The sequence below is a fragment of the Hemiscyllium ocellatum genome, chromosome 25, assembly GCF_020745735.1.
Source record: "Hemiscyllium ocellatum isolate sHemOce1 chromosome 25, sHemOce1.pat.X.cur, whole genome shotgun sequence".
Classification (NCBI taxonomy): Eukaryota; Metazoa; Chordata; class Chondrichthyes; order Orectolobiformes; family Hemiscylliidae; genus Hemiscyllium; species Hemiscyllium ocellatum.
Genome location: NC_083425.1, coordinates 8,920,845 through 10,030,398, shown reverse-complemented (window position 1 = coordinate 10,030,398; position 1,109,554 = coordinate 8,920,845). Strand labels below are relative to the sequence as shown.

At 41.4% G+C, this 1,109,554-nt stretch overlaps 12 protein-coding genes, 2 non-coding genes and 1 pseudogene across 34 annotated transcripts; 8 read left to right on the top strand and 7 right to left on the bottom strand.

Annotated features, from left to right (window-relative positions):
• Positions 1 to 60,573: 60,573 nt before the first annotated feature.
• Positions 60,574 to 114,596, bottom strand: arhgdia (Rho GDP dissociation inhibitor (GDI) alpha). 2 transcript variants are annotated; one of them, XM_060844766.1, is made up of 6 exons: positions 114,464 to 114,596; positions 79,977 to 80,182; positions 72,080 to 72,163; positions 68,435 to 68,511; positions 66,324 to 66,387; positions 60,574 to 62,043 (listed from the first exon to the last, which is right to left on the bottom strand). In XM_060844766.1, exons 2-6 carry the CDS (start codon positions 80,164 to 80,166, stop codon positions 61,844 to 61,846), a joined length of 615 nt encoding a protein of 204 aa, XP_060700749.1. In that variant the 5' UTR covers positions 80,167 to 80,182; positions 114,464 to 114,596; the 3' UTR covers positions 60,574 to 61,843. The 2 variants fall into 2 exon arrangements, with proteins under 2 accessions (XP_060700749.1, XP_060700750.1); XM_060844767.1 differs by having other exon boundaries at positions 114,483 to 114,591.
• A 35,945-nt stretch (positions 114,597 to 150,541) lies between these two features.
• Positions 150,542 to 158,884, bottom strand: alyref (Aly/REF export factor). Of its 2 annotated transcripts, XM_060844764.1 has the most exons (6): positions 158,352 to 158,883; positions 156,733 to 156,864; positions 154,354 to 154,501; positions 153,220 to 153,283; positions 152,766 to 152,928; positions 150,542 to 150,794 (listed from the first exon to the last, which is right to left on the bottom strand). In XM_060844764.1, the coding sequence occupies exons 1-6, from the start codon at positions 158,625 to 158,627 to the stop codon at positions 150,780 to 150,782; spliced, it is 798 nt and encodes a 265-aa protein (XP_060700747.1). In that variant the 5' UTR covers positions 158,628 to 158,883; the 3' UTR covers positions 150,542 to 150,779. The 2 variants fall into 2 exon arrangements, with proteins under 2 accessions (XP_060700747.1, XP_060700748.1); XM_060844765.1 differs by lacking the exon at positions 156,733 to 156,864 and having other exon boundaries at positions 158,352 to 158,884.
• A 35,515-nt stretch (positions 158,885 to 194,399) lies between these two features.
• rgs9b (regulator of G protein signaling 9b) lies at positions 194,400 to 269,199 on the top strand. Its single transcript, XM_060844448.1, has 18 exons — positions 194,400 to 194,475; positions 203,922 to 203,972; positions 205,768 to 205,874; positions 211,383 to 211,434; positions 211,702 to 211,760; positions 213,904 to 213,980; positions 234,558 to 234,639; positions 235,425 to 235,487; positions 243,724 to 243,753; positions 244,030 to 244,091; positions 247,012 to 247,125; positions 247,287 to 247,402; positions 249,658 to 249,745; positions 253,612 to 253,750; positions 254,651 to 254,736; positions 255,499 to 255,622; positions 266,355 to 266,854; positions 269,042 to 269,199. The coding sequence occupies exons 1-18, from the start codon at positions 194,400 to 194,402 to the stop codon at positions 269,196 to 269,198; spliced, it is 1,983 nt and encodes a 660-aa protein (XP_060700431.1). The 3' UTR covers position 269,199.
• Positions 269,200 to 284,231: 15,032 nt separating this feature from the next.
• LOC132827924 (platelet endothelial cell adhesion molecule-like) lies at positions 284,232 to 315,859 on the top strand. Its single transcript, XM_060844763.1, has 6 exons — positions 284,232 to 284,325; positions 284,828 to 284,857; positions 294,499 to 294,807; positions 299,212 to 299,502; positions 304,183 to 304,452; positions 311,282 to 315,859. The coding sequence occupies exons 1-6, from the start codon at positions 284,232 to 284,234 to the stop codon at positions 311,368 to 311,370; spliced, it is 1,083 nt and encodes a 360-aa protein (XP_060700746.1). The 3' UTR covers positions 311,371 to 315,859.
• A 14,704-nt stretch (positions 315,860 to 330,563) lies between these two features.
• Positions 330,564 to 412,867, top strand: LOC132827753 (Fc receptor-like protein 5). The gene is made up of 16 exons (XM_060844447.1): positions 330,564 to 330,589; positions 331,002 to 331,031; positions 349,202 to 349,510; positions 353,168 to 353,458; positions 356,444 to 356,713; positions 357,600 to 357,896; positions 365,660 to 365,947; positions 380,605 to 380,886; positions 382,841 to 382,945; positions 383,053 to 383,074; positions 383,682 to 383,722; positions 387,015 to 387,029; positions 399,589 to 399,651; positions 405,226 to 405,282; positions 409,331 to 409,359; positions 410,512 to 412,867. Exons 5-16 carry the CDS (start codon positions 356,527 to 356,529, stop codon positions 410,629 to 410,631), a joined length of 1,506 nt encoding a protein of 501 aa, XP_060700430.1. The 5' UTR covers positions 330,564 to 330,589; positions 331,002 to 331,031; positions 349,202 to 349,510; positions 353,168 to 353,458; positions 356,444 to 356,526; the 3' UTR covers positions 410,632 to 412,867.
• Positions 334,202 to 334,272, top strand: trnag-gcc (transfer RNA glycine (anticodon GCC)). Its single transcript has one exon. It is a non-coding gene; the product is annotated as a tRNA-Gly (tRNA).
• A 10,388-nt stretch (positions 412,868 to 423,255) lies between the features above and the next one.
• polg2 (polymerase (DNA directed), gamma 2, accessory subunit) lies at positions 423,256 to 489,084 on the bottom strand (the record flags this gene model as incomplete). Its single annotated transcript, XM_060844788.1, has 8 exons — positions 423,256 to 423,901; positions 438,095 to 438,195; positions 441,435 to 441,515; positions 451,265 to 451,405; positions 456,811 to 456,984; positions 465,405 to 465,510; positions 468,584 to 468,713; positions 488,670 to 489,084. Coding segments are annotated over 8 exons (1,305 nt in total), but the record flags the coding sequence as incomplete, so codon positions are not given.
• Positions 489,085 to 498,792: 9,708 nt separating this feature from the next.
• Positions 498,793 to 509,908, bottom strand: ddx5 (DEAD (Asp-Glu-Ala-Asp) box helicase 5). Of its 3 annotated transcripts, none has more exons than XM_060844759.1 (13): positions 509,714 to 509,907; positions 508,985 to 509,156; positions 508,015 to 508,111; positions 505,930 to 506,063; positions 505,089 to 505,154; positions 504,856 to 504,997; positions 504,605 to 504,765; positions 504,117 to 504,289; positions 502,389 to 502,499; positions 501,935 to 501,996; positions 501,787 to 501,846; positions 500,261 to 500,485; positions 498,793 to 499,676 (listed from the first exon to the last, which is right to left on the bottom strand). In XM_060844759.1, the coding sequence occupies exons 1-13, from the start codon at positions 509,755 to 509,757 to the stop codon at positions 499,162 to 499,164; spliced, it is 1,962 nt and encodes a 653-aa protein (XP_060700742.1). In that variant the 5' UTR covers positions 509,758 to 509,907; the 3' UTR covers positions 498,793 to 499,161. The 3 variants fall into 3 exon arrangements, 1 of the variants encoding a protein (XP_060700742.1); XR_009646059.1 differs by lacking the exon at positions 498,793 to 499,676 and adding an exon at positions 500,727 to 500,929 and having other exon boundaries at positions 500,398 to 500,485; positions 509,714 to 509,908; XR_009646060.1 differs by lacking the exons at positions 498,793 to 499,676; positions 500,261 to 500,485 and adding exons at positions 500,525 to 500,591; positions 500,727 to 500,929 and having other exon boundaries at positions 509,714 to 509,908.
• Positions 509,909 to 510,257: 349 nt separating this feature from the next.
• Positions 510,258 to 572,235, top strand: LOC132827921 (centrosomal protein of 95 kDa-like). Its single transcript, XM_060844758.1, has 22 exons — positions 510,258 to 510,563; positions 519,687 to 519,815; positions 520,025 to 520,132; positions 520,829 to 520,939; positions 528,027 to 528,144; positions 530,515 to 530,621; positions 530,832 to 530,963; positions 532,621 to 532,877; positions 535,126 to 535,183; positions 544,250 to 544,347; positions 548,303 to 548,493; positions 550,890 to 551,031; positions 553,032 to 553,146; positions 555,770 to 555,939; positions 562,931 to 563,023; positions 565,145 to 565,292; positions 567,964 to 568,133; positions 568,401 to 568,475; positions 568,778 to 568,930; positions 569,971 to 570,117; positions 570,913 to 570,984; positions 571,531 to 572,235. Exons 1-22 carry the CDS (start codon positions 510,542 to 510,544, stop codon positions 571,702 to 571,704), a joined length of 2,790 nt encoding a protein of 929 aa, XP_060700741.1. The 5' UTR covers positions 510,258 to 510,541; the 3' UTR covers positions 571,705 to 572,235.
• A 3,678-nt stretch (positions 572,236 to 575,913) lies between these two features.
• Positions 575,914 to 871,549, bottom strand: smurf2 (SMAD specific E3 ubiquitin protein ligase 2). Of its 3 annotated transcripts, XM_060844755.1 has the most exons (20): positions 870,764 to 871,549; positions 754,360 to 754,398; positions 739,627 to 739,735; positions 699,443 to 699,576; positions 679,676 to 679,741; positions 678,841 to 678,925; positions 676,115 to 676,198; positions 669,029 to 669,231; positions 652,525 to 652,609; positions 648,652 to 648,810; positions 646,308 to 646,352; positions 617,102 to 617,309; positions 613,144 to 613,247; positions 610,843 to 610,957; positions 602,129 to 602,307; positions 596,018 to 596,155; positions 587,389 to 587,509; positions 579,046 to 579,247; positions 578,709 to 578,784; positions 575,914 to 578,156 (listed from the first exon to the last, which is right to left on the bottom strand). In XM_060844755.1, exons 1-20 carry the CDS (start codon positions 870,813 to 870,815, stop codon positions 578,057 to 578,059), a joined length of 2,304 nt encoding a protein of 767 aa, XP_060700738.1. In that variant the 5' UTR covers positions 870,816 to 871,549; the 3' UTR covers positions 575,914 to 578,056. The 3 variants fall into 3 exon arrangements, with proteins under 3 accessions (XP_060700738.1, XP_060700740.1, XP_060700739.1); XM_060844757.1 differs by lacking the exon at positions 646,308 to 646,352; XM_060844756.1 differs by lacking the exon at positions 754,360 to 754,398.
• LOC132827752 (large ribosomal subunit protein uL3-like) lies at positions 809,690 to 810,889 on the top strand (annotated as a pseudogene).
• Positions 871,550 to 895,860: 24,311 nt separating the features above from the next.
• On the bottom strand, positions 895,861 to 908,731 carry kpna2 (karyopherin alpha 2 (RAG cohort 1, importin alpha 1)). Of its 2 annotated transcripts, none has more exons than XM_060844761.1 (11): positions 908,635 to 908,731; positions 908,192 to 908,293; positions 907,968 to 908,105; positions 907,814 to 907,896; positions 903,972 to 904,240; positions 901,351 to 901,445; positions 900,805 to 901,068; positions 898,255 to 898,488; positions 897,132 to 897,314; positions 896,582 to 896,731; positions 895,861 to 896,204 (listed from the first exon to the last, which is right to left on the bottom strand). In XM_060844761.1, exons 2-11 carry the CDS (start codon positions 908,261 to 908,263, stop codon positions 896,115 to 896,117), a joined length of 1,578 nt encoding a protein of 525 aa, XP_060700744.1. In that variant the 5' UTR covers positions 908,264 to 908,293; positions 908,635 to 908,731; the 3' UTR covers positions 895,861 to 896,114. The 2 variants fall into 2 exon arrangements, with proteins under 2 accessions (XP_060700744.1, XP_060700745.1); XM_060844762.1 differs by lacking the exon at positions 908,635 to 908,731 and adding an exon at positions 908,419 to 908,508.
• A 13,867-nt stretch (positions 908,732 to 922,598) lies between these two features.
• On the top strand, positions 922,599 to 922,671 carry trnar-ccg (transfer RNA arginine (anticodon CCG)). Its single transcript has one exon. It is a non-coding gene; the product is annotated as a tRNA-Arg (tRNA).
• A 3,242-nt stretch (positions 922,672 to 925,913) lies between these two features.
• LOC132827751 (UPF0450 protein C17orf58 homolog) lies at positions 925,914 to 937,319 on the top strand. Its single transcript, XM_060844446.1, has 4 exons — positions 925,914 to 926,541; positions 930,620 to 930,697; positions 932,448 to 932,639; positions 935,719 to 937,319. The coding sequence occupies exons 1-4, from the start codon at positions 926,118 to 926,120 to the stop codon at positions 935,931 to 935,933; spliced, it is 909 nt and encodes a 302-aa protein (XP_060700429.1). The 5' UTR covers positions 925,914 to 926,117; the 3' UTR covers positions 935,934 to 937,319.
• Positions 937,320 to 944,721: 7,402 nt separating this feature from the next.
• On the bottom strand, positions 944,722 to 1,097,368 carry bptf (bromodomain PHD finger transcription factor). Of its 14 annotated transcripts, XM_060844750.1 has the most exons (34): positions 1,096,888 to 1,097,368; positions 1,087,174 to 1,087,999; positions 1,061,567 to 1,061,790; positions 1,051,801 to 1,051,881; positions 1,033,947 to 1,034,162; positions 1,032,582 to 1,032,791; positions 1,027,871 to 1,028,071; positions 1,024,379 to 1,024,572; positions 1,023,484 to 1,023,839; positions 1,019,801 to 1,019,932; positions 1,018,950 to 1,019,079; positions 1,018,432 to 1,018,567; positions 1,016,876 to 1,017,112; positions 1,014,424 to 1,015,685; positions 1,013,048 to 1,013,523; positions 1,004,396 to 1,004,520; positions 999,598 to 999,726; positions 997,576 to 997,726; positions 995,001 to 995,124; positions 992,215 to 992,470; positions 991,120 to 991,284; positions 984,222 to 984,373; positions 981,597 to 981,732; positions 979,146 to 979,381; positions 978,247 to 978,469; positions 977,052 to 977,695; positions 973,584 to 973,669; positions 965,321 to 965,546; positions 963,073 to 963,320; positions 961,971 to 962,144; positions 959,901 to 960,093; positions 958,296 to 958,380; positions 954,922 to 955,108; positions 944,722 to 946,146 (listed from the first exon to the last, which is right to left on the bottom strand). In XM_060844750.1, the coding sequence occupies exons 1-34, from the start codon at positions 1,097,366 to 1,097,368 to the stop codon at positions 946,134 to 946,136; spliced, it is 8,715 nt and encodes a 2,904-aa protein (XP_060700733.1). In that variant the 3' UTR covers positions 944,722 to 946,133. The 14 variants fall into 14 exon arrangements, with proteins under 14 accessions (XP_060700733.1, XP_060700722.1, XP_060700723.1 ...); XM_060844739.1 differs by having other exon boundaries at positions 1,013,048 to 1,015,685; XM_060844740.1 differs by having other exon boundaries at positions 984,228 to 984,373; positions 1,013,048 to 1,015,685.
• Between the last annotated feature and the right edge of the window lie 12,186 nt (positions 1,097,369 to 1,109,554).

The window sequence follows — 1,109,554 nt, the reverse complement described above, 5'->3', positions numbered from 1 at the left end:
ATATTTAAGGCGCTTGCAGTCTAAGTCACTGTTGGTGACAGGGATACTTTTAGTTCACCCTACAATAACATATCTGATATATCTGGTGCGTTTATACCTTGGGGTATTCATGCACACATGTAAATACATAAGAGGCACAAAACATTTCTACCATTTGCAGTGTTGTACTTGCAGTTCATACATTTCTGATAAGAGTTTTACTTTGTTGCTGGTAATTGTTTGAGGTTAAGTCTAATTCATCAAGCAACGTCGGTGCTATATTTGTTCTCAGATTGAGTTTCTAACCAGTTAACCCCCTCATCTCACCAAATGTTACTTTCCACATCAGCCACAATCTGATGTTAGGTTGTTCAGGACTTTCTGCATTTGAACATAGACTGCTTCAGTATTTGAGGCCCAAATGGTTCTGAACATTGAGCAATCATCAGCAAACATTCTCAGTTCTGACCTTATGATGGAGTGATAGTCATTGATGAAACAGCTGAATATGGTTAGGCCTAGGACACTATCCTGAAGAGCTCCTGCTGATAAATCCTTGAGGCTTTTTTTTTTAATTCACTTGTGGGACATGGACGTCGCTGGCTGGCCCATCCCTAGCTGCCACTGAACCAAGTTAGAGAAAGAAAACTGCAGATGCTGGAATCCAAAATAGACAGGCAGGAGGCTGGAAGAAGGCTGGCTTGCTATGTTCTTCCAGCCTCCTGCCTGCCCTTGAACCAAGTGGCTTGCTTGGCTTTTTCACAAGCAGTTGACAGGCAACCACAACACTATGGGTCTGGAGTCATATGTAAGCCAGACCAAGTAAGGATGGCAGATTTCCTTCTCTGAAGGACATTAATGAACTAATTGTGCTCTTCCAACAATCAGCAATGTATTCACAGTCATCATTAGATCTTTAATTTCAGATTAATTGTTTTATTGAATTCACCATGGGGCGGCACAGTGGCTCAGTAGTTAGCACTGCTGCCTCACAGCGCCAGGGACCTGGTTTCAATTCCCCACTTGGGCAACTGTCTGTGTGGAGTTTGCACATTCTCCCCGTGTCTGCGTGGGTTTCCTCCAGGTGCTCCGGTTTCCTCCCACAGTCCAAAGATGTGCAGGTCAGGTGACTTGGCCATGCTGAATTGCCCGTAGTGCTAGGTGGATTAGTTAGGGGTAAATATAGGGGAATGGGTTTCTCTTTGGAGGGTTGGTGTGGACTTGTTGGGCGGAAGGGCCTGTTTCCACACTGTAGGTAATCTAATCAAATTTCACCATCTGCCATGGCAGGCTTCAAACCCAGGTCCTCAGAGCATTAGCAGAGTTTCTGAATTGATAGTCTAATGATACTAAACCATTGCCTCTCCAATGCCTAATGAGATATTTTAAACTGGATATGGTTCCAACCAGCAAGTGTTTTCCCTGGTTTTTTTTCACTTCTGTTTTGTTGGGGCTCCTTGATGCCACACGCAGTCGAATGGTGCCTTAATTCCAAGGGCAGTCGCTCTCACCTCACCACTGGAATGCATCAGCATTGTCTGGCTATAGTTTAAAGCTGTAATGAGGACAGGAGTCATAGAGTCATACAGCAAGGAAACAGGGCCTTCAGTCCAACCAGTCCATCCTGACCATAATCCCAAGCTGAACTAGTCAACCTGCTTGGCCCAAACCCTCCAAACATTTCTTATTCATGCACTCATCCATATGTCTTTTAAATGTTGTAATTGCATCTGTATCCACCACTGCCTCTGGCAGTTCATTCCATTCACAAATCACTCTGTGTAAAAACATTGCCCCTCATGTCTTTTTTAAAATCTTTCTCCTCTCCCCTTAAAAATATGTCTGTAGTCCTGAAATCCCCACCCTAGGGAAAAGACCATTGCTATTCACCCTATCTATACCTCTCATGATTTTATAGTCTCTATAAGGTCACCCCTCAACCTCCCAGGCTCCAGTGAAAAATAGTTGAAAATGCGTTGCTGGTTAAAGCACAGCAGGTCAGGCAGCATCCAAGGAATAGGAAATTCGACGTTTCGGGCATAAGCCCTTCATCAGGAATGAGGAGAGGGTGGCAGGCAGGTTAAGATAAAAGGTAGGGAGGAGGGACTTGGGGGAGGGGCGATGGAGATGTGATAGGTGGAAGGAGGTCAAGGTGAGGGTGATAGGCCAGAGTGGGGTGGGGGCGGAGAGGTTAGGAAGAAGATTGCAGGTTAGGAGGGCGGTGCTGAGTTGAGGGAACCGACTGAGACAAGGTGGGGGGAGGGGAAATGAGGAAACTGGAGAAATCCGAGTTCATCCCTTGTGGTTGGAGGGTTCCCAAGCGGAAGATGAGGCGTTCTTCCTCCAACCGTCGTGTTGTTATGTTTTGCCGGTGGAGGAGTCCAAGGACCTGCATGTCCTCGGTGGTGTGGGAGGGAGAGTTAAAGTGTTGAGCCACGGGGTGGTTGGGTTGGTCGGTCCGGGCGTCCCTGAGGTGTTCTCTGAAGCGTTCCGCAAGTAAGCAGCCCGTCTCCCCAATGTAGAGGAGGCCACATCGGGTGCAGCGGATGCAATAGATGATGTGTGTGGAGGTACAGGTGAACTTGTGGCGGATATGGAAGGATCCCTTGGGGCCTTGGAGGGATGTGAGGGAGGAGGTGTGGGTGCAAGTTTTCAGCCTGCTCCTGCCCCACCGAACTCATCTCCACATACCTTGACACAGTTCTGTCCCCTTTAGTCCAAGAACTCCCCACCTACGTTCGGGACACCACCCACGCCCTCCACCTCCTCCAGGATTTTCGCTTCCCCGGTCCCCAACGCCTTATTTTCACGATGGACATCCAGTCCCTGTACACCTCCATCCCCCATCATGAAGGACTCAAAGCCCTCCGCTTCTTCCTTTCCCGCCTCACCAACCAGTACCCTTCCACTGACACCCTCCTTCGACTGACTGAACTGGTCCTCACCCTGAATAACTTCTCTTTTCAATCCTCCCACTTCCTCCAAACTAAAGGAGTTGCCATGGGCACCCGCATGGGCCCCAGCTATGCCTGTCTCTTCGTAGGATATGTGGAACAGTCCATCTTCCGCAACTACACTGGCACCAGCCCCCACCTTTTCCTCCGCTACATTGATGACTGTATCGGCGCTGCCTCGTGCTCCCACGAGGAGGTTGAACAGTTCATCAACTTTACTAACACCTTCCATCCCGACCTCAAATTCACCTGGACTGTCTCAGACTCCTCCCTCCCCTTCCTAGACCTTTCCATTTCTATCTCAGGCGACCGACTCAACACAGACATCTACTATAAACCGACTGACTCCCACAGCTATCTGGACTACACCTCCTCCCACCTGTAAAAACTCCATCCCATATTCCCAATTCCTTCATCTCCGCCGCATCTGCTCCCAGGAGGACCAGTTCCAACACCGCACAGCCCAGATGGCCTCCTTCTTCAAGGATCGCAGATTCCCCCCAGACGTGATCGACGATGCCCTCCACCGCATCTCCTCCACTTCCCGCTCCTCCGCCCTTGAGCCCCGCCCCTCCAACCGCCACCAAGACAGAACCCCACTGGTTCTCACCTACCACCCCACCAACCTCCGTATACAGCGTATCATCCGCCGTCATTTCCGCCACCTCCAAACGGACCCCACCACCAGGGATATATTTCCCTCCCCTCCCCTATCAGCGTTCCGCAAAGACCACTCCCTTCGTGACTCCCTCGTCAGGTCCACACCCCCCACCAACCCAACCTCCACTCCTGGCACCTTCCCCTGCAACCGCAAGAAATGTAAAACTTGCGCCCACACCTCCTCCCTCACATCCCTCCAAGGCCCCAAGGGATCCTTCCATATCTGCCACAAGTTCACCTGTACCTCCACACACATCATCTATTGCATCCGCTGCACCCGATGTGGCCTCCTCTACATTGGGGAGACGGGCTGCTTACTTGCGGAACGCTTCAGAGAACACCTCAGGGACGCCCGGACCGACCAACCCAACCACCCTGTGGCTCAACACTTTAACTCTCCCTCCCACTCCACCGAGGACATGCAGGTCCTTGGACTCCTCCACCGGCAAAACATAACAACACGACGGTTGGAGGAAGAACACCTCATCTTCCGCCTGGGAACCCGCCAACCACAAGGGATGAACTCGGATTTCTCCAGTTTCCTCATTTCCCCTCCCCCCACCTTGTCTCAGTCGGTTCCCTCAACTCAGCACCGCCCTCCTAACCTGCAATCTTCTTCCTAACCTCTCCGCCCCCACCCCACTCCGGCCTATCACCCTCACCTTGACCTCCTTCCACCTATCACGTCTCCATCGCCCCTCCCCCAAGTCCCTCCTCCCTACCTTTTATCTTAACCTGCCTGCCACCCTCTCCTCATTCCTGATGAAGGGCTTATACCCGAAACGTCGAATTTCCTATTCCTTGGATGCTGCCTAACCTGCTGTGCTTTAACCAGCAACGCATTTTCAACTGTGATCTCCAGCATCTGCAGACCTCATTTTTTATCCAGTGAAAAATATCCTAGTCTGTTCCAGCCTCTCCTTATATCTCAAACCCTTCATTCCCAGCAGCATCCGGGTAAATCTCTTCTGAACCCTCTCCAGTTTAATAATATATTTCCTTTAGCAGGGCATCAGATGACTCTCGAACCCAGTGAGGAGCTTGTTGCTGAGTAAGTGTCACTTGTTATGATTGTCAACAACATCTTCCATCACTGCTGATGACGAGAGTAAGCTCCTGCGCCAATAATTATCCAGATTGTTTGAGCTGCGTTTTGTGGGCACAGAAGACCTGAGCAATTTTCCGTACTGTCAGATTGTAGTTGGAGATTTTTCAAAATTTTCATTCAAAGAATGAGGGCGTCACTGGCTGGGCCAGCATTTATTCCCCATCCCTAATTGCCCAGGGGACAGTTAAGAGCCAACCTCATTGCTGTGGGTCAGCTAGACCAGGTAAGAATAGCAACTTCCTTCCCTAAAGGACATTAGTGAACCAGGTGGGATTTTCCTGACAATCAGCAATAGTTTCACAGCCATCATCAGACTCTTTATTCCAGATCTTTATTTTATTGAATTCAAACGCTACCATCTGTCACGGCAGGATTCAAACCCAGATCCCCAGAACATTAACAAGGTCCCTGGGCTAACAGTCCACCAATAATACCATTATGCCATCACCTTCCCTTGAATGGATCAATTTAGCTAGGGAAACAGCTAGCTCTGGAGCAGGAAGGTTCAATACTTTTGCTGGAGCCGTTTGCTGTTTGGTCATCATCCCCATCTTCTCTAACATTGCTTCATTCCCAATTCGACAAATCCTTACTTTTTTAAAAATTCCCTTCCCGATTTTCAAATCCCTCCATGTCCAACACATTCAAAAGGAAGGTGGAGGAGTGAATCCTGAGAAAGCCGAATTGGTCATTCACAGAGTGCTCTGAGTTTGATTCTCATTCTGAAGGTCTCGCTGCTTCACTCAATGTCCCTTTGCAAATTATGAAACCAGCTGCAGGTTTAACCTTATTTGCTGGAACAAAAAGCAAACCAAACAATGCGAGAGAGAGAGAGAGGGGAAACTGCAATCGTGCAGTATTGATTCATTTAGTTGGGATACGTTAGCTGTCTCTTTGATTTCATTCATAACTTGGTTCCACTTGGGAGGTGGGTGTGATGTAAACAATCTGAGGTTGCCATGACTTAGTCCTGCTAAATCTGCTGCTCAATCTGTTCATTAATGGGCTGCAAGTCTCATTGATCCATTTCATTTCAGTGACACTCCCTCGGATTTGATTTTGTTTGATTTAATGTTGTCAAGTGTGCCTAAGTACAGTGGAAAGTTTTGTTTTGCGAGCAGTACAGGCAGATCACAACATAGAAGGACACACAGATCATAGAGTGCTCAGACAGAGCAAGGACTTTTTGCAGACTTAGAATTTAGGTCTAAAAGTGTGGAATGGTTATAAAAAAATGTGAGAATAAGATGCTGCAGTGAGCTTGCAAAGAGTCGCCCAGCATTGGCACCATCTTGAAAGTTCTTGCACTCAGCGCTAGATGTCCTTGATGTTGGGCCACCCTCTAGACTAGGAAAGACTGAGGACAGCAGATGCTGGAGATCAGAGTCCAGAGTGAGGTGTTGGAAAAGCACAGCAGGTCAGGCAGCATCTGAGGAGCAGGAGAGTCAACGTTTCAATGATAAGCCAAGAGCTTATGCTCGAAACATCAATTCTCCTGTTCTTGGGATGCCGCCTGACCAGCTGTGCTTTTCCAGCACCACGCTCTTCCACTCTCTAGTCTGCCAGCTCAGTTCTGAGGACGGCAATATGGGGAGAGAGGGGAGAGAGGGGAGGCTGCAGGGAGCAGAGGGATTGGGGGGGTGGGCAGAAGGGCTCATCCTAACGTGGGTAAGAGTGAGAGGCCACTTGAAAGGATTTTAACTGGGTGGAAAGTCAATGAGAGGGAGGCACCATGAGGTCAGAGGAAAGGGAGGGGATGTCTGATGAACAATGCAGGGGAGGCAATGGCCTCGTGGTATTATCGCTAGAATATTAATCCACAAACTCAACTAATGTCCTGGGGACACGGGTTCAAGTTCCACCACAGCAGATGGTGAAATTTGAATTCAATAATAATCTGGAATTAAGAATCTACTGATGACCATATGTTGATTGTCACAAAAACCCATCTATTTCACTGATGCCCTTTAGGGAAGGAAACTGCCGTCCTTACCTGGCCAGGTCTACATGTGACTACAGTCCCACAGCAATGGGGTTGACTCTCAACTGCCCTCTGAAATGGAGGAGAAAGTGAGGACTGCAGAGCTGAAAATATGTTGCTGGAAAAGCGCAGCAGGTCAGGCAGCATCCAAAGAGCAGGAGAATCGACGTTTCGGGCATGAGCCCTTCTTCAGGAATGAGGAGAGTGTGCCAAGCAGGCTAAGATAAAAGGTAGGGAGGAGGGACTTGGGGGCAGGGCGTTGGAAATGCGATAGGTGGAAGGAGGTTAAGGTGAGGGTGATAGGCCGAGCTCCGCCCCGACCCCCACCTATCACCCTCACCTTAACCTCCTTCCACCTATCGCATTTCCAACGCCCCTCCCCCAAGTCCCTCCTCCCTACCTTTTATCTTAGCCTGCTTGGCACACTCTCCTCATTCCTGAAGAAGGGCTCATGCCCGAAACGTCGATTCTCCTACTCCTTGGATGCTGCCTGACCTGCTGCGCTTTTCCAGCAACACATTTTCTGCCCTTTGAAATGGCCTAGCAAGCCATTCAGAGGCAACTATGACAGGCAATAAGTGCTGGCCAGCCAGCAATGCCTATGTGCAAATAAAAAAAAAACTGAAAAGAAGAAAGCAAGTTCAAGCATTTGGGTAGTGCCATTCACAAGCTCACGACATCAGAAAACAATTTAAAGGCAGACTTCCCCAGTTTGCAGTCTCAGCACCCCCTTCCCTTCCAGTGAGCCTGAATTACTGCCTCTGTCATAATAATCTGATGTGGTCCTCAAACCTTATCAACCACGCTTGTAGCTAAGATCACCTTAGCAATAAGATCTATTGAAATGCCTTGAGACATACACTGTATCTTTAGACGGGAAAACCAATCTTTACCTTGACATTCAATCGGGCTTGCCTTTAAATCCTTTGAAGGATAATGTTTCTAATCATTGTCAACGCTTTTAAAATAAATAATAAAAAGCTTGTCTAGTGCTACTGCAGCAATGCGCTTTTCAATTTCCAAATTATTGGTTATGCCTAACCCATACTGGCCTAAGTTACAATCAGAGCTGAAAATGTGTTGCTGGAAAAGCGCAGCAGGTCAGGCAGCATCCAAGGAACAGGAGATTCGACGTTTCGGGCATAAGCCCTTCAGGAATGAAGAAGGGCTTATGCCCAAAACGTCGAATCTCCTGCTCCTTGGATGCTGCCTGACCTGCTGCGCTTTTCCAGCAACACATTTTCAGCTCTGATCTCCAGCATCTGCAGACCTCACTTTCTCCTCTAAGTTACAATCAGCTGTTTTCATACTGTTCTCTGACCTCTTGATAATTTCACCTTTGAAGTGAATGAAATATTTCTTTTGAGGTCAATTTTCCTATAGTTAAAAATCACACAACACCAGGATAATTGGAAGGACCAGCTTTCAGAATGCTGTTCCTTCATCAGGTAGCTGTAAAATATTCCTATAAACATCCCAACTTAGTTAGTTCTTAAAACATTGCATTTTTGCAGCAATTTTCACAGTTAGTGAGTTTTGGGGAGATTTGTAGCTCAGGTTGAGGTTCTGGATGTAGTTTTGCTTGCTGAATCTTACAGCTCAGCGAACAAACCTACATCCATATTCACAGTCGTGGGATGTCACAATGACTTTACAGCCATGTAAATATTTCCAACATGCCAACACTGTTGTGTTATGGGGTGCATGGCAGACAGTTCAATGAACAACCATGTCATTTGTTTCCAGATGTTAGTAGAGGGTTTCATATCAGTCAGAGCACCACAAGATGTCTCTTGCTCTTTTTCAAAATGCTATAACAGGATCTCTGACAGCCACTTCAGGTAGGGCATCAGTTTAACACAGGGCCTGAAAGATGACATCTCCCACAGTGCAGCACTCCCTCAGTGCTGAGCCATGGAGTCAGCCGAGATGATAGGCTCATGTTGGAGTAGGCACTGAACCCATGACCCTCATGAATCAGAGCTACTTAATGAACTGTAGCTGACAAACAGCTGTGAACAGATATACTTCAATCACCTTTTCTTGTTTGGATATATTATTAGTCAGATATAAATGTCTCCAGCACAGTTTCCGACAGAGAGAGAAAAATAATATCAATTAATAATTACTTCCTCTATGGTCATTCAATTGTGAACTATACTCTGAAGCTATCGTCATTTTTTGGGCGGGTGGGGGCTTGGGATCGGAAAGAGGTATCATTTCAGACTGAAAACATTAACTGTTTCTCACGCCACAGATGCTGCCGGAGCTATTGAGCTTCTCCAATACTTTCTGATTTATTCCTATTTACATTCCATCCACAGGGAATTATCTGATGGTTGGTAAGCATATCTATCTACAAAGAGATTCTCACGAGCAGAAGGATGAATACATACATGTAAACTCAGACACACATATACACAGACATACACACACATGCTCTCAGGCACATATGTACACAGACATGCACACACATACACTCAGGCACACATACACTCAAACACACACAGGCACATGCATTCACACATACACACAAACACACAGACATATACACACATACACTCTGACACTCTTACATGTATACATGTACACTCAGACACATATACCCAGGCGCAAGCATGCATACACACACAGATGCACACACACATACAGACAGACATACAAATGCATATTCTCAGATGCATATATACACAGACACACACACACATACATAAACACACATGCATATACACACAAACAGATAGACATAAACTTGCATATACATGCACATTCACATACTGATACACACACACACACACACACACACACACACACACACACACACACACACACCTTCACAATATGTCCAATCAGTCTGAGGCGCAGAGCTTCAGGGGGAGGTGGCCCTGCCATTGTGACATTGATTGTAAATCTATGGAGATCTCTACCTGAGAGAGAAAAAGACAGTAATTGTTTATATTTTAGGCTGAAATGAATAGGCCCTTGGGCACAGGTGGAATCAAAGCATTTTGAACATTTCAGATACTGAGAGGCCTTGACAGGATCAATGTGGAGAAGATGTGGAGAACGTGGGAAAGTGTGAGGTCATGCACTTTGGTAGGAAGAATAGAGACGAGGCACGGACTATTTTCTACATAGGGCAAAAATTCAGAAGTCTGAAGGCCAAAGAGACTTGGGAGCTACTAATCCAGGATTCTCTGAAGGTGAACTGGTAGATTGAGTCAGTAATTAGGAAGGCAAATGCAATGATGGCATTTATTTCGAGGGGACAAGCATATAACAGCAGGGATGTACTTCTGAGGTTTTATAAGGCCCTGGCCAGACCACATTTAGATCACTGTGAGCAGTTTTGAGCCCCATACCTCGGGAAGGATGTACTGGCCTTGGAGCATGTTCAGAGGAGGTTCACGAGAATATTCCCAAGAATGAAGAGCTTAACATATGAGGAAGGTTTGAGGACTCTGGGCTTATACTTGATGGGGTTTAGAAGAATGAGGGGGGATCTGATTGAAACTTTCAGAATACTGAATGGCCTGGACAGAGTGGACATTGGGAAGATGTTTCCATTGGTAGGAGAGGCTAGGATCTGGCGGCACAGCCTGAGTGTAATGGGAAGACATTTTAGAGTGGAGATAAGGAGAAACTTCTTTAGCCAGAGAGTGGGGAATCTATGGAATTCACTGCCACAGAAGGCTGTGGAGACCAGGTCATTGAGTATATTTAAGATGGAGATAGGTTCTTGAGTATCCAGGGGATCAAGGATTACGAGGGAGCAAATGGAAGAATGGGGTTGAGAAATTTATCAGTCATGATTAAATGGCAGAGCAGACTTGAGGGCTGATTGGCCTAATTTCTGCTCCTATGTTTTATGGTCTTATGTTCCATCTATAGGAGTATCTAGAAGTAGGCCTGACTACTTTAAAAGTCAACTTTGACTGAAGCAAAGTCCTTGAATATTTTTAATGCAGAGACAGATAGAATCTCTCTGAATTCTGAAGAAGGATCACTAGATCCGAAACGTTAACTCTGTTTTCTCTCCACAGATGCTGCCAGACCTGCTGAGTTTCTCTAGCAACTTCTGTTTCTGATTTCCAGCATCTGCAGTTCCTTGGATTTTTGTTCAGCAAAAGGGAGTGAAAAGTTACTGGGAGCAAGCAGGAATGTGGATTTATGTTTATGGTCAGATCAGCCAAAGATCTCATTGAATGCTGGAACAGAGTCAGGGGGCCAAGTGGCCCACTCCTGCTCATAATTTAAATATATGTATTAGTATAGAATCCCCACAGTGTGGAAGTGGGCCATTCAGCCCATCAAGTCCATACTGACCCTCCAAACAATGTCCCACCCAGACCTAACCCTATAACCCTGCATTTCCCAAGGCTACCCCACCTAGCTTGCCCACTCTGGGTAATTGAGCACGGCCAATCCACCTAACCTGCACATCTTTGGACTTTGGGAGGAAACCCACACAGACACGGGGAGAGCGTGCAAACTCCACACAGACAGTCGCCCAAGACTGGAATTGAAGCCAGGTCCCTGGCGCTGTGAGGCAGCAGTGCTAACCACTAAGCCACCGTGCCGCCTATAGAGTGGGCAGGAAGAGTTTAGGTAGTCAATCATTTTTGAATAGTGTAGCTGACCTGAGAGGCAGAATGTCCAACAACTGCTTCGGAGTTACATTCTGATATCTAATGCTGCTCTATGCTGAGCACTAGGTGTATGTTCCTATATCTACTCTCCTAGTTCTGCTTTCTGAAAGCTCATTATTCCCAAGCGTTTGTGTTTCCTCATTGGTTCCTCTGATGGTCTCCTGCTTTCCAGCAGATTAGAAGGACCCACAGACAGGAGGCTTAAACAATGCCAGTCAATTCCAATGTTCTCTCCATCCAAGCGTGAGGTACCTAAATTCAGCAACTGATTAATCCAGGTCCTCGGTTGAGGGAACTGGGTAATGTAAAATATTGAAACTCCAATAATTTTTCTAAAAACAAGAAACCATCACAATGATGAGCTGCTCACAGCTGGTGGTTTGCACAAGAGACATCATGAAGTGATCAGACAGTCCCTCGGGGACGTGTACAGCTTGAGACAGATCACTAAGTTACAACTTTTTCCAGTCCTATTTTTAGCAGAAGTATTTTTATCCTCAAATTATATTTAAAATATTATTAGTTGTTCAGTAACTTTGAAATATTATAAGTATAATCATGCCTCAGATCAAAGTATCATAAACCCAAAACAACACACATAAATATTATTGATATTTAAATATATCAAAATATATCCACAACTTCATATTCTCACATGCCTCCATATCTTCATGCACTTCCAAATCCCACACACCTCCATATCCCACACAGTTCCATATCCTACATAGCTCCATATTCACACACCTCCACATCCCACACACCTCCAAATCCCACACACCTCCATATCCCACATAGCTCCATATTCACACACCTCCACATCCCACACACTTCCACATCCCATACACCTCCATACCCCACACACCTCCATACCCCACACACCTCCATACCCCACACACCTCCAAATCCCACACACCTCCATATCCCACATAGCTCCATATTCACACACCTCCACATCCCACACACTTCCACATCCCACACACCTCCATACCCCACACACCTCCATACCCCACACACCTCCATACCCCACACACCTCCAAACCCCACACACCTCCAAATCCCACACACCTCCAAATCCCACACACCTCCATATCGCACACACCTCCATATCGCACACACCTCCAAATCCCACACACCTCCAAATCCCACACACTTCCACGTCCCACACACTTCCACGTCCCACACACTTCCACATCCCACACACCTCCAAATCCCACACACCTCCAAATCCCACACACCTCCAAATCCCACACACCTCCATATCCCACACACCTCCATATCCCACACACCTCCATATCCCACACACCTCCAAATCCCACACACCTCCAAATCCCACACTCATCCATATTCTCACACACCTCTATATCCTTAAAAAGGCCCAATAACATCTCTTCTTCCTCAGGCAGCTGAGGAAATTTGGCATGACGGTGAATACTCTTGCCAACTTTTATAGGTGCTCCATCGAGAGCATTCTGTCTGGACGTATCACTACCTGGTATGGCAACTGTACCATTCAAGATTGGAGACAGTTACAGAGAGTGGTGAACTTGGCCCAGACAATCACAAAGGCCAACTTCTCATCTACAGAATCCATCTACCAGGCTCGGTGTCAAGGAAAGGCCGCCAGCATTCACAAAGATCTACCCCACCCTGGCAATGTTTTTCTACAGCCTCTACCATCGGGGAGAAGGTACAGAAGCCTGAACACACGCACCAGCCGGTTTCAAAACAGTTTCTACCCTCCTGTTGTTAGAATATGAATGGACTCACAAACTCTTAACATTCACCTGTACCTGTGTTTTAGTTTTTGCAGCTGTTTACCTATTATTTACTATCTATGCTACTTAACTCTGTGATCTGCCTGTATTGCTCACAAGACAAAGCTTTTCACTGTGCCTTGGTACATGTGACAATAAGTTCAATTCAAATCCCACACACCTCCATATCCCACACACCTCCATATCCCACACACCTCCATATCCCACACACCTCCATATCCCACATAGCTCCATATCCCAGACAGTCTCATATCTGATACAACTTCTTATCTCAGACTTAATTCCATATCCCACACAGCTCCATATCCCTCACAATTCCATATCCATATACCTCCATATCCCACACACTTCCATATTTCACGCTACCTAGGTTAAGAAAGTGGGCAAAAAGTTGACAAATGACGTATAATGTGGGATAATGCAAAGTTGTTCATTTTGGAAGGGAGCACACAAAAAAAAATGAGGTGACCTACAGAAAGCTGCAACACAACAGAAATTGGGGATACATTTGCTTGAATTATGAAAAGCTGGCACATAGGGGCAGCAGGTAATCAGGGTAAAGGGTAAAGCCAATGTTGGTCCTTATTTCAAGGGGATTGGAGTATCATGCAACAAGATCTAGACAATATCCAGGCTTGAGCTGTCAAGAAGCAAATAACATTCTCGCTGCACAAATGCCAGGCAATGACCATCTCCAATAAGAGAGAATCTAACCAGTGCCCCTTGACATTTACTGCACCAGTGCATAATCATCACTGAATCCCCCTCTACCAACATCCTGTGGATAGCTCCTTACCAGAAAATCAGCTGGACTTACCACATAAACACAGTGGCTATAACACCAAATCAGAGGCTAGGAATACTATAGTAGTAACCCACCTCCCAGCTCCCCAAAGCCTGTCCACTATTTATAAGACACAAGTGGGCGGCACGGTGGCACAGTGGTTAGCACTGCTGCCTCACAGCGCCTGAGACCCAGGTTCAATTCCCGACTCAGGCGACTGACTGTGTAGAGTTTGCACGTTCTCCCCGTGTCTGTGTGGGTTTCCTCCGGGTGCTCCAGTTTCCTCCCACAGTCCAAAGATGTGTGGGTCAGGTGAATTGGCCATGCTAAATTGCCCGTAGTGTTAGGTAATGGGTAAATGTAGGGGTATGGGTGGGTTGCGCTTCGGTGGGTCAGTGTGGACTTGTTGGGCCGAAGGGCCTGTTTCCACACTGTAAGTAATCTAATCTAAGTCAGGAGTGTGGTGGAATACTCCCCACTTGCCCTGGATGGGTGCAGCCTCCAACAACACTCAAGATGCTTCACACCATCCAGGACAAAGCAACCCCTTGACTGGCACCACATCCACTCCCCCCACCACTGATCCTCAGTAGCAGCAGTGTGTACTAAGTACAAGATGCACTGCAGAAATTCACCCAAGATCCTGAGACCGTAAGTTCCAACCCATGACCAAGCATCTAGAATGACAAGGGCAGCAGATACATGGGAACACCACCCCCTGCAAATTCCCCTCCAAGCCACTCCCCACCCTGACTTGGAAATATATCGGAGTTCCTACACTGCCACTGGGTCAGAATCCTGGAATTCCCTCACTCAGGGCATTGTGGGTCAACCCACAGCACTTGGTCTGCAGTGGTTCAAGAAAGCAGCTCACACCCACCTTCTCAAGGGTAACTAGGGATGGGCAGTGCCCATATTCCATGAGTGAATAAAAAAATGAGTAGGGAAGTCTTGCTGTAACGGTAAGATCACATCTGCAGCACTCTCAGCAGTTTCTTTATTTAAGACAAGACATGATTTCAATGGAGACAGTTCAGAGAAGGTTCCCTAGAATGATCCCCTGTATGGAGGGATTGTCTTATGAACAAAGACTGAACAGGTTGGGACTCTGTCCACTGGAGTTTAGAAGAATGAGAGGTGATCTCTTTGAAACATATAGGATTCATAAGGGCTTGACAGGGTAAATGTTGGGAGGATGCTTTCCCTCCTGGAGCAGTCTAGGACCAGGGGGCATAGTATCAGAATAAGGAGACTCCAATTGAAGGCTGACATTAGGAGGAATTTCTTCTCTCAGAAGAGGGTTGTGAGTCTTTGAAACTCATTGCCACAGAGAGCTGTGGGGGAGGGGGGGGGGGCACAGAGAGCTGGGGGGAGGGGGGGGCACAGAGAGCTGGGGGGAACAGAGTTCTCTGTATCCTTAAGGCTGAGATAGATTCTTGATCAGTCAGGGAATGGAGCAAGAAAGTGAGGAATGTCCGATCAGCCATGATCTGGATGAATAGCAGAGAGGCTCGAAGGGCTGAATGGCCATTACCTATTTCTTTTGGCCTTAACTCCATATCTCGCTCAGCTCTAAATCTCAGACAGCTTCACATTTCATACACTAGTAAACCCCACAGATCCCTCCATCCCAGCCATCACCATATCCCACGCATCACCAGACCTCATAAACCTCTAGGTTCTGACAAACTCCATAATGCCACAACCCATTCATTTCCACATCACATAGTTCCAGAGTCACATACATCTCCATATCCCACACTGCTCTAACCCCACATATGGCTGAATCTTATCTTTCTTTGTCCAAGTTGCATCAAGTTTATTGGAAGCTTTTTTGTGGAGCCTTCCAGTGGCTTTCCTCAATGTATCTCACCTCATTAACTACCTGCCTCATCCCTACATCGTCCCTCATGTCCAATTCCAGCACTATCTTACCTCGAAACATTCCAGAACAACTCATCCCTCAGCAGATATCCACCGAGAGACCAGCATCCCTTGGGTTGGTGCCATCTTTAAAAGCCTGCTATGGACCTGGATGAGAACCGGCATTCCAAAGCTACCTACTCAGTCAAGGACTTCTCCAGAGGATGTTGGATGAAGGGAAGACAGCACTGCAGGGACCTGGAGATCCTGGTCAACATGTAGGTACAAAGGAGAGGACTGGCATGGGAGCCCATGCCAACAGGCTGAGGTTACCGCCTGGTCCGGTGCCATCTCCAGGGTGCAGTAGAACAACCAGCAGGTGGCACAAGCTCAGTGACCTCTGCTCCGCCAGGGTTGGTGCCATGTTTGGATAGGTCAGGCTCTCTCTATCTCCGCTACTGGGCCCAGCTCCCAGTAAGGCTCACGCTCCACCACTCTCATGTAGCACATAGTCATATAGTTGTACAGCAAGGCCTTCTCTCACTCACTGTCACCCACCCCAGCCCCCACACCACCAACCCTGCCTGGCCTCTATGCTGCTTACTCAGTCCTTAGGAGTACCTCATCACCATTCCCAAACCTGCACGACACACGCAGGGTGTGCCAGCCACTGTTACTTCATTACTGCCCCCATCCTCATTTCTGCTCTATTGCAGGAGATGGCAGGCCATACCAGGGTATACAGAGCCAGTGCGGGGTGGCGGGATGCCCTGTGTCCTCATCCCCGATGAAAGAGAACCCTGGCCTGTTCCAGATCAATCGCAGTGCTGGTCCCACTCTCCCTTCACACTGAATAGCATTTTCTTTTCAGGTATGTCTGAATTCCTTCTGAAGGAAGGGGGCCATGGTCTCGGGGAGGTATAGCAATGTGGTAAATGAATGATCAGCCTGTGTTGTTGGAGCAGAGAAGGTAACTCACATATCAAACCTACAAGATAGAAGCAGGAGTAGGCCATTCCACCCCGAACCCTGCTGTGCTATGAAAATGGCTGATCATTGGATTCAATGCCTTAATCCCACCCACCCCTCCCAAATACCTTGATCTCTGAGAAACGAGCTATATCCACCGCCTTCTTGAAAACACATAATATTTGGCTTTTGGATTCACTTTCTGTGATAGTGAATCCCACAGGCTCACCACTCTCTAGGTGAAGACATTTCTCCTCATCTCACTCTTAAAAGGTTTATCCCTTATCCTTAAACTCTGACCCCTGGTCCTGGACTCCCCCACCATCAGGAACATCTTTCCTGTATCTAACATCCCTAGCCCTATCTCATTCAGACATACACTGAGAGACTTGAAATAATTCACTGATTCTTTTTCCACTAAAATGTAGTTCGTTGATAAGGTTTTTAAAACTGGTTAACAGAAATTTGAGATTGCAAAAAGTGTAATAGAGTTCAATTTCTCTCAGTACGGTATATGGGACCCTGTAGTGAGGCACTGCAACTTCAGATAATGTTTATGATGTACATCTCATGTCAACATTCAGTGTAGAGTGTGTTCCCAGGTCCCAGCCCCTCTCTCTCCAATGGGAGGAGGGGTTTAGCTGCTGCTCACAACCACCCTCCCTGGGGGGGGGAGGGTCTATCGTCATCGAAAATCATACTCGTCTGTCTTATGTCATGCATTGCTGATCATCTGCAGTCACTGTGCACCATCCAACTACATCTGGTCAACCTACCCCCTTCCAATTGCCCCTCAATTTACCTTCCAGAAGGGATTAGCTCTGATCAAACAGACAAAATTCTGGCATTACCTTTTCTGAATGCCAGTATTTTACTCTTGCAGTTTCAAACACCCCTTTGTTTGCATTGTGGTTGCTATCTGGAATTTTTAAGCGTCCATATTTCAAAGACCCATATTTTCTTTTGCCACTGAGAGAATTAGCCTTTACCCATTGTACCTCTCCAACATCTGTCCCTAGTTTTAATGTGTCTATCAACAGATGATCTTGCTTTTATTCCAAAAGTATATTTTATTCAGCAAACTCTTTAGATGCATACAGGGTCGCTAGAGAAGTTTGATTCTGTAGAAGAAGGGCTCTGGCCTGAAACGTCGATTCTCCTGCTCCTTGGATACTGCCTGACCTGCTGTGCTTTTCCAGCGCCACATTCTCAACTCTGATCTCCAGCATCTGCAGTCCTCACTGTGTCCTAGTTTGATTCTGTACACAGTCTTTACATATGGAGAATAAACAAATCCACACAATCCTTTTCTTTATTTCAAAAATATACTTTATTCATAAACTATCTTTATCTACATACGCAGTCACTAAAGCAGTTTGGTTCTGGACAGTAGCAATATGAAGAAACAAACAAGGATTGGAAACAACAAACGCTGGAGATCACAGCGGGTCAGACAGCATCTACAGAGAGAGAGCAAGCTCATATTTCGAGTCTAGATGCCTCTTCTATTAGCTTGTTCTCTCTCCACGGATACTGTCTGACCCGCCTGTGATCTCCAGCGTTTGTTGCTGTCAGTACTGATTCCAGCATCTGCAGAAGTTTGCTCAAAATAAAGATCGGAGTTTGACTCCATCCAGAAACAAAATCCAAGGCATGTCTTACTTGTACAAGACCATACTTAACAAACATTTGAGGCACCAGGAGGGTCCGATAACCGAGCAGAGCCCTATTGAACTTCATCAGAAAGACAAACACACCATAGTCTTTCACATTGGACTAGTTTCAAACAATTCAGAATAACCATCAGTATAGAATGCTCCATTTCCTGCAGCTACTCACAGTGTTAAGTTGGTGTATCTATAGTACACTAACTCCATGGGACAATATTAGCAGTCAGGAAAGAATTGTTTAAACATTAACTCAGTATTTTAGCATCAATTCACCTGCTCCCCGTGGTAGTGTATTTTTGGCTCTTCTGTTGAATAAATATGAAGCTGATGTTACAGCCTGTAAATTGAATACAATCCAGCATCAATCAGCAGTGAGTAACAGGTTCACAGTGCACTGAGATTACAGTGTCCTTGTCAAATCATTCCTCAGCTCCATTAACAAGCAAGATAAATTTCTCTTCCAAGCCATGTTTAACATGCTAGTTAAAAACTGAGTCTACCATATTGGAGTGAATGTATCACATAGAGTCATAGAGTCATACAGCACGGAGACAGGCTCTTTGGTCCAACCAGTCCATGAGAAACTATGTTCCCAAACTAAACTAGTCCCACTTGCCCTGTTCTGGCTCATATCCCTCCAAACCTCTCCTACTCATGTACATATCCAAATGTCTTTTAAACATTGTAATTGTACCTACATCGACCACTTCCTCAGGACATTTATTCCACACGCAAAACATTTGTCCCTCTCTCCTCTCAGCTAAAAAATGTGCCCCCCGGTCTTAAAATCCCCCATCCTAGAGAGAAGACAACCACCACCATCTCTATCCATATCTCTCACTATTTTATAAATCTGTATAAGGTCACCCCTCAACCTCCTACATTCCAGTGAAAAAACTCCAAGCCTATCCAACCTTTCTTTATAACTCAAACCTTCCATAACCTGCAACAGCCTGGTAAATCTCTTCTGAACTCTTTCCAGCTTAATAATATCCTTCCTACATCTGGGTTACCAGAACTGGACACAGTTTTCCAGTAGAGGCCTCACCAATGTCCTGTACAACCTCAACAGAACATTCCAACTCCTATACTCAAAGAATGGAGTAATGAAGGCATGTGTGCTGTACGCCATTTTAGCCACCCTGTCTATGTGTGACACAAACTTCAAAGAATTACGTGCCTGCACCCCTAGGTCCCTCTGTCCTACAACATGACCCAAGGCCCCATCATTAATTGTGTAAGCCCTACCCTTGTTTGTTGTACCAAAATGCAATGCCTCACATTTATCCCAGTTGAACTCCATCTGCTGCTTTCAGCCCATTGACCGTTTGATCAAGATCCTTTCATGATCCTAGAAAACCTTTTTTCACTGTCTGCTATGCTACCAACTTTGGTATCGTCCACAAACTTACTAACCAAGTCTTCTACGTTCTCATCCAAATCAATTATATAAATGACAAACAAATGAGGACCCAGAATCAATCCCTATGGGACACCACTGGTATCAGGCTTCCAGTCTGACAAACAACCCTCCACCACCATTCTCTGTCTCCTGCCATTAAATCAATTATGTATCCAATTGGCAAGCTCATCATGAATTTCATGTGACCTAACTTTACCAATTAGTCTACCATGCGGAACCATGTCAAAGGCTTTACTAAAATCCAAATGATTGGACTTAGTCTACTGCTCTGCACTCATCAATCTTTTTGGTAATATCATCCAGAAACCCAATCAAGTTTAAGAGACACAATTTTCCTTGTGCAAAACTATGCTGACTATCCCTAAACAATTTTTTGCCTCTCTAAATGTTTATAAATCGCATCTTTTATAATCACCTCCAACAATTTACCCACAGCCAAAATCAGACTCACAGGTCTATACATCCCTGGTTTCTCCTTACAACATTTCTCAAACAAATGGGACTGAGTGTGTCACATCGGAATGAGTGTACCACATGGGAGTCGGTGTATCACACGGGAGTAGGTTTACCACAGGGAATGAGTGTACTACAGGGAACTGAGTGTACCATAGGGAAGAGAGTGTACCACAGGGGAGTGGGTGTACCACAGGGAGTGGGTGTACCACAGAGGAGTGAGTGTACCACAGGGGAGTGGGTGTACCACTGGGGAGTGGGTGTACCACAGGGAATGAGTGCACTATAGGGGACTGAGTGTACCACAGGGAGTGAGTGTACCACAGGGGAGTGAGTGTACCACAGGGGAATAAGTATATCCCAGCTGATGAGGCAGTGAGACACAATGTGAGACTGCACGTACTCCACCAACTGCCAGCAATTTCGTTAGATGGTTGACTGAGTGGTTGAAACATTTTTTAACCCTCTCAGAGCGGTAAATGCAGAAGTGAAAAAAAGAAAAGGAAGCGCGTGTGTGAAGAATGAAGGCAGGGAATGTTATTTTTAAATACCTTCAATTTAGATAATTATCACACACTGATCCAAAAGCAGTCTCGAGTCTTGAGTCTTTCTGCATCTGAAGGGACTCGATCCATCTTAGTCTTTCTTCCTCTCGACCACTCCCTTTATACCACCAGCGATATGAATTCCATTCAGATAGTGACACTAGGTAGTGACACTGTTAATCCGGAGACCCAGATAAAGTCCTGTGGACCTCGGTTCAAATCCTGCCAAGCCAGTCACTTATATGAAAAAACTCCCCAGAGGCTGGAATCCTGTCACCAAGTCCCCCTTTATTTACACACGGAGAGCCCTTGACACTGATCCTGCTCCCTCAGAGCCAGCTCCCTCAGAGTGAACTGAACCTCTGACACTCTTGTTTATATCTGTCGGCCTGATTGAACCAGGGTAACAGACCCAACTGGAACTCGTACCTATGAGGCCCACCTGACCGACCCTGTTCAAATCACTATGTCATGTTGTTTGGGGGAGGAAATCTGTTGTCCTTACCTGGTCTGGCCTACATGTGACTCCAGACCCACAGCAATGTAGTTGGACAATAATTGCTGACTTAGCCAGCCATACGCAGTCCTATGAATTAATTATTATAAATACTTACAAGCCTCCGCATCACCTGTTATCAGTGTGCAGACTGTTGGCGTGTGGAAAAGTGTTGGCATTACACACTGAGTAAAAACTGTACGTTTTCTCCATTAATCACAAAAACAAAATGGCGAATCAGAAAGGGGAATGCTGTGAATGTAGCTAACCTGAAAAACAAATCAAAACTAATCCAGTTACTTATATGAAAAAACTCCCCAGAGGCTGGAATCCTGTCACCAAGTCCCCCTTTATTTACACACAGAGAGTCCTTGACACTGATCCAGCTCCCTCAGAGTGAACTGAATCTCTGACACTCCTGTTTATATCTATCAGCCAAGGCTCCCTGATTGAACCAGGTTAACAGCCCCAATTGGAAATATCTCAGCAGGCCTGCCAGCTTTGTAGAGGGACAAACAAACAGTTAACATTTCAACACCATAAGATATAGGAGCAAAGATAGGCCATTCAGCCCTTCAATTCTGCTGCACCATTCAATGAAATGATGGCCCATGTGTTAATCCTCAGCTCCACGGTCCTTTTGATTCTGTTACTGATTAAAAATCTCTCGTTCTCACCCTTCAATGTTCTTAATAGCCCAGCCCTTTGGGGTAAAGAATTCCACAGGATCATTCCCCGCTGATGGAAGAAATTCCTCCTCATCTCTGGCTTAAATGGGCGTCCCCCTTATTCTGAGAGGATGCCTTCTCGTCCCAGAGTCTCCCACAAGGGGAAACAGCGTTTCTTCATTGACCCTGTCAAGCCCCTTAGAAAGCTCTGATGACCTTTCACTAGAGCTGGGTAAATCCGTAGGTGAGCAAGGGTTAAGTTTTAGTGAAAGTTTGAAATATTAACGCTGCTTTTCTCTCCACGGTTGCTGCCAGAAACCACAGAGTTTTGCCAACATTTTCTGCCATTATTTGTGAAACAAAAGCTTCCTTCCTAGGCCTCAGTTTATGAGAGAGTGAGGCAACTCTGATATTACAGAATGGACAGACCCCCAGGAAAAAGCCAGAAATTTAGTACCGTGTCTCTCAGTGCAATAAAATGTGAATAATTATTTTTCCAGAAAAAAAAGCACTGCTGATGGATTTGGCAGGTTGAGTTCCTGGCATCAGTGTGGAGTTAGTGTCTGGATGTTCCAACCAGATTGGATCCCACCTCTAATCAGAGGCTGCTGAGCTGGACCAGGAGCACTGACTCCTCAATCGTGCAATCTTTCAAAATGTTTTCAAATACGTTGGCTTTCAGGCCAAATCCTGCAACAACAACACACAGAAATCCAACAACTATCTCTCATGAGACAGCGCCTTAATACACTTTTCTTTTAAGTCACTCAAGGCTGTCACTCACTCATTCGTTACTCATCCCTAACTGGAGTAACATGAACCCCATCGCTACGGGTCTGGAGTCACATCAGAGTTAGATTTTATTATCGCGTGTCCTCAAGTGCAAAGGAGCAGGAGTACATTGGAAAGTGTACAACGTCACCAACACATGGCACCATCTTAGATACAAAGTTCCCATTTACATGAAGGCCAGACTAAGCAAGGATGGCAGTTGCCTTTCCTAAAGGACATTAGTCAACCAGATTGTTTTCTTTTTAAAACAACAATTGACAACATTTTCATGGTCACCTTTAGTTTATTGAATTCAAACTCCACTATCTGCCTTGGTGAGATTTGAACCTGGGCTCCTGTAACATTGGGGAGGAGAAAGTGAGGACTGTAGATGCTGGAGATCAGAGCTAAAAATGTGTTGCTGGAAAAGTGTAGCAGGTCAGGCAGCATCCAAGGAGCAGGAGAATCGATGTTTTGGGCATGAGCCTGGATTAATAGTCTAGTGATGATCCCACTCGGCTGTCACTACCCTGTGACTGACGGAACAAAGTTTGGCTTTATGGTACAACAACAACTTATATTTAGCTGGTGCCTTTAATGTAATGAAATCTCCCAACATGTTTCACAGGAACATCATAGAATGAAAGGGGGAAGTGTACTGAGCCGCATCAGGGGTTATTAGGTCAGGTGACCAAAAGCTTGGTTGAAGGAGTTGGTTTTAAGGAATGTGTTAAAGAAGATTTGTTAGGTTAAGAGGGTTAGGGGGTCAATTTCAGAGTTTGGAGCCTATTCATGTGAAGGCATAGTCATCAACAGCAGACCAATTATAACTGGGAGCACAAAAGAGGTCAGAGTTAAAGGAGCACGGATAACTCAGAGTGTTGTGGGGCTTGAGGAGTTTACAGAGTTAGGAAGGCCCTGGAGAGATATGGAACCACAGATGAGAACTTTAAAACCAAGATCCTACTTAACTAGGAGCCAATGTAGATCAGCACAAGCTAATAGTGGAATAGATTTTCTGACTGAAATAATTCTTCAGAGGATGGTATCCGATCACCAATCACCCTTCATTTACAAATGTATAGCCTTTAACAATAGCACCGCCTCTCACTGAGTCAGCCATTCCTAGGCTCAATATCTGGACATTCAACCTTTTATATCAGCCATGGCTTCCTGATTGGGTCAGTTAAACTGCCTCAGTCAGGCCACTCATATTCTATGGAGAGGTACTGTAGATGCTTCATCAGGATTCCTGATGAAGGGCTTTTGCCCGAAATGTCGATTCTCCTGCTCCTTGGATGCTGCCTAACCTGCTGTGCTTTTCCAGCACCACTCTAATCCTCACTCAGACTCTGTAGTGTCCAGTTGGCTGACCTCATTATAATCATTACACTGATCATTAGGATCATGGGCAGAAAATTATATTGTCACTGGAGAGGATCCCAGGCCTTAAGTAACACCAGGCTGAGACAGTTCCCATTGGTGTTTTGTCTACGCATGCAGTCTCTGAGACATTCCATGACTGTAGAGTCTAACGCATGTAGCCTTTCATCTTTACTTCCTGCTGACTGGGGATTCTCCTCGCGAGCTTTCATTGTCAACAGTCACTCACTAACGAGCGTGATTGTCCATCTAGGAAAGTCCGTGTCACTGCCCGTGGTACTGTAGATCCTTATGTAGCTGATGAGCCCAATCCAAGAGCCACATTTCCAACATACATTCGGCTGGTGTTTCTGGGAGGTGGAATCAGTCCTTTGCCTTGAGATTGTTGACATTCCTTTCTCCTAATCCTTTTCCAGACTCCCTCCCACTGATGGCGTTCTCAAAGGATTGTGTTCCTTCATACGGGAACTTCCTTGGAGTCAGTTTCTTCCATACAAAGGTCTCCCATGCATCTATGTTGCTGTCCTTGAGGGAAATCTTCAAGGAATTATTGTAATGTTTGCTTTATCTCCATTTTGTTCAAGTGCCTTTCTTGAGCTAGACGAGATGATTTAGGTTGGCAGTTGGATCTCAGGCATCCTCAGCAAGTGCTGGAATCCAAAGTAGAAGGTAGGAGACTGGGAGAACACAGCAAACCAGGCAGCATTGGGAGTCTACGAGAACACAGCAAGGCAGGCAGCATTGAGAGACTGGGAGAACACAGCAAGCCAGGGAGCATTGGGAGGCTGGGAGAACACAGCAAGGCAGGCAGCGTCAGGGGACTGGGAGAACACAGCAAGGCAGGCAGCATTGGGAGACTGGGAGAACACAGTAAACCAGGCAGCATCAGGGGGTGATGTTTCTGAAGAAGAGTTACACACAAAATGTTGATATTTCAGGTGTAACCCTTCTTCAGAAGCATTGACTTCCGCGCTCCCTGATGCTGCCTGGCTTGCTGTGTTCTTCCAGCTTTCTGCCTGTTTAAATCCTAAACATGTGGCCAGCTCAGTGGAACTGGCTTTGAATGATTGTGGCCTCAATGCTGCTATTGGCTGCTTCAAGCATCCTGATGTTAATACACATGTCCTGGCAGCTGATTCAGGGAATCTGTCTCAAACAGCATTGATGGTTCTTCTCCTGGGAGTTGATTTGGTGTCTATGCACCATTCAAATTTTGGAGCAAAGTCAGAAGTCACACGATTGTAGTCCACCAGGTGAAACCTGACAAAGGAGCAGTGCTCCGAAAGCTAGTGTTTCCAAATAAACCTGGTGTCATTAGATTAGATTACTTACAGTGTGGAAACAGGCCCTTCGGCCCAACAAGTCCACACCGACCCGCCGAAGCGCCACCCACCCATACCCCTACATTTACCCCTTACTTAACACTACGGGCAATTTAGCATGGCCAATTCACCTGACCCGCACATCTTTGTGACTGTGGGAGGAAACCGGAGCACCCGGAGGAAACCCACGCAGACACGGGGAGAACATGCAAACTCCACACAGTCAGTCGCCTGAGGCGGGAATTGAACCCAGGTCCCTGGCGCTGTGAGGCAGCAGTGCTAACCACTGTGCCACCGTTTGTCCACCCCAGTCCAACCCTGGCACCTCCACAAGGTTTGAAGTCATATCGAGGATTCGGAAGATGCCAGTCATATACACAAGGATCTTGCTGTCAGCACAGATATCATGGACTCAAAGACGCCTGTCCTTAGGTGTCCAATCAATCAGCCGGTTTAAGACCCAATGATTGCACACAGCTCTGCAATCCTGTCACTCCTCAGGTACTGAAGCAGTCCAAGTCCATCTGCAGCAAGACCTTTGACAATATCTAAGCTTGGGTTGGTAATTGGCAATAACTTTGAGACTTCACAAAGGCCAGGCAGTGACCATCTCCAGTAAGAGAGAGCCTAACCATTACCCTTTGACATTCAATGTGTCACCATCATTGAGTCCCTCACTGTCAGCATCCTGGGGGTTACCATTGATCAGAAACTCTAGTAGACTTCCCATCAGAGTACAGTAGTTACAAGACCAGGTCAGAGGCTAGGTATATTGTGGCAAGTAAGTTCCCACTTGACTCCCCAAAGCCTGTCCACCATCTACAAGCACAAGTAAGGAGTGTGATAGAATACTCCCCACTTGTCTGGATGGGGGCAGCTCCAACAACACTCAAGAAGCTCAATACTCATCCAGGGACAAAGCAGATTATAAACTCTCCAGCATATGGAGCTGCGGCTGATGTTACCACTCCGATCAGAGATCTAGACTCTCCCACATCGTGGGAGATTCTTTTGGGTCTTCTCTTGGACTTATCATGCTACATGGTGGAGTTGGCTAGTTCAGTGGATAGACTGTCGTATGCAATGACTCCCAGAGCACTGGTTCAATCTGCATGGTAATTCACAGAATCACAACCTTCTCACCTTACCCCTGTACATGGCTTGGTGAGACTGGCCACTGGAGTATTGTGTGCCGTTGTGGTCTCTTTATCTGAGGAAGGATATTCTGGCTATGGAGGGAGTGCAGGGAAGTTTTATGAGACTGATTCCCGGGATGGCAGGACTGAAGTATGGAGGGAGACTGGATCAGTGAGGACTATATTCACTGGAGTTTAGAAAAACGAAGTGGGAGTCTAATAAAAACCCATACAATTCCAACAAGACTTGACAGGATAAACACAGGAAGGATGTTTCTGATGACTGGGGAGTCCAGAACTAGGCCTCGAAGTTTATGGATATAGGTTTAGGCCATTTCGGAATGAGATGAGGAGAGGGTTGCTCACCCACTGAGTAGTGGGTCTGTAGACTTCTCTGCCCTGGAAAGCAATTAAGACCAAAACTTGGAATATTTCCAAGAAGGAGTTATACATTGCTCTTAGGGCTACAAGGATTAAAGGGAATGGGGAGAAAATGGGAAAAGGGGACTGAGTTGGATGATCAGCCAGGATCATATTGGATGTCAGAGCAGGCTGGAAGGGCCGAATGGCCTACTCCTGCTCCTGTTTTCTGTGTTTCCGTGCAAGGAGTGATATCCCTTGGGCTATAAGTAACCAAGAGACTCTCTCTCTCTCCCTCTAACAGATGGACCTTGGCTAATTGTCAGTACCTAGGTACAGCTAGGCAAAAGGGAATAACCCCCATCCCTGTTGCCCCTGAACAGTCCCTGTCCCTATATCCCAAAGTGAGAACAAGGCAATGTTAGTGCCAGACACTGCAAGGCCGATGTGGATTGATTTCCCACGGAGTCAAGGTGACCAAGTGAAATGGTTACACAGTGCAGTGCCAACACTGATTGGCCTGATCGAAATGGCAATGAATCAATGGCTGTTTCTCTCTGCTGTATCTTATAGGTTCAGAGCAAATGATTCTCAGCTAAAACTGTGGCGATTATTCAGTCCAGAGAAGTGGGAAGTGATGCATTTGGTGGAGGTTCATAAAGGCAAGGAATACAGGATAAATGGGAGGACATTAAGCAATGTGAAGGGTCGGAGGATCCTGGGAATGGATGTTGACAGATTCCTGAAACTGGCTGGAAAGTTAGATCGGTTATTGGCAGAGGTGTCACCATGAGGGATGGGAGGCCATGCTGTCTTTAGACCAGTGTTGGAGTACTGTGTGCAGTTCTGTGCATCATAGGGAGGGTGGGAACACAGCTGGCAGGCTGACCCAGCAAGGATGGATGGGCTGAAATGCTTAGCTGCCGGTGTCCACTCTGATGCCCCTGGCCTGCAGTGAATGAACATCGGACTTAACCCCAGCAGGAGACACATAGGGGTCCGTAACAGAGAGGCTGCTCACTTCCTGCCCAGCGTCCCCTCCAGATTCACCCTGTTCCTCACGCATGGATGCATCCATGAGTTGGAATCCTTGCAACCACACACCCTCCGTTGTAGCTGTGCCCCAGAGTAGAGTGACCGAGATGGGGGAACAATGAGGGTAGTGAGGAAGGAGAGAAGGGGAGCGCATTGATGAGAATTGAAAATCCTTTTGGAACAACCAATCACCTTGGACTCTGCTGTAAATCACAAGCACAATCCAGTCCAAAGTGTAAATATTCTGTGATAAGAAGAAGTAATAATTAAACAGTTCTCTTATACAAAGTCCATTTATTGCTAATGAACACTTAAAAATAGCAGCCGCTGAATAAACATTATTCGAACGAGCGAGCTGGTCGATTCTCGAGGACAATGAGGCTGACATTCAATAATCAAACACACTAACTCTGGATGCCGGAAATCTGAAACAAAAACAGAAATTGCCGGAGAAACTTAGCAGGTCTGGCAGCGTCTGTGGAGAGAAAACAGATCTGATGACTCTTCATCAAAACTCAGAATTCAATATCTTCTGGAGATCTCCCCTCCACAGCTTCCCCCAGCTCTGTCCTCCCATCTTCCACCTCCTTCCCAAAATCCACAAACTGAACAAATGACCTAGACTGTCTTTTCCCTAGGGTGGGGGATTTCAAGACTAGAGGGCGTATTTTTTGAGGTGGAAGGAGAAAGATTTATAAAAGACATCAGGGACAATCTTTTTACACAGGAAGTGGTGCGTGTGTGAAATGAACTTCCTGAGGAAGTGGTGGATACAGGTACAGTCACAAGGGGACATTCAGATAAGTACATGATGAGAAATGTTTGGAAGGATAGGGACCAAGGGCAGGCAGGTGGGAACTAGTTTAATTCGGAATTACGACCAGCATGGACTGGTTGGAATGAAATGTCTGTTTCTGTGACGTAAGACTCCATGATTCTGATTACCATAGCAGACCCATCGTTTCAGCCTTTACCTGGCAGACCGGACTTAACTCTTCTGATCTTCACTCTATTTTGCTACCCCATGTTCATCCCACTTCTGTCATTGGTTTAGATGATTTATACGTAAAAGTTCACCAGACAATAAATTTCTATTCTACAATCCAACTCCAGCCAGTGAAAAGGAGGGGATATGTTCCTGTAGTGATTGGAACCAGGTTGACCTTGTTGACTGTAGGGTTTTTGATAGGGGGTGTTAACCCAGGCCAATCAGGAAGCCCTGGCTGACCAAAATAACCAGAAGACTAGAATCTCCTCAGTTCAGGGACTGACTTGGAGCTGGCTGATCACACAGCCAGTATACTGTGCACCAGTAAATAAAGGGTGACCTGGGGACAGAATACCAGCCTCTGTGCAGCTAATTTAGTAGCAACGAGAGAAAATGGAATGTGCCTGAAAAACATTCGCTGGCAACAGTCATCTTTGAGTTGGAGTAAGCATTTCTGGCATCACACCTTTATTTGGGAAACTTGACTCATTCAATCCTGTTATTGAAGACTGGGCCTGGTATGTGGAAAGAATGCGATATGTTTTCTGGGCAAATGACTTTGGGGCAGAGGCAAAGCAATGAGCAATGCTTCTGACTGCTTGCGGAACCACAGTGTTTTTGGTTATAAGGGGCTTAACTTTCCCAGAGGCACCAGACATTAAAACCTTCCAAGAGTTGACAGATTTGATTAAGGAATATTACGACCCCATACCCCTTTATTCCTGAGACACTATCCATTCTATTTGGCTGTTAGAGGACCAGGGGAGTTTGTACTTTTGAAGAGTTTGAGACGACTGGCAGAGAAACGTGATTTTGGGTTAATCCTGAGTGAGATGCTGAGACACTGTTGGGTATGTGGATTAATAATGTAACCATGCAGAAGCACCTGCTAGCACCTGCCAACTGGCCAGGCACTCCAAGTGGCTTTGACATGAGAAAACATGGCAGTGGACCATGGGAGCTACAGGGCATCCCAATGGAATTGGATTGCTTCACCTTTCCAGTTGAGCTTGGGGAACACCACTTGAATGTAGGCAATCGCAGAGCCTCAGGCAGGGCATATCCTGAGCAGAGGGACCCTCGGCCAATCCATTGCAGAACCCCACAACAAAGACGAGCCTTGGCCACATGGCTAAAACGTCCTTCAGGATCTGGGCCAGCAAGCTATTGTATTTGGTGCTAGCATGTAGACGTGAGACAGCAAAGGACTTCTACAAGGCCTGACTTGAGTAAGAAAACACGTAGGCCAGTACCCAGGAGAGTGTACACCCTGGAAAGTCCCCCCTACGTGTGGGTTGGAATAATCAAATTGCTTAGTGACATCGAAATCGGAACTGATTAAAATTAACATTTGGTTAAATGGCCACCCAGTTCCTATGGAGGTTGATATCGGTGCAGCTGTATCTATGGTTTCTGTCTGCAACAAGATTCGCTTGGGGCTCTAACCCATAAATTTGCACCAGACCTCAGCCAGACTGAGAACATGCACTGGGGAACCATTACAGATTAAGGGTGAGACTTTGGTTCCGGTCTCCTATGAGATGCGACTGGTGCAGGTGCTACTGATGGTAGGAAGAGGCTCAGGCCCAAGCTTATTGGGGTGGAACTGGTCGAGCAAGATTCACCTGGATTGGCTCAACAGCTTTCGATTGGAAAACGGCTGCCTCAGTGAAGTCCTAGTGAAATACTCAGGAATATTTCAGGAAGGGCTTAGGACTATCAAAGGGGGCAAAGCCACTTTACACATCCTGAGATATTGCATGGCCCGCCCATAGCCATTTTACATTGCAGGAAAAAGTTGAGGCGGAAACTAGGAGGCCAGAGAGCAAAAGAATCATTAAGTATTAACCGTGGAAAAGGACATGGAAGATAATAAAATGTAGGGAAGTAGGTGGTGACATCTTGAAAAATGTACATATTACAGAGGAGGAAGTGCTGAATATCTTGAAATGCATAAAAGTGGGTAAATCCCCAGGACCTGAGCAGTTTTTTTCAATTGGCTACAATGATCAAATGCGCAGATTGTTGGAAAGTAGACATTTTTCCAATAAGCCAGCATGTTACAAATATTAAACAATCTGCTAGGTGATACATTCTGCATCGCCCGATTGCTTGGAAATATAAAATGTGCAGATGACATCTTGCAAAATGTCCAGTTTACAGAGGAGGAAGTGCTGGATGTCTTGTAATGATTAAAGGTGGATAAGTCCCCAGGACCTGATCAGGTGTACCCGAGAACTCGGTGGGAAGCTAGGAGAGTGATTGCTGGGCCTCTTACTGAGATATTTGTATCATCGATAGTCACAGGTGAGGTGCCGGAAGACTGGAGGTTGGCAAACGTGGTGCCACTGTTTAAGAAGTGCTGCAAGGACAAGCCAGGGAACTATAGACCAGTGAGCCTGACGCCGGTGGTGGGCAAGCTGTTGAAGGGAATCCTGAGAGATAGGATGTACATGTATTTGGAAAGGCAAAGACTGATTAGGGATAGTTAACATGGCCTTGTGCGTGGGAAATTATGTCTCACAAACTTGGTTCCGTTTTTTGAAGAAGTAACAAAGAAGATTGATGAGGGCAGAGCAGTAGATGTGATCTATATGGACTTCAGTAAGGCTTTCGACAAGGTTCTCCATGGGAGACTGATTAGCAAGGTTAGATCTCATGGAATGCAGGGGTAACTAACCATTTGGATACAGAACTGACTCAAAGGTAGAAGACAGAGGGTGGTGGTGGAGGGTTGTTTTTCAGACTGGAGGCCTGTGACCAGTGGAATGCCACAAGGATCGGTGCTGGGTCCACTACTTTTTATCATTTATATAAATGATTTGGATGTGAGCATAAGAGGTACAGTTAGTAAATTTGCTGATAACACTAAAATTGGAGGTGCAGTGGACAGCGAAGAAGGTTACCTCAGATTACAACAGGATCTGGACCAGATGGGCCAATGGGCTGAGAAGTGGCAGATGGAGTTTAATTCAAATGCAAGGTGCTGCATTTTGGGAAAACAAATCTTAGCAGGACTTATATACTTAATGGTAAGGTCCTAGGGAGTGTTGCTGAACAAAGAGACCTTGAAGTGCAGGTTTGTAGCTCCTTGAAAGTGGACTCGCAGGTAGATAGGATAGTGAAAAAGGCGTTTGGTATGCTTTCCTTTATTGGTCAGAGTATTGAGTACAGGAGTTGAGAGATCATGTTGCAGCTGTACAGGACATTGGTGAGGCCACTGTTGGAATATTGCGTGCAATTCTGGTCTCCTTCCTATCAGAAGGATGTTGTGAAACTTGAAAGGGTTCAGAAAAGATTTACAAGCATGTTGCCAGGGTTGAAGGATTTGAGCTACAGGGAGAGGCTGAACAGGCTGGGGCTGTTTTCCCCGGAGCGTCGGAGGCTGAGGGGTGACCTTATAGAGGTTTATAAAATTATGAGGGGCATGGATAGGATAAATAAACAAAGTCTGTTCCCTGGGTTGAGGGAATCCAGAACTAGAGGGCATAGGTTTAGCATGAGAGGGGAAAGATATAAAAGAGACCTAAGGGGCAACATTTTCACGAAGAGGGTGGTACGTGTATGGAATGAGCTGCCAGAGGAAGTGGTGGAGGCTGGGACAATTGCAACATTTAAGAGGCATTTGGATGGGTATATGAATAGGAAGGGTTTGGAGGGATATGGACCAGGTGCTGGCAGGTGGGACTAGATTAGGGTAGGATAACTAGTCGGCATGGGCGAGTTGGACTGAAGGGTCTGTTTCTATGCTGTATATCTCTATGACTCTATAAACCAGTAAAGTTTGAGGGATGGGCAGCATCGCCATACCAACTGTGAAGCCTGATGGCTCAGTTGGCCTTTGTGAGGAGTTTAAGCAAATGGTAAACTGCTCCTCAGAGCTAGATAAATACCCAATCCCTCGTAGACAGGACTTGTACAGAAAGCTGGCTGGGGGTGGGGTGGGGGTGAAGCAGGGAGGTGTCTACCCTTTACGAAGCTGGGCATGAGCTGCACCTCCTTGCAGTTGCGACTGGATGAGGAGTCCCAGATGTATGTCATTATTATCACCCCTCTTAACATCCCAATACACAACACTGCCAGTTGGGGCATTGTCAGCCTGTGACCTTCTCCAGCAGACCATGGAGAATATTTTACAAGGGCTACCCCAGGTTGACATTTATCTGGATGACGTACAAATAACAGGGAAGACCGACAAGAAAGAGCATTTGGAAAACTTGGACATAGTCCTTAAATATTTCTCCCAGGTGGGCAGAAGCTTTAAATGTGAAAAATGTGCTTCCGGCACCCCAGGTGGGTTACAGAGTCGACGAAACCAGGTTACACCCGTTAGAAAAATTAAGGCCAATCAAAGGAGCCCCAGCTCCCACATCTGTACCAGAGCTTAGATCTTTCCTTGGATTGGTGAATTATTATGGAAAACTCATACGTAACCTGGTCTCCAATTTGGCACCTGCTATTGAGAAAGGGTCAGCCTTGGAAATGGTCCCTTGGCCAAGAAGTAGCCCTTGAGGAAGTGAAAAAGCAGTTATCGTCATCTAAAGTGTTGGCCCACTATGATCCAAAGCTAGAGGTGGTACTGACGCACCATGTCTCCCTGTACGGTATCTGAGTACGGAATTGATCTGTTGGCTCACTGGTGGCCCAACAGAGAGGAACGCTGAATAACGTATACTTCTCAGACTTTGGCTGATGCTGAACACAAATGTGTCCAGATAGAGAAGGAAGGTTTGGCTGTCATCTCTGGTGTGAGGAAATTCCACCAATACCTTTAGGGACAGGAACTTGTCATAGTAACAGATCACAAACCCCTGCTAGGGCTACTAAAGGAACACAAGCTGGTACCACCCATAGCTTCTGATAGAATCTAGCATTGGGCCACTATTGTCAATTTTACAATTTTAAATTAGAACCCCCGTTCGGGAAGCCAAGTAGCTAATGCCTTTAGCTGCCTGTCACTAGCAGATATCCCCACCAGTGGTACCTTCCCTGGAAGAGTCCGTTTTGGGTTTAAACCTTCTGAACACCCTTCCAGTCACCGTGGACAATATCTAACTGTGGATACAAAACAATCCTGTCCCAGAGAAACTGAAATATCTGGTGGTAATCGGGGAAACAGAAGAGCCATCGCAACCAGGAATGAAGCCTTTCTGGACCCAGGTCACTGTAGAGGATGGCATATTACTGTGGGGAGCAAGGCTGATTGTCCTGAGTAAAGGTCACAGGGATTTCCAAGATGAAGATGCTGGCAAGAAGCTATGTCTGGTGGGCAGGGTTGGATGCCAACATAGCTGCCTTGGTGGAGCAGTGCCCAGCGTGCCAACAAGGACAAACATTGCCACCAATAGCACCCCCACATTTGTGGGGATGGCCGGGTAAACCCTGGACTTGATTGCATGTCAACCGTGCTGGTCCTTTCATGAGCTCAAAATGGTCCTGGTCATTGTGGATGCCCATTCAAAGCTGTTGGACGTGCAGCGAGCTCCAGGATGATGATTGAGAAGCAGCGAGCATCGTTCCTGGGACATGGACTCCCAGAATTATTCACTACGGACAATGGGATATGATTTGCCAGCAGGGTAATTGAATATTTCCTGAAGTCAAATGGCACTCGGCAAAAAAGGACAGCTCCATACCATCCACCGTCCAATGGTCTGGCAGAAAGACCTGTCAAAACATTGAGGGTAGGCTTAAAGAAACAGCCTGCAGTTTCACTGGATATCAAACTGTCCCGATTTCTCTTCAATTATTGGACCATCCTACACACAACAACAGGGATAGCTCCAGGAGAGTTGCTGATGGGGAGAAGACTCTGCACCAGGATAAAGCGATATTTCCAGACCTGGGAGTGGGGGGAACAGCAGCAGGAACACCAATGCTGGCCAAACAGCTCCTCTAAGTGAAAGAGACGATTCAATTCAGGGGAGAGGTTTGATGCCGGAACCATGGAAATGGCTCTGTGTGGGTGTGAGGCGAGGTTTACACAAGGCAAGGTCCTGCCACTTACAAAGTTTGGGTAGGTGACACAGTTAATGAACCAGGAGGCCTGGGGTCAGGTCCTCGTACAGCTACTTTAGTTAGGGCATGGATAGGACAAATAGACAAGGTCTTTTCCCTGGGGTGGGGGAGTCCAGAACGAGAGGGCATAGGTTTAGGGTGAGAGGGAAAAGATATAAAAGGGACCCAAGAGGCAAATCTTTCAAGCAGAGGGTGATACGTGTTTAGAATGAGCTGCCAGAGGAAGAGGTGGAGGCTGGTACAATTACAGCATTTGAAAGGCATCTGGATGGGTATATGAATAGGAGGGGTTTGGAGGGATATGTGCCATTTAATCTTGCAAGGAATTAAGGAATACAGGGAGAGTACAGGTAAGTGAAATGCCTATCAGCCATGATTGAATGATGGAGTGGACTAAATGGGCCGAATGGCCTTACTTTCACTCCTATGTATTATGGTCTTATGGTCTAAGTGCTGGCAAATGGGACTAGATTAGTTTAGGATATCTGGTCGGCATGGACGAGTTGGACCGAAGCTGTACATCTCTGTGAGTCAATGATGCTCCTATGCAGTACTGTGGGAGCACTGCACTGTCAGAGATGCTAATTCTTTCTAAGAGGTCTTTAAACTGCCTACCCTGTCAGGTAGATGGAAAAGATTCCACAGTTACCACTTTGTGATGTGGAGGAGCTGGTGTTGGACTGGAGTGGGACAAAGTCAAAAATCACACAACACCAGGTTATAGTCCAACAGGTTTAATTGAAATCACAAGCTTTCAGAGCCCTGCTCCTTCTAGGGGTACCCTCTGCCCTGGGTAAAGCATACCTGTCAATAAACGTCAATAAAACAGACTCGCTGATCATCTTACTTTGGGGGACTGCATAATCTGTCTGCCACCTCTCTCCCCACATTATCACAGTAACCACGATAGGGTTTCCTGTGGTGCAGCGGTAGTGTCCCTACCTTTGAACCAGGTGGCCTGAATTCAAGTCCCACTTGCTTCTGGTGGTGTGTAATAACATCTGTTATTAGAAAATATCTGTAAGAGTGACTATGATTCCAAAAGCACATCATCAGCAGTAAAGCACTTTGATGTGTCCTTAAGTGATCTTTCAGACAAAGGATCAGCCAAATGTAAGTTTACCCTCCATCATGTGAATGGTTTCTAACCAAACCTGGGTGTAGAAAGTACTGAGATTTCCCAAATCCCTGCATCTCAAAGGGCACACAGAACAAAGTGGGAACATATTTCCTGTAATATATTTACACCCAGTTTCCTCAAAGACTGGGATTAGTGCAGAGAGGCACTGACTGAAAGCGACATTGTGAAACAAAATGACTTTGGTTAAATTTTATTGTGTTTCTTTTGCTTGAGGGGTGAGAAGAACATCAAGACTCTTTTTTTTTGAAAAAAAAACTGCGATCTTATTTCACCGTGATCTTTGCCTCATGTACCGTTACAATTACAACTTTTAACAGGCATTTGAATTTTCTTTCTTTTAAACTATTCGTGGAGGAGAGTGGGAGTTCACTTATTGTTAATGTTATATCATAAGATTGTTATACTATTTTCGAGTAATTTTATATTTTTGTAAAAACTTCAAAATCTTTTTTTCAATAAAAATATTCACATCAATCAAATAACGGGCATTTGGATGGGTGCGTGAATAGGAAGGGTTTGGAGGGATATGGGCCAAATGCTGGAAAATGTGTCTAGATTAATTTAAGATATTGGGTCAGCATGGACGAGTTGGACTGAAGGTAAAAACAATGACTGCAGATGCTGGAAACCAGATTCTGGATCAGTGGTGCTGGAAGAGCACAGCAGTTCAGGCAGCATCCAACGAGCAGCGAAATCAATGTTTCGGGCAAAAGGTCGATTTCGCTGCTCGTTGGATGCTGCCTGAACTGCTGTGCTCTTCCAGCACCACTGATCCAGAGTTGGACTGAAGGGTCTGTTTCTATGCTGATCATCTCTATGACTCTATCTGTCCCAGGCAAACACTGAAGCTCCTGGAGCTGAGAGTTGCTCAGTTAAACAACTCTTCCATTGGAGAGAAAGTTACAACGAGAGCAAACTGCAGCAGATACTGGAATGAAACAGGCAAGTTCCTGGCAGCATCTGGAGGGGCAGAGAGTTAACCCTGTTCCCCACACCCTGCTGCTGGCTTTGCAGGTGATAGAGCTGGATCAGGGGCCCACCCCACTCAGCTTGCCCTCCCCATACAGCAAGTGATTGGGAAAATGGAACATTGCAATGGGAATTGAATATAACTAGGATCAGCACAGTGGTTCAGTGGTTAGCACTGCTGCCTCATAGCTGCAGGGACCTGGGTTTGAATCCAGCCTCAGGTGACCATCTGTATGGAGTTTGCACAGTCTCCCTGTGTCAGAGTGGGTTTCCTCCCACAGTCCAACAATGTGCAGGTTAGGTGGATTGGCCACGCCAAATTGCCCTTAGTGTTTAGGGATGTATAGGTTTGGTGAATTAGTCAGTGGAAAGCTAGAGGAATGGGTCTGGGTGGGTTACCCTTCAGAGGGTTAGCGTGGACTTGTTGGGCCAAAGGGCCTGTTCCACACTGTAGCGAATCTATTCTATCCTAAAGGATGAGAATCCACCGAGGATTGGACAGATGAGGGAATGGCCTCCAATGGTGAAGCAATGAAACTCTGAGATGTGGAAGGGGTCAGATACCGTTGGAGAACTGAGGAAGGGGAGAGGGAAGGCACAGACAAACAGGGTTCCAAAACTGAGGCAACTCACATGTAGCTTGTCAATGGGTGGACAATGCTAAAGGCTCCCACCAGCTTTCATTGAGAAGCCATGAGGATGTTGAAAGTTGAGTGAGGGTCAATCACTGGACCCAAAGCCGTTAACTCCGCTTTCTTCTCACAGATGCTGCCATACCTGCTGAGTTTCTCCAGCAATTTCTGGTGTTGTTGATGTTTGAGGTAGAGAGGGAGTGAGGCAGAGAACTCCAGAGTCAGCAGTGTACAGGGAATGTATTATGGCCTAATTACAGCCAATGGTACAGTAGGCTAGAATGAGGGTGCAGGGCATTCTGGTGACCAGGAAACTATACAAGACAAGGCCAGGAGGAGAGCAAATCAGGGCTCAATCATAGAATCCAATACAGTGTGGGAACATTCATTGTGGCTCAAATTGTAAACTCCTGTGGCCGTTGAATCACGAGGGAGAGCTAATGAAATGAACTTCTCCAATGAACAGAAAGATTGTAACAAAAACAAAAATTGCGGGAGAAACTCAGCAGGTCTGGCAGCATCTGTGGAGGGAGAAACCGGGTTAATGTTTCAGGTCCAGTGACCCTTCCTCCGAACGTTAACTCTGTTTTTCTCTCCGCAGATGCTGCCAGGCGTACTGAGTTCTCCTGCACACCCTGTATTTAACTCCAAGAGTGACCTGACCTCGAAAACCGATGTAATTAATGTGCTTGCACCTCGTGATACTTTCATGTGAACATAGATTATATTTGGTCATTTAACTTCAGCTCCTATCAATCTCCAGAATCCTTTCAGTAAGCGAATTGTAAACTGGAACTGCCTGATAACAATCTCAGTCCAGGTGGATTAATCACCGGAACCCTCCCAAATAAATAAACCGTTGAGGTATTACATTATTGAAGTCAAGGTTGTGTGAGTAGGTCTTCTGTTTTGCAGTAAAAACCTTATTAATGTTCTCTTTCACTTTTTGAAACGCCAGCTCTGAAATAAGTCAGCTCAGTGGTTAGCACTGCAGTTTGATTCTAGTCTCGGGTAACTGTCTGTGTGGAGTTTGCACATTCTCCCCGTGTCTGCATGGGTTTCCTCCGGGTGCTCTGATTTCCTCCCACAGTCCGAAGATGTGCAGGTCAGGTGGATTGACCATGCTAAATTGCCCAGGGATGTTCAGGCTAGGTGGGGTGGCCATGGGAAATATAGGGTTGGTCAGGGTGGGATGCTCTTTGGAGGGTGAGTGTGGACCCAATGGGCCGAATGGCCTGCTTCCACACTGTATTGGATTCTATGATTGAGCCCTGATTTGCTCTCCTCCTGGCCTTGTCTTGTACAGTTTCCTGGTCACCAGAATGCCCTGCACCCTCATTCTAGCCTACTGTACCATTGGCTGTAATTAGGCCATAATACATTCCCAGTACACTGCTGACTCTGGAGTTCTCTGCCTCACTCCTTCTCTACCTCAAACATCAACAACACCAGAAATTGCTGGAGAAACTCAGCAGGTATGGCAGCATCTGTGAGAAGAAAGCGGAGTTAATGGCTTTGGGTCCGGTGACACCTCAACAGAGCTACCTATTGGAGATCCTCCCCCACTCTGAGCAAATTTTAGCTTGTCATTTGCAGACTCAGTACCAAATTTTGTTTCATAATTTCCCTGCAAATAGTTCTAAAATGCTTCACCGTGTTAAAGGTGCTACATAAATGCAAATCGTTGTTGGCACCAGTCAAGTCCACACCAGCCACAGGAGCCACTGACCAGCTCCCTACAGTTCTCGCTGTACTCCGGTATTCCTGTACTTGACAATACAATCCCATTTGAATTCTAAATGCTGTAGCTTGGAGCTATGGATAACAATGCTAGAGACCCCAATGGACTAGTGCTGTGGAGAATGAATTTGGCAGGTTAAGTGAGAGGGACAAAATCTGTCAGATAGAGCATAACGTGAGAAAATGTGATGTTGTTCACTTTGGCTCCAATCGCAAAGACAGAAGAGTATTACCTACCATAAAGAATATCTGCAGCGTGCTGAGGTGCAGGGGAAAAATCTAGATATTCCACAAGTTAGTGTGCAGATACAGCAAGTAACTAAGAAGGTAAATATCCTCATGTGAAGAAAGTATGGAACATAGAATCTCTGCAGTTTGGAAGCAAACCATTCTTCCCATTCATGCTGATCTTCTAAACAGGACCCCACCTAGAACAGGGAACCTTGCTTTCTGATGAATGGTTTATGCTCGAAACATTGATTTTCCTGTTCCTCGGAAGCTGCCTGACCTGCTGTGCTTTTCCAGCACCACTCTAATCTCAACTCTATTCTCCAGCATCTGCAGAACTCACTTTCAGTCCCACCCAGAACACCCCATCCCTGCATTTCTCATAGCTTATCCCTCTAACCTCAACACAATGGGTAATTTCCCATGACCAGTGTACCTGACCTGCACATCTTTGGACTGTGGCAGGACACCGGAGCATACCCATGCAGACACGGGGAGAATGTGCAAACTCCACACAGACAGTTACCCGAGGCTGGAATCGAACCTGGATCCCTAGCGCTGTGAGGTAACAGTGCTAACCCCTGAGCCACCTTAATGTTAAAGTCATTATGCTTCAGTTATATGGGACGTTGGTGAGACCATGTCTCAAAGGCTGTTTGCAGTTTGGTCCCCTTATTTGAGGAAGGATGTAAACACATTGGAGGTGGTTCAGAGGAAGTTTACCAGCCTGATACCTGGAATGAGTGGATTGTGTTATGAAGAGAGGTTGAACGACCATTGGACTCTGAGCTGCCCCGTGGTTGATCAGAGCAGAGGGCAGGACTGTACAGCATGACAAGGACACAATTGGTGGGGAGACTGTCACTCTCCTGCTTTCAAACTGTCTTCAATTCCAGGGACACGAATAACCACAATAAGCAATGGTCAGGGCTGATTCCTGTTGCTATCTTCACAGCCCCAGATCCAAGTTTCCAACATAACCGAAAGAACTGCAGATGCTGGAGATCTGAAACTAAAGCAGAAAGTGCAGTAGAAACTCAGCAGGTCTGGCAGCACCTGTGGAAAGAGAAACAGAGTTAACGTTCTGAGGAAGGATCACTGGATCCGAAATGATAACTCTGTTTCTCTCACCGTAGACGCTGCTAGACTTCCAGCCTTTCCTATTTTTGTCTCAATTTCCAAAATATGGCCATTTTTGCTCACGATGATAGCCCTCTGCAGGTGTTCACTGGAGAATGAGAATCTTCCTCAAGACCAAGGCCACGTTGTAGCTAAGTCTGGACTCAGTACAGAGATCTCCCCCAGTTCCTCAACACAATAAGAAACAAGAACAGGAGAAGGCCATTCGGCCCCTCGAGTATGCTGTGCTATTTTCAGGAAGAGTGAGAGAGAGAAAGGACCTGGGGGCTGCCGGGAAGGTAAACATACCCACTTAAAAGGCACCTACCTCGAGCGTCAGTGGCTTCCATTTTCAGCAGCAGTGGGAGGGGGGAGAGGGAGGAGCTGAGTGGGAGGGGGGAGAGTGAGGAGCTGAGTGGGAGGAGGGAGAGTGAGGAGCTGAGTGGGAGAGTGAGGGGCTGAATGGGAGTGGGGAGAGTGAGGAGCTGAGTGGGAGAGTGAGGAGCTGAGTGGGAGTGAGGAGAGTGAGGGGCTGAGTGTGAGCAGGGAGAGTGAGGAGTTGAGTGGGGGGGGGAAAGTGAGGAGCTGAGTGGGAACGGGGAGAGTGAGGAGCAGAGTGAGGAGCAGAGAGTTAGGAACTGAGTGGGAGTGGGGAGAGTGAGGAGCTGAGCGGGAGCAGGGAGAGTGAGGAGCTGAGTGGGAACGGGGAGAGTGAGGAGCTGAGTGGGAACGGGGAGAGTGAGGAGCTGAGTGGGAGCAGGGAGAGTGAGGAGCTGAGTGGGAACAGGGAGAGTGAGGAGCTAAGTGGGAGCAGGGAGAGTGAGGAGCTGAGTGGGAGCATAGAGTGAGGAGCTGAGTGGGAGGGGGGAGAGTGAGGAGCTGAGTGGGAACGGGGCGAGTGAGGAGCTAAGTGGGAGCAGGGAGAGTGAGGAGCTGAGTGGGAGCATAGAGTGAGGAGCTGAGTGGGAGGAGGGAGAGTGAGGAGCTGAGTGGGAGAGTGAGGGGCTGAATGGGAGTGGGGAGAGTGAGGAGCTGAGTGGGAGAGTGAGGAGCTGAGTGGGAGTGAGGAGAGTGAGGGGCTGAGTGTGAGCAGGGAGAGTGAGGAGTTGAGTGGGGGGGGGAAAGTGAGGAGCTGAGTGGGAACGGGGAGAGTGAGGAGCAGAGTGAGGAGCAGAGAGTTAGGAACTGAGTGGGAGTGGGGAGAGTGAGGAGCTGAGCGGGAGCAGGGAGAGTGAGGAGCTGAGTGGGAACGGGGAGAGTGAGGAGCTGAGTGGGAACGGGGAGAGTGAGGAGCTGAGTGGGAGCAGGGAGACTGAGGAGCTGAGTGGGAACAGGGAGAGTGAGGAGCTAAGTGGGAGCAGGGAGAGTGAGGAGCTGAGTGGGAGCATAGAGTGAGGAGCTGAGTGGGAGGGGGGAGAGTGAGGAGCTGAGTGGGAACGGGGCGAGTGAGGAGCTGAGTGGGAGCAGGGAGAGTGAGGAGCTGAGTGGGAGCAGGGAGAGTGAGGAGCTGAGTGGGAGGGGGGAGAGTGAGGAGCTGAGTGGGAGAGTGAGGAGCTGAGTGGGAGAGTGAGGAGCTGAGTGGGAGTGGAGAGAGTGAGGAGCTGAGTGGGAGAGTGAGGAGCTGAGTGGGAGAGTGAGGAGCTGAGTGGGAGTGGAGAGAGTGAGGAGCTGAGTGGGAGAGTGAGGAGCTGAGTGGGAGGGGGGCGAGTGAGGAGCTGAGTGGGAGAGTGAGGAGCTGAGTGGGAGCGGGGAGAGTGAGGAGCTGAATGGGAGCGGGGAGAGTGAGGAGCTGAATGGGAGCGGGGAGAGTGAGGAGCTGAGTGGGAGCGGGGAGAGTGAGGAGCTGAGTGGGAGCAGGGAGAGTGAGGAGCTGAGTGGGAGGGGGGAAAGTGAGGAGCTGAGTGGGAGCGGGGAGAGTGAGGAGTTGAGTGGGAGTGAGGAGAGTGAGGGGCTGAGTGTGAGCAGGGAGAGTGAGGAGTTGAGTGGGAGGGGGAGAGAGAGGAGCTGAGTGGGAGGGGGGAAAGTGAGGAGCTGAGTGGGAACGGGGAGAGTGAGGAGCTAAGTGGGAGGGTGAGGAGCTGAGTGGGAACGGGGAGAGTGAGGAGCAGAGAGTTAGGAACTGAGTGGGAGTGGGGAGAGTGAGGAGCTGAGCGGGAGGGGGGCGAGTGAGGAGCTGAGTGGGAGCGGGGAGAGTGAGGAGCTGAGTGGGAGCAGGGAGAGTGAGGAGCTGAGTGGGAGGGGGAGAGTGAGGAGCTAAGTGGGAGCAGGGAGAGTGAGGAGCTGAGTGGGAACGGGGAGAGTGAGGAGCTGAGTGGGAGCAGGGAGAGTGAGGAGCTGAGTGGGAACGGGGAGAGTGAGGAGCTGAGTGGGAGCAGGGAGAGTGAGGAGCTGAGTGGGAGCGGGGAGAGTGAGGGGCTGAGTGTGAGCAGGGAGAGTGAGGAGCTGAGCGGGAGGGGGGCGAGTGAGGAGCTGAGTGGGAGCGGGGAGAGTGAGGAGCTGAGTGGGAGCGGGGAGAGTGAGGAGCTGAGTGGGAGGGGGAGAGTGAGGAGCTAAGTGGGAGCAGGGAGAGTGAGGAGCTGAGTGGGAACGGGGAGAGTGAGGAGCTGAGTGGGAGCAGGGAGAGTGAGGAGCTGAGTGGGAACGGGGAGAGTGAGGAGCTGAGTGGGAACGGGGAGAGTGAGGAGCTGAGTGGGAACGGGGAGAGTGAGGAGCTGAGTGGGAGCAGGGAGAGTGAGGAGCTGAGTGGGAGCAGGGAGAGTGAGGAGCTGAGTGGGAGGGGGAGAGTGAGGAGCTAAGTGGGAGCAGGGAGAGTGAGGAGCTGAGTGGGAGCAGGGAGAGTGAGGAGCTGAGTGGGAGCAGGGAGAGTGAGGAGCTGAGTGGGAACGGGGAGAGTGAGGAGCTGAGTGGGAACGGGGAGAGTGAGGAGCTAAGTGGGAGCAGGGAGAGTGAGGAGCTGAGTGGGAGCAGGGAGAGTGAGGAGCTGAGTGGGAGGGGGGAGAGTGAGGAGCTGAGTGGGAGAGTGAGGAGCTGAGTGGGTGCTATCAAATTGAACTCTGGGGAGGTGAGTGAACGATAGATTTGGGCATCAGGCTGAACCTGAGACATAATGCGTCCCCGCCGCCCCCCCTCCTCTAACCAAATAAAGAAGGGCTCGGTGTGTTGATATGGTGAGGGTTTTTGTATTTTTTTTATTGTGTGATTGGTCAAAACTTTTCTTTTCTTTTTCATTTATAAGTTAAGACTACGTTAAGCTTAAGAGTAAAAATGGCAGGAGATCTCAGACCCATACTATGCTCCTTTTGCTCAGTGTGGAAGTTAGGGACGCGGCTGATGATGTCCCTGACTCCTTCACATGCAGGAAGTGTGTGCAGCTGCAGCTCTTGTTAGACCGCACGACGGCTCTGGAGCTGCGGATGGACTCACTTTGGAGCATACACGATGCTGAGGTGGTTGTGGATAGTACGTTTCACGAACTGGTCACACCGCAGATTAGGTTTGCTGATGGAGAAAGGGAATGGGTGAGCATAAGGCAGAGAAAGAGCAGGAAGACAGTGCAGGTGTCCCTAGCAGTCATCTCCATCCAAAACAGGTATACCATTTTGGATACTGTTGGGGGAAGATGGCTCACCAGGGGAAGGCAGTAGTAGCCAAGTTCATAGCACTGTGGCTGGCTCTGCTGTACAGAAGGGCAGCAGAAAGAGTGGAAGGGCTATAGCAATAGGGGATTCAATTGTAAGGAGAGTTGATAGGCGGTTTTGTTGTCAAAAACAAGGCATCCAAATGATATGTTGCCTTCCAGGTGGATGGGACAGGAATGTCTCAGACTGGCTACAGAACATTCTGAAGTGGGAGGGTGAACAGCCAGCTGTTGTGGTGCATATAGGCACCAATGACGTAGGTAAAAAAAGGGGATGAGGTCTTACAAGCAGAATTGAGGGAGTTAGGAGCCAAGTTAAAAAGTAGGACCTCAGAGGTAGCAATGTCAGGATTGTGCTAGTCAGAGTAAGAATGAAAGAATAAGCAGGATGAATGTGTGGCTTGAGAGATGGTGCAGGAGGGAGGGATTCAAATTTCTGGGACATTGGGACTGGTTCTGGGAGAGGTGAAACTATTACAAATTGAACGGTCTACACCTGGGTTGGACTGGAACCAATGTCTTTGTGGGTGCTTTTGCTAATGCTGTTGGGGAGGATTTAAACTAACGTGGAAGGGGGATGGGAACCAAATGAGGGGGTTAATGGACAGTAAGGAGGTAGCAACTGTAAGGAACTAGATACTGAAGTCAGCGTGACTAAGGGGAAGAGAAGGCAGGGAGTAGATCATGAACACAAAGGGCCAGGTGGTGTGAGGTGCATCTGTTTTAATGTGAGATGTGTAGAAGGTAAGGCAGATGAACTTAGGGCCTGGATTAGTACCCGGGAGTATGATTTTATTACTATTACTGAGACTTGGTTGAGGGAAGGGTATAGTCATAGAGGTGTTGATTGGCAATTAAATATCCCCGGATATTAATGCTTCAGGCAGGATGGAGATGGAGGTAAAAGGGGTGGAGGAGTTATGTTACTGGTGAGAGAGGATATCACAGTTGTGCTGAGGGAGGGCACGATGGAAGACTCGAGTAGTGAGGCAAAAGGCAGAACTCAGAAATAGGAAGGGTGCGGTTACAATGATGGGGCTGGACTACAGACTCCCCCCCAACAGCGAGCGTGAGGCAGAGGTACAGATATGTAAACAGATTATGGAAAGTTGGAGGAGCAACATGGTAGTGGTAATAGGATATTTCATTTTCCCAACATTGGCTGGGATTCACTTAGTGTTAGAGGTCTAGATGGAGCAGAATTTGTAAGAAGCGTCCAGGTGGGTTTTCTGGAGCAGTATGTAAATAGTCCAACTCCAGAAGGGGCCAAACTGGACCTGGTGCTGGGGAACGAGCCCGGCCAGGTGGCTGAAGTTTCAGTAGGAGATTGCTTTGGGAACAGTGATCTCAATTCCATAAGTTTTAGATTACTTAAGGATAAAGAGGAGAGTGGTCCTAAAGGAAGAGTACAAAAGTGGGATAAGGTCAACTATAGCAAAATTTGGCAGGAGCTGGGGAATGTGGATTGGGTCCAGCTGTTTGAAGGTAAATCCACATTTGATATATGTGAGGCTTTTAAAGAGAGGTTGATTAGAGCACAGGACAGACATATTCCTATGAAAATGAGGGATTGAAATGGCAAGATTATGGTGAAATTGAAAGACTAGCTAAAAGAAAAAAGGAAGCATACGTAAGGTCTAGGTGACTGAAAACAGATGAAGCTTTGGAAAAATATCGGGAATGTAGGACCAATCAGAAATGAGGAATTATGAGGGCTAAACAGGTCATGTGATAACTTGAGCAAACAAGAGTTAATGAAAATCTCAAAGCCTTTTATTTGTGTTTAAGGAGCAAGAGGGTAACGAGACAAAGGGTTGGCCCACTCAAGGACAAAGGAGGAAAGTTATGTGTGGAGTCAGAGAAAATGGGTGAGAATCTTAATGAGTACTTTGGATCGGTATTCACTGAGGAGAGGAACATGACGGATGTTGAGGTTAGGGGTAGATGTTTAATTACTCTCAGTCATATCAGCATAAAGAGGAAGGAGGTGTTGGGTATACTAAAAGGTATTAAGGTGGGCAAGTCCCCAGGTCTTGACAGATATAAACAGGAATGTCTGAGGTTCTGTTCACTCTGAGGGAGCTGGAGCAGTGTCAAGGACTCTCCGTGTGTAAATAAAGGGTGACCGGGTGATAGCATACCGGCCTCTGTGGAGTTATTTCAGACTGCAACAGCCCCTACACTGGTCAGTTAACAGCTACAGGGAGATTTTTTCACAAGGAGTCAAAGTACCTCATAGAGTCATAGAGATGTACAGCACGGAAACAGACCCTTCGGTCCAACCTGTCCATGCCGACCAGGTATCCCAACCCAGTCTAGTCCCACCTGCCAGCACCCGGCCCACATCCCTCCAAACCCTTCCTATTCATATACCCATCCAGATGCCTTTTAAATGCAGCCTCCACCACTTCCTCTGGCAGCTCATTCCATACATGTACCACCCTCTGTGTGAAAAAGTTGCCCCTTAGGTCTCTTTTATATCTTTCTCCTCTCACCCTAAACCTATGTCCTCTACTTCTGGACTCCACCAACCCACATAACAGACCTTGTCTATTTAACCTATCCATTCTGGAAAGGGTGAAAATAGATAAGTCCCCTGGGCCTGATGGCATTTATCCTAGGATTCTCTGGGAAGCAAGGGAGGAGATTGCAGAGCCATTGGCCTTGATTTTTATGTCCTTGTCTACAGGAATAGTGCCAGAAGACTGGAGGATAGCAAATGTGGTTCCCTTGTTCAAGAAGGGGAGTAAGGATAACCCTAGTAACTATAGGCCGGTGAATCTTACCTCTGTTGTGGGCAAAGTCTTAGAGAGAATTGCAAGGGATAGGATTTATGAACATCTGGATAGGAATAATGTGATCAAGGATGGTCAGCACGGTTTTGTGAAGGGCCGGTCGTGCCTCACAAACCTCATTGAATTCTTTGAGAAGGTGATTAAGGAGGTGGGCGAGGGTAAAGCAGTAGATGTGGTGTATATGGATTTTAGTAAGGCGTTTGATAAGGTTCCCCATGGTAGGCTACTGCAAAAAATACAGAGGTATGGCATTGAGGGTGAGTTGGAGGTTTGGATTAGGAATTGGCTGGCTGGAAGAAGACAGAGGGCAGTAGTTGATGGTAAAGGTTCATCTTGGAGTGCAGTTACCAGCGGTGTTCCGCAAGGATCTGTTTTGGGACCATTGTTGTTTGTCATTTTTATAAATGACCTGGAGGAGGGGCTAGAAGGTTGGGTGAGCAAGTTTGTGGATGATATGAAAGTCAGTGGAGTTGTTGACAGTGAGGAAGGATGTGGCAGGTTACAGCGGGATATAGATAAGCTGCAGAGCTGGGCAGAAAGGTGGCAAATGGAGTTCAATGTCGCTAAGTGTGAAGTGATTCACTTTGGTAAGAGTAACAAGAAGATGGAGTACTGGACTAATGGTCGGATACTTGGTAGTATGGATGAGCAGAGGGATCTTGGTGTCCATGTACACAGATCTCTGAAAGTTGCCACCCAGGTAAATAGTGCTGTGAGGAAGGCGTATGGTGTACTGGGCTTTATTGGTAGAGGAATTGAGTTCCGGAGTCCTGAGGTCATGTTGCAGTTGTATAAGACTCTGGTGCAGCCGCATCTGGAGTATTGTGTGCAGTTTTGGTCGCCATACTATAGGAAGGATGTGGAGGCTCTGGAACGGGTGCAGAGGAGGTTTACCAGGATGTTGCCTGGTATGGTAGTAAGATCGTATGAGGAAAGGCTGAGGCACTTGGGGCTGTTTTCATTGGAGAAAAGAAGGTTTAGGGGATCGATGATTCTTCTGTACCAATTCTACAGCCATCTCATTACCAAGGCATGAAATATACAAGAACAATTAATTTTCACTTTCTTAATTATATAACTGGTATGAATGTAAAAATAAAGTTGTGTGTGATGTGGGGCTTATGATTTTTTAAATATAATATTAGAATGTTATATATAACAGGAACCTCTGAAGTGGGTGGCACGGTGGCTCAGTGGTTAGCACTGCTGCCTCATGGCATCAGGGTCCCAGGTTCGATTCCAGCCTCGGGCGACTGTCTGTGTAGAGTTTGCACATTCTCGTGTCTGTGTGGGTTTCCTCCGGGTGCTCCAGTTTCCTCCCAAAGTCCAAAGATGTGCAGGTCAGGTGAATTGGCCATGTTAAATTACCTATAGTGTGAGGTGCATCAGTCAGAGGGAAATAGGTTTGGGTAGGTTACTCTTCGGAGGGTCGGTGTGGACTTGTTGGGCCGAAGGGCCTGTTTCCACACTGTAGGGAATCGAATTGAATCTAATCTCCCAGCCTGATGCTGTGTTTAAACTGAGAGGATAGCAGCTCCCACTGGTGCTGACCTGTGGCATTGCCATTACACATTCTCTCGAATCAAACCCCCCGGAGGAGCTAATATCATTATAACTCCACAATCTGGGCTTCTCTGCTTTCAATCACGTCACTTCTGATGTTCCAGGACAGGTCGAGGGCTTTTGTGGTGCAGTGGCAGTGGCCCTACCTCTGGGCAAGTACACCTGAGTTTCAATCCCAGAGATAGTGACGACTGCAGGTGCTGGACAGTCAGAGTCGATAAAGTGGGGTGCTGTAGAAAGAACAGCAGGTCAGGCAGCTGCAGAGATGTGCAATAAAATCTCTGAACAGTTTGATTTAAAATATTCTACAATGAGATAGATTTTGTGATCGAGGTGTCTAAATGATAGAGTAGTAGATGTAGTTGAGGCTAAATAATGGATAATGGGCAATGTGTGACAGAGCTGAAAATGTGTTGCTGGTTAAAGCACAGCAGGTCAGGCAGCATCCAAGGAACAGGAAATTCGACATTTTGGGCCAGAGCCCTTCATCAGGAATGAGGAGAGTGTGTCCAGCAGGCTAAGATAAAAGGTAGGGAGGAGGGACTTGGGGGAGGGGCGATGGAGATGTGATAGGTGGAAGGAGGTCAAGGTGAGAGTGATAGGCCGGAGTGGGGTGGGGGCGGAGACATCAGGAAGAAGATTGCAGGTTAGGAGGGTGGTGCTGAGTTCGAGGGATTTGACTGAGACAAGGTGGGGGGAGGGGAAATGAGGAAACTGGAGAAATCTGAGTTCATCCCTTGTGGTTGGAGGGTTCCCAGGCGGAAGATGAGGCGCTCCTCCTCCAACCGTCGTGTTGTTATGTTCTGGCGATGGAGGAGTCCAAGGACCTGCATGTCAGCCAGGGTGAGAGCTGATCGAAATACCCGGACAACTATGGATGCTGGAAATCAGCAACAAGAACAGACATTGCTGGATAAACTGGCTGAGAGAAAGCTAGGTGAATGTTACAGCTTCAGTCACTGCTCAGTGGGGTGATATCCGATCGCTGGGGCGATCAGTAATCAGTGGGGTGATATCTAACTTTAGGGATGAAATTGACGAATTCTGTAATAGATTGCAGTGGTGCTGGAAAAGCACAGCAGGTCAGGCAGCATCCGAGGAGCAGGAAAATCGATGTTTCGGGCAAAAGTCCTTCATCAATAACTGCTCCAAAGGATGATAAGGGGTGACTTACCAATGATTGGGGGAGGTTCCCACAGGCAGCTCCTGGGAATCAGTGCCAGTCCGGCTTTGAAAAAAATCAGAGATGTCACAATAATTATAACTGGATTGAGTGGTGGCTATCCAGTGCCTGTTTGTAAAGGGCTGGGTTCATTGGAGCTGACTGGGGAGTCACTTAGTTTCTAGCTTTCGATTTAAAGTAAATATTACCTGAAAGGATTGTGGTATAGCAGGACAGCCTGGCTGTGTGGAATGCCCATCATGTGTGACATGGGGAGCTTCACATGGCCAAGACAAACACATGCATGGGATGTGTCTCCAGCTTCAAACCATGAGCTCTGGATTTTCTGTTTCTTTAGTGTGGAAACAGGCCCAACAAGTCCACACCGACCCTCCGAAGAGAACCCTAACCCCCTATATTTACCCCTGTCTAATCCACCTAACACTATGGGCAATTTAGCACGGCCAATTCACCTGACCTGCACATCTTTGGACTGTGGGAGACAACCAGGGCACCTGGAGGGAACCTATGCAGACACGGGGAGAATGTGCAAACTCCACACAGACAGTCGCCCGAGGCTGGAATTGAACCTGGGTCCCTGGTGCTGTGAGGTAGCAGTGCTAACCACTGAGCCACTGTGTCAAAGCTCTAGTGGAACGCTAGTGGACATTGGAAATCGCACAGTCCTCAGCATGTTCATGACAGTATGTTTTACACAAGGGGTTACCGTCAGAGAGCATGCTGGTACAGAAGGAATGGCTAACTATCAGGCAGTCTAGGAAGGTGACACTGGTGTCCTAGTGAATACCCCAGCCTCAAACAACACTGCAAAGAGTGATCCTGTCATGATCACATTGCTTCTTTTTAATGAAAATATATAATCCATTCAAAGTGGTTGCAATATCAGAGTGATCACAATTCAAAAAAATTGAATTGGTTATAAAACTGCATTGAGATGCGCTGGAGGTGTGAAAGGAGTTTTAGAGATTGGAGTAGCTACTCCACACCACTAGGTGGATCTAGAACACTTTAGTTTGCCCTAGTTACAACTCAATAAACTCAGTCAAAAAATTTTATTGGAAGGATGTTATGAAACTTGAAAGGGTTCAGAAAAGATTTACAAGAATGTTACCAGGGTTGGAGGATTTGAGCTACAGGGAGATGCTGAACAGGCTGGGGCTGTTTTCCTTGGAGCATCGGAGGCTGAGGGGTGACCTTATAGAGGTTTATAAAATCATGAGGGGCATGGATAGGGTAACTAGACAAAGTCTTTTCCCTGGGGTTGGGGAGTCCAGAATAGAGGGCATAGGATTAGGATGAGAGGGGAAAGATATAAAAGAGACCTAAGGGGCAATGTTTTCACACAGAGGGTGGTGCATGTATGGAATGAGCTGCCAGAGGATGTGGTGGAGGCTGGTACAATTGCAACATTTAAAAGGCATTTGGATGGGTATATGAATAGGAAGGGTTTGGAGGGATATGGGTCAGGTGCTGGCAGGTGGGACTAGATTGGGTTGGGATATCTGGTTGGCATGGACGAGTTGAACCGAAGGGTCTGTTTCTGTGCTGTACGTCTCTACGACTCTATGACTCTAAATAAGCAAATCATGCTAATGGAATCTGAGAGATCTACAACACAGAAAAAGACCCTTCAACCCATCTGAATATGTGCCAGTCAGAAACAATCTCCTGACCATTCTAATCACATTTCCCAGCAATTAGTCGAAAGCCTTATGTCCCTTGGCATCATCAGTGCACATCTAATTACCCCTTAGATGTTATAAAGATTTGTTATAACGGTTCCTGCCTCTCCCATCCTTACAGGCCGTGAATTCCAGATTCCCATCACCTTCAGACTGAAAATGATTTTCCTCACATCCCTGTAACCCTCTGGACCCCACATTAAATTTACGCTCCTGGTCATTGGATTGTCCCACCCAGTGGACATGTTCCTTCCCATCAACCATGTCTAATGTTATAATGACATAATGTTATACATCTCAATCATGTCTCCTCTGCTGCAAGGAACATACCTCCAGTCTGACCCATCTCTCTCCATCACTGAAACTCTCCAGCCCAGGCAACATCCTCGTAAACCTCCTCCGTATCCTCTCCATTTCAGTCACATCCCTCCTGTAGTATGGATTCCATGAGCTGCGGCCTCATCAATATTTAATACAGTTCCAGCATCTCTTCCCTGTTCTTTAAATCTATGCCTTGGCTATTAAAGGCAAGTATCCCAAATGCTGCCGTAACCACTTTATACACATGTTCTGATATCTCAAGGGATTGTGGATGTGCACATCTCTGATCCTCCGTCTTTCATAAAGACATACAGCGTGGAAACAGACTTTTCAGCCCGATTTGTCCCTGCCGCCCAGTTTTCACAATTTAATCTAGTCCCATATGCCTGCATATGGTCCATACCCCTCCATGCCTATCCTATCCATGTACATATCCAAATATTTCTTAAATGACAAAGTTGTATTCACCTTCACCATTCCCTCTGGCAGCCTGTTCCAGACACTTACCACCCTCTGTGTGAAAAAACTATCCCTTTGGACCCGCTTCCTTCTCAGTGCCCTCCAGTTTGAAACTCCCCTACACTGGGGAAAAGCTGTTGGCTATCTGCCTTATCTAAACCTCTCATGATTTTATAGACCTCTGTAAGGTCACCCCTCAGTCTCCTATGGCCCCAGGGAAAAAAGACCCAGCCTATCCAACCTCTCCCTAGAACACAAGACTTCCAGTCCAGGCAGCGTTCTGGTAAATCTTTCCTGCACTCTTTCTAGTTTAATAATATCCTATTTCCTATCATTCATCATGTATTTCCTGTGGTGAAATTATGTTGATCAGGATTGTTTATTTTTCCTGACGCTTATGACTTTGTTTCAGGTACCAGCCATGCTATGGAACTGTTAGCCTCATTGTAAATGTGTGTAAATATTACAGCATTCAGAACCCTCACTTATGACCCCTCAAACTAGGAACACAAGCAAATACTTTCCAATTATTTGACGGCTATATGTCACATACCACTCTACAAAGCTTTACGAATCAAGGGCTCGGTGCTTGGAATCATGTTCGACTGGATTGGTACACAAAGGAATGTCAATGAGGAGCATAAACACGTTCTTGCGTAAGTTCTTTGTTATTGTCTGCCACACATCGGGATGATTTCCCAGTTCATTTGTCAATTTCAAAGCATTTGGGACTCTCCAATGAAATGACCCTTCAGTCACCGGCTTTCGTGTTAACCCCTTCTCCATGTCTCAGTACTTTAGGGAATCATCTCTTCCTATTCTTTCAGGTCAGTCACCTAACTCTATAAACCTCAGTTCATCTACAACTCTGCTGTCACCTTACACCAAATCCAATGCCCAAAACATCCTTGAGTGTGTGGACATTCCATTAGATCCCAGTCCAGCAACACCTCCAATTTAAAATTCTCACTTTTGCTTTCAATCCATGAGCATGCTCTTGCCCATGTCTGTAACATCCTCTGGGACAAAAGCTTGCCTCTAATTCTGTACCTGACTAATGCCTGAAGGTCTAAAGCCATTTTTAAAACGCTCATTAAAATCTACATAATGTCCAAGCTTGCAATCACTCTACTAACCCATGGCTCAGCATCCAATTGTATTTGAAGATATTTTCCTGTGTTAAAGGTACTACATGAATAAAGGTTTCCTGTGAGCAGTATGCTTTAGCTTAACATCATTCAACCCCCTCTCCTGTAAATGAATGATTTTATTGTCATGTGTAATTTACAGAGAAAAACAGTAAAATACAGTGAAAGGCTTTCCACTGCCTCCATGATCCAGCCAAGACTAAGAAACAAACAGGATGTAGCTTAAAGAGAGTCTATTAGTCCTGAGCTAGCACATCGTCAATGATACTGACAGCGCCATCTCCTCGCCACTGCCTGTGCTGGACCAGCCAACATCGGAGTCATGTCTCTCACCGTTGGGCCCACCTCGATGATGTTATTGTGATGCCCTGCCACCGTCGCTCCCCCACAACCAGCTCCAGGCCCGACTAACAGTGAAGTCGCTGATACTCAGGGGCCATCTGTCACTGCCCGGCCTACCTTGCTGCCAGCCATTCTGACACCAGCTCCCATGGTCACCCCAGGTAAACGAGTAAGGGCCCACACTCCCCCAACTCTGAGCACACTTTCCCTCCCACTCTGGGTCCACTCTATTTCCTCCTCCGACTCTGGGCCCACTCTCCCCCAACTCCGGGCTCGCTTTCCCTCACTCTGAGCACACTCCCCCCCTCCCCCCCACTCTGGGCTCACTTTCCTTCACTCTGAGCACACTCTCCCCCCCACCCCCCACACTCTGGGTCCACTCTCCCCCCCTCAACTCTGGGCTCACTTTCCCTCACTCTGAGCACACTCCCTCCCCCCCCACTCTGGGCTCACTTTCCATCACTCTGAGCACACTCTCACACTGCTCTGGGCTCACTCACTCCCCCTGCAACGGGCTCACTCTCCCCCACTCTAGGCCCACTCTCCCACTCCCACTCTGGGCCCATTCTCCCCCCCACTGGTCCCCCACGTTTGTTACGAGCATGAGGTTTATAACATTGTTGTTGTTTGCTTATATATCTTGCTTCATAAAATTATTGTACTTTGGAACCATCTGTTTAAATCTAGGGCAATGTTCATGTATCCTGTGGAGTTTGCCTGACTGTCTGTCAGAGCTATTTTATTATAATAAATCAAAGGGACTTCAGAGTTTCTCCAGCAATTTTGTCAGCATCCACAATTCTTGGTTTTATATTAGAGATCTACAGAATTTTGATTGGTTTATTGACGGTGACCTGAAGGTATTTATATCTGGAGACAATCCAATAATTTTTAAGTCTATAATATGCAGACCCTCAGTCTCAGCAAGGTCTTACATGAATCTAATTGTGAAAAGGTACAGTTTAAATTATCCACTTCCAATATGAGAGGAAACTCCAAGTCGTTCTGCTATAACGCGCATTCTGTTATAACGTGATTGATGAATTTGGGATACTGCTTCTAAAGCACAAAATTTTAAAACATTTGTTGGCTGTAACACGATTACATCGCCAACACTTTAAGCGTGGTTTCCAAAGTGGGATTTCTCTGTAACGTGGGGTTGCACAAGAACACAACCTTACAGGAGTATGACCTGTATTTAATTGATATTGAGAGCAGCTCTATGGACTTGGAAGACTATTAGGTTGTTGAGCGACTTTAGTTTTGTATTGTAAAGGTAATGTGTTTTCTGTTGCTTGGGAAAGAGGGCAGACGATGGTAAATGGGGAATGGTAGAGGATGCCATTTTGACATCAGGCATCCCTCTAACCCAGTGCACAGCAGGTTGCATCTCGGTCTTTGTGGGCAGAATATAAAAGCAGCCTGTGCCTTAAGGACGAAAAACACTGTTTCCATCATTCACCACACAGAATGTGGGATGAACTCACACTGCAACTGAAGGCAGAGTTAATCAGAAGCTAAAGGATACTGGATGCTTTATCCAGATTGGAGTTAGGTGAAGAAATCTAGCACGCATTCATTAGTGCGAGATTGGTCTAGGATTACGAGCTAGTTAGTTGGGAATGTACAAACAAAGCAACCCATTAGAAACTGAGCACATCTATAACTGTAGTAAGACACTATAATAACATGAAACATAAAGAGCAGTAAGTAACGAGTTGTTTAGAGTCATAGAGATGTACAGCATGGAAACAGACCCTTCGGTCCAACCTGTCCACACTGACCAGATATCCCAACCCAATCTAGTTCCATATGCCAGCACCTGGCCCACATCCCTCCAAACCCTTCCTATTCATATACCCATCCAAATGCCTCTTAAATGTTGTAATTGTACCAGCCTCCACCACTTCCTCTGGCAGCTCATTCCATACACGTACCACCCTCTGCGTGAAAAAGTTGCCCCTTAGGTCTCTTTTATATCTTTCCCCTCTCACCCTAAACCTATGTCCTCTAGTTCTGGACTCCCCAATCCCAGGGAAAAGACTTTGTCTATTTATCCTATCCATGCCCCTCATCATTTTGTAAATTTCTATAAGGTCACCCCTCAGCCTCCGACGCTCCAGGGAAAACAACCCCAGCCTGTTCAGCCTCTCCCTATAGCTCAAATCCTCCAACCCTAGCAACAGTCTTGTAAATCTTTTCTGAACCCTTTCAAGTTTCACAACATCTTTCCAATAGGAAGGAGACCAGAATTGCATGCAATATTCCAAGTGGCCTAACCTACAGCCGCAACATGATCTCCCACTCCTGTACTCAATACTCTGACCAATAAAGGAAAGCATACCAAATACCTTCTTCACTATCTTATCTACCTGCGACTCTACTTTCAAGGAGCTATGAACCAGCATTCCAAGGTCTCTTTGTTCAACAACACTCCCTAGGACCTTACCATTAAGTGTACAAGTCCTGCTAAGATTTGCTTTCCCAAAATGCAGCACCTCACATTTATCTGAATTAAACTCCATCTGCCACTTCTCAGCCCATTGGCCCATCTGGTCCAGATCCTGTTGTAATCTGAGGTAACCCTCTTTGCTGTCCACTACACCTCCAATTTTGGTGTCATCTGCAAACTTACTAACTGTACCTCTTATGCTCACATCCAAATCATTTATATAAATGACAAAAAGTAGAGGACCCAGCACCGATCCTTGTGGCACTCCACTGGTCACAGGTGTCAGTCTGAAAAACAACCCTCCACCACCACCCTCTGTCTTCTACCTTTGAGCCAGTTCTGTATCCAAATGGTTAGTTCTCCCTGATTTCCATGAGATCTAACCTTCCTAATCAGTCTCCCATGGGGAACCTTGTCAAACGCCTTACTGAAGTCCATATAGATCACCTCTACTGCTCTGCCCTCATCAATCTTCTTTGTTACTTCTTCAAAAAACTCAATCAAGTTTGTGAGACATGATTTCCCATGCACAAAGCCATGTTGACTATCCCTAATCAGTCCTTGCCTTTCCAAATACATGTACATCCATCCAACAACTTGCCCATCACTGAGGTCAGGCTCACCGGTCTAGAGTTCCCTGGCTTGTCTTTACCGCCCTTCTTAAACAGTGGCACCACATTTGCCAACCTCCAGTCTTCCGGCACCTCACCTGTGACAATCAATAATACAAATATCTCAACAAGAGGCCCAGTAATCATTTCTCTAGCTTCCCACAGAGTTCTCGGGTACACCTGGTCAGGTCCTGGGGATGTATCCATCTGTAACCATTTCAAGACATCCAGCACTTCCTCCTCTGTAATCTGGACATTTTGCAAGATTTCACCATCTATTTCCCTACAGTCTATATCTTCCATATCTTTTTCCACAGTAAATACTGATGCAAAATATTCATTTACTTTCTCCCCATTTTCTGTGGCTCCACACAAAGGCCGCCTTGCTGATCTTTGAGGAGCCCTATTCTCTCCCTCGTTACCCTTTTGTCCTTAATATATTTGTAAAAATCCTTTGTATTTTCCTTAATTCTATTTGCCAAAGCTATCTCATGTCCCCATTTTGCCTTCCTGATTTCCCTCTTAAGTATACTCTCACTTCCTTTATACTCTAAGGATTCACTCCTGACATATGCTTCTTTCTTTTTCTTAACCAAACCCTCAATTTCTTTAGTCATCCAACAGTCCCTATACCTACCAGCCTTCCCTTTCACCTTGACAGGAATATACTTTCTCTGGATTCTTGTTATCTCATTTCTGAACGCTTCCCGTTTTCCCGCCGTCCCTTTACCTGCGAACATCTGCCTCCAATCAGCTTTTGAAAGCTCTTACCTAATACTGTCAAAATTGGCCTTTCTCCAATTTAGAACTTCAACTTTTAGATCTGGTCTATCCTTTTCCATCATGATTTTAAAACAAATAGAATTATGGTCGCTGGCCCCAAAGTGCTCCCCTACTGTCACCTCAGTCACCTGCCCTGCCTTATTTCCTAAGAGTAGGTCAAGTTTTGTACCTTCTCTAGTAGGTACATCCACAGACTGAATCAGAAAATTGTCTTGTACGCACTTAAGAAATTCCTCTAAATCTTTAACACTATGGCAGTCCCAGTTGATGATTGGAAAGTTAAAATCCCCCACCATAATTACCCTATTATTCTTACAGATAGCTGAGATATCCTTACAAGTTTATTTCTCAATTTCCCTCTGACTATTTTAGGGGGTCTATAATACAATCCCAATAAGGTGATCATGCCTTTCTTATTTCTCAGTTCCACCCAAATAACTTCCCTGGATGTATTTCCAGGAATATCCTCCCTTAGCACATCTGTAATGCTATCCCTTATCAAAAATGCCACTCCCCCATGTCTCTTGCCTCCCTTTCTATCCTTCCTGTAGCATTTGTATCCTGGAACATTAAGCTGCCAGTCCTGCCCATCCCTGAGCCATGTTTCCATAATTGCTATGATATCCCAGTCCCATGTTCCTAATCATGTCCTGAGTTCATTTTCCTTCCCTGATAGGCCCCTTGCATTGAAATAAATGCAGTTTAATTTATTAGTCCTACCTTGTCTCTGCCTGCCCTGACTGTTTGACTCGCTTCTGTTCACAACTGTACCAGTCTCAGATTGATCTCTTTCCTCACTATCTCCCTAGGTTTCGCCCCCCCCCCCCCCCCCCCCCCACCTTACTAGTTTAAATCCTCCCAAGCAGTTCTAGCAAATTTCCCTGCCAGTACAATAGTCCCCTTCCAATTTAGGTGCAATCTGTCCTTCTTGTACAGGTCACTTCTACCCCAAAAGAGATTCCAATGATCCAAAAATGTGACTCCTCCTCCCATACACCAGCTCCTCAGCCATACATTCATCTGCTCTACCCTCCTATTCCTACCCTTACTAGCTCGTAGCACTGGGAGTAATCCAGATATTACTACCCTTGACAACCTTTTTAAATTTCTGCCTAACTCTGTAATCTCCCTTCAGAATCTCAACCTTTTCCCTTCCTATGTTGTTGGTTCCAATGTGGACAATGACCTCCTGCTGGCCCCTCTCCCCGTGAGAACATTCTGCACCCTGAGACATCCTTGATCCGGTCACCAGAGAAACCATACACCATTCTGCTTTTACTCTGCTGGCCACAGAAACGTGTCTGTACCTGGGACTACAGAATCCCCTAACACAATTGATCTCTTGGAAGACAACACACCCTCATTGCATTAGAGCCAGTCTCAATACCAGAAACTTGGCTGTTCATGTTGCGTTCCCCTGAGAATCCATCACCCTCTATATTTTCCAAAACAGCATACCTGTTTGAAATGGATATAATCCACAAAGACTCCTGCACTAGGTGCCGACCTCTCTTACCCTTCCTGGAGTTAACCCATCTACGTGACTGTATCTGAGACTTGCCCCCCTCCCTTTAACTGCCATCCATCACATACTGTTGCAAATTCCTCATCGCTTCTATCCGTTTCTCCAACCAATCGACTCGATCTGATAAGATTCGCATCCAACAGCATTTATGGCAGATATAATCTGCAGTAACTTAAACTCCCACATCTGACAAGAAGTATATCTCACTGCAAAGGCCATTTTTGCTCCTTTACAATCTACAGACTGAGAAACCTAAACAAATAGAAAGCAAGCCATACCACTAGTGCTTCATTCAGAGGCTCACTAATGATGTAATCTAGTATGGTGATGAACTTCTGAAAATGAACCTTCCAGCTCAGCGAGCAAGCCTACAATCCAGAACCCCAACCTGAGCTACAAACCTTCTCAAAACTTGGTAACTCCAACAACTCTTGGGACTTTGATAATCTTCATCTGATTAATGAAAGCCCCAATTTCCAGAATCGGGCTCCAATTCAGCAGTTCTTTCAATAGGCAATTGCTTGATACACTTGATGGTATTAACGCAGGGTGAGTACTTGGTGCTAAAGGTATGTCAAAAGCCTGACTCCTTTCCAGTGTGTAGTGTCTTGCGATTGGCATTCAAGTAGTTTAGCTTTGAGGTTTTAGGTTAGGAACTGAAAAACTGAGAGTCATGATATTAAATTTGCCAAAAGCTGATGCTAAAATATTGAAAATTTCGAGTTTACTTGTTGTGGGAGAAGGAACAGAAAGATCCTCTTTCACTTCTACATTTGGTGGAAAATTTATCTTGTTTGGTAAAGGAATCAAATTCCCTTTGTCACCACCCCAATAAATCAGCAGTATAACCCGCTCAAGCCAATTACACCATTCAATATTGTCCCTTAACCGCACTTTACTGCATTATACCCTTTGCTGCCAACAAAAGTCCTCCAGTGAAGCAATTCCTCATCTCGAGAGGTCAGTGTGATGGAAAACCAGCCTCTCAACAGCCACCTTGTCAAGTTCAAAGGTCAATCTCAAATGTTAACCATTCCTCTCCTCTCAGATGCTGCAAGATTTCCTTAAAATTTTCTTTTCATATTTTAGATTTCCAGCAACTGTCCATGAAACTTACTGCTGTGTCTGGCCACCTGTCCTAATTTCTCACGTGGATTGGTGTGAAACTCAGATAATGTATGCAAAATGCTTTAGGACGTTGTCTTCAAATTTAGAGATTATGCAAGTTGCTGACAGAGAAAAGACGACAAGTATTTAGTCTGAATATTTTATTATATTTGCAGTGAAAATGTGGGTACGGTTTTTTAACCTGTTAATATCCAGTCTACACAGGAGTCACAAGAGAACATAAAAAAATCCATTATTGTATATGGGGAAGAGCAGGGGATATGGCAAGACAGACAGGTAAAATCACATTTGGTCCCAGTTCTAACCTCAATGGCTAAAAGCTTCCAATGATAGATGCTGGTGGCTGCTTAGAACACTTCATTGAATATGCCACATTTTAAAAATGAAACTATTCAACTAAAATTAGCCAGATGGTAGTGTAGAGAATCCAGAAATGGAATACTGACACAGATTGATATGAGGCACAAAATACAAAGAGGCATAACGCGAGTTCCACCATCCCTTTTCCAACAATTTGAAGCAATGCTCCTTTATCTTTTTGGCTGACACTTCATTCACTGCTGACATTTCATGGTCAGGCAGTTCCACTTAACACCTGTTACTTGATAAACTATACATGATTCCGTCTGCTTTAACATGCCTAGACAGCACAAAATTCTCTCTAAACCATAGGCCTTCAATACTCAGTTGTGTACATCTGAAATACTACTTTTAATAGATGTGCATTCACATCAGAAATGCCAGCATTGATCAGACTAGCTGCAGTGCAATGTGATCACAACCACAAGCACCTAGTAAGACATAATGGTTTCTGGATTCATGCTACTAGTATAAAGACCTTGACTAAGAAATTCTATGATTTTTTTTCAAAAACAATTTTAGCATATATAAGGCAACATGGTTACACAATAAAAATTACAAGTTTTTTTTTAAATTCAGAGAAAGAACTGCCTCTAACAAATTTACATTATATTCTTTTGCCTGGTTGAAACATTATGATCATCTAAATTTCCAAGCTTAGCATTGCGCTTCAGTAATAGATAAGAAGTGGTCAAAGCTCCACTGCAGAATGTCAAGACCTCAAGCCAAGTCTAACTGACTCATTGCTTCCTCTTTTAAAGCAACATACTGCAGTCCCACCCTCCCCATCCCCCACAAAAGGCAGCTGCTGGAAGGAAAAAAAGCAAACTAAAATGAGACTGGGGAATGAAATATGTAGCCGTGCCTCTGACCTGTGCCTTACAAAAACAGGATTTGATTTTCTTTTGCCAATGATCTCGCTGTGCAGTATAAATCTCGCATTTTTTTGTTCCTTTTCAAAAAAGATTACTTTGGTACAGGTGGTGTATTTTTATGTTTCCTCTGTCAGATGGACTACAGCTGGTCTTGTGTTGATTAATCTTTCCATTCCTTCTTTATGTTGAGCTGCCACTCCCAGGTGAGGTGGTTATGCTTGTCATCATCTGTGAAAAGGGATTTGATAGTATAGGTGCCCCTCACGAGCATTCCTTTGGGTGCATCTTCCTGTGTTGTAAGGAACTCATATTCGCAGTCACGTGGACCATAGCTCCCCACCATGTATTCAGTTTTATCAACTGTTCAAAGGGTACAAGAAAAACGAATTTTAATGAATCATCCATTTAATTTCTCACTAGATCTTCATTCAAGCTGCACATTTATGCTTCTGACATTCCGAGCACAATACACACTTATTTAAAATGTTCCATACCCTGCTTACATTCTTTCACAGGATGTGGGAGTAGCTGATTAGGCGAGCATTAATTGCCCTTTGATAAGCTCCCCACCCCCCCCCAAGTCAGTCACCTTTTTGAATTGCTGCAATCCATTTGATGTTGATATACCACAGCACCATCAAGAAGGAAGCTCCAGCATATTGATCTCCTGATCATAGTTCCATGGCAGAATGGTGGGGGCCATGGGAGGGAACTTGCAAGAGGGGTTGCCATGCACTCCAGCCCAGGTGGGAGAGCTCTTGGGTTAGGGGGGAAAAGACAGGAAATGGAATTGAGGATCATCAGACACAAGAACAGAAATTGCTGGTCTGGCAGCATCTATGGAAAGGAGGCAGAGTTAACGTTTTGAGTCCAGTGACCTTTCTTCAGAAGTGACTGTAGCTAGGAAAAGACTGGCATATATGCTGAAGATTGGTAGGGGAAGAGTAAACAATAGGTGGTCATAGAGCCCAGAGAGAGAAAGAAAAACAATTGGGCAAATGAGTCAGTAATCGTCAGCCTGGGGGAAACTATATCTGCTAATGGAGACCATTAGTGGCTGACAATGGATTATTTGTGGTAACAGCCCATATGATAAGACCTGGAGGGGGGGGGTGCTGTTAGGGCAAGGACATAGGAGAAGGTGCTCAGGCCCTAATATTATTCAACTCAATATGGAATCCTGAAGGTTGCAGGATCCCCAAGTAGAAAATGAGGGGAGGGAGGGAATGATGAATGTTTGTGGATGGGATGCTAATCAGGTGGACGGCTTTGTCCTGAATAGTGCTAGGTTTCTTGAGTGTTGTTAAAGCCGTACTCAGTCAGGCAAGTGGAGGGTAATCCAGCAACCTCCAGCCTTATAGTTAGTAGACTTTGGGGAAGACAGATGACGGTGAATTACCTCGCCACAGAATTTCCAACCTGTGTTGCTCTTCTTTTATGGAATGTCAAAGGGAGATGGTTAGATTCTTTCTTATCTGGCACCTGTGTGGCACAAATGTTAATTGCCACTTTCACCCCAAGCCTGATTGTTCAGGGCTTGTTGCATTATTAGAGGGGTCACAAATGGGTGCTGAACTTGGTGCAATCATCTGTCTGAGCTTATTTTGAGGGGGAAAAGAACAGTGTCAGCCCAGGCATCACTCTCGTGAACATTTAACAGTAACCTGTAACACTATCTTTACTTGGATATGAAAAGCAAAACTGCGGACAGTATTTTAAATATGGCCACAACTGAAGATTTTCTCACTCCTACCCTCCAACTCTTAAGGCCAACATTTGCCTTCATAGAATCATAAAGCACAGAAACAGACCCTTCAGTCCAACCAGTGCATGCCGAGCATAATACCAAACTAAACTAGTCCCACCTGCTTGCGCTTGGCTGATTTCCCTCCAAACCATTCCTATTCATGTACCCATTTGAATTTTTTTTTCAGCGCTGGAATTGTACCCACATCCACCACTTCCTCAGGATGTTTATTCCACATGCAAACCACCTTCTGTGTAAAACATTTGCCCATGTCTTTTTTAAAAACTCTCTCCTCTAATCTTTAAAAAATGTGCCCCCTAGTCTTAAAATGCCCCAACCTAGGGAAAAGTCAACTATTAACTCTATCTATGCCTCTCATTACTCTATACATGTCTCTATCAGGTGTACTTGCAACCCCCAATACTCCATTGACAAAAGTCCCAGCCTATTCAGCCTTTCTTTATAACTCAAAATGTCCATTATCCTGGGAAGTCTCTTCTAAACCCTCTTCAACTTAATAATATCTTTCCTATAACTGGGCAACCAGAACTGGATACAGTATTCCTGTTTGTATCCTTTCTATTGCATGTTAACTATATTTTATGTAGGTTGCCTGAACCCTTTAAATACTTACATTTCACAGGTACTCACTATTTAGATAATTCATAGATTCACAGAATCCGTACAGTGTGGAAATAGGTTATTTGGCCTAACAAATCCACACTGACCCTCTGTAGCGTAACCCACCCAGACTCATTCCCCTACTACTCTACGTTTACCCCTGACTAATGCACCTACATATCCCTGAACACTGTGGACAGTTTTGCACAGCCAATTCACCTAACCTGCACATCTTTGAATTGTGGGAGGAAATCTGAGCACCCGGAGGAAACCAAGGCAGATACAGAGAGAATGTGCAAACTCCATTTGCGTTTTCCTACCACAATGAATACTTTCACTTACCAACATTATATCCCATCTGTCACTATCCTCCTAACTCAAGGTATTTCTTTGTGACTTACTGCCCCACTTGGTTTTGTATGAACAAATTTGAATATATTACACCTGGTCTCTTCATTAAAAGACACTGATATAGATAGCAAATAACCAGCACTTCACTGGTTACAGAACACACAAAATGCTATAAAAACTCAGCAGGTTTGGCAGCATCCGAGGAGAGAGAAATTGAAATCATATCGAGTCCAGTATGACTCTTCTTCAGAGTTGAAAGATACTAGAAAATGCTGGGTTTTATTTGTTGTTGAGACAGGAGGAGAGAGAGCAGCAGCAAATGGAATAGAAAAGGCGAATCTCCTGTTGGTGACACCCGTGCGAAGATTTAGATGTGAAATAGGTGTACGATAAACAGGACGAAAGAAAATCTCCTTTGAGCCAAAAAACCACAGCTGAGACAAGCAACACGAAGCACAGGCATCATGTTCTGAATGGCGTGCGTGTCAAAGAAAAAAGAGCACAGAATGTGGAGAGAGTGAAAGTGTCTTAACAATGATGGACTGGGGCATTGCAGGTCCTGTGGAATGCTAATAGTGAAAGCGAAAAGGATGATGCGGTGTTTGGGGGTCAAGGTATCCTGCTGGAAGTGGCAGAACATCTTACATCCAGCCATCCAGAAAATGACCGGTTTCTCTGATGCAGTATGTTCACCAGCCCTCAACCCGCTCTAAAGTATTACTCCTAACACCATACAACTTACTGTATCTCAAATACATTTTGAAAAGTCAAATACATTTCATCTTGTGCTTGCCCTATCTGTGCTACACCCTCAAAACAGTCAGATGTATTCAACGTTTAATTCCCTTTCATAACAGTGATGTCAGCCTAGCATTCTGAAATGCCTAGTCATGTTACCAAACGCTACTACAATCTAGTTATCTCACTACTGATGCCAGGCTGTCATCCCAGTTTCCTCCCTCTTTCCCCTTTTTAAACCAGTTAGCTTGCTTTTGCTATTTTCTAGTGTACAGAACTGTCCCAGAATCAAGAGAATTAGGTAAAAATTAATATATATCTATCACTCCAATGACTTCCCAAAATCTTAGGCTGTAGGTCAGCATGACCAGGGATTTGATGATCATTAGATTTTCCAGTACTTTTTCTATCCTAACAATAATATCCATAAATTCCTCATTTGCATTACTTTTAATCCCCAACACATCAATAGTGTTTGCCATACAAACTTAGATAAAACATTTGATTAGTATTTCTGCCATTTTCTTATTCCCACTACAATTTCTTTTCTGCTCTCTGCAGGATCTACACTTTTGCCAGTTTCTTCCTTTCAAAAACAGTAGCCTTTATAATTGGCTTTCATACATCTTATTAGTTTACTCATTCTATTTAGCCCTCCTCATCACTTTTCTGACCAACATTTAAGGATTTCCAACACTTTCCCAATCCTCTTAGGACACTTTGGGCAACACAGTAAGTTTTTTCTATTCTGACACTGCCCTCAGTCTCCATGTGTTTAAGTCCAAATCAGATATCAGAGAATGTTGAAATTGATCCTTCAAATAACTGCAAATTCAATTTTTATTATTTGATTAACTTAATTACCTGCAACTAGAGCTAATATCTATGTAATCAGCACAAAAATCAAACCAAAGCAACATTAGCTATGAATTCTGAATTTAACAAAAATTGCACCAAACTCTATTTATCTGGAGTAACAAGGTTATTGTATTTGAAATCTGAATAACAAGAAAACTGGAGTGTTTCTATTTAGCTGGGGATGGGCAGGGAAGAAAAACCTGCTCTTGGGAACGTGGTAGATGGAGAAAATGCAGACTTTTTAAAAAAATTGGTTTTCATTCCAAGTATTTCAGAAAGAAAATTTAAACTTCACATTCAGCGCACAAGACACACTTGTACTCACTCGTGATTCCTTTCCTTGCCATTGTCTGAACATACTTCAGTCCAGAGACTATTTCCTTGTTAACCTGAAAAGAGAGAGGGATTCAATTAACACACGGCCTTTCAGCTATTGATACAATCGATGTTAACCCTCGTCGTGGGTTAATTTGTCAGGAGTTTGATATAAAACATGCTCATTCTGGAGAACAGACAGACATTGTAAGTTTCGTTACTCACTGCCTTCAAGCAGGTCTGTAGTTAGCTTTGCAAACACCATGATCCTCGTGTCAGAATGAACTCTCAAAGCTGTTTTAAAAATTCTGTTATGAGCTTCACTGGCTAGGCCAGCATTCATGCCCATCTCTAATTGCTGAGCAGACAGTTTCCAGGCTTTGGGCAGAAATTTCCTTCTCTAAATCCATTAATAAACCAGATGGGTTTTCCTGACAATCGACGATGGTTTCATGGTCATTATTAGACCCTTAATTCCAGATTTTTATTGATTCAAAACTTCACCATCTACTGTAGTGGGATTCTAAACCCCACTCCAGGAAATTTTATCTGGATCTCTGGCTTAATAATCTCACTAGGTCATCACATCCCCATAAACTTAACTGTATAGACATACTAGATAAAAGGATGGATTGCAAAGTAGAAATAAATCTCCCTTCTGTTCACCATGAGATTGGAGACTACAGCTGCAGCACAATGGCACTCAGAATTGGTACTTTCCCAAATGGGACTTCCACATACATCAGCAACAATATGTATTGATAGAATGCTTCCATCTAGCAAAGTGCCACAAAATGCTTCAGACAAGCAATAACAAAATTTGACAGCTGCACAAGGCAATAATTGGACAGGGAAGAGGTAAGTTTTAAAGAGCATCTTGAACAGGAGAAACTAAGGGCCCCGGCAGCTCAAGGCATAACCACCACAATCGAACAATTAGAAATCAGGATGCTCACGCAGCCAGAATTTGAAGAGGAAAGGATGTTCACGATGTTAGGATGAGAGGTATGTAGAGAGTCTAAAAAGGATTTTGACAAGGGTTTAAATTTCATCAAATTTAGGAGTGGGAGCCAATTTAAGTTGGCATGCACAGAGACAATGGGTGAAAAAAATCTTGGTGACAATGATACAGGCAGAGTTTTGACAATGCTGACATTCGTGGTGGTGTAAGAAGGGGTGGCATGATGGCTCAGTGATTAGCACTGCTGCCTCACGGCACCAGGGTCCCAGGTTCGATTGCACCCTCGGGCGACCGTCTGTGTGGAGTTTGCACATTCTCCCTGTGTCTGCATGGGTTTGCTCCGGGTGCTCTGGTTTCCTCCCACAGTCCAAAGATGTGCAGGTCAGGTGAATTGGCCATGGGAAATTGCCCATAGTGCTTGGTGCATTAATCAGAGGAAAATGGGTCTGGGTGGGTTACACTTCAGAGGGTTGGTGTGGACTGGTTGGGCTGAAGGGCCTGTTTCTGCACTGTAGGGAATCTAATCTAATCTAATCTAAGAACACTCCCAACAGTCAGCATTCATGGAGAGGGACCTCTATCTCTGACAGTTATATATATGCCTGCTGGGTGTCAGCCAACACCATGCTTGCTTGGTGAGCCTGTCCTTAGCCAAAATGCCTACAAGCGTTTAGCACTAAAATTGTGAGGCTCTTTGCTGTCTCAGCCACAGCTAGGAAGCGGCTACGGTTCCAAGACCACCAGATAATAAAATAACCTCCGTGCCTATAGATAACTAGAAGAGTTTAATTATAAAGACTTCCTATTTTTACTGACAAGATTTTAAGATTGTCATACAGAAAAGTAGTAGCACGGAAACAACTCTAAAAATAGACCCAAGCAATCATAATCCTGAATTTTAAGCTATAGCATAAAGTGGAGGGAGCTCCACAAACATAACAATGGGACCATTTGTAAAATATGCAAATCTGCACACTCGCTGTTCCAAAGTTCAGGTTGCTAACAGCATTCCTGCTTTTCAGCTAAATACACCAGAGCCGTAAGGGTATGAATTTGAAGGCTATAGGAGATAAGCAATTGCCCAAATCCAGAGTCAGGAAGACCACAGACAATAACTACCCAAGCAATCTCAATACATGATTACAAGAATAGAAACAAACCTTGAAGTTGATTTTTATTTTGTATTCAACACCCTCTTTCAGCACAAAAGTATGTTTTTTTAATTTGTCAACGTCACCTGAAAATAAAAACATTTTGTCAAACACAGGTTCAAATTGTTTAGAAATTTGAGCAGTTTCAACAGGTGTATACACAAAATTACAGATTGTAAAGAATCTAAGGGCGCTTTAAAGAAAAGATTTCAGAAACTAAGTGGTTAAATCGTGGAAAGAGCAATTGGAATAAGTTTTGAGAAACTTTTGCAAAGTAGAAGATGCATATCCTGCCAGAGCCCAACAAGGAGTACCCATTAGGGCATGCTACTCAAGATGAGGTGAATGAGTAGAGGGGAGGACAAGGAATCAGTAAACAGAAAAGACAGTGTAACTAAAACAGAACTGGTGATATTGTCAAGAATGTGGATTATGAATGCCAATGGGATTAGCACAGGCAGTATGACAAGGTTAAGATAGCTGGGCGAGTTATCTTTGAAGTTCAGTACTACGGCCTATGTACAAAAGAGCTATACTCTAAACATCTCATGTTATGACATTACAAACTTTGACTATCCAATTCACATGAAAGGTTGAGAAGGATATGGACTAAATGAAGGAGCTGGTCATTGACTCTCTATCAATGGTGCTAAGGTAGAGACAGTCAGAGCTTCAAGTTGGAGTAAAACATCACCAAGCAATCTGTCGTGGTCTATTCACGTCAACACCAATGGTCAGGAAAGCACACCAACACCTCTACTTCCTCATAAGGTGATGGAAGTTTGACATGTCCACAATGATTCTTACCAAATTTTATAGATGCACCATACAAATCAGCCTATCCAGATTCACCACAGCGTGGTATGGCAACTGCTCTGCCCAAGACCACAAGAAATTTGAGAGCAGCCCAGTCCATTACAGAGCAATTTTGTTTCCATTGACTCCATCTACACTTCTTGCTACCTCGAGAAAGCAGCCAACATAACCAAAAACCCCTCCTACCCTGGTTATACTCTCTTCCAAAGTTTGAAAACAAATACCAACAGATTTAAGAACAGCTTCTCCCCTGCTGTTATCAGATTTTTGAATGGAGCTCTCATCTTAGAATTGATCTTTCTCTGAACCTTCTCTGTTGCTGTAACAATAATTAACAATAATGTATTTTGATCTATTACCCTGATGTAAAGTATGATTTGCCTGGGCAGCGCACAAAACAATACTTTTCTCAGTACGTGGCAATAATAAACCAAACGAAAAAAGCTCCAGAAAAATGTGACTACTTCAGTTTAGGTTTAGGAAACCTGGTCAGCATGAGCGAGTTGGGCTGAAGGGCTGTATGATTCTGATTCTAGGACTATTGAATGATCACTTGAAGCATAGTTTATTGAACTGTCCTGCAATACATCACAATAAAATAGACCCATTTCTAGCATTTAACAGTTCTTCTCTTTCAGCTTCAGAGCAAACAGATGCGCATGTATTTGGAAAGGCAAGGACTGATTAGGGATAGTCAACATGGTTTTGTGTGGGGGAAATCATGTCTCACAAACTTGATTGAGTTTTTTGAGGAAGTAACAAAGAGGATTGATGAGGGCAGAGTGGTAGACATGATCTATATGGACTTCAGTAAAGCATTCGACAAGGCTCCCCATGGGAGGTTGGTTAGCAAGGTTAGATCACACAGAATACATGGAGAACTAGCCATTTGGAAACAGAACTGGCTCAAAGGTAGAAGACAGAGGGTGATGGTGGAGGGTTGTTTTTCAGACTGGAGGCCTGTGACCAGTGGTGTGCCACATGGATTAGTACTGGGTCCACTACTTTTCATTATTTATATAAATAATTTGGATTTGAGCAAAAGAGGTATAGTTAACAAGTTTGCAGAATGCAAAATTGGAGGTGGAGTGGACAGTGAAGGAGGTTGCCTCAGATTACAACAGGATCTTTAACAATGGCCAAGGAGTGGCAGGTGGAGTTTAATTTAGATAAAAGTGAGGTGCTGCATTTTGGGAAAGCAATCTTAGCAGGACTTCTACACTTAATGGTAAAGTGGAATCTCCTGTTCCTTGGATGCTGCCTGACCTGCTGCGCTTTTCCAGCAACACTATTTCAGCCTATGTGACTTGCACCTAGTTTTGCTTATAGCCCTCCTGTGAAGTATTTTGAAGATTTTTGTTAAACACACTGTACAACATACTGTTCTGCCTTTATAAACACACAATTAGTTATGACGTGGATGCTAGAAATCTGAAATAAAGGCAAATTGCTGGAGAAATTCAGGTCTGGCAGCAGCTGTGGAGAGAGAAATAAGAGTTGACATTTTGAGTTCTGTGTGATGATTCTTCTTAAGAGGAGTCACACTGGACTCAAAACATTAACTGTTTTTCTTTCTCCGTAGACGATGCTAAACCTGCTGAATATCCCCAGCAACATTTGTTTTATTATCCATTCTGTTGATGTCATTTATATCTCTGCAGTGTTTGGACATGTTGACTACATTAAAAAAATCTAGTTGAACCCCTGGATCTTTTTGACCATCTATTTGAATATTTAATGAACACTTCAAATAGCACTTGTTCATACTAAATCTTTTCATTTTTATTTGATCTCTAATTTATTTTCAATTCCTAGATTACCTCATCAAATTCAATAAACTCTTAACAGGAGATTCAACGTTTTGGGCATAAGCCCTTCTTCAGGAATGAGGAGAGTGTGCCAAGCAGGCTAAGATAGGGAGGGAGGAGGGCCTTAGGGGAGGGGCATTGGAAATGCGATAGGTGGAAGGAGGTTAAGGTGGGATAATACAAGCCATATAAAAGCTTGATTTAAGAAATTTTAAGGAGCATGGTCAAGGAGGGTGGGAGAAATTATTTGGTGGGGGGTGGGGGGGGGGGTGGGGTGTAATAATAAGTAATTCCAGAGTTTCTAACTTACGCATCTGAAGGCCTGATCACCAACGTAAAGCAATTAAAATTAGAGTTACATGAATATCTCCAAAGGTAACAGGTGGAAGAGATTACAGAGACTGGGAAGAGCAAGTCCCTAGAGAAATCTGAAGGAGGGTGAGAAACGTTTATCCAATATCAACCAACATAACTAATGTAGGTCACCTAGCATAAGCGTAGGTGAACAAATGTGATGCAAGTTAGGACAGGTAACAGCATTTTCTACAGAGAACAGAATGCTAGAGGCCAATCAGAAACATGTTGGAATAGCCAAATGAAAGGCATCAAGAGTTTTAACAAGGAAGCTGATACAGAGACCAGATCAAGCAATGTTACGGAGGTAGAAACAGACCAGAGGCAATCTTCTTAATAATGGCACAGTGTTCTGATTAGACCACACATTGACATAGACCCATCATCATCATGACACAAGGAAGATGTTCAAAGCCTGAATGGGATGAGAGTGATCCTTGCCAACAGACATTTGGAGGAGGAATTCACCATTTTCAGCTGTTATAAACTGAAGTGATGGTACAAAAACAGCAAATTGTACAGAAGATATAAATTTGAAACATTATTTCAAATTAAACAGTGACCATGAGAAAAGGGGGCAAAAGGTTCAAACTATAAATTGATTTTAATGCTATTTTGAAAATGACATCAGAAATGCACATTGTGATCACAATCTCAATCCGGTAGCTTTACTGACCTGTTAAATCCAACACTAAGCATTGAGGTGCAGCTGCACACACCAGTGTTAATCGAGTCACTTGAACATTTGGAACATTGGGATCTACAAATAAAAGATCAAATTTAAATACCCACATTTCCAAACATATCTGCATTTCATAGCAAATGTAAGACAGAAACAACACTTGAAATATGCTTAGAGAATTCCTTTTTGTGGCACAATTTGAAATACAAATTCCAAGTCAAAAAGATTCACGTCCTCCTGAAAGTTCTTATCAACAAAACCAAGGGACTCAATTCTCATTCAGATACCTCCTCCATAAACATGAAACTTTCATCCTATAAAAAGAGCTGTGTTTTGATATATATAAATTAGTATTAATAAAGAAACAACTTGCAAAAAAATGATTACACAGCCATTTATAGCCTAACAGGTTGTGGAATTTGAAGCAGTTTACAGAACTCTGTACATCTTGGACTCTATAACTGACAGAAGATTCGCACATAACTGATCAAATCATTTAACACCTGAACTACGAATTCCTGATGTTATTCAGCTTCCACTTCTTAAATCATTGCCACTATAGTTCTTCTAAGCATTACTGATGCTGAATCTCCTCCATACAGTGAAGTAATAATTTCAATCTCAAATTTGATGAAAAAGTTGTGAATCATGGAACTTTCTTGTTATTTCCCCAACATTTCTTCCATCTTCCTAGTCAGTACCTGATTCCTTCACACCCTAGGATATTTTGACTTTAGAAGCTCTATGCAATTGCTGCAGAAGCAAATAATGAAAATCTTTAAAAGTGGAGAAACAGAATCTCATGTACTGGCCTGTAATAAGGCAAAGATGAAACTGTCAAAGCAATGCAGCAATGCAAGTTGACTGCCTCCAACCACCTGAAATGTTATGACTTGTCAAGTGCACATCCAGGTACTTTTTAAAGAGGATGTGAGGCAATTTGCCTCTGTCAACCACCCAGGCAGCACGTTCCAAAGTCACTGCCCTCCAGGTAAAAAAAAGCTTTTCCCCACATCCTGTCTAAATCTCCTAGCTCTCACCTTGAGGTTGTGTCTCCTCGTGATTGAACTAAATATGGAGAATAGCTCCTCCTTATTCATTCTGTCCATGGTCCTCAACATTGTACACCTCAGATATCTTCCCCCCACCACAACCCCCACCCAATCTTCTCTGCTCCAATGAAAACAATCCAAGCATATCCACCCTTTCCTCATAACTTAAAATTTTTCATCACAGGCAGCATTCTGGTGAATCTCCTCTGTGCAATCACATCTTTCCTGTAATGTGGTGACCAGAACTGCATACTGTACTTTAGCTTGTGGTATATAACTCCAACATGAACTTCCCTGCTTTTGTAATCTATGCCTTATTCCTGATGAAGGGCTTATGCTCGAAACGTCGAATTCTCTATTCCTGAGATGCTGCCTAACCTGCTGTGCTTTGACCAGCAACACATTTGCAGCTTGCTTGATAAAAGCAAGTACCAAGTAAAACTTCTTCACTAGCCTACTAACATGACGACCCATGTTCAGGAGATCTATGGACAAATACTGCAAGGTCCCCTTGTCCCTTGTGTAATGCCATTCATTGAATATTTCTTTGCTAAATTATTCCTTCCAAAGTGCATCACCCCTCACCCCTTAGATTTCATCTGTCACTTAGACGGCCATTTGACCACCCCATTTCTATCTTGTAGCTCAAGGCACTCAACCTCACTTAAGCACATGACCAATTGTTGTCTCATCCAAAAACTTCCTGATCTAACTTCCCCACAGTCAGCTATTTATATAAATGATGACTAATAGGGGACCTAGCAGATCGCATGGTACCATCGGTGACGCTGGCTTCCAGCCATTAAAGAAGCTTATCACCACCCTGTCTCCTACAACTGACCTAATTTTGAATCCATTTTATCCAATTAGGCAAGGTTTTGCTGAAATCCATAGAAACTAAATCAACTGCACTACCTCATCTACAGCTTTAAGTTACCTAATCCTTCTGTACATTAGTCTTAATGCAGTTTAGTTTGAGACTATCCAAATAGTTCAGAAATGGTCACTTGCTGCAAAGCAGATGGCTGATGCTTTTGGTCAAAGTTCTTTGTCTAAAGAGAAATTCATCCAGATATTTGATTTTTAGAATATTCTCTCATGAGCATGCCAACAGTTGTCGGGGCAACTGAACACGTACCTACAGCATTCCCGTACTTTTCTCCCTAAGACCTCAGCCTTCAAGCATGCATCTTAACAGTAAGTGCTGACAGATTTTTGGTCATGGGGGATGAGTGTCAAATAGCCAAGTTTAAACTTCGCACTTGATTGCTACATGCACAGTTTCCCATATAACTCACTGAATTACAACACAGCCAGATACTTTACACTTCCATACACCTGATTCAGTAAGGTCTGTTGCGATATCTCTCCAGCTACCCAAAATGCGAGAAGAAATTGCTTGATTTGGAGATGCAAATCTCTGGATTTTGCTGCCATAGAAAGAGGCTCAGCCCCAAACCACTAACCTTTGCAAAAGGGAGTCAGATATAGCTCTTATGGCTAAAAGGATCAAAAGGTATGGAGAGAAAATGGGAACAGGATACTAGATTGGACGATTAGCCATGACCATATTGAATGGCCAAACTGGCCAAAAGAACTGAATGGCTTACTCTTGCTCCTATTGTCTATTTTTCCATGTTGTGTGCAACACTTATTGTATGAAATGAGTATTCATTGCAAGTTTTATATCAACCTCATACTTGAACTCAACTGAAAAGAAATTAAAGAACTGAGATTAAAAAGAACTATCATTTCTCAGAAAAGCAAATAAAGTCTAGAGGCATGGACTGAAAAAGTAAACTATTCCCATTGCATTCTAAAACAATTAACACTGAACCCTTTTCATTGCTCCAGCGCTAACCAAAGATCAAGCTTTTCAATTTGCATTGATACTGAATTTTTAATGCTGTGAAACAACCCAACACATTTTATTGAGGTATTACTAAATACAATGTAACAGTACTAAATAAGGAGACATGAAATGATCAACAATGAAGCAGCTGTCAGGGGCATCTTGAGAGAGAAAGACAACAAGGCAGAGAGATTTATAGAGGGGATGTCAGACTTTAGGGTTTTAGAAGTTAAAGGTACAGCATTCATATTGATGCATTGAAAATCAGGGATGGGTAGAGACCAAAATTGGACATATGTTGGTATATCTCAGTTGTGGCACTGGAGGTTGTTACAGGGATTTGGAGGGAAGAGGAATTAAATACAAGAGTGAGAACTTTAAAACGCACATCAAGAGACAACGCAGGCAAGCAAGTAGATGGTTTACTGCTAAATTGGACTTACTGCGAGATTGCATCTAAGTATACAGGTTTGGATGAGCTCAAGTGCGTCACATAGTGAGACCAGCTAAAGGAGAAACACATTCTAGCTCTCAACTGTACTATATATTAATGCCAAGACTGTATTCAGACACTGTGACCTAATAAGGAAAAACAACTCCTTTTCTCCAACTTGATAAACATTAAGGTTTCGATTGCAAATACTGTATGTCACACTGAGCATACGAAGGCCTTACAATATATAAATTAAAAAGCAGATCCATTCTGAAAAGAAGAGTGGATTATTTTGACTATGGCAATAAGCTACTAGCTATAAGCTCACTATTCAGGTTATCTTTATAGCAGATTACACCATCTTTGGAAATTCTCAGCATGTAAAGTCGCGGCAACTATTCAGTTATATGAAAGGAGTAATAAAATATTCTGACCAAAAGGCGCAGACAGTCAATAAGTCACAAAGTATTTCCTTACGACAAAATAAATTCAATCTGCAAACAAAGACTATTCTTAATGTATATCTTGTTTTTGAAAAGATCCATTACAATTCAAAAGTCAAGATGTGTTTTAAGGGACAAATGTATCAAGCTTAAAAGAAAGCATGGCACTGATTTTTTAAAACTGTGTGCGACTTTCCCACACTGTAAAAATCTAGACAATTTTAAGACACAATCAAACCATGTGGCGAATTTCCTTTACTTCATATCCGTGCACTTATAACCCTGGGTTGAGTCCAACATTATGAGACTATATTTATTACTGGTTTTGGCAAATATATCGGAGTCACAGTGCAACTGCACAAAATGAATTCTAGAATTATTGTACTGGCATCAAATTTTGGCTGTTGCTACACAAGAATATTTAACATATAGGATATGTTTTGGTCTGTCAGAGATATCACAGTCACTCAAACCTTTCAAAAGAACACAGCAAAACTAAAAAAAATGAAAATGTGCAACAGTTCATCTGAAACATGAGAGCGAGCTTTTCTTCATCACTGTGCATGAAGGATTTACATCCAAAACATTTTCCCATCTGTCAGGTCTAGATATTGACTTCGTCGAAAAGAACTGCCCTTCATCTTCAGTGTCCATTTCACAATTAGGCAGAACAAAAGCATTATTTGTTGGAAAGTGTGCAATAGCCAAAAACATGGACTACTACTTCCTAATAGTGAGATGTAAAATTTGGATTGCTTTTATCAACATTTAGGAATCAATGTGAAAGAAAGACTGTGATGCTACAGTCAGTTCTGAAAGAAGAAAATGGATTCCAGCCCTGTCAAAGTGAACGTGCATTGCTATATTGCCCTACATCCCCACACACAGGATCTCTGTTTAGGTCCAGGTTACACTGATTAAACATTAACGACATAACGTTAAGAAAATTCATGTTGAAATGCATATGCTCCAAAAAGATCATTCACCCTGCTACAAATAACAGACTAAAGGAACACAGCAGAATACTTGCAGTTTATCAAAAAGTACAATAATTACAATAATTCAGAATAGGGTCCCTGAGAAAACACCAACATTTCAATGACACTCAATCATGATCGCATAGTACATTGAAATAAAATGCTCCACTGAAAATTTTCCAACGTATCAGTTGGCTTTTGGAAGGTATTGTAAGATGCTTTCAAGCCCAAAAGAACAGCTTACAAGGTAGAGCTTTACAGGATAAAGTCTGAACTTTTCACAATGAAAATCTGACTTAAATACTGAGTAGGCATTGTAGTAAATTCAAAACTGGAATATAAGCAGCAAGTGAAAATTATATTCTTTCATATACAATTCTGAAATAGTTAACAAGTTTTAGCTGAGAACACCTTCCAGTAATATTCCAGTCATGTGCATTGAAGCTGCAATATTAAATTTATTGCGTTATTTCTAAAAAGGTTATAGTTTTGGACAGAAAAATAGACACCAGATATGTCCATTCAGAGTGGTTCAAAGCAAGTGCTTATTGTCATCTTCTGGAGAGAAGACAGTTCCTTTGGAAAATAAACCCTTTAACAGCCAAAACGTTCAGGAAAATGATAGTATCCATGATTCAGCCAGATTTATCAGCTCTAAACAAATGTCTGAACCGAGTACAACTGGTAAATGTTGACTTTTATCAAAGGTTAAAGAATAACAAAGAAAACAGATCTGCTACAAGGAAGGTGTAAATCCAGAAATTCCCTGCCATGTTGTTGCTGCTGCCTCAATTAAAATTCAAGTCCAAGATTGATAGGACTTTTGATGAACAGCACTGACAAGAAATTGGGCAAGATAGGAACAAATTTGTATGGCACCACATGAAGCTACATCTATGCTCTGAAGGATTTACACTCCCAGTCCCAGTCTCCCACTCTTAAATGATGTACTTTTTCAAACATTTATGCAGTTCCCATATGGCCATTTAAAAAGTATATACTAAAGTCCTCCATGATTTCTGATACGGCATTCTTTTACTACAATAAAACTACCTACAGAGCACCTCTCCCTTTGGTCATAAAGTTATGTACTATGATCCCTGCTACAGTGATACCCAGTAAGATGACTCAAGCTATTATAGTTCTAGATGTGACACGCCTAATTGTGAGGCTCTGAGGCAAGAAGGGCAAATTGATTGGACATCTTTACTCATCCAGCCCCCTCAGTTGGTTGCAACAAGATTCCTTTTCTCTTCTGCTGACGCACATTCACAGCTATTGCCACAGAAATTGGCATCTCATTACCTTTACGTAATCACATACTGTGCACTACTCAAAATATACTGTACTGATTTTAAGCTGTAGCACTGCATTGCTAACGTAAGAAAGATTTTTTCTCTCATTCTTGGAGTGGTCCACATTATGTAGCACACCATTATTCTGCACAATTATTACCGGCCAAACAGATTTGCCATTAATTGTCCCTTTATTAATGTCCCAAAGCAATTCAAAGGCGTCAAAAAGAGATGCCTCTGAATCTCCTCTGTGCAATCACATCTTTCCTGTAACGTGGTGACCAGAACTGCATACTGTACTCTAGCTTGTGATGTATATAACTCCGTGAACTTTCTTGCTTTTGTAATCTATGCCTTGCTTGATAAAAGCATGTGTCCTTTATGCCTTTTTCACGACCCTACTAACATGACCACCCATGTTCAGGAGATCTATGGACAAATACTGCAAGGTCCCCTTGTCCCATGTGTAATGCCATTCATTGAATATTTCTTTGCTAAAATTATTCCTTCCAAAGTGAATCACCCCTCACCCCTTAGAATTCATCTGTTACTTAGATGAAATTAGATGATGTGACTGAACAAGTCAAATCCCAGACACACCTGACTTAGATCATATCTTGATTGTTTCTGTATTAGCAAAATGCTCTCTTTGAGACATAAGCAAGCAATGCTGCAGATTGCTTTTATGATAAAGCTAAAGTTTATCAGCAACAGAGATGAATTAGAATAAACCAAACTGTCTATATGTAAACACAAATTCAAAGATTTTTAAATACACTGTAAAGTACCATCTTGTTAATCCCAAAATGCACCTTTATAAATTGAAAAAGAAATTTTTGCTTACTACCCAAAATATGCCCATGGTACAGTACCCAAAGACAAATAAAGGCTAGTATTTATTGTCCATCCCTAATTGCCCAGAGGGCAGTTCATTTTCAATCACATTGCTGTGGGTCTGGAGTCACATGTGGGCCAGCCCAGGCAAGGATGGCAACTTCCTTCTCTAAAGCACATTAGTGAACCAGATTTTTTTTTCTGACTACTGACCATGGACTCATGGTCTGTTAGACTCTTAATTCCAGAGTTTTATTGAATTCAAATTCCACCACATGCTGTGGCAGGACTCAGACTCAGGTCCCAGTACATTATCTGGGTCTCTGGATTAACAGCACAGCGGATAATACCACTAGACCATCACTTCCCCTTACATAATACCCCAGAGCACACAGAGTCCCTGTCTCTAATATTGTGGCTTTAACTCCTAGAGTAGAAAAGGTGATAGGATCTTCCTGGAGCTATTATACATCTGAGCTTAAATGTACTTAAATGTAACTTCATTGGGTTATTATCACGATGCTTCTAGTCTGATACTAACAATAACTTTCTAATCAAAGGTAATCTAGTTTCACTATCTCCTTCCCTTCTTAGAAGCATGGTCTATACAACCATCTTTATCCAAAGACTTCACAGAACTGTTCTAAATTCTTTTTAAAAAGCACAAGTTAAAAAAAAAATCCAAAGAGTTTCCCTGAGGCTTTAAAAAACCTCTCTATTTTCTGAACCAGAACTTGTTTGGTTTATCTTGTTTGGTATAAAACCCTACCAACACACACACACACAAATATCAATAAATTCTAAAGCTAGGTCTCAAGAGCTGCTTTCAAAGAAATCAGCGTGACTACAGAAAGATTTACAACTAACTTCAGACAGAAAAATTAATGTCTCTCATTATCCAAAATCTAAGAACCCAATCTTGCAGTAAATGAGTTTTTCTTTAAAAAGTACACATCTCAGTTTGTATCACAAATAAAAGCAGCTATCCAAAAAATTGCAACCTACCAACAATTTTTGTACGGTTTCCCAGCAGTGTTTCTTTGTACTTCCTGAGACTCTCATCATCTTTATCCAGTTCCTCAATCTCTTGAAGACTCTTTTGCGCTGGCGCTTTGTAAGTCACTGTACTTTCTTCTTCCAGATTCTCAGCAGCAATGGCAGCCAGTTGTTCTGGGGTTGGCTCCTGTTCTGCCATTTCTATTTCTTCTCAGCTATAAGAATACAATTAAAATGGCTTTTCAATACAACAATATTACTAAACATTTATGCACATTAACCATCACACTAAGATCGAATATCAAATGTACTTCTTCCACATCCTGAAACGCAAAAGAAACTTATGAAACTTGGAAATCTGACCAGTTTTGTTAAAAGCTGCTTTAATCAATGTGCATTTTCTTCTGAGTAGTGAAATGGGATCAACGTGCCACGATTATAGCCCAAGGTCAACCGGGTGGACCTCAAAATTAGTTCCCCATTTAGGGTTGTTAATCTGGTCCAAATAGGGAATCCTGCCTGACAGATAAAAAGAGGTATGTCATTCTTGTTAACCCACAGGGTGCTAGATCAGTGTTGAGGACTCTCCACATGTAAATAAAAGGTGACTTGGTGATTGGATACTGGCCTCTATGGAGTTATTTCAATGTACATTGTTGAATTCAAGATTAATTTAACCAAATATTGAAAGTTTCTTCTACGCAAAAAAAACTTACATTTTACCTTAAATATGCGCTGATCTCCATTAGTTATTTTAAAATTACTTTTTCCAAAAAGGTAACATTAAACAAAATGCAAAGTATTATCCAACACGACAGCAAGAAACAAGAGTATTAGTAGTGATGTAGCCAAGATAGTTAAAATACACCCTTGCACTCTACTTTCTTCTCACAACATACAATTTAAATTGCATCTATTTTGGTGTATGAGGAGTTTTAATGGAAAGATTTGGGAGAAAGATTTGGAGAACTCCAACGTAGAACATGACAACTTTGCTCAGGCAGAAAACTGCTCGACTTTCCTATAGATGCAGAGAATCAACACGATTTCTAAACAAAAACATGGAGAAGCTCTCCTCTGACATTCAATTTCGACTCTATCACAGCCCATTCACTGCCACTGCTTCAAACAGTTACATTTCATTTTTGCCAGTTCTGATGAGGGGTAATTGACCACAAATGTTAACTTTTTCTCTCAATAGAGGCTGCTTGATCAGCTGAGCATTACTCATTTTCAGTCTTTAAGACAAAGACCATTGACCCAGATAGCTGAGAAACTAGGAGCCAGAGTAGGTCACTTCACCTTTGTGCCTACTCAATCACTCAATTTGATCATGGCTAGCCTCTATTTCAATGCCCTTTTTTTCCAACTTTCCCCGTACACCTTGATGTCTTAAATTTAAAAAAAATTTTGGCAAATTTTAATGAGATAGTGGAAAAGAAAATCAGTAAGACTCTGCAAAACCAGACAATTGAGATTTGGATCATTGCCCTCAAATCTGACTGAATCTGTTCTTAGAAATTGGGCATTAAAAACTCTGCTCTTATGTGACAGTTAGGGTGGTACAGCGTGAACTCGAAGGACTTTTGGTGCTTTTCCATACTGCAGCTCCAGTATGTTCCATTTTGCAGAACACCCCTTTCGGTAGTGGAACCAAGTTTTATTGCAAGTTATGTTATTAAAACACTTTCAATTTAACAATTTAAAGAGGTTTATAGTGAAAATGCATTGACAATGAAATGTTTTGCACAAGTAACAATGGATTTGCATAAATTTTCAAAATATTTTAAACAGATCTACACCATTATGCTTCCAGAGTAATAGTTGGAAATCCACAGAACAAAAAGGCAATTCCTGGATAGTTTCAAGCCCTTAGGCTGGTGGAAAGAAAAAAGACAAATATGCAAATAATTTAACGTTAGAAGGTTTGATTACATAATGACATCCTCCTTTAATAGATTATCTTGGTGAAGCATGTTCAACATGGACGGATACTTAGACAATAGGTGCAGGAGTAGGCCATGCTGCCCTTCGAGCCTGCACCACCATTCATTATGATCATGGCTGATCATCCTCAATCAGTATCCTGTTCCTGCCTTATCTCCATAACCCTTGATTCCACTATCCTTGAGAGCTCCATCCAACTCTTTCTTAAACGTATCCAGAGACTGGGCCTCCACTGCCCTCTGGGGCAGAGCATTCCACACAGCCACCACTCCCTGAGTGAAGAAGTTTCTCCTCATCTGTCCTAAATGGCTTACCCCTTATTTTTAAACTGTGTCTTCTGGTTCGGAACTCACCCATCAGCGGAAACATGTTTCCTGCCCAAAGTGTCCAATCCTTTAATAATCTTATACGTCTCAATCAGATCCCCTCTCAGGTCTTCTAAACTCAAGGGTATACCAGCCCAGTCGCTCCAATCTTTCAACGTAAGTCCTTCCATTCCAGGAATTGACCTAGTGAACCTACACTGCACTCCCTAAATAGCCAGAATGACTTTCCTCAAATTTGGAGACCAGAACTGCACACAATATTCCAGGTGCGGTACAGATGCAGAAGAACCTCTTTGCTTCTATACTCAATTCCTCTTGCTATGAAGGCCAGCATGCTATTAGCTTTCTTCACTACCTGCTGTACCTGCATGCTTACCTTCATTGGAGGAGAAAGTGAGGTCTGCAGATGCTGGAGATCAGAGCTAAAAATGTGTTGCTGGAAAAGCACAGCAGGTCAGGCAGCATCCAAGGAACAGGAAATTCAACGTTATGGGCATAAGCCCTTCGTCAGGATTCCTGATCATTCCTGATGAAGGGCTTATGCCCGAAACGTCGAATTTCCTGTTCCTTGGATGCTGCCTGACCTGCTGCGCTTTTCCAGCAACACATTTTCAGCTGCTTACCTTCACTGACTGGTGTACAAGAACATCCAGATCTCTTTGTACTGTCCCTTTCCCTAACTCGACTCCATTTAGGTAGTAATCTGACCTCCTGTTCTTGCCAAAGTGGATAACCATATATTTATCCACATTAAACTGCATCTGTCCACTCACCTAACCTGTCCAGGTCACCCTGTAATTTCCTAACATCCTCCTCACATTTCACCCTGCCACCCAGCTTTGTATCATCAGCAAATTTGCTAATGTTACTATTAATACTATCTTCTATATCATTAATATTTATTGTAAAAAGCTGCGGTCCCAGCACTGATCTCTGCGGTACTCCACTGGTCGCTGCCTGCCATTCCAAAAGGGAGCCATTTTGTACACTTTTGGGTATTTGCACATGACCAGAGCTAGCTCCATAAATTCAAGACAGTCACAAAAAAAAAGTGTTTTCAAGAGAACTTTAATCACTTGGAGTGTGGTTATAGTATGGAACTTGTTACAGCAGTAGTCAAACCAAATAGGATAGCTGCTTTCAAGGGAAAGCCACACAACCCTAAGGGAAGACAGAGTAGAAAGCTACAGTGAAAAATTTAGATGAAGTGGGATAGGAGGCTGCTAGTATGGAGTTCAAATACCAAGATGCCTGTTTCTATGTTATACATACTTTGGAATCACCTTATGTTTAACTTCAGGTAAATCACAAACTGTGTGCATTTTTACAGATCCGCAGGACTGACTGTCAACACAATAGCCAGCAAATAAAGACTTACGGATCATATTTTGATCCAAAAGGCTTTTCTGATGTAGTGGGTCTGAGGTGGGGACATGACCAAGAGGCTGGATTTCAAGTCCCACCTGCTCCAGTACAAGGGGTATGCAAGAACATCTCTGAATAGGTTGATTAAATAACATTCCTGCACAAACTACTTCTGTTGCTGTTCCAATCAGCAGTTTCCTCACTAATTTGCTCATTTGCTTCCTAAGGCAATGCCAACAAAATAACATTTTACAAATAAACATGACAGATACAAGGGTGACACTTTCTAAATAAAAAGTAAAAATCCTTATATTCCTTGCTTCTGCTCTCGCTGGAGTCAAAAATATAAAGAAAGCCGGCCTCTAGCCTAAGTAACACTACTGATACACAGCTTACATTTGCAGTAAAATATTCCATTGCGCTTTACATGAAAGCTAGTGAAGATTGCGGAAACCACTCAAAAATGGTCAACAGTATAGATTTTAATAACTTTGACAAGACAAAGATATTGCCAGTTTAATTACATGGGCAAAACGTTGGCAAGTAGCAGATAATATGGGAAACTGTGAAGTTGCTCATTTTGGAACGGAGTACAAAAGATTATTAAAAAAATGGGAAAACTGCACCAGAAAGCTCCAACACAAAGGGACCTGGTGGATACTTATGCACAAAACACAAAGCTAGCACACAGGCGCAGCATGTAATCAGGAAAGCTAGCGGAATATTAACCCTCTTGAAGTAAGGGTCAGAGTATATGAGCAGGGAAGTCTTGCTGCAACTGTATGAGGTGGCGAGACCACAGGGTACTGTTAGTTTTGGTCTCCTTATTTAAGGAAAAGATATTCTTTAACTGGAGGGAGTTCAGAAAAGTTATACTAGAATAACCTCACTAGTATGAGGGATTGCCTTATAAACCAAGTTTAAACAGATTAGGACTCTACTAATTAGAATTCAGAAGAATGACAGGTGATCTTAGTGAAACATATAGGATTCTTAAGGGGCTTGCCAGAGTAAATGCTGGGAGGATGTTTCCCCTCACTGGAGAGTCTAGGACTAGAGAGCAGTCTCAGATTAAAGGGGTGTCAATTCAAGAGAGAGATGAGGAGGAATTTCTTCTGAGAACTGTGTTTTTGGAATGCCTCAAGAGCGAGCTGTGGGGGAAGAGTCCTTCTATATATTTAAGGCCAGGATAACTAGATTTATAATCAGTTAGGGAATCAAGGGTTATGAGTAAAATTCAGTGAAGTGAACATAAGGAATGCCGAATTTGCCACGATCCGACTGAATGGAGAACAGGTTCGAGGATCCTACCTCCTGTTACTATTTCTTTTGGTTTGAGCGACTTGACAGAACAGGAATAACAGTGATAACTAGGAACTGATTTTGAGAGTGAAAGGAAAAGGGATTTTTTAAGGGAAAGGATATGGGGAACCCATAATAGAAAGAGCAGGTATACTCGTTTGGAGATCAATTTAAAGATAGATTGGGACAAAGGAACAAACTGATTTGAACATGAGGATTACAAAATTGATACAAACCCATAAAGATCAATGGATAGATGTAGCAGACATGCAATATAGGACAAATGCAAATTTCATGAATCAGAGTTTACGGGGCTAGATGAAACATCATTGGAGATATCATGTCTTGGAGGGAAGAACAACATGGAAGGGTTTTATGGCACTATGCAACATTTACAAAAGATAAAGAGAGCAAAAATGTGCTGCAGAGGTTAATTAAAACTCAGTGAACTAAGGTTGGAGTAAAAAATGAGGTCTGCAGATGCTGGAGATCACAGCTGCAAATGTGTTGCTGGTCAAAGCACAGCAGGCCAGGCAGCATCTCAGGAATAGAGAATTCGACGTTTCGAGCATAAGCCCTTCATCAGGAATGAGCTCATTCCTGATGAAGGGCTTATGCTCAAAACGTCGAATTCTCTATTCCTGAGATGCTGCCTGGCCTGCTGTGCTTTGACCAGCAACACATTTGCAGAACTAAGGTTGGAGTTAAAATACTGAAAATCCAAAATCAGAAGTGAACAACTTCTACTATGAATGTAACTTCTTTTTTCCAAGCGAGTGATTGCTGAATAAGGTTATTTTAGTTATAAAGTCTACAAAGCAACAGGCAGTTCAATAGCCTGAAGCTGACAAAAGCTTATATTTTGTAACACCTTATAATAACAACTTTGAGGCACAGAAATTTATTCAAGGCACAAACTTCAATGCCAGTTTTGTAGGATATTTATTGAGTGTACAAAGTTGAGCTCAACATTGAATTTTCAGATTTCATATAAAATCTTAATATGCTATTTCAATTGCCAGGTGAAGCAGGCAGGATCCTCCACTTACGAAACATTCCCTCAATACTGCACGTGGTATTAGCCTAAATTTCCCAAGGTCCAGGAATAGAAGTTTAAACACCTCCAATTGTCATACCTAAAACAAGAGTACTACCACTGAGCTAGACTGGCAGAAGTTATTATTCCCCGTGATCTCAATTTATTTCATGACCACTGAAACTCCTAGAAAAGAAAATGCAGAATACACCAAGCCACTCAACACTCTCAACATATGAATTTCAATACATGGTAGTGCCTTCTAACATACTTGCTGACTGTTAACTAACCTAGATCACCACAGCAACAGAAAGCAGGGTTGTATAATGCCTGCATGGATAAAGACACAAGCCAGCAATGAGTCAAACAGAATGCTATCACTTATTTAACACACACAATGGCTCAACACTCAGGATATAATGCCAAACCACCTCCAAAGCCATTTTATGGAAGCTCAATTTGAAGTCAGCTGAAATGGGATTTCTCAGTCTTAATTTCTAAATGATGCTTAAAACAGTCATAATATGACAACTCCTCAGTTTCACTGCCGAATTATGGAATACTTTCCAAACTTATTGCAACTAAATTCTAAACAATACTCCAAATTTATATTTAAAAATGCAAACTTTTACCATCTGTTGTAAAACTAACCATTTATCATTAATGAAATACTGCAAGACAACAATAGAAAGAATGCTTTCACAATAACCCCTTACTGACTCAAAGAATTCCACACTGAGACAAGATAACCATGAATGAGGGATATGCATAATTCACACTGGCATTCCAGTGCAGTTTTAAAGGTAGTAGTACTTTTTGATATTAGATGCAGTGAGGGCTCTTCCACCAAAAGTTGAGAAGGTCCAGAAGTGCTGGTGTCAACAGCTATGATAGGGCTAATAAAAACACTATGCAAGGTGAGCTGGTACTAGAACACATTAACTGAAACTATTAAAACAATTAAAAAGGGAGAGTTAGAAACCAAATGTCTTAGAAAGAATTATGTATGCATACGACTATGCAGGTGAAAATTCAGAGTTAAACAGCTAATTAAAGAGGGCTGTTGGCAGCCGGGAAAAGGGAAGCTAATGCCCATGCAAATAGTTTAAAAAAAAATCACACAACACCAGGTTATAGTCCAACAGGTTTAATTGTGGGTGGCACAGTGGTTAGCACTGCTGCCTCACAGCGCCAGAGACCCAGGTTCAATTCCTGCCTCAGGTGACTGACTGTGTGGTGTTTGAACGTTCTCCCAGTGTCTGCATGGGTTTCCTCCGGGTGCTCCGGTTTCCTCCCACAGTCCAAAGATGTGCAAGTTAGGTGAATTGGCCATGCTAAATTGCTCGTAGTGTTAGATAAGGGGTAAATGTAGGGGTATGGGTGGGTTGCGCTTCGGCAGGTCGGTGTGAACTTATTGGATAATCTAATCTAATCACACTAGCTTTTGGAGCAACGCTTCTTCATCAGGTGACAATCACCTGATGAAGGAGCGTCGCTCCGAAAGCTAGTGTGCTTCCAATTAAACCTGTTTGACTATAATCTGGTGTTGTGAGATTTTTAACTTCGTACACCCCAGTCCAACACCGGCATCTCCAACCCATGCAAATAGGTGGTGATAAGAAAACAAAGCTTTTCTCAATTCATTGATTTTGAAGTAACTTGGTATTAATACCAATTGTGTTCTGAAAACCTCAGTCATATTGCAATCCCAGGCCTTCAGCTAAAAACTGCGGTTGAGCAGTCTTTCCTAGCATAGGGTTTAAATGGTAACTATGAAAAAATCCTCTAGTATATACTTGGCTGGGCATCCAGGAAAGTCTGTAGCTTCAAAGTGTAATATAATATCAAAACACATTCCAGCTTACAGCACATGGTCTTGTCCCTGTAATATTAAGTAAGTGAGGGGCATTTCAAGCATCGCCATCTCATGATGACAAAGTGACAAAACAGGAAAAACAATGACTCTCCAAAATATTTTTGAATCAAAAAAGACAAAAATTGAATAGCTGAGACAGCCACCATTTAGGTCATCACTTGATCATTTTTGCTGAAGGTTCTTTTGCTAAAGGAATCCAAACAATACCCACAGAGAGACAATGACTGTCCTCAGGATGAACATTCCTTGGTGCAACAGTCATCTGCATAAATTATTTCTTCATCTCTGCAGTCCACAATAAATTTTAAAATCAATGGTCCCTCTTCACCAAGAAAGTAGCCTTCCATATTCACTCCTTCCACCTTTCCACTTTACAGTTATCCTGTCATTTGTAAATTCACTCTGAGCACCATATTGCCATTGTTTGCTTATCCATGTTGTCATGAGGTACAATACTACAAAGTCTCACCCAACTAGAATCAGTTGTCCAAGCCAAAGAGTACATGCACCACTATAGCCATATGTTATCACCTATCTTTTTAAAACTTGCACAATCATATAGTGAACACATTTGATATTTTAGATAATACCAATCATACAGTGCTATATATACAAATTAACAGAAGTAGGCCTTTTGGCCCTTCAGCCTACTCCATCATTCAATAAGATTATGGCTGAAACGTGATCCAAATTGTGTTCCTATCTATAGCAATGGTTCCCTTGTCTAACAAGAACTTACCACCATCTTAAAAGATATTCAATGACTCTTCTGTCATTGCCTTCTGAAGCTCAATTCCAAAGTGTCTCAATCCTAGAAAAAAATTGTCATGCAGAGTGACTCAGTCTGGAATGCACTGCTTGCAAATGTGGAGGAGGCTGGTTCAAATGAGGCATTCTAGAGGACATTAGATGACTTAAATAGAAATATTGCACAGGGTCACATGAATAGCAGCAAGTCATAATGCTCAGAGAGCTAATGTAGACACGGTCTGAAAAGTCTTCTTTTGCAGCGTAACAATGGAGAGATTTGCGAATCTACACCTGAGATACATTTTACTGGAGTTACTAATGCCATCAGTTTCACTTTTACCAAAAGAATGTTCATACATACCAAAGTTCTGGATCAACTGAACCAACCAAATTATAAAACAGGTTTATTTGTTTCAGGTTTTCTGGGACCCAAGCCCCCTAAGATCAGAACATACTGTACACAATGAAAACTTCACATCCTTCACTATCAAAAATTTCCACCTGTCCCTATTCGCTTGAAGCTGGGCATTATTACTCATGCATTGGAAACATTGATAGCTCAGTCACGGATCAACCTGATATGTGCTAGTCTTACCTGAGTTCTCACATGCATCAGGGCTAGACTTGTATTTAATCTAATAACAACTTTCCTCGGACAGACATTACAGAAATGGTAACCAAATCAGTAATAGAAAACATGACAAAGTGAACCCTCCCAAAATTGCATAAATCTAATACAAAGTCAACTCGTAGTATGTTGCACCTGATTAAAATGTAGCTTATGTCATGCTTACTGACCATCTCTCCTGGCCTGCATGACTGCCTGGAATAGTAACTGAACAGTCAATTAGTCTTAGTAATAGCATTATAAAATTTTTTGCTGTAAAAACCCATCTGGTTCATCGATCCATGAGGGATGGAAATCTGGCATTCTTTCCTGTTCTGGCCCAAGCTTCGCTCCAACCCAGACAAAAGTGTTTGACTTTTAACTGCCTTCTGAAGTAGTCTAAGCAGCAATTCAGTTCAAGCGAAATTAGGGATGCACAATAAATGCTTGCCATGCCAGCAACACCCACATCTCTCAAAAGAAAAAAATAAGACATGGAAAAGGAAGGGAATTTGTTGTTAAGCAGGGAATGGAAGTGAAATGAATTATTAGTAAGATGTTTAGATTTTTACATTTATTAGAACAAATTCGAACATTAACTTCAGTATACCACAAAGTGACATTATGTGAAGCTGGAAAATTTGACTTGCAAGTTTTTTTATTATTAATTTGAGATGTAGACATTGCTGGTTGGCCAGCATTTATAGCACATCCCTAGTTGTTCTTGATGGTGGCCATGATCTACCTCCTTCAACTGCTGCAGTCCACATGCTATAGGTAGATCCACAATGTCCTTAGGGAGGACATGCAGCTGAGCATTTCTAGGATTTTGATCCAGCAACACTGAAGGAATAATGATAAAATTTCCAAGTCAGGATAGTGAGTCCCTTGGAGGGAACTTGAAAGTGTTGGTATCCCCATGTATCGGCTGCCCTTGTTGTTCTAGATAGAAGTGGTCATGAGTTTGAAAGTTGCTATTCAAGGATCTTTGTCAACTTCTGCAGTGCCTCTTGTAGATAATAACACTGCTGCAGCTGAGCATCGGTGGTGGTGTGTGCGCGTGTGAGAGGTGGAGCTTTTCCCTTCCAATCTTGATTGAAGAACTGCAATATAGTCATAAATACTCAGAGCTTTGACAACTTCTAATCATCAATTACTGATTGCCAACTTTTCCATTTGAGGTGGTTGGGGGAGGTTCACTATTGTGCAATAGAAAGTTGTATTGAATAAATTCCTCACTTTAAAATATTCCCATTCATCTCTCCAAGATTCATCGATCACCCAAACTGATAAATCTCAGAACACTGCTGAAAGGCAAATATGACCACAATATGTTATGTGTCATTGTTATAATTTCTCCTCTTAGTCTTATTTTCTGTGCTACCATAATTTATTTAGTAAACTATAATATAGAGTAGGCAGGTTTTGGGAAACCTGAACCATTAATTATAAGGCAAATCACCAGAATAAGCCTTGTGTATATTAGGCTAGTTAATTATTAGATAATTTGTTGCGAACAGGTACAGAATTCTGTTTCAAATTGTCCAAATTCAGTGTGGTAAAATTTCAGTTATCTTACAAGTTGGGCTGGACAAAAGGAGACAGAGACAACCATAAAACCTTGGGATAATGAGACATGGAAGCAGAAATTGGCCATTCAGTGCATCATGTCTGCTCCACCTTTCAATGATACCACAGCTGAGCTGTTAATTCTAAATACCACTTTGCTGCGTTGTCCTGGCAATACTTAATTCCTTTACTGATTAGAAGTCACTCTTTCACAGTCTTGACTATACTTAATGACCTGGTCTCTACAGCAAGTTCATTCTACCCTCAGAAGAAATTCCTCATCTGTGTTAAATAAATGATCCCCTACTCTTGAAATTATGCCTACTGGCCTGAGATCCTCCCACAATTGGAAGCAATCTTTCTGCATCAATTCTGTCAAGCACCCTAAAAATCATGCAGTTTTCATGGCGGCTGCCTCTCATTCTTCTAAATTCCAATGAGTAACCAACCTCTCCTCCATACACAAGATCAACCTAACAAACCTTCTATGGACTGCATCCAATGCCAGCAAATCATTCTTTAGATAAGAGGGTGAAAGCTACGCACAGTACCTTGAAAAGATGTTTCCCCCTTGTGGGTCAGTTTCAAACAAGAGAGCATAGATAGAGAGGGAGTAGAAACTACTACTCTCAGAGTTGTGAATCTGTGGAACACAGCCTCAGAGTGCAATGGAAGCAAAATTAGTCAACAGATTAAAGAGGAGAATAGATACACTTCTGATGAAAAGCGGGATAAAGGGCAATGGGGAGCAGGCTGGAGTGTGGAGTTGAGACCTGGATAAGATCAGCTGTAGTCAAGTTGGACCGAAGGGTCTGTTTCCATGCTGAATATCTGTGACTATGACTTTATACAAGGTGTGATCTAACTCACGTCTCATTTAGTTTTATTCTATGTTTTACTCCATTACCTTTGAAATAAAGGCCCATATTCTCCATTATCCACTAAACTTTAAATGCCAGCTTTCTGTAATTTCTGCACAAGGGTTGCCAAAGCTTTGTGCCATAGCTTTCAGCAGTGTTTCTCCACTAATAATATTCAGCTCCTCTACTCTTCCTGCCAAAGTTTTCCAAAAAACCCCAAATTTTCCCACATTATATTCTATCTTCCAAGAGGCTGCCTACTCACTTAACATATCTATATTCCTCCACACAGTGTCATCCTCACCACTTGCATTCCAAAAGTTTGTGTTATCCACAAACATGGAAGAGAGAAATTAATCACCATCAAGTCATTAATATATTTTATAACTAACTGTGGGTCCAACATGGATCTGTCTGGATCTTCACTAGTCAGAGGTTGCTTTCTTGAACATGCCTCTTTTATCCCAGGTCTCCCCCTTCTAATCTAGAGCTAATCCTCTCTCCATACTAATTATACTAATCCCAACACTGGCTCTGATGAAGCAGCCTAATGTGTAGTAATTTATCAAAGACCCTTTGAAATGCAAATATATTACATACGCTGGCTCCCCTTTATCTATCAGAGATATAGTGAATATCATAATCACTAATATGATTCAGCTCAACATACTTTTTCTCAAAAATTCTAATAGAAATCTTTCAAAATTTCTGATCCATTAAATATGCCTATGTACCGTACAATTATACATTATTGCAAGTTGCATTTAAATGCTGATAGGGCGCTAATGTTTCAAATGCCCCATTCTTTTTTCTCCTCAGTACTGAGAATATACAGGCCTTTGATGTACTATTTATTGGATTGCCACAAACCAATTGCTCACATCAACAGAAGTGAGAAAAGCATTGTTTTATTCAAACTGCAATATACTGAAAATAGCTCTGCATACGAGCTATTCACAGACATTATCTTTATGTTTTAAAGTATAGCTTTGGTATATTAGTCTTATAAAAATTCTCAAGATCTCTCTATTGTTGTGAACATTATGGGATGACCTTATAAAAGTACTTTTGTAAGGGAAGAGGAAAGGGAGAGAAAATAACCCCAGCAGTAGACAGGGATTATCAATTCGCTTTCATTCATCTAAATTCAGTCTGTGTTTAAAGAGCTCTGGTGCATACTTCTTTCACTCCTTTGAGAACTGACAAACTGCAATTACATTAAATGAAAATTTTAAATAAGAGGAACTGTCACTGGTTATAATCAAAATGCAAACGGAGATTTCTTCCATAATCCTTGAATTCAAATCTGGAAGGAGAGAAAATGGACACTGATTTTTGACACTTAGTTCTCACAGCAAGTAACATTATTAATCCCTTTTTATTTAATTAGTTCTAAAAGTTCAAATGTTAACACATTTTAAAAATTAAGAGTAGTAACATAAAAGGCAGCAGGGACACGGAGGATAATTCCCTCGCTATTCTTAAAAATAATACTACAGGATCTTTTACATTCACCCAGTCGGCCAGACGGAGCCTTGATTTAGCATCTTATGTGAAAGGTGTGGAGGTGCCAGGGTTGGACTGGGGTGGACAAGGTCAGAAGTCACAACACCAGATTATAGTCCCAACAGATTTGTGTGAAATCACAAGCTTTCAGAGCGCTGCTTTTTTGTCAGGTGAACTGAAGCACACACTCTTATAGACAGAGAGATCAAAAGATCATTCAAATGGTGTGAAGAGGATTGCCAAAAAGTCAAATAATAAGCCTCTGCAGATGTTTAAAAGTGTCAGACGGTGTGAGTAAAATGTCAACACATGAATAGCAAGTGAAGGGATGACGCTAATCTGATTAACTGAGGCAGAGAAATAATTACAAAAAAAATTAAACAGATGTTGCTGGACACAAACCAAATGGCTGCATTAACATGATAGGTAGAAGAATCCTATGCCAAGGGTCTAACCAAAGTAACAAGTCATCCAAAACTGTACAAACTAATTCAAGTAGAGAGATCAGAGGTGGGGACACTATCACTGCACACAAGAACCCGAGGTACAGGTTAATTGTGATGGTCCCACAAGCAAAAAGCTGACAAACATCTGCCATTCAAAAAACAAAACCAGAATCACTCTGAAAATGCTTAACAGAATTATCTGAAAATACCTAGGGCAGGCAGCACCCATGCAGGTAAAAACAGGTCAAATATGGCAAAACGTCATTACCAAGAAATATTTAACTCTTTCTCTCACTGCTGCTTTCAGAATGGTCATATGGAACTTCCGGAGTATTTGTACAAAGTTAACTAACAGGAGATTAAACAGGTTATCTAAAGGATCTAATGAATGAGTGGATTCATGTAGCCCATGGAGCCATCCCAGTGACCTATTCCAAATTTGTGATTTTTTGTCTGCTTTCTCCCTACTGGGGATGCAGTAAAAATTAAAATCAAAATAATACCATGGTTGATCCCAACTATCAGCTCATCACCTTACTATGGAGGAAGGTATCAAAAAGGAAGCATTTACAAATATATTTTCAAATCTAAGCTGGGAAACACTTTTTACCCGGAATGAGAAAGTCTACGTCTACAACTAGGTGCCACTGATTTAAAATATTTATATCTGGCATTCCCCCACCCTCTGCGATTTACAAAGGAAACTGCTCACCATTGAAGTGACCAGGAACTGTTTTGCCTTTTTATATCAGTACGGTTGGATGAAGGTGAAGATGCCATTGTTTTCAGAATTAATGATGTGCTGCATTAAAATCAGAATAAGAGCAGCTGTCTCCCATTAACACAAACTGGTCATGCACAAGCCTTGCAAAGTGTTTTAATATACCTTTTGGTGTAGATTTTTGAATTATCTAGATGGTCAGTCCCCAATTTCAACAGGTCACTGAAATTCCATTGTAGGCTTAGAATCATGTTCAATCTATTTCAGAATTACACTTTATCCTCCTAATGAAGACCAACTGAGGGATATATATTCACAACAGCAAAACACAGGAAAACCTATCAGCTTATCTTGTCAATGTTCCGCTTGCAACACGAGAACTTTGAAACAAAAAAAAGTTATGTTGCAGTCATTTTTTTATGAGACGTCTTTGACATTTATACAAAACAATGTGAATAGTTCTAAATTTTCTTACTAGCTTCAAGCTATTTTAACACTGGAATCAAAATCGGTTTTCAAATTCTTGTCTGTACAAGTGGAAATACTATCACCAGTCCCTTGCACTCAGGTGACTGGATTTGCTACACTTGCATTGCATAAACGATTAACATAACATGTATTTTCAAACCGGGTAAAAACAATGACTGCAGCAGATGCTGGAAACCAGATTTTGGATTAGTGGTGCTGGAAGAGCACAGTAATTCAGGCAGCATCCGAGGAGCAGCAAAATCGACGCTTCGGGCAAAAGCCCATCAGGAATAAAACTTTTACCCTCGGATGCTGCCTGAATTGCTGTGCTCTTCCAGCACCACTAATCCAAAATGTATTTTCATACCTACAGGCTTGTCTCCACTTGATTCCATCCTAATTTCTGATTCAGACTTCTAAACAAACTACATACACTATACAGCTGCTGTTTTTTTTTCCCCTGTCTTTGGCCATCTTACAATTTTCCCAATGTCTCAGATACAACCTGCAGCGAGACAAAATCTAGGTCACTCAACACAACCTTCTGCATTCTGGAGGCCATGGGAAAGTTAAATGGTGTTTATTTATTTCCGCATTGAAGCTGCATTAACCACTGCCTCATTACCAAAAAATAATTCTATGCATCCAAATGAACAAGAATAGGTTCCTAAACGTATAAACGAATGAAACTTTATGGTCAAACAGAATGCGACTAATAAAACAAAACTTTGGTTTGAAAAAAGAAAAGACACTTCCCAAACTACTGGATTTAGAAATTACACCAACACAGTCATAACTTGACAAAATAAAAGCCTTTCACATTCAGATAAAGTTCTGGGAATGGCAACCGTGAATCAAGATAAAGCAACGAATGTTGTTTACTGTACTGAAGTAACTACTTCCCTGAAATTAATATACTTCCAGAAAGTCCTATGGGGACCATGAGCTTGACATGAAGAGTTTGTATCTACTGACAGGAGATTAGTATGCAAGAGTGAAGGACATGGGAATGGAGACAGTATATTACCATGGTTTAAGAACTGGTTAACAGACAGAAAACAGTTAGGATAATTGGATAATTGTCCCTGTGGAAGGCAGTGACTACTGGGATACCACACAGATTAGTGCTTGCATCTAGTTATTCACAATGCATATTTACAATTTGGCTGAGGGGTGTAAATGTAATGCTTCCAAATCAACTGGTGACAAAACTGGAAAAAATTGACTGTTGTAGAAGAGGGTTCGGGGCAATTTATATAAGTACAGTACATGTCAGATGCAGTTGAACCTCTAAGTATGAAGTTTCCACTTCAATACGAAAAACAGAATGGCAGAGTATTTAAAGTGACTGGGGAATGTTGCTACACAATGGGATCTGGGTATCCTAATCCACTGAAAGAGGCAGCAAGCAATTTGGGAGGCAATTGGAATACAGCACTCATTTTAATTGCAAGAGAATGAGAATGCATAAGTAAAGATGTGTTGCAGTTGTTACAAGGCTTTGGTGAGACCATACCTGGAATATTGTGCACAGCTTATGCCTCTTTCTAAAAAAGGTTTATTTGGAAATACTAGCTTTCGGAGTGCTACTCATTCATCAGTAGCTGCCTGGAGGAGGAGCAGTGCTCCGAAAGTTAGTAGTTGCAAATAAACCTGCTGGAATTATAACCTGGAGTTGAGAGATTTTTAACTTTGTCCACCCCAGTCCAATACTGGGCCCTCATATCATGGCTACCCAGGGAAAGATATTTGTTAGAGCAGGAGTTCGACAAAGCGTCACCAGGCTGATTCCTGGGATGGGAGGCATGTTGAAGGATAGGGATGGACAGGTTATATGCAGGATAGCGTTTCCCCAGCTAAAGGTCTAAGAGAAAGTGGTCACTTTTTTCCCTCTATCCCTAATACAACTTAGGACTGGAACGAGCAGATATTGCTTCATTCACAGAGTAGTGACCATGGAATTCTCTACAATATAAAAGTAGACCAGGTTTCTGAATATATTTGAGAGAGAGATTACTGGACATTAAAAGGTGCAAAGGGTATATAGGGAGCGGTCAGGAATATAGCATTTAGATAGAAGATCAGCCATCATTTTGAATGGAGGAGCCGGCTTGATAAGCTGAAAGACCTACTCTTGCTCTTTATTTCTTCTTTTTGTGTAAATGCATGCAAGGAAACCTGAAAATGTATTTTTGTAGTACTGTGTACTTCATAAACCCACACACCTTAAACTGGGTGCATCGTATTTTAATGAGTTTTAGTGGGGGCTAATTAAAATGAACACCTCTAAATTACTTCAATATGTGTACCCAGATTATGAGTGAGCTGAAGGTAAATTTTGACCAGGTGCACTGGAGTTTAATTTTCTAGAAATTGACAATTTTGTCCATTCTCCCAAAGGCAAACTCTTTAATGCAATTCCCAGGCACATGCTACTGCAGGAACCTTTGGAGATGTCATTTTGCTGTACACAATCCTATCCTCAGGCAATTTGGTTTCCAACAGGAGGTCAGCAGATAATAATCAGCAGCCTGACCTTGCCTTGCTTTTTCCTTTGCTCCACTATTAATGCTGTCAACCTATGAATAACTACAACAGTCATTTCTATTTCAATTAAGCTTTGGGATGGAGGGGAAAACTCAACCAACAGTGCTAGAATTAGTAGACTTTGTATTGCCCACTAAGTAGCCACTCAGAAATTGCATTTAGAAATGAGGAACCATCTATTATCAACCAAAACTCAATCCATTGCAAAGCAGATTCACCCTCACTAGTAAAAGTGAAATGTTTTTAGGCCAAAGTTAAAAACCACAACACTGGGTTATAGTCCAACAGCTTTATTTGGAGGCACTAGCTTTTGGAGCACTGCTCCTTCATCAGGTGGTTATATCACACAACCGCCTAATGAAAGAGCCGCACTCCAAAACCTAGTGCCTCCAAATAGACCTGTTGGACTATAACCTAGTGTTATGTGATTTTTAACTTTGTACACCCCAGTCCAACACTGGCATCTCCAAATAATTTTTAGGCCAGCATATCTATGCCCACTTATTAAATTAGCAAGTGGAAATTCCTTTCAACAGTTTAAATACAATGGGAAAAGAGATGTACTTAGATATAAACAAGTGGACACCATTTACCCAAGGTTGATTGTTATTCTGAAATAACAGTTATCTATCACTTTGAATGTTGCATTTCCCCATCCATACTCTTGTTATGGATAATGGCCTGAGGTTACTGTACTTATTTTAAAATGGTTTCTGTAAACACATTTCAAACATAAAAAGGTAAGTGAAATTAAAGCTACATACCTAAAATCTAATTTGAGACTTCTACCAAATTCACATCATGACCAAGGTTACAGCACCTGTACATATGATGTAATCACTAACTTTCAACAGAAACCCAGGATTCAATTGAGATGGTAAATGACCCTCAATTTAAAGGCAAATCAAAGCAATTCATCAATCTTCCATGCTGTAGGACTCTATAACAGTAATTAACCCACACAAACAGCCCAATCTACAGGATGCTCTCTTCAACCCAAGACACTCGCTTGATTCTCATACCACAGTATACCGTTGATATTTAAATTAACAAATATTCATTATGGAAAACATAAATGTAGAAATCCAAAATCTGGCCTGTATATAATTGACAGCAAAAAATATCACCAATGATAAATCTCCATGTTTACAAACAGGACTGGGTTTGTAATAATTTTAGATGCCACAACATTAAATGTCAAGTTTGAGAAGTAAAAGATATTGGAGTAGATTTTACACTAGGACACAAGACTGAAACAGTTTTCTTTCACCTTGAATGAAAAGATAAAATATTGAAATGCTGCTAAGTGGGACTAGATTGATATTGGATATCTGGTTGGCAAGGACAAGTTGGAGTGAAGGGTCTGTTTTGTGATGTATATTTCCATGACTCTGTGATGTAGTTGGTTCAAACTTAGAGCAGTTTTTGACCAGAATCTAAACTAATGTTCACAACAATAAACGCAAAGGTGGTGATGCAAACTGAGATAATCAACACCAATTGGAGACAACCTGAGATTTGCAAATTGAACTGACAACCAGTTACATAATGACCGGCTTCAGAGTAGGGTCAATTACATAATTAATTCAAATAAAATACACCATCTTTTACAAACATATGCAATAATTCCTAAACTGAAAGAAAGTAGCAGGACAAAAGTTACCAGTCCATGATGCAAAGACTGAGGACTCTCCACTGTAGATAAGTCTGCTTACATCAACCAGTTGCCATGACTCAAGCTTTAGACAGGGATCTTTTGATAGGCAAACCGGGCAATAACAGAGGAGTCTGTTGCACTTCAATAATTGTGTGCTTGGAACACATTATGGAACAATTTTAAATTATTACACCATTTCAGAAATTCTAGGATGCATTCAATGAGAATCTCTTGTTTAATACATATTAGTATGAACTGAAAAACCAAATAGAAACACCGTTTTTAACAATAAGAATAATTTAACCTGAGGGATTTCTCCAGAATGTCACACCTCTGAGTAGTGCACCAGAAATCAATACCCACTATTACCAGCATTAATAACATTTTTAAACTTTCATGACAATGTGTGTGAAGTCCCCAATTTAGCTTTTGAATAGATGCAGGTTCACAAAACAGACCAGACGTCAGTACTTAACAAAAGCTATTTATTAAAAGTAAATAGTTGTTAACCTGTGGTTAGAATCTCTGAACTATTAACACATAACTCTACAACCTTCTTAGACAACTACAGAGACTGACAAAAAAAAATGGAGGGTGTAAAAGAAAATCTGCAAGTCAGTTCAATGATCCCAGTCTACAGGATTCATTGAAATGATTATTTTACTTGCCAGGATTTTCTGTTGAGGGTTTCGGTGTTTCTCAACAACAACTAGGGATGGGCAATAAATGCCGGCCCAATCAACGATGCCCACATCGACAAATGAAAAAATAAAACTACCTGGTCTCTGCCATGGGCAAGTCTGCAGACTTGCTCCTGGGCTGAGATGAAAAAAATTTGTAATATTGGGAGTCACCAACACTACATTTTAAAAGAATGCATACCCAAAAAGCAAATAATTAACTTAGAACAAATGAACAATCATGAAATCCACAAGTAGACACAGAATACTGATGTAGTACTAAAATGTTTTAATAACCTGCAGTCAGTTTTACAAAGCAACAGAAAAACAGAAAATAATCAAAAAGGGATACAAGAAAACCCACAATCATTCTAAGTTTTCACCACGAATGCCATGGAATCAGAACCTTAAACCACACCCATTTTTTATTCCTTCATGGGATGTGGGCTTCACTGGCAAGGCCAGCATTTTTGAGCCAATCCTAACTGCCTTCACCTGAGGGTAAAAAAAATCACTAAATGAATTAGGGGTATGTCCTTTAAGCCTGCCATGCCATTTAATTAGACCATGGTCAACTTATTTGTGATCCAAAATCCACATTTTTATCTACCCAAACCTACTTCCCATGCCTAACAAAAGTCTACCACTTTCTTAAAAATATTCAATGAGTCTCATCTCTTCAGGCAAAGAGTGCCAAAGTTGCACATTCCACCAAGTGAAGAACATTTCCTTCATCTTTGCATAAAAGCCCAAACTCTTAATTTTGAAACTCTGGTTCTGGACTTACCCACATGAGGAAGCATTCTTTCCAAGTCCATCTGTCAACAGCATTCAGAATCTTATAAATTCCAATCAGATCACCCACACTCTAAATTATGATGAAATCAAGCCTAGCTTGTACAATCTTTCCTCATTAGACAACACCCTTATTTTCAAGTCCCCACCCAGTAAACCTCCTCTGATGCACCTCCAATGCAGTTACATCCTTAAATAAGGATGCCAAAACTGCACACAGTATGAGATTTGTCTCACCAGTGCATGTACAACTGAAACTTAACATATTTTACATTCAATTTCTCTCAAAGAATTAACTAGCTTCAGTACTTTGGAATTGTTGCTGTTCTGCATTTAAATACTGTTTTTAAAATTCTGAACCAAAGCGAACAACCTCACATTTTCTGATATTATCCTGCCATCTGCCAGATTCCTTGCCCATTAACTTAATCTACCTGTATCCCCTCTGTAGTCTCTTTATATCCTCTTAAAATATTTTCCTACCTATCTTTGTGTCATTTGCAAATGTGGCTACTGTCGCTCTAAGTCATTGACATAAATTGTAAAATTGACAGCTCAACACAAATCGCTGCTTGTCACATCTTGCCAATCTGAGGAAGATCATTTCCACGAACACCTTTGTGCCAGAGAGCCCATTTTCTTTCCATATCGGTATGTTACCCCTTACACCAGGAACTCCTACTTCATACAATCTCTGGAACCTTGGCCACTGCCTCCAAGCGCCCATTTATAACCTCCTTAATGACCAATTACAATCCTTTCCTGTGACAAGGTCAAAAACTTCAATACCGGGTTATAATCCAATGGGTTTGTTGAAAACACTAGTTTTGAGTGTTGCTTCTTCACTAGATGCTAGTCAGCAACAGGTCAAACTAACTGATGGAAAGTTACCTGCTTTCCTCCCTTCTTGAATAGAAGGATATTTGCTACTCTTCAGTCTGATGAAACCCTTCCAGAATCTTTGGAATATTAGCACCAATTCCTGCCCAATTATTGACACCAGGAAGTCAAACAGGACCCAGAGTCTTATAAACCTGCAGCTCCATCAGTTTACTCAGTACCACTTCCCTGGTGCTGATAATTTCACTAAATCCCTTTCTTCCTTCAACCTCATGATTCACAAGAATTATTGGGACTTTTTTGTATTGTCTGTAGTGAATTCTGAAGCAAAATATTTAGTCATTACATCTGCCATTTCTTTATCATCTGGTAACTCCCAATTCTCACCCTTTAGATGATCTACATTTACATTACTAACCTTAAAAAGTGTTAAAAGTAAAGTTAGCTTCCTCCCATACTAATTTTCTCTTTCTGATTACCCTTTGAGTTACTGTGTTCTGACCAGTCATTTTTGCACAATTATTTGAATTTTCAATTGGTTTGAAGTTTTCTTGTATTATTGTATAATTTTTAATATAATTCAAAACATTTGCTGAAATGCCACAAAATTGGCTCAGTGGTTAGCACTGCCGCCTCACAGCACCAGGGACCCAGGTTCGATTCCAGCCTTGGGCAACTGTGTGTGGAATGTGCACATTCTCAGTGTCTGCGTGGGTTTCCTTCGGGTGCTCCGGTTTCCTCCCACAGGTCAGGTGAACTGGCCATGCTAAATTGCCCATAGTGTTAGGTGCATTAGTCAGAGGGAAATGGATCAGGAGGAGTTACTCTTTGGAGGGCCAAAGGGCCTGTTCCCACACTGTAGGGAATCTAAAAACATATACATGCAAATCCCAAACAATTTGCATTGCAAACCCTGCAATGCAACTCTATAACCCAAATACCTAAAAATAGCTTTTATTTCAAAAATAAAGTGAAACATCATCACATGACTTACACCCTGAAAATTGTTTCCCCCACGGATTTCAATTACTTGCAAACACTTGTCCCATTGGTGCAAGTGGGGTGTCACTTGAGGTGGGAGGGAATTCAATGTTTTATTTTTAAAGCACCGCCAGGCTTACTATTTTTATTGCTCTGCAGGTGTTCACTCAGTCAGAGCACTAGGGCAGCCACTACTATCTGAAGCAAACCACCCCAAGGCTTTGTTCAGGACACCACTTTGGGTGTGTCAACCCCCTCTCTGGAGAGCTGTGCAGTAAGTGGTGTTTCTTCTGTAAAAGTTTCCATTCAGAGTTCCAACAGGAGCATTTGAATATTGTTTATAGTTACTATTAGGTGTCTGAATTACAAGGAATTATGATCAGCAATTCTGATATAAAACCGATTAGTAGAATTCCCCTGCAATATCATAAAAATAAATCTGGCTGGCTTTAACAAACACAAGCAACAAGTTGTTTCTGTACTTATTCCATACATCTAAATGAAAATGCAATCCAGATATTTAAAACACACTAGGGATTCTAATATTAAATACAACTCAGCACATCACAAAGATTAGTATAAAATATTTTCAGTAAGTTGTTTTAAAACCATTTCACTTGAGCACACACTGCTCAATCATTTACTCTCAGCCATAGATATATTCACATTACTCCAATTGACATTGAGAAATCATATGGTTACAAAGTTAAGAACTGGCATAATGTTTATTCACAGGCTCAAGGTCAGTTATGTTTAATGCTCAAGGAACACATAGGATTATTGATATTCTGTGGCAATATTTTTCATTTACAACAAGAGGACACTGCTCCCCAACTATCAAAATTAACATGAATAATGGGATTGCCACATTAGATAAAGTTGAACTACAAAGAACAGAAGTGACTAAAAGCTGACGGCTTGAGATGCAACAGATGGATGCTAGCAAACAATGCAAAATTCTTCCCACCCTGCAGACAGTTCTCTATATTAACAATAACTTATGAAATGTGAACAAGATGCTTCCCTCTGTATCCAAACAGTGGTCCAACCATGTTTCATTCCTACCACTGGAAGATCAGACCAAACATTACATGAGATTAACAGTGATTTGTTATTCAAGCATTTCAATTTCCGTATCCGACAGCAACTACCTCCAATTAGAAAAGCTACAATAAACATTTCTTCAACTCCTTGTGGACTCAAACTTGTACATCATTTTAGTTACATAAACATGAATTTTATTACATCTGCATTACAGTTCTTAGCTGCTGTTCAAACACATTGCTGTTATGCACTGTAATTGATTGAAAAATGCTAACTTTAGACTGGAACTGCATTATTGTTATTGTCTGTAATATGAAAACAATTTCTGTAGCATACCTGTCAAAATATTACCAGCTTATGGTAACATGTTGCAACAATATTGCAAAGCAAAATTACTGAGCTGCACAAAGGTCAGTAATTGTTGTAAAATTACAACAATTTTATGTACAGAACAGTTCTATAGGGAAATAATTGGTCACATTCATCACAATACTGGAAAGATATGGTAACAGACTATATAGTTATTGCCTCTTCTAGCAAGCTTGGATAATATTTTCAGAAACCCATTATGAATACACGTTCATATAAGATTGTGTACACAATGTATGACAGCAGTGAGAAATTAAATGGCAGAAATTAATATTTGTTTCGGGTGTTTTCATTACATTGTCTGAAGCCCAGAAATTGTTGCTAATGACAGTAAATGATTACAAACTATCTTATTAGGCACTATTTACACAGCACAATTTCAAGTTAATAAATCACTGATACAATAAAATAGACTGCAAGGTGACTGCCATGGAACTGAGACTATCAATACACAGTATACTGCAGGCAATAGGCTAGGTTCAAATCCCATCTGCTCAAAGGATGTCTCAACATTTCTGAACTGGTTGATTAAAAATATCTATATGGCATCCTGCATCATCCCATTTTCTGTATTGTGCTTTTGGAGGCTATATGGTCCAAATCAGTTCACAACTTGTCATGGTTGTGATATGGATTATGACAGCCCAATTGCAATCTGTATACTATTATACAGCAGATATTAATGAAGCAACCAAATTAGTTCTTAAAAATTAGAGAGTAATTTGGTGAGCAATGTTAGACAGGTTTATTTGCAAAACTTAAAGCCTTTCTTCTGAAGAGGCAGGGATTTGCATATCAAGACTCTTCTTCATTTAATGATCATTTTGCTGCATTAGTACTTACATTAATAATGCTAGGAAAGGTAACAAATCACGAAAATGTGAAATTAATACAAGAACCAACAGGTAGAGGAACAGACAAAGATATGAAAGGAATAGGGATGGCATGTCAAGACAGAACAAAAACTGGTGATGGAAAACAGAGTAGCAGGGAAAGGTAGTCTACGCTGAAAGCAAACAGTGTAATGTGATAATAGGCTGAGTGAGTAAAAATGGGTTGGCTGTGCTAAAAAGCAACCCATGTCATAACAGAACTGGGTATGGAAATGGACAAAAAGAGAGGATGGAATCCAGCGCTAAAGTTATTGAACTTGATATTGAGTCCTAGAGGCTTCAGGGTCCCCGAGCAGAAAATGAGATGCTGTTCTTCAAGCTTGCATTGTGGTCGCTGGAACACTGCAGCAGGCCTGAGACAGAAATGTTTGGTGTGGGAACACAGTGATGTTTTGAAGTTGTAGGCCACTGGAAGTTCTGTATCGTTTTTACTGACAGAAAAAGCGTTCTGCAATGCGGTCACTCAGTCTGTGTTTCACCTTCCTGATACAGGTGAACAAATATTGGGAAGTGGACTAGGTTGAATGAAGTACAGGTAAATTGCTGCTTCACCTGGAAGGTATATAGTGGCCTCGGGCCTCGAGGGAGGAGCTAAACAGGCAAATGTTACACCTCCAGTGATTGCATAGGAAGTCCTCTGGGTGTGGGCAGGTGTTTACAGTAAGGTAAAAGTGGACCAGTATGTCCCAGAGGGAACTATCCCTGTGGAATGGTTGACAGGAGAGGGGAGGGGAATGTGTGTCTGGTTGTAGAAACCTTTTGGAGGTAACAGAAATGGTGACTTACAATCTTTTGGATGCAGAGGCTGAAGGGATAGTGAGGACCAGAGTGATCCTACTATTGCTGTAGGAGGAAAGAGAGGTGAAGACAGGAGATGGCTCAAACATGGCCAAGGGCCCTCTCACTTATAGTAGTGGAGAATCATCAGTAGACAAAAAGGTGGCCATTTCAGGTTCCCCAGTGGAAAATGGCATCATCAAAACAGATGTTATGGAGACAAAGAAACAGGGAGAATGAGGTGGAGATCTTGCAGGAAGCAGGATGTCAGAGTCCGTAGTCCACATTTCTGTGGGAATCAGTGAGTTTATAATGGATATCCATAATCAGCCTATCCCAGAGATGTCGAGGAAGGGAAGGGAGGAGTCAGAGATGGACCAGGTGAAGGCAAGGGCAGGGACTGGAAGTAAAGTTGACAAATTTTTCAGTTCAGAACACAAATGGAAGGCAGAAAGAGTTGTAGGTAGGGTTCCCAAGTAAGATTGGAATAAGGAATATATCATATACCCCACAAAGAGACAGGCCCAGTTTTACCTATCAAGTACCCATGACCACACCTTTGACCTGAAGACAGAGAGAGAGTTAAAGGGGTCGTTGTTCCAAGAGAGGATGAGCTCAGCCTGGGGGAGGAGGCTGGTCATGGATGGGGGTGTTCGGGTCTTCTTTCCAGGAAAAAGGGGAGTGTGCTGAGACCATCCTGATGGGGACAGATGGATGTATAAAGGGATTGCACATCCATGGTGAAGAGGCAGCAGCTCCTGCTGTGAACTGGAAATTTTGAAACCAACGCAAAGCAACAGTAAAAGCGTGGATGTAAGTGGGAAGGAACTGGACGAGGGAAGAAAAAAAAATTGAGTCAATGTAGGAAGAAATCAGTTCCATGGGGCAGTAACAACAGATCTGTCCAGGTAGTCCTGTTTATGGATTTTGTGAAGGTAGATCCTGTTGCCCCTCCTCACTGGACACCCTGCAGTTCACAGATCGACCCAACCGCGCAACAGATGCATTTAACACTAGCATTCCTCAGCACCTGATTGGAAAGATGAGTCTGTTAGGCCTAAATGCCTCCCTTTGTAACTAGATCCTGGACTTCCTGACTGGGACACCTCAGTCAGTCAGTCTGGATTGGGAACAGCACCTTCAATGCCATCACACTGAGCATGGGGCCCCCAGGGCTGTGTGCTCAATCCACTGCTGTTCACCCTGCTGACACGTGACTGTGCAGCAATGCACAGGTCAAATCACATCATCGAATTTGCTGACGATACGACTGTAGTAGGTCTCATCAACATACAGAGAGGAGATGCAGTAGTTAACGGACTGATGCAGAGCCACCAACCTGTTTCTGAACGTGAACACAACGAAAAAGATGGTTGTTGACTTCAGGAAGGCACAGAGCGACCACTCTCCGCTGGACATTAATGGCTCCCCCGTGGAGATCATGAAGAGCACCAAATTTCTTGGCGTACATCTGCTTAAGAATCTAACCTGAACCCTCAGCACCAGCTCTATAGCCAAGAAAGCCCAGCATCATCTCTACTTTCTGTGCAGGCCGAGGAAAGCCCACCTCCCAACCCCCATCCTCATCAAATTCTACACAGGGTTTATTGAGAGTACCCTGTGCTGCTGCAACACTGTCTGGTTCAGGAATTGCACTGTCTTGGATCATAAGACCTGGAGAGTGAGGACAGCTGAGAAGATCAGAGTCTCTCTTCCTTCCATTAAAGACATTTACACCACACGCTGCACCCAAAAAGCTATGGCTAACACATCCCTCACTCAAACTCTTCTCCCTTCTGCCATCTGGCAGAAGATACTGGAGGATATGGTCTCTCACACCCACACTGTGCAACAGTCTCTTCCCCCAAGCCATCAGGCTTCTTAACATAGTATGAGTGGAGCTTTCCCATGTGAAATTCTTTGCATAACATTGAATTGCTGCTGAAAAAATGTCTATTATTCATCATTCTTCTATTACACTGTAACTTGCGGGTTGTGCACTTTATGCCGCGTAGTTTGTGCTGTCCATGTAGCACCCTCTGTTCTGGAGGAACGGTGTCTTGTTTTTAACTGTTTCAGTTGTATATAGTAGAAATTACAAATAAAAAGCCTTTCTCTCTACAGAAACAGGCTGTATGGGATTTGGGGAGTACGAGCTGGGAGGTTGTCAGAGGAAGATCCCCAGATGAGATGACGTTGGTGAGAATCATGGGTGTAATAGCCTGATGCTCAATAGTGGGTCATGGTCCATGGGGAGATAGGAGGTTGTGCCTCAGATCTGGCGCACAGCCTTGACAAGGTAGGTGTCAGTACATCAGACAACAGTAGGACCATACATGTCAGCAGACTTGATGACAAAGTCAGCATTGAACCTGAGCGCACGGACTACAGTCAGTTGACGGAGATATATTCAAATAGGTGAGTGGGGCAGAGAAATTAAGGCAACCGATGTCACATCAACAGTTCTCAGTGAAAAGGCTGAGTGCAGGAAAAAGACCAGAGGGGGTCCAGGTGGAAGGAGAGTGTGGAGACAGATGAAGGAGAGTGTGGAGACAGATGAAGGGATCTGTGGGACAGGGAAAGGGCTCTTGTTCAAAGAAATGGACACAGAGATGGAGGCAATGGAAGAAAAGATCAACATCACGTCTAGCCCAAAATTCATTAAGGCATGATAATATGGAGTTGATTTTAATGACCAATTTTGTCAGTTCATCCATTTTACCAACACCTTCCACCCCAACCTCAAATTTACCTGGACCGTCTCAGACTCCTCCCTCCGCTTCCTAGACCTCTCCATTTCTATCTTGGGCGACAGACACAACACGGATATTTACTATAAACCGACCGACTCCCACAGGTACCTAGATTACACCTCCTCCCACCCTGTCCCCCTGTAAAAACGCCATCCCATATTCCCAATTCCTTCACCTCCGCCGCATCTGCTCCCAGAAGGATCAATTCCAATACAAACAACCCAAATGGCCTCCTCCTTCAAAGACCGCAATTTCCCCTCAGACGTGGTTGATGATGCTCTCCACCACATCTCCTCCACTTCCCACTCCTCCACTCTTGAACACCACCCCTCCAATCGCCGCCAGGATGGAACCCCACTGGCCCTCACCTACCACCCCACCAACCTCCAGATATATCATTTCATCCTTCGTCACTTCCGCCACCTCCAAACAGACCCCACCACCAAGGATATATTTCCCTCCCCTCCCCTTTCAGCGTTCCAGAAGGACCACTTCCTCCGCGACTCCCTCGTCAGGTCCACACCCCCCACCAACCCAAACTCCACTCTTGGCATCTTCAACCGCAAGAAATGCAAAGCCTGTGCCCACACCTCCCCCCTCACTTCCCTCCAAGGCCTCAAGGGATCCTTCTATATCCGTCACAAATTCACCTGCACCTCCACACACATCATTTACTGCATCCGCTGCACTCGATGTGGCCTCCTCTCCATTGGGGAGACAGGCCGCCTACTTGCGGAACTTTTCAGAGAACACCTCTGGGACACCCGCACCAACCAACCCAACCGCCCCCTGGCTGAACACTAATACTCTCTCCCACTCCACCAAGGACATGCAGGTCCTAGGCCTCCTCCATCGCCAGACCATGGCAACATGACGCCTGGAGGAAGAGCGCCTCATCTTCCGCCTAGGAACCCTTCAATCACAAGGGATGAATGCAGATTTCTCCAGCTTCCTCATTTCCCCTCCCCTCTCCCCCCCATCCCACCACCTTATCTTGGTCCCAACCCTCAGACTCAGCACCGCCTTCTTGACCTGCAATCTTCCCGACCTCTCCGCTCCCACCCCCTCTCCAGCCTATCACCCTCACCTTAACCTCCTTCCACCTATCGCATTCCCAACGCCCCTCCCCCAAGTCCCTCCTCCCTACCTTTTATCTTAGACTACTTGGCACACCTTCCTCATTCCTGAAGAAGGGCTTATGCCCGAAACTTCGATTCTCCTGCTCCTTGGATGCTCCTGACCTGCTGCGCTTTTCCAGCAACACATTTTTCAGCACTGATCTCCAGCATCTGCAGTCCTCACTTTCTCCATAGGTTACCATGAGCCCAGGTTATCTTTCATACCATTGTAGGTTTTAGGCATTAGCCTCATGGGTGTTGATAAATTATTGATAGTCATAGAGATGTACAGCACGGAAACAGACCCAGTGGTCCAACTCATCCTTGCCGACCAGATATCCCAACCCAATCTAGTCCAGAACCCAGAGAACACTCCTCCCTCAAAGGCAAGGTAAAATTCTAGAATCCATCATTAAGGATGAGGTTTCTAAATTCTTAGAAGAGCAGAGTCTGATTAGATCAAGTCAACATGGATTTAGTAAGGGGAGGTCATGCCTGACAAACCTGTTGGAATTCTTTGAAGAGGTGACAAGTAGGTTAGACCAAGGAAACCCAGTGGATGTGGTCTATCTAGACTTTCAAAAGGCATTTGATAAGGTGCCACACGGGAAGCTGCTGAGCAAGGTGAGGGCCCATGGTGTTCGAGGTGAACTACTGGGATGGATTGAGGATTGGCTGTCTGACAGAAGGCAGAGAGTTGGGATAAAAGGTTCTTTTTCGGAATGGCAGCCAGTGACAAGCGATGTCCCACAGGGTTCAGTGTTGGGGCCACAGCTTTTCGCATTATATATTAATGATTTGGATGAAGGGACTGGGGGCATTCTAGCGAAGTCTGCAGAAGATACAAAGTTAGGTGGACAGGCAGTAGTACTGAGGAAGTGGGGAGGCTACAGAAGGATCCAGACAGTTTGGGAGAGTGGTCCAGGAAACGGCTGATGGAATTCAACGTGAGCAAATGCGAGGTCTTGCACTTTGGCAAAAAGAATAAAAGCACAGACTACTTTCTAAATGGTGAGAAAATTCGTAAAGCCAAAGTACAAAGGGATCTGGGAGTGCTAGTCGAGGATTCTCTAAAGGTAAACATGCAGGTTGAGTCCGTGATTAAGAAAGTGAATGCGATGTTGTCACTTATCTCAAGAGGGGTGGAATATAAAAGCAGCGATGTGCTACTGAGACTTTATAAAGTTCTGGTTAGGCCCCATTTGGAGTACTGTGTCCAGTTTTGGTCCCAACACCTCAGGAAGGACATACTGGCACTGGAGTGTGTCCAGCGGAGATTCACACGGATGATCCCTGGAATGGTAGGTCTAACATATGAGGAACGGCTGAGGATCCTGAGACTGTATTCATTGGAGTTTAGAAGATTAAGGGGAGACTTAATAGAGACGTACAAGATAATACATGGCTTGGAAAGGGTGGACGCTAGGAAATTGTTTCCATTAGGCGAGGAGACTAGGACCCGTGGACACAGCCTTAGAATTAGAGGGGGTCAATTCAGAACAGAAATGCGGAGACATTTCTTCAGCCAGAGACTGGTGGGCCTGTGGAATTCATTGCCACAAGGTGCAATGGAGGCCGGGACACTAAATGTTTTCAAGACAGAGATTGATAGATTCTTGTTGTCTCGAGGAATTAAGGGCTACGGGGAGAACACTTGTAAGTGGAGTTGAAATGCCCATCAGCCATGTTTGAATGGCGGAGTGGACTCGATGGGCCGAATGGCCTTACTTCCACTCCTATGTCTTATGGTCTTAAGACAGTCGGCAGAACTGCCGGATCAAATCCGGCTGAGCTGCTCGGCCCTGAAGTGTCAAAGTCAGTATAAGCACTCTCATTCACTCCCATCCCCATTTGGACCACTTCCCACAATTAGAAATTGATGAAACTTGGCCATAACCTGGAGGACACTACTCCCTCGAAGAGAAGACAGTCACTTCCACCATCATCCTCACATCTTGCCGAAAGGAATCACTGAACAATGAGCAGCAGGAATATTCTACCCGAGAGTAGAGTGAAGTGTAATACCTTTTAGGGCAGCAGTAAATAGATTCTTGACTACAGCAATCAAAGGGCATTGGTGGTAGGTAAGAAAGTGAAACTGTGGCCTCCGTTTAATGTCTTATGAAATAGCACAGCAACCAAGAACTAAAGGTCCAACATCACTTCTGAATCACATGAATATATTATATATAGAAATGAAGATTAAGTCTAGTACATGACCAAGTTTTAGTATGAATAACATTTGGCCCAAATATTTAGATGAAAAATATATCTGAGGGATAAATATTACACACTATGGTTAGATTAATCCTCAGCTTTCCAAAACATATCTCAAATAGCTAATATCCAAATATTTCAATCTCAACAATGCAAACTGAGAGGAGACAGTGCAGATACTGAGTATTTCTCCCCTGGGAGCACAATAAAACCTGCAAATAACTGCTGCAAGCAGCTCATTTCCCAGTCCTGTTAAATGGAAGGAAACTGTCAGCAATACTGTAGAAAATAAGTAAAATACATAGCAGCAACTGAATTGCTAAATGAAGTTAATTATATTCATTAGAAAAATCTACTTCCCTCATGTTTCGCAAAAGGTTAGACCATTACGACAAATCATTCTAGTAGAATAGTTAAAAAGGTGCATGACTTTTTTTGTGGGGCGGGGGAGATAAGTGCAAGAGAGAGAGAGCGCGCGAGACAGAAAGAGAAAGAGAGAGAAAGAGAGTTGGTATTTCTTCCAGGTTAAAGGCCTTATTGAGTAAGTTTTTCAAAGGTATGGCAAAGTTTATACGTTCCAATCAGCAAAGGAAACATTAACTATAAAGAGTATCAGTACTCTATACAAATATTCTTTAGATGGTTCTTAATTTAAGAAAGACCAGGTTTGTTACATCTATTTCAGAATCATTCATTGTAACACTGCACAGACTCCCCAAACCACAAGGTGAGTTCACCAAATGCTTTTATGAGTCACCACGTTTCTAACACCACTAGGTTAAGTCACTGATACCATTTCCTTGTTATAGCCAGACAATTTCTTGACGAGTGACATAAAATTTGTCATTTAAATTTATTAATTAAAATACAGACATTAAAACATTAGCTCCAAGTTTATCAATGTGAATTCCACTGTTTCTCAAGGTTGAAATATCAAATTGCAAGCGCAAAGCATACTTATGCAATAAATTACAAGTTTGCCACAAACATGACATACTTCCTGTCACTCTCTTCCTCCTCCCTGTCACTTTGAGTGCTGCTATTGCAGCAAGGCAGGCATAAGACAAAATCTGCTCAGGATGTTTTTTTTACAGGTTGAGGGTTCTGACAAAGGATCAATAAAGATTATTCCAGGAAAACACGAGGAGGCATTATGACAAACTTTAGAAATGGCAGAGCATGGCACGCTTCTCCAAAGGTAACAACTGATGCCAAGTTCACAGCATCTATGAAGGCAAAAACTGGAAAACATTTGAAGCTGATGATGTTGGAAAAACGAAGGACAGCAGGCATTGATTTAATAATGCTTTGACAAAGTCAGCTGAGCAGAAAGGGTGGCGTGCATGCCCTCTTTCTGGCAACACACACCAGAGGGGGAGTCAACTTGGAACTTTCTCGATGCCACCAAAATAATGTGATTGTGAGAAGAAACTGAATTATGGTCTGAACCATATGGTCTGAACATTGTGTTAGGATTGTCTGACTAGCAATCTGATGTTTTCTGCAGATTGCTAAAAAGAAAAACAGAATTGTACACTTCTGAACAAAAAAAATTACACAGTTAACAAGGAAATGGCAGATAAGTGGAATAGGAGGGAGTTTTCTTTTTGCAGGGAACCATGTGCACAAACACAGGCCTTTTGCTTACCTATAACAAAGCCCTCTCTGATTATAAAATATCTTGATGTCAGTTACCCCAGTCTTAAAATAAAATCCAGTTTTATTTGCGAATCATTTTGGCGAAGAATATGCATGAACAATATGGCCGGCTAACCGAGCATGCTGCAGCCTACTTTCCCTCTGGCTAAAATAGGAGAAAGTACCAACAGTTTGACACACAGCGTCACGCACAGCATTTAAACCTTTGCTCGGTATGATGTACAACAAAGACACCTTTTTTAATGCCCTCTCGCATTGATCAACCGATGAAGCTTATGCAAAGCTAACGTGCGAGCTCTTGACTGATTGACAAAGATGGAAGATTGAATTAGAAACGGGTAGCAAATTTCCGATCTCAAAAGCGTAAGTAAGCAATGTTTCCTGATTTCTGTGCGAGCTGCAAAGGCGAGGAACGGGTGCGGGGACACCGCCCTAACCGTTAAAACAGGGTAGGAGAAGGGGGCTGGAAATTGGGTCTGAAACACAGGAGGTTTCTCTCTGCCCAGGATAAAAGAGAGGGGGAAAAAACAAATGAAATGCAATTTTTCTAAACTGCCTGGTGAGTGCTTAATTAATCTAGCGCTTCACCAAACTGCAGGACCCAGTGGAATAGTACAGTTTCTGATTATTAGCCGCTCTGATTAATCACACATTGTAGTTTTATTCAAAAAAAATTACAAACCAGGAAGTGACCCGCCATATTCCTGCTTCAGAGATCAGAAATAAAAATCCCCTCTGCACCGCACTCCTCACATTCCCGTCCCTTCCCCATTCCACATTCACACTCATTAGAAAAGGCAGCATTCCTGCACCTAGCCTCCACAATTCCTGATATTTTAGTTGGAGAGTTAGATTAAGATCAGGGGCAGCCAGTGGGAACGCGCTCTGCTGCAAGGAAGGGGGCGAAATCCTCAGCGCGTTCCCGATGCAAGGGGGGGGGGCAAATATCCCGCGCGTTCCCGCTGCAAATGAGGGTGGGCGATCCCCAGTGCAAGGAATTGGGGGGGGGGGGGGGGGGGGGAAGATTTCCTGCGCGTTCCCGTTGCGAGGACCCGAGGGGGATGAAATCCCCTGCGCGTTCCCGTTGCGAGGACCCGAGAGGGGGGGTGAAATCCCCTGCGCGTTCCCGTTGCGAGGACCCGAGGGGTGGGGGGGTCGAAATCCCTCGCGCGCTCCCGGTGTAAAGCGGGGGCGGAAATGCCCTAAAGCGGGTACAGAGACGAGCGGGGCCGCGCCCCGGGGGGGTAAAAAGCGCGGGTCCGCGCCCGCGGGCAGCAGCCGTTACGGATCGGGAGCGCTCCCCACGAGGGCGGTCTCCCTCTCCCGCGGGATCACAGCGCGGTCCGGTCCGGTCCGTGCCGCCCCGTCCTCCCCATTCCCCTCTCACCGTGCTCAGTGACACTGACCAGCGGCCGTGGCCCTCTCCCTCGCTCTCCGGTTGACTGACTAACGGGCGGGCAACCAGCGGTCTCTCTCTCTCTCTCTCTCCGCCCAACACCGAGCAGGGTGGGCCCTGTGCGTCACTTCCGGTCAGCGCCGGCTTGATCCCCTAGTGGCATGTCGCGGGTACTGCAGCTCAGTGAGGGGATGACCTGGGGTGGGATCTCCCTGAAGACCCAACTACTGTACACCTAGACACACAGCCAACAGGGAGTTGGTGGCCTAGTGGTATCATCGCTGAACTGTTAATCCAGTTCAAAATCACACAACACCTGGTTAGAGCCCAATAGGTTTATTTGGGAGCACTTGCCATCACTCTATCCTTCAGCTGATGGCTAGTGCTCCCAAATAAACCTATTGGGCTCTAACCATCAGCTGAAGGATAGAGTGATGGCAAGTGCTCCCAAATAAACCTATTGGGCTCTAACCTGGTGTTGTGTGATTTTCGAGTAAAAAATGAGGTCTGCAGATGCTGGAGATCACACATTTGCAGTTGTGTGATTTTAATTGGATTAACAGTTCAGCCATAATACCACCAGGCCACTAGCTTTCGGAGCATGGCGCCTTCAGAGAGAGAATTTCTAATTTCTCTCTCTCTGAAGGAGCAGCGCTCTGAAAGCTAGTACTGCCAAATAAACCTGTTGGCCTATAACCTGGCGTTATGTGAGTTTTAACGTTGTCCATCCCACTCCAACACGGACACCTCCACATTATGTTAATCCAGTGACCCAGCTCCTGGCGAAGGATTTCAACCCAGAACGCCAACTTTCCTGCTCCTCGAATGCTGTCAGACCTGTTGTGCTCTTCCAGCCTCGCATCTATCGATTAATGGGTTCAAATCCTGCCAAGTCAGATAGTGGAATTTGAATTCAATAAAAAAATGGAAGTGAGAAACCATTGCTAATTGTTGGAAAAACTCATTTGGTTTACTTCTTCCCCTTTAGGGGAGGAAGCTGCCATTCTTGAGTGCTCTAGCCTGAATGTGACTCCAGACCCAATGTGGTTGACTCTTAATTGCCCTCTGGGCAATTAGTAATGGGGAGTAAATGTTGCCTAGCCAGTGAAGTCCTCATCCAATGAGTAAGGAACAGGAGTGGGTCATTCAGCCTTTCAAGCCTACTCTGCCATTCAATACCATTATGGCTGTTCATCCAGTAGGCAAAAGTGGGGACTGCAGATGCTGGAAACCAGAGTTTAGATCAGAGTGGTGCTGGAAAAGCACAGCAGGTCAGGCAGCAACTTTGAACTCAGATTTTCTTTTCTGGCTTTGCTACAAATTTATTCGTCACTCCTGTCTCTTGAAATTCATTTCGCACAAAGAGCTTACAAGACCAGATGAAATGACTCACCTCAGCTCTAACTCAGCCCTTGTCTGTGCTGCACTTCCCATCCCGTGTTCAGTCAGACATAAACAAAATGTGATAAAAACAGGACATTGTAAGAACTGAAAAGGCCAGCTTGTCCAACAGGCTCTCTGGTTCATTGTCGTTCTCAGTCTGTCCTTCCCCCACCTTCCTCAGTACCCTCTTCCTCCACACATTGCCTCCTCAATCTAAGTCTACCTTTCTTCCTCAATTTTATTGGCAAATTATTGATGGGTATGAAATAATTGGATAAAGAATTGCAACCCTGCCCTAGGGTTTTAAATCCTTTCTTTCAATACTTGCTTGGAGTGAGGGGATCACTGGCATTTATGCCCCATCTCAAATTGTCCTTAAACAGACAACCTTGTTAGGCTATTTCAGAGAGTAGGAGCAAAGCAGTTCAGGCAGCATCCAAAGTGCAGCGAAATCGACGTTTCGGGCAAAAGCCCTTCCTGATGAAGTACTTTTGCCCGAAATGTCGATTTCGCTGTACTTTGGATGCTGCCTGAACTGCTGTGCTCTTCCAGCACCACTAATCCAGATTCTGATTTCCAGCATCTGCAGTCATTGTTTTTACCTTATTTCAGAGAGTAGTTAACAGGTAAGATTTCTTTCTCTAAAGGATGTCAGTAAATCAGATTCCCCAAACATCATTATATAGTCACCATTTGACTAGCTTCATAGTAAAATCTGATGTCAAATCCCACCAGTTGTGGTGGCAGGATTTGAACCCATGTCCCCAAAACATTAATCATTGCCTCTGGATCATTAGTCTAGTGACATCACCACTACACCATCACCTCCCCACAACATCAGCAACCTTGACACAGCGCTGCACTTTGAGAAACTGCTGGACCTTGGAAGTTCTTGTGGAGTCCTGCAATGCTCTTTCATCCCATTGGACATCCCTCCTCTGACTGCCATTGCATCATGAAAATCAGATTTGTGAATGGGTGGGGTTATTACACCCTAAGTCAAGAATGTGGCGCTGGAAAAGCACAGCCAGTCAGGCAGCATCCGAGGAGCAGGAGAATCGGAGTTTCGGGCATAACCCCTTCATCAGGAACCTGATTCCTGATGAAGAGCTTATGCCCGAATCATCGATTTTCCTGCTCTTCGGATGCTGCCTGACTGGCTGTGCTTTTCCAGCGCCACACTCTCAACTCTGATCTCCAGCATCCACAGTCCTCACTTTCTCCCCATTACACCCTAACCCAATTCTGAGCTTATCTGAGATCCACAATTTTCCGCACATGGTCACTGGGCTTGTGATCTGGAATTGGAAACCCTGGCTAACTTTCCACTACTCAACAAAGTATGATCCGCAAAATAATAACCAGGCTTTGTGATCTGTGGCTGGACCTTTGGTTAAACGTTTGGTCATCTTCTTGACATCTTCTTCAATGTTACATTTTTCCAGGTAATACTCCTAAGGAATAGCCTGCATGTTCTCCAAGTTAAAGTTGCAATCCTAGCCCAATTTCTTGTTGTTGTAAGGCTTAATAAAGCATCAGATGTCCCACTTAAGCCACCAACCGCTTTCCTGTTTACTTCCAACATTGCTGTTTATCTCTGATCAGATTATTTCCACATTCCAAGACTAAGTCTGCTTTATTTTCCAAATTGATGTCATTTAAATTCAAACATTGTTGCTCAACATTTTAAAACCAATACCACCCTCAGAATACTGCAGGAAACATCAAGGATCATAGAACACATCAGCTTTAGTTTCAATGTCAATATTACAATAAATTTGAGTGCAACCTAATTGTAAGTCCAATTTGATTCTGAATCAACAGTTGAATTCTCATAAAATGTAATTGAACCAAAATGACAATTGAGTTCATCTCTCCACAGGTGCTGCCAAACTTATTGAATCCATCTTTTTATCAGATCACTGTTTAAATGGTGTAGTGAGACTGATTTAACTGCATCACAACTAAAACGAAAACTCAAATTTTAGGGGAAAAAAGCCTTAGAAGAAACAAAATTACAAATCACACAACAACAGGTTATAGTCCAACAGGTTTATTTGGAAGCACTAGCTTTCAGAGCGACGTTCCTTCATCAGGTGGTTGTGGAGGACACAATTGTAAGATACAGAATTTATAGCAAAAGTTTACAGTGTGATGTAACTGAGATTATACATTGAAAAATACCTGGATTGTTTGTTAAGTCTCTCATCTGTTAGAATGACCATGTTGGTTTCACTTCTTTAAATGTAAATCACAAAACTTTTTTTTAAAAGTTACATTCTCAGGTTAACTGTAACAATTGGAGTCAGCGCAGATAAGATGTTGAGATGTTGAAGGTGTTAGCCCCCTGTGTTCCCTGTCTGTGCCATAATGTTTAGACTGATTCTAAATTAACAGAGTCTTACATGAATTCATGCAGTTTTTGAGCAAAGTCCAATGTAACTCTGCAAGTACAAATTCGCCCCACAAACGTAAATGTGTATGTGTGCATGTGGGTTTTTTTTGTGTGTGTGTGTCTGGGTGGGGGTTTATGAGTGTCTGTGAGAGAGTGTGTATATGTGTATGTGAGTGTAAAGTGTCTAAATCTGTGAGAGGGGACATGTATGAGTGTGGGTGTGTGTGTGTCTGTAGGAGTATGTGTGAGTAACTTTGTGCATGTCTGTGTATAGGAGTGCCTGTGTCTATGCGTGGGTGTGTCTGTGTGTGTTTAGTGCAATGGTGGTCACCTGTAGTATGACATGAACCCAAGGTCCCGGTTGAGGCCCTCCCTATAGGAACCGAACTTAGCTTTCAGCCTCCACTCAGCCACTTTTCGCTGCTGCCTGTCCCAAAGTCCACCTTGGAGGATGGTCACCCGAAGGTCTTATCTCGAATGTCCTGGACTGTTGAAGAGTTCCCCAACTGAGAAGGAACGCTCCTGTCTGGTGATTGTTGTGCGGTGCCCATTCATCTGTTGCTGTAGCCTTTGCTTGGTTTCCCCACTGGACCATGCCTCATGACATCCTTGCCTGCAGCATGTGAAATAACAACATTGGCTGAGTCGCATGAGTACCTGCCATGTACATGGTGGGAGGTGTCCCCACATGTAATGGTGGTATCTATGTACACACTCTGACACGTCTTGCAGTGCCTACCATGACAGAGTTGTATGGAGTTGCCTTGAAGGCCGGTCAGTTTGCTACAAACAATGACCTGTTTGAGGTTTGGCGGTTGTTTAAAGGCGAGCAGTGGAGGTGTGGAGAGGCTAACAAGGTCCTATCCTCTGGAATGCCCTCTCTAAGTCCCTTGACCTCTCTATCTCTCTACTTCACTTAGGTTCTTTACAGATGCTCCTCAAAACCCACCTCTTAGTCACCTGACCTATTATTCCTTTATGCTGCTCATGTCAAATTCTGTCTGATAACCTTGCCTGCAATGTTTGTCACAATAAACCTGCTATAGAAATGCTAACTGTTGTTGTTAATGTCACATAAAGGTGCAGAAGTCAATCCAAATAACAGAGCAGCTTCAAACCAGTTGATGAAAGGGTTAAATGATGTGTTTTATTTCTGCAAGACAGCTTTGTTTGAAGCTCTTACAAGAAGAAACAAGAACCTCTTCGACTAGTTGGATCTATGCAATCTTTTATCTGACCTTCCTCAGAATTCACACACGCTCACACTTAGAGTTATGTCTTGCCTCTGTATCTGTGGTGACTTGGTGGAGCTTATAGTTTGATGCTGAGAATACGGATTGTAACTGTTGTTATTTTTGGATGGCATTGACCATTGTTATCTTGTTACGATTAGCTCACAAACATCACCAAACAGTTTGACAGGCATGTGGGGACTGAACTTTACATCATATGTTAAATCTCTATCACGTAACTTCCGGGGTTCTTGTTGCAGTATGTACACATTATATGAGCTTAAAGTTGGAATTTGAACTCCAAATATAATTTTAATTTTGGGGTTTATTCTCTTGAGGTAATAGAGATATTTTGTTGAGAATTAAAGCCAGACATTCCAGCAGGTAAATGAGGAAACATTTGCACACACAAATGACAGTAGAAGGTGGAACTTTCGTCTTCAAATAGCAATTGATGGTGCCCTGCATTGAATGAATTAACTTGAGGAGCAGTAACTACTGCTGGGTATTGCTAAGCTATGAAGGATCCCACCTTCATTGGTAAATGCTTCACAGTCCAAATTGAGAACCATTTTACACATTCCTCCACTTCTGATTTCATAAGACTTAAGCCAATGATACTGGTGGTTTTGTAGCTCACTTTGGGGGCATTGCATGGATTTTCCCCCTGACTTGTAGTGTACTGATCCCATACACACTTGATATCTAATGTTTAAAGAAATAGGTGCAAATGGTGGGTGTGGATGTCGGTAATTCAAAACTTGACAATTCATTGGCACTGAAACCAAAAAAATGATGGAAATCACAGTGGGTCAGGTAGCATCTGTGGAGAGACAGCAATCTAACGTTTTGAGTCTAGATGACTCTTCATCAGAGCTGAGTGAAGGGAAAGTGTTGGGAAAGTGATCTCCTATCTGGCAGACTCATAAACATTCTTTGAGGAAGAAAGAAGACAGAAAGAGGGGCTGGGCTGGGGTGAGTAGGTCTCTCTGTCTGCACATGCTATAGGCTCCTTCGGGAAATTACCCAGTGAGGATGGGAAGAACTACGCCTGCAGATTCCACCTTGACTACACTTCATACCTGCAATTAGTATAGAGGGGCTTCTAATGATCTAACCATGTCAGACAAAGTACTTTTAATATTGATGATCATTGGTACTGAGGAACTCCTACAGTAATATCCTGAAGTGATGATGACTAGCTGTTGGTGAATATGTCTGTCCTTCTGCACAGTGGATTTTCCTTTGACTCCCACTGACTTCAGTCTGCTAGGTCCTGAGCCAACAATGGTGTAAATCCTGACCTAACTACTCTGCAGGCAGCACTAAAACCATTGGTCACACTTCATCAGACAAGCTGATTGTGGTTTGGTCTACAGTTTCCAGTAAGGATGTACAAATAAATGATGGGGGTGGGTCTGAATTCAGACTGCGGTAATAGCGTGAGTCTGGATAATCGAGATGAACAAGGATGGGGTTGCCAGCAGTGACTGTGGTCTCATTGCCCCTCTAGAGTGCTGGGGTCTGCCTGCTTGGTTTCAACATAAACAGAACAGATAGGATACTGGATATACCCATCCAGTTGCCTTTTAAATTTTGCAACCGTACCAGCCTCCACCACTTCCTCTGGCAGCTCATTCTATACACATACCACCCTCTGTGTGAAAATGTTGCCCCTTAGGTCTCTTTTATATCTTTCCCTTCTCCCCCTAAATCTGGACACCCCTAACCCAGGGAAAAGACTTTGTCTATTTATCCTATCCATGCCCCTCATGATTTTATAAACCTCATCCTCCGATGCTCCAGGGAAAACAGCCCCAGCCTGTTCAGCCTCTCCCCATATCTCAAATCCTCCAACCCTGGCAACATCCTTGTAAAACGTTTTCTGAACCCTTTCAGGTTTTACAACACCTTTCCAATAGGAAGGAGACCAGAATTGCATGCAATATTCCAACAGTGGCCTAACCAATGTCCTGTACAGCCGCAACATGACCTCCCAACTCCTGTACTCAATACTCTGACCAATAAAGGAAAGCATACCAATGCCTTCTTCACTATCCTATCTACCTGTGACTCCACTTTCAAGGAGCTATGAACCTGCACTCCAAGGTCTTTTTGTTCAGCAACATTCCCTAGGACCTTACCATTAAGTGTATATGTCCTGCTAAGATTTGCTTTTCCAAAATGCAGCACCTCACATTTATCTGAATTAAACTCTATCTGCCACTTCTCAGTGGCCCATCTGATCAAGATCCCATTGTAATCTGAGGTAACCTTCTTCACTCTACACTACACCTCCAATTTTGGTGTCATCTGCAAACTTACTAACTATACCTCTTACGCTCACATCCAAATCATTTTTATAAATGATGAAACATAGTGGACCAAGCACCAATCCTTGTGGCACTCCACTGGTCACAGGCCTCCAGTCTGAAAAACAACCCTCCACCACCACCCTCTGTCTTCTACTTTTGAGCCAATTATGTATCCAATTGGTGAGTTCTCCCTGTATTCCAAGAGATCTAACCTTGCTAACCAACCTCCCATGGGGAGCCTTGTCGAACGCTTTACTGAAGTCCATATAGAGCACATCTATTTCTCTGCCCTCATCAATCCTCTTTGTTACTTCTTCAAAAAACCCAGTCAAGTTTGTGAGACATGATTTCCCACGCACAAAGCAATGTTGACTGTCCCTAATATGTCCTTGCCTTTCCAAATACATGGAAATCCTGTCTCTCAGGATTCCCTCCAACAACATGCCTAGCACTGATGTCAGGCTCACAGGTCTATAGATCACTGGCTTGTCCTTACCACCCTTCTTAAACAGTGGCACCATGTTAGCCATTCTGCCCCTACCTGTGACTATTGATGATACAAATATCTCAACAAGAGGCCCAGCAATCACTTCCCTAGCTTCCCACAGAGTTCGAGGTTACACCTGATCAGGTCCTGGGGATTTATCCACTTTTATGCGTTTTAAGACATCCAGTACTTCCTCCTCTGTAATGTGGACATTTTTCAAGATGTCACCATCTATTTCCCTACAGTCTATATCTTCCATGACCTTTTTCATGGTAAACACTGATGCAAAATACTTGTTTAGCATTTCCCCCATTTTCTGCGGCTCCACACAAAGGCCGCCTTGCTGATCTCTAAGGGGCCCTATTCTCTCCCTAGTTATCCTTTTGTCCTTAATGTATTTGTAAAAACCCTTTGGATTCTCCTTAATTCTATTTGCCAACGCTATCTCATGTCCCCTTTTTTCCCTCCTGATTTCCCTCTTAAGTATACTCCTACTTCCTTTATACTCTTCTAAGGATTCACTTGATCTATCCTGTCTATACCTGTCATATGCTTCCTTCTTTTTCTTAACCAAAACCTCAATTTCTTTAGTCATCCAGCATTCCCTATAACTACCAGCCTTTCCTTTCACCCTGACAGGAATATACTTTCTCTGGACCCTTGTTATTTCATTTCTGAAGGATTCCCATTTTCCAGCTGTCCCTTTACCTGCAAACATTTGCCTCCAATCAGCTTTTGAAAGTTTAGATTAGATTACTTACAGTGTGGAAACAGGCCCTTCGGCCCAACAAGTTCACACCGACCCGCCGAAGCACAACCCACCCAGACCCATTCCCCTACATTTACCTCTTCACCTAACACTATGGGCAATTTAGCGTGGCCAATCCACCTAACCTGCACATTTTTCGATTGTGGGAGGAAACCAGAGGAAACCCACGCAGTCACGGGGAGAATGTGCAAACTCCACACAGAGAGTCGCCTGAGACGGGAATTGAACCCAGGTCTCTGACACTGTGAGGCAGTAGTGCTAACCACTGTGCCACCGTGACACCATACCATCAAAATTGGCCTTTCTCCAATTTAGAACTTTGACTTTTAGATATGGTGTATCCTTTTCCATCACTATTTTAAATCTAATAGAATTATGGTCGCTGGCCCCAAAGTGCTCCCCACCAACACCTCAGTCACCTGCCCTGCTTTATTTCCTAAGAGTAGATCAAGATTCAGTAGGTACATCTGCATACTGAATTAACAATTCTGTTGGGTAGGCCATGTTGCTCCTACCCCTGAAGCTACATTCTTGAAGTAATTACTCTGCTGGGAATTCAGTGACTGCAGGAACCTTGCCAAAGGAGAAGAAATGCCTTAGGAATGTCCTCCCTGAAGAAGGCAAACATTCCCTCACCAACTCATGGCTGTTCCTCATTACAGGGGGGCACAGTCATAATGTCACTAATGATAGAATTCCAGGCTAATGTACAAAGGAAATGGGTTTGAATCCCACCATGACACTTGGTTAAATTTGAATTGTATAAAAATATTGAATAAAACGTTTTAGATTACTTACAGTGTGGAAACAGGCCCTTTGGCCCAACAAGTCCATACCGACCCGACGAAGCGCAACCCACCCATACCCCTACATATACCCCTTACCTAACACTACGGGCAATTCACCTGACCCGCACATCTTTGGACTGTGGGAGGAAACCGGAGCACCCGGAGGAAACCCACGCAGACACGGGGAGAACGTGCAGACTCCACACAGTCAGTCGCCTGAGACGGGAATTAAACCCAGGTCTCTGGTGCTGTGAGGCAGCAGTGCTAATCACTGTGCCACCATGCCGCCCAACGTTGGCCTGTTGGTGACCATTTAATGACTGTCGAATGATATAAAATCCAGCTGGTCCGTTATTGCCCTTTGGGGAAAGAAATCTTCCATCCTTAACTTTAAGCTCTCTCTGTGCAGTTAGGGACGGGCAAGAAACGCTGGCCTAGCAAGCTTTGCCCACGTCACATGAACGAATAAATAAAAATGACTGACTGAAACGGAGAAGGTTCATTTGGGAAGGCTTCAAGAGACTGTGGGAATGTGCAGAGGTGACATTGAGGTGTCACAGAGAGCACAAAATCTCCAATCAATCCGCCTACCCAATTCCTCAAGCATCACATGCCCCAGATGTGGCAGAGTGAGTGGATCACATATTGGACTTAGTAACCTTCTTATCTACGTTGCCTGTTAGCTTCAAGGGTCTGTGAATACGCATACCGCAGTCCCATCTCAGAAGCCAACAAACCCCGAATGACAAGATAGCCTTGATCCTAAGGGAAGGATTAAAATGAAGAAGATCAGATTCCTGTCCCTGAACAGGACCTCAGTTTAGCAATGTTGCAGCTGTACAAGACATTGGTTAGGCCACCATTGGAATATTGCATGCAATTCTGGTCTCCTTCCTATCGGAAAGATGTTGTGAAACTTGAAACGGTTCAGAAAAGATTTACAAGGATGCTGCCAGGGTTGGAGGATTTGAGCTACAGGGAGAAGTTGAATAGGCTGGGGCTGTTTTCCCTGGAGCGTCGGAGGCTGAGGGGTGACCTTATAGAGGTTTATAAAATCATGAGGGGCATGGATAGGATAATTAGACAAAGTCTTTTCCCTGGGATCGGGGAGTCCAGAACTGGAGGGCATAGTTTAGGGTGAGGGCGAAATATATAAAAGAGACCTAAGGGGCAACTTTTTCACACAGAAGGTGGTACATGTATGGCATGAGCTGCCAGAGGAAGTGGTGGAGGCTGGTACAATTGCAACATTTAAGGGGCATTTGGATGGGTATGTGAATAGGAAGGGTTTGAAGGGATATGGGCCGGGCGCTGGCAAGTGGGACTAGTTTGGATGGGGATATATGGTCGGCATGGATGAGTTGGACCGAAGGGCCTGTTTCAGTGCTGTACATCTCTATGACTCTATGACTCCAATGAAGAATCCCATTATCATTACTGCCACATTAACATTCTACTCCCAAATCCCAAATGGAACTTGAATTCGCAACCATAGAGCTCACGGGCTCACGATGAAGAAAATGTTATCTATTCACTCAATTTAATTGCTCCTACGTTATGCAGTCTTTTCCACTCAGAAACGGTTTTCTCCCGACAACAACTGTATGTCTTTTCTGTGGAGACTCTGGCCTCTGGTTTCAGAACAATGAATCATTGTGCAGCAAAGACAGTATTCAAATTAGAAAAAAAACAGGTTTGAAGCTGACTCATCGAGTGTGGGAAGGATGAATACATCAAAAATCTAATAATTCCAGGAACCAGAGAAATTCTTGGTCACTGAACTCTGAGTACTATCAGCTCCCAACTGTCAGCTGATTCAGTTTGACTCTCTGATCTCTGTACTGTATATAATTTAGTAAAACAGAACTAAGATTGAGGAGAGTTGTGATAGGTCACACCGTTCCGGTGATGGGCAAAGACTGGAATCACATTGAGCTCACTGATTTCACTTTTTCCATTGTGTACGTAATGTTCAAAATTGACAGTCTTTCACAATTTGCGAATCCTACTGAGTTGAACATCTAAAATCCTTTGCAATAATGCTTCAATCATCCATTGTTCTAATCCTCTTTTACAGGAATGCAGATTTAAAATTAAAATAAAAATGTAAGAGCCAAAGAATTAGGAGCAGAGATCAGCTGTGTCAGCCCTTGTGGCTGCTCTGGCATTCTGTAATCCTTCTCCTTCTTCTCAACTCCCTATTCCTTCTCTGGTCTCATTTCCCTTAATATGTATAAGAACCCAAAATGTACTTTCTCTGCCTTGAGTGTGTTCAATGACTGAGCACCTATTGCTTTCTCTCGAATTTGCAATCCTGATTGAAGAAATGTCTCCTTATCTCAGTCCCAAGTGGCTGTCCCCTCATCTTACGACTGTGGTCTCCCAGATTTGTGATTATCAGCCCAGGAAACAGCCTCTTAGCATCTAAAAACTGCAGAGAGGCTATGGCACAGGAGGACGTAACTCAGCTCATTGTGACTGCACTAACTTTATAAACTTGCTGTCCATTCTAATCATATTTTTCAGAAATCGGTCCGTACCTTTGCAGGTTACACTGCATCAGGTATAGCTCTCAGTTCCATTCAAATGAATTGTGAGATTCTGCCCCAATTTCCAAATGTGGCAACAAAGGCCAGACTGCCATCACCTTCTAGAGTCATAGGGTCATAAAGTCATAGAGATGTACAGCACAGAAACAGACCCTTCGGTCCAACCCGTCCATGCCGACCAGATATCCCATCCCAATCTAGACCCACCTGCCAGCACCAAGCCCATATCCCTCCAAACCCTTCCTATTCATATACCCATCCAAATGCCTCTTAAATGTTGCAATTGTACCAGCCTCCACCACATCCTCTGGCAGCTCATTCCAAACATGTACCATCCTCTGTGTGAAAAAGTTGTCCCTTAGGTCTCTTTTATATCTTTCCCCTCTCACCCTAAACCTATGCCCTCTAGTTCTGGACTCTCCGATCCCAGGGAAAAGACTTTGTCTACTTATCCTATCCATGCCCCTCATAATTTTGTAAACCTCTATAAGGTCACCCCTCGGCCTCCAACGCTCCAGGGAAAACAGCCCCAGCCTGTTCAGCCTCTCCCTAAAGCTCAAATCCTTCAACCCTGGCAATATCCTTGTAAATCTTTTCTGAACCCTTTCAAGTTTCACAACATCTTTCTGATAGGAAAGAGACCAGAATTGCATGCAATACACCAACAGTGGCCTAACCAATGTCCTGCACAGCCGCAACATGACCTTCCAACTCCTGTACTCAATACTTTGACCAATAAAGGAAAGCATAACAAATGCCGCCTTCACTATCCTACCTACTTGCGACTCCACTTTCAAGGAGCTATGAACCTGCATTCCAAGGTCTCTTTGTTCAGCAACACTCCCAAGGACCTTACCATTAAGTGTATAAGTCCAGCTAAGATTTGCTTTCCCAAAATGCAGCACCTCGCATTCATCTGAATTAAACTCCATCTGCCACTTCTCAGCCCATTGGCCCATCTGGTCCAGATCCTGTTGTAATCTGAGGTGTCCCTCTTCACTGTGCACTGCACCTCCAATTTTGGTGTCATCTGCAAACTTACTAACTGTACCTCTTATGCTCGCATCCAAATCATTTATGTAAGTAACAAAAAGTAGAGGGCCCAGCACCGATCCTTGTGGCACTCCACTGGTCACAGGCCTCCAATCTGAAAAACAACCCTCCACCACCACCCTCTGTCTTCTACCTTTGAGCCAGTTCTGTATCCAAATGGCTAGTTCTCCCTGTTTTCCATGAGATCTAACCTTGCTAATCAATCTCCCATGGGGAACCTCATCGAATGTCTTACTGAAGTCTGTATAGATCACATCTACTGCTCTGCCCTCATCAATCCTCTTTGTTACTTCTTCAAAAAACTTAATCAAGTTTGTGAGACATGATTTCCCATGCACAAAGCCATGTTGACTATCCCTAATCAGTCCTTGCCTTTCCAAATACATGTACATCCTGTCCCTCAGGATTCCCTCCAATAACTTGCCCACCACAGAGGTCAGGCTCACAGGTCTATAGTTCCCTGGCTTGTCTTTACCGCCCTTCCTAAACAGTGGCACCACTTTTGCCAATCTCCAGTCTTCCGGCACCTCACCTGTGACTATCAATGATACAAATATCTCAGTAAGAGGCCCAGCAATCATTTCTCTAGCTTCCCACAGAGTTCTCGGGTACACCTGAGCAGGTCCTGGAGATTTATCCACCTTTAACCATTTCAAGACATCCAGCACTTTCCCCTCTGTAATATGGACAATTTGCAAGATGTCACCATCTATTTCCCTACAGTCTATATCTTCCATATCCTTTTCCACAGTAAATACGGATGCAAATTATTCATTTAGTATCTCCCCCATCCCTCGTACTTCTATCAATTGTTAAATCTGGACCACTTAGTAGCTGACCTCTCCACTCCAGGAAACAGATTTCCCTGCCCACTCTGTCCAAGCCCCATATTATTTTGTACACCTCACTTAAGTCACCTGAGTGCCTCCTCTGTTCAAAGGAAAACAACCCCAGACTGTACATGATGGCTCAGTGATTAGCACTGCTGTCTCACAGTGCCTAGGACTTGTGTTTGATTCCAGACTTGGGTGACTGTCTGTGTGGAGTTTGCATGTTATCCCCATGTCTGTGTGGGTTCCCTCCCACAGCCCAAAGATACGTAGTTAAAAATCACACAACACCAGGTTATAGTCCAACAGGTTTAATTGGAAGTACACTAGCTTTCGGAGCGACGCTCCTTCATCAGGTGATTGTTGCTCTGAAAGCTAGTGTGCTTCCAATTAAATCTGCTGGACTATAACCTGGTGTTGTGTGATTTTTAACTTTGTACACCCCAGTCCAACACTGGCATCTCCAAATCAAAGATACGTAGGTTAGGTGAACTGGCCATTTTAAATTGCCCATAGTTTTCAGCGATGTGTAGGTTCGGTGCATTAGTCTGAGGTGAATGTAGTGTAATAGGCAGGGGAATGGATCTGGGTGGGTTACTCTTTGTTGGGCCGAAGGGCCTGTTTCCACACTGTAGGGATTCTATGATTCTGTCTCATACTTTCTCACTGTTGCAATTTTCAAGCCCTGGGCAATATTCTTGTAAATCTCTTCCGCATTCTTTCTTTCTCCAGCTATTGTGTCCTTCCAGTAAAATACAGAGTGAGAAGATACCAGGTTCAATCCCTCAGACCATTCTGAGTTTATTTGGTACCAGCCTCAGCCCTGGTAGAAACAGAGCGAATTAAGGAGGGGAGAACTGAGCCAGGGTTTTCTACTCCTGATTATAGCTCAGTAACTAGTGCCATACAAGTGCAGCAAATGGCAGGGCACAGCTACACTGCTGCCCGCAGGTTAGCCCTATTCTAGTCTTCCCAGGGAGCTTGCTGACAGTCACTGCCCAGGATTATTGTACCCTGGGCACAACACAGAGGATTGGTCACCCCTTGGCACTGCTGAATGAGTCTGAGAGAAAAAGACTATTTTGACTCGTGAACACACGCAGCCACAGACTTTACAATAGCTGTGTTACGTCTCTTGGAATGTAACATGCTTAAACCTGCTAAAATAAGTGCAACATATGCCCCCATTCAATTAACCATCCAGGTTGGTGCTGGAGGCATTTTTAATCAGACACTTCCTGTATTTTAACTGATGTGCCACATCATAATGTAGTTCCTGTTTTGCATCTGATCAGTGACTCATGGGGCCCACAGATTATCAGCACTATCTTGTATTTGTGAAAAATATTAACTTGACATCATAAAAAAATTTTGGATTTTTTAATGCATTGTTTGCCTGTTCACTGGACACATCATCCAAAATGATCAGTCAAAAAAGAAAATCTCTTTAAAAGCCAAGGCTGCTGAAGCACTGCTGTCTTCCTGCTTCCTTGTTTCACTTATTTTATACCTTGAACAGCAAAAACAAGTGCAAAGTACATTTTAAGATCAAGATGGACAAGTTTTGCTTCTTAGTTTGACAACACTCTTCACAATATTATGGACTGTTGTGTCTTCCATAAGTATTCATCTAATACAGAATGGGGCAGAAACTCAACAAAAAGGACAGAGCACGTCCCATCTGGGAATATTGTTGCCAACTTTAGTTGAAAGTTTTGCTGAAGGTGTCATCACATGACCTGCTACTATCTTCTGCCCCATTCTGACCACCTTCTCGCCACCAGGTCATCCAACACATCCATTGTCAGAGGGCACCCCCTGCCAAAGAAAATTGGAAATCCAACAAACTCTTCATTACCCCGTTGTTGACTATCAGTTTTCTTTTCCGTGTCCTATTTTTTTTATAAACCAATAAACAAGGAATTAATAAAGAAAATGAAACAGAAGCACATGTGGGAATTTTCTCAAATTTTGTGGGCGGCACGGTGGCACAGTGGTTAGCACTGCTGCCTCACAGCACCTGAGACCCAGGTTCAATTCCCGACTCAGGCGACTGACTGTGTGGAGTTTGCACGTTCTCCCCGTGTCTGAGTGGGTTTCCTCCGGGTGCTCCAGTTTCCTCCCACAGTCACAAAGATGTGCGGGTCAGGTGAATTGGCCATGCTAAATTGCCTGTAGTGTTAGGGTAGGAGTATGGGTGGGTTGCGCTTTGGGGGGTTGGTGTGGACTTGTTGGGCCGAAGGTAAGTAATCTAAAAAAAAATGTTTTAACTGATAAGGAGCCAAGATGTGTCCTCAGAAATGAGGCCAGTTTAATTTTAGCTCTGGAGTCAAAGGTTGACCCCTGAACTATGACCTGAAGGATCACTAAATTGCCACCTTGATTGCTGCTAACCCTTGTTAATAAGGTTTGGTTTTAGTTCAATGCATTTATATTTCACCCTCCACGAATGACACATGAATGCCTTTTGAAGTGCAGTTATTGTTGTAACAGGGAACACAGCAGCAAGCTCCTACAAACAACAATGTTATAATGACCATATATTTTGTAACATTGATGTTGATTGAGAGACACTGGGGAGAATTCTCTTGCTGTTCTTTAAAATAATCCAGTGGGATACTCTATCTCACAATGGGGGCAGATGGGCATCAACTTAACTTATCTGAAAGATGGCACCTTTGACAGTGTAGGACTACCATTTAACTACACATGGTGTACCAAGCTAGACTTTGTGCTTAAATCTCTGGAGAAAAACACCAACCCTCAGGCTTCAGATTAAAGATAGTCTGTGGCACAATTTAATTTTCTCTGAAAATTACCGCTCAGCCTCTCCCTACAGCTCAAATCCTCCAACCCTGGCAACTTCCTTGTACATCTTTTCAGAATTCTCAAAAAATCACACAACACCAGGCTATATTTCAACAGGTTTATTTGGAAGCACTAGTTTTCAGAGCGTTGCTCCTTCATCAGGTCACAAGTGGGACATGATCATAAAACACAGAATTTATAGCAAAAGATCACAGTCTTATGCAATTAAAATAATACCCTTTCCTCACAAAATTCTATCAATCTTCCTGGTTTTAATTCCTTATTTGGGTTTTCCCACCAGAGGAAATAATTTCTCTCGATATACCCTCCCAGCAGTGCCCACTTTTATATTCCTCCGGCAATGTCACACGCACAAAATTATTTTACAGCCTCTTGTGACTTTGCATGTTACTTAAAATACAGAAAGAGTCTGAGCAAATACACCTCCAGCATCAAGGCCAGACAGATGGTTGAATGAAGGCATTAGGTAGATTGACTATGCTAACTTACCCAATTGTGTCCAAATAGCATGTATCTGCACTGTAGGGATTCTATAATCTTTGCATTTTAGAGTCATAGAGATGGACAGCATGGAAACTGACCCTTCTGTCCAATACATTCATGCTGACCAGATATCCTAGTCCAGTCCCACTTGCCAGCATTCAGCTTATATCCCTCCAAACCCTTCCTATTCATATACCCATCCAGATGCCTTTTAAATGTTGTAATTGGACCAGCCTCCACCATTTCCTCTGGCAGCTCATTCCATACACACACTGTCCTCTGCATTAAAACGTTGCCTCTTAGGTCCCTTTTATATCTTTCCCTCTCACCTTAAACTTATGCCCTCTAGTTCTGGACTCACCCATCCCAGGGAAAAGACTTTGTCTGTTTATCCTATCCATGTCCCTCATGGTTTTATAAACCTCCAAAAGGTCACTGCTCAGCCTCCAACGCTCCAGGGAAAAGAGCCCCATAAGGTCACTGCTCAGCCTCTCCCTACAGCTCAAATCCTCCAACCCTGGCAACATCTTTGTAAATCTTTTCAGAATCTTTTCAAAATTCACAACATCCTTCTGAGGAAGGAGACCAGAATTGCACATAATATCCCAGCAGTGGCATAACCAATGTCCTGTATAACTGCAACATGACCTCCCAACCCATGTATTCAATGCTCTGGCCAATAAAGGAAAGTATACCAAATGCCTTCTTCACTATCCTATCTACCTGTGGCTCCACTTTCAATGAACTATGAACCAGCACTCCAAGATCTCTTTGCCCAATATCATTCCCCAGGACCTAATCATAAAGTGTGTAAATCCTGCTCTGATTTGTATTTCCAAAATGCAGCATCTCCATTTATTTAAATTAAATTCCATCTGCCACTCCTTGACCCATTGGCCCATCTGGTCCCATTGTAATCTGAGGTAACCTTCTTTGCCGTCCACTATACACCCAATTTTGGTGTCATCTGCAAACTTACTAACTATGCCTCCTATATTCACATCTAAATAAATCATAAAAACCAGTGGACCCAGCATCGATCTTTGTGGCACATTGCTGGTCACAGTATATAAAGCAACCCTCCACCACCACCCTTTGTCTTCAACGTTCAAGCAGGTTCTGTATCCAAATGGCTAGTTCTCCCTGTATTCCATACGATCTAACCTTGCTAACCAGTCTCCCATGAGGAACTTTGTCGAATGCCTTACTGAATTCTATGTAGATTATGTTCACCGCTCTGCCCTCATCAATCCTTTTCATTACTTCTTCAAAAAACTCAATCAAGTTAGTGAAACATGAATTCCCATGCACAAAGCCATGCTGACTATCCCTAATCAGTCCTTGCCTTTCTAAATACATGTACATCCTGTCCATCAGGATTTCCTCCAACAACTTGCCCAAACATTGATGTCAGGCTCACCGGTCTATAGTTCCCTGAATTTTCCTTATTACGTTTCTTAAACAGTGGCACCACGTTAGCCAACCTCCAATCTTCCGGCACCTCACCTATGACTATCAATGATACAAATATTTCAGTAAGAGGCCCAGCAATCATTTCCCTAGCTGTCCACAGAATTCTCGGGTACACCTGATCAGGTCCTGGGGATTTATTCACCTTTATGCATTTTAAGACATCCAGCACCTCCTCCTGTGTAATTTAGATATTTTTCAAGATGTCATCATCTATTTCCCCACATTATGTATCTTCCATGTCTTTCTCCCCAGTAAACACAGATGCAAAATACTCCTCCTTTTAATAATTATAATGCAGACTACAGTCCAAAAGGAATAAAGCAGGGGATTTGTAAACTTTATCATCGTGTGTCAATCAGTTGAAATATTGCACTTTCCATCTCTCCACAAATTTATTCTACTGAGTACACGTTCACCAGTGCCAAGGGGTAGCCATCCTTCCAGTATTGTGACCGAATCTCTGAGCCATGAAGCCTAAGTTCAAGTCTCCATAAGCACACATCACCCTCTGCGTGAAAAAATTGCCGCTTAGAAATCTTTTATATATTTCCCCTCTCAACCTAAACCTATGCCCTCTAGTTCTGGACTCCCCGATCCCAGGGAAAAGACTTTGTCTATTTATCCTATCCATGCCCCTCATAATTTTGTAAACTGCTATAAGGTCATTCCTCGGCCTCTGACATTCCAGGGAAAACAGGCCCAGCCTACAAGATTAGATTACTTACAGTGTGGAAACAGGCCCTTCGGCCCAACAAGTCCACACCGACCCGCCGAAGCGCAACCCACCCATACCCCTACATATACCCCTTACCTAACACTACGGGCAATTTAGCATGGCCAATTTACCTGACCCGCACATCTTTGGACTGTGGGAGGAAACCGGAGCACCCGGAGGAAACCCACGCAGACACGGGGAGAACGTGCAAACTCCACACAGTCAGTCGCCTGAGGTGGGAATTGAACCCAGGTCCCTGGCGCTGTGAGGCAGCAGTGCTAACCACTGTGCCACCGTGCCGCCTGTTCAGCCTCTCTCTATAGCTCAAATCCTCCAACCCTGGCAACATCCTTGTAAATCCTTTCTGAACCCTTTCAAGCTTTACGACATCCTTCCGATAGGAAGGAGACCAGAATGGTACACAATAATCCAACAATGGCCTAACCAATGTCCTGTACAGCTGCAACATGACCTCCCAACTCCTGTACTCAATTCTCTGACCAATAAAGGAAAGCATACCAAACGCCGCCTTCACTATCCTATCTACCTGCGACTCCACTTTCAAGGAGCTATGAACCTACAGTCCAAGGTCTCTTTGTTCAGCAACACTCCCCAGGATCTTACCATTAAGTGTATAAGTCCTGCTAAGATTTGCCTTCCCAAAATGCACCACTCACAGTTATCTAAATTAAACTCCACCTGCCACTTCTCAGCCTATTGGCACATCTGAAGTAACCTTCTTCGCTGTCCACTACACCTCCAATCTTGATGTCATCTGCAAACACATCAACTATACCTCTTAGGCTCATATCCAAATTATTTATATAAATGACAAAAACTAGAGGGCCCAGCATCGATCCTTGTGGCACCCCACTGCTCACAGGCCTCCAATCTGAAAAACAAACCTCCACCACCACCCTCTGTCTTCTATCTTTGAGCCTGTTCTGTATCCAAATGGCTAGTTCTCCCTGTATTCCATGAGATCTAACCTTGCTAATCAGTCTCCCATGCGGAGCCTTGTCGAACGTCTACTGAAGTCTGTATAGATCACATCTACTGCTCTGCCCTCATCATTCCTCTTTGTTACTTCTTCAAAACTCAATCAAATTGTGAGACATAATTTCCCACACACAAAGCCATGTTGACTATCCCTAATCAGTCCTTGCCTTTTCAAACACATGTACATCCTGTCCCTCAGGCTGCCCTCCAACAACTTGCCCACCACCGAGGTCAGGCTCACCGGTCTATAGTTCCCTGGCTTGTCCTTACCATCTTTCTTAAACAGTAGCACCACGTTAGCCAACCTCCAGTCTTCCGGCACCTCACCTGTGACTATCAATGATTCAAATATCTCAGCAAGGGACCCAGCAATCACTTCCCTAGCTTCCCACAGAGTTCGGATCCTGATCAGGTCCTGGGTATTTATCCACTTTTATGCGTTTCATGACATCCAGCACTTCCTCCTCTGTAATATGAACATTTTTCAAAATGTCACCATCTATTTCCTGACATTCTACATCTTCTATGTCCTTTTCCACAGTAAATACTGATACAAAATACTCATTTAGTATCTCCCCTGTCTCCTGCAGCTTCACACAAAGGCTGCCTTGCTGATTTCTAAGGGGCCTTATTCTCTCCTTAGTTACCCTTTTGTCCTTCATGTATTTGCAAAAACTGTTGGGATTCTCATAAACTCTATTTGCCTAAGCTATCTCATGTCCCATTTTTGCCCTCCTGATTTCCCTCTTAAGTATACTCCTACTGCCTTTATACTCTTCTAAGGATTCACTCCATCTATCCTGTTTATACCTGACATATGCTTCCTTCTTTTATCTCCTAACCACTTGCAGGTGATGTGCCCAGGACCAAAGAGGGTCTAGCCTTGACTCAAACAGCAGCTGTACAGCCTCTCTGTTCCATACAGTCATGGCAGCAGTCCACACCTTGGAAAATGGCTCGGTGCAAATTTGCTTTTGTGATTTTGATGGCACTGATTGTTCAGTTGAGGGAAGGTCAGGCATTTTGCTATAGGGAAGGACAGCATCAGAGGCCAAGAGATTTGATGGGGATGTAACCAATCACTTTCAAATAATTGTTATGGGTTGTTTTAGTTTACTCTGCACTATTAAAAAAAAGTTCAAGAAAAAGCTTCAATATCTTTGAAATTACTGTTCCTCATTCTGTACTCAGTAAATCCTGTGTGTATCTCACACAGAGTCATAACGATGTACAGCATGGAAACAGACCCTTCGGTCCAACCCGTCCATGCCCACCAAATATCCCAACCCAATCGAGTCCCACTAGCCAGCACCCGGCCCATAACCCTCCAAACCCTTCCTATTCATTTACCCATCCAGATGCCTTTTAAATGTTGCAATTGTACCAGCCTCCACCACATCCTCTGGCAGCTCATTCCATACACGCACCACCCTCTGCGTGAAAAAGTTGCCCCTTAGGTCTCTTTTATATCTTTCCCCTCACACCCTAAACATATGCCCTCTAGTTCTGGACTCCCCCACCCCAGGGAAAAGACTTTGTCTATTTACCCTATCCATGCCCCTTATGATTTTATAAACCTCTGTACAGTCACCCCTCAGCCTCCAATGTTCCAGGGAAAACAGCCCCAGCCTGTCCAGCCTCTCCGTATAGTTCAAATCCTCCAATCCTGGCAACATCCTTGTAAATCTTTTCTGAACCCTTTGAAATTTCACAACATCCTTCCGATGGGACACAGTAGAGGACAGGATAGCATTACTACAAAGGAACTATTTCTTCAGTTGCCAGAATCCTTTTCCTTAGATGTCCCCTGACTAAATACAGCAGGACCTCCTTAGAGTTGAAATTTTCATTTTTAACCACTTTGTGCCAGTTGGGAATGCTGTCAATCCTGGTGTCCCAGACCTCTCAGCACTTATTGATCCAATTGTTTTGCTTCTGGGAGCAAGACAAATTTTGTTAATACTCATTATTAGTAAATAGCACAGAAGCCCATTGAGCTTATGCTTTTTTTTAAGAAAATGTCTTCCACAACGGGTTGGACCGAAGGGTCTGTTACCATGTTGTAATCTCTATGACTCTATGACACAAACCAGATCTTTCATAGGCCTGGCTCGTCTATTCTTTCCAAACATATAGTCATTTCTGGAATTCAAATAGTATGGGGAAATTTTAGTTCACTCCTGGCCTTGCCAGTCAGGTTAATGGTCCTTCTTAAAGCGCATTCCCTGGTTGGCCTGGTGTAGTTCCTGAATATGGTTTGGGTTGGTTTGTGCTCAGTGAGATTTAAGATGGCAACTTCATCTGACTTACTGTTACTCCTGTTCAAAGTGGGCCTCAATGATCATTTATTGGGATGAAAATTTGTTATACAGGTGTGCAGCAAAGAAGGACATGATTTGGAGGTGCTGGTGTTGGACTGGGGAGTACAAAGTTAAAAATCACACAGCACCAGATTATAGTCCAACAGGTTTATTTGGAAGCACTAGCTTTCAGAGTGCTGCTCCTTCATCAGATAATTGTCAGGTGCACAAACCACCTTAGGAAGGAGCGTCGCTCCGAAAGCTAGTGCTTCCAAATAAACCTGTTGGACTATAATCTGGTGTTGTGTAATTTTTAACAAAGAAGGAAGTCACTTAGTCTATTATGTCTTTGCTATCTCTTTATGAGAGTAGCTGCGCTTAATCTCAATCCCAAGTTTGTCCACAATCTTTTCAAGTTCATTGTCTTCAAATATTTAACTCCCTTGTGAAATTGTGCACGCATAAATTTCCTCCACTCTTTCTTTCTCCTTGAATGTTGCAGATCCAGAGAAAACCTCCCATCAATATCTTTCACCAAGAATTTTAAATCCATAACTTCTGTTTATTGACATAAAAACTGAGCCTGGGGAAGGTGGGGAGGATTTTTTTTCAACTATTCTTAAAAATCCATCAGCTTGAGTAGTTCTATCAAGTCACTTCATTGTTTGTTTTTACTATCATAAACAAACCATAAAGTTGTGCAAAAATGTAAAGATTTATCTGCTTTGAAAGAGGTTGGTGGAATTCCAAGCATCTCACACTCAGTTCAGTAAAGGAATGAATTGTCTTTATTCAATGATACCTGTGCTGCTTGAGTTTTAAACATTCATACAGTAAGGTATTAAGTGTACACTGCAGTCATTATCACCTTCTACATGGCAGAGGGACTCAGATTTCCTAACAAAGGCACCTCAGGGCATTTTAGAAGTTCCACTAGTGTCTCTGCAGAATGTTTAAAGTCAAGAGATAAGAAGGGCAAAGAAACTCCAGCATCATAACCACGATCATGTGAAATTAGCTCCCGTGGTTGTCAGGCTGACGAATCAGCTTCCAAACCAGATTCTCCTTTCATAACTTAAGAATGGCACATGATCTTGAAGATATAGAAAACATTTTGAGGAAACGCTGAAGGTCTTATCAAAAAGGCAGTACATTGACATTGGGACGTGGAAGGAATGTGCCACAAACTATACCATATGTCTGCAGCTCAACTAACAAGCTGCAACTAAGTCAGAAACCGACTGCTGTTAAGAACCAAAGTTTAAAAAAGAATGTTGAACCTTGGCTGAGAACTACCCACTGCCTCAGGACAACTCTCATCTTCTCTGCCCAAAAACTTGTTCATTCAGTTTGCAGAGTCACTAGAGATCACATGAAACTTGGCAGAGTCATTGCTTATTTCAAGGGACTGACATTGATAATGAGTATATATTTTACTATATTTTAAACTATTCCTGTATTAATACCAGAAACAACTGCCTCTGACCAATGTATGGCAAATGCATAAAAACATTCATGGTATTTCAAAGAATATTTGATTTTATATTTTAATTATCCATAAGTTTTCAAAATACTTGTGCTACAAAGGCTAAAATTACAGGAGGGACAAACTTGCATTAAGAAGGTGGCATAGTGGCTCAGTGGTTAGCACTGCTGTCTCACAGCACCAAGGATCCAGGTTAGACTCTAGACTCGGGCGACTGTCTGTGTAGAGTTTGCACATTCTCCCGGTGTCTGTGTGGGTTTCCTCGGAGTGCTCCGGTTTCCTCCCACAGTCCAAAGATGAACAGTTTGGGTGATTTGGCCATGCTAAATTGCCCATAGTGTTCAGGGATGCGTAGATTAGGGGTGAATGTAGTGGAATGGGTTTGGGTGGGATACTCTTCGGAAGGTCAGTGTGGACTTGTAGGGCCAAAGGGCCTGTTTGCACTCTATAGGGATTCTATGTAGTACCTTTCATGTCCTTAGGATCCCTCAGAGAACTTCAAAGGTAATGAAGTATTTTTGATGTGAAAACACATTGTGAATGAGGTAATGACTTATAGAAGACAAATTATAAATGGCCAAGGTCCCAAAAACAGAAATGCTTTAAAGTGGTCAGAATATTAGTGTAAATATTGCCCAGGACACTGGGACAACAGCCACACACACGACAAAACGTGAAGAAATGCACCAAAATCATTCCCCAAAACAAGCTTCTCGGTTGTTCACTGCAAATATTTATAGAATCCCTAGTGTGGCAATAGACCTTTCAGCCCAACACATCCACATCAACCCTCTGAAGGACATCACACACAGACCCATCCACCCCCATCCTATATTTCCGATGGCTAACATATCTAGCATGATGTGGAGAAGCCGAAGTTGGACTGGGATGGATGAAGTTAAAAATCACACAACACCAGATTATAATCCAACAGGTTTATTTGAAGGCACTAGCTTTCAGAGCACCTGGTGGACTGTAACCTGGTGTTGTGTAATTTTTAACTATATCTAACCTACACATTCCTGGACACTACAGGGTAACTTACACAGCCAGTCCACCTAACTTGCACATCTTTGGACCAACAGACACATGGAGAACATGCAAACTCTACACAGTTAACCATGGATCGAACCAAATCCAAATCCCTACTGCTGAGAGATAACAATGCTAACCACTGAGCCACTGAACTGCCCCCAAGTGTTCGTCTATTTGAGTTTCTCCCTGTAGTATACAGAATGTATTAGATTGATAATTTTAGAATTGCATCTCATTATATTTGAAAGAAAATCTTGCACTTCATGATCACATGATGTGCTGATGTGTTTTACAGCTAGTGAGGTGCTTTTGTATCACAGTAGATTTTGCAGTAAATTCACACAAACAACGTGATAATGATCTGTTTTGCGATGTGCCAGCCAGGATGTCAAGGATAACCACTCCACCCTTGTTCAAATAGCACACTGTGATCTTCAAAACACAGGACTTCCAACACAGCAATGCTCCTTCAATAATGCACCAGACTGTTAGTTTCGTATGCTCCTGAAATGGCTATTGAACCCACTCCTTTCAGACTCAGAAGCAAGTGTACTACTCAGCGTCACAGTGAATAATCATTAATGACGGTGCTCTAAGAAGGACCCCAGGGTTTCATCTGTATCTATAATGTGGAGCACGATCACACACACATCCTCGAAGTCTTTATATTTAGCTTACTCTGTCAATGCAAAACAGTGGTTCCAAGGGTAAACCTATACTCACGCTGTTTTTCAGTTATTATTCAAATGGTCAGTTTGAGAGCTTTTAAATTGGCACATGCACTGGGGGTTGTCACGTTTTCATTTGCTTCTAATCATCTTTGAAAGCAGCTGATGTTGCCCTCATTGAATGGAAAATATTGTGGCCTGTTGCTAAGTAACAAAGGATCAACGTGAAAGCAAATGGGAGTTCTACAAATGAACCAGATTTTCTGCAACTTAATTTGCTTTATTAGATCTGATTGGATTGGTTGTAGTAACAATCGCAACATTGACTAACAGGCAATAAACAGAAAATGTTTGCATATATAGAACAGATTCCACTTCAATTACAATTAGACATTGTACACTCAAGGACTTGAAATGGCAGGTGTTCTCCCTCCAAACTATGCAACAACTGGCTTCCGTGAGAGTCACAGTTCCTCAGGGTAGATATTTTAATTAACTGTTCAGACAATGCACATCCAGAACAGGTGGCTTTTTGGAACCAGGCCTTCAAGCCAAAAAGTAGAGACACTACCACAATGCCAGAAGAGCCCTCAGTTCCTTGGGATAGATATTTTCTTTATCAACCTGTTCAGGGATATTATTACACACCTCTGGAGCAGATAGACTTGAACCTGGGTATCCTGGTTCAGAGATAGAGATACTACTACTATACACTGCAAGAGATCTCAGTTCTTCAGGGGATCTTTCTCACAACACCAAAACACCCATGGTATGCTTTCTTATTTATTAACGACCCCTGGTAAATCACAGGTTTTCCAGTTGATTAAATTTACATGCAAAGACTTTTAAACACAATGCAGACCATCGAAGTTGAGAGGGGGAGGTAGGGAGAGGGCTAAATCAAAATGGAATTGGAATGTTCCTCAGGGCAGTAACTATCTTCAGCTGTTTCATTAACAATTTTCCCTCTAAGGACAGCACTGATGATTTTACAATGTTCAGCTTTACTTACAACTCCTCAGATACTGAACCTGTCCCTATCCAAATGGAAAGACCTGGCTAGCATTCAATGGTTGGGATAGCAAGTGGCAGGTAATTCTTGCACTGCACAAGTGGAAAGTAATCACATGTTCAGTGGCATTAAGTCAGATATCCTGGGGTTATCATTGATCAGAAACTAAACCAGCCATGAAAGTACTATGGCTACAAGAATAGATCAGAGACTGGGACCTCTTCTGTGATTAACATACTTCCTGGCTCCTCAAAGCTTGTCCACCATTGACAAGGCAAAGTCAGGATTGGCATGTAATACTCTCAACTTGCAATGGATGATTGCAGCTTCAATAACACTCAAAACACCCAGCACCCATCCCAGACAAAGCAGCCCTCTTGAACAGCACAAGTTGCATTGCCATGAATCAGCAAGGGTCCTTAGACAGAATCTTTTAAACTAATGGCCTCTTCCACCAGTGACAAGGGCAGCAGATGCACGGAACCCCACCATTTCCAAGGCACACAGCTCCTAACTTGGAAATAGATTGCTGTTCCTTCAATATGATTTGATCAAAATGTTGGAACTCCCTCATGGGTGTCACTGCACTCACCATGATAAAGAGCGTAAAGTTTCACAGCACCATACTTTCTAGGGGAATTAAGAATGAGTAATAAATGTTAGCCCAGCCAACACTATTGTCATCCCATGATTAGATAATAAAAGTAGATTCTGTCTTGATCTTTATTCAGTTATGTTTGACTTAATGTAATTCTGAATTCTAAAGTCTGAAATTTGCACCCTCAGTCATCCTGTACTTTTAAAACTGTCCTCAAAACCACATCATCCCTCCAAGTATTGTCTCCCCTTTAGTTTAACACTTTTTCAAATGCACCTGTATGAAGCTGCTTGGATGATTGTCCACATCGAATACGAATTATTTTATTGTCTTATACAAAGTTTACACTGCTGCCTTGGCTGACTATGTGGTGGGAGGGGAGATGAGTCATGACCAGTTTCCACATCTCCCCTCCCCTCACCTTATCCCAGATCCAACCCTCCAACTCAGCACCACCCTCTTGAACTCTGCTCCCTGCCCATTTCCCACCTATCCAATCCAAGCTATCACCATCACTGCCCACCTGCATCTAACTATTGCCTTCCAAGCTACCTTCGCCCAGCAGTCCCCTTCTCTCCGCAACCACCATCAAGTACATAGATTTAAAGGGTATAGGGAAGATGGTTGAGAGGAGGGAAACAATTCACCCAGAGGGTATCAAGCATCAACTGCCACTAAGGATATAAAATAGTTAAATGTATCCTTACAGTTCCAAATCATACAACGCTATGGACCAAATACTGGAAAATGGGATCAGAATAGTTAGATAGCTGATTTTGACCGGTGCAGACATGATGTGCCAAATGACCTTTTCCCTTGCTATTGATGACCATATGATTAAATGGCCATGTGGATGCAGTTTGGGAAGCAAGCAGTTCACAGGAAATCCCTATATAGAATACAATCAAGAATCAGAAAGGCAGTCAACTTCCATTGTTTAGAACACAATATAACTAATTTTGCACACAAATTAAAAGGATAAGTTTGGTTAACTTTAGCTAAAAAGGGGGAAACCTCCAGGGTAAGTAACCCCCCACTGTGAAGGTCTACTTGGGGATTTAGAAGTCAGCTAGCTAGAAGAGAATGGAAACAAAGACTTCAGTTTAAAGTAGCTTTCGAGAGCATCCTAGAGAATGATATGCCCATTTATTATAGTTCCAGTATTGCATTGAGAAGAATTAATAACCTTATTGTAAAAGGTCCTTTATAGTATAGCAACAATGTAATTTAAAAAGCTAAATATGAAAGTGACAGTTAAATTCTTAAACTAGGGTCTTTAATTTAAACAAGGAAACTGAGAAGGAATGGGATAAGTTAATTGTATTTTTCCAATCCAATCTGAATGGCATTAACTAGGTGAAAGCGAGAACTGCAGATTGTGGGAGATCAGAGTCGAGTGTAGTGCTGGAAAAGCACAATAGGTCAGGCAACATCCGTGGAGCAGGAGAATCGATGTTTCGGGCATAAGCCCTTCATCAGGAATGAGGCTTTTGGGTTGGGGCTGAGAGATACATGAGAGGGGGTGGGGTTGGGAACGTAGCTGGGAAAACGATGTGGATCAAGGTGAGGGAGAAGGTGATAGGTCAGGTGGTGGACATCAGAGTAGTGATGGACAGGTGTGGAGGGTGGTGCCGAGTTGGACGCTTGGGACTGGGATAATGTGGGGGGAGGGGAAGTGAGGAAGCTGTTGAAATCCACATTTATCCTGTGTGGTTGAGGGTCCCAAGGCAGATTATGAGGCATCCCTCCTTCAGGCATCAGGTGGTAAAGGTCTGCCTGTGAAGGCAGCCTAGGACCTGCATGACCTTGATACAGTGGGATAGGGGAGTTGAAGTGTTCAGCCACAGGGCAGTGGGTGCATGTATCCCAGTTATGTTCTCTGAAACAATCCCTACATTATCCCAGTCCCAAGCCTCCAACTGGGCATCGCCCTCCACATCTTCCATCACTGCTCCCTCACCTTGATCCACTATCGCTTTCCCAGCTGCTTGTCCCCACCCGCTCCCATTTATCCTCCAGCCCCAACCCACAAGCCTCATTCTTGATGAAGGGCTTATGCCCGAAAAGCCAATTCCCTGCCCCAATCCATATTAAAAGGACATAAGTAGACATTTAGAAAACAATGATTTGACAGAACCAGGAAGACTTAAGACATTTGACAAACCTGATGGAGAATTAGTCAGAAGACAAAACAATACAAATAACTGGGTCACTCAGTACAGCAGATGGTGGGGCGGTTAGGTTCTTTGAGGTTTTACACAAGATGCAATTCACTCACATCAACTTTTGCAAACAGTTAAAGTTTATTAAAGCCTGTACAAGCTAGGTGATCACTTTGACCGTCTTTGCAGTCTTACAAGTAGAGTCAAAAGAGATGCTGAAACACATCCCCTTTGTACAGGTCAGTTGGTAATGCTCATAGGTACTCTGCCCTTAGCTACAAAGCTAACATGCAGGTTTGGCAATTATAGGAGGACATAATGCGTTTGCTCCAGTAATCAATCCAATGTGATGAAAGTCAAGATGGCTTGTTGCACTTGTGAAATCGCAGGAGTCCTGTGTATCCACGTCATTAAGAGACTAATTTACAGGACAAAAATAGGAAAGCAAGTGGAAAGGATGACAGGATCAGCAGCGGTTGAGTGGGCATAATTTTGGCAGATGGAATATAATCCAGGAAAAAATGCAACGCTATGCACTTTGGTAGGAATACAGTTGATTACTTGAACGTTTATGACTTCAGAAAAACAAGTAGGAGGATTCGCAAACTCTTGCCCATGAATCTCAAAGTTAGCATCTAAGTTCAGCAGATAACAGGCAAGGTAAATAACTAGCAGTCATTTTGAAGAGAATGAAATATAAAAGGGAAGTATTGCTAAATCTATACAAGGCACTAATCTTACCACAGGTGGAATACTGAACATTTTTGGGCCCCTTATCTGAAAAGGGGCGGAGTACTAGCATTGGAGACAGTCCAGAAGGTTCACGAGGCTGATCCCAGGTATGGAGGGACTGTCCTATGAAGAGATATTAAATAGACTGGGGGCTTGTGTAGCTGAAACATGGAAGATTGACAGGCAACCTTATTGAAATAAGATTTTCAGGGCACTTGACCAGGGAGACGTAGAGAGGTTGTCTCTCCTAATGGGAGACTCTAGGACCAGATGGCATAAATCTCAGATCAAAAGTTTCCACAAAGATAGACGAATTTGGGGATAGTGAAGCTATGGAAATCCTTCACTGCACAGGGCTGTTGAGGATGGATCATTCAACATATTCAAAGTGGACAGAGACCAATTTTTAAACAGTAATCAAATCAAGTTTAAAGAAAAAAGGAAAATGCAAATGAGAATGCTCAGATCAGCCATTATCTCACTGAATGGCAGAGCAGACTGAATGGGTTGTATAGTCCACTTCTCGTCTTATTGTCTATGGTGTAATTTGTGTCAAAGGAATATACTTGTCTTAGAGGATGTACTTCATAGGTTCACTACATTTCATTCCTGGAGATGGTGAGATTAATGAATGAAGCTTGAAGAAACTAAAATCTATATTTTCTAGCTTTAAGGAATAATCAAATTTTTAAATTCCTTCAATTTTTATTGGATGGGACAATGCGACTAAGATAGAATGGTTCCCCTCACTGCTAAGTCTAGAACAAGACAGATTCTCAGAATAAGCAACAGACCATTTGGTAGATCCTTGGAAAACTCTATGCCAGATGGCTTGGGAACTTAGTCATCAAGCAAGTTGATGACTATAAATACTAAAAGCACAGGAAAAAAAGTTAGATATAGTGATAACAGGCTAATGGAGGCAGCCAAGTAAAAACTTAATTGAATGGCAGGGCAGATTTGATGGGTTAAATGATCCACTCAATGATCCTTAAACAGATCAATGTAACATTTAAAATAGCAAAATTCTTAAATTGGGAATACCTATGTCAAAAAGCATTCAGTAAAAAAATTAGTAATCCTTCTAGCCAGTCCCTGGAAATGTCAGCATCTTTAAGTGTTATTAGTCTCTGTAGAGACTGTAGGACTGAGCAAAACTTGCTGTGTTAAGTGCATGGTTTTGGGGGGGGGGGGGGTGTAGAAAGAAGAGAAGAAGGAGAGAAAGTACCCGAGTTCAGAACAGACTAATGATTTACCAATAATTTAATTACAAAGTCCCCTTAATATCAATACCTTCTGGAAGAATAAGAGGTGCCAGTTCTTCAAAACCTATTGTTGATATTTTGAAAGTTTTTATTACCATAATGGAAGGAAACAAAAGAACATTGTTTCTCTAAACACCATGCCAGACTGGCCCAATGTACAAATTACATGGCTTGCAGGGAATATTTCTTAATAATCACAAACCTCAGACAGCCAGCCAAATTAAGTCAGTTCAGTAGACAATTCTCTACTCTTAAAAGAAAACTAGCTTCCAAACACAAATCGAGCCAAAATCTGGAAGAAAAAATTTCTAAAGAACTAGATATCTCTGGAATATACTGCACATACAACATGTCTGGTTTCACCATTTACTCAGATGGAAATAAAAGTGTATTGCTTCTTAGAAATCAAACAGGGGTGACTGGAGAACAAAAGTGGCCTCTGGAAGGATTGACTGTTTATGCTTTGATTGATAAATTTGCATAGGACACCAAACAATCTATGTACCAAATTGAAGTGAGAATTCTTTTATTACACATTTATTAACTAACAGCACTGAGGTCCATTCTAGAACCAGGACTATGCAGCAATAGAGCAAAACTAGGCCCAACTGAAACCTACTCTTCATTACAGACTGGGAAACAAACACACTCTTTTGCCCAGAGTATCAACAGATCTGTAGAATTGTGTAACACAGTATAAGCATATCAGTAAACAAGAAAATCCTCCAACTTGTGAAAGCCAAAAAGATCCAAAATTCTCTAGGTGAGATCATATAATGCAAAAACATTTTTAATGCGGTGTTGAGCAGTGATTAAGCCAACTTTAAAAAAAAAGTTGAGCTTTCCCTCTCAATTAAAGCACATTTGAATACCACTGTACTTTGACTACATCAGAAATTGGTTAACACAAATGGAGACAAAGATTTTTAATCATATCAGAGGTTAGCAATACATTTCACATTCAGAATGAACTACCTTCAGATTGTAATGACTCAATATAGGCATTTCTTCCAGACAGGACTGAAGTACATTTTTTTGAAATCACCTGATCGAATTATTTTAGGCCATCTAGTGAATTAACAGGGAGCTCGACCACCCGAATTTGTATAACCAGTTACAAAAGTGTCTGCAGACTCACACATGAATGTCTTAAACAACCAGTTTGTATGAAGTGAAAGTCAAGCACTTTCTGTTGATGATCTATTCTAGCCAGACTAAGGGAAGCCGAGCTTCAACAAGTATCGCAGCCAACAGCCTGCTGTTATATATCTCAGGACATGAAATCGCTTCATAGTCTTAATAACTAGTTTAAACAACTTTAAAATGTTCAAGGTAGCGCCTATTTACCAATTTAGAAAACTATCAATTAATGATGAAGCTCGTGTTATGGCAGAGTTCATTGATTCATCTAAGCATTAAGTGGAAAATTTCAGGAGGCAAGTATGAGGTGCCATTTTTAAAAAAGACTTGGATTTCATTCTTTGCAGTGAATTTGAATTGGCTACTGTATTATCAATACATTAATTGGATGCAATCATTGGATGGGCTAGCATTATCATTCATCTCACTTCCCTGACAAGCTGGTAGTGACCTGCTCGTTTGAACTGCTGCAAGCAGTTTGATACTCATTCTCACTGGGTTACTTCAGAAGGCAGTTCAGAGTCCATGATGTTGGTGAAGAACCAGTGCTACTTTGAAGCCTAAACTGGGAGAGAATGGCAGGTTTCCTTCTCAAAAGAGCATTAGCCAGTTGGGCTTTTGCACTAATCCACCACTTTTTGTGTGTGTGTGTGTGTGTGTGTGTGTGTGTGTGTGTGTGTGTGTGTGTGTGTGTGTGTGTGTATATATATATATATGAAATGAGCTGCCAGAGGAAGTGTGGAGACTACTTAAATTGCAATATTTAAAAGGAATCTGAATGGGTATGAATAGGAAGGGCTTAAAGGGATACTGGCTGGGTGCTGGCAGATTGAGTTGGGATGTCTGATCAATTTCTGTACTCTACATCCCTATGACTCTATAATCAGTTGCATTTTACACTACTTTTCATATGCTCGGGACACCCTCTAAGTACTTCACAGCACATGAAATACTTTTTAAACTGTAGCTACTGTGGTAATATAGCAAACATGGCAGCCAACTGGCACAGCAAACTTCTATAATGTGACATTAACCTGAACATTTCTAATTGAATGTGGGATTAACTATTAGCCATGACACCAGGAAAACTTCACTGATCTTTAAAATATAGTGCCATGGCTGTGTTTAAAACAGTGTAAAATAGCTTAGCTTAACATCTTAGAGTACCAATATTGCACTGGATTGTCTGGAACCTGAACTCAGACAACAAGAGTGCCACATGTTACATACACACCAATAAAATGTATTGGAGATCAAAAGGCATTAGGAGTAAGATATCCAGTCTTCATTATGAACGAAGTCCTCAGGTGCATCATCTTCCAAGATGCGTCTACTACCCAATCAGTACAGAAATTAGGAAACAAGTATTTTTCCATACCAGGTCCCAGGTATAATTCACTGCTATCACTTATTGAAAGTTACGAGGACAAGTCAGTAACAATCACATACTGCATTCCTGTCTTTGCTTCTGTACAGATTGCTCCCAGCATTCATTTTTGGAAATCTTCTGTCTTTTTTTTACATCTTTGATGACCTTCTGATTAGATATCTGACCCGAGATCCCCCGGTGCTCAATTTATTTTCATTACAGAGACAAAGGCCGGAATTTATAGTTGTACCCAACATGATAGTTTAAACATTTCCTCAACTTAAACAAGGCATTCACCATTCAATCCATAATTTTCAAATCTAATATGGATTAACAGTCACAATGAAAAAGATATTTAAACTCAAAGCATGGGTGAAGACATGAAGGCATTGGACTGGGTTTGGTACAAAGAAACAGTGTCACTTACTTTTCTTGTTCTGAACACATTAGGATAGCTCTCCCGTTTAGCTAATGCCCGTTACACTCTGCATGTCTATAATCACCATTATATATTACCAATGTACATTTGCTGCAATGCATTGACAGCATACAATTATAACAGCGTATTGTAGAGACATTCTACAGTCATACTACAAACACCCAACTTAAAGAAAACTTATGAAATTTATTTTAGCCGGAATGAGCAAGTATCATAGTTAGCACATTTACCAGTGTAAGCTTGTGAATGTCACATGTTTCATTTCCAATCCTTCCAAGTAGAAAATGCTGGAAATATTTGTTGAATACTGTTTCAGAAATCCTCTGCTTTTTTGCCAAGGCAAACAATTGCCAAGTGATTAAACAGTGACAGTGTAAGAACTCAATTCCCCAGTGAGTCAAGTGCTTGGAGGACATGGGGGCAGTTTATGACCCAAATATTTTGGCAAAATAGATTAAGTTCTAAACTTAATGAGTAAAATGATATGCAACTGATCTCCTGCCAAGTGGGAGACACTGGGGTTAATCAAATGCTGAAAGTCATCAACTTCAGCCATTTTGCAGGATGAGTTACTGCAGACATCTTGAAGTGTACATAGATTTCAGAACAAGAGAACACTAACATACCAATAAATGGAAATACTACACCGTAATATATTGTACAGATCAATCAAAAAGCAGGTTGAGTACAAATACTTCAATACGTTCTTCAAATGATACAACTTGCATTCAAAACAAACTTAAGAAAAGCATAAACCTTTTTGCTGATGGTTTATCAGCGAGGATATCTTGCATATGAATACTGATTCCCTGTCTGTACCCAAAATGAGGCAAATTGGACAGATTATAACATTTAGAAAATGGTTGATGCTTTCAGCTTTATGGAGGAATCAAACAAGGTTGAACTTTATCCAGCATCAACTTGCTAGAGACTAATTAAAAACCCCCCATACAGATCAGGTAGAAAATACATGAAATACGAAAGCCCATGTATTCCAAGAAAAAGTTATTCAAGAACAAAACGTAACCAGCTAATTTTAAAAATCTGTAGTTGTCGTGCTCCAACAAAGAATGATCCTGACATTTAAAAAAGGTGAGCATTGGCAAATTAATATTGAAACATCAACATACGTAATGAAAACCCCAGGAGTACTCTCTCTGGGTGTGCTGCATTTATACATTTGAAAGGTTTTGATGCTGAAGTTTCTGCTAACAAGTTTCTATAATTTGCCAGAGTGCAAGATTTAAGTTAGAAACCTAGGATGTTCAAACAATGATCAATGAAATGAACTCAAGTTTAAATATCCATGTTCTTATCACACTTGAACATTAGTATTCTGACAAATTCCAGATTTAGCCAGATAAATGGTTCCAATATATCAAAGACCCCTTGTTAGCAAATTTAGTGTTAACTGGATAACTAACCAAATCTTTAGCCAAAGATCATATTTCACTGCCTAACATTCAAATATTACAAAGATGCATCTTACATTAAGCTGTTACAGCAACTTTAATTCATAGATGGCCCTCCAAATTGCATAATGAGACAAGAAAGCCAGATACATTCAGTTAACAATGCGCATTTATTTCATGGTCTGGCTGGGCAAGTCCACCCTCCCATGAAGACATGCAACCAATAAAACGTATCCCAAAATGAAAACATTCAGTACAAAACAGGACTGTGACTTAAAAAGTTACATATATTTAAAAACCTATTTCACGGAGTTACTAGACTACATTGTTCTTGTCCCTCCCACAAGGAAAAAAAAAATCAGCCACTGACGAGTCAATTTCAAGGTCACTTAACTCGTGTCCATCTGAAAGAAATGAAACAATTACATGTTCAGCATATCAATTTTAAGACAAATATTAAAAAAGCTTCCAGGCTGTTCAGCTGGACCAACACACAACAGTTTGCAGTAAATCACAAATTTTTATTTAAACATTAGACAGAACATCTGAAAATGTACAAGCCTCGGCTCCATGAAACAGAAGAGGAACCTTGATTATCCGAATACCAATTATCCAAATTTTGGATTATGCAAAGATGATCCCAAGGTCCGGATAGAAACATTATATCAAAGATGTGTTTCCAACTTTGATCGCATCTTCTGTTTACAAAGATTAAAAATGAACTCTGCTTACTGGAATGCTGCAGAGAACAGTCCTGGTCATTGATGGGAGCCCAAGTACGGTGTCCAAATGACTGACCGCTGGCCTCCTCTCTCCCCACACTTTCCCGGGAGTACTACACAGGGGTGCACCCTAAACCACCCCTCTTCCCCAGATAATCTATCCAATATTGTCCTGTACAGGGTAAAGGTGGAACTTGTCAAAACGTTGCAGTAAAAAGTTGTGTGTGGAGGGTTTTTAACAGGGCTGTGGGAGGCAGGGACTCAGGTGTTGTGTACTGCTGCCTAGTCTCCTGAATGGGGAGCAAACTTAGCAACTGCGCGATGTGTTAATCCCATTGAACGGATGTTGGGGGTCAGGGAGGCTTCAGCAATGCTGCAGATCCCTTGCACACAAGGGTGTGTCTGCTCAGAAACCCAGACAAAAGAGGGAGTAAGGCAGGCAGAGCAAAGAAAAAGGAAACTTCAGAAAACACCCGAGGCCCTAGAAGAGAGGCATTGAATTCATTAACCAAATAATTATCTGAACGAAAGTGCCAGCCCATCTTGTTCAGATAATTGAGGTTGCTCTATACATGGTACAACTAGCTCATGCTCCTGCCTCCACTCCAAAGTAGATCAGCTTGTGAAGCTAGTTACCACCAGATGCACTGAACTGTTCCCATTGGGTTGTGCCAGAGGTTCTTTATAAACAATAAGGCATGCTAAGTTACTTTTTAAAAACAGAATCCCTGCTGATATGGTTGTTAATGCCTTATTGATCAGCTACACAACTTTTGTCTTACCTTTCATTTCCACATGCCAAATCAATTCAACTACCTTTCCTCACACTACTCACATTCACCACAAAATTTATCCAAAAGTACACAACTTAATTTTTCACCCCATAAACTTCAATCTGCTACACATTTCTTCCAGTAATCCTGATACAGGCTTTACTAACAAAGGGGTGGCTGAAAAACAAACCATCTCCCACCCCAGAATATTCAACTTCCCTTTCGCATACACTGGATTATCCACCCAATATAGTGCACCGCCTGTTTCAGTCCATTTTCTAAACTCTTTAGTTCAGCTTCAAAAAGCTGACACGAAATTAAAGTACACTACACGTGAGATATAGCTGATTCACAGCTTTTCAGTCTCATCACTGCCACTTTCAAGTCAAACGTTTTGCATTCTCAAATATAATAAGTGAAGGCCTTTCCACCAAGCTTTCTGATGCCAGATAATAGATTTGCTCCCATAACCGTTAGTCCAATCTCAACCATATTTTCCTCTCAGAGGGACCACTCTTCAATTTCCTCTGAATTGTGACAATTTCTACTCCACTTATATAAAGCCAAGTGGCACTCTTGCCCCAAGCAAGCAGCACACACCAATTAAACCCCAGGAGCCTCAGTGCGTATGTGCAATTGATCAGGACAGCCAGTGATTTCAATTTTTTAAAAAAAAACAAGATAGACTGCCTAAACATAATACTCTTAGGAACAGATTTAAATCACACCAATAAGAGTTGAAGAAGGGCTTTTGCCTGAAACGTCTATTTTCCTGCTCCTCGGATGCCGCCTGACCTGCTGTGCACCACTCTAATCTTAACTATACAAATGAAGTGTCACAAATCCAAGGCTGCTTCAATAATAGAGACACCAGACTCACCCTGGCATTATAAGCATCCAATTGGGCATCCAGTTCCTCTGCTGATAGCTGCTGCCTTGGATTCCTTCCCCCACGACCTCTCCCACCTCTGTTGCTGCCTCTGGATCGCCTGTTTCCACCTCCAAAAGCACTACCACGAGATCGGTTTAATCCTCTGTTTCCACTACAATAATGGAAATGAAAAACAAGTGAGACACATTAAAACGGTCACTCCAAAAAACCAACTTGACAGTGCTAAGTGCTCAGTAGGAGAAAGTGAGGACTGCAAATGCTGAAGGGCTCATGCCCGAAACGTTGATTCTCCTGCTCCTTGGATGCTGCCTGACCTGCTGTGCTTTTCCAGCAACACTTTTCAGTGCTAACTCAGTGCCTTCCTTATAATTTTAAACTCACACAGATGCCATTTCTTAAAAATCCAAGTGTAACAAAGGTAGCGATCAAGAGAAAAACTCACCTGACAAGTGGTCTCCTTTGGGCATCAATCTGTGAGGTAACCAGTTGAATGTTCATTGGTCGTCCTTTACCCCACAAGGAGACAGAAACAAAATTTCTCAGTTGGCAATTTTAACAGTAAACAAAGAACAAAATAAAATCAGACCATTTACAGAAAAGCTATATTTTCAGGGAGTCAGATTCGAGCAGTATTGTTACTCATTATAGTACACAATCATTTCACAGATAATTAGGGGCAGACAATAAATGTCAGCCTTACTGGTGGCACTCACATTCAACAAATTATATTTAAAAAGTTTAGGTCATAGAGATTGCTCCATTTTAATTTTTGGGGGTAGGATTCAGGCATCACTGACCAGGCCAACATTTGTGGCCCATTCCCAAATCCCCCTGAACTGAGTGTCTTATGAGATCCCATCAAAGGGAAACAAACAAACAAACAAAGTCAGTCGTTGTTATGGGTCTGGGATCACATGTAGACAGATGTAAGGATGGCAGATTTCCTTCCCTAGAAAAATGATATAGTGAACAGGATGGCTTTTTACAACAATTGACAGAGGTGAGTAGTGAGACATCTATGATTAAGCAGCCCAGGCAATTAACAAACCCAAGAGAAGTAGCTACAAAGCTAGGAGATAAAAAGCTAGCATTTTAGAGGCAACAAATCAACATTCAACTTCAGCTGTTCAGGTCAAAGCAAAAATACAAAAGGTGCTAAACAGGAAGTTATTTCCCCCAACCCAAAAGGTAACCCAGAATGTTGCTGGTACATATGTACCCACCATCGCAAGTGTACATTTGTTTCGATATGGGAATCGAAATGTAAGGAAAATGTGGACTGAGCTGCAAATAATTGCAACTTGCACGAAGACAGTTAAATCCTGAAAGTATACGCTAAGGGAGACCTGGAAGAATGATTGAATAATTGTTGTGTGCTGCACCTTGAACAGAACAATGCTTTACACATTTTTATAACATTTAACTAACAGCATACATCTGTAAATTTCACTACATGAAGGTGTTTTCAGGATTGAAGTGTTGTTCAGCTAATAACCTTAAGTTAAATTCAACTTTTTAAGTTACAATCTTGTTTTACTCAATTCACAAGGATTCTATCATCCATGTCTAAAATTACCATCTAAAGGTACTCCATTATACTGCTTCATAGCTTTCAGAGCATCTGCTTTTCGCTCAAAGTGTACATCTGCCGTCCCTAGGCTGCGACCCGATCTATCATAATGCACAGCTGCTTTCTTCAATGTCCCAAATTCAGCAAAAAGTTCCTGAAAAATCAAAAACAGCACAATTCAAGTGCTTTAAAAAGAGTAGACTGTGCATTGTACTCTGGATTAGAGGCACTAACATGACAACAAAAACTTATTCTAATGAACTCAAAATTCTTGATACTAGCTTTCAGCACTTCCTATTCCCTGTCCTCTCCTGTTGTATTTCACATTTATCTCAGAATAACTTGTGACTTTAAGGCAGCCAGCAAAAGCACAAGAAGTGTGTGTCTTGGTTTTAGCACCCCTCAAATGCCAGTAGATAGTGAAATGCATTTTTTTCCCCCCTGCTAATAATTCACTCAAGGCGAGTGAATTAAACCACTAGGGATGACTGGGAAGTGTTGACATACAATAATTAGCTTTAAACTACAATAAAAATCTAAAATGTGAACACATGCTGCTCAATAGTTCTGTTTAAGTGACAAAATTCCTATAGAAAAAACCACTTGCTTATTACAAAAGGAAAGGGAGTTTGATGTCATTTGATATCAGCTATGTCAGCTGTTCAATCTGCAGACAACATTAACACTTAACATAGCCAAACATCCCAAGTATTTCACAAATGTTAAATTTTGACATCTCCAACAACATTAGGGCAGGAAACCAAGTGTGGTCAAAGAACTAAGTTTTGGGAGTTTTCTGATATACACAGCAGTTTAAAGAAAACTTCCAGAATTTAGGGCAATGGAGTGATCAAAATCAAGGATGAAATCATTGTCCAAAATAAAAATTAGAACAGTTTGAAAATCAAGAAGAAAATGAAGCTCAGAGATTATCATGTAGCAGGTATGCAAGAGATTCACAAACCAATTGTTTAGTATGCAATACCTAAAAGCAGGGGAATGGTCAGCTTCCTTGGATTAGATTAACATCAACAGTATGGACTGTGCTGATTCCAGCTGTGGTAAACTGGGAAAATGAAGATGAGAACTGCAGGACAGCTCAGGGCAAAGCAATCAGCCAAGAGCATTAAATTCAACAACTAACATTTCAATCAAGGCACATTAAATGACCCAGACCTGCAGCTACAAGACAAGTTTGAAGTCTGGAGACAATTCAAAATCTGGAAGTGTAATAGTCAGACACCAAACGTCCGAGGACAAGGTGAATAACGTACTGGAATGGTTGAAACAGTACATGAAAGTCAACACTATTCAAACGGGATGATGTATTTTGAGGAGGATTGCTCTCCCAAGGGAGAGAAGTAGTTTGATGTAACACACTTAGAGGAAGCAGAGGAATTTTCAATGGCTCAACATATTGTAATCAAACCAAGTTACCTTAATTTGATGTGTTTGCCAAAGTGGCAGATGGGGTGTTGGTCATATATTCAAAAGAGCAGCCTAAAAACACATAACATAATAAAACACGTTCTTCAGGTAGAAGAATGAGGGGAAAAAGAGAATAGCAAGGCCAACTGCTGGTACAGCAGGCAGTGAAGGAAGCTAATAGCATGCTGGCCTTCATAACAAGAGGAATTGAGTACAGAAGCAAAGAGGTTCTTCTGCAGCTGTACAGGGCTCTGGTGAGACCACACCTAGAATACTGTGTGCAGTTTTGGTCTCCAAATTGGAGGAAAGACATTCTGGATATTGAGGGAGTGCAGCGTAGGTTCACGAGGTCAATTCCTGGAATGGTGGGACTCTTACGTTGAAAGATTGCAGCGACTTGGGGTTGCATACGCTTGAGTTTAGAAGGCTTGGGGGGGGGGGGGGGAAGAAGAATCTGATTGAGACGTACAGATTGGACACTCTGGTGGCAGGAAGTATGTTTCCACTGATGGGTGGAGTCCCAAACCAGAGGACAGTTTAAAAATAAGGGGTAGGCCATTTAGAATAGAGTTGAGGAGAAACTACTTCACCCAGAGAGTGGTGGGTGTGTGGAATGCTCTGCCCCAAAAGGCTGTGGAGGTCAGGTCTCTGGATACTTTCAAGAAAGAATTGGAGAGAGCTCTTAAGGATAGTGGAATCAAGGGTTATGGGGATAAGGCAGGAACAGGATACTGATTGAGGATGATCAGCCATGATCATAATGAATGGTGGTGCTGACTCAAAGTGCAGCATGGCACCTACTCCTGTACCTATTGTCTATTTGAAAATAGGCTCTCACCATCCTGTCCTATCCCTGGCAGTAAGAGTTCAATTCTACCCAAACTAGAATACCCTAAAACATTCCCAACCCACAATTCAGGACCAGAAAACAGAGTCAACATCCTGCACTTCACTTACCTGAATATCTGCATCAGACACACCAAAGTCTAAGTTGGACACCAAGAGTTTTCCGCCAGTTTCAACACCGCCGCTAGCGCCAAAACCACTGTCAAAAAGGTCATGCTGCCACTTGTCTGGGAGTTGTTTCGGCTATAAGAAAATAGAGATACACCTCGCTGACTTCCTACATTTTGCACCCCAATACATTGGTTAATTCACATGTCCATCCTACCTATCTCAATCCCACCCTACGTTTACAACATACATAGGCAAGATTGAATCACTTGCTTTAGCAATTCTCGTGGGAGTTTCATTACACAAGGACACTGACCTTACCTGAAATGGGTTAACTATTTAACATAATGAGTGTATGCAATGAATATAATTTAGTATCTAATTACATCATTTTCACTCTGTTCACTAAATTAGCAACATATAAAGTACTCCTGTATACACAATGATAGATGAAAATTAAGCACAGAAAATCAGATGCAACTGTTTACTTGGTGAGAAATGAATTCACTTATTATCCTACCACTGTTTCCACAGCACATCTCGAACTAAAGCCTGGATTCCTTCTAATAGCCACTAGTCAGATAGTTTGGTGTGAAATTCTCCTCAGCTGGTGGCAGCTTCTCCGGCAGAAACAGCTACAACGCCTCCACCTCTTCCAAGTGGGTGCATTCCATTGTCCACAAATCTTAGCAGCGCAAGAGTCCAAAACAAAGAGCATTTTGCATCGGCTGACTGTTTCAATAGCACGGATTAAGAGTCCTTCAATAGAGAAAAAAAATCCCAGGCAACCAACCCGAGTGTACGAAATGTTCACAGAAGATACAGTTTTAGTGAAAAGTCCAGAGGAACAAAAGAGGCAGTTCGTTGCAGTCCTGATCAACTCAGGCGTCTGTTAAGCGTGCGATGCTGTCGAGAAATGAGGCACAAATCGAACTTTTGACATGGTAGAAGTGGAAAGGCAGTCCATGCTTTGGAAAGGCAGTTCCATGCTTTGGAAATGCGTTCATGTGAAGCACAAAGGGAGCGAGAGGATGATTGCTGCCGCAGTGTAGCTCCTCCCCGACATCTTCGTGCTCCGGCCCCGGAGCCGCCATTTTAAGCTCCCGCTGAATTGAGCCGCGGTTCCGCCCGTTAACTCCGCTCGGGAAGCCGCCTCCAAACACACACACACACCGAGCTTTTAAAAAAAACATTTCGCACCGACGTTGAGGAGGATGGAAGGGTTGGGGGAGGGGGGGGGGGGAAAGCGAACCCGCTGCCGGCCTCCTCGGTAGAAATGGCGAGGCGTTTGCAATCCTTCCTCGATTCGCCGACGTTTCCGTGGGACAGAAAAAAAAAGCTCGCGGCCAGCGAGGGCCCCGGGGGGTTGTTTTAAAATTAACGGGAGGAGATCTTTGTAAAAATTTAAAAGAAACTACAACGGCTCCAATATGGCGCCGCTCGGTCCAAAATTCAAACCGATCGTTTTTATTTAAAAAAAAGGCACTTTTGCGGAAGAAAAAAGGCAAAATAAAAATCTACAATGATTTGTTTTTCCTTTCTCTCTCTCAGGATTTAAATGAAACACATTTTTTTCCCCTATCATTCCTGTTTTTTTTGTTAAAACCGCGGTCGCTTCCTACCCTGCTGTACGGAGCCGGTCGGTTTCTCCCCCGGATTGCACTCTGTCTGTTGCGCATGAGGCCTACAGCCAGGGCTCCCGCCCCAACTCCACCGCCACCGCGGCCTCCCGCTGCTCCTCGGCCGGCTAGGCCGCCCCCGCCGCCTCGGCCTGCTCCGCGGCCCATGCCGCCTCCTCCACCTCCGCCGCGGGCACCTCTGCCTCCGCGGCCGCCCGGGCTTTTCTGTCGGTTCAGTTTGATGATATCGTCCAGGGACATGTCGAGTTTGTCGCCCATTTTCTTGTCGTTTGTTTTCCCTCTCAATAAAACTTTTATCCCGCGCGCGCCCACACACAACAACCGCCTCTTCACGACGGAGGGCTCGGCTTTCGATTAATCGACAGGGGAAAAAAAATTATGGAGATGAAAAGCGTTTTTTTTTCCTCAAAAAAAGAACAAAACGAATCTATTTCGACGTTTCCTTATTGTTGAAGCGCTCCGCTGTGCCGCACTCGCCGATACAGTAATGGCGGCTTTAAGGACAAGAGAGGGCGGGAGGGGAAGGGCCGGCGCGAAACTCACCCACTGCGCACGCGCCGCCCGCCTCGGCCGGGTCACAATCGCGCTCGTCACCGCCGCTCCCGTCTGGGGGGGGACGCGCCCAATGGGCGTGCAGGGCGGGAAGGAAGGGCGTGGCCAGGATGGGTCCATTCACAGAAACTGCGGGCGTGCAGGACTCCCCCGCCGTCGCCATGGTGATGGCGCGCACTGACGTCATGCGGAACTTGACACCTTCCCGGGAGAAGCATTCGTTCATTGAGCAACACGCGGAACTCTCTTAGGGGATGGGGGGATAATTTGTGGAGGGGGGGATTTTTGTTGGGGGTGAGATTTAGAGTCATAGACATGTACAACATTGAAACAGACCCTTCGGCCCAACCCGTCCATGCCGACCAGATATCCCAATCCAATCTAGTCCCATCTGCCAGCACCAGGTCCATATCCCTCCAAACCCTTCCTATTCATATACCCATCCAAATGCCTCTTAAATGTTGCAATTGTACCAGCCTCTACCACATCCTCTGGCAGCTCATTCCATACACGTACCACCCTCTGTGTGAAAAAGTTGCCCCTTAGGTCTCTTTTATATCTTTCCCCTCTCCCCCTAAACCTATGCCCACTAGTTTGTTGGGGGATTTATGGAGAGGAATGTGGAGGAGGGATGTGTGGGTGAGATTTGTGGAGGAGAATTTGTGTGGACAGAAGATTTGTGTGGAGGGATATGGGAGAGAGTTGTGAGAGAGGCTTGTAGGGGCGGGGATTTGTGGAGGGGTGGAGATTTGAGTGGGGGCATTTATGGAGGGAGGATTTGTATTAGAGGGATTTGTGGGAGGAGTTGTGTGAGGGAGATTTGTAGAGGGGGTTTGTGTGGGGTGCTTTTTTGGGGGAAGGATTTATTGGGGATAGATTTGAGGGGGAGAGATTTGTTGGAGCAGGATTTGTGGGGGGGATGTGGTGAAGGGATTTGTTGGGGAAATTTGTGGGGAGAGTTGTTTGGGGTAATTATGGAATTTGTAGAGGGGGGATTTGGCAGGGAGAGAATGTGGGAGGGATGTGGGGAGATTTGTGTGGGAGGGATTTGTTGGGAATGTGGGGAGGATCTATGGACGGGAGATATGGAGGAGGGATTTGTGGTGGGGGTTGGATGTGGGGAGATTTATGTGGGAGGACATGGGGAGGATTTATGTGAATGGGGGATTTGTGGTGGTGGGATTTATTGGGGGAGTGATTTGTTGGGAGGGATTTGTGGGGGAGGGATGGGGGAATTTGTGAACAGCGGATGTGGAGAGATTTGTGTGGGAGGGATTTGCCTCTTGACCTTCCTGAATTATAATTATTCCACCATGCTTTCGGCTGCCTAGACTCTAAGCACTGAAATTCTCTGCTTAAACTTCTTCAAGTTTTCTACACTCATTTAAGACATTCCTTCAAATGTACCTCTTTGGCTTCTCCTCATGTACAGGGGTCCGAGTTTGGTTTGATTATCAGCCCTGTCAAGTGTTTTGAGACATTTCTACCACTAAAAGCAAGATGTTGCTGTTCTCTTCCAAGAACTATGTGTCTTCCTTCCTAGTTCAAATCCATGCCCGACCTCAGTGATAATCTCTTGCCTTGCTTCCAAGCATACATCTTTCATTTCACTCTCTTTCTCTTCCAAATTGACCAGTACCCAACGCTGATTCCCATTTCTTACATTACCACTATTTGCCTGGTTAATGTGATGGAAATCGAACAAAGCAGTTGCAATGATCAGTACTGTGAGATGGTTGCTTTCACACTCTGTTCCTGTTTTGTTTTAGTTAGTCAATGCAATTGGATTGGTGATGCAATGACTACTGTTAAACTTTAATCAGGATTTGTTGGTTCAAATCCCATTAGAGTTAAGCTCTGCTGCGAGCACTTCTTTCTAAAACTGGACTCCGAAATGAGGGGTAATTAATGAGGAATACTGTTAATGTTGATGATGGGTGGGAAAAGGAAATGTCAAACTATTTTGAAGGCACTTCATTGAATACATAGTTGTATTTGAGCTTTGCAGATCCATTTGTAACTTGAAAGGATTTACTGCTGTGTAGTCTAAAACAGGCTAACTTGTTTCAAAGGTATAACTGTAGAAAACCTGCGCAGTATTTTATTGGTTGTTATTTATGATTCTGCACATCATGTCCTTCAGAGGAAAATGACAGTAAGAAGCTCATGGGGACAAATACATCGAGTTTGAAATTTTGACATTCAGAAATTCATTAGTTGTGCTTGGCATCAGGCACTATCCCCCCAGGAACCATTATTCTTGTGTCTCATCTGCTGAAAATTGTCATTTCCTTGTTACATTACCATCAAGAGTGAACATATCCTTCATGGATTGTATAATGTTCCGGCGTTAAAATCACTGCAGCCAATTAAGGGATTAGTCAAAGGACATGAGGACACACCTGCCTGGTCACAACTGATTGTATTGATGATTATCATTGATTTTTTTTTGTACAGAAATAAAGTGCTATAAATATCATAATAAGGCATTTAACTGATAAATAAATTGATACTTTATGTGTTAGCATTTGAACAATTGCTACCAGGTTGGTCTGAGAATCTTAAGACTCTCATCTTTTACTGCTGGTATCTTTCTCAAAGTCAGATTTATAAATAGCTGTTCCTTACAATGCCTGCATTTGTTTATGATAAACAGTTCAATGGATTAAAAACAATTCCATTTTGTAACAACATTTGTCATTATGGCTTATTATGATTTTCTGTTTTCCAACTAAATTGGTTTGATTCTCAAGAAAGATTCTTAATATGTATATTAACATTTCAATGTAAATTATGGGAATAGGGTTTTAAGACTGGTGGTATTGAAGAACATGTATATGACATAGAAGAAATGTTTGGATATGTTGACAGGGAGGAGGCTTATGTGGAGCATGGCTCTGATGGGTCTAATAACCTGTTTCCATGTAGCAAATTGTTTTTTATATAATAAGGTTCGTTCATGGGTCGTGAGCATTACTGGCCTGACCAGCATTTATAGATCATCCTCAATTGTCCATAGGACAGTTTGGAGTCAACTACATTGTTATGGGTCTTCAGTTACCTGGATGCCAAAGGTAGGTTGTTATGATGATCATCATTTTTATTAGTTCAAATCTACCATGGTGGGATTTGAACCACGTCCCAGAATATTAGCTTGGGATTCTAGATTACTAATCTAGTGACATTAGCACTACACCATACAGAACCTACACTGTGGAAGCAGTCCGTTTGGCCATTGACTCCACAATTACCCTCCAAAGAGCACTCCACCAGAAACAGCCCTACCCTATCCCGGTAACTCTGCATATCCCTTGGCTAATCCATCTAATCTAAACATCCCTGGACACAACAGGACAACTTAGCATAGACAATCTACCTAACCTGCATATCTTTGGACTGTGGGAGGAAACCCACACAGACACAGGAGGATGTGCCTGAGGGTTGAATTGAACCTGGCTTCCTGGTGCTGTGAGGCCACGGTGCTAACCACTGACTGTTCTACAGGAGAAGAGTCTTAAAGAGAGACCTGGAGAGTTTTAGGAAGGAAATTCCAGACATAGTTGAAGGCATGGGTCCTAAGATATTAACAATGAAAATGGAGGCAAACATGAGGATAGAATTAGAGAAAAATAGGGATCTTAGAGGCTGGAGGAGGTTCCAGAGAGAGGAGAGTGAGACAATGGGATTTATAAGGGTAAAAACAATGACTCCAGATGCTGGAAACCAGATTCTGATTCCAGCACCACTAATCCAGAAAATGGGATTTATAAGCAGATTCAAACTTTAAAATTGCAACACTGCTGGACCAGAAGCTAATATAGGTCAGCAAACACAAGTCCGATGAGTGAATGGGACTTGATGCGAATTAGAGTGTGGATTGCATACTTTTGGGGTGCTCTGATTAACAGACAGTGCAAGGTAGGAAACTGACCCGATGATTACTGGAATAGATTCAGTGCAGGACTGACTGTCACTTTTCAGATCATACGTTCTATGTAGAGTTCTCAGAATCACAAAATTGTTACGATGCAAAGGTTATTTGACAGATTGTGTCTACACTAGCTCTTCAAACAAACATGATTATCTAGTCAAGATTAGAGTGGTGCTGGAAATGCATTGTAGGTTAGGCAGCATCTGAGGAGCAGGAAAATCGACATTTCAGGCAGGAGCCCTTCATCAGGAATGATTATCTAGTGTCCATCTCCTGTCTTTTCTACATAACTTTGCACACTATTTGTATTCAAATAATCATCCAATGCTTTACTGAATGTCTCAATTGAACCTGTCTCCATCACATTTCCACACCCTAAATACTCACTGTGTGAAAAAGTTCTTTCTCACATCACCCTTGCTTCTTTTGCACATCACTTTGTATCTATCCCTCTCACTCTTGTTCCTTTTAAGAGTGAAAACAGCTTTTTCTGTCTACTCTATCCAGCAGGCTCATGATTTTTAAAACCTCTATCAAATCTGCTCTCCGTTGTTTTCATTCCAAGGAAGCTGTCCCAACTTCTTCAATCTATTCTCATAACTTCAGGTTCTCATCCCTGGAACTTTTTTGTATATCGCTTCTGAACTGTCACCAATAGATTCACATCTTTCCAAAACGTTGCACCCAGAACTGTATACAATATTTCTGCTGAAGTCTAAGTGTTTTATACAGGTTCAACATCATCTCCTTGCTTTTATGTTCTGTGCAACCATTAATGTATGCTTTATAACTCATCTCTCTACCAGCATCTGCAGTCCTTGTTTTTACCTCATCTCTCTACCTGTCTTGCCATCTTCAAAATCTATGCAATGATGGCCATAAGTGTATCCGTTCCTGCACCACTTTGGAATTTTACCTCCAATTTATATGGTCCTTCAGTATTCTTCCTATCAAGTGCAATATTTCACACTTCTGTGCATTGAATCTCATCTGTCACCTAACCACCCAACCACTAACATGTCAATGTCCTTCTGCAGTTCCACACCATCCTCCTCACACCTTACAATTGTCCAATGTTTCATGTCATCTGCAAACTTTGTCCCTGCACCAAGATCCAGCTCATGAACATATGGGAACTTCACCAAAAACCGACCTCTGAAAAATATCTATTGACAACTACACTGTTTCTAACCTCTAACTCTCCATAAAGTCTAGCAATGAGTCAATTGTTTTAATTCCTCTCCATGTGGCTGAGTGTCAATATTTTATTTGGTATGCACCATTGGGACATCTGAGTTTATTGCATTGTAGGTCTATGTATTTGGCAAGGTTTCCCTCCTTCATTTTCCATTCAGGCATTTTCATAATAGGTGCACGTTTTGTGCAATTTACATGAACTACACAGGGTCAACAGATTTTCCTGGTATTTAATATCAAGAATGATAGGGCAAATTTAAAATAATTGAAAAAGGAAGTAAAATTAAAAGTGATATGAAGGATGAAAAGCATTTTCACACACCCCAAATGGTTAAGGTCTGGAATGAAGGCAAGCTCAGTCAAAGCATTCAACAGTTATTTGTAAAGGAATAATTTGCAGGGTTGCAAAGGGAAAGTGAGTGTGGAGGGAGAAGAAAGGCAATCAGTCAATTGTTCATTTAGAAAGTGACACATGTACAAAGGGCCTCCCTCTGCACTGAAACTATTTTGGATGTAGGTTTGCTCGCTGAGCTGAAAGGTTCATTTCCAGATGTTTCATTACCTTTCATTAACATCTTCAGTGGACCTCAGGCGAAGCAATGCTGAAAATTCCTGCTTTCTATTTATATGTTAGGGTTTCTTTGGGTTGGTGATGTTATTTCCTGTGGTGAAGTCACTTCCTATTCCTTTTCTCAGGAGGTGATAGATGGGGTCTAACTCGATGTGTTTGTTGATAAGAGTTCCCATTGGAATGCCATGCTTATTGGAATTCTCGTGCACGTCTTTGTTTGGCTTGTCCTGGGATGGATTTATTGACCCAATCGAAGTGGTGTCCTTCCTCATCCGTATGTGAGAGAGGGTCATGTCTTTTTGTGGCTAGTTGGTGTTCATGTATCTTGGTGGCTAGTTTTCTGCCTGTTTGTCCAATGTAATGTTTGTTCCAGTCCTTGCACGGTATTTTGTAAATGACGTTAGTTTTGCTCATTGTCTGTATAGGGTCTTTCAGGTTCATTAGCTGCTGTTTTAGTGTGTTGGTGGGTTTGTGGTATACCATGATGCCAAGGGGTCTGAGTAGTCTGGCAGTCATTTTCAAGATGTCTTTGATGTAGGGGAGAGTGGCTCAGGTTTCTGGATGTGTTTTGTCTGCTTGTTTGGGTTTGTCACTGAGAAATCAGCAGACTGTGTTCATTGGGTATCCATTCTTTTTGAATAAAAAGCATAGGTGATTTTCCTCTGCTCTGCGTAGTTCGTCTGTGCTGCAGTGTGTGTTGGCTCGTTGAATTTGTGGGTGTTGGGATGATTGCTTCTGTTGTTCAATATTTGGTCTGTATGTGTTGTTTTTCTATAGACGCTGGTTTGAAGTTCCCCATTGGCTGTTTGCTCTACTGTGACATCTAGGAATGGCAGTTTGTTGTTGTTTTCCTCCTCTTTAATGAATTTTATGCCAGTAAGGGTATTATTGATGGTCTTGAAGGTTTCCTCTAACTTGTTTCATTTAGTGATGGTTGGCAGAGCTGTTTGCTCAAGTCTCTGCATTACTGCCTCTGCTAAGAACCCTGATATCAGAGATCCCATGGATATTCCGTTGGTTTGCCTGTAGGTTTTGTTGTTGAAGGTGAAGTGGGTGGTAAGGCATAGGTCCACTAGCTTGATGATATTCTCCTTGTTAATGAAGTTAGTTGTGTTTGGTGTATGTGTCTTTGGGTCTCCCAATAGTGTAGTCAGTATTTCCTTGGCCAGGTTAATGTTGATTGAAGTAAACAGGGCTGTTACATCAAAGGAGACCATTATTTCATCCTCTTCTTAGTATCTTTGATGGTCTGCAGGAATTCTTAGATGGAGCGGATGGAGTGGCGTAAGTCTTCTACTCAGTGTTTTAGTGTTTCGTGTAGCTCCTTGGCCAATGTGTAAGTTGATGTTCCAGGCAGTGAGACTATGGGTCTGAGGGGGGGCTCCCTGGTTTTGGGTAATCTAGTAGAAGCATGGTGTGTTGGATCCGTCTGGTTTCATTTTTTGGAAGTCAGTCTAATTTACTTGTCCAGAGTTTTGAAGTTTTTTGAGTAGGGCTGTGATTCGGTCCTCTAGTTGTGGGGTCTGAAACTATTTCTTTACATGTTTACAGTATGTGCATATCACTAGTTAAGCCAGCATTATTGTCCAGAAGACAGTAAACAGTCAACCACATTATGGGTCTGGAATCACATGCAGGCCAGACCAGGAAAGGACAGCAGCCTCCCTTCCCTAAAGGACATTAGTAAACCAGACATTACAACACTCAAGACTAGTAACATGTTTACCATTAGGCCATTCAGCTCTTGACCTCATTACAGTTTTACACAAAACATGGAGCTGAATTCCACAGGTGAGGTGAGAGTGAATGGCCTTAACATTAAGGCCACATTTGACCAAGTGTAACACCAAGGAGCCCTTGCAAAACTGGAATTAAGGGGAGTCAAAGGTGATCTCTTGCTGGTTGAAGTCATACCTGGCATGTAGGGAGATGGTTGTGGTTGTTAGTGATCAGTCATCTCAGTTCCAGGATACCTCTACATGTGCTACTCAGGGTAGTGTCCCTGGGCCATCCATCTTCAACTGCTTCGTCAATGACCTTTCCTCTATCATAAAGTTCAAAGTAGAAGCAATCTATGTGCAATTGCAGCAAGTGGCAAGTAACAGTCATATCACATTAATGCTAGGCAATGGCTATCTCTTAAGAGAAAATCAAACCATTGTCCTATTCCATTATCATCACCGAATCCCCTACTACCAATATCCTGGGGTTTACCATTAATAGAAGCTGGACTGAACTAGTTATACGAATATTGTGAACACAACAGCAGATTAGAGGCTAGGAATCCTGCACTGAGTAACTCAGCTCATGATTTTTCAAAGTCTGTTCACCATCAAAAAGGCACTAGTCAAGAGTGTAATGGAATATTCCTCACTTGTCTGGATGAGTGCTACTCTAACAACACTCAAGAAGCCTGTCACTATCCAGGACAAAGCAGCGTGCTTGATTGGCACTGTATCCAGTAAAAAGTGAGGTCTGCAGATGCTGGAGATCAGAGCTGAAAATGTGTTGCTGGTTAAAGCACAGCAGGTTAGGCAGCATCCAAGGAACAGGAAATTCGACGTTTCGGGCCAGAGCCCTTCACGAAACGTCGAATTTCCTGTTCCTTGGATGCTGCCTAACCTGCTGTGCTTTAACACATTTTTGGCACTGTATCCAGAAGAATCCAGTCCCTCACCACCAATGCTCAGTAGCAGCAGAGTGTACTATCTGCAAGATGAACTGCAGAAATTCACAAACATCCTTAGACAGCACCTTCCAGACCTATAACCACTGCCATGTAGAAGGAAATTGGCAGCAGATGCATGGGAACACCACCAAAAATTGCAAGATCCCCTCTCAGCCATTTATCACCATTCTTGAAGTGTGGCCGGGTCAAGGTTCTAAAGTTCCTTTCCAGTTAGCTGTGAGGATTTTAATATGTGCAGATCACTACAGTACTGCAGTGGTTCAAGAAGGCAGCTCACCACCACCTCTCAATGGTAACCAGGGATGGGCAATAAATGCTGGTCTAGTCAGCAACACCCAAATCTCACAAATGAAGTTGAAAACTTGAGGTTTTTTCTTTGAATTCAAACTTCATCTGCCATATCCATACTGTAGTCTGATGACCAGCCCTGTGACAATGACCCTTGAACCCTCATCTCCCCTTAAATTCAGCAAGTTGTTGCTTTTGGCTCCATCGTCGGCGGGACTGCGCATGTGCCAGGCGGGGCCTCTGGCTGGTGCGCGGACTCTCCGGCGCGCGCCGCCCGTTGCCTTGGCAGCCGGGGGTGGCGTGCGGCGGGTGAGGGCGAGTCTGCGCAGTGGGTCCCTCCTCCGAGCATCACTTGGATACAGTTCGTTCTGAAAGCTTGAGACATTGTGACCTGAGAGAGACAAACATGACCATCAGAAACTTCAACCAAGGGCAGCAATACCGGCCTCGAATGGCTTTCCTGCGTAAGGTAAGGGAGAATTTGGATTCTTTTTAAAAATTGTATTAATAGCTCTACCAGTCCTGCTCAGCCGTTTCGTATTTAGTGAGACAATTTTGTAAAGCTAAGATCTTGAAGGAAAAATTGGAGATTGGAGCTTTCCTCCTCTTTGAAGTGCAAATTAATGTTATGAATAGTGAAATTTGGGCACATGTGTATAAACGTCTCTCTCTCTCCCACATACACCCGTGCCCGTATTATTTAGGGTTTGTTTATTTATGTTAGCCCAGTTTGCCTACAAGAGAATGAGCAACAGATTTCTGTCCTGCACTGGACCAGTTAGCATGTATTCAACTCACTGATGCAGAACGTGGAACTGTGCGATCTCTGCACCAGCCTGGCATTCACCATCCACTTAATTTTTCGTTTGCCCTGTGAATTTTGTGCTGAAATCATGAGACGTTTCAGAAGATGCATTTTAATTTTGTTTTGCAAAATGCTTCCCTGCGTCTCTTGCATAGCTCAGTATCGCCCTTTTAAGACAAACTTAGGTAAAATCATCTTGATGGAACCAATCGACAATTAAAAAAACAAGCAGGCAGAGCGTGTTTGGGTCACATCGGGATTTAAAGCAATCGGAGACTTGTCGGTCGCTTATCCGCTTTCGTAGAATTAGCTTTACTGAGAGTGACTGGCACATCTCGGACTTAAAACATTCCTCAATCAGACTGTCGAGCTCAGCAGCAGCGTACTGTCTATGCTAAACCGATAAATTAAGCAATAACGATCAATATTTAACACGGGACATTTCCACAAATCTCATTTAAGCATGTACTCTCTCATCCCTTCACCTAATTCCCATTCTTTGTCACAGTCTTCTGTTTTCAGCATTTTCCATTCTGCCTCTCTGTGCTCATTAAACAAACTAAGGTTCTGCGGATGCTGGGGATCCCAAATAAAAACAGAACATGTTGCAAAAGCTCAGCAGGTCTGACAGCGTCTGTGGACGGGGGAACAGAATTAACGTTTCGAGTCCATTATGAACGGAACGGAGGGGGTTCTGAAAAAAAGTCATATTGGACTGGAAACGTTAACTTTGTTTTCTCTCTCTACAAACGTTGTCAAATCTGCTGAATTTCTCCAGTACTCCCTGTTTTTAATTTTGGTTTACACTGTCAATTTCATGATTTCTAAATAAGCAGTATTCCGGCAGTCAATTTGTCAGTGAACATTAAGCGTGCAGGCATTAAAACAAGAATCGTTGGAGAAACTATGCGGGTCTGTGGAGAGAAAACAGATTCAACATTTCAGGTCCAGTAACCCATCTTCAATTCTGGACTGGAAATGGTTCCTTTTATTTACACTGGAGATGAAGACATTAAAGTGAGTGCAGGCATTAAAAAAAAGTCTCTGGTTGCTGGGAATGAAATGTTCTTTGCTGCCTCGTTGACCCTGGTGAGCCACCCTTCCCAGTTGTCTCTCTGAGACAGTGCTGCTGGTGATCTGTGCGTGGGCAGTTACATTTCAGTTTTGGACAGAACCCATCTCGCAGTCCTCGGTAAAATGCAATCTCGCTCATGGATGCCTTTGGAATAGTAAAGCAATCGAAGCTGGAAGCGTCATTGAAATGCACACCGTTGGAGGGAGCGATGTTTCGGAGAAATTTGCTGCATTTTCACGTTTGATCAGACTCCTACATTTTCCTCCCCCGCATCTCGACGTCAGCTCCAAACTCAGTTAGTCGTTCTTCCATCTCTGAGTCAGAAAGTTGTGGGTTCAAGTCCCACACAAACATAAAAAATCAAGGCTGACACTCCCGGTGGACTGTGTTAAACCCAGACCTGGTTCGCTGTCGTAGCTGGGCTCACAGATCCATTGAGGAGAAGTCCCCTCGGTCAGTATCACTGCAAACAGAGTTTCTGGTCATTATCACGTTGTTGGTGGTGGCAGCCTTGCAATGCAAAGGAAATCTACTAAGAGATTTGAAGCAAATTAAGGAGAGACAGCTGGTCAAAATTGACAGTCCCTGGTTCTGAAAGGGAGGAAGAGAAGTCTGAGTTGAGAAAGATATATTGTAACGCATTTCAAAGAGGTTTCAATTTAGAAAGTAACTGTCCAGCCCAATTTTGGTATTTGGTTAAATGTTGGTATTCCTGACTACTCAATTAGGAGATAGTGAGCACTGTAGATGCTGGATTTCTGACTATTCATCCTACTCCAGTTCTATTTCCATATTCCTGAATTGTCTAGACATGAAGGTAGGAGATTTGAACAACAAGTTCATAGATGAGGAGAAAGTGAGCACTGCAGATGCTGGAGATCAGAGTCGAACAGTGTGGCGCTGGAAAAGCACAGCAGGTCAGGCAGCGCCCAAGGAGCAGGAGAATCGACATTTCGAGTGTAAGCCCATTCCTGCTTATGCTCGGAACGTCAATTCTCCTAAAGTTCATAGATGACACAGACATTGGTGTCAAAAATAGAAATTGCTGGAAAAGCTCAGCAGGGCTGGCAGCATCTGTGGAGAGAAATCAGAGTTAATGATTCAGGTCCAGGGACCCTTCCACAGAATGGTTTTGGTTTTTACACAAACTTTGGTGTCGTGGGTAATAGCGAGCAGGAAACCTGAGACTCCAGGATGGTATAGACAGCCTGGTCAGATGGGCAGAACAGTAGAAAATGGAATTTAATTCTGAAAAATGTAAGGTGATTCATTCAGGGAGGACAAACAAGACAACGGAATACTCAATGAATTGTGGGACCCTGTGAAGTACAGAAAATCAGAGGGATCTTGGTTTACATGCCCATAGATTCATGAGGGCAACAGGGCAGGTGGATAAGAAGGAATATAGGATATCGCCTTTACTAATCGAGGCATTGAGTCCAAGAGCTAAAAAGTTATGATGGAGCTGCATAAGACATTCGTTAGGCCACAGCTAGAACTCTGTGTGTGGATCTAGTCACTACATTATAGGAAGGGTATGATTGAACAGTAGAAAGTGTAGAGGAGATTCACCAGGATGTTGCCTGGTCTGGAGTGATTCAGCTATGAAGAGATACTAGATCGATTAGGTTTGCTTTCCTTAGAGCAGAGAAGGCTGAGGGGTACCCGACTGATGTGTACAAAATTGTGAGGGACATAGATAGGCTAAATAGGAACAAACAATAATTATTGGTTTATTAGATTTAAGCTAAAGGGAAAGGGGTTAGAGGGGATTTAAGGAAGATGTTTTTCACTCAGAGGTTGGTGAGTATCTGTAACTTACTTCTGAAAGGGTGGTAGAGGCAGGAACCATTACAACATTGAAAAAGTATTTAGAAGATTACTTGAATCTCCATAGCATACACAACAATGTGCCAAGTGCTGGAAAATGGGATTAGAATAGACAGGCATTTGATGACCAGTACAGCTATGATAGGCTGAAGGGCCTCTTTCTGTGCTGAAAGACTCTAAGGCTGCCTGTCTTAAGGAGAATTATTTTCACCTGGAAGGTAGCAGAGTTCTGGAACTCACTGTTAGAGGCGGAAGCCTTCATCTCAAAAAACTTGGATATACTCTTGACCGATATAACCTTCAGAGCTACTGATCAAGAGCTGGAAAGCAGAAGTAGGCTAGATATCTCTTGCTTGACATGTACAGACAAGAAAGGGTGAATGATCTGTGTCATGAAATATCTACAAAGTCATTACCTAAACAGGTCAAAGTCAATTGGTTTATGCGCATTGTTATAAATATGTGGAATAAAACACCTGGGAGGGTCCACAAAGGTACTGTCCAGTCCAAAGGTTTTTATTTAGAATAATGAATACAGCAACCAACCAAAAAAATGACAAGGCTTTAAGTCGTTTAGAAATAGTAATAGAATCTGGGTTTGAGTTTGGGCTTGCTTTCACCTGATGCTGTCCTAGCTTTTAAAATTTAAAAGTTATAATTTTGCTGTTTTTGAGGTCAATATTAGAAGTAGTCCAGCAAGAGTTTCTGTTATTATTGTAACATCATTACTAATATTTTTCTTTATTGTGTTTAAAGAGGAGCTAGTAAAAACGCAGTAGGCATATACTCTTGAAGTGTTTGTGAAGGGAGAATTTTTCTGTATCACGTCCAGATTAATACTGGGATTCCATAGTGGAGATTGCATCATCAGTGTAAAATACTGCTTCAGTTCTTAAAAGACATTGAACTTTGAAATAATGATGATCAGAGAGACTTAGCTGAACTTGTACAAAGAACCCAGAAGGACAACATGCCAACAGCTTAGAGATTAAGGAAACAACTGCCATGTTGGTCTTTCATGCAAGGGGATTGGAGTACAAGGATAAAAAAAGTCTTGCTTCCAATGTCCAGGGTTTTAGTGAGACCATGCCTGGAATATTGTATTCAATTCTGGTCTCCATATTTTGGGAGGGATATAAATGAATTGGAATCAGTATAACGAATGTTCATGCGATTTGTCCCGAGGATGAGAAGGTTGTGCTATGAGACTGAATAAACTGAGTCTACATAGGAACATGGGGACAGGAGTAGGCCGTTCATCCCCTTGAACCTGTTCCACCATTCATTGAAATCTTTGATTTATAGAGTAATAGAGATGTATAGCATGGAAACAGACCTTCGATCTAATCCGTCCATGCTGACCAGATATCCCAACCCAACCTAGTCCCACCTGCCAGCCCCCCGCCCATACCCCTCCAAACCCTTCCTATTCATATACACATCCAAATGCCTCTTAGATGTTGCAATTGTCCTCTGGCAGCTCATTCCATACACGTACCACCCTCTGCATGCAAAAGTTGCGCCTTAGGTCTCTTTTATATCTTCCCCTCACACCCTAAACCTCTCTAGTGCTGGAGTCCTCAACCCCAGGGAAAAGACTTTGTCTATTTACCCTATCCATGCCCCTCATAATTTTGTAAACCTCTTTCAGGTCACCCCTCAGCCTCAGATGCTCCCGGGAAAACAGCCCCAGCCTGTTCAGCCTCTCCCTAAAGCTCAAATCCTCCAACCCTGGCAACATCCTTGTAAATCTTTTCTGAACCCTTTCAAGTTTCACAACATCTTTCTGATAGGAAGGAGACCAGAATTACACGCAATATTCCAACAGTGGCCTAACCAATGTCCTGTACAGCCGTAACATGACCTCCCAACTCCTGTACTCAATACTCTGACCAATAAAGGAAAGCATACCAAACGCCTTCTTCACTATCGTACCTACTTGTGACTCCACTCTCAAGGAGCTATGAACCTGCACTCCAAGGTCTCTTTGTTCAGCAACACTCCCTAGGACCTTACCGTTAAGTGTATAAGTCCTGCTCTGATTTGCTTTCCCAAAATGCAGCACCTCGCATTTATCTGAATTAAACTCCATCTGCCACTTCTCAGCCCATCTGGTCCAGATCCTGTTGTAATCTGAAGTAACCCTCTTCGCTGTCCACTATACCTCCAATTTTAGTGTCATCTGCAAACTTGCTAACTGTACCTCTTATGCACGCATTTGATTTATTATTGTCACATGTACCAAGATACAGTGAAAAGTATTGTTTTGTGTGCTAACCAGACAAATCATTGCCTTACACAAGTATATCAGGGTAATAGAACCGAATGCAAAAATATACTGTTATAGCTACAGAGAAGGTGCAGAGAAAGATCAACTCTAATACATGAGAAGTCTGATAACAGTGGGGAAGAAGCTGTTTCTGTTGATAAGTGTCTTCAAACTTCCACCTGATGAAAGAGAGTATAACTGGAGTGGGAGGGATCTGTGATCAGAGTTATACAGCATGAAACAGACCCTTTGCCTCAAACTTGTCCATGCTGATTAAGTTTCCCAAATTAAATGAGTCTCATTTACCTGCATTTGGCCCATATCTCTCTAAACCTTCCGTATGCATGTTCCTGTCCAAATATTGTTTAAACATTGTAATTGTACTTGTATCTACCACTGCCTCTGACAGTTAATTTCCACGTATGAACGATGGTCTGTGTGAAAAAGTTGCCTATCAGATCCCATTTAAATTTTTCTCCTCTCACCTTTAAAAATATTTCCCTTATTTTTGAATTCCCCTTCCCTGGGGAAAAGACCTTTACTAAAATTGAATTCTCCAAATTTTGAAATCCTGGCATAATGAAAACGGATATCAATGCTGAAATTCAACATTAACTTCAATATGCTTCCTCAAACTTAACAATTTGATGATGACAGCATTTGAAGACCAATGTTTCAAACTCAATACTAAGGTCATGGGTTACAGACAGTGGTGATAGCTACACTTCTATATGTGCTTCAAAGATTTGAACTACCCACAGCAGGCTATCACAAAGCAACACTAGGGATCTTAATACACCACCAATGGTACTGTTGCACGATCCTCCAAATCCTGTAACAAGAAAGGTGGGCAAACAGGAACATCCTCTTCCAAACCAATATGCTCAACTCTAATCACCAAATCCTGTCTTATATTGGCTGCTTTCTTGAGGCAATGGGAAGTGTAGATTGAGTCAATGGAAGGAAGGTTGGTTTTCATAATGGACTGGGCTGTGTTCACAACTCTCTGTAGTTTCTTGTGAAATTGGGCAGAGCAGTTGACATGCCAAGCTGTGATGCATCTGGATAGTAATCTTTCAATGGCACATTTGTGAAAATTGGTAAAAGTCATTGTGGACATGCGAAATTTCCTTCGTTTTCTGAGGAAGTAGAGATACTTTCTTGATCGTAGTGTTGACATGGATGGAACAGGATAGATCATTTGTGATATTTACTCGTCAGAATTTGAAGGTCTCGACCACCTCCATCTCAGCACCATTGATACATGCAGGGGCGTCCTCCACTCCAGTTCCTAAAGTCAATGACCAGCTCCTTCATTTTGTTGACATTGAGAGAGAAATTATTGTCTTTACACCGTGCTATCAAGCTGTCTAACATTGCATAAATGCTGCCCCCTTCACAATTCACATCAGCTCTGATGAAGAGTTAGTTAGACTCAAAACATTATTTTGCTCTCTCTCCATGGATGCTATCTGACCCACTGTTTTTTTTTGTTTTCAGTACAGATTCCAGTATCTGTAGTAATTTGCTCTTTGCTGCATTGAAATCCTACTATCTACCGATCCCCCATTTAGTTTTGCATGTCAAGTCATTTAGCACTGAAGAATCATAGATTAGTGTAGCACAAAAGGGCACCATCCAGCCTGTCCAGTCCACATTACTTTCTTTGAATAGTAATCCAGTTAATCCCATTCTCCCTGCTCTTTCTCCATATCCCTGCAATTTTTCTCCTTAAGTATTTATTCAACTCTCTTTGAAGAAAATGATTGAATTTGTATTCAACTGGTGATGCATTCAAAATCTTAACCATCCAAATAAAATGAAATAATCCTTATGACCCCTCTGGGTCTTCTTTCATTCATCTTAAATCTGTGCTTATTAGTTATGGACACATCAGCCACAGGGAACCCCAGGTTCTCTGCATTTATTCTATTTAAACTCTTCATGAAATATTCCCATTTTTAAAAAAAGTGTTCTCCTACTTTTGGTGAGATGTGAGGTAAACTGATATTGCTTCTTGGCATCTGTCTGATCAATGGGAGGGCAAGGGGGAATTTTGATATTGTGTACTTCGGGTTCATTCAGGCTACACAAAGCTTGATGGATGCTTTCATTTCTCACATCAACGATTTCACGTGTACGCTGTTACAGTATTATTACAATGAGTCAGCCAATTGACAATGCAGTACATAACGAAACAGTCAAACTCCCTTTACAATTGCATAGATGATGCAGAGCTACGGAGACACTGATGCATGGAGGGGCATTTTAATTTGTGAATACAAAGGAATTGCAGCAAGTTATCAATAGCATTCATTATCATTTTCCCAAAGACCTACGTTAAATATCATAATCCTCAAACATTTGGTTAACAGCCATCATTTATTATTTGTAAGCTCCATACAACTTGCAAATGCTCAGTGCAGAATAAAAGCTGATTTCTTTTTGAAAGATACATTCTCCCTGTTCAGATTTGCAAATCTCTGACTCATTTTAACATTGAAATGTTTTGTGAACAATGATGGAATTACAGGAACTACTGAAGTCAATGATAATTGTTTAAGTCACAGAGTTAAAGTCACAGAGTCACAGAGTGGGCGGCACGGTGGCATTGTGGGTGGCACGGTGGTTAGCACTGCTGCCTCACAGCACCTGAGACCCGGGTTCAATTCCCGACTCAGGCGACAGACTGTGTGGAGTTTGCACGTTCTCCCCGTGTCTGCGTGGGTTTCCTCCGGGTGCTCCGGTTTCCTCCCACAGTCCAAAGATGTGCGGGTCAGGTGAATTGGCCATGCTAAATTGCCCGTAGTGTTAGGTAAGGGGTAAATGTAGGGGTATGGGTGGGTTGCGCTTCGGTGGGTCGGTGTGGACTTGTTGGGCCGAAGGGCCTGTTTCCACACTGTAAGTCTAATCTAATCAAAAAGTTCTTAGGGAACTTTTGCAAAGTTATAGAAACATTTGGTAAAAATGGTCCAAATCTCCCTCACTAAAACTGCAAAACTGTGCTTTCAAATCCAGCCATCTAATCAGTGTACAGTTTGCAGATGACACCAAAATTGGAGTTGTAGTGGACATCAAAGAAGGTTCCTGAAGATTCCTGAAGAATGGCTTATGCCCGAAACGTCAATTCTCCTGCTCTTCGGATGCTGCCTAGCCTGCTGTGTTTTTCCAGCACCACATTTTTCAACTCTGGTCTCCAGCATCTGCAATCCTCACTTTCTCCCATCAAAGAAGGTTACCTCAGATTACAACGGGATCTTGATCAGATGGACCAATGGGTCAAGGAGTGGCAGATGGAGTTTAATTTAGATGAATGTGAAGTGTTACATTGTGGGAAACCAAATTTTAGCAGGACTTATACACTTAATGGTAAGGTCCTAGGGAGTGTTGCTGAACAAGGAGACCTTGGAGTGCAGGTTCATAGCTCCTTGAAAGTAGAGTCGCAGGTAGATAGGATAGTGAAGAAGGCATTTGGTATGCTTTTCTTTATTGGTCAGAGCATTGAGTACAGGAGTTGGGAGGTCATCTTGTAGCTGTACAGGATCTTGGTGAGACCACTTTTGGAATAGTGTGTGCAGTTCTGGTCTCCTTCCTATCGGAAGGATGTTGTGAAACTTGAAAGGGTTCAGAAATGATTTACAAGGATGTTGCCAGGGTTGGAGGATTTGAGCTTTAGGGAGAGATTGAACGGGCCGGGGCTGTTTTCCCTGGAGCGTCAGAGGCTGAGCGGTGACCTTTTAGAGGTTTACAAAATCATGAGGGGCATGGATAGAATAAATAGATAAAGTCTTTTCCCTGGGGGTTGGGGAGTCCAGAACTAGAGGGCATAGGTTTAGGGTGAGAGGGAAAATATATAAAATAGACCAAAGGGGCAACTTTTTCAAACAGAGGGTGGTACGGGTATGGAATGAGCTGCCAGAGGAAGTGGTGGAGGCTGGTACAATTGCAACATTTAAAATGCATCTGGATGGGTATATGAATAGGAAGGGTTTGGAGGGATATGGGCCGGGTGCTGGCAGGTGGGACTAGATTGGGTTGGAATATTTCGTCAGCATGGATGGGTTGGACCGAAGAGTCTGTTTCTGTGCTGTACGTCTGTATGACTCTAATTACAGATCTTCATCGAGGAGATGGAGCATGTGTGTTGAAGAGACATTAAACAATTTTTTTTGTAATGTTTGCTTTTGTGAATTACAGTTCTCTTTTTGAGAAAATAGGCAACAACAGAAATTTTCTGACATTAGACAACACAAACTGGCAAATGACAAAAAAAACTTGTCATTGCGTTTTCTATGAATCTAAGTGGAAAATGCAGCAGATAAGATCATAAAGTAAAAGAGCAGATTTAGACCATTCAGCCCATCAAGTCATTCTGCCATTCAATGATATCATGGCTTATCTGGTAAACCGCAATTTCACTTTCCTCCTTTTACTCCAGAACCCTTAATTAGTGCATTATGTGGATGCTGATGAACAAAATATTCTATCCAACTCAGGCCAGCTTTGCATGTCATCAGCTCTGTAAATAATGTATTATTCAATTCTTAGTCTACACCCAGGTTCCAGACTCATTCATTATAGCAAGAACAACATTTGGGTTCAAAAGAACATTTGTTTCTAAATATAATCTAGCGCAGCTTTAAACACTGTAATTAAGCTTTCTAAAGCTGTCAGTCTTGGAACAACCCAAATTCATTCAGTTTTTCAGCTTCCCTGATCTCCACAAGAGTCTGTGACTGACTTTTCTTTCTAAACTAATCAGCCTTGATTCAGTTTTAAAGGGGGACATGACTGAGGTGGGGGCAGCCAGGAGATATTGAAGTTCTGTTTGTAAAGATCGTTTACCTGCAGACAGCTTGTCCTATAAACTGTTCAAGACAGATGAGTCTGTTCGTGTCTTGTAGCTCCTGGGTACAAAGGATTGCACTAGCCCAGCATACGGAAGGAGCTCAAAAAGATGGAATCACCTGGAAACAGGTCGCCCAATTTTCTTACTGTTGGGTTAAATGTATATTAGCAGGTAGATATTTAAAATATTCACATGTGCATGGTGAACAGGAAGGAGGAGAGTTATTGGGAGTTTTGTTTTTACAGTCGAGTAGGTTATTACGGATTTGGAGAGATGAAAGAGATGAGGCTGGATTGTGATGCAGAGTGACACCAACAGCTTGGGTTCAATTCCTCTGCCCACTCGGGTTACCAAGACAGACTATCCTTCTTAACCTCTCCCCTTGCCTCAGGTTAAACCACCACCAGTCTCTCTCTCTCTCTCTCTCTCTCTCTTTCTCTCTCTCTTCCCCCCGCGACCCCCCCATCCCTCTCTCTCTACTGAGATATAGCAGCTCTATGGTCTGTACGATGACAGCAATTTTACCTTTCCTTACAACCTGGGAAGTACTGTCTAAAATGGAGGAGGAGCAGACAATTAATTTCCAAAGTTAATTGAACAATACTTGAAAGGAAAGTATTTGTAAGAAACAGCATTGAAATTAAAATAATTAGTTATCTTTTTCAAAGAGCCAGCAGATGAACAACAGTTTCTTCTCTGCTAATAGTCTATGAGGTGGCTTCACTCTGCAGCTGAATGTAGTGTGTATCCGAGAGTGACTGTCTCACTCTGCCTTCAAACAACACAAGTTATACTGGCACCAATTGAGTTTTTGCATTGTATTGATGCAAGTTAACTGCAATTTAACAATACAGCTAACTGACAATCCTCTCGAGATTAGCCAGCAATATGAGACTTAATGGAACCGACCGTTCTGCTCAGATTGAGCTTGTGTCAAAAAGACTTCCTACATTTGGCTGTCTCGATCCTGAGGGTGATGTACACCCATCAAGATTATATCCATGATGGACAGAACATCAATATGGTTCCCTTGCACTTTAAAGAAGATACGTTGAAGCAGTGATATGTCTTGGGCTCCACCATTCAGTTATATCGATTCTACTTCTCTGACTTATTCTCTTATCCTTTGTTTTCTTTCATCCCCAAAATTCTGCCAATCTCAGTTTTGAACATACTTAACCTCTTAACATCCGTACTCCTCTGAGGTAGGAGATTGACATTTGAGTGAAGAGTTTTCTCCTTATTGCGGTTTTAAAGGGCTGACTCCTTACCCTGAAGCTATAACCCTGAGGTTTCTACTCCAACCCATCTTTTATTCTGCTTTCTTTGAGCTGAGGCAATCAATTCTTTTTAATTTATCATAAAAAAGTGTATATACTGTATGTAAATATGTACACACACACACACACACACACACACAGAGTTCGGTTTTGCACAGTACCAGATGAAGAAAACAAACAAACATTGGAGTTTGACTCTACCCAAAAACAAACCAAAGACATCTCTTACTTGAACCAGACTATATTTACATACATTTGAGGCACCAGGAAAACCCGATACCTGGACCCCAGTTTAATTTGGCAGAAAGACCTCAAACGATGGTTTTTCCCCACTGCACCTTAGTGGTATCTGTCCCAAGATTTAGTGCATCCCTCAGCATGTAGTCCTGGACCATGGAATGTGCCAGTCTGCGACACTTGGTCAGGGTCAACTCCTTGCTCTGGAAGACCAACAAGTTTCAGTAGACCAAAGAGTGTATTTAGGTTGAGGATCAGCACAATCTATCTCAAACCAAAGAGGAACCCGACAAATCCACTGAACTTTCCTTTCCCCCATTATCTTTTCTAACTCGATAGATACTTGACTGAGTTTGCATTGGTATCCTGTACATCTATTCACTTACTGAAAACAATTTTAATAAAAGAACAAAAACTCCAGTGATGAAACCTCTCCATCATCATAAGATGCGTTCTATGTTTAATTATATTGAGTACATCTCAGCTGTTTCTTAACCTAGTTGGAACAGTGTTCTGTATTCAGCTAAACAGGCCACTTAGCAATTAGTTTTTCTTTTCATTCCTAGAATAATTAGGAAATATGACACACAGGAACTTACAGCCTGTAATTGCAATGTTCCTCCCTTCCACGTGGGATTATTCTCATTTAGGTAATGATGCTGCTGTCTGTAAGATTTGGTCTACACAGGAAGCTCATCTCATCTTAAACTCTTGGGGCAAAGTATGTGATGACAAGCCAAGTTCACGTCTGACCAGCAAGGTAGAAACCAGCTAAGAAATACCAAAAATAGTTTTATTTCTGAACAGCAGTTTATGCAATGCCACAGCAAGCTATGATGTTTTCTTGTTTTTTTTTGTTATTTCTCCATGGAGAACAATTAGTATCAATGTTTTCACTGCCCAATACCAATAGGCAATAAATGTAGTCAGCTTTTAAGCCCTTTGAGCCAGTTTGGATTTCAGTTAGATTGTGGGCAATCAGTATCAACTCCATTTCCCTAACCTTCAAATACCCTTCATTAACCAACATCTATTTCAACAGCTTGTTAAGGGCTTTTAGGGTTATCCCCCTTTATTCTGGTCTCTGCAAACAGAGAAAAGAAATAGGTTAGATAAAAATAAACTATCGGCCATAATGCTAACACTGACTACTGATACTTATTTAACAGCTGAAACACAATGAAACGTTCCTAGATGTTTTACAATACCCATGAATGTCCAATCTCCTCAACTTTACCCCTAGCTTGAAGTGCATTGACCCTCAAATTAAACTCATCAGCAGTTGTCTCTCTCTCTCTAAATGAGGGAGGACTCAAATGGTCTTCTGTGACTTTTACTTGTTTAAGATAAGATACCAAGCTAGTTGTAGTGATCGTAACAAGGTCAGCCAGGTGGACCTCAAAGAATGTGAGTTCCCTGATTGGGACTGTTAACTTGGTTCAATCAGGGAGCCCTTGCTGATAGATATATACAAGAGTGTTGGGGGTCTGATCACTCTAGGAGCTAGCTCTGTGCTAGCTGGGTCAGTGTCATGTACTATGCAGGTGTACATAAAGGGTGACTTGGTGACAGGTTACTGACTTCATGGAGTTACTTCATCAATCCGCAGCAGATAGTAGATCAGATGAACAAAGGGGTGATCACCTTTAAGTGGGCGTGGTTATTCTCTCAGTTTACATTGTTATGAAGATGTGGGTGTACTGTCCCTTTAAGAGAGTTAAAAGCTCGCAGAAATACCTGACAGCACCAAGTGTTCTGAATAAGGTAACAGTGTCACACTTGGTCGAAAGCTAGATTCGTTGGCTTGCCTGGAAATGACAAAACAGATTTGAAAGAGGCCAATCAATTTAAATTATTCCCCAAAAAATACCAAACTCCAAGTTTGAATTGAGTAAATTGACAATCTTAAAAGCCAATGACACAATCTGATGCTTTGGGGGTATAAAACTGGGGAAAACTGGGGGGAGAACTGCCAAGCTAACGACATCTGCAGACAGCCTGGAGAATTGCTGTCTTAAAGCTACCTTTATCTATCCGTGACCTGTGAAGAATAATCCCTAAGAAGAAAAAAAGAAGACACTGGAAGATCTAAATAGAAGATTCAACAACTGGCTGGTTTTGAAAACATTAATTTTTGGTAAATCTTAATTAGGGGGTGTTTATCAGACTTGTATCATATAAGGGAAGGTAAAAGATAGGTTAGAGGAAGGAATTGTAAATAGTTGTTAGTTAATTATTCTCTGTTATACTTTACGAAATAGTTGTTAATTTGTACTTTAAATAGATTAGATTAGATTAGATTAGACTTACAGTGTGGAAACAGGCCCTTCGGCCCAACAAGTCCACACCGACCCACCGAAGCGAAACCCACCCATACCCCTACATTTACCCCTTACCTAACACTACAGGCAATTTAGCATGGCCAATTCACCTGACCCGCACATCTTTGGACTGTGGGAGTAAACCGGAGCACCCGGAGGAAACCCACGCAGACACGGGGAGAACGTGCAAACTTCACACAGTCAGTCACCTGAGTCGGGAATTGAACCCGGGTCTCAGGTGCTGTGAGGCAGCAGTGCTACCCACTGTGCCACCGTGCCGCCCACAAATAGTTCTTGGCCTCTTGCGTTTTCACAGATTACTGCACGGGATAAATCTTTTCTGTGTTGCTGGTTTAAATTAAGCAGGAGATTTATCCTATAACAGTTTGGGGGCTCGTCATCCAGGATTTGAAATGGTTTAGACAGATTTGAATACATTTGGGAATATGAAAAGTCCCAGCAGATTTAAACACTTGCAGTTAGTGTCCTAGATATTTAAATAAAACATAGGTGAGACAATTTGTTTAATTTCAGTGGCTTGTGGTTGATTAAATTAAAAGTGAGAGAAAGGCCCTTAAAATTGCTAAAGATTCTGGGATTTGAAGATGATTCTCCAATTTGCCAAGAAAGTTTAGAAGGAAAGAAAAAATGCCATGCTTTTAGAATTGGAAAATAAATTAGATTTGGGATTGATAAAGGACAAAAGTCAAGCTGAAATTGTAAGGAAATTACTCAAACATTTAGATGTGTCAGAGAAACAGAGTTCAGATTAGAGTGGTGCTGCACAGCAGGTCAGGCAGCATCCAAGGAGCAGGAAAATCGACGTTTCGGGCAAAAGCCCTTCATCCCGATGGGTGAAAGTGAGGACTGCAGATGCTGGAGATCAGAGTCTAGATTAGAGTGGTGCTGGAAAAGCACAAAAGAAAGGCAGCGTCCAAGGAGCAGGAAAATCGACGCTTTGGACAAAAGCCCTTCATCGGGATGAAACAGAGGTGCAGTGGAGGTAGAAAAAACTTAAATTACAATTGAAAATGGAGTTATAATTTAAACAAAGAGAAAGAGAAGTAAAAGAGAGAGAGAAGGTTCTTAGCTGAGCAAAGAAAGAGAAGAAAGGGAGAGAGAAAGAGAAGAGTGAGAAAGAGAGAATTTGAACTTGAGAAGTTGCAACTTAGTCAGCAAAGTCAAGTTAACAGAATGGAGATTAAAAGAGAGGGTAGTGTTAAATATAAATATGTCAAAATTCTGCCACATTTTGATGAGAAAGATGTTCTTTATTTCATTTGAAAAATTGGCTAAACAGATGGAGTGGTCCAAGGATTACAGGTAATGCTAGTTCAGACTAAACTGGTAGGCAGAGCTAGTGAGGTAGTGAGATTAGATTAGATTACTTACAGTGTGGAAACAGGCCCTTCGGCCCAACAAGTCCACACCGACCCGCCAAAGCGAAACCCACCCATACCCCTACCCTTACATTTGCCCCTTACCTAACACTACGGGCAATTTAGCATGGCCAATTCACCTGGCCTGCACATCTTTGGACTGTGGGAGGAAACCGGAGCACCCGGAGGAAACCCACGCAGACACGGGGAGAACGTGCAAACTCCACACAGTCAGTCGCCTGAGGCGGGAATTGAACCCGGGTCTCTGGCGCTGTGAGGCAGCAGTGCTAACCACTGTGCCACCGTGCCGCCCATTTGCTGCACTGTCAGGTGAGGGGTCAAGAGATTATGAAGAGGTTAAAGAGGCTACTTTAAAGTGCTTATGAATTGGTTTCAGAAGCATGTAGACAGCGGTTCAGAAACACAAAGAAGGAACCAGGTCAGACCTGTGTTGAGTTCGAAAGAATTCCTGATGAAGGGCTCTGGCCCGAAACGTCGAATTTCCTGTTCCTTGGATGCTGCCTGACCTGCTGTGCTTTAACCAGCAACACATTTTCAGCTCTGATCTCCAGCATCTGCAGACCTCACTTTTTATTCGAAAGAATTAACCATAGTCATTTTGACCGAGGGTGCATGCTTTGAAAATAGATAGGACCTTTGATGCTCTAAGAGAGGTTATTCTGTTGGAGGAATTTAAAACCTCACTTCCAGAAATGGTAAGAATTCACGTAGAGGTAAGTTCAGGAAATGAGAAGGGCAGCAGAATTAACAGATGAGTACATGTTGGTGCATAAGACAAGCTTCTGGCCAGAGTTTCGTCCTGTGAGAAGTTGGGAGAAGGGGAGATCCTACACCATGAAACCAAGAGTAGAGAGCACTGTAAGAATTTACCACAGGATAAAAAAGAAGCCCAAGAGGGTGGAAAGGAGGTGAAAGGCCCCAGGTGTTTCCACTGTGATAAAGTCGGTCACGTAAAGTCACAGCGCTGGTCGTTAAAGAAAGGCATTGTGGGAAAAGATGTGGTAAAAGAAACCAAGACAGTAGTGAAGGTCATAAAGGAGACCTCAAGAAGAGCTGAGGAACTGCAGAAGAGTGCACATCCTAGGCCGGGGCTGGTTATGGGGTTAGTACCTGATCTCTACAAATAGTTCGCTTCTGTGGGTAAAGTTTACTCAGAAAGACCAAGGACAAGAAGTTATAATTTCAAGAATTATAGGATCTAACCAGTCGCTGATGGTAAGGGATGAGCGATTATGCATTCTTTCTGATCTGTTACCCTAGAGTGTGGTAATTTGTGGGGTAGATGGACAGAATTTTAGTGTTCCCCTATGTAAGATCAGGTTGCAGTGCCAACTTGAGACTGGGAGAGTTACAGTGGGAGTGATTGACAGAGTGTCAGTTCCAGGAATTCAGTTTGTTCTTGGGAATGATTGGCAGAATCCAATGGGGGAATGGCACCCCTTGTTGTGGAGAAGCCCAAGGAAGACCAAGGAACTGAGGAGTTAAAACAGAAATATCCTGTTATTTTCCCAGACTGCGTGGTAACCAGATCCCACGATCATAAGTCACACCATGATGCGAAAAGTAAAGAGAAAGATGAACGAGTTGAGGTTCATGTTAATGGATACCCTGATTGACACAATGGTGCAGAAAAAACCTGTATAAGCAGAGGGTCAGACAGAAGTGTTTACTCCTGGAAGACTGAGATTTGCAACAGCAAGACAAGATGATAAAAGATATGTATGTAGATACGTACTCTGAAAAGGAGTCAGAGAATATTCCAGAGTGTATTATCTGAAAGATACAATCCTAACATGGATATGGAGACCACGGCAGGTTAGTGCAGAGAGAAAATGGGCCAAAAAGTGCACCAGATTGTGTTGCCGGTATCATACAGACAGGTGTTATTATGGGTAGCATGTGAACTACCTGTTGGAGGTCACCTAGGCATACGAAAGACTTAGGCTAAGGTACAAAAACATTTTTACTGGCCTGGAATGCACAAGGACGCGGTCACCTTTTGCAGCACGTGTCATACATGCCAGATGGTAGGTAACCCACAGGAGATAATAAAACCAGCACCTTTGTTGCCAATTCCCACGTTCGAAGAACATTTCATGCGGATTATAATTGCTTGTATAGGTCCCCTCCTGAGAACTAAAAGTGGGAACCAGTACTTGTTAACCACGTTAGATGTGTCTACCAGATTTCCGGAAGCAATTCCATTATGGAGTATCAAGGCAAAAAAAGTTGTAGAGGAGTTAGTAGCTTTCTTCACACAGTATGGGCTACCCAGAGAGATTCAGTTGGACCAAGGGTCAAATTTTACTGCTAGGCTGTTTAAGGAGGTTACAGATAGCTTAGGTATACAATACTTTAAATCCTGTGCGTATCATCCTAACTCCCAGGGAACTTTAGCAAGATGGCATAAGATCTTGAAGAGCATGTTGAGACCATACTGTCAGGACTACCCAAATGATTGGGATAAAGGTGTCCCATTCGTATTGTTTGCCATGAGAGATGCCCCAAATGAATCTACTCAATTTACTCCCTTCAAGTTAATATACGGTAATGAAGTAAGAGACTCTTTGAAATTATTTAAAGAAAAATTGTCAGGACTAAAGTTGGAGATCTCACACTTAGATTATGTATTGGAGGTGATGGAGAGATTAAGTCAAGTAGGTGAGTTAGCTAAACAGCATTTAAAGAGGGCACAAAATAGAAAGAAACAGGTAGCAGATAAAAACTCTGAGACTCTGACGTTTCCGCGAGGGAATGACGTGTTAGTCCTGTTCCCAGTGATAGGAGATCCCTTCAATGCCAGGTTTAGCCAGTTTGAGAAAAAGTTGAGTCAGGTGAACTATCTAGTAAAAATGCCAGATAGAAAAAAAAGCTATTGGATATGTCATGTGAACATATTGAAACTGTATCATACTGGAGAGAAAGAACTGGAGAAATAGGTGTTAGTTACTGTCCCGCAGAGTGAGAAATCAAATCCAGATGATGTGGATTTTGATGTGTCTCAAAATAGATTTAAAAATGAAGAAGTGCTTGAGGACTGGGATAGGTTAGTAAGCTATCTGTCTCAGGAGCATAGAACACAGTTGAAAGATTTGTTACTGCAGTACAAGAACATATGTGAGAATCAGATGGGGATGACTAATGCTATTGTACATGAAATAGATGTAGGGAATACTGCTCTGATAAAACAACACCCCTATCGGCTTAATCCTTTCAAAACCAGAGAGGTCCAGATGGAGGTGGAGGCCATGCTCGAAAAGGTCCAAGCCAGAGTAAGTGGAGTTCGCCGATCATCTTAGTACCCAAACTGGATGGGACTCAAGGATTATTGGAACATCAATACCGTTACAAAATCGGACTCATACCCAATTCCTAGATTGGAGGACTGTATCGAGAAAATCGGACAAGCCAGTTACATCACCAAGTTGGACTTAATGCGTGGTTACTGGCAGGTACCTTTATCAGTCACAGGAATAGAAATTTATGTGTTTGTAACCCCAAACGGGCTACATCAGTTTAAAGTGATGCCCTTTGGAATGAAGAACACACCCGCCACATTCCACAGACTCATGAACAGAGTTGTGGCTGGGTTAACAAACTGTGCAGTCTATTTGGACAATGTAGTGATCTTTAGTCAGTCCTGGAAAGATCACATGGTACAATTGGCAGAGCTTTTTGAATGACTATGAGAAGCAAACCTGGTGATAAACTTAAATAAAACTGAATTTGCAAAAGCAGAGGTGACATTCTTGGATCATAACATTGGTCATGGAAGGTTGACTCCACAGAATGCAAAGACAAAGGCCATTGAGGAACTTCCACAACCAACTTTGAAGAAAGAGGTGCTTCAATTCTTTGGACTCAGCAGATTCTATCAGAAGTTTGTTCCAAACCTCAGCAGTGTAGTGGCACCGTTAACTGATTTGCTGAAGAAGAACACAAAGTTTCAGTGATAGAACTATACCAGGAGGCATTCGAATGTTTGAAAGCCATATTAACCGCCAAACCAGCTTTAGCTACATCAAATGTTTCAAAACCTTTTAAAGTAGGCATTGATGTGACATTGGAGTTGGAGCTGTACTACTATATTAAGATGAGGATGGCATTGAACTGCCAGTTGGTTACTTTTCGAAGAAGATCATCATCCACCAAAGGAAATACTCCACGATCGATAAAGAACTATTAAGTTGGGATTGGCCTTACAGCATTTTAATGTGTATGTCACGAACAATGTGTCAGAGATGGTTGTGTACACGGATCACAATCTGCTTACATTCTTAGAACACTTTAAAGACAAAAATGTGAGACTATTTTGTTGGAGTCTTATGTTACAGACTTTTAATTTAAAAATCATTCATATTGCAAGTCATAAGAATGTAATTGCAGATGCATTATCATGGATTTAACTGATGAAGTTTAGATGAAATTTGTTTTTAATGTTATACACATACATACAGTTGTATGGGAAGAAGTTAATGTGGACTTAGATTAAAGTTATCTGTATGTTTTGCGTAATGTGTTTAAAGAATAGAGAAAAATAAGAAGCCATTATGATGGTTCAATTTTTATTAAGGGGAAGGTGTTATGAAAGTATGGGTGTACTCAACCTTTAAGAGAGTTAAAGTCAACAGAACTACCTGACAGCATCAAGTGTTCTGAATAAGGTAACAATATAACACTTGGGAAAAAGCTAGATTAGTTGGCTTGCCTGTTAACGACAAAACAGATTTGAATAAGGCCAATCAATTTAAATTATACCCCAAAAAATACCAAATTCCAATCCAGTTTGAATTTAGTATATTGACAACCTTAAAAGCCAATGACACAAGGTAACGCTTTGGGGGTATAAATCCAGGGAAAATTGAACAGCTGGGGAGAGAACTGCCAAGCCAACGACATCTACAAACAGCCTGGAGAATAGCTCTCTTAAAGGGACCTTTTTATATCCGTGACCTATGAAGCATAATCCCTAAGAAGAAGAAAAGAAAACACAGGAAGATCCAAACAAAGGATTCGACAGCTGGCTGGTTTCGAAAACTTGGAATTTTGGTAAATCTTAATCGGGGGTCAAGGTTTTATTGGACTTGTATCATAGAAGGGTGTGTAAAAGATAGGTTAGAGGAAGGAGATGCAAATAGTTGTTAGTTAATTATTCTCTGTTTTACTTTAAGAAATAAAGTTGTTAATTTGTACTTTAAATAGTTCTTGGCCTCTTGAATTTTCACAGATTACTGCATGGGATAAATCTTTTCTGCATTGCTGGTTTAAATTAAGCAGGAGGGTTTACCCCATGTCGTAACAACCAGCCTCTGTATTATAGAATGAACTCAGTAGTGGTAGGTTAAGCAGCTGTCTTATATCACATGTTCCCAACCAAAACCACACACCCCCAGGCATTTAATGTGCAGCCTTTAGTCTTTGTTTGTGCTGAGGAAGGTACCAATTCAGACAAGAATGCAAGTTCTTCAACTGTTTCACAGCCAATTTGACAAATGCTTAGTAAATGAACCAACATGCATTTTTGTTGACCAACCCCTTATGTGTTTAATGCCATGTCATTTATCAGCACGAGAAGAAGATAAATGTAACAGCAATCTCCTTACAAACCTCAGTTTGATTACTTCTTAATCCTCTACATTCAAGGGAGCACAAGTCTATTGATCAGAAAGTCAGAGGTGAATAGTCAATCTGAGATATGATTGACTAGCTCTTTGGGTAAGTTACCATGATCACAGTATTGGGTGGCTTAGTGGTTAGTGCCACAGTCTCGCAGCACCAGGGTCTTGTGTTCAATTCCCCCCTTGGGTGACTTTGTATGTATACATTCTCCCTTTGTCTGTCTGGGTTTCTTCTGAATGCTCTGGTTTCCTCCCAGAGTCCAAAGATTGGGTGGATTGGCCATGCTAAATTGTCCAGGGATGTGCAGGCTATGGAGATTAGCCATGGGAAATGCAGGGATAGGATAAGAGGTGAGTCTGGTTATGATGCTCTTTGGAGAGTTGTGGTCTTGATGAGCCAAATGGCCTGCTTCCACACTATAGAGATTCCATGATTCAATAGGAAACATCCATTAATAAGTGACCATACTCGGATATCACAGTCCAAATTAGATCATGTAGATGTTTGAAAATCTGAATAAATTGCTCACAATCTCCCAAGAAGGATACAGTTAGACTTCAGGCTGGTGGTGGTTAACCCTGTTGGATTACAGCTATTTCGTTTTTAATTCAGCAGTTTCAATATTCACTACAGGAATATGAACCTGTGAACAATATAAAATCAATGCAATAATTCGATGTGATAGAAGTAGAATATCTAATTAAAATGAACCTCAGTGCATCAATCTTCCAGCTGTAAAACCCTACACCGGGACAAAATTGTCCAGATGTTTCTTGGTGAGGTGGCAAAGTCACTTTAATGGCATCAATGAATTGAAATCTCCACCAAATTTAGATTATGTTTGACCAGATATTTGTGAAGATATACTTAGCATAGCTAAAGCGATTCATGGAGAATGTTCCTTATAAAATCCACAAAGCAATCACATTCAATTTTTGTTTGGAACTCTCCCAACTGTCTAAGGTTATGGTCTCAAGAAACTTAAATCCACAACATTGGACACTAATCATTTTATAGTCAGTAACTGTTAAGATGGTAGAGTCATATAACTGTACAACATGAAAACAGACCCTTCAGTCCAACTCATCCATGCTGACCAGATACCAGAACTGGGTAATCACTGAACCTTCAAGGACATATACACATCTCCTTTTATAAGAATTTCCTCGCTCGTCTAAATTACAATTGGTTGCATGTGATTCTCCTGCTAACTTGTTTGGTTGGCCTTGACTCATGCAGAATCACAGCTTTTTGGGTGATGTCCTCTTCCTGAGACCTCAGTGATGTGCTGACCCTTCCTTTTGAAACCTAGAAACTTGACTGTGTGCAGGCCATACAATAGTAGGGGGCACTGTGGTCCAGTCAAATAAGCACATCCAGTTTTGTGACCAGGTCGGTGGACCAGGTCAAGAGTGGGATATCTGAATGCTTCCCCTTTCTGTGTCACTCAGTGGATATTACTGGGTCATCTGAGTGTTCAAGTTTGCTGAGTAAAAATACTCAAGGCTGACACTCCAGTGCAATACTTGGAGAACGCTACAGTGCCCAGAAATGTTACCTTTCAGATGGGATGTTAGACTGAGGCTCCAGCTGGTGCATGTAATATATCCCAGAGCATTGTTTTAAAGAAGGACTGGAGGGTGGGGGGCAGGGGGTGTGTGGCTTTCACTGCTGGCTGACAGATCATTATCGCTTTAGTAAAACCATCAAAACAGGTAATTTGGTCCTTCCTTCCTTTAGTTCTCTCCGATGGGAACAATTTCAACTGGGGATTTTACTCCTTTAGTGGTTTAACTGGAAAAAGTATGTTGCTAATTGAGCCCCACTGCTCTACAATCTGTCACAAGATGTATGAAATCCCAATAAGGCCGCTAAGGTGACCAGTTTTCCTGACTGACTGCTAATCAGGACAATAGTAATTCATATCATGTTTTTTCAGTAACAGATAAAAAAAATCTCTATTTATTGAAAGACCCTTGACTTTAACAAGAGCAGCAAAGAAAGGATTCCTAATCAGCTAATATGCAACTTAACCCATTAAAATTCCCAAATACACACACACACACACACACACACACACAAAATCACAATTAAGAAAAACGGTTTAACATATTTTGTATGGATGGGGAAATCATAAATATATATAGGATAAACAAAATTCCCAAGGTCAAAGTCTAAAGGACAAGGTCAGATTTTATTTTCTCACTGTCTTTTTGATGTTGGCAATAATGACATCTGTTGGTTGCTCTTCAGTTTGAAGGTTGACCAGGTGGACCTAGGTCTCTCCTGGTTTTAAAGTTCTCTCTTTGAAGCTTTCTTTGTTTCCTGTCTTTTTCTGTGAGAAGGAGAAAAAAGGAGAGCTGGGCGCTTTCTGTCTGCAAGTTCTAGAAGTTTCTGTGCGCTGCTAGCCTGGCACGCTTTTTAACACTGCGTCTCAACCAGAGGATTGTTACAGTGTCATAAGAGTCATACAGCACAGAAACAGACCCTTCAGTACAAATCATCCATGCCAACTAGATATCCCAATCTGACCTAATCTCATTTGCCAGCATTTGGTCCCAAACCTTCCTATTCATATACCCATCCAGATGCCTTTTAAATGTTGTAATTGTACCAGCCTCCACCACTTCCTCTGGCAGATCGTTCATGCATGCACCACCCTCTCTATGAAAAAGGTATCCCTCAGATTCCTTTCAAATCTTTCCTCTTTCACCTTAAAGCTATGCCCTCTGATTCTGGACTCCCCCCATCCCAGGAAAAAGACCTTGTCTATTCACCCTATCCATGCCTCTAATGATTTTATAAACCTCTGTAAGGTCACCCCTAAGTCTCCAATGTTCCACGGAAAATAGTCCTAGCCAATTCAGCTTCTCCCTTCAGTCCTGGCAATATCCTTGTAAATCTTTTCTGCACCTGCTCAGTTTTAACATCTTTTCTATAGAGGGCGACCAAAATGATTGCTGTATTCCAAAAGTGGCTTCACCAATGTCCTGTACAGCTGCAACATGACATCCCAACTCCTGTACTCAATACACTGACCAATGAAGGAAAGAGGTGGTGGAGACAGGTACAATTACAACATTTACATAGCATCTGGATGGGTACATGAATAGGAAAGGTTTGAGGGTTAGAAGGATATGCGCCAAATGCTGATATATAGGACTAGATTGCTTAGGGATGTCTGGTCAGTACAGATATTAAACCTGGTTTTGAAATTATGTTCCATTGTTGATTTAGTGAGCAATATTTCTTTCAATTCAGAGAACACTATTTTACCTGCAGTAATTACCAAACAGGGTCATCTAAAATGTGTTATAATTGTAGTGATTAAAGATTGTGACTATATTAGATAAATACATACCTGACACCAGGGAAACTAATTCAATTATTAGAGTATGTTAGAGGCTGGATTGAATTATAAACTGTTACCTCCACCAAAGCAGATCATTAAATCTCTTTGTCAATTCTTTAAGACTTGTCTATTTTAGTCTATGTGACATAATATGAAAAGGTATGCAGTCCTGCTACAGGTCAAATTTAAAGGGATATGGCCAGTTAAAGATAATATTGGACAAATGTGATATTATATGTTTCTAAGGTTAAAATGGATTTACTGTATTTATCAGCAAGTACTCAACTTTATGGCTGTAGAAGTGGGAGAATGGGGATGTGAAAGAAATGCCAGACAGTTCTAATGTGAATGGAGAGAAAGTGCAAAGATACAAATTGGTTTCACGTGGCCCAGTTGTACATCTGTCTGTTTGAGGCTCAGGAAAGTGGAGGATATTTTTATAGTTAATGGGAGGTCATAACAGGACCAGAATTTGTTGCCCATCCTCATTTTTCCTTAAGAGGGGGCTGGTGAGCTGCTTTCTTGAACTGCTGCAGTCTGTGTGGTGTAGATATACCACAGTGTTTAGATTAGACTTACAGTGTGGAAACAGGCCCTTCGGCCCAACAAGTCCACACCGACCCGCCGAAGCGCAACCCACCCATACCCCTACATTTACCCCTTACCTAACACTACGGGCAATTTAGCTTGGCCAATTCACCTGACCCGCACATCTTTGGACTGTGGGAGGAAACAGGAGCACCCGGAGGAAACCCACGCAGACACGGGGAGAACGTGCAAACTCCACACAGTCAGTCGCCTGAGTCGGGAATTGAACCCGGGTCTACAGGCGCTGTGAGGCAGCAGTGCTAACCACTGTGCCACCGTGTTGTTGGGGAGGGAGATCCAAGTTTCTGACCCAGTGACACTGAAGCATTAACAATTTAGTTTTGGCTCTGATGGTTTGTGGCTTTGAAGGGAAATTTTTAGTTGGTGGTGTTTCCATTCACCTGCTGCCCTCGTCCTTCTGGGTAGTGACAGATTTGAAAGGTGCAGACAAGGAGCTTTGCTGGGTTTCTGTAGTCTATCTTGTGAATGGCACACATTGCTGCCAAGATGCATTGGTCAATGTATGTGGTGAAATCAAACAAGTTGCTTTGTCCTGGATGGTGTGAAACTTCTTGAAGTTTGCAGCTGCACTCACCCAGGCAAGTGGAGAGCATCTTCTCTCGCCCTGACTTATGCCTTAGACAGTTTTATGGGATAGGGAGGCACTCTCTGAAATAGGAAGACAGATGATTGTCCGGCTTGATGTTCCGGGACATCCTTTCCAATGAGCATTTGTACATTATGTGATCAGGAGATGAATATTCTCAGTCTCACTGGTGTGAAACTACACGTAGCAGATCTTGAATAAGTATAGTCCCAGAGCTGAAAATGTGTTGCTGGAAAAGCACAGCGGGTCAGGCAGCATCCAAGGAACAGGAAATTCGATGTTTCGGGCATAAGCCCTTCATCAGGGGAGTGGAAGGGGCTCCTGATGAAGGGCTTATGCCCGAAACGTCGAATTTCCTGTTCCTTGGATGCTGCCTGACCTGCTGCGCTTTTCCAGCAACACATTTTCAGCTCTGATCTCCAGCATCTGCAGACCTCACTTTCTCCTCTAAGCATAGCCCCATACAAGTTGAGATAATATGTTTAGTTTCTGTTCTTCAGTTTTTACGTTGATTGCCCATTCTCTCCTTTCCACCTTTTCTCTGTTTAGATTGAGCCTCTGATAAAGGAGATGCAGGATCCAAATACTGGAATTAAAACCCAAACCCAGAGGCTGATAATAACTACAATCCCTCACGCGATGACAGGTAAGCGAGTTAATAATCTTCCACTGTGGTGATTCTGGCTGCTATTCTTGCATTAACTTTTTAAAATTGGCTTTAAAAATCTTCATTACAATCTACCGCAATATCTTTCCCTCAGGACCACAGATATCAGGTGTGGATGAGTGATCTAACTATTTGTAAATTATTACACATGCACTGAAACCAAAATGATTTTTTTTTAAATTGCAAGAGCTTGTATTTGCTTTCATGACCTTGTGATGACCTAAAGTGCTTCCCAGCCAATTAATTATTTCTGAAATATGAAAGTAAAAGTAACCTGCTGAAGTGTCCGACTACATAATGTGCTACATAATCCAGAATGCACAACCTCCTGCAGCAAGGTTTACATCACAGGTTGACATGGTGGTTAAGAAGGTGTTTAGCATACTTGCCTTCATTGCTCAGACCTTTCAGTTTAGGAGATGGTACGTCATTATTGAGGTTTGTACAGGATGCTGGTGAGGCCTCTGCTATTGTACTGGGTACAGTTCTGGTCACCCTGCTATAGGAACAATATAATTAAGCTGGAGAGGGTTCAGAAAAGATTTATCAGGATGGTGCCAGGAATGGAGGGCTTGTGTTATAAAAATAGGTTGCTTAGGCTGCAATCTTTTTCACTGGAGTGTAGGAGGTTGAGAGGTGACTTTATAGAAGCTTATAAATCATGGGGGGGGGGGGGGGGGGGGCGGGGGGCAGGTGGTGGTGAGTGAATACGGTGATTGGAAGACCTCTTTCCCTAGGGTGGGGGAGTTCAAGACTAGGGGGTGTATTTTTCAAGTGAGAGGAGAAAGATTTACAAAAAAAAACATGCAGGGTAACTGTCTTACATTGAGCATGATTCATGTGTGGAATGAACTTCCAGAGAAAGTGGTAGAAACGGTACAGTTACAACATTTAAAAGACATTGGATAAGTTTATGAATAAGAAATGTTTGAAGGGATATGGACCAAGTTCAGGCAGGTAGGACTAGTTTAGTTTGGGATTACGTTCTGTATAGACTGGTTGGACCAAAGGTTCTGTTTCTGTGCTGATTGATTCTAAGACTATGACCTTTGCATACCTTGTATCAACAATCACCAGTAACCACTGATTGCATAGTCTGGTTCATGAAAGCAGCTCACTACCACCTTTGCAAGGCATCTCAATCATAAAAATGCTGACAAATGGGACTAGATTAATTTAGGGTGTCTGTTCAGCATTGATGAGTTGGATTAAAGGGTCTGTTTCCTTGCTGTACAGCTCTATGACTCTATGACTAAGTTAATGAGGCTAATACCTGATATGGAGGGTCTATCTTATGAGGCAGGTAGATGGGGCCTGAGTCTATTGGAATTAAGAAAAACAAGAGATGACCTTACTGAAGCATACACGGTTTTTAGAGGATGTGACATTGAGGCTTTTGGAATACCGTGTTCAATTTGTGCTATAGGAAAGATGAAGTTAAACTTGAAAGGTTTCAGAAAAGGTGTACAAGGATGTTTCCAGGGTTGGAGGATTTGGAGGGAGAGGCTGAATAGGCTGGAGCTGTTTTTCCTGGAGTGTCAGAGGCTGAGGGGTGACCTTATAGAGGTTTATAAAATAACAATGGGCATGTATAGGGTAAATAGACAAGGTCTTTTCCCCAGGGTAGGAGAGTCCAAAATTAGAGGACATAGGTTTAAGGTGAGAGGGGAAAGATTTAAAAGGAACCTAAGGATCAACTTTTCTGTGCTGAGGTGGTGCATGTGTGGAATGATGTGCCAGAGGAAGTGGTGGAGGTTGGTATATTTACAGTATTTAAAAGGCATCCGAATAGGAAGGGTTGAGAAGGATATCGGTCAAGTGCTGGCAAATGGGTCTAGATTAACTTAGGATATCTGATTGGGATGGACGATTGGACCACAGGGTCTGTTTGCATGCTGTACACCTCCATGATTCTGAATGCTGGCCCAGCCAGTTATGTCCATGTCCCACAATCAAATTACAAAATAAAGCTGCCAAAATCAATATCAGGATTAGCGAGGCTATAACTGTGGGCGGCACGGTGGCACAGTGGTTAGCACTGCTGTCTCACAGCGCCTGAGACCCGGGTTCAATTCCCGACTCAGGCGACTGACTGTGTGGAGTTTGCACGTTCTCCCCGTGTCTGCGTGGGTTTCCTCCGGGTGCTCCGGTTTACTCCCACAGTCCAAAGATGTGCGGGTCAGGTGAATTGGCCATGCTAAATTGCCCGTAGTGTTAGGTAAGGGGTAAATGTAGGGGTATGGGTGGGTTGCGCTTCGGTGGGTCGGTGTGGACTTGTTGGGCCGAAGGGCCTGTTTCCACACTGTAAGTAATCTAATCTAAACTGTGAAGTCACAGTTGAGAAGTTGAGTGCGTACCAACAGGGCAACTGACCAAAAAATCCAATTCCAAAACCATGCCCGGCTTGTACTTTCAGCCCCTTCCTTTACAGAAACAAAGAACGGACAGCTAACAGGAGCCAGGCAAAATAGCTGAACAGTTTCTAATTCGGATAAAGGCAAAACACTGTGGGTGCTGAAAATCTGAAGCAAACACAGGGGAATGCTGGAGAAACTCAGCAGGTCTGACAGTATGTGCGGAGAGAGAAAACCAGAGTCAATGTTTCAGGTCTTCTTCAGAACTCCACCTCTTCTGCATTTCAGATGAATGTCGGGGATTCCTGGCAAAAGACGGAGTGCTAAATACAGACATATCCCAGTGTGTAAGGATTCCCAGTAAGTTTGTCCTGATGAATCAGCATTGACCTCTTTGACTGGGTCACATGTACCAAATGGATGGTGACTGCATCCTCAAAGACATCTCTACGGCGAGCTTGCTATTGGCATGAAATCCACCAGGCCTGCATGCAAAGATGTCAACAAGCGAGACCTCAGGTTGACCAGGATTGGAGTTAGTGCGTGGGAAATCCTTGCCAGTTCCTAGATGCAACAAGTATGTACCTATCAGGCAGGAAAGAAGTGGTCGTGTGAGGGAGCCTTGGTTGACGAGGGAGGTTGAATGTCTAGTAAAGAGGAAGAAGGAGGCTTACATAAGGTTGAGGAAACAGGGTTCAGACAGAGCAGTGGAGAGATACAGGATAGCCAGAAGGGACCTGAAGAAAGGGATTAGGAGAGCTAAGAGAGGGCATGAAAAATCCTTGGCGGATAGGATCAAGGATAACCCCAAGGCCTTTTATGCGTATGTGAGAAACATGAGAATGACGAGAACGAGGGTAGGTCCGATCAAGGACAGTAGTGGGAGATTGTGTACTGAGTCGGAAGAGATAGGAGAGGTCTTGAATGAGTACTTTTCTTCAGTATTTACGAATGAGAGGGACCGTATTGTTGAAGAGGAGAGTGTGAAACAGACTGGTAAGCTAGAAGAGATACTTGTTAGGAAGGAAGATGTGTTGGACATTTTGAACAACTTGAGGATAGACAAGTCCCCCGGGCCTGACGGGATATATCCTAGGATTATGTGGGAAGCAAGAGAGGAAATTGCAGTACCATTGGCAATGATCTTTTCGTCTTCACTGTCAACGGGGGTGGTACCAGGGGACTGGAGAGTAGCGAATGTTGTGCCCCTGTTCAAAAAAGGGAATAGGGATAACCCCGGGAATTACAGGCCAGTAAGTCTTACTTCTGTGGTAGGCAAAGTAATGGAAAGGGTACTGAGGGATAGGATTTATGAGTATCTGGAAAGACACAGCTTGATTAGGGACAGCCAGCACGGATTTGTGAAGGGTAGGTCTTGCCTTACAAGTCTTATTGAATTCTTTGAGGAGGTGACCAAGCATGTGGATGAGGGTAGAGCAGTGGATGTAGTGTACATGGATTTTAGTAAGGCATTTGATAAGGTTCCCCATGGTAGGCTTATGCGGAAAGTCAGGAGGCATGGGATAGAGGGAAATTTGGCCAACTGGATAGAAAACTGGCTAACCGGTCGAAGCCAGAGAGTGGTGGTAGATGGTAAATATTCAGCCTGGAGCCCAGTTACAAGTGGAGTTCCGCAGGGATCAGTTCTGGGTCCTCTGCTGTTTGTAATTTTTATTAATGACTTGGATGAGGGAGTCGAAGGGTGGGTCAGTAGATTTGCAGATGATACGAAGATTGGTGGAGTTGTGGACAGTGAGGAGGGCTGTTGTCGGCTGCAAAGGGACTTAGATATGATGCAGAGCTGGGCTGAGGAGTGGCAGATGGAGTTCAACCCTGCCAAGTGTGAGGTTGTCCATTTTGGAAGAACAAATAAGAATGCGGAATACAGGGTTAACGGTAGGGTTCTTAGTCAGGTGGAGGAACAGAGGGATCTTGGGGTCTATGTACATAGGTCTTTGAAAGTTGCCACTCAGGTGGATAGAGCTTGTATGAAGGCCTATGGTGTATTAGCGTTCATTAGCAGAGGGATTGAATTCAAGAGTCGTGAAGTGATGTTGCAGCTGTACAGGACTTTGGTTAGGCCACATTTGGAGTACTGTGTGCAGTTCTGGTCGCCTCACTTTAGGAAAGATGTGGAAGCTTTGGAGAGGGTGCAGAGAAGATTTACCAGGATGTTGCCTGGAATGGAGAATAGGTCTTACGAGGATAGGTTGAGAGTTCTCGGCCTTTTCTCGTTGGAACGGCGAAGGATGAGGGGTGACTTGATAGAGGTTTATAAGATGATCAGAGGAATAGATAGAGTAGGCAGTCAGAAACATTTTCCCTGGGTACAACAGAGTGTTACAAGGGGACATAAATTTAAGGTGAAGGGTGGAAGGTATAGGGGAGATGTCAGGGGTGGGTTCTTTACCCAGAGAGTGGTGGGGGCAAGGAATGCGCTGCCCGTGGGAGTGGTAGAGTCAGAATCATTGGCGACCTTTAAGCGGCAATTGGATAGGTACATGGATGGGTGCTTAATCTAGGATAGATGTTCGGCACAACATCGTGGGCTGAAGGGCCTGTTCTCTGCTGTATTGTTCTAAGAACATAGAACATAGAACAATGTTCTAAGTCAGAAAGAGCGGGAAAAAAAAGATCAGCCCACACGATAGATGACCAGATGGAGGAAAAGTAAAGATCACTGGAAAGAAACAAAATAACCTCAACCAACCTCAGACCAACTCTGTTCATTCAGCCTGTGGTGGGAGAGACTGTTACCCATGAAATAGGCCTTTGACAGTCACACAGACGGTGTTAAGTCCAGAAGTGGCAAACACCACAGCTACAGCCAAGGTCAATGGATAGCATTGTACTGAGACCTGGAATGTCAGATCAGAAACAGTGAAGTTAACAGAATCTAAAGCAGCTTTTTTGAAAGCAAAGGGAATCTGAAGTTATTAAACTTAAAATGAATAATTTAAAACAATATGAGGATGGGTGGCTTCTTTAGAGAGCCTGCATGGTACAATGAGGCACCAAACCTCCTTCTGTGTTAGAGTTTACCATTGTACATTAACATTAAAACCTGGGAACACTACCATTAGAGTATGTGAGGAAACAACTAGATAAAACATTAAACGTAACAAGACCTTTCATGAGGTTTAATTCCTACTTGTAAATTTGAGCTGGTTTTCATTGTTATGGTGTTTGATTCACTGGTTGTGAATTTCTATCTTTCATATTTCCTGACACTGTGTCTCTTTTCATCTCTGAATAAATAGCTGTTTTCACTGGCATCATTTCATTTCTGGATAATGCTTTCAGCTCTTGAAGCCCAATCTACACCATTTCATTTGCAATGCATGATTTAATCTGAAGTGCTGCAGTTTGATCTACAATGATATTGGAGGTTTATTGCAGTGTGTTAGCGGGAGAAATAGGATTAACTCAGATATGATTGACAGTGTAACCTTTGCTGTGAAGTCGAGTCTTCTCTACATTTCTCAAATCGCTGTTCATCAATGAAGTTCTCTGCTAGTTGTCATATGGTTATTAACTATTTCTGCTGTTAAACACCACATTGTACAGTACTATGATGCCACTCATCTGCTACACTTAGGAGATAAAACAAAATCAGCTAAAGAATAATGCCAATGATTCATCCCTTCATTATCTCAGTCTGTTGCTAGGTTACTTGGTCTGACAATAAGAGGATTATATAAGCTAAATGCTGACACCTACAGGAGACTGAAGAGCTGGAGAACTTATTGATTATGAAGCGTCCTTTGTGATCTTTGCTGGGAGGCAGGGTTAGAATAACAACACTGCCCAATTTAAGACCTTGTTCTCCTAAAGGAGAGCCGCCCTTGTTGAAGCTATGGTTCTTTCATCTCTGTCCCATGTGAGGAAGGATTGACAGTAACCCCCCAGAGCTAACACTGTCTGAAATCTTTGCATTCATAAAATTGTGTCTTTTTTGCCCTATCTCAATTCCCTTCACTCCACCAATAACCACTTCCAGGCTGTGCCTAGGGAGGAAAGATAAACAGGGAAAAGATGGGAATCAGAAGGGTTGAGGATTGATGGTGCGAGCCAGAAGGTAGTGGAACAAGCAAAGAAACCAAAGCTGGGTCAGAAGGGGGATGTAAATGACAACAGCAGGATAACAGTTGTGGTCTGAAAGAATGATAACATTGGTTAGGATGTGAAAATGTTAAACTCACTGTTCAATCTGAAAAGCTGTTCTTCAAGTTTCTATTGAACTTCTCCGAAAGAGCGTAGGAGGCTGAGGGTAGAGAGAGATCGGAATGGGAAGCATATAGAAACTTAAAATAGCCAGTAACCTGAAGCATGGCCTCTTGTTAATGGACATTTGAGGTTTGTCAACTCTCCTAATCAACAATGCAGAAGATCAATAATTGAATAATTCAGTTTACTGGTAAAGCAACTAGATGGTAGCGTGTAGAAACCATTTAATTTAGAATGCATTGCATTAATATGAGATTTGATTATATATGTTTTAATTAAGATAAAGTCTTTTCTTAATGTTTTTCTGTATTTTCTGTGTTTGGATTCATTAAGAGTCATACATAGGTGCTCACTCACTGATGGATTGATTTTGAAAACTCTTTCTTAATGTCAAGCAATGAATTTCTCATGTTGCAATAGATTCTAGGCTAGGATAATGCTTTTATATCTGGCAACAAATTAGCATTCAGAATCCTTCTTCTCTTCAGTCCTGTCCCTGAAGACTGGTCTGATCCAGTGCACCAGAAACTCAACCTGGGAAGGGGACAAGAGGGCAAGTCTCAAATCCTCCCCAGCCAAGACAGGGATCAGACTACTTGCTCTTGACACCAATCTGACCTACACCAGACTTTCAGTTAGCTGAGCTAACCAACTCTCCAAGAGGCTCAAGGTTCTATAGCAATGCACACATTTACATGCAACTTGGAGTTATGGACAGTGATGGTAAAGGCTTCAAATGGCTAAGTTTTCCCCACTCTCACCACCTGCCATTGACGTGTGTTAGAAAGTTTAACAAGTGATACTCACCTGTTTGGTCATGTTATGAGGACACCTTCCTTAGCCATTAAGTCCTGAAGTGCAACAGGAACCCAGAACCTCTGACTCAGAAGCAGGGACACCATAATTGTGCCAGAAAAGCTCTCATTCAGAATCTACATTTCCAATTTAATTGGCAAAATTGAGCCAGTTGCATCTCGTGACTGTCCTGCCAAGCTGGTTTTTAAGCTCAGGAAGACTATGTTTGTCATTGAATTGCGACATGATTCAGTTGAGTGTAAAGCTACACTTGTGAATATATTTTCCTTTTGTTTAAAGAACAGATGTGAACATTGACACCAATTTATCAGCCAGTGAGTTGAAGGCAGGTAGTGCAATTTGTGTATCTGTGAGTCTTGACCAAGACTACAGCACAACTACTTCTCCAGAGAAGATGCCATGAGTGGAAGAGGGTTGTTCAATGGAAATTATGTGGGTAAGATCAGTGCCAGTTCCTAATAGGAGTGATGTCTCTTGGCCAGAATAACCTAACGTCTCCTATCTGCCTACAATCTGCAGTGTCACCTTATACAGCCCAATCCATGAAGACAGGAAATGTAGACAGATTCACACTGCAGACATTGAAACAGTGACACCACTTTGCAAAACAAGGAAGCAACAATCATAAACCCTGATATGTTGCAATCACCCACCCCAAATTTAGTAATAGCTAAATGGTATGTGTAGATTCACAGGACACTGCCCTCTAGTCTGTTCCTTGGGATGTACACCAAGACAAAGATCAACCAAGCTTGGAGGACCATCAATATTGTGAAAGATGTTCGTTTGTTTTCCTGAAACTTGTTGGTCTTCCAGAGCAAGGCATTGACCACAACCAAATGTTGCAGACTGGCACATTCCAAAGTCCAGGACTACATGCTGAGGGATGCACTAAAGCTTGGGCCAGCTGCCACCAAGATGCAGTGGGGAAAGACCATCTTCTAAGGTCTTACTGCCAAAGTACAATGGGGGGTCCATTCAGTTATCAAGTCATCCAATGCCTCAAATACATGTAAATTGTATCTTACATAACTAAGAAATGCCTTGGCCTTTTGGAACTGTTAGGAGAGTCAAACTCCAATGTTTGTTGTTCTCAATATGCTGAGACTATGCATAACCAAATTGTTTTAGTGACTATGTATTATGGTAATATGTGCCTTTAAGAGGGTTTTGTTCTGTCCTGTTTCTCTTGAAAGCAAGTGTTGTAAACCTGAAGCCAAGCTTCTGCTCTGTGCCCAGTAGTGCAACTAGCTTTGTTTTTTTTAAAAAAGAGTTCACACAATAGAAGCAGCATGAAAAGCAGAACCAGGATTTTAATGTAACTTTCAAATGCTTTTGGGGTTTGGAAGCTGCCAAACATGTCTCCCTGCTACAGCAAAATGCTTGTGTTCTCTCACTCAAGAGTTTTCTCTTGATGTTCGTTCCTCCTGGACTAGAGAAATGCATGAGAGACAATTGATTTTACTGAATTTGCCTTTGCCAAAGGTGTGTTTATGCAATGTCACTATATTTGACCAGCTGCTGCTTAATAGTTATGCAATCTATTATTCGGCTACGTTTTTCAATAAAGCTAAGTTATTCCAATTTTTTTTTGTATTTTAACTATAGTGTAAGAATAAAGTGTGTTTTGCTTCAAGCCTAGTCTTTTGGCCAATCAAATTACGTCAGGAACATGATGCCTTATACTTGCCTTTAAAATAAGATAAAATTGCAGTCTTAATATTTTAATATATTTTTAGGGTGTTTGGTCCTGTCAATAACAGTATGTATCTAAAGTTTTTTTAATGAATAATGTATATTTTTGAAATTACAAAAAGCTCTGTGTAGGTTTACAGAGTCCCTGTTCTAGAGTCAGTAGAATGTAACCACACTTGCAGAAAGAAAATCTCTTCAGGAAAGAACAACCCAAGGTCGACAAGAGCCTATTGAGATGGGTCTAAGGAAGTTGACACAATTCCAACCCTATTTTCTTCCCTATAACCATTCCCAGCATTGGGTATCTTCACGATGCTGCCTGTTCTCTTGTAGGGCAAGATGTGCTGGAATGGCTGATTCAACGCCTGCAAATTACAGATGAAGGTAAGAGCACAAATTTAGCTATGCAGCATTGGATCAAATTTTATAAAACAGTTTTTCTTACCTCCATCCTCTATACCTCCATCAATCCTTTGTCCTATATAGCATCTTCAACTTCTTACTCCTATCTATAACTGATGGGCAGTTGTTTCTTCCTAGCTTGCTGTGATTACAATATTCCCCTGTACTCTCCGTTTGAGGATGCCATGAGGCATTGATTCCCATAGAGCCCCAAAACCCAAACAGCAGCTGCTGGCATTGAAATCAGAAGATGGGTCTCATACAGGCACCACCTGAATTGTTAGACTAACAACCTCGATGGTCAGCAAGCAGTTGTGTATCACTTGTCATTTCTGTTCCTGTCCCTCTTCTGAATTCATGTGGATCAGATTAGGGCTCTAACAATGACAGTGCTAAATTAATGGGCTGTGACACAGACCTTCAGGTTTATTAGAATGGATTGCATCAAGCTAGATTTTATATTTTCAAGGAAGGTGAAAGATTCCATTAAGCTTGATAATTGGTTGATTTGGTGAGAAAACTGTGAAGTATTTTGTATGTAAACATGTACACATATAATACATTATGCATGTTTACATTACATGTTAAACAGAAGGAAGACTTGCATTTATATAGCACAACCTCAGGACATTACAATGGAACTTTACAGCTACTTACTGAGGTTTCACAGTAAACCCAACAGCCAACTTTCACACAACAAATACAGACATTGCGAAAAGGAGACAAGAAGTTGAAGCTTTTCATCTTGTACTCATCAGAACTAGGGCACGAGAGGCAGACTTGAAAAAGGAGACACCATTTTATAGAGCATGAGGAGGGGGTGCTGATTGGCTGGGCCATCATTGATAGCAAGAACTGTGAACTGAAAATCTTAATTTTCAAGCCAGGCAGATAGATTCTGATTAGTCATGGTGTTGCCATGGGGATGTAGCAGAGATTGGCTAAGTCCATGACCCTTTATTTTATGGAAATGTATGTAAAAATTCCTTCTGCCTAAAAAAGACAAGACGCTTTGTATTTATAGATTTAGCTTCTATCACATACAGCAAACCTGACCAAGGATCTTAAATTGGCTTCCAGCCTAACGTTTAGCGCAGTGTGTGGATTATTTAATAAATTACCTCCAATTACAATGAATGGTGAGTATACTTTATTGAGGCTTGCAAGCAAGGACTGACTGTGCATAATTAGAAGTTGCATACTTCAACAGAATGCTCTTGATTCTGGATTGGGATTTGAACGAGCTGAGAGTGTGATCTGCTGGTCCATTGTTGACACTTCATAATATGTGCAATTAATGCACAAATATACACGTACATCTGTGTAGAATGATTAGATTAGGTTACCTACAGTGTGGAAATGGGCCCTTTGGCCCAACAAGTCCACACCGACCCTCCGAAGAATAACCCACCCGGACTCATTTCCCTCTCACTAATACACCTAACACTATGGGCTATTTAACATGGCCAATACACCTGGCCTGCAGGAGGAAACCTACACAGACATGGGGAGAATATGCAAACTCCACACAGACAGTCGCCCAAGGCTGGAATCGACCTGGGACCCTGGTGCTGTGAGGCAGCAGTGCTAACCACTGAGCCACAGGGCCACCCAGAATGTGTGTGTTGTAGTGTATATGATATTATTTGTAATGTCTTTACACATATGTGCATATATATCTGTAGAACCTGTTTTATGAATTACATTTTATTTCAATAACTTCACTCTAACTAAACCGTTGTTGAGTTTTTTTTTGAAATGACATGTTTTTTTCCAGAAGGCTACATCTTGGGGAATATGATTGTGAAGCTTGGCTACATTTACCCCTTACAGGAGCCCAGGAACCTGGTCCTGAAGCATGACAACAGTCTTTACAGGTTCCAGGTAGGTATCCCGGCTTTGCCACTAGTCAAACATGAATGCACACAGTTTTGGGTGAACACGTGGAATTTGCTCACTAATCTTGATTCCTGAGTTGTTTACATTTCAAACACTGTATTAACACAAAACTGAACCATTACACACAGGAAAATTGTTTCCAATAGTGCAGATAGGTCAGTCATCAGAATTTAAGAACATTGGCGGAAAAACCAAAGGATGAAGTGAGTTGTGACCTGGAATGTGCTGCCTGTGGGGCGCTGGGAGTAAATATAAGAACATATTTCAAAAGGAAATTGGATAATTGTGGGAAAACAAGAAATTCAAAGAGAATTGGGTGGAAAAGGTGAGGAATTCAGATTAATTGGGAGCTCTTGAAAGCTGGTACAAACATGACTGCCTTAATGGCCTCCTTTAGGATAGTAAGATTTTATGCTACAGTTAAATGGAGCAACTTTCATTGACCACATTTCTCTCCTGGGCAAGGTCTGAATTACTTCATGATATGGCTTGGATGACACGGATTAAGATGCTGCTATCAGCTAATAGACGTACAGCCTGGTGGCTGAGTGGTTAGCATTGCTGCCTCACAATGCCAGGGACTCCGGATTGATTCCAGCCCTCGATGACTGTCAGTGTGGAGTTCGCATATTCTCGCTGTGTCTGCGTGGGTTTCCTCTGGGTGGTCCGGTTTCCTCCTACTGTCCAAGATGTTCAGGTTAGGTGGATTGGCTGTGCTAAATTGCCCGTAGTGTCCAGGGATGTGTAGGCTATGTGGATTAGCCAGGGGAAATGTGGGGTTATGGTGGTGAATTGGATGCTATTTAGAGGGTTGGTGCAGATTTGATGGACAGCAAAGAAGGTTATCTCAGGTAACTACGGGATCTTAACCAGATTGGCCAATGGACTGAGAAGTGGCAGATGGAGTTGAATATAGATAAATGTGAGCTACTGCATTTTGAGAAAGCAAAATCTTAGCAGGACTTATACACTTAATGGTAAGGTCCTCGGGATTGTTGCTGAACAAAGAGACCTTGGAATGCAAGTTCGTAGTTCCTTGAAAGTGGATCACAGGTAGATAGGATAGTGAAGAAGGCGTTTGGTATGCTTTCCTTTATTGGTCAGTGTATTGAGTACAGGAGTTGGGAGGTCATGTTGCAGCTGTACAGGATATTGGTTAGGTCACTGTTGGAATATTGCATGCAATTCTGGTCTCCTTCCTATCGGAAAGATGTAGTGAAACTTGAAAGGGTTCAGAAAAGATTTACAAGGATGTTGCCAGGTTTGGAGGATTTGAGCTTTAGGGAGAGGTTGAATAGGCTGGGGCTATTTTCACTGGAGTATCGGAAGCTGAGGAGTGACCTTATAGAGGTTTACAAAATCATGAGGGGCGTGGATAGGGTAAATAGGCAAAGTCTTTTCCCTGGGGTGGGGGAGTCCAGAACTAGAGGGTGGAGGTTTAGGGTGAGAGGGGAAAAATATAAAAGAGACCTAAGGGGCAACTTTTTCACGCAAAGTATGTGTATGGAATGAGCTGCCAGACGAAGTGGTGGAGGCTAGTACAATTACAACATTTAAAAGGCATCTGGATGGCTTTATGAATAGGAAGGGTTTGGAGGGATATGGGTCAGGTGCTGGCAGGTGGGACTAGATTGGGTTGAGATATCTGGTTGATATGGATGGGTTGAACCAAAGGGTCTGTTTCCGTGCTGTACATCTCTATGACTCTATACTCTATAAGTGGCTTCCATCTGCCCTGCAGCGATTTTATGATACTACTTGGGTCTATTAAATGCGTATTTAGTGAAATCTAGGGCTAACCTGAGAATATCACCAGGACTCAGCTCAAATCAAAACCCGTGGATGGAATCATTGAATCTTTTGGCAATTAAGTATCCATTAATAAATAAGCTAACTGGTCTGCAAAATAGCTTGACTTTAAACAATCGACAATTGTAGTTAGTTTGTAATATGTTTGATGAACTTGACTACAACCAGAACTTAAATTTTTAACAAACCCAGAGAACACTGGAGAAACTCAGCAAGTCTGACAGCATCTGTGGAGAGAAACAGAGTTAACGTTTCAAGTCCAGAGTTATTTTTCTGTTGTCTTTAATGTGGTAAAACATCGCCAGATCTTTCGGTGAAAACAGTATTAAAGTCAGGCAATGAGCTTTTACAAACAAAATCAGAAGTTGCTGGAAAAACCCAGCAGGTCTGGCAGAATCTGTGGAGAGAAATGTTTTAGGTCTGGTGACCATTCTTAAGAAAAACTTGCGTTGGCTTAGAATATATTTGAACAACTTTACTACGACCAAAAGTTAAATTTTTAACAAACTCTGAAAAACCCGCAGAAACCCAGCAGGTTTGACAGTATCTGTGAAAGGTTCTGAAGCAGAGGCGTTGGACTCAAAACATTAACTCTGCTTTCTCTCCACAGATGCTGCTAGACCTGCTGAGTTTTTCCAGCAATTTCTGATTTTGTTTCTGATTTCCAGCATCCATGGTTCTTTTGTTTTTTTTTGCTGAGGAGATTTTACCTCGGGTGACTAAAAGGCTTGTCAAAGCAGTGGATTTTAAGGAATAAGGAGAAGGAAAGAGAAAGGCGAAGAGTTTTAGTGAAGAAATAGACTGAAAAGATTTGAAGCTCAGGTTGAGGTTGTGGATATAGGTTTGCTCGCTGAGCTGGAAGGTTCAGTTCCAGACGTTTCGTCACCCTACTCGGTAACATCTTCAATGGGCCTCCGGGTGAAGAAATAGATTTCTGGAGATGTACAACGTGGAAACAGACCCTTCAGTTCAACTTGTTCATGCCAACCAATCATTCAAAATAAATTTAGTCCCATTTGCCAGCTCTTGGTCCATATACTTCAAAACCCTTCCTATTCATATATCCATCTAGGTGCCTATTAAATGTTGTAATTGCACCAGCCTCCACCACTTCCTCTGGCTGCTCATTCCATACATGCACCACCCTCTGTTTGAAAAAGTTGCCACTTAGGTCCATTATAATTTTTTCCCCCTCACCTTAAACCTGTGCCCTCCAGTTCTGGACACCCCCACCCCAGGGAAAGGACTTTGTCTATTTATCCTATCCATGTTCCTCATGATTTATAAACCTATTTAAGGTCTTCCCGCAGTCTCTGACAGTCCAGTGAAAACAGCCCCAGCTGTTATAGCTCAAACCCTCCAAACCTGGCAGCATCCTGGTAAATCTTTTATGAACCCTTTCAAGTTTCACAACATCCCTCTTATAGCAGGGAGACTAGAATTAGATTAGATTTCCTACGGCCCAACAAGTCCACACTGACCCTCTGAAGAGTAACCCACCCAGATACATTTCCCTTCCATATATTTACCCCGACTAATAACATACGCTATGGGCAATTTAGCATGGCCAATTCACCTAATCTGCTCATCTTTGGACTGTAGGAGGAAACTGGAGCACCCAAAGGGGACCCACGCAAACATGGGGAGAATGTGCAAACTCCACACAGACAGTTGCCTGAGGCTGGAATCAAACCCAGGTCCCTGGCGCTGTGAGGCAGTAGTGCTAACCACTGAGCCGCTGTACCATCCAGTATTCCAAAAGTGACCTAACCAATTTCCTGTGCAGCTGCAGTATGACCTCCCAACTCCTATATTCAGTTCACTGACTAATAAAAGCAAGCATACCAGACAATCTCTTCACTATCCTATCTTCCTGCAACTCCACTTTCAGGGAACTATAAATCTGCATTTTAAGGTCTCTTTGCTCAGCAATACTCCCCAGGGCTTTTCCAGTACTGCCCTGATTTGCCTTTCTAAAATGCAGCACCTCATATTTATCTAAAATAAACTGTACCTTCCACATCTCGGCCCATTGGCCCATCCGATCAGGATCCTGTTGTAATCTGAGATAACCTTCTTCACTGTCCACTACACTTCCAATTTTGATGTCATCTGCAAACTTACTAATCATACCTCCTATGTTCACATCCAATTCATTTATATAAATGATGAAAAGCAGTGGACCCAGTACCAATCTTTGTTGCACACCACAGGTCACAGGTCTCCAGTCTGAAAAGCAACCCTCCACCAGCATCCTCTGACTTCTACCTTTGAGTCAGTTCTGTGTCCAAATGGTTAGTTCTCCCTGTATTCCATGAGATCTAACCTTGCTAAACAGTCTGCCATGGGGAACTTTGTTGAACGCCTTACTGAAGTCCATATGGATCACATCCACTGCTGTGCCCTCATTAATCCTCTTTGTTACTTCCTCAAAAAACTCAATCAAGTTTGTGAGACATGACTTTCCATGCACAAAGCCATTCTGACTATCCCTAATCAGTCCTTGCCTTTCCAAATACATGTAAATCCTGTCCCTGAGGATTCCCTCCAACAACTTGCCCACCACCAAAATCATCGAGTAAAAAGTGAGGTCTGCAGATGCTGGAGATCAGAGCTGAAAATGTGTTGCTGGTTAAAGCACAGCAGGTCAGGCAGCATCCAAGGAACAGGAAATTCGACATTTCGGGCCAGGGCCCTTCATCACATCCTGATGAAGGGCTCTGGCCCGGAACGTCGAATTTCCTGTTCCTTGGATGCTGCCTGACCTGCTGTGCTTTAACCAGCAACACATTTTCAGCACCACCAAAATCAGGCTTACTGGTCTATAGTTCCCTATCTTTTCCTTACCACTTTCTTAAATCGTGGCACCACATTAGCCAACCTCCAGTCTTCTGGCACCTCACCTGTGGCTTGTTAGATTACCTGGCCTTGGCCAATGAAGCAATAGCTGGGTGATGGAAATCAGACAAGTGTGAGACCATACTAGAGGAGTACAGATAAAGCTGTGAGGCTGGAGGAGCTTACAGAGATCAGGAGTCAGTGAGAACATGGTGAGGTTTGAAAACGTAAATGCAAGCTTCCCAATTGCCAGCTTGCTTAACAGGACACCATTGAGCACAAAAGTGACAAGTGAATTTGGTGTTAGTAAGGACACAGGTAACAATATTTTGGATGAGCTCAAGTATACATGCACACAATATTAACCGTTCAAAGGTATATTTTTTCAATGTCAAGTTAAGAACATTGGAAATAGGAACAGGAGTAAGCCATTTGGCCCCTCAGTTTTGCCCCACCATCCCATAAGATCCGAACTCATCTGCCCCAGGTCCTAAATCCTCTCTCCTTCTAGTTCATCAGAGCTCTAAACTCTTTGTAATTTTAATAATCTATCTACCCCTTTGTAGTAATCCAGCTTCCACAATCCTCTGGGGCAGAGAATTCCAGAATTGGTCCTTTACTCTTTAACTATGACCCCCAATTTGAGATTCCCCCACTATTGAAAACATTTTCTCAACATCTCTCCTGTCAAACCCCATCAGAATCTTGTATGCTTCAGTAAGATAACCCCTTATCCTTTTTAAGATGCTTTTACACACTTACATATGTCCCAGCCTCCTATCTCTATGTATTTCCTGTGATCTAAGAATTTATTTTATTGTTCTTTTTTCTTTAAATCCTACACAGACTCCTTACTTCTGGCCCACTCAGGAGTGGCCAGCGGAAGACACAGATTATGGTGAGTATATTTATTAACGTCTTTCACATGATCATTTTCCTCCTTAAATGTGCCAACTCTCAAACAACTAGCAGTGGGAAAAATCAGCGAAATGTTTAAATTAAAACACAAGAAACACCTTGCATTTATATTGCGCCGTTCACAACCTCAGAACATTTTAAAGTACTTTAAGGCCAATGAAGTATAGTCCCTGTTGTAATGTAGAGACATTATTTCCATTCTGCAATGAAATAGTTCATTGATGAATTTTCTTTTTGTGTTTAACAGCAATTTATTTGGCAAAGAAAAATATATGCAAGAAAGGTTTATTGGAAGAATATGAGAAGGTGAGATCTTTCAAATACCGCTCTAACCCAAGAGTTTCCTGCTTTGCGTGATGTAAGCATGTTTCTTTTCAGTCCCCAAAATTTCAACAGGCCGTAGCATGGCTTCCCATTAGAGGCAGGAATAAACCTAGTGATAGTTTTACCTGAGGGTCACCATCCTTCAAACGAAGGGAGAGTCCTTCACAGTAATCTCAGCCTATGTGGGAATTGAACCCATGATGTCAGCATTACTCTACACTTTGACTTTGGTGGGTGGCACGGTTGCTAGCACTGCTGCCTCACACCGCCAGAGACCTGGGTTCAATTCCCGACTCAGGCGACTGACTGTGTGGAGTTTGCACATTCTTCCCGTGTCTGCGTGGGTTTCCTCCGGGTGCTCCAGTTTCCTCCCACAGTCCAAAGATGTGCAGGTTAGGTGAATTGACCATGCTAAATTGCCTGTAGTGTTAGGGGCAGGGGTAAATGTAGGGGAATGGGTCTGGGTGGGTTGCGCTTTGGCGGGTCGGTATGGACTTGTTGGGCCGAAGGGCCTGTTTCCACACTGTAAGTAATCTAATCTAATCTACGTTATAAACCAGAAGTCTGGCCAACTGAGCTAACTGACTTCCTCCTAGTTACATGCCCACAAGTTAAATGTGAGACCTTGGAAACAGAGCTCTGGGATTGTGTCTGGACAGCTCCACCATCTCAGTTTTAAGTCTAACACCTGTGAGATTCACAATGGGGACCCACTTCACCATTTCCTGAGGAACCTGATTATCAAAGCCCCACAAACTTTGTTCTTCATAGTTTCCACAATATCACAGTACACTCTCCCCAGATGTCCATGTCTATTGCTCCCAAATATGTAGAACGCTTTCATGCAGGACCAGCATTTCAATGTTTTTCTCACAGACTGTCAGACTGGGACAGCACAGGAGGAGCAGGCCATTCAGCCCATCATGTCTGTGGGAGATCTTTGTAAGAGTTATCCCATTAGCCTCAGCACAGGACTTTCCTCTTAATCCTTCCAAACCTCCCGTGTCAAATATTTATCCAGTTCCTCTTCAAAATTTACTATTTACTATTTACTATGCCCTTTCAGACAGTGTATTCCTGACCATTACAAGCACTGTCATTATGAAATGTTCATCAGTAAATAAAAGGTGAAGTTGCCCATCAGACAGAAAGAACTGGCGGTGGTTTAACCTACAGGTCAGCATGTCTCAGGCAAGGGGGGAAGATGAGAAGGGGAGTCTTTCACCTTAGCCAATGCAGGAGTTGAACCTGCACAATTGTTATCATCTCCTGTTGATTCCAGGTTGCCAACTCCAAGTGAACATATTCCTTGCAGTTTTTCATCTATTATCCTGCCTCTAATCTCATCATCTGGTTTATGTGACTTTATTCACCCATTTCTAATCTCATTTTTTTTGAATGAATACAAATTATTCCCCACCCCCAATTTCCTATTAAAAGTTATCAGCTTTGATCCCGAAGACACCAGAAAAGTTGGCAATCCTGAGAGACACCAATCTTAAAAGGTATAGTCAGGAGAATGATATGGTTTGATTTACTACTGTCCCGTGTACCGAGGTACAGTGAAAAGTGTTGTCTTATAAGCATCACAGGCAGGCGGTACTATACAAGTGCATCAGAGTAATAGAACAGAACAGAATGCAGGATATAGTATTACAGCTGTTGAGAAAGTAGAGAGAGATCAACATTAACATTAAAGTGGTCCGTTCAAAACTCTGATGGCAGCAGGGAAGAAGCTGTTCTTGAATCTGTTGAGGCCTTTGATTATGTTGGTTGCTTTACTCGTGCAGTGAGGCCGATGGGTGGAAAGCTGGTTTGTGTGATGGGCTGGGCTGTGTTCACGACTCTCTGTAGTTCCTTGCAGTCTTGGGAAAAACAGTTGCCCTATCAAACTGTGATGCATCTGGATAGAATGCTTTCTATGGTGCATCTATAAAAAAATTTAAGAGTCTTTATGGATGTGCCTTAGCCTCCTGAAGAAGTAGGGGTGTTTTTTGTGCTTTCTTGACCGTAGTGTCCATGTGGGTGAAATGGGACAAAATGTTGGTGATTTTTGGTGAATGAGGTATTTTATTGGATGACCAAAAGGATTGATACATTGACTTTATTGTTTCATTTCTTTAAGGAAAATTACAATAACTTGAACATGAAGATCAACCACAAGTGGGATTTTGTCATCATGCAGGCAAAGGAACAATATCGGTAAGTTCAGGTGAAATTGTCAGTGTTCCAAACTTCCTTACACAGCAGGCACTGGGTGCTTGAGAATTAGTGACAGCAGAAATGACAACAGCACCTAATTTTCTAGATTATTGTTTTATCGTGTCCGCGCTATGATTATTGCCGCGCTAGGATTTTATGTTCTTTACAGATTGGTCCGGGAGCAGGCTAAGTCAGGAATGTTTTTAGGCCTAAACTTCAAAGTAACACAATTTATTACTATATACATTAATACTAACACTGCTGTACATGGCGATTGTAGACAGACTAGGAGCTGACTTATAGTTACATTAGGTATAAACAATGACTGCAGATGCTGGAAACCAGGTTCTGGATCAGTGGTGCTGGAAGAGCACAGCAGTTCAGGCAGCATCCAACAAGCAGCGAAATTGACATTTCCTGATGAAGGGCTTTTGCCCGAAACGTCGATTTCGCTGCTCGTTGGATGCTGCCTGAACTGCTGTGCTCTTCCAGCACCACTGATCCAGAATTATAGTTACATTAGATGAAGACTAATCTTATTTTCTTCACATTTTCATGCCCATGCTGTAGTCTGACCAGGTATGTCTTCCACTGTGCTATTTATGCACAGTGTGGGTGGAGTTAGAACACACTAGGATTTAAGAGAATCTGGAAGACATACCTGGTCAGACGACAGCATGGACATGAAAATGTGAAGAAAATAAGATTACGCTATTTATGCATAGTGATGTGCAGCTCCATGACATCATCAGAAGGTTGCTCTGGGGTCCTGAAGTCTTCACACAAAATTCCACAATGGGCTAATTAAATAAAAATGGAAGAACTTCCATTTCAAAGTGTTTCAAAGTGCTTTCTACTCACTGTTGTTATGTAGGGAATGTGGCAGCCCATTTGCAAGCAGCAAGTGGCCATAATCAAGAAGGATATTAATGACCAGACAGCCTGTACTTCAGCGAAACAAAACTGCAAAATGCTGGAAATACAGTGCAGATCAGAAAGCATCTGTAAAACTGGAACAGAGTTGTCATAGGTTGATGATCTTTTAACAGGATGTATTTCAGAATGTTTCCAGCACATTCCAGCTTTTTCCAGCTTCCCACCATCCACGGTATTTTGTTTATTTGTATCCAGTGAGTGAAGGATAAATACTGACTGGGACACTGGGAGTAATTCCCCTGCTCTTCTTCAAAATAATCCCATGGGATTGTCTGCAAGGGGACTGAGTCTCTTTTTATGTTCTTAGTCATGATGTGGAGGAGCCGGTATTGTACGAGGGTGGACAAAGTTAAAAACCACACAACACCAGGTTATAGTCCAAAACCTTTCCTTTGTGATATTGTTCAGGGATACTTACTGAGCCATGTCACTGAGGCTGTTCTGGCTGTAGGGAGTGGGAGTGTCAGTACACAGGCCTGTAAGTCTTGGGTATAGAGTGCTGACAACTCTTTTCCTCTCTTATACCTTGGTTTGGGACTAGAGAGTAATGTTTTCTCTTGCACGAAGTTGCCACTCTTTGGGATGCCACCCAGATGCAGGTTGTGATGCTAAAGAGAAGAAAGCTGTGGGGGCAAGCATGTGATTGGGGGTGCTGGGGAGTGTGACTCCTCACCAGGATTGTTAACGCGCAAGGGCCTTTCCTCATGAAAGGCTTTTGCCCAAAACATCGATTCCCCTGCTCCTCAGATACTGCCTGACCTGCTGTGCTTTTCCAGCACCACACTCTCGACCCTGATCTCCAGCGTCTGCAGTCCTCACTTTTGCCTTGTTAACGTGCACACCACCCTGTATGTGTAATATAAACCATGCCCAGTAGAGGGGAGTGCTGAGTCAGTGTAGAGACAATGCATTGTAGCTTCAAGTTTGTGTTGTGAAGATACCATGACCCTGCTGATGTTTAAAACCTTATGGGAAAGAACGTTCACATTTGTATAGCACCCTCCACATCCTTTTAGTTATCTCCAATACCCCTATGTAGTGATTGGAACAAGTTGGCCAGGTGGATCCCATCAAGTAAGAGATCCCTGACTGGGATTGTTAACCTGGCTCAATCAGGGAGCCCAGGCTGGCAGCTATTTTCCTTGCTTTGGGGAATGATTCGGAGTTGGCTGCTCAGAGTCCATGTACTGGGCATGTAAAGGGTGACTTGGTGATGGGATACCAGCCTCCATGGAATTACTTCACCCTACTAACGATTTTGTTTAAAAAAATCTCTGTTGTTATTTGGAAAATTGGCACACAATACTCACACAGTAAGGAGGGTCACACCAGCAGCAATGAGTGTATGACCAGATAATCTGTTTCGGCAATGTTGATTGAGGTACCAAAAACATTGTTCAAGTCACCAGAAGAACTTGCCAATTCTTCTTCAATCATTATTATAGTATTTTCTTCACTGAGATGGGGTTTCTATGTAATGTCTCACCCACAAAGATGGCACTTCTGACAATGCAGCAGTGCTTCCTCAGTCCTGCACTGGTGTGTCGGTCTGGATTGTCGTACTGAAGTCTCTAGAGTGGAGTTTGAACCCAGACCTCACTGACTGAAAGAATGCTGTGGCAGGAAGCTGTGAAGGTGTTTTGTTCTGATGCTGTCTCTAATCCGAGTCCTTTCAGAAAGAGCCCGTCACAGATTAAAACCCTTGAGAGGCTTCAGGGTTAATTCTGAAACCCGATGGGTCCCCAGAGACGGCCCTGCTCAGTCTGTTTGAGGTTTTGGTTAGCCACGGCTGTGAGGGCTGGGGTTTGGTTAGTTCAGTTGGCGAGACATCTGGCCTATGATGCAGAGTGACGGCAACAGTGTGGGTTCAATTCCCATGCTGTCTGACGTTACAGTGAGGGGTTGATTTTCTCAACCTCAGCCCTCACCAATGGTGTAGTAACCCTCAGGTTAAATCACATACCAGTTGTCTGTCTCTGATGGTGACTTTACCTTTATCTAATGACAGGAATATTAGCCCTACTGATATAATTAAAGTAATCATTAATAAAACATGCTATGTGGAAGTTCTACACTGGAGATTTGGGCACATAATCCACACTGACAATACAGAGGGATCACAACACTGTCAGAGATTCTGTCTTTCAGATGAGACTTTAGGCTCTGTCTGCGAGACATAAACAATTGGACAGTGTTATTTTGAGGAAGAACAGGTGATTATTCAGTGACTCGGCCTGTATTTATCCCCCAGTCAATGTCACAACATTATCTAGTCTTTACCACACTGTTGTTTGTGGGAGTTCCCTGCATGCAGATTGGCTGCTTCGATTTTCTGAATTACTGTACCATACTGACTGCACTTCAGAAAGTGCTCTCCCTTGCTGGAAAATGTTTTGTGACATTGTAAGGTTGCAAAAGGTGCTACATAAATACTAAATAAAAAAACTGAAAGCATAGCAGATGTTGGAAATCAAAAACAAAAACAGAAATTGCTGGAAAATCTCTGCAGGTCTGGCAGCATCTCTGAAGAGAAATCAGAAGTAACGTTTTGGATCCAGTGACCCTTCTTCAGAACACCTTCACTTCATTTCCCAACTTCTTCATTACATAAGTTATGCCATGGAGTGGTATGTGGCTCGGTGGTTAACACTACTGCCTCCCAGTGCTAGGAATCTTGGTTCGATTCCAGCCTCGGGTGTCTGTCTGCATGTTCTCCCTGCATCTGTGTGGGTTTTATCCGGGTACTCTTGTTTCCTCCCACAGTTCAAAGATGTTTGGATAGGTGGATTGGCGATGGGAAGTGCAGGGTTACAGGGATATGATAGGGGGATGGGTCTGGATAGGATGGTCTTTGGAGGGGTGGAATAAATTCAATGGGCCAAATGGCCTGCTTCCAGATTGTAGGAATTCTAACTCTTTCTCAAGATTCTCCACCTGTATGGTGTAGAAGAAAGGTCAGTTAGACTTGAAACATCAGCTCGTTTCTCTCCTGACAGATGCTGCCAGACCTGCTGAGATTTTCCAGCATTTTCTCTTTTGGTGTAGAAGAAGCTTTAAGACACAGAATGAAACTTGAGGAAGGTTTTGGGCTTCAGGATTTGTAACAGTTTGAAATCCATCCTCACTGTGATAGCATTTCACTGAGTCAGTGTTTGGTTTGGAATGGTGAGGCAGAGTCAGTATTCACAGCCTGTTCCCAAAGTCAATTTTTGTCTCATCCTTCACTGCCCATTGTTAAAAAAATGTGTCCATTTAACTGGCAAACCCTGACTTTGATCACAGAGACTGGATTGGAATGATTACTGAGCCTGACTGTGAGGAAGTTAAAGTGTGGACAGTGTGAATTACACAATTACTGGAAGGCCTTGTGGTATTATTACTGGACTGTTAATCCATAGACCCAGGTAATGTTCTGGTCACCCATGTCCGAATCCCTCCACGGCAGGTGGTGGAATTTGAATTCAGTAAATATCTGGAATTAAGTCTAATGGATCCATTGTCGATGGGAAATCCCATCTGGTTCACTAATGTCCTTTAGGGAAGGAAACTGCCATCTTTACCTGGTCTGGCCGAGTTGTGACTCCAGACCCACAGTGATGTGGTTGACACTTAACTGCCCTCTAGGCACTGGCCTAGCCCTCATCCTGTGAATATATTTTTAAATGTTTAACGGGAAAGATTTAAAAAGGACATGAGCAGCAACCTTTCTAGCACAGAGAGTGGTTCACGTGTGGAATGAACTGCCAGATATTGAGGTGAATGCAGGGACAGTTACAACATTTAAAAGACATTTGGATAAATACATGAAAAGGAAACGTTTAGAGGGATATGAGCCAGGCCTGGCCGGGTAGGACCGGTTTGGTTTGGGAATGTGGTCGGCATGGGCTAGTTGGGCCAAAGGGTCTGTTTCTGTGGTGTATGACTCCATGACTCTAGGGCTGCATTCCCTTAAATATTTTAATTCACTGCCGTACACTCTCCAGATAATTTTATTTTTCTTTATTCTTTCCTGGCAAGGCCGGAATTTGTTACTCATCTTTAATCTCCCCTTGAACTGGGCAGAAAAGTGGCAGATGGCTTTCAATCCAGGAAAATGTGAGGTGATGCATTTAGGCAAGTCTAATTCTAGGGTGAATTATACAATGAATGGAAGAGCCTTGGGAAAAGTTGATGGGCAGAGATATCTGGGAGTGCAGGTCCATTGTACCCTGAAGGTTGATGCACAGGTGGATAGAGTGGTCAAGAAGGCATACAGTATGCTTGCCTTCATCGGACGGGGTATTGAGTATAAGAGCTGGCAAGTCGTGTTAAAATTGTACAAGACATTGGTTCGGCCGCATTTAGAATACTGTATACAGTTCTGGTCGCCACCTTACCAAAAGGATGTGGGCACTTTGGAGAGGGTGCAGAGAAGGTTTACGAGGATGTTGTCTGGTATGGAAGGTGCTAGCTATGAAGAGAGGTTGAGTAGATTAGGTTTATTTTCATTAGAAAAAAAGAGATTGAGGGGGGACCTGATTGAGGTTTACAAATTCATGAAGAGTATAGACAGGGGTGGATAGAGACAAGCTTTTTCCCAGGGTGAAGGATTCAATAACGAGAGGTCATGCTTTCAAAGTGAGAGGTAGAAAGTTTAAGGGGGGTACATGCGGTAAGTACTTCACACAGAGTGTGGTGGGTGTTTGGAACAGAAGTGGTAGAGGCAGGCACAGTAGATTCATTTAAGATGCATCTGGACAGATGCTTGAGTAGGTGGGGAGCAGAGGGATACAGATGCTTAGGAATTGACCGACAGGTTTAGACAGTACATTTGGATTGGCTCAGGATTGTTCCTGGGCCTGTTCCTGGGCTGTAACCTTTCTTTATTCTTTGTTCTTTGAACTGAGTGGCTTGCCGCTAAAGGGGTTTAGTAAACCAGATGGGTTTTCAATGAGGACAAAGTGTTAGTTCCATGGCTCCAATACCAAGACTAGCTTCATACCCTGCAGATTTATTACCCATTGATTTTCAGTTTCATCAGCTGTTATAGTGAGATTTGAGCCCATAACCCCTGAGCATCCATCCTGAAGAAGGGCTCAAAACGTTAACAATGTTTCTCTCTCCAAAATGCTGCTGAGTTTCTCCAGTGATTTCGGTTATTGTTCCCCAGCACATTAACCTGGCCATCTGGAGGTGCTCTGCTATTAATCCCGACAACACGAGGGAGCTCCCTCGGGCTCCTTGCATTTGGGTGTCGCCTGCTGGAGGTGGTAGGAAAACTGACACAAAGAAGGGGGAGGAAAGGGAAGCAGAGGAGCTGGGGGCAGATTAGGAAGGATTCTTAGAAGGCTGTTGGAGGAGGATTGGCAGAGATATTATAGAGAAAATTCCAGAATAAAGGAGCCAAGATGTTGGTGCTCCTAATGGAGCAAGAGTTAAGGAAGTGATACAATTCAATGTAAAGGCTGGATACAGCCTTGGAGAGCCTGGGTGGGGGAGATGGGGAAAGGAAATATAAAGGTGGGTTTTACGACTGGAGAGTTAATAATGCAGGGCAAAGGAGAGCAATCAAATACCCAAGTCCAGAGGGTATGTACTAACTTGTTTAAGTTGAATACTTCTTGTACAAAGTGCTTCCAAAGGAATCAGGCATCAATCTCAGAGCCACTGTATTTGTTAGATGGATTGTCTTACTATAGAGTTGATTGGGTGGTTCAGTGGTTAGCCCTACTGCCTCACAGCCCTGGGATCTGGGTTCAGTTCCAGTCTCGGGTGATTGTCTGTGTGGAGTTTGCACATTCTCCCCGTGTCTGCGTGGATTTTGTCCAAGTGCTCCAGTTTTCTCTCACAGTCCAAAGATGTGCAGATCAGATGAATTGGCCATGGGACATTCAGGGTTTACAGGGATAGTGTAAGAGATGTGTCTGAGTGGGATGCTCTTCAGAGGGTTGGTGTGGACTGGTTGGGCCAAGTGGCTTGCTTCCACAATGTAAGGATTCCATGATTTTCAAAAAAATACTGACGTCAACTTCCATGTAGAATGCATCACTTAAGATCACCAATTAAGAACAGAAGTTAAGCTGCTATTGCAACCATTTCTGTTTTTTAGTTCACTTGTAGGATGTGGCCCAATCGGCATTTATTGCCCATCCCCAGTTGCCCCTAGAGAAGGTAACAGCTGCCTCCTTGAACAGCTACAGTTCCTTTAATGTAGGTTGACAAACAATGCCGGAGGGAATTTCAGGATTTTGACCCGGCAACAGTGAAGGAACAGCAATATATTTCCAAGTCAGAATGGTGGGTGACTTGGAGAGGAACATGAATTTGGTGGTGTTCCCATATATCTGCTGCCCTTGTCCTTCGAGATGGAAGTGGTTGTGGCGTTGGAGGACGCTATCTGAGGATCTTTGGTGAATTTCTGCAGTGCATCTTGTAGATAGTACACACTGCTGCTACTGAGAGTCAATGGTAGAGGTTGTGGATATTTGTGGATGTGGTGCCAAACAAGGGGGGCTGCTTTATCCTGGATGGTGTCAAGCTTCTTGAGTGTTGTTGGAGCTGCACCCATCCAGGCAAGTGGGGAGTGTTCCATCACACTCCTGACTAGTGCTTGTAGATGGTGGACAGGCCTTGGGGAGTCAGGAGATGATTCAGTATGTTCTGGTTTTGTACCCTTTGTATTTATATGGCTAGTCTCATTCAACTTCTGGTCAATGGTAATTTCCAGGATGTTGATTGTAGGGGTTCAGCGATGTTAACAACATTGAATCAGGTTGTAAGTTTGCTCACTGAGCTGTTTTGTCACCATGTTAGGTAACATCATCAGTGAGCCTCCGGTGAAACTTACCATTTATGTGTCTTGGTCTGTTAAGGTGGGTGATATCATTTCCAGTTCTTTTTCTCAGAGGTTGGTAAATGGGGTCCAAATTGATGTATCAGGCCTGTAGGAATTCCTGTGCTTGTCTCTGTTTAGCCTGTTCTGGGATGGATGTGTCGTCCTGGTTGAAGTGGTGTCTTTCTTCATCTATATGTAAGGATACTAGTGATAGTGGGTCATGCCTTTAGCTGAAAGTGAGGACTGCAGATGCTAGAGAGCAGAGCTGAAACTGTGTTGCTGGAAAAGTGCAGCAGGTCAGGCAGCATCCAAGGAACAGGAGAATCGACGTTTCGGGCATGAGCCCTTCTTCAGGAATCCCTGAAGAAGGGCTGCCTGATCTGCTGCGCTTTTCCAGCAACACATTTTCAGCTCATGTCTTTAGGTGGCTAGTTGGTGTTCATGTATCCTGGTGGCTAGTTTTCTGCCTGTCTGTTCAATGTTCTTGTTACAGTTCTTGCATGGTATTTTGTAAATATTAGTTTTGCTGGTTGTTGGTACAGGGTCCTTTTAAGTTTATCTGTAGCTGTTTCAGTGTGTTGGTAGGTTTGTGGGTTACCATGATGCCTTAAGGGGTCAGAGTAGTCTGGTAGTCATCTCCGAGGTGTCTTTAATGGATGGTAGTGTGGCTAGAGTTTCTGGCTGTGCTCTGTTTGCTTGTTTGGGTTTGTTGTTTATGAATCGGCGGACTGTGTTTATCAGATACCTATATAGCGTATTCAAGAAGAACAGGTACTTTTCATCTACTGCTCTTAGTTCCTGGGTGCTGCAGTATGTTTTGGCCCATTTAAATAATGTCCTGATGCAGCTCCGTTTATGGGTGTTGCGATGATTGCTTCTGTAGTTAAGTATGTGGTCTGTGTGTGTTTCAGTATCTGAGGAGTTGTAAATGGTGCTGATATTATGCAATTGTCGGTGAACATCCTCATTCCTGACCTAGTGATGGAGGGAAGGCCATGAATCAAGCAGCTGAAGATGGTTGGGCCTAGGAGCTCTCCTGAGGAGCTCCTGCACAGATGAAACAGAAACAGAAAGTGCTGGAGACGCTCAGTTGTCTGACAGCATCTGTAGCAAGAAAAGCAAACCTGAAACTTATGCCCCAATAACATAAAGAACATAAATGATTAAACCATTATGAGATGTCAGGAGGGAGGAATAAAAACCATATACCTTTAAAATTGTATTTTGGATTGAAATTTTAATATGAATTGGAATAATGTCAGTTCTATGGTGAAATCACAACTTAACTGTCACTCAGACATCAGTGAGAATACATGTGGAACAGTCTCATAATATTGCCCCTGGCTATAGTCTCACAATGCTGTCCTGGATACAGTCTCACAATACTGCCCCTGGATACAGTCTCACACTACTGCTTTCCTGGATACAGTCCCACAATACTGTCCCTGGATACAGTCGCACAATACTGACCCTGGATACAGTCTCACAAAGCTGACCCTGGATTCAGTCTCACACTACTGCTTCTGGATATAGTCTCACAATACTGTCCCTGGATACAGTCTCTCAATACTGCCTCTCAATACAGTTTCACAATACTGACCCTGGATACAGTCTCACAATACTGTCCTGGATACAGTCTCACAATAATGTCCAGGATACAGTCTCACAATACTGACCCTGGATACAGTCTCACAATACTGACCCTGAATACAGTCTCTCAACACTGTCCCTGGATACAGTCTTACAATACTGACCCTGGATACAGTCTCATAACACTGTCCTGGGATACAGTGTCACAACACTGCCTCTGGATACAGTTTCACAACACTGTCCCTGGAAACAGTCTCACAATACTGTCCCTGGATACAGTTTCACGATACTGTTCCTGGCTACAGTCTCACAATACTGTCCCTGTATACAGTCACACAATACTGCCTCTAAATACAGTCTCACAACATTGCTCCTGGAAATAGTCTCACAATACTGGCCCTGGACACACTCACATAATACTGCCTCTGAATACAGTCTCACAACACTGTCCCTGGATACAGTCTCACAATACTGCCTCTGAATACAGTCTCTAGATTAGATTACTTACAGTGTGGAAACAGGCCCTTCGGCCCAACAAGTCCACACCGACCCGCCGAAGCGGCAACCCACCCATACCCCCACACATACCCCTTACCTAACACTACGGGCAATTTAGCATAGCCAATTCACCTGACCCGCACATCTTTGGACTGTGGGAGGAAACCGGAGCACCCGGAGGAAACCCACACAGACACGGGGAGAACGTGCAAACTCCACACAGTCAGTCGCCTGAGGCGGGAATTGAACCCAGGTCCCTGGCGCTGTGAGGCAGCAGTGCTAACCACTGTGCCACCGTGCCGTCTCACAACACTGTCCCTGGACATTGTCACATAATACTGCCTCTGAATACAGTCTAACAACACTGTCCCTGGAAACAGTCTCACGATACTGTCCTGGATACAGTGTCACGATATTGCCTCTGAATAACAGTCTCACACTACTGTCCCTGGATACAGTCTCACAACACTGCCTCTGGATACAGTCTCAGAACACTGTCCCTGGATACAGTCTCACAATACTGCCTCTGAATACAGTCTCACAACACTGTCCCTGGAAACAGTCTCACAATGCTGTCCCTGGATACAGTCTCACAATACTGTCCCTGGATACAGTCTCACAATACTGTCCTGAATACAGTCTCACACTACTGTCCCTGGATACAGTCTCATGATACTGCCACTGAATAAAGTCTCACAACACTGTCCCTGGATATAGTCTCACAATACTGTCCCTGGATACAATCTCACAATACTGCCTCTGAATATAGTCTCAGAACATGGTCACTGGATACAGTCTCACAATACTGCCTCTGAATACAGTCTCACAAGACTGTCCCTGGATACAGTCTCACAATAATATCCTGGATACAGTCTCACACTACTTGCCCTGGATACAGTCTCACACTACTGTCCCTGGATACAGTCTCACAACACTGCCTCTGGATACAGTCTTACAATACTGTCCCTGGATACAGTCACACAATAATGCCCCTGGATACAGTCTCACAATGCTGACCCTGGATACAGTCTCACAATACAGTCCCTGGATACAGTCTCACGATATTGTCCCTGGATACAGTCTCACACTACTGCTCCTGGATACAGTTTCACAATGCTTTCCCTGGATACAGTCTCACAATACTGTCCCTGGATACAGTCTCACTACACTGTCCCTGGATACAGTGTCACAACACTGCTCCTGGATACAGTCTCACACTACTGCCCTTGGATATAGTCTCACAATACTGACCCTGGATACAGTCTCGCGATACAGTCCTGGATACAGTCTCACAATACTGTCCTGGATACAGTCTCACAACACTGCCCCTGGATACAGTCTCACAACATTGTCTCTGGAAACAGTCTCATGATACAGTCCTGAATACAGTCTCACACTACTGTCCCTGGATACAGTCTCATGATACTGCCACTGAATAAAGTCTCACAACACTGTCCCTGGATATAGTCTCACAATACTGTCCCTGGATACAATCTCACAATACTGCCTCTGAATATAGTCTCAGAACATGGTCACTGGATACAGTCTCACAATACTGCCTCTGAATACAGTCTCACAAGACTGTCCCTGGATACAGTCTCACAATAATATCCTGGATACAGTCTCACACTACTTGCCCTGGATACAGTCTCACAATACTGCCCCTGGATATAGTCTCACACTACTGCTCTTCTGGATACAGTCCCACAATACTGTCCCTGGATACAGTCACACAATACTGTCCCTGGATACAGTTCCACAATACTGACCCTGGATACAGTCTCACAAAGCTGACCCTGGATTCAGTCTCACACTACTGCTTCTGGATATAGTCTCACAATACTGTCCCTGGACACAGTCTCTTAATACTGCCTCTCAATACAGTTTCACAATACTGACCCTGGATACAGTCTCACAATACTGTTCCTGGATACAGTCTCATAACACTGACCCTGGATACAGTCTCACAATACTGTCCTGGATACAGTCTCACAATACTGTCCTGAATACAGTCTCACACTACTGTCCCTGGATACAGTCTCATGATACTGCCACTGAATAAAGTCTCACAACACTGTCCCTGGATATAGTCTCACAATACTGTCCCTGGATACAATCTCACAATACTGCCTCTGAATATAGTCTCAGAACATGGTCACTGGATACAGTCTCACAATACTGCCTCTGGATACAGTCTTACAATACTGTCCCTGGATACAGTCTCACAATAATGCCCCTGGATACAGTCTCACAATGCTGACCCTGGATACAGTCTCACAATACAGTCCCTGGATACAGTCTCATGATATTGTCCCTGGATACAGTCTCACACTACTGCTCCTGGATACAGTTTCACAATGCTTTCCCTGGATACAGTCTCACACTACTGTCCCTGGATACAGTTTCACAATACTGTCCCTGGATACAGTCTCACAATACTGTCCTGAATACAGTCTCACAATACTGTCCCTGTATACAGTCGCACAATACTGCCTCAGAATACACTTTCACAATACTGACCCTGGATACAGTCTCACACTACTGTCCCTGGATACAGTCTCATGATACTGCCACTGAATAAAGTCTCACAACACTGTCCCTGGATATAGTCTCACAATACTGTCCCTGGATACAATCTCACAATACTGCCTCTGAATATAGTCTCAGAACATGGTCACTGGATACAGTCTCACAATACTGCCTCTGAATACAGTCTCACAAGACTGTCCCTGGATACAGTCTCACAATAATATCCTGGATACAGTCTCACACTACTTGCCCTGGATACAGTCTCACAATACTGCCCCTGGATATAGTCTCACACTACTGCTCTTCTGGATACAGTCCCACAATACTGTCCCTGGATACAGTCACACAATACTGTCCCTGGATACAGTTCCACAATACTGACCCTGGATACAGTCTCACAAAGCTGACCCTGGATTCAGTCTCACACTACTGCTTCTGGATATAGTCTCACAATACTGTCCCTGGATACAGTCTCTTAATACTGCCTCTCAATACAGTTTCACAATACTGACCCTGGATACAGTCTCACAATACTGTTCCTGGATACAGTCTCATAACACTGACCCTGGATACAGTCTCACAATACTGTCCTGGATATAGTCTCACAATACTGACCCTGGATACAGTCTCACACTACTGTCCCTGGATACAGTCTCATGATACTGCCACTGAATAAAGTCTCACAACACTGTCCCTGGATATAGTCTCACAATACTGTCCCTGGATACAATCTCACAATACTGCCTCTGAATATAGTCTCAGAACATGGTCACTGGATACAGTCTCACAATACTGCCTCTGAATACAGTCTCACAAGACTGTCCCTGGATACAGTCTCACAATAATATCCTGGATACAGTCTCACACTACTTGCCCTGGATTAAGTCTCACACTACTGTCCCTGGATACAGTCTCACAACACTGCCTCTGGATACAGTCTTACAATACTGTCCCTGGATACAGTCTCACAATAATGCCCCTGGATACAGTCTCACAATGCTGACCCTGGATACAGTCTCACAATACAGTCCCTGGATACAGTCTCACGATATTGTCCCTGGATACAGTCTCACACTACTGCTCCTGGATACAGTTTCACAATGCTTTCCCTGGATACAGTCTCACACTACTGTCCCTGGATACAGTTTCACAATACTGTCCCTGGATACAGTCTCACAATACTGTCCTGAATACAGTCTCACAATACTGTCCCTGTATACAGTCGCACAATACTGCCTCAGAATACACTTTCACAATACTGACCCTGGATACAGTCTCACACTACTGTCCCTGGATACAGTCTCATGATACTGCCACTGAATAAAGTCTCACAACACTGTCCCTGGATATAGTCTCACAATACTGTCCCTGGATACAATCTCACAATACTGCCTCTGAATATAGTCTCAGAACATGGTCACTGGATACAGTCTCACAATACTGCCTCTGAATACAGTCTCACAAGACTGTCCCTGGATACAGTCTCACAATAATATCCTGGATACAGTCTCACACTACTTGCCCTGGATACAGTCTCACAATACTGCCCCTGGATATAGTCTCACACTACTGCTCTTCTGGATACAGTCCCACAATACTGTCCCTGGATACAGTCACACAATACTGTCCCTGGATACAGTTCCACAATACTGACCCTGGATACAGTCTCACAAAGCTGACCCTGGATTCAGTCTCACACTACTGCTTCTGGATATAGTCTCACAATACTGTCCCTGGATACAGTCTCTTAATACTGCCTCTCAATACAGTTTCACAATACTGACCCTGGATACAGTCTCACAATACTGTTCCTGGATACAGTCTCATAACACTGACCCTGGATACAGTCTCACAATACTGTCCTGGATACAGTCTCACAATACTGTCCTGAATACAGTCTCACACTACTGTCCCTGGATACAGTCTCATGATACTGCCACTGAATAAAGTCTCACAACACTGTCCCTGGATATAGTCTCACAATACTGTCCCTGGATACAATCTCACAATACTGCCTCTGAATATAGTCTCAGAACATGGTCACTGGATACAGTCTCACAATACTGCCTCTGAATACAGTCTCACAAGACTGTCCCTGGATACAGTCTCACAATAATATCCTGGATACAGTCTCACACTACTTGCCCTGGATTAAGTCTCACACTACTGTCCCTGGATACAGTCTCACAACACTGCCTCTGGATACAGTCTTACAATACTGTCCCTGGATACAGTCTCACAATAATGCCCCTGGATACAGTCTCACAATGCTGACCCTGGATACAGTCTCACAATACAGTCCCTGGATACAGTCTCACGATATTGTCCCTGGATACAGTCTCACACTACTGCTCCTGGATACAGTTTCACAATGCTTTCCCTGGATACAGTCTCACACTACTGTCCCTGGATACAGTTTCACAATACTGTCCCTGGATACAGTCTCACAATACTGTCCTGAATACAGTCTCACAATACTGTCCCTGTATACAGTCGCACAATTCTGCCTCAGAATACACTTTCACAATACTGACCCTGGATACAGTCTCACACTACTGTCCCTGGATACAGTCTCATGATACTGCCACTGAATAAAGTCTCACAACACTGTCCCTGGATATAGTCTCACAATACTGTCCCTGGATACAATCTCACAATACTGCCTCTGAATATAGTCTCAGAACATGGTCACTGGATACAGTCTCACAATACTGCCTCTGAATACAGTCTCACAAGACTGTCCCTGGATACAGTCTCACAATAATATCCTGGATACAGTCTCACACTACTTGCCCTGGATACAGTCTCACAATACTGCCCCTGGATATAGTCTCACACTACTGCTCTTCTGGATACAGTCCCACAATACTGTCCCTGGATACAGTCACACAATACTGTCCCTGGATACAGTTCCACAATACTGACCCTGGATACAGTCTCACAAAGCTGACCCTGGATTCAGTCTCACACTACTGCTTCTGGATATAGTCTCACAATACTGTCCCTGGATACAGTCTCTTAATACTGCCTCTCAATACAGTTTCACAATACTGACCCTGGATACAGTCTCACAATACTGTTCCTGGATACAGTCTCATAACACTGACCCTGGATACAGTCTCACAATACTGTCCTGGATACAGTCTCACAATACTGTCCTGAATACAGTCTCACACTACTGTCCCTGGATACAGTCTCATGATACTGCCACTGAATAAAGTCTCACAACACTGTCCCTGGATATAGTCTCACAATACTGTCCCTGGATACAATCTCACAATACTGCCTCTGAATATAGTCTCAGAACATGGTCACTGGATACAGTCTCACAATACTGCCTCTGAATACAGTCTCACAAGACTGTCCCTGGATACAGTCTCACAATAATATCCTGGATACAGTCTCACACTACTTGCCCTGGATTAAGTCTCACACTACTGTCCCTGGATACAGTCTCACAACACTGCCTCTGGATACAGTCTTACAATACTGTCCCTGGATACAGTCTCACAATAATGCCCCTGGATACAGTCTCACAATGCTGACCCTGGATACAGTCTCACAATACAGTCCCTGGATACAGTCTCACGATATTGTCCCTGGATACAGTCTCACACTACTGCTCCTGGATACAGTTTCACAATGCTTTCCCTGGATACAGTCTCACAATACTGTCCCTGGATACAGTCTCACTACACTGTCCCTGGATACAGTGTCACAACACTGCTCCTGGATACAGTCTCACACTACTGCCCTTGGATATAGTCTCACAATACTGACCCTGAATACAGTCTCTCAACACTGTCCCTGGATACAGTCTTACAATACTGACCCTGGATACAGTCTCATAACACTGTCCTGGGATACAGTGTCACAACACTGCCTCTGGATACAGTTTCACAACACTGTCCCTGGAAACAGTCTCACAATACTGTCCCTGGATAGAGTCTCACAATACTGCCTCTGAATACAGTCTCACAATACTGCCTCTGAATACAGTCTCACAACACTGTCCCTGGAAACAGTCTCACAATACTGTCCCTGGATACAGTTTCACGATACTGTTCCTGGCTACAGTCTCACAATACTGTCCCTGTATACAGTCACACAATACTGCCTCTAAATACAGTCTCACAACATTGCTCCTGGAAACAGTCTCACAATACTGGCCCTGGACACACTCACATAATACTGCCTCTGAATACAGTCTCACAACACTGTCCCTGGATACAGTCTCACAATACTGCCTCTGAATACAGTCTCACAACACTGTCCCTGGACATTGTCACATAATACTGCCTCTGAATACAGTCTAACAACACTGTCCCTGGAAACAGTCTCACGATACTGTCCTGGATACAGTGTCACGATATTGCCTCTGAATAACAGTCTCACACTACTGTCCCTGGATACAGTCTCACAACACTGCCTCTGGATACAGTCTCAGAACACTGTCCCTGGATACAGTCTCACAATACTGCCTCTGAATACAGTCTCACAACACTGTCCCTGGAAACAGTCTCACAATGCTGTCCCTGGATACAGTCTCACAATACTGTCCCGGATACAGTCTCACAATACTGTCCTGAATACAGTCTCACACTACTGTCCCTGGATACAGTCTCATGATACTGCCACTGAATAAAGTCTCACAACACTGTCCCTGGATATAGTCTCACAATACTGTCCCTGGATACAATCTCACAATACTGCCTCTGAATATAGTCTCAGAACATGGTCACTGGATACAGTCTCACAATACTGCCTCTGAATACAGTCTCACAAGACTGTCCCTGGATACAGTCTCACAATAATATCCTGGATACAGTCTCACACTACTTGCCCTGGATACAGTCTCACACTACTGTCCCTGGATACAGTCTCACAACACTGCCTCTGGATACAGTCTTACAATACTGTCCCTGGATACAGTCTCACAATAATGCCCCTGGATACAGTCTCACAATGCTGACCCTGGATACAGTCTCACAATACAGTCCCTGGATACAGTCTCACGATATTGTCCCTGGATACAGTCTCACACTACTGCTCCTGGATACAGTTTCACAATGCTTTCCCTGGATACAGTCTCACAATACTGTCCCTGGATACAGTCTCACTACACTGTCCCTGGATACAGTGTCACAACACTGCTCCTGGATACAGTCTCACACTACTGCCCTTGGATATAGTCTCACAATACTGACCCTGGATACAGTCTCGCGATACAGTCCTGGATACAGTCTCACAATACTGTCCTGGATACAGTCTCACAACACTGCCCCTGGATACAGTCTCACAACATTGTCTCTGGAAACAGTCTCATGATACAGTCCTGAATACCGTCTCACACTACTGTCCCTGGATACAGTCTCATGATACTGCCACTGAATAAAGTCTCACAACACTGTCCCTGGATATAGTCTCACAATACTGTCCCTGGATACAATCTCACAATACTGCCTCTGAATATAGTCTCAGAACATGGTCACTGGATACAGTCTCACAATACTGCCTCTGAATACAGTCTCACAAGACTGTCCCTGGATACAGTCTCACAATAATATCCTGGATACAGTCTCACACTACTTGCCCTGGATACAGTCTCACAATACTGCCCCTGGATATAGTCTCACACTACTGCTCTTCTGGATACAGTCCCACAATACTGTCCCTGGATACAGTCACACAATACTGTCCCTGGATACAGTTCCACAATACTGACCCTGGATACAGTCTCACAAAGCTGACCCTGGATTCAGTCTCACACTACTGCTTCTGGATATAGTCTCACAATACTGTCCCTGGATACAGTCTCTTAATACTGCCTCTCAATACAGTTTCACAATACTGACCCTGGATACAGTCTCACAATACTGTTCCTGGATACAGTCTCATAACACTGACCCTGGATACAGTCTCACAATACTGTCCTGGATACAGTCTCACAATACTGTCCTGAATACAGTCTCACACTACTGTCCCTGGATACAGTCTCACGATACTGCCACTGAATAAAGTCTCACAACACTGTCCCTGGATATAGTCTCACAATACTGTCCCTGGATACAATCTCACAATACTGCCTCTGAATATAGTCTCAGAACATGGTCACTGGATACAGTCTCACAATACTGCCTCTGAATACAGTCTCACAAGACTGTCCCTGGATACAGTCTCACAATAATATCCTGGATACAGTCTCACACTACTTGCCCTGGATTAAGTCTCACACTACTGTCCCTGGATACAGTCTCACAACACTGCCTCTGGATACAGTCTTACAATACTGTCCCTGGATACAGTCTCACAATAATGCCCCTGGATACAGTCTCACAATGCTGACCCTGGATACAGTCTCACAATACAGTCCCTGGATACAGTCTCACGATATTGTCCCTGGATACAGTCTCACACTACTGCTCCTGGATACAGTTTCACAATGCTTTCCCTGGATACAGTCTCACACTACTGTCCCTGGATACAGTTTCACAATACTGTCCCTGGATACAGTCTCACAATACTGTCCTGAATACAGTCTCACAATACTGTCCCTGTATACAGTCGCACAATACTGCCTCAGAATACACTTTCACAATACTGACCCTGGATACAGTCTCACACTACTGTCCCTGGATACAGTCTCATGATACTGCCACTGAATAAAGTCTCACAACACTGTCCCTGGATATAGTCTCACAATACTGTCCCTGGATACAATCTCACAATACTGCCTCTGAATATAGTCTCAGAACATGGTCACTGGATACAGTCTCACAATACTGCCTCTGAATACAGTCTCACAAGACTGTCCCTGGATACAGTCTCACAATAATATCCTGGATACAGTCTCACACTACTTGCCCTGGATACAGTCTCACAATACTGCCCCTGGATATAGTCTCACACTACTGCTCTTCTGGATACAGTCCCACAATACTGTCCCTGGATACAGTCACACAATACTGTCCCTGGATACAGTTCCACAATACTGACCCTGGATACAGTCTCACAAAGCTGACCCTGGATTCAGTCTCACACTACTGCTTCTGGATATAGTCTCACAATACTGTCCCTGGATACAGTCTCTTAATACTGCCTCTCAATACAGTTTCACAATACTGACCCTGGATACAGTCTCACAATACTGTTCCTGGATACAGTCTCATAACACTGACCCTGGATACAGTCTCACAATACTGTCCTGGATACAGTCTCACAATACTGTCCTGAATACAGTCTCACACTACTGTCCCTGGATACAGTCTCATGATACTGCCACTGAATAAAGTCTCACAACACTGTCCCTGGATATAGTCTCACAATACTGTCCCTGGATACAATCTCACAATACTGCCTCTGAATATAGTCTCAGAACATGGTCACTGGATACAGTCTCACAATACTGCCTCTGAATACAGTCTCACAAGACTGTCCCTGGATACAGTCTCACAATAATATCCTGGATACAGTCTCACACTACTTGCCCTGGATTAAGTCTCACACTACTGTCCCTGGATACAGTCTCACAACACTGCCTCTGGATACAGTCTTACAATACTGTCCCTGGATACAGTCTCACAATAATGCCCCTGGATACAGTCTCACAATGCTGACCCTGGATACAGTCTCACAATACAGTCCCTGGATACAGTCTCACGATATTGTCCCTGGATACAGTCTCACACTACTGCTCCTGGATACAGTTTCACAATGCTTTCCCTGGATACAGTCTCACAATACTGTCCCTGGATACAGTCTCACTACACTGTCCCTGGATACAGTGTCACAACACTGCTCCTGGATACAGTCTCACACTACTGCCCTTGGATATAGTCTCACAATACTGACCCTGGATACAGTCTCGCGATACAGTCCTGGATACAGTCTCACAATACTGTCCTGGATACAGTCTCACAACACTGCCCCTGGATACAGTCTCACAACATTGTCTCTGGAAACAGTCTCATGATACAGTCCTGGATACAGTCGCACAATACTGTCCCTGGAAACAGTCTCACAATACTGTCCTGGATACAGTCTCACAACCTTGTCCCTGGAAACAGTCTCATGATACTGTCATGGATACAGTCTCACAATACTGATCCTGGATACAGTCTCACAATATTGACCATGGATACGATGATGATCAAATGTGTTTGAGAATGGACTTGTTCTACAAAATGGTCCTTTTATGTTTCCTACACCAGGGCTGGCAAAGAACGTAAAAAGGCTGACAGGTTTGTTCTGGATTGTCAGGAGCGAGCGTACTGGCTAGTGCACAGACCAGCGGTGAGTATTGACCTTGTATCAGTGATTTGTCAAGGGATATATGTTCACTAATCCCTTTAAAGGGGTAGATTTGTATTGTTCTGGCATCTTTAACAACATCAGGATGCCTCAAAGCAGTTCACAACCAATGATGTATTTCAAACATGTAATCCCTGTTGTGAAAGATAACAAAAACAGCAATCAATTTACTCACAGCAAGATCCCCTAAAGATCAGTGTGACTATGATCAGATCTCCAGTCTTTAGTGACATTGAATGTGGTATAAATATTGACCAGGATGACAGGGAGCACTCCTATTCCATTCAAAATAACACTTCATTCTGTTCTGTTAGCCTGATGTAGTATTGTAAGTTTGATTTGTCTGGAAGGCACACCCTAAACAATACCTTTCACTCTATATTGGTACATGTGACAATAATAAATCAAATAAGATCTTTTGTATTAGCTCAACAAAATGGGCAGAGCCTCGACTTAACTCCTCATTCAAATACCAGCACCAGCAACAATGCAGCACTCACTCAGTACCACATTGCAAGTGTTGGTCTGTGTTTTTACTCAGTGTCTCTGGGGGTGTGACCTAAAGGCAACAGGACGTCCCACTGAACCACAGATGGCCTGGACTGAATGGCCTCCTCTCGTAACTCTGATTCAATTCTCTTGAAGTAAAAAGAAACAAGTTTTGAATGTCCCACCCAGAATTCTCCCATTTAACGAAATGCCAAGAAATTGTTGTCACCTTTACATTGTTTGTTAAAGTTCTTTCTTCTTTGGGACTTTTCTAACAGCCGGGAACCCTTGACGTCCTCGATTATGGGATTAACCGTGCAACAGACCCGAATGCAGATAAGGTAGAGCAGGTGAGTCCAGCTGCAGCGCCAGCTGTCAGGGACTTGTCTGGTCGGATTCTCCCAGTGTCTCCAGGAAGGAGTCACCTGTTTGTGGGTCCTGAGGTGGTCCTGGCCCACATTCCCCAGGGGCATGGCCACTCCATGGCCAATGTGGTACATTGTGCTCACTTTGGGCAAACCTCCCAAGCAGTCCCTGCTTAAGTGCAGACTGTCACTATTCAACTGCGGGAAGCATCACAACCTGATCCTGCTGCTGACTGCCTCTTGCACTGTGAAGGGGGGGAGGGAGTACCCTCTGAGAGCCAAAGCTGATCACAGCAGCTCTACTATTGCTGCCGGTGTCTCTTCACTGCAGAAAGCTGGGATCTTCCTGTGCCAATTGGTGAACAATCCGATAGCCTTACAGTGTGTCAGCGGGATGGAGTTGTAGGCTATTGTTACTAATGGGAATGAAGGCTGTTTTCTTACAGGGCAGCAACATGGAGTGCTAGATGAGATTTATACACAAGGAACTGTCCAAACCAAGATGGCAGGAGATGGGAATAGTTCAGGGAAGTGAAGCTGCTGTAAAAGATCAGCCATGATCACCATCATCTTCTCCAGGGCAATTAGGGATGGAACAACAAATGCAGCCTTTGCTCACACCACATGAAAGTGTGAAGAAAATTATCTGACCGAAAGATAGAGCTACCTCAAACAGTTCAACTCCAGCTCCCAATCCTTACGTTCCTATAAATCTCATCAACCTATACAAAAAGCAAACTACTGCAGATGGTGGAAATCTGAAATAAAAAGAGAAAAGGGAGTGACTACTGAGCAGGGCAGGTCACAAACAGAGAGAGAAAGTGTTAATGTTTCAGGTCAACGACCATCACCACCTACTAGCATTTAATCCAAAAAACACATCTCCTATGAGAGTTACATAGGACTTGAGATGTTAACTCTGTTTCTCTCTCCAGCCAGATCTGCTGAGTTTCTCTAGCACTTTCTGACTTTGATCGCAGATTTCCAGCATCTGCAGTATTTTGATTTTAATTCCATAGCCCTGCAGCCCTGCTGAATGTTGGGATTTTTCTATTTCTCAAGGAGTTTATCAGATCTCTTGACTCTTAGCAACAGATCGACGCTGAGAGCTTTGTGGGGGTGATTGTTGCCATGGGTAACGTGAACAGAAGAGGCTGCCAGGGTTTCACACTGTGCATGGTGCAGTAGCAGCAGCAGCATCTGGAACATTCCACTGGGAGGTAGCCGAACAGTGACTAAAATAAGAATTGCCTATCACCAGGAAGCGGTGAGGAGATCTCAAACACTGAGAAACCCATTTCCCCTTCAATTTGTTTCAGTGAAAACAACATTTAAAGATTTAATAAACTGAGCTGCAGGCTGCAGCTTCTCTGATTGTTCCTGGGACTGATTTCCTTTGATCAGCTCCCTGTCTGCACGGATTAATATTCCAGCTGTAATGTTATCACACTCCAGTCACAGGAGGCTTGACACTAATCAGAACTTTAATTGGATCACTTCTTCACAATTAATCATTGACAGGTCCTGACTCTCAGCTACAATCATTCTTTGATTAAATCAAAAATAGTTCATTTTTTAAATTATGATTTTTCACAGAGTCAGAATTGCAAGTTAAACATCCTGACCCCACTCTGACCCTGACAGGTTGGGGTAGAGAAGATGAATTGGCTGATGTCCATTTGGAGTGGGCATCGGCGGACTCTTTAATCTGACCTCTCACCTCTCAGGGGGGCATTCCCCCACCCCCAGCCCACCAACTCTCTCTTTCCTGCAGCCTCATAATTTCCCCTCCTCCCTCTCCAGGACACACCACGCTTTCTCAGTTCCACTTTGGAACTATGGATGTAGTCTTATGGGGGTCTGAGTGAGGCAGACTGTAACTGGATTGTGGCAGAATTGGAGGAGAAGTCCAGTGAGGCCCATCTTGATATCACAAACATCTCAGTCCATCTTTTATGCTTTTAACCAGCAGCACACTGAGTTCTGCACTAGGCAGTGGTGAGATGACGATTAAGGGTGGGCGGGGGGAGATTTTTGTTTGTTCAACACTTTGTTAATGGTCCATCTCACCTCACTATTAATCAGCTTCCTATCTCACTAAACACACTAGATAAGTTAGACATCAGAAATTCTCGAAATGGAAGTCAGAGCGAGTGCTTGGAGGATTTAGCTGGTCCTTGCTTTGAAGGACCCCCCGGGGTATTAGCATCTCAGGGTATGCTATACAGGCACCAGTTGTGTGTTCCTCACATCCACAGACATTGGCATCTGATATGTGCCTGCCTCTGAGAGTCTTCGAGGTACATCTACGATCCACTTCCAGGACACTTGTGCACTTCAATGCTGCACCTTGGGCTGCTCCAGTAAGTCTCCTTGTAACACTGCAGCAAGGACACTGTGTGCTCAGGGATTCATGGACTGGACCAGGCTGTGTCTCCGGGCTCTTTGCTCACTGTCATAGCACTCACTCACCCTGAGCCTGGCTGGAGGCGTCCCTGCTCTGTATACTTCTGTCCTTCAGCCAGAGATACCAGGCTCATATTACCTGCCTTGCCATTTAGCGGAGATACAAAGGCAGAAGCTTGTTGTGGTTGTCAGCAGGTCTCAGGTAAATCAAGGGGGGATAGCCAATATTCAGGGGTCCCAACACTGTTAATCAAGGGCTACCTCTGTCATCAGGCTTGGGAGCTGGGACATAGTCAGCCACTTGGAGCAGTCAGACTCGGGAATCTGTCCTCACAAGGTGTGAGGAGTTCAATGCTGGGCAGGTCACTACCAGCCGTGACCCTTTCCGCTCCTGTGGGTTGTTTTCCTTCTGGGATGAGAGGTGGGGGGGGAGGGCAGCTGTCATAAGAGATGGAAGTGGGTAACCGAGCTATTACTGTAGGTTGGAGGTGGAGAGGTGTCCTGAGTGAGATGGTAGGCAGCACAAGAGGACATGAGGAGTGAGTGAAGGAATATGGGAGTGGTAGAACATGAGCGTTGGTGAGATGTGGGAACAGTAACATTGGAGGCTGTGCCTTCAGCTACCCGAGCCCTCAACTCTGCAATTCCTTCTCTGCTCTCCCATCCCCAAACTTCAGCACCTGACCCATTATTCTTTTACAGGGTTTGGGTGTTGCTAACTGGACCAGCACTTGTTGCCCACCCCTAATTGCCCTGGAGCAGGTGATGGTGATCTGCCTTCTTGAACCCGCTGCAGTCCTTATTGTGTAGACAGACCCACAATACTGTTAGGGAGGGAGCTTCAGAGTTTTGATCCAGTGACACTGATATAGTCAGGATGGTGAGTGGCTTAGAGGGGAACTTGACCTAATATTTCCTCAACAAAAACAGGAAGTGCTGGAGAAACTCACAAGGTCTGGCAGCGACTGCGGAGAGAAACAGAGTTAATGTTTCAAGTCCAGTATGACTTCCTGAGAACTGAAAGCAGCTGGGAGATGGTGGTGCATTACTGGTGACAAGTGTGGGGTTACATTGCCCAGGGACGGAGAAGATAGGCAAACACTGATGATAAGCTGTCAGAGATGTAACCAGTGAATGGGTATAAATGGGAAGTGCAAATGATTGAAAATGGGTTGGCCCTGAAGAACTTATGCCTGAAACAATGACTCTCCTGCTCCTCGGAGGTTGCCTGATCTGCTATGCTTTTCCACTGCCACATTTTTCGACTCTGCTAGAGGCAGTACAGGACTTGGGGGTGTGGGGATGGGGAATGGACGTGGAGGGAGGTGTTCCCTCTTTGATAAACCGGTTGTTGAATCCTGAGGGCTGTAAGGTACTTAGGTAGAGGATGAGGTGCTGTTCCTTCAGCTTGCACTGAGCTTCACTGGAGCACTGCAGCAAGCCTGGGACACAGATGTTGGCCAGGGAACAGGATGGTGTTTTGACGTGTTTACACACCCCTGGAACAAGTGGTACTCCAACCTGATTTACCTAAGCGTATGGGAAACTGCACACTGTATGATATTCCGATCAGTGCTCCCTGTGTGTGACATTCCTTCCTGGATCACAAATTTTTATTCTGTTCTCAATTTTGTCAGTGCTTCAATATTCAGGCACTCTCCCCAGTTTAAGATTTGTGTTTCTAAGTTCTGTGTAAAATATATTGATATAGTGTAACCTCTAGTATAGTTACCAATTAAATTTGTTCATTTTTCTCTTTTTTGTTTCCACTCAGATTTATCCTGTTCATTAGTATCTTATGACTGTCTATCTCCATGGATCTGTCGTAAGTCAGAAGACTGCGACATACTTTGTTTTTCCAAATCTTTATCTCTGCCCCAGTCCTGATGTTTCTCTCTCTCTGCACATAACCTCCATCCCTATCCTCTACCAATCCCTGTAATCTACCCTTGTCTCCATCAGTATCCCTGTCTATATCTCTATTTCTGTCCCTAACCTTATCCTATTCTCTATCCAATCCCTCTCCACTCTTTTAGATTTTCATTCTCATTTACTATAACCTTGTTGAGATGTTTCACAAAATAAAACAGGAAAAGAAATGCATTGGGGAAATGAGAAATGCTTCCATTTGTACTCTCTTAGTTTAAGAGAGGATTGAGGTTTCCCCGAGGTGTTTCTTATTGGATTTCCAAGGAGCCACAGGTATTGAGTTATCATACTTGTACAGTTTTTGTTGAATATTACTTGTATTGAAAAGGTTGGTTGGAAGGAAATTGCATTTGCTTTTAATAAAGGAAGCTATTTTGAATCTAAAAATGCACCCCATGGAAATTAGGGGTAAATTGGGAAGTGGGAACTTTAGAACCTGATAGAGACCATTCAAACACCTGCCAACACAATGCCACAAAATTTCATTTTTTAGTAAAAGCACAAACCTTATTGTATATAAAAGACTTCAGTTAAATGAGCATTATTAACCATACAGTTTATAACTACATATACACTCAGGTTCACTTTTGTCCCTCAAGAATAAAATGATTTTGTAAGAATCATCAATCTTAAAATTATTTACTTCTGTAGGGACCATTCAAAAATATGCTAATCCTCTTAAGAATTGTCCTTAGTTGCAGCTGTCCCCAGAGGTAAAACCTTATTTTAACGTCTTTTGACTGTAGTTCCATGGTTCTTGGATAAGGTTCCTGGCAGGATACCTCAAACCCACGAAGCTAAAGGGTGTGGACAATGAACTGCCTCCTTTTGGTTTTCATGTGCACTCCCCCACCCCACTCATCAACAACAACCTCCCCTCCCACCTTGCCACCCCCCACTCCTCTCCATCCCACTTGGTCGGTTGCAGCAAGTTTATTTTAAAAAGGTTCCCTTCCCTGTGAATGTTTCTCACCTGAACTCAGATGAACTTACATTTTAGAAAGGGCCAATTTATTTCGTCTTTCTTGAATTAAACATTTGAGCGAATTTATTAATTACTGAGTGTGAGAAGTAATAGTGACACAATATTGATACATACACAGTGTAGAAATAAGAGGTAAGTCCAAAAGAAATGCAGGTCAGTCTCTGAACTGTTTGAGAAGAGCAGAGAGGTAGATGCTGCAGCTGTGATTGGATGGCACTGGTCGTGTTGATGTTGGCAGTTGAGCCGTCGATCTCAAGACTCTTGGCTTTGTGATTGAAATTCTTTTTTTTTAACTAGTTGGTAGCACTCAGTGAGAGAGTGAGGAACCCCTCTTTATTTGATCTGCAGTGTTTAAATAGCTGCTCTCAAAACTGTATCCCTCACAACACTCCAACTCACACACCAGGGTGTCAGGCTAGTAACACATAAAGAGTTCACAACACCAGGTTATAATCCAACAGGTTTATTTGGAAGCACTAGCTTTTGAGGTGCTGCCTCTTCATCAGGTTGTGGAACATGACTATACAACACAGAATTTATAGCCAAAGGGTTACAGTGTCATGATTTGTAATGATATATTAAACAACTCAACAATTAAGAAACAATTAAGAAAAAAAGAAACAATTAAACAATTTCACATATCATTTCAGCTCTATGACACTGTAGCCCTTTTGCTATAAATTCAGTGTTGTATGGTCATGTTTCACAACCACCTGATGAAGGAGAAACGCTCTGAAAGCTAGTGCTTCCAAATAAACTTATTGGAATATTACCTGGTGCTGTGTGACCGTTAACTTTGACCACCCCAGTCCAACACCGGCACCTCCACATCATTATCTGAAGAGGTGACTTTCTGCTGACGTGGGAATATTGTCAGCCCTTCAGTTCAGTCTCTCCTGATTTGGAATTGCTCTCATTCTTTACATTAAAGCAACATTCCTTTGGCTTTACACTGGGCTTTGAGAAATAGTCACTGATTTACACCCACAACATATAGTTTTCAGGAGTAGGCGTTGGAGTAAAGAGAAACACACTGTGGAATTAGAGGCTAAAAACCAACTGAAAGTACTTTGAGATGTGATCTGTCATCACAACAGCATGGTGTAATTAGCTTCTGCATATTCTCAAATTTGGAAATTGGGAAGTTGCCAACAGGTTGGCTAGATTGGTAGCTCAGTGGTCAGCATTACTACCTCACAGCGCCAGGGACCCAAGTTTGATTCCAGCCTTGGGTGACTGTCTGCGAAGAGTTTGTACGTTCTCCCTGTGTCCGCGTGGGTTTCCATTGGGTGCTTCAGTTTCCTCCCATAGTCCAAAGATGTGCAGGGTCGGTGGATTGGCCATGATAATTAGGAGGCTGGGTAGGGTGTGATGTCCTTCAAAGGTGACTCGATGGGCTGAATGGCCTCTTTCCACACTGTAGGGAGTTTATGATTCTATCAAGGTTAAAGGCAACTGGATTATTTAGAATCATTTGCGATTGCTGAATTCTGTCTAACACACTTGACCAGAGCTGCCAAAGCATATTTGCTTGTCACTCACTTGGCCTTTCCCGAGTCTTTTCAGTCTCATTAATTAGGAAACACTTCTGCATTTTTAAAAGCAGTTGTCAGCTGCTGTAAAATAATTTGGCTTAATGCCCAGAATCACTCTGTAAAGTATTTTGAAGGCATGAGAGTTAGCCACTTGTTTTTGGCAAACATATTTCAAATGATTTTACAAGAAAGACTTTTCCATTCCATTCCATTTGATTTTGTGTTAAACCTGAATTTCATAAATTTTCCAAAAATCTGTGCATTTTGTGAAATCTGCTGCACACAGCATTATGTACAGTACACGGCTTGGGCAGATCTTGAACAGAAACCTGTTGTTTCTTGTTGGTAGGTTCTTGTGATGCAGTGGCAGTGTGTCTCTCTCTGAGCGAGAGACTCTTTAGTTGGCTGTTCTAGATAGGGCATTGTCAGCTGACTCAGGTTTACCAATGAGAAGCAGCCATTAATTCAAATGGGTAATGCATGCACACTGCTGGTGCTGGGAATTGATTAGATTAGATTCCCTACAGTGTGGAAACAGGCCCTTTGGTCCAACAAGTCCACACCGACCCTCCAAAGAGGAGCAACCACCCAGACCCATTCCCCAACATTCACCCCTGACTAATGCACCTAACACTATGAGCAATTTAGTACGGCCAATTCACCTGACCTGCACATCTTTGGATTGTGGGAGGAAACCAGAGCACCTGGAGGAAACCCACGCAGACAGAGGGAGAATGTGCAAACTCCACACAGACAGTTGCCCGAGGCGGGAATTGAACCCGCGTCTCTGGCACTGTGAGGCAGCAGTGCTAACCACTGTGCCACCATGCCGCCCCAATTGTAATTACAATTGTATGGGAAAAGGCAAAAAGAGAGAGAATGGAAATGGTGCAGAGTTCCATTTTATGACACCAAGAATGGCACAATATCCCGACTTCCCTCCATTATCTCTTCAAAGATTTCAAGTGCTTTCGAAATGTGACTTGTTGTTGACAATGTTTAATTTTATAACTATCAGGTCCTTTGCCAACTGTCACCCAGACATTTTTTAGTCAATGGGAGAACACTCTCTTAAATCCACACCAGCAATTTTTCTGTATATTCCCTCGTGATTAGAGAGTGATCGTCATTTTAGACTTAAATTCGCACTGAGAGATCAGCATTGCCAGTGCTCACTCGTTGGCTGGTCCTTATTACAAATGGGAAAATGTAAGAAACATTGACAAATGTCATTAAATAAGCAAGCAGAAGTGGCTCCGTCTTAAATCTGAACTCCACTGTGACAGTATTTAACAATGACATGACACTTTCATTTTAAAAAGTATTGATCATTCTCTTGTCCCTTTTCTTTCAACAGAAGAAAACATATGATTATTACAGGAGAGAGGTAAATATTGTAGCTTCATGTCCAATGAAAAAAAATTTAAAATAAAACCCCATTCTAAAATACTTTAATTGCAAAATTTATTTTTTTTCTGGTCAGTGTTTCTTTTAAAATAAATCTATTTCCATATCACAAGATTTGGAACATCTGATGTGAAAGTCAACTTCACTTGGTGGACTGGTGTTTGAAGGTTTACAAAAGAAGCACTCGATCATTTGCTTGATTGTACACGTGGATAGATCTCTGTGCTGTGTTTAACTGTCTATTTCTCTGCTGTAGATTCTGTACTATCAACAGGCCCTGGTCAGATCCAGGGTGAAGTCTTCTGTCTCCCTCGGAGGGTATGTCCTACAGAATGTTTCACCGTGGAGTGCTTGTCTTGGTATGAAGCAAGAGAAAGTGAGGTCTGCAGATGCTGGAGATCAGAGTCAAAAACTGTGGCATTGGAAAAACAGAGCAGGTCAGGCAGCATCTGAGGAGCAGGAGAGTCAACATTTCAGAGCCCCTCATCAACGCGTTTCCTGATGAAGGGTTTATGCTCGAAACATCGACTCTACTGCTCCTTGGATGCCATCTGACCGGCTGTGCTTTTCCAGCACCACATTTTGTTGCCAGGACATTGTGTCAGCAGAATGGCTCAGTCACTGTTGCCTTACAGTGCCAGGGACCTGGGTTCAATTCCAGCCTCGGATGACTGTCTGTGTGGAGTTTCTCCCCATGTCTGTGTGGATTTCCTGTAGGTGCTCCGGCTTCTGGTTTCCTCCCACAGTCTAAAGATGTACATGTTAAATTGCCCATAGTGTTCAGGGATGTGTACGTTATGTGCATTAGTCAGGGGAAATGTAGAGTAATGGTGTAGGGGAAAGAAGGGCTTATGCCCAAAATGTCGATTCTTCTGTTCCTTTGATGCTGCCTGACCTGCTGCGCTTTTCCAGCAACACATTTTTAAGCTCTAATAGTGTAGGGGGAATGGGTCTGGGTGGGTTGCTCTTTGGAGGGTCAGTGTGGGCTTGTTGGGTCAAATGGCCTGTTTCCACACTGTAGGAATTCTATGATAAACAGAAGGGTTCAATGATTTATTGGTTGTAGCTTTTTTGGTATTGCATTGCAGACAAGACCAGGTGGAGTCTTCAAATAAAATGAGGTCATAGAGAAGAGGAGCGATCAACCAGGGAGCAGAATTAAAATAAGTTCTTGTTTAAAGTTTTACATTCTTTCCTTATTCTTTGTAATAACTCAGGAAGCCTGACCAGAAAGGAACATGGTTTATTGTTGAACACCAAGATAGAGTCACTTCTCATGGTGTATGTAGGCTAGTCCCAGTCGGGGAAAGATAGTCATACATACCCATCCCCTGGCCTGCTTTATATATTCTATTCAGATGCACTTTAAGTCACCTCTGGTACAGGTGGGACTTGAATATGATCTTTTAGCTCAAAGTGTGAGATATAATCACTGTGCCACAAGAGCTTTCTGGGTCTGCTTTAAGGTCTTATATTTCTGGAGAAGCCAAGGCACCCCTGCATTTGAACTTTCTTCTTTTAACCTCTTCGTATCTCTCCTTCTGTCAATTCTCTTCTTAAAATCTCCCACGTTGACTAAGGTTTTGGACGGTGATCTGCTGGGACACCTTCTGGTGTTGCTTGGTACCATTTTTTTTTGCCGGACAATCACTCCTGTGATGATTTATTACATTAAAGGTGTCACGTAAACACAAACTGCTATTTTTGATGTCGGTTAAAGTTCAATTTGATACACACGTTTTATAGTTACATAACTGGGTCTGCATTATGAATATTTTCTGATCAACCTATTCAGGAATGTTACTACGCATCTCTGGAGCAGATGGGTCCCAGTCCTCCTGGCTTAGCATAGGGGCACTACCACTACACCATAAAAGCCCTCGGTTTGCTTTATACAATTTAAGATTTTATTTTAAATTTAACCCATTTTTGTAATCAACCTGTTCAGAGATGTTAATACACATCTCTGGAGCAGGTGGCATTTGACCTTGGGCCTCCTAGTCTAAGGATAGGGATACTGCCACTGTGCCACAAAGAGGACTCAATTTTCTTTTATTTAACAAATTGTTCTAATCAAACCATTCAGAAACTTTATTACACACCTCTAGAGCTCATAGGCCCTGAATCTGGGCCTCCTGATCCAGGGGGTAAGAACCACAAAAGTACTCCACCACTCAAGGATAACGGGCTCTGGTGATGATTTCCAGTGGGTGGACCATTGCCGGTTACCAAGGCAACACATACTCAATGGGCTCCATGGTGATTAGCGATTTCCCATTGGGCCTTGTAGGATTTATCACACCCCCCCAAACAAAGTATGAAGGTTCCCTCTTGCTCCCGTGATGAAGGGGGGTGGGGGGTGGGGGGTGGGCCCATGTCCCCATTCCTGTTGCTTTCCAGGTCTGATCAATGGATGTAAAATAAGTCGGTGAACGTCTCTTCTGTAAACACCATCGAAGATCACTGCAGGGGGTTTGTTCTCGGTGGCATGTCCCTCAAAACTGTCACCTCTGTGGATTTAATTAGACATTCCCCATTTGAGGGGTCACCTTATAGAGGTTTATAAAATCATGAGGGGTATAGATAAAATGGATGGCAGGTGTCTTTTCCCTAGATGGGGGAATTTCAAGGCGAGGGGGATCATTTTTAAGGTGAGAGGTGAAAGATTTTAAAAAGGCATGAAGGGCAATTTTTCTAGACAGAGAGTGGTTTGTGTGTGGAATGAACATGCAGAGGAAGTGGTGGTTGCAGGTACAGTTACAATGTTTGAAATACATTTGGATAAATACATGAATAAGAAAGCTTTGAAGGGATATGAACCAAATGCAGACAGGTGGGACTAGTTTAGTTTGGCATTATAGTCAGTATGGACTGATTGGACCAAAGAATCCATGCCTTATGACTCTATAACAATCACTCTATAACCATACACATACACATTTATAGAACCATAGAGATGTACAGTACAGAAACAGACTCTGATCCAACTCATCCATGCTGACCAGATATCCTACATTAATCTAGTTCCATTGACCAGATTTGGCCCCTATCCCGCTAAACTTTTCCTATTCATGTACCCAGGTGAAAAATTGATGCAAAAACATGATAACACGTTGTGTACATTTGCACAATATTTAACACAGGTATATATTCTGCATATTGTCTCTACAATATCTACAGTGTTCATTATATTGTGTTGCACTAAACATCAATTTTTTAAAAAAATCCTTTCCTCTAGAATGATGAAATACTGTGAGCAGTATTTTACCCACGACCCTATAATGTCAGGATGCCTCCCCAGCAATCCTTGGCTCACTGATGACACAACATTTTGGGAACTCAACACGCCAATGTAAGTGCTCAGGCTATCGTGCTAAAGTTCAGAAAGTGATGCTTCTTTTTATCTGCATTATAGCACAGCAATCTAATCCTTTCCAAAGAGGGGATTTGCTTTGTTGTTCAGAGGTGACTGATAACTGCCACCTTTTGTTTTGCTGTCGGGGACGGCTGCAGGGCAGATAACCCAACGAAGCTGCGAGTGGAGCGCTGGACCTTTAGCTTCGCGGAGCTAATGAGGGATCTCAGAGGCCGTCAGAATTTTGAGCTGTTCCTCAAAAAGGAATTCAGCGGTACGTGAAGGCAGGACTAGCTCAAACATACGTAATGGGATGTGATGTTCTTTGAGTGTCTGGTGACTGATGGGTTAATTTATTTGAGGGGTCTATCCATTGGGGTATGAAATGGGGAAAGATGGTTGTAAACTGGTGGGGTTTCCTACTGGTCTCTGTTTCTCATGTTGTTAAAGGAGGTGGGAAGACTTGGGATATGGACTCCAAAATGTTAGTTTAAAAATGTTATACATATGACTTAGGAGCAGGAGTAGGCCATTCAGCCCCTCAAGCCTGACCTTAAATTTAGAGTCACAGAGATGTACAGAATAGAAACAAACCCTTCGATCAACTCATCCATGCCGACCAGATATCCTAAATAGATCTAGTTTAATTTGCCAGCATTTGGCCTGTTTCCCTCCAAACCCTTCCTAATCATGTACCCATTCAGATTCCATTTAAATGCTGTAATTGTACCAGCCTCCACCACTTGCTCTGGCAGCTCATTCCATTAATACACCACCCTCTGCATGAACAAGTTGCCCCTTAGATCCTTTTTAAATCTTTTTCTTCTCACTTTAAACATATCCCCTCCAGTTCTGGACTCCCCACACAAGACTGATCTAATTGTGATCTTACTTTCCTGCCTACCCCCCCTATAATCTTCGACTCCCTTGTCAGTCAAGCGACCATCAAAGTCAAGCCTTAAAAATAGACAATAACCCAACCTCCACTACTTTCTGGAGAAGAGAATTTCCCAGACCAATCAGGGAAAACAATGATCTTTGTCTCCATTTTATTGTACATTTGATCTAATTTTTTAAAATGTCTGTATGTTTTTTTGCTGGCTAATGCAGCATTTATTACCCATGCCTAATTACCCAGAGGGCATTATTACTGTGGGTCTGGAGTCATTCGTAGACCAGACCAGGTAAGGACAGCCACTTCTCTTCCCTGAAGGACATTAGTGAACCAAATCAATTTTTATAGGAATTTGGGAAATATAGGAACAGCAATAGGCCATTGAGGCCCTTAAGCCTGTCCCACTATTCAATAAGATCATGGCTGATCTGTGGCCTAACTGCATATTCTATGATAGGCCCATATCTCTTTGTACCCTTGCTTAAGAAAAAGATTGTCTCAGATTTAAATTTAACAATTGGAGAAACATTGACCACCATTTGAGGAAAAGAGTTCTAAATTTCCACTACTCTTTGTGTATGGACGTGCTTTCTAACTTCTCTCCTGAATGGCCTGGCCCTCATTCTCAGACTATACCCAATGGATCTGGAATCTTCAACAAATAGAAATAACTTATCTTTATCTATCCTGTCTGAAGAAGGGCTTATGCCCGAAACGTCGAATCTCCTGCTCCTTGGATGCTGCGCTTTTCCAGCAACACATTTTCAGCTCTCCTTGTTAATATCCTGAAGACATCGATGTGATCACCCCCTTAACCTCCTAAATTCTTTAAAACCTCCTAATTTGTCTAATCTTGTCATACTTGTAACATTATGTTGAACTCCCTCTAGGGCTGAAAGACCCTTCCTTTATGGTAATCAACAGTAGTTACATGGTCATCATGAGGCAAATATTTTATTAGATTCTGGTTTTATTATCTGCCACATTGGAATGTGAACCCACTTCCCCAGAACGTCAGCCTAGGATTCCACGTCCAGTGATACCACCATCTCCCCCTTTAGTTTTAGTCTACCATGTACTGACCATGAGTCCAAGATGCTTTCCTCAAAACTCTTTACATGTAGCATAGTGGATAAACACCCCCTATTACAGACTCTGGTGGAGCCTCTGCCTCTTTCCAGATCTCAACAAAATCATGTGGCAATCACGTCTCATTACTCCATACGTTCTTACTCTTAAACAATGTCTCCTAGGTCTAAGCACTCCCAATTTAAAATTTAAGTTTTCATATATGTAATTTCGAATTCTAGGAAAAATGGTAATTGAGAAGCAATGCCTCAAATGGTTTTGAGAACATAGAATTCACTGCCAGAGAATAATTGAGGTGATTTGAGTAGGTGGGTATTTAAGGAGAATCTAAACCTGTAGGAGAGAAGTACAGGCAGAGTTACAGTGACAGAGAGATAGCTGAGAAAGAGTGGCATGCGGCAGGGCCAATGGATTTGCTGTTGACTTTTTGAGCTGTATATTATTCATATTTTAAAATAGCTTATTATCTTCTGAACTATATCAAGTTAACTTGTGTGTATATCTATAGCGTGACAGATGGGCGAATCTTAATGTTTACATTTTAGGAGAGAACTTGGCATTCTGGGAAGCGTGCGAAGATTTAAAGCATGGAGAACAATCAAAGGTTAAAGAAAAAGCTGAGGAGATTTACAAGTGAGTTGCTGGGAAACATCCTCAACAATAACTACAACTTGCATTTATATAACACCTTTAATGGAATGAAACATCTCAAAGCACTCCACAGGAAATTTATTTAACGAAATCTGACACTGTAACATGAGAAGTTATTAAGTCAGATGAACAAAATCCTGGTCAAAGAGTAGGCTTTCAGCAGCATTTTAAAGGAAGTGATGTCGAGAGGCAGAGTTTGAGGGAGAGAAATTCAGAGCCTAGGGCCTAAGTATCTGAAGGAATGGGAGTCCATGGTGGAGTAATGGAAAGTTTCAGAGGCATTAATTGAAGTGTACAAAGATCTCAGAGAGTTATGGACTGGAGAAAGTTACAAAAGGGAAGACAGTCTCAGAAAGGTTTCTGGATTCAGGATCACAGCAGCCCAACCTGATCCTGGAGTGAAATGCTGTGTGAGATGCTGGAAAAGAAGGTCTCAGTGCACTTTATTCAGGAGGCACCTAACTCCTTACAGCAGGTCCTCACTTAAAGTTGCAGCTCTGTTCCTGAAAATGGCAACTTCAAATGAAATAACTTTAAGTGAAAGTTGGTTCTGCATAAGAATCAATGTTAAAGCCAGAGTTGGGTTCAGGTTGGGAAACTGCACCATGTATATCCAGTATATTTCCAGCTGAAATAACTTGTTAAATAAAATGATTCTCTGCAATATGTTACAGTATTTATTTAAAAATACTCACCTATTGTTCTGTACTTTTAGATTGGCCAGCCTCCATCTATTGGTAGACATTGGTCAGTGCAGGTGACCAGCTAACCAAGACTAGCTGCACCGACCAATGTCTATCGAGATAGAGGCCAGGACTTCAATGCAGAGTGGGACACATCAGCTAAGAACTCACCCAGGGTAAGGAAAGACATCGGTGAGGGCAAAAGACTGGCAGTGAACCAAGGGTGGGGGTGTAGGGGAGTGAAGCCAGAGTGGGAGAAGCAACTGAAGATCCCAGTACTTGCAACAGACTCTGGGAACTTTAAAAGGAACCAGCGGCGAGTGATGGGGAAGGGTGGGAGAGATGGACCGTAAGACTGAGAGTAGGAATGGAAACATTGGGGAAGAGGTCATATACGCATTGCAGCAGGTCTGTGACAGGTCATATTAAAGCAAAAACAATGTTAAATTAATAACAAAAACATAAATTGCTGGAAAAACTCAGCGGGTTTGGCATTATCTGTGAAGAGAAATCAGAGTTAATGTTTCGGGTTCAGTGACCCTTCCTCAGAACTAGAAAGGGTTCTGGGGAAGGGTCACTGGACATCTTGAAAAATGTCCATATTATAGAGGAGTGGTGCTGGATGTCTCAAAATGCATAAAAGTGGATAAATCCCCAGGACCTGATCAGGTGTACCCTAGAACTCTGTGGGAAGCTAGGGAAGTGATTGCTGGGCCCCTTGCTGAGATATTTGTATCATCAATAGTCACAGGTGAGGTGCCGGAAGACTGGAGATTGGCTAACATGGTGCCACTGTTTAAGAAAGATGGTAATAAAAATCCAGGGAACTATAGACCAGCGAGCCTGACATTGGTGGTGGACAAGTTGTTGGAGAGAGCCCTGAAGGACAGGATTTACATGCATTTGGAAAGGCAAGAACTGATTATGTCTAGTCAGTGTGGCTTTGTGCATGGGAATTCATTTCTCACAAACTTGATTGAGTTTTTGAAGAACTAACAAAGTGGATTGACAAGGGCAGAGTTGTGGGTGTGATCTATGTGGATTAGAATAAGGTATTCGACAAGATCCTTCATGAAAGACTGGTTAGCAAGGTTAGATCTCATGGAATACAGAGAGAACTAGCCATTTGGATACAGAACTGGCTCAAAGGTAGAAGACAGAAGATGGTGGTGGAGGGTTGCTTTTCAGTTTGGAGGCCTGTGACCAGTGGAGTGCCATAAGGATCAGTGCTGAATCACTGCTTTTCATCATTTATGTAAATGATTTGGATGTGAACATAGGATATATAGTTAGTAAGTTTGCAGATGACACCAACATTGGAGTTGTGGACAGTGAAGAAGGTTACCTCAGATTAGAATGGGATCTTGATCAGATGGGCCAATGGGCTGAGGAGTGGCAGATGGAGTTTAATTTAGATAAATGTGAGATGCTGCATTTTGGAAAAGCGAATCAGGTAAGGACTTAGACAATTCATGGTAAGCTCCTGGGGAGTGTGCTGAACAAAAAGATCTTGGAGTGCAGGTTCATCCTTCTCTGAAAGTGGAGTTGCAGGTAGAGAGGATAGTGAAGAAGGCATTTGGTATGCTTTCCTTTATTAGACAGAACATTGAGTATCGGGATTGAGAGGTCATGTTATGGCTGTACACGACATTGGTTAGGCCACTTGTGGAATGTCGTGTGCAATTCTGGATTCCCCCCTATCAGGAGGATGTTGTGAAACTTGAAGGGGTTCAGAAAACATTTACAAGGATGTTGCCAGGATTGGAGGATTTGCTGGGGCTGTTTTCCCTGGAGCATTGGAGGCTGAGGGGTGACCTTATAGAGGGTTATAAAATCATGAGGAGCATGAATATGGTAAATAGACAAGGTATTTTCCCTGGGGTGGATGAGTCCAGAACTAGATGGCATAGGGGTGAGGGGGGAAAGATTTAAAAGGAACCTAAGGGGCAACCTTTTCAACAGAGGGTGGTGCATGTATTGGAATGAGCTGCCAGAGGAAGTGGTGGAGGCTGGTACAATTGCAGCATTTAAAAGGCATCTGGATGGATATATGAATAGGAAGAATTTAGAGGGATATGGGCCAAGTGCTGGCAAATGGAACTAGATTAGGTCAGGATATCTGGTCAGCATCGATGAGTTGGACTGAAGGGTCTGTTTCCGTGCTGTACATCTCTGTGACTCTATGACCCACAATGTTAACTCTGATTTTTCTTCACAGATGCTGCCAGACTTGATGAGCTTTTCCAGCAACTTGTTTTTGTTTGATTTACAGCATCCATGATTCTTTCAGTTAAATTAATGTTTTGATGCTACTTTATTAATGATGCTGAGGTGAAACAACATTAAATGAGTCAACTTTAAGTGGGAACTTCAGGTGCTTATATTGAATTACTTTGCTTCAATGAAAATTTTGCAGTGTAAATCCTTCCAGAGAGACAATCGTAACCTGGTAGAGGGTAAAAGGATAAAGAATAGCAATAACATTAATTTTAATCTAATAAGGAAGAATAAAGTATAACAGAGGGATTAGTCTCTTAACTGAATCAAAGGTTCAAGCCATACTCCAGAGGTATCAGCACAACGTCTAGGCTGTAGTATAGGACTGAGGGAGGTTTGCACTGTTGGAGGTCTGGTTGTCACATTGAGATGTTAAATCAAGATGCCGTATGTCCTCTCAATAGAATGTAAAAGATTCCACAGCACGTTGTAAGATTGGGGAGTTGTCAGAATTACATGCACTCAAATTGGCTGTTGTATTTCCAGCATTTCAAAACCATTTGCACTTGGAAAGGCTGTCCTGATATCTGCTAATGTTGTGCACCAATAGCATGCTCTTGAGAAAGGAACAATAGTTCCACGTTATGCAGGAAAGCATAAGCCAATTCAGATGCAGTAATCATTGAACTGTTGAACTAAGGTATTAGATTCGTGGCCGTTCTATTCGTTTCTGTAAGCCTTATTAAAAGGGTTCAGAGGGCTTTGCTGAGTTGTTAATGATTGCAGGAGCAGCAATTATTTCTGCACAGGAAATATCACCTTCTTTCTTGCACCTCTTAGCCCACAGCCTAAACTCAATGATAGCATGTTAACAAACACTAGCAGCCTGCAGTAAATGTTTCTTATGACTTACAAAAAACTCACTGATGTAGATCTCTTTTACTCTAGAACATTCCTGGCGCAGGGTGCGAGGCGTTGGATTAACATTGATGGGAGAACCATGGAGATTACTGTGAAAGGCCTGCAACACCCACACCGTTATGTGCTGGATGCTGCACAGACTCACATCTACATGCTGATGAAAAAGGTCAATCATTCTTTCATCTTTCTCTTGACAGGTTTTCCAGTCTTGTCATATTGTGACCCCTGAGTACCCAGTTTTAACGGGTAGGCAGATGCATCAGTGTTGCCCATTTTCTCCTCACAGCGCCAGAGACCCGGGTTCAATTCCCGCCTCAGGCGACTGACTGTGTGGAGTTTCCCCGTGTCTGCGTGGGTTTCTTCCGGGTGCTCCGGTTTCCTCCCACAGTCCAAAAATGTGCAGGTTAGGTGAATTGGCCATGCTAAATTGCCCGTAGTGTTAGGTGTAGGGAATGGGTCTGGGTGGGTGCGCTTCGGCGGGTCGGTGTGGACTTGTTGGGCTGAAGGGCCTGTTTCCACACTGTAAGTAATCTAATCTAATCTAAAACTCCTGATCAAGATCTCAAGGTGAACAAAAGGGCAGCTTTTTGATGAGCAGGTTAAGACCCCATACAACATAGGGGTGGAAGTAGGCCATTCAGCCCATTGAGTCTGCTCCCCCACTCAATGAGATCATGGCTGCTCTGATAATCCTCAACTCCACTCTCCTGCCTTTTCCCCACAGCTCATGATTCTCTTCCTGGTTAAAAATCTATCTCTGGCTGGAATATACTTTATGACCCAGCCTCAACATCTCTCTGCTGTAAGGAGTTTCACAGATTCACTTCCTCCTGAGACAAGAAATTCCTCCTCATTTCTGTTTTAAATGAGTGAGCCCTTATTCTGAGATTATGTTCTCGAGTCCCAGACTATCCCACAGGGGAAACGATCTCTCTGTGCTTACCCTGTGTAGTCCTCTAAGAATCGTACATGTTTCAATAAGGTCGCCCCTCATTGTTCTAAACTGCAATAAGTTGAATTTCACGCTGACACACTTGCCTCACTCCTCCTCGTTTCTCATACACAGGATTCATACCCTCGTTTCTTAAGATCCCCCATTTATAAGGAGATGCAGAGTAAGGCTCTCATTCCTGAAGAGACCAAGCCAAAAAGGTGAGTATTGCAGTGTTTCCACTCTTAGACTAGTCACATTGAACTGGTATTGAGTTGTGATTTTGTACACAATGTCTGAGAGGGCAATAGGAGCAAGTTTAGTAGCAACTTACAAATGCTGGCTGTGGGCAAAGAGCAGGGAGAGTGGGATAAATTGAATAACTTTCAAAGAACTATTACAGGTTGATGGGCCTATTAACTAGGAGAAAGTGAGGACTGCAGGTGCTGGAGACCAGAGTTGAAAAGTGTGGTGCTGGAAAAGCGCAGCAGGCCAGGCAGCATCAGAGGAGCAGGAGAATCGACATTTCAGGCATAAGCCCTTCTTCAGGAATGAGGCTGGTGTGCCAAGCGGGCTGAGATAAAAGGCCTATCAACAAGTCATTTGTCTGCTTATCCTTTATTTTCTCTCGTTCCCTCTCTGTGTGTGTCTCTCTCTCTCTGTTGTTTCTAGTTCTGAAGGAGGGTCATAAGAGTTGAAACAGATGCTGCCAGACCTGCTGAGTTTCTTTGGCAATTTGTTTTTGTTTGTTTCAGATCCTCATAGTTCTTTGTTTTATTCTTGCACAGCTGCAGCTCAGTTCGATGAATATACTAGAGGCCAGGGATTTCTGATGTATACACCATAGTCGTCGATTATTAACTAACTCCCACCAGTGCAGGCAGTATCCTGAGTTATTTATCTGTCATAAATAGGTGTACAAACACAGAACGAACAATGAGATTTTTCATGCCTGTTAAATGATCATATTTTGTTGTTTTCAGTAACTTTCCCTTCATGAAGAGACACAGACGTTCCAGTCCGAGTCCCGTCATCTTGCGGCAGCTCGAGCAGGAGGCCAGAGCGAAAGCAGCTGCCAGTGGCCCGAAGGTGGTCGATATTACACAGGTTATGAGCAAGTTAGATCGCAGGAACCAGCTGAAACAGGAGCCTTCCAAACAAGAGGCATAGGAAAGACCTTCAGGAAATGCTAAACCATCACCTCTGCAGAACGTTTAACAAATTAGCCACTTAACACAGATAGGGCATCTAATCAGAGCTCGAAGTATGAGAGGATGGGGCTCTAGCACTTGCTGGGCTGTCATATTGTTTCATTGTGACTTCCCTCCATCCCCCTCCCCTCCAGCATCTCCTTTTCTGCCCATCTTTCTGCTCCACCAAACTCTTCCCCTTCACATCCCACCTCTGCCCTTCATACCACTCCCTCCAACATCCCTTCCATCTCCCTTCTTGCCCCCCCCCCCCACCCCTTGCCTTTTATCCCCATCTTCCCATGCAACAACCCACAGTGGGTAAGGAAAATTCTAGGCAAATTCACTCAGGTGTTGTTTGTAAATGACACACTGTTCACACGGGAACAAAATTGTTTGCTAATCCTTTATATTTCTTGTTTGCCAATCACGATTATAAAAACTCACTCATAGGGTGTGGCTAGCCAGGCCAGCATTTATTGCCCAACCTTCCTTATGCAACAGGGTAGTTAAGAGTCAACCACATTGCTGTGAGTCTGGAGTCAGATGTACGCCAGACTGGGAAAGGGCAGCAGTTTGGTTTCCTAGAAGGCAGACGCCTTTTTCCTTGACAATCAGCAATAGACTCTTAATTCCAGATTTTTAATTGAAATAAAATTCCACCATTTGCTATTTTGGGATTTGAACCCAGGTCCCAAGGCATTACCTAGGTCACTGAATGAATACCACTAGGCTGTCTCCATCCACATTTATGGTGAAGTGCACCATCACTTCACTTGCATGAAACAGTTTTGTGGAAAAAATTCTTCTTAACATACTACAAGATCCACAGCATTCCCAGTCACCAGTTATAAATCCTTTCACCATTAAGAGCAAATACATACAGGCAGTGGGGATCTATTTATTTTTATTTATTTATTCATTCATGTGGCATGGTTGTCGCTACCTGAGTCAGCATTTTTTGCCATCCCTAGTTGCCCCTTGAGAAGGTGGTGGATGAGCTGCCATCTTGAACCACTGCATTCCATGTGCTGTAGATTGACCCATAATGCCATTTGGGAGGAAGTTACAAGATTTTGACCAAGTGTCACTGAGGCTTGGCCCTTTATGTTACACAAGGAACCTTATTGACCTCCAACTCAATGAAATGAGGCATCTATTAGTTTTATTACCACCCAGCCAAATGCCATTCTGCGATGAATATACTCAATGTCACTTTGCCTTTGGAAAGGTGTTTGCCCAGGTCACCAGGCTTTCTGACAGGGGAGGAAGAGAATCAGCTTTCAGGAAATTCCTGGTGATTGCCTTGAGCAGTGGATTCCAGGTTAATTATTGTATACTTATAAAATACCTCCTTTCGTCTGACAAAAGCATCTCAAAGCACCTGTTATAAGTAATTGCGGTAATTATGTAATGCAGTCACTGTTACTATGTGAAAAAAAGGCAGCAGCCACTGTGCATTCAACAATATCCTGCAAATGCCAGTAAGAGGAATGAGTATTTCACTCATTCTTTGGTCATTGAACCTTTGCCACAACACTGAAAAGATTCCATTCACTGAGATTCCTTTACCTTTACTGAAATGGCCAGACTGGGCCTCAGTTTCACCTGAAGGACTAGATTAGCCCTCGAACCCAAACTCAGGAGCAAGAGTCTTTGATCCCAGCTGATGCTAAAGGGTCGTTTTTTAAGCATGAGGTCCCAGCACAGAGCTTTGTCCTTTAGAAACAGGTTCTGTGCAAGTAATTTTCTGTCTGATGTATATTGCCAGGAAGGCTGCAAAGTCAGCCTTGACAATACTATTATGTGAAGCACCTTGGTATGTTTTACCCTCAGTAAAAACAAAATTAAAAATACAAGTTGTTGCTCTCAGTACAACTGCACCAACAACATGTCATTTAGATTTCAGCTGCATAATTTGCTTTGCAGGGATTGTCAAAGAATTATTTTTATGCAAGCAGTGTCCCATTACCTAATTGTTCATTGAGATTGATTGATGCATTTGGTTTTCTCTTGGTTCTCATGTGTATCCCAACCTTCCCAGTTCCTTACACCAGCATTCTGTCTATCCAACCACCTCACATACCGGCCTGCATCCCCTCCCATAAACCATACCATGACACACCTCAGCATTCAAGAATCTCCACAATCACAAGCCCATCACCATCTCATATTTCTACGTTTCCCTTCGAGTCCTGAGTATGTGCCTATCTGAAACCGTAGCAGTTAATGTCTATGCAAATTTAAATAATGGCTACTGAACACAGGAGCCAGTGATAGTTGATGTACAAGCTGAAGATTTTGCTGTTTATTGGTGAGATCTAATGTTATGTGTCTTCAGCTCATTATTTTAGACCCTGCATTGGTGGGTGAAGGGATTCTGAAGGTGGTTCCTTACAAATCTGCTCCTCAAACACACTGCTGGACAGGCAACTGAGTGACAAGAAGACTAATGGATGACCTTTATATCTAGAGGATTGGGGTTCAAGGCACAGAATTTATGCTGTAGTTATTTTAAAAAATGCTGGTTAAACCCCAATTGGAATACTGTGAGCAGATCTAGGCACCACAACTTAGGAAGGATTGCTTTGGAGGGAGCAATGTAGGCTTACAATAATGATATCAGGTCTTCAGGGTTAAGTTGTGAGGAAACATCGTACAAATTAGGCCTGGTTTCTGTAGAATTTAGAAGGTTAAGGGTGATCTGTTCGAAGTCTTCAAGATACTAACAGGAAATGTCAGGGCAGTGAAAAATAAACTATTTCCACTGGTTGGGGATTCCAAAGTTAGGGAATGGACGATGTAAAAATTAGGGCCAGACCATTCAGGCGGGATGTTAGGAAGCACTTTTACACACAAAGGGAGGTAGAGAATTGGAACTCTCTCCCACAAACAGCAGCTAACGCTAGGCCAGTTGTTATTTTTAAATCTGAGATGGATTTTTTTTTGTTAAGCGTAAGTATTACGGGATATGGGCCAAAGGCAGGTACATGGAATTAGGCCACAGATCAGTGGAACAGGCTTGAGGGGGATGAATGGCCTACTCCGGTTCCAATGTATGGAAATGTTCAACCTGGTCACATGGCTCATTGACATCTCAGGGGAGCTGTAAAGTAATGGGTACCAGGTCTCAAGGGCTGGAGAGAAGGGTAGCAGAAAAATATCTCCAAAAAAAATCATAAAAATAAAGAATAACAATTGCACTTAAAAATCTAGTGACAGAATACAATATAAACACAGGTGTAGATTAATTACCTAGCCCATCTCAAGTCTTAAATGTGAAATTGTGTCAAGTTTATTAACATCTCAATGCTGCTGTCAAGATAAATGCTTGTTTTACGAAAATTAGCTCTGAACAAGTTCAGTGATACCTTTTAGATAATTTCTGTCTGTTAGTTACTAAAGCTGTGACACAGTGAGAATCAGTTAACAAGCTGAAACAACATAGGTTATGGCAATCTTGTACTCAGGTTTTTGCCTCATGATCATGGAAACTCAGCACAAAACCAGAGCAACGAAATGCTGCTCTTGTACAGAGGCCACTTCACACAAAACCTCACAGCGTAGTTTGATGTTCACGTGGGTGGGTGTGAGGCACTGTTGGCACTGCTGACACTTCCTCAAACTTTGCATGAACACTTTCCATTGTCCCTGCAGTGGTGTTGAGAGTTTTGGACATTTGCTGTACTGAGAGTGTGAAATGTCTGCATAAGTGAGGGAAGACTACTTAAGCCATCAGAGACTCTCAGCAACCGTCTCTATAGTGACATATCTTCAGATCTTCCACTGAATGTGTCTCATGACTCTGTCAACCCACAATCTTTAAGTAAATGATTCAATATATACGTCAGAAAGGAACCAAAGCAATATTAAAGTTAATAGCATTGTTTGTTGCTGCTGTTTTAAAATATTTCTTCTTGGCTGCACTGTGAATACTTTTATTTAGGCAGTAATTACTATATAAGTGGTTATACTAATAAAAGATATGGCTTGAGAACAGTTTAAATGATCTTGTAATTGTAAGCGAACGGCCCTGAATGTTTGAAGTCTTTAATATATAATTGTTGAGGAAATTTAATTTGTTTATTTCTCCCTCCTGCCTAATATCCAATAATTTTTATACCCATTGTATATAAATAGACTAGTTCTAGAGAGAGAGCAGGGGGCTTCTGTTTGAGAGAATCAAATCACCACCTCAAATCTCAATTGTGTTTTGTTTCTGGAAATCGTTTAAAATAATTTATTCTTGTTATAAAAGATCTTTGTACTTGCATATGATGTTGGTTTGGGTATCCTGAAATTGTAGTTGAAACATCTGGTCGGGAGCAAGAGAGTCTGGAAAGAGTTATATCAAGTTTTTTCATATTCCCGTGGGTAGTCCGTGGCAGTACACATTATTCACCATCAGTAGGACAGACTCTCCGGCTTCAGCAGCCTCTCTCATGCTTCTGCTTTGAAAAGGTCATTGTGCTGGTCTCATTTGAAACTTCTGTCCTTTGCTGTTATTTAGGTAGCCCTGTCATCTTCCTATTGGATTTGCATAAACAGTCTTACATCTTTTTTTTCTTTTTGTGCAATGTTGTTAGTATCTCAGTCACAATCTGCTCTGAAAATATCACATAACATAGTTAGAGGTTCTGCTAACTTTACAAAGTAAACTAAGCTCACCATGATACTGATTCACTAAAATAAAAGTAAATCAAATTATAGGATGGCATACTGTCCCACATACAAACTACAGAACATGCAGTAAGAAAGAATTGCCTCTAACAAAACACATAAGGAAGCTATACATAAGATAACACGGTGGTAACAGGAGGCTTTATAGAGAATAATCCAAAGGTCATGAAGAGCTCAATATACTATACAGCAAACAGCTTCCTACAAGGCAACAAAAGATGTGGGAGGCTATTTATCAGATAAGAGTCTGTTATAATGCATCCATTCAGTTTTACAAATCCAAAAACAGGCTTAAGTAATTTACCTGCATCATTACAAACTGTTTTGAGGCAAGTTTGAATTTATAGTGTTTGAGATATTTTATTCCAGTCTAATTGTCTGTGCAGTAAACAATCTTATAGTTTTAAACTAGTCAATCTAGCTTGTATTACTGGTTCAGCTGCAGTGCTGACGTGCTGGAGTATGAGACTAAATCAGGGTGTTTTGTGATCCATAACCCATGTAATTGCTGCTTACAGCTGGGTCACTGTGGCGTGGGAGGGAGCCGCAGAGCCCACCATACCAGAGAGATCGGAGAGTAGCCAGTCCCTGAGTTGCTTTCTTGCAAAGCCCAATTTAAACAGAGCAATCACCTGGGGACAGGTTTCCTCAAAGCCAAAACTGGCATTAGTAAAACAAAGAGGAGAATGAAGGGTTTGGACAAGTAACTGGAATTCTAGTATCCCACATGATCCATACCACAGTGACAGTTACACAAGGTTATTGAAACAGATTGCTACTGTGATATATCCTTCAAACTGCCATGGTAATTTCTTGTTTTCATTGCATGTTGCAAACAAGAAATGACATTGCAGTTATTTTCACGGGTATGCTGCAAGCAATCTAACCACTGTTATCAAAGCCTCCGTCTTCCAGCAACTAGATAAAATAGACGAAAGTGAGCACTGCACATGCTGCAGTTTAGAGTCGAGAGTGTGGTGCTGGAAAAGCACAGCAGGTCAGGCAGCATCCGAGGAGCAGGAGAATCGATGTTTCGGGCAAAAGCCCTTCATCAGGAATAGAACTGAAGGAGTATCTATAACTATAGTGATTAGCGACAGTAACAGAAGCTGAAAATTCTCATCAAAAATCTGAAAACGTCCCAGAGACCTAATGATGCAGAAGGAGCAGTTCCCCCCCACCCTCCGAGTTCAATATACAAACGCTGAATATGAAAGATCAACTGGTCAATACCAGTCCCATGTAATTGTGATGCTTTGTGCCTCACTACATATATATGTATGTGGAGGAGGCAAAAATACGATATAAACTTAGTTCAACATAGCTGAAAAATGTGGAAAATTCTTCTCTTAGGAAATAGCAAATGGTTCAAGAGAGCAGTCTGGGCCTGATTATTGTATTCATCCAAGTTGATCTCTGACCCAGCCAATAATCGGAACAACCCTCAACTGAAGAAATTCCACAAATTACAGGCCCACAAACCCCTGACAAAAGAAACACCTTCTGACATCTAACCTAGTTCTGGTCTTACAAACTAAAAACAAAATGCTGTAACTCTGAAGCAAATGCAGAGAATGCTGGAAAATCTCAGCAAGTCCAACGGCCTCGATAGAGAGAGAAACAGAGTTAACATTTGGAGTCCCGTATGACTCTTAGGTTTGAATTTGGGAACTGAATTTTGACAAAGAGTCAGACCAGACTCGAAATATTAACTCTGTTGCTTTCTTCACAGAGGCTGCCAGACCTGCTGAGTTTCTCCAGCACTCTGTTTTATTTGGTCTTAAATGACATTATGTGATTAACACTGGACGTATGCTACACATGGTGCTTTTAAAAACTAAATTCCATAAATTAGAGCTCCTCTGAAAGAGTTTAGATTAGATTAGATTACATTACTTACAGTGTGGAAACAGGCCCTTCGGCCCAACAAGTCCATACCGACCCGCCGAAGCGCAACCCACCCACACCCCCACATCCACCCCTTACCTAACACTACGGGCAATTTAGCATGGCCAATTCACCTGATCCGCACATCTTTGGACTGTGGGAGGAAACCGGAGCACCCGGAGGAAACCCACGCAGACACGGGGAGAACGTGCAAACTCCACACAGTCAGTTGTCTGAGGCGGGAATTGAACCCGGGTCTCTGGCGCTGTGAGGCAGCAGTGCTAACCACTGTGCCACTATGCCGCCCACAGGTGGAGGTGGATTTTCAGATGTGATCCTATTTCATGTTCATTTAATAAAAATAAAGTCGTATCAATCATTGCACATCTGCTTTGTGTGATTTCTGTTATGTCTGGATGATGTTGTGTCAAACTCAGGTTTATTCATGTTTGCTGTTGTGTGTTGCATTAAATCACTCCAAATCTGCTTCATTTTCATTGTGTCTTTCACGCACTGGTGATCAAAGATTCTTTTCATTCCATGAATGCCACCATTGTAGTTGATCTTGATCTGATGCCTTTTTGCATCTCTATTTGAAAATCTAACACCTACATTTTTCTCAGCAGAAACATTTTCTCAACCCTTTTGTGCAGGCTCTGATATTGCTTATATCAGTAGTTGACTGAGTATTTAGTATGCTTTCATCTTGCACTAAGCCGGAAATGATTAGAAAGCTCCAACTGATGATATGGTGAGTGACTGAGCTGTTTTGGGAGCCAATATCTTGGCTTTAACAAAGGAAGGACGCCTGATGCTAAGAATGTGCCTATACCGTTCTACAATCAGATGCACTTGTGGCCCTGTCCTGCCACAATGGGTTTTTTTTGTAGGAAGTGGGTTTTGCTGTTATATCCTGTTGTTCACAATTTGGTGAGCTGATGTTGTCCTGAGCTGTGTGTGACTTGTTTTCTTTTAATGGCTGTGCCAGAAATAGATTTCCTCTAAAAATGTATAACTAAACTAAAGAATGAAAGAATGCAAGGGATTTTCCTTTTACGTAGTGTCAAGAAATATAATCTTTGTCAATGCTGAAGAAAACAGAAGCTAAAATGAATAAAGGCAGAAAACGTTAATGAAAGGCAAATCATGCTTAATCAATCAACTGGACTGTTTTGAGGATGTAACTTCAAACATTTTTGAAGATGCAAGGTCTAATAGATAAGGGAGAACGATCGGATGTGATCTGTTTGGATTTTCAGCAAGCTTTTGATAAGATGTTAATGAGCAAAGTTAAAACACATGGAATGGAGGTAATATATTGTCATGGGTTAAGAATTGGTGGACAGGCAAGAGGCAGAGAGTGGGAAATAAATAGTTTTTTTCCTGAGTGGCAAGCAGTGACTAGTGGGGTACTACAAGGATCAGTGCTTGGGCCCAAACTTTTCATAATATATTTGAAATTTGCAATTTCCCGATGACATAAAACTGGACAGAATTATGAGTTATGAGGAGGTTGGAAGGAGACTTCATGGTGATTTAGACAAGTTGAGTCAGTGAGAAACACATGGCAGATGCAGTACAACATGGCTACATGCAGGTGTACACTTCAGAATACTGTATATGGAAGAGTATCATTTAAATGATGATATATTGGGAAATGTGAAAGTACAAAGGTATTAGGGTGTTCTGGTACACCAGTAAATGGAAATAGATAGACAGGTGCAGCAAGCAATTAGAAAGGTGTGTTGGCCTTCATTGCAAGAAGATTTGAGTTCAGAAATAGGGAGGTCTTGCTTCAATTGGACAGGACCTTGGTGAGACTATACTTGAAGTATTGTACAGAGTTTTGGTCTCCCTGTGTAAAAAAGGATATACTTGCCACACAGAGAGTGCAGTGGAAGTTCACTAGGCTGCTACTATAGATGGCAGGACTGCCCTTTGAGGAAAGATTGGTTCGACTTGGCTTGTATTCACTGGAATTTAAAAGGATGAGAGGGGATTCTAACAGGCTGGACAGACTAGATGCAGAGAGGATGTTTTCACTAGTTGAGACATGCTCCTCAACTAACTGTCTCCTCCACAACATCTCCATGCTCCTCCAACCCCCCCAAAACTCCCCAACTCCCCACTCTTCCTCAACATTCCAACTTTTCTGCTACCTGCTCCCCCAAAGCTCCTTAGCTTCCATATTTCTCCTCAATTCTTAAAGTTCCTCAACTTCCTCACTCCTCCTGAAATCCCCAACACTCCTCGACCTCCCCACTCCTCCTCAACCTCCGTACTTACTACTCAATCTCCTTAACCCTTTTCAGAATACCTCTCCAAGTCCTTCACAAGCCTTCCTCCAGTGATCCGCAACCTTCCCACTCCTCCTAAGCATCCCTACACTTCATGAACCTCCACCACTGCTCTACCCTGGTGCGATGTAAAGTAATAGCAAATTCATAGCTAACTGTTGACAAAATACATAGACACTGAGTGCAGAGTAACAACTCTCTCTAGGAATTCATAATCCTTTCACATACTATAGGTAGATTATGATGTTTGAGTTCCTTCATTAATTTACAATCTTTGGATCAATTACAAATACCTAGTTACTGATCAGTTTTGGTAGATTAACACTTCAGAAGGTTACATGTTACATAAACAGTCCAGAAGGATGTTGTAATTATTTGAATGTTAGAAACCAACATTCAAATCCATTACATTTCTCTTCTTTTTATTCAGACTGGTTTCGGAATTACGTATCAATAGAGCTCAATTCCCAGTGGAGATCAGATTGGGACTTTATGTGACAGTGTGAAATGAGTGATGGTAACAGTTCATTATATATTTTCCCCCGTTTTAACTTTCAGTGGATTTCTGACCAGAAACCTCACCTGATGGAACACATAAATTTCCATAAGTAGTTAATGTTTATTATATGACAAAGTACACAACCACTGCTTGTCAATCTCTCTTGAGTTCACGCTGGGTCATATTCATACTGAATTTTCCAATGCATTTTGGGATCATAAAAAGTACTCTGTCTCTGACCTTATCATAGCGAGATCTTCCATTTATAGAGAGAAAAAAAATTACCCAGAATCCCCACAAAGGATGTATATGAAAAGAATCAGTTCAAACAGGATTCGATTGCTGTTTGTAGAGTATCATTTATAGGGTAATGGGGAAAAGATGAGGAAGTGGGAATAAATGAATTGCTGTTGTAGAGAATTTACACACACCTGATGGACAAATGGCCTCCCTCTCTGTAACCATTCTTCGGCACCCATGCAAGCAGCTGCTTTAGCAGCTTTCACAGGATATAGAGATCAGAAGGATATAGTGAAGGCTCACTGAGGCACTGGTAACAGTAATATTCAACACCCCGCTCTTATGGCAATGGCCTTCTCTTGGTAACACATGGCCTTCTGCAAACTGGAATGCACAGACCATGTTTGGAATTCCAGGCTTGCAGTGTAGAAACAGGCATTTCTAGTGGTTTCTCACTATGCTCATGACAGCAGAATGACAAAATAGATGTAGATTTAGCAACCCAATATATTTCTATACAAAGTATGATCACAATTTCCTCACCCTGCAGCTATGGCAACAGGTCGTAAAAGGCACTATGGAGTACACCATGAACAACAGCTACCGGTGAACAACTTCTCAAAACAATTCGATCTTATAGCCAACAATTCCCCCAAAAAATGAAAGGAAATTTATTCCTGCAATGTCACAATTCCAAATAAAACATGGTTTCTTTTATTTAATTTACTTGCTACACAGACAAAAAGCATCAATTGTGTAATCCAATGCATTATTCTCTAAATTCTCGTTTATAGTTTCAACATAATCCTGGTGTCTGTCAGGCTTCAAGGTTTTTTTGCATTGAAAGGGTTGTGCAGGTGGCAACCAGAAAATGGTACAAGAAAGGCTCACAGATGCTCAGTCATTGAGTAAATTCAAGACTGAGATCAATATATATTTCCCTGATCTTACTGAATGGCCTTGCAGGTTGGAGGAGCCAAATAGACTATTACTGCTTCTATTATTATGTTCTTGTGCTCTAAATCATTTTTCTTATTTTTTTATAGATATGTAGATTTACTGCACCTGTTTCCCACCTGACGGTGTACACAGGCCTATGTATCTCACCTTGTTCCCTGAGTCCATCCTTATCCAATCCTGCCAACAGTGATCTGCCCTTCTGCACACCCAGGTACATCCCAGTAGCAAATAGTGCCTTCTGCCCCTCACCGATCAGTGTCGCATTAGACAGTACCCCAACAACGGGAAGAAAATGGCAGCAAAATCATTTGGTCTCTAATCAATTTTCCTCAGTTGCTGACAATACTGAGTTGTCTGTTGAATCTGAATCAAGCACCTACAACCAGATACCTGGGCCCGTGGAAACCAAACCTTCTCAGAAATCCAAAATGACTCTGTCCTTTAGCAGGTTTTTGAAACGGGGATTTTCAAATTCGCCGGTCTTTGCAACATTGTCTCCCAAATGCATCTCATTGAACAATCGAAAAATCCAACCTATGAATGGGGCGGAGAAGCAGCTGCAACAAAAGACAAGAAGAGTTTCCAAGTAAGCAATTTCACTTTTCAACCGCTCTCAGCTAATGATGACACCTTGAAGAGTTTTAGGAATAATTGTAAGCCAGTCAGATCATTGAATCTGTCCCACCTACTCAATTAAATCAAGGCTGATCTATAATTCAATCTAACTTCTTCATATTTGTCCCATTAACCTTGATATCCTAATTTTGGATCAGTGGTGCTGGAAGAGCACAGCAGTTCAGGCAGCATCCAAAGTGCAGCGAAATCGACGTTTCGGGCAAAAGCCCTTCATTAGGAATAAAGACAGAGAGCCTGAAGCGTGGAGAGATAAGCTAGAAGAGGGTAGGGGTGGGGAGAAAGTAGCTCTTGATACCCTAATCTCTAGTCCATCCTGTGAAAATAGGGTAGTGTGTTGGGATGGCACATGCGACAATAAATTAGCACGTGCAAAAGAAATCAGTGATGGACACATTATAAATGTCATTGGTATTTCTGGACTAAGAAAGTGTTATAAATACATTTTACTTACAGACTATGAGGAACTGGAATATAGACCTGTTTAGACATATCTGGTTCAAGATGTTTTATCATGTGATTTCTTGAAACTGAAGCATCACAAAGGTCAATGAGAATTTAGTTCATTTTATGCTTACAAAACGTCAAGTGGAGAATCAAAGCTTTTGAGAGACAAGACAGGCTTTATTAATTTAATTACTAGACAGACTGGTGGAAGGGGCCCTGAGTATAAGTTTACCCAGCGACAGTTTTGGAACTGCAGTTCTTATTAGATTAGATTGCTTACAGTGTGGAAACAGGCCCTTCGGCCCAACAAGTCCACACCGACCCGCCGAAGCGAAACCCACCCATACCCCTACCCTTGCATCTGCCCCTTACCTAACACTACGGGCAATTTAGCCTGGCCAATTCACCTGACCTGCACATTTTTGGACTGTGGGAGGAAACCGGAGCACCCGGAGGAAACCCACGCAGACACGGGGAGAATGTGCAAACTCCACACAGTCAGTCACCTGAGGCGGGCATTGAACCCGGGTCTCTGGCGCTGTGAGGCAGCAGTGCTAACCACTGTGCCACCGTGCCACCCATTATGTTTCCCAGTGAATTGTGTTGGGAAAGTTGAAGAAAGACTCCAGGCTGCAAAAGCTAGTTTCTATTTCTTCTAGAAAATAGCAGAAAAACAAAAACAGAATCAATTACAAAGATCTCTTACGGTTGAAACATTTATAACCAACTCCACTTGAGTTGAAGTCTGATTTGAACAACATTAAATTCTACAACAGTCACATTGCAGCTTTGATAACAGGAAGTTGTCTAAGTCATGAGAAGTCTTTCTTCTTTTAAATTCTTTGACTTACAACTGAAAATGGGAAGACATTAGTCCCCTTTTTTAAAAACCCATAAAATTTCTACAGAGCTGCATTATCTTCTTATCATGTGTGAATGTGTATATTTAGATTAAGTTTAATTCTGACCAGTGGCTTATATGCTAACAACTTGTTTAAAGAATATGCCCTTTTTAATACATGCGTTATTTCTGACTTTATTAAACAAACCTGGAGAAAATGTCTTTTGCTCTACGTAACTATCATGAAGTAACTGTAGTGATTGGAACCAGCTGGATCTTGTTGACTATGAGACCCTTGATTAGGGTTGTTAACCCAGGTCAATCAGGAAGCCCTGGCTGACAAATATTAACAGTGAATTTAGCATCCCCTCAGTTAAGGGGACTGACTCCAAGCTGGCTGGCTACAGTCAACTTACTGTGCATAAGTAAATAAAGGGCGACTTGGTGATGGGATATTGTCTTCTGTTCCATTTTGGTGATTAAATAAAGTATTTATACTTATGGTACAGTTTGTGAAGTCATGAGGCTTGATTCCCCACACAATCCTCCCTCAGAGTGATTACAAAGGAGTCTAGCTGGACTACAGAAATGGTCTGAACAGTGATCCCTTTGTTTGGCACTGTACCAGTATCCATTACCATGATCTGACTGAACAATGAAGAATAGACTTGGTTCAGTTATTGGAAAGCATTAGTGCCCATTTAACAGTTTCTCAGCATGAGTTAGTGCTTGCTGAAAAGATCACATAATGAAATTAGAGGCAAATCGTTAAACAATTAAAAAGCCTAGAACAACAATGACCTTTTAAAAATAAATTTAAGTGGTTTATTATATTTTGTTCTGTTCTTTTAGTTTTTTCCAAATTAAAGTAGATATGCCATCCGAGTGCAGAATTTACCCCATAGATTCTGAGGACGAGGATGAAGATTGTCATCGTACCTACAAGGACTCTGTGAATGAAGTCATTTGTCCCTGGGAGAGCGTGGCAGAGGAAAGTAATGCAGGATGATGGGAGTTCAATTTAAGACCAATGGACTATGAGATACCCAAGTACTTGAGTTGTCTTAATGTGAAGAAAGCAGCTATTCTGCTAATTTAGCAAAAGCTGTTAAAGAAGCACTCAATGTGATGTTGGTATTTTGTTGTCACATTCTTAAATTCCTTCTTTTATTAATGACAAATTTTCACTTCTGTTTCTCTTAGTAGAGCACTTCTGTTCTCTCACTTAGACCATTCAGGTTGCCTGAATTCTGCCACGAGCTGTGGGGAACTAAAACTGTAGGCACAAAGTAGAACATTGACCCTATAGAAGTGAGATTTAAAAATAAGAATTGGAAAACTCCACCCAAGAAAAGAACGTCCCTGTAACCTGGACAGTCTAGCAGCAGAGGGATGGATATAGTAATTGCAGAGTGAGATGTTGCAATGCAATAAAAATAGTTTCATTTCTTTGTTTATTTTCCTTAGAGGTTCAATTTATATATCACAGTATTTCTTGGATAATAAAAATCCTGAGTGCCCTATTGTTTAAGGATTATACCTGCTCTGAATGAACATGGAACTAAAAGATTTTGGTTCCAGCTATGTATTTGTAATCTTCCTGTATAAACGGATCAGTTATGATCTTGCTGGTATTGGCACTGTTTAAGTCATTTGCGTTTTTATTATATGCATTTCTACTTTTATAAATAAAAAGAAAGACTTGCACTTATATAGCTCACAATGTTTGGATGTTCCAAAGAGCTTTCCAGTTAACACAGTGCTTTGAAGGATAGTCAATATTGTAACATTGCAAATAATATGTGGAAATGTATGAACATGATATACTTGGCATTGACCAATGCTGTAACTTGTTAAGACATCAGAGTCTTTCGGATGTTCTAGCATACACGTGACACTAAATAATCTGAATTACAAAAGCAAAATTATGCACAGTTTATTTTCTGATTTTATTTGAAAGCAAAAGGTATGAGTCTAAACGTAGTTAGTAACAGCACTACCTGTGAAGTCCGATTACATTATACAATGATGTGATATTGATATAGTAGGTGATAATTAGTAGAAATAAAACAAAACAATAGATCTTTATGAAATCATGTGAATATATTGACAAGATTACTCATTTGTAAGCATAATTAAATAATATTAACATCTGGAAGATGCTTGTAAGCATCAATTAGTCCAAATTTTATGAATGAATTTGAGAATGTAAACTATGCTTTCTGTTACCAGTCCTGATGCTGTAATTCTATTGTACAAGTGCCTAAACAGGGAGTTTATTTATTGTGATTTTAGTAAATTTGTATCCTCTTTATTTCTTAATCAGTGCGAGTGCAAGTACTTCAGATTGAGTTACTCCTAAAAGTGTTCCTGTTTGTAAGGTAGTCTGGTGATAAATTAAAAAGTATTATTTCAAAGTGTTTGACAGCTATTATTTGTGATCTCAATGTGGGTCTCATGTTTTTTGACAAATTTCATTGAAATCAATGGAATTATTAAATATTCTGCCTTACCCACCGTGTAGACATCTGTTATATTGTGAAGCCAGATTTCCTGGGGACCTCACATGGAGGAATACCTTACAGGATGAAGGTAGCCAGGTGCCTTCAGCCCCTGCCATTCCCCGCCACAGACTCTGCCTGTCCATCCCTCACCTCCAGCCTCTCTCCCGTTCAACATTCCCCAGTCTCGGCTGCCTATTAGAATTATAGAATTCCTACAATGTGGAAACAGGCCATTCAGTTTTTAAGTCCGCACAAACCCACCCAAATCTGCTCCCCCCCCCCCTTTATCTCTGTAACCCAGAATCCCCCATAGCTAATCCACTTTACCTGCACATCTCTGGACACTATGAGCAAATTAGCATGGCCAATCCATCTAACCTGCACATCTTTGGACTGTGGGAGATAACCAGAGCACCCAGACAAAACCCATGCAGACATGGGGAGAATGTGCAAACTTACTAAGTCAATTTCTGATTTGCCTCACCAAGTTTTCCTGAATTCCATGTGCTTTAACTCTCTCAATTAGTCTCCATCTGGGTTCTTGTCAAAAGCTTTGCTAAAATCCACATAAACTACATCAACTGAACTTTCCTCATCAATGCACTTGATCACATTTTCAAAAAATTCTAACAAATTTATTAGGCATGACCTCTCTCTGACGAAGCCATGCTGACTGTCCTTAGTTAACTATGCCTTTCTATATGGTAATAATTCTCACCTTCAGAATTTTCTCCAATAGTTTTCCTACTATTGATGTGAGACTCACTGGTCTTAATTTCATGGTTCTGCGTTGTATTGTTCTATGTTCTATGTTCTATCTTCTATCTCTACCACCCCTCTTGAAAAGTGGAACCATGTTAGTCATCTTTGGCACTCCCCCCACATCCAGAGAAAAATTAAAAATTTGGACCAGAGCCCCTGCAATTTCCTGTCTTGCTTCCCACAGCAATTTATCCAGGCCAGAAGATTTGTCCATTCTTAAGTCCAACAGAGTTTCCGATCTCTCCCATTTCCTATGTCAAGCAGTGAAATGATCCTCACAATCCCTTTTCTTGTAAGGCTGTATTATTTCTTAAGTAACATATAAAAAATTGCCTTTGTTCTAAATGAAATTGCGCAGTTTCTCCAAGGAACACAGAAGATTTTAACCTCTGTGTTGTTGGACAAACTTGCGCCTGGCGTCGAAATGAACTGTGAAATCTTGCTGGAGCAAACCGTATTCCTGTTGATTATTTGACCGATTGCTGGCCAGGGACAAAAGTGCTTTTAGAAATGCTGATACAATTCTTGTTACTTGGCCACAAGGTACTCAACAGGGTCCTAGTGTCCGGACAGAAAGTTCTACTGAAAGCATTTTTACAAAATTAGTAGTAGAGAATTTGCTTGCCCCAAGGTTATGACAAGTGAAACCCCATTTGATAAACTCTGGACCCACACTGAGGTCCTCATCATGCTTCAAGATGGCCCCGATCCATTCAAGTGCCCAACATTAGTTTTAATTGGCTAGCACAAATCTGCTGTAATTATAGTTGCTTGCTTCAGGACGTCCAGGCTTTAATGAATTTGGCATGCATGACACATTGGGCAACTATTAAAGACTCTATTGTATTTCCCCTGTGTTGTGGGCGAATGTAGAGCCATGAAAAACTTGCCTTGAAAATATTGTTAGAATTGCAAGTGCAATGGCTGAGAGGTATTTAGATTTTACACACTTGGTTAAGCAGTTATGTGCCACAGCCAGGATTTATGAGACTAAATGCCCTAATATTGACTGTTCTGGATTGTGAGGGCCTCATTACCTTTACAACAAAGGAATAATCAAAAGCTAAAACCTGAGATATGAAGAAGGTTTTGGATTTGATTTACATTTTGGAAATTTAACATGATTTATTTTAAGGTTAAGGATCCTTCAGTGATTATGAAATTAAATATTAACTCCTGTTCTTCTTCCAGGCCATGACTGCCCTACTGTCAGTTTCTAACTAATCTCTTTTATCCTTACATGAAAGGATCCTTACCTTATTCAATTTCAAATCAGTTTAATACAGAGGAAGACAAGATTATAACCTTTTTTTTGTTTCAGATTCATTTGTTTCCACTTGATTTTAAGACTGCTGTGTTTCATTGATGATTATGATAGCTTTATTGACGGAACCCACCTCCCTCAATGACAATTGAAGTTTCAATTTAACATTAGGTTATGATAAATCATGTAATAAAATTAATATCCCATGATAAATATCTGTGTCTTTGGATTCAGCCGTTATTCATGCATTAGAAGCTTTTTTGTTACCATCTATAGCATTGTAAATGAGCAATGACTGGTCAGGACCACTCAAGGAACCTAATCTAGGATTTAAATTAAGGGACTAGAACTGGGTAATTATAGTGGATTTCAAAGTTGGAAACTGTATACATTTTACATTTTAAATATTGAATACTGAATAAATTAATTTCCAATTTATATTGATGACTTTTAAAATGCCTTAGTTGCTTGTTCACTTTCATCTCTGAATTACAGATAATTATTTATTATTTTTAATAGTCAATTGTATTAGACCAAATCTCAAAATCAAAATTAATTGGCAGGATCGCTCATTTTTATTCCTTTACACATTGTCAGTGACCTGTCTCATTGCCTCATGATTAATTTCAAGCATGGCTATATTTATTTGTTGTTAACTAAAGAATGGAAAGCTACCTTACTGGCCAGTTGAAGAAATTCTGCATGTGATTGGTGGATAGAGGTATATTAGCAAATGGAACTCCCAAAAGCCGGAAGGTGACTGTGAATGGGTATATGAAAAAAAAAGTGACATAAGAAAATGTGTAAGGCCACTAAGGTTGAGAAATACACCAACAGGATTAAAGCAACAATACTGTAAAATAGAGAACTTAGATTCTACGAGGAATCCTGAGCCTATGTCTGGCATACCGACCCATTTTGAGGAGGGGGATTTTGTTCCTAGATACCCGCTGAGCCTCTAACATCTCCTAATTATCCCCAGAACACCCTCCACTTATTGCAAACCTTTCCTTCTTTTGAAAATGAAACATCCATTCTTCATAGCCGATAAAACCGGCCCAATTTACTCAATATGTCCAAGGTAATATAAATGTAAATGCAGTGAAATTCTGGCAGTAGCCTGAGTACGCGTGGCTTGTAAGACTGACATTTGTGGCTATCTGTCTGATGGAAGTGATATACAACTGAACAATAATCAAGAAGCTCAATTACCTTTGTTTAACCCTATGCTACTGCAATGTTTTCCCCCTGGAGTCACTGACATGGTCCAGACCAATAGTACGAACCAGTCCAGGAATTTCCAGTCGCAAATGAGGTGAGCGGTGATTTTCTATTGGGATGGCCAGAATCAGACTGAACCACAATGCAAATTACAGGTAAAACCGATTATATCCAGTGCCCTCGTGATCCCAAATGCCGTTTGCCAGACCTGATATGATTGATTTGAACCACTGGGGGCGGAACCTACCTCAGGGCCCACCCGAAGACTACTGCCGGGCAACCTTTTCCCGAGGGGACCCTGTGAATGGGGACAGGCAGGCCCCATCATTTCACCTTTGAGATTGGGAATAAGACAGTAAAATCCCCCAGGGACAAATGCATGGCCCTTGCTTTAACTTTTGAAATGTGGCCACTAGGGAGTGACGTGTCTTTAATGTTACCTTGGAGCTGACGTGGGGAAGCGACATGCCTTTCATCCTAGCGAAAGGGACTCTTCATTGTGCTTTTAATATGATCCATGATTTTGGGACCTTGTGGGAACATTGAAGATTTTTAACTCTCGAGGGGCAGCGTTATAGTAATGCTGTTTTGTCCAATCAATCTGGCAGTAATCAAGTTGTTCGGCTCATGCTGATAAAACTGATACTGTTTCTAAAGTAGTGGGCAAGTAGATGCAGCTGCAAAGCAGGCAGCCTTACACCCCAAACTTCTGGTCCCCCAGCAAAACCCGGTTAGACACAGTATAAGGATGGGTATGCCAGATCTGGCTAAGGTACAGAATTCACAGGGGAAGCCCCTGCTGAACAGCACAAACTATGGCCTTAAATAGGGTACTCCTTCAATACACAAACCAGAAAGTGCATGACCCCTATTGGACAAGTTTGTGTTCCTTCCTTGCTGCTGCCTATTTTAATTGATTATGTGTATTTTGTATACACTTGGGCAAGGGGGAAATGGTTTATACATAATTACAATGGGCTCTCTAAGTCTCCAACCTCGTTGGGAAGGACCCTTCCAGGTCCTCCTCACCACCCCAACTGCTGCTAGGATCGCCGAATATTCCACCTATGTTCATCTCCATCATTGCAAGTTCATCAGATGAGCCCCTTACAAGGGGGGAGGTGATGAAGATTGAAATTGTCCTGCTGTGTAGACTCGCCATTGCCATCATTGGTGCACAAGAAGGGACAGTTTACCTGTGCGATCCTGAGCAACCAGCAACTGTGTACCAACTATGCCAAAACAAATACCCTTGTGTGCCGAGAAACTGAACGCTACCAGAATTACTGTTGCAGTGGTCAACTGCATCAAAAAGATTGAACAGTTCATTTACAGAACAAGTCTAAATGGTCTTTACCCGGTCAAGGTGTTGTGTGCCAGTCTGATTTCAGTTGTGCTATGGGTGACCCTGGTGTGCCTTGCCCCCATTCAAATAGGTCACGCTGCAAAAGAGCAAAAGGGGAAAAGTTATCTTTAACTAACAATTTGTTTCTCCAAAGTCACAATATAATATTTGGCAGGGTGAAGTGATCTGTTACGCCTTGACTTCAGCGAAAGACTCTTTGGCCCCTTTTCCCCTCCCGAATCCCAATGAAGGAGTATGGAACGCTACTAAAGCATTTATGGGACATAATATTTCTTTTGATTATTATCTATCCCCACCTTCATTATGAGACCCACATCTTCCCAATTGTGGGAAGGAACCATTCTGGGATAATAACCACATCTCTTAGCGAAAGACCCACCTCTTTCTATTAAACGACTTTATAAACGCTCAAGACAGCCATATTTTGTAGCCATGGACTACCCATATGTTCAAGGAAGTCACAAAGACAGGGCCACTTCTTATTGGGAAGCTCCCTCCATTATCTATACTAAACCTGGCTACTATTTTTTATTAGCCAAGGCAAAGATGTTCTTAATGAAATAGGTACTCCCCGTGCTGTAAATGCAGGAACACTTTTTCCGCCCATGATTCCCTGTCTGATTACTTGGGAATGGGATCGGGATTTCCCTGTTAAACATTCAGTTAAACCTGAGTTTAGCGCACATTGGAGAAAAGCTAAGACTTTGAGCTCCACTAAGACTGACTCTCTGGGGTACGCATTCCTTAGTACCTTTACCTTAGGAGGATCTGCAGGAATTATCAGCCATCAAAATTGAAATGATCTCATCTGTGGTCTCACCCTCTTGGGTAATGAGATTGGTGCTGCCTTGGCAGGAGTTAGGGACATACTTTCAGAACTATGCCTATTATCCCTCAATTATATACTGGCAAAGAAAGGAGGAGTTTGCACCATCATCAAAGGCAAATGCATCATGGGGATCACTGACCTCATCGAAAATATCACTAGCCATATAGATCACATCTGCACTTTTGTCAGCCAAATGACTGAAGGTGCAGGATGGGGAGATTGAGGTTTTGGCTCATGGTACAACTGGCCGATCAATATGCTGCTATTATTTTAGTTGGTCTTTTGTTGGTATTGCTATTGTTAAAAGTATTACTGCTAAAATATTAGCATCTATTGACAGCATCGGTTCTACCCAGAAAATGCTTCTTCTCCATTCAGTTGAAGATGAGGAGGTGCCATTGCCTATCCCTGCTTCCTCCCTGGAGGAGGAGGAAATATGGCAGTCTTGGGCTTCCATTCAGTTGGACTAATCTAACCCATGCCCTCACATCCTATGGTGTGGTCATGGAATGACCAAAGTGGGGAGATGAGAATCTAAAATCTGGAATTAGACTGTTGTCAGGAGTAATCATTTTTTATGCATGTTTTTATTAATGACAAAATGGCTTCTTAATACAAAGTAACATAACAAAATGGCTTCAGGCTGCATTCCTGCCCTGCTGAGCTAACTGAATAAAAGATAAAGCAGACAATGGAGCCTTCACAGCATGGAATTAATTAAGCTAGATAGAATATTACTAACTATTTTAGTTAACCTTGAAATGCAGGTGGGAAGAGATAAATCTGTAGTAAACAACTTTGTTTTCCAGAAAATATCATTGAGTTAACCTGTTGTTCATTATGTCATTTATCACATTTTATTGGATTTATTCTGTAATTAAGGCTGTACTATTTCTTAAGAAACATATAAAAAATTGCCTTTGTTCTAAGTAAAATTGTGCAGTTTCTCCAAGGGACACAGAAGCTTTTAACCTCTGTGTTGCTGGACAAACTTGTGCCCAGTGTTGAAATAAACTGAAATCTTGCTGGAGCAGACCGCATTCCTGTTGATTATTTGACCGATCACGGAACTGAGAGAACCCACCTGGGGGTCAAGATCTTCACCCCCTCACTGTTCTGCTGTAGATGTACTCGCAAGGAGCTTTTCCCAGTCAACTTTGGCCAGACCCTGCTTTATGTTAATAAAATCTTCCTTCTCTCAACCCAAAACCATCTTTTTCCCTTGTCCAAAACAAATTTAAACCATACTGTGTTGTGGCCGCTAATGATCCCCCATTGCCATGTTGAACCCTTGTCTGGCTTCTTTCCCCAGAACCAGATCCAGCACTGTGCCGTCCCCTGTTGGGCCTTCTACATATTGATACAAAAAAACTCCCCCGCATATAGTTCAAGAAATCTGCCCCTCTAAACACTTGGTACTATGACTATCCCAGTTTATGTTAGGAAAGTTGAATTATCTGGTATAATTACCTGATATTTACTCTTACACACTCTGTGAATTGTCTACATATTTGCTCCTCTATTTCCCACTGACTCTTTGGAGGCTTACGATACACTCTCAGTAATGTGACTGCTCCCTTACCATTCCTAAATTCCACCTTAAAAGCCTCATTTGAGGACCTTCTAAGATAGCATCACTCCTTAATTAATAGTGCTGCACCACCACCCTTTTTACACCCTCCTCCCTTTCCTAAATATCCTATACCCTGAAATGTTGAGTTGCCAGTCCAGTTCTTCTCTCAACCATGTTTCTGTGATGGGAACAACATCACACTTCCATGTATCAATCCAAATCTTTAACTCGCCAATCTTACCTAATTATACATCTAGCATTAAAGTAAAGACCATCCACCATTGCCTTACTCTCTTGACACTCAACATAGCTGAACTCACTCTGACTTGCTTCCTTTGCTGTAGCGTCTTTATTTCATCAATACTCTGCATCCTCTCCCCCTGCCAGACTACTTTAAACTCCTCCCAACAGCACTAGTTGCAAGGATGTTGGTCCCAATGTGGTTTAGGCGTAGACTGTTCCATATGTACATGTCCCACCCTCCCCAAAAACTGTCCCAGTAATCCAGGAATCTCAAACCCTCCCTCTTGCACCAACTCTTGAGCCATGCATTCATCTGTCTTATTTTCTTATTTCTAGCACATGGCACCAGGAGTAATCCAAAGATTACAACCGTCAAGGTCCTGCTTTTGATCTACTGCCAACTTCCTGAATTCTTGAAGCAAGACCTCATTCCTCACTTTGCCCATATTGTTGGTATCAATATGTACCATGACCTCTAACTCATTACCTGCTCCTTTCAAACAACCCTGCAGCCATTCAGTGATATCCCTGACCCTTGAACCACAAAACCATCCTGCAGAAACTGCTCCTCTGATTGAAGAATCCCCTATCACTAGGGGATATTTCCAATAGGGGGCAGGCACATACCATTAAAGAAAAATGAACAAGATATCAGCCTTTGCTACAACAAATGGGTTAAGCCTTTAAACCTTTACCCCCTTAAGCCTTTAAATACTTTGAGCTGGATCTAGTAAGAGGAAAGAGTGTGGGCAGTGATCTGGTGCCAAGTTACCCCAGCTGCCTGTTATGTGATACATGGTTAGGGTTGGCGAATTCAAAAGTAGAGGGCATATTTTTAAGGTGAGGAGAAAGATTTAAAATGGACCTGAGGGGCAACATTTTCACAGACAGGGTGATTCGTATGTGGAAGGAATTGCCAGAGGAAGTGGCAATCCCTACAGTGTGGAAACAGGCCCTTTGGCCCAACAAGTCCATGCCGACCCTCTGAACAGTATCCCACCCAGACCCATCCCCCCTACATGATTACTCTTCATTTACCCCTGACTAATGACCTAACCTACACATCCTGACCACTATAGATAATAGCATGGCTAATTCACCCTAACCTGCACATGGTCAATTCACCTGACCTGGTGTATCTTTGATCTTTTCGGGTTGCAACATTTAGGTAAATGATTAGAAACAGTTAAAAGGGATATGGACCAAATGCAGGCAAGTGGGAGTGGTTTAGTTTGGGAAGCCTGGTCTGTTTGGACGAGTTAGACCAAAGGGTCTGTTTCTGTGCTGTATGACTCTACCACTCTATTAATGTAGACCGTCTAATATAGCAAGTAGCAGCTGACTTATAAAGAGGAACTCACTCTTTTTGTCAAACGTGGGTGGGGAAAGATTGAATTCATCAATGCTTCCCAAAAGGACATAAAAATGATCAAAACTTACAAAAAGAAAATGGACACAGGTTGCCATAAGAGAAAAAAGTCATCGAAGATGTGTTGGGTCTTTCAAGCAACAGTTTAGTTCATCTCAATCTTCTGCTCTTTCTTCACATCCCTGTAATTATCTTTCTTCTCAATCACACATCCAATTTATTTTCAATGCTACTGGTGAATCTGTTTCCACTGTACCCTTTCCTTCACTGCCTGCAATCACCTCTCCCTCCCACACTCTCCGCTTTCTCTCCCTCTATGGCACGTTACTGGGATAATTGCTTTTTACTGATGGTGCCAGCGTATGGCTTAACATGTAATTTCCCGACCGGATAAGCCACTTAGGACTGAGTTGAGAAAACATTTCTTCACTCAGAGGGTCGTCAATCTGTGGAATTTGCTATCATCGAAAGCTGTGGAGGCTGCATTATTGTGTATATTCAAGAAAGTGACTGATAGTAATTTATATGTTAAAACATTGAGGTAGAATGGACAGAAAGTAGGAATATAGCATTGAGATGGAGGATCAGCATTGATCTCATTGAATGACCAAGCAGGTTTAAAGGGTCATAGGGCCTAATACCCTACTTCTACTCTGAGTTTCTATGTGTCCATGAATGCCCTGTTTGAGATATATTGGCCCCGAAAAGATCAAAGATACAGCAGGTCAGGTGAATTGACCATGTGCAGGTTAGGGTGAATTAGCCATGCTATTGTCCATAGTGGAGAAAGTGAGGACTGCAGATGCTGGAGATCAGAGCTGAAAATGTGTTGCTGGTAAAGCGCAGCAGGTCAGGCAGCATCCAAGGAACAGGAGAATCGACTTTTCGGGCATGAGCCCTTCTTCAGGATCTCCTGCTCCTTGGTTGCTGCCTGACCTGCTGCGCTTTACCAGCAACACATTTTCAGCTATTGTCCATAGTGGTCAGGATGTGTAGGTTAGGTACATTAGTCAGGGGTAAATGAAGAGTAATAATGCAGGGAGGATGGGTCTGGGTGGGATACTAGGTAAAAACAATGACTGCAGATGCTGGAAACCAGATTCTGGATCAATGGTGCTGGAAGAGCACAGCAGTTCAGGCAGCATCCAAGAAGCAACGAAATCAACATTTCAGGTAAAAGCCCTTCATCAGGAATAAAAGCAGAGAGCCTGAAGCGTGGAGAGATAAGCTAGAGGAGGGTGGGGGTGGGGAGAAAATTGTCTTGTACACACTTAAGAAATTCCTTTCCATCTAAACCTTTAACACTTTGGCAGTCCCAGTCGATGTTTGGAAAATTAAAATGCCCTACCATAACTACCCTATTATTCTTACAGATAGCTGAGATCACCTTACAAGTTTGTTTCTCAATTTCCCTCTGACTATTGGGGGTCTATAATACAATCCCAGTAAGGAGATCATCCTTTTCTTATTTCTCAGTTCCACCCAAATAACTTCCCTGGGTATATTTCCGGGAATATCCTCCCTCAGCACAGCTGTAATGCTATCCCTTATCAAAAATGCCACTCCCCCATCTCTCTTACCTCCCTGTCTATCCTTCCTTTAGCATTTGTATCCTGGAACATTAAGCTGCCAGTCCTGCCCATCCCTGAGCCATTTTTACATAATTGCTATGATATCTCAGTCCCATGTTCCTAACCATGTCTTGAGTTCATCTGCCTTCCCTGTTAGACCCCTTGTATTGAAATAAATGCAGTTTAATTTATTAGTCCTACCTTTTCCCTGCCTGCCCTGACTGTTTGACTCACTTCTATTCTCAGCTGTACCAGTTTCAGATCAATCTCTTTCCTCACTATCTCTCTGGGTCCCCCCACCTTACTAGTTTAAATCCTCCCAAGCAGTTCTAGCAAATTTCCCTGCCAGTATATTAGTCCCATTCCAATTTAGGTGCAATCCGTCCTTCTTGTACAGGTCACTTCTACCCCAAAAGAGATTCCAATGATCCAAAAATGTGAATCCTTCTCCCATACACCAGCTCCTCAGCCATGGATTCATCTGCTCTATCCTCCTATTCCTGCCCTCACTAGCTCGTAGCACTGGGAGTAATCCAGATATTACTATCCTTGAGGACGTCCTTTCAAAATTTCTGCCTAACTCTGTAATCTCTCTTCAGAGGTGTTGCTGTTGAGACAAGAATTCATGAATATAGAAGATTATGACAAGTTTTGATAAAGTAACCAACGAAAAGTTTATTATTACAAGGATTGTAGCAACATAGATGCATGGTTTTAAGTAAGAGATATAAGCAGGATGTGAGGAAGCAGTCTGTTGTGTAGTGAGTAATCATAAAATTCACTGCCTAGGAAGCTAATAGAATGGGAGGATAATCAATGATTTCAAAAGAAAATTGGATAGGCACTGGAAGGTAATAAGTTACAGAGCAACAGAGAAAAAAATGGCAGAATGGAATTAACTTAATTGTTCACCGAATCTCTACAGTGTGGAAACAGGTCATTTGGCCCAACAAGTCCACACTGACCCTTTGAAGAGTATTGCACCCAAACCCATTCCCCTACCCTATTACTTTTCACATTTCCCCTGAATAATGCCCCTATTCTTACACATCCCTGAAACCTGGCCAATTCACCTAACCTACACAGCTTTGGACTGTGGGAGGAAGCCAGAGCACCCAGAGGAAACCCATGCAAACACAAGGAGAATGTACAAAGTTCACACAGACAGTTGGCCGAGGCTGGAATCAAACCCATGTCCCTGGCGCTGTGAGGCAGCAGTACTGACCACCTGTTCTAGAGAATTGGAATGGATATGATGGACCAATTGGCCTCCTTCTGTGCAAGTGACTCTAAGGCTCTTGTTTAGAGAACGGGGAACACTGAGGTACAGCAACGGGCAAGGGACAATGCTGTCTTCTTTCAGGACTACAATATGTTCTGTAAAACCTGATAGTGATGGCAGCATGTGTTGCTGCTGTGGCAGGAACTGTAATATATTTGAGGTGGTCTCCTTGCATGGATAGAGGATTAGTTAATTAATAGAAGACAGAGGGTCAGGGTAAGGGGAGAATTTTCAGATTGACATCCTGAAACCAGTACAGTGCCACTGGGATCAGAACTGGTGCTACAATTATGTACAATATGTAATCAGGATTTGGATGATGAAACTAAGTGTACTCTAGCCAAGAATACCAATGACACAAAAATATATGGGAAGGCAATTAATAAGGATGACACAAAGAGTCTGCAGAGGGATATAGAGAGATGATGTGAGTAGGCAAAACCTAGACAGATTAAGGGAAGCAAAGTTATGTGGAAAAAGCGGGAATGTGAAGTTGATGATAATCAGATCAGCCATAATATAATTGAATGGCAGAACGGTGGCTCAGCCGTTAGCACTGCTGCCTCACAACGCCAGAGACCCAGGTTCAGTTCCTGCCTCAGGCCACTGTCTATGTGGAGTTTGCACATTCTCCCTGTGTCTCCCTGGGTTTCCTCCGGGTGCTCCGGTTTCCTTCCACAGCCCAAAAATGTGCAGGTTAGGCGAATTGGCCATGCTAAATTGCCCGTAGTGTTCGGTGAAGGGATAAATGTAGGGGAATGGGTCTGGATGGGTTGCTCTTCGGAGGGTCGGTGTGGACTTGTTAGGCCGAAGGGCCTGTTTCCACACTGTATGTAATCTAATCAAAGTCGATGTGTCAAGTGGCCCCCTGCTGCTTCTGTATCTGACGGAGTTACGTTGCAGAGCTACATCACTCTTGCCTAGCGAGGATACTCAGGCCTGAAGTTGAACATTTTCAAACCAGTTTGATGTTGGCATCCATGGCCATTTCAAATACTGTTCAATAGTAAACAGCAGTCTTGCACTTCAGTGGGCAGGCCGCGGTTAAAAACCTGCCCTCTCTGTGTATTTGCGCTAATGCCGTTGCTTTATCTGAAGTTTGGCAGATCTTTGCTGAGCTGTGTTCAGTTCCTCCCAGCAAACCGGATTGTGATACAGTCCCTACCTGCTCCAGGTGTGTGCTGTAACATGTTGATTTAAAAAATCTAGAAACCATATTAAACTAAATTACAATTACAAATACAGGTTGTTGTGCAGTTCTGACCAAGAGCTGTGTGGCCCATTTACTTTCAGGTTTTTTGAACAGTCAAAGTTTCCTACCTGGCTGATTCCCAGGTCTGATTTCCATCCTGAAAAACAGCAGAACAGTAAGAATGTTTTACATTAAAACTCTGTGGAATAAACATCTTCCTCCCTCCAGCTCTCAGAGGCCTCTGACCCCCTCCATTACCTATTCTCCTGCTGTCAGAGATCCCTTAACACTCCATTCCCCTTTACTCCCAGAGGATCCCCTCTCTCCAACCTCTGCTCTCAGAGACTTGGGCTAATTGCAATTTTCCATCATTCAAATGGAGTCATATCGAGAAATTGTTTGTGAAAAACTGATACATCACAAATACCAGCTAAGAAAACCAGCCTATTCCGGTTAATCTGTCTCCTATCTTCCTATTTTAATGAAAAATTTTCTTTTCTTGCAGAATACAAAATTTAGCCTCACTTGAGGGTAATCATTAAAATCTGCTTGTTTGACTAAACATAAGTATCTGAATCAGAAGGGTTTAGGAGGGAATATAGGCCAAGTGCAGGCAAATGGGACTAGATTAAGTTAGGATATCTGCATGAGTTAGACTGTTACTGTGCTGTATAACTCTATGACTCTATTTGGTCTAATGCATGATTGGTATCAATTTGATTTGACTACTGTGCAATACGTCACAATGTTGTACTACCGTTGTTGATTACACTTTCAACGAGGAAGGAAATTTTGACGTAATGGCAAGGACACCCTAATCTAAACTAGCTGTAATTTATACACATATGCTTATCTGCAGCTAAGTAATGTTACTGAGAAAACAACTTTCTTTCAGATCAACCCTGTTCAGCAAAACAAATATGTTGACAGCAAACTTTTTCCTTTGGACTGTTCTGCTATGTAAGTATATATCTTTAATCAATTTTCATGAACCACAACCTATGAGGTGTACATTAGAATCAGGGGCAGAATATGTGATCTCAGTGTGCTTAGATTGTATGCAGGACTGCAGAATTTGGGGTGACATTTCTCTAAAGGGAGTTCTGCCTTTAAGCAAGCTCACAGGATCTTGCTTGGGCCACAAAGCTTGTGGTGAAAACAGGATGTAATTGGGAGGGGAACACGGAGTGCAAGTAAAGGATATACATTGCTCCTCAATGTCTGACGTTTGTTTTAAGTTGTGACAGTACAATCCACAAAGAACATGGTAAAGCTAAACTGAATATCACAGTAAATGTGAGAGTTTAACACTAATTTGGGAAGTTTGTGTTAATTATGAGTTTAACACAAAGAAATTTTTAAATTAGAATATATATCTTCAGGATAATCATGAAAGTTTACATTTTGCACTTCAGATTTGAAGCTCCTGTGCTTAAATTTTGCTGTATTTTCATTGTTTCAGTTCACGTTATTATGAAAATGGGGACTACAGGTAAGAACATGTTTAACGTTAATCCTTCAATTCTCTGAACTCTCACTGTAAAATTGTACTGGACAATAATGGAAAGAGTGTGTAAGAAAGTTTATGCTGTAGAAAACACCACATGATTTCTGTAAATTGGACAAAGGGAAAATACATTGTTCCCAAGTATTCTGTATGTGCTTTAATAATAATAAAAGAAGAAATGCATAGAGTGTTTGACAAAGCTTCACAGAAAAGCACAGTGTATCTTTGGGAATTAATCTGGGAAGTAAAATTACAAAACTTGCAAATGACCCAAAATTGAGAGGTATAGTTGGCATAGTAGAGGTCTGTGACAAAATATTGGAAAACATTAACAAAAGTGCAGGATCTGCACTATAATTCCATTTTCTTGAACAGCTCTATTTAGTGGCCATGGTGGTCAGCTGCCAAGGCCTTAAATCCTGGAACTCACTTTCCAATCTCTTCTCCTTCTTTATTTTCCCTCTTTAAGACACTTGTTAAGACCTACCTCTTTAGCCTAATTTCTGGTCATCTGATGTAATTTGTCTCAAGTGCCATAATTTATTGAACAATGCCCCTGTGAAACACTTTGTGAAATGTTACTATGTTGAAGAGGCTATGTAAATATGAGCAGTTGTTGCTGTGTCATTGGCAAAGGAACTTCAGTGTGACGCAATACATTTCAGTTGGAAGAATAAGGAGTCTATACTATCCCTGAAAACGGAGTATCTAAAGAAACAGAAGGATTTGAGTGAAGACCTACGGTGGCACAGTGGTTAGCACTGCTGTCTCACAGCGCCTGTAGACCCGGGTTCAATTCCTGACTCAGGCGACTGACTGTGTGGAGTTTGCACGTTCTCCCCGTGTCTGCGTGGGTTTCCTCCGGGTGCTCCGGTTTCCTCCCACAGTCACAAAGATGTGCGGGTCAGGTGAATTGGCCAAGCTAAATTGCCCGTAGTGTTAGGTAAGGGGTAAATGTAGGGGTATGGGTGGGTTGCGCTTCGGCGGGTCGGTGTGGACTTGTTGGGCCGAAGGGCCTGTTTCCACACTGTAAGTCTAATCAATAAAAATAGTGATACAGGCTAGTTAAGTAATAAAAAAGAAAACAAAACTTAAAAAGCAATTTTTTTTTAAGTTTGAAGTTCATTTAGATAAATTATATTGAAAAGGAGAGCTGTTATGTTAACCTTGCTTAGACATCTGTATTGACCAGCTAAGGAAGGGTTAAATAAATCCTCTGTTTTCACTCTTGATTGCAAAAGGGTTATGAGTTTGAAAAGATATATTTGTCAATTTATCATTTCCCTATCTGTTTATTTGTGGTTTAAACAGAACTAGACAGACAGGTTGAGTTTCACAAAGTAAGGGGTGATACTTTTAGGCTAAAACTCATCCTAGTAAAAATACTAAAAATGTAAAAGTATGTTCTGACTTCCACAACTGCTATGCAAACCCAAAAATATTTAACCCAAACACATGAAATAAAACCTAATTACAAAGCCAAAAGGATAACTTTGGTGAACTTAAAGTTCAGTTGCAAAACTAATTTCTATAGGTACGTGAGGAATAAAAGGATGATTAGGGTAGGAATAGTGCCAGTCAAAGACAGAAGTGGGAAGTTGAGTGTGGACCCTGTAGAGATCGGAGAGGTGCTAAATGAACATTTCTCATTAGTGTTCACTCAGGAAAAGGAGAATATTGTGGAGAAGAAGAATGAGGTACGAGATATTAGACTAGAAAGGATCAAGGTTAGTTGCGCACAGGTGTTATCAATTCTAGAAGAAGTGAAAGTAGACAAGTCCCCTGGGCCAGATGGGATTTATCTGAGGATTCTCTGGGAAGCTAAGGAGGAGATAGCAGAGCCGTTGGCTTTTCTATTTGAGTCGTCAATGTCTACATGTTTAGTACCTGAGGACTGGAGGATTGCAAATGTGCCATTGTTCAAGAAAAGCAGCAGAGACGACCCAGGTAATTATAGACCAGTAAGCCTTACTTCTGTTGTAGGAAAGGTTTTGGAAAGGATTATAAGAGATAAGATTTATAATCATCTAGCAAGCAACAATTTGATTGCAGATAGTCAACATGGTTTCATCAAGGGCAAGTCATGTCTCACAAACCTCGTTGAGTTTTTTGAGAAGGTGACCAAGCATGTAGATGAGGGTAGGGCAGTTGACGTGGTGTACATGGACTTCAGTAAAGCCTTTTATAAGGTTCCACAAGGTAGGCTGATGGAGAAAATGCAGAGGCATGGAATTGATGGTGAGTTAGCAGTTTGGATTAGAAACTAGCTTTCTGCAAGAAGGCAGCGCGTGGTGGTTGATGGAAAATATTTAGTTTGGAGTCCAGTTACTAGTGGTGTGCCACAAGGATCTGTTTTTGGGACCACGGCTGTTTGTCATTTTTATAAATGACTTAGACGCAGGCATAGGTGGATGGATTAGTAAATTTTGCAGATGACACTAAAGTCGGTAGAGTAGTGGACAGTTGGAAGAATGTTACAGGTTGCAGGAGAATTTGGATAAACTGCAGAATTGGGCTGAGAGGTGGCAAATGTGAGGTGATGCACTTTGTGAAGAATAACAGAAAGGCAGAGTACTGGGTCAATGGAAAGATTCTTGGTAGTGTGGATGTGCAGATGGATCTTGGAGTCCATGTGCATAGATCCCTGAAAGTTGCCACCCAGGTGGGTAGTGCTGTGAAGAAGGCATATGGTGTGTTAGATTTCATTGGTAGAGAGACTAAGTTCCGGAACCGCAATATCATGCTGCAACTATACAAAACGCTGATGCGGCCACACTTGCAATATTGTGTACAGTTCTTGTCACCCCATTACAGGAAGGATGTGGATGCATTGGAAAGGGTGCAGAGGAGATTTATCAGGATGTTGCCTGGTCTGGAGGGAAGGTCTTATGAGGAAAGGCTGAGAGAGTTGGGTCTGTTCTCATTGAAAAGAAGAAGGCTGAGGGGGGATTTGATAGAGACATACAAGATGATCAGAGGATTGGATAGGGTAGACAGTGAAAGTCTTTTTCCTAGGATGATGATGTCAACTTGTATGAGAGGGCATAACTACAAATTGAGGGATGATAGATTTGACAGATGTCAGAAGCAAGTTCTTTATGCAAGGAGTGGTAAGGACATGGAATGCCCTGCCTGCTAATGTAGTCAACTCAGCCACATCAAGGAGATTTAAACAATCCTTAGATCAGCACATGGATGATTTTGGGATAGTGTAGGGGGACAAGCTGAGAATAGTTCACAGGTTGGCGCAACATTGAGTGCCGAAGGGCCTGTTCTGCGCTGTATTGTTCTAAGTGAATGTTCCCTAGATATAGTGACTGGTTGTAGCTATCCCAAGGTTTTGATCTTCACCTGCAGATTAGGTTCATAGCCAATAACATCTTTTCAAAAATCTGTTGTGGGCATTGAAATCCACATTTAATAGTTCTCTGTCTGCTTGCAGAATGTAGAAATAATCAAATTCAGCAGATAGTGTGCCACCCTCAATGGCTTCTTCTTGAAGTTGCTGGTGCTCTTCAACAAAAAACTGCCCTCAGTGACCACAAACCAAGTTTGACTGATCACATGGTTTCTATCCAATTCTGATCAGGAACTTCAGAATCAGTTGTTTATTGTAAAAGGAGCTTTGTTGAGCTTATATCTAAACAGTTCATTTTAGCCATGACTTTCTGGCCCCAAGTGATTCAATTTTAATACACTGTTTCCAACTGTTTGCTCATCACAAGAATGTTCAGATAAATAGGATAAAGCTCTATAAAGCTTTCTCTATAAAGTGTGCTGCAGACAAAGTAACTGGTAATAGAATTAGTTTCAGTCACCTAAATGAAAATTAGCTCCTTGGTTTGACTAAAATGGCCATTTTGATATAACCGTGAAAATCTTTTATAAAGACTTTAATGTGGTTTATAGCCTTACTAGAGGTTAGTTGTTCCAGTTTCATTCTCGGCAAAAATATCTTTGTAAAACTTCGTGAAGATCCCATAGATGTCTTGAAATGGAGAAAATGCACTTGGCCAACTGAGACGTTCAATTGAAGAATCAAGAGTAACATAAAAACATGACTGATCTTCCAAGTTCAATAAAAACATGATCAGGGAGAGTCATGAAGCCCCCTAACAAATTATGTCAGCAAAGTTGAAGAATGACTGAGAGATAAGGTGGAATGGATTTTGTTCATGTATTTTCCTCATGCAAAGTCTTCACAGAATTTGTAAATGACATAGGTTCAATTCATGGAAAGATTGTAGGTATGTTTACACATCAGATAGATTTGATACAGGAGTTAAGTACTTGTAGTCACAAAGAAATATAGCTACACATCTTTACTGGAACCTGAATTGACTGTGACTATTGGTCACATGGTCTACATCCTGGTTACTGGTCTAGTAGTGTATTCACTCGTTAAGCTAATATTAAAACATCAGTTTTTTTCCAAAGGTAAAATCACATGCATTAAGAATAAAAATACATGTTCATTAGAGTAGCTGCAAATTATTTATGTAGAAATAGGAACTGAAGAATTTACAAGTTTGTGAGTCTGTATTACACAGACAATTGTCTATTGACAATTCCCCCAGATCTCAGGGTTGCATAATCTTCCTGAGATCTAGACTTTTCACTTGGGTGCGCTTGTCTTAGAAGTGTGTTGAAATCTTGTGCAAAGAGCTTCAGGCAGAAGCCCTTGCTTCACTTTAAAAATTATGTCTCTTGAAGTACCTATTTCATCTCTGAATGGCTAACAGTATCTGAAAGTGTCTGTTATCTCAAGTATTGTGACAAGCCATCCTTCTAATATTTTCTAATCAACCTGTTCATGAGGCACCTCTGGAAGCGCTGCAACTGGATCCCAGGCCTTAGACACATGCTCACACTCGGTGTTGTCACCAACATGGTGTATTTGTTTGCTTGCATCCTAATGTACCCTGAGATTGCAGCTCTGGAACTGTGTTTTTTGCATAGACATTTCTTTCAAGAACTTGGAATATAGAACAACTTTGCAGTAGGTGCAGGAGGCACATTTCCTGCAAACTTGCTTACTGTTTATATTCTGGCTATCGTGTCAATACCGGTAGCTGCACATAATGCTTGCAGATGTTACAGGCCACCTGCAATGGTTTCATACATCCTGCCATCTCGCAGCAGTGTGTTAATGTTGCAACTTTTCTCTTCTCCAACAATCTTTTTTTAGAAGCTTTGGTGGTGAAATCCTATTATCTCCTCAGATGGCTCAGACTCTGCAAAACCACAATCCCAACCCTTATCACTGTGACATTACTGATAAACTGATCAGTTGACTCTCAGAACTGTTGCCTGTAAGTCATTACCACCAAATGATGAAATCTAAAGTTCACTATTTGACAAGGCTGATCCACCAGCTGTTCCTACAGCTTCACAGGGACTTTCTGGTCCTGTTCAGGCAGACCTGAAATGTTAATGCTGGGTAACCCATCATTTCTAATTATTACCCTTATTTTCACTGCTTGATTATTCAGTTTGACAGTTTCAAAATCTAATAATTACAGTTCCATCAATACTTAAAAAGTCTTAATTCAGATAGGACATCTGTGAAGTGCCAAGCCATGCAAGAGAATGTGGCAGTCATCTTCCAGAAGTTCCTTTGATTTTGCAAATCTATTGATGTGCACGGAACGTACATGCTCACTACAGTAGACAGGGTGGTTAGGAAGGCGTTTCGGGAGATCCAAGATGGCAGCGATCCAGTAGGTCTGTCCTGTTGGGCTCTGCCTAAAGTCACAGAGAAAGTGGTGCACTCACCCTCCCTTTCTTCCCATTGTGGTGCAGTTCGCTGGTTCTAGACCCCAGAACGGCTATTTATTAGTTTCAGTGGTTCTTTTTTCAAAAGTAAGTTAAAAAAAGACTAAGGAAAAAGGATTATGAGGATCATAACAAGTAGGGCACTACCCAGCAGTACAGGACACACTCGTGGCTGCAGGGTCGGCCTCCTTGATCACTCTGGGATCTTACCTGTGGAGCAGAGCCTGATCTCAGAATTCGTGAAACTCCAAGAGAAGATTGATCCAGCAATGGAGGAGACCTGAACCAGGTTGGAACTGATCTCAGCCATGCTGCAGAAGCATGACCAGGAGATCCAGTGACTCAGGCAGCGCATCGTGGAGGTGGAGCAGCAGGCCGCGGCTCCCAAAACCACGGCGGAATCCTCGGGGGGCCAGATTCAGGGCCTGGAACGGCAAGTATGGGCCTTGGTAGAGAAGATCGCTGACCTCAAAAATCAAGGCTGTAGGAAGAATATCCGCCTGATCAGGCTGCCGGAACAGGAAGAAGGCCAGCTTGTCAGCTTCTTGGAGCAATGGTTCCCACAGTGTTTGAAGCTGGAAGTCGGGGCAGGTCGGGTGCGGGTGGAGTGGGCCCACCAGGTCGCAGTGTGCAGGTCTGGATTGGACCAGTGCCCCCGCCTGGTCCCAGTGTGACTCCAGCATTATAGAGATAAGCAAATGGTGCTGGAAGCTTCTAGAGCATTGGGGTAGGATCCACAGGCTCTGATATATAAACGATCAAGAATTATATTTTTCAAGACTTTTCTGCAGTTGTGATCCATGACAGGAAGGCCTTTGAGGTAAAAAGGAGGCTGAGGGACTTGAATACTCAGTACTCTGTAAGACATCCGGCAATATTACGTTTCAGCCACAGAGGGTCCGTGTTTAATTTTGATTCTCCAGAAAAGGCAAAAGACTTCCTGCAACCTTAAAATAGACCGGCTGGCTCAAATGATGTGGACAGTTGTGTTTGCTTTGGTTTTTAATTTCCTGTAGTTTGCCTGGTTTTGTCTTTCTAATATGTGGGGGTCTCCCTTTTTCATTTTCTTCTCCTCTCCCCTCCCTCTCCCCTCCCTTTAGCCTTTCTTTTTCTATCATTCCCTTTTCATTTCTCTTCCTTACTACCGGGAGGGTGTGTTGGGGTGGAGGGGGCTCTTCTTTTTTTTTCACCTGGACTGCCTAGAGTCAAACTATGGCTGGGATGGGTTGAATGCCCACTTTTAATTTTCTTGTTGTTATACATATGTGACTTTTTTTGTATTTTGTTTTATCTGGGTTTGGGGTGTGGCTCCAGCTGCAAGGAGTATTGAGGGGTTTGTGGGTTGTATGAGCGCCCCCTATGAGCAAAGGGGAGGGGGAATGTCACCTCTGAGTTGTTTTATATGTTGGGTCATTGTAGAAGTAGTTGTTAGGAGTTTTGATTTGGTAGTTTTTGTATTTTCAAAGTTTACTGTTTTCATACGGCACGCTATGAGTAGGGTTCTTCTTCCTGGGAGTCACTGGCTGCTTTGGATGGCTATGGCTAGCCGCTCATTTAAATGGGTGCACCTGGACTATTAACAGGAGTCATTCACTGATTAAGAGAAAAAAGATACTTTCAAGCATTAGAAAGGAAAGGGTCAATGTGGCCTTGCTGCAAGAAACACATCTAACCGATAAGGAGAACTTAAAATTAGAGCAGAGAGGGTTCGGCTGGGTGTTTTCTTCATCCTTTAATTCAAAAAGAAGAGGAGTTGTTAGACCAAATTAAGACATTTCAGTTGTTAGACCAAATGAAGCTTTAATACATGGAGAGGAATATGGGATCTTGAATGTATATTGCGCCCCCCCACCCTGGCACACCACCCCCCCTCAAAGTTTTAACGGATGCAGTCTCCAGATTGATGGTCCTTCAGGCGCGTCATACAATTATAGGAGGAGACTTTAACCGGCTTGTGGACCCTGAGGTGGATAGGATGCCTAGGGGTCCTGCGACTATATCTCTGCAATCCAGGCAGCTAGTGGACCTGAATAGGGAGCTGGAGTTGGTGGATGTGTGGAGATGTCTTCACCCTGAGGGTAGGGACTTCACCTTTTTTTCTAACCCACATAAATGCTATACTAGGATTGCTGTTTTTTGCCCCCTCGACCTTTCGGTGCTGTCCTGCAGAATTGGGAACATAGCCATTTCTGATCACGCAGCAGTGTACATGGAGGTTAAGGTCGGTGCCGATGGGACAGGCTTGCGGTGTTGGTACGTGGATCCTTTCCTCGTGAAGGATAGCAAGTTCATTGAGTATTTTTCATGTGAGTTTAAAATTTTCTGGCACATTAATTCGGGTACGGCCAGTAATTCGTCGGTGCTCTGGGAGATTGCCAAGGCCTAAGCAAGGGGTTTGATTATTTCTTACTTGGCGACTCGGAAGCGGCAGAAGGGAGAGCAGCAGCGTTTGCTAGAGACTCAGCTGAAGGCAGCTGAAACAACCTACATTGATGGACCGTCTGAAACTAAATTGCAGAGGATCACAGCCCTCTGGGCTGCTTTGAATGATGCGCTCACCCAGACAGAAAGAGGGAGATTTCCTTTGCAAAACAGAGGTTATTCGAGTATGGTGACAAACCAAGTAGGTAGTTTGCATACTTGGCCAGAAAGAAGAGTGCCCTCCCCCAATCTATCACATCCATTGGAGAGTGTGCTGGTACTATCACCTGTGATTCCAAAAAGATTAACGCAGCATTCACGAAGTTCTACTCTGGTTTTTATCAGTTCTCTTTGATGGTATAAGGTCTGACAATTTAAGCATTGGCAGAGGCAGCCAACAAGGGTGCCCCCACTCACCGTTACTATTTAAATTGGTGATTGAGCCATTGGCAGAGGCCATCCAGAGGGACCCCAATATAACTGCCCCAGAGGTGAGGTTAGGCAAGCATAAGATCACCCTTTACGCAGATGATGTTCTTCACTTTCTAACTAACCTGACAATACCTGTGCCCCTTTTAATACAGTTGATTAAGTTATTTGGCTCTTTCTCGGGGTACAAAATTGGAAGCCATGCCTGTTGGGGGTCGTACTGGAGTACCCGATCTTGGGGGTGGAATCCAATTCCCTTTCCGGTGGTCACAGGGAGGTTTCCTGTATTTAGGCATTTTTATCACCCCGACCTTTGACCAATTACATAAAGCTAACTTTGTGCAGCTGCTCGAGAAGATAAGACAGGGCCTTCAGTGTTGGGTGGAGCTTCCAATATCTTGGCTGGGTAGATTACCTCTGGTTAAAATGAATGCTCTTCCTCATTTATTATACCTCTTGCAAATGCTCCCTTTGATGCTGCACAGGCAAGCGCTATGGAGCTGAACAGTTGGCTTGGCTCTTTTATCTGGCATCACAGGCAGCCTCTTATTAAGCTCACCAAATTGTAGCTTCTGCAGGGGTTGGGGCATGTGGGTCTTTGAGTAAAAAGTGAGGTCTGCAGTTGCTGGAGATCAGAGCTGAAAATGTGTTGCTGGTTAAAGCGCAGCAGGTCAGGCAGCTGTGTGCTCTGAATCTTACTGGATAAAACATGTCAACTAAAAATGGGGAATATCAGCCAATAGTAGTCTCTCAGCTAGACTAACCTAACATATAATATATGTTTCAAAACGTTAGCATTTGTAGTTTTTTTTACTTTTTGTAAATTGATTTAGCTGTCTGATTGTTGCAGTGAAGCCCTAACTTTCAGAAGAATCTCTCTAAAATATGTAACCAGAAATGAATACACAATGTTCTCTTAACAAGGGTTTCTGTGCAGGTAGTACAGGGTAAAAATGTTGCACAAATTGAACTTAATTTCTGCATCTGTTCTTCTCTCTCAGGTGTGATTATAAACAGTGTAAAACTAAAATATAATCCTGCAGATGCTGGTGATATTAAAGAAGGAAGCAACATTACCCTGACTTGTTCTGTGGATATCCTGACACCTTCTGGTCAATCACCTCAGATTTCATACTTATTCTATAAGGGACAGACACGAGATGTCCTGCTCAAAACTGTTACAATTCAGGCACAAGAATCTCATTATCTAATCCAATTGGTTCGACCCTCACATTCCGGATACTACAGCTGTGAAGTAGAAGCAGAAAGTCAAAGGGCGAAAAGTGTTTCCACATTCATAGCAGTTACAGGTACTGTGAAAAATGAACCAAACAACTGATAACATTGAATAAAAGGAAAGATATATAGTTTATTTTTAAATCCTTCAGCAATTGCCAAAGCACTTCATAATCAGTGAAGTACCTTTTGGAGCCTATGTCACTGATGTAATGTAGGAAATGAGATTGTCATCTAGTACACAGCAAATCCCACAAACAGTAATGTGGAGTAATAACAGAATGGTGGAAATGATTATACATCACTAACATCAGCAATTATGAGCTAAATTCTGAGTGGAGAGCAGCAACACTGTGTACCAAAGAGAGAGGTACTAGTTAATGGAATAGTATGTACAGGTACTAATGTTTTGCAGAAACTACTAGAGTCAGACCAGAGGAAAGACTCCTCCTGTGAACAGAGGAACTAAGAACACTTGGCCCCACAAGCTGACTCCAATATTAAATAGAATTATGGCTACTCTGATTACTCCATTTTCCTGCCTAGTCCCCATAAACCTTTCATTCTTTTGTGTATCAAACATCTATCTACCTCTGCCTGAAAATATTCAAAGACACTCTAGTGCCTTTCTAAGGTGAGTTCCAAAGACACTGGGCTCTCTGTGATAAAAAGATGCTATGCATCACTGTCTTCAATGGCAACCCATTATTTTTAAGCAGTGACCCCTAGTTCTAGATTCACCCACAAAAGGAACATCTTTTTCCACACATACTGTGTCAAGACCCCTCAGGATCTGACATGTTTCAATCAAGTCATCTGTGCTCTTCCAAACTCAAATATATACAGGTTTAGCAAGTCTAACCTTAATTCACAAGACAATCTGCCAATCGCATATATTTCTCCAGTGAAACACCTCTGAACTGCTTCTACTTCATTTGAATTATTCCTTAAATAAGGAGACCATCTCTGTAAACAATATCTCACATGTGATCTCACCGATGCCCTGTATATGTTTGCCCTGCTGCATTACCTCCCAACTTTTGTATTCATTTTTTTATTTGTTTTACACATTCCATCAACTCTCCTAATTACTTGCTGAAACTGCACACTAACCTGTTGTGATTCGTGCACCAGGACATTCAGTTCCCACTGAATTTCAGAGCTCAGTAATATCTAATCATTTAGATTATACGCTTTTTTATTCTTCTTGCCAAAATGGATAATTACACATTTTTCCATTTATATTCCATTAGCCAGATCTTTGCTCATTCAACCTTTGTAGCTTTTTTATGTCCTCTTCATAATTTGCTTTCCTACCTATTTTTGTGTCATCAGCAAACATAGTAACCAGAACTTTGGTTCCTTTATCCAAGCCATGGATATAAATTGTAAGCAGTTGAGACCCTGGCACTAGTCTCTAATTCATTACATCTGTCCAACCAGTGAAGTGTCCATTTTTTTTTCCAGTTAGCTAGTCAAGCTTTGATCCATTCTAATATGTTATCCCATACACTATAAACTATTTTATGCAATAGCATTTTATATGGCACTTTATCAAATAACTTCTGGAAATCTAAGTACAAGACCTTCACTTGTTTCCCTTTATCCATAGTACTTGTTACTTTCTCAAAGAACTCTAACAGATCGGTCAAGCATGATGTCCCTTTCAGAAAACCATGTAGACTCTGCCTGATTACATTGAATGTTATGAAGTGCCATGCTAATATTGATTCAAAATAGCTTCCAATATCTTCCCTATGAAAGATGTTAAACTAACAGGTCTTTTTGAATAAAGAAGTTACAATTGCTATTTTACAATATAATGAAATCTTCCCTGAAACTGCTTTGCTTAATTGTGTCACTGTCCCTTCCACAGCCATTGAGAACTCCAATGGTCCAAGGAGCCAACAATGTTGGAGTTTGTGGAAGAAGTATTTCCAGAGGTAGTGAACTGCATCAGCTATACATGTCAAAGAGCAGAAGCACCAGAATAGTACATACCTCCATGCAATGGGCATTGCGGATGATGTCCTCATGAGACAACGAGTGATAGAAGAGATCTTCCAGATTTTGAAGTTGTCCTATATTCAATGCTCACTTCTGCCCAAAATGGAACCTCATAATTGCGTGAGCATGACATAACTAGACATCCCAAAGGCCAGAGGAGTCCATCACGTTGTTTCTTACAGACATCCATAGGTTAGTTGTTGTGGGTATAGAGCATGGAAGGATGAACTCAATCATAACTGAATTGTCATCAGAGTACACAATACAAAGCTGTCAGAGCTTTTGCAGATAAACATTGGCCTAATACTACAGCACAATAAGCAAGTTGAATAGAATGTACAAAATTTGGCAATAGTCTTTGGAAATACTGAGGCTTCAGATGGGCCTTTTAACAGGGAAGCCAAAAAAGCAGCATTCTCACACTCATGGGAAAAAATTTAGGAAAATCTGCAGTCACCATTTTGAGTTACTCACTTGTGGAGCTCGAAAGCACCACACAGGACACAATTGCCCAGCATGGATGCAGAGTGTTTCCAATGTGAAAAGACAAATCACTTCAAATAGCCCTACAAATCTAAATGATGAAGGGCTCTGGACCGAAACATCGAATTTCCTGCTCCTTGGATGCTGCCTGATCTGCTGTGCTTTAGCCAGCAACACATTTTCAGCTCTGATCTCCAGCATCTGCAGACCTCACTTTTTACTACAAATCTAAACACACACATAAAGGAATAAACCAAGAAAATGTCTTTGAAAACCATAACATTCAGGAAATGCAAATGAGGAAGCAATCAAGAATACAGATTTTAAGTAAAAAAAAATCCAGATCAAAAAATCTGTCTCATTAGTCTAGATATTAAAGAATTCAAAACATAATTCAAAATTCAGGTGTTACAGTCCTGGCTGACCATTTGAAATGGCTTAAAGCAGTAAAAAGATAAAGTCATCCGAGTCTTACAAATCATAGGGTTGCTGTCACATTAAAGAGCCAGATGACTGGTGGTGTTTTAACCTTAGGTTCATTACACCTCAGGCGATGGGAGAGCTTGAGAGAGAGAGTCCTTCATGGTAACCTCATTTGCTATTAGGCCACCAAGAATTAAAATGCAAGTTTCATGTGGCAACCTCTTCAAGTAAATGGTCAGATCACCATCACACTCAGTCACAATGAGAATGAGATCAGTAAGACTTGACATTTTACACAATCATTGCTTAGTATAAATCCATGTCTACAACTATGTTTACTGAAAGTAGTAGATGACATTTGGCAACAAGATAATAGGACAGTATCTCATTTAAATTCGAACAGCACTTTCAAATGTTCGGTAGGCTCAACCGTGAATATTACATTATGTTGCTTCAACGTGCTAAACAAATATACACTCCCAGGATGGAACCACACACATTGCTGGAAAAACTTATGGAAGAGCTGGACAGAATTACGTGGAGGCATTGTACCACCAATCACAGAGCCAACTAGCTGAGGTTCAAAGCTCATGATGGATCCCAAGCTGAATGACTCAGAATGAATCACTTCAGACTTTGTGTAAACCTGACGCAATTAAATGAAGCAGTCCAGACAGAAGTCTATCTACTGTCTTCAGCGTGGCAAAACTTGCCAACAGCATCTTCACCAAGTTTGACACAAATAGTAGGTTTTGGCAGATACTCCTCAAGCAGAAGGCCAGGCTGTTAACAACATTCATTTCACCATTGAAGCAATTCTGCTTTAACCATCTTCCCTTTGGCAGTGATCCAGTCAGGGAATATCGTTCCCCTCAATCAGTCAAAAATGAGATGACATTCCTTTCTGAAAAGATTTAACAAGCTGGCATTTATTTATCTAGAAAAAGTTTACCCAATAGAAGCTATTAAGTTTATGAAAAGATTTGATAAAAGGATTGATAATGTTGTTTCCTTTGCAAGCAGAAACTAGAACTAGAGAACATAAAAAATCTTATTTTTAATGTTAAAATTTCCTTACATTTTAAACTAAAATGTAGTGCAAAACAATTCCAATAGAGAAACCTCTTTATCCAGAGAGTGGTAAGAATGTGGAATTATCTATACTAAGGAGCTGCATTCCAAAAGCTTGTGATTTCACTTAAACCTATTGGACTGTAACCTGGTGTTATGTGATTTCTGACTTTGTCCAAAACAGTCCAATACTGGCACCTCCACATCAAAGAAAAAGGTAGAGTATGTGCTCTTAAGACAAAGCTAAATAAATACATGAAGGAATGGAATGTGTTGATGGAGGTCAGGTGATGAAAAATGGAAAAGGCTTGTGAGAAGCAAAAATACTAACATGGATCAGTTAGGCTGAATGGCCTTTACCACCATATAGCATGAGAAAATGGTTCATGGAAGTGCAGAATATGGACTGTTGAGAAGGCTAGATTAACTTAGTTTTCGTTCTTACTTGTCTATGGATAAAAATGATTTTATTATTCCCTGTTTGTATACCCCAGGAAATTTACAGACACCTGTACTCACCATACATCCAATGGAGGTGGTTCTTGGAGATTCAATTGAGTTGTGCTGTACATCTGAAGAAATTCCTCCTCTTACATTCATATTCTACACATATAAAAATGGACTGAACCCAGTGCGTCTCTGTGAACATTCAAGCAAAAACAGAACTGTGACACACCAACTGAGGGTGACAATAGATACAAAGAAAAACTATAGTTGTACAATCGAAGTGCCTGCAGCCAGGAGTGTCTCAAAGCACAGTGAAGTAGTACAGCTCTCAGTACAAAGTACGTTAGTTTGGGTATTGTGAAATATCTGAAGAGTTATAAATACTGTTTCAATTATTGTAAATCTATGTACAGCAAACCACCCAAAATTCCACAATAGTCTCCTCCTGTAACTCCAGGGGCAAACCAGTTAAATGTGCTAGTTCTGCAATGTGGCCTTATATTTGACATCGATCCAATGAATCTGGAAGAAATTTATTGGGAAAACTGAGGATTGCAGTCCAAGAATCCCATTCTTTCTCTCCACTTTATGCAGAAATGTCTCTCTAATTCTCCACTATTTCTCCCAGGTGATATTCTTTTTGTTTTATTTTTATGGCATCAAGCAGCCCCAGACATGGAGACACACTGCACTGACCTTTTCCACTACCCTGTCTCGTAATGTACTTGTAGTGATTCACCAAGTTAAATGTACATGTGCAGAAGCAAGCCCCAGCAAGGTTGGAGCTGGTCAGGTTAGCAATAGAGATCCTGACATAGAGGGTAGAGGAACTATGACAATACTACTGTGTGTGTAAATGTGGCAGACTACTTTCTCCCACAGACTGAGGCCCACTCCCATGCCAACCCCACCATTCACCAGATTTTCCATCTCCCTCTGTGCCATTGCAAATTAGGTGTCCTTCCATTTAACCCATAAGTGTTATGGCTCAGATTAATTTTCAGGGCCTAGGAATGCCTTCATTTCTACACAGAAAGGAAAATCAGCAGCTCTCCTCAGCTACCAAAGATCAAAAGAAAGGCTCACCAGCCAAAAAGTGGTACAGAATGAGCTAACAGGAAAGCAACGTGTTAAAGGCATTAATTATGTAATATCTGACATCGCTTTCATTATTTACTCACAACATCTACCTTATATTTCAGATCCATTTTCAGATCCAGAATTTGAAATTGAACCATCAAATAGAATAGTTGAAGGAGATAAGTTCACCACTCAATGCAGAGTTACACCTTTGCTTCCTCATGTCAAACCTCAATTAATCATTATAAAAGATGCAACTCCAATAAGAATAGGAAATACTAGCTCTGTGGTATTTTCTAAAACAACAAATGTAACTGACACAGGAAAATATGGGTGCATGATGAGATATCTTGAACTGTAAAAAGACAAGTGACAGTGACAGGTAAGTCTGATTTAGGAACAGGAGTAGTCCAGGCATCACGCTTGTAAACCTTGTGCAATCCCTCCAAGGTCAATATATCCTTTCTAAGATGTGGTTCCCAGATCAGCTCACAGTAATCCAAGTGGGATCTAACCAGGGTTTGTATAACTCCATCCTTATACTTCAGCCAGTGAAATAGCCAAACAAAGAAATAAAACCCAAGGAAACTATACATTAAAGTATTTAAATATGATGGCCCAAATATTCTGCAGGTATTCTGCTTGCTATAATTCTCACAGGAAATTGATAGAATCTTCAAAGAATAGAGGATGTGGGATTGGGACATTATCTGATGTTTGTATAGAGTTCAAGACTATTCTTAACTCCTTGCATGCTTAAGCAGTCAATGCATGTAACTAGACCTGGAAAACGTTCAGGCTTAGGCTGACAAGTGGAATTAACGTTCATGTCATATAAACTCCAGGTAGTGACTATCTCCAATAAGAGATGGAACCATCTCCCTTTGACGTTCAGCAGGTTTACCAATGTTGAATACCAACTGTCAACATTTTGGTGTATCCCTTTATTAGAAAATCACCTGGACTATCCATATACATTCACTGGCTGTCAGAGTAGGTGAGAGACAAAGGGCTCTGCAGCAAGTAATTCACCTCCTACCTCCACAGAGACTGTCCATCATCGAGGGCAGAAATCTGAAGTGGGATAGAAAATACTTTGTGATGAATGCAGCTCCTGTTGCTGCTGTCTGCACATTTAGAGAGTGATGGTAACCTGAAGTGTTACAGAATTTCAGGTCATTAGTGCAGCCAAACATGCCACAGCAACAAAGCTAACATCAACAGGACTTTGCGTTTGATTCAGGAACTAAATACTGTTAAGACCTCCTTTGCTTTGTAGCCTGCCCAACTTAAATCTGCCTTGTGCTAGTCCTGCAATGTGGCCTTCAATTTGACATTGTTCCAATGAATCTGGAAGAAATTTATTGGGAAAACTGAGGATTGCAGGCCAAGAATCCCATTCTTTCTCTCCACTTTATGCAGAAATGTCTCTCTAATTCTCCACTATTTCTCCCAGGTGATATTCTTTTTGTTTTATTTTTATGGCATCAAGCAGCCCCAGACATGGAGACACACTGCACTGACCTTTTCCACTACCCTGTCTCGTAATGTACCTGTAGTGATTCACCAAGTTAAATGTACATGTGCAGAAGCATGCCCGAGCAAGGTTGGAGCTGGTCAGGTTAGCAATAGAGATCCTGACATAGAGGGTAGAGGAACTATGACAATACTACTGTGTGTGTAAATGTGACAGACTACTTTCTCCCACAGACTGAGGCCCACTCCCATGCCAACCCCACCATTCACCAGATTTTCCATCTCCCTCTGTGCCATTGCAAATTAGGTGTCCTTCCATTTAACCCATAAGTGTTATGGCTCAGATTAATTTTCAGGGCCTAGGAATGCCTTCATTTCTACACAGAAAGGAAAATCAGCAGCTCTCCTCAGCTACCAAAGATCAAAAGAAAGGCTCACCAGCCAAAAAGTGGTACAGAATGAGCTAACAGGAAAGCAACGTGTTAAAGGCATTAATTATGTAATATCTGACATCGCTTTCATTATTTACTCACAACATCTACCTTATATTTCAGATCCATTTTCAGATCCAGAATTTGAAATTGAACCATCAAATAGAATAGTTGAAGGAGATAAGTTCACCACTCAATGCAGAGTTACACCTTTGCTTCCTCATGTCAAACCTCAATTAATCATTATAAAAGATGCAACTCCAATAAGAATAGGAAATACTAGCTCTGTGGTATTTTCTAAAACAACAAATGTAACTGACACAGGAAAATATGGGTGCATGATGAGATATCTTGAACTGTAAAAAGACAAGTGACAGTGACAGGTAAGTCTGATTTAGGAACAGGAGTAGTCCAGGCATCACGCTTGTAAACCTTGTGCAATCCCTCCAAGGTCAATATATCCTTTCTAAGATGTGGTTCCCAGATCAGCTCACAGTAATCCAAGTGGGATCTAACCAGGGTTTGTATAACTCCATCCTTATACTTCAGCCAGTGAAATAGCCAAACAAAGAAATAAAACCCAAGGAAACTATACATTAAAGTATTTAAATATGATGGCCCAAATATTCTGCAGGTATTCTGCTTGCTATAATTCTCACAGGAAATTGATAGAATCTTCAAAGAATAGAGGATGTGGGATTGGGACATTATCTGATGTTTGTATAGAGTTCAAGACTATTCTTAACTCCTTGCATGCTTAAGCAGTCAATGCATGTAACTAGACCTGGAAAACGTTCAGGCTTAGGCTGACAAGTGGAATTAACGTTCATGTCATATAAACTCCAGGTAGTGACTATCTCCAATAAGAGATGGAACCATCTCCCTTTGACGTTCAGCAGGTTTACCAATGTTGAATACCAACTGTCAACATTTTGGTGTATCCCTTTATTAGAAAATCACCTGGACTATCCATATACATTCACTGGCTGTCAGAGTAGGTGAGAGACAAAGGGCTCTGCAGCAAGTAATTCACCTCCTACCTCCACAGAGACTGTCCATCATCGAGGGCAGAAATCTGAAGTGGGATAGAAAATACTTTGTGATGAATGCAGCTCCTGTTGCTGCTGTCTGCACATTTAGAGAGTGATGGTAACCTGAAGTGTTACAGAATTTCAGGTCATTAGTGCAGCCAAACATGCCACAGCAACAAAGCTAACATCAACAGGACTTTGCATTTGATTCAGGAACTAAATACTGTTAAGACCTCCTTTGCTTTGTAGCCTGCCCAACTTAAATCTGCCTTGTGCTAGTCCTGCAATGTGGCCTTCAATTTGACATTGTTCCAATGAATCTGGAAGAAATTTATTGGGAAAACTGAGGATTGCAGTCCAAGAATCCCATTCTTTCTCTCCACTTTATGCAGAAATGTCTCTCTAATTCTCCACTATTTCTCCCAGGTGATATTCTTTTTGTTTTATTTTTATGGCATCAAGCAGCCCCAGACATGGAGACACACTGCACTGACCTTTTCCACTACCCTGTCTCGTAATGTACTTGTAGTGATTCACCAAGTTAAATGTACATGTGCAGAAGCAAGCCCCAGCAAGGTTGGAGCTGGTCAGGTTAGCAATAGAGATCCTGACATAGAGGGTAGAGGAACTATGACAATACTACTGTGTGTGTAAATGTGGCAGACTACTTTCTCCCACAGACTGAGGCCCACTCCCATGCCAACCCCACCATTCACCAGATTTTCCATCTCCCTCTGTGCCATTGCAAATTAGGTGTCCTTCCACTTAACCCATAAGTGTTATGGCTCAGATTAATTTTCAGGGCCTAGGAATGCCTTCATTTCTACACAGAAAGGAAAATCAGCAGCTCTCCTCAGCTACCAAAGATCAAAAGAAAGGCTCACCAGCCAAAAAGTGGTACAGAATGAGCTAACAGGAAAGCAACGTGTTAAAGGCATTAATTATGTAATATCTGACATCGCTTTCATTATTTACTCACAACATCTACCTTATATTTCAGATCCATTTTCAGATCCAGAATTTGAAATTGAACCATCAAATACACTAATTGAAGGAGCTCACTTCACCATTAAATGCCGAGTTACACCTTTGCTTCCTCATGTCAAACCTCAATTAATCATTATGAAGAACACAACTCTAATACACAAAGAATTTACAAACTCTACGGTATATTCTAAAACAGCAAATGTAACTGATACAGGAAAATATGGGTGCATGGCGAAATGGAATAGTGTATCTCAAAATATAAAAAGCCAAGTGACAGTAACAGGTAAGTCTGATATAGGACCAGGCATCATTCTTGTAAACTTTGTGCAATCGCTCCAAAGTCAATACATCCTTCCTAAGACGTGGTTCCCAGATCTGCTCATAGTAATCCAAGTGGGATCTAACCAGGGTTTTGTTAACTGCACTTCAGTCCTCCAGATATAAAGGCCAGCATGCCATTCGGCTGCTGGGTAATTTTCTGTACTTGTTTGTGGCATTTTAAAAATCAAAGCATCTTAGCCCACTCCACCCTCCCCCCGAAATTCTCCCCACCCCATCCCAGGTCAGCCATTGTGTTTAACCTTGAACCATCTATAAATGCGTAGCCTAAAAATGGTCTAAACTGAGCGCTGTTGTTTGTGTCAGGAACCAAAGTGTATAGTGGAGCTGGATTTGCTCCAACCATGTTTCCTCATTGTTTCGCCAGCTCTCTGGATTCCCACTGAAGTTATAACAGTGGAGCAGGTGAAGACTGAAGGGAATTTCCTCTCTTTATTTTCACGCATGCAATAAATATTCCTGAACATTACCTGCTGCTTAGCTTATCACAACAAGTTTTGTAATTTGTTCCTGATATCCTTTAAATGAGATTTGTAATACAAACTAAAAACTGGAGTGAATAACTGCAGCGGGCTCAGTGATATTTCGCTTCCCGGAAACTGTTGAATGTCAATTCAAAGCGGTGAAAAGGTCAGAGGCTCACACTATTTCAGCTCTCCATCCCAATGTGCAACTATAAGGTTCCGGATAACCTGGTATAAAGTGAGAGGGAAAATTCCCAACTTCCAGACTCTCAGTTCTATTCAACAGCTCAGAGTATTGGGACTTTTATCAAGGTCCCTGCCCACCAGAAGGATTGACTGGCACCTTGCTTGGGTTCTCAGCTGTTCAAAAATTCTGTGCAGACTAAGGAATTTTTGCCTCCATTATTTACCTTTAAATGGCTCATCCCTTTAAATTGCAGTCTACATGTAGTTTTAAGTAATTCTTTTTTTTAAGCTTTTTCTACAAAGGCAAAGCTGCCCAAGCAATTGTGAATAATTATGTCAAAGGTCTGCCACTGCAGGGAGCAGGTTTAATTGCTTCAGTGAGAGGTGTGCCCCCTCCCCACTGCCACCCCCACCACCCCCTCCACCCCCAAATTGAGGGGAACACCTGACTTAAAAAGCTGCTCCAAAGGGCACATGGCTCCACAGTTCCACTTCTTCCCCAGTCCCTGCAGCTAGCTGCCAGCCTGGGTGCAGCAGGTAAAATGACAGCACAGACAAAATGAAGTCTTTAAGTTGCCATTAATTGGCAACTTATGGATCACACTAGAATAGAATACAGGCAGGCTGCCTGAGGCCTGTCCTTCTGATCCTCAGGGCCAGATAAGGGAAACACGGACACAGTGATGCTCCTGACACGGACCATCACCCATCTGACCCATGCACAGTAATCCCACCCTCTGATCCAGGCACAGTAACCCTGACCACTGTCCTGAGCAATGACCTTGCTCCCTGACCAGAGCGCAGTGACCCTGCCCCGACCTGTGCCCACTAACCCTGTTCCCTGACCTGAGCACAACGATGTTCCCCTCTGACCCAAGTATAATGACCCAACCCTGATCTGAGCACAGTGACCCCCGCCCCCTGACCCGAGAAAGATAACTCTGACTTCTGACCTGAACACAGTGATTCCACCCCTGACCAGAGCACAGTGACCCTGCCGCCTGACCTGCACACAGAACTCTGCACAGTGACCCCATCCTTTGACCAACATATTGTGACCGTCCTCTGACTCGAGCACAGTGACCTCGCTCTCTGACCTGAGCACAATGACATTGCCCTCTAATCCATGCACAGTAACCCCTCCCTCTGACCTGTGCACATGACTCCACCATCTGACCCGAGCACAGTGACCCCTCCCTCTGACCTGTGCACATGACTCCATCATCTGACCCGAGCACAGTGACCCCACCCTCTGACCTGTGCACATGACTCCACCATCTGACCCGAGCACAGTGACCCCGCCCTCTGACCTGATCACAGTGACCCCATCCTCTGACCTAGGCACAGTGACCACACACTCTGACCCGAGCACCGTAACCCTGCCCTCTGACCTGAGCTCAGTGACCCCAACATCTTGCTTGAGTACATTTACCTGCCCACTGACCAACGCTCATTCTATGCAGTTTTGACAATACTGATTTGGCAAACTTTTCCTGGAGGATGGTCAGTAACCAGAGACACAGATTAAAGACAATCAGCAAAAAAAAAGTTCCAGGGGATAAATAAAGATTATTTTTTTATGCAATCTGAAATGCATTAGCTGAAAGGACAAAAACAGTACTTAGAATCATAGAGATGTACAGCGCAGAAACAACCTTCGGTCCAACTCATCCATGATGACCAGATATCCTAACCAAATTTGGTCCCATTTACCAGCACTTGGCCCATATGCCTTTAAACCCTTCCTATTCATATACCCATCCAGATGCCTTTTAAATGCTGCTATTGTCCCAGCCTCCACCACTTCCTCTGGCAACTCATTCCGAACACGCACCACCCTCTGCATGAAAACGTTGCCCTTTAGGTCCCTTTTAAAGCTTTTCCGTCTCACCCTAAACCTATGTCCTCTAGTTCTGGACTCCTCTACCCCAGGGAAAAGACTTTGTCTATTTGCCCTATCCATGCCCCTCATGATTTTTTAAACCTCTATAAGGTCATCCCTCAGCCTCCGATGCTTCAGGGAAAATAGCCCCAGTCTATTCAGCCTCTCCATATAGCTCAAACCCTCCAACCTTGGCAACATCCTCGTAAATCTTTTCTGAACACTTCCGAGTTTCACAACATCTTCCAATAATAGGGAGATTAGAATTGCATGCAACATTCCAAAAGTGGCCTAACCAATGTCCTATACAGTCGCAACATGACCTCCCAACTCCCTGGAACGTCTATGATTCTATGACTCTAAACAATGCAAGAGCAGATGTGTGGCATTAATTGAACAGTGAGGAGAACAATATAAATAATATAAATTCATAGAATTGTTCAAATAAAGAAAAATTGGTGCACTTACTGTGGTTTTGAAAGAAGGTTAATAGCGCATATGTGAAACCTCAGATGTTTAGTAGATGCTACCATCTTCTCACTCAGGAAGTGTAAATTATACAGATTAGAAGTGAATGAAATAGCACAGCACAGCATAGCATAGCACAGCTGTATTTACCACAGTACAACTATCAGCACCTGAAACTTTTAACTGTGTAACTGCAATGAAAAGTAAATAGCAATGACTGGTCACAATAGAAAATGTTGTTCTATTTTAATTTCAACATGTTATACATTCAAACTTATGAAGAGTTCCTGAATATGCATACTTTATTACTTTATAAATATACTTTGAAAAGTTTACAATAAGTTGAAAGCATGGCCCCAGCGAGACAAAAGACATTTTCTAAATATCCATAACTCTTGCCCAGTAATGCATTCGTGCCTGATTCTCCAGATTAGAACTAAGACTACAACAAAAGCCCCTTGTTGTTGTGAAAATCTTTGGGATGTCCTAACGTCATCAAAAGGGTTGTGTAAATTAAAATGACTTTTTCTTTCCCTGTAGCTTATTCTAACTTTTACTAATACATACAACACATTGGCTCTTTAATCACCACTTTGGGTGGAATTTTGAGTACTCTCATGATTTTGGCGGTGGTGAGGATTATTTAATCAGGTGGGGGATGGTGACTGGGACACCCATCTTCACCCGAAATGAGACTGTGGCACAAATGGCATTCCTGCCTCACTGCCAAATGAGATCCTTAAAGGTAATGAACCGGGACAAGTGATGGGCTTGTTAGTGGGTGAACATTTTGGTGATGGTGACCACAATTCTGTGACTTTCACCTTGGTTATGGAGAGAGATAGGTGCGCACAACAGGGTAGATTTTACAATTAGGGGAAGGGAAATTACGATGCTGTAAGACAGGATTTGAGGAGCATAAGTTGGGAGCATAGGCTGTCAGGGAAGGATGTGGTGGAAATGTGGAACTTTTTCAAGGAGCAGATACGACGTGTCCTTGATATGTATGTACCTATCAGGCAGGAAAGAAATGGTCGTGTGAGGGAACCTTGGTTGACGAGGGAGGTTGAATGTCTAGTAAAGAGGAAGAAGGAGGCTTACATAAGGTTGAGGAAACAGGGTTCAGACAGGGCAGTGGAGGGATACAGGATAGCCAGAAGGGACCTGAAGAAAGGGATTAGGAGAGCTAAGAGAGGGCATGAAAAATCCTTGGTGGATAGGATCAAGGATAACCCCAAGGCATTTTATGCGTATGTGAGAAACATGAGAATGACGAGAACGAGGGTAGGTCCGATCAAGGACAGTAGTGGGAGATTGTGTATTGAGTTGGAAGAGATAGGAGAGGTCTTGAATGAGTACTTTTCTTCAGTATTTACGAACGAGAGGGACCGTATGGTTGAAGAGGAGAGTGTGAAACGGACTGGTAAGCTAGAAGAGATACTTGTTAGGAAGGAAGATGTGTTGGACATTTTGAACAACTTGAGGATAGACAAGTCCCCCGGGCCTGACGGGATATATCCTAGGATTATGTGGGAAGCAAGAGAGGAAATTGCAGTACCGTTGGCAATGATCTTTTCGTCTTCACTGTCAACGGGGGTGGTACCAGGGGACTGGAGAATAGCGAATGTTGTGCCCCTGTTCAAAAAAGGGAATAGGGATAACCCCGGGAATTACAGGCCAGTTAGTCTTACTTCTGTGGTAGGCAAAGTAATGGAAAGGGTACTGAGGGATAGGATTTATGAGTATCTGGAAAGACACTGCTTGATTAGGGACAGCCAGCACGGATTTGTGAAGGGTAGGTCTTGCCTTACAAGTCTTATTGAATTCTTTGAGGAGGTGACCAAGCATGTGGATGAGGGTAGAGCAGTGGATGTAGTGTACATGGATTTTAGTAAGGCATTTGATAAGGTTCCCCATGGTAGGCTTATGCGGAAAGTCAGGAGGCATGGGATAGAGGGAAATTTAGCCAATTGGATAGAAAGCTGGCTAACCGGTCAAAGTCAGAGAGTGGTGGTAGATGGTAAATATTCAGCCTGGAGCCCAGTTACAAGTGGAGTTCCGCAGGGATCAGTTCTGGGTCCTCTGCTGTTTGTAATTTTTATTAATGATTTGGATGAGGGAGTCGAAGGGTGGGTCAGTAAATTTGCAGATGATACGAAGATTGGTGGAGTTGTGGACAGTGAGGATGGCTGTTGTGGGCTGCAAAGGGACTTAGATATGATGCAGAGCTGGGCTGAGGAGTGGCAGATGGAGTTCAACCCTGCCAAGTGTGAGGTTGTCCATTTTGGAAGAACAAATAAGAATGCGGAATACAGGGTTAACGGTAGGGTTCTTAGTCAGGTGGAGGAACAGAGGGATCTTGGGGTCTATGTACATAGATCTTTGAAAGTTGCCACTCAGGAGAATAGAGCTTGTAAGAAGGCCTATGGTGTATTAGCGTTCATTAGCAGAGGGATTGAATTCAAGAGTCATGAAGTGATGTTGCAGCTGTACAGGACTTTGGTTAGGCCACATTTGGAGTACTGTGTGCAGTTCTGGTCGCCTCACTTTAGGAAAGATGTGGAAGCTTTGGAGAGGGTGCAGAGAAGATTTACCAGGATGTTGCCTGGAATGGAGAATAGGTCATACGAGGATAGGTTGAGAGTTCTCGGCCTTTTCTCATTGGAACGGCGAAGGATGAGGGGTGACTTGATAGAGGTTTATAAGATGATCAGAGGAATATATAGAGTAGACAGTCAGAAACTTTTTCCCCGGGTACAACAGAGTGTTACAAGGGGACATAAATTTAAGGTGAAGGGTGGAAGGTATAGGGGAGATGTCAGGGGTGGGTTCTTTACCCAGAGAGTGGTGGGGGCAAGGAATGCGCTGCCCGTGGGAGTGGTAGAGTCAGAATCATTGACGGCCTTTAAGCGGCAATTGGATAGGTACATGGATGGGTGCGTAATCTAGGATAGATGTTCGGCACAACATCGTGGGCCGAAGGGCCTGTTCTGTGCTGTATTGTTCTATGTTCTATGTTCTATGTTATCCCATTGCTGGTTTTAACCCAGATGTGGACAGGGGAATCAGCATGTTGGAAGCAGGAAACTGTAGCATTATTGCTGTTTTGCTCCTGGGGGAGTGGGGGGCAGGGATCCCTTGTTTTATAGTACTCAGTATCCATTCTGAAGGTTTTGACATCAAGAAGGTGGGTCCCACTTCCTGGCATCACTCCACAATCTGAGGCAAGGAGCAGTGCAGTCCCAACAGCAGCCACGGCTTAATATAGTGTTGCTGAGAACAGAAGAGCTGCTGGCCTCTGATTGATGAGGGACAAAACCACTGCAGATGCCGGAATCCGAAGTAGACAGGCAGGAGGCTGGAAGAACGCAGCAAGCCAGGCAGCATCAGGAGGGGGAGAAGTCGACGTTTCAGGTGTAACATTTCAGGTCCTGAAAAAGCATTATACCCGAAACGTTGACTTCTCTACCTCCTGCTCCTACCTGGCTTGCTGAGTTCTTCCAGCTTCCTGCCTATCTACTTCCAATTGTAGACAGGAATTCCCTGTAAAGTGCCTGATGGCGCTTGAAACAGCAGGCCCTCTTGAAAAAAATGCAATGCTGGGGTCTCACCAACCTTTCGTCCAGTGATCCAGACTTTAATTGCCACCACAAAGCCCCTCCCTTCATCTTAGTTTGCTGTGAAGTTGTTTACTCTGTCGATAATTAAATCACAACTTCACTTGTCTAATAATGGATGTTCAAAATGACAATTACTGTGTTTTCTTTAAACAGTGACATCTCAAGTTGCAGTACCAATCCCGATGGCTTGGATTTTAGCTACTGCACTGTTCCTCAGTGTCAGCACCGTCTGCTCCAACTAAAGAAGCTCAGAGAAACCTTTGGTCGTTTTTAATCAATCAATAGTTTTGAAAGGATAAGAGAATAACATGCCAATGATGTGGAGAATATTTCAAGGAGCAGTGCCAAATGGCATTTCCTTACATGTTTCCATTGCTATAATTTGGAGGCCTTTTCCCTTTGCTGCGTGGGAAATTATCAGGGAATGCAATCAGTTAAATTTGATGGACCGCAACTTTCTGAAAAAAGGTCACATCCAAAAGGACTATAGTAAGGCAATGGGAAATCCAGCTTTTATGAAATAGTCACAGAAATACTTTCTTTTGTTCAACTGCAGGTAAAAGCTACTTTGTAATTATCGAGAAAATGTTGTTTTTATAATGTTTAAATAATCTTTTCTGAACATTTTCAAGTTTGACAACTTCCTTCCAATAGCACGGAGATCAGAATTGAACACTGGTCCAAAGTGGACTAACCAATGTCCTGTACAACCGCAGCATGACATCTCAACTCCTATACTCAGTGTACTGACCAATGAAGGCAAGCATGCCAAACGTCTTCTTCACCGCCCTGTCTACCTGCGACTCCACTTTCAAGGAGCTATGTAGCTGCATCCCTAGGTTCCTTTGTTCAGCAACACTCCCCAAGGCCCTATCATTAACTGCATAATTCTGCCCTTGTTTGCCTTAGCAAAATGCAACACCTCACATTTATCTAAATTAAACTCTATCTGCCACTCCTTGGCTGATTGGCCCAACTGATCTACCGTTTACAAATTACTATGATGTTTTTGAGATAATTTGAAAAACTGTGCTATTACTTTGGACAAGCATGTAACAATGTTTGCCTCAGAAATGTTATAAAAATATTGCCACTTACAATATACTCTGTGGAAAATGATATTTTTCAGGAGAATGTATAGTAGTGACCTGACATGACAGGGATAGCAAGGGACAATAAACAGATAATTAATTAATTTTCAAATCATGAGTGCAAAAGTGGAAGTAGGATTCCACATAATACAAAATTGCTCCAGCAAACATTTCCCCAACGTAGCCACGATTCAAAGATCCTAGCTGAGAATTTAATTCACAATCTCATCCAAATTCAGGCTGGATCACGGCTGAGACTGAGGGGCGGTTTTAATGGTAAGGTCTGTTCCCAATTACTGGCTCAAACTGGGATTTCCCATCAGAACAACTCCTTCTCTGCTCACTGGAAATGAACAGATAGAACAGGCCCTGGTTTACTCTACCACCTTCCCATGTCCTACTGCTTCTTAGAGTTCACTACATGTAGAAGGTCACAGAGGATTATGGGAAGTAATCGCTTCACAGGAAAGGCCTTAGAAAGGCTTCAATTCCCTCAAAGCTGGACCCATATCTTATCTCCTGAAGGCTTTAGGTTTAGTCAGGATTATCCTTTCCTTTTGAAATTTTAGATTCCAGGTTCAGACTGGAGGCCTGTGACCAGCAGCGTTCTGCAGGACTTGGGGCTGGGTCCACTGTTGTTTGGATGAGAATTTAGGAGACATGGTTGGTAAGTTTTCAGATGACACCAAAATCGGTGGTTTAGTCAACAGTGAAGAAGGTTACCTAAGATTACAAAGGGATCTTGATCAATTGGGCCAATGGGCTGAGGAGTGGCAGATACAGTTTAATTTGAATAAATGTGAGGTATTGCATTTTGGTAAAATGAACAAGGGCAGGATTTATACAGTTAGTGGTAGGGCCCTAGGTAATGGTGTTGAACAAAGAGACCTAGGTGTTCTTTGAAAGCTGCATCACAGTTGGACAGAGTAGTTAAGAAGGCATTTACTGCACTTGCCTTCATTGCGAAGACCATTGAGTATAGGAGTTGGGACATTATGTTATGGTTGTACAGGATTTGGTGAGGACACTTTTGGAGAGTGTGTGCAGTTCTGATCGCTATACTAAAGGAAGGATAATATTAAATATGAGAGAGTACAGAAGGATTTACCAGACTGTTGCCCTGGTGTTGTGATTAGAATGAATTCAGCCAAGTAACCCTCGTAGAATAGAGTTCTCTGACTGGGGCTATTAATCTGGCACAGTCCGGGATTTTTGGAGAACTCAGATAAAAAAAGTGCGAGGTGTTTTGTTCACGCTAGGAACCAGCTTGGAGCTAGCAGGGTCAGCGTCATGTACTATGCATGTGTAAATAAAGGGTGAGTTGGTAATGGCAAACTTTTTCCATATAGGGACCAAATATGGATTGTTCTCTCCCCACAACCTGATAACTCCACCACTATTTCTCTCACTTTGATCCTAAGAGAGTGATAATTACTCCTTTATAACAGGAACAGGAATGTCTTGCTGCAGTGGTAAAGGATCAAAAAGTGTGGAGCTGGAAAAGCTCAGCAGGTCAAGCAACATCCGAGGAGCAAGAGAATCAACGTTTCAGGCATAAGGTCTTCATCAGGAATGTAAAGAACTTTGTTGAGACCACACCTGGAGTATTGTGCACTGTTTTGTTTTCCTTATCCAAGGAAGGATGATTTGCCTATGGAGGGAATGCAGCAAAGACTAATTACCAGATTAATTCCTGACATGGCAGGACTGATGTATGAAGAGATACTTGATCAGTTCACACTATGTTCACTGAAGTTTAGGAGAATGAAGGATTAGTTCATAGAAACCTACAAAATTCTGGGCAGGACTAGACAGGTCTAGACAGGACTAGACACCCTAAGCAGGAAGGATGCTGGAGCTGTCCCTGTAGTTGCGTGAGGGAGAGTCTTATAATCAACAGGAACCACAACAGTTTGGTAATGAGTGAAGCTGTAGGCTGCTTCTTTAAGCCTGCCTTCAAAGCTTAGACCATCGGACAATGGATTTTATGGATTGTCCTTACATGCCGAATGCCAATCAACTTTAGGAAATATTCAGATTTCCTGCTGGTGAAAGATGGCCCATTGTCTGTGACCAATACCTCCAGGAGTGCATTTATTGCAAAAGATGCTCGCAACTTTTCAATCATCATCCCTGTATTTGACAAATGAAGTTGAAAAGTGTGGTGCTGGAAAAACACAGCAGGCCAGGCAGCATCCGAGGAGCAGGAGAATCGACGTTTCGGGCATAAGCCCTTCTTCAGGAATGACAAATGAAGTCTATGCACGTCTAACCACTTCGAATGAGTGTCCACAATTATTAACAACATATAGCCCATGAAAGGACTGGCATAGTTGACGTGTAACTAAGTCCAGGGTTTATCCGGCTATTCCCACGAATGTAGGAGACAATTTTTGGCCCTCCTGGCACTCTGGGCACTGTCCCACCAATGTAGCAGGTCAGCAACCAATCCTAGCCAGTAGACATAACTTGTTTCAATGTTAAAGAAACAGCTCACAGCTTCGCTAGATACCAAACTCTCCGGGCTCTTGTTTGATTATTGGATCACTCCTCATGCAATGCAGGGACAGCTCCAGCAGAGCTGCTAATGGGGAGAAGACTCTGCACAGGTTAAATCTGATCTTCCTGGACGTGTGAGGGGAAGTTAAAATGGCATCAGGAACGCCAATGCCAGACACAAGATTCCACTAGGTTTACTTCAGGAGATAAAGTTTAGAGCCAAAATGCTCCTGCACAGTAAGAGGCATGGGTGATATGTGGTCAGGTCCTGCAACATACAAAGTTTGGGGAAGTGAGAGGGTCCCAAACAAACATGTGGACCACCTGAAAGCTGCAACCTTGTAATCAGGACAGGAGCAAAACATACTTGGCCTCTCCGAACAGCCAGAAAGGCTGTGGGAACCCATGGGTTCTTGTATTGAAGAAACCTCGGAGTCTGAGATCGACACGGTGGATGTTGCAGCCTTTACCGCCTGAAGAAGAGGATGAATTTCTTCCGAGACATTCTGGGTGCAAGAGGTGAGCTACTGTCTGGTACACAGCGCCTGTATCTGAGGCCAAGTTGGAAGAAATGGAACCAATGCAAAAATGGCCCAGGAGAAGCTACAAGCAAATGAATGGGCCTATACCCCAGGACTCAGAGGGGATGGGATGTAAATAGGCCAGCCAAGTGGATCTTATAGAATATGAGCTCCCTGATTGGTGCTGTTAATCTAGTCCAATCAGAGAGCCCTGGCTGACTGATAAGAACAGGAGTGTTTTTGATCACACAGCATTGCCCTTTGTGAGGGGCACTGCTTGTCACAGGCCACTCGGGTGTTTTCCTATTTTTCCTGGTGGTGGAAATTGAATAAAGATTTGTGCACTTTGTGTCTCTCACTAAAAAAAAGAAGCAGGCAATGACCTGTGGCCCTCTTGTGGTGCAGTGGTAGTATCCCTACCTCTGGACCAAGTGGCTTAGGTTCAAGTCCCACCTGTTCCAGAGCTATGTAATAATGTTTGAACAGGTTTATTCAGGAAATGATCTTCAAAAGAAAAAAATAAACAGAGCATTTTGTGAAGAACACTGCTTGTCACTGGCTACCTGAGTGTTTTTCTATCTTCCTGGTGGTGGAAATTGAATAAAGATTTGTACACTTTGTGTCTTTCTCTGTGTCTCACACCTGCACACATACACCATGGGTGCTGGGGGAAAAATAAGCACTTCCGCAGATAGGTGGTGTTGTGGGGGTTAAAAAAAACAAACAAAAATAAACAGGAGTGTCAGAAGTTCTAAAAAAAATAAACAGAGCATAAAAAAAAGAAAAAAAAAGAACAGGAATGTTGCCCGGGTGACCTTGGAGAAGGAGCACGCCGTCTCCATCAATACCCTGGAGTTGTTCAGGGAGAGGTGGGCGCCGCAGGGAGTGGAGTGCACCATTTCCCCCTCCAACTCTATTTTGATTTAATCCCTGCCCTCCCCTTCACTGTTTGATCACACAGCATTGCCCTTTGATGTGAAGGGCACTGCTTGTCACTGGCCACTCAAGTGTTTTCCTATCTTCCTGGTGGTGGAAATTGAATAAAGATTCGTGCACCTTGTGTTCTCACTGTGTCTCACACCTGCACACACACTATGGGTGCTGGGGAAAAAAATAAGCACTACCGCAGTTAGGTGGGAGTGTGGGGGTTAGCAGTAAAAAAAAAGAAAAAGAAAAAATATAAAGAGGAGGGTTAGAGATACTAAAAAAAAGAACAGGAGTGTCACTGTGAGGGCTGGATCAGTGGTAAGTACTATGCATGTGTAAATAAAGAGTGACTTGGTGATGGAATACTGGCCTCTGTAGAGTTATTTCAATCATTATGAATGAATATTGTGTTTCTAGCCCCTTCCAGCCTGGAGCTGAAGATGTTTGCATCTTCATGAACATCTGTGACCTTTTCTCCCCCGACAGAGAAAGAGAGTAGGTAAGGGTAACAGATTAGCTAGTCATTTTACATTTTAGCTTGATGTCCCTTTTTTGCTGGTAATATCACCAAGCCACAGAGTATTGTCATTCAAATACCAGTCATTTTGACTTCTAAGGTGTCCTACAAGGTGCTCAAAATGCAGAGAACAGACTTGTGAGTGTAGATGCGACACAGTAGGGGGGTGCCTGGAGGACGATGGCATTGACACTACTAATTCCCTCAATCCCAGAATTCCAAAACTGGAGAAATCCCCTTTGGTGAACAAAAGTTCTTGAAGTAACATTCCAGAGAGGTTCCCAAATATTCCCAGATATGATACAAAGACTGAAATTCAGCATGTTGCCCTCTGGCCATGGCTGTGGCAGTATTTCCACCAGCTGTCCTAGTGGTACTAAAACTAACCTCCCAAGGGGAAGTTGAGCCAAGACAAGACCAACCTCAGTTTCACTTTGTCAAGTCTCTTATTTAGTTGCTGGGTTCCCTCCGGTAACTCTAGCCAATAAGTGGCACCTAGAAAAACTGCAAGAATTTGTGGCCATAGAACATGATACCGAGAAGAAATATTGGGGCTGGGCAAAGGTCGAACAAACTGCAAGCAGTTTGATTTTGGGAACCACTCCTAAAAACGTGTGGACTACAGCTAGAAGACTAAATGTAAAGATCTCCAGTCTATTTTCTATCGCAGGGGAGACAGTGAGGTCTGCAGCTGCTGGAGATCAGAGCTGAAAATGTGTTGCTGGAAAAGCACAGCAGGTCAGGCAGCATCCAAGGAGCAGGAGATTCGACGTTTCGGGCATAAGCCCTTCTTCAGGAATCTGAAGAAGATTCCTGAAGAAGAGCTTATGCCCGAAACGTCGAATCTCCTGTTCCTTGGATGCTGTCTGACCTGCTGCGCTTTTCCAGCAACACATTTTCAGCTATTTTGTATCGCAGCTAGGCCTTCAGCATCTAATAGCAGAGTAAATAACTGCAGCAATTCAAGATGGCAGCTTGCCATCACCTTCTAAAGGGCAATTAATGATGGATAGGTAATAAGTTCTGGCCTTGTCAGCAATGCCAATATTCCATTAAAATATTTTAAAAACCTTCTGACCAATTTTTAGGGCCTCACTTGAAGATACTGCACTGTGAATGTCAGATGAGCATTGAATCTGATAAAGCTGTTGCTGAGATTCTCCCATAGTACTGGTCTCTATACCTTCTCTATTCAGGCCACTACAACAAGGTGACAGAGAGCTGGATACCCTAACACGAGTATTGATCATAAGTCCTAGGTTTCAACTTCATTTCATCTCTGGACTGTTTTGCGTTCCCTGGAACGTTTTGCGTTCCCTGGAACGTCGAAGGCTGAGGGGTGACCTTATAGGGGTTTATAAAATCAGCAGAGGCATGGATAAGGTGAATATCCAAAGTGTTTTTTCCCAGAGTGGGGGATCCAAAACTAGAGGGCATAGCTTTACGGTGAGAGGGGAAAGATATAAATGGGACCCAAGGGGCACCTTTTTCATGTAGAAGGTGTTGTACGTATGGAATGAGCTGCCAGAGTAAGTGGTGGAGGCTGGTACAATTACAGCATTTAAAAGGCATCAGGATGGGGATATGAATAGGTAGGGTTGAGAGGAATATGGGCTAAACACTGGCAAATGGGACTAGATTAACATAGGATATCTGGTTAGCATGGACAAGTTGGACAGAAGGGACCATGCTATACATCTCTTTGATTCTACTCTTATTTAAAGCCCATAATAAATGAAAGATATGATTCACCAAGATTTACTTAGTTACTTTAATTTACATAATTCTTTATTTTTCCAACTTCCTTCAATCTAAGTTAAACTACCTATTGTCATGATACATTTATTTACAGGATCATGATACCAAGAAATGTTTTGGATGACCACTTTTCAAAGTGTCCATGATAATCCAGCACCACCTTATGGTACATGTATATTCATACTTTCGAAAAGGAGGGCTGAATTTAATGCGCCCCCTAGAGGTAAGTTGGAAGGTGAAGCAGACTTGTATAATCAGGCAGGACAATATGGGGTGGACCAGTAGAGGTCAAGTCAGATTCCCTACCCATTCCTATGAAATCCTGGACAGCAAGGGTTGAAGACAGCCTTACCAACCAGAGGCCAATTGGTGCCCATAAGTAGCAGTTTAAAGACCACCATGGCCTCCTTATTCAGCCGTTGTTAGTGGTTACCTAGTGACTAGCAGGGAATGTGCCCATATGGGCAGCCTGACAGGTTAATGCTGTTTGGTAAGCTTGTGGCCTGGTTTGGAGTTCCTTCGCAACCTATGCTCAACAGAGAGACTGGCCGACAGCAAAAGTCACAAGTATGTTCACATCAGCCTGAAAACTAACACCCTGTCCCCGGGGCCATCTTGACTGACCCTGGTGAAGTCGCTTCCTGCCAAGTTTCCAGTGATGACCCCACTGCCTGCACTCTTGTTGTAGTCACAGAGGCCTCTGCTCCAAGTGATGCTGATCCTTGACTCGAACCAGGTCTTGGAGGGGGGAAATTCCTCTGAATATAACAGGAACTTCAGCAGAGTACCTGATTGGTATTAAGACATGGTGGTATGGGGATCCAGAATGCCTATGAAATGGCCAGGATTGGCATCAACTCTCCAACAGGTGCATAGGACCACCAGTGACAGCATTAAATTCTGCCCAGGGTTTGGTAGATGGATTCTATAGATGAGAGGTTGGCCTTTGTGATTGTCCAGGCCGAGTTCACCACTCTCCTGTAACCATATCCAATCTTGAATGGTACAGTTGCCATACCAGGTAGTGATACATCCAGACAGAATGCTCTTGATGGCGCACCTATAAAAACCGGCAAGGGTATTTGCCGTCATGCCAAATTTCCTCAGCTGCCTGAGGAAGAAGAAACATTGTTCGCCTTTGTAACCAGTGCATCCACATGAAAAGTTCAAGAAAGCTTGTTGTGGATCACCCCTCCCAGGAGCTTGACGCTCTCCACTTGTGCTGGACTTTGAGTAGGGGATCATGAGAACCCTTTCGGTGGAGGTGGATTAACATGGATGAGATTCAATGTAGTAAACTGTGAGGTGATTCATTTTGTTGGGACACTAAAAGTTAAAGGGTATAACTTTAAAGGAATGTGAGAAGAGTAACCTGGAGACACTTAATTACCAACCTGAAAGGTGACAGAACAGGTTAAGGAGTTAATGAAGAAACAGGATCTTGGGCTTCTTAACTGGAGGCAGGAGTACAAAAGGTATGTTAGATAAATATATAAAACACTAGTTCAGCCTCATCTGGTTTTTGTATCAATTTATGGGCATCACACTTTCAGAAAGCTATTACAATTTTGGAAAGGATGTAGAAGAGATTTATTAGAATGCTTCTAGAAGTTAGAGATTACAGCAACATGGGCAAACCAGAAAAATATGGATTTTCCAGCCCAGTGCATAGATGGCTAAGAAGATATTTTATAGAGTTGCTTAAAATCATGAAACGTTTAAATAAAGTAAATAATAATTTTTCCAACACTTAATTGTTAACAAGTAGATAACAATTGAAGATAATTGAGAAAGGAGTCAGAGGTTATATGAAGATCTGAGAGTATGGTTAAGGTTTGGAACACACTGTTCAATTTGAGTGATGGCTACAAATTCAATAGTCGCCATCAACAGAGAATCAGGTAAGTGAATTGAATTGAATTTATTGTCATGTGTACCAAGGCACAGTGAAAAGCTTTGTCTTGTGAGCAATACAGGCAGATCACAGAGTTAAGTAGCATAGATAGTAAATAATAGGTAAACAGTGACAAAAACAAAAACATGGGTGCAGGTGAATGTTAAGTGTTTGTGAGTCCATTCATATTCTAACAACAGTAGGGTAGAAACTGTTTTGAAACCAGCTGGTGCGTGTGTTCAGGCTTCTGTACCTTCTCCCCAATGGTAGAGGTTGTAGAAAAACATTGCCAGGGTGGGATGGATCTTTGAGAATGCTGGCGGCCTTTCCTTGACAGTGGGCCTGGTAGATGGATTCTATAGATGGGAGGTTGGCCTTTGTGATTGTCCGGGCCGAGTTCACCACTCTCTGTAACCATTTCTGATCTTGAATGGTACAGTTGCCATACCAGGTAGTGATACATCCAGACAGAATGCTCTCGATGGTGCACCTATAAAAATCGGCAAGGGTATTTGCCATCTTGCCAACTTTCCTCAGCTGCCTGAGGAAGAAGAGACGTAGTTGGGCCTTTGTGACCAGTGCATCCACATGAAGAGTCCAAGAAAGCGTGTTGTAGATGACCACTCCCAGGAGCTTGACACTCTCCACTCGTACCACCTTTCTGCTGTTAATGTGTAGGGGGGCATGAGTAACATCCCACTGAAAGTCCATAATGAGTTCCTTGGTTTTGCCAGCATTGAGAGCTAGGTTGTTCTCAGTGCACCATTTTTCCAGATCTTCCACCTCCCGTCATTAGCCTGTTTAATCGCCATCTGAGGTTCGAACGACTATGGTGGTGTCATTAGCGAACTTGTAAATCGCGTTAGTCTAGTATTTGGCAACACAAACATGGGTATTCAGTAAGTACAGTAGTATGTACCCCTGGAGGGCTCCAGTGTTGAGTTAAGTACTTAAAGGAGAAAAAACTGCAGGCATATGGGTAAACAGCAGACAAATTGCATTGCTCTTTGAAAGAGTTGGTGCATTTCCAATCAGCAAGACTGTCTCCTTCTCTGCTGAACCATTATGATATGTTCACAGTTCATTGTCTCACATAACTTACTACACAGTTTTTGAAAAGTTAGAGTGAGGCAATGGTGCCATGAAGGCCTTACCCAAGAAATCTTTATGTGGCTCTGATTCAGGCATGACGTTTTCACCTGCTTGAGGTAAATGTTCAATTAGTTATGTTTCATTAATAAGCCAAAAATGGAAATAGTTGGTTTGTAAAGGTTGTGAGATCAATGATAATGGTCCATTGATCCAATTTTCTACATGACTCAGTTTGAAATACTGATTATTAGTGCACATCAGTTAATAAGTGGATTGATGCAAATGAGACCAAATTGTCACTGTTATGTTGTGCAAAAGATTTCAGTACCAATCCATTTAAGATGGATAACGAAAATAGATAAGGCATACACTACATTCAGAAGTGCTTGAACAAAGCATGTGTAAACTCCGTTTATTTTTAGTGGTATATCTTTATCTCTTTTCCCCTTCAGCAGTTAGTTGGTCATTTAGTTTGAACCAAATGCTTTTGAGTTAATTTTTGTTTGAACTATCCACTCTATTAGTTCAATGGGTTTGTCCAAGAGAGTCTTCCATTGGGATGAGGGAGATATGCCAAGCTGAACAGTTAGAAGAAAGGAATCTGAATCTTCTACATTGACAAATAAAGGCACTTTGTCACGTTTCTAGGCTTTGGGCCTAGAAGAGCTTTTGGCCTAGAAGGGTAAAAACTCCCCTATTTAAAAGCAATTCTGTTGCCATCAATAAAGTGGGAATTTGGAACACTTCCAGCAGAATTTCCAGGCAAATAGTGTTTTTGATATAAAGTCTGGTTCAGAATTCAAACGTGTAAATTCACAAAGCCCAAGTATCTTTTTCAGTCTTGCTATCAAGCAAAAAATGCTGAATCAAAGGCTACCTGGCCGCAAAATTAACTTGAATCACTGGATGCAGTCAATATTTGAAAAAAAAATCAACCTGTCCAGAGATGTTATGGCACACCCTAAAGCAGGTGGGACTCAAACTCAGGCGTCCTAGCTCAGAGGTAGAGGCACTGTCACTACACCACAAGAGCTCTGGTGAAGTCAACACATTGTGGACAGACACTGCCTACAGCTGATTAGAATTATTTCCTTTTATGAGGTCCAATCAGACTCTTAGTGAAATACTTCACATCAAGGTGGGTGCAAAAATTAACAATGCTAGTTTTGATTACGAACTGGGGACAGACTGACTAAATTGAAAATCAAAAAGTTTTCTGTATGTGCCTGTGAGTGATTCTGCAACACTATGTTTTCGTCTTTATCACCTAATTCTATTTCAGGTAAACTAGTCCACCCATATGAGAGCACAGCAGGTCAGGCAGCATCCGAGGAGCAGGAAAATCAACATTTCGGGCAGGAGCCCTTCATCGGGAATGAGGGCTCATTCCTGATGAAGGGCTCCTGTCCGAAATGTCGATTTCCCTGCTCCTCGGATGCTGCCTGAACTGCTTTGCTTTTCCAGCACCACTCTAACCTTGACTCTAATCTCCAGCATCTGCAGACCTCACTTTCACCCATGTGAGGTCACAAGCACAGGTCAGAGCAGTAACAGCACAGAAGGAAGTCCGAACAGCTGTTGCTATACTCCTCATTTTTGCATATAGCCTTGCCAATTAAATATTGTAAAATTTTACAAGAACCCACTTGTGGTGAAGAACCTTATTAGAAGACACTACACACATGAAAATTGTAGGAAATCCACCTGCAATTTTCTTAAATATTGGAGATGCTATAGTTATAACCAAACAAGAAAGAGTGATCCAAAGGCAGGATAGATCAATGTAGGAGGACAAAGGTGGACAAGTATAAAATGATTTCAGCTCCACCTATAACAAAACTGGAGAGAGTTCAAAGGAACAATCATAAAATAACAGCCATTCAGCATTCAATTCATTAATTTAATTAGGACTATCTGAGTGCTGCAGAAAAATATCTCCAAAGTGAGGCCAGTCAAGTTTTAAACACATATTAACTTTCCTCTTGGAGGGGGAGATGACTAATAGATGATGATATGTATGATTTGATTTATTATTGTCACATTTACCTCGGTACAGTGGAAAGTTTTTGTTTTGTATGCAGTACAGACAGATCATGCCAAACAAAGATCATAGGGTGATAGAACAGTGTGCAGAATGCACAAAAACTCAGATCAAAATTAGATTTGAAATTTAAGAGGCACATTAAAAGTGTAGTAACAGATTAGATTACTCACAGTGTGGAAACAGGCCCTTCAGCCCAACAAGTCCATACCAACCCGTAACCCATCCATACATTTACCCCTTACCTAACACTACGGGCAATTTAGCACGGCCAATTCTCCTGACCCGCACATCTTTGGACTGTGGGAGGAAACCAGAGCACCCGGAGGAAACCCACGCAGACACGGGGAGAACGTACAAACTCCACACAGTCAGTCCCTGAGGCGGGAGTTGAACCCTGGTCTCTGGCACTGTGAGGCAGCAGTGCTAACCACTTTGCCACCGTGCAGCCCACAGTGGGGAAGAAACTGTTCTTAACCTATTGGTTCATGTGTTTAAGCTTATGTATCTTCTGCCTGATGGAAGAGGTTAGAAGACATTATAACCAGGGTGGGAGGGTGCCTTTCCGAGGAAGCAAGAATGTAGATGGAGTCAATGGATGGGAGGTTGGCTTGCATGATGGACTGGGCTGTGTTCACAACCCTCTGTAGTTTCTTCTAATCCTTGGAAGAGCAGTTGCTGTACCAAGCCAGGATGCATCCAGATAGAATGCTTCTATGCTGCAGATATAAACGTTGGTGAGAGTTCAGACATGCTGAATTTCCATAGCCTCCTGAGGAAGAAGCGATATTGTTGTGCTTTCTTGACCATCCCAGCAATGTGGGGGGTCCAGGACAGATGATTGGTGATTGTCACTCCTGGAAATTTGATGCTCTAGGCCATTTCCCCCTCAGCTCCACCCTCCTTAAGTTGACGATCAGCTCTTTAGTTTTGGTGTCACTGAGGGAGAGATTGTTATCTTAACACCACACCACCAAGCACTCTATCTCTTTCCTGTATTTTATTTATCTGGTCTACAACAGTGGTGTCGTCAGTGAACTTACAGATGGTGTTAGGGTGAAATTTGGCCACATAGTCAAGAGTGTACAGGGAATACTGCAAGGAGTTGAGTACACAGCCTCGCAGGGCATGGGTTTTGAGCATTGTCATGGAGGAGGTACTGCTGCTTATCTTCAGTGATTGTGATCTGTAGGCCAAGAAGTTAAGGTTGCAGCTGCAGAGGGCAGAGCAGAAACCTAGGTCATAGAGTCATAGAGATGTACAGCACGGAAACAGACCCTTCGGTCTAACCCATCAATCCCGAACAGATATCCCAACCCAATCTAGTCACTGATTGATAATGAGGGTCACTGATCTTATCGAAAACATTACTAGACATATTGATAATATTTGCACTTTTGTCAACCAAATAAACGAAGCTGCGGGATGAGGAGATTGGGGTTTTGGCTCATGGTACAACTGGCTAATTAATATGGCTATGTATGGTGCCATTGTTTTAATTGGTCTTTTTGTTGGTATTGCTATAGTTAAGCGTATTATTGCTAAAGTATTAACTTCTATGGGCAATATTGGTTCCACCCAGAAAATGCTTCTTCTTTACTTAAATCATGATGAGGAAACATCAAGAGGAAGTACGGCAGTCTTTTGCTGCTATTGAATTGGATTAATTTGATCCATGCCTTTATGGTGTGGGCATAGAATGACCAAAGGGGGGAATGAGGATCTAAAATTTGAATTTAGGTAACAAGTATAAGCGGACTTTTATTTACCACAAAATGGTTTCTCAATTTAAAAGAATACTATAAAATGGCCTGTGACCCTGTACTGCTGATTTGCAGAATTAAGCTGAAATTCAAAGATAAGAGGACAATAGAGTTTTCATAAAATGAATACTGACTTAGATCTTAGATCTTCAGTCCCGCCTGCCAGCACCTGGCCCATATCCCTCCAAACTCTTCCTATTCATATACCCATCTAGTTTTTGGATGCTGTTTAAATGTTGCAATTGTACTAATCTCCACCACTTTCTCTGGCAACCCATTCCACACATGCCCATACCATCCTCTGTGTGAAAAAGTTGCCTCTCAAGTCTCCTTTATATCTTTCCCCTCTCACCCTAAACCTTTGCCCTCTAGTTCTGGACTCCCCTACAGCAGGGAAAAGACTTTGCCTATTTTACCCTATCCATGTCCCTCATAATTTTATAAACTTCTATAAGGTCACCCCTTAGCCTCCGACACTCCAGGGAAAACAGCCCCAGCCTGTTCAGCCTCTCCCTATAGCTCAAACCCTCCAATCCTGGCAATATCCTTGTAATTCTTTTCTGAACCCTTTCAAGTTTCACAACATCCTTCTGATAGGAAGGAGACCAGAATTGCACACAATATTCCAGAAGTGGCCTAACCAATGTACTGTACAGCTGCAACATGACCTCCCAACTCCTGTACTCAATGCTCTGACCAATAAAGGAAAGCATACTAAACACATTCTTCACTATACTATCTATCTGCGACTCCACTTTCAAGGAGCTATGAACCTGCACTCCAAGGACTCTTTGTTCAGCAACACCCCCTCGGACCTTACCATTAAGTGTATAAGTCCTGCTAAGATTTGCTTTCCCAAAATGCAGCACCTCGCATTTATCTGAATTAAACTCCATCTGCCACTCCTCAGCCCATCTGATCAAGATCCCATCGTAACCTGGGGTAACCCTCTTCATTGTCCACTACACCTCCAATTATTGTGTCATCTGCAAACTTACTAACTTGGAAATGAAGTATTCCTTTGAAAGATGTTCTGTCTACTGTAGAATGGAAACACAAGATCTAAGTTTGTGTCGGAGGAAGAGAGTTTAGGAAGACCTTCCACTCCAGTTTCTCGATGTGTCAAATAGTTGACTTCGGTTCCTATGTCTTAGGGGCTTTGTTTCATTTGTAAGTTCTGTTCAGCCTTAAAACTACATGCTTGAATATGCATAAAGAACTTGGTTTGTCATGTGACTTCTTTCTCCAATGGCCAGTAATTCAAGTTATTGTTTATTCCAATTATTATGTAATTAAATCAGATCTGGGAACTATTCCAAACGAAGTCCAATTAGCAAAAGCAATTAGCCTTTGAATGATTTGGTTTCGATTGTTCAATCGTGACTCGCCATAGGAATACAGATGATGCTTCCGTTTACATTGAGAAGACAGGAAGAAAGTTGATTTTAATCCCCTTTGAGTGTCAATATTTGTAATTATAGCATCCCTACAGTGTGGAAAGAGGCATTCAGCCCATCAAGTCCACACCAACACTCTGAAGAGCAACCCACCCAGACCCATTCCTCTATCCTATTCCTGTAAACCCTAATTTACAATGGCTAACCCATCTTGGAGTTTGGAGATTAACTTGGTTAGGATTACAATGTTGAAGCCTGATGTAGGTATCCTTATTATCCAGACATTCTGTGAATCAAGGGTCAAAGCAGCTTGAGTTGACACGAGCCATGACTAACTTCTCAAAGTACTTCTTATTTATGGATGTTAGAGCTGCCTGGAGATGTGTCATTGAGGCACGTTGCATGTGTTTTCTTTGGTACCCGGATTGACCATGATGTGATGATGGTATTTTGGTAGCCCTTGAATATCCCTTGGTCTTGTCATTTCAAGGATTGTTGCAACAATTTCCCTGCATTAGCAAATATTGAAAGGTCTACATCAAGACTGACATATTTACTTTAAAAATGGAGAAAGGTGTACGTTTCTGTGACATTCCAGATGCATCTTCTCAATAGCAACACTAGGATAAAACATTTATCTGGCTCCTTCAAGCCAGAAGTTATTTCTTTCATTCTGAACTAGGAATTGAATGTCTCAAATGCTCACAGGAGGAATGAATTACAACATTCTGATAATGCGAGCTCAAAGCAGAGAAACAAAACCAAAATCTTTAGAAATCCTCAATCAAAAGCCATCTTTTCGCAGCAAGTTATCCTCTTATCCCAGCACCTATATTTTACAGCATAGTTTAAACAAGTAGATTACTTATTGATCAGTAATCAAAAGCTTTTTCTTCCCAGGAGAATTATAAATTAATAAGTTTGGCCACAAGGGGGAACACAGAGAACATAGTTACAGCCAAATCTGGAGGTATGAATAAGTTCCTCAATTTCACTGCTGGCGTTAACTATAACAGAATTAGATTTTTTTTAAAATGTGCATTTCTTTAACTTATTATACGCTTAACCATGTATAAAGCTATGAAGAAACAACCAAGCCAGATCTATTGAGTTAGGAAATAAAGAGACTTATTATTTAAAAAAGGCTTACCCAAATGTAAGTGTAAACAAAATTAAGAGGTATAACCTGTCCCAAAGCCTGTAATGTACAGACACAAACATACTTGCATGCAAGCAGTTAGAACAAGTTATAGCGTGAGGGAAATGGGATTGATAAAAGTAAAAATTTAATAAAAAGAGATTACACTCCAAAGTTCCTTTAGTTTCCTGGAAGCTTGGTGGTGGTGAGACTATTGTAGATTAATTTGCAACCAACCTGTTCAGTGATGTTCTGACACATTCAAAGCAGATGGGATTTGAATCCAGGTCTCTGGCTCAGAGATAGGGACAATATCATTACACCACAAAGGCTTGTCAGCAGAAGTACAACCGTCTTTTAAACTGCAACTGGTCCTTTTCCCAGAGTGGGTGTTGTGGGACTTGAGGTTCCTTTTTTTAAAATTCAATGCTCGATGATGATAAAACTATTGAGAGCAAGCCACTGAGCTATTATCCCATGCTTCATGGCTTTTTGATGTTCCTGCTAGTCTGGAACAAACAGACAATTATGTTAATTATATTATAATTATGTTAGTTCTTCCCAGACAAGATTCGAACATGGAGAAAGTGAGAACTGCAGATGCCGGAGATCAGAATCAAGAGTGTGGTGCTGGAAAAGCACATCTGGTCAGGCAGCATCCGAGGAGCAGGAAAATCATCAGGAATTAATCGATCAGGTTTAAACATGAAACAGCTGGCTATTGGCACATGATGGAGGCAACCCATGATAATGAAGGAGTTTTGATCTGCCATTGTCAAAACTATTTCGATGTTACTGAAATTGTGGTGGGGACACAGATTGTGAGTAGTTGTTTAGGTGATAATTTTTAAATTCCCTTCCCTGACCAACTTCCAGATTGCTGTGACTACTTTAAAACCCGATGTAAAACCCAGTAAGATCTCATTTAAAGGATTTTCTTTTGAACCAGTCTCCGTATGAAAACAGCAAATATAAAAATTGATAGTTCATGTATTACAACTTTATGACAATCTTTGGTTCAATGTGAGCAACATCCTTTTGCATGCTTTCATCTTCAAACTGCATGGACACCTGCAACAATCGTCTTCACTCATTGTCCCTCCTCGAAACACCTGCCATTGACAACCTTTTCCAATACTGTATCTCCCCGTCCAGTTAGAAGAATTGAATACAGGAGCAGGAGTGCCATTTGATGCTGGAGTTCCCCAATTTTCGACCAGTCGTGTGGTAGATAAAAGTGTCGCTTTGAAACCTCATGAGCCAGAGATACAGATCAGTGGCTCTTGGTAACTATCTCTTTGGCTGTTTCCTCTTAATTCATAAAACACACGGTGTACGCCCAGTCCCCGACACTCTGGGCGACTTGTGGACTCACAACATGTGACACACTGCTGCTTTTTAAGCAAGGGTTAGTCCAATACTCTGTATAGGTGTGGACATTTTACTCTCTGCATTTTACATCAAAACAAAAATGCAAGTAGGAGTTGAAAATTAGTCATGATTTGGAGACGCCGGTGTTTAGATTAGATTACTTACAGTGTGGAAACAGGCCCTTCAGCCCAACAAGTCCACACAGACCCACCGAAGCGCAACCCACCCATACCCCTACATTTACCCCTTACCTAACACTACGGGCAATTTAGCATGGCCAATTCACCTGACCTGCACATCTTTGGATTGTGGGAGTAAACTGGAGCACCCGGAGGAAACCCACGCAGACACGGGGAGAACATGCAACCTCCACACAGTCAGTCGCCTGAGTCGGGAATTGAACCCGGGTCTCAGGCGCTGTGAGGCAGCAGTGCTAACCACTGTGCCACCGTGCCGCCCGGTGTTGGATTGGGGGTGAGGTGGGGGTGGGGGGGGTGGGGGTGGGGTGGAGGGTACAAAGTTAAAAATCACACAACACCAGGTTATAGTCCAACAGGTTTAATTGGAAGCACTAGCTTTCAGAGCGCTGCTCCTCCACAAGGTGGTGAATCACCTGATGAAGGAGCGGCGCTCTGAAAGCTAACGCTTCCAAATAAACCTGTTGGACTGTAACCTGGTGTTGTGTGATTTTTTTTAACTTTAAAAAGTTGGGACAGTCATGTCAAACTACAAAACTATTAGAGATCTATAGATCTCTGATTTCTAATAATTTCTAAATCTGTGAACTTCATTATGACACAGAACTTAATTTTTGGAGACAATGCTTCAATATAAGTATTGAAGCTGGGATGACTTACTTTCCTATATTTTGAGGCAAAACACTATTACTGCTTTGCACAGTCAGATAGTTTCTCTGTGATTTTTGCTTCATTATTGTTTTCAATTGATTTGAGCAGTTTTATAATCAATTTGCTGTCAGCTTTGCCATTTTATGTCTTAACCTCCAGGACGCAGGACAGCAATGCTGTTTTAATACTAGCCCCTGTAAATCCAAACGTCTAAACTTCATTGCATTTTAATGATTTCAGTCAAAGCAGTAAAACAGAATGTAAAGCACATTATAAAATAAACCCATAAATATCTTCATCTCTCACAATTGGTTGATTGCAAGTGCAGTACAAAATACCGCGATAATGTAATCCCCATTTAAACTGAACGACTTGGGTTCTTCAAACTGAGTTTCTGCCTTCTAATTTAGGGTCTGCGTTTAGTCTGAGAAATACGGTATTCTTGTTCCCCTTTTAGAGCAATCTTATTTGTGTTTTTCAAAGTTTCAAAGCAGGTTCAGATCTTTGGTTAGTGACTTGGTTGTGTTCTGACAGGAAAGCAATTCTTTGATAGTTGCTATAAAGATGTTGAAAGTCATCTTTCCAATTCTGTCATTTCTACTACGTAAGTAAAAGATAAAAATTTTGTTTTATTCCCAGAATTTTACAAAGTAAACGTGGACAGAAAAGTTCTTCTATCTACTGAACCATTTTATTAAGATGCATTTAAAATGTTTTAATATTTAAGGGCGCATGGAAATTTTCCCTCAAGGGCGTTAGGCACAACAAAGCGCAAATAGTGATGCAGATTTCCCACATTTGTTTTGAGATTAGTGTGAAATTTACAGGTAAATTACGTGCAATCTAGAACATTCTTCAGTGTTTGCAACAGAGGATATAACCCTAAAAGGTGTTTGAACCATTAGCTGTTCATACAGGAAAATCATTTTTTAAAATAAAACAAACATTTTAGTTTTTAAAATTTTAAAGATAAATACAAATAGAATATCTAAACTTTTATGTTTTTATTATTTCAGTTGAAGCCAGTAAAACAGAGTCAGAAAATGGTAAGAAATTTTAAAAACTAAATCTTTAATGTTCTTATCTCTCCTTTGGTCACTGCCATGGTAGCATGTTTAACTTCAGCAATTTTTATCTATGTTTGAATCAGTTACAGAGGTGTAAAATCAGTTGCTTAATTAGAGCAACTGGGTCATGAAGGATTCCAGTGTTCTGAGACTCTTGCTTTCGTCTGTTAGATATGATGCTGAGTTTAAAATATTGGGGTAGATGTTTACTTTCACAGAATGTCAATGAAAATAAAATAGTGAAAGGTATCAATTAAGTTGCCATCTCACAATTATCCATTTTACACACTCTTGAAATTTTTAAAATGTTGGAGAATTATTATTTGTTTAAACATCAACTAAGTGTTTCATCATATAGTTAGTTACCTGTACCTTTATCATTTTTGTGGTTTTCATCAACAACAAAAGAATTGAAAGAAACTTTCTGCAATTTAAATGCATACATCAGATAAAATCAAAATTGAAGTGGGTGTTAATTAATTATAAATGCCCGAACTATTTAAAAAGGCCTTATAGCTCCTTGAGTCGAGTGTGGTGCTGGAAAAACACACCAGGTCAGGCAGCAACTGAGGCGCAGGAGAATCGATGTTTCGGATATGAGTCCTTCATCAGGAATGTGGCTTGTGAGTCTGGGCTGAGAGGTAAATGGTAGGGGGGGATGAGGAAAGCGATAGGTGCATGAAGGTGAGGGAGATGGTGATAGCTCGGGGAGGGGGAGTGATGGACTGGTCCGGAGGTCGGTGCTGAGTTGGAGGCTCGGGACTGGGATAAAGTGTGAGGGAAGGTAAACGAGGAAGCTGTTGAAATCCATATTTATCCTGTGTAGCTGCAGGGTCCCGAGGCAGAATATGAGGCGTTCTTCCTCCAGGTGTCGGGCGGTAATGGTTTGGTGGTGGAGGCAGCCCAGGACCTACGTGTCCTTGACTGAGTGGGAGGGGGAGTTGAAGTGTTCAGCCATGGGGCGGTGGGGTTGGTGGGTACGGGTGTCTCAGAGATGTTCTCTGAAACGATCTGCAAGAAGGCGTCCTGTCTCCCCGATGTAGAGGAGACCACATTGGGTGCAACGGATGCAGTAGATGACATTGTTAGAGGTGCAGGTAAATTTCTGATGCAGGTGGGAGGATCCCTTGGGGCCTTGGGCAGAGGTGAGGGGAGTGATGTGGGCACAGGTTTTGCACTTCCTGCAGTGGCAGGGAAAGGTGCCAGGAGTGGGGTGTGGGCTGGTGGGGTGGGGGGGGGGGTGGGGGGGGGGGGGTTGGTGCGGGGTGTAGACCTGCTGAGGGAGTTGCAGAGGGAATGGCCTCTCCGGAACACTGATAGGGGTGAGGGAAATATATCTTTGGTGGTGGGGTCCATTTGGAGGTGGCGGATGTGGCGGAGGATGGTGCATTGTTTGTGAGGGTGGTGAGGTGGAAGGTGAGGACCAGGGGTGTTCTGTCCTTGTTGCATTAGGATGGGCAGGGTTGCAGAGCGGAGGTGTGTGCAATGGAGGAGGTGAGCTGGAGGACATCGTCAACCACGTGGGAAGGGAAGTTGCGATCATGGAAGAATGATACCATCTGGGACTTTCTGAGGTGGAATTGGTCATCCTGGGTACAAATGCGGAGGAATTGGGAATAAGGGATGGCATTTTTACAGGAGGTAGGGTGGGAGGAGGTGTAGTTCAGGTAGCTGTGGGAGTCGGTGGGCTTGTAGTATATGTCTGTGGTTAGTTGGTTACCAGAGACAGTGATGGTCCAGGACAGGGAGGGGGGTTTCTGAGATGAATTTGAGGTCAGGATGGAAGGTGTTGGTAAAGTTGATGAACTGTTCAACTACCTCGTGGAAGCACGAGGCAGTACCGATACAGTCATCGATGTAGTGGAGGATCAGATTTCATCAGATTTCTCTTTCATGTACTTGAACTTCTTAAATTATGTTTATATTAGATTAGATAAGATTCATTACAGTATGGAAACAGGCCCTTTGGTCCAACAAGTCCACACTGACCCACCAAAGAGTGACCCACCCAGACTCATTTCTCTAAATTTACCCCTGACTAATTCACCTCACACTATGGGCAATTTTTCCAATTTTTTTCCCCATACTAGTTTTCCAATTTTTCATCTCTTTGTGTATTCTAAACTATCTATTTTTGATCTTGCAGCAGTCCATTTTCTCTCGGGTGTAACTCTAGTAATTTCATTAAACTGCTGACAAAGGCAGTGCTCTGTTTTGTTTTGCCAAGAAGTCCTTTGTTCTTTAGGAGTCAACTTTCTGGAATCCTATCCTTTATCCCATGCACCACAATCTCATTCTTCAGACCGACATAATCTCCTCTCCACAATCTCCAACATCACGGACCGGAATATTGCATAGCCACACTTCGGTTTCCTTCCCAGGATCCACAAGCAGCTTGTCCTGCTAAATTTACATTTCAGCATGGGCTTACCCACCAAACTGATTTTATTCTAATCTTGATTCTTTTTCTCATTCCGCACCCCATCATTCTATGTATGCCCATGATGTCTTCCTCCACAACATCTTCCCTATTTCATTCCCTCAGCATTTCCTTTTTCACCAGGAACACCATTACCTCCATCCTCCATGAGGAAGACCTGAATACTGCTTGCTTCTTTCACCATCCACCACATAAGTCCCCTGGCTGAACCGGTTCCTGGATGAAGCTTCAAGTCCTTTGACACCACTTAGTTCTTTCAGGTCGTCACTTGGGGAACTTGCATGTTTCTAGATATCCATGCCTTTTTATAGGTTATGTGGATCATGCTTTGTTCCAATACTTTACAGTTCCCCTCCTTCACTTTTTTTCCACTACGTTCATGACTGCATTTGATGCTGCTTCCAGTTTTAAACCAGAGCTAGAAACTTTTAACAGCTTTGCTTCAAACTTCTATTTTTCTCCCCCCTTCAAAAGGACCATCTCTCACTCTTGATGTCTTTGACTTGTCTGACTGTACTTCTGGGGATAGACTATCGACTAAGGCTATTCCTAAGAACTGACTGGATTACAATTCCTTCCGCTCCACTTCCAAAAAAAATGCTATTCCATTTCCTCCTGCCTCCATTATATCTGTTCAGATGATGCTGTCCGGTGTTTTCCTTTATCCTATAATTGTGAATTATTCTTTACTATGATAATGCTAGCAGGTGCATTGGTGGTTCAGTGGTAGAATTCTTGCCTGCCACGCGGGAGGCCCGGGTTCGATTCCCGGCCAACGCATGTAGCGTCCTGTATTTCAAATGCTACCACCTCCAAACGGACCCCACCACCAGGGATATATTTCCCTCCCCTCCCCTATCAGCGTTCCGCAAAGACCACTCCCTTCATGACTCCCTCGTCAGGTCCACACCCCCCACCAACCCACCCTCCACTCCCGGCATCTTCCCCTGCAACCGCAGGAAATGTAAAACTTGCGCCCACACCTCCTCCCTCACTTCCCTCCAAGGCCCCAAGGGATCCTTCCATATCCGCCACAAGTTCACCTGTACCTCCACACACATCATCTATTGCATCCACTGCACCCGATGTGGCCTCCTCTATATTGGGGAGACGGACCGCTTACTTGCGGAACGCTTCAGAGAACACCTCTGGGACACCCGGACCAACCAACCCAACCACCCCGTGACTCAACACTTTAACTCTCCCTCCCACTCCACCGAGGACATGCAGGTCCTTGGACTCCTCCACCGGCAGAACATAACAACACGACGGCTGGAGGAGGAGCGCCTCATCTTCCGCCTGGGAACCCTCCAACCACAAGGAATGAACTCCGATTTCTCCAGTTTCCTCATTTCCCCTCCCCCCACCTTGTCTCAGTTGGTTCCCTCAACTCAGCACCGCCCTCCTAACCTGCAATCTTCTTCCTGACCTCTCCGCCCCCACCCCACTCCGGCCTATCACCCTCACCTTGACCTCCTTCCACCTATCACATCTCCATCGCCCCTTCCCCAAGTCCCTCCTCCCTACCTTTTATCTTAGCCTGCTTGGCACACTCTCCTCATTCCTGATGAAGGGCTTATGCCCGAAACGTCAAATTTCCTATTCCTTGGATGCTGCCTAACCTGCTGTGCTTTAACCAGCAACACATTTTCAGCTATGATTAACCACACACCCATGACCATTTCCATTTCATTCCCTTAATTCAGATATTATTCTTTCCACTCCACCCCAGAACCACAATATTTCCCCTTTCCATCTAACTTCCATCCCACCAGTGATCGTTTACCTCAACTACTTAGTCATAAAGTGTTACAGCAAGAAAAAGAGACCTTGCAGCACTGTGTCACTGCCAGTTATCAAGCATCTATCTACTCTAATCCCATTTTCTAGTACTCTGCTTGAAGCCTTGTGTGCAATGGTGTTTCAGCCATTCATCTAACAACCTCTTAAATGCTAATATGGTTCCCACGTCAACTTCCCTTTCAGGATGTGAGCTCTAGATACTCTGGATGGAAAGAAAGTTCTGAAATCCCTTCAAAGTTTTCTGCCTTTTACCTTAAATGTATACCCCATGGTTATTGACCTCGCTACTAAGGGGGAAAGTTTCTTCCTATTCTACCTATGTTCCTCAATTAGATCCCCTCTTTAGCCTTTTCCATGAGGAAAATATCCCAGCCTATCTCGTCTCTCTTCATAACTGTATTGAACCAGCTCCAACTAACATCTTGATGAATCTCCTTTGCATATTCTGGTGCAATCACATCCTTCCTGCAGAACTGCTCATAGATTGATTAGATTAGATTACTTACAGTGTGGAAACAGGCCCTTCGGCCCAACAAGTCCACACTGACCTTCCGAAGAGCAACCCACCCAGACCCATTCCCCTACATTTACCCCTTCACCTAACACTACGGGCAATTTTAACATGGCAATTCACCTAACCTGCACATTTTTGGACTGTGGGAGGAAACCGGAGCACCCGGAGGAAACCCACGAGACACTGGGAGAATGTGCAAACTCCACACAGACAGCTGCCTGCAGCGGGAATTGAACCCGTGTCCCTGGTGCTGTGAGGCAGCAGTGCTAACCACTGAGCCACCGTGACACCCCAGTTCTCCAGCTGTGGCCTGTTATGAATCAGACAGACCCTGTCAAAACAAATTAAGAAGTGACGTCTCATCCGGGCTTGGAAATTTATCCATTTAAGCCTGCAAAAACCACAAGTATGTAGAGCCTTTCTGCTAATTTATCACCTGTATAACAGACCCTATGCCTAATTTCTATAGTATATTGTCCCTCTCTATAGAAATATAGATGCAATGTACTCATTTGCAACCTCACTTATGTCTTCCATTTTCACACATGCATTGCCACTTTGGGGTCAACTCTTACCCTGGGTACCCTTCCCCTTAAAATGTCTTTGGATTTTCCTTTAATACCTGCTCTACACTCTACTCATTTCTTTTTTTTGACTAACTCCTTCATTTTCTATACTCCTCGTGGGCTTCTGCTATTTTGAACCTCTTTCTGGCATAAGCTTCTGCTTTTTTCCTTACTCAGTCCTGCACATCCATTGACATCCAGAATTCTATGGACTTCTTGACCCCACCATTGACGTTTACAGGAGAATGTTGGCCCTACACACTCGCTATTTCCTTTTCTGCTTGACTCCCGTTGCTGTGGTTCCCAGTTCTCCCTGACTGGTATGAGTGTATTATAAAGCCCCAATGTGATTGTTCCCTTTTCATTTTTAAGTTTGATCTACATGACCAAATTTCTAAGATATTGTCTCCCTTTATTATAATAGAGTTACTGAATATTGCATCACTACTTCCACTCTTATCACTTCTGCCTGCCTAAAGATTCTATACCCAGCACATTGAGCTGCTAGTCAAAGCCTAGAATGGACTCCATTCTATTCACCCAGTTTCTCTATTTCTGTCCCATCTGTTCTGATGGTTCTGATGGCACTTCTGAAACTTTTTTTTAAATTGGGGATTCCCCTCCCACAGTAGTCAGAAATCTCTCAATCTTGCCTAATTTGTTTTCTCCTTTTAGAGAATCATGATGGGGTTCCCCTTGCTCTCTCTTTCTCCGCCATCAACTTGCACATTCAAATGATCATCATAGAATCCCTACAGTGTGGAAGCAGGCCATTCAGCCCATCGCGTCCATGCTGACCCTCCAAAGAGCATCCCACCTAGACACCCCACATCCCTGTAACCCTGTATTTTCCATGTCCACCCACTTTGAACCTCCGTGGATTATTATGAGCAATTTAACATGACCAATTCGGCTCATCTGCACATTTTCTGGATTGTGGGAGGAAACCGGAGCACTTGGAGGAAACCCTCACAGTCAAGGAGAGAATGTGCAAACTCCACACAGGCAGTCACCTAAGGCTGGAATCGAACTCGGGTCCCTGACGCTGTGAGGCAGCCATTTCTGTCATCTCCAGTGTGATGTCACCTCCCAATACATTTTCCACTCCCCGATCACTTGGCAGCATTCCAAAGAAATCAATTGCTCCTCAGAGACCCTGGTCCACTCTACAATACCCAAACACCTCATTCACTTCCCAAGAGACCATCCCATGCAATTGCAGAATGTGCAAATACTTTGCTTTTATCTCCTACCTCCTCACCATTCAAGACTCCAAACACTCCTCTCAGATGAAGCAGCAATTTACTCATTGTACGTACTAATCCCCTGTATGGGACCTTTATTGAAAGCCTTCTGAAATTCCAAGTAAACCACATCCACTGGCTCTCCCTTATCAACTGTACTAGTTACATCCCTTCAAAACTTCAGTCGATTTTGTCAAGCATGATTGTCATTTAGTAAATCCATGCTCAATCCTGACCTGGATTGTTCACTTTTTTTAAAAAAAAGCTCTGGGATTTACTTATGAAAGAACTGAAACCAACATGATCATTCTGAAAGGTGAGAGACTTGATACACAATCCAGATCTTTTTAAATATATAATTACAGTTGCATCACACTGTAAATGTTTGCTATAAATTCTGTGTCCTACGATCTTATATTCCACAACCACCTGATGAAAGAATGGCTCTCCGAAAGCTAGTGCTTCAAAATAAACCTGTTGGACTATAACCTGGTGTTGTGAGATTTTAACTTTGTGCCAAATATGACTCCAATCAATGGCGAATTTTCCCCTTGATTCTCACTGACTCCATTTTTTTTTAGATTAGATTCCCTACAGTGTGGAAACAGGCCCTTTGACCCAAAAAGTCCACACTGGCCCTCCGAAGAGTAACCCACCCAGACCCATTCCCCGACCCTATATTTACTCTTGACTAATGATCCTAAAACTATGGACAGTTCAGAATGGCCAGTTCACTTGAGCAGCACATTATTTGGATTTAGGGTGTAGGTTTGCTCGCTGAGCTGTAGGTTTGATATCCAGACATTTCATTACCAGGCTAGGTAACAGCATCAGTGGCGACCTCCAAGTGAAGTGAAGCTGTTGTCTCCTGCTTTCTATTTATATCTTTCTCCTGGATGGGGTTCCTGGGGTTTGTGGTGATGTCATTTCCTGTTTATTTTCTGAGGGGTTGATAGATGGTATCTAGATCTATGTGTTTGTTTATGACATTGTGGTTGGAGTGCCAGGCCTTTAGGAATTCTCTCCCATTTCGACTGGGACAACACATCTATCCTGGGACAGGCTAAGCAAAGGCATGCCAGAGAATTCCTAAAGGCCTGGCACTCCAACCACAACACCATAAACAAGCACATAGATCTAGATGCCATCTATCAGCCCCTCAGAAAATGAACAGGAAATGACATCACCACAAACCCCAGGAACCCCATTCAGGAGAAAGATATAAATAGAAAGCAGGAGACAACAGCTTCACTTCACTTGGAGGTCGCCACTGATGATGTTACCTAGCCAGGTAATGAAACGTCTGGATATCAAACCTACAGCTCAGCGAGCAAACCTACACCCTAAACCTCAACCTGAGCTACAAACTTCCACAAACCTTGCACATTATTTGGATATTGGGAGGAAACCAGGGCACCCGGAGGAAACCCAACAGACACTGGGAGAATGTGCAAACTCCACACAGACAGTCACCCGAGGCAGGAAATGAAGCTGGGATCTTGGCGCTGTGAGGCAGCAGTACTAACCACTGAGCCACCGTGCCGCCCATAAAGATTCCTGTAGCCACATGTGGTCAAATGTAATCTTGATGTCCAGAATAACCACAGTCATCTCACTTCTGGAATTCTGCTCTTTTGTCCATGTTTGAACCAAGCATATGATGAGATCAGGAGCTGAGTGGATCTGGCAGAAGCCAAAATGAATGTCATTGAAGTTGTACATAGTTCCTAAATATGCTTTAAATTACTTGGTGTTCAAACCTACTGAAGGAGTAGGCTAGAATATTTCCCCTTCCTGAAGAAACATGTGCAATGGTTATACAGCCCAAATTGGAAACAATCTGAATCCTACCAGGATGTAGCTGGGTGTAGAAGATTTGTGTTATAAAGAAAGGCTGGGACATTTTCAGTGGAGCTTAAAAGGTTGAGCGACAATCTGGTAGATGTTTATAAAATAATGAGGTATAGATAGAGTTAACAGTAGTTATGTTCCCCCTAGGGTGGGGGATTTCAAGATTAGGGGGCACATATTAAGGTGAGAGGAGAGAGATTTTTAAAGTCATGAGAGACAAATATTTTTACAAGGGTGGTTCGTGTGTGGAATGAATTTCCTGAGAAAGTGGTGGATGTCGGTACAAGTACAATCTTTAAAAGGCATTTGGATAGATACATGAATAGGAAAGGTTTGGAGGGATATGGGCCAGGAGCAGGCAGGTGGGACTAGATTAGTTTGGGATTATGTTTGGCATGGATGGTTTGACTGAAGGGTCTGTTTCTACACTGTATGACTCTGACTGCAGAGCAAAACTTATTGTGAATTTCTCCATAACCTTGAAACATGGCTTCCGCATCTCACCACTGAGTAATGGGAATATTTATTTTCATATATTTGCATCTCCTCAAACCCCACAATTTGCATCACTTATATGCCACTTCTCTCCTTCACAAGCAACTACATGGTGCAACTTCCCAATATGCAGATCAGAGTGGGAACTTGGTGGCTGCAACTCGCTGAAGGCTTGTCCCAACTGTCACTCGACTCTGCCTAGACCACAATGTCCCTACATGTGTCATGGACACCAGCCTCTGTGACCTTTTTCTCCATGCAAAATCATATTGGCAGCAGCAAACCACTAACTTTGCCTAATTATCATGTCTGTTCTTAGACCAACTCTCTCACCACTTCATCCTTTGGCACCATAAGGTGGAGGACCAGAATTAAGTTACTTGCCCTATTGAGTCTGCGCTACTATTTGATCATGGTTGATCTATTTCTCAGCTCCATTCTCCTCCTCCCCGTAAGCCTTGATTCCATTACTAATAAAGAACGTATCTATCTCTGTCTTAGTTATACTCAATGACTTAGCCTCTGAGCAACGTGTTCTTAGCAACGTGTTCCACAATTTTATCACCCCCTGGCAGAAGAAATATCTCTTCATCTCAGTTGTCTCTTCACTGTGAGGCTGTGCTGTTGAATCCTTGTCTCTCCTACTTGTGGAAACATCTTCTCCACATCCTCTCTATCCAGGTCTCCAGGTATTCTGTAAATTTCAATCAGATCCCAGCTTATCCTTCTAAACACTATCAGTACAGGCCCACAGTCCTCAACTGCTCCTCATATGACAAACCCTTCAACCCCATATCACTCTTGTAAACACATCTGGACCCCCTCCAATGCCAGCACATCCTTCCTTAGCTATGGGGCCCAAAACTGCTCTCAATATTGCAAATGCAGTCTTGTACAATCTCAGAATTACATTCCAGCTATAATATTTTAGCCCTGTCGAAATGAATGCTAATGTTGCATTTGCCTTCCTAACTGCTAACTGAACCTGCATGTTAACCCTGAGAGAATCGTTTTGTGCTTCAAACTTCTGAAGTCTTTCTTATTTAGAAAATAGTCTACAGCTCTATTCTTCCGACCAAAATGCCTAACCTCACATCTTCCCACATTGTATTCCATCTGGCACTTCTTTGCCCACTTTCCCATTCAAGTTCTTTTGCAGCCTCCACCTGCCCTCAACACCAGCTGTCCCTCCATCCATCTTTGGGTCAACTGCAAATTCAGCAGCAAGCCCTCTGTTCCTTTGTACAGATTGTTCATGCATAATGGGAATAGTTGTGGCCCCAAAACTGACCCCTGTGCAACTCCACTAGTCATCGATTGCCATCCTGAAAAGACCCCTTTTATTCCTTCTGTCCGCTTCTGCCAGTTAACCAAACCGCTATCCAGAGCTTGTGCTCGAAATGTCAACTCACCTGCTCCTCGGTTGCTGACTGGCTGTGCTTTTCCAGCACCATACACATCAACCCAATCTGACATCCATGCCAGTACCTTGCCCCTATCACCATGGGCTCTTATACTATTTAGCAGCCACCTATGCAGCACCCGGTTAAAGCCTTCTGGAAATCCAAACAGATCACATCCACCAGCTCTCCTTTGTCTATCGTGCTTGTTACTTCCAATCCAGGCAACTTAACCCTATCCTCCGTTTCGAATTGCCTCCTTTCTCTTGGAAGCCATTAACTGACCCCTGATAACTTTGCCCACCATTAATACCCAAACTCCTGGAATAATCATGTGGAACCTCAGACCATCGGAGGAGATCGGAGCTCTAGAACGGTAAGTTCTCACAGATAACAATCACCCTGGCCTCAACATGGGAAGGGTGAAGAGCCATTAAGGGCATGGCAATTCACAAAACCATGGATTCTGGCGGTAAATTGAGGACATTAATAGTTATATAAAAGGGCTAATTGGAAATGGAGCAGGTCATAGGGATCATGTGATACCAATTTAAAAGGGAACGTACAAGATGGCAGAGGGGGGTTCTTGCATTAGACAAAGTCTGCAAGTCACTCAAGAACAAAACTGAAACTTTTCGAATTTTCAATCCAAAGTCAACTGCCTGATAACAAAGGCCATTGGGCTGAGAAGTGGCGATGGAGTTTAATTTAGGTAAATGCAAGGTGCTGCATTTTGGGAAAGCAAGTGTTAGCAGGACTTATACACTTAATGGTAAGGTCCTAGGGAGTGTTGCTGAACAAAGAGACCTTGGAGTGCAGGTTCATAGCTCCTTGAAAGTGAAATCACAGGTAGATTGAATAGAGAAGAAGGCTTTTGGTATGCTTTCCTTTTATTGGTCAAAACATTGAGTACAGGAGTTGGGAGGTCATGTTGCAGCTGTACAGGACATTGGTTAGGCCATCTTTGGAAAATTGCGTGCAATTCTGGTCTCATTCCTGTTGGAAAGATGTTGTGAAACTTGAAAGGATTCAGAAAAGATTTACAAGGATGTTGCCAGGGTTGGAGGATTTGAGCTAGAGGGAGAGGCTGAACAGGCTGGGGCTGTTTTCCCTAGAGCGTCGGAGGCTGTGGGGTGACCTTTATAGAGGTTTGTAAAGCATGAGAGGCATGGATAGGATGAATAGGCAAGGTCTCTTCCCTGGGGTGGGGGAGTCCAGAACTAGAGAGCACAAGTTTAGGGTGGGAGGGGGGGAAAGATATAAAAACAATTTTTTCATGCAGAGGGTGTTATGATTATGGAATGAACTGCCAGAGGAAGTGGTGAAGGCTGGTACAATTGCAACAGTTAAAAGGCATCTGGATGGGTATATGAATAGGAAGGGTTTGAAGGGATATGTACCAGGTACTGACACATCAGACTAGATTGGGTTTGGATAACTAGTCAGCTTGGATGAGTTAAACCAAAGGGTTTGTTTCCGTGCTGTATATCTCTATGACTCTATGGCTGCCACCACATGCAGAGTGGGTCAAGTAACCTAATGTTTTCTTTAAGGTCAAAATAAAACCTGGACTTGGAGGTCTGTCAGGGTAAATTGGAGTCACCATTCCTCCTGTGATTTAGTCATTTCACCATCTGACATCGTTGCACTTCATCAGCAGATCATTAATTAGATTAGATTACTTACAGCGTGGAAACAGGTCCTTCGGCCCAACAAGTCCACACTGACCCTCCGAAGAGAAACCCATCCCCCCTATATTTACCCCTGACTAATCCACCTAACACTACGGGCAATTTAGCATAGCCAATTCACTTAACCTGCATATCTTTGGACTGGGGGAGGAAACCGGAGCACCCAGTTCCAAGAGTGCACAGGACAAATTATAGCCTTAAGTAATCATGACCATTATATTGTGCACACTAATTGCCTCCTTATTATGTTAGTGAAGCAATTGTAATTAAACAAGCTAACTTAAAGGCAATTTGGATTTGGCATTTCAGTGACATATTTATCGCTGGAAGACAATGCTTTGCACTAGCCACTTCCACACACCAAACCATAGGTATGTAGTGACCTGGTCTGTGATGTGCAAGGGTTCCTTTACTTTGATGGAAGTTCTATCATGGTGAGTTCTACAGAATGTAGGAGGAACTCTTTGTACAGTGTACAATTCTTCGAGGTTGCATATCTCAGAGCTTCTTATCGAAATATGAGATTGACTTCCTGGATGGCACACTCTATCTGAAATAAAATGAGACATCTTTGTGATCTCAGTGGTCAGGAGCTCAATCTCTGATGTTTCCGCACAAGAATATATAATCACACTTCTGATGTGGATATTTACCATGGCTGGTCTCCTTGTGGCCTTGCTTCAGACGTGAAGATGCTGTAGCAGGAGACAGCAATTATAACTTTGTCAGCAAGAACAGCAACCTCCAGCAACTATTGCACAGCCTCCAGAGGGAGAAGCACCAGGTGACGATCCACCAAGGAAGTGGAGGAGGACAATGTGAAGCTGTATTTACAGGCCTCACTGTCGTTTTCTATAGCTTTCGGAAAAACCATGCCGGCGCCAATAAAGGATGCCCCAGGCCACCGTTACCGAACTCTGACCTCTGCCAGACCTAGATTTATGCTCTGGTAGACACCAAGGGTCATTAGTGTCCTGAATTTTTAAACCAGCAGCTTGGTTCAAGGAGCAACTGGGGACTTGTGCGGTCCTGTACATTAATGCATCTAAGATGTCGTTTATGCTGTTTTCTCCAGGTGACAGCTGTTTATATTCTTGAGTTTGGCATGACTCTTTTTCAGAACAGAGTCAAGATTAGAGTGATGCTGGAAATGCACAGCAGGTCATGCAGCATCTGAGGAACAGGAAAATCGATGTTTTGGGCATTTTAATCACCTTCAAAGAGCTGTCTCCATTTCCTACCTCTGCAAGGATCTATGAATGGAAAATGGCTTTTGACACATTTCCCCCTCTCCCTTGCTGAAAGCATTCCTGACCCAAATCAGGCAGATATCTTAGATTTGTCAACAGTCACCATTTTTTGTTAGCACAGCACCAACATTGACTTTATAAATAGGGAAAAGCAAGAGAGACTGGCAGCATCAATACAGTTTGAAAATATTTAACATGAACACGCACACAGAATCGCACATGAGCAGACACACACAGACACATACTGACACACAGACACACAAACATGAACATATTGAACTCAAAATGTTAATATGGTTTCTCTCTCCTCAGATGCTGCCAGACCCACTGAATTTCTCTAGCATTCTCTTTATTATGCATGAGCCAAGTTTGGATTTACTTTTTAACTGTTTAGGTAATATAGGTAACCAGTTCCTGTTTAGTGCAACGGACATATAGACATTGCTGTTGTATCGGTCCATTCACCTCTCTGTGTTGCTGAATAAATTTATTATCTGTCTGATTGCATGCTTGATATCTTTGCATGATCTTGCTTTTTCAAGTATCAACACAACATCCATGACCATGAGGAAAATGCAACAGTCAGTGAGATACTGTATTAATATTGCATGAAGCTAAGATTAGTTAGTTCTTAAAACTTCAGTCAATATATGATATCAGAGTGTTGTGCAGTGAAATCTCCCATGATAGGCAGCTGGAGTCCTGAGGCATCTCCTTTAGACTGTTCCACCATTGGTGAACCTCTTAATTTTTGAGCGTGCGCATGGATTGCTCAGTCACCTTCAAATGTTTGAGCATCCCCTAAAACAGGGTTGAACGTGCGAGAGTCGAAAAGTGTGGTGCTGGAAAAGCACAGCTGGTCAGGCTGCATCCGAGGGCCAGGAGAGTCGGTGTTTTGGGCAAGATCTCTTCATCATTCCTGATGAAGAGCTTATGCTCGAAACGTCGATTCTCCTGCTTCTTGGATACTGTCTGACTGGCTGTGCGTTTCCAGCACCACACTTTTTGACTCTGATCTCCAGCATCTGCAGTCCTCACTTTCTCCTAGTTGAATGTGCGAGAGGCAGCATTTTGTATAGTGTTTCCCGGCAGGCCAGTGTGCTCTGAGGGAGAATACTTATGCCCATTGTACATCTCGAAAATTTGAATTACATTATGCTCCCTTAGAAAAACTGCTAGATAGACTGAACCTCTTCATCTTGAGATGTGTGGGATCAACACTGAAACAGTACTTTCACTTACCCCTGTGGGTGTAAAATGTGCGCTCATACATTCCTGACATTTTGTTTAGCTTCACTGGTCTCCACATGAAAGTGTAATGCCCTGGTTGTGGTTCTCAATATCACAGTTCAAGAACAGTGACATCTGAGATGATCTGAAATCAAACAGTCGGTTGGTTTTGAGAGAGGAGCAACACTTGTTCGTTTCAGGATGCCTGATGAGATTGCTCACATATCTCAGCGGTGTGATATAATCAGATAAAACTGTGAAAAAGACACCAGAGCAGGAACTTTAAGAGTACAAGTGAAGACATACTTTGAGAAGTTGTTGAATGGCGGAGCAGTCTTGAAGTGGCCTACTTATTTTTCTTGTTTGTAATGTAATTGTGTTGCTGTCCTACCAAAAGCCCTCAGTATGTTGCTTTTTCCCCTCTCCCTCTCATGGGTCAGTGCATTGAGTGTAGGAATTGGAAGGTTGTGGCTGTACAGGACGTTGGTTAGGTCACTTTTGGAAAAGAGTGTTCAATATGGTCTCCTTCTTATTGGAAGGATGTTGTGAAACTTGAAATGATTCCGGGAAGGTTTACAAGGATATTGCCAGGACTGGAGGGTTTGAGCTGTAGGGAGAGGCTGAATAGGCTGGGGCTGTTTTTCCCTGGAGCATCAGAGGCTAAGGGATGATATGATAGAGGATTAAAATCATGAGGGGCATGGATAGGGTAAATAGCCAAGGTCTTTTTCCCAGAGTGAGGGAGTCCAAAACTAGAGGGCATAGATTTATGGTGAGAGGGGAAAGAATTAAAAGGGATCCAAGAGGCAATTTTTTTTCACACAGAGGGTGGTATGTGTATGGAATGAGCTACCAAAGGAAGTGCTGGAAACAACATTTTCTGGATGGTATATGAATAGGAAAGGTTTAGAGGGACGTGGGCCAAATGCTGGCAAACAGGACTAGATTAATTTAGGATGTCTGGTTGGCATGGATGAGTTGGACTGAAGGGTCTGTTTCTGTTCTGGGATTAAGGGAGCCTGTTTTGTAGTTGGATCGATTTGGATATAGAGAATCCTGACATCTGCCACTAGTATTAACCCCCTTGGCCTCGTCTTCAGCCAAATTTTCTTGCAAGGAGGCAAAGGTAGGGATTGAGTTTGATGGTACTGGTAGAACAGTAACAAATGGTGATACAGGAACATGAGGTGTCTCCAGTGAACAGGAACAGCCAGCAGTTTTGGGGGGATGAGATGGATAAGAGAAGGTGAATGGACATGATGCATACAATGTAAACAGAAATTGTTGGTGAAATTCAGCAGTTCTGGTAACATCTGTCGGAAGAAAGCAGAGTTCATGTTTCGAGTCAGTTGACACTTCAGAATGGATTGCAGTAGAAGTGGAGAGTTGGTGATAGGGAGGTGTGTGTGTGGTGGGAAGAGGTGAACGGATAGATGGAGACAGCCCAGAGAGATAAGAGGGGATTATTGATTAGCCAGGACAGAAGAGAAGCTAAGTAAGTGAAAATGAGAACTGGAAAGTAGGAGAGAATGGGTAGGCTGTGCTACCAGCGACTCCATGTCATGTGAGAATAGGATGAGAGTGGGTGAGAACATGTTGGCTGTACTGAAAGTAATCACATCGTCACAGGACCAGGCGTAGTGGTGGGTAAAAGGCTTGAGGACACCAGCCAGTGAGCAGCGAATACAGTAGACTAGATTGAAAAAAGTACAGACAAACCACTGCTTCAGCTGGAAGGTGTTCTGGAGCTTTGGATTGTGAAGAGGAGGTAAACAGACGTGGCATGGCAAGGTGACATGGGAGTGTGAGGAGGTATTGGGATGAGAGGTGGAATGGACCAGGTGTCCCAGAGGGAATGGTCCCTGTGGAATGCTGACAAGGGGTGGGAATGTATGTCTGGTTGTGGAATCCACTTGGAGTTAATAGAAATGGCAACTTACAATCATTTGGATGGGGGAATGAGGATGAGGGAGACTCTATCATTGTTGTGGAAGGGAAGTGAAGGGCTATGGGAAGAAGGTGGACATTGAGGTCCCTTACGGAATGAGGTATCATCAGAACAGACGCAATGGCGATGAAGAATCTAGGAGAATGGGATGGAGTTCTCGCATCTCTTTCTTGTAGGGCTCCATCTCCACTTATCCATGCACCTCTCTCTCCACCAGCACCACCTCCCCACACCACCAATTCCCCACCCCACTAATTCCCCTCCCCACCCCACCAAACCTCACCTTCAGCATAACTACAACTTTGTTCTGGTTATTATTAGGTCTGATGAAGAGTCACAAGACTCGAAATGTTAGCTTTCCTTTTTTTCCCTTCATGCTGTCAGACCTGTTGGGTTTCTCCAGCAACTTCTGTTTCTGTTTGTTTCTGACCTCCAGCATCTGCAGTTCTATGCGTTGTTTTGTGAAGCAATTAATAGTGAGAGTCATTGTAGTCTGTAAGTCTTAGTGAGAAATATGTGTAATGTGAAATATGTGTACAAGCAAGTTCTGGTCCTGTAAGCATTTTCCTTTTTACCCTTGACATAGAACTGACCAAGGTTGCTATCCCAGTCCACACTCGCTGTTTTTGGTGACATAGCCTCCCATGGTGGTCACCCGGATAAAGCACTGCCCTCCTCTCTACCCCATTGTCCACCAATACCACCACATCTCTGTCAATCAGAGAAGGACGCCAGCTTTCCTTTGAGCCATGTCCTCTGAGTACTACAGTATGAAGACCAGTTCCTGAATCGTAGCATCAGAACTGGTGTGTATTTTGGGTTTTAAATATGGCACCAGTGGCACAAATGGCCGAAGGTTCTGGCTATGGTGAGCAATGGTGTCTTTCCTTGAGAAAAGGGCCAAAGAGCCCTGTTGCATAATTAATGAGATGAAAGTGTTTGGCAAGTTTGCCATCATTGCTCAGACCATTGAGTATAGGAGTTGGGATATTATGTTGCGGTTGTACAGGATGTTGGTGAGGCCACATTTGGAGCACTGTGTACAGTTCTGGTCAGCCTGCACCCTTCTGAGCTGTAACCAAAAGAGAAAATGCTGGAAAATCTCAGCAGGTCTGGTAGCATCTGTAAGGAGAGAAAAGAGCTGACATTTCGAGTCAAACTGACCCTTTGTCAGCTCTTTTCTCTCTTTACAGATGCTGCCAGACCTGCTGAGATTTTCCAGCATTTTCTCTTTTGGTTTCAGATTCCCGCATCCGCAGTAATTTGCTTTTATCCGCTCTGAGCTGCGGTGGACTGTGCATCATGAATCTTACTGAAAGAAACATGTCAGCTAAAAATGGGAAAAATCAGCTTGTAATAATCTCTCATGTAGACCAACCAAACTTATATGTTTCAGAATCTTAGCATCTGTAGTTTTCTTTTACTTCTTGTAAATTGATTTAGCAGTCTGATTGTTGCAGCAAAGCTGAAAATGTGTTGCTGGAAAAGCGCAGCAGGTCAGGCAGCAACCAAAGAGCAGGAGAATCGGGCATGAGCCCTTCTTCAGGAATGAGGAAAGTGTTGCAGCAAAGCCCAAACTTTCTGAAGAATCACTCTAAAATACGTAACCAGAAATGAATACACAATGTTCTCTTAACAAGGGTTTCTGTGCAGGTAGTACAGGGTAAAAATGTTGCACAAATTGAACTTAATTTCTGCATCTGTTCTTCTCTCTCAGGTGTGATTATAAACAGTATAAAACTAGAATATAATCCTGCAGATGCTGGTGATATTAAAGAAGGAAGCAACATTACCCTGACTTGTTCTGTGGATATCCTGACACCTTCTGGTCAATCACCTCAGATTTCATACTTATTCTATAAGGGACAGACGCGAGATGTCCTGCTGAAAACTGCTACAATTCAGGCGTCAAAATCTCAATATCTAATCCAATCAGCTCGACCCTCACATTCCGGATACTACAGCTGTGAAGTAGAAGCAGGAAGTCAAAGGGCGGAAAGTGCTTCCACATTCATAACAGTTACAGGTACTGTGAAAAAACTAATAACACCGAATGTAAAGCTGTATAGTTTAGTTTCATGACTTCATTGTGTGCCAAAGCACTTTATAGTCAGTGAAGTATTTTTTGGCACCTATGCCACTGTTGTAATACAAACGATGGGACTGCCAAGTAGTACACCATAAGGTCCTCCAGATAGTGTAATGATGACAAACTGTTGTGTTATAGGAAGATGACAGAAGGCCTATTGACGTGGGCCATTAAGTGTATTCAAGGCTGAGATTGCTTTACTGATTAAAAATCTATCAAGGGTCATAGGGAAAAAGCAGAAAAGTGGAGCTGAGGATCTCCTTGGATGATGGCGCAGACATGATGGACTGAATGGCCAATTTCTGCTCCTATGTCTTAGCACAAGAGAGAAGTGCTCGCTTCATTGTGTCATGAAATAGAAGGCAGGAAGGATCTCATAACTTCTGTTGTAAAAGACAACATATTCAAACATGCAGCATTACCTTGGTGTTGCACTGGTGATAGATTGTGCCCTCAAACTTTGGAGTTGAGCTGGAACATATTACTATCTGTCCCAGACGTAAGAGCAATACCACTTTTGCTGGCACTTTTGTGAGTAGTAAATCAGTTTCAACCAAGGTGTTTGAAATAGGTATCTTGGTCTATTATTATTGGAGAATGTTGTATGGAAATGGAGAACTCCTTTGGACTATATTAAATTAAACAACAAATTATTCATAAGTAGGACATTATTACCTTTGATACACACAATAAACTGAAGATACCATCCCTTCCAACGCAAAGATGGATTTTCCCATTTCTCACCCAAAGAGGGAACAGAAATGTTACAATGTGATTGACATACCACTCCCTCCGAGACATACTTTGGACCTTTTGCATGTCAATCAGCTAATTATGAGTTGATAGGTAGAGCCTAGTTAAGTTTCCTGCTCTGCCTTGGACCATGGGACCAGTCTTTCACACAATACCTACCGTGGAATCTGGCAGTCAGTCAAAAAACTAGCAACTTTTCTCACCCTTCAGGAAGGCAAATGATTGGGGATGTGGGGGGTGGGGTGGGGGGTGGGGGTTGAAACTCATCAGTGGCCATGAAGTAACCCTTCCCTCTATCATAAGATCAGCAATGAGGAGGCTTGCATATAATTGCAAGATATTAGCATCATTTACAATGATTCAGATTTTAGAGCAGTCCAAGTCCAAATGCAGCAAGATCTATTCAGTATCCGTGACATTTGCCGTTGTACATGAGATGTGGATGTCACTGGCTGGGCCAGCTTTCATTGCCCATCCCTTATCGCCCCTTAACCTGAGTGGCTTGCTTGGGCCATTTCCGAGGGTAGTTAAGAATCTGGAGTCACATTTCGGTCAGACCAAAGAAGGATGAGAGATTTCCTTCTCTAAAAGACATCGGTGAGCCAACTGTGTTTTTAATACAATTAAAAGTGGCTACATCGTCATCATTAGGCCAACTTCCTTTAACTCCAGATTTTTTATTGAATTCATGCAACATAAAAATGACCATTGGACAATGACCATCTCCACCAAGAGATTCTAACCATCATCACCTGACATTCAATGGCATTACTATCAATAAATCCCTCCACTTTCTACATCTGGGGCTCACCATTAGCAAGCAACTGCTGGACTAACCATATACATACAGAGGCTCAGGCTAAGAATCCTACAGCATGACACCCTCCTGACTGTCCAAAGCCTGTCCACTATCTACAAGGGATAAGTCAGGTGTCTGATGGTGCAGCCCCATTTACTTGGATGTGTGCAGCTCTAAGTAACACTGTCCGTCTGCTATGTCATCTCAAAGACAATCAGAGATAGGCAGTAAACTGCTAACCTTGTCAGTGTTACACAAATCCCATGAATAAGGAACAGCAAACACAACAGACAATTTCTTTTCTAGGGGAAACTTCTCTAATGTTTTAAGGAAATTTGTTAGACTTGTATCCAAAGATGGTGTAACTAAACAGTTTTGATCTCCACGTTAAAAGATGACATAAAGACTGGAGAAGGAACAAAACAAAATTTAGTGGAATGATAATCAAAAATGAGATGATATTCATTTCTGATAAGGTTGAACAGGCTGGCATTTATTTATCTAGAAAAAGGCTTATAGTTTACCTGATAGAAGCCATTAGATTTTTATGAAAAGGTTTAATAAGCTAGATGTACTGTTGTTTCCCTTGCAAGCAGAATCTAGAGCGAGGGAACATAGCAAGGTTAGATCTCATGGAATACAGGGAGAACTAGCCATTTGGATGCAGAACTGGCTCGAAGGTAGAAGACAGGGTAGTGGATGGAGGGTTGTTTTTCAGACTGGACGCCTGTGACCAGTGGAGTGCCACAAGGAACGGTGCTGGGTCCACTACTTTTTGTCAACTATGTAAATGATTTGGATGCGAGCATAAGAGGTATAGTTAGTAAGTTTGCAGATGACACCAAAATTGGAGGTGTAGTGGACAGCAAAGAAGGTTACCTCCAATTACAACAGAATCTTGATCAAATGAGTCAATGGGCTGAGGAGTGACAGATGGAGTTTAATTCAGATAAATGCGAGGTGCTGCATTTTGGGAAAGCAAATCTTAGCAGGACTTGTACACTTAATGGTAAGGTGCTAGGCAGTGTTGCTGAACAGGAGTGCAGGTTCATAGCTCCTTGAAAGTAGAATCACAGGTAGGTAAGATAATGAAGAAGGTGTTTCCTTTACTGGTCAGACCATTGAGTATAGGAGTTGGGAGGTTGTGTTGTGGCTGTACAGGACATTGGTTAGGCTACTTTTGGAATATTTTGTGCAATTCTGGTCTCTTTCCTTTTGGAAGGATGTCGTGAAACTTGAAAGGGTTCAGAAAAGATTTACAAGGATGTTGCCAGGGTTGGAGGATTTGAGCTATAGGGAGAGGCTGAATAGGCTGCTATGTTTTCCCTGGAGAGTTGGACTCTTAGAGGAGACCTCACAGACGTTTATAAAATCACAAGGGGCATTGTTAGGGTAAATAGACAAAGTCTTTTCCCTGGGGTGGGGGAGTTCAGGACTAGAGAGCATAGGTGAGGTTAGGGTGAGGGTGGAAAAGATGTAAAAGGGACATAAAAGGCAACTTTTTCATGCAGAAGGTGTGTATAAGGAATGAGCTGCCAGAAGAAATGGTGGAGGTTGGTACAATTACAATATTTAAAAAGCATGTGGATGGATATAGAAATAGAAAGGATTTAGAGGGATATGGGCCAAGTGCTGGCAAATGGGACTAGATTAGGTTGGGATATCTGGTTGGTAAGGATGAGTTGGACCGAAGGGTCTGTTTCTGTGCTGTACATCTCTATGACTCTAAATCACTAAATTTGCAATAGAGATTTTAGGATAAATGTCTTTACCCAGGCAGTGGCAAGAATGTGGAATTGTCTATCACAGAGAAAAAGACCATGGATGATCTTAAGACAAAGCGAAGTAGATACGCAAAGGAATGGAATGTGTTGATGGAGGTCAGGTGATGAAAAATGGAAAGGGTTTGTGAGAAGCAAAAACACGATACTGTCATATAGAAAGAGAAAATTATTCATGGACGTGCAGAGGCTGTATTAATATTTTTTCTTTCTTACTTATCTATAGAAATGATTTCATTATTCCCTGTTTGTATACCTCAGGAAATTTACAGACACCTGTACTCACCGTACATCCAATAGAGGTGATTCTGGGAGATTCAACTGAGCTGTACTGTACATCTGAAGAAATTCCTCCTCTTACATTCATATTCTACACATATAAAAATGGACCGAACCCAGTGCGTCTCCGTGAAACTTCAAGCAAAAACAAAACTGTGACACACCAACTGAAGGTGACAACAGATACAGAGAAAAACTATAGTTGTACAATCGAAGTGCCTGCAGCCAGGAGTGTCTCAAAGCACAGTGAAGTAGTACAGCTCTCAGTACTAAGTAAGTTAGTTTGGGTAGTGTGAAATATCTGCAGATTTAAAAATACTGTTTCAATTATTGTAAATCTATGTACAGCAAACCACCCAAAATTCCACAATCGTCCTCCTAGTCTCCTCCCAGGGGCAAACCAGTGAAATGCCCTAACAAAAATATGTAACCCAGGAGAACCATGCACTAAAGTTACATTTGATGGCCCCAAATATTCTGCAGGTACTGTACTTGCTATAATTCTAACAGGAAATTCGTTGAATCATCAAAGAATAGTAAACGTGGTGAGTGAGAATGTTTTCTGCTTGTACAGAGTTCTGTGCCTTTTGTAACTCCTGACATACTAAGCAGCAGCAAAAAACTTAGTGACTGTTTTATGCTTCATATTGAGTGCCAGATAATGACCATCTCTAACAAGAGAAAGTACAAACATCTTCTCTTGACTATTTCCATGGCTGACTCCTCCACTGTCAACATCCTTGCAGTTACTATTGATCATAATCTTAACAATTAGTCATATAAATGTCACAGCTACTAAAGCAGGTCAAAGATGGTAAATTCTGGGACAAGTGGAGTGGTAGATAGACTGAATAGTGTAGAAGGCATTTGGTATGCTTGCTTTTATTGGTCAGCGCATTAAATATAGGGGTTGAGAGGTTATGTTGTGGCTGTACAGGACATTGGGCAGTCCACTTTTGATACACTGTGTACAATTGTTGTCTCCCTGCTATAGGAAGAATGTTGTGAAACTTGAAAGGGTTCATAAAAGATTTCCAAGGCTGTTGCCGGGATTGGAGGGTTTGAGCTAAAGGGAGAGGTTGACTAGGCTGGGGCTATTTTCCCTACAGGGTCAGAGACTGAGGGGTGACCTTATAGAGGTTTATAAAGTCATGAGGGACCTGGATAAGGTGAATAATTCCTCGAGTAGGGGAGTCCAAAACCAGAGAACATAGGTTTAGAGTGAGAGGGGAAAAATTTAAAAGGGATCTAAGGGGCATTTTTTTTTCTTGCAGAGGGTGGTGTGTATATGGAATAAGCTGCCAGGGGAGGTGGTAAAGCTGGTACAATTACAACATTTAAAAGGCATTTGGATGGGTATATGAATAAGAAGGATCTCGAGATACTTGGGCCAAAAGCTTGTAAATGGGTCTAGATTAATTTAGGATATCTGGTTGGCATGGACAAATTGGATTAAAGGGTCAGTTTTTATACAGCTCTATTACTATAAATAACCAATCTGCTAATAGTCCATCATCTATAAGACAAATCAGGAGTATGATGGAATACTTTTCAATAACACTCAAAGCTTAACCCATCAAGAACAAAGCAGCTCACTTGATTGGCACCGTATCCACCACCTTAAACATTCATCCCTTAGACACCAACACCAAGTTGCAGTGCAGCAACTCCCTGAGGTTTCTTTGACCCCACATTAGGAGAAAGTGAGGACTGCAGATGCTGGAGATCAGAGCTGAAAATGTGTTGCTGGAAGAGCGCAGCAGGTCAGGCAGCATCTAAGGAGCAGGAGAATCGACGTTTCGGGCATGCCCAAAACGTCGATTCTCCTGCTTCTTGGATGCTGCCTGACCTGCTGCGCTTTTCCAGCAACACATTTTGACCCCACATTCCAAACCTCCAGCCTCCAAGACGTGTAAGAATAAGGACGGCAGATGCATCGGAATACCATCAGGAATTTCTCCTCACAAAATCAGTGTCCTTTTTGGTTCCAAATTGATTTTTTTTTCCCTTCTCAGCCATCCTACGATTAGATATTTTGTTTTCCCTTTGTTTCTTTCCTTAACTCAACCTATCTTCCAGTTAAACCTTAATCCTGTGTCATCTCTAGCTATTCTAATCAATTACTCCAATACTCCCTGTTTCGCTGGTCTCCCATCTTGAGATAAGCATTAGCTATATGCTACCTGGCACCAAGTCCTCTTGCCCATTACTCCTGGAATTGTTAATCTATTTGATTCTTAGTTCCCAAACATTCACAAATTATAATTCTCACTCTCGTTTCCTTCCCTATATCTGTTCTTCAACCGTACATTTTCCTCTTGGAGATTTCCCTCTTGGTCACTTCATTATTTCAGTTTGAACTTTCGTGTGCCACTTTGTGACATTCTTCTAAGTTTAAGCTTCTGTGTGAGTTGCTAATGTTGCTACAGCCTATTTACATAACATGGTAACCAAAAGTTAACAACTCTGAATTTGTGGGTTTAAGGCATTAGTCAGGCAATAAGATACACAGATAGAAAGCTGCCTTCAGCAGGACCTTGGGTAATGATTCATGAAGAGATTATTTTGAAGATGTCTTTTGCTTTGATCCTTCATGCTGTGTGTCCATTCAGCTCTTCCTTGCACAAGGTATGTCTGGTGACCTTCTATTTGGCAATTCGTCAATGAAACTGGAAGAAAATTAAAAGGGGAAAACCTGGAATTCCAGCCCATTGCTACCTCCATGAGCCTCTCCTGATGTGTCTTTTACTTTTCTTTTAACCAAATTTATTACTTTAAACCTATGCCCTATTCTTCATATCTTCATTAGTGCAAAGCTTTTCCTGACCTACCGTGTCCAGACCCATTACAGTTGCGAATACAGATGCAAGCAGAGAGAATACTACACACTTTGTGGAGAATGGCAGGTTATCTTTCCCCATACCCAATGTCCCTTTGCACCATGCGCTCTATGTTCCACCTGTCACTCACCAGTGGCCACAGAACGGTAGTCCCTACACGTGAAATGGCCCCCTACTTACCTTATAAACTGACAGTTGACATTAATTTTCAGGGCCTAGTATCATTTCTCATACTAAAAGACAAATCAGCAGCTCACCTCAGCTGATAAACTGTGAGAAAAGCTCACCAGTGGTACTGTTGATCAGGAAGTGGTACAGAATGAGCTAATGGGATAGCAATGTCTTAAAGATGTTAAATTTATAATGCTATCAGACACTGCTACTATTGTTTACTTACAATATCTACCTTTTATTTCAGATCCATTTTCAGATCCAATATTTGAAATTGAACCGTCAAATGAAATATTTGAAGGAGACAAACTCACCATTAAATGCAGGGTTATGCATTTGCTTCCTCATGTAAAACTTCAATTAATCATTATGAAGGATACAACTCCAATAAGTATAAGAAATACTAGCTCTGTGGTATTTTCTAAAACAGCAAATACAACTGATACAGGAAAGTATGGGTGCCTGGTGAGATGGAACAGTGTATCTCAAACTGTAAGAAAACAAGTGACTGTGGCAGGTAAGACTGATATTTATTTGCGTTGAGAAATACACAGCCTAGATATGGTCTGGAGTGATTCTAAACTAATGTGTTTGGTCAGCAATCAGAACATAGTGGAGCTGGATTTGCAGGCTTTGTTTCCTCAACGTTTCTTCAGATTTCCACCAAAATTACAGCAGTGAAACAGAGAATGACCCAAGGGACTTTCCTCTTTATTTTCCTGCATGCCTAGAACATTACCTCGTTCGGCTTATCACCAGCCAGAGGTTTTTTTATCTTGTCTACTGTTAACTTATAAATAAGATTTATAATAGAACAAAACTGAAGCAAGTAACTGCAGCAGAGCAGATAATATTTCTGTTCCTGGCAATCGCAAATGCAGTGAAAAGGAGGAAGGGTCAGAGGCCCACGTTGCATCAGCTCTTCCTCCCAATGTGCAACTGTAAGATTTTGTCATTCTGAGTAATAACTTGGTGAAAAGTGAAGGGACATTTTCCCAACTGTCAGTCTCATTTCAACGGCTCAATGTTTCCTCACACAGTGTTTTGATTTGCGCCACGATCCCTGCAGACTGCAAGGAATGCCGGGATTGGCTTCTCAACTGCTCAGACAGTCCTCTCAAATGAAGGCGTTTTTGTTTCCATGTGCATTCTAAATGGCTGCATGCTTTTTAAATTGCAGCTTGTGTGCAGTTTTGAATAATTTCCAACAGCTCCTTCCACGAGTTGTTCCAAAGCTGTACAAAGCTAAAAGGACGACTGCTACAATCATTGAGAGAAAGTGCTGTAGTAACAGATTTGGCTAACTTTGCATTGACCAGGTTACCTTGGGCCACAAAAACTGGCTCTTTTTAATACTAGATAACAAGATCGCTGTATCTGAAATTTGTTTTCTTTCATAACAGTACCAGTTTCCATACCAACTTTAATGTCAACACCCATTGGTGGTAATGTGGTAAAAGATGGTTCTTTGGATCTTTCATGTGCTGTGTTGGGCGGATCCTATCCAATAACTTTCAAGTTTTACCAAGATACATCAGAAATTCCTCTGCATCAAATAACATTAAATGCTACCACAGCAGTCCATCATATTGTTTCAGTTAAGAATGGGCACAGTGGAAAGTATTCCTGTGAGGTATCAAATTCTGCAGATCAAATCACTCGAACAAAAAAAAGTCCGTATGTTACTATAACTGTAAGAGGTAAGGTCAATTTTTTCAATAATTTCTTCTGTATAGAAATGGTATCGATAATCTTTTTGAAGTAACTAAGTTAAATATTTCCCTGGAAGCTCAGCACATGAGTACCACTGAAAGGAGATATGTGTTGTGAAAGCTTTTTGCCTTGCATTCATCAGAACAAATGCAAGAATGCCAAATTTCAACAATCACAATAGTTTGTACTGTACACAAAAAGGGGCTGACTGGTTAGCAAGTGAGTTCTGCATTGTATATGGCAATGTCTTGTCAATGGGGAACAACTACACTAGCCAAATTTAAGATAATCCAGTTGACCTTATAAATGAATATAAAATAGTCAGCTGTTTGGCCCTTGTGCCTGTATGGAAATGGATTAAAAATACCTACCTCTTTCATTGCCATTCCTGAGATGTTGGTGTGTGAAGTCATAATACATCAACCAATTTCAACACTGATGTACACAGATTAAAAATACTCCAAGATCTCTCAACAAACTATTTTATCTGATTTAGGTTTTGTAGTAATTGTAATGTATGGTATTTACTCTTGCTGGAACTGATGTACATTCTTAAAGTGGGCCCCATGTTCTGCAAATAAAAGGAATACATTTAAGCCTTGTTCCCCTTTTTTTTGGATTAGCTTGCAACTTGTGGAGCTAGTGATTCCCCATTGCCTAAAATATTGTCATGAAAAAGCAATCAGACTCAATTTGCCAAGCAAGCAGCACAGTCTTCAGCTGCTAGTTTATTTAATTTTTAGATTTAATTTCAAATAGTAGAAGAGCAATGTTTGTGGACAGTAACTAGAGATGACATTTGGGTAGTCAAAGATAATAAAGTGTAGGAAGGGACTAACATTGAGCAAAAACAATTTTCTTGTACCAAATATCACTGGCCTCTGAAAGAAGGTGAGATGATGCTGTCCTTTCTAATTAGAGTTTTATATATCCTAGAATATTTTTTAAGGGGGGCAGCTGAAGTGAAAACGCAGTGTTTTTAAAAAATATTTCTGAACGCTTGCTCAAGAGGGAATGTTGTAAAAGAGAGTTTTTGATATTAAGTGCAAAATAATGTCAGTGATAAATATCTTTTTGAAAAATATTCATGTCTGCTATTTCCTGGATTGTACTTGCACAGAAGTAATGCTGAAATTTCTGCCAGTTCCTTTGGAACAACTAAATGAATGATAGAGAATTTCCACAAAGTTATCTTGGAAGCAGCACAAACAATTGAGGAATTATGTGGGAGTATCAATATTTCAATGTAAGACTGACATACATCAGTTACAGGACATGCAGATTTACCAACAGAAGGAGTCTTGCAGTCTTGAGCTAAAACATTCCAGGAAATTCTGAAGCTATGTACTTATTTGAGTATTTTCATATATAGAGCAAATGACAAATTAATAGCCTGTTTCTAATATTGAAAACGATTATGCCTACTGCCAGCATTAATAGAGAAGCTTTTGTAACTGAATATCTAACTCTTGCCACATTTACTGCATGGTAATATTTCACAATCTGATGTTGGAATACCTGTGTTGGTTATTAAAGAATTTGATTTTCAAAAGAATTCAAATATGGAAAGGGTTTATTTATGTATATTTCTCCATGAATACCATGCAAAAATGTACATATGTTATTACTAATATTTAATTAATAATTGAATTGCAATGTTTCTAAAGTCTTGTAATTCTAACACTACACTGCTCTTTAACTCTAACTTCTATAAACACAGAACTCTCAACAACTACATCTCTGCTCAACATACAGTTGATACTTTGAAAGATAGTACATAGGTTACTATCCTCCCAATACGCGTCCCTTCTCCACAATGCCCTCCTCTCTTAATCAATACCAGGTCATGATATTTGAATTGATCCATGATTCCTCTATTCCAAGTAGAACAATGTATAATGAATTGCCAGATGAAGAACTGTATAAGAATACTGAGTAAATTAACATGCAGTTGTCAAATGAATTGTAGCATTCCCACTGAATTGAATTATCTCACTCTTTCACTTCCACGTTGATATCACAAAGTATAGTTAAAGCTTCCCGTCTCAACTTTTTAACCCTCAGCTCATAGCAGTTTTGCAGCGCTGGGACATGTTGGTTACCAAAGGATCTGTCATTTAATGACAAAGCTAAACCAGAGCAGATTTCAGACCAAACATAAAGATCTAGTGTGGGCTTCTATTTACTGAAAATCATACTGATAGCTCAAAGTAAAATATATAGCTCATTTAAAATATATTTTAATCTTTACTGCCTGGATTGAGATAGATTATCTTTACAGATGCCACTGAAATAATGAAAGGGGCGGCACAGTGACACAGTGGTTAGCACTGCTGCCTCACAGCGCCAGAGACCTGGGTTCAGTTCTCACCTCAGGCGACTGTCTGTGTGGAGCTTACACATTCTCCCCGTGTCTGTGTGGGTTTTCTCCAGGTGCTCCGGTGTCTTCCCACAGTCCAAAAATGTGCAGGTTAGGTGAATTGGCCATGGGAAATTGCCCGTTGTGTTAGGTGAAGGGGTAAATATAGGGGAATGGGTCTGAGTGGGATGTTCTTCGGAGGGTCAGTGTGGACTTGTTGGGCCGAAAGGCCTGTTTCCACACTGTAAGTAATCTAATCTAAAATTCTGGCTTTGATATTCGATCCTCCCAGTAGATATATCTTCTTGCACATTTTTTAAAAACAATTTTATTTTTCTAATCAACCTGTTCAGAGATGATCTTGCCCATCTCTGGAGCAGGTGGGACTGGAACTCAGGCCTCCCTACCAGAGATAGAGGTACTACTCTGCACCACAAGAGGTTCTCCTTCTGTCCTTTATTTTAAAAAAAAAACTATTTTTCAAATGACCTGTTCAGAGATGTTATTATACACCTCTGGAGCAGGTGGGAATTGAACTCTCAGTGCAGGGGTAGGGACGCTACCACTGCATCACGGCCCTCGTTCTGCACTTCAGTTTGGTTATGCTGATGAGCTATATCTGCAACTTTTAATCCTTTCCCAAGACGTTTATCTGATTTGATGAATGGTTTTAGTATTTTATATTCTTGTTTCGGATGTTGTTTGTTATTATTTTAATTATAACCTTTTTCTGTTAAATTTGCACTGTTAAGATTTGATTTTAATTTAAAGGTCATTTTATTTACTTGATTGTAGAGGTGCCGGTGTTGGACTGTGGTGAACAAGGTCAGATGTCAGACAACACTGGGTTATAATCCAACAGGTTTATATGAAAACACGAGCTTTCTGACGAAGGGGCAACACTCCGAAAGCTTGTGATTTCAAATGAACATATTGGACTATAACCTAGTGTTGTCTGATTTCTGATCTTATTTACTTGGTGACAAGGTATTGTTTTAGCAGCTATTAGATGGGCTTCTACAACTTTTGGAAATTTAAAATGGTTTGCAGGTAAAGAGTTTCTATTTGACTGTATACATGATTTACTATCTTATTGAATTGAGTGGTTCATTGGTTTAAGTAAAAAATGAGGTCTGCAGATGCTGGAGATCACAGCTGAAAATGTGTTGCTGGTTAAAGCACAGCAGGTCAGGCAGCATCTCAGGAATAGGGAATTCGACGTTTCGGGCATAAGAAGGGCTTATGCTCGAAACGTCGAATTCCCTATTCCTGAGATGCTGCCTGACCTGCTGTGCTTTAACCAGCAACACATTTTCAGCTGGTTCATTGGTTTGCCATTAAGATATTGTTTAAAAATGCAGCCCATATTGTCTTTTAAGATCAGATCCATGCTATAAACATATATTTTTCTGGTTGAACTTTAAGTAGCACAGATATATCTGGGAAGCACATTCCTATAACCATTTAAATAGGAAACTTGTTGCAACTTGGTTAGTAAGCCTTGGGTGAAGTTATTGTAAAAGATCATGATGGTGTCAGATGAGGAGTTCCAAATTCAGATATATACTACTATTTCTTTATTATGCATCGTAACACGACATGATGTGCGCCCTGGAGGGGAATTTATAAGTGCTGCTCTTAACATCTATACTGTTTGATGTTAAGAGTAACATCATGCATCAGAAAACTTGATAATTTATCAGACTGTATCCTGTAGATAGCGTATCTACGCCAGCTGCAGTGCCTCAGTAACCAAATGACTGAACATGGAGATTCATGTCTGAACAAGCATGCAGTGTTGTTTTTAGATGGTATCAAACTTCTTATGTTATTGCAGATTGCGCACAGCCAAGAAACTGGTGCATTTTCCGCAGTTCTTTTTCAGCTATGTAAATCACCTTGACCAAGTATGCAGCCTAATTTAATTACAAACTGTACAAACAAAGCATGGACTATTTTCTAAATGGGGAGAAAATTCAGAAGTCTGAGGTGCAAAGAGACATGAAAGAATCCTGGACTAGAACTTCCAAGGTAAACTTGTAGGTTGAGACAGTAGTTAAGAAAGAAAATGCAATGTTGACATTTATTTTGAGAGGAGTTGAATCTGAAAGCAGGATGTACTTCTGAGGCTCTATAAGGCTCTGGTCAGACCACATTTGAAGTATTGTGCAGAGTTCTGGGTCCACTGGCCTTGTAGTGGGTTCAGAGGAGGTTCATGAAAATGGTCCCAGGAATGAAAAGCATAACATTTGAGGAACACTTGAGGACTCTGGGTCTATACTTGATAGAGTTTTAGAAGGATGAGGGGAGATATGATTTAAACTTACAGAATACCGAATGACCTGCACAGTGTAGAGGTTGGGAAGATGTTTCCATTGGTAGGAGAGACTAGGACCCAAGGGCACAGCCTTAAAGTAAAAGGAAGACGTTTTTAGAATGGAGATAAGGAGAAATGTCTTCAGTCAGAGTGTAAATCTATGGAATTCACTGCTACAGAAGGCTGTGGAGGGCAGGATATTGAGTATATTTAAGACGGAGATAGATATGTTCTTGATTATCAAGGGGAATCAAGGGTGATGGGGAGAAAGCGGGAGAAGGGGGTTGAGAAACTTATCAGCCATGATTGAATAGCAGAGCAGACTTAATGGGCTGAATGGCCTAATTTCTTACAAGTAGGCAAGCAGCAAAGAGATCTTTGTCACCTATACACCAGTCAGTGAAAGTTGAGAAGCTAGTGCAGCAAGCAGTTAGGAAGGCAAATGTTGTGTCAGCCTTAATTTGAAGAGGATGTGAGTTCAGAAATAGGGATGTTTTACTGCAGAACCATGGTGAGGTCACACCTGAAATGTTGCATGTAGTTTTGCTCAGCCTCCTAGTTGCCATTACAGAGAATGCAACAGAGGTTCACTAGGCTGTTAGGACTGGCCTATGAGAAGAGACCAGCTTGATTGTTTGATTTCCCCCCTTGGACAACTATCTGTGTGGAGTTTGCACATTCTCGCTGTGTCTGTGAGAGTTTCCTCGGGATGCTTTGGTTTCCTCCCATAGTCCAGGAAATGTGCAGGTTTAGGCAGATTAGCCAAACAGTCTACTCTTGCACCTAATTTCTGTGTTTCTAAGTAGATATTCAAATATCACTGATATATCTTCTATACCATCACCCAACTGAAAGAACTGGACTTGCATAACAAAATTTGTAGTTACTTTAGTCCAGGAAGAATATTTGTTAACTAACCATTCAGTAGTTGGACTATTGTACATTTTTGAAAAAAAACATAATTCAAATATCACTGATATCACTCAAATATCATGCTCCTTGAACAACCTCTACTGTAAGACTACATTGTGCAACATACAAATTTATTAACAGCAAAATATGAATGGTATATAGGTTAATTAACCTAATTGGCTACAAAATGAAAATGTTGTGCAAGTATTTTATTTTTAATGAGATGACATTTATAACCATGGCTGTCATTTCCTGTTATTGAAGATTCCCTACCAACCAATACGACTTGATGAAAGGGAGAATAAATCACATTTACATCAGAAACAAAAGCATGGAAAAGGTTCATCCTGAAATTCAATTATTCCTTTCAACTTAAACAATTCACTATCACATAAAGCAATAGCAAGTAACGAGTGCCATTCTTGTGTGAATTCTAACATGCTGTCAATGTTTTGCCTTGGAGTTCTGTGTTGTTGCTTCAAGAAGTAATTTCTGTTACGCATTTAATTACAGCGCACTCAATGTAGCTTCAAATCATGAAACTAACTGCTCAGACTTTAACAATGGGGATTTAGGGTGGCAAGCTCCTTTTTTTTAATATACATAATAATGTATGATCCTTTGTACTGCTGTCCTTTAGTATGTTATTTCAACACTTATAATAAAAATAAATTATCATTTATTTTAAATGTTTCATATGTCAAGGTTATCTGCAGGTTCTGTGTAATCCTTCTGTTCAGTTTCTTGATCAGGTGAATATTATACTCCAAATGTTTATTTATAGTACAAAATACTTCAAATTGGAAAATTATCCCTTTCTTTCCCCCAGTTAATGTACTAAAATAACAGATCTATTTGAAAATAACATGTGTTACAAGTCTGCCTTGCCACTGTTTTCTTTCGGTCAGAACATTGAGTGCCCTGACACCACTCCAGAGATGTAATTTAGGCTGATATATTTAGTGTAGCACAGAAGAAATGCTGCACAGTGGAGCCTTGAGGTGCAAACTTTCAAATTAAATGATAAAATACCTCAACTGTGTTCCCAGGTGGATTTAAAAACAGATCCTAGTTAATTATAGAAAGAGGGCAGGGGAATTATTCTGTCAGATATTAATCCTATAATCAGCATCAAAACAGTCATCCTTTTATTTATCTCATTTGCTGTTTGTGTGAGTACTTTTTTGTACTTTTTGAAGGGATGTAGATACCATTGGGGCCAGCATTTATTGCCCATTGTTAATTTCCCTTGAACCGAGTGACATACTCCGCCCTCTGAAATAGCTGTTAAAAGCCAATCATTTTTCTACCATAGTACAAAAATGACTAAAGTTCATTGACTACAAACTGACTTGGAACATTTTGAGGCTGCAAAGGCATCATATATGCATTTGATTAGATATCAAAAGAAAAAAAGATGAATATATTAAGCACAATATTCTAACTTCAGTATCAGGATAGTCAATCTAAACTAGAGGCAAAAGTGAGGGCTGCAGATGCTGGAAATCAGAGTCTAGATTAGAGTGGTGCTAGAAAAGCACAGCAGGTCAGGCAGCATCCGAGGAGCAGGAAAATCGACATTTCAGAAAGGGCTTTTGCCCAAAACGTCGATTTTCCTGCTCCTCCAATGCTGCCTGACCTCCTGTGCGTTTCCAGCACCACTCTAATCTAGAACCTAAACTAGAGGTTTGGGTACAGACTGCATGATTTTTCAAATAAAATTCCTCTGGAGAATGGTGACTCTTTATATGTTAATGAAAACAAAGAGTAAACGCAGCCTATTAGAGCATTTGAAATATCATGTGAGCCTATTCTCTATCTATCACCAATGACCCTTCACTTTCCTTTATGATTAGAAATACATACTTGACCTGCTTAACAATTAAGAATATTGTGGTGATTTAATAAATTATCTCATAAACTCCAAGAATCAAATCTGAAGCTTTCTTCATCTGTGACTCAACTGTATTTACCTATAAACCATTCGGGAAGTCAGCCTCTTATAGTTTATCCTTAGAATAGATAGAAAATTGTTTATTGAATGTGGTTAAAGGTTTGCTGGTCTTCTTAATCCCAGTGGCAATGGAATGTGCTACTAAATTATAAGAAAGTATTGATTTGTTTCTCTCCTAAAAGTATATCTTACAATGCTTTTGTTTCAGTTCCAGTATCCAACCCTACAATAAAATGCAGTTCATTAAAAGATGTATATAAAACAGGAGAATGGGTAATCCTGCTTTGCCAGTCAACCAATGGAACTGTTCCTATAACTTATTCATTGTTCTCAAATAAAAGACTCATCTACTCAATCTCGAGATCTGATAGAGAGCCTGCAGCTTTTAAAGTTCTCTTAAATGAAACCAAAGATGGCGGGGAATACAAATGCAAAGCTGAGAATGAAATTCCAAACTTGTCCAAATACAGCAATGGAATAAACATTACAATAAAAGGTATGTTTTTTTCCAATCAGAGCTGATAGAATGCAAAGAAGAGATTGCAACCAGGTTTCCTCTCTTTTTGATCAATTGTTTCCTCATCAATGCACTTGTTTGTCCTAACAGCAACGTGAAAGTGGTTTACTGAGTTCTTAAAACAGATTCTACAATAGTGTACATCTTACCATCACATGGATTAAGGTGTCAAAATTATTTGGACATTCTCTTTTTTGTTCCAGTAGCTGTCTGGCGAAAGTGATTAAAAACTCAAGCAGTCCTGGAAACACGAGGGGAAAGGAATTTCTTTTGCTGGTCGCTGTTCATCTCTCCGCAATGAGGGGATGCAGCACATGTTTGGTGACCAGTATATCAACTGAAATTAGGCAATACAGAAAAAGTTTGACACTTGCATATTTTCTATAGACTATAACAAGAAACTATCTTATGTCCTGCATAAAATTTCAAAGAGTGAAAGAAAGAAATACCAACAATGACAAACTTGAAATTTCAATTCTGGACTTAGGTAGTTGGGTAATGTTGAGTTGTCACAGCAAGACTAGTCCTTAAGTGCAATAAATTGTTGTAGAGCTCGAGTAAAAGCACAAAATTTTTATTTTGTCCAAGTTAAATCCAAATATTTCCCTGGAAGGAGGCATGTCACTGACTAGAAGACAAACCAAGGCATTTAATCCAATAGAAAATAAGTTCTGGAAGAAATATTTTACAAAATGTATAATCAAAGTGTGCCCCAATTGCTATTATAAATCCCACATGAGCAAAAACTACAAGTCCATTTTTTATTATAAATTCCTATGTCCACATTTATAACAGAAAGTAATCTGTGTAAAACTTATTATAAACACCTATGTACACTTTACTCTAGCAGTAATACAGTAATGCACCTCTGCTTGCATCTTCCTGGTCCTTAACCAACACTCCACAAAAACTCCTAAACTTCAACCAGCTCTATTTTGCTGTTTAAGCATAGTACTATTTAGAATTAAATAACATCAATTATATAAATGTAAGATGCTATAACTTGTATATTTTGTTTGGATAATACCTGTGAATCCTAGTTTAGTAACTTCCACTTTTACCACTATATCTGAGTACTTCACTAGATTTTGATAACCCTATGGAGAAGCCCATAGCAGTTTGACTTGTAAACAATTGTAAACATTTTGAATAGAAGAGACATGCTTTCCACAAATCCAACTTTCTGCTATCACATTTTTCTACCAAAATTTAACAATGGCATAATCAATTACAATGTTTCCCATTCAAGCACACAATACTATACTGCCACAATTCTATTTTGAGGATCTGGTCATTAATTTGAGACTGCACAATGAATTTCATAAAGTTCTTCAATTCCATCCCAATTTACATGTTTTAAAAATCTTCAGTTAGTTATATTAATAATAGTAATACTGTTAAAATGATTACTATTACAAATATTTGAGCCAGAAATTCAGGAACATAAAGTATTTGCTGCAGACTCAGATGTGCCATCTATGCTTAGCAATAATTCATTCAAACTCAAATCAACACCTGCTTAAAAGTGTTGCAGAACAAAAATGCAAGTTGTGGCTTTTAATACTTGAATGGATAGCATCTCCAGGGCAGAACTATGACCCTCAAATTCCTGTCATTGAGCTGCAGTATGCAGATGACACCTGCATATGCACAAACTCAAAGGCTGAGCTACAAACCATCGTCAATGCATTCACCAAGGCATGTGAGAATGGGCCTCGGACTAATGTAGCACTGCCATTAAGCCCCCCACCCCACCCCAACCAAAACCCTGACCTTCAAATTCCACAGCGAGTCACTGGACGACATGAACTGTTTTCCATATCTTAGGAGCCTCCTCTCGTACAAGCAGATGTTAACTATGAAATCTAATATCCACTCTGATGTGCCATTGAAGTTGTTTTGGACACGTGAGGGACAGAGTGTTTGAAATCCGAGACCTCAAAACAAGCATCAAGTTCATGGTCTGTAGAGCAGCCATGGTCACAACTCTCCTGGATGCTTCAGAAATATGGACGATGTACAGCAGACCCCCAATCCTTGGAGAGTTACCAGTAGCACTGCTGTCACAAAGTCTTGCAAATCCATTGGCTGGATCAGTGTATCAATGATAGCGTATTTTCCCAGACCAAAATCCCTAATTCAAAGGCATTGGTCATGAACAACTATTTATGATGGCAGGCCACATTATCTGCATGTCTGACACAATACTCTGTAAACAAGTACTCTGCTTACCATTGTGAAGCTTGAAGCAATGACTAAGAGAGCAGAGGACACCCTGAAAACCCCCTAAACAAATGCAACATCCCCATCGGTATATGGGGTTTCCCTTGAATGTACAAACATAGCAACGAACATACCAAGTGTAATGAAGTGGAGCGTATGGAGGCCAGTGCAAGCAGTAGAGTGTGTGTTCAGAATCAAGAGCATTCCATCCACTTACTTCGTCAAACACCACCTTCCCCACCAGAGGCAGAATCTTTGACGCCAGGATTGAACTATTCAGTGACTGCAGAACCCATTCCTCCTCAGATTGGAAGCAAGTAATCATTGAGCCTGAGGGACTGCCAAAGAAGAAGCCTGAGTGTTTGCCATGTGGAATCGGAATCAGTTGTTAAATCATTCACACAGCTTCATTGACCACCAAGGCTTAATTATTTTACAGTCAACTGAACCTCTTTTGAGTTGAAATAGATTGTAGCATGTTTTCTGTGACAATCTGTTAGCAGTAAAAATTAGGGCAGAACAGTGATGGTAACTTAGTTCCAATTCAGACACCATACATAAGCCTTTCCAGAAGTGGTTAATGTAAGTTCAAATCTCAAATTTATAGTGCACAGCCCCTTGTATATACCAGAGTATAGTTTGTGAAACTGAGACAAAGCTCCTAGAAATGAAAACTGGAAAACATTGTATTGTGAATGGGGAAAGTTAATGGTTGATGGCAGGAATGGTTGCTCAATTGGTTGTGGTGAGAAAATGATACCCTTCAGGGTTCCATGCTATGTGGATTCTCCAGTCAACAGGCCATCTGGGAAGCCTTTAGAGATGGAGGCTACATTCACCCCTTCCTCCACATGGCCAATGCTTTTGGCCCTACATATATCCTCCATCTGTGGACAGTCACCAGGAATGATGGTCTGCATCTCTTTATATACTTCAGTACCACCCACTTCTAACTGAGGAACAATTGATCTTTCATACAGGGCCACCAGACCTCCAAGAAGTCTTGAACTTGTCTTTTTGTTGGGATGACCAGCCCGTGTTCTGTACATTTGTTGAGGAGGCTCATGCTGAACTGCAATTGTCAACTCCTTCCTTTTTGGATGATTCCTTTCTAGAGTTGGGAGTCCTTTCCAAGCCTGGCACTGAAGTCCCCAAGGATGATGATTTTGTCGGTGACTGTGGTGTCCAGGATGGAGTCAAAGCCGCCTTTGGAGTCATCATTGGCATCAAAGGTTGGAGCAGAGGCACTCATGACCATAGCCGGCTAGTGCTTGGCAAGTTGTAGATGGAAAGACATGAGACAATCATTGATGCCAGCAGGGAGCTTAGAGTCAGTTGATGGTTTTGTTCTTCAAATCAAATCCAATTCCATGTATCCTGATTGTTCCTCTGATTTTCCTCTCCAGGAGAAGGTGTAAACACTACCTTCTTCCCTTAGCTGCCCTTTGCTTGCTCCTCCAGTCTCTTGCAGCTACTTCAACATTGTGAACTGAGGGCAGCGCTATCAAAGGTTTTCTTTTATTTTGGAATGTAATACTCAGGGAAACCACCTATGACAAGCTTCACATGAGTGGTAATCTGATCAGACAAGATGACCATTCTACCTGCCTCCCAAACCTCACCATGTCCATACACAAATAACTTCTGGTGGGATTTCTACCATGCAGAGTCCACCATCATCTGCCTATAAAATTATACTTCTGCTGCCTTTTGTTTCTTGTGACCAAACACCTTTCTTGGAGTGGCCCAGGAAACAGATGCAAAAGAAATTTGAGGGATCCAGGCCTGATGTTCCAGCCAGAGAAGTTTGGCCCCTGGTTCCATATAGCATTGATGAGTCTCACCTGGTACTAACACCAATCTTTTGCTTAGAAATCTGAGGGGTGTGGTGCAGAAATTCACAGCTCTATCCCACTTCTATTTACACCCAGAAGGCTTGGTAATTATTAGAATCTCTGCCCACAATATTAAATCTTTGTGGCTTCGACATTAAACCAGAATCTGTTGTGAACAGACCTGAGCCTAACTTTCAATCATTCTAGCCCACTCTTGCCAGAGTTCCTTCTTGTTAGGGAACCGGGCTGTGCATTCTTGGAACATGGGTTACATATTTGGGAATCTATTGCTGATCTTTGGTGGCCTCCTATCCACACACCACAGTAACCTCTTCAATCTCAGGCTGTACCTTGTACATTCTAGATCTCAACACATGAATTGCATTGGAGCTGGCCACTTAATGATTATAATCTCAATCATTTTTTCCCAAAACGTCGCGATAACAAGTAAAACACTTTTGTAAAGTGGTTAACTGCAAATGGGAAATCAGTGCAATACGTCATTTACATTTGAACAGAAAATAGCATTGAATTGAAATGTTATTGGCCAGGTGCCCTGATTTAGTCTGTTGTAGAATTGTACTAAAAGAAAATCATTATTTTGCATTATTTGCTGGTTTCTAGCCTTGGAATTTTTGAGCTGGAAAAGGAAGAATATTCTGGAAGGGGATAATCTTAAGACTAGCTTAGGACTTTTCTTGATTTCAAAAGTGTATTTCTGGGCTGTTGAATTCCCAGAATATTGTACACATTCTCAGATCTAATCAGCTGAAGGAACCAAAGCACCTTTTTTATAGAGCCATTTCTTCAATTGTGCCTAAATGAATTTGCTTAATCACTCAGTCAACTGTAAAGTACTTCAGAGGAAATGGAATTTAAGAACTTGTGTAAAGTAAAAATAAAATACATTGTCAACAGTTCCGTGATCATTGGAGTAAAAGCAGAAGTTCAGAGAGATCATTGGGTGAAAAACAATTATTTGAATTCTCTGATGTCCAAAAAACAATTAAGATACAAAGGTCAATAGGAGGAGAAGCCACAGAGACTGAAGGGACAATTGGAGACCAGTACCAGTAATACACATCTGACTAATAGAAACAAGCATTTACAGCAGCAAGTCCGGTGTACAGTAGCTAGGAAGAGATGATTATTACTAATTTCAAATTTCATTTACTTTGGTTGGAAAGAAGAATCATAGCAGTATTAATAAATTAGTCTGCAGCTATTCCAAGAATATTTAAGTATGACAGCAATGTGAAATGCATTACCATCACTAGTTGTTGTCGTAATCATTACAGTATACAGGGTAGCATAGATTGTAGTAAAATTAAGTCATTAACACAAAGATAGAGTTGCTGATATTAAAATGAAAAAAAGATAAATATCATAAATTTTGGATATCATGTATATTCAAATCCTGACAGATTTATAGCTGAAATTTACAGTTCAGTTATTCTCTGCTCACTTTATTGCCATTTAAGTTGAAGACTCCCCTTGATTGTGAATCTCCCTGTGTATTATTAAAATGTTGGGTGGGTACGTCTTATGTCCGTTTTTGTCACACTATTCAAACAATATTCAAATTTAAAAATGGCCATTCCATTCTTTAATGTCATCTGTCACATTGTAATTCGGGAGTTCTGAGTGTTCATTGTTTTTTTCAATTTGGTCATGGAAACGTGGGTGTCATTGGGTTATATCAATATTTTTTTGTCAGTCCCTAATTGCCCCAGAGAGGCTGTGATGAGCTGCCTTCTAGAACTGCTGCTGTTGTTAGACTGGAGATAAGCTGTTAGAAAGGAAGGTCCAGATCCAACAACAATGAAGGAATGGCAATATATTTCTAAGTCAGGATAGTATGTGGCTTGAGAAGGAATATTTTCAATAATTTATATTAAAAATCAACTTGGACTGGAAGGACCACAAGCAATAAATGCGACGAACAGTTTCACCATTAAATTGTTGTGTGAAATCTGCTCGCTGGGATTAGCAATAATTCATATCTCATTTGGGTACACTCGACAAAAGTCAAGTAATGCCATTGAATAATTGGTTGCAAGCCATCTACTTGAAAATTTCCTCCGCTATTAATGGGTCCCATTGTCCTTTTTTACCAGGTTTCCCAAGCACTAATTTCAAACATATGATCAGTTAAAAAAAAACTGTTGGTTAATTCAAATCTCCAGGTGTAATAAGTTTTAAGTAAGTCATCAACCCTGCACATTGGTCCCTCAATACTTACTGAATGGGGATAAAACCATCTTTAAAGCCATTCATGTCATGGAGTGTTAAAATAATGGGTTCAGTTTATGATAACATGTAACAACATGTCACAGTCTATGATATCTACAAGTAACATTGATTAGGACACTGCAGTGATAGCAACTCACAGGCATAGTTCAGAATCTGAAACTGGATATAAGTCCAATCAGGACTGGGAGCAACCACTTGAAACCCAGTTCACTGAAACTGTGCAAGTACCTGGGACCAGTGTAATGTGCATTGTTGAGATAAAGCTGAGGTAAAAAATATTTATAGGCTTTCCCATTGGTACATGGGAAATTAACTTCTGATGCATGAATTGAAGGGTTACAGCAATTCATAGGGTCAAACCATGTCATTCTGTAAACCAAGAACATGTGCTGAATTTTTCTAAAAATTTGGTGTCAGCACCAGGGCAGTTTGCTGTCCGCAAGCTCTAGTGAGTTTTCTCATTCAGTGTTATGCTGCTCACCTTCAGTATGCACCATGTTTCCATGGTGCTGCTCTCATGCTCACCAATGCTTGTTTCTGCCAGGACATTCCTGTTTTCTCACTGCTAGCACTATGTTTAAATCCTAGCTGTGTAAGTTCAAATACTGCCAGCTAGGAATTGCCCCAGAAATTCCTGATAAGGGCACATTGGCACTCTGATTTGCAGACAGGGTCCTGGTGGATGGGGTTGTGAAGAAGACAACTATCCAACAGGTGGTCTCAGAGACCATAGCACCAGACTGTGCCACACTGAATTGCCACAGTCCTTCTGTGTACTGCAAGGGTATCTTCTCTGTGCTGGCTGTGGAAGGAATGTCTGAGGTCCCTAGTACTCAGTGGCCTGCCGCAGACCAAGTGCCTATTCAGTCGCAGACAGAAGATCCTGTTGAGTCGGCCATTAATATCTTTGCCAAAATGCACAAACTGACATAGCATCAGCAAGAAGTTTATCAGAGACACTCTGGAAACTGGACTGAAGGATGGAGAGGTCTATCAATGTCATCTGAACTGTGCTGGTTCTGGCAGATGCACGTGTCTAACTCTCCATGGAAGCTGGCAACTATCATGGAGAGCCAGGTTGAGTACACCAAGTATATGTGCATATAGACCTGCACTCCATCACTGAAGTCATTGCCTACATCAAGGCAATAAGGGTACAACAGACCTTGACCACACTCCAGGTACCTCTTGCTCACAGGCCAATGCTGGGAGATACCCAGTCTGAGGTAGAAATACAAACAGGCCTCACGCAACTCTCCTCTTGGAAGTGCCTGGTCCCTCCTGTTCCATCCAGCCTGCAATCCCTAACCCTGGTGGAAGTTAAAAATGATGAGGATGAACCTAGTTCTGGCTACTACATTCTCAGCATTACTGAGCCCTCCAGCCACAAACAATCCAGGCTTGCCCATCCAAAACTCCAACACCAAAAGGGGATAGGGTAAACCTTCTCATCCCAGTTGTGGAACCTGGGACAGCACCTAGGTATAGTAGAAAGAAGATTAAAATAAAAATTGGGAGAGGGCCTGATGATGTACCAGGTGAAATTTGATTTCAAACAGATTATCAAGCTTATCGTGTAAGCAATTGTCATTTTAGCTGCAGGATAGTCATCATGAGCACTACATGATGTTCTAACCCTGTCAGAAACAGTTACTTTTCTATAATACACATATTAGCCTGAAAAAAGTGAGGATTGCACATGCTGGAGGTCAGAGTCAAACAGTGGGGTGCTGGAAGAGCACAGCTGGTCAGGCAGCATCTAAGGAGCAGGAGAGTCGACATTTTGAACATAAGCATTTCCTGATGAAGAGCTTATGCTCAATGTTGACTCACATGTTCCTTTGATGCAGCCTGACCAGCTGTGCTTTTCCAGTGCCACACATGGAGTCATAGTCATAGAGATGTACAGCATGGAAACAGACCCTTCGGTCCAACTTGTCCATGCCGAACAGATATCCCAACCCAATCTAGTCCTACCTGCCACCACCTGGTCCATATCCCTCCAAACCCTTCCTATTCATATACCCATCCAGATGCCTTTTAAATGCTGTAATCGTACCAGCCTCCACCACTTCCTCTGGCAGCTCTTTCCATACATGTACCACTCTCTGCGTGAAAACGTTGCCCCTCAGGTCTCTTTTATATATTTCCCCTCTCACCCTAAACCTATGCCCTCTAGTTCTGGACTCCCCAATCCCAGGGAAAATACTTTGCCTATTTACCCTATCCATGTCCCTCATAATTTTGTAAACCTCTATAAGATCACTCCTCAGCTTCTGACGCTCCAGGGAAAACAGCCCCAGCCTGTTCAGCCTCTTCTTATAGCTCAAATTCTCCAACCCTGGCAACATCCTTGTAAATCTTTTCTGAACCCTTTCAAGTTTCACAACATCTTTCCGATAGGAAGGAGAATAGAATTGCACACAATATTCCAACAGTGGCCTAACCAATGTCCTGTACAGCCGCAACATGACCTCCCAACTCCTGTACTCAATACTCTTGACCAATAAAGGAAAGCATACCAAACGCCTTCTTCACTATCATATCTACTTGCGACTGCACTTTCAAGGAGCTATGAACCTGAATTCCAAGGTCTTTTTGTTCAGCAACACTCCCTAGGACCTTACCATTAAGTGTATAAGTCCTGCTAAGATTTGCTTTCCCAAAATGCAGCACCTCGCATTTATCTGAATTAAACTCCATCTGCCACTTCTCAGCCCATTGGCCCATCTGGTCCAGATCCTGTTGTAATCTGAGGTAGCCCTCTCTTGATAGTAATAGCATGAAACTTTGACATGTTTGGATGAGGCAGCATCACATGTTGTGAAGGCTTCCTTAAGTTTATAATTGTGAATTTAATAAAACAGGAAAAATGAATAAAGAATAAATCAGTAAACTAAAATGGAGATTTGCAGCCCTCTGCATCTTCAAAGCATTTACATTTAGTGAAAGCTGACTTCAGCCAAGATTAGAGTGGTGCTGGAGAAGCATTGCAGGTCTTGTCTGGACCGTACTGTAATGAATCCCCAGTCCTGACAAGCATGGGAACTTCATGACCTCCTCGGCCCCTGTGCATGAAAGTATTGTATTGTGTATAAACTGAACATTGTGACATGGTATCCTGATGCCTACCTCTATACAGAGTATACAGCCTGTTTGCCCTTCTCCCATCAGTATGGCATTCCATGCTAGACTAACAACAATAGGTCTCCTGCACTTTCACCGTATTGTGAGGGCATCTTTGGTTGTCAACTCTATGTTAGGAGGCCACTCCATATCTGCTGAGAGTTGATGCTTGTCCTGGACTTCCAGGTGCACATGTTCCTCATCAATTTCAGTAGATGCTCTTAATAGCCAATGGCAATTTGTGTGCCTGAATTGATATGGATCAATTCCAGTAAGCTAATCCAGGTGGTATCAGGAACAAAGCAACGTTTCAATAATGTGATCACAGCATGTATAAATGACATATCAACATCCATCTCCAAACATTGAGTCAGTGAGGCTTCCAACAAGGAAGTCAATGGGATACCTCTATATGTACCTTTTACATCGTAGACTTGATTCAGTCGTATGCTACACAAGCCATTTGGCACATATGCAGTAGGAGATTGTAAGGGTCGTAGGAAGAATAAGAATTTCTATTGCCAGCCTCCACGTTACCAATAAAAGGCAGCACTGTGCACATTTTACAGTCCAAAGTGTAAGGCAAACAGCACCTGAACATCATACAGGTGATAAGACCTTCAATTGTGCCTGTGAATTGGAGAGGTTATTTGAAAATTTACAGCTCACCTAACATAATTTCTGCTTCACAGCCATTACTAGGATTAATTTGTACTGTACAATGACATGGTCAGGATTACTTGTGCCCAGGAATTTTGGTTGACATGGTCAGTGCATGAGATTCACAATGATAATCCTGTGAGATCAGAAGATGTCTTTGACCTATACAGTGTGATTGTTCATTGCAACTATTCCTCAAAGGGATCAGAACCCTCAAGATCTAATGTTTCAATCAAGTGACATTTTACTCACCTAGACTCTAACAGATACAAGCCTCACCTGTCCAACCTTTCCTCATAAGAGAACCTGTCTATTCCACATATTAGTTTAGTAAACCTTCTCTGCACTGCTTCCAATACATTATGTCTTTTCTTAACTTTAATGATCAATATACAGTAATCCAGATGTGGTCTCACCTGGATTATTTGACAGACCGGGAAGCCAATGGGCAGTCTCCCAATGCCAACTAGGATTTCCAACTGTCAAATGGAATGCTCATCAAGCCAGTAAGTCATCCGCAAGTAGGTAACAGCGTCCCAGCTAGATGTTAGATACTCCAATTCATGTACAAGGCTCCATGCTAGTAATTGGCTGCAACTTATAGTAAGGAAACATTCCCTCATGTCAGATGGCTCTAATTCTTTTGGCTCCTATGTCGGCATGGCCCCCCATGCTCACCGCCATCCACAATCTGACAGTGGGGCTGATTGTTTAGCACCAGATGACTTCCTATTGGATCTTTAAGCTCAGGAGCCCACCTGCTATCCTTAACTGGAATGGAAGTCCTTGAAGAGGCAGTCATCTCCCAGATCTGCTTATGAGTCCCATTGTCATTTTTTACAGGTTCTCCAAGTTCTTGCCCAAGGTATGACAAGTGACAAAAATTTAGCCTGTGGATCTGCAATATCCCTCGACATCCAGGGTACCCTGGACCTATTACCTTTGCTCTTAAGAAGAACACACAGGCCCTAAACTCTCTCAAACTACTTTTAAAAGACACTCACTTCCCAAATGTAGACTTAACTACAAGTGGCTGCTCCCAGTCTGTTTGCCAGATCCTGTCCAATGATATTGAAATCATCCTTCCCCCAATTTAGACACTTAACTTCTGCACTATGTTTATCCCTTTCCATAATAACTTTGAAACTTACAGAGTTATCGTCACTATTCATAAAATTCTCACCCACTGAAACTTCAACCACTTGACCAGCTTCATTGCCTAGGATTAGGTTTAGCATTGCCCCATCTCTAGTAGGACCGTCTTTGGACTGGCATGAAAGCTCTCCTGGAAGCACTTTGAAAATTCCACCCCTTCTACACTTCCACACTAAAGTGATCACAGTTAATGTTAGCAAAGCTGAAGTCCCCTTCAACTAAACTTTTCTGTGATTTGCATGTGTATCTGCTTCTCTATCTTCCCCCGACTATTGGAGACCTGTAGTACAATCCCAGCAGCAAAATCGCCCATTTCTACCCAGATGGTCTAATTTGAAGACCTTCTAGAACATCCTCTTATTATTGCAGTGATGGTTTCTTTTATCAATAATGAAATGCCTCCACCTCATAACTTCCTCTCCCATTGCACCTGAAACTTATATACCCTGGAATGTTGAGTTGCCATTCTTGTGCTTCCTTCAACCTTGTCTCAGTGATTACAACAATGTCACATTCCCATGCGTTGATCAATACTCTAGTTCTTCACTTTATCAGTCAAGGTCCTTGCGTTAGATAGATATAATTTAGCTTTCTGGACCTCCCATGTGCTCTCCTATACTGGACTGTCCTAGCATTCCTCCTACATCTGACTGGACCTTGCTCCCAAACTTACATCTATTCTGTGCCCCTTCTACTTGAGATTTGTTTAAGACCTCCCAAGCAAAGATATTGAACACATTTTGGTTCAGTTGCAGCCATAGCAGCTTTACAGATCCCACCTTCCCCAGAAGCTGTCCCAGTGATCCAAAAGTCTAAAGGTTTTCCTCTTACAGTATCCCTTTAGCCACGTCTTCTTCTGTCTTCTCTTCCTATTCATATACAAGGTAGTGTATGACCCTGGAAGTAAGCTGGTGATTATAGCTTTTTAAATCAACTAACTAATTCTGTCAATTCCTGCTGCAGGACCTAATTCTTTTCTTCACACTCCCCCCTTCAGAATGCCCTGTAGCCACTCTAAGCCATCTCCAGTCCTGGCACCAGGGAGGCAACATAGCATTCAACAATCTCAGTTGTTACCATAGAACCATCTCTCAGCTTCCCTTACAGTTGAGCCCCCCATTACTAAAGCTTTTCCAGTCTTTTTCCTCCTCTGTTGTGCCATAAATCTGATTGTTGAGAATCCACCCCACCAGTATCCAACACAGTATCTCTGTTTGAGAGGAAAATGACTATAGGAGGCTCTCATCCTACCTGCCCACACTTCCTAACCTTTCTGGTGGATACACCTCCCCCCCTCCCCCTGCCATGCTTTTCCATTTATGTTGCCCTTATTAATTGTGTGACCAATTTGCTAAACATCCTAACCACCATGTCCCCATAGTGAGCCCACCCACAGCTTCAGTTGCTCCATAAAGTCAATCAGCAATTGCAACCAGACACTCTTCCTGCATATGTAGTCACTGTGGACATGGGAAGTGTTCCTGGTTTCCAACGTATCACAGTAGGAGCATTTCACAAAGCTGCGGTCACCTGCCATTGTGAACCTTATTACTACAGACAATAAACTAGGAACCAATTACTCAACCTTGTCCATTAGTCACCAAAGCAGATTTCTCTCTCTTCCCCCCTTTCAGTTCTTTATAAACTACAAACAATACTGTGTCTCCCTCCTGGTACTACTCACTCAGTTTCTAAAGCTGGTTTCCAAACAGCCAATCCTCTAGCCCTGTGATACTTTTTGACCCTGAGGAGCCTCACCTTTGGATTCAGGTTCAATACTCTGACTGAGTTTGATCCACATCTTTCCTACTGCAATTCCGACTGAACTCGATCCACTCCTCTCCCTCTCCCTCTCCCACTCCCTCTCCCACTCTCTCTCCCATTCCCTCTCCCACTCCCACTCCCACTCCCACTCTCTCTCCCATTCCCACTCCCACTCCCTCTCCCACTCCCTCTCCCTCTCCCTCTCCCACTCCCTCTCCCACTCTCTCTCCCATTCCCACTCCCTCTCCCACTCCCACACCCACTCACTCTCCCTCTCCCTCTCCCACTCTCTCCCATTCCCACTCCCACTCCCTCTCTTCCTCCCATTCACTCTCTCACTCCCTCTCCTTCTCACTCTCCCACTCCGACTGAGCTCAATCTTCTCCCTCTCCCACTCCTTCTCCTCCTTCTCCTTCTCCTCCTTCTCCTTCTCCTTCTCCTTCTCCCTCTCCCTCTCCTTCTCCCTCTCCCTCTCCGACTGAATTGGATCTGCTAAGTTTGATGTGAGCCCTGTTCCTCTAATTTTACCAGAGGAACCACTGCCACTGTTAGCCCTAACATTCTGGGAGATCTGATGATGGTGTTCTCTCGCAACAGCAATGAGACTAACTTCTTCACTCAATACCAGCAGTTACTTAGAATTAGAAAACACTAGTTCCGAGGCACATACATTATAACAATCATGCCTTGTGTGCACTTGGTTCACCTGTGGACAGCACTGTCAGAAGGCAATGCTAAACTTACATGCCAAGTTACAGATACAGTCAGTAACTCATTTGAGAACCACTACGTTTTAAACACCAGCCTGAGGAAGCATCAGATTAAGTTTAACAAGCCTAGAACTGGACAGTGTAGCACAAAGATAATACACCATAGCTCTGGCACTGGCATACAGCTTAAAGATCTGATTCTGCTCACGTTATGTCCTGTGTGCCTATTGTTCTGCTGAAGGTTTGAGCAAATTTCATAAATTGAAAAATGATTTTGGATTCACTTGGTAGTTAAGGACTATGGATGAAGCCATTGTTGATAGCAATAGGAAGAGTTGGACGCAAGCACACACCTCAAGGCTAAAGGAACCTCTGCTGTTTAACAGCATACTTGTTTAGCTTGTGCAGTCAGAACTGGGTTCTGATTCACAACATTGTCACATTTGTTATATTCCATTTGGTTGTCCCCAGACTGTATTTGGACATTTCCTTCTCTAGGCTTCCTGATACAAACCAGAGAAGCATGCAGTACGAACCAGAATACTTCTGGTCTTAAAGAAACAGATGCCTACATTTTAGCAGATGAAGAATAATTAATTTTCTTGTTGCCACACAACCATGTATTTACAGACTTATTGTTAACAATGCAATGAGAAAAATGCCAGTTTATAAATGCTTTTCGCTCAGCAACATTAGACCATCAACTGGTTTAATGGCATATTATGAATTATTGTAGTTTAAACACATTTATTTTAACAATGACCTGTTTTGTACCATTGGCGAACAATATCATAAGTTTCGCTGCCAAGCTAATGGGTGATTATGTGACAACTGCCGTTTGAATTTATTTTTCTAGTTAACAGAAATATCATTTAAAATATATCATATCAATAACTTCTTTTCATTGCAGTTCCTGTATCCAAACCACTGATTTATCCTCTGTTGAATTCTACCAAGGTGAAGTTAGGGGAGACTGTGACACTGCACTGCGTAACAAGCACAGGAACTCTACCAATCACTTACACACTGTATCGGAATCAATCAAGTCTCCAATCAGCTACTACAATGCAGGCAATACCAGCAGGCTTTAACATAACAGTAGATTCAGTGGAGCATTCTGGAGTGTACAGCTGTAAAGCTGAAAATCAAATTTCTTCAGAACGCAGTAATGGATTATCCTTTCGTATTTTACGTATGTATATGCCTAAAGTAACTTTATCTTCATTCTGGGTTATAGGTGTCATTTGAAGTATTCATTCTATAATATTTTTATCCTTATCTTCATTCTGGGTTATAGGTGTCATTTGAAGTATTCATTCTATAATATTTTTATCCTTATCTTCATTCTGGGTTATAGGTGTCATTTGAAGTATTCATTCTATAATATTTTTATCCTTATCTTCATTCTGGGTTATAGGTGTCATTTGAAGTATTCATTCTATCATATTTATTCACATTCTAAATACAGCTTTCCCACTTCATAAAGAAGCAATAATATTGAGATTACTTAAGTAATTACTTAAGTTTTCTCCTTTTGTGTTTCTCTTTGTCCACCATGATGACACAATTATGTTTGTGGTCCTGGTGGCTCTTTACCATCTCCCCCAGGTAAACATTCTTCATCCAAGACTTTAGGCTATCAATTTCAGCAAACTATTTTAACTTCGGCAATACAATGTCCAATTTGCAGATAACAAGGTTTTATCAACAGCAATGTGATAGGGACCAGTTAATCATGTTTAATGATATCGATTGAGAAAACAACAGAAACAGAAATGAATGGACAAACTTAGCAGCTCTGGCAGAAACAGGGTAAAAAAAAAATGTTTCTAGTCCAGTGACCCTGGAAAAGGGTGTTCTCCGCTCTTTCTCCAGATTTGGCCAGATGTGCTGAGCTTCTCCAGCAATTGTTATCTTTGGTTTCAGACTTTCAGCATCTGGAGTTTATTTTACTTTGCTTGTTCCTTCCATTTTCGCGATGATTTCACTCCTACTGGAGCATGTTCTCTCCCTTTATCTTTTATTGATTTGTACCACTGTCTTTTAATTTTCCCTTTCTTTCTGCTTTTGCTTTTCACCTCATCGTTTTGTTTCTTCTTCTTTTACAGTATTACAACTGTGCCTGAGAGTGTCAAGTAAAATGGCAGAGGGAATTGAGATGGTGGAGCCAGGAAAAGTGGAGTGGATGTAAACAGAAACAGGAAGGAGAATTTTTGAAAGAATAAATTTAATTACAGGCATTCTGGAGAATGGGAATGAACTTAGAGGTGTGTCAGTGAATGTTAACCAGGAATTTAGAAGAATGAGAGGCAACGTCACTGAAACGTACTTGACTTTTAGGGGACTTGGCAGGGCAGATGTGGAAAGATTGGTCCTGTACTCTCCTATAAGGGAGTACAGAGGACATAATTTCAGAGTAAGGGATCGCACAGAGATGAGGAGGGACTTCTTATCTCAAAGGATAACAGATCAGTGAAATTCTTTACTGCAGACAGCTGTCAAAGCTGGGTCATTAAGTACGTTCAATGCCAAGATAGACAATTTTAATCAGTAAAGAAATCAAAGGTTACAGGGAAAAAGTGGAAAAGTGTTGAGGAATATCAGATCAGCCGTTGAATGGCAGGACAGACTCAAATTGTTGAATGGCCTGTTTCTGCCCCTACATCTTATGGTAGGGGCAGAAGAACTGGAGCCTCGCTTTGCATATTAATAAGAAATGGACCATTAAGATAACAATTGATGAGATAAATGTTTGTTGAAACTTCTCCAACTGTTTTGAACAATATTTGCGCTAGTACTCACAGAAGCTACCAGTTGGACTATTTGTTTAGCCATGATTGTCCTATTGAATGTACCACTCAGTTGCTTCAGGTATTTTATCCCTGAACGATCAACAAGTGACCTAATATACAACATGTTTTTGATTTTAAAAAATTAGTACTGAATACAATAGATAGGTAATATTAAATTGTATAAAATATATGTCTTGGATTTTCAATCTGCAACAGAGAAAAGAGCCACAAGACAATATTTTCTTCATTTATTCATACATGTTCCTGCAACCACAAATGTGTTAATAATATAAAAAGTAGCTGAATAGAAGTTATGAGAAGCTTTTGAAATAAAACATGTTTCTTTAACTCCAGGTGGTGGATTTGTATGGTGGATTTACATAATAATAGTCTTAATTTCACTAATGATAATAGGACCAGCAATAATACATTGTAAGCAGTGGTGCAAGAATAATGAAGGTGAGTGCTTCTTTGTACTGTTACAGCTATTGCTCTTTGTTATGTCAAATAGTTTGCTAACTTGATTGTCTAATAATTCTGCCTATTCTTTTAAAAATCAACAACAGGTATAATTCAGGAGGATGAAAGGTAGGATTTCTTAAAAAGTCATATTGAATCTTTTTGTCCATTTTTTTCAAATGATTATTTGTATTCTTATTTCTTTAAAAAAAAAGTAAGAAGAATGATATATGAACAGAATTCTATGTACTGTTCAAAAAGCAAGGCAAATCTGTGCTCTTTCAGTATTCTTACAGGCAAAGTTGCTCTCTGCTCATTGTGTTCAAATGATGATATGGGTGTCACAAAAGATGAAAGTCAGAGAATTTCAATTCATAACCTTTAATATAGTAACAGGAAGAGCCAACTATTTTTTGGAGAAAAAAAATGGAGACATTGTGCCAGTATTCATCTATGATCAATATTAATCTAATAAGTCAATTCCATTTTATCTTTTGCCTTGAGGTTCCACATTCTAACTAGACACCTTTCTTAGATTTAGATTTAGATTTAGATTCCCTACAGCGTGAAAACAGGCCCTTCAGCCCAACCAATCCACACCGACCCTCTGAAGAATAACCCACCTGGACCCCTTTGGTTTTCAATGACAAAAATTTTGGAGCTTCTTGAAAAGCAGTGGGCTTACAAGCAGTTCAATAAATATCACCTGTTTTCTTTGTTTTAAATTTAATTACAGCTCTAAACCAATTCAGAGAGGGCCTTTGCAACATAATCAAGGTAAACCTACTTATATTTATTCATGTGATATTGTTGTATAACATCCATAAAGTGCTGTGGGACAAGAGGTATAATGGCCTAGAGCTTAATGCAAGATGAAAACAGTGTGTAAAAATTGGTGATGAGGAAGTGATGAATGACGAACTGTGAATCACTGCATATCCCTGGAAGATTTCTGTCACTCTCTTATTACTCTTGAACAAACTGGAGCAGAAGACACCAGGAGTACTGATTCTCTTCTGAAGTGAACTATCTCTATCTTCTGTAGATAGAGTTGTAAGGGATGGAGAACAGGATACCTTGTTTGTTTATTTCATATCAACATGCTCTTTTCTTCCCTTGGGCAATAGTGGGAAAGTGTTGGCAAGATTAGCAGATTGATCAGCAATCCATTAAGCCATGTCAGGAATGATCTGGATTCTGGTGTGGGACTTGAATCCAGACCTTCTGCTACCTACCAAGACAGAACCCGCAGAATGCTCCTGACATAGCTGGATTTCTGACAAGGCTTCCATTTTCTCCTGCAAAACACTTGTCCAAATAAGCTTTTTTCACTGGAAAAGCATTGTTGGTACATACAGAATTTCACAAAAGTCATTATGTCCTGTTAGAGTGAAAGGTAAGACTGATAGGATTAGAGTACAATGAATTAATAAAGGTATGGAGAATCTAATCAAGAATAAAAATGAATCATACATTAGATACAGACAATTGGGTTCAAATGAATCTGCTGAACAGCATAAGCAGTGTTGGGGCATTCTGAAAAGGGAGGTAAGGAAGGCAATGAGAAGATATGAGATAGCCTTGGCAAATAAGGTTAAGGAGAATTCAAAGAGATTCTACAAGTAATTAAGAGCAAGAAAGCAACTAGAGGGAGAGTAAGGCCCATTAAAGTTCAAAGAGGATGTCCTTGTGTTGAACCTCAGGAGATGGAAGAGAGATTAAATGAATATTTTGCATCTGTTTTTACTGCGGGGAAAGAAATAGAGGCTTGAGAACACGGAAACAAATATTGATATTTTGCAAACAGTTCACATTATAGAAGAGGAAATGCTGGCGGTCATAGAAAATATGAAGGTGGACAAATCTACAGGATAGGACTTTGTGGGACATTAGGGAGGAAATTGCAAGGCCCCTGGCATAAATATTTGCATCGTCTACAACTACGAGTGAGGTGCCTGTTGACTAGAGAGTGGCTAATGTTGTACCTTTGTTAAAAAAGGGATGTAAGGAGAAGCCTGGGAATTGAAGATTTGTTAGTCTGACTGGTGGTGGGTAAATTGTTGGAAGTGCTTCTGAAAGATAGGATATATATGCATTTGGAGAGGCTGGGAATGATTAGGAAGCTTGGTTTTGTGCGAAGGAAATAGTGTTTCGCAAATTTCATTGCGTTTTTGAGGAAGTAACTAAGAAGATTGATGTGGGCAGAGCTGTAGACAGTGTTTACTTGACCTTTAGTAAACCCTTTGACAAGGTGCAACATGGTAGACTAATTAGCAAAGGTAGATCACATGGGATTCAGGATGAGCTTGCCAATTTGTCTCCTGTAATTAAGTCAATTTTTTTTTATCAGAGTGTTGGTGGAAGGTTGTTTTTCAGTCTGGAGGTCTTTGACCAGTGGTGTTCCATAGGGATGAGCGCTGGGTCCACTTCTGTTTGTCTTTTAGAGAAATGATTTAGATGAGAATACAGACACCAAGATTGGTGGTATAGTGGACAGTGAGGAAGGTTATCTAATATTACAAAGAGATTTTGATCACTTGGATCAATGGCCTGAAGAGTGGCAGTTGGAGTTTAATTTGGATGAATGCAAGATATTGTATTAGGATAAAACAAACAAGGGAAGAAATTATACAATTAAAAGTAGGACCTTGAAAAGTTTTGTAGAATGTAATTCTAGGGGTTCAGGTACATAATTCTTTAAACATAGATAGGATGGTAAAGAAGTCATTGAGCATGCTTGCCTTCATCACTTGAGTATAGGAGTTGGGACGTCAGTTTGAGATTGTACAGGGCATTGGTTGAGGCCTTTTCTGGAGTACTGTGGGCACTTCTGGTCTACCTGCTACAGGAAGCATATTATTAAGCTTGACAGGGTTCAGAAGAGATTTACCAGAATGTTGCTGGGAATGGAGGGTTTAAGTTAAAGGGAGAGATTGGAGGCTGGGACTACTTACAATGGAATGTTGGAGGTTGAGAGGTGACTTTATAGAGATTTATAAAATCATAAAGAGCGTAGATAAGGTAAATGGCAAATGTCTTTTCCCTCAGATGGAGGAATTTCAAAACTAGGGGACATAATTTTAAGTTGAGAGGAGAAAGGTTTTAAAAAGACATGAGGAGCAATTTGTTATTACACAGAGAGTGGTTTGTGTGTGGAATGAACATCCAGAGGAAGTGGTGGATGTGAGTACAGGTACAATGTTTGAAAGACATTTAGATAAGTAGATGATTAAGAAATGTGCAGGCAGGTGGGACCAGTTTGGTCTGGGATTATGGTCAGCATGGACTGGTTGGACCGAAGGGTCTGTCTCCATGCTGTATGAGGAGAAAGTGAGATCTGCAGATGTGGAGATCAGAGCTGAAAATGTGTTGCTGGAAAAGCGCAGCAGGTCAGGCAGCATCCAAGGAACAGGAAATTCGACGTTTTGGGCATAAGCCTCATTCCTGATGAAGGGTTTATGCCCGAAACATCGAATTTCCTGTTCCTTGGATGCTGCCTGACCTGCTGCGCTTTTCCAGCAACACATTTTCAGCACCATGCTGTATGACTCAGGTGACAGCAGAGAAAAAGCAAATATTAAATAAAAGGGGACACATTAATTTTTGACCATTGCTGATCCTCAGCACTGTACATTATCTGCATATATGTGAATGATATATCACCAAAAAAGTGTAAAAAAGAAAGCTAGACAAGGATGCACGGGTTCTGTGAATATTTCACATTCTTGTCCCCAGACATATAACTTAGCCTGTCGTGAAGAGGCACACATTGTGTGCACTTGACAAGAAAACCAGTATGGAACATCCATATGAGCACAGCTTGCCACCTTCCTTTTCTATGATACAGAACAATTCATTTTTGAGCACGTTGGTCATACAAGATGTGCACACAGGAATATGATACCAAGAAACACAAATATAACTAGACTGCACAAGTGGAAAAAAAATTTAAAATCCACTTTACTGTCAAAGTAATTTTATAATCTCATTGTGGAAATGACAGTGAGATCTTCTTGCACAAAAACCTTTCCTTTGCAGGAACCCTAAAATGTTTGCATTTTATTTCCAGGGTCTCTGAAAAAAAGTATGGAGGTGATTTATAGCAAATTTGGAAACATTACGCATCTAAGTAAGAATATAACAAACTGTTCATAACTTCCTCACAAGAGTGGATTTTGTAAAATCAGTTCTTGCTGCCAAATAAATATAAAAATGTGTTAAATGATCATTTTTAAACATACTGAAGGAAATAAATGCTTATTACTGGTCTATTTTATATTCACCCGTGGGCATTGCTGGCTGGTCAGCATTTATTGCCCTGTCCTAGTTGCTATTGAGATGGTGCTGTTGAGCTGCCTTTTTGAACTGTACATGTGCTGCAGGTTGACCCACATACCATTAGGGAGGGAATTCCAGGATTTTGTTCAATCATAGTGAAGGAACGACAATATATTTCCAAGTCAGGATGGTGAATGGCTTGGAGTGAACTTGCCAATTGTGGTGTTCCCATGTATCTGCTGCCCTTGACTTTGCAGATGAAAGTGGTTGTAGTTAGGTAGGTGCTGTCTCAGGATCTTTGGTGAATTGCTGCAGTGCATCTTGGTACACTCTGCTGTTACTGAGCATCAGTGGTGGAGAGAGTGGATGCTTGCCAATGTGATGCCAGTCAAGCAGGCTACTTTATCATGGGTGGTGTCAAACTTCTTGAGTGTTGTCAGAGCTGCACCCTTCTAGGCAAGTGGGGAATAATCACACCCCTGACTTGTGCCTTTCGATGGAGGATAGCCTTTGAGCAGTCAGGAGGACAGTTACTTGCTGTAGTATTCCTAGTCTCTGACCCATTCTTGTAGCCACTGTATTTATGTAAGTCCAGTTGAGTTTCCGGTCAATGGTAAGCCCCTAGGATGTTGATAGCTGGGGATTCAGTGATGGTAACACCATTGAATGTCAAGGGGTGGTGCATAGATTGTCTCCTATTGGAGATGGTCATTGTCTGGCATTTGTGTGGTGTGACTGTTACTTGTTACTTGCCACTTGTCGGTTCAAGCTTAGATATTGTCCAGATCTTATTGCATTTGAACATGGACTGATGCAATATGTGAGGAATTGCGAATGGTGCTGAACGTGGTTCAGTGAACAGTGAACATCTCCACTTCTGCCCTTATGAGGAAGGGAAGGTTGTTAATGAAGCAGCTGAAGATAGTTGGGCATGGAACACCACCCTGAAGAACTTCTACAGAGATGTACTGAAGCTGAGATAACTAACCTTATACAAGACCTTAAACAACCATCTTCCTGTGTGCCAGTTATGAGTCCAACTGGTTGGTAGTTTTGCTAGGGCTCCTTGATGTCACACTCAGTCGAACGCAGCCTTAATGTCAAAAAGGCTGTCACTCTCCCCTCACTTCTGGAATTCTGCTCTGTTGTCCATGTTTGAACCAAGGCTGTAATGAGGTCAGGAGCTGAGTGCTATTGTTGGAGTCCAAACTGAGAGTCACTGAGCAGGTGCTGCATGATAGCATTATTGATGGCACCTTCCATCATTTTACTGATGATCAAGAGTAGACTAATGCAGTAATTGACCGGGTTGGAATTGTCTTGCCTTTTGACATACCTGGACAATGTTCCACATTTTGGGTAGATGCCAGTGTTGTAACTGTTTGGGAAGAGCTTAGCTAGGGGTACGCCAAGACCTTGAGGAATTGTTTTCAGTACTATTGCCAGAATGTTGTCAGGACCCATAGCCTTTGCAGTATCCAGTCCCTCCAACTGTTTCTTGATATCATGTGGAGTGAATCAAGTTGACTGAAGATTGGCATCTGTGATGCTGGAGCCCATTGGAGGAGGCAGAGATGGATCATCCATTTGGCACATCCTGCTGAAGATTGATGCGAATGCTTCAGACTTGTCTTTTGCACTGATGTGCTGGGCCCTTCTGTCACTGAGGCTATGGATATTTGTGGAAGCCTTCTCTACCAGAGAATTGTAGAATTGTCCACTCTCAAAGGACAGGATGTGGTAGGACTGCAGAGTTTAGATCTGATCCATTGGTTGCAGGATTGCTTCGCTCTGTCTATAACTTGCTGCCTAAGCTGTTGGCATGCAAATAGTCAGTGTTTGGTAACTTCACAAGGTTGATTCCTTATTTTTAGATATGCCTGGTGTTGCTGCTAGCATGCTCTCCTGCACTCTTCACTGAAATGGGGTTGGTCCTCTGGCTTGATGTTAGTGGTAGAATGAGGGATATGCTGGGTCATAAGGTTACAAATTTTGCCAGAGTACAATTCTGTTGCAATTGATGGCCCACATGGATGCCCAGTTTAGAGTTGCCAGATCTGTTCAAAGTCTGTCCCATTTAGCACAGTGATAGAGGGTATGATGGAGGGTATTCTCACTGTGGAGATGGAACTTTGTCTCCATAAGGATTTTGCACTGGTCACTGTTACTGATTTGTCATGGACAATATAGTGAATTCATAATTTACATTTACTTGCTGATCTAAATGTGTAAACATATATTTAAACAAGTGAACAGAATGATGTAGCATGTTACAATGCATGCACAGTTTGGTCCGGATACAACTTCCAGCAGCCTAATGATGTCCATGAACAACCAATTCAAGCCAACAAAATATAATGTTATCACACAGCTGTTTTTAAGATTTCTTCCATGGGATCTAGATGCTAATGGCAAAGTTAGTATTTATTGCCCTTGCACTGAGTGGCTTGCTAGGACACTTCAGAATAGTTTAAAAATCAGCTGAAGGATAGCAAATTTCCTTCCCTAAATGACATCAGTTAACCAGGTAAGATTTTACAATTGCTGACAACAGTGGTGACCATGAGACAACTTTCATTTCCAGATTTTATCAGTGTATTTAAATTTCACCAGTGGCCTTGATTGGATTTCAACACATGCCCCAGGCTTGGATATTTGGATTGTTAGTCCAATGACTACCATGAGACCACCATCTCCCAATGCTGCAAACTGAATATTTTTTTCTCAATGTTTTCCATTCACGTTCAATTTATTTTTGTTTCAAAATGCTGCATGGTTAGGATACCAGATTTCAAACCACCAAACATGTAAGTAGCTAAGATTTGAAAAAAAAACAGACTTTAGAATTTGAACAACCGTTTCAATGTAGTATGGATTGACATTCAAGAAAAAGTTGGTGGAAAATGAGTCGAAGCTGTATCCCAGTTTGGGACATGATTGACCGCTCAGGCTCATCCAAAAATGACTTATTCAATCCAAAACAACCTCAGACCCCCACAATCCTCTCTATCACATTGATTGCTTCAACTTTTGAGGTATCATGCAAACCCACACGTTGCTCAGTCCACCTGCTACTTCCACATCTGTCATTGTCACACTTGATTTTCTTTATTCTCTCATGATCAGCAGCCCACCTTCGCCAGCCATGGACATGAGCTCATCCACATGTCTGCTGCCCATATCCTATTCCAAATCGAGTCGTGACACTCATCATAGCCATCTTCATCAACTAAATTGGCCAAATATAATACTCATTGTCTTTTCTACCTGCAATTACACCTTTAAAGATTTGTGTGGCTTTCTGAAGCTCTGGGTTTTCTTAACAGTCTTCCATTCAGAGCATAGTTGGTTCATCGTTCTTAACTTAAAATTCTACATCAAGTTTTTTTGCATTGAACTGTATTGCAATGTTGTGGAACCTCCTGCAATCAGGATATTTTAAAAGAAGTCATATTTAGTTTTGATCTTGAATTATTGCGAACTGAGTTTCAATGTTCCTTTAATAGCATTGACTGAAATTCTACATTTGCAGAGCTCAACCAACCAGATTCTGACATGCTGATAGAACAGCAAGGTAAATGGATCACATAAGATCTTCAGAAATTATAGAAAATGTTTACCTTAACACCCTTAGATTAACTGTGAATACACAAGAAATAATACAAAGGGCTGCCTCACATTCCTAAAGTATTTCCATTTAAACTTAACATTTAGTACGGTTACATTCGACAGGCAATATTTTACAGCTTTTTTATTTATCAAAAAAAATCAATGTCAATTTTCAGGATGGCCCGTACAAATGTGACCGAAAGAAATGGCAATTTCCACTCCTAGAAATCTAAAGTTCTTCCTAGCTCACAGGCAATCTTGTTTGTTTCTTTAGGAAAGTTTTCTCCATTTTTGCATAACAATAACATATAAATCAAAATTAGAGAGTTGCAGTATATAGTCAGGATGCATTGGAAGTGAACGATATGAAATGCGCTGAATATGTCTTCTGTTTTTATCAATAAACTAGTCATGCAATTGCATTGTTCCAACTCTGTTAATCTACTCCATTACCAGCTCTAGCTATTATGAGATGTGCTAAACAACAGGATAAAACCATCTGGTTTGTCCTTGCAAATATATTTCTCCGAATGTCACAAAATTGAGGGCAAATTACTCAGATAGCTGGAAAATTGGTTTCGTGGCTGCTGACAGGAAGTAGGAATAATGGATGGGTGCTCAAAACTGCCGGATGTGACCAGTGGTGTCCTGCAAGGATATCAGTTAGGGCCTCAGTTATTCACATTATTTATGAATGACTTAGATAATGGCATAGAAAGTCAAATATCTAAATTTGTTGATGAGGTAAAGTTAGGCAGCATTGTGAACAATGAAGATGATAGCATAAAATTACAAAGGATGATAGACTGGGTGAATGGGCAAAACTGTGGCAGATGAATTTCAACATCAGGAAGTGTTAGTTTATCCATTTTGGACCGAGAAAGGATAGATGGTATGATGTTAATTATAGTGGATGTCCAAAGAAATTGAGAGGGGGTGGGGAGGGGTGGAAGTTCAGGTACATAGATCTTTAAAATCTTCCAAACAAGTGCAAAAAATAATCCAGAAGGCTAACGGCATGCTGGCCATTTATATCTAGAGGAGTGAAGTACAAGAATGTAGAAGTAACACTGCAGCTGTACAATAACCTGGGACACTTGGGATACTTGCTCAGATCTGAGCATTAAACCTTGGAGGGAGTACAAGTAGGTTCACAAGAATAATACTTAGACTTTGGGGGTTAAGTAATGAGGAGAGATTATACAAATTAATCCTGTTTTCTCCAAAATCTAGAAAGTTAAGTGTTGATCTGATCGAAGTCTTCAAGATATTAACAGGAAAAGACAAGGTGTATAATAATGAATTATTTCCATCGATTTCCAATTCTAGAATTAGGGGACATAGTCAAAAATTTAGGGCCACGCTGTTAACAAGAGATGTTAGAAAGCACTTCTACACACAAAGGGTGATAGATGTTTGAAATGGTCTTCCACAACTGCTCAATCAGTTGTTAATTTTAAATCTAAGATAGATATTTTTTTATTAAGCAAGGATATGGACCGAAGGCAAGTATATGGAGTTAGACCCCAGATCAGCTGTGATCTAACTGAAAGGCAGAACAAGCTCGAGGGGCTGAATGGCCAACTACTATTCCTCAGAAGAGCAAGAAGTAGTTAATTACTTGCTATACAAAAATATACTGTATATGCTTGAGTCTAAGTGCTTTTGCATATAGGCACATGAACTTGGCTTATTTAGTTCTGGCACGCCTGATGGAAAGAACAATGCAAGAATCGGAAAACTGGTTTTATTAGAAATTTTTAAAAGACCATATTTGAATAATGTGTGCAACAGACTCTTGCAGTCTTCCAGGAACATTGCACCTAACCTGCCATGCAAAATAATATAGACAGTGGCTGTGTTCTGAATTTAACAAAGTTCGCTTAGATACAAGAATACAGGTGCGATATTTGTCAGAATCTGGCTTGGTAGGATATAATCCCTTAAAGAACATAATGCATGGAAGAACCAAAAGAATCTTTACTATACCAGCTTGAACAAAACCATCCCAGCAATCATATTTAGATAGGTACACTGAACAATTAAGATAATAATTCAAAACAAGTGAGGATCTCCTTAAACTTAATCCAACAGTCCTAATCAATCTTGAGCTTTCACTGTTAATTTCACTCAATTAGGCTTTTAAACATACTCATGAGATCCAAGATGGTGGCGGTCTGAATGGTCTGCTGTGCTGGGCTCTGTGCCATACGCCTGGGCAAGGTGGACCTTTACACCATCCCACCCCCCCACCCCCCCCACCCCCAACCCTCATTGACCACCCCCAGGAGAAAAAAGTACTAATTTAAACTTGCAGATCATGTGGAGCTGCTGAAATTGTGTTTGACAGCTTCAAGGCCAGAATAAAATCAAATAAAGGTAGGGGCCTAACGGAGTACAGCAGACAGGCACTCCCTGGCTACATTGGGAGTGCCTGCAGCCATTGCTTAAACTCCTGTGGTGGCTCCTTTGGATCTAACAGGACAGCAGCATTTACTCTTGGAGTTTGACAAACTCGCTGGTATAGCGAGTCGTGAGTTCATGGAATGCGCTGCCAGTAGCAGTGGTGGACTCTCCCTCTTTATGGACATTTGAACGGGCATTGGATAGACATATGGAGGATAGTGGGCTAGTGTAGGTTAGGTGGGCTTGGATCGGCGCAACATCGAGGGCCGAAGGGCCTGTACTGCGCTGTATTTTTTTATGTTCTATGTTCTAAGAGAAGACCAAAGCAGCAGTAGAGTCACTATCTGCCATGCTAGGAAAGCATGAGCAGGAAATTCAACTACTGGACCAAAGAATGGAGGCAGTGGAGGAGAGGACCGCGGCATCAGAGACCGTGGCAGAGGTCTCGGGAGGAAGGATCTGAACACTGGAAGACCAGGTTTGGCTCCTTCAGGAACAAGTCAATGACCTGGAGAATAAAAATAGGAGAAAAAAATTACAGCTATTGGGTCTTCTGGAATGCGAGAAGGGGAAGAACAGCTTCCTGGAAGGTGGCTCCCAAAGTTCCTGGAGTTGGAGTTGGAGTCAGGCCTGGTGAGTGTGGAGTGGGCCTACCGGATCGCAATGTGCAAGTTGGGGTTGGACCCGCACCCCCACGTGGTCCTAGTGCAGTTCCTGGATTATGAAGAAAAACAGTTAATAGTTGAAACAGCAAGAAGACTGGGAAGAAATTCACAGGCTTTAATGTACAAAGGCTCAAAGATAATGTTTTTTCAGGAGCCCTAATTAAGAAAAGAAGGGCATTTGATGAAGTCAAAAAAGAATTAAGGGACCTGAACATTCAATAATCCTTCAGCTACCTGGCTATGTTGCGTTTCGCCCATGGGGGAACGATATATAACTTCGACTACGCAGAAAAGGTGAAGGACTTTGTTAATTCTTTGAATTAAAGGACTTGAGTCGGGGTGGGAGGGGAGAGGGCATCATTGCAGACAATAGTATGGGTCTTTTTTATTGCTCCTTCTTTTCTCTTCTCTCTCCCCTTCTTTTGTGGTTATTGGCTTTATATGTACTGCCTTGATGTAAAACCAGAATTATTTAAATATCGGTCGGTTGGGTATTATCTAGGGCCCTTGTTTTTTATTGCTGTTCTTTTGATTTTGTATTGGAGTGACTATATCTGTGGTTAAGATAAGTGGATGGGGGGTGGGGGAGGGAGGGAGGGATGGGCATCCATTGTTAACTCTCGGAATGTAATTCACAAATGAGGAAAACTTGTTATTCTCCTGGGGCTAGGGCACGGGCCTCAGCTAGAGGGAGTTCAGATGGTAGCAAGGATTGGGAGGAGTGCCCCCTATGGGCAAGGGAGAAGATATTTTGTGAGTTGGGGGTTACTTGGGTGTTTGCTTCAGTTAAATGTAGTGATTTTTTTTAGTTGTAGTAGTTTTTATAGGAGTAGTTTTTAAATTTCATAGAGTTAATGTCTTTATCGCTCATCACACCTCAGATAAGCTTCATCCTCTTGGGAAACCACAGGCTATCATGGATGACCATGGCTAGTAATTTGCTCAGGTGATGCACCTGGAACATAAAAGGGAGCCATTCCCCTATTAAAAGAAAGAAGGTGTTGTTAAGCCTTAGGAAGGAAAGGGTGGACATCGCCCTACTTCAAGAGATGCATCTAACTGATAAGGAACATCTGAAACTCCAGCAGGGAGGTTATAACAGGGTATTCTTCTCCTCCTTCAGCCCTAAGAGAGAGAAGTGGCTATACTGGTAAGAAGGAACCTCCCTTTTCAGGTAACGCAGCAGATTAAGGATGAACATGGACGGTTAATCATTTTAAAGCTCTAATACATGGAGAAGAATATGGAGTCTTGAATGTATGTTGTCCCCCACGCACCCTCTTAAATTTCTAATTGATGCAGCTGCTAAATTTAATGAATTTTGGGGTGCGTCACATGATCATAGGAAGGGATTTTAGTCATCTAATAGATTCCAAAGTTGATAGGGTGCCAAGGAGCCTTGCAGGAACACCCGTGTAATCTAAGCAGTTGGGGGACATGTGTGAAGAGTTGGGACTAGTGGACATGTGTATGTATCTCCACTCGAATGGAAGTGACTTTACTTTCTACTCCAATCCACACAAGTGCCATATGTGAATTGACATGTTTTTATGCCAACTGACTGTTTGGACAGAACATTGGCATGCAAAATTGGGAATATAGCTGTCTTGGATTATGCGCCAGTGTATTTAGATGTTACAATTAAGGGTAGTGGAATGGATGCATGGCACTGGGTGCATGGACCCATTTCTGTTAAGGGATTTTGTTGAATACATCAGAAGAGAGTTCAGGGCCTTCTGGGATGTCAACTCAGGTACGGCCAGTAATCCGGCAATTCTTTGGGAGGCCAGTAAGGCATATTTATGAGACGTGGTCATTTCATATTCTGCGACTAGAAGGAGGCAGAGGGAGGAGCAACAACAGATGCTGGAGACCTGACTGTAGATAGCTGAGGAAATATATAATAATAGGCCTTCTTTGGTCAAGTTGCAATGAGTCACAGCTCTCCGGGCAGCTGTTGACTCATTGCACACACAAGTGGCTAAAAAAAAGGTCTCCTTTGCTAAACAAAGACTGTTTGAATTTGGAGATAAGCCAGGTAGATATTTGGTGTATTTGGCTAGGAGGAAAAAAGCTTCCCAATCTATTACATCTGTTAAGGAGAAGGCTGGTACGATTACCTGTGAGTTGAAGAAGATCAATGTTAGATTTAGGAAATACTTTGCAGAGCTATATCGGTCAGAGGGAAGTGAACATGGTGCAGCGAAAATGCAGTCCTTTTTTTGAGAATCTGGACCTCCCCAGTATAAACATGGAACAGGCTTCCTTATTGAATACATCTATAAGAGCGCAGGATTTGCAGGAAGCAATAAGGCATCTCCAAAGTGGCAAAGCACCAGGGCCAGATGAATTCCCAAGTGAATTCTATAAGGAATTTGTAAATTTGTTGGTGAAGCCACTTCTGGGGATGTATAGCTATTCATATGCACAGGATTGTCTGTCACCTTCTCTTAGGGAGGCTAATATCTCCCTCATTTTAAAGACGGGAAAGACCCCATGAATGTCCTTCGTATGGACCAATTTCACTGTTGAATGTAGACTTTAAAATTCTATCCAAGACTTTGGTTCTGAGATTGGAAGAAGTCTTGCTCCAAAAGAAGATCAGACGGGTTTTGTTCAGGGCCGTAGTCATCCAACAACATCAGGAGGATACAGAACATAGTGCAGGTCTGCCAACAAAGATTGATTTCGGGTTTGGTGGTCCCTCTAGGCGCAGAAAAGATGTTTGATCGAATAGAATGGCCGTATCTGTTTGGGGTCCCAGAGCACTTTGGTCTGGGGGGGGGATATTATTTGCCAGATGGGTGGCAGTATTATATAATGATCCTAAGGCAGCAGTCATTCCAAACGGTGCTAAGTCAGATAGCTTTAGTATTGGGAGAGATAGTCAATAGGGGTGTCTTCTTTCACCGCTGTTATTCACTTTGGCAATTGAGCCATTAGCTGAGGCTATCAGGAGGGATCCTGAAATAGTGGCGCCAAGGGTGGGAATGGGGGAGCATAAGATCACCCTATACGCTGACGACGTCCTTTTGTTCTTGGCCAATCTGGAGAAGTCTGTTCCTCGATTGATTCAAACAATTAATTTATTTGACGATTTCTCGGGCTACAGGATCAACTATACAAAATCGGAAGCTGGGGGGATTAGTTGAGGCACCTGGTCTGAAGGATGGAATGCAGTTCCAGTTGAGATGGTCATCAAAAGGTTTTTTGTATTTGGGAATTTTTATTACTCCTTCCTTCTACCAGCTGTATAAAGCTAACTGTACAATTACTGGAGAGGATAAAACAGGATTTGCAGCGGTGGGAGGGGATTACTGTTATCATGATTGGACCAAATAGCGCTGATTAAGATGAACGTTCTTCCTCATCTGTTGTACCCCAAGAGAATGCTCCTATTGTTGCTATCCAGATGAGTGTTACGGAGGCTCAGTAGTTGGTTCGGGTCCTGTATTTGGTGCCACAGGTGCCCTCTAATTAAATTCACTAAATTGCAGCTTTTGCAGGCTGAGGGAGGGGTGGATCTTATGGAGTTAAGAAATATCAAATAAACACCCTGTTAGCATATGTTGGTGACTGGGGTATGGGGGATTCAGATTCAATTTGGTTTGACATTGAAGCTCGCAGTTCTCTAGTTAATTTATTATTTCTGGATAAGATGAAAGCCGTGACCGAGCAGTGTAAAAATCCAATCATTTTAAATAAGGTGAAAGTCTGAGGATAATGAGGCAAGACGAGGGCAATTGGTCTAAGACCTCGCCGTTTACTTCGTTGGTGGGACCCCAAGAATTTAAACCTGGGGCAATGGACTCTGGCTTTAAGCTAAGGGAGAATAAGGGAATCTCATGCCTAGGAGGTTTGTTCAAGGGGGAGGTCTTGATGTCATTTAGTCAGTTAAGCCATAAATATGGACTGTCTAATAGGGACCTTTTCCGGTACTTTCAGATAAGGGATTATATAAAGAGGAAGACCACGCTCCTGGCTCAGTATTAGTCAGAAGTGGAGAAGGGAGTTCTCCGGTGTACGGGTGCTCTTTCAGTTAGTACGTTGTATCATTTACAGAAAGTTCATGCTTTAGAGGATGTGGAAGGACCCTGTAGGATATGGAATTGAGAGTAGGAGAAGATATTTCATTGAAAGTATGAGAAGATATATGGGGAAATGAAAGGAAAATTTCAGTGAGTAACAGAGCACAGGCCATGCAATTGAAGATCTTAGACAGGGCTCAAATGGCGCCAGAGAGGTTAGCTCGGTTTAAGAGAGAAACGTCATCAGGGTGTCCCCAAGGTAACATTAGTAGACACTGCTACTGGTCATGTTGCTGGAATGCTATAATAAGGGAGCTAAAGGACATCCTGAAGATTGAAATTAACATGGATCTGGTTGCTAAATTTGGGGTTGCTAAATTTGCCCTCTCTGGGGGAACACAGAAAGAAACTATGTAACATTCTTACCAAGTGAGTGAGGGAGAACATTCTAATGATTTGGACGTTGGAAAAACCACCAGGTCTTACGGGGTGGCGTAGGCTAGTGATGGAGCTTCTCCCCCCAAGACCACCTCACAAATATGGTGCACCACAAAACGGAGCAGTTTTACAAGACGTGGCCGCTCTTTCTAAATTATATTGACGCAGACTTATCAGCAATATTAATAAGGGCCATGGTATAGCTGCGGGAATCAGTATGGGTGCCTGTGGGGGCGTGGGAGGGGCAGGCTGGGGAAAACGAATACGGGTACTATAGCTGGTGCTCCCAGGGATGGGAGCCTCAGTGGAGGTGAATGATGAATGAAATAGAATAAACTAGTGAGAATTAATTTATTTAAATTTAGTTTAATTCAATATTCATTTAATTTGTTTGTAGTTTAGTTTAAGTTGAGTAGATATGTTTGTTCTGGTGGAATAGTCGGTCGTTCATTACTCATAGAATCACATTATGACTTTGTTATACGACCTTCTACTTTTCTGTTTTTTGGTGTTATCCCTTTATTTTGGAAATTGATGTTTTGTATAAGATTTTAAAATGTTTTTAATAAAAATATTTTTAAAAAACATACTCACACTCTGGATCCAGTTGCACAGGTCACAGTTCAGGTCTGTGGTATACCCCAGTCAATAAAATATCCTCGTCCAAGGATACGCACCACTGACAGTCATATACCATGTAGACACTCCATTAGCATCTATCCCAGTCCTGAACCTCTCTTTACAGGGATATCTGGCCCTACATAATTCTCTGGGACTCATTATTTATCTCTCCAAACACACAGAACTGAATTATGCAATAAGACATAGCAAGTAGAATGTCTGCAACCTCCAGGTCAGCTTTCTTCCACTTATATTTTTAAAACCAAAGTTCACCAATTTTTGTGTAAAGCATAACTTCAATATCAGTAATTATCTTCATAGGAATACAAAGGCTTTCTTCTTCTTGCCTCTTGTGACTGGTTCAAAAGCATTAATTGTAAGCGCACACAGGCATAGAAAATACTGAAATACAATAAACTTGAATCCACCATAACTGAAACCAAACTTCTGCATTTTTAACCCTCAATATAACCAACAATAGAAATGGTAATAACAGTGATGGTTTAGCAGCATTTTACTGGTAAATGACCACATTTAAAAGCATTCAAATAGCATCTATACATCAGCCTATTTCTAATTGTAATGTATATATTTGCAGAAGCTGATTCAGACAGGAATCATGAGGGGGACTACACTAACATCATGTCATATCAAGGAAATGGTAATATGACGTCAAGTGCTTCTCCGGTGTCTCTATTTTGTATTCTATAGATTGTATACTTAATTTTGTATATTTGGGATATAGTAAAACTATCCTAACCCAGTTATTGCTAAATGTACCTTCATATAATCTGGAGTGTTTTGTGACACCTCCAGCAACTGTAATATTGTAATAATTTTACAGAGCATCCAACAACTGGGAAAACAAATCAGTACAATTTAAAGACTAAATATTTCTGGTCAAAAGTGAGAGACTGATGTTTTGCTTCTCTAACCTGAAGGGAATGACAGGGTTATAATGAATACTTTGCATCTGCCTTTATCAAGGGAACAGATGCTATTGATGCCATTGTGATCATGAAGGAAACTCAGCCAATCAAATTTGAAGAAGAGGATTATTCAATAAGCTTTTAGAACATAGAACATTACAGGGCAGTACAGGCTCCTCAGCCTTCGATGTTGCACCAACCTATGGAACCAATCTGAAGCCCTTCTAACCAACACTATTATATTTTCATCCATATGCCTATCCAATGACCATTCAAATGCCCTTAAGATTGGTGAATCTACTACTGTTGCAGCAGTTCCACACCCCTACTACTCCCTGAGTAGAGAAACTACCTCTGATAGGTCCTTTACATATCTGTCTTCAATTTAAAGCTATGTCTAAAGTTTGTGAGAAGATTTGTAGCTCGGGTGCTCATTGTTGTGGTTCTGTTCGCCGAGCTGGGTATTTGTGTTGCAGATGTTTCGTCCCCTGTCTAGGTGACATCTTCAGTGCTTGGGAGCCTCCTGTGAAGTGCTTCTGTGTTGTTTTTTCCGGCATTTATTTGGTTTATCTCTGCTGCTTCTGGTTGTCAGTTCCAGCTGGCTAGTGACCAGACTGTATGCAATACTCCAAAGGTGGCCGTACCAGAGTTTTGTACAGCTGCAGCATGATCTCATGGTTCTGAAACTCGATGCCTCTACCAATAAAAGCTAAAACACTGTATGCCTTCTTAACAACCCTATCAACCTGGGTGGCAACTTTCAAGGATCTGTGTACCTGGACACCGAGATCTCTCTGCTCATTTACATTACTAAGAATCTTACCGTTAGCCCAGTACTCTGCCTTCCTGTTACTCCTTCCAAAGTGAATCACCTCACACTTTTCTGCATTAAACTCCATTTGCCACCTCTCAGCCCAGCTTTGCAGCTCTGTAACCTACAACATCCTTTGTCACTATCCATAACTCTACCGACCTTAGCATCATCTGCAGATTTACTAACCCGTCCTTCTATGCCCTCATCCAGGTCATTTATAAAAATGACAAACAACAGTGGACCCAAAACAGATTCTTGCGGTTACCCTACTAGTAACTGAACTCCAGGATGAATATTTCCCATCGACCACCACCCTCTGTCTTCTTTCAGCTAGCCAATTTCTGATCCAAACTGCTAAATCACCCTCAATCCCATTCTTCCATATTTTGTGCAATAGCCTACCGTGGGGAACATTATCAAACACCTTACTAAAATCCATATACATCACATCAACCACTTTACCCTCATCCACCTATTTGGTCACCTTCTCAAAGAACTCAGTAAGGTTTGTGAGGCACAACCTACCCTTCATAAAACTGTGTTGACTGTCCCGAATCAACTTATTCCTTTCTCGATGGTTATAAGAGATAGGATTTATAATCCTTTTCAATACTTTACTCACAACCAAAGTAAGATTCACTAGTCTATAATTACCAGAGTTGTCTCTACTCCCCTTCTTGAACAAAGGGACAACATTTGTTATCCTCCAGTCTTCTGGCACTATTCCTGTAGACAATGATGACATAAAGATCAAAGCCAAAGGCTTGGCAATCTCCTCCCTGGCCTCCCAAAGAATCCTAGGATAAATCCCATCCTGCCCAGGGGACTTACTATTTTTACATTTTCCAGAATTGCTAACACCTCCTCCTTATGAGCCTCAATCCCATCTAGTCTAGTAGCCTGTATCTCAGTATTCTTCTCGACCATATTGTCTTTTTCTAGAGTGAATACTGATGATAAGTATTTATTTAGTGCTTCCCCTATCTCCTCTGACTCCACGCACAACTTCCCACTACAATGCTTGATTGGCCCTAATCTTACTCTCGTCATTCTTTTATTCTTGATATATCTATAGAAAGCCTTAGGGTTTTCCTTGATCCTATCCACCTACATGTTGCCTCCAGGCTCATCTTAACTCTTTCTTTAGGTCTTTCCTGGCTAACTTGTAACTCTCAAGTGCCCTAACTGAGCCATAGCATCTCACCCGAACATAAGCCTTTTTCTTCCTCTTGACAAGAGAGTCTGCTTCGTAAGTAAACCACAGCTCCCACACTCGACAACTTCCTCCCTGCCTGACTGGTACATACTTATCAAGGACCCGTAGTAGCTGGTCTTTGAATAAGCTGCACATTTCAATTATTCCCATCCTCTGCAGTTTCCTTCCCCATCCTATGCATCCTAAATCTTGCCCAATCACATCATAATTGCATTTCCCCCAGTTGTAACTCTTGCCCTGCGGTATATACCTATCCCTTTCCATCACTAAAGTGAACAAAACTGAATTATAGTCACTATCACCAAAGTGCTCCCCTACCTCCAAATCTAACACCTGGCTGGGTTCATTACCCAATACCAAATCTAATGTGGCCTCGCCCCTTGTTCGCCTGTCTACATATGGTGTCAGGAAACTCCCCTGCACAGATTGGACAAAAATTGATCCATCTAAAGTACTTGAACTATAGTATTCCCAGTCAATATTTGGAAAGTTAAAGTCCCCCATAACAACTACCCTGTCACTCTTGGTCTTATCGAGGATCATCTTTGCTATCCTATCATCTACATCTATGGAACTATTTGGCGGCCTATAGAAAACTCCCAACGAGGTAACCTCTCCTTTCCTGTTTCTAATCTCAACCCGTACTATGTCAGTTGATGAGTCTTCAAATGTCCTTTATGCAACCGTAATACTGTCCTTGACGAACAGTGCCACACCACCCCCTCTTTTACCGCTTTCTCTGTTCGTTACTGAACCATCTAAACCCCAGAACATGCAATAAACATTCCCATCCCTATTCTACCCATGTCTCTAAAATGGCCCCAACACCGAAATCCAGGGTACCAACCCATGCTCCAACTTCACCCACTTTATTCTGGATGCTCCTGGCATTGAAGTAGACACCAACTTCTTGCTTGCCAGTGCTCTCTTGCGGTTTTGAAATCTTAGTTCTAACTTCACTACTCTGAAGCTGCTGTATGCTTGAACTACAATTTTGGTTCCCATCCCCCCTACTGAATAGTAACGCAAGTTGGCAATGCATCGGAATCGAATCACAGAATCCCTACAGTGTGGAAGCAAGCCATTCAGCCCATCAAGTCCACATTGACCCTTTGAAGAACATCCCACCCACAACCCTATCCCTGTAACCCTGAATTTACCATGGCTAGTCCACCAAGCTTGCACATCCCTAGATACTATGGGCAATTTAGCATGCCCAATCCTTTTGCCTTTTGAGAGTTCCCATCAACAGAATTGCTTTAATCATCTCTCTCTGTACTTTCTTCAAACCTCCAGCAAGCTAGTTAAACACAATGCTCCTTAAGATACCCATGCTGAATTTTCTTAATTAACCAATATTTTTTCACACAACTATCAATTCCAGCCTGAGTTACTGTTTCCAGGGATTGCTCCATCACCAAAGATAAACCGGCTGGTCTGTAATTGCTGGACTTCTCCTTGCACCCCTTTTTGAACAAGGGCACAAAGTTTACAATACTCCAGTCATATGGCTCCATCCAATTCAAGGACTGAAAGTTATGGCCAATGCCTCTGCAAATTCCGCTCTCACTTCCTTGTACATCAAGAGGACATAAGATGATTATTTGAGTAGAAACAATGTGCAGTGTTATGGGAAAAGGCAGGAAAATGGCACTAAGAGATAAATGCTCATTTGGAGAGCTGGTGCAGGCTTGATGGGCTAAATAGTCTCCTTCTGCACCTTAATAATTCTGATACTCTGTTCATTGCCATATTATGTTGAGCTAAGTTTCCATGCACATATCCTCTTCCAGACCAAAACCATCTCCTAATTTGCGTAGCTCCATCTTTACTTCAGCTCATTTGCTGCTGAAAATCTTACCCATCCCTTTGTGATCTTTAGACTTGACTAATGCAAAGCTTCCAGGCCTGCCTCCAATTTGAACGTTAGTGAAATTGACCTCAAAGTTTTCACACAATGGTGATCGTCACAGGCAAGAACAGTTTTAGTTGCCCTTGCTAGGCCACTTCAGCAGTGAATCAACCACATTGATGTGGGTCTGGAGTCAGATGTATGTCAGACAATATAAGAATAGCAGATACCCTTCCGTAAAGGACATTAATGCATCCAATCGCTTTTATAAAATCAGAGTTTCACAGTTGGAATTAATTTGCAATTCTATGCTGATTAGACTTAAATTTCATCACTTTTTTTTGGGGGGGACATGGAGAATTTAAACTCTTGGTCCCTAGACTGTTAGCCTTGGTTTGTAGATTTCTTGTTTTGTGAATCGCCCACCCTTTATGTGAAAAGGTCCTTCCTGATTTTATATTAAATGCCTCCCTTTCTCTGGATTCACTCACTGGATATCAACATAAAAGAAAAGGAATGAGTTACGTAATAGACAATCAATTTTCTTGCGTCTGTTTCCCCTATGCCCTCACTCTACGCCTCGTCCTTCCATTCCAAAACTGAATATCAGTATCAGTGGCTCGCCACATCCACATTCAGCCCAGAAACAGGTCTCATGCAAAATTCAGGAACTTATAATTAGTGCAATATTTTCCTTAATTTGTTGATACTGATCGTAATCAGCAACCATATACATTTAAATTTATACTTGACAAAAATCACTATTCTCACCAAGTACAGTCTACTGCCCCTGAGGTGAGTAGTTTAGTAGCAAGAGGTAGACAATATCCGTAAAGAATCTACAACTGATTTGAAACAGTAGTGAAGAAGTACTATCAAGCTGACAAAGTGAGAGATCAATCTGTACCCAGTTTGAGTATCTCAAGCTATTTGTTGCTATTGGGGGTAAATATTTTCATTTAACCTGATCAGACGTATAATACATCTCTGAACCAGATGGGACTGGGCCTCCTGGCTTTGAGGTAGGACACCACAGCCACATGCAGCTAAAATTAATACACAACACCTTTTTACTCATAAGGTAATGTATTTAATATTCAACACCTGACTCTACTCTAGACACGAATACCAAATCCTGCTACTGTCCTTTTTAATGACCTTCTGATAAGAAAATGAAAAAAGAACAAGTCAGTTTAAGAGAAAGGAATGCTAAAGGGGAATGGGTGATAAGTTTGCTATTTTCTCATTTACCAAAATTAGATGACTATTATTTAGAGGGTAAAGGGAATTTGTAATTGTAAGAAATGTAGGATCTGTTTATGAGGCAGATCAGTGATGCTGAGTCCAAGTTCATAGTTGGACAGATTTGGAACAGATCTGAAATGGCTTTTAAACACTTCTTGTTCTACATTATATAATTACAGAAGATGATTCTGAAAGTGATTGCGAAGCAGATTACACAAATGTGACATCAAAAAAAGGTTATATCCTCTTTTTTTTAAAATTACTCATAAGTAAAACCTACATCTTGTAAGGGAGAACAAAGTTTTCCATTTTACTAACTATTAGTTTTCTGATGTATTTGGACTGAGATTGACTTGTTTTTCTTACTTGATTTTACAGTAAAATCTTTTCTTTAGAAGAAAAGACTAATTTGAATTTTGATCTTTTTTAAAGTACGGAATTACATCATTCTACATATATTGATATTACATTGAATAATTATAGAATTACAGTTATTGACATATAGCTGTCAGGTAGTTTGAAATGTTTCCTATTTCAGTTTTAAAAGCATGCTAAGGTAATTTATATTGTAAACCTGGATTTACTGAAACCATTCTATTGAAGCAACAGCTTTGCTGACCAACCAATAATTGAATCAGTGACCCCAAGCAAGCCCAACCATTTAATCATCTGAAATAGTTCCAATTGGACAAACTGCTGCTGAGAGCTGGATTTGGTGCACTTTGCATTAAGTGTGGGGGTGATGAACTATCTCTGTCTCAAGCAGCAAGAAACCCTGCTGGTTTAAGCACCAATCCGGCATTTAATTGCTGTCTGGTGGGCTTCTCAACTGAAGTCTTGCCCTCTGCTGGGTGCTGGAGAGCATCACTAGATACCCAGGGTGCGCAATGGTAAACAATTGCACCAGTGATAGGGTAAACATTTTTTTTTGTCAGAATCATGGGAGAAGAGATCAGGGGTTCAAAGGCAGGTACCAGGTGGCTTTCAGCAGCCACCCTCCTGCCTTCCTCTATGCCCGGAGATAGTGGCAATTGGAGCCATTAATTTACCACTTAAGGGTTTTGATTGGTGGTGGGTCAGTAAGAATGCCTATGAACTGTCCTGACCAGATTTTGAACTCTGAGGTGACAAAAAGGGCATGTACCCCACTAGTGCCACCCTGGCTGATCATTTGGCTGTCCGCACATCTAGATTTGGAAATATTCTATCTTCTACATTAACTAGCACCAATGAGAAATGTATACAAATGGATTCTAATTATCATAAGAGCAAGGGAGTGACTTTGAACTCACTGCTGCCATGTTTTTAAGCATGAATTGGAGACTAATGAGACAAAAATGCAAATAGAAACCTGTCATAACTTGCAAATGGGCCTAAATTTAAATATTTCCTCATTGTTGTGCAAATTAATCTCACTCAAGGACCTCACAATGAGTCTTCTTTTGATTTCTCTTAAGGGTTTAGAAGAGAATTTACCCCACCCTCCTAGCCTCAGTATTGATTTGTTGGTAAATTAACTAATAAAATACAGCAAAGCTCATACTTCAAAAGAGTGATTTAATGTATGTCATGTGCTTCAGAAAATGATAGTTGCGAAGGAAATGATAAGGCATTATAAGCTTAACATTTAAGGAGATTCAAACTTCCAAAGTAATTTTTAAGGTCAGAGTAATTGAATCATACAGTTTGGAAAGCACCCTTTTGTAGAACTAGTACACACCATTTTTTAATTTCAAAAATATACTTTATTCATAAAATAATTTGATGGTCTGTACAGTTGGTCATGCCATACATACATACATTTACATACAGAGATCAGAATTTATCATTTGTATATACAGGTCTGTACGTTTATCAATCATATGTCCATATATTTAGCTGAGGCATCACTAGTGCACACCATATTCCCAAACTAAACTAATCTGATTTGCCTGCATTTGACCCGTATCTTTCCTATTCATGTACTTATCCAAATGTCTTTTAAATGCTGTTTACCTGCTTTCATCACTTCCTCTAGCAATTCATTCCACACATGCATCACTCTGTGTAAAAATGTTGCTCCTTATGTGCTTCTTAAAACTTCCTCCTCTCACTTTAAAAACATTCCCCTAGTTTTGAAATCCCTCCCCCTCTTATCTATGCCCCTCATGATTTTATAAACCTCTATAAAAGGTCGCCCCTGAACCTCCTATGCTCCAATGAAAAAAGTTCCAGCCTATCCAGCCTTTTTCCCAAACCTCAAACCCACCAGTCCCAGCAACATCCTAGTAAATCTTTTCTGATCCATTTCCAGCTTAATAATATCCTTCCTATTGCAGGGTGACCAAAACTGTACACAGTACTCCAGAAGAGGGCTCAACAACATTCTGTACAACTGCAACATGACATCCCAATTCAAAGATCTGAGCAATGTAGACAAACATGCTAAATACTTTTTTAAACACCCTGTCCACCGGTGATGCAAATTTCAAAGAATTACGTACCTTAACCCCTAGGTCTTTCTGTTCTACCAGTTAAAAACAATGACTGCAGATGCTGGAAACCAGATTCTGGATTAGTGGTGTTGGAAGAGCACAGCAGTTCAGGCAGCATCCAACGAGCAGCAAAATCGACGTTTCGGGCAAAAGCCCTTCATCAGGAATAAAGGCAGAGAGCCTGAAGCGTGGAGAGATAAGCTAGAGGAGGGTGGGGGTGGGGAGAAAGTAGCATAGAGTACAATGGGTGAGTGGGGGAGGGGATGAAAGTGATAGGTCAGGGAGGGGAGGGTGGAGTGGATAGGTGGAAAAGGAGATAGGCAGGTAGGACAAGTCCGGACAAGTCATGGGGACAGTGCTGAGCTGGAAGTTTGGAACTAGGGTGAGGTGGGGGAAGGGGAAATGGGGAAATTGTTGAAGTCCACATTGATGCCCTGGGGTTGAAGTGTTCCGAGATGGAAGATGAGGCATTCTTCCTCCAGGCATCTGGTGGTGAGGGAGTGGCAGTGAAGGAGGCCCAGGACCTCCATGTCCTTGGCAGAGTGGGAGGGGGAGTTGAAATGTTGGGCCACGGGGCGGTGTAGTTGATTGGTGCGGGTGTCTCGGAGATGTTCCCTAAAGCGCTCTGCTAGGAGGCGCCCAGTCTCCCCAAGGAGACCGCATCGGGAGCAATGGATACAATAAATGATATTGGTGGATGTGCAGGTAAAACGTTGATGGACGTGGAAGGCTCCTTTAGGGCCTTGGATAGAGGTGAGGGAGGAGGTGTGGGCAGAGGTTTTACAGTTCCTGCGGTGGCAGGGGAAAGTCCCAGGATGGGAGGGTGGGTTGTAGGGGGGCATGGACCTGACCAGGTAGTCACAGAGGGAACAGTCTTTGCGGAAAGCGGAAAGGGGTGGGGAGGGGAATATATCCCTGGTGGTGGGGTCTTTTTGGAGGTGGCGGAAATGTCGGCGGATGATTTGGTTTATGCAAAGGTTGGTAGGGTGGAAGGTGAGCACCAGGGGTGTTCTGTCCTTGTTACAGTTGGAGGGGTGGGGTCTGAGGGTGGAGGTGCGGGATGTGGACGAGATGCGTTGGAGGGCATCTTTAACCACGTGGGAAGGGAAATTGTGGTCTCTAAAGAAGGAGGCCATCTGGTGTGTTCTGTTCTACCAGTGACCCACTTGTATAGGTCTGGTTTTATTTGTTTCACCAAAATGCAATACCCACAATTATCCAAATTAAGCTCCATCTCCCATGCCTCGGCTCATTGACCCAATCAATCAAGATCTTTTTATAATCTTAGATAAGCTTCTTCACTGTCCACTGTACCACCAATTTTGGTATCATCCCCAACCATACAAACCATGCCTACTATACTCTCATCCAAATCATTTACATAAATGACAAACAAAAGTGGAGTAATTAACTTAAACTTGTCAACTTGTTTCATAAGACAACATGCCATTGACTTAGATATTAATAATCCCCATTGACTGAACAGCAGAAACAGCTTGCTTTCATATCCTTTTTGTTTCAGCATTTGATCTACTCTGTCTATTTATTCTGGTTTCAAGTTTCCTTTCTTCAAAATCAAAAGGTAGTAAAACACAGGACGGGAGAGAACCAGGACAAATTAACACTATAACAAAAGAATGTTTATGATAACAAGAGACAGAAAAAAATACCATAGGACAAATGGAAAAATACCGAAGTGAGAAAATGGTTCAGAAAAGGAGTGATAAACAGAGGAACAGCTGGGTGTTCACTTTATTTAAGTTACAATTAACTTGCATTTAATTATAGTAATTCAATTCTGTTCTTGCAGCTGCCAGTGCTGACAGCGATACCTCCTCTGTAAGTAAATCTTTATCATTGATAAATTATTCTATGTAATATTTTAATGTGTATCGAACATTACCCAAACAACTTAAAATTCATACAACTTGTATCATTAGAAGATGATATTTTTCAGGCTTATAAAATCAGACAAATTTAAATTTTTTTTTAGTATTTTAGTTGATCCATTCAGAAAGAACCAATTATCTGCCCCATCCAGCATCAGTTTCTTAAACTATAATGTACCAGGTTTCACTTCCACTTCCTCACCAAAAGTTTATTTCATGAGTTACTCATGATGTGCAACATTTCCAGACATTAGTTATTGTAAATTGCCTTACATTATATTGAACACAAGTGCTTCTTCTACCCTCACAGTTTCATCTAAAGTTCAGATCATTACTTAACTTTGTATACATGTTGGCTGCTGCATTCTCTTATGAATCAACACTGATTCTAATAAAAGTAAGTAATAGTGTGGAGAAGATTGTAAAACAGAGGATGAAAATTATATTGATTTTAACTGGGTCTAAAGGAGTACAATTCACCATTCTTCAAAGTGTCTAACTTTGTCCCTCAATATTTATCCCATCCCTTCCAACAGCTTCTTCCACACTGTTATTAGACTTCTGAATGGACCTTTCAAATTTAATGTTGATCTTGCTTTTGATACACCTTCTCTATAACTGTAACATTGTATTACTTGCCCTGTTCTATCACCCTATGAACTTTGTACAGCATGAGCTGTCTGCACTGCATGCAAAAACCAAAGTTTTCACTGTACTGAGGTACACTGCAATAACAAATCAAATCATGACACAGCTTTACCCTATTGCCTCTCCCACCAATCCAAACTGCATTGCTATTCTCTTCAGCTTATTGTGGCATCGAGGCCAAGCCAAGCTAACATTTCCAAAAACATTGACAAAACTGAAGTCATCTTTTTACTTCCTATGCTTCTGGACTGGACTCAGTTAATTTCTCAGGCTCCAATTAAATGCTAATTTGAAGAAATACAAATTAATTGCATACTGCATACCATGGTTCAGTTTCCTTCTTTAACCATACTTTAGAGATGATAATGTGAGTCAAATCTTAATGTATTCTTTATGCTAAAGAGGTGTAAATGGAAAAGACCAGTAAGAGTTCTGTTTTCTTTGTTATTAACAGGATGAAACCAATCACGTTTTATACACTCAACTTGATTTAGCTGCTCTGCAGAATAACAGTACACCGCAGCCACAAGGACCCACAATATATGCTTCTATTGCTTTAGATAAGTTACGGTGAAGGGTACCTGAAAAGTTAGAACCTTAGACCCATGATTGTATTTTGATAATTGGTCGTCAAACTCATTTTCAACCAAGTAAACCAAGAAATTGTAAATAGCTATTTGGCTTGTTAATCAGGCACAAGAAATCCTTTCATTTTGTATGAAATATTACCTTAGTATTTATCATGATTAAAAATTGATTCGTTGCATGGGGAAAAAAATCAAGGTTATGGGGAGAAGGCAGGGAATGGGTTTGAGGAACATATCAGCCCTGATTGAGTGGTGGAGCAGGCTCATTGGGCTGAATGTCCTAATTCAACTTCTGTATCTTACTGTCTAAATAAGCCAACTTAGAAATAGAAAAAACAGAACAAAGAGCATTACTGTTTTGTGTATTAGATTAGTGTCATAGATTATTAAGATGTATATTCATGCCTGCAACTAGCATCTTGGCACTTGTATTAGTTTTGTACTGAGGACAGAAGAAACCGCTAAGCCAATATCAAGTTTTTGCATCAAAAGAATTGAATAAAGATCACACATGTTCAGACAATCTCTTAAACCTCTTACTGATCAATTCCAAAGTGCAGGCCCAAGTTTGACCACTTGCATATCAAGTAATGGAGTGTAAGAAAATTTGAAAAGTACATTATAAAGTTGATTTTCAAATAAATTAATAAGTTGTTTATAACTTAAAAATAATTTATATCCTTTGGATAAATAAACAATTGAGCATGGATTCATGTTTGTATTTTGGTATATTGGTTCCTAATCGAGTTAAGTAGAAACCACAAAAAAAAGGAAATTCACAGGACATCAGCATCTACAGTGGCATCACTTGTTGCAAGAGTGACGATCATTATGCATCTCCCATAATTCTTAAAATTCCATATAAAGCTTAGTGTCAAATTATTGGTAATAGGATGTCACTTGTCCATGTTAAATCTCTAAATGCAAAATGAATAGTGAAAAAAGTTAAAAGATTCCTGTTTACTGAAACCAAGGCAAAATACAAGACATAAAGGTAATGGGTCCTAAATTCTCAGAGGACTCTGCTGATTTTGGGGTATAATTTCAATGCAAAACCAATGCAACTCCTCGAAATAGAGAATGAGAATTGTACTAGAATTTGACCTCCTGAATGGAGTGAAATCATTGAACCTCTTCTTGACTCACATGAGTCTAATAGTAGCCAGGAGGGGGAAACTGCATACAACTTGTGCTCCCATTCCTCAGGCTCTAAATTAGACCTGCTGTAAGAATGGAAGCTATTTTGCTAGAGGTTTACGAGCCCATTATGCACTGCACACCATCTCCACCCTAGCCCAAAGAACAGACTTATTGTAACAATTTGTTGATCAATTCCTTTGTTCAGGGCCTCAAAGGAACCATATTTAGGGTCAGTAAGAGGATCCCAAGCAATTGGTCTCTGTCTTGAGTTCAGAAATTTTGACCTTCACGAGCAGGCAGGTGCCAAAGATGTTCCTGAAATGTAAAGATGGTGTGCCCCCCCATTAATTTGACAAGCTGTGCTTCATGGATGGTGTTGTTCACTGGTACCATCTTTAGGGTTTTGTGAAGGGAATTCATTATCTTCATATTGCCCTTGGGAAATTTGGAATTCTGGTCTTTAGCTCATTTCCACCACAAAATGTAGGTTTTAGGAAGGAAGCGATGCATCACCTTGCAGGAGACCTCATCTGGATATCTGCATTCCACAGTGGACACCAAAGCTTAGCAATAATATTATTGCCATTGAAAGGGAATCAGAATTACACAAAGAATTAACTGGTTAAATTATGAAAAGATGTTGGATTACATTGCTCTGTATTTCTTTAAGTTTAAATGATCAAGAAATGAAATATTATGATCATTCTTGTTTCTCAGTATTGCTTCCTTTTTTTGTGGGAAGTTTGTGGAAAATCAGTTTAAATTCTGAAAATAGATATCATTATAAGGAATGTAAAAGACAATGTAAGAAAACTAGGTGGGCAAACGAGTTGAAATAATTGACGTTAATGCTTGAATTTTTACCAAAAATAACTGAATTGTAAATGCTTAATTCTGGTAAATGATATGTAAACATTTTAATTGCCAAGTTAAGTTGGTCCTCCTTAGTGACATATACTGTAATAAATGGTTTTATGTATGGGATATCACTTCCAATAGCATTTCAGAGATGTACACCAATGTAGGACTTGAGAAGTGTAAGGATTATTTAATATGTAACTAATTAGTTAATGCTTACCTAGAGGTTGTATTTTCGTATTACAAAATATTTTAATAACATTTCTGTATATTATATGACTGAAGTTTTTCTCAATAATGACATTTGTGTCTAAACAAATCTCTTCTAATTTTTTTCTGCAAGAAAAATAAGAAATGTTCAATGATTTTCTCTAAAAAAATAATAAAATTGCTAATATTTGAAAAAAAGATTATTCTTCATAACTTTTCATAAAATGTTAAAAAGTTACTTGTCTTTTCAAACAGATATGGAAAATTCTCCAATTTGGAACTTTTGACATGCATTTTACTAGGAATGAGGTAATGAAAACTACTAAACAAAAGCATAATTTTCATTCTATAGGAAGTCTTCAATTCTATGAGTACTTAAAGATAAAATTATGTGTGTGGCAGAGGCAGGAGGAAGAGGAGTGTGTAAATGAATTGCAAATTATCTCTGAACAAAAGATTGGAAGTTAGGATAAGAGGACAGTTTCAGGATAGCAACCTATAACTAGTGGAATGCCACAGGAATCGGTGGTGGGAATCACAATTATTTACAATACGTTAATGACTTAGATGAGGAAAGTGAATGCGCTATAGCCAGGTTTGTGGATGACATAAAACAGGTGGGAAGTGATAAGGACGGCACATAGAGTCTGTAGAGGGATATAGACATGTTCAGCAAGTAAGAAAAACATTGGCACATGGAATATAATATGGGAACTTGTGTTTAGTGATTGTAATGAGGTCAGCCAGATGGACGTTATAGAATGAGTTCCCTGATTGGGACTGTTAATCTAGTCCATTTATGGAGCCCTGGCTGACACAGAAGAACAGCAGTGTCAGAAGTTCCGTTTACTCTTAAGAGCTCGTTCTAAGGGAGCTGGATCAGTGTCAAGGACTGTCTATATTTAAATAAAAGTTGACATGGTGACGGAATACTGGTCTCGGTGGGGTTAGTTCTCTAACTTTTGCAGTCTTCTTCCCCGTCAAAGTTTTGTTTTAACCTTAGGATATCAGTTTTGATTTTTTAAAAATCTTGGATATTCCTATGTTCTTCTCAAACAACTCCTTTCTAAATTTTGTATTTTTTTTCTCACTAATTTTCATGTGCCAAAACTCATATCCATATCACACATTAATAATCAGCATTTCATAAACTAAAAAAACCAGCAATGTCAGGGGTTCCGTTTACTCTTAAGAGCTGGCTGTGAGGAAGCTGGATCAATGTCAAGGATGTTCCATGTGTAAATAAAGGATGACTTGGTGATAGGACAACAGCCTATCTGCAATTATTTTGTGGCAATGAGTGTGTAATGAATGATGTAACTATGAAAAAAAGCACCAACTAGCTGAAGCCCAATTGGACTTCAAACAGGCACTATGACTGGCTTTATCATTGAAAAATGCGGCAATTGGAACATATGAGTTACAGGGTATTCCAATCTGCCTCAGCTTGGGGAACATCACTTGAGTGAATACAATTATATAGCTTCACTCAGGACATATCTTGAACAGAGGTACTCTAGGGTAGTCCACAGCAAAACCCTAAAAAAAAAGCACCAAGCCTTGGCCAAGGCCAAAGTTGAAATTTTCTTCAGGATCAGAGCCAGCAAGCCATTGTCGTTGCTGCCAGTATGCAGACTTGAGACAAACAAAAAGTCTCACTAAACCGAAAGGAAGTAGAAGATCTCATAGGCTTGTATCCAGGCTAGTGCGCAGCCTAGAAAGTCCACCTACATCTGGTTTGGAAATAAATGGTTAAAAGGTCACCCAGTTCTAATGGAGGTTGATAATGGCGCGCCATTTCAGTGACTGCAGAACCAGTCTTTAACAAAATTCACTCTGGACTCCAACCTGTATGTTTGCACAAGACCTCAGCTAGATTGAGAACCTACACCGGGGAACCTTTTACATAAGACGTAGGAGCAGAAATTAGGCCATTCAGTTCATCAATTATCATGGCTCAAGTTTCTCATCTCCATTCTCCCGCCTTCTTCCCGTAACCCTTGATCCCCCTGACAATCAAGAACTTATCTCAGTCTTAAATACACTTTACAGATTAAGGATGCAACTTTGGTTCTAGTCTAAATGAGAAGCAGCCGGTTCAGATACCACTGATTGCAGTAAAAGGCTTGGGCCCAAGCTCGAGCAAGTGAAATTGTTTGAAAAAGATTCATATTGATTCGCTCGACATTGATGATTAGGAAATGGCTGCCTGAGTGAAGTCCTAATTAAATACCTGAAGGTCTAGGGACTATCAAAGGAGCCAAGGTCACATTGCACGTTGATCAGGAAGCAATTCCATGATTCTGCAAGGCCTGCCCAGTGCCGTTTGCCTTACGAGCAAAAGTAGAAGACTGGAAAATGAATGAATCATCAAACCAGCTTGTGGAATGTGCAGCAATAGTTGTACCAAATGTGAAGCCTGAGGGTCAGTTGGCCTTTGTGGATATTTTTAACAAATGGTAAACCGCTTTCCACAGCTGGGTAAATACTAAATTCCCTGCAAAGAGGTTTTATACGCAAAGCTAACAGGATGGGGGGGGGCTTTCCTTTATGAAGCTGAACATGAGCCATGGACAACTGGAAATGTGGTGAGATGAGGATTCTCAGATAAATGCCACAATTAATACCCATGAGGGTTTGTCAAAGACTGCCATTTGGGATAGTCAATCTGTACAATGTTTCAACAATGGAAAACATTTTACAAGGTCTACCCGAGGACACCATTTATCTGGATGAAATGTTAGTAACAGGGAAGATCAATAAGGAGTACTTAGAGAACTTAGACATAGTCCTTTTTTTCCAAGCAGCTGTATACCTTTGAAGGGAAACATGTATTCCAGGCATGCCAAGTGACCTACTCAGGTGACAGAGTTGACAAAACTGTTGAAAGATAAAGTGAGGGTGATTAAAGGTGCCCTGTCTCCCACATCTGTACCAGGTCTTTCTTAATTAGGTGCATTAGTACAGAAAATTCATACATAATCTGGCCTCCATACTGCACCTTTGTATCAACTCTTTAAAAAAAGGAGTCAGCCTTAGAAATAGTCGTACAGCTGAGCCATAGCTTTCAGGGAATGAAAATGCAGCCACCATCATCTAAGTTGTTAGTACACTATGATCCCAAGCAAGACTTGGGATGCTGACATGCGATGCCTCCCCGTACGGCTTCAGGGATAGTATCAGCTTGTAGGTGATCCAATGGAGAGGAATGCCCAATAGTGTATGCATCCAGGATTTTGGCTAATACAGTCAGATAGAAAAGAAAGGTTAGTGGTCATATTTGGAGCCAGGAAGTACCACCAATAGCTTTACAGACATAAATTTGTAATAATAATGGACAACAAACCCCTACTAGGTCTACCAAAGAGGACCAAGCAGTGCTGCCCGTGGTTTCAGGCCAAATACAGTAATGGACTCTAATACTAAGTGTGCATGATTAAAAGTTGGAACACTGTCCAGAAGTCAAAGTGTGGCACTGGAAAAGCACAGCAGCATCTGAGGAGCAGGAGAGTTGACGATGTGGGCATAAGGCCTTCATCTGGAATGTGTGTGGGGGGGAGGGAATGGGCCGACAGATAAATAGGAGGGGGGTGGGTCTGGGGAAGGTAGCTTGGAAGGCGTTAGGTAAATGCAGGTGAGGGTGGAGAGTGTGTTGCTGGAAAAGCACAGCAGGTCAGGCAGCATCCAAGCAGCAGGAGAATTGATGTTTCAGGCCAGAGCCCTTCATCAGCCTCTTCCAAGGATGCCTACCTTGAAGAAGTTCTCCTCTCTCTACAAAGATCTCAGTGATTCCCTCTCTCACTGTACTCCCCAAGTACTCTTCTCTGCCCTGAAGCTCTTCAGCCACTTTCTCAAGCAGACTCATTACCACAGCCACATCTCCTTCCTCAGTACCTTCCTACGGAACTGTCTGATCCCACACGGACTCCTGACCACATTCAGACCAACCTAGTTTGGTCCTGAGCACCATACTCAGTACACTACAAATCTGAAACTGCTCATTCCTGATACAGGGCTCCGGCCTGAAATGTCGATTCTCCCGCTCCTCAGATGCTGCCTGACCTGCTAGGCTTTTCCAGCAACACACTCTTGACTCTGATCTTCAGCATCTGCAGACCTCACTTTCTCCTAGATGCAGGTGAGGGATGATGGAGCCGGAGGGACCAGATCATAATTGAGGAAGGCCTATTATTATTGGGAGCAAGAGTGATTGTCCTGAGTAAAGTTCAGATACTGGCTGAACTCCATGAGGGTCATCCAGGGGTTTCCAAAATGAAGATGTTGGCAAGAAATTATGTTTATGGGCCATGATTGGATGCAGACATAGCAGTGTTGGTGGGGTAATGCCCAGAGTGCCAACAAGGGCAAAAATTAGCATAAGCAGCTCCCCCACATTTGTGAATATGGCCTGGTTAACCCCTGATTCCATTACACATTGACTATATAGGTTCTTTCATGGACTGTGTTCTTAAACATTGTGGATTTCCACACAAAGTGGCTGGATGTACATTGAGTTCATTTGCCAAATATGGGGATAACGATAGAACTACCATATGCCTCTTTTGCAATACGTGGTCTCTCAGAAGCAGTTTGAGTATTTCCTTAAGTCAAATGGTATTCGTCATACAAGGACAGCTCCCTACCATCCATCTGCTAATGGTCTGGCAGAAAGAGCAGTACAAACTTTGAAGGAGGGCTTAAAGGAAGACCCTACAGCTTCACCAGATAACAAACTGTCCCGACTCCTATTTGATTTATAGGACCACCCCTCATGCAACTACATGCACAGTTCCAGCACAGTTGCAAATGGGGAGAAGACTCCGCATGAGGTAAAATCTGATATTCCCGGACCTGTGGAGCCAGATGAAACTGCATCAGAAACACAACTGCTGGACAAAAGACTCCACTAAGGAAGAAAGACAAATTACTTTGGGGGACCAAATTTGGTGTAGGAACCATGGGAATGGCCATGCATGGGTAAGAGGCATGGTCGACACAAGGTCAAATCCAGTGACGTATAAAGTTCAGGTAGGTGCAATGATCCTGAACAAGCATGTGGACCATAACAAAGTTGCTCGCTCGCAAATGGTGCAGCAGCAAAACATACCTGGCTCCTCAACAGCCTTTCTGACTGTTGTGGAACCCACGGGTTCTCCCTCTCCATCAAGTGTTGAAGATACTTCGGAATCTGAGGTGGACACGGTGGATATCGCCACTTCAATGCCTTTGCTGCTTGAAGGGCAGAATGAGTTTCTTATGAGATGTTTTGAGCGAAAGAGGTAGGCTACAGTGCATTACAAGTGCCCATTTCAAAGGCAGAGTAGGAGGAACTTGACCCAGTGCTAAAACACTCCAGAAGGAGCTGAAAACGAAAAATGCAGTCTATGTCCTCAGACTCATAGCGGGAAGGGATGTAGTGATTGTAACAAGGTCAGAATAGAATACAAGTTCTCTGACTGGGGCTGTTAATCTGGTCCAAACAGGAAGCTCGGGCTGATAAAAATAAACAGGAGTGTCAGAGGTTCTGTTCACTCAGACCTGGCTCTGAGGAAGCTGGATCAGTGGTACTGGAAGAGCACAGCAGTTCAGGCAGCATCCAACGAGCAGCGAAATCGACGTTTCGGGCAAAAGCCCTTCATCAGGAAGCTGTATCAGTGTCAAGTGCTATGCATGTGTAAACAAAGGGTGACATGGTGACAAGATACTGGCCTCTGCAGAGTATTTCATTGTGAGGTTAAGTACGTTGGCAGGAGGAATAGAGGAACTTCATTCATCTCTGCCTCCTGACTCTGCTGTTATAGCCATCACTGAGGTGGTGCTGGGGAAGCTGAAAGGTCTGCAGATGGATAAATCATTCAGACCGATGGACTACAGACCAAAGTTCTGAAGGAGGTAGTAGAGGAGATTATGCACGCAGTGGTGAGGATCTTTAAGGAATCACTGGAGTCACGGAGGACCCCAGAGGACTGGAAAATGACTAATGTAACACCCCAATTTAAGAAGATAGTCTTTTATAAGCCAGTTAGCCTTACCTTGGTTGAAGAGTTTAGAATCCATCATTAAGGATGAGATTACAGGGTACTTGTAAGTGCAAGGTATAAAATAGGGCCAAGTCAGCTTGGCTTCGTCAAGGGAAAGTTATGTCTGACAAATCTGTTAGAATTCTTTGGGAAGATAACAAGTAAGTTAGATAAAGGAGAGCTAATGGATGTGATCCATTTGAACTTCCAGAAGGCCTTTGACAAGATGCTGCATTGGAGGCTGATAAATAAGATCAGAGCTTATGGTGTTAGGGCTAAGGCACTGGCAGGATAGAGGATTGGCTGACTGGCAGAAGGCAGAGAGTGGGGATAAAGGGGTCTTTTTCAGGATGGCAGCTGGTGACTAGTTCTGCAGGTGCCAGTGTTGGGACAACTATTCATATTGTATGTTAACAGTCTGGACAAAGGAACTGAGGGCATTGTTATGAAGTTTGCAGATGACACAAAGACAAGTGGAGGAACAGGTCATGTTGAGGAAGCAGGGAGGTTGCAAAAGAGCTTTGACAGGCAAGGAGTCTAGACAAAAGTGGCAGATGGAGTACAATGTGAGAAAGTGTGAAGTTATGCACATTGGTAGGAATTGAGGCATGGTCTATTTTCTGAATAAGGGAAGACCTCAGAAATCCGAAGTACAAAGGCACATAAGAGTCCTAGTTTCAGGGTTCTCTCAAGGTTAACATGCAGGTCCAGTTGGCAGTTAGGAAGGCAAATGCAGCTTTCATTTCAAAAGGGCTATAATACAAGAGCATAGATGTATTGCTGAGGCTGTAATAAGTATCTGGTCAGACTGTATTTGGAATATTGAGAGCAGTTTTGGGCCCTGTTTCCTGGGGATAAAGGGCTTGTCATAAGGAAGAGCAGTTGAGGACTTTGGGTCTATACTTGATGGTACCTAGAAGGATGAGGGAATCTGATTAAAGCTTACAGAATACGGAGAGGCCTGGATAGAGTGGACTTGGAGATGATGTTTCCACACTAGGACAGACCACGATCCAAGGGCACAGCCTCAGGGTGAAGGGTCAACTTCAAACTGAGAGGAAGAGGAATTTCTTAAGCCAGAACATGATGAATTTGCAGAACTCATTGCCACAGAAGGTAACGGAGGCCAAGTCATGGAATGTATTCGAGACAGAAATAAATAGAATTAATAATTAAGGGGATCAAGCGTTAAAGGGAGAAGGCAGGAGAATGAGATTGAGAAATATATCAGCCATGATCGAATGCTAGTGCAAACCCGATGGGCTGAATAGCATAATTCTATTCAGATATCATGGTTATATGATCAACTTAATGTGAAACTCTAGGCAGTGATTTGAATTTGCGCAAACACATTTGCTAGCAAAGATAGCAAACTTTCCTCTGGTAAAATTTTTGAAATGCAAATATAGAAATGAAGTTCTCTGATGATTTATGGAGCAGCTAAGACACACTGGCCAAGCCCAAATGCCTATAGGGTTTTTCCAATGCATAATTTTTTTTAAAAAAAGCCAGTATATGGGGGTGTCAGCACGTGGTTTTAGATGAATACGTTTCATTAAAATTAGAAGCAGAACTGAGAGTAGCCTAGTGAGTCAGTCATCACGTTCTCCAAAGCAGAGGAAGAGGCTCATAAACAGGAAATATGCATCAGAACAAATCAAGATGCTTGGATTGCCAGTACAGATCTTTAATGTATTTTAAAATTTATTCTTGGTCTTCAAACCTTTCCAGTTCCATCAAAATCATTAATACCAACATGGACAATGACAACTAGATCCCTCCTCTTCAAGTTCCTCTCCAGCCCAAGGTCAGGGTTAAGAGCATTTTTAGCTCTTAACCCTGACCTTGGGTAGTGACACAGCCTTTGGGACGCACACAAGGTTGCAAAGAAAAGCCTCTATGCCCTAGTTTTATTGTTTTCTAATTCCTACGATCATCTTATTTCCTCCCCTCACTTGAATGGCTCTCTGTACCATGATGTCATGGTCAGTTTGCCATCTCTACTCCCGTGCATACAGCTTGCAAGAACCTCTTAACTGTTGGACAACTATTGGGACAGGTTTCTTGAGAGCTGTCCTTTGGTCTTTCCACCTGCTTCACCACAACCAAGCCCACCTGTTCTTGATCACAGAGCAAGTTAGAACTACATAATCTAAGGGTGTTGAATGCCTTGTGAACAAAGTGTCCAGGCATCTTTCTCCCTCCATGATGTGATGTAATATCTGCAGCTTGAACTCTAACTCAACTCAGATCTGAATTTGTTCAAGCCGCCAACACTTGGTACAGATTTCTTTATGCTACTCTTTCCTTATTACTATACCTTCAAGAGTATGGTACCTCTCAAAGATCATCAACTGAAACATGAAACAGTTTCTCTTTCCAAAGATGTTGCCTGACATGTTGAACATTTCTACATTTTAAGATAACCAGCATTCTCCTCTGTAATATGGACATTTTTCAAGATGTCACCACCTATTTCCACGTTCTATATGTTCCACGCCCTTTTCCACAGTAAAAACTGATGCAAAACATTTGTTTAGTATCTCCCCCATCTCCTGTGGTTCCACACAGCTTTGAGGGGCCCTATTCTCTCCCTAGTTACCCTTTTGGTCTGAATGTATTTATAGAATTCCTTTGGATTCTCTTTAACCCTATTTGCCAAAGTTAACTCGTGCACATTTTGTCCTCCTGATTTCCATCAAGTGTACTCCTACTACCTTTATACTCTAAGGATTCACTCGATCGCTGCTGTCTATATCTGACATACGCTTCCTTCTTTTCCTTGACAAAAATCTTAATCTCTCTAGTCATCCAGCACTGCCTACACCAGCCAGCCTTGCCTTCCACCCTAACAGGAACATACTGTCTCTGAATTCTCATTATCTCATTTTTTGAAGGCTTCCCATTTTCCAGCTATCACTTTACTTGCAAACATCCACTCCCAATCAACTTGTGAAAGTTCTTACCTAATACCGTCAAAATTAGCATTCCCCTAATTTAGAATTTTAACTTTTAGATCCAGTCTACTCTTTTCTATCACTATTTTAAAACTATAGAATTATAGTCACTGGCCCCAAAGTGCTCCCCCACTGATACCTCAGTCACCTAGTAAAAAGTGAGGTCTGCAGATGCTGGAGATCAGAGCTGAAAATGTGTTGCTGGTTAAAGTACAGCAGGTCAGGCAGCATCCAAGGAACAGGAAACATCGAATTTCCTGTTCCTTGGATGCTGCCTGACCTGCTGTGCTTTAACCAGCAACACATTTTCACCTCAGTCACCTGGCCTGCCTTTGTCCCAACAGTAGGTCAAGTTTTGCACCTTCTCTATTAGGTACATACATCCACATACTGAATCAGAAAATTTTCTTGTACACACTTAACAAATTCCTCTCCATCTAAACCCTTAGACTAAGACTGCCATAGTATTATGTTTGGAAAGTTAAAATCCCCCATCATAATCACCCTATTATTCTTACAGATAGCTGAGAATCTCCTTACAAATTTGTTTCTCAATTTCCCGCTGACCATTAGGGGGGGCTGTACTATAATCCCAATAAGGTGCTCATCCCTTTCTTATTTCTCATTTCCACCCAAATAAGTTCTCTGGATGTATTGCCAGGAATATTCTCCCTACATACAGCTATAATGTTATCCCTTTATCAAAAACGCTACTTCTCTTCCTCTCTCGTTCCCCTACTCCCCACCTTTCTATTCTTCCTATAGCATTTGTATTCTGAAACATTAAGCTGCCAGTCCTGTCCATCCCTGAGCCATGTCTCTGTAATTTGCTGGCAAATGGGACTAGATCAATTTAGGACATCTGGTCAGCAAGGACGAGTTGGACCGAAGGGTCTGTTTCCGTGGTGTGGCCTCACTAAGGCTGGAACAATATATCCCTGCTCCTGTACTCGAAACCTCTTGTAACAAAGGCCAACATACCATTTGCCTTCTTTACTACCTGGTGCACCTGCATGCTTACCTTCAGTGACTGGTGCACATGGACACCCAGATCCTGTTGCAGACTCCCTTCCTCCAGTTTACAGCCAGCCATTCAGGTAGTAATCTGCCTTCTTGTTTTTTGCTTCCAAAGTGAATAACCTCACATTTATCCAAATTTTATTGGATTTGCCATTTATTTGCCCACTCACCCAACGTGTCCATATCATGCTGAAGGACCTCTGCATCCTGGTCATAATTCACCCTCCCACCCAACTAGGTATCATCTGTGAACTTTGAGATGTTACATTTTGTTTCCTCATCCAAATCATTTACATATATTGTGAATAGCTGGATAAAGTAGACAAGACTAAACAGTGCAACAACAATACCAGTAGATTTGATGAAGAATTTTAATAACATAACTCTAATTCAAGATTCCGCACATTATAAATGTGTTAACATTCATTATCATCAGGGGTTTATCATCCAGTCAGTTTATGTTTGTGACTTAACATGAACATTTACTAGAATATTTAAGTTAAATAATGATACACTGCACCATGTGAACTCAAACATCAACATGCTATACCATGAAGAGTGTGACATAAACATCATTCACACAAGAAGGCTAAGTGTAAGAAAAAAAAACTGGAGTCATCTACATTATAAAGAGAGACCTGTCAGGAGCTAGCTTTGGTTGAATAGCAATAAATATTGCATAACTCAGATGGTTGGCTGTAAGAAAAAGCAGCTACAAGTGTCGGAACGCAGTTAGTGATCCTGAAAGGTCATTTGCAATCTCATCACTGAAATTCAAATAGCTTCAGTTTAGTTACTCAACACTCAGAAATCAACATTATTATAAGTCTTGTTAATTATGAGTACACATATTCCTTTATCTGTATACACACTACTGGTAATGTATAGCCATTTTTCAAGATTCTTGAATGTACTTTGTGAGGAAATCTCTCACTTCTGAAATGTGAGCCAGTTCTTTAACAGCAGTATCTCGGTTCCTGAGTTGTACTAAGCCACTCTCCAGTGTGGTGTCACTAATGACAATTGTGAATATTACACCCATTTCATCGTACCTGCAAAACAGAAAATCAAGTAACATTGTACAGAATGTGAGTACTCAGATAGAAAAATGCAAATAGTGAATCATTACCAGGAAATGGAAGGACTGTATCTTAGTTGGAACTTGGAGTTTCCCTTAGTAAAATAATTTGCGAATTACTTATAACTTTCACTTGTTTGATGTGGCAATTTAATCAGGTCACAAATCACACATTTTCCCTAAGTTATGATTCAATAATTCCATCACACAACAATCCTCCAACCCTTTGAGGCAATTAATGAGAGAAAGTAATGACAGCCAAAATTTAAGAGTGATCACAGTCTAGGATAATAATCTATTCAGCTAGTTAGAGTGGTGTATCACGTCACCTTCCACAAAAAATGCTGTTTCCAGTTTATGGAGAATAGCTTGCCTTTTTAAATATATTTCTGCTACATAAAGGAACAGTCTTACAATGAAATGTATTTTTAAAATATATTTTATACACTAAATTGAAGAGATGGACAATCTAAGGGAAAGCATAAATAAGTTTAAAGAACTCTAAATTTTATAGGAACATCAATTCTCTTAAAAGATTATCATTGTTACTTCTGGTATTAGAGATTCCAAGAACATTTCCCCACTATTGAAACAATTTTGATACTAGTAATAAATTGAAGTTATTGTCAATGTAAACTGTGTTAAGTGTATGTAACTTCAGACCAGTTCTAGATCTACAGAGCTGACCAACCTGATAAAACAATGCTACAGGTGGGACAATTGATATCCCAGTACAAGTGAAGGGACTTCCAGCACTAGATTGACGCTTGAGCATTGTGAAAACATAACTATTCACAACTGAGCAACTCTATGGCTTTACCTACGAATATCTTTGGAGCATGTAGAATGCAAGGAAAACACGGTTGTTAGGCTTTCCATGGCAGTAATAAAATAGTCTGATTTTTTAAAAAAATAATTTTATAGACAATTTTATCAGGGACCAAACATGAGTCTTCTTGATCAAAGAGGATTAAGGAAAGTAAAAATGGAACAACTGAGGAAATCAGCAAGTTAGAATGTGTGAAACAATCAAATGAGGTTTAAAAAAAAGTTGAATTAGGAGACCGTGAAATAAAGACAGAATGGAAAAGAAAGGCATTTTTACAATCTTGCATGAACTAGGAGCAGGGTGGGCTTATGCCCAATCCGCTATTTAATAAAATCATTGCCGATCATATTACTCCACATTCCCACTTGTCCAAGATAAAGTTTCATTAGGAATCCATCTATTTCTGTCTTTATGATTCCAAGATTCTGATTACACTACATTCCGAAGAAGTGAGTTCTAAACACTTCAACTTCATGAGAGAAAAAAATCCTAATTTCTGCCTTAAATTGGCAATCCTTTGTTTTTGAATGGTGACTCTTAATTCCAAATTCTCTCAAAAAATATCCTTTCTACATTACTGCTGCTCATACTCTATGTTTCTATCAATTCTTGCTCTTCCAAACTACAGCAGATATATAGCCTGTTGAATCTTTCTGCATAAGTCAACCTACCCATTTCAGGTATTCATTGAGTAAGCCTTCACTGAACTACTTCCAGTATACTCATCTCCATATTTAAGGAAGGGTACTGCACACTAAGATGGTCCAAACTTTTCACATGAGGGACCACATTTCAATTCTTTTCTCTCTGGGAGGGAGAGTGGCAAACATTTTGCACTGAAATGAAGGTTACAAAGTTTTATTTTTTGGAGAAGCTTAAATACAGTTTGATAAATGATGATTTCTCTTTTTAAAACTAATTCTTCTGAGCAAGAATTCCTATTCGGCTGTGGGCACGAAAGTACTAGGTTCAAACTGAATGCACCCCTGGAAGCCCCAAGTAAACAACTAGAGTTCCCTGAATGAATGACCAAAAGGAAATGTTGTAAAGCTGACCAATGAATAGCTTACTAATCAATCAAGCTTATGGGAATAAAAATTATTGAGGACAACCTGATAGTCATTTCCCCCTCATGTCATGGCTAGATTTGCAGTTCCCTTCTGTCAACTGATTTCATTGCCAACTCTCGTTGTGAGGATCTCATCTCCTTCCCTCTGTTGGATTGTATGAAATGGTCTCACTGGCATCAGGTTGGGCACCTCTACAGTACTCCAGATATGGTATTACCAATGCTGAAGGATAATCTCACTAATTTGGTATTCAACCCTCCTTCCAATAAATAACATTTATTAACTTTCCTAATTATTTAGCTGAACACTCATCTTTTGCAATTTATGGACTATGACATCTAGATCTCTCCACATTTCAGATTCTGCAACCTCTCACTATTTAAATGAAATGATTTTTTTTCATCCTGCCAAAATGGACAATTTCACATTTTCCCACTTACTCTCAATTTACTGGATCTTTGTCCACTCATTTTGATATCCCTTTGCAGTCTCTGTCCTGTTCACACTTCACTTTTCTAACTAACTTTGTGATATCAGCAAATTTAACAACCACATTTTTGGGTCCTTCACTACAATATAAATTGTATAAAGTCAAAGCACTGATCTTTACGGCACAACACATCATGCCAACCAGAAAATTGCCTAATCTGATCCCTGTATGCTAGTCAACCCTCTATCCCTACAGATGTTACTCCTTTCACTATGAGCTCTTATCTTCCTCCCTTTAATGGGGCACCTTATCAAATGCTTTCTGGAAATTCAATTGGCTCTCCTTCACTCTAAAGCCCAGTCCTGAAGAAGGATTATACCTGAACCGTTGACTTGTCCACCTCCTGATGTTGCTTGGCATGCTGCATTCTTCCAGTCACCTGCTTGTCTACCTTGGATTCCAGCATCTGCAGTTTTTTTTTGTCTTCTTTATCTACAGCATAGTACTTCTTCAAACAAGTCCAATAAATTGGTTAAGTATAATTTCCTTTTCTAAAAACCTTGTTCATTCCCACTGAATACCTTGAACCTGGGACCTACTACTGACATCTTTAACAATAGCTTCAAGCAACTCCCCTCTGAGAAGTGTTCATCTATAGTTTTCCGTCTCCTTCTCTCCTTCCCTTTTTGAATAAGGTTACATTTTACCTCTTGAAGGAATGAGATATCACCATTTAAACTGTTCAGTTTCTGGCCTGCAAAAGCACAACTGGCACTGTATTAATAACTTGTCATCAGCTGAGGATTCGAGGATTATGTCTATTCAAATAGCAGATCTTAAGCCATATGGGATGGACATCCTATGAGTTAATGGAATTCAGACTGCAGATTTATTTTCCTTCTCTGCCACCACACTCTCTCATCGTTAAGGTATCTGGACTCAAAGCATTATACAGCTTGATGGATAGATTGTCAACAATTTTGACAACTGGCTTAAACGCCACCCAGTTAACAAAATAATGCTTCAAGAGGGCTTTACAGTACATATAAAGCATTTTATTTGTCCTCCCCTGGAACATTGGCAATTGCTAAATTAAGAAAACAGGACCGCAAGGATGACACATATCAGCCATCTAGATGCAGTCCTCATTCCAATCATAGGTGATATTATAGGAGTTTTGCCTGAATTCTTGTAGAACTAGTTTTAAGGAAGACTTTGGGGTTTATTTACACAGTCCTGTCTTGAATCTGAAAAATATGGTGGAAGCATGATTGATGCAATTTCTGAAACACAGCCCACGATAGGTTTTAGAGCCAGTTTGATTGTAGCTAACAGATGCTGCCTCAGGCAAAAGGCTTTCAGGTTTAAAAAAAACACTTGTACAATGAAAGGGGAGTGGCCAGTTCTCCCAGGTCAGCTTTACTCTGGTTTGGTCTGGCTATTCAGTGAAAGCAGTCAGGCAGTTGAAAAAGCTGCTGGACCCAAAGAAGCAGGTCCAGGCTGATCCTTATCTTTTTCTTTGACTTCTCTCCTGTAAAAACATGAGTTTGATTTTACCTTTTGTGCCAAGGGGTGCTTATGGGCATTGTTACAAGTATTGGGAACAGCATAATTAAATTGTTATAATCAGTTGGGTTTTCAGACAAATGAAGTTATTCAGTATTCTGTTCTCTTTTGTTTGTTTCATTCGATAAACAAAACAGAATTTATTTCCAAGATTAAAACTAAGTGGTTTGACCAGCTGCATCACTCGTGGAATATCCGCCTCACACCTGCCTAAAACAACTAGCACAGTTAGGGTCTGGGCCACTCAAAGTGTCTTGAGCAGGTCTGGCCTGGTCCATAGCCATTAGGGTACAACAAATACAATACCCAAGATTGGAGGTGGTACAGGTGAAATGCTGCTTCACCTGGAAAGAGTGTTTGTGTGTCAGGATTTTCCCTATGGAAAATAGGGAATTACCCAAGCCGTTTCTACAGCTTAATGTTGTAAGTTTGCTTGCTGAGCTGGTAGGTTTGTTTTCAGACATTTCATCACCATGCTAGGTAACATCATCATTGAACATCAGGTGAAGCATTGGTATTCTGTCCCGCTTGTTATTTATCTGTCTTGCTTTGTTGTGGCAGGTGATATCATTTCTGGTTTGGTTTCTGAAAGTTTGGTAAATGAGGTCCAAATCTAGATGTTTGTTAATGGAGTTCTGGTTTGAATACCAGGCCTCTGGGAATTCCTGTGCATGTCTTTGCTTGGCCTGTCCCAGGATGGATGTATTGCCCCCGTTGAACTGGTGTCTCTCTTTGCGTGTATGGTTGCCTTTTGGTGGCTAGTTGGTGCTCATGTATCCTGGTGGCTACTTTCCTGCCCGTCTGTCCAATGGAATGGTTGTTGCAGTCCTTGCAGGGTATTTTGTATATGATGTTTGTTCTGCTGGTTGTTGCTACGGGGTCTTTTAAATTCATCAGGAGCTGTTTCAGTGTGGTGGTAGGTTTGTGGGCCACCATGATGGCATGGGGCCGGAGTACATAAAACATAGCATAGTACAGTAGAGTACACGCCCTTCAGCTCACAACATTGTGTCGAGCATTTATCTTAATCTAACTTCAACCTAACCTACACACCCCTAAATTTACTGCCATCCACGTGCTTGTCCAGCACCGTTTAAATGTCCCTAATGTCTCTGACTCTACCACCACCTCCGGCAGTGCATTCCACGCATCCACCACTCTGCCTAAAGAACCTACCTCTGACATCTCCCCTAAACCTTACTCCAATTACCTTAAAATTATGACCCCTTGTGACAGCCATTTCTGTCCTGAGGAAAAGTCTCTAGCTATCTACTATATCTCTGCCTCTCATTACCTTGTACACCTCTATCAAGTCACCTCTCTCCCTTCTTCTCTCCAGTATGAAAACCCCAGCTCACTCAACCTCTCTTCATAAGACAAGCCCTCCAACCCAGGGAGCATCCTGGTAAATCTCCTCTGCACTCTAACATCCTTCCTATAATGAGGCGATCAGAACTGGACACAATGCTCCAAGTGTGGTCTAACCAGGGTTTATAGAGCTGCAGCAAATCTTTGCATCTCTTAAACTCAATCCTCCTATTAATGCAAGCCGAAACACCATATGCCTTCTTAACAACCCTACCAACTTGGGTGGCAACTTTGAGGGATCTATGTACGTGGACACAAGATCCTGCTGTTCCTCCACACTGCCAAGAATCCTGTCTTTAACCTGTATTCAGCATTCAAATTTGACCTTCCAAAACAAATAACTTTGCATTTATCCAAATTGAACTCCATCTGCTACTTCTTAGGCCAGCTCCGCATCCTGTCATTGTCTTATAATCTGCAACAGCCCTCGACACTATCTACAACACCACCAACCTTTGTGTTATCAGCAAACTTACTAACCCACCCTTCCACTTATAAAAACAAAAAGCAGACACCCAAGAACAGATCCCTGAGGGATACCACTGGTCATCAACCTCCAGCCAGAATACTTTCCATCCACTACTGAGAAAGTCTATAGCCTTAAAACATCCTTAAACATTTAGATTAAAATGTAATACTGAATTATAGAACACATTTGCTGCACACTAGAAAATAAGCCGACAGGCAGGAAGGTGTCAGGCCACAAAAAAGGGGGAACCCAGGACATGCAGAAGATAAAAACATCTGTTCTCGTCAAGTGATAACAGGATGCTCTAAGAACATTTGCCTTAACATCAATGAATCTGTGTAAACAGGGCACCAAGTGACAACATTCACGGCTGTTCACGGGAAAAACATTTTTCTGTTACAAGTCCCTGACTTGGGTATTCAAAAGAACGAGAGTGTGAGAGAGAGAGTGCGAGAGAGAGAGAGAGAGAGTGCGAGAGAGAGAGAGAGAGAGAGAGTGCGAGAGAGAGAGAGAGTGCGAGAGAGAGAGAGAGAGAGAGTGCGAGAGAGAGAGAGAGAGAGAGAGTGCGAGAGAGAGAGAGAGAGAGTGCGAGAGAGAGAGAGAGAGTGCGAGAGAGAGAGAGTGCGAGAGAGAGAGAGTGCGAGAGAGAGAGAGTGCGAGAGAGAGAGAGTGCGAGAGAGAGAGAGTGCGAGAGAGAGAGAGTGGGCGAGAGAGAGAGTGCGAGAGAGAGAGAGTGCGAGAGAGAGAGAGTGCGAGAGAGAGAGAGTGCGAGAGAGAGAGAGTGCGAGAGAGAGAGAGTGCGAGAGAGAGAGAGTGCGAGAGAGAGAGAGTGCGAGAGAGAGAGAGTGCGAGAGAGAGAGAGCGAGAGAGAGAGTGCGAGAGAGAGAGTGCGAGAGAGAGAGTGCGAGAGAGAGAGTGCGAGAGAGAGAGAGCGAGCGAGCGAGAGAGAGATCGGGAGAGAGCGTGAGAGAGATCGGGAGAGAGCGTGAGAGAGATCGGGAGAGAGCGTGAGAGAGATCGGGAGAGAGCGTGAGAGAGATCGGGAGAGAGCGTGAGAGAGATCGGGAGAGAGCGTGAGAGAGATCGGGAGAGAGCGTGAGAGAGATCGGGAGAGAGCGTGAGAGAGATCGGGAGAGAGCGTGAGAGAGATCGGGAGAGAGCGTGAGAGAGATCGGGAGAGAGCGTGAGAGAGATCGGGAGAGAGCGTGAGAGAGATCGGGAGAGAGCGTGAGAGAGATCGGGAGAGAGCGTGAGAGAGATCGGGAGAGAGCGTGAGAGAGATCGGGAGAGAGCGTGAGAGAGATCGGGAGAGAGCGTGAGAGAGATCGGGAGAGAGCGTGAGAGAGATCGGGAGAGAGCGTGAGAGAGATCGGGAGAGAGCGTGAGAGAGATCGGGAGAGAGCGTGAGAGAGATCGGGAGAGAGCGTGAGAGAGATCGGGAGAGAGCGTGAGAGAGATCGGGAGAGAGCGTGAGAGAGATCGGGAGAGAGCGTGAGAGAGATCGGGAGAGAGCGTGAGAGAGATCGGGAGAGAGCGTGAGAGAGATCGGGAGAGAGCGTGAGAGAGATCGGGAGAGAGCGTGAGAGAGATCGGGAGAGAGCGTGAGAGAGATCGGGAGAGAGCGTGAGAGAGATCGGGAGAGAGCGTGAGAGAGATCGGGAGAGAGCGTGAGAGAGATCGGGAGAGAGCGTGAGAGAGATCGGGAGAGAGCGTGAGAGAGATCGGGAGAGAGCGTGAGAGAGATCGGGAGAGAGCGTGAGAGAGATCGGGAGAGAGCGTGAGAGAGATCGGGAGAGAGCGTGAGAGAGATCGGGAGAGAGCGTGAGAGAGATCGGGAGAGAGCGTGAGAGAGATCGGGAGAGAGCGTGAGAGAGAGTGCGTGAGAGAGAGGGAGTGAGAGAATGTGAGACTGAGAGAGTGCGTGAGAGAAAGTGCATGAGAGAGAGAGTGAGAGAATGTGAGACTGAGAGAGAGCGCGAGAGCGAGAGCAAGAGAGCGCGCGAGAGAGAGAGAGAGGGAGAGCGCGAGACAAAGAGCGCACTAGAGCGTGAGAGAGAGAGCGCGAGCGTGAGAGAGAGAGCGCGAGCGAGAGAGAGAGAGCGCGAGCGAGAGAGAGCGCGCAGGAGAGACAGCACGAGAGGGAGCGTGCGAGAGTGCACTAAAGAGAACCCACAAGAGAGAGAGAGCGCGCGGGAGAGAGCGCGCGAGTGAGAGAGAGGGAGCGTGAGAGAGTGCACGAGAGAGAGCCCGTGAGACAAAGAGGGAGCGCGAGAGAGAGAGTGTGAGAAAGTGCACGAGAGGGAGCGCGCGCGCGAGGGACAGAGTGAGCGCGCGAGACAGAGTGAGCGCGCGAGACAGAGTGAGCGCGCGAGACAGAGTGAGCGCGAGAGCATGACAGATAGAAGCGCGCGAGACAGAGAGAGAGAGAGGGAGAGTGCGAGACAAAGAGCGAGCGCGCGCGTGAGAAAGAGAGCGCGAGTGTGAGAAAGAGAGCGCGAGTGTGAGAAAGAGAGCGCGAGTGTGAGAGAGAGCGCGAGTGTGAGAGAGAGAGAGCACGCAAGAGAGACAGCACGAGAGAGAGGGAGCGTGAGAGAGAGAGAGTGCACGAAAGAGAACCTGCAAGACAGAGAGAGCGAGCGCGCGAGAGAGAGAGCGCGCGCGAGTGAGAGAGAGCGCGCGCGAGTGAGAGAGAGCGCGCGCGAGTGAGAGAGAGCGCGCGCGAGTGAGAGAGAGCGCGCGCGAGTGAGAGAGAGCGCGCGCGAGTGAGAGAGAGCGCGCGCGAGTGAGAGAGAGCGCGCGCGAGTGAGAGAGAGCGCGCGCGAGTGAGAGAGAGCGCGCGCGAGTGAGAGAGAGCGCGCGCGAGTGTGAGAGAGAGCGCGCGAGTGTGAGAGAGAGCGCGCGAGTGTGAGAGAGAGCGCGCGAGTGTGAGAGAGAGCGCGCGAGTGTGAGAGAGCGCGCGCAAGAGAGACAGCACGAGAGAGAGGGAGCGTGAGAGTGCACGAGAGAGAGCCCGCGAGACAGAGAGAGAGCGCGCGAGAGAGCGTGCGAGACAGAGAGAGCACACATGAGAGTGCATGCGAGAGAGAGAGAGCGCGCGCGCAAGAGAGACAGCACGAGAGAGAGGGAGCACGAAAGAGAACCCGCGAGACAGAGAGAGTGCGTGCGAGAGAGAGAGCACGCGCGAGAGAGCGCGAGTGCGAGAGAGAGCGCGCGCAAGAGAGAGCGCGAGTGAGAGAGAGCGCGAGCGCAAGAGAGACAGCACGAGAAAGAGGGAGCGTGAAAGAGTGCACGAGAGAGAGCCCGCGAGACAGAGAGAGAGTGCGAGAGAGAGCGCGCGCGAGACAGAGAGTGCGAGAGATAGAGATTGCCAAAGAGAGTGCGAGAGAGCGCGTGACAGAGAGAGAGCGCGACAGAGAGAGAGAGCGCGACAGAGAGAGAGAGCGCGACAAAGAATGAGAGAGCGCGACAAAGAATGAGAGAGCGCGACAAAGAATGAGAGAGCGCGACAGAGAGAGCGAGAGAGGGAAGCTCCTCTGCTCATGTCATCCAAGGCTCCTTCACCTTACCGTTCCTTACCTGTCTCAGTGGGACAAACTTATCTAACACTCGTAACAAGTGCTCCTTAAACAGCCTCCACATTTTTGTTGTGCATTTCCCATAGAACAATTGTTCCCAATTCATACACTACAGCTCCTGTCTAATAGCATTATAATTTCCTCTCCCCCCAATTAAATACCTTCCCAAACTGTCTGTTCCTAACTCTCTCCATGGCTATGGTAAAGGTGAGGCAGTTGTGGTCACTGTCACCAAAATGCTCTCCAACCGAGAGATCTGACACCTGTCCTGGCTCATTGCCTAGCACCACAGCCAATATGGCCTTCCCCCATCTACATAGAGTCAGGAATCCTTCCTGGACACACCTGACAAAAACGGCTCCATTCAGACCATCTGCACTAAGGAGGTTCCAATCAATATAGGGGAAGTTGAAGTCACCCATAACCACAACTCTGTTACACCTGCACCTTTCCAAGATCTGCTGTCCAATCTGTCCTTCCATCTCTCTGCTGCTATTGGGGGAGTCTATAGAAAACACCCAATAAAGTGACTGCTCCTTTCCTGTTAGCGACTTCCACCCATATTGAGTCAGTAAACAAACACTCAACGACTTCCTTTTCTGCAGCCGTGATGCAATCTCTAATTAACAATGTTATTCCTCCTCTTCTTTTATAGCCTTCCCTGTTTTTTTTTTAAAAAGATCTAAACCCTGGAACATCCAACTACCATTCCTGCCCTGTGAAATCTATGTCTCTGTTACGGCCACAACATTATAGTTCCAAATATTGTTCCATGCTCTAAGTTCATCAGTCTTATTCCTGACACTCCTTGCATTGAAACAGACACTTTAATCCATCCCTTTGCCGTATCAACTATGTATCCTTGCTGACAGACACTCTGCATTCTATTTCTGCAACTAACCCCTCCTCTGATCTGTAGCTCTGGCTCCCATCCCCCTGCTAAACTAGTTTAAATCCTCCTAAAGTGCACTAGCAAATCTCCATCCCAGGACATTAGTGCCCCTTCCTTCATGTACAGGTCCCACCTTTCCCAGAAGGTACCCCAATGATCTACATATCTGAAGCCCTCCCTACTACACCAGCCCTGTAGCCACGTGTTAAGCTGCACTCATTCCCTGTTCCTTGCCTCACTAGCACATGGCACCAGTAGTAATCCTGAGACTACTACTCTGCTTGTCCTGCTTTTTAGCTCCCAACCGAACTCCCTGAAATAGCCTTTTAGATCCTCATCCCTTTTCCTAGCTATGTCATTGATGCCAATGTGCATTACGACTTCTGGTGCTCACCCTTCCCCTTCAGACTCGATCAGAGACATACTGGGAGACAACATACCTTCTAGAAGTCCCATTCACGACCACAGAATGTCCTGCCAGTTCCTCTAGCTAATTTGAATTGCCTACCACTAGTGCTCTTCTATTCTACCTCACTTCCCTTCTGAGCCACAGAGCCAGGCTCAATGCCAGAGACCTGGCCACTATGTTGTCCCCCCAACAGTATCCAAAATGGTATACATATTATTGAGGGGAACAGCCAGAGGATTCCTGACTGTAACCCACCTACCTTTTTCCTGTACCTGAGATGAGACTACCTCCCTGTAACTCCTATTACCCTCTCCACCTCCCGAATGATCCAAAGTTCATCCAGCTCCCTAATGTGTTTTCAGAGGAGCTCGAGTTGGGTGCACTTCCTACAGACGAAGTCTGTGGGGACACTATTGCTGACTCTTACTTCCCACATCCAACAGGAGGACATGCAACTGTCCTCATATCTATTCATACTGTTCTGAATTCACAAAGAGACTATTGACAAAATGACTAGTAACCTTACCGAATCAGCGCATAACCTTTTGGTTAGAGAGGCGGATGGATGGGAGACACTTTCTCAGTTGTGTTTCAGGTAAAGCAACTGCTCAAATATATCATCTCACTTATTCGGCAGTCCCGAATAAAGGATTAGTTTACCTTCCCGACAGTCCCTGGTACTTGCTCTCACTGCTCCTGCTGCAAAAATGGAGGCCGCTGATCCAACAAGGTAAGTTATTTAAGGATTAGTTTACCTTCCTGGCAGCCAATGTGTCCTTGCTTTCACCACTCTTGCTGCAGTTGCAAAATTGGAGGCCACTGATTCTGTGACGCAAGTTATTTAAGGATTAACTAACCTTCCTGATAAGTCTGGCTGTCTTCTCTGAAATGTCTTTGATGGGTGGCTTGTGTCTTCCTGTTTAGGGTCTGTTGTGCAGGAATCAGTGGACTATACTTTTTAGGTAAGCATTACTCCTCAATACATTGTATTGGTGTTTTCCCTCAGCTTTTCACGGTGTCTGGGTGCTGCAGTGTGTTTTGGCCCATTTAACTAATTAAATAATCTTAACAAATAATTTTCCCATTAATAGCACTGCTGCCTCACAGCGCCTGAGACCCGGGTTCAATTCCCGACTCAGGCAACTGACTGTGTGGAGTTTGCACATTCTCCCCGTGTCTGCGTGGGTTTCCTCCGGGTGCTCCGGTTTCCTCCCACAGTCCAAAGATGTGCGGGTCAGGTGAATTGGCCATGCTAAATTGCCCGTAGTGTTAGGTAAGGGTAAATGTAGGGGTATGGGCGGGTTGCGCTTCGGCGGGTCGGTGTGGACTTGTTGGGCCGAAGGGCCTGTTTCCACACTGTAAGTCTAATCTAATCTAATCTAATCACCAGACTTAACTTTTCACAGTGGTGAATTAATTTGATATATGTTCTTAAAAAAATACATGGAGACCAAACATATTGTGCTATTTCTGCAGAATCACAACAATGGCTTATTTTCTGAATTTACAGGTTAGTTGTTCATTAATAAAGAAGTTGCATCACTGAGCTACGAATATTTTTCCAAGATATGGTCCTCCATAAGACCAAATTGCGTAGAAGTAATCCATTAGCTTTCTTTCTAATTTTGTTGATTTGTAACATTTATCTTTTTACTGAGCAGAGGATCAAATGAAAAAAACTAGTTTGTGATGAACTACTGAAGCCCAATACTGCTACTTTGGTTTACTGACAGCTAACAGAAAGGGGGAATAGAATGATCTGATTCCACAAACTTTTCTTCAGAAAATAGAAGGCTTAGGGTTTAGACAAATGTGCACAATAAATTTTAAAAGGATGGTGGGGAGCCCATCATGTACACTGAATCAAATTGGCTGCAGTCTGGCATCTGTAGTATCGGGGACAGAGAGGAGTGGAGATGGATCATCAGCTCATCACTTCTGACCAAAGATGTTTGCAGAAACTTCAGCTTTGTCTTTTGCACTGATGTGAGGGGGTTCCGATCATTGAGAAGAATGCTGTTAACGAGGCTGAACTATTCTCATTACCAGCATACTTCTCAATGATGAGATCCCTCCCGCATCAGTGCAAAAGACAAAGCTAAAAATTCTGCAAACATCTTCAGTCAGAAGTGGTGAGCTGATGATCCATCTCCGCTTCCTCTCCTTCTCCAATATTACAGATGCCAGACTACAGCCAATTTGATTCAATGTACATGATAAATAGCTAAAACATTTGAAACAGCAAAGGTCCTGCCAACAGGTGGGTGTGGTAGTAAAGATTTCTTCTCCAAGACTGGCCGCACCACTAGCTATTCTATTCTAGTACAGTTACAACATTGGCATCTACAACACAGCATGAAAAATTGCACAACTTGAATGAAGATTTTTGCTGATTATTATCAAACAGCACTTACACAGCAATAATCAATGTTTGGGTTTCACCAGGGTCACTTAGTTACTGCCCTCTTTACAATCTTGATCTGAGTACGAGCAGAGCAGCTGAATTCTACAGAAAAAAAAAATTACTGCCTTTGATACTAAGGCAACATTTACAGCATAGCACAAAAAGCCCTTATCAAAATTGAAGTCAAATGAAATCAGAAAGGACTCCACCATTGAAGGAGTCATATATGGTTTAAAAAAAAAAGTGGTTGAGTCTGTTAGAAGGTCAGGCAGCATCCAAGGAACAGGAAATTTGTTGTTTCGGGCATAAGCCCTTCATCAGGAATCCTGATGAAGGGTTTATGCCCGAAACGTCAAATTTCCTGTTCCTTGGATGCTGCCTGACCTGCTGCGCTTTTCCAGCAAAACATTTTCAGCTCTGATCTCCAGCATCTGCAGACCTCACTTTCTCCTTGAGTCTGTTAGAAGCCAATCATTGCAATCTGAGGATGTACTGCAAGAGTTTCTTTGTTTAGAGTCTTAGGTTAAAAGATGTTCAGCTGCTTTGTCATAATGAAAAGAAATGAAGGTTTGTTGATAGCACAATGAGATACAATGCTGTGGCTTTCAAGAGGTTATTTTGTCCTTTCTTTTGAAGTGGAGTTATAAGGCAGAGGTGTCATGCTGAATACTGAACACCACCTGGGTAAACAGCTTGTAAGGTCTTGAGTTTTTTTAAAAAGTTTGAACAATGGTAGCCGGCTGGGTGTGGCCAGCTCTCACAGACTAGTCTTTCCAGCTTTTTTTAAAAAGTCTTTAGGTTTAGCTTTAAGCAGAAGTTATTGGGGACTGTTCAGTAATACAGCTGCAAGCTCCCCTTCAAGTCACATTACATTATGACTTTGAAATATATTGATATTCCTTCAGTCACTGGGTTAAAAATTTGGAACCACCCTTTACTTTCTGACAGCACTGTGAATGTACTTACACAGGATGGACTACAGCTGTTCAAGAGTGCAGGACACCATCGCCTTCTCAAAAGGTTATTAGGGTGGGCAACAAATATTAGCCTTACCTATACCTCCCACTTTTCATAAACAAATACAAAAAGAAACTACTTAAGTTAAAGAATTCTTATCAAAGTTATTCAATTACAATGAGAAACAGTGTTTCTTACTTCATGATTAGTTGCTCCAATGATGTGTGCATGGTTTCCAGATAGCCAGGCCACACTGTGATTCTTTTCTCTAAAATACTGCGGAATAGCCCCTCACATACCTAAAAGAAAAGGAACTAAATGGTAAAATAGCAAAGGTGAACATCTAAAGTGAAGACAGGATAATGGCAGAAAATCCTTTACCTCTTGGACGGACCTGAAAAGAGCTGCTTCTGCTTTTATTTTTGACAGAAGAAAAACCTACCCAAAATGCTAACCAATTCTCTTTAAATTTCATGTGACTCAAATCCAGCATTATTGCGATTTCTTTAAAGTAAATATCATAATTGTAAAAGTAATAAAGTTGTTTTGACTTGGTTATGTTTGAACTCTAAGCTAAAATGTTAGACTGAAAGTGATAAAAGAAAATGTGGACACAAATTTATATATTTTGCACGTGTAAAACTCACAGAAGCTCTTCAGCCACGTTCTCAAACAGACCCGTTACCACAGCCACATCTCCTTCCTCAGCACCTGCCTAAGGAACCGACTGATCCCACACGGACTCCGAACTACATTCCAACCAACAAAATTTGGACCCAACCAGGACAACCTGTACCTACAACAAATATGAATTCAGATTTCTCCAGCTTCCTCATTTCCCCTCCCCCCACCTTGTCTCAGTCGGTTCCCTCAACTCAGCACCGCCCTCCTAACCTGCAATCCTCTTCCTGACCTCTCCGCCCCCACCCCACTCCGGCCTATCACCCTCACCTTGACCTCCTTCCACCTATCCCACCTCCATCGCCCCTCCCCCTAGTCCCTCCTCCCTACCTTTTATCTCAGCCTGCTTGGCTCTCTCTCTCTTATTCCTGATGAAGGGCTTATGCTCGAAACGTCGAATTCTCTATTCCTGAGATGCTGCCTAACCTGCTGTGCTTTGACCAGCAACACATTTGCAGCTGTGATCTCCAGCATCTGCAGACCTCATTTTTTACACGTGTAAAACTCCTCAATCTATATGACATTGATATTTTCTATGCATTGATGGAAATATATAAGGCTGCAATGGGGTTCAGAACTTTACATAGTTACTTCACAGAAGGGGTCAGAATCCAAATGGGGTTCAGACATGACCTCCCAAACAATAACGGCCATTGTGGAACTCTGACTGACATGCAATAACTGTGCTCCTGCTGCAATGGACAGGCCCCCTGCCTCTCTGGTCTCTCCCAATTGCATTCTCAAGGTCTTTGACGAAGCACAACAATTTTCAAGTCTTAAAATGGGATCTCATGGGGAAAAATTTGGGAAGAATTGCATGATGATTCCTTAGAACTATTTTGGGTCGTTGAAATGCTTTATTCTCTTTATTATGTGCAAAGTAGCGCAGTAGGTTATTTGTCCATAAAGAACATTACTGTTGAGTAGGACATTCTTGCAAATTTCAGCAAAAGAGACAAAAATGATTAGAAATGGGACTCCTTAATGTTTCAAAGCTACAATGGGCATACAAACAAACATCAATTGTGATTACCCTATTATCTCAGACTATTCTTGTGAAGGCATTTAACACTGAGGCACTGTAGAGACTCTTCTTTAATATATATCAGTCTGTTTTAGGCATCTCTCAACCAGTCTGACATCTGTTGCCCTCTTCCCATATTGACATCTTGTGATCAAGTTTTCTAACAACAAGTAATTGCTAAAACTCATAGCTGGGTTGCTGCTCAATATAAACTGTTTTTGGTAGTGGAAGGGAGAGAATAAAAATTGTGCTTTAAGAAAAACCATCTAACAATACCTTCAGGCTTTCAATGGTCTAGGTCTCCATATGATACAACACTTAGCTTTTTATATAAGTGCAACAGTTATTTTAAAGTAACAAATTTACCTTCCATCTTTCTTTACAGCACGCCATAAAATTACAAATGCTGACTTTAAGAAGATATTTTCACATCAACTGTAGTTGTTTTTTTTAAAAACATAGGTGCTGTCTTGCTGAACTAGACTAGCAATACCACATGCTGTTTTCTAAAATCTTCATTTACAATAAACTGCAATTTGTGACCAATCCATAACAATTAAGAAGTGAGTTTCTTAATGACAGTGGCAAGTGGAAATATTTGGCAATTATTATTTCATTGTAGTTCTGATAAATTTCATATCTTTGGAAACACAAAAGGCCTGCATCTAAATTGACTTAGTGATTTCCAAAGATCGTTTACAGTACAGAAATATAACATTTTCTCTTTAATTACTTAATTGACTGAGCTTGGGAAGGCCTAGTGGTAATATTACTAAAGTACTATTTCAGAGACCTACGTAATCCTTTGGGAACCTAGGTTCAAAACCCACCATGACAGATGGTGGAATGTGAACTCAATAAAAATCCACATTCCATACACGCACCATCCTCTGCATGAAAAAGTTGCCCCCTTGGTTCCTTTTAAATCTTTCCCCTCTCACCTTAAACCTATGCTCTAGTTCTGGACACCCCCACCCCAGAATAAAGACTTTGTCTATTGATTCTATCCACATCCCTCACCATTTTATTAACCTCTAAAACGTCACCCCTAAGCCTCCAAAGCTCCAGGGAAAACAGCCCCACCTATTCAGCTTTTTTGTATAGCTCAAACCCTCCACGCCTGGGTTCACAGCATTCTACCAATAGGAGGGAAACCAGAATTGCATGCAATATTCCAAAAGTGATCTAACCAATGTCCAGTACAGCCAGAACATGACCTCCCAACTTCTATACTTGATTCTCTGACCAATTAAGGATTGCATGTCGAATGCCTTCTTCACTGTCCTAAATACTTGCAACTAACCTATCAATGACCATGAAACTATTGTTGATCGTGGAAAATCCTATCTGGTTCACTAATGTCCTTTAGGGAAGGAAACTGCTGTCCTTACCAAAGTCTGCTGCAGATCAGCAGCAATGTGGTTAGCTCTTAACTGCCTTCTGGGCAATAAATGCTGGATTGGCCAGAGTTGTCCACATCCTACGAATAAAAAAAAATTCTATCCCCCCCTTCCCCACCACAAAATAAATATTCTTATTTGTGTAAAATATTCCACAGTGTAGCATGATCACAAACTGTCGTTTAGATAGATTGTTCAGGCTCCAAAAGCACATATAGCAAAAAGTCCTCGCTGATGAAAGCTTTATTACTGAATACAAATACGTTATTTGCATTCAAACATAATTAAAAATTCAGAACAGTGTAACAGATGTTGCAAGGCCACGTGATTGCAACTTGGTTTGAACAAAGCAAGTTATGCAATCAAAATCATAGGGAAAGACAGCTGATCAGTGGCCTATTTTCATTGTTTCTGGAGTTCTTCACAAACATACCTGACGCAACTCAACTGTAGGTCCCTTGCCCATGTCCAAACCCACTTTAATTGGAGATAACCTTGGATGAAGTTTTAGCACCTAAAAATGGAACAGCTGTGACATTATTTTCAGCAAAGAAAACGTTTAAACCGCAGCAATAAATTAACTTACTAGATAGCACTGACATAACTAGCGGTAAAAGAAAACCAACAGTCCAATTTATAAATGACCCAAAACTACCTTATAGGCACAGAACTACTAAATAAAATTATTTTGCTTATTTATTTTGCAAACTGACTTCAGTGCACATCTGTTTTTGCACATTTCAGCAATATATTTGTTAAATTTAGTTGCAACAAATGCTTCCGGAGTATCAGTTCCTGTCATCTGGTGGTTTTGTGGTTTTGCTATCAAGTCTGTAATATTGCTGAACACTATGAAAAAAACACATTAATTACAATGTTTGTCGAAGTATCTCTAATTGCTATAGCAAACATTGGAACTTGTTTTGATATGAAATGACACCATCCTCAAAGTTAATCTCTCACTGAAATAGCTGATTTGGGAGAGGGAGATGCGCATCATTCAGGTCCCATCACCCCACAAGGGATAGGTGTGCATTCAAACTGACAAACATACTATTAAATGGCATCAATAAAATTAGAAGCACAAATATTAGCAGATAGTATGGCAGAAAAAGTTTCAGGGAGCATAACCTGTAAGTGTACACTGACAATAGGCAGTAGTATGGGAAAACAGAAAGCTATGCTGAGAACCAAAACAAGTCTTACAAGGACAGAGAAAGCCATAGCTTCAAACATCAAATTTGGAAGATGGATGCAGAAATAAGATTTGACAGAAAGATTCCCACCAGAAAATTGGATATTCTTGTGGTTATTAAAATATGTTGTGCAATTTTCCATTTTTACTTATAATCGCTCCTACTATTTTCTTTCGAATAAGTAGGGATAATAGTAAAAACATTATTTAAGAACTATTTCAATAAAATTTTAATTGGTTTTGCCTTCTGTATAAGAAAGTATCAGACTGCACAAATAAACTGAATCAGCTTAAAACTCCATCTCATCCAATCTGAAGTGAACAAAATCTGATAATTGCAAGACGTGTGAAATGTGCGCAAACATTAAAAACAATGGGGTGAACAGGTTGCATAACTGCCGATAACTTTACGTAGCTATTTGAGCAGACTGGAAGGTTTAAAGTTTTAATGAAAATCTGTAGCTTGGGGCGTAGTTGAAGTTTGTTGGTCGGTTTACTAAGCTCTTCAATTTTCTTGCAAATGTTTCATCTCCCTCCTGGATGATATTTTCACTGCTGTGTGACCTCCAGAAAAGTGCTTTCATTGTGATCTGCTCTGAATTTATACGGTTCTATTGTGTCAAGTGGTTCCACGTCTAGAGTCATAGAGATGTACAACATGGAAACAGACCCTTAGGTCAAACCCATCCATGCTGACTAGATATCCCAACCCAATCTAGTCCCACCTGCCAGCATCCGGCCCATATCCCTCCAAACCCTTCCCATTCATATACCCATCCAAATGTCTCTTAAATGTTGCAATTGTACCAACCTCCACCACATCCTCTGGCAGCTCATTCCATGCACGTACCACCCTCTGCATGGTAAAGTTGCCTCTTAGGTCTCTTTTATATCTTTCCCCTCTCACCATAAATCTAAGCCCTCTAGTTCTGGACTCCCCGACCCTAGGGAAAAGACTTTGTCTATTTATCCTTTCCATGTCCCTCATAATTTTGTAAACCTCGAAAAGGTCACCACTCACCTTCAGACGCTCCAGGGAAAACAGCCCCAGCCTGTTCAGCCTCTCCCTGTAGCTCGGATCTTCCAACCCTAGCAACATTCTTGTAAATCTTTTCTGAACCCTTTCAATTCCACAACATCCTTCCTATAGAAGGGAGACCAGAATTGTACACAATATTGCAATAGTGGCCTAACCAATGTCTTGTACAGCCGCAACATGACCTCCCAACTCCTGAACACAATACTCTGACCAATAAAGGAAAGCATACCAAATGCCTTCTTCACTATCCTATATACCTGCGACTCCACTTTCAAGGAGCTATGAACCTGCACTCCAAGGTCTCTTTGTTCAGCAACACTCCGTAGGACCTTACCATTAAGTGTATAAGTCCTGCTAAGATTTGCTTTACCAAAATGCAGCACCTCGCACTTATCTGAATTAAAATCCATCTGTCAATTCTCAGCCCATTGGCCCATTTGGTCCGATCCCCTTGTAATCTGAGGTAACCTTCTTCACTGTCCACTACAACTCCAATTTTGGCGTCATCTACAAACTTACTTACTGTACCTCTTATGCTCGCATTCAAATCATTTATGTAAATGACAAAAGGTAGAGGGCCCAGCACCGATCCTTGTGGCAATTCACTGGTCACAGGCCTCCAGTCTGTAAAACAACCTTCCACCACCATCCTCTGTCTTCTACCTTTGAGCCAGTTCTGTATCTAAATGGCTAGTTCTCCCTGTATTCCATGAGATCTAACCTTGCTAATCAGTCCTCGTGGGACTTTGAGGACTAGAGGGCATAGTCTCAGAAAAAAGGGAGCCAATTAATACTGAGATGAGGAGGAATTTGTTCTCTCAGAGGGTTGAGTCTTTGGAACTCCTTGCCACAGACAGCAGTGGGGGCAGATTTATTGTTTATATTTAAGGCTGAGATTCTTGTCAGTAGGGAAATTAAGGGTGATGGGGAAAATGCAGGAAAATGGATATGAACAATGTTAGATCTGCCTTGATCCCATTGAATAGTGGAGCAAGCTAGAGGGGTCAAACAGCCTACTCCTGTTCCATTTTTTTTTAAAAATGGTCTTATTGGGGAACAAATGTGCAAAAAAAATACAGGTAGTTCTTCTATAATGCAATGGTTGCATTCTTGTGCAACCCCACCCCCCAATACAGAAAGATTGCGCTTTAGAAACAATGCTTAAAGTGTTGGCGATGTACAACCACCACACATTTTAAAAGTTCATGCTTTAGAAACAGTCTCCCCAGTTGCAATACAGCAAATTTGAATTAATGAAACGCGCATTATAGCAGAACGACCTGTATGTACAAATTATATGTAGACCATTCAGCCCTGCAAACATGATTCAACACTGATTCTGGCCTCCGGTCTACTTCCGCTGTTAAAAACCATTCAGAATGATTCAAGTGTCCTTGGGATTAACCCTTTCTGTAATTGTAGAGATTTGGTGAAATTATAACTGAAGTACAGAATATGGTTTTGGAAGGATATTATAAATTTCAGAACTTTAATAGCGGTTCATGGATTGAACAAATCAACAAAAGGTAAATTGTTACACACAGAAAGAAGCAGCAACAAATCTATCTGGAGTAAACTACGAAAGGACAAGGACAAACCTAAACAGGAATTGAAAGCAATTAGCCACATCTGGCAAAAGGAAGAGTAGAGGCTACATGAACAAAACTGCTTTGACACCTGCTTGATAAACTGGATACTTTATTGCCACCAAGGACAAGGATTGCCCTGCAGATGAATTTAAGGAGTTAACTACCGGAAAGCTTTCCCTTTAAACAGATCGTTCAGACCTAATGTAACAAAGAAACTAATTCTGAAAAGGCAGCAAGCTGCAGACTTGCAGTAATTTGGATGAAAGGATTTTTTTTAAAAAATCAACTTATCACATTATGGATGAAAATTTTTCTAAGAATCAAACACCTTAGCAGAACAACTTTGCATAAGAATTGAACCCTCGACACTTCTGTAGACTGATCACTGTTGGTGGAATCATGGCCAAATTCCACTATTAATTGAATAATAGCCAGGTTGGGTTGTGAGGAGCTTAACTTTCTTACTTGAGGTGTCTTATTTTGGTTGCTACATGCAATAAAGTTTAAATCATTGTTTCAGTACTGGATTGTCTGAAATTTCTGTAGCCAAATTGGAGGTAATTTGTGATAATTTTTACCCACAACAATACACTTGTCTTACAAGGCATGTAGTGAAGGTTTACAAACTTATTTCTGGGATCACAGGTTGAATAGAATAAGAACCCTTTGGAGTAAACACACGAGTTGGAAGTTTGCAAATGTAACACCATCTTTCTAGAAAGAAATGAGAAAAGCTCCCTGGAATAATTAAGAAAAGTTGAAAACAATTATCAAGGAAGTAATAATAGCACCTTGAGTTGAGAAAAACGAGGTGTCATCCCACAAAACATGCAAAATACAACAACGCAGGCTGCAAAGAGTGGAACCTGGGTGTTTTGTGAAGGTGGGTGTTCAATGAAATACAGGAGGGACGTACTGCTTTCCCAAACTACATTCCCAGATGAGTGGGGGCAGGAACAGATCAAGGCCTGAGAGCTGAGGTAAGCCACAGCAATCCTGCAATATCAAGTGAACACATCAGTGTGACATCACAGGTAAACAATGTTAGGGGACTATTTATTTCGTTCTTCTACCTGTTCTGATGAGTTTTCAAATTAAAAACTAAACAGGATAAATATCTACAGATTGGAAACTAAGTTTAAAACTAAAAAAAAATAAAAATCTAAATTTAATAGAGATGTAGGCAGTGTGTTGTAACTGCAACATGTGGGAGCTGGTGGACCTCACCACAGTTCATTGTGTCATAGTAACCACAGGTTCTGACAGCCTTTCCAGCTGTTTAAGGGGTCAGGTAATGTTTTGCTACTGTCCTGTTTGCAAGTTTGCAGCCCTTCCTGACATGACCATCCTCGGCCTTCTCCATTGCCACAATAAATCAAATGCAAATTGGAGGAACACCACCTCATCTTTCACCTGGGCAGCCTATAGCCCAGAGGACTCAACATTGAGTTCTCCAATTTCAAATAATCTTTCTTCCCTTCCTCGGACTCCCTTCCCAGCCCCTCCCTCTCCCTTCCACTCCTCCTAGCCATCTACTGGATTTATTTTCCCACTGACCAACCAAGTCGTACCCTCTGCCGGTCTTCACCTATTCCCACTTCGCTACCCTGCCCCCGCCACCCTCTTTATCTGCAGCTTCCCTTACACTCACCCCTCAATCCTGAAGAAAAAAGTTACACCTGAAATGTTGATGTCTCCACCTCCTAATGCTGCCTGACTTGCTGTGTTTTTCCAACCTCCTGCTTGTCTACCTTGGATTCTAGTATTTGCAGTTTTCTTTGTCTCTTATCCACACAGGGTCAGTTGACACTAAATTTTGTCCCCTAAAGTAAATAGATTCTCTCACTTAGTGGAGTCTTGTGGTTGGCATTGGCATTCCTGATGCCGTTTCATGACCCCCGAAGTCAAGGAAGATCAGACTTAACCCAGTGTGACATCTTCTCCCCATTAGCAACTCCATTGGAGCTGTCCCTGTAGTTGCAGGAGAGATGGCCTGATAATCAAATAGGAACTAGGAGAGTTTGGTATTGAGTGAAGCTGTAGGCGGTTTCTTTAAGCCTACCTTCAAACTTTGGACTGCTCTTTCCGCATGATGCTGGATGAAGTGGCGCTGGCCTTATTTGTCAACTGATAACCCATTGTCAGTGACCAACATTTCTGGGAGCCACGTATTGCAAAAGGCTTGTAGTTTTTCTATCATCGCCCCCCCTATTTACGAATAAACCTCATGCAAGTCCAGCCACTTTGAATGAACATCCACAATAATGAAGAATGTTGAGCCCATGAAAGGGGTGGCATAATCATTGTGTAACTAAGTCCATTCCCATGAATGGGGGAGTTACTGATGGTATTTTGCTCCTTGTCAGCAAACACTAACTGGATGCCATACAGAGAGACATCGTATGTCAGTCTCCCAGATTTTGCTTGGAATCATAGTGTGCCAACAGCTTAGATAGCTACTTCTTCTCTTCCTTAAAGGTCATGTCTTGGCTATGAGACCACTTCCATGGCTGATCCTCTTATAATAGCAAGTGTAAGGGTGCCAGAATGGAGTCAAAGTTACATATGAACTTTTCGTAATAATTCATTAACCCAAGGAATAGACCTAAATCCTGGTACAGAACTGGGAGCCAGGGCACCTTTGGTTGCCCTCTCTTTATCCACCAACAGGTGTAACACAGTCTTGTCAACTTCATTGCCCAATTGGGTCACTTGGAGTGCCTGGAACACAACTTTCCCTTCAAAGGAAATCGAAGGACTATGTCCAAGTTTTCTAAATGCTCTTTATTGGCCTTCCCTGTTATTAACATGTCAAACATGGAGTGACACAGTGGTTAGCACTGCTGTCTGACAGCACCTGGTTCGATTCCAGCCTCAGGCGACTGTCTGTGTGGAGATTAAACATTCTCCTCGTGTCTGTGTGGGTTTCCTCTGGGTGCTCCAGTTTCCTTTCCACAGTCCAAAGATGTGCAGGTCAGGTGAATTGGCAATGTTAACTTGCCCACAGTGTTAGGTGCAGTAGTCAGAGGGAAATGGGTCTGGGTGGGTTACTCTTCGAAGGATCGATGTGGACTGGTTGGGCCGAAAGGCCTGTTTCCACACTGTAGGAAATCTAATCTAATCCAGATCAATGGTGACCTGCAGTAGACTTTGTAAATGTTCTCCATCTCCAGTGAAAGTGGCACAAGCTGATGATCCCTCAAATGGCATTATTGACACTAACTTGTGGTATTAATTGTAGCATATCTGGGAATCCTCATCTAATCACAATAGCAGGTACGCATGGCACATGCACAGCTTTGTGAAGGACAACACCCCTAACCAACTTTGTATCCAGGTCCTCTATGTGAGGGATTGGGTATTTATCCAGCTGTGAAAAGCCATTTACCATTTATGTAAAATCCCCATAAAGGCGAACTGACCCATCATGCTTCACAATCAGTAAGAGCGGTGCTGCCCATTCTGCAAACTGGGATGGTTTGATGATTCCTTTGCTTTCCAGCTTCCTGATTTATGCCCTTACTTTTGCCTGTAATGGCACTGGTGGGCCTTGTAGGACTATGGAATTGCTTCACGGTCAACATGACTCCTTTTAAGGTCTTTAAACCTTCCTGAAAACCTTCTGGGTATTTAGTTAGGACTTCACTCAGGCAGGAGAAAGTGAGGACTGCAGGTGCTGGAGATCAGAGTAGAGAGTGTGGTGTTGATAAAGCACAGCATGTCAGGCAGCATCAGAGGAGGAAAATAAGTGTTTTGGGAAAATTCACTTCATCAACCCTTCACTCAGCAGCCATTTTCTAATTGACAAACGTTGAGCCAGTGTGAATCTTTCTCAACCAGTTTTGCTCCATCAGGCTTGGGCTCAAGTCTTTTAATACTGAAAGGAATGTCTATAGCTGAGACATACAAAATAGCCAATAAGGGATAAACAGAATTAAAAGCCTGCTCCAGTATTTAAGTGAGATGTAATGATACCTTTGAAAAGGGGTTATTCTGAGGCAAAAGGAGGCCTTGTGTAAACAACAGCTGCAAGGAGATTTTGATAGGAAATGTCCAAGTGCAGACAGTTTGAAGATTTGAAACAAATATTTAAGGAGAAGGTAAACTCCTGCAATAACAAACACAGATGGACAATTGGGATTATGGCTCGTACAAGTCCAAAGGATCAAACAAGTTCATTAAACTATGACAAGTGATTGATTCCAGCTTCATTAGTGCAAGAATGTTGTCCCATTGGGTGAACAGAGTTAGTTAGGACAAAGGGTGTAACTCTCATTCCAGAAGACAACCAAATGTTACAGCCTAGCTCATCATGCAGCTGTGGAAACAGCAGATAAAGATATTTTGCTGTAATTAGTTGTTTCTTTGAAGTTATTCACAATACTTATAAATAGGTTCTAGTTAAAGGTTCTTCAAATAAATCAGAGATAGATTTCAACTTTATAGATAAACATATATAACCAAAATACAATGATCACAACTCATTTTAGCTAAAGAGGGCAAACAGTAGAGGTTTACATATAACTAACTTTATAATAGAAATTAATATTATAAATCTTATAGTAATTAGTTAGAACCAATTTGTATAATTAAGGCAGTGGGAAAATATGAGTAACAGAATTTGATAGAGATAGCAAACGAATACAGTGAAAACAGAATTCAAGCAGTCCTCCGAGATAAGGAAGATAGGGGCACGTCTGAACGGAGTACAGCCAGTAACTTTGGAATGTGAATTAATCGACACATGGAAAGATCCCAAACCTGGAGATTACAATGTCTGTTAAACACCATGAGTTCATGGGACCTAGGGCAGTCCACACGGGTGTCCTTCATTGATTAGGTGTTTCACAGGATTGGCTGCATAGAATAAGGGGAAGGGCACAGTGATCACATTGTATGTGATTATTGTAACAAATGCATACAAATATCGTATTTTGCTGTATAAACTAGAGCATCATGAACCTCTCTTCTGATCTAAGCTGTAGATGAAGGAGATAACAGAGTCCTCATGTTCAGGCCAGATTCAGGGAGAGTCTTTAGCCTTCTCCTTTCATGATCCATTGACTGCTTCAATAAAGACTGCCACGTACCTGAATTCTGCCTGCCTCTTGAGACTTTGCCCTTGGTTGGGGGTTTTGCTCCTACAACTACAATTGATGGTAACTGAACAAGCTGTTTTTCATAGGAGACTGGAACTGAAGTTGCACCCTTAATGTACAAAGGATCCCTAGTATAGATCCTCAGTCTAGCTGAGATCTTATGCAAACTTAAAAGGGGAGTCCAGAGTGAATTTTGTTAGATTAGTTCTGCAATCACTGATACAGCTGCGCTAGTATCTATCACTATTAAACCAGATGCTTATTTTGATTGGTTCTAATGTGGATGCTGCCAAGCAATTTAACTGCTCCAAGCCAGATGCAGGTGGGTTTACCAGGTTGTGCACTCGCCTGGATATTGGCCTATGAGTTCTCTATGCCCATTTAGGTCTTTGAATGTCCAAAGTCACATGCCTTTGCCAGATATCTTAACCTCAAAAACACTGATACAGATTTCCCGGTTCTTGAACTGTTGGGTAAAAACTATAGAATCTCAGAATTAGAGGTGGCTTGGGATGTTATATTCCTTAACTAAATCTGTTAACTCTTGAAAGGTTTTAGTATCTGGTGCTTCAGAAATGTTAGGCTCTTAATAACCAAAAAGAGCTGCAGGTCCACACACTGTCAGGAGAATTATTTGTTACTTTTGATCTACCTAGAAAAAAAAATCCAGTCTTTCCACATACTGTCCCAGGCTTCTATGGCAGGGTCAAATGGGTCAAGCTTCCCAAATATTGGCAAAATACTAGAAATGCTCACCTCAATTTAAAGACGGCTGTTGCAAGCAATTTATTCAGGATCATATTTTTTCCTCTTGTCAGCACTGAAATAAACCCACCGAGGCCTGTAACCCATCAAGTCACCCTTTATTTGCACATGCATTGTACTTGACACTGGTCTGGCTTCCTCAGAGTCAGCTCTCAGTGAACATAACCTTTCGACACTCCTGTTTGTATCTGTCAGTCATGGCTCCCTGATTAACCTGGTCCAATCATAGAATTCATTCTGTGATATCCACCTGGCTGACCTTGTTACATTCACTACAGAAGTATGGAAAGATACTTTGCAGAAAGCTAGATGAACTATTTAAAAAGCATGTGTTGCCAGAGACAGGAGATAAAATGCTCTTCATTGAAACCAGAGGATGATATACACAAATAAGACTTAAAGGAAGAGGAAAAGACATTCAAATTTTATCTGAGAAGTTATCTATTGGTATCATTTTGCTAAAATGTGCAAAGCAGTACTTTTGTTCAAATTCTGGCTATTTTCCACACAATTAGTGAGAAACAAACAGTTTACTGAATCTTAATTAAATACAAATCATTTTGCAAAATAACGTACCTTCTTTTGGTTGAATTTGTGTTTTGATTCAACATTCTTAGTAAGTTGCAGTGAATCAAACAAAAGGGCTAATGCTCCTCGGTCCAGATTCCCACTTATGGACAGAACATGTGGAATGACAGTCTTCCTCCCATCTCGACCCTTTTAGAAATAAGTCAGTCCTGATAAGCACGGGCACATTTGTTAAGCACTGTAAGCCCCATTGCAAAATCATATCATTAATCACCTAAAATCACTCATTCTTGCCATGGTTAAAAGCAAAGATCTTTGATTCATATAATGATTATCATGAATCACAAATAAATCAAAATATTTCACTAAAAATGAACTGCCTTTTTTTTAATTCACTCATGGGATGTGGCTGGCTAGTACTTATTGTCCATTTTTAGTTGCCCCTGAGATAGTGTGGTGAGCTGCCTTCTTGAACCTTTGCTGTCCATATGCCGTTCTTGAACCACAATGCTATTAGGGAAAGAGTTCCAAGATTTTGATTTAGTCACAGCGAATGAACAATGAAATATTTCAAAGTCAGGCTGGTGAAGCCTGGAGGGGAACACGCAGGTCTGTTCCTACGTACCTGCTGCCCTTGTCTTTCTAGATGGAAGTGAATTTTGAGAAGATTTGAAGCTCAGGTTGAGGTTTTGGATGTAGGTTTGCTCGCTGAGCTGGAAGGTTCATTTCCAAAGGTTTCATCACTCTACTAGGTAATGTCTTCAGTGGGCCTCAGGCGAAGAACTGCTGATAATTCCTGCTATCTATTTATATGTTTGGGTTTCTTTGGAAATGACATCACCAACCCAAAGAAACCCAAATATATAAATAGAATCTCTTAATCTAATGAGACCAGAAACAGAGTGGCCCTAGCGGAACCCAAACTGGGTGTCACTGACCAGGTTATTGCTGAGCAGATAATGCTTGATAGCACTACTGATGACACCTTCCAGAACTTTACTGATCGAGAAGAGACTAATGCAGCAGTAATTGCTTGGATTGGATTTGTCCTGTTGTGTACACAGGACATTCTGGGCTATATTTCACATTGTTGGGTAGATGCCATCATTGTAAATATACTGGAAAGCTTGGCTAGGGAAGCACTAAGAGCTGGAGCATGGCTTTAGTATCGTCACCAGAATGTTGTCAGAGCCCAAAGCCTTTGCATTATCCAGTTGCTCCATCCCTTTTTTCCTTGGCTGAAGACTGGTATCTATTATGCTGGAGACCATGCAGAGGCTGTTATGGCTCATTCATTCAGCACTTCTCACTGATGACTGCTACAAATGTTTCAGCCTTTTGTACTGTTGTGTTGGTTCTTCCATCACTGAGGATGGGGATATTGGTCAAGTCTTCCTCTCCAGTGAGTGGTTCAATTGCCAACCACCATTCCCAACTGGATGTGGTAGAACAGCAGAAAGTAGATCTGATTTGTGGATGTGGGCTTGCTTAGCTTTGCCTATGATTTGCTGTTTACATTGTTTGCTGTGCAAGCAATCCTGTTTAGTCACTTCACCAGTTTGAGATCTTATGCCAGGTGCTGCTCCTTGCATGCCCTTTTTCATTCTCTATTGAACCAGGGTTCATCCCCTGGCCTGATGGTAATGGCCAAATGGGAGATATGCCAGACCATGAATTCAATGATAATAGCTCTAGGCCATCATCTCCTTGTTTCACTGAGGTTAATAGGCAAATATGGCAGACAATTTGCATGCTGCAAGACCTATACATAACTAGACATAGGCAATGGTAGTCTTTCAAGAATTATTACAGTACCTTTGGTTACTATGTAGTCCAAAATGCAGAAAGTCAAAACTCATCACATTATAGGAAGAATGTGGAAGCTTTGGAAAAGGTTCAGAGGAGATTTACTAGGATGTTGCCTGATATGGAGGGAAGATCTTACGAGGAAAGGCTGAGGGACTTGAGGCTGTTTTCATTAGATAGAAGGTTGAGGGGGGACTTAATTGAGACATAAGATAATCATGGGTTAGATAGAGCGGATAGTGAGAGCCTTTTTCCTGGGATGGTGATGGCTAGCACAAGGGAACATAGCTTTAAATTGAGAGGTGATTGAAATAGGACATACTCAGAGAGAAGTAGGGGCATGGGACGCACTGCCTCCAACAGCGGTAGACTTGCCGACTTGAAGGGCATTTAAACGGTCATTGAATAAACATATGGATGAAATGGATAGATTATATGTTTTCTCTACTCCTAATGCAAGGCTGACAGGTCCATAGTTGTCTTCCCTCTCTTCCTGGTTAAACAGTTAAACGACATTGATATCTTCCAATTCATAGAAATCATTCCGGAATCTATAGAATTTTGGGAGAGAATTACCAATGCTTTGACTATCGCTATAACCATCTCCTTCAACAGTCTTGGATGTGGATCATCTGGTCCTGGGGAATTATCAACTTTTAGACTCATTAATTTCTCCAACACAGTCTTCAAACCCATGACAATTTCCTTCAAACCCCTTTCTCCTTGGGCACTTGGATCACTAGTTCTGGGGATTTCTGGTACCTTCCTTAGTGAAAGCAGACACAGAATAATAATTTGGCTTCTTTGCTATTTCTCTCTTCCCTATTATAAACTCACTGACACTGTCTCTAACTGACATTTATTTTAGTCGAGTGTGTGTTGCTGGGAAAGCACAACAGGTCAGGGGCGGCAGAGGAGCAGGAGAATCGACATTTTGGACATAAACCCTTCAATATTCATTTTAGCCAAATGTCATTTTTATATGTCAGTGGAAGTCAGGGACCCGGGTTCTATTTGAGCCTTGGGCAACTGTCGATGTGGAGTTTGTATGTTCTCAACATGACTATGTGGATTTCCTCCAGGTGCTCCAGTTTCCTCCCACAGTCCAAATATGTGCAGGTCAGGTGGATTGGCCATAGTAAAAACTCCACATGGTGTTAAGTCAGTGAAGATCTGTTGGGCCTAAAGGCCTCTTTCTGCACTATATGGTTTCTATGACTAATTTTTGAACATACTATTAGCAAAATTCATAAATGACATAGTGTACTTATATTTTCAGATGGCTTTTGATAAAGTCCCCCATAGGAGGCTGCTGAGAAAAATTAAAGCACGGAGAATGGAGGTAATGGGTTGGTCTGAATTAATGATTGGCTAACAGACAGAAAACAGAATCAGAACAAATGGATCATCCACATGGTGGCAGGCTGTAATTAATGGGGCACTGCAAGGGTTAGTACTTGGGCCCCTGCAGTTTACAACATATCAGTGATTTGAGTTCAGGGCCAAATATAATTTTTCCAAATTTGTAAATGATACAAAGCCATGTGAGAACATGTATTGTGATGGAGTTTTGGACAGGGTTAGTGAATGGGCAAGAACATGAAAAATGAAACAGAAAATGGAAAAATATGAGATTATCCACTTTGATAAGAGAAACAGACATGCAGAGTATTTCTTACATGGTAAGAAGTTGAAAAGAATAGACATACCAAGGGACCTAGCAATCCACAAGGCAGACAAATTGAATATTACAAGAGGATTTGAATACAGCAGTAGTAGTTATGCCTTGCTGCCATTGTATAGAGGTAAAAACGATGACTGCAGATGCTGGAAACCAGAGTTTAGATTAGAGTGGTGCTGGAAAAGCACAGCAGTTCAGGCAGCATCCGAGGAGCAGTAAAATCGACGTTTCGGGCAAAAGCCCTTCATCAGGAATATTCCTGATGAAGGGCTTTTGCCCGAAACGTCGATTTTACTGCTCCTCGGATGCTGCCTGAACTGCTGTGCTTTTCCAGCACCACTCTAATCTAAACTCTGCTATTGTATAGAGCTTGTTTAGACAGTTCCTAGAGTACTATGTTCAGTTTTGATCTCCTAATCTCAATAAAACTATGATTGCTATAAAAAAAAGCAAAACAAAGGTTCAGCAGACTTGTTCTTGGAATGACAGGACTCCTATGAAGAGTGGTCAAACTGGGCCTGTATGCTCTAGAGTTTCAAAGAATGTGAGATGATCTCATTAAACTTATAAAACACTAAAAAGGATAAAGGGTAGATGTAGATAAGATTTTCTCCCTGGTTAGGGAGTCTAGAACCAAAGGGCACAGCTTAAAAAAAGGGACATGCCACTTAGATTGAGGTGAGGAGGTGTTTATTTTCTCAAACCATTCTGAACTTTTAGAATTCTTTGCCACAGAAATTCCATCTTTGAATATATGTAAGGTAGAGATTGATAGATTTCTTATTGCCAGTGATGTACAGGATTATAGGATAGGCACTGAACTGTTTGATCAGCCTTGATCATGTTGAATGGTGGTGTTGCATGGCCTTCTCATGTTTCTACATTCCTGGAAAATATGCTCAAATTATGATTGGGACTTGAACTCACGACATTGACTGAAATGTAAGTTTTCTACCAAATGACCAAAAGTGTGCAAAAAGCTCCACAGACATTCATAGAAGAGAGCATTCGTATCAAAAGTTAATATTGGCTTCACAAATTCTGTTGAAAATGTGTTGCTGGTTAAAGCACAGCAGGTTAGGCAGCATCTCAGGAATAGGGAATTCGACGTTTCGGGCATAAGCCCTTCATCAGGAATGAGAGAGAGTAGCCAAGAAGGCTAAGATAAAAGGTAGGGGGGAGGGGCGATGGAGGTGGGATAGGTGGAAGGAGGTCAAGGTGAGGGTGATAGGCCGGAGTGGGGTGGGGGCGGAGAGGTCAGTAAGGAGATTGCAGGTTAGGAGGGCGGTGCTGAGTTGAGGGAACCGACTGAGACAAGGTGGGGGGAGGGGAAATGAGGAAACTGGAGAAATCTGAATTCATACCTTGTGGTTGGAGGGTTCCCAGGCGGAAGATGAGGCGGAGGAGGAGCGCCTCATCTTCCGCCTGGGAACCCTCCAACCACAAGGTATGAATTCAGATTTCTCCAGTTTCCTCATTTCCCCTTCCCCCACCTTGTCTCAGTTGGTTCCCTCAACTCAGCACCGCCCTCCTAACCTGCAATCTCCTTACTGACCTCTCCGCCCCCACCCCACTCCGGCCTATCACCCTCACCTTGACCTCCTTCCACCTATCCCACCTCCATCGCCCCTCCCCCAAGTCCCTCCTCCCTACCTTTTATCTTAGCCTGCTTGGCTACTCTCTCTCATTCCTGATGAAGGGCTTGTGCTTGAAACGTCGAATTCCCTATTCCTGAGATGCTGCCTAACCTGTTGTGCTTTAACCAGCAACACATTTTCAGCTGTGATCTCCAGCATCTGCAGACCTAATTTTTTACTCGAAGATTCACAAATTCTGTTCTTACTTGTGATCCACACACATGCAATTGGAATTGCTCAAATAAAAAAAGCAACAAACCTTGGCTAATTTTTTTTTTACCCCTCACATTTTAGTAGGCTACTCTTGGTATAATCAGGTAATTCAGCAAGGTAAGGTAGTAATGGGATGATATCCAGCTTAAAATCTATAACAACTATTTTGAAAATACAATAAAATGTTCTGTGCAGAATTCAGCAGTATTTAATTATACATTTTATACTACAAATAATAAAAAGTTTTATACTCATACTTTTAAGTTTGTTTTATTTCCATGGTGCTCAAGCACAAGTTGCTTGTCTCCCAGATTTAGCAACTTCTCAATTGGTTCCATCCCCCATGGAAAACTGAAGTACAGGGCTGCTCCTTTAGTTCCATCATGATCCTGGAAATCACCAGCCGTAAAATTGGATGGATTTTTGGCAAACTACAAGGCAACCAAATAACACTTACAGAATAAAACATAGGAAGATGTTAAACAACAATTAACAATGTAGCTATCACCTTTTTACATTTTCTACCTAATATAAAAACAAGTAACAATGGTGCCAAAATTGATTAATGCACAATTTCAAGCATCCAAGCATACGATTTTGGAGAAGACTTGTAGCTCAGGTTGTGGATGAGATTGTAAGTTTGCTCTCTGAGCTGGTAGATTTGTTCTCAGACGTTTTGTCACCATGCTAGGTACATCTGATGAAGCACTGGCGTTCTGTCCTGCTTGCTATTTATCCGTCATGGAGTCATAGAGATGTACAGCCTGGCAACAGGCCCTTTGGTCCAACCTGTCCATGCCGACCAGACATCTCAACACAATCTAGCCCCACCTGCCAGCACCTGGCCCATATCCCTCCAAACCCTTCCTATTCATATACCCATCCAAATGCCTCTTGTGCTGGATGATATCACTTCCGGTTCTTTTTCTGAGAGGTTGGTAAATGGGCTCCAATCATTATGTTTGTTAATGGAGTTCCAGTTTGAATGCCAGGCCTCTAGGAATTCCTGTGCATGTCTTTGTTTAGCCTGTCCCAGGATGGATGTATTGTCCCAGTCGAACTGGTGTCCCTCTTTGTCCTTGTGTATGGATATTAGTGATAGTGGGTCATGTCTTTTGATGGCTAGTTTCCTGCCCAATGTAATGTTTGTTGCAATCCTTGCAGGGTATTTTATATATGACATTAGTTCTGCTGGTTGTTGGTTTGGGGTCCTTTAAATGAATCAGGAGTTGTTTCAGTATGGTGGTAGGTTGTGAGCTACCTGAAGAAGGACTTATGCCCGAAACGTCGATTCTCCTCTCCTTCGATGCTGCCTGACCTGCTGTGCTTTTCCAGCAGCACATTTTTCAGCTCTGATCTCCAGCATCTGCAGTCCTCACTTTCGCCCTGTGAGCTACCATGGATGTCTAGGGGTCAGAGTAGTCTGCTTGTCATCTCCAAGATGTCTTTAATGTATGGCAGAGTGGCTAGAGTTTCTGGGCATGTTGGGTCTTGTTTAGGTCTGTTGTGTAGAAACCAGCCCTATTCACATCAACAAACATTATCCTAGCCAAAAGAAATACTGGCCTCACTGTTAGACGAACCAAGGATACAAACACCTGACAACATCAATTTCACCAACAAGGACAGCACCCTCAACTAGCAGATTTGTGTCTCACGACCCACTTCACCTTCCACAACACGACATACAAACAAATCAGTGGCACGCCTACGTGATCACCAATATCAGGACTCTTAGCAGAAACAGTTATGCAGAGGTGAGAATGAACAGCCCTTCCCACAATCTAGCTCAAATTTTGGGTCCTCTGTGTGGATGGCACCTTTGTCATCACAAAACACAACAAATTAGAAGAAACCCAAAAAGACACAAACAACATCCTTATTGGTATAAAATTCACCCAAGGAGGAAGAGAACAACAGACTCCCCTTTCTGGAGGTCACAGTGAAATGCAAGGCCAATGGAGAATTACAGACCAGCGTTTACGGGAAAGCCACAGACACTGACTACTCAACTACAGGAACAATCGTCCCAACACCCACAAACAGAGCTGCATCAGGACATTATTTAAACAAGACACAACACACTGTAGCATGCAGAAACTAACAAAAGCGAAGAAAAAAATACCTTGACAACATATTCAGGAACAATGGATACCCAATAAGCATAGTCTGCTGATTCCTACACAACAGACCTTAAGACGATAACATGCCCAGAGAGTACTGAATGGACTCTCAAATCTTTATCATTCACCTGTATCTGTGTTTTTGTTTGTGCTTACCTACTTATTGATGCTACTTAACTATGTGATTTGCCTGGATTGCTCGCAAGACAAAGCATTTCACTGTGCCTCGTACACATGACAATAAATTCAATTCAATTTAACTCTAGCCACTCTGCCACACATTAAAGACATCTCAGAGATGACAACCAGACTACTCCAGCCCCTAGGCAGCATGGTAGCCCACCACACTGAAACAGCTCCTGATGAATTTAAAAGGACCCTGTACTAACAACCAGCAGAACAAACATCATATACAAAATACTCCGCAAGGACTGCAACAAACATTACATTCGGCAGATGGGCAGGAAACTAGGCACTAGGATACATGAGCACCAACTAGCCACCAAAAGACATGACAAACTATCACTAGTATCCATACACAGAAGAAGAGGGACACCAGTTTGACTGGGACAATATGTCCATCCTGGGAAAAGCTAGACATAGACATGCACCGGAATTCCTTGAGGCCTGGCATTCAAACCGGACCTCCATCAACAAACGTAACGATTTGGACGCCATTTGCCAACCTCTCAGAAAAAAAATTCAATATGATATCACACACCACAATAGATCAAGACACATTAATAGCGAGCGAGACAGAACACCAGTGCTTCAGAGGCTCACTGATTATGTTATCTAGTGTAGTGACAAAACATCTGAGAACAAATCCACCAGCTCAGCGAGCAAACTTACAATCTCATCCAAGCATAAAATGGACAAATATTTTTTCACTCACTTGAAGATATATAAATCTGTGTGAAGTTTAAAATATTGAATTACTATATTTGGCTAATTTTCAGGTTTGCACCTTCACACTGGCGCAGTAAGAGGTGTCAAGTTGAAAATTGGTAAGTTAATTGTGAGCATGGGAAATAATTTCATGCAAGGATAAAATCACAATTGAGGTAATCTTCACAAAGGCAAAGCTCCAACGTATTTTGGCACATGTTATGCAAAGTTGAAAAGTGTGGTGCTGAGATAGGCATAGCTGGTCAGGCAGCATCCGAGGAGCAGGAGAGTCAACATTTCGAACATAAGCTCTTCATCAGGAATGGGGGAGTGGCTCAAGGGGCTGAGAGATAAATAGGGGGGGCGGGGTGGGGGCGGGGGGGGCTGGGAGTTGTGGAAAGTAGCTGGGAATGCAATAGGTAGGTGAAGGTGGGGATGAAGGTGGTAGGTCAGAGAGCAGGGTGGAGCGGATAGGTGGAAAGGAAGGTGGGAAAGTAGGTGGTGCAGAGTTGGAAGGCTGGATCTGGAATAAGGTGGGGTGGAAGGGTTGGGGGAAGGGGAAAATGGGGGAAACTTATGAAATCCACATTGATTCCATAAGGTTGAAAGGTCCCAAGGGAGAAAATGAGGCATTCTTCCTCCAGGCGTCAGGTGGCGAGAGTTTCATGGTGGAGGTGGCTCAGGACTTGTATGTCCTTGGCGGAGTGGGAGTTGAAATGGCCAGCCACAGGGTGGTGGGGTTATTCAGTACGTGTCCCAGAGATTTTCTCTGAAATGTTCCACAAGTTGGAATCCTGTCTTCCCAATATAGAGGACACCACATCGAGAGCAACGGACACAATAGATAACATTTGTGGAAGTACAGTTAAATCTCTGTTGGATGTGGAAGGATCCTTTGGGACCTTAGATGGAGGTGAGGGGGGATGTGTGGGTGCAGATTTTGCACTTCTAGCAGCGGCAGGGGAAGGTGCCGGAAGTGGAGGGTGGGTTGGCGTGGGGCATGGTCTTAACAAGGGAGTCAGAGGGAATGGTCTCCCCGGAATGCAGATAGGGGTGGAGTGGGAAATATATCCCTAGTGGTGGGGTTTGTTTGTGATGGATAATGCAATGTATTCAGAGTTGGTGGGGTTGAAGGTGAGGGCCAGGGGGATTCTGTCCTTGTTGGGATTAGAGGGGTGGAGTTCAAGGGCAGAGGTATGGGAAGTGGAGGAGATGCGCTGGAGGCCATCATTGACCACGTGGGAGGGGATCCTTCCACTATCTAGAGATTTACCTGTACTTCCACACATCATCTTTTGTCTGTTGCTCTCGATGTGATTGCCTCTACAATGGGGAGACAAGATGCCAACTTGTGGAACATTTCAGAGAAAATCTCTAGGACATGCACTGAACAACCCCACCACCCTGTGGCCAAACACTAATTCCCCCTCTCACTCTGCCAAGGACATGCAGGTTCTGGGCCGCCTCTAAAGCCAAACACTAGCCACCTGACACCTGGAGGAAGAGTGCCTCATCTTCTAACTTAGGACCCTCCAACCACAGAATCAATGTGGATTTCTCCAGTTTCCCCATTTCCCCTCCCCGGCCTTATCCCAGATCCAACCTTCCAACTCAGCACCGCCCTCTTGAACTGTCCTATCTATCCATCTTCCTTTCCACCTAATCGCTCCACCATCCTCTCCGACCTATCACCTTCAACCCTCACCTTCATCTACCAATTGCATTCCCAGTAACCTTCCCCCCCCAGTCCCACCAGCCCGCCGCCACCCCTCCCCCCCCCCAACCCCTTTATCTCTCAGCCCCATTAGGCCACCCTATTCCTGATGAAGAGCTTATGATCGAAATGTTGACTCGCCTGCTCCTTGGATGCTGTGCTTATCTAGCACCACACTCTTCGACTCTGATCTCCAGCATCTGCAGTCCTCACTTTCTCCTACATAATATCCAAAGGCAACTTCATTAGCTTGGATATGGTTACAGAATGGAAGACATTCACATCATCAAGAATCTTCTGCATGGCAAGGTAGCCAGACCAGAATACCAGTCAGATGCTCTACTTAAAGGTGCTCACAAGTGTGATCGGAAGACAATGTATATTGATTTTCACACTGATGACAGAGAAAAATGACAGTATCACCTATAGCATCTTCACAACAGGCATAACACCATAAGATAAAGGAACAGAAAGTAGACCATTCAGCCCACTGAATGCTCACAGTTCAATCATTCTCCCGCTTTCTCCCCGTAGCCTTTGATCACCTTGACAAATCAAGAACCTGTCTCCGCTTTAAATATACTCAATGACCTAGCTTCCACAGCCTTCTGTGGCAGTGAATTCCACAGATTCATCACTCTCTGTCTGAAGAAGTTTCTCTTTATTTCTGTTCTAAATGGTCTTCCCTTTACACTCAGGCTGTGCCCTAGGGATTAGTCTCTCCTACCAATGGAAACAGCTTCTCAACATCTACTCCGTCCAGGCCATTCAGTATTCTGTAAGTTTCAATTAGATCTCCACTCATCCTTCTAAACTCCATCGAGTAAAGACCTCAAATGTTCCTCATGTTAAGCTTTTCACTCCTGGGACCATTCTCGTGAACCTCCCCTGAACCCACTCCAGAACCAGTAATTCATTCCTGTGGTATGTGGCCCAAAACTGTGCACAAATGTGGTATGACCAAGTCTTATAGAGCCTCAAAAGTACATCCCTGCTTTTATATTCAAGTCCTCAAAATAAATGCCTTCATTGCATTTGCCTTTCTAACTACTGACTCAACCTGCAACTTTACTTTGAGAGAATCCTGGACTAGGATTCATAAGTCTCTTTGCATTTCAGACTTCTGAATTTTCTCCCTATTTAGAAAATAGTCCATGCTTCTATTCTTCCTACCAAATTGCATGACCTCACACTTTCCCATGTTGTACTCCATCTGCCACTTCTTTGCCCACTCTCCTAACCTATTCAAATCCTTCTGCAGCCTCCCCACCTCCCCAATATTACCTGTCCCTCTACCTATCTTTGTATCATCTGCAAACTTAGCCAGAATGCCCTCAGTTCTTTCATCTACACCATTAAATGTATAAAGTGAAAAGTTGTGGTCCCAACACTGATCCTTGCATAACAATCACTGGTCAGTGGGTGCCATCCTGAGAAAGTCAGTTTTATCCCTGCTTTCTGCCAGACAGCTAGCCTTCTATCCATGCTAGCATCTTACCTCTCACACCGTGGGCCCTTCTCATACTCAGAAGCCTCCTGTGCAGCACCTTGTGAAACGCCTTCTTGAAGTTCAGATAGATAACATCCATTGGCTCTCCTTGGTCTAACCTATTCATTATTTCCTCAAAGAATTCTCACAGCTTTGTGAAACATGACTTTCCTTTGATGCAACCATGTTGACTTTGCCCTATTTTACCACACACTTCCAAGTATTCCGAAATCTCATCCTTCACAATAGACTCAAAAATCATTCCACGACAGAGGTTAGGCTAATCAGCCTGTAATTTTCTTTCTCCCTTTTTAAACAGGGGTGTCATGTTCACCATTTAACAGTCCTCTGGGACCCTCCCTGACTCTAGCAATTCCTGAAAGATCACCACTAAGCTCTCCAGCTATCTCCTTCAAAACTCTGGGGTGTAGTCCATCTGGTCTAGGTAATGTATCCACTTTCAGGCCAGTTTTTCTAACACCTTCTCCTTGGTGAATGCCACTATACTCAGTTCTGTCCCAATTCTCTTGAAATTTTTGGAATACTACTCAGGTCTTTCAATGTGAAGACTGACACATACTAACTATTCAGTTCCTCAGCCATTTCCTTATTCCCCACTGCTATCTCTCCAGTGGATTAATGTCCACTTTTGCCTCTCCTTTGCTCTTTATATATCTAAAGAAACTCTCAGTCTTCCTTTATTACTGGCTAGCTTACCCTCGCATTTAATCTTTTCCCTATTTATTTTTTGTTGCCCTCTGTTGGTCTTTGTAAGCTTCCCAATCTTCTGGTTTCCCACTGCTTTTCACTACATTATATGTTTTCTTTTTTGGTTTTACGCTATCCCCGACTTCCTTAGCCATAGTTGCCTCATCGTTCCTGTACCATGCTTCTTTTACCTCGGGACGCATTTTTGCTATGTTTCCTGGACTACTCCCAAAAACTGGGGGTAATTGCTGTTCCACTGTCTTTCCTGCTAGGCTCCTCTCCCAGTCAATTCTGCCCAGCTTCTCCCTAATGCCTCTGTAATTGCCTTTATTCACATGTAGTTACACAGTCAATAGCCTCCACCATTTCCACTGCTATATCGATGACTATCGGCGTTACCTCATGCTCCCAAGAAGAGGTTGAACAGTTCATTAACTTTACCAACACTTTCCACTCTGACCTCAAGTTCACATGGACCATCTCTGACACCTCCCTCCCTTTCCTGGACCTCTCTGTCTCCATCTCTGATGACCGACTCCCACAGCTACCTTGACAACACTTCTTCCCCCACACACCCCAGAGGTCCTATTTCAGGGACCACAAATTTCTCCTCTCACTTGATCAATAATGCCCGCCAATGCATCACCTTCGCTCTCAAACCCCACCTCTCCAATCACAACAAGGTTAGAACCCTGGTCCTCACCTTCCACCCCAATAATCTCTGAATACAGCTCATTATCCTCTGCCATTTCCACCACCCACAAAGATATAATTCCATCCTCACCCCATCTGCATTCAGCAGAGACCATTCACTCTGTGACTCCCTTGTTAGGTCCATACCCCCCATCAACCCGACCCACACCTGGCACATTCCCGTGCCACTGCACGAGGTGCAAAACCTGTGCCTTCACCTCTCTTCTCACCTCCATCCAAGACCCCAAAGGATCTTTTCATATCCGACAGATTTTCCTGCACATCCACCCACCTCATCTACTGCATCTGTTGCTCTTGATGTGCTCTCCTCTACACTGGGGAGAGAACGCCAACTCGCGGAGTGTTTCAGAGAACATCTCTGGGAAGCACACAGCAAACAACCCCACCACCCAGTGGCCGACCACTTCAACTCCACCTCCCACTCCAACAAGGACATGCAAGTCCTGGGCCGTCTCTACCACCAAATCAAAACCATAAGCCAACTGGAAGAAGAATGCCTTATCTTCCACCTTGGGACTCTTCAACCAACACAGACTTCACAAGTATCCAAATATTCCTCCCACCACCAACCCCCCCCCCCCCCCCCCCCCCCCCCCGCCAATCCAAGATCCGATCCTCCAACCCGGCACCACCTTATTCTCATCTGTTCATCTTCCTTCCCATTGACCTATCACAATTAACCTCTACCTGCATCCATCTATCACGTTCCCACCTAACTTCCACCTTCCCTCCTACCTTCCCGTCCGCCCCCAACTTCCCTCCTGATGAAAGGCTTATGCCCAAATGCTCCAAGGAGCAGGATAGTGCCTGACCTGCTGTGCTTCTACAGCACTACACTTTGATTCTTTATTCAGTTGTAATACTGCTATCTCTGATACCATCTTCTCCCTCCCAAATTGCATCAATGTCAAAATAACCCATGACACCTGGTAATAATTTCACAACTAGCAGTTGTGGCAGAACCTATTTCACATGAATTGGTTTCTTCAGCCATCTGCAAAAAACGCACTGCATGAAGATACCTGATCCCCTACGGACTTGATTTGCTGCATGTCCAGTATCTAATCCAGATAGAAGGATGCTGACCATATCAGTTATCCCTGCAGCTAGACTGTATCTTCAAATATTATGTGATTATGTTAGCATTGCTAATAGAGCAACTTAGTGAATAGAAAAATGTCATGAATTGTATTCCAGTAAAATGATTATTGTTACCTTTCTCCACCAGAGCAAACGCTGCCGTATCCAGTAGTCTAGCCATTGACCTGAAGTCCGAGGAGAACTAAACCATACTAACGATGCAATATCCACCTCCCCTGTTCTTTAAAGTAATGGGAAATTAAAACTGAGAACATAACAAAAGTAATTAATTTGTACTTCACATTAGTCAAATGATAGAATTCTAACATTTTCACTTGGCACATTGACTTTCTCACCACACTCTTTTCTCCTCTCGATTTTTTTTTGTTTTAAAAAGATATTTTTCTTCAGATGACAGAATGATCAACTGAATAGGGCCATTTACTTTCACAGACAATACTAAAATAGGAAACAGTGCAGATGAAGACTGCAAGACATTACAATATAATATTAATGAGATGGTGGCATATTCAATTCAATATTAGTAATTATAAAAAGGTTGTACAGCTTTTAGTTATAAAACTAAAAGGAACATTGTGAATTGAGAAATCTAGGTGATATAGAAGATGAAAGCAATTTGGGTGCTCAAAATACATTAGAAGCAGGAAATCAAGTGATCAAGATCCTGGTTTAAAAGCAAGAAACATAGAATATACAAGTTGGAACATACAGGCAGTCCCCAGGTTACAACCAAGTTCCATTCCCAAGTCAATCTGTGTATAAATCAGAGCACAATACAGTAGAATATAAAATATTGGGTGGTGGAGGGTTGTTTTTCAGACTGAAGGCCTGTGACCAAGAATCGGAGCTGGATCCACTACTTTTCGTCATTTATGTAAATTATTTGGATGCGAGCATAAAAGATGTACAGTTAGTAAGTCTGCAGATGACACCAAAATTGGAGGTGTAGTGGACAGTGAAGGAGCTTACCTCAGATTACAAGGGGATCTTGAGCAGACGGGCCAATGGGCTGAGAAGTGACAGATGGAGTTTAGTTCAGATAAATGCGAGGTGCTGAATTTTAGGAAAGTAAATCTTAGCAGGATTTATACACTTAATGGTAAAGAGAGTTGCTGAACAAAGAGACCTTGGAGTGCAGATTCATAGCTCCTTGAAAGTGGAGTCGCAGGTAGATAGGATAGTGAAGGTGGTGTTTGGTATGCTTTCCACTGTTGGGCAAGAGTATTGAGTACAGCAGTTGGGATGTCATGTTGCGGCTGTACAAGACATTGGTTAGGCCACTGTTAGAATATTGCATGCAATTCCGGTCTCCTTCCTATCGAAAAGATGGTGTGAAACTTGAAAGGGTTCAGAAAAGATTTACAGAGGAACCTTGATTATCAGAATACATATTATCCGAAAATCGGATTATCCGAAGGAGATCTTGAGGTCCCGATGGAAACATTACATGTTTCCAACAGTGGTTTACAGAGATTAAACAGGCAACGTCTCCAAATGACTGTCGGCCTACCTTCTCTCTCTCCTCTCACTTTCCCTGGAGTTCTACACAGGGGTGTACCCTAAACCAAACACCCCTTCCCCAGATAATCTCTCCAACATTGTCCTGCACAGGGCAAATTGGAACCTGTCAAAAAGTTGCAGCAAAAAGTTGTGTGTGGGGCTGTGGCTGAATGTGTGTGTGCTTGCGTACTCTATTTGGAGACTTACCCCACAAGGGCAACTGCAGCAGTCTTGTCATTGGTGTCCACTCCAGGTACCCCAGAGAGGGTGCGGGTGTGTATGGGTTGGGCGGGGGGGGGGGGGGGGGGGGGGGGGGGGGGGGGGGGCGAGTGGGGGAGGGATGGTGATATTGATGGTGTCAGGGGTAGGGGGTGTAGTGTTGGAGGCCGGTGTTGCACAGGAGTGGGGTGGTGGTGTTGGACAGGTTTGCGCATGGGGGGGCGCAGGCCTTGCACGCTGTGTGCTGCTGCTAGTCTCCGAACGGGGAGCAGACTTTAAAAAGTCCGAGCCCCAGAGGGAAGGCATTTAATTGATTAACTGAATAAATCGATTATCGAAACGAAATAGTGCCCGCCCATCACATTCGGATAATCGAGCTTTCCCTAGATTAGGATGTTGCCAGGGTTGGAGGATTTGAGCTATAGGGAGAGGCTGAACAGGCTGGGGCTGTTTTTCTTGGAGCATCAGAGGCTGAGGGGTGACCTTATAGAGGTTTACAAAATTATGAGGGGCACAAATAGGATAAATAGACAAAGACTTTTGTCTTGGGTAGGGGAGTCCAGAACTAGAGAGCATAGGTTTAGGGTGAGAGGGGAAAGATATAAAAGAGACGTAAGGAGCAACTTTTTCATGTAGAGGGTGGCACGTTTATGGAATGATCTGCCAGAGGAAGTGGTGAAGGCTGGTACAATTGCAACATTTAAGAGGCATTTGGATGGGCATATAAATAGGAAGGGTTTGGAGGGATATGAGCCAGGTGCTGGCAGGTGGGACTAGATTGGTTTGTGATATCTGGTCAGCATGGTCCGTCCCAGCCCCCAGCCTCATTCAACACCGCCCCACGCTCCCAACACTGTGCAACACCGCCCCCACACCCACTGCCATGCAACACTATCTCTCGCCCCCCCCAACAACACTGCTCCCAACCGCCCCCAACACTCCCATGCTGTAAATCTCTTTGAGTGAATGTTAGATTCTTAAAATTAATACTAATAGAGGAACTCACTTGTAATTACGACGTAGAACTTAGAAAACTTAGAATCCCTACAGTGTGGAAACAGGCCCTTTGGCCCAACAGGTCCACACTGACCCTCTGAAGAGTAACCCAGCCAGATCCATTCCCATATTTCTCTACATTTCCCCTGACTAATGCACCTAACACGATGGGTAATTTAGCATGGCCAATCCACCTAACCTGTACACCTTTAAATGGTGGGAGGAAACTGGAGCACCCAGAGGAAATCCATGCAGACACAGGGAGAATGTGCAAACTCCACACAGACAGTGGCCAGAGGCTGGAATCGAACCTGGGTCCCTAATATTGTGAGGCTGCAGTGCTAAGCACTGAGCCACCATGAACGGTCGGAAGTAGAACATTCATAAATCAGGGATCCCCTGAGAGATCCAACTGATTGAAAACATATTGCAGCAAGAGAAGGTCAAGCACAGATTCACCATCACGGAGACCTTTAAGAAAAAAATTGTTTTATGTTTGTGACAAAGTGATCAGCTGTAAAACGCCATTAATGACACACTAGGCATGAATTCAACATATCTTGAATTAAATCTCTCACCTTACTATGTTATATGCAGTTGGGTGCTTGCTAGTAGGAAACGGCTGATAACACACTCCAATCTCAGCCAAACCAAATGGTAATTTCCTGTTCACAAGGGTTAAAGACCTAGTATATTCTTGAATAGCTCCTGTAGAAAATCAAGAAAATGTGCAGGTCAGACTTCAAATAAAGCATTATTTTATGATTAATATTAGAGATAAAACCTTTGACAAATCATGGCTAGCTTTAACTTTGAAATGCTTTCTTTACTTGTCTGATATGATATAATGTAATTAACTTCTATACTTTATTCATTTATGGGATGTGAGCATCACCGGCTAAGTCAGTATTTATTGCCTATCCCTAATAGGCAGTTAAGAGTAATCATATTGCTGTGGATCTAGAGTCAGATATAGGCCAGACCACATATGAATATCAGTTCCCTTCCCAAATGACACTTGTGAACCAGGTGAGTCTTTCTGACAATCAACAAATTGTTTCACAGTCATTACACCTTTAATCCCAGATTTTTACTGAATTCAAATTCCAAAATCTGATATGGTGGGATTCAAACCCAGGTCTCTGAATTTACAATCTAATGATAATACTTTTATGCAGTCACTTAACAATCTTAGTACAAATCAACTACTTACCACCCCTATAGCACACACACATGCATTTAACACATCTAATTTTCCTATATCTTTTGTATGTATGCCTATGTTTTCAAACATTTGTCACTGCAAATAGTGTACATGTATTCAAGGGTAAATTAGACAAGCACAGGAGGAGAAAATAATATGTTCATAGGATCAGATGAGGGCAGAAAGAGGAGGCTTGCATGTGTCTATGCATTGTTGTGGCCCTATGTCAATAACCTACTTCTGTGTTGTTAATACAATGTAAATATATTCTATGCAATGCTCCCATGGACACATCAAGTACAGGGCCATCCGTTTACGTGGATGAGAAGATATGAACGAGAAAGTACGGATAGTGTCCTTTCAGATTTCCCAAAGCCAGAATACTGCGACCACTTGCGTCGCATCCTTCACTACCATGACTGAACTGGTTTCTAAGGGCCAGAAGCATCATAGTATTGAGTGAATGATCCATCTTATCCTCTTCCAGAGGTCCCTAGCATCGCTGATCCCAGTTTGCAACCAATTCAATTCACTCCAAATATATAAAGAAATAGTAGGAGGCATTAGATACTGAAAGGCAACAGATCCTGACAACATTCCAGCAATAGTACTTAAGACTTAGCTCCAGAAATTGTTGCAACCCTAGTCAAGCTGCTCCAGTAGTGCTACAATATGGCAACAGATCAACAATTTGGAAAATTGCCCAAGTACCTTCGATGCATAAAAAGCAGGACAAATCCAACCTGGCCAATTAGCTCCCTGTGAGCCTGCTCACGATTATCAGTAAGCTTATGGTAAACGCCAAAGTGGTATCAAACAGCAATTCTCAGCAGTAACCTATACTGTGATTCTCAGGTTGGGTTCTGCCAGGGCTAAATTCTAGGTTAAGTGAGTGTGATTACCCTTGACATCAATACTACATTTGACTAAGTGTGGCATTACGGAGCCCTAGCAAAACTGCAGTTACTGGATATCAGAGGGAAAACTCTCCACTTAGAGTCATTCTTGGCACATAGGCAGACGGCTGTGATCTTTGGATGTCAGTCATGACAGCTCCAGGGCATCTCTGTAGGAATTCCTAAGAAATATGTCCTGGGACTAATCATCTTCAGCTGCTACAATGATCATCTCTCCATCATAAGGTCAAAAATAGAGCTGTTTGCTGATCGTTTCACAATATTTAACACCATTTGTCACTCCTAAGATATTAAAGTAGTCTACCTCCAAATGCAACAAGACCCAGATACTACCAAGCTTGGTCTGAAAATCAGTACTAATAGTCATACCACATAAAGACCATTTAACAAACACGCCTTGACATTCAATGACATTGAAGATTAGATTAGATTCCCTATAGTGTGGAAACAGGCCCTTCGGCCCAACCAGTCCACACCGATCCTCCGAAGAGTAATCCAACCAGACCCACTTCCCTCTGACTAATGCACCTAACACTATGGGCAATTTTTTAGCGTGGCCAATTCACCTTACCTGCACATCTTTTGGACTGTGGGAGGAAACCAGAGCACCCGGAGGAAACCCACGCAGACAAAGGGAGAATGTGCAAACTTCACACAGACAGTTGCCCAAGGCTGGAATTGAACCTTGGACCCTGGTGCTGTGAGGCAGCAGTGCTAACCACTGAGCCACCGTGCCACCCTGCTAAGCCACCGTGCCACCCTGCTAAGGAACGGCATTACCAGCATTGAATATCCTTACAAAATCATGGGGATTGCCAGTGACCAGAAACTCAACTGGATTCACCATAAACATACAGTGGCTACAAGAGCAAGTCAGAGGCCAGGAATATTACAGCAAGTAACACCTCGACTGTCCAAAGCCTGTCTATCATTTGCAAGGCACAAGTCAGGAATGTGATGGAATACTTCCCACTTGCCTGAATGAATGCAGCTTCAAAAACACAAGCAGCTTTATAATTTAGGAAAAAGCAGCCCACTTGACTGGCCCCTTATCTACAAACAAGCAACCACCCCCGCCCGCCCTCGACACTCTATTGCAGCAGCATGTACCATCTATAAGATGCACTACAGAAATTCACCAATGCTCCTTAGACTGCACCTTCTAAACCCATGACTACTATCAAGTAGAAGGACAAGGATAGCAGATACAGGGGAACACCTCCAATTGCAAGTTCCTTTCCAAACTACTCATGACCTTGATTTGCAAAGATATTGTTCCTCCAGTGTCACTGGGTCAAAATCCTGACATTGTCTCCCTGTGGGTCCACCGACAGCACACGGACTGCAGTGATTCAAGAAGGCAGCTCACAACCACCTGAAGGGCAACTAGAGGCAGGTACTAAAGGCCAGCCTGATCACCAACCACAGCTCGAGTGAATAATGAAACACAGATGCCAATTTTTAACCAGTTAAATTATTTCACATAACAAAGAAAGAGGAAAATATACAAAGGTTTTGGGGGCAAATTATAATGCAGTAATACTGGAGACTTGCACTCCAGAACGAGATGCACCCATAACCAAGCTATTTTAGTACCCAAATTATAACCTGAATGTGGAAATGGTCGGTTGTTATGTCCCGTCCACAAAATGCAGGACAAATTCATAACCAGCCAGTTACACCCCTACAGTCTCCTCTCACTCATCAGCCAATTGACAAAAGGTGATGTGTAGACAGCAACAGCCTGTGCAATAATGCACACTACAAGCTCCACCAATGCCACTTGAATTCTGACTTCATTTGCAGCCTTGCTCCAATTACTGACAAAAGACACTTTTTGTTGCAATGCCACTAGCAGTTAGAAGTAAGTGAGGACTGCAGATGCTGGAGATCAGTCGAGAGTGTGGTGCTGGAAAAGCACATCAGGTCAGACAGCATCTGAGAAGCAAAAGAATTGATATTTCAGGCATGAGCCCTTCATCGGGAAGGGAAGGGTCATGCCCGAAACGTCGATTCTCCTGCTCGAAACGTCGATTCTCCTGCTCCTCAGATGCTGCCTGACCTGCTGTGCTTTTCCAGCACCACACTCTACACTACCAATTAGAGACTGCTTGCCAACCAATCAGCACTTTCCTTTTAAACGGTACAAATATTGTTTTCCATTGACAATGGTATTTCTTAAGCATTTACTTCATTTTGCACACATAAGGACAAAGTGTGTCTGCTTTAACGCAAGGAGTATCAGAAATAAGAATGATGAACTTGGAGCATGGATCAGTACTTGGGACTATGATGTTGTTGCCATAACAGAGACGTGAGTTTCACAGACGCAGGAGTGGTATGCTAGATGTTCCAGGATTTAGAAGGTTTAAAAAGAACATGGAGGGTGGAAAACGAGGAGGGGGTGTAACATTGCTAAATCAGAGAGTGCATCACAGCTACCGAAATGAAGGTTGTTGAGGAAGGTTTGTCTACTGAATCAGTATGGTGGGTGAAAGTTAGGAACAGCAAGGGAGCAGCCACCTCACTGGGAGTTTTCTATAGACCCCCTAATAGCAGTAGTGAGATTGAAGAACTCATTGGCCAGCAGATTTTGGAAAAATGTAGATGTAGCAGGGTATTTGTTATGGGTGACTTGAACTTTCCCAATATCGACTGAAACCTCTTTAGTGCAGATGGTTTGGATGGAGAGTTTTTGTCAAGTGTGTTCAGGAGGGTTTCCTTACTCAATATGTAGACAGGCCAACGAGGGGAGGGGTCATTTTGGATTTGGTGCTCAGCAACGAGCCAGGACAGGTGTCAGATCTCACGGTGGGAGAACACTTTGGTGACAGTGATCACAAGTGCCTCACATTTACCACACTCTTGGAGAGGGAAAGGAGCAGTTACCAAGGGAAGATATTTAATTGGGGAAAAGGATATCAAGATGCTATCAGACAGGAGTTGGGAAATACAGACTGGGAGCAGTTGTTCCACAGGAAAGGCACAGCAGACATGTGGATACCGATTAAGGAGTTGTTGTGACTGTTGCACGAATTTGGCCCTCTGAGACAGGTTAGAAGGGGTAAGATTAAGGAGCCTTGGATGATGAGAATAGAGGAGCTTTTCTGTCAAAAGGAAGAAGGCAGCTTATATAAGGTGGAGGAAACAAGGATCAGGCACAGCTTTAGAGGAATACAGGCTTGCTAGAAAGGAGTTCAGAACTGGACTGAGGAGAGCCAGGAGGGGGCATGAGAAAGGCTTGTCAGGAAGGATTAGGGAGAACCCCAAGGCATTTTACTCATGTGACGAATAAGAGAATGATCAGAAAAAAGGTAGGGCCAATCAAGGATAGCGTAGGGAAGTTGTGTGTGGAGTCTGAGCAGATTGAGAAGCCCTACGTGAGCTTTTTGCTTTGGTTTTTACTAAGGAAAGGGACCTTGTTGTGAATGAGAACTTTAAGGAGCTGGAAAACAGGCTTGAACAGATCAAGATTGAGCAAGTTGATGTACTGGAAAACTTTGGTAAACAGTAAGATTGCTAAGTCCCCAGGGCCAGACCAGATTTATCCCAAGCTGCTCTGGGAAGCAAGAAAGGAGGTTGCTAGGCTGGCGTAAAGCTTGGCTTCCTCATTCTCCACGGGAGTTATACCGGAGGACTGGAAGGAGATGAATGTTGTTCCTCTTTTCAAGAAAAGCAATAGGGAAATCCCTGGCAATTACAGACCAGTCAGTCTTACGTCTGTGGTCAGCAAGGTTTTGGAAAGAATTGTGAGGGATAGGATTTATGACTATTTAGAAAAGCATAGCATGATTAAAGGCACTCAACATGGCTTTGTGAGGGGCAGGTTATGCCTAACTAACCTTATTGAGTTCTTTGAGGTGGTGATAAGTCAGGTCAACGAAGGTTGACCAGTGGATTTGGTGTATATGCACTTCAGCAAGGCATTTGATAAGGGTTCCCCATGGTAGGCTCATTCATAAAGTCAGGAAGTATGGGATACAGGGAGATTTGGCTATCTGGATTCAGATTTGGTTGGCTGACAGAGTGGTTGTAGATTGAAAGTATTCTACCTGGAGGTCAGTGTTGAGTGGTGACCTGCAGGGCTGTGTTCGTCAGCCTCTGCTCTTTGTAGTTTTTATAAATGACTTGGATGAGGAGGTTGAGGTGCGGGTTAGTAAATTTGCAGTTGACACAAAGGTTAGAGATGCTACTGCAGGATGCAGCCCGACATTGACAGGATGCAGAGTTGGGCTGAGAAATGGCAGATGGAGTTCAACCTGGATAAATGCGAAATGATCCATTTTGGAAGGTTGAACTCGAATGCTTAGTATAGTTTTAAAAATAGGGTTCTTGGCAGTGTGGAGGAATAGAAGAATCTTGGTGTTTAAGTACATAGATCCCTCAAAGTTGCTACCCAAGTGTGGTTAAGAAAGCATTTGGTGTTTTGTCTTTCATTAATGCGCAATAGAGTTTAAGAGCCATGAGGTTTTACTACAGCTCTACAAGTCCCTGGTCAGACCACACTTGGAATATTGTGTCCCGTTCTGGTCGTCCTATATAGGGGAAATACAAAGGCTTTGGAGAGGGTGCAAAGAAGGTTTACCAGGACGCTGCCTGGACTGGAGGTTGACTAAGCTCGGACTTTTCTCTCTGGAGAGGAGTAGAAAGAGAGGTGACCTGATCGAGGTATACAAGGTAATGAGAGGCATGGATATAGAGTCAATAGCCAGAAATGTTTCCCCAGGGCAGGCTTGACTGGCACGAGGGGTTGTAGCTTTAAGGTACCAGGAGGAAGGTATAGAGGAGACGTCAGAGGTAGGTTCTTTACAGAATTGCGGTGGTGGTGAAAGCAGAGTCATTAGTGACATTTAAGTGACTGCTGGACATGCACATGGATAGCAGTGAATTGAGGGGTTTGTAGGTTAGGTGTTATTTTATTTTACGTTAGGATTAATCCTTGGCACAACATCGTGGGCCGAAGGGCCTGTTCTGTGCAGTACTTTTCTATGTTTGTGAAAAGCTTCAACAAAATGTGTTTTTCTTAAGGATTATTTGAGTTCTACACAATCAAACAACTGTTCATAGTGAAAAGAAGTGAACTCCAGAGGCGAGCTGCATGTGACTGCCCTGGACGTGAAGACAGTATTTAATCAAGTGCAGCATCGCAGAGCCCTAGCCAAATTGACATAAGTATGAATCAGGGGAAAACTCTCTAATAGTCATGCCTAGCACAGAGAAAGATGGTTATAATTGTTGGAGGTCAATCATCTCTGCAAACGTTCATCAGGATAATGTACAGGTCAATTATCATCAACTGCTTCAATGACATTCTATCAAAGTCTGAAATAGGGACTTTTGTTGATGATTACATAATGGGCAATGCTAATTAAGATTCCTCAGATTCTGAAATAGATTGTATCCATGTGCAGCAACACCTGGACAACATTCAGGACTGGACTGCTAAGTGGCAGATTGGTCATTAAATAAGTGCCAGAAAATGTGAACCTCCACGAAAGGAGAACAAAAAGCTCACCTTGACTTTCAATGGCATTATCATTGCTATTATGCACCATTAACCTCCTGGGAATCACCATGTCTCAGAAACTTAACCAGATCAGCCATACACATAGTATGGCTATAAAAACAGATCAAAAGTTGGAAACCCTGGTGCAAGTAACTCATTGTCACTCTAAAGTCAGTCCACTATCCACAAGACTCAAAGGGGAATAATTTTCTCTTACCTGAATGCGTGCAGCTCCAATAATACTCAAGAAACAGCTTTTTCAGGTAAACAGCTTTTTCGATCAGTAGACTATATTCACTCCCTCCAACACCAATGCAAAATGCCAGCAGTGTGTACCACATACCATTCAGCAAGCTTGACACCATCCAGGACAAAGCAGCCTGCTTGACTGGGATCACATTCATTCCCTTCACAACCAATGCATAAATGGCAGCAGTATGTACTGTCTACAAGATGCATTGCAGCAATTTGCCCAAACCTTGTTTGACAGCACCTTCTAAACTTGCGAGTACAACAGCCTTTAAGCAGGCGTATGGGAACACCACCATCTGCAACTAACCTTCAAACCACACATCATTCTAACTATATCACTGTTCCTTTTGTGTCAATGAATCAAATTCTGGCACAGCTTCCTAGTAACACTGGGCACTTATCTGCACTAGACGCACTTCATTGGCTTAAGATGGCTTGCAGCAATTAAGGATTGTTACACTTGTCAGCCATGCCAGCACCCCACAAAAAATAAAACAAAAGGTGAGTTTACTGCAAACAGTTGGGGTTTGAAGTTTTTTTTTCCTTTTCCCTTATTTGTATGCATTGAAATTATTTCCTATATTCTTTCCCTGCTCTTCGGAGGTGTCAAGTCTTTCCTACAACTTTCAGAGTTTTGGAAATCAATATTATGTGATTATCAACACAAACAGCAAAACTGACGTCAATTTCTTTCTTTACTTTCGAATACAGTTTCTCAAATTAAATAAGCCAATTTTATTCTGTGAACATACATTTTAAATAACAAAATACCCAACTGATGCAACCAAGAGATAAATAGCTCAATAGTGCCATCGTCTGGTACAAGTATGTTTTGTGTTTCATTATTTTCCACTATTTTTCCTTCTATTTAACTACACATACAAAAGCTGTTCTATATACTCATCAGCCTCACACTCTTAAAACTGAAGAACAAGTAGATTGACAATTTTTTTTACTGAAACAGTTTATTCAACACATGAAAACTGATTTTTGCAAACATTCAGACGTTTTCCTGATAAAGGTCACAATTAAAAATGAAATTTAACAGATGGGTTTTGTTACCTTCAATCTGTACATGGGGAGAGTTACTTAAAGTAAATTTAATGAGATAGTAAATTACCCTTGTAGTCACTCATTCTTAATCCGTGCCAAATCAGTTTACTGAGAAATCCAAATAGAGTAAATGGTATTTATAATTGATTCCTGAAGAAGGGCTTGTGCCCGAAACGTCGATTCTCCTTCTCCTTTGATGCTGCCTGACTTGCTGCGCTTTTCCAGCAACACATTTTTAAGCTCTGATCCCCAGCATCTGCAGTCCTCACTTTCTCCTAATTTATAAATATATGACATACAATATTCTTCCCTCAGAAGGCACTTACTTGTATCGACCAAAGGAAGGTATATATAATAAGACCAATGGCACACAGCTATTAACTCCAAAAAAAGTACTATTGATATTGATTAAGATTAAACAGTACAGCTTACAAGCACAAAACACTAGTAAGCTCTGCTTTTCCAGCTGATCAAATCTTTTTTGAAATTGACTTGCAATGCTAGCGAACTGATGTTAAAGAATTTCAACTTCAAGTAACACCATTGTTCAATTTTATTCTTCACAAGAAAAGTGTCACTGGCTTGGCCAGCATTTATTGCCCATCCCTAAATGACCTTGAAGTGGTGATGAGCAACTTCCTTGAATCTTTACAGACTGGAGACCTGTGACCAATGGAGTGCCATAAGGATTGGTGTGGGGTTCACTGCTTTTTGTCATTTATACAAATTATTTACAATGTGACTATAGGAGGAACAGTTAGTAAGTTTGCAGATGACACCAAAATTGGACGCGTAATGGACAGTAAAGAAAGCTACCTCGGAGTACAACAGGATCTTGATCAGATGTGCCAACAGGCTGAGGAGTGGCGGGGGAGTTTACTTTAGATAAATGTGAGGTACTGCATTTTGGAAAACAGAGCAGGACTTAGACACTTCATGGTAAGGTCCTGGGGACTGTTGCTGAACAAAGAGACCTTGGAGTGCAGGTCCACAGTTCCTGGAAAGTGGAGTCATAGCTAGATAGGATCGTGAAGGCAGTGTTAGAACATTGAGAAGAGGAGTTGGCAGGTCATGATGCTGCTGTACAGTACATTGGCCAAGCCACTTTTGGAATACTGCATGCAATTGTGGTCTACCTCCTATAGGAAGGATGTTGTGAAACATGAAGGTTTGAACTTTAAGGGGCTGAATAGAGTGGGGCTGTTTTCTCTGGAGCTTTGGAGGCTGTGGGGTGACCTTACAGAGTTTAGGTTGTAAGTTTGCTTGCTGAGTGGTGGATTTGTCGTCAGATGTTTCATCACCACATTAGGTAACATCATCAGTGAGCCTCTGGTGAAGCACTGGTGTTATGTCCCACTTTCTATTTGTGTCTTGGTTTCTTAAGGTGGGTGATATCATTTCCAGTTCTTTTTCCGCAGGAGGATGGTAGATGGGGTCCAAATCATATTGATGGAGTTCCAGTTAGAATGCCAGGCCTCGAGGAATTCCTGTCAGTGTCTCCCAACAGTTTAGCTTGTCCTACAATGGGCATGTTGCCCCAGTCAAAGTGGTGTCCCTTTTTGTCTGTGTGTATGGATACGAGTGATAGTTGGTCATATCTTTTGGTGGCTAGTTGGTGTTCATGTATCTTAGTGGCTAATTTTCTGCCTGTTTGTCCGATGTAGTGTTTGTTACAGTCCTTGTATGGTATTTTGTAAATGACGTTTGTTTTGTTGGTTATTTGTATAGGGTCCTTTTGGTTCATCAGCCACTACTTAAGTGTGTTGCTAGGTTTGTGGGCTACAATAAAGCCAATCAACAGATCACCCAAGGGATCACCAATATCAGGGTTCCTATCAGAGACTCAAATAAACAGCCCTCCCAAATATCCGACCCAAACTCTTGGTCTGCTACCTGGATGATACCTTCGATTACAAAACAGAATAAATTAGAGGAAACCTACAACACCATCAACAATATCCTTACTGGCATTAAATTCACAAAAGCGGAGGACAGCGATAACAGACTCACAATCCTAGATGGGACAGTAGAACGAACAGTTAAAGGAGAACTTCAAACCAGCATCTACAGAAAAACACACAAACCAAATACTTGACTACAGAAGCAATCATGCCAACACCCACAAACGGAGCTGCATTAGGACATTATTTCAATGAGCCACAACATACTGCAGCACCCAGGAACTACGAACAGCAGAACAAAATACCTGTACAGCATATTCAGGAAGAACGGACACCCCAAAAAGAGGACTGATTTCACAACAACAAACCCAAACAAGCAGACACAAACAAGCACCCAGAAACTCTAGCCACATTACCTTACAAAGGCATCTCTGAAATTACTTCCAGACTGCTCTGACCCCTTGGCATCACGGTAGCCCACAAACCTACCAACACACTTAAATAGTGAGTAATTAACGTAAAGGACCCTATACAAACAAACAATCAGCAAAACAAACATCATTTACAAAATACCATGTACAGACTGTAACAAATACTACAATCAGACAAACAGGCAGAAAACTAGCCACAAAGATATATGAACACTAACTAGCAACCAAAAGACATGACCCACTATCATTAGTACCCTTACATACAAACGAGGAAGAACACCACTTTAACTGGGACAACACATCCATCGTAGGACAAGCTAAATAGAAACACAGATGGGAATTCTTAGAGGCCTGACATTCTAACCAGAACACCAATAAACATATCGATTTGGACCCCATCTATCATGCTCCGAGGAAAAGAATCGGAAATAATATCACTCACCTTAAGAAACCAGGACACAAATAGAAAGTGGACCATAAAACCAGTGCTTCACTGGAGACTCACTGATGATGTTACCTAGTGTGGTGACAAAGCGTCTGAAAACCAACCTTCCAGCTCAGCAAGCAAACTTACAACCTGAACCAAAAGACATGACTAACTATCACTAGTACCCATACACACAGATGAAGAGGGACACCAGTCCGACTGGGACAATACATCCATCCTGGGAACAGGCTAAACAAAGACATGCACAGGAAGTCGTAGAGGCCTGGCATTCAAACCGGATCTCCATCAACAAACATATCAACCTGGAGTCCATTTACCAACCTCTCAGAAAAAAACAGAAGTGATGTCACCCACCACAACAGACCTAAGACACATAAACAATAAAATGGGACAGAACACCAGAGCTTCATTGGAGGCTCACTGATACCTGACATTTCACCACCATACCAGAGAAATCTACCAGCTCAGTGAGCAAACTTAGAACCTGAGCTACAAATCTTCTCTAAAATTGCTTCTAGAAGTTTATAAGATCATAAGGGGCATGGATAGGGTAAATAGACAAGTTATTTTCCCTGGGATGGCAAGTAGGGGGCGTAGGTTTAGCGTGAGAGGGGAAAAATTTAAAAAGGGACCTAAGTGGGAACAGTTTCACGCAATGGGTGGTGCATGTATGGAATGAGCAGTCAGAGGAAGTGGTGGAGGCTGGTACAATTACAACATTTAAAAGGCACCTGGATGAGTTTAAGAGGCATATGCTAAATGCTGGAAAATGGGACAAGATTAATTTAGGACATCTGATCGCATGGACGAGTCAGACCAAAGGGTCTGTTTCCTCCCTGTGCATCTCAATGAGCCTATGACACTTGAATCCATGTGGTGGAGGTATGCCTGAAATTCTTTTGGGATGAGAGCTCTGGGATTTTGACTCCGCAAGTGAAGAAAAGGCCATACAATCCAGATCAGTATGGTGTGGGATTTGGAGAGGAACGTGCAGGCAGTAATGTTCCCATGCATCTGCTGGCTTTGTTCTTCTAGGTTCTAGAGGTCATAGAGTTGGAAGAATTGAAAGAATGTTGGCAAAATGCTGCAGCGCATCCTCTAGTTTGTACAGATGCTGCTGCTTTCCTTCGATGGGAGAGGGAATGATTGTTTTAAACTGGTGAATGTGGTGCCAAACAAGCACACTGTTTTGCTGTCAAATCTCGGAGTGTTGTTAGAGTTGCACCCATCTAGACAAGTGAAGAGTGTTCCATCACATTTCTCACATGGTCAGAGATGCAGCTCAAGGATCGGGCTCATCAGCCGCACAAGGACCTATAAAGCCCATGGCCAGTGACAGAATCACTCATTAGCGAGTGATTCCACATGTCTTATAGATGAACAGGTTTTGGAGTATCAGGAAGAGAGCTATTAGCCACAGAATTTTCAGCTTTGTATCTTCTCTTGCAGCCACACTATTTATACAGCTGGTCCAGTTCAGTTTCTGGTCAAACATGAGTTCTCAGGATGTGAGCTGTGGGGGATTCAGCAATGTGAAACTTTCTTGAACGTCAAGGGGACACAGTTAAGATTCTGTTTTTAGAGATGGCAGTTTCCTGGCATTTGTAAGGTGCAAATGTTACTTGTCACTTATTGGCCCAAGCTGTCCATGCAGGGACAAAGTTAAGACACAGATACCTCCTTCAGTGCAATCCAGTCTACCGTAGGGAGCCAATTACAAATCAATCATTCTTTCCACGTATTACTTTGAATCACCTTTTACTTCAAATACTATAAAAGGTGACAAACCTTTCCTTGAGGATGCTTCAGGTACTTCTGATCATTGTAACTAGTCATTAGCATTCAGGCCACCATGTCTGTACTGGAATTATAAACTAGCTGCCAATTCTAATGAAACTTTCCAGTGTTTTTTTTTTGGCCTGGCAGGTTACAGCATTTCAGGTACAGATCCAGGTACCACTTAAATGAGTTGAACTGGGCAGCAAATTTTAGCTGCCCAGTAGCCACTGGGTGGAAAGCTAGAACTTCTACATTATAGTTCTTCATAGTATAAATTAGGAAAATTTTAAAAAGTTAAAAAATAGACATTACAATCCTTCTATAGTATGCAGTCACTCCACACTGGAGGCTTTCCACAAAAGGTTATTGCTCTCCCTTGCAGTGGGCCAACCCCAACTGGGTTCACAGGCTGCTGACAATCATCTGTGACAGACCGACCACAACAGACCCAGTCCACCAATCGCCCCTCTCCAGGCCTCCAGCCCACTTACTGCCAGCTGCCTTACTCTGGGCCCCCAGCCCCTCTATTCCACTCCTGACCCACCCCACTATCAACATTCTGGGGGTTAGCAGTGAACAGAAGCTAAACAATGGCTGTAACAGTAGGTCAGAGGCTAGGACTACTATGGTAAATAACTCACCTCCTGACTGCTCAAAGCCCATCACCTACAAGGCACAAGTCAGGAGTGTGATGGAATACTCCCACTTGCCTGGATGAGTTCACCTCCAACAACTCTCAAGCAGCTCGAGACCATCCAGGACAAATCAGCCCGCTTGATTGGCACTACATCCACAAGCATCCACTCCCTCTACCACCGAATCTCAGTAGCAGCAGTGTGTACCATCTACAAGATGCACTGCAGAAATTCACGAAACATCTTTAGATAGTTCCTTCCAAACCCATGTCCTGCAAGGTCTGTAACTCAGATTGAGGTTTAGGATGTAGGTTTTCTCGCTGAGCTGTAGGTTTGATATCCAGACGTTTCATTACTTGGCTATCAAACCTACAGCTCAGTGAGCAAACCTACACCCTAAACCTCAACCTGAGCTATAAACCTTCACAAACCTTGCAAAAACCTATGGGCGCAACATGCTACAACTTGCCCGAAGATGGGAAAGGAATGCCATCCGAGAGTTCCACCCACGAACAACTGTACCTTAACAGCTTCGTTTCACTTGGAGGTCACCACTGATGATGTTACCTAGCCAGGTAATGAAATGTCTGGATATCAAACCTACAGCTCAGCGAGCAAACCTACACCCTAAACCCATGTCCTCTCGATAGAAGTGGTCAAGCACAGCAGATACATGAGAACACCATCACCTGCAAGTTTCCCTCCAAGCACTTCACCATCCTGACTTGGAAATATATCACCACCATTCCTTACTGTGTTTACATCCAGAAATTCCCTCACTAATGGCATTGTGGGTCAATCCAAAGCAGGTGGACTGCAGTGGTTCAAGAAGGCAGCTCACCACTACCTTCTCAAGGACAGCTAGGGACAGGCAATAAATGCTGACCAGCTAGCAATGAATAAAAAAAAGCAGTCATGGGAAGAGAGGAAAGGTAAGCCATTTCTGACTCATTTTCATGCAAATTCCAGCACGAGTAGACTCCAGAGTTAAGCTGAATTCCTTTTCCACACCTTTTGTAGCTGTCAGAATTTAGGGCCTAGCAGAAAGTGAAAACTGCAGATGGAGATCAGAGTCGAGAGCTTGGTGCTATAAAAGCACAGGTCACGCAGCATCCAAGGAGGAGAATCGACGTTTCAGTCATAAGCAGGAATTAAGAGCCTAGCCTTTTCTTTGTCTTGTCCTGCTTAACCAAAAAAAGGGGTAAAATCGAGTTTATTAGCTAGCTGTGCTGTTTAAGACCTTTGAATGGTCATTATCATTAATTAATCAGTTATCAATTTGTACGTTTAGAATTCTTTTGACCCCTGAAGTACATGTTTACTGCTGTGGCAAACATTATCTTCCTGAAAGTTGCTCACTGGCTCCGAGTGGGAAAAATAGAAGTGTACCCGCTCGTGCAAAAACATGGCCAATCTTGTTCTGAGCTGCAGAAAACACTGGATCAAACTCCTCAGAGGACAATCCTGTCATCTTAATCATTAGACTAAAAAACATAGAACAATACAGCACAGAACAGGACCTTCGGCCCACGATGTTGTGCCGAACTAGTTAACCTCCATCCCATTCTATCCATAGAAAATATATCCTTCCTTAGTTAAGTGGACCAAAATTTCTCTCAATATCCCAGAGACAGGATAAATTGAGTGAATCCTCAGAAGAGTATAAAGGTAGTAGGAGTATACTTAGGAGAGAAATCAGGAGGGCAAAAAGGAGACACGAGATAGCTTTGGCAAACAGAGTTAAGGAGAATCCAAAGGGTTTTTTTGCAAATACATTAAAGACAAAAGGGTAATTAGGGAGAGAATAGCGCCCCTCAAAGATCAGCAATGCAACCTTTGTGGAGCCGCAGGAGATGGGGCAGATACTAAATGAGCATTTTGCATCAATGTTTATTGTGGAAAAGGACATGGAAGATATAGATTGTAGGGAAATAGATGGTGACATAAGATCATAAGACATAGGAGTGGAAGTAAGGCCATTCTTCCCATCGAGTCCACTCCGCCATTCAATCATGGCTGATGGGCATTTCAACTCCACTTACCCGCATTCTCCCCGTAGCCCTTAATTCCTCGAGACATCAAGAATCTATCAATCTCTGCCTTGAAGACATTTAGCGTCCCGGCCTCCACTGCACTCTGCGGCAATAAATTCCACAGGCCCACCACTCTGGCTGAAGAAATGTCTCCACATTTCTGTTCGGAATTGACCCCCGCTAATTTTAAGGCTGTGTCCACGGGTCCTAGTCTCCTCGCCTAACGGAAAAATTTTCCTAGCGTCCACCCTTTCCAAGCCATGCATTATCTTGTATGTTTCTAATAAGTCTCCCCTTAATCTTCTAAACTCCAATGAATACAATCCCAGAATCCTCAGCCGTTCCTCGTATGTTAGACCAACCATTCCAGGGATCATCCGTGTGAATCTCCGTTGGACACACTCCAGTGCCAGTATGTCCTTCTTGAGGTGTGGGGACCAAAACTGGACACAGTACTCCAAATGGGGCCTAACCAGAGCATTATAAAGTCTCAGTAGCACAACGGTGCTTTTATATTCCAACCCTCTTGAGATAAGTGACAACATTGCATTCGCTCTCTTAATCACGGACTCAACCTGCATGTTTACCTTTAGAGAATACTCGACTAGCACTCCCAGATCCCTTTGTACTTTGGCTTTACGAATTTTCTCACCATTTAGAAAGTAGTCTGTGCTTTTATTCTTTTTGCCAAAGTGCAAGACCTCGCATTTGCTCACGTTGAATTCCATCAGTCATTTCCTGGACCACTCTCCCAAACTGTCTAGATCCTTCTGCAGCCTCCCCACTTCCTCAGTACTACCTGCCTGTCCACCTAACTTCATATCATCGGCAAACTTCGCTAGAATGCCCCCAGTCCCTTCATCCAGATCATTAATATATAATATGAACAGCTGTGAGCCCAACACTGAACCCTGCGGGACACCGCTTGTCACCGGCTGCCATTCCGGAAAAGAACCTTTTATCCCAACTCTCTGCCTTCTGTCAGACAGCCAATCCTCAATCCATCCCAGTAGCTCACCTCGAACACCACGGGGCCTCACCTTGCTCAGCAGCCTCCCGTGTGGCACCTTATCAAAGGCCTTTTGGAAGTCTAGATAGACCACATCCACTGGGTTTCCCTGGTCTAACCTACTTGTCACCTCTTCAAAGATTTCCAACAGGTTTGTCAGGCATGACCTCCCCTTACTAAATCCACGTTGACTTCTTCTATTCAGACTCTGCTCTTCCAAGAATTTAGAAACCTCATCCTTAATCCATATTACAGAGGAGGAAGTGCTGGATGTCTTGAAACACATAGAAGTGAGTAAATCCCCAGGACCTGATCAGGTGCACCCGAGAACTCTGTGGGAAGCTAGAGAAGTAATTGCTGGGCATCTTACTAGGATATTTATGATATCATCGATAGTCACAGGTGAGGTGCGGGAAGACTGAGATTGGCTAACGTGGTGCCACTGTTTAAGAAAGGTGGTAAGGACAAGCCAGGCAATATAGACCAGTGATCTTGACGTCGGTGGTGGGCAAGTTGTTGGAGGGAATCCTGAGGAACAGGACGTACATGTATTTGGAAAGGCAAGAACTGATTAGTGATAGTCAACATGGCTTTATGCATGGGAAATCATGTCTCACAAACTTGAACTAACAAAGAGAATTGATGAGGGCAGAGCGGTAGATGTGATCTCTCTGGACTTCAGTAAGGCGTTCGACAAGGTTCCCCATGGGAGACTGATTAGCAAGGTTAGATTAGATTAGATTAGATTAGATTACTTACAGTGTGGAAACAGACCCTTCGGCCCAACAAGTCTACACCGACCTGCCGAAGCGCACCCCACCCAGACCCATTCCCCTACATTTACCCCTTCACCTAACACGACGGGCACTTTAGAATGGCCAATTCACCTAACCTGCACATTTTTGGATTGTGGGAGGAAATCAGAGCACCCGGAGGAAACCCACGCAGACACGGGGAGAATGTGCAAACTCCACACACAGAGTCGCCTGAGGTGGGAATTGAATCCAGGTCTCTGGCGCTGTGAGGCAGCAGTGCTAACCACTGTGCCACTGGTAGATCTCACGGAATACAGGGAGAACTCACCATTTGAATACAGAACTGGCTCAAAGGTAGAAAACAGAGGGTGGTGGTGGAGGGTTGATTTTCAGACTGGAGGCCTGTGACCAGTGGAGTCCCACAAGGATCAGTGCTGGGTCCAATACTCTTCGTTATTTATACAAATGATTTAGATAGGAGCATAAGAGATTTAGTTAATAAGTTTGCTGATGACACCAAAATTGGAGGTGTAGTGGACAGCGAAGAAGATTACCTTCGATTACAATGGGATCTTGATCAGATGGGCCAATGGGCTGAGAAGTAGCAGATGGAGTTTAATTTAGATAAATGTGAGGTCTTTGCAGGACTTATACACTTAATGGTAAGGTCCTAGGGAGTGTTGTTGAACAGCGACCTTGGACTGCAGGTTTAAAACTCCTTGAAAATGGAGTCACAGGTAGATAGGATAGTGAAAACGACGTTTGGTATACTTACCTTTATTGGTCAGAGTATTGAATACAGGAGTTGGGAGGTCATTTTGCGGCTGTACAGGACATTGGTTAGGCCACAGTTGGAACATTGCGTGCAATTCTAGTATCAGAAAGATTTTGTGAAACTTGAAAGGTTCAGAAAAGATTTACAATGATGTTACCAGGGTTGGAGCATTTGAGCTATAGGGAGAAGTTGGGATTTGGATTAGAATGGTGCTGGAAAAGCACAGCAGTTCACGCAACATCCGAGGAGCAGTAAAAATCGATGTTTCGGGCAAAAGCCCTTCATCAAGAATAAAAGCAGAGAGCCTGAAGCGTGGAGAGATAAATGAGGAGAAAGTAGCATAGAGTACAATAGGTGAGTGGGGGAGGGGATGATAGGTTGGGGGGGGCGGGGGGAGAGAGGGGGGAGTGAAGTGGATAGGTGGAAAAGAAGATAGGTAGGTAGGACAAGTCATGGGGACTGTGCTGAGTCGGAAGTTTGGAACTGGGGTGAGGTGGGGGAAGGGGAAATGAGGAAACCGTTGAAGTCCACATTGATGCCCTGGGAGTGAAGTGTTCCGAGATGGAAGATGACGCATTCTTCCTCCAGGCGTCTGGTGGTGAGGGAGCGGCGGTGAAGGAGGCCCAGGACCTCCATTTCCTCGGCAGAGTGGGAGGGGGAGTTGAAATGTTGGGCCACAGGGCAGTGTGGTTGATTGGTGTGGGTGTTCCAGAGATGTTCCCTGAAGCGCTCTGCCAGGAGGCATCCAGTCTCCCCAATGTAGAGGAGACCACATTGGGAGCAACGGATACAATAAATGATATTAATGGACGTGCAGGTAAAATTTTGATGGATGTAGAAGACTCCTTTAGGGCCTTGAATGGAGGTGAGGGAGGTGGTGTAAGCACAGGTTTTGCAATTCCTGCAGTAACAGGGGAAGGTGCCAGGATGGGAGGGTGGGTTGTAGGGTGGCATAGACCTGACCAGGTAGTCACCGAGGGAACGGTCTTTGCGGAAGCGGAAAGGGGTGGGGAGTGAAATATATCCCTGGTGGTGAGGTCTGTTTGGAGGTGGCGGAAATGTCAGCGGATGATTTGGTTTATGCGAAGGTTGGTAGAGTGGAAGGTGAGCACCAGGGGCGTTCTGTCCTTGTTACGGTTGGAGGGGTGGGGTCTGAGGGCGGAGGTGCGGGATGTGGATGAGGTGCGTTGGAGGGCATCTTTAACCACGTGGGAAGGGAAATTGCGGTCTCTAATGAAGGAGGCCATCTGGTGTATTCTACGGTGGAAGTGATCCTCCTGGGAGCAGCTACGGCAGAGGCGGAAGAATTGGGAATACGGGATGGTATTTTTGCAGGAGGTAGGGTGGGAAGAGGTGTAATCCAGGACTGCTGTGAGAGTCGGTGGGTTTGTAAAAAATGTCGGTGTCAAGTCGGTCATCATTAATGGAGATGTAGGCAGAAGTTGGATAGGCTAGGGCTGTTTTCCCTGGAGCGTCAGTGGCTGAGGGGTGACCTTATAGAGGTTTATAAAATCATGAGGGACATGGATAGGATAAATATGCAAAGCCTTTTCCCTTGGGTAGGGGAGTCCAGAACAAGAGGGCACAGGTTTAGGGTGAGAGGGGAAAGATATAAAAGAGACCTAAGGGGCAACTTTTTCCACACAGAGAGTGGTACGTGTTTGGAATGAGCTGCCAGAGGAAGTGGTGGAGGCTGGTACAATTGCAACATTTAAAAGGCATCTGGATGGGTACATGAATAGGAAAGGTTTGGAGGCATATGGGCCAGGTGCTGGCTGGTGGGACTAGACTGGGTTGGGATATCTGGTTGGCATGGACGAGTTGGCCCGAAGTGTCTGTGTTTGTTCTGTACATCTCTATGACTCTATATTGTCTCACTAAGTCCTAAAGAATTGAAATAAGGTATGACATGGAACGAGAGGTTAAAAAAAAGTTCAGAATACGAAAAATAAAGTTGCTATTGTACCTTTCAGGAGATCAGGACGTAGTATAGTGCTCTCCTTCAATACATTATCTAGTAAAGCAACGATTTCTTCTTTCGTCAAGTCTTTGATGCCTGATGGAACTTGCAATGCTGGAGTCTCTATCAGCCTTAGGGAACTGTTACCTGAACTCTGGCAGTCCATTAACTTATGAGGTGTTGCCACTCCAAATACTTGCTCTCTAGACAATACCATTGAGTCCCACCATTCAGTAGCCAAGTTCTTTTTCAATTCCATTCCCAAATGTCCATAATTGTACCAACCATTGGTAAGAGCATCTTGTGTAATTATATCCCCAGTTATAAAATGCCTACTTTGGCAAAGTTCAATCACTGCTTCAGTAAATCCAGAAAGGTCAGTACATTTATTGTACTTTCTTGACACTAGGAAAAGGCCAAATACTTGCCAATGTCGTTGAAGCATCTGACTGGAGACCAGCTTTTTCTTTACGAAAGATTGAAAAGGAAATTTCATAATCATTGATCCCATGATAATGAGATTCATCTATAAGGATTCATAAGGGTAAATTTATTGGAATGATCTGAAGTCATCATGTTGGCACAAGACATATCACAAAACATCTGCAAGAAGAAAAAAACATATAAATACAAAGAAAAAGTATCCATAGCAAGAAATATGTTTTCATCTTTTCAAAGCTTTTACTCAAGTTAGAAAATTTCAAAACTATAGGTTCATACACTTATTGTGATAATTAAATTGTTCAGATGAGTTCAGAATAAGAACTCATGAACTGTTAAGTATTTTGTAACCCATCTATTTAGACCCCAATGATTATATTTACTACAGTATACCAGTACTGTACTAAAGTTAATTACATTTGTACTTTGCATTGAATTAAGTAAACTCAATTGAGAGGACCTGAGATAGCTTGCGTGACAGGAAACATCCAGGGTTCCCACCCAATCACTACCTCAGTCATGTTGGAAATTATCCATTTGGTTTTCATGTGAGGAAGAAACCAAGTGATTGTCATGCATTTTCAAGCGATACATAGCCTTATAAACAAAGCACTTACAAAAGTGAATTACAGCTACACATTAGGAACTCTACTTTCTCCCCCACAGATGCTGAGTTTCACCAGCAATTTCTTCTTTCACTTCAGTATTTGCAGGATTCAATGGGGAGCCTTGCATCCATTTATTTTGGACTCCGCAGACTATTTTAGAAAACACATGAGGAACAAACACAGATTTTGGATGAGGATTAAAAGGAGTCCCTCCTATCATCCTTTCTGTCATCAAACTTTTCCTTCTACCAGTTATCTTACTGCCCACTCTCTGTTTACCACCCCTTCAACTGCTCCTCCACGACCAGGCGGCACGGTGGCACAGTGGTTAGCACTGCTGCCTCACAGCGCCTGAGACCCGGGTTCAATTCCCGACTCAGGCGACTGACTGTGTGGAGTTTGCACGTTCTCCCCGTGTCAGCGTGGGTTTCCTCCGGGTGCTCCGGTTTCCTCCCACAGTCCAAAGATGTGCGGGTCAGGTGAATTGGCCATGCTAAATTACCCATAGTGTTAGGTAAGGGGTAAATGTAGAGGTATGGGTGGGCTTCGCTTCGGCGGGTCGGTGTGGACTTATTGGGCCGAAGGGCCTGTTTCCACACTGTAAATCTAATCTAATCTAAAACTCTACCTTCAGTCACTTCTTCATACCCTATCCACCCCAGACACAGACCCATACACACATACATCCTCTTGGCTCCCCCTACCCTTTTCCATCCGTGCCTCCACTCCCACCCCACACATACCGCTAACCCAAAAGTTCACACCTCCCATCCCTCACCTCCAACCCTTCCCTATCACCTCCAGACCCCACCCACCTCCATGGTCAACACAGTGGCTCAGTGGTTAGCACTGCTACCTCACAGTGCCAGAGACCTGAGTTCAATTCGCACCTCAGGCAACTGTCTGTGTGGAGTTTGTACATTCTCCCTGTGTCTGCGTGGGTTTCCTCTGGGTGCTCCGTTTTCCTCCCACAGTCCAAAGATGTGCAGGTTAGGTGAATTGGCCATGGGAAATCACCTGCAGTGTTCAGTGAAGGGGTAAAAAAAGTAGGCGAATGGGTCTGGGTAGGTTGCTCTTCGGAGGGTCGGTGTGGACTTGGTGGGCCGAAGGGCCTGTTTCCACACTGTAAGTAATCTAATCTCGTCCACTTTTAGTTATTATCGCTTCCAGCACCTCCTTCTCAGACTCTTTCTTCAATACCCATTTATCTTCAGTCTCCATTACACCCTCGTTCCTGAGTGCTGCCTGATCTTCAGCAGGAGACCCCAGTACACAATATCTCACATTCAGACTTTAAAAAAAAATCACACACAAGGTTATAGTCCAACAGGTTTAATTGTAAGCACACTAGCTTTCGGAGCGACGCTCCTTCACCAGGCTATAACTTGGTGTTGTGTGATTTTTAACTTTGTACACCCGAGTCCAACACCGGCATCTCCAAATCATCACATTCAGACACAATTCTTGGCGGCATAAAACTCTACCGGCAAAATTAAAATAAATTCAGCATTCAAGCTGATAATAACTTAGCATCCTTCAAACTGGTTTAGAAGAAATCACGTCACGTACAAAGTAAGAATTGTTTGAACTCCCAAATGACACCGTACCCATGGCTGAGCAGACGGTTAAACTACCTGTTTGAATCCTGCTCGTGCTCCCTCGAAGAAGGCCACGACCTTATAATGACGCAACTTCCTGGATACCCCAGGGATGTCGTGCCGATTCGGCGCGTGCGTGGTTGTTCGAGCAGAGCGCGCCTCCCCTTTGCTCTTGGACACGGGCTGTTCCGGCCATATTGGCAAAGGAACAATCATGTCGACAGTCGTCGCCACCCAGAGACTTAAATTTCATTGTAGGTCCAATTAAATGTCAGTATCATCCAGATAAGAAGGAAAATTTGGATTGTTGTGAGTAAATATAACGTTGGTTCTTGTTAAAGGGCTTGCCATGTTTTGTTTTAAAACACAACCAAGAACTGCGGATGCTAGAGATCTAAAACAAAACAAATTGCTGGAGAAACTCAGCAAGTCTGTGGTTGGGGGGGAACCAGAGTTAACACCTCGAGAGCTGTGATTAAGACTCATCGGACGCATACAGCAAAGAAACAGCCCATCAATCCACCATGTCAATGCCGATCATTTACCTACTAAACCCGTAGGTCCATAGACTATTGTGCTTTGGCACTTTTAAATAGTCATCCAGTACTGCTTAATGTTGCAAGATTACCTGCCTTCTCCACACTCTCAGGCAGTACGTTCCATATAACTACCATTGAAATGTTAATCTGTTTTTTTTAGTACAGATGCTGCCAGAATTGCTGAGGTTCTCCAGCAACTTTTATTTCTGCTGATTTTTGCTGAGATAAAAAAATAATGATAAAATTGCTGCAGTCTTCCTGGATCATCTGTCTGCTTTCTCATCAGAGAGGGATGACTGGAGGTGGTTTAAAGCATGCCATAGACGAGGGAAAAATTGAAAAGGAGAGTCCTTCATGGTAGCTTCATCTGATGTGGAAGCTGAATGCATAAGGTTGGCATTATCATGCATCAGGAACCAACTGTCTAGTCAAGTGAACTGAATAAAATATAATGTGATAATAACAGAAATCGGGCTTAAAGAAGGACATATTCCTGGTGGCATTTGAGAATTTTTATGTCAGTGAGTGGAATTTTATTGGGTACTGAGCAAAGACGACTATGGTGAAATGTATGGCAGAATCAAACAAGGTCCAACATCAAGATCATCTGGCTCCATCTTTTATGCTTTTCACAAACAATATTCTTGCTAGTCAGCAGTGAGATGCCAATGGTTTAACACTGGATAAATGCAATAATAACAAACTAATCTCATTAATATTCTGCCTCCCTTCTTATCAAATTCACCACAGATGATAGACATTGGTAAAACATGACTGGGAAACCAGAGTGCATACATGGTGGATTCAGCTTGCTGCTTGCTCCAAACAACCTCAACAATGCTTACAACAAAACTGAGGCCAAATGTACGATCAATGGCAGCAGGTGCACATCCGCCACAATCACAACCATCACGGCACCTCAGCCATGTGAATTCTGGAAGCACAGGCTTGCATTCCAGTCAATAGCAGCAATACAATGGGGACATTTTGTGCGTGGAGACAGGCACCTAGCTGGTTGGGAAAGCTAGATAAGTGCAAGTGGATGTAGATGCTTTGGGTGGGGACATAGGGATTGTGAAACCAAAGGTGTTAACAGGATGAGCTACTAGGAAGGCATTGTGAATGCTTGAGGACCAACTAATATGTTCAAGCTGAGGCTGAAAGCCATTGTCAGGGGAGCACTCATTATTGCCTTCTATTGTGATATAAATCCAAAGTGTGCAATGGGGAAGAAAATGGCAGCAAGCTCCCTTGGAATGGGCAAGACAACTTACTCAACTTGTGTTTGGGTGGGAGTGGGATGATGCAGCCATAAAAGGGATTAAAGGGGAACGTAAGGTCACAGGCTCATGCATTGTACAGCTCACAGGCACACAGACAGCCTACTCCCTGGGCATACTACAGAATTGATCTTCTGTATGCTCCCTGGCATATGCCATTGTTAAACATCTGTTTGACAATTAAACTTTGTGCACAGAGGAAGGTGAACATTAGGAATGTTGATGTTGAACGAGGTGGACAAAGATATATTATAACCCAATGGTATGCGTATGTATTATTCTGGCCTCCAGATGGTGCAGCAGTCTGTTATTGCTGACACTCATCCATGGAGCCTTGTCTGTGACCATGAAATGGCGCTAGATGGTGTGAAGATGTGGAGAGCTCTTACATAAAGATTTGGAGCTGGGCGGGGGGAGCCTACTCAGCAGTGGAATCCATTAGCCCTGGAAGATTGGTGGAGCAACCCAGAGTGCTTGTGTCTGTCTGAGGCAGATATTCTAAGGTTCTGCTTGTCGGAGGCAAGTTAATCTTCCTTCAACTTGAACTTCCAAAGGTTGGAAGGGCGTAGGCAGGGTGGAGGCGGAGAGCCTGGCCAATCTGTAGTATCCTGTTTAAAGAGGGCCTTTGTGTGATTCCATCTTCAGCTGGGTGTCTCTAGGCACTTTCTCCTTGTGGGACAGAAATTGAGGGTGAGCGGTATCATGGGGACTGATAATTAATAAGGCATGTTTGATAAGATGGGACAGGATAACTTGCTTGCTTCTCGTCAAAAACCCCTCAAAATATTTTGTATTCATCCCAGTATGTTTTCAGTTCAATGGAGAGAGCATTGATAGAATCCGCTCTGGAGAACGTGTTGAGTCAGCTGTTTGTTACATTATAATATTTAGGTTGCTTTTGAAAAGAATAAAATACATTAAGGGAAGGCCTACTACAAAAGGAGTGAGAACAAATGTGGTCCAGATAATTTGCAATCATTTGATACATATTGGGTGGAATACACAATTAAGACCCAAGCTAAATATAGAATGCCTTTGGTGGCTGAAGGAGTGTGTTGGGGATATCATGCCCAAAAGTAATATTTTAATTTTTTTTAAATTTGCATTTTTATTTCAGTATATTTCTGCTAACATTTATTTTTGTTGATGCAACGCTCCACCATTGTTGTTTAAGCCATTATTGTTTTGTTGTGTTCAGTCGTGAGACATGGGTGTTGCTGGCTGGCCAGCATTTATTGCCTGTCCCTAGCTGCCATTGAGAAGGTGGTGGTGAGCTGCCTCCTTGAAAGACTGCACTCCATATACTGGAGGTAGACACACTGTGCCATTAGGGAAGGAATTCCAAGATTTCGACCCAGTGACGAAGGAATGATGATACATTTCCAAGTCAGGATGGTGAATGGCTTGGAGGATATCATGCAGATGATGGTGTTCCCATGTATCTGATGCCTTTGTCCTTCTAAATGTAAGCAGTCATGGGTTTAGAAGGTGTTGCCTCAGGATCTTTGGTGAATTTTTGTTGTGTCTCTTGTAGATATTACATACTGCTGATACTGAGTGTCAGTAGTGGAGGGAGTGGATGCTTGTAGATGGGATTTGGGCTGCTTTGTCTTGAATGGAGTCAAGCTTCTTGAATGTTGTTAGAGCTGCATCCATCCAGTCAAGTGGGGACTATTCCATCAAACTCCTAACTTGTGCCTTGTAGCTGGTAAATAGGCTTTGGGGAGTAAAGAGCTAAGCTTATTGACTGCTATATTCCTAACCTCCCACCTACACTTGTAGCAATTGTGTTTATGTGGCAGGTTCAGTCAATTTTCTGGTCAATGGTAACCCCAAGGATGTTGACAGTGGGGAAATCAGTGATGGTAACACCATTGAATGTAAAGGGGTGATGGTTATATTCTTTCATTGGAGATGGTCTTGGCACTTATGTGGTGTGAACGTTAGCTCCACTTGCTAGTCAAAGTCTGGTCATTGTCCAGCTCTTGCTGCAGTTGGAAATAGACTGCTTCAAAACCTGAGGAATCAAGAATGGTGTTGAAAATGATATATTGAGGATGGGAATATTCATGGAACCTTTTCCTGTTAGCCTAGTTGACCACCATTATTCACAATTGGATGGGCCTGGGCTGCAGATCTAATCTGTAGATTAAGCCACTTACTCCAGTCTATCACATACTGCACCTGTTGATTAGCATGCATGTAGTCCTGTGTTGTAGCATTACCAGATTGACATTTTTTTTAGGTTTGTCTTGTATTTCTCCTTACACTCTTCATTGGACCAAGATTGATTTCTTCCTGTTAGTGGTAATAGTCATGAAATTACAGATTGTACTGACTACAATTCTGCTCCTGCTGATAGCCAACAGTGTTTTATGTATGTTCAGCACAAGGATTCCTTGCTCATGTTTTACCTGATGTTATAGGGACATGAGTCAATATTGAGGACTCCTGACAGCAACTGCCTCCCAATTATATACCAATGTGCAATCACCTCTGGTGTGTCTGTCTTGATCGTGGGACAAGACACACCCAGCAATGGTGATGATGGTATCTGGGATGTTCTTTGTAAGTTATGATTCCTTGAGGACTACTGTGTCAGGCTGGTCTATGAGACTAGCCTATGGGACAACTCTCCAAAATTTGGCACAAGTTACCCCATTTGGGGGACTTTGCAGGGTTAGCAGAGCTAGGTTTGCCATTGTTATATCTGGCACCTACATCATGCTGGGCTCTCATCTAGTTTAATGTAAACTTCATAGCAGATCTGATATAACCAAATGACCGTTAAGGAGGAATCTGAGATAATACAATGCTGTGGGTGTGGAGTCATGTTGGCCAGATTAGGTTAGGAATGCAAATTTCTGACAATTGATGAGCGTTTCATAGTCACTCTTTTAATTCCAGATTTATTGATTAGATTTAAATTACACCTGCAGTCGTGGTAAAATTTGAACCAGTATTCCCAGGGCGTCAACGGGGCCTCTGGATTACTAGTCCACTAACGTTAGCATTATGCCATGATCTTTTGTAATATGGCATCTCTAGGCATAATAATAAGGGGGCAATAAAAGAATTTTGGGGGAATAAAAGAGAATTGTTATACAGAGATGGGCACAGCTGAAGCACAAAATGAGTACTTCACATCTGAAGATGTCGCTGAATTAATAGTGAAAACAAAGAATGCTTAGACACAGTTAGTATTGAAATTGCTTAAGAGCAGGTGTTAGATAGTTTGGCCATATTTAAAAGTTGATAAATGGCTATGACTAAATAAATCCAAGGATACTTTTTTAAAAGTTTGTTCATGGGATGTGGGAATTTCGGGCTACGTCAGCATTTATTGGCAATCCTATTTGTCTGAGGAGTCAATCATACTTCAGTAGGTCTGGAGTCACATGAAGGCCAGATCAGGTAAGGATGGTAAATTTCCTTTGCTAAAGAATATTAGTGATCCAGATGTGATTTTACAACGATCGACAATGGCTATAATTGCCATTAGGGTGGATTCTTAATTGTCTTTGTAAAATCAGATTTCACCTGGGAACTTTGTTAATAAACTTTGATTAGTAGTCTAGTGCCGTTAAAACTGTGCTACCATCTCTTCTGAGGGAACAAAGAAGTCTGAAAGATCATAACTAGCAGCAAGGGCAAACAATTCAGTCCCTTGAGCCAGCTCTGCCACTCAGCAAAATCGTGGCTCTTCTCAGCTCAATCTCAACTCTATTTTCCTACCTACCTTTCAACCTGTCACTAATTAAAAATCTGTTAATCTCCTTAAATTTGCTCAATGTCTCAGCAAGCATCGCACGCTGGGTAGTGAATTCCACAACTTCACAACTTTTGAAAGAAATAATTTCTTGGTATATTTATTTTAAACCTGCTGCCCCTTATCCTAAAACAAAAGCTTCTTGTTTTTGATTGCCCCACAAGAGGAAACATCCTATTTTGACAATCCCCTTTTGCATTTTATATACCTCTATTAAATCTTCTCTCATTCTTCCAAATTATAAGAGTATAGGCCTAAACTGCTTACTTCAGTTATGCACAACCTTGGTGACAACACCTGGAATAGTGTGTGCAGTTTTGATTTTTATCTGAGAAAAGGGCTGACATGCTAAGACTGCATTGGTTAGGACCACATTCACTGGCATTCAGAAGAATGGAGGGAGAAATTCTCATTTAAAGCCTGTAAAAATCCTAGTAGGACTAAACAGGTTAGGTGCAGGAAGGATGTTCCAAATGGCGAGGGAGTCCAGAACCAGGGTTGGTGAATTACAGAAAAGGTAAACTACTTTGGACAGAGATGAAGAGAAATGTCTTTGCTCAGAGTGGTGAGGTTGTAGAAGTTGCTATACAGCAAAGGTCAAAATCTTGCAAGATTAAGGAGTTGGATTTAGCACTTGGCTAAAGGGATCAAAAAAATATTGGGGAAAAGAAAGTACTGGATACTGAATTGGATGATCAGCCATGATAATGAATGCCAGAGCAGGACTGAATGGACTTCTATTTTCTAAGTTTCTAATTTGTAAACAGTGGCTCTCTTGCAAAATAAGAGTCTTGGGGTCAGACATTCAGAGTGTAACTTAAAAAAGCTAAATATCTGAACGTAGCTGATGAAGTGGGCTTGCAGGGCAATCTCAAAGTTAAGACTGAACACAGGACAGGTACTGAAATACTCAACTTTGCTCTACTTGTCTACAGTTTAAATGGTGTGGAGTTCTAGCAAACTTTCACCTTTTTAAGGAAGATTTCTAAAATAGAGCAAAGAAACCAAGTGGCACCAGTATCTTTTGACTAGAATGTGGTACAGGGAGCCATTCAAGAGAGAAGGGAAAGAAAGTAGAAATGCAGTTGTAATCAGAAATAGTGTGGTCAGGGGAATAGACACGCGGGGATAAAGATACAAAGGCTGTGTTGCTGGCCTGGTGCCTTGGTTCAAAATATCTCACTTGGACTGCAGAGGCGAGTGGAAGGGGAAAGATCTACTGGAGGTCCACATTAGGTATGAGTAATATACAAAGAGGAAGGAGGTTGTGCAGGGGGAAAAATATGAACAGCTAGAGCCTAAATTAGAAAACAACCAGAAAGTTAATAGTCTTTAGATTATTACCTGAGCCATGAGTAAAACTGAAGAGGTAAATGCACAGCTCGAAGATTGGCATGAGAGAAATGGGTTTGAATTCATTAGACATTGGCACCAGTATTGGGAAACTAGGAAGCTGTTCCAATGGGACAAGCTTCACCTGAAATCATGCTGGGACCAGAATCCTGGCAAATCATATTACTCAGGCTGTGGATAAGTGTTTTAACTAGTGTGGGGACTGGTTCACTCACATGGAAAAAGCTAAGGGTCTGGGAGACCTCAGCAGAGGTCTTTAAAATATCCAGAACAAAGAACACAGGACAGAAGGGCCTGTTTCCACACTGGAGTGAATCTAATCTGAATTTAGTCCAACAGGTTTATTTGAAAACATGCTTTGAGCATTGCTCCTTCATCAGGTGAACTTTGGCATCACTATAACCTGGTGTCATCCAACTTCTGGCAGGGTTAGATAATACACGAACATTACTTTGTCCTGGATGAGTAGTTGGTACCTCAGTTTGTGGGCAATCAACCACAAACTAAAAGTGTATTATTCATGCTCACTTATAGACTAAGGAATTTTTTGAACTTTTATTTAAAATGACACATTGGCAGTTACATACATACAGAACTCCAAGACTTTCAAACTTCCTTACTGGAAGGACATGCATCTTTACATATGCTGTGGTACTTTATGCATAAGTTAAACTTGTATAATATTAATCTGCCATTCTATTAGAAAAACCATGAACAAAAATTTCCAAGGAATGTAAAGTAATAAAAAAATTAAATAGTGGGGAAAGTGCACCAATTCTACTGCTGCACTGCAGTCTTTCCTGGAATATCAATGTATTAATATTAAAGAACTTTCTCATCCTCTCAAACAAAAAAAAGGTACAGTACAAGTCAGAAGAGAATGAAAAAACTCAACATTTAGATCAATACGTTATTTTTGCAGCCCTGCATAAGCAAGAGGCATAGGGTAACCAGTCTGCGCCTGGAAACCCATTCCCATCAAAGGCAGGGGTGCATACTGATACTGAGCACCCACAGATGGCTGTTGACCAATGCCATTGCTCTGCATGGCATTTGGACCAGAATGATTCCCTCCAAATTGCTGGACTTTGCCAGCAACAGCCTTGAAACCATTTTGACTTTGACTGCCATATGAACCTGCCCCCTGGTTCACAGATCCTGGATAACTGGAGGAGTTTCCAAACCGAGATATACTTCCAAAGCTGTTCGTTGAGCTAAATTTTCCAGAACCAAAGGAATTTTGTCCAGCTGAGGTATAATTTTGAGTGCTAAAACCATTTTCCCTGCCTCCAGGTCCATATACCCTGTCCATGCTCTCCCGGTTTCTAAAACCATTATAACCCCCACTCCTGTTGGAACTAGAGAATCTGTCTCTTCTGTCATCACGGCGATCATCTTTATATCCACCCCTACCTCTGGAACGACCTGTTTAAAACAGAATGAGTACAATTACGTAGTGACCAACACTTCAAATTTTCAAACACAACATGAATTGTTTGTATAAATTTGCATCTCTCTCCAAATGACCGGACAGGCTGTATCTGATTGTTTAACCATATCATTCAACAGAGCCTTAAATTCCAATTTTCATAAGTCATTATTTCAAGTTGCAAAATCAGGTCTAGTTATCTGCACAAATCTTCCAATCCCAACATTTTCAAAAAGCCTTTTCAGGCACACCTCCACAACAGGTGGACATGAATCTGGGTCTACTGGCTTTGAAATAGGGAGACAGTGCACCACAAGACTCTTGCTTTCCAATGTTCCCCACACCTTCCCCCTCTTCTCCCCACCACACCCCTTCCTCATCTTACCTCTGTTGGTAAATCACATTTAATTTCTACTCTGGCTTAACATCCATTAACGTAACCCTGCTCAAAGGATTACTGGAAAGCAGAAACTGTTTATCAATAGCATTACATAAAGCCAAAAAGGTTACTAAAAACCCTAAAAGTAGTTGATCGCTTACTACAAGTTTTACTTCACTGAAAAAAAACAGGTACACCTACCTGATCCTCTGTCTTCGACCATCTGAATTAGCTTTGGGTTGATAGCCTGATTTGCTTCACGAAGCACAGAGATAAGGTCATTTGCTTGCTTTATGTTGCCAGGAGTAAAGAACGTGTAAGCGGTGCCAGTTTTGGAACTGCGGGCAGTTCGCCCAATGCGGTGAATATAGTCTTCAGAGGAGTTAGGGTAGTCATAATTGATGACAAATTTCACATCTTCAACATCTGTAAAGTGTTGCAGTGTTGCAAAACCAGGTGCAAATTATGCACACCACAACAGTCAGATCAAAAACAGGAGTTAGCAAATGAGCAACCAGCAGCAGCATCATGACTGTAAAGCAAATGTTAAAAACAACCCTTAGTTCAAACCCTGTGGGAATACTACTGTGGGAAGAGAAACCAATGCACACTCCCCTTAAAACAAAAACGCAACCCAAAATCTGAGAGAGATACTTTGAGATCTTACCATTGGGAGTATGCATTCACTAGTCCATTCCCAAGTCAGCGAACTCCCCACATGTTATCAAGTGACATCCGGATGCTTCTACACAGTTGGGGCCACTTTGTACATTGTTGCCTCTTCATGTGCCATTCAGGACCTTAGAACAGTCAGGCAAGGTCCTTCCTACACATTCATGAGAAGCTCAGGATTCAGGCCACACTGCACGTCTTGCCAAGACCAAAATAGACTACAATTAAACAGAGCCCAATGGACATCTATACCCCCAAAATCTCCCTACTCAGGTTTTCCTTTTGACATCTTGTCTAGGCAAGCACTTCTAAGAAGCCAGTGTTCACTTGAGAAAATGTCTCTGTTTGGCAGGTCCTGACATGACTAATATTTACTAGGTGAGGGAGGAACTTCAAAAAGATGAGGGCATTACACTGCTAGATTAGTGTTATCTAAGCTGGGATCCACCAATCTTTCACTACCTTGTGCCAGTACTCACCAATTTCTGAAAGAGGATCTTACTGATATTAATGCTGCTCTCTCCAAAAAAATATAAACATGAAGCATTGAACAAAGTTTAACAGTTAGACACTTGTTCAGCACACTGCTATTTGGGCAAGCTCACTACAACTTGTTAAAAAAAAATGTTACAAATTTAGGCAAAGGGGAGAATGAAACTAGGGCACAATTAGGGAGTGAATAAAAGTAAACAAAAAAGGAACCAAAAGATTTAACAAAAAAAGTGGCAAGTGCTTCAAGTCATCCGGGTGAGAACAGGATTTTAGGGTGGCGGACTAATGGTTGACCATTCCGCCTTTTGAAGATTACTGGCACACAATGCTCTCTGCTCAGCATCTCTGTACTCGACTGGGTAGCTGCCAGCCGATCACATCGATTAGTCCTCCTTCCCCCTCTCGAGTCCTCGAACTGTCATGCCTAGGCCCTGCCACAAAGACTGCACCTTTACACAACTTAGAAAAAAAATGCAAAGAAATGTTAAAGAAAGCAATGATATACTTTCTTTAAATTTTTGAATAAAGTGAGGAAAAAAACAAATTGAATTGGCATTACTAACCTAAACCTCTAGATGCAACATCTGTGGCAATAAGGATTGGCGCTTTGCCTGACCGAAACTCTATTGGGAACAAATTTTAAAAAATTGTTAAGACAACAGGTGTCTGGAAATTAAAAGAGAACAAGTTGCAAATTGGGACTCCACTTACCATTTAGAACCCAGTCACGCTCTGGCTGACTCTTGTCACCATGAATGCACATTGCTGGCCATCTACAAGAAATTTAAACATGCACAGAATGTTTATTTATGTAAATGAGAATTAACAAAGCTCAACACTCAAGTTGAGCGTTCAAATCCACCACAACTGCAAACGGCTACCATCACTAACACAAAGTGCATAAGAATAGATAAGGCTAGCAAAAAGTCATTTTAGAGTTGTTTTGAAAACAAAAAGAGAAAAATACATGATACAACAGGAAAGGAGGGGTAGAGCTGGGACCAGTTCATATAGTGTGAAGCTGTTGAACTATTTTGCATCTGTGATGTCTCATATTTCCATTTTGTGTAAAACTTTAGCTAGTTTTACTATTTGACAAAGTGACGGATTATCTTACAAAAAGGACTATTTAAGCAGCATGACAACATTTAACCAGGCTACTCACCCATCTCTCCTCATTCGCCGTGTAAGCTCATCACATCTCCGTTTGGTCTCTACAAAAATTATAGTTTTGTTTTCTTTTTCACTCATTATCTCCTCCATCAACCGTAGCAGCCTAGAAAAAAAAGCAATAACCACTTAAATTATAGTGAGATTTAGACATATATAAAAAAGATCATAGCCATGTAGGTTATATGGTCCTATAACATGAGGAAGGGTTGGTCAGGAAAAAAAAATGAAGTGCTGCTTTGAACAAGGTGAGAAGTTAAGTGTTGATCTTCAGAAGAATTTGTACATGAAACAGTGTCCATGGACACCAAAATTAGATAAAACAAGTTGGCCTTCAGCCATCTATTGCAGCTCCCTTGCAATTAAATAGCCTTATGACGACAATTGTAGAGGGCTATGGTGACACTACAACCAGAGTGCAGTTTTGTCTCCACGTTTAAGAATTGCATTTGGGAAAGCAAATCTTAGCAGGACTTGTACACTTGATGGTAAGGTTCTAGGGAGTGTTGCTGAACAAAGAGACCTTGGAGTGCAGGTTCATAGCTCCTTGAAAGTGGACTCGCAGGTAGATAGGATAGTGAAGGCAACGTTTGGTATGTTTTCCTTTATTGGTTAGCGTATTGAGTACAGGAGTTGGAGGTCATGTTGCAGCTGCACAGGACATTGTTTAGGCCACTTAGAATATTGCATACAATTCTGGTCTCCTTCCTATCAGAAATATGTTGTGAAACTTGAAAGGGTTCAGAAAAGATTTACACGGATGTTGCCAGGGTTGGAGGATCTGAGCTACAGGGAGAGGCTGAACAAGCTGGGGCTGTTTTCCCTGGAGCGTTGGAGGCTGAGGGGAGACCTTATAGAAGTTTACAAAATTATGAGGGGCATGGATAGGATACCTAGACAAAGTCTTTTTCCTAGAGGGCATAGGTTTAGCGTGAGAGCGGAAAAGATATATTTAAAAAAAAAGAGAGACCTAAGGGGCAATGTTTTCACACAGAGAGTGGTACATGTATGGAATGAGCTGCCAGAAGAAGTGGTGGAGGCTGGTACAATTGCAAAATTTAAGAGGCATTTTGATGAGTATATGAATAGGAAGGTTTTAAGGGATATGGGCCGGGTGCTGGCAGGTGGGACTAGACTGGGTTGGGATATCTGGTCAGCATGGATGGGTTGGACCAAAGGGTCTGTTTCCATGCAGTACACTTGAATCTAATTAGATGTATTGGAGACTGTGAAGTTACGAATGAGTGTGGTGCTGTGTAAATTAGGTTGTTCAGACATGTACAGTAGTACTATTCTATGTTAGAGGACAATTCTCAATGCAAATATTCTAGCATAGCACAGAGGATAGGATTCAGATCAGAGCAATGGACATAAACTGAAGTTTTTCTAATGAGCTGGTAACAACAGGTGAAACCAGGTTAGTTGGTAATTATTTGACATCAAAAAAGGTCACTTGAAAGCAATTACATGATACACTAGAAGGAAAATCCAGTCATGCCTCAAATCAGGACCTGCATCCCCAAGGGTGCCCTTTCCTTGAAAATTTGAGATCATGGTTTCCTAAAGCACCTGGGTGGCTGTTCCAAGGGAAACCAAGCTCCAAATTCCTACACATTTGCCAGTACACATTCTAGACATCCCCATACAATCTAAAGGCTACAACACAGATTTATGTCATCCTGACACAGTCATGAATCCCAAACATTTTCTAAAGCTCACGTACTTATCATCTTTCTCAACTTCTTGGCACACATCAATAATCTGCAGGATGTTGTGATTAGCACTAAGTTCTAAAGCGCCGATATTAATCTGAACATATTCCTTCAAGAAATCTTCAGCCAACTGTCGAACTTCTTTGGGCCAAGTTGCACTCCACATCAAGGTCTGTCTGTCAGGCTTTAGAGAGAGAAAAAAAAATTAAGTACACAAAAAAAAAGCAGTAACAGAAATTCAGCTATACTAGTCTTTGCATCCCTACTTCCCCACCTCATTCCATCAAGACACTAATATTGGATTAAAAACAGATTGTCAATATCAAAAAAGGTTTTCTGAAGTGAACTTGCTCTATAGTGACACTCTTGGTCAACAATGAAAGTGCAATAGATATTTATTACTCATGTATTCAGGGCCATTTTAAAGCTAAATCAGTCAGACATTTTAAAGTTATTTGCAAAGTTATTTAAGTGGGGCTGTTAAGGAAAAGTCACTTACCCTGATTTGCTCAACAATTTTCCTGATCTGTGGTTCAAAACCCATGTCAAGCATGCGATCAGCCTCATCAAGTACCAGATATGTACATCTCCTTAGATTTGTTTTACCAGCTTCCAGAAAGTCAATCAATCTACCAGGTGTTGCAATACAGATTTCCACACCTATAGCACAGATGTTATTCCAAATCAATGTTTGACTGATAATGGAGAAGTGTAGTGTAGCTTATAATATTAAAGTCAAAGCAAATATACCTCGTTCAAGGTCCCGAATCTGCGGACCCTTTGGTGCACCTCCATAAATACATGTTGATTTTAGACGGGATGCTCTTCCATAATCATGTGCCACATGCTGTACTTGTTGAGCTAGTTCTCTGGTTGGCGCCAGGACCAAACACTAAAGAAAAAAAGTTTAAATGTTAGCATTTGATTATATTTCCCAGCAATCCTTGTAATACAAGAAATACACTTGAAATTTAAGAACTTACTATGGGACCATCCCCACGTTCCAGGAAAGGTTGATGATTTATGTGGACAATGGCAGGCAGCAAATACTACAAGAGAAATTAGAATTGGCAGGATTTAATATTATACTGAGTCAGTGTGTTCAGCAATATAAATAACTAATAACTGGCTAGTCAGGGTAAAAGTAGTTATGCAAGACATTCTCAGCCATCTGCTTCTAGCTTTAGGTGGGTACTAGAACCTGAGACACTCAGAATAAAGAGGCTGATCAATTTTAGGAAGACTACATTGGAGGCTCAGTCATTAACTCTGTTCAAATTGAAAAACAAATTTCTACATATTGAAAACCACCAATGAATGCAAAGGTGTAAAGTGGTTGAGTGTTGAATTCCACAGATATGCAATTTGCAACCTAAGTTACTGTACTTGACAAAAAAGTTAGAAAACAAAACTTCTACTTAACAAGAGACGTTGCATGAGATGCCACTAACTATTTAAGATTGGATTTCAGGTCCTAGCCAATTCTGCCAGTGGATAATCAGTGTCTTTAAAAAAAGATTCTACCACATGTTATTACTTTGGGAGCACACTATGATGAGACTGGCTGTTGCATCTTCTATACTTCTCACACATTTTGGTTGTAAAAGTCATTATACAAGTTACAAAGCTTCCTCATTAGTACACCATGACCCGTAAAACAATGAGAACAGATCAAGTAATCTGACAGATAAAACATTGACCAGCATTCTGAGAACACTTGTTTTTAAGAGACATGCGAGGAGAACAGAGGGGTGTGGGACATGTTAAATACTAGACTTGAATAAGAAATCAAAAACAAGTTGACAGGGCACAAATGTTACTTACAGCTAATGTTTTACCAGATCCAGTCTGGGCAATTCCAACCATATCTTTGCCACTAAGTGCAACAGGCCAACCTTGAGCTTGAATAGCAGTTGGTTCTGTGAAATTCTGCTGCATGAGAACATCCAAAACATAGGCTATAGAAGCAGAAAAAAATTTAAAAGTGTAAAACATTAAGTAACCCTAGCAAAAAAAAAGTTTCCACTTTGCCATTAACAGTAAATTTTCTATTGGCTCTAAAGAACAGACAAGATCTTCAAATACTTATCATTGTCCAAGTTACTTAGTTGACAGAACAGATGTGAACATTTAGGAGCTGTTCTCATTGTCCTTTGGAACTGAACTGTGACAATGACATTATAACTTATTAGCTAGTTTCAGGCAACTCAGAAGTTCTGGTACAACTTAGTGTTTCCAGTCCTCCTGCCATTTCCTACATTACTCCAATTATACATAAAGTTGTCAGTTTTCTTAACCTTCTTGGTGAGCTGGCTTGCATTCTCAATATCCTGATATTCAAGTGAATCAGAAAATTTCCAAGAGAATGAACACAATGGATCTGGTAAGAAAACCAATATACCATGCCCCAGAAATTTCTCCATCAGCCACAACAGTCATTCCTTACTCGAGTTCAGTGCTGCAGGCAACTCAACTTGAGGAATTCACAATCAGCCTGAATCACATCTAATATTATTTTGTATAAAAGGCACAATATAAAAATAGAATACAGGAAGGAAATGACAGGCCCACTAATACAAATATTTGTGTCATCTATAAAAAAGGTGGTGAAGTATCAGAGCATGGGAGGTGGCTAATATTGTGTCATTGTTTAAGATTGGTTAGGGATAGTCAGCATGGTTTTATGCAAGGAAAAAAAGTGTATCTTAAACTACAGACTAGTAAGTTTGAGGTGACACCAAAATTGGTGGTATCGTGGAAAGTGAAAGAATATCCAATATTATAAAGAGACCTTAAATCAATTGGATCAAGGAGTGGCAGTTCGAATTTAATCCAGATAAACTGGAGGTATTGCTAACTGGTAAAAATAAACAGGAATTATACATCTAACGTTAGGACCCAGGGCAGTGTTATGAAAGACCTCAGGGTTCAGATATATAGTTCCTTGAAATCTGCATCACATGTAGCCAGGTGGTCAAGGCAGCATTTAGCATGCTTGCCATATTGCTTAGACCTTAGAGTTAGGAATTCACAATGGGGTCATACTGGACATTGAGGCTTCATCTGAACAGTTCTGGCCATCCTGTTATAGAAAGGATAATTCTGAACTCAGGAATGGAAGATTTGGAGATGTAAAAATAGACTGGAAAGGTTGGGACTACTTTTCCCTCTCCCACAAACCTAGGATGGGGAGTGGGCATATTTTTAAGAGAGAAAAATTAAATTGTTTTTGAAAAACAATGGTGTGTAGAATGAATTGCTAGAGGAAATGGTGAATGTAGGTATAGTTACAATATTTAAGACATTTGGATAACATATTTGAATGAGCCTGTCACATTATACTGTACTCGTTGTGTATGTGACAAAGGCTCATTCAAATACATTATCCAAATGTCTTTTAAAATGTTGTAACCATACCTACATTCACCATTTCCTCTAGCAATTCATTCCACACACAAACCAATCTTGTTTTTTGTCCACCAAAAAGGTTGCCCCTCATGACCTTTGTAAAATTTCATCTCACCGTAAAATATGCCTCCGCTAACCTCTAGGATCCAGTGAAATAATTCACAACCTTTTCAATTTTATATTTCAAACCTTCCATTCCTGGTAAATCTTCTGAAGTCTCCCCATTTTAATAATTATGAGGAAATTAATGAATAGGGAAGATTAAAGGATATGGACACAGTCAGGTAGACTAGTTTAGTTTGGGAACATGGTCAGCATGGACTGATTGGACCGAAGTGTCTGTTTCCCTGCTGTACAACTCTTGATGTTATAACAACCAGAGTACAACTTTACCTCAAAAAAAAGTAGTTTCATCACAATCAGGTCACTTGTAATAAAAAAAAGTTAAAAATTTAAGTGTACAGTCATAGGTGCTCTAGTGCATTTTTATTCCATACTTACTTGGAAAACTTGCTTCAACAAAGTTGAAAACTGGTTTAGGGCAACCAAGTCCTTTTACTGTGATTTCTTTGCTTCTTCTATATTGTTCAATTTCTTGCTGCAATAATTAACAATAGTATCAGATCAAATTTAAAATTAAATATTCATCTACCTAACCTCAACCCTAGTCAATTACAGGAGTGTTCCAACCTGCCATAAAACCAACCAAGACAACTGTGATGGCTGGAAGTCAAACAAAAACAAACTGCGTTAAAAAAGCTTCAGATTGGTCTGAAGGAGGGTCACTGGGGCCAAAACATTATTTCTCTCCATAAGTGCTGCCAGACCGGCAGAGTTTTTCCAGCAATTAGTTTCTGTTTCTAAATCGGTCATCCGTTGCGATATAGCCCCCATAGTATCAAGTCACAGCTTAAAATACATAATCAGTTACGTATCTGCAATGGGAAAACTGAAAACTTGATCGGCATGAAAGCTTACTTACTCGGATGTACATTTCAAATCAGTTTAACTGACTGAAACAAGTACAAGAACCACTGAGTAATACTTCCTCATTTAAAAGTGAAAGATAAATGTCTGTAAATTCTCCCTTGCCTGTTAGATTATGTCCACCAGGGGGATGCCAAACATTAGCTGAGAATAAACTGCACCTACTGTTATCTGTTCAGCAGTCATATATATTTCAGTGGGCGGGGAAAGATGGCCCTTTCGTGACTAATAAGAATGAATCATCGGCCCACTAAGAATAACCCATCAGCTACAACCGTCATCCCAACATCCTCTACCACCTTTGCCAAGTCAAACTACGTTTCCTTTATTGTCTCCCTTAAAAGGAAAAAGTGAACTTTCAAATGAAAGGAGCTACCATTTTTTCGGGGACTAACGATTCAATTTTCGACTATATCTCACCACACATACAATATACAGGAGGTTTAAGAATAGCGGAGAAAGAGAGAATGCCAGCCAGTCCTACCACAGGTCGGTTCATCACATCTACGTGCTCGACGTAGAAGTTCTTCTCGAATTTGGGCAGCTCGTCCAGGTCCCATTTTCTTTTCCTCAGCTTCTCCCCCGGCTGCCCGAATTTCCTACCGGGAGGAGGCGCGTTCCTGCTACCGCCGAAGCGAGGTCCACCCGAACCGAATCTGGAATATTGATTTTGCAAGGGGGGGGGGGGGTTAACAAAAAAAAACTTACGTTTTCTTAAATAAAGGAAAAGCGACCGATTTTTTTAAAAAAAAAAGAAATAAAGCCTCTAGACACAGAGGACTCCGTAAGCTCTTCACTAGATATCTTTAACACCCACCGATCCACTTTGCAGCCACCCCACCATCACCATAAAGACAGCATCTCCCGGCCATTTTAGATATAGTACAAGCGAGAAACCTACAAACACGAGGTCAAGTGGGACATCGAAATATAGGGATAAACAACAGACCCCGGCAAGACTGAAATAAATGGAAAGTTGGACGAATATTTAAATGACTAGAGCCGCCCCCCCCCCCAAAGAAAATCTCAATTTCTTCTAAGAATTCTTTTTGGTAAAATTACGGTCCACACGCCAGCTAGGATTTTGTTCAATCGGACCGCGTGGCACCAGCTTCTTCTCAGCCTCCAGAACGGAACCGGCTTTTTTTTTTAAAAAAAGCTGAACAAGAATCGAACACGCATTTTTCGACAGAAAATAAAATCACAAACTCACCCGCCACGCTCCCGACTGCGATCACCTCTATCGTAACCAGGCATCACGAAAAAGCGGCGAAGAGGGTAGCAAACCGAGATACTTGACGCTCGATGTGGAGCTGAGCGTGTGATGGAGCGAAAAGAAGGAAGCCGGCTGGAACCTGAAGCTAAAATGCCGGTTCCTTGTCCGCCTTTAGTCAAAGCCGGCAGAGGGAGAGCCCGGAACTTATTCCGCATATCCCTCCGCAATTCAAATCCACGTCGCTGCTCCTCGACCCAAATACCACCGAACCCCTTTGCCACTTCCCTCACCCTTATCTCACTAATAAGGAATCAAATTGTCCCAGACTTCCGGCGGCGAGGTGTTTTTCTATAAACCAAACTTTATCGCCCTTGACAGGGCCTACTTTGCCTCGCGGACGGTTACAGATGAGCGAAGAGGGGGAGCCCTTTCTTCCCCATGGCGACTGCGTGACGTCAATCAAACGGTAATGAAGGACGATGATTGAATAATAATTATTCACACGCTCGCTGTTCCTGAACGATGGGGGGAAAATATGTATTCGTGACTTTAAAAAAACTTTAAAAACAAAAAGACGGGTAATGGAGGGCGGTGCTGGGAGCTGTGACATAGTTCCGCGGGTGGGCGGTTGGTGACGTCATGTTCGGAGCCAATGGGCGGCTGGAGACGGTTTAAATGTACAAGCGTCCAGGGGGATATGGTAGCGAACTGACAACAAACTGACTAAATACAACTCCGACTAGCTTAAGCTATTGGTGATTCTTCCTTGGGAATCATTATACATCTCTTCGAAGGAGGGAGAGTTTCTGTTCCGTGTCGTTGGAGATGGAGGCGCAGGATGAGAGAGGTCGGTCGCTGTCGATTCGCCTTCAGTTGTAGGCCAGCAGCCTCGCTGACAACTTTCCCAACAAACTTTCCTAGTGTTTCGATTTTTAATGAAGTCTACTGCAGTGCTTTTAACTGTCATTGTATTTGTTTTGTGTGAAATAATTGAGTTATGTCAACCAAGAAATCACTTCGTTTCTACCTCCATAGTCCTGTTTTTAAGCTATAGTCTACCCCTCTATTAGGAAAGGCCTTCGTTTAATATACTATAATATAAAATATTTGTGTGTGGTGGTCATTTTTATATCAAACTTGAGCTTCTTCACCTAGCCCACAGTGTCAAGGTAACCCGGAACTTGATTAGAGGCGTCTGTTATCTGTTAACATAATAATCGGGGAGGTTGCCTCCGAGTGTATTATTAATTAAAACTGAAACTATTGGCGAAACTCCGGTCTGGTAGTACTTCAAGTCCGGCGACTCTTACGCTATTAGTTAATGTGATTGCTAGCCCGATACAAAATTGCAATTCATTGCGTCTTATTCTTCAAGCGATGTTTTCTCTCAGTTCCTGCAAAGTCTCTTGTCTCAGCCCGACCCCGCAGTTTTAATGCATTTACAATGATTCGTGTAATGTCCGAAACAGCTTGCTACTTTTGAGAGGGTTGAAACCATTAGTCGTCATAAAATGGAATCTATTGGTTTTACTCCCTCTTGCCTTCGCCTAAAGTGAATGAAATATTGCGTCTTCCGGGTTGATTTGTGGCGCAGCATATTCTACCTAAGCTCAGCTTCCTATGATTCTTTCAAATGCTTCCATTACTGTTCCATCTCTGCGACTTTATTATTGACCTTGGTTATGTCTAATCGGGGCAAAGGTACTTCTTTTAGTTATCTATAATGGACCTCCAAATTATTTTCTTTCTATATGTTGTAACTAATGGCCATTACGTCCTCTTGTGAAATATTGAACCTGAGAATGCTGGTATTATTCAGACTTGCTTTAATAGACAATTGTCAGTATTAGTTTATATTTTGTTTCAAAAACGTCTGTTTAAATAGTGTTCCTATAAATTTTGTTTTATCAGATAAGGAATTTCTGTAGAACAAAGTGACTTTGGAGTGCTTGTAGCTCTTTTGAAGGTGGATGGTTATGTAAGGGTGATGAAAAAGGCACATGGGACACTTGTATAATCTATGCTTTGATTGACAAAGACAAGAAGGCAAGTCAAGTCGGAGTTGTTTAGAACTTTGAGATCACAGCTGGAGTCCTGAGTTCTGATTACCAATTACAGGAAGGAGTGCAGAGGAGATTTACCAGGATGCTCCCCTAGGGTGGAAAATTTGAGGTGTAGGTGCTGGAATTAAGTTATACCCAAAAGATCAACTTCTCCACCACCTGATGTTGCCTGGCTTGCTGTGTTCTTCCAGCCTCCTGCTTGTCTACTTTTTGTTTTTGTTGAAACAGAGAAGATTGAAGGGTAATCTGATTGCGGTTACAAGATTGAGAGGCATGGACAGTGTGGATAAGGAGGAACTCAGAGTCCTAGAGATATACAGCTTGGAAACAGACGCTTCGATCCAACCCGTCCATGCCGAACAGATATCCCAACCCAATCTAGTCCCACCTGCCAGCACCCATATCCCTCCAAACCCTTCCTATTCACATACCCAACCAAATGCATCTTAAATGTTGCAATTGTACCAGCCTCCACCACTTCCTCTAGCAGCTCATTCCATACACGTACCACTCTGTGAAAAAGTTGCCCCTTAGGTCTGTTTTATATCTTTTGCCTTTCACCCTAAACCTATGCCCTCTAGTTCTGGACTCCCTGACCCCGGGGAAAAGGCTTTGCCTATTTATCCTTTCCATGCCCCTCATAATTTTGTAAACCTCTATAGGTCACCCCTCAGCCTACGATGCTCCAGGGAAAACAGTCCCAGCCTGTTCAGCCTCTCCCTGTAGCTCAGATCCTCCAACCCTGGCAACGTCCTTGTAAATCTTTTCTGAACTCTTTCAAGTTTCACAACATCTTTCCGATAGGAAGGAGACCAGAATTGCACGCAATATTCCAACAGTTGCCTAACCAATGTCCTGTACAGTTGCAACATGGCCTCCCAACTCCTGTAAAAAGTGAGGTCTGCAGATGCTGGAGATCAGAGCTGAAAATGTGTTGCTGGTTAAAGCACTGCAGGTTAGGCAGCATCCAAGGAACAGGAAATTCAACGTTTCGGGCCAGAGCCCTCCCAACTCCTGTACTCAATACTCTAACCAATAAAGGAAAGCATAACAAATGCCTTCTTCACTATCCTATCTACCTGTGACTGCACTTTCAAGGAGCTATGAACCTGCACTCCAAGGTCTCTTTGTTCAACAACATTCTCTAGGACCTTACCATCAAGTGTATAAGTCCTGCTAAGATTTGCTTTCCCAAAATGCAGCACCTCACATTTATCTGAATTAAACTCCATCTGCCACTTCTCAGCCCATTGGCCCATCTGGTCAAGATCCTGTTGTAATCTGAGGTAGCCCTCTTCGCTGTCCACTACACCTCCAATTTTGGTGTCATCTGCAAACTTACTGACTGTACCTCTTGTGCTCGCATCCAAATCATTTATGTAAATGACAAAAAGTAGAGGACCCTGTTTTCGTGATGAAGGGCTTTTGCCTAAAGCGTCGTTTTTTTTTTTCCCCTGCTCCTGACCTGCTGTGCTTTTCCAGCACCACTCTGATGTAAACTCCTTAGTCAAAGAGTCAGCCAGAGTGGATACCATTTCAACATAAGGGATGGATTTTGATGTGGGTGGGGGAGGGGGGGGGGGGGAGAATGTGAGGTCAACCTATTTTTTTTACCCAGGAGGTGGTGGTGGTGATCTGGAATACACTACTTGGGAGGGTGGCAGAAGCAAACTGTCTCAAATCATTTTTAAAAGAACCTGGATGCACACTTGGTACATAATGTTCAAGGCTATGGGCCAAGTGCTGGTAAATGGGATTGGGTTGAAGGTCAGGTGTTTCTGGTGTGTCAATGCAGCCTCAGTGGTGAGAGGGCCTTTTCTGCGCTAATTCCATGAAAGTAGGATGAGTTTTGTAAATAGTTATCTCCATAATAACTTTGCAGGGTTTCTGTACCAATTGGTTTTTTTTTAACCAGTCAGCTGTGAAATCAGAATAAAGCTCATTTTGTATCATAAACATTTGACATGTTTCCACCTGTTAGCTGCACCCCAACTAGTGTTCTGCTTTCTTGAGGAACAGTAGAGATGCAGTTGCTTTCATCACCAGTCCTTGTGCCCACCCTGTCACTTTTTTTAGTTGATTGAAAATCATTGCTTGAATACCAACAAAGCCGCTGTAGTAGTAATAATACAGAAAATGTTTAATTTAATTGTAGGTCTATTATGTAAGATTTGAGTGGAAATTTGCAAGCAGAAAATATCTTCAGATGGAAGAAATACAAATTTATATATATTAACTTCTGTAATTGCAGATTCAAAGAACACTACAATACTTTTTAAATGTAATGTTGGAGGATGAATGTACATTAGGTGGTTAGGATCTGCTTCAAGACTGGTTACTCTTCAATGTCTCCTATACAACCATAAGATATAGGAGAAAAGCTCGATTACTTGGCCTATTGAGTGTGCTCTGCCATTCAATCATGGCTGATATATTTCTCAACCCCCATTCTACTGCCTTATCCTAACTCTTGATCCCCTTACAAATTAAGAAGCTACCTATCTGTCTTAAGTACATTAAATGACTTGGTCTGCACAACATTCTGTGGCAATGAGTTCTGCATATTAACCATCCTCTGGCTGAAGAAATTTCCCTTGTAAGCGCTAGGCTTGTCCCTCAGGATATGCCATAAGCCTCCCCTCTTTTCTTCTTCTTCTTCTTTACCCAATCCTATATGTCTCTACTTCTCCAGGGTTCCCAAAATGTGTTGGTCGCACCTTTTGTCATTATTGGAACATGTTGGTCGCAGTTTCTTCCCAGTGCTCTGAATGTAGATCAGGTTGACAAGAAAACATCGGATATCAAACCAGAACATGTGGCTACTATGAGAATACAACATGTAAACTTGCTCCTCTGGGGAGCATTGTGGGGTTACCTACACAAATGGACTGCAGCATTTCAGCTTGGTAGCTCACTAACACCTTAAGGGCAAATAAAATGGGTGTTAAATGCTGGCTTGGCAAGTGATGCCTACATCCCATGAATGAGTACAAAAAGGCACACTATAAGCAGCAAACATGCTCTTTCATTTTCACCATCAAGTCTATTCTGAAATTCACTAGGAGAAAGTGAGGACTGCAGATTCTGGAGATCAGAGTCGAGAGTGTGGTGCTGGAAAAGCACAGCAGGTCAGGCAGCATCCGAAGAGCAGGAGAATCGCGCTTCAGGCATAAGCCCTTCATCAGGAATTGTGCTCATACTTGAAGCCAGCAGATGAGTACTTCTCAATTGGATGTGTCCAATTGGAATTAGCTAGACCCATCAGGATGTTACAAAATGTAAAGATTGATTAACCAATCACTTGATTCTTATTGTGTATATCTTTTAAGCAGATATTAATTACATTATCGCTTTAGGCAGACACTAAAGTTCATTAATCATAAGTTACTATGAATAGAGGCTGGTTTCTGATTGAGAGATATCTACATGTGAAACAGTGCATAATTCTAGTTGAGGCCCTCAAGAAAATTTAACAATCCAAGATTTTAACTAAGTTAAAACTAACCCAGTTACGTACTAGAGTGAGGATGATGCTCAATTTTATGTCAGATCTAAATGTGCAAGGAAATAGAATAGTTTTGACTTGCAAATAGATTATTTTGTTGTAGTGTTGAGCATGCAGGCAAGATAAATGCTTAAAATGCATGCTCACTTGAGGAAAAAAAACTGGTCAAATTGAAAAACGTGGCATTCTCAACCATAATCTAATTAGCTTTTCATTTTGATGTACTTTTTTATATAGCTAATGAATAAATAGTGATCCATGGCAGTCACAATCTTCTTCCCTATGTGAGACTTGAGCCATTGCATTATCTCACTAATTTATATAGTCATAGAGATGTACAACATGGAAACAGACTCTTCAGTCCAACCCATCCTTGCCAACCAGATATCTCAACCCAATCTAGTCCCTCCTGCCAGCACCCAGCCCATATCCCTCCAAACCCTTCCTATTCATATACCCATCCAAATGCCTCTTAAATGTTGCAATTGTACCAGCCTCCACCACTTCCTCTGGCAGCTCATTCCATACATGTACCACCCTCTGCGTGAAAACGCTGCCCCTTAGGTCTCTTTTATATCTTTCCCCTGTCACCCTAAACGTATGCCCTCTAGTTCTGGACTCCCCGACCCTAGGGAAAAGGCTTTGTCTATTTATCCTGTCCATGCTCCTCATAATTTTGTAAACCTCCTATCAGGTCTCCCCTCTGCCTCCAACGCTCCAGGGAAAACAGCCCCAGCCTGCCTGTTCAGCCTCTCCCTGTAGCTCAGATCCTCCAACCCTGGCAACATCCTTGTAAATCTTTTCTGAACCCTTTCAAGTTTCACAACATCTTTCTGTTAGGAAAGAGACCAGAATTGCATGCAATATTCCAACAATGGCCTAACCAATGGAAGTATTATTGTAGTAATTTGGCATAAACTGGACAATTTCTGTGAAGCCTGGCCTGAAACACTGCCATATCGTCAATGTCTTCTACTTAGAGTTGCCAGATCTATGGGCTGTGGACTGTGCACAATCTGCCAAAGCATTTCACTTGGCCTGAAGTCTGCTTTACTGGCAGCTGTGAACAGCCTGAGGTAGGAAGCTGTGCTGGTGCTTTTATGGGCCATGTTTGGGAATTTGAGGCTTTCAAGGAGATTCTAGCTTGAAGGGCATGTGCTGCAATATGGGGAGAAGGCAGTGAGGGTTCGATTGTGTCAGGTTGCAGTGATAAGGGTGGGTAGGATTGATAGTCAGGTCGCTGCGTCATTCCTATTAATTTGTCTTTCCGAAAAACATTGCACACTGATTAGGTTTCTGATTTGTATTACTGCTTTTTTTTGTCCATTCAGTCAGGAAGCTGAGACTCCCATTGATCAATGGGAATCCCTACTCCAAGAAATCACTCTTTAACAAATTAGTTTCCAGAGGAGAAATGTTGTAGTGGAGAGGAATAAAAAGCAAATTGCACGCTGCCTATTTCAGTGTAAAATATTTGGGATAATGTTTATGCAAAGTTTTTCAATTACATAATCCCATGGATTGTTTTCGTGAAGTAAATGGCTGCAAAGAAAGACAAAGCGAAGAGGGATTGGGGGTAGTAAGGTTTGCCAGAGAAAGAAAAGAGGTGAGTGCAGGTGAGGAAAAAGATGGAGGTAAAGCATAAGAGGAGCAAATGCTATGCTAAAACTCAACTTACAACCACCATTTCCATGTGAATCCTACCTAGGCCAGCTGTGTGTATGCCTCACACAAGTACTTGGCACCACTCGCTACCACCTCCCTGGTGATCATGATTTGGAGCTAATTTCGTTCTCTCTCTCTCTCTCTCTCTCTCTCTAACCCTGCTTATTATTTGGCAAAGTTTGGCTTTATTTTTGAGTTTCGTTTGGTACTTTTTAATAATTTCTATTTACTAAATTTATCTGCCTTTTAAAATTTAAGCTTTGAATAATTCAGGTTGTGGCAACCCTTTATCTTTCTGAAATTTGCCTACCCTGAGGAAGAGTAAAATTGAAATGTTGCTCATTGCCAATATTTGAAAAGGTTCGACAATCCTATTCTGTCTTCTATCTGTTCATATTCCTTTTTATTATAACTATAGAGTCCAAAAATACAAATATTTTCTCAAACAATATTTGAGTGTACACAAAAGGCCCAAGCACTGTTCAATTTTGAATCCTGTGGGAACATTGCTGCCTCGACTTGCATCTGACCTTTTTATATTTCTGCTTCTTTAGTTGGCTCTATGTCACACTTTTCTTGCTATCCTTATGCTGTAACAAATTTAAAAAATCAAATCACCATGTTCTTATTTTGTTACAACTAAGCACAGATCCTCAAATAACAAGAGAATATTCTGCAGGACCCAAAATTAACAACTTCTAAAGATTTATGATCATTGTCATGAGATGATGGCTACAACACATGCCAAGGATTTATTTCAAGAACCCTGAGAGCAGAGAGAGAATTTGTTTCCAGCTTTGACAACATCAGTTTGTGATAGTTGCCTGGTAGTCCTTGTGTATAGTGTTATATAAACATTGACTCACTTCCTGCTGAACTAGATGTTATTACGTAAATTCTTAACAGCAACATAATCATTAGTCCCTCAAACATGACTAATCATTTGAAGAGTTCCACCAGAGTCAATGTTGGGACCATATCTATTCATGTTATACATTAATGTGGACAAAGGAGTTGAGTGCATTGTTGCTAAGTTTGCTAGTGACCCAAAGGTGGGAGGGACAGGTAGTGATGAGGAGGTGGGAAGACTGCATAAGGATTTTAAACTAGGACAGTGGGTAAAGAAGTGGAAAATGAAATATAATATGGGGAAAATGTGTGGTTATACACTTTGGAAGAAAGAGTATTCCCTAAATCGGGAAAGGTTTGGGAAATCTGGAGCACAAAGGGACTTGAAAAAAATCATTAACTAGGACTCCTAACTTTAACATGCAGGTTCAGTGGCAGTTAGGTAAATGCAATGTTAGCATTCATATAGAGAGGGCTAGAATACCAGAATAGGAATGTACCCCTGAGGCTATATAAGCCTCTGGTCAAACCACATTTTGGAATATCGAGCAGTTTTGGGCACTAATCTAAGGAAGAATGTGCTAATGTTAGCAGTTCAGATTCAATAGATTAATTTGGATGAAGTGATGGAATGTTATTTTATGGAGGCAAGTGTCCAAGACACCATTGCCTACGGTGAAGGTGAAATTGCTAATTTGGAGTAAGTAAAGAATTCTCACATAAGAGTATGAGGAGGAAATGATGACTAACTTGGCTTTAGATATTGATTTGAATAGAGCTAACAGTCTTGTGTTCCTCATTTTAAGTAAACTTCCTATATTTGACTGGGCATAGTTAGGATAAGGTGAATGTGGTCTAAATTTCACTGATTCAAGTTGTTGAGTCTGCTATTGGAAGATTGTTTATTTGAGTCTCCAACATAGATCTGACTTCCATAATCTGGTAATTTTTGAGTTTGGAATCCTGCAATAGTTCTAGAGCAATTTTCAGCCAATTTTTCTCTTGTCGGTGTTTTGGGCTTAGATGTACCCTGATAGCTGGTCTTGTTCATTTAATTGCAGATGACACAAGATCACTGGTTTAGTGTGTTGGCTAAAGTTTATAGATTTTTATGCTAGTAAGCCACTTAGGTACTCTTGAATTTGACTAGCTAAAGCTTGTATAAAATTTAACGTGGAATCTCCTCCCTATTCTATTGGAATTGTGGGGTACCTACATCAGGTGAACTGCAGTGGTTTAATGCAGCTCACTACCTTCTCAAGAACAATGAAGGATGGACAATATAGCTCGACCAGCTAGCAAACCCCACATGCCATCACTGAATTGTTTAAAATTGGTCATAGTGCATCTTAACAAATCTAATTTTATGCATTCTTTTATTGTTATTTTTACAATGACCATGCTGTTTCTTAAAGCAACAGTGGGGAAATGTAAACATGTGCTTCAAAGGATATCAGTCATTCTGAACTTTTGAACTGCAATTGGAAGCAGGATTAGGCCTTTGGACCTGCTCAGTCATATAATGAGGTCATCGCCAATCTGATTAGAACATCAATTCCACATTCTCACTTTTACCAATTGCTTAACAAGAATCTATCCATCCCAGCCTTTAAAGTTAAACAAAGTTTCTGTTCCCTCCTCTTTGGAGGAAACTTCCAATGACCCTTGAAGAGAAAGTTTCGCCTCATCTCTACTGGTGATCCCTAGTTTTAGATTCTCTCTCAAAGCAAACATCTGCCCTGTCAAGGCGCCACAGGACTTTATATTTCAATCAAGTCACATCTTCTGTGGAAGATTATACATGCCATTTTGTTATTTAATTGTCTCACTGCTTAACACTAATTTTGTGGGGTACACTAACTTTGGTACTTTGATCCTTTTATTCTAGATTGGATTACGATTGCCAATAATCTTCTTCACAAGTGCCATATTAATCAGAGGGTGACAAAGCTTTGTGAGTGTGATGCAGGTGTATTTATTGCCCTTTATGAAGCCATTCTTGGTGAAAAGGTCCCAGGTAAGTGAGTCACAATTAATAATTAATTTGTAATAAATCCTAAGTCGAGAGTGTAGTGCTGGTAAAGGTCAGGTACCATCCAAGGAGCAGGCAAATTGATGTTTCGAGTGAAATCCTGTTTAGTACTACAGTGATTTTCAAAGTTCTATTATGCTGTGCAATGTGTTCAATGAGAAGTTATAACATGTAACTTTTAAAATCTATTACAGATTACATAGCTACTCCCAAAAGTCAGGAAGATGATGTCCATAACGTACAGGCAGTGATAGATTCATTGGCTTTGGACTACTTGCAAATCAGTTTGTCGCATATAACTGGTCAGTAATAAATAAAGCTTGAACCTCGATGGAAAACACAATCTGGGGGTGGGGAGGAAAATGTTCACACAATTTTTAGTTGAATACAGACAATGGATTATTTATCTATTGTTCACGAAATGCTGTGTTCAGAATTTGCTTTCTGATTCTCAGGCTGCCTTTGTTTTATTAACATTGGCAACAATTTGAACCAAACGATCATGCAGCGTTCTGTCCTCGGTTGCATCAAAGTACAGTAGCACCTCGACATATGAATGACCCCGTTCACAAACACATCGGTTTACGAACAGGATTGTATGTAAAATTTTGCTTCAGTGTACATACGAAATTCAAGGTACGAACGAAGGTACGAACGCAAAAAGCCTGTGTGCGACCATGTGGTTTCATTGTTCTGCTTTGCTACACACTTGTTGAATGCAAAAGCTCTCGGGCCCCGCGTGATCTCATTCAGTTCGTCTTTGGCGCGTGCGCTGTGAACAGCGTTCGTTGCTACATCCAAGCATTCTCAACAACGGGAAAAATTGATTCTGTTCACCAACTTTTCGGTTCGCGAATCGGATCCCGGAACGGATTAAGTTCGTAAGTCGAGGTGCTACTGTATTAGAAATATGGGCATAAATTTAGGGTAACAGAAAAAGATAATTTGTCGAAAAGCATTTGTGTAAATTGATGCTTTTTTTGTTTCCTCTTGCTTAGGAGAAAATATTATTCAGAGTGACCAAGAAAATATACGGAATTTGTTAGAAATCTTTGATGGTTTGTTAGAATATCTCACAGAACAGATAAGCGATGCTTCCTCCCAGCACGGTGAGTAGTTGTGATTTTAATAAACTCAGCAGAATGAAGAGCTGCCTAGTTGACTAATCTTTGAAAATTGTTTTATTCATTGATCATAACCCACTTTTTTCTGACACAACTTAAATTAAACGTAAACTTGAACTTTGGCCTTAGCCCTTACAGGAAACATCCCGACACAGGCATTGCAGAGGCTCAAAAAAACTCACCACAAATTTTAGGATAATTGAGGATGACACAGTCAGCAATGTCCATGTCTCAGAATTGCAAATAAAACAAAACTTAGATTGTGCAGACTGTGCTGAAGTGCTTTTTTAACTCCTTCCATTTCCTTCAGATCAAAGTGGTGTGGCATGGGTACCTTCATTGGCCTTAATAATGCCTGTCTCTTTGTTTCATGTACTCCCTCCAGTCCTTCTCTGGCCCATTCCAACACCTTCCTCCAGTATATTAATGACATCATCCATGCTGCCTCCCTATCTTGTCTGGGATTAGAGAAAATTATCTATTTTGTTTTCTACCCTGCTGTCAGCTTTACCTGGTCCATCTGATTTCTCCCTTCTCCTCCTCTTTGACATCTGTTTCCATTTCTGGATATAGGCTGGTCACCAATATTCACTATATTTACTCCCACGTTTACTTTGACTGTACATCCTCATACCCTGCTTCCTAGAAAGAACATAGGACATAGAAATGTACAGCACAGAACAGGCCCTTCAGCCCATGATGTTGTACCGAGGATTAATCCTAATATAAAATAAAACCTACCTACACATCCTTCAATTCACTGCTGTCCATGTGCGTTTCCAGCAGTCACTTAAATGTCCCAAATGACTCTGCTTCTATGACCGCTGGCAACGCATTCCATGCGTTCACAACTCTGTGTAAAGACCCTGCCTCTGACGTCTCCTCTATACCTTTCTCCTAATATCTTAAAACTATGACCCCTCGTGCTAGTCATTCTTTTCCTGGGGAAAAGTGTTTGGCTGTCGATTCTATCCATGCCTCTCATACCTTGTACACTTCGATCAGGTCACCTCCCTTCCTCCTCTTCTCCAGAGAGAAAAGTCTGAGCTTAGTCAACTTCTTTGAAAGACAAGCCCTCCAGTCCAGGCAGAACCCTGGTAGAACTTCTTTGCACCCTTTCCAAAGCATCCGCATCTTTCCTGTATAGGGTGACCAGAAGTTGACACAATATTCTAAGTATGGTCTTACCAGGGTTTTGTAGAGCTGCAGCAAAACCTTATGACTCTTAAACTCGATTCCCCCTGTTAATGAAAGCCAAAACACCATATGCTTTCTAAACAACGCTATCCACTTCGGTGGCAACTTTGCGGGATCTGTGCATTTGAATGCCAAGATCCTGCTGTTCCACCACATTGTCAAGAACCCTGTCTTTAATCCTACATTCAGCATTCGGTTTTGACATTCCAAAATGCATCACTTCACCTTTATCTAGTTTGAACTCCATCTGTCATATCTCAGCCCAGCTCTGCATCCTGTCGATGTCGAGTTGCAGCCTGCAACAACCCTCGATTCTATCAATAGCACTTCCAACCTTTGTGTCATTTGCAAATTTACTAACCCACCCCTCAACCACCTCCTCATAGCCATTTATAAAAACTATAAAGAGCAGAGGCCCAAGAACAGCCCTGTGGGACACCACTCACCACTGACCTCCAGGCAGAATACTTTCCATCTACAAGCATTCTCTGCCTTCTGTCAGCCAACCAATTCTGAACCCAGATAGCCAAATCTCCCTGTATCCCATACCTCCTGAATTTATGAATGAGCCTACCATGGGGAACCTTTATCAAATGCTTTGAAGTCCATGTACACCATATTCACTGCCTAACCTTTGTCAACCTGTCTCGTCACCTCCTTCATAAAATGTGAGGCATGACCTGCCCCCTCAAAGCCATGTTGACTGCTTTTAATCATGCTATGCTTTTCCAAATAATCATAAATCCTATCCCTCAGAATTCTTTCCAAAGCTTTGCTGACCACAGATGTAAGACTGACTGGTCTGTAATTGCCAGGGATTTCCCTATTACCCTTCTTGAAAAAAGACTCCCCTCCTTCCAATCCTCTGCTACACTCTTGTAGAGATTGAGGAATCAAAGTTCTTCGCCAGCAGCTTAGCAACCTCCTTTCTTGCTTCCCAGAGCAGCCTGGGATAAATCTGGTCTGACCCTGGGACTTACAATCTTACTGTTTACCAAAATTTCCAGCACATCAATTTCCTCAATCTTGATCTGTTCAAGCCTGTTTCCCTGTTCCTCAAAATTATCATTCACAACAAAGTCCCTTTCCTTAGTAAAAACTGAAGCAAACAACTCATTTAGGGCTTCTCCTATCTGCTCTTACTTCCACACACAAGTTCCCTACGCTATCCCTGACCGGCTCTACCTTCTCTGATTGCTCTCTTATTCCTCACGTATGAGTAAAATGCCTTTGGGTTCTCCCTAATCCTTCCTACCGAGCCTTTTTCGTGTCCTCTCCTAGCTCTCCTCAGTCCATTTTGAGCTCCTTTCTAGTAAGCCTGTAATCCTCCAAAGCTTTGTTAGATCCTTGTTTACTCCACCTTACGTAAGCTGCCTTCTTCCTTTTGACGAGAAGCTCCTCAGTTCTTGTTATTCCAAGGCTCCTTTTAATCTTAGCCTTTCTTGGCTGTCTCAGAGTAACAAATTTTTGCATCACTCACAATAACTGCACTTTAAACAGTTTCCACATGACTATTGTGCCATTTCTGTGGAACAATTGCTCCCAGTCTGTACTTCCCAACTCCTGTCTGATAGCATAATTTCCTTTTCTCCAATTAAATATCTTCCCATGGTAACTGCTCCTTTCCCTCTCTATATGGCTACAGTAAACATGGGGCAGTTGTGGTCACTGTCACCAAAGAGTTCTCTCACCACGAGATCTGACACCTATCCTGGCTCATTGCCGAATACCAAATCCAAAATGGCCTGTCCCCTCATTGGCCTGTCTACATCCTGAGTAAGGGAATCCTCCTGAATACACCTTACAAAACCATCGACACTAAGGAGGTTCCAATCAATATTGAAGTCACCCATAACAACAACCCTGCTACATCTGCATTTTTTCAATATCTGCCAGCCTATGAGTTCTTCGATCTCCGTACTGCTATTAGGGGGTCTGTAAAAACCCAATCAAGTGGCTGCTTCCTTGTTGTTCCTAACTTCCACCCATGTGACTTCCTTGACAACCTCCATTTCTGTAGTTGTGACACACTCTGATTAGCAATTCTACGCCCCCTCCTCTTTTTTTTTTCTCTTCCCCCATCCTTGTTCTTTTTTTAAATGTTCTAAGCCCTGGAATATTTATCAACCATTCCTGGCTCTGTGAAACCCACGTCTCCATTATGGCCACAACATCATAGTCCTAAGTACTGATCTATGCTCTTAAGTTCATCACTCTTATTTCTGATGCTCTTTGCGTTTTAAAGCAGACACAATTTAACCGGTCTCTTTGTTTCATCACATGAGAAACTTCCCTAATAGATTCACCACATGCTGTCACTGCCCTATCTACAACTACCCTCCCTCTTGGATATTTAGCTCTGATGCCCACACCCCTGCCAAACTAGTTTAAACCCTCATGAACCACACGAGCAAATCTCCTACCCAGGAAATTTGTGCCCTTCCAGTTCAGGTGCAACCTGTCCTTCATGTACAGGTCCCACCTTCCCCAGAAGGCATCCTAATGGTCTTAAGTATCTGAAGCCCTCCCTCCTGCACCAGCTGTGCAGCCATGTGTTAAACTGTACTTGCTGCCTGTTCCTCACCTCACTATCTCATGGCACCGGGAGCAAACCTGAGATCACTACTCTACTCGTCCCGCTCTTCAGTTTCCAACCTAACTCTCTGTAGTCACTTCTCAGACCCTCAATCCCTTTTCTGGCTATATATCATTGGTGCCAACGTGTATCGTGATTTCTGGCTGCTCACCCTCTCCTTTTAAGAATCTTGTAAACTTGATTTTGGCAACATCCTGGACCCTGGCAACAGGGAGGCAACATACTTCCAGGAGTCCTGTTCCTGATCACAAAATCTCCTGTCCATCTGTGTAACTATTGGGTCCCCTACCACTAGTGCTTTACTATCCCTGCATTCACCCCCACCCCCCAACCCTTCTGAGCTACAGTGCCAGAGACCTGACAACTATGAATTGCCCTGGTCGGCTGTCCCCACCAGAAGTATCCAGAACAGTATACTTATTGCTGAGGGGAACAGCCACAGGGGATCCCTGCTCTCTGTCGGTTCCCTTTCCTCCCCTAATTGTAACTCAGCTGTCCTTATTATGTGCCTAAGGATATCCTGTGACTACCTCCCTGTACATCCTCTCAATTTCTCTCTCAGCCTCCCGGATGATCTGCAGTTCATCCAGCTCCAGCTCCAGTTCCATAACTCTGTTTTCAAGGAGCTGGAATTGGGGTGCACTTGCCATAGATTGGGCCAGTCGTGCCTCCCTCCTGCAGGAGAAACATGCAACTGCCCCATCAGCCATCCCCTCCCTAATCTAATTAGTGAAAGCCTTTGCAGGACTAAATGAGGGAGAGAAGAAAAAGAGAACCTGAAGAACCTACTGAGTTTACAGACTCTGAAGGTTAGAGGAGGTGGATGAGAGGGAGACCCTAAGGTGTAGGGTTTCTGGTTTAGATCTCACCCACTTAAAACAATCGCTCTCTTACTCTTCCTGGCAGCCCTTGCTTCTCTTTTTTTTAATCCCCCCACCCCCTTTCTTCGCTGCTGTGTAAAAAGATTCTATTCCATTTTCCCAATTTAGTCGTCTGTGTCACGTCCCATGGTAGGCTGGTTAGAAAGATTAGATTACACATAATACAGTGAGAACTAGCCTTTGGATACAGAATAGGCTTGAGGTAGAACAAGAGCGTGGTGGAAGAGGGTTGCTTTTCAGTCTGGAGGCCTGGGACCAGTGGTGCGCCACAAGGATTAGTGCTGAGTCCACTGCTTTTCATCATTTTATATAGATGAACGTAAGAGGTATGCTTAGTATGTTTACAGGTGACACCAAAATTGGCGGTGTAGTGGAAAGCCAAGAAGATTGCTTCAGGGTACAATGGGACCTTGATCAGATGGGCCAGTGGGCTGAGTGGCAGATGACTCCAACATGCAGTATTTTACACTTATCCAAATTGAAGGACAAATCAGGGCACTTAATGGTAAGGTCCTGAGGAGTGTTGCTGAATGAAGAGATCTTGAAGTGCAGGTTCATAGTTTGTTGAAAGTGAAGTCACAGATAGATAGGACAGGACAGTGAAGAAGGCATTTGGCATGCTTTCCTTTTACTGGTCCAACCATTGAGTATAGGAGCTGGGAGGTCATGTTGCAGCTGTACAGGACGTTGGTAGGGATACTTTTGGAATACAGCATGCTCCCTACTATAGGAAGGATATTTTTGATACTTGAAAGGATTAGAAAAGATTAACAAGGATATTGCCAGGTTTGGAGGGTTTCAGCTATACTAAGAGGCTGAATAGGCTGGGGCTGTATTCCCTGCAGCATCATTGGTGGGGAGTGAGGTGACCTTTTTAGAGGTTCATGAAATCATGAGGGGCATGGTTCGGGTAAATAGGCAAGGTCTTTTCCACGGGGTGGGGAGTCCAAAATTGGAAGCCATAGGTTTAAGATGAGAGGGGAAAGATTTGAAAGACACCCAAGGGGCAACTTTTTCACGCAATGGGTGGTGCATGTATCGAATGAGCTGCCAGAGAAAGTGGAGGTGGCTGGTATAATTACAACATTTAAAATAATAGGAAGGGCTTAGAAGGATATGGGCCAAATACTGGCAAATGTGACTAGGTTAACTTAGGATATCTGGTTGGCATGGATAAGTTGGACCAACTGTGTTTATGATTCTGTCTGTTCTGATGATGCAAACTTCAACAAGGAGGCCACCAAAAGGTCAACCTTCTTCCTCAACTGAGGTTTCATTACCACTGTGATTGATAGGGCCCTCAGCTATGTCCAACCAATCTGCAGAGCCTTGGCCCTAACTGCATCTCTCCTGCAACTGCTGATGGGGTCCTCTTTGTCCTTACCTACAATCCCAACAGCATCCACTCCAAAGATCATTAACAGCAATTTCTGCCATGTCAAGCAGAATGCCACCATTCATTCCCCTCACTTGTCTGCCTACTACAGGATCATTCACTCTTCCTCCATTCCCAACACATCCATATGGCCCCCATGCACCTTCCCTTGCAATGCAGAAGGTGTAACACTTGTCCATTTACTTCCACCCTCTTCACTGTCCAAAGCCTGAGGCACACTTTCCAGATGAAGCAGCACTTTACCTGCACTTCAGTCTAGTCTATTGTATTTGCTGTTCGCTGTTTCTCTACTATGCTGGGGAGACAGCGCAGACAGAGTGACAGCTTTGCAGAATATATACCTTCTGTCTGCAGAAATTACCCTAAGCTTCCAGTTGCTTGCCACTTCAATGCAGCACCACGATCCCTTGGCAGCACCTGTCTCAGGCTTGATGAGGTGGTGCAGCAAAGCTCAGCACAAGCTGGAAAAACGGCACCTCACTTTCCACTTGGCAACCCTGCATCCTTTTGGACTTTGTATCAAATTGAACAAGTTGAAGGCTTGAGCACCTTCTCCCATGTCCTACCCAATCCCCATGGAACAGGCTTTGTCATCACGTGGTCTGCTACCACTGTCTTCAAAATACACTGATGTATCTGGTCTCTGCTGAAACTGTACGAGAGATGGTACAATTGGCCTCTGTCTTGCTTAAGAAGTGGACAATTTTGACCTGGTTCTTGCTGTAAGTTAACTAACTAAATCTTAAGAGGTGTACCTTTTTTGTTGAGGAAGCATTGGCCTTCGCTATAACTCTCCATACAATCCGATAACTTTTCAAGGCTCGTGAATAGTGACCAATTGGCATACTGAATTATGACTGATTTATTATATGAAGACAAATCCTTTGAGGAGGCAAGGAGGAAAAGATGGAAGAGAACTTAAAAACAGAATTGCTTTTTACTTTGATAAATAAAATTTAGTTTGAATTTTTTTTCTCTAATATGCTTGTATTTTTAAAATAGATGATCCTGATTTGCTGTCTAATGAAGCAATGTCTGTAATAAGAAGTGTACTTCAAGAAGAATTCAGGGACCCATACAAAGAGACAGTACCTGATGCAGGAGCACATTCATCAAAAGCGTAGGATCTTTTTTGAATTTAGTGAACCTAAGTAATATTTTATTTCCTGAATTAATTACTTCTGTACAAGAAGTTTTGCTTGTACAACAATTGCTTTGTCTGAAACAAAAACAGAAATTTCTGGAAAATCTCAGTAGGTCTGGCAATGACTGTGTAGAGAGAATAAGGTAATTTTTTTTTGGAGTCCAGTGACCCTTCATCAGCTTTGACTCAGTTGTGTTCTCTCGAATAGTTCAAAGCCTCAAATTCAAATCCTGCTCCAAGGCAAGAGTATGCAACTTACGCTGCCACTTAAAATGCTGTGCTGAGTGAGTGCTATGTTGTAAGATCACTTTGTAAATTGCATATTAAGGTGACCCTCCTCCTGAAAAAAAAAGGGTGATTTTATTTAGATGCATGGCCCCTTTAATGTTTATAAACTCACTTGTATAACTTAAAAGGATTGACTTGATGTGGCTGCAGAGCTTCCCCCAGCCTACCTATACAGTTGGATGTGAAAGATTTTTATAGCATTATGCGAAAGGGCGACAGGAGGACTTCTGGCCTACAATCCTATCTGTTATTCTTTAAATTTAATGATGCTGGCTATTTTCCAAACTGGCTGCTGTTTTGTCAAAGTTTTTAATATTTTTACAAAAATAATGGAGATCTTTTGAATATAGTTGTTAAAATGTGCCTCAGGCCTTATTATTGCATATATAGTTATCCGGCTGCAAAAGAAAATTTCCATCAAAATAAACTGCTTGAACCACTAATATGCATCTAAATACTGTGGCTACATCAGAGGCTGGGATTTCTGGAGGTAACTTTCTCCAGAAGGCATAAGTCGTGAACATGATGGGATACACTTATGATGGTAGTATGGTTTTAAGAGATCTGTTTTGTCCTGATTTTTGTTTTATGAAGGGAGTTTGACTCTGGTATTTGGTGGTGTGTTCCAAGCCAATAAAATAACAGTTTGTGAGGCCTTGCTTGTATTTTTTTTAAAGTTGGAACAATTAAAGCAACAGAACCAGGATTTTAGTTTAACTTTCAGTAGCTGTTGGGGTTCGGTAGCTGCTGTATATTTCCCCCTGCTACAGCAAAATGCCTGCTGCTCTCCCGTCCGTGTTCTCTTTCCCCCTCACTCTGCCTGAGTTTTCTGTTGGTTTTTGCTCCTGGACTGAAGAATCATTGCCTGTGAGGCAATCTATTTTACTGAATTTGCCTCTGCCAAGGGTGTATTTATGGAATGTTACTGTTTGGAATATTTGCTGTTTATTAGTTAAATAATCTAATATTCTGTTAAGTTTCCAGCATTGTTGTTCCAATTCTTTCTTTTAGTATGCTTACACTATATAAAAAGTGTTTTTTTTTTCAAGGCTGGTAATTTGACTAATTCAATTACATCTGGAACGCCATGCTTTATACTTGCCCTTTTTTTTTCTTTGAAAAAAGAGAAAATCTGAGTCTAATCCAGCTTCATAATATATTTTTGAGGAGGTTAGGTTTGGTCTGGTCCATTACACACTCCACGTGTGTGAATGAGTGCAGCTTCAACAACCTTCTTCTAACTCTGTGCCATCAAGGACTAAATTGCTTGATTGGCACCCTATTGTCCACATTCAACATTTACTCCCTTCTCTATTGCATAGCAGCAGCAATATGTAGCATCTGCAAAATGTAGTTAGTCAAATCACCAAGTCACAGTCCAAACCTGCAAACTCTGCCACCCTGGAAGAGCGAGGCAATAGCTTTGGGGTAGAACTATACCTTCAAGTTCCCACCCAAACCATACACCATCCTGACATTATTAGTGCTTGAAAGTCTGAGGAGTAACAGACTCCACATTAACTCTGCTTTCGCCTGCTGAGTTTTGCCAACAATTTCTGTTTTTTGTTGTGACATCATTAGTTCTTTGTTTATTATGAGTGATCTCTAGTGCTGGGTCAATCTCCTGGTGCTGCTTTCTTGTTCAAAACTGATTCCAAAGAGACTTCTGTTCAACAAGGCAGCGCACTGAACCACCTTCAGGATAATTGGTGATGGGTAATAAAAGCTGACTGAGCCAATGGTGCCCACGTCCGATGAATGAAAGAATTTGGAGAGGGGGGAGGAAAAGGAACTAAATCTAAAACTAACTACAAAGCAGTCCTATGTTGTAACACCGTCATGGTGATAACATTTCAAAATCTTGATGGAAACAATTTGAGTTCTACATATATGATGATCGAAATAAAACTTTTTTTCTTTGCAGTTGTGCCTATTAACATTCTTGAGCCCGGCCAATTTTTTTTTTAAACTGTTTGTCAAAACTTACATGCAGTTATAAACTATAATCTGATTTTTTCATGCATTTCAAAAATGATTTTTTTTTTTAAACTGGTCTAGCTCATCATCTTCTGCTACTACCTGGGATGGAGCAGGATCTGAATCCACCAATGAGCTCATCCGACTTGGTGAATCTGCTTGTACATACAGCCACAGAAAGAATGCAGGTATTTGCTGATTCTCTTTCAATAAGACACAGTATTGTGGTCTGTGGTTACATTAGATTTGCTGTATGCTTTATCACACTAAGATTTTAAAAATTGCTCCTCCTGTGTCCATTACTGTGTTTTTATTGGGGTCTTCTAATGCAATTTAAAGTTGTTTAATTTGTATTTGACCTTTCTTTAAGGATTGTCTATCTTTTTTGCTTTTTTGAGACCTGTCTGAATATTATCAAATTGTCAAGCAGTCAGAACAAAAGTTAGAAGTATTGGACCAAGGACAAAATGGATTTTGTTCCTCTGCACCTGTACCTGACACTAATGGGGAAGAAATAATGAAACCAGGAAGTAAGTGAAAATATAATGTTTGTTTATAAATGGTGCACTCCAGCTGGATGAGGAACTTGGATTTTCTTTTATAAATAACTATGCCTACTGGGATACTGCTGTAATTGTTTTTGACTAGGAGCTTCTGAATTTGAATCCCAGGACTGCCTCAATTTTTTTTCCCCTACTCTGCAACCTGATCCCTTGTCTTCTGAGCAATGGGGAGATGTTGGCCTAGTGGTATTATTTACTAAACAATTTAATCCAGGTAAACTTATGGGTACCTAGATTCAAATTCCACCATGGCAGATGGCTGAATGGAATTCAGTAAAATTCTAGAATGATAACCATGAAACTGTGGTTGATTTGTTAGAAAAACCCATCTGGTTCATTAAGTCCTTTTAGGAGACTGCCATCCTTACCTGTTCTGTCCTACACGTGACTCCAGATCCACAGCAATGTGTTTGACTCTTAACTACCCTCTGGGCAATAAGTGCTAGTCTAGCCTGTGATGCTTATATCCCATGAATAAATTAAAAATGGTAGTATGACAGGAAAATACTAGCAACAAACAGTTGTGAAAAGAGATGATATTTCAGGTCAACGGTTTTTTAATAAAATAGGAAAAAGGTGCAGTGAACTTTTAAGGCAAGTACAGAGCTTGGAAGCAGTGGCAAAGGGAAGAAAGAAAGAATGAGATGAGGAGGTGGCAAGTGAAGAAAGGATTAAAGTATAAAATGGTGCAAATCAAAAGGAACACCTCTAAATTTTTTCCATTCTGGTGAAAGGTCATTGCTCTGAAGCATCAGCTCTGTTTATTCCACCTGCCCTCTACCCCGTGAAGTAAAAACGAAATATGCTCATCACTTGAACTCATTTGCAGTGGATCAAGTTCTTTTGTGCGAGACCTAAGGCAGCATGATGTGTGTTTCACAAAAGTTGATTCTCTACTTTTTACTATTGAAGTTACTTGACCTAATTTAAAACTTTTGTTTCATTTTGACTTTTGTTATTGCAGTTGTACAATAATATCTAATTTCACAATATAGATAACTCTTAACTTCTCTGAAATGCAGAAATAGCAAGCCAGAGAAAAAAAACAAGTATGGTCTTCTCAGAAGCTGAAGTAATAACCTATATTATTAAGATTTGGTTCAAGACTCAGTGGCATTGTGAGCAATTTGCCTGAACCGTTCATTACAAATTTTTAAAAAAAATTTCCTCTAATACTACTGTTGTGCTGTTGATGGATTAACTTGGGGATCTAGACCAGTAATCCAATGCAGCAGGCATCCCTGATTGCCAGCATTAACAAAACCTCATGTGGAAGCTCAAACTAAAACAATAGTGTCGCTATTAAGCCTAGTATAGGATGTCTAGATGATTCATGAAGACTATACATTTCAATCTGTCCTGTACCTGTGACTTTGCTGAAAATGTCCATCCTCTATATCTGACACTGATAAAGATTTTGTTTTCAAAGACCATGACACGGCTCAATATTGCATATTATAATTTTTCCTGATGAACTGTTAGAGGAATACTCAGATTAACTAGGGAGAATTACAGTTTACCTTTTTGCCATTTCTAACAAATATTCCAAATGTCACAGTCACTGGCTATCTTTTATACTAGACTGTTTTAAAATAACGTTTTTGTGTTTGTTTTTTTTTAAAAGGATCTGTTGATAATTTGCCTTCCAAAGATCATTCCACTGGATTAATCACTAATGCTTTGCAGCTTGGGGAGCCCATTCGACCTGCTATTCCCTTGCAGTCTCCTTACCATCCTTCTGAGTATGGGACTCCAGTCCAAGGTGCACACTTAATTGGTTATCAGTCTATCTCCGATATGGCATTAGTGGCTAGTGAGAAAGACCAATCCACCATCCAGGCAGGAGAGCTGAAAGTGAAACAAGTAACCCCTGTTCATAATGTGAGTAGGTTGAAATTTTGAATGTACTTTTGATGTAATTAATCATGTTTGCAGACCACATTTGTGGATTCTGCATTAAGCTTTCTCCTCTTAAACACTTGTGATTCTACAGTAAATGTAGCTTTCTCTCTGTTTGAGTCAACATGGTTAACTTGTGCACCTTTTCTTAATTTTCAGAGTAAAGTCAAAAGAGGCGTGGTAAGGGACAACACATGCTAGAAACTTCAAATAAAGCAAAGTTGCAGGTCCCACAGTATTTACTATAAATGGGACGATATGTATGTGAGGCGTAGTTTTTGCGGAGTTATATCATTCCACATCAGAAAGTTTTATTACATCAAAATGATTGTCATGAGCTCCTGAGTTGATTAAGCTAATTAAAATTCAGCTACCATAGTTTTTGCTGCCCCGTTATGAAACACTGTTTTGGTATAGGAGCACAGGACTTTATTGGGCTTTCTAAAAGGGAATGTGATACACTAACCCAATTGCCAGCTGTTCCCATATTGATGAGACTGATGAAAATGTAACTCTCTGTAATCCATTGACTAAAAAGCATTTTCTTTGCATCAATTTCTTAGCACTGCATTAGTTAATACTCTACTGCACTTTGAACACTGCTAAGTGTAGGAATGGTTGTGGGAAGCAAAAATCTTTATTATTTGAGGTATAAGAAAACTGAAAGGAGTGCATTTCCTTATATAAATCGAAGACTTTTTCCTTTCAACATTTGAAAAAAAGTTAAGTATGCTTGAACATTTAAAATGCAGTAGGGAAAGAGACCCTTTGGTCTGACCAGTTCATGCAGACTAGAAATTCTAAATTAGTCCAGTCCCATTTGTCAGTATTTGGGCCACATCCTTCCAAACCCTTCCTATTCATATACCCATCCAGATGCCTTTTTAAATGTTGTAATTGTACCAGCCACTTCCACTTCCACTTCCTGTGGCAGATCATCCATACATACACCACCCTCAGCATGACGGAGTTGCCCCTTTAAATCTCCTTCCCTTCTCACAAAAACCTGTGACCTCTAGTGTACCCCCTCACCCAAGGAAAATATTTTGTCTGTTTACCCTATGCATCCCTCCATGATTTTATAAACCTCTATAAGGTTACCCCTCGGCTTATGATACTCTAGGAAAAATAGCCCCAGTCTATTCAGCCTGTCCCTGTAGCTCAAATTCTCATTAGCAACATCCTTGTAAATCTGTTCTGAACTCTGAAGTTTCACAACATCCTTCCTATAGAAGGGAAGCCAGAATTGAACACAGTATTCCAAAAGTGGCCTAACCAATGTCCCGTACAGCTTCAACTTGACATCCCAACTCCTATACTCAATGCACTGGCCAATTCTTCCAGATGGACAAATAACCTGCGACTGTGCAACTGTACTGCTGCAATGGCCTGATCTACCCGACGCCTCTCTGATCAACAATGTAAATAGCTCTCATTTCAATGTAAAAATCAACACCATACCTTTGGTCCAATGAGCTAAAATGAATAACAATATCTGGCTATAACACACTAGTGCTGAAGTATAAACAAAATCAGTTTTAGTTGCGTTTGAGATGAGTAAAGATAAGTTAAAAGAAGAACAGTGAACATCTCATGCAGTTACAGTTAACTGTTGAACCATCTACAAACTACTCCATGAAGCAAAGCTCTTGGATAATGTAGAATACATCTTGGAGAAAATACTGCAAAGATTATCCAATAAGTAGAGTTATTCAAAAGAAAAGTTGAAGAGCAAAGTGAATTGAGAATAGCATGACTCGTTATAATAATGCCTGATTGGAAAGAAGTGCAAAAAATAAACCTCTTAAATATTTAGTGCTTTGAAAAATGAGTTTCTAAACATTGTTTGAATTTGATATAATCAACAGATAAGTATTATAAAGTGGAAGAATTGTACTTTGAACACCGGAAAACAATTTGGTCAGATCAGAGAAAATGCTGGAAAATCTCAGCAGGTCTGGCAGCATCTGTTAGGAGAGAAAAGAGCTGACGTTTCGAGTCTAACTGAGAGTTTCCAGCATTTTCTCTTTTGGTTTCAGATTCCAGCATCCGCAGTAATTTGCTTTTATTTGGTCAGATCAGAGGTTCTGACACTACTGACATTCTCCTTGGTGCTTATCTTTTAGTTAATTGCATCTTAAATATCTATAATTTGCAAGCTATTTTGAATGAAGTGCATGTGAAATGGTGTTTTTGTCTCCATGATGTCTTGAATTCCCTTGTTCTCAAGGTTCCAGATGTGCTTGAAAACATTCCTTCAAAGATGACATCATCAAGGTTATCCCCAGGTGAGAATGCTGTTTACTACTTCACCTCCTTAGCACAGGAGTATGCTGTTCCATAGATTTGAATGCCAGATTTAGTCTGCAAAGAATTGTGTAGTCAAAGATTTACAGATAATTCTGAAACAGTGCTGGAAACACTCAACAGGTCATTTTAACTTTATTTGTAGAAAACATTATGATGAGTTCAAAGCTTCATTCTTTTTCATTACTGACTAGACCATTTATTGCCCTTGAAGGTGGTGGTGAGAGTAGTAAAACCATAAGAATAGGGGAGAAGGTTTGGAAAAAAAAGTGGAGGACAGGCATTGGTAATCACGGATAGTATTGCAGCTGCAGAAAGGGAGATCGTTGAAGAGGGTTTGACTGCAGAATTGTTATGGGTGGAAGTCAGAAACAGAAAAGGGGCAGTCCATTTATTGGGAGTTTTTAACAGGCCCCCCAATAGCAATAAAGACACTGAGGAACAGATTGGGAGGCAGAGTTTGGAAATGTGGACATGAACTTCATGTTCTCCCATGTTATACTTGCCAACAGCTTGCCTGCCTGCTTAACCTATCAATATTTTTCTGTAAACTGTTCTATCCCTCTCCCAGCTTGCCTTTCCACCTATTTTTGTCATGTGCAAGTTTGACTACAGTAAATTTGTTTCCTTTCTCAGTCATTAATCTATATTGTAGACAGTTGATATTCTAGCAGTGAACTGCTGCCTTGAACTAGTTTAGTCTGTGTTTGATGTGGGTCGACCCACAATGCCTTTAGTGAAGGAGCTCCAGTATTTTGACCCTGCAACACTGGAGAAACATGTTTCCAAGTCAGGATAGTGAGTGGTTTAGGGGGGATCACAGTGTTCCTATGCATTGTTTGCCCATTGTCTTCTGGATTAATATTAGTCACAGGTTTGTAAAGTGCTGCCTAAGGAGCCTTGGTGAGTTTCTACATTACATCTTGTACTACTGCTGCTACTGAGCTTAAGTGGTGAAGGAGTGACTGTTTGTAGATGTGGTCCCTAACCAGCAGGCTGCTTTAGATCTGGATGGTGTCAAGTTTCTTGTAGTGTTAGAGCTTCACCTCATGTCATGGAGAATATTCCATTATACTCATGACTTGTCGCTGGTGGATGAACTTTGGGGAAATAGGAAGTGTTATTTGCTGCAGGATTCCTCGCCTTTGGCCTTTTGGTGTAGGTCTTGATGGTATGGCTAATTTCTAGTTAATAGTAACCCCAGAATATTAATAGTATCAATATCAAAGGATGATGGTTACATTCTTTATTATGGGAAATGGCCATTGCCTGGCACTTGCATAGTGCAAATACCGTTTGCCACTTGTCAGCACAAGCCTGAATATTGACCAGGCCTTACTGCATTTGGACTTAAACTGCTTCAGTACCTGAGTCACGTATGATGTTATAGTGACAAGAGTTCCCTGATTGGCCCAGGCTGATGCACATAAACAAAAGTCTCGGGGATTCTCCTCACTCCCAGGGACTGGGTTGAGCTCTCTGTTCAGAGTCCGTATACTGTGCACATGTAAATAAAGGGTGACTTGGCAACAGGGTATTGGCCTCCCTAGAGTTATTTTGATGGTGGTGAGAGAAAACAGTACGCTCCTGAAGAAAACTTTTTGAGTTGGAATAAGCATTTCTGGCATCATGCCTTTTATTTGTGAAGCCTATCTTGTTTGATCCTGCCATTAAAGATTGGGCCCAGTATCTGAAAAGAGTACATTATTTCTTCTGGGTAAATGACATTGAGGTAAATGAAAAGTGACGAGTAATTCTTCTGAATGCTTACAGACCTGCAGCTATTTGTTAGTAGGGGCCTAACTTTCCCTGAGGCACCAGATGCTTAAAACCTTTCAAGAGTTGATGGATTTATTTAAGGAATATTTGGATCTCAAGCCTCTTCTTAATTCTGAGATGTGATCAGTTTTATTTGGCAGTTCAAGAGTCTGAAATCTGTACTGTGATTTTTGACAAGGTTATGACGACTGGCAGAGGTATATGATTTTTGAGTTAACTGTGAATGAGATGCTGAAGGACCATTTGGTAAGTGGGATTCATGACAACCATGCAAAATGGTCTAGTAGCTGAAGGCAACTGGACTTCAAACAGGTGTTACAGCTGATTTTGTCATTAGAAAATGTGGCAAGTGGAGAGCTATAGGGTGTCCCAAAGGAAGGGGACATCCTCCTCTATCCAACTCAGCTTGGAGAACATTTTACAAGGTTCACCACAGGTTGCATTGGATGATGTGTTAGTGACCGGGAAGGCCAATAAAAAGCGCTTGGAAAGCTAGGACATAGTGCTTAAATGTTTCTCCCAACCAGGTGTATGCCTTAGAAAGGGAAAATGTGTTTCAGGCACTCAGTGACCTACTTTTGCTACAGAGTTGACAAGACCTGGTCACAGCCATTGAGAGATAAAGTGAGGGCAACTTAAAGGCGCTAGGAGAAAGTGAGGACTGCAGATGCTGGCGATCAGAGCTGAAAAATGTGTTGCTGGAAAAGCGCAGCAGGTCAGGCAGCATCCAAGGAGCAGGAGAATCAACGTTTCGGGCATAAGTCCTTCTTCAGAAATGAGGAGGGTGTGCCAAGCAGGCTAAAATAAAAGGTAGGGAGGAGTGTTGGGATTCCTCTTCTCCCCCCACCCCCCCACCTTATCTCAGTCCCAACCCTCGGACTCAGCACCGCCTACTTGACCTGCAAGCTTCTTCCCGGCCTCTCCGCCCCCACCCCCTCTCCGGCCTATCACCCTCACCTTAACCTCCTTCCACCTATCGCATTCCCAACGCCCCTCCCAAGTCCCTCCTCTCTACCTTTTATCTTAGCTTGCTTGGCACACTCTCCTCATTCCTGAAGAAGGGCTTATGCCCAAAATGGCGATTCTCCTGCTCCTTGGATGCAGCCTGACCTGCTGCGCTTTTCCAGCAACACATTTTCAGCTCAATTTAAAGGTGCTCCAGCTCTCACGTCTATAATGGATCTCAGGTCTTTACTTGGGTTGGTGAATCCTTATGGAAAATCCATATGTAACCTGGTCTTCACTTGGCACCCTTACGCTTTCTATTGAAAAAGGTTCAGTCTTGGACATGGTCACATAGCCCAGCTGTAGTCTTTAAGAAAGTGAATAAACAGTTATTGTCATCTAATGTATTGGCCCACTATGATTGCTGGTGAGATGTGATGTTGACATGCGATGCCTCCCCATATGGTATTCGGGTAATGTTGGTTCATTGGTGGCCCAACTAAGAGGAATGCTCAATAGCATATGCTTACTGGACTTCAGCTGATGCTGAACGCAAATATGCTCAAATACTAAATGAAGGTTTGGTGGTCGTTTTTGGTGTGAGAAGTTGTATGAGTACGTTTTTACAAATTTAAGAGTGTAATAGTAATGGACAACAAACTCCTGCTAGGACTACTTAAAAAAGACACTGCTATGCCGCCCACACCTTCAGGTCAAATTCAGTGGTGGGCCCTTATTCTCAGTCCAGGAGGCCAAGTGGCAAATGTGGATGACTCGAGCCTGCTCCGCTGGAAGAGTCCATTCTGGTTTTAAATTTTTTTGGACACCATTCTGGTCACTGCTGACCATATCCAACTGTGGACACGTAACATCCTGTGCTGGCAAAAGTAAAACAACTGGTGGTGATGCGGAAAACAAAAGGGCCCTCTCAATCAGGAGTGAAACTTTTCTGGATCTGGCAAGACTGGATGACTGTTTAGGATGGTATCTTATGGTAAGGAAGAATGAGTGATTGTCAGGGGTAAAGGTTGCTACCAGATCCTGGCTGAACACTAGGGTCATCTGGGGATTTCCAAAATGAAGATCTTGGCAAGAAGTTGTGTGGACGCCAGAATTAGAAGCTGACATTGCTGCATTAGGGGACAGTGCCCAGAGTGTTAATGAGGACACAAATTACCACCAGCAGCTTCCTGACCTTTGTGAGAATGGCTGGGTAAACCATGAAGTCAGTTCCACATTGAGCACATGAACGGACTGTCATAGTCAATGTTCTTGGTCATTGTAAATGCCCATTCAAAATGGTTGGATATACATAGAGTTCATCAAACTCTGGGATGATTGAAAAGCTGCAAGCATTGTTTGCAATACGTGGTCTCCCAGAAGTATTGGTCACAGACAGTGGGACAGCAGGGATTGAAAATTGCCTAATGTCGAATGGAGGTCGACATGTCCAGACAATTCCAAACCATCCATGTGGTAGAAAGAGCAGTGCAAATTTGAACTTGCAGGCTTGAAGAAAGTCTGCAGCTTCGCTTGATACCAAACTGTCCTAGTTCCTGTTTTGATTATAGGGCCATCTTTCCCTCTCAATTGCAGGGATAGCTTCAGCAGAGTCACTGTTAGTGAAGACTCACCAGGTTAGATTTGATATTCCCAGACTTGGGTGATGGTGAAACTGCATTAGGAATGCTAATGGCAGATGTCATGATTGGAATGAGGGGCCAGTGGATCTCCTTGAATATGAGCTCCCTGATTAGTAGTGTTAACCAGGGAAAATTAGGGAATCCTGATACACACGCACGCATACAACTGTTTCAGGGGTTCTCCTCACTAGGGACTGGAGGTTGAGCTAGCTGGTCAAAGTCCTTGTATTATGCACATGTAAATAAAAGGTGACTCAGTGACAGGACTGACTTCAGGTGCTGAACATTGAAATTGTCAGTGAATGTCCCCATCTCTGACCTTTTTATTTTTAAATTTTTTTTCCACACTAGTGCTTAACTGCGGTAGTGCTTATTTTTCCCCAGCGCCCATGTGAGAGTGCAGGTGTGAGACACTGTGAAAGACAAGGTGCACGAACCTTTATTCAAATTTCCACCACCAGGAAGATAGGAAACACCCGAGTAACCAGTGACAAGCAGTGCCCTTCACATCAAAGGGCAATGCTGTATGATCAAACAGTGAAGGGGAGGGCAGGGATTAAATCAAAATAGAATTGGAGGGGAAGATAATGCACTCCGTTCCCTGCGGCACCCACCTCTCCCTGAACAACTCCAGGGTGTCGGTGGACACCACGTGTTCCTTTTCCAGAGACACCCGAGCTTTTAACGTAACCACAGAAGAGGGGCAGGCAGTCGGCCCTAACGACCCCCTCATGGCCTGCTGCCTGGACCTACTTGTGGCCAGTTTGGCCAGGCCCAAGAGCAGACCCACAAGGACGTCTTCAGACCGCCCTCTCTCCTCCGTACCGGTGCCCGAAGATCAGGAGCGTGGGACTGAAGTGCAACCAAAAGCAGAGGAAGAGGTTTTTGAGAAAATCAAAAAGGGAGTGCAAACGCCCATACCCATACATGGTCCACAGACTCCACAGCACCACAGTCTCTGACCTTTTTTATTTTATTAAACAAATTACAAAACAGTTTCCAATAAACATTTACAGCTGTACATGAGACAGCAATTTTACAAGGGAGAGGAGCAGCAAAGCTCGGCCCCAAACCCTGCCATTTGACCATTTTACAGGGAGATGAGGACAAACCTCAAACCCCAGTTCCACACATGACAAGACAGTGACAACGACATTTGTACATTAAACAATACGGTTACATACAGAAGTGCAGACAATACAGACCCAGCAAGCCCCCACCCCTCCAACCTTCCGACCACTCTAAGGCAGCCCGCCCCTACCCACCTTCGGGTTCTCGGTCCACCCCATGCCCCTTTTAGTTCTCGGTCCGCCCTAACACACCTTTCGACCACCTTTAGGACAGCCCGCCCCAGTACCCGCCCGGGGTCTCTGACTTTTTTATAATGCAGGGAAGATCATTGAAGTAGCTGAAGATGATTTGGGTCTAGGACACAATCTGAGGAACCCCTGTAAAGGTGCCCTGGAACTGAAATGACTGACCTCCAATAATCACAATTATCTTCCTTTGTGCCCAGTATGACACTAACCAGCAGAGCTTTTCTCCAACTGAAGAAAGATCACTGGCCCCAACAATAACCGTTTTCTCTTCAGATGCTGGAAATTTCTGTTTTTGTTACGGATCCCCAGTATTTGCATTTCTTTTATTTGAGAGTTTTCTTTCCACCCTGATTCTTATTGACTCGAGTTTTGCTAGGCTTCTTGATGCCACACTTGGTCAAATAATGCCTTGATGTAAAAGACTATGACTGTCTCTGGAATTCAGCTTTTGTTTCAATCATGTTGGTTATTACTGAGCAAGTTCTGCTTCGTAGTAGTCTCGACGACTGACTATAATTTTGGTCTAGAGTAGACGGCGGGCAGTAGTTGACTGGGTTGGGTTTGTCCATTTTTTTTTGTAAACATGATAAACTGATTTTCTACATTGCTTGATAGGTGCCATTGTAAATGAGAATAGCTTGGCTGTGGCATGATGAGTTCTGGAGTGCAAGTCTTCATTACTGTTGCTGTAGTGTTGTCACAGCCGTTGCATTGTGTCCAGTGTCTACAACTGTTTGTAAAGTGAGTTAAACTGATTGAAGAGTGACATCTGTGCTGGTGACCTTTTAGAGTCCAAGATGGATCATCCACTCAGTGCTTCTGGTTTAAAAAAAATATATACAAATACTTCACCTTTTGTCTTTATTGTTGATTTGCTATCCCATTGTTGAGGTTGGGGATATATGTGGAGCTGCCGCCTGTTAGTTACATAATTGTCCATTACCACTTATAACTGGATGTGGTAGCTTTGCATAATTTGGATCCTGTTCTGCTGGTTATAGGACTGCTTGGCCCTATCACGTGCTGCTGCTTTTGGATATGCAGGCAGTCCTGCATTGTGGTTTTGCCAGCTTGACACTTCACTTTTAGGTATGCTTGCTGCTGATCCTGGCATGACTTCCCAAGGTAATCATGGCTTGGAGTAACCTCCATGCCATATAGATAAGATTGTAGTTGAATATGCTGCTGACCTATGGTACCTAATGAATGCCCAGTTGAGGAGTTTTAACTCTCTTCAGTATCTATCCAATTTTACCACTATGGTAATGCCACAACACAATAGAGACTATATTCCATGTGAACACAATTTTCTTACTGCAAGGGTTGTTTAGTGGTCACTTCTGCCAATCCTGTCTTGGATGAATTAATCTGTGGTAGGTAGATATGGTGAGAATAATGTCAAGTAGGTTTTGCTGCCTTGGTTCCCTCACCACCTGCCATAGACTCAGTCTAACCAATAGGCCTGCCTTTAACACTTAGCAGTATTGCTAACCAGAGCTGTCCATTTTGTGGGGGAGGGCCTACAGCAAATTGTTCTGTGCTGCACCCCTCTCCTGTTGCTCTCCAGCTTGTTATTCCTCTACTCTGCAATCAAAGATCTCCAAGTCCACGATTAACTTTGCGATCATCCCCCCCCCCCCCCCCCCCCCCCACCTTCCGGATCCTCCCATGTGCCAGTGATTCCAGCATGGGGCCCCAGGTATTTGCCTCAATTCAGCTTGCCCAAGAGACAGCTGTACTACAGTACCACTTGTGATGAAGGACATTAAAGTCCCTGTGGTGCACATGCTTTTTAAAAAGAAAAGCATGTTCAGCATAGAGGTGGACTGATTCATCTTCTGTTATGAAGCAGAGATTGACATGCCTCTGATAATTAAAACTGAAACACCCAGAGGGGAGCATCTTGCCTCATAACCTGATCAAGAATATGATCAGGTGGTATAACCTATCTCTTACCCCCAATCTGTTATACAGGAGTGGTTAAATTAAATAGAATCCTTTCACTCACTCTACAATTAATAAGTAACAGTTTATTTACCAAATTCCAACAATGAACAAATTTAACAGAATTACGAACAAACAGAATAAAACTCTTCTAATTACTACCTATTCCCTTCTAAACTAAATTCTAATAGGTATGCTGTTTCAATAACTGGTCTTACTTATATAAATTCAATTAATAAGAACAGGAAATGAAAACTTAATCTGAGTTTGCACAGCCTATGTCTTCTCTGCTTTACTTCCAGTCTCCCTTCTGCTGATCTCCTGTCACAAACTCCTTTTCTTCCAATGCTACTTCTGTGAGGACTTTGAGCTGGAAATACTGTGGTACCCCTGGTCTTTTCAAAGGGACTAAAGATTTCTGTGAAATTCAAAATCCCCCCCGCCCATGACGCATCAATATTCTTATTTGATTCGTTTTCAGGTGTCAAAACAAACTTTTTAAATGCAATTAGTCCTTAGTCCTTAGTCTCCGAGTGTATTTTTAAATTAATTAGCTGAATTTAAACTGTCTGGGTAAAAATGCTGCTTGGGCCTGCTGACTCAAAAGTCTTTTGATGCACTTTTCAACTTTTGGGTCTTGCAAACTTCCAAGCACAGACAAAGCACAGTCGCTTGAAGGCACCATGCACTGCTTTTCAATTCATTTACAACTTTACAATATTTACACACCAACTTTGTGACACACCCAAAAGTGGGGCAATAGGTGGCGATCACCAGAGGATTTCTTGCTCATGTTTGACCTGGATGTATAGAATCCATGTTGGGGGATACCCAGGCTAACTTCCTTCAGATGTACGCAACTGGGGGCCATTCTTTTGGTAATGATGGTGATTGGAGCAATGATTGTTAGGCTAATGCTTCACTAGATTGTGGGCCAGCTCTCCAATTTCTACAGGACCTCAGTAAGGAGGACTTTGTTGAGCTGACCTACTCTTTGTCTTGGGCACCTTTTCCCATCTGTTCAGCTTGCACCTTGTGAACTGCATAATGACTCCCTTTTCCAGTTCCCCTTTGTTCCAAAGAAACATCTTGTTAGCTTCAAAACCTGACCTCATTTCTCTCCCCAGAGATACTGCTAGACTGGAGTTTCCTCAGGACTTCAGAATTTCAGCATCTGTAGTATTTTCCTCTTTTTAAAACTCCTTTGTCTTCTCCAGGAGGGCTAGATGGTAATAAGGATGTGGAACCTCTGAGATGTGCCCAGCTGTACTGTTTTGCTCATCAGCTAAGCTGAGATAAGCTAAAAATAGGCAAATTTTAATGTGTCTATATGTTATTCCAACCTTGGGTTGAGGGCAGGGGAACAGAATCTTAAATGTTGCTTAACTACTTTTATTCCAATTAATGTTTTTGATAGATTCCATAAAAATATTGGTACCGCAGGAGTCACAATCTGCAGGACGTGGAACAAAGAAGGACCAAGAATCTCAGAACACTGCAGAAACAACTGTAGCAGTTAGTATTGTATTTTTAATAGTTTCAGAATGTTGTAACATTGTTGAGCCTCAGTATTTTACTTGTTTTTTTTGTGTGCATGTGCATTATGTTGTATCACCGTCTCTTGACAGTGCACTGGAACAGGAAGTTATGTCATTGACATCATTGTACGTCCACACTGCTCTGAAACCCAAAAGATTGATTCTGTTGATGTCACTGTGCACCCATTGGCCAGTTCCTGTCTCACTTGCCATCCTGTTGATAGCTTTGTTCAAGGGGTAAGGCTGTGGGTGAAACAGTGAGTGTTAAAGGGTTGAGAGCAGGATAGCAAGATAGGCAACAAATGGGAGGTAAGTGGAGTAACAAGTGAGGAGCAAGTGTTGGGTGTGCAGCTGTGATTGACCAACACTCAATATGTTTCTGTTCAATATATGCAGCCATTTGCAGTGTTACTGACAGTGATATCACTGTCAATATGACTGCAATTGTGGCAGCAAATGCAGTCTAAAGATACATAGGATTCAGAACCTGGCCTATAGGGAAAAGCTAAAGTGTTTAGATTTAAAAGAAAATTCTTTTGTAGCTAAAATGAGGGATTGAATAAATGTGACCATGCAGGTGTTCAATAATAATAGGATTTCTAATACATGGAGACCTGAATTGGGCAAGCAGAGGTGACACAATGGTGGAATGTGAGAGGCTGTTCGAATGGAGGATGACTATGTTGAAGACCATAACTTTTGCCTTTGATATACAAAGTACAATAACCTAAGCTGTACCTTTTTTATTCAGTTGGAACAATGTACTGTATCTGTTCATGATTCAGGCCCTCTTCATTGGGAACGTTGGCTCCTTTCAGTCTGTAAGCTTGACCCTGAGCTACTGGTTGTCACTTGAATTCTCCCTTTTACTCCCATTCTAGTCTCTTCCTCCCTCTGTCTCAGCTTCTGATTGATCAAACTTTTATATGGACTTCATGTTAAATTTAACAATTTCAGGTTATAACTATTTTTCTTGATAGCAACATGTGCCAATAATAGTGTGCTATTATAAAAGCAAAATACTGTGGGTGGTGGAAATCTGAAACGAAATGGTGGAGCAGATCTGGCAGCATCTATGAACCTTGCAAGTTTCAAGTACATTTTGGCAACTTATTAGAACAAGCTCAGCTGTTGCCATTTACTAGTTTTGGATTTTTCTGTGTACCCTGAACCTTTTTTTTTGCCTTGTGTAATCGCTTCTGTTTGCCACATTCATTTCCCTTGTTTACTATCCCGTTGAAAACCTTCCTTTTTCTCTTGTCTTTGCTTCCATGTATCTTTCTCTGCTTCAATGGTCAGTGAACTGATACTTAACTCTGTTCCCTTATGCTGCAAGATCAGAATGTTTCTAGTATTTTCTCTCCCTTTTTTTTTGTTACCTTAGGAATAGTCTAATTGGCTGGGAATAAAAACTATTCCCTGATCCTGTATGTTGCTGGAGCGATTGAATTAAGTCCTAAAGTTGCAGCTATGCTGTGCTTCTTTTGTACTTCTTCCATTAGTCTTCTGATGGAGGAGAATTGATAATTGAGTTATCTGAGGAATGAATGGCAAAAGCCACTCTTTTAACAAGGTCATGCTGTCCTTATTTTTTTTTGAGGTTGTAAACGACCCAGACTCAGAAAAGTCTGGGGTTAAAGGGTTTTACAACCAATTTAATAATAGCTAACGGATACTACCTCGGGCAGAAGGCTTTCAAGTTTTTTTTTAAAAACACTTGTACAATTGAAAGGGGAGTGGCCTGTTCTCCCAGCTCAGTTTTTTTTTCTGATTTGGTTTGGGTTTTAACAGTAGTGTGATAAAAGCTATTGGACCCAAAGAAGCTAGTCCAGGCTGGTACTCTGTCTGACTTCTGTCCTGTAAGAACCTGTGTTTGATTTTGTGCCAAAGGGTGTTTATGGGATTTGTTGCTAGTATTAGTTAACAAAATCATTAACTTGGGATAGACTGTTGGGCTTTTGGAGAGGAGAAGTTATTGTTGTGGTTCTGTTTGCCGAGCTGGTAATTTGTGTTGCAGACGTTTCGTCCCCTGTCTAGGTGACATCCTCAGTGCTTGGGAGCTTCCTGTGAAGCGCTGCTATGACCTTTTCTCCACCATTTGTAGTGGTTTGAATCTGCCGCTTCCGGTTGTCAGTTCCAGCTGTCCGTTGCAGTGGTCGGTATATTGGTCCAGATCAATGTGCTTATTGATTGAATCTGTTAGGCTTTCCTAATAGAGAACACACACCGGATCATCAACGCCACACTCACAGGAATCCGATTCACTAGAGAGGAAGAAAAGGACAACCAACTCCCTTTCCTAGACATGATGGTACCGAGAACACCGAACAGAGAATTCAGCACAAAGGTATACAGGAAAGCCACACACACAGACCAAGTCCTGAACTACGAAAGCAACCACCCCAACACACACAAAAGAAGTTGCATCAAGATGCTATTCAAAAGGGCCACAACACACTGCAGTACACCAGAACTGCAAAAAGAGGAAGAAGAACACCTATACAATGTATTCGGCAAAAATGGATACCCCTGCAATTTCATCAACAGATGCCTAAGGGAAAGACCACGAAACGAGGACACGCCGCAACCCAAAGGACTAGCCACACTACCATACATCAAGAGCATTTCCGAACTGACAGCCAGACTACTGCGACCACTAGGACTCATAACAGCACACAAACCAACAGCCACTCTCAGACAACAACTCACCAGAATGAAGGACCCAATACCCAGAATGAGCAAAACCAATGTCGTGTACAAAATCCCTTGCAAGGACTGCACAAAACACTACATAGGACAAACAGGAAGACAGCTAATGATCTGCATCCATGAACACCAACTAGCCATGAAATGACACTACCAACTATCCTTAGTAGCCACACATTCAGATGACAAGCAACATAAATTCGACTGGAACAACACTATTATTATACATCAAGCCAAACAGAGAACAGCCAGGGAATTCCTAGAGGCATGGCACTCATCCACAGATTCAATCAATAAGCGCATTGACCTGGACCCAATATACCAACCACTGCAACGGACAGCTGGAACTGACAACCGGAAGCGGCAGATTCAAACCACTACAAATGGTGGAGGAAAGATCACAGAAGCGCCTCACAGGAGGCTCCCAAGCACTGAGGATGTCACCTAGACAGGGGACGAAACGTCTGCAACACAAATTCCCAGCTCAGTGAACAGAACTACATCAACGAGCACCCAAGCTACAAATCTTCTTTCAAACTTTGAGGATAAGTTATTCAGTAATCTGTTTTTTTTTGTTTATGCTTTATTTGGTAATCTTGTAAATGAAGTCTGTTTTGTTTAAAACTAAGTGGGTTGACCAGCTGCATCCCTCCTGGAATATTCTCATTACACCTGTGTAAAACAGCTAGCAAAGTTAGGGTCTAGGCTACCTTCTTGAAATGTTTTGAGGGGTCTGGCCTCGTCTATAACAGATGTTATAAGTAATGCAGATCATCTGAAATATGTTTGATTGACATGGATTCAGACGCAGCATGAATCTGTCAACTTTTGTTTAGTTCGGTCTTTTCTTGCTGCACTTTCCCCATCTTGGGCAGAGCATTATTAAAAATCTTTTTAAAATTTTTACTTACTTACCAACTTCATTTGTGTACTTTCTTCATGGTTAGGAAGCCATGCCTGTGAAGAGATTAGTGCTTTACCTAAGCTTGGAAATAACATTGATCAGCCTGTTGGTTTTGTTTTGTTTTGTTTTGTTTCGTATTGATTGTTCAAAAACTTGCATGCCGTGCTCAGGACACTGAGAATTTGGAATCTTCTGCCCAGGCTTCTCTCATCTACCCCTTCTGCCATATTTCATGTTGAAGAATGTTATAGCTAGAACCATAATAAAATTGTCTATATGTAAACACTATTTAGTGATGCTTCTTACCGTTCTTGTATTACAGAACTCTGACAATGTACAGAAACGTGTTGCCTTTCAAACTCAGCCAAACATTAGATTAATGACCATGAAGAGTAAAATGGACCAGTGGGATTCAGTCTTGGAGGAACATGGGGAATCTAACCATTGGGAGTCCTCAGCAACACTGGAACACAACCAGCATAACTTCAAGAATGAGGATAGTTTCCTTTCACTGTATGTTTGACTTTACTAGATTTGCAATGCCTTTAAAAAATTGATTTGGTGTAATGAAAATGAATAGTTGCTTTTGTGCATGGCACATCTCATGACATCCAAATGATTCAAGTTAAGTATTTGTTGAAGTTTAGTCACAGTTATAATGTAGGTAACTACAACTAATTTGCCAAAGATAAGGTACCAGAAACAATAAATTTTATTGTGAACCATTATAACTATGTTGATAAAGGAACAGATAACGAACAGGACACCAAAAGACTTCACTCTCTTATTGCTCAGACTAATCTTCATCTTTTATATCCATCCAAATGTGCAGAAGAGATTGACTGACTGACGTTTTTCTTTGAGGTTACTTTTGGGTTTCACTCTCTATAACTCTTAATAGATAAAGTTAAAAATCACACAACACCCAGGTTATAGTCCAGCAGATTTATTTGGTAGCACTAGCTTTCAGAGCGCTACTCCATCAGGTGGTTGTGAAGAAGCAGTGCTCTGAAAGCTAGTGCGTCCAAATAAACCCGTTGAACTATAACCTGGTGTTGTGATTTTTAATTGTCTACACCAGCCCTCCACATCTTAATGGGTAATACAGTCTGTATTTGTGTTGACAGATCCAGTTCTGACTCTTTTATCTAGTTATATAATTAGACTTAATCTACTGCTATAGTGTGTGTATCTTTCAACGCAAATTCATTTTAATGCGATTGAAGAATTTCAACCGTTATTTGTAGAACGCAAACTTTCCTCATCATCTGTATTTGCTGTAATGTGATTCCAGCCCCATTAGTTTAAATGGCGTGGCTGTTGTACAATTTTCTCAAAACGCGAGATCGCACGAGAATGGAACTATCGCATTAAATCAGAACAGATTGTACCCTAGATTATTAACTTTAAATTTAACAAAGCCACAAGACAAGGAAGTTAATTCCTTAGACATCGCAGTATTTTAAATTGCCACATGACAGCAGGCACAAGGTGTCAACTAGACTGTACACATTCTGCCTACAGGTAAGGTCACAGCTAATATGTTTCTATCTCTCAAATGCATATACTTGTGGCAGATTTAATCTTCTCTCCTTTTTGTAGCTACATTCTCCATTATTCCCTCTAACACTTACTACATCATTCAGCCTAAAGCACAACCCCACAACCTGAGTCAGCATTTGGTTCTGGTTCCCCTAGTGACTTCATTATCACCAACTCTTTATGGTACTCCTCGAATCGCTAACTGTGTTTCTCTGAACAGCAAATGCTGGAGAGAGCTTATCAGCAGGAGGCATCGCAGAGAAACAGTCAGAGATTTCACCAACTTTTTCCCCATCTCCTTCTTCCAAACTTTAATGAATATAGCCCTAAACCATCCAATCCCTTTTCATATGTTAGTCCTGCCATTCCAGGAATCGGTCTGGAAAATATTTTTGTTGGACTGACTCCATAGCTGGACCATCCTTGCTCTGATGAGACCAAAATTGTGCACACTACTCCCAGGTGTAGTCTGCCAAAGACCATATACAATTGTAGTAAGACTCAAATCCTCTCTCAATGAAGGTCACAATGCCATTTGCCACCTTGCTTGCTGCACCTGCATGCTTGCGTTTCAATGGCTGGTATATAAGGACACCCTAGGTCTTGCTGCTCCCTACCCCTTTCCTAATCTAATGCCATTCAGATCATCTACCTTCCTGTTTTTGGTACCAAAATGAATAACCTACATTTATCCACATTTTACCCCATCTGCCATGCATTTGCCTGCTCTTTCAACTTGATCAAATCACACTACAGCATCTCTGCGACTTCCTCATAATTCTCCCTCCAGTGCAGCTTTGTATTGTCTACAAACTTGGGGATACTAAGTTCTGGTTCCCTCTTCCAAATCATTATTAACATTTATATGCAGCTGAGTTCTAAGTACTGAGTCCTGTGGTACACCACTAGTCACTGCCTGCCACTGAAAGTTGTTCCAACTTTATTTGTCTGCTAACCAATTCTCTCTATCCAAGTCAGCATACTACCCCAGTCCTATGCACTTTAACTTTAAATGCTATTGTGTTATGTAGGATCTTGTCAAAAGCCTTCTGAATGTTCAAATAAATTACCTTTCACTGGCTCCCTCTTATAAACTCTAATTGTTGCATCCTCTAAATTCTCGTAATTTGTTAAGCATGATTTTCCCTTTTGTAAATCCCATGCTGACACTGTTCAATTCTATCACTGTTTTCTAATTGATGGTGGTTAATAAGGCAGAGTTGTACAACTGCAGACATACCAGTCTTACTGAGTGGAAGAGTTCCAAAAAGTCAAATGCTGTGGATTGATTGATTGATTGCCAACTGCTTAAAAATTGAATGTGTGAAAATTACAATTGACAGTCTAATTGTAACTTCTTTTTATAGTAACCATAGAGATCGAGGTGATATATGCACTTTACTTGGAGATGAACCTCTATCTCGCCGTAGAGTAAAGAATATCCTTGCAGAGGAGGAGCTGCATGAGATGTCTGAGCAGCTGTCTCTAAAGCTGCGCCAGCTTGATATGGTAACATTTGCATTCAGAACACTGCAAAATAACAGTCAATAACCAGTTAAAATTACCTTAAGATATTTGAAAAATAATGGTCCTGCCTGAGTGTTCAAATCCTTGAATCAGGTTGCTGTATAAAATGTTGCATGCCAGACAGGTTGCATGATTCCATATCCCATGAAAGTCCCACTGAAGATCACTAAATGGGAAATTGAGCTGTTACTGTGTTATTGGGTTCCAAAGCCCAGTTTTGTTTTGCTACACATAATGGATACTATCCATTTCCGTATCGGTCATGTTTCTAAAGCTGTGATTGGCCTGAAAACATACAGGCAGGAATTTATTTGCACAGAATGCAAGGGTGGCATATGTTAAATCTTAATGAATTGATTTGTCTCAACTAGCATTCTTATACTGGACACCACGTTGAGGTAGGTGGCGGATGCTGTGGAGATTTTACTAGAATGGGTTCAAAGAAGAATCCTCTTTGATTCTCACATTTAGTTCTGTATCTTTTTCTGCTGATGCTATCAAACTTTTTTTCTTTCTCCCCAGTATTTTCAGTTATTTCCAGTGTTTTTGCTCTTAATTTACTAGAATAAAACCAAAACACATTTTCTTATTGAGAGACCAATGGCACCACAGTTTTCACAACGACAAGGTTGAAGAAAATTGTGATTATAAGTGTTTAAAGATCACAAAGGTATTTAACAGAGAAATGAGGAAAACTGTTTCCAGTAGCAACCATAGAATACCCAGTCAAAACACCGTGAGAGCAGGAGTACACCATTTGATACAGTTTTGCCATTCAGTGAGATTGTGATTGATTTGTTAATCCTCCACCCCACTTTCCTGCCTTATCCCTTTACTCTGATTCGCCTTACTGCTTAGAAATCTATCTCTGCCTTTGAATATATTTAACAACCCCAGCCTCAACATCCCTCCATGGCAAAGAATTCCAGATTGGTTACCCTTAAAATTTCTCTAGACTGTTTTAAATAAGCAACTCCTTACTAAGTTTTTAAGACAGCTGGCCCTAGCCTTTCCTGCAATGACATCCTATCATTGTTCTAAACTCCAATGAGTACAAACCCAACTTACTTAACCTCTCCTAAGAAAATCTCTCCATATCTGGGATCAACCTAGTGAACTTTCTTTGGAGTGCTTACAATGCAAGTATATTTTCCCTTTAGACATTGAATAGCTTTTGTTCCTATTATCCATGTGCGGTCTAACCCTGGAATGCCACCTCCGCACCACCACCAACAGCCCCCCACCCCGCTCCGGTTCCGCTTATCCTGCTTATTCAAAGAATAGTTCTGAGGAAGTGTCACCGGACCTGAAACGTTAACTTTGATTTCTCTTCAGACGCTGCTAGACCTGCTAAATGTTTCCAGCAACCTGTTTTTTTTTCTCTCTGATTTTATAGCATCCACAGTTCTTTTTGGTTTTTATTATGCATTTCTAAATGCATTTTTTTTGTTTTTGTTTTTTTTTAATAAAGTTGTTACCTTTCGCACTTATCCAGAATCTAAGGATTCTTGAAATATAATTACCAGTGCATCCACTATGTCTGTGACTACTTCCTTTTCTATCCTACATTGCAACTCATCTGGTGCAGAAGACTTATTAACCTTGAGCTCCCTTGGTTTCTCTAGTACTATTTCTGTAGTGATTATTATATAATTGTTGTGGCTTTTTCATTAAATATAAAAAAAGTTGTTACTATCTTATCTGCTAGTTTACTGTCTGTTCGCTAAAAGATTAGTTTTTTTTAAAATAGCTATGATCAAGAATACCTGAAAGGGTGATGGAAGCAGATATAGTAGTAACTTTCAAAACCAATATTGTATTTATAGGGGAAAAATTTACAGTGGGACAAATTGTACAGGTACATTAAGACAAATGGCTCCCTTTTCTGATACCACATCATTCCGTGATTCGTACAGCTCTTGGCTCAAGAGAGAATTCATATGATTCAATATATGAATTGACTGATGTTCTCTTGTTAACAGATGCTGAAACAAGCTCTGGGTGAAAAGTATGAAGTTCATAATTCCAAGGAAGAAGATAAATTGTCTCAACACAGTGACAGTATCACAGAATATAGAAGAGTCCAGCAGTTGTCTGGTGAGTGATCTCAAATTTGTTAAACTGCATTTGAGATAAACTTTGGAGCAGGTGCAAGTTGCAAGAAATTTAAAATAGATACTTAAGTCCAGCACATTCAGTAATCAATTACATAGTGTGTACAGCACGGAAGCACATGGCCCTCATCTGTTTCTTTCATATTTGTTGACAGGCAGCTGGTGTTGCTGGTCAGGGAATGGTAAGCTAGCTTCATGGACATTGCAGTCCATGATGGAGTGGAGGTAGGGTTAGATACACCCTTAGTATTGTACTGTTGCGAAGGGAGTTCCCAGATTTTTATCCAGAGAAGGAATGACACCAGTCCAGGTTAGGATCACAAATGGCTTAGCCAGAAACTTGGAGGTGGCAGTGCTTTCAAGCTGCCCTCTTTCGAGCTGGAGAAGTTGTGGGTTTGGAAGATACTATCAAGAGAGCTTTGGTGAATCAACTGTTGTGCATCTTTTAGATCATGTGCACTGCTCTGCTTTTGTCGAGGAAGCAACTGTTAATGGTCCATGTTAGTGTCCTTCCGTTCCGCTTCATCTAACCCCATCAACATATGCATCTATTGTTACCTGTGTTTGAAAGTGTCTCTGCTTCTTGCTTCAACCACTTGTGATAAGTTTCGTGTTTTCAGGTGTCTTTATGGTAAAGAAGCTTCTGTTGAATTCTCTATTGGATTTATTCATAACCATCATCAGGCAATGTAATAAGGAGCTGCCTTTGGCCAGAACACATGACCCATCTTTTATTTATGACTCTACTTTTGGTGCCCACGACAAATGGAAGCATTTTCTGTCTACCCCTATCAACCTCCATCGTAACTGTGAAGATCTTCACTGCTTTTGAAGTGAATCTTCATTAGTTTATTTCAAAATGTCTTAATTTTTAATGTATTGTTATTGAGGCTGGGGCAGGTGAGGTATGAAAACTCTGATGTAAGTAGTTAATTGGCATAAATAAAATGCTCTAATCTGACAACATTTCCTTATTTGCTATGTTACTTCGTAACTATTTGTCAACTCCTTGCACTATTGGGTTCAATATGGTTCCAGGGGAAAGTGAGGCCTACAGATGCTGGCGATCAGAGCTTAAAAATGTGTTGCTGGAAAAGCGCAGCAGGTCAGGCAGCATCCAAGGCGCAGGAGAATCGACATTTTGGGCATAAGCCCTTCATCAGGAATTCCTGAAGAAGGGCTTATGCACGAAATGTCGATTCTCCTGCGCCTTGGATGCTGCCTGACCTGCTCCGCTTTTCCAGCAACACATTTTTAAGCTTCAATATGGTTCCAACTGAGTTTGATATCGTCAATGTTCATGAAAGATTTATGCACAGCAAAATTTGCTTAATGTAAAACATAAACCTGGTTTGTGTTTTAAGGGGATTACTAGGTCTGTGTAATTTTTTTTTGTCTGGATAATTAATTGTGCATTTTGACACATTACTAAAATTGCAAAGAAAATGCTTTCTGAATATAAGGCCCATTTAAGTTGATGATCTCCTTTGGAAAGAAATGTGTGAATAAGGAATTGGCTGAAACATATAGGCATGTAACACAATTTTGGAATTGATGTGTAGGCACCTTTCTTAATTGAAAATGTGTTGCTGGTCAAAGCACAGCAGGCCAGGCAGCATCTCAGGAATAGAGAATTCGACGTTTCGAGCATAAGCTCTTCATCAGGAATGAGAGAGAGTAGCCAAGCAGGCTAAGATAAAAGGTAGGGAGGATGGACTTGGGGGAGGGGCGATGGAGGTGGGATAGGTGGAAGGAGGTCAAGGTGAGGGTGCTAGGCCGGAGTGGGGTGGGGGCGGAGAGGTCAGGAAGAAGATTCTCAAACAGACCTTCAGCCACGTTCTCAAACAGACTCGTTACCACAGCAACTATTCCTGAGATGCTGCCTGGCCTGCTGTGCTTTGACCAGCAACACATTTTCAGCTGTGATCTCCAGCATCTGCAGACCTCATTTTTTACTCACCTTTCTTAATTCACTAGTTTGATCATCTAAAATGCTGCAATTCTAGATTTGTGATCAACTTGTCACCCAGCTGACTCAGTGAAGACCTCTGGTTGCAACTCAGTGCTGCAGCACAAGATGGTATTTTACTTTGATGATGATGTCTCCACTGCTCATAGATGCTTTTGAGAATATGATGTAACCCCCCTCACTCCTCCGAGTCTGGAAATGATGAAAGTGGACACTCCATGCTGTTCAAGTTTAAACTACTGTTTGAAAAAAATCTGAAAAACAACACAGCAATGTCTGAACTCTAAACTGAAATGCATCAAAACAGCAGCATAAATGGGAGTTTTACATCTTAAAACAAGACCTAATTATTTTAATGCAAGAAATTGGTACAGCTGCTGTACCTTGCAGAAAACACATCATCATCTTCTGTTTTGTCTGTGTATTTGAATTTTGGAAATGTCAAATAGAATGAAATATAATTAGTTTCAAATTTGAATATTTGGAACTAATGAGGAAAAACAGTTTCTGCCCAGAATAAAAGTACTTAAGCTGCTATAGTCAACTGAGTTATTGTTTTTTGGTCAGTTTAAACTGACACAGTATTTAAGTGAAGAAGATTATAAAAGGAATAGTAATCCAATCCATTGTAATGCAGCAAAACAAACCAGGAAACCAGCACGTGCCCGCTCCCTTTCTCCATCACCACCACGACATACCCTCCAAGCTGAATTTGAAGATGCTCTCAATAAAGACTCCAAGGGACAGATGAGGAGAATTCGCAGAGAGCTGCAAAAAGAAATGGACCAACAAAGGATAAAAGCAAAGGTAAATTAATTCCAAAGGTTGGACTAACTTTTTAAGCAAGCTGAAATCAGTTTGTTGCACTTTGAATAAATCTGACCTTTTTTAAGAGAACCATTTGAAAAACGGTGTTAAACCGTCCTATTCACCGTTGCTGCTTCAGAAAATATTGATCTATCCAACTAAGTCTTTCAAGATAATCTTTTTGTAGAGTAAGCAGTGTTTTTAGTAAATTAATAAATGTTTTGGACTTTGACCAACTTTTACTAAATTAATCATATAAAGAAATGAAATAGTCAACTATATTGTATTAAAGAAGTTATTATTTGGTTCCATATTGTAGTTAGTTGGTCCAATTGTTTACTGTTTGAACGTGAGTTATGTTTGTGATCTCCAAGCTTCACGTATAAAGAATTTTTTGTTGGTAAGGTTCTGTTCGATTGTACTATGATTTTGTTTTCAAGACAATTTAACCACGTTTTCTCAAAGTGGTATAGTTTTGGGTCAGTCATGATTAATAGTCTCTCAAAAATTGGTCTACAGTTCTGAAATATATTAAATGAATTAAACAAAGTACTAGAAGCTGAATGAAGATTACAAATTACATTTAACAAGTATCATTCAGGTGAGCTGTTAAAGAACTGTCACCTGCGTGAACATTATTCACGTCAAATGTTGGTTGAGGCATATAGATTTTTTTTTAGCAACTGCATGTTTAACAACACTGACCATTGCTTATGAGCTCAAGGAGGAAACATGTGGATAGGTTTGAGGGTTGTAGATTGGTTGTTCAAAATCCTAGTATACTGTACCTGAGTGACTGGGGTACCTAAGCCTCGACTACCTGTTTCAGTGATGCAGGAAGTCATTAGCACCACCCTTTTGGCTGTTAAGGATGGGAAATACATCCTGTCTTTGCCAGGAAAGCTCATATTCCATGAATTAATTTAGAAAGCCTTATGTGGTGTGGAAGTCTGTAGTGCCAGATCATTTCATATGAAATTTTCAGTGAAACAGAAAGTAGAGAAAATATTGGACCATTTTTCCATGCATAAAATCTTTTGTAATGCTGTTGATTCTATCCATTTCTTTTTTAAAAAAAAATAGAGAAGCACTCTTAAGTAGAGACTGATGTAGGGCAATAGGGTATGGAAAAGTTAGAATTGTCCTAAGAGTGAACTTTTTAGGCTGAATTGATTCTCTGTCACTTCAATTTGCTTTAAGTGCAAAAGATATACAGAATGATGTGACCGTGACCAACCACAATTTTTTCACATGTACTTATGTCAAGTCTCAAGCTCACTGTTCCCTTTTGACTCCTTGACTATTGATAAGTGATCAGTCTGCTGTGCAACACCTAGTATTGGATGAGCAGAGCACTTCAGTTAAATATTAGGACAACTGAAGCCATTATTTTGCTCCAAATTCTGCTTCATAACTGACTCCATCTCTTGGTTTGGCAACTGTCTGCATTTTAATTTGTCTGCTTGTGCTCTATTGTCATATTTGACCGCCTGGATGCACTTCAGACTTCATTTAATCCATCAATATGACTATGTCTATTTCCACTTAGAGCACGGAGTCATGCAGCACAGAAGTAGACCCTACCGTCCATCCAGTCCATGCCAAAGATAATTCCAAACTAAACCAGTCCCACATGTCTGCTCATGGCTCCTGATCCCTCCAAACCTTTCCTATTCATGTATTAATCCAAACTTCTTTTATGCATTGTGATTATGCCTACATCCACCAGTTCTTCAGGAAGTTCATTCCACATGCAAACCACCCTCTTTTTAAAAACAAAAATTGCCGCTTGTGTCTTTTTAAAAATCTTTCTCCTCTCACCTTAATATGCCTCCTGGTCTTGAAATCCCCTATCCTAGGGAAATGGCACCTACCATAACCCTATCTATACACCCTCATCATTAACCCCTCCTTGCAACAATCTGAAGACCCCACCCCATCCTGATGCTAAAGAAAAATCATGCAGCATGCTTCAATGACTACTGCCCAATAGCTCTGACCTCCCATAATTATGAAATGCTTTGAGAGATTGGTTATGGCTCACATCAACCAAATTGCCTTGACCTTTGCAAATCACCTACTGGTGCAACAGGCTTACAGCAGATGCCATTGCCTTGCCCCTACACCCATCTCTGGAACATCTGGATAATAAGTATTCCTACATCAAGCTCTTATTTATTGATCACAGTTTTGGCTTCAACACCATAATTCCAAACAAATTCTGTTATCCGATGCCTAGGTCTCTGTTCCGCACTTCATAACTGGATGTTCGACTTTTGTCCCATAGACTGCAATCAGTAAGAATAGGTGAGAATATTTCCTCAAGCATAATCCTCAACACCAGTGCCCCAAAAGGCTATGTACGCAACTCCTTACTATACTCCTTATGTACACTCCATTGTGTGGCCAAATCCTGTTTTGAGTCTATTTACAAGTTTGCTAATGACACCACTGTTGTAGCTGGCTGCCAAATGAGGAGACAGTATAGGAAAGAGATTGATGACTTAGCGTGTTGTAAAAATCAACTATCGCCCCTTCAACAATCAGTAAAATAAAGGAGGTGGTCAGTGACTTCAGGAAGTGGAGTGGAGGACATGCCCCCTGTCTGCATCAATAGTTCTGGGGTAGCGATGGTGGAATGTGTCAAGTTCCTGGGAATGATCACTAATAATTTGTCCTGGTCCACCCACTTTGATGCAATGGTCAAGAAAGCACAGGAGGCTAAGGCAATTCAGCATGTCCACAAGAAGTCTTATCAAGTTTAACAGATGCATCACTGCTTGGTATGGTAACTGCTTTTCCCAAGACCACAAGAAATTAGAGTCATGAACACAGCCCAGTCCATCACAAGCCAGCCTTCCATTTGTTGACGCCATCTGACTGCCTGCTTCATTTGAGAAAGCAACCAATGTAATCAAAGATCCCTCTCGCTCTGGTTACACTCTTTTCCCACCTCTCGCTTTAGTCAGGCAGAAGGTACGAAAGTTTGACTACACCATATGATTAGATTTAAGAACAGCTTCCCTGCTTTTGAATGGACCCCTCAGAAGTTAATTCACATCTCTCACTCTGCATGTTTTCTGCAGCTGTAATACAGTATTCTGTACTCTGTTCTGCTACCCCGATGTACTTCATATGGTATGGTCTGTCTGTGCAGCACACAAAACAACACTTTCACTGCCTCAGTACATAACAACAATAAATCAATAAACCTCTGCCTTCTCTTCAAGTAAGATCAGCCTGAATCCCCAAAATTTGCTAACATAAGTGATTTTGGAGAATGGTTTGAGGAATTTCAGTTATGTGCCCTCTCCTGTACTTTCTCATCTTCTGAAATGTAGTGCCCAGAAGTAAATGTAATACCTCTGCTTAGACCAAACTTAAATGCTAGAGGAACTCCAGTCTGACTGTGTATCTGGAGGGACGAGAAGAAGAGTGATGGAGTGTGAGAGGGGGATAAAGTCAATAAAGGAAAAAATAGGTTTACTCTGCTGAGATCAAAGCCAACAAACCAGACACAGCCAGACCAAGGTGGGAATGTAAGAGCGTAGAGTACAGAGGCCATACTTTGAAGATGTGGAATTAAATTATGGAGTCCTCGAGGCCATGAAGTGACGAAGTGGAAAAAAGTGTTGTTCCTCCAACTTGCATTGTGCTTGATTGGAACATTGTTGCAGACCAAGAATGGAAAGGTTAGCATGGGAACAAGGTGGTTTAACAAAATGGCAAGCCTTTGGAAGATTGGTGTCATTTATGTGGACAGAGTGGAGGTGTTTCATAAAGTAGTCTCCCAGTCTACATTTGGTCATCTCGTGTAAAGGAGATTGCATTGCAAGCAGCGAATACAGTAGACAAGATTAAAAGTGCAAGTAAAATGCTGCTTTACCTCTAAGGTGGTTTGGGGCCTTGGATGGTGAGGTGGTGAATTGGCAAGTGTTGCACCTTCTGGGATTTAGATGGGAAGATACATCAGAGGAGTGAAGGTGATGGAAGAGTGGGCCAAGATGTTAGAGAGGTAATTGTCAATATTCCATAGGGACCGTGGAGAGGATGGGAAGATGTATTTGGTGATATCCTGCTGGAGGTGGCAGAAATGGCAGGTGATACTTTAAAAGCAGAGACTGGTGGGATGGAAGGTGAGGACAAGGGGGACTGTTGTTTATCGGGGAGGGAAAGGGGTGAAGGTAGATGTGAGAGAAATGGATCTGACGTCATTGAGAGCATTGTTAATCACAGTGGGGTAATCCTTTTTGAGGAAAAAGGACAAATCAGAAGATGATTATACAAGTTCAAATAACATATTTTGCTCTTATTCTCTGGCCCTGTTATTAAAAACATACAGGCTTCTATTTGCTTTGTCAAGGTGTCTTTTTATATAAATCGGTAATTTACCCAGACCTCTCTGCTCCTGCACCTCTTTAGAATTATACCCTTTGTGTTAAATTGTTTCTCCAAGTTCCTCCTAGCAAAATGAATCACCTCTCATTTCTCAATGTTAAACTTTTATCTGTTGCCTATCTGCCCACTTCATCAACTTGCTAACAACCTTTTGAATGCTTCCAAGTTTTGTATCATCCATCATTATTGAAATCATGCCTTTTTATGCCTAGATCGGAAACAACTAATATGGATTAGGGAAGAAACCAGGATCTTGTACTGACCCTTGGAGAACCTACAGTCCAGAAAACATGCATTAATCTCTTTCCAGTCACTTAATCAATTCTAATATCCGCAATGCTATGATCCCTTTTTATTCCATGAACTCTAATTTGTATTTGTTGCTTAGCAACAATTGTCTTTTGGAACACTTTTTTTCAATGTAAAGTGAGTGTGGAATGAAAAAGATACCAGCAATGATTAACCAATGATCATACTAAAGGATTATGCAACTGTTTTATGAACTTGGATGCTGTATTCAGCAAAACTGGGAATAACAATACTTGAAGGAATTGTTTGATCAATTACAGTGTGTTAATTTGGTCATATTTTGCCTCAAAGTGAATTTGTTTTGTTAAACAAAAGTGACTTATTTGAGTCACAGTATCAAAGCAGAGTGTAACCCAGAGATGCAGGAGTTATTCTGGATTTTCCAATGGCTAAGTTACAAATGTATTATTTAGCAATATATTGGAATAAGAGTATTTTGTCAGAAGCTTGGTACAATTTTCAGCACAACACCATGTCTCCTTTGATAAGTTTGCCAAAGAACAAAACTAACAAAAAATATTGACCACTTAAACTGCAATAAATACCACATCAGTTTGCATAGTACCAAATTACAGTGAAACATCTGACTGGTATTGGTGCAGTGTTATTACAGGGCAGCAAGGTAGGGATTGAATCAACAGTCAGTTGTATTTCTACAAAATTGAATTTGTGGTAGAAGAAGTATTCAACTGTGGTGACAGTGCTGAACTCGGTCCGGAAGTCACCATCTATAGAGTGCATCTACCAGGCTCGTTGTCAAGGAAAGGCCACCAGCATTCTCGAAGATCCATCCCACCCTGGCAATACTTTTCTACAACCTCTGCCATCGGGGAGAAGGTTTAGAAGCCTGAACACATGCACCAGCTGGTTTCAAAACAACCGTTTCTACCCGACTGTTGTTAAAATACTGAATGGACTCCTACTCTTAGCATTCTCTTTTACTTGTGTTTTTGTTTTTGCTGCTATTTGCCTATTATTTATTTTATTTATCTATCATTAGAAATCTACAGAATGAGAAAAGAGCCTTCAGCCTAATGAGTCTCTGTTAGTCAAAATAACAATCTAATTATTCTAACTTTCCAGCACTTAATCCATAGCCTTGTATGCCTTGACAACACAAGCATAAACTTAAATACTACTTGAATGTTATTAAGGTTTCTGCCTTTACCTATTTTTTTTTTAATAGCCTCCCACCACCCTCCAGTCGAAAATGATTTTCCTCATACTCCCTTTAAACCCCCTGCCCTTAACCTTCAATCAGTATTCTGTGGTGGTTGTTCCCTCCACCAAGGGGGGAAATGTTCTTCCCATCTGCTCCTCATGATTTTATACAGTGAGGATTTATAGTAATATTTGGGATCTGCAAAATCTTCAGTTCTGTGAAGGTAGTCGTTTAAAAGGTGAAACTTTATTTTAAGAGTGGGTCAAAGTATTCCCAAGAAATCGTTTGATTTGAACTAAATGACTAGACAAGCTACCTTCTGAGATAATAGCTGAAGTGTTTACTAATAAACAACAAATTACAGTAATTCTGAAAACCTGGAGTGGAACACAACAGGCAGTGGACTGGAAGACCAGGAGCGGAGTGGAACTGGCACGGTGGAAAGCTGGTGTGGCATGTGACTGCTTGCACAGTGACTTGTAAACATCGATCTGTTATCTGTGAAAAACTAGGGTCAAATTTTACGAGATAGGGCCAAAAATAGGGAGTCGACTTTACATGTGAACGAGCATTACTTGAGTACATATGGTATTTAGCAGCCTCAACATAGTTTTTGAAAAAAATAGGGTTTTAATCCAATTGCTTTAAGAATCAGTGATTTTGGAAACAAGTGACTTTGTTTCTTGGAGAGACAGAATTACATCTAGCTTGAAATGCACAAAGTCCGAATAGGAAAATGCAAACTTATCAGTAAAATTTTTTAAAATAGATGTGATACTTCACTATGTTGTGTGTCTTTAATGGAAATTGTTGGTGGGGCAAGGGTTGAATTTTGTTTTTGCTCTTTTTAAGATCTTTCCAAATTAATCTTATTTTCACTTGTAATGCGAAACATGTTTTGTTCTTTTTATTAAAAGTACACTAGCAGACTTTTGTGAATATGTTCAGTGACTGATATTGGTGGTAACCAAATTGTAAAAAGAAACACTTGGCCTATCCAGTCTGGTTTCACTCTGGGATTTTACTAGTCCTTTATTACCAACAACTGGAATTAAAACATCTTGTAGGCCAACAGTTAGTTAATAATAATGTTCACACACACCTTCCTTCGCCCCATTGCAGGAGGTGAGTGAGTCTTACAAAGAAGAATTGGTCAACTACAAAATGAAGGAGAAATCGAAGCTTGAAAAAGAGAAGAAAACTGTCCAGAAAGCAGTGAGTCATATGTGTTAAATGTGTCTTGACTTGATTTTTCTTTTCTAAATGTTTAGTAAAGATGATTAACTATTGGGCCCGAGCTTGTTTTTAAAAAAAAAACATACTTTGGGCATCACCTAGAAAGAAGAGCATTTATTGCCTGATTCTATTCAACTGAGTGACTGGCATGCTAGGCCATTTTGGAGTAGAAATGGGAATCATTTACACTGCTGTGTGGGTGAAGTTGCAATTTGGATATGGGTGGCAAATTTCCTTTCCATAAGGATATGACTTGGAACATTAGAATATTACAGCACAGTGCAGGCCCTTCAGCCCTCAATGCATTGACCTGTGAAACCAACCTGAAGTCTATGCTACACTTCCATTATCATCCATATGTTTATCCAAAGACCATTTAAATGCCCTTTTAAAGTTGCTGAGTCTGCTACTGTTGCAAGCAAGGTGTTCCACATCCCTACTACTCCTGAGTAAAGAAACTACCTCTAACATCTGTCTTATATCAATTTAAAGCTATGTCCCCTTGTGCTAGCTATCACCATACGAGGTTAAAGGTTCTCGCTGTCCACCTGATCTAGCCCTCTTTTATATCTCAATTACATCATGTCTCGACCTTCTCTAACGGAAACAACCTCCAGTCTTTCAGTATTTCCTCATAAGACCTTCCCTCTATACCAGGCAACATCCTAGTAAAATCTCCTTTGAACCCTTTCCAAAGATTCCACATCCTGTGGTGACCAGAACTGTACGCAATACTCCAAGTGTGGCTGCGCCAGAGTTTTGTACAAGTGCAGGATGACCTCGTGGTTTCAAAACTCAATCCCTCTCTTCCAATAAAAGCTATGCCTTCTTAACAAGCGTATCAACCTGGGTGGCAGGGATTAATGTATGTGGACACTAAAATCTGACTGCTCATCTATACTATCAAGAATCTTATCATTAGCCCAGTACTCTGTATTCCTGTTTCTCCTTCCAAAGTGAACCACCTCGCACTTTTTCACGTTAAACTCCATTTGCCACCCCTCGGTCCAGCTCTGCAACTTTATCTATGTTTCTCTATAACTTGCAACTCCACTGGTCTGTCATCTGCAAATTTACTAACCCATCCTTCTACGCCCTTATGCAGGTCATTTATAAAAATGACAAACAGCAGTGGCCCCAAATACAGATCCTTGCAGTACACCACTAGTAACTGAACTGCAGGATTAACATTTCCCATCAACCACTACCTTTTGTCGTCTTTCAGCTAGCCAATTCCCGATCCAAATCGCTAAATCACCCTCCATCCTATGCCTCCATATTTTGTACAATAGCCTACTGTGGGGAACCTTATCAAACGCCTTACTGAAATCCATATACACCACATCAACTGGTTTACCCTCATCCACCTGTTTAGTCACCATCTTGAAGAACTGAATAAGGTTTGTGAGGCAAGACCTACCCTTCACAAAACAGAGTTGACCATCCCTAATCAACTTATTCCAAACAAGATGATTATAAATCCTATCTCTTGTGACCTTTTCCAGCACTTTACCCACAACTGAAGTAAGTGTCACTAGTCTATAATTACCTGGGTTGTCTCAACTTCCCCCTTCTTGAATAAGGGGACATCTGTTGTCCTCTGTCTTCAGGCACTATTCCTGTAGACAATGATGACAAAGATCAAAGCCAAACGCTCTAAAATCTTCCTGGCTTTCCAGAGAATCCTAGGATGAATCTCATCTGGCCCAGGGACTTACCTATTTTAACATATTCCTTAATTACTAACACCACCTTCCTGTGAACCTCAATCACATTTAGTCTGGTAGCTTGTATCTCAGTACTCTCCTAGACAACGTTGTCTTTTTCTACTATGAAAGCTGACAAAGTTTGAAGACAATAACTTTATATTTGTCTCCAAACTTTATTTCTTAAATTCATGTACATAACGAGTAATGAATGACAAAATCCACGTAGCACTTGGACTCTGAATATCCTGCTAATGTTTAATTGCTATTTGTCTCTACTTGTATTAAATCTTTCACGTTGAGTTATGTGATGAATCCTGTGCTGCTCCTGATTCCATATAAACTGAACAGACTATTCCTTTCGTGTACTTGACGTTTTACATCTGTTATGAAGGAACAAGAATATAAAGAAAATATCTTCAAAGAAACACCGACAACTCCACAGCCAGCAAAAGTTTATTCTGCAAATACCACACCACGAAAGCAGAAGCACAGCCAGTGGACACGGACAGGAGTAACAAAGCCAAAGAAAGCAACTCCTAGTAAGAATTCAAAGAAATACTTTTGCTGAGTGGAAAATTGTGATTGAGAGACATGTTAATTTGTGGAACTACTAAGGATAGCTTACCTTTTGAGCCAAAATACACTGGATAAAAAGAGCCCCAACAACCCTTATGAACTTTGCTCTGGTATTAGCTGAAGTAATTTTAACTTTTATTTTAAACTTGTTTCATCCTGTTGAACTCTAAGGAAGGCTGGCTATGGATGTCTGCACAGCCATGAATAACGTGCACTTTCATATGGTTTCTTTAGCAATAATAGCTTAACTAAGTAGTTCATGAAAAGGAGAAAGGAAGGGCAAACAGATGCTGAGCAGGTGCTAAGGAAAAAGTCTGGTGGTGGTGATCAAAGAAGCGGCCAAACATTGAGCTTGGCCAGAGATGAAGCAAGTTGGGAAGATTCTAGAATAGAATGTTGAACCTTTTGACGACAAAAAAAAACTGCCATCGTTTTGGAGTGAGGGGAGCAACAAAGTTTGAAGAGTTAGATTCAGAAAATGGGAGAGCTGGGATATAATGAATGTCTGGAATCATGCAATTTTTAAATTCAGCTGTGAAATGGAAGACTATTGAGGACTGTGAAGAGATGAAGTGGGAGAGGGAATTTAGCTTAAATTTCAAATTCATCAAGATGGCTCTCCAAAGGAAATAATATAGAATCATAGAATCCCTACACTGTGGAAGCAGGCCATTTGGCCCACTAAGTCCACACTGCCTTTTTGAAGTGGGAGGAAACTGGAGCATTTGGAGGAAACCCGTGCAGACATGGGGAAAATGTGCAAACTCCACACCTGACTGTGGGTTTCAGGTGCTGTGAAGCAGCAGTGCTAACCTCTGAACTACCATGCTGCTCCAAATGTAACAGGTTAATTTTTGTGAACTTGTATGTAGGCAAGCTGTAGAAATAGTTAATTGATTGTGACACGTGTAATAAAAATACACCCAATCCCCTTCTGCTGAGGAATTCATCCATACTTCAATTATTTGCAGATTCCACTTCCTATTACAAAATAATTCTTGGTTCCATTCAATTTAGTTTCTAATCAACCTAGACATTGTTACACACCTCTGAAGCAGGTGGGATTTGAACCAGAAACATGCTGGCCAAGCAGGAGGGACACTACGACTGTAGTCCCCATTTCTATTTTCTTCAAATCTTTTTCTTTGACATCTTTTCGGTTGTGCTGTTTAGTGTGATTTAATGATGTATAAAATATTTTAATTTGAATCCTCTTCCTCCACCCCCAGTATTTTTAAACAACGATCTAAAATTCGTCAGTCCTTTGATAGCGTTATTATAGTATTTTATTCAATTCTCAATTCACTTTGAAAATTGATCGAAGTTTTTTTCATTGCCCTTTACATTTGTATACATAAGTACATTCCCCACCATCCATTGTTTTATTTTAAGTTACAAGGTATTGTTCTGGCTATGCTCTTTGCTTAGCAGAGTAATTACTCATACAACATGGAAACAGACCCTTTGGACTGACCAATCCATGCTAAACATAATCCCAAACTAAACTAGTCCCACCTGCCTGCTCCTCGCCTATATTCTTTCGAACCTTTACCATTCATGTACTCATCTAAGTGTCTTTTAAATGTAACTGTGCCCAACTCCACCACTTCCTCAGGAAGTTCATTCCACATATGCTGTGTTTTTTAAAAAACCATTTCCCCTATCTTTCATGCATACTTGAGGGGATACAGGGTGTTGAAAAGCACCTCCTTTCTTTAAATCTGTCTCTCCTGTCACCTTAAGAATCCCATGTTGAAATCCCTCATCCAAGGGAAAAGACACCTACCACTAATCCTATCTATACCCCCTAATGATTTTATACATTTTTCTCAGGTCACCTCTTGACCTCCTGCATTTCATTGCAGGACCTCCTTTCACTTCAGTGAAAAAAGTCCTGGCTATTTTTTGAAACTCAAACCTTTCATACCTGGCAACATCCTGGTAAATCTCTTCTGAACCCTCACCAGCTTAATAATAATCTTCCTATAAGAGGGTGGCCAGAACTGGACATGGTACTCCAAAAGAAGCCTTACTAATGTCCTGTACAACCTCAACATGAAGACCAAACAATCAAGGCAAGCACACTAAATACCTTTTTAACTACCTTGTCTATATTTGACACAAACTTCAAAGAATTACATGCCTGAACCCTCCAGTCCCTCTGTTATAACACTACCCAAGCCGTACCATTCCACACAACTGATATGGTTGTCTTTTTGGCTTTTTAATTGTATACAATCAACATTGCTCCACACTTCAGATTGTGAAGAAGGATTAAACGTGATTACAGACTTTATTTGAGAGGAAATGGCTGTCTGCATTACTGCAGCCTATTCAAGAGGTACAGATTGTATCTGTTATTGGAGAATGTGGGTCTCCAGGTGACGAAGTTCTCAGCAGCACTAGTGCTAGTCTCCATCAGTTGGAGGCAGTTGCTGACAGTAAGCTGCTAGTGCATGGTTGATGCACTTCAGGGCCAATCAATCAACATAATATCCATCAGACACCGACCAGAATTCTGTCTTTAACCTACTGTGTGCATTGACTATGATGTTTGATAGAAATATAAACACACTATTGTTTGTCATTTTCTCCGGTCAAAGATATTTAAGCATAGTTTTTTTTCTTCTGCAGTGAAGATACAGGATAATGACCTTCTGCCTTTATTATTGGAAGAGTTTCCTTATCTGCCACTATCTCCACATGCTATGAATAGGATGTGGAAACAGCAGTTTAAGCAAATAGAACAGTTGATCAAGTCTGGTCTTGACGGGGACCGGAGCCAAGCCAAGCTGCAGTCAGCAGTGAGTTGTATTTCATGCCTCCTGTTCTATTCAAGAACTGTAGCCAAATCTCTCTTTGTGCAGTAGGTTTTTTTTTGTTTACTTCTGGTGAACTGTGTGTGTGTGTGAATGTATGTGTTTTGAGAGTGGTTTGGGGATGAGGAGCAATATGGCTTCTATATTTAATGTTTTGAAGAGATTATTGGTTTGCAGGGATACCATTTGAGCGTGCACAGCAAACTCCCAAGGCTTAACAATGATAACTGCTTTTTATTTCACTTTTTTCAGATTGAAGATGCCCAGAAAAAGCATGATCTCTTAATTAATATTATTAAAAAGGAACAGGATCACAATCTGCGTCTGGTGAGGCTAAACGATGAAATAGAATTTGAATGTTTTTTAAACAGTCAATTTTGTAAAACCATTACTATTTATTTTGACTGTTCAATACTCTGTAGTGCCCAAGCAGGTTTTATTTACCAAAGTAGGCAATCTGTTTGGTTATCTAATCAAAAGCCATCTATTCATTCTAGTTGTGGTTCCCTACCTAATATTCTGTTTGGCCCTGGATTTATCTAATTTCTTAAATTTCTTTTAAGCTGTTTGAAGTACTGTATTGAGCTCTTCCAAACTACCCACCTTTTCACTTTTCCTTCTTCCTTCAGAAAGAGTTTAAAGAACGAATTCGGCAGCAGAAAGCTGCCCAGAACAAGATGAAGGAGCAAAGACAGCAAATTGCCCGTGCCAAGAAATACTATAACGACTATCATGTTCAACTGCGTGCAAAAATGATGAGAGCAAGAACTCGAGAAGAACGGGTAAGATAGACCCTATGGGCAAATTACTTTCTATTCTGTCACTTTTATACTTCTTTTACCGTGCAGCAGCATTGCTAATGTGAGGCAGATGTTGGTGAGTTTAGCTAGGCCATATGGTTGGACGGGTTATTGTACCTTATGTTTTACAAACCAATCAATTTACAGTAGTCTTTTTAGCATTACCATCATTTGGCTTTGCTGTCATTGGTCTCATTTCCTGACATTTCTTCTCTTTCTAGCTCCATGCAGCCAATTTTGCTGTATTCTATTTTTGGACTCCATTCAATTTCTGATCTTGGTACTGTCTATCTCCAACCACTTTGTGGGGCGAGCTTCTCTATTTATGCAATTGATGCCTTTTACACTTTCTACCTCCTTCACCTCTAACTACATTATGCCTGCACTCTGTCTGAAATTGTCCTAAATGTGTCCGAATCTCCTTCAGTAATATTAGGATTCTCTTGTCACAAAGCTGCTACATCAGCACTTGGTTCCACCCTGAGGGGAAGTTCACACTGCATACAATACTCGTCACCTAAGACTGTTATTTTGGCTATAATGCTCTTCTTCCTCCCTTATTTTCCCATTTTGTTAAAAGTCACTTGCTTGTTTTGTTCCTGACTGCAAATGTGTTGCTGGTCAAAGCACAGCAGGCCAGGCAGCATCTCAGGAATAGAGAATTCGACGTTTCGAGCATAAGCCCTTCATCAGGACTTGCTTGTTTTGTTCCTGATCATTACAATACACACCAATTTATCGAATGAAAGTGTCTAAGTTGGAATGTTTTTCTCTACCTTTAACACACTATATAGCAGAATTATTGGTGGCCATATTAAAATGTTTTAAAGAATGTTTATGAAGTATCAATCCAAAATATGCTGTTGCAAAACATATATTCCAATGAACATCAATAAGTTTGTATGAGGAGAAATTCTTTTGACAAACACCTGCATAATTATGGGCCTTTTAAATGTAGACATATGCAGTAACTTATTTCTATCTGTAGGAAGTGGCCTAATGTTATTTTCCTAATTCAAAAGATTTTTAAAAACCTGTTTGAGGAAGGTTTGGAGATTCAGAAACAGAGATTACGTGAATTGAAGACTTACACCAAAGAGAAACGTCAGGAGTACAAGAAACAACAAAAGGAAGAGTTGCAGTCAATGGAGAATTACTATAGAGATCAGGTATTTGAGTACAGAAATGATAGGAACCTTACAATAAACTAGTTTTTATTCTGGTAACATACTACCGCTTCAACAAACTATAGCACAGTATATGTCTAACATGGAGAAACAAACTTGCATTTTATATCGTGCCTTTCAAGACCTGATTTCCCAAAGCACCACCATAGACAGTCAAGTACTTTTTAAAGTGTAAAATGCATTTTGGTAGTGTAGAGAAATACAGTAGACAGTTATGTGGCTGCTTGTGGAATCTTGCTATGAAAACGATCAACCAATGCCACCAAAATCTAGTAATTTTAAATATTCACTCTGACACTAGATGAAATCACCTGCCCTTTTAAATTGTATCATGGTACTTCTTTCATGCATACTAGAGGGGACACAGGATCTTGAAAGGCACCTCTTCGGCTTGAGCACATAATCCAAGCGGAGTGAAAAAATCATGGATTCAGGTCCCAATCTGGATTGCAACCTTTATGCCAAGACTCATTAACTGGGAAAAGAGCTAATGGCTAAAATGTTGTTTCTGTGCATCACTGGCCTTGCCCTAGAAAAAAGTAAAGCAATGTGGAAAATCAATTCAGTGTATTTGACATCAAACAGTCAATTTGCAGACTAAATTCTTTTTGAGTAATTGATCATAACTTAAGTAGCAAGTTCATTTGCTAGTACAATACTTTAATTTGATCTGGATGTAATTTATGATTAGCAATGTTCAATTTATTGCCTACAAGTGTTAAGACTTCAAACATGTTAATTGTGAACTGAATTTTTTTTTTAAAACTTTCAATGCAGTTTTTAATGTTGGCTGAAACTCTGGCACAGGAACAGCAGAAAATTAACATCCGGGAGACTGCACAGAACAAGGTAACTTTGCTTCTTCTGCTCTGACTCTCCCTGAAAGAATCTTTTTATTTTAAAAGCTACACCACATAAACCTGTAAACTATGATTTTGCTGTCTCTAGTCTTGATCAGAAACCGCAAAGCGATAAATGCAAAATTCTTGTTAATAAGTCCGGTAGGCTGGGCAACAGCGCAGGTCACCCTGAAGATACCTTTTTCTCAATCTCTCCACTTTCTTGAGACATGGTGATCCTCTGGTTAAACCGCCTACTGTCTCTATTTCGAGAGCAGCACTGTTGTGCTCTGGGACGATGATGACTTTACTGACTGAAGAATCTTTTTGTCTCAGCAGTATAGGAACGTCTACACCTTGCCATTGTTGTGAAAAATTTTATTTCAATGTCTAACTCCTTGTTGATTGCATTCTCATTAGTTGTGCAACATTACAATGAGCCTTTGATGGGCTGAATTACATTGTGAAAAATAACATAGTTATGTTAGTTGTGCTTAGGGATCGTAATTTTCTTCTGAAACCCAACTTCCATTGCTAACACTACTTGAATTTCTAGGCACTCCAAAAATGGAAGAAAGAATTGCGTGCAAAGATGGAAAAGGAAATTCGTGAACTTCAGGAAATGATAATACAAGATGATGATGATGTGTACTTTAGAGAATTGGAAGCAGAGAGAATACAGCGGCAACTTCAGATGGCATCCTTCCAGTACAGTAAAATACCATTATAAATATTCATTACTGAGGAATGAGTTCTTTGACCAGAGCCTGTTTAATCAGGTACCAAAGAACTATAATTTCCAAAAACTGCCTGCATTTATTTAACCAGGCAAAGAAATTGATTAGTTGCATATGATCATACTTGAGCACAAATCCATATTAAAATCTAGATCCTTTTTAATGCCCTTTGAGTTAATTTAAGTTGGAACTGATGATTACTGTGTATATACACTAGCTTCTGTTTCATTGTACATTCTAAGATGACTTCACCCATGTACCATGCTGGCTTGGAGATTTAATATAAATATTAATTATTACTATACCTTTTATCAGTGAACAGATCATTCTATAATGTTAGTAGCCTGAAATGCAGACTCCGTTGTGCCTCATGTTAAAAGATTACCATTAGAGCCTGCTGCTGCTTAGTATGCATCAATGTTTACAAGATGGTTTGACACTAATACTGTAAAGCTCATTCCATTCAAATGATTTTGTACATTTTTATCCTGTATAGTGGATTATTGCCCTCATATTTACAAGAGGAAAGGCAGTTCTATTGATCTAACTTTTTATGATCATGTCCTGAAATTAACTTATTAAATTTTGCTTTATAAAAATCATTACAAGAATTTTGTTAATCTTTTGAGTAGTCTGTAAAACGGAGTCCTATTCATTCCAAATTGTGTTTAAACACGCCTCAGCTTTTCTATTAATTGAGTTTTTAGATATTTTCATCAACCTGGTCAGATGTTATTACATACCACCTGAAGCAGGTGGGACTTGAACAGAGGCCTCCTGGCTCAAAGAACATTTGGACAGCTCCCTACCTCTAAGTAAACAACAGTGCAGCAGGTGGATCCTTGATGTGAAATAACTGTATACACAAGGATGACAGATATTCTTGCCTCTGCCTGAAGTACGCAGCAAAAGGTTGTTTCAAATTCCCATGTAACCTGTACAACATTTCAGCACTATCTCTGTATTAGACTATATTTTCTGAACACTGTCCCACTGCATGATTTGAAGAGATACAAAGCTTTTCTCTGGGCCAACTGTCCTCAAAATCGCTAAGGGTCAGGAACAATTATCATTAAAATTACTTTCTTTTCATGTAGCCCAGACCATGGCATTGTAGACTCAATGTGGTTGATTTGTAACTGCCTTTGAAAATGCTTGGAGGCGAAGAGTGTGGTACTGGAAAAGCACAGCTGAGACAGCATCCAAGGAGCAGGAGAGTCAGTGTTTCGAACATAAGCTCCTCATCAGGAATGAATGAGGCTCAGCCTCACAAATGCTGAGCCAACCATATAGTTATGTTCAAGAATGTAGCTCACTGCCATAGGATGATTGAATCAGAGTGCTGCAGTATTCAATGTCATTTAAAAACTTTTATTCTGCCTTTTAAACTCTAAAGAAACTGTCTACCTTTCTTCCTTACATGGAAATTGGAGTTATTCTTTTGTATGTCTAAGCAGAATCGTTTTGAGTGTTTTAAAACAAAGACCAGGAACAAAGTGCAAGTTAGCCTGGAAGCCATTAATGCCAGAAGTAAAATGTTCAAACACAACACCAATTCAATAGTAGCTACTGCTATGATCCCAGCTGCTTGTAATACTACACAAATCAGATCCCAGCATGAAACCTGGGTTGATAGACTAGAAGAAAGTGAGGACTGCAGCATCCAAGGAGCAGGAGAATCGACGTTTCGGACATGAGCCCTTCTTCAGGAATGAGGAAGGTGTACCAAGCAGAGAGGAGGGATGGATGTTGGAAATGCAATAGGTGAAAGGAGGTTTAAGGTGAAGGTGATAGGCGGAGTGGGGGTGCGGGCAGAGAGATCAGGAAGAAGATTGCAGGTTAGGAAGGTGGTGCTGAATTCAAGAGTTGGGACAAGGGGAAACTGGAGAAATCTGAGTTCATCCCTTGTGGTTGGAGGGTTCCTCGGCAGAAGATGAGCGCAAGTTTTCCTGCTTCTCTGCCCTTGAGCCTCGCCCCTCCAATCGCCACCAGGACAGAACCCACTGGTCCTCACCTATCACCCCACCAACCTCCATATACATTGTATCATCCATTGTCATTTCCACCACCTCCAAACGGACCCCACCACCAGGGATACATTTCCCTCCCCTCCCCTATCAGCGTTCCAAAAAGACCACTCCCTCCATGACTCTGTCAGGTCCACACCCCCCACCAACCCAACCTCCACTCCCAGCACCTTCCCCTGCAACCGCAAGAAATACAAAACTTGCGCCCACACCTCCCCCCTTCCTTCCAAGGCCCCAAGGGATCCTTCCATATCCCCCACAAATTCACCTGCACCTCCACACACATCATTTACTGCATCTGCTGCCCCGATATGGCCTCCTCCATATTGGGGAGACAGGCCGCCTACTTGCGGAACGTTTTCAGAGAACACCTCTGGGACACCCGGACCAACCAACCCAACCACCCCATGGCTCAACACTTCAACTCCCCCTCCCACTCCCACTCCACCAAGGACATGCAGGTCCTTAGACTACTCCATCACCAGACCATAGCAACACGACGGCTGGAGAAGAGCGCTTCATCTTCTGCCTAGGAACCCTCCAACGACAAAGGATGAACTCAAGATTTCTCATTTCCCCTCCCCCCCCACCTTGTCTCAGTCCCAACCCTCTAACTCAGCACCACCTTCCTAACCTGCAATCTTCTTCCTGACCTCTCCGCCCCCACCCCTACTCCGGCCTATCACCCTCACCTTAACCTCCTTCCGGCTATTGTATTTCCAGTGTCCCTCCCCCAAGTCCCTCCTCCCTACCTGTTGCTAGACTAGAAGTCTTGTTTGTTTATTACAGTGCTCAGTCAGAGCACCCATGTTCTGAAAAACATAGTTGGGAATTAGATTCAATTGAAATCAAGATTTAGCCATTCTGTCACTCTGGTGATTCTCCTAATTTAACGTGCACAGGACTTTGAAACATTTCTTTAAATGTGAACTATACTTGGAAGTAAATTCAAGTTAACAGACAAATACGAAATAACCATTTGATGCCCAAAAGAAGATCAATCTTTAAGTTACCCCAATTCTTTGTTAATTTTGTAAAATGCAATGAAGTAAGTTTTTGGTTTAATTCTGGTTGCAGCTTTTGTGAATTCAATCTGCCTGTAATACACACAGAAATTCTCAGACATCTTCATGGTATACCTTTCAAGAACCAATGATAGAAAGTTGTGGATTAGTCATATTACACATTTTGAAGAAGGCAGAACAAATTGAGGAGGGTACATGGGAGTTCAGTACTGGGAATGAGAGAGCGGTTTTGAGGATTTATTCTCCTCTGCAACAAATGTTAAGGGAAGGTTAAATGATATGTTCATAAATAGGAACAGGGTGAAGGACAATAGAAATGATAACAGAAGGGTAATGATTTAAAATACTTAGCAAAACACCAGGGACAAGGATGATGACTTGCTGCAGAAAAGAACTTGATCTGGAACATATTACCTGAAAGAGTGAAAGAACTATATCCAAAATAGGACCTTTCAAAAGACAATTGCCTATTTTTATTACAAAAGGAGACATTTGCACGTCATGGAGAAGAGCGCTTCGGGGTCTGCATTGAGACAAATAGAATCAGACTGACGATACAGATGAGAGATGGGATTCTCAGGAAGGGGTTCCGGAGATAGGTCAGAGGTGTGGCGCTTAAGCATACAGACGTAACAAACACAAATCTGTTTTAACTTGATATTAGGGCTGTCAGCCTTGATTGCATATTAAAATATTCTCAAATATGTTCAATCTGTCTTTTCTGTATATTACTGATAAATACCTTTGAAAACGAACCTTTCCAAGCAAAATAAAAGAAAAGCTTTTTGGGTTATATGCAGGAGTTTAATCCTAAATTCAGACAAATCTAGTTATGTCTACTTAGCAGAAGTAGATAGTGATCAAATGTGGGAACTCCATCAAGGATACTGAAAATGGAACTCGGGAACCTCTCTAAATTCCACACTGGCTGAGATTTCTCAACACTGCACAGAACTTAGATTTAACCTGGGTTTCCTTTCCCACTCTGAGTGGTTCACATGAGTGCAGTTATATAATAACCTAAAATTCACAGTAGGTAAGGATTTAATTGAAGAATTAAGTTTTATGATCTACTAAAGCGGGATATCATTTTTTCAGTATTGATTATTGACTTGAAGTGGCTGAGCAGTTAACAGACAGAAGGCAAATATAAACTGAACTGGTTATGCTGTGAGGGTGCAAACAGCATACACTTTATTGCTCATTTCTGCATGGGTACACACGCAAAGTTTTGTTTTCCATACAGTTTTGTTTTTTTTAATTATTAAAGCCCATGTAACAGCGGGAGTGAAATACAATGTGTTAACAACGCTAAAACACTCTGTAATAAATACAAAATAAAATGGAAATAAGAAAAACCTAAAAACAAAATAAAATATGGTGTTTTTAAGAACTGGGAAGTAAAGCCAAGGGATTAATTGTAAACTAATTACATCTATATAAAAAAAGATTTTAACAACTGGTAGACAATATTCTATTAACCAATAAGTGTTACATACAGTGAACTGCTCCTATAACATATTATTCCATTTATTCAGCATATTTCAAGTCTGTGAAGCCATGGGCGCATGCTAGGAGCTATTGGCTGTATGATGAAGCATGCAGTCTATTACAAGAGCAACACTCTAATTGCTGATTTTAGCTTTTCCTTCTCATTTTAAATCCATTATTGATAAACTTAGGTGTAGTGTTATGGATGGTTTTGAACAGATCATGAAAATAGACCACGTGTGCATTGGGCATTCATCAGAAGAACACAGCTGTAAATGTCCATTAAAGACTTTGTTCAGGTCATGGGATGTCAGCTGTCAACCTTTCAGGATGGGTAGGAGAGGGGAGGGAAAGGTCAACAAACCAAACAGAACTAAAGTCCTAAGATGTGCAAAAAGTGGTTTAAAATAAAAAAGTTAAGATACAATTAACTTAAAAAGTTGTAATAGTCACAGTATTAGCCTCAGATTTATATATATGCCTCACCCAAGACTGTACAAAGCACCACTGCAGGACACTTCACTGCTGGATGATGCTCTTGCAATTGATAGGCAGCAGTGCAGGGCAAAAAAAAAATAAGATTGCTGTATCAACAGGTGCTCCCAGTACAGAAATACTATTTGACAGGTTATAAATATATTAAAACTCATGTGAATGGATAGGATCTGCAGAACATATCCTATCATTAAAATTACAAAAAAAAACAATGATCTCAAACTCTTTATATAAAAAAAGTCAATGTGGGGTTTTGAGCTGCCTCAATTTAATATACAAGTCATAATTCATCTATGGATAGAAAAGCATAACCGAGGACAACTCTCTTTAATTTATATATTTAACTTTTGCTTTAATAATTGTTGGCTATACAATGAAGTTTGTCTCAGCCCCGCTATAACTAATAAAAGATGGAATATACTCACACATTTCATGTTAGAAAACTTTCTGAGAGCATAAACCAACATCGCATTGTAGAGTGTTGTTGCTTTTAATATACTATAAAGGAGTAATTATCCCTTGTCATGTAATATAACTGATGCAATAACAAAAGAAAATTCCCAGTTAGCAATGCTGGCTGGTAATATGCAGTTCATAAAAAATATTCCTCCCTGTCATTTTTGGGAGGGGTTGGAGAAAAGTGGTTATGGCTGAGTTGGCTGAAATAAAGTGGAATGTTTCTCCTGCGATGATTTTGTACAAAATTATTTGCCTAACAGACATTGGTTCAAGTCTGCAACACACCAGGAAGAACACTGAAAACATAACAAAAGCCAATTTTCCATTTGAGAATTCATTTGGAATATTTACTTTATAACAGCTCAGTTACTGCACTGTTGATAATTTTGCAGCTTCACTACCAAATGAATGACCAGTAGGAAAAAAGGTGCAATGATGGTATAGTCATGTCAGCCCAACAATAATTTTGTTGTACCAATTGCTGCAGTCTACATCATGATGCATCAGGGTATTATCCATTAGTAAGGAGAAGATGGGCTTAAGACAGATGTCAAAATTGTTGTAGTAGTCTTTTAAGTCAGAAACGCTATCAAGAATACTGCTAACTGGTCAGATCATAAAAAGCTAGCAGTTTGTAATTTTCCAGGTATTAGTTTAGCAGCTGATAGTCTCATGGCAAACGCCAGGTGACCAAATTCCTCAAAATTCCCTAATCATCCAATTCCTCTTGCTGTGCTCTCGCTAGGTAAGGGAAAGACATCCTGTATATTCCAAGCACGGCTGGAACCTCGGCAGGAGAAAGCCCTCACTGACAGGTGCGTACGGAAGTCCCATGATGCACAAAGCAATCATTCCACAGCAAACCCACAAGTCTCTTCAATGGCTGTTAGCAGCTTTTCATAGAGTTTTTCATAGTTCTCGTAGGGAGGAATGTCAATTCTATTAAAGCTGGGAAGAAAACAGTCAAGAAATAGGTTTTACTATCCAGGTTATAAATCATGCACGCAGTTACATTGTCTCAAAGTCGGTTCCTCAAGTCTCTGGACATGACTGTGCATTTTCTCCCTCCCCCCAAGGACTCCTTTTATTACTGTCTTATTATCTGTAACATTCTTAGGCTGCATTCATAATCTTTAATAGCCAGATATAAAGCTCAAAACAAATTATGCAATAACATTCACTCCTATGCATTATACTGTAATCTGTTCACCCCAGGGAACAAGAATGAAAGAGCTACATGATGACAGAAAATTATGAATGGCAGGTTCCATATATATGACTATCCATTCCTTTCTTTAAATAATTCCTGCCAAGTCTGGAACAAATGGAATGGGATGGGCTAACTCACGAAGATATGATCTTACTATGTTAGAGTAATCCATTAAAATGGAGAAATTATCAATGTTTTCACTTACATTCTCTAGTTTCTTTTGAATTCTAGAGCTACTAATGCAAACATTAACAGACAGTAAAAGCACAAAAATAAATACAACTGCATACCAGGTATGTGCTTTGGGGAGGTTGTTGGTGCTGGCATCAATCTGGTGAATGGTGAAGAGCCTTGGACCTGCTGCACCTGCAGTATTACGAAGACTGTTTTAAATATCAATATACTTAAAATGATTTGTAATCTTAGCAAGTGTTTGGTTTCACAATATATAACTCCAAAGATGTTGTGCCTTGTAAATCAATGGCTTCTTTTACCCAATGTCACAACGATAGTATGTATTGCTCCCTGTCCTTTTGGCACACAGGTGGAAAGAAATAATCAAGCTTATGCTTTTGTTTGTTTTATTATAGTACACATAACTGTACACAGCCTCAAAATCACACTCACCTTGTAATGCTTTAAAACCCTGCAGAGGCACTCGAGAGGATCCTGTCACAAACTGGAGCAATCGAGCTCGCCTTTCTTCATCAAAAGACTCCACTGCCTTCCAGAACCACTTAACAATATTGCTATCTGGCGTACAGTGTTTTAACCTAGTGTTTGATTTCCAGTCGTTAATATCGATCTTGCCAAGTCCACAGATAATTAGCTGGGAAGAGTCAATAAAAGCATGCCAAATTAACATATGAAGACAGTTTTTCCTTCTCCAGACCATTGCTTGCTTACTTAATGTAGCTTAAATGTTGTAACTACATTTAGTCCAATGAACCTACTTAAATTTTGTTTGCTTCTTCAAAGTTGTACACAACTTTAATAGATTAATTTATGATGATTCAGACTATACCAAGAACTATACAATTTTCTTGAAGTTCTTTAGCTTTTGATATTGATACTTGGTAGTGTGGATGAGCGGAGGGATCTTGGTGTCCATGTACACAGATCTCTGAAAGTTGCCACCCAGGTAAATAGTGCTGTGAAGGAGGCATATGGCGTACTGGCTTGTATTGGTAGAGGAATTGAGTTCCGGAGTCCTGAGGTCATGTTGTAGTTGTATAAGACTCTGGCCGCATCTGGAGTATTGTGCGCAGTTTTGGTCGCCATACTATAGGAAGGATGTGGAGGCTCTGGAACGGGTGCAGAGGAGGTTTACCAGGATGTTGCCTGGTATGGTAGGAAGATCGTATGAGGAAAGGCTGAGGCACTTGGGACTGTTTTCATTGGAGAAAAGAAGGTTTAGGGGTGACTTGATAGAGGTGTACAAGATGATTAGGGGTTTAGATAGGGTTGACCATGAGAACCTTTTTCCACGTATGGAGTCAGCTATTACGAGGGGGCATAGCTTTAAATTAAGGGGTGGTAGGTATAGGACTGATGTTAGGGGTAGATTCTTTACTCAGCGAGTCATGAGTTCATGGAATGCCCTGCCAGTAACAGTGGTGGACTCTCCCTCTTTATGGGCATTTAAACGGGCATTGGATTGGTATATGGAGGATAGTGGGCTAGTGTAGGTTAGGTGGGCTTGGATCAGCGCAACATCGAGGGCCGAAGGGCCTGTACTGCGCTGTATTTTTCTATGTTCTATGTTCTATATTCCATCTTATTAAAATAGTTTTTATGTCTGCAAGGAACTTTGATAGTTTCTTTGGGATGCCCTGAAGCAATGTAAATTGAAGCACTTCTTTCTTACTTTAGGATTGTTTCCTTAAACCTGCTTTTGGATCTTTTTGTTTCTTCCTCTCCCTTGGATGTCAATTCTCTTACTGAGTCAGCTGCCTTAACTTGCTCAAGCAGTATGACTGATCAGCCTTGTTAGAACAGGCGACACAGGACAACACTGTCAACTTCAGTTCAAAGATTGCCCTGCAATTACCGAACACACAACGTCTAGTAGGAGTAGCTGTACAATGAGGGCATCATAAATAGGGTTCTGAAGAAATATTAAATTGAATTTTTAAAACAATTTGTTCCTGTGAGGTGGATTTCGCTGGCTCAGATAGCCATCACACCCATCCTTAAACGGTCTTGGAGAAAATGGTGGTGAGCTGCTACCCTAAACTGTGGCAATCAACATCCACAGTACTGTTGGAAAGGAAGGGAGTCCAGGGTTTTGCCCCAGTGACAGTGAAAGAACAATATGCTTCCAAGGAAGGAAACTATGCTTAAAATTACCTTGTAACTTGCAATGGTGCTTCCACGCATCTTCTACCCTTATCCCTTTAGGTTTGGAAAGCGTCGTCAAAGGAGCCTTGGTGAGTTACTGCAGAACATTTTATAAATGCCACACCCTGCTACCATTATATATTTGCAGTGAAGGGTAAGCATGTTAAATGGGAGATGGGATGCCAATCAAGTAGGATGCTTAATTTCAAATGGTGTCAAGCTTCTTGAGCATCAGTGGATCTACATTTGTCCATTCAGGTGATGAGTATTCCATCACACTTCTGACTTGTGCTTTGTAGACTGGGGATTGGCTTTGATGAGGCATGAAGTAAGTTACTCACTGTAGAATTCCCAGTTTCTGATCTGTTCTTATCGCCAGAGCATTTAAATGGCTGGGAGAAAGGGAGGACTGCAGATGTCGAGGGTATGGTGGTGGAAAAGCATAGCAGGTCAGACAGCATCCGAGGAGCAGGAGAATTGATGTTTCGGGCATAAGCCCTTCAACAGCCATTCCTGACGAAGGGCTTATGCCCGAAACGTCGATTCTCCTCCTTGGCTGCAGCCTGACCTGCTGTGCTTTTCCAGCAGCACACTCTTGATTATTTAAATGGCTGGTCCAGTTCAGTTTATGCTCATTGATAACTCATAGGTTGTTGATTGTGAGGGAGTTTGAATGTCAAGTGACGTGGTTAGATTCTTGCTTTTTGGTAATGACCATTGCCTGGTACTTGTGTGGTGAAAATGTTTCCGTAGACCTTGGTCATTTAAAATTTTTTCACAATGTATCTCTGCCATTTTCCTCAATCTGCAAGTCTAGAAATGGGGCCAAAATCTTAGACTAAGAGGTCAGAGAACTGGGATGAGGAGAGATTTCTTCACACAAAAGTTTATGAATGCCTCCAGCAGTGGGAGTGATCGAATGGGAGTGATCGAATTGCACTCTGGGAAGCTGAGTGAACTGATATATTTCAGCAGTGGCTGAACCAGAGACACTACACGTGTAGTGTGTCCCAATCATCGTCCTCCTTTAAGCAAAATAAAACTGTGGTGCATTGATAAAGGGAGGATTTTCTATTTATTTTTTATTGTGTGATTGGTAAAAAAAAATTTCTTTTTTCATTTATCTATTACTTGATATTGTAGTTAAACTAAGTTAAGCTGAAGAGTAAAAATGGCAGGAGATCTCAGACCCATACTATGCTCCTCTTGCTCAGTGTGGGAGTTAGGGACGCGGCTGATGATGTCCCTGACTCCTTCACATGCAGGAAGTGTGTGCAGCTGCAGCTCTGGTTAGACCGCACGACGGCTCTGGAGCTGCGGATGGACTCACTTTGGAGCATACACGATGCTGAGGTGGTTGTGGATAGTACGTTTCGCGAACTGGTCACACCGCAGATTAGGTTTGCTGATGGAGAAAGGGAATGGGTGAGCATAAGGCAGAGAAAGAGCAGGAAGACAGTGCAGGTGTCCCTAGCAGTCATCTCCATCCAAAACAGGTATACCATTTTGGATACTGTTGGGGGAAGATGGCTCACCAGGGGAAGGCAGTAGTAGCCAAGTTCATAGCACTGTGGCTGGCTCTGCTGTACAGAAGGGCAGCAGAAAGAGTGGAAGGGCTATAGCAATAGGGGATTCAATTGTAAGGAGAGTTGATAGGCAGTTTTATTGTCGAAAACAAGGCATCCAAATGGTATGTTGCCTTCCAGGTGCACGGGACAGGAATGTCTCAGACTGGCTACAGAACGTTCTGAAGTGGGAGGGTGAACAGCCAGCTGCTGTGGTGCATATAGGCACCAATGACGTAGGTAAAAAAGGGGATGAGGTCTCACAAGCAGAATTGAGGGAGTTAGGAGCCAAGTTAAAAAGTAGGACCTCAGAGGTAGCAATCTCAGGATTGCTACCAGTGCCACATGCTAGTCAGAGTAAGAATGAAAGAATAAGCAGGATGAATGAGTGGCTTGAGAGATGGTGCAGGAGGGAGGGATTCAAATTTCTGGGACATTGGGACTGGTTCTGGGAGATAAAAAAGGTAAAAACAATGACTGCAGATGCTGGAAACCAGATTCTGGATTAGTGGTGCTGGAAGAGCACAGCAGTTCAGGCAGCATCCAACGAGCAGCGAAATCGACGTTTCGGGCAAAAGCCCTTCATCAAGAATAAAGGCAGAGAGCCTGAAGCGTGGAGAGATAAGCTAGGGGAGGGTGGGGGTGGAGAGAAAGTAGCATGGAGTGCAATAGGTGAGTGGAGGAGGGGATGAAGGTGATAGGTCAGGGAGGAGAGGGTAGAGTGGATAGGTGGAAAAGGAGATAGGTAGGTAGGACAAGTCTGGACAAGTCATTGGGACAGTGCTGAGCTGGAGATTTGGAACTAGGGTGAGGTGGGGGAAGCGGAAAATGAGGAAACCGTTGAAGTCCACATTGATGCCCTGGGGTTGAAGTGTTCCGAGGCAGAAGATGAAGCGTTCTTCCTCCAGGCGTCTGGTGGTGAGGGAGCGGCGGTGAAGGAGGCCCAGGACCTCCATGTCCTCGGCAGAGTGGAAGGGGGAATTGAAATGTTGGGTCACGGGGCAGTGTGGTTGATTGGTGCGGGTGTCCCGGAGATGTTCCCTAAAGCGCTCTGCTAGGATGCGTCCAGTCTCCCCAATGTAGAGGGGACCGCATCAGGAGCAAAGGATTCAATAAATGATATTAGTGGATGTGCAGGTAAAACTTTGATGGATGTGGAAGGCTCCTTTAGGGCCTTGGATAGAGGTGAGGGAGGAGGTATGGGCACAGGTTTTACAGGTTCTGAGGTGGCAGGGAAAGGTGCCAGGATGGGAGGGTGGGTTGGGGGGGGGGGGGGGGGGGGGGGGGGGTGAGTAGACCTGACCAGGTAGTCACGGAGGGAACGGTCTTTGCGGAAGGCGGAAAGGGGTGGGGAGGGAAATATATCCCTGGTGGTGGGGTCTTTTTGGAGGTGGAGGAAATGTCGGCGGATGATTTGGTTTATGCAAAGGTTTGTAGGGTGGAAGGTGAGCACCAGGGGCGTTCTGTCCTTGTTACGGTTGGAGGGGTGGGGTCTGAGGGCGGAGGTGCGGGATGTGGACGAGATGCGTTGGAGGGCATCTTTAACCTTGTGGGAAGGGAAATTGCGGTCTCTAAAGGAGGAGGCCATCTGGTGTGTTCTGTGGTGGAACTGGTCCTCCTGGGAGCAGATACGGCGGAAGTGGAGGAATTGAGAATACGAGATGGCATTTTTGCAAGAGGTAGGGTGGGAAGAGATGTAATCCAGGTAGCTGAGGGAGTCGGTGGGTTTGTAAAAAATGTCAGTGTCAAGTCAGTCGTCATTAATGGAGATGGAGGGGTCCAGGAAGGGGAGGGAGGTGTCAGAGATGGTCCAGGAAAATTTAAGGTCAGGGTGGAGTGTGTTGGTGAAGGTGATGAATTGCTCAGTCTCCTTGTGGGAGCACGAGGTGGCGCCAATGCAGTCATCAATGTAGCGGAGGAAGCGGTGGGGAGTGGTGCCGGTGTAATTACGGAAGATCAACTGTTCTACATAGCCAACAGAGACAGGCATAGCTGGGGCCCATACGTGTGCCCATGGCTACCTCTTTGGTCTGGTTCTGGGAGAGGTAAAACTATTAAAAATTGAACGGTCTACACCTGGGTTGGACTGGAACCAATGTCTTTGTGGGTACTTTTGCTAATGCTGTTGGGGAGGATTTAAACTAATGTGGAAGGGGGATGGGAACCAAATGAGGGGGTTAATGGACAGTAAGGAGGTAGCAACTGTAAGGAACTAGATACTGAAGTCAGCGTGACTAAGGGGAAGAGAATGCAGGGAGTAGATCATGAACACAAAGGGCCAGGTGGTCTGAGGTGCATCTGTTTTAATGTGAGATGTGTAGAAGGTAAGGCAGATGAACTTAGGGCCTGGATTAGTACCCGGGAGTATGATTTTATTACTATTACTGAGACTTGGTTGAGGGAAGGGTATAGTCATAGAGGTGTTGATTGGCAATTAAATATCCCTGGATATTAATGCTTCAGGCAGGATGGAGATGGAGGTAAAAGGGGTGGAGGAGTTATGTTACTGGTGAGAGAGGATATCACAGTTGTGCTGAGGGAGGGCACGATGGAAGACTTGAGTAGTGAGGCAAAAGGCAGAGCTCAGAAATAGGAAGGGTGCGGTTACAATGATGGGGCTGGACTACAGACTCTCCCCCCCAACAGCGAGCGTGAGGCAGAGGTACAGATATGTAAACAGATTATGGAAAGTTGGAGGAGCAACATGGTAGTGGTAATAGGATATTTCATTTTCCCAACATTGGCTGGGATTCACTTAGTGTTAGAGGTCTAGATGGAGCAGAATTTGTAAGAAGCGTCCAGGTGGGTTTTCTGGAGCAGTATGTAAATAGTCCAACTCCGGAAGGACCAAACTGGACCTGGTGCTGGGGAACGAGCCCGGCCAGGTGGCTGAAGTTTCAGTAGGGGATTGCTTTGGGAACAGTGATCTCAATTCCTAAGTTTTAGATTACTTAAGGATAAAGAGGAGAGTGGTCCTAAAGGAAGAGTACAAAAGTGGGATAAGGCCAACTATAGCAAGATTTGGCAGGAGTTGGGAATGTGGATTGGGTCCAGCTGTTTGAAGGTAAATCCACATTTGATATGTGAGAGGCTTTTAAAGAGAGGTTGATTAGAGCACAGGACAGACATATTCCTATGAAAATGAGGGATTGAAATGGCAAGATTAAAGATGACAGGTGAAATTATGAGACTAGCTAAGAGGAAAAAGGAAGCATACTTAAGGTCTGGGCGACTGAAAACAGACAAAGTTTTGGAAAAATACTGGGAAAGACGGATCAATCTGAAACGAGGAATTAAGAGGGCTAAAAGAGTCATGAAATATCATTAGTAAACAAGGTTAAAGAGAATCCCAAAGCCTTTTATTCACATATAAGGAGCAAGAGGGTAATTAGAGAAAGGGTTAGCCCACTCAAGAACAAACGAGGAAAGTTATGCTGGAGTCAGAGAAAATGGGTGAGATTCTTAAATGAGTACTTAGTGTCAGTTAGGGATAGATGTTTGATTACAGTAGGTCAAGTTGGCATAAGGAGGAAGTGTTGAGTATTCTAAAAGGCATTAAGATGGATAAGTCCTTAGGACCGGATGGGATTTATCCCACATAAATGAGGGAAGCAAGAGAGGAAATAGCTGGGGCCTTAACAGATATCTTTGCAGCATTCTTTAACACAGGTGAGGTCCCGGAGGACTGGAGAATTGCTAATATTATCCCCTTGTTTAAAAAGGGTAACTGGGATAATCCAGGTAATTATAGACCAGTGAGCCTGACATCAGTGGTAGGGATGCTGCTGGAGAAGATACTAAGGGATAGGATCTATTTACAATTGGAAGAAAATGGGTTAGACAACATGATTTCGTGCAGGGAAGGTCATGTCTTATCAACTTAAAAGAATTCTTTGAGGAAGTGACAAAGTTGATTGATGTGGGAAGGGTATAGATATCATATACATGGACTTCAATAAGGCATTTGATAAGGTTCCCCATGGTAGGCTGATGGAGAAAGTGTAGTCACATAGGGTCCAGGGTGTACTAGCTAGATGGATAGAGAACTGGCTGGACAGCAGGAGACAGTAGTAGAGGAAGGGAGTTTCTCAAAATGGAGACCTGTAACCAGTGGTATTCCACAGGGATCAGTGTTGGGACCATAGTTGTTTGTGACATACATAAATGAACTGGAGGAAGGTATAGGTGGTCTGATTAGCAGGTTTGCAGATGACACGAAGACTGGTGGAGTATCAGATAGTGAAGGGGACTGTCAGAGAATGCAACAGAATATACATAGATCGGAGAGTTGGGCAGAGATATAGCAGATGGAGTTCAACCGATCAAATGCGAGCCCCAGGCTAATGTGCTGAGGATATGGGTTCACACCCCACCATGGCAGCAGCTGAAATTTGAATTCAATAAAAACTGGAATAAAATGCTAGACTAATGTCAACCATGTAACTATGGTCAATTGCCAGAAAAAAACACATTTGGTTCGTTAATATCCTCCAGTTCAGGAATTCTGCTTTCTAAACCTGGTCTGACCGAGATGTGGCTCCAGACCACAGTAATGTGGTTTATTCTGAACTTCCCTCTGGGCAATCTGGAATGGGTAATAAATGCTGGCCTGGACAGCAACACCACATCGCATGAACAAATTAAAAACATCTTCAACCCCAGTTCATATTATTTAAAATCACAAAATGTAGGTTGAGTATGATGAATACACAAATACTACTGGCCATTATGGATGGATAAAATTAGTCATTGGGTAAAGTGCTGGTGAACAGCTTCAGAGACAGCACAGAGTAGTATATTTCTTGGTGAATAATTTAAAATGACCAAGGTTTGCAATCTATAAAGGCATCCCTCAACCTATGACCTACATACACCAATATAAAAAAATGCAAAAAAGTTACTGATGTACACCACTTCACCACCAAATGTAAAAATCAATCCATTTTCAAGCAGTTTCTTTTTTTTTTAGTTTGAACAAAAGGTTGAATCACCTCCAGAACAGAGATGAGTATACATGTCGGAAACACTATTACCTCACTAAATTAGGTAAAAACTTGGTACTCACTTCCAACTCCTTCTCATCAAATGTTTTCAGCAGATGCTGTGGGATCACCTCATTGAATCCTTTCTGCAAGGCAAGAAACTGGGCTTCGATACCTCGCAGAAACCGCCAGTTCACATATAGCCTACAACAGGAAATATTTCTTCACGTCAGTGTGTTTCACATGGACTCTACTGTTGCAATTAAAGTGGTAACCTTTGTAGAAAGGTTAGGCTCTTAGCTGAATTGGAAACAGATTTACTCCACCTTTGGCAGGTCTTTTCCTATCAGTGCAAAACAGCGAGTCCTTGCTGCAACCGCAACAGTGTTTTAGCCGTTGCCACTCGAAGGGTCATAAAAATAAGTCTGCTCACTGTATAAACAGCCAAAGTTAATAAAAAAAACTGAGTCACATGGACCTAAAGATACCAAAATTAAGTCTGGACCAGTGTTGAATGAGTTAATATAAGCCAGACAGTATAAGGGGTTCTAGAATTTGCTACAGCAGGCCTCTGATAGGTGCAGACTCCTGTTCCAAACCACCATCAAATGATCCAAAAGCATGAGGTACGGTCACAAAGATGTAATTCATTTTCATTCTCTACAGATACTGTCACAGATAAGTATTTCCAGAATTTTTGAGTATATTTTTCACAATCAAAGAATGTTTGCTGATGTTTGCCCATTATAACAATTACAGGCATGGCTGTGATTTAATACCCGACATATGATTTTTGTAGCATATTTGGGAGCGACAGATGACCTCAAATCATGTATTATTTGATAGAGATTGATCATTATTATTAGTCAAAAATTCAATAAAAAATATTGCATCATTCCAGCAGATGGTAGAAAGCAGACGAAACAGACATTGGTTCTTTACTAAGCAAAAGATTAGATTAGAAATGTGCTTCACACCCACTCCAGTTACTGGCTCTGCCCCCACTCCCAGCTCCACACTCAGACCAGATCCCAGCTTCCAGTCCTACCAAGTTTTCACCATCCCTCCAGACCTTCCCCTCATTGAGGACGAACGGTCAATCCTCAGCAAAGGACTCACCTTCATCTCCCTCCATCCATGCATCAATGAATTTAATACACGCTGTGATGTTGAACACTTCTTCCGCCACCTCCGCCTACGAGCTTACTTTCACAATCAGGATTCTCGCCCACCTTCCGAGGACCCCTTCGCCCATCTCCAACACACTGCATCCACCTGGACACCCCGCGCTGGCCTATTACCTGCCCTTGATTTGTTCATTTCCAACTGCCGCCAGGACATTAGCCACCTCAACCTGTCTAGCCCCCTCCCCCACTCCAACCTCTCACCCTCACAATGCGCAGCCCTCCAATCCCAACCTCACCATCAAGCCAGCAGATAAAGGGGGTGCAGTGGTAGTCTGGCGCACTGACCTCTACACCGCTGAAGCCAAATGCCAACTCGAGGACACCTCTTCCTACCGCCCCATCAACCATGACCCCACCCCCCATCACCAAACCATCATCTCCCAGACCATACAGAACCTCATCACCTCAGGAGATCTCCCATCCACAGCTTCCAACCTCATAGTCCGGACCCCCGCACTGCCCGGTTCTACCTCCTTCCCAAGATCCACAAGCCTGACCACCCTGGCCGACCCATTGTCTCAGCATGCTCCTGCCCCACTGAACTCATCTCTACCTACCTCGACACTGTCCTATCCCCCCTAGTCCAGGAACTCCCCACATATGTTCGAGCCACCACCCACGCCCTCCACCTCCTCCAAGACTTCTGTTTCCCCGGCCCCCAACGCCTCATCTTCACCATGGATATCCAATCCCTCTACACCTCCATCCGCCATGACCAGGGCCTCCAAGCCCTCCGTTTTTTCCTCTCCCGACGTCCCCAACTGTACCCTTACACCTGCACACTCATTCGTTTGGCTGAACTGGTCCTCACCCTTAATTTCTCCTTCAAATCCTCCCACTTCCTCCAAACCAAAAGGGTAGCCATGGGCACACTTATGGGCCCCAGCTATGCCTGCCTCTTTGTTGGCTACGTAGAATAGTCGATCTTCCGTAATTACACCGGCACCACTCCCCACCTCTTCCTCCGCTACATTGATGACTGCATTGGTGCCACATCGTGCTCCCGTGAGGAGGTTGAGCAATTCATCAACTTCACCAACACATTCTACCCTGACCTTAAATTTACCTGGACCATCTCTGACACCTCCCTCCCCTTCCTGGACCTCTCCATTTCCATTAATGATGACCGACTTGACACTGACATTTTTTACAAACCCACCGACTCCCACAGCTACCTGGATTACACCTCTTCCCACCCTACCTCTTGCAAAAATGCCATCCCGTATTCCCAATTCCTTCGCTTCCACCGTATCTGCTCCCAGGAGGACCAGTTCCACCACAGAACACACCAGATGGCCTCCTTCTTTAGAGACCGCAATTTCCCTTCCCACATGGTTAAAGATGCCCTCCAACGCATCTCGTCCACATCCCGCACCTCCGCCCTCAGACCCCACCCCTCCAACCGTAATAAGGACAGAACGCCCCTGGTGCTCACCTTCCACCCGACAAACCTTTGCATAAACCAAATCATCCGCCGACATTTCCGCCACCTCCAAAAAGACCCCACCACCAGGGATATATTTCCCTCCCCACCCCTTTCCGCCTTCTGCAAAGACCGTTCCCTCCGTGACTACCTGGTCAGGTCTACTTCCCCCCCCCGCCCCACAACCCACATCTGCGCCCACATCTCTCCCTCACCTCCATCCAAGGCCCTAAAGGAGCCTTCCACATCCTTTTCACCGCAGAGAGCGGCGCGAGCTGGGCGGAAGTGAGGCTGGAGCGCAGAGCTGGTCGGGAAGGTAAGTGATTGGTATTTGAGTGGGTGTGTTCTAGACCCCAGGCCCTACTTCGTAGGGCCTCCCTCCCATCCTCCTCCTCTAACCTAACTTTAAAGTCCACAGGTAAGCGACTCAGTGTTCTTGTTTTGGAGACAAAGTGTACAGTCATGGCAGCGCAGGCAGTGGAATGTTCCTCCTGCAGGATGTTTGAGGTAGGGGTGACCACCGATACTCCTGCCGACTTCGTCTGCAGGAAACGCAGTCAGATCCTGCTCCTCACTGAACGAGTTAGGGAACTGGAACTGGAGTTGGATGAACTGAGGATTATTCGAGAGGCTGAGAGGGTGATTGATAGAAGCTACAGGGACATAGTTACGCCGGAGAACAGAGGTAGCTGGGTAACAGTTAGAGGTGGGAAGGGGAAGAAGCAGGCAGTGCAGGGTTCCCCTGTGGTCATTCCCCTAAACAATAAGTATACAGCTTTGGAAACTGTTGGGGGGGACAGCCTTGCAAGTGTAAGCTGCAGTGACAGGGTCTGTGGCGTGAGGTCTGGCTCTGAGACTCAGAAGGGAAAGGGGGAGAGGAGGAGAGCGCTAGTTCTAGGAGACTCTCTAGTTAGAGGGACGGACAGGCGGTTCTGTGGACATGGGCGAGACTCTCGGATGGTTTGTTGCCTCCCGGGTGCCAGGGTCCGAGACGTCTCGGACCGTGTCTTCAGAATCCTTAAGGGGGAGGGTGTGCAGCCAGAAGTCGTGGTACACATTGCCACCAACGACATAGGTAGGAAGAGGGGTGGGGAGGTCATTCAAGAGCTCAGGGAGTTAGGCTGGAAGCTAAAAGATAGGACAGAGTCGTCATCTCCGGGTTGTTGCTGGTGCCACGTGACAGTGAGGCAAGGAATAGGGAGAGAGTGCAGTTGAACACGTGGCTGCAAGGATGGTGTAGGAGGGAGGGCTTCAGGTATTTGGACAATTGGACTGCATTCTGGGGAAGGTGGGACCTGTACAAACAGGACGGGTTGCACCTGAACCAGAAGGGCACCAATATCCTGGGGGGTAGATTTGCTAGCACTCTTCGGGGGGGGTTTAAACTAATTTGGCAGAGGGATGGGATCCGGACTTGTAGTCCAGCAAGTAAGCTAGCTGTTTGTCAGAATGTCCAAGAATGTAGGGAGGCTGTGGAGAAGGTAGTACCGGCAGGGAATACTTGCGGGCACAGAGATGGGCTCAAGTGCGTATACTTCAACGCAAGGAGTATCAGAAATAAGGTGGGTGAACTTAAGGCATGGATCGGTACCTGGGACTACGATGTTGTGGCCATCACGGAAACGTGGATAGATGAGGGACAGGAATGGTTGTTGGAGGTTCCTGGTTACAGATGTTTCAGTAAGATTAGGGAGGGTGGTAAAAAAGGAGGGGGGGGTGGCATTGCTAATTAGAAATGGTATAACGGCTGCAGAAAGGAAGTTTGAGGGGGATCTGCCTTTGGAGGTAGTATGGGCTGAAGTCAGAAATTGGAAAGGTGCAGTCACCTTGTTGGGTGTTTACTATAGGCCCCCCAATAGCAGCAGAGATGTGGAGAAACAGATTGGGAAACAGATTTTGGAAAGGTGCAGAAGCCACAGGGTCGTAGTCATGGGCGACTTCAACTTCCCAAATATTGATTGGAAGCTTTTTAGATCAAGTAGATTGGATGGGGCGGTGTTTGTGCATTGTGTCCAGGAAGCTTTTCTAACTCAGTATGTAGATTGTCCAACCAGAGGGGAGGCCATATTGGATTTGGTACTCAGTAATGAACCGGGACAAGTGATGGGCTTGTTAGTGGGTGAACATTTTGGTGATGGTGACCACAATTCTGTGACTTTCACCTTGGTTATGGAGAGAGATAGGTGCGCACAACAGGGTAGATTTTACAATTGGGGGAAGGGAAATTATGATGCTGTAAGACAGGACTTGAGGAGCATAAGTTGGGAGCATAGGCTGTCAGGGAAGGATGTGGTGGAAATGTGGAACTTTTTCAAGGAGCAGATACGACGTGTCCTTGATATGTATGTACCTATCAGGCAGGAAAGAAATGGTCGTGTGAGGGAGCCTTGGTTGACGAGGGAGGTTGAATGTCTAGTAAAGAGGAGGAAGAAGGAGGCTTACATAAGGTTGAGGAAACAGGGTTCAGACAGAGCAGTGGAGGGATACAGGATAGCCAGAAGGGACCTGAAGAAAGGGATTAGGTGAGCTAAGAGAGGGCATGAAAAATCCTTGGCGGATAGGATCAAGGATAACCCCAAGGCATTTTATGCGTATGTGAGAAACATGAGAATGACGAGAACGAGGGTAGGTCCGATCAAGGACAGTAGTGGGAGATTGTGTATTGAGTCGGAAGAGATAGGAGAGGTCTTGAATGAGTACTTTTCTTCAGTATTTACGAACGAGAGGGACCGTATTGTTGAAGAGGAGTGTGAAACGGACTGGTAAGCTAGAAGAGATACTTGTTAGGAAGGAAGATGTGTTGGACATTTTGAACAACTTGGGGATAGACAAGTCCCCCGGGCCTGACGGGATATATCCTAGGATTATGTGGGAAGCAAGAGAGGAAATTGCAGTACCGTTGGCAATGATCTTTTCGTCTTCACTGTCAACGGGGGTGGTACCAGGGGACTGGAGAGTAGCGAATGTTGTGCCCCGGTTCAAAAAAGGGAGTAGGGATAACCCCGGGAATTACAGGCCAGTTAGTCTTACTTCTGTGGTAGGCAAAGTAATGGAAAGGGTACTGAGGGATAGGATTTATGAGTATCTGGAAAGACACAGCTTGATTAGGGACAGCCAGCACGGATTTGTCAAGGTTGATTCCTGAGTTGCTCCATGACATAGTTCAGCGTGTTACAGACTGTTCTCGGGGATAAGTAGAACATAACAGTGCAGTACAGCCCCTTCGACCCTCAATGTTGCACTGACCTGTGAAACCAATCTGAAGTCCATCTAAACCGCATTATTCAATTATCATCCATATGTTTATCCAATGACCACTTAAATGCCCTTAAAGTTGGCAAGTATACTACTGTAGCAGGTAGTGTATTCCACGCAATTACTATTCTGAGTAAAGAAACCACCTCTGACATCTGTCCTAAATCTATCACCCCTCAATTTAAAGCTATGTCCCCTGTGCTAGCTATCACCATCCAAAGCAAAACGTTCTCACTGTCCACCCTATTTAATTCTCTGGTCATCTTGTGTCTCTATTAAGTCACCTCTTAGCCTTCTCTCTAACAAAAACAGTCTCAAGTCCCTCAGCCTTTCCTCATATAACCTTCCCTCCATACCAGGCAGGTCTGATAAACCTCCTCTGCACCCTTTCCAATGCTTCCACATCCTTCCTATAACACAGTAACCAGAATTGTATGCAATACTCCAAGTGCAGCCGCATCAGAGTTTTATACAACCACAACATGATCTCATGGCTCCGAAACTCTATTCCTTTACCAACAAAAGCCTTCATAACAACTCTATCAACCTGGGTGGCAACTTTCAGGGATTTATGCACATGGACACGGAGATCTCGCTGAGCACAGTGGCTCAGTGGTTAGCACAACTGCCTCACAGCGCCAGGGACCCAGGTTTGGTTCCAGGCTCGGCCAAATGTGTGTGTGGAGTTTGCACATCATCCCATTGTCTGCCTGGGTTTCCTCCCACAATCCAAAGATGTGCAGGTTAGGTGATTTGGCCATGCTAAATTGCCTAGTGTTCAGGGATGTGTAGGTTAGGTGCATTAGTGAAGGGTAAATAAAGGATAATAGGGTAGGTGAATGGGTCTCTTCAGAGGGTTGGTGTGGACGTGAGCTGAAGATCCTGTAGGGATTCTATGACTCCAAAGAATCTCATCATTAGCTCAATACTCTCTACTCATGTTACTCCTTCCAAAGTGACTCACCTCACACTTTTCCGCATTAAACTCCATTTGTGACCTCTCTGCCCAGCTCTGCAATTTATATACATCCCTGTGTAACCTGCAACATCCTTCCGCATTGTCCACAACTCCATTGACTTTAATATCATCTGCAAATTTACTATCCTCTATGCCCTCATCCAGGTCATTTATAAAAATGACAAACAGCAGTAGCCCCAGATCACTGCAGTACACCACTAGTAATTGAACTCCAGGATGAATATTTCCCATCAACCTTTGTCTTCTTACAGCTAGCCAATTTCTGATCCAAACTGCTAAATCACCCTCAATTTCATGCCTCCATATTTTCTGCAATAGCCTCCCATGGGGAACCTTATCAAATACTTTGCTGACAGCCATATACACCACATCAACTGGTTTGCCCTCATCCACCTATTTTTTCACTTTCTCAAAGAACTCAAGAAAGTTTGTGACACATGACCTACCCTTCACAAAACTGTATCGACTATCCCTAATCAACATATTCCTTTCTAAATTATTATAAATCCTCTCTAAGGCTCACTGGTCTGTAATTACCAGGGTTGTCTCTACTCCCCTTCTTGAACAAGGGGATAACATTTGCTATCCTCCAGTCTTCTGGCACTATTGCTATAGACAATGATGACATAAAGATCAAAGCCAAAGTCTCTGCAATCTCCTCCCTAACTTTGCAGAGAATCCTAGAATAAATCACACCTGGCCCAGGCAACTTATCTATTTTCACATTTTACAGAATTGTTAACAGCTCCTCCTTATGAACCTCAATTCCGTTTAGTCTAATAGCCTGTATCTCAGTATTCACCTTGACTACATTGTCTTTTTCCTGTGTGAACAATATTCGTCAGTATTCATACTCGCGACAATAAAATTCAATTGTGGCTAGATGACCATCAACTCCATGAAAGATGCTCTTTAGTATGTTCAAAACCAATTGGCCTTCCATGGCTGCAGACTGCAACATTGCAAGATCCAGGTTTATGTGCTGAGGGACACATTAATGCTTGGGAAAACTGCAGAATAGGAACAAAAGGGTCAGGCCACCATTGAAGGCCTTTCAGATGTAATACATAGTGGGGCTAGAAACTGGATAAAGCCCCTCAGGCTGTCTGCTCAAGATGTAATGAGCATCAAATATTAAGAAGAAATTAACTTACTTTATGCCTCATGTAACATTAAGTAATATGTTTCTATAAATTTTATGAATTAAGTGTTGTTTTGGAAAAATAAACTTCCACATAATCAATTCTTCACTCACGAATAAAAGTATGCACTAAACAGAAACTGAATCCTTAGAATCCATACTTAATTTATTTCATAATTTAAAAATGCAAAAACAATTTTAAAAGATAGAAGACAGGAAACAGCACTAGGTTAAAATTAATAAGCAAAGATGGGAAGAAATGGGTGAAAATGTGAACAAGGATAAAGTGCACATGGGTTATTACATAGCAATGTGTTTGAGCCTTTCCATTGTTTGGGGCTAATATCAAACTGCATTAGTCTCCAGATTTTTTAGAAAGTCTGTTTATTCATGCTTTTTCAACATCAGAACTATGTTCTAAATTGTTGCAGAAATGGATCAGAAGTGAAATAATTGCAACAAATGTAGATTGGGTTCAGTTGACTCAGTAAAATCCCCAGGTACTGACTGATGTAGCCCTAATCAAAGATGGCTGTCTCCTGGTACATATAGGTTGTTTACATTATGTTAAACCACAGTAAATCATAGCTTGCATCTAGCCATGCAAATATAAACCAAGTCGTCCAATCCCTTACAAATTATTTTGTTGCAGACTATTTTCTAATTGGATTAAAGTTTCATGAAGTAGAATCATAAAACAGCAGTAAGTGCTTCCTGTCTCTCTTACCGAACGTATTCTTTCTTGGTCTCCTCTGTTACAGGAATGCTTTTCCCATTTGGCTTTAGTTCATGTTGAATGATTTCTCCATAGGCATTGTGCTCCACACAGAATGTATGGTCCAAGACACCTGTGATGTCATTTTCACTGCATAGCAGAAAAACAAAACACTTGATCACAAACTTTTCAGCCCTCAAACTACTGTTGCTTTATGTCTAGTACATGTTCTGCATCATCAGTTGATAAAGAGGTCAAGATTTTCAGCCAAGGGAAAATGGATCAAACTCTTCTGTATCCTTAACATACATTATTTTTCAACTTTCGTAATGGTACATGTCTTAGTAACAGTTCTCCATAAATATTGTCAGTCAGAACACAAATTGACAAATTAAATGAAAAAGATTTGTGGCAAGTTTTGTCCCAATGAATTATTTTGCCAAACGCTTGTAGAACATTGCAGAATAAAGATGTTCAAACTGCAAGACACAGATGCCATTAACATTGCTCCTCATTTTTCAAACTTTGTAAATTCATACAGAAACTCAAACAGCCTTTGAAGTTTTTAAACAAGCAAAATAATTATACAACATACTAGAATTACCTAACTCAATTCAAAAAATGCTGTCCATTCCAAGGTTACTATTAGCTACAGCACAGAGGGTTCAACTGACAGATTTTTAAAGATTTCTAATCCTGTTACAATAAAAATGCTACTTAATAATAAAGACAATGTATTTTTAAAAACATGAAAATTTAAAAGTTATAAACAGGAAATTATTTAAACAAAATTGGGGGGATTCAAGATGGTGGCGATGTGAATAGATCAGCCTTGCAGAGCTCTGCACCCCAACCCAGAGTAGTAATTTTTTTTCACCTCCCCACATTAGTTTTTTGGAAAATATTATTGTTAAATGGTAATACAACCGTTTAAATCCTTTTGAGTGTGCGAGAATGACTAAGGGGAAGCAAATGGCCAAGTCTCAACACTTGGGACACTCAAAAACACCAGGCAGACCAGAGACTGTAACTGAGGAAGCAACTGTGAACGAAATCCCTGTGCAGCACAACATTGTGGAGGAACTCTGAGTCATCCGACAGCTGACCCAGGAGCTGAGGGAAGAGACTCGTAATCAAGTACAGCCCATCTCAATCATGCTGCAAAAGCACAAGGAGGAGTTAGAAGGGCTCAGGAAGTGAAGTGAAGAGGTTGAGTGGTAGACTGCAGCATCAGAAACCGAGGTCGAGTCCTCACCAAGGCAGTTCTGGGCACTTGAGTAACTGGTTTGGGCCCTGACTGAGCAAGTCGATGACTTGGAAAATAGAGGTAGGAGAATATCCGGGTCGTTGGTCTGTTGGAGGGAGTAGAAAGTGGGCAGCCAGCAAGTTTGTTTGAAGACTGATTGCCACAATTTCTTGGCTACAATTCCAAGGTGAACCAGGTGAAAGTTGACAGAGTTCACTGGGTTGTTGTGCGCAGATTCAGTCAGGGTTAGCACCCCTGCCCAGTTCTGATATGATTTCAATGCTACAGGGACAAGCAGAGTGTCATGGAAACTTCTAGGGTTGGGAAGAGATCCACAGGCCCGGACCTATCACGGAACTAAGATAATGTTTTTCCAGGACTTTTCTGCAGCAGTGATCCACAAGAGGAAATCATTTGATGAGGTTGAGGGAAGATTAAAGGACTTCAGTATTCAATATTTGGTGCGTTACCCAGTGGTTCTTCCTATTACTTATGAGGAGACTATGTGATTGTTTGATTCTTTGGAGTAAGCCAAAAACTTCTTGGACACTTTAAAATAATGTAGATGTATTTATGGACTTGACAATAGTGTCAGCTTTTTTTTGTCTTGCTTTTATTTCTTGTACTTTCACACTTTTCCCAAGGAAGCTGTTATTGGTGAGTTTTTTTTCCGAGCTGGAGTGGTATTGATATATTGTGGTGGTGGGGGCGCAGAGTGCTCATTGTTTTTGTTATACTTTTGTGTTTACAATGTCCTTTGGTTGTGTTTGGGGTGCAGCTCGCGTTGGAAGGGGAGGATGGAGGTGTGTGTAGGAAATGTAAACACCCTCTGTGGGCAGGGGGTAGAGCCTCCCATTAAGTGTCTTGTGTTTTGCAGTTGTTTTGTTTTGTTTTGTTAATAGACTCTGTTAGTCTCCTTTTGAGCATGCTCAGCATGTTGCAAGATGAATTCTTCCTCTCGACATGTCAAAGGTGATAGTAAAGAATCATGGTTAGCAGCATTCTTAAATGGCGCACCTGGAATATCAGAGGGATTCATTCACCAGTTAAAAGAGAAAAAGGTGTTGACGAGGCTTAGAAAGGAGAGAGTGGATGTCATCTTAGTGACAACGAACACTTGAAGTTGCAGCAGGGTGGGTTTGATTGGGTGTTTTTCTCGTTGTTTAGTACTAGGGCAGAGGAGTGGCAGTACTCGTCCGGAAGGGTCTCCCATTTAATTTAATAGATTGCATTAAAGATGATTATGGTCAGTTTGTTATCCTGAAGGCCCTTATACATGGTGAGGAATATGGTATTTTGAATGTCTACTGTCCTCGGGTTCACCCTCTTAAATTTCTGACTGATTTCCTTGACTAAGCTGATGGCCTTAGCGTCATGGCATATTATTAAAGGGGGGGGGGGGGGGTGCTTTAATTGCCTTATGGATTCTGTGCTGGATAGAATGCCCAAAGGTGTACTTAACGGTATCAAATGTATTAATTCATTTGGTTTTTTTCTCAGGTTACAAGATCAATTTTTCAAAATCTAGAGTCTTGGGGAATGCCCGCATTGAAGTGGGTACAGGGTGGCTTTCTTTATTTTGGCCTTAGTTTCCCTTATTTCAGTTATTCAAGGCTAGTTTTGTTCATTTGTTTGACAAGATTAAACAAGACCTTCAAAGACAGGGGGTCCTTCCAATATCATGGCTAGGTCGAGTTGCTCTTCTTAAAATGAATGCTCTTCCTCGCTTACTATACCCTCTGCTAATGCTGCCCTTGTCTTTTCCTGGACAAATGTTTCGGAAATTAAATGTTTGGTTTAGTTCTTTTACTTGGCACCATAAGATGCCTCTTATCAAGCTTACGGAATTGCAAATGCCCCAGGGGTCAGGAGGAGTGTATCTCCCAGATGTCAGAAGATATCAATTGAGCTCCCTTCTATCTTTTGAGAGCGATTGGGTCGGAGAGGACTCGACATCGATATGGTTGGACATCGAGGCCTCCCAGGCAAAGTGTCCTCTTATTAACTAGCTGTTTCTGGACTAAACGAGGATAGCTTTGGAACACTGCCACAATCCAATAGTTATTAATACTGTCAAAGCGTGGAGGGCAATGAGACAGATGGAGGATAATATGTCTAAAACATCTTTCCATACTCCCATAGTTAGTATGCCAGGTTTCCGGCCAGGGACAATGGATCCCGGGTTTACGTCCTGGGCAGATCGGGGAGTTTCTCGTTTGGTGACCTGTTTGAAGATTAAACATTGATGTCGTTTGATCAAATAACTCATAAGTATGGATTATCGAGCAGGGACCTCTTTGGTTTTTTCAGATCAGAGATTTTATCCAAAAAGAGACTACGCTTCTAACTGAGTGTTACAGATCAGATACGGAAAAAGAGGGTCCTTCAGGCCAAGAGCACTCTTTCAAGCAAAGGTTCTCTATCATTTGTAAGGGGGAGGTTCCTTGAGTGACATTGAGCAATTACGGGAGGTCTGGGAGAGAGAGTTGGGGGTGGAGATCACTCCTGAAACTTGGGAGGATATTTGTAAGAGTGCGAGGAAGATTTTAATACGGAATAGGACCCATGCTGTGTAGTTAAAGATTCTTCGTGGGACTCATCTAGACCCAGATTGTCTTGCAAAATTTAAGCAGGGTGCGTCTTCAATGTGCCCCAAATGTAAATACAGCTACCCTCACTCATTGTTTGTGGTCCTGCCACAGTGCCACATACTGGAGTACTGTGGCAGGAGTAATAGAGGGGGTCTTGGGGACCAAAGACATGGTGGACCCGGTTTCTCTTCTCCTGGATTTGCCAAATTTATCTCCCTTAGATGTACATGGGAGAAAACTTTTTAGTGTCCTCACTTTTTGTGCGAGGAAGAACGTTCTGATGTGCTGGGTATCTGAGAACCCCCCGGGTCTATCTGGGTGGCATAAGTTAATTGTGGAACACATTCCTTTGGACTTTCCTACAAACATGATGCACCAGAAAACGGAAAATTTTTAGAAGACGTGGCAATTCTTTTTGAATTATTTGGAAGCAGATCTGTCTGCCATTTTAATTAGGGCTTTGATCGAGCCATGGTGGTTTGGTTTAATAAGCCTAATGGCCTGAGGGAAAGAATTTCAAGCAAATGTGGGTTTAATAATTGATGCTCTCAAAGGTGGAGAGCTGAGGTCTTGTTATGTTGAGTGGTGTTATTTATTTACTTACTTATTGATATGTAATGAGTGTAGCTGAGAGTTCTTTTGTAGAGCATTATAGGAGTTGGCTTATTGTTTATTGTTGCGGTCGTTATAATGTTATATTTTCATATTCTGGAATTTTATAATTTTGTAAAGAAAAATTTTTTCAATAAAAATATTTTTAAAAACTAAGTTAGAAATAGATGAAGTGTTCATTTTGATATTCACTACAACTGATAATATTGGGGCGAAACGAATTATGAAAACTGATTCTACTTGCGAAGCAGTAACTTGCAAGTGACATATACAAAATAGGATTCGCTACTGTAAAGTTAGTATTTGATACATGATCGAAAAGGGTCACAATGGTTTTTTTTGGTTCCCTTCACCCCTTTTGATTAATTCTACATTTTTTACATTACTACATTTCAGACCACTTCCATATGTAATTAATATTCTCCATGCCCCATGAACAAAAACTATTCACAGATTGTTTCAGCTACTGGTTTTATGCTTTCAAAAGATCCTCTTGAGGTTTGGAAGGCAGCAGGATCATTATTTGGACTTTGTCTTTGATGTTAACCACAAAACACAATAAACACTAATAGAAGATGCAAACAATACCAGGAATACAACAAACAGTTTTGCAGCAGTGAGCGTAATATTGTTCTGTGTAGAAGTGGAAAAAAAACAGTTCTCATCTACTGTACTAAATAAACGAATGGCCATTTTCATGGGTAACAGTTATTTATTCTTCTTCTATCTGCAGATGTGGATGTCACTGAGCCTGACAAATGGCCTTCAAAAATTATATTCAGTGATTTTGAATGATAGTAGTGATGAGGACCCAGTAAATTTGAATAGCCATTAATTCACACAGAGCTACCAATCAAAACTATATTAGGAAACTAATTTACAAAGCCTTACTTTTGAACTGAATGGCTTTGTTCCTCCCTTGGAGGAGGGGTCAACAAGAACCACACTAATTGTTGCAACAGCACGTCAAGCAAAAGTGACCCAGAATTTTGCTGATAGAAACCTGGTTTAACTTCAAATGCATCATGACAAAATGAAAAGACAATCGCATTGCACTCTGGACAATAATAACTTCATCACTTGAGTGCATACACCTATATTCTATGTTTTAGATTAGATTACTTACAATGTGGAAACAGACCCTTGGGCCCAACAAGTCCACACCGACCCGCCGAAGCGCAACCCACCCATACCCCTTACCTAACACTACGGGCAAATTAGCATGGCCAATTCACCTGACCAGCACATCTTTGGACTGTGGGAGGAAACCGGAGCACCCGGAGGAAACCCACGCAGACACGAGGAGAACGTGCAAACTCCACACAGTCAGTCGCCTGAGGCGGGAATTGAACCCAGGTCCCTGGCGCTGTGAGGCAGCAGTGCTAACCACTGTGCCACCGTGCCGCCCTACCTGTATGGGTATTCTCAAGTGCACTTTCTTGTCCACAACTGTTCTATTGGCTCTGGAGATGAAGTGGCGTGTGTAAACTGAGCTTTCAAAACTTTCAGCTTTGCCTATTCAGATTTCTTCAAGCGAGCTTTAAAGCAATCTCTGCTCCATCCAATCCCATTTTGAAATAATTTGACTTCACTTCTAATGGAGTCTAAAAGCAAATTACTGAACTTGCTGCATTGAATTGAGTAGCAATAGATGTAAAGCAGGACTGTACGTACAGGATCCAGACTAAGCTGTTGTGTAGATCTGGGTCCACAGACTCCATGTCATCCAGTGTGATTGACTTTCCCAGCAGCTGTTTATAGAAGGGAAGAGTGAAGCCCCCATCGATGTAGTGTCCATGAAACACTGCCATCCCCATAATCCGACCAACAAAATGGAAATAAGATAAGTGTTCCTATTTTGAAGAAAATTGAATTAGAAGTTAAAATAGCAGTTAAAATTGCTTGCCTTCAATTAAAATTTTGTTAGGATTCTTTATCAAATAGATCAACCATCGATAAATTATATCAAAAGAACAAAAATATCATATCCCATTCCTTTGTAACAAAGTTGTTCAAAAATAAAAAGTTGACTTCAGAGTTCATATTAAAAATGTACATAACCCATTTCCCCATACAACTTTTCTAGAGGTATCTGTCCTACTGTATTTTTCCTACAATAAGATCCAGACAACAAGTTTCCAACAAGAGTCTCACATTGACAAAGTACTTTTAAACAAAAAACTCAAAGGCACATGTTAAAAAGGCAGAAAATAACTGGCAGAGTAGACCTCCGGGAGACAGTCAGCGGGAGAAAGCCCCGTCAACATGGTTCAGTCTGTCAGTCAAAATGTGACATCACAAGAATGGTGGTATGTCTTCCACTTCACCCCGACTAGCCAAGTGCTCTACAACAGGAGACGTTATAATAGCTGAAGAGTAGAATTTGGAAGTCTACTTTCAAAATATTTAACAGCATAATTAATTAAAATTAAGATGGCCAAGCAGGTGATGTGTTGCAGCTGTAGTATGAATGGTGTCACCGCCGTAATTCATAGTGGCCACGTTTGCAGCAAGTGTTTGCTGGTTGAGGTATTTTGATTCAGAGTTCATGGGCTAGAGTCTGAGGAGTGAACACGGACAAACCAGGGACTGGGAGTGTTTCAGGAGACAATCACACCCCTTAAATGAATTATATTTGATCCGCAGTCACGGACACAGGGGTGAGAGTGTGAGTGAGGCAGACGCTGGGATCCAAAATTTAGTTTTGTGCCCTTGTCCAATAGGTATGAGGTTCTTCTCCCAGCGTGGACATGAACACAGACTGCAGAGAGGATGGGCAAACTGACTTCCTCTCCCACAGTCCATCTTACCCTCTTCCAACCAGTGCCCCACCCTTGACCCAGGTGTTCCTCAATAAAATGAGGAGAATTCAAATATAATATAAAGCTAGAGTTAACAGTGAACACCCCACCTCCACCCACACCCACATCTAAATATATTTGGGAATATTAATACCATATATAACTATAAGATTACAATCTCAACATGTAATACTTAAATATAATACCACAAAATAACAGGGGAAAGAAAAACAATCCCGCTCCTAAAAACAGAAGTAAAATAGAATAAGGTAACCACCTCTCCCCATCAACATTAACCAAATGCCCCAACATATATATATACATACACACATAGGGGGAAAGATAAGAAAAGATGAAGGGATGTAAACCAAAATAATGGGAAAGGTAGACCAGCGTCCACAATCTCTTACAGTTTATTTAAGAGAGTCCAAGAATTCCTTAGCCTTCTCCGGTGATCCGAAGTTATATATGGATCCTTCGTGGCTAAGGCGTAGCGTCGCTGGATATCGTAAGGAGTACTGAATATTTAAGTCCCTTAAACGCTTCTTCGCCTCATCGAATGCCTTCCTCTTTCGGACCAAAGCTGGGGAGAAGTCCTGGAACAGCATGATCCTGGATCCTTTGTGGGTCATAGCTTGGGGATCTTTTCCCAGATTTCTTGAGGCTTCCAGGAGCATCTGCCTCTCCCTATAGCTCTGCAGCTGGAACAGGACCGGGCGTGGGCGCTGGGTTGAGCTGGGCCCACGTACTGTGACCCGGTAGGCCCATTCTACCCTTACCTGGCCTGATCCATTATGCAGATTTAAAAGTTGTGGCAGCCAATGCTCTAAGAATGCTGTCAGCTGACCTCCCTCTTCCTGCTCGGGCAGGCCCAACAACCGAATATTTTTTCTACGACATCGATTTTCGAGGTCATCAATGTGGTTTTCTAGGTTCTGGACTCGATTCTCGAGAAAACGGATGTGGTCGGTTGTTGATTTTATCCCAGTCTCTGAGGCTGCGGCCTTCGACTCCACCTCTCTGACTCGGCACTCCAATTCCTGAATGTCTCTGCCCTGCTTCTGCAGCTCGGCTGATTGAGTCTCGGCAGAGCAGAGAAGCACTTCGATAAAAGCATCAATCTTCGCCTCCCACCTGGCAAACATCTCCTCAAAAGCTCATCTTCATTGGTAAATCTCCTGAAGTAGCTGAAGACACCTTTGTTGCAGATGAAGAGGGAGAGGGTGGGGGAGGGGTCCCTGCTTTCTTAGAGCCGCCTGTTCCCTTCCCTTTACTCATTTTCCAGCTAGTATTAGACTATTTAAATGTACTAATAGGTAACTATTTAAGGTTAACAACTATTATAAATGGTTTAGTGAGTGTGGTGGGGGTGGATAGCCCACTTTTCCCCAAGTTTTGGGTAGAGCACTGTGGACTCAGTCTTGCTGGGTCGCCGCCATCTTGGATCCCCCCGGATGGGCAAACTGACAAAAGCACCAGGGTACAGAGTGTTATTCAAGTTGGTTGAGGGATGGGAAAAGAGTAATGAAATAGTAATAGGGGATAGCATAATTAAGGGAATAAATACTATTCTTTGCAGCAAAGGAAATGCCAAAGGTCGTGTTGCCTACCTGGTGCTAAGGTTAAGGACATCTCTTCTGGATTGAAGAGGAATTGGAATGGGAGAGGAAGAATCCAGTTCTCATGATCCCTCTAAATAGCAGTCTCATAGATAGGATTAGGAAAGAAGTTCTGCTTAGGAATTTATGAGCAGTTCGGGCTAAATTAAAATGTAGAGCCATGAAAGTAATCTTAGGATTACTACCTGAGCCATGTGCAAATTGGCATAAGATAAATAAGACGGGAGAGTAACTGTGTGACTCAAAGACAGTTGTGGAGAAAAAAGGATTTTGATTCATGGAGCACTGATGCCCATACTGGGAAAGAGAGCTAATTCATTGGAACGGGCTTCATTTTAACCATGCTCGATCAGTGTTCTGGCAAATCATACAACTTGGGTTGAATGTAGGGTAAATAAGTGGAAGACATGGGTAGTGAAGGGACAAACGAAAATCAAAGTGTAACAGGAAGGGACAAATAATAAAAGCAGAAGCATGCAGTGGAACCAGAATAAGCAATAAAAGTAAAAAGTCAAAGTTTAAGGCTCATTATCTGAATATACACAGCATGTGTACCAAGGTTAATGAGTATACAGCACAGAGAGAAATATATGTATATGACTTGATAGCCTATAGAGACATGGCTGCTGGGTGACCAGGACTGGGAATCAATATTCAAGACTTCTCAGAAAAATAGGCGAAAAGGAAAAGCAGTTCGTGTAGCACTGTTAATACATGATGGGATCAGTGCAGTAGTGAACAGCAATGTGGGTGCAATTAACCACAATGTGGAATCAGTTTGGGTGGAAGTATGGAATAGCTAGGGAAAGAAGTCATAGGTGGGTCATCCTAGACCCCAAAGAGTTGCATCAATATAGGATAAAATATGCAACAGGAAATAATGGAGGTATACAAGGAGGATGCTACAATCAACATGGGTGTTCTTAACCTTCACATTGAATGGACAAATCAAATGGACAAGGGTAACATGAATGACGAATTTGAAGAGTGCTTACAGCAATATATTGCACAGCTTACCTGGGAACAGGCTATTTTAGATCTAGTAATATGTAATGATGTAGGATTAATAAGAGGACTCAGACAACAATCCTGTTGGAGACAGCATTTATGACATGATAGAATTTCAAGTTCAGCTTGATTGATAGCAACTTGGGTCCTAAATCAGTGTACTCAAATACAGGCATTTATAGAAGCAGGAGGAAAAAGTTTCTAAAGCGGGCTGGGAAAATAGATTAAGAGAATGGTCAGCAGATGAATAGTAACAGACAATTAATAATGCTAAATAGTTTATTCTGGTCAAAAAGGACTTCATTAAAAGTATGAAGTAGCTATGGTCAACAAAGGCACTCAAGGAGAGTATCCCATCAAAAACTAAACGATACAAAGGGGTGAAATAAGTGGCAACCTCGAGGATTGGATTCCCTCATGAGAGCACAAGGTGGTGCCTACGGAGTCATCAACGTAGCGGAGGAAGAGGTGAGGAATGGTGCCAGTGTAACTACAGAAGATGGCCTGTTCCAGGGTAACCAACAAAGAGGCAGGGATAGCTGGGACACATGGCTACCTCTTCATTTGGAGATTCAAAGGAGAAATTATTGAGGGTGAGGACCAGTTCAGTCAAACAAATGAGTGTGTGGGTGGAAGGGTATTGGTGGGGATGTTGGGAGAGGAAGAAACAGAGAGCTTGGAGATGGCGAATGGAGGTGTATAGGGACTGGATGTCCGTGGTGAAGATGAGGCATTGGGGGCCAGGGAACCAAAGTCCTGGAGGAGGGGGGCATGGGTGGTATTCCGAATGTATGTGAGGAGTTCCTGGACCAGGGGGATAGGACAGTATTGAGATAGGTGGAGATGAATTCAGTGGGGCAGGAGCAGGCTGAGACAATGGGTCGGCCGGGGTAGTCAGGCTTGTGGATCTTGGGTAGGAGGTAGAATTGGGCGCTGCAGAGTTCCCAAACAATGTGGTTGGAAGCTGTAGGTGGGAGATCCCCTGAGGTGATGAGGTTGTGTACGGGAGATGATGGTTGGTGATGGGAAGTGAGGTCACGGTCAAGGGGGCAATAGGAGGTGGTGTCTTGAAGTTAGTGTCTGGCTTCAGTGGTGTAGAGGTCAGTGTGCCAAACTACCACCGCACCCTCCCACACCTTTGGCCATGCTGGTTTGGTGGTGATGGTGAGGTTGGGGTTGGAACAGAGGGAGTGGAGAGTTGTGCATTGCGAGGGTGAGAGGTTGCAGTGGTGATGGAGGTGGACAGATTGAGGCAGTCAAATATCACAGCTGCAGTTGGAAATAAAGAAATTGAGGGCAGGTACCAGATGGCACGGGGTATCCAGGTGGATGGGGTGAGTTGGAGGCTGGCGAATGGGTGCACAGGAGTAGGGCTGGAGTCTGGATGGAAAAAGTAAGCCCAGAGTCTTGATGTCGGCTAGGAGAATATTAATGTCCATTTCGAGAGGCAAGGTTTGATCAGGGATAATGAGAATGGCTTTGTCAGAGTGAGGTGATACCTAAGCAATCTGGTAGAACTTTGAGAAGGTGACCAAGCGTTTGGATGAGGGTAGGGCTGTTGTTGTGGTTTACATGGATTTCAGTAATGCCTTTAACAAGATCCCAAGGGAAACTGATAAAGAAGAGTAAAGCTCATGGGATCCATGGTACCTTTGCAAGATGGATCCAAAATTGGTTGAGTGTGAGAAGACAAAGGGTGGTGGTAGCGGCTGTTTGTGTGACTGGTGTGTGGCTGTAGTTACGTACCTCTGCTGGATCCCTTATTGTTTGAAATGTTCTTAAACAATGTAGATGAGTGTGTTTTAGGTGGGGGTGTTGATGGTACGTACGTTTGCAGAATCTATGATGCAAAGGTTGGTCAGGTTGTTGACACTGAGGAAGGTGGTCTTAAATTACAGATTGGTCAGATGGGCAGATCAATGGCAAATGGAATTGACACGTGTGAGGTGATGCACTTTGGAAGAAGTCAAGGGAGTACTCAATGTATGGCAAGACAACAGGAAGCTCAGACGACCATAGCAATCTAGAGGCTCTTGTCCACAGACCCCTGAAGGTGGCAGACAGGGTAATAAGGTAGTTAAGATGACATATAGGACACTTGCCTTTATCAATCATGGAATAGATTACAATAGATTAGGGGAGGTCATGTTGGAGCTCTACATAACTTTGGTTAGGCCACATACTATAGCCACATTCTAAGACCTCACACTATAGGAAGGATGTGACTGCACTGGCAGGGATGATTCACCAGATATTGCCAGGGATGGAGCATTTCAGCTCTGAAAAGAGGCTGAATAGGGTCAGATGTCTTCTTTGGAGCAGAGAAGGTTGAGGGGGAACGTGGTAGAGATATATAAAATTATGAAAGGCATAGATAGGGTGAATTCAAAGCAGCTATTGCCCTGCGTTGAAGGGTCAATAACAAGAGGGCATCATTTTAAAAGGAAAGGCGGGGTTTTAGAGGGAATTTGAGGAAAACCTATTTTTCACAGAGTGATGAAAGGTCTGGAATGCATTGCCTGGGAGGGTAGTTGAGGTGGGAACCCTCACAACCTTTAAAAAGTATTTGGATGAGCACTTGGTGTCGTAATATTCAAGGCTACGGGTCAAGTGCAGGAAAGTGGAACTAGCGTAGGTAGCATATTTTTGATGGGACAAACATGATGGGCCGATGTTTTCTGAATGTATGAGATAAGCAATGTGCGAAGAGGGGGAAAGAACCTGTAGCAGTCTCTACCACTAGGGACAAAGTATTTGACAAACTAATGTGACTCAAAGCAGACAAGTGACCAGATGATCTGCATTCAAGGATTTTAAAGGAAGTAGCTACAGAGACAGTGGAGGCATTGGTCGAAATATTCTAGAACCCAGAGTTCCGGGAGATTTGAAAACTGCAGATATGATGCCCCTGTTCGAGAAGAGAAGGAGACCTGTCACAGGGATTAGAGCTGGTGCCACAACATTAATGACTTGGACAGGGAAAGTGAACATATTAGCTGCAATTTTGTGGATGACACAAAAACAGTTGGGAAGGTGAATGGTGAGAATGAAACATAATGTGGAAAAGGTGAGGTTATGTACCTTGGCAGGAGGAATAGAAGGGCTGAATGTTATTTAAGTGGAGAAAGCTGCAGCACTGAGGAATTTGGGATTCTTGTACATCAAAAAACTAGTGTACAAGTTCTGCAGCTAATAGGAAAGGCAAATGGCATGTTAGCATTTATTTCAAAGAAAACAGAGTACAAAAATAGAGAAGAAAATGTGTTGCTGGAAAAGCGCAGCAGGTTAGGCAGCATCCAAGGAGCAGGAGAATCGACGTTTCGAGCTCATGCCCAATACATCGATTCTCCTGTTCCTTGGATGCTGCTTGACCTGCTGCGTTTTTCCAGCAACACATTTTCAGCTCTGATCTCCAGCATCTGCAGTCCTCACTTTCTCCTATAAAAATAGAGAAGTATTGATAAATTTATACAAGGCACTAGTTATAACACACCTAGTCTGGTCCCCTTATCTAAAGAAAGATATACTAGCATTGCTGGTAGTCCAGAGATGGATCATCACATTGATCGTGGATATGATAGAATTTTCTTATGCAAAGAGGTTGAGAAGGGTAAGAATGTACTCATTGGAGTTCAGAAGAATAAGACGACACATTACTGAAACATATAAAGGTGATTACAGGGTTTGACAAGGTAAATGCATGGTTTCTTCTTGTGAGAGAACCTGGGACTGCTGGACTTAATTTGAGTAAGGGGTCTCCCAATTAGGACAGAGATGAGGAATTACTTCTCTTAGAGGGTAGTGAATCTGGAATTAGTGATCACAGAAAATTGCTGAGACCATCATATTAAGTATACTCAAAGCTGAGACAGCCAGAATTTTAAACAGTAAGGGAATCTAGGGTTAGGGGGATAAAATCAGGAAAGTGGAAGTGAGGACCATCAGATCAGCCATGATTTCAGTGATTTGCAGAACAGACTCCTTGGGTCAAATTCAATTTTTAGCAACCTGCCTTCAGTTGAATGCAGAGAGTTTTAAAATGATTAAATTTGTCTAATTAATAAGAATCGTTCAATTAACTTCATGTCAACTGAGAAAATACTGTTGACTACTGCCCTCAGTTTTGTTTCTTTTTCCTCCCCTTTCTTTAGATTCTCTGCACCACAAGTCATTCCTTAGCCAACCTTACTGGAAAAGCTTAAATGTAAACTTGTATATCAGTGATCTACTAGAATGTCACAGACAAACTTTGGTTTAACTTGCTGTTAACTTATCTGCAGGCACATTTGTTCTTCTGTTAGATATAGATTTTGTTTTTGGTTGAATGTAATCTCCCACTGGCTCATATTTTCCAATATGATTGCCATTCCACCCATGTCAAATGGAACTATAATCAGTAGAATGGAAAAAAAATTAGTTTTTTTAACCATCTACCTCAATAAAATTAGAATTTTCAAAGAGCACCAATAACAGTTTTCTAACTATGAGCTTAGATTCCAGGGTGGCTGTAAATATAATAATTCAAATGAACAGTTGACAGAAATTTCAACTTTTAAAATCTTGTTTAGGTACTGAACAGAATTACAACTATGCATTTAAAATCTAACAACTGTCCTGTGTTCATCCCTTAAATGTCACTATTGTTAAATTTTAAAAATATGATCGCTCACTGGAATCTCTCATTCAATCCATATCCATCGACAGCCAATTACTTCACCAGGCAGAGAACATTACTGAAAGCATTCACACATAAGCCCATAGATCCATAGGCTATTAATGATTAAACAAGCTCCTTCGGCTTCCACAGGTTAGTCTCAGTGCTGTGCTTGCAGTAATTAGTTACAAGCTGTGCAGCCTCTTGGTTATTCTTATCTTACTTTGAAATAACAGACCACCACTCCAATAATTATGCAGTGGAGCTGTCAAGGGTATATCAATTAAAAGATGATCTTCTGCTTACAGGATTGACCGCAGAGTCTGGGTTGATCTGTAATGTGTAGATGTCATCTCTGGAGTACTGGAAGAGTCCATAGTACGGGTTCAACATTTCATGAGACAAAAGATAAAGCCATTCCCTGCAAGAAAGAAAGTAGGCAGCTTTTGTTTAATATTTATGATATTCAGTGGCAATCTTATAGTAAGTTGCAGGAAGTTTTGCTTTACAAGGACGAGAGAGCACATAACAATGTATTCCTCCATCATTAAAAGTATAGGTAAATGTGCTCCTTCAGGGATACAAAATACCCCAAATGCTCTGTAATGCTAAAATCAATTACAGGTCAGAGCATTTTTCTTCCACTTTTTAAATCATTTAAAGCCTTCTAAATTCAGTTCAAGCAGCACCTAACTGTAAAATACCTTGAGAATGTAATAGTTCAGAAGCTGATGGCATAAATTGACAGGAAGCAACAAATTCCTTCAGTAAAAAATATAGGCCTTATAAAATGTTATTCAATCACCACAATTGTTTGCAGAATTTAAATAAAATGTTTCCATATTGCAAAGACTATTCTCCAAGTGGTACAGATAATATTACTCTGAGCAGGCAATCTACATAATCATTGGCCAGCTATCTCTACCTGTATGGACATACATTCAGGACTGAAGCAAGCACAACATTTACTATCAAGCCAATCTTGAGCTTTGATCTTTTCATAAATTTGGACTAGATTTTAGCCAAATGGCACTTACGGTTTAGCATTATGACCAAACTAAATCAGATGATGGAAATAAGGAGGCAGTGATAAAAATTATAAAAATATTTGCACTAAATAACAACAGGTAATGTGCTACCATTAAAGAGAAAACAGCTAAACTAAAGCTAAAACTAAACTAAATTAGAAGACAAAACTGAAGCATAAAGGGATGGCAGGCTTAATACAAGAGAACTTTTGTGCACAACTATATTTTATGAGCATAGTGCTAATAATTACAGTAACCAAACATTGTTAATATTTTTTTTCCATGTAATTTCCCCTCTCTCCCCAAGTGATAGAGTGCTTGAGCTAAAATAATACAAAGTCAGCCAGTCCTTGGGAAAATCAAACTCTTGTATTGACCTGCTGACAGTCCAGGGGTATTAATCACACTAACAGTAATTCACTAAACAGGAAACCTGCCCATTGGTTAAAGTTGTTTACTTCATAATTCAGGGAGGGAGAGAATTTAATTAAAACAGATTATGTTAGGGAAAGCAGAAAGAAACTAAATTACAAGTTCTGCAAATCATTCAACCTGTTAGTAACTAAAGCAGCAACTTTCCAAGTTCGACCTTCAGTCTGTACTGAGTTCGAAACTCTCAGCTGCTGTTCAGTGAAAACAACGGAATTTGTTTTCGGGCCCCTAGAACTCCTGTCCCTGTTCAGTGCTGCAAGAAGCAGAATTATGAAGGTCTGCAAAAAATGGCATTAGGTTCAGCTGTGATACATCCACATGCAAACAGTCAGAATCTGCCAATGCTTGCCATGAAATTTGTGCATTAAGGATGACTACTCAGGTGACTAACACCATGAAATTATGCCAGGAAAGAATCAGCACCTTCAGTAAAAGGTAACAACTACAGAACAAGAGGAGAGACAAAAATGACATTCATAACTAAATTAAAGTTATTATGTAATTCCATGTGGTCGTGTTTGGGGTTGGTATATTGCTATGTACAGGAAGGTATCCACTAGGTGGTGCTACATACAAAACCATTTAAAACCAACTGCTATCACAGAGCAAAATTATTATCTAATAACTGGGAAAAGCAACAATATAAACATGTCAGTTATTAACTTCCCATAACAATACTCAATATTTACTTGGTGGTTAAGATCATTTCCATATAACTCCAGTATGAATGTTGCCTCAAGTCTACCATGATGAGTATTAAATTATCAGCTGCAGCAAGTAGTGTACACTCAGATCAACCACAATCCACACTAAGGTTTCAAGCTACAATTTACAAATTAGCAGTCAGGAGACGTCACATGCCCCAGGAGGTAGGGCATCATCTCTGAAGTGCCCCAAATCGTGAATTTTGTGTCTTTTCTGCCTTATGCATTCAAGGGTAATCAGACAGATTAACATTTCAGCTCAAAAGAAGAAAATTCTAGAAAGTGACCTTGTACCACTATTATGCATCTTCATGAATTGTTACAGTAGCAATGGTCAATTGACTTTGATTTCAGCAGCAATCCTACTTATGGCAGCAGGTCCAGTGAAAAGAGGGGCAACTCATTTTTATAAATCTTTAATGCGGTAGATTAACATTATTTACCTAGCAACGCCTCCATAATCTAATCCTTCTTCACCACGGAATTTTACCATTAATCGTTTCCATAAATCTTTCGGTCTCATCTTCATTACTTGCCTATAAGACTCCTGGAAAAAGAATATTCGACTATTTGTTAGTTAAAACATTGATCTAAATTATGAACCAAAGAATGAAATACTATAAAATGTGAAATCCCATTTCAAGTATTAAAAATCATTTGCAGCTTCCATTCCAAAAACATATCACTGTTGACAAAAGGGCACCTGAAAGCAATCCAATCCACATTATGCTTAATAAACACGATATACAATAGCATTCTGAGGAGCTTACTGAATATGTGTTGCTGTGATGATAGTCTCAAAAAAATAGTATTTTATTTACTCAAAGTGTTCCAATGGCAATTAAATACTCTAAGGAACCTGATCGAGGAGAGGAAGGAACCCTAAGTTAAAAAAGTTCTATGTATGTCAGCAATACTGGCCCCTTTCAGATGACTATTTAGTGAAAGAGTGGGGAGACTACGACATTGTAGCTGGACTGGTAATCCAGAGGCCCAGGGTAATGTTTTAGGGATATGGTTTCCAATCTAATTTTGATTACAGATTAAATTTGAATTTAATTAACCTATCTGGAACATAAAGCTGATCTTAATAACAAAGCTCATTATAATAGTCAATCGTTGTAAAAACTGATCTGATTCACCAATGTCCTTTAAGGAAGCTAATCTGCTATCCTTACCCTACAACTCCAGACCTTAGGGATGGACAATAAATAACAGCACAGTGAGCACAGCTTACATCCATGAAAGAACTAAAGAAAATGTTAAGAATATTGAATCTTTACCCAGTTACAATCAGATTCATATCTTCGCTTTAATTAAAAAGATCAACAAACAAATAAATTAAGAAAATAAAATTAAATTTATCTTTGCAATACACAAACAGCAAAGTATAGAAGACAGCTCCAGTCAAGGAAAGTACAATGGAGAAGCCAGACACAATTTGGTGGACTATTTAGAATGTAAGTCACAGCCATCACACACCTGGTCACAACTCTGGGAAACAGTACATGGCAAAGCAAAATCCTAAAGCAAGGAACTGACAAATATTGCACAAATCACAACTCTTGGACTCTACTAAAAATCCACATTGTTCAAAAACTAGTTTTGAAAACTAAAAATGTCAAATTTTAAAGGATTAAGTTGTTAATCAATTGTTTCAGTAATTGTTTTCAATATTAATGCTGTAACAGCTTGAAAAGGTGAAAGACAGCTCAGAATATTAATATTTGAGAAGTTGTCAATCTGACAGCATATATGATCTTTGCTTAGCTGGGATATATCAACCACCAAGCTAGCAGATTTAATAACGATTACCTGCATAGGGCTTGAAACTGATGTTTGCAGTTGCCTGACAACAGTTGGCATTTGAAAATTTCAGCATCATTTTTAAAAAATCATTCATGGTATATGGGTTTCAATTGCGGGTTCAGCATTTATTGGCAATCTCTGTTTATCTTTGAGAATGCAATGGTGAGATGCCTTCTTGAACTGCTGCAGTCCTTTTGGTGTAGATAGACCCATAAAGCTGTTAGGGAGGGAGTTCCAGGGTTTTGACCCAGTGACACGGGGAAGTCAGGACAGTATATGGCTTGCAGAAGAACTTGCAGGTGGTGGAATTCCCTTGCATCTGTGGCTCCTGAACTTCTGTATAGCAGCTGTTGCAGTTTTGGAAAGTGCTGTCCAACAAGCCATGGTGAGCTATACATAGCACACACTACTGCTTTTGTGCCTTGCTGTTGGAGGGAGTAAATGCTTGTAAACGTGGAGCCAATCAGGCATTTGCTTTGTCCTGGAAGATGTCAAGCTTCTTCAGTGGTGTTGGAGCTGCACTCATCCATTCAAGTGGGGAATACTCCATCATTGATTTGTACCTTATAGATTGCGGGCAGTCTTTGGGAAATTGGGAGGTATTTGACTCAACTGAAAATGTGTTGCTGGTCAAAGCACAGCAGGCCAGGCAGCATCTCAGGAATAGAGAATTCGATGTTTCGAGCATAAGCCCTTCATCAGGAATGAGAGAGAGTAGCCAAGCAGGCTAAGATAAAAGGTAGGGAGGAGGGACTTGGGGGAGGGGCGATGGAGGTGGGATAGGTGAAGCGCTTCAGAGAACACCTCAGGGACGCCCGAACCAACCAACCCAACCACCCCGTGGCTCAACACTTTAACTCTCCCTCCCACTCCACCGAGGACATGCAGGTCCTTGGACTCCTCCACCGGCAGAACATAACAACACGACGGCTGGAGGAGGAGCGCCTCATCTTCCGCCTGGGAACCCTCCAACCACAAGGTATGAATTCAGATTTCTCCAGTTTCCTCATTTCCCCTCCCCCCACCTTGTCTCAGTCGGTTCCCTCAACTCAGCACCGCCCTCCTAACCTGCAATCTTCTTCCTGACCTCTCCGCCCCCAACCCACTCCGGCCTATCACCCTCACCTTGACCTCCTTCCACCTATCCCCCTCCATCGCCCCTCCCCCAAGTCCCTCCTCCCTACCTTTTATCTTAGCCTGCTTGGCTACTCTCTCTCATTCCTGATGAAGGGCTTATGCTCGAAACGTCGAATTCTCTATTCCTGAGATGCTGCCTGGCCTGCTGTGCTTTGACCAGCAACACATTTTCAGCTGTGATCTCCAGCATCTGCAGACCTCATTTTTTACTCGAGGTATTTGACTCAATACAGGATTCATAGCCTCACCATAGTATCTATATGGCTAGTCCATTTAAGGTTTTGGGAGAAAGTAAGGACCGCAGATGCAGGAGATCAGAGTCAAAAAGTGTGGCGCTGATAAAGCACAGCAGGACAAGCTGCATCTGAGGAGCTGGACAGTTATGTTTCAGGCATAAGCTCTTCATCAGGAATGAGGTTCTGGTCAATAAATGGTAGCCCCAGGATGTTGACAGTGGAGCAATCAGTGATGGCAATGCCATTGAATATCAAAGAGCCATGGTTAAATAATCTCTAGTGGGAAATGGACATTGCCTGGCACTTGTATGCCATAAATGTTATCCAGGTCTTGCTGCATTTGAACTTGGGCTGCTTTGGTAACTGAATACTCATATACCAGCAAGGAGTGTCCCACAAGTAACACTGACTCCAATTTGCAAGGGCCTTGATGTCAAGGTCTGTCACACTCACTGCCCCATGGACTCCAGTTCTTTTGTTCCTTTTGAATCAAGAATTTAAGGAGTTCAGTGGTCCTGGTGGAACCCAAACTAAAGTGTCAGAGAGCAGGTTATCATTAAGTAAATGCTGCTTCATAGCATCTGCCATCTCTTCATTTCTGATTGAGAGTATACTGAAGGGGTGATAAATGATCAAGTTGCATTTTTTCACATAGCTGGGTGGATGCTAGCATCACAGTTCTTTTGAACCAGCTCAGCTGGGGTGTGCCCTGTTTTTGGAATGCTGTCAAGGCCCATGGACTTTGCAGTTACCAATGCCTTTAACTGCTTCCTGATATCACGTGGAGTGAATCAAATTGGCTGATAACTGGTGGGGTGGGATGAATTAGCCACTCTGTACTTCTGATTGAAGATTGATGCAAATACTACAGCCTTACCTTTTGCAAGGATATGCCAAGCTTCTTAAAGATGGAATATTTGTGGAGACTCATCCTTCAGTTAGATGTTTTAATCGTCCATCATACATGGTAGGCTCTGTCTTTCAATTATTGCTTATACTGTTGGCATGCAAGCAAACTGCAGCTTCACCAGGTTTACATCTCATTTTTAGATATGCCTGGTGCTGCTCCTATACTCTTGGTTGAATCACGTCTAGGTTTCATAGTTTACTTTGCAGAATTACCAACATACCTGGAATTGATCGAAAACTTTAAAGCTGCAAGTTACATCAGGGCAGTTTCTGCCGTTACAAAGAGAATAAAAGGAGACAATCTCTATACCTCAAATATCTCTTCCCTGGAAACTTCAATGCGACAGTGGCCAGCCTGAGGCTGTTGCTGAGAGAGTTCTTGCCTGAGGATCTTGAGCTTCTGGACCAGGTCTCGTTTATATCTTGGCACAGTCAGGCATTCAGCTTCATCAGGCAGGAGGATTGGAGGTGCTGGTGGTGGCTGTTGCTGCTGTTGCTCTTTCAGGTGATTCTGACGACTGGATGGAGAAACAAAAGCAAAAAGGAAGAAGAAAGGTTTAAAGCTGATCTAAACACCATACTTCAATGCAGGTTATAAATGCATGCCAGAAAGAGAGATACATTCAAATGAAGTTACTACTAAAATAAACTTCAGACAGGTCTTTGCTCATAGTTTCTACCATACTGTAGAGATAGTCATTTGATTTAGCAATTTTTTCAAGAAAAATCCTTTTTGTAATTAAGGTAATAAGTGCAACATTGAAAAAACAAATTATGTCTTCAAACTTATCTGTCAAAAGCACACTGACATTAAAATTTATTGCATATTTAAAAAGGAATGATTTCATTGTGGCGCTCTCACTACACAGTTTTAGAATATATAGTGGGCGGCACGGTGGCACAGTGGTTAGCACTGCTGCCTCACAGCGCCTGTAGACCCGGGTTCAATTCCCAACTCAGGCGACTGACTGTGTGGAGTTTGCACGTTCTCCCCGTGTCTGCGTGGGTTTCCTCCGGGTGCTCCGGTTTCCTCCCACAGTCCAAAGATGTGCGGGTCAGGTGAATTGGCCAAGCTAAATTGCCCGTAGTGTTAGGTAAGGGGTAAATGTAGGGGTATGGGTGGGTTGCGCTTCGGCGGGTCGGTGTGGACTTGTTGGGCCGAAGGGCCTGTTTCCACACTGTAAGTCTAATCTAATCTAATCTAATATCACTGAAGCAAGAAGCTTTCTTGCTCTTAAAACAATGGATACCTTTCCAAACACAAAACCATTTGGATAAAATTTAGACAAACTGAGTGGGGTTCACTGAAGAGATACAACATTGAGTAATCTTCCTAACAATTACTTCAGTTTAATGTTCTAGTATTTCATGATATTGGACAAGGTGACTCAAAAACAATGCTAACATTAGCAACAGCGAGTGAACTTTTGAAATCAAAACAGAAAATACTCAAAACTCTGGCCAGCTTCAATTAAGAATTGAAAATAGACTGATCTTTTAAGCAGAGCCATAAAAGGAAGAACATTACCATAGTAGATGAAGCTACTTATATCATCAACAAACTTGGGAGCTAGGGAGGGAAATGTTTGGTCAGCAGTTTAGGAGGAATTGTGTCATAGGTACAGACAATGGATCACACAAATGACGAGCTCAGGCACAGCATAAGGAGGATGACAGAAAGAGAAAAATGTAGATTTATAGACAGGAGCTAACTTTGCTCTCAGATTATGTTAGAAAGGGGGGATTCTGGCACAGCTATAAGCATTATAAAGTAGACTTGGAGTCATACAGCATAGAAACAGATCCTTCAGTCCAACCAGTCCATCACGACCAGAATCCTAAATTAAACTAGCCCCATCTGCTTGTGCGCTGCCTAAATCCCTCCAAACAGTTCTTATTCATTTGTCATCTAAGTATCTTTTAAATGTTGTAACTATATTCACAGCCATCACTTTCTCTGAAAGTTCATTCCACACTCAGTGTAAAAGAAAACGTTGCCCCTCACATCTTTAAAACCCTTCTCCTCTCACTTTAAAAATATGTCCCCAGGTCTTGAAATCCCTGACCCTAGGGAAAAGACACAAGTCGTTCACCTTATCTATCCCTCATGATTTTATAAACCTCTATAAAAGTCACCCTTCAATCTCCTCAGCTCCAGTGAAAAAGGTCACACCTATCCAGCTTCCCCTTATAACTCAAACCTTCCATTCCCAGCAACATGCTGGTAAATCTCTTCTGAACCCTCTCCAGCCGAAGAGTATCCTTCCTACAACAGGCCAACTAGAACTAAATGCAGTACACGACAGGAGGCCTCACCAATGTTTTGTACTATCTCAACATGACTTCCCAACTCCTATACTCAAGGTGCTGAGCAATGAAGGCAAGCATGCTAAACGCCGTCTTAACCATTCTTCATGTTATGCAAACTTCAAAGAATTATATACCTAAAACCCAGGTTTCTCTGTTCTACAATACAATCCAAGGTAAAACTTTAATTGTACGAGTCCTACCCTTGTTTGTTTTACCAAAATATAATACCTTGCATTTATCCAAATTAAACTCGATCTGCCACTCTTCAGCCCATTGAACAAAATATAGTCACAATTTAAATTTGTAACTGGAAGTATTATGACAAAAAATTGCCGTTTATAAACTTTCCCTCTTTTTAATATCTATCTAATATAGCTATTCATACATATGAATATAAATAATAATGCCAAGGGGCTGTTGACAAAACGGGCATCATACACGGCCAGTCTTTTCCTCACAAATTAACTTCAAACACAGATGTTTCATTAAGAAACACTGGATAAGCAGAGATGGACCCGTATTTTACAGTCTATTACCAAAGGATTTGGAGGTCGGGAGGATACTGTTAAATCAAGTGGGTAACCGCCATGTAAACTTCGAAAATAGAAATCAAAAGGAGTAGGCCATTCAGCCCTTTAAATCTGCCCCACCAGATCTTGGCTAATGATCCAAGTCACTGGCCCTGCTGTCTTCCCAAAACATTTGATCTATTTAACCAATAGAATTATATCTAACTCCTTCTTGAAAACATTCAATATTCTGGCTTCAAACACTTTGTGGCAGAAAATTTCATAGGCTCACCATTCTCTTGTGAACAAATTTATTATTTCAGTCCTGAATGGCCTCTCTCATATCCTTAGGCTGTGATCCCTGCTTCTGGACTCCACAGTCAACAGGAACATTCTTCCTGTCTTCATCACATCTCATTGTTAGACTTTTATAGGTTTCTGTGAGATTTCCCACCCATTCTTGTAAACTCCAGAAAATGTAGTACTGATCAATCTAGTCTCCCTCCATAAGGGCAGCACGGTGGTTAGCAGTGCTGCCTCACAGCGTCAAAGACTCGGGTTCAATTCCCGCCTCAGGTGACTCAGAAAACCCTTCCTCAGATAAAGAGATCAAAACTGCACACAATACTCCAGGTGTGGTCTCACCAAGGCCCTGTAGAATTGCAGCAATATATCCCTGCTTCTGTACACAAAACCTCTCACGATGAAGAGGTTTTGTGTACAGGAGCAGCTGCCTTCTTCACTGCCTGCTGCACCTCCACACCTACATTCAGCAACTGGTGGACAAGGATTCATTGCACCTTCTCCTATCACAAGCTATCACATTTCAAACAATAATCTGTCTTCCTGCCTTTCCTTCTAAAGTGAATAATCTCACATTTATTCACATTATTCTGTATAAGCCATGCACCCTCTCAACTTGTCTAGATCATACTGAAGCGTCTCTGCATCCTCCCCACAACTCGCCCTCCTACCCAGTTTTATGTCATCTGCAAGCTTGATGATATTACATTCAGTTCTCTCATTTAAAACACTAATATATATTGTGAATAGCTGGGGTCCTAGCACTGATCCCTGTGGTACCTCACATATCACTGGCTGACACTTGGAAAATAAATCATTTATTTTTACTTTTTCTGTCTGCTAACTAGTTCTTTATCCATACTTTTTAAAATTCATTTTTGTGGGCTGTGGGCACTGCTGATTGGGCAGCATTTATTGCCCACCCCTAACTGCCCTTGAGAAGGTGGTGGTAATGAGCTGACGTCTTGAACCTCTGCAGTCCACCTGTGATGAGGAGATAGTGAGGACTGCAGATGCTGGAGATCAAAGTCTAAAAATGTGACGCTGGAAAAGCACAGCGGGTCAGGCAGCATCTGAGGAGCAGAAGAATCAATGTTTCGGACATACGGCCATCATCAGGAATGTGGGGTGGCGGTGGGAGTGAGGTAGCTGGGAAGGCAAAAGGTTGATGCAGGTTGGGGGGTGATGGTGATAGGTTGGAGCGAATAGGTGGGAAGGAAGATGGACAGGTAGGACGGTTCAAGAAGGCAGTGCCAAGTTGGAGGGTTTGATTTGGGATGAGGTGGGGGAGGGGAGATAAGGAAACTGGTGAAGTCAATATTGATGCTGTGAAGTTGGAGGGTTCCAAGGTGGAAGGTGAAGCGTTCATCCTCCAGTTGTTCAGTGGCTTTGATTTGGTGGAGGTGGTGGCCCAGGACTTGCATGTTCTTACCAGAGTCAGAGGGGGAGTTGAAGTGGTCAGCCACAGGGCAGTGGGGTTGTTTGGTGCTTGTACCCCAGAGATTTTCCGTGAGTTGATGTCCTGTCTCTCCAATGTAGAGGAAACTACATCGACAGTAATGGACACAGCAGATGAGGTGTTTGGATGTGCAGGAAAATCTCTGCCAGATGTGGAAGGGTCCTTTGGGGCCCTGGGAGGTGGTCGGGGTGGGGGTGGTGGGCACATGTTTTAATCCTACCTCTTGCAAAAATGCCATCCCGTATTCCCAATTCCTCTGCCTCTGCCGTATCTGCTCTCAGGAGGACCAGTTCCACCACAGAACACACCAGATGGCCTCCTTCTTTAGAGACCGCAATTTCCCTTCCCATGTGATTAAAGATGCCCTCTAACGCATCTCGTCCACATCCCGTACCTCCGCCCTCAAACTCCACCCCTCCAACCGTAACAAGGACAGAACGCCCCTGGTGCTCACCTTCCACCCGACAAACCTTTGCATAAACCAAATCATCCGCCAACATTTCCGCCACCTCCAGAAAGACCCCACCACCAGGGATATATTTCCCTCTCCACCCCCACTCTCCTCTAGCTTATCTCTCCACGCTTCAGGCTCACTGCCTTTATTCCCGATGAAGGGCTTTTGCCCGAAACATTGATTTTGCTGCACTTTCCAGCACCGCTAATCCAGAACGTGTTTTATACCTCTTGCGGTTGGAAGGGAAGGTGCTGGGAGTAAGGGGTGGGGGGGGGGGGGCCTGATGAGAAAGTCTTGGAGGGAATGGTCTCTGTGGAATGCTGATAGGGGTGGGGAGGGAAATATAGTTCTGCTGGTGGGATTTGATTGTAGGTGGCAGAAATGGCAGAGGATGATGCACTATATCTGGAGATTGGGGGGGTGGGGGTGGGGGAAGATGTACTCCAGATAACTGTGGGAGTCAGTGGGTTTGAAGCAGATGTCCGTGATGACTAGGTTGCCATTGGAGACAAAAAGGGCCAGGAAGAGGAGGTAGGTGTCCAAGATGGTCTGGATGGTCAGGGTGGAAGGTGTTCGTGAAGTTGACGAACTGTACGACCTCTTCGTGGGAACACAAGGTTGCGCCAATAAAGTCATCAATGCAGCGGACGAAAATGTGGGGGATGTTACCAGTGTAGCTGCGGAAGATGCACCGTTCCATGTATCTGATGAGGAGGCAGGCATAGCTGGGGCCCATGGCTACTGCTTTCATCTGAAAGGAGTGGGAGGATTCAAAGAAGAAGTTGATCAGGGTGAGGACCTGTTCTACCACTTAAATGAGTAGGTTGGTGGAGGGGTACTGGTTGGGTCGGCGGAAGAGGAAGAAAGCGAGAGCTAGTTTCCTAGAAATTTTCCCTGAAAAATTCTGCAAGTTGATGTCCTGTCTCCCCAATGTACAGGAAACCACATGGAGAGCAACAGACACAGCAGATGAGGTGTTTGGATGTGCAGGAAGTTCTCTGCCCGATGTGGAAGGATCCTTTGGGGCCTTGGATGGAAGTTTGGTGGGGTGGGGAGGGGGGACGCAGGTTTTACACCTCTTGGCAGATGGACTAGATTTCCATGGTGAAGATGATGCATTGGAGACCAGGAAACGAAAGCCATGGAGATGATGGAGGGCAAAGGTGGTGACCCAAATATAGATCAGTCCCTGGACCAAAGGGGACAAGTCGCTGTCAAGATAGGAGGAGAGATGTTCGGTGGGGCAGGAGCAGGTGGAGATGATGGGTCGACCAAGGCAGTCAGGTTTGTGAATTGTGCGTGGGGTTCCGGGACTATGAGGTTGGAGACTGTGGATGAGAGATTCCTTGGGGTGATGGTTGGTCTGGGAGATGGTGGTTTGATGATAGGAGGTGAGGGCATCGTTGAAGGGGCAGTAGAAGGTAAGTTGGCGCCTGGTTTCAGCAGTGTAGGTGTCAGTGCATCAAACTACCACTGCGCCCCCTTGTACACTGACTTAATGGTGAGGTGAGAGTTGGAGCAGAGGGAGTGAAGGACTGCACTTTGTGAGGGTGAGATGTATCACATCATCAACGTCGACTTCACCAGTTTCCTCATCTCCACTCCCCCACCAACTCATCACAGGTCCAACCTCCAACTCGGCATCGCCCTATTGAACTGTCCTACCTGTCCATCTTCCTTCCCACCTATCTGCTCCACCCTCCCCTCTGACCTATCACTATCATTCTCCACCTCCATCTACCTATTGTCTTCCCAGCTACCTCACCCACCCCCCCACTCGTATTTTGCTATTTATCTCTCATGCCCCCTCCTCCCCCCACGCTCCCGATGTAGGGTTTATGCCCAAAACATCGATTCTCCTGCTCCTTTAAGGATGCCCGGAGGCATGGTACATTGGGGAAACCGAGCAAAGGCTACGACAACGGATGAATGAGCACCGCACAACAATCAACAGACAGCCGGGTACCCTCCCAGTTGGGGAACACTTCAGTGGTCCAGGACATTCAGCCTCAGACCTTCGGGTGACCATCCTCCAAGGTGGACTTCGGGACAGGCAGCAGCGGAAAGTGGCCGAGCAGAGGCTGATAGCTAAGTTCGGAACCCACAGGGAGGGCCTCAACCGGGACCTTAGGTTCATGTCATATTACAGGTGATCACCATTGCACTACACATACACACAGACACAGGTACACACAGACGCACACACAGACACCCACACACACTCCCACATGCACTCCCTCACAGACTTAAGACACTCTGCACTCACTACACACACACACACACTTTTTCACACTCACAACCCCACACAGACACAGACAGACAAAGACCCACATGCACACATATATTTTGTGGGGTGAATTTGTACTTGCAGAGTTACATTGCACTTTGCTCAAAAACTGCATACATTCATGTAGAACTCTGAACTCAAAAACTGCATGAATTTATGTAAAGCTCTATTATCTCACTTTTTAGATTAGAGTCAATCTAAACATCAGGTCATAGACAGAGAACACAGGGGGCTAAAACCTTCAACAAATTGTCTAGCTAACACCATTGTTAACAGCTAACCTGAGAATGCAACTTTAAAAAAAAGTTTTGCGATTTACACATGAAAGAAGTGAAACTATCACTGTATTCTAACAAATGAAAGGCTTAACAGACAATCAATTTTTCAATGTATAATTTCAGTTACATCACACTGTAAATTTTTGCTATAAAATCTGTGTTACGATCAAGCCCTCCACTATCACCTGATGAAGGAGCATCGCTCCGAAAGCTAGTGTGCTTCCAATTAAACCTGTTGGACTATAACCTGGTGTTGTATGATTTTTAACTTTGTATTCCTTCATGCTGTCTGACATACTGTGCTTTTCCAGCACCACACTTTGAACTGCAGTCCACCTGCTGTGAGTTTACCCACAATGCCTTTGGAACAGAATTCCAAGACTTTGACCCAGTAACAGAGAAGGGATGGTGATATATTTCCAAGTCAGGATGGTGAGTGGCTTGGAGAGAAACTTGAAGGTGGTGGTATTCCCATGTATCTGCTGCCCTTGTCCTTCTGGATGAAGGTGTCCATGGCTTTGGAAGGTACTGTCTGAGAATCTTTGGCAAATTTCTGCTACTAAGTGTTGGTAGTGGAGGGAGCAGACGCCTGTGAATATAGTGCTAATCAAGCATGCTGCTTTGTCCTGGACGGTAATCAAGCTTCTTAAGTGTTGTTGGAGCTGCACGCATCCAGGCAAGTGGAGAGTACACCATCACATTCCTGACTTGTGCCTTTTGTAGATAGTGGACAGACTTTAGGCAGTAAGGAGGTGAGTTACTCGCCACAGTAGTTTCAGCTTCTGACCTGCTCTCTTAGCAGCTGTACTTGTATGGTGAGTTCAGTTGAGTTTCTGGTCAATGGTATTTTGATAGTGGGGGATTCAGCAATGGTAACACCATTGAATGTCAAGGACGGTGGTTAGATTGTCTCTTACTGATGACGAACACTGCCTGGAATTTGTTTGGCGTGAATGTCAGTACATATCCTCCCAACCCCATGTAATTTAATTTTACATTCTAATCTCCTATGTGGGACTCTATCAAAAGATTTCTAAAAGTCTAGGTATACCACATCACTTACCAACTTTATTAGTTACATCCTCAAAAGTTTTCAGCATACAAAGCATGTAACTTTGTTGAACTTGATACTGAATCCAGAAGGCTGTAGGTACCCAAGCAGAAAATGAGATGCTGTTCTTTCAGGTTGCGCTGAAGCACTGCAGCAAGCCTGAGACAGAGATGTTGGTCAGGAAACATGCTAATGTGTTGAAGTGGTAGGCAACTGGAAGCTCAGGGTCTTTTTTGCGGAGAACATAGATGTTCTGAAAAGTAGTCGCCCAGTCTGCATGTTGTTTCTCTAATGTAGAGGAGACTACATATGAGCAGCAAATGCAGTAGACCAGATTCAGTGAAGTGCAGGTAAAGCACTGCTTCACCTGGAAGGTGTGTTTGGATCCTTGGATACAAAGGAGGGAGGAAATGAACAGGGCAAGTTTACACTTACTGCGGTTGCAGGGAAAGTGATATGGGGCTGTGGAGGAATGTTGGAACTGAAGGAGAAGTGGACCATGGTGTCCCAGAGGGAATGGTCCTTGCAGAAGGCTGACAGGGGAAGGGAGGGGAACGTATGCCCAGTGGTGGCATATTGCTAGAAATGGCAGCTAATGATCTTCTGGTTGGTGGGATGGTAGGTGAGGGGACAAGGGGGACCCTATAGCTGTTGTAGGATGGAAGACAGCGAATGAGGGCAGAAGTGTGGGAGATGGGTCAGACCCAGCTGAGGGCCCTGTCAACTATAGTGCTGGAGAGTCCTCAGTTGAGGAAGGTGGTGACATTTTGGAGGCCTCTAGGTGAAGTTGGCATCATCAGAACAGATGGACAGAGACAGAGGAACTGGGAGAAAGGAATACAGGAAGCAGGGTGTGTGAGGATGTAGAGTCAAGGTAACTGTGGGAGTCAGTTGGTTTGTAGTAGATGCTGGTGGCCAGCCTAACCCCAGAAATGGAAATAAATGTTAAGGAAGGGAAGGGAGGAGTTACAGATGGACCAGATGAAGATGAGAGTAGGATGGAAACTGAAAGCAAACTTGATAAACTTTTCCCAAACCCTGACAAGAGAAGCAAGCAACGCTAATGCTGCTGATATACTGGAGGAAGAGTTGTTGCTGGGAGCCGGAATAGGACTGGAGCAAGGCAGCTTCCATGTACCCCACAAAGAGACAGGCAAAATTGGAGCCCATGTGGGCATCATAGCCACCCCTCTGACCTGAAGAAAATGAGAGGAGTTAAAAGAGAAGTTGCTCAGGGCAAGAACAAGTTTGGCCAGGCAGAGGAAAGTGGTGGTTGATGGGGACAGTTCAGGTCTTTTTTTCTAGGAAGGAGCAGGGAGCCCTGAGACCATCTTGATGGGGGATGGACAAGTAAAGGGATTGAACGTCCAAGGTAAAGAGGAGGCGGCTGGAGTTCGCAAACTGGAAACTCTGAAACTGACATAAACAGTCAGAGGAATTGTGGATATGTGGGGAGGGACTGAGACAAAGGGGAGAAAAGATTGAGTAGAGGTCAGAAGAGATGAGTTCTGTGGGGCAGGATCAGGCAGAAACAATGGGTCCACTCAGGCAGTCCTGTTTGTGGATTCTGGGAAAGGATCAGAAGCAAGCTGTGTGGGGTTAGGAGACTGAGAGCTTGAAGGCATTGGGTGAGTGGGGGGAAAAAAATCACCAGATGAGTAAGGTTAGTGACTGTAGCATACACAATAGTCTGATATTCCATGGCAGGGTCGTGGTCCAGGGGAGCTAGGTAAAGGCATCTGAGAGTTGCTACTTAGCCTCTGCAATGTAGAGGTCGGTCCACTAGACAACAACAGCACCATCCTTGTCCGCATAATTACAATGTCAGGTTTGGATCTGAGAGCACAGAGTGCATTCAGTTTGTAGCCAGATAGGCTGGAATGGCTTTTCTGGAATGATGGGGAGTTGAGGCAATCAACGTGCGTGGAGGCGGAGGAGATTGGAGAGACACTAAATCAATACTTTTCGTCAGTATTCACTCAGGAACAGGACACTGTTGCTGGTGTGAATATTGAGTCACAAGTGATTAGAATGGATGACATTGAAGTATGTAGGGAAGAGGTTTTGGGAATACTGGAAAGGATGAAAATAGATAAGTCTCCTGGGCCTGATGGCATTTATCCTAGGATCCTCTGGGAAGCTAGGGAGGAGATAGCAGAGCCATTGGCCTGGATTTTTATGTTGTCATTGTCAACGGGAATAGTACCAGAAGACTGGAGGATGGCGAATGTGGTCCCCTTGTTCAAGAAGGGGAGTAGGGATAGCCCGAGTAACTATAGGCCAGTGAGTCTGACTTCTGTGGTGGGCAAAGTCTTAGAGAGAATTGTAAGGGATAAGATTTATGAACATCTGGATAGGAATAACGTGATCAAGGATAGTCAGCATGGTTTTGTGAAGAGCAGGTCGTGCCTCACAAACCTTATTGAGTTCTTTGAGCAGGTGACTAAGGAGGTGGACGAGGGTAAAGCAGTAGATGTTGTGTATATGGATTTTAGTAAGGCGTTCGATAAGGTACCCCATGGTAGGCTAATGCAAAAACTACAGAGGTATGGCATTGAGGGTGCATTAGAGGTTTGGATTAGAAATTGGCTGGCTGGAAGGAGACAGAGGGTAGTAGTTGATGGTATAGGTTCATCTTGGAGTGCAGTTACTAGCGGTGTACCTCAAGGATCTGTTTTGGGACCATTGCTTTTTGTTATCTTTATAAATGATCTAGAGGAGGGGCTTGAAAGCTGGGTGAGTAAGTTTGCGGATGACACAAAAGTCGGTGGAGTTGTGGATAGTGAGGAAGGATGTGGCAGGTTACAGCAGAACATAGACAAGTTGCAAAGCTGGGCAGAAAGGTGGCAAATGGAATTCAATGTAGCTAAGTGTGATGTCATTCACTTTGGTAGGAGTAACAAGAAGATGGATTACTGGGCTAATGGTAGGCTACTTGGTAGTGTGGATGAGCAGAGGGATCTTGGTGTCCATGTACACAGATCTCTGAAAGTTGCCACCCAGGTAAATAGTGCTGTGAGGAAGGCATATGGTGTACTGGGCTTTATTGGCAGAGGAATTGAGTTCCGGAGTCCTGAGGTCATGTTGCAGTTGTATAAGACTCTGGTGCGGCCTCATCTGGAGTATTGTGTGCAGTTTTGGTCGCCATACTATAGGAAGGATGTGGAGGCATTGGAACGAGTGCACAGGAGGTTTACCAGGATGTTGCCTGGTATGGTAGGAAAATCGTATGAGGAAAGACTGAGGCACTTGGGGCTGTTCTCATTGGAGAAAAGAAGGTTTAGGGGAGATTTGATAGAGGTGTACAAGATGATTAGGGGTTTAGATAGGGTAGACACTGAGAACCTTTTACCGCTAATGGAGTTAGCTGTTACAAGGGGACACAGCTTTAAATTAAGGGGTGGAAGGTATAGGACAGATGTTAGGGGTAGATTCTTTACACAGCGGGTTGCGAGTTCATGGAATGCCCTGCCAGTAGCAGTGGTGAACTCTCCCTCTTTATGGTCATTTAAGCGGGCATTGGATAGGCATTTGGAAGTTATTGGGCTAGTGTAGGTTAGGTAGGATTCGGTCGGCGCAACATTGAGGGCCGAAGGGCCTGTACTGCGCTGTATTTTTCTATGTTCTATGTCACGTCAACAGTTCTCGATGAACAGGTTAAGTGCATAGATTCTCAACCCAGCTCTTCACCCACCTTACAGCGGCCCTTGGAAACTGAGGGAGGGAGGAAATGAACATGGCATCCAGTTAAGATCCCAAAGACATCACATCACACCTCTGCCCCAAAATGATGGAGAGCTGCTGGCCTCTGATCTGCCAGCAAGCCTCTTAAGGTGGGTGTTCTTGAATGCCTCAACAAGTTTAATCAAGGGGTTAGTATGCGTGAGTGTGTGTATATCCAGCAGCATCTTGTAAAACTCAGCTCCTGTACCCTTTTTGTTCTTAAAGTACAAGCAGAGCTCCCAGAGCATTATACACTGGCTTCAATCAATCAGTTATTACGGGATAAGTTTAAAGATGTAAAACATTGCAGTCTGAGGCGACTGTCTGTTTGGAGTTTGCACATTCTCCCAGTTTCTGCATGGGTTTCCTTCAAATTCTCTGGTTTCCTCTTACAATCCAAAGATGTGCAGGTTAGGTGAACTGGCCATGGTAAACTGCCCATGGTGTTCAGTGGTGTATAGGTTAGATGCATTAGTCGAGGTAAATGTAGAGTAATAGGGCAGGGGAATTGGTCTGGGTGGGTTACTCTTCAGAAGGTCAGTGTGGACTTGTTAGGCCAAAGGGCTTGTTTCCACACTGTAGGGATGCTTAAAAAAAAGCTTATTCTCAAAGTCAATGCATCAAAAAGGTAAACTTCTCTGCTCCAGTTTTCCCCCTCTTCTAATATGCATGTTCCCAGTAAACGTGAGAAAGAAAAAAATTGGGAGAGAAGACAGATAATGGCAGTTGTGACTATACAGTATTTCAAAAGTATCCCATGGTTTCACTGTTTTCTCAAGTTGTGAAAGGCAGTTTTTAATGCACATTCTTTCTCCCAGAAAAGAGAGAACATTTATTCCTTGACTTCCCACTGAGTGACAAAGGGAGATGAAACTGATTCATATTAGGAATATTTTCCACATTTGCAGCATTATTTTAAACAAAGTTAAGTGCAGTTTGCAAAACTTCACAGCAGGGGCCCTGAGGCAGAGCAATGAGAGGTTACAAGACAGAAGGAAAAACAAATTTTAACAGCATTCTGCCAAATCTGCACTCTTCTTTAGCCTGACTCTTAATCTTATTAATGCAGCAGCTGTAGGAGAAAAGGCACATTCATAGACTAAACATCACTCTGAAAGTGATGCTAATTCTGAACTGCTGATTCTTGCTTCCAACTATTGTCAAGACAGAAAAGGAGATCTCAAATTTACAGGTAGCATGCCAATCCCTGCACCTTTGATCTAAACTCGGTACCACAGCATGTTCCAAGGAACTCATTGGCAAGATATTATTGCTTACAAAATGCTGTTTGCGTGAGCAACCTGGCTGAGACACCGTCCATGGCTGGCTGACCACAGGAATGAGGGAATTTTTCAGTACTACCCACTGGCAATAAAACTAAAAATTCTTGGCAATTTTTGCAGACTTCTGCAACTCATAAACAGATGGTTTTTCAGGTACTTATAGTTCATTGTTTTAACAATAAGGTTCAAACAGCTCCAATTTGAAGGACAATAAAGTTATGCGACTAGTTACTCAAACATTTTTAGAAAAGAAACTGGCTTCAAGGAAATCATTTCCACTCCTTTAATGGAAATGTTTTTACAGTAATATCCTGTGCCGTAAATGAGTTGTTAAAACAGGAACTAGCAACTGCATAAAGGTGAAATGGGGCTCCACGTCTAATTCATGTTAAAGCATGATTTTCTTTTTAAACAAAGCTCATTAATTGCTCCAAATTTTTAAAATCGTGGAGTCATGACTTGTAATATGAAAATAATAGTAGTACTTCTTGAGAACTGTTTGTACATTTTTTTATGAAATTAAATTTGTATTCAGTTACACAGCTGGGTTAGTCCCTTGGGGTGCACCTGTGTCATAACACAGTCACTGAAACTGGTCTTATCAGCTAAGCAGCTCATCTTAAACTTCTTCACATATTCAAAAGGCGTTACCACATTCTGTATTGAAACCACTGGGATAAAAGAATCAAACTTGTAAAAATTGGAAATATGATTTCATCTGAAAATAGTTATTCTGATTGTTCTCTTACTCTCTCTCTCTCCCTCTCCCTCTTACAGTCACATCTGTGACTAAAACGCAAAGCAAATTTCTTTTGCTTCAGTCACTTTTACACAAACAGTCATTTTTCTTTGGATAAAAACCTACTCTCTTCTGCTTGCAATACACACACATTACAATTACGTGGCAGGATGATTCTATGAATGAGCCAGGTGTATACTAATAGCATTACAGGTCTTATAACATGGGCTCATGTTAAGAGTTATCCACTCAGCCAAAAATAATCACTTAACATTTATGTGAGATCTGTGAAAAATCCTACCTTTCATCTATGATCCATCAGCGTGGGAGGTGCACCAGTAATGAACTCCATATTAATCAATTCAAAACAATAAACTTACATTTGCTCCTCAGAGGATGTCCCATTTGTGTCTCCATAAATCATAGCAGTGTTACTTTGGAACTATTCTGATCAACATTACTTAATTACATATCTTCAAGATGTAATGCAACAGACAAATGCAAAGTTGTACATCGCGGCTCAAACATTGCAGTGCCAATTAAAACAGGGTAATCAATGCTTTGTGTAATTGAGAGAGGATAAACGGGCTGAATGGCCTGCTTACACACAGGATTAAATCAGCAACATTTTGCGTGGTTAAATGCAAAGTTAAATGTGGAAATCAGGCCATTACTGTTCATGCCATTCTTTTTTTGAGTAGCAAAATCTTGCCAAAAATTCCACATTGAAATGCATGGAAAACATACAAGTTCCTGATAAATATGAACTGAACTTGTGACAAAAGTTAAATGCTTGACTATTTGGAGTAAGGATATTTTTAATATTGTGCCAAGACTTATTTATATTTGTCAGCCTCTTAAACACCAAAAGTGAGCTTTTACATGTGTCCCAAGTTTCAGCAGAAAAGATCCCCCCCTCCTCCCCAAGTATGCCAGTTTAAAACTGCATGTGGCACTCCCAATATTTTAGGTGGCTCAGTGATTAGCACTGCTGCCTCACAGCACCAAGGTCCCAAGTTTGATTCTAGCCTCGGGCGACTGTCTGTGTAGAGTTTGCACATTCTCCACGTGTCTGTGTGGGTTTCGTCCAGGTGCTCTAGTTTCCTCCCACAGTCTAAAAGATGTGGGGGTCAGGTGAATTGGCCATGCTAAATTGCCCAAAGTGTTAGGTACATTAGTCAGAGAGAATTGGGACTGGGTGGATTACTCTTCGGAGGGTTAGTGTGGACTTGTTGGGCTGGGGGGCCTGTTTCCACACTGTGAGGAATCTAATCTTATCTAATCAATTTAAGCCTTCAACTTTTATTTGATGTTCAAGATTTCAATATTCTTAAACTTTTCTTTTCTGTTTTTAAATTCCACTTTCTTTCCCTCTTCATTCCATTTTCAGAAATGAAGAACAATTCAATTAAATGTTCTTAACTGAGATTTGCTGGTTGAGACTTTGCATGGCTGACTAACTTTTTAAAAACAGGTTGGTCAGTGATGCACTGTTGCTTGACCCATTCACACAGCTCTTCGATTTCCCGTAGAAGGTACTATACTATAACAAGACTCTACTCTCAGTAATGTTCCAGTGCAGAATTACATAAAAGGTCTTTGGGGAAGTGCAAATGCAAATGCAACATTCACTGCTCACTACATAATTCAGGCCCCAATGTTCAGATCAGCAGCAGATGGAGTACATACTCTTTTTAGCACTAATCTAATTTCTACGCAAAACATATTGAGCACAGAATTTGGAATTTCTTACGATGTTAAGGGCCTATATAAATGAATAATATATTTTCACTTTATATATTATGGAAATTGGCTATATTTGATAAATACTTTTGAAGATGAGAATGAATGATTATAACCACAAAACTGTATACTTGAGACATTTCCTTTATTTACACATAAAAGGAACTACTCGCTGTAATGTTTTCAACATTGCACAAATTTCTTCAAAATAACTTTGGACACTAATGCATCTCATTGGTGCATTTTTTTTTTAAAAAACCACAAATGCAACTTTAGTGTCTGCCTTTTAAACCTCAGACTTTACCATTAACCACCTGTCAGACAATCTTGACGCATTTCAGATTTGGTATATGGCCAAGTCTGAACTGTATCTTATTTTTAAATACTCAGCTCTGCTTGAACAGTTTACTAAAGTCTGCAACTTTTACAGTTTTCTAAAACAGCAATTCCATCGGTCTTCTTCAAAGCTTTTCTGCTATTACTTTTAGAGCTAAAAATGTGTTGCTGGAGAAGGGCTTATGCCCGAAACGTCGAATCTCCTCTTCCTTGGATGCTGCCTGACCTGCTGCGTTTTTCCAGCAACACACTTTCAGCTCTGATCTCCAGCATCTGCAGACCTCACTTTCTCCTCGATGCTATTACTTTTACCCTTGAATATGGGATCCCTTATTGGGATACTATCTGCTTTGGTAGAACGATAGCCCTGTTGCCCTTGTGTAGCTTGCCTTTGGTCTTGAGATTGTTTGGCTCATCTTGATCGATAGTCAACCGTGCCAAACAGACCTAAAGAAAGTATTTCCATTTGATACTGTATCAAAAACTAAGAGTTTTTTTTTTAGATTAGATTACTTACAGTGTGGAAACAGGCCCTTCGGCCCAACAAGTCCACACCGACCCGCCGAAGCGCAACCCACCCATACCCCTACATATACCCCTTACCTAACACTACGGACAATTTAGCATGGCCAATTCACCTGACCCGCACATCTTTGGACTGTGGGAGGAAACCGGAGCACCCGGAGGAAACCCACGCAGACACTGGGAGAACGTGCAAACTCCACACAGTCAGTCGCCTGAGGCGGGAATTGAACCCAGGTCCCTGGCGCTGTGAGGCAGCAGTGCTAACCACTGTGCCACCGTGCCGCCCTAAATTAGAAGATAAATCCTACCAGGAATTCAGGCAATATGTTTTTAGACAAAGAGTGGCAAAAATGTTGAACTCACTACAACAAGAAGCAGATGAATTCACAGAAAAGCAAGATAAAGTATGAGGGAGAAAGAAATAAAAAGTTACAGTGATGAGTTTAGACAAAGTAGAGGCAGTCTATGTAGAAGTGCCGGTATTGTCCAACAGGCGCAAACATCTAACTTCTTCACTGAAAACAATGTGAGGAGCTGGGTATTGGTGGTGGTTTGGGGTGAGGGAAAAAGGTAATTGTGGAGGATATTGTGGGGCAGAAGGCTGCATGGAGGAAGAGAATGGGTTGTCATACTGCATAATGGCATTTTTCTGAACTTAAGCTCGAGTTTTAATTTCCTGAATTTGGAAATTACAAACTCAGTACAAACTACAGAACAAATATGGATTATCTTTATCAGTATAAACCAGTACCAAATCTCAATTCAGTAACTAAGTACAAGCTATTTTTAAAGAAAAATATTTTTTGAACCATCAAAGTGTGGACATCAGCATTGGCAAATTACATACTTGCTATTTTTATGTCTTTCCCCAACACCAATGATATCAACAGCAAGAATTCCACATAGCATACATTACATGCAGACTGCAGTACTTTTTGGTCTGTCCCATTAACCCAAGGCTCCTTAAAATAACCCTAAAGCATTACTGAGACAACTGAATTTCATGGGAGCTCAATTAGGATTAAGGAATAGTGAAAATTAGCCTGAATTTATTTCAGTCTCAAGGAGACCCAATATAAAAGACAGGAAGAGAGAGAGACAAATTTCATTTCAAGCTGATTACCAAATGTGGTCTATTAAGAATAAGTAATTCTAAAACAGCCTTAGAACTGAATGTGGAAAACATTTACTTTCTGAATTCAAAAATAAATTATGCAACAAGTTTTCAGACAGCAATTTGAGCATCATAACATGCAAGAAAATGAGATGCATTTTAAACTGCTTCATATAGCTATAATATCTTTTTAAAAACGCAAGTCTACTCAAAATGGCAAATTAGAGCCATCGCAACAAAATAAAATCAACATAAATTACTTCAACTATCCACATCTAAACACTGACAAATTGCAGGTTATGATTTTTGTCACCAGAGCCACTTCTATTTTAAGATATTCCAGAGCAAAGATCAGTGCTCCCAATGATGAACTGCATCAGTCTGAGTACTGTTCCAGCTTGGGAATTCATGGCATGTAAGCTTCCTCTTGTTGGGACTGGGAATAAGATGGGCTTAATTCCCTCTCCATCTCCCGCCTTGAACAAATGTCAGAAAAGTCAACAGGAAGTCTCATCCTATTCAAGTTTTGCGTGCCAGACTTCACTGTGGAGCCAGCTATTAAAATCATCCTGAGTTGCAAGTACACAAGGACTCAGAGCACAGTGAACACACTGTTCACATGGTAGCTGGAACTGATAACAGAAGAGGAGCATTTGACTGCTTAGAACAAGGCTTCTATTTGCTATACTTAAAATGGTATGTCTTTCATGTTGGTTTGAGCTAATAAATCAAAATCTTTCATCCCAACTATTCAATGTCAAGGAGCAATCATCTGTTGCATTGTCTTCTGAGAGGAGTAGGGATGCTCTTGCCCATTTTCTATTTACCTTCACTATAGAATCCTCAAAATAGCTTCATGAATATATTCACCTTGTGGTCCTAAGGCAAGTCACACAAGACTCACAACAGAATGTTAGATAATCATTTTCCAATGAATCAACAACCTGCGCCATATTCCCTTCTTTTTATTTTACAATGGTTGGCTGGCTGATATCAAGTCAGTATATATAATTATTATTTATCTATAAAAGCCGACTCAGATAAACAGAGAAAAATCAAAATTCCATGTCACATTTTAATTTTCAAAGACAAAGGTATTCTGTCATCTTATGTGCGCTTCACAGGTTTATAGCAGATTTATTAACATTATGTCACTTTAGTACACAGGAAATAGAGCAAACATTGAAAAGCACTTATATGAAACAGCAAAGCAATGCACCAGACAAGCAACAAAAGAAGTTAGTTAATAAAGTATTCATTTCTTGCACAATACAGATTTTTTCTACTTTTATTTGTTTCAATATCGAAGGATTTCAATCGGCCCATTATGCCTATACCAGCTCTTCTAACAAGCATCACTTCATAGTGCCAATCACCTGCATTCTCTGCATACTCTTGTACATTATTTCTATCCAAATAGAAATCCAAATTTCTCTTTAATGCCTGAATTGAACCTGGCTCCAAAACATTTCCAGGCAGTGCATTCCATGGTCTAATTACTCAGAGTCACTTTAAACACGTGCCCTTTGGCTCCTGATCCTTTTCCAAACAGGAACAGCTTCTCCCCATCTACTCATGATTTTGAAGATTTCTCTCAAATCCCCTCTCAGCCTCTTCTCTCTAAGGTGAACAGCCCCAACTTCTTCTCTACCCTCAGTAGTGAAGTTTCTCATTCCTAGTACGATTCTTGTAAATTACTTCTACACAGTTTCCAATGCATTCATATTTTTCCTATGAGGGGCCCACAACCTGGTACAAAATACTCCAGCTAAGGTCTAACGATGTCTTAAACAAGTTCAACATCAACTCTTTGCCCTTGTACTCTATGACTCAATTATTAAAGCCAAGACCATTACATGCTTTATTAGTGGCTCACTCCATTTGTCCTGCTTACTTTCAATGATCTGTGCACATACACCTAAGTTCCTCTGCACCTGCGCTCCTTTTAGCACTGTACTCTCTCTATTTTATATTTTCTTTCAATGTTCTTCCTACCAAAGTGCATCACCTTACACTTCTCTGCACTGAACCTCATTGTCACCTATCCATCCATTCCAACAATTTGTCAATATGCTGTTGGAGTTGCACACTGTCCTCACATTTCTTCCATGTTCTGTGTGATCTGCATATCTGTGCTCTTTTAATTCCCTTTACACTCTTGCTTTCAATTGAGAAGCTAGACAGGACATGGGCAGGGACCATTTTGTTCGGTTAATCGAATTCTGGACAACATAGTTTAGCCAAGCATTGGGATCTTACCATCTTGCCAGATAATCTGATATTCAGACAATTGAATGCCGGATAATTGAGGTTCCTCTGTACGTGATCATTTTTATAATCCTGTGCAATGCAATAAGTCACAGGTTTAATTATCCCTCCTTCCACAGGAATCAATTTGGTATCTTTCTTGATAACAATTCAGTCTTTTACAGAAGTCACAAGCAAATTGTTTTTATCACAAAGGGCAACGAAGTGAATTTTTATAATATAGGGCTACACTGGCCAGGAATTCTACCATTCTCCCTCTTTTAGCCCTCATTCTTAATATTAACACAGGCTAACTGGAACAATGAACACTAAACCTAATGAATATGGGAGGAAGGATGCTGGAGAGGGCACACCAAAGATTTATAAGGATGTTTCCGGGACTGGAGGGTGAGTTAAAACGCAAGGCTGAACAGGCTGGGGCTTTTTTTCCTAGTCGGTCAGAGGAGGAAGGGTGACCTTATAGAAGTTTATAAAACCAACAGGGGCATGGATAGACAAATAGTCAAGATCTTTTTCCTAGAGTTGAATAATTCAAAACTACAGGGCATAGGTTTAAGATGAGAGGTGAAAGATTTAAAATGACAAAGGGTAATTTTTTCACGTGGAGAGTGGTGCATGTATGGAACAAGTTGCCAGAGGAAGTGGTGGAGGAGGGTATAATTACAACGTTTAAAAAGCACCTGGATGGGTATATGAATGGGAAGGATTTAGAAGGATATAGGCCAAATACTGGCAAATGGGTCTAGGTCAGACTGGGATGTCTGGTCAATGCAGACGAGTTAAACTGAAGGGTTTGTTTTGTGCTGAATGACTCTATGAACTAAATCAGAGCCAAAATAAATGAGGTAACCCTCCCATTTTATAAACCACTGTAAAGTCACACTCGAACTACTGGTCAGAGTCCTAGCAGTCACAGTACAAAAGAACATTGCTGCTACAAAAAAGAGCAACCTGAATGACTGTGGGCATAGGCATGGCGGCTTATAAGAATGATCACGTACAGAGGAACCTCGAGTATCCAACATGTATTTTTTGTCCAGCAATTCATTTGTTCCATTACAAATCTACAAAACTGTCATTGGATAAAGGTTTCAATCTCCAAAAGATTCCCACTTGCACTGTATTTAACACATTAAAGACAAATCCAAAACAACCTTATTTAAAATGAACAGGAATCCATTTATTATACATGAGAGTTAAAGAAAACCAACAAAAGATTTCACAAGTTAAACAATCTGATTACTCCTTAAACCAAAATTCAAGAGCACTATGCATTTGGAAAAAGTTAAAAATAAATCCAACTCAGCACAAAATCTACAAGCGTTGCAGCCACACATAAACAGTTGCAAATTCAAGGATCCATACTAGTAAACCAATTACCGGTATGTGCTGAAGAGGTTTAATGCTCATATTCATAAGGTTTAAGCTGCTCAGTTATCAAGTTTTTCAAGGCAGAGTTCGAAAGCTTTTTCTAAACTTGAAGAGAATCAAGGATTTTGGGGATTAGACAGGAAAGTAGAGTTGAGATGATCAGCTGTGATTGCACAGAATGGTAGAGTAGACATGAATGAATGAATGATGTGCTCCTTCTATTATTGTTAAAAGGGCAACATGCACCACAGATCTCTGAATGTTCATACCCTTTACATATATACAGCAAAATCAGCGTGACAGAGATTTAGGGAATCTACACTGAAATCTTTCATTTTTCTGAACTGGAACTTCTGTGAAGTTGAACAATATGTATTTATGTGACACTGATTCTTTAACGTACACATTCATTTCATGTAATTAGCTTTCATCATCAAATATGTGATTTTAAGAATTTGAGCAGATTTATTGAAAGTTCTCCCCATCCCTGTAGGAGTCCCAATGTAATACAAAATTTTGAGTAGATTATTGTTCATTTTCTTATTCAAGACCTTTATTGCAGTCTGACTGGAAAGGGGTGGCAAACTGCTTTGTGCTTCTACCAGTGCTGCCCAGCAATGAATTCTAGGAGGAATGCAACAGCAACTAGCCTCTTTGAAGGAGGAAGGACCTGAACTTTGAGGTATCTGGCCGGCATAAACTTAGCTTCCATCAATCTACAAGACAACAATTTATCCTACAAAGTTCTGTACTACTTATGGAATCTGCATTAAAAACGTGATTGAGACCACAAATGACATTTGACTCTATAAAATATCTGGAAATCTGAAAAGCACTTCACCAGTCTTCCTGACTTTATAAAAATGGGTTCTGGTGAAAGGTCATCACCTGAAATGTTAACTTTGTTTCACTCTCCCCAGATACTGCCAAAATTGCTGAGTACGACCAACATTTTTTGTTTTTGGGCTCTACTTCTGATTCATGGGGGATGGCATAAAAAAAAGCAGAGACAAAAAGGATAGCGTTCTATGGAGGAAGTAGTAGTAAACAGTCAACTTGCATCATTAAATTCTAATGGCCCTTTGAAGAGTTACTCTGACAGAGGATAGATTTTCACTCAACATAATGATTAAAAAAGGCATGGCATCAGAAGAACAAGGTGAAATGTAAAGATGGGTATTACTGAAGTGACTGCTGTTAATTGAATTACAGCTATACTTTGTCATTTTCCTCTGATTCCCTGTTGTCTTTCGAAGACACATGTACATTAGCTTTATAATAAACTTTTAATAGACAATTAAGTAATGCTTTAAAGAAAAGGAGGAATACAATAGCACAACATGGAAGCAACACGAGAGTCACTTTGCCATGATACAAGTGTGAAACACCCATCTTGACAGTCACTTAATTTAACTCAAAGTGTTTCTGTAATAGTCTTACAAAAAAAACCCACAAAAATTTTGGGTCCCCCCCAAGTCTAGCATGCCAAATTATTTGCTCTTAAAAATTGCCAATTATATCACTAATTCAAATTTTGAAGGACAGAGTCTGCAGCAACTCCAAACTGGTTAATTTATCCCCTTGCAATATTTCCAAAGACAGCTATCTCGATCTCTATGTTCAAGCAGCAACAGACAAATTTTCCTCACTTGCACACAGAATAAAGCTAAAATGCAGACCGACAATTTTTACCTGAGAGATTAAATGAGATACATCAGCTCTTCAGCAATCACAATACAGTACAACTTAACACCTAACAGAAACTCTGTTGTAACATTCTTTTCATGGCTTATTAAATGTCATTATTTAATTTCCAGATTGAAACAAGTATAAAGTAGAACTAACAAACAAAAATTGACTTGCAGCCGATTATGAATTGTAGAATCTGTTCAGAATACAATGCAACATGAAATAAACTAGGAGTGAAAGCCTTCACCAAGTTGGAATAGAACAGATGTGGAAAAACATCACTTGTAAACTTATCATAGCATTATCTTAATTGGTGCACAAAAGGATGAAATTTTAGCTCTGGATGCTAGATAATTAAAAAGTTAAACACCCACAAACACAAAAGTAATGTTTTTGTTTACTTGAAAGCAAAGACCTTTTCTTCAGATGGCATTGAAACAACTTGTTTTTGCAATGAGCTGTGTAAATGCAATTTTAATTTTGTCAAACTAGTGATTTGCCCTGCTTCGAAGAATGAAAGGCTTCTAAAAGGGGATGGTCTTAGTACTACTTTTGTTCTGCACCAGTTATGAAGTAGAGTTCTGAAACTTTGTTAAAGGCAGGTCAGCACACTGTCTGGATTCTTTACAAAGTTGATAAAGGGCTGACGGGGTGATTTCCCATCATTAAGAACTTAAAGCATTTCACTAACATTTGGAAACTACTGAATGGAGCTCTGTGTGTTTATTTAACTATGCATGAGCGGAACCAGCTTTCTGTATTAAATGTGAGGGGGTAGGTAGTGCAGACCCACAAATTTCCCTTACATAGAAACACAGAAAATAGGAATAGGACTAAATAATTCAGCCCTTCAAGCCTGCTCTGCCATTCATATGATCAGGACTGATGATCCAACTCATCAGCCTGTTCCTGCTTTCCTTTGATCCCTTTAGCCCGAAGTGCGATATCCAAGTCCTTCTTGAAATCATATAATGTTTTTGCCTTCACTGTTTTCTGAGACAGTGAATTCCACAGACCCACCTGGGTGAACAAATTCTCATCTCAATCCAAAATGGATTCCCCTCAATCCTTAGACTGTGGTCCTAGTTCTGGACTCCACTAAAATCAGCAACCTCCTTCTTTTATCTACTCCTGTTAAAATTTTATAGGTTTCCAGGAGATCTCTCATTCTTCTGAACTCCTAATCGATTCAAATTGTCCTCATACGTTGTATTTGTTCAGCACCAAAAAAAATTGCAGTAAACTACACCAAAAAGGGGAAGGTACATTAAAAAGTACCAGCACAGTGCCAAAAGCTCCTGCATTTTAGGTCATTAAGGGATTGCAATGAATCAAAATTACATGTTTCCTGCACAAGGGGGGAATGAAGGAAAATTGGAGGGCAAGTCAACACAGGACACGCTAATGTGTCTGTCAGCAGCCAGTTAATAACAGAAGAGGCCTGGGGCCAGGTTACTTGTCTGCTGTCCCCGCCAAAAAATGGTGCTTGGTACTTGGGAGAACAGAGTGAAAAACCTAATTTGAATGAAGGAACGAAGTCCCCTTAAAGTCAATAGTATTTATGGACTTAGACCCTTAATAAATGGATTTACAGATAAGCTGCTTGTGGTTCCCATTTAGATTACCAGAATTGGAGTCTGCCCAGGAAAAGGTCCACTGAGACAAGTGAAAATAAAGTTTGGATAAGCAGACAGTCATCAAGATAGGATAGTGGTTTTTCATAATGATGTTTATTACATGCTTCTGCTAAGGGAAGCATATAAAGCAGCATCCCTCAGCCACTGTGGTGTCTGACTATTTACCGAAAACTGTCTGCATTTTCAGGCCACAGAATTTTTCTTATTATAAACAATTTTTCCTTGAGCCCATAACCATTACTCTTCCTTCAAATATCTGTTGCTTTGGCTATTTCATTGACTTAAAGAATACCAGTTTACATTACGTACAATTAAACATTAAATAAATACATACACATATGTTTGCAATGCCTGTTAACAACAATTTAACTTGTGATAAAGGATGAGGAAACTGTACTTGGTAGATCAGAGAATTGAGCCTACAACTCTATGTTGACCAACTCTGGCACTGTTTCATCAGCAGTAGTAGTGATGAATGGAAGCTAGGCAGTCTCCAAGTCAGGGTGTGGTGGGAAGTTTGGGGGCAGTGGTAGAAGAAGAAAAATATTTATAATCAAACAGCAAGTTACCCAAGAACATACTTCCACATCTGCTAGCAGCCAAATACAGAGAGATATTCACAGGTTTTTAGAAACAGGACACCTGCATAGTTTGAACTATAGAAGAGTAAATTGTGGGTTTAGGTGGGTTGGAGAATGCGGATCCAGACGGGAAGAAGAAATAACTTTTATGTTCAAAGTATTTGACCACGCACGTGTAAACTGATCTCAAACATTTTTAAAAAGTTCTTAGATTCTGCTACATGACGTACACATGCTATGATTATAGCCTTTTACAGCAGTCACCTCTCTCTAACATAAAAATTACAACAACTAAACGGAATATCTTTTCAAAGCTTCACAAAACTATATTCTTGCATTTCAACTCTTTTGTTTGCCTTGCTATTGGACATGCAACCATGAGAACTCTATCAGTAAAGCAGAATAATTTTCTTCACTCTGGGTTCAGACAAAAAAAAACTCTCTCAAGTTGTTCAAACAAAAGTGTATACAATTCAGAGTAAAATGATCAATGGGCCATGCTCAGTGCTTGACAGAAAAGTAAACTGCTAAGTTGGACTCAAGTAACAGCACTCATTCCTATCAGTGCAAGATAAAATATTGGTGAGTAGATGATTTAGGTGTTTTATAAAGTTACCAATAGATGGAACTATTTTAGGTATTAACCTGGTGCTTAAAAATTACATTAAAATGTATGATCAACACCTCATTAGATTTCTAAGTACATTTCATCTGCACAGAGAACCAGAGTGAATTAACAAAATCATTCTGAAAATTCACAATTCGTTAACTCCAGTTCATTGAAAGGGTATAATTCACATGGTGCTTCTTTCTTCACTTGACTGCACAAGATTGACATCTTCAGAATTCTTGCAAGCACTGCAGATTTGTCAGCCTTGTTTATAAATTTTATCCAGGTTTTTGGGACCAACATGAGCATTACACAGGCTCTTCAGCACTTCATAACTTATCAATATGACAAACTGAACTGAATTCCAGAAACTATTACTCATTATTGAAGTCCAGAAGAGACGTTGGACCTATTCAACCAAAAAGAGCAAAAGGTCGACCAAAAGGAATTCTACGCAACATAAGAATAACAGATGCAACTAAGGTGCAGATGCAACTATTGAGAGTTCGTGGGAAAGGGTAAAACCAAGGGAAACGAATGAATCAGTTTTAAGATGATTATGAAAACCCGAAATTCAACATATGAACGAATATTCAAGATGATTCAATAAGTGGTTATTTTGAACAGGAACTGGACATATAATTGAAAATTTAAAAACCATGGGACTGTGGTAAAACAGGGAAATGGATACTTCTTTCAAAGAGACAGTACAGCACTTTGAGTTAAATGGAAGTCGCAACTGGACTGCAACAACATCTTATGTCACACCTCCAAAAACACGTCACACGAAAAAGCTAGGCAAACTTGAAGATACATGGATTTTGAAGATGAACACTGGACTCAAAACATTAACTCAGATTTCTCTCCAAAGATGCTGCCAAACTTGCTGAGATTTTCCAACAATTTCTGTTTTTGTTGCTGAAGATCATTAAAACAGTTAGTCAATCATGCAAGCCATAGATAGGCCACAGCTTTTAGAAATTAAAGTGAATCTACAATCATTCCCATCAGGACTATAGTTTGCATATAGAAGCACTGAAATCAAATTTATATCCAGGAGGAATGAGTTCCAAAAGCAGCACATTTTAATTTCAAAGAATGATTGACAACCTTTCATTCTTAAATCTGCTTGCTCTAGATTTTATCTATCTTTTTCTCAAAGTTTTCCCGTTTGTCTTAGTCAGCAATGAAATTCTGGCATACGCTACTTCATTAAACTTCTTTGAAAAAGCAACTAATACACAACAAAAGACTCAAAAAATATAATTCACTTTTGAATTATTTTGAACAAGCATATCCACTTACAAAATGCTTTAAATCACTTGGAACATTCTCTACCAATCACCATTTAATGTCGTTTTTTTGAATAAGGACACTGTACAAATTTACTCATTAAACATTAATGAAAACCTAACCTATTTTCTATCTACCCACAATTGACTACCTGTTTCTGAACTAACCTTGAGTACTTTGTAACTATTTCATTTTGCAGCAGCTCAGAAGTACCAAAATTGAAGTGTGTTCTGCAAAACTGCTCCATTAGCGATTAGATAATCCCAATTTTAAAATAATTTTTCGAAGTGAAACACAAGACAAACAACATGACTTAGTTTACAGAAAATTGACACCATGATATCTGCACAGCAACAAACCCACTCGCGGCAAGAAAGTTAAGTCAGTGGAAACAGCTAAGTCAATGCAATGCTTTCTTAAAACTTCAACACCCTACCATAGTCCTTTTACTTTTGGCAGTTTCATCTTCAATTCAGAATTTGGAAGTGCAACACATGAATCATAACTAGCTATTTTCTGATTTCTCACATTTGGGAGCTAGCAACATATTTCCAGCTAGTTGTACATAACAGGATTGTTCCATATTATCTCTCATGTCCAAGGTCAATCTTCACGTTAGCTTATCCTAGTCAGTTCTCTAAACTCTCAAAATGTTATAACTGGACAACAAGTTTGTCCATTTGGCAGTCCTTATGCAATCCACCACTAATGTTCCAAAGATAGAAAGTACAAGTGGAAAATCCTTGCAGGAAACATTCCTCCAATCAAATATTTCTCTCCTGTTGTTGTTGCCGATAGGATTACGAGTAAGCCTACAACTGCATGGCAACATTAATAACTTCATCCAGCTTGAGGCATGTGCACTTGGAAAAGCAACAATGAGGCAGAGGCTGCTGAGGGTGCTAAGAGATGATGTAGAGAATGGGTTGAGACACAGATACTGTTGTCAGGCAGGTGTTGGACTCACACGTTCCTCAAGCTGGGTGGGTGCAGGAGAAAGGGGCTCAGAACAAGTGCAGAATACAGAGGTTCCTCATTGTTGGGAGCGGAGGTTCCACATATCAAGCATGGGTGTGAGGCAAAGAAGATCAAAATTGCTGGGCAGATGGCGGAGGGAATGGAGTATTGGAACCCATGATTTGCTGAACATTGCAAGATATGTCACAGATGGAAAAGGTGAAAGAGTTAAGGCAGACATCACCCTACTCAAAAACTGAGGAGTTGGAATAAGGATGGTTCTTACACATGGAAGGGCAGGAAGGACAACAGCACTTGTAGTAGGGCAGAAAAGCAGAGTACTTTTAGGATGGCAGAAGGGTTGAAAGGTATGTTAACAGGAACAGATGCATGTGGTGGAACAGTTATAGATGCATGAGTGGGAGAGAGACTCTGTGTGAATCGTAAGAGGCAAATGAAGATCAATTCTCATTAAAGCCAACTCCTCAGTTTTGTCTGGCATCCTCATCCTTTCCTAGTCATCAGGACTTGGGGCCTAGTCTGGCTGTCTCCATCTCTGCTTCTTAAGCAAAAAGGCAAAAAAATTTACTAATTAGCTCTGCTACTTAGCATTTTCTGGTTACAATTGTTGTGAAATGCTCATTTAAATTATTGATTTTTACTTTAGGAGTTTTTTCTTCTGAAATTCACATTTACTGAAATTTGCTCACTGGTCCACAGTAAAAGCAAAGTCCAAATATACAACTCCACCCCTTGCAAAAGATCAGTCAGGTCATGTTTGCTAAATGTGGGGTATTTTATGATCGGACTAATTTTAAATAGAGCCAAGGATACCTATCCCAGAGTTCATCTCCACTTGAAGACCAGATATATTATTACTGCAACATTATTTTCTCTTTTCTAGCCACCCACTTAATGCAAACATCTCTGATCAAGGAAGTGGCTTTGGAAAAAGTGAAGTTATTCATCTTTCAGGCAGTGCTCTCATTACTTCACCTGGTGTGTTGGTAATGTAGATTCGGTCCTTGGTTCGAGTCCCTCCTGTAGCACAGTACCCATGATAAAGAAATTAAAACAAAAAAAAGTACAGGAATTAATTATAAAAAAACCCACTTAATATTTTTCACTTGAAGCTCTTCAATTCTAATGTTTCATGGCATACTTTAGTGCAAAATATAAAGAAGTAAAGTAAAAAGCAACATCTCAATGTTTACAGGACCTACTAGGTGAGAACTATTTTGTTAAAAATTAAACTGAACTTTAAATTTAAAAATTGGAGCAAGTTTAGGCCATTTTAGCTCTTCAAGCCTGATATATGATTCATCAAGATGATGAATATTTTCTGACCCAATGAGGAAAAACAATCATAACCAATAATCAGGTATACCCTGAATAATACGGTTACAGCACAACTTTTTAAAATGTATGATCACTTTTAGTCGCAAAACCACAACATTGTTTTTTTTATTTAAAAAGGAAGTGATAGGTCATAAGGCCAAAGAAATCCTTCATAGATGAATTTCACCTCGTCACCATTGCAGCACTCAGCTCAATAATTTTTCTCCTTGAGATTATAGAAATTTACATTTGCACAGCAACTTCAAACTATCTTCGTTGACAATGTTCTTAGCCTTTATGGAAAATGTTCTACCAACTTCTAACTTTTAATGTGATTTTCAAATGTGCACCCCCTTCATCACTGAATCCATCACCACAGTTAAAAGATTTTAGAATCAGTCTTTGCAATCTATTCCAAAGTATATAATCCTAAGTTATTCAACTGTTTTTTTCTACAGCCAATCTTGGTAGGTACAATGGCCTCCATTACCAACATTTTTGCCCTCTAAATAACATACAACTTTGAGAATTAAATGGTCAGAATGGTACGTTGCTTTCCAGATAGTGTTTCTATGAATTTCTTGCACAGCAGAAATGCAAATTCTTCAGCCATCTCTATTACTACTAATGCAATCCAGTTATCAATTGCCTTTTCTGTACATAATCATGAAAAAGATAGATTTAGCGAATTTCCATTGGTAATCCTTGATGTTTGGCCCGATTTATATTGTTGCTTGACTGTTATAGTTAACATATGGTCCTTTTTAGGTATTTGTTCTAATATTAAGCATTTTAAATTTATCCTCATTTAGTGGCTGGCAGTTACAATTCAATGACAAGATTTGCAAATCCTTCTGAGACAAATGCTACATGGCTATTTCTTCCTTCATCCAAAAAACTCTGATCACTGTTTTGGAACATGGTTAACAATCTGAACTGTCATTATAGGTAGCTGGCTTAAACTCTTAAACTGAGAAAAAAAGTCAGAAAAAAATTCCCCTTTATACAAATGCTCCAAAGTTCATACTCGGTATACTATTAGCCTCCACAAAAACTAAAATAACGCAAATGCATTTTTTGCACTGTACGGTATTTTCTGCATGATTAGAAATAAGTTCAGAAATTGAGTTATTGGATGTACCAATTACTGGGTGCCTCAACACAAGTCTGACATTGTAGTATCAAGAATAAATGCAGTATGTCGAGTATAAGCAATCTTCTTCATGACAACATACACAAATATCTTTTCAACAAGAGAAATTTGCTTCTGAAGCAAATCGTCCAGTCAATGGATGCTTATTAAGTGACTGCACTACATTTGGCACGTTCTTTTGTTTGGTGATTCATTCTTTAAGTTCATTGACTGCACAAATCTGTGTTCACTTGGGTTTTAAACACTTGCCCTGCCAATTTCAAATCAACAGTACTGGGAAGTTTTATTTGGTACAAATTGCTTAGCTATTTTTCAGCTTTTAGATCTTTGATACTGAAACTCTACCCTATTTTGCTACTGGTTATTTCTATCAGATCATAGATCAAATAGTTCTTCTACACAGGAGGAAACTGCGACAGACACCTAATGTTTTGCCACCAAAGAGAAATGTTAAGCACATTTATTTGAACAATCAGATGGGATCATCGTCAAACAAAGTCCTTTTTTTTTCCCTCAAAGCGAGATATGACGAGTAAAGGGCAGGATATGAAAGAGAAACCATTTGGTAACAAAACATATATGTGAATCGTCTGAAAGACTTGACATAAATCAGAGCAGTTGGCAATTCTTTCTTATTGAAAATTTGCTAAAAGCCGTACGTTCAAACGATTCCAGCTTGCTGTTAATATCTGTTTTCAAGTGCTGTTTAAACAGCTGCATTGGAAAAACCCACAATACCATTTTCAATAATAGGACATCCATAAACTATATTTGAAATTCATTTTGAAATTTTGAGAAAGGTGGGTGGGAATGGGGAAATCAGTGGCAAAAAGTTGTTCGGTTACTTACTTTAAAATAAAATGCAAGTTAGCAGATAACCGTGGGTCTGTAAACTGTGTTGTCCTGTTGTTGTGGTCAACAAAATAGACTCTTCCTGTGGCCGTATTGCGAATTTCCCAACCCGGAGGCAAAGGCCCTAGTTCCTCACAATTAACGTTGCTAAGATCCCTGCAAAACAAAACATAGACAGCTACCTTCGCTTACTTCACGCCAAACCAATTAAATGTATAAAGAATACAATTCCATAATGTCAGAAAGACAAGAGCATTCCAAAAACCTAGTATTTTCTGTTATAAGCCTATAGTGTCCCAAGATACAAGCTCATTAAAACCTGCACAGGCCTGAAAACCAGTTTGTCATGTCATTAATCTACATGTTAGCTGTACATCTTAGCCAAGTGGCTTTATCCCAAGGAATAAGTCCACTAAAAGCAAATACTCTAGTATTTCACATTCATATCCAACTAGTAGTTCTTATCAAAATATACAGGAACATGGAAACTAACTTTTCAACAAACATTTTACATTTACCACAAAACACCTATCTATGCATTTATGCTCCACTACACTTCTAAAAGTAGGTACTTAAATTATTTTTAATTCATGTATTAAATGTGGGAGTTGCTGTTTGAGCCTGCAAGTGTTGCCCATCCATAACTGCCCATAGGGTAGTTAAGAGTCAACCACATTGCTATGGTTCTGGAGTCACATACGTCAGATTGGGTAAGGTCTTCATTAAACGACAATTGTGAACCAGATGGGGTTTTCCAACAACCGACAATCCAGATTTTGATTAAATTCTAATTCCATCATCTGAAAAGGTGGGATTCGAATCCAGGTCCCTCCTCCAATCTGCTTGTCACTTGTACTCAAAGCCTTTACAAAAATTCTAATCAACCTCATTCTCTCTCTCTTTCAAACAATTTTCTCCTCTTCACAGCCACACCACATTTTTAATCAAGATTAAAAGTAGCTAACCTATTATTAGATCTCTGCTGAAAATATTATTTAGTTGGGTGCCAGCTGGTTTGAGTCAGCAGTCTGGGTAGATCCACTCTCCAACCTTGTTCAGAGTTGCTTTGTCTCTACTTAGCCATTATTAATAGCAAGGTTTTGTCAAGGGGATAATGTTGTGGTTCTGTTCGCCGAGCTAAGAATTTGTGTTGCAGACATTTCACCCCTGTCTAGGTGACATCCTCAGTGCTTGGGAGCCTCCTGTGAAGCGCTTCTGTGATCTTTCCTCCAGCATTTGTCGTGGTTTGAATTTGCTGCTTCCGGATTATTGATCAGATTCCTGAGAGTGTGACACAGAAATAGAGAACACACACCGGATCATCAATGCCACACTCACAGGAATCCGATTCACTAGACAGAAAGAAAAGGACAACCAACTCCCATTCCTAGACGTGATGGTACAGAGAACACCAAACGGAGAATTCACCACAAAGGTATACAGGAAAGCCACACACACAGACCAAGTCCTGAACTACGAAAGCAACCACCCCAACACACACACAAGAAGTTGCATCAAGACACTATTCAAAAGGACCACAACACACTGCAGCTCACCAGAACTGCAAAAAGAGGAAGAACACCTATACAATGTATTCGCCAAAAACGAGCCCCGCAATTTCATCAACAGATGCCTAAGGGAAAGACAACAGAACGAGGACATGCCGCAACCCAAAGGACTAGCCACACTACCATACATCAAGAGCATTTCCGAACTGACAGCCAGACTACTGTGACCATTAGGACTCATAACAGCACACAAACCAACAGCCACTCTCAGACAACACCTCACCAGAACGAAGAACCCGATACCCAGCATGAGCAAAACCAATGTAGTGTACAAAATCCCATGCAAGGACTGCACAAAACACTACATATGACAAACAGGAAGACAGTTAATGATCCGCATCCATGAACACCAACTAGCCACGAAACAACATGACCATCTATCCTTAATAGCCACACACACAGATGACAAGCAACATGAATTTGACTGGGACAACACTACTATTATACGACAAGCAAACAGAGAACACCCAGGGAATTCCTAGAGGCATGGCATTCATCCACAGATTCAATCAATAAGCACATCGACCTGGACCCAATATACCGACCACTGCAACGGACAGCTGGAACTGACAACCGGAAGCGGCAGATTCAAATCACTACAAATGGTGGAGGAAAGATCACAGAAGCGCTTCACAGGATGTCACCTAGACAGGGGACGAAATGTCTGCAACACAAATTCCCAGCTCAGCGAACAGAACCACAACAATGAGCACCCGAGCTACAAATCTTTTCACAAACTTTGATCAAGGGGATAATTCTCAAATTTAGGTTTACAAGAACGAAGAATCCATGGAAGGTGGGATGTTCTCCTTTGAAAAGAGAAGATTAGCAAGATTTGATAGAAATGTTCAAACTCATGATAAGTCTAGACACGGTAAATAAAGAAAAATTGGACCTACTAGTAGAGCCACAGGATACTGATTAAGGTAAACAGCAAAAGAATCAATGGCGACATCTTTTTGTTTTATAAATGGCATGTGTAGCTAGAATCTGAAATGCACTGACAGGACAATGAATGGTAGATTCGTTAATCGGCAAACAAGTATATCTGACAAGGCCACTGTGTGCCCATGCAAACTGCTTGAGCTGCATTCTTGAATTGTTAGAGTGTTGTCACACCTGCAGTACTGTAAGGAAACAAGCTCTCACATTTCAATCCAATCCAGTTACAGTGAGGCAAAGCATCATATTTCCAAGAGTCAGATTGGTGGGTAATTTGGAGGGAAATACTACAAGTGGATTTTGTGGCCATTGTTCCTGCAAATGGTAGAGTTTGCAGGATTGGAAGATGATGTGGAGGGAAGTTTGACTACAGCAACTATAGCACATCTTGTAGATGATACACACTGTTGTGACAGTGTGTGGATGATAGGGAAAAGTGAGTGTTTAAGGTCAACAATAGGGATGCTAATCAAGCAGACTGCTTTGCTCTGGGTGGAGCTAAGCTTCTGAGTGTTGCTGGAGCTGCATGGGAAATATTCCATGACACCCCTGGATGAGCTTTGTAGATGGTGGGAAGCCTTTCGGGAGTCAGGTGGTGAGATACTTGCTGCAGAATTCCCAGTATCTAACCTGTTTTTGTAGCAATGGTATTTACATTCCTCATCTAGTTAAGTTTCTGGTCAAATATAATTTCCCGGGATGTTGATGGTGTGGGTTTCTGAGATGGCAATGCTGTTGATCATCATGTGGAAGTGGTTAGATTCACTCTTGACGAGATTGTCATTGTCTAACTATGTGTGACACAAATGCAACTCATCTGTCCAAGTTTGAATGTTATCTAGGTAGTTCAGCATGCTGAGGAGAAAGTGAGGACTGCAGATGCTGGAGATCAGAGCTGAAAATGTGTTGCTGGAAAAGCGTAGCAGGTCAGGCAGCATCCAAGGAGCAGGAGATCCTGAAGATGGACTCATGCCCGAAACATCGATTCTCCTGCTCCTTGGATGCTGTCTGACCTGCTGCGCTTCTCCAGCAACACATTTTCAGTTCTGCATGCTGATACAGACTGCTTCAGTATGGTAGTAGTAATGAATGGAAATGCAGCCAACATCCCCATCTCTGACTAAAGAGTTTAAGCATGTTTAAAACTCAAATCATTAAAAATGTCAATATGATTTTTTTTTGCCTATCAAACCAAACTGCAAGCCAGAAATAGAGAAGTATCTCCAAATTCATATGCCAAGTTTAGCAGAATCTGAAGATGTGGTCCTTATAAACACCTTGGGATGAAAACTGAAACCATTATCCTTTTGTTAAATCTCTCCATCAATAAAGTAGACCCATTAGGCCAGGCTTCTTTTACCTGGGTACTCGAGGATCGTGCCATGTGCTCACCCCAGTCTGTGTGTGCAGAAAATACACCTGACCCTGTTGCGTTGTTCTTTGTTCTGTACAAAATAAAAGAATAATAAATACTCATGACAGTAGCAATAAAGAGAAACCTGTTTTCAGCCAATGAGATCCACACCAGTGAGAGTTTCAACCGTCCCTGCACGGAACTTGACACAGACTGTTAATAAAAAGTGTCACAATGCAAATGAACAGGAATTGTTAATGAATTTTGTAGTATTTAAGATGATGGACAATCATACATGGAAAAAGAAGTATTTTCAAAAGACTTTTTCTTCTACCTCCCTCTTCGTTCTAGGCTATCACCAATCAAGAGTGCTAACAAATCAAATCCTTTGCCTGCTTTTAAAAATATATTCTTTCCTAGGCTGTCACCATTTACTGTTCATTCCCATTTGCCCTGGTGTAGGGGCAAGTAGTAATCCACTTTCTTGAAGCACTGCAGTAACTTGTAGGTACACCAACAGTGCTATGTGGAATGGAGTTCCAGGATATTTACTCAGTGGCAGAGGGAATGGCAATATAGTGTGTGCTTTTATAACAAAATGGCTCAACAAATTTAACAATGTAATCTTTTAAGTTTAGTTCAGTATTACTGACCACCAGGAGGTGCATGAGAGCAGCCCATGATAGTTAAGATTTTTCTAATCTTGTTTGTAATAAAGCATGTGGTCTCTCCATGCAACACCTATCCACAAATGTACAGTTGGAATCTACTTTACAATGAGAAATAATAGGGACAAAGCCAAGTCAAAACATTTCATATTAGGAATACAACACGTTCCCCTCTCTATTTGCCATGTTATGTCCAGAAGTTACCTCCAGGAAAAGCATATCAATCCCAAAAATCTTGTCCAGCACAGTCAGAAATGCTTTTATCAAGTCACTATTAGCTTATATGGTTCTGCAGCTATATACTTACACGTAAATCTGCCCAATTTCATCCTTCAAATTTTCATTACACAATCTAATTTCTCTCAGGGAAAACAGACCACTTTGAGGATACTGGAAATATTTTAGGTCAGATCACAAGAGTTTGCATTGTACATCTACGTCATCCAGCTTGCAGTATGCGTACTGGACAATTCATTGCAGGTAAAGATTTACAATTCAAAAGATCTGTTTAGGGAAATGATAAAATTATATTCATAAAACAATGGAATTTTTAAATAATCATCATAGGACGTGGGCATCACTGGCTGGACCAGCAATTATTATCCACTCCGAGTTGCATTTGAGAAGGTGGTGGTGAACTGCCTTCCTGAGCCGCTCAAGTCCATTTGGTGTCTGTACACCAAATACTGCTAAGAAGGAAATTTCAGGATTTTAACCCAATGACACCAAAGAAACAGTGATATATTTCCAAGTCAGGATAGTGAATGGGGAACTTGCAGGTGGTAGTGCTCTTGCTATCCTTGTCCTTCTAGATGGTAGAGGTTGTGAGTTTGAAGTCTTAATTACTTCAGTGATGAAAACTCCATGAATCTTTTCATTATGATGCCACAGCATATAACACAAGGAAGGCAGGTTTCATTACAAACACATGGTATTATGATCAAGAAAGAAAAAGTGTCTCAACTTATATTTTCATCAAGAGGTGAAAATAAAAGGAGGGAGCGAGATAGGGAGAAATTTTCAACAGACAGAGCAAGAGAGAAAGCTATTAGTTATGGTTGTTGTCACTCAATCCGCCAGCAATCATTTGAAAGAGCATAAAAGTGGAATTGAGCTCATACAAGCAGACATCTGATTGATGAGAGGCCTGATATGATCAGCATGTGGGAATGAGAAATATGGGAGTAATTATTATAAACAGAGCAATAGCCAAAGAAAAATAAAATTGATCAAGAAATTTTACAATACAAAACTTAAGTATGATACTGATTTTGTTATTAACATGTTAAATATATGTATTGATTTATTAAGTTAAACATGCTGCTGAATATACTACTCAACCACACAAATCAGGAAGGTACTATAGCTCAATTCTGGATTTTGTGGTGTTAGTTGATCTTGCAGAAGATGGAACCTACAACTACCCAACAGCCTATGTGGGAAGGCAGAAGTGAAATAGAAATTGGCTAGAATCATTTTTGAATGGCGTTTGCTGGGAAGTATGGATGCACATGGATGGGTGAGAGGAGAATCGGGTTTGGATATGACACCTCTCACATTTGAAAACAAATTTCATACTCGGTGCCTAAGCAAGATGCCAAAGGATAGCTGAGACTTGTGAAATTATCAGAGCACCTCAAATACACCAGGAGGGAAAGAAATAATGCAGTCTTAATATGTAAAAGCCTAACATAATATTGAAATAGCAGAAAAACGCAGCAATCTTATAGATTGTTTCATTTGTATGAGACATGCTACTTTACTTCTGTTGTGCAATTAGTCAAAACATTTATGCTGTGTTACCTCTTCTCTTTTTGACTATCCTATGACACTCACCTAGATCATGAACAATTAACTAATTACTAATTCACCTAGGAGAAAGTGAGGATTGCAGATACTGTAGAGTCAGAGTCAAAACGTGTGGCACTGGAAAAAGCATATCAGGTCAGGCAGCATCCAAAGAGCAGGACAGTTGACATTTCAGGCATAAGTCCTTCATTAGGGCATATGCCTGAAATGTCGACTTTCCTGATCCTCAGATACTGCCTGACGTAATGTGTGTTTTCCAGTGCCACACTTTTCAACTCACTGATTCAAACAGGGCAAACAGAGTAGAATATTAAACTTAAATAATAAACTTTGGGAATCACTGAACATTGAACCAGTTATCAAACAATAAATCTCTGAACTGCATCTAATCCTCCCAAATGGACTCTTCTCCCAATCCTAGCCTCAAACAATGAAAACAGTAGGAGATTGTCTGAAATTACTTCTAACATATCTAATGCAATTAATTAGATCCTAGGCTTGCTCCACATACCTAACATAAAACCATGCATGCTGAATAAACACATTGCCCATTAAAACTCTGACCATTTACTTCCAGATGTAATAAACCCCAACAACAGTAATGCAATGATTAACTCAAGCAGGATCTGTACCCAGGTTCTCGAGTCAAAAGAGGAGCCCTTCTATATATGGCACCCTCAATAGAACACACAATTAAGGCAACCTTCCCAAATAATGGTTACAGATTCACCCTTTCACTTCGTCCCTTTCCTGAAGGCTGGCAAAGTGGCCCACATACCTAAGTGCTACCTACCTTTCTTGATCATGACAGTCTTTAACTGCCAGATTTTCCACATTGCCCTTTATTTTCTGCTATTTTCTTGTAACATTTAACACTTCCTCAGGACCTATCTTTTGTTTTCACATGATCACTTTCACCCCATGCTGTCTTGCATAGTTATTCTCTTTGTTTTCTAACCACCAGTTGCCCTCCACATCATTACAGTCCTCATTCTATTCTGTAGTTTTCCATTTCCTAGACCTGCATTTACTTAAAAATCATTCCACTCACATTTTCCAGCGTTGATGAATATCATTGATCTAAAAACTTAAATTCAACCTCACAGATGCTACCTGACAAGCTGAACATTTTTTTGAATTTTCGATTTTTATATCATCCGCATAAAAGACTAATCTCTCCCATGGTGCTACAAGCGACCTGAAGACAAGTGACTTACACATCACACATTTTTGATTCACAGTGATCAAAAATGAAGGAATGTTGAGACAACAGTGACAGTTCCATGATTTACAGTAGACTGAGCTGATTTTAACAATGACACCAAATAGTGCCACTTAAAACTGAAGTAGAGGTATTTTAGCCCATAGCTATCAGACATAAATATTCATAATAGATACAAGATTCACGTCTTCTGATTGAAATTCCAGCTAATGTTCAATAAACGTGAAGTAGGAAGATCATATCTATTTCTAGCTATTCTTTCCTCAAAAATAAATTTAAGTTAAGATTATACAATTAACTGACGGTGGCTAAGTATGAATTCTCTGATTGAAATTGAGGCAGATGCTTCTTGGATTATTCTTGGTGAGAAAATATTGGATTGGTGTTTTGAACCCTGAATCGAGTTAAGGTGAATAGTAGATATTTGTTACAAAACAGATTAAAGTATTTACAGTAAACTTTGTGACAATGAGACAATTAAGCAATTCCATTTATGCACAGTATAATGCTACACGATTTTCTTTATTAATAGATTATCAACATTCTACGAGATTACTTCTTCATGCATTTTTACATGTTTGTGGTTTAATGGATCAGGAGGCAGGGGGACGGTATTGCAAAAGTTCCCAGAACCGCAAGAATTCTTAATGCAGCTCTACTGTCGGTGCTAAATTCAACTAACAAATAGGGAGGTCCCAAGTTCAAGTCAGTTGATTTCAGCTTCAACGTCAGTGAGAAGGCAAAAGACTTTCACAGCAATTCTGTTCAACAAGACTGTCAAAGTTATTTAGCAGACACCTTACCAACAGAAGTTTCAAACAAACACTAAGATGCAGCTTGGCTGCCGAGTGATTAAATCCCTCCCTGTCAGATTCTTCACAAACAGAAGGAGTTTCAAGATAGTTATAGCAGGGGAAAAAAAAAGAGGGTAACTGGAATATGTTTTTGCAAGGGATGCAAATTGAAGTCCATCCTAAGCAGCTCCATAACACAGGCTTTTGCCAGGAACAGTCTGATTCAAACTGGGGGTTAAATTGGTGTTTGGTCAGCCTGAAACCTGTCGGTTTTCCAAAACAAGGTACTGATTCAACAATCTTGCAGAATAGCATACCCCAAAGTGCAAAATGACATTTTGGGGATTCAATGAAGCTTGACAAAAAATGCTCTCCCACCATAGTACGCTGAGGAGCTGGGCACAATATAATATCTCTTGGACAGAATTTTCCATTAATTAAACTATAAATGCTTTCCAAGTGGACCTAATCACCTGAAGGAGCAGTACTCTGAAAGCTAGTACTTACAAATAAACCTGTTGGTGCATGATTTTTAACAAGTGGATAAAGGCATTGTGCACTTAGTTGAACTGAATAAGGCACACTATCACTTTGTGCATTGCCATAATTGAATGGCAATCATAAAATTTGTGAAGGTACATCATAATTAAGTCAATTTTGAAACAGAAATACACATTCCTGAGGCAACAAGCTGAGAATCAACTAGGTTTCCCATTCCCAATTGCTATTCAGAAATGACCAACATGCACACCACAGGCAGAAATGAATTGTGTTGACTGTATTTGATCAGTTTGTATTCACCATCTTGATATTTTTAATTAACCTATTTAGAAATGCTGTGACACGTATGGAGCAAGTGGGACTTGAACCCAGGTCTTATGGCCCAGAGGTAGGAACACTATCACAGCACTACATGAGCATTTGTATTCACCATCTGAATTTACACAAAGAATCGCTTGCACCTGACTGTGACAGCCAATCAGTCCCTTTGGAACTGTAGTCCAATGGAAGCAAAAGCCTCCATTAAGTAAGGTGAAGCAAGATATCAAAGAAAATATACTCTTCTCACTTCGAAGGAAAACAGCTAGCAGATAAATTTTGCCCCTACTTTATGTATATAAAAATGCAAGATACAGTACCATGTTCCACAAGTCACCTGATATTCAAATAAACAGTGTTGTCCAGCTGGCAGACTAGACAGTGAGAGTTATGCCTCGGACAAATACAACATTTGGCTCATTACAACTTCACCTGCTGTTTAATGTTCTACCACTTTGTCATAAAAACCTCCTTACTAGCAATATTTGAACAACTAATTTCACCATGGCTCAAAGGTAGAAGGCAGAGGTTGGTGGTGGAGGGTTGCTTTTCAGACTGGAGATCTGTGACCAGTGCTGGGTTGACTGCTTTTTGTCATTTATATAAATGATTTTGATGTGAACTTAGGAGGTATGATTAATAAGTTTGCAGATGACACCAAAATTGGAGGTGTAGTGGACAGAGAAGGGTTTGCACAAAAATATTAAGGACAAAAGGGAGAGAATAGGGCCCCTCAAAGATCAGCAAGGCGGCCTTTGTGTGGAGCCACAAAAAAAATGGGGGAGATACTAAATGAATATTTTGCATCAGTATTTACTGTGGAAAAGGATATGAAAGATATAGACTGTAGGGAAATAGATGGTGACATCTTGCAAAATTTCCATATCACAGAGGAGGAAGTGCTGGATGTCTTGAAACGGTTAAAGGTGGATAAATCCCCAGGACCTGATCAGATGTATCCGAGAACTCTGTGGGAAGCTAGAGAAGTGATTGCTGGACCGCTTGCCGAGATTTTTGTATCATCGATAGTCACAGGTGAGGTGCCAGAAGACTGGAGGTTGGCAAACATGGCGCCACTGTTTAAGAAGGGTGGTAAAAACAAGCCAGGGAACTATAGACCGGTGAGCCTGACCTCAGTGGTAGGCAAGTTGTTGGAGAAATCCTGAGGGACAGGATGTACATGTATTTGGAAAGGCAAGGACTGATTCGGAATAGTCAACATGGCTTTGTGCGTGGGAAATCATGTCTCACAAACTTGACTCAGTTTTTTGAAGAAGTAACAAAGAAGATTGATGAACGCAGAGCAGTAGATGTATTTATATGGACTTCAGTAAGGCGTTCGACAAGATTCCCCATGGGAGACTGATTAGCAAGGTTAGATCTCATGGAATACAGGGAGAACTCGCCATTTAGATATAGAACGGACTCAAAGGTAGAAGACAGAGGGTGGTGGTGGAGGGTTGTTTTTCAGACTGGAGGCCTGTGACCAGTGGAGTGCCACAAGGATTGGTGCTGGGCCCTCTAATTTTTGTCATTTACATAAATGATTTGGATGCGAGCATAAGAGGTACAGTTAGTAAGTTTGCAGATGACACAAAAATTGGAGGTGTAGTGGACAGCGAAGAGGGTTACCTCTGATTACAACAGAATCTGGACCAATGGACTGAGAAGTGGCAGATGGAGTTTAATTTGGATAAATGCGAGGCGCTGCATTTTGGGAAAGCAAATCTTAGCAGGACTTATACACTTAATGATAAGGTCCTACGGAGTGTTGCTGAACAAAGAGACCTTGGAGTGCAGGTTCATAGCTCCTTGAAAGTGGAGTCGCAGGTAGATAGGATAGTGAAGAAGGCATTTGGTATGCTTTCCTTTATTGGTCAGAGCATTGAGTACAGGAGTTGGGATGACATGTTGCGGCTGTACAGAACATTGGTTAGGCCACAGTTGGAATATTGCATGCAATTCTGGTCTCCTTCCTATCAGAAGGATGTTGTGAAACTTGAAAGGGTTCAGAAAAGATTTACAAGGATGTTGCCAGGGTTGGAGGATCTGAGCTACAGGGAGAGGCTGAACAGGCTGGGGCTGTTTTCCCTGGAGTGTCGGAGGCAGAGGGGTGACCTTATAGAGGCTTATAAAATTATGAGGGGCATGGATAGGATAAATAGACAAAGTCTTTTCCCTGGGGTCGGAGAGTCCAAAACTAGAGGACAAAGGTTTAGGGTGAGGGGAAAGATATAATAGAGACCTAAGGGGCAAGATTTTCACGCAGAGGGTGGTACGTGCATGGAATGAGCTACCAGAGGATGTGGTGGAGGCTGGTACAATTGCAACATTTAAGAGGCATTTGGATGGGTATAGGAATAGGAAGGGTTTGGGGGGATATGGGCCGGGTGCTGGCAGATGGGACTAGATTGGGTTGGGATATGTGGTCGGCATGGACGGGTTGGACCGAAGGGTGTGTTTCCATGCTGCACATCTCTATGACTCTAAAGGTGGTTACCTCAGAATACAATTGGACCTTGAACAGATGGGCCAATGGCTGAGCAGTGGCAGATGGAGTTTAATTTAAATAAATGTGAGGTGCTGCATTTTGGAACGGCAAATCAGGGTAGGACTTAGATGCTTCATGGTAAGGTCCTGGGATGTGCTGCTGAACAAAGAGACCTTGGAGTGCAGGTTCATTGTTCCTTGGAAGTGGATTCACAGATAGATTAAATAGTGAAGAAGAATTTGGTATGCTTGCCTTTATTGGTCAGTGCACTGAGTATAGAATTCAGGAGGTCATATTATAGGTGTACAGGAGGTAGGCCACTTTTGGAGTACTGCGTGCACGCTGATCTCCCTCCTACTGGAAGGATGTTGTGAAACTTAAAAGGGTTCAGAAAATATTTACAATGATTTTGCCAGAGTTGGCGGTGTGAGCTGTATGGAGAGGCTGAATAGGCTGAGAATATTTTCTCTGGAATGTCAGAGGCTATGGGGTGACCTTAGAGGTTTATAAAATCATGAGAGGCATTCATACGGTCAATAGACAAGGTCTTTTCCCTATGTGGGGGAATTCAAAACTCGAGGGCATAAGTTTAAGGTGAGAGGGGAATGTTATAAAAGGAACTGAAGGGGCAATTTCTTTCACACAGAGGGTGGCGTGTGCATGGAATGAGCTGTCAGAGGAAGTGATGGTTAATACAATTACAGCATTTAAAAAGCATCTGGATGAGTATATAAATAGGAAGGGCTTAGAGCAATATGGCCAAATTTATACAAGACATCTGGTCAGCATGGACAACTTGGACTGAAGGGTCTGTCTCCATCCTGTATATCTCTATAACTCTATGTGTAACTTCTTTGTTATCTGCTTTATTAATCAAGTAGAGGGATATTTGTTAAGCAGGAGTTTTCTTCTCACAATTTACATGATTTCCCAATATTGTTGCAAACTAATCATTATTCCAGACTTATTTGATCTTCTGCTATGCCTTGTTCAATGTGAAGGCTTCTTGCACTTTGAGTTCTGGCTCTTCACCTAAACCTACCATTAATATATTTGGATATTTTTGTATTGTTACTTTTGACCAGATGCATCTCCCCTGCCATTAGTAATTGAATTTTTAAAGTTTCAAAAACACTCATTTAATAAATATTCCTATTCCATATGGGTTAACTTTTAGCACACTCTTAAATCTATTGCTTGTTTTACCTTAATCACACTGTGGAATAAAACAAATTATACATATCATAATTAAGAGAAATTCCCCTATCCAGAGAATGATAAGTGTATGTAACATGTTATCACGAGAGAATAGTTGAGGCCAGTTCAATTAAAATGAATTAATGCATTCAAGAGGAAGAAAGATAATCAATCAATCAGTTTAGAAAATAATGGGAAGATATGTTGATAGGCTTGGACAAAGGGATACAGAGGTTGAAAAATACTGATATAGATCTGCTGGACCGAATTGCTGTGTTATAAACACTTTGTAACTCTCTGACAATCTAAGTGAACTGCATATCAGTGTTATGATATCTTTGCAGATTTCAACATATCTACACAATCCTCATTTCACCAAATAACCATAGATAACAAGAGCAGAAGTTGGTTATTCAGCCATTCTAGCCTTATGATCATGGTCAACCATTCAACTCCATATCCTGTTGCTACTTTGAGCTAAAAGGGATTAAATGACATGCTCAATTTCTTCATGAAATCATACAATATAAACTCAAAGAATCCCTACAGTGCAGAAAGAGATAATTCGGCCCATTGAGTCTGCACCAACCGTCCAAAGAACATCCTATCCACACTCATAGCTGCAACCTATCCCTAAAAAAATCCAAATTTACCATGGCTAACCAAACCTAACCTGCACATCTCTGGACACTACAGGGTAATTTAGCCAGCCAATGCACCTAATCAGCAAATCTTGGACTGTTGGAGGAAACCAAAGGACCTGACAGAAACCTATGCAGACATGGGGAGAACATGCAAATTCTACGCAGACAGCTGGTGTTGTGCGAACCACTACATCACCAAACTATTGTGGTGTTTTGGTCTCGTATGCTTTTTTGTGGGAGTGTATTCACAGGTTCACCACAGTCTGGGTGAAGACATTCCTCATCTCAGCCGAAACGGTTAACCTTATAACGTAGAACAATACAGCGCAGAACAGGCCCTTTGGCCCTCAATGTTTCAACGACCTGTGAACTAATCTATGCCCATCCTCCTATACTATCCCATCATTATCCATTTGCTTATCTAAGGACGGTTTAAATGCCCCTCATGTGGCTGAGTTAACTACATTAGCAGATAGGACATTCCACACCCTTACCATTCTCTGAGTAAAGAACCTGCCTCTGACATCTGTCTTAAATCTATCACCCCTCAATTTGCAGCAATGTCCCCTCGTATAAGCCGACGCCCTCATCCTAGGAAAATGACTCTGTCTCCCCTATCTAATCCTCTGATCATCTTATACGTCTCTGTTACATCCCCTCTTAGCCTCCTTCTCTGCAATGAGTACAGACTCAAGTCCCTCAGCCTTTCCTCATAAGACCTTCCTCCAGACCAGGCAACATCCTGGTAAATCTCCTCTGTACCTTTTCCAATGCTTCCACATCCTTCCTGTAATGGGCGACCAGAACTGTACACAATAATCCAAGTGAGACCGCACTAGCATTTTGTACAGTTGCAGCATGACATTATGGATCCAAAACTCAAACCCTCTACCAATAAAACCTAACACACTGCATATGCCTTCTTAACAGCACTATCAACCTGAGTGGCAACTAAGAGGAATCTGTGTACATGGACATTAAGATCCCACTAGCAAGAATCTTTCCATTGACCCAGTATTCTGCCTTCCTGTTATTCTTCCCAAAGTGAATCGCCTCATATTTAGCTGCACTGAACTCCATTTGCCACCTCTCAGCCCAATTCTACAGTTTTTCCAAGTCCCCCTGCAACCTGCAACATTCTTCCACATTGTCCACCATTCCACTGACTTTAGTGTCATCTGCAAACTTATTAATGCATCCACCTATGTCTGCGTCCAAGTCATTTATAAAAATGACAAACAGCAGTGGTCCCAAAACAGATCCTTGTGACACACCATTAGTAACCAGACTTCAGGCTGAATATTTTATCAACCACCACTTGCTGCCTTCTTACAGAAAGCCAGTTTCTAAGCCAAACTGCTAAATTACCCTCAATCCCATACCTCTGCATTTTCTCCAAAAGCCTACCATATGGAAACTTATCAAAGGCTTTACTGAAGTCCATGTACACCACATCAACCCTCATCCACATGCTTGGTCACCTTCTCAAAAAAACTCAATGAGGTTTGTGAGACATGACCTGACCTTGACAAAACCATGTTGACTATCTGCAATCAAATTGTTGCTTGCTAGATGATTATAAATCCTTTCACTTTCCAAAACTTTTCCTGCAACTGACGTAAGGCTCACTAGTCTTTAGTTACTTGGGTCACCTTACTGCCCTACTTGAACAAGGGCACAACAAATGTGGAATCTTCCAGTCTGCTGGTATTAAACCTGTAGAAAATGACAACTCAAAGATCAAGGCCAAAGGCCCCACCATCTCCTTCCTAGCTTCCCAGAGAATCCTCTGATAAATTCCATCTGGCCCACGGGACTTATCTACTTTCACACCTTCTAGAATTGGTAATACCTCCTCCCTAGTAACCTCAATCCTTTCTAGTCTAGTAGCCCATATCTGAGTCATCTCCTCTCCAATATTGAAAATGTGTTGCTGGTCAAAGCACAGCAGGCCAGGCAGCATCTCAGGAACAGGGAATGTTTCTGAGATGCTGCCTGGCCTGCTGTGCTTTGACCAGCAACACATTTTCAGCTGTGATCTCCAGCATCTGCAGACCTCATTTTTTACTCGAAGATTTTTTCCTCTCCAATATTATCCATTTCCTCAGTGAAAACAGATGAGAAATATTTGTTTAGCACCTCTCCGATCTCCATAGGGTCCACACACAACCTACCACTTCTGTCTTTGACTGGCCCTATTCCTAGAGAATAGTGCTAAAAAAGCACAGTAGGTGAGGCAGCATCAAAGGAGGAGAATTGATGTTTCGGGCATAAGCCTTTCATCAGGAATCTGATGATGCCCGAAACATCGATTCTCCTACTCCTTGAATGCTTTTATAAGGACTCTCTCCATTTCAAAACCCACCTCCAAGGCAACATGAATTACATGTGCCTCATATCCAGGTAGAAATGCTAATTGGAATATCAAGACAACAACTCTCTTTTATTCTCCAAGTAAATGGACAGCTTAAAGCATAACTGTTTACCCTTCTCAGTGCATTCGTGGGACATTGGAGACCACCAGACCAACCAGTTTAAACACAGATGATGTGCCCGTTGTCTCCAAGTGTCAACATCTTGCAGCTCCTTCCCAGAACGGTTTGTGATTTCCTTGAATTCTGTAACCCAAATATGTTTTAAGGGAGACTCAAGAGCAGATCCCATGATCTGATTTGCTTTCATCAGTCCCGAAATACAGCAATTTCACTGACCTATTTGCAACAAAGATCACAGGAGTTTTCCTAAGTGGCCAATATAAATGGACTACTGTGTTTGATAATGGACTACGATTTTATTCCCACTACTTTCTCACTGCAAGCCTCAAAAGATTTTGGCTAAGCAACAAAAAAGGTGGAGACTTGCTGGTGGTGATATCCTAACTGTTCTAATTGGGTTTGGAAGGTGCTGTCTGAGGAGCTTTAGCAAATTTCTGCAGTGCATCTTGCAGATAGTATACACTACAGCTTCCGATTGTCAGTGGTGGAGGGAAAGAACGCTTGCGGATGTTGTGCTGCTTTGCCCTTGATGGTGCCAAGCTGCACTTATGTAGGCAAACGGGGAGTACTCCATCACACTGACTTGTGCCTTATAGATGAAGGTCAAGCTTTCGGGAGTCAGGAGGAGAGTTCCTTGCCACCATAGTCCTAGCCTCTGACCTACTCTTGTAGCCACTGTGTTTACGTGGCAGGTCCAGTTCAGTCTCTGGTCAATGATAACCCCAAGCACATTGGTAATGCGGGATTCAATGATAGTAACACCACTGAATGCCAAGGGGTGGTACATATAGAGTCAGAGTTGTGCAGCACGGAAACAAACCCTTCTCTCCAACTCGTCCATGCTAACTAGATATCCTAAATTAATCTAGTCCCATTTGCCAAAGTTTGGCCCATGTCCTTGTAAACTCTTCCTCTTTATATATCCATCCAAATGCTTTTGAAATATTCTAATTGTACCAATCTCCACCACTTCCTCTGGCAGCTCATTCCATACACACACGCCACCCTCTGCAAGAAAAGATTGTCCCTTAGATTCTTTTTAAATCTTTTCCCTCTCACCTTAAACCTCTGCCCTCTAGTTTTGGACTCCTCTACCCTGGGGAAACAACCTTGACTATTCACCCTATCCATGCCCTTCATAATTTTATAAATCTCTATAATGTCACCCCTCAAGCTCCAGGGAAAACAGTCCCAGCCCATTCAGCCTCTCCCTGTGGCTCACACTCTCCAACCTCAGTAACATCCTTGTAAATCTTTTCCGCATCCTTCCAAATTTAACATTTTTCCTATAGCAAGGAGGCTAGGATTGAACACAGTATTCCACAAGTTACCCAAATAATGTCCTGTACAGCAGTACCATGACCTCCCAACTCCTATACTCAACGCAGTGACCAATAAATGCAAGCATACCAAATGCCTTCTTCACTACTCTGTCTACCCGCGACTCTGTTTTCAAGGAACTATGAACCTAAATCTCAAGGTCTCTTTGTGCAGTTAGATTGTTTCTTAATGGTGATGGTCATAGCCTGACATTTGTATGGCACAAATGGTATTTGCCACTTGTCAGCCTAAGCCTGGATATTAGCATAAAGTGAGGACTGCAAATGCTGGAGATCAGAGCTGAAAAATGTGTTGCTGGAAAAGCGCAGCAGATCAGGCAGCATCAAAGGAGCAGGAGACTTGACATTTCGGGCATAAGCCCTTCTTCAAGCATTCCTGAAGAAGGGCTTATGCCAGAAACGTCGATTCTCCTGCTCCTTTGATGCTGCCTGACCTGCTGCGCTTTTCCAGCAACACATTTTTAAGCCTGGATATTGTCCAGATTTTGTTGCATTTGTGCCTCAGTCACAAATGGGGCTGAACATTGTGCAATCATTGACAAACACCCTCAGTTCTGACCTTCTGAAGGAAGATCATTGATAAAGCAGACGATGGTTGGGCCTAGGATACTACCCTGAGGAACTCCTGCAGAGATGCCCTGGAACTGAGCTGACTGACCTCCAACAACCATGAGCATCTTCCTACGTGCCAACCATGATTCCAGCCAGCGGATAATTTGTTAGGGCTCCTTGATGCAACACTCTGTCGGATGCATTGTTCACAAGCATTGTTATTCTCACCTCTCCTCTGTAATTCAGCTGTTTTGTCCATGTTTGAACCAAGGCTGTAATGAAGTCAGGAGCTGATAGGTCCTGCGGAACCCAAACTGGGCATCACTGAGCAGTTATTGCTGAGCAGATGCTACTTGATAGCACTGCTGATCATACCTTCCATCACTTTACTTATGATCAAGAGTAGACTCATGGAGCAGTAATTGGCTATGGGGGATTTGACCTGCTTTTAGTGTACAGGACATACCTGCGCAATTTTCCATATTGTTAGGTAGATGTCAGGGTTGTAACTACTGGAAGAGTTTGCTACAGGAGTGGCAAATTCTGGACCAGACGGCTTCAGTGCGATTGCCAGAAAGTTGTCAGACCCTATATCCCTACACTATCCAGTGCATCAATTCTTGATTTCACGTGAATCGGAACTGGTTTCTATAATACTAGGGATCACTGGAAAAGGCATGGATGGATCATTCACTCGGCACTTCTGGCTGAAGATTGTTGTGAATGCTTCAGCCTACCTTTTGCACTGTTGTGCTCAGCTCTTCTATCATTGAGGAAGTGGATATTTGTGGTGCCTCCTCTTCCCCTAGTGAGTTGCTTAATTGCCCACCACCATTCCTGACTGGATGTGGCAAGACTGTAGAGTTTAGGTTTGATCTTAGATCTGATTAAACTCAGTCCAGATACAGACAGTATGGCAAGACAGCATTTAGTGTTCATTCCTAATTACCCCAAGGTGATGATAGTGGACTTTTTCCTTGAGCCATTGAAGTATGGTGCTGAGCAATAGCATCCTTTAGAGAAAGGGCTATCAAAAAGTAGTGCTTTATGTAGTCCACATGTGTCTCAAGCCTTAAAATGTGAAACCTGTGAAACTCCAGTAACTTAACTATTGTTGGAGTTAAGCTACAACAGTTTAACTGTTCATCTGAATTATGGGCATTTTCTGATTTTATTTCATTGTTTTACTTTCACTGACCAGAAGTCTTTGAAAGATCTATTCTCAATTTACCTTCCTCAATGGTTGAGAAACCGAATCAAAATCTACAAACAAAGATATTTTAGTATTTGGTACTCTTGGGTTAATAATATTTAACACAGACATCAATTCAAACTTTTGTATATGCCAAAGCAGCTCAAAGCACATAAGTAATTGGTCCAAGATAATGAAAATAATTTAGATACCCTTCATGTTTATTTTAAATACATTTTGACCTACCAGTTTATTCATACAAATTTGCTGCCTTACAAAAGCTTAACTATTCTCTCAGTTCCTTTAAATTGTAATGCTGTGAACTTCCTTTCTTTTTGGTATGCTTCACGTTTCGACATGGATAATTCTGTAGCTTACACAACATAATGCTGAAGATATTCATTTCAAGTCAACAGTTTGATCCAAAGGTAGGTTTGATAGCATTCCTAATTACCATGAAAATGCCCAACTGTGTAATTTGAGTAGCAATAGAGTTCAGTTGTACCTCCAGCATTTCTTCTCATAGAGTAGTACGTGAAGAAAAAGGATGGAAAAAGTGAAATCAAAACATTAGTTGAACTGTAAGTGTAAATGAATAATTGAATACAAAGCCAAAAAGTAACCTTGGAATAAGGGAATGGAGGAGGAGAATGAATAACAATAAACAAATGTTCAATGAAAGCAAAATACTGAAGATGCTGGAAATCTGAAATAAGAACAAAAAGTGCTGGAGAAACTTAGCAACTCCGGCAGCAACTGTGTAGACAGAAACAGAGTTAATGTTTTGAGTCCAAGACTCTTATTTGGAATGGATGTTCTGAATGTTAGACTGACACCTTTCCAACAAAAAGTAACTAGAACATGGAATGCTTCACAATACCACTATTTCAGCTTACAAATGATTGAGTAAATTATTTGAAGAAGAAAATGAATAAGACCTAGAAAGACATCACTGATTAGCCCATTTGATGATCTAACAGTCCATGCACAATACAGAGACATCATAAAATGTATAAGCTTGTCAAATAGTTTGGTAATGAGGACTGGGAAGTGAGAATCTATGTAAAATTTAATTTCGTACTCAAATTCTGAGCTCTCCACACATATCAGACCCCACTCCAATCAAGAAAAAATAAACTTAACAGTATCCTGACACCAAATGTTATAATTTTAGTTGAACTTTGTTGATATCATAGCAGGTAACAACTGCCTTTTGAATACTTTACTATATTTTACTAAGGTTACAATAGATAGGTTTCTCTCAATAAAGTAAATTAAGTGACTTACCATAACCTTCCGGGAGATCTGGTGGGAGGTGCAAATGTGTCCGACTCATATAGTTTCGGTGTCTTTGTGACCTCACTCTCCTTTCTGCCATCCGTGGGTCAGGGGTTTGTCCACATGAAGCACCATTAGCTGGTGTAATTGGTGTATTCTCATCCACTATGCAACTCAGTGGCCTGCCAGGACTAGCATATTCAGAGGCTGGCCTGTGACCAAGTAGAGTGTCATAAGAAAGTGTCATAATGTCAGTTATGCTGTCAATGAAATCCTCATCCAATAATTTCAATCAATTTCTTCAAATTCACCCTCCAACACATTCCTATTAGTCCCATCATGCTTACATTACTTAAAAAAAACTCTTCCAAGTGGTTCTAATAAATCTCTCAAACTACAAGTATGGTAGACTCCAATTAGTGGAAAAAATCCATCACCCTCGATAATTTCAGAGAAATACCTCATTAACCTGACCTGCTTCCTATTCTTCAACAGCCCTGATGAAGAGCTTTTGCCCGAAACGCGATTTTCCTGCTCCTCGGATGCTGCCTGAACTGCTGTGCTTTTCCAGCACCACTCTATTCCGGAACGCTATTCTTCAACATGCCATGTGCAAATTCCTTCACCTCGTTTGCAAATATATCTATGCCTAGCATCAAATTATTTCTGTAACCTCCTTCCACTTGACCTTCCAGACAATCCTCTGACTGTTCTTTGCCTATTCAGTTCTCCTTGTAATGGTAAACTTATTTTCATGTATTCTGTATTCTGGATCTCACAACCTGAACCTGTGTTCCTCCTCATCTTCATACCACAACCAAACCTTCCAAGATACCATTTATCAAATTCTTCTCCTACTGATAGATTCATCGGCTCCAATGTGAGTGAAACTCCATTGACAGTTTTTGTTAATCTATACTGTAACTTTTAATACAATGTTGTTAATTGCATTTTCAAGCTTTTTGTTTTAAATAGTGGATTCATAGCGTTCATTATTTAGAGTTCTGTATCTCAGCCATGATGGCCACTGAAGCAAAATACAAAAGTCTAAGCAACTGAAAGATTACAGAGAGGTCAAATAAACATAAGTTAAAGGGAGTCAACTTTGGTTGTTGTAGTTCATCATCTAATAGCCAGTTAGACAACTGCTCTCTGTATGCCCCAATACCTCATACCCTGAGCATTCTCCCTTTTCGTCATCTGTTTACAATGCTGATTATTACTGAATTGATCTTTGGCACCTTGACAAATTGCCAATCTTAATTTGAGTCTATGTGTAAAAATCACAAGATATTTGAACTGTCGACAGTATCAGACAAGTTGGATCCTACCATAAGCTGAAATACGTACAAATGCATTTTCTAGAAGTCATTATTTGTGGTTGGGGTATTGATTTACCGAATGTTCACTGCCATGATATCTAAAATCCACTAACTTAGTGTCAAATAGAAATTTTAGGGGCTCCTGTGGTTGAAAATCACTTTCATAGTGCAAATATCCTCAATGTCAGGAAAGCTAGCTAAAGAAAATTGCTGAAATAAGATAAATATCCAATTTTCATTAAGTCATTTTAGTATAATATTTGTAACTGACAGATTGAAACAAAGACTATCTTTATGCAAGGAATGATTGAAATGTTAATCAGCTGAAAATCTCAGACCTGCCCCTCCTCTCGTCGTTAAGGAAGCAACTGAAACAGAAAGACTGGCTTATTTGTTCACATGACTCATATCCATCAAGTTGTACTGCAGGAAGGAGTCAGATATAGTGGAATTTATGAAGGAGACTGTGGTCTCAGTGTCTGCTGATGTCATGATTTCTTCCTTTATCTGGGATTTTGTGAAAGCACGCTACATTGTATGATACAATTTTTGTTGCTGAATCTACGCACGTAATGCTATGATAACAAATACATTAATTTTGACTCTTACAAGGGGCTTGAAAAATGGTTTGCATTTCCATTGTTAAAACAATGTCAAGCTCCACTACCCAACAATTTCCAATTCATTTCACCTCAATAGTGCACAGCAATTAAATGTATCTGCCTCAAAATTCCAGTCATAATAAACATTTTCGTAAACTACATCTTGAGAGATGGGAGGAACCTAATAAACATATTTTATTGACTCATTATGTGACTACTGAGTCACATGGATGGAAATTAGGAACAGTAAGGGAGCAGTCACCTTGTTAGGGGTTTACTACAGGCTCCCCCAATAGCAGCAGGGAGATTGAAGAAGCCATTTCAAGGGTTGCTGTAATGGGTGACTTTAACTTTCCCAATATTGATTGGAACCTCCTTCGAACAGATGGTTTGCAAGGAGCTGTTTTTGTAAGGTGTGTTCAGGAGGGTTTCCTAACTCAGTACGTTGACAGGCCGACGAGGGTAGAGGACATTTTGGATTTGGTGCTCGTCAATGAGCCAGGGCAGGCGTCAGATCTTGCAATGGGAGACCATTTTGGTGATAGTGACCACAACTGCCTCACATTCTACATAGCGATGGAGAAGGAGAGAAGCAGACACAATGGGAGGATATTTATTTGGGGAAAAGGAAACTATAATACTATTAGATGTGAGTTGGGAAGCATCAACTGGGAGCAATTGTTCCATGGAGTGGGCACTATAGACATGTGAAGACTGTTTAAGGATTAGTTGTTGCAAGTGATGCATAAATGTGTTCCTCTGAGACAGGCAAGAAGGGATAAGATAAAGGAACCTTGGATGATGAGAGCGGAGGAGCTTCTTGTCAAAAGAAAGAAGGCAGCTTTCGGAAGGTGGGGGAAGCAAGGGTCTTGCTCAGCTCTAGAGGATTACAGGCAGGCGAGGAAGGAGCTCAAAAATAGTCTGAGGAGATCCAGGAGTGGGCACGAAAAAGGCTTGGCAGGAAGGACTAGGGAGAATCCAAAGGCATTTTACACGTATGTGAGGAATAAGAGAATGATCAAAGAAAGAGTGGGGCTGATCAGGGATAGCATAGGGAACTTATGTATAGAGTCTGAGGAGGTAGGGGAAGCCCTAAATGATTTTTTTACTAAAGAAAAGGACCTTGTAGTGAATAAAACCATTGAGGAGCAGGTAAGCATGCTGGAACAGATAGAGATTGAGGAAGCTGATGTGCTGAACATTTTGACAAACATTAAGATTGACAGGGCCAGGGCCAGACCAGATTTGTCCTCGGCTGCTTTGGGAAGCGAGAAATGTGATTGCTTCGCCGCTTGCAAAGATCTTTGCACCCTCGCTCTCCACCGGAGTCGTACCGGAGGACTGGAGGGAGGCAAATGTAATTCCTCTCTTCAAGAAAGGAAGTAGGGAAATCCCCAGCAATTACAGACCAGTCAGTCAGTCTCACGTCTGTCGTCTGCAAGGTGTTAGAAAGGATTCGGAGGGATAGGATTTAATGACCATCTGGAAGAACATGGCTTGATTAAAGGCAGTCAGAACGGGTTTGTGAGGGGCAGGTCATGCCTCACAAATCTTATTGAGTTCTTTGAGGATGTTACTAGACAAGTTGATGAAGGTCAAGCGGTGGATGTAGTGTATATGGACTTCAGTTAGGCATTTGATAAGGTTCCCCATGGTTGGCTCGTTCAGAAGGTCAGGAGGAATGGGATACAGGAAATTTAGAAAAATTCATGCTGGATACAGAATTGGCTGGTTGACAGAAGACAGCGAGTGGTAGTGGAAGGAAAATATTCTGCCTGGCAGTCAGTGGTGAGTGGTGTTCCACAGGGCTCTGTTCTTGGGCCTCTACTCTTTGTAAGTTTTATTACTAACTTGGATGAGGAGATTGAAGGATGGGTTAGCAAGTTTGCAGATGACACAAAGGTTGGAGGTCATTGACAGTATAGAGGACTCTTGTAGGCTGCAGCGTGACATTGACAGGATGCAGAATGGGCATGGAGGTGGCAGATGAAGTTCAACCTGGATAAATGCAAAGTGATATATTTTGGAAGCTCGAACTTGAAAGTTAAGTACAGGATTAAAGACAGGATTCTTGACAGTATGGAGGAATAGCGGGATCTTGGTGTGCAGGTACATAGATCCCTTAAAATTGCCACCCAGGTGGACAGGGTTGTTAAGAAAGCATATGGTGTTCTGGCTTTCATTAACAGGGGGATTGAGTTTAAGAGATCTTGTTGCAGCTCTATAAAACTTTGGTTAGACCACACTTGGAATACTGTGTCCAGTTCTGGTCACCCTATTATAGGAAAGATGTGGATGCTTTGAAGAGGGTTCAGAGGAGGTTTACCAGGATGCTGCCTGGAATGGAGGGCTTATCTTACGAAGAGAGGTTGACTGAGCTTGGACTTTTTTCATTGGAAAAAAGGAAGAGAGGGGACCTAATTGAGGTGTACAAGATAATGAGAGGCATAGATAGAGTTGATAGCCAGAGACCTTTTCCCAAGGCAGAAATTGTTAACACGAGGGGTCATAGTTTTAAGCTGTTTGGTGGAAAGTATAGAGGTGATGTCAGAGGTGGGTTCTTTACACAGAGAGTTGTGAGAACATGGAATGCGCTGCCAGCAGCAGTTGTGGAAGCGAGGTCATTGGGGATATTTAAGAGACTGCTGGACATGCATATGGTCACAGAAATTTGAGGGTTCGTATATTAGGTTTATCTTACATGAGGATCAATGGTCAGCACAACATCGTGGGTTGAAGGGCCGGTTCTGTGCTGTACTGTTCTATGTTCTAAAGATCATATTTAATATACACCACTGTTAATGGAAAATTGAGTTCAAAAAAATCTCCAACTAACTCCATTAATAAAATCAATTGCCCCACCTGCATAGCTAACAAATTCAGGTTCAATTTCAAGTCAGCAGTAGGATAATTAATCAAACACCAATATTCTGGAGTAAGCAGAATTCTGGGTTGTTTGAAAAAGAAATGGGATCCCAGGCTTAACTACTGCATTGAAAATCTTGCTGAAAAGCAGATGCATAATACAATTTTAAGTCTGAATTGGCCTTAACTAAGGCAACCAAGGCTGAAGACTGACTAGATACAGAGGAGAAGAATGAGTGACACAAGCAGTCTTGGAGTCTAACTCAACTAAAATCAATATTTTCACGGATGGGGAATGCAAAACAAAAATTGTAACAAAACTGTGGTCAGAAGTACTTTCTTGTAGTTTGGTAAATGGCGAGCCATACAAGCAGTTAGAATTCAACCGTGTTGGTGTCTGAGTGGAGGTATATAAATCAGTCAGAGCAGAAAAGAACATATGAAAGGAAACCTCGTTCCTATTTGTATGGAAATCCAATAGCTTCATGGTCACTTTTATTGACACCAGAATTTTATTTTCAAAATTACAAACCCTCTATCTGCTTTCATAACTATCAGTTATTAGGCCAGAATTATTCATACCATTACCACTACACTATCTCATCCTGATGTGTGGCTTAGCTGCATTTTAAACTTGCAGAAGGCTATATTTTAATCAAATTTAAAGGTTTCTTTTTCCTGCAAAGTGTACTTCAAATTAAGGTCATCCATTTAAAACCAAAACAACATTTTTTTCTCACAGGACGTTAAATGTTTTTGCAACTGCTTGCACTGCATTTCAGGGAGAGACTTTGAACATTTTTAAAGGCAGAGGTAGAAAGATTCTTGGTAAGCCGAGGGTAAAAGGGCACAGGTCTCTGCTATAATGTGACAGTTGTGTTCCTCTACAACCTCGCGCTGTAGAAAATCATGTTGTAGAAGATTGCTCATAGAAAATCATAGAAAGTTTGCATTATGTAAACAACATCCACAATTAGTCAATCGTGTTACAGGCAATTTGAATCAATGAAACGCATGTTATAGCAGAACGACCTGCATTAGGATATATGAGAATGCGGATTTGAACTTACAACCAGATCAACCTTGATCTTATAAAATGGAAGAATAGACTCAAAAGGGCCAAATGGCCTGCTCCTTGTTTATAAGAGTCTCGTGGATTGCCAAAACTTTCTCTACCATTCTCCATCAGACCGCTCACTCATTTGTAGTTCGATAGTCTTTTGTCTTTTGATAATCTCCAAATTAAACGTCTGGAGAACGTATTTAGCCAATTGAACATGAACTTAGCATAATCTCCAAATAAAGGATGGGTGCCAGAGCAAGCAGAAACAATTTAAGTAAAATTTCAAAGAAAATGGAGATAAGATAGACTCAAAAATAAGCTACAAATTGAAATGTCAGATTTTGTATTTCAGCTATAAAAGGATATTGCAATAATAAAGCAGCTCCTAATATCCAAGTTAACTTAGCGAGTTTTGAGAAGATTTGTAGCTCAGAATAAGATTTTGGATATAGGTTTGCTCACTGAGCTGAATGGTTCATTTCCAGACTGAGGCCCACTGAAGATGTTACCCAGTAGGTATCGAAACATCTGGAAATGGACCTTTCAGCTCAGCGAGCAAACTTACATCCATCCAAGTTAACTCTATCACAATAATCATGCTACATTCCAAATACATGGTGGGACACCACAAAATTACTAATGCAGAAACATCTGATATACAAAGAAGTCACTAGGAAGCAAAATACAATAGCATAAACTATATTATTATTGGTCATTTATTGTCCTTCATTGAACACTGGACAGTGTTTTCTGTACATTAATCACTTACCCATTACATTCAAACCATTTTAATTTGTCATTCACTTTATAGAATTGTTTGCACAACAACACATCCAATTGTAGAATTTTTAATTAAAGACTTTGTCTTTCCCACATTTCAGCCAGCACAGCATCCCATTTTTAATACCCATACTCGGTCAATTGTAGGGAACAAGCTTAAAACAGATCATCTAGATTCAGAATGGTTGAAGTTCTGGAAGAAATAAGAAAAGTGAAAAGCACAGATGGGTTGAATTATGTGGAAGGCCACCCATGGGACAGTGCACATTCTTTTCAAAAAGAGGAGAGATTACATGAGGGTAAGGAGATTTTCAAAGCAGAAGTAAATATGCATGCCCTGTTAACCAATTGCCAGTTTCCTTCAAGTAGCAGTCATTTCAGATTCACAAATATCTTTGTTAACTATGCACAGACCTCAGATTCAACAGTAGTAGAAAGAAAACTGCCACTATTCTTCACTTACCGAGTAGGTCTCTCCCACTGCGTTGTTCGTGTGATGTGGTTTAGATACTGTATTCGACCTGAGGCAGTTCTTCGTTCTTCCCAGCTAATCAACCAAAACAAAGACTAGTAAGTGACATTTCCTGGAAATGGGCACAGGAATTTGTTCAAAACCAATAAAGGAAACAATTCAATACTAAGAAATGGTTATCAAAAAATACAATCCAAAACTTGGTTACAAATTCATTAGTTGCCAGAATGTAGCCTAGTCAGATGGAGTGATTATAAACCATTCGTCACAAATGATCTTTTCTTAAGAAGTACGAGATCCAAGCTTCATTACAAGACAAATGCATAACTGATACTCACTAGTGCAAAAGTGATGGGGAGTTGCATTGTCAGAGATATTTGTGGATGAAACATTATATTATAGATTGTCTCTGTCACTTTAGGTCAATGTAAAATGCCAAATGTAACTATTCATACAATAAGGAAATATCCTACACCAACAAAACAGATTAACTGGCTGCAAAGACAAGCAGCACCAAGTTTCAGTGCCACTATAAAATTTCAATTAATAGTTCTATTAAGTTGCTTAAAAGTGACTTAAATCAACCTCCCCTTCATTATCATAGCCTCACACCAGAGACATCAATAGTGCTTGTTTGGAACTCACTGTGACAACAACATCAAGAACAGAGTTTGGTAAAGGTACACAAAATATGAAAAAACAAATTCAGCAGCTAAGCACAAAGGTAGAACCAAGTTGCCTGGGACTCAAAGGCTGTATTTCCAAAGTTCAAAAGTGAACTTGAACAATACTTAAACAAGTACTATTAAGGAATTGGCTACAAGGGATTTTTAAATCAGTAAAAGGCTGGGATTTCCAAGCAATTACTAAAGCTGAAGCTTTATATTCAAGGCAATTTGTATAAATTAATTTGTGATTTGTATATGGAGGTGAAATAATTAGAAGTAATTTGCTTCATAAAACAAGCGAGATGATAAGACTACTTTATAGGAGTAAACTCCTGCTAAGGACTTGTACTTTACCTTTTAATATGTGGGGAGCTATTGAATATTAAAACAAATTGTGAAAATGAAACAGTCCCACAGTGACAAATTCTATGGAGCCTCAGTTTTCTACATTTACTATGTTTAACCTGAAATAACTCCACAGAGGCAGATATCCCGTCACAATTCACCCTTTAATTACATGTGGAAAGTCCTTGACACTGATTCAAGTTCCTCACACACCGTTCTCAGAACAGAAGCTCTAACACTCCTGTCTTTACCGGTCAGCCAGGGCTCCCAGACCGAACCAGATTAGCAGCCCCAATCAGGGAACTCATTCTATGAAGTCCACCTGGTTGACCTTGTTACAATCACTACACAATCATTAAAATAACGCATTGCTCTGGGAAAGCAGGATTTCCTTAGAGTCTACATACTTTTTGTCATTAGATGCAGTCTCTTTTCAATCAACTGCTGGCTATTAGTACTTAGTTTTTGATTAAATCCAGGGAAAACAAATCATAAACTTGCATCCTTCCTTAAAATAATCATGCACATCTTGAGAAGTACTTGGCATTCAGAGAATCTAATTTTACAATCATACCTTTTCTATTTTTAGTTATGCTTTTTCACAGATTTCAAATGTCCAAATGTATTCAATTCAAATTTCAGGGCATTCTATTCAAACTCACTTGACCTATATGCACTTCCGTTTCTGTCAATCCTGTTAGTGATTTTTTTTGTCTTTCTAGTTTCAGAATATGTTCAGTAGCAATCCATAATTGATTCAGGGTATCAAGTCAAGAAAAAATTACTTATATTTTGCATAAGTGCCATCTGATTCTTCATTATATTCATTACTACATGTGCCAACAACACAGTGATATTGATGATGATCAATAACAAAACACAAATTGTAATTATATCAACAGGTCATCAATGTGGACAAGTTGAATTCCAACTAGAAATCTAACTACAATTTTATTTCATTAGTCAAAGGTTAAAGAACATTGCTGCTTTTGGGTAATTTTAGTTTTCAAATAAGTTAACCAAAACTTTACTGAAGCATAAAAATCAGATCAACAAGTTAACACCAGCTCCAGTGGTTTATGTACCAATATTAAAGCAGAATACCCTGGCTTATATTTTCTCAGCACAACAGCAGAATCACAAACCATCTATTTGATGTAGTTTACAAACTATTCTTTTGTGTCCTGACTTATCTGAAGTAAGCAAGGCACCTAGATAAAATAATTCAGCAATAAAACTGGCTTATAAATTGTGCAAGAAAAATGCTAGAATAATAACAGTAATTATATTTTGTTGAAGAGAAGGTGAACAAGATCCTGTTGCAACAGAAACTGGAAAAGCTAGGATAAAATAAGCTTGAAATGCAGTTTAAAGTGGAGTTTAAAATGGAACTCTAATTGGAATGAAGTTGAAAACTGGGAGGGAAGTTGGAATGAAGTTGAGAACTGGGAGGGAAGTTGGTGTCTAGGCATAAATCCATTGATTCAAGATGAATTTTCCAGATAACTCGAGTAGAATTTTCTCACTCCTCACAAATATCTTGAAATGTTCTAATTGGAACCATATCCAGTAGTATGAAATGGAATCAAGTGCTCTAGTACTTAAGTTATAATCAGCTTGCACTACAACAAATGTGCTATTATGCAACATTTTACAGTTGCTTCAAGTTCTTAATCACCCATAATACAACCAGCACTTTCTTACCCATCTGGCAAATCATTGTCAAACAGACGGCTGCAATCCACAACAGGACCTCCACTGCCTATCCGATCCCTAGATTGAAGGCTTACTGTTAAGAGATAAAGAAAATTCAGTTCACTCAATACACCTCTTACCAATTTTCCTTGTAATTAGGAATATAAATAAATTAGATGAATACATTAAATATACAATTATAGTTTATCTTTCTCTTTTTCTACTTTTCCTGTGTCAAATGTCATTCAACTGAAAACAACACAGAGGAAAAGACCTTTCAGTCATCTTGAACTGGTTTTATAACTCAACTAGATTACAGTAATCTATACCTCAACTCCTTTGTCTTGTCTTTGTGTTATATCCCTTGATGTCCTGACCTAACAAAATCTTGCAAGATTCAACTGATCTGAAATACAAAGGTTTTGGGTACAACATTCAAAATTCCAATGACCCTTAGTGTTGACAGTGTTCTCAATTTTACTTGCTTTCTAAATGGCCTAGCTGCAATTGTGCAATTATGTCTCCTTGTTCTGCAACTTCTTGGCAAATATCACGCCTCAACCTTCTATAATAATTTTAATTGTTGAAAAGTATTCAAGTCTGATTTGCCCTCAAACGATTTCCTACAGATGAAAATACATGTTTTGCTGGTCTATTTCATGATTCATTTCACCAAGTGAGATTAAAAGATCACTCTCCAGCAATCTTGCACACAAATTTCAATCACATGATCCAACATCATGAAACAGACAAAATGGAATAATAGGATATCCAATTTTACATCAATGTTAAAAATATTCCAATAATTGTTTATACACTTCAAAACAAAAATGTTTATACATACCTACTATCTGTCCCCTTACAGTATCATTGTCATTTGGGCTTAGTTTGCATAGATCCAGTCTCTGGTCTGTGAAAAATGAAAATGTTTATTGTTTTTTCTTAGAAGTATTCAGCAGTTCAAGGAATTTCAGACCCAATATTAAGCTTTTGCCAAAGTAAACAATACTCATTATGGATTGCTTATAATATATTTAACAGATTAGAGGTTAGTATGCTGAACAGGACAAAAAGGAGGAGTAGAATGTACTGCTCTTTGGACCTACACCAACATTCAACATCATTGTTGATCTTCCACTTCAAATCCACTTTCTTGTCCTGTTACAACAGGGGTAAATCCCCCTGCTTAATTTAAACCAGCAACACAGGAAAGATTTATCCCATGCAGTAATCTGTGAACATTCGAGGGGCCAAGAACTATTTAAAGTAAAAATTAACAACTTTATTTTTTAAAGTATAAGAGAATAATTAACTAACAGCTATTTACAACTCCTTTCTCTAACCGATCTTTTAATTTCCCTTCTATAGTACTCGTCCAATAAAACCCTCCGATTAAAATTTACCAAAAAATTCAAATTTCGAAACCAGCTAGCTGTTGAATCTTCTCATTATATCTTTCTCTATAGATTTGCTGCCCAGGTCAGTGTTGATGTTTTTCTCTGTGCAAACTCCTTCTCTAGACAAGTTCTGACTAGCAGCCGACATCTGGTGGTCTTTTGGCAGTTATCCTCGAGCGGTTCAATTTATCCCGGTCTTATGCCCCCAAAGCATAATGTAAGCTGATTGGTCGCATGCAAATTTGTTTTTGTCTCCAGGCAAAAACCCTAGCTGCTGGATCAAAAGGTATCTTCTTCAGGACACTTGGTGCTGTCAGGTAGTTCTGCTAGCTTTTAACTTTATTGAAGATACAGTAAACTCATATCTTCATAATAACTCTCTCATATCCTTGATCAAAAACATCTATTATACATTGCATGAACACTCAATAACAGTGAAATGGAACTGAGCATTCCAAAAATACATAAATTTTTGAATAGAGAGGGTCTAATTTTATTCATGGATAGCCAAACTTATTTTGAGGCTGAAACTCCTAGTCCTGGAGTTCGCTAGCAGGAAAAACATCCTCCCCAGTATTTCCCTGAGCAAAATTCTTAAAATATTTTTGTTTTGCCACTTTTCTTTTCCCCCTTTTAAGTCCACCAAAACTTGTTCCAATATAGCGAAAACACAGACAACAAACAGGAAATGTGGAAAAATTGTCCAGAGACATCCTGTACACAAAAAAGGGGTAAATTCCAGCTGAACCAATTACTGGTCTACCAGTTTATCTCAATTATCATTCATGGAAGGGAACATCAACTGTGAGATCAAGCAGCACTTCCTTCACAATAACCTTATCACTGGGTTCCGCCAGGGTCACATGTCAGCATTGGTTCAAACATGGACAAAACTGAATTCCAAAGCAGAAGTGAGAGGGATTCCCCTCAAGGTGAAGGTTGCATCTTATGTGTAGGAATCCTGCAAAACTAGCTTCAAAGGGTATCAGAGCAAAATTTCTTCACTAGTTCACCTAGCACAAAGGAAAATGGTTGTGGTTGTTGGAGACCGGTCATCTGAGCTCGAGGAATCACTGTAGGGATATCTCAAGATAGTAACCGAGAGCCAACCATCTTCAGTTGCTTCATCAATGACCAATGATATCAGAAGTGGGACATTTGCTGATACTTACACAATGTTTTGCATCATTCACGACTCCTCAGATACTGAAGCAGCCAATGTCTCAATGCAGCAATATCTGGTCAATGTCCAGATTTAAGCTGACAGGTGGCAAGTAACATTCATGCCTCACAAGTGGCATAATGACCATATCCAACAAGATAATATGTTCCTACCAGTGTGAAGGGTAAGACTGTTAGGTGTAGGAAACACAATGACCAGAAACTGGGGCTCTGGCCAAGAAAAAGGAGGCATATGGCAAGTATAGACAGCGGAGGTCGAATGAATCCCCTCGAGGAGTAAAAGGGCAGTAGGAGTATACTCAAAAGGAAAATCAGGAGAGCAAAAAGGGGACGAAGGATAGCTTTGATAAATAGGGGAATCCAGAGATTCTACAAATATATTAAAAGGCAAAAGAGTAATGAGGGAGAGAGTAGGGCCTCTTTAAGCTCAACAAGGCCATCTAATGTGTGGAAATGTAGGAGACAGGCGAGATACTAAATAAGTATTTTGCATCAGTATTTACTACAGAAGCTAGAGAACTTACATCAATTAAACGGTGATATCTTGAAAAATGTCCATATTACAGAGGTGGTGCTGGAAGTCTTAGAATGCACAAAGGTGGATAAATCTCTGGGACCTGAGCAGGTGCATCCCAGAACTTCATGGGAAGCTGGGGTGGTGATTGCTGGGCCCCTTGATGAAATACTTATATCATTGAAAGCCACGGGTGAGGTACTGGAAAACTGGAGGGTGGCTGATATGGTGCCATTATTTAAGGAAAGTGGTAAGGAAAAGCCAGGGAACTATGGACCAGTGGGGTTCATGTCAGCAGTGGCTAAGTTGTTGGGAGGGGATTCTGAGGGACAGGATTTACATGTATTTGGAAAGGCAAGGACTGATTAGGGATAGGCAATATGGCTTTGTGCGTGGGAAATTGTGCCACACTAACTTGATTTGATTCTTTTAAGAAGTAACAAAGAGGACTGATGAAGGCAGAATGATGTAAGTTGTCTGTATGGACTTCAGCAAAGTGTTCAACAAGATTCCACATGGTGGACTGGTTAACAAGGTTAGATTGCATGGGAGCTAGCCATTTGGATGCAAAATTGGCTTGAAGATAATAGATAGAGGGTTGTGGAGAACAGTTGTATTTTGGACTAGAAGCCTATGATCGGCAGTGTGCTGTAGGATTAGTCCTGGGTCCACTGCTTTTTTCTCATTTATGTAAATGATTGGAATGTGAATAGGAGGAATGGTTAGTCAGTTTGCAGATGACACCAAAATTGGTGGTGTAGTGGACAGTCAAGAGGTTATCTCAGAAATCAATGGGACCTTGATCAGATGGGCTGAACGACTTTGGATTGGCAGATGGTGTTTAATTTAAATAAATGTGAGGTATTGCATTGTGATAGGGCAAATCAGGGCAGGATTTATATGCTCAATGGTAACATCCTAGGGAGTGTTGCTGAACAAAGAGATCTTTGTTGTGCAGGTTTATAGATCCTTGAAGGTAGAGTCACAGGTATACTGGGTAGAGAAGGTGGCATTTGGTACACTTGTGTTTATTGGCCAGTGCATTGAGTATAAGGGTTAGGATGTCATGTTGCAGCTGTACAAGACATTGATTAGGACACTTCAGGCTTTATAAATTCATGAGGGGCATGGATAGGGTGAATAGCCAAGGTCTTTTGCCCAGGGTAGGGGAGTCCAAAACTTGAGGGTATAGGTTTAAAGTGAGAGGGGCAAAACATAAAAAGGACCCAAGGAGCAACTTTTTAAACACACTGGGTGGTATGTATGGAAATGGAGGAGGCTGGTACTATTACAACATTTAAAAGGCACACTTGGATGGGTATGTGAATAAGAAGGGTTTAAGGGATATGGGCCAAAGGCTGGCAAATGGATTTAGATTAATTTAAGTTATCTGGTTGACATGGATGAATTGGACTGAAGGGTCTATTTCCATGCTGTACAACTCTATGACTGTATGAGAGAGGATTTAACTATTGACCCCACTAACAATATCCTTCGGGGGTTATCATTGACCAGAACCTAAAATGTACTAGTCATATAAATGGTGTGCATACAAGAGTAAGTCAGAGGCTATGAGTCCTATAGTGAGGGACCCACTTCTAGACTCTCCAAAGCCTCTCCCAGCATGTACAAAGCACAATTCAGGAGAGTGATGGAGTAGTTCCCATCTGCCTGGGTGACTGCAGCTCCAACGACACTGAAGAAGCTTGAAGCCAACTTCAAAGCAGCCCAATTGACTTTGTGGATGTGGTGCCATTCGCTCCCTTCACCACTGATGCTCAGTAGCATTAGCATATACCATCAATAAGAAGCACTCCATAAACTTACCAAGGTTTCTTAGACAACATTTCCAAGTTAACAACCACTACTATATTAGAAGAACAAAGCCATCATCTAAAAGCTCCCCTTCAAGCCACTTAATGTTCTGACTTGGAAATATAGTGTCGTCCTTTAGTGTCACTGGGCCAAAATCCTGGAACTCCATCCCTAACAGCTTTGTGGATCTATCTGCAGCAAATGGACTGCAGCAGTTCAAGAAGGCAGCTCACCACCACTTCCTCAAGGTTAACTGCCCCACCAGAGACACCCACATCCCACAAATCAACAACAGTAAAATCACCACAGTGTTACCAGACTATGGGACTACTCTCTCATGAGATATTGAGGATGTGTGTAGGGAAAGAGTTAAATTTTGGGTTTTGTGAAACGATGTTCAGCTGAGCATGACACAGATCAGATAAGAATTTGCAGTTAACAATGGGGAGCTGGAGGCAAGAGTAATCGGTTTACAAGATGGAAAAGCATTCATTATGTGGAACCATTTAATAATACTGGAAGCATTCAGTATGTAAGGTCAGTTAACAAGGTGGAAAGTATACATTATGTGAAGTCAGTTATTCATTGTGTAACAACAGATGGCTTAATCTTTACTATTGACACTCACTGATTATAATGGTCACCCAATCAATACGTGTTTTGCCTTATCTAGTTACTCCTCCTTGAAAATGACTATATAATGCATTAAGAAACTGCTGTTTGAGAGAGACTGAGAACTCTCATCTCTGTACACGTGGGTGATCATTCTCTCCCTGCAGGACCTGGAATAAAGATGAAGCAGGTAAAACTATACTGTCTCTCTGAGCATTTTGCTGGGGGGCGGGGGGTGAAATGGGATGATAATATCACTCCTCTGGTGATGGAAGAATTTGAGAAGTTGAATCTTCACGGTAACCTCAACCGGTGAGGCAAATGAATCTATGATGTTGGCATCACTCTGCTTCACAAACCAGTCTTTCAGCTAACAGAACTAGACTGACCCCAATGAGTAATAGTAATTGAACAAGAACTAATAGGCATCAGACAGCACCTGATAACTCTGTTACATAGAAGAAATGTAGTTTTGTTTAACTTTTAATATATCACACTAATGAATACCGGTTATTTATTGACCGCAGATGAGATTTCACTGCTTCCCGTGTTTTCCGGCCTTAAAATCTTTCCTGTACTAATAAGTTTTCCCTCAACAAGCGTTTTTATATTCTCTCTAAATTATATGAAATATCTCATTTAAAGGGTAAAGATTCCACACTTTCAGAAGAATTTGGAGGATGGTTCAGAAAGATTTGCCAGATGGTTTGATGGCAGCAGGGATTAAGTCATGTTGATAGACTGGAGAAGCTGAAATTATCCTCCTTAGAACAGACTGCTAAGAGGAGATTTGATGAAAATGCTTGGAATCATGAAGTGTTTAGCTAGAGTGGAGAAGAGAGTGGTTGTTTCCAATGGTTTAAAGTTCAATAACTAGAAGGCTCACTTCTGAAGTGGTAGGCAAAAGAACCAGAACAAATGTGGAAAAATTGAATTAACCAATGAGGGTTAGGATTTCAAATGTGCTTATAGGATGAAGAAGCTTTCAAAATTGGAACTGGAAATACACTTGAAGGAAAGAAAAACATCTATGATGCACACAAAAAGCAGAGAAATAGGATGAACACAATTGCTCTTAGATCCACTTTCTGTGCTATATCATTCCATGATATTATCAACCAATGAATCCACTGGCAATAGTTTATGCTTTAGACAAACTCCTTTTAAGTTGAACCAGGCTTGAATAGTACCCCAGTGAGGTAAAGTAAAATTGGAATTTCGCTGAATACTATATATGAAGATAATTTTTCTGCAAAAGCAAATGGGAAAAAAAGAAATGGAAAAATTAGAGAGAAACAAATTAGTTAACTTTCTGACAGTAGGTGTCAGTATGTTTCATTAATCTGATCTCACCATTGTTGAGAATTGAAAACAAAACAGAACTCCAGCATTCATAGATATTTTCTAATCAATCTGTTCAGAAATATTATTACACACCTCTAGAGGAGATGGGACTTGAAACTGGATCTCTTGGCTCAGAGGTAAGGGCACTATCACTCTGCCACAAAAGCCCTGCCATTTATATACTGATTTTCACAATTTCATGACATCACTTCCAAACAATGATACATTTTTGAATGTGTAGTGAGGTAGATTTGTAGTATATGGCTATTATTTTTGGGAACTTGACAATGAAGGAAAATCAGATTTCAGTCTTCATTTCTTTGGAGGTGACTTACTTTCTAAACAAAGGTCAGAAAATTATTTTAAGAAATGAACCATAGACAGCATTTTCAATAATGGCATATGACAAACTTACTGACTATCAGCTACCTGAGAACTCAATTACTGAACGTTTACAAAGTTCTGTTTTCTGAAACAGAAACAAATGATAAGTGACCATGAATAGGTTGAATTCTGAAGGAATTGCATTTTCTGACTGCCAAAGTGGGAAATAAATCTACTTCAGCAGTTCAGAGAGAAGAGATGGGTAAAATCAGTTTAACGGTAATAACTGAAAGAGTTAAGTGATGATAAAGCACAATGCTAGGAAAAGGGTTGAAATCTTTCTTCTTGCTGTTCATGTTAAGATCCTTCTAAATTGTCATATATGCATTTATCTATGTTTTGTTACTTTTCTTGTGTACTTCACCTGTGTATTTCTGTTAAAAGTTTTACAATAAATATGTTCATAGGAAATAGGAGTAGAAGCCGGCTATTCAAGCCAGCCTTGCCATTCAGCAAGATCATAGTTGATATGCCTCAGGCCACAACTTCTCTTTTATGCCAGTTGATCATAGCCTCAACTATTCAATATTTCAAATATCTACCTCCTCTAAATACTTTGTGATCTAGATTCTACAATTGGCTGCGGTAGAGAATTCCAGAAAGTTACTAATAACTGCTAGAAGCAACTCCTTCATGTCAGTTTTAATGAATTCCCCGATTATATTGTAACTAGGTCCCTTGGTTTGAGATTTTCCCCCTGCCCCAGCAGACATATCTTCCCAAAATCTACTCTGTTAAATATTCTCAGAATTGCCTCTCACCTATTTTGCGTCAACAGCAAATCTGGACACATTACAATCGGTCCCTTCCTTCAAGTCATTAACATAGAGAGTAATAATCTATGTTTACTGATCCTTGAGGCACTTCACTAGTTATATCTTTCCAACCTGAAAAAGATGCATTAATCTGGACTCAGTGTCTTCTGTGCTCACCTTAATCCGTGCTAATACATTAATCCCAATAGCATGAGCTATCTCGTGCAGAAAAACTAGAGGTCAGAGGTTTAAGGTGGGGGGGGGGGGGGCGGGGGGGGGGGGGGGGGGGGGGGGGGGAAGGATTTAGAAGGGACTCGAGGCAACTTTTTCCAGGGAGTGGTGCATGCATGGAATGAGCTGCCAGAGAATGTGACAGACGCTGGTACAATTGCAGCACTTAAAAGGATGGGTATATGAATACAAAGGGTTTAGAGGGATATGGGTTAAATGCTGGCAAATGGGACTAGGTTTATACAGGATATCTTGTCAGCATTGACGAGTTGGACAGACTGTCTGTTTCCATGCTGTTCGCCTCTATGACAATATAAAAAAGAAATCTGGGATTAAGGGTCTAATAATGACCATTAGAAAAACCCATCTGGGTCATGAATGTCCTTACATGGTCTGGCCTACATGTGACTCCAAACCCACAGCAATGTAGCTGATTCATAACTGCCCTCTGAAATGGCCTATCAAGCCATTTAGTTGTAACACCCACTAAAAGGAATAAAAATGGCCCACGTGGCATTGACCTAGGCACTGGAAACGACAGTAGCTGAAGACAAGACAAAACAAAACAAAAAATTGCCATTCCTTGACTGTCATTCCTGGAATTCCCACCCTAACAGTATTGTGGGTTTACCTACAGATTGCAGCAGTTCAAGGTGGCAGCTGCTCACCATCACCTCTAAGAACAAGTAGGGATGGGCTATAAATGCTGACCCAGCCAGCGATGCCCATCCACCTTTCAAGCAGCACATGGAGTGACTTCTGGAAACCTATACGGGTTCCCCTTTTTCAATTCTGCTTATTATTTCTTCAAAAGGACTCTAAGTATTTCGTACATGATTGTTCTTCACAAAATTTATTTGATTATATCAAGCTTTTTTAAACGTCCTGCTTGTTCTTCCTCAATAATGGACTCTATCATTCCCAACAAATGTAAATGACCATCAAGGAAGCTAAATTGCAAAACAAAAATTTTGATCTATCAAGTTAGTTTTCACTCAGAAATCTGATTTGTCCAGTATTACCATTAACTAGGATCATAACAGTAGTTACTGTTTCGTGCAGGAACTTTACATATGGTCATGTCCCACAAACAGTAATGTAATAACGGTTAGATAATCTGTATTTGATTTAGGGATAAATGCTGGCCTTCTTCAAAAGGATTTCCTTCATAATCGTGGCAGGAAATCTTTTACCTCCATTTACCCTCAACCAGCCATTTGCTCAGTATTATATAGGAATGGCAACCAAGAATCAGTGCTTCACCACCATGAAGCCACAAGTTACTGATTTGGAATGAGGTGCTCCCCAGTAAGGCATTACTAACATTTTACTTGAATTAATTATCAAGCATTCTTTAATCACCAAGTAGTTAACTTATAACTTCATGCAATAACTTTAGTGTTCATTACAGGTGCATAAACATAACTAAATATACTTTCATGCTTTCATAAACTATTATGGGAAATCTGGAGTGAATCTTCTGATTGCAATGGAATTTACATTGCAATGTGTTCAGAAGGAAACTTAATAGGCAGGAAAAAGAGATATAAATAGTCAAAACGTACAAAATATCTGGCAGCATGATGACGGAGTAAACTGGAGCAACATTCTGAAAAAAATGATGAGATGGATCTCATTGGTTACCATTTGATTGCAGATAAAGGGACAAGAAAAGTCACAGAAAGGACCAACCATCATCCCTCCGACATACCACCACAAGACAACTTTCACACTTTTCAGCAAGTAGTTTGGAACATTGTTTTTACACACAGCAAATAGGAACACTAATAAGCCATTCAGCCCTTCATATCTGCTCCACCATTCGATAAGAAAAAGGGCACCATTAATTGCAAACTTGCAGCTGCTGGTTATAATTAAAATCAAACTTTTAAAATGTTCTTCACAAATACTTGGTAATAACTCAAGTAGTATGGCAAGGTCTCTACCTAAAGAAGCTGTTGGGGGTCTGGTTCCTCAAGGGAGTACAATCAGGACCACTTTTGTGGCAATAGAAGCAGCTCCACTGTGCAGGAGTGGAGGAAGAAAAAAAGCAATAGAAATTGGAAATCCATTGTTTAGGATTAATAGAGGTGTTTCAGTGGCGGTAGAGATGGCACCAGGATAGAATGTTATCTCCTGGTACCAGGGTCAAGGATATCAGAACACCTGCAAGACATTCTTCTTGTGAGGGTGAATAGCCAGATGTCAAGTTCCACGTGGATACCAATGTCATGGCCAGTAAGGGAAATATGGTCCTGGAACCAAAATTTAGGTAGCAAGGTGGAAAATTAGCAGGGAAGACCTCAAATATAGTAATAACTGAATTAATCCCAGTACTACATGCAAGATAGCATAGAAAGATATGCTAAATTACTGCAATGCCGGAAAGATGGTACAAGAGGAAGAATTTTAGGTTCCTAGGGCCCTGAGAGAAGATGGAAGATCTTGGAAGACAGAAATTGTGCAAACCGGATGGTTGGACCTCAACAGAGCTGCGACTGAGATTCTTGAGGGTGTTTTGCTAGTGCTGTAGGGAAGGCCTGAAAGTAACTTGGAAAGGATATGGGAACGGAGATAATATTTTACAAGAATACCAAGATTCACAAAATACTTGGACAGACTAATAGCACTAGCATAGAGAACAGTAAGTGAACATGAAGTCGTAGTATGTGAGAAAGCAGTGAAGTCGAAATCAGGGTTTTGTGCTTGTATGAGAATGCATAGAGTAGAGGAAGGGGGTGTACAGAAGAAACGATGTGTGAAAACACACAAAGACAGCAAATAGGAACACTAATGAGCCATCAGCCCTTCATGTCTGCTCCACCATTCGATAAGATCATAATAAATAATCCTACTCAGTACCCTGCTCCTGCTTATGTTCTGTACTCCAAGATACCTTTAGACATAAGATCTTTATCTCTCTCCTTGTTGAAAACATTCAACTTTTTGGCCCTTGGTTCTGAATTCCACAGTCACTGGGAACATCCTTTCTGCACTTACCCATTTTAGTCCTGTTAGAACCTTTCATTATGCAGACCATCCTATCATTTTCCTCCTTCCTGCATATTTACATTCAACGGCTGGTGTACAGGGACATCCAGGTCTCACTGCATTTCCTGTCTCCAAATCTATCGTCCTTCAGGTGCCTATCTGCCTTCCTATTTTTGCTTCTAAAGTGGACAATCTCACAATTATCCTTCACTTGGCATGCATTTGCTCAATCACACAACTTGTCCAAATCACACTGCATCTCTATATCCTCCTCATAGCTCAACCTCCCAGCCAACTTTGTGTCATCTGCAAAGTTGCTGATATTACATTTAGTTCCTGCATCTAAATCATTTATATTGTGAACAGCTGGGGTCCAAGTACTGATCTGTGTTACCCACGGGTCACTGACTGCCATTCAGAAAATGCCCCATTTATTTCTACTTTTAGTTTCCTGTCTGCGAGTCAGTTCTTGATCCATGTCCGTATGCTACCCCCAATGCCATGCACTTCATGTTCTAAATGTCCAAGTAAACCACATCCACTGGTGCCCCCAATCAACATTATACTCTGAACAAGTTCCAATAGATTTGTCAAGCATAATTTCCTTTCCCTAAGTGCTGATTCTGTCCAATCCTGCCTCTGTTTTCCAAGTGCTGTTGTGGTAATAACAGAAACATGACTCAAAGAAGCGAAAGACTAAATGTGATATATTTCTGGGTGCAAAGTGTTCATAAAAGATAGAAAAGGAAATAAAAGGAGGGATTAGCAGCATTCGTTTAAGGAGATCATTCCAAAGTTAGAAAAAGACTTCACATGGTTCAAAGACAATTTGGCTAGATCTAAGGAACGAAAAGGTATATCACATGGCTTGGTATAGCCCACAGACCACCAACTGGTGGGAAGGACGTAGAGGAACAAATCTGTAGTGAAATCACAGTGAGAAGTCAACATGGCAGTACAGCTTTAATGTGGGACTTTAATTCCAAATATAGATTGATATATTGGTAATTGAAGGGGCTGAGAGGGTCATACAACATGGAATTAGAACCTTTGGTCCAACTCATCCACGCTGACCAAGCTTCCAAATAAACTCGTCCCATTTGCCTGCATTTGGCCAAAATCCCTCTAAACTTTGCTTTTGATGTACCTGTCCAAATGTCTTTTAAATGCTGTAACAGTACCTGCATTTACCACTTCCTCTGGCACTTCATTCCACATACAAAGCACCCAGTGTGTTTTTCTAGATTGTGTTCAGGTGAATTTCCTACAGCCATACTTATTTAGTCCAACAAGGGTGACAATGTTTGACTTGGTTCTTGAAATAAAGTTAGCCAAGTCAATCAAATGTCAGTGGCTGGGGGCAATCATTTAGGAGATATGGATCATAGTATTGTAAGGTTTAGGATGATGGTGGTGAAGGACAATAGTCAGCCCAGGACAATAGTCAACTTGCCTTGTGCTAATTTTTTATGGGGCAAGAATGGAGCTGGACAAGATAGACTGGAGTGAAAGGTTAATGGAAAAATCGTAACTGAGCAATGGGCTCAGGGAGGAGAGCAGATAGTTTCAAAAGAGAAGATACTTTGGTTAAGGTATAGTCGCTCAGAAGGTAAAGAGAGATCAAACAAATCCAGAAGTACCAAGATAACCAAAGGGGTAGAAATTAAGAAAGAAGAAAAAGTGTACTTCTGATAAATATCAGATAGAAAATACACTTGACACTAAGAGAAAGTCAGAAGGTTCAGCAGGAAGGGAGGTAAAAAGGCACATAAGAGAAGCAATGAGGAATTATGAAAAAAGATTTGAATCCAACAAAAAGGAGGAATTCCAAAGTCTTCTATAGGCATAGAAATAGTAAAAGTGGCAAAAGGAGGGCTGGGCTGGAAAAAAGGCATTATACATGGATGCAGTGAGCAAGGCTGAAGTATTAAATTAATATTGTACATCTGCCTTTGAGGGAGGTAGATGCGACCCAGGCAATGGTGACAAAGATGGCAAATCTGTCACTGGAAGGGGTTCAAAACAGTTAAGGAAGTAGCATCAGACTACCAGTGCTTATATTAGCAAGACTTTATAACTGAGATACACCAATGATACTGAGTGGAGTGGAAACTGCAGGTATCCATAATCTTGTAGTGTCTCCTAAACTTGGGAGATGCAACAGAACTTAAGAATTGCAAATATCATATTCTTGATCAAAAAAGTTGCAGAAAAGCCCAGCAGTTACAGACCAGCTAGTTTAACTTCAGTGTTAAGTAGGCTTCTAGAACAATTAATTTTAACTCTGACAGCCCTATTGGCTCTGCAAAGTCTTCCTTACTAACATCTGGGGACTAGTGCCAAAATTGGAAGAGCTGCCTCACAGACTCATCAAGCAACAGCCTGACATTGTCTGTAAGGTATGATTCTGTGAGAATGACTATGTCCCAGATACCACTATCACCATCCTGTCTCACTGGCAGGACAGACCCAGCAGAAGAAGCAGCACAGTGGTATACCAGAGGGAGTCGCTCTGGGAGTCCTCGACATTGACTCTCGACCCCATGAAGTCTCAAGGTTTCAGGTTAAACGTGGTCAAGGCAACCTCCTATAGATGACCACAAACCGTCCTCCTTCAGCTGATGAATCGGTACTTCTCCATGATATACAACACTTAGACGAAGCACTGGGGGTGGCAAGGGCACAAAATGATCTCTAGGTGGGGAATTTCAATGTCCGCCACCAAGAGTGGCTCGGCAATAGTACTCCAGATCGAGCTGGTTGGGTCCTAAATGCTGCTCGACTGGGTCTGCGGCAGGTGGTGAGGGAACCAACAAGAGGGAAAAACATACTTGACCTTATCCTTACCAATGTGCCAACTGCAGATGCACTTGTCCATCTGGAAGAGTGACCACCGCACAAGTCCTTATGGACACAAAGTGCCACCTTCACAATGAAAATAATGTCCTTCTTTTGTGTGGCACTATCACTGTGCTAAGTGGGACAGTCTTTGAATAGACCTGGAAACTCAAGACTGGACATCCATGAGGCACTGTAGGTCATCAACAGCAGCCGAATTGCACTCCAGCACAATCTATAACCTCATGACCCAGCATATCCTTTAATCATTACCATCAAGCAGGGGATTAACCGTGGTTCAACAGAGAGTGCAGGAGGGCATGCCAAGAGCAGCACCAGGCATACCTGACGATGTGTCAACCTGGTGAAGCCACTAAAAAGGACTACCAGAGACCTAACACCAAGTCTCCAAATGCCATGTCCAACCTCCCCCTTGCCCATGACCCCACCACGACCCACCATGCCAAAATCACTCACACCATCCGTGCCCTCATTGCCTCTGGTGATCGCCCCTCCACTTGTAGTCCCCCAGCCCTGCACTGCCCAGTTCTACCTGCTGCCCAAGATCCAAAGCCCAACTACCTCTGCCGACCCTTTGTCTCAGCACGCTCCTGCCCCACCAAACTCATCTCATCCTACCATGACTCCATCCTCACCTCTTGGATCAGGCACTTCCCACTGATATTTGTGACACCAACCACGCCCTCCATCTCTTCAATAACTTTCAGATCCCTGACCCCCAGTGCTTTATGTGCACCATGGACATGCAGTCCTTGTACACATCCACAAGAATAGCTTCCAGGCCCTCCACTTCTTCCTCTCCAACAGACCCATTCAGTTCCTCTCCACCAATACCCTCGTTCGTGCTACCGAACTGGTTCTCTCCCAACCACTTCCTTTAACTCCTCCCATTTCCTCCATATTCAGGGAATGGTCCTGGGAACCCAGATGGGCCCCAGCTACCCCTGCTTCTTTGTTGGTTATGTCGAACAATCCCTCTTCAGTACCTACAGAGGCACTATGCCCAAACTCCTCAGCCATTAAATCGATGACTGCATCGGTGCAGCATCCTGCACCCACGCTGAATTGGAGCAGGTCATAAGACTTCACCCACACCTTCCACCTTGCTGTCAAATTCACTTGGTCCATCTTGGACACCTCCCTCCCCTTCTTTTTCCTGTCCCTGTCCTCTCTAGATGGACGTTTACTACAAAACCCACAGACTCCCATCATTACCTGGACTACACCTCTTCCCATCCAGTATCCTCCAAGAACTCCCACCCATTTCAATTCCCCTAACCACTCCTTTCCGACATGACCATCCTTGGCCTCCTCCACTGCCACAATGAACCAAACCGCAAATTGGAGGAACAACACCTCATCTTCTGTATGGGCAACCTACAACATTGAGTTCTCCAATTTCAAATAATTTCCCTTCCCATCCTCTGACTCCCATCCCAGCCTCTACCCCGCCCCCTCCCTTCCAACAACTGGATTCATTCCTCCCATTGACCAACCAGGTCATACCCTCTACCTGTCTTGACCTATCCCATCACCCCCTTTATCTGCAGCTCCCTCTATACCCACCCCCAGTCCCGAAGAAGGGTTATACCCTAAATGTTGACTCCTCCACCTGAATTGATGCAGGCTGGCCTTCTGTCTTCTTCCAGCCTCCTGCCAGTCTACTTTGGATTCCAGCATCTGCAGTTTTTTGGTCTTTAAACAGCATAAGCAGCAAGTGATAGTCAGAGCTAAGCAATCCTTCAACCAATGGAACCGATCTAAGCTCTGCAGTCCTGCCACATCCAGTTGTGAATGGTGATGGACAATTAACAATTTACTGGAGGACGAGTCTCCATTAATATCTCCATCCTCAATGATGGAAGAGCCCAGACCATCAGTGCAAAAGATAAGTCTGAAGCTTTTGCAGCAATCTTCATCCAGAAGTGCTGAATGGCTGAACCATCTAGACCTCCACCCATGGTCCCCAGCATTACAGATACCAGTCTTCAGCCAATTCAATTCAGTCCATGTGATATCGAAAAACTGTTAGAGATACTGGATATTGCAAAGGCTATGGACCCTGACAACATTCCAGCAATAGCACTGAAGACTTGTGCTCCAAGCTGTTCCAGTACAGTTACAATACTGGTACCTACCCGACAATGTGGAAAATTGCCCAGGCATGTCCTGTACATAAAAAGCTGGATAAATCCAATCTGGTCAATTACCTCTCCATCAGGCTACTCTTGATCATCAGTAAAGTGCTGGAAGGTGTGATCAACAATGCTATCAATCAGCACCTGCTCAGCAATAACTTGCTCAGTGATGCACAGTTTGGGTTCCACCAGGGCCACTCAGCCCTGGACTTCATTACAGCCTTGGTTCAAACATGGTCAAAACAGCTGAATTCCAGAGGTCCGATAAGAGTGACAGCCATCAAGGAGCCCGAGAAAAACTGGAATCAATGGGTATTGGGGGCAAACCTTCTGGTAATTGGAATCATACCTGACACATTGGAAAATGGTCATGGTTGTTGGAGGTCAGTCATCTCAGCTCCAGGACAACTCTACAGGAGTTCCTCAGGGTAGTGTCCTTGGCCCATCTTCAGCTTCTTCATCAAGGGCCTTGTCGTTATGATTAAGGGAAAGTAGGGTTGTTCGCCGATGATTGCACAATGCTCAGCACCATTCACGACTCCTCAGTCCATGTTCAAATGCAGCAAGATATGGACAATATCCAGGCTCGGGCTGACAAATGGCTAATAACATTCAAGCCACACAAATGCCAGGCTATGACCATCATAAACAAGAGACAATCTAATCACTGCCCCTTGGAATTCCACACTGTTGCCATCATTGAATCCTTCCCCCACCCCACCCCCCCACATCAACATCCCAGAGGGGGTATCATTACCAGAAACTAACTCATCAATTAAACACAGTGGCTATCAGAGCAGGTCAGAAGCTAGGAATACTGCGGTGAATAACTTACCTCCTGACTCCTCAAAGCCTTTCCACTATTTAGAAGGCAAAGGTCAGGAATGTAATGGAATATTTCCCACTTGGCTGGATGAGTGCAGTTCAAACAACAGAATAGTGGGTGCATAGAAAGCACTGCCAGCAGTATTTGTAGAATCAGATACATTACGGGCATATAAGCGACTCTTGGATAGGCACAAGATGATAGTAAAATGTTGGGCACGTAGGTTAATTTGATATGAGTGCAGGATGAAAGGTTGCCACAACATTGATTGTTATGTTCAAAACTTAAGAAACTTGAGACCATTCAGGAGAAAGCAGCCTGCTTGATTGGCACCACAACCACAAGCATCCACTCCCTCCATCACTGCTGCTCAGTAGCACCAATGCATACTATGTACAAGATGCACTGCAGAAATTCACTAAAGATCCTCGGACAGTACCGTCCAAACCCATGACCACTTCCATCTAGAAGGGCAAGGGCAATCGACACCTTCAAGTCCCCCCCCAAGCCACTCACCATCCTGACTTGGAAATAAATTGCCCTTTCTTCACTGTTGCTGGGGCAAAATCCTGGAATTCCCTCAAGGGCATTGTGGGTCAACCCACAGCAAGTGGACTGCAGTAGTTCAAGGAGGCAGCTCATCACTACCTTCTCAAGGGATGGGCAATAAAATGCTGGTCAGCCAGCAACACCCACATCCTACAAATGAATATTAGAAGAAAGATATAGTCAAATGGGGAGAAAGGCAGACTGATTAGGAAGAAACAATACAGACTTTGAAACAGGAAACCATGTTTAATGCTGCCCTGTTTTGTGGAGAGATAGTAGAAAAGTTTGATAAGGATGCTGCCATTGATGTGAGGTGTACATGGATTTCCAGAAGGTGCCTGATACAGTGCGACATAAAGGACAGCATGAGAATAATACACTTCATAGAATAAAAGTTACAGGAGCAAAGTGCATACAAAATTAGCTAGGTGATTTATAAACACACTGTAATGATCAATGGATATTTATCATGCTAGAGGAAAGTTTGTAGTGGAGTTCCCCAGGGGTTCTGTTGAGACACCTTGCTTTCAAAGTTGCGGATGACACAAAACTTGGAAGAATTCTAAACAAAGAGAAATACAATGCAGAACTTCAGAAGAACATCGACAAGTTGGTGGAGTAGACAGATAGGTGGCTGATGAATGATAATGCAGAGAAGTGTGAGGTAATGCCTTTCAGTCAGAAAATCATGAACAGACAATTAAACAGAAGGTGTATAACTTTAAAGGAGATGCAAGAGCACAGGAACCCATGCGCATATGTGCAGAAAGCAGTGAAGGTGAAGACAGCAATTAACAAAGCATAAGGTACCCGGGATTTTATTAATAGTAGCAGTGAGTACAAGAGGAAGGATGCAATGCTCAACTTATATAGAACATATATTAGGTCTCAGCTACAATACTGTGTACAGTTTTGGTGCCAGGCTATAGGAATGATGTGAACAAGTTGCATTGATTGGGAAAGAAGTTTATAAGAGTGGTTCCAGGGGTGAGAAATTTCAGTTGAGGTTTGATTGGAGAAATTGGGTCCATTCTTCTTAGAAAGACAACGACTAAGAGGAGCTCTGATAGATTCAAAATTATGAGGGGACTAATAAAGGAGATAGGGATAAACCACTGCCACTCTCAAAAGGTTCAACAGCAAAACAGCAGAGATGTAAAATGATTTGCAGGAGAAGCAAGTGCAAGGTGAGAAAATAGTTTTTCATTCTTGTCTGGAATACACTGCTTGGAAGAGGGGTGAAGGTAGTTTCAATCGAGGCATTAATATTGGATAACCATTAAAAAGAACTTTAAGTCACAATACTCAGAGAGCCAGTCAGACGTGATGAGCTAAATGGTCTCCTTCTCCTCCACTTCTGTGAAAAGATAGGGAGATGAAGAGAGTGCAGAAGCATAGGTATTATAGAATATGGAAACCTATTTGCAAGTCAACATTTTGGAATCTTTAAGAATAAAACAATAAGATATATGACTCTATATAGGAGCATAAAGTAGGCCATTCAGCCCATCGAGTCCGCTCCGCCATTCAATTGTGACTGATAAGTTTCTCAACCCCATTCTCCCGCTTTCTCCCCAGAACCCTTCACTACCTTGACAATTGAGAACCTATCTATGTCCATCTTAAAGACACTCAATGACGTGGCCTCCACAGCGTTCCATGGTTGTGAATTCTTGGCCGAAGAAATTTTTCCTTATTTCCGTTCTACAAGGTCTTCTCTTTACTCTAAATCTGTGCCCTCAGGTCCTAGTCTCCCCCACCAATGGAAACAGCTTCTCAACATCTACTCTGTCCAGGCCATTCAGTATTCTGTTTAAATTAGATTCCTGCTCATCCTTCTAAGCTCCACTGCGTATAGACCCAGAGTCCTCAAACGTTCCTCATATGTTCAGCTTTTCATTCCTGGGACTATTCTCGTGAACCTCCCCTGAACATGCTCCAGGGCCAGTACATCCTTCCTGATATGGGGCCCAAACTGTGCAGAGTACTCCAAATATGGTCTGACCAGAGCTGTAGAGCCTCAGAGGTACACCCCTACTTTTATATTCAAGTCCTCTCAAAATAAATACCAACATTGCATTTGCCTTCCTAAGTACGGATTCAACCTGCAAGTTTACCTTTCGAGAGAATCCTGGACGAGAACTCCCAAGTCTCTTTCCACTTCAGACTTCTGAATTTTCTCCCCACTTAGAAAATTATCCATGCTTCTATTCTTCCTACCCAAGTGCATGATCTCACGCTTTCCCACTTGGTACTCCATCTGCCACTTCTCAGCCCGCTCTCCTAACCTATCCAAATCCTGCTGCAGCCTCCCACTTCCTCAACACTACCTGCCCTTCTATCTATCTATCTTTGAATCATCTGCAAACCAAGCCAGAACACCCTCAGTACCTTCATCTATATCATTAATGTGTAAAGAAGATTAATCGCTGAATCTACACTCAGTTTTGAAATTTAACAGTTATGAATACGCAAGTCTGCTTTAGTTTTACACGAATACAGAAGCTATAGGGCTTTGACATTGGTTCGCTGAGGCTTTAGTCCCAATGTCAACCTGTCAAATGTTCCTCCCTATGGGAAGGTTGTTAGATAACATTTGATACTACTAGAGAGCTGTAATAACTGACAATTTGACTGCAAAGAAATCAAACTATTTCCTTCCATTCATTTTCACTGGACAAACTGGACATCAGTACTCAAATAATGTACTCTTCTTCATATTTCAACTGGATGATGCAAATTTAAGTTAGTGAACAATCCAAAGTGCCACAGAAACACAATTTGCATTATTCATGTCTCTCAAAAGGCAATGTTTCACAAGGGTGAAATCTAGATTAACATTTATGCAAGCATGCAATCAGTTTGCCATTGTTTTTCAGAATGGTTACATCTTTCCAAAATAATTAATATTGAATTAAACTTAAAAACTGCAAGCTAAGTCATTAAAGACAAATTTAATAAAGATCTAGATTACTATCAGATTTCTTCTTGTTATTTAAACTGTTTATACTTACAACCAGTATCTTTAAGGCGATTGATGGCATTAGAAAGGAGTCGCACACAACCAAGGAAGCCTGCGCCCTGTTTTTTGTGAATTTTCTTGTGATTCCAAATGCTGATCGTTATAGAATCTGATCTCCCAATATATCTGGAAACAATAAAAAGGTATTAAAATTATATATTAATAATAAAAGTAATTTAAAATCTAAAAGAGCTGCAGATGCTGTAAATCATAGACAAAAATAGAAATTGCTGGAAAGGCTCGGCAGGTCTGACAGCATCTGAGGAGAGAAATCAGAGTTGATGTTTTGGATTGAGTGACCCTCCCTCAGAACAAAAGCAATTTGTTTGCTTTTCTTTTGAAGTCAATTTTGATCAAAATAAAGGCAAAAATTCTGTGGATGCTAGAGTTCCTTAAAAAGAAAAAGTGCTGGAGGACCTGAGAAGTCTGCCAACAGCTGCAGAGAGAGAAGCAGAATGGATCTTTTGAGTCCAATACAGGTCGTTCTGCTATAACAAGCATTTCGTTAATGCAAATTCACTGTAACGCGATTGACGAATTGGGGGGACAGTTTCTAAAGCAGAAACTTTTAAAGTGTGTATTGGTTATATTGCGACTCCAGTCCCATTAGTTGAAATGTTACTGCTATTATGCATTTTTCTTATAATGGGATTGCACAAGAATGGAACTACTCTATTATGGCATAATCAACTGTACAACTCTTCTCACTCCAAATACTTGCTTTGACCTCTTGTCCTCAATTATTTATTTTTCTATGCTACATACCACCCAAGAGAGCAGACAGATTGCACTACACCAGCTGCCTACAGGAATACAGATCTAGCAGCAGAACATTCAGCTCTGTTCTGTCAAAAAATTAGATTGTGGTCGACCTACATCCTCATTTCGTTCACCAGTGTTGGCTCCATAATCCCTTAATATCATCAAGGGATAAATCTGCCTCTAGTTTAAAATTATCAATTGAAGTAGTAGCCTTTGCTTTTTCAGAAAGTGTCTCACATTTCTACCATATTACGCACAAAGTAGTGTTTCTTAATTTGTCTGAATGGCCTGGTTCTGATTTTAAGATAATGATTTCTTGTCCTAAACCCCCCACCATTTGAAAAGTCTATCTGCATAACAATGCCATTCTAAATCCTCAAACCTCAATCAAATCACTCCATAATCTTCTACACTCCAGCAAACATGATGCTAACTTTTGTGACCTCTGCTCATAACAGAATGCTTGGGGTCCTAATAAAACTCTGGCAGATCTGATCTGCATCCCTCTCTCGACAATATATCTTCACCACAATACATTATCCAAAAATTGTACACCGTACTCTGGATGAGGTTCTGAGAAGTGCTGTAGATGTTATCATTCCTACCAATATGCAATTTTATTACTAAGTTCCCCACCACCTTCTATTTTGCTGAGGCATACAGTTATCCAATGCCCAAAAGGTCTTTCCTTCTGGAGGCATGGCAATCAATGCTGGCTATTTAACAACAGGCCGAATCATACCCAAATCTAATTCTACCCAATCCTCAGCTGGCAATGAAAGTGTGTCCCTGCACAGCAAACAAAAACACAAGTTCTGACTGATTTTCCTCTCCACAATGCAAAAGACAATGGCATATTATCTGAAATCAACTAACTACAGACTAACAATCAAATCTTTGTTCATAGTCTTGTTATTTACATAGTATTTTACAAACTAGGTTTTGGGCGAATCCATTTTGTTTCCTTTTATCGTTTTGCAATTTACCCGATATATTGTCCAATCCACTTCAATAAAACTGTTTCAAGAATCAATATCACTATCAAGAATAGATTAAACTGTTTAGATGCAACCAATATACGTGGCAGCATGAAATGCTTTTAACTGTATGCTTTTATTATAATTAATTTTAATGAGAAATCTCAAACATTGTTACAGTGCACAGTTGTGGTTCTTACCAAGTCTTAAAATAATTCAAAATAGTTTTCCCAATCAGGATATTAGTCAGCACTCCACAAGAACTTGAAGTGTACTTTTACCTTTCAAAGGATATTAACGTGAGTGGGTATAACCACTGTAGAGTTTTATTTTGCACAGCAGGTTGTTTTTGGCTTATTGTTTGATTCTTTCAAATAGTCCTGTCCCCAATCCTTTCCTTTCACCCCTGTGAAGTATTTACTTCCTTTTTTATATAAATTACACTTACAGGTAAATACATATAAGACAACAAACTTCAGCATACTCTAAGCTAATTTGGTTAAGGGGATGGTCCATCTTGTGAGAGTGAAAAATAAAGCCAGAGCAGTTTAGAACAATTATTTAATTGCCAAATTGAGATTGCAACATTTGGCATGATCAGAAATTCATACAACTTGCAGGTGTAGGGACAAAACCTTGACATTTCACAAAAGGTCCTAGGGAGTGTTGCTGAACAAAGAGACCTTGGAATGCAGGTTCATAGCTCCTTGAAAGTGGAGTCGCAGGTAGATAGGATAGTGAAGAAAGCATTTGGTATGCTTTGCTTTATTGGTCAGAGTATTGAATACAGGAGTTGGGAGGTCATATTGCGGCTGTACAGGACATTGGTTAGGCCACTGTTGGAATATTGTGTGCAATTCCAGTCTCCTTCCTATCGGAAAGATGTTGTGAAATTTGAAAGGGTTCAAAAAAGATTTACAAGGATATTGCCCAAGGTTGGAGGATTTGAGCTACAGGGAGAGGCTGAACAGGCTGGGGCTGTTTTCCCTGGAGCATCGGAGGCTGAGGGGTGATCTTATAGAGGTTTAGAAAATTATGAGGGACATGGATAGGGTAAATAGGCAAAGTCTTTTCCCTGGGGTTGGGGAGTCCAGAACTAGAGGGCACAAGTTTGGGGTGAGAGGGGAAAGATATTAAAAAAAAGACCTAAGGGGCAACTTTTCCACATAGAGGGTGGTACGGGTATGGAATGAGCTGCCAGAGGAAGTGGTGGAGGCTGGTACAATTGCAACATTTAAGAGACATTTGGATGTGAATAGGAAGGGTTTGGAAGGATGGGCCGGATGCTGGCAGGTAGGACTAGATTGGGTTGGGATATCTGGTTGGCATGGATGGGTTGGACCGAAGGGTCTGTTTCCGTGCTGTACATCTCTACGACTCTAAAAAGAATTAATCATTACACCCTCTGGAAAAACACAGAATCACTATATAAGCAACTTTGCTTTTAACTGTGCATATGCATACTCTAGAAGTTCCTCTTAGTTTTACAGGAGCATCACCACCAAACATTGGCAGCTTCATCATTATTGCTACTGCAAAATCAAATGCAATATATTCTAAAATGGTTTATTTCAAACAGCAATAAAGCAAATTTGGGTGTATTGTGTGAAAATTAAAGATAAATCAGATGTCTTATACAGTTAAACGAACATCACATGCAACTATGCTATGTTAAGAAAAAACAAACATAAAAATTCAAGTTATCAATCTTTATGAAAACTCTTCCTCGAGAGTGTCAACAATGAATATTACACATTAACAGAAAAAAAATCCTGTGTTAATTCCCTGGGGCACTCAAACTTTTCATTGGCAACTAATTCAAAACAAAAAGTGAAGTTGAACATAGCACCAATGAAACTAATTTTAAAGCACCATAAAATACCAAAATGGAAATAATAGCTGCATAAAACCTTTGCTATTTTCAGTGATTTTCTTAATTATATGCTGTGGTGTCTTTCAAATGCATGATACATGTCTCAAATACCACTTTATGAAATTGTGTCATGTTGATTGTTTGTAACTTTGTTCCTAGGAAAGGCAATAATACAGGGACAACCATGAATAACTGTCAATTTCCCAGAAAAACAAACAAAAACACTTGTGTTTAGTTGAATCACATAACATAGAAAAGAAATTCATCAGATGCAGAAAACATATATCAACTTCATTCTAAAACAAATTACACGTAAACAATGAAGGCAGCATCCTTATTCAGATGAATAGGTCAGTATTCTTAACATTGTGAAAAAAGTGAACCTACTGCACCATTAATAATTTCTTTTCAATCTTCCTGCTACAAAACAGGAATACATCAGAACTGCTGTTTGGATAATGAAGAACTTATGCTCGAAACATCAACTCTTCTGTTCCTCTGGTGCTGCCTGACCAGCTGTGCTTTTCTAGCACCATACCTTTCAAATCTGATCTCCAGCATCTGCGGTCCTCCCTTTCTCCCTGTTGTTTAGATAATGCCAACAATACACATTTTGTGCAGAAACAATGCCTATTCATAAGGTACACCCAATGAAATAACATGAGTAAAGGGACCTGGGAGTGCTAGTCGAGAATTCTCTAAAGGTAAACATGCAGGTTGAGTCTGTGATTAAGAAAGCGAATGCAATGTTGTCATTTATCTCAAGAAGGTTGGAATATAAAAGCACCGTTGTGCTACTGAGACTTTATAAAGCTCTGGTTAGGCCCCATTTGGAGTACTGTGTCCAGTTTTGGTCCCCATACCTCAGGAAGGACATACTGGCACTGGAGTGTGTCCAGCGGAGATTCACACGGATGATTCCTGGAATGGTAGGTCTAACATACGAGGAACGGCTGAGGATCCTGGGATTGTATTCACTGGAGTTTAGAAGATTAAGGGGAGATCTAAAACAAGATAATACATGGCTTGGAAAGGGTGGACGCTAGCAAATTGTTTCATTTGGGCGAGGAGACTAGGACCCGTGGACACAGCCTTAGAATTAGAGGGGGTAAATTCAGAACAGAAATGCAGAGACATTTCTTCAGCCAGAGTGGTGGGCCTGTGGAATTCATTGCCGCGGAGTGCTGTGGAGGCCGGGACGCTAAATATCTTCAAGGCAGAGATAGATAAATTCTTGATGTCACAAGGAATTAAGGGCTACGGGGAGAATGTGGGTAAGTGGAGTTGAAATGCCCATCAGCCATGATTGAATGGCAGAGTGGACTCGATGGGCTGAATGGCCTTACTTCCACTCCTATGTCTTATGGAGTAAAGTCTTACCCAGTCAGTACCACATTTAAATTCAATTTCTCAATCTTCCACAATCCTGCAGGTAGGGGGATATCAATGCATTGTTATTAACGTTGACATTGTAGCATTAATGCTGAAGATGCTCTGCTATTTTATAGCATTTGGGGTTAGATACAATTTAGATTGCGATGGGTGAGATAAATTATCAGTTAATGATACACAGTAGTAAGCTTGTTCTCCACAACAAGAAGATAATGGATTTCCAGGAAACACAAGCCATGTTTAGAAACTATAATTAAAGATTCACTTGGTTTTGTATACTGTACTTTCCATTCAATTCTGTGGTTAAAGTTTAGAGGAATACAGAAGACCATTTCACCTACAGTTATGAGGTTTGTAGTGTCAATCCAATTTGTTGACAAACTGATTAATGGTGGCCAACATGCAACACCTTACACATTTATCTAAATTAAACTCCATCTGCCAGTCCTCAGCCCATTGATCCAGTTGATCAAGATTTCATTGTACTCTTAGATAACCTTCTTCACTGTCCACTACACCACCAATTTTGACATCATCTGTAAACTTACTAAGCATGCCTCCTATATTCTCATCAAAATCATTTATATAAATGACAAACAGTAGGCCCACCACTAATCCATGCAGCACACCACTGGTACAGGCCTCCAGTCTGAACAACAACCCTCTTCCACCACTCTCCGTCTCCTAACCTCAACGCAATTTTGTATCCAATTGGCCAGCTGTCCCTGGATCCCATGTGATCTAACATTATCATGCAGAACCTCATCAAAGGCTTTACCAAAATCCATGTACACAATGTCTATTGCTCTTTCTTCATCTTCTTGGTCACACCTTCAAAAAACTCAGTTTGGTGAGACATGATTTCCCATGCACAAAGCCATGCTAACTAATCCTAATTAGTCTTCACCTTTCCAAATGTAAGCAAATCCAGTCTGTCAGAATCCCCTCTAACAACTTACCCACCCCTGATGTCAGATTCACCAGTCTATGGTTCCCTGGCTTTTCCTTGCAGCCTTTCTTAAATAATGGCACAACATTAGTCAGGAGAAAGTGAGGACTGCAGATGCTGGAGATCAGAACTGAACTCCCCCTCCCACTCCACCAAGGACATGCAGTCCTTGGACTCCTCCATCGCCAGACCATAGCAACATGACGGCTGGAGGAAGAGCACCTCATCTTCCGCCTGGGAACCCTCCAACCACAAGGGATGAACTCAGATTTCTCCAGTTTCCTCATTTCCCCTCCCCCCCCACCTTGTCTCAGTCCCAACCATCGAACTCAGCACCATCTTCCTAACCTGCAATCTTCTTCCTGACCTCTCAGCCCCCACCCCCACTCCGGCCTATCACCCTCCCCTTAACCTCCTTCCACCTATTGCATTTCCAACGCCCCTCCCCCAAGTCCCTCCTCCCTACCTTTTATCTTAGCCTGCTTGGCACACTTTCCTCATTCCTGAAGAAGGGCTCATGCCCGAAACGTTGATTCTCCTACTCCTTGGATGCTGCCTGACCTGCTGCGCTTTTCCAACAACATTAGTCACCCTACAATCATAGCTGTAGATGATACAAATATCTCTGCTGGAGATTTCATTTTCTCGCCTAGCTTTCCACGACATTCTATGATACACTTGATCAGATCCTAGGGATTTATCCACCTTTGTGTTTTAAGACATCCAGCACCTCCTCTGTAATGTGGACTCTTTTTCAAGACATTATTATTTATTTCCTCAAGTTCCCTAGCTTCCACGTCTTTCCCCAAAATAAACACAGACACAAACAGATGGCATTGTTAATCTTTCAGGGGCCCTATTCTCTCCCTAGTTACTCTTTTCCCTTAATGTACCAGTAGAATCTCTGGTTTCTCCTTAACTTATCTACCAAAGTTATCTCATGTCCCATTTTTGCCTTCCTGATTTCCCTCTGAACTGTACTCCTTTCCCCCTATATTCCTCAAGAGATTCACTTGATCACAGCTGCCCATACCTGACATATTTCCTGACCAGAGCCTCAATATCTCCAGTCATGCAGTGTTCGTTACTTCTACCAACCTTGCCCTTCACTCATACAGAAACATACTCTCATTATCTTACTTTTGAAAGCCTCCCACTTTCCAGTCATCCCTTTACTTGCGAACAGCCTATCCCAACCAACTTCTGAAAGTTCCTGTCTGATACGGTCAAAATTCACCTTGCTCTAATTTAGAGCTTTAACTTTTACACAAGGCCTCTTCTTTTCCATCACAAATTTAAAACTAATAGAATTATGGTCACTAGTCCCAAAATACTCCCCCCACTAACACCTCAGTCACTTGCCCTGCCTTATTTCCCAAGAAAATGTTGAGTTTTACTCCTTCACTAGTAGCTACATCTCCAGAATGATAAAGAAAATTTTCTTGAAGACATTTAACAAATGCCTCCACATCCAAGCCCTTAACACTATGGCAGTCCCAGTCTTTGTTTGGAAAGTTAAAATTCCCTACCATTTCAACCCTATTAATCTTCTGGATATCTGATATCTCCTTACAACTTGCTCCTCAATTTCTTGCTGACTATTTTCCCTGGAGCATCGGAGGCTGAGGGGTGACCTTCTACAGGTTTACAAAATTATGAGCGGCATGGATAGGATAAATAGACAAAGTCTTTTCCCTGGGGTCGGGGAATCCAGAACTAGAGGGCATAGGTTTAGGGTGAGAGGGGAAAGATATAAAATAAACCTAAGGGGCAACTTTTTCACGCAGAGGGTGGTCCGTGTTTGGAATGAGCTGCCAGAGGAAGAGGTGGAGGCTGGTACAACTGCAATATTTAAGGGGCATTTGGAGGTGTATATGAATAGGAAGGGTTTGGAGGGATATGGGCCGGGTGCTGGCAGGTGGGACTAGATTGGGCTGGGATATCTGGTCGGCCTGGACGGGTTGGACCAAAGGGTCTGTTTCCATGCTGTACATCTCTATGACTATTAGGGGGCCTCAAGTACAATCCCATCGAGGTGATCATCTCCTTCTTATTTCTCAGTTCCACCCATATAGCTTCACTGGACAATCCCCCAGGAATATTCTCAGACCTACCATGACGTTTTCCCTAATTAAAAAAGTCACTCACCCTCTTCTCATCTCCCTATCTTTCTTGCAATATCTATATGCCGGAACACTGAGCTACCAGTCCTGTCCCTCCTTCAGTCATGTTCCTGTAATAGCTAGAATTTTCCAGTTCCATGTTCACATCCGTGCTGAGTTCATCTACCTTCCTTGTCAGGCCATTTGCACTGAAATAAATGCAGTTTAATTCATCGGTCTTACTTCATGCTCCACCATGCTCTGTCTGCTATGTCTATTTAATTTGCTCCCTTTAACTTCTGAACAAGCCTCAACCTTCTCTCTTTTCTCACTACTGTTTAGGGTCCCACCCTTCTCTGCCTAACTAGTTTAAAGCATCTCAAGCAGCATCAGCAAATCTCCCAGCCAGGATATTGATTCCCATCCAGTTCAGATATAAAGCGTCTCTCTTGTAGAGGTCACTTCTGTCCCAGATGATCCAGAAATTTGAATCCCTGCCCTCTGCACCAGGTCTTCAGCCATGCATTAATCTGCCCCACTCTCCTATTCCTACTCTCACTAGCTCATGGCACCTGAAATAATCCAGAAATTACCATCCTTCAGGTCCTGCTTTTTAACCTCCTGCTGAGCTTCCCATATTCACTCTGCAGAACCTAATCCTTTTCTCCACCTACATCATTGGCACCAATATGCACAATGACCTCCAGCTGCTCATGCTCCCCTTTGAGAATTTGCTGCAACTGCTCAGAGACATCCTTGACTCTGGCACCGGGGAGGCAAGACACCATCCTGAAATCTCGCTCATGGCTGCAGAAACTCCTGTCTGCGTCCCTGACTGGACAGTCCCCTATCACCATTGCTCACTTGGGTCTTGACATACCCTATTTAACAGCAGAGCCAGCCACGGTGCCCAAGACCTGGCAAGCACTGGAGTGTAGGGATACCCTTAGTGCTGCTAGAAAGGGAATTTCAACTTTTTGATTAAGTAATAGTACAGGACCAACAATACAGTTCCAACTGAGAATGATTTGTAGCTTGGAGGGGAACTTCCAGTGTTGTCATGCATCTGTTGCCTTCCTCCTTCTAAGTGCCTGTGGTCATGGGTTTGGAAGGTGATGTTGAGGGAATCTTGATGAGTTACTGCAGAGTTTGTTGTCGGATGATACACACTGCTGCCACTGAGGGTTAATGATGAAAAAAATATATGCTGGACAAGGTGTCAATCAAGTGGACTGCTTTGCCCTAGATGATTTAGAGTTTCTCAACTGTTGCTGAAGCATCCAAGCAAGCGAGGACCATTCCATCACACACTCCTGGCCTGTATTTGGTAGAAGATTCACAAGCTTTCCGGGAGACAAGAGACAAGTTATTTGGTGCAGAATGTCTAGCCTCTAAATTGTTCTTGCAGCCACAGCTTCTGTTTTCCGTCCATGGCAACCCCCACTGAATGTTCATTATGGTGGTTCAGCAATGGCAATATCACGAAAGGCTAAGGGTATTGGCTAGATATATTGTTTGAAGATCATTGCCTGGCATTGGTGTGGCATGAATATAACTTGCCAATCATCAGCCCAAGCCTTGATATTGACGCTTCATTGCCTGGGTGAATATTGCTGAACTTGATGCAGTCATCAGTGAGTGAACATCTCCACTTCTGACAACATGATTGAGTAAAGGCCGTTGGTGAAATAACTGAGATAGCTAGATCTAGGACCTGTTCGAGGGGGTATGACTGGAAGATCCACATTAGTATAGCGGTTAATACCACTGCCTGCCTTGTACACACCAGGGTGCAATTCACAGTTGGAAAGTGGCTGATTCTAGAGCAAATCGCTACTCCAGAGGTGTGTCAAAGCATCTTTGAGCGGTTGAGTAGAAAACATCTAAGCTGAACAGCTTAGGGAGTACTTAACGTCCACCGGTAGAGTCCTCGCCTCTGGTCTAGAAGATCTGGATTCAAATACAACCTGCTCTGGAAGTGTGTAATAACACCTCTGAAGACAAAATATCTAGTCAGATTAGAGACTAACAGGTTTTTTTAAAAAAGTCACAAGCTTGTGCAAGTCCAAGCTTGAGATTTCAAAAAACCTGTTGGACTATCACCTAGTTTTTATGACTAACGACTTTGTCCATCCCAATCCAACACTGGCACCTCTACATTGAGAAAGCATCTAAGCTGAGAATCATATGATTAACTTCAAGCAACCACAACTATCTTCCTTTGTGCTCGATAGGAATCCCACCAACAGTAAATACACCAATGGGTAATCACAAAGTAAAGAGGGACAACTCAAAGACTATGATGGTCATTCCTAACAACAGTGTCAAGGACAAATGCATAACTGACAGATAAATTGTTAAGATGATGATCAAGTAAGTCTCCCTCTCTTGCTGGTTGCTTCACCTACTGAACTCACCCTAGCAGCCATGTCCTTTATGGCTTGACAAGTCACAGTGCTTTCATGCCATTCTTGGTAATGGATATTGAAGTAATTCACCCCACCACCACCAGCTACATTGTGTCCTCAGCACTCTCAATGTCTCTGCCATGTGGTGCCCACAAAGAGAACACCAATTCATCAGCCAAAGGTCAGTTGATGGTAACCAGCAGGTTTCCTTGCCAATTTCTGACTTGACAACATGAGATTTTTAAAGTCCAAGTTAACTTTGAGGGTAATTCATTTCCAGCCGTGTACCACCTTTCCCTCTACCTCTGGTAGATGTGTCCTGCTGTGGGACAGGAAATATTCAGTGGTATTGTCTCGAACATCTTTTTGAAAGTCATAATTGTGTCACCATGACAATGTCAGTGGGACATCTCCCTCAATTTTGGCTTAAGTCCGCACATGTAGATAAGGGTATTTTTTTTTGTAGGGTCAACAAGGCTGGGTGTGCTGCGATTGATTCCAGTGCTCAGATCAATGCCAGCGAATCTGCACAGCTTCATTCCTTTATGATTTTGTAGTGACTTTTCAGCAATTAGGTGGCTTGCTGGGCCCGTTCAGAGGGCATTTAAGAGTTAAATGAATGATTATAAATCTGGAATAGTATAAAGGAAAACTGCAGACACTGGAGATCAGAGTTAAATGTGTGGTGCTACAAAAGCATAGCAGGTCAGGCAGCATCCGTGGAGCAGGAGAATCAACATTTCGGGTATAAGCCCTTCATCAGCAAAGTGGTATAAAGGTTAGATTGGGTAAGGAGGGAAGATTTTCTTTATTGAAGGTCATCAGTGAACCAATGGCTATTGACAACAATTGACGTAGGTTCATTGTCACCATTGGATTAGCTTTTAATTTCAGGTTTATTAACTAGATCAAAACATCTTCAACTGTCTTGGCAGTAACTGAATCTATCTCCTGGAGCATGCTTGAGCATGTTTTTTGCTTCCATCGCCAGCTCTGGCAGTGAATTCTATATCCTCTACTCAAAGTTTTGTCCTGTTTCAGTCTCAAATTTCTGACATTTGATCTTGTGTCCTTGTTACCTCTAAAATCAACTTTCCCAATCCTCTCATCAGTTTATACTCTTTCACCCTCTATAAATTCAAACTTATGCAAAGCTTCTACAGGCTGCATACCAACCTGCTTCAGGTTCTTTTCACATCTGTGCTTGATGACCTACATTGATTCCTGATTCCACAACATTGCCATTTTAAAATTCAACTTGTGATATTTTTATGCTTTCTAATCTGGTCCTGGCTAGTCTTTCCCATCTCTAATTACCACCTAAAACCTACAGACTATAACCTTCTCTTTCCCAATTCTAACCACAAGCACACGGCTGACCTTAATGCTTCCATGTCATGCCTGTTGAAGGGTAAAAAGTGAGGTCTGCAGATGCTGGAGATCAGAGCTGAAAATGTGTTGCTGGTTAAAGCACAGCAGGTTAGGCAGCATCCAAGGAACAGGAAATTCGACGTTTCGGGCCAGAGCCCTTCATCAGTCATTCCTGATGAAGGCGCTCTGGCCCGAAACGTCGAATTTCCTGTTCCTTGGATGCTGCCTAACCTGCTGTGCTTTAACCAGCAACACATTTTCATGCTTGTTGAAGGCACTTCCTTCAGACATTTTGGCTAAGCCTCTCCATCTCTTTCTTCCTACAAGCAGCTATCTATTTAACCAAGATTTTGATTTTTAGATTAGATGACTTACAGATCTAATCTAATCTAATGACTTCCACAGCTACCAATACTATACCTCCTCCCACCCTACCTCCTGCAAAAACGTCATCCCATTTTCCCAATTCTTCCTCCTCACCACATCTGCTCCCAGAAGGACGAGTTTCACCACAGAACACACCAGATGGCCACCTTCTTCAAAAACTGCAACTTCCCCTCCCATGTTGTTGAACATGCCCTCCAACGCATCTCATCCACATCCTGCACCTCTGCCCTCAAACCCCATCCCTCCAACCGCAACAAGGACAGAACCCCCTAGTCCTCACCTTCCACCCTCACCAACCTCCGCATAAATCGCATCATCCACTGACATTTCCACCACTTCCAAACGGACCCATCACTATGAACATATTTCCTTTCCCACCCCAATCCGCTTTCTGCAAAGACCGCTCCCTCCACGAATACCTGGTCAAGTCCATGCCCCAAAACAACCCAACCTCCCTCCCGGCACCTTCCCTTGCCACTGCAGGAATTGCAAAACCTGCACCCACACCTCTATCCAAGGCCCCAAAGGAGCCTTCCAGATCCAAACTTTCACCTGCACTTCCACACATCACTTATTGTATCTGTTGCTCCTGATGCGAGAGGGAGAAGTTGAATAGGCTGGAGCTGTTTTCCCTGGAGCGTCGGAGGCTGAGGGGTGACCTTACAGATGTTTACAAAATTATGAGAGGCATGGATAGGGTAAATAGGCAAAGTCTTTTCCCTGGGATCTTGTTAAATCACACACTTACAGGGTTAAATCACTTCTTTAAAACACAATCAATCAGGAGGTGTGAAATTGGATTTGGACCAAAGGGTCTGTTACCGTGCTATACATGACTGTAAGTGGCAACCACATTGCTGTGTCACATGCACATAGACTAAATAAGGGTTATAGGTTTTCTCCAGTGATGGTGATGGTGACCAGTATTTTATTCCACATTTTCATTAAGCAACTCGTAGCTGCAGTTGTAGGATTTGAACTCAAATGACTGCTGCATTACCTCAGGCATCTGGATTACTAGTTTAGCCACATTATCTCTAGGCTTATCACCAAGTTCTCAAGGGCAGTCTTGCCAATGACAATACCACCCCAAGAATATAACAGGAAAAAACTATATAGTCCTTCAATGTAAAAAAAAGTCTTCAAACACCCCAGAGAAGCAAAGTGAGGGGAAATAACGTATGGCGAGCCAAAGGAGGCAACTGCCATAAGAGGTAGGTGAGGAAATTGTTAATGTTTTAGTCACAAACTTCCAAACACTTCAGAAATGTTTCCTTAAATTCAAAAGTTCCATTATTTAAGAGGATAGGACATATACATCAGGAAATTACAGACATGTTAGTCAAATTTCTGTTTTGAGCAAGTTATTCAAATCCATTAGCAACAGAGTAACTGAGCACTTCAACAAAAATTAACTGAAGAGAGGGAGCCAGAATGGAATTGGGAAGGGCAAATTATGTTTAATAATCTAGTGTATTTTTTGTAAAAAGGTCACAAATGTAGGAGTAGCTAAGGGTGCAGACAAGGCGGAGATGATTGGATCATTTCCAATTTCACACCTTCTGATTCACTGTTTTAAAGAAGTGATTTAACCCTGTAAGTGTGTGATTTAACAAGACACAAGACGACAGATTGAAACAAAAGTATACACATTTATTTGCTTACCTTCTGAACTGTAAATGCAATAGCATCCATTCTCACTCAAGAAATGACATAACAACAGACGTAGCATGCATTTATGTTTCTAAAGAGAGCCCATAAATGTAAAAGATTCTATCTTTTATATAGATAGGTATAATCTGCAGTTGAAAGCAACAGTCCCCTTCTCTGTCTGTGACACTATCTGGTAGGAATCCACCCTTTGGCGGTCAAGACGTCCTTCCTCTGAGGTCTCTGTCACAGGCCACTTGTTCTGTGCTATACTTGTGAATTACCAAGATGTTTCCTTGCAAAAGACACTTGGCCATGTGACAACAATACTGGCGTTCCCATTCTCCACAAAAAGGGCTGGATGAGCTAAGCAACTGGCATATATTGGAAAATGAATGCCACCATTTGTATAGTCTTTTGCTTCAGTGATTTACAGCTAACTCATCTTGGAGGGATTTCAATATACAGAGATGAAAGCTGAGTGACAACCATATTTCAATTTCTGCAGGCATTTAGTTAAGATAGAAGCTGGAAGGAACAAGAAGTGTTTGAAGAAGAGATCTAGGTGTCAACATTCAAGAAACCTACTACAATCAAGGGCAAGATATCAGTGCAAACATCCACATGATGATCATGGTTGGTTAGGCATAGCTCAACTGAACATGCAACAGAAAACAAAACAAAAGGAAATGGTGAATGTTTAATCACATGTAGACCCAATGTATGGGTGACGTGAGCAGGGCAGGAAGTTGCCAATTGCCCTAAGTACCTAATTAATATTTTACTAAAAATCAGGTTGCTACAATCATTTGAGAAAATCAGAAAGAACTGCTTCTGCCTATATTCTTTCAGTATTACAATCATTTCAGTTTAATATGATGTCAAAATAATTACAAACCAGATTAAGTCTTGGTCCACAAGACTATCCCAGTACACAAAAAACAAATTGCTGGAAAAGCTCAGCAGTTCTGGCATCATCTGTGGATAGAAATCAGACCTAACAGTTTGGATTGAGTCAGGAAGGAGGTAGTCCTGAGGAAAGAGGAAGTTCAGAGGAAGGGTCACTTGGACCCAAAATGTTAACTCTGATTTCTCTCCACAGATGCTGCCAGACCTGCTGATCTTTTCCAGCAATTTCTATTTTTGATTTACAGTATCCGCAGTTCTTTCAGTTTTTAACTATCACAGTATAGCCTGGAAAACTTGGCAATACATGTTATAACACCAAAATACACAGGCTGGTGTTTAACTGAAGCAGATATCACTCTTACCCTTAAGCAGCGATTAATAAATGTTGTTTGGGTTTCCACATATGACATCAATGTATTTAAATGTAGTACTGTTGCCTGAACATGCAATTCCTTTGAATGTACACAATACTCATTATTAACCAAATTCACTTTGTATTTAGTTAGCTAATGCTGAAGTTGCAAAGGTCAAATTCTGTGTCGCCTTTGTGGAGCCTCTTCTTACAGGTTACCAGAGGGCAATGCCGGACCACGAGGGAAATATACAATAAACATGTCTCTTGAAGGAAAACCTCGGTATCAGCTGTTTGATACTTTCTCTTTGGACACAATCCAAAATAGTAAACTACAAATGTGTGGAAACCCTGTGCCTCATTTTGAATGAAAAACCTTTTTTAAAAACAAAAGAACGTACATCACAAGAACAAATAAAACGGGTTAGGGTAACTGGCAGACATTGAAGTGCCAGACTACTTTGATTACCGGACATCAACCACTCAAAGTTCTTATCTTGTAATATTTTGATGCAAAGTAAAGCACACACTACGGAAATCACTCTACGCAGTGTTACTGAGGCTTCGTGAAGCTAGTCATCATAAACTTATCGGTTAAGACTCAATTGAGTTTTGAACAAAAACACTGGCAACAATTGATTTCTTTCAAAAGTCAAAGAATCTTGACAATAAAACTATTGAACTTTTCTGACTGTTTTGGAGCGTGCGTTTCCATTTCCCCATGTCACTCAAAATTAGTGCTCGCCGTACAAGTCTGCAGTCGAAAAGATGGTTGCTAATTCCATAAAGAGCCATCTGAGTGCACCTGCAATCAGAAATCAGCACTTCACATAACAGAACAGAAACTCCATGTGGGGAGTCAAATTCAAACTTTGACTGCTGACTAGCACTGTATATCAGCTGTTCAAAGTGCTATTGGATCCTCCAAAAAATAAAAACCAGGTAACAAGCTGAACTGTTGTTAATTTGCACTGTACCTCATGCGCTGATGGTTCAATAGGTTTATCCTGTAAGCAACTGCAGAATTCCTGAGTAAGGATCAACAGTTAAATTAAGTTTTGTGCCTTCAGTAACCAGAGAAGGGTCAGAGAAGGGAAGAATCATGACTTTGGTTACAAGTCTGCAATCTACTTCCCAAGTGTATATGTGGATCAGACTTGGTTTGATGCCCTTTACAACCATAGAGCCTATTGACATAACAGTTGGACACACCCTTGGACAAGTGCCAAAAATCTTCAAGACAGAGAGAATCAACACCGAGAATTTACAGAAAATGGGGAATGATTCAATTGATATAAAGGGTAACATTAAAAAAAAATCAAGTTATCGTTTTCCAATTCATCACAAAAATTCACATTACTGGAACACTGAACTATTATTTTCTTCCCACCCTTGTAACAGTTCTCTTTGGTCATTTTAAGACAAACGTTTCACGCTGATCTCCAGCGAAATAAATTGGAATCACACCAGCAACATCTTCACCAGTGTATTTATTTGGCAGAAATTTTACTTCAAGCCTCAGCGTGAAGAAAAGCAATAGAAGGCACTTTGAGATATTCCTTTTACATAGCGTATATATTTTATCTGGCCAAGATTGCCATTCTGGGTTCAGTACTCACCGAGACAAATCAACTTTCTGCTTTTATTTTATTGAGGATAAGTGAAAAAAATCTGTGGCTGCTGCTTTTTATACCAATCTGAACAAACTTTCTTGCAGCTTTTGTGTTTTCTCTTTGTGCCATACAGCTTTCTGTCTCCATAGGAAACATTAGCTTTTACATATACAATGGCAGGGTGGAAGGCAGTGTTATTGGAGAGGCCATTCTTCTTGTGTGAACACAAAGCCATGTCCCAAAACATGTATATCTGGATAGGTTGACAAACGGTGATTGAAGGTTTCATCAGATTCTGTCTCAGCCAAATATCTTCCTTCAATGCTGAATCAAAATGGATTTTTTGTTCATCGTAGTTATTTGTGGAATCTTACTGACCACAAAGAAGCAGTATGTTTACCGATATGACGTTGCTGTGTTTCAAAACAACATCACTGTAAGCAAGGTCCTTAATTTAAGAAACATGACATATTAAAATTCAAGAATATATAACCAGTGTCATTAACCAAACTTCACTTGCTACACTGTAGAAACATGTCCCAAGAATGTGTTCCAAAAATTAACATCCCTCGCTTTAAAACTTTGGACTTCCTTTTCCAATCAAATAATTTTCAGTATTAAGAAAGCATCAACTGCATTTGGCCAAAATCCATTCCACTACTACATATAAATAAATGAATGAATGAATAAATAAAAGATGCAGAAGAATGTGAAGATCAACTTTTATTACTCAGTTAGTGGCAATGACTTGAATCCCACTAGCCATGAAGATAGTGGGAGCCAAAACAGCAATTTCAAGATGAAATCAGATGGGCACTTTAAGGATCACATGGAACCAAGTGAAAGAGTGAAACTTGGTAGATTGACCACAGACACCGGCAAGGATTTGATTGGCTAGTATGGCTTCCTTTTGTGTCACAAGTCACTCTCTCCCTTATGATCCAAGTGACTGAAACGTAATTCTGCTCAAAATTGGGTCACCGGGATTTCTTTTATTCTATATTAATGACAAAGACTCGGGTATGCAGAGCAATTTTCAAAGTTTGCAGATTCAAAACTTCCTAAGTAAAATTAGCTGTGAGTACATAAACAGACTTCAAGAGACAAATAAAGGCATTTCGATAAGACCCAAGAAAGACAGCATAAAGTATAGAATCCTGAACAGCATGCAGAGGGACCTGGATGCATTTGGGCATAATTCACTAAAGTTGGCATGTAAGGTTGGGGAAATTGTTAATAGGATATTTGAAATCCTGGGTTTCATAAAATTACAGTTATAGAAATTGAAACCCTACAGGTGTGGAAACAGGCCATTAGGCCCAACAAGTCCACACTGACCCTCTGTAGAGTATCCCACACAGACCCATTCCTCTACTCTGTTATTGTCTACATTTCCCCTGACAAAGGCATTAACCTACGCCTCCCTGAACATGAGGGGCAATTTAGCTTGGTCAATTCACCTAACCGGCACGTCTTTGGACTGCGTGAGGAAACCAGAGTACCCAGAGGAATCCCACACAGACATGGAAAAAATGAGCAAACTCCACACATACAGTCACCCAAGGCTGGAATCGAATCCAGTTCCCTGGTGCTGTGAGACAGCAGTGATAACCATTAAGCCACCGTGCTGCCCACAGTTATATAGTATGACAGCTAGGAAGTCATGGTGCACTTTAATAAAACACTGGTTTGCCCTCATAGAAGAACTGACAGCAGGAGTGGACAATTCAGCACCTCAAGCCCTTGTCCACCATTCAAAACAGTCATGACTGATCTCATTTCAGCCTCAACTCTATTTTCCTGCACGTTCTCCATAATCCTTCAAACTATTGCTCGCTAAAAATTTCCTCCCAAACATTTTCAGTGTACTGGCATCCAGCGCACTCTGGGGTTGTGAAATCCACAAAGTCACAATCCTTTCAAAGAAATAATTCCTTCTCACCTCTGTCTTAAATCTACTACCCGTTATCCAAAAACTGTGACCTCACATTTTGGAATGCTCCATAAGGGGAAATATTTGCTCTCTGTCTACATGATGAATTCCCTTTAATACCTTATATATTTCAATTAGATATCCTCTCATTCTTCCAAATTCAAGGCTGTATAGGCCTAAGTTACTCAAACTCTCTTCATAAGATAAACCCCCATCTCTGGAATCCATTTAGTGGACCTTGTCTGAACAGCCTCAAGTGCAACTACATTCTTCCTCAAGAGGACCAAAACTGCACACAATATTCCAGATGCAGACCCAATAATGCCTTATACAGTTGTAATATTAACTTTTATATTATATATTACATTCTATTGTATTTACATTTACTCACTAGAGTACTATATCTATTTCTGGACCCTGCATCGTAGAAGGATATGAAGACTACGGGAAAATGCACAAAAGGTCGAGAAATATGAGGGATTTTAGCTACAGTAGATTCGAAAAAATTGGAATTGCTCCTTTTGAAGCTAGGAAGGCTGATGGATTTAACAGAATATCAAATATCATGAGGGGACTGGACTGAGATGATGGGAAAATTTGTTCCAATTGAAGCAAGAGTCAAGACCCAGAAAACACAATTTTAAGGGAATGTGATAAAAGACATAAGAACTAGGAGTAAGAGTAAGCCCATCTGGCCTCTCAAGCCTGCTTTGCCATTCAATAAGATCATGGCTGATCTTTTCATGGCCTCAGCCCCACTTACCCGCCCTCTCACCATAATCCTTAATTTCTTTCTGTTCAAAACATTTTAGCTTTTAAAAACATTTACTGAGGAAGACTCGACCACTTCACTGGGCAGGATATTCCATAAATTCACAGCTCTCTGGGTGAAAAAGTCCTAAATCTGCTCCCCCTAATTTTGAGGCTATGCCTTTGTGTCCAAGTTTCACCCTACGGTGGAAACATCCTCTCTACTTCCATCCCATCTACTCCCTTCATAATTTTATATGTTTCTATAATATTCCCTCTCATTCTTCTAAATTCCAATGAATACAATCCCAGTTTACTCAATCTCTCCTCATAAGCCAACCCCCACAACTCTGGAATCAACCTGATGAACCTCCTCTGCACCCCCTCTAGTGCCAGTACATCCTTTCTCATGTAAGGAGACCAAAACTGCATGCAGTTCTCCAGGTGTGGCTGCACCAGCACCCTATACATCTGCAACATAACCTCTCTATTTTTAAACCCAATTTTTTTTTAAGCAATGAAGGACAAAATTCCATTTGCCTTCCTAATTATCTCTTGCACCTGCAGACCAACCTTCTGATTCATGCACAAGGACACCCAGGTCCCCCTGCACAGCAGTGTGCCACAATTTCTAACCATTCAAGTAGTAGTCCTTTTCACTGTTATTCCTACCAAAATTGATGACTTCACATTTATGAACATTCTACTCCATCTGCCAGACTTATGCCCACTCATTTAAACTAACTGTGTCCCTTTATAAAGTTTCACAGTCCTCTGCACACTTTGTTCTACCATTCATAGGAAGGGTGAGGGCAGTAACAAATTAAAAATACCATATATGAATGCACGAAGTATTAGAAATAAGATGGATGAGTTTGAGGCTCTTTTAGAAATTGGCAGACAGGATATTGTGGAGATAACGGAGATGTGGCTTCAAGTGGACGGGGTCTGGGAAATGAATATTCGAGGCTATACGTGCTATCGTAAGGACGGACTGACGGGCAGAGGGGGTGGGGTGACCCTGCTGGTAAGGGATGATATTCAATCCCTTGCGGGGGGCGGGGGAGAGAGAATCTAGAATCAGGGGATGTAGAGTCAGTATGGATAGAGCTGAGAAACTCTAAGGGTAGAAAGACCCTCTTGGGAGTTATCTACAGGCCCCCAAACAGTAGTATGGATGTAGGGTGTAAGTTGAATAAGGAGCTGAAATTGGCCTGTCGCAAAGATGTCACTACAGTTGTTATGGGGGATTTCAACATGCAGGTAGACTGGGAGAATCAGGATGGTATTGGACCTCAAGAAAGAGGCTTTGTGGAGTGCCTCAAGATGGATTCTTAGAACAACTGGTGCTGGAGCCTACCAGGGAGAAGACAAGTGAAGGAGCCATTAGGAGGTAGTGACCATAATACAATAAGCTTCAATCTGCAATTTGAAAGGGAGGGTACAATCGGAAGTGACAATATTTCAGTTGAATAAAGGGAACTATGGAGCTATGAGGGAGGAGCTGGCCAAAGTTCAATGGTGCAATACCTTAGCAGGGATGACAGTGGAGGAACAATGGCCGTGCGGGGCGGCACGGTGGCACAGTGGTTAGCACTGCTGCCTCACAGCGCCAGGGACCTGGGTTCAATTCCCGCCTCAGGCGACTGACTGTGTGGAGTTTGCACGTTCTCCCCGTGTCTGCGTGGGTTTCCTCCGGGTGCTCCGGTTTCCTCCCACAGTCCAAAGATGTGCGGGTCAGGTGAATTGGCCATGCTAAATTGCCTGTAGTGTTAGGTAAGGGGTATATGTAGGGGTATGGGTGGGTTGTCGCTTCGGCGGGTCGGTGTGGACTTGTTGGGCCGAAGGGCCTGTTTCCACACTGTAAGTAATCTAATCTAATATTTCTGTGTATAATGCAGAAGATGTAGGATCAGTTCCAAAAAGGAAGAAAGGTCCTATCAGGAGGCAGGAGTGGCCGTGGCTGATGAGGGAAGTTAAGAAACATATAAAGTCAAAAGAGAAAAAGTGCAACATAGCAAAGATGAGTGGGAAAACAGAGGACTGGAAAGCTTTAAAGAACAACAGAGGATCATCAAGAAGAAAATAAGCAGAGAAAAAATGAGGTACGAAGGTAAACTGGCCAAAAATATAAAGGAGGATAGTAAAAGCTTTTTTAGGTATGTGAAAGGAAAAAAATGGTTAAGACTAAAATTGGGCCCTTGAAGACAGGAACAGGGGAATATATTATGGGGAACAAAGAAATGGCAGCAGAGTTGAATTAGTACTTCAGATCTGTGTTCATTGGGGAAGACACCAGCAATCTCCCAGAGGTAACAGTGGCTGAGGACCTGAACTGAAGGGAATTTATATTTGCCAGGAATTGGTGTTGGAGAGACTGTTAGGTCTGAAGGCTGATAAGTACCCCGGACCTGACGGTCTACATCCGAGGGTACTGAAGGAGGTGGTTCTAGAAATCGTGGATGCGTTGGTGATTATTTTCTAGAGTTCGATAGATTCAGGATCAGTTCCTGCAGATTGGAGGGTGGCTAATGTTGTCCCACTTTTTAAGAAAGGAGCAAGAGAGAAAGCAGGAAAGTATAGATCAGTTAGTCTGACCTCAGTGGTGGGAAAGACGCTGGAATCAATTATAAAGGATGAAATTACAACACATCTGGAAAGCAGTAACAGGATAGGTCAGAGTCAGCATGATTTATGAAGGGGAAATCATGCTTGACTAATCTTCTGGAATTTTTTGAGAATGTAACTGAAGATGGACAAGGGGGATCCAGTGGATGCAGTGTACCTGGACTTTCAGAAAGCCTTTGATAAAGTCCCATATAGCAGGTTAGTGAGCAAAATTAGGGCACATGGTATTGAGGACAAAGTACTGACTTGGATAAAAGGCTGGTTGTCTGACAGGAAACAAAGAGTAGTGATAAACAGCTCTCTTTCGGAATGACAGGCGGTGACCAGTGGGATACTGCAGGGATCAGTGCTGGGACCGCAGCTTTTTACAAAATGTATTAGTGATATAGAAGGTGGTATTAATAGTAACATTAGCAAAATTGCTGATGGTACAAAGCTTTGCCCACCCCAAAGTGATCATTTGGTAGCCTATAGACTACACCTATCAGTGACTACGACTTCTTAGAATTTCTAATTTCCACCCAAATGGAGTCAACCTTACTCTCCACAGAACCTCCATCAGCTCTCACCACCGCCCTGATGTCATCCTTAAATATCAGAGCTGCATCACCTCCCTGTCTGTCCTTCCGAATAATCTGATACACAAAGATATTTAACTCCCAATGGTGACCATCCTGCAACCATGTCTCTGCAATGGCTACTAAATCATATTCATTCATTTTGACTGGTGCCGTTAACTCATCTATCTTGTTATAAATGCTACAAAACATTCAGATAAATTGCCCTTCTGATAGTTTTTCTACACTTTTTATGAATTCCAACATCTCCAATAATAATATCTTCTAAGTTATCCCTCCTTTTTTACTTCTTTCATAGTCTGCTATGTAGTTAAACCATGCTGCACCCATGTTAATTTGCTGCTTTCCTTTTTAGTTGCCACCATACTTCTTGTTGTTTTCCCCTTCCCATCCGTCCGATGCACTAGTTTGAAGTCCTAGTGACAACCCTATTTATCCTTTTCGCTAGAACACTGGTTCCAGAACGGTTCAGATGGAAACCATCCCATCGGTATGGATTCCTCCTGTTTCAATACTGATGCCAAAACCCCATGAAATGAAACCCCTCTTTCCCACACCACTCCCTTAGCCACATGTTTACTTCTCTAATTTTCTTATCCCTAATTTGTATGTGGCTCGGATAGTAACCTGCACCTTAATTTCACTCCAAGTGCTTGAGAATCAACGGTGATATGGAAAAAATGTGGAACGTTTCAGAGAACATCTCTGGGACACACACATGAAACAACCCCACTGCTTTGTGGCCGACCATTCAATTCCTCCTGCCACTCCAGCAAGGACATGCAAATCCTCGGCCCCTTCCACTGCCGAAGCCAAGCCACCTGATGCCTGGAGGAAGAACACCTCATTTTCTGCCTTGGAACCCTCCAATCACACGGAATCAATGTCAATTTCACCAGTTTCCTCAACTCCCTTTCCCCCACCTTATCCTAGATGCAAAGCGCCAACTCAGCAACGCCCTCTTGAAACGTCCTACCTGCCCATCTTCCTTCCCACCTATCTGCTGCACCGGCCTCTCCGACCAATCAAAATTACCCGTACCTTCATCTACCTATTGTCTTCCTATCTACCTTCCCCCAGCACCACCCCCTCTCATTTATCTCTCAGCCCTTTATGCCCCCCAACATTCCCATTGAAGGGCTTATGCTCGAATTGTCAACTCTCCTCCTCCTCCTCCAATGCTGCCTGGCCTGCTGTGCTTTTCCAGCGCCACACTTTTTGACTCTAATCTCCAGCATCTGCAGTCCTCACTTTCTCCTCGTTGCTTCTTACCCAGCAAATGGAACATACAGTCTTAATATATGGAGGAGATTCAACCATCATTTCCAAAGTGTAATGGATGGTTATCCAATGTGTAAAATTTATAAGACTACATGGAAGAGCCACATGTGCTGGATCAACTGAGCTGTCCCACATGGTGGACTTAATGGGCTACTTCTGTGTTGTAACTATTCTATGTTAATATTATTCTTCTCATGCCACTCCAAATCCCCAATTTGGAGACACAGCACAGAATGGAAACAAGCAAACTGCTCAAGTTGTCAACAGACATTTGAGGAATTAATTTGAAAATACACTGTTCCTGTTGTCCATCATATAATTACAGTTCTTAGTAATACATTACCAAAAACAACTCCATAATATCGGTGAAAAGAGTCATACTGTCCAACCCTACACACGGGAAAATAGTTCTGATTGTTGGAAGTCAGGCATATCACTTCCAGAACATCTCTACACAGGTTCCTAAGAGTAGTGCTCTAGGCCCAACCATCTTCAGCTGCTTCATCAATGACCTTCCCTCCATTGTAAGATGGCTATGTTTGCTAATGATTGCATAACATTGAGAACTGACTTCTCAGATACTGAAGCAGTCCGTGCTTCAAATGCTGCAAGATCTGGACAATAGCCCGAGTTTAGGCTGACAGGTGGTAAGTAACAATCCCACCAGTCAAGTACCATGCAACAACCATCTCCTGAAAGACAGAATCTAACCATCACTGAATCTCCCACTAGCAACATCCTGAAGTTATCACTGAACAGAACTGGACAAGCTATATCAATACTGCGACTACAAAGTAAAGTTAGAGGCTAGGAAATCTGCAACTAACTCACCTCTGGACTCTACAAAGCCCATCCAGTACGTACAAGAGTGTGATGAAATACTCTCCATTTGCAGCTCCAACAATATCCATGAAGCATAACGTCATTCAAGACAAAACAATTTGCTTGACTGACAGCACAAACGCTCACTCCCTTTCACCACTGACATTCATCAGCAACACGTACTGACAAAATACACTTAGAAATTCACTAAGGCTTCTTAGACAGCACAGTGGGTGGCATAGAGGCTCAGTGGTTAGCACTTAGGTCTCACAACATCAGGGACCCGGGCTCAAATACATTCTTGGGTGACTGTCTATGCCGAGTTTGCACATTCTCCCCATGTCTGCGTGGGTTCCTTCTGGGTGCCCCAGTTTCCCCCCACAGTCCAAAGATGTGCAGGCTAGGTGGATTAGGCATGGAAAATGCTGGATTAGAGGGACTGGGTAAGGGGTGAGTCTTCATACAGGCAGTGTTGAATTAATGGGCTGAATAGCCTGCTTGCCAAACTGTGATTCTTCCAAACGTGGTGGCACAGTGGTGAGCACTGCTGCCTCACAGCGCCAGAGACCTGGGTTCAATTCCCGACTCAGGCAACCGACTGTGTGGAGTTTGCACATTCTCCCCGTGTCTGCGTGGGTTTTCTCCTGGTGCTCCAGTTTCCCCCCACAGTCCAAAGATGTACAGGTCAGGTGAATTGGCCATGCTAAATTGCCCGTAGTGTTAGGTAAAAGGGGTAAATGTAGGGGTATGGGTGGGTTGCGCTTCGGCGGGTCAGTGTGGACTTGTTGGGCCGAAGGGTCTGTTTCCATCCTGTAAGTAATTTAATCTAATCTAATCAAACCCAATATCATCTGGAAGAACAAAGGCAGTAGACACAGTGGGATCATCACCTGCAGCTTCCCCTCCAAGCTACTCAGCATACTGACTAAACATTTACCGTCATTCCATCAGAGTTGCTGTGTCAAAATTCTGCAAACTCTTCCATAACACCACTGTGGATGTATCTATATCAAATGGACTATAGACATTCAAGAAGGTAACTCATTACACCTTCTCAAGGGCAACTGGGAATGGGCAATAAATGCTGTTTAAAAAAAATCACAACACGAGGTTTAGTCCAACAGGTTTATTTGGAAGTACACGCTTACGGAGCACTGCTCCTTCATCAGGCAACTAGACAACCTGACAAAGGAGCAGCACTCCGAAAGGTTGTACTTCCAAATAAACCTGTTGGACTATAAGCTGGTGTCGTGTGATTTTAACTTTGTCCACCCCAGTGCAACACCGGCACCTCCACATCAATTAATCCTCACTGCAGACAGTGAAGTCAATATCACACAAGCAAATAAGACAGATATGTGATGCCATATAAACTACTTTAAAAACCAACACATACTGTAACTCTAGATAATTCTGCCTTTCAAACTCCAGAACATCTGGAACGTTTTGGTAAAATATGAAAACATTTAAATTAGGAAGAATGAAGGAGCAAGCAGACCCAGTAATTCAAACCCCAAAACCCCGTCAAACTGCCCATCATGATCACCATTCAGAAAATTTCCACAAGTCATGCTACACTGTTCCAGGGATTCATGTCTTCTGACTACATCAGAAACATGTGGCAAAATAAATTCAGGAAGAGAATAACTAATTGTTTTGATATTCTGCATCTAAAAACCATTATTTTTGATTATATAGGGAGTCATGTGACCGATAACTGACTAAAATCAATTAAATATTGCTTAGATGCAAAAGAAATACAGGTATTAATTACCTGCAAGCACCTTAATCATTGATATGGATTGTTTGAGCCATGATATACAGGAAACTTTAAGGCTGTACATTTTAGTTATACAGTACTCACACATCACTGATATATTCCTTGCCCCGTCCTGCTGCATTCCCCTGCCCTACTACATACCGCGCTTCCCCCCCCACCTTGGAAAAAATACAAAGGCAAAGATTAGCTTAAAAACTATACAGCACAACGATCTTTGCAAACTCAACTAGTTTCACTATACAGTGTAACTTCTTTCAAAGTAATTACAGCCATGAACAGTTCTGAATACATTTTTATATTTAAAGAAAATATTTGCAGTGGAAAAATACACATTGATCAGTCTGCAGGGATGTCGGTCATAATTTGTTTTAATCTTGAAACACCAATAAAATGAGCAAATTGGCACTTTGCCAGTGAGGCACCATCTGTCATCTATGGCACGTAAGCTATTTCCTGTTACACTACATGTATTATAGGTCAGTCACTGTCTGCTTTTTATACAAAAAACCCTTTACCGTGGTGGACTGTAACATAGTTTTGTAGGGATTTTGAGATACACACAATACCATGCTTTCACCATCATTCATAATCAAGGGCCTTTTTTAAATTTTTCAAACTGATTCAATCAAACAACTCCAGATTACAAACAACCACTGAAATGATACAGCACAGAAAAAAAGAGTCTTTCCACTCATCTTGTCACGCAGACGCAAAGACATCCAGATGCTTATTCTAATCCCACCTTCTTGCACATGGCTCATAGCCCTGCAGCTTGCAGCTCAGAAGATGCAGATCCAGATACTTTTAAAAAATAGTTTAGGGTCTCTGCCTGCACCACCAACTCAGTAAGCAAATTCCAGACACCCACCACCCTCTGCACAAACACATTTTTCATGTCCTTTCTAATCCTCTGCCACTTAGCTTGAATCTAAGACCAAGATTTATGAACTCTCTGCCAAGGGAAATAGGTTCCTCCTGTCTACCTCTACCTCTCACAATTTTGTATACCTCAATTATGTCACCCCTCAGTCTTCGCTGTTCCATGGAAAATAAATCCACTTGCTCCAATCTCCCCTCATAGCTATAATTCTCCAGCCCTGGCAACATTCAAGTAACTTCACTCTCTCCAAAGCAATTACATCCTTCCTGTAACATGATGACCAGAATGAGACACAGTATTCCAGTTGTGGCCTCACCAGTGTGTTTTATGCAGTCTCATCATTATATCCCAACTCTGCATTCTGTGCCCCTGCCAATGGAGGAGAGCATTCCACATGCCTCTTTACAACCTTATCTATCTGTCCAGCTACCTTTACTTGCACACCAAATTCTCTCACATCATCTACCCCTTTCACTATACTCCTATTTATTGTGTATTCCCTTTTACTCTTGACCTCCCTAAATGCATTGCCTCACACTTAACACTCCATCTGTCATTTTCCTGTCCACTCCACCAACTCATCGATATCATTTTAGAGCTGACACCCATCCTTTACACCACCCACTACACAGCAAATAGCCACCTGCAAATTTTCCAATTGTACTCCATTCAAATCCAAATTGTTAACATACAAAATAAACAGCAGCGGTTCCAACACCGAGCTTGGTGGAACACCACTTCAGCTATCAATTCACAGGGGGAGTCATGACCATTACCTTTCGCTTCCTGTTAGTAACCCAACTTTGGTTCCAATTCAACACAATCACCCTGTATCCCTTGGGCTTTTACGCTTTTGACCAGACTCACATGTGGGACCATGTCAAATGCCTTACTAAAATCCAAGTCAACAACATCCACTGCATTATCCTCATCAATCCTCCTTTTCACTTCCTCAATGACTTCAATCAAGTTTGTAAGGCATGACCTTCCATTAACAAATCCATGCTGACCATCTCTGACAAGTCCATGACTTCCAAAGTGACAGTTTGTCCAATCTTTCAGGATTGATTCTAACAATTTTCACTAAGACTAACTGGTTTATTATTGTATGGCACTTCTTTTGTATCCTTTTCAAACAACAGAACCACATTTCTATTTCTCCAGTCCTCTGGCACCTCAACTGTGTCTACTGAAGATTAGAAAATAATCCTTAGAGCATCTGCTATTTCTTCCCTGTCCTGCTTTTAACATTCTGGTGACTTATCCACTTTCAAGGATTCCAGTGTCAGGAATAAGAGTGATGAACTTAGAACTACGATGTTATGGCCATAATGGAGACATGGATTTCACAGGGGCAAGAATGGTTGCTGGATGTTCCAGGGTTTAGATATTTTAAAAAGTACAGGGAGGGGGCTAAAAGAGGAGAGGGAGTAGCATTGTTAATAAGAGAGTTCATCACAGCTGCAGAAAAGGAGGTTGTTAAGGAGGGTTTGTCTACTGAGTCAGTATGGTGGAAGTCAGTAACAGGAAAGGAGCAGTCACTTTATTGGGTGTTTTCTGTAAACCTTCCCCTCACCCCCACTCGAATAGCAGCAGAGAGAGATGGAAGAACCTGGCGAGGCAGTCACTGAGGGAATGTTTTTTTCTGAACGCTGATAGAGTTGGTGAGGGAAATATATCTTTGGTGAGGTCCATTTGAAGGTGGTGGAAGTGGCCGAGGATGATGCAGTATATGCAGAGGATGCGTTCCCTCTGCGACTCTCCAGGAAGCTGGTGAAATCCACATTAATCACATGTGGTTACAGGGTCCCAAGGTGGAAGATGAGGCATTCTTTCACTAGGTATTGGGATTTGGTGATAGAGGGGGCGCAGGACCTGCATGTTCTTGCAACTCTGCACTGCCCTCTTCATCTGTCTGTCTTTCTCATCTATCCGTTCCACCCTCCTCTCTGATCGATCAACTTCTCTTCCACCTTCCCATCACATTCCCAGCTACCTTCCCCCAACTCCACCCCCCCTCCCATTTATCTCTCAGCTCCCCCAGCCCACAGGCCTTATTCCTGATGAACAGCTTATGCCCAAAACATAATTCTCCTGCTCCTCGGATGCTGCCTGACCTGCTGTGATTTTCCAGCACCACACTTTTAACTCTTACCTCCAGCATCTGCAGACGTCACTTTCTCCTAATCTTTGAGGGGTCCTATTGTCCCCCTAGTTATGCTTTTATCATTAATTTATTTTAAAAATCCATTTGCATTCTCCTTAACCCCAATTGTCAAATCTATCACATGTCCCCTTTTTGTCCTCCTGTTTTCCCTCTTAAGTATACTCCTACTGCCTTTACACAAGGGATTCACTCAATCCCTGCTGTCTACACCTGACATATGCTTCCTTCTTTTTCTAAACCAAAACTTCCATTTCTCTTGTCATCCAGCACTCCCTACACTTAACCAGCCTTGCCTTTCCCCCTAACTAAAATGCTTCCCATTTTCCAACTGTCCCTCTACCCTGTGAACTTCTGCCCCCCTAGTCAACTTTTGCAAGTTCTTGCTTAAAACTGTCAAAGTTGCCCTTTATCCAATTTGCAACTTTAACTTTTAGACCTGATCTATCATTTTCCGTCACTATTTTAAAACTCATAGAATTATGGTCTCTGGCTCCAAAGTGCTCCACACTAACAGCTGAATCATCTTACCCTGCCTTATTTCCCAAAAGTAGGTCAAGTTTTGCACCTTCTCTAGTAGGTTCATCCACATTATCAGAAAACTTTTTGTACACACCTAACAAATTCCTCTCCATCTAAACCCTTAACACTATGGCAGCCCCAGTCTATTTTTAGAAAGTTAAAATCCCCTACCACAACCAATCTATTATTCTTATACATAATGGAGATTTCCTTACAAATTTGTTTCTCAATTTCCTGCTGATGATTAGGGGTTCTATAATACAATCCCAATAAGGTGATCATCTCTTCCTTATTTCTCAGTTCCACCCCAAATAACTTTCCTGGACATAGTCCCAGGAATATCCTCCCTAAGGACAGATGTGATATTATACGTTTTCAAAAACACCACTCCGCTCCTCTCTTGCCCCCCCCCCTTTCTAACCTTCCCATAGCATTTGCATCCTGGAACATTAAGCTGCCAATCCTGTCCACCCCTTAGCCACATCTCTTTAACTGCTATGACATCCCAGTCCCATGTTCCTGGGACAATGTTTCCATTGGTAAGACAGACTGGGATCCGAGGGCACAGCTTTAGAGTAATGGGATGACCTGTTAGAACAGAGGTAAAGAGAAAATTCTTCAGCCAGAGTGGTGAATCTATGGAATTCATTGTCTAAGGCGGCTGTGAAGGCCAGGTCATTGAGTATACTTAAGACGAAGATAGATAGGCCCTTGATTGTAAAAAGAATCAAGGGTTATGGGAGAAAGCAGAATGGGGCTGAGAAACTTATCAACTATGATTGAATGGCGGAGCCTACTCTATAGGTTGAATGGCCCAATTTCTGCTCCTATGTCTTAAGATCAAATCATGTAGAGCTCATAGTACATAGAAAAATACAGCGCAGTACAGGCCCTTTGACCGTCGATGTTGCGCCGACCCAAGCTCACCTAACCTACACTAGCCCACTACCCTCCATATGCCTACCAATGCCCGTTTAAATGCCCATAAAGAGGGAGAGTCCACCACTGCTACTGGCAGGGCATTCCATGAACTCACGACTCGCTGAGTAAAGAATCTACCCCTAACATCTGTCCTATACCTACCTCCCCTTAATTTAAAGCTATGCCCCCTCGTAATAGCTGACTCCATACGTGGAAAAAGGTTCTCATTGTCAACCCTATCTAAACCCCTAATCATCTTGTACACCTCTATCAAATCACCCCCAAACCTTCTTTTCTCCAATGAAAACAGCCCCAAATGCCTCAGCCTTTCCACATACGATCTTCCTACCGTACCAGGCAACATCCTGGTAAACCTCCTCTGCACCCGTTCCAGTGCCTCCACATCCTTCCTATAGTATGGCGACCAAAACTGCACACAATACTCCAGATGCGGCCGCACTAGAGTCTTATACAACTGCAACATGACCTCAGGACTCCGGAACTCAGTTCCTCTATCAATAAAAGCCAGTACGCCATTTGCCTTCTTCACAGCACTATTTACCTGGGTGGCAACTTTCAGAGATCTGTGTACATGGACACCAAAGATCCCTCTGGTCATCCACACTACCACGAATCCGACCATTAGCCCAGTACTCCATCTTCTTGTTACTCTTACCAAAATGAATCACTTCACACTTACCTACACTGAACTCATCTGACTACCCAGCATATTAGGCCGCTTCCAATTCAGGTACAATCTGTCCCATTTATACAGATCACTTCTAGCCCAGAAGAGATTCCAATGATTTAAAAATATGAACCCTTCTCCCCTGCACCAGCTTCGCAGCCATGCACTCATCTGCTCTATCCTCCTATTCCTACCCTCACTGGCCCGTAGTACCAGCACTAATCCAGACATTACTATCCTCGAGGACCTCTTTTCTAAATTCCTACATAAATTCCTATATACTCCCTTCAGAATTTTATTCTTGGTCCTTCCTATGTTGTTAGTTCCAATGTGTACAGTAACCTACTGCTGGTCCCACTCCCCTTTGAGAATATCCTGCACTCTCTCTGAGATACCCTTGATCCTGGCACCGGGGAGGCAATGTAACATTCTGATTTCTCACTGTTGGCCACAGAAATGTCAGTCTGTGCCTCTGACTAGACAGTCCCTGATCACAATCAATCACTTGGAACCTGATGTACCCATCATTATATTAGAGCCAGTCTTTGTACCAGAAACTTGGCTGTTCATGCTACATTCCCCTGAGAGTCCAAAACAGCATATTTATTTGCGATGGGAATAACCGCAGGAGACTCCTGCACTTCCTGCCTCCCTCTCCTACCTTTCCTTGGTGGTAACCCATCTACCTGACAATATGTGCAGTTTCTCTCTCTTCCTATAACTGCTATAGATCACATTCCTTGGCTCCTGTAAATTCCTGGGAGAAAGTGAGGACTGCAGATGCTAGAGATACTTACAAATGTGGAAGGATCCCTTGGAGCCTTGGATGGAGGTGAGGGGAGTAGTGTGGGTGCAAGTTTTGCACTTCCTGCAGTGGCAGGGAAAAATACAGGAGTAGGATGTGGGCTGGTGGGCTGTGTGGACCTGAAGTGGGAGTGGCAGAGGGAACGCAACCTCCGCATATACTGTATCATCCTCCGCCACTTCCGCCACCTCCAAATGGACCCCACCAAAGATATATTTCCCTCACCAACCCGATCAGCGTTCAGAAAAGACCATTCCTTCCGTGACTGCCTCGCCAGGTTCACAGCCTCCACCAGCCCACACACCACTCCTAGCACCTTTCCCTGCCCCCACAGGAAGAGCAAAGCCTGCTCCCACACCACTCCCTTCACCTCCTTCCAAGGCCCCAAGGGATCCTTTCACATCCGTCAGAAGTTTACTGTCCCTCTACCAATGTCATCTACTGCATCCGTTGCACCCATTGTGGTCTCCTCTACATCGGGGAGAAAATACACCTCCTTGTGGATAGTTTCCGAGAATATCTCTGGGACACCTGCACCGACCAATCCCACCATCCCATGGCTGAACACTTCAATCCCCCCCCTCCCCCCACTCAGTCAAGGACATGCAGGTTGTGGACTGGCTCCACCGCCAAACCGTTACCACCCGATGCCTGGAGGAAAAAGGCCTCATATTCCACCTTGGAATCCTGCAACCACATGGGATAAATGTGGATTTCAACAGCTTCCTCGTTTCCCCTCCCCCACATTAACCCAGTCTCAAGCCTCCCAAATCGGCACTGCCCTCTGGACCTGGTCCATCACTGTCCCCTGATCTATCACCTTCTCCCTCACCTTCATCAACCTATCACTTTCTCAGCTACATTCCCCCCAACCCCACCACCCTCCCATTTATCTCTCAGCCCCGACCCACAAGTCTCATTCCTGATTAAGGACTCATGCCCGAAACATAATTTCTCCTGCTTCTCAGATGCTGCTTGACCTGCCGTGCTTTTCCAGCACCACAATCTCGACTTCTGTAAATTCCTCATTGCCTCAAACTGCCACTCCAACCAATCCATGCGATCTGATAGGATTCGCAACCAACCAGACTTACTGCAGACATAATCTCAGTAACATGAAAATTTTCCCTAATCTCCCACATCCAACAGGAAGAGCACATCACTCTACTAAAGGCCATCTTTGCACTTTAACCACTTACAGACTCAGAAAATAGCACAGTCTTACTACTCCAAAAATCACTGCTCCAGGTTAACTTAGTACTATGTTTTATATTTTAAAGTTTTAATCGAGAGACAAATCTTAATAAAACAAATAACCAAAAAGAACCCACTCTATTCACTATTAAAACAAAAGACAGCAAGGTTCCATTTAAAAACCATGCACTTATCTGCTCCTGTGCGGTGAGCTCTCCTACACAGGTTCCTCCAAAGTCAGGTGTGAACTTCACTTTTTGTTAATTTTTTTCTTAGACACACTCCAACATTCAGAAATATCTGAACTCAAACAGTGAAGGCAGTAACTGTGCTGATTCACTGCTGTGCCAGACAGCAGTGTCAGTTTCTTTCTCTGTCTCACTGACCATGTGGTCTCTCTGCCTTTGTTTCTCTTCCTCCTTTTTCAAGTGCCTTTGTTTTGATAATTTTTTCCCCTCAAATTTCCAAAACAATGTAACAGTTTGTAAAACAATAATTACTGTTCCTGAAATTTGAGGAAATCAGCCCCAACATCGAAAAGACTTCAATAAAAAAGGAGCAGCTCTTACAGCCACAATTTTGACCATCCTCCAACTTCTTTATTAATTGCGATTTCCATAAGTTCCTCTCTCCTTTCTATTTCCTGATTTATTGATGCTTTGGTAAGGTTACTTGGATCCTCTAAATTGAAGACTAATGCAAAGTATTTGCTCAGTTCATTTGCTATTTTCTCATTTGTCCCTCATTAATTCTCCAGTTTCACTTTCCAAAGTCTGAACACTCATTTTGTTAATTCTGTTCTTCAGTACTTAGAGAATCTTTTGCTATCTGTTTTTAAGTTTCCGAATAGCTTTTTCTCATATCCTGATCTTCCTCTCTTTATTCATTTTTAGGGAATTCTTTGCAACTTATTTTATGTTGTCTAATTTTCTGATTTGTCCCTGGTCTTCTCACAATTATTTGCTTTTCCTTTTAGTTTGATACTATCTTCAAACTTTCTAGTCAATTACAGATGCTAGATCTGACCCTTGGAATTTTTCTTTTTCTTTGGAATATATATTTTACATATTCTGAAATATCCCCTTTAATGCCAGCCAGTCCATCTCCATTGGTATATCTTTTAATCTAATTTGCAAATTCACTTCAGTCAGTTCTGCTTTCATATCATAACTGTTATTATTTACATTTTTAAAAAGATTCTTCGATCTATGCCTCTCCCTCAAACTATATGGAAAATTAAAACCTATTAAGTTTACTGCTAGCTCCAAGAGTCTTTGAATATTTTTAAATAGCTTTTAATGTCATAGCCTTTAAGTCTAATATATTACCTATTATGACAATATATGGATAGACTTCAAGTTTCACAGACAACATGAACACAAGACATCTATGTCAGACAAACAGATTGAAACATAAGATTTGTACTTTTCCAACTTGAAATAAACTGACACTTGTTTAAATTGGACAAAAAAACCCAGTAAAACTATATACCCCCCCCCCCCCACTGTTAAGCAACCAACAATTTAAAGTAACTAAATAATTTTTGACTATTCCACTTCCTGAATGTACATCATTAGGTGCAGTGGCTCAGTGCTTGTACTGCTGCTTCATAGCTCCAAGGAACCGGGTTTGAATCCAGCCATGGGCAACTGTCTAAGTGGAGGTTTTGCATTTTCCTCATGTCTGCATAGGTTTCCGCTTGTTGCCCCAGCTTTGAAGATAGAGTAGGGAGCTGGGTCTGGATGGGATGTTCTTTGGAGAGTCAGTGCTGACCTGATGGGCTGAATGGCCTATTTTGCATTGCAGGGTTTCTAAGATTCTATGAGATAGATATCCGTTGAAAGGTTATCAGGTTTAGATGGGAATGTGGACATGAGGTCATAATCCGATCAGCTTTGACCTTATTGCAGCAGGGCTGAATGGTCTACTTCTGTGCCTGCTTGCATGTCAATAGTACTATCGAACAGCATTTATTCAGCAACAACCTGCTCACCAGTGCTCAGTCTGGGTTCCACCATAACCATTAAGCTCCAACCCTCTTTATCTAAGAGGGCAAAATAAGTGAATTCCAGAGGCAAGGATGATTACCCTTACTATCAAAGCAGCATTTGATCAAATATGACACAAAGGAGCTTTAGTAAACATTGAAGTCAACAGGAATCAGGGAAAACTCTCCACTCATGTCTAGCATCAAGCTAGTTGTAGTTTGCTGGAGGTTACGCAACAGCACAGGCCATTACAGAAGCTGTTAATATAGTGACCTAGGGTCTCCCATACATTGACATCTATAGTATATTTCTTGAGGGAAACCTTCATGGAGTCTTTTAGATGCTTCATCTGCCCACATCTTGTTTAAGTGTCTTCTTTGAGCTTGGTGAAGACAATTTGCTTTGGTAGTTGGAACGGAGGCATTCTAAGCAGACGGGACAGTCAAGTTGATTTTGGATGATGATGGCCTCATTGCTCATTGGTGCAGTTAGCTGTATCAAGGACATTGAAGTTAGTACATCTGTCCTCCCAGCATCAGGACGGACAGTAAAGGGTTTGCATCATAAAGTTTAAGGCTGAAACCAATTCTTCAGTACACTTCCACAAAGCACTGAGTGAGGTTTGAAGATGCTCTTCCGTGAGAAGCTTAACATATGAGGAACATTTGAGAACTTGGTTCTATACTCCATAGAGTTTAGAAGGACGTGGGGAAATCAAATTGAAACAAAGAATACAGAATGGCCTGCACAGTGTTGGGAAAATATTTCCAAATGGTAGAAGAGGTAAAGGGAAGACCTTTTAGAACGGAGATAAGGAGAAACTTCTTCAGCCAGAGATGGTGAATCTACAGAATTCATTGCCACAGAGGGCTGTGGACACCAGGTCTTTGAGTATATTTCAGACTGAGATAGTTAGGTTCTTGAGTATTGTTATGAAATTGCAGAGGTGCACTATACCTCTAAAGGAGCTGAAATTTCTGGCTCGCACAGAGTGTGCTGAAATATTTAAAAATGTAACATTTAGTTGACACAAATAGCAGGAGCTGCACCGCCATGGTACAGAACAAATTCAAATCCAGCCAATCAGTTTTTAAGTTATGCCCCAGATACCAAAATCCAATCAAATTTGAATTTTACTGCTTTTGGGTGTCATCAAACCAATGAAATTATCTAACGTTTTGGGATATAAAATTGGATATTTTGATCAGTTAGAGGGAGAACAGCAAAGAGCTGCCAAGCACCAACATAACAGCCAGCAGAATAGCTTTCTGAAAGGTACTTGTCCATAAAAAATTTATGCAGAAGACTGAAGCCGACCTAGAGAAATCTACAGAGAAAGTTCGACATCCGAAGAAGATAACAGAGTTTGAAATTGATTTTGCTGTAAATTTAAGAGGGAATTTATCGGACCAGCATTGTAGAATGGGAGGTAAAAATAGGTTTAAGAGAAAGGAGTTGTAAATTGTTGTTTAATGTTCTCTTTTGAACTTAAAGAATAAAACTGTTAATTTTTTCTTAAAAGAGTGATATTTGGGACAGCTCTTTGCCTCTAGAAATGTAACAAATTAGGGGCAAGGTGTGCTTTTCTGTGTGCCTGGTTTAAGTTTGCAGGAGGATTTACCCAGTGTTGTAACAGTATCAAGGGGATCAAGATTACGGGGAAAAAGTGGGAGAATGGAGTTGAAAAACATCAGCCATAATTGAATGGTCGAGCAGACCCCATGGGCTAAATGGTCTAATTTCTGCTTATGGTCTCATGGAGAGAGCAGAGATGACATTGATATCCACATACTGAAGTTCCACAAGCAAGATTGGTGTCATTTTCTTCTTGGATTTCAACTGGTTGAGGTTGAAACATTTTTTTTCAACCTATAATTGACATTCAGCAGTGTTAGCATTACTGACTACTTCATCAACAGCATCCATGGGGTTACCATTGACCTGAAGCTGAACCAGGCCAACCATATCTACAGCAAATATCTAGCCTCCTAACTCCCCAAAAACGACTGATCATCTACAAGGTGTGACTGAATTCACTCCACATAGCTGAATATGTACTGATCAACACCACTCTGGACAAAGTTTGACCAGCACCCCATCTGCTATGTTAAATAGTCACTTATTCCACAACTGTAGTATGGAAGACATACTGCAACACAGGTTCCAACAACAGCATCCTCCATGACCTCTATGACCTAGATGGATAAGGATTGCAGATGCAGCCTTTAGGGGCTTCTAAGGGTATGATTCACATTTTGGGATGCTTTTATCTTTGCTAATGATAGGAGTGCGCCCCTGGGTGCAAATCCCAGCTGGTTTCCTGTTTAGAGAGGGGCTCTTCTGGCAGTGGTAGTGTAATTTTGACCCAGGAGGCTGAGTTCAGGTTCTATCTGCTCCAGAGGTATGCAATAATGTCTCTAAGTAGGTTGATTAGAAAATATTTAGACCACCACCAATTTTCAGTTTCTCTAAGTCACATATCACCTAGATTTGGCATTATGACAGCTGGGCCTAAAGCCTAGAACTCCCTTCCTAATAGCACCATAAGTGCACATACACCATGTGAACTCAAGCGTTTCAAGAAAACACCTCAGCATCACTTTCTCAAGAGAAATTAGTAATGGATAGTAAATTGCCAATAACATTCAAGGTCTAAGAACAAATAATTTTTAAAATACATCCAAAGGAAAGAAGTGAGATGCATTCCACCTGAATTTGGCAATAAGATCACAACATAATACATTTGTCAACTTATGACAAAGTCAATTGTTATGCCAAGAGAGCACTTTTTTTTTGTTTTGAAAAAAGAGTTTTTTCTTTGAATAGATCTGTGCCATTCCTTGGACAGATGAGTTTGCGTAGCAAGTGAATCATTGTTATGCAGCCTGACTTAGAAGCTACTTTGTCATGGTCTTCCAGATTGTTTAACCTAAATTGCTGTAACCAGACATGAAACTAAACATTCCTGATGAAGGGCTTATGCCGAAAATGTCAACTCTCCTGCTCCTTAGATGCTGCCTGTTCTTTTCCAGTACCACACTTTTTGATCATGAAACTAAAACATACATGGTAAGTGTAAAAACTAATAGGATTTGTCTCAAGTGTTTCAACATCCAAAATCAATTGATTTAATAACTAGCAAACCACCAGTAGATAATTTACTTGCTCCTAAGCCTACACTAATACAATTATGAAACTACATGCTAACAGGTTCACAAAGACAAAAGGACTTTTGGCATAACCAAATACTGAATCAAGATTATTTGTTTGCAATAGGAATTGAATAAACTGGTGAATATAAAAGGGTGTGCTATTTCTTTTCAATAGCATCTGTCTTTCAGCTCATTTACAGTGACTACATTTGACAACAATAGCACCAAAACTAAACAGACACCAAGGACTTAAGTGAAGCACAGTATGTAGATGACAATATCATTGGTCACTCAGATTTGCAAGCTATTTTCAGTCTCTTCAATTCTGCATACAGTAGACTCAGCCAGTCTACTCAGACATTTCATATGATCATGGCTGGTCATCCAACTCAGTACCTTGTTTCGACATTCTCCTCATGTCTTGTGATCCCTTCAGCTCTGAGAATGATATCTACATCTTTCAAGGAAGTCTTCACTATCTTAGCCTCAGTAATTTCCTGTGGCAGAGAATTCCACAGGCTCACCACTCTCTGAAAGAAAAAAAATTCTCCTCATCTCTATTCTAAAAGACCTAATCCTTAACTGTAGAATGTGATCTCTAGTTCTGGATTCCCCAGTTATTATGAGCATCCTTCCTGCATCTACCCTGTCAAATCATGTTAGAATTTTATAGGTTTCTATGAAATGTCCTTTCACTGATCATATGTCCAGCCATGATCATATGAAATGTCTAAGTAGACGCAAAAAAAAGCCCAAATGGTGTACCCCTGCACCTATTTACCTGTTTCAATTGGGACATTTCATATTGAAATTTCAACATGTTCATCATAATGAGGAATGAAAGGGGATTCAATCCATATTTTCCGCAAACGATCCATAAGATTTCAACATCGTCCACCCAAACACGAAGCATTACAGCCTGTTTCACCCGTTCTCACCAATTTAACATCAGCCTTCAAACTGACAGGAAGTTGCACTGCTCAAGCCAAAAAAGAAACCAAGCATTTAAAAATGTAAAAGTTGATATTCAAGACGACAGTTGTAATACTAATCCCCATTTCAGACAGACTCACTTTCAGGCTTGGGCAGAGTACCTGACAAGCTGATTTTAAGGCTTTACTTCTAGGATGTGAATTTGGGTAGATACATGCTAAAAAGGTATACACAAAATTACATTTCTCAGGCTATGAATATTATGTCAAACCAGACTTTCAAAAGAAAGAATAATCATTTTTTCACAATTTCTTTCAATCGAAAAATGTTTCCAAACATTTGGTTTTATTACATTAGTTACAGTGTACTTTTTATTGTGATAATAATTCTCAGAATTTAATCAAGCACTCACAGATCATAATGCTGATTCCACTTTGGATCTAGTGTGTTCTTTACTGTGTCTGTAGAATGGCACTGTCCTGACCCATCTACTACCACCTTTGCAAAGGGGTCAGGGAGTCCTAAAAGGGAAACAAAAAAAAACACAATTATATTTTGTTTTGTTACTATGCTATCTTTATTTTCTGGCACAAAAGAACTTTACAGAAGATACAATGGCATTTATTCTTAGAACGCTAAGCTCCGGAAAGATATTCTTAGTATCATAAGTAAATCACAATTCTTTATGAAGAATTTTCCCTCTAAGAAAGTCCTCTTTCTTTTTTAACTCTTAGAAAATAATGTCACTCTCCTTTTCAAATGCCAGTGATTCTTTGCTGCAAATAAATGTGCATTCAATGCTTATCAGTTCAGAATATTTTTAACGTTAGAAATATGGGGAAAAAGCAAGAGATTGGAACCAGGTAATGATGCTAATTTAACAAGCCAGTGCAGGAACAGTAGGTTGAATGGGCTCCTTCTGCACTGCAACACTTCTATAATTCTGAGGAAAAATACCTTTAAAGATGGCTCTGTATCTAAAATGGTTTCACTGATCTGTTCCATGCATCTCTGGCATTCACTGCATTTAATTCGCTTGGTGTTGAGGTGGAGATGATTGAGACCTTCAAATTCCGAGGAGTAAATATCATCAACAATCTATCCTGGGCAAAAATGAATACTACAGATGCTGGAGATCAGAGTCAAAATTAGAGTGGTGCTGGAAAAGTTCAGCAGGTCAGGCAGCATTCAAGGAGCAGGAAAATCGACGTTTCAGGCAAAAGCCCTTCATCAGAAATGAAGGGCTTTTGCCCAAACTCGCTGCTGATTTTCCTGCTCCCCTGATGCTGTCTGACCTGCTGTGCTTTTCCAGCACCGCTCTAATCTTGACAACAACCTACCCTGGTCCATCTATGTCGGTGTTACCGTTAAGAAACCAGAGCAATGCCTGTAATCCCTCAGGAGGCTAAGGAAATTCAGCATGTCCACAATGACTCTATACAGTTTTTACATATGCAGATGCATCACAGTTTGGCATTGCAACTACTCTGCCCAAGATCGGAAGAAATTACAGAGAGTTCTGAACACATCCTCGTCCATTACACCAACAGCCTTCCATCCACGACTCCGTCTATACAGTCTGTTGCCTCAGGAAAGTTGCCCAACATTATCAAAGACTCCTTCCCACCCCAGTTATACTCTCTTCCACCTTCTTCCATCAAGCAGAAGATAAAAAGGTTTGAAAACACATAGCAACAGATTCAAGAAGAGCTTCTTCCCCATTGTCATCATATTTTTGAACTTATCTCTCATACATTCAAGTTGTCCTTGCTCTACAGTTATAACTCTATATTCTGCATTCTGTTCTATTATCCTGACGTACTTACGCAAGATATGATTTTCCTGAATAGCAAACAAACAATATCTTTCACTATCTTGGTACATGTGACAATAATAAGTCAAACAAAAAATCAGATTTTTACTATCAGCAATTCATTTTTACCACCAAATGGTGCTGCACCAAACTGTACAACAACGCTGATAAAGGCCTGAAAGCTATTTCAGTTGAGTAACAAGGAAAGATTACAAAATAGAAACCTCAACAAAACATGCAAATATTTTGGCCTATAGTCCATTGCCTATATGAAATACATAACGATGCTGCAGCGTGCCAAGATCAAAGAGAATGATATCGGTGAAGAGATAATGAGCAAGTATAATAGTCCACAAACACATAGGGTGGAGTGATTTTCCTCTCATTAAATGGAATTCTATTCCCAAATGTCCTCATAGTATATGTCTGAAGACCTCATGCAAAAGACTTTTATAGGTGAATAAAACAAAAAGGCAGCATGATCTAACTTGTTAACAGGCATAATTTGCCATGACACACAAAGCATTCTCATTTCAAAACACTATCGAATATTTTGTGCTTCAGTCAACTTGATTGTGCTAATCATGGAATTTCTCAAATAACTACACCAGATGTACAAAATCATTCAAGTAATTGATACAGAGTGCAAGAGTCACTCAATGCAAGTATAAAAATATGTTCCAGATCAATTTATATCCCAACTTAGAGGGAAAAAGAACTGACATACTTTTTCAAGAAATTAACAACCTGATTGTTCATTATATTTAGGAATGCAATAGCTAGTGTATTTTGTGGTAACTCACATTCTTTACACAGCAAATCAAAGTCACTCACAGTCTTGCATTACCAATCTTGTTGGAAAGGTTCCTTCAATTCAAATCCCCACGAAGATGTGATGGCAGCCTTCTTCCTCATTAAGATGAAGGCTAATGCCATGGTGGTTAAGTGTTTTAAGCATTGTGTGGTGTGACTCAGGAGTCCCAATCTGGCATGGCAGTTTCTGGCACCAAGGACAATAGCAAGCTAAGAGGATACATGACGTGTCGGCCTCTATTTGCTCTTATCATTTCTTCAGCAGTTGTAGTAATGTAGCAAGTAAATGCCATGCCTTTCCATTTTGGTGAAGTAAAAATGAAAGGAAATGCCAATTCTTGGACTAAATCACATGCCTTTTTTCACCTCAGTTGCTACGCACTTCTTCAGTCACAAGTCTTATGATCGCTTTTGAATAAACACAACAAAATGTATTTGCTTGTGCTTTAAACTTTAAATTGCAATATTATAAGACATGGCCATCTTTTGTAGACTGTTTATACATAAGGAACAGTGGTTGTGAATACCACAAATTTCTGAGTGACAAAGAACAGTAATGTTCAATGATCAGTGCATCATCTTAAATGTTAAGTGATGTCATTTATTTTAAAGATCTTGAGCTCACTTTTATGAGGTAAATGAAGTATAAATTACTACATTCCAACACACAAAAATATGAGTGTCCCCTTTTCTCTATTACATGTTTTTTCCCACTCACATAGGACTTGTTTCTTAGCATCAGCTCAGGATTTGCCTCAGAATTCTGATTATTACATACACTTAATATCATGTGCACCACTCTTGCAGGGCTTCATTATTAAAACAAATAAAAAGACTTAAAGACACCCAATGGCTCTCATGTACCACTGTAGACATAAACTCAACTGTGCTACATACAACTCCATCAGGTTAGTGCATATGGATTCTGTACTAATCTGCCTAAATATTATTCAATTCAATTTATACAGCATTTAGTCATTATACTGCTCCAGTTTCATATGCCCATCGTGAAGTTACGTAATACACATTTCATAATAAGGGAACAAGTGTAAGCCACTTGGCCCTTCACATGTGTTCAACCATTCAGATCATGACTGATCCAATTTTAACTTCAACTTTACATTCCTGGATACCTTCAATAACCTTTCATCTCCTTGGTAATCAAGAAATTATCTACCTTTATCTTAAAAGATATTTAAAGATTAGATTTTAGATTAGATTACCTAGTGTGGAAACAGGCCCTTTGGCCCAACAAGTCCACCACCAGCCTTCCGAAGAGTAACTCACCCAGACCCACTTCCCTCTGACAAATGCACCTAACACTATGGGCAACTTAGCATGGCCAATTCACCTGACCTGCACATCTTTGGACTGTGGGAGGAAACCGGAGCACCCGGAGAAAACCCATGCAGACACAGGGAGAATGTGCAAACTCCACACTGAGCCTCCGTGCCGCCCCAAGATTCCACATTCACTACTTTTTGAGGAAGAGAATTCCAAAGACACGCATCGCTCAGACAAACTGCCTTTTCTCACCTGAGTCTTAAACGACCTGTCCCTTATTTTTAAATGATGAGGAGAAAGTGAGGTCTGCAGCTGCTGGAGATCAGAGCTGAAAATGTGTTCCTGGAAAAGTGCAGCAGGTCAGGCAGCATCCAAGGAACAGGAGATTCGACTTTTCGGGCATAATTCCTGAAGAAGGGCTTATGCCTGAAATGTCGAGTCTCCTGTTCCTTGGATGCTGCCTGACCTGCTGTGCTTTTCCAGCAACACATTTTCAGTTTTAAATGATGATTCCTGCTCAAAACTCTCCTGGAAGAGGAAACATTCTTTCCACATTCACCTAGTTAAGGCCCCTCAGGATTGTGCATGTTTCAATTAAGTCACCTCTGACTCTTCTAAATTCCAGAGGATGCAGGCTCAGCCTGTCTAGCCTCACTTAATTAGGCAATCCACTCATTCCAGCTCAATTCTGCTCAACCTACTCATTCTTATTTACTTTATAATTACCCAGGTTAAATGATGAGTGAGAAAAGAGTACTTGCTGCTGACCCTGAAGTCGACTTAATAAAAGTTCTAGTGTCTCTATGACAGACCTCTAACTCGCACAACATTCAACTGTTTGCGGCATAGTTTCACGACAATTCCCAGTATAAGTCAGTGACATAATCAAGTTATCCAAACAGTCAATCTCATAATAAAGTAACAAGCATCAGGAAGTGAAAAGCATTAACAAACAACATTCTTTCTTCCTACAGAAATAAAGTGTGAGATGTGAGGTGAAGGTAGAAGCTAAACTGGCTGATTAGGAAAAAAATAAAAACCTGTTAATCTTAATGGAGACATTTAACTATACTCCATTTCTTCAAAGCAAGATCAATTCGTCATCAATAATTACTTTCTATGTTGTTACTGACAGTAATAAGAGTGAAGATTTTGCTAACTGCTAGATCAGAGAGGGTAGAGGTACAGGGTATTGGTGTGGACCAATTAGCAAAATCTTCACTCTAATCTAATGTCTTCAAATGTTGTGAACAAAAAAAATTGCTGTCAGTAACAACATAGAAAGTAATTATTGATGACGAATTGATCTTGCCCTGAAGAAATGGAGTATAGTTAAATGTCTCCATTAAGATTAACAGGTTTTTATTTTAGGACAGAATAGTTGGATTTCCATTTTAATCTGAGATCACACCTCATCTGAAGTCAGATTTCGAGGGAAATAACAGCATGTATCAGAAATTTAAGGGGTTCTCAAGATGCTGATGTTGTATCCTTACCCTTGAGCCAGGAGACCCAAGTTCATGTCCTGCCTGCTCCAAGAATATGTTACAGTATATTCGGCAGGTTGATTAAAAATATATAAACCCACAGCTCAATAGCAAAAGCCTAGCAAGTTTCAGTTAAGATATTTTCGTGTAGAGATCGAAGAAATGTTGCCTAAGTGGCTGCCTCTAGTACAATATAATGAGGCATAATTTTTCATTTATGTTGAATTTCACGGTAGAGTTGGGCCAATATTGTCCTACCATAAACTTGTGTTTTGGGAAAGGGGCAAGTAAAGGAGAGTAGAACATAAAAGAGTACAAAATTAACAGTTTAAATGAAAAATATATAACCAGTCAGGTGATTAATCAATACTGTTTAACTATGCAGATATGGAACATTTCTCTTCATGTATAAGGACTTAATAGTTTTCAACTCAGGCTATATTAGGATGTAAAATAAGTTGAAGTACAAAAATACAAACTTTTTGGAGTCTTGGAATTTCTTATGAACAGCTTAGTGCCAAACATATAAATATACTTTTTCAATGTATAGGTAGGGGCTGAAGACATCCACCTGATTCCCAGAAATACCATAATTTCTCTCTGGGACCCCATTTGTCTCATACCACCTTCACCTCCTCCCCCAAGAGTATAGACTCTCTTTTGTGTAGATTTCTTTGGCATCGAGGCCCCCGAAGTTTCCATTCGCAATAGTGAAATTACACAGTTAAAGTAAGCATCAGCAGTTTATTCAACGGAACATGAAGCTGAGCCCAACCTAGTCCAACTAAATTTGCTCTCCAATTTCAGTGGTTAACTCAATCAGTTCTCAGTACAGTTCATCACTTGCCTTCAGCCCCATAATTAAAAACTACTTTCAATATGCAGCTTGGTAACGTGTCACAGTCTAGCACAGACAAGCGTAAAGATCGCAAAGCTCAAGTTTGAAAAAAGTCAAGTTTGCCTCATCTTGCTTCTCATGCATATTTTTAAGTAAACACTAGATGTTTGAGGTAACTGAGAAAGAAAACAGAAAAGTTCTCAGCTGAACATCTGTTTTAAACAGTAACCATCAGCAAAACATTATCTACTGAGCGAGACTCACTATTCTTTTTGTTACCCCTACAAGTTATATATCAATAAAACAAAGAACAAGGATGGAAATCTGAAACAAGGACACAAATTGCTAGAAATACTTAGCAGGTTTGGCAGCACTTCTGGAGAGAAAATACAGAGTTAACTTTGAGTCTTCTGAAGGGTCTGTTCTGATAAAGGGTCACTGGGCTCAAAATATTAACTCTGCTTTCTCACCACAAATGCTGCTAGACTTGGAGTTTCTCCTGCAATTTTTGTTTTTGTTATTATATATCAAATTCAACTTGAGAACGTATACAGATCATTTTGTTATAACATGCATTTCATCAACTCTAATTCACATGATGGACAAATTGGGGGGTAGCTTCTAAAGTGCGATTGCAGCACCAACACTTTAGGTGCTGTTTCTAAACTGCAACATTTCTATAATGTGGGGTTGCACAAGAACAAAACCATCGCATTATAGAAGAACTGACTATTATAAATCACTCTGCAAAGTCAACTAGGTGCATAAGGTGATGCCATGTTTCTAACTGCAAATGAGGTTGCAGAAACATGGCATATTTTCTACAGTAAAAATGCATACTTTACTTACCTTTACATTCTAAGGGATTAAAACAAGCAAGTCAGACTCTAATTTTTTTATTATTTCACAGGATATGAGTGTCACCGGTTAGGCCCACATTTATTGCCCATCCTAAATTTCCTCGATGTGGCGTTGGTGACCCATGTTCTTAAGCTACTTCAGTTCATAGAGTATAAGTTCACCCATTGAGCACCAGGACTCTAACCCAGCAACAGTGGTGGAACAGCAATGTAGTTCCAAGTCAGGAATGGTATATGGTTGAGAAGGGAATTATTGGGATAGAAGGCAATATTAGAGATTGAATCCATAGTCATATGGAAAAAGGTGGGTTGATTAAGAGTCAGCATTAACTTCTAAAGGGAGGACTATGTTTAACCAACTTGCTAGAGTTTTTTGAAAAGTTAATAAAAAAGGCTCGATGAGGGTAGTGATTTTTATTGGTATACATGGATATCCATGAGGAACATGATACAATTCCACATACACACTTAAGAGCGAAGTTATAGGCCATGGTACAAAAGGGACAGTAGTGACGTGGATCTAAAACTGGAAAAGTGACAGGAAACAGAGATAGAAATCGTACAACACCAGGTAATGATCCAAACAGGTTTATTTGCAAAGCACTAGCTTTCGGAAGGCTGGCCCTTCATCAGATAGCTGTGGAACAGGATCATAAGAGACAGAATTTATAGCAAAAGATCACAGTGTCAAGCAACTGAATTGATTGTATCATTTCAGTTACATGACACTGTAATGCGCTGCTATAAATTCTGTGTCTGAGGATCCTGTTCCATAGCTACCTGATGAAGGAGCAGCGCTCTGAAAGCTAGTGCTTCCAAATAAACTTGTTGGGTTATAACCTGGTGTTGTAGTTTTTAAACTTTGTCCACCTTAGTCCAACACTGGCACCTTCACATCAAGAAAACAGAGTAATTGTCAATGGATATTTTTCAGGCTGAGGGAAGAATTGCAGTAGAGTTCCCCAAGGGTAAGTTTTGGAATTGTTGCTTTTTCTGATGTATATATGATCTGGGATCTTAGTGTGCATAGGACAAATTCAAAGTTTGCAGATGACACAAACCTTGGAAGCACTGTCAACTGCGAGGATGACTGTGTGGAACTGTGAAAGGACACTGACAAGTTGATTTAGTGAGCAGATAGGTGGCAATGATGTTCAACGTAGACGGTGCAAGGTGATGCACTGTGTAGAAAGAACATAAATACAACGTGAAATGGGGGAACAATTCCTGAGGGAAAACTGTGAGAGAGGAATCTGGGTGTACAAGTGCACAGACCAGAATTGAATGCAATATTCGAAAAGTGGCCAAACCAACGTCTGGCACAGCCACAACATGACCTTCCAACTCCTATATTCAATGCACTGACCAATAAAGGCAAACATACCAAACACCTCCCTCACTCTCATATCTACGTGCGAGTCCATTTCCAAGAAGTATGAACCTGCACTCCAAGGTCTCATTGCTCAGCAATACTCCCCAGGATCTTTCCAGTAAGTGTGCAACTCCTGCCCTGATTTGCCTTTCCAAAACGCAATACCTCACTCAATAAAATATTGTCTTATCATCACAGCAAGTCACTCTCACCTCACCACGTGGATTCAGTGGTTTGTCCATGTTTGGACCAAGGCTGTAACAAAGCCAAGAGCTGAGTTGCTCCAGCAGAGCAAAATTCTGCTAAGTAAGTGCTGCTTAATAATGTCATTGATGATACCAAGTACACTGATGGGGCAATAATTTGCTTAATCAATTTTTTCGGCCTTGGAAATTTTTCTATAAATCCCATTGTCATGGTTTTACTGCAATAGCTTGGTGAGAGGTGCAGACTTTGGAGACTAAGTCTTCCCTATTACTGCTGAAACAGTGTGAGGGCTCTTGGCCTGTGCAATATTCAGTGATCTTCAGCCATTTCTTGATATCATGTAACATGAAGTGAATCAAATTTGCTAAATACTGGAATCTGGCAAGCTGCGGATCTCGGAAGGGCGTACAGATGGATCACCCACTCAGTATTTCTCACTGAAGATGGATACAAAATGCTTTAGTCTCATCATTGCTCCCATTATTGAATATGCGAATATTTATGAAGCCTCCACCTCCATTTAATTGTTTAACTGCCTACAGTCATTCACAACTGGATATGTCAAAAATGTAGAGTTTAGGTCTGAACTGCTGGTTTTGGGATTGCTTAGCTCTTTCATATATTGGTAAGATTGTTTTGGCATGCAAGTAGTCCTGTGTTGTTAACTTGCACTATCTCACTCAGCCATCACCCATGTTCACTGTTCTGTATTGGTTCCCAGGTCAAAATTACTCTAATTTAATAACTCATTCGTATATTCAAATACCTCCACGGACTACTCCTCCCCACCTGTGGCCTCATGTAGGCCCCATCCAGGAATCTCAGTTCCTCTAAATGATCTGTGCATTTTTTCTTTGCTGCACCATTGGCAGTCACACTTTGCACAAATGAATTCGGAGCAGTCAACCATTTGATTCCAAGTCAGAGCCATTATTTGATTAGATCATGGTTCAGTGGATTGTAGTTTCTACTTTCCTGTCAACTTACATTCCCCTGGATCCCCTCGTTAGTCAGGAACGTGTCCAACAAAGCCTTAAAATATTTAATCACAGTGCTCTGGGGAAGAATATTCCATATAAACTCATCCCTCAGAAAAGTATTCTCAACTCAGTCTTAAATAGAGAATCTTTCTTTTAAAAAAAAGACTCCCCTGGTTCTAATCTCTCATGAAAGAAGAAACATCCTTTCTGCATCCATCTTGACAACTGCTTCAAAAAATCATCTCTCATTTTTCTATACTCCAATGGATACAGGTCTAAACTGTCCAACATTTTCTCATGATAACTCCTTCATTGCAGGAATCAGTTGCGAACCTTCTCAAAAGATCTCACCACAGGCAGAAAAAGAAAATGGAATACCGCAGTTATAAAATGCCATACATTCAAGTTTCCAGCACTCAAAACTGGACTCTGACTCCTACCACACAGAGCTCTCTCCATGCTAAAATCCAGAAATTGGCGTGTTCTTTTTCTCCTGCTCATTTAAAATCCAAAAATATCGTAATGGTCATCCCTGACATCAAATTCTCAGAGCCATACAGAAGTTGTGTACTCTCACCTTATTAGTGGACATCCTCAAATGATTTCCAAGAATTGCAAGACCCAAATAGCTTTTTAGGAATGAGTCAATCATCGTCCGTGAGGAAATGCAGAAAAGGTAGAATCTGTATCCACTGGTGTTTAGAAAATGGAGAAGTGATCTTGTTGAAACATACTAATTCAGGTGGATACAAGGGTGGATGCTGAAATTATGTTTCCCATTGTGGGAGAGATTTGTTAAAGGACACAGTTTAAAAATAAGGGGTCACTTGTTCAATGAGGATAAATTCTCTCTGAGAGTTGAGAGTCTGCGAAACTCTCTTCCTCAGAATGCAATGGAAGCAAGATCATTGAACATTTTAAGATAGAGTTTGATTGTTCAGTCACAAAAGAGACAAAGTGTATCTGGGAGAGGCAGGAGGGTGGAGCTGAAGCTGTTAAATAGCTTACTCTTGCTCCTAACCCATATCATAATATGTTCAGAGAATGCTTAATTTGCAACTATGCCCTCTTTTAATTTAAGAGGACCAAAACTGTATATTGCATTCTCGATCTGTCTTCACTAATTTCCAATAGAAATATAGCAAAATGTCCTGTGCTCATATTCTGTTCTCCTTACAATAACCACATTGCATTTACCTTCCTAATCACCTGCTATACTCACCAACATATTAACTTTGTAATTCAAGTACCAGAACACCAATATCCTCTGTACCACAGAGTTCAGCAATGTCTGTCCATTTAAATAAAGTACTGTTTCTCTATTTTCCCTTCCAAAGTGGCCAGATAACATGTTCCTACATTATCCTCCATCTGATAATTTTTTTGCCCATTCACATAACATACTTATAACCCGTTGCAGACTCAACATGTCCACTTTGCAACAGTCCTATCTATTTTGTTATCATCAACAAATTTAACAACTGAGTCACTGATATAGATTGCAAACAATTATGGCCCCAGCGCTGATCCCTGTGCTACTCCACTTGTTACATCTTGCCAACCCAAAAATGGTCCACTTATCCCAACTCTCATGTCCTTTCAGCTAACCAAGCCTCTATCTATATTACTATATAATCCTCTCCACTATGAGCTCTGATTTTGTGAAATAATGATCTATGTGGTACTTCAACAAATGCCGTCTGGAAAACTAAGTGCACCACTTCTACAGGTACTACTTAGCCACGTTATTTCTTACTTCCACAATGAACTCTATTAAATTCAGTTAACATGATTCCTTTCGTGCTAACTCTGCAATGATTATATCAAGATTTTCTGTGCCTTGTTAGAACTTTCTTAAAGATTCCAGCACTAGCCCTCTGATGTTAGGCTAACTAGCCTGTAGGTTTATTGCTTTTTCTCTCCCTCCTTTCTTGAATAGAGCCTTTAGCTTTCCAGGCCCAAAACTCAAACTCCCTCTATAAATCTAATGTTTTCTTCTTTGCAAAAGTGAATTTTGTCCGAGTACACTCCTGAGAAGCACTTTGGAACTTTCACTATATAGATGTTAGCTAAAATCAATATCTATATTTTAATCAGTGTAAGAAATGTTCCATTGCTTAAATCAAGATAACCTTTTTGGATTACTCTGTACCAAATATCAGAATCAAAAGCTTTGTATAGAAGATTTACAAGCATGTTGCCAGGGTTGGAGGATTTGAGCTATAGGGAGAGGTTGAATATGCTGGGGCTGTTTTCCCTGGAGCATTGGAGGCTGAGGGTTACAAATCTTAGAGGTTTATAAAATCACCAGGGGCATGGATAGGATAGACAGACAAAGTATTTTCCCTGGGCTGGCAGAGTCCAGAACTAGAGGGCATAGGTTTAGAGTGAGGGGGAGAGGATATAAAAGTGACCTAAGCGGCAAACTTTTCACGTAACGGGTGGTACACGTATGGAATGAGCTGCCGGAGGAAGTGGAAGCATTTGAATGCCATGTGGATGGGTATATGAATAGGAAGGGTTTGGAGGGATATGGGCATGGACTGAAGGGCCTTTTCCGTGCCGTAATCCTCTATGACTCCATAAATAAGCACAATAACTATCACTAGAGAAAATGTGCGAGACAAAGTAATAGAGCTAAAGAGCAGTAAAAGCCTTGGATCTGATGGGATGCATTGTAGGATATTAAAAGAATTAGGTACAGAGATAGTGGATGCACAGGTAATAATCTTCCAGAATCCTTAGATTTGGATTCCAGAGGATTAGAAAACTGCCAAAGTAACACCTTTATTTAAGGGAAAGAGATTTTAAAAAACTAACTCGCGTCCATTTAGTTTAACATCTGTTCTTGGGAAAATGCTAGAGTCTACTATAACCATGGAGCATTTGGAAAAACATATGATTAAATTGAGTCAGCATGGCTTCATGATGGGAAATAGTGCCTGACAAATTTATTAGAGGTGGTAACAAGCTAGATAGGTAAAGGGCAAACAGTACATGTCCTGTAGTTGGATTTTCAGAAGACATTTGATAAAGGAACTACACATTATGCTGCTTACTAAGCTCAGATTCCAAGGAGTTGTTTGTAATGTATTAGCATGGATAGAAAGCTGGCTGACCAATGAAAGACAGAATTCGGGTAAGTGGGGCATTTTCAGAATGGCAACCTGTAACTGGGATCAATATTGTTTGCAATCCATATTTGTAACTTAAATGGTTGACGGTGAATGTATTGTGCAGATAACAAAAATACATGGAAGTGGTGAGACTGACACAGAATCTACACGTAGACATATTAAGTGAGTGGGAAAAATCACTACTGAAATATAATTTTGGAAAATAAGGCTTATGTACTTGGGCATGAATGTTAAGTAAATGGGGAAAGACTGCAGAAAGCTGCAGAACAAGAAGATTTGACACACCTCATGTATGAATCATAGCTAGTGTATACGTTCAGCAGGTAGAAGAGAAGGCAAATTGAAATTTGGTGCTTAATTCAAAGGGAATGGAGTATAAAAATTGGGAGATTCTTTTAAAACTACACAAGGCACTAGTCAGACCACACCTGGAATATTGAGCACAGTTTTGATCGTCTTACCTAGGGAAAGGTGTACAGGAATTGGAAGCAGTCCTGTGAAGGTTTGCCAAGTTGATCTTGGATATGCAGGGACTACCTTATGAAGAGACATTGAGTAGGTTGAGCCTATACTCACTGGAGTACAGAAGAATGAGAGGCCTCATGTATTGGAATATGAAAGATTCTTTGGGGACCAGACAGGACACATGGGGAAAAGTCACTTCCCTTTGCGTAAGAATCTTGGATCAGAACGCAATCTCAGAATAAGGAGCCACCCATTTAAGACAGAAATGAGGAGGAAATGTTTCATTCAAAAAGGGTAGTGAATCTGTAGAATTCTTTATAGGAGAGGGATGTAGAGACTGGCTTACTAAGTATATTAAAAAGATTGAGAGAGATAGATATATAATCAACAAGGAAATCAAGGTTTATGGAGAAAAGGCAGGAAAAGAATTGAGGATTATCAGATCAGCCATGATCTCATTGAATGGCAGAGGAGACTTCTTGGGCTAAATGGGATACTTCTGCTCCTACATCTTATGGTCTTATGTCGTTAGTCATCATGCATCAACAGTACAAATGGCAGAAGAAACCTGAAGAGGATTTGAGATGATAAAGAGTTCTTTATGCTTCAAAACAATTTCGTCGTTTTTTTTCTCCTAATGCACATTAGAAAGGCAAGAATTTAACTTAAAAAAAACTGCATTGTTCTTATCAATATAAATATTCAAAAGTGATAAACATAACCAGATGGGCTTGACTTTAACTTTTAAATACAATTCACTTAATTATATTCTCAATCTAACAACTTATAGTAATTGTAACTGAAAGTCTTCAGACTGTGAAGTGAGATGGTTATTGTGTTTGTGCCGAATTCCTGAACACACCTGTACAGCATAACTGCTGGAACAATCTGATGAAATTTCATTATTATTACAAATTATTAATTCATTATTAATCCAGAGATTAGTGAGGGTGGTATATGAAGGAGGTTACGTTTGAGAAATGAGAAGTCTGCACTAATACATCATTCCAAAAATCCCTTATTTTTCACACCACAGTGGGGTTCCACTAGTTGTTTTATGTGCTAATTCAAGTAAGTTATACAGACTGGATACAATGCAGGTTTAACTGTGCTGAATTAGCAGACATTAACTGAAAATGCATTACTACAATAGGGTGTGTGTGTGTGTGTGTGTGTGTGTGTGTGTGTGTGTGTGTGTGTGTAAATATACATGTACGTGCGCGCGCGTGTGTGTGTACACACGTACGTACATCCAGTAATTATTATACGGGCTTGGCATCTGATACACCCACAGATCAGAAGCCCACCAATACTCATTATCAACATTCATACATGAATGACAATTAGGGCATGCAAAGAGATGGCTACTCACACCTCTGGAACGACATCACAGGAGGAAAGATTCACTTATGGATCATGTTTCTGGGTGAGAATTTGGTGATGGTATGGACCAAAGAAAGACCAGGAAAGGGATACAGACAGGAATTGAAACATATAGTTCTATAAAAACTTAGTGACAACATACAAACCCACAGTATTAATGATTTGCCTGTTTTGAACAGTTCAGGTATTCCTTAACACTGATAAGAAAACAGTTTCTTAAAATGCGATGAACTGGGATCAATTCTTATAAAGTTTTATTGTATGAAATTCACACCTCACGAAATGTTTCACATATTTGAATATGATTATTGCTACACTCTGTCATAATTGTGTCTGCTTTTGGACAAGCAATTTTCTTGAAGCCTACTTTATTTATACTAGGCAACAGAATGGTACGTAAAAATCTTGAAAATGTGTCGTCATTACATAACTGACTTGTATTACTTTTCATTTTAATGCAGCTAAGGTAGTCTTCTCTAGTAACAACATGCAGCTGGAATACTTACGGAAGAAGTCTTTCTTCACCAAATTCTTAGCACATAATACTAGAAATTAAAAAAAGGAAAAGAATTACTTGCAGTCTTATGTATTTATTTTGATTTCAGTTATAGAATGTTGAACTATCTTACTTAATGATAGTTTAAACAATGCAACTCATTAGAATCAGTCATAGACCAAGGAAAAATCAAAAAATATTAACTTCAAATCACTACGAAGAATGAATTCTCAATTACAAATGTGATAACACTGGGGACAGAAACTAGGCAAGTGATACACTGAAACTAAGAGACATGTATCTCATCTTAGGTTACTTACTTCAATTTAACTAACTACGACAGTACTGTAAAATCTCAAGCACACTTCATGTGGAGCTGTGAAAGCTCAATTAATTGCATGCTCATGACAGAAATTTACAGATTATGACTACAGAGATCTAAGTATATGGCAATAATGCAGTAAAATGGCATGGAGGTAGATGGTTGGTCAAGGTCTAATTCAGCAGCAAAGCAAACTTGATGGACTCTGTACTTCAGTTATACTACACCACAAAATTAGATAACATTCTGAAAAAAACGGATGCTGGATCAGTTTCTATCATCCTGACCAGCCAGTAGGAAACTCTCTCAGGTCCTTAGCAGACAGTACTGTATTAAGTGTTGAAGAGATTACACAATCAAGGTTTGCTTATGGCGTGCAGACAGGGAAGTAGCTGAGACCACAACCTGAAGAGCAAAGATGCTGTAGAATGGTGGCGACTACTCAAAAGGCCAAACGGTCTACTCATATGCTGTCAAAACATACAGGAGGTGTGACTAATGGCAAAATAAATACATGAAAGCGACATATAGAGAAAGCCCATGTCACTTTTTAAGGCTATATAATTGGATATAAAAATTAGATAAATTTCACAATTTCTGACAGATTGTCTTTTTTTTGCTCATCCAATTAGTATATACAAATCCCAGCACTTGATTAGTGAAAATTAATACAAGTATATTTAATGCAAAGTGATAAGACAATTCATGAAAATATAGGAACCAATCTTGTCCTAATCAAAATTTCTGACATTTAGCAGACATAGTAATTTCAATATTTTTTTTCGATATTCTTCCCATAAAATTTCCTTCCAAACACAGGATTCATCTATGACAGACCACATCAACAACCCACAATTCAGTGGTTACTCGTAACTGATTTCAATTTAGTTGCAAACCATCAATATTTGAAACATTTTGTAATGAAGACACTTTACATTTAATATTGCCTGTAGGACCACTTTTGAAGAATTAAGTAAAATTCATTAATTTCAAATTTTAAGGACATACTTGGAGAGGTTTCTGTAGAAAAACATTATTGAAAGATCACAATAAACATTTTTAAAAGCGAGGCTTCCTGTAAATCACAAGACAGGTGACAACTGCTTCCCCTGCTGTAGAACCTGCTCTGAGGCTTTTTAGCTGGCTGGGACAAATTGCTGCTAGACCCGTTTACATTTGAAATCAGACAGGTTGACTCAGATTGGTCAAGGCACTGCCCTAAGGAACGAAGCAGAAAATGGATAGTTAACTTTTAATCATCATTACTGGCACACTCTTCATGGCAGTTCTTCTATTCATCAGACCCTATTTGTCAAATAGGCAAAAATGGCTTGAACAAAATATCTCTTTCTCTCAGCAATAATGATTGACAGAATATCTTAGGATCGTATTACCTGAGCAAAATGTGCCCAGAGACTCGAGAGCTGTGCCTGATTAGAGATTTGACCATACGTGTCAGAACATCATGGAAACAAACTCTGGAACATTCTAATCTTCATCCCTTTGCTATAAAAATTAAGTCATTCTTTTCTTCAGAAAGCCAACAACTGCAGAGAAATGGGTTTTGTTTTCTCTCTTTTCCTGAAGTGAGTGGGTGTGTTTGTCTGTCTTGGAGATATTTAGAAGGATAAACATTTATATTTTGTGTGCATGTTAATCAATTATTGTATTTTCATTGAATAGGTGTTTTTTGATAATAAACCAATCATTGACCAGGTCCTGCTGTTTAAAACCAATACGGGGCAGGTCTGAAGACCTCCTTGAGGGTCTGCTCCTGGGCCTGGCCAAACTGGCCATAAACAGGTCCAGGCAGCGAGCCATGGAGGGGGTGGTTAGGGCCAACTGCCTGCCCCTCTTCCTCGGTTACGTTAGAACCCGAGTGTCCTTGGAGAAGGAGCACGCGGTGTTCACCAACACCATGGAGTTGTTCAGGGAGAGGTGGGTGCCGCAGGGAGTGGAGTGCATTATTTCTCCCTCAAACTCTATTTTGATTTAATCCCTACTCTCCCCTTCACTGTTTGATCACCCAGCATTGCCCCTTGTGAAGGGCACCGCTTGTCACTGGCCACTCGGGTGTTTCCTTTCTTCCTGGTGGTGGAAATTGAATAAAGATTCGTACACCTTGTCTCTCTCACTGTCTCACACCTGCACACACACAACATGGGTGTTGGGTGTTGGGGGGGGGGGGGAAGAAAAAAATAAAAAAAATAACATAAAACCAATATGGACTTTTCACTGGTCACCTCAGCAATGGGAAAAAGCCTTTTCTATTGTATGTTTTGACCCATAGAATTGTCGGACCAGTACAACATTGCACTCCTTTAGTCTTGATTATAACAATTCCTTACATAATTATTTTGTTTCACTGGCTGACAACATTTTACTCTAAAAATGCTGTAGTACAACCAAATGAGTTAACTAAACATAGCAGATACGGAATATGAATTCCAACTTAACATCTTGCATGTAGTTGGTTACTGCACTACTACCTGATGGGAGGAAAAGTGCATCCCAAAGAAAGCTGTACATGAATAAGACAATTTGTAGTAGTACAAACTTTCTTAAGAGAATTACACTCTCATTGCAACTATACAAATACCTTGCAGCTTGTCCAACTAAAGATACATAGACTTAGGCCATGTAAAAATGAAAAGCGAATTTTAGAATCAATCTGGACCTATATACAAACTGTCCAAGCTGTCAAAGAATTGGGATGTTGGCATGCAATAGCAAGGAATGACATGTACTTCAAGAAAAAATATAAGCACAAAATTCAGAACAAAACTAAATACCCTAAGGATTTAACACAGAGTGCAATAAATGTGAGGTTTTCTTCGTTTATAGCTGAAAATGTGTTGCTGGAAAAGCGCAGGTCAGGCAGCATCCAAAACGTCATGCCCGAAACGTCGATTCTCCTGCTCCTTGGATGCTGCCTGACCTGCTGCGCTTTTCCAGCAACACATTTTCAGCTCTGATCTCCAGCATCTGCAGTCTTCACTTTTTTCTTTGTTTATAGTTTGCTTGCTGCAGTTTCACCCTATATTTCCACTATTTTGATAAAATTTGTTTGGTTTTGTAGAGTTCTGTGCGTATGCACGTATGAATGGGGAGGATGGCATGGGAACAGACAGAGAGAGAGAGAGAGAGAGAGAGAGAGAGAGAGAGAGTGTGCACACGGGGGTGGGGGAGACAGAAAAGGGAGGATGGAGAAGGAGCAGTTATTTTAAGTAACTCACATACAAAGTTGTTCAACACACTAGACCCTAGTCAGATATATTATTTGGAAGACCAGATTTAATTGAACTTAATTTAAGATGCTCATCATAGTTAGTGAGCAGTTAATATTAACCGTCACATTTGCAAAACATATGCACATGTGCTTTAATATTTTGAACGGTTGATGGAAAAATGGTAAATCTGAAAAGCAGATTTTCGATCACTGTGCACGGTTTCTTCCTTGATGTGTAATGCAGGTCAAAATGCAGGGCTTTGGCAGCATGGAAACACCACTAACATTGCCTGAAGTTCAGTACCCATGGGATGGCCTCAACTGGGACCTTGGGTTCATGTCACATTACAGGTGACCCCACTGCACTACACACACACACACACACACACACACTCTTACAGACCCATACACACAGGCAGACATGCTCTCATACACAAGCTCTCTCTCCCTGCACTCACATACACTCCCACACTCACCCTTTTACAGACTTATACTCCTTCTTGCACACACACATGCGCACGCACGCGCACTCATACCCACTTCGCGCGCGCATACACACACACACACAGATTGTAAGATGAATTTGTACTTGCAGAATTACGTTTAATTTTGCTCAAAACTGCATGAATCCAAATAAGATTCTGTAAATCCGTTTTTTAGATTATAATCAGTCTGAATACTAGGGCACAGACAGCCTCACACCTTCAATACATTATCTGGCCAACATGACACCTATTGTTAAAGTTTACTTAAGAATGTAACTTCAAGAAAGTTTTGGAATTTACATATGAAAGAACTGAAACCAACATGCCCATTCCACAAGAGGAGAGACTTAAACAATCTAGGTCTTTTTCAATATATAATTTCAGTTGCATCACACTGTAAACTTTTGCTATAAATTCTGTGTTTTACAATCTTATTCTCCACAACTACCTGAAGGAGCAGCGCTCTGAAAACTAGTACTTCCAAAATCAACTTGTTGGACTATAACCTGGTGTTGTGTGATTTTTAACATTGTACACCCCAGTCTAACACTAGCACCTCCAAATCATTGCTTGAAGAGCGATACCAACTTAAATAATCAGAATAACTACTCCAGACAAGGAGCAGAAAACAAAGCCACTAATAACAAGCATCAGCCAACGGAACATTTCTCGGCAAAAGACAAGCAACAGGCCTGGATGGTAAGCAGTCTTGTTGTGCAGGCAACATTCTGGGCAATCAATGTGACAAAAACCAAAGTACCACTCACCAAAGTCGGGTATAAACCTAGAAGCTGCACCAAAATATGCTAACCCTGAGAAATTCATTGCAAAGGTTCAAACTTTGCCAAAAGAGAAAGATTGCACTGCCTTCCGTGGGCATTACATTTATCTGTATGGCATCCAAAATATTTTCTAATCAACCTATGCAGAGATGTTATTACACATTTCTGGAGGAGGTAGAAGGTAGAACTTGAACCTGGAACTCCTGGCTCAGAGGTAGGTAAATCACCACTGCACTACAAGATGATACCTTCTGTCTGATATATTATACTAAAATTAATGCACATAATTAACATGGTGTTACTGCCACACTTGTGGCTTGGCAGGCATTTCTATTTCTTGATCTACTGATACATTGTTGAAGTAATGGATGTAGTGAAACTTGAAAGGGTTCAGAAAAGATTTACAAGCATGTTGCCAGGGTTGGAGAATTTGAGCTATATGGAGGGGTTAAGTAGGCTGGGGTTATTTTCCCTGGAGTGTCGGGGCCGAGGGGTGGCCTTATAGAGGTTTATAGGATAAATAGACAAAGTCTTTTTCCTGGGGTGGGGGAATCCAGAACTAAAGGTTTAGGGTGAGAGGGGAAAGATATAAAAGGAACCTAAGGGGCAACTTTTTAATGCAGAGGGTGATGAGTGTGTGGAATGCATTGCCAGAGGAAGTGGTGGAGGCTGGTACAATTGCAGCACTTAGAAGGCAGCTGTATGGGTAATGAATAGGAAAGAATTAGAGGGATATGGGCCAAGTGATGGCAAGTGGGACTAGATTAGGTTAGGATTGTTGGTTGGCATGAAGGATCTGTTTCTGTGTTGTACATCTATGACTCTAATGGATCAAATTTTAACCAAACTGGGGAGAAATTTCCAAACATTTATTAGCAGTGTGTTTTAAATTAACTTAGGTGGAGACAATTAACCAGCAGCCCTGACATTTGATTTGTACTTACAGAAATAGGCCATTGAGCCCGTTCAGCTCAATGTTTATACTGTATGCTAGCCATCTTGCACCCATCTTCATCCGAAACCTTGGACATATCCTTTGATTTCTAAACACCCTCAAGATTTTAACTATCTTTCTCTTCAATACATTGCATAAATGGACAGACATTGAAAAAAAGATTTCACCTTCAATTATCAAACTTTGGTTTGAAATTTAAAATATTCATAAATAATTCAGTTATATAATCTAATACATTGGGGCAGCACAGTGGCAAAGTGGTCAGCACTGCTGCCTCACAGCACTAGGAACCCAAGTTTGATTCCAACCTCAGGTGACTGGGTGAAGCTTGCACATTCGCACTGTGTTAGCATGGATTTCTTCAGAGGGTCAGTGCAGACTCAATGGCCCAAAAATGGCCTCTATTTGCACTGTAGGGATACTTATGATCCTATAATTATACATCTTTTCCTGCCCATTTTCAGAACTAAATCTAATACTACTTATGAATCGATGTATTGCTTTTTTTCCAAAAAGCAACATAGACATCATGAGTTTCAAGGTAAGTTTCAAAGCCAGTTCCATCAAAATCCATCTTGTGGCTTATTTTGCAGGATAGATTCTCTTGCTAATTTTTGTGTTTCATCATTCTCCCACTCTAACACCAAGCTACAAACTAGAAAACAGATCCACAAGGTAGATGGACCTCAATTATGTTATTCATGGCTGGTGTTCATGTTGTTTGAAATCAAATTCAGAACATCTTTGCTACCAAAACCTCTTTCCATCCCGTTTTGAACTGGTTTATGGTACAAAGATCCCCTGACAGTCTGGTAAAGCAGTTCCAGTGGTTGAATCCTGTAACCCCAAGCCACAAGGGTCATAAATTTCAATGCTAGCATTCATTTACATTTGAACCTTCTTGTATGAATTTGGTTTGCTTTCAGCATGATAGAATCCCAAAAATAATTCCAAATGGAAAGTAATTTCTACGTGGGAGGTTGACTGAATTTTTTTTCCTTGAGGAAATGCCTAGAAAGGAACAGAAATGTCAATTTTTCTCTAAGATTTTAGTTAATATAGATGCTTTTATTGCCTTTCCTCTAAGGAAGATAGGCAATAAAAACTGAAGCTAATCTCGTATTAAACAAATCAATGGCTGCCAACTGTAAATCATTGGAGGCATAACAGTAACCTCGCAAACACCTATGTTTGTGTTAAATAGAAGTTCTCAGAAACAGAATTCAACAGATACATAAAAGTTTACAACTATTGTATTTTTTTCTTAAAAACTAATGTGTGCCAAGTATTTTGTACTCTTCGCAACTACCATGGCGCCTTTTTTTTTAAAAAAATGATTATTTCAGCAGCTGTTTGATCAAAGGAACCCAGGCTGGCCTATGCACGCAGCAACAGCCTCTTGGATACAAATAAAGAGAAGTCACCTCTAACACAAAGTCTGGGATAAATCTTACAGGTAGGCACTATCTTTATGGGGGAAAAAAAAATGAATTCTTCAAGATCCAACAAATTCCACAACTCATGCACTAAAATGTCCATATCACCAATTCTCTGAAACCAATACAATATACTGACAAATAATCAACTAGATGAGAAGTGTTAATGAGCTGGAATAAAATATTGGCAATGGTTAATTTCCAATTCAATTTTGGTACAACCAGAAGCTAACAAATTAAACAAACAGAAGTTAACTTATAAAATGTGAAATTGTGTTTTAGTTTATAGCAGAGTGATCGTTTAAACACGTATGCATGCCAGAGACTTTAATCAACCGACTGCTAATATGTTCTAGCTATGCAAGTGCAACACAATGTTGATCCGAATCCATTTTTTTTTAAAAAAAGGAAAGGCAAATCTTGCTTGTCTAAAACATTAGTCACTTTATCCCTTTTATATGCAATTTTGTTCCACACGTCTGACAGCCAACTAACTTTGGCTACTTCTCCTGCTCGGCCAAACAGAAGTAAATATATAAAACCAAAACCTAGCTGGTTAGATTTCAAAGGCAGAGAGATACTTGGGATCTACTTGATCAGGAAACAGAAAAATCAAACTTGCTTATTCATGTTTCGTGTGGTCATTTACTGGTTTACTTTGTTTCAATTAGATTCAGTTCTGACAAAATATATTTTATTATTTTTAATTGCCTTGAAATAAGCAGGTCATTTTAGGTGTGAGAATTCTTGACTTCTGCTGATTTTCATAATTGTGCTAGAGATGGTAACCTCTAGCGAATCAGTATATGAATGCTCCAGTCTGGATGTACATGTTGATTTAACACCCTTAGTTAAAAGGACAAAATTCCTGCTGAAAGGCTTATGCTTGAAACGTCGATTCTCCTGCTCCTTGGATGCTGCTGACCTGCTGTGTTTTTCCAGCTCCACACTCTCGACCAACAGAAGCAGCTCACCAATCTCTCAACCAATGGAGTATATCAAAGTTCTGCAGTCCTGCCACATCCAATTGTGACGACTGGTGGAGAATTAAATAAAATGATAGGAGGAGGTACCTCCATAAATGCAATGCTCAACTACAGTATGGTGAAGTTTTCAAGGGATGCAAAGAAAAACATTTACAACCATCCTCAGCAAGAGGCAATGAGTAGATGACACTCCTTAGCTTCCTCCTGAGGTCTTAAGCACCACAGATGCCACTCCTCAGCCAATTTGATTCACTCTAGGTGAGAAAGAAATGACTGAGCATAATGAATACAGCAAAAGCTATGAGGGTTTTGACAACATCTTGGGTATAGTGCTGAGCATGTGCTCCAGAACTACCGGTGCTCTTAGCTAAAACTGTTACAGTATAGTTCCAATACAGAAATGTGCCTGAGTAAGAGGACTGTTGGTCAGATCATTGTGCAACTCACAAATGAAAAAGGTTCAAATGGCACAGATCTGAACACTGTATATTAGGTGAACTTCTGACTTCTGATGGAAGGATGATCAGTAACGAAGCAGCTGATGATAATTTGATTGAGCACAATGGTCAGATGTGTCCATGCTGCGGTATACTTGGGCTAAAATGATTGTTGGATAATAATCAGAACAATCTTCTGTTTTTCTGGCTAGGATATGAACCAGTGAAGGGTACATCACTCAATTTCCATTTTACTGGAGTTTCTTGATACTATCCTTGGTCAAATGCTCTCTCAATGTCCAGGGCAATCACTCTCACCTCATGAATTCCACACTTTCATTCAAGTTTGGACCAAGCGTGTAATGAGATCAGGAACCAAATGGCCCTGGAAGAACACCGATTGAGTATGAGAGTTAAAAATCACACAACACCTGGTTATAGTCCAACAGGTTTAATTGGAAGCACACTAGCTTTCGGAGCGCCACTCTTTCATCAGGTGGTTGACCACCGTTCCGAAAGCTAGTGCTTCCAACTAAACCTATTGGACTATAACCAGGTGTTGTGTGATTTTTAACTTTGTACACCCCAGTCCAACACCAGTATCTCCAAATCATATGTATTTGAGTAAGTTACTGATGAGTCAATATAGCTGGATGTGACAAAAGGAAGAACAATCACCTCATCCCTTTTTCACCATTTCATCAAATGCCAGTTCCACTCTAATGTAACAAAGCAGCATTCCTCCATGCATACAAGGCTTCAATGTTGGCCATTTGATTTGAACCATGTTCACCATTTTAGATACAGACTCACTCCAGTATAGCACTACTGCAGTGTATACCATCTACAAAAGTGGTCTTTGAAAAACTGGATAAGGTTTCACTGACAGAACATTTCTAACTTCTAATTTCCAATACTTAGAAAATCAAAAGGCAGCAGACACTTCAGAACACTACCACTGCCAAATTCCCTTCCAAGTCATACGCTATTCCGACTTGCAAATATTTTGCCACTACTTCCATGTCAATCAGTTAAAATCCAGAAACTCTTTTCTTGACAGCACTCTTAATGTATCATATTGACTGCAACAGTTCAAGAAGGTATCTCTCCAAAATCTTCAAGGTCAATTAAGAATGAGCAATAAATAAAAGATGCCCAAGAACAAATAAAAATTTACTGTACTTTTGGTCCAAAGATGCAAGTTTCATAATTTTCACAATGTAATTGAGATGTTAAGAAATACAAATATAATTTGCTGTTTGTGATTGCCTGGAAAAGAAAATATGGCACATATTAGCAAAAAGTAACTAAATGTGCACATTTTAGGCTGAAAATTCACATTTCAACTGTCTTCTTCTCCCCTCACCCAGGCAACTTGCAGTTACCTTAAAATAGCAGAAATTAATTCATTAATTTAACAGTGAAATTTAACATTTTGAAATTAATGTCCTATGGATGTGATAAGGCATCATATTGATGAGCATTCTCTCTTTAAACAGACAATACTTGCAAAACATGTTTCACTTCAGTGTCACATCCAACGATAAACTTTTCAGTTACTTTTGCAACTCCTTAACATCAACTGTAGTAGAGGTCAATCACTTGATTATAGAACTGTTTTCGCAGCAAGAATACAATATTTTACAACAAATTCTTATCTCATTAATAACAAGCTACTTGCAGAAATGGCAATGTATCAGATTCTCAAAAAGGTAACAAATCCTCATTTTGTAAACTGCAAACTTAATGTGAAAAATAGCTGGCACACTATGCCAAAAACTCTATATGCAGTACTAAAAATTCCATTGACTTTCTTTGCCCTCACATTGAATTTCAATTCCTTTCTCAACTTTTTTGATCAATTTAGAAAACAAAATCAACAAAATCTCATTTTAAGTTCAAAATGTTATATCTGAATATTTATCAACAAAATAATGTCCCATTTTGTAGGTCTATTTAACCACAGGTGTTTTGCTTAATCAAATGAACTAAGTGTAAAAAATGAGGTCTGCAGATGCTGGAGATCACAGCTGAAAATGTGTTGCTGGTCAAAGCACAGCAGGCCAGGCAGCATCTCAGGAATAGGGAATTCGACGTTTCGAGCATAAGCCCTTCATCAGGAATGAGAGAGAGTAGCCAAGCAGGTTAAGATAAAAGGTAGGGAGGAGGGACTTGGGGGAGGGGCGATGGAGGTGGGATAGGTGGAGGAGATGACCTGGGGGGTGCAGTGAGAGAGAGACTCACTGAAATCCTTGTAGAGGGAGGAAGAGAGCTTCTTCAAGGAAGGCATCCTTGCAAGAGGATTCGCAGTAGGTTAAAATCTTCGAGTAAAAAATGAGGTCTGCAGATGCTGGAGATCACAGCTGAAAATGTGTTGCTGGTCAAAGCACAGCAGGCCAGGCAGCATCTCAGGAATAGGGAATTAACTACCCAATCCATCCAAGCTATGGAATACATTGCCTGAAAGGGTAGTATGATGGGAAAACTCATACTTTCATCACCTGAAATATCAACTTTCAAGGCTATGGGCCAAGGGCTAAAAAGTAAAGCAAGTGCAGATTTAGAGTAGTTTTATTGGTACAGACTGAATGGGCTAAAGGGTCTCTTGTAACGTACAATTCTATGATTTGTAATGTGTGTGCCTCTTACAAAAGGCAACAAATGCCAAACTATACAGGTCTGTGTTGTGTGTATAATGCCAAATGGCCTCCTCCTGTGCTGTAAGCTCAATCTGAGAAACAGTCCTTCCCATTTCCCTCTTTATAAGTTAACATGAAGGATCCTGTACAATTTTTGAAAAGAACAATTCAGAGCATCTTGCTTATAAAAAATATGAAATATATGAAATTAATTCTGTTGCAAACTATTCTTCCATATTTATTAAATGATTAATAATCAGTTTTTTTTACATACTGGTACCACACCATATCAAAGATATGGTTTTAATTTTAACCATATTGTATTTATGCAGCCATATTTACTATGTAACACAAACTCAAATGTTTTAAGTGGTCAATTTCATTTATTTGTGAACTTCTGCACTCCAGTTGAAGGTTAAATGCAGAATTTGTGCAATGTTTGTTTTACAACACTAAACTTGGAAACCAGAGATTTAATTCCAGTCGTGACTGAGTTATCTAAATCTCCAGTACTCTCTGCTAGACTGAGCAGATTTGAAAAATTCTTTACATAACAATTGTTACCCATTATGTCTAGAAATTCTGCTAAGCAATCTGCAGCACTCCAGGTGGGGTAGTGATACAAATTCTTAACCAAGCATTGAAGTAGTAAACAACAAGTGTGGATAGCTCATTTGGTAGAGTTTCAGGCATTTAGTAAGAGGATCCAGGTTTTAAATTCCTGCTCACTTGATTTTTCATGGTGCAGTGGTAATTTCTGTACCGGTGAGTCAGAAGACCTAGGTTCAAGTTTCATCTACTCCACAGGTATATAATAATATCTCTGAACAAGTTGATCAAAAAATAGCTTTTGTTGTAAATCCAGAGAAAAAAAGAATAGATTTCATTATCAAATCTTGGTTTATGCAACCGTTTTGATTCTTGCTACTTAAAATACATAAATCCTGAACAATATTCTCACAAACTATTTGTCATTTAAGCATCTGAGTTAAAACAGCTGTGACAGCATTATCTTTTCAGGGGTGATATTTTATTGATTTTCACTGAACTGCAACCAACATTTTGCAAATTATATATGTATCAGTAACGGAGAAGAGCTACCAGAAACAACAGGTGGCACGTTTATAATCTAATCTGTGGGGGGCTCTTGAGGTGTAGTGGTAATCACCCAAACTTCAATCCAGGAGGTCTAGATCAAGTCCCACCAGCTCCAGGTACGGGTAATAACAACTCCAAGCAGCTTGATTAAACAATACCTTTAATCTTATTTAGACTATAAAATTGTATACTTTAAAAAAAGGGAAGATGAGAACTACAGAGTTTAAATCATAAATTCCTTAGGAATTATACAAAATGCACATCAAACACCAGCTTTTCAACAAGGGATGATACAATGATCAAAATTCTAAACCTCTCCCAAATGAGACAACTAAAAACGAACTATGTCAAACAAATGAATCTTCTGCATTAATTTGTGCAAGACACATGGTAGGCAGCATTCCTTGACTGCTGCCTTAACTCACTCCCCAACTGTTGGGTACTATTTTTAGTGTTGCTAGGCACATGTCAAAGCTTTCATATATTACAAAATTATTACATGAATATACAAACATTCTGAAAAGTCTGAAATTCTACAGTTTATTTTCCTTTATTTTGAAAAAAAGCTGAGCTATTTAAAAACCATCTGCAGATAAACATTATACCATTAAACACTACCACATTTTGCAAAGAGTGCAGGCTATACTTTTACTCAAAGCAAGCAATATTTGTGATTAGGTAAATTCATACATAGCACCTAACAGACTATTTGGTCCATTATACTTGGGCTGTCATTTGAAAGAACTAGGAGAAAATGAGGTCTGGAGATCAGAGTCAAAAAGTGTGGGGCTGGAAAAACACAGCAGATCCGGTAGCATGCAAGGAGTCAGAGAGTCGAAATTTCGAGCATAAGCTCTTCATCAGGAATGTGGAGCGAGGGGCTCAAGAGGGCTGAGAGATAAATGGGAGAGGAAGGGGCTGGGAGAAGGTAGCTGGGAATGCGATAAGTAGATGAAGGTGGGGCGGGGGGTGATGGTGATAGGTCAGAGCAGAGGGTGGAGCAGATAGTTGGGAACAAAGATGGACAGGTTAGGACAGTTGAAGAGGGCAGGGCTGAGTTGGAAGGTTTGGTCTGAGCTAAGGTAGGAGGAGGGGCGATGAGGAATCTGGTGAAATCAACATTGATCCTGTGGGGTTGGAAGGTCCCAAGGCAGAAGATGAGGCATTCTTCCTCCAGGCATCGGGCGGCTAGAATTTGGCAGTGGAGGCAGCCCAGGATTTGCATGTCCTTGGCAGAGTGGGAGGGGGAGTTCAAGTCTTCGGCCATGGGGCAGTGGTATTGTTTAGTGAGTGTCCCAGAGATGTTCTCTGAAACCTTCTGCAAGTTGGCGCTCTGTCTCTAAATGGAGAAAGATGATGCATTGTATTCTGTTTGTAGGTGGCGTCCTCTGCCATTTCTGCCACCTACAATGGATCCTACCACCAGAAATATATTTGCCTCCCCACCCCTATCTACATTCTGCAGAGACCATTCTCTCCATGACTCCCTTGTTAGGCCCACGCCACTCCCCACCACCACCGTTTCCCGGCCCCACCCCACAACCAACCCACCCTCCATTCACAACACCTTCCCTTGCCACTGCAGAAAGTTTAAAACTTGTGTCAACACCTCCCACTTCACCTCCATCAAGGCCCCAAAGGATCCTTCCACAGCCGGCAGATTTTCCTGCACATCCACACACTTCATCTACTGTGTCTGTTGCTCTCGATGTGGTCTCCTCTACACTGGGGAGAACTGCCAACTTGCAGAATGTTTCAGAGTACATCTCCAGAACACCCACACCAACCAACCCCACTGTCCCGTGGCCGAACACTTCAACTCCTCCTCCCACTGCATCAAGGGCATGTAAGTCCTGGGCTTCTTCCACCGTCATATTCTAGCCACCCAACGCCTGGAGGAAGAACACCTCATTTTCCGCCTTGGGACCCTCTAACCCCACAAGATCAGTGTCGATTTCACCAGTTTCCTCATCACCCCTTCCCCTACCTAGTCCCATATTCAATCCTCCAACTCGATACTTACCTCTTGAACTGTCCTACCTATCCATCTTCCTTCCCACTTATCCTGCTCCACCCTCCACTCTGACCTACCACCATCATCCCCACCTAACGAATTTCCAGCTACATGCCCCCAGCCCCACACCCTCCCATTTGTGTCTCATCCCCCTTGAGCCCCTCCCCACATTCCTGATGAAGTGCTTATGCTCGAAACGTCAACTCGCGTGCAGCTCAGATGCTGCCTGACCGGCCAAATTTTTCCAGTGCCACACTCCTTGAATTTGAAAGAGCTATCCAATTAGAGCTATATAATCTTTCTTGCATTCTACCTGCCATTGTTTAAATGATCCAAATTCTAAACTCCTCTGGGTCAAAAATCCTAGAAATTCTCACAAGTGGCATTATGGATGCACCTACACCAAATGGATTACTGTTCAAAAAGACAGATCACCACTTTTTCAAAGGCAATTAGGAATTGGCAATAAATGCTGACCCAGCCATTGTTACCTACTACCGATGAGTGAAGATAACCTTAATCCTTTCTCTACATTTTAAGATTCTTTCAATATCATAGGTTTGCAAAGTGTAAATTTACAGCAAGTGAAATCAAACTAAAAACTCTCCACTGTGTTTCTGCATACCAACATATCAAATTAGAAGTAGACTATTTGGTCCCCAAGCCTGCTTCGTCATTCAGTAAGCTCATGACTGATCTGCTAGATATTTGGCACTGCATATTTTTATGTACTTCATATAACCTTTGACCAAGAATCTATCTACTTCTGCCCTGAAAATATTCAATGACCCGTCTCTCCACTCTTTCAGAAACAGACTTCCAAAATCTCTCAACCCTCAGAAAACTGTGTGCACAAAAAGAACAACACAATTTTAAAAGTAATGCCCCCTAGCTTTTGACCCACCCACGAGGAAATATCCTTCTCATGCCCACATTGCAAAACTTTTCAAGATTTTATGTATTTCACCAAGTCATCTCTCATTGTCCCAAACTCCAGTGAAAACAAGCCCAGACCAACAAATTTTTCCACACAACATAACTTGTTCATTCCAGGTATCAATCTCTGTACTACCTCCCATGCATTCACATCCTTTTGAAAGATCTGAACTTCTACAATGAAAAATATTTGTATAAAATTGATAGTTTTATGACAACAAAATGTGGAAGATGGGGGAATCCAAGATGGCAGCGATCTAGGAGGATCGCGTTGCAGAGCTCTGCACCACACACAAGCGGAACCATTGCAATATCTTGGGAGTCAGGAAAGGTTGTGGAGTCCCAGGAAACTGAAAAATCAACTTTGCTGTGTGTTCACCGTCCAGAGATGCCTAAAAAGGGAGGAGGAGCAACCGAGGATGGGCCCGCAGCCCAGCCTGCAGGATCCTCGAACTCGATTGCCTACCAGGCCCTGGTGAAGGAGCTCAGGAAATCTCACGAAATGTTGGGTAAGCAGACAGAGGAGAAGTTGGCCCCGATCTCTATCATGCTGCAGAAGCATGAACAGCAGCTGGGAGATGTGGAAAAAAGGATGGATGAGGTTGAACACAGAGTCATAGTGGTGAAAGCTTATACCAGTTCCTCCAAGGATAAGATCCAAGCCCTGGAGATGCAGGTCCATAATTTACGTGACCAAGTGGATGATCTTGACAACAGGAGCAGGAGGGAAAATATTTGAATCGTCGGTCTGCCGGAGGGTAAGGAAGGTGAGCAGCTGGTGGAATTTACTGAGGACTGGTTGCCCAAATTCCTTAACTTGGAGGCTGGAATGAGAGACTTGAAGTTTGAGAGGGCTCACTGGGTTACAGTGCGGACATCACATCTGGGTCAACGTCCTCATCCTCTCTTTGTGCAGTTTCATCCTGAAAGCGATAAGGAGAGAATTGTGGAAGTTTCCAGAATCCACAGGAACGATCCAAAGGTCCTAATTTACCAGGGCTTTAAGATGTTCTTCCAGGACGTCTCAGCGGCAGTGATCCAGAAAAGAAAATTCTATGACTGTCAAGAGAAGACTAAGGAAGCTTGGGATCCAGTACTCTGAGGTATCTGGCAGTGCTTTGATACTCCTTTGATGGATCCGTACATCTTTTTCACACGTCGGAGATGGCAAGAGACTTTGTGGACAAATTAATCTAATCTGAACAATTTACTGTGTACAAAAGTAGTGTTGATTGAGCATGTCTTTGATTTTTTTTAAAGCAGAGGAAGGCCGATTGGGGCTTTCTTTTCCTTTTTTTATTGGTAATAATCTGGTTTAAACTGGCGGCAGTTGGGATGTGTACATTCAATTTCTAAGTTATAACAAAGGAAGGGTGGGGTAATAACCTCTTTTTCTTTTTAAAAAAACTTCTTTATTCACATTGCTATTCCATGGTGTATTCTCTTTCTTTGCTACTTGTGAGTGCAGTGCGGCTCTAGCTAGATGCCTACTTGTGGGCAGTTTATACCCGGGATACAGTCTTGGCAGCTGGTTAGGTAATTGGGTTTTGGAATGTGTAGTTGCCCCTTTGGGTTCGGGGTGAGTTCCCCAAATCAGCGCTGTTGGCGCTTTATATGTGTTGGTTTGTTTGATTTTTGGTTTTTGTTGTATATAATCTTTGATAGTTTTGTAGGTTTGTTAAAAGTAGTGGTTTTAGTTTATGTAGTTTTTATGTTCGATGGATCTTGTGACACTAAGACTTGGCGATTTGTTGTTCGAGTTCCTCCTCGCTGGAATTTAAATAATACTGCAGAAGGTTATGGCTAATGACTTTGATTAAATGGCGTACCTGGAATATCAAGGGGAGTCACTCACAAATTCAGAATAAGAAGGCACTTTGAGTCTTAGGAAGGAGAAGGTGGACATTGCTTTGTTACAGGAGTCACACTTGAATGATAGGGAGCATTTGAAACTGCAGCAGAATGGCTTTGATCGGGTTACCTTTTCATCTTTTAACACCAGAAGTAGGGGAGTGACTATATTGTTTGGGAGGAATCTCCCATTTAAGTTACTACAGTGTGCTAAAGATACACACAGGAGGTTTGCAATTCTCAAAGCCCTGATAAATGGGGAAAGAATATGGTGTTTTAAATGTTTATTACCCTCTAGCCTATCCTCTCAAACTTTTGGTAGATGCATTCTCTAAACTGTAAGTAAAAAATGAGGTCTGCAGATGCTGGAGATCACAGCTGAAAATGTGTTGCTGGTCAAAGCACAGCAGGACAGGCAGCATCTCAGGAATAGAGAATTCGACGTTTCGAGCATAAGCCTCGAAACGTCGAATTCTCTATTCCTGAGATGCTGCCTGGCCTGCTGTGCTTTGACCAGCAACACATTTTCAGCTGCATTCTCTAAACTGATCAGTCTCGAGTCCCAGCATATTATTATGTTGGGAGATTTTAACTGTCTCATGGATCCCACAGTAGACATGTTGCCAAAGGCCCCCCTCTGATACCCTCTACAAACTAAACAAATAGTGAATGTGTGTGGAGTTCAGATTAGATGACGTCCGGAGGCGTCTCCACGCTACAGGCAGGGATTTTATGTATTTTTCCAATCCGCAGAAACATCACACCAAGATTGATTTTTTTTCTGACCACTGTGGCAACCCTGGACTTGGTGGCATCTTATACGACTGGTAACATTACCATCTCCGATCACGGTCCAGAGTACTTATGGGTTAATATTAAGGTCATTACACTGGGTTTGAGGCACTGGCGAATGGATCCCTTTATCCTCAAGGATAATAAGTTTGTGGAGTACTTCTCTAGGGAATTTCGGGCGTTCCTAGACATTAACTCAGGTAGTAGCCCATCCATCCTTTGGGAAACTGCTAAAGCCTATGTCAGGGCATTAGTTATTTCTTACACTGTCAGTAGGAAGCAGCAGAAGGGTGAGCAGCAATGTCTCCTCGAAGCACATTTGAAGGCAGCTGAGAAGGCTTACTTTGACAGGCCCTCGTTGGTCAAGCTATAGAGGATTACGGCGCTGCAGTCTGCATTGAATTCCGTGCTCACACAGACAGCAAAGAAGGAGATTACTTTTGCAAAGCAAAGATTATTTGAGCATGGCCAGACAAATACTTAGCATATCTCACCAGGAAAAGGAGTGCCCCTCAAGCCATTACATCGATTAGGGAAGGGTCTGGGAACCTAACATGTAACTCCACAAAAAAAAACATGGCATTCCAGAGGTTTTACTCCAAGTTATACCAATCTGAGGGTTGTGAGCAGGGGTGGGCCAAAATGCAGTCTTTAAGGATCTGGCACTCCCTGGCATGACCCCCCGAACAAGAGTCTTTTCTCAATACTCCCTTATCAGAGCAAGAGGTGCAGGAGGCTGTGAAGCAGCTTCAGAGTGCAAAGAAACCCGGTCCTGACAGACTTCCCAGTGAATTCTATAAGGAATTTATAAACATACTGTCAGGCCCGATGCTCAACATGTTTAATGACTCATACAGCCCTGATTGTCTCCCACCATCTCAGAGAAGCAAATATTTCGCTTATTCTTTAAAAAGGGAAGATCCCAGAGCACTGTGCTTTGTACAGGCCTATTTCAGTCTTAGATGGGGACTTTAACATCCTCCCTAAGACTCTTGTGTAAAGGCTGGAGACTGTGCTACTTTCCATTGTTAAAAAGGACCAGACAGGCTTCATAAAGGGTCACAGATCCTCCAATAATGTTAGGAGGCTGCTCAATGTAATTCAAGCAGGTCAACAACAGTCAATACTTGGACTGGTGATTTTTCTAGATACAGAGAAGACATTTGACCAAGTTGAGTGACCTACCTTTTCTATTCTCTGGAGAGGTTCAGCCTGGGCAAAGTCTTTATAAGATGGGTAAAGTTTCTCCACAGTGACCCTCTCGCTGTGGTCATCACCCCAATGGGGTAAGATCCAGCAATTTTAACATTTTTAGTGGCAGCCAGCAGGGCTGTCCCCTTTCGCCACTGCTTTTTACATTGGAGATTGAACAATTGGCGGAGGCCATTCGTCAGGATCCTAATATATCAACTTCAGAAGTGGGGTCAAAATTACATAAGGTTTTGTTTTACAGAGATGATATCCTGATTTTTTTGTCAATTTCAGTGCCTCGTCCGATACGATGCATTTGGCAATACAGTGCATTTGGCACCTTTTCAGAGTAAAATCATGCAAAATCAGAGGCCATGCCTATGGGTGGTCTTACAAAGGGTCTAGGCCTTGAAGGCACATATCGATTCCCATTTAAGTAGTCACGGGGTGAGGGGAAGAGTTGTGTGTATTTGGGCATATTCATTACTCCAGTTCTGGATTGACTGTTCAAAGCTAATTTTGTTCAATTATTTAGAGTCATAGAGATGTACAGCATGGAAACAGACCCTTCGGTCCAACCAGTCCATGCCGACCAGATATCCCAAACCAATCTAGTCCCATCTTTTTCGCATCAGAGAACGGTGGAAGCTGGGCGGAAGGCTTTTTCGCATCAGTGAGCGGTGGGAGCTGGGCGGAAGTGAAGGCAGAGCACAAAGCCAGTCGGGAAGATAAGTGATTGTTATTTGAGTGGGTGTGTTCTCGACCCCAAGTCCTACAAAGTAGGGCATCCCTACATTTGGCTTGCCCCAAAAAGAGGGTCCAAGGAAGTTCCTGTGGATTGAAGAGTGAGGTTTTAGCTCAGGAGTCTTTGACAAGGAAGCTGAGTGAAGTGATTACGCCACATTTGAAGAGGGTGAAGACATGACTGCCCTGCTGGTTCTATGTGCTACGTGCTTGATGTGGGAGGTCAACGACTCGTGTGTCTGGCTCATATAAGTGTGGAAAGTGTGTGCACGTTCAGCTACTGACAGAGCACACTGCAGCACTGATGAAAGAACTCGAGGACATTAGGTTCATCCAAGAGAATGAGATCTTTCTGGACAAGACCTTCAGTGAGGTTATTACACCAATCGTACCAGAAGGGAGCAAAAGAGAGCAGACGATGAGGAAGGCAAAGAGACAGGTGCAAGGGACCCCGGAGGAAGTACCTGTCAGGAACAAGTTGAATCTTTTGGAAACAGTAGAGACAGATGACACTGCCAGTCCGCAAGGCGGCCAGGTCTGTCGATCAAAAGTTGGCGTGGAGACAGAGCGGAAGAGTCGGACATGGCACAGAGCCGTGGTAATAGGGGACTCCATAGTAAGAGGAACTGACCGGGGGTTTTTGTGGCAGCAGACGGAACTTAAGGATGGTTTGTTGCCTTTCTGGTGCCAGGGTTAAAGACATCACAGACAGAGTGCAGGAAATCCTCAAGGACGAAGGTGAAGAGCCAGAGGTGGTGGTACATGTCAGCACAAATGATGTCGGGAAGAAGAGGAGGAACATACTACAGCAGGACTTCAGAGAACTAGGAAGAAGGCTGAAAAGCAGGACGTCCAAGGTGGTTATCTCCAGTTTGCTTCCAGTTCCTTAGGCTGGTGAGGCCAGAAACAGGGAGATAATGGACTTGAACGAGTGGCTGGGGAACTGGTGCAGCACGCAAGGATTTAAATTCTTGGATCACTGGGGTATGTTTTGTGGTAAGCATAAATTCTACAAGAGAGACGGTTTGCACCTTAATAGGTTAGAGACCAGCATTCTGGCAGGCAGGTTTGCTAGTGCAACACAGCTACGTTTAAACTAAGTAACGGGGGGGGGGGGGGGGATCAAACTGGATGTTTAAGAAGGAAATTGGAGGGAAAGTTAGAACATGGGAAGTCAAGAAAGACAACTGTATCAATGAAGCAGAAAACTCAGAAAGGGATCATGCTGTAAGGTTGAGTGATATAGGAGTTGATGGGAAGGGGGAGGGCAGTAACAAATTAAAAATACTATACATGAATGCACGAAGCATTAGAAATAAGATGGATGAGCTTGAGGCTCTTTTGGAAATTGGCAGATATGATATTGTGGAGATAACTGAGATGTGGCTTCAAGTGGACGGGGCCTGGGAAATGAATATTCAAGGCTCCAAGTGCTATTCTAAGGACAGACTGACGGGCAGAGGGTGTGGGGTGGCCATGTTGGTAAGGGATGATATTCAGTCCCTTGCGCAGGGTGGAGGGGGAGGGGACCTAGAATCAGGGGATGTAGAGTCAGTGTGGATAGAGCTAAGGAATACTAAGGGTAAAAAGACCTTCTTGGGAGGTATCTACAGGCCCCCAAACAGTAGTATGGAAGTCGGATGTAAGTTGAATCAGGAGCTGAAATTGGCCTGTCACAAAGATTGTTATGGGGGACTTCAACATGCAGGTAGACTGGGAGAATCAGGATGGTATTGGACCTCAAGAAAGAGACTTTGTGAAGTGCCTCCGAGATGGATTCTTAGAACAGCTGCTGGAGCCGACCAGGGAGAAGGCAATTCTGGATGTGGTATTGTGCAACGAACCAGAACTGGTCAGGGACCTTGAAATGAAGGAGCCATTAGGAAGTAGTGACCATAATACAATAAGCTTCAATCTGCAATTTGAGGGGGAGAGGGTACAATTGAAAGTGACAATATTTCAGTTGAATAAAGGGAACTATGGAGCTATGAGGGAGGAGCTGGCCAAAGTTCAATGGTGCAATACCTTAGCAGGAATAACAGTGGAGGACAATAGAGGATATTTCTGTGTATAATGCAGAAGTTGCAGGATCAGTTCATTCCAAAAAGGAAGAAAGATCCTAGGAGGAGGCATGGGTGGCCGTGGCTGACAAGGGAAGTTAAGAAACATATAAAGTCAAAAGAGAAAGGGTATAACATAGCAAAGATAAGTGGGAATACGGAGGACTGGGAAGCTTTTAAAGAACAACAGAGGATTACTAAGGAGGAAATACGCAGAGAAAAAAAATGAGGTACGAAGGTAAACTGGCCAATAATATAAAGGAGGATAGTAAAAGTTTTTTAGGTATGTGAAAGGCAAAAGAATGGTTAAGATTAAAATTGGGCCCTTGAAGATAGGAACAGGGGAATATATTACGGGGAACAAAGAAATGGCAGAAGAATTGAATTGGTATTTCAGATCTGTGTTCACTGGGGAAGACACAAGCAATCTCTCTGAGGTAACAGTGGCTGAAGGACCTGAACTGAAGGAAATTTATATTTGCCAGGAATTGGTGTTGGAGAGACTGTTAAGGTCTGAAGGTTGATAAGTCCCCGGGCCTGATGGTCTACATCCCAGGATACTGAAGGAGGTGGCTCGAGAAATCATGGATGCATTGGTGATTATTTTCCAGAATTCGATAGATTCAGGATCAGTTCATGTGGATTGGAGGATGGCTAATGTTGTCCCATTTTTTAATAAAGGTGGGAGAGAGAAAGCAGTAAATTATAGACCAGTTAGTCTGACCTCAGTGGTGGGAAAGATGCTGGAGTCTATTATAAAGGATGAAATTATGACACATCAGGATAGTAGTAACGGATAGGTCAGAGTAAGCATGGATTTATGCAGGGGAAATCATGCTTGACTAATCTTCTGGAATTCTTTGAGGATGTAACTCTGAAGATGGACGAGGGAGATCCAGTAGATGTAGTGTACCTGGACTTTCAGAAAGCTTTTGATAAAGTCCCACACAGGAGGTTAGTGAGCAAAATTAGGGCGCATGGTATTGGGGGCAAAGCATTAACTTGGATTGAAAGTTAGTTGGCTGACAGGAAACAGAGTAGTGATAAACGGCTCCCTTTCGGAATGGCAGGCAGTGACCAGTGGGGTACGGCAGAGATCAGTACTGGGACCGCAGCTTTTTACAATATATGTTAATGATATAGAAGATGGTATTAATAATAACATTAGCAAATTTGCTGATGATACTAAGTTGGATGGCAGGGTGAAATGTGATGAGGATGTTAGGAGATTACAGGGTGACCTGGACAAGTTAGGTGAGTGGTCAGATGTATGGCAGATGCAGTTTAATTTGGATAAATGTATGGTTATCCACTTTGGTGGCAAGAACAGGAAGGCAGATTATTACCTAAATGGAATCAATTTAGGTAAAGGGGCAGTACAGGGAGATCTGGGTGTTCTTGTACACCAGTCAATGAAGGTAAGCATGCAGGTGCAGCAGGTAGTGAAGAAGGCTAATAACATGCTGGCCTTCATAACAAGAGGGGTTGAGTATATAAGCAAAGAGGTTCTTATGCAGCTGTACAGGGCCCTGGTGAGACCACACCTGGAGTACTGTGTGCAGTTCTAGTCTCCAAATTTGAGGAAAGACATTCTGGCTATTGAGGGAGCGCAGCGTAGATTCACGAGGTCAATTCCTGGAATGGCGGGATTACCTTACACTGAAAGACTGGAGTGACTGGACTTGTATACTCTTGAGTTTAGAAGTCTGAGAGGGGATCTGATTGAGACATACAAGATTATTAAAGGATTGGACACTCTGGAGGCAGGAAACATGTTTCCGCTGATGGGTGAGTGCCGAACCAGAGGACCCAGCTTAAAACTACGGGGTAGACCATTTAGGACAGAGATGAGGAGAAACTTCTTCACCCAGAGAGTGGTGGCTGTGTGGAATGCTCTGCCCCAGAGGGCAGTGGAGGCCCAGTCTCTGGATTCATTTAAGAAAGAGTTGGATAGAGCTCTCAAGGATAGTGGAATCAAGGGATACGGAGATAAGGCAGGAACAGGATACTGATTAAGGATGATCAGCCATGATCATACTGAATGGTGGTGCAGGCTCGAAGGGCAGAATGGCCTACTCCTGCACTTATTGTCTACTGTCTATGTTGTCATCTGCCAGCACCTGGCCCATATCACTCCAAACCCTTCCTATTCATATACCCATCCAAATGCATCTTAAATGTTGCAATTGTACCAGCCTCCACCACGTCCTCTGGCAGCTCATTCCATACACGTACCACGCTTTGCGTGAAAAGGTTGCCCCTTAGGTCTCTTTTATATTTTTTCCCCTCTCACCCTAAACTTATACCCTCTACGTCTGGACCACCCCAGAGAAAAGACTTTGCCTATTTATCCTATCCATGCTCCTCAATTTTGTAAACCTCTATAAGGTCACCCCTCAACCTCTGACGCTCCAGGGAAAACAGCCCCAGCCTGTTCAGCCTCTCCCTATAGCTCAAATCCTCCAACCCTAACAACATCCTTGTAAATCTTTTCTGAACCCTTTCAAGTTTCACAACATCTTTCTGATAGGAAGGAGACCAGAATTGCATACAATATTCCATCAATGGCCTAATCAATGTCCTGCACTTTATTTCATCAATTGGGGGGTGCCCTCTCAGATGAGTTCAATCGACTCTACAAGGTGTGGGAGAGAGAGCTAGGCATTGAAGTCTCTTCAGAGGCATGAGAAGATATTTGGGAAAACTCAAGAAAGATAGCAATTTGCAATAGGAACCATGCTTTACATTTGAAAATTCTCTACAGGATCCACCTGGCTCCGGGCCATTTGTCAAAATGTAAACCAGGGGTATCTTCAACATGTCCCAAATGCACTGTTTGTATGGGCACTCTTACCCATTGTCTCTGGGCCTGTGGTAGGCTTCAAACATACTGGAGTGCTGTGGAGAGAATTTTGGGTGTAAGGGTGGAGAAGAGCCCGACCTCTCTTTGTCTTGGCCTGCCCAGTGTGTCCCCTGCAGATGCGCATAAGAAAACACTTTTCAACATCCTCACTTTCTATGCAAGAAAAAATATCTTGCTAGGTTGGGTATCCAAAAACCTCCCCCCGGGCCTGAGTTGGGGGAAGATTGTTATCTTTTTTTAGATTAGATTCCCTACAGTGTGGAAACAGGCCCTTCGACCCAACCAGTCCACACGGACCCTCCAAAGAGTAACCCACCCAGACCCATTTCCCTCTGACTAATGCACCTAACACTATGGGTAATTTACCATGGCCAATTCACCCGACCTGCACATGTTGGACATATCCCCTTGGATCTTCTCACAAGTATGGTACACCACAAAACTGAGAATTTCTATCAGACATGGCAGCCCTTTTTGGAATACCTCGACACAGATTTATCTGCCACACTAACAAGGGCTTTTATATAACCATAACAATTGTGTTTTATGAGTCCAATATTCAGGGAGTAAGAACTGCGAACATATGACTGCGTTATCTGACTAAGTTGAGTTATTACTATCTGTTAGTTTGTTGTTGGTTATTATTTATTTAAATAGTTAGCTGGGTTTTTTAATTCTATATTTTTAATGTATATTTATACATTTGTACATGAAGGCGGGTTGGGTTTTTGTGTTCTTTCTTTCTATTATTTTGAATTGCATTGCTTTGTATTAGTTGTAATATTTTTAAAAATCTATTTTTTCAATAATATATTTTTAAAAATGTGGAAGACTGAAAAATGCTTCCACACTTTCATCAGACATGCATTATGATTTGCATTCTTTAAATTCTTACGATTAAAGGGTCAATGTATAAATATATTTTGTTTTGTCTAACCTGCCTACAGATTAGAGCAGTACCCACCTGATTATGATCTTTAAAAAAACTTGGAAATATAAAACAACAATTTCATATCATGATCGTCTTTATTCAAGATACAAATATTTAAGATGTGTTATATCTAGCAGAATTTGATTAAATACCTCAAAAAAGTTGACCTAATGAACAAAGGTGATATGATAGCAAGTCACAATCAAATCTTGTAACTAAGCAAGACTCCATTCACGTGCAGCTGATGGCAGTCATAACTGTCAAGAGTTTAACTGCGAAGCTGTGTTTAAATTTTCAACAGGCAGATTGACTCTGATTAGTCAAGGGCCTGAAAACCAATTTAGAATAGTCAGTCAGGCTTGCAACGTGGCCCACTAGTAAGTACTGGAAGCTGCTTGCATCAATACAAAGGGTCATGGATCTTTGCAGACAGAAAGAGCATGTACACACATTGCACCTCATCCTACATAACCAATGATAGTCATTCTCTAGTTCACTTCTGAAGGCAGTGCTTTGACCAGGGTCAACTTGCCTGGGAATAAAATTTTAATACAACTTGGCAGTTAATTATAAAGTGGCAATTTACTGGTGCCCTCTTCATGGGAACTCCTCTCCCAACCAGAATTCACTTACCAACAAATCAGCACTCTCTTCTCATATAGTATGAATACTGTTTTCCTTTGACATTTGATATTTCTTAAGAATTATCCTGATGAATGTAAGATGAAAAAAAAACAGAAAAAGCCCAAACCAGACAGGACTCAATGATTTTGCTTGGATTATCAGAAGGTCAACACCATTACAAAATCAGACTCCTATCCAATTCCAACACTGGAGGACTGTATTGAGAAAGTCAGCCAAGCCAAATACATCACCAAATCAGACTTAATGCGTGGTTACTGGCAGGTACCTTTATCAGAGTTGGCAAAAAAGAAATTCTGCGTTTGTAACCCCAAACGAGCTACATCAGTTTAAAGTGATGCCCTTTGGAATAAAGAACACACATGCCACATTCCAAAGACTCATGAACAGAGTGGTGGCTGGGTTAACAAACTGTGCAGTCTATTTGGACAACGGAGTGATCTTTAGTAAGTCCTGGAAAGATCACTTGGTACAACTGGCAGAGCTCTTTGAATGACTAAGAGAAGCAAAACTGGTGATAAACTTAAATAAAACTGAATTCGCGAAAGCAGAGGTGACGTTCTTGGGACATAACATCGGTCACGAAAGGTTGACCCCATGGAACACAAAGACGAAGGGCATTGAGGAATTTCCACAACCAACCTCGAAGAGGTGCTTCAATTCTTCAGATTCAGCGCATTCTTTTGGAAGCTTGTTCCAAACTTCAGTGGTGTAGTGGCACAGTTTACCGATTTGAAGAAGAACAATTTCAGTGGACAGAATCGTGCCAGGAGAAAGTGAGGTCTACAGATGCTGGAGATCAGAGTCGAGAGTGTGTTGCTGGAAAAGCACAACAGGTCAGGCAGCATTCAAGGAACAGGAGATTCTCCTGCTCCTCGGATGCTGCCTGACCTGCTGTGCTTTTCCAGCAACAGAACCATGCCAGGAGGCATTCATTCATTTGAAATCAATATTAATCACCAAACCAGTTTTAGTTACACCAAACCTTTCAAAATCTTTTAGTCACCATCGATGCTAGTGACGTAGGAGTTGGAGCTGTACTCCTACAGGAAGATAAGCATGGGATTGAACTGCCAGTTAGTTACTTTTCAAAGTTGATTAACATCCACCAGAGGAAATACTCCAATTTGGAAAGGAACTATTGAATTTGGTGCTGGCCTAACAACATTTTAATGTGTATGTCACGAACAATGTGTCGGAGACAGTGGTGTACATGGATCACAATCTGCTTACATTCCTCGAACGTTTTAAAGATAAGAATGAGACTATTGCGATGGAGTCTAATGCTGCAGGCTTTTAATTTAAAAATCATACATGTTGCGGATCAGAAGAACGTAATCGCGGATGCGTTATTGCGGATTTATCTGATAGAGTTAAGATGAGATTTGTCTTTATTTAACATTATTCAGGTACATGGGAAGAAGTTAAGATGAACTTATATAAAAGTTATCTTCATGTTACGGTAATATGTTTAAAAAAAGTAGAAAAAAAAGGCATCTTTTCATTATGATGGTTCATTTTTTCCTTGGGGGGTGGGGGGGGGAGGTGTTATGAACATGTGGATGTATGTTAAGAGAGTTAAAAGCAACAGAACTACCAGACCCAGCACCAAGTGTTCTTCATAAGGTAACAATGTAATAACTCATTGCCTGGAAACAAAAACAAATTTGAATTTGGCCAATCAGTTTAAATTATACCCTGAAAAATACCAAACTTCAATCCGGTTTGAATTTGGTATATTGACAATCTTAAAAGCCAATGACATACTCCGATACTTTGGGGGTATAAGATCGGGGAAAATTGAACAGTTGGGAGAACTGCCAAGCCCCAGCAGGTAAAAGACTGCCTGAAAAATAGCTCGCTTAAAAGTACCTTTTTCAATTAGTAACCTGTGATGCAGAAATTCCTAAAAAGAAAAGATGACATATGAAAATCCAAATAGAAGAACCGAAACATGCCTGGCTTTGAGATAAGAAGTGCTGCTTTGTAAATCTTAATTGAGATTTTTATTGGACTAGTATTTTAGAAGGGAAAGTAAAAGATAGGTTAGAGTAATGATAATTCTCTGTTATACTTTATTAGTAAATTATTCTGTTATACTTTAAGAAAGTATACTGTTTAAGAAGGGCAGTAAAGACGAGCCAGGGAACTATAGACCAGTGAGCCTGACCTCAGTGGTGGGCAAGTTGTTGGAGGGAATCCTGAGGGACAAGATGGACATGTATTTGGAAAGGCAAGGACTGATTAGGGATAGTCAACATGGCTTTGTGCGTGGGAAATCATGTCTCACAAACTTGAATGAGTTTTTTTTGAAGAAATAACAAAGAAGATTGATTATCGAGGTTAGATCTCATGGAATATAGGGAGAACTAGCCATTTGGATACAGAACTGGCTCAAAGAAGACAGAGGGTGGTGGTGGAGGGTTGTTTTTCAGACTGGAGGCCTGTGATCAGTGGAGGAGTGCCACAAGGATCAGTGCTGGGCCCTCTACTTTTTGTCATTTGCTAAATGATTTGAATGCGAGCATAAGAGGTACAGTTAGTAAGTTTGCAGACGACACCAAAATTGGAGGCATAGTGGACAGTGAAGAGGGTTACCACAGATTACAACAGGATCTGAACCAGATGGGCCAATGGGCTGAGAAGTGGCAGATGGAGTTTAATTCAGATAAAGGCGAGGTGCTGCATTTTGGGAAAGCAAATCTTAGCAGGACTTATACACTTGATGGTAAGGTCCTAGGGAGTGTTGCTGAACAAAGAGGCCTTGGAGTGCAGGTTCATAGCTCCTTGAAAGTGGAGTTGCAGGTAGATAGGATAGTGAAGGCGGCATTTGGTATGTTTTCCTTCATTGGTCAGAGTATTGAGTACAGCAGTTGGGAGGTCATGTTGCGACTGTACAGGACATTGGTTAGGCCACTGTTGGAATATTACATGCAATTCTGGTCTCCTTCCTATCAGAAAGATGATGTTGTGAAACTTGAAAGGGTTCAGAAAAGATTTACAAGGATGTTGCCAGGGTTGGAGGATTTGAGCTATAGGGAGAGGCTGAACAGGCTGGGGCTGTTTTCCCTGGAGCGTCGGAGGCTGAAGGGTGACCTTACAGATGTTTACAAAATTATGAGGGGCATGGATAGGGTAAATAGGCAAAGTCTTTTCCCTGGGATCGGAGAGTCCAGAACTAGAGGGCATAGGTTCAGGGTGAGAGGGGAAAGATATAAAAGAGACCTAAGGGGCAACTTTTTCACACAGAGGGTGGTACGTGTATGGAATGAGCTGCCAGAGGATGTGGTGGAGGCTGGTACAATTGCAACATTTAAGAGGCATTTTGATGGGTGTATGAATACGAAGGGTTTGGAGGTAAGTGGGCCGGATGCTGGCAGGTGGGACTAGATTGGGTTGGGATATCGGGTTGGCGTGGACGGTTGGACCGAAGGGTCTGTTTCCATGCTGTACATCTCTATGACTCTAAATAAAGTTGTTAATTTCTACTTTAAATAGTTCTAGGCTGCTCAAATATTTACAGATTACTGCATGGGATTTTTTTTTTGCATTGCTGGTTTTAAATTAAGCAGGAGAATTTACCCAGTGTTGTGACATTAAACAACATAGGTCTTGTTTCCAGTCCACGGAATAGTAAAGACTGGAGGCTAGGAAGTTCTTTCAAACAGTATTTTTTGCTGCCACTCTTCAAAATGCAATGTTCTGAATACATCATGGTCTCAGCAGAAATGTCATGATGCAAATCCACAATAACAGCACTATTTTGTACTTCCTCATCCCATCCCACTTGTCTAAATTTCAAATGACGTATACCAGTACCTTGTCCACCTAAATTCATTTCACTTAAAGGTTAGGATGTGACCAAGATGGCCCATGCTCATGTCTACATTTGAGAAATGGTCCTAGAATACTGGTTGAACAGTAGAGAATACTGAGCAAGACTAGTTGCAAAATTAAACTATTTATGTACATTCGTAATTCAGATCAGTTTACTGTGTGGACCTAAATGAAAAAGTAGCACACTTAAGCCACATGATGTCGTTTTCAAATATTCATCAGCACGTTGAACAAAGTTTCCCTTGTGGCTCACTCATTTAATATAAAATGTTGCACTGACAATGCTAATCTTAATTGCGATTCCAGAAGGAATACTACAATTGATCCCAGGACATCTAGCATGCAGAGCTGGGGGAGGCATTCATTTAAGAATTCCACTTCTGATCACTATCAAAATACTGATGCAAAATCCTAGCTCAGCTGTCATGTTGCCAACCAATATCAAAATTCACATACAAAAAGACATTGGAGGATGCATAGTTTCTGACCAAAAGGTACACAAAAGGTCAAAATCTTCTGGGAGAAGATACCATTGCATATGAAGAATAACTGCTAATGTCCACCTGCAAATTTAGCTGGAACTATCTATTAGATTAGATTAGATTAGATTAGATTGCCTACAGTGCAGACACAGGCCCTTCGGCCCAATAAGTCCACACCGACCCTCTGAAGAGTAAACCACCGAGACTCATTTCCCCCTGATTAACGCACCTAACATTATGGACAATTTAATATAGCCAATTCACCTGACCTGCCACATCTTTTGGAATGTGGAAGGAAATATTCTTTTCACTTAGAACCTTTTCAGCTGATGGCGTCTGCACCAAGACTGAAACCATCCAATCAGCTGCCCCTGCTAGTTCTATTGCCCACTAAGCCAAACCTCATCATGATCCCCCTACTTCCAACCTGAATTCGCTCTGTCTTAGCCCTGTACTTGTATCACTTTCCCAATGTCTCTATCTTACCTCATGCTCTTCCCATTCCCCTCTTGCATGATCCATCTCAGATTCCCCATTCTGACCAAATTGCCAACCAGCCAACTTTCCTTACTGCTCAATTTTAACTCACAATGCAATAGTTTCACATGCTCAGAGCGGCTTCATTCTATATATATTAAAAAAAACCTCAACCTTCTGTTCTTGAGAGTTAATGCTTAATCTCTAATTGCTTTCTTTTATAAAGACCTTAAAGTAGTAGTCACCTCCCAAATCCAATTTCATATTTGATTTTCTCCAGTCAGTTTTCAACCATTGCCACAACCCAAAGTTCCCCAAAGACTGCATGGGCTGGCACCTTCAAGACTGACAACAGTACATTATCATTTCTCAAACTTTCTGCAGCCTTTGACATACTTAACCACATCAGCGGTCAACAACGATTATTTTTCAAAATTGTTCATTTCTACAGGACTATTTCCACTTGGTTTCACACTTATAGCATTTGGAGCAAAGAAACTCTTTCCCATCCCAAGGATTTGGGACTCCCAAAGTGCAAACCTTAGTCCTTTCACATCAGGCCACTTGTACTCTTAGTGCTGTCATCTGAAGACACAGGTTCAGTATTAGCTTTGCTTGCCTTCTATTAAAACTTCACTTGCTTTGTATTGGCTAACATGGCCAATATCCTAGGCTCAACTGGTAATATTGGCTGCTCATTTAAGTATCAGGAACTCATCTTTATGAGCTCTATCACAAATTAGTACTTACCAACAAATGCAACCCCATTTCCAACAACAATCTCATACTGAACCAAATTTTTTGCGACCTATAAGTTTCAACTGAAGCCTAAACCAAGCTTAGTAACTTTTTGTCCCATGACAGTACCCACATGGCAGGGCACGGTGTCAAGGAAGAAATAGTTGCTGTGCTGTTTTGACAAGATCTCATGAGGATCTTAATCTGGAGACTTACTCCTGTCAGGTCAAAAACTATCTGCACATTTATATTCTGGCACAAGAGTCAAACTTTCTCCTGTATCTTCCATGACTAATTCATCCCAGAGATCCTGCTGGCCTCCACGACATTTCAGTTCTCCTGTCCAGACCTCTTTGGACTGAGTCATGGTCACATTTTCACTTACAATGGTGACATTGGTAACATAAGTTATGCCTGGAGAATTCTTATACCCTACGTAAAGGGGACCACCGTGCAGCCTGCTTAAACCATTTACTAATCATTTCAATGTTTGCTCTTTCAGGCTTATACCTACATTAAATGCACAATGACTCATGGGTATATAGCTTGCAGGTAATTTAGAGTACTCTAATCATGCAAAGTATATTGACACTCCCCTTTCTCCACCCACAAACTTTACTGGTTTTTGCCCTAAACCACTAATTTGGGCTTGATTACACATAATAATTCCTGGAGTCCATATTAATTGACCAGTTTTCTTTCTTTATATCAATTCTCTGGGGTGGCAGAACAGTTCAGAGCTGCCATAACTAATATCATCCCTTCCCGTTCCATACCGCCATAATACAGTTCCATCGCCACCACTCCCAGGGTCATGTACTACTCAAGATTCACAATTTAATTTTCCTATTACAACATCGTACATGCAATCAGATTTCCCTTCCTCTGGTTCTGCTACTTTTGGTGTCCATTGTCCATTTCCAAGGTGGATGACGGTGCTGACTGCTAGCCTGTAAAGAACAAGGATCCAATCTGGTCACCCAGTTACATAAGGATATTATCAAACTGGAGAGGGTTCAGAAGATATTCACCAGGATGTTGCTGAGTATGGAAGGTTCAAGTTATAAAGAAAGGCTGAATAGGCTTAGGCTTTTATCACTGAAGCATAGGAGGTTGAGAAGTTACCTAATAGGACTTTCTAAAACATAGTTCTAAAACACAACCTAAAACAAGGTTTGGAGGGATATGGGATGGGTGCTGGCAGGTGGGACTTGATTGGGTTGGGATATTTGGTCGGCATGGACGAATTGGACAGAAGGGCCTGTTTCCGTGCTGTACATTGCTATGACTGTATGACTAGAAAAATCAGATGGCAAAAAAAAAGCTCATGGTGTCAGCAATAAAATATTGGCATGGATAGAAGATTATATATAAAAAAAAAATCAGACAATAACCATGCCACTTAAACTAAATGGGGCTGGAATCACATTATAGCCAAAACAGGCAAGGAAAGTTCACATTCTACAAATAATGTGTAAATTCTTCAATCACATTAAAGCCAATTTTGCATTGAAGAAATACGCATTATAGCAGAACTGACTGCAATGATAAGTATAAAGAGAGTTAAGATAGTTGTCTTTTCCCTAGGATTGCGGATTTCAAGACGAGGGGGCATATTTTTAAAGGTGAGACGTAGAGAGATGTTAAAAAATCACGAGGAGCAAATTATTTTACACAGAGGATGGTTCACGTGTGAAATGAACTCCCTGAGGAAGTAATGGATGCAGGTACAATAACAATGTTTAAAAGACAGTTGGATAGACACATGAATTGGGAAAATAGCCAAGGTCTTTTCACTGGGGTAGGGGAATCCAGAACTAGAGGGCATAGATTTCGGGTGAGAGGGGAAAGATATAAGAGGGGCTGGGGGGGGGGCATGGGCGCATGTGTGTGGAATGGGCTGCCAGAGGAAGTGGTGGAGGCTAGTACAAATGCAACATTTAAAAAGGTATTTGGTTGGGTATATGAATAGGAAAAGTTTGGAGGGATATGGGATGGGTGCTAGCAGGTGGGATTTGATTCAGTTGGGATATTTGGTCGGCATGGACGAATTGGACAGAAGGGCCTGTTTCTGTGCTGTACATTGCTATGACTGTATGACTAGAAAAATCAGATGGCAAAAAAAAAAGCTCATGGTGTCAGCAATAAAATATTGGCATGGATAGAAGATTAGAAGCCTAACAGGAAGCATTAAGAATAAATGTGACATCCTGCCAGCCTGAAAAATGCCCAAGTGGTGTGCCACAGAGGTTAGTGCTGGGGCCTCATCTTTTTACAATTTATACAAATGATTTGAATGAAGGGACAACAAAGATAATTAAGAAGGTGATTTGTGAAGAGGATGTAAAGAGCCTTTAAAGGCATATAGATACAATAAGTGGGTGAGAGCTGGCAATTGGAGAAATATGGGAAAGTGAAAAATTGTCTATTTGGCAGAAGGAATAAAATAGAAGCATATTATATAAACAACAAGAGGTTGCATAGCTTAGAGATGTAGAGATCTGGACGCCAAGTACATGAGTCACAGAAAGTTAGTATGCAGGTACAGTAATCAGGAAAGCTAACAGAATTGTGTTTTATTGAGAGGGAAACAATGCAAAAGAAGGGAGGTTATGCTTCAGTTATACAGAGCATTGGCATCTGGAGGACTGTGGTTAAAAACAAGGACTGCAGATGCTGGTAACCAGATTCTAGATTAGAGTGGTGCTGGAAAAGCACAGCAGTTCAGGCAGCATCCAAGGAGCAGGAAAATCAGAGTTTCAGGCAAAAGCCCTTCTTTGCAAAAGCAAAAAACTGGAGGACTGTGTACAGTACTGATGATCATACTTACAGAAGAATGTTAATGTGTTGGGTTCAAGTCAGGAAAGGTTCACTGGACAAAACCTGGAACGAACAGATTGTCTTCTGAGGAAAAGCTAGACAGGCTTCATGTTAGGCTTCTAATCTTCTATCCATGCCAATATTTTATTGCCTATACCATAAGCTTTTATTTTCCGCAATAACCTTTGACATGACATCTTATCAAATGTCTTCTGGACGTCTAAGTATAAAACATCCACTGGTTCCCCTTTATCTACAGCACAAGTCACTTCTTCAAAAGAATTCCAATAAATGTTAATTTTCTGGATTTTAGAAGAGTTAGTGATTATTTAATTGAAACAAGATCCTAAGGGGATTTGACCATATAGATGTCAAAAGGGTAGATCATCCTGTAGGATGATCTAGGGTTCAAATCATACCACCATAGCTCGCTCTGTATTATTTAATGAAGTGAAAATTCATTATGTAATACCAGGGCATCAACTATGAACAGTAAACTTAAAAAAAAACAGAAATTAACAGTCAATTCAGTTTCTCATGTGAAATCTCAAATTAGGTCCATATTTTCATCAAAATGTTCATGATAACAAAAGACTAAAAGTTAGCTTTGATTAGAAGTTATCAGGTAAATTAATGAAAGCCAAGCACATGTTCGGTTATCAACATAAGGCAGCCAAATCTTGCGCTTTCCCTTTCATGTTAAACATCATACAATATTTGGATGTGGTAAAATTCTCAATACAACATATAAAATGTAAGACAGTTTATTTAATGAAAATACTTCGATATTTCCAGTAAGCATATCGTACTCCCTATTTTCACCTCCATTTCTGAAGCTGATTTTTACTGACTGGACTGTTGATGATCTCAAGTACCTCGGCAATATCCTCATTATGGGAGATGGGATTCTGAAATACAACCTTGACATTTCCAGCACAATACATTAGGTCACCATAATCCCAGAGGACGAAAGGGCTCTCATTACAACTAGTAGCGAGTTTAACCTTAGGGTCACCACATCTCAGGCAAAAGGGTAAAGTTGAAAAGACAGATCCTTTGTAGTAATCTCAGCTGGTACAGGAATTGAATCCATGCTGTTGGCGTCCCTCTGCATCTTAAACCAGCTGTCCAGCTACAGAGCTGACCGATCCTCAGTTTACAGTTGCAAAGAAATTCCTGATTTCATTTGTGAAGTTATGGGAGAGGATTTAACAAGCCAAATAATTCACACACAATCATCCACAGTGAACTCTTCCAGAGCAGATACAGGTATCTCTTGGCCCACTGCATTTCAGAAATAGAAGAATAAGCAGAAGATCAGCTTCATGCATCAACAGATCACAAAAATGAGTTTTTTTAATTCATTCACAGGATTATAGACCTTCACTGGCAAAGTTAGCATTTATTTCCCAACTCTAGTTGTCCCTTGCATAGATGGAGGTAAAACCTCCTTTAATTCTTGTAGTCTGTGTGGCGTGAGTACTTACATGATACAATTGGTAGAGAGTGCCAAGATTTTGCTTAAAAAGGCAAAGAAGGAACGGATGGTATACACCCAAGTCTGGTTGGCATGTAACTTGAAGGGGAACTTAAATGGGAAATTTACACTCGTAGATAGGGTGTTAATCAAGTAAAAGTGTGGACTGCAGATGCTGGAGATTAGAGTCAAGAGTATGGTGCTGGAAAAGCACAGCAGGTCAGGCAGCATCTGAGGAGCAGGAAAATCGATGTTTCAGGCAAAAGTCCTTCATCAGGAATGAGGCTGGGAGCCTCGGAGGTGGAGAGATAAAGGGAGGTGTGTGGCGCTGGGAGGGGATGGTGTATATGTGTATGTGAGAGTGTGTGCGCACATGTGTGCATGTGAGTGTGTGGGGGGGAGGGATTATGAGTGCCTGTGAGAGGATGTGTGCATGGGAGAGTGAGTGTAAAGGGGTTTAGCCTGTAAGAGGGTGTGTGTGTGTGAGTGTATGAGAGAAGGTCTGCGTGGGTGTGTGGGCATGTGGATGTATGTAGGAGTGTCTGTTTGTGTGTGTATATAGTGCAATGGAGTCACCTCTAGTGTGACATGAACTGGTTCGGTACCCTTGGGGATGGCCTCAACCTGGACCTTGCGTTCATGTCACACTACAGGTGACCCCATTGCACCACACACACACACACACACACCCTCTCAAGACTTAAACCCCTTTACATTCTCACACATACATGCATTTTCTCACACTCATAACCCTCACCACACACACACACACACACACACACACACAAGTTTGTGGGGCGAATTTGTACTTGCAGAATTACATTTTACTTTGCTCAAAAACTGCATGAATCCATTTAAGATTCTGTAAATCCATTTTTTAAGATTAGAATCAGTCTGACCAATGTGGCACAGACAGCCTCACAAATGGAGCTAACACCTTCAATACATTATCTGGGCCAACGTGACACCAATTGCTAAAGTTTACTGGAGAATGCAACTTTTTAAAAAAGTTTTGCGATTTACATATGAAAGAACTGAAAGTAACAATCCAGGTCTTTTTCAATACATAATTTCAGTTACATCACACTGTAAACTTTTGCTATAAATTCTGTGTTTTACAATCTTATTCTCCACAACCACCTGATGAAGGAGCAGTGCTCCGAAAGCTAGTGCTTCCAAATAGACCTGTTGGACTATAACCTGGTGTGTGATTTTTAACTTTGTACATCCCAGTCCAACACCGACGTTTCCAAATCGTAAATTATTTAGGTCATGAAAAGTAATACATAAATGCACTCAATTTTTCTTTTATAACAAGCAATTTTAAACTTTGTTTGTCTATGGCAAAAATAAACAGACTTAAGATTTTTAAAAATCAGAATTTCCTTTTAACAATAGCACACTATTACATTCAGAGTGCAATTCTGATGTCATAGTTAAATGACTCACATTTTTAAAGGTCCAATAAGCTTCTCACTCATCAGTTTACTTAAAAACGCAAAAGCCAAAAAAACTGATGTAAAATTTTGTCTTATAATAATTAGATTGCAATGATATTTGATTAAAAGTATTAAAACCTTTTTTTGGTGAACTTGGACAACAGCTGCACGTCTTTACCCTATCACATAATCGGACAATTTAAACAAGTCCCAGCTGTGGAAACACAATGATACACTGTACTAACGTGTGTAGTAATAATGAATGACTAGCTACATTCTAATCTGAATAATGCTCTCAACTGCTCTTATTGCCAGATTCCCCTTCCCTCCTCCAGGGACCAACTGCATTCCAATTACACTTATGACTGGAATGAAACTGTTTCAGACAAAAACACTCCATGTCTCCAATTTTCTAATGGCATACAGTAGTATATTATAAGCAGTACATTACTGAGCTTTAAAGTTACATACTGTGTAGCTGAATAATTAGGATTTGCAATTGTGTTAAATGAAGGAAGTACTAAAACACATTTATACTCTGCAAGACTTAAAATAATGCTGTTCTTGCATGCTGTCTAATTTGAATATTAGTAATAATTTAGCAGGCACAAGCATGGCTTTTTTTCTAATTAATATTAATGGCTATTATTCCAAAAGAAAAATACTAAGTAGCATTTAATTACAAGCACATCAGTTTCAATTAAGCCAACTTCTGCTACAATGTCTACGAATGTGCAAATATGTTGTAACACATACTTTTATGACTAGAACAAACAAAATAGTGATTCATTCCCTCATCCCAAGTATATAAAACGTTTTTTTGCATATTGTACTGAAAAATTACATATTAATGAATTCAACTGAAAAATACTGTTGCTCAGCCAAATATTTCAAAACACTAGACAGAGAGACAGATATAATGCTGTGTGACTAGTGGTGCGGTAAGATATTCTCCAATTTAATACTTTTCTTTGTACAAGTAAGGAATTAATTTTTCTTTCCATTGGTTTACACCACTCAATAAGCCAGCCGAGCAGGAAACCGGCTCCTCAGTCGCTGCCAATATTAGATACTCTATAGCCAGCCAGTTTAAAAGTGTGCAAGAGCTGCCCATTTCAAACTGTTCTCTTACTTTCCCTCCCTTCCTTTAGGGAACCTCCTGGCTTCCATTTGCTACAACTGGTTGATCAGTTATTCATATTGTTCAGAAACACAAAGCCTTCTTCCTGCGCTTCAATGCAAAAACGTAGCTCCATATATTAATACTGAAATGCTTAACAGGCAAAGGTTGAAAGGAAAGTAATCCAGTGGAATACATCCTTCAAATATTGACACAGATGTGGACCACAACTCTCAATTCCCCAACCCTCACACCTCAAACTAAACAAACAATCAGGAGATTACGTGCACGCAGCTCCACTGCTCCAAACATAGACAAATACTAGCAAGTTATCCAGAGTTTGTACAATTTCTGATGTTATAGAACAGGTTGTAGGTCCCTCTTCTTTGGGTAGACATTGGTCATGGCAGGGAACTACTTTAAAATGGTAAAATAAATACACTGTAAAAGTTTAACCACAAGTAAATCTCAATAGACAACATGCTTGACAAAAGCACAACTGTCTAGGTTGGTAGTTCCAGGAGCATATCTTTTCTTCTCCCATCACTAAAATTAAATTTGGGAACATTAATTATATCACAATTCATTCAAAATAAAACAAACAATAACAGTATCTTATAAAATTCCTGTAAGACAAAATACTGATGCCCATGATATATTTTTGGTTGACAAGGCAGTTAAGGATCTTGGGGGCAGAAATGAATTGGAGTTGAGGCCAAGATCAACTTCAGCAAAGCATCACACATATTTTATGAATTAATAAAAATTACCATCATGATTATTTTTGGTGACAATAATAAGAATATTACAATAATATTTGTGGGCAGCACGGTGGCACAGTGGTTAGCACTGCTGCCTCACAGCGCCTGAGACCCGGGTTCAATTCCTGACTCAGGCGACTGACTGTGTGGAGTTTGCACGTTCTCCCCATGTCTGCATGGGTTTCCTCCGGGTGCTCCAGTCTCCTCCCACAGTCCAAAGATGTGCGGGTCAGGTGAATTGGCCATGCTAAATTGCCCGTAGTGTTAGGTAAGGGGTAAATGTGGAGGTATGGGTGGGTTGCGCTTCCGCGGGTCGGTGAGGACTTGTTGGGCTGAAGGGCCTGTTTCCACACTAAGTAATCTAATCTAATCTAATTACTGATGATCTAGTTAAAAAGAAACACAAAATACCAATTACATTAAGTAGCACCATAGGCAAAGTATCCCAATCTTCTTAGATGCATCTCAAAGGGGGGGGGGGAAAGAAAAAATAATTAAAGGAATTATTAAGCTACCATATTATAGGACATCAGACATAATGTAACATGGGAAAATATTTTCTGTATCCAATCATTTAAGGGACAATCCATCGGACTTTTAGCAGTCATGGTTACTGACTTAAAAGTTTACTCCAGATTGAAGTTCATTCCTGTTTCAAGTGTTCACAGCTCACGATACACTTTTCTTAGGGGGGTCAGCACTAAAAGGAGGCCTTCAATTGATGGCTGGATGGCACGTTTGGCTTTTGAATTTGGAAAGAGGCTTTCAAGCGGAGTTCAATGTGTTTAGGATTTTCCAAAACTGAATTTTTCTTTTCACACAACATAGATATTTTCCTTTCCACTGGCTTTTTTGGCAACAGCTGGGTGTCAAAATATCTGATCTATGGGTAACAAACACCAGTACCGAAAACAAAGATATAGAGGCTCCTCAAAGCTGTTAACATTCAGTCTGAGATCCACAACAACTATTGTTGCATCAGAGTTTTCACCTGACAAAGAATCAGTGCTCTGAAAACAGATTTAATTAAAATAACAAGCTAAGACTATAACCCTGGTGTCGTGTGACTTCTGACCTTGTCCACCCCCGTCCAACACTGGCACCACCACATCACAGTTGTATGAAGCATCAGGGAAGAGGCTATCACATACTCAACACGTGGAGTCAAAGCCGCAGTCAGAACAGTAAATGTCATGATGACAAAGAGAAACATGAGTTAAGATGAAAATTCACTGGAACTCAAATGGTCAGTAACAGGATAAAGCTTCAAAAATAAATAGTGAGAAAATGGGAGATCTGTAGAGAAATAGTTGCAAGGAGAAATTATGAGGCAGCAAAAAGATTCTCCGTGAACAACTGTTGAGGTCAACAATAATTTAAATTCACATCTAGATGGTTCAACATGTCCATGCTGTGACCAGATAACCGAAATTAATCTTGTCCCATTTGGCCCGCATCCCTCTTAACACTTCCTATTCACTTACCCATCTAGGCGACTTTTAAATGCTGTAATTGTACCAGCCTCCAACAGTTCCTTTGGCAGCTCATTCCATGCACATACCACCTTCTGTGTGAAAAATTTGCCCCTTAGGTCCCTTTTGCATCTTTCTCCTCTCACCTTAAACCTATGCCCTCCAGTTTTAGACTCCCCTACCCTGGGGAAAGGACCTTGGCTATTCGTCCTGTCCACCCCACTAATGATTTTATAAACCTCTTACAAAGTCACTCTTCAAACTCCAATGCACTGGGGAAAATAGCCCAAGCCTATTCAGCCTCTCCCTACAACTCAAAACCTCCAACCTGAGCAACATCCTTGTAAATCTTTTCAGCATTCTTTCAAGTCTAACAACATCTTTCCTATAGCAGGGAGACCAGAACTGCATGCAATTTTCCAAAAGTGCTCTAACCAATGTCTTGCCATAACGTGACATCTTAAACTCCTATACTCAATGCACTGACCAATAAAGGTAAGTGTACCAAATGCTGCCTTCACTACCCTGTTTATCTGTGACTTCACATTCAAGGAACTACGAACCTGCAGCCCAATGTCTCTTTGTTTGGCATGACTTCCCAGGATCCTACCATTGTGTGTATAAGTCCTGCCCTAATTTGCCTTATCAAAATGCAACAAATCACATTTATCTAAATTAAACTCCATCTGCTACTCCTCAGCCCATAGATCAAGGATCCATTATTTCTCAGCTAAACTTCTTCACTGTCTACCACACCATCAATTTTGGTGTCATAGAGTCAAAGAACTGTACAGTATGAAGACAGACCCTTCGGTCCAACTCATCCATGCCAATCAGATATACTAAATTAATCTAATTCCATTTGCAGCATTTAACCCATACCCCTCTAAACCCTTCCTATGTCAATACCCATCAGATGCTTTTTAAATGTTTTAATTGTACTAGCCTCCATCACTTCCTTTGGGCAGCTCATTCCACACACGCATGACCCTCTGCATTAAAAGGTTGTCCCTTCAGACCCTGTTAAATCTTTCCCCTCTCATTTTAAACAGCTTAAATTATGCCCTCTAATTTTGTACTCCCCCAGCCCAAGGATAAGACCTTGGGTATTCACCCTATCCATGCCCCTCATGATCTTATAAACCTCCATAACATCACCCTTCAGCCTCAGACGGTCCAGGAAAATAGCCCCAGCCTCTTCAGCTTCTCCCTACAGCTCCATCCCTCCAACCCTGGCAAGATGCTCATAAATCTTTTCTGAACTCTTTCAGTTTCACAACATCCTTCCAAAAGTCGGGAGACCAGAACCATATGCAGTATTCCAAAAGTGGCTTAACCAAAATAACTCTGCACATAAATATACATTCATGTAAATGTGCATGCACAGACAATAGGGGCTTATATTAGGAACAATAAATAGTTTGAACCTTAACTCTTCTTCACAGACAGTTGTCAATGGTCGCTCACAGACTATCACTAATTACCTCAGGACAACAGTTACAGTTACTGTTACATTAGACACGTAAAAAGATGCTAAGCATATAAAATAAAAAAGACTCAACAGTATCTAGTTTGGAACATTTTATCAGATAGATCTGAATGTCTACAAGGAACGAAGATGTATTCAACATACCTCAGACAATCAATCAGATACATACGGTCAGGTCATAGAGTGCTCAAGTAGATCTACAAGAAAGCTTGGCGCCTTGGACGACTAACAATGTGTCACAGCAGGCCCAACTTCTAAATCTTAGTTGTTAAGTAAAAGAAATCAAGTAGAGAAGGGAGTACATCAGATTTTCCTCTTATTGTTCCATATGATATATAAACCCTACAATGTGGAAACAGCCCTCTGGCCCAACAAGTCCCCACCAACCCTCTGAAGAGTAACCCACCCAGACCCATTCCCGACTGCTCTACATTTACCACAGACTAATACACTGAACCTACACATCCCTGAACACCGTGGGCAATTCTAACAGGGACAATCCGCCTAACCTGCACATCTTTGGATTGAGAGGGGAAACCGGAGCACCCAGAGGAAACCCAAGCAGACATGGGGAGAATATGCAAACTCCACACAGACAGTAGCCCAAGGCAGGAATCAAATCCGGATCCCTAGTGCTGTGAGGCAACAGTGCCAACCACTGAGCCACTGTGCCACCCCACCGATGATATGTATCACCCAATATAACTCAAGTTGCACTGAGCATCAACAGAAATCTAATCAATGTACTTGAGGAGATGGAAAATAAAAATTGTTGTTGGAAAACCTAAGGTCTGAGAACAAAGATTACTGTTGGTGCTTTTGAAAGTTGTGGTTGGGAGCCAGTGAACTATCCAATGTCGTAAGTACATAATCCACATCAGGATCAGTAATTCAACACCCACTGTTTATTTCTCCAAAGTCTAAATGCTTAAATGTTCTAAAAAGACTATAAGGCATTTAAACAAAATAGATGAGGAAACTTTTTTTGTTTTCTTTTCCTGGAAAATTGCAGCATGGATTATCATGATCTGGCACAGAGTACAGTTGTCTCTGTTAATGTAGCCTATGTGACTAGGAGACACACCAAGTTGGAGTCTGCTTGCGTTTTCCATGTCTAGACCACTGCTTAACACCAGGTTGCATTTTTCACATCATTGTTCTACAGTAAACAAAGCACTTCCTTTTTTATCCCTCCCACTTCCTCATTTCTCCCTCCCAATTCCTCTCAACATGTTACATCATGCCAGAATTAAAATGCTGTGAGGCTCTACAGACTACAGTTTTATGTTTTGCATTTCCTAAACCTTGTCCCTCGATGGCTGAATGCCATTTCATATCAGCTTACATGGAATAGGTCCTCATATGATGACTGCTACAGCTGCAGTAAAGTCAGTGAAAGACTTAAATTCAAAACAAGCAGCCAAAATATTCTTCCTTCAACAGTAGAGACAAATGATTTCCACACCCATTTAAAAACTTACAACAGAACACATTGGAATGTTTGGTTTATGTAATTGTTAATTAAAAGGAATGGATCGTTATTATATTCTGCATCTGGTTAAAATATTTTCAACATTATAGCTTGCCAATATTTGAGAGAACATCTATCACAGTCTGGACAACAAGTCTATGCACCAGTTAATGCAATTGATCCAGTTAATGGAAATGAGGAACTGAGATACACACATCTCTTTTAATAAATAATAGCAGAATCCTTCCTTAGGCAATGGCCTAGTACCCACAGTGTGGGGAGGAACGATTAAAAAATCTTATTGTTACCTTCCGCTTGAAGAGTTGCTCTGATATGATTCACTCCCAAGGATGTAACTTTTTTAAAAAATGTCTGCTTGGCTGTGGGAGCAATCACAACAATATGATCATGCTTTTATCTATAACTATTAGTACCAGTTATCCAAAAAAAGGAATGGCTGGCAAGTTATCACAATGGGTAATTCTAATAATGAATTAGAAGGGTCAACCTAGATTATAGGACAGAATCTTTTGAAGAGGGTCTTGGAATTCAAAACCTTCTCGCCATAAAGCCAATGTCAATATCTCGAGCCAAGTTGAATCTAGCAAATGATAAGTTTAGGGTTGAGAGTTTAAAACATGTCCTTCCACAGACTAGTGGAGGCAAAATACCCTGGAATAATTTACAAAGCGATTGTATGGTACAAAAACCAAATGCATTGGTGAAATTTAAAGTAGCATGGAAGTTCATCATGTAAATACATGCGATAAAAGTAATGGTCATTTGGAATTGGAAGAGAGGAGGAAATTTTTCAAATGGGGAGAAATAGAAAAATAAATTCCAACATTTTTTCCAGTTGGTCTAGGAATATCGAATGAACCATTGTCTCAACCTACAGAACTCTCCAGAGATTCATAACAACTAGTCAGACCCAATGCAGCTTTCACTCCTCCCCGGCAATTTTGTGTCATGTTTTTCTCAAATTCATTCTTGGAGTTCTAGTTTGACATTCATTTTCCCCCTGCCCTTTTATACTTCAAGATGCATATATGCAAATTTCCCACTTCACATTTTGTACTCAAGATGAACTGAAGCAACTTTCCAAGGTTTTTTTCAACTACACTTTCAAAACCTGTAATGTGTACCACCTAAGAGAACGAAAGGAGTAAATGCATGGAAATGCCACCTCAATATCCCCTCCAAACAACATAACACCCTGATTTGGAACCATATTCTCCTGCTGCTACTTCACAATCACTGGGTCAAAAATGTGGTATTCCCTTTATAATACCATTGTGGGTTCAAAAATGCACTCATCACCATATTTACGAGAGCATTTAGGGGAAAGCAACTACGTGTTGACCCTTATAGGGTTAGGAATGACCTCGTGAGACCAATCCAAAGACCCAAGAAAATGTTCTCGGGACCCTGGTGCAATTTCCCCAATGGCAGGTGATGGAACTTTGAATTCAATAGAAATCTGGAATATAGAGTTTAAATGATGACTATAAAACCAGTGCCTATTGTCAGGAAAGCCCCACCTAATTTGTTTATGTCCTTTAGGGAAGGAAACTGTTGTCCCAGCCTAGTCTGGCCTTCATGTGATTCCAGACCCACAGCGATGTGGTTGACTCTCATCTGCCATCTGGGCAATTAAAGATGGGCAATAATGCTGGAATGGTCAGCAAAACCCACCACCTGTGAACACTGATAAAAACTGGGTGCTCTCACTTCATGAATGGATAAAAAGCTTAAAACATTATGTTGTTCAAGTGGAACCAGAAACTTCAGGATATATATCCTCAGAATATTTTTTTTTCCCCTAAAAGGATGCTGAAAATTTACAAACAAACCATTTTAATGTTCGAGGCTGATCAAAAGCTGGAGTGTTTTATCAAAGAAATGAAGCTTCCTCAAAAAAAATAGAATACTTTGAAACATCTCTGGGGGAAGTGGACACTCAATGACAGGTGTTTAGTGAAAATTATTTGTCACATGGAAAAATGAGGGTTGATTCACCAGTCAGCATTAATGTATTAGAAAATTGCTTGATCTTTTACCAAGTGGAAATAGTTTTTCCTCATCTACTTTTTCCAGACCCCGCACAATTTTTGAAACCTCTATCAAATCTCCTCTTCAATGAAACTAATCTCAAATTCTCAATCTATCCACATTGCTGAAGTTTCTCTATTCTGGAACCATTCTCATAGAACTCTTCTGCAATCGCTACAAAATATCTGCATCCTTCTTAAACAGTACCTGAGTAATCTCAAATGCTGCTGGACATTGTCCAATCAATGATCATATCCACATTTGACCTTCTGATGGTGGGAAGGTCATTGAATGAATGTGTCAAATACTTTTTTTGATTTAATCTACTGCAAAATCATTCAAACAAAAATCAAGAGGAAAATTAAATCTTTCCTGCCGGAATTAGCAATCCGTAGCAACAATTAAAAATCAAAATGGCAGAGATATATATACAAGCATTACACAAGTTTGAAACACTAAAATACAACAACCCACCCTTTTCAGAAAAGGAAATATGATAAACTATTAATCATTTTTAGTGGAATTTGAGCCAAAATACTTGAATATTGAACTCCTCACGCATAGCACTCATCCCATTCAAAGACGGTGATTCATTTCCCATTTGGCAGCAATTCAGCCTGCAATGACTGCATACTGCAGATCTTCTTTTTGCAATGGATGTGCACAGATTCTTACACCTGACGTTCTACATTGCTATTGTTGCCAGCTGGTCAGACTAGACCTCGTCCTGTTTACCAGACACATTAAAGCTATCCTATTGGGAGTCAAATCTCACAACCAGTTGGGAAAACTTTGCAATCTTGCACAGATTTAAAATTTTATAATGTGCTCTGTAATTACCACTGTGTATTAGTAAGAATAGTCAAGTCTTTTTCTGTCTTTTTGCCCATGCCAAATTAACAATGTTCATTTAAAAAATTTTCCAAATGTGCTTATTTATTCACCACACATCCTAGTGGCATACATTTGATTTTATTGCAGTAGATCCAACTGAGAATTAGCTATAACTGGGTTTTAGGTATGACTCTTGGCCCATATTGCATTTGCAGATGTACCGTAAACACTTCAAACAAGTATTGCTCAGAATTTCATCTGCATATAGTTAACCAAATGAAGTGAAAATTAGAATGATGTGGAAATTTAGCTTGTATAATACAAATTAATTTATTAAGCTTTGTTTAACAGTGGAATAATATTAAAAAACAAAATACAAACATATAAAAACACAAAAACTAAATGGATCAATTTTATAATTAAATCAGTTAATACAAAACTACTACTTCATTTCAGAACAAGTTCATTTATAGAGCATGTCCTGATTACAGTCAGAACACATACTGCTAACCAGATTTGCTTTGAAAAAAGGAGTGATTTGCATCTAGGTGGCACAATGTCTGCACATCAGATTACTGGCCACACGTAGTATTCTAGCTCTGCAAATCCAACCTCAAAAACCCAGAGAGCTCTGTTCTATTTTTGTTTAGCAGTCTATTTCCAGCTTGAACTCTGTGGACTTGCTAGATTTGGAAAAGCTTGCTCCTAGCACTACTGCCTCTCACACAGACAAAATTACAAATCAAATCTGCAAGACCATTAGTAGCAGTATCTGAAGATACATGACCAGCAACAGGACTTGAAAGTTTCTAGGTGGTTTTGAAGCTCCATGGTATTCATATTTGCAGACAAACATGCAAAATTAATTCACATTTAATGGAGCACATTTGTAATAATAAACTCAAAACATTCACACGAAAACCAACACTTAGCTAGAAGGGGAGGTGTTAGGTTAGATAACAAATTTCATCAAATAAAACAGGTTTTAGGAAGCATATTGACAAGAGGTGCAGACCTGGCAAGAATCAGGGAAAGAATTCCAGAGTTGAGGGGCTTGGCATCTGAAGGCCTGGCTTACAATGGTGAAGCAACCAAAACTGCGAATACTCAAGGTGCCAGAAGTGGAGAAGCACAAAGATCTTGGAAGAATTAGAGCGAGATGAGATTATAAAGACAGGTGGAATGATAAGAGCATAGACATTTTTCAAAACAAGAATGAGAATTTTAGATGAGAGTTCTGAAGAGTCACACTGGACTTGAAATTTTAACTCTGTTGCTCTCCTCACAGATGCTACTCTAACTGCTGAGTTTTTGTAGCACTGTGAATTTCAAAATGGAAACAGTGCATAAAGGAGCTATGCAAGCCAGTGAACACAGGAGTGATGGCTGAACAGGACTGAATGTCAGACAAAACAAGGGCTGCAGAGTTTTGGTGACTTCAAGGCAGGAAAGGACAGGTGCACATTCGGCCATCACATTCTTGATGAAGGACTTATGCCCAAAACATCAACTCTCCCGCTCCTTGGATGCTACCTGACCTACTGTGCTGTATCAGTGCTACACTTTTTGACTCAGACTCTCCAGCATCTGCAGTTTCTCCTATTTGGCCTCGATGTCTGACAACATGTTTCAAAGAATTTCACATACAATCAGTTACCTTCTAGAACTTCTGACAGTCAATAAGTTTAAAAATTAATTCTTATGACTATATATAAAGTGGTTTGAGAGCCAATACTATGGCTTTAAGAGGTGTATTTTGTCCTGGATTTTATTGAAGAGATTTTCAGCCATAGGTACTGAGCTGTCTCCTCCAATCGAATATTGTAAACAGTTTAAGAGGCTTTGGGAGTTTTTTTAAAAGCTAGAACAATAGAAGCCACATAAATGGATGGAGTCAGGTTCCCACTGAACTGGGGTTTTAGTTTGGCTTTGAGCAGTTGCTGGGGACGAAGCTGGATATGGAAGCTGCTATTCCTCTCTCTGTTACAGCTAAAAACTGAAGTTCTCTCTGTCTCGCACGCAATCTACTTTACTGAATTTGCCTTTATCAAGGGTGTGTTAATGGGATATTACTATATTCGAACAGTTGCTATTTAGTGGTTACATATTTACTATTCAGCTAAGATTTCCAATGGAATTAAAAGTTACGTCAATTCTTCTCTTTTGTTTGCAGTTTAACTACAGGGTAAGAATAAAAAGTGTTTTGCTTAAAGCCTAGTACTGTAACCAATCGAATTACATCTGGAATACAGCACATTACACTTGCCTTTAAACAAGAAGCATTAGGGTCGAGGCTATCTCCTTAATATATTTTGAAGGAGATTTGGTCTGGTACAATATGAATAATCATATTTTTCTTCTTTGATAAATTGGTAAAGATACAAAAAAAATCTACTCTTCAGGTAGTGCAATCAGATGTTTAACATCCACCAAGCAAGACAGTACCTCAGTATTTAATTTTAAAAACCATATCTCTATCTGTTTTATTGTAATTATTTCCATATGTGATAGAATACAAGTGAAGGAAGCATCACTATTTTTAGCAGTACAAAATCCCAACTGAAGAAATGATCTTGCAGAAAACTTTAATCAGTGTTCGAAGCAAACATAAATGTGTGACATGGGTAGCATTTGATACATCTCATGATTGTGTTTGGGTTTTAAACAGGTTGGACACATAGCCACGTACTGTTATCTGCAAAATGATAAGTTCTGTGCTGCATCAAGTTATAACATATCTATGTTATCAATCTTTCCATCTAAATGGATTCAAATAATGTAGCAAGGCTTTCAAAATTGCACTAAAGCCTGTCCTTTTTATTTCTTTTTGTATCAGTAGATTTTAGGGCAAGCAAATATACATGAACAGCCAGAGGAATTACTTAGAGAGAAACACTTTCCTAGTTTGAGACACAGTTTCTGGCTTACTCATTTGTTCTATTCCGTGGGACTGGGTTGGGGTATTGCTAGAGGAGTGGAGTTGGAAAGATCAAACATAATATGGCATGTGAAAAAATTACAGACTAATTAGTAATTGTACAGAACAATATCTGAGTAAACCAAGACTAAATCTCTTGAATCAACAGTAAATACAATTAGTAATATATGTGGATTGATTTCTGGTGCACAATGTAAATATTTTGAGGTAGAAAATGAGGATTCTGGGTAATCTAAGATACAGGACCAGAAAAATTTGTGGCTGTAATAGCTGCTCCTTCTTTCTTTGAGTTATTTTAGGTGTTGGAGGTGATTTCCTCGAATTCCAGGAGCTGCAATTACTATTTAATAAGCTGTTGCATTTTTTTTCCCCAAAAGTTCCAAAACAAAGTCTAAACAACACCACTTTTTAAAAGGGAGATGGACAGAAAATGAAACAGCACATAGTCAGTGAAGCAGTGGGGAGGGGGGGGATGGTGTGAAAAGAGAGAGCGCGCGAGAGAGAGCGCGAGAGAGAGAGAGCGCGCGAGAGAGAGAGAGAGCGAGCGCGAGCGAGCGAGAGAGAGAGAGCGAGCGAGCGAGAGAGAGAGAGCGAGAGCATTGATGAGGGCAGAGCAGTAGACATGATCTATATGAGCTTCAATAAAGCGTTCGACAATGGGAGACTGGTCAGCAAGGTTAGATCTCATGGAATACAGGGACAACAAGCCATTTGGATGCAGAACTAGGTCAAAGGTAGAAGACAGAGGGTGGCTTTTCAGACTGGAGGCCTGTGACCAGTGGAGTGCCACAAGGATTGGGGCTGGGTCCACTACTCTGTCATTTATATAAATGATTTGGATGTGAACATAGGAGGTATAGTTACTAAGTTTGCAAATGACACCAAAATTGGAAGTGTAGGTTACCTCAGATTACAATGGGATTTGATCAGATGCACCAGATGGGCGTAGGAGTTGCAGATGGAGTTTAATTTAGATAAATGGAAGGAGCTTTTTGGAAAACAAAACAGAGCAGGACTTAATGTTAAAGTCCTAGGGAGTGTTGCTGAACAGAGACCTTGCAGTACAGGTTCATAGCTCCTTGAAAGTAGAGTCACAGGTAGATAGGATAGTGAAGGCAGCATTTGGTATGCTTTCCTTTAATCAGTCAGAGTATTGAGTACAGGAGTTGGGAGGTCATGTTGCAGTTATGTTGGTTAGGTCACTTTTGGAATATTGTGTGCAATTCTGGTCTCCTTCCCATTGGAAGGACGTTGTGAAACTTGAGGGGGTTCAGAAAAGATTTACAAGGATATTGCTAGGGTTGGAGTATTTGAGCTAAAGGGAGAGGCTGAATAGGCTGGGGCTATTTTCCCTGGAGCGGACCTTATAGGAGTTTATCAAATCAGGGGCATGGATGCGATAGACAAAGTCTTTTCCCTGGGATGGGAGAGTCCAGAACTAGGTTTAGGGCGAGAGGGGAAAGATATAAAATGGACCTAATGGGCAATTTTTTCACAAAGAGGGTGGTGCATGTATGGAATGAGCTGCCGAAGTGATGGAGGCTGGTACAACTGCAACATTTAAAAGGCATGGGTATTTGAATAGGAAGGGTTGAGAGAGATATGGGTCAAGTGCTGGTAAATGGGACTAGATTAGTTTAGGATATCTGGTCAACATGGACAAGTTGGACCAAAGAGTCTATTTTTGTGCTGTACACCCCTATGGCTCTATGACTCTAAACGTTCACAACATACAGTATGACCCCGATTTTAAGCTGAGTACTCACAAGAACTAAAAATGTGCTGCGGTTAGCCAGTCTGCATTTGGGGTCTCTCCAATATAAAGAATGCCAAATCATGACCAGTGACTAAAGTAAAGTAAATTGAAAGAATTACAAGTCTCTCTCTGCTTTCTTGGAAATACTGTTTGGGACTTACATCAGAGAAAGGGGGAGGTAAAAGGACAGGTGCTGTAGCTCCTACTTTGTCATGGATAGGTGCTGAAGGGGTGACTGAGAAGTAATTCCCAAGCAACCAAACACAGGTCAGGTTGTTTGAACACTTTTTCTTTGCAAAAAAAAGTGGTTAGATTTGAATTTTTTTTAAACCAGCAGATTTTGCTTTTGAAATTTGTTGTTTCTTTTTCTTTCTTTTCCAAGGTAGATATAAAGAAACCATTTCTCTTCTAGTAAGGAAGTTCACAACAATGAGGTAGAACCTTCAAATTAGAGCTGGGAGGCCTCAGAAAGAACATTTTCATACAAGGTGTACTTGAAATTTGGAGTTCTACCCTGCCTCCTACGTCCTCACAAAAAGATAGTGAAGTTGGGTTAATTGGAAATGAACAAAAATCAGCCATCCTGTTTTGTTTATTTACTGTTGCTTGGGATTTGAATTTGGGTATCATCGGCAAGGCCAGCATTTATTGCCCTTGAATAAACAATCTTGCTGGGCCATTTCTGAAGGCAGATAATCATATTTCTTAGATCTGAGCTCCTATTTAGACTAAATTAGGAAAGGGTGTAAACCAAAAAGTAACAAAGAAGGAGAAAACAAGAGATGACAAGAATCCAGAGAAAGTATATTCCTGTCAGGTTGAAAGGAATGGCTGGTAGGTTATAGGGAATGCTGGATGACTAAAGAAATTGAGGGTTTAGTTAAGAAAAAGAAGGAAGCATAGACAGGATAGATTGAGTGACTCCTTAGAAGAGTATAAAGAAAGTAGAAGTATACTTAAGAGGGAAATTAGGAGGGCAAAATGGGAACATGAGACAGCTTTGGCAAACAGAATTAAGAAGAATCCAAATTTACAAATACATTAAGGACAAAGGGGTAACTTGGGAGAGAATAGGGCCCCTCAAAGATCAGCAAGGCGGCCTTTGTGTGGAGCCACAGAAAATGGGGGAGATACTAACGGAATATTTTGCATCAGTATTTACTGTGGAAAAGGATATGGAAGATATAGACTGTAGAGAAATAGATGGTGACATCTTGCAAAATGTCCAGATTACAGAGGAGGAAGTGCTGGATGTCTTGAAAAGAGTAAAGGTGGATAAATCCCCATGACCTGATCAGGTGTACCCGAGAACTCTGTGGGATGCCAGACAAGTGATTGCTGGGCCTCTTGCTGAGGTATTTGTATCATCAATAGTCACAGGTGAGGTGCCAGGAGACTGGAGATTGGCTAACATGGTGCCACTGTTTAAGAAGGGTGGTAAAGACAAGCCAGGGAACTATAGACCGGTGAGTCTGACCTCAGTGGTGGGCAGGTTGTTGGAGGGAATCCTGAGGGACAGAATGTACGTGTATTTGGAAAGGCAAGGACTGATTCGGGATAGTCAACATGGCTGTGCATTTAGGAAATCACGTTTCACAAACTTGATTGAGTTTTTTGAAGTAGCAGCAAAGCAGATTGATGAGGGCAGAGCAGTAGATGTGATCTATATGGACTTCAGTAAGGCGTTCGACAAGGTTCCCCATGGGAGACTGATTAGCAAGGTTAGACCTCATGGAATACAGGGAGAACTAACCATTTGGATACAGAACTGGCTCAAAGGTGGAAGACAGAGGCTGGTGGTGGAGGGTTGTTTTTCAGACTGGAGGCCTGTGACCAGTGGAGTGCTACAAGGATTGGTGCTGGGTCCACTACTTTTTGTCATTTACATAAATGATTTGGATGCGAGCATAAGTAGTACAGTTAGTAAGTTTGCAGAAGACAGCAAAATTGAAGGTGCAGTGGACAGCGAAGAGGGTTACCTCAGATTACAACAGGATCTGCACCAGATGGGCCAATGGGCTGAGAAGTGGCAGATGGAGTTTAATTCAGATAAATGTGAGGTGCTGCATTTTGGGAAAGCAAATCTTAGCAGGACTTATACACTTAATGGTAAGGTCCTAGGGAGTGCTGCTGAACAAAGAGACCTTGGAGTGCAGGTTCATAGCTCCTTGAAGGTGGAGTCGCAGGTCGATAGAATAGTGAAGGCGGCATTTGGTATGCTTTTCTTTATTGGTCAGAGTATTGAGTACAGGGATTGGAAGGTCATGTTGCAGCTGTACAGGACATTGGTTAGACCACTGTTGGAACACTTTTGGTCTCCTTCCTATTGGAAAGATGTTGTGAAACTTGAAAGGGTTCAGAAAAGATTTACAAGGATTTTGCCAGGGTTGGAGAATTTGAGCTATAGGGAGAGGCTGAACAGGCTGGGGCTATTTTCCCTGGAGCACCAGAGGCTGAGGCGTAACCTTATAGAAGTTTACAAAATTATGAGGGGCATGGGTAGGATAAATAGACAAAGTCTTTTTCCTGGGGTGGGGGAGTCCAGAACTAGAGGGCATAGGTTTAGGGGGGAAGAGATGAAAGATGTAAAATAGACCTAAGGGGCAACTTTTTCACGCAGAGGGTGGTACGTGTAGAGAATGAGCTGCCAGAGGAAGTGGTGGAGGCTGGTACAGTTGCGACATTTAAGAGGCATTTGGATAGGTATATGAACAGGAAGGGTTTGGAGGAATATGGGCCGGGTGCTGGCAGGTGGGACTAGATTGGGTTGGGATATCTGATCGACATGGACGGGTTGGACCAAAGGGTATGTTTCCATGCTGTACATCCCTATGATTCTATAACTTGCAAGTAATATCAAAACAGATAGCAAGAGCTACTTTAAACATATAAAAAGGAAGACAAGTTTGAGGAAATCCCTAACCAGTGAAGCAGTTGTGGAAACCTTGTTCAATGTTTTTAAGGCAAAGACAGATACATTTTTTGAACAGTAAAGGAATATTGGGAGGGTTTCTGCCTATACAAGGGCAGTGAGATCTAAATGTGCTGCCATCCTCTTGGTGAAAAGGTTTTGCCTCACATTTCCCGAAATTTTCTGCCTCTTACCTTAAATCTACGGTCCCAGCCACAGATCCCTTCAGCAAGGGAAATGTTTCTTCCATCCACCTGGTCTATATTTCTCAATTTTAAACATCTCAAGCATGTTCCCCTACAGTCTCATCTGCTCCAAGGAAAGGAGCCCACTCTGTCCAATCTTTCCAGTTCAGACAAAGTCCTGGTGAATCTCCTCTGCATCCTCTCCAGTGTTAATCACATCCCCTCTAATAATGTGGATTCAGGTACTGCACACAATACTCTATGGCCTAATCAATGTTTTGTATAGTTGCAGCATAATCTCACTGCTCTAAAACTCCAAGCTTGGCTATTAGAGGCAAGTACTCCATTCTTACCCACTTTATCCACCTGTTCTGTAATTTAGGGAACCAGGAAACATGCCCAGTACTTCCAGGATCCTACCATTCATCATGAATTCACTTGCCTTGTTTGTTCTGCTTAAGTGCATCACCTTATATTAATCTAGAATGATTTCCATTTGCCACTGAGCACCCTGACCAGCACATCTTGTTACCTCCTGCAATCTAAAGTTATCCTCCTTTCTGTTTACCACCCCAATTTTTCTATCATCTGCAAACTTAATGATCAACAATTTGCATCAGTGTTCACAGTGGAAGAAACTATGTGCATCATTAAGTTACTAAATACTTCTTTCAGGTCACTTTGAAAAATGTCTCATTGTAAGTTCTCCACCCCCAGACACTGTGCTCTGGGCTTCCTGCCCCGAAAAAGGAGCCAGAGACACAAGAGCAAAGTGAAGAGTTTCCTCAAAGATGATTCTTCCAAATCCATCCATCTGACCCCTTCTTTGGTTACAAGGATGGCATGACACATGTTGTTCCTGACATTGACAGGCGCGGTTCAAAGGTAAACAAGAAGGAGGTGGTTGAAGCGGTGACTGTAATTGAAACTCGTCCAACGGTAATTGTTGGTCTCGTTGCCACATTGAGACTTCCTGTGGTCTCCGAACCTTTAAGACTGTGTTTGCTGAGCAGATCAGTGATGAATGCATGTGTTGGTTCTACAGGAATTGGTACAAACCCAAGAAGAAGGCTTTCACCAAGTACTGCAAGAAATGGCAGAATGATGATGGCAAGAAGCAATTGAAGAAGGACTTCAACAGTATGAAGAAATACTGCCAGGTTATTCATATCATTGTTTACACATAGATGTTCCTGCTTTCCTTGCGTCAGAAATCGCCCCACATCATGGAGATCCAGTTGAATGGTGAGGTCATTGCAGAGTTGATTGGGCAAGACAGAAACAGGATCAGTGGGTTGCTGCTAAGCTGGTGTTTGGTCAGGATGAGATGATAGATGCCATTGGTGTAACCAAAAGCCATGACTTCAAAGGGTTCACCAGTCATTAGCCCACAAAGAAACTGCCAAGGAAGACTCACAAGGTGCTGAGTAAAGTTGCCTGTATTGGAACTTGGCATCCTGCCTCTGTAGTTTTCTCTGTTGCTCATGCAGGTCAGGAGGGATACCATCACCGTACAGAGATCAACAAGATGACCTACAGGATTGGATCAGGTGGCCAAACCAAGGATGGTAACCTGGTGAAGAATAATGCTGCTACAGAGTACGATCTGACTGACAAGAGCATCAACCCAGTAGAGAATTTCCTCACTATGGTGAAGTGACCAATGATTTTGTAATGATGAAGGACTGTGTTGTTGGTTCCAAGAGACATGTGCTTACACTGCACAAGCCCTTGTTGGTGCAGAAGATGTGCTGTGGAGAAGATCGACCTGAAGTTTATTGATACCTCTTCCAAAATTTGTTCATGGCCACTTCCAGACCACTGAGGAAAAGGCAGCATTTATGGGAACCTGAAGAAGGATCGCATGGCAAAGGAAGAGGCTGCATAAACCATGGACCAATTATGACATTGTTCTAGTGATCAATAATTTTTTTTTAATTTAATTACAAAATATTCAAGCAGCGAAAGGAGGAGAGGAAGTAAGTAAAGTAATTATCAGTTAAGAAAAAGTGCAAGAGAAACTAACGTGATTAAAGAGCAATGAGCACTCTGGACTTGACGGGATACATTCTAAGATATTAAATGAAGTAGCTGCTGAGATAGTAAATGCACTGGTAGTAACTTTCCAGGAATCCTTAGATTCTGGAAAAGTCACAATGGAGTAGAAAGCTGCTCACATAGAGGAACCTCAATTAGCCGAATATTAATTATCCAAATTTCAGATTATCCAAAGACGATCTCAAGGTCCCGTCAAAACGTTACATCAAAGAGATAAGTGAATTCGGATTACCTATTCGAAGAACATGGAAAATGCTGGCAAAAACAAAGAAACACAAGCACATCAAGCAATAGTGACTGGATTTCTTTTTAAACAGAAGGAATGCCCTGCCAGGAACAGTGGTGGACTCTCCCTCTCTATGGGCATTTAAACGGGCATTGGATAGGCATATGGAGGAAAGTGGGCTCGTGTAGGTTAGGTGGGCTTGGATCAGCGCAACATCGAGGGCCGAAGGGCCTGTACTGCGCTGTATTTTTCTATGTTCTATGTTCTAAGGGTTAGTTACACAGTCCTTTGCTTTATTCCTGTCATTTTACTGGGCCATTAATGAAAAAAAATGGCAGAGAAAGTAAACACATGCACGAGGCAATACTTCTGTCTTTCCAGCACGACACTGAGTTCACGGAAACTGACAAATGCTCATGATTGTAGAAGCTGTTCAGGACCTTGTTTAATGGTGGGATTTTGTATAGTTATGTGATGGTAAGGGTTTCATTCTTTTCAGTTTAACCTGCAATTTGCAAAATGCAAAGATTAGTTTGTTTAAATAACAGTCTCATTAAAATTATAGATTTAAACAAACTCTCCAGTACAGCATAGTGTTAGATCAGGATGGCTTCCTTTGTTTAAGGTCAAATCAAAACGAAATAGTGCTCTCGTTCGGATAATCAAGGTTCCTCTGTAATACCTTTAGTTACAAAGGAAAGAGACAAATATTAGGCAATGTAGGCCAGTTAGCTTAACATCCGTCATTGGGGAAAAATAAATGCCAATTATAAAGGATGTAATGGCACAGCATTTTGTAATACGTATGATAAAACTGAGTCAGCGTGGCTTCATGAAGGGGGAATCATGCCTCACAAATTTGATAGAATTCTTTCAGGAGGTAACAAACAGAATAGATAAAGGGGAAGCAGTAGTAATACATTTGGATTTTCAAAAGGAGTTTGATAAGGTGCCACAAATTAGACTACTTAATAAGAGCTCATGGTGTTAGAAATATTATGCTGACATGAAGAAAGGATCAGCTAGCTAACAGAAGACTGAGGATTGAGATAAGGGAGGCAATTTCAGGATTGCAACCTAAAACCAGTGGTGTATCACAAGGATCATTGCTAGGGCCACATTAATTATAATATATGTTAATGGCTTGCATGAGGAAAATTTATGTACTACAACCCAGTTTGCTGAAGACAAAGACAGATGGAAGGCAAGCAGTGAGAACAACACCAAGTGTCTTCAGACAGGTTAAGTAAACGGATTCTGGAATAGAGTGGTGCTGGAAAAGCATAGCAGTTCAGGCAGCATCCGAGGAGCAATTTTCCTGCTTGCTAGTTTCTCCCCACCCCCACCCTCCTCTCATTTATCTCTCCACCCTTCAGGCACTCTGTCTGTATTGCCCGAAACATCGATTTTCCTGCCTGCCTGAACTGCTACGCTTTTCCAGCACCACTCTATTCTGGAATCTGGTTTCCAGCATCTGCAGTCATTGTTTTACCTAGGCTAAGTGAATGGGCAAAACCTTGGCAGATGGAAGAACCATGTCAGGGAACAAGAGGTTATGTACTTTGGCAAGACAAATACAGGAGCTGAATATTGAAATGGAGAAAGACTGCAGTAAGCTGTAGAACAAAGGGATTTGGGAATCCTCGTCCATGAATCACAAAAAGCTAGCATCAATGTGCAGCTGCGAACAAGGAAGACAAATGGAATGGAGTATAAAAGTAGGGAGGATTTACTATAACTATACAAGGCTCTAGTCAGAACACAGCATGAACAATGAACAGCTTTTGGCCCCTTATCTCAGAAAAGACATACAGGCATTGGGAACAGTCCAGAGAAAGTTCACTAAATTGATACTAGGTATGGAGGAACTGTCTTATGAGGAGGGTTCAAGTCGATTGGGTCTGCACTTATTGGAATTTCAAAGAACGAGAGACCATTTTATTGAAACATACAAAGATTCTTTGAGGACTTAACAGAGTAGTTGCAGGAAGAAGGTTTCCCTATTCAAGAGAATCAAGGACTAGGGTGCATAATCCTAGACTGAAGGGTCACACATTTGAGTGATGAGAAGAAATTTCTTCTTGGAGGGTTCTGAATCTGTGGAATTCTTTACCATGTGTGTCTGTTGAGGCTGGGTCATTCAATACATACAAGGCTGAGATAGAGAGATTTTTAATCTGTAAGGGAATCAGCATTTTTTTGGGAAAAGGTAGGAAAGTCAAACTGAAGATTAATCAGATCAGCTATGATCTCATTGAATGGTGCAGCAGCCTTGATGGGCTGAGAGGTCTACTACTGCTCAGTCTTCTGGTCATATTTCCTTGCCAAAACGACATTAAATGAACCAAATGGGTTTTTACAACAACCAATGATAGCTTCATGGTCACCGTCACTGAGACTAGGCTTAATACTCCATTATTAATACTGTTATGAAAATTAATTGAATTCAATTAACAACAACTGCAATGGCAGGATTGGAACCCTTGGCACCAGTGCATTAGGCCAGGCTGTACAAGTCTAGTGATTCTACTAGGATTTGTAGTCCAATGGCACTATCACCATCACTATCACATATATAAAAAAAGTGAAAACATCGTAAACAAATACATGGAGAAAACTCAAATCATCCATGATCCAACTGAATGGTGGAACAGGCTAAAGTGATTGGCATTTCAATATTTGGATGCCTGTTATGTCTGTGCTCACTTAGAAACAGCTGCAGGTCATTGTCAAATCTTTCTCTGAAGTATGAGAAAATAGGACTTTTACTAAAGCATTCAAGAAACTAAAGTCTTTTTCCATCCAGCTCCCAGATCACAATATCAATCGTAGTTGGAGTATTTTCCATATTTTGGCAGCTTCGTCGCGACAAAGACAGACAAACATTGACGAAATTTATCAATTACTCCAATATGCCAGTTCTGCCTTCAACCATTCAGAGAATATTTGAGGACCAGAATTTCAAACCTGAGACTAAGGTCACAGTTCATCAGATGACCAAGATGAGAAGTGAAAATCCAGTTGTGTTCATTAGTTGGGAAGGACAAAAAGGAAAAGGCGGTGGTTTACTGAGCATTACTGGCTAAGGTGGATAGAAACACAAAATTGAGGAAAGATATTATCTCAGACAATGTAGAACCTGTGTGAGTAAAATTGAGAAATACCAAGGAGCAAAAAACATTCAGTGTGGGATGGTATATAGACCAAACAGTGGCAGGAATGATTGGAAGTAAAGAGCACATCAGAGATGCCTGTGGTAAAGATGCTTGTAATTATGGGTGACTTTAACCTACATATAGATTGGGCAAATCAATACCGTAGAGAAGGAATTCCTGAAGTGTATACAGCATGGTTTTCTGAACCAATACATTAAGCAACCAATTAGAGAACAGGCCACCTTAAACTGGACATTTAATCTAATTGTGAGAGGTACCTTAGAAATGAGAGACCATAATATGACAAAATTCCTCAACATGATGGAGAGTGAGATAGTCGATTCTGAGACTAAGCTCCTGAATCTTGATAAGGGATATTACGATGGGATGAGGTGTGAGTCAGATGCATTGAATTGGGTAATATTAATGAAAGAGATGACAGCGATATCAATGACAAACATTTAAAGAGCAAATAGGTGAACTACAAAAATTGTTTATTCCTGTCATGCAAAGAGAACATGGCCAGACTGCAGTTTACAATACAAGTTAGAGATAGCATTAGATGCAAATAAAAAGCATACAAATTGGTCAGAAAAACAAAAATAGACCAGAGGACTGGGAACAGTTTAGAAGCCAGCAATGGAGGACCAAGGGATTGATTAAGAAGGGGAAAATAGATAATAAGAGTATGTTTACAGGGAACAAAGAACTGACTTGAAAAATTTCTATAGATATGTAAAGAGAAAACAAAAGTCAGTGAAAACTGATGCAGGTCCCATACAGTCAGAAAAGGGAGAATTTATAATGAGGAGCAAAGAAATAGCAGACAAACTAATTCATATTTATGTCTTCCTCTGTGAAGACAAAAAAGCAAAATAATATATCAAAAATGATGGGGAGAACAGGATTTAGTAAAAGAGAGGAACTGAAGCTAATCCATACTTGTAAAGTAGTCATCTTGAAGAAATTAATGTAACTGAAGGCTGATAAATCCCCAGAGCCTGATAATCTACATCCAAGAATACATAAAGAAGTGGACCTAGAAGTAGTTGATGCATTGGTAGTCATCTTCCAAGATTCTTTTGACCCTAGAATATTTCTTACAGATTGAACGATACCTAATGTAACCTTGCTGTTTAAAAAGGTAGGGAGAGAGAAAACAGGAAATTATCAGTGAGTCTGATGTCGGTAACAAGGAAGGCGCTACAGTCCATTATCAAGGATTTTATAGTAGACCACTTAGAAAACAGTAATAGAATCACTCACAGTCAGCATGGATTTACAAAACTGAAATCATACTTGACAAATCTGTTGGAATTCTTTGAGGATGTAACTAGTAACATGTAACATTGGGGAACCACTGGATGTGGTTTATTTGTTCTTTCCAAAAGGCCCTCAGCAAAGTACCATGCAAGAGATGACTGCATAATATGGAAGTAGAAAGAATTGGGTAATGTATTAAACTGGACAGAAAAATTGGTTAGCAGACTCGAAACAATAGGAATAAATGGGCTTTTATCTCAATGGCATGAGAGGACTAGTGGAGTACCACATGAATCGGTACTCAGACCTCATCGATTCACAATACATATACATGATTTAGATGAGGGAACTAAATGAGACATCTCAAAATTTTCAGATGTCACAAAGATGGGCGAGTCATGAGGAAGATGCAGAGATGTTGCAGTGTAAGTTGGACCATAAGACATAGAAGCAGAGTACGGCCATTCTGCCCTTCAAGTCTGCTCTTCTTTTGGATAGTAGTTGATATGCTTCTCAGCCCATTCTCCTGTCTTCTCTCCCTAACTCTTGATCCCCTTACTAATCAAAAATCTATCCATCTATCTCTACCTTATATACACTCATTGACTTGGCCACCACAATCCTCTGCGGCAATGAGTCCCACAGATTCATCACCCTCTGGTTGAAGAAATTCCTCATCTTGGCTCTAAAAAGGGTTATCCCTTCAATTGAAGGCTGCACCCTCAGGTATTAGTTCTCCCAACAAGGAAGGATCTTCTCCACTCAATCCAAGCCACTCAGTATTCTATAAGTTTCAATCCGATTCCCCATAGTTCTCCTAAATTCCATTGACTACAGACCCAGAGTTCTAAATGTTCCTCAGATGACAAACCTTTCATCCCTGGGACCATTATTGTAAACTTCCTCTCGACTCAAGCACATCCTTCCTTAGATACAGAGGCCAAAACCGCTTACAATATTCCCAATGAGCTTTGGGTGGCTGGGAGGAATGGAAGGGAGGGGAAGGCTCTGCGAAGGAAATCGGGAGAAGGGAGTTTATTGGAAATTGGAGAATTCAATGTTAAGTCCTCTGCGCTGCAGGCTGCCCAAGCGGACGATGAGGTGTCGTACCTTCATTTTGCAGTTTGGTTCGTTGTGGCACTGGAGGAGGCCAAGAATGGTCACGTCAGAAAGGGAGTGGGAAGGGGAACAAATGGGCAGTGACTGAGAGGTCTGGTGGGCCCCTGAGGGCCCAGCCGAGATGTTCGACGTACTGTTTCCCAAGTTTACGTTTAGTCTCCTGATGGAGAGAAGACTATATCGGGAGCACTTGACACAGTAAACTAGGTTGACAGAGAGGCAGGTAAATCTTTGTCTCACCTGGAAGGACTGTTTGGGGCCCTGGATGGAGGTGAGGGAGTGGTGTGTCGGCAGATTGTGCATCTGTTCCGGTTGCAATGGAAGGTATCTGGGGGTTCAGGTGGTTGTAGGGAGATGGCGCAAACCAAGGAATGGCCCTCGTGGAAGGAGAGGTGGGGAAGGGAAGATGTTCTTGGTGGTTGGGTCTAGTTAGAGTAGGTAGGCAGAAGTGTTTAAGGACGATGTATTAGATGCGGAGACTGGTGGGGCGGTAAGTGAGGACAAGGGGGACTCTGTCTTTATTGCGTAGGGGTGGGGAGTTTAGGACAGTGCAACGGAGAATGGAGGGGTTGTGCTGGAGGGCTGTCTGGATACAGAGGGGGGGAAAAGCAGGTTGTTCAAAATAGGTGAACGTCTGGGATGCTTGGGAGTGGAATGTTTCCTCGTCCGAGCAGATTAGATTAGATTAGATTAGACTTACAGTGTGGAAACAGGCCCTTCGGCCCAACAAGTCCACACCGACCCGCCGAAGCGCAACCCACCCATACCCCTACATTTACCCCTTACCTAACACTACGGGCAATTTAGCTTGGCCAATTCACCTGACCCGCACATCTTTGGACTGTGGGAGGAAACCGGAGCACCCGGAGGAAACCCACGCAGACACGGGGAGAACGTGCAAACTCCACACAGTCAGTCGCCTGAGTCGGGAATTGAACCCGGGTCTACAGGCGCTGTGAGGCAGCAGTGCTAACCACTGTGCCACCGTGTGTTTCAATGCGGCGGAGATTGAGGAATTGGGAGAATGGGATGAAATTTTGCAGGATACTGGGTGGGAGGTGGTGTAGTCCAAGTAGTTGTGAGAGTCTGTGGGTTTATAGTAAACATCTGTCTGGAGACTGTCGCCAGGGAGGTCAAGAAAGGGGAGAGGGGTGTTCAAAATGGACCAACTGAAATTGAGAGTGGGGTGAAAGTTGTGGGTGAAGTCGATGAACTGCTCCAGTTCGGCCTGGGTATAAGAATGCTGTGCCGATGCAGTCATCCATGTAACGGCAGAACAGTTGGGGCACAGTGCCGGTGTAGGTACTGAAGAGGGAGTGTTCGACTTTGGGCCCTTCCATGTGCTCAAAGCCACCCCTCTTAAGTTATTAAGGATAAGGACCAGTTAGAGAGTGAGTGTGAAAGAGCGAGTGCAAGAGAGTGAGAACTGGCCACTCCCCTTTCGTTGTACATGGGTTTTTTTTTAAATTGAAAGCCTTTCACTGAGGCACCGTTAGCTATAATCAAATTGGCCCTAAAACCTATCCAAGACCTCTGCGTTTATGATCACTCTGATAAAGAAACTAAGGACAACATAACCTTGTTAAAAGAACAGCATCATCACAACAGACCAAACAGATTTAAGACCTACAAAAGGAAGACAGGTACAATGAAGCAACAGCAGCTAAGGAGATCTTGGCCCCAAACATTGGCAGAAAGGAAATCTCTGCATTGCAGCCCCAAGCCCTCCACCTCCCCTCACCCCCAGCCTGGTGGCATCAGTGACGTATGCATACCCAGCCATTTTTATTAGTCTATCAGGCCCAGCAAGTATCACCAACCATGTTTGTGTATATGCAGGGGCCATTTTGACATCATGGATAAATCATTCAGTTTTTAAAATACTTTAGCTTGAGAAATTCCTAGATTTTCAAACCTGTAAAAAACAAGTAGGTGTGAGTAAAGAGGAAAATTGTATATAACAGAAATCCATTCACATATGGTGACCTCCTCTATGTTGTCTTACATTAGTTTCTTTCATGCAGGTCCCTGTCTACACTCCTCTGACAAAGTGCAAAGTACAATTAGTAATGTGGTTTGGCAATAACCCTAAGCAACAATCATAAACAAACTTTGTCCTTTGATAAGGACCTCCACTTTTAATTGTTATTTGATGTCCCTGATGAATGTCATTGCTTTATAAGTTCTACATCTTTCGCAAACAATAAAACAACATATGCAACATCAGTACTTAGATATGCTCAAAAAAATTCCACACTTGATTTTTACCAAATATCTAAATTTTATTAATAAGGAAAATTTCTGCCATCATTTTAAACGTGTATCAACAGTATGCACAAATTTGTCAACTGGAGTTCATTCTGCTGTTCAATAAGATCATGGCTGGTGTTTTGAATTTCCCTTTCCCATCTACCGTAATAATCTTTGAACATTTTCAAAAGATGACAGCAGGTAGATTCTGGTTCGATAAAGGAATCAATTACCCTTCAGAGTTCCAAATTCACAGAACACTCAGCAACCAAAACAATTTTCTACTCCGCTCTGAAAGGGTGACCTCCAATTTAAAAACAGAGTCTCCCCTAGTTCCAGGATCACCCACAAAAGAAAAGTCTTTTCACACAAAACTTTTAAGGAGCATTTAGGATCCTGCACTTCAATCAAGCCATCTTTCACTCTTTTACACTGGAAACAGACTCAGCTTAGTCAAACTACCGTCATAGAAACACACACATTCCAGGTATTAATGCCTCCATTACATTTACATCCTTCAAATGAAGAAAGCAAAACTTGGAGATGTGGTCTCACCAATGCTCTGAATAAATTAAGTATAACATCATTACTTTTACGTTTGCTTCCTCTCATAACTGAGAATAGCATCCCAGTCACCTTCTTGATTACATGCTGCACCTGCATACTAACATTTCAAGATTCATGCACTAGATTTCAAATCCTTTGCACTCATGTTCCCTGCAATTTCTTTTTCTAATACACAGCCGTGGCTTCTGGAAGCAGAAGCCAAAACTTCAGCATGGAAGCACCCATTGGCATCTGTGCAGTTTAGATAAAATGTCACTTAACACCTCAAACTTCTGCAATTGTTCATTCTTTGCTACAAAAGGTAAAAAGTTCATATTTTCAGACATTATACTCTATATGCCAGATTTCTGCTCACTCACTCAACGTGTTTCCTCTGCAAACTCCTTATGGCTTCTTCACAACATACTTTCTTATCCTTATGTTGTCCGCAAATTTAGCTGCCACACCTTGCTCCCCTCATTTAAGTAATTGATACAAATTGTGTGAAGTAGAGGCCCCAAAGACACTGAAGTGATTAGAAATGATTGTAAAAATGTGTATACAAAATAGATCATAAATTTTAGATAGGACGCTACTGAACAGAATAGCTACAAAAAAAATCTTGTAATGAACAGAGTTCCAAAACGTCAGACTGGACTCAAAATGGCAACACTTTCTCATTCCATACATGCTGCCAGACCAGCTGAGCTTTTCCAGCACTTTTAAAAATATTTTGGATCCCCGGTATCCCAAGTAACTATCTTTCCTTGTACTGGAATTAATAAAGTCTCAGATTTTTGCAAGATGCAGCCTTTATGTTGGAGAAGAAACAATTCTGTTGGAGTTCACATACTATCTGGTGAAAACACATGTTTATTGAAGATGAGATTGTCCACCCAAAATAAGTACTGCTACCTAAGACCAATACTGTACTTTAAAAATTACAATTGGCATGTTATTTTGATTTCCTTTTGTTCATCTGGACTATTATTACAGAACAGAGCCAGTTTACAAAGTTATGTTAATAAGTATCAAGGAACAGGTCAATGGAAATCGACATGAAAGATCTTGCAATACTTAAAGAGTTACTGTTGTCATACAATAGAAAGTCTTACAGAGAAAACAGTTGCTGAACAAGTCTATATCAGAAAATTGCCACAAAATGTTGATTTTGAAAAACTGCCACAGTGGTGGTGGTGGTGCTGTTGGAGGTGTGGAGGGGGTTTGTAGCTCAATACTTTCTCAAATACACTTCCCAACATGGTATTTTGGCAACATGGATTGCATTATAAAATGTATTCAATACTAACTGAAAATATATTTACCAGCTGATGATGTAACTGTGCAGAAGACATTTACACACAGTTCTAATAAGATCCTACAAAAAGTCCTCACAAGATAAAACTAACTCTTTAACCAAACTAATTCTGACATCAACACTCTGGTTTACAGTGCACACAGAAATGTGGGAGAGGGGCAGGGTCAGACAGTCATAACTAAACAAGCAGTCTGAACTGATCCAAACTGTCTGTAAACTGGAAACAAGGCAGTTCTATTGAAACTTTCTACATAGGCCTAATGGGCAATAAGCACTGCCTGATGTAGCATTAAATTATACAAGACAGAAGATCTCAGGGCAAGATTCTGCTTTTTTGCTGTATTTTCTGATTTCAGCCAGGATCTCAACACATTGGAGCTTGTCGGATCAAAAATCAGTGAGGGTTCCACTTCCAGATCCATTTTCTGCAAATCCAAGAAATTGAGGATAAACCGTAGAATTACTGAAAAAATAAAATTCAAGCCAAAAATAAATAAAATACTTACATGGATTATATGCTGTCCAGCCAAAATTTATAAAATAAAGCCTTTCATTACTTCAAAATTTGGGTACCCCAACATTTTGGATGTAAATCAAAGAAACGTCACTCAAATCTGGTTGCCTCTAGTGATGTAATCACTGCATTACTCCTGTACATTCTTAAATTAACACTATTTTACAATTCTTTCCCCATAGCCCCTTCTTCCCCCCCGTTATAAAAAAATTATTCAACTCCTTTTTAAAATGTACTATTGAATCGACATCCATTACTTTTTCATATGATGCAATGCAGATCAGAACATGCTTCATAAACAATGTCCATCTGCCTGTTTATTTCTGAGATTGTCAACCTTTTCACCAATAGGAATAGTTTGTACACAGAGTGAATGATTCATGGAAGTATTCCATTATGTATCATAAGGAGGCAGAGGGCAGAAGGTTCCAAGATTTAATTAATTGTTTGGGCACTGGAAAGAATGCAACAATTAATGCACACATCATGCATTACGGAGGAATGGCCTGAGCTGCCACTCTTAATCACTATCCAATGCACAATATATACATGCCTGCAATGGACTGGATCAAAATCCCCTAGAATGCTATGCATAAAACTTCCAAAGTCCACAAATCTCAAAAAAAAAGTACTGCAGGTTCACCAGCATCTAAGAAACTACTTCAATTTGAGCAACCATTTTTACTATGGAACTTGCAAACAGAATTTAGTTGAAGTAGAAGTTGTAAATGTCCTGGATATTACAGGTGTTAATCATTACTATTAAGCACCTAATCTCATCATTTCAATGAGACAACGGAAAAATACCATGCTTTTGCAAAGAGACAGTAAATGAGGATTTGAACATCACTTCTACAGTACCTAATGCTGTTCATGTCAGCATATGGAGTCCAATACCAAGCTGATAGCTATCGCATAATAAGTGTATGTTGTTGCATACTTTGACAAAGGAAAAGATTACATTAATTCATTTCACCAAAAGTTTATCTGGTCACTTAATTCATCACTGATCATACTCCTTTGTCATAGACTCTTCCCTAGAACAGTAGCTATGCCTTGGGAGTACATTATTAGCTGTAAAGTATTTTGGGACAAAATCATCAGAAGTGCAATATAAATACAACTTTTATTTTGCCCCCTGTACAACACATCCACAGAGAATTAAACTAGAAAACAATTTGTAAGTCAACTAAATTATATACCCCAACTACAATACTGGATTACATATTCCAATAAATTCCATTTGCTCACCCCTTTCATTCATTTGTTCAAGCATTTAACAATACATTTGAGATAAAATGCAAGATAAATTTTACTTTGTGCAACTCACATTATGGTTGCTGATTTGTTCAGATGTGTGCAGGCTGTATTTTCTGTTGTGACCAGGAAGTGGTAGAGAAAATGTTAGACCGACTAGCTGGCTAAACCATTAGCAAATGCTACACCCAAACCTGGCTGCATGGCTCAAGTTTATGAAATATTTTCACTTTAATACATTTATTGGAAACTTCAAAACAGCCCAGTAACATTTAGAAGAAATGATCATAAACCTAATGTGCAAATTCAACATTATACTGGTCAAGCATTTCTTCCTTAATCAAAAATCTTAGTTTCTACCAAAGTGCATCCATTTTAAAAATTGCTGAATTTAATCACAATTCAATACCTAGGCTTAAATCAAGCTAAATTACAGTAGAATATCAGTTTCACAAGTAATTTAAAAACATCTAATTATGTTTGAAAATATAAGCTGGTACTAACTGCATTGGACTTTTGAACAAAAATATCTTCAAATAATAGGTACCAATGTTCAGGGTTAAGTATTTACTGAAGTGAAACACATACAAGAGGTATGTGAAATATTCAAAAGTTGGCAATGAAGATCCTCAACATTTTTTTGGAAATGGTATCTCCCTATTGCTAGCATTGGCTCAGCAAAGATTGATTTGCTTCCCTTTCTTCAGGCATGCATACATACCAAATATCTTAAAACAAAACCAGTCTCTAAGAAACAAATGTGTCAGCTCAACAGAATTTTGAGCTTTTATATTACAATACCACAAGGTCTCCTCCATCAGCACATATCCTTTAGGACTTATAGGAAGCCTGCAAATGTATTTACTGTTAAGTTTCTGAAACAGGTTAAATTTTGAAACAGGCACATGTTCATATTTTGCAAAGAAAGAGTCAAAAAGAAATAGGACAGCATCCAGCATGTCTTATGGCACCCCCATTCTTACCGTCTCCTGCACTTTGGAATTCAGCAATTTTCTGTTGTTTGGCAATGCATGCACAATCGGGAAAGGGAAATGCAGCGGAAACAGAAAGAGCATATATTAACTTACTGAAATGTGCTACAATTCTGGCCATAAAGCTTATATGAAAGCCAAATAAAAATGTACCTTGAAAAACTTTGTTCTAGAATGGCAACAGAGTCAGTTTAATAGAAGTCCTAAGATCAACAGATTTACATGACTCTGCTCCGTTCGCAGTCCACTACACTATAAAGACCCACCACTTTTCCCAATTCATAATATGGCTCACAGCACTCTAACTCAGAACATGCATGCTACAAAATCATAATGTGCAATTAATATATTTTTGAAGAGAGCCAAGAAAGATTGAGAGCAGCTGCATGACAGAATTACCCAAATTCTTTCATAAAGTGTGCTTTTTTTTTAAAAAAAGTTCATTTAAAACACAAGATGTCTGTCAAGTAGGCATAAACTTTATTCTTTCATTTGCAAGATGTGAACACGTTGAATGCCTATTTGCCTTTCAGAAAGTAACTGTAAACTTGCTTGAACTGCTGCAGTCCACATGGTGAAAATCTCACACGATGCTATGAGATAGGGAGCTCAAAGATTTTAATTAGGCAAAAAGGAAGTGATGTAAGTCAGAATAGTATTCTGATTTAGAAGCGAACTTGGAGACAGTGGGCATGCCAGGCCACTTGTCCTTCAGAATGACAGAGGCCCAAAGTCTGAGAGGTGTCGAAGATGCTGAGAAGTAGTAGTCAGTTGCTCCAAGACATCTTATACATGGTACTATCTGCAGCCACTTAAGGTAGAATGTGGATGGGTGTCAATGAAGTTGCAAAATCTTGGACGATGCCAAGTTTGGTGCTGCAATACTATAAAATGACATAAAATTAACCTTAAGTTCCAAAGAATATAATAATTTAATCGAAGAGAAATTAAGAGAAGGTAACACATTGACTTAAATCAGCTGAATGCCATATTGGACAGGTTCAGATCCTCAATTCCCCATATTATGAATTCTTAATTAGACAGGAAGGTTAAAAAGATCTACAAAATATGACCACTCACTCAGGTTCTGAAGGTTCACTAGACTCAAAACGTTAACACTGTTTTCATCTAAGAGATGCTGTCAGACCTGCTCTAGCAATTTTGTTTTGGTTTACCATCACTCAAATAACTGTCATACATCACGACACATTATGAAAGTATCAAAGATTGTGAGCAAGCCACTTGTTAATTAGGTGTAAGTAAACATTTTACTGGAGGAGGACGAAGGGTCACTGGACCTGAAATATTAATTCCAATTTCTCTTCACAGATGCTGCCAGACCTGCTGAGTTTTTCTAGCAAGTTTGTTCTTGTTTTTGATTTCCAGGATCCACAGTTCTTTATTTGGTATTTAATTTTCTGCCACGTCCATTCCAGGTGAGGGAGGGCCACTGAACCTCAAACGTTAATGCCCACTTCTCTCATAGATGCTGCCAGACATACTAAGTTTTGCCAACAATTTCTATTTTTATATTTTACTGGTGACCTGCTAGAACATTTCACGTGATTCAGAATTCAATAAATTCTCATGTGAAGTAACTCATGCCTTATCCAAGCTCTATTGAAGAGAGAGCCTGAGGAAAGTGCACAACAAGAAAGATTCACACAGTCAGGAAGCAGAGATCATGTTTGGAATGAGAGACAGCCCATGTGAGCATATAGTTCAGGACTTGAGGCATCATGGGAATTCAGTGCAGAGGGGAAGAGGTGCTTTTTGCTTGATATTTTGGCTTGCAGTTTGTAAGGTTTTCTTATAAAACAGGTTAAACTGAAGCCCAGCACAAAGAGAGTGACATCACAGAAACAAATGCAAGTTAATTGACTGGTAATAGCTACTAATTTGACTATCAACTATGGGTTACTTTGAGATTGAAGTTAAGTAGGAGAAATATTTACTGCTGAGACCATTAGGAATTTACAAAAAAAATGTAGAATTAAGTAAATAAAATGAAGATGCAGAGTCAGATGGTATATTAAACCTGTATGTTATGGGAACTGATGGACCCCATTCTGGTTCATAGCGAGCACACCTGTAGCAAGTGTTTGAGGAACTACAGCTTAGCGTTGATGAGCTGGAGTTCAGCTTCAAATACTACAACACATCAGGGAGGAGGAGGAGTTACCTGGACATTGTGTTTCAAAAGGCAGTCACATTCCTTAGACTAACTCGAATTCAGTCAGTGGTCAAAGACAGGGTGGTATGACTACAAGCAAAGCAGGTACAGGTGTCCTGGAGTTAGTGCTGAAGGAGCCTCAGTCCTTCAGCTTATTTAACAGGCTTTAGATATTTAATTCCTATGTGGATGAGCAAACTGACCATAGTACAGGAGCCAGTCAAAAAAGGGAGAGAAAAAGAGAAATGTAGTTGTAATCAGGGATACTATAGTCAGGGGAATAGACATAGTTCTCAATGGCCATCATTCAGAGTCCCAAAGGCTGTGTGGCCTGCTTGGTGTCTGGGTTCAAGACTTCACATCTGGGCTGCAAAGGAACTTGGAATGAGCGCGGAAAGATTTCTGTGGTTCATGCAGGTACCAATGATATTAGAAGCACAGAAAAAAAAAATTCTGTTGAGGGAATATGACCAGCTAGGGGCTAAATTAAAAAGCAGAATGCAAAAAGATGATAATATTTACATTACTACCTGAGCCATGAGCTAATTGGCACAGAATCAACTAAATTAAATTTAAAAAGAGAGAATAAGAGGACTGCAGATGCTGGAGAGACAGAGTCAAAAAGTATAGCCCTGGAAAAGCACAGCAGGTCAGGCAGCACCAAAGTCAATGGTTTGGGCATAAGCCTTTCATCATGAATCAAGGTCCTGACTAAGGGCTTATGCCTGAAATGTCGACTCTTCTACTGCTTGGATGCTGCCTGACCTGCTGTGCTTTTCCAGCACCATTCTTTTCGACCTCGATTAAATAGTAGTAAAAACATGGGTTAGAGACTGATGTAGGATAAATGGTTTTGAATTCCTGGGACATTGGCACCAAAACTGGGGAAGGACGGAGATGTTCTGTTTGGACAGGCTCCACCTGAATCATGCTGGGAACTAGAGTCCCAGTAAATCACACTGTGAGGGCTTTAAACTAAATAGTGAGGGCTAATGTAAAATCCCATTTAAGGAAGGAAGGGAGGGAGCAGAATATGTGAAATTGTAGGCGAGTTAGCCTACTTCAGGTCATTGGGAAGATTTTAGTGTCTGTTATTAAGAATGAGGTTGCAGAGTACTTGGAAGCGCATGATAAAATAGGGTTGAGTCAGCACAGCTTCATTGAAGGGAGGTCATGCCTGCCCCAATGTTAGAATTCTTTGAGGAATTGAAGAGCAAGTGAGACAAAGGAAAGTCAGTGGGCGTGATCAATTTAGATTTCCAGAAGGCTTTTACAGGAGCCCATAGTGTTAAGGGATAGGTCTTGGCATGGATAGATGATTGGTTGTCTGACAGAAGTGGGGATAAAAGGGTTCTTTTTCAGGATGGCAGCTAGTGACGGGTAGAGTTCCTCATTACAACAGGTCAGTTCAAGATCACAACTATTCATGTTATACATTAACGATCTGGAAGAAGGAAGTGAGGGCACTGTAGTTAGGTTGCAGATGACACAAAGATAGGCAGTGGGACAGCTAGATGTGCAGAAGCAGGAATGCTGCAGAAGGACAGGCTAGGAGAGTGGGCAAGGAGGTGGCAGTCCCCACGTAGGTTAAAATTCGCCGTATATAAATACTGCATCTTTTTGACAAGCTCTTATTATTTCTTTCTTGATATCCAGTTCTATCATGTGGGTACCATTAGGGTCCTATACTCACGTCCCACAAGCGACCTCTTGCTTTTATCATTCCTCATCTCTAACCGAGCGTTCCATATCCTGGTTTCCTGACTTTGTGCTAATATCATGTTTAATTAACAGTGTTGCTTCTCCACCCTTTCCTAGCTTCCTGTCCACCTTAAACGTCAATATCCTTCAACATTCAGGTCTCAATCTAGGTCATCCTGCAGCCAGTCTCAGTTATGGTCACTAGAGTACTTATTTATCTCTAGTTGTACTACTAGTTCATCTGTTTTGTTTCAAATGTCACATGAATTCAAATCCAGTGCCTTAGGTTTGTGTCCTTCTACTATTTTTTGTAATCTCTAGTCTTTTAAAATCTGCAGTCTCTGTCCTTTCCTGTCAGTGCCCATTTACCATTCTGACATTAATTCCCTAATCTGTTGCATTTTTCCTACTCATTGATTCACTACAACTTCTCAAATGTGGCCTTTGTCATCACAATTTAGTTTAAAACCTGCTCTACTTCCTCAGTCATGCAATTCACAAGATCACCAGACCCAGTACAGTTGAGATTACTTACAATGTGGAAACAGGCCCTTCAGCCCAACAAGTCCACACTGACCCGCCGAAGCACAACCCACCCAAACCCATTCCCCTACATTTACCCCCTCATCTAACACTACGGGCAATTTAGCATGGCCAATTCACTTAACCTGCACATTTTTGGACTGTGGGAGGAAACCGGAGCACCCAGAGGAAACCCACGCAGACACGGGGAGAATGTGCGAACTCCACACAATTAGTCTCCTCAGGCGGGAATTGAACCCAGGTCTTTGGCGCTGTGAGGTAACAGTGCTAACCACTGTGCCACCGTGCCACCCAAGTTTAGTTGTAGATTGTCCCAGAACTTGAATAGTTCATCAATAAGGAGGAAGGAAAAAAAAAGGGGAGGAAGGGGGAAAAAAAGGGGAGGAAGGGAAAAAAAAGGGGAGGAAGGAAAAAAAAAGGGGAGGAAGGAAAAAAAAGGGGAGGAAGGAAAAAAAAAGGAAAAAGAAGAAAACAGGTATTCAGAGAAAACTGAAAGCTGCCTAGTTTTAAGATAAGAAGTTTTGTTTTGTAAATCGTAATCAGGAGTTTTATCGGACTAGTATTATAGAAGGTAAGGTAAAAGATAGGTTAAAGTAAGGAATTGTAAATTGTGATTAGTTAATTATTCTCTGTTATACTTTAAGAAATAACATTGTTAATTTTTACTTTAACCAGTTCTTGGTATATCAAATTATCACAGATTACTGCATGGAATAAATCTTGTGTATTGCTGGTTTTTAAATTAACATGAGAATTTACCCCATGTCATAATAGTATACACACTGGGATTCCAACAGTTCCACATACAAAAAGATTGGCCTTATTTGTACATTTGGCCTTCATAAATAGGGCCTAAATGTTCACCATGTAAGCTTAATCTGAAATAGAACATATCAAAGCCATCTTGTTGAAAAATGGCTATCCCGAATATTGTTCTCACAACAGTGAGAAATACCTAAATCGCTGAAAACCCCAAAGCAGTCAATCTTTGTCCCAGACGATGCCCAAGGTACCTCACCTTACCTTTCCAGGGAAATCTACTCAATAGGTTGGAACAACAGGTGAAAATAGCTGTTTTACAATACAATATGATAGTAACATGAGCTGAAAATGTGTTGCTGGAAAAGCGCAGCAGGTCAGGCAACATCCAAGGAGCTGGAGAATCGACATTTTGGGCATAAGCCCTTCTTCAGGATTCCTGAAGAAGGGCTTATGCCCAAAACGTCGATTCTCTTGCTCCTTGGATGCTGCCTGACCTGCTGCGCTTTTCCAGCAACAAATTTTCAGCTCTGATCTCCAGCATCTGCAGTTCTCACTTTCTTCTAATAGTAACATGAGCAAGGCTCACTACTAAGACTGTTGTCAAGCCAAAAAGATGCCTACCTATCACAGAAATAATTAATGTAGTATACAAGTTTCAGTGCCAGATACGGACATGATTCTTTCCAAAGACCAGCACAGCATAGCAAACAGCATTTCACTTTACCTGTTCGCAAAAAGAAAAGGTACTGACTTGTACTCATCTAGCCTGCACATGCTAAACTCACTACACAGTGTTCAACATTAGATGTGATTCTGCAAATGGGCAAAGAATTATACCAACTAATTGAACTGGTGTCAGTCATATTCGCAGTGTGTTGCCGTTGCATGTACTGGGAGCTCCATAGGTTAATACACAGGGTCCTGTACTTTGCAAAGGGAAATGAAATGAGAATACATCGCTACGGTTTCAACTCAAGTGACAGCCATTCACCAGTTATTTTCTTACAGCAATGCCTTAACAAAATGAGTCAACTTACCTGGTTTAATTAACAGTGTAACAGGTGCATTCCCTATAGCAATGCCTCAACCAGTAAGAGTTTACTCGCCAACTAATCTGCAATTTCATACAGTATAAGGGTTAGTTTTCCACTTTAAATTTGTATTTTTGTGAATTGTATTGAGTGCAAGACAAGAAGATTTCAACAGAATATTTCAGTAACAATCAATGTCCAGAACTACACAGAGTTCCAAAAATTTTCACCCTAACTTTTCTATTGGATTAAAATACCACTGATGTACAGACGTTAGACAAAGCAAGCCACACATCAAGGTTCTGATAAAAGATCATTGACCTGAAATATTAAACATTAAGTGCTAACTCCTTCTCTCCACTGATGCTTTCTGATCTTCTGTATATTTCCCTGCAGTTTCTGTTTTTATTACTAAACATCAACATCTCCATAATCACGCTCATTTTTCAAATATTTTCATCTCGTTAAACAGTTGAAGATAATACGTAATGGAAACACAACATCACTGCTGATGAACAGTTTATCAAATTCCCTCAGAATTCACCAGATCTGTGGTGTCTCAGTGATCTGAATAACAAATTCAAAAATTACTTCTTTTTGAACCCAATCCAAACCAACGAAATTTGTTTTGGCTAATATTATTTTGTCACCATATTATGACTATAGGTTGGGTTTGATAACTTGCGAATCAGCTTTGTAAGTTATATTTAGGTTCTTCAATGGATTATATACAATACATATTATTGCAATGTCAGAAATATAAGAAATAAAATCAAAATTAATGCACCTGTAAACTACATGTTCTACGACAAAGAATATTCATTTTACTTACGCGACAATTAAATATCTATCATCCAAGTGGGCACCTGCATGCGATGGATGTGTAGAATGCAGAGAATAAACATTCACAACCCCACAGAATAAAAGTGGGTTAGAACATAGAATATCACAAAGCAGTACAGGTCTTTCAGCTCTCAATGTTGCGTCAACCTGTGGAACCAATCTGAAGTCCATCTAACCTACACTATTCCATTTTCATCCATATGTTTATCCAATGACCATTTAAATGCCCTAAAAGTTGGCAAGTCCACTACTGTTACAGGCAGGGTGTTCTATGCCCCTACTACGGAGTAAAGAAACGACCTCTGGCATCTGTCCTAAGTCTATCTCCCCTCAATTTAATGCTATGTTCCCTCGTCCTAGCCATCCCCATCCAAGGAAAAAGGCGCTCACTGTCCACCCTGTCTAATCCTCTGATCATTTTATACGTCTCTATGAAGTCACCACTCAACCTTCTTTTCTCAAACAAAAACAGCCTCAAGTCCCTCAGCTTTTCCTCATAAGACCTTCCCTCCACACCAGGCAACATCTGAGTAAATCTCCTCTGAACCCTTTCCAAAGTTTCCACATCCTTCCGATAAAGCGGTGACCAGAACTGTATGCAATACACAACAGACCATACTACAGTCTTGTACAGCTACAACATGACCTCATGGCTCTGAAACCCAACACACCATATGCCTCCTTGGCAACCCCATCAACCAGGTTGGCACCTTTAAAGACTCCAGGCACATATAACAACTATTCCTGTCCCTACTCTATTCATGTCTCGGAAATGGTCACAACATTGAAATCCAGGTACCAATCTATGCTGCCAGTTCACCCATTTTGTTCCAGATGCTCTTAGTATTGAGTAGACACACTTCAAACCACGTTCCTGCTTGCTGGTGCATTCTTGCAACCTTGAAACCTTATTTCCGACCTCACTACTCTCAACCTCCTGGACACTGGAACTACAATTTAGGTTCCCATCCCCCTGCTGAATTAGTTGAATAACTCCTAAAGAGCATTTGTAAATTTCCCCCCCTCCAAGATATCAGTACCCCTCTGGTTCAGATGTGGACCATCCTGTTTGTAGAGGTCCACCTACAACAGAATGAGCCCCAATTATCCAGGTATCTGAAACTCTCCCTCTTGCACCATCCCAGTTGCCACATGTTCAGCTCCTCTCTCGCCCTATTCCTAGTCTTGCTAGCACGTGACACAGGTAACAAATCAGAGATAATAACTGTTTGTTCTCACTCTAAGCTTCCACCTGAGCTTGCTAAATTTTTGTCTAAAGTGCCCATCCCTTTTCCTACCTATGTTAATAGTGCCCATGTGGAGCACAACTTGGAGCTGCTCCCCCTACCCCACAAGGATCTCAAAAACACGATAAGCAACATCATGAACCCTGGCACCTGGGAGGCAACACACAAACCTCAGTCTCTCTTATTCCCAACAAGCCTCCTAACTGTCCCCCTAATCTTGTTAGATCTTGTTATAACACTGGAGTAGCAAGTGAGACCTAATCAGACTCACTTACACTGGATTTATAATACAGTAAAATTAAAATATCTAATAATTCTCAGAAGTGCCCAACTGTTCCTAACCAGACTTTCAGACACCAGGTTTTTAATTTAAACAGAAATCAATTTATTAATCATGCAACTTTTAGTCAAGCCAAGCTAAACAAAGTCATCTAATTAATGTGTATGATTTAAACACAATCGTTTTTTTGTAACCCCCACTCACTTCAAATACCAACAGGCAGAGTTAACAGATAAATTTTTTAAAAATACAGTGTGTTGTAACTGGCTAGTTCAATAACAGGTTGAATAATGAGTACTAGATCTTTACGTAATCCTGAACAGTACACTGTATTCCTGGAACAAAAGAACTGCATCTTCCTCAACTTCCAAAGTCACTGGTCAATACAAACAGCTTCCATCAGGCTCCAAGGAGTATTCACTCATTTCTTATAAACTGGAATTCTTTTCAGAACATCCAACAATTCTTTAACAAAAAATTAAACACATCCTCCCAGTCCAACTTCCAAGTACACAGCCTTCTGTCCAAAAACCCAATCAAAACCAGTTCAAACTATAGCTCCTCTTTATTTTTCAACATTTGCTATAGTTGGCTGGCCAGTACCAGCTTCCCCTTCGTTGATAATGTAATATCCAATCAGCTGCTAGGCCTTGAGCATAACACATCCTATGCCAAAACATCGGCAGTGTTCTTAGAATTTTATTTCCAGGCCTGTTTCCATATAGACACCAGTCTTTTTGTTCTCTTTTTTTAGCTTAACATGAGCAAATAATTGCTGCTTTCTTGGTACTCACCTTGAGTGCTGTGAACTCTGATCATTTCCACTGAAACATGTTAAACAAGGCATCTTAACAAAAATCTGCACATTGGATTATAAATACATTAGGTTGCTAATATGTTTGGCACTAAATTTCTCATTGCCGTTTGCAGGTATTCCGAATGATAACGTCACAATCAACTAAATGGAACTAAGTGGAATTAAATGGTTACATCGTTGCAACTCTGAAAATTTCAGAGAACAAACATTCTAAGCAAAGCTCAAGCAGTCATCCAAGCACAATAAGTGAATAATTCTCTACAATTAGTTACATATTAATTTATCACACACAAACACTTATTCAATTTTAACCGGGTAAGTACAACATCAACAGCTCTTCAGGCACTCTATTCACAAGATGATCCATTTCAAGGGAATCATTTGAAAATATCTCCTGTAAGTCTATCAAGAAATAACACTAGGTATCAAAGTCATTTTTGGCTAGAAATAAAAATTCAGAGTGACCTAGTTGTGAAGTAGTTATATTTTGCAGAAGATTAAAGAGATATTAGTGAAGGTTTGTTTAAAAAAACTAATCTATCCTAAAAGTTTTTTACAGTTGCAATTGTGATTTGGGTAGTCATAGTCATATAGCACAGAAACAGACACTTTGGTCCAACCAGTCCATGCCAAACATAATTCCAAACTAAACTAGTCCCACCTGCTTGCTTCAGGCCCCTATCCCTCCAAAACTTCTATGTACTTATCCAAATTAAGACTTTTGTTCAAAGAGTAGCACTGTGGCTCAGTGGTTAGCACCAGGTTCGATTCTAGCCTCGGGCCACTGTCCGTGTAGAGTTTGCACATTCTCCCAGTGTCTGCGTGGGTTTCAGCTTGGATTTCCTGCGGTTTCCTACCACAGTCCAAAGATATGCAAGTCACCATGCTAAACTGCCCATAGTGTTAGGTGCATTTGTCAGAGGGAAAATGGGTCTGGGTGGGTTACTCTTCAGAGGGTCGGTGTGGACTGGTTGGGCTGAAGGGCATGTTTCCACACCACAGGGAATCTAATCTAGAGAATCTAATCTAATTTCTCTCCCACCACTACTGCTCCCAAGCTCTTTTCATGTGAATACATCAGTCAAGGTCGTACTGCTCAAAACATGCCGAATACAACATTTGGGATGCCAAAGGACCGAGTCACCCATTTATTTTTAAAGGAGGGTACATTTCATAATAGCTATTTGTAAAGAGGAAAGAATAAAAAAAAATGTATTAGCCATTTTTACCTATTGGGACAACAGTTTCACTATCATAGTGTTAACACTGCACCAAAAAGGGGGGCTATTTTGCCACAAGTTCTTGTGCTGCCTCTTTGATCGCAATTAGTGCCAAACCCTGCTATTTCTATATAGTCCTTAAATTGCCCCTGTTATTATTATTTCTATCTTCAGGTCATCAGTAACCAACTCCAGAGGTGGCAAAAAGGCAAGAAACATTCTTGTAAATTCATTATGTCATTAAGGCAATCAAATAAACTCTAGAAAACTATGATTTTATAACATGTTATTAAATATAATTAACATTTAACATGCTACATTTAGCACTTCTATTTTGATATCTCATGCCAGTGGAGATTAATTTTCTGTCAGAGACATTTTGATCACATGACAATACAATCAAACTAGTTATGTCAACATTAGATCAGAACCTGGAACATTGAATCCTCTGGAACCCAAAGGCCAATTGTAGATTTGGTCCAAATAGGGTTTTTTTTGGATAATTGCTGGCATAAGGTGGGAGCCATATCACAGATGCTAAGCTAAAGAGTTTATTTGTTTGTAAATAATAAATCCTGATTGCTTTCCTCTCTGCAGTGTTATAAGCAAGACAAGTTCAATTATTTAACAAATGGATTAGTAGTAAAATCAGATAAGACCAAAGCCTAAATTGATCTACTCTGGCAAACCATCATGAGGCTGAAATGGTGCTGACATTCTGTGCATTCACAACTGACACAGATTTAGATCATAATTTGTCTCAATTGTGTTGAACCCACTTGAAAGCACAGCTGAACGTTTGTTGTTCTCAAGTGTTCTTGACTTTTCAGTTAAATGGACTCTGGAAATCGGATTGGTGGAGTCTTTTATGACTAAACATAAACATTTATAATAATGGATTAGGTACATTCATCAATTCAAAGAAAAAATTATAATTGGGATTATGATTATGCAAACTTTTCAGCACAAATACAAGTTAAAAGAAAATGAAGTACTGGTGTGAAAATCACAATGTGAACCCACCAAGTGTGTGTTACAAAGTGACATGAACACTTCTTTCTTGTAATCTAATTATTAATTTTGCTCACTGAAAGAACATAGGTTATTAGCTCAATTAATAACCTGAGTTTTGAGAAGATTTGTAGTTCAGGTTGAGGGTCTGGATGTACATTTGCTTGCTGAGCTGGAAGGTTTGTTTTCAGACGTTTTGTCACTACACTAGGTAACATCTTCAATGAGTCTCCACCCAAGGAAACCCAAACATATAAATAGAAAGTGGGCTACACCAACAGTGCTTCATTTGGATGCTCAATGAAGATATTACCTAGTACGAAATGTCTGAAAACGAACCTTCCAGCTCAACAAACAAATGTACATCCCTAAGCTAATGAACCTTGAATACACATGATTAGCACTAATGTATATTAGGAATACTCAGGTTCAATGCGTTAAAACAAAGTTCAAAATTTGGCAAGAGGATCTCTATTGTGGTATTATTTCTATAAAATTTTCAAAGTGCAGCTGAATAGCAAGTGAAGTAAAATACCATGCTGATCCTGTGGTACAATATTCCAGAGAATGGCTTCCATTTCTCCAGATCGTCAAACTGGGAAGTGCTGCTGCAGTGTAGGAGGAGAAACTTAGAGAGAGAACTCATGGCAATCATTTGAATATAGGTTGCCTATCCAACACTCAAAAATCAGGGAAATAAATCTAATCTAGACAAACTTTTAAAAATCTTATTTTACGTAGGTATTGTCACACTGCCTGGACATTTCAAAGCACTTGACAATTTAAAAAGTACTTAAATGGAGTGTAATCTATGTTATCATGTAAAATTACAGAGGCCAATTTGTAAACAGCAAACTCTCCCACAAAACAGCAATTTGATAATGATCAGACGTTTTATTCTGTGATCGTCAATATTCATCCCTGAATTGCCTACAACTCCAGGGATAGCTAAATAGCATCACAGGATAGAGAAATTAGAAAACAAATTTCAATTGAACTCTAGAAAAATAAATACAATTCTCCTACAACTGCCTCTTCTACTATGATTGAAACATATATCACACAATCTGAAAGAAAACTTTGATTTTTAGAAATCTATTACGTTGGCAAAATCTCAGAAGAATTTATGCTGCTATACAATGCATTCCAAAGACTGTATCAATGGACATGCATTCCAAAACAGAGCATCGCATTGGCATGAAGATATCAGTCCAAGTTTTGTGCTGCTTTTCTTTCAATATCCCACGGAGTCAGTGGGGAAGTCTAGCATAGTGCTAACACTGTAAGCTTGAACTACAAAGTCACTAATAGTTCAGGGGTAGGGAAGTTGTCTGCGTGAATGTGGTAGAGAGAGCGCACATGCACTGTGGGAGGGGGGCAGAGATCCCAGAGTCTTCTGTCACCAGGGAATATGGAGAGCTTGGCTGAAAGGTTAGTGGCCAATAACTTATTAATAGCAAAATTACATTCCATGTTTGTTCAAACGTATTCTACTTTCCTTATAAAATTTAATCCTGAGATAGAAGGAGCTTGGTCCCATATTCAGGCATGTTACACAGCTCATGTGCAGTAATGGACTGGTGAATATTTAAATTTCTTATAAAATACTTCAAAACAAAAAAAAAGGAAAACCTGTTTATGACATATTTACAATATGTTGTCTTTATTGCACAAACTCTAATCTTATTCTGAATTTTACCATTTTTAGCATTTGGTGTCATATTATTTATTAAGTTCTAAAACAGGCAAATTTGGAAAGTTAGGAAAACAATGAAATATCCAAGTAGTTAAAATGCATTATAAAAGAGTAGGTCTGAAGACCAAATAATAAGGCAGTTGGACATTAAACAGATTATAATCCTAATAAATAACTGCGTTGGAAGAAAAGATCTTTCCATCACACAAGATATGCAGAAAACATGTTAACATCTTAACCTGTTACAAACGCATTATCTTGTTTGTGGATTTTTGTAACAAAAACATATTAAAGGAATGCTTATATAACCACACAATCTGGAGAGGATAACTAAACAGACTCAGTAATTTATTTCCAGACTGGTCTTTTCTATATAATGAAGTGACTGGGCCTGTAGTGACCATTAACAGATTCCTGTGTAGATTACTACTGCTACTGGAAACTTGTAGATTTTGTGCGAAGAGACACTTAAGCTCAAGTGCCTGTATCACTAAAGATAAACAGGCTGCCAACATTTAAAGTCAAAAATTGTTCTTGAAAATGACAAAACAGAGCAATAGGCAATTCAGCCCTTAAGTCTGCTTCACCATTTCACATGATCACAGCAGATCTCATCTTGGCCCCAACTCCACTTCCCTGTCTACACTCCAGAACCCTTAAAACTAATTAAAAATTTACCTATCTCATCCTCAAATTTACTTTGTTTCAGCATCCAACACATCTGCGGAAATGTATTCCACAGATTCACAATCCTAAGAGTAGTATTTTCTTGGAGAAAAAGTGAGGACTACAGAAGCTGGAGATCAGAGCTGAAAATGTATTGCTGGAAAAGGGCAACAGGTCAGGCAGCATCCAAGGAACAGGAGAATCGACGTTTCAGGCATGAGCCTTTCTTCAGGAATCCTGAAGAAGGGCTTATGCCCAAAACGTCGATTCTCCTGCTCCTTGGATGCTGCCTGACCTGCTGCTCTTTTCCAGCAGTACGTTTTCAGCTCAGCAGTATTTTATTCTCAACTCAGCTTAAATATATTATTACTTATCCTAAAGCTAATATAGCTGAAAATGTGTTGCTGGTCAAAGCACAGCAGGCCAGGCAGCATCTCAGGAATAGGGAATTCGATGTTTCGAGCATAAGCCCTTCATCAGGAATGAGAGAGAGTAGCCAAGCAGGCTAAGATAAAAGGTAGGGAGGAGGGACTTGGGGGAGGGGCGATGGAGGTGGGATAGGTGGAAGGAGGTCAAGGTGAGGGTGTTAGGCCGGAGTGGGGTGGGGGCAGAGAGGTCAGTAAGGAGATTGCAGGTTAGGAGGGTGGTGCTGAGTTGAGGGAACCGACTGAGACAAGGTGGGGGGAGGGGAAATGAGGAAACTGGAGAAATCTGAATTCATACCTTGTGGTTGGAGGGTTCCCAGGCAGAAGATGAGGCGCCCCTCCTCCAGCCGTCGTGTTGTTATGTTCTGCCGGTGGAGGAGTCCAAGGACCTGCATGTCCTCGGTGGAGTGGGAGGGAGAGTTAAAGTGTTGAGCCACGGGGTGGATGGGTTGGTTGGTCCGGGCGGCCCAGAGGTGTTCTCTGAAGCGTTCCGCAAGTAAGCGGCCTGTCTCCGGAACGCTTCAGAGAACACCTCTGGGCCGCCCGGACCAACCAACCCATCCACCCCGTGGCTCAACACTTTAACTCTCCCTCCCACTCCACCGAGGACATGCAGGCCCTTGGACTCCTCCACCGGCAGAACATAACACGACGGCTGGAGGAGGAGCGCCTCATCTTCCGCCTGGGAACCCTCCAACCACAAGGGATGAATTCAGATTTCTCCAGTTTCCTCATTTCCCCTCCCCCCACCTTGTCTCAGTCGGTTCCCTCAACTCAGCACCGCCCTCCTAACCTGCAATCCTCTTCCTGACGTCTCCGCCCCCACCCCACTCCGGCCTATCACCCTCACCTTGACCTCCTTCCACCTATCCCACCTCCATCGCCCCTCCCCCTAGTCCCTCCTCCCTACCTTTTATCTTAGCCTGCTTGGCTACTCTCTCTCATTCCTGATGAAGGGCTTATGCTCGAAACATCGAATTCCCTATTCCTGAGATGCTGCCTGGCCTGCTGTGCTTTGACCAGCAACACATTTTCAGCTGTGATCTCCAGCATCTGCAGACCTCATTTTTTACTCTAAAACTAATATACCCCTCTTTGTAAATTGCCCCACAAGGCAACTTCTTTTCTAAATCTGTTTTATTAATTTCCTTTAGCATTTTATACACCTCAATTAGATCTCCTCTCGTTCTCCCAAACTCCAGACAGTATAGGCCTAAACTTCTCTATCCTGCTTCACAAGGCTTAAACTTGTCATCTCTAGAATCAATTTAGCGTACCTCCTCTGAACCGCCTCCAAGACAACTACATCCCTTAACTAAGGGGACCAAGGATTGTATGCAATACTCCATGTGCAGGCTCACTGATGCCTCGTAGAGTTGCAGCAACAATTTTCTACTTTTACACTCTATTTCTTTAGCTAAATGCCAAATTTCCATTTGCCTTCCTTATTACCTGTTGTACCTGCATCTTAGTTTTCTGCAATTCATGGAAGACGACATTTAAGTCCCTCTGAAGTTTCTCTATTAGGTAATAAGTTGCCAACCTATTATTCAGATAAAACTGGATTATCTCACACTTATCCAAGCTAAGCTCCATCCCTCAATTTTTGGCCCAAGTTTCTTCAGCACTTAGTTTTTATTACGACCAATATTACCTTTAGTATTGGAAAACTAAAAACAATTTCCACCACAGCAATTATCACCCTCACAAAGAGCTAACGAACTGATATTTTATATGAAATAATTTAAAGCAAAGATACTACATTCAGTCAAATGAGCTTTTAATTTAATATTTAATATATCAGCAAAGCAAGAAAACATTTTTTCGAACAGTTTGAATCACTTAACAGCAGTGAGTAGTTCTTTAAGAAGCATAAGGCAGTTTAAAAGAATTACTCAAAAAATAAGATTTTGAGCATTTTAGTAAATGGCCCTTTAGCATTGTTTAGAGTCCTGGTAGCTATTGTTTACTACTTAGACTGAGAAAATATAATCAGATAAAAGAATAAATGCTAAATCAGTAATCCAATTATGGAAGCTATATAGAGCCATAGAGGCATAGAGATGTACACCATGGAAACAGACCCTTCGGTCCAACTCGTCCATGCCAACATCATCTCCCAACCCAATCTAGTCCCACCTGTCAGCACCCAGTCCATAACCCTCCAAACCCACTCATATACCCATCCAAATGTCCTTAAATGTTACAATTGTACCAGCCTCCACCACTTCCTCTGGCAGCTCACTCCATACGCGTATCACCTCCTGCATGAAAAAGTTGCCCCTTAGGTCTCTTTTATATCTTTCCCATCTCACCCAAAAACTATGCCCTCTAGTTCTGGAGTCCCCGACTCCAGGGAAAAGACTTCATCTATTTATCCTATTCATGCTCCTCATAATTTTGTAAACTTCTGTAAGGTCACCCCTCAGTCTCCGACGCTCCAGGGAAAACAGCCCCAGCTTGTTCAGCCTCTCCCTATAGCTCAAATCCTCCAACTTTGGCAACATACTTGTACATCTTTTCTGAACCCTTTCAAGTTTCACAACATCTTTCAGATAGGAAGGAGACCAGAACTGCACACAATATTCCAACAGTAATCTAACCAATGTCCTGTACAGCAGCAACATGACCTCCCAATTCCTGTACTCAATACTCTGGTCAATAAAGGGAAGCATACCAAACACCTTCTTCACTATCCTATCTACCTGCGACCCCACTTTCAAGGAGCAATGAATCTGCACTTGATTGATGCTGAGAAGCCCAGAGAATGGGAAGAGTCATCGGAGAAGAAATTTGAGGTCTTTGACCTGGTGGACAGTAGGCAAATTTAGATTTGTGCTCTGCCTGAAATGTTTACAGACCATTTCTATAAATCTTAGATCCTTATTCACAACACTTAACTCCTCTGAAAGAAACTTATAAGTTTGAAGTTTTTGCATTAATATTAGCTTCTTTAAATATATACTTATTAAATATCAGTTTGTTTCTTTAAAGACCTTTGAACCTCCTGCTATCTGACCTGTGAAATTAATGGTGGCCATTTAAAGCCAAGTCAGAATTCCAATTTATTGCAACATTCCCAATTAGTCTTTTGGCTTCTGCTTGAGTCTATTAAAGATTAATCCCAGGCAATTGCTTAATGGGAAGGCTTGGAGAAGCCGTAATTGCACCATATTAATGATTTGGATGCTGGGAGAGAAAGTGAGGACTGCAGATGCTGGAGATCAGAGCCGAAAATGTGTTGCTCGAAAAGCGCAGCAGGTCAGGCAGCATCCAAGGAGCAGGAGAATCGACGTTCCGGGCATTCCTGAAGAAGGGCTCATGCCCGAAACGTCAATTCTCCTGCTCCTTGGATGATGCCTGACCTGCTGCCCTTTTCCAGCAACACATTTTCAGCATAGAAAGTATTATTGCCAAATTTGCAGAAGACACTGAAGCAGGTGGGTAAGTAAATTGCAATGAAGAAAAAATTAATTTATAAATGAATACAGATAGGTCATAAGAATGGGCCAAAAGTTGACAGAGTTTAGCTTGGACATGTGTGAGATTATCCATTTTTGTCAGAATAGGTAGGCAACTTATTACCTAATAGAGAAACTTCAGAGGGACTTAAATGTTTTCACCCATGAATTGCAGAAAACTAGGATGCAGTTACAACAGGTAATGAGGAAGGCAAATGGAATTTTAGCATTTAGCTAAAGAAATAAAGAAGTAGAAAATTGGTGCTGCAACTCTACAAGGCATCAGTGAGCCTGCACATGGAGTATTGTATACAATCCTTAATATCTTGTCAAAGTTTTCAAATGCCCAAAACTTGATTGCTGTTCAAAGTCACTTTTCACTTTTATAACACAATGTTAATTTTTGAGTGGTTTAATTCCATTTTTGGTCTGGTTCGAGCCAATAATAGACAATATTCCCAAATTTCAACATATTGCACAGCAATAATGCACAAAGACAAGATTAAACAATAATTTGGATACCATTGCTTCATGTTTATCAATAAAGAATTTACACAAAATAACTTTTGATCAGTATATAAAAATTTGTAATAAGCAAATTGTCAAGCATGTTCCAATCTATAATAACATAGATTCTTTGTTAATCTGCACTTTTGCTGGTTGTGGTTTGATTTGGTGGGCACAGTTTGTCACAGGAGACACTGGACCATGGAAAGGGCTGGACAGCAAGACACGTACTGTCTTAATTCAACACTGACAGAGAGTAACTACATTCTGACATTAAAAACAGATCCATTGTAAAGTTTTCATCTGTTTTAGTTAATGAAATCACTTCTTCTGTCAAGTCAAATACCTTAGAACTGACAGGTTAGACATGCAGAGATAGAGGGAAGCTACATACTAAACAAGGTCAGCATCTATGTTGTCCTCTCTCTGGACTTCCCAAGGCAGTTTACAGCTAATTATGTATTTTTAAGTGTTGCCACTGCTGTAATTTAGGAATTGCACAACCAATTTTGTGCACAACAGAAAATGACCAACTTTCTCATGATACTGGTTAAGAGGTCAATACTACCAAGGAGACACCCTCTGCTCTTCTTTGAAATAGTGCCATGGGAACTTTTAAGTCCATCTGTGAGAGCAGACAGGACCTCAACTTAACATCTCGTCTGAAAGACAATTTCCTCCAACAGTGCAAAACCCCGTCAGTGTTACACTGGAATCAGCCTATCTTGATGCGGTCAAGTCCTTGAGTTCTATACATGTTGCTGGTATCCACTGTCCATTGCACAATCCTGAGTGGGGATCCAATGCAATGCATCAGGTTTTCCATTACTCCTATCATTTTGTTGGTGGGTTTTGTGGGTTTTTTTGTAAGTGTGCATTTTCAGCACATCAACAATGGTTACTTTGTCACCCCAACACTGCAACCACCAGGACAACTGCAAAACAAACTGCAAGAGGACTGCAAGATCAAAGACATCGCGGGTAGGAGCTTGAATCCACAACATTTGACTCAGTTGAGTCATAATTAACAAGGGAAAAAACTGTTCTAATACTGAGCTATAAATAATAACAGTACCTGAATCACCAGTGCAAGGAAATTTAGCTTTGGTTTGAAGTCACTTTTAAAGAATGCACCTACGACAACACTGAAGTACTACACCAACACAGAGGATTAGAATTTGAACAGAAGTCTTGGAACAAGCCTTGAACCCATAACAATTAAATACCATGGAAAGAGCTGGACAGCAAGACACATACTATCTTAATTCAACAGTAACAGAGAGTAACTACATTGTGACATACTGTATTTCTGAAATGCTGTATTTCACCTAATATTCATTATGGACTTGAAGTGCAAATTTCTTGGGCAACTCTCCAAAGTTATTTCCAGTAATCTGCTGTCTGAATCAAATTTTTTTTCCCCCTGAGCATTTTATCAGGAAAGTGATATAATGTCCTGTGGAAGTCAACTTCTCATCTCCCTAGTATGGAAGATTTTTTTCTGGAAGAATTAAATGACATTCCCAAAATATCTCGCCACCACAGTCATAAAATACGCTAATGTTGCTTGCTTAATTCATGCTTGACTGAATGTTTTGCTTCCAGCCAATGTGGCTAAATTTTATTTTTAAAATCACCACAACAATTTTAGAATTTTTTTCTCCACTGTTAAACATTTAAACTTTTTGCCAGGTGAAAAGTACACTTCATCCAGAGCAGAACTTACTGCTTTGAAAATTAAAAAAAAGGAGTAGGATTGCATGCAAAGAGAATTGAATCACATGTCCTCCAACTCTGCCTGTGGGAAAAAAAAGTTAATCTTTTCAATTTTACTAGTTTTTTTCTGAATTTTTTTGCCTCATTTCCCCAAAACTGGCATTTGTCTCTTATTAAAACAAGCAACAGCTCCCCACAACTCCCCCCCCCACTCCAAGGACACAGACAATATCCAATTGTACATAAACATCAGCCTCAACTGTTCCTAAATTAATGGGATGTTTGTCAAGATATCCAGTATTGGGCAAACATAAATATCGGGAAGGCAGAAGCAATTCTCTTTAGTCCCCATCCGTTAACAATTATTCACAATTGTCTGAACTTAACCAGGCTGCTTGCAACTTTGTGAATATTTTTTAAATTCATTCTGGAGTGGTGTGTGCTGCCACAAAAGAAAACAGAAGATATAGTCCACATTGTGTAGGTACACTAACAAAGCTGTTACAAAGACAACTTGAGGTATGTGACTCAATGAGAACGTAGACGCGGTGATATAGCTCCAAGTCAGGATGGTGTGCTTTTGGAGGAAAATTGGCAGGAGATGGTGTTCCTACACAGTTACTGTCCTTGTTCTTCTCGATGATGGAGATCATGGGTTTAAAAGGTGTTGTCAAAAGAAATTTGACAAGTTGCTGAAGTGCATCTTGCACATCAAGGTAAAGCAGCTAATTGAACTGGCACATCTACAACTTTAAAAATTCACTCGCTTCACCACAAACAAACACAGTAGTAGCAGCATATTTCATCTGCAAGATGCACTGCAGTTAATTCCCTAAAGATCTCAGAAAACAACTTCCAATCTGGTGACCTCTAAATTCCTAGAGTATATGGGTCAGCAAATGCATGGCAACCCCACCACCTGCAAGTTCCCCACTAAGCCTTTAGGGAATGAAAGTTGCCATCCTTAACTGCTCAGTCTATATGTGACTCCAAACCCATGGTCATGCAGGTGACCCCTCCTTTCCTCGCGCTCCTCACAATCTTGCTGTATTATTAAAAGATTAAATTGTACTCTCTCTCTCTAGACATTAATGCAATGTTAAAGGGTTAAACTGTACTGCCTTTCTCCAAGAAACTGAACATTCCGGAAGTGGGTGGGGCGATACTCGGCCTCACAGACAAGATGCAGGAATGTGGATGACTAGCCAGTGTAATTCACACATCACTTTGTAGCCATTTACTACTATTCTACTGCTATTATCAAATTAAACATTTATTCAGTCCATTCCATTCAGAAATGCTTTCATAACAACCCCCAGCCAATCAAATTTGTTTGCGTGATCATCCCCCAATACTGAAGATATCACACCTATATTGTCTTGGGGAATCACAGCATCAGGAAACCGTTTGGATAACAATACCTCAGGATTAAGGCATTACATTTACATTATCTCCATGGATGACCTCATCCCACGACTGTACCTAGAGTACCTGTGGGCATTACCAACTGACCTATATAAAATGGGGATGTGTTTCCTTTGTTCAGAGCCTCTTTTGACTTGACTTTGCAAACCTGCAAAGAGTGTCAAAGAGGGTCACCTAGCTTGTACAGGCTTTAATACACTTCAACTGTTTGTAGAACTTGGTGTGTGCAAAATGCATCTCGTGTGTGAAACCTCGGGAAAAGAACCTAACATTCCAAGATACCCTGATCATCTAATTCTGGCTTCTTGAATATGCCTGATTTTAGTTGCTATTAATACTGGCCGTACCTTCAGAGACTTGCACACTATGCTCTGGTATTCCCTCTGCAAAACTAACCAGCACTTTCCTCCTTTAAAATGCTCTTCAAAGTCCCCTGCGTGTGTTTTTGGCCATTGGTCCCAACATTACATTATTCAGTGTTAATTATTTAGCTTTATAATGCTATTGTAAAACTCTTTTGGACATATTAATGTTAAACATGCTAAATCAACACGAGTTGCACAAACTGAACAGTGCCATAAAGAGTACTGCATCACAATGTTACGGGAAATGAATGCAAGGATGGAGTTAAAAAGTACTGCTAATTATGTCTGGATACAGTTGTGTACATGCTAATGGAGTCACAGAACACTGCCTCAGAGTAATTTTGCTCAGTCCTCAGATATGAATGATCTTCCAATGATTATGTCATCATCACCTGAATCTTGGATGCTGTTGAGTGTTGATGTGTAATTGGGCTACCTCAGAGACCAGCACAGGGTTGGCCGAACCGAGCTTCTTCAACATCGATGATCAGCAAGATTTTGCATTGCAAGCTATTAATTGTGAGATAATCTATCATGACACATAATCTTGCACCTAATGTATGACTATTGGACTCCAAATATGATAGTGAAAGTTTGTGCGAAGATTTGTAGCTCGGGTGCTTGTTGTAGTGGTTCTGTTCGCCGAGCTGGAAGTTTTTATTGCAAACGTTTCGTCCCCTGGCTAGGAAACATCATCAGTGCTCTGGAGCCTCCTGCGAAGGGCTTCCCAGGAGGCTCCAGAGCACTGATGATGTCTCCTAGCCAGGGGACGAAACGTTTGCAACAAAAACTTCCAGCTCGGCGAACAGAACCACTACATGATAGTGAAAATTGCCCAAAGTGCTTTGTTTTAGCCTCAGATGGGGTGAGGCTACAATTTGTACATGGTAACTCAAAATGATGGCTGCAAATTTATATGGTAAGCAGTAAGAACACTGCTGCCCACCCAATATCACCTCAATTTTAACATCACCATATTTGAAATTTCTCCACACTGTCGCCCCTTCTATGAAGCAACCTTCATTCCTACAAACCTTCAAAAATTATATTCCTCTAATTCAGATTTCTTTCCCATTCCAAATTTTAATTACTCCACCATTGGTAAAATGCTTTCAGCTGCCTGTCATAAACTTTACAATCCACACCTCTTTGAACAGAATTAACCAAGCTTTTTGTCACCTGGCCTAATATTACATGCACTAAAAGCTGCCTGATAGCTCTCCTCTCGAGTACTTTGGGAGGTTTTATTACATTAAAGATGTTATAAAATAATTTGTTTCAGGACATATATCCAACCAGCATTTACTGAAATTTCTCAAAAAGTTAACAGCTTTTTCATTTGCCAAAACATATTAATTTAACAGAGGGTATGAAGATCAGAGTAAAAAATATTTATTCTGGCCTGTCGGGATACAAAGTGCTTTGGACATGCAACATCTTGAGATCTTTATTCCTTGTAAGCATCATGAAGAAAGCTCAACATCAAAAAACCTTTCAATTGGTCCTGGAATATGATTTTAAAATCCCAAAATCAAACTTAGTAACTCCAGTCAAGAGAATACATTCACTAGAAGATTGTAAAAGATTTGCGTATCAAAGTATTTGGTTATGAAAGTTTTTGTCACTTTCCTCAAATTAGAAAGACCCAGCCTATGAACATCTCCAGAAGCATCAACATTCTGGAAATTAAAATCAGCAATCCTGAGTGTGAAGAGAAGAATGAAAATGCAACTTTACCTTGGGAAATATAAGTCAGGCTAGAAAAACTTGCCCCAAAGGGAAAACCCTAATGTCATGGACTGTGTAATTGGACTAGGATCTCCTAGTAAACACTCCAATATTATGACAACCAGACGAAAATTGTTCTTTTTTTAAAAATTGCATCTTTAATAGACACATATTTGGTCACTGGTTAAAAACAAGCAATAAACTAAAACCCGTTAGGATGCATGTTTAACTGACAGTCTAAAGTAAAACCATATCTATGGCTAGAGTCAGACTTTCAACTAAATCCAAAGTATCTCCAAATTTTGGCAGCATGCACCAGGAAAACTTGCATGCATATTAGCCCTGTGGGTTCAGTTTCACAATACACATTCCATTGATATGAACTTAACATGAAGTCCATCTTTACAAAAATGTGCTGTGCAAACAGTATAAAAGTCTACATTTTTTAATCAAAATACTTCACCGGCATTAAAATATTCACTTTAAACAAGTTAACACTAGCATTAAAACAACATTCTTGAGAAATATTTGGCTTCTAAGGCTTAAAGTTTTACCTTGAGCACCCTCATATAGAATTAGTTGGCTCTCGATAGAAAATAAATAACTTTCTTTGGATGCTATTTACCATTTATACTCCATTTAATTTTTTTTTCTAATGCTCTGCAACACTTTACCTATCATTACTTTGAGTTACTTTGTATTCAAGCTAATTCATACCTTGGCAGCCACTTATAAGCTTATTACTCACATTTTTCTCCTAGTCCCCATTCTGTTCAATTCGAAACAACTCAAGATGCTCATTTAAAATTTGCAGTTATTGTTCCCCAAGCCCTGTGCCAGCTTAATTAAAGCTGCCCTCATTTTCCTATGTCTAGGTCAATCAACAATTCAATGTCTGTAGTCACCTTCTCATAACCTCACCCTTCATATGATTCTATGATACTACTTGAAACTATGATATGTTAAGATTTCTTCCTCCAGGACGTGGTTCTTTTAGAGTCATAGAGATGTACACCATGGAAACAGACCTTTCAGTCCAACCCATCCGTGCCGACCAAATATCCCAACCCAATCTAGTCCCACCGGCTGGCACCCGGCCCACATCCCTCCAAACCTTTCCTATTCATATACCCATCCAAATGCCTCTTAAATGTTGCAATTGTACCAGCCTACACCACATCCTCTGGCAGCTCATTCCATACATGTACCACCCTCTGCGTGAAAAGGTTGCCCCTTAGGTCTCTTTTATATCTTTCCCCTCTCCCCCTATACCTATGCCCTCTAGTTCTGGACTCCCCGACCACAAGGAAAAGACTTTGTCTATTTACCCTATCCATGCCCCTCATAATTTTGTAAATCTCTATAAGGTCGCCCCTCAGCCTCCGATGCTCCAGGGAAAACAGCCCCAGCCTGTTCAGCCTCTCCCTATAGATCCTCCAACCCTGACAACATCCTTGTAAATCTTTTCTGAACCCTTTCAAGTTTCACAACATCTTTCCAATAGGAAGGAGACCAGAACTGCACGCAATATTCCAACAGCGGCCTCACCAATGTCCTGTACAGTCACAACATGACTTCCCAACTCCTGCACTCAATACTCTGACCAATAACGGAAAGCATACCAAACGCCGCCTTCACTATCCTATCTATCTGCAACTCCACTTTCAAGGAGCTATGAACCTACACTCCAAGGTCTCTTTGTTCAGCAACACTCCCTAGGATCTACCATCAAGTGTATAAGTCCTGATAAGATATGCTTTCCCAAAATGCAGTACCTCACATTTATCTGAATTAAACTCCATCTGCCACTTCTCAGCCCATTGGCCCATCTGGTCCAGATCCTGTTGTAATCTGAGGTAACCCTCTTCGCTGTCCACTACACCTCCAATTTTGGTGTCATCTGCAAACCTACGCACTGTACCTCTTATGCTCGCATCCAAATCATTTATGTAAATGACAAAAAGTAGAGGGCCCAGCACCGATCCTTGTGGCACTCCACTAGTCACAGGCCTCCAGTCTGAAAAACAACCCTCCACTACCACCCTCTGTCTTCTACCTTTGGGCCAGTTCTGTATCCAAATGGCTAGTTCTCCCTGTATTCCATGAGATCTAACGTTACTAATCAGTCTCCCATGGGGAACCTTGTCGAACGCCTTACTGAAGTCCATATAGATCACATCTACTGCTCTGCCCTCATCAATCCTCTTTGCTACTTCTTCAAAAAACTCAATCAAGTTTGTAAGACATGATTTCCCACACCCAAAGCCATGTTGACTGTCCCGAATCAGTCCTTGCCTTTCCAAATACATGTACATCCTGTCCCTCAGGATTCCCTCCAATAACTTGCCCACCACCGAGGTCAGGCTCACCGGTCTATAGTTCCCTGGCTTGTCTTTACCACCCTTCTTAAACAGTGGCACCACGTTTGCCAACCTCCAGTCTTTCAGCACCTCACGTGTGACTAATCGATGATACAAATATCTCAGCAAGAGGTCCAGCAATCACTTCTCTAGCTTCCCACAGCATTCTCAGGTGTACCTGATCAGGACCCTGGGGATTTATCCACCTTTACCTGTTTCAGGAACATCCAGCACTTCCTCCTCTGTAATCTGGACATTTTGCAAGTGTCACCATCTATTTCCTTACAGTCTATATCTTCCATATCCTTTTCCATAGTAAATACTGATGCAAACTATTCATTTAGTATCACCCCCATTTTCTGTGGCTCCACATAAAGGCCACCTTGCTGATCTTCGAGGGGCCCTATTCTCTCCCCTCAAAGAAAATACCCTTTTGTCCTTAATATATATTTGTAAAAACCCTTTGTATTCTCCTTAATTCTAGTTGCCAAAGCTATTTCAAGTCCCCATTTTGTCCTCCTGATTTCCCTCTTAAGTATACTCCTACTTTCTTTATACTCTAAGGATTCGCTTGATCTATCCTGTCTATACCGGATATATGCTTCCTTCTTTTTCTTAACCAAATCCTCAATTTCTTTAGTCATCCAGCACTCCCTATACCTACCAGCCTTCCCTTTCACCCTGACAGGAATATACTTTCTCTGGATTCTTGTTATCTCATTTCTGAAGGCTTCCCATTTTCCAGCCGTCCCTTTACCTGCGAACATCTGTCTCCAATCAGCTTTCGAACGTTCTTGCCTCATACCGTCAAAATTGGCCTTTCTCCAATTTAGAACTTCAACTTTTAGATCTGGTCTATCCTTTTCCATCACTATTTTAAAACTAACAGAATTATGGTCGCTGGCCCAAAGTGCTCCCCCACTGACACCTCAGTCACCTGTCCTGCCTTATTTCCCAAGTAGGTCAAGTTTTGCACCTTCTCTGGTAGGTACATCCACATACTGAATCAAAAAATTATCTTATACACACTTAAATTCCTCTCCATCTAAACCTTTAACACTTTGGCAGTCCCAGTCGATGTTTGGAAAGTTAAAATGCCCTACCATAATTACCCTATCATTCTTACAGATAGCTGAGAACTCCTTACAAGTTTGTTTGTATCCTGGAACATTAAGCTGCCAGTCCTCCCCATCCCTGAGCCATGTTTCCATAATTGCTATGATATCCCAGTCCCATGTTCCTAACCATGCCCCGAGTTCATCTGCCTTCCGTTAGGCCCCTTGCATTGAACTAAATGAAGTTAAATTTATTAATCCTACCTTGTCCCTGCCTGCCCTGACTGTTTGACTCACTTCTGTTCTCAACTGTACCCGTCTCAGATTGATCTCTTTCCTCACTAATCTCCCTGGGTCCCACCCCTCCACTTTACTAGTTTAAATCATCCCAAGCAGTTCTAGCAAATTTTCCTGCCAGTATATTAGTCCCTTCCAATTTAGGTGCAATCCGTCCTTCTTCTACAGGTCACTTCTACCCCAAAAAGAGATTCCAATGATCCAAAAATTTGAATCCTTCTCCCATACACCAGCACCTCAGCCGTGCATTCATCTGCTCTATCCTCTTATTCCTGCCCTCACTAGCTCATAGCACTGGGAGTAATCCAGATATTACTATCCTTGAGGGCCTCCTTTTTAAATTTCTGCCTAACTCTCTGTAATCTCCCTTCAGAGTCTCAACCTTTTCCCTTCCAATGTCATTGGTTTCAATGTGGACAATGACCTCCTGCTGGCCCCTCTTCCCCCATGAGAACATTCTGCACCCTCTCCGAGACATCCTTGATCCTGGCACCAGGGAAACAATACACCATTCTGCTTTTTCTCCACTGGCCACAGAAACGTCTCTCTGTACCTCTGACTACAGAATCCCCTAACACAATTGATCTCTTGGAAGCCGATGTACCCCTCGTTGCATTAGAGCCAATCTCAATACCAGAAACTTGGCTGTGCGTGCTATGTTCCCCCGAGAATCCATTACCCCCTATACTTTCCAAAACATTGCACCTGTTTGAAATGGGTATATTCACAAAAGACTCCTGCCACTCGATCTGATAAGATTCGCATCTAACAGCATTTATGGCAGATATAAATCTACAGTAACCCTTAAACTCTCTTTAAACTCCAACATCTGACAAGAAGTATATATCACTGCAAAGGCCATTTTTGCTCCTTCACAATCTACAGACCCAGAAAATAACACCGTCTTGTTCCTCGACAAACACTGCCCTGGTTAAATTAATAGCTATGGCTTATATTTTAAGTTTAATCAAGTGACTTATGTCCAAAAACATGTAATCAAGAAAGAATCCACTATACTCACTACTGCAGCCTCTCTCTTGGACAGACTTAAAACAATTAACTTATCTGATTCTGTGCTGTGAACTTCGCCAACAGTTCCTCCAAGATTAGTTGTGAATTTCACTGTTTGTTAATTTTCCCAGATGCACTCCGCTGACAAGCGATACACGAATTCAAACAGCAAAGGCGGTAACTGTACAGGTTCTCTCTCTCTCTCCTGCACTGTCCTCACCATGAGCTTCCTTAGTCTGCTCTTCTCCCTTTTAAACTGCTGTTGTTTTTACTTTTTTTTTTCCAAAGTTCCAAAACAATGCAACAGCATATAAAACAGCAATTGCTGCTGCTGGAATTCAAGGATATCACCTCCAACACCTAAAATCCTCAATTAAAAAAGAGCAGCTCTTACAGCCAGAAATTTTTCCCGTCTCCAGCTTGGATTACCCAGAATCCTATGTCAAAGTGTGTTCAAGCAAAAGTGAAATTACAGTCACGTTTTGTAAATTTCAAGTCTGTTACAGAGGTGATCTAGTATGGCGGCTTCAAGAATTGTTCTCAAAGAGACTATATTCACCTACTGGCACAGCCCACCTCTTATTATGGAGTCTCCAGTGATGCCCCAATCTCTTTGTACCAGCCTAACATGGCAAACAGTAAAGTTTTTCACTCTACAAGAATAATCAAACATGGGTCAGAGATTTTTTCCTCCAGATTTCTGTTGATTGGAATGTTGAATCCTGAATATGGGTCTCTTTATAAAAGTAATTACAAAAACATCAATTTCAAATATAGCTTAATTCCACTGAAATCTTTTGATGACTTTTTTTTAAATTAGCTAGCATTGACTGATTAATGTGTGGGTGCATGGTGATGTAGAGGAAGGGGACAATAGTGATAGGGAGAAGAGTTCACAATTACTGATTTCAAATCTAACATAGCATAGTGGAGTTGGAAATGCTTTTAACAAGTTGCACCGACTTTATTTACCCAAATGGCACAATGCAGCAGGCATAAAATTAGATTAATTTTCAATATTCCCCTTTTTCTTTTATCCGATGTGCCCTTTGATTCTACTGTAATCTGGCAGTGAGGCAGGAGGATAATGGTCAGTAGCCTGGACAAATGAAACGATATAAGGTAAGGTTTCAACCCTGGTTACTCTGCAGTGCCTCCTGGAGGAACCTATTTTTTTATATAATGAGTGGTGTTTATTTGGAACCAGCTGCCCAGCACGACAGTGGAAGTAGAGAACATGAATGATTTAATGAGCAAGTTGGATTGGTGATCAAACATATGCAATTAGAGAGCTACAGGGATAGACTGAAGGAATGAGTGTGTGACTGGACTGCTATACAGATAGTCAGCACCAACTCTATAAGCTAATAAGCCTCGTATGTCATCATGATCTAGTTTTGATGCAATGCCCCAACTCTCTGGCTCATGCATGAATAATGTCCACTTCAATGTGATAGCCAATGCCTTTAAAACTACCCATCATGAACCAGCTATCAGAGAGAAAAAAAAAGGACAATTAAAAGGATAAAAATGTTAAATGATTCAGTGACATTCGCAAAGTCATTCATGTAAAATTTAAACATTACTTTTCTGAAAATAATTTCCCATCTCATCCTCCCAGTCCACACGTTCCAAGCCTCTTAACTAGAAATGTGTCTCATGTTGTAATCTCCAAAACCATTATTATATTGCATATATTAAAAATTATATTTTTATATACATAAAAATCACTAATAAAATACATTTGGAATGTGCAATTTTGAAACTGTAATTAATGAAAATGCATTCCCGATTACACAATGAAATGAGTACAAGATTCTGTACAACACAATTAACAAACAAAATAAAAGTGGGTTGATTGCACAAATGTTTTATGCAATGTTGCAACAAACAATTGCGCACTGTCACAGGGATCCTGTGAAGGGCACAAATGACCCAAAACCAAATTGAATTTCGAGAAAATGTTTTAAAATAGGCACTCGTTTCTGTTTTTAAACTTGATTTTTATGTTTGTTCTCTATTTGCAGCATAGCTTTACTTCCACAAAAACCGGAGGGGACTAGATCAAATCTGGCATCAATGATTTCCTTCCCTTACCCCAAAGGAAAAAGCTTCTCATCAAAAAATGCTTATGAATAAAGAATGCGTACTTCGGCAAAGTGAAGAGAGTTGGCAAATTCGTTGGGTGTTGCATAACTAAAGCTGTATTAAAATTACTTCAAAAGCATGTGTAGAGTACATGACTTAAAATGCACATACCAAAGACTGAACCAATGATGCTAAACCTTGTCTAAAATCAAGGACATTCAAAAATAGAGAGACTGGAGTCAATTAAATAGAATTAGTCACAAGTCTAATCCAAATAACAAAATAGCATAAAAAATACAGAACAACTACAAATCGTGATTTGCAAGATAAGTAACAGACAAAGTGGCAGACTCATGCACTCTTCTATACAAATGAAGATGTGACTAGTAAATAAATCCCAACTTGCTAGAGAAAACAACATTTTGAGACTTCACTACAAAAACTTTGGAATTTTCAGGAAATCTGGTATTTGTTTGCTATGACTATCACAAAATAATCTCACTGCATTATCAAATACTTGCCCCTAATTGTCTGTACACAATCACTTCCTCCAAGTTATCTCATGTTCAAAACATCGCCTCCCAGGAATACCCACTGTCACGCTACAATCTGCAGTGTTTTGACTAGTGAGTGTCTCTCAACCGCCTTTTTTAATCACAAATACTAACAATGCAGAAATATACTTGAAGTGCAGTTCTATTCAGTTGCCCCATACTCTGCTTACAAATTCCCATTCTTTCTGAAACATCACCTCTTGCTCTCCTGATCTCCCCCTAAGTGCACATATCATTCCTTCATTATTCCAATAATTCTCAGCGGAGTTATTTTGAAGTGAACTAGTTGCTTCTTTAATTTTTTTCATGCCAATTTGTAACTTATGCACATTCTCAATCTTTAAGTATTGATATATTTCCTCCTTCAAGACTATAAAATAGTCTTGCCACCTCCTACCACCACCTGACTCTAGTTCCCACTCTTCTTCTAACACAGGCCTTTTGCTCATTACTGTTACTTCTGTTTATCAGCAGTAGCTGGGCCCTCAGCCTTACACAAACTTCCAGCCTCTCTAATACCCTCTTGTTCTCTAAAATCAGCTCTGACCAACTGTTTCAACATGACGTCCTTCAGCTCAGAATTCAATTTTTCTCATGTCCCCAAAGTACTGAAAATAGAAGACAAACGTAAGTTTACAAAAACAGAAATGACTGCCCATTTTAAAGTATTAAAATACATCCAGCTATTACTATTTAACAGGATAGAATAGTAATTTAAAAGTAATTTAGTGGCAAAAGAAATGGTTAGCATCAGTTTGGTGCCAATCTTTGAGCCAGCTTGGAAATTTTTGAGAACAGAAGCGTAGGCTTTCTATCACAATTGATAAAGCAAAATCACGTGTGATCTACCTTAGTAAAGAACACCACACAATGGACTTGCAGTATTTCCTTAATCATAGCTTCACAGAATTACAATAAGAACAACAGGACATGCAGTAAAGCACATACCTCCATCAAGCTGTCTGAACTCAGTGTTAAAACACAACATAAGACTTTTACACTTCTACTTGAACTTTTGTCCCATAAAATGTGTCAATAGAGTTTACTATCAAGTGTTGACAATCAACAATATTCTAACTAAAACAACACATTTCCAAATCAATTTGTCCAATCACTCAAAATTAACAGATCCTATTAAAAAAAATCCAAGATTTTGCTCTGGATCTTCACCAAAACCTAATCAGTTCTTTCTTGGGTCATACTTCTCGTATTTTGCTTTGTTGAAGTCGATAAAGTGATGCTTGAATTATTGTTTGTCTATTTGTCTGGGGAAAAGAAAAACCTTTTCCCAACCTTCAGCAGCGATGTATTTGCCATACAGTGTTTTAACTTAACCCTAACAGAATCCACACACCTGAATCTTGGGACACCGGTGCCAGAATAACTAATGTTGAAAGAATACAAGAAAAACCAAACACTGGCATATCAGTAGCAAATTCCTAAAACTAGCATGCTACCCAGCTAGTGAGTGGGGAGAGAGGAAGGAGGATAGAACAGAAACAAGGTTAAGTTTACAAAAAAAAAAGAAGAGTGAGAATCGTGCATAGAGAGGAGAAGGGTAATTACAAATCTTTGCTGGCTCGCAATGAGTCTTAAGATCTTATAATTTGCATATATCTTGTGCAGTGGTGAGGAAAGAGCATGAGGGGGCCCAATTTTTTTCCACTTTGTGTGTAGTCTTGTTTTGACAGTCAAGGATGCCCAGGATGGACATGACATCAGGGGAGTGGGAGGGGAGGTTGAGATGGCTGGCAACCAGAAGGTGGGGTTGATTCAAGGGTACAGATCACCCCCCACTTTTCCCTCTGCTACATTGATGCCTGTATCAGTGCCGCCTTGTATTCCCATGAACAGCTTAAACAGTTCATCTACTTCACCCGCACCTTCCACCCTAACCTCAAATTCACCTGCACCATCTCTGACGCCTTCCTCCCCTTTCTGGACCTCTCAGTCTCCATCTCTGGTAACCAACTCAGCACCAACATCTATTTCAAATGCACCAATTCCCATGGGTACCTCGACTACACCTCGTCCCACACCACCTCCTACAAAAATATGTGAGCCCATTCTCCCAACTCCTCCACCTTTGCCATATCTGTTCCAAGAAGAGTGATTCCACTCGAGGTGTCCTTCTACTTGGTGGACCGTAATTTCCCCTCCCCCATGATCAACAATGCCCTCAACAGCATCTACTCCATTTCCCATACCTCTGCCTTCAAACTCCTCCCCCCAACCCGAACCACAAGGTCCTTACATTCCATCCCACTAATCTGCAAATCCAACACATTATCCTGCCACCATTTCTGCCGCCTGCATTCAAATCCCACTACTAAAATGATATTTCCCTCCCACCCCGATCCACACTCTGCAAGAATAATTTCCTGTGACTCCCTCATTAGGTCCACACTCCCCACCAACCTGGCACCTTTCCCTGCGGCCACAGTAGGTACAAAACCTGCCCTCACACCACCCTTCTTACCTCTGCCCAAGGCCTCAAAAAGAATCATTCCAAATTCACAGAGATTCACCTGCATTTCCTCTAACTTGATTTATTGCATTGGTTGTTCCTGATGTGGTCTCTTCTACATGAGAGAGATGGAGCACAAACAGATGTATGATCTGTTCACTACAATCAACTCTACCTTCTGGTTGAAAATGTTTTGCTGGTTAAAGCACAGCAGGTCAGGCAGCATCCAAGGAACAGGAAATTCGACGTTTCGGGCATAAGCCCTTCATCAGGGGAGTGGGAGGGGCTCCTGATGAAGGGCTTATGCCCGTAACGTCGAATTTCCTGTTCCTTGGATGCTGCCTGACCTGCTGCACTTTAACCAGCAACACATTTTCAGCTCTGATCTCCAGCATCTGCAGACCTCACTTTTTACTCCACCTTCTGGTTGCCAACCATTTCAATTCCCCCAACTTGTCCACTCTGGGCATCCTCCACTGTCAAAATAAGGCCACATGCGAAGTGGAGGAAGAACACCTCATCTTCTGCCTCCAAAGCCTACAACCATATGACCTTAATGTAGAATTCACCAGCTTCCAAATCTCCCCATCACCATCTCATCCCAGGTCCAGCCTTCCCGTGACTTGACCTAATCTGTCCATCTTCCTTCCACTTATTCGTTCCATCCTTCCCGCAGACCAATCACAATTACCTTCTACCTGCATCACCAGTTCTGATGAAAGGTTCCACCTGAAACATCGACACCCTTGCTCCTCTGATGTTGCTTGACCTGCTGTGCTTTTCCAGCTCCACATTTTATTGCTCAAAGTATTTATTAAAGTCAATGTCTACATCTTGCATTCAACGAACATGAGGTTTAAACTAACCAACTAAACACGTACTAAAAAGGACTTTTTAATTGTCCACTTGAAAAATACACCTTCCCACTCACTGTACTGCATTAGCAATCTATCTTTTAGTGATGTGACCTAAATTCCAAAAGTTTAAAATCAGGAAACACAGAATGACCAAAAATCACCTAACCAGTCCTTCTGTAAAGTCTTTCAAAAATAACTCATGCTTCGCCTTTAAACCCAGGAGAAAGTTCTACTCAAATTCTACTTGATCGCCAAAGGCAACCAAACAAAAATCCCAGTGTCATTACAAAGCTTGTTTGGCATATTTTACCACACTACAGTGACACAGATATACTTATGCCAAAATAGTTTAATTCTACACGATTTAATTCTTTACTTCAAATTTCTCCCAATGCATCTACCTCCAATAGCAGGTTTGAAAGAACTATATTATCTCAGTACTGGAAAGCTGAAATAGCTTTCCTTGGACAAACTGCCAGCCATTTTTCACAATTTAAGTAAACTATTATACATCCCATAATTACACTTCATGACAATTCTACGGAAGAAAACAGATCTACAATGGGGTAACACCAACATTTTTGAGCTAATATTTATTAGTACTCAGCTATTAGTAATTTGATAGCCTATCTACTTACACATTTCTACCACACAACCTCAACAGGAACAGTTGCATGATTTCTCTTTGTTTCCATTATGTTTATAGTAGAACATGGAAAGCCCTGACCAGGACATCAATCCAATGATGCAAATCATAAAAACGCACATTTTCACCTTTCCTTTGTGCTTGCTCAGTAGTCCTCAAGGTCTCTACTAGCCCCAAGACAAAAAAAAAATCAATCATTTTTGAGTACATCGAGTTTTAGCTTAGTGTCTTATCCACATGCACACACTGGAAAACTATCTTTGGCATTCAAATTATAATCTCAAACAGAGAAGCCTGTTCCAGCATCAGTGATCCAACTGCAAAGGCCATAAGATGCTCAGGTAAGGGTGACATTTAAGCACATCTGGAATAGGACAAGAAATTAATGCTGCCCTGCTGCAACTCCATAACATGTATAACCGAGATCTTAAAAAGATTCTGGCCAGGCTTTTCCATTTGTTCACTCACCGATCCTGCATTTACAATTCATATTTATTGAAGATCACAGGATGCAGAGGTCAGGACAGAAATCCACAACCATTGAAAACACAAGCTGGAAAATGCTATACATTCTCAAGAACAAAAATTTCCCAGTACAGACAAAATACAATAATATTACCAAATAAAAACATTGTGCATTCTTCCACAACATTCTTTGAAAAATTGCTAACAGGACATGAAGTTTATTAAAATATTAGTGGGCGGCACGGTGGCTAGCACTGCTGCCTCACAATGCCAGAGACCCGGGTTCAATTCCAGCCTCAGGCGACTGATTGTGCAAACTCCACACATTCTCCCTGTGTCTGCGTGGGTTTCCTCCGGGTGCTCCGGTTTCCTCCCACAGTCCAAAAATGTGCAGGTTAGGTGAATTGGCCATGCTAAATTGCCCATAGTGTTAGGTGATGGGGTAAATGTAGGGAATGGGTCTGGGTGGGTTGCGCTTCAGCAGGTTGGTGTGGACTTGTTGGGCCGAAGGGCCTGTTTCCACATTGTAAGTAATCTAATTTAATCTATTCTCCTCACCAAGTTCTTCTTTTCCAAAAAAGATCAATTCCAAGGCACAGTACAAATACCAGCTCCAAATATATCTCAACTAAAATAAATTAGTATTCAACATAAGGCTTGGCAGACCAGTCATTCAGGGCATGACATTTAGCTCAACCCTGTCATTATCAAACACACACTTACTCTAATTTCAAGCATGGTCACTAGTTACTGATCAACTGCATGTAACTTTAATTATTTTTCTCCTCCTCCAAGAGGAGATAAAATCCCTGCAACCAATTTAACTGACATCAGCTTACATGGCTCAAACTAGGGACTGAGCACCAATGAATCCTGGTCTGAATGGCTCCACTACTCACCTGATGAAATTGTTGAGACATTGGCATTGCGATAATTTATTCACAAGTTATCCTTCAGCTATGCCAATGATAAATTTTGTTGCAATCCACTGGTACAAACGGAGATAATATGTTAGTGCATTGCCAATGTAAACCATATGCCATCAGATGGCAGTTCCCTGAATTTTTTTATTATATGTCACACTGTTTTATCAAATTCAGTAAAGAAGCTGGGTAGAGTAACAATAAAAATGGAACATTAGGATTTTACAAGACTATATGTAGGATAAGCTGTCTATTCCTCAGCTTCGAATACAATTACAAGGAGTCATCAGAACAACTCAACTGAACTGAAACTGCCAACCTTCAAAAAACTAATTAAGACTTTTAAAGAGTGAGTCAATAACTTGTTTTGGAAGCAAAACAGAGCTGTAATGTTTATGAATATAATTAGGTTGGGGTACATCAAAAGGCCCTTTTGGTCTCATTTTATCAAAATTACAACCCTACCATCTTTTCTTAACAATCTTAAACCATCCATTTAAAAGACAAACTAATCAGTTTAATGTACTAACAGAAGAACAGCACCTTTTTAGTGTAGCAATCTAATGGCTTGATACAAAAATATGCAGTAGATAAGCTCGGATCAGCACTGGAATCCCCAAACTTTTATACTCAGGTGACAGCACAACTGAATCACCAAGTCTCACCATTACTGAGAAAGTCTGACATCCTGTGATACAGATACATGCTGCAGGCTTTCAACAAGAAATTTCATTTCTTCTCAATGCTGTAAGATAATCTTAATTAAATAAATTGGGAGGATCCAATAAGCTATTTTATTAAAGAGTACAATAGTTTTGTTTGCACAGAAAAATGATGTTAAAGTAAAGAAAATCTATCTTCCCCCAAACTTCCAAGTCACCACAATAACTGGACAACTTAGGTTAATTCCTTCTTTCACAAGATGTGTGGATATTTGTATTTACAAAAAAAAATTAGAATTTATTCTTTGCTCAAGGTGACAAACGGCAAAACTACTCATCCATGAACTGCTTGTTTAAAAGTGAAAGTCTATATATTCACTAAGTCCTGTACACCAAAGACACCAAGATAGAAGAGGACAAAATAATGGTCTCCTTTGATATTACAGCCCTTTTCACATCAATTTCACATCAATTTAACATCGATCTGGCCAAAGAAACACTCGCATCACTACTAGGAAAACAGGACCACAAAACACCAGACAGCACCAACTTCATCAGCAAAGATAACATCCTCAAGCTAGTGGGTCATGCCTCACCACTCACTTCATATTCAATAACAAAACCTAGAAATAAGTCATCGGAACACCTATGGAATCACCAATATCAGGGCTCATAGCAGAAGCAGTAATGCAGAGACTTGAACAAGCTGCCCTTCCATCTATCCAACCCAAACTTTGGGTCTGCTACGTAGGTGACACCTTTGTCATCACAAAACGGAACAAACGAGAGGAAACATCCAACACCATCAACAATATCCTGACAGGCATAAATTTTTTTTAAAAATGAGAACAACAACAGATTCTCACTCAGACACACAGTTGTAGGTACAGCTTCAAACCAGCATCTATAGAAAAACATACACGGACCAAATACTTAACTTCAAAAGCAATCATCCCAACACCCACAAACAGAGCTGCATCAAGACATTATTTCAATGAACTACATCACACTACAGCACCCAAGAACTACCAAAAGAATATCTATAAAACATTTTCAAGAAAAATGGGTACCCAATAAACACAATCCGCCGATTCCTCAGAAACCAACCCAAACAAGCAGACACAACGCAACCAAACACTACAGCCAAATTACCTTACATCAAAGACATATCAGAGGAAATGAATTCCTGACTACTCAGACCCCTTGGCATCATGGTAGCCCACAAACCTATCACACTTAAACAGTGACTAATGAACCTAAAAGGATCCATTGGATATTACCAGCAAAACTATCATTTACAAGATAGCATACAAAAACTGTAAAAAAACACTACATTGGACAAACTAGCAGGAAGCTTGCCACTAGGATACATGAACACCAACTGGCCACCAAACGACATGAGTCACTATCACTAGTTTCTATACATACAGACAAAGAAGGACACCACTTTGACTGGGACAACACATTCTAAGACAGGCGCAACAAAGACATGCACGAGAATTTTTAGAGGCAAGGCATTCTAACCAAAGTCCAATAAGCACATCGAGTTAGACGCTATCTTCCCTTGACAAAAAGAATCAGAAATGACATCACCCACCTTAAGAAACCAAGACCTATAAATAGAGAGCAGGACATGCTACCAGCGCTTCAGAGACTCTCACTGATGTTACCTACTATGGTGACGAAACATCTGAAAATAAACCTTCAAGCTCAGCAAGCTAACTTACATACTTATCAACCTGAGCTACAAACCTTTTCAAAAATATTCACTAACTATAAACTAGTGCTAAGTGTAAACATGACAGCGGTGCTATTATCAGTAACCCCAGGTATCCTTGGTTGATAACTTTACTCACTGCAAAACACAAGTTACTGAATATTTGGCAAACACAACAAGTGTGTTACAAAACAAGTTCAGAGTCTTCAACATACAAATCAAACTGACACTGCAGGCTGAGCACTGGCAGAACTGCTATCATTTAGACTAAGGATTTTGGCAAGGTCCTAACAAGTATAGAAATTCTCAAGGCACTACTCAGTTTTTTCCATGTAATAGACAACACTTATCCATCAACCAACACCTAAAAAACACAGATGATCGAGTCATTTATTTAATTATTCTTTATGAAACTTTGTTGTGTATAGATTGGTTTCTTACAGTGACTACACTTCAAAAGTTCATTAGCTATAAAATGCATTTAATTGGACATCCTGAAGTTGCAAAATGTGCCAAATTATTTTTCTTCAACATTTTGTCTCAACAGTATTTTTATGACAAGCAAACATACTCCACCTTCCAAAAGTAAAATAACTCCATAATGACTATTCAAATAACTTGAAATATTATGCATCAATCCATTATTAAAGCAAAAACCAGACTGAAACAAAGCATCATTTGATGCGCCATTATTTGTACCCTTCAGGAAATTAGAAGTACATACTGTAGGAACAGAACAGCTTTCAAATTATTTACTTCATTCAAGGAAAGTCAAAATAAATTGGTCATACCTAGCTAGGGATGAGTTCAGTTCCTTTTCACTTCAAAAAGGAGAACATTCCACCACTTTATGTACATTATCTTCTATTTTCTCATCAACTTTCTTTTTCACTCAATTTGCTCAATCAAAATGTAATTTCTCAGTATCATCATTCTAGCTCCTCTATTAAGAAACATATTTGCATATGTTTTACAGAAACACATGGATAAAACAGTTCAGACCAATCAGTTCTGCACCAATGTTTATTCCACCATGAAAAACTATACTAATCCTATGTGCCTTGTGAATGACTCTGTCCCTTGTTCATTCAATGATAGGGCCATGGGAAATGTTGCCAAGTAAACAGACCTAGCAGTGTGGGTGCATAGTTCGTTGAATGTGGAGTCGCAAGTAGACAGGGTGGTGAAGAAGGCATCTTTTTCAGCCAAAGTCTTTTTCCCAGGGTGGGGGAACCCAAAACTAGAGGATATAGGTTTAAGATGAGAGGGGAAAGATTTAAAAAGGACTCGAGAGATAACCTTTCATGCAGAGGCTGGTGCGTGTATGAAACAGGCTACCAGAGGAAATGTTGAAGGCGGCTACAATTAACTTTTGAAAGTCATCTGGATGGGTTAAATGAATAGGAAAAGTTGAGGGGGATATGGACAATATTGGACTACGCCAGATTAGGATGTCAGGTCGGCATGGATGAGTTGGACTGAACAGTCTATTTCCATGCGGTATGACTCTATAACAAGCTGCATGGCCCGCTTCTATACCGAAACAATTATTTTAGATTCTATAAATCAGACGTCTTCAAATTGATTTTCAGAGTCACTCTGAAGTCTCCTCCAGTCCTGCTGCTTAAAATGGGGCCATACTAGGTTAGCTGTCTAACACAAATAAACCTTCCTCAACTGCACTAAATATGATTTGCAAGTAATTTTTGTTTTTCTAATTGGAAGCAAGACACTTTCGTTTCTAAAAAAAAGGAAAGAAAACACACACAAAATGCAGATCACCTGAAGAAAGTTTCTCCCATACATTAGTATGCATTACTCATTATAGGTAGATGATGAATCATCACATGACATCTTAGAGAAATCAGGAGGGCAAAAAGACATGAAATAGCTTTGGCAAATAGGGTTAAGGAGAATTCAAAGGGATTTTATAAACACATTAAAGGACAAAAGGGTAACTAAGGAGAGAATAAGGCCCCTCAAAGATCAGCATGGCAGCCTAGGTGTGGAACCACAGGAGATGGGGGGAGATACTAAACAAGTATTTTGCATCAGGGTTTACTGTGCAGAAGGACATGGAAGATATAGAATGTGTGGAAGTTGATGGTGACATCTTGAAAAAAAAAGTCAATATTACAGAAGAGATGGCGCTGGAGGTCTTGAAACACATAAAAGTGGATAAATTTCCAGGACCTGATCAGGTGTACCCTGGAACTGTGTGGGAAGCTAGAGAAGTGATTACTGGGCCTCTTGCTCAGATATTTGCATCATCAATAGTCACAAGCGAGGTGTCGGAAGACTGGAGGTTGGCAAACATGGTGCCAAAGGTGGAAAGGAAAAGCCATGGAACTATAGACCAGTGAGCCTGAAATCAGTGGTGGGCAAGTTGTTGGACGGAATCCAGAGGGACAGGATTTACACGTATTTGGAAAGGCAAGGACTGATTAGAAATAGTCAGCATGGCTTTGTCAATGGGAAATCATGTCTCACGAACTTCATTAATTTTTTGAAGAAGTAACAAAGAGGATTGATGAGAGCAGAGTGATAGCCATAATCTAGATGGACTTCAGTAAGGTGTTTGACAACGTTCCTCATGGTAGACTGGTCAGCAAGGTTAGATCTCATGGACACAGGGAAAACTAGCCATTTGGATACAGAACTGGTTCGAAAGTAGAAGACAGAGGATGGCAGAGGGTTGCTTTTCAGATTAGAGGCCTGTGACAAGTGGTGTGCCACAAGTAACGGTACTTGGTCCACTGCTTTTCATCATTTATATAAATGCGTTGGATGTGAACATAGGAGGAATAGTTAGTAAATTTGCAGATGACACCAAAATTGGAGGCATAGTAGATAGCGAAGAAAAATACCTCAAGTACAATGGGATCTTAATCAGATGGACCAATGGGCTGAGTGGCAGATGGAGTTTAATTTAGATAAATGTGAGGTGCTGCATTTTGGAAAAGCAAAATCAGAGCAGGACTTGTACACTTCAAGGTAAAGTTCTGGGGAGAGTTCCTGAACAAAGAGACCTTGGAGTGCAGATTCATAGATCCTTGAAAGTAAAGGTGACAGACAGAGTCACAGATGGTGAGGAAGACGTTTGATATGCTTGCCTTTATTGGTCAGAGCACTGAATATACTGGTTGGGAGGTCATGTTGCAGCTGTAAAAGACATTCGTTAGGGCACTGTTGGAAAACTGCATGCAATTATGTTCTCCTTCCTATCAGAAGGATGTTGTAAAACTTGAAAGGATTCAGAAAAGTTTTTAAAGGATGTTGCCCGGGTTGGAGGATTTGAGCTATTGGGAGAAGCTGAACAGGCTGGGGCTGTTTTCCCTGGAGTGTCGGAGCTGAGGGGTGACCATATAGAGATTTATAAAATCATGAGGGGCATGGATAGGATAAATAGACAAAAAGTCTTTTCCCTGTGGTGGGGAAATGTAGAATTAGAGAACATAGGTTTAGAGTAAGAGGAGCTAAGATATAAAAAGGAACCTAAGGGTCAACTTTTTCACACAGAGTGTGGTGCATGTATAGAATGTATAGAAAGTGGTGGAGGCTGGTACAATTACAGCATTTAAAAGGCATCTGGATGGGTAGATGAATAGGAAGGGTTTAGAGGGATATGGGCCAAGTGCTGGCAAATAGAACTAGATTAGGTTAGGACATCTGGCCGGCATGGACAAGTTGGACCAAATGGTCTGTTTCCATGCTGTACATTTCTCAGACTCCATCTTGGAAAATTTTACACTTACAACTCACCTGTAATATTTGGAAACAACAAGTTTACAAAACAACTCCAAATCAGTAAAACTGCCAATTTTAAGTAACAAAAAACTTCCCTGGATTAAGCAAAAACTCAGTTTACTGGAAAGCAAGAGAACTGGAATCGTGCCAATTTTAATCCACTCAAATCATAGGGTAATGAGGCCAACTGTTGCACTCCAATACTCCTGCTGCCAAATTCAAGATCTTTTAATTGAGATTTTTGAAGTTCCAGATGATCTTTGTCATCTACTACAGGATTCACTTCTTAATGATTTACAGTTCCAGAAGAACTGGGAACTCTATAATGCATATTGAGAGACAGAGTTTGGACATTGAAGGTCTGCTGGCCACTTAATTATCGTCATCATCATCTTGTTACCAAGAAAAACGCACACTTCCAGCAATGAAAGTTGAATAATTAGGGGCAGGAAGTCTGGATGATTTTTCCCCTCCCTCACCCCAGAGACCAACTGTAGTGTGATCATATGAAATGTCCTGGTTGAGATCACCTAACTGAGTAAAGACAGATATTTGAACCGGACAGCTTCCTTATTCCTGATGAAGGGCTTTTGTCCGAAACGCCGATTTCGCTGCTCCTTGGATGCTGCCTGAACTGCTGTGCTCTTCCAGCACCACCAATCCAGCTTCCTAATCTGTATGACTTACTGAGCCAAAGAAAATCAGGAGAATCTGCTAAAAATAAATATCGCTGATTTCATTTAGGTTCACAAGCAGCATGTCATCAGTTAGCTTCACAGACTCTGGTAAGCATGTCCAAAGGGTTGCACTTTTGCTGTCACATAGTACCACGAGAACTTTTATCATTTTAAGACTTAACTAACTTATTCCAAAGCAAGTCAAAGTAATGCCTTCCCTGCAACAAACCCACTGATTCCAAAGATTTTAGCTTCAAATAAAGCTGTAACTAGTGCTCATTATCTCTTATAAACGCAAACCTGAAGACACCAGGAGTTAGCATGAAATGAAACTGCCCAAATTATGTGAAAATTTGTAAATGTTCGTCAAATGCGAAACATTTCCAAAATGAATTCAAAAGATGAATCACTGACAAACGTGGATCCAATGGTTTTACTTGACATTCAACCTGGAAAATACAGTTTGAAATAGGATGAAGCTCTTAAAAAAAAATTTAAATGGAAGTATTAAGCCTACTATATAGAATTGGTACAACTAAAGTTAGATTTAAGAAACACAAAAACAAAATATCTCCAATTTATCTGGACCAGTAAGTAATAACATAGGAAATACTGGATAACCCACAGTAAATATTCAACTTTTCCTCCTACTTTAAATTGCCCTCTGTCCTTCCAATTAACATGCATTGTTCACACAAAGAAAACATGCCCCCACATTTGGCCAATGCGGCTTCTAGCAAGCAAACTGAGATTAAGAATTTATTAGACAATGGAGAGTCATAGTTTCAGAGACAGAAACAGACCATTCGGTCTAATTAGCCCACGTTGACCCAAACCAAACTAGTCCTATTTGCTCATATTTGACCCACCTCCCTCCAAATCCTTCCATGTACTTATCCAAATGTTGTAACTGTACCTGCATTAACCAGGCAGGAATGGTGGGACTACCTTACGCTGAAAGCGTGGAGCGACTAGGCTTGTATACCCTTGAGTTTAGAAGACTGAGAGGGGATATGATTGAGACGTAAGATTATTAAAGGATTGGACACTCTGGAGGCAGGAAACATGTTTCCGCTGATGGGTGAGTGCTGAACCAGAGGACACAGCTTAAAAATACGGGGTAGACCATTTAGGACAGAGATGAGGAGAAACTTCTTCACCCAGAGAGTGGTGGCTGTGTGGAATGCTCTGCCCCAAAGGGCAGTGGAGGCCCAGTTTCTGGATTCATTTAAGAAAGAGTTGGATAGAGCTCTCAAGGATAGTGGAATCAAGGATTATGGAGATAAGGTAGGAGCAGGATACTGATTAATGATGATCAGCCATGATCATACTGACTGGCGGTGCAGGCTCGAAGGGCAGGATGGCCTACTCCTGTACCTACGGTCTATTGTCTATTCCTCTGCCAGTTCATTCCACATACAAACCACTCTGTAAAAAAGTTGTCCAGGTCCTTTTTAAAATCTTTCTCCTCTCGCCTTAAAAATATGCTCCCCTAGTTTTGGACTCCCCCACCCTAGGGAAAAGATCCTTGCTATTCACCTTATCTATGCCCCACAAATTTTATAAATCTCTATAAAGGTCACTTCTCAGCCTCCAACTATGCAGTGAAAATAATTCCAGCCTTTCCTTATAATTCTAACCTTCCATTCCCAGCAACATCCTGGTAAATCTTTTTTGAACACTCTCCTATTGAATAATATCCTTCCTATAGCAGGGTGACCAAAAATGTACACAGGAGTCTAGAAGAGGCCTTACCAACATCCAGAACAACCTCAACAATGACATCCGACTCCAACACTCAAAGGTCTAAACAATGAAGGCAAGTGTGCTAAACACCTTCTGAACCACCCTGTCTACATGCAAGTTTCAAAGAATTATGTACCTGAACCCCTAGGCCTCTCTGTTCTACAACACCACTATTAATTGTCTAAGTACTGCCTTTGTGTGTTTTACCAAAATGCACTTATCCCAATTAAACTCCATTGGCCACTCCTCAGCCCATTGGCTCAACTGACCAATTTTAGATAACCACCTTCACTGTCAATTTTGGCATCACCTGCAAACTTATTAAACATGTCTCCTAAATTCTCATCCACATTTATTCAGTACATTTATATAAACAAAGAAAATTATGCACACATTGTCAGTACTTTTTCCACTTTATTGCTCATGTCCATACTTCTCTTCAATAGCACTTAGTTCAGTCAGATTCTTGTTTGAGCAATGTCACGAGTTCTAACCCCAATCGAAGAGACGCAAGGACATAGCAACGATACTGTTCCAGTATGAGAGTATCTTTTGGATAAGGAGTTAAATCAGGTGGATTGCTCTAATCTGAGCAGAAGGGATCCTTGGGCATCCCGATCACCATTTACCCTTCAACCAACACCACTGATAACAGTAACACAAGTGTACAATTCTGCAAAATGTTGAAAATCTGAAATTAAAAAACAGAAAATGCCATAAAATCTCAGAATGGCAGGCAACATCTGTGGACTAAGAAATAGCATTAATATTTCAGACAGATGATAATTCATTAGAAATAGACCAAGATCATCAATCTGAAACCATAACTCTGTTTCTGTATCCACAGATATTGCCTGGCTTGCTGAGCATTTACAGCATTGCTTTTTGCTGTTACGCTTCCCAATACAACAATATTGATGAAATTTCTAAAGTGAAGTGTAGCTATACCTTTGTAATATTCTATGAATGGGAAGTGTTTTTGGAAGTGCTGTTACTGTTGTTAGCATAGCATTGTCCAACAAAATAGAAAATTAAAGACCAGATTCTATGCTTTTGGAGCACTGGTTGAGTAAAGACCGTTGGCCATAATACATACTCTCTGCTCCTCCTTCAAACAGTATCCAAGGATCTTTTAAAACAACCCAGACAGCATGCAAGACCTAAGGTTTAATATCTCCTCCAAATGTTTTGCTAGCACTACTTCTCTGCTGTACTGAATGATATGCAAAAGTATATGATGGACCTTTAATCTACAACCTTCTTAGTCAGAGGTAAGTGTATTATTTTTCAGCCAAGCTCACACAAAGCATGAGCTAATGGAAATTCTAAGAAGCACAAGTATAATTTTCACAATAAGCATTTTCTAAAAAAAATTTATATATCACTTCCTATTTTGAATCAACCCTATTCTTAAATGTTAAATGTTATTTTGCCATAAACTTTCCTGAAACTAAGCTCCAGTTTCAACTAATATCATACTTTTACTGTGAAGTCCATGGACATAAAATAAAAATATAAACACAGTGCAGTAATCGCACAAGGCAACAAAAATAAACTTTTGAACTTTTGCCAAGTTCGCTGTTTGGAAGGGTAGGAACATCAATACAAGTGGATTAACAAAATACAGCAACTCTCAAGACCTCTTGATCTCACACATGGCATGTTTATAATGTGGCAATGTATGCAAATCGGAGAGAGGGGGTGGTAGGAACAGAGAGGCTGTTTCAAAGCCAACCCCTGCTCCCCTCATCACAGGAATAAACTCAACAACCGAGAGTTTACTTTGCCAGGCCTAAGACGTATTACAAGCATCGAAACCTCCAAACAGAAACAGGAATTTCCTGGTTATAAAATCATCCGAGGGCACAACCTCTCTCGAAGTCCAGAAACAGAAAAGAAATAAAAAACAAAATTTCAAAAAGCAAAATCTGCCAGTTAAAAAACTCATTCAAGTTCAACCACACTTCTGTAAAGAAAAAGTGTACAAACATGACTTACTTGGCCGCTCGGGATTGGGGGTGGGGACAAAGAGAAGGAAACCACTAGAAACAAAACAATCTTTCCATTCACAAATCATTTAAAATAAAGGGAAAATGAAAGGGTCTATTTAAAGCACCAGGTCTTTATAACGCACTGTGTACATTATATATGCGTGTGCAATTCACAGCTTCTTACCTGTTAGACGTAGCTTGACTGGCCCGTTCCTCCTGGCTCCTTGATTAGACATGTTCCCGAGTGCTTGTATTTTTCTTTTGTTTTTGTATTTTTAACTGAGGTTTAATTCCTGCTGCTAACGGTGATGGTATCTCCCGTTCGCCAGCGGCCGTCGCCGCCACCGCTTTTCCCCCCTTTCCCCGAACGAACAATGATGGCCTCCTCCAGCCCGGTGGCCCGGATGTGCATAGCCCACACTCACCAACGGACGGCCACAAAAAAAAATCGATCAAAATAAAAAAACAAACATTATTTACCTCAGGAAATTTAAAAAAAAACAACTCCCCTCCTCCAATGCGCCGAAACAAAAATCAAATTTTCACTTTTCTTCTAGATTTTTCTGTCTCCCTTCGCTTCCTCAGACCGTCTCGATCAGAGCAACTAGACTCTCCCCTTTCTCTGTGTCTCCGTTCACATCTTCGAATACAGCTCAGGATTGATCTCTTGCCGAGGTATATTGTTATTTTGGCGAAGGTTCGAAATCAGTCGATAGGTTGTTGCTCTGCTTTCTTGCTTTATTGTTGAGAGTATTTCCACCCACAGAAAATCCACGCATAAACGACAGAGAGGAGAGGTTCAGGGCTACTTTAGAGCAGCAAAAAGTTGTCAGTGATACTTTATTTCTATTTTTAAGGCTGAAATCGCTGCTTTCTCTTCTCTTTTCTCGCTTCCTTGGTCGAAGTCCTCTTCAGGGCTTCTCGACTGAAAGCCAGAACACAGTTCTTGCTGACATCACCTTTGTGCTCCCTCCCTCTTGTCAGTCTACAGCTCCTCCTGCTCGGGTCTAAAGAACAAGGCACTCGAGAAATAGCACCAAGGAAACTTCACCAGCAGGGCACTGTTAGTAAATATGATCCAGCCATGCCTGTAAATTTGTCAGAGCTTGACATCGGATTGTTCAGTTTACGAAATGCATCGTCTATCGATATGAAATCCACAATTCAAATGAAATGAACTAGTCGTTGAGTGATACAGCACACACAAAAAGCCCATTCATCCCATCGACACCGTGCTGCCTCTTTTGTGGAGTTACCTAATTAATCACGTTCCCCTGGTATTCCCCATACCTGTTATTGCCCTCCACCCCCAAGTATTTAGTCAATTCTCTTTTGAATGTTATTACTGAATCAACATTTCAGGCAGTGCATTGCAATGTCGCTAAGTTGAAAAATACAGTTACCCCCGGGATCTCAGTTATTTTCGCCAGTCACCTTAATTCTGTGTCCTCAAGTTGCTGATCGTTCTGCAACGGGAAATATCTTTTTCTATTTACTGTATCACAACTATGATTTTGAATCAATATTTTGTCAGGTTTTTAACTATCCAACTCATTAAAAACTTCGCAAGAATAGTAGAAATTCAGGGGCACATTAAAGCAAACATCAGTTTTAAAAACGTTCTTGTGAAACTAATGGGTCCAAAAGCTGAAAAGTATCCTGGAGCATCCTTGCATCCAAGGGTCTTAGAAGAGGTAGCTGCAGAAATAGAGTTTGCATTGGTTGTAAATTTCCAGAATTCTCTAGATTCTGGGGAATTGTTGAAGGAGCTGATGAAAGAACTAGTGCTTCCAAATAAACCAGTTGGACTATAACCTGGTGTGAAAATCATAATACAATCAACCTGAGTCAACTGTATTTATAGGATCGTGATGTCTCTGATCATGTTTTTGGGATCCTTAAGGGGGAGGGCTAGCAGCCCCAAGTCGTGGTCCACATAGGCACCAACGACATAGTAGGAAGAGAGATGGGGATTTAAGGCAGAAATTCAGGGAGCTAAGATGGAAGCTTAGAGCTAGGACGAACAGAGTTGTTGTCACTGGTTTGTTGCCCGTGCCACGTGCTAGTGAGGCGAGGAATAAGGAGAGAGAGGAGTTGAACAAGTGGTTACAGGGATGGTGCAGGTGGAAGGGTTTTGGTTACTTGGATAATTGGGGCTCTTTCTGGGGTAGATGGGACCTCTACAAGCAGGATGGTCTTCATCTGAACCAGAGGGGTATCAATATCCTGGGGGGGCAAATTCGCTAAGGCTATTGGGGTGGGTTTAAACTAATCCAGCAGGGGGTTGGGAACCAAAATTCCAGCAACACATTTTTAAGCTCTGATCTAAGCATCTGCAGTCCTCACTTTCTCCCAACCAAAATTGTAATTCGAGTATAGAAAAGGTTGAGAGTAGGGAGGTCCAAAATCAAGTTTCAGGGACACGAAATGGCACCGGCAAGCAATAAGTTGGTTTGAAGTATGTCTATTTCAAAGCCATGGGCATCTGGGATAAGGTGGGTGAAGTTGCAGCGTGGGTTAGTACCTGGGACTTTGATGTTGTGGTCATTTCGGAGACATGGATAGAGCAGGGACAGGAATGGTTGTTGCAGGTTCCAGGATTTAGATGTTTCAGTAAGAACAGAGAAAATGGTAAAAGAGGGGGAGGTGTGGCATTGTTGGTCAAGGACAGTATTATAGTTGCAGAAAGGATGGTTGGGGACTCATCAACTGAGGTAGTATGGGCTGAGGTTAGAAACAGGAAAGGAGGGGTCACCCTGTTGGGAGTTTTCTACAGGCCTCCGAATAGTTTCAGAGATGTAGAGGAAAGGATAGCAAAGATGATTCTCTATAGGAGTGAGAGAGACAGGATAGTTGTCATGGGGGACTTCAACTTTCCAAATATTGACTGGGAACACTATAGTATGAGTATGAGATGGGTCAGTTTTTGTCCAGTGTGTGCAGGAGGGCTTCCTGACACAGTATGTAGACAGGCCAACAAGGGGCGAAGCCACATTTGGTACTGGGTAATGAGTCTGGCCAGGTGTTAGACTTGGAAGAAGGTGAGCACTTTGGTGATAGCAATCACAATTCTGTTATGTTTACTTTAGTGATAGAAAGGGATAGGTGTATACCACTGGGCCAGAGTTACAGCTGGGGAAAAGACAATTATTATGCGATTGGGCAAGATTTAGGAAGCATAGGATGGGAAAGGAAACTGCAAGGGATGGGCACATTAGAAATGTGAAGTTTATTCAAGGTAAAACACCTGAGTGTCCAAGATAAGTATGTACCTATCAGGCAGGGAGGAAGCTGTAGAGCACGGGAGCTGTGGTTTACAAAGGAAGTGGAATCTCTGATCAAGAGGAAGAAGAAGGTTTATGATAGGATGAGATGTGAAGGCTCAATTAGGGCACTTGAGGGTTACAAGGTAGCCAGGAAAGACCTAAAGAGAGAGCTCAGAAGAGTCAGGAGGAGACATGAGAAGTTGACAGATAGGATCAGGGTAAACCCTAAGGCTTTTTATAGGTATTTAAGGAATAAAAGAATGACGAGAGTAAGATTAGGGTCAATCGAGAATAGTAGTGGGAAGTTGTGTGTGGAGTCAGAGGAGATAGGGGAAGCACTAAATGAATATTTTTTGACAGTATTCGCTCTGGAAAATGACAATGTTGTTGAGGAGAATACTGAGATACAGGCTACTAGACTAGGTGGGATTGAGTAAAAAGTGAGGTCTGCAGATGCTGGAGATCAGAGCTGAAAATGTGTTGCTGGTTAAAGCACAGCAGGTCAGGCAGCATCCAAGGAACAGGAAATTCAACGTAGGTGGGATTGAGGTTCACAAGGAAGAGGTTTTAGAAATCCTGCGGATTGTGAAAATAGATAAGTCCACTGGACTGGATGGGATTTATTCTAGGATCCTCTGGGAAGCCAGGGAGGAGTTTGCTGAGCCTTTGGCATTGATCTTTAAATTGTCATTGTCTACAGGAATAGTGCTAGAAGACTGGAGGATAGCAAATGTGGTTCTCCATTCTAGAAGGGGAGTAGAGACAACCCTGGTAATTATAGACCAGTGAGCCTTACTTCAGTTGTTGGTAAAGTGTTGGAAAAGGTTATAAGAGATAGGATTTATAATCATCTAGAAAAGAATAATTTGGTTAGGGATAGTCAGCACGGTTTTATGAAGGGTAGGTCATGCCTCACAAACCTTATTGAGTTCTTTGAGAAGGTGACCAAACAGATAGATGAGAGTAAACTTGTTGCTATGGTATATATGGATTTCAGCAAGGCGTTCGATAAGGTTCTCCAACAATAGGCTATTGTACAAAATGCGGAGGAATGGGATTGTGGGAGATATAGCAGTTTGGATCAGTAATTGGCTTGCTGAAAGAAGACAGAGGGTGGTTGATGGGGTATGTTCATCCTGAAGTCCAGTTACTAGTGGTGTACCGCAAGGGTCAGTGTTGGGCCCACTGCTGTTCATCATTTTTATAAGTGACCTGGATGAGGGCGTAGAAGGGTGGGTTAGTAAATTTGCAGATGACACTAAGGTCGATGGAGTTGTGGGTAGTGACGAAGGATGTTGTAGGTTACAGAGAGACTTGAATAAGCTGCAGAGCTGGGCTGAGAGGTGGCAACTGGAATTTAATGCAGACAAGTGTGAGGTGATTCACTTTGGTTGGAGTAACCGGAATGCAAAGTACTGGACTAATGGTGAGATTCTTGGTAGTGTAGATGAGCAGAGAGGTCTCGGTGTCTAGGTACACAGATCCTTGAAAGTTACCACCCAGGTTGACAGGGTTGTTAAGAAGGCATACAGTGTTTTAGCTTTTATTAATAGAGGGATCGAGTTCCGGAACCATGATGTTATGCTACTGCTGTACAAAACTCTAGTACGGCCGCACTTGGAGTATTGTGTACAGTTCTGGTCACCGCATTATAAGAAGGATGTGGAAGCTTTGGAAAGGGTGAAAGGAGATCTACTAGGATGTTGCCTGGTATGGAGGGAAGGTCTTACGAGAAAAGGCTGAGGGACTTGAGGTTGTTTTTGTTGGAGAGAAGAAGGTTGAGAGGTGACTTAATAGAGACATATAAGATAATCAGTGCATTAGATAGGGTGGACAGGGAGAGCCTTTTTCCAGGTATGGTGACAGTGAGCACAAGGGGACATAGCTTTAAATTGTGGGGTGATAGATAGAGGACAGATGTCAGAGGTAGTTTCTTTACTCAGAGAGTAGTAAGGGTATGGAATGCTTTGCCTGCAACGATAGTAGATTCGCCAACTTTAAGTACATTTAAGTCGTCATTGGACAAGCATATGGATGTACATGGAATAGAGTAGGTTAAATGGGCTTCAGATTGGTATGACAGGTCGGCGCAACATCAATGGCCGAAGGGCCTGTACTGCGCTGTAATGTTCTATGTAAACTCATGTATGACAATTTTATTAGAGTTCTTTGAGGATTTAACAAGTCAAGTGGATAGAGGGCTACCAAGAGATGTAATATATTTGGATTTTCAACAGACATTGATAAGTCATCTTCAGGCTGACTTGATGAATTGCAAAACTTGGGCTGTTAACTGCAGTCTTATGCCTATGGGTACAGTAGATACAAAGCATACATACACATCTCAGGGAAAGGTACTAAAGAAATGGTGAAAGAAAAAAATCTGTTCATCATAGTGTATAAAACACAATTGACTATAAGTCTTAGCATACTATTTTGTACCTGTACATTACCTTAGTCTGACTTTAGTTAGAATTTCATGTTTAGTTTTGATCACCTCACAGATAGGTAATATTGAGGCGTGGAAAAGATGCAGAGGAGGAATCCAAGATCAATTCTCAATTGGAAACATCTTAGTTATCAGGATAAATTAAAATATCTGAGATCCTGCAATTTAGAGAAGGATGGACATGGGTGATCTAATCAAAATTTAGATAATTATGATGACGATGCAGGGAAGGTTGTGCTTGAGTCAACAATTTGTTGCAATTTACTGTGTTGACAAGGATCAAGGAACCAAATTTTAAATTGTAGAAGACCAGATCTATGTTAATATCAAGTCGTGGGTCTTCTTCTCAGAGAAAGACGAACATCAGACATTATTTGCCTGTTCTTACAGTAGATCTATTAATTGAATTCTTCATGAAAACTAAAACTATTTCTAGCTAGGAAAGTTATCACCTTGGAAGAAAGGTAGGTATTGCAGAGAATTAGAGAAACCGGGGATATTCTTGTGTTCTGGACCAGACCAAACCACCTCAAAATATATGAAGACGGTCTAGACTCTAACTTCTTACTAATTTAAAGTTACATTCGTTACATTCCAGATTTTATTTGATTGGTCAAACCACTCAACATTAAGCAAAACACACTTTATTTTTACACTACAGTTAAAATACAGACAAAATAAAAATAGAATAAAATAATTGGATTAACTGTAACTCAATCAAAATGTTTACAAAATAATATATATTAACTTCAACAAATTAACTTTTTCCTGTAGTAATATCCCATAAACACACCCTTGTGAAAGGCAAATTCAGTAAAATAGATTGTCTCACATACAATTCTAGCAGCAGGAAGAGAACCCCAACTTTTCGTTGTAACAGAGAAAGAAATAAGAGCTTCCACATCCAGCTTCAATACCCCAACGACTATAGAAAGTTAAAATGAAAAAGCCTGATTCAATCCATTCAGGTTGTTTCTATTGTTCCAACCCAAGGCCTCACAAGCTGTTTATTGGCTTTAAACAGGCTTCTCGTCATCTCTGTCTCAGCCTTTGTTAAAAAAAAGGACAAAATAGACCTCTTAAAGGCATAGTATCGTCACACTTGACTAGAGGATCAAAGAGGGTCAGAAAGGAATTCCTAAATTTTTCTTCCTCCAACAATAGCTTAGATTTTTAATCACTCCCTGGCTATTGCATGGTTTCAGGTGGGGTGAGAATGTACATTGAGTTAAAGAGATGTACAGCATGGAAACAGACCCTTCGGTCCAATCGCCCATGCTGACCAAATATCCCAATCCAATCTAGTCCCACCTACCAGCACCCAGCCCATACCCCTTCAAACCCTTCCTATTCATATGCCCATCCAAATACTTCTTAAAGGTTGCAATGGTACCAGCCTCCATCACTTCCTCTGGCAGCTCATTCCATACCCGTACCACCCTCTGTGTGAAAAGGTTGTCCCTTAGGTCTCTTTTATATCTTTCCCCTCTCACCCTAAACCTATGCCCTCTAGTTCTGAACTCCCTCACCCCAGGGAAAAGCCTTTGCCTATTTACCCTATCCATGCCTGTCATATTTTTTAAACCTCTATAAGGTCACCCCTGAGCCTCCATCATTCCAGGGAAAACAGCCCCAGCCTGTTCAGCCTCTCCCTTTAACTCAATTCCTCCAACCCTGGCAACATCTTTGTAAATCTTTTCTGAACCCTTTCAAGTTTCACAACATCTTTCCGATGGGAAGGAGACCAGAATTGCACACAATATTCCAACAGTGGCCTAACCAATTTACCACCTAGCAGGACATGGGCACAGATGCATTAGCAGAACCACCATCTGCAAGATCTCCTCCAAGCCATACACCAACCTGACTTGGAACTATATCACCATTCTTCATTGTTACTGGGTCAAAGTCCTGGAAACTCCTTCCTCACAATACTGTTGGTGTATTTACCCCCATGGGCTGCAGTATTTCAAGAAGGCCACTCACATGGCAATTAAGGAATGGTAATAAATATTGGCCCAGCCAGTAACACCCACAGCTCATGAAAGACTAAGAACAAATGCACAAGGTATTATAAATATTCTGTTCAAATCAGGTGAACCAGTGGATCTTTCCCTTTCAGTCTTTGTCATGTGTTCTTATAAACAGCAGGGAGGAAAAGTAATGTAAAATCTGCTTTGGTGGTATTCAGTTAAGAGATATCTATTATAATGATACTAGGAGAAAGTAATCTTTACTTCCATTAATTCTATGGACCTTTTATATACACATGATCACATAGACAGGGCCTTAGTTTAACAACTTACCTGAAAGACAGCAACCCCAGCATTTCTACACTGATGTTTCAATCTAAATTTTGTGCTCAGATTTTGGGTGCCACTTTAATTTATGATCTTCTGACCTAGAGATAAAAGTATTACTCGAATCAAGCATGATTCATCGTTTCACACACCAACTAATTTTATTAACACTGTCTTTAGCAACTCGAACTATAGTTAAAATATTTTTAAACTGGGTCAGTTTCAAATTATGTTGTCTTTGTAGAAAGTGGCAAACGCTGTGCATAACAATGTTTCATTTACAACAACCACCTATAGGACGTAAAGCATTACAGTGCAGTACAGGCCTGACCTGTACCGACCTGTTAATCCAATCGGAAGCCCATCTAACCTACATTATTCCATTCTCATCCATATGCCTATCCAATGACTACATAAATGCCCTTAAAGTTGGTGATAAAATATATGCTTCAAATAAAATAATAATTTCCATATGTTGAGATACACAGATATTAGAGAATGAGGGTGAGTATGGCAGTAAGATCATTTCATATTGGAATAATTCTCTCCTTCCCTTTAGGGGATGGGTGGAATTCATAAACCAACAAAAATGTGCAGTGCACAAAAATGATGTAATGACTGATACGATTAGTTTTGTTAACATTTTAAACTATGTGTGACAGCAGAACAACTTTAAATTGCAAAGAAGATTAAGCACATTTTTCCAGTAAAGCATCACCATGAGTAATCAAAAAAGCGAGACAGATTTCTTTTCCCTTTTCCCTGATGGGGATGTGCAATGGCCACAAATCTGGTTTACATCCAGATAATAAAATAGATTGATTGGGGTTAATATTTTTTTCTGGAATTTTTGTTTTTCTGTCATTATATATTTTTCCATTTTGTTTTTGATCTCAGGGTATAGAATCCTTGTCTTTCTAATTAGAAGCAAAGTGTACTAGAACAAGGAAGTTGTACTAAATTCAATGTAGCGTAATTTTTTAAATTGTTCATACTGCAATGAGTCATAATACACTGTCTATTGAAACACAAGAATGCTGTTCAAAGCAACAAAACCTGTTTACTAAAATTTGAATTTAAAGGAATTATTAGCATTTTGAGGAAATGGACTTGAATCACTTCTTGCTGAAATATTGCAAGAAAAGCTGAGAGTTGTTTTCTCATCACAAGATATAAACAGTCACCTATCCTCATCAGCTGGTAATATCATCTAATCACATAACTCAGAAAGAAAATTCAAAATATTTCAGTGCCACTTTCAGAAATTAGTTGTCCATGAACATCGAGGAACACCACCGATATCTTTTAAAGTCATCTTTAAACTTCTAACCAACTTGTTTCTATTTGTTGTAGCTGGTTCAAGCCAACAACTTTCAAACAGCTTGTGCATTGTATTCACATCACATTAACAACATTGCTGGACAAATATGAATATAACAGTGTGAATAATAGAGTAGTATTGAAAAAAAAGCTGTTAAACAGTGAGATTTTTGTGAATCCTGTTGAAGTGCAGTGATACTGCAGTTTACTGTAGATGGTTTTCATGCATGGAATTCCAGTCACAGCCTCATTGCTGATCTTGGGTTTTAACAAGTACTGCTCCTTTATCATGCTCAAATCCAAACTGAGCTAATTTTGTGAAAATTATTTTGTGAATCATGCCCCCTCTATATTGCTGACCATCCTTTTTATCTTTTGCAATACAAAAAGATATCCGATGATGACAACGTCAGAAAACCCATCTATGATCAACTTAACAATGCGTATGACAGTGCTACACAGTCTTCTCGTTGATCTTTATAAGGTCCTTAAGAAGCAAAAATTATTCTGTTTTAATTATTGGTCATTTCTTTTTCTGAATAAGAACTATTCTCACAATGATGCTTGGAATGGACAAATGATCCATTAGCGCCTCCTACTGATATTATCGCAGCCTGTACTTTGACTAAAGTTAGAAAGTCGAATACAAAAGCAGCCTTTTGAAAAAGGTAGTTCTCCTATAACACAATGATTGTGTTCTCGTGCAACACCACATTATAGAAAGATCACACTTTAGAAACAGCATTTAAAGTGTTGGCAATGTAATCTTGTCACATCCAACACACGTGTTAAAAGTTCGCACATTAGAAACAGTGTCCCAGTTTATCAATCCCATTACAGCAAATTTGCGTTAATGAAATGCATGTTGTAGCCAAATGACCTGTATACATTTTGCTACCTTTTTAGGTTTCTCCTCGTAGCTGTGATCAAGAGGCCAGAATAAAATGCTGTTCCTAGCTTTCTCTCATTGGTAAGTTTGCTGTCAGAAGAGCAATAACAAATGTTGATCAAGGTTTCTTCTGTAACTACAACCACCTCTTCTATTGGGGGGAATATTCAACCAGTATCTCGCTTCCAAACTGACATCCTGTAAAAAATAACTGGTATCAATTTCTGTCCTAATAGTCATGACAATGTGATAACCAAACATGACCAAGCCGCACTGAACGCTCTCTTATAAAGCTTGTTTTCAGGTGACAAGCCTGAAAGACAATGTGCTTGTCTCCATATAACTAATTCCCTAGCTCAGTGTCTTTCTGATCTCTTTCTAGTCCTCCTTCACAGTGATTGTCACACCTCACTGCATCTGTCTCTTCTCTTAATCCATCTATTCTAATTCCCACATTGAGACTCAGGCACTCAGTCTCTCATGAAGTTGTCTGCCCCAGTTTCATTAATTCTCATTCATTCTTTATTCTCATTCATTCCTTTCTCTTTGGTTTAATGAATTTTCAGGACTGTTTTCCGCTCTGATTCCTTGTTACTGTGAGTTACAAATCTATCACCTTTCTGTAATACTGCCCTTCTGCATTACAAGCGTTCAGGCATGTTTTGGTAACTACCTTTAGTACGAGTGAATTTTACTTGTTAATAGTTCTTTTTATCTAATTTGTACTCTGCACTTCAGTTTCTCTGTGTTACTGCCTCTGTCTGTTCCTTAGCAATTTGGACACTGTGAAAAATATGAATTCCTTTGCACATTAAAATCATTTGCAATCATTTGAGCACTTTAAGCAACCTTGCCCATTTATTTATTTGATTCAAAGGACAGCATCAAAGTATTCCCTTTGTTGTTCATTTCCCCATTCTTGAATATAATTGCACCATACTTGATTGGGTGTGAGCAGATGATCTGCATTAGACCTCCTTCAGTTCTGCTCTAAAAGTAATGACTAGGAAGCATGCAAGACATGACTGTCTTCATGGCATCCTGTCCTTCATTTGGTGTCTCCTTACAACAGACTGATTGAACTCAGTGATTCACCATATGGGAAGTAATTGGCATGAAACAATGTACTATTAATGTGTTCCAGCACTTAGGATTGACTATACTGTGTTTTATGCACTCTGCAGAGGCCTTTTTTTTCAAATGGGTGGTAGATTACCAACATGCCTAATTTTTTAATGAGGTGAGAGCTTTCTGCCAATCATTCAGTATGTCTAAATCTTTAGTAATGCCAAAGACAAATACCTTTCTACATTACTAGTGTGCCATAATATTTTACTGTTCCCTTTACCTAATGAAAATTAAATAGGCAAACATAGCATTGTGTTTCATAGTGTAATTCTACCACATAAGCCACAATCTGTCATTCTCAAATCATTCAATCACATTGGATTATTTGTCCAAAATGTCATTGTCCCTAATGGAACAGACTGGATCACAGTGCATGGCATTGTGACACCAAAGGGTGCAGTTTAAATCCTTCATACGCCACATTGCTGCTGAAACTGAGAAATGCATAAGCGGAGACAGACAGGTAGTGATGAGGGACACGAGCAGTAAAGAAGTAGATCAGTGAGATTGGCAAAGGAGGAATTTGACAAATATGATTTAAACCCTAACAAAAGAAAATTGCTTGCATGTATGATACAGGGTGAAGTGTCTATAATGTCCACAGAAATCACAATAATTTCAAGATAGCAAGAATTTTATTTTCAAAATTTTAAAATCTTTTCACAACATTAATTAAAATTTCACTGTAATTCTGACATTCCTCTTTTTCATTTTTTCTAATTTACTCATTCAATTTTCTAATGATAATAATTATTATTATAATAAAGATTTTTAAAATAAAACAATGGATGTAGCTGTTAAGCACAGAGTTGAAGAGGGTTCTGTGTGAAAACCATTTGACAACAAAAAGTGAAAATTCAGGGTGCGGCCTCCTCCAGTGGTCCCCAGCATCACAGGTGCCAGTTTTCAGCCAATTCAATTCACTCCACTTAATATCGGAAGAACACTTGGATGCACTGGATACTGGAAAGGTTATGGTACCTGACAACATTCCAGCAACTGTACTGAAGACATGTGCACCAGAACTTGCCACTCCTCTGGCCAAGCTCTTCCAGTATAGTTACAACTTTAGCATCCACCTGACAATATGGAAAATTGGATAAAAGCAAATTACTGCAGATGCTGGAATATGAAATCAAAAGAGAAAATGCTGGAAAATATGTCAGCATGCTCCTGACCCACTGAACTTATTTCCTCCTCCCTTCACACCATCCTTACTCCTTTGGTTCACTCCCTCCCCACCTACATCTGGGATTCCTCTGATGCCCTGCGACACATTGACAGCTTTCAATTCGCAGGCCCTAACCACCTTCTATTCACCATGGGTGAGCAATCTCTTTACACCTCCATCCCACACGATGACGGCTTGAAAGCTCTTTGCTTCTTTCTCAAAAAGAGGCCCAAACAATCTCCATCCACCACCACTCTTCTCCGCCTGGCCGAATTTGTTCTCTCTCTCTCAACATCTTCTCCTTCAACTCATCCCAGCTTTGACAAAGGGTCAGTTAGACTTGAAACGGCAGCTTTTTTCTCTCCTTACAGATGCTGCCAGACCTGCTGAGATTTTCCAGCATTTTCTCTTTTGGAATATGGAAAATTGCTCAGATATATCCTGTACACAAAAATCAGAGTAAATCAAACCTGGCCAATTACCACCCCATAAGTAAAGTGATGAAAGGTGTCATCAACAGGTACTAATAAACAGCACCTGCTCAGCAATAATTGGCTCAGTTACACCCAGTTTGGCCTCCACCAGAGCCACTGACCTCTTGATCTCATTACAGCCTTGGTTCAAACATAGACAAAGAGCTGAATTCCAGAGGTGATCTAAGAGTGATAGCCCTTGACATCAAGCCACATTTGATCAAGTGTGGCATCAAGGAGCCCTAACAAAACTGGAATCAAAGGATAACAGGGGGCAAATTCTTCCACTGGTTGGATCCATAGCTAGCACATCAAAAGATGGTTGTGGTTGTTGGAGGTCAGTCATCTTAGCTCCAGTATATCTCTCAAAGCTTAAGAGTAGTGTCCTTGGCCCAAGAATTTTCATTAATGATCTTCCATCCATCTTAACGTCTGAAATGGATATGTTCGCTGATGACTGCACAATGTTTAGCATTCAACACTCCTCAAGTACTGAAGCATATGTGCTTAATATCCAGGCTTGGGTTGACAATTAGCATTCACACCATGCAAATGCCAGGCAAAGTCCATCTCCATTGAGAGACGATCTAACCACTATTCCCTGACATGCAATGGTGTTACCATCACTGAATCAGTATCATTGACCAGGAATTCAACTGGACTACCACATATAAGAACAGGTCAGAGGCTAGGGATTCTATGGTGACTAATTCACCTCCTGGCTCCCGAAAGCCTGGCCACCATCTACAAGCACAAGTCAGGAGCATGATGGAATAGTCCCCACTTGCCTGGATGGGTGCAGCCTCCAATAATAAGAAGCTTGACACCATCCAGGACAAAGCAGCCCCCTTCATTGGGACAACATCCACAGCATCCACACTCCACTACCAACCCTCAGTAGCAGCAGGACTATCGACAAGAAGCACTGCAGAAATTCACCAAAGATTCCTATGCAGCATCTTCCAAACCCATTACCAATTCTATCTAGAAGGACAAGGACAGCAGATTCATTGGAACACCATTACCTGCAAGTTCCCCTCCAAATCAGTCACCATCCTGTCTTGGAAATATGTCGCTGTTCCTTCACTGTCGCTGGGTCAAAATCATGGAATTCCCATCCTAATTGCATTGTGGGTCAACCTACAGCAAATGGACTGCAGCGGTTCAAAAAAGAAGCTCTTCACTACCTTCTCAACAGCAACTGGGAACAGGCAATAAATGCTGGTCAGCCAGCAATGCTCATACCCAGTGAATTAATAAATAAAATGCAGGAGAGTTTATCATTTTTTTTCTGTGGGCATGGTAAGTAAAATTTGTTCTTTAATTTGGGAAACTAGCAAAGCTTCTTGTTCTTGGTGAGGTGGTATAGTTTTTTCCAGAACAAAGGTATTGAAAAATGAAATCATTCCACAGATGCCAGTATCTCATCAACTAGTCACTGTTTATTGCCATGTGCATAGTGTACATAGTACAGCTTCTTCAGAGCTTGCTCTCAGAAGAAACATAACCTCTGGCACTCCTGTTTATTTTTTTTTCTCTCTTTTTTTTATTTTCCCCACACTACCGCCTAATGGTAGTGCTTATTTTTTCCCCAGCACCCATGGTGTGTGTGTGCAGTTGTGAGACACACTGAGAGACACAAAGTGCACAAATCTTTATTTAATTTCCACCACCAGGAAAAATAGGAAAACACCCGAGTGGCCAGTGACAAGCAGTGCCCTTCGCATCAAAGAGGGCGATGCTGTGTGATCAAACAGTGAAGGGGAGGGCAGGGACTAAATCAAAATAGAGTTGGAGGGGGTGCACTCCTGGTTTTTTTTTGTTTTTTTTCCATTTTTTCTTTTCTTTTTTTTTATTATTATTTCCCCCACACTACCGCCTAACTGCAGTAGTGCTTATTATTTTTATCCCCAGCACCCATGGTGTGTGTGTGCAGGTGTGAGACACGGTGAGAGACACAAGGTGTACAAATCTTTATTCAATTTCCACCACCAGGAAAAGTAGGAAAACACCCGAGTGGCCTGTGACAAGCAGTGCCCTTCACATCAAAGAGGGTGACGCTGTGTGATCAAACAGTGAAGGGGAGGGCAGGGACTAAATCAAAATAGAGTTAGAGGGGGAGCAATCCTGTTTATATCTGTCTGCCAGGGCTCCCTGATTGGACCAGGTTCAACATTCCCAATCAGGGAACCCATATTCTATGAAATCCATCTGGTAACATCATTACAATCATAGCAGAAGAAATTTTATAAGGGGATTCCACAGCAACACCCACTGAGTACTACATTAATAGCAAGTCACTATGGGATAATATACATTCAACAAAATGTGTAAATAAAAAGATTGAGAATTGATATTGCAGCTTTAAAACAGAAGCTAGAGAATGGAGAAATTATGAAATTGAAATGTGTGGACAACTGCAGTCAGCTATCTGATTCCTTTACAAAGAAAGGAGCAAGTTCTAAGAATGTGTGTAAAAGGATGCTTGGAGCATTAATTTTTTTCATTCTTGTCAAAGAACTGGGCATTGCTGGTAGGTCAGTATTTATTGTCCAGAGGGCAGTTAAGAATCAACCACATTGTTGTTGTTCTGAAGTCACATATAGGCTTATGCCCAAAACGTCGAATCTCCTGTTCCTTGGATTCTGCCTGACCTGCTGCGCTTTTCCAGCAACACATTTTCAGCCCCTTACTGTACTACCTGTACATTCATGACTGTGTGGCCAAATTTCATTCTAACTCCATTTACAAGTTCGCTTACAACACTACTGTTGTAGACTGGATCACAAACAATGACAAGACAGAATACAGGAAAGAGTTAGTGTGCTTAGTGGTATGGTGTAAAGATAACAATCTCTAACTTGTTATCCGCAAAATGAAAGAGCTGCTCATTGACATCAAGAAGCAAGGTGGAGGGAACGCTCCTGTCTACTTCAACGGAGCTGAGGTGGAGATGGTCAAGAGCATCAAGTTCCTAGAAGTGATAATCACCAACAATCTGTCCTGGTCCACCCAGATTGATAATGACGGCCAAGAAAGCACAACAACACCTCTTTGTCCTCAGGAGGCTAAGGAGATTCAGCATGTCAGTAAAGACTCTTACCAATCTTTATAGATGCACCATAGAAAGTATTCTATCCAGATGCATCAGGACTTGATACGGCGACTGTTCCGCTCAGTACCATAAGAAACTACAGAGATTGTCAATCACGCAATTGACTCCATCTATACTTCACGCTGCCTTGGAAAGGCAGCCATCATAATCAAAGATCCCTCCCATCCTGGTTATTTCCCTTCTGTCAGACAGAAGATACAAAAGCTTAAACACATGTACCAATAAATTCAAGAACAGCTTCTTCCCCGCTGTTATTAGACTTCTGAATGAACCTCTCAAATTTTAAATTTAATGTTGAGCTCACTCTTTGTGTACCTTCTCTGCAGCCATAACATTGTAGTCCCTCAGTCTGTTCTGTTACCCTTATACATCTTCTATATGATCTGCCTGTACTGCAAGCAGTACCAATGTAGATATGACAATAATAAATTGAATTTAAAAATTCAATCCGTTTCCTTCCCTATAGAACATTAGCCAAGAAAACAAAATAATATAACATTGTCACTTTGTATGTTTTGTTTTTTTTTAATTACGTATTGACTTATTTGAAAGGGGAATCTATTGTCATATAGTGTAGTCTGAAGGGGTTCCTGAGATCTAATGGAAATGTGATGGATATACCAAACGTTAATTGGGGTGATTTGGGAAGAGTTGCAGTCAGCATTGCAGTGAGGCTGTCTGGGAAGAATGTCCCATAGGCAGCAGCATAGTAAAGCAGTCTGGGAAGAATGACCTGCAGTGAGCATTGCAATGAAGAAGTCTGGAAAATGTCCAATGGTCAGTTCTTCTGGGAAAAAAAACAAGTGATATCACAGAAAATCTAAGTCCACCAGCTGATATATTGAATTTTTGGAAGGTTATCTGGGGAGTCAGAGACACAGCAGTACTTGTGAGGGAGCAGTACAGAATGGGAATATATAACTCATGGCAGAGGCTTGAGGCCAATATCACCTAACTTGAATGTCAGAGAGACGCAGGACCTGTGCGGGAGCAGCTGGCACTGAATTCGAAACAGTTAAAAAACTCAGGAAAACCATTCATTCACTGATTGTTGTGAAACTACTGTTAGGGATTGTCTGCAAATTGCTGTAAATTAGAAAAGTGTATATTTTTTAAACAAGTCATTGCACTTGGATTCAACGGAAAAAGTTAAGGCCAATATAATAAGATAATAAATGGAACATAGAGGAAGTAAAGACTTAAAGTAAGGTCTTGGCAAAGATTAAAAGCAAGGATCTCACTTTGTAGTGGCAGTGTTTGGATTAGAATAGAGTATTATTTAAAGGGAATAACTAACATGCTTAAGCTAAAGGGAAGTTGTGGCAGCAGAAATCAGAACTGTGATGTGCTCCTCCTGTTCTACAAGCAAAGTTATGCATACATCCAGTGTTCCTGGCAAACATATGCAGTAACCGACAAACCATATTTTGGAGCTAGAGTGGAGGGTAAATTCACTGAGGAGCATCCACAATGCTGAGATTGTCATGAAGCATCCATGATGCTGAGCTAGTCATAGACAGCACACTCAGTAAAGTTGTCAAACCACAGATAAAGACTGAACAGAGAAAAGAATGGGCAAGCGCCAGACAGAATAAAGGAAAGCAGGTTAGTGCAGGAGTCCCTTGTGGCCATTCCCTCTCTAACAGGTATACCATTTTGGAAACTGTAGAAGGAATAGACATCTTATGGGATAGTAGCAGAAGCCAAGTCCATGACACTATGTGTGGCTCTGGTGCATGAGGTGAGGAGGAAGAATGGCAGTGCTGTAGTAATAGGACACTCAAGAGTAAAGGGAACTGACAGGTCTTTCTGCAACTGCAAAAGAAACTCCAGGATGGTATATTGCCTCCCTGGTACCAGGGTCAAGAATGCCTTAGAGCAGCTGGAGGACATCCTGAAAAGGAAGGGTGAACAGCCAGTGGTACAGATCAGTACCAATGACATAAGTAAAAGAGGAATGAGGTCCTACAAGCAGATGTAAATTAGTTAGGATGTAAATTAAAAATTAGGCCCTCAATGATAGCAATTTCAGAATTACTAAAGAAATTATGTTGGAGAGAAGGATTTAAATACCTGGAACTATGGACAGGTTCAGGGGAAAGTGGGATCAGTACAAGAAGGATGGGTTAGAGGGTGTGGTGGGGGAGAAAGGTGATGTTTGCTGGTATTATTGGGGAGGGCTTAAACTAGAATGATAAGGGGATGGGGATCTGAGTAGGGAGACAGAGGCATAAGAAACAAGGGCAGGAACAAAAGACAGAGGAGTGAGAAGTAAAAGCAGAAGGCAGGAAAAACATTGGCAAAAAAACTAAAAGGGACCATAGTGCAAAATACAGCCAAGATCATTAGTCTAATATCATTCATGGGGAAAATGCTAGTTTAATATAAAACATGTGATAGCAGAACATTTGGAAAGCGTTAATGGGATTGGACAAAGCCAGCACGAGTTTATGAAAAACAAGTCATACTTACCAAACCTACTAGGCATTTTGAGGTCCTACAAACAGAATATAGGGAGTTAGGATGTAAATTAAAAACTAGGACCTCAAAGATTGCTATCTCAGGACATTCTAGTGAAGTTCGCTGATGATACGAAGTTAGGCGGATGGGCAGGTAGTTCTGAGGAGGTGAGGAGGCTGCAAAAAGATTTAGACAGTTTTGGAGAGTGGTCCAGGAAACAGCTGATGAAATTCAGGTGAGCAAATGCGAGCTCTTGCACTTTGGACAAAAGAGTACAGGCATGGACTATTTTCTAAATGGTGAGAAAATTCCTAAAGCCAAAGTACAAAGGGATCTGGGGGTGCTAGTCCAGGATTCTCTACAGGTTGACTTGCAAGTTGAGTCTGTGGTTAAGAAAGTAAATGTAATGTTGTCATTTATCTCAAGAGAATTGGAATGTAAAAGCAGCAATGTGCTAGAGACTTTATACAGCTCTGATTAGGCCCCAGTTAGAATACTATGTCCAGTTTTGGGCCCCACACCTCAGGAAAGACATACTGACACTGGAGCATGTCCAATGGAGATTCACACAGATGATCCCTGGAATGAACAGCTGAGGATGCTGGGATTGTATTCGTTAGAGTTTAGAAGGTTGAGGGGAGATCTAATAGAAACTTACAAGATAATGCATGGCTTAGAAAGGGTGGATGCTGGGAATTTGTTTCCATCAGGCAGGGATACTAGGAGCTGTGGGCACAGCCTTAGAATTAGAGGGGGGGGTCAATTTAAAACAGAAATGAGGACACATTTCTTCAGCCAGAAAATGGTGGGCCTGTGGAATTCATTGCCATGGAGCACAGTGGAAGCCAGGACAATAAGTGTCTTCAGGGCAGAGATTGAAAAATTCTTAATCTCACAAGGAATTAAGGGAGAGTGCGGGTAAGTGGCATTGAAATGTCCATCAGCCATGATTGAGTGGTGGAGTGACTCGATGCATCAAATGGCCTTACTTCCACTCCTATGGGTTGTGGTCTTGTGGTAACTGGGAGAATAGACAAGGGAAAACTATTGGATGAAATGTATTAGGTTTTCAGAAGACTAGGAGAAAATTAGGACTGCAGATGCTGGAGATCAGAGTCGAGAATGTGTTGCTGGGAAAGCACATTGGGTCAGGCAGCTTCCAAGGAGCAGGAGAATTGACGTTTTGGGCATAAGCTCTTCATCAGGAATGAGGCTTGTGGCCAGGGCTGAGAGATAAATGGGAGGGGATGGGATTGGGGGGAAGGTAGCTGAGAAAGCGATAGGTGAATGAATGTGAGGGAAAAAGTGATAGGTCAGAGGGGGGAATGATGGACAGGTCAGAAAGGTGGTGCCGATTTGGAGGCTTGGGACTAGGATAACATGGTGGGGAGGGAGGGGAAATGAGGAAGCTGTTTAAATCCACATTTATTCTGTGTGGTTGCAGGGTCCCAAGGCAGAATATGAGGCATTCTTCCTCCAGCCATCAGGTGGTAACAGTTTGGCTGTGAGGAGGCCCAGGACCTGCATGTCCTTGACAGAGTGGAGGGGGAGTTGAACTATTCAGCCACAGGGCGTTGGGGTTGTGTGGGTGCGGGTGTCCCAGAGATGTTCTCTGAAACAATCCGCAAGAAGGCGTCCTGTCTCCCTTATGTAGAGGAGACCACATTGGGTGCAACGGATGCAGTAGATGACATTGGTAGAGGTACAGGTAAATTTCTGATGGAGGTGGAAGGATTCCTTGAGGCCTTGGATGCAGGTGAGGGGAGTGATGTGGGTACAGGTTTTGCACTTCCTGCAGTGGCAGGGAAAGGTGCCAGGAGTGGGGTGTTAGCTGATGGGGGGGGGGGGGGGGGGGGGGGGGAGGAAGGTGGACCTGATGAGGGAGTCATGGAGGGAACGGCCTCTCCAGGACAGTGATAGGGGTGGTGAGAGAAATATATCTTTGGTGATTGGTCCCATTTGGAGGTGGCAGAGGATGATGCAACGTATGCGTAGGTTGGTGGGGTGGAAGGTGAGGACTGGGGGATTCTGTCCTTGTTGCATTTTACAAGGGTGGGGTTCAAGGGAAGTGTTGCGTGAAATGGAGGAGATCCACTGGAGAGCATCGTCAACCATGTGGGAAGGGAAGTTGCGATCTTGGAAGGAGGCCATCTAGGACTTTCTGAAGTCACCCTGGGAACAGATGCGGCACAGGCGTAGGAATTGGGAATAAAGGATGGCATTTTTACAGGAGGCAGGGTAGGAGGAGGTGTAGTCTAGGTAGCTGTTGGAGTCAGTGGGCTTGTAGTAGATGTCTGTGATTAATCAGATGCTGGAGACAATAACGGAAAGGTCCAAGAAGGGAAGGGAGGTGTCCGAGGTGGTCCAGGTGAATTTGAGGTCAGGGTGGAAAGTGTTGGTAAAGTTGATGAACTTTAGGTTCATCAAAGTTGGAATTTGGAAATTGTGGGTGGGAGATCCCCTGAGGTGATGAGGTTGTGGATGGTCTGGGAGATGATGGTTTGGTGATGGGAGGTGAGGTCGTGATCAAGGGGCCAGTGGGTGGAGGTGTGTGCGAATTGGCGCCCAGTAGTATAGAGGTCAGTGCGTCACACTACTACTGTGTCCCCCTTGTCTGCGGGTTTGATGGTAAGGTTGGGGTTGGAGCGGAGGGAGTTGAGGGCTGCGCGTTGTAAGGGCAGGAGGTTGTTGTGAATGAAGGGGATGGACAGGTTGAGGTGGTCGATGTGACAGCAGCAATTTGAAATGAAGAGGTCAAGGGCAAATAACAGGCCGGCACAGGATGCCTAGGTGGATGGAGTGTGTTGGAGGCAGGAGAAGTGGTCCTTGATGGGTAGGCGGGTGTCTCAGTTGAAAAGGTGGGCCTGGAGTTGGAGGCAGTGGAAGAAATGTTCAAGGTCGCAGTGTGTATCGAACTCATTAATCTGGGAGCGTAGAGGAATAAAGATGAGGCCTTTGCTAAGGACTACATTCGTCCTCAATGAGGAGGAGGTGTGGGAGAATGGTGAACACACATCAGGGCTGGGATCTAGGACCTGGAGTGGGGCTGGAGCTGGAAGTGGGGACCGGAGGCAGTCACTTAAATGGGCGTGGTTATAGAGTCAGGAGTGGCGTAACCAACGTAACTAACACTCACAAAAGAGGTGGAAGTGGGGCTTATAGCGGTGTCCACAGGGGTAGAAGTGAAATCATGAGTAACGTGGGCAACACTTCATTGAATCATAGAGATGTACAGCATGGAAACAGACCTTTCGGTCCAATCCATCCATGCCGACCAGATATCCCAACACAATCTAGTCCCACCTGTCAGCACCCGGCCCATATCCCTCCAAACCCACTCATATATCCATCCAAATGCCTCTTAAATGTTACAATTGTACCAGCCTCCACCACTTCCTCTGGCAGCTCATTCCATACCCGTACCACCCTCTGTGTGAAAAAGTTGCCCCGTAGGTCTCTTTTATATCTTTCCCCTCTCACCCTAAACCTATGCCCTCTAGTTCTGGACTCCCCCACCCCAGGGAAAACACTTTGCCTATAATTTTGTAAACCTCGGTAAGGTTACCCTTCAGCCTCTGACACTCCAGGCAAAACAGCCCCAGCCTGTTCAGCCTCTCCATATAACTCAAATCCTCCAACCCTGGCAACATCCTTGTAAAACTTTTCTGAACCCTTTCAAGTTTCACAACATCTTTCCAATAGGAAGGAGACCAGAATTGCACACAATATTGGCCTAACAGTGGCCTAACCAATGTCCTGTACAGACCTCCTAACTCCTGTACTCAATACTCTGACCAATAAAGGAAAGCATACCAAACGCCTTCTTCACTATCCTATCTATCCACTTTCAAGGAGCTATGAACCTGCACTCCAAGGTCTCTTTGTTCAGCAACACTCCCTAGGACCTTACCATTAAGTGTATAAGTCTTGCTAAGATTTGCTTTCCCAAAATGCAGCACCTCACATTTATCTGAATTAAACTCCATCTGCCACTTCTCAGTCCATTGGCCCATTTGGTCAAGATCCTGTTGTAATCTGAGGTAATCCTCTTCGATGTCCACTACACCTCCAATTTTGGTGTCATCTGCAAACTTACTGACTGTACCTCTTATGCTTGCATCCAAAATATTTATGTAAATGACAAAAAGTAGAGGACCCAACACCGATCCTTGTGGCACTCCACTAGTCACAGCATTTCAGTTTGTTTCTCGGTGGGTGACATCATTGGTGGCAGAAGTGACGTCAGCAATAGAGTCTTCTGTGTCTAGGTGAGTGATGTCTTTAGGGGCGGAAGTGGCTGCCGTGGTGACAACTGCGGGGGTGGAAGTGATGTGCAAGATCGGTATCACGTCTATGCTGGGGGTGGTGAATCTAGTGACGGCAATGGATCCTGTAGCGTAGGGGCGGCAGTCGTGTTCCCGGCAGTTGCGGAGGTGATTGGGTTGACGGCAATCACGGAGTTGGTGTGGTCAGCAGTGACTGTGGTCCTTGCGGCGGTGGAGTGGGCAGAAGTGACGTCATTATTCACCCCAGTAGTCGTGGAGGGAGCGACCCATGGCTAATCACATCTGGGCAGTTCCAGAGGCCAGGAGAAGGTTCTGGAAGGTTCGAGGAAGCCCATGCATTGAGGGAAGTAATGAAAGTTTGTTTAACTTACGTTCTTTTATGTCCGATATGGCGGAGAAAACTGTTTGTAGAGCACATGAATTCTTCTGAGGACATAGAAACACAGAGAACTGTTACAGGTCTGGGTGAGTGTGGCTCTGAGCTGGGGCAGGACTGACTGCAGGTAGAGTAAATGGTGGTGCATAGCTGATAGCGTGGAGTGGAAGATCTGGAAAGAGAATTGTTGCTGGAGGTTTCAAATTTGTAATGTATACTGGGTATCCTATTCAGGTCGAAACTGTATTGGTCTGAATGTGATCCAGAGTCCATGTGGGATCAGATAGTTCCGTAGGCAGGCACTGAGGAAGGAGATGTGGCTGTGGTAGCGAGTCTGCTTGACGACGTGGCTGAAGAGCTTCAGGGCAGAGGAGACGACCTGGGAGCACAGTGAGAGAGGGACTACGGGATCTTTGTAGAGAGAGAGAAGGATAACTTCTTCAAGGTAGGCTTCAGAAGACTTTTGATCAGGTCCCTCAGTAAAGTTAAAGCGCATGAGTCAGGGATAGTATATTGACATTTTTTGGTAAGGATCAGCGATATATATATAAAAATTACCTAGATGAAGGAACTAAATGCAATATTTCCAAGTTTGCTGATGACAAAAATTGGGCAGGGTTGTGAAGATGTGGAAACTGGACATGAATTGACTTGATTGCTACACATACCAAGACAGTGAAAAAAGTATTGTTTAGTATGCTATCCAGGCAAACCATACCTTCCACAAAATGTAAAATAGTGATCCAGCTATAGAATATACAGGGAAAGAAAAATCAGCATGGTCATTCAAAAATCTGATATCAGTGGGGAAAAACAACAGTTTCTGGATCTATTGGTACATAATTTTCAAACTTTTGAATTTTCTGCCCAATGAAGAGGGTTAGAATACAACTAGAGTGAAAGGAGGGGATCTTAGATTACATTGGCAGTGGTAAGTATAGACAGTATGGATAGAAGATTGGCTGCTGTGATGAACTGGGCAAAAAAAATTGCTGCCATAGCAAGTTGTGATGCATCTGGTGTCTCAGCTATTAAAAATTACTGAGTTATTGTAGATATACTCCACTTCCTTAGCCTTCTGAGGCAGTAAAAATTAGAATGCTCTAAGCATGAGTGGACCAAACAGATTGATATTTACTCCTAGGACTAGTGAGCTCTCAAATGTCTCTGCCTCAGCACCATTGATAGAGACAGGGCATGTCCTCTGCAGTTTCCTGACATCAGCATCCAGCTCCTTTGTTTTGCTGGTGGGGATTTTAAGCACCATACCATTAAGACACTTTCTGCACTATTTTAATTGTTGGTTCGCTGATAACTTTTTAGTTGACTTATAACAGATCCAGAGCAAACACCTAACATTTGCAGCTTGAGGAACCGGAAAGTTGGAGCTGAAATAATTGCAGACTGTTGATGGGTCAAAATCTTGAAAGCCAGCTTAAATGCAGCTGGCAATTTAAAAAAGAAAATGGTCATCATTTCCAGAAAAGCCCATCTGATTCATTGATGTCCTTTAGGGAAGGAAATGGTCATCTTTAGTCACATTGTAGTTAATTCTTTATTTGGTCTAGCCATTGTACTTTGCATCTGAATTATTCTGCTGCTCTGGCCATCTGAGAAGTGAATAAAATTAAGATTGTATCTAACTCAAGTCAGATGAGGCTGTTAAGCCAGCTGTGCCATTCAATACAATTGTGGCTGATTAAGTATAACCAAGAAATAGTGCCCTATTTCTAGCTTTGTTCTCATACATTCCATCTATGATGGATGTTACCAGAAACCAGGTTCTTTGGAGCCTGGTAACTTAATGCCAATTTGTTTTGAACTATGGTAGTGCTTGCAAGTGTATTACTTTGTTACCTCAATGTCCTATCTTTTCCAGCCCTACCAAAAACATTTATACACTAAACTTCACCTGACCATAAGTGTTATTATTTTAATTATTCAAAAAAAAAACTCATTGCTTAAGTATTTGTCACACTAACAGACCCAAGGTGCAAGATAAAGCAGTCAAAGATTATAAATTCCTAAAATTACCATTACAAGCTAAGTTTAGGATTTTCAAAAGACTTTAATTCTAAATTTACAATTAAACAAAAACTGACTACTGCACTCCATGCCAGATGACAGAGTACAGATACTTTAAAAAAAGTTGGAGTATTTACATTCCAAAGTTTAATCAGAAGTTGAAAGATTTTATACAAAATGTACAAAGTGGATAGTCAAGGATTAAGTATGAAGTGTAGACGATGTTTGACAGATACAAATAATGACTAATAGAAAATATAGTTAGACATGTGGTCATTCAAAATTCAAAAGTCACAGCAGGATTCTCTGCCTGAAATGTAAAAGCTTCTTCAGTAGCATCTGGTACAACATTCTGGTCTTCCTCCGTCTAAAAGAAAGCAAACATTTTAGAAGATAATCTAGCACCAAGTCAGTTGCATTGAAGACAAAGAAGAAATAGCTTCCAAATAAAGTCACGGTCTAGTAACAGTTCAGGAGACAGATTTTAATCAATTCAGGTTATAGCAACAAATCTGCAAAGAGGAATCTTAGGTGATTAAAGTTCTCATTACTGGTTTGTTCAAATTCAATGTTTGCAATTAAGTGCAATTTCACTAGCTTAGTGTAAGGTTTTAGATGCTGAAATAGGGGTGATCCAAGTAAAGTCAAAAACAAACCATCACACTAATTTAATTCCATGACTGAAATGGCAACTTCCCAATGAATGGGATGAAATTGGATTCAACTTCAAGTACTTCTACTTACCTCTTCAGAAAAGTATTTTTCTATCAAGTTCAGGGAAGCTTTGTACACCTGCTCATTTTCATGAGATTGCAGAGCTTCAATTTTATCAAGACCTCCACATTCCTCTATCATGAGACAGAGCTTATCTGTCTCATTAACTTTTTCTGCAGCCTGTGGAATAAATATGCAGTGAAAACCAGGCTTGAGGTGCAGCCCCAAGTAGGAATATGTACTGTGGGTTGACAGAATTGTTAAGTTAATGCATCAAAGCTTGCAATCTTGCCAGATATAATTTAACACATCACCCCTCCTGCCCTTGTTGTTTAGTTTCATAGGGGAGTACAATTTAGACATGTCAAAATCACCAGCAAGTACTTAAAGCAAAATTTGCACAATATTAGTGTGCTGAGACAACAACCATGAGCATTTTGTAATGTTGATTTTCCCAACTAGTATGTTACAAGATGCCACTTTTTGTAGTTCCCTTATTACTGCATACCAGTGTATAGCACTCAAGATGAAAAAGACAGCTTGTGGACCCCAGTAGTTACAGTTAAGATAAAAATCTTACCAGGAATATATTAGCAATAGCATCTAAAATGACTTGGATAGTCTTGCAGTCTTTGACTGCTAACAGGGCCAATAATGGCTCAATAACTCCAGACTGAACAAGGTAGATAATTTGTTGAATTGTACCACCACTGGTATAGTTTGTCACAGCCCAGACAGCTTCTTTTTGAGATTTAAAGTCACCCTGTAAAGTAAAAGTTAAGAGTCATACAGGTTGCTTGTAATTAATACAAGAAAGTGTAGCTTGGCAGTAGCTGGAGTCAAGTGACATTAGGATCCTTGCTCATTTGAAGTGAGTATGAATTTAAGATATTCAGACAGATAGACATTGTCTGTAATTTCAGTGTAGTACTAAAATAAACACTAGTTGCAGCACTGAGGATTAACTCAGTGAAATTACTGAGCTGTAGTGGCAGAGTGTTTCTGCAGCATTTTGTCATGCAAGTGACAAGAGAAGTGGTCATTGCTCAGTAGGAGGCTACCTATAGTTCAGGTTGCAATTAGAGATTCTTGTGGCAAGGAGAACCTTGTGCAAGCTACATTTCTAATCTAGATCAATGAAGTGTTGGAACAGTTCTTAAAAACTTAGTGTACAGTTTACCTGTTTTGTTAAGGGTTGGTTGCAAGGTAGAATGATGCTCACAGCATGGGTTCAATTACCACACAGTTACTGGTTACTATGAAGGCCTCTCCTAATCTCTCCCCTGCCTGAGGAATGGTGACCCTCAGGATAAACAATTAAAAATCAGACATCAGCACTATGGTTCAGTAGGACTGTAACATTGTGGTCCTAATCATCCAAGTGGAATTTCTCCTGTAAAAGGAATTTCACTTCTCAATCCCCATGTCAAATTTAAAGACATGCACCCTTGGGATCCCATAGTACATACAGGGGAATGATGGATGATGTCAAATCTAAAAGAATACCAAATAGGGAAACTAATTGGTAGCAAGCAAGCTTACTTAGGACTATAGGTTGAGCAACAATATTTTGAGAAAAATCTTATCATGACATTCCAAAGTTGATCAAAAGCTGTTGAGGTAAATGCTAGAGGTTAGTTTCCAATAAGAAAGTTAACATGACTATCAGAAAGAGACTGCCCAGACACTTTTGGACTACTCACCTTCCTAAGCAATTGAATAAGAGGTAGAACCAATCCATTGTCAATAATGGCTTGGATTTGTTCTGGCTTTCCAGCTGTAATATTAGAAATTGTCCAGGCAGCTTCCTTTTGGATATTGCTCTTTGGATGGATAAGTAGAGAACCAAAGTAGCTCAGCACACCAGAGTCAATGACAATTTGTGTCTGATCATCTGTACCAGTCACAATATTGCCCACTGCCCTGAGTCCAGGAGTCTAGAAACAAAAATTAGAAAAACCATGCTTCATCAAGTGAATTCCAGCATTAAATTCTCTTATGTCCACTCCCGGTGAAGGAAAATTAAGTTAATTTCTAATTTAAAAAAAGCAGGATGTCTCTAATCAGATTTGTTTTTTCTAGTGTCAGCAGATTGAGTCACAAAAATCTGCAAAAAAAAGTTAAATTGAACTTCAAAAACCTGAATTAACATGTTTAATAGTTCAAGTCAGTTACACAGCTCAACTGACTTCAAGAAAGCAAAGCAGTGACAGATTCCTTTACTATTGTCATCCAAACTCCGTTTAAATACATGCATTACAGAATTAATGCTAGTTTGACAAGATAGACCATTGAATTAGTACCATAAATGCTTCCTACACAAAACTTCAGGCCAGTTTACCCTTGGCAGAGGAGTCAGAAGTTATGCCACTCAAAAAGGCATGGAGTAATCAAGGACAGTGGATTTAAGATTACGTTTGCTAGCTGACTAATTTGACTGAATGGAGGTAACAAGGAGGACTTGTTTAGTAGTCATCTGGTCTAAAATGTTTTAGACAGGGTCTTAGTAAAATGTTTAAATATCCATGGGATTAAAAGAGTGTATACAAAAAATTGTATACAAAATAAAGGCCAAGATGTCTTTGATATTTGTAAGGCTACAGGGGTGTCATGAGGTGGAGACTGCTATTTGATGGTAGTGATTTGAATTTAGTTAGGGACAACATCAAGATGCTTGCCGATAACAAGTTAGCCACTTGGTTGGCAAGCAAGCGAATGGTGGTCTGCAAGATAACAATGGACTGGTCAATGAGAAAGTGGTAAATGGAATTAAGCCCAGAAGGGAGTTGAAACAAGGTACAGAGTGTATAATAAGTGGGACAATAGAAACCAAAGAGTGTTTGTGGTGCAGTGGTAGTGTCCCTGCCTTTAAGCTAGGACACAAGTTGAAATCTCACTAGTGTCATATCAGTGACTAGTTCAACTATAAATATCTAGACATTTCAGGGTAACATTCAGATTCTAGTGTAGGGCAAGTTGGTGGTGGTGAAGACTGCACACAATTACTTTACTTTCTAAAGCATAGTACAGAGAGGGGAGGTGACAATAGAATGAGAGTTAGGCCACAGCTAGACACTAATTTTGGTCACCTCATTATGAAAATAAATTCAAGAGTGGGTACAAGGAAATTTACCAGTATGTTGCTAAGACAGTGAGCAGTGAATAGGCTGGGGATATTGTCTGAAACAGTGGAGGCTCAGGGTCGGAATAGAAAAGTCCTATTTTACCTTTGTGGGGAAGTGACTACAGCAAGCTAAACTGAAGTTTGTAGCTACAAAAGGAGGAGACAAAAAAACTACACTGTTGCAAAAAAAAGAGCTAAAGACAAAAGCCCCATACTCAGTTTTTAAAAAAGTCTGGATATATACACACATACCTCAACATATGTAGCCTTGAGGTGTGGGACATGGTATTGTAAAACCAGATTAAGCCAGGTTGTTTGCTACAGGTAGTGTCTATAATGCAAGTTCTACATTCTCTTAATATGAAGAGGAGAGTAGATGAATTTGTCTTCAGGAGGGCTAGCATAAGCAGGATCAAGTGGCCTTCCTTACAATGAAGGATGACATGACTGGCATCCAATCCTCCCTACAAGCAACTTGAGAATTCATGCAGACATTAGAAATTTCAAATTTAATACTAATGTCTGTTGCACGAAGAATCCTTAGCCATCATACATTTGTAGTACAACCAGAGTGAGCCACTTAAAACTAGAGTAATAGACCTGTACAGCACAGAAACAGACTCATTGACCAACTTGTCCCTGCCAACTAGATATGGTAAATAATCTAGTTGGGTGCTCCAGTTTCCTCCCAGTCAAAAGATGTGCAGGTCAGGTGAATTGGCCATGCTAAATTGGCAAAGTATTAGGTGCATTAGTCAGAGGGAAATGGGTCTGGGTGGGTGACTGAGGGTTGGTGTGGACTTGTTGGGCTGAAGGGCCTATTTCCACACTAGGTAAACAAATCTAAATTTGCCAGCATTTGGCCCATATCCCTTAAACACTTTAACCATATACCCGTCCAGATGCCTTTAAAAGGCTGCAATTGTGCTGCCTCCAATGCTTCTGGCAGCTCAGTCCATATGCTCACCACCCTCTGCATGAGCAAGTTGCCACTTTAAAATCCTTTCCCATATCTTCTGTAGCTCAATAGTATATTCTGGAGATTTGGTCACTGAGTCGACTCACCCTGCATACCCTCAATTTAATTGTTATTTGAGATTCAGAGTTAAATTTCTAATTAAAAACTTACCACTATTGATAATTCACATGATGCAAGCAACTGCACCAAGCGTGGCACAACTCCAGTACACACCACTACCTCAATGCGGTCATTTGAGCCATCTGTTAGGTAAGAGATAGCCCAGCATGCATCAGCAAGAACTTCTTTGTCATCATGGTGTAGGAGACGTACAAGGGCTGGCAGAACCTGTTTCACTGCTTCTAAAGGTGGAGATGGGTTCTTGTTGCGGCAGAGATTCGATAGCGTCCAAGTTACATTTCGCAGATAGCTAGACTAGATATAAAAAAGGGAGACGAACGTATTAGACAGAACAAAGTAACTTTTGCTTCATAATTTAAGTTACTTCAAAATGGAAATTTTGCAGTTTGTCTAGACTGGCAACAGCATTTGAGTATAACTACACTGCAACACCTTTTAAGAGCAAGTTATGATAATAATTTTTATCTTTAATCAAGCAAATAAAGTTATTTTGCACTGAACTATGTTGAGTACTATTACACCAGTAATATTACCATCTTATTCTAAGAGAAGCTGCAGTACTTTTATTCTGCTTACCGATAATGCAGCTAATTCAGGAATAGCCAACAATGCAAGTAATGGGTCGAGGGCTCCACATTTGATAACCAAGTCTCTGTAGTGTGATCCATCACCTAGAACAAATAGGCAGCTTGTTTTCCACAATCTTAAAAAAGCTGGTCACAAGTATACAAAGCAACTGTGTTGCAGTGTTTTTACATCTTTCAGCAGTTGTCTGTATTGAAGGATGAGTTAATTATCTTGGTTTAAAAAGGTTTCAGGCATACTCCTACAACAGTGATTACTGGAGAGAGTTAAAAGCAATGAGGAATTTTCAACAGCACAGTGTTTATGGCTGGCAGTTATGGGGGCAGGGGGGTGGGAGAGTCTCAGATACTGTCACATAGATGTGTTAACTGCAGGAAAGGCAAGAGGGGTAACACTTAGCACAAGAATCTCCTGTGGCTATACCCATTTGAAACAAGTATGCTGTTTAAGAAAATATAGGGGGTGCTGGATTCTCAGGGGAACCTGGCATGAACAGCCAAGTTTCTGGTATTGAGACCGGTTCTATCTAATGCAACATGGGGTATGTTAGGTTCCAAGAGATCAATTGTGTTAGGGGATTCACTAGTCTGGAAGTAGAGACAGAAGTTTGTGGCCAGCAGCAAAAAAAAACAATGTGCGTTGCTTCCCTGGTACCAGGATCAAGAAAGCCTCAAAGGGTGCAGAATTTTCTTGGGGGGAGTGGGGGTGGTGCCAGCAAGAGGTCATTTTCCCTTCCTATGTTAGTTCCAATGTGGACAAAGGTTGAGACTCTGAAGGGAAATTAGAGTTTGGCAGGAATTTTAAAAAAGTGGTCCTCGAGTAGCAGTATCTGGAATGCTCCTGGTGCTACGAGCGAGTGAGAACAGGAATAAAAGAGGATAGAGCAGATAAATGCATGGCTGAGGAGCGATGTATGGGAGAAGGATTCACATTTTTGGATCATTGGAATCTCTTTTGGGGTAGAAGTGATCTGTACTAGAAGGACAGATTGCACCTAAATTTGAAGGGGATAATATACTGGCAGGGAAGTTTACCAGAGCTGCTCAAGAGGATTTACACTAGTAAAGGTAGAAGGGTGGGACCCAGGGAGATAGTGAGGGACAAGGTAGGACTAATAAATTAAACTGCATTTATTTCAATGCAAGGGGCCTAACAGGGAAGGCAGATGAACTCAGGGCATGGTTAGGAACATGGGATTGGGATATCATAGCAATTATGGAAACATGGCTCAGGGATGGACAGGACTGGCAGCTTAGTGCTAGGTGTGTTTTTGATAAGGAATAGCATTACAGCTGCACTATGAAGGATATTCCTGGAAATCCACCCAAATAACTTCCCTGGATGTAACTAAAAATAAGGTGATCACCTTATTGGGATAAGGAATGGGCTCAAAAAGGTAGAAGACAGGTTGATGGTGGAGGGTTATTTTTCAGACTGGAGGCCTGTGACCAGTGGAGTGCCACAAGGATTGGTGCTGGGTTCTCTACTTTTTCCCCATTTACTAATGGATTTGTAGGTGAGCAGAGGTACAGTTAGTAAGTTTGCAGATGACATCAAAATTGGAGCTGTCATGGACAGCAAAGGTTACCTCAGATTACAACAGGATCTTGCCCAGATGATCCAATGGGTTAAGTAGTGACAGATGGAGTTTAATTCAGATAAATGAGGTGCTGCATTTGGGAAAAATCAAATCTTAGCAGGACTTCTACACTTAATGGTAAGGTCCTCAGGAGTGTTGCTGAACAAAGAACTTGGAGTACAGGTTCATAGCTCCTTGAAAGTGGAGTCGCAGGGAGAAATTAGTTACAAAAACTGTTGAAGAAAGGGAGATTTGATACACTGATATCAGCTGATATTCCAGGACTGGGGAAAACCAATTTAAGGCTTGGGCAAGTGGTGCCCATTTTATTTCAATTAGAGTGACAATCATGACTTTACATCAAAAGCTTCAAGTAGCCCAGAATACTCAGTAACAATCTGGTCAGAAAGTTAGTCTAGTCATCAGAAGGGAGTCCAAAAGGACTTACTCTTCCCCTATCCCAACCATGGCTGTCCACCATCCACAAAAATGATGGAAGCTTAATTGTGATGGAACACCCTGTAGTATGAGATTGGTGCAGCTGCACCAGTTTTATACCCCATTTAGGACAAGCAGCCCAAAGTTTTAACACCCTACTCACCATTAGCAATCGTTATCCTCAAGATGAACTGCAAAAAACTAAGGCTCCTTTGACAGTACCTTCCAAATCCAGACTTACTACAAAGGGGCAAATGTGGAAATACTCAACTTAAGTTCCTCCTAAAGCCACACTATCCAGAGTAAGCTCACTTTTCACTGAAGTCAAAAACAGCAGTTTTAGGTTTTGACATTAGATGCACCTATAGACTTTTTAGGTGATTCCAGGAAGCAGAGCACCATCACCTTCCCCAGATGGTTGGAAGGACAGAATAAGTGCCACCCTAGCCAGTGAGGCTCACATTACAAGTGATTAAAAGACTGCATGTCATTGATCCCCAATCTAGTAAAGAAAGTTACTTGCTCCTTGTTGAGGAGCACAATTCAAATGCTACATTTGGCAGTTAATGAACATTTCCACCATTAAAAAGATTACCTGCAATATTTCCTAAAGCCCATACTGCTTGTTCACTGATGTGTGGATGTGGTGATGCCAACAGGTTGATGAATGCTGGAATTGCACCACCATCAACAACAGCCTTTGTCTGATCAGAAGTTCCAGAAGCTATGTTGGTGAGGGCCCATGCAGCTTCAAACTGGATGGGGCTACAATTAAAGTTCCCAAGGAATCCTACAAATTTGGGTATTAGTCCAGCTTGAATAATTTTATCAATGGGAGGATGTTTCTCCCTAGAGAGTAGCTTCCTGGAAAGAGAAGGAATACTTAAATATACACTGACAACAGAATTAAAGTTAGACATGCAAGCTCCAACAGAAAAAAGGTTTAGAATCAACCTTCTAAAATCAAATATTCAAATTTAGATTCCAAAACCCTCAGTATTATGTCAATGTTGACTAGAGTTAAGAGTCACAATCAGGTTATAGGGGTAAAGAAAAAAAAGGTCTGCAGATGCTGGAGATCAGAGCTGAAAATGTGTTGCTGGTTGAAGTACAGCAGGTTAGGCAGCATCCAAGGAATAGGAAATTCGACGTTTCCCAAAACATCGAATTTCCCATTCCTTGGACACAATCAGGTTATAGTCCAACAGGTTCATTTGTAATTAAAGTTTCTGGAGTGCTGCTCCTTCAGGTAGGAGGTCAGGCCAGAAGTAGTAGCTTACTAGAAATTGTCTTAAGTCCTGCCCTACTAGCTAACTAATGAAGGAGCAGCAACCCAAAAGCTTTACTCCTAAAAAGCACCTGTTGGACTATAGCTTGCTTTTGAGACTTTTAAAAACTTTGTCCATCCCAGTCCAACACCAACACCTCCATGTGTTGAGTTTGCAAAGATAGGAATGTTTAACAACTAGACCACCGTAACCAATTAGGTGGCAAAGGTCCATTTGGTCAACCCTAGGTAAAAGGAGCATTTTGCATGGACTCAGTATTGTGCAGTTCTGATCACACACTCTTCCTATGGTGTGAAGTGCTGGATGTAGGTTTGCTCACTGAGCTGGAAGGTTCATTTCCAGATGTTTTGTCAGCCTACTAGATAATATCTTCAGTAGGCTTGAGGCAAAGCAATTCCTGCTTTCTATAAATGTTTGGGTTGATGTTACTTCCTGTTCTTTTCCCCATGGTGTGGTAGATGGGGTCTAACTCTGTTGACAAAGTCCTGGTTGGAATGCCATGACTAGGTATTCTTGAGACAATTCCTAGGACAAGCCAAACAGGCACTATCAGCAGTGCTTTGCCGGAGGCCCAGTGAAGATGTTGTTACCTAGTAGGGTGACAAAACATCTGGAAATGAACCTTCCAGCTCAGTGAGCAAACCTACATCCAGAACTTCAACTCGAGACACAAATCCTCAAAATTCACTAATGGTATGGAAGCTTTGGAGAAAAAGAGAGAAGAGTTTACCAGGATTGGAATGCATTACTTTTACTGAGGGAGTTGGACAAACAGATTTTCCATTAGTGTCAGAGGCTGATGGGCAATCTGATAGAAGTACATAAAGTATAGATGGGGTGGATGGTTAGTCTGGAACTAGAGTCAAGGTTTCATTAGATACAGATGGACAAAAACAGCCTTTAAATCAGAATGTAGATGTACCACTAGATTAAGGTGCAAACTTTTACCTACTCTTGGGAAAGACAGGGCATGTGATTGAACTGGCAAAGATAGTCAACATGGCCCTGTGCATGGTAAGTGTTTCAATAACTAAGTTAGTCATGAAGCAGATTGATAAGGGCAGTATGGTGTACATTATCTACAGACTTCATTAGCACATTAGAAAAGGTGCTCATGATGACTGGTTAGCAAGGTTAGAGATCACATTGAATACAGGGAGAATTGGCTCAAAGGTAGAGGGTTGGTTTCAGACTTGAGGCCAGGAACTAATGGTGTGCCACAAGAACTGGTGCTGGGACCAGTGCTTTATCATTTAAAAGAATTTGGATGTGAACATAGTGAGGTATAATTAGTAAGTTTGCAGGTAACACAAATTGAATGTAGTGTAGATAGTGAAGAGAATTACTGCAGTATAACAGGATTTTGATCAGATGGGCCAATGGGCTGAGGAGTGATAGAGCAAAAAACCTAAGGAACAACTTTTTCCAGAGGGTGGTGAATGATTTGTCAGAGGAAGTAGAAGAGTTTGATAAATTACATTCAAGACATCTTGATAATTATGTGATCAGAAAAAAGAATATGGGCCAAATGGGACAAGACAAATTTAGGATATCTGGTCCGACTCCAGCATGGTGACAAAAGGGTCCGTTTTTATGCTCTGCCTCAGACTCCCAATGGATCCCAAGCATTGGTTGGCACCAGGACAGATCTCAACTATTTAACTTCTGAAATAGTGTTAGGTAGTGTGGCTCCTGAGAATTAGCAACCATTTTGACACAAACTGGTCTTTCAGGACAAAGCTAGAACTGCTGACATGCCCACTCAAGTGCATAGTGTTTCATAAACATAACCTTGCAACAGGAGAAGCACTGTTTTCCCCAAACCTCACTAGTTCAGCATGATACAACCTATGGGATCAATCTTCCCAATTTGATGCTCGTCACCGATTCTTGCAGAACCTGGTGCAAAGCGTTTGCTATCCCTCAAGCCCAGTTTGATAAAACATCTGGGACCACAACCTGGGTAGCACAGTGGTTAACATTGGTGCTGAGGCACCAGAGACACAGCTTCAATTCCCACCTCAGGCAACTCTGGAGTTTGCACACATTCTCAGTGTCTGTGCAGGTTTCCTCCAGGTGCTCTGGTTTCCTCCCACAATCCAAAGGTGTGCAGGTTAGGTGAATTGGCTATGCTAAATTGCCCATAGTGTTAGGTGAAGGGGTAAGTGTAGGTGAATAGGTCTGGGTGGAATGCACTTCAGGACTAAGTAATCTAATTTAATCCAAGTAATCTAAAAACCTGTACTGACTAGTGATGTCAGTCATGGGTTTGGTGATTAGTGGTCAGCCCCTGCTTAAGATACAAAATGTTAGTTTAGAGTATTACTTTGGACAACACCTGTCCCACAGATGAAATTTTTCCCATGGCTATTTAATGGAATCTGTTAAAAGCTCAAGGTCTGACTCCCAAGAATTTCTTCAACAGGTAGTTTCGTTGGTTTGTTGCTGATTCAGGTGGCCATTTTGTGCCCAATGAAAATCATTCCCTTAAATGGCAGTTTTCTTCAACTGCAAGACATCCAATTAAAATCTTGTTTCATAACAGCATTTATTAAAACAAAAATATAGTAACAAATTAGTCATTTGTGCTATTAGTATTAAGATTGGAGACATGAAATGGCCTGGTTCTTTTAAAAATATATCCCAGAGTCTTACAAGTGCTTAAATTGGTACTTTTATCATGTTTTATTCTGCAATAAACTCTAGCATCAGAAATGATATCAATTGTCAAATTTAGATTAGACATTTCCACATTACACTCTAGATTACTTACAGCGTGGAAACAGGCCCTTCAGCCCAACCAGTCCACACTGACCCACCGAAGCACAACCCACCCATACATTTTCCCCTTCAAATCTTTGGACTGTGGGATGAAAGAGCACCCAGTGGAGGACCCACACAGACACACAGAGTATGTACAAGCTCCACATTCAGTCAGTTGCCAGAGGTGGGATTTGAACCTGGTCTCTGGGGGTGTGAGGCAGCAGTACTAACCACTGTGCCACCATGACATCCATTAATTCTAATGTTATGTCTAATTGCTCACACCATAAGTAGAGAAACTGGGCCCCAGGCTGAATTATTTTTAAAGATTCTAGTATTTTAAAGATTCAAATTTTTATCTAGAGTGAAAGACACCCATTCTTACCTAGCAGCTTGTGTTGCTTGGAGTTGAGTTTCCAAATAATTGCTCTGGATACCTTGGATTATTTCATCCAAACTCATAGGGACCTGATTTTAATGAAAAAAGTTTAGTGAAAAGTTTTAGTCTAAAGTTAGGTTTCCTTTAAGTATTACACTACCTGGGTATTGTTCTTCTCTTGAAGTGGAGATACATTTTCATCAGGGAAACTATTCATGTTCCTCCTTTTAAATAGTTGATCATCTTTTTTAGCCTTCCGCAGCTCAACGTTGGTTTCGATTCTCCTGCGTCTCAACTCCTTTTGAAAAAAAAAGCAGAACCAATTAGGCCATTTGCTGATGGAGATCATTGAACGGTTATAAACTTAAAAATAAGACAACTCACATTAGCGTCTTTACCCTTGTTCTTAAACTTGGTTAGGCGGCTGAAGGCATTCTCGTTGGCAGTAGTTGACATATTTCAACTTCAAGTAACTTGGCAAAGACTCTACGAAACAAAGTTAATCATAAAAAGCGTGCTTCAACTGGCGGGGCAGATTTTTACATACTTCAGAAAAATACTTTGCAATGTAGATCAGTTAATAATTCTGTTAAAAAAGAAAAATATCTCACCCAGATTAACACGTTAACAAGTTCCAGCATTTAGATTATTTGTTTTATCTAAACAAAGTTTTTTAACGAGAAACGGAACAGGTCTTACATACTTGCGGATGTTGAAACAAAGATTTAAGGGGAAGAGTTTCAACTAAACTATTGATGCTAGAATTGTAATTAATCAGAAAAAAATTCTGCTAAATGAGAACAAGTTTAAATAATATTAACACTTACAAAATGCTTGCAACAGAACTATTAAACCAGCCAATATACAATGTATAACCTCGTGTCGATAACACTAAAACCAACAGAAGTACAAGCAGAGCAGCCACTCCAGCTATTTAAACGTGCCAGATTGCCCGACTCCCATTGGTCCATTCGATTCAAAGCAATTTTTCAATTGGCTGATTTGAAAGAAGCTGAGGATGCGGTTGGATGTACTTCCATACCAACCGCGCAGCCAATCAAGTAAAGGATATTAAAAATGCTACTCCATGGACAGCGCCATCTGAGGCGCGGTCTTTTCCTATTTTGCGCGTTTAAGGGACTTGAAACATCACTTTCCTTGTTTCCTCCTGTTTTTCCACGTGGTGTAAAAAACCGCTGGTTTAGGAATGAAAATTATTGAAAATACTTCCTAAGTCATGGTTTTGTCCACATATTGTAACATCTTCTGGAAACTTCAAGTCTTGGGTAGCTGACCGTCCGGTAATTCATACCGGATAACATCGTTTTATGTCCTGTACCTTAGTACGTTTACAGCAAAGAAGGTTCTTGGTTCTTCCCCACCGCCCACTGGCAGAGGCAAATTCGTACAATGTGATTAAAGTTGAACTTGATTTCATATTTTTGTCCCACAATCAACCCCAACCAACAAACCAAAACTTCCCGAGAGACCAGTTCCTGCAATGCAGTGAAGGTAATAAGAATTGTGGAGGTATGGGGTGGGGGTCGGGAGATTGCTGCTTTATGCCTGAGAGGTGTGGGAATACATCGCAAATGGTTACCTCAAGTGTGGGACAGTGCAAAACAGTTATTCAGTCGTAGAGTTGTACAGACATGGAAACATCTGTCCAACTCGTTCATGCAAGACAGTGTTTCCCAAATTAAACTAGTCCCATTTGCCTGCATTTCTCTCCTATCCCTTTAATCTTTTCCTATTCATGTACCTGTCCAAATGTCTTTTAAATGTTATAACTGTACCCGCAACACCATTTCCTCTCAAAGTTCATGCCACATAGGAAGCACCCACTGAAAAAGTTGTTTCTCTGGTCCCTTTTAAATATTTTTCCTTTTAATTTAAAATATGCTCCCTGGTTTTGAAATCCCCACCCTAGGGAAAAAAAACCTTTGCTATTCACCTTATCTGGGCCCCTCATGATTTTACAAACCTCAAGGTTGATTGATTGTTGTCACATGTGTTGAAGTATAGTGAAAAGTGCTGTTTTCCATGCTATACAATCAGATTGTGCAGGTCACCCCCTCAAAGTCCTACACTGTAGTGAAAAAAGTCCCAGTCTATCCAGCTTCACCTGAAAACTCAAACCCTCCAGTCCTGGCAACATTCTGGTAAATCTTTTCTGAATCCTCTCCAATTTGTTAATATCCTTCCCATAGAAGGGCAGCCAGAACTGTAATCAGTAGGTGAAGGGGTAAATGTAGGGGAATGGGTCTGGCTGGGTTGCGCTTCGGCGGGTCGGTGTGGACTTGTTGGGCTGAAGGGCCTGTTTCCACACTAAGTAATCTAATCTAATCTACTCCAAAAGTGGCCGCAGCATCTTGCACTGCCTGTACACTCATGAATGTGTGGCCAAATTTTGTCCTAACTCCACCTAAAAGTTCACTGATGACACCACTGTTTTAAGTCAGATTTCAAACAATGACAAGACAGAATACAGGAAAGAGATAGAGTACCCGGTGGCATGGTGTAAAGATAACAATCTCTCCCTCGGCATTAGCAAATCGAAAGATCTGGTCATTGTCTTCAGGAGGCAAGGTAGAGGGCACACTCCTATCTACATCAATGGAGCTGAGGTGGAGATGGTTGAGAGCGCCAAGTTTCTAGGACTGACAATCACCAACAATCTGACCTGATTCATCCACATTGATGAAAGCACAACAATGCCTCTTCTTCCTCAGAAGGGTAAGGAAATTTGGCATGTCCGTAAAGTCTCTTACCAATTTTCACCATAAAAATCAGTCTATCCAGATGTATCATGGCTTGTTATGGCAACTATTCATCCTAGGACCTGTTGGAATTCTTTGAAGAGGTGACAAGTAGGTTAGACCAGGGAAACCCAGTGGATGTGGTCTATCGAGACTTCCAAAAGGCCTTTGATAAGGTGGTACACGGAAGGCTGCTGAGCAAGGTGAGGGCCCATGGTGTTCGAGGTGAGCTACTGGTATGGATTGAGGATTGGCTGTCTGACAGAAGGCAGAGAGTTGGGATAAAAGGTTCAGTGTTGGGACCGCAGCTGTTCACATTATATATTATAATGATCTGGATGAAAGGACTGGGGCATTCTAGTGAAGTTTGCCGATGATACGAAGTTAGGTGGACAGGCAGGTAGTACTGAGGAAGTGGGGAGGCTGCAGAAGGATCAGCGGATAAAGGGGGCGCAGTGGTAGTCTGGCGCACTGACCTCTACACCGCTGAAGCCAAATGCCAACTCGAGGACACCTCTTCCTACTGCCCCCTCGACCATGACCTCACCCCCCATCACCAAACCATCATCTCCCAGACCATCCCAGACCATCCTCATCACCTCAGGAGATCTCCCACCCACAGCTTCCAACCTCATAGTCCGGGAACCCCGCACTGCCCGGTTCTACCTCCTTCCCAAGATCCACAAGCCTGACCACCCTGGCCAACCCATTGTCTCAGCATGCTCCTGCCCCACTGAACTCATCTCTACCTACCTTGACACTGTCCTATCCCCCCTAGTCCAGGAACTCCCCACATACGTTCGAGACACCACCCATGCCCTCCACCTCCTCCAAGACTTCCATTTCCCCGGCCCCCAATGCTTCATCTTCACCATGGATATCAAATCCCTCTACGCTTCCATCGGCCATGACCAGGGCCTCCAAGCCATCCGTTTTTTCCTCTCCAGATGTCCCCAACAGTACCCTTCAATCGACACTCATTTGTTTGGCCGAACCAGTCCTCACCCTTAACAATTTCTCGTTCGAATCCTCCCACTTCCTCCAGACCAAAGGGGTAGCCATGGGCACATGTACGGGCCCCAGCTATGCCTGTCTCTTTGTTGGCTACATAGAACAGTTGATCTTCCGTAATTACGCCGGCAGCACCCCCACCTCTTCCTCCGCTACATTGATGACTGCAAATGGCGCCACCTCAAGCTCCCACGAGGAGGTTGAGCAATTCATCAACTTCACCAACACATTCCACCCTGACCTTAAATTTACCTGGACCATCTCTGACACCTCCCTCCCCTTCCTGGACCTCTCCATCTCCATTAATGACGACCAACTTGACACTGACATTTTTTACAAACCCACTGACTCCCGCAGCTACCTGGATTACACCTCTTCCCACCCTACCTCTTGCAAAAATGCCATCTCGTATTCCCAATTCCTCCGCCTCCACCGTATCTGCTCCCAGGAGGACCAGTTCCACCATAGAACACATCAGATGAGCTCCTTCTTTAGAGACCGCAATTTCCCTTCCCATGTGGTTTTAGATGCCCTCCAACGCATCTCGTCCACATCCCGCAGCTCCGCCCTCAGACCCCACCCCTCCAACCGTAATAAGGACAGAACGCCCCTGGTGCTCACCTTCCACCCGACAAACCTTTGCATAAATCAAATCATCCGCCGACATTTCTGCCACCTCCAAAAAGACCCCACCACCAGAGATATATTTCCCTCCCCACCCCTTTCCGCCTTCCGCAAAGACCGTTCCCTCCGCGACTACCTGGTCAGGTCCACGCCCCCCTACAACCCACCCTCCCATCCTGGCACTTTCCCCTGCCACAGCAGGAACTGTAAGACCTGTGCCCACACCTCCTCCCTCACCTCTATCCAAGGCCCTAAAGGAGCCTTCCACATCCATCAAAGTTTTACCTGCACATCCACTAATATCATTTATTGTAACCGTTGCTCCTGATGCGGCCTCCTCTACATTGGGGAGACTGGGCGCCTCCTCGCAGAACGCTTTAGGGAACATCTCTGGGACATCCACACCAATCAACCACACTGCCCCGTGGCCCAACATTTCAACTCCCCCTCCCACTCTGCCGAGGACATGGAGGTCCTGGGCCTCCTTCACCGCCGCTCCCTCACCACCAGACGCCTGGAGGAAGAACGCCTCATCTTCCGCCTCGGAACACTTCAACCCCAGGGTTTCAATGTGGACTTCTAGAGTTTCCTCATTTCCCCTTCCCCCACCTCACCCTAGTTCCAAACTTCCAGCTCAGCACTGTCCCCATGACTTGTCCAGACTTGTCCTACCTGCCTAGCTCCTTTTCCACCTATCCACTCCACCCTCCCTTCCCTGACCTATCATCTTCATCCCCTCCCCCACTCACCCATTGTACTCTATGCTACTTTCTCCCCACCCCTACCCGCCTCAAGCTTATCTCTCCATGCTTCAGGCTCACTGCCTTTATTCCTGATGAAGGGCTTTTGCCCGAAACGTCGATTTCGCTGCACTTTGGATGCTGCCTGAACTGCTGTGCTCTTCCAGCACCACTAATCCAGAATCTAGTTTCCAGCATCTGCAGTCATTGTTTTTACCACCCAGAAGGATCTTGACAGTTTGGGAGAATGGTCCAGGAAATGGCTGATGGAATTCAACGTGAGCAAATGCGAGGTCTCGCACTTTGGAAAAAAGAATATAAACATTGACTACTTTCTAAACAGTGAGAAAATTCATAAAGCCAAAGTACAAAGGGATCTGGGAGTGCTAGTCGAGGATTCTCTAAAGGTAAACATACAGGTTGAGTCCATGATTAAGAAAGCGAATGCAATGTTGTCATTTATCTCAAGGGGTTGGAATATAAAAGCACTGTTGTGCTACTGAGACTTTATAAAGCTCTGGTTAGGCCCCATTTGGAGTACTGTGTCCAGTTTTGGTCCCCACACCTCAGGAAGGACATACTGGCACTGGAGCGTGTCCAGCGGAGATTCACACGGATGATCCCTGGAATGGTAGGTCAAACATACGAGGAACGGCTGAGGATCCTGCGATTGTATTCATTGGAGTTTAGAAGATTAAGGGGAGATTTAATAGAAACTTACAAGAGAATACATGGCTTGGAAAGGGTGGACGCTAGGAAATTGTTTCCGTTAGGCGAGGAGACTAGGACCCGTGGACACAGCCTTAGAATTAGAGGGGGTCAATTCAGAACAGAAATGCGGAGACATTTCTTCTGCCAGAGAGTGGTGGGCCTGTGGAATACATTGCTGCAGAGTGCAGTGGAGGCCGGGACGCTAAATGTCTTCAAGGCAGGGATTGATAAATTCTTGATGTCACAAGGAATTAAGGGCTACGGGAGAATGCTGGTAAGTGGAGTTGAAATGCCCATCAGTCATGATTGAATGGCGGAGTGGACTCGGTGGGCCGAATGGCCTTACTTCCACTCCTATGTCTTATGGTCTTATGATCTTATGGACCAAAAGAAACTATAGAGAGTTGTGAACACAGCCCAGTTCATCATGCAAGCCAACTTTCCATTCATTCATTCATCGATACTTCTTGCTGTCTTGGAAAGACAGCCAACATGATCAAAGACCCTTCCCACCCTGGTTGTAATCTCTTCCAATCTCTTCCATCGCTCAGAAGATACAAAAGCTTAAACACATGAACCTACAGATTCAAGAACAGCTTCTTCCCCACTGTTATTACTGAATGGACCTTTCAAATTTAAAATTTAATGTTGATCTTGCTCTTTGTGCACCTTCTCTGCAGTATAAATTGTATTCCTTGCTCTGTTTTATTATCCTTATGCACTTTATATTGTATGATCGACCTGTACTATGCACAAACCAAAAGCATTTCACTGTACCTAGTACATGTGACAGTAATAAATCAAATCAAATCATCAATGCCCTGTACAAATGTTTTAACTCCTATACTCAATGGTCTGAACAATGAAGGCAAGTGTGCTAAACACCTTCTTAACCATTCTGTCTACCTGTGACACAAATTTCAAAGAACTATGTACTTGAATCCCAAGGTCTCCCTGTTTGACAACACCACCCAGGGCCAAACTATTAACTGTACAAGTCCTGCCTTTGCTTGTTTTACCAAAATGTAATGCCTTGTGGTTCTCCAAATTAAATTCCATCTGCCACCCCTCAGCCCATTGGCCCAATTGATCAAGACCCTTTGTAATCTGAGATAATTTTCTTCACTGTTGACTATACCATCAATTTCTGTATCATCTGCAAACCTACTAAGCATGTCTCCTAAATTCTCGTTCAAATTGTTTATATGAATGAGAAACAAAAGATTCTAGATTTAGATTTAGGTTTTATTGTCACGTGCACTGAAGTATGGGTACAAGAGTACAGGGAAAGTGCACAATGTTGCCACACATGTTGCCATCTTGGGTACAAAGTACTTAGGTACAAAATCTTAGTTACGAAAGTAGAAAATTTAAGAAATAAGTTTAAAAATTCAGTAATACAGTCTACTTAGCATAAAAGTAGAAAAATAAAAAGTAATGTAAAATGGCAAACAATACAGTCCTTTCTTAAGTCATGGACATGCAGATGCTCCAAGCTGAGCTTTTCCCAAGAGGGCTCGCTCTCCCCCATGATGACATGCTTTTACAGCACTGGTCTAAGACCCACCTGGGCACGTCAGGCTTCACCACCGCTCATAAGGCTTTTGCCCTAGCTGCTGCCATGTTCCAACACTGCTGCTGCCTCCACAGCCTCCAAAAGGTAAGTAAGGAAGAGTAAAAGCTAAAAATAAAACTGAGAAAAGAAGATAAAAAGGTAAAAGGGAAAGCAGGCAGAATAGATGAGAACCGTGCTCAAGAACCCAGACAGTGCTTACTCCACCATCGGAATAGTTTTGAACAGAACCATCCCTAATCTTGAACAGAACTATCCCAGATCTTGAACAGAACCATCCATCTATCCCAGTCCTTGCCTCTCCAAATGCATGTAAATCTTATCTCTCAGCATCCCCTTTAACAGCTTACTACCACTGATATCAGACTCACTGATCTTTAGTTCCTCGACTTCTGCTTACAGCCTTTCTTAGATAAAAGCACATTAGCCGCCCTCCAGTCCTCTGGCACCTCGTCCTCTGGCACCTCATCCTTGGCTGCAGATGATAAAAATATATCTGATAGAGGCAGAGATATTTCTTTCCTAACTTCCCACAATGTCCTTGGATATACCTAATCGGGTTCTGGAGATGTATCCATCTTTAAGGGTTTAAGACCTCCAGCAGTTCCTGTTCTGTAATATACAGTGCTTTCAAGACATCAATATTTGTTTCCCAAGCCTCCATGCCTTTCTCCACAGTAAAAATGGACACAAAACATTCATTTAGTATCTCTCCTATCTCCTGTGGTTCCACACATAGATGACCTCATTGATCTTTAAGGGGTGCTATTTTTCCCAAATTGCTCTTTCGCTCTTAACATACTTGTAGAATGTCTTTGGATTAACCTTAATCTTATTTGCTAAGACTTTCTCATATCCCCTTTTTGCCCTCTTGATTTCTCTCTCAAGAATATCCTTACACCCCTTCTACTCTTCAAGAGATGCACTGGATCCCATTTGTCTTTATCCAATATATGACCCCTTCTTATTCTTGACCAGAGCCTCAATATCTCTATTCGTCCATTGTTCACTACGCTTACCAGCCTTACCCATTACTCTAACAGGAACATAATGCCTCTGAAGGCTCATTATCTCACTTTTGAAAGCCTCCAATTTGCCTGTCAACCCTTTATTTGTGAACAGCCCACTCCCATCAACTTTTGAAAGTTCCTGTCTCATATTATCAAAATTTGCCTTACTCCAATTAAGAACTTTAACTTTTACACAAGGCCTATCCTTTTCAATAACCATTTTAAAACTAATAGAATGATGATTACTGTTTGCAAGGTGTTCCCCCAGTAACACATCAGACACTTTCCCAGCCTTATTTCCTAAGAGAAGGTCAAGTTTTGCACTTTCTCCAGTAGATACATCAATGTATTTATAAAGAAAATTTTCTTGAACACATTTAACAAACTCCTCACCATGCAAGCTCTTAACACTATGGCAATCCCAGTCTATCACGACATTTGAGTTGTATAAGACACCTGAAAAGGTTAATTGACATTACCGGGACATAAAGGACAGTTGGATTGCCTGTAGCGTAATGGTAGTGTTTAAATCCTACCTACTCCAGAAGTGTATAATAAATCACATTTGAGCAGGTTGATTAAAATATCTAGAAAGGATTGAGATTGAGCCTATCTTCAGAATATTTTGAGTCGGCATCCATCCCTATTTAGCGTCAGTCACTTTGACTAATATCTATAAAGAGGATAGTTAGCAGGGGAATCGACCCTAAATCTCCGAGATCATTCTAATGGATACAACCACAAGACAGTGTCATCCTGAAGAAATCTTGAGAAGCTTTACAAAAGCAATGGAAAAAAGAAGGAAAATCTTGCAGTCTGAAAACTGAATGTGTTTTTAAATATTCAAGAGTCTGTCAGCTTTTGTAAAAAAAAAGCACCCTGCAGTCAAAAATAATTGTGAAATAATTACCTGTTCTAAGCCTGCCTCTAGAAGCCCAAAACAGCTAGAAATAGTGAGAAATATTGAAAATGCTTGTGTAGACCACAAAGAGATTCACTATAACTATTTGGAGAAAATGTGAATCATAAACCTGGGATCTAGGAGTAGATTTTGGACATTCAATATGAATTTTGTTCCTTAGAGAAAGAGTGAAAATGTTCATATGTAAGGGAAAATTCTAGGCTGAGCAGCTAAACCAATGTTGTTACATTCATTTAAAATTAAGAGGAAAAGCTATTAAATACATCTTTGCAAAAGGGCTGTCATAAAAATAAAACTTAAAATCGCAGCATAATTTGAAAAAAAAACAAAGAAAGAAGAGTTTATTAAAAATCAAAACTGAAAGAATTGTGGATGCTGCAATCAGAAACAAAAACATAAGTTGCTGGAAAAGCTCAGCAGATTGGGCGGCACGGGGCACAGTGGTTAGCACTGCTGCCTCACAGCGCCTGAGACCTGGGTTCAATTCCCAACTCCGGCGACTGACTGTGTGGAGTTTGCACGTTGTCTGTGTGGGTTTCGTCCGGGTGCTCCGGTTTCCTCCCACAGTCCCCACAAAGATGTGTGGGCCAGGTGAATTGGCCATGCTAAATTGCACTGTAGTGTTAGGTAAGGGGTAAATGTGTGGGTGGGTGGCGGGTCGGTGTGGACTTGTTGGGCTGAAGGGCCTGTTTCCACACTGTAAGTAATCTAATCTGACAGCATCTGTGCAGAGAAATCAAAGTTAAAGTTTGAGGGTCACTGGACCTAAAACATTAACTTTGATTTCTCTGCACAGATGCTGTCAGACCTGCTGAGCTTTTCCAGCAACTTATGTTTTTGTTATTAAAAATCAATTTAAGTTTGTGATCTATTACTCAATATCTGAAAATTGCTTTTTAATGTGGTTCAGAACTATCTATAGCTCTAAGCTTGATTTATATTTCTATGTTGTATATGTTAAGAAGGGAAGGACATAGTTTAATTTTTTAAGTGGAATCTTAAGTAGATAGGATGGTGAAGAAGGCGTTCAGTATGCTTTCCTTTATTTGTCACAGCATTGAGTATAGAAGTTGGGAGGTCATGTTGTGGCTGTACAGTACATTGGTTAGGCTACTTTTGGAATATTAGAATAATTATGGTCTCCCTCCAATAGGAAGGATGTTGTGAAACTTGAGATGTTTCAGAAAAGATTTTCAAGAATGTTGCCAGGGTTGGAGGGTTTGAGCTATAGGAAGAGGTTGAATAGGCTCGGGCTGTTTTCCCTGAAGTGTCAGAGGCTGAGGGGTGACCTTATAGAAGTTGATAAAATCATGTGAGGCATGGATAGGGTAAATAGACAATATCTTTTCTTGGGCTGGGGGAGTCCAGAACTAGAGGGAATAAGTTTAGGGTGAGGGGGGAAAGACTTAAAAGGGACATAGGAGGCAACGTTTTAATGCAAAGGGTGGTGCGTGTGTGGAACAAGCTGCCAGAGGAAGTGGTGGAGGTTGGTACAATTACAACATTTAAAAGGCATCTGGATGGGTAGATGGTTAGGAAGGGTTTAGAGGAATATGGGCCAAATTCTGGCAAATGGGACTAGATTAATTTAGGATATCTGGTCAACATGGATGATTTGGACGAGTTAAAGAAAAGAAGCCATGGGGTGAATAGTACAAGGGATGAAGAGAGGAAAGAAATGAGGATGTTGCCTGCACAATTTCCCATACTTTTGGGATACAGGGACAGAAATAGCTTTCCTTTGGAAAGAGAAATCTATCCAGATGTGAGTATACATGTTTCTTTTATATGGAAGTAGGACATTTACAATGAAAACATCTGCAAGAGCAGCAGTAGTTTAACTCCAGAATAGTCAGAGCAGAATAAAGAAAATCATGACTGTTTCAGTGTCAGTAAGGGATAGCTTCAAAGCAGAAGGCTATGAAAGAGGAGTTTAAAGAATCTACTTTAAGAAATAAATTAGCTGTTTTAGCAGCTGGTTTAAGGGGCTCATGAAGGGACTTTAAGTAAAGAATGCTAAGATTTGCTGGAAACAAATCAAGTGCAGTGCACCAACTGAAAAAGGAAATTTTAGGTTGAAATATGGTGACCCTTCACTGGGATTTAAGTTTCTGGGTGGTTGGTGTTGAGGGCAAGAGTACTGAATCTTTATATCTGATATTTATAATAAGACCATTCCAATTAGTTGTAATATGACATAGTTTGTGCTGAATCTCACATCTTTTTGGCTAATTCTAAGTTGGGTTGAGTTTTTTGGTGTCTTTCACTTTTCTATCTCTTTTGTCATATCTTACCAAATGTACCACAATAATTTGGAGATAGTGAGGACTGCAGATGCTAATTTATTTCTTACAGTAGATTCTTTAAACTCCTCTTTCATAGCCTTCTGCTTTGAAGCTATCTCTTACTGACACTGAAACAGTCAGGACTTTCTTTATTCTGCTCTGACTATTCTGGAGTTAAACTACCGCTGCTCTTGCAGATGTTTTCACTGTAAATGTCCTACTTCCATATAAAAGAAGCATGTATACTCACATCGTTTCTGGATAGATTTCTCTTTCCAAAGGAAAGCTATTTCTGTCCCTGTATCCCAAAAGTATGGGAAATTCTCTGACAGAGAACAGCCAGGAAATTTCTAGAGGCATGGCATTCATCCACAGATTCAATCAATAAGCACATCGACCTGGACCCAATATACTGGCCACTGCAGCGGACAGCTGGAACTGACAACCGGAAGTGGCAGATACAAATCACTATAAATGCCGGAGGAAACATCACAGAAGCGCTTCACAGGTGGCTCCCAAGCACTGAGGATGTCACCTAGACAAGGGTCGAAACGTCTGCAAATTCCCAGCTCGGTGAACAGAACCACAACAACGAGCACACGAGCTACAAATCTTCTCACAAACTTTGAATCCCTATGGATTCTCTCATGTCTAATTCTGGCTCCATCTAACAACACACTGTTCCCAGAACAACTCACCACTCAGTAGATATCCACTGAAAAAACAGTATTATTTGTGCTATGCCGTCTTTGAAAGGCCATAGTGGTCCTGAACTAGCATTGGCAATCAGGCATTGCCCCTCCTTGGCAATTTCCTGGGAGATCAGCTGCAAAGCCCATGGCACACAGCTAATGGAGCTGACATTTCTCACACGTACACCTCCAATTTCTCAGCCTCATCACTGTTGAACAGTACATTACATACTTTTTACTGTGCAGCTAAAAATATCCTTAAAGATGCAATAACAGTGCAACACTGCTTTCTAAGTTTAAAACTGTATGAATATCCCAGAGATATCCCATATTGTTAAAAGGTGCGCACAGCCCATTAGAAAGAAGGGAAAAGTGGTAAGAAATAACTGTCCTTTCCTTCACCTTGGGAGAAAATAAAAATATTGTTTTTCAGTTCAGAGTATTTCAACAATCTTTAAACATTCGAAAATTGTTTTTTCAAAATTAGTCGGACAATTTTGAAATATTTAAAATCCTTTCAACTTTAATGAATGGAAATTGAATAAAATTTCTGTAAAAGAAAATAGAAAGATACAAATAAAATAATTTTGAAACAACAAAGCTTAATCACAAAACCTTGAGAACAATTCAGCTTCATTATCAGGTAATTAAAGAAAATAATTTTATTTTTCAAATATGTTTTAAAACATGAACATGAAGGGCTGAAAAGCCTCTTACAATGCTGTAATACTTTATGAATACACCTGTATATAAAGTTGACAATGATCAAAAGAAATTCAAATAGCTAACTGGGTCTGCTTTATCCTTATTTTTATTCCAAAGTGCTTTTACACACAACTGAGCAACTTTCCCATCACCAAAATCACCAATACATTTTCCTTTTCAATTTTCTCTTTTAATCTGTTGGGTCTGCTTTATAAAGGGCTCAAGTGTTGACTTCCAGCTAGGAAGTCCTGTTACTAAAGGAACTCATACTCAACAAGCTCCACAGGGAGATTTGTTAGTGTTAACATGGGCCTTGTAGGGGTTATTACTATGTATAAAGTTCTGAGGGACATAGAAATGGTAGATCAGGAGAACTCTTTCCCTTGAGCAGAGGGGTCAATTTTAAGATAAGGAGCAGGAAGTTTAGAAGGTGACTTGAGTAACATTTTTTAGTCCAGAGGATTGTGCATATCTAGAATTCACTGCCTAAAAGGGTGGAAGTGATGGGAAGAAACCCTCAAAACAGTTAAGAAATATTTAGTTGACCATTAATAGCCTACAAGACTACTGGCCATTTGCTGGAAAATAGGATGGGAATAGATGTTTGATGACCAGCACAGACAAGATGGGCTGAAGGGCTCTTTCTCTGTTCTAAAAGCTCTGCTCTAGAGAAGAGTAGCCTTTGTCATTTCTACTGTATACAAGTGATACAGTAAAAACAAGACAGCGTTCCTCTAGTACTGAGGGTGCTACATTGACAGCACAAACAATTGTAGTCGTGATTTGGAGACACCGGTGTTGGACTGAGGTGTACAAAGTTAAAAATCACACAACACCATGTTCTAGTCCAACAGGTTTATTAGGAAACACTAGTTTCCAAATATACACTAGCAATCTGGGTCTTTTTCAATATATAATTTCAGTTACATCACACTGTAAAGTTTTGCTATATTCTATGTCTTACCATCTTATTCTCCACAATCACCTGATGAAGGAGCAGCGTTCCGAAAGCTAGTGCTTCCAAATAAATCTGTTGGACTATAACCTGGTGTTGTGTGATTTTTAATTTACACAATCATACACAGCATAAAGTGCATAAGAAGTGCAAAACATGCAAGTTACAGTGTAACAGTAGAATGATGAATAATAGACATTTTTCTGGCAGCAATACGAAAGAATTTCAGATGGGAAAGAGTCCAATTTTACTGTGTTAAGAAACCTGATGGCTTGGTTAAGATCTGCAATATACTGCCTGAATGTGTTGTGAACGCATATTGAGTAATTCAAAGAGCATTGGATACATTGAAAATTGTGCAAGGCTGCCAGTTTAAGGGTGGTGAAGTGGGACTAGGTAAGTGCAGACAGCATGGATGCAATGATTTAATGGCCTTCTTCATCATAGTCATAGAGATCTACAACACAATATATGCAAGTCTAAAACAATCACCTAACTATTCTAATCCCAAACATTGCATGATCCTATATGCTGTCTCTCCCTATTTTGTGTATCTTCTGTCCTATAAGCTCTGTAAATTGCATTTACTCTCCTGTTCAATGTATGTTCATGGATGTACAATGTCAGCACATTAGCTGTTTGTGTGCGTCCTGTACACAAGTTGAATATATGTTTTGACCATTTGCGTTGCTCAATAAATATTCTCTGTCGTCCCCATGACTATCTTTAATTTTATACATGAAGTTATCAATATTAAGTATGCCACGTGTATATATCACACTATCGGCCACTGTTTACCGTGATGACCCAGTGGCCTAATGGATAAGGCATCAGCCTCCGGAGCTGGGGATTGTGGGTTCGAGTCCCATCTGGGTCGTGTTAGTGTTTTTTTGTATCGCCGTCCCGCGTCAGTTTGGGCTGCTTGACGTCCAAGCATGTGGCTCACACCAATACTCCACCAAAGACGCTGTCCCGGGTTTGCAAAACCTCAAAACCCAGCGAGAAAGCTGTACTTCAACCGGGAGGCCGCTCTATTGCGTGGGCGAGCTCTCAATGCGCTTCGAACTAAATGCCAGCAGAGGGTGATAGCGAGGAGCAGCAACTCAGTTAGATCCCACAGCAAGTGCCTGTCTTCAGTTTAAGCAAAATAAAACGCATGGAATAATCATTCAGAATAGATGCACTCATTCTGAAAATCAAAGGCATTAAGTACACAACCGGAACATCGTAATACTGATTAGAATACAATTCAATAATTCCCACCTGATACCCACAGTGTATTTTATTGCTAATCATTGCCACCTGGTAACTGTACAAGAAGGGAGCTTCTTTCTATTTCCCAAATGCAAAATAAAAATTGGCACAAAAGTACACTTAATAAATAAAGTTTATGAATTTTGGTTATCATTTTTGCAAGTGATGTGGTATTTCAGTGGAAATAAACGTAAAAACCTCAAACTTGGGAAAATACAGCAATTCAATTGGGGTATATTTTTAACACGGTGATTACTGAAAGCAAGAAAAGTTTTGTAAGAGTTGCTTTTCACACAGCACTTGATGAATATATGGGTCAATTAAGATACTTTTCGAGTACTAAAAGCTACTGGAAATCTTCCTCATTAAAAATCTAGGGACATGGTTGCATTATTCAAAGACAAAAAAAATCAGGTCTCAACAAATTAGTTCTTAAATGGAAAATGATTAAATTTAATCAGTTGACATAGTGTTGTCCTAGGTTGCTGCCCCCTCATTAGCATAACCCAAGCAAGGTATAAAACAAAGGGCATTTTCTCTCTCCTCCTCAATTCTCTCTCCTCTTCAATCATTTGGTTTTCGTTTCCTGCTTCAGTATGAATAGATTGGTATTTGTACATATCTTTTCGATCGTCGTATTTGCAAAAACTGAAGGTGAGAGGCATTTTATCCAATTTTCCAAAAAAAAACCGTAAACGCTGCGCTGTATTTGAAATGGTCGTACGTAGTATTATAATATTTTATATTAAATCCAAAAGGTGAAGAAAGGAGATGCCTTTAAGGAAAACAAATCTTGAAATAAATTTAGCTGTACATGTAATCTGTGCAACTATGGCATCTTCCAAGAGTTTAAATTTAATCAAAATATGTCTCAGAAATCATGAAGAAAGTAACAATTTGACTGATCCCTCTTCCTTTGTCAAAGTACCCTGGTTATACCAACAACAAATTTGACAATTAGAATTTATTTACCATGATACTGGTGGTTTTCTAAAAGTGAAAGACGGAAATCGCCAGCGAGGTATTCAGCTTTAAGGTCAAGCTTGTTCGGTACAGTATTGTGTACGTTGATCTCAGCTATTGCAAATGGATTCAAGTTTCCCGAGATGAAAGAAGTGCAAACAATCTTGCAACAGTTGCAATGTGCCCAGAATTCATTTGTGAGAAGACAAAGTGTAAATACACTCTGTCTGCTCGTAACCATAGCCCAGGCTGACAGTTATTGGTGAAATGAGTTGTGTGTGAAACCATGGATTAGCATCAGCAAGGTCTTAAAGAGTTAGGTGCCATTTGTAAGAGTACAGGAACATTGTTATCAAGTTGATAGGTAAATTTTGGGCTAAACGTGAAAGCAAAACTCAACAGAAGGAGATGAATTTTAATTTGTCAGTATCAATATTCATGATCATGGAGATACTGAGATGATTGGGTAAAAAAAGACTAACTGCCTCGGATCCTTAAACTGCGAAAGTTTAAAGTAATTTTCGAACTAACAGAAATGTAGATAGTTCCAAAGGGTTTTGAGAGAGTACATTGGAAGAAATTATTTCCACCAGCTCTAAGTAACTGAAAGATACAGCCTTAACGTTAAAAGAACTTCAGAGGGGAAATTAGAATAATTAGTTTTTGAGTTGTTCTGACTGGAGGGCTGCCTGAAAAGGAGCTGGGAACAGATTCATAGATAATTTCCAAGGTGAGAGATTTTTTAAAAAAATGATAATTGAAAATAAAACTGGTTGGAAATGACGTGGGATTGGGTTTAATTATGTAGTTTTATTCAAACAACCAATCTGCTGTGGGCTAACTGGCCTTCCCTGAGGATAAAAAAATTGATCCTTCTGTATTGTACAATATAGAGTGGGGGGGAAGAAAGTGAGGACTGAACAAGAAGACGTGGATGGGCAGAAGGAGAAACACTGGAGGGTTTAGGGATGATGAAGAGTGATTGAAGTTCAGTAAATTAGCTGTAAATAAAAGTAGACCACAAAACACAGGAGTAGAAGCAAGCCACGTAGCCCATCAAATCTGAGCCATCAATCAATGAGACCATGGCTGTTCTGATCATCCTCAACTCCACATTCCTGCCTTTTCCTCATAGCCATTAATTTTATTTCTAATTTAAAATCTCTATCTCAGTTCTGAATACATTTAATGACTCAGCCTCAACAGCCCTCCATGGTAAAGAATTCTCTGAGAGAAGAAATTTCGCCTCATCTCCATCTTAAATGTGTGATCCCTCATTCTGAGATTATGGCCTCTGGTTTTAGACAGTCCCACAAGGGTAAACAACGCTTCTGCATCTATCCTGTTAAGTCCCCTAAGAATCTTGTATGTTTCAATAAAATAATTTTTCATTTTTCTAAACTCCAATGATTACAGGCTTAGTCTACTCAACCTCTCCTCATAAGACAGAGCCTTCATATCTGCCTCATGAACTTTCTCTGATCTGCCTCTAATGCCAGTCCTTAAATAAGGGGACCAAACTGTTCACAGTGCACCAGTCTGACCAGTACTTTGCATAGTCTTAGCGAGACTAAGCAACCTTTGCAGATTTGATGGGCCAAGGGGTTTCTTTTATGTTGCTGATTTTTGTGACTCCATGACTTCTGTATTTGTATTGCTGAAAAAAGACACATTTTGCTGAAAAAAGACACATTTTGCTGAAAAAAGATACATTTTGCTGAAATTTTTCAGTATGAGTAAAAGATGAAAAACTTTGACAAATAGTGTCTTTTTTCAGCAATATTGTACAATAAAGCAATTATTCATAAATTTATTTCAAAGTTCTCTGAAAGTGTGACTGGTGGAAAAAGCATTGTCGCTCTGTATTTACCCTGTCTTCTGTATACAGAGCTCACACCACAATTTGGAATAACAACAGATCGAAGATCTTCCTCCTCAGAGCTTCTGAACCCTTCAGTAAATCTGACAAAATTGCCTCACAAAAATCAGAGTCACCTGGAGTCCAGTCTACCCGTTCTTGATGCCTTTTTTGAGAGAGAAGAGACATCTTACCAACAATACAAGATCAAAAATGAAATCTCACATGCAGTGGGCGAACTCAGTCCCATGAGTTTTTTTGAAAAAAACCACAAAAGGAATGAAAGCACAGACAGGCAGAAGTACAAGGCAACTGCAAAAGAACATCCTGAGAGACAGGGAAGTTGGCAATCAAACTACTTGCGAGGCCTATATTCAGATAAGTCCAACTTGAATAGATCACCGATCTACTATAACCTTCTGGCCAAAAGCATGCAGTCAAGTTTTTCCGTGGATCCGATCCACAATTATCATCAGGGCACACAGCTCCATCATCATGTAACAAAACAGGGAGAAAGAGCTACATCTTACAATCTAGATCTTGAGGAGAACAGATCCAGAAAGACTATACGGTACAGAACAAGTGAAACATTCATAAATGGAAGCAATTCATCATCTGTAATCCATCGACGTCCTTCAAGTTTGCTCTATCACTTCAACATACTCAGAGAAGGTAATTAGTATGCTGTTACCTGATGCTGATATTGCTGATACATTTACTGTTATTCTGGAATTTCCTTTCCTAAATTTTTCACTTCTCCCCTCCCCTTAAAACCTACCTCTTTGGTCTAGATTTTTGTCATATGCCTAATATCTCCTTATGTGATTCTGTTTTAGTGTCATCCAGATCTACCACAAAGAAAAAAGGCCCTTTGGCCAATTCTGTTCACACCATCTAAACAACCATTGACTATTCGAATCCCATTGTCCAGCAAAACTCAAATTTGACAGCACCCACTGTGAGGCCAAAGGGCCAATTTGATTGATAAAGCTTCAGTTCCTAACCCAGTGTCTTTGCACCCAGTTGTAGACCCCTAATGATATCTAGGCTGAATGTTTATTTCTTCATTCAAGGGGTGGGTGTTGCTGACTGGGCCAGCATTTATTGCCCATTCCTCATTTCCCTAAGGCAAGTAGTGATGAGATGCCTTCTTAAACCATTGCAGTCCATTTGCTGTATGTAGATGCCTAGTCATTAGAGAGAGAGTTACAGGATTTTGACTCAACAATACCAGTGATATATTTCCAAATCAAGATCATGTGCAACTTGGGGGAAACTTGCAGGTGGTGGTTTGCCGTGCATCTACTGCTGTTGCCCTTCTAGATAGCAGTAGCCAAGGGTCTGGAAGGTGCTATTTAAGAAGCTTTGAGAATTTCTGCAGCGCATCTTGGAGATAGTATACGTTGCTGCTACTGAACATCAGTGGTGGGATGGGTGGAGTGAATATTTGTGGATGTGGTGCCAATCAAGCAGGCTGCTTTGTCCTGGATGGTAACAAACTTCATGAGTGTTGTGAGAACTGCAGTCATCAATCCAAGAGGAGAATTCTATCACAGTTAACAGCCCAAATTGAGAATCAATCAGAGTCTGCCAAATTTCAATGTTCAATTTTCATTGGAGAAATTTGAGCTCTGGGAGGGAAAGTGGGTCAGAGTTTCAGCAGAGGTCACTGCTTGCAGCATGCATGTCTTGAGAAATTATTAGAATATAGCCCAAGATCACCCTGGGATGCCCAATGGCAGAACGTACCTCACCCCATATAAGTGTTCAAAACTTTATTAAGTCTCTAACACCCAGATAAGGATGCTGGAATAGATGCATCTCGTAGCAGAATTGTCCTTGTAGTTAAATAAAATAGTACTTAATTCCAGTTTCTGCAACTGCCAGTTTTGAGCTGCTAATTGTGGAATATAAAATAAATGACACACACTCTTTGCTATTTGATCCCTGTGGAGAATTATACACTCCCTACACATGGATTGACCGCTTGCTAAGGTGATTCTTTTGACACAGATTGATCAATAAGTTAAAAGGGAAAAACAAGGAGTTAAAGCGGCACAGAATAAAACAAAGAACTTTGGATGCTGGAGATCTGAAACTGCACCAGAAACCGCAAGTGAAACTCAGCAGGTCTAGCAGTATCTATGGTGACAAAGCAAAGTTAACATTTCGAGTCTAGTGACTCTGATAAAGAGTCACTATACTTGAAACGTTAACCCTGTAGTTAAAGTGATATATAGCTGTTTTGGAATGCTAACATTTACAGGGTGCTTGGGCAATGTTTGGCTGTTTGTTTAAGCAGAAGGTGGTGGGTGCCTGGAATGCGTTGCCAGCAGAGGTGATAGGAGTGGGCACAATAGCGCCATTTAAGATGTATCTAGACAGATACATGAATGAGCAGGGAACAGAGGGTTACAGATCCTTAGAAGATAGGTGACAAGTTTAGATAGAGGATCTGGATCAGCGCAGGCTTGGAGGGCCGGAGAGCCTGTTCATGTGCTGTAATTTTCTTTGTTCTTTGTTCAATATGCAAATTTTGAAGTGTAAGAATAGCAGTTCTTTGCATTGTGATGGAATGTTTGTCACTGTTGCTCCTTAAAACCATCTCCTTGAAAAGTAGAGGGCAGTCTCTCAAACTTGTCAGGAACAATTTTAAATTGCAAGCAACAAGTGCCTGCAAGTCACCAGTGTTCTCCAAATGTCCAGATGGAGGGGTCAGAGCCAATTTACTATTTAAAAAGACTTCACTGAGGGAGCAGGTCTTTCCCAATATGTCAATCCTGCTGCAAAAATGAGGCAGAGGTAAGACACAATGTGATTTTTTTTTAACATGGCATTATTTATGGGCTGATGAGAACAGGAAATCAACGAGGTAAAAACAATGACTGCAGATGCTGGAAACCAGATTCTGGATCAGCGATGCTGGAAGAGCACAGCAGTTCAGGCAGCATCCAACGAGCAGCGAAATCGACGTTTCAGGCAAAAGCCCTTCATCAGGAATAAAGCTTTGCTCTGCTCTTCCAGCACCACTGATCCTAGAACAGGAAATGTTTCTTACACCCTCACAGGAAACCATGATTCCAAAACTTGGGATTCTTTCACCAACCCCCCCCCCCCCCCCACCCTGCCCCAATGTCTCTCCCCTCCCTCCCCCCCGCCTCCATCTCCCATCCGCTCTGTCTAACCAAACTTTCCATGGCCTGACCAATATTTCCCTCCCAGAATTAAAGTTTCTAACCAAAGTTGGAAACCATTGCCTCCTGCTGATATTTATGGTCAGGCAGCTGCTTCCTAAATAGCTGGGTACTAAGTATTTTGAAACCTGGCTGTTAAAATTGAGTGAGCCTGTCCATTGCTGTTTCCAGATAGGGCACTATTAGCCAGAGTCAAGATTAGAATGGTGCTGGAAAAGCACAGCATCCGAGGAGCAGGAAAATCGACATTTCGGGCAAAAGCCCTTCATCAAGAATTTCACCACTATTAGCCAGACCACATTTAAACATGGGAGTTAAAATTGAGCCATTGCAATTACTGTTGCACATTCATTTATTTGCAGGGAATTCTCCCATTGTCCTGGGCATCATTCATTCTTCTTAAAAATTGGCGATTTATCTTGGCCATTTGTGAGGCTGTGCTGTGCATAAATCAGCTCCTCTGTTTACTTTAAGAATAATAGTAATTGTAAAAGCACTTAATTAAACAAAGAAATCTTTTAGACTCCCTACAATGTGGAAACAGGCCCTTCGGCCCAACTAGTCCACACCGACCCTCTGAAGAGTAACCCACCCAGAACTATTTCCCTCTGACTAATGCACCTAACACTATAGACAATTTAGCATGGCCAATTCACCTGACCTGCACATCTTTGGACTGTGGGAGGAAACCAGAGCACCTGGAGGGGACCCACGCAGACACGGGGAGAACATGCAATCTCCACACAGTCATCAAAGGCTGGAATCAAACCTGGGACCTTAGTGCTGTGAGGCTGCAGTGCTAACCACTGAACCACTTGGGGTGCAAGTACATAGTTCCTTGAAAGTGGAATCACAGGTAGACAGGGTGGTGAGAAAATTGAATACAGGAGTTGGGAGGTCATGTTGTGGCGATACAGGACATAGTTGAGGCCACTTTTGGAATACCGCATACAATTCTGGTTGCCCTTCTAAAAGAATGTTGTTACACTTGAAAGGGTGCAAAAAAGATTTACAAGGAGGGTTTGAGCCATTGGGGCTGTTTACCCTGGAGCGTCAGAGGCTGAGGGGTGACCTTATAAAATCATGAGAGGCATCGATAGACTGAATCGCCAAGGTCATTTTCCAACAGTAGGGGAATCGAAAACTAGAGAGCATAGATTTAAGATGAGAGGGGAAGATTTAAAAAGGATCTGATGGATAACTTTTTCACACAAAGGCTGGTGCATGTGTGGGACAAGCTGCCAGAGCAAGTGGTGGAGGCAGGTATAATTACAAAATTTAAAAGGCATCTGAATGGGTATATGAAAAGGAAGGGTTTGGAGGGATTTAGGCCAAATGCTGGCAAATGGAATTAGGTCAGATTGGTAGGGACTAGTTGGACTGATTCGTCTATTTACATACTGTATAAATCTATGACTCTGATTTTATAATTATAAAGCATTTAGTAACATGTTAAGTGCATGAAAGATGCTTTATAAAGGTATGTAATATTTTGTCAGATGTGAGGCCTGAATCATTTCATTAATTAATCAAGCTTTTCTTTGCTTCTTTCAAAGATTACAGTAAAGAGTTATGTTCAATCGAATGCAGAAAGGAAAAGAATGAAAAAGAATTCTACTGCAACAGTGAGTTTGGTAAGAATAGATTGAGGTTTAAATGTCATTTCTGTCTACATTCCATGGCTGAAAAAATATATGCTGGGGTATAATCTGTGATCTGGTATCCTTCGTTTCAGTGGTGGCAATTAGAAATGGGGTGGGTGGGAATGTACAATTTATTTTGCATTATCAGGATTGTATTTTAGAGCCCCAAATAGAAATTGAGAAACAAACTTGTAAGGAGGTCTTAGCTATCTGTAAGAATAATAGGGTGGTTATGGTAGGGGATTTTAACTTTCCAAACATAGACTGGGACTGCCATAGTGTTAAGGGTTTAGAAATATTGCTTTTCTCAATTTCCAAAGGCAAAAGTGTGCCAGCATGTACTGTACCATCCCTGGTTGCCCCTGAGAAGGTGATGTGATGCCTTCTTGAATCATTGCAGATAGTTTGGTGAAGGTATACACACAATGCGATTAGAGAGGAGCTCAACAGACTTAGGCTGATACTTGCAGATAGGATGAACACTAGTAACATCATTCATTGATTCTGTGACCACAAATTAATAACTGAATGTAACAGATGTATCAGCTTAACTTGAAACAACAAAAGATGAATGGATAGCTGAAAGTTAAGCATTTCCCAAAGAGGATAATGAATATGTTGAAGAGATTCCTCAAAGGAATTGAACAGGTTAATGTCAGAAGCAATTCAGAGCAGAGGTTGGATGACATTTTGGTGAAGAAAGTGATTGCTGAACCTTGGAAAGAACGTTAGAGAGGAAACTTGGAGGCTTGTGAGAGCTGGGCTAAGACAGGGAGAATTTCATAAGGTTGTTTGAAGCGTTGATCAAAACAATAATATAGCTTAGATTTTTAGAAGCTCAGGGAAAACACAAAGATTTATTTGTGCCATGAAAATTTATTATCTAAAATGTGCAGCTGCAATGAAATGCTATGCAACTGTCAGGTCTTCTCATTTCCCATACTTTACTTCAGTCTGCACCCTCTCACCCTGACAACAAAAAGACGTGACACTCTCTTGGAGAATTTGTGTCTCCATCCTGCAACATAGCTGTTCATGGTACTGTGTATGGTGAAGATGCTCGGCTTAAGATAAAGCTTGTAGTGTGTACCATAATCATAAACGCTCTTAATTTCATGTATTATTTTACAACACTTTGTGAACCTTACATACAGATTCCTAGCTAATAACAATAGCAAATGCTGAAAATATATAGTTAAAAGTCACACAACACAAGGTCGTGGTCCAACAGGTTTATTTGGAAGCACTAGCTTTCAAAACACTGCTTTTGCATCAGGTTTTGTGGAGCAGGACCATAAGACACAGAATTTCTGGCAAATGTGTCATGTAGCTGAAATATATTAAACAAACTTAGATTTCAGCCAAATGACTGGCTGTAAATTCTGTGTGTTATGGTCCTGCTCCACAACCACCTGATGAAGAAGCAACATCCCAGTCCAACACCAGCTCTTCCAAATCATGAGAATATACATGTAAGTTAGTCAGTAGAAACAGAATAATAGCTTACTGTTTCGTAGACATCCAAAACACTAGCTTTCATTTTTCAGATGCTGACTGATACCTTGTTCAATTGGAATTCTTTCCTATTTTAAAGCATGTTTTAAATATTGCTGCTAACTTTTTAATATTTTCTTAAATCTGCTATTATTCTTTATAAACTGAACATGAGAACTGAAAATGCCATGGCTGGCTACTTCAGCTCAATTCTTTAATGCAGTGACAGTATTCAATCTTTCAACAGCAATCAGTGGTATAGTCCATGATATAGTGACCCTTGGTAAAGGGCTGCGTCTGGTGACATTATTGGTAGACAGCGATGGATTCTATCGCATGAGTCGATTATATGTCACGCCTGATGGATTCTTCTTCAAAGTGCATATTCTTGTTGTTGACACTTTCAACTGTAGAAGATTGTGTCCGGACTTGAAGTTTGGTGAGTCCAATATTCCTGATCATACTGCACAAATGTTTATAGGGGTTGGGAACTTGTAGGAAATTTAGCTGATGCAGTTAGATCAGTAAGTTCATTCACTAAGATCTAGGTTAAACACCATCTTGTTGGGGTTAGTTAGCTTGGTTGGCTGAATGGTTGGTTTGCAATGTACAGTGGCATGAGCACTTATGGGTTCAATTCCTGGATAACTGTATTGTCAGGAAGGACTCCCTTTTCAAACTTACCTCAGGGGTAGTGACCCTCAGGTCAAACCACTATCAGTCATCTCCCTCTGAGAGAGCAGCCCTATGGTCAGGTAGGACTAGAATAATGTCATGCTAGCAATGAAAATGCAACATTAAGTGAATTTTATCAGTAAGTTTATTTCCCAGTAAGTCCACAGTCCAATACGTATCCCTAATTTGATATTGCAAAAATGCAAGACTAGTACACTTCTGCAGCCGGAACTGGAATATGTTGTTGGAAGAGAGGAACATAGAACATAACATTGCATTACAGGCCCTTCAGTCCTTGATGTTGTGCTGACCTCTGAAACCAATCCGAAGCCCATCTAACCTACACTATTCCATTTTCATCCTTATTCTGTCCAATGACCACTTAAATGCCCATAAAGTTGGCGAGTCTACTACTATTGCAGGCAGGTCCTTCCACACCCCTACTACTATCTGATATCTGTCCTATATCTATCACCCTTCAGTTTAAAGTTATGTTCCCTTGTGCATCACCATTCAAGGTAAAAGAGTCTCAGTGACCACCCTATCTAACCCTCTGATTATCTTCTATATCTCAATTAAGTCACCTCTCAAACTTCTCTTTAATGGAAACAGCCTCAAGTCCCTCAGCCTTTCCTCGTAACACCTTCCCTCCATACCAGGCAACATCCTAGTAAATCTCCTCTGAACCCTTTCCAAAGCTTCCACATCCTTCTTATAATGTGGTGACCGGGGCTGTCCGCAATACTCCAACTGCGGCTGTGCCAGTGTTTTGTACAGCTGCAACATGACCTCATGGCTCCAAAACCTAATCCCTCTACTAATAAAATCTAACTCACCGTATGCCTTCTTGACAACTCTAGCAACCTGGATGGCAACTTTCAGGGGTCTATGTCCATGGACACCAAGATCTCTCAGTTCATCTACATTACCAAGAATCTTACCATTAGCCCAGTACTCTTTAATCCTGTTGCCTCTTCCAAAATGAATCAGCTCACTCTTTTCTGCATTAAACTCCATTTGCCACTTCTCAGCCCAGCTCTGCAGCTTATCTATGTCCCTCTGTAACCTGCAACATCCTTCGGTACTATCCACAACTCCACTGACTTTAGTGTCATCTGCAAATTTACTAACTCATCCTCCTATGCCCTCATCCATATCATTTATAAAAATGACAAACAGCAGTGGCCCCAAAACAGATCATTGTGGGACACCACTGATAACTAAACTCCAGGATTAAAAATCACACAACACCAGGTTATAGTCCAACAGGTTTAATGGGAAGCGCTGCTCTGAAAGCTCGTGTGCTTCCAATTAAACCTGTTGGACTATAACCTGGTGTTGTGTGTGATTTTTAACTTTGTCCACCCCAGTCCAACACCGGCATCTCCAAATCAGAACTCCAGGATGAAATTTCTCATAAACCACCACCTTCTGTCTCTTTCAGCTAGCCAATTTCTGATCCAAACTGCTAAATCACCCTCAATCCCATGCCTCAGTATTTTGTACAATAGCTTACCACATCAACTGCTCTACCCTCATCCACCTGTTTGGTCACCTTCACAAAGAACTCAATAAGGTTTGTGAGGCACGACCTACCCTTCACAAAACCATGTTGACTGTCCCTAATCAACTTATTCCTTTCTAAATGATTATAAATCCTATCACTTATAACCTTTTCTAACACTTCACCCACAACTGAAGTAAGGCTCACTGGTCTACAATTACCAGGGTTGTCTCTACCCCCTTAGGGAACAATATTTGCTATCCTCTAGTCTTCCGGCGCTATTCCTGTAGAAAATGACGACATTAAGATCAAAGTCAAAGGCTCTGCCATCTATTTCTGGCACCTATCTCCTTAATGGCATTACTCTGGACAGTAATCTATCTGTAATTAATTTATGTAAATTACCAGTTTAAAAATTTACATAGCAGGACAAAGATCAATTATACCATGCTAACACATTCACAAATTTGCAGTTAATCACTACTCACCAAATCATGTTTTAGATCATGTATCAGGCAAAACAGCAATTTACCACATATCTGAAATATTAGTCAGATCACCAACGTCTGTTTCTCTGGTAATGCCCAGCTTGGAGTCAACCTTACTAATCAACATGGAAACCTTTAATTTGTGTTCTTTTTGAAGTTATTTTTGATTCAACTACCACTATCTGGGGTAACCCTGGTAAGCCTTCAGATATCCACTGTAAAGTTCAGAAATTAATCTTCAACATATTTCAATATATTTTGGAAAAAAACTAAAGAACTTCACAAATCATCACAAAATTAGAACAACTTTTATTTCAAATCATGAACTCAGCAACGAATGGTGGAAATTCTTCAAACTGCGGATGCTCGGAAATCGCATAGGAGAATGGCTTTATTCTGTTTGAAGGTGTGATCCAGCACACCTGGTAATCTTTAACATCCATGACGTACTCAAAATGTAAAGCATTTAATTCTCCAGCAGCAAAAACATCTAAAATTCATAATGTACAACATTAAGGAGTGTGCATTTGCTCTCAATTATCCAAAACAATTTCTTATCTATCACATTCAAAATCCCATTGACTATACCTTGTAAGAAAATGGGCATTATTTCAGGCCTGCCAGTAATGGATTTTCTTGAGAAATGAACTGGAAACACTTGTGCAAGCACATTAATGCATTCAAGGGACAGTAGGGACAGTAGTGAGCTATGCTATCCCCTGAGCCTGTTCCACAATTCAGTTAGATCGTGGCTGATCTACCAGTAGGAAAACTGGGGTTAAAATAAATAGAATAATATGGGAATAGATTACAACATTTTTCTAACAATCTTTCTGTATATTGCTTCTTAGGTGGTAAATACATCCTGATGGGCCTAATTTATCACAGGAGATACATTCTACCCACTTGGGCCCAAGAACATGTTTCTGGGAGACTAAAGCCAGGAGATGGACTGGTTAAGAGCAGCAGCTATGTGAGACGATATAACAGAAAGAGGGACCAGAGAGTCCAGTTAGCACGTGATGGGAAATGTGGAAGTGCATTTTTCAGATCTCAGCAGAATTGAAATGGGCCAGTGTGTACTTTACGTTTTCTGTAACAATATGACAAGTAGTGTAGTATTGTTGTTTGCTATTATTAATGAATGTAGCTCATTGTACTTAAAATGTTCTATAATATATGTAGAGTCAAAGAATCATACAACATGGAAACAGACCCTTTGGTCTAACTTGTCTGTGCTAACCAGACATCCCAATCGGACTTAGTCCTCTTTGTCAGCATTTTGCCCATACCACTCCAAACCCTCCCTATTCACATATCCATCCAGATGCCTTTTAAATATTCTACATGCATCAGACTCCACCACCTCCTCTGGCAGCTCATTCCATACATGCACCATCCTCTGCATGAAAAGGTTACCCCCTCAGGTCCTTTGTAAAATATCTCCTCTCTCACCTTAAACCTGTCCTCTTGTTTGGGATCCCCCCACCCTAGGGGAAATACTTTGGCGATTCATCCTATCCATGGCCCTCATGATTTTATAAACCTCTAAGATCACCCTTCAACGTTGTTTTAGATTTTAGTCTACCCCTTCAGCTCATCTGTAAGGGTGCTATAATTGGCCTTAGCAACCCAGGCTAGAACTGGGAGACAATATCAACTAGGTTTTCTCCTCTTCATTGTTATCCAGTGCCATGTGCCAGAAATAGAACAAGCTCAAACAGATATTGACTGATTGGACTCCCTGTGATGGCCCCCTCCACCTCATCACAACTGAATGGCTAAGTGGGATACAGCAGCATGAGAAGAGATCGTTGGCATCAATTAAATTATATCCAGAAAGGTTCAATGCTTTCAAGAGGGGAAAGCTCTTCAACAAACTGTACTCTTGTCAAGTACCACTGTATTTTAAAGTAGTTGCATTAAGTCTTTTCAGGGCAAATCCTGGATTGGATTTCTATCAGTTTAGCAAATCCAGTTTGTGCAGTTGAAGACAACATGCCTCATTCAATGCACACATTGCAATGTATAAGTCGAACTTCACTCAGCATTCCAGTATATCCTTGCCCTTCTGATAGCTGTGCTTAAAGAAAATAAAAACACTTCCCAGTGAAAGGAAGAAGACATGAAAAGTAGAGACTGTGAGAAAGTAACAATCATTCCTCTTCCTCTGGGAAACGGCTGTTTCCAGGAGATCAAAGCATCTGGAATGGGTGCAGCCTGGCTGCTTTTTACATTGAATTGTTTATCTAAAGGCTGATGTTTCAGGGTCCTCCACTAGGTCGGGATTGTAACTATTTCCCCAGAGTCCCTGGAGATCATGGAGAAAATTTTCTCCATATGCATTGGACACAAGAAGAATGCAGACTGACAGATGAGCAACCATTATTCAAATACCCAGGCAGCAGAGTGCTTTTTAAAAAATTAAGTATACAATAAAAAAAGCTTTCAAGGAAGAGTTATTTTTAATAGCAAATATTAATTTATCTCACATTAAATGTCTTTTTTGCTTGCTGTTTAGCCATATTTTGATACAATTCAAGAAAAGCTTTCATGTGCTATATTTCATACTCCTGCTCATTCCTGACTTCTCCCCACTGTAATCTCCTAACACTACATTTCTGTTTACAACTGGGGCTAGCCACCTTCACAGCTTCTGCTGTTCTAGGATCAGTCATTTGAGCAACTGTTCCACAGAGATGGATGGGTTAACAGGTCAAACCCCACCTCTCCAGCAGCTACTTGTGCTGAGATGGAATATTCCACACCTATAGAGTTCTTTATCTCAGCAGTTGTTGTTCGATATACAATTTATTGGCCTGGAGAGCATCTGGTGGAAATAGACATTAGCAACCACAAAGGCTTTTTCCCACACACAGTTCATCATTCTATGTTTAGAATATTGCTTTAGTGGCCAAAGTACCACAGCTGGAAGGGACATGGCTGTAGGTGTATTGCCCTGGGTGATTGGGACAGGTTGTCACAAAATAGTTTGGGTAGATATTTAGGAAAAAATTATTGCAAATGCTGGAATCTGTACTGAGAACAACCAATGCTGGCGATCAGCTGGTCAGACAGCAGTCATGGAGAGAGAGCAAGCTAATGTTGAGTCTGGATGACTTCAGAGCTGAAGTAAAGTGTGGAGGGACAGCATTTACGCTATAGTTTTGGGGGGGGGGGGGGGGGGGAGGTTTGGGGTGTGTGGAGGTAGTGGGTGCAAGGTGCTGGTGGACAAAAGATGTCAATAGTTCAGGTTAAGTGATCGGAATGCAAGAATGGCAGAACAATAGTGTGTCTAATTGCTAGACCTGAAAAGACCGACAGTCCCTGTGGGGTGGAAGGAAGGGAGAGAGGATATGATAACGGAATGCAAGTTATAAAAAAAGGGAAGAAATGGTTCATAATTTGAAGGGGTTAAACTCAGTATTAAGTCCAGAAAGCTGTAAAGTACTGAGTCTGAAGAGGAGATATCGTTCCTCCAGTTTGTGTTGTGATTCACTGGAATTAAAGTGACCAGCTATGGGAAAGTTAGGGTCCTGCTTGCACACAGATCGGAGGTGTTCTGCAAAGCAGTCACCCAGTCTGCGTTTGGTTTCTCTAATGTAGAGTAGACCACATTTGGTGCAGTGAATACAATATACAGGATTGGAAGAGGTACAGGTGAAATGGTGCTTCACCTGGAAAGATTATTTAGGCCCTTGGATGGTGAACGGGGAGGTGGTGAAGGGGCAGGTGTTGCACCTTCTACAGTTACATGGGAAGGTGCCTTGGGGAGGTAGGGTGGTGGTTGTGGAAAGGACAAGGGTGTCCTGGAGGGAACAATCCCTGCGAAATACAGATGGGATATTGAGGGGAAGATGTATTTGGTGGTGGTGTTCTGCTGGAGTTGTCTGAAATGGCAGAGAATAATCCTTTGAATGCAGAGGTTGGAGGATTGAAAAGTGAGGACAAGGGGAACCCGATCAACTGTTGAGAGTGATGGGCGGGGGCAATGGTGGAAGCATGGGTGATAGGTCAGATGCGGTTGAGGGCCTGTTCAACCACATTGGGTGGGAAACCATGGTTAAGACGAAAGCCATGTTAGCTGCACTGTGTTGGAAGGTGGCAACAGATACAACGTAGGCAAAAGAAATTGGAGAATGGGATGAAATCTTTACAGGAAGAAGAGGGTTGAAGAGCTGTAGTGAAGGTAGCTATGGGAGTCAGTAGCTTTGTAGTGGATGGCAGTGCACAATTTATTTCTCAAAATGGAGACAGAAAGGTCAAGGAAAGGAAGCATCAGAAATGGGTGGCATGTCGGTTGCAGAAGGGTGGATACTCGATTGCTCCAATAAAGAGTTACAAAATCCTTAACACCCATAATGGAGAAACAGTACAAATTACATCTGTAAGAAAAATATTTTGATGTCCCAAAGAGCTATTCTTTCAGTCACATTTTAAATTTTTTTCAAACTTTTCCCCAACATTCATTACCTGAGAGTTACTAAATCATTGACCAATGGATGAATTTGTTGTCAATTTTTCTTTCTCATCAACTCCTCAGTAATTTGGAATGCCTTGCAAATCTAATATTTTCCTATTCTCTCTTCATAATAAATTCATATCACATCCTATCTTAGTAAATGTCTTCAACATTCGCACCATGTATTTGACACTCTTCCTAAATTAAGTGCTGAAAATGCTTATATTGCACAGGGTACAGTAAAGGTAAGGTTCAGCTCCAGAAGTGCTGATACAATACTCATGGCCTCTCTATTCTCTGCATAAGTACTGCACAGTGCAAGCAGACTATCCATAACAAGCATTCAACTTAATATGCATATCATTGCCCATAAAGCAAAGATTTAAAGAGAAATAAAGCGTTCAGTTAATTTATACATTGGAAATAGTAGCATGAAAGTAAACGAGCTAGTGAGTTGCAGAAATTAAAACCTCTTGAAATAAAATTGTTGATGTTGAAATTAAAATGACTTGGCGCTCTTCAGCTATCAGACATACTCAAGCATCTGATTCGCGTCATGATATTTAGTCATTGGTGTACCTACATTTGCAAGATAATTACAAAATTAATGCCCAGAGGTAACACAGTAATAAATGTACCGGGGCAAAGAAAAGGGAACATTGCTGGACAACAGACATCAGTATTGCTGAATTCAATAGGCTTCACATACACACCTGAGATCAGCACAGACTGTGCAGTGATCATCAGCATGAATTCTAGCAAATTGGATCGCACGTTGGCTCAGTGGTCAGCAACGCTGCCTCACATCGCCAGGGGCCTAAGTTCAATCCCAGCCTCGAGTGACTGTGTGGAGTTTGCACATTCTCTGGAGCTGCATGGGTTTCCTCTGGGTGCTCTGGTTTCCACCCACAATCCAAAGATGCGCAGGTTAGGCAAATTGGCTATGTGAAATTGCCCATAGAGTTCAGGGATAAATGTATATAGTGGTGGGGAATGGATTTGGGTAAGATGCTCTTTTGGAGGGTCAGTGTGAACGTGTTGGGCCAAAGGGCCTGTTTCCACACTGTAGGGGTTCTAACTAATTCTTAACTGTGCAGTTTTACTACTGCATTGGCTGAGATCAGATCATCAAATACTTGGGGAACATTGACATTTTTCTGTCTCAAAACCACGTAAGTTGATAAACGTAACTGTTCCCAGCCATCTAGAAACTTAATATTTTGCACCTATAATAACACAAGAAACCTTGGAAAATCTGAAGGAACACAAGTTATTTGCATAGTTCCAAATCTATCCTAATTTTCTTCTTTGGGCGGCACAGTGGTTAGCACTGCTGCCTCACAGCGCCTGAGACCCGGGTTCAATTCCCGACTCAGGCGACTGACTGTGTGGAGTTTGCACGTTCTCCACATGTCTGCGTGGGTTTCCTCTGGGTGCTCCGGTTTCCTCCCACAGTCCAAAGATGTGCAGGTTAGGTGAATTGGCCATGCTAAATTGCCCGTAGTGTTAGGTAAGGGGTAAATGTAGGGGTATGGGTGGGTTGCGCTTTGGCGGGTCGGTGCAGACTTGTTGGGCCGAAGGGCCTGTTTCCACACTGTAAGTAATCTAATCTAATCTAATCTATCTTTAGGCAAGTGGGCAATGTATTGTAAAGCAATAGTGTCTAAGGGAATCAGGTGACAATACTCCAGGCTGAAGTGAAAATATCCAAAGAAGCAGATTGCCGAAGTGTATTCGAATATTTAGATAAAACTGATAAACCAATGAGCAAAATCAATGCACTCAGCCATAGAAGTGATAATCTCTGACATGAGAATGGAAGATACTGTTTTGTACAGAAACTGTATAAAAGCACTTTGCCTTTGGATTATGAAACTAAAAATGGAGCAACCTAAGCTAAAAAGATACACACTTTTGGGAAAAAAAAACTACATGAGTCTCTTCAAAAAAAATCAGAGAGAGTAAATTAAATTCACATTTTACCTCTGGGCATTAATTTTGTAATTATCTTGCAACTAGGTACACCAATGACTAAATATCTCATGACAAGAGAATCAGATGCTTGAGTATGTCTGATAGATGAAGAACGCCAAGTTGCTTTAATTTCACCATCAACAGTTTTATTTCAAGAGATTTTAATTTCTGCAACGCACTAGCTTGTTTACTTTCATGCTGCTATTTCCAACGTGTCAATTAACCGAAAGCTTTTTTTCTCTTTAAATCTTTATGGCACTTATCCAGCAACAGGGGGATTTGGTTAGATTCTCAATTATTGGAGGAGAGAATTTAGGATCATGTTCCCTTAAATGTGCAGTTAATGACCCCTACAGTCACATTTAACCTTTGGATGAATAAAAAGCTCAAGGTTATGACCCCCATTTCCTCCGTCACTATTGAAGTGATTTAAAACATTTCAGCAGTTACAATCCCTAAAATTATTACACCTTGTGGGAGTCCCTCACTCAAACCTAGAAAGATCAAAGAAACTGTTACTCGATATCTAATGGGAACTGTGGTCTAACCCAAATGAAAAATTGTGCAATTTTTTTTGTTATCAACTGAAGCTTGAAAGTAATCTTTTGAGTTGTTTGTAACAATAACATCACGTGCATTAAAGAATCCACTTGTAAACTAATTCAGTGGATACAAACCATTTATTAAATCAGTCTCTGCCACACACATTTCTCCTCCCCACAACCCAACACATCATTATTTTCCATAACCAGTAAGGGAACAAAGGGTAATTTGGGGTGGAAAGGAGCATCTGATACCTATTAGTTTCTTATATAATTTGAAGAATCTTTTGCCTTAACTATGTCTTTGCCAGAGTTAATGATCCTTGGCTCTTTAGCCATTTTTCACATCTCTAAATATTTTAAGATAGAGATCAGCCTACCTTAATCTGGCTATCTCTATTGTAGTATGGTTACTGGAACTCTACCCAGTGTTCTCGATGCTCATCATTTGTTCCTAGGTCTGCGCTTCCATGTCTTTCCATTGTAGGACCTGACTAGGTTTTACTGCTGTCATAATCCCTTTTGTGTTGAATCCTACGTCTCGAGCTATTGATTTTCCATCATCACTGAATGGTCAGAGTAGACACAAAATTGTGACTCTTAGAAAGGATGAGCTTCTTTGGGAGAGAATATAAATTAAAGAATTTCAAATCAATAAGGCTCAGGATTAGTTAGGGATTTCTAATTCATATTGAAGAATTGAACTCGAGGGCGCACGTGAATGCCTCACCAAGACTGTAGAAGCACCTTCACATCTGTAACCTGTATTACCTAGAAGGACAAGGCCAGCGATGCATTGGAACATTACCGCATACAAGATCCTCTCCAAGCACCACACCATCCTAATTCAGAATTCTATCATTCTTCACTTTCCTTTGTTCAAAAACCCTGGAACTCCCTAACAATGACCGTGAATGTTCTCCAAGGACCGTAGTGGTTCAAGAAGGCAGCTCTGCACCAACTTCGAGCATAATTAGGGATGGCAATAAATGCTATCCATTGACAGCGATACCCATATCCTATAAACAAATTTTAAAAAACCTACACCAATTAGTGGAGGTGTGGTTTAAGTTAAGGGTCACACACATTACCTAAACATATTGTTGACAACACCTTGAATGCATAATTTCTACTTTAAAAAGAGGGCATAATGGTTTTATTGCTGGACTGTTAATCCAGAGACTCAGTTAGTGTTCTGGGGACCTGGGTCCCAATCCCACCTTTGAACTGGAATTCAATAAAAACCTGGAATTAAGAGACCATTGTCTGATTGCCAGAAAAACCCATCTGGATCACTAATGTCTTTTAGGGAAGGAAACTGCCATCCTTACCTGGTTTGGCCTACATGTGACTCCACCCACTGCAATTGGTGACTCTTAATTGCCCTAATTAGGGATGGGCAATAAATGCTTCCCCAGACAGCAACACTCATCCCATGAATGATCAAAAATGAATATGGAATTCCTGAAAACTTGCATTTACTTGTCTAACATGTAGACGAAGTCAATACTTCATCTGTACAAACAAGCCATTTCAGGATTAGAAACAACAAATGCTGGAGATCACAACATTAGCTTGTCGACTCTCCAAAGATGCTGTCTTACCCACTCTCATTTCCAAATTTGTTTTCAGGTCAGATTACTACATCTTGCAAAAATTTTCTCCTGACTTCTGGACTAGTGCTTTTTTTGAAAGAAAAAAAAAGTTTTTAGCACCAAGCAAGAAATTAAGTTCAGCAGAACATTTTCAAAGCTTAAAAGGAAGCAAGTGATGGGGCAGAAAAAGTAGAAAATACTTTATATATAAAGTTATAGCTCAGTTAGATCAGCACCAAGATAGGCATAGAAATTTAAGCTCCTGGATCTTCCTGATCAGTCTGTAGCAGCGTAAAGTCATCTGGCCTGACTGGCATTTTAACTGAAATCAGCAAAACAATGTTGAAACCAGGAAAGATGGCTGGCAACTTTCATTCCTTTATTACTTTTTAAAGTATCTTCACAGGTTTGGACATGGCTATGCATTTTAAGTTTTTTGCTGCAACCATTAATTTGTCATCTCATGAAGATACTGAAATGAGAGCAGTTCCACAGGTACAGGTAAGTGCTTTGGGTTCCTTGCTCAAATGGCCATTCATGTTCGAGACTTGCCAGCAATTCGTGCCTGCTATTCATTCATGGAGCATATCACATCTGAACCTGATGTCATCTGCATGCAGGGTTTGCAATTCTCTTCTGTACAGGAAACACTTTAGTTTCCCACAGTTTATTCCTGTTCCATTCAGACATGTCGCCCATGGTTCAATTCTCTTCCTGCAGATTAACATAACACTAGGCTGTTGAGCAAATTCAAGGATTTTTTAAAAATGGAAATATCAATTCTCTTCTTTCATTAAATCAGAAGCTCATTTAGAACAACACTGAGATGTATAGCTGTTAAGTGAAGATTTAAATGCAGTCAACTTTTGGATCTGTCTTTCCAAATATAGAGCTCGCCATACATAATTATTCTCCTGATTTTAGGTTTTCAGACAGCTCAAAGCAAGCAAGCTTCTCTCAATATATTTGACAGAGAAAAAAAACAAGGAATTATTTTCTTACTAGTCTGACTTGAGCACTTCAAAGTTAAACCAAAGAGCGAGCATGTTTCTATTTTTGTTCGTTAACACGGTTTTTAACACCACAACCAGGGTAAACTATTGAAAGCCTCTTTTGCCAAATTGCCATGAATAAAAATTAATGGCAAAATGTCCCAAATTTATGTATGCTTTCAATGTGATGAAAAAGATGACACCAAAGTTGATGTCAAAAACATTACTTTATTGTCTAGGATGAAATGTCCTATCAAGTACAAAAGAATTACTCTTCATAGTTGCCACAATCTGTTAAAAACATAGATAGCAATCTATTGCCTACAGGTAGGAAAGATTTTTTTTGCAACATTACTCAAAACAAATAAGTTTGTAGATATGAATAAATAGTACAGAAATACTGTGATGTGGTGATGAGATGTGCAGTATTTCACAACTCGAGAGTTAGTCCATAGTTCCCCTTTTTTTTTAAAAACTCAATACAAATGCATACAATATGCAGCATTTCAAATTTAAAGTGTCCTTGCACCATTTCCAAATTTTATTTCCTTTGTTAGAATTCTTGGGAAGAGACCTGAAGTCTCACAATGGGTCATTTTAAGCACATACAGAAACACTTGTGGATTTTCTCAGTGGGAGATAATGGTTTCCTCCATTTATTGTTTTCATATACATCAATATTTCTGAACCTTAATACAAAAAAACAAAAAAAAAATTCAGCATCTGACAAAATGTTTACATACAAGATAACTTCAGTACACACCGTTTATTTCAGTCTATCAAATTTCTGCAGAGTGATTGATAGTTGTTTGGTGCTGCCTCATTGCCACTGTGGCAGTCTTAACTTTGAAGTCAATCCTGAAGACCGCTCAGCCAGTGGTCACGTGGAGCTCCACTTCGGTCAGATTAGTTAGGAAAATAAAACTTGCTGCTGGATCCCATTCCGCTGTGCTCACATGTATCTGTATGTGTGTGTGCATGTGTATGTGTGCGTGCGTGCGTGCATGTGAAACAACTCCTTTCAAAGAAAGAAAGGATCGAGGGTTATCACTCACCGTTACCTACAGCAATTACATAAAAAAGACCAACTTATTGCAAGTTGGGTCTTTTCATATCAATAAGAAAAAAAGCACATAATTAGTTGACAAACAAGGGCAGCAGATTCTAAAAAAGAAAGCTTCATCTTTTCTCAGTAATAAATAAATACAGCTGTCAAATTTAAACATGTTTGTTTCATTACAGACAGCTTGCAGCCAGCTTCTTCACTGAAGAACTGTGGTGATGAACTTCGCTGGGAAAATTGAAGCCAGCCCCCTGTCATAACAAGAGTGGACAGGATGCTTCATGCTTCCCATCCCATATCAGGCAAGGAGGAAACAACAGTCAAACAGGGCTGATAAAAGGTGGCTTCTTTACAAATGTTTTCAAATTTCCTTCCTTCTCCTCTTCATTTAAACTCTCCCTTTTAGTTTCTAACAAACAGATGGGGCTTTATCCAATTCAGTTAACTGATTGGTGCTTGAACAACAGTGCTGGTTAAGGTCAGTCAGTCAGGAAAGCCTGACTAAGTATATCTGCCTCTGGTGGCATCAACTTCTTACTGCACTCTGAATGCAATTCCTGTTATTCACGCTTTGTAAGAGTTTGTTCCTTGTTGTTTGAAGTCTAGAGAGTGCAATCTACGCAGTAGAGTGTAATCTGTTAGGAATGAGACCTGCAGAGCAAAAATTGACAGATTTGGTATTCGTACACTTCTAGAATAATAGTGAATGGTTAAAAATTAATGAAATTAATCAACAAAATATAGAAGGAGACACACTGACAATACTATATTCTAAATGATCCTGCATTCAATCTACATTTTTACATGGCTGGTTGTTATTACACGAAAATGAAATGTCAAATCTGATGAACAAATGAAAGTTGCTGAAGTTTTTCTTCCCCCCTCTTAAAAAAATCTGTGATTCAAAGTGATTCAAGCAATCAACGTTGTTTAAGTAATAAACCAACCCAAGATTCATAAACATGCAAAGCAAGGAGAAAATATGTTCACTAGCTGCAATAAAAGATAATTAGCCACAATTCTTGTGTTAATTGATGGAAAATGGCAAATTTTGCAAAAACTGGTGTTTATTTCACAACTTCAATTTAAGAAAATACACAAAGTGATGCAAAGTAGTGTAATCAAATAGAATTTGACAGAACCAAGGAATGAGCTGTCAGGATGGTGGCAGGAAAGCTGCAAAGGCGTTGCACAGCAGGGTTTTGTCAGTATATGTGTGGAATCTGATTACATGTCTTTTGATTATGTTGCCAAGAGATTGCATGTATATGGGAAATAAAAAAGGGTAAAGACAGATTCTTGCAGACATAAATTACAGTTCATGTATGGAAAAAGAACATCACATAAGATTTCCTGGTAATAAAAGAGTTAAACAGATAAAAGAGGAACCAATGCCAGGACAGTCAGATTCACCTGGACATCTTGGAATAGATAGTGGAAGAGGATCACAAAGTTAACAAATTCAAAGACTGAAAGCGGTAGAGAAGGATGAAGGAAGAGATTACCAAGAGCAAAAGTGTTGGAGAATGCAATTTACAGTCTTGGATTATTTCAGTGTAATGGATGGGGAAGAAATCTGATTGAACATCTTCAATAATGTAGTAAAAGAGATGGGATATAAAGTTAGAAGGTGACAATATGTTCAGGCACTTGGAGGGCAACAGAAGGTTGGAGATGCGGTAGTTTTAGACAGAGGCGGCTGAAGGCGGTTCCTTGAAGTAAAAAGTAACAGCAGATTTGCAAGGGAGTAATGGATGAGCATAGCAGCCAACAGCTTCTTAGAAATTAGATTAGAAAGAAAAGGGGAAGGTTGCATGGATAAGATGAGCTCAAAGAAAGGAAATTGCAAATGTAGAGCGAAGGCATGGGGAAACATGGTTGAATAAACATTCTTGAAAACCACCTCTGAATGCTCTCCAATACCTGCACATCCTTACTTAGATACAGGGCCCAAAATTATTCACAATACTCCAAATGCTGTCAGACCAGAACATTATGCAGCCTCAGCAATATCTCTCATAAGAACAAGCAGAAGTAGGCTACTTTTATCTTATCAATTCCCTTCATAATTTTGCACGTTTCTACTGTTGTATTCTAGTCCTCTTGAAATGAATGTTAACATACCTCCTATCGACCTACCAGGTCGTACCTACTACGTGTATTCACTTATCACTACCTCATCATTTTGCTATCAGCCCGCCCTTTAACTACAGCTCCACCTCCATTTCTGAAGGGTCTACCCAAAACGTCAACTTCTCTACGTCCTGGTGCTGCCTTGTTTGCTGTGCTCTTCCAGCCTCCTGCCTGTCTACTTTGGATTTCAGCATCTCCAGCTTTTTTGTGTCTAACATTGCACTTGCCTTCCTAACTGTCAACTGAACCTGCATGTTAATTTTAAGAAAATCCTGAACTGGGACTCCCAAGTCCTTTTGTGCTTCAGATTTCTGAAGCTATTCCCCATTTAGAAAATAGCCTACCACAGTGCATAATCTCTCACTTGCCCATATTGTATTCCATTTGCCCACTCTCATAGCAAATTCAAATTCTTTTGCAATCTCCGTTTCCTCAACACTATCTGTCCATCCCCCTGTCATCTGTAAACTTAGTAAGAATGCTCAGTTCCTTTGTCCAGATCGTTAACATATAATGCGAATAGTCGTGGTACCAACACTGACCTCTGTGAAACTCCACTTATTATCAGCTGCCATCTTGGTAAAGACCTCTTTTATTCCTATTAGATTAGATTAGATTAGACTTACAGTGTGGAAACAGGCCCTTCGGCCCAACAAGTCCACACCGACCCGCCGAAGCGCAACCCACCCATACCCCTACATTTACCCCTTACCTAACACTACGGGCAATTTAGCTTGGCCAATTCACCTGACCCGCACATCTTTGTGACTGTGGGAGGAAACCGGAGCACCCGGAGGAAACCCACGCAGACACGGGGAGAACGTGCAAACTCCACACAGTCAGTCGCCCGAGTCGGGAATTGAACCCGGGTCTACAGGCGCTGTGAGGCAGCAGTGCTAACCACTGTGCCTATGTTCTGCCTATGCCAGTCAGTCAGTCAGTCAGTCAGTCCTCGATCTATGTCAGTACCTTGTTGGTGACACCATGGGCTCTTATTTAGCAGCCTTCTGTGCAGCACCTTGTCAAATGCTTTCTGGAAATCCAAATAGATCATGTCCACTGGCTCTTCATTGTCTAACTTGCTTATTACCTCTTCAAAGAATTCTAAAAGATTTGTCAGGCATGACCTCCCCTTGACGAAGCTATGCTGACTCAACCCTATTTACCATGCACTTCCAAATACAGGCATAGAATTTATAGGCAGACAGATCAATAGGCAGAGAGATCAAAAGATCATACAAATGGTGCAAGTGTAGCGTCGACAGGGTGAATAATAAGTCTATGCAGGTGATCAAAAGTATCAGATGGTATGAGTAAAGTGTCAACAGCGGGTTAGCAAGTGAAGGGATAACCTATAATCCGCTTAATTGAGGCAGAGAGATAATCACAAAAATATTTAAAATAAGGTGGCACCGGAAACAAACCATACGGCTGGAATAAAATGACAGGTATAAGAGTTACACGCTGAGGGTTTAACCAAAGCAACATGTAAACCAAAACTGTACAATCTAATTAAGGTAGCGAGATCATAAGTTATCAAGGTGATGCTGTCAAAATAAGACAATAAGGAAGATCTTACAAATACAGCATAGTATGGTGAGTTTACATGCAGCGTGCCATGAACCCAAGATCATGGTGAGGGATCTTCATGGGTGGGGGGTACACAACCTGGCTATCAGCTTCTGTGTTGTCGTATGTCTCAAAGGCCACCTTGGAGGTAGCTTACCCAAAGATCAGAGGCGGAATACCCTTGGCTTTGTGTGTGGAAAATCAAGTCTCACAAACTTGACTGAGTTTTTTGAAGTAACAAAGAGGATTGATGAGGAGTAGATGTGATCTATATGGACTTCAGTAAGGCGCTCGACAAGGTTCCCCATGGGTTAGCAAGGTAAGATCTCAAGGAATACAGGGAGAACTAGCCATTTGGATACAGAACTGGCTCAAAGGTAGAAGACAGAAGGTGGTGGTGGAGGGCTGTTTTTCAGACTGGAGGCCTGTGACCAGTGGAGTGCCACAAGGATCGGTGCTGGGTCCTCTATTTTTTGTCATTAACATAAATGACTTGGATGTAAGCATAAGAGGTACAGTTAGTAAATTTGCAGATGACACCAAAATTGGAGGTGTAGTGGACAGCGAAGAGGGTTACATCAGATTACAACAGGATCTGGACCAGATGGGCCAATGGGCTGAGAAGTGGCAGATGAAATTTAATTTAGATAAATGTGATGTGCTGCATTTTGGTAAAGCAAATCTTAGCAGGACTTATACACTTAATGGTATGGTCCGAGGGAATGTTTCTGAACAAAGAGACCTTGGAGTGCAGGTTCATCGCTCCTTGAAAGTGCAGTCACAGGTAGATAGGACAGTAAAGAAGGCGTTTGGTATGCTTTCTTTTATTGGTCAGAGTATTAAGTACAGGAGTTGGGAAGTCATGTTGCGGCTGTACAGGACATTGGTTAGGCATGAAACTCTGGTCTCCTTCCTATTAGGAAGATGTTGTGTAACTTGAAAGGGCTTAGAAAAGATTGACAAGGATGTTGCCAGGGTTGGAAGATTTGAGCTATAGGGAGAGGCTGAACAGGCTGGGGCTGTTTTCCCTGGAGCGTTGGAGGTTGATGGGTGACCTTATAGGAGGTTTACAAAATCATGAGGGGTATGGATAGGGTAAGTAGACAAAATCTTTTCCCTGGGGTCAGGGAGTCCAGAAGTAGAGGGCAAAGGTTTAGGGTGTGAGGGGAAAGATATAAAAGAGACCTAAGGGGCAACATTTTCACGCAGAGGGTGATACTCGTATAGAACGAGCTGCTAGAGGAAGTGGAGGGAGCTGGTACAATTGCAACATTTAAGAGGCATTTGGATGGGTATATGAAGAGGAAGGTTTTGGAGGGATATGGGCTGGGTGCTGGCAGGTGGGACTAGATTGGGTTGGGAAATCTGGTTGGCATGGACAGATTGGACCGAAGGGTCTGTATCCATGCTGTACATATCTATGACTCAAATGTTCCACTACTGGGAAGGAACAGTTCTGTCTGCCAATTATTGCAGTGTGTCCATTCATCCATTGTTGTAACATCTGCATGATCTCACCAATATACATGCCTCGGGACATAGGAGGTAGACAACACTGGCCAAGTCATGAGTATCTGCTGTGTACACGGTTGGTGCTGTTCCCACATGTTATGGTAGCATCCATATCAATGATCTGGCATGTCTTGCAAAGGTTTCCGTGGCAGGGTTGTATGGTGTGGTGGTTGACATTGTCCTGAAGGCTAGGTAGTTTGCTGTGAACAGTAGTCTGTTTAAGGTTTGGTGGTTTGAGGCAATAGGGAGGGCGTAGGGATGATCCTGACGAGATATTCACTGTCACTGATAACGTATTGAAGGCTGCAAAGAACATGGTATAGTTTCTCCTCTCTAGAAAAGTAGTGGACAATGAAGGGTACTCTTTCAATGTGTCTTGTGTCGGTCTTCTAAGGAGGCCATTATGGTTTTTCACTGTAGCACACTGGAACTGGTGATTGGTGCTTTGTATCCTGTTCCTCCTCATCTCAGCGATCTTGTGTATACGCAGGGCTTGTCCGCAGAGGATGGCTTCATTAACATGTTTAGGGTGAAAGCTAAAGAAATGCACCATTGTGAGGCTATTGGTGGGCTTGCGGTAAATTGTTGTTTGTCCTTGGAGATGCTTGCCACTAAGAATTAGACAGATTCCGAACAGTAGTCCATGGTAGGTCTGATGGTGCAATGAAACTTGATGTTGTGTGCAGTCATTTCAATGATTCCTCGCCACAAGTCCAGAGGAAGAAAATGTCCATGTACCTGGTGCACAGTGTTGGTTGGAGGTCCTGTGCACCAAAGAGGTCTTGCTTGAACTTCTGCATGAAAATGAGGGCGTATTGGGGTGTAAATTTGGTCTCCATGGCTGTTCAGTGTGCCTGGGTGAAGAACTGGTTGTCAAAGGTGAAGACGTTGTGGCTGTCGATTAGGATGAGTTGTAGGATGGTATCTGGAAATTGGCAGGTTGTTGGCACTGAGTACTGAGGCTGTTGCAGTAATGCAGGGGATGCTGGTGTGGGGTGCCAAAAGGTCCAACGTGACAAAAAACGTTCCTGGTTCAACTGGATTTTGGGTGCTGATTCCTGAAAGAAGTCTGTAGTGAAGCAACAGAAGCTGGGGACCTGTTGTACAATGGTTTTCAAGATGCTCTCAACAGAGCCAAAGAGGTTCTCACACAAGGTCCCAATGCATGATATGATGGGATGCCCAGGTTAGCTTTGTGTATCTTTAGAAAGGAGTCCAAGTCTCTTGTGCAAGTAGTATGTGGGATGTGAATGCATAAGATGAAGCTCTGGATTAAAGGTCTTGATCAGTCTGTTGAGTTGATGGGGTATGTTCTTTGGTCAGATCAGCAGGTAGTTATCTGTCATGCTCCTAGTTGTTCAGTTGTGGGTACACTCCTTGCAATAGTTCATTCTATTGTGTATGAGGATGGCCCCTCCCTTGTCTACTGGCTTGACGACAATGTTGCAGTTGGTCTTGAAAGCACGGATGGCACTGCATTGTGCTTGGGTGACATTCTGGGCTACCTTGAGTGCGCCTGATAAATCTGGCATTAATGCATCTCCTGACAGCTTGAGCATACATGTCAAGCACAGGGCAACAGCCTTCCAGAGGGATCCAATTTGACTTTTTTTGCTTTTATCGCTGCACTGTGGGCCTCTCTATTGGTTGTCCCATTATGCTTTCTGTTGACATCTTGGGGTTTGTAGAATGTTTCCTGGAGCCTCATTCACCTGATGAATTCCTCCATGTCTGCCATGAGAATAATGGGGCCCATTTTGGTAGTGGGGCAGAAATTGAGCTCTCAGCTGAGAATTTCAATTTCATCTGGTTAAAGGGTGTGGTCAGACAAGCTGATGGTGGATTTCTTTGTGACGGTCCTGGTATCAAGTCGTGGTACTCTGGGAGACTTGGGTACTGCCAATGCCAAATTTCTCAGTTTCCTGTTCTTGATGTGCACATAGGTGGTGCAGTTCTATTGCCTTGTCTGCTTGGCAGTGTCTTGTAGGTAGTCTGCCGCATTTGAGTGCAAGCTGAGAATGTGGACTGTGTCTCGATTTCAACGTTGCACCCTCTGCTGTAAAGCTGATGTACATATGATTGAGAGGTGGGGTGGCAGAGTCTCTCTGTGTAGGTCGACTTGAGTGGGTTTGTGATCTGTTGTCCTTTTGAGCTGGTCTCTGCTTTCTTCCATCTCTGCAGAAACTTGATGTCATCCCCTCACTTGTTATTCAGCGGTTGACAACTTTACTCACACTGTCTGACACTTTTGATCACCTGCAGAAAATTATTCAGCTTGTTGACACTCCACTCACACCACCTGTATGATTTTTTGATCTCTCTGCTTATTGATCTCCTGGCCTATAAACTCTGTATGCTTTTCTTCACTCCACCTGACGAAGGAGCAGTGCTCCGAAGGCTTGAGATTTAAATAAACTCATTGGATTATAACCTGGCATCATGTGACTTGACCTTGTACCTCCATTCTTAAAGAGGGTGTGACATCAGCCATTTTGCAGTCCTCTGGGACCCTCCGTGACTCCAGCGATTCCTGACAGATCACCACCAATGCTTCTATGAACTCATCAAATATCTTTTCACAATTCTGAGCTATACTCCATCTGGTCTAGGTAATCTATCCAACTTTGGACCTTTCATTTTCCCCAGCACCTTCTCATTCGTGATGGCCAACACATTCAACTCTGACTCCTGACTCTCGAAGTTCTGGCATACTGCTGGTGTCTTCCACTGTGAAGACTGATGCAAAGTTTCTATTCCATGGTATTTGAACAGATGAAAGACTCAACAAACAATAAAGGTATTTTTCAATGTATAATTTCAGTTACATCACACTAAACTTTTGCTATAAATTCTGTGTCTTACAATTGTGTCCTCCACAATCACCTGATGAAGGAGCAGCGCTCCGAAAGCTAGTGCTTTCGGTTAAACCTGTTGGACCATAACCTGGTGTTGTGTGATTTTTAACTTTGTACACCCCAGTCCAATACCAGCATCTCCAAATGCAGAAAAGTGTGACCTGATTCACTTTGGAAGGAGCAACAGGAATAAAGAGTACAAAGTTAATGGTGAGATTCTTGATAGTGTAGTTGAACAGAGAAATCTCAGTGTCCATGTATACAAATCCCTGAAAGTTGCGACTGGATTGATCGAGTTGTTAGGGTGACATAGAGCGTATAAGCTTTTATTGGTACAGGGAGAGAGTTTCGGAACCACGAAGTTATGCTGCAGCTGTACAAAACTCTGGTGCAGCCAGATTTAGTAGGATGTTGCCTCGTATGGTCTGAAGGTCTTATGAGGAAAGGCTGAGGGATTTGAGGCTGTTTTTGTTAGACAGAAGGTTGAGACATGATTTAATTGAGACATAAAAGATAGTCAGAGGGTTAGATAGGGTGGACAGTGATAGCCTTTTTCCTCGGATGGAGGTGGCTAGCGCGAGGAACATAGCTTTAAATTGAGGGGTGATAAAATATAGGACAGATGTCAGAGGTAGTTTCTTTACTCACAGTACAAGGGGCGTGGAACACCCTGCCTGCAACAATAGTAGACTTGCCAACTTTAAGGGCATTTAAATGGTCATTGGATAAATATATGGATGAAAATGGAATAGTGTAGGATAAATGGGCTTCAGATTGGTTCCAAAGGTCTGCGCAACATTGAGGGCTGAAGGGCATGTATTGCACTATAACGTTCTACCTACACAGATCTTGTGTCTTCCAACTCTATATAGTATTTCTTGCTATTGACTTTATTGTATTTCTTACTCACAAGGCAACCCTGCCCCCTCTGCTTCGAAAGGGTGCATTTCCTTGGATGCCCCTTTAAACCTGCTTACCAAGTCCAGAGCATGTCAATGAGATAATAGTCAGAGTCAAATACAGTAACAGAAAACTCCTGAGCACTAAAACCAGGAGGTCCCACAGTCTGTGCGACCAGGCTTTTGGTTTTTGCTAAATTGGCTGAGCTCAGGAGAGTGGATATAGGTTCACAACTGCCTATATCCCTCGGCAGGATAACACAATATAATTCCTACCCTTGGCTGGAACATGTTTTGACAAGACGGGGTTTCAGTTTTATACCAAATCAAACATCCTGCCATCCCTACTAAGTGAACTCACACATGAAGGGCACCTACTTTGGTGGAATACTAAAGGATGCCGAGCATCAAGGTTATCAGAGAAGATGATTTAAATAGAAGCAGCACTGAAGCCTCACCGGTTTGCCTTGAAAGTTTTCAGTTTCTGTACAAAAAATGATTCTAGAACCTCTGCACATTGATAAAACGGTGAATCACTGGGGTTATAATAACGGCAGTTGTCAAAGATTTTGGTCATATCACCAACAAAGTCTGTCAGTTTTTTGTAGAACCGATGATGTATCCTTTCTTCCATGGTAGAAAGATCTATATTAGAAAAAACACATTTAATTCAATATCTGATGCTGGGACAATATCATAAAGCATAGTCTCATTTCACATAAGTTACAAAAGAACTTCAAGACTTTAATATGAAGACTGAAGTGATAATTTATTTTAAAGCTTGACATGTGTCATCTGCCACCCACAATAGATGATGAAAAAGCTGCCTCAGAACTTAGACTTTGGTGAGGCTGTCCACTACATTTTGCGTGCTTGAATACATCAACATTCAGTTCCGTGACAAACTGCATCTTAAAAATCTAAAAGCTATTGCGAGGCAGCATTTGAACCCAAAAGATACCTGGTGCCAGCTTGTCTTGCAAAAGTATCAAATTCAACTTTTCCTAAAATTAAGGAACTCTAAGTAATAAGTGAATGCCACACAGTTCCACTTATGATTGTCAAGTTGCAAAAAAAGCCTCGCATATTCTCTGCAACACAACAGTGCTCAAACTTGCATTTTTCCTAGTTTGCATTCCTTGACGATATAACCTGTTTAAATTTCTGTTTATTATGACAGACATTATATAAACCCTCTGCAGTGCATCAAAATTGAAGTGGATCCATAATACTGGGATGCATTTATGATGTAATTTTTGTACACCCTTAATTTCTTAAAAGCTAACAGGGGAAAACTGAAGCACCAACATGGATTTCTAAACAGCATGTCATGTTCAACTAACTTGCTAGGTCTTTAAAGCAGTTATCAAAAGGGATCAATGAGTGCAATGCTGTTGAAGTGGTGTACATGGACTTTTAAAAGGCATTCAATAGAGTTCCCACAAATCTGCTGTGTAGTGAAGTTTAGCTCAGGGAATAAAACAGACAGTAGCAACAGATATAAAACTGCCTAATCAAAAGGAAACTGAGTAATGGTCAGTGAATCTCTTTTGGACTGGACGATGATTTGTAGTTGAGTTCCCCAGAGATTGATACTGGGATCCTTGTTTTTCCTGATAGATTAATTATCTAAATCTTGGGTGTGCAAGGAAGTCCTAAAGGAGACAGTCAAGTTGGTGGAGAGAGTCGAGAGGCAGCAGACAAAAATCTATGTGAATAAGTACGAGGTAATGAATTTTGGTAGGAAGGACATGGACGGACAATGCAAAATAAGGCATAAAATTCTTAAAGTGATGTAGCAGCAGAGGGGCCTGGCTGTGCATATGTGCAGAGATCACTGAAGGTGAAGACAATAGTTAATAAAGCATGCAGTATCTTAGGTTTTATTAATAGGAGCAAGAGTACAACAGCAGGAAAGTTATGCCAAACAAGAGACTTTTAATACCTCAGCTGGAGTTCTGCTTTTGTTCTGGGTGAAGGATGTGAATGTACTTGGAAAAGTGCAAGAGGTTTTTTAAGAATGGTTTCAGGGATGACAAACTTAAGCTATGAGAACAGATTACAGGGGTTAGGGTTGTTCCCTTGGGAGAAAGCTAAGAGATTGTGTAATACAAAGTTCCAGAGATCTGGACAGAAGCTAGGGAGAAACTGTTCCCACTTGTAAATAGATAGAAAATGAGACAGCACAAATTTAACAAGTGATTTGTAAATGTAGCAATGTCATGTGAGGAAAAATTAAATAATTTACAATTTGCTCATTAGAGATTTAATCTGCTATCAAGAACTCTTCACAACTAACTGGCTTTTTTTAAAGAACTCAAATAAAGGCAGTAGTTTTCCTGTTTTATCCATTTTTAATGGCTGCTTGAATTTTTCTGAATTGCTATCCTGCATGTCCTGCCTGACAAAGTACAAATGGAAAAACTGGGTGAGGGCAGCAGCCAGTTTAGCTTAAAAGCCCTTCACAGTTGAACAATTTGTGAACAAACTGAACAGGCTTTCAGCTGACAAAGAGTTATTAGAGTGAACTGAGAATGGTAATCCAACAGTAGACAGCTCAATTCCAAAGAGTGGAGAAATACTCTCCTAAATAGCAACTCTTATGCCACAACCAAAAATTTAAAAGTAGTCTAGTTATAATGACAGTAATTTTCTTAACTCCCTCTTGAGAAAACTTGCCACTTTTCTTTGTGAAAAGCAAACTTTTTTTAATGTTCCTTAAGCATTATTTAAGGGTCATAATAAATTAAGTCTCACAATAAACCTCACAAATATCATTTAACCGACTGGATCATGAAATGTTTTTCATACCCCTTCTGCTAAATCAGAAATGTTAACATTCTTCAGACTTGCTTAATGCCTTGTGGAGGCAGATTATCATCATTGCATGCCCTGGCTACTGCCTTGAAACAGTCATCACCCATGAGGCCACAGTTACTTAAGTGTGAAAGACCAAGGAAATAAGCTCCTTTCATCTCCATATTTATTTCCCTGATTTTGCAGCTACATAACAACAAGCAGCTCTCCATGTTTATAACACAGTCTACTGTGTTGTTTGGGTTACTTTTCTGCAAATTAAATTCTGGAAGTAAATGGAGCCAGATGACAGACATGAGCGACTTCCAAAAAACAAATTGTTGATCAGATACAATGAGATTAACTGAAGGCCACTATTAATATTATACAAGTTGTGAATCAAATCTGTTTTAAAACACCACTTTTGGTATTGTACTACCTGGCTTTCAAGTGAATGTTTCAATTAAATTTGAGCCTTCCCTTCATTCCAATATAAACCTCCATCAGATCACTCCAATGACTTCTGAATTTTATCAAGATCATATACTGAAGCATTTAAAAAAAAGAATACTCTTAAGTCAGACATGAAATTGATCCATTCATGCCTGCACAAGGTGTTTTTAAAAATAATTTTCTATCTTCAAATCCCGCACTCACCCTGAAGTGCCTGAGCCAAGCTGCAAAATGACTGCAGATCAGAAGCCTACAAGTACCACCCTCTTAGACATTGAATGGAACAGCAAACTATTCTATCACAAGGACAGTTTAAATTGTACAGGAAACATTGATTATCCATTCATTCTTTTCTCGTGTCACTGCACAAAACTGAGGTCAGGTAATCTACTCCTGGTCCTGTTCAAATTGCATTTCAGTCAGCTTGAAAAAAATGTGAACGCCCTTGACTGACGAAGCATCCTTTCATCCTGAGTGCCACAGTTGGGACTGGACCACGTACTTCACAGAGGGCAACTTCAACAGAGTAACTAATAAAATTACCTTAGTACTAGACTAAAAAGCACAAAACTGAATGACTTACCCATTGGCTCTTTGATAATGCCATAATAATCTGGTGCATCATTGGGATCTACTGGTTCCAAAAAGGGCCAAGCCATTTTATGAGCCTGTTGAGGAATTTAAGAATTTATGCTTCAAAATGCTTTATTAGAATCATGGATGTATGGCGTTCTCACGTCAACAATCATTTACACTTTAGTGAAAGCAAGGTCAACAGCGTGAAATAGGTATAGCCAAAAACTCAGTTTGTTAATTTTATGCATTCTGGAGAATGACACAGTGATCTTATATGTTTAATATGTCTACTCGTCATTGCCAGGACACTGGAAAGAAAAAATTGGAGGATTGCCAATAGCTGTGGAATCACACCTTAGAATAAGTAATTGCTTTCAGGAGTGCAGCAGGATATTTGGAAACCAGAGTGAGGAAGGGAAAGGAAATTTGAAACATACATCACTCTTTCCAAATCTGCTTGTCATCCATTGGCTGCAATTTTTCCAGCGATTGAACAATTTAGTAAGTTACAGAATTAAATATGTGGAATGTGATCCCACGTTTATCCCCTTAGTAGCAGCATGCACTGTGGCTTGAATGTTTAACATCAGCCAAAAGTAACTTCAGACTGGCAGCTTGGTAAGGGCAGTAATCAGTTGGAAACTTTCAATTTTAATCACAGGTGTTGTGAATATTGAACAGTACCATCACAAAACACGTTACATCTTGTGTCTTCTCACACAGTTTGCCATTCCTATACTTGATCTTGGGCAGGAGTGCAGAACAAATGTATCATGGGAGTGAGTGAGAATGAAGAGAATTAGGGCACTCCAAACTTCTCATCTTAAGCCTGACTGCTCAAAGATGGATTATGTTAAATACAAGCCAAATGACAAGCACAAAATGTGATTTATCAGGGTTTCACTCAGCCTCCATAAATCTATTGTCAAGTCCCATTTCAAAATCCAGAAGAAAAAGTTAATGTAAACCCATCTCTAAATACAAAGCTTATTGAACCAGGGAGGCTCAAGTTGTGTTAGTTGTGTTAGCTAATCATTTCTCAGCTGTTTAAGTCACAGATGAGGTTGAGAGACATACTTACATCATAGATTCAAAGTAGAAAACAGAATAAAACAATGTATTTAAGTGGACTAAACACTGGCAGAACCTAAATGTTGTGAACCGAAATAAAGGTTAGTTTTAAAAAAAACTGAAAAAAGGATCAACTTTGAACAGAATTTATATGCACATATTTAATTCACTTTTTACTTTACTATGGCAGAAAATGGCTTTGAAAGTTCTTTTAAAGAAATCACCATCTTACTGCAGACTTGCCTTAGGTTTGGATTTTCCGCCAGCAGAGACACCTGGTGTACAATGCTCTCAGAGACTCTAAGCCTAAACCCCTCCCTATCAAGTTTACTTCTTTCCAGCTACCAGGTGGCAGTTTAATTTATTTTGGACAGGATTAGATAAAGGACAGCAAGGTCAGTAACGTCACCCCTCGTTTCTACCAAGAGGAAGGGGAAGCTTTTGGATGAAAGTAGAAGAAACATATAAAATAAATGCAACAAGAGGCATAGAACAAGAAGTTGACAGAAGTTTAGTTAGAAATTATTTTGTAAATTCTCACCTGTAAAGAGCGTAGTACTCGTCTAAGACCCTCGTAATCTTTGTCTGAAAGCGGACTAAGGACAGTCATAGCATCTTCTGTAGACTGACATTGTGGGCAAACATACTCATCAATGAGATCTGCCTCACTCTGTAGTATGCCAACACAACGCCCATGATACCAATTTTGGCAGCGATCACAACCGATGTAAAACCTATGGGTTTAAAAAGAAAATGTGTTTTCTTCTGATCTACGCAGTTAAGAAAAACAGCCAAATCAATAGCATCAACAAAATGCACTATGGTTTATTCATTATTTTATCAGGGTCTTCCCTCCTGATCACACCAAGTATTCACTGGAAAACTAGTTAAATTTGCAGATTAGGAGGCCCCAGGTGAAATCACAATCAGGGGATTAACCAGGCATCATTATAGCTCCCTATTCCCATACACAGTTATCCAAGAACTTTGGTGTTAAGTAACTTAATGAAAGCTAAAACATGAAGGATGGCCATTTGTGTAAGGACCCTATAGAATCTAAGTGTCAACGTGTACAAAACAAGTCAATAGTTGGGGAGTAAGTGGAGGATGAGGGAGGAAAACCCAAACAGAAAAAAAGTATCAAATTCAAATTTGGAAACAATATCAAGTCTCTCAGTATATGTGCAAGGTTGAGGGTTGGAGAATTCTTCATACTTTTTAAATTGGGAAGTAGATCAAACATAATTTACCCATTTTGCTTGTATTTCAAAATACAAAGGGAATGAACATTACAGCAAAATTAAGACAAAAATTTACCAAATATATTTTCAAAATATGTATACATTTTTTGAGACACTATGTTTGGACCGAATTCTGCTTTTGACATCAGTGCATGTTAAATTTTGTCAAAATTACAAAGCAAAGCTTTTTTTAAACAAAGCAGCGGCTAGGACATGGAAACCTGTAAAACTCCACTGTATGTTAGTCACAAACCTTCCAAACGCTGTTACTCTGAATCCCTCTTGCACTGTATGTTAGTCACAAACCTTCCAAACGCTGTTACTCTGAATCCCTCTTGCACTGTATGTTAGTCACAAACCTTCCAAACGCTGTTACTCTGAATCCCTCTTGCACTGTATGTTAGTCACAAACCTTCCAAACGCTGTTACTCTGAATCCCTCTTGCACTGTATGTTAGTCACAAACCTTCCAAACGCTGTTACTCTGAATCCCTCTTGCACTGTATGTTAGTCACAAACCTTCCAAACGCTGTTACTCTGAATCCCTCTTGCAGAGTTCAAGTGTTTTTAACTGGTTGTCTCTGAAATTAAACGTTTTTCTCTTACCTGAAAGGCCAATCTTTGTGTTTCTGCAAAGTTCCCCAAGTAGATTAAAAATCAAACACACTCAGTGCTGCAGTTAGTTACTGTGGCTCAGACAGACAATAGCGACAGAGCCATATAGATCAGGATGAAATTTGGCTTGATTTCCAGTCTTTGCAATTTGTCAATTTCTCATTGGATAGTGATATTAATACTCCTGGTTAGCTAAGTAGGGTGGGGAACATTTAGGGCTCTTAATCTGATTGGTATTTTTGATCAAACTGTTGATGGTTGGTAAGGACATGATTAGCTTAGCGGTGACATCTCACATTGATCTACAGCCTGCCAATCTTCACTATCAAACTCATAAATGAAGTGTGTTTGTTTGGTCAGGTTACTAAAATGCTCTGACAGCCAATGGGGACAGTGCACAGGCAAGGGCCAGTAACTTCAATAAAGAAAAAGGAAAGGGACTGAAAACAATTAGCAACCTTAACAGCTGAAAGGAAGATACTGGAGACTTGTATGTATAACAAGTGCATCAGTGCAAAGTTAAGTGGAAAAAATGAAAACACTGGAGAAACACCAATTATGAAATCAATGATCTATAGTGGGGAGATTTCAAAAGCAGAGTTATATCAAATATCACAGGCAAGCTTAATATGATTTCATGCAATTTGCATCACAATAGGCATGTAAGAAACATCTGAGGACAGTACTGCAGGCCTGATACTCAAAAGTGAAACTACCTCAGGGCAATAAAAAGTCTTTGTTGACATTTCAGCTTACTGTGATTCGTCGTATGGTGTTCTACAGATACAGTAGAGCTCCTCGCTGCTGCCCTCCTGTGCTCGTTTACATTCATTGCAAATGTACTCATCCATTTTTTTAGCCTCTTTTTCTGTGATACCAACACAGTCTCCATGATACCAGTTCGTACAGAGATCACAGCCAATGTAGAACCTGAAAAACGAACACACACATCCGAGTGTGTTTAAGTTTCTTTCTCGTTTCGGTGAGCCACAAGCCTTTTATGTAGAGGCAAGGTGGTGGTGGTGCAGCACACTGGTGCCAGGCCCAGAGTATGATATGAATTAGTTCTCTCAGCAATCCACACAGCAGCACCCCAATCTCAGCCAGGACACTGGAGGTGTCCGAGTGGTGCGATAGTCCTTTCGGGGGCGAGAGATAGAAAACAGCTAAGACGGAAGGGGTTCAAATAAATGAAAGCTACACTTAAACACCAGTCAGTGTTCCATGACAAATGAAGTATAAAATGTCCTTTGACTGGTTGGGAATGTCACATGGATAAGAGAAGCTGAAAATGAAAATACAAAAAAAAAACTGCATGGTATGAGGAAGCAAAAGCAAACCAAAAATGGCAAAGAGCACTGTGAAGTTGGGGGCGGGGGTCTTTAGAGCTTCTTTGCTATCATTTTGGAAATATGTCTAATTCCAATCACAAAAAAGTAATTCGAAAAATCTGCCCACTTTGTATTTAGACACTCACTGTAGAAAATGAGATGGTTCTCACCAGCATCTCCTGCTCTGTTCAAAACTGGAAAACCACTTTCCAAGGAAAACAAAAAAACATCAGCTGCACTGAACCAGTACCTGTATTACTGAGATAGAGTCATTAAGTATGTTCAAGTCTGAGGCAAATTTTTCATCAGTGAGGGAATCGAAGGTTATTACGAGAAGGCAAGAAAATGGAGTTGAGTGTTATCAGATCAGCATGATCTCACTGGAAGGCAGAGCAGACTCAATGGGCCAACTTGTCTATCTCTGCTCCTACAAGTTATGGTCTAAGCATCTGCTTGGAATAAGGAAAGGAATTGGAAAAATTATGATAATAAATACAGGTAGAAGAAAACATTTGATGATCACATACTTTGATTCATCATAAGGTGTCTTGCAGATACAGTAAAGCTTTGTGTCCTTCTTAGATTCTTTTGAGGTAGTAGAAATCATCTTTTTCTTCTTGACCTTTGCAGGCTCTTTCTCCTCTTCTCGCTTTCGCTTCTGTGTCACAGCAGCTTGTACAGCATTTGCAGCAGCAATGGCTGCAGTGTGCACAGCGGCTGCCTGTGCCTTCTCTTTGTCCTTCCTTAACTTATTTCTGTCTCTTTTCAGCTCCTCCTACCAAAACAAACAAAATTTCAGCCAACAGCAACAAACTGATTTAGCAGCTGTATAGAGAATAAGATCAACTGCATAAGAACACACAACACCTTCGTGCATTATTACACTGCCGCAAACTGTATCCTGTACATCTTAAAGTAAAAATATCATACAAAGGTTGGCCACATTTTGTACTATTTTCTCAAGCTTAGAGATCACTTCTTGGTCTCTTAGTCAGGACACTCCGGTGCCAGTACTGATGGCCAGAATGCAGACAGTTTATTATAAGCTTAAGTGCTGCTGATGGGCAGCTAAATTTTAAGTTGGCCTACATAAGTTTGAGGCAGAGATGTTAGCATTGCCTGCCAGTGGAAACTGACTGTTTCAGATGAGTAAGCTGAATAGTTTTTGGCTGAATTGTCATGTAAAGTTCCTTGGAAGCAATGTGTTCCATCATTTGGCACATAAGGGCATTATTATTCCACCTAGACTGAACTGCACCACTGTCTGAACTCAGAAGAGGAAAATACACTAAAAAAAAACAACTGCATAAAACTCAAGGTGGAAGATGTCTGCATTGAAAAAAACCAGAGAGGAATGAAGAGGAGCATATATCTGTTTTCGTAACAATATTAACAGAACTCAATTAAAGTGGCAATGTGGTTAAATTCAATTGGCTAAAAGACAATATCAAGGGTAGTGCTGAATTGTTGTTTTGCAGATTGGACAGAAATATACAACAATGTTCCCCAGAGATCAGTATTAAAATCGCAATATTTTATGACACTTACAAAGAACCTGGCTATGGATACAAGACAATTTCCAAACCTGCAGATGACTTACAAAATTTGGAAATGCAGTGAACACCAAGGGGGGAGTAGGAGAGCTCAGGATATGGTGAAATGTGCAGACATAAATCCAAGTTAATGCACAGTAATGATATGATGGAATTTAATGTGAAGAATGAGAGAATGAAGGGAGGCAATAATAAACTAAATAGTGCAATTTTAAAAGTGAGCAGGATCAGAGACCTGTGGAGGAGTGGGGAAGGTTCACGATCTGAAATATTGATGATGACAGGATAAATTGTTCAATTAAAAGTGTATAAATATCTGTGGCATTAGAAAAGAATTTCAAACACACATACAAGTATGTCATGCCAAACATTTATATACAGCCTCATATCTCTGGCTCTTTTGCAATTTTAGTCAACCCACAGTTAAACTCTAGTTAGAGGCACATCAGTGGAACATTAATGAGGCCTCAGCAAAAATATTCTGTCAGTTCTGTGTACCATGCTTTAGGAAGGATTCAGAGAGGACATTAAGAATAATCCTTGGAATGAGGAACATCAATGATATGGAATGTTGCGTAAACTGGAACAGATCCTTTCAGAATAAAGATTAGGAGGGACATTTAATAGAGGTGCCCAATTGATGAGGGTATTTGGTAGAGTTAATAAGGGTAACCAGAGGAAACAGCTAAAAATATTGTCAAAATAACCAGAGAGATGAGGAAAAATATTTTAAAAAGTGAATATTGATTTGAAATCCACTACTTGAAAGTGGAGGTGACAGATGCAATCGTAATTTTCACAATAAAATCAGACATATACTTGAGACAGAACCATTTTCAACATTGTGGGAAAAAGGGATCTGTGGAACAGTTATCATAATTAGTTAATGAGCATGCAGACATACACATGGCAATGTTTGCAAAAATTCACAATTCTATGCAATTCAACTTGAGTTCTGAACATCTGAAACCATGATGGTATGCAAAGAATAGCTTTGCTCTTTGGATTCTTCAAAATTCCTCCCTTGACATCGCCAAAAATATTACAGTAATCATTGCACTGCTGCTCCTGGGACCTTGTTATGGGGAGAAAAAAAAAATCATACCTTTTATTTTTGCTGCAATAGGGGTTGCAATGAGGTGACTTGCTACCTTTGCAGAAGTTACATAGACCTGAAAGTGCCTCCAAAGAAAAATTAACTTTATGTTTATTTGTCACATACCTGCACCTCAATTTGAAGCTCCTTGTCCAATAATGCCCTTTTCTTTAGGATCTCAGCCTTCAACTGCTCTTTGTGTTTGAACAACAATGCTGACAGCTTGGTAGCATTCTGTTTACTGCGCTTCTGCTCCACGTTCTCATCTCGCTTCCGTTTCTTCGCTGCTTGTTTTTCTTCCTTGTCAATTTTATCCAGAATATACTTCATGACCTGGTTACAGACAATCATTCTGGATTCAAAGAGAGAAATAAACAAAGTGAAACAGACCTCCGACACATACTTCAGTGACTTAGGCTTTTCTTCATGAATCATATTGCATTTGTCAACTGCAAAAACAATTCCGAACAACAATAATTTCCTCATTCATTACAAACAACCAGGCAATGGGTTCATTCAAAAAAAAACAACTTTGTCTTCTGCCATATTAACATGCAATTCCAGGATCACAGATTGAATAACTTCCTTCAGACATTTTACTGCAGTGAAAGCATTTAATATCCTGCTGTATGATGGATTTCATAGACACTGCAGTCTTAATCTTCACAAGCAAGAATATTAGCTGAATAATTGTGCCGCTATTAGAATAGCGGCTACTACTTGGTTCAGGGAGAAACTGTTGTGGCAAAATCAGGAAAATCTATGTAAATCTTGGCAAGATTCCCACTTTTTGATGAACTTGAAAATAAGCTAACATGAATTCATTAAAGCTTCTGACACTCCAGCTCAAAACTCTGAGGATAATTAATCAGATGTCAAACAGCTCGTTTATATCTTGCCAAGGCTACTATGGTCAATCTCAATTCTGTTGAGAGGAATGACCAAGCAGAAGGTGGACAATTTCTATTTGTTGAAAAGGAGGAATGGTCTTGCATCGTCCTTAGGGGCTATTATCATAAACAACGGGATTAAACCAGGAAATATTTTGATCTGCAAGGTGTAATGCAGCATATAAGATGAACCATGAACTCGTACCATAATCAACAGGATGATGATTTGGTAGTTGGAGCAATGACATACTTTGGAACAAAAAACTTGATTGTGGGCAGTCATGGAAACTACACTTCAGAAATAAGCAGGTTTGGGAATTATTAGTTGAATTGGAAATCTGTTCAGTTGAACTGTCATACAATTCCAAAGAAAATGAATTTGTTATCTTTGTCCATCCTTTAAAGTTTTAAATACACTTGATAAAAACAGCTTCAGAACAGCATCACATTTAATTACCTCTACCTGCGATGACATCAAGTTTCACTAATGAATAGACTGTTACTCATTATCCATTTTCCCTCATGTGAATGCAGAGCAATTTATTCACAAAATAATTAGTCACAAATCATGAAAACAGGATGTGCAAGTATACAATCTGCTCCCAAATCTAAATCAATACTGCTTAACATATGCAACTGTCAGCATATCTATTAGCATGGTTTTGTGGCAGGATCTTTCTTCTGTATCAGACGGTGGGATGGTTCAAATCTTATGATTATACAATTCTTGCCTGACACTCCAGACTCAAAGGAATGTTGCGCTGTTGGTGGCACAACTTTTTAATTGAAGTGTGAAACTGAAGCCTTGTCTGAATTATGAAGTTTCACAAATTATTTCAATTAATTATTTTGAAACCTAGAATCACACTCTCTGGTGTCCAGTATAAATCTGAAGAGGCAGCATAAATAACAAAGAAATCTCATGATGATCAGCTGAAGTGGCTGCTCTGTTTCTAACATTATAAGTGATTCCTCTTCAAAACAGTAAACCACTCTGGGGTGTTCTGAGATCAAGATTGAAATATAAGTCTTCTATAAGGCTAATGGACAAAGTTAACATTAATGTGAACATAACATGCAAGCTGTCTCATTCAAAAGAGAAAATCTAAACGCTACATAACGAATACTAAACATGCAGGGAATACAACAGTGTTCAATCTCAGGATGTCAAAAATTGTATTCGTATTAAATTTTACCTTTAATTGGATTTGATAATGTAAATACCAACCTGAGGGACTGCAAGTGGTGGTAATTTTGTTATGATTTGGAGTTGCCGGTGTTGGACTGGGGCGTACAAAGTTAAAAATCACACAACAGCAGGTTATAGTCCAACAGGTTTAATTGGAAGCACACTAGCTTTCGGAGTGATGCTCCTTCATCTACAATCACCTGATGAAGGAGCGTCGCTCCGAAAGCTAGTGTGCTTCCAATTAAACCTGTTGGACTATAACCTGCTGTTGTGTGATTTGTAATTTTGTTAGTAAGATTGCAATGTCACTTAAGTAAAGCACTGAACACATCAGTGCAGAAAGTGTTGCAATGCTATATTACTGCCAAAAAAATGAACAGGAGCTGCCAGTCTTAAAAATGCACTGGCCGTATATTCACAGGTTGGAAACAAACTCCAATAACACCCATAAAATGCAACACACCTACAACAAATGGGATCTTATCTTGATGTAGCTTACTAGCATTTTGTTTTTCAACACCATAGATTGCACATTCACAGTCATTCTGCCATTTCATAATTCACTGCTGTTAAGTTCAGTCTATTCATCAACACAAGTTTACTACAGCTTTATACAAAGCTATTACAAAAACTGCATGCGCATCAGTTGTGATGATCATCTATGCACAGAGGCATACTTGCACAACTACATTTGCTGTTGAAGACTAACACGCCGAAACCGTGTGCGCACACATGGCTCTAGATAGCCATCTTGAATGCTACCTCATGTTGGGTATCCTGGTAGTGCAAACAGCTGAACTACTGCTACAAGTTATGAGTTAAAATTCCATCATAGCAGATGGGTGAGAGCTTGTATAAGCTTCAAGAAGGCAGAGCAAAATTGAAGTCAATGGATATCAATGAGAACTCTTCATTAGGTTGGAGATATACTCAGCACAATAGAAGATAATTGTGATTGCTGGAGGTTAATTAAAGAATCTCAGAACATCACTGCAGGAATACCTCACAGTAGTGCCTTAGACCCAAATGTTTTCAGCTGCCTCATACCATCCTTCCATCATAAAAGGTCAGAAGTGACAATGTTCACTATGATTGCAGTGTTCAGTACCATTCGCAACTCTGCAAGTTACTGAAATAGTCCACGCCAATATATGCCAAGAACTAAACAACATTCAGGCTTGGGCTGATAAACAAAAGGATATTCACAGCACATTCAGGCAATGGCACTCTTCAACTATAGGAAATCTAATCATCTCCCCTTGACATTAGCATTATTAAATTCTCTCACTATCATTACCTGAGAGGTCACCATTGACCAGCAAATGAACTGCATCAGGCATATAAATACTGTAGTTCCAAGGGCACATCAGGAGGGTGGTAATTCTGAGGCCAGTTACTCACCTCTTGATTCTCCAATCTCTGTCCATCATCTTCAACATGCAGGTCAGAGTGTGATATAATAGTCCATGCTTGCCTGGATGACTGAATCTCAAAAAGCACTCAATGCACAGTAAGATCTAGAGTTAAGTAACCTGCCTGATTGGCTCAACATTCACTAACTTAAACATTCACTCCCTCCATCATCAGTCTACCACATATAGGACGTACTGCAGAAATTTCCCAAGACACTTTGGCAGTAGCTTTTTTTAGTACAATGTTTACCATTTAAAAAGCAAAGGGTATCAATAGATGGAAAATAAAACATTCCCGCATGGTCACTGGTCAAAATCTTCAAACTCCTGTGCCAGTAAAACTATGGGTATTCCTCCACCAGATGGACTACAGTGGTACCTTGGTAGCAGTTCACCACCTTCAAAAGCATATAGATATAACATTTGTTTGGCTTCATAACTACAGAAATGTTGTTGACAACTTTTGTTATTCACTCATGGGATGTGGCTGGCCTGTCCATAGTTGCTCTTGAGAATGTGGTGGTGAGCTGCCTTCTTGAACCGCTGCAGTCCATGTGCTTTACGTAGGTCTACAATGCCCTTTGGGAAAGAATTCCAGGGTTTTGCCCCAGCCACACTGAAGGAACGGCAATATATTCCCAAGGTAAAAACAATAACTGCAGATGCTGGAAACCAGATTCTGGATCAGTGGCGCTGGAAGAGCACCATAACAAGGACAAAATGCCCCTGATACTCACCTTCCACCCTACCAACCTTCGCATAAATCAAATCATCCGCCGACACTTCCACCACCTACAAAAAGACCCCACCACCAGGGATATATTTCCCTCCCCACCCCTTTCCGCCTTCCACAAAGACCGTTCCCTCCGTGACTACCTGGTCAGGTCCATGCCCCCCTACAACCCAACCTCCCATCCTGGGACTTTCCCCTGCCACAGCAGGAACTGTAAAACCTGTGCCCACACCTCCTCCCTCGCCTCTATCCAAGGCCCTAAAGGAGCCTTCCACATACAAAGTTTTACCTGCACATCCACTAATATCATTTATTGTATCCGTTGCTCCCAATGTGGTCTCCTCTATATTGGGGAGACTGGGTGCCTCCTAGCAGAGCGCTTTAGGGAACATCTCCGGGACACCCGCACCAATCAATCACACCATCCCGTGGCCCAACATTTCAATTCTCCCTCCCACTCTGGTGAGGATATGGAGGTCCTGGGCCTCCTTAATCGCCGCTCCCTCACCACCAGACGCCCGGAGGAAGAACGCCTCATCTTCCGCCTCGGAACACTTCAACCCTAGGGCATCAATGTGGACTTCAACAGCTTCCTCATTTCCCCTTCCCCCCACCTCACCCTAGTTCCAAACTTCCAGCTCAACACTGTCCCCATGACTTGTCCGACCTGCCTAGCTCCTTTTCCACCTATCCACTCCACCCTCTCCTCCCTGACCTATCTACTTCATCCCCTTCCCCACTCACCATTGCACTCTATGCTACTTTCTCCCCACCCTCCTCTAGCCTATCTCTCCATGCTTCAGGCTCACTGCCTTTATTCCTGATGAAGGGCTTTTGCCCGAAACGTCGATTTCGCTGCACTTTGGATGCTGCTTGAACTGCTGTGCTCTTCCAGCACCACTGATCCAGAATATATTCCCAAGTCAGGATGACGAGTGATGACAATGCCATCTATCTGCTGCCCTTATCCCTCTAAATGGAAGTGGTTATGGCTTTGGAAGACACTAAGGATCTCTGATGAATTTCTGCAGTGCATCATGTAGATAGTGCACACCACAGCTACTGAGCATAGATAGGTGTGGATGATTGTGGGTGTAATGCCAATCAAGTGAGGTGCTTTGTCCTGGACGGTGTCAAGCATCTTGAGTACTGCTGGAGCTGTACTCTTCCAGGCCAGTGTGCAAGTATTCCAATACACTCTTAACTTGTGCTTTGTAGATGATGGACAGACTCTGGGGAGTTAGAATGTGAGTTACTCGCCATAGTATTCCTAGTCTACTTGCTCACAGCCACTGTATTTATATGGCGAGTCCAGCTGAGTTTCTGGTGAATGGGAACTTGCAGAATGTTGGTAGTGGGAGATATTCATTGATGGCAACACCATTGAATGTCAAAAGGTGGTGGTTAGATAGTCTCTTACTGGAGATGTTTATTACCTAGCATTTGTGACACAGATGCTACTTGCTATTTGTCAGGCCAATCCTGGATATTGTCCAGATCTTATTGCATTTGAACATGGATTACTCCAGTATCTGAGGAGTTACAAATGGTGCTGAACAGTGTGCAATCTGTGAACATCTCCACTTCTGACCTTATGATAGAGGGAAGGTTGTTGATGAAGCACCGAAAGATAGTTGCGCGTAGGACACTACCCTGAGGTACTCCTGCTGAGATATGCTGGAACTGAGATGATTGACCTTCAAAAACCACATCTATCTTTCTATAAGCCAGGTATGACCACAACCTGTTGAAAGTTTGCCCCTGATTAGAGTTTTGCTGGGACTCCAGGAAGCCACGCTCAGTCGAATGCAGCCTTGATGTCAAGGGTTGTTACTCTCACATCAGCTCTTGAATTCAGCTCTTTTGTCCACATTTGAACAAGGCTGCAATGAAGTCAGGAGCTGAATGGCCTTGGTGGAATCCAAACTGGGTGTCACTGAGCAGATTATTGCTGAGCAAGTACTGCTTGGAAGCACTGTTGATGTCACCTTACACCATTTTACTGACAATTAAGTGGAGGCTGAGTGGGCAGTAATTGGCTGGGTTGGAAATTACTTACTTTGTACAGGGCATACTGAGCAATTTTCCACATTGTCGGGTAGGTGTGCTGCAACTCTACTGGAACATCTTGGCTAAGGGAATGGCAAGTTCTAGAGCACAAATCTTCAGCATTATTACCAGAATACTGTCAGGACCCGAAGATTTTGCACCAGCCAGTACCTCTAACCATTTCTGAATATCACATGGTGTGTGAATCAAATTGGCTGAAGACTGGCTTCTGTGATGCTTGGGACCACCAAAGGAGGTAGAAATGAATCATCCAGTTAGAATTTCTGGCTGAAGATTGCTGCGAATGCTTCAGCCTTATTCACTGATGTGATCAGCTCTTCCATCATTGAGGATGGGAAAATTTGGGGAGACTCCTTCTCCAATGAGTTCCTTAACTGCCCACCAATTATGATTGGGTGTAGCAGGACTGCAGAGCTTAGAGCTGATCCTTTGGTTGTGGGATCGGTTCACTCTGTCTACCATTTGCTGCTTATGCTGTTTGGTATGCAAGTAGTCATGTTTGGTAGCTTCACCAGGGTGACAGCTCTTTTTTTTAAGGTATGCCTGGTGCTGCTGCTGGCATGTCCTCGTGATTCTCTATTGAACCAGAACCTCCATTTGCCTTCGGAATTCACCTAGTAAGCTACTACTAGGTGCAATTAGGATGGTAATAAATGCTTGTTCTAATAAAAATGTGCCATTAAAAAAAGTGAATTGAATTATCATACCTTAAAATAGAATTTTTAAATATAAAAACAAAACACAAACTTTTAGCATGCATGAATTGAAGCTGTAAATCCTCAGTAAGAAAGGCCTTAGCAATGGTTGACAAAGGTGGCTGACACATGAAGTAGTAGTAAGCAATTACCAAGGATTATAGTGAATAATCTTCCAGTATGTTTTGTTAGATGGAGAGCTGGATCAATTAAAACACGAAATTAAAGCCAAGCGTTTTAATTAGCGGTCTCCTCTATTACATACATAGACTTTCTGCATCATTCAAGTCCAATTATTAATAGATGGCCCAGGAAAAGGTACTTAGAGGTAAACACTTTTGGTGTACGGCTTTATCTCACAGCAATTAATAATCTGGCATTTACACGCAAACCAAAAGAGAACACTTGGCCTTTTATATAAATTGTAAGAATCTACCTCTTGTAAGAAATGTTTTTGTAACGTTAGACAAAACAATCCAACAGAATTGAGGATGCTGGAAATAACACAAACAGAAACTGCTGGAAATCTCAGTTACTGCACTTGAAACATGAACCTTCATTTCTCTCCACAGATCCTGCCAGACATTGAGATTTTTGAGCAATTTCTGTTTTTGCTTCATAATATTAATCTGTCGGAAGGGAATCATCCTTTGCTTTTATTAATTAATTCTTTAGGAATGAAATAGAATTGAGCATTTTGTGATTTTTGTAAATATGACAATTTTTTACCCACAGGAAATCCAATTAAAACTAGTTTGTTAAGATTTTCCCTCAGTGTTGTCAATAACGTACACAGAAAAACAACACAGAACTATAGTCTTAGATACACTAGTCACATTAATCTGCATTTCCAGTTCCAAATCAAGTTCTCAAGCAGAAGTATCAACGATGCTATCCCCAGTTCTTTCGAAAAACAAACTCCTATCACTGACGTTGTGGGAGAGGCTGAAGTGATGCAGGCTTCATTTAAGGACTTAGTTGTTAGCAGGAAATTTGAAATTATTCCAAAAATGTTAAGCAAAGATCTCTTCAAACTATAATGGTTCATGTAAAACAGGAAATACTGGGAACAAAAATATTTCCTTTGCTTTTTAATCAATATTGGCTGGCTAGTCATAACTAAATATGTTATATTAAAATGACAATATAAGTTTTATAATGATGTGATATATGTCAAAAAAAATAGATGAAAAGAAGTGTTCAAATCGAGCTTTTCTTGGACAGGGTCATCAAAAGTCTTGGAGTAAAAGCCAACATGAACGTTGTTAAAATTAGATCAATCGCGTCAAATAGGTGACTAGGATAGATGGCAATTTCAAATTATACATGTGGGTACTTCTCAAATCTACTTACAACTACAGAACCTCTGCCAAATAATATTATGCTTTTTGAATAAGTACCTCTGGTTTTCTTCTCGTTCTGCAGGCGACATCATCCGATTCTTTGCTTTCAAGTGCTCAATGACAGCATTTTGTTTCATTACAACCTTAGCAACAAGGAAAAAATTGATTAATTCATAGAAGATAACAGATAATAAAAGTACTAAAGATGTTCAAATTTGAATGATTAGTTGAAAGAAAGTTCTCAATTGATGCAGCGTGTTTTGGCAATACCCAAGGTTTTTTCTTCTGGGCTATGGTGTGTGTAGGACCATCAGTGGAGAAAAAAAACACAAAAAAGGAAGGTCGACACTTTGCTAAAGAGAGTGAAGGAGATAGAAAAGTGAAATTCAACCAGCACCACATACATTCACCCAATGATAATATGGATGACATTCAACTTCACATCTAAGGTAATTCCAGGTGCTATTTTCTTGCAGGTAAAAACAATGATTGCAGATGCTGGAGACCAGAGTCTAGATTAGTTAGTGGTGCTGGAAAAGCACAGCAGTTCAGGAAGCATCCAAAGTGAAGTAAAATTGACGGTTCGGGCTAAAGCCCTTCATCAGGAATACAGGCAGAGAGCCTGAAGGGTGGAGAGATAAGTGAGAGGAGGGTGGGGATGGGGAGAAAGTAGCATAGAGTACAATAGTTGAATGGGGGAGGGGATGAAGGTGATAGATCGGTCTGGGGGGGGGGGGGGGGGGGGAGAGATGGAGTGCACAGGTGGAAAAGAAAGTAGGCAGATAGGACAGGTCATGGGGATAGCGCTGAACTACAAGTTTGGAACTGAGGGGAGGTGGGGGAAGGGGAAATGAGGAAACCGTTGAAGTCCACATTGATGCCCTGGGGTTGAAGTGCTCTGAGGCAGAAGATGAGACATTCTTCCTCCAGGCGTCAGATGGTGAGGGAGCGGCGGTGAAGGAGGCCCTGGACCTCCATGTCCGCGGCAGAGTGGGAGGGGGGTTGAAATGTTGGGCTATGGGGCGGTGTGGTTGATTGGTGTGGGCGTCTCGGAGATGTCCCCTAAAGCGCTCTGCTAGGAGGCGTCCAGTATCCCCAATGTTGGGGAGACCACATCAGGAGCAACAGATACAATAAATGATATTGGAGGATGTGCAGGTAAAACTTTGATGGATGTGGAAGGCTCCTTTAGAGCCTTGGATGGAGGTGAGGGAGGAGGTGCGGGTGCAGGTTTTGCAATTCCTGCAGTGGCAGGGGAAGGTGCCAGGATGGGAGGGTGGGCGTGGACTTGACCAGGTAGTCACGGAGGGAACGATCTTTGCTGAAGGCGGAAAGGGGTGGGGAGGGAAATATATCCCTGGTGGTGGGGTCGTTTTGGAAGTGGCGGAAATGTCGGTGGATGATTTGGTTTATGCGAAGGTTGATGGGTGGAAAGTGAGCACCAGGAGTGTTCTGTTCTTGTTACGGTTGGAAGGGTGGGGTCTAAGGGCAGATGTGCGGGATGTGGACGAGATGCGTTGGAGGGCATCTTTAACCATGTGAGAAGGGAAATTGCGGTCTCTAAAAAAGGCCATCTGGTGTCCTCTGTGGTAGAACTGGTCCTCCTGGGAGCAGATACAGCGGAGGAATTGGGAATACGGGATGGCATTTTTGAAGGCGGTAGGGTGGGAAGAGGTGTAATCCAAGTATCTGTGGGAGTCGGTGGGTTTGTAAAAAATGTCAGTGTCAAGTCAGTCGTCATTAATGGAGATGGAGGTGTCCAGGAAGGGGAGGGAGGTGTCAGAGATGGTGCAGGTAAATTTAAGGTCAGGGTGGAATGTGTTGGTGAAGGTGATGAATTGCTCAACCTCCTCGCGGGAGCACGAGGTGGCGCCAATGCAGTCATCAATGTAGCGGAGGAAGAGGTAGGCTTTGGTGCCGGTGTAATTACGGAAGATCGACTGTTCTGTGTAGCCAACAAAGAGACAGGCATAGCTGGGGCCCGTACGGGTGCCCATGGCTACCCCTTTCGTCTGGAGAAAGTGGGAGGATTCGAAGGAGAAATTGTTAAGGGTGAGGACCAGTTCGGCCAAATGAATGAGTGTGTCGGTGGAAGGGGACTGTTGGGGACGTCAGGAGAGGAAGAAACGGAGGGCTTGGAGGCCCTGGTCATGGCGGATGGAGATGTTGAGGGATTGGATATCCATGCTGAAGATAAGGCGTTGGGGGCCGGGGAAACAGAAGTCTTGGAGGAGGTGGAGGGCGTGGGTGGTGTCTCGACAATGTGGGAAGTTCCTGGACTAGGGGCGTTAGGACAGTGTCGAGGTAGGTAGAGATGAGTTCAGTGGGGAAGGAGCATGCTGAGACAATGGGTCAGCCAGGGTGGTCAGGCTTTTGGATCTTGGGAACGAGGTAGAACTGAGTAGTGCGGGGTTCCCAGACTACGAGGTTGGAAGCTGTGGGTGGGAGATCTCCTGAGGTGATGAGGTTCTGTATAGTCTGGGAGATGATGGTTTGGTGATGGGGGTGGGGTCAAGGTCGAGGGGGCGGGAGGAAGAGGTGTCCTCAAGTTGGCGCTTGGCTTTGGCGGTGTAGAGGTCAGTGCGCCAGACAACCACTGTGCCCCCTTAATCTGCTGACTTGATGGTGAGGTCGGGATTGGAGGGCTGCGCGTTGCGAGGGAGAGAGGTTGGAGTGAGGGATTGACAGGTTGAGGCGGTTATTTTCTCGCATGCAAGGTCACATCGAGAATAAAATTCACTAATTACACTCAGAGCCCCTCATACGTGGTTGATCCAATTAATTTCACTTCATAGGTTTGACAAGGAGTAGCATTAAATTCTGAATTGTTGACCAAATTTAAAGATTAGTTACAAAAAAAAATTCAGTCTGCAATGATGATTTTGCCCTCATTTGTTTTGACATTTCATTTATAAACCTACCAACTACATAACTAGACAGATTGCATTGTGCAGAGATCCTGACAAGGAACACATTTCCCTCAGCCTCATGCTGTGCCATACCACCACAAGTAGTATGGGGAGCAATCAAGACGGAAGATAGGTAAATTTAGGAACTAAACCAGGAGTGTGGCAATCTTAAAGCCTTTTATAATGCAATACTGTAGTATTATTGACCTACTTCCAAGAATTAATTTAAAACTTGTTTCAGGCCAGAGTTGATGCACAAATTGTGAACTGCAGCTCTTAAATTCAATTTTAATTCAGCATTTCAGAAAGGCAGGAAGCGGAGGGAATGATCTTTCTAAACATAAAGGACAAGAAACTCCAGCTGTTCCTGTGCATCTCCAAATGGAAGGGCATGTATGAGCTCAGGTGCCTTGAAGAGAAAATAAATTCAGAACAGAACTCTGTACAATGGTGCAAATTCATTGTTTAAACGCAGAGTGTAATGCTATATTTTTCTACTGAACTTGATTCACAAGTAATGGTAGGAATTCTCAAAATCTTGGCAGCTGCAACAAAAACCACTTACAAAAAGGTACCCAGTGAATACATTCAATTTCTCATATCAAGAGTTTTTCACCTGTTTCTGAATAATTTCGTTTTGGTTTGTAGTCTGTAGCATGTGCTCCCTCTTTGCCTCAATTTGCAGCTGTTTCTTTTGCTGTTGTTGCTCACGGATTTGTTGAATTCTCTGTAGGTGCTCCTGGACACTGGCTGTTTGCACACTGACCACATTCTGAATCTGTTGAGCTGCAGTCAGACCTGGTTGGTGAATCTGAACAGGGACCTGGAGTTTAATTTGATGCTGAACCACACCTGGGGTTACCTGAGGCAGTGCTTGGGTGTCAGCTGCCATCTGATTTGGAGCTTGAGGATGAAGCTGAGGTTGTGGAGTTATTGTCTGAACAGTGGCTTGATGTTGCTGAGGCTGTAACTGTGGCCGCGGTGGAGACTGTACATTTAGTTGATTTCCAGCTTGGGCTGGAGGAACTTGCGTTTGGGGTGGGGCTTGTGTTTGGACAACAGGATGAACTTGTGGTGGAGACTGTATCTGGACCACAGGCTGAGCTTGTGTTGGTTGCGTTTGAGCAGGCTGTATGGAGGTCAATGACTGAGAGGCGACTGAAGTCTGAACAGCAGAAGGTGGTGGAAGCGGAGGTGGTGACTGGATCGGAGTTTGTATTTGTTGTACATGTGTCTGCACCTGTTTCTGTTCTGTTGAAGCTGCAGAATAAAATTAAATACAATATATTCAGTATCTCATGCGAATTATACACGATTTAAAATTGCAATATTAAGTAAAACCAGTATTCCATTTAAAATAAATTGCAACATTATTAGTACAACAACTTAGAGAAGTTAACTTCCTGCACCAAATTAAATTAGTTTTAATGTTTAACTGCAAAGAAGCAAAGCATTTGAGTATCATTTTTGTCCTCAAGAACACTTTTATTTTTATTCTTCAGTTCTGAAGAGTCATATCAGACTCAAAACATTAATTCTGTTTCTCTCTCTACAGGTGCTATTAGACCGACTGGAATTTCTCATATAGTTAATCTTTCAGATTTCCAGCATCTGAAGTATATTGCATTTTTATTGGGTCTGTGATATCCATGCACATGGATTCACTGGCTAGCTGTGTTGTGTTGAAAGTAAAAAAAAAAGTTCATTTTAGAGGAGCTGAGCATGTTTCGAGAATACATTCCCCAAATGTTCACTTACAAATTTTTTTAACTAATAATTGAAAATAAATGACAGCTAGGGAATTGCCTTACTTGGTGCTGTTGTTGCAGAAGCTACTGTTGTTGCAGCAGCCGATGCCGTTACTGTTGACAGAGGTGTGAAAAGGAATCTCTGAATTGTTCCACTTGGCATGGCTGCCTGCATTAGCTGTTGTCCTGGCCCAGGAATTACTGATACACCTTGTGGGATAAGCTGAAGCTGTCCAGTTGTTTGCCCCTGTCCTTGGATCACCACAGTCAATCCCTGACCTCCACTCTACAAGGAAAGCAACATGTCACCAATTAGAAAAGTTTTACCTGCATAATTATGCACATCTTTCAGCAAAAAAAGGTTGCTTCCGAGATTTTATAGGAGTTGCGAAGGGGCACGATGGCATACAGAATATGATAATAAAAAATTAACAGCTTGCAATTAGTAGTGAGCTGAGAGATTTTGTGGGTTTTCTTCTTCTCTGAAGAAACTCAAATTTTAATACTGTGCTTTGCTGTTAAAGAACCACACATCACCAAACTTTGAGATAAGTGATGGATTCAATTGTACCTCATGTAATAAGATTTTACAACTTCAAAATCACACCTGAATGCATCAATGTATCGTATGGTATATATTAATAATGTGTAGAATTAAACTTTCAACAGAGCTTCAAATAAGAAAATCCTCTGTGCATTGGCTGTTAAAATTGCTGTGCTTCAGAAAAGAAAACTTTAAAACATGATATGACAGTCTTATGACTTGGAATTTTCAGGAACGTTAACTTTCAAAGCAACAAATTGAATTAACTTTTAAATTTTGCTGATATGGAACACATGCTACTGACAAAGGAATGCATGGTATTGACAGTTAAATAGGCATTTTATAATTGCTCAAATCTGCTGTTAAAAACATTCCCAAAATTATGTGCAATTCCCAGTTTAATCTCCACAATACTAACCTGTCCTTGCGTGAGCTGGGTTAGCTGGGCCATTGTTAATCTGACCTGTCCTTGTTGTGGCCGCTGGGCTGGCTGTTGACCTTGTGGTGTGGCAGGCCGGCTTTGGAGAGGTTGCATAGCTGTCGTTGATGTAGTCACCATCTTCTGGGTTGAACTCTGAACTAAATTACCTGTACTTGACACAGTTGTTACTGGCTGTCCACGGATAATCTGCGTGACTACCTGTTGGTTTTGAGCTGCAAGGTAAACAAAGCAACTATATTAAGTTTAGTTATGATTTCTTTAGTTAGATGAAGTCACAATGAATACCTGCCTTCTATATTAGAACAATATACACTGAAAAACTTTTGCCCAACTTTACATTAATTGAAATGCCTAAGATTATTCTTCTTAAATGTAAATAATATGCAGCCTTAGTTTGCACATTACATCAACTGCTTACAAACCTATGACATGACAAACTATGGAGCAACATCAGAAAAGATAGGAAAGAAGTTAAAAAATTAAGAAAATAGAAACAAAGTGGGGGGGGGGGCGACAGAATGATGACTGATTTGAATGAGATGAATAAATCTTCCCGGATTCAGCATTGGCTGAATGTATTTAACAGTTTCTGTAGTGTTATAAAACTCTATGATTCCAATTTGGTGGTCAGAATCCAAATTCTGAACTTTTGTCACTGCAGGAGAGCATATAAAACTACATACCGTAGAAGTGAATAAAACATACATCTAAAACAAAACCCTGCACGCAACAAAATTAGTACTTCAACATTCCAAGCACTGTGGGCTTGCTGACAGATGTTGCATGTGATCACTAAACAGTGAGGACCCACTGAGGAAAATACATAGGTATGAAGTATTCATTTCTGTGGAATGAACCTTCCAGCTCAGCAAGCAAACCTACATGTAGAAACTGGGTAGGTAAAAATGGAAGGATAGCAAGCTTGTTCAAAGGTAGTAGAATGGCCATTGAACTGCAATGGTTGGAGGTGACAAACAGGAAAGGAAGGGCAACCTCATCAGGTATTTATTATAAATCTTCAAATAGTGGAGAGGAGTACAAGAGAGCAGATTATGAAAATCTGCATGAGCAGTAGCAATGTGATAATTAGTGATTTCAATTACCTTAGGGAAGATTGGGAAAGGGTAGAATGTGGGTCATGGAAGGGGAGAAATTCCTGCAATGTGTACAGGAGAACTTTCTGGAATAGTACATTTCCAGTCCTCTGGCTGTGCTAGATCTAGTTCTAGGAAATAAAGCAGGCTAAGTGGAGAAGCTCAGCTGGGGAGCATTTGGGAAATGGCAATCACAATAAGGTTCAGTATTACATTGGAAAAGGATAAAAATCAGTCAAAGATTAAGAACAATGTAGCACAGGAACAGGCCCTTCCACTCTCCAAGTCAACACCAACACATTATGCCCTTCAATAATAAAAGTGCCTTCACTTACAGAATCTGTACCCCTCTATTCCCTTCCTACTCACAACTGCTTGAGATCGCAGATTGGAATAGGACAGATTTTAGGGGGCTAAAATTTGAACTGGAGCAGATTGATTGGAAATGCAGTATGGTGGATAAAACAGCAGATGAAAAATAGGGGACTTTCAAAACGGAGATGACTAGGGTGTAAGTTAGTACCTACTCTTGAGAAATAAATGCTAAAACTAAAGTACTCTGGATGACTAAGGATATTGATGAGAAAATAAGGAAGAAAAAGGAAGCACACAATGCATACCAAAATAATAATAGCAATATAAATCAGAAAGAGTATCTCAAATGCAGGAGAGGGGCAAAGGCTGCATTTAGGAAGGCTAAGAAGAAACATGAGGAAAGGATGGCAGGCTGCACTAAAACAAATACTAAAATACTCCTTCAATAATCCTAATAGTAAAAGATTAGTGATGGACAAAGTGGGGCCCAAAAGGAACAACCAGGGCTACTCACTGAAGTAAAAGGTACAGCATAGGTATTAAACAGTACTCTGCTTGTCTTTCCCGAATTAAAAAATGTAAACAATTGCCCAATTGAAACTATGGGCATTGAACAATGGATCATTATAGTTTTAGACAAAGAGGTGCTAAAAAAGGTTAGCAGCACTTCAGGTAAAGACACCGGCCCAAGTGGGGTACATTCTAGATTGTTGAGAAAAGAAAGACAGCAAATTAGAGCTGTTGACAGAAATCTGCCAGACCACTCTGTACACAGGATTAGTACTAGGAGGATTGCAAACGTGACACTTGTTTAAGAAATGTGCGAAGGACAAACCCAGGAATCTATAGACCTGTCACCTTGATATCAATAGTGGGAAAAGTGATGGAAGCCACAGTATGGGACTAAGATAAAATATATACTTCAGAGAAAAATAAGTTAACAAGGCTTTGTCCTGGGTGGGTCAGGTCTGACAAGTTTAATTGAGTTGATGTTTGAGAAATATAGTGATGAACGTACTTGCTGGGAGTATACCTTGCTGGACCATCAAAGGTGTACGGATAATAGCTTTGCCAATAGTTGCTGCCTGCTGAAAAGGTGCTCTTATAACTGTAACGCCAGGACGTATCTGTGTTGCTCCTCCTGTTGTAAGGACCTAGCATAAAAGATCCCAGTACATTAATTTCAAAATGGTAACGCTAATGCCAAAGCACTCTATTAGAGCATGTAGGTAAAAGTTGTATTCAGTACTTTTTAAAAGCCATCAGACAATAAAATTTAGCAAAACTAGAGAGCCATGCCTAACTGTTGACATTCTAAAAGAATTAATTTTTTTTTACATCTCTGGCACGATGAATGAGCTCAAACTGTTCAATAGCTGACTGCAATATGATGTACAAGGTTCTACGGACTGCAGATATAAACAAAACTGAAGCTGCCTAAAGACCATGCAAAAAGACATTACCATATATGCAACAGGAACCAACCTTAACTGATGCGTAACTGGGAGACATCCAAAAATTTATTTCTGATCCCAGCCAGTCTCTCAGCCGTTTCAAGCTCAAGAAAACGGCCATAGATCTCTGAATAAAGAACGGGTCTGAGGAAGGTGGAAATTGTCCTCAGTTTTACAATCCCACATTGTCTCAAATTGAAGGAGGGCAAATTACTATACAGAAATGAAAGGCAAAGTGTGAAAGTGGGACATCAACATGACCCATCTTCTTTTACAGGTGTGCTGATAGATGAAACTGATCAAGGTGCAGAGTCATTGCAACATGCCCTATTCAATAATGCAGCCATTAGTGCCAATGAAGAAAACAGCTCAAAGAGGTCAGTTTTCAGGATTTGCTACCAAAATAATCAATGACTACTGATTTAAAACGCAGAAAACTGGAAGAGGAAATGAAAAATGGAAACAATAATTAATTCAAGAATGAAGCCAAGATGGAGGCTATTGATCAAAACAAACTCCATCTTTCCCAAACATTCTCTGGAGTTACCGACAGCCAGATCAACTAACCTGGGAAATGTTTCTGAGCTAAAATACAAAGAACTGCAGATGCTGGTGTTCAGAAACAAAAACAGAAATTGCTGGAAAAACTCAGCAGGTCTGGCAGCATCTGTGGAGAGAAAGCAGAGTTAATGTTTCGGATCCAGTGATCCTTCTGCTCTGCTCCGTACATCATAGCTGATTCTCACACCTACTTTCCTGCCCTCTCCCTGTAATCCTTGAATCGCTACTAATCAAGAATTTCAGGTCTACAGAAAGAACATTCTTCCTCAGATAAGGAGACCAAAACTGCACAAAATGTTATAGGTGTGGCCTCACCAGAGTGCCTTGTAGAATTGCCTAGAGACATCTTTGTTCCTGTACTTAAATCCTTGTTATGAAGGCCAACATAGTTGTCTTCTTTCCCGTCTGCTGCACCTACATACTTCGATTCAACAACAGGTGCATGAGGGCACCCAGATCTCATTGAGCATTCCTCTCCCTCAATTAACAATTAATAATCTGCCTTCCTGTTTTGCTACCAAAAGGGATAACCTCTAGTTTATCCACATTATACTGCATCTGCCAACTCACTCAACCTCTCCAAATCACAATACTATACCTCCGCATTCTCCTCACAGCTCATCCTTCCCCTCAACAGTAGGGTTCAATTCCCACAACACCCGAAGGTACCATGGAGGAGCGTCCTTCTCAACCCCTTTCCCTCACCTGAGGCATGGTGACCCTTGGGTGAACCACAATCTCTCCAGTAAGAGTGCAGCCTTATGATCTCTGGGCAGCATTACCATTATCAAGAGTTCTGACTTGTTACCTTCAGGAATATTTGCAGATATTACATTATATGAGGGTATTCAACTTAGAATTTTCATCAATTGGTGAGAAGTACAACGATTACTTTGTTTATCAAATGGGAGTTGAAAAGAATGACAAGATTAATTCAGAATGCAAAAACATTTGTTTTTCCATTCAGGAGTTTACTATAATTTTGATGACAACTGCTTCATTTCTTTTATTTATTACCTAATTTTCTACTGCTAGTTAAATTTACGGTGGTCCAGAATAACAAATTGCTGGAAAAAGACGTCTTATTGAAGATTTTGATCATCAGGAAAATTCACAAAAGTATCAAATCAACATTTATGCTGAGGGAAGTGTTAACTGTCCAGCAAGGATGCTGTCATGGACAATGCATCAGTAATGATAATTGATCGTTAATAGTCAGGCTTGTTTAAATCAGAAACTTTCACTGTTTGGTAAGGGTAATGCCCTGAGAAATGAACAGTGAATAACTATCAATTTGAGTTGAAACAAGCACTGTGCATGTATACGTTCTTTCAGTTTGGTCTTGATCAAGGGAGGCTTACACATATTAATAGATAGAGGCAGTGGATTGAGGGGTTGACCTAAGTGTGATGGCAGATGTCACAGAGCGGTTGCTGTCAAATTGCAGTACATGAATGAGGATGGCCCAAGACAGACAATCATGGCACATCTTGAAAGCAGATCTTTGAAGAGGAGCAGCTACAACAGGTGGAACAAACATTCACACACACTGTGTGAACTACTAATGGGTTGTAAACAAAGCACATTTATAATAATCTAAAGGTATAGTGAATAAAAATAATAAATACCTGTACCTGCTGAGTTGTAGCTGTTGTACCTGGTGCATTCTGTCGCAGAGTTACAGTCGTGGCCCTTGGCTGGAATGAAGTAAAGGTTTGCTGGCTGGAAGTAGTGCCCGATGGAATGATTCCCAGAACTTTCTGCTGCACCTGAACTACACCTACAACGAACAAGGCAGAAAACAAAAACAAAGACAATTTGCAAATAACAATGGCACAAGGTCATAAACCAGCAGCATATAAAAGGTTGCTTCAGGCAAGTAGATATTGCAGAAACTTAAGTTCACAGATGATGTAACCTTACTGCTAACACCTGCCGACAAGAGGAAGTACGGAAAAGGAACCAGAGGAAGGAACGCCAGTGACAAGGCCAAGGACCGATTTCCACCGTTCAGACGCACCTGCCAAACTTGTGGTTGGAGACATGGACCTATGATCATGCTTATCAACCACAAAGGATCCACAGAATCCATGACTTGGGATATAGAAACTCCTAGGTGGACAACTAGACTTGGTAGCAAGTGATTGCTGCCACCATAAAATCTGACAAGTCTATATGGGAAATTACTAGAATGCTAGCGAGTTTTGACAAGATTTGCAGCTCAGATTCAAATTCTGGATTTAAGTTTGCTGGCTAAGCTGAAAGATTCGTTTTCAGACGTCTCGTCACCATACTAGGTAACATCAGTGAGCCTCTGATGAAGCACTGGTGTTATGTCCTGCTTTCTATTTGTGTTTAGGTTTCTCTGGGCTGGTGATGCCATTTCCCGTGTTGGTGATGCCATTTCATGTTCTTTTTGTCCCAAGATAGTAGGTGGGGTCCAAGTCGAAGTGTTTCTTGATAGAGCTCCGATTGGAATGCCATGCTTCTAGGAATTCTCATGCAAGCCTCTGTTTGGCTTGTCCTAGGATGGATGCGTTGTCCCAATCGAAGTGGTGTTCTTCCTCATCTGTATGTAAGGATACTAGAGAGACCAGGTCACGTCATTTTGTGGCTAGTTGATGTTCATGTATCCTGGTGGCTAGTTTTCTGCCTGTTTGTCCAATGTAGTGTTTGTTACAGTTCTTGCAAGGTATTTAGTAAATGGCATTTATTTGAATAGTTGTCTGCATAAGGTCTTACAAGCTCATTTGCTGCTGTTTTAGTTTGTTGGCATGTTTGTGGACTACCATGATGCCAAGAGGTCTGAGTACTCTGGCAGTCATTTCAGAAATGTCTTTGGTGTAGGGGAAAGTGGCTGGGGTTTCTGAGCACATTTTGTCTGCTTGTTTGGGTTTGTTGCTGAGAGAAATCAGTGGACTGTGTTCACTGGATACCCATTCTTTTTGAACACGGTGTTTCAGTGATTTTCCTCTGCTCTTTGTAGTTCCACTGTGCTGCAGCATGTGGTAGATTATTGAAATATTGTTTAATGCTTCGTTTGTGGGTGTTGGGATGATTGCTTCTGCAGTTCAGTATTTGGTCCGTATGTGTTGTTTTCCTGCAGACACTGGTTTGAAGTTCCCTATTGGCTGTTTGCTGCATTGTGACATCCAGGAATGGCAGTTCAATGTTGTTTCCCTCATTAGTGAATTTTATGCCAGTAAGGATATTAGAGATGATGTTGAAGGTTTTGTTTAGCAATGACAAAAGTGCTATCCACATAGCGGACCCAAAGTTTGGATTGGATGGCTGGCAGATCTGTTGATGTTCAAGTCCCTGCATTACTGCCCCTGCTAAGTACCCTGATATCAGAGATCCCACGGTTGTTCTGTTGGTTTGTATGTAGGTTTTGTTATTGAAAGTGAAGTGGGCGGGAAGGCATAGGTCCACTCGCTTGACGATGTTGTCCTTGCTGATGAAGTTGGTGGTGTTTGGCATATGGGTCTTTGGTTCTGCTAACAGCATAGTCAGTGTTTCTTTGGCAAGGTTGATGTGAACAGGACTGTTATTTCAAAGGAGACCATTATTTCATCCTCTTCTATGTGGTGTTTTTGATGGTGTTCAGGAATTCTTGGGAGGAGTGAATGGAGTGGCATGAGTCTTCTACTAAGTGATTTAGTCTTTGGTGTAGTTCCTTGGCTAAACTGTATATTGGTGGTCTAGGTAGTGAGACTATGGGTCTGAGGGGGCTAGCGTGGCATTCCAACCAGAACTCTACCAACACACACACACACACACACACACACACACTTGGACCTCATTCACCACGTTCTGAGAAAAAGAATGGGAAATAACATCACAAACCCAACGAAACCTAAATACAAATAGAAAGCAGGACATAACACCAGAATTTCACCGGAGGCTCACTGATGATGTTACCTAGCATGATGATGAAACATCTGAAAACGAACCTTCCAGCTCAGCAAACCAACTCACATCCATTACTATAATGCAGTTGAGAGGTGGCTTACTGGAATGATCGAAAAATGAGGGGTTTGTCATATGGAGACATGCTGAATAGTTAGCCCTATACACTCTGAAATTTAGGAGAATGAGGGGGGATCGAATTGAGGTATTCAAGATGATAAACGGTGTTGATAATAGACTTAGAGTGGATGCTTCCTCTTGTGAGGCATTGTAGGACGAGTGATCATAGTCTTAGGATAAGGGGTAGCAAATTTAAAACAAAATGGGAGAAGTAGTTTCTCCTCAGAACCGTTGTGAATCTGTGGAATTTGCTACCTCAAAGTGTCGTGGATGTTGGGACAGCGAGTAAACTTGAGGAGGAGTTAGACAGAGTTTTAATTAGTAATGGGTTGAAGGGATATGGAGAAGGCAGGAAAATGGAGGTGAGGAGCATATCAAGGCTGAAAATGTGTTGCTGGTCAAAGCACAGCAGGCCAGGCAGCATCTCAGGAATAGGGAATTCGACGTTTCGAGCATAAGCCCTTCATCAAGTTCCTGATGAAGGGCTTATGCTCGAAACGTCGAATTCCCTATTCCTGAGATGCTGCCTGGCCTGCTGTGCTTTGACCAGCAACACATTTTCAGCCTTGATCTCCAGCATCTGCAGACCTCATTTTTTTACGTGAGGAGCATATCAGCCGTGATCAAGTGGTAGAGCAAACTTGATGGGCCAAAGGCCTAATTCTGCTCCTATCTTATGAACTAGAATTAGTCATAAGAAAACACTGACAAAGATTTCAACAAATCAGAGGGAAAAACAGGATATGAAGATGAATTGTCTGAGGATTCAATATTTGTGAATGTAACTTGTTTGGATTTTAGGAATGCATTCAATTAAGGTTTCTCAAAGCAAATGTTAGCAAAAATAAAAGTGCATGGATTTGCACTTCCTTAACTTTTACTCTGAAAACCCTCATCATCTGTTCCATTAAGATCACTTAACCTAATATCTACGCTGGGGAAGTTGATGCAGAGTTTGCAATCAACAATGGGATAACTGAACACCAACAATTTTCAAGGAAGTAGCTTTTCCTATGACAGGTAGGTCATGCTTGACAAAGCTAATTTAAGTTTTTGAAGAGGTGACTACCATAGTTTAGATTAGATTAGATTACTTACAGTGTGGAAACAGGCCCTTTGGCCCAACAAGTCCACACCGACCCGCCGAAGCGCAAGCCACCCATTCCCCTACATTCACCCCTTTACCTAACACTACGGGCAATTTAGCATGGCCAATTCACCTGACCTGCACATCTTTGGACTATGGGAGGAAACCGGAGCACCTGAAGGAAATCCACGCAGACACAGGGAGAATGTGCAAACTTCACACAGTTGCCTGAGTCAGGAATTGAACCCTCACAGTCTGGCACTGTGAGGCAGCAGTGCTAACCACTGTGCCGCCCATGTGGATGGAGAATGTCTATGGAGGCTGTTCATGTGGACTTTCAGAAAACATTTAAGTGCCATACAAAAGACTTAACGAAGATAAAAACCCATGGAACTTTGTGCATATTATTGACATGGCTGGAAATTGACTGAATGGCAGGTGACAGAAAATAGGGATTATGAGTAGGTAAAATCTTGGAGGAGAAAGTGAGGTCTGCAGATGCTGGAGTATCAGAGCTGAAAATGTGTTGCTGGAAAAGCGCAGCAGGTCAGGCAGCATCCAAGGAACAGGAAATTCGACATTTCGGGCATAAGCCCTTCATCAGGAATGAGGAAAGTGTGTCCAGCAGACTAAGATAAAAGGTAGGGAGTAGGGACTTGGGGGAGGGGCGATGGAGATGTGATAGGTGGAAGGAGGTCAAGGTGAGGGTGATAGGCCGGAGTGGGGTGGGGGCGGAGAGGTCAGGAAGAAGATTGCAGGTTAGGAAGGCAGCGCTGAGTTCGAGGGATTCGACTGAGACAAGGTGGGGGGAGGGAAAATGAGGAAACTGGAGAAATCTGAATTCATCCCTTGTGATTGGAGGGTTCCCAGGCGGAAGATGAGGCGCTCTTCCTCCAACCGTCGTGTTGTTATGGTCTGGCGATGGAGGAGTCCAAGGACCTGCATGTCCTTGGTGGAGTGGGAGGGGGAGTTAACGTGTTGAGCCACGGGGTGGTTGGGTTGGTTGGTCCAGGTGTCTCGAACTCAGCACTGCCTTCCTAACTTGCAATCTTCTTCCTGACCTCTCCCCTCCCACCCCACTCCGGCCTATCCCCCCTCACCTTGACCTCCTTCCACCTATCACATCTCCATCGCTCCTCCCCCAAGTCCCTACTCTCTACCTTTTATCTTAGCCTGTTAGACACACTTTCCTCATTCCTGATGAAGGGCTTATGCCCGAAACGTCGAATTTCCTGTTCCTTGGATGCTGCCTGACCTGCTGCGCTTTTCCAGCAACACATTTTCAACTCATTACGAGTAGGTACTCAAATTGGCAGGATGAGACGAGTGGGATCCTACAAAGATCTGTGTCAGGGCTTCAATTATTCACATTACTTATTAATGACTTGGATAATGGTATATAAAGTCATATATGCAAATTTGCTGATGGTGAATAGGTGAAACTGGGGCAGATGGATTTCAATGTGAGCAAATGTGAGGTTATCCATTTTAGACCAAGTATAAATCAGGGTACTTTCTAGATGATATAAAGTTAAATACAGTGGCTATCCAAAGAGACTTGGAGTTCAGGTGCACGAATCTTTAAATGCCAAGGACAGGTGTGGAAAATAATCAAGGCAGCTGATGGAATGCTAGCCTTTTTACATAGAAAGCTAGATACTGATGTTATGCTGTAGCCATACATAATCCTGTTTCTACCCCACGTGCAGTGCTGACAGCAGGTCTGGGCATCACACTTGAAAAAAATGTCAACCTTGGAGGAAATAAACCATTTGTACATAAGAATGATATCTGGACTTCAGGGTTTAAGTTATGAGGTGAGTTTACATACATATGACCCTATTTTTTTCCCCAGATTTTAGCTGGTTAAAAGATGATGTGAATGAAGGCTTCAAGATATTAACAGGAAAAGTCAGAGTAGATAAACTATTTCAGCTGGTTGGGGGAATCAAGAACTACGAGCATGTCTACAAATTAGAACAGACTATTAGTAGACAAGTTAGGAAAATTATACGCACAAAGCATGTTAGAGATTTAGAACTCACTTTTGCAAATGGCAGTGGATGCTGGATCAATTGTTAATTTTAAATCTGAGAAACATAAACCTTTGATAAGAAAAGGTCTTAAAGGATATGAGCAAAAGACAGGTATAAGGAATTAGGCCACATATTAGCTGTGATCTAATTGAATGGTGGAACAGGCTGAATGGCCTACTCCTGGTGTTATGTTCTTGTATTCAAAACATTGACTCTGTATCTCTATTCACAAATGAGGTCAAACCTGTTGAGTTTCTCTAACATGTCAGTTTATAATAGATAGTAAATGCATGAGGCACAAGCACCACTTATTGGGCGGCTCATGAAAAGAATCAGATCTTCTCCAGTTCATTCATTTCATGGGGCATCTCTCAAATTGTGATGGGGAAAATGACAAATTTCTCAAGCAAGGTTTCAGCTTCCACGAGAACAATCCAACATTGACATTTGATACTGACAGAAGTGCCTTATAGTGTACCAATTCACTTTTTTTTCCTTTTGAAAAGGTACACAATTCTTCAGAAACCAGTTTGCACATAAAAATGGAGCTGGGTTTATATGAGCATGAATGAGAGCTACGCCTTTCTTACTTACTTACTGTACGTGCAAACAAAATACTCCAAGCAGAGCTCTGCTCACATGCCAGTAATCTGAATCTGCCACTTGCTCTTCCCTTTTCTAAGATTCCAAATAGTCAGTCACAATGCTTTTGACCATCCCAACTGAAAGTTTAATTCGTCATCACTTGCTACAACACAAACATTTTTCATAAATGTATTATACAACTGTATTATACAACTGTACTTAGAAACATGTTGCAAGCTCTCAGGGTTTATAACTAAATATATCATGTGAATATAAATATTAAGTTTGAAACACTATCAAATTGATGCAAATGAGGTTACATTAGCAGGCCAGGTTATGATTTCTTGTGTGCATTCCTTCAAAATTGTAGATTTTCTATCAAGAGCTGCAAGATGCATTGAAACACTACACTGAAGACTTGAAAATCCAGTTTAAAATATACCTAGTGAATTTCAACTGAGGGTTCACCTTCCTTCTCCTGTCCAAGTGGGACTGCAAATCTTGATAAATGAAGTTAACCACAGTTGTCACTACAGATCACACTATCCCAACCTGCCCACTGTTGCTTCCTTAAGTCATAAAAGGTGCCAGCAGTAATTTTCTCCATTGATTCAAAGCTTTATGTATAAATTTTAAAAACAAAGAAAAATGGAAAACACAAAAGTGAATATAAATTTACTGATATGCTAAAAGTATTTGGAGCTTTAGTTAAATTCCAGCAGATGACAATATATATTAAGAGTCCTGTGATTTAAAATATGCACTATGAAATAATATTCTCCATTCTACCTCCTTGCGTGGTTGGCACGTTGACAGTCAGGATTTTGCTGTTTGCAGAGAGTGGAAGCTTAGCAGTTATCACCTTGCCAGTCATGGTTACTGGACTGCCTGTTATCTGGAAAGTTTGACCCGTGGTGGCAATGGTTGTACCTGTGGTAGAAACTGTGCTGGTAACTAGAAGGAAACGGATGAGAAATATAAACAACAGTTAGACTTTCACTATTTCGGTGACATCTGAGACTTATATTTGAACAATGAGCCAAGAAGTCAGTTGCTCAGCTTTCACATTACCAAATTAAAACTCAGCTAATATTAATTCAAAGTGTAATTAAATTAAGACTAAACAAAAGGTAACTTATTTACTATAAAAAGTGTGTTTACATGAGAATAACTTTACATGAGTGAATAAAAGGAATGTTTTGGTTCATTAGCTATTTTAATATACAGACCAAGCAATAGGAAAAATAAAATAAGTAACTTTTCAAGAAGGTACCTTTTAAGGAAAATAAAATATTTTCAAGATTTATTTATTTTCAAGCTATAAGACAAATACATTAATCATACATGCAATAGTTCCCCGACTGACAAAAAGATACACTTTTAAGAGTGTGCAAGATATTTGTCCAACGTTTCCCTTCAACCCTGTGATAAATTTAAGGCTCTCAACATCATGCCAGGTTAATTGAGTCAAATGGAGTTTGTGTTCCTCAGGAATACATTGCATCATGACAACAGCAGATTAAAGACATGGCAATTTATTCAATGACAATAGGACGTTTGACAAAAAGCTACAAACCTATTAAGGCAAGCAATATTGGATTAGTGATGCATCCTAATTCAACAATAAAGCAAAATCAAAATGTAAAAATTAAAGCCTTAAGAGTTCAACTCTGGCCTGTGCTCCCAATGAAATCACTGGGATAAAGATGATAAAAATATTTTACACAGAAACAAAGTTCTGATTTTCTTCCCATCTTTAGGGAGGTGTCTGCTTAATGTCACTGCTGAGGTTAAGAACACTGTGCATGCAATCACACATGATCAGACTTATTTATTACTTGTCTCTCAAATATTAATGCACTGGCTGTATCCAGAGATACATACCTGACCCACTCTGGCCCTGCTTGATCCAGGTAGCAAAACTCTGTTGAAAATTCTTGTTAGGCTGGAATGTTACTGTAGTTGGTGAACCCACTTTTGTGGTTGTAAATACCACCTTTGTTCCTGGGGAAACCTGTCCTGTCAAAGAACCTACCACTAACTTCTGGGAGGTGGCAACAGTGGTAGTAGTGCTGTTGGTTGTAGATATAGAAGAGGAGGAATTTGGAGTGGAAGATAACTTCTGCTGCTCAAGACGTTTCTGTTAAGGCAGAATAAAATTTATATAAGGTTTGCCTACACAGCACCAGTGCATATATTTTCACAAGATAAAAATCAAAGACAATGCATAGCAATATTCCTGTTTTTGGTTGTAGTCTCAGCAAAGATTCACAGACGAGATATTCCAATGTTCTCATAGGCTCTTCTCTCACCCCATATGTGTGTAAATTAAGCCGTACTGTTCACACATAAGCACTGTAATACATTAACAGGCAAGGTCTTACCACTTATGGCCAAACAACTTTGCTCATTTTCAGATTACTGTACATGAACATAATAATGGATGCGCCAGGGTTGGACTGGGGCGGTCAAAGTTAAAAATCTCTCAACACCAGGTTGTCGTCCAAAAGGTTTATTTAGAAGCACTTATTTTCAGAGTGCTGCTCCTTCATCAGGGGGCTACCTGATGAAAGAGCAACAGTCCGAAAGCTAGTGCTTCCAACAAAATCTGTTGGACTATAACCTGACGTTGAGGGAGTTTTAACCATGCTAGGATTGGAATTTCTTTAGTTTCAGTAAGGCATTCGACAAGGTTCCCCATGGGAGACTGATTAGCAAGCTTAGATCTCACGGAATACAGGAAGAACTAGCCAATTGGTTACAGAACTGACTCAAAAGGTAGAAGACAGATGGTGATGGTGGAGGGTTGATTTTCAGACTTGAGGCCTGTGACCAGTGGAGTGCCACAAGGATCGGTGCTGAGTCCTCTACTTTTTGTCACTAACATAAATGATTTGATGCGAGCATAAGAGGTACAGTTAGTAAGTTTGCAGATGACACCAAAATTCGAGGTGTAGTGGACAGCGAAGGTTACCTCAGATTACAACAGGATCTCGACTAGATGGGCCAATGGGCTGAGAAGTGGCAGATGAAGTTTAATTCAGATAAATGTGATGTGGTGCATTTTGGGAAATTAAATCTCAGCAGGACTTTACACTTAATGGTAAGGTCCTAGGGAGTGTTGCTGAACAAAGAGACCTTGGAGTGCCAGTTCATAGCTCCTTGAAAGTGGAGTCACAGGTAGATGGGATAGTGAAGGCGGAGCTTGGTATGCTTTCCTTTATTAGTCACAGTATTGAGCATAGGAGTCGGGAGGTCATGTTGCGGCTGTACAGAACATTGGTTAGGCCACTGTTGAAATACTGTGCGCAATTCTGGTCTCGTTCTATCGGAAAGATGTTATAAAACTTGAAAGGGTTCAGAAAAGATTTACAAGGATGTTGCCAGGGTTGGAGAATTTGAGCTATAGAGAGAGGCTGAACAGGCTGGAGTGGTTTTCCTTGGAGCCTCGTAGGCTATGGGGTGACCTTATAGAGGTTTACAAAATTATGAGGGGCATAAATACACAAAGTCTCTTCCCTGGGGTCAGGGAATACAGAACTAGAGGGCATAGGTTCAGGGTGAGAGGGGAAAGATATAAAAGAGACCTAAGGGGCAACTTTTTCCACACAGAGGGTGGCACGTGTATGGAATGAGCTGCCAGAAGAAGTGGTGGAGGCTGGTATAATTACAACATTTAAGAGGCATTTCGATGGGTACATGAACAGGAAAGGTTTGGAGAGATATGGGCCAGGTACTGGCAGGTGGGACTAGATTGGGTTGGGATATCTGGTCGGCATGGACGGGTTGGACCGAAGGGTCTATTTCCATGCTGTACATCTCTATGACTACAGAGGAAATAATATTTCAATATCATTACTTATACAGGGAAAAGCTAAACAAACCATTTGATTAATCATCAAATTTGTGATATGTGGCGTGGGGGTGTGGAGAGAGCAGAATATTTCCAAAGTAATATTTGCTGCCAGAGTTTAATGCTTTTCCAGGTGGCCACACAACTCTCTAAATGGAATGATCCTCCACAAAATAGCACTAAGTGTCTAAGAGCATTGGTAGTCTACTAACTTGACACTGACTAGATCTTTTGGACAGAAGATTTCATAGAATAGAATCCCTACAATGTTGAATCAGGCAATTTCGTCCCTCAAGTCCATACCAATATCTGAAGAGCATCCCATCCAGACCCACCCCCATCCCTGTAACCCTGCATTTGCCATGGCTAATTCATCTAACTTGCACATCTTCGACTGTGGGAGAAAACCAATGCAGATACGGGGAGAATGTGCAAACTCCACACACACACACATTCACCTGAGGCTGGAATTGCACCTGGATCACAAAATTAGTGATCAGGTTTTCTACACCTGCATCACACAGGGTATTTTGCTCCCGACAACCCTTGACAGGAGGTATGTGACTACCAAAGGTCATTTGTAGCACTTCATACTTCTTATGCCATTCCAAGTCAAAGGATACAAGTGTACTAATATTACACTCTCAGTATTAAAGAGCTCAAAATAGTTTACAAAATAAACATGTTAAGACATCAAAATAATAACTCTTTCCTTCATGACCCTACAATGTTAAAAGAATGAATTCTTTTAAGAATAAAAATTAAATTCAATGCAATTTACTGACAGGTGGGGTGAGGAAACTTCATGCCTTCCCACCTGTTGAGCAGCCAATCGCTGCTGCTTAAGCTGGGCCTCCAGTTGGGCCTTGAACTCTTCGGATTTCTTCTGCTCACTAACCTTTGCTTGCTGCTCAGCAGCTTGTGCCTTCTCCTTTTCCACCCTGAAAAACAAAGAAATACATGACCAAATCATTGTTTAAGAGTGGTGACTTTATGCAAAAGAAAAATCAGCTAAATGCTATGCTTTTACATTTTGCTAACTGATGCATGGAAAATCCCTACAGCTAAATATTGGGTAAAAGATCAAAAGAAATAGGTGCAGGATTAGCATTCAGCCCTGAAACTTATCCAGCCACTCAATAAAATCATGGATGGTCTGCCTCAGGCCTCAAACTCCTCTTTCATAGCAGCTTCCCAGAGCCCTCAAATTGCCAATATTTTAATTATTGTTTTATGATGACCAAAACTCCATACCCTCGACACAGACTCCATCCTTTTCATTGGCAAGCACTTGAGACTGCATGAAAACGTTCACAACATTGGCGCCATTTCAGCCAGAGATGAGCTATTCACCACATAATTGTGCCATCACTCAATTCACCAATCTTGTGGGCAGGATTCATCAGATTAATGTTCCCTTCTGCTCAGGAGTTTGAATCCAGTCAAACTGAAGCAGTGACGTTTTTTTAAAAAATGTAATTGAGCAAAACTGGCACTGTTAAATAGAGCTTTTCCTAATTCAAACACTCACCTTGTGTTTCGATCATCATTAACTACTTCCAAATCAAGTATAACAAGCCAAATATGAACTAAAGATCAATCCCACCCCTAAAGCAGCTATCCCACAGTCAGAGTGTCACCACCAGTATGTATGGAATTTGGACCAATAGAAAGTGGATTAATTTTGTCCAAACTCAGTTCACTGGAAACCTTTACAACCAGAAAACAGAGGGGCAAGTCCATCAGTCTGGATTTAAGCCCTGTGCTCACTTTGCTATCCAGTTTCCCAAAACAAATTGAGAATGACCTCAAGTCCATTTATCACATGAGTCGTTAAGAGTCAGGGATGCATTTCAGAGACATTGTCTAGACATTCATCGTAATTAGGTTGTTATTTTAAACGGAAAAATAAGTAGGGAACTGTCCTCAATGCTAAAGAATTCCACAGATTCCACAAACTTCTTTGAGAACAAATGCCTCATCCATCTCCGAAATGTGTGATCCCTTATCCTCAAGGATAGAAGATATGCACAGTTTTCCATTTCCATTATTTGTACCATTTGTTTACAACCATAATAAAAGCTAACAGGTTAATTATTTTCCCTAAAACCACAATGATTCAAATAGAGCAACGTAAATGAAAATATATCCAAAAAATCTTCATGGAATTGTTAATTCTACTTTTACTTGAGTCAGAGTGTGCCTGGTAATTCAAGACCATATTACTTAAGAGACCGGTTAGTCTGATGCATTTTAAAAAGTTAGATTGGCATGCTAAAGATCTTCTGAAAATGTCCTTTGAAATGTATATTAGGGACACTGATATTAAAAGTAAATCAAATTAATTTCAAGTATTTCCAAATTCTGTACATTAATATTTTCCCTACACATTACAAACCTTTTTTTTTAAACACATCTAAAGTTTCAACCCAACGTCAATCTCTAAGTATTAGAAATTCGTTGGCACACAAGCGATAACTTCTAAAATATCCCACAAACATTTACTTTTTTTGTTTCCAAGAAACCAGCATACATGAAATTCAAATAGCTTTGAATAGGTGTCGCAATTTTCCACTCAAACTTCCTGGTCCAGTTTTACATTTTGCACTGTTAAGATGGCACATGAAGTATTAGGTCTAGAAGTTTTGAGACAATTTGCAAGTCTCAAATATGTAATTTCATAAATTCACCATCCATTAATTAAATAGACATACAAGCAAATCTAAAGTAATTGCAGTGGAGAAATGCATTAGATTGAAACCAGAAATGGTAGGACCATCCAATGAAGAGAGATTAGTGACCACAGGTGCAGTCAAACCAAAGTTTAGAGGAATGAATTCAGATCTATTTGAAACGTATAAAATTCTAACAGGGTTGGACAAACTAATGACGGGAGAGGTGTTCCTTGATTGGGAAGCTACAGCAAGGGGTCACGGTTGCAGGCTACAGGGCAAGTCATTTAAGACCTAGATAAGGAAAAAAACTTCTTCACTCAAAGGGTAATGAATTAGTGTAATTCTCTACCACAAATGGTTGTGGATACCATGTCACTGCATATATTCAAGTGAGCAATTGATACATTTTTAGATTTTCAAGTCATAGAGGAATATGGACAGAAAGTGGGAATATGGAATTGAGATGGAAGAGCAACCATGATCATACTTCATGCCAGAGCTGGCTGAATAGCATATTCGTACTCCTAGCTTCTTGGTCAAGTAAAAATAACATCTCTGCTTAGCTCACTAATCTTGCACTTATTTATCATAGAACCATCAAACTTAATCAGTTTGCAGCATAATGAAAATAAATAGTCTACTGAAGATTTGTTAGTGGCTAAAATGACTTGCTATTGTACACTGAATAGATATAGACATGGACCAAGTCGGTTCTACCTCTCTGCAAAACTGCGAATTTCCCACAAATCCAGTTCTTCCTCTGGAACCCAGGTCTCAATTATTACAGGACCAGTCTGCTTTGGGGCCTCCACCTTCTTTGGCCGTAATGCACTAGATCGAAGACCTTTTCTCTGTGGTGTTGGAGTTTCTTCAAATGGGAAAACAAACAAAAGATTAAAAAAAAAGTAAAACAACTTACAACTTTTGTCTATTTAATCAAAACAATTCATTATTTTTAGCTGACATACATAACCTTTTATTGCATCCAACCTGTCCCTTAGGCCAAGTTAACCTAGCCCCAAAGTAAACAATTTGAAAAAGCACAGTTTCATCTCGAGGCCCAGTTAAAAGCCTCCAGAATCCAATAAGGAGAGATTACAACAAGGCCAAAATTTAAAACAAGGTTATGACTCAAAAATTTGATTCTTGTAGCCCAGCACTTATGCTAGACTGATTTGCTCTGGAAAAAGTGAGGACTGTAGATGCTGGAGATCAGAGTAGAGTGTGTGGTATCAGAAAAGCACAGAAGGTCAGGCAGCATCCAAGCAGCAAGAACATCACTGTTTCAGGCATAATCCCTTCATCAGGAATGATTTGCAATGGACCCTCACAATTCTAATTATTTATAGAAATTCAATGTGGAAGGTGAAATTGGTCATTTTACAAGAGAGTAAATAGGGTAGTGGGGAATAATTTAAACAAAGGAAAATCTACCTAGTATGATAACATATGAAGAAACAAAATTATTAAACAACAATATAGGGCAGCACGGTGGCTCAGTGGTTAGAACTGCTTCTTCACAGCATCAGGGATCCGGGTTCGATTCTCACCTTGGGCGATTATCTATATGGAATTTGTACATTCTCCCAGTGTCTGCGTGAGTTTCTTCCGGGTGCTCCAGTTTCCTCCCACAATCACAAGATGTGCAGGTCTTGTGCTAAATTGCCCTTAGTGCTCGGAGCAGTAGTCAGGATTAAATATAGGGTAGGGGGAACGGATCTGGTGGTTTACTCTTCTGAGGATCAGTGTGGAACTGTTGGGCCGAGCGGCCTGTGTCCATACTGTAAAGTATCTAATTTAATCGTATCTAAAAAATTCGTTTATAGGAAGAAGACACTTAGAAAATAGCTGCTCTCTACAGAAACGTACACAGGGTAAGAAAGAAAAATTGTGACAGAAGCAGAAAACTGGCTTGACATGCTTGTTGTAGCAGCTTTAAAGAGATCCAGCTACAAGCCCAGTTGACAAATAGTCAAAGCTTTAGAAAGGGCAAAAACCTGGACGGGTAATAAAGCAATTTTGATAAATATACAATAATCAAAGCAGAAAGAAGGGATTTCAAAAGGGCGCTGAAGCAATGAGACAATATGGACAGACTTATGGAACATAAAACCTCAAGTTAGTACTTGGGTATTGAGAGAGACTTAAAAACATTGAGGTCAGGAAGCAGTGACTGCAATCAGGAATTGTACTTCTCACAATCTGGAAGAAACAAAACAGTTAACAGCGTTTGAAGTAATATATTTCTTGAAGCAGGCTATGTTAAATTTAGAGCTGAAAATGTGTTGCTGTAAAAGCATAGGAGGTCAGGCAGCATCCAAGGAGCAGGAGAATCGACGTTTCGGGTATGAGCCCTTCTTCAGGAATGGGGAGAGTGTGCCAAGCAGGCCAAGATAAAAGGTAGGGAGGAGAGGGGTTGGAAATGCGATAGGTGGAAGGAGGTGAAGGTGAGGGTGATAGGCTGAAGTGGGGGCGGGGGCGGAGAGGTCAGGAAGATGATTGCAGGTTAAATTTAGTAATAATTAACATACCAGAATTGGTTAGCATACTGAAGGTGAAGGAACATCTTGCAGATACTGACAATATGACAAATGAATTTAATACTAGTATTGATAGCAAGTCTTAAAGCAAGATAAAGATCTAAGAAAAACACTTCAAAGAGATCAGAATGGATTTCTGCAGGAAAATTCGAGAACCAACAAACAGTGATATGTTCTATGTTTTTGAGATGAACTTTACCTTTAGGAGTTTCAGGAACACCAATAGGACAGATAATCTTCCGAATGCAGTATTCAGAACGGATTCCATATGGACCAACATCTCTTCGCTTGATAATCTCTGTAGTAGTGATATCAGTTTCTGTAGTTTCTGCAAAGTCATAACAAGGGTGAGTTTATCCTTGATTTTTGTTAATGCCTACACACTAATTATAAACTAGCAAAAATCACCACTTCAAATTCAAACAAAACGAACCTATCCAAAATACATATTTTACATAAATGCCTTTGTGTAATTAGCTTGGCTATTAAAATAACATCAAAGTTTATGACAAAACAGCTGTCTGATTGGACAGAGTTAATGATTTATGAAAGAGAACTCTGTTGACAAGACAGTATTTTTGAGGATGGGACTGAGTTGATAAGGAAGAAATCAATTGATGTGGTATATTTGGATTTTGAAGTTTTTTTTTTAAGAAGTCCCACAAAGGAAGTGAATTAACAAAATTACGACGCACAGGATTGGGTGTTATACACTAACATGCAGACAGAATGCAGAGAATGGAGCATTCTCAGGTTTGCAGGATAAGAGCAATGGGGTACGACAAGAATCCATACTTCGGCCCCAGCTATTCACTCTGTCTGTATCAATAATTTGGGTGCAGAGGGTCAATTCAAATATTGGCAAGTGTGCAGGTGTTACAAAATTGGGTGGGAATGTGAACTGAAAGGAGGAGGCAAAGGGGCTTCAATGGGATTTAGACAGATTGAATGAGTGTGCAAGAGCATGGAATATAATGTGGATAAGTGAGGACTTATCCACTTTGGCAGGAGGAACAAAAGAGCAGGATGGTTCTTAAACTGAGAAAGATTATGATTTAGAGGTGCCGGTGTTGGACTGGGGTGTACAAAGTTAAAAATCACACAACACCAGGTTATAGTCCAACAGGTTTAATTGGAAGCACACTAGCTTTCGGAGTGACGCTCCTTCATCAGGTGATAGTGGAGGGCTCGATCGTAACAGAATTTATAGCAAAAATTTGCAGTGTGATGTAACTGAAATTATACATTGAAAAATTGATTGTCTGTTAAGCCTTTCATCTGTTAGAATACAGTGATAGTTTCACTTCTTTCATGTGTAAATCACAAAACCTTTTTTTAAAAAAGTTGCATTCTCAGGCTAACAATGGTGTTAGCTAGACAATATGTTGAAGGTGCTAGCCCCCTGTGTTCTCTGCCGATAACCTGATATTCAGATTGATTCTAATCTAAAAAGTGAGATAACAGAGTTTTACATAAATTCATGCAGTTTTTGAGCTCAGAGTTCTACACGAATGTATGCAGCTTTTGAGCAAAGTGCAATATTCACCCCACAAAATATATGTGTGCATGTGGGTCTTTGTCTGTCTGTGTGTGCGCGCGTCGTGAGAGAGAGAGAGCGAGAGAGAGAGAGCTCGAGAGAGAGAGAGAGAGAGCGCGAGAGAGAGAGAGCGCGACAGAGAGAGAGAGAGCGCGCGAGAGAGAGAGAGCGCGAGAGAGAGAGAGCGCGAGAGAGAGAGAGCGAGCGCACGCGCGCATCTGTGTGTACCTGTGTCCATGTGTAGTGCAATGGGACATGAACCCAAGGTCCCAGTTCAGGCCCTCCCTATGGGTACCGAACTTAGCTATCAGCCTCTGCTCGGCCACTTTCCTTTGCTGCCTGTCCCGAAGTCCACCTTGGAGGATAGTCACCCGAAGGTCCGAGGCTGAATGTCCAGTTGGAGAATACTTCAGTGGTCCAGGACATTCAGCCTCGGACCTTCGGGTGACCATCCTCCAAGGTGGACTTTGGGACAGGCAGCAGAAGAAAGTGGCCGAGCAGAGGCTGATAGCTAAGTTCGGTACCCATAGGGAGGGCATCAACCGGGACCTTGAGTTCATGTCACATTATAGGTAATCACCATTGCACTACACACACACACACACACACTCACTCACATACACATGGACACAGGTACACACAGACGCGCACACCCACCCTGATAGACACACACACACTCCCACACTCACACATGCACCCCCTCACAGACTTAAGACACTCTGCGCGCGCGCGCGCACACACACACACCCCACCCCATACAGACACACAAACACACACACACACACACACACACACACACACACACACACAGACAGACAGACAGACAGACAGACAGACAGACAAAGACCCACAAGCACACATATGTTTTGTGTGGTGAATTTGTACTTGCAGAGTAACATTGCACTTTGCTCAAAAACTGCATGAATTTATGTAAAGCTCTGTTATCTCACGTTTTAGATTAGAATCAATCTAAACATCAGGTCATATACAGAGAACACAGGGGCTAACACCTTCAACAATGGTGTTAGCTAGACAATATGTTAACAGCTAACCCAAGAATGCAACTTTAAAAAAAAGTTTTGTGATTTACACATGAAAGAAGTGAAACTATAACTGTATTCTAACAGGTGAAAGGCTTAACAGACAATCAATTTTTCAATGTATAATTTCAGTTACATCACACTACAAATTTTTGCTATAAATTCTGTTACGATCGAGCCCTCCACAATCACCTGATGAAGGAACGTCGCTCCGAAAGCTAGTGTGCTTCCAATTAAACCTGTTGGACTATAACCTGGTGTTGCGTCATTTTTAACTGAGAGAGATTAGAATGTGTGGATGCTCAAGAGAGCTGTGTCATTGTTCCTAAATTGCTGATGATTAGCATGCAGCACTCTTGTGCTGAGTGGTAATGTCCCAACCTCTGGACTGAGGGACCTCGGTTCAAGTCCAACCTGTTCCAGAGGTGTGTAATAACATCTCTGAACAGGCTAATTAGGAAAAATAAGCTTTAAAAAAAACAAAAGTTAGCATGCAGATGGAACCAACAATTCAGGAACCAAACATTAGCTTTTATTTCAAGAATTTGAGTACAGAAACAAAGAAATCTTGGTTTAATTGTTTGGAACACTGGTTATACCAAACCTCAAGTATGGTGGTCTCTTTGCTTAAGAAAGCGTATACTTGTCATAGAAAGAGTAAAGATTCACTAGACTGATTCCTGGGATGGAGGGACTATCCTATGAGAACAGATTGAGAAGACTAAGATCAATCCTCAACAGGCCCAAACTTAAAAAAATTCAAATGACAGACAAATTAGATGCAGAAACGATGTTTCCCCGACAACTGAGTCGAGAACCATGGGACAGAGTAAAAGGCAAGATGAGAGGAACTTGATGAAGAGTGGTGAATCTTTTAAATTCTCTTCACTAGAGGGTTGTGGAAATTCAGTTGTTAATTAAGTTCAAGACAGAGACTGATAGATTCCTAGTTACTAGCGAAATCAAGGGATATGGCAACAGAGTTGGATATGCATTGAAGCAAATGATCAGCTATGGTCTAGAATGGCAGAGCAAGCTTGAGACATTATATGGCCTATTCTACCTCCTATTTTCCCTTGAAAACTGGCCTGGATATAAATATAGACATGTCTGATATTTTCATTAAAGTCAAATCCCATGGCAGCGTGGTGGTTAGCACTGCTGCCTCAGTGCCAGGGACCCAGGTTCAATTCCAGCCTCAGGCGACTATCTGTGTGGAGTTTGCCATGCGCCATGTCTGACTGGGTGTCCATCGGTTACTCCAGTTTCCTCTCACAGTCTAAAGATGCGCGCGTTGGGGAAACTGGCAATGCTAAATTACATTACAGTGTGCAAGGGAAATGCAGAGTAATAAAGGTATGGGAATAGATCTGGGTGGGTTTCTCTTCAGAAGAACGGTGTGAACTTGTTGGGCCAAATGGCCTGCTTTCACACTGTAGGGATTCTATGATATCAGTTTCATCCCTTGCTTTTGGGTATAATGGACAATGCTGTACCATTTGGTCTTGACTCCTCAATCAATTTATCTTGCGAATATTGCTAGTATACTGGACTCTAGAATCCCCAAGGCCAAATCTCCCAGACAGAAATATTTATTGACAGGTGTAATTTCTGCCAGAGACTTCTTTCTCTTTGCCAACTAGAAGCCAGGAATACCAAGGACTCATGTAGCAGCCTAAATACTGACATCATTCAAGTTAAATTTGATGGAATCACAAGACTGAATTTGGCACCTCCTTGATTTGAAGAGTTTTGATCTCTCCATATAGTGCAATTATAAATGTATTTATTGAAAATGTCAAAGTCAGCACAAGTTACATTTGAAAGAGGCAATTATCATAATCTCCATGTAAAACTGCTTTACTAAAATTACACTAGGCACTTGTCAGACCATAACAAATGGTTTTGATCCCTGTATCAAAGGAAAAGCATAGAAAATTCACAGGGTAGATTCCTGATATGCAAGTATTTGAGGTGATGTTGAGCCTGATCAACCATGGTCTCACTACATGATAGGCAGACTTGATTGGTTTACTGTTTCTATGCCTAAATGCTACTAATGTTCCCCCAGAAGTCACTCTATACAATCAGAACTCCACAGAATGTGTCACATTTTGAGCTGACGGCATGCATCATATTCCACTACTTCTGAATGGGACAGTATATCTAAATGTGCATTATATAAATGAAAGTGCTATTATTGCAAATCGCCATTTTAACCATTTTTTAAAAAAGAACTAAATTCATGAGCAACTACATAATGTAAACTGGTTACGTTCTGAAACAGTTCAGATATTTTAATTTGGAGGTATCTAACAGCATAGTACAAAACACGTACAGCTGCAAATCCTCTTTATCCAAAAGCTCTCCAAAATGCATCAACTAAATCACAGTGTCAGATGATTTAGAATCTGCCATACCTGTACGTGCAGTGGTGACTCCTGATGGTGGTTTAACTGCCATGTCATCCCATCGTAAGCATGCCCATAATAACCGCAACATAAGGCTGACACCAGCTAAGGATTTCACAGTTTGCAGTCGATACCTAAGCAAAAAGACATTAGTGTAACGGACCATTAATCACTAACAACAACATGCTTTATGAAAACTCTGAAGATCATATTGCAAATAATAACGTGCTTAATATAAAATTTATGCTTGGCATCACAAAAGTGGTGTATCATCTGGACTTCCCCAGTCTGTTATTAATTTCATGGTCCTACTTATTTTGTCCCTCAAAAGCCAAGCTAAAAAAAACCACAAAGCATTTTGACAAACAACAGATAAAGATGAAGAAAATCAGCAAAGTGAAAAGTTAAAACCATAAGTGCGCTATATGCTTTATAAAAAAGCATTGCCTTATGGTAAAACAAAACCAAAAAATATAGCTTCCTCCACAGAACACAAATGCTTCCTGTTCATCTAATTCAAGTCTCAAAGGTAACATACTGATTTAGAACACATTTATGTTCAATTCATTCCAGCACACCTTCCAATTGTGCAGGATTTCATTTTCATACAGACTGAACATATGAAACTGGTTCAGGTGGTAAACAGGACAAGATCATTGAACATATTAGCCACCGTTTCACTTTAATTTAGATAAATACAAGCTGCTGCATTTTGGAAAAGCAAATCAGAGCAGGATTTATACACTGGTCCTACAGAATGTTGCTGAACAAAGAGACCTTGGAATGGAGGCTCATAGTTCCTTCAAAGTAGAGTCACAGGTAGATAGGATAGTGAAGATGACATTTGGTATGCTTTCCTTTATTGGTCAGAGCATTGAGTATAGGAATTGGGAGGTCATGTTGCAAGTGTACAGGAAATTGGTTAGGCCATTTTTGGAAAGTTACATGCAATTCTGGTCTCCTTCCTGTCAAAAGGATGTTGTGAAATTTGCAAGGGCTCAGAAAAGATTTACAAGGATGTTGCTAGGGTGGAGGATTTGAGTTATAGTGAGATGCTGAATAGGCTTGGCGTGTTGTCCCTGGAGTGTCTGATGCTGAGGGGTGACCTTATACAGGTTTATAAAATCCTGAGAGACATGGATAGTTTTAATAGACAAAGTCTTTTCCCTGAGATGGGGAGTCTAGAACTAGTGGACGTGGGTTTAAGGTGAGAGGAGAAAAGATATAAAACAGACTTAACAGGGAACTTTTTCAAGCCGAGAGTGATGTGTGTCTGCAAAGAACTGCCAGAGGAAGTGGTGGAGACAGGTACAATTACAACATTTAAAAGCCATCTGGATGGGTATGTGAATAAGAAGGGTTGAGAGAGATATGGGCCAAGTGATGGCAAACATAACTAAATTAGGTTAGGAAATCTGGTCAGCAGAGACAAATCGGACCAAAGGGTCTGTGCTTCTCTATGACTCTATAACTGCGTCATGGAGTCAACAAGGGAAGAACCTAATTAAGATCACATCTTGTAAAATAACACGGTGTTTTCTCAATTAATAAAAGTCTCTGGAGATGAATGAAAATTGTAGAATTTCACATCAAGTCCGAAGGTGATACATTCATGCAAGTTTAAACTAGAGTATAAACTTTAAACCAATTACAAAACTCAAACTGCAAGGTTCAAACTGCTCAAGATAAATTAAGAAATTGAAATAAAGGATATGACTGAGACAGCCCATGGTGAACGTTTAAAGAAATCATGAAATTCCCGCACGGTGGCTCAGTGGTTAGCACTGCTGCCTCACAGCACCAGGGTCCCCGGTTCGATTCCAGCCTTAGGCGACTGTCTGTGTGGAGTTTGCACATTGTCCCTGTGTCTGTGTGGGTTTCCTCCGGGTGCTCCGGTTTCCTCCCACAGTCCAAAGATATGAAGGTCAGGTGAATTGGACATGCTAAACTGACCATACTGCTAGGTGCATTGGTCAGAGGGAAATGGGTCTGGGCGGGTTACTCTTCGGAGGGTCAGTGTGGACTGGTTGGGCCAAAGGGCCTATTTCCACTCTGTAGGGAATCTAATCTAATTGGAAAGCTAAAGGAATTCAGAGGTGAGGAGATGAGGGGGGACAAGGCCACGAAAGTACCAGCAGATGGTTGTCATTTAGCCCTTTCAGACTTTCATCATTCAGCGAGATCACAATGATCTGTGACCCAAACACATAGCTGCCTTTGTCCCATTGCTTTACTACTGTTGGACAATAAAAATCTAATTTTCAATTTAAAATTAACCAATAATCTCGCACCAATTCCTTCTTGCAAATATTCTTGCAGAAAAGAAATCTAAACTTGCAACAGCCTTAGTGTGAAGCTCTTCTTAATTTCATGCTTAAAAAAAGTCCAGCTCCAATATTTAGAAAATGCCCTCCAACTAATGGACATAGTTTCTCTTTATCTATCCTATTTGTTCCCCTTAATATCTTGAAAACTATGATAGAACTACCTTTTAATCTTCCTATTTCCAAGGAAGCCATGATGTGGAGGTGTTGGTGTTGGACTGGGGTGGACAAAGTTAAAACTCAGACAACACCAGGTTGCAGTCCAACAGGTTTATTAGGAAGCACTAGTTTTCAGACCGCTGCTCCTTCATCAGGTATCTGTATAGCTTCCTAATAAATCTATTGGACTATAACCTGGTATTGTGACATTTTTAACGGCTTCTGAGGAGGTATGACCTCAGTTTGTATAATCTCTATTTAGAATTTAATATTCGGAATCCAAGTATCTATAATCCCAAAATTACCTATTTATCCTTATATTCTGTATCCAATCCTTTATCCACACTCCTACATCATGTGCTCTTATCTTGTGCAATAACATTTTACATTGCACTTTATCAAAACACCCCTGTAAATCTAAAGCAATCAGATATAGTCAATATGGCTTTGCGAGATGAAAATAGTGTTTGACTAATTTAGTAAAGTTCTTTGAGAAATCCACAAGCAACATAGTGGGTGTGTGCTGCACTTCTATTTCCAGTAGACATTTTACAAAATGCCACAAACGTTATTACACAAAGTAAGAGTTCATAATGTAGGGGGTATCGTATGAGCATGGTTAAAGGATGGGTTATCGATCAGGAAATAGGTGGTACAAAATTAATTTTTGGATTGGCAAGCTATGACAAGTGGAGTGTCAGAATCAGTTCTGGAGCCACAACTATTTACAATTCATATCAGGAACTTGGATGATGGGAATGAACGTATTGCCTTATGACACAAAGGCAGGAATCTGCCAAAGGATACAGATCGGTTAAGTGAGTGGGCAGTAAAATGAGGCAACTAAGTTAGGTGAGGGGGATCAAAAAAAACCAAAACAGATGAAGAATAAAGTTGGAAAATATGAACCTGTCCACTTTGGCAGGAAGAATAACAAGCTGAGTATTATTTAAATGGCAAGCAATTGCCCAACTCCACAGTCCAGAGGGATTTGGGGTCCTGATACTTGAAGCAAAAAAAAAAGTTAGCATTCAACTCATGAGGAAAGCAAGTGTGTGCGCGGGGCGGTGTGGTGTCGACATGTGGGGCGGTGCGGTGTGGGTATGTGGGGCGGTGCAGTGTGGGTATGTGGGGCAGTGTGGGGTCAGCAGGGGTGGTGTGTCTATGCGTTCTCTTGTATGACAGTATTTGGACGATTGGGTCAGCATCCACTTAAAATTCGAAGAATGAGGTGATCTGATTGAAACGTTCAAGATCCTGAAGACATGAGAGGATGGATGCTGAAAAGATATTTCTCTTTCTGGGAAAGACTAGAATTAAGGGATAGTTTCAAAATAAGGATTCTCAAATTTAAGATGAAGATGAAGCGATTCTTTTCTTAGAGGTTCGTGAATCTGTGAAACAATCTTCCCCACAGTATGGTGCAAACAGACTCACTGAATATTTTCAAGACAGAGGCTGGTAAATTCCTGAACAATAAAGGACTCAATGGGTATTAGGGCAAGTAGGATAACGTTGGGGCCATAATTAGATCTGCTATGATCTTTCATATGACAAGAGATCACAATCCCAGAATTATTTTGACATAGTGGACTTTTAAGACAGATGCAGGTTTTCTGGTTAAAATATAAAAGGGACATACAAGCCAAAGATTGCTGGGTGTGTAAATTGGGCATGATGTGAGGTAAAGAAAAGCAATTCCAAATACAAGAGGTGCGTTTTCCCCAATCAAGGAATATGTAAAAGGAGTTAAAAAAACAACTGCAACATAGCGCTGTGCACTAGTCCAGTCTTCTGTTTCTATAAGGTTTTGGGGTGCTACGAAGGTCACAGCTGAAGAACATCCACTAGACACCCTTGCACTTTTATGTAATAAAGTTTCTGTCTTTCTCTCGTTCACTGATTGCTGTAAACAGGTCCCAAGACAGCAAAGTCACAATTAAAAAATAAAGAGGACAATTCCCTTTGGCTTGTAGAATCCAGAATCCCCGACCAAATGCTCAGCAGCAGAGTGTGTGAAATACCTATAAATTCACAATGATGGCTGAGAAGCAGCACAGCATGTAGGCTCATGCCCAGAGCTTATCTGGTCTCTTTAATTTTTTTCCTTCACAGCATTTTTTTTCTCTCTTCGCTGTCCACTACACCTCCAATTTTGGTGTCATCTGCAAACTTACTAATGGTACCTCTTCTGCTCACATCCAAATCATTTATATAAATGACGAAAGGTAGTGGACCCAGCACCGATCCTTGTGGTGCTCCACTGATCACAGGCCTCCAATCTGAAAAACAAGCCTCCACCACCACCCTGTGCGTTATACTTTTGAGTCAGTACTGTATCCAATTGGTTAGTTCTCCCTGTATTCCACGAGACTTAACCTTACTAACCAGTCTCCCATAGGGAACCTTGTCAAACACCTTATTGAAGTCCATATATATCACATTTACTGCTCTGCCCCCAATCCTCTTTGTTACTTTTTCAAAAAGCTAAATCAAGTTTGTGATTTCTCCCACACACAGCCACGTTGACTATCCCAAATCAGTCCTTGCCTTTTCAAATACATGTACATCCTATCCCTCAGGATTCCCTCCAACATGCCCACCACTGACGTCAGGCTCACTGGTCTGTAGTTCCCTGGCTTGTCCTTACCACCTTCCTTAAACAGTGGTACCACATTAGCCAACCTCCAGTCTTCTGGCACCTCTCCTGTGACTATTGATAATACAAACATCTCCGTAAGAGACCCAACAATCACTTCCCTAACTTCCCACAGAGTTGTAAGATACAACTGATCAGGACCTGGGGATTTATCCACTTTTATGCATTTCAAGACTTCCAACACTTCCACCTCTATAATCTGGGCATTTGGTAAGATGTCACCATCTATTTCCCCACATTCTATATCTTCCATATCCTTTTCCACAGTAAATACTGATGCAAAATACTCATTTAGTATCTCCTCCATTTTCTGCTGCTCTGCACAAAGGCCACTTTTCTGATCTTTGAGGGGCCCTATTTTCTCCCAAGTTACCCTTTTGTCCTGAATATATTTGTAAAAACCCTTTCGATTCCCCTAAACTCTATTTGCCAAATCTACTTCATGTCCCCTTTTTGCCATCCTGATTTCCCTCTTAAGTATACTCCTACTTCCTTTATCCTCTTCTAATGATTCCCTCGATCTATCCTGTCTATACCTGACATATGATTCCTTCTTTTTCTTTACCAAACCCTCAATTTCTTTAGTCAACCAGCATTCCCTATACCTACCAGCATTTCCTTTCACCCCAACAGGAATATGCTTTCTCTGGACTCTTGCTATCTCATTTCTGAAGGCTTCCCACTTCCCAGCCGTCCCTTCACCTGCGAACATCTGCGCCCAATCAAACTTTGAAAGTTAGAGTCATAGTGGAGTGCCACAAGGATCGGTGCTGGGCTCTCTACTTTTGTCATTAACATAAATGATTTGGATGTGAGCACAAGAGGCACAATTAGTAAGTTTGCAGATGACACCAAAATTGGAGGTATAGTGGACAGCGAAGAGGGTTACCTCAGATTACAACAGGATCTGGACCGGATGGGCCAATGGGCTGAGAAGTGGCAGATGGAGCTTAATTCAGGTAAATGTGAGATGCTGCATTTTGGAAAAGCAAATCTTAGCAGGACTTATACACTTAATGGTAAGGTCTTAGGGAGTGTTGCTGAACAAAGAGACCTTGGAATGCAGGTTCATAGCTCCTTGAAAATGGAATCGCAGGTAGATAGGATAGTGAAGGCAGCATTTGGTATGCTTTCCTTTATTGGTCAGTGTATTGAGTATAGGAGTTGGAAGGTCATGTTGCGGCTGTACAGGACATTGGTTAGGCCACTGTTGGAATATTGCATGCAGTTTTGGTCTCCTTCCTATCAGAAGGATGTTGTGAAATGTAAAAGGCTTCAGAAAAGATTTACAAGAATGTTGTCAGGGTTGGAGGATTTGAGCTATAGGGAGAGGTTGAACAGGCTGGGGCTGTGTTCCCTGGAGCGTCAGAGGCTGAGGGGTGACCTTATAGAGGCTTACAAAATCTTGAGGGGCATGGATAGGATAAATAGACAAAGCCTTTTCCCTGGGGTCAAGTAGTCCAGAACTAGAGGGCATAGGTTTAGGGTGAGAGGGGAAAGATATAAAAGAAACCTATGGGACAACGTTTTCACACGTGTATGGAATGAGCTGCCAGAGGATGTGGCGGAGGCTGGTACAATTGCAACATTTAAGAGGCATTTGGATAGGTATATGATTGGAAGAGTTGGGAGGGATATGGGCTGGGTGCTGGCAGGTGGGAGTAGATTGGGTTGGGATATCTGTCAGCATGGGCTGGTTGGATCGAAGGGTCTGTTTCCAACTGTACCTCTTATGCTTGCATCCAAATTTATGTAAATGACAAAAAGTAGGGGGCCCAGCACTGATCCTTGTGGCACTCCACTGGTCACAGGCCTCCAGTCTGAAAAACAACCCTTCACCACCATCTATCTTCTACCTTTGAGTCAGTTCTGTATCCAAATGGCTAGTTCTCCCTGTATTCCATGAGATCTAATCAGTCTCCCATGGGGAACCTTGTCGAACACCTTACTGAAGTCCACATAGATCACGTCTACTGCTCTGCCTTATCAATCCTCTTTCTTGCCTAATATCGTCAAAATTGGCCTTTCTCCAATTTGGAGCTGAAAATGTTTTGCTGGAAAAGCGCAGCAGGTCAGGCAGAATCCAAGGAGCAGGAGAATCAACGTTTCAGGCATGAGCCCTTCTTCAGGAATCCTGCTTTTCCAGCAACACATTTTCAGCTCTGATCTCCAGCATCTCCAGTCCTCACTTTCTCCTTTCTCCAATTTAGAACTTCAACTTTTAGACCTGGTCTATCCTTTTCCATCACTATTTTAAAACTAATAGAATTAGTTACAGAAAACTGCAAAAGTAGTAAATTATCCTCATTTACCAATAAAACAACATGTGTTAATATGGATCTGACCTAATATGCAAAGGCCAGCATTTCAGGAAGCACAAGTAACTACCCTGCATCAGGACAAAGAACAATTAAGACAATGAATCAGTTGAGAATGAAGCTAGTAAAAACGTGGAAAAACTACAAGCAGAAAACAATCAAATTCTGGGAAATCAAATCCATGTATTAAGCGCCAAAAGGAATGTTCACTTCATGGACCATTTTCAGAATATTATTGCATAACTGCTTTTTTTCCATTACCAATAAAAGTAATACTGATCTAAACACAGATAATCCATTAATTTACATTAAATCTAAAAAAAAATTCTTAATAATTCAGCGTCCCAAACATTGGTACACTGTGGAATCATTGACATGTTAAGGACCTGTATAACTCATGAGATAGTTTCATACATGTCAAAGGAACTCCCTTGATTGCTGATGACGACATCTCTCGGGGTGGCAGTCATTTAGTGACTCAACAAATATCCACAACTGAAGTGTGTTCTTGAATAGTGAAAGCTATTAACTAAATGAATCCTGTTAAATCAATTAGTAGCATAACCAAGCAAAGTTTTCAGGTTTAACCTATTAATTGATCCTGTGTTAGTTGATCTCAGCTAAAGTGGATATACATGCAATAAAATTAGCTTTGGAGCCACAGGAGGAAGGATGGAAAAATAAGTTTTATACTTTAGCTGAAAGCACACCTGTGAAGAACATGCAGTGCTGGAATCGAATTTAGTTGGTAAGCAATAACCTATAGTCCACAAAGGACAATTGTTGAGTATACCCAAGACAGTCTTTGGATACCAAGGCTTAGGGAGTTATGGTGATCAATGAAATGGAGGTAGATCATCAATCCAGAGATGAGTAACTCCTGGAGAAGACTGGCTACATCGAATGGCTTACCCGTGCTCTTAATTTTTAGGTTTTGCATTTTAACAGAGACTCCAGGAGTCATTCGGTTACCAGCTTTCACCATTCAAGACCACACTTCAGTTGTGGATATTGTTGAGCAACTAAAAGGCTGCCACCTCAGAGGTGTCATCAACAATCAAAGGAGAGTAAAAATGAGGAGAAAATTGGCAAAACATTGTGAACTGTGATAACCATCCTCAAGTACTAACATCAGTCAGGAATGGGGAAAAAAAAATCAATTCCTAACTATTCTGAGGGGTTTAAAGTTAAATTAGAATACCTCCATGCAATGCCAAACGTTGGTCTCGGTGATGGATATGGCCAGATGTCCTGTGCAGGCTTTGCATTGTAGTTAAATCCTGGAACTTCTTGAATACCAGATCGCCTGGCTAATTTCCGTAGGTCATCATTGGGTAGGACAAATATGCTCTTCTTGCTGCTTTTGGTAATAAATTTACGGTATGAAGGCAGGGCCGTGCCAGACCTGGTCTTTTTGGGCCGACAAAACCGCATTAGTTTTACTTTGTCCTTGGTGGAATATTCTTTACTTACTGTCATGGTAGTTGTTGACATCCCACCTGGAGTGGCCACACAGTCAGTCACTGTGGTTGTGACAACAGTTTTTTCTGTAACTGTCACAGCATCCACAGTGCAGTCCAGTTTTGGTGTGGTCACTTTTGTGATTGTTGTGGTTGTAGTTGTAGTTGAACAAACAGCACAATTCTTAAGACAGGACACCACTGATGGAACACTGCTCTGTGGAGAAGAAGCTTCAGTTACATTAACAACAGTTTTGGACTGGGTCGAAATGGTTGTAGTTGTGGTAGTCATTTTAGTAATAATCGTTTTAACCTCATGATCCCCATTGACACCACCCATTTCATTTTCTGATTGCATCCCATTTTGCTCACTGAAGCTTTTATTCAAAGTGGAGTCTGATATTGAAATAAGGGGTGGAGAAGCAGCTTTTTTATGTAGCTGTCCATCTATTTCCAATAGCTTTGCTCTATTTTCAGTCTCTAATGATTTATCCACATCAACATTTAAAAGGCCTGACTCTTTGGATGAATTTACTACCTCAGAAATATTAAGTAACCCTGATTCACTTCCCGGCAATAGTACGGGTTCTAACTTGGGTGGATTCACTTGTGCCTTTATCAGTGGGACTGAATCATCTAACTTCCGTGCCTTGATCTGTGGGTTTGAAATGTCTACACAGGGTGACTTTACCTGCGAGCCTGAATCATCTAATCTAGGTGTCTTTATCCGTGGGATTGAATCACTTATTCTGGGTGCCTTTACTTGAGGGACAGCATCATCTACGCTAGGTGCATTTAGCTGTGGGACTGAATCATCGATTTTGGGTGCATTTACATGTGGAACAGCATTATCTATGCTGGGTGCCTTTGCTTGGGAGCCAGCGTCATCAGACCTTGGTGCTTTTAACTGTGGGACAGGATCTAACTTGGATGATTTCATGTGTGGGATGGCATCATCTAGCCTGGGTGCCTTCAATTGGGACACTACATTATCATTATTTGCTATTATATTATCTTGAACCTTGGAATGTGCAGCTATTACAGTCCTTCCTTCTACTCTATTTGACTTTTCCTCGAGGTCAACTATGGTAATATCCCCATTCATAACCAGCCTGACCAGTGGATCTCTTGCTGATGACTTTGTTTCATTTTCAGAGTTCACTTTGATGCTGCTCTTTTCTTTAAGATGTTCTATATTATTAACAGCAACACCTGATGCTTCAGTTGGCACCAGTTCAGAGTTTTTCGTAACAGTTGATTTTGATTCCACAACAACTTTTCCATTAACCTGATCAACTCGGTACTGATGCTCTAGTTTATCTACTGTTTGCATTTCAGAAATCTTAGTTTCCATATTGTCATCTATGTCCATTTTTTCAAGGCACTGACTTTCAATACTATTGCTTTCCTTGTGGACATGTAATTCTTTTATACCATTCTCCTCAATAATCATTGATTCAACACATTTTTCAGCAATTGCTTCATTGGTTTGTGGCTCGATCTTTTCAGGATAGACAATTCCAAGAATCTCTTTATTTATCTTAATTTCAGGGTTGTTTCGTTCAATGTTTTCATCAGTTTCCATTAGACCACTACTCCCTTCAACAATACCCATTTCCATCTTTGTGCTTAGATTGTCATGGTTTCCTCCTCCTACCAATGGCTCACAGATCTTGCCAACTTGTTCATTTTTCACATCAGAACTATTATTTACAGAATTTTTCCCCATAACCAACTGCATGCAGCTGCCTTCGGCTCCATTTTCTTGATTTTTTAAATGCAGGTCATTGGATTCATTGCTTGTGACCACCGATTCAATATTATTCTCAGTGGCATCCTTCGTAAGTTTTTGGTTTGATTTGGTATTGTCAATATCTGGATCCTTTAAGGGTGCTAAAACTGGATTATTTTCTTGGACCGATGCTTCACTTTTCTCGATAGCATTTTCTTGAACTGATGCCATTGAGCTTTCAAAGGTGAGCTTTGGAGAGATCTGATCCATATGTTCTTTTTCCTGTACTGCTGCAGGTTTCTTCTGAATACAGCTTCCAATCTGATCAGGTTTCTGTGGTTCAGTTGCACCTTTGTGTTCTTTTTTCTGCAATTTCATTAAAGCTTCTTGTTTCAGTTTTTCTTGACGTTGCTTCTCTTCCATTGTGAACTGTTTTATTCGCCGATCCAGCAATCCATCCAATTTTGATGTTTTTACTCTCTTTTTATACCAAGTCCTGAGTTGAAAGGCTTCACTCACATTGATAAGATCAGTAGAGATATTGCTTTCCTGTTCTTGTGAATTGGATTTCGTTCTGGACTCATCCAAATTCATTGGTTCATCCTTTATGAACTTATCACCATCAGTTCTGATACTTTCACTGTTCTCTAAAAGAAGAAAAAGCAAATAGTTAGCATTTAGAGTTGCATAATGGGAAACTGCCCTCCCTCAAAGTTTTCTGAAAGACATTTCCCAGTCTGACCATGTGTCAGTCCAACGAAGTGGCCAGGTGACTTAACGAGTAACCTCAGAGTGAATCGTTTAAGTTGACCTAGATGCAAGGAACTTTAAGGAAAGGGTTAGAGAAACAAAAGACAATGGGAAAGAGTTAACTTACGTCAAACAGCGTAAACTTTGTTGTAGGAGAGAAAACTGGATTCACTCACAGGGCATCAAATCTCAAATTAGAGCAGAAAATTCGCACTTGCCCAAATTAGTGAGAAAAAGCAGAATTTCAAGCAAAACTCTCCAAGAGATCACAATCTAGTCTCTTTTTTTTTGAATTGTTACATTATCACAAATGAGCAAAGCTAACCAAGATCATTCAACACTCATGGATTTCAATTTCATCAACTACTTCTTCTCTTTTTCCTGTTCTATTTCATTACAGAATTGCTGGATTAAAATAGCATGCAGTGTACTCGTAAGTCAGAACATCTGTGCATATGGTAACTGTCTCAGTTGCTTAATAATTAGTTAAATTACTTTCATTTAACTTGCATTCCAGAAAGATCAATTCCCAATACAAAATACATCAATGTGTGATATCAATGTGGATTCAAGTGATGTCACTGTACTAATTTCGACTTGTCAATTCATGATATTCACATTTTTATGCACACTTCATGAAGTTTCTACCACACAAGTAACACCTATACCTTCCAAACAGATGGTCATACATGTTGAAAGTCTCATTTCCACATGCACCCGATTTATTCTTGTATATCCTGCAAATATAGCATTTAGCAAAGCACTGGTACAGCTTAGTGGAAGCTCTTCCAAGTCTCACTACTTGGCAGTAAGACAGGACCACAAAAGATTCCACAATTGATATATCGCTAAATGCAAAGCAACAGATAATCTCCATATACTCCTCTTCCATGTCACTGAATTAATGCATTTCAGAATCATCTACAAATCTACCAAGATAATTGGGGCTTGTGATATATGCAATATATTCAATGGGGAATATACAGAATGGAAATAACCTGGTTTTTAAAAATAACAGGCATTTGTTAATAGTAAGGGGTTGCCTTATGTTAATTAACTATACAACTGAGGCATATAACATTATTACCTCTCTTTGGAGTTTGTGATGACACAGGATTTGTGTCAATTTCCATTACTTCCTCCTTTTCTTCTACTTTGTCTTCCTCTTCTGACTTTATCTCAAATGACTTATCTGTGACTGTGTCATTCTCTGGCAGATCTTTAGAGTCTTGAGATGATTGATGTTTCTGACAGCCTTCAGACTCCATTTTTACTGTAGAAGAACATTCATCTTGATCCAGTTTTGCATTACCTTTCTGGTCACCTAATAGATTGGCAAACCCCTTCGTATTTTAGGCAGATGAACACATATTCCTAAACCATTAACTCTAATAGTAAATTTTAAGAATCTAATTTGAATCACAATTGTAATCAGGATCAAACACAAGCTGCAGAATCACCACTCTTAGAGCATGATTGAGTGTAATAATGATTTGGAGGTGCCGGTGTTGGAATGGACTGGACCAGGTTATGGTCCAACAGGTTTATTTGGAAGCACTAGCTTTCAGAGCACTGCTCCTTAATCAGATGGTTGTGGAATACAAGATTTTAAGACACAGAATTTATAGCAAAAGTTTAGTGTGACGTAACTGAAATTATATATCGAAAAAGACCTGTAAAGCATTTCAGAATGACCATATTGGTTTCAGTTCTTTCGTATGTAAATTGCAAAACTTTTTTCTATAAAAAAGTTACATTCTCAAGTGAATTTTAACAATTGGTGTCATGTCAGCCCAGATAATGCATTGAAGGTGTGAGCTGCCATGTGTGAGACTGTTTATGCCACAATGGTCAGACTGATTCTAATCTAAAAAACAGATTTACAGAATCTTACAAGGATTTACATAGTTTTTGAGCAAAGTAAAATGTAATTTGGTTTACATTTTACGAGTATAATAATGTTAGCAAGTTTTGAGAACATTTGTAAGCTCAGTTTGAGGTTCTGAATGTAGGTTTGCTCACTGAGCTGGAAGGTTCGTTTTTACGAAAACGCTTCATGAAAACAAACCTTCCAGCTCAGCAGGCAAACCTACATCCAGTAATAATATTAAATACAGTAAAAGCACTCAAATTTGCATTTAAAATATTTAGTTCAGGTTTATCTTGAAAGATTTTCATACTGCAATTTTTTTAACATCAGAATTTATAAAGAAATTAGACTTGAGAGCACAAGTAGGGCACATGGTCCATTGAGCCTACTCCACCATTCAATGGCTGATCTGGTGTGGTCCCGTGCCCTAATTCCTGTTTGCATCCCATAAACACTGAATCCTTGTCCATCAAAAATATTAACAATATGGCCTTGAATAAATTAAAGATGCAATTTTCACAACTTTCTGGGAAGAGAACTCGTCATTCAAACAACACTCATAGAAAACTGTTCCCTTCATCTATGTGTCAAAAAGGAGATCTCTTATTCATAAGCAGAGACTTTTTTCTTCAAATTCAACAACAGCAGTTTACAACACAATCTCATTTTTCAGTTACTGAGATGTGAATTGTCAATATATTAAAAATGATGAATGCTCAACAATGAAGAAAGATTGCACAGCACAATCAACCACAGGTGGAGCTGAAACATACCTTCCAGCTCTTTCCGATAATGTGCATTCGTATTTCCAGGTAGCCGAGGCACAAAACGATGGACATGAGTTTTACTAATCCACATCCAACCACCATATCCCGTTACACGATATTCTTCTCCCTTTTGTTTCCATACCTGTATTAATGTCAAGTTAAATTTATGCAGTTTAAGTAAAAAAATTATTGCACTTTCTCTCCTCTATCATATCTCTAGTCCCTGATGACATCACCAAAGCGGAAAAGGCTTCGAATTATACTTCTTTTTAATGAGTGATTATCCAATTGGCAGGTCTGTATAAATATTCCAGTGCTTTGGAGTTGAGAATATCATTACTCTAGCAGACAGCTAACAATTGACTCACCTTAAGTGTAGAGTCTTATAGCTCAACCATACTGTTGAATCTTTAACTGTCAACTCAACTATTTCATTTAATTATTTTTGTATCAAAGATCAACAACTTATGTTCTTGATAAGTCATGAGAAAATATCGATAATTAGTGGTAACCTGACAACCTACCTGATGCTTTACAGGGAAAGTATATTTCACCCAAGTAGCTTGCTGCATAACTTCCTCTTCCTCTTGTTTCCGCTCTCGCTTTTTAATTTTTTCCTTTTCTTCTCTTTCAACTGACGTTAATCGATAAAACCTGTGATCAATGCAGGAATATTATCTTAGTTTTCTACAGACTCAAGTAAAGATATATGCCTCAATGAGAATCCATGATGACTACTCGAAAACTACACCAGATTATCCAACTTTTTTTTTATTTCTAGTTTCACAGGTCATTGATAACCAGTGATGGCTATTTTAGAGATTACGATTTAGAAGCACAGAACACAATTCAAATAAAACCTGTAAACTATATTGCAGTGTCAAACATATTGGTATTAAATACCTTTACTTGTCATTTTAAATACCTATATTTATTATATCCCAGCTAGATCACATGGTTTTGGAACAATGGCTCCCAATAATTTTTCCTATTTTTGACCCCCTTCATGCCATGCATTATCCTGTCAACAGACCAGACCGATAATGACAACTGGAGATATGTGGGGAAAAAAGTACATGAGAGGTACTTCACATCACATCAATCCCTCAGAAAATACAGGTAAAGCAGTACATTAATTTTTTTTAAAGATACTAGATTACCTAGTGTCATTCTGTATTTTATTTATAATGGAAAATAAAAGCACATTCTGATTAAGTTTTTGGTAGGATATTCTATCTTCCTATTTAATGGTTAAAAAAAAGGTGATCAACCTTTATTCACTTTTTTTTAAAAAAGCAGCCTGCAAGAATAATTAAGTATTCAGCTAAGGTTATACCAAAAAAATAGAAAAGGCAACAAAATTAAGCAAAATCACCTTGTATGCCCTAATGAATCTCGCCAGACTGGAAGCATGACAACAGGTTTGATTGCACACTCAAGGATTGCAAGAGCTAGTGCAAATTCCCTTGGTTTACTGCACATCTGGACTGCTTTTATCCAATTGGATCTGAAAAAATTATTCAAACAAAGTTGATTATTGCACATACATCAGTAAAATTAACAATGCAAGTTTATTCTGCCTCTGAAGTTGGTAAAACCTGCAAAATCAATATATGGAGTTCACTGAACATTCTCCATTTACTTGGAAGAGAATATCTTGAATAATATAAGCTCAACACCATTCATGGCAAAGCAGTCTCCTTGGATGGCACACTATCATCCTCTTCCATCACCAGTGTACAGTGGCATGTGTATCATCTACAAGATGCACTGCAGCAATTCACTAAAGCTCTGCAATGACATCTTCCAAACTTAGAACCTCTCCCCTGTTAGAAGGGCAAGGGTAGTTGATGGCTGGACAGATGGCAATGTGTGGACACTGTACTAGTACTCCAGAATTTCAGTCAAATGCTCTAGGTCATAGGTTCAAATCCCATAATGGCAGCAAGTGGAAAGGTAGCTGACAGATTGATGTGACAGAATGGAGTTCCATTTCATGGATCACAGGCTCATAAGTAGTGGGAGCAAGAGGTCAAATATGGAAAGATGTTTTACATATCAAAAGAGTAAGTCAAGAAAAGACTGATACAGGAAATTAAGACAAGAATGTCAGGAAGGAGCAGAAACAAAAATAAAATCAACCTTGGATTACACCAGTCAAGACTTAATGTTAAAAGATAACTATAAAGGCTCCTTATCCATTATGGACACACAGTATATTCAAAAATAAATAAATCGATAGCACACTTTGAAGTAAATAAATACAACTGATAACCAAGAGAGAGACATGGCTTCAGGATGACAAGGACTGGGTTCTTAATATTATTTAGGGAAATATGACCTTCAAGAATTCAGGAAGCCAGATGGAAGCGTAACTCTGTCATCAAGGATGCATTTACGTAACAGTTAGAAATAGTCATGGTTGAGGAGATCAGGATGTAGAATCAGTTTGATTGGAGGTACTGAATAGGAGGAGGAAGAAGTGGTCCACATGCCCCGTTACAATGATCACAATGTGGGACAAAGTATACAAGAAATATTGGATGTTTCTGATAAAGCAACCACATTAATCACAGCTAATCTTAAAGTAAGTAGAAAGATCAAATTGGCAATAGAAAATGTGCATCAGGAATTCATAAATTGCTTTCAGATTGTTCCTTAGTTTCTGGAACTGTCAGAATAAAATAAAGCAAAGAACTGCAGATACTGGAGATATGAAATAAAAACAAATTACGGGTAAAACTCAGCAGGCCTGGCAGCATCTGTGAAGAGAAAACAGGGTTAATGTTTTGAGTCTGGTGATTCTTCGTCAGAAACATTACAGAACTCCAAATGTTAACTCTGCTTTCTCTCCACAGATGCTGCCAGATCTGCAGGTTATATTAGACTTGCTATTGCATAATGTGACATAATTAACTCATGACCTCAGAGTTAAAGTCATCCTCGGTAGCAGTAATTTGCATTGGTTTGGATTCATGTCCAAGATCCCTCTGTTCCACTACACACCTTAAGGCCCTACCATTCAACATGAAACTCCTGCCTTAATTTAACATTCCAAAATGCAACATCTCAAACTCTCTTATCTCTCTTAAACTCTTTTTGCCATTTCTCGGCCCACCTCCCCAGCTGATAAAGGCCCTGGTGCAATTTCTGATAACCTTCCTCACTGTCCATGATGCTGCATATTTTAGTGTCATCTGCAAATTTACTAATCATGCCTTGTACATGCTCATCCAAATCACTGACGTAGATAACAAACAGTAATGGGCCCAACAGTGACCCCCGCCCCCCCCCCCCCCCCCCCCAGAGGCACTCCACTAGTCACAGGCCTCCAGTCTGACATGCATCCTCTCACTATTACTGTTAGCTTCCTACAATCAAACTAATTTTGTATCCAGTTTGCCAGGTCCCCCTGGATTTCATGCAATCTAACCTTTCAAAGCAGCCTACCACATGGAACCTTATAAAAGTACCACCCTGCCCTCATTAACCTTCCTGGTCAAAGAAGTTAACAATTTTGAGGGGCATGATCTCCCATTCACAAAGCCATGTTGACTACTCCTAATCAAACCCTGCCTTTCCAAATGCACACATATCTCCCAGAAACTTCTTAAGTCACTTACCCACCACAGATGTTAAGCTTACCAGTCTATAGTTCTCAGGCTTTTCATTGAAGCCCTTCTTGAATAATGGCTATCCTCCAGTTTTCCAGGATCTCACCCTTGGCTAACGATGATGCAGAAATATCAGCTAGGGCCCCACAAATTTCTTCTCTAGACTCTTGCAGTTTTCTTGGATATATCTGGTCAGGACCAGGAGATTTATCCACTTTCATACATTCTAATTCATCCAACACCTCTACTGAGATATGCACTGTGCCCAAGATATCACCACGAATTTCCCCAAGTTCCCAAGACTTCATGTCTTTGCCCATAGTAAACACAGCTGAGAAATAATCATTTAGAACCTTGCCCATCTCCTGCAGTCCTCCACATAAATGCCCACTTTGGTCCTTGAGGGGCCCTATGCTCTCTCTAGATATTATTTTTCTTTTAATATACTTCAAGTACCTCTTCAGATTCGCCCTAATCTTCTCAGCCAAGGCTATCTCATCCCCCCCGTTTGCCCTCCTGATTTCCTTCTTCAGTGGACTCCTGCATTCCCTGTATACCACCAGGATTTCCCCGATTGCAGTTATCTCTACCTGAGCCACACCACCTCCTTTTTTTCTGACTAAAGCCTCACTTTTTCCTGTCATCTAGGGTTCCCTATTCCTGCCAACCTTGCCCTTTACCCTCAGAGGAACATATAGACCTTAAACTTTAGTTGCATCACTTTTAAAGTCCTCCCACTTTGCCTGTAAGCACACTACTCCAATCAACCCCTGCAAGCTCCTGTCTAATTCTACTAAAATTCACCTTGCTCCAATATAGAATTCAAACCTGTGGACCAGTTTTGTCCCTCTCCATAACTATTTTAAAAAGTAATACAACTATGGTCACTGGTCCCAAAGTCCTCCCTCACTGTCACCTCAATCACCTGTACCGCCCTATTTCCCAAGAGTAGGTCGAGTTTTGCCTCTTCCTCTGATCCCCATTGATTATTTGGGGCCTATAGTACCACCATCTCCTCTTTATTTCTTAGCTCCATTCACAAAGCCTCAAAGATGTGCCTTGGACTTAAGCTGCTTTCATCTGAAAACTAGGCTGAAATCCACTAAACAGGACAACCTCTGTTATTTGAACATTGATTATTCGAATTTCGGATTATCCAAACAAGATCTCAAGGTCCCAATGCTTGGGTAATCCGAACATTCAATTATCCAAACAAAATACTCCTTGCCTGCGTCGTTTGAATAATCAAGGTAGCCAAAACAGTTTCAAATATTGAACATTAGATGGTGTCCTCTATCATTTCAACATACATCACATTGCCAGTTATCTCTATAAACATTCTTTGCTGAAATTGTAATATTGTCTATTGAATTCAAACTCAAAAGAAAATCAAGCAGCATAAAAGTACAATCTATAAACACGCAAAGAAACTAATTCCATTCACCTATGTGAAGCCCAGTTAGGATGCAGGAATGAGGATGGGATATTATTCTCCAGCTGGATAATGGTCAGTCTTAAAGTAGATATTGTAAGTACTTTTGACCCATGCACAGCACCATTCCACTTGAACTCGCCTGCAGGGGTCATGCAGAACTTATGTGAAAGATGCCTTCGTTTGTCATGATCTTCTCGGTGCTGATGCTTGTTGAGCGCCAAGGTGCTGGTGCTGTATTGGTTTTGGTAGACACGATACTTTCCCTCTTGACCCAACTTGAACAAGTTGTTCACAATTCCCTTCATCACCAGATCTTTCCTTGTACTCAGACGAGAAACTTCCCCTTGTGAATTCACCACCAGGACCTGAAAAGTAAATAAGCTCAACATGCCATTTTATATTAATACATGCTCCAAATTCTACACTGTTTCCAGTTCAATATAAATATCTATAAACAGTTTAAGCTGAATTTACAGCCATCTTGAGAAGGTAGTTAAACTTCAAAATTTCTGGAAGAGGGAGCATTGGTGATTAAGGAAGTATTAATAACATTGCTGTATTCCCTTCTCCTCCACTGCTGCCAGGAAGACAAATAAATGGATGTCTTCATGTAAACATCTAGAAGTTGCAGTGGGGGATCGGAGAGAGGCAGCATGAATAAAATTTGCATGAGGTGGAGTTGATGGCCTAAAAATCTTTTACTTGCTCCACAATTTATGTTCTTGCAGTAAATGTGGTAAGCAACAAAATATTTCAAAGATCTAAGATTTACAGGTAATTCGAAAGAATACCTAAAGTTACCTTGGGTTTAAAAAGAAATTTAGTTGATCGATGTATACCTTTACGTGTTGTTTGCAATGCCATTCAATTTATATCTAGGATCATGTACAAGCTGGTCTCTCACCTCTCTGCCTTCCTTAAATGATTTATTTGCTTCATGCACGGCAGCTGCAGCCTGGGCGCTCTTAAGCTGACTCAACTTGCTGTCAGGGTTCCGTAACCTTGTGACCATCCGAGTAGGGATAGATGATCCTTTACCAGCTCCAGAGGAATCACCATTTTCACCGTATGTTTTATCACCGCTGAATTCTGCTGATTCTACAGCAAACAATTACAATTGAGTTATCAATGATAATGCATAATTTACTCAAACAATCTTAGTTATATTGTTACACATCATATTCTACTCATTTGTATTTTTTTTAATGATAGGAGACGAGAGTCTACCATTACTTAATTCCCACTTTTCCATAGATCACAACATAACAAAAATATTTATTCCAGTTACCATGACCAATTAAACATCAAATCTCTGTCAGGATTTAAACACGCTATATCAAGCAGATTTCATAATGAACACAATTATTTATGTATCAAAAGGTGCAATATCTGGTTATCCTTCTAAATATCCAAAAACTCTCATGTATGCAAACACAAAACGCAAACATATATATATTCTTAAAGTTAAAAAAAGAGATTTCTCAGCAGAGATTGGTGTTCTAAAATCAAACACTGGCCAAAGTGTTAATTAAGTTCAGTCTTGGACTGAGCACATGCACCTGAAGGTTATGGGGAAGGAAGTATCTCAAAATCTTTTCTCTCAGAGGCCAATCAAGTTGGAGAATTCTTTACTGCCAAGTATTATCAAAGCTTGATCATTAAGTATATTCAGGCCTAAGACAGATTTTTTCCTCATCATTAAGGAGATCAAGAGTTATAGCGATAAAGCAGGAAAGTGGAACTGAGGATTCTCAGATCAGAATGATCTCATCGAATGTTGCAGCAGACTCTATGATCTACTTCTGGGTATGATCTTCTGGTATTTCTTGACGTCACAACGTTAAAGCGCAGGGTGTTCTAAACTCTGTTGTTCTAGTGTTCCGGCATGTGAGGCCATTACTAATGATGCACAATTATCTTTGAAGCTTTCCAGCACAATTTGTTCAGAAAGTGCAATCTTGAGATGCTCTTTTGACACTTTCAGAAGAAATTCATAAACCCAAAGTACCTATTTCTCCTGGAAATATGTCACAACACGTCCAAACAGCCTGATTAAAATAACTTCCCTTCCAACTCAGCTCATTCTTTGTAGCCTTCCCTCCGAATGAGACAGATAAAACACAAGAACCTTCTCCAAGCCAGTGACTGTTCAAAAGACTGGGAGGCACGGTGGCATGGGAGGCACGGTGGCACAGTGGTTAGCACCGCTGCCTCACAGCGCCAGGGACCTGGGTTCAATTCCCGACTCAGGCGACTGACTGTGTGGAGTTTGCACGTTCTCCCCGTGTCTGCGTGGGTTTCCTCCGGGTTCTCTGGTTTCCTCCCACAGTCCAAAGATGTGCGGGTCAGGTGAATTGGCCATGCTAAATTGCCCATAGTGTTAGGTAAGGGGTATTGGTGGGTTGCGCTTCGGCGGGTCGATGTGGACTTGTTGGGCCGAAGGGCCTGTTTCCACACTGTAATTAATCTAATCTAATCTAAAAAAAAACCACACGTAACTAGGTCGAAAGCTGAACAAGCAATTCATCATCAGTCATGCTATTTCTAAGAACCCTCATTTTGAAACAAAAACTCCAATGACATTAGACGCCTTCCAATAACCTCTTAAGGAAACCATTCTAGGTGCTTCCACAAAACTTTAAACGAATCCTTTTCCGCAATCTTCGCGGAATGAAACACGAAAAGTTTTCAGAATACATTTGATTTTATTTAACTTCGGGAAACTTCTTCAAAAGTAACAGTTCCATAATACTAGGTTTTTGGTTTTTAACATGAATCAAGGTTATGTGAATGTTACTTGACAGTCTAAGATGCATTACTTCTCTGAACCATTCTGGTGAGTATCTGTTGATCTGGGAGATGGGGGGGGTTCAGGAGTTGTTTATTGTGCCATTACCATTAACAATACACATTTCAGACATTTTTCAAATGAAGAACTTGTCCATCTTTTTCGGATTTCATCGCACATGTGGACTTATGATTCTATGACTGACGTTGGTACTTTCTAGCAAGTGCAAGCCTTCAGAATTAAATAAAGCTGTGCTTTCATAAGCTGTCTCAAAACTTAAAAGGTACAAGAAAATCATATGCACATGAGATTCAATAAGAAATCACCTAGGCAGTTTCCAAAAAGTTTGGAGAAACATACTAAAGCTCTATATGATACATGATTCATTGAAGTAATTAATTTGGTTGAGGAAATCCCCTATAGCAATCAACTCTAAGCTGTCTTCTGCAATAGATTTAGCTTTTTTAATGCAACATTAATTATAAAGCCATTTTTTTCCAACTGTGGAATCAACAAACAATAGCACACAGATACAAATGGATTTAAAAAGTGTCTTTCCATCAATTGACTCACTAAGAGTGTTATAGGAATCCCTTCATGTCATGTTGAAGATTTTAAGCTCAAACTTGCATTTTTTTTTAAAAAGTAATTAAGAAAAGTATTTTCCACAATACATGTAAAATAAGGATGAAAACAGTTATCTATATAAGGTCAACGGGGTGGTGACAGCCTAGTCGTATTAGTGCTAAACTGTTGACCCAGACAGCAAGGTAATGCTCCAGAGACCTGGGTTCAAATTCTGCCATGGCACTTAATGAATTTGAAATCAATAAATATATGGAACTAAGCGTCTAACGATAAGTAACTCTGAAATTCAGGAGTACACATCCAGGAAAGATGTTAAAAGCACGAGAAATCTATTAAAATACTTGCAATAGTGTAGTGTATCAGTGCACCAAACCATTGATCACAAGATTGTAGGTTTATGTTCCCAATTTCCCATATATGTAAATGCTTGTAAGAAAATGGACTAAAAAATTACATTGTGGGAGAAAAGAGGGGAAATAATACAGATACTTTAGGAGATGGTTGCTCAGGAGTGAGGTAAACAACTCAATTTTCTCAGCCAAGTATTTTCCATGTTCTTTAGACAGTTAACTGCAACTCACACTCTACTTAGGTTCGAGCATGCATCAAGATCATTATTATCCCGAGTGAGAAGAATCTCCATATTCAGGTGTAGCTCTAGATGCCACTGTAATCAGTAGTATGAATCTATATTGCCCATGAGTGCGCTGTTAGGCCACCTATTAAATATTCCTGTATTGCTTCAGGACCTTTGACTCTTGGAATAATCATCTTCTTGACATACTTTAAAACTATAATTGTAATCCCCTGTACAGAAATTAGCAAAGGTTCATATGATTTCATGAAAAAAAATACAAAACTTCAGTTTTGTCAATTTTTTTGGGGCCAGAGTTGAATTAGTAAATACAATCTTGACCAGAACTGGTTCTGCCAAAAACTTGCTATTGGTCCTGATTTCAATTATTCAAATTACATGATGGATTAAGAAGTCAACATTTTGATAGAAATAATTAAGTTCACCTGTTTCATCCTGGCCATTTCCTGAAGACTGAGAGGATCCCTCCATATTCTCTAAATCTTCAATCATTTTGAAACTGGTATCCTGAGTGGTTGTGTCATTAGACAAATCCACATTGCTGGTGCTATCATCAGCAGGTGACGGTGACGATGTAGCTTTCACAACAGTGTTTGCAGCATCAGTGGAAGTCTCAACAGCATCTTCTGAAGTGGTGGAAAATAATGACAAATTGGTTTACTAAACATGAAAAGTAATCCAAATATGTTTCTTCACAACCAGTGGCAATAAATTGCAATCAAAGGCACTGGACAATAGAATCAACCAACCACAATGAAAGTATGAACACTGTTTGGCAGAGTTTAATAATCAATCCATTCAACAGAGCTCAAATTTTCTTAACTTCTTATTTGAATGACATGCAGGACGTAACCATTTAAATTATACTAACCAAGATCTTCATTTACAAGATTATTCTTAATTATGCAAAAGCAGAGTAGACTGTGACAACATTAGTTCTTTCCAATCCATTGATGTTTAAACCAGTTGAAAACATCACAGTTTGATATCAAACAAGTCTCAGATTTGTTATAAATCCTATTCAATCTGCTCACCTCCCCTTTCTACACCCTAGTGCTCCTTTTTCTGGTTGCTGACCCATACTTCAGTACAGTGCCATGGCCGCCTGGAACTCATCAAGATTGCCATCCTTCAAACAAAACCATAAGACCAGGCAGATATTTAACATTATCCCAAACTTGTCCTTAACTAATGGCCTATTTCTCAGTGCAAATAAAAGCACTGAATACCAATTAGAAGTGAAGATGACTGATTTGACTTTTCCTGGTCTGGATGACGAAGCAAGTTGTAGTAGTCCCACTACCATCCCTGCAGAAATGTCAAATTAAGACCTACCCAGTTTGCATGATGGTCTATATTCCCAGTGAACTATTTGGAAACAGAGTCAATTATGATTCCCTTCTGCATTTTAAAGAATTTTGAACAATTAAATTATTCAATGAAAATGTAGGAGGGGAAAGAATTAGCCATTCAAATACAAAAGGGCTCATGCAGTGAATTTTAAAAAGATATAATCATAGAAAGAAAGGTGCTTTAATCACAGACCCAGTAGTACAATATACCATGCACTTAGGCAGCAAGGAAATTCTAAATATATGCAGTCACAAAAGCTCATCCAAAATATACATGAAGAATAACCCTTTCAGGGATGGGACTCAAAGCAGTCTTGAGGGTTGCATGGCCAACTATTTCTTAAATGAACTCCATGGCCAATAAACTTTAAAGATTGTTTTCTACTGCAAGATCACCAACTAAGAAAGATCGCAATAACAAATTACCCAATGAAGCATTCTGAAATGATTATATATTCAGCATCCAAAAACCTGCAGAATACTGGGATGCTGTCCATGTTTTCTTCCACACTTCGTTCTTGAACTTGACTGTCTAAGGGGACTGGTACCAAATAGAAGTTGCGGGACTGGTCTTGTGCAAAAATTGTCCATTAACGGGGGAAACACTCAAAGCAAATTCCTTCTTGGAAAACATCTCTTGGTTGTAAAATTTAATAATATTCATAGTTTATCCAGGACCTACAGAAGTCATTCCACAATCTTAGATCTCATATCACTACAGTTCCAACCACTTGCTGAATCCACTGTTTAAATTTTCTAGATATTTCAATATTCTTCCCATAAAATAGTAGTCAAAGCGACGCATACCAAAACTATGACTTAACCACTACTTTGATTCTGAGTCAGAGTCATAGAGTCATAGAGATGTACAGCATGGAAACAAACCCTTTGGTCCAACTCACCCAGGCCGAACAAATATCCCAACACAATCTAGTCCCAACTGCCAGCACCCGGCACATATCCCTCCAAACCCTTCCTATTCATGTACCCATCCAAATGCCTCTTAAATGTTGCAATTGTACCAGCCTCCACCACTTCCTCTGGCAGTTCATTCCATACCTGTACCATCTTCTGCGTGAAAAAATTGCCCCTTAGGTCTCTTTCATCTTTCTCCTCACACCCTATGCCCTCTGGTTCTGGACTTCCCTACCCCAGGGAAAAATCTTTGCCTATTTACCCTATCCATGCCCCTCATAATTTTGCAAACCGTTATAAGGTCACCCCTCAGCCTCCGACGCTCCAGGGAAAACAGCCCTAGTCTATTCAACCCCTCCCTATAGCTCAAATTCTCCAACCCAGGCAACATCCTTGTAAATCTTTTCTGAACCCTTTCAAGTTTCACAACATCTTTCTGAGACGAAGGAGACCAGAACTGCACGCAATATTCCAACAGTGGCCTAACCAATGTCCTATACAGCTGCAACATGACCTCTCAACTCCTGTACTCAATACTCTGATCAATAAAGGAAAGCACATCAAACGCTTTCTTCACTATCCTATCTACCTGCGATTCCACTTTCAAGGAGCTACAAACCTGCACTCCAAGGTCTCTTTGTTCAGCAACACTCCCTAGGACCTTACCATTAAATGTATAAATCCTGCTAAGAGTTGCTTTCCCAAAATGCAGCATCTCGCATTTATCTAAATTAAACTCCATCTGCCACTTCTCAGCCCAATGGCCCATCTGATCAAGATCCCACTGTAATCTGAGGTAACCTTCTTCGCTGTCCACTACACCTCAATTTACAATGATTTATCATCATGAAATTTAATGCTGCAGACATTTTTTCTTTCGGCGTTTCATATGTGCATTCCACCAGCTTATGTCCTCAAGTATTTTATAGTTCGCACTTATATTTATCTAATTTTGCCTCATTTTGAGCAACGTTTCTTGATATCTATAATACTTTCCAGATATATTGTTTTGGCTATTACTGTCCTGTGCAAAATTAAGGTTTTAATTTACCTTAATTAATGTAAAGATAAGGATAATCTCAACCAGGTTTTTGATGGGCGAGAGTCCTTTGTTAAGTAAAAAATAATTTTGTTCTAAATTTTTTTTAGTCAGATAAATCACAAGAATGGTTAGTGTGAGATATTGAAACATTTACATTAGCACAGGTGTGGTGCTGTTCTAGGATTGGGTCAGAGACCAGTGGAAGACTTTTACTGAATTATATCTTGCCCGAATGCTGCCAAGCCGAGAAAATATTAATAATGGTAAAAAGCATGTTACTTCTAAATGCTAACCTGAAACAAATGTTTCCAAACTTATATTTAAATGTAATCAAAATACATGCCAAAAAGGGGACACTGAAGTTCATAGAAATTGCACTGTGAAACTTGTTTTGCAGCTGTTAACAAAACAAACTAATGATCAAAGCAAGGCGCATGCAATGCTCTTTGCTGTAAGTGAAAGAAATAATGAGACAGAGCCAACATTGCAAAACAATTATGTACGAATCTTTGTAAAACTAGTTTCAAACCAATAGTTCTTCAACAATAACCACCATATGATATTTTTATTTCTCATCATTCATGAAACATAGTCCCTGAATTTCAGCATTATCGAATGTTTGTTTCAAATATAAACTTTATGTATGAAGTATTAAAATAAGCTAAAAGTAAAATCTGTTAGAACAAGTTGACATGAAAATCATCTCCAAACTATCAATATCCAGAAATTCAGATACAATCCTTAATAAAAAGGAACATTACTCTGGTTTATTATTTACTCCTTAGGGGAAAAATGCATGCAATTTTTCTCAAGAACCTTAATGATGTGTTCATCAACAATATCAATATTTGAAACAAAAGTCATAATAGTTGTCAAAAATGACAGGAAATTTAAGATATACTTCTTTGAAGATGATACCTGCTAACCATAATAATTGAAGATTAAGTTGAAAACGTTATGTCAACAAGTTAGCAGAGACATTAATTTGAATCATTTGGGACTCATTGGTAGGGCCTGATATTTGACAGGATAATATCTACAAAAGATTTTCCTCCTTCAGGGACTATTGCTTTGCAGATCAATTATCCAATCAGAGATAACATTACACATACACAATAATTTTCCATCATGCACAAACTAAACTTAAGAAATGTTTGTGTTTGACATGGTGTAAAACAATAATGGTCTACTGAAAACAATTACACACACACTCATTGACGCAACCCATTGCCTAGTCTTGTATTGAAATATACAAGCCAGCGATAGATCTTGTTTACAGATAGCAGGTTTCAGACATGCCAACAGTGGAAGCAGCATAAATCAGTCTTAGTATCCCTGACATGGTCAGAGAACTTGTTAATTAGTGTTCATACTTGTGCCCAATAACCAGCCTGAAATTGTACTGGAGTGCACGCTGAGTGAGGACATTTGGGTGTGCAATTCGAAAGCAAAAAGATGAAAATCTAAACTTAAAGAAAAAGAAAGATGAAATAACTGCAATTAAACTGGAGTCAAATCACTTAAGGTATAAGTTAAGAGATTTTTTTGGCATGTAAGGCAGGGTAAAGTCCTCCTAACAGCAAAGATAGATTTGACTGCCAACTTCTGATTTAAAAATTAGTAATGTCAGTAAATCATTTGCATTACCAACTTAGTAATTAATAGATTCATTAACAGCCAATTAGAACTGCAGCCTGCAAGCAAAGAACATGAACACAAAAAAAGTGATGCATGATTCCAAAGATGGAGGTAGTACATTCACTCAGATGATGATCGAGAAAAGATCTGCTCCCCCCACACAGAGGTATGATGAGTCACCTTCTGTACCTGTTCTATCCAGGGGGAGCTGTACTGATTCGACCGCCAGTTTCTTCTCCTCGGTCAGCTTCTCAGCTTGAGGATTTGCTAGCTCTGTCTCTCCAGTGTCCTTCGCTGGGCAAGGCTTATTTTCATCTGCAGAAGCATTTTGGCTGCTGCCATCGCTCTTCAAAGTCCCTGAATTTTCAGAGCTACAATTATCGACACTAGGTGTGGGGTCTATAGCAAAATGCAGAACACAAGCACCACCTTTTGAATATGTCCCTGACCATAAGTCTAAAGAAATACCTTAGACATTTTGCACGTCATATTTTGAGAATATCCAAATTAAGAAATGTCACTCATTTCACTATGTTACAATACGGATACACAAACACAGTCATGTTTAATATACAGCATGTACAACTGATTTGGTTTGTTGTGTTTAAAACTGTCTAATACAAGTAGATTTTTTCAGCATAGCTATCAGACACCATCCTGGCATTCTCTTCTGCCCAAGCTAAAACAACTACTCAAAGCAAATGTGAAATGCATACTTCCAAAGATGACAACTTGAAATTTTTCTCAACATTAGTAATTTTTGACAAGATCACATCCAAACAACCTTGAGGCCATAAACAATTTTGAATCTCTATTCTGAGTTAGTACTACTAAACAGTGAATAAAGTTAAAATCCAGCTTGTTTAGTCCTTTGGTGTTAATTAGATTAATTTTTACTGAATTGGTACTAAATAAGTTGCATAATAACTACCACTATTCATATTCTTCCACTGCTACCACTACAATCACCACTGAACATGAAACAATTTTTTTCTCATAATTTGCACATTATTTTCTCCCAAGAACAAAAAAGTCATGTTGTGTGAACTCACTGACTTCCATAATTCTACAGATATTGGAATATTGTGCTGGTGAAACCAACACATCAATAAGGTAAACACAACTCAATGATACAGAAAATGTGGGTCTCAGAATCTATATATAATTAAAATCAAATCAGCTTCAACTTAAAGTCCCATGCATCTGCTGGAATTTTGTGGTTTGTCAATAAAGTGTCATGAAGCACGAATCTTCAAAGTTCCAAATAAACCTCAATTAATAAGACTGATATAAACATCATGTAGATGGTTTTAAAAATGAACAACTCTATCTTTTATTTGTGTACATATAATCCACAATTATCCTCAGTACTACAGTTCAAATCTAGCTACATTACCACTATTATGGTGATCAGAATTAACATTGTATAGATGTGATTTGAAACTCACCAAGTTTTATAATTAACAGGAAAAGTGTTTCTACTGCATGAATTAAGTGGTGACATCAACTGATTGTTAACCTTGTAAGACTTCACAGGGGTAAAACACTATTTACCTTCTGTGCCTTTTGCCTGAAGATTTTCTTCAGCCTCTTTACTATCTTTGTCCTTCTCTTCAGTTTGCTCTTCTGACGTTTCATTATTTCTCTCAATCTCCATTTGGCTATTATCCCCAGTTTCTCTCTTGGCCTTCTCTGCTTGTTCTGCTGCCTTTTGCTTAACTTCCTCCATCTCTGCTTCTTGTTTTGCTTTCTGCCGCTCCAAAATTTCCTCTGAGGAAGACAGTGCAGATTTATTTTAGTACTACAGACAGGCTGACTGTGCTATTTTATATAGCATTTAAAAAAAGCACTTCCAAGTTGATGCCCAAAATGCTAATACTGTACCTCTAACCAGACTGAATAATGCTCAATTTGTATCAAATTCATGTCACCAATCTCAGCATAAAAACTCAACAGCTCTTTGGACCTACAATCAAAGGAAGGAATAATGTGCAAAAACTACAAGACAATTCTTGCTCATTATTTAGAATGCAAGGAATATTTGTAAAGATAGTTGATAAACATTTCAGTTTTGTGATTCAAATGAACACTAATTCAGTATTTCTCAAAAAAGTTTTTTTTCCCCCAAAGGAAAGAGTATCCAATCTATATAACCAGTCACAAAGTAATAATTACTTAATTAGAATCTTCAATTCATTAACAGCAGATTAAATTATTTCAAATAACAAGTCAGAACCATACAGCATAAAAAAAATTGGTAAATCTTAGACACAGCATAGGATTAGAAACAACGTATTTTTACAAATGATTTGAACACAAGAACAAGGAGTAGGAGTAGGCAATTCAGCTGAAGCCTGCTTCGTCATTTGAGGCGACTGCAGCTGATGTCATCTCAACCTCAACTCAACTTTCTTGCCTGCTTTTCAAACCATTACTAATTAAAAGTCTATCTCCTCAAATTCAATATTCTGGAGTAGTGACTTCAACATATTCACAAACTTTTGAGAGAAGTAATTTCTCTTCTGCTTTAAATCTGTTATGCCTTTCTGTAAAACTATAAGCTCTCACCTTACATCGCTCCACGAGTCAACATCCTTTCTACATCTACATTGTCTTTATAATCTTATATACTTCAATTGGATCAACTCTCAGTTTTCTAAACTCTAAAGACTATAACCCTAAAATGCTCAATCTCTCTTCTTAAGTCAAGCTCATCTCCAGAATCAAGAATTAAGAACTAGGAGGAAGAGACAATTCGCCCTTGATCAAGTAACAGATTCAGTGCCTTAATATTCTGGCATTCCTACAAACTACTTCATTGGTCAGGGGAGTGAAAAGAAAAGGTGTGTGAGGGGGGCAACACTAATGAAAAAAGACACGACCTACTCTCACTAGTATCCTTACATACAGATGAGGAAGGACACCACTTTCCTAGAAGCATGGCATTCCAACCAGAACTCTATCAACAAACACATCGACTTGGACCCCATTTCCCATGCTCTGAGAAAGACAATGGGAACTGACAACACTAACCCAAGGAAACCTGAACACAAATAGAAAGCGGAAAACTTACCCCAGTGCTTCACCGGAGGTTCACTAATGATGTATCGTTGCCATACTAGGTCACATCTGAAAACAAACTTTCCAGCTCAGTGAGCAAACTTACACCCAGAATCTCAACCTTGGTGACAAATTTTCTCAAAGCTCGCTAACAAAGACTGGCCAGATGGTTCACAGTGGAAAAGATTCTTGGATTACAGGAGGATACAGATAGATTCGTCAGCTCAATGGCAGATGGTATTTATCACTGATAAGTGTGAGATTATGTACCTTGGAAGAAAAGAAGTACTCAATGACTGGAAGAACATTAGGAAGCACAGAGAGATTGTTTACACATTCCTCAAGGTAGCTGGAGAGGTTAACAGATCAGTTAATACAGTACAGTATATGTGGTAGTGATTATAAGAACAGGAAAATTAACTTGGAGATGGACAGGATTTTATTAAGCCACAGATACAACTGTGTGTGTAATTTGGTAAGTGGACTATAGGAAGGATGTGATGGCATTGAAGGGGTGCAGAGAAAATTCACCCGAGTGTTGCCTGGGATAGATCAGTCTAGCTATAAAGAGGCGACCACTCAGGAGTGCAAGATTATGAGGGTCATGGACAGTGTGGACAGAAAGCAGCTGTTCCCCTTAACCGAAGGGTCAATATCAAGGCGGCATAATTTTAGATTTAATGGCAGGATTAAAGGGGATTTGAGGAAAAAATAACTTGACCCAGAGTGTGGTGAAAATCTGGAATTCACTGCCTAGAAGGGTGGTTGAGGCAGAAAACCTCACATCCTTTAAAAAGTACTTGGATGAACATTTGAAATGTCATAACATTCAAAGCTATGGGCCAAGTGCTGGAAAGTGGAACTAATGTAATTAGACTAGTTCATTTGTTGGTGTAGACTAAATGGGCCAAAGATCTCTTCTGCACTGCAAGATTCTGTGATTCTTGCTTTTTGTTCACCTTCTTTGCAGCCATAACTTTGTATTCCTTGCTTTGTTTAATCACTCTATGATCTCTGTATATTATGATCTGCTTGCAAAACAAAACTCTTCACTGTACCTTGGTACATGTGACAATAATAAATCAAATCAAATCTAGAAGCATATTTGAAGTCTTCTTCCAGATGGCCATGGAGAAAGATTAAGGTGGTGGAGGTGTACCTGTGACAACACAGCACTGCTACAGCAACGACTTGATCTTCATGTTACAATTGTGGAAGTTTGGACTTTTTTAAAAAAATTGCCTGTACTTCACTGTTACCACCATAAGAGCAGCTTTCAGCAGAGCATCACTAGAAACTGGTCCCAATAAATGATGACCCTACTAAGTGATCTCCATCACCCAGCTGTTCAATGTTGCTACTGGCTCTCAATCAATGTAAAAATCACCACAGCAACTTTGGTTCAATGGACCAATGGGCCAACTAGTTACAATAACAATTTAGGAAGAAGTATTTGGGGAAGTATGAAAGAGGCTGCATGATGGACAGGGTAACAAAAATCAACAAATCAATTCAGAGAAATGTTGAGTAGTGCATTTTGCAGAAAAAGGTAATTGAAGCAAGTATAATAACTTAATGTTAGAAAACAAAGACATTGAAAGGGTATGGATGAAGCTGAATTTGTACATGTTTGGACTATTTAGACCAGAACTGCATCACTATTAATGAATATAGAAATGAAATGCATACAGTGGAGGTGACAGCAAGGATAGGAGGAAGAGGGAGAAACAAAGATATAATCAAAAGACAAATGTCAAAAGCATAAAGGCATAAAAAGGGGGGCAAAACAAAAGTAGGCCAAAATGTAAAATAAAGCTAGAGGTTAAAAAGTCTAAATTCTTTATGCCTTAATGTGTAGAGAATTCACTTTTCTGATTAATAGTACAAATAAATACTAATGCAGTTGTAATTAGACAGATATAAAGGGAAAGGGGGGGGGGAAATAACATTGTTAGATAAGAACAAATCGATAGGAAGGATGGAAACTGACTTAGAAAACCACGATGCTGAATCTGCATGGGTTGAGGTAAGAAACACCAAGGGTCAGAAAATGTTGTCTGCAAGCCCCAGTAGGGAGGTATAAAGGAAGGGACTAAACAAGAAATCCAAGATTCATCCAGTAAACCATTTAAGACAGAGAGGAGGAGAAATTTCTTCACAGTGGTGAACCTGTGGAATTCACTACCACAGGAAACAGGTGAGCCCAAAACTGGTAAGATTTCAAGGATTTGAATGTAGTCCATGGGCAACAGGGATCAAAGCAGGAAGCAGCCACTGAGTTGGAAGACCAGCCAAGATCACGATCAAATGGTGGAACTTGTTCAAAGGGCTGAATGGTTTACTCCTGCTTCTGTTCTCACTTCTAATCCTAGTCTGCTCACTTAGCTGGTGTCAGCCAGGACAGTAGAAGTATAACTGCCTTGGTCTTTTTCTAGCTGTCAGCCAATATTTCCATTTGTGATCAATGTCAGAAATTCTTGTTCAATAACCTACCAAACCCATTGCCAATGTTCACACAAATAATGAATGACTAACTAGTCGAGGTTCTGGAGCCTGTTACTGTCCACACATTCTGTTGTTTGTTTTACCAATTTCTGTATTCACTTGTGTTTTTTTTTGCTGTTGAGGCAAAGTTTTAAAAAGGTGTGGTGAACAGATTTGAGTTTTTGGACCAAAGGTTAACACCAAAAGGTGAAGTTTTTTTTCCATATCATATTAATGTAACTCAATACAAAGGATAACACTATATTATGGAGCCAGAAGATATGATCCAATCCTGCAATCACAAACAGTTTTTTCCACTTGGAAGGACAGTCACATCATTCACAATGTCGCTATTGCAGAAATCCTCCTGGTCAAAGGCAACAAAATTTGAACACTGCTTCCTAAAATAAAAATAAATTGACAGTACAAATTAAAGAGCTTGTGGAAAACTAGGAGCAGTAACAACTGCTAGACTAGTACAGGTAATTCAAATACCCAGGTAATCTTCTGGGAAATGAGATTAGAGTCCTACCATGACAGATGGCAGAATTTGATTTCAATAAAAATTTGGAAATAGAAATCTAATGATGACCATAAAGCATTGTCAATGGTTGTAAAAACCTATTGATTCACTAATATCATTTTGTGGCAGAAAACTAGCATCCTTACCTGGTCTGGCCTTCATGGAGTTGCCACATAATTTACTGAGTACCAACCATGAGAAAGCCAAAAAGGAATGAAACTGGGCAGACTCCCTGACTTCAATTAAGTCGCTGGAAACAACAATGACAAACATAGTCCTATCAACCCTCCAGAGCCCTACTTACTAACATCTGGGAGCTAGTTTCAAAACTGGGAGACTTGTCTCACAGACTAATCAATCCTGACATGATCATACTAATGGAATCATGCCTTACACACAATGTCTGAGACATTGCCATCATCATCCCTGACCACCAGAAGTGGAACCACACTGATATGCAGCTGACTGGGAGTTGGCCGATGTGAACCGAACCAGCCACACAAATACTGTAGGTGCAACATCAGATTAGAGGCGAGAAATCTTACAGCAAAATAACTGACCTCTTGACTCCCCAGAGCCTATCCACAGTCTATATGGCACAAATCAGGAGTGCGGTGGAATACACAACACTTACCCAGACAGGAGCAGCTTCAACATTCAAGACAAAGCAATCCCTTGGCTGGCATCACATCCATAAATGTTCACTTCCTCTACCATCAACACTCAGTACACGCTGCAGCTACAACTGCAAGGGGCCCTGTAGACATTCACCAAGGCTCCTTAGACAGTATTTTCCAAACCTATAACTATGACCAACTAGATCAGCAGATATATGGGAACACCATCAGTAAGTTCCCCTGGAATCCATTCTCAACACGGACTTAGAAATACATTCCTTTAATGTTACGTAGTCAAAATTCTGGAACTTAATCCCCAAAACTGATCAATCAGTACTCTTCCCATTGGAGAAAACTCCAAGTGAGCAAGGGCACAGAATGTGCCCTGGGAGACTGCACCAAGAGTGACACAGCGGCACAGTTGAGCCCTGAAGTACATAGCTGCCAGAGTCAAAAGCAGGTGGTGAGGGAACCAAGAAAGAAAAATAATACTTGACTTCATCCTCAGGAGTCTGCCTCCCAGAGCTGCAGTTGTCAGGACAGTATCAGTAAAAGTGACCGCCATACAGTCCTTGTTGGCACAAAATCCCACCTTCTTATTGAGAATACCCTCCATTGTGTGGGAGCAGAGTGGCACTCCATATAACTGGAAACTTCGTGGCCAGATATAACACCTACTTGACCATTCAGAAGTCTGAAGTGCAGAGACTTGGGAGTTCTAGTCCATGATTCTTTCAAGGTAAAATTGTAGGTTGAGTCAGTAGTTAGGAAGGTAAATACAATGTTGGCATTTATTTTGCAGGGACTTAAATATAAAGTCAGGGATGTACTCTATAACGGTCTGGTCAGGCCATGTTTTGAGTATTGTGCACAGTTCTGGGCTCCCTATCTCAGGATGGATATACTGGCCCTGGACCAGGTTCAGAGGAGATTCATGATAATGGTCCCAGTAATGAAAAGCTGAACATATAGGAGGAACTTTTGACAAATTGGAGTCTATACTTGATGGCATTTAGAAGGATGAGAAGGGATCTAATTGAAACTTACACAATACTGAATGGCCTGGACAGAGTGGATGTTGAGAAGCTCTTTCCATTGGTAGGACAGACAAGAACCTGAGGGTACAGACTTAGAATAAAGGGAAGACCTTATAGAACCGAGTAAGGAGAAACTTCTTCAGCTAGAGAGAGTGGTAAATCTATGGAATTCACTGACACAGGCTGTCGAGGCTAGGCCATTGAGTACATTTAAGACGGAGATAGCTGGGTTCTTGATTGTCAAGGGGATCAAGGGTTATGGGGAGAAAGCAAGAGAATGGAGTCAAGAAACCAACCAATGGTTGAATGGCAGAGCAGATTCTATGCGCTGAATAACCTAATTTCTGCTCCTATATCTTATTACCAAGACGGGGGAAACCAATACTGGCTCAATCCCTAAAAGTGAGTTACCAATCTGGTGGAGTTACAAGAGTACTTGCATACTAAACAGCACAAGCAGCAAGTGATAGACATGCTAAGCGATTCCACAATCAACACTTTCAATGGTGCAAGACAGCAGAGTTTAAATGTGGTCATGAACGTTGGTGGAAAATTAAACAATTCACTGGATGAGGAAACTTCACAAACATTGTCATTATTAATAATATGGGGCTCAACAGTCAGGTGCAAGTGATAAAAATGAAGCATTAGACAATAGACAATAGGTGCAGGAGTCGGCCATTCAGCCCTTCTCGCCTGCACCACCATTCAATGTGATCATGGCTGATCATTCCTAATCAGTATCCGCTTCCTGCCTTATCTCCATAACCTTTGATTCCACTATCTTTGAGAGCTCTATCCAACTCTTTCTTAAATGAATCCAGAGACTGGTCCTCCACTGCCCTCTGGGGCAGAGCATTCCACACAGCCACCACTCTCTGGGTGAAGAAGTTTCTCCTAACCTCTGTCCTAAATGGGCTACCCCATATTTTTAAGCTGTGTCCTCTGGTTCGGCACTCACCCATCAGCGGAAACATGTTTCCTGCTGCCAGAGTGTCCAAGCCTTTAACAATCTTATACATCTCAATCAGATCCCCTCTCAGTCTTCTAAACTCAAGAGTATACAAGCCCAGTCGCTTCAATCTTTCAGTGGAAGGTAATCCCTCCATTCCAGGAATTGACCTCGTGAACCTACGCTGCACTCCCTCAATAGCCAGAATGTCTTTCCTCAAATTTGGAGACCAGAACTGCACACAGTACTCCAGGTGTGGTCTCACCAGGGCCCTGTACAGCTGCAGAAGCACCTCTTTGCTTCTATACTCAATTCCTCTTGTTATGAACAATTTGCAACAATCCTCAGCCAAGTGGATGATCCATCTCAGCCTCCTCAGAGGTCCCAGCATCATAAATATCAGTCTTCAGTCTACTCGATTCACACTACATGTAATATCAAGAAATGGTTGGAGGCACTGGATACTGCAAAGCCTATGGACCTTGACAGAATTATGGAGATAATATTGAAGACGTGTTTCACAAGTTGCCCTGGCCAATGCCTTGCTGTTCTAGTACAAGTCTAACACTGGTATGTACCTGATAAATGTGGAAAACTACCAGGTATGCAAAAACACAAGATATACACAAAAACAAGGCAAATCCAGCCTGGCTAATTATTGCCTCATCAGTCTACTTTCAACCACCACTGAAGTGATGGAAGGTGTCATTAACTTTGCTATCAAGCAGTATTTGCGAAACAATAATCTGCTCATTAATGTTCAGTTTGGATTCCACAAATTCCAAGGCTACTCAAGTCCTGGCCTCATTACAGCTTTAGTGCAAAATCTCTCCATTGGTTGGTTTGAAACTTGGCACGAAAGATGATGGCTATGGTTGTTTGAGATCACTATCTCAGCTCCAGACATCTCTGCAGGGGTGGCTCAGGATAATATCCTCTGCCCAAGCATCTTCAAGCTGCTTCATCAGTGATCTTCCCTTGCTGATTATTGCATAAGGTTCAGCACCATGTGACCCTAAGCAAAACCTGAACAGTGTCAGTTTGGGCTTATAAAAGTCAGAGGAACCATTCATGCCAAACAATTGTCACCATGAGGAAACCTAACCATCATCCCTTGACGTTCAATGGTATTAGTGTCATTAAATACCATTCAGTCATGATATTGGCGGGTTTCCACTGACCAGAAACTGAACTGAGCCCATCATACAAGTTTCTAATGAGGAATCTTTTAGCACTTCCTGATTTCCTGAGACCTGTCCCATTCACCTACAAAGGTACAAGTCAGGAGTGTGATGAAATACTCCTTACTTGCCTGGATGAGTAAAGCTTCAAAAATACTCAAGCAGCTTGACACCTTCCAAGGCAAAGTAATCCTTTTCATTGTCATCTTATTCATAAAATTTCACTCCTCCACTACAGATGCTCTGCAGCAAAGGTGTCGCAACTACAAGATGCGCTGCAGGAATTCACCAAAGCTTTTTAGACAGCACTTTCCAAACCTGCTTCCATCTCAAAAGACAAGGACAACAGATACATGGAAACACCAAGACTTTCAGATTTCCTTTCAAGCCACTCACTATCCTGACTTGAAAATATATCACTGTTCATTTAGTGTTGCAAGAACCCAAAACTCCCACCTCTTCCTCCAAGAAATTGACTGCAGTTGTTCAAGATGACATCTCAAGGGCAACTGGGGTAGACAGTAAATGCTAGCCCAGCCAGTGACACCCACATCCCATGAATTTTGTTTTAAAAAGCAACTAGTTTAAAATGCATTTACGCCATTTTTGCTTCAGTACTTAAGGCATAAATACATTCCAATCATGTCACCTCAGTGAAAGATAATAATTTGTTAAAACTATCCTCAAAAATGAAAATGCTAAATTTAATATTAAATTAGAAAGTAGTTAGGAGATAAGTGACTAAAATATGCATACTGTGTTGCTTTTAAATTGGTCACTGCAGAAAAATGGCTGCAATTCAGAAAAACATAACCAAAATTTTAACTATTGATTTCATTTAAACACATGATACTTATAAGATTGACAAAATAAGCTGAGCTACAAAATGTGATTAAAATACTATTCATTTTGAATTATAATATTGTTCTGATATTCAGGGACTAAATTGTCTAGTTAAAATTGCTCAAGATGAAACCCAAAAGATCAAGATAAGCAAGTTTGATTTCGTCACAAATACAACAGAAAATTTTTTTTAAAACCTGTATCATATAAGAACCAGTCTCCCCATGGAGAAAACTTTTTCTCAAAATGTGGAAATCTTACACTTGTAAAATAACACTAACAGGACAGAACAATATCATCCTGTCAGGGAGGCTAATTCAAGATAGATTATTTGTGCAATTCAAGAGGACAAAAGGGATAAAAAGTATAAAATAGTTTCTAAATGGACTAACTTTACATTTTCAAATTTTGTACTTTCAAATGTTAGACCAAAATCTTAAATTAGAGAGAATTTGGAGGTTTACCTTTCTTTTTATTTTGGGCACCCACCAGCATGTCACTAATGCTGAGTAAATGGTTTCTGCCAGTTCTGTACCAATTAAACTTTGCATCAAGTCACTAAGTGGTAAATTACAACTTCTGAAAACAAATGACCTATCTGAATTAGCGGTAAACAAAACAGCTTCCCAACACACATCAATGCTGAACAAAAACTCCATGCAAAATTACACCTGCTAGCTGGAAAATAATCTACAAAATCATCAGATATTGGAGTAAAATTAGGCCATTTGTCAGAGTGTCTGCTCCTCCATTCAATGAAACTATGGCTGATCTGACAGAAAAATAGAGTGAGAACTGTCTTCTCTCTATAACCCTCAATTCCCTTACTAATCAAAAATCTATATTCATGACTGAAATCTATACTTCCCAACATAGCCTCAGCAGCTGTCTTTGGTTAAAAAATATCCACAGGCTTAAAGATACCCTTACTGTCTAAATATACGACATTTACTGGTTCCACTTTATCTACCCTACTTGTTACCTCAAAGAGTGCTAATAACTTTGTCAGATATGACTTCCCCTTCATGAAACTATGCTGACTCTGCTTGACTATATTGGGTATTTCTAAATGTTCTGCTTTTATTTTCTTTGTAATAGACTCTTAACATTTTCGCAATGACAGATAACACCATAAGACATAGGAGTGGAAGTAAGGCCATTCTGCCCATCGAGTCCACTCCACAATTCAATCATGGCTGATGGGCATTTCAACTCCACTTACCCGCATTCTCCCCGTCGCATCAAGAATTTATCAATCTCTGCCTTGAAGATATTTAGCGTCCCAGCCTCCACTGCACTCTGCGGCAATGAATTCCACAGGTCCACCTCTCTCTGGCTGAAGAAATGTCTCCGCATTTCTGTTCTGAATTGACCCCCTCTAATTCTGAGGCTGTGTCCACGGGTCCTAGTCTCCTCACCTAACGGAAACAATTTCCTAGTGTCCACCCTTTCCAAGCCAGGTATTATCTTGTAAATTTCTAATAGATCTCCCCTTAATCTTCTAATCTCCAATGAATACAATCCCAGGATCATCAGCCGTTCCTCATATATTAGACCTACCATTCCAGGGATCATCCGTGTGAATCTCCGCTGGACACGCTCCAGTGCCAGTATGTCCTTCCTGAGGTGTGGGGACCAAAACTGGACACAGTGCTCCAAATGAGGCCTAACCAGAGCTTTATAAAGTCTCAGTAGCACAACGGTGCTTTTATATTCCAACCCTCTTGAGATAAGTGACAACATTGCATTCACTTTCTTAATCACGGACTCAACCTGCAATGTTTACGTTTAGAGAATCCTCGACTAGCACTCCCAGATCCCTTTGTACTTTGGCTTTATGAATTTTCTCATCATTTAGAAACTAGTCCATGCTTGTATTCTTTTTTCCAAAGTGCAAGACCTCGCATTTGCTCACGTTGAATTCCATCAGCTATTTCCTGGACCACTCTCCCAAACTGTCTAGATATTTCTGCAGCTTCCCCACTTCCTCAGTACTACCTGCCTGTCCACCTAACTTTGTATCATCGGCAAACTTCGCTAGAATGCCCCCAGTCCCTTCATCCAGATCATTAATATATAACGTGAACAGCTGCGGCCCCAACACTGAACCGTGCGGGACACCACTTGTCAGCGGCTGCCATTCCGAAAAAGAACTTTTTAATCCCAACTCTCTGCCTTCTGTCAGACAGCCAATCCTCAATCCATACCAGTAGCTCACCTCGAACACCATGGGCCCTCACCTTGCTCAGCAACCTCCCGTGTGGCACCTTATCAAAGGCCTTTTGGAAGTCTAGATAGACCACATCCACTGGGTTTCCCTGGTCTAACCTACTTGTCACCTCTTCAAAGAATTCCAACTGGTTTGTCAGGCACGACCTCCCCTTACTAAATCCATGTTGAATTGTTCTAATCCGACCCTGCTCTTCCAAGAATTTAGAAACCTTATCCTTAATGATGGATTCTAGAATTTTACCAACAACTGAGGTTAGGCTAATTGGCCTATAATTTTCCATCTTTTGTCTTGATCCTTTCTTGAACAAGGGGGTTACAACAGCGATCTTCCAATCATCTGGGACTTTCCGGATGATAGCTAATGAACCTTTACTTATCTTAAGCATGAATAAGCATTTTACAATGGCAGTTTTCCAAGTCTTTGTGACAGTTCTAGAAGCGAAGGTTCTTGGAAAATTATTGCTAGTGCATCCACTATTTATAGCTACTTCCTTTTAGGTTCTAGGATGCATTCCTTCAGTTCCAGATGGGCCTCATGAGTACTTTTACTCAAATGAAAGTTAATGTATTGCTTCCTACCTGGCTTTTGTCCCTTAATTATTTAACATTTTTTGGAAAGTTTAGTGTTTTCTACAGTGAAGACTGATGTAAAGCTCCTACTTAATTGCTCTGACATTTCTTCATTCTTCATTATTATTTCCCAGCCTCATTCTCTAAGAAGACTATCATTTTGGCCTCTCTCTCTCTCTTCCTGTTTATATATTTTAAGAAGCTCTTACTATTTATTTTACTATTACTTGCTATTTTTGCCCTAGCTTATTTCCTGCCATTTTTGGTCATTGATTTTTTTTTTTAAATCTCTCAATTCTCTACCACTAATCTTTGCTGTATTATGATACTTTTTCTTTCAATTTGATACTATCCTTAACTTAGATAATTAACTCTTCGTGTATTAGGTATGCTGTGTTACAGATGTATAACAGTCATAGAAGTACAGCACGGAAACAGATCCTTTGGTTTAATTTGCTCATGCTGACCAGGTATGCAACCTAATGTAGTCCCATTTGCCAGCATTTGGCCCATATCCCTCCAAACCCTTCCTATTCAAGTACCTATCCAGATGCCTTTTAAATACTGCAATTGTACCAGCTGCCACCACTTCCTCTGGCAGCTCATTTCATATACACGCCGCTCTCTGCATGAAAAAAGTTGCCCCTTAGGTCTCTTTTATATCTTTTCCCCCTCACTCTAAACTTATGCACTCTCGTTCTGGACTCTCCAACCCCAGGGAAGAGACTTTGACTATTTATCTATCCATGCCCAGCATGATTTTATAAACCTCTGTAAGGTCATCCCTCAGCCTCTGACACTCCAGGGAAAACAGCCCCAGCCTATTCAACCTCTCCCTGTAGTTCACATTCTCCAACCCTGACAACAACCTTGTAAATCTTTTCTGAACCCTTCCAAGTTTCACAACATCCTTACTATTTTTGGCATGTGAATTTAAAATAGAGACAGATAGATTTTGATCAATTCTGAGAATTCTTTTTTAGAAAAGTTAAAAACCTCAATGAGTCATTTGGACAGTGACCTAAATGTATCATTTCTAAGATATATGAGTGCAGTGAAGTGCCTGGGAGAACCTCTGCAGAATTAATGGATACAATATTTATATTGATGAGTTTATGACAGTAGGGCAAACACATTAAGGCAATTAGTTGAGTTTTGACAGTAAACAGAAGATTCATGGATACTGATGGGGGAATGGCCTCTCAGAGGAAAGCAACAGCCAAATTCTTTGCCCAATGATTGGTTCTACTAAACAGGAGGGGTGAAGTAAGTGCGGGAAAGCTATAGTAATAGCTATAGTATAGTAATATCAATTGTATGGGGAGTACAAAGAAGTTTGTGCAACCGCAATGGTATGGTATGTTGCTTCCCAGGTGCATGGGTTAAGGATATTTTTGGAAAGAGTACAGTTCATTCTGGAGTGAGAGTCTGAACAGTCAGTCAGTGGTATAATGCATATTGTCACCATCGATACAGGTTTAAGAAAAAACAGGGATGAAGGTCTGAAAGCATGACATAGGGAGCCACAGCTTCACCATTCTCCAGCTGAAGAAATCCCTCATCTCATTTCTAAAAGGTCACCCCTTCAATCTGAAGCTGCACCCTCAGGTCCTCGTCTCTCCTAATTATGGAAACATCTTCCCCACTTCAATTCTATTCAGGCCTCTCAGTATTCAGTAAGCTTCAGTCAGATCCCCCCACTTCCTCGTTCTTTTAAACTTCACTGAGTATAGACGCAGAGTCCTCAGCTATTCCTCAAATGACAAGAGTTTCCATTCCTAGGACAGCTTATGTAAACCTCCTCTGGGCAACCTCAAACACCAGCACACCCATCTCAGGGCTAAAACTTCAAGATATTAGTCTAAACATAGCCTTTTACAGCATCAGCAGTACAGCTCCATTCTTGTCCTCTCAAAATCAATGTTAACACCGTTTTTGCACTTTTAACTGCCAAATGAACCTGTATATTAATCCTGAGGAAATTCTGAATGAGCACTCAAGTCCCTTTGTGCTTTAGATTTCCAAAGCTTTCTCAGTTTAGAAAATAGTCTACACCTCTGTGCTTCCTAACAAACAGCATAATCACACATTTTCTGATACTGTATATGTCATTCTTTACACTTTCCTAGCCTATACAAGTCTTTGGCAGCCTCTCTTCCTCCTCTCACTACCTGTCCTTCTACTATCTTTGTCTCATCTGCAATCTTAGCAGCAATACCCTCATGTCCCTCGTCCAGATTTTGTTTGAGGTATGACACAAACAGTTGTCCCAATATGGATCCCTACAAAACTCTATTAGTCACTGGCTGCCATTAGAAAAAGACACCCTTATCCATCCTTTATGCTTTCCGTCAGTTAGTCCATCTTCTGTTCATGCCAGAACCTTTCCCCTAACACCATGGGCTCTTATTTAACAGCCTCCTGTGTGGCACCTTGTCAAAGACTTCCTAGAAATTTAAATAGGTCACATCCATTAGTACTCCTTTGAGGTGGTAATGAGCAAGTTAGACAAAGATTTCTAATAGATTTGTCAAGCATGACGTCTCCTTAATGAAGCTATGCTGGTTCAAACCTATTTTTCAATGCACTCCCATTTACTCAACAAGCTCATCCTTAATAATAGACTCTAAAATCTTAACTGGCCTGCAGCATCTTGTCTTGTCTCCCTCCCTTCTTAAACAGGGTGTTATGTTAGTCATTTTCCAGTCCTCTGGGACCCTCCCTGACTCTAGTAATTCCCGAAAGATCACCAGCAATGCCTCTAAAACCTGCTCAGAGCCTGCAGTGATTTATCAGTCAGATCTTTCAGCTTCCCCAGCGCCTTCTCCTTACACTCATCTCTGTCCCCACAAACCCCCACACTGCAGTGATAATGTTGGGGAAGACACTAAACAGGAAATTAGAGATGTAAGCAATAAAAAAAGTAAAACTCGAATCATGGGAGACTTGAACTGTCACATAGTTTGGGAAATCAGATCAGTAACAACGCTATAGAGCAGTGGTTCCCAAGCTTTTCAGTAACATGGCACACATCAATGAGAGAAACAACTGCACAGCACATTACTTGCTTCATATCACTCAATTTTACCCTTTGGCCACACATGTTTAGAATAGTCATGTTTGAGGATCAAAAGGCCGATACCAAGCTTTTAACTTGATTAAGTTTCACAAGCTTTATGCACTGTAATTTTGATTGGGTGGAATATTACTTAAGATTAAATGATGTTTATTTTGCATTGATTCCATTATCGAAAAGTGAGACACTGGAAAAGCACAGCCGGTCAGGCAACAGCCGAGGCAGGAAAGTCGACATTTCGAGCATAAGCTCTTCATCAGGATTTTCATTAGCTTTGCACAAAATTTCATAGCATACTCGTGGCAGTGCACACTGGGTGATCGCTGCCTTACAGTAGAAATGCCTGGACTGTATACAAGCAGGTTATACAGGTTAGCATTGACCAGAAACTTAATTAGACATCCTAATAAACATTGTGGTTTCAACAACAACTCAGGAGGTTGTGAATGCTACAACAACTAACTGATCAACTGACTTGAACAAGCTTGGAGAAAGTGATGACTGCAGATGCTGGAGATCAGAGCTTAAAAATGTGTTGCTGGAAAAGCACAGCAGGTCAGGCAGCAAAGGAACAGGAGAAAGTGAGAACATAGTCACTTATGCCCGAAACGTCAATTCACTTGAACATCGAGAGTGGAATCGGAGTATGACAAAATACTCTTCACTTGCCTGTATCACAACAACGCCAATAACAACTGAGAAACTCAATCATCCAAGGTAAAGCAGCCCAATTAATCAGCACTCCAACTATAAACAGTATTTAATCCCTCACTATCACCAGTGTTAGGAATCAAAGCCATCTTCTAGGTGCAAGGTACCAACTTGCTAAGAGTACTTCAATAGCATCTTCAAAAATACAACCTCTTCCATCAGGAGAAACAAGAGGAGCAAGCATGTGAGAACATCAAAGCCTCTGATTTCCCTCCAAGTGATCTACCATTCCAACTTGGAAATATAGACCATTTCTGCAATACTGCTTCCTCAAAACTTAGCTGTTCACAACCAAACAGCACTGTGATTATATCTACATTAGAAAGGGTACATGTGAGATTCACCTGGATTTTGCTTGAGCTGTAGCAATTCAGCCACAAAAAGAGACTAAATAGGCTATGGCTGTTTTCTTGAGAACAGGGAAGGGGAAGGGTATCTGATCAAGGTATACAAACTTTGAGGGGTGCAGACAAGGTAGATGTGGAGAAGCCTTTTCCTTAGTCAAGCAATCAATATCCACTGACAGAGTTTTAAATTGAGAAGGAGATTTAGATTGAATTTGAAGAAAACGTCTTTCATCCTGAGGATTGTAGGTGTCTGGTACATATTACCTCAAGGGTGTTTAGGGAAGGAACCATCAACACAATAAAGATGAAACTCCTGGGCATACAAGACTACAGGTAAAGTATTGGAAAATGGGATTGGAACAGATGAATATTTGATGACTGCCACAGACACAATTGGTCGAAGCATCTTTTTCTATGCAGTAAGAACTTTATTATGCTAAGGACTCCACATTGCATCAGGAAAACTCACAGCTCCTTCTCAAGTACAATTAGGGATTCACAATCAATCTGTAATTGCCTTGCCATAACTTGACATGAAAGAAAGGGTCCAATATTATTTAGCTACTGATAAATGTTAACTTTGCATGCCCTCAGCTACTTCAATAGCTTTCATAGTTTCAAGGATTTATCTTCAAAATTAAAATGGATGATCTAACTTCCAATGGGTTCAACTATTAGGCAGTTGGTAGCATATTCACTTTAGTAAGGAGATTGTAGCTTAAAGTCCCACTTAAGAAACTTGAACACTAAAACCTACCAGTGCCATTCTCAAAGTCTGCTTCAATTTCAGGGCTGTCATCTTTTGGATAAGATATTAAACATCTATCTATGGAGGATAAAATACAGCATTGGTCTGAAGAGCAACGATGGTGCTTATCCCAATCATTCAGTCAATATTTATCCCTCAACTGATCAATCCTTAAATCAGTATTTTATTATTCACCCCTGTTGTGAAAGCTTGCTGGCTTGCACATTTCCTACATTACAAAAGGATCATTCAGGCTTGCAGTTTGGCATATCTGTATGCATTAAAAGCTAAATGCATTAATACACAGGGCCCTGCTCTTTGCAGACAGAAATTACATGAGTACAAACTGCCTATTGTGATGTAGCAAAATAGATGACATCCATTCTCTGGTTCATTTCTCAGAGCAATGCACAGACCAAAGTTAATTTGCCCTGTTTAAAAGTTAAAGCAAACATGGTGGTTAACAGTCAGTCATCATTAACTGATACATTCTCCAAGACAACATTTCTACCAGAAGAGATTTTCCAAACAATCAGCACTTTCCTATAATTGCTCTTTTTCATTCATTTTGAAATTTCTTGCAAATTTGCCTGATGAATGTAAAACAAAAAGCTTAAAAAATATGTCCTTTATACAGCTATACTCAAGTTCTGTACTTCCAAACAACTAAAGTAACTACACTTCAAAACACTATCCGCTTTAAAGTACTTTGGAACATCTTAAATGGTGAAAGGTGCGATATAAATGCAACTGTTAAAAAGCTAACAGTCTTTTCTGAACATTGCCCAGTTATCTTCCAGACATTAGTTCAAGTCTTACTACTGTGAAACTTTGCTCTCTTCACCTCGACTTATTCCCTCACATTAAAAAAAGACAAAATTCAAACAAAATTCAAGTCATTCCTTGCTTCATCTTGGGGGAAAAAAAACATTCATTGTGGCGCATGGCCAAGTGATCAAATGATCATGCCAAAATAATTTGCAAGTAACCCAATGCTCTCAAGATTAGTTTGTAGAGTGTTGCCTACCGCCTTGTTGCGTAGGAGCTTGTTTCAGAGTTCCCACAACCTGCAATTCTCCCCAGCCTGGCTCCATGGAGTCCCCAATTCCTAAATGAACATGAAAGGGGAGAAAAGAAAACTATTGAAGAAAAAACAAACTGGAAACAAAAAGAATAACTAACCTTTGGGGGAGTGAGATAGGTAAAGGAAGGATGCGGACAATATAAGTTTCAGAAATGTTACAAATAAGATTAAGGAACAAAATATTGGGGATAATTAATAAAACTGAAAGAAAACACAATTAAGATAAAGATTCATGAACAAATTAAGTGGAAAATACCAGAGTGCCCAGCTGCCAAACCCCTTAAGCTTTATCTAGGCCTCACCAGGCAAATCTCATGGCAACGTTAACATTCTTCCATAAATCCTTCAAGGCATTCCTATTAAGGCCAGTCTTGACCTTTAAATTCTATCAACATTTTCAGTAGAGAACTGCTGCAACATTTCATCTTTAATGGCAATCAATTCATTAAAAATAAAGTTTACTTCAACTCTAGCTTGGAAAAATATTTCTTTCAAAGTAGGGTTTTTGAGTTTACAGGACATGTGGCCATCCAAAGCAAAGCTACTTTGACTTGGAATCTGACAATGAGCATATTAGACCTGGAGACCACTCAAGTCACAAAAGTGAATGTATTTATATTCACTCATGTTCAATATCTGGAGTAGTCTGTTAAAAATCACACATCACCAGGTTATAGTCCAACAGGTTTAATTGGAAGCACATTAGCTTTCAGAGCTTCGTTCCTTCATTAGGTGGTAGTCTGAATTCACTCCAGAGCCACATGTATAGAAGTATGGTAGAATTTGAAAGGTGACAACACCTCGGTTAAACTAATAACAGACATCCGGCTGACGAGAATTCTCCAGTTCCAATCTCATATGAGGCTACATCTGATCTCTTAAATTTACCTACATAAAACCTAATGTATAAATTTAAAAACTTAGAAATACCTACTACTTATGGTGTTGGATAGCTCACTGGAGCATAATACCATTTTTTTTTCGTTGTGATTCAGTTGCCAATACTGTCAGTGTATAAAAGTCATGGGTTGAAGTTTCACTCCTTGACATAATCTAGACTGAGACTCAGCACCATGCTGTGCAAAAGCTGCATTGTCAAAATTACATAACACTTTTCAGATGAGACACCTAACCAAAGACCAATAGGTGCAAGAAAAAATGAAGTTTCCAAGGACACTATAGATGTTCTCTCTATTGGCTGATCTAATATTTACGCTTCAATCAACAATACTAGAATGGATTATCTACTCATCACATTGGTGTTTGTGGAACCGTGCCACATACAGTTTGTCTGTTGCGTTTCCTACATTACAGCAGAGATTGTACCAAAAACTACTTCATTCCCCAAAAAGCACTTTAGAGTAACTGTGAATAACTGAAGCAGTGAAAAGAGCTATATTAAAGCTTGACTTCAGCATTTTATTTAGAGTTTTGGAGCGAGAGCTTAGCTATCCAGGGCAGCGTTAATTACGCATCCCTCATTGCCTTTCAGAAGGTACTGGTGAACCACCTTTTTGAACCATTGCAATCCATCTCATGTAGCAGGTCCTGCAATGAAGTTAAAGAATTGCAAAACACCTCCAAGCTTGGGTTTGACTAAGAAGGAAACTTTAAAACTGTAGTAATCTGATGCAGCTACTGTCCTCGTTCATCACCTTTTTATTCAGGTGGTACAAGTTGTAGCTTTGGAAGACACCCGCGAAAGGAGTCTTGATATACATCTGCAATATGTCTTATAGATGACATACTGCTGCCCAACCCAGAATTTTATCCATTCTTGCATCATATTAGTAAAGACTGCTTCAATATCTCATACACAACAATGCAATCATTGAACATCCCCATTCCTGAGCTTCTGTTGTGGCAAAGGTCATTGAAGAACAAGATAGTTTTGGCTAAGACATTACTCAAAGGAACTACAGCAGCATTGTTTTGATGCTGAAGAGACTGGTCTCCACCAACCAAAAGCATTTTTCTGTATTAGGTATGATGGCCCTATTATCAGTGATTTCAATTTTATTCAGGCTGTTAGGCATTGCCCTTAATCAAATGTTACCTGTATTTCAAGAGGAGTATTGCTTTGAAATTATGCTCTTTTGCTTAAGTTGCGATCAAAGCTGCAACATTATCTGGAGCTGAATGACTCAGAAGACTAGCTAACACTGTCAAGGACATGGATGTAGGTTTGCTCATTGAGCTTGAAGGTTCACTTCCAGATCCTTAGTTATCCTACTTGGTAGGATCTTCAGTGACTCAGTCGAAGCACTGCTGAAAATTCCTGCTTTCTATTAATATGTTTGGGTGTCCTTGGGTTGGCCATGTCATTTCCTATGGTGAAGTCACTTCCTGTTCCTTTGCTCAGGGGGTGGTAGATTGAGTCTAACTCAATGTGTTTGTTGAGAGTGTTCCAGGTGGAATGCCGTGCTTCTAGAAATTCTTGTGCATGTCTTTGTTTGGCTTGTCCTCGGATGGATGTGTTGTCCCAGTTGAAGTTATGTCCTTCCTCATCTGTACATAAGGGTACGAGTGAGAGAGGGTCATGTCTTTTTGTGGCTAGTTGGTGTTCACGTATGCTGGTGGCCAGTTTTCTGTCTGCTTGTGCAACGTAATGTTTGTAAGTCCTTGCACAGTATTTTGTAAATGATATTAGTTTTGCTTGTTGTTTGTATAGGGTCTTTCAAATTCATTAGCTGCTGTTTTAGTGTGTTGGTGGGATTGTGAGCTACCAGGGTCCGAGTAGTCTGGCAGTCATTTCCGAGATGTCTTTGACATAGGGATGAGTGGCTAGGGTTTCTGGACATGTTCTGTCTGTTTGTTTGGGTTTGTTGCTAAGAAATCGTGGACTGTGTTCTTTGGGTATCCATTCCTTTTGAATACACAGTAAAGGTGATTTTCCTTTGCTATAAAGTGATAGATATGCCAAAAGGAGTAAACTGTCCCAATGCCTCATAAATGTTATTCACGTTAACTATAACTTTTTAGTAACACTTTGAAGCATTTGGTCGTAAACAGACCTAATTGTAGATTGTTTTTGTTTTGGGGAGGGACATGTGGTTTAGAGAAAAAAGTTTTTTTTTAAAAAAGTAGTTCCTCTGTGCCGCAGTGTGTGTTGGCTCGTTGAAATAATGCTCTGATGCAGCTAAGTTTGTGGATGTTGGAGTGATTGCTTCTGAAGTTCAATATTTGGCCTGTATGGGTTGTTTTTCTGAAAATGCTGGTTTGAAGTTCTCCATTGGCTGTTCACTCTACTGTGACATCTAGGAATGGCAGTTTGTTGTTCTTTTCCTCCTCTTCAGTGAATTTGATTCCAGTAAGGGTATTATTGATGGTCTTGAAGATTTCCTCTAATTTGTCTCATTCAGTGATGATAAAGGTGTCATCCACATAGTGGAGCCAAAGTTTGGGTTGGATGGTTGGCAGAGTTGTTTGTTTAAGTCTCTGCATTACTGCCCCTGCTAAGAACCCTGATATCGGAGATCTCATGGGTGTTTTGTTGGTTTGTCTGTAGGTTTTATTGTTCAAGGTGAAGTGGGTGGTAAGGCATAGGTCCACTAGTTTGTTGAAGTTAGTGGTGTTTGGTGATTGTGTCTTTGGGTCTCCTAATAGTGTAGTCAGTGTTTCCTTGGCCAGGTTAATGTTGATTGATGTAAACAGGGTTGTTACAAAGGAGACCATTATTTCATCCTCTTCTTATTGTTTTTGATGGTCTTCAGGAATTCTTAGATGGAGCGGATGGAGTGGCGTGAGTCTTCTACTAAGCGTTTTAGTCTTTCATGTAGCTCCTTGGCCAATATGTAAGTTGGTGTTCCAGGCAGTGAGACTATGGGTCTGAGGGGGGCTCCTGGTTTGTGAATTTTAGGCAATCCATAGAAGCGTGGTATGTTGGATTCGTCTGGTTTCATTTTTTGGAAGTCGGTCTTATTTGTTTCTCCAGATTTCCGAAGTTTTTTTGAGTAGGGCTGTGATTTGGTTCTCTAGTTGTGGGGTCAGGTCTATTGCCACTTGTTGTTAAGTGTTGGTATCTGTACGTAGTGAGTTTGCTTTTTCAAAGTAGTCTCTTCGATTTAGAATGACTGTCAAGCTTCCTTTTGTCTGCAGGTAGGATAACAATGTTTTTACCTTTTTTTAGTCTTTCCAGTGCTTTCCTTTGTGTGTGGAGTGTTTCCCCTTCCTTTATTCTGCTGAATGTTGGTGCGACTATCTGTCTGATGGTTTCCTGGGTTTCTTCTGAGTGTTGGTTGTCTTTTAGTGTTGTTTCTAATGCTGCTAAGAAATCTATCTTGTTCACATCCTGGTAGTTAATTTAATCCTCTTATTAAAATGGCTTTTTCAGTGTGAAGGGTCGGTCAGTTAAGTCTTTTATCCATGCTTCTGTGTTGTCAGTTTTTTTCATTTTCTGTGTTTGTCACTGTCTAATATCTATGGCTTGTTGTACTGTGTCCATCCATTCATGGTTTGTTGCATAAGTGAGTAAAGACTTTTGGTGCAAAATGTCCCGGTTGTATTGACACCTTCCTTCGCCTTGCTGATGCAGAATTATCGGCCAGATTGGATTTATTCAGCTTTTTGGAAGGATAAAATATGTCTGGGCAACTTACCACGTTAGGTAGGGATCAGTCTTGCAACTGTGCTGCTGCAGCACATCTCGCTCTGAAATGTAAGCCTTCAATACGACAACTGGGATGCTAAGACTCAGCGTTTATGCCATTCAATGCTTTTGTAAGTTAACTGCCTTTTGGCTCTTGTGGTACAGAGGCCGAGGCAATATCCCTATCCTTAGACCAGGTTCAAGTCCCACCAGTAAAGTCCCACATGTAAAAACAGGTTGATTAGAAAAATAGATTCAACAGCTTTTACAGCCTCAATTTGGCAAAACATTTCCTTCAAAGCTTGACCAATGTAGTCACACTGAGCCAGTATGAAACTCAAACTCCACTTCCAGTGATGAATACGTTGTTTCATTTCTTCACCCTGTATTCATTCCAAGTGGTATTCAACATCATGAAACACTGATTCAGCTGAAAGAGGGCTGTTATTGATAATCAGCAAGGGCTTTCCCTGCTGTGCTTGACATGATACCATGAAACTTCAAGGGGTCTGAAACCATTTTGAGGACTCCTAGAGGCAGGCATTACCAAGATACACTGTTGTGCCACTACTTCGACTGGGTCTGAGCTGTCAGTGAAATAGGACATGACCACAATGGAGAGAATATGAGACACTGACTTCAATATGATTTAGTGAATGTGTATCCAGCTACGACTCAAACAGTCTATGGACAGCTATTCTAATTTTGGCATAAGTTCCCATGTTCAGTGGGGAGAATGTTACAGTATCAAAGAAGAGCAGGTGCCATTTCTGATGCCTCGGTTAACACTAGGTCATCTATGCGGTTTTTCAGTTACTTAGTTTGAATCCACCCAAATTGGCAAAATGAAATTCCCAATTTGTTTGTAATTTAGAGTGAACTTTTAAATAGTAAGCAGTGAATAAATTTTCTCTCTCAGGGACTTCAAAGATGGGTGCTGTAGGAAATAATTACAACTATATAGCAACAGGGGGAGCTGTTGATACTTTCTTTTAGGAACTTCTTTCAGTAGTCTAGAGAGATTTACATTATTCACCTATTTCTATATATTAACTCAGTGACTATAAAGTGATAGATATGCCAAAAGGAGTAAACTGTCCCAATGCCTCATAAATGTTATTCACGTTAACTATAACTTCTTAGTAACACTTTGAAGCATTTGGTCGTAAACAGACCTAATTGTAGATTGTTTTTGTTTTGGGGAGGGACATGTGGTTTAGAGAAAAAAGTTTTTTTTTAAAAAGTGTTAATATATTAAAGCCATTGTTTAACAAACTGATCTACTTTGAGTGTTGTTATCATGAATATGGCTGCAACATGCTTTGTTAAAATGAGTCCCCCAATGATTTGTATCTCTATAGGAAATTGTAGGTAGTATACATATGTAAGCTGCAAATGTGTTGCTGGTCAAAGCACAGCAGGCCAGGCAGCATCTCAGGAATAGAGAATTCGACGTTTCGAGCATAAGCCCTTCATCAGGAATAAGAGAGAGAGAGCCAAGCAGGCTAAGATAAAAGGTAGGGAGGAGGGACTAGGGGGAGGGGCGATGGAGGTGGGATAGGTGGAAGGAGGTCAAGGTGAGAGTGATAGGCCGGAGTGGGGTGGGGGCGGAGAGGTCAGGAAGAGGATTGCAGGTTAGGAGGGCGGTGCTGAGTTGAGGGAACCGACTGAGACAAGGTGGGGGGAGGGGAAATGAGGAAACTGGAGAAATCTGAATTCATACCTTGTGGTTGGAGGGTTCCCAGGCGGAAGATGAGGCGCTCCTCCTCCAGCTGTCGTGTAGTTGTGTTCTGCCGGTGGAGGAGTCCAAGGACCTGCATGTCCTCGGTGGAGTGGGAGGGAGAGTTAAAGTGTTGAGCCACGGGGTGATTGGGTTGGTTGGTTCGGGCGGCCCGGAGGTGTTCTCTGAAGCGTTCCGCAAGTAAGCGGCCCGCAAGTAAGCGGCCTGTCTCACCAATATAGAGGAGGCCACATCGGGTGCAGCGGATGCAATAGATGATGTGTGTGGAGGTACAGGTGAACTTGTGGCAGATATGGAAGGATCCCTTGGGGCCTTGGAGGGAAGTGAGTGTGGAGGTGTGGGCGCAAGTTTTACATTTCCTGCGGTTGCAGGGGAAGGTGCCGGGGGTGGAGGTTGGGTTGGTGGGGGGTGTGGATCTGACGAGGGAGTCACGAAGGGAGTGGTCCTTGCGGAACGCTGATAGGGGAGGGGAGGGAAATATATCCTTGGTGGTGGGGTCCGTTTGGAGGTGGCGGAAATGGCGGCGGATGATACGTTGTATGCGGAGGTTGGTGGGGTGATAGGTGAGAACCAGTGGGGTTCTGTCTTGGTGGCGGTTGGAGGAGCGGGGCTCAAGGGCGGAGGAGCGGGAAGTTCACCTGTACCTCCACACACATCATCTATTGCATCCGCTGCACCCGATGTGGCCTCCTCTATATTGGTGAGACAGGCCGCTTACTTGCGGAACGCTTCAGAGAACACCTCCGGGCCGCCCGAACCAACCAACCCAATCACCCCGTGGCTCAACACTTTAACTCTCCCTCCCACTCCACCGAGGACATGCAGGCCCTTGGACTCCTCCACCGGCAGAACACAACGACACGACGGCTGGAGGAGGAGCGCCTCATCTTCCGCCTGGGAACCCTCCAACCACAAGGTATGAATTCAGATTTCTCCAGTTTCCTCATTTCCCCTCCCCCCACCTTGTCTCAGTCGGTTCCCTCAACTCAGCACCGCCCTCCTAACCTGCAATCCTCTTCCTGACCTCTCCGCCCCCACCCCACTCCGGCCTATCACCCTCACCTTGACCTCCTTCCACCTATCCCACCTCCATCGCCCCTCCCTCAAGTCCCTCCTCCCTACCTTTTATCTTAGCCTGCTTGGCTCTCTCTCGCTTATTCCTGATGAAGGGCTTATGCTCGAAACGTCGAATTCTCTATTCCTGAGATGCTGCCTGGCCTGCTGTGCTTTGACCAGCAACACATTTGCAGCTGTGATCTCCAGCATCTGCAGACCTCATTTTTTACTCGAAAGAGTATACATATGTACACTGCTTAAGTGCAATGGAAGGAATGCATCAGCAGAAAACAAAAATTAGTGAATAATTAAGGTTTCATTGATTACTTTTATTAATCCTCATACTCACGCAAACCCTTCCCACAGTGATTTCCCTCGCCATCATGGCTTGATAAGCTCTTTACCACACCAGTTAAGTATAGCACATGACATCATAACTATTGAAATCCCAATTGTGCTACATTTAATCTCTGCCAAGACTAATCTGCATGCAGTAGCATTAGTGCCACAACAGGCAAACCAAGTTAAGATTGCTAATGACAAATAATTCAAATAACCAAAATCAAAATGAGTTGGCAGCAAAGCTGGATGTATACTAACAAGCTGCACTACTGAAGGGGGATATGGGTTCTCACCTTAACCTTCCTCAAAGGATGGTTCCCAGGTAGAGAATCAATGGCAGGATAGTGTAATTTCAGGATGGGGACTGTGGAGAGAAGTACCAAAATAGGTGCTGACTGAGTAGTTAAGTGATTTTGTCAAGAAGAAACAAGAGAAAAAGGAATAGAAAATCCAACTCAAGTCTTACTGAACCTGGCATCAAAGGCCTGAAGGGATCTTTTACATATTTTCTCAATAATTGGAATGCTACTTGGAATAGGGGGGAAAAAAATCAGATTTGAGTAAGATTAAACAAACAATCCACTTCAAAGAGTAAAAAGTGAGGTCTGCAGATGCTGGAGATCAGAGCTGAAAATGTGTTGCTGGTTAAAGCACAGCAGGCCAGGCAGCATCCAAGGAACAGGAAACTCGACGTTTCGGGCCAGAGCCCTTCATCAGGGCTTCAAAGTGCAAGATATCAGTGCAAAATAAACTCACATTTGTGCCTATAAATGTCTGCCATTGTTTTGTAAGCATGGACGAAAACTATGGTATTTGCCATACAATTTAATTCTTCATTATCTATCAAAAGTAGATCTAAAAGTGATCATTTCCAGCAATCAAACTATGCAGGATATTTTATTATTTATACACAGACAGATCTAGTAAACCTTGCTGACTAAATCAAGAGTTGCAGAATATTTAAAGAAGAAACAAGCAACACAAAACTATCAACAACCCCAATATGCTTATTGCATTTCAGGGACTTTGCATATGAAATGAGAACATTCTGAACATCTCAGTTTCATCTCAAAAAGGCTAATATTTCAAGCCACATTGATGAAGTATGTCCAGTTGAAACAGTTGCCATGGTTCAGAGTTGATGGCTAACACCAACTCTTGCTTAGCTTGTGAATTTCAAGATATTGACACACTGAACAGTTTGATAGCAGAAACAACAACCATTCAATACCAATTAAACTGCAGCTGAGAATAAATTCAACAACTTCAGTAGCCAAAATTATTTTTTCTTATGAAGACATGGCAAAAATTGATCTTATTAAAATATTTAGTCGCACACAGCAATACGAATCAAGGATCGAAACAACTTTTATTTCCTCAAACATGGATAATGTAATTGAACAACTCCCAAAATATTTTGCTGTAACTGAATACATGACAAATTAAAAAGGATGCATAGTTGATCAGCTTCCACACTGAATCCAGAGGTCATCTATTAACTGATTGCAATAGCTAATGATCATCTTTTAGATCACTGCTATAATTCAGCAAAAAATCAATTTAATATAACAAATAATTGCTCGGTAGCACAGAGGTTAAACATGGTTAAAAGAGACAAGAAATTATTGTTTTTTTTTAATCATGCACTCATCAGGACTAGGGTGCAAGAAACTGACTTGAACTTAATTTATACGCTTGAAAAGAGGGTGCTGTTTGGTTGGACCATCATTGGTTGCATCGCCACACCAATTTTGTGTCTGCTCAAGACTTAATATCCTGATCTACACTAACACAATCTACAATAGACAAAATTTGCCAGTATGCCATTCGGTTGTCCCCAGTGTCCAACAGGTCTGCATTTAACAAGTGAACAAAGCATCCTGTATTTATTCTGTAATGGATATGACAGAAGAGCATCAACTGACAATTTTAAATCCAAGAAACAGACGTACATCAGCAATCTTCAAATCAACTTCACTTACCATTAGCTGCACTAAGACAAGATTTATTATTGCCACGAACTTTATTCGTCAATTCTTCTGTAATGTCCATATGCCGATGAATTTCATCACGCATTTCTTCCAGTATTCTGCACAGGTCATATTCCCAGTATTCTTTGTCCAAAGATTCAATTAGTTCAGCCAACTGTACCTTTGAACTGTAATACCATACTTTCTTATCCTTTTCATCTTCTTTATCTTCTTCACTGAAAGAAAAATACATTAAATTAAATCAAGAAGAGAGTACCATGGCATCCAGGCTGAAGTTGCTCCAAAAAGATGATTTGGCTACATTAGGACAGGATGAAGCCACAGCCTCAAGTCACACGATCATATTAGTTTTCCTCCCCAAAATGCGTAAAGTTGAATAAACGCATAAATATTTAAAGTATAAAAAGTTTTAAAAAGTATAAAAAGTGATTTCTTGGATCATGATCACAGTTATTTCAACTTCAGTAACATAATCAAAACAGGAATCATTGGTAATGATCAGCAGGTAGAGTAGCATTTGTGGCGAAAGAACGCCAACATTCCATGTTGTTGACCTTTTGTGTGAACTGTTCTGACGCAGAGTCACCTACCTGAAACCTGAAATCTCTCTCAACAGATGCAGCTGGGCTAGTTTTTATTTACATTTCCAGCATCTGAATATTTTGTTTTGGTACAGCTACTTAATCACTTGCTTGAGCCCTTTGACCAGAAGGCAAAAGAGAAGTCTGCGCATTCAGCCTACTGAGTCTGCTCCACCATTCAAAGATATTATAGCTGATCTCAATCCTGACCCCTACTTGCCTGCCTTTTCCTTAGATGATAAATTTCTCAACTTGAACATGGCCAATCATCCAGCCTCTATAGCACTTCAATGGCAAAGACTTGCACAGATTAATAAACTTAAGAAATTCCTCCTCATCTCTTTCTTACATGGATGACCTCTTATCCTGAAGCTATACCCTCTGGTCCTGGATTCAAGGAAACAACCAGTCTGCATCTACTGAGTCAAATCCTTTATGTTTTAATAAGGTCACCTCTCAAGCTTCTACACTCTGATGTGTAGAAGTTCATTATCCTCAACCTTTTCTCCTAAGAAAATCCCTCCATTTTCTGAATCTCTAGATTGCCTGCAATGACAGCAAACCTTTCTTTAGGTAAGGGGATCAAAACTGTTAGCAGTATTCTTAGTGTGATCTGACCAGTACCTTGTACAGTGATAGGAAGACTTCCTTATTTTGACATTCCATTTCATTTGAAATATATGGCAACATTCGTCTTCCTTATTACCTACCGAATTTGGATGCTTACGTTTTGTAAATTTATGCACGATCATTCCCAAACATCTCTGTGCAGTAACTTTCCACAATCTTTCTCCATTTAAATATTCAGTCCCGCTATTCTTCCAGCCAAAACATTTAACCTCTCATTGATAATCAAACTTACAATTTGTTTATATCCTTTTGCAGACTGTGTTTCATCCTCACTACCTGGACTTGATCGATTTGTGTATCATCTGCAAACTTGGCTATTGTACATTCACTGACCTGATCCAAATCATTCATATAAATATTTTAAATAATTGCAGTCTGAGAATTGATCCCCGAACATTCTAATAGATATAGTCTATCATCATGAAAATACTCCCCTTAGCCCTAATCTCGGCTTCTATTAGAGAATTCTCCATCCACGCTACAACGCTATCCCCAACACCATGGGTTCTTATCTTTTGTAAGTAGCCTAACTTAAATAGCATCTTATCAAATGCCTTCTGGAAATCCAAACATATACATCCCTTTATCTATTCTGCTTGTTACACAGTCTCAAAGAATTATAGAGTCAGAGATATTTGTCAAGCATGTGCCCTTCATGAAGTCATGCAGACTGGTGGATTATTTTACAAGTTTCCAAATGTTATTACATCTTGCATAATAGACTAATATTTTCCCAACAACAGATGTTAAGATAATTGGCTACAGTTACACTTTTTATAAATACCAAGCTTTACGGAGCCTTCCAAGACTACTTAAAGAAAGACTGGAGATGCTAGTGGCTGTCAAGCACGCATATGTTCAGTGAGAACACAATTAGGTTCAGCTAACAACTTAAAAGGTTTTTAACCTCTAATTAATATAAATAGGTATAGAAAACCGCATAAATGAAAAAAGCCCAGCTTTGAGTTTAAAGTAGTAACCTCCAAAGATACATTGTTGAACTTGTTAAACACAGAATTGTTTCCTAAATTTAGTCTTTTTGCTGAGACCCAGGCATATGCATCCAAATAAAAGCAGTTTCAGTCAATGTGACAAAGTCAAATAAAGTTTCTTTTTAAGTTGTGGACTTTGGAGAAATAGTGTGTAAAAAGTGCAGTCTTTTATCAAATAAGGTTCTTTTAAGCTCAATAGGAATAATATTGAAGTACATTAGGTTAATGTATTTTTTCACCAACTTATGCATTGCAATGCTGGACAAAAGTCCCATATGCCCTCCTGCAACCTCAGTACCTCTGTGACAAGTGAACCTGATTGTGGAAGAGTGGTCCGAAGCCATAATCTTGGTAGTAGTGGAGCATGCATCCTTTTACTGATGTGCTAGGATTCCTTACTTACAGAAAATTCTGAACGCAGTTATTGAAAAAAAACTTGACTGAACTCCACAAGGTCAGACACACTAAGTAAAATCTTTCACTGAATATTGAACAGAATTTTACAGTAATGAGAATGCCAGAAAATGCAAACCACAGGTAACAGGAATTTCCTTGGGTTTCTTCACAACTTGAAATATCTCCCATAATTCTGGCATAAACTCTAGCCGTGCATAAATAAGGATTCGGTCGGTTCAACTGTAGCCAAAGAGGAGAACCTGAGGGTAATTGTGACAGATTTTCAGCAATTCTTTATGTGTTATATATTCACTTGTGAATGCTGAAGGTCTCACCCACATAGGACACACACACACAGACACACACACAGACACACACGTCAACATTGTTGGTGTCACACTAAGAACTGAAACCCTAAGATAAAAATCATGAAACAATTGCAAATCTTTTGCGGTCCAAAAAAAAAAGCCCTCTTCAGGTTTGAAAAATGAGATAATGCCCATGTCATGAAACCTCATCCATAAGTTCGCCATGGCATTGCTCTATCCCTCCAACTGTTTTATCTCCACATCCCAGCTCTTCTCTTTCTTTGCAACTTGACCAATGCCAATTACGATGCATTCCACCTCTCCTGTCCATTAGGAGTATAGGTTCATAAGTTTTCTCCCAACACTCCTCCTCCATGCTATTTAATTTCTCTAGCTCTAAAAGCCTTCCTGAAATCTCTTCAACCTGACCTAAAATTGTTTAACTTCCCATGAAAGACCTTCAAACAGCTATACTGTGAACAGATGCATGTCTGCTGGATGCAAATGCTTCACGATGGAAAACAAGAATTTTTCTAAAAGACTGATTTTGTTTAAATTGTCCAGTCTGATGCATACCGATAACAATCCTCAATGAATTCCCAAGAGCAATGTGTTGCGCAAATCTGCAATCTGGTATTAAGCACAGACTAGATATACTGAAATTGCAAAGGAACAATAGCATTTCACAGAATGAAAACACAAATTTGCGGTCGCTTGTATTGCCAGTGCCTTTACTTGTTACATAGCTTTGAAATAGTTTTAAGATCACAGTCTCAACGTAACAGTAAAAGTTGCACAACATGTCATGCATGAACGTCTGATGATATTCTACACCTGGAGTTAAAATGTCTATTGCATTAACACAAAATTTACATGCAAGATAAAATTACATTTTAAGTTATGATACAAAAGTCAATAAGCTGATAAGCCTACCAAATACCACCCATGTTTAAAGGTTGCACTATTGAAGGATGTGCTAGAGTGAATGTAACATCTTTAAATATGTTACTTGATTCACATTATGCTCATTATATACAATGAATGCTTTTCTTATCTCCTTAGTTCAACTTACCACAATATCCACCTAAGTTTTATGATGCTCATGCCTGGGAAATTCAGTGGCAACAGACTTTGAGGTAACTGCACTAAGTAATGCAAATATAATTTGGTTGTTTCCATGTTTTACTTACAGGTGTCGAAACTTCATGGGTAAGATGTTAGATTGGGTGCTACAACATTTTGAATGCATTCTGTGCTTTTGTAGAAAAATGTCTTAAGATGTTCAAATTTTGTGAGAAGATTTGTAGCTCGGGTGTTCGTTGTTGTGGTTCTGTTCGCCGAGCTGGCATTCATCCACAGATTCAATCAATAAGCACATCGACGTGGACCCAATATACTGGCCACTGCAGCGGACAGCTGGAACTGACAACCGGAAGCGGCAAATACAAATCACTATAAATGCCAGAGGAAACATCACAGCAGCGCTTCACAGGAGGTTCCCAAGCACTGAGGATGTCACCTAGGAATGAAACGTCTGCAACACAAGTTCCCAGCTCGGCAAACAGAACCACAACAACTGTCGCAAGGTTTGTAGCTCAGGTTGAGGTTTAGGGTGTAGGTTTGCTCGCTGAGCTCGAGGTTTGATATCCAGATGTTTCATTACCTGGCTAGGTAACATCATCCAAGTGAAGCAAAGCTGTTGTCTCCTGCTTTCTATTTATATCTTTCTCCTGGATGGCATTCCTGGGGATTGTGGTGATGTCATTTCTGTTTGTTTTCTGAGGGGTTGATAGATGGCATCTAGATCTATGTGCTTGTTTATGGCGTTGTGGTTGGAGTGCTAGGCCTCTAGGAATTCTCTGGCATGTCTTTGCTTAGCCTGTCCCAGGATGGATGTGTTGTCCCAGTCGAAATGATGGCTTTTTTTTCCATCCGTGTGTAGGACTATGAGGGAGAGGGGGTCGTGTCTTTTTGTGGCTAGCTGGTGTTCATGTATCCTGGTGGCTAACTTTCTTCTTATTTGTCCTACGTAGTGTTTGTGGCAGTCCTTGCATGGAATTTTATAGATGACGTTGGTTTTGTCCATGGGTTGTACTGGGTCTTAAGTTTGTTAATTTTTGCTTGGGAGTGTTGGTGGGTTTGTGTGCTACTAGGATTCCGAGGGGTCTCAGTAATCTGGCTGTCATTTCTGAAACTTCTTTGATATATGGTAAGGTGATTAGGGTTTCTGGCTGTGTTTTGTCTGCTTGTCGTGGTTTGTTCTTGAGGAATCTGCGCACTGTGTTTTTAAGTATCCGTTCTTCTTGAATATGTCGTATAGATGGTTCTCCTCTGTTTTTCGAAGTTTGTCTGTGCTGCAGTGTGTGGTGGCTCGTTGGAATAGTGTTCTGATACAGCTTCGTTTGTGTGTGTTGGGATGGTTGCTGGTGTAGTTGAGAATTTGGTCAGTGTTTGTCGGTTTTCTGTATATGCAGGTTTGTAATTCTCCCTTGACCTTTCTTTATACTGTGACGTCCAGAAATGTGAGTTTGTTGTCAGTTTCTTCCTCCTTGGTGAACGTTATGCCTGCGAAAGTGATGTTGATGATGTTAAATGTCTCTTCTATTTTGTTTCATATTGTGATGACAAAGGTGTCATCTACGTAGCGAACCCAGATTTCTGGTTTGATGATTGGTAGGGCTGTTTGTTCTAGCCTTTGCATTACCGCTTCTGCTACGAATCCTGATAGCGGAGATCCCATGGGCGTGGCATTGGTTTGTTTGCAGACTATGTTGTTGAAAGTGAAGTGGGTGGTGAGGCACAGGTCCACTAGCTAGTGAAAAGAAACCATCATTTCGACTGGGACAACACATCTATCCTGGGACAGGCTAAGCAAAGCCATGCCAGAGGATTCCTAGAGGCCTGGCACTCTAATCCATAAAAAAGCACATAGATCTAGATGCCATCTATCAACCCCTCAGAAAATAAACAGGAAATGACATCACCACAAACCCCAGGAATCCCAGCCAGGAGAAAGATGTAAATAGAAAGCAGGAGACAACAACTTCGCTTCACTTGGAGGTCTCCACTGGTGATGTTACCTAGCCAGGTAATGAAACATCTGGATATCAAACCTACAGCTCAGCGAGCAAACCTACACCCTACACAACAACTGTCTTAAGATGTTTCAGAGCTACAAGGAAGATAGCGGACACAGTCAAAGTTGGAGACATTGGCATTGGGGGACTGGTAGTTGTAGTTTGGTCAAGGAGGTGAATTTCAAGAAGGATCTCGCACTGCACAGAGTAATAGAATCTCTACTGCGCAGGTAGAGGCTTTTACGCCTATCAAGTCTGCATGGACCCTCCAAACAGTATCCCACCCAGAACCACCACCAATACTACCACCCTATTCTAATATTCAAATGACTGAAGGAATGAAATTAAGAGCAAGAAAAGCCAAAATCGGTCCATTAGATCATTTAACATATAAATGCAGTAGCTACTTTGCATAAAGCAACATCCCATAAAACAAATGTTCACAATTGATCGATTTGACTAAGGAAGGATTGTTGAAAAGATATGACCATTACAAAGCCTATTTTTTGGTGGAAAAGATGCATTATTTAAAAACCTAAAATTACAGTGATATCTACTTCGGTCAAATAACTTGGCAGCGCTCATCAATCAAACTAATAGTCGAAGAATCACCACTTACCCTATGTGCAAGTCTACGGTTAAGACAGTGTATGAAAAGTAACAATCAAATCTTCAAAAAGGAAGAAAATTTACATTTATTTTCTTTAAAGAACAACCTTGGATTTTTAGCTTTTAGTGAACCAATGCAAAAATGCTTTAATATTTGTTAAAAAGTTACATTTATTTGGGATGAAGGAAAAAACAAAAGGTAAGACTTTCTCCCCATTCACTCCCAAATAATGTCTTAATTTTGGATACAATTCCTCCAATACTGCAGTTTCAAAGTACTTTCCCTAAGAGACCAATGAGAACATGTATAGGGTATAAACAGGCAAGGAAAGAGTTAAGTTGTGAGTTTTGCGATTCAAGAAGTTCAGCTGAGCATCACTCAGATCAGATAAGAACTGACAATTAACAATGGGCAAGGGTAATGGGTTAACAAGGTGGAAAAGCATTCATTATGTAGAGCCATTTAATAAGTGGAGGTAGTGTTAAGTATATAACATCAAAAGTCTGGTTGAAGATTTGTAGCTTGGGTGTCCGTTGTTGTGGTTCTGTTCGCCGAGCTGGAAGTTTTTGCTGCAAACGATTCGTTCCCTGGCTAGGGAACATCATCAGTGCTATTGGAGCCTCCTGTGAAGCGCTGCTTTGATGTTTCACAAACGAAGCTGCATCAGGACACTATTCAAAAGAGCCACAACACACTGCAGTACACCAGAACTGCGAAAAGAGGAAGAGGAACACCTATACAAGGTATTCGCCAAAAACGGATACCCACGCAACTTTATCACCAGATGCCTAAGAGATAGACCACGGAATGAGGACATGCCACAACCAAAAGGACTAGCCACACTACCATACGTCAGGAGCGTCTCAGAACTGACGGCCAGACTACTGCGACCCTTAGGACTCATAACAGCACACAAGCCAACTTCCACGCTCAGACAACTCACTAGAACAAAGGACCCAATAGCCAGCACGAGCCAAACCAACGTAGTTTACAAAATACCATGCAAGGACTGCACAAAACACTATATAGGACAAACAGGAAGACAGCTAACAATCCGCATCCATGAACATCAGCTAGCCACAAAACGACACGACCAGCTATCCCTAGTAGCCATACACTCAGACAACCAGGAACATGAATTTGACTGGGAAAACACTACCATCATAGGACAAGCCAGACAGAGAACAGCCAGGGAATTCCTAGAGGCATGGCATTCATCCACAAACTCCATTAACAGACACATGGACCTGGACCCCATATACAAACCACTACAGCTGAAACTGACACCCGGAAGCGGCAAGAACAAACCACTATAAATACCGGAAGAAACATCAAAGCAGCGCTTCACAGGACGCTCCAATAGCACTGATGATGTTCCCTAGCCAGGGAACGAAACGTTTGCAGCAAAAACTTCCAGCTCGGCGAACAGAACCACAACGTATGTAACATCAGTTAACAAGGTGACATGTATTAATTATGTGAAGCTAGGTATTCATTGTCTAACAGAAGATAGCTTAATCTTTACTGTTGATTGTAACAATCTATTGCCTTATCTGGATGCTCCTCCCTGTAAAATGACTATATATTCATTGAAAAACTGCTGTTCCAGAGAAGACCATGAACTCTTGTCTCTGTGCAGATGGGCGATCGTTCTCTCTTGCTCCAGGACTCTGAATAAAGATGGAGGTGGTAAAACTATACAGTGTCACTGAGCATTTTGCTTTGACTTTGGTGGTGGTGGGGGAAATCGACACCAGTACAGACACGGTGGCCCCAACAAACATCAGCTGAGGCCAATGAACTGTGGTAAGCAGTCAAAACCTCTATTTGTATTTGCAAGTCAGGAGCAGAAAACTTTCCCATTCTGTATCCTCAAAACACCCTAATCACTTATCACACCTGCTCAAGAATCACTACCTCACAAAAATAATTAATCCCAAGAATTGGGATAACCACCTCAACCTATTCTACTTTATGCACCAGTGTCAAATGATTCTCACATGAAGGTGTACAGTAACTGGGATCACAGATCAACAGTGCAGCAATAATCATTTTTGAAAGAAGTACTCCAATACATGCAGTCTTTTGTTCATTTTTCTTACACCATTGCTTTCATAAATAATAAATGGAAAAGAATTTTAAGCATGACCAAAGATGAAAAATAGAAACAAAACAACCAACAGTTAACTTACATTTAAGTTTGAAATCAATTGCAATGTGATGCAGTGGTAGTGTTTCTAATTTTGGCTCAAATCCCATCTGCTCCAGGCATGTGCTGGAACATGTCTGAGCAGGTTGATGAAAAGTATCCAAGATCAATTGCAAACATCTTGATTAAGTGCAGCAAAATGTTGATAGTTCATTACTCAAATACACAAAATATCTCGTTTTCTCTACTTAGTTTGATGTCTTGGCACTCTCGACTCCAAGTCTGAAATATTAAATCAAAGCTCCATTTTCCAATCAAGTAGATGTAAAAAGTTCCAAGATACATTCAAATAAGAATGCATGAATACTCTTGGTCACTCTTCAAATTAGATCACACAACAAAAAACAAACACTGGTTGAGAAGTCGTGATTTGTGAATTCCAGAGGATATGGAACAGAGCAATATAGATTTAACTTTTGCCTCGCAAAATGACTGAAGAGCAGAAGAATAATGTAAGCTATTCAGCTCCATAGCCCATTCTGCTAATTAATGCAACCAGTGATCAACATCTAATTCCCTTACAGATTACACATCATCAATCTCAGTTTTGACACTTTGAATTAACTCAATTTTTTTGTGGAAAGTATTCTGGATAATCAATAAATCCTATGAGAAGATATGCTCACTCACATCACCCTTAGAGCAGCGCAGTTCTAATTTTAAGTACTTTTACATCAACCTTATTCAAAATGTGTCACATGTGCCTGGGGCAGTTGGGACTTTAACCAAGACCTTCTAGCCCAGGGGCACAGATGACATTATCACTACGCCACAAAATTCCTCTCCAGTTTTGAAGTTATACTTCTTAGTGTTTGACCCTAGCCAAAAGCATTCATTCCTCTATAGATTCTCAAAAACCAAAAAAACTAGAGATGCTGGAAATCAGAAACAATAACAAAAATTGCTGGAAAATCTCAGCAGTCCTGGCAGCATTGTGAAAAGAAATCAGCGTTAATGTTTTTAGTCCAGTGACTCTTCTTCAGGACTTCTTCCACTTATTATACGAACTCGACAATTTTCAATTACAGCCGCCCCTTAATCTTCCAATCGAGGGATGCAAGTCCAGCACGAGAAAGAACCTAACCCTTTTAGCATTAGCACTGTTCTGGGATATTCCAAGGAACCTGTACTGCACTCCTAACTGAAATGTATATGTAAATGTACTAGGACCCAGTAAATGCAGTATTCCAAATAGAATTTAACTAGATTGTTGAGCTATTTTAAGAGATGATCTTAAAATTTATATTATAAATCATATGATTAATAATTAAATGTATATATTTTTAAGAAATAGCATCTCATCTCAGTGCTTAATGTACCATGGTACTACTCGTAGTGAATGTGACACCTAGAGGATGGAAGTCCAAATTTCACCATGCCAAGGTGTGAAATTAAACTCCATAATCACCTCATCAGCCAGCTCAAAAAAATTACCATGCAATTTATAGGATTGCCATAAAAATGCATACAAGTTTATTATTATTATTAAAGGAAGGGAACCAACCATGAGCCATCTATCCTGTCCTACACTTTATCTCTAGCCGACACATATAATGTTGGCAATTGGGAAAGAAGCCATGTGACTGAAAGATAAACAAATAATAGTTTGTGTCATCTTACAGAAACCTAGAGAGAGCATCTAAAGTTAGGAATTACTTTTAGTACTTTTGGAACAGAAGCAGAGAGGAACATCAATAAGTTTGACTTCTCTATCATTTGTTAATTCATAATAGTGAGTGGAGAATATATCTTATGGAATAATCTTTATCCTAGTGCACATTGTTGGATGAGGGTTTCATAGAATCCCTGTAGTATGCAAACAGGTAGTTTGGCCCAACAAGCCCACACCAACCCTTTGAAGAGTATCCCACCCAGACCTATTCCTCTCCCCTGACTAATGCACCTAACCTAATCATCCCTGAATACTTCAGGCAATTTCATATGGCCAATTCACCTAACCTGCACATCTTTGAATTATGGGAGGAAACTGGAGTACCCGGAGGAAGCCCACGCAGGCACAGAAAAAATGTGCAAACTCCACACAGTCGCCCGCGACTGCAATTGAAACTGTGTCCTCGGTGCTGTGAGGCAAGTGTTTGCACGTAGGCATGAATTTTCAAAACACTTGAATAGGTTACTTAATGGAGCTGGTGGGCAAATCTTGGACTGGCTAAAAAATAACTTACGTTACTGTATGGAATTACAAACCATGGAATTCTGCTGGCAATGGTGTCAGGATGTTGTGCTCAACAACCTTAACTTGTTAACGAATTTTGAGATGATTTGTGGCTCATGTTGAGGATCTGAATGCAAGTTTGCTCGCTGAGCTGGAAGGTTCGTTTTCGTGAAGCAAACTTGCATCCTTAATAACTTGTATGTGTATTCAGAAAGTGTCCACAAACTTGTAGGATAATAAAGATCTTAGTGTGAAAAATAAACTATAATTAGATCTAGATTCAATGCAGTAGAATAGACCTGGATTTGTCAAGTGTCATTTCGAACCATCAATATTTGCAAGGCATGAAGATAGGGCTAACACCAAGTATGCATTTTATATGAAGGGTGGCAGATCAAAGACTGGTGAGCAGAGAAAAAATAACCAAGTGTTATTATAAACAAATCACTAAAATTGCAATGCCAGTGTCACAAGATGAAACTAAATAAAGTATTGAGATGTATTGTTATGACAAACAAACCAGTATAAAATAAAAGGCACGACAGTAAATTATCCTTCTACATGACTTCAGTTTTAACCTTGTCTGGAATACTGTGCCAATTCTGGTTCCCTCAAATGATGGCTGGTCTGGAGTTACTGAAAAACATTCAGAGAAAGCACACATCGATACCAATCTAAATATCCTTAGTTATTACACTACGATCTATTTGTTAAAATCCAAGAATAAAGATAAGCCATCAAGATAATCAAGGAACTAGACTGTCAGTGCAGAAAACTACTAAAGTTAGATTGTTTTTGGAGGCGCTGGGGGGGAAAAATCAGAGAACGCATGTATAGGTCATGCAAAGTAGAACTGTTGTGTCAAGTGTTTTCATTTTTATGAAGATCATTTTTTCTTTAGAAAAAGTCATTACTTTGAGGACCAAGCTTCGAATCACTGCAAGTCATATATAAAAGAAAAGAGCTGGATGAGTGCATGAATATCACTGTCAGAAGAGCCTCAGAGATACACAGTATGGAAATAGACCCTTCAGTCCAACTCGTCCATGCTGACCAGATTTACTATATAAATCTAGTTCCATTTGCCAGCATTTGGCCCATACTCTTCTAAACCCTTCCTATTCATATATCCATCCAGATGCCTCTAAAATGTTCCAATTGTACTAGCCTCCAACACTTCCTCTGGCAGCTCATTCCATACACATCCCACCCTCTGCGTGAAAAGGTTGCCCCTTAGATCTCTTTTATATCTTTCCTTTCTCACCCTAAACTTAATCCCTCTAGTTTTGAACTCACCCACCCCAAGGGAAAAGACCTTGACTATTCATCCTATTTATGCCCCTCATGATTTTATAAGGACACCCATCAGCTGCTAACGCTCTAGGATAGATAGCGCCAGTCTATTCAGCCTCTCCCTGTAGCTCAAACCCTCCACCTGGCAACATCTTTGTAAATCTTTTCTGAACCCTTTCAAGTTTCACAACATCCTTCCTTAAGCAGGGAGACCAGAATTGCACACAGTATTCCAGTAGTGGCCAAACCAAATGTCCTGGTCTGTCATAACATCACCTCCCAACCCCTGTACGTGTTACTTTATGATAATGCATATTTTGTTCATGCAAATTTACTGTAATGCAATTGACGAATTGGAGGCACATTTTCTAAAATGCGAACTTTTAAACATGTCTTGGCTATAACACAATTACATCACCAACATTTAAGCTGGTTCCTTTAACGCAGGGTTGGACAAGAACGCAACTATCAAATTATACGAGAACTACCTGTACTCAATGCCAATAAAGGAAAGCATATCAAATGCCGCCTTCACTACTCTATCTACCTGTGACTTCACTTTCAAGGAAGTATCAACCTACAATCTAAAGGTCTCTTTTTTTCAACAACACTCCCAGGTCCTTACTATTAAGTATATATGGCATGCCCTGATTTGACTTTCTAAAACACACATTTATCTAAACTAAACTCCATCTACCACTCCTCAGCCCATCTGAACAAGATCCCATTATACTCTGAGATAACCTTTTTGGTCATCTACAAACTTATTAACCATACTTCTTGTACTCGCATCCAAATCATTTACACAATGCTAGAAAGCAGTGAACCCAGCATCGATCCTTGTGGCACACCACTGGCCACAGCGTCCAGTCTGTGCAATCCTCCACCATCACCCTCTGTGTTCTACCATCAAGCCAGTTTTGTTTACAAATAGCTAGTTCTGCCCCTATTCAGTGTTATGTAACCTTGCTAACCAGTCTACCATGAGGAACCTTGTTGATTGCTTTATGAAGTCCACATAAAGCATGACCACTGCTCTGCCCTCAACAATCCTCTTTATTACTACTACAATCAAGTATGCGAGACACCATTTTCTATGCACAAAATCATGCTGATTTTGTAGCTATGCCTAATCAATCCTTGCCTTTCGAAATATATCTAAATCCTATCCATTCAGGATTCCCCCCGACACTTTGCCAAGCATCAAAGTTAGGCTAACTGATCTACAGGTCCCTTGCTTTTCTTTATTATGTTTCTGAAATAGTAGCACCACGTTAGCCAATCTCCAGTCTTCCAACACCTCACTTGTGACTATCAATGATACAAATATCTCAGCACAGGGCCCAACAATCTCTTTCCAAGCTTCCGACAGAGTTCTAGGATACACCTGATCAAGACCATGGGATATCTCTATCATTATGCGGTTTTTGACATTTAACAACTCATCCTCTGGAATATGGACATTTTTCAAGATGTCACTATTTATTTCACCATCTTCTCCATCTTCCATATCCTTATCCACAGTAAACACTGCTGCAAAATACTAGTTCAGTATCTCCCCCATCTCCTACGGTTCCACACACAGATGTGTGCCCTATTCTCTCCCCAGTTACCCTTTTGTCCTTAATGTACTTATAAACTGCCTTTTGGATTCTCCTTAACCCTATTTGCCAAAGCTATCTCACATCCCCTTTTTGACCACCTGATTTCTCTCAAGTATACTCCGACTGCTTTTACACTGAGTCATAGAGATGTACAGCATGGAAACAGACCCTTCGGTCCAACCCATCTATGCCTACCAGAAAACCCAACCCAATCTAGTCCCACCTGCCAGCACCCAGCCCATATCCCTCCAAACCCTTTCTATTCATATACCCAACCAAATGCCTCTTAAATATTGCAATTGTACCAGCCTCCACCACTTCCTCCTGCAGCTCATTCCATACACATACCACCGTGTGAGAAAAGGTTGCCCCTTAGGTCTCTTTTATATCTTCCCTTTCTCACCCTAAACCCATACCCTCTAGTTCTGGACTCCCCGACCACTGGGAAAAGACTTTGCCTATTTATCCTATCCATGCCCCATAATTTTGAAAACCTCTATAAAAGGTCTCCCCTCAGCCTCCGACGCTCCAGGGAAAACAGCCCCAGCTTGTTCAGCCTCTCCCTACAGCTCAAATCCTCCAACCCTGGCAACATCCTTGTAAATCTTTTCTGAACCCTTTCAAGTTTCACAACATCTTTCCGAGAGGAAGGAGACCAGAATTGCACGCAATATTCCAACAGTGACCTAACCAATGTACTATACAGCTGCAACATGACCTCCCAACTTCAGTACTCAATACTCTGCCCAATAAAGGAAAGCATACTAAACGCCTTCTTCACTCTCCGACCTACCTGCAACTACACTTTCAAGGAGCTATGAACCTGCACTCCAAGGTCTCTTTGTTCAGCAACACTCCCTCAAACCTTACCATTAAGTGTCTAAGTCCTGCTAAGATTTGCTTTCCCAAAATGCAGCACTTCGCATTTATCTGAATTAAACTCCATCTGCCACTTCTCAGACCCATTGGCCCATCTGGTCAAGATTCGGTTGTAATCGGAGGTAATCCTCTTCACTGTCCACTACAGCTCTAATTTTGGTGTCATCTGCAAACTTCATAACTCTACCTCTTATGCTCGCATCCAAAATCACTTCTTATGTACATGACAAAAAGTAGAGGACCTAGCACTGATCCTTGTACCACTCCACTGGTCACAGGCCTCCAGCCTGAAAAACAACTCTCCACCACCACCCTCTGTCTTCTACCTTTGAGCTAGTTCTGTATCCAAATGGCTAGTTCTCCCTGTATTCCATGAGATCTAACCTTGCTAATCAGTCTCCCACTGGGAACCTTGTCAAATGCCTTACTGAAGCCCATATAAATCACATCTACTGCTCTGCCCTCACCAATCCTCTTTATTACTTCCTCAAAAGATTCATTCAAGTTTGTGAGACATGATTTCCCACGCACAAAGCCATGTTGACTATCCCGAATCAGTCCTTGCCTTTCCAAATACATGTACATCCTGTCCCTCAGGATTCCCTCCAACAACTTGCCCACCACCGACGTCAGGCTCACCGGTCTATAGTTCCTGGCTTGTCTTTACTGCCCTTCTTAAACAGTGGCACCACGTTTGCCAACCTCCAGTTTTCCGGCACCTCACCTGTGACTATCAATGATACGAATATCTCAGCAAGAGTCCCAGCAATCGCTTGTCTGGCTTCCCACACAGTTCTCGGGTACACCTGATCAGGTCACGGGGATTTATCCACCTTTACCCGTTTCAATATATACAGCACTTCCTCCTCTGTAATATAGACATTTTGCAAGATGTCACCATCTATCTCCCTACAGTCTATATCTTCCATATTCTTTTCCACAGTAAATACTGATGCAAAAAATATTCACTTAGTATCTCCCCAATTTTCTGTGGTTCCACACAAAGGCCACCTTGCTGATCTTTGAGGGGCCCTATTCTCTCACTAGTTACCCTTTTGTCCTTAATATATTTGTAAAAACCCTTAATTCTATTTGCCAAAGCTATCTCATGTCCCCTTTTTTCCCCTCCTGATTTCCTTCTTAAAGTATATTCCTACTTCCTTTATACTTTTCTAAAGATTCACTCGATCTATCCTGTCTATAACTTATATATGCTTCCTTCTTTTTCTTAACCAAACCCTCAATTTCTTGAGTCATCCAACATTCCCTATACCTATCAGCCTTTCCTTTCACCCTAACAGGAATATACTTTCTCTGGATTCTCGTTATCTCATTTCTGAAGGCTTCCCATTTTCCAGCCGTCCCTTTACCTGTGAACATCTGCCTCCAATCAGCTTTATTGCCTAATACCATCAAAACTGGCCTTTCTCCAGTTTAGAATTTCAACTTTTAGATCTGGTCTATCCTTTTCCATCACTATTTTAAATCAAATAGAATTATGGTCGCTGGCCCCAAAGTTCTTCCCCACCGACACCTCAGTCACCTGCCCTGCCTTATTTCCCAAGAGTAGGTCAAGTTTTGCACCTTCTCTAGTAGGTACATCCACATACCGAATCAGAAAATTGTCTTCTACGCACTTAAATTCCTCTCCATCTAAACCTTTAACACTATGGCAGTCCCAGTCAATGTTTGGAAAGTTAAAATCCCCTACCATAACTACCCTATTCTTCTTACAAATAGCTGAGATCTCCTTACAAGTTTGTTTCTCAATTTCCCTCCGACTTTTGGGGGTCTATAATACAATCCCAATGAGGTGATCATCCCTTTCTTATTTCTCAGTTTCACCTAAATAACTTCCTTGGATATATTTCCGGGAATATCCTCCCTCAGCACAGCTGTAATGCTATCCCTAATCAAAAATGCCACTCCCCCTCCTCTCTTGCCTCCCTTTCTATCCTTCCTGTAGCATTTGTATCTTGGAACATTAAGCTCCCAGTCCTCCCCCTCCCTGTTGAAAATGTGTTGCTGGTCAAAGCACAGCAGGCCAGGCAGCATCTCAGGAATAGGGAATTCGACGTTTCGAGCATAAGCCCTTCATCAGGAATGAGAGAGAGTAGCCAAGCAGGCTAAGATAAAAGGTAGGGAGGAGGGACTTGAGGGAGGGGCGATGGAGGTGGGATAGGTGGGAGGTGGTCAAGGTGAGGGTGATAGGCCGGAGTGGGGTGGGGGCGGAGAGGTCAGTAAGGAGATTGCAGGTTAGGAGGGCGGTGCTGAGTTGAGGGAACCGACTGAGACAAGGTGGGGGGAGGGGAAATGAGGAAACTGGAGAAATCTGAATTCATACCTTGTGGTTGGAGGGTTCCCACCCCCTAGGTCATCTCCTCTGCACAGAAACTCTTGAGCCACGTTCTCAAACAGACTCGTTACCACAGCCACATCTCCTTCCTCAGCACCTGCCTAAGGAACCGACTGATCCCACACGGACTCCGAACGCCTGGGAACCCTCCAACCACAAGGTATGAATTCAGATTTCTCCAGTTTCCTCATTTCCCCTTCCCCCACCTTGTCTCAGTCGGTTCCCTCAACTCAGCACCGCCCTCCTAACCTGCAATCTCCTTACTGACCTCTCCGCCCCCACCCCACTCCGGCCTATCACCCTCACCTTGACCTCCTTCCACCTATCCCACCTCCATCGCCCCTCCTCCCTACCTTTTATCTTAGCCTGCTTGGCTACTCTCTCTCATTCCTGATGAAGGACTTATGCTCGAAACGTCGAATTCCCTATTCCTGAGATGCTGCCTGGCCTGCTGTGCTTTGACCAGCAACACATTTTCAGCTGTGATCTCCAGCATCTGCAGACATCATTTTTTACTCCCCCTCCCTGTGCCATGTTTCTGTAATTGCTATGATATCCCAGTCCCATGTTTATAACCATGCCCTGAGTTCACCTGCCTTCCCTGTTAGACTCCTTGCATCAAAATAAATGCAGTTTAATTTATTAGTCCTACCTTGTCCCTGCCTGTTTGACTCACTTCTGTTCTCAACTGTACCCACCTCAGATTAATCTCTTTCCTCACTATTTCCCTTGGTTCCCCCACCCCCACCTTACTAGTTTAAATCCTCCCAAGCATTTCTAGTAAATACCCCTGCCAAGATATTAGTCCCCTTCCAATTTAGGTGCAATCCGTCTTTCTTGTACAGGTCACTTCTACCCCAAAAGAGATTCCAATGATCCAAAAATGTGAACCCTTCTCCCATACACCAGTTCCTCAGCCATGAATTCATCTGCTCTATCTAGCTCGTAGCACTGGAGTAATCCAGATATTACTACCCTTGAGGACTTTTTTTTTTCAATTTGTACCTAACTCTTTGTAATCTCCCTTCAGAATCTCAACCTTTTCCCTCCTATATTGTTGGTTCCAATGTGGACCATGACCTCTTGCTGGCCCCTCTCCCCCGAGAACATTAGATTAGATTTTTTAGATTAGATTACTTATAGTGTGGAAACAGGCCCTTCGGCCCAATAAGTCCACACCGACCCGCCGAAGCGCAACCCACCCATTCCCTTACATTTACCCCTTTTACCTAAAAACCACATTTAGCATGGCCAATTCACCTGACCTGCACATCTTTGGACTGTGGGAGGAAACCAGAGCACCCGGAGAAAACCCACGCAGACACGGGGAGAATGTGCAAACACCACACAGTCAGTCGCCTGAGTCGGGAATTGAACCAGGGTCTCTGGCACTCTAAGGCAGCAGTGCTAACCACTGTGCCACCATGCCGCCCTTTCTGCACCCTTTCAGAGACATCCTTGATCCTGGCACCACGGAAACAACACCATTCTGCTTTTTCTTTGCTGGCCACAGAAACGTCTGTCTGTTTCTCGGACTACAGAATCCCTAACACAATTGATCTCTTGGAAGCTGAGGGAATCACTCAATTTTTGATGCCCCGTGTTTCCTTTTTACACTGAAATTACAGCTAATAAAAACGGTAGGAAAATTTTGGATGATGCATTTCCTGGTGATGTTTAGTTAGCCATTCAGAAGCTTAGGAATTTTGTAGATATGCTGTCTCTTTAACTGGCTTAGAGATTTTACTGTTTTAGATGTTTCTTCCAGAAGATTTTACTGCTATGGCAGGGATAAGTGTTGAGGATCATTATTCCCAGTTGCAACATGATAATAAGGAATAGGCTTGATTCATCAGTTGGCTGTTTCCTGTTTTTCCTTCTCATAAGTTTGTAAATAAAACCATCCAGCTTTGAAACTGCTGCATGGATGCAATTAAAGAGTGAAATATTTGCATACTTAATTACAAATGTAAATTGGTCATTGGTCATGACCATGGGAAAACTGACCAGGCAAGTTTGGACTTGTCGATAGGAAATGTACACAACTGCTTCTGTGCACATACACATTTGATATACAAGTAATACACTTACAGCAGTCATAAAGTTTTTAATAAATTTACTACTGTTACCACCAGATCTGACAGCAGTTCCTCATATTAAATAATGTCATTGTGGTTTTCAACCAAATTAGTACCGACAGCAAGTGCTGATAGATCAACTGCTGAGGTAGGTTCAACGTACTAGGGTCTGATCCTAGCTTTGTATGATAATGAGACAATTTAACGGGTCAGCAGAGATCGGGAATGGAACTATGGACATATTTGCTCTTTGGTAGGAGAACAATGAAGCTAACTGACGTTGCAGCTAAACTAATGAACTCAGCACTGATCAAAGACCAAACCTAAATAACCTAAGCCTCCAATAGCTCTATTCATTGTGCGAATGGTTTACCTTAGGCCCCAACCCTAAATACATAAGAACATTTATGGGAATTATTTCTGACCCAAAGAGTACCACAGATACTGGCACAAAGGTTGACTTCTGAAGTCTCCTAAAAGTATTTCAAAATGGATCGACTTTCATAGGACAGTAAAGAATGTGAACCAGTCATGCTTGTGTGTGCTATTTTGAAACTTTGGGAATAAATGCAACACCAAGATAACCAGTGATGCCAAGGCCAAATTTCCTCTCAAAGGCAGTTGGAGGAAGGCTAAAATTTAATTGGGACACTGCAGACTGCCAAACCAAATTTACTTGATGAAAACGTGTGCAAACGGGTTTACAATTTCAAAACTTGAACCCCCATAATGTCATATCAACCTTATCTTTGACTGAGAAAAGAAGTGAAAAACTTGTTCCAAGTATCAAGATGTCCACTGGGTTGTCTTACATTTTCAAAGAATTGAAGTAGATGAAGTAACTGTGTGATTCACAAGTTTCACAGAAGTAACATGGCAATATCAACCTTTCAAGAAACTGATCACCATGAATGATGTTGAAGCTCAATGGATCAATTCTGAAGATGAGAACAGTATTCCTGCCTATTGCTACAAACTCACAGACTGAGGCCAGTTATCCTTAGAGTATTCGGCAAGTCAAAAAGGTAAATTCAACTTTGAAAATATGCATGTGTAAATTCATTATGTTACAAAACAGGGACAGAGATAAGAGATGTCATAAATAAGAGCCCGTTTGAAGCTTAAATAGGAAAATACTCTCTCAACCAAGAGGTCATTAATTCACTAGTGAAGATAGTATTTAGGCCACATTTAAAGGATTTCAGAGTCTTTTTTTTAAAACATCAGTGGTATGGTAAACAGCAAAGAACATCACGTTCTTGTGTCAGACCATGGTGATTTTAAAGAATCACACCGCTGTCCTGGCTGACCTCTAACCTTCATCCTCCATAAACTTCAGCTCATCCAAAGTACCATAATGCTTACACCTAGACTCATTAAGTCCTGCTCACCTTACCTTCATTGTACTTATTGATCAATGTTGGTTTCTGGTCCAGCAACACTTCAAGCTTCAAATTCACACTCTGCTGTTTAATCTGAGAACTCAGTGTACCTCCAACTCTGGCTTATTGTGTTATCCCAATGTTCCTTTGCCTCTCCATTTGCATGAATCTGTTAAACTATTCAGGCCCCAAACACTGGAATTCTTTTCTCCTCCTCATCCCATATCAGCTTTTTTTTAATCCTTTTTTAAAACCTACCTTCTCTGCCTTATATCTCATTTTGTTCATGTCAGAGTGTGTAACAAGTTCTTATGAAATAACTTGGGACATCAGACGACATGAAAAGATGTTCTTATTAACTCAAATTATTATTGACCACAAAACATTTTTACACATGGTATTTATTGCATTAACCAATCTTTAAATTCAAATAGTGATATCTTTAAGTCGTACAAGGTTGACATATTCAAAAATTGCAATAATTTCAAGCATCCCTTGTCTAAGGATAGGTCAGTAAATCTGGCTGAAGAAAACAGACAAGCGTCATCTCAAAAAGTAATGAGTTTTCAGTCCACATTTTGCAATAGTAAAAGTTTGCTTGCAAGGCCTCTGTTTAGATCAAATCACACACAAAGACATGCAGGCTAGATTGGAGGGACTAACTGTTTATGAAAATAGTGGGAGCTGGGGTCTTTATGAGCAAAGTAAAGGAGAGAAATTAAAGGCAAAACAAAAGATAACAATAATTTCCATTTACATAGCATAACATAATGAAACATCCAAACGGATTTCTCACGAGCATTACAGAAACATGACAGCAAGCCACATACGGAAATATTAAATCTGGTGGCCAAAAGCTTGACCAGAGGCAGGAAAGCCAAGGAGGCACCTTCGGAGACTGCCTTTGTGCCGAAGATGGCACTGTAACTGGCAACTCAAACTTTTCCCTGTACTCATTTGAGTACATGATAATAAAAGCTAATTTAATGCAACTCATTCAATAAAAAGGAGGCAAGTGAGGTAGTGAGACAGGTGTGCGGGGGAAGCAAACTGCTGAAAATTTTACAAATCACAAAAATTAACAAATTAAGTCACGAACTGGATTACCTCAGCACAAAGTCAACAAATTGAGAATTTCTGAAGCCATAACATGAGCTCAATAACATTTTTCAGAGTTCAGATTCACAATGATTTTGGCAATTCAAGCTTAACTAACATTTTTAGTCTGTGTATATACATAAATACACACACACACACACACACACACATACATAAATTGAGATGTCACCAATTTATATTTGGGATTACTTCTGAAATAGCAAAGGTGATTACCTCAGAGGAGAACAGGACCTTGATGAGATGGGACAATGGGCCAAGGATTAGTAGATGGAGTTCAATTTAGATAAATAGATGGTGCTGCATTTTGTTAAGGCTAATCAGGGCAGAATTTATACACTTCATACTGCATTCAATTCTAATGGAAAGATGTCGCACAACTTCAAAGGGCGCAAAAAGAATTTATAAGGATGTTGCCAGTGTTATCCAGTTGGAGCTATAGGGGAGAGGCTGAATAGGCTATTTTCTCAGGAACTTCAGAAGCTGAAGGATGACAATATGAAGATTTATAAAATCATGAGGGACATGGATAAGTTGAATAGACAAGGTCTTTTTCTGAAGATAGGAGAGTCCAAAACTTGAAGGTCTAAGTTTCAAGTGAGAGGGGAAAAATTTAAAAGGAATCTCGGGCAACTCTTTCACACAGAGGGTAGTGGGTGGGTGGAATGAGTTTCCAGGGAGATAGTGAAGGCCGATACAATTACATTTTAAAGGCATCTGAATGAGTGCATAAATAGGAAGGGCCAAATACTGACAAATGGGACTAGATTAACCTAGGATATCTGGTCAACCCAGAAATGTTGGGCAGGAGGGTCTGTATATCTGTATGACTCTATACTTCCATAGGCTTTTACACCCGTTCTATTTGAGCAGCATAGTATGAAAAGCAAGGAGATAAAAATACAGTTATTGGTTCCGTTTTCAGATGGTAAGAACAATGCCAAAATAATCAGCATTCACTGCTATTACCGTACTGAAGGTAGCAACAATACTAGAAGTCAGCATATGCACAGAACAATGTAGAAATCCAGACACTTAAGACCATAAGACATAGGAGTGGAAGTAAGGCCATTCAGCCCATCGAGTCCACTCCACAATTCAATCATGGCTGATGGGCATTTCAACTCCACTTACCAGCATTTTCCCCGTGGCCCTTAATTCCTCGTGACATCAAGAATCTATCAATCTCTGCCTTGAAGATATTTAGCGTCCCGGCCTCCACTGCACTCTGCGGTAATGAATTCCATAGGCCCACCACTCTCTGGCTGAAGAAATGTCTCCACATTTCTGTTCTGAATTGGCCCCCTTCTAATTCTGAGGCTGAGTCCACAGGTCCTTGTCTCCTCGCCTAACGGAAACAATTTCCTAATGTCCACCCTTTCCAAGCCAGGTATTATCTTGTAAGTTTCTATTAAGTCTCCCCTTAATCTTTTAAACTCCAATGAATACAATCCCAGCATCCTCAGCCGTTCCTCCTATGTTAGACCTACCATTCCAGGGATCATCCGTGTGAATCTCCGCTGGACACATTCCAGTGCCAGTATGTCCTTCCTGAGGTGTGGGGACCAAAACTGGACACAGTACTCCAAATGGGGCCTAACCAGAGCTTTATAAAGTCTTAGCAGCACAACAGTGCTTTTATATTCCAACCCTCTTGAGATAAATGACAACATTGCATTCGCTTTCTGAATCACGGACTCAACCTGCATGTTTACCTTTAGAGAATCCTCGACTAGCACTCCCAGATCCCTTATCAATGATCCAACACTTCAGCACCCCAACGAAACCCCAGTTTTTTTTTAAATTTGAAAACATACAACAATTTATATCAACAAGGAGAAAAGGGTTCTCCTGGTTGGTTCTCAACACTCTAGGCAAGACACTGCCACGTACAAAGTAACAGGCAATTCGGTAACAGCACAGCATTTTGAGACAGTTTGCCTTTCCAAAGTAATTTGAGATGGACATCTGAAAGTTGTGGCCTTTGACGTATTTACAAATTTATACAATTGACACAAAATAATGGATTTATCAGGATAGCCAGCATCCTGCAAGATTGCTTTAATGAGCTATGTTTCTGCATCAAGCTGGCACGGTGAGCAATTGGCTAGAGCCATTGACAACTTATGCAAAGGCCAAATTCTCAGCTCAGGGAGCTACTATCTTTAAAAAACAAAGTTGTTTTCCTGTCCAAGAAATACCTGTAAACGGAATTAATGCTTTAATTTCCTGGTTTAAATGTTCTGCTTTGTGCTCTGGAAATACGTTGAATGTAATTGGCTGGTTAGCCTGCTGCTCAACATCATTGCTGTTGCATGCCAAGTGATCCCTTCAACAGGGCAACAGACTTAAAACAGCAATCAGGGAAAGAGGAAGCCCTCAGTCATAGACTTGTGTGTAGCTTTCTGAGGTCAGCAATGACTGTTATTGCCTCACTGTTGACCTTAAAACACAGGCCAATAGTTTTCCACAATACTGATTGAAGCAGCATTGGTCAAGACAGCAGGACAACTTCCTGTTCTTTAAAATTTACCAGATTCATTTGGTCTACTAGAAAGTATGCAAACCACCTCGGTAAAATATTGCAACAAAACTCTGGATCATAATTGAATGTTCTTTCAAGAATGTTAGATTTTGCAAACCTTCAAAGAAAAATCTTCAGTCAACATGCCTGACATGTTGGACATAATATTATTGGAGAACACCATCTTGGCTTCAACAAAAAACTGAATTTTAAGATCAGAGAAAGTTTTTTTAATTAAAAAAAAATTCACAGGGTGAGGGCGTCGCTGTCGCAGCCAGTATTTATTGCCCATCCCAGAGGACAATTAACAGTCAACTACATTGTTGTTAGGAGAAAAGAGAGGACTGAAGATGCTGGAGATCAGAGCTGAAAGTGTGTTACCGGAAAAGCGCAGGTCAGGTAGCATCCAAGGAGCAGGAGAATCGACGTTTCGGGCATGAGCCCTTCTTCAGAAATGAGGAAGGTGTGCCAAGCAGGCTAAGATAAAAGGTAGGGAGGAGGGACTTGGGGGAGGGGCGTTGGAAATGCGATAGGTATTGTTGTTAGTCTGGAGTCACATGTCGGCCAGACCAGGTGAGGATGGCAGTTTCCTTCCCTAAACGACATGGGTTTTCTGACAACCAACAATGGATTCATGGTCATTAGACTCAAATTCACATTTTAATTGAATTCATATTCCATCTACTGCTAAGACAGGATTCGAATGTTGACCCCAGAACATTAACTGGGTCTCTCAATTAATAATCCAGCAATAATACCAGTAGGACATCACCTGCCCAATATACTTTAAACTTTCAACTCATTTTAATTTGAGTCAAGTGGCTAATTTCAAGAATATATGCTAAAATAATTTTTTTCAAAATAACCCTGATACCAAATTACACCTACACTGAAGCTTTTGAAGTTGAACTCAATGGATTATGCTTCCAAGGAGGGAAAAAAAAACACTTCAGAATCAATACGAAACTTTTTGAAAAGGTTCTCGGAAGGAACACCTTGTAGTTATTCTATAACATAATACCAGCTTAATTCTTTCCCCTGGCCTTGGTGTGCGTGTGATTAGTTACCTATTCCCCCGTCCTTCATTTGATGAACAAAATATCACATCATCTGAAAATGACAAATTAATTCACACAACCCAATGCATTAAAATGGAAACAAAACATATTGCAACTACACAACATCCTGCAGAAGTATAATTAAGATCAACAACCTGAAAGGATGCCTGGCTCATTTTCTGTCAAAAATCAGCATTTTAAAAAACTAAATGTGATTTGTTGCACATATGTTGATGTTATTGATGTCTATTAAGACTAATAGACCACATATTTTCCATCAAGATATACTCCAGTTCTTATTAAAATAGATTGAAATAAATTATACTTACATTATAATCCTTCTAGTCAGGAACCAATACTTCCGTCTGTGTCGGTCATATCCTATAGGCTCATGGCGAATATATGGTTTATTTTTCTGGATCTCAGGCACACAATCACAAACGCCACAAACTTTGTGTGCCACACAGATCTCACACTGCCACTCATCCTCTGGCACTTCTTCAAGTGGTGGTTTCACACATTCCAAATGGTACACAGCTGAGCAGGTTTCACAGCAAAGGAGATCACCAAGCTTGTGACAAACCCGACAGTGGTCATCATATTGGATTACACCCTCCGACATCAACTCCTCGCGGGCGATGTTTGTTGTTAGGAACTGATCCACTAAAAATTGAAGAACTTTGATTTTGTTTTCTATTGGTCCATATGGGTATTCATCCTTTTCCTGATAGGGGAGTACATGATGGTATTCCCGGTCACTTTCACAATATGCCCGAACCAGTTCTGGCCACGTCATTCCATCTATAAGGTACAATGTAGAATTGATGCTATCTTTTAAGTCAGCAGGACCAAAGGTGGTATTTGAAGAATCTTCTTCTCGCAAAATCGCTTTCAACAAAGCAATGTGCATTTCCGCAATTAATGTGCACTGTTCCTGACCAACTAACGCAGCACAGAAGTCTTCAAAGCGGAAAGGTGAAAGACGCAACACGCTTCCAAAATTATTCAACACCTCATAAATAGCAATAATGCTCAACAGCTCTTCACTGGGCACCAATAAGTCTTCTGAACATTTTGGAATATCAAGAGGAACAATGTTTGTTTCTTCAAACAATGGCGATCTTGCCCGATGTACCCTTGTCTGTCTTCTCCTTCCTATAAATACATCAACAGAGCAAGATAATATTTGTGTAACTTTCTAGATCAGCCACAAACAAGAGAAAATTACTTACATGTGCACAGATCTAGCTTCTCCCATCTTATTTTTCCAAACATCTGGATGATATTGTATACATATATGCTTATTAATTTATCACGCTGAGGGTGCAAAATACAGAAACATTAACATATCAGCATCATAACAGTAAGCAACTTAATTTTCTGTAAAAAGGTCAGTAGTATCACCTGCCTACCACACAGTCAGCTGATAAAATTGAAAGCAGACTTGCTAAAAACATACAACGCACAACAGGAAGTGTTGTCCTGGCCAAATGTTATTTCACAGAAGCCCAAATCAAATGCAAGCTGACATTAATCGCATAGAAGCAACTATTAGGAGAGGTGATAAAATACTTGTTAGTTTTCTTTCGAGGGGATCTTAAAGGATAAAAGGTGAAGAAGCAGAGAAATTTAGAGAGGGAATTCTAGAGTCTAGATTTAACTGAAATACAGAAAGGTGAGTGATGAACAAAGAGGAGGAATATGAAGTTGCCAGGTTGGAAAGCTCAGTATGGTCACTGAGATAGGGAGACACGGGAGTCTTAGTGTCATAGAGATGTACAGCATGGAAAGAGACCTTTCGGTCCAACTTGTCCATGCCGACCAGATATCCCAACCCAATCTACTCCCATTTGCCAACACTTGGTCCATATCCCTCTAAACCCTTCCTATTCATGTACTCATTCAGATGCCTTTTAAATGTCATAATTGTACCAGCCTCCAGCTTGTCTACCTTGGATTCCAATATCTGCAGTTTTTTTGTTCCACAATTTCTCTGGCACTCATTCCATACACGCATCACCCTTTGCGTGAAAAAGTTGCCCCTTACGTCTATTTTAAATTTTTGCCCTCTCACCTCTCACTCTAGGGTAAATAGGTCTTTTCCCCATCCATGCCCCTCATGATTTTATAAACCTTTATAAGGTCACTTCTCAACTCCCAATGTTCCACGGAAAATAGCCCCAACCTGTTCAGCCTCTCCCTATAGTTCAAACCCTCCAACCCTGGCAAAATCCTTGAAAATCTTTTCTGAACCACTTCAAGTTTCTCAACATCCTTCCTACAGGAGGGAGACCATAATTGCACACAATATTCCAAAAGTGACCTAACCAATGTCCTGAAGAGCCACAACATGACCTCCCAACTCCTGTACTCAATACTCTGACCAATAAAAGAATGCTTTCTTCACTAACCTATCTACCTGAGACTTGAAGAATTTGAATAGAATTTTAAATTTATGGTTTTGGTGAACTGGAAGGCAACGTAAGCCAACAAACAGAGGTATGGTAAGTGACGTAACCTGAATATACAACAGGATATGGGCAGGAAAATTTTAGTGTATCACCAAATTTGAGCAAATACCTTGCATCATTCTTCAGTGCAGAGGACATAAGCAACATACCAGGAATAGTGTACATCAGGAAGTGGATGACAGAAAGAGCTTTTTCAAAAATTACAATCACCAAGGATGTGGTTACTGCAATCTGACAAGGGGCAGATCCTGATGGACTTCAAGATCTTTAAAGAACTGTGTAGCGAGATAGTTGGTGTCTTGTTTTTAATTTTCCACAATTCCCCAGATTTGGGTAACCTACCAATAGAATGGCAAATAGCCAATGTAACTCTTTTGTTCAAAACTGGAAGGGAGATGAGGAGAAGAGGTGAGGGATGGTTGGAAGGGAGGGAAAAGAAAAGGGAGTGAGGGAGGTGGGGGTGGGGGGGAATTGGTTACTTTCTGCAAAAGTAGTATCATTTTCTGTGATCACTTGTAACAAGATATTGTTTCACTCACACCTGTTAAGTCTAAACCCAAGGCCAAGTGAACCTTGAACCCTATCTCTACAAATTAATAACCCAACATGCCACAGCTCTGGGCAACTGGGAACAGCAATGTTATGAAGGAACAATGCATAACAGGTCTGCCAGATTTAGAACTGGACCTTTCTGGTTTTTAATCTTCACCCTAATAACACCCGATTGGAGCAGTGCCCCCCCAGACAGGAACAGGACAGCTACCTCAGCCCTGTCAGAATGCAATAATTCATCCATACCACAATGATGCAGGAGTACATCCAGTGACAAGACAACGAGAGAACTTTTTTTTTTATTGGGCTTCTGGAACAATATGCAATCCAGCAAAAAAAAACTTAAAATGGGTTTTAGATTTGCCAGTATAAATGCACATGCTATAACAGCCACGACACAATGTGTCTCCAGTTGGCTTACCTAGCCAACATCAGAGCAGACTCTTGGTTTCTGCAGGAATGCAGGATATCATACCTCAGCAGCTGCAAGGAAACAATCGAGCTTGTGGACAGACAGACCTTCAATTTGCTTCAGTTAGGGGAACCATTGCTGTTCTTCTGGCCTAGATATTATGCTGCAAGGAAGCAAGTTCCCATCTCCGAAGTTAACATAATGACACATGGACACCTTCACAAAACAGACATTATGTACAGAAGCTCACCACTGAAACTAATTAAAATGTATGCCCCAGCGATAATGCTTAAGTGGCTGGCCACCCTTCAGCACCTCCCACTGCTATCGGCAAAGTCCAGATCGGCATTCTGGCAACTTTAACTGTATCATCAACGTGGCTGGACGATCCAGAGGGGCTGACAGCAAACTGGACACCATGTCCAGATTTTTAAAGGAAATGGCAAAAGATGCTAAACCACATGTTGTCTTGAGCACCCCTGCAGATGGAGCATAGCGTAGATACACCTGATCGTGGCCAGGTGAGTAAATCCACTCAAAGACAGACGTCCTGTCGAGTCCTGAGCTTTTTTGATCACGGCCAACGCAGTCAGGCCGATATTCTTCTATGGCCACTACCTCCTGCTGGCTGACAGTCATCTACAGGACAACCAACAGCAGACCAGCAAGGGAATACGGAAGCTGAACATGAAACTGTTGACCCCAGAGCACATTGAGGAACTCAAAAGGGATTACGTAGGTTGGAGAACTAAAAAACCCCTCCCCTTCGCAGACCGGTGGGAAACAGCCAACAGGAACATCAAGTGGTTTCTCATCCTCAAAGGTCTTCAGAAGACAAGAGATAGGGAAAACTCCATAAAAGTATGCACAACTTATTCCTGCTGCAGACAAAGGGATTTAGTGTCAAAAAGAGATCTCCAGGAGATGAACAGCCAGCAAGCCTCATTGCCTTGGAGGTCCTCAAATCCTTGATCAGAAGTATTGGCTTGCTGCCAAGTGGTGTTCAGCACTGTGGAGCTAGTTTTTTTTTGGGTGGGGGAAGAGGGGTGGTAACCTAACCTGAAGGATGGGCAAGGCTTTGTTGCAACAGAAGAACCCTAAGTATTTCATCCATTCCTAATGGAAAAATCCATAAACAACCGCAAATCCATCATGCAGTGGTCAGCACAAAATATCGCCAGACCATGTTGGAAAAGAGTGAGAAGTGTAAAAAGTTGACCTTAGCTGAGTGTTGCAAACTGGGAATGGTCTACATGCTCAAAGATACAAGAGCTTGGGGCGCTGCTGTCAGGACACAGTCAAGAAAGACCACTGCCTAAGGGGTTTCTGCCAAAGTATAACAAGGGTCCATTCGGTTATCAGACCCCCTTCACTGCCTCAAAAGGAAGATAAACAGTATCCTGCATGAGTAAGCAATGCCTTTGTTTAAGCACCATCTATCTGTTCAGGTGTATGTGAAAGATTCTTTGGGACTATTTCAAGTGTATGGAACTCTCTCTGTACCCTTGCCAACTATTTTTCAACTAGCACAACCACAACAAATTAACTGTTCAGTTACTTTATTTGCCATCCACGAATCTTGTTTAGGGTTATCAACAACACAACTCAAAATTTCAATTCTGATCAAAGTTTTCTCACATCAACATCCAAATAAAAGTGAATAAAATATCAGACCTACAGAGAAAACTCAAACAAAATTTCTCATGTAGCTGGCGACAGAAAACCAATATTAACTTGAGAGCAGAATATGGGAATACCAGGGCCAGAATATGAGCCACTCCAAACTCATGCCAGTGATAAAGATGCCTACAAAGACATCTCATATGAAAGATTACACTAAACACATGTAAAACACACAAGTTTCAGTTACCAATGTAATTTCACACACTACTAAATGACTCTTTCTTACATTTGTAAACATTTACTCAATGAATAGTTTCAAACTTTCCACCATCTTTGAATTCACAGAATTAGCAGATGTGTAGTCACAATAGATTCATTAGCCTTATGAAGCAATGGTCAAAGATTTCTTGAGACAAAAAAAAAGTTTATTGATCACATATTGGTAACTGTAAAAACCAGGTTGAGTTCACTGTAAATTGGCCCACAAGCAAAAACTTAGGAAAATGAACATTTTACTCTCACAAAACTAAACTACTTTCTTTAAAAATTACACTACTTTAAAAAATGTTGTTATCTGGGTATGGTCATACAACACTAGCCAATCCATAAAGGTGTTGCTTATCTGGCAAAGAATACATTTTAGGTCATCTAATCATATTTGCACTCCCAGAATTTTGTTACAATAACTGATTCAAAGTTAGTATAGATTTTGATTGGAAAGTATCAGTCGTATTCCTGTCAAACCAATTTCAACATTTAGCTGTCAAATTTTTCATTCCAATCATTATTACATGAACATGTCAATAATAAGCATCTGTCCCCAATGATGCACAGAAGAGTAGATTCAGTTGCACTTGCTTCTCACTTTTACCACGCCAACTTTTACTACTGAAAACACAAGCTACTACACAGAAACATGCTGGTCAAGATCTCCCATCTTGCATGACTTCAAAATAACCTGCATGTATACAACATAAATTCCTATTGCATAAATATTGTAAGATTATTTGCATCTCAAATCTCCTAAACTTTTGAAATATTGCTGAGTGAGAATACAGCTATGTAATTCAACCAAATGTTATAAACTTAAAAGCAGCATGCTATGAGAGGGAAGACAGTTGAAAAATAAAAAAGTTTGGAAGTGCTTTTGAGGGAAGGCTGAAAATCCAGATCCAATACTGTTAAATATTTTGCTTAAATCGATCATGGGATGCTATTCTAAATTGAATTATCCAAGTGTGGCTCAAGTACTGTTCAACAAACTGAAACAACATGGTAGAAAGCACTGACACTTGTGGATACAGTACTAAAGATCCCTACAATGACCGGAGTTGTTGAAATGCAACTGCTGCTTAGTGAAAGCACTACATTGGGCACAAATTCTTAGAAAGCATCAGGACATTGTTAATAAAGCACAAGGGACTGTTTTCTTTTTAATTCAAGACAGAGTGGAAAAGAAAGGCTACACTAAACACATGTAAAACACTACCTCAGCTGGAACACTGCATCAAACTCTGGACGCATATTAGGAAGAACATGAAAGCTTTGGAGAGGGTACAGAGCAATTTACTAGAACAGCTCCAGGGATGAGGAATTACAGTTACACGAATAGAATGGGGGTGGAAGATGGGGTGAAGGGGGAGGATGAGAATGAGACATTGAGTGAAAGAGGATCTAACTGGATTGATCTTCAAAAGAAGCGCAGAGTGAACAGGCCAAATGGCCTCCTGCTGGGCTGCACTATTTAATTAGTTTTCCATTCTTAACTGTGCTGAAGTCCAATTTTAACACGAAAAATAATGCACAAACACTGTCAGTTCAAATGACTGAGCATTTGGCTCACAAGCATTGGTTCAGATACAGCATGATAAAGATATGGAATCAAATCACAGATCAGAAATAATCTAATCGAATGGCAAAATAAGAAGAAAGGGTTAAATGGCACGTTAGAAAAAAAGTGTTAATAAGCTGACTGCCCATTCAAAGTGCACTTTTGTTGAGTTTTAAGACCACTGAAGAATGCAACATTGAGCATTTAATTCACTTTTTAGTTTTTGACATTTAAGTTAATTTACAAGAATCATTGACAGAAAGGCAGTCTAGACCTATTTCATTAACCAAAACAGCATTTGAACGCTTACCACATCCATAAGCAGGTACAAAATAAGAAAAACAAAATTAATTGATCAGTACTTACCTCAAACACTTGTAACCAAAAATTTGATTTGAAGTGATGGCACCTTATGGCAATTTAAAGCAACTATTTTTGCTTGTTATAAAGCAAATTATCAATATCCTAATGGCTGTATTTTCATTTCAAACTTCCTTTAGAAAAACTGCGAGATTTTCAAATAATGACACTGAATCAAGATGATTGTGCTTTGCAGTAGTGGGGTTCCAGGTAAAGATAGAATGTGGTTTGCAAGAACAAAATAACATAGGTTTTTGAAGGAAAGCAAAAGTGTATTAACGTTTCCAAGACTATTCTAAAGATCTGGGACATTGCAATTAAAGCAATGGCTGTTAGAGGTGTGACTGAAAGCTTATGGACTAAGTAATTAAATGTCAACGGTCAACAGGTCACATTGGAGACTTAACTGGAGAGGTTTACTTACATGTAGATAACATAATGACTTTAAACTTCAGATGTATTTAATTGTTTTAATGTGGTGGGTGCTGAAATGTAATGTTCAAGGAAACTTGTAATAGCTATTTAAAACACAATTGAAGGGAGGTCCTAAGTTGGGTTCTGAGTTAACTGTTTGTGAAGCAGATATGTCAGGGATGGGAACGTTAAACAAGTTTTTCTTGAGATGATAATAACAGGGATGTGGGTTTCAACATGAAAAAGAGAAAATGAGAACTGCAGATGCTGGAGAGTCAGAGTTGAAAAGTGTGGCCCTGGAAAAGCACACCAGATCAGACAGCATCCAAGGAGCAGCAGAGTCAACATTTCGGGAATAAGACCTTCATCATTATGGTTGGGTCATCAGGAAAGGCTTATGCCCAAAACATCGACTCTCCTGCTCCTTGGATGCTGCCTGACCAGCTGTGATTTTCAAGCACCAAAATTTTCTACTCTTTCAACTTGAACAGTCAGGCAATATTCGAGAGGCAGAATGCTCAATTTTTCCTGATTGCCCCATTGAGGGAGAGGAAAGTTGGCCTGGGATTAATTACAGTCTGAATGGTGAATGCCACACGCGGCCATGTGAAGCATGCAAGAAGATCAAAAGAACTGAAGCCGCTATCATCACCAATGGCAAGAACTAGAACCCAAAAGAGGTACGGCATGCAGAAGGGGATGGGGTATCCATAACCTAAATATATAGACCCATATTAAAATTGTTGGGCTTGTCAAAATTAATCAAACATTATTTTCCTAAGTAATTGTAGTACATGACTACATCACCTAAAATAATAGTTGGGTCAGAAGATCTAGGTTCAAATCCCATCTCTCAATGCAATGGAGGTGTGCCATAATAGTTTGATTAAAACATAAAATGACAGTTGCTGTCAATTTGATTCTCAGGGAGAAGTTACATCCTTACTCATCTTTCGTGTTACTGACAACACAAGATTGCTTTATGAAGCATTATGTAATGTTTTAACAGTTTGCCATTTGTAAATTTTGCTGTACTATAAATGCAAAATTCTGTGAAAATATGATCCAATATTTCTTTTAAGAATCAAAACTTGTTTAACCTTCCTAATAACCTCTCTTCCCATTCCCCAACTCCCTTCCCAGCCTTCCTTCCATTCTTCCCATTGACCCTTCCTTCCAGCTACCAACCGGATTCATTCTGCCAATCAGGTTGAACCCTCTACTTATGTTCACCTGTCCATAACTCACCACCCTGCATGGACACCCTCCCCCCACCCCTTTATCTGCAGCTCCCCTTACACCCACCCAGAGTCCTGAAGAAGGGTTACACCCAAAAAGTTGATGTCTCCACCTCCTGATGCTGTCTTGCTGCCTGTTTTCTTCCAGCTGCTTGTCTACCTTGGATTCCAGCTTCCACGGTTTCTTTGTCTCTAACCTTTCTGAATGGCAAGGAAGCTAAATCTCAGCAATATTATTAATAATTAGAATATTTGAAAATAAACTGGTCTTCAAATTTACAAACAATCTGAACACAATTCTTAAAATAAAAATATTTTGCGTAATCTATCAATTATTTTCCAAAGTACAGGACATTTTAACCCTTCAAACAATTTTAAAATCACAGTTGTAAAAGTTACAAAATCTTATATAAACATAGAGTACATCTGTGTTTCTCTTACTTCATCTAACAAGGTTCATGGCTAACTTGAAAAAAAACTATTAAACTGCCCTGATGACTGGATCTTGACTTAAAACCTGTTTCTTTACAGGCAAAACAAAATAATTTATAATCAAGACTGAGTTATCGCTGGACTTTTCCATTATTTTGTTTCAATTCCTAGTTTTACATTTTCATTATTTTCCTGTTTTTCTCAGTTTAAGTTAACTGAAAAGAAACAGATTTACTTTAAAACTGAAAAATACATACCTCTGCACCAGTTTTAAAAGTTGTTTCCCTGATGTCAAAAGCAATTGGGCTGTCAAGTTGTCACCGAGGTTCTTCCCCATCAAACCCATAACCAACTCATTAACAAGATGAACAACAACTTGTGTGTAGAATTTAGTCACATCCCAACCATTCAACAACACTTCAACAAACTACTTACTCTGCGCGATTAACTAATGCAACTCTGGATCATCATGATAGTTTAAGTTAGATTACATTTCCCAATAGTTAAGTCGCATTTCGTAAATGTCATTTCATGGCAACTGTTGCATGCACGGATGCAGAAAGAGTTTGATGAATCTTGCATATGTAATTACCTGGCTAAGTGAGGTCTCCAAACAATACAACCAAACATGTCATGCAGGTGTCATCGAACAATATACATTCTTTAACGAAAAAAAAAGGACGGGAGTTTGGCGATGCTGGAAGCATTACCTGGAGTACTGCTGTAAGTGCTGTGACTCCTGAAGCTGCTCTCTGTGCAATAACTAGCATCGTCGTCCTCATCCTCCTCTTCCTCCTCCTCGGTGGCCTGGTGATAATCCGAATCTTGCTCGTCCTCGTTCTCCCGCTCGTCCTCGTCGTCATCGTCGTCTTCCTCGGACACCAGACTCTCATCTTCCTCCTCGCTCTCGTGGTCGTCGTAGATGACTTTGTTGACGGTCAGCCTGCGGGAGCGGCTGCCTTGTCGTGGCTGCTGCGCCGCGGCCTTGGCCCTGCCCCGGCTCCCCGCCTTGCCGCCTCTCGAGGTCCGGCTCCCTCTACCGCCAGCTTCGACGTGATTCAGCCGCCGGTCGGCCCCTCTGCCTCTGCCGACCCCGGTGGCCCGGTACCTCAGGCTGCCGGCCGGTCCCCCGCCACCTCCCGCCGGCGAAGCATCGAGTGTCTTGGGCGGCCTACCTCTCCTTCCTCTCATGGTGATTCCCCCCCACCCCCTCCAGCTCCGCCTCACTTTATTTTAACCCCCCCTTTGCCTCCTTCACCTTCCCCTCAAAACCACCTCAACCCTCCCACCCCAAAGGGGCGAAGAAAGATTTGGATTTATTATTATTATTTTCAGAGACTCTCTTTCCCGCCTCCCTTTTCCGCAGATGCCGGGCGGGAGGCGCCGAGCCTCGAGCTGTTTATTGTTATTTTTGTTTTTCCTTTTTTACCCCCCCCTCCTCTCTCTATTCCCCCTCCTCCTCCTTCTCGTCCGTCGCCTCCTGCTTCACTCCAACCTTCCGGCATCCATGTTGTATTCGGGGATCGCCGCCATTTTTGTCAACCAGTCAACTGGTCACGTGACCGCCCCCCCCTTCATCACAGCCAGCACCTCGCGCGCGCCGCCTCCCGGGACCTGGCACGAGCAGCAACCCCGGAACTCTGGCCCTTCACACATCACCAACACACAACCTCAGCCAGCAAAACAGAGCCAAGCAGATTTTTATTTCATGCAATTTTTCGAAACATCAACTTGTAAAATGCGAAAGCAACTATAAATATATATATGCACACTGACATATTTGTTAAATGAGGAACAAAATATAAACAGAAGACACAAGAAAAACAATCGTTGGATGCTGCCTGAACTGCTGTGCTCTTCCAGCACCACTGATCCAGAATCTGGTTTCCAGCATCTGCAGTCATTGTTTTTACCTACAAGAAAATCAATGCAATGTTTTATATATTGCGTATTTTACAGAGCTGTAAATTAGAACATAGGAAAGTACAGCACAGAACAAGCCCTTTGGCCCACGATGTTGTGCCCAGATTTAATCCTAATGTCAAATATACGCACCCCTCAACTCACTGCTATCCATGTGCATGTCCAGCAGTCGCTTAAATGTCCCCAATGACTCTGCTTCCACCACCACAGCTGGCAACACATTCCACGCATTCACAACTCTCTACGTAAAGAGCTGAAAATGTGTTGCTGGAAAAGCGTAGCGGCATAAGCTGAATTTCCTGTTCCTTGGATGCTGCCTGACCTGCTGCGCTTTTCCAGCAACACATTTTCAGCTCTGATCTCCAGCATCTGCAGACCTGACTTTCTCCTCTCTACGTAAAGAACCTACCTCTGACATGTCCTTTATACCTTCCTCCTAATATCTTCAAAGATATTAATTGAAAGAAAAACTTATCAGCAAAAAGTGAAACAAGATACAAAAGCAATGTTTTACATACTCGAATGTGGTGCAGAATAAAGTCAACGGGAGGGGTTCAATCCCAATTCTGGATGTTATGGAGACTTGACTTGTGGGGCAGTCACTCTCAAGCTAATTCTCTTTATTGGATAGGGAGTCCAGAACTAGAGGGCATAGGTTTAGGGTTAGATGGGAAAAATTTAAAAGGGTCCTAAGGGGCAACTTTTTCACACAGAGGGTGCTACGTGTGTGGAATGAGCTGCCAGAGGAAGTACTGGAGGCCAGAACAATTATGACATTTAAAAGGCATACGGATGGGTATATGAATGGGAAAGGTTTAGATGGATATTGGCCAAGTGCTGGCAAATGGGACTAGCTTAGGTTAGAATATATGGTTGGCATAGACCAGTTGGACCAAATGGTCTGTTTCCACACTGTATATCTCTGACACTACGACCCTAGATGTCAGTGGTCCTTTGTGAATTTTGGCTCCATACTTTACCATGAAGTAAAGGGACGCAGAAGTAGATGTTCAACCATAATCTTTAATTGAATGTTGGAGCTCATAAATACCTAGTCTCGTTCATAAATAGATAAACCAAACTTGTAGAATGTAAAAGAAAATATACATAAGCAAAAACTCATAAACACAAATGCAACATTTGATCAAAGATTTTTCAAATTTGTAAAAGGTGAAAGAAAATATATATAAACTAAACCTCATAAAATAGAATAAAAACAAGGTTTTCTATAGCTAAGGGATTTTTAAGCAAAACAAAAATACTGCAATGTTCATGTTATAGATCTAATAGATTTGTAAAAAAGAAAGAAAAACAATTATTATAAAAGCAAAATACTGCAGATTCTGGTAGTTAGATTCAACATGAATGTTAACTCTGCTTTTCTGTCCATACGTGCCACCAGACCTGCTGAATTTATTCAGCGTTTTCTGTTTTCATTGGTGCAATGTTTTATATTTAACTAGTAAAATAATTTTAAAGAAGTTTTATGAAAGGATACCTGTAAATTTAAATAAATTAAAAATGTGTAAAATCTAATGTTATATACTTAACAGAACATTGTAAAATGCAAACAAAATAAATGTAATTTTGTCATTTACCATAAACTGTTGGAATGCAAAATAAAGATTGCAAAGTTGTGTATTTGACAAAACCTTGTAAATGTCCAAAATGCAGTTACTTATATATGTATTATCAACAATACCTGACAAAATTCATCAAAATAAAAGCCAAGAAATTGACTGTGTGTATGATTGAGATTTGTATGAGAGGCAGAGAGTTTGCAGGAACTGTCCCCTGGAGGGAGGGATCAATGACCAAGGAGCAAAGATTTGAGCTAAGGGGCAGTAGATTTAGAAGCGATGTCACTCAAAGATCTTTTCTCACACAGAGAACGGTGGGAATGTAGAACTCACTGCCTGTCAGTGTGGTAGAGGTAGAAACTATTAACACTTAAGAAGTGTTTAGATGTGCATTTGCGATGGCAAGCATGCAACGCTATGGGCCGTGTGCTGAAAAGTGGGATTACAACAGTTAGGTGATTGTTTTTGACGGACACAGTTAAGATGTGCCGAATATCTTTGTTTTGTGCTGTAGACTCTCCAAGTATGACAACGCCGTTGCTTACATCACATATTTACAAATAAAATGCAAAAGAAATTCGTTTTCCGTGCAATGAAACAACGTTTTACTATTTTTTTTCTGAATGTCTGGGAGTTTGTTTTATTTTGCAAATTACGTGCTGGGCTGGATTATAAAACAATTTGGTGAGGTGAAAGAAAAAACTTTGCATTAAACCCCCACCGTGTAAAAGGAACGGAAACTTGTCTTTTCTGCAACAAACGCGAGAGGATGTTTGCTTTCCACTATTGGTTACTCTTTTTAATCTCCAGCCGGATAAGACAGGGCAGGAAAGCAGAGCATTTCCGCCGATCGGTTGCAGAATTTGAGCCCAAAGTGCGGTGCATCCTGTTGAGCCCAACTTTTACACCCCCTCCCCCTTTATTCCCAAGTGGGTGACAGTCAAAAGGGTCGCGGGGGGAGAGGAGGGTGGTGTAACAAGGGGTTTTGGAGCTTGGCGGCAGCAGCCCATGGCCAATTAGCATTCTCATAACACACCGTCCTCCACCGATAGCCCAATGAAAAGGACCCTTACAGTGAAACAAACAAAGCAAGAAATTCCGCAAAGCGAAAGCGTTTCGGTGCAGAGTTTCCCTGTGCCCTTTGTTTTCCTCTCTCTGCACAATTCGATCATCATCTTGCAACCCTTTAGGGGACAGGCTTTCTCCTAATGCCTTCCTCCCCAACTCGAAACCCGTGGACCCTCCAAAGTGTAGCTCAGCTATGAGTGGACAAAAGGTTTCCAACATTAAATATTAATTCTACCTCTCTCTTCACACTTACTGACGCAACTGCTGAGTTTTTTTCTCCCCCAGCATTTTATATTTTTGCTTCAACCCCGGGTCTTACTTTTTTTGAAAGTAAAAACTTTATGCTCCTGTACAAAATCTCATATCTGCCTGTTAATGAGAATGTCAAGTTAAGCCTCACTCATCTTTCTGTGAGTACACAGTTCGCTGATACTCAAGTGTTTAGACTCACACGTAGAAAGAGGTGTTTTGGAACTGTACAGAACAATGACCATAGTCGTCGGAGAAGATATAAGATAGAAATCAATTAAACTGGAAGTTAACTCGACCGATCCGTGCCTGGTTTTCCTCTATCACCTGTTCAATATACCATTCATTGCTATTGTCTTTTTCCACAACCCCACAAATGTGCAATGGAATTAAGGAAGGAAAAGGAAAACACCTTTCTGCTAATAAGAAAACAAATGAATAGCCCAGTCCTCTACTTTATAACACTCAACTTGACAACATATGTTCTATGGATTTAATACAAAGTGCAGGATGCATTTCACTTTTTCATATAAATTAAGGAGACCTGCATTTTACAATTTTTCATGATTGTCTACAAGTATGATTGAAACTGATGTTTTGATTCATTTGTATCATTAAAATTGTGCACTTGCTGCCATGATATTTTTTTAAAAAACAAAACCATTATGTGTTACAATTGGGGGACATACAAAACTGCATTAGAGTGATGCTGGAAAAGCACAGCAGGTCATGCAGCATCTGAGGAGCAGGAAAATCAACGTTTCTGGCAAAAGCCTTTCATCAGGACATACATAGCAGATAAGGCTAAAGGGAGAGGTTGAATAGGCTAGAGCTGTTTTCCCTGGAGCATCAGAGGCTGAGGGGTGACCTTTTAGAGGTTTATAAAATCATGAGGGGCATGGATAGGATAAATAGACAAAGTATTTTCTCTGGGGTCGGGGAGTCCAGAGCTAGAGGACATAGGTTTAGGGTGAGAGGGGAAAGATATAAAAGAGACCTACAGGGTACGTGTATGGAATGAGCTGCCAGAGGAAGTGGTGGAGGCTAGTGCAATTGCAACATTTAAGAGGCATTTGGATGGGTATATGAATAGGAAGGGTTTGGAGGGATATGGGCCAGGTGCTGGCAGGTGGGACTAGATTGGGTTGGGATATCTGGTTGGCAAGGACGGGTTGGGCCGAAGGGTCTGTTTCCATGCTGTACATCTCTATGACTCTATGCCAGTGTTAATATGTGGCAGTCACATGACAATAATTTGCTCACTCACTCAGTTTACTTCAGATCCATGACTTCATTAGAGCCATAGTCCAGACATGAATGAAAAACTTGATGTGAGGCATAAGTGACTGTTATTGACAGCTTGGTAGCATTTAATGAAGTGTGGCTTAATAGTACTCTTGTAAAATTTGTGTCAATTGAAATTGGTGAGAAATTCAATACAGGTTGGAGCCTTACTGAGCAAATTGGGAGATGACCAACCATCTCAGCCCCGGGACATCTCCATAAGCATACTGCAGGTAATCTTCTCAGGCCCAATCAGTGTTTCATCAATAACGTTTCCTGTATCATAAGGACAAGAATGGAGATGTTTGCTGATGAATGCACAGCATCCAGCACCATTTACAGCTCAGATACTGAAGCAGTATGGCCTTCATCGATCTGAAAGGCTTTTGACACAGTCAATCAGATACAGGTATGGAAGACCTTGTCAAAGGCCAGCTGTCCTCCATCTCCTCCATGACAAGCTATCACCAACTGTCCTTGCTGATAGTAATATAACAGAATCACTTGAGGTTAAGACAAATATCATCGCCCTACTCTTTTCTCCATCTTCATTGCCACCATTCTTTATCTTGTAGAGAACAAGCTTCCTGGTAGTGTGGACATAATCTACAGGATGGATGTAAAAATTTCAATCTCAACTGATTGAAATCCAGGAAGAAAATTACACCCACCTTGCTTGTGGAATATCAGCATATGGAATGCAATGTCATCTCTTCTCTCTTGGGAGAGAATCTTCTCGCCTTACTTAAAGCATTTGTGGGAGAGTACCATAGAATTAGTCTCAGCCTCAGCTTCAAGAAGACTCAAATGTTTACCAATCCATCCCTAGTCAACTTCCAGTTCATCTCTACATTAAGATCAACAGAGAAATCTTCCCAACATGGAACAATTCCTTTACCTGGGAAGTTACTTCTTATGTAGGGCTGATACCAATGCAGTGATTCAACATTGCATCCAGTCTGTGAGCACTGCCTTCGGATGCCTAAGGATGAGGCCATTTGACAACTGTAACATCTGTGTAGATATCAAGACCCTTGTGTATATGGCAGTCATCCTTCCTATTCTTCTAAATGGTTTTGAAGCTTAGACTATATATATAGACACGACTCAAATCTTTTAAGAAGTACCATCTTCTATTTGAGACTGTTTGAGACAGATTCTCTAAATCATTTGAGAGGACATATGTCCCAACATCAGTATCCTTGAAGCAGCCAATAGCACCAACATTGAGGCCACAATCATTCAAAGGCAATTCCACTGAGCTGGCCACATGCTTAGGATGTGGATAGTCACAGGATGCATCAGGAAGTGCAGAAGTCGACATTTACATTTTGTGTGCATCACTTCTTCAGAAGCTTTGACTTCTGCACCCCCTGATGCTGTGTTCTTCCAGCCTCCTGATGTTGCCTGACTTGCTGTGTTCTTCCAGTCTCCTACCTTCTACTTTGGATTCCAGCACTTGCTGAGGATGCCTGAGATCTGACTGCCAAACTAAATCATCTCGTCTAGCTCAAGAAAGGCACTTGAATAAGAGGAAGATAAAGCAAACATTACAATGACTCCTTGAAGATTTTCATAGATGCATGGAAGACCTTTGTATAGAAGAAACTGACTCCAAGGAAGTTCCCGTATGAAGGAACACAATTCTTTGAGAACGCCATCAGTGGGAGGGAGTCTGGAAAAGGATTTGGAGAAAGGAATGTCAACAATCTCAAGGCAGAGGACTGATTCCACCTCCCAGATACACCAGCCAAATGTATGTTGGAAATGTGACTCTAGGATCAGCTACATGAGGATCTACAGTACCACGGGCAGTGACATGTAATTTCTTAGGTGGACAATCATACTCATTGCCAACAACTGAAGCAGTTCATGTCCACATGCAACAAAACCTGGACAGTAACCATGCTTTGAGTGACAAATGGCAAATAGCATTTTCACCACATAAGTGCCAAGGAATGACCATCCTCAAAGAGAATGTGAATTTCTCCACTTGACATATGGGAATCCCAATGCTGAATCTCCTACTATCAACAACTTGGGTGTGGGATGCTGTGAAATATAGTGTTATAGGTTATCATTATTAACTCACTCGCCAGCTCATTATATTCATTAATACTGAGTTCCTGTTCATTCATTCATAACCCTTTCCTAACTTTTATTTGCTATAATACAGTTTCATTCTTTCATTCTTAAAACCATAGTATATTTTACTATGGCAAGATGGACTAAAATTAAAGCAATACTTCCAAATCCATTACTGCTCCTTCATACCTTCAACCATTTCAGACCTATTTACATCAAAAGCTACCTCTGAATAAATATCAAAGACTACTAACCTATTCAGAACAATACCTACCGCACCATCACATCTCTATGACCTACCTGAAACTATGGAAAGATTATGATATTAATCAGCCCTTAACAACCCCACCTCTCAAACCTGAACAGATTACAGGACACCAAACATTTTCTCCAATTAGTATGTACTTGTTAAGTCCCTTTTAACTGGGCTGTTATCCCTTTAAGAAACGAACTGTCAAACAGCACTTCTGTGAAATTGCATGAATGAATGAAACTCATACTGACAAACAGTAAACAAATCATACAACCCAGCTGCAGTCATTAATTTAATATCCTTTATTTTTTAATTAAGTACAAGTAAAATTTCTAACTTATTTAGAGCAGATAGGCCGAGTACATTTTACTAACATTTACTAACCTGAAAGACAAAAGGGCTAACTGCTATTAATTATGCAAGCAGATCAGACAGACACTCTTAATTCTATCAGGAATAGCAGCCAGTATTTAGCACATATTTTAACCCATTTCCTGTCTCTCAGGACAGCAGCCCCTCAAACCTTTGTGTACTATAGATAAAACAATGGAACACCAAATTTTAATATATGTTAAAACTGTGTCTAAAAAGTTAGTGTGAGAATTGTGTTTGGTGATTCTACCACCACCTCAAATTTGTGTTACCAGGGTTGCTGAATAAAAATACTATGTTTGCCACTCACAGATTTCAGTTGTTATTTGAACACAATCCCACAGTTACCATTGACCAGATCTGAATTGGACTAGCTGTATAATCCTGTGAATACAAAAGTAGGTCAGAAATTATGAATTCTACAGTGAGTAACTCACCTGCTACATCCTTAAAGCCTGTCCACAAGGCACAACACTGAATCCAGGACATAGCAATCTGCTAACTCAACATCAGCTTAAATATTGGCTCACTCCACTAGCATTGCACAGTGGCAGCAGTGTATCCAAAATGCACTGCAGCAATGTAGTAAGACTTCTTTGTCAGCACTTTTCAACCCAAGACCTCTCCCACCTAGGAAGACAAAGGTACCAGCTGCATGGGACGTGACGTACAAATACTCCTCCAATCCACAATTCCTTGATATAGCTGTTCCTTCATTGTCACGAGATTAAAAATCCTGGAACTCCTTCCCTAAACAAATTGTACCTAATACAGACTCCAGCACTTCAAGAATGTGACTCACCAAAAATGCTGGCCTGTCCAGTGATGCCCACATCTCATGAAAGGACAAAAATTACACTTGGCACATGCCCTCACAGTCCAGTCAAACAATCTCCCAGAGAAGTCTAAAACACAAAGGAGGAACTCTGAAAAATTCCTCAAATTTCAAACAAAAGAAAATGTAAATGCATAAGATTTTATGTGTTAAAACAATGAAAATATATGTTTCTAAAATGAAATAAAACATTCAGTTAAAATACTAAGGAGTATGTAAATATGATCAGATAAGTCTGCAAGTTTAAACAATGAACAGAAAAATCTTGATGTCTTCTGACAACACTTCTTACAGTAAATAATATTTTCACACCTTGTCTTGCAAGTTAGAAATTGAACGTGAGTCCATTCAGTGACAATAGTTCTTCAAAAGACCTTGAACAGCTCCTCATTTTTTTTCAAGTTGAATGTCAACAGTCTTCATCCTGGGAAACCTCAGTGTTGACTTTGTGACACCAAATCAAGGAATATCCCATGTTTTCTAAGTAATGTACAAGATAATAAAAAAATACTTTGTCAAAATAATAAAGGAAGAAAAAGAAACACTAAATGATGGAAATATTCAGCAGGTCAAGTTGCACCTTTAAGAGAGAGTTAAATAAATAATGTTTCAAGTCAATGATCTTCCATGAGTTCACGGAATAGTTTAGTAAGAAGTAACAGGTTTTGAGCAGTGAGTGATTGGGTGGGACAAGAAGAACATTGTGATAAAGTGAAAGATAGGAGAGATTGGATTAAAGAAGTTAATCCTCCAGGGATAAACAGAGTAGTGATTTGGCAAGAAAAGAAACAAGGAAAGATGTGCCAAGGGCAAGTGAGTGCTGATGAAAGGCAAGGAAGAGAAATAAAACAAAGAAAGAGCAACAAGTTGGGCATAGACAGTATGGACTGAAGTTGTTCAACTTAGTGATGAGTTGAGAGTGTGTGGGGCTCTGGCCCGAAACCTCAATTTTCCTGCTCCTCAGATGCTTCTTGACCTGCTGTGCTTTTCCAGCAACACACTCTCAACTCTGATCTCCAGCATCTGCAAACCTCACTGTCTCCCAACTCAATGCTGAGTCTGGTAGGCTATGCCTAACTGAAAGTCAAAAAGTATGGTTCTGGAAAAACACAGCTGGTCAGGCAGCATCCAAGGAGCAGGAGAGTCCACCTTTCTAGTATCCAGCATAAGCTCTTCATCAGGAATGTGGGGGTGGCACATGGGGGCTGAAAGATAAATAGGAGGGAGTGGAGCTGGGGGGAACAGTAGCTGGGACTGTGATAGGTAGATGAAGGTGGGGGGTGATGGTGATAGATCAGAGTGGAGGGTGGAGTGGTTGGTGGGATGGAAGATAGACAGGTAGGACAGTTCAAGGGGACAGTGCAGAGTTGGAGGCTTGGATCTGGGATAAGGTGGGGGGAGGGGAGGGAAGATCAGGAAAGTGGTGAAATTGACATTGATCCTGTGTGGTTGGAGGGTCCCAAAGCAGAAGATGAGGTGTACTTCCTCCAGGCTTCCAATGACTACAATTTGGCGATGGAGTGCTTTTCCAGCACCTCACCCTGATCTTCAGCAACTGCAGTCCTCACTTCCTCCTTGTGCCTAATTAAAAGATGAGGTGCTGTTTCTTCAAGCAATGCAGCAGTCCAAAGACAGATTTGTCAGTGCGAGGGATGAAGAATTAAAATGAAAGACCATCATAAAGAAATTGTGTTGACATAGCATCTTTCGTAACCTCAGGACTCTCTAAGTATTTTGAAGCCAATAAGTTTTTGCTTTCTTTGCTGATGCTCTACTTTGAAAATCCATTTGTGAAAACAATAACGAGACAGCTAGAGCTTTAGAGGCAATCGTGTTCCATCACAGTCCATACTGAAACTACTGAATCATGGAGTTTACTCATGTGTATGAGCTAGTACCACACAGGGCAGCTCACTTACTTATTAAATCATCAACAAACTCCTAGCATTTTTAAATTAAACTTTATTCTCATTTTTTAAAAAAATCATTAAACACACTTGCATACTTTGATAGGACACTACACTATTTTTAGATACATTTGTTTGTAGTTTAACTTTAATTAATGATTGATAAAAATATTTTTGTTATGAATTGAAAAAGATAACGGATATGGCATGTAAGTGTTTAATGAGGCATTTAGAGTCATAGAATCATAGAGATGTACAGCAGGGTAACAGACCCTTCGGTCCAATCCGTCCATGCCGATCAGATATCCCAACACAATCTAGTTCTACCTGCTAGCACCCGGCCAAACCCTTCCTATTCATGTACCTATCCAGATGCCTCTTAAATGTTGCAATTGTATCAGCCTCCACCATTTCCTCTCACAGCTCATTCCATACACGCACTACCCTCTGCATGATAAAGTTGCCCCATAGGTCTCTTTTATATCTTGCCCCTCTCACCCTAAACCTATGCCCTCTAGTTTTGAATTCCTCAACCCAGGGAAAAGACTTTGCCTATTTAGCCTATCCATGCCCCTCATAATTTTGTAAACCTCTAATAGGTCACCCATCAGCCTCCGACACTCCAGGGAAAACATCCCCAGCCTGTTGAGCCTCTCCCTATACCTCAAATTCTCCAACCCTAGCAACATCCTTGTAGATCTTTTCTGAACCATTTCAAGTTTCACAACATCTTTCTCATAGGAAGGAGACCAGAATTGTACGAAATATTCCAACTGTGGCCTAACCAATGCCCTCATCATGACCAATAAAGGAAAGTATATCATGGAGTAAAAAGTGAGGTCTGCAGATGCTGGAGATCAGAGCTGAAAATGTGTTGCTGGTTAAAGCACAGCAGGTTAGGCAGCATCCAAGGAACAGGAAATTCGACGTTTCGGGCCAGAGCCCTTCATCAGGCTTATCATGACCAATAAAGGAAAGCATATCAATTGCCTTCTTCACTCTCTACCTGCAACTTCACTTTCAAGGAGCGATGAACCTGCACTCCAAGGTCTCTTTGTTCAGCAGCACTCCCTAGGACCTTACCATTAAGTGTATATGTCCTGCTAAGATTTGCTTTCCCAAAATGCAGCACCTCACATTTATCTGAATTAAACTCCATCTGCCACTTCTCAGCCCATGGCCCATTTGATCAAGATCCCATTATAATCTGAGGTAACCATCTTCACTGTCCACTACACAACCAATTTTGGTGTCATCTGCAAACTTACTAACTGTACCTCTTATGCTCACATCCAAATCATTTATATAAATGATGAAAAGTAGTGGACCCAGCACTTATCCTTGTGGCACTCCACTGGTCACAGGCCTCAAGTCTGAAAAACTATCCTCCACAACTACCCTCTGTCTTCTACCTTTGAGCCAGTTCTGTATCCAAATGGCTAATTCTCCCTGTATTCCATGAGATCTAACCTTGCTAACCAGTCTCCCCTGAGGAACCTTGTTGAACGCCTTACTGAAGTCCATATAGATCACATCTACCACTCTGCCATCATCAATCCTCTTTGTTAATTCTTCAAACCTCAATCATGTTTGTGAGACATGATTTGCCATACACAAAACCATGTTGACTATCCCTAATCAGTCCTTGCCTTTCCAAATACATGTACATCCTGTTCCTCAGGATTTCCTTCAACAAATTGTCCACCACCGACATCAGGCTTACCGGTCTATAGTTACCTGGCTTGTCCTTACCACCTTTCTTTAACAGTTGCCAATCTCCAGTCTTCCGGATCCTCACCTGTGACTATCAATGATACAAAT

Bases quoted from the DNA above. Each gene is read 5' to 3' on its own strand.
- LOC132827924 (XM_060844763.1), top strand. From the start codon at position 284,232: ATGTTACTGAGAAAACAACTTTCTTTCAGATCAACCCTGTTCAGCAAA. The intron at 294,808-299,211 runs GTACTGTGAAAA...TGTATACCCCAG, and splicing joins CACATTCATAGCAGTTACAG to GAAATTTACAGACACCTGTA. The intron at 304,453-311,281 runs GTAAGTCTGATA...TTCTTTAAACAG, and splicing joins AAGCCAAGTGACAGTAACAG to TGACATCTCAAGTTGCAGTA.
- LOC132827921 (XM_060844758.1), top strand. From the start codon at position 510,542: ATGGAGGCGCAGGATGAGAGAG. The intron at 520,133-520,828 runs GTCAGTAATAAA...CCTCTTGCTTAG, and splicing joins CAGTTTGTCGCATATAACTG to GAGAAAATATTATTCAGAGT. The intron at 568,134-568,400 runs GTGAGTTGTATT...CACTTTTTTCAG, and splicing joins AAGCCAAGCTGCAGTCAGCA to ATTGAAGATGCCCAGAAAAA.
- arhgdia (XM_060844766.1), bottom strand. From the start codon at position 80,166: ATGGCAGAACAGGAGCCAACCCCAGAACAACTGGCTGCCATTGCTGCT. The intron at 66,388-68,434 runs GTTTGTTTCTAT...CTCTCTTTTCAG, and splicing joins AAATAAAAATCAACTTCAAG to GTTAACAAGGAAATAGTCTC. The intron at 62,044-66,323 runs GTGAGTACAAGT...CCCTTTGAACAG, and splicing joins GGCAAGGAAAGGAATCACGA to TTGATAAAACTGAATACATG.
- kpna2 (XM_060844761.1), bottom strand. From the start codon at position 908,263: ATGTCAACTACTGCCAACGAGAATGCCTTCAGCCGCCTAACCAAGTTT. The intron at 908,106-908,191 runs GTGAGTTGTCTT...TTTTTTCAAAAG, and splicing joins ACAAGGGTAAAGACGCTAAT to GAGTTGAGACGCAGGAGAAT. The intron at 898,489-900,804 runs GTAAGTTTTTAA...TTTTGTTTCTAG, and splicing joins CATGTGAATTATCAATAGTG to ACTCCTGGACTCAGGGCAGT.
- alyref (XM_060844764.1), bottom strand. From the start codon at position 158,627: ATGGGCGACAAACTCGACATGTCCCTGGACGATATCATCAAACTGAAC. The intron at 156,865-158,351 runs GTAGGAAGCGAC...ATTTTCTTATAG, and splicing joins GACCGGCTCCGTACAGCAGG to CCGAAACAACTCCCAGACAA. The intron at 154,502-156,732 runs GTAAGTGAAGTG...TTGATTTTTCAG, and splicing joins TGTCTGATGCAGATATTCAG to GAACTTTTTGCTGAATTTGG.
- bptf (XM_060844739.1), bottom strand. From the start codon at position 1,097,368: ATGAGAGGAAGGAGAGGTAGGCCGCCCAAGACACTCGATGCTTCGCCG. The intron at 995,125-997,575 runs GTAGAACCGACT...TTTGTTTTTCAG, and splicing joins ATTCGCAGTTTTGCAGAGAG to GGTGGAAAAGGAGAAGGCAC. The intron at 962,145-963,072 runs GTATGTGATCAT...TTCGTTTTTCAG, and splicing joins ACACCTTATGATGAATCAAA to GTTCTACATTGGCTGTGATC.
- rgs9b (XM_060844448.1), top strand. From the start codon at position 194,400: ATGCAGGATCCAAATACTGGAATTAAAACCCAAACCCAGAGGCTGATA. The intron at 235,488-243,723 runs GTAGAGCAGGTG...TTCTTTCAACAG, and splicing joins CAGACCCGAATGCAGATAAG to AAGAAAACATATGATTATTA. The intron at 249,746-253,611 runs GTGAGTTGCTGG...CTTTTACTCTAG, and splicing joins AAAGCTGAGGAGATTTACAA to AACATTCCTGGCGCAGGGTG.
- LOC132827753 (XM_060844447.1), top strand. From the start codon at position 356,527: ATGCATTTGCTTCCTCATGTAAAACTTCAATTAATCATTATGAAGGAT. The intron at 357,897-365,659 runs GTAAGGTCAATT...CTTTTGTTTCAG, and splicing joins TGTTACTATAACTGTAAGAG to TTCCAGTATCCAACCCTACA. The intron at 365,948-380,604 runs GTATGTTTTTTT...TTTTCATTGCAG, and splicing joins AATAAACATTACAATAAAAG to TTCCTGTATCCAAACCACTG.
- ddx5 (XM_060844759.1), bottom strand. From the start codon at position 509,757: ATGCCTGGTTACGATAGAGGTGATCGCAGTCGGGAGCGTGGCGG. The intron at 506,064-508,014 runs GTAAGTATGGAA...CTGCTTCTATAG, and splicing joins TGTTGAAGCAAGTTTTCCAA to CCTATGTTTTGGATGTTCTC. The intron at 501,997-502,388 runs GTGAGTAGCCTG...AATTTCTTGTAG, and splicing joins CGGCGAATGAGGAGAGATGG to ATGGCCAGCAATGTGCATTC.
- smurf2 (XM_060844755.1), bottom strand. From the start codon at position 870,815: ATGTCTAATCAAGGAGCCAGGAGGAACGGGCCAGTCAAGCTACGTCTA. The intron at 676,199-678,840 runs GTAAGAAAGTGC...TTGGTTGATTAG, and splicing joins GACAATGATTTGCCAGATGG to CTGGGAAGAACGAAGAACTG. The intron at 578,785-579,045 runs GTGAGTGTGATT...GTAATACTGCAG, and splicing joins GGGTTTTAAAGCATTACAAG to GTGCAGCAGGTCCAAGGCTC.
- LOC132827751 (XM_060844446.1), top strand. From the start codon at position 926,118: ATGAGTTTTTTTGAAAAAAACCACAAAAGGAATGAAAGCACAGACAGG. The intron at 926,542-930,619 runs GTAATTAGTATG...CTTCTTTCAAAG, and splicing joins CTTCAACATACTCAGAGAAG to ATTACAGTAAAGAGTTATGT. The intron at 930,698-932,447 runs GTAAGAATAGAT...ATCTTTCAACAG, and splicing joins CTACTGCAACAGTGAGTTTG to CAATCAGTGGTATAGTCCAT.